Genomic DNA, 1,153,433 nt, shown 5'->3' on the forward strand with positions numbered 1-1,153,433 from the left:
AATTTGAAAAGATGTTGCTTCACCTGTTAATATCCTAGAAATTTTCTTCATTGTCTGGAAGCCAGTGTAATAATAAAAAATTATAAAAAATAATAAAAATGAGAAAAATTTAACAAAAAATTTAAAAAATGCTTTAAAATGCAAAATACGCCCCAAAATTTTAAAGAAAATGCCCTTTAAATCTCAAAAAATGCTCTAAAGGACAAAGAATGTCCAAAAATGCAAATGTCATCAAAATCCGGGCCTTAGTTATTACATTGTGCAATAGATAGCTAGAAATTTAATTGTACTCTATTGGAACAGTTTTTTCCCCTTAGTTAAAAATTACTAAACATTTAAATAAAAATAATTCTACACCAGAAAAAAAGCTAAGAATAAAACAAAAATAATATAACTTGCGAGAAAAGCTTTAAGGAACATGACTTTGTAAAGAAGAATACAAAATTACCACCATTTTCACGTGTGTGAATGACAAGAAAGTTTAAATCATAACGAAAATTGGTGCGATGCAATGAAACAACTTAAAGACTTATTAATAATTTAAAAACAAGTTAAAACAAATAGATTTTTTTTCCCTTTGCGACAGCCTCTAACAGATGTGATCCTCAACCCTCCCTTCTGCACAATTTAATTAAAGAAAATTAATTCTTTGTGTAAATTAGATTAACTCAATAAGAGATTAGAAAATCCACACCAGTAGGTAATCGAACAGAGCTATCGAAAATGAATAATTCATAACCGTCAGAACTGATGTTCTCGCATTCGAAACCGTTAACCACTTCCCGAATACCAATTCTCTCTTCTAGCTATCTATTGCATAATGCAATAAACCCGTCGTCTATTGCGCTGCTGACTATGGTTATTTGTAATGCAGCGTCACTATTAACAGAACATTAACGGGTGCTTTAAGGGTCGTGTTTTATATCATTACCTGCTTCCTTTTCTATTTGACTTGCTCTTATTATACAGTACCAAACTTTTGTTCTATAACCCTCAGGGTCAGCCATTTTTTTTTTCTTCTTCTTCTTTCCATTCTGCAACAGAGCAAACGTTTGTTAAGCAATATTTAATTCCCCAATGAATGTTACTATTAATATTACTTTATTCGAACTTTTATAGCCTTCGGCAACCCTCGGCAAGAACGTGATTCATTTTTCTTCTTGCCCATTCTGGGAGTAGCATGTCAATTCATTCCATTTTGGAACAATGCTTCATTAAATTATCCTTCGCAGGAGATGAATGATTTTATAATAAAGGATATTAATTTCTTTTCCCATTTTTACGACTTCGTTTTATGGCGGAATAATAAAGTCAAATAAATGGTTGACCAAGTCGACGAAGAGGGCATTTCGGATTGACAATTGTGTAGGGCGCAGTTTTAGGGTTTGATTACATTCATTCGAAAATCGTCGAAATATCGGTAATTAGAAAAGGGGGTCGGACATTCGGTTTTTTGATATTTCTTAACGACGAGGTTATGGCTTGAAAATACGAGATGTGGTGCAGTAATTGCTTTTTAATGAGGAATAAGTGAAGGAAAAAGAATTATAGCCTTGCTATTTATTGCGCCGGCAATCAGTGGAAATTTTAAGAGTGAGTCTGAATCGCTTTGCTTCAGTGCCGATGAGTTAAAAATAATTTCACCCGTAAAAATTACTAATTGGCGAGACATTCAATTGATTCATGTGTTATAATCACAATAATCTAAAAAAAATTATTTTCCAGTACAAGACGCTTCTAAACCAATAGAATTTAAAAGTAAATATCTATACATCATAAGCAAGACAGTCCCTGGCCAAATTATTAGAAGCACTAGAAGGTTCTATATAAAATCTTAATTATCAATCCAAAATCCGATATAGTTCAGATTTTACGTCCATCAATCTTCAACTCCGCTTATCGTAAAAATGAAATAAAATAAGATCTAAAAAGGTTAAGTGAACTAATTAAAATCAGGAGCCTGGTTTATTTGCTAATAAGGAACTCACTCCCCAGTGATTTGAACCAGATTCGTACTCTTCTTTTCGCTCACGCCAAACACAGACCAAACGTAAAATATCCTCTGTGACTATCGGACATTTTGTTTGAATCTCTTTGCTGTTGGGCTGACCTTGGGAGGGTTTCATGGCACCATCGAACGCAAATGAGGTTTAGTTTAATTGAAAAAAATTCGCAGCGAAGGTGATTATATCCTAATAATTGTTCCAGGAGTGTTCCAATCGTTTTGGTTCAGTTCAAAATTCCTTGGGTTTGGAGTCAAACATTGATATTCTCAAATCCAATATAATTCGGCTATTCAACGTTGATTTTATAATTTAAAAAAAAATTATTAGAGCAATGAAAAGTCGTAGAATAAGAATGTATTTCAAACGCCATCTTGTAAGATTAACGTGTTGGTTAAAAATGTATTCGTGTCAACGTGAAATGTTCCTTATCCCTTACTTATTTCTTTGGCTGTATTTGGGGTTCTTTTACAGTTCTGCAAAATGTGCAAATTCAATCTAATTTTTCAGATTGAAGTTGCATATTATTTCTGATTGAATTTTTCCTCCATTTATCTGAATTTTTTCAATCTGCTGGGTTCCGAGATACCACCATTTTAAACAATTTGTACCCTATTTTAATTTTCTTGGTTATAGCGCCATATCTGGTGCGAAATGCAAACATGTAAATCAAGTAGGGTTGCTTTTTTTCTGAAGAATCCGAATCTGCAAAAAATAAGGAACCCTATTTAAACTTTCAAAGTTGCCCCCTTACATCACCCAGGGAGTAAGGCTGGAAGATCTAGTTGGAATAGCTTTTAAATATTGAACGTGTTTATCTCCCTATTTCGATCCAATCCTCTTGTTTTAAGTTTTCATTTTTTTACTGTAGTAATCTAGTTTTAAGAATTTTAGAATTAAATTCAAATAAAAGATGTAACTTAGTGTCAAGCAAATTTACTTTTCAATTTAAAAAAAATTAAATACCTTTTAGCAAAATTTTTTTTCTCAAATTTCACTTTTATTTCAAATTTGAAATTATTTCACGCTTTGGGTACCTTTTCTGTAGTTTTATTTTTATTTATTTATTTTTAAAATTGATTATATTAAAATTGATGTGATTTTAGAATTTTACGTAAGCAGTTTTCATACCCCTCATTATCGACCGAAAAAAAGAAAGAAAATCTCAAAATCCTACCCCCTTTAGGTGTTTTCGCTATATTTAAAGTCCCCTAAAATTCAAGAAACTTAACTAAAAAAAAATAAGAGTTCTTCGATTTTTTTACGTTAGTATATGAAGAAAATCACAATTTCTTTCTTTTTTCCTTTTTTTTTTTTTTTATAATTATGGGGTACGCAGAAGTTCAAAAATAAAAACTATTGACACAATATTTGAACCACCCCCTAGTAATTAAAACAAGCAGATATATGTTTCATTATTACCATAATACTAAAAATGAAAGTTTTACAAAGCATAGTAATGAGGCTGAAACAAAAACAAAAATTCTTTTCTTAACAGCGGAAAACAATAACTTGAAAACGTGATATTATAAATGATATAACTAGAAATCGAAATAAAAATCATAATATCCTAGAGAGGCGAAAATCAGTAAAGAAAATAAGGAATCACGTACGAAACATCAAATGCTTTATTCAATAAAATATTTTGCATTTTCCTTTATTCTACTATTTAATATGAAAAAGAAATAAAAAAGGAAGATATTCGAAGAATAGGCAAGATAAAATGCATTCGTGCGTGATGCATATGTGCGCAGTATTTCAATTCTGAACATAATGTGAAAGAAATCAATACTTAGACGTCCAATGAAATAGAAGTATATTTAAATAAAGAGGCGTGGTTTTTTTTAGATATTTAAATGCCAGTTTTTAATTGTCTTCTATTTTGTTTGGTGTTTTGATGTGAAACAACAATTTGGGGGAAAATATCGCCAACTTCTAAATCCAAGTTCTTTTCATTCTTTCACTATTGCTGTCCTCCGCTCTTGATGAAGAACAGAACGCTTTTCCCACTATAAAACTTGTATTTTCCAGCGCCCTCTGGTGTAGAATACTTGCAATACTTCTGCCGAAAAAAAAAAATTATTAAATGATATATTTTTGATGATTGGAAAATAATAAAAGAAAAAAGAAGAAAAAGAAAAGAAATTAGTAGAAAAGTAGTTTTTTAATTGAGGTATAAAATTAGTTTGGTTGTTGTCAGGCAGTTGATTATGGTACACAACAGCAATTAACAGTAACTTTTTATAGTTGTGAAAGAAGTAAAAAAAAAAATTTTTTTTTAAAGTCATAGCTTAATGTTATGTATAAAATTATTAATTATATCAAAAAATAATTTATCTGAAAAAATTACTTTTAATTATTGAATACCAAATTAACAGGAAAATTATTAGGGATAGGATAGATGTTGATGATTTATAAATTTTTAAAAAATGCCAATAAAAAAATTTTTTTGAAAAAAAGGTCTCTATAAGACATGAAAAATGACCTTAAAATGAAAAGTATTGCCGTTTAAATTTTCAACGACACATTTTACATTCGCTCTGTTTTAATAAAAAATTAGAAATAGTAACTTGTATTTCATAAATTTAATAAGAAGATAAAGAATTATTAAAAAAAATATGTATTTTATGAATAAAATAAATTGTAAAAATAATTAAGAACTTGTTAATCAGATATCAGAGTTGTATTAAATTAGAAAATATTTGTTTACTTTCTTAAAATCGAAAGAGCGTCTTTTGTCCAAAAGTAAAATTCTTATATCGTGAAAAACTCAGATAAATATCAAGACTTGTTATTGGAACTTGTTTAAAATAACAAAATTCAATGCAAAAATTTACAGTTGAAGAAGAATATGAACTCTCTAGCAAAATGTTCTGAAAATAAAATCAAACAGATCAATCAAACTTGATTTTAAAAAAGGACTAAAACGGAAAAAAAATCTAAAACAATAATAAAATAAATGTCCTGTAAAAGAAAAGATGACAAAAAGTGTAAAAAATGCATTAGCATTAACGTCCTATCCCTGATTATAACAATCATATATACAAACAATATTAGAAGTGTAGCAGCGAAGATTAGAAGGAATCAGTTCTTAAAAGAATTAAATTTGCTTTACGATAATTAATTATACGATATTTAATTACGATATTACAATTGCATTATTCTTTTAATTTTTTAATACAAATCATAATAAGTAAATCTAAATAAATATCAAGCATTTAACAATCTGGAGTTATAGTTATTATTAGAGCCCGGATTTTTATGACCTAAAAAATCTCAACTAATGCCCTTAAAAAGTGCAAAAAATGCCCTTAAAAATCCAAAAATTGCGCAAAAAATGCCTTAAATAAAGTAAAAATATTGAATTAAAAATGTTTTGCCCTTTAAAATTATTATGAGTCATTTAAAAAATATAAAGCAATGCAATACTTATTCTACGTTCATTAAAGTTTGAAAAATTAGTTTTATATCCTAAAATAACAAAAAAAGGAAAATATATTGACTCCAAAACATTTTCATTTTGTATGGAAACTTAAATGAATATAACAACTTCCATCTCATAATATTACTAAATATCAGAATTACAGTGGATTATTAATTTTTTTTTTTTAATATTTTGAAATGTAAACGAGCGTCTCTTGTCTGAAAGTAAATTTTCATTCCTGCAGAAGCTTCTTTCAACGTCTACTGATGTTATAGGTGCGTACTTGAAAAAGACGGTCTCACTTAATGACAATTCTTCTTCAATTTGAAAAGATTTTGCTTCACCTGTTAACATCCTAGAGATTTTCTCCATTGTTTGGAAGCCAGTGTAATAATAAAAATTACAAAAAATTAATACAAAATTTAAAAAATGCTTTAAAATGCAAAATACGCCCCAAAAATTAAAGAAAATGCCCTATAAATCTTAAAAAATGCTCTAAAGGACAAAAAATGTCCAAAAATGCAAATGTCATCAAAATCCGGGCCTTAGTTATTATAATTACTTTTAATTTAAACATAATTGCTTTTAACGCTAGAAAGACGGAAAATTAGTATATAGTACCTATATTGCCGAAAAGCAGTCAAAATGACTAGATTGTGAATGCGTCAATAAATATGTTTAAAATTAATTTTTAGCATTTTTTATATTATTTACAGTTATGTAACATTGTTTTTCGAATTGAAATTAAAAGCAGTCAATATGACATCCTTAGGCAATCTAGTGTTAAGGAATTAATATACCTAAAAAATGAGTTTTTTTTTTTCTTTTTGACTTTTTTAAGGCTGGAAAATTATTTTTCGTGTCAGCTAAATATATGTCCAAAATTAATTTTGAACCATGTCACATAAACATATATTAAAAATTTATAGAGATATTGACTTGCACTCATTTGAATTACTTTAAGTTCCTTTTTTATGTCATTTTTAAAATTTTTTTGGAACAGTAAATCTGAAAAAAAATCTACACGAAATTCTTCGAAAATATTTTCTGTGTTTTGTTAAATATTGTAGAAAAATATTCCTTATACTGTATTTGCTAAAATGTTTGCTGAATGTATACATTGTAGTAAATACAATGCTTTTATTTATTAAAATGAGTAAAATATCTTAACTGAAGAATTGAGAAGAAGGGACATAGATAATGCAGATTTTTTTTATCAATTTTTGATCAATAAAAACCTTATTAATCAAAATTTTTCAATTATTTACTTTAGAAATTGTTTTACATCTTAGCATTTCATTAAAACCTTATTAAGCTTAAAAAGTATTACGCAATTATTACGGTTTTAAAACTGCATCTTTTAGTGGTCAAGTTTGAGACACTTCTTTCTGTCTCTTTTCAGTTAGTTATAGTATTTTTTTTAATTTGAATTAATGAACTATTTGAGTTTTAAAAAAAGGAAAAGCATTTTTGGACGTTTCGATATCGCAAAATAATAATTTTTTTTGGCAACAAAAAAAATTTTTGAATTTCAAAATTTTTAAACTTTTTTAAACAATTTAAAGAGGAGAAAAATAATGGAATAGTTATGGAGCGAAAAAAAATTTGCTGTTAATCCCTCCACTTATCAATTATTATTATTACTTTTTGCAATATAAAGTTATAGAGTAAAATTCGAGTATTGTTAATAATACTATAATGACCAAACTGCTTATTAAATGCTTAAAAATAAACAAAAAAATCTTATAATTAACACTCCAATTTAAAGTTGGAGTTATTTTTTAAAAGTTTGTAATTTCGAATTCAGAGTCATAATATTAATTAAAAAAAACAATAAAAATTTAAGAAAATATTCATAAATTATATTAATTATTAAATTAATTAATTATTAAATAATTCCTAAAATTTATTACTCATTTCTTCAATTATTATAATCAAGATGGACCTGAATAAAAAAAAATTTAAAAAAAACTTCATTAAATGAGGGGTTTTTTAAAATTAATTTTTCTCCATTAACATTTAATATATTTAGTATTATTTTCTATCTTCATTTTTCTAACTCACTCCTATCAATAAAAATCAATCAAAACACCCTAATATCAAACGCCAAAATAATCTTAATCTTTATTTCCTTTCCCTTCTGAAGTACATCATCTTAGTCTATTTCATTTTTTAAAACCTATAAACTCCAAACTTTAACCAAAGATTTGAAGAGGAAGCGTCATTTTTTTCAACCGACAGGGTTCGTGGAAAGGACGACCTCAATCAGTCGTTCACCCCTCAACCCCCAAGCCTTTGAACCCTCTAAAAACCCGGGCTCTATTGTTGATTATTCTCCAGGATGCGGATGTTAAAGAAGAGGAGAGAGAGAAAGAAGGATGGCGTCATATTATTCAACATGGATGTTGAGCCTTGCTTCCCCCCCTTTTTTTTTAATTTTTATAGTTCGATTTTTAAAAAAGGGTGAACAACCCTTTACTGTGGGAAGCTCTACGATGAGATTTTTTTCTCTCTCTGTGTTTTTTTGTTGTTGAGAGTACAGTTTATTTGAAGAAAATTTGAATTCTTGGGGAAGAAAATTTGAAGACTGTTGATCAAGGTTGGCATGATTTAAATCATGATTTAAAAGATCATAAGTAATCGTATTTATGAATAATATTTATTAAATAGTGATTAATCGTAAATCATCATTAATCACAATTTAAATGCCAAAGAAAATTTTAAGACTGATGCTCAGTGCAGGCATGAATTAAATTATGATTTAAAAAATCATAAGCAATCACAATCAGGAATAATATTCAATTAAACTGTGATTAATCGTAAATCATGATTAATCACAATTTAAATGCCAAAGAAAATTTGAAGACTGTTGCTCAGTGTTGGCATCATTTTTATCATGATTTAAAAATCATAATTAACCGCTATCTTGAATAATATTCTATTAAATTGTAATTAATCATAAATCATGATTAATCAATATTTAAATCACTTAACTTTTTTAAAAAGAAATTAATGATTTAAATCAGTTGATATTTTTAAAGAATGAATAATTCAAAAATATGTTTTATACAACATAATTTATGAATGTTTTCTTAAAATTTTTTTTTTCAAAATCTGATGGTATTGATAATGAAGGTTTAATGTAGAGAAATAATTGTCATCTTAATTATTATTTAAAGTTCAAAATAGACAAGTAGGTAACTAAATTTCTATTAGATCATGATTTTCTATTGGCTATTAATTTTCTATTAGATTATAATTATTCTATTTTTTCTATTTGATATAAATTTCTATTGGTTATAATTTTCTGTTCTATTGGCGAATTATATGTCAAATAATTCGCTGTTTAATGAACTTGTTTCAATTATATCCAGTTGAATTTCAACAAAAGCAAGGTTTAAAATAATCACAAATGGTTAACATTTTATTAAAAACCTATACGCGTTTTTTATTACAATAATACACCTTCATCAGTAGGATAAAATACAGGAATCGTAAAAAAAGAGATGATTAAAATCAGACAGAGGTTAAGTCAAAGGAATGAGATAAATATACAGTTAAAGGAGTCGAAAAGTAATGATTTCCAAATGCTAGACAAATATACACCAATAAGGTCATTAACAATAGAGTTATTGTTTTTGATGATGTAGTAACTCTCCCGAAAATCAAGATCAACTCATGAAATACATTTATGGATGATATGAGGTGAAGAAAAATCGAACTTATATTCTTCAGTTTGTTTTGTGATGGATGAAAGGTAGAATTTTTCGTTCTTGATGTTCGTTGAGCCGATGCTTCAGAGCTCGTTTGGTTTGTCCTGTGTATAATCGTACAGATTTTTGAATACATATTCTAATACATCTAGGAGACATTAAAAAATAGACTGCTTTTTCGTGTCTTTGGGTCAGTGAATGGTCAACATTATTGACTTGATTTTGAATTCTGAATAGAATAAATTTTTTAATCCATTATGAAATGATCTAAAATGTCCTTAAAAACAATTACGAGTATTTATATTCTAATGAGTTGGTATTTACATATTTTATAATATATACTACTTTTTTAATATACAACTTCTTTTTTACTTTAAGAGAATACATTTCCTTATGCATCTATGCTATGTTCAAGCATTATTTTAAGGAATGGCCTTCACCATTAACTTAAAGAATTATGAATTTCAAAATTTTCCATGGAATGAGAAATTATTGCTGAAAAATTGTTACATTTCCTCGAAATTAATGACTTGGTCAAATATTACCTTTAAAATCGTTCTACATCATAAATTTAAGGAATTCAAATTCTTAGAGTAAATATATTTCTCGATGTATCTACTGTTCCTGGCTAAATTATTAAACGCACTATAAGATTCCCTATAAAATCCTAATTATCAGTTGATACTATACAGCTTTATTGTTTTTATGCGACTGAAACCGGTTTGTACTTCCTTACGTTTGTGCATCAATGGGTTAAATTAGATGATATACAATATACCTTTGACGATTGGATACGTTATACGATATATTGTGTAAATATAAAATATTTATTTTATCAGGTATTATATTAGTATATGATAATAATTAGTCCAAATTAATAGACGCACTGTACTTTTTTAATAATTACATGTTTTGCACGATTTTGTAGGCAATACTTTTATAGTTAAACATACATGTTATGAGTTTTATTTATGCGATTTTTTATATACTTCCTGTTTGTATTTATTTTTAACGTATTGCATTACAATGTTAACCAATTGATAAATGAACGTAGAATAGTGCAAACCGGTTTCATCCGCGTAAAAACAATACAGCTGTATAGTATCACATGATGATTAAGATTTTACATAGAATCTTATAGTTCGTTTAATAATTTGGTCAGGGACAGTATGAGTCTGCCTAGGTCTAGAATATACTACTTTTTTATATACAAAAAAAGCATTTCTTCATGCTCTTAGGAGTTAATCAAGCATCGCCTTATAAAATAACATACAACGTTAGTTTGAACAATTTCGAATTCTAAGTCCAATGCGTTTTTATAAATCATCGATGATGAATATGCCGGCCAAGCATTACCTTAAGCACATTTACACACACAAAAAAAACATTTCTTCATGCTCTTAGGAGTTAATCAAGCATCGCCTTATAAAATAACATACAACGTTAGTTTGAAAAATTTCGAATTCTAAGTCCAATGCGTTTTTATAAATCATCGATGATGAATATGCCGGCCAAGCATTACCTTAAACACATTTACACAAAAAAAAAAAAACATTTCTTCATGCTCTTAGGAGTTAATCAAGCATCGCCTTATAAAATAACGTTACAACGTTAGTTTGAAAAATTTCGAATTCTAAGTCCAATGCGTTTTTATAAATCATCGATGATGAATATGCCGGCCAAGCATTACCTTAAACACATTTACACAAAAAAAAAAAACATTTCTTCATGCTCTTAGGAGTTAATCAAGCATCGCCTTATAAAATAACGTTACAACGTTAGTTTGAAAAATTTCGAATTCTAAGTCCAATGCGTTTTTATAAATCATCGATGATGAATATGCCGGCCAAGCATTACCTTAAACACATTTACACAAAAAAAAAAAACATTTCTTCATGCTCTTAGGAGTTAATCAAGCATCGCCTTATAAAATAACGTTACAACGTTAGTTTGAAAAATTTCGAATTCTAAGTCCAATGCGTTTTTATAAATCATCGATGATGAATATGCCGGCCAAGCATTACCTTAAACACATTTACACAAAAAAAAAACATTTCTTCATGCTCTTAGGAGTTAATCAAGCATCGCCTTATAAAATAACGTTACAACGTTAGTTTGAAAAATTTCGAATTCTAAGTCCAATGCGTTTTTATAAATCATCGATGATGAATATGCCGGCCAAGCATTACCTTAAACACATTTACACACAAAAAAAAAACATTTCTTCATGCTCTTAGGAGTTAATCAAGCATCGCCTTATAAAATAACATACAACGTTAGTTTGAAAAATTTCGAATTCTAAGTCCAATGCGTTTTTATAAATCATCGATGATGAATATGCCGGCCAAGCATTACCTTAAAAAAAGCTTAAAGTGTTAAATAATTTTTAAAAAAAATTTATCAAAAACACACCCTTTTTATGATAGTCATGGGCTTTAACCTCGTATACAAGTGTATATTTTAATATTTAAGCACTTACAGCACCGAAATACTTAGATTCAAATGATCCTGTTTGGAAGATACTAAAAGATATGCGTATACAGGATAATCTATAATAACAATCCTTAAAATATAATTTCAAAATGTTAATATAAAAAGGAAGTAAAACAAATGCATACTTATATAAAAAATAGAAACACATTAATATCCTATTAATGTTAATATTTAAACCCATGCAAATTATATTTAAGCAATGAAGAAACAAAAACATTATCGAATTCTAACAAATCACTAGTGGGGAAAAATGGGATAAAAGATATCAAAACCGGTTTGCTTGCTTGTTTAAACTTACAGACGTTTCTTTGATTCATTTTTTAAAAGTTTCTGTATTTTCTATTAATTTAGCACCGTCTTTCTCTGTTGTGATTCTTTAGATTTCGATATCCTCTTTGTTTTTTTACTTTTTTTGCGCATCTTTTTTTTTACTCGATTTTTTACAAGAATTTCGAAAATACACATTGAATTTATGTAGAAAAATATGTACTACTGAAATATATATTATTGACCACGGGGTATGGTGCATATGACCATAACTACTCTAAAATATCGAATTACAGAAAAGCATTTCATCATTGTATTTTAAAACATTATTATTTCAAGAAAATGAGAGGAAGAGAAGTTCCAATTTTGGAACAGTTAAGTTTGATGCCACCTCCTTTCAGTCTAAAATTTGCAGATATTATATAGGGAAAGATTTATTGTGTAAACTCATTTTACACATTCTTAACAAATTTAAATAAAAGCAAATTTTTATATGTTTCAAATGATTAGATCTAGTTCTAAACTTCGTTCGTAAAGGAGAAAATTGAACTCTGATTTCAAAGCTTTGAACCATAATGTGATGCAAATTTGCTGCAACTTGAATAAGGTTTGTTATGTTATCATACAATTTGTTACCCTCAATCGTTACCCTCGTTAGAGCCCAGATATTGACAGTTCATTCAATTAAAAAATAATTCCCGAGAATTCTTTTAGCTTAAAAACATAAAAACAAAATGCTCTTAAAAAGAAATAGCTTAAAAGTAAACAAGATTTTCAATCTAAAATACAATTTCTATCATGAAATTTCATATTGAACATTGTGTTAAAACATGAGAAATTGAGATTTAATTTTCATTTATTTAACGTTGAATTCAAAATAACAAAAGAAGAAAGGGAACTGTTTTATAAGAAATCAGAATTGCATTGGATTATTAAATGCTTTTGATGATTTCAACAGTGTTTTTAACCTGAAAAAAAATTTTATATATAGAAATTGAATTTTTATAAACGTTATTGGTTCATATTTGGAAAAAAATAACTATCTTAATATTAGTTTTTCTTTAACATTAAAAACCACTTTACCCGCTAAAATGCATGAAATCTTTCTTGTCGTTTGAAAGTCATGGTTTTTCTTTAACACCTTATATAATTATTTGACTATATTTTGCTCATTCTTGCTACTTTCAATAAACAGCATAAATCAGTTAAAATGTGTGAAAACTGCAAAAATGATCCAGTACTTATAAAGTTTCAAAGGAAATACTCAAAAATTTAAAAAATATACATATTGTTAATGTGTATAAAAAATAAGTATTTCTTAAAATTTGCCCTAAAAATATCAAAAGATTTTAAAAAATGCACTGATGATTCTTCATTCTAACCACTGTAAAGTCTAACTGAACTAAATTTAGAAATCCTAGACTTCCCCCTTTTCCGATTAACAATAAACTTTACAACAGAGTCATGGCATATAAGGGGATTAAGGGTTCGCCTTTGACTGAGGTGAACCGGGTTCGAATCTAAGCGAAGGCTGGTCGATACGAATTCCGCTCCCGGCTCGCACCGACCACAGTGCTGACAAAAAATATCATCAGTGGTAAACGGATCATGGGTTAGACTCCTCTTGCCGTTAGACCAACCATGGGAGGTTTTCGAGGTTTCCCTCACCATATAACGCAAACGTGGGTTAGTTAAATCAAAAAATCCTCCACACAGGCAAATTTCTCCCAAAACTTGATCCAGGAATTTCCTTGTCTTCTGGAATGGGTTCAAAATTACAAGGCTACGGAGTTGAACATTGATAGCTGTAAACTCAAAAAAATTTGTTTGCTGCTCAACAACGTCTATAAAATAAAATAGTTTGTTGTAATTAGTTACTTTACAAGAAAAATCTTCATTATTGGAAATTTTTAATTTATTCTAACAATATGAGAAACCTAGCTCAGTTTTTTAATTTTAATGTTTATTAATACCGGGTACTTTAAATTAATGCATTGTCACCAATGATAATTTTCTTTGCTTTCATCAAGGTTCCTTCTAAGAATCTTACTAAAAATTAATAAAATAAAAAAAAAACTGCAATTTTGCATTAGTCCTTTTTGTATTCGTCAAATCAGTATAGAATTAAAGTTCGAATTGAATCATAGTTTATCCCATAATAAAATTTCAGAAGCAAAATAATTTTGGTTCAAATTAGCTCCGTAATTCAACTTAGCTTTCCTGGATAACATGAAAGATCTACACACTCTAAAATTGCAAGCTCCCTATTTTTTTTTATTTATTTATTTATTTATTTTTTTGAAAGTTTAAAGTGAGGAAGCATTCTATTTTCTTACACAGCTCCCTTGTCTTTTGGCCAGAATTTTTGTGAAAAAGTTAGCTTAATCGCTCTTCATTGAACTCAACTGGTGAGCTAAAACGAGGTGCGTCTTTGAGGTCAAAATTTCTCTTTTAAACTTGGCATACCAAATACGAATGGATTTTCAGGCAATGGCGCCCTCTTCATACGCAGCACATTACCACGAGCAGCTTTTGAGACCTCACGACACTGATTAAAAGCACAAATAAAGGAGTATTGAAAATGCTCATTTTTCTCAATTTGACGTTCCATTTAAATCAACTGAAAATTCATATAAATTTTTTCGAGCATCAAAATAAAAATAGATTCCTTTAGAACAAAGCACCCTCTTTCGAATAATCTAACATATCACGCCAAAAACACTTATGGAAAATTGAAAAGACATGCGGAAAGTCAAAATTTTTTAAAAATGGTGGGAACATAACTTAGACTTGATTTTACATTTTTTCTACTTAACAAGCACCATTTTATAATTTCCGAATAAGTTGGTGATTTAGCTATGAGGTAATCAGTGAGCTAATGATTATTGTATGGCAAAATGAATAATCAATGAATAGGTGAATCAACAAATGGGAGAATCAGTGAATGAGCATATAAGTAAATCAGCAAATGGAACTGGAATTCCAGTGAGTCAGTGAATCTGCGAATAAATTAATACAGTGAAGCTTTAGTAATTTGACCACTCGTTGACAATAGTTTGATTTCAGCAGCGGTGGCCCAGAGCATAGAGCGCTTACCTCCTAATCATAGCGCCGCGGTAACCCAGGTTCGAATCTCAAAGATGACTGGTCGATACGAATTCTGCTCCTGACTCACACAAACCCCAGTGTTGACGTAAACTATCCTCAGTGGTAGATAAATCATAGGTTAGAATCCCCTTGCCATCGGATCTTCGTGTTTTTCTTCTTCGTGTAACGCAAATGCGGGTAAGTTCTATCAAGAGATCTTCCTCGAAAACTGGCTTGTCCTAATGTTTGATTTAATAGTCCTTTTGGTTTTTGGATATGGTTCACAATTACAAAGCTACGGAATTGAACATTGATAGTCGTAAATTCAGAATGGGGCGGATGTTGAAAGCCAGTTATAAAATAAAATAGTTTAAGGATATACTTAGACAAGTGGTTTTTTTAATAAAAGCAGAATTCAATTGTTTTTACCAATTTGGTACTTGATCATCAAGATCAACTTAGACATGTGATCAACTAACTGATTTGGTCAACTTAACAGAATCAGTGAACCAATATATAAATATATATTTAAAATAAAAGCATAAACCTATAATTTGCGATACATCTTTATTTCTTTTTACCATAAAGATTGAAATTTAGAAATTTAATGTAAAATTTCAAAATATTTGTAACGCTAAAATGTTTAACATACCATAAGCACGTTTGCAAATTTGAGACGGTCGAGAAATATGATAAATGTATCGAAGTAAAATCAATCTATCAAAGCAAACGAGGTTCGTTCCAAGTTCGACGATATTAATCGAAAAGCGAATTGGCACTAACGTTCTTAGTGATATTTTTAAGAAAATGTGACTTTTCAAGAAAAAATTTCCTTTTTATCGTGTAGCAACACTGATTTTAGTTGCATTAATATTTTTGTTTTGTTGTAATTTTGTTCCATACACCCTAGAGGATGAAGATCCCAAGCAACAATTTTTAAATCTATTAAGAGTAAAAGAGCATTTGAAGTCCATTCAGGACCAAACTCAACGTATAACATTTTATTTTATAACCGTCGTTGAACAGCCGACCCAATTCTGATTTACGACTATCAATGAACTCTGCAGCCTTGTAATTTTGAACCCAGTTCAGAAGACAAGGGAACTCCTGGTTCAAGCATTGGGAGAAGTTTGCCTCAGTGGAGAGCTTTTTGATTGAGCTAACCCACAGTTGCATTACATTGAGTAGAAAAACCACGAAACCCTCTCACGGTTAGCCTTACAATAAGGGGACTCTAACCCATGATCATTCTACCACTGAGGATATTTTAGGTCAGCACTGTGGTCGATGCAAGCAGGATGCGGAATTCGTATCGACCAGCCATCACTGGAATTCAAACCTGGTTCACCTCATTGGAAGGACAATAGTCTATCCCCTGAGCCATGAGGTGAACCATCAGTGAACCATTGAGTTCAATTTTGAACTCAATCCAGAAGCTAACCCGCTCAATCCTTTTTGACTGAGCTTATCTGCGTTTACATTACATGGAGAGGAAAACCACGAAAACTTCCCACTGTTTCCCTAACGGACAGAGGATTCAATACCATGATCCATCTGCAGCTGAGAATATTTTACGACAGCACTGTGGTAGGTGGGAGCCGGGTGCGGAATTCTTATAAACCAGCCATCGCTGAGATTCGAATTCGGTTCACCTCAGTTGAAAGCGAACCCTCTATCCCCTGAGCCATCACGGATCTAACGTGTAACATTTAAAAGCCTCACTTTTAGCAGCGAATAAAAGAGCCCAAACGTGAGAACAAATTTTTTTATTAAATATTAGAGGTCTGCCGATTTCGCCAATTGTCAACTTCAGACAATAAATGAGGCTGGTCTTAGTCTATTTTTCCTATTTTCAACGTATAAACTTTGAAGCTAATCTACCCAAATTTACTGAAATCTTCGCTTAAAGTCTTTATGTACTCATCTCTTCAATTTGGAACTGATTTAGTTTACATTCGACAGCAGAAACCATTTCTAATTTATTTATCTAGAAAGAAAAAAAATGGAAAAAACTGATGACGGACAACTCAAGGCGGTTACACCAAATGGCCAGAACAATTTTTTGGAACAAAATTATAAAACAGTGCTTCGTTATCAGCAGGCGAACAAATTGCATATTTTAAGCATTCAGAAAAACGTATAAATGCTTTGTGTAAGCTTAAGTCTATGGATGAGGATCGCAATTATTTTTTAAGCGCAGCACTTTAAAAAATTTTGATCTAATGGTTTATTTTTATAGTGTATTGAAATCTAATGTCTATGGTGTGATAGATTGATCAGAAAGATATTATTTCATTTAGACAGATTGTACATTTTAAGTTTGAAATCAGACTCAAATACGTATAAATACGTATACGTATCTTATAAAATTATGATAATTAAATGCTTATTATTTTTAATTATTTAATATTAATCGGGAATATTTCGAATTGTAATTTATACACACTTTAAAAACACTTTAAACTATGTGATTTTAAATGACAAATTGGATCGCATAGTTCTTGATTAATGTAATTTTAAAGCCATTGCATTTTTAAATTTTAATGTTTACAAGTTCATAACTCCGAATAAATCGAAAAAAATATGTTTGTTTAGAAAAATTATACTTATGAGTCTGAAATCGTGACTTAATATTTTAGAAGGCAATGGGAAGTATACTTCCAACCTACTTAAAGGTCAATGGGAGGCTATTTTCCCACCAGTGGTTTGTGCTTCCTTTTTCCTAATAAATTCAGAAAATGATAGTAAAAAAATTTTAAAAAAAGCGCAGAAGTTTAAGTTTATGACCAATTCCTTACAGTAAGTAAAATTTTGAAAAACACCAACCCACCTTTCCACCAAAAAAAAAAAAAAAAAAAGGGGGGGGGGGAATTCTTAAAAATTTAAATAATTTTACGTTATAAACTAGATGAATTTCCTTTTATAAGTCAGCCTGAAAAATATTTAACATAACTAGTACTAGTAATATGTCCTTATAAAAGGTTAAAATATCTCCTTAGCAAAATAATTAGCATATTTAAAGTTAGTCCCTCTGAGGATTAAGCCTGTTAAAATTCGATCTTCAGTTTAAAGGATATTAAGGTGCACCATTTTTTCTTTTTTTTGCGCATTTTACAAAACACTCAAATTTTTCTTTGAAATGGAAGGTATACTTCTTTTCTTACATCATCGTCTTAAATTCAGGTAAGGGCAGGGGGGTTGAGCAGGAACTTTCTCTTCACAGCGAAGATTTTTTTTTTCTTCGTCCTCTTCTTTTCTTCTCCATCCCCAAGAATTGTTAACGGTTTTCGGCGGCATAACAGGTGTTATTCAGCAACTTTCACTTTCTATGAAGGCTTAGAAAAAAATAGTAATCGGCCCTCCATATGAAAATCGAAGCAGATTCACAGACTTTACTTCTCCTAGGCATCTAAAAAAATATTCATTCGCCGACACCTGTAAATAGAACGATGAATTTTATTTAAAAGAACATAATTCATGAAAGGTAGATAGCAATATATATTCATAAAAAAAATTTATGTTCATTTTGACATGATGTATAGTTTGGTAAAAGGTTATTTTTCTAAAAAGATGTTACTACCGGGAGCCTTTCAAATATTACGCAAGAAAATTTTTGTCAATTTCGGACTCCCCCTCTTTTCAATCAACTAAAATAAGCAAACTATAAACCCCTTCTGATGCTTGCCTCCTTGTGTATTTTAACTCTTAGTGTAGTAATCTATCTTTAAGAATTTTAGGATTTAATATAAGCAAAAGATGTAATTTAGCATTAAAAAAAAGCTTTTAATTTTCCTTATATTTCAAATTTGAAACTCTTTAAGAAATTTCTTCCCCCAAACTAAACTTTTATTTCTAATTTGAAATTTTTTTACCGTTTTTTTCTTTTAGAATTAAAAATTTTTGAAAATTAGAGGATTTTAGAATCTTACGTAAGCATTACTCATACGTAAGCATTACTTCTTCACTATCCCCCTTTTTTATTAGCAAAAATCAGCAAATTACAAATTCCGTCCTTTTTTTGATTTGTGTGTTATATTTGAACAGCTCCGAGCTAAAAGTCATCTTTGTTGAATTAGAATTATTATAAAAGTCTATAAAGTTTTGTTTAAATTTCTTATGCATCAAAGTTCAAAAAATAAACAAATAAATAAAAATATTAATAAAATAAATAAATAAAATATTTTCAGATCAAAATTAAAATAAAAAGTAAGAAGCAAGAACATTAATTAATACACATGAAACTCGAAATACTAATTAACAATTGTTAAACGCAGTGACTTGGAGCCAAGAAAAATTTCGATGCTTTAACTTCACTCCAGTTAATAATCTAAATCTCCAGCTCCTGCTAATTTACTATATGTTTCAACACGCTTTTGAATTTCATATTTTATTTAGAAATTTTTCTACAAAAAGGATAATTTTTTCTACAAAAAAGAGTGCCTTCGTACTAAATGAAAATCTTATCACAAAAAAACTGAAGAAGAGGAATATTCTTGATAACAGAAAAGCTTCATTTGCTTCTTAAAATATATAAGGTGGGGGGGGACATGTTTCGAGCACTCAAATATAGACACCGATTATCAAGACTCGCAAGATGTCAATGAGGAAAACTAAACAGATTTAAAAAAGAAAACTTAAAATTATCAACGAAAATGGAAAAATAAAAGTAAAAAGTAAAACTAGAAAAACCGCGATAACTTAGAGAGGCAAATCAGGGCATGATGCATTCCCTCGTGCTATGAAGACGATGTTTAAAAAAAACTCATGTCGTTAACTACTGAAAAGGTCCAAGGAGTCCAAAAAATTTTTTTATCGCTCTGTTGCATAGACTATTTTCTTGATTACGATAGACGCTCCTATTTTGAAGATCAGAGACATGTTTTTATCAGAAAAAATTCGTTTTTGTGTCTGATTTCAAAACTTAAATTATCATCTGCACTAAGCAATTAACATATTTTAGATTGGAACCTCGAAACCATTATGATTGCATATTAATACTTGACAATCCAATCTTTTGATCAAACGTTATACAGGGTTTTATTTATTTATTTATTTTTTAATTTTGTGCACTGAACACATATTCTATCACATAGAGTGAGAAAAAAGAAATTATTCATTTTTGCGTATTTTTTATTTTACTGTTGGTCATCTTTTTCATATTTTAAAAACTTGTTCTAAATTCCAGAAAATGGCTTTAATGTTTGGAAACTCCCCATTAAACCTCCTTTATTTTTCTGCTTTTCCAAAATTGAGAGAGAATATCATAGGGTAAAGAAAGGCAATAGAAAATGCAACATTTTAAAGCAAGGAAAAAGGTCGTTAACGGAAAATATTTTCCTCCCGCTCTAAAGGCTGGCAATGTGCATTTAAAGGGGTTTTATTTTTTATTATTTTTTTTTCATTATATTTCTCCAAAGGGAGGGGATAAAAAAATAATAATTCCCAGGAGTAATAGCTTCTTCTTCTTTTTCTTCCCGAATATAATTGATCTTTCATTTTGTTTTACGGAATGCTGAAATCCTCAAAAATCGATGAATGCGCATGTGCGGTTGTCATGACAACGATCCCAACAACAACAAAAACTCGTCTTGTCATTGAGAAAACGGAGACCTCATTAAAGAAGAGTTTTTCAGGAATTGATGAGGAGTTCGGTGCAGCGTGAAAATTTAAAATTCTTCGCGAATTCTACGACAAAAGAAAAAGTATATTCGATATTTAGATTCCAGATTTCTTTTTTTTCTTTTTTATTTCACTATTTATCTAAACTTCGTCTTTCTCCCTAATGGATAAATTGTTTTATTTTTTTCTTCTTTATTCTATATCAATCGTTTATATGCAAAGCTTGCTTAAAATGTAGAATAAGCAATATCGATATAAAGGCGAAAACAAAAATTCATTTTCTGAACTTCTGGAAGGTAATAAATTTAGAACACTTTAAAATAAAAAAATACATCTTATAGCTCTCATAAATAAACACGGAGGAGTTATTTTTATACTTAAAGTCGGACGTAAATTTTTGCCAGGGATGGCAGTTTGACCAGAAGAAAATAATAATATGAAGAAATAGGAAAAAAGCGGGAAAAAAACTGGACGAAATGGAGGAAGCAAAAAATGACCAATGCAAATGTTTAGCAATAAGTTTGAATTTTAACAAATTATATGAAAGATAGTACCCGAAAATTCACATTTATTCCCATTTTCTTTTTTCTAATAAAGAAATTATTATTTTCAGTTATATGTTTAGTTTTAGACAAAATTTTGAAATTCGTATATCATATTATTTAAAATTTGGTTTAAGTACTAATACTTAAGAGTATCTATATTATATAAAACGCTAATACGTACGTATGTATGTATGTATGTATCAATAAAACCGATGATATTTCTTTTCTCGCGCTGGCAACAGTTTTCATTTTTAATTGATTGGATTCGGCGCGCAAGAGCAAGTAGTGAGCAACCAGATAACAATAACCAGAGTGAGCATTATCAGGTTGTTCAATTCAGATTCATGCACTAAAAACATGACAATATTTAATTTAAACTCAATTAGGAATTAATTAATTAATTGAAGTGAGAATGCTTTAAAAGGCCGCTGTTGAATTGATATTTTTCTACTGGGAGCTACCTAAACGTCTAAAAAACGTTTAAGTGTTTGTATTGATATGCATTGAATTTTTTTATATTTCGCGTTTATTTATCCATTGAATTTTCACGCTTTAAAATGTAGAATATTAGTGAAGCAATATTTGATAATTTATTTTGCTAATATGATTTCTTATTTAGCTAATGTTTTGATTTTTTCTAATAATATCTAAATATTCAATCTAAATAGCTAATATACTTTTTTAAAAGCCAATAAGAACATTGGTAGAATTCTTCTACATAAGTACAATACTATGTCTTTGATGATAAAATACTATGTCTTTGATGATAATATATTATGTCTTTGTGCTAGAACATTGTGTTCATTGGCGAGCGAGCGCAGCGAGCCATGGTTCACGGCGTGAACCACATAGGATTGCGTAGCAATTCTCGGGGGTTGGCGAGCGTTAGCGAGCAGGGGGCGGAGCCTCCTAGTTTGATCATAAAAATCGACATCTATTTGTAAATTTGAATTCATTATGTTATTTGTAGTAGTTTATATGTTTAGCACGCGATTTGTTAATTTGTTAGTGGCAATAAAATTTGATTATGATGTTTTGCAATTTTTTTACACAATTTTAAAATTAGGGATTTTATTATACAAATCTAATGTATTGGAAATAAAAGTTCTTTTAATGTCTTACGAAATTCAATTAATCTATTTTTCGTTGCAATTTTTGCCTTACATTTTCCACTTATTTAAAAACGATGAGTTAAATAGTTTAGAAAATAATATCTGTATTAAAAGTCAATTGCCATTATTAATTTTTTTAAAAATTGTTTTAATTGTTGATTTCTTTAAAAAGTTTCTTTCCTTTTTTCCATTTGGGTGGGAAGAAATCTATTTCGTTCAGGGCGAGGCTTTTTTTTCTCCATTTTTTAAACAGCGGTTTTTCCATAGCGGAAGAAATTAACGTTTCTGATTCTAGCAGCTCTTTCTCTAACAAAAAAGGAGAAAAAAATTTTAAAAAAATTTTCCTAAACATTTAATAGTTAAATAAATTACTATCAATTTGATAAAACTACCAATATGAAATTATTATCAATATGCACATTACTATCAAAATGTTGAAAGAAAAACAAGTTCAAGAACATATCTCTCTGAAAACATTCTCAATGCCTTAATTAGTGCATGTTTTTTCATTAAAAAAAAAAAAACATTTTCTGTTTATTTTCAGTTATGTACACCACAAAAAAAAACAAGCTCAGAAATAGATCAGGTGTTGCTCCAGATTTGGAAATTCAACCATCAGACATACAATTTAAAATAATAATTGATACAAAAAAAGAAAAATGATTTTTTTTTTCCAAAATAATTAGTTATCTTTCTTAGGTAAATGTGTTCACACTTATTAGTGAACGTTATTTTTAAAGAAAAGGCTCAGCCAAAAGAAGAACGATCATTTATGGTTATGAAGCCTAGAAAATTGGGACTATAATAAAAAATATACCTTGTCGTGGCATAGAAACCATTTATTCTTTTGAATATACTCTTCAGTTTTGTATTTTTGTATGGTAATGAGAGCTATAATTTTTTAAACCAGAATTTCCAGGATACTGTTACCATATGAATGGAAAAATTACCATATCAATGGTTTGAATATCGTATATTTAGGTTTTTAATACGAAATGTTTTTTAACTACAAATGTTGTTATCATACATACAGTGAGGTAAACAATTTTTTTACTCTGTGCAGTAGCTCATTCATAAATAAGAGTAAATTTATAATAAAAAACTTATAATCTAAAATATTAGTAATATTTCATGCATATTTATGTATTATTCAATTACCGTCTGAAAAAATGGATTAAATTATTTTTAACGTGCAATACATTTAGATGATATGAAAGCATATCGAAATAATTTGGGGCTTTTCAGTTTTTCGTTATTTTCTTTCTTACCTTTTTAAAAAAAATTTGAGATTAATTTTATATCAAGAAACTAAAATCAGTTATGCCACCCGACCGAGTGGTCAGCCGACCAGTAGTCATCAAGCAGGGATCGCGCTAAGCATTCGCCACCGCGCCAAATATGATAAAATCCTAAACTCGGCGAGAACAATATGTTTTAGTAAAAGATTTTTTTCTTTCAAAAAGAGAAATATGTATTCCTCTCAACCCAGGAAAAAAAGGTCAAAAGGAATTTTTTTGAACAAATCCTATTTTTTTATTCCATTACAGTAATTTCCATTAGATACCTCATATTACAAATTAGAATTATACTAAGTCCACATATTGTAAGCATAAGCAACAAGAGAGAACACGTAAGCATGAGACAAACAACCGTAAAATACATATTACAGTCAATTCGCTATAACTCGAAGTACGATAACTGGAATATTACTATAACTCGATTTTTTTATGAGGTCCCGACCCTTTTATCTTCAATTTCATGTTAATTATTCTCGATTACTCGAATTTTACTCCCTTTAACTCGATTTTTTGTTGTTGATCTTTTGAAGCAAAAAGAAAAACCTAGGAGCTGATATCTTGTCCCTTCCTTTGCAACACACACACAATGTCTTTCGCACTCTTTATGGAAAAGCTAAAGCTGTCCCTCTTGAAGTATGTGAACAGTGGTTAAATGAAACGTTACCAAATTTACTTCAAGGATACAGTTAAAATGATGTTTTCAATATTGATGAAATGGGCTTATTTTTTAAATGTCTTCCAAATAAGACTATGATGTTTAAGGATGAAAACTGCTTAGGGGGTAAAATGAGCAAGGAACGTTTGACTGTCCTAGTTGGAGGAAATGCGTCTGGGACAGAGAAATTGCCCTTACTTGCTATCGGAAAATACCGAAATCTCCGATGTTTCAAGAATGTAAAAACGTATCCTTTGGATTACAAGTCTAACAAAAAGTTTTGGATGACATCAGTTTTATTTGAAGACTATGTAAGAAAATTGGATCGGAAATTCTTCGCTAAGAAAAGAAAACTGATACTCTTTGTGGATAAATGCACAGCGCATAGTGATCTACCTAATTTGAAAGCAGTAAACTTGCAGTTTCTCCCGCAAAACACAACAGCAAAGTTGCAGCCGATGGACCAGGGTATCATAAAGTGCTTCGAACAGTCTTATCGTAAATGGCTTGTCAGAAAAATGATCTTAAATATTATAAGCATTTAGAAGATTTGTAACTAAGCATTAATTAAATAATCCGACAATATTTTGAAAGTCCAAAACCGAAACTAACGGTAAGTCGAACTTCCGATACGTCGAAGTTTTTCGTCAGTCCTATCAGATTCGAGTTATCGCGAATTCACTGTAATATGTTAGTTACTTGATCGTGCGATATCGCGTGACGAAATTCTTTCTCATAGTTTGTGTCAATAAAACAAATTAATAAGTGGTTGCGAGATGCATAGTATCATTCAACTATTTTTGCAGAAAATATACTTTTTCGTGACAATAACATATCAATAACGCCACAGCAACAGAATGTTGCTTCTGTTTATCCTTATACTATATGCTGCCTTCTAGTCTAAGAAGTAATCAAAAATTAACCCCAACCTATTCCTATTTCTTTCCCGTTCATTGCTCAATTACTCCTCCTCAACAGCAAATTGATTCTTGATTTGAATTAGCATTTTATAAAATAATTCGATTTATAGTAAATTTGTATTTTGATTTGAAGTTTTCTATGGGAAAAAATCCATCATTAAAAATTGTGAAGTTTTGCCTTTTGCTTAAAATTTCGAAAATTGGCTTATACTTTTGATATTTGGCTGATATACTGGCTAATAATTTGAAGCTCTTAGCGCGGGCCCTGCTCAAGTATGCTTGATATTCGTTTTGTGGACTCATTAAAGGAATGAAACTGTGAATCAGCCGTGCCAGGCTCGCGAATAGAACCCCGAACCTGCGGCAATGGAGCACGAAGCTCTACCATTCTGGTTAAATACTACCTGTTGAACTTTTTTTCTCCTTGGCGATATATTTCAGAAGCATTCTTAATGGTTTGTTCCTTTTTGGATATTTTAAGTTCTATTTTCTGAAGAACGAGTTGGTGAACCATTGGAAAGATTTGAACTACTCTTTTACCCAGTTAAAAAGAGAAGAAAAAAAAAACTACCAAGAGACAAACAACAATACGAATAATGGAATGTCCAAGTTTTAGTTAACTGAATCAAATTAAATTTTTATTTTTTAGAATTGTAATTCTTCATCACGAATAAATAATTAATATTTAATTTTAGACATAATTATTGCCTTTAACGTTTCTATCGAAATTTAATTAATGCTGACCATGTTCAAATAACTCTCCTTATTACTGTTGGTCAAACCTTTGTCATAGAGGGTTAAATTCCCTCTCAAGTAGGATGGATTGACCCAATTTGTACACTCTTGAAAAATCATTAATGAAAAGAATAGTTTATACACTAAAACACTAAATAAAAAAAAATGATAATAACAAGGGACAAACATTATAAGCTATCAAATAATGACAACTTAAAACTTTATTATGGTTATAAAAAAAAAAGTAAATATTTTTGTGAGCAGGGGGTCGAATTGTCCACGTTTCTCTGAAAAATGTAAACATTTATACAAAGAACAGCTTTTAAAAAAAAAAAAAAAGAAAAAAAAATTGGCGAAAACACAGTTGTAAGAAAACATTTACATTTTTATGAATTTCTTCTGGGCACCATGCACTGCAGTCCTTGTTAAAGGTAACTTATAAATCACAATTTCCGTCACTTTGGAATAACGGTAAACTGAATCCAAACTTCTTCAGGATGCAATACTTGGAGGGAGGGAGGGGGGATGTAATGATGAACGATTTCCTGTTTGAATGTATAATTAGATCGATGAGAAAACATATTTCATTAAATTTTGCACGCTGTTTCAACAGGTGTTTTCATTTAAAATCAATGCTTCATTTTGTTTTTTTGTTTGTTTTTTTTTAAGTGGGACATAAAAAAATTGCTTTTTAATTTATTCTCGCGCACTTACTTATTTACTGTTGGATATTCATTTACATTTAATATTATATTTCTAGCAACAGAAGCAGGAAACGGCCTTAAAGAAAATAATGTTTTATCATAATTAAAAATCGGAAGTAAAATAGAAATAAATGGTTTTCAATCATTGTTAAAATCTAAAATTTAGATTTAGAATAGTATCAAGAACACAATTTTTTTTTTTGTAATACTGGTGACTTCTCGTTTTAAGAGTTGAGCAGAATAGAATTCTGAATGACATTGCAAGAATTGAGTTTCTCAAAGAATTTTATTTCAGTTTTATTTAAGAATACAACGCTGATTTATTTGTGCCAAGACAATAAATTTGATCTCAATGGATAATGGTAATAATTACAGTCTTTTCGGAATGGAAGAATTTTTTAAGTGTATTTGGCAACGATCAGAAGACGAATAACCTTGAAAACTTGTAATAGAAACAAAAAATGTCAAGAATGCGAACGCTATCAGTTTAAATGAGCCTGCGGGATATATATATTTCGACAACTGGGAAATTACATTACAAGCACGAAACGAATATTTATTTTCTATTGTTAACGTAAAAACATTAAATCTGTTTTATTAAAATGAACTAAAATGCCCCTTGATTTACTCAGCTCTTCATTTAGTTACATAGCTTTGTTTATTACTGTTATTTTTGTAAAATGAAGTCCTTCTAGAATTCTGAAAAATTACCATTTGAAAGACGGAAAAATATTTTTTTTATAAAAATCTAACTCTTCTAACGTATAAAAAACTTAAACCAATTTATTTAAATTCACTGAAATGTCAATTAATTAACTCAGAGCCATGGTTGTAAAGGGTATAGAGCTTTCGCCTCACAATGAGTTGGCCTACTATCGATTCCTAGGGGGAGAGGCGGGTTGATATGCTCCCGGCTCGCAATAACCACAAAGCTGATGTAAAATATCCTCAGTGGTAGACGGATCATGAGTTAGAATCCCCTTGCCAATGAGCTGACCATGGGAGGTTTTCGTGGTTTTCCTCTCCGTGTTACGCAAATGGGTGTAAGTCCCATCAAAAAAGTCCTAAATGAAGGCTAGTTTGTTCTAATGCTTGATTCAAAAGTTCCCTTGTCTTCTGGATTTTGTTCAAAATAACTGAGTCAGCGGCTTAACTCCGGTTTTTATATAAAATAAAATAAACCGACTCTGAGAGACGAGGACTCAGGTGATAGCGCGTTTGCCTCCCAATGAGGTGAACTAGGTTCGAATCTGAGCGATTCCAGGTTGATACGAATTCTACTCTCAGCTCGCACTGATCACAGAGCTGAAGTAAAATATCCTCAGTGGTAGACAGTTTCAGAGATTTTCCTCTCCATATAAAGCAAATGTTTGTTAGTTCGGTCAAAAATTTCACCACTAAGGATAGTTTGACCCAATGCTTGTTTCAGGAGCTCCCTTGTCTTCTAGGTTGGGTTCAAAATTACAAGGCTTTAGGATTAAACATTGATAGTCGTATACTCAGAATTGGGCAGACTGTTTAAGACTAGTTATAAATTATAAGTAAATTAATGTCGACATTAGCTCGGCAAGAGCATACAGTGATTCTCAACCTTTTTTTTGTCGCGGCACACATTTAACGATTTCAAAATTTGGCGGCACACAACGAAAAAGATAAGTCTAAAAGTTGTGCACTTACTTACAATACACTGTGTAAAATAGTTTATGATAATAATTTAAAATGTAAAATGAAATAATATAATATGTACTACAAAAGCAGCGTTTATTAAGGGATTAATTACAAATGAATAATACTTTTAATAAGAAATTTGAGCTTGATGTTTTTTGATTATTTCATTTATATTTGGTCGCAAAAATGCTACTCTCATATCGGCTTCTACATTTAACAGTCTCGATCTTTTTTTCGTTTTTATGTTGGTTAATACTGAAAATCCGAATTCACACAAATAAGATGTAGAAAATTGTAACAATATTTTCAAGCTTTTTTGGTTATCATTGGATAATAGAATCTAATGTTGATCCAAAATGAATGAATTGATTCTTCTGAAAAATTAAATCTCTAGAGATTGCTAGAGAGCGAAATTAGTTCTTCCTCTTCATTCTAAGTTAATTCAAATACAGAAGTATTCGTCATCACAAATGGATTACACACCCAATCAAATTTTTCTATATCTAAATTTGGGAAATAATGAATAATACTCTCCTCTAATGGTGTCAAATGGTCAATAACAATTTTATGAATAGTTTTATTAAAATCTTTTGGGACTGACTGAAACTTTTCCAAATATCCTTCCTGAGCTTTATTCTTCCATAAAGTTATTTGTTTTTGGAATCATACCAGTTTATTTGTTGAGTTTAATATATTTTCTTTTGGCTCTTGCATACTTGAATTTATGTTATTAAAAATAACAAAACATGTCTGATAAGTAAGCTAGTTTACTATATTTTTTCTTCCAACAAATGAACAAAATCATAATTTTTATTTTTTTCAAAAAACATTTTCATTTCTTCTTTAAATTCCAATACACGAGATAAAACTTTTCCTCTGGACAACCACCTTACTAAAATAAGCAGTAACAAGAATTCGTACTTAGCTTCCATAGCTTGGCATAAATTACTAAATAAGCGACTTTTTAATGGTCTTTATTTTATATGATTAACCACTTTATATAATTAACTAAAAATCTTCGTTACAATATTCATATATTTAAGTACTTTTCTTTAATTTAAACTTTACTCGTAATAAAAAGAAACATTATAATTTTTACTATATACATTTCCATAATTTGACGGCACACTTTAAGAATTTGACGGCACACAAAAGTGCCGCGGCACAGTGGTTGAGAATCACTGGCATAATAGATCGTAGTCGGACTTGAACCAAGAATTTCGTCACTAACATTCATTGGTCATTTTAACATGTTTAAAATATGAACATGTTTACTTTCATATGAGTGTGTTGGTGCCAAAGGCTCTAACAGAATTTTCGTTGCATCAAAAAAGCTGATTGGAATAATTATTTTTTTAAAGAAAAAACTCGCTTAAAAAAAAAGACAATTACTGGGCATTGAAAACCGTATTTTGCCTTAGGGTAATTTTAATTCCTATCAGGCCTTCATCACAATTTTTGTAACAAAGGCTTTAACCTTTTAATGCCTAACTTTTTTTTGTTTTGTTTGTTGTGCTAATTATCTCGTGTTGCAAGAAGTAACATCAAAGTATAAAACAAATTTCATTCAGTCATAAACATTAACTCTGATTCAACAATAAGAAATTCTCTATAAATGCAATGCCTTAAGATCATGATACTCTTTTGTATAATACGAAGAATTATGTTTGCCCAAGATTTTAAATAACACAGAATTAATTATATGGAATTAATATCCTTATATTTCATTCGAATTAACCTGCAATGAAACCTATTTCGTATAGTCGAAGTATACGGATTAGAAAATTATCCATTTTTTATCAATTAACAATAAGAAATCTAACTGGCTGTCTAACACTATCAACTAAACTTTAATTTTATTATGACTATCAAATGATTTTTTTCATCTAAAACGCATATGTAATGATTTTTTTTTTTCAAATATAATCTAAATTAAATCAATTCAACAGTGTTTTGATCAATAATGTCAGTGTTTGAATTTCCTCAATGGAAATAAAACCTTATTACTTTTGCTCACAAGAAAAGGTCTGTTACTTATTAAACTTTTACCTTTACCATCAAATTTTGTTTAGTCCTGTTTGGTTAAAAAAGGTTTGTTAATAGTCCGAAACAAATTACATTGATAGCATATGTATCGCTAACATAGAGGAGGGCAATTTACGAGTTTTTTATAATTATATACAATTAGAAAATCGGTAAAAGCTTGTTTTTGATTGAGTAATATTTTTGGAAATTTTTTTGAAAATGGTTTGTTTAGTACGAAACAAGCTACTCTGTAAGCATGTATGACCCTGACATAGAAGTGGACAAATTGCTAATTTTTTATAATTATTTGCAGTGAGGAAATCGATTGAAACTTGTTTTATATTAAAAAGTGGGCGTCAATATAAAGGAAAATATAAAGATATGCTAAGAAATATTAATGGAAATTTTTTGAAAAAGGTTTGTTTAGTACGAAGCAAGCTCCTCTGAGAGCATATCATAAAAAAGGACAGTTTGTGAATTTTTTTATAATTATTCGAGATCAGAAAATCACTTAAAACTTGTTCTAGATTTAAAAGTAAGTGTCAAATTTGAAGAAAATTTAAATATTTGCCAAGAAATATCAATTGACAACTCTTAAAAAAGGTTTGTTTAATCCGAAGCAAGCTACTCTGAGAGAAAATGTAAATCGCTAACATAGAAGCGGACAGTTTGCGAATTTTTTATAATTATTTCAGATCAGAAAATTGCTTAAAACTTGTTCTAGATTTAAAAGTGAGTGTCAAATTTGAAGAAAATTTAAATATTTGCCAAGAATTATCAATTGACAGCTTTTTAAAAAGGTTTGTTTAGTCCGAAGCAAGCTACTCTGAGACAATGTATATCGCTAACATAGAAGCGGACAGTTTGCGAATTTTTTATAATTATTTCAGATCAGAAAATTGCTTAAAACTTGTTCTAGATTTAAAAGTGAGTGTCAAATTTGAAGAAAATTTAAAGATTTGCCAAGAATTATCAATTGACAGCTTTTTAAAAAGGTTTGTTTAGTCCGAAGCAAGCTACTCTGAGAGAATGTATATCGCTAACATAGAAGCGGACAGTTTGCGAATTTTTTATAATTATTTCAGATCAGAAAATTGCTTAAAACTTGTTCTAGATTTAAAAGTGAGTGTCAAATTTGAAGAAAATTTAAAGATTTGCCAAGAATTATCAATTGACAGCTTTTTAAAAAGGTTTGTTTAGTCCGAAGCAAGCTACTCTGAGACAATGTATATCGCTAACATAGAAGCGGACAGTTTGCGAATTTTTTATAATTATTTCAGATCAGAAAATTGCTTAAAACTTGTTCTAGATTTAAAAGTGAGTGTCAAATTTGAAGAAAATTTAAAGATTTGCCAAGAAATATCAATTGACAACTCTTAAAAAAGGTTTGTTTAATCCGAAGCAAGCTACTCTGAGAGAATGTATATCGCTAACATAGAAGCGGACAGTTTGCGAATTTTTTATAATTATTTCGGATCAGAAAATTGCTTAAAACTTGTTCTAGATTTAAAAGTGAGTGTCAAATTTGAAGAAAATTTAAATATTTGCCAAGAATTATCAATTGACAGCTTTTTAAAAAGGTTTGTTTAGTCCGAAGCAAGCTACTCTGAGACAATGTATATCGCTAAGATAGAAGCGGACAGTTTGCGAATTTTTTATAATTATTTGAAATTAGATAATCGTTTAAAACTTGTTATAGGCAAAGTTTGCTTCAATTTGAATGAAAATTCAAAAATATACCTAGAAATTTTAATACATTTTTTTTAAATAAGGTTCGTTTAGTCCGAATAAAATTCAATGATGGCAAATATATCACTATCATAAGGGCTGACAGTTTGAGAATTTTTCATCGTTATTTACAATGAGGAAATCTTTTGAAACTTGTTTTATATTAAAAAGTGAGAGCCAATTTGAAAGAAATTACAAAGATATACCAAGAAATATAAATGGAAAGTTTTTAAAAAAAGGTTTGTTTAGTCCGAAGCAAGCTACTCTGAGAGCACATATGCCGCTGACATGGAGAGTGTCAGATAGCGATTTTTTGTTCTTAATTATTTGCAATGAGGAAATCGCTTTGAATTTATTTTACATTAAAAAGCGGGCGTTAATATAAAGGAAAATATAAAGATATGCTAAAAAATAGTAATAGAAATTTTTTGAAAAAGGTTTGTTTAATTCGAAACAAACTGTATATCGCTAACATAGAATTGGACAGTTTGCGAATTATTTATAATTTTTTACAATGAATAATATTTAAAAATAGTTAAAAATAATTTCCAGTCATAAATACTTTAACTATTACTTTTTTACCGTTTTTTGCGGCCTATTGCATGAGGACGCATAGTGCGCCTAAAAAATAAACGGACCACCCTGAATTATTTTTGATCTAATGATCAGATCTTCACGTTCTAGGACTCAATCTTAATATTTCAAGGGGATGATCTCAAATATGCTAATTAGTAAAAGCAGGATATATTTTAAGTTACAAAATCAGACACAAAAACGTACTTTCTTTGAATAACCATGTCTTTTTTTTTTTTTTTTTTTTACTGATTCGGATTTCTGACTCCTAATATACGCCGTAATCTAATAAATATGGTTCCCATAGTTCTGTCAGGAGAGCGGTTCAAAGCTTGGACCCCTTATTGTTAATTTTACTTTTCTCGTATTTCGCCATATCTCAAGAATTTTTTAAGCGAAATAAAAATTTTTTACATACAATCATAAAACGCGTTTGTCCTAACATAATTCCACGAAAGGAAAATTTATTTCAGTAAATATTTTTTTTAATTATTTTATTTAATAATAATCGAAAAAATTTTGAATTGTAAGGTGTGAAATTTTATGCATCATTTTAAAGATATTTGCCTTGTAAAATTATATTCTTCAAAATGATTAAAATGATACATATATGAGCCGCTCAGAAGCCAATGCGGTTAAGTCCATTTTTTGATATTTTCTGATTTTTGGAAATTTTGATGAAATAAATAATAATCCTCTTAGCTATTAAAGGATTTACTCGTTGGTTACTTTTTTCTAGGTTAGACAGCCCTTTTTTTAATAGCTTCTGAATATATTGTATAATAATTTCAGAAGCCATTGTGAATAAGTCCACCTTTTATCAATATTTTTTTACATAAACTTTGAAATAAAAATTAAATTCTTCTTCTTCTTTCGATATTTGTTGGTAACACTGAAAAACAAGAAATTCATAGTAACTCAGGGTTACCAGACGTAGTATTTTTAATACTACGGTAGTATTTTTTCACCGAAAAAAGGGGTATGGTATTTTTCGTAGTATTTTTTTTAAAATGTGGTATTTTTTTTAAATTTTTTTTTTATTTTCATTTCCTAAAACCACTCTAAGAAAAAAAAGAAAAAAGAAAAGTGCCACTCTAGTTTTGAAGTAAGAAACAATTTTTGAAATAATCCAACAGTTTATTTTCTATTAGTCACTGTATCTGGTGATGATTGAGAAAAATAAAAGTTCGTTTATACTAGTAGACATAAATTTCTTATCTTTTTCAGCTGCCAAAAGGTATAAGTCCTAAAATTTTTAAGATGCTGTCATTATTTCAATCAATACTTACGTTTTTATTTACACATCCTGTACATATCTTGTTTTTTTGCAGAGTTTACACCTCGAAAAAAGACTTTTTACACTTTTCTAATTAAATTAATAAACCAAGAATTTTAAAAACTAATGTATCAAAAAACATTAATTTTCTCAATTGTTGTGTTTTGGACTTAACCGCATTGGCTTCTGAGCGACTCATATGATAACGTTTGTTTTTTGTTTTTTGTTTTTTGCATGGAATTATCTTTGAATGAAGGAGTTTTATAATTGTGTGTAAAAATTTTTTAAATTTCATTTAAAAGTTCTCGAGATATAGCTAAATACGCAAAAAGTGAAACTAACATTAAGGGGTCCTAACTTTGGAGCACTCTCCTGAACAAAGTATTGGGACTATAATTTCCAGTTTGCCGCTACCCCCTATGTTTTAGGGGGTCAGAAATCTGAATCGGTCGAAAAAAAGTTATGTTCATTTAGAGAAAGTCAGTTTTTGTATCGGATTTCGTAACTCAAAATATCGTCTGCCCTTATCAATTATAATATTTGAGGTCATCCCCTTCAGTCCTTAAGATTGAGTCCTAGAGAGTGAAGATCTGATCTAATAACTAATAACTATCTAATAAATATTGGTCTAATGACCAATAGTTATTCAGGGTAATCCGTTTTTTTTTTTCTTCCCCGCACTGTTAACACATTTTGAAACGATTTGTTCTAAAATGAATTCACTATTATTCTCTCTAATTGCAGCTGTTACAAGTTGTTTTTATTTGTATATCAGATTTCAAACTATTTTAAGAGCACTCAGATTAGCTTATTTCCTCAAATTTTAACTCCATTTTTCCAGCGACAAAATCAGATTCCTAATTACGGTCAGCCTGTTAAAAATTAATCAATTTATAAATTAGGAATACATGTTCTGAACTATGAAATAAAACATTTATTTGAAAACAGTGTTACTGAGGAAGTACAAAATTATATTTACGAACGCTGCTACTTACCTACTAACAATAACGTTATGCATCATAACTAAGTCAGCTATTTTGTTAAAGGCATCAAAAACTGAAAAAAAAACTCGTTTTGTCGATTTTGTTGTAAAAGATTGTTCTCGTCTTCCATTAACCGCTCCATATTTCCATAATTCCGCTCCTTGACATCTTCCTGCATCTTGTGTCCACACAAATCAGGGATCTGTAATAAAAATATATAAATAAATATGTGTGAAAAAAATGAATGTGAAAAAAAAAGACGTTCTATAGGAATTTTTTTTTCTAACCGTCGCTTGGCCCACCAAGGAATTTAAATTTAGTTCACGATGGTTAATTATAATGCGAATTTATTTACAAATTTTCAGTCGTATTTTAATTTTCTTTTTCAAAACTTCTTGACCGATTTAGTTCAAACTCGGTATTTTGTTATTTAAAATTATCTAGTTTCGAATCACATAAAAATTTGTATTGAAGCTTTTGTTTCAAGTTTTTTTTAATCCTTATTAAACATAATAATAATAATTTTCTTTTCTACATAAATACTCTTTAGAAAAACAAGTTTGAGTGAAAAAGTTTTCACCCAAGATAGACGAAGTAAGCAGGAAGTGAAACTTGCATTAAGTGCAAAATTCTTTCATTGTTTTCTAGGAAAAACTATTGGGACCATAGTTTTGAAATTGCAATTTTTGATGGTTAAGAGAAAGAAACCTAAATCATATAACCGATAAAGGAATCAATTTTACCTTAGTGTTCATATCAGTACTTTATGTAGGGTCATACAAGCATTTTTTTTTTTTTTGACTAAAAAAGTATAATATGATTTTACAAAACTATGATTTTGCATTGTACTAAGCTTATGTACAATGCTAATGTATCCATTTTACCTAGCATTAAATTTTAAATATTAGATCCGAATTAATTACTTATTTTACTTAATTAAATAAGACGGGTGATGTATATAATGACTTGCATGGTATGCACCTATTAGTCAAAGGTGTTTTTATAGAACTGAATGTTTGAAATAATTAATTTCATAATTCATCATTATGCAGTTTTTACAGCTTTTTTATATCTAATGCAATAGATTAATCAAAGAGAAAAAATAAATTTTTCATTTCGATTATATGACCTGTTTAATAGGTTAGTATAGTTTGAGAAAGTCAGTATCATAAATTGGAATTATGAAATTTGTTTTTAACTAAAAAAATTTCTATAGGAGTAAAACAATCAAAAAGCATAAACATAAGAGCAGTGGATTAATCAAAGAGAAAAAAATTAATTTTTCATTTAGATTGTATATAACTTGAGAAAGTCAGTATCATAAATTGGAATTATGAAATTTTTTTAATTAAAAATTTTCTATAGGAGTAAAACAATGAAAGAGCGTAAACATAAGAATCTTAACATAAGAGTAATGGATTAATCAAAGAGAAAAAAATAAAGTTTTCATTTAAATTATATTACCTATTTAATAGGTTAGAATAGTTTTTGAAAGTCAGTATCATAAATTGGAATTATGAAATTTTAAAAATTTTCTATAAGAGTAAAACAACGAAAGAGCGTAAACATAGGAGCAAAACAATCAATCCCAACACTAACATTATTGTTTTTATTACTCAAATAAAGGAGTCAGAGTCATACTGGCATGGTAATTAAGAAACTGAGTTCCTTTTTTCTTTTTTAATTGAACAGGAGTTTGATTCCTAGTGGCAGTTTAGAGCCACAACAGGCTTGGAAGGTAAAGGTGGTCGGTGAGCAATGCTGAAATCATTACCAACATCATGCGGGGAGTCTGAAAATTGTATCAGCAAAACTGTTGAGGGAGTACTTTATTTTCATTCAAATAAAATATGCGCATAAAAAATAATTATTACAGAAATTTTTTCATAAAAGTGCACTTTAATATTAATGGCATAACTCTTTTAGAACCTAAAACACGACCATTAGGAACCAATTTAATATCAATCGCTATTATATATTCTTTATTGCAGCAACTCCCACCATATTTTGATGGTTCAGACTTAAATTAATTTTGATGGTTGACAGAGTAAATATAGCTGGTGCGCAGTTAAGTTTTTTCTATAACGAAATATTTGAATTCTGACTAATGCGAACCGTAATAATCTAAATTCGACCTCCTTAAGTGAGAAGGATGTTATGGGTGAATTATGTTTTGCCAACTTTAATCACATACACATTTAAGAAAATTCACATTTTTTATAAGCCTTTTGTAGAAATTTCTCATATGCTTTTGTATAAATTAATTAGTAAAACGCAACAAACATATATTTTTTTATTTAAACATCGTTAAAACTAGAATAAAAAGAAATAAAATAAAAGAGGTTACATTTTTCATCTTCAAACCAAGTTTCTTTTCTTTTATTTTTTTATCAAATGTTAATGAAAATTTGTTGGAACATTACTTGCCGTAAGAAGATTATAAGATACAATATCGGAAGCAGATTAAAATTATAGAAAAAAATATACACAAAAAAATCGTAAGATATAATAACGTACGTAAGCAAAAATCATAAAAAATCTATACTTGAAAATAAGACATAATATCGGAAGTAAATAAAAATCATAATATAAAATATAAGTTGGAAAATTTGATACAAAATCGAAATATACTACATAATTCAAACTTACTATTTTAATAATTACTGTTTTATTAAATTTATTAGAACATAACTTGCCGTCAGAAAATCATAAGATACAATATTGGAAGCAGATAAATATTATAGAAAAAAATTTACACAAAAAAAAAAAAACATAAGATATAATAATGAACGTAAAGAAAAATCATAAAAAATCTACATTGTAAAATAAGACATAATATCGGAAGTAAATAAAATCATACGACAAAATATAAGTTGAAAAATATGATACGATATCGAAATAAAATACATAATTCAAACATGTTGTTTCAATAATTATAATTCAAAACATGAAGAATTACTTCATGATTTACGCTTACGTTAAATTTTATGTGTAACAAAATATGACTTTGTAAGAATAATAGCGCGAATATTTTTTTTAATCAAACGCCTGAATGAGTTATGAAGTTTTAAAATTCCCTCAAGACAATTTTTTTCAACAAACTTCTTCAGTTTTTTATAAGGCATTTTTTAATCTCCTTTGGGGATTCTGTTTAAAAACAACTCTAACATTCTCTTTCTCGCTCGATTCTGATTTATTTTTTTTCAACATTTTACCTGGTTCAGATTTTTTCACTTTCAAAACTGAAATGAATACATAAATAAAGCTTTTAAAAAAATGCCAGTTTTTTTCCCTTTTCTTTTTCTTTTTTAAGAAATACAGTTTAGCTATGTAATTAATTAGATACAATTATTTGTTTTAGTTAAATGTAAAATACCAACAAGGAAAACTTCAGTTTAAGGAATATTGAGCAAGTGTATAACCGGGATACGGACTTTAATCTTAAAAGCAATCAGCTTATGCGGTAAAAAATTTCGGTAAAAAATACTGGAACCCTGGGTGCATCATCCGTAAAATCTATTTTATCGTAAAATACATTTTTAAACTAAAATTTTCTACAGTAATTTTTACTGTGATATTTAATCCATAACAGTGAGTCAGTGATTTTACTGTTCTTACAGTATATATAAAAATTACGATATAATAGAATTATTTGTTCTGCAAAATTTTACGGCAAAAAAGGAATTTACAGTAAAACTTCTTACGTAATTTGATCCGAAGTTTTTTTACAGTGTAAGAGAACGCAATGCAAGCTTGCGCACACTTGCAAGTGCCGTAAACAGAGTAATGGCCTACGGCCCTCAAATTACTGCCGTATTATTATCCATGTTATATGATAACCATTATCCGATAATAAACGATGATTGCTAATATGTATATGTGGAATAAATAGTTAGCCAAAGAAAATGTTATGAAAATTAAAAGAAAAAAAAAGCATTGAAACAAAATCTTTGATTTCAATTTGAATAAGTTTTAATAATTGAGTTATATTATTTAGCATGAACAACAGAAAAGTGAGTTATAATGAAAATTTACATACACATTAGTATATTTGGAATTTTGAAATTTCAACTAAAATTAAATTAATTAATAAATTAAAGGATAGTACCTCAGAAAGATACACAAATTTTGTCCCTGCGCTTCATCTAAAGAGTGTTAAAATGGATATAGTTTACGCTTAAATTTTAAAGAATTTTGTCTTTTCAAGATTATTAATGCTCATCATATTCTGATTTCCAGTTGATTCCAGGTATGATATTCGGATACTCGAAAAAAAAGCGTATCAGTTATAAAATGCATAAATATACATTAGTTTTATGCATATATTTATACATTGTTTATTATGCATTAGTTTCATTTAATGCAGATTTCTTAAAAGTTTTTGGCTCTTATTTTTGGAATAAATGCAAAATCTCTTATAAAATTTTAAAGAAGAGGTCAAACACAATGCTTTTTTTTAATTCCATCTACCCATAAAACTACTTTTAGTTAATACCCCTGATTTCAGGTAAAATTAATTTTTAAAACGTGTTTTTCTTATTAATGCACTACATGATGAAAAAAAAAATTTAATTCTTCTATCTGAAGAAGGTTGGCACGCCCCTGAGAAAACTAATCATTTTATTTTTAAGTATTTTATTTTTTCTGGGAATAGCAAAAAGAATTTTTCTTTTATTTTCATGTTGTCTCTTATTGCGCTACAATAAAAAATCTAAAATTACGATTTTCAACTACTCTCTCACGAGAAATTCGCTCATCGGCATAAATCACAAAAATTTGCAAAATCTTACCTAAATTAACCATAATTCTCTAAAAATTCTATTATTATTAAAAAAGATCATAAATTTTTCCAAAATAGAGGAAAATTTTTATAAATCACAAAAATTTGCAAAATCTTACCTAAATTAACCATAATTCTCTAAAAATTCCATTATTATTAAAAAATATCATAAATTTTTCCAAAATAGAGGAAAATTTTTATAAATCACAAAAATTTGCAAAATCTTAACTAAATTAACCATAATTCTCTAAAAATTCTATTATTATTAAAAAATATCATAAATTTTTCCAAAATAGAGGAAAATTTTTATAAATCACAAAAATTTGCAAAATCTTAACTAAATTAACCGTAATTCTCTAAAAATTCCATTATTATTAAAAAAGATCATAAATTTTTCCAAAATAGAGGAAAATTTTTATAAATCACAAAAATTTGCAAAATCTTACCTAAATTAACCGTAATTCTCTAAAAATTCCATTATTATTAAAAAAGATCATAAATTTTTCCAAAATAGAGGAAAATTTTTATAAATCACAAAAATTTGCAAAATCTTACCTAAATTAACCGTAATTCTCTAAAAATTCCATTATTATTAAAAAAGATCATAAATTTTTCCAAAATAGAGGAAAATTTTTATAAATCACAAAAATTTGCAAAATCTTACGTTAATTAACCATAATTCTCTAAAAATTCTATTATTATTAAAAAAGATCATAAATTTTTCCAAAATAGAGGAAAATTTTTATAAATCACAAAAATTAGCAAAATCTTACCTAAATTAACCGTAATTCTCTAAAAATTCTACTATTATTAAAAAAGATCATAAATTTTTCCAAAATAGAGGAAAATTTTTATAAATCACAAAAATTAGCAAAATCTTACCTAAATTAACCATAATTCTCTAAAAATTCTATTATTATTAAGAAAGATCATAAATTTTTCCAAAATAGAGGAAAATTTTTTAAATGAATAACTAGTGGAAATGTTCTGATCCATATTTTCTAGTGAAATATGGATCATTCAGAACACGTTTCAGATTATTCAGAAGAAGTGAATAATTCCTAGCTACCAGTTCCTTATAACAGTTATAATATGCACTTTATAATGAGAGTTTTGTAAGTAAATATGGATGTTTAAATCAAGACAAAAAAGTGGTAGACAATGATAATTATTTCCTTTGAAAATGGAAATCTTTTTTTCACCACTTTTTTTAAAATCTTTTCCGGATAAGTAGCAGCTTTTTATTACCACTATCTTTTATATAGTCCCCACTACATAGTACCATATTTTTCGGAATACGGCTTTTCAATTAGATAGTGAGGAATCGAAATATACCGTTACGATTTATTCATTCAAATAAAGAACATTGTATGAATTAACTTAATTAGATTAACATTTAGCACTGATTTGTTACAGCATTTTAAGTCGGAAACTACAATTAATGCTCCGATGTTTGAAATACTAAATCTAAAGTAAGAAATCAAAATTGTGGGTGAGATTCTAATTAATTTTTCCTAAATTCTGGAAAAAAATTTGGTAAAATTACCGTGATGTATAATAATGCCATTTCTGCTTAAATAATAATAAATAAAATATTTATAATATAATTTTGATAATAGAACCAAAATGCATGGTATTTATAAAATTTAAATAGTAACCTTTTCAGTTCGTATCGTAACGGTTTAACGAAAATTCTGGTATTAAAAATCATAGTTCTTAAAACCACACATATAGTCAAAAATGCAAAACTGAAAAGTAAATTTAACTAAATAAGTGATTTTGTATGTCATGACTTAAGGCATTAACCACTTTTACCCAATATTAACGCAAGTAATAACGCAATATTTTATTGTTAATTTTACCAAAATCATAGCGAAAGCTCTTCGGCGAAAATTACCGTTCATTTTGGTGTTACCATACAGCCAGAAAAATTGCAAGTTTTACCATATTCTGGTAGTTTTTACCATATTTTTTTCGCTGTGTGACGTATTGAAGTAATCGAATAAATAGGAGTAGACACAAACAAAACACAGCTTGGCAGTAATGGATCATGATCTACTAACGATCAACTCCGTAGATTTGTTATTCCGAATACAACCCAGAAGAAGAGGGAACTCTAGGAGCAGACATTGCGGCAAACTCGCATTCGTAAATGACTTTTTGATTCAAACTGACTAGTATTGCGTCTTTCGGAGGGAATAACCATAAATCTATTCATGGTTAGTAGACAATATGGAGAAATCCTCGACCATGGTAAATATTTTAAAGTATCGTGGTCGGTGTAAGAAGTATCGCCATGATTCGAACCTGGTACCTTTTATTAGAAAAAGAGTCGGCTGTCACTTGAGCTATACGGACTTTAAGCTCTAATTACATTTTATATTTTAATTAAAAAACTGATGTTGAACTACTGATCCATATTTGATTTGATGCTACGAACGATCAACGGCGCAGCTTTGTAATTTTGAACCCAACCCAGAAAGCAAGAAAACAGGATAAAACGTTGGGACAGACTCGAATTCGGGGAAGACTTTTTGAATGAAAATTATCCATATATGCGTTAAACTAAGAGGAATATCATGAAATACCGCATGGTCAGCAAGGGGAATTTAACATATCCGTTTATCAATGCAGCTATCAGTACTGTAGCCCGTCTCAGCAGGGAGTAGTTTACGAATTGAACGGCCCATGCTGGGATATGAACCTGTGTCGCTTTATTGATGAGTGCTGAATACTTCACGTCATCCACGGCCACATATTTAGAAATTTTAGAGCCTGTTGAACAATATTGTTCAAATTTTCCTCAACTTTAATAAGGTGCTAACTTAAACCATTATATCGGTTAATTTTGCTGCAAATTTATTATAGTTAAAACTTAACCTTATCACCATTCTTCTAAAGCTTATTTGTACGATACTAAGGTTTAATGCTGTTCATCTTAACTCTTTATTAAGGTTGCAGTCAATTTTCTCTGTATTATGGTTCAATTTAATATTATGGTTCTCGCGTGGTTGAAACAATTTAATTGCAACAAAAATATCAATTAATTGTGTTGACATTTTATGAAGAAGTAGAAGAAAAAATATAAAAAATCTCATTTCTTCGAACCATAATATTATGGTTCAATTTAATATTATGGTTCGACGTTGAAATAATTCAATTGCAATCACAAATAGCAATTAATTGTGCTTACATTTTATGAAGAAGTCGAAGAGAAAAAAAAAATAATAAAATCTCATTTCCAGATTTATCTCACCTAATTCCTCTCCTAATCCGCTTAAAAATACCCGACATTTTCCATCAACTTTCTCAAACAAAAAACTTCATTAAATCGAACAGCGATTCGCATTCGAAATATGTTCTTTCCATCCCCCTAAGTGCATGAACCAATATTAATACCTTCCTTTCGACTAAAGTGCCTCAAAAATATTCTTAAAACGAGTTCGAAGTTTAATTAGCATTTTAAAAAGAGAACGGAGAAAAAACTGAGCTTTATTTAATTTTTTTTTACCCAACATCCTATTTTTTAATATTTATTTTTCTAAATGATAAAAGTATTCATCCTATTTAAATCGCTAAAACCTTTTCTTTTTTTTTTTCTTCTTAAAGATAAAAGCAAGAGAGACAGATAATGCCGCACAGCTCCTGTTTCTAACCATAAAGCATATTTTATAATGATGGAATTTTTGAGTTCGAACTCTATCCTTTTTCTATTGGTAGATGTTCTTTCACTTCCAGAGCTTGTTATTTGGGGAGCGAGTTATGTGTGATGGAATGAAAATATATATATATAAAAAAAAGGAAAAATCGAACAAAAAAATGTTCGAAGAGGGAAAAAATGGAATACCAGAGCTTAGGGTTGACTACCACCCAATCTCAATGCAAGTTCAACCATGCCTGATTCCTGTTTCCATGGTTACCGATCCGGTACGAAAGGATTGGGGTGTTTTTACTGGCTGCAAAAAATTCCGCCCACGTTGTGTAGGGACCGCCCACCCTTATTCATGCAAAACCTACAAAATGAAAAACTTGGGGAAATTTATGCCTTGTTTAACAATGAGAAAGGTAGGGTGACAAAGGTTTTGTATCGTTGTATATCGTGGGTGTTTTTCGCCAATCCTGCGTCGTTACCCCCGATAATGGCCCCGCCTTTAAAGATATGCGGTGAAAATCTGGATAGTCAGGGAAGAGAAAGAGTTACATTTTAGCAAATAAAATGAAATAAATCTAAGGAATCGTAGCTAGGAAGAAAAAAAACGAAACAAAAACTAATTTGTATGAAGAAAAGATAATAATTTTATATTTTCTAGAAACTTTCGAAGCTTTCTGGAATTTTGACCATTGATTAAAAGTGAATTGAAATCATAACTATAAATAATAAATAATTATTTTTCATTAAGGAATAAAAGAAGCTCCTTTCATCTGCATTTAATTTCTCAATAATGAAATAAAGAATTGGTAAAAAATAAACTATCCCATTATTAAAAATCAGAACTTTACATCTCTATCAGCATTTTAGAATTTTGAACGTTGATTAAAAGTGAAATGAAATCATAAATATAAATGATAAATAAAGAAATAATTAATTGTCATTAAAGAATAAAAAAAAGCTTCTTTTATCTGCATCTAATTTCTCAATTAAGGAACAAACAATTGGTAAAAATAAACTATCCCACTATTAAAAATCAAAATTTTAAATCTCAAAATTATAAAAAAGAATGTCTGTCTAGATCCAACACAAGATCGGAAGCACCGATTTGGATCGTGTGTCTTTCAGCAGTTTGCAAAGTTTCAAGGGAATGTTTGCAAACAAACACCCTTTTCAGGAATTATGTAGTCTAAACATAATGTCGAAAATGTGAAATTTCATTGACAAAAACCATTGTTATAGATTAAAACGTGCGTTTTTATGGAAACAGATCCACTTTAAAAAATTAAATATTCTTACAGCTTGCTAATCTCATAGTTAAAGGGCAGAAGTAAAGCGTGCTAGAAGTAAAGCGTGCTAGAAGTAAAGCGTGCTAGAAGTAAAGCGTGCTAATGCAGATTAGCATAAGCAATGGGAAATTGAAGAAATAAGTTAACATAAATATTGTTAAACATAAATATGCTTATTCGTCCAAACGGCATTTCAATTTCAGGAGTGTTAAAATTTATTAAATTCTACCATTAAAAAATTTTTATACCAACTATTAATAATAAGAATTAATTGCTCACATCTTTTCTGATCGTGGTTTCCGAATTCTAAAATTTATATTATTATTCTTTAAATGAAAGTGTCAAGTCTCAAAATGCTTGAGATTCGACTTATTTAAAAAGGTGGACCAGCTGGTCGCCAGAAGTTGGCTAGTAATAATAATGAAAGGCTATTTTTTTTATTCGAAAATAAAATAAAGCATGTTTTTTCCAACAAAAAATAAATAAAAATAAGAAATGCCATGATTGACTTTTAAAATTTTCTATAAATTTAGCAATTTTTGAATAATTCTGACACATTCGTTCAAATTATTTCAAAAGAAAAAGAAAAGAAAGTAAGAAAGAAAAAAAAAAGAACTAGTAAACAGCTAAAGATAAAGAATACAAGTATTGAAATCCAACACTCTCTATAAATTCAAAGCCTTTCTTCCATTCGAAAAATTCACTGCAAAAGTCTATCACTATAAAAAGGCATAATATAAGGTAACAATTTACATTTGCAAATGGAATTGTAGTTGTTACGAGGTTTCCGTTATAAGTAAAAACAGATGTCAAAAGTAGCAATAGGGTGCAATAGCTTTTGACGCCATTGACAACACTAACTGTTGACTACAATAATAAGCTAGCAAGAATAGAAATAAGGGCCCATGTGACCGACAAAAAAGAATTTATTTATTTTTTTGAAGTTTGCAGCAGGATTCCAAAAATAGCAGAGCTTCTTTCCTTTGTAAGAAGGAAAATAATCTAGCTACAGGCCAACAACGCATGTTTACTTCACAAAAATTAAAAGTTAAGTTGGTGGGAAGGAAATAAGCTGAAATGATGTCGTTTTTTACATTTCTCTATTGGCATCAAGAATAAATAAAAATGTCTTCCATTTCTGCCTTTTTCCGTAAACCGCATTTTGCTCTTTTTCATCTAATATTGTTCGCTAAAGCTGCAGAAAAATGTATTACCCCCCTTCCCCAAGAAAAATAGTCTGAAAAGCTGAAAGTTAATAATTTTTAACTCGTTATTCACTTACAGTTTTTGAATCTTTCATACATCATTTTATCGATGACTTAGAAACTTGGCTTATGAGACATTTCGTAGAATACCGCACCCATTACTTCGAGCATTTACTGTAAATACACACTTTTTTATTCTTTTACTAAGCTGCTAAACCCCCCAGTTCGCTGCCACTCACCCCGACGACTGCTTCTCAATAATTGTTGTTTTTTGGCAGAAAACAGTTTTTAAACTAAAGTTAAAGTTATTCGCATAAATATCCTTAATCCTTATCCTTATGTCCTTAGAAAAGAAGATTGTGTTAAAAGGAATTCTGTTTGCTTAAGCTTGTGCCTCCACTTCCCATGTCCAAATATTATTATCTATTATTATTATAAACAATTAAGATCTCTTGGTGAACAAAAGTGATTTTTCTAAGTACTCAATTTTAAAAATAATATTTATTTTCTTATAAAATTATATTGATCAAACAAATTTGACGAGTTCACAAGCGTCATTTAATATTTTCGCTTGCCAAACAGGCGGATACATAAAATACTATTTTTTCCTTGCATTGTGCATGAAGCTGATCATTAAGTTCTAAATCATTTAACAGATCTCATTAGCTGTAATTTATAACAGTATATTAATGTTATTTGTACAAAAATAATAATTGCAAAATGGTTAATTATATTATACCACCTTTCTGAATAACTTTATCTTAAAATAAGGAGCAGAATTACATAATAATAATAATATAACAACAGTTCTCTTGGTTTTAAAGTCTTGAACTAAAAGCGTAATGTTAGTAGTACAGGAAAATAACTTTAAATAAGGGATACAAAAATATTTAGAGAAAAACAATATCTTTATGACTTTCATTAACTTTATGCTGATGACAACCCAAGCAATATTGAAATGAATGAGGAAAAACTGGATCCAACCACGTGCTTAGTTTTCCGGCCAATAAAAATAAACGAACAGCAATGGGAAACTGCGACACAATCATTAGATTTTTATATTTAGTAAAATTCAGTAAAAAATTATTTTGTGACTGATACTTTAAACTTCTTCTCAACTTGAAACGTGGAAGTCACATCACGACGACCTAAAAATTATTCCTTCTTACAAAAATAAAAAAATAACATGTTAAAGGTACGACATTTCAAACAATGTATCTGGAACATGTAATTTTCTTGCAGTGTAATCATTAGATAAAATGAAAAAACGCAGTAGCGCATTCAGAGGGTGGGCCGAGGCTTCCTTGCACCCTCCTATAAAGCTTAAAATAAAAAAAAATGAAAAGATAAAACAAAATTTATTAAAGAAAAGATATTTCAACCGCAAACACTAAATTCTTCCTTTTCCTGGACATAATTGAAATCCTGCATTAAATTTAGAAAATAATTCGCTTCTATATGATAGTAGAAATGCGTAATACTGCAATTGTCTAGTATGATATTTGTCGCAACCTTAATTTTGTGATTGTTTATCACAGTTAACGATTAAAATTTTGAATACCAGCATTTTAGCTGCCAATCCAACTGAAGTAGTTGGAATATTGTTTTTCATGAAACTCTAGTACAAGCTCCAACTAATTTCTTGTAAGTATCATTTTTCTTCCTTGATTATTGATTCAGAATTTTTTTTTCCTCTTAAATTTCATTTCATTTAAATATAAATTCATTATCTGTTCCTTATACTTTTTAAATTATAACGGTTTATTTATTAGTTTAGTCAAGGTTTAGAAAATAACAATTCTTTGTGAAAAACACTCCGTGAAAAAAAAATATGGAACATTTTTTTCTAACTCAAAATTCAAAATACTTAGAACAAGTTCATTATTTGATAAATATTTACTAGCGATTTGATATCATTTAGATGCTACGTAATATTATTTGGTTTTCCGATTTTTTTAAATTAAATTTTTGAATATTTAAAATCAAATAATGATATAAAATTTCATTAAAGGTCTATTTAGGAGAAATTTGGATCCGTTATCGGTTCTTTCACAAATTTTGTTACCGTAAGCAATTCACAAGTAATATTATCGCAAAAATGAACTATTCACAAGATATTTTATCTTAAAAAATTTTCATTTTAAAAATGGTTCCTTTACAAATTTCTTCCTTTGAAAAATGGTTTGATTATTCATTAATTCATGATTTTAGAAATAAAACTTCAGAAAAAATATGTTTTTTGACTTTTTCTTACTAACAAAAATAGATCTTTCCTTTCACGCCTTAACAAAACCAGAATCCTAATACTAAAAGAACAAGTATTCTATAGGTAATTTTAAGTGCAAGAAGTTTATGAGTAAATTTTTCAAAAATTTGTGAAAGCACGACCTTTTACAAAAAGAATAAACAGAAAACCGGTTTTTCTGATTTTTCACAAAATCAAATTTCATCTTGTTTTGTAAAAATCATAGTATGACGTAAAAAGATACGATTTTTTTTAAACAAAAACCACTAATTTAAAAGCATAAACTATTTTTCAACTGAAATTGGTAGAAACAAATGGAAAATATTAAAAAAAATCGTCATAAATAATGTTTTTTTTAAAAGTTAAAATCATATTTTTTTTAAAAATTCGGATTATATTTTTTAATTGGAAACTTACATATAATTTTTTTATATTGAAATCGAGCTTATTTTTCTAAGTTGATTTATTAAATGGATAGTTGAATGTCTTAAGGTTATGAAATCTTTATGAGATCATTTAGGGAAACAAGTTTTACTTATTTAAAATTAAATCTTTGTAGCTATTGTAGAATAAACAAAATTGATTCATTAAAATAAACTGTATATGAGTATTTTAAAGTCATTTTATTAAAGATATAGTGTATATAACGGTAATCAATATGGGGTATAATGCTTACATAAAACTTTAAAAGCTATTTGGATATTTAAAAAAATCTCTTTTGTAAATCTCTTCAAAAATAATAAAAACTATATTTAATGATGTTTTATTTTTATTCTCATGATTTAAAGTAATAATTTTTTCAAAAATATCAAGCGATTAAGATTGGGATTCAAATCACCCATTTTTAAAAATTTTATTCAAACCATTATTTTAATTCATGATACAAATCATGGTTTTACACTAATAAAAAGAATTATAACTGCGATTTTTTTTTTCATTTCTTTATATATTCTTATTCGTTTATATATATATTTTTTTAATTTAACAAAATTCTAAATCTCCTTACTTAAAGATATCTTCGAAAATAATAAAAGCTATATTTATAATTGTTTAAATTTTATATTATAAATGACTTTAATTTATGATTCTTTTTAAAAAATACTAAGCGATTAAGATCTGATTTAAATTACCTATTTCGATTTTGTTATTTAAACCAATGTTATTTCTCATTATACAAATCTTGGTTTTAAACTAATCAAAATAATTACACGTGCAATTTTTTTTATTCCTGTGCATCTTATTATTATTTTATCATATATTTATTTTTAATTTAACTAAATTCAAAATCTCACTACTGAAAAATCTCTCTAAAAATAGTAAAAGAAGCTATATTTATAATTGTTTTATTTTTATTCCAATGATTTAAACTAATGATTATTTATTAAAAAAAACCAAGCGATTAAGATTGTGATTCAAATCACCCGTTTTGACAATGTTATTTAAACCAGTGCCATTTCTCATTATACAAATCTTGGTTTTAAACTAATAAAAAGAACTGTAATTACGATTTCTTTTTTTATTTCTGTGTATCTATTATTTTATCATTTATTATTATTTTATCATTATGTATGTTATTAATATTTTATCATTTTACTAATATTTTATCATGTATATTAATATTTTATCATTTATTTATTTTTCAATTTAACTAAATTTAAAATCAAACAAGCATTAAATATAATAATTTCAACGACTTTACTAATCTACAACATATTACAGTGACACGAAATTACGGTGGAAATTCTATTAGATGTAAAATTATATATGTAGTACAATGCATCATTATCGTCATGTAGCAGTGTAGATGACATTTCAATTAACTATGGTAATTAGAATTTCCTGTAACATGGCCAACTCTACCCAAGAATTTGATGTTAATGATGTTATTCCGCGAATCTAGAGAGAGAGAGGAGGCTTCATTAACAAACAGCAGAAAATTAAACCTCACTGAATGAATGATACGAGCTTACTTGCCGCTTGAATTTCAAACTTTGATTAATATAAAAAATTGTTATTGAAACTGTGAAATCTACTAAAGTGTAAACAAATTGTATAAAATTACTTTTCTTGTTTTTTGTGTTCATAATAAAATTCAGGAATAAAATTCAAGGTTCAATGGAATTTTCATACTAAATTTATGGTAAAATAACCGGGCAGCAGTCTGTCCATTCGATTAACCGTAAAGTTTATGGTAACGAATATATATCGCCCTTACGGTTTTGAAAATGTTTACAACTAGTATGGTAATAAAACCATGATTACAATGCAATAAGGTTTTTTAACCATTTTCAGCTACAAATGTTTTAAAACCGTAAAAAAAAAAAAAAAATTAACTAGACATAGGAGCTAGACTTCTCGTTAGGTAATAGGCATTGGAGAGCGCAGGACACAATTTGGATAGGGCCGGACAATGACAACTCTTCGTGTATTAAAGGGATTTGAGGTGTCAACGCTGAGACTCGAACCCCTGTTCCGTCGGCCATGAGATTGACAGATTAGCCCTCTCGGCTATAATGTGTCCGCAGTTGCTAGGAACTAAGTTGCTTCGTTAGGTGGGCTTAGTTGATGCAGTAAAATTCTGGTTATTTAACCGTTTTAGGTAAAAACAGTTAATAAACGATTTTTCTCACTGTTAATAGTTTGATTACCCTCTTATTTACGGATATTTGACTGTTTAGTTTAAAGACGGTAAAATAACAATTAAATAGATTGTTATTTAGCATTTTTTCCAAGAAATTTTTAACAGTGAATTATGTTTAAAGGCAATATCTATATATATATATATATATAACGGTCTGCATTTCAAACGGAGAAATTTTTTTTAGAAGCTTAAGTCATAAGACGTTCAAGTGATCATCAATATCAAATAAATCTCACGATTATGAATTACAATTTTCAATCATAAATTTTCTTTTGAAAAACGATTGGTTGTTCTAAAATTTTAAATATGATTCAGTTTTCTGAAAAATAAAATTCCGCTTTAAAGGGTAAAAATATTTAAAATATGATAAATAGAATAAATACAATACTTAAAATATGATGAGTGCAGTAAAAAGTATTTATTTTTTTAAAAAAGAATCTTTTTAGAATATAGATGAGATTTTTATTCTAAACTGCGATAAATATAAAAATTCAAAGTTAAGTTTTAAAATTTACAGCTAAATTAGGAAAGTAACAAAAAAATTACTGTAAAAGTACTTATAAATATTTTTTTTTTTTTATTTTATATTCAAAACTATGCCATAAAATTAAAAGTTTAATTTAAGTTTTAAATTCTTTCACTAGATTGATGATACAACAATTTACACACAAAGTCCCTTTTACAATTTCTTTTACAATATATAACTATATAGATAATGTACCAGTTAACACCCGTTTACAATTTTCTCTCGCTCTTTTTTTGACATACAAATTATAAGGTTTGTGATAAGCCAGTCGAAAAAATATAATAATGATAAATATGAAAGATTGAAAATTTAGAACAAAGTAAGAAAAGTAAAAGTTATGAGAAAAACAACATTTTGTGGCTTCTATTTTAAACCATGATGAAAATGGAAAGTCAAAATAAAGTTTAGTAAAAATTAAATTGAAAATTTAGTAGTTTGAATACATAATTTTTCTTTATTTTTATATGTCGAAAACCAAAATCAAATTCTGCTATCTACAATTAAATTGGATATGTACAATGTACAAGCAAAGTAATTTTTCTTGATGGAATGAGGGAAAAAAAAACAATGTACAACTTTGAAAACGTAACAGCTCTTTTTCTGCCATTTACATCCTTAGCCAATCTGAAAATAAAAACTTTTTTGGGGAATTTTATTTAGTTCCATGATAATAATAAGAAGTTGAAATTACGTTTTAAAATCTAAAACTTTTGAAAACGCGTAAGTTTTAAAGGTGTGTGAGTTTATGTGAACTATGCTTTGGAAAACGCATAGTTCACATAAAACCACCTTTTTTTTTCACTGATAAGTTTCTAAATTAGTATAAAAATAAAAGCATTTCTTAATGATAGATTCCCATGATAAAAGTAAGAAGCCGAAATTAATCTACGAGTACTTTATGGTAAAGACATTTCTGGTGAAAAAAAGCGCAATTCAGTTAACAAAACCAAAATATACGCATTTATATCATTCATTTGATATTTTCGGTTTGTAAGATAACAGTTTACCGAAAATCTTAAAATTATAGTTCTTTTTATCACATATTTAGTAGAAATACAAAACTGAAAAGTAAATTTATCCAAATAAATGGCTTTGTTTGCCGTGCTCTACGATATCATGGTAAAATCCCTAAATTTTCATTTACTATCCAACATCATGGTAATAAAACCATATTTTATTGTTAATTTTACAAAAGTCACTTCAAAAGAGCTTCAGTAAAAATTATCATGTTTTTTGGTGTTTCCAAAAAGCCAATAACACGGTAAATTTCACCATATTCTGGTAGTTTTGACTATACTTTTTCCTCCTGAATATCTAGATTTAAAACGTAAACAGTAAAAGTAAAATTTTCTTTTTTCTTGTATTTAAATTTACGATCTTTTCGAACTTTTGTATTTGTTCGAAACTTTTGTATTTAAATTTACGATCAAAAATAATAAAATGAATTTAATCTGGAAGGAGATTAAGAAAAAAACTAACTGTTCAACTTATTAACCGGTTTAAAAGCTATTTATCTTTCATTCGTGTAGTTGTTTCTGGGAAAAAAAAAAAAAAAAAAAAAAAAAAAAAAAAAAAAACCGTGAAGTGTAAGTTTTTTTTTTTTTTTTTAATTTAGAATAATTTGTTGAACTGGTAAAAAAAGTGAAAAAAGTTGTTTTTGTGTAGTTTTCCCCATGATTATTGTGTATTTTTCTTCATTACAGCGTACAACTCCATTATTATATAACATTATATAACTCCATTATTACATTTGTTATAAATAATTTTAGGAAAAAGAATATCTAGAATTCTACAGTTATTTTATTTTGTGTTGCTTTTAATGTAAATAAAAGAAATTTCAGATTGATGCCATCAGAATTAATACCGATTTGATTCTGTTCCTTTAAAGGGAATTTTATTAATTGAGAATAAATTGATTTGAATAAAGGTTCTAATTCGACAGATTAATTCATAGATAAAAGCATTGTCAAAAATTTAAAAATTGCTTTAAAGTATCATTGCTTTTAAGTAAGTATTAGTGCAAACATTATTACAGATATAGATTAAATATAAAATACCGATTCTCACATTTTTTAATGGTTTTGAATTTCTACACACATTTTATTAAAAAGACATCATCTAAAAAATGGTTCATGGGAAAAATATAATGGCATATCAATCGATTAGTATAAAAACACAAGTTTATTTATTTTAAAAATAATGTCTTTCAATTCTTAGAAAATTAGAATGTCGTAAAAAATGGACTATTTTTGATTCTGAATCATATTTATGAAATAAACGTAGTTGTATTTTCAAAAAAAAGTACACTATACAAAGTACACATATTTAAACATATTGAAAAACTATTAGAAAGTCTAATAAAGTAATTCTTTCTAAGAAAAGAATTTTCTACTCATTATTTCTCAAATCGTATGCTTTAGATATATTATGAATATAATATCCATATCTGATATAATATACGAACGAGATATGAGTAATGTCGCGATTTTAAATAAGATAAATACTAAAATTAGCCATAATTGACAAAAAACTCTTTGTATAATTTGAAAAAAAAGTATAAAAATTTGAAAAATTAAAATTCAAATCAAAAAATTAAAAAGCAATGAAAATCTAAAATTTTATTAAAAAATATTTTTAAAATTGCATTAACTAAAAGATAGACTGATTACAAATAAATAAACGACTGAAATACTTTTTTAGGAGAGTCCAGATGACTTACTTTCAAAAACTCAAACGAGAGAAATTAAATAATGAAAAAAAAAAAAAAAAAAAAACGCAACATTATTAATCAAATGCTTTAATTTACTGTGATTTACCAAAGTTAAAGTTATTATCTAAAACTTAGTATCCCGTTTCTATTTTAAGGGAATCTATAACTCAGTATCGATTTAATATTAAAAAGGTATTTAAAACTTAGTATCTAGTTACTATTTAAAGTTAGTATCTAAAACTTAGTATCTAGTTACTATTTTAAAATTAGTATCTAAACCGTAGTATCTAGTTACTATTTAAAAGATAGTATCTAGTAAGTATCTAGAAGTTAGATGCATTTCTGGAACCGACCACTTTAAGAAAAATCGGTTAAACATTGAATCGGTTTAAACCTTTGAAATATTACACGAATGAACCATAATACAATGTCAATTTACTACAATCTTAAAAAGGTGATAAATTGAATCATGTTTTTGCTTAATATCAACCATAATGTTGCGTAAATAAGTTTAAAAAGCAAAATATAGTAAAATTTAGTACAATATTAAGGTTGCACAAAACTTAGCACCGAATAAAAATTTTACAATAGCATGGTTGATGGTGACTCCGAAGTAATGTTTGAAAACAGGCGATTAACATAAAAATAAGAGATGAAATCTTTGCTTCTTCTGAGCTACAAAAAAAAAATCTTTGCTACATTGAGAAAAAAAAATTAAGTATGGTAAAAACTTCCAAAGTATGATAAAATTTATCGTGTTTAATTTATATGCATATATATATCAAACTTCAGATTTTATGGCGTAAGTTAAGAAAACATAGTAGGAACAGGAAACTACATCGATTGAAAGATTTTCAAATAAATTTATTAAAAATGCAGTTAGTATGTTACAGGAAAAAATTTTAGTTTCTTTTATTTGAATTGAGGTAGGAATTAAAATTTTATGAAAGTAAAATGTCTGAATATCTATTAAATGAGACACAGTACTTTTACAATTATGTATGCATTGTTTCATACGTAATATGCTTAAATATAAAAATAAGGTAATTTCTGTTTGCTTATTACAACAACTCTGTTATCATAATTTTTTTTGAATAATTTCGTTTATCATTTATAAAATCATTTATATAGGATACATATTAATGATTTTAATACTAATAACTTTTTAATACTAATAACTTTTCATACTAAATACTTGAACTAACTTTTTTTGTGCATTTTATCTAAGTAATGGCCCTTAAATGATAGTCTGTTACTATGGAATTTTCCAGTTATGTATTTCTTTATAAGAAGAATTGTCACACATTTAATAATAAATAACCATAATATTTTTCTATCACTACTTTTGACGAATAGAAAGCGAAATGAAAGCTTAGAATTAGAATGCCAAAAAAGGTGTCGAAGAGGAATTTTTAGCATAAACAAATCAACTGACGGTCATGCATCTTGTTCAAGCGGGATATATCGTTGAAAAGCGAAAATCGAGATAAAGTACAAAATCAATATCAGTACAAACTATACTAGCCAGAAAATACTACTCTAATAAAATAACAATATTGGATAGAAACCTGATTATAGTTATTTTCAGATCATGAGATTTGATACTGCTTGATTTTTTTACTAAAAATATCTTGCATCTTACATTTTTTTAAACATAATTAACTGAGCTGTTTTCTTGCATTGCTTGTTTAGTTTGATTGCTTGAAAAAAATACATGAAAACTTTTATGATCATGAGCCAGAAAACATCTTTCAGCTTCGAGCACTATCTGAAAGACTCTTTTTTCTCGGAAATTCAAACAAATGCAACAAACAATAACAAAGTACTGTTAGGCGCAGTACAACATACCGACTATCAAACTTCAATCATGTTTTCCATGAAAACAGTTGTTGATTTTGTTGAAACAATTGTTGATGTTTTCCATGAAAACAATTGTTAAACAATCTTGTTGTTTCAAAATTTTAGAAAGTGTTCATTATTTCTTTTTTTTTTATAAGAGATTATAGATAAATATTTAAATGACCTAAATTTTAAAGTTTTCCTTAATCTATCTTCTTTGCTTTAAAAAAAAAAACTTCGATCATTTCTGTCAGGGTCACGTGATGTAATAACACGCATTTTCTGATGTTGCGAGCTAAAAGCTTGATATTATAGATATGATCATTTTTTTTTGTTTTGGTTTTTTTTTTTGAACAATGGATGAAAAAGAATAATAAAATGGTGAATTAGTTTTTGTAGAATTTTGCGTTATTTCTTTTGTAAAAGGTTACGACTGACAAATGCGCGGGGAAACCCCAATGGATTTCAAAATAAAAGATTGGTAGTTGTTTGTTCTATGAATTTCAAGTTGTTTGATGGAAGATAGTGAGTTATTTAGATTGTCTTGAAATTGGTTTAGGAAGTGGCATTTTTTTTTTTGTAAGAAGGTGCAGTTTAGAAAGTAGTAGGTGAAAAATGGCATTTTTAGGAAGAGCTTTAAAAGTAGATTTGAAGTGTTTGGCGGAAGAGTTAGGAGAAACGGCAACGGAAGACATGAGAGTTACCGAATTAAAGAAGATTATATTGGCAAGTACGGAGTACGAAGAGGAGTTTGTGAAGGAATTATTAAAAAGAATAGTTAGTGGAAGAGAAGAAATAAAGCGCCAACAAAAAGAAGATGAAATTAGGCGACAAGAATATGAAATTAAGCAACAGGAAAGGGAAGACGAATTAAAGCGGCGAGAACAGGAAAGGGAAGATGAATTAAAGAGGCGAGAACAGGAAAGGGAAGGTGAATTAAAGCGGCGAGAACAGGAAAGGGAAGATGAATTAAAGCGGCAAGAAAAGGAATATGAATTGGAGAGGTTGAAGATAGAAGCTTCATTGGTACATACTGGTACTATAGGAGAGACGAGCAGCTCTCGAAATGAAGAAACAAGAGAACATGTACCTGGTGGATTGCAAAAATTAATGCGTACTTTTGATCCAAAAGAAGGTGATATAAGTTTTTATCTAATATTGTTTGAAAGACAAGCACGAAGAGTCCATATAAAAGAAGAAGATTGGGTAACGCATCTTGTTGGATTATTGCCTCTAGAAATGGCGAATTTAATTGCAAGGGAGCCTGAAGAAAAAGCAAATGATTATAAACATGTAAAATGTATGTTATTGAAAAGGTTTAAATTGAGCCCAGAAGCATTTAAAATAAAGTTTAAGAGACATTGTAAAGCGGCTGAGAGCACTTGGCGAGATTTTGGATTTGAATTGGCGAACTATTTTAACGAATGGGTTTCGGGACTAAAAATTAATGATTTCGACAGCCTGAAACAACTTGTCATTGTCGAACAGATAAAAGAACGAGTACCTGGAGACATACAAAATCATTTTATTGATGAGTGGAGTAGAATTTGCTCAGTTGACACACTTGCTGAGAAGTTAGATGAGTACGAGAATGCAAGGAAATATAACCAAACTACTAAATTCATTGCTTCTCAACCATATAGGAACTTATACCAGGAAAAACCAAACATGGTTAGTAGAAGATATCATACATTTGGTGAAGGATATAAACATGAGCATAACAACCATGGCAGAATTGATAAGCGGAGTTCTTCCCAAAATCCAGTCACATGTTTTAATTGTGGACGAGTAGGACACTTGGCACGATTTTGTCGAGATAATAAAGAGAGGAGAAGAAACATTGAAGGCAAAGTGGCCGAGGTTCAAGTATCGGAAGGGCAAGTATCCGAAGTTAAGGTACTCAGAAATGGAAATATCGAAAGCAAAGTAGTCACTGCAAGATTTAACGGTGAAGTCATGATAGGAAACAAAAAATGTAAAGGCGTTCAACCAAAAATAGCTGCCCTTAAGAAAGTTAGAATTTCATATAATGGAAATGAATACGAAGCTGTAGTAGATTCTGGTGCACAAATAAGTGTATTTAAAAACGATATAGTGGGTAAGGAAGTGGATTACAAAGGACATATAATACTACAACCTGCGTTTGGCGAAAGTCTAAAAGCTGAATTAAAAGAAGTGGAAATCGCTTTGGTAACGGAAGGATATATTACGCCTATAATTAAAACGATGATAGCAGCCGTCAATGGGTTAAATGCTGACATTTTGTTGGATGCTGAAACTTATGAGGCATTATTAGAACAAAAAAGAGTATACAATCCCAGTTTTACTGCTGCTATGAAGCTAAGATCAGATTCCCGAAAGGAGCAGTTATATATGAGTGCAAGTGACGGAGAAGAGCAGCAGGAGCCAACAGTAGGTGAATGCGGTGATAAAAAGAATGGAAATGAAACCGAACGATTCAAGATACAACAACAAAGTTGCGATACTCTCCAAGAAGCATGGAAATTGGGGAAGCAAAATAAAGGAGGGTATGTGATACAAAATAATATACTATGCCATGAAGAGCTGTAGGACAGGAATTCCAGAAGTAATCGTGGTGGATAATGCGACAAATTTTACGGCAAGTTTAACGCAAGAGTTTTTGAAGGTTTTAGGAGCTTGTCCGCGATTTTCAACGCCATACCATCCGGAAGGGAACGGATTGATTGAAAGATGGAACCAAACTTTCAAAAATATGCTACATCACATTATTAGAGAAGTAGGAAGAAATTGGCATCGACATATACCATTTGTACTATGGGCTTATCGAGAAGTTCCAAATGCAACTACAGGAGTACCACCTTTTCTGCTAATGTACGGGAGAGAACCGAAAGGCCCGTTATCTATCTTGAAGTCAATTTGGGCCGGAGATATGTTTTTACCTTTGAATATGAAAGGATCAGCGGAGGAATATTTAAAAGAGTTAAAAGGAAAATTAGAAATAGCAACCGAAAAGGCAAGGTTAACAAGTGATGTGCAACAAAGTAATTATGCCAAATATTACAATAGAAGGAAAAAATACCGGGAATTTGCGCCAGGAGATCAAGTACTTGTGCTAATGCATGATTCATCCAATTCATTATATGCCAGATGGATAGGTCCAGTAAAGGTAATTAGAAGAGTGAAACCGAATTCGTATTATTTGCAAATGCCTGAAGGAAATTTAAGATTATTGCATGTTAACAAAATGAGAGAATACAAAGCGAGAATTCAAACAGTTGGAGTTGTCTATGATATTGATGATGAATTTGGTGAAATATACGAAACACCAACTCTTCCTACAGATGTGGAAAGCTATGAAGCATTGAAAGGATTAAATTTGGATTACTTACCCAAAATGCAACAAAATCAATTGAAAGATCTTTTACATAGACGCAAAACGTTGTTTTCGGGGAAGATAAGGATAGCTAAAGTTGGGAAACATGCGATAAAGCTGAAAGCTGAGGAGGATACGATGAAACCAAAAACGTATAAGATACCAGAAAACTTAAAGGGGAAAGTGGATGCACAGATCAATGAATTGCTAGCGTTAGGACTGATTGAACCGGTGGTAAGTGAGATAGCACACCCGGTAGTATGTGTTCATAAGAAAGACGGAACAATCAGGTTATGCATTGATTTCAGAAGTTTGAATGCTCTTACCGTTCCGGATGCATATCCAATGCAAAATATGATGGAGTTGAATTTCTTAGTAGGAAAGAAGAAATTCATTACTGTGCTAGATATGTTGAAGGGATATTGGGCTATACCGATGGAGAACGGCAGCAAACACCTCACAGCATTCCGAACTCACCGAGGCCAGTACCAATGGAATGTATTACCCTTTGGATTAAGAAATGCTGCTGCAACCTACCAAAGAGCTATGTCTAAAGTGGTTCAGTCCATGTCTGATTTCACTTGTGCTTATATCGATGATTTAGCAGTATTTTCTGATACGTGGGAGGAACATTTGATTCATCTTGAAGAAGTTTTTAAGAGATTGGAATATTTTAATTTCTCCGTGAACTTGAGAAAGTGCGAATTTGCTAGACAAAAGGTTAAATACTTAGGACATATTATTGGTTCAGGTAAACATGCTCCTGACAAAGAACGAATAAGAGTAATACAGAAATTAGAGGCACCCAAAACCAAAAAACAACTGAGAAGTGCTTTGGGATTATGCAACTTTTACAGGCAGTATATTCCAAACTTCGCAAAGATTGCTCTTCCACTAACAGAGCTTACTAAAAAGAAAGTTCCTAATGAGATTCCTTGGAGCGAAGAAGCTGAGAAGGCATTCAAGGAATTGAAGACGTCGCTATGTAAGATCGCAGAGTTACAAGTCCCAGACATAGAGAAACCATACTACTTGCATACGGATGCATCTCAAAATGCGGTCGGATGTTGTTTAGGTCAGTTAGATGAAGAAGGAAATATTCGTCCCATAGCTTTCGGTAGCCAGAAGCTGAATTCAACTCAACAGAAATGGTCTACAATTGAAAGGGAAGCTTATGCTATTATTTGGGCTTTGCAGAGATTTGAAACCTTACTCTGTGGTGCTAAGATTATTTTATTAACTGATCATAATCCCCTAGTATTTCTGACGAGTGCGACACCCCAAAGCCCGAGGTTGCAGAGATGGGCGTTAGCCATTCAACGCCATGATATTGAGGCAAGTCACATCAAAGGATCGAAACTTAGTAATGCAGATGCATTGTCCAGACTGTAAATATAAACTAAAATAAGACTCTGAACATTTTTTTTCCTATTATTATTATTAGGTGATTAAAGTAAATACCCAGTGTTAAGTTAAACCTAAGATTCAGTGAATATTTGGGTGAATGTGAAACATAGTTTGTTTATGTGTAAGGTGTGACCCTTAAATTATTTGCCATATTCGATCTTTGGATCTAATATGACTCTGGGGGGAAGGTGTCAGGGTCACGTGATGTAATAACACGCATTTTCTGATGTTGCGAGCTAAAAGCTTGATATTATAGATATGATCATTTTTTTTTGTTTTGGTTTTTTTTTTTGAACAATGGATGAAAAAGAATAATAAAATGGTGAATTAGTTTTTGTAGAATTTTGCGTTATTTCTTTTGTAAAAGGTTACGACTGACAATTTCTGTAACATTTTTGAGCTAAAAAGTAGACTATTCGTTACGATTCTTTAAATTTTCAAGTCGACTCTTAGGCTGCGTTTAGAGTCATCTGTGTTATGGGTTGTTAATTTTTACTTTATGATCTATTATTTAATAACCACGATGACTCCATGGTTAAAGCATATTGAGAAGAACTGAAATTCTATCCCCAATGAAGGCTTGATGCTCACCCAGCTTCATCTGACCAAGGCTTCTGCGCAATGCTGACCATATTGCCACAATCATCTCATTGATTTCAAAATTGAGGAGACATCTAATTTTTTTTCAACGTGAAAATTGAAGAAAAAAATTATCTTCAACCTGCTTACAATTTTACCATTTTCTTTAGCTTTAATTTTAATAAATACTTAAAATTTTGTTGTTCCTAAGCCTCGGTGCGACTGATCGTCTTGCAAAGAATACGCAAAGCAAAGCCATGCGCATTCATCAGAGCATTGAGAAAATTTCAATTGGCGTGTAGATGATATCGCCGAAAATTACCATCAAACCATAGAAACGCTTTATCTCTAAAATCTTCTAATTTATTTGACTTATGAGTATTTTTGTCGTACAATCAACTGAATAGATCTCAAAATGATATCAGTGAGCATCCGGGTCTTTATGGGGGAACCCACACTCATGATTACTGTCAAACCAATCCAATTAATATCTTCCTGTTAGGTAAAAGGTCGTTTCTCATTTTTGTGAAAGAGGTCTGCCTCGCAATCGCCCAATGACCATCGGTGCTCACGCCATTGGTCGATCGCACAACAAAAGACGTCCACATGCGTTCCCTTTTCGCAGATTCGTCTCAATTACTTGACGCGACATTCTGAGACGAAAAATGGCCAATTCTGTGGGGGGGGGGGAGAGAAGACGTATAAGCAAACTGTCCGCAACACTGTAATGAATTGCACCTAATGAATCTCTGTTTAAATGGTAGTTATTTGCAGGCTCTTCATGCGGTCATGGTGGTTGCAACTGCCATCAACGGGCATTCTAGGATGACTGTGACACCACTCCGGACAGTATGGAAAGAAAACAAATTCGTAAAAATAAAAAGATGAAAAGACACCGACTTCGCTAATTGCCTCGACACAACTCTATGCAATATAAAACTGATTTTTCAATCCTTGTTAAGCAGAATCTGCAGATCTTAATCTTAAGAGTTCTCATATAGGATTATCTCTTCCACCAGACCTGAATGATTGAACGCATGCGAAAAAGAGAATATATATATTTTACCATTGCAATGGAACTAAAGTAATTTTTGCACTAATCCATTTGCGACAATAGAACGAAGGAGAAAGAAAGGAAACGATGCATCAAAATAAATGAGTTTAATGGTTTCCCAGAAGGTCTTCGCATTCGTCATCTCAATTAAAATGAATTTAAATCCCAAATTTCAACCTCATCAATATTGAAAAACACTTTTTTCAAGGAAATCAAGATATGCATGAGTTATGGTACGCACCGAATTAATTAAAAATATTTATTCAAGGTTTAGCTTTTAACGGAAAGTAAAATAAAAAACTTTGACTGTTTTGCTGTTTTGAATATTAAAAAAAAGTTGTCTTAATATTAAAAAAAGCTGTTTAAAGCTGTTTTAATATTAAAAAAAAAGCTATTTAAAGCTGTTTCAAATATTAAAAAGAAGTTGTTTGAATATTAAAAGAAGCTGTTTAAAGCTATTGTAAATATTAAAAAAAAAATTATATATTTTCCACTTATTACAATTGCATGACTCATATATAATTTCCTTCATCGAAGTGTCATGAAGAAAATATTTAATTCTTCAATGAAGCAAACTATGTTTCATCAAACAGACGTGTGTAAATTTGCAAAAATGTTTCAAACTTACATATATCTTTGGGAAATGTAAAATGCCAATTTTAATTATATATGCCCAAGAAAAGATAACTAAAATATATATTCTTCAATTTAAAAAAACTAATAAGAATAATTAGCTTTCAAAATAATTTTACGGAACAAATTATTTTTTAAAGAAAAAGAAGAAAAAAGCAATATGAAAACTAAATGATTTAATAATTTGAAAAGTTTAAAAAAGGTGTGTAGAATATTTTTATATGGAACAATTGTTTTGAATAACAGAAAGTAAAATTTAAAAAAAATCTTCGACTGCAAAAGCTGTTTTAATTATTAAAAAATATGTATATATTCTCCCCTTATGACAATTGGATGACTAATATATAATTATTTTCATCGAAGTGTCATAAAATAAAAATATAATTCTGCACATGTTTCATTAAGCAGACGTGTGTAACTTTGCAAAAATGTTTCAAACTTACATATATCTTTGGGAAATGTAAAATGCCAATTTTAATTATATATGCCCAAGAAAAGATAACTAAAATATATATTCTTCAATTTAAAAAAACTAATAAGAATAATTAGCTTTCAAAATAATTTTACGGAACAAATTATTTTTTATAAAAAAAGCAGAAAAAAGCAATACGAAAACTAAATGATTTAATAATTTGAAAAGTTTAAAAAAAGGTGTGTAGAATATTTCTATATGGAACATTTGTATTGAATAACAGAAAGTAAAATATAAAAAAAAAAAAAACTTCGATTGCAAAAGCTGCTTAAATTATTAAAAAATATGTATATATTCTCCCCTTATGACAATTGGATGACTCATATATAATTATTTTCATCGAAGTGTCATAAAATAAAAATATAATTCTTCACATGTTTCATTAAGCAGACGTGTGTAAACTTGCAAAAATGTTTCAAACTTACATATATCTTTGGGAAATGTAAAATACCAATTTTAATTATATATGCTCTAGAAAAGATTACTAAAACGTGCATTCTTCAGTTAGCTAAACTATTTAAAATAATTAGTCTTCAAAATAATTTTACAAAACTAAATTTTGAAAAAAAAGCAATACAAAAACTTAATGATTTAATGATCTGAAAACTTTAATAAAAAAAGCTGTGTAGAATATTTTTATCTTGACCAATTGTATTGGATAAAAACTAAAAAAAGGGGGGAATAAAAAAAATTATAACTAAATTTAAATTATAATTTTTTTTCTTATGTAGCTACTTTATAATATACATTTGATAAATTTTTCTGCATTTTTTTTTTCTTTTTTTTTGACGTTTTCATTTGTCCGAAGTCAGCAAATAAGAATATATTTACATTTATTTTTTGTCACAAAATTTTTCAAATAAATATACATAAGAAAAGATGTTTATTTCAGTGAAAATATTAAATCAGATACTTATCAAATATTTTGCAAAAAGTTTTCCTCGCTGCAAAAAACAAAAAATTCGTAATTCTAAATTTAGACGCACTATCATCTACATGCAGTATTTTAAAGAATGTCTAAGTTATACGATTTTTGATAAAATTTCTGAGCTATTCCCTGAATAACAGCTAAAAGGTCATGAATATGCTTTTCAAACAACTATTAATTTCAAAAACTAGAAAATTCTGGAAAGAAAAATTTAAATTAGAAAGAAAAACTTTTTCTCTAAACTCGGAAATTCTTTAACAAAAATATTGTTGTTATTTTATGTCAGGTTTAGTATTTAAAACGTATACCTGATAATTTTTTATTCCCTTACTTTTAAATCCTCGTAAAATTTTAAAGAAAATTTTTCATTTTTTTTTAACTAAAAATGTATTTTTGGTTAATAGTAACACCTTTCCTGTAAAACTTTCATTTCTGAAAATTCAGAATGTTATAACGCTTTTCATTTGGATAATGGATCGCGAAGAAATTCTATCAAAAATAAATTTAAGTCCAAAAATTAATATCTACAAATAATTAATCTAGTATATGAACATTTCATGTAATCTTTATCTCTTATGATAATTTTATAATGAAATTAATACTTATATCGTATGTTTAAAATTAGTATTTAAATTTATTTTATACAAAAAAAAAATTCTGGTAAAATTACCGAACTGAATGATAATGACATTTCTGGTAATCAAAACCATAATTTTGGTTAATGAAACAAAATTAATACAGAATTTAAACCATTCATTTGGCAGTTTTTCCGCTCATATGTTAACGATTTAAAGGAAATTCTAGTTTTCAATATTATAGTTCTCATTATTACTCATTAATAAAAGATGCAAAACTGTTTTTTAAAAATTTATCAAGTAAAAAGGTTTTTCAGCCATGCTCTAAGTTATCATGATAATATTATACTTATATTTTACTTACAAATTTTATTGCAAATTATATACTGATATTTTATTGTTTATTTTAACAAAGTTTTGGTACCGTACTTCATGTTGCTCCCATAGAGCCAGAAACACTGCAATTATTACCATATTCTGGTATATATATATATATATATATATATATATATATATATATATATATATATATATATATATATATATATATATATATATATATATATATATATATATATATATATATATATATATATATATATATATATATATATATATATATATATATATGGGTCATTCTCACGAAAACTGTCATTTTTCAGTTCATAAAATCCCAAAAAAGTAAAGTGAATAAAAAGCTCTGAAACTTTTTATAGTAATAGAAATATGTAATGGCATTATAAAGAAAGTATATATCCTATAAATTATACTTAATATTTAAATTAATTAATTTTTTAAATAATTAATTTGTAATTAATTAATTTATAATAATTAATTAATCAATTTAATAAATAAAATAATTAATTTAATAAATTAATTTATTAATTTTTTAACTTATTTTTCAAATTAATTAATAAGTAAATTAATTATTTTCACTATTTAAAAAGTGAGGGAAGGACACTAATAGTGAGGGAATGATATTTTATTTTAATACATGTTTTTATCTAAGTTACATCTACCTAAAGTTTGAAAATGATAACATACTAAGTATATCTAATATTTATTATAATTTAGTCTTATATATTTAATAGTTTTTACATGTTTGGGAAATAAAATTGGCTGGCACGATTGAACAAAAAAAAAAAATTTATACAATACTCATCTTGAATCATTCCCTCACTTCAGCGTCATTCCCTCACTTTATACACTAGTGAGGGAATGACGAATTCAATAAAATTTAAAAATAACAGTTAGGCCTAATTAATTTCTGAAGTCAATCACATACAATATATTATATTACAAGAAAGCAACATATAATTATCAACTTTCTCGATGATGTTGTATTTTATTTACTCTAAAAAATGACATGAGGGAATGACAAATGTAAAAATTTTTACCTGGTTTGATTCATTCAAATTTATTCCACAGCAAAGCTTCTTTAAGTTGAAGATGGAAACATACTGCAATTTTGTTCTATGATGCCAGTTGTTAACTTCTGAAGTTTTTATTAAAATATTTTTATTCTAAGAAGATTGCAGGTGATAAGAACATTGTTGTGAGGGAATGACGCGAAACACTGGGGACAAAGTTTAAAATAGTGCTGTGTTAATATTTTTATCAGAAATTAAATATAAAATTGATTTTCTCAATTCTATATTTCATTATTCTGAAATAAAAAACACGAATTTGTAAAAAAAAAAAAACTATTTCAGAAACAATTTTTTCCTTTTTTTTAAATCAGCAGTAGGGACAAGTGAGGGAATGACATATTGGTATATTTTAATTACCTAAAATAAATAAAAAATAAAAATTTATAATTTTATTTTTATTCTTTTGTTAGCTTGCATTCCGAAGGACACTTTCCCTGAATTTTTTTTTTTTCGTAAGCTGTAAAACAAACATAAAATATACTGGGGACATGAAAATGACCGTTTTTGTGAGAATGACCCATATATATATATATATATATATATATATATATATATATATATATATATATATATATATATATATATATATATATATAAGAAAAGTATTATATATTTTTATTCAAAACGAATAGAATAGCAGAGCTTCTTCGGTTTTATTAGAAACTAGCTGCCTTTGGCGACCACACAACTGAATTTAACACAGCTGAACCAATTGGAACACAACTGAATTTAAATATATTCTAATTCTTCAACCCCTCATCCAATCCGAATACCTTAATTAGTGTTAAATAATATATAAACCAAATTTTTTCCCCGTTTGCTCGAAAAGAGCAAACTTCGCCTCCAATAATTCTCAAGAGGATCAAAAATAAATCTAAATAATTATTTTGTAACTAATTTTTTATTTCTATAAAAATAGGAAATTATTCTAAATAAAAGTTTAACGTATAATTTTTTATTAAACGCTACTTAAATTATTACTTAAGAGAATCTAACAAAATAAATGATAACTATATTGTGTTGCCAATTGATACAGAAATATACGGGGGAATAGAAATTTATGGAACCACATAATATGTATATATATATATATATATATATATATATATATATATATATATATATATATATATATATATATATATATATATATATATATATATATATATATATATATATATATATATATATATATATATATATATATATATATATATATATATATATATATATATATATATATATATATTATATATGTATATATATACATATATAATATATATATATATATATTATATATATATATGTATATATATACATATATAATATATATATATATATATATATATATATATATATATATATATATATATATATATATATATATATATATATATATATATATATATATATATATTATATGTATATATATATATATATATATATATATATATATATATATATATATATATATATATATATATATATATATATATATATATTATATGTATATATATACATATATAATATATATATATATATATATATATATATATATATATATATATATATATATATATATATATATATATATATATATATATATATATATATATATATATATATATATATGTATATATATATATATATATATATATATATATATATATATATATATATTATATATGTATATATATATATATATATATATATATATATATATATATATATATATATATATATATATATATATATATATATATATTATATATATATATATATATTAAGAATGTCAATTGTATTCAAATTTCAGATAAATGTTTAAGATGCCGATTAAAAATTTTATCACATTGAAAACATTTCAAAGAAATGTGTGAAATTTTTAAAAAAAATCAGAAATCTGTTTTGAATTATTTAAATATTGGACTTTCATAATATCATGAATTAAAGTATAAGATATGCAATTTTTTCATCCATTTAATCGTTTGTTTGCATGTCCCATTTCAGTTAGCAGGAACAAAGAAGGCGCAAGCTCGTTGCGAAGGCTGTTTAGCCGTTTTTTGCAAATATATTTCGAATACAAATGAATGTGTCAGCAATTTTGTAAAGATAATTGTTACATTTAGAAATGACAACAAAATAAAGACGAGAAAATAAATTGCCTTTAATTGCCATTGATAATTCTACATTTTATGATCGTCTGCGTGTAAGCACTTTATTATTAATAATTATTTTTTCATTAAATTCTATGACAATCATTAAAATACAATATTTTGTTCTGATAACTACTCTATGGGCACGTAATGTATGGTTGACCTCCTGAGAAGTACTCGCAGAAAAATACAAATGACGAATTTAACTCAAGATTTATCTTTTCTCCTCCCAAAAAATCAACCCACTTCATTACTTAACACTCGGGAAACTAAATAACGCCATTTCTATTCTCAACATGCGCAAACGATTCATTCTAGGGAAACGAAGAAGAATTGTGTAGATTTAAAAACAAAGGTTTCAAGCGATAGTTCGCAGCTTCTGTCGGTTGAAAACCAGTTAGCACATCTAGCAATTGGAAGTTCCGACAGATTGTTCTTATGCAATGTGATCTGAAGACAAATGTGTAATAATTACATGGTATTTCGAACACTGAATGATTTGTAAAGAACAGCTTTTCCGTTTTGATTGCCAAGTTTTCTTTGATCTTAACGACTAAAATGGTAGCTGCTTTGGATTCGCATATAGAGACATACGAAACTTAATTTTTAAATTCCGTAAAAACTACTTACGAAACTTAAAGTTAAATTCCGTAACCCGAAGAAAACAGAAAGTTTTGAAAGTTATATCTTTACCATTTCATAAAAATTCTCCAATTTAAATTTTCACCCAATTTTTATTTATAAATATTCTTTCGATTTCTCTAGGTCAGAATAAAGAGGATTGGGACACTTTCTGCAAAAACACAGGTTTGTTTTCACTGGTCACGGAATTATACAGTCCCTGGCCAAATTATTAGACGTACTATAAGATTCTATGTAAAATCTTAATTATCAGGTGATACTATACAGCTTTTATGTTTTTACGCACCTGAAACCGGTTTGTACTTGTTTACGTTCGTGTATCAATTGGCGAATTTAGACGATATATAATATAAATTCGATAATTGGATAAATTAGACGATATATTATATAAATATAGAATATTTATTATACCAGGTATTATATAAGTATATTACAATAATTAGACCAAATTATTCAACGCACTCTAGTGTTTTAAAAATTGCATGTTTTGCACGAGTTTATATGCAATAACTCTTATATTTAAACATACATGTAATGGGTTTTTATAGAAGAGATTTTTTATATACTTCCCATTTGTATTTATTTTTAACGTATTGCATTACAATGTTAACCAATTAATACACGAACATGAACAAGTGCAAACCAGATCCAGCCGCGTAAAAGCACTAAAGCTGTATAGTAGTTCCTGATGATTAAGATTTTACATAGAATCTTACAGTGCGTCTAATAATTTGGACAGGGGACTGTAAGCAAAATAAAATATAGTCTTAAAGACAATTAATAAGATTTTTACTTTATATTTGCCGAAAATACAGAATTCATAATGGCAAATGTGTTCGTTGTAATAGTGAGCTTGCCTTTATAAGCAAATACACTTATTTAATGTTAGAATAGCAGCATAAAAATTTAAAAAAAGTGAAATGGAGTTCGATCACTTCTAACGTCATTGATAAAATTTAGTGTTGTTTTCAATATCACGCTGCCAAGCTGTCAAGAAGGGATACAAGAGAGTATGGTAGATATGTGGTTATCAAATAGCCATATTCTTTTTCAAGTGTATGGTAGGCTTTTAAAAATACCAGAAAATGTTTCTTTTATTTGGAGGAAGACAATTTTGTGGGTCATCATCCACACATGTTTTGCTTTATAAACACAAAGGGTCTTAGGCAGGAAATAAGGTGAAATGGTGTCCGCTTTTCACTTTCCTTTATTGGTCACGGAAACAAATAAAAATGTCTCCCATTTTGCATTTTTTTCGTATATGATTTCTCACTGAAATAGCAGAAAATAAATTTCTCTAACAAAATACTTGACGCAATAGCGGAACTTTACGCGGAGAGAAAAAAAAAAAGCTCCGATGAAATTATTGCAATGTATGATGCATTTCTGATAAAATAAAGCATAACTCTGCTTATAAAATCGAACTATACCATTCATATAATTTCCGTTCTTATATGGTATGGGTTTATATGAAATTCCAGTTTTCAAAATTATAATTCTTATTACCCCACTTTTAAGTGAAAAATACAAACTGAAAACAAAATTTAAAAGAATAAATGGTTCTTATGTCATGCTCTAAGTTATCATGATAAAATTACCAAATTTTACCACGTTTAAAAACTTTTTATCATATTAGAAAACTATATTTTATTGTTCATTTTACCAGAATCATAACCAAAGCACTTCGGTAAAAATTACCGAGAATTTTGGTGTTCCCATAGACATGGTAAAGTTTACCGTATTCCGGTTGTTTTGACCATACTTTTTTCTCAGGGCAATAATTTTCACCTAACTACAAATATACAATTCATAATCTATCTTTGGTATCTATCTTTGGCATTGGTTTTTTCGTAATAGCGAACTTTTCGTAATATGACGCACTCCTTATAACGAGCTTTTACTGTAGTTTTCGACTACTACGACCATTAAAAAAAATCAATGTATAGGACTGATGCCAAATAAATGTTTTTGTTTCGCCAAGATCAAAGGGGGAAAACGGGAAGGATGTGCAAAAGCTTTAAAAAGAATGCATGATTAGTTTTTTTTTTTTCAACATTAACCATGCGGTTGAAAGCAAATCAGGAGAAAAGCATTAGAAGCAGAGATTTTTTTTTACTCTTTTAAATGGATGAGATGTAAAAATATACAAAATTCAAGTGAGGAGAAGAAACCTTCTTTCGCCATAAAAATATTTTTCCGTCAATTTCGCGTTCGTATTAAAACAAAGCCCATCGAAATTTTGTACTGAAAAAGGTTAAAGAATTTAAAAAAATAAAAAAAGTAGTTTTACCATTAAACTCAGCGTAGGGGTAGGAGAGAAACGGTGGAATTTTAAAGCTGTTTTAATGCACCGACCAACAGAATTTCTAAACATCTTCTCTCATTATCTTGAACTATTTCGGGGGTCGCTCTTTTGTTACGGAATTTTATTTTAAGATTTTTCATTCTCAGTATTGGATTGAATCCAAGTCGTAAAGATATATATATATATATATATATATATATATATATATATATATATATATATATATATATATATATATATATATATATATATATATATATATATATATATATATATATAAGTTCATAACGAAGAACAAAACAAAGAAAAATAATAGACATATGAAAAAAGGGGGGGGAAATAATAAGTAAAAAATAACAAACAACAGTTTATTAAAAATAATAATAAATAAAAAAAATTTAAAAAATCAAAAAAAAAAAAATAAATAAATAAAAATAAAAAAATCATGAAATGTTAATTAAAAAACCGGAAAAAAGGATATAATCTTTTCTTCAGCCCACACGATTATATCCGCAAAACAGAGTGCTTACTGATATTGTATCAATAAAGCCAAAGCTAAATAAATTAATACAATAGTGTGAGGAGCACTCAAAAAATTTTTTTAAAAAATAACAACAAATGACATAGATCACAAAAAGTACAAATAAGTAAAAATAACATGTAAAAACAGATAATAAAATAAAATAAAAAAAAATAAAATAAAAAACATTAAAAAGGGGAGACTATAAAGCGAGCAGCAAAATCAGTTCAACTTACACGGACGAATATTTTTCAAGAATGATTTAAAAATGCTTTCGCAGAAAGATTGCCAGATTACAAAATATGAAAACAAAAGATGAAAACAAAAGCGCAAATCGAGTGTAACAAGAGGGTTTTAAAGTGTCGTTCTTACTACACTGTTGAAGTGATTTGTTATTCTGAGTTTTGATTTGTTAGTTACCAAGGATGGGCCCGAAATGGATGTGCGCAAGGTAATATTATACTGGATAATTTTAAAAATTGATCATAAATAGTTTTAGAAGATAGATGTTTATTTAAGAAAAAGTATAAAATAGAAAAGAGAAACATAAATTGCCTGTTTTGCAGATAATTTTAGCCGCGGATTTGCACGATATGGATTAGTACATAGAAAAACTATTTAAATTATCAAAGAAAAAATTCTTTCAATAGATAATTTTGACACGGATTTGCCCGAAATGGATTTGCACATGGAAAAATTAACAAAGAAAAAACCCAAGTAGATAATTTTAGCCACGGATTTGCCCGAAATGGATCTGCACATGGAAAATAGTATAAATTAATAAAGAAATTTTTAGCAAACAATTTTATCCACGGATTTGCCCGTAATGGATTTGCACATGGAAAAACTGTATAGATTAACAAAGAAAATTATTCAGTAAAGGAATTTTTAGTAAATAATTCTAACCACGGATTTGCCCGAAATGGATTTGCACATGGAAAAATTATACAAATTAACAAAGAAATAATTTTGGCAATGGATTTACCTGAAATGGATTTGCGCATGGGAAAATCATAAAAATTAACAAAAAAATGTTTAATAAATATATCCACCAAAATATACGATTAATTCAATGATTTTATATAAAATTTTATTACATTAGTTGGGTATCCATTGTTTTTTATCAGATTTTGAAAGAGTTTATCGATTTGTTTTTTGGATAAATAAATATTACTACATATTCTTTTAATTCTGTTCATTTCATTAAAAGTGGTATTTAAATAGATGCTCCTAGAAACATTAGAATTCCAAGTAACTAGTTTATTAATATTAAAATTAAAATCATTTCTTTTATCGTATAAATCAACAAAGCAGATATTTTCAACTTTCATAATACCCAAATCCAAAAAATTGAAATTAATGTTATCATCATGATTACGAAGTAAGATTAATTCCTCAGGGAATATATCACTCAATAAAACAGTAAAATCTAGGAAATTAAAGATAATTAAGTCATCAATATATCTAAAAACAAATTTAATACTAAGAGTAAAATTTTTTTCATAATAATGCAAAAATAAGTTAGCTAAGAGAGATGAATAATTAGATCCCTGTGGTATTCCATTAATTTGAAGAAAAATATCCCTTCCATTGTAAAGATAATTATTAAAAAGACAAAGATTAATCAGAATTTCCCAATAATCAAAATCGCAACAAAGGATATTTTTAAAATCATGGTAATAATTCAAAAGGACATCTTTTAGTTTAGAAAGGGGAATGCTATTGAAAAGATCCTGGAAATCAAAAGTCGCAATAGAATTAATTTTATTATGTTTAATGAAATCTAAAATCGGTTGATTATTAGTGACAATCCAAGAGAAACCTTCTTTAGTAATATAGTTAATAATCTTATTTAAGTAGTTAGAGAAAAGGGTGCCAGGTTTAGTTAAATAAGTATTAGACCCACATGTGATAGTTCTAAATTTTACTGGAATTTTATGAAATTTAGGACTGATAGGAACATGGAGTACATGAGTTCTGTTTACTTGCAGCTTAAGCGCAATAAATGAAACTTATTGTTTTTCTTAACTTTCTTCGTGTTTTCTTGTATTTATTTATATATATATATATATATATATATATATATATATATATATATATATATATATATATATATATATATATATATATACAGTCAGACCTCGATATAAGGTCACCCTAAGGGATATCGCAAAAGTAGCCTTATAAGCGGGGTGACCTTTTAACCGATTCATTAGCAGTTCGTAACTAAGCACGTAAATAGTACACATTAAGACTTTTTAAAAATGTTAATACAAACGAAAACGATCGGCCATAAATTAAATTTTTAAGCTTTGATTTAAATTAAACTGCAGACGATTCCGTTTAGTTTCTTTTTTCTTTTAATATTTTAATGAGAACATCAGTGATGTTTGCTAGATTGTGGCTTTTTTTTTAAAAAAGGAATTTTTGCACGTTCTTTGATATCTAATTAATTTTTATTCGTTATGCCAGATAAACTCAATGAATGAAGTGAACGAGGTGACATAACAAGACTACATTAACAAATTAGTACATTCAAATTAGTATTAGTAGTACATGAAACCGCGTGTTTAATTTGTTATTAGTTATGCTTCATAGAGGAATGAAATTATGAAACTAAAAAATTAAAAGGCTTTTGGAGCAAAATTATTCGATAAATAGTACTAATTCTTTTAGAAGAAACGTAAAAATGTGTCATATGATTAATAACGATATTGAGGATTATTAATTTCTATGATTGGTACTACTTGAAATAATTTTATTTTATTTTATAACCGTCGTTGAACAGCCGACCCAATTTCATGGGTTTACGACTACTTACGTTCAACTCCGTAGCCTTGTAATTTTGAACCAATCCAGAAGACAAGGAAACTCCTGGATCAGTACCCCCAGAGGTATTGATTTGTTGTGGGAACATGGAGGACTTTGAGACTCGACAGATTTAACGTGCATCAGTCACCATTTACTACACGGGGAGTCTTCGGCCGGCGAGGATCGAACCCACGACCTCTTGGATATGGGCCCAGCGCCCTACCGACCAGGCTATCCCGGCCCCTACTTGAAATAATAAAAAAAAAAAAAAAAAAAAAAAAAAAAACGTTTTGTACTAAAAATCAAAAATTGAGGTAGAAATGGTACATGTAATTCAAAAATCTCCTACTATTATTGACGCCAATGGCTTTTAATTAATTTTAATAACAAGTTAGAAATTAAATAAGGAAATAATATATGTTCTAGAATGCAAAATTAATGGAGAAAATTCACTAATTCACGAAAGGGAAGCATAAAAAATAGCCAAACTAATATTTACGCCAAATATGTTCAATTAATTTTAATAATAGGAACTAATTGAAATAAAAAATGAGCTACGAACTAAAAAGCAAAATCAATGGTGAACTCGATCAGAAAAAGTGTTAAAAATCGCTTACTATTATTGATACCTATAATGCATTATTAGTTTTGGTAATAGGCACTACTAATATTATAGTACTTGGCGCAATTTGAATAGGTTTGACATGTACTAATATGGGAACAAAGTACTGTTATATTAGTTTATTTGTTACCGGTTGAAAACTGCATCAGTATTGTACAGGTTTAATATAAATACTGTAAAAAAGAGGGTTTTTTAAGGTCTCTCGAAAGGAGAAAATTGCTTCATCGCGGTACGAGTTGATCTTCAGCAGCGGCATAATGTCAAATGAATGTAGATAAACTTTATTTTGATGGGCGATGCACTACTGAAAACGTGTTTTGATTAATCTAATAACATAAAGCCACTGGGAAAGCATAGATTTTTATATTAAATTTTTTTAAAAAAACGGAGTTATTTTTGGCTTTATTAATCGCAATGGTAAAAGTCATATAATTTTCTTCTTGATTTCTTATAGCTAGTTATTCAGTAACAATTTGTTGATTATTTTCTCTTTTTTTTTTTCACCTCGTACAAGAAACGGGTCGAATTTTGGCTTCTAATTACATAAAATTAATTAATTTATTCATTCTGCATTTTTTGTAAACTTATTAAATATGTATTTATTCTATTCATTTTGTTTAGTTTATTACTGCTTTAAAATATATTTTATTGCGTAATATTTTATCTTACTCCGAAACTAAAGATTACTTAATGTCGCTGCCATTCCATTATTAGGAACAAATCTGCGACAGCAATTCATTAAATCTCGTATTAATAATAGATCAGTTAGTCGTATGAAAAGAATTAACTCGGATTTCTTATACGAGTAGAAAACGATAAACATTTAAATTTTACGGCTTTATGGAAAACCAAACGATTTTAAAGGAAGTCAAAATAACATAGTATATTTCATCGTTTGCAAGTCATACCGCACAACGCAAATCAAATATTTCTCGCTTTAATTCTAATTTTAATATTAATAATGCAGATGGAAAATATCTACCTTGCACTCGAAAGAGCAACACTAATTTGTTCTCTTTTTAGTTGCGCATCAAATAATTTCGTCGTTCAATTTTTCCTTCCATTAATTTAGAAGGCAATTTGTGCCTGTTCCTTTTTCTTTTACGGAATGATAGTCTTGACGTAATGGTAACGGTTGCTATGGTAACCTTCTTACCTGAGTCTTGTAGTCGCCAACACCCGATATTCTTTAATCAGAAAAAGAATTTTATTTTGTGCACCCAAGAGATAAGGATGCAACCCTTTTTATTTCAAGGGAGAGGAAAATAAATAATGCGCCGTGGAAAAACGAATTTTTCATGAGTTTTTCATTTTCTCTTCTTTTTTGTTGTCAACCAGCCCATCTCCTTTATCATTATTTTACTTAGACGGAATATAAATACGTTTTTAAATTACTTTTCCGTATTCTGCGCGTGCGTTAAAGAATTCTAGTTTCACTACTGCGCTAAAGATGGAATTAGGGAAAATATTATTCACTTGATTTTTAGCATTTAAATCCTTGTAAAACAATCAATGTGTTTCGCATTTACTTTGATATTTTTTTAAAATAGGATTTTGCAAAGGTTCTGGGAAAAGATAACACAAAATAAAGGAGTACCCACAAATAAAGTAAAATAAACGTGTTCTGTAAACTCCTTAAAAAGTAAATTAAATGAATAAAGTAAGCTCAAATACGAAGTAAAACAAATAATTAAGGGCGTAAAAAATGATTTAATGTAGTAAGAGCACCAAAAGTAAAATAACACATCAAAAGTACAAAAAAAATAAAAAAAATACACATTTTTAAAAAAAATAACAAGAAGAAAAATTAGCACGGTAAATCCATATAAAAATAATTAAATGCATAAAAAGTAAAATACGAAATAGAATAAATAATTATGGGCATAAAAAGAATGAGTTAATCAAAAGTAAAAAAGAAAATACAATAAAAATTGAGTAGGGTGAAAGCATTAAAAGTACAATGAATGAGTATAGTAAACGGATAAAAAAACAAAATAAATTATTTAACTCATAAAAAGTACAATCAGTGAGTAAAATAAAGTCACCAAAAATGGAATAAATAAGCAAATTAAACACATCAAAAGTTTAAAAAAAATATTAAAGTAAATGCAGAAAATAAATAATTAAATAAACGCTCAAACAGCAAATTAAATAAGTAAACGTATCAATACTAAAACAAATGAGTCAAAAATAAATCCATGAAAAGTAAAACATATGCGAAAAATAAACATATGAATGGTAAAATAAATTTATAAAGTAAACGTATAAAAATAATGGAATATAGTAAAAGCATTAAAAATAAAACAAAGTGGAAAAGAAAACGCATCAAAGGTCAAAATTAGAGAATGAAGCAAATACACAAAAGTGAATTAATAGTCAAATAAATAAGTAAACCCATAAAAAAATATACGGTATTTTCAATCGCAACAAAATCCTCAAGATCACTCTACAAAGAGATGCACATGCCACTTCTTAACATTGAAGAAAGGGGTTCAAGGGAAAAAGAAAGGGATCGGCACCCCTTTATCTCCTTGGCGTAGTTCGATCACCGCTTGGGGGTCGAAGAGAGTGTGTTCAATGCATGCACAGTTCGTTTACCTACAACCTTTTGCCTCCTGTGAGAAATGACTTTAGGGCAGGATGAGGGTATTCCAAGGGAAGGAAGGGGAGGAAAAAAAAGGAAAAGCACATTTGAGAACAAATTTTCCGAATTTCCTTAGAGATATTTTATATATTGATTTTAGACACAGATGAAATAATAATCTATAAAATATTGCATACTTCTCCTTGGTTAGAGAGATGCCTGGCATGAAAATCTTACTTTTTTGAATTAAAAACACAACCCTTTCGTTTTGGAGTGTAAACGAAAATTAATTTGGACCAAGCTAGAAAGTAAATGCTACGGAGCATTGCATATTCATAGCAAGTCTGAATGTATTCAATATGTATCGCTAAATTGACAAGTATTTCAAAACATTTGAAGTTGATTCCACATTCAGAATAATATCGGAAAATTTTTTTCTTTCAGTTGCTACTACAACATGTCATTATTGCATCACATGCATATAACATCCAGCGTTTTCGCTTGTATGCATTAGTACGTCGAATACGCCGAAAATCGATGGCGGGGGGGGGGAGGTATGAGAAATAAGTTACGAAGCGTCCCTGGTACGCGTGATTCTGCATTGCGTTACACAGAAATAAAAGAAAAGCTAGCAGATTTATAAAATATCCAATCGAGACAAAAAGGATTAAGAGAAAAAAGAGAAAAACGAAAAAAATTAACAAGTTTTATTGTGAGAATACTTTAAATTATTCTTGAAAGTTTCCCGTACTTGTAAGTTTTTTTGCTGCTCGCTTTATAGATTTTTTTTTTTTTTTTGCGTTCTGTTTTTTCTTTACATTTTATTTTATTTTACGTAATATATTTCTTACTTAATGAGTTCTATTTCGTTTCAATTTTTCTTGTGTGCTCCTCGCACTATTGTATTGATATATTTTGCTTTGGCTATATTGATACAATATTAGAAAGCACTCCTTTATGGGGATATAATCGTGTGAGCTGATGAGGAGATTATGTCTTTTCAATTTTTTTGTTTTTCGCCTTTTTTTCTATTGGTTATTTTTTTAGCATTTAGGTAATATAAATTCTGTAGCTATATTTTAATCACTAGGATAACATAATTTCAGTAGCTTCTCTTTTATCATTAGGATAATATAATATCTATATCTTTATTTTAATCACTAAAATAATATAATTTCTAGAGCTTCAATTTTATCATTAGGATAATATATTTCATTTAGCTTCACTTTTTCTTCGGATATATATATGAGGGTTAACGTTGAAAGTTATACATGAAAATAATAACTTGAAAATTTTGAATTTCAATTTTGCTGACGTTTATCGAATGCCAGGAAATGGCTCAAAACCACACCCAAATCATATTTTTGTCTAGCTTTGTCCATCGTCGAGACTTTCTAGTTTTTTCTTTGTGATATAAGTGACCTCATAGAAATTATGCAAATGATGTAGAAAGTCATTAAGTGTCGTTGGTGGCTGTTGCTGTAGCTGATATCGAGAATAAATGAATTAGACTATTCACGAGAATGAAAGTCACGTTACCTGGCCTTCTATCGCACGCAAGAAGTGAGAGTAAAAAGATCGCATTAACTTGCTACTCACATCTCAAAACATTTTAAGATAAAATTACGAAAATTAACTTTTACCAAAACTCTAAACTTGGATAATTTGCAAGATACCTTTTGTATATATGTTACCCCTAACGCTTTAAAGCTGTTAATGTGCATATCACCTAGCTAATTTACTGATTTACTCCATTAAAGTGCGGAATCATGCGTTTTCCGTATTCTTCCTGTGGTAATGTGTATATTAACGGTTTTCGTATATTTTAAGTACCAAAGTTTTTTTTTTTCTCATTCTATCAACTAATCTAATGGTTGTATTGAGTTGATTCTTTAGATATTGAAAAATAAGTAAATGGCGTTATATTAATTTTCCTTCACAGTAATAATATTTGAAACTATTTCTGATTGGTTAATCATTAGTCATTGTTTTAAATTTTACTATTAGCGATTCAGTTTAACACATATTTCAAAAATAACATCAGTGATAATTTCTACATTATAGCTCTAATTGGACAAAGAAATAGTTTATTGCGCACATTTAAATACTTAATTATTTTATACTAGTGGGCTGCGCCCCCTGTTCACTAACGCTCGCTAACCCCCGAAAATTGCTACGCAATCTTATATGGTTTGCTTCGCAAACCAAGCTATCTTCGCTCGCTATTAACTTAGGTACATTGCAAATGCACAAAATTCTAAGAATTCAAAACAATCATTCAAATCCATATAAAAAAAATTTTTTTTTTTAAATATTACATCTTTTTAGTAAATACTAAGTCATTAAAATAAATTTGAATTCAAATAAATGACATGTAATTCGTTAAACCTACTAGAAATGTGCTAGTATAATTCGTGATATAAATCAAAAATCGTCAAATAAATTCGTAATATATAAATTCGTGAAAAAAAGCGCTTTCGACAAAATACTAAAATAGAGATCTATCGACAAAGACTACTCATTTCTGCCTAGCTTAATAGTATGAGATTGCCGCAGCTGATGCTCTCTGGCTATTTCAGTTTCCGTTTTTAAAAGCGCTATATGTTGAGCCACCTCATCTAGATTTGGCATGTGACATTTTTAGCGGCAATCATTGGTCGATTCGCCGTGTAAGAGAAATAGTAACGTAAACAAAACAAAGCAAACGTTGCCACCGGCGGAAAAGAAATACAGCCTAAATTTGGGAGCCACGTAAGAGAATTATATATATTAAATTTGCTGTGTCAGATAAATTCAATAAGGAACATCACGTGGTAGCACGTGTGGTCCACGTCACCAAATTTATACTTTTATAGTTATTTGATACCACGTGCCTTTTTTCTTTTCTTTTTTTTTCAATTCCTACTATTAGTTCACACTCTCCCTATATCTTGTTCAAATGTTCAATCGTTAATAAAATACTTCTTATTCATCCATTCTAGTTCAAGTACATTTTTTTGAACTTATAGTGGATGGTAATTCCAATTTTTGGCACTTTTTCCAATTTTTGGCACTTGAACGGATTAACCTAGTTATTCTGTAACAGCAACCTAGTTAGTATCTAAATAATTTGCAAATTCCCTAGATTATTTGAAAAATGAAACAATTTTTCATACTTTAACGGATCAACCCAGTTAATCTGTAACAGCAACCTAGTTAGTATCTCAGTAATTTGAAAATTCCTTAGACTATTAGAGTAATGAAACAATTTTTGGCACTTTAACGGATCAGCATAGTTAATCTTCGCATTAACAATGAAATCTATAAAATAACTGATCTCTACACTCTAGCCGTGGCATATCGAATAAACCGCAATGAATAAACATAATATGCGTTTAAGAAAAATCCTTGTCAAAAATGAAGTAAAAAAACGAAAGCACATAAGGAATCGCAAATTAATATTGAAGTAAGAAAGAACTTTTGGAAACTGTCGATTCACTAGTAAGCATGGCAGGATAAAAATTATGTAAATTATCAGAACCAGATTTAGTAAACTTTTGTTTGGAATAATCGACTTATAACTCTCTTCTATGTTTCCTAGGGCAAGGCTTATATATCTTCAGTCGAGTATTTTTCAATCATCCCTTGTCGGATTTTGTTAACGCTTTTATTTTTTGTTCGTTAAAATTATGAGTTTCAAGATTCGTGTGAATGTGAATTTTTTTTAAAATTTATTGTTAAAAATGTTTCTAAAAATAGGCCAATCCCTTTATACCTCTACCTGCTTCAATTCTGTTAAAAATAATATAAATTGCGCAAAAAGAATTATTAGATATTTTAATTTGAATTATTAGAATGGAATTTCAGAATGTCATTCTCTTAAATTTTACTATAAGCGATTCAGTTTTACACACATTTAAAAAACAACATCAGTGATAATTTCTAACTTATAGCTCTATTTGAACAAAAAAATAGTTTACTGCGCACATTTAAATATTTAATTATTTTATCTTCGCTGTGTCAGATAAATTCAATAAAGAACATTACGTGGTGGCACGTGTGGTCCATGTCACCAAATTTAAATTAACTAAAATAAATTTTTTTTAAACTAAGTAGAAATTGACGTTAATTTTTTTTTTTTTATATATCACTTGTTTAATATTATGCTATCTACATGCTATTCTATATTGTGCTATATGAAAGGTAACATCTAAACTATATTTCATCAAGCAGCTATATCTTTACCCAATTACCTTTATACATTTTACTTTTCTTATAATTTTTTTTAAATATATTCCTGAGTCTATAAGAAAATGTTTTATACGCTTGTATAAAAATTCTAAATTATTTCATGGCATTAGAAACTATTGTTTACGCTCATTTTTCAAAATCCTTTTTAAAAACATGCTAAATTATCTAATTAATTATTTCTTTACCTAAATGATTTAAATCGCTGATTTGAATTGTTTGAGTTAAACGTTGACCTTCTGATATAAATTTAGGCTATAATAATTATTGTTCTATAATATTGTATTCTCAAAACTATTTAAAATACCGCTAACACAAAAACCAATTAATTCTGCGCATTTTAATAGCTTTGATTATTTATTTTTTGGAAATTTAAAGAACATAAATATAATATCAAATGGAGTACTTCATGCTCAAAATGTAAAGAACGTATAAAAGTTTTTGTTAGAGATCTAGAAAGTTTTTGTTCTACGTTTTAAATGTCATTCTCTCCTTAAATAACTTAAATAATCAAAGATAATATTTCTGAAAACTTATGTATTCAGAGAGCCAATAATTTAAATCAAATCTTTTTAGTGAACGATTTTAACAACTTGATGTTTCTTTAAAGAAATGTTAAATAAAATTAATACAATAGAAAAAGATCAGGATTAAGTTCTGGTATTAAATCGATTTTGAGTAAAGAGGAAAAATTTAAATCAAAACGGTACAAAGAAAAATTATTAAAATAGACAGATGCTAAACATTGTATATCTTTCATACACATGTCACTCATATTGTACTCGATGTATATAGTACTTGATGAATTATAATTATTATACTTATATTGTATTTGATAAATTTATAATTGTAAGAAGAGAAAAAAACCTTTTTTCTATTCTTTTTCTCCTTTTCTCTAGTTATAAGTATGCAAAAGTCAGATGCAATCTTTGAGTTTTTTTACATGTGTCATTTGTGTTTACGTTTAAAAAAAAATTACTTAATATTTTGTGACTTACTGAATATGGAGTTTTTATTCTAGAAACACCGGAAGTTTTTTTCTGGCAATTTCTATGTAGGGTCTTGCTTCCGTAAGCTTGTAAAAAATTTACGTAAAATTTTCTGAATCAAAAATTATTGTAGAATTGTAGAATTAGGCCCTTTCTTTCTCACGTTTTTTTTTCTTCTTTCTTTTTTAAATCCAGAAACGTATCCTTTTTTAGTAATTGAAGATATTCGTTAAATTCTGTCTTCAAGCAAATAATTTTAGACCATTTTTGAAATTAAGAACATTGTGAAGACGTTTTTAATATAAAATTATTTCGAGAAAAGTACGTTTTTACGATATAATAATTTGAATTATTTGTAAGAACTCGGGTTTTGCGATAAAATACTGTTTTAAGGATGAAAGATTTTATGAAGGGTCCATTAATAGAACAAATTTATCCTAAAATGACCATTGAAAATGTCTATGAAATGTTGCGATAAATGTACTCTGAAATAATATCATATTTTCGATTTTAAAAGTGCCTGAAAGTTAGTTGTACGAAATTGGTAAAATATTTTTGGTAAATACCATTAAAATTTGGTAAATACCATAAATACCATTAGCATTTGGTAAATACCATTAATACCATTAGCATTTGGCAAATACCATAAATACCATTAGCAATACAATTCTTTGAATTTAATTTACATAATCTTAAACAAAATCATTTATTATAGAAAAGCACTAAAAAACTGCAATAAACAATAAGCGGTTTCTTTCAGATTATGAGCAATAATAAATGTATGTATTATACGAGTACAATGAGAGTTACATACATGAAAAAAAAATTAAAAAATTTTGTAACTTTTAAAAACTTTAATTTTCGATATTTATTCAACAATCTAAAAGGAAGATCAAAAATCTTAAAATTATATATATATATATATATATATATATATATATATATATATATATATATAATTAAAAATAAAATTTTTCCAGACTGTAAACTTTTTCAGAAAAATTTATCGAGGAAACAAAACTAAGGATACTGAAATTATTTATTTATGTTATAGTCATTTAATTAGGAAATATTCTTAAGTGGAAATCTCAAGCCTATATTAATTACTAATTAAATTTTTAATGTCTCTAAACATTCTCGGGTATCTTAATAAAAGTTTAAAACTTTAATTTAACGCTATGAATTTTACGAAATATTATATTTAAAGCGCAATATATCTGACACGAAACTCAATTTTTAACAGTAAACTTTTATCTTTAACATAATTAGGAAAATATGTTAAGGAAGAGCGTTAATAAATAACCGGAACTTAATTTCTAATGATAAGCCATTTTCCAAATAAAACGCCATCAAGCTAACTGGAATCATATTAATAGAAAATTTATTACCATGAGTTTAAAATGATTAAAAAAGTTGTATATTTGAAATTCTATTTCTCAAGAACTATTTGACCGATTTCGTCCAAATTTTCAATTTTTCCTTATAAAAGTTAGTATATTTTACCATTCAATTTTTCTTTACTATTATTAAGCAAAATAATAAAAAAATATATAAATAATTATTAAAAATTATTTATCTATAAACGAATCTCATTGTGTGAAAAAAAATTTCCGATTCGCTTAAAAAAATTTCCAAAATATGGTGAAATGCGCAAAAAGTAAAATTAACATCAAGGGGTCCATGGTTTTGGACTGCGCTCCTGATCAAACCATTGGGACCCTATTTATCAGATTGCGGCTACCCTCTATATTCTGAGGATCAGAAATTCAAATCCACCGAGAAAAAGTTATGTTTATTCAGAGGCAGTACTCTTTTGTTTCTTCTCATTTCGTAACTTAAAATATCGTCTACACTAATTAATTAGTATATTTGAGGCCACCCCCTCGAACAATTGAAATTGAGTACTAGCATGCGAAGTTCAAGGTGGAAAAAAAAGGGTCAAAAATTGTTCAGTGTAATTCTCGTTTATTTATTTATTTATAATTTAATTTATATGCGCGATGTACATTTCTAACATCACTCTAGAAACACACATATACTTTTACATTTCATAACCTAAGTTTTTCTTCCAATATTTATTCATATGTTTGTACCAATTATTTACTTAAAAATAGCAAAATAAATGTTTATATTTAATCTTGAACCATTGAGACTTCTTAATCAATTCAGTTATTATAATATAAAACAATATTTAATCTTATTTATTTAAAATCGAGAAATTCAATAAAATTCGAAAATAAGATTTATCAAATTATAATCTCTTACAATATCAAAATTTTTATAACTAAATTTAAAATGTCAAATTAAATATTAAAAAAGAAAGAATTGGTCAAACATTGATATGCATGCTTATGAGAGTTAATTTTTTTACACTCTATTATGTTTGTAAATTTAGTGCTGCTTTAAGAACTTTTTTAAGAATGTTTTCCTCCTCATCTTCTTTTTATAAATCCCCAACATAAAATATCGCTTAAGAGCAATTAGAACAAAGTATCAGCTATATATTTTAAAAGAAATTACAATTTAGATCGATTGAAATTCAAATCTGATCATTTAAATTTCCACTGAAGTACTTTATGCAAATGTCAAATTGTGATATTAGTCTGCAAACCTCCAATTTTAAAATTATATTTCCATTTTTCTCATACTTTGTCATTTATGCTTCCAAAAAAATTGCAGAGCTGCAATAATTAGTTGATATTTCAAAAGTGCTTAGGTTAGAAAGTGATTATTTATAACTTCTACCGTTGAACATGAGCTCATTGTTCTAAAAAATATCGTGTATCTTCTGCGATGGATTGCTGTGGTATAATATACATAGCATATGATATAGAATGATCTAGAATAAGTGAAACGGTTTCGCAAAGAGACTCATGGTCTACAAATCCGGACAGCTGGTCACCACGACGCTTAATGGTAACTGGCTCCCAATATTGCAGAGAAATTTAACATAAAAGCAAAAATTCCGTTAAGCTGCATTTTTTTTTCCAAAACTTGCTGTCTCCTAAATGTTTTGTCTTTTAGTATATAATAGAAAAATCCGTTATTCCGTTATGCTGCAAAAATTCCGTAATGCTGCATTTTTTTCCAAAACATGTTGTGCCCTAAATGTTTTGTCTTTTAGTACTCCATAGAAAAATCCGTTATTCCGTTATGCTGCAAAAATTCCGTAATGCTGCATTTTTTTCCAAAACATGTTGTGCCCTAAATGTTTTGTCTTTTAGTGCACCATAGAAAAATCCGTTATTCCGTTAATGCTGCAAAAATTCCGTAATGCTGCACTTTTTTTCCAAAACATGTTGTCTCCTAAATGTTTCGTCTTTTAGTAGACAATATATTATTGTCTGAATATCTCGTCTGTTGTGAAATTCAACAAAAAAGGAAAAAATTTCTGCGCTTCCTTATATTTCAAATCATGTTGGCTCTTAGATGATTAGCATTTTAGTAGACAATAGTAATGAAATTTAATATAAAAATGAAAAGCCGATGCGTTCCTTTATATTTCAAAACTTTTTGGCTCCTAAATGTTTTGGATTTTAGAGACAATATTAGTGAAATTTAACATGAAAGAAAAAAGCAGTTGTGCTTCTTTATATTCCAAAATATGTTGGATCCAAAACGTTTTGCATTTTAGAGGACAATGGTAGTGAAATTTATATTGCAAAACATGCTGACTCCTAGATGTTTCGCGTTTTAGTAGACAATTGCACTAAATTTTAAAATTAGAAAAAAAAGCCGCTATTTTACTTTATTTTTTCAAAACATGTTGGCTCTTAGAAAGTATTTCGCTATTTGTAAGCAATTGCAATAGTGACACTTTCGTTTTTTATTTTGTTTATTTTTTTCTGGTCTCGGAATACTTAACATAAAAATTTTGTGAGAATTTTTTAAGAAATAATAAAAAATAAAATGTAAAAATCATGTTTTTTTTTAAAATGCTACTTACAGGTAATGCTATTATTACTGACTCAACATCTTGCAGAGATGAATGTACAAAAGATAAACGACAAAAAAAAAACCTTTTCTTCGAAATGACGAATGGTGTAATTCAATTTAAAAACGTTGTCTGTTGCTAAATGAAATTACACCGAATTACACTTCTTTATTAGTATCTTGTGGAAGATTGCCAGTTTTTAGAAACAAAGATAATTTATTTAAATTCAGAACTGCTCTCCAATTCTCCTTAAGATAAATATAAAAATTTTTTTTAAAAAAATGAAAATTTATGCATGCAATATTTTTACAGTTCTAAAACATCTAAGAGGAATAACTATTTGTTCACTTGTGGTATAGTTGCATTATTGTATTAAGTATTTTATCATTTGTGTATAAGAAATAAATTAAAATATTGTAGAAATATAAATTGCGCAAATCAAATTTAAGAAAGTCTCGAGTTGCGCTATCAGAAGACGCGAGCAATGCTCTTGCATTGAATTTTGCTGTAACGATCATTCTTCATGATCAAATCCAAAGATTTGAGTTTGAGATATACACGATTTGTGTTTACGAAACAAATCGAAATAATTTTGCAAAAAGAAATTGCTAAAATCAAATTACAGAAAGTCTCGCGTTGCGCTATCAGCTAGCGTGAGTTCTTAGCATTAGCAATAAAGTAAACACACACATTAGAGATTACTTTTGGAGATCTGTGCCCGAAATTTGAGTTCGATATCTTCAAGACTTGTGCATATGAAACAAATAAAAATTACTTCACAAATAAATACTGTTGAAATTAAATTCAAAAACGTCTCGCGTTGCGCTTTCAAAAAACGAGAGCTCATCATATGCACTAAAGCTTACTTTTGGAGATCAGTGAACAAGATTTGAGTTTGATATCTTCATGATTTGTGAATGTATATAAAAATATAAGTTGTAGGATATATAGGTTGTAGGATAGGTAAATAGGATATCTTCATGATTTGTGTATATGAATATTGCTTTACAAATAAATATTGTTTAATTCGAATTTAAAAACGTTTCGCTGTGCGCTTTCATAAAATGTGAATTCTGCATATGTGTTTAACATAATATAATATACATACATGCATATCATATGTATGAATAAACATATATGTTTGCAGATGCCAACATTTAACGCTATGACGGAAACTAAAACTCTTTGACTTTAGGTTTATGAAGTTGCAGTTGAAGTGTTTAAAACAATCAACAAAAAGAAATCCTATTTTTGTCCCAAATTTAATTTTTCCTAATCAAAATTTAAACACATTATTCTATTAATATCCTGTTTGATAATATAAAATAATTTTATGAAAGCATAAATACTTTTTTCTCATGAAATATTTACAGCTGTTAGTACAATTAAGTACAAATCTACTTGGGTAACAAACTATCTAATATTGTATTTGACGGGGAGGTTTAAACATTATGTCTCTCAAATAAAAGGCCTACATCGTCTCCATGAACAAATTCAATAAGCAAATGTATAATTGGAGCAAATGAATACATCCTTTATATTATAAATTATTGTGTATGTAGAGGGTAAAGAAATAAAATAAACTTAGCCAAATTTTAATCCGCATATAAACGAGTTACCTATTCTGTTTAAGTCGATCGAGTTCGATTCATGATTCGATCAAACATACCGTGAATGTAAGTTCTTAGTATTTGCTAAGTTCGATCGATTTCGATTCATGATTCGATCAAAAATACCGTGAATGTAAGTTCTTAGTATTTGCTAAGTTCGATCGAGTTCGATTCATGATTCGATCAAAAATACCGTGAATGTAAGTTCTTAGTATTTGCTAAGTATGATATGTTAGAAATATGCCATAGAAAATAAAAGAGAGATTATGTTGGCTCGATTATCCACGTCATTTGAGCTTAGTTAGTCAAAACTTTGCGGTAAGCTTCACTGTGTTAAATATGAACAAAAATAAACAATCGGAAATGCAAACTAATAAACAAAGAGTTACATGCTTCTCGAACAATGAGAATTTATCTTTTTTTAAGGTTTGCAAGTTTGCATTGTAAATTCTTTTCTCGTTTCTCAAATATTTTTATGTTTTTTTTTACTAGTTGTACACTGTAAAAATTTCGGATCAAACTATGGTAAAAAGTACCGTTAATAATAGAGCCAGTACTTTTTATCCTAAATCTCTTCTGACGGAACAAAAAATCTGATGTACCTCATTTTTTCGGTAATATTTACTAAATTACTGAATCACTGTAATCTTATAAGTGTTACTGTAAAAATGACGGTTCCGAATTTTCACGGTAAAAATGGGTTTTACGTTAAAACAGATTTTCAGGATGCTGTACTCAGGGTACTAGTGCTTTTTTCCACAATTTGATTTGATTATATTTATTATTTCAATTGATTTTAAATGAACCAAAAGAAATAAAAGTCATAGCAAAAAAAGTCATACAAATTATTCATTTTATAAAGTTTGAAAGTATCTGATTATAACAAGCTTTTTTACTGTTATAAATTTTTTTTTTAGTTTTTTTAATCAGTAGTATTAATTTTTCTTTTGGGGTTATGTTTCAATTTTTTCTTGTTAAATGCATTATTTTCATTTATTTTAAATGAACTAAGCCTTTAAAAATATGAGTAATAAAAATTATTCTTTACGGTAGGATTCTAATTATTCTGATTTTTAATAGCTTTTTTATCCGTAATATTAATTTCTCTCTTATAGTTTTTCTTTCATTTTGCTTTTCAAGATTACTTTTTAATCAAAATGAACCACTTTAATTATTTTACATCTTTAGATTCAAAAAATTACCAAATTTAAAAGCGTAACAATAGTAGAAGACATTAAGAAAGGATGATAAACATATATTCGTGGTAAATACGTTTATATTAAGAATAAATAAATATCACAGATCATTGCTGTTTGTTGGAATATAAATAGACATGTTTGAAAATAGTATTATATACTGAAATATATTAAGACTTTTTAAATGAAATTTAATATTTCAGCATATTTAGGAATTTCAGAGAAAGAAGTAATGTATTAAAGTATATATAGAATCTATTGAAAATGGAATTGTATATTAATGCTTATTTAGTTTGTTTTTTTTCTTTGAAAATGGAAAATGTACAAATTTGAAATAAATAATAGGGATTACCCCTAAGTCAAAGATCAAAGGTAGCTCTCTGTATATATATATATATATATATATATATATAAACACAAATTAACATGAAAAACATGAATAAAATAAAAAAACTGAATTGAAGAGAAATAAGAATATTAAAAGCAATAGTCGTTATCAAGACGCATCTATTGCTATAAATGCGATATTTCTGAATAAAGAATAATTATCCTAAGATAAAAATTATTCTTTATATGTGCCGATATCGCAAAAAACATATAGTTGAAAAATTATGAAATAAAAGTAAAGAGTAATCAAACTTACCGGCGTGTAGCAAAATGCGGTTTTAGGTTTAAAAGTATAATAATTAAACAGCTAGTGAAATTAGCGAAGAGGTAAATATTTGAAGTGGTGCTTATAGCTTGAATCGAATAAAATAAATAAAAATATTATTTGTAAACAGTATATAATACCATTTTTAAACATGTCTATTTATATTTCAATAAACAGGCTTAAATACTGTGGCTCTTTTTGCGAATTATATTATGACCATTTCTTTCTATTAAACATAATAAGCATTTTACTTTCATTTTTTGTATCTCTGAAGGTTATTTTGTCGTTTAAAAGTTCACTTCACTGCATGCCTAAAACCCTTCCCTATCAGAAAAATTTGTAAACATAAAACCATCACTTTGAACAATAATACTACAATTGAATTGAGAGTTGGCTACAAATTTAATAATTAATTAAAAATACATTGTGTTATCAAGTTTATGAAGTACAACAATAGGGTTTGACTTAACATCCTATTAAAGAAAATTTGAAAGATATTACGGTTCGAGATGCTTCAGAATTGCTAATTTTCATTTCACAAAGCAATTACTTTTAAAATAATTAGAACACAATTTTTTGATTAGATTCTTAAAACCAAATTGCTCGTTTCTCTAAAGAAGCATGGATTATTTAGTACTCTGATACTAACTGGCACAAAATTCTTAATTTTCCCGATGCATTTTATTTCCCGTGATGATTTCCCAGAAAAGGTACTCATTATTTAAGAACACAAAATATCTCTTGAAATAAAAATAAAAATTATCAATTCATTCTAAATCTTATTACATGGAGGAAGAAAATTCTGGTAAAATTAACGTAACGAATGGTAATGACATTTTTGAAGAAAAAAATTTCATTTTGTTAATGAAATCTAAATAACGGAGTTTGAACCATTTCATTTGGTAATTTTACCGTTCATATAAAGATTTGCCGGAAATTCTGGTTTTGAAAATTATAATACTTAATACCACGCATTTAGTAAAAATACGAAGCTGGATAGTAAATTAAACCGCATAAATAGATTTTATGCCAAGCTCTAAGGTACCATGATAAAATTGCCAAATTTTACCTCGTTTACCAAATTTTATCTGCATATAATAAAACCATATTTTATTCTTTAGTTTACCGAAATCATTACCAAAGCTCTACAGTTAAAAAAAAAAAAAAAGGAATTTAACTAAGTTCTGGTAGTGCATTCTGGTAGTAATTATATAAGTTTTTTGTGATTTTGCTTTCATTAGTCAATGACATTTGCATTTTATCATTTGAATTAAATCAAATATGTTTTTCCGAGAGAAAAGCGTCCTCTTTACATTTTAAGATTTAAACCGCGTTATGATTTCAACTTAATTTTTATGCTCGAATGCATTTCTCTTAGCATTCTAAAAGATTTAAATTGCGTCAAGATTTCAACTTAGTTTACTTGTTCCGGTGCATTTTTATTAGCATACTTGGATTTGAGGAAGTTATTGTGACCTTTCGCAGAGTAATTTATAACTCAAACAAATACGCATTTTGAGTCAAATGAATAACTTTGCATACGTAACCGTAAAATCTATCCAATTTTTTAAATTTTCTTTTGGCCGTAAATTTTTACTCCGTGTAACATATAATTGGGTCTACATAAATAAAATAAGGAATAATTTGTGGAAAAAAACTATTTAAAGAACCTTGCAGCGAGAAATGTGTCATAATTCCTTAACGACTACATTGTTGCCATTAGAGTATTAGATTAATAATCATTTACAATAAAATTTTCATTCAATAAATAAATAAATGGAGTTAAAAAATTAAAGAGAATTATTTAAAAAATGCTATTTAAAAATAGACTTTTGAACTTTGAGAATAAAAAAAAATTACAAACTTGAAAAAATATTAAATTAACAGTATTAAAATACCAACGTGAGCCAAAAGTGAAAGTATATTTTTAAACTAGACTCTACATAATATCCAAATGCTGGTTTTTTTTACCTAATAAAAAAATGAAGCCTTCTGAAAAAGATTAAAAAAGAAAATTTAAGAAACTGGATAGATTTTACGATTACGTAAGCAAAGTTATATATTTGACACAAAATGTGCATTTGTTTGAGTTATAAATTACTCTACGCAAGTCACAATAGCTTTCTCAAGTACAAGAATGCTAATAAAAATGCACCAAAACGAGTAAATTAAATTGAAATCAAGACGCAATTTAAATGTTCAAGAATGCTAAGAGAAATGCATTAGAACATAAAAATTTAAGTTGAAGTCATAACGCAGTTTAAATCTTAAAATGTAAAGAGGAAGCTTTTCTCTCGGAAACACATATTTGATTTAATTCAAATAATAAAATGCAAATTTTATTGACTAACGAACGCAAAATCACAAAAACTTTTATAATTCCATTTCCTTCAAGTTAGTAAACTGAACAACAAATTATGATTTTATAATGCATATATTGTAATAAAAATTATTTAATTTCCATTTTAAGTGAGCAAGTAGTCAAATAAAATTTTTAAAAAAAAGTTTAAAAAAAAAACTTTCGATAATCAAGGCAACGGCTATAGCTTCAAAAATCGTCTGATTTTAAGTTTGTTTTATATTAATTATTTTTTCTTAAATATTTAATAATATAATAAAAATAGGAACATCAAAAGTTACTTTGAAAAAAGACATGTATGATACATTTTAAATGGCTCAATTACAATTTTATCTTGAACACTTTAACAATAAAAAACACTTTTGCATTTTATTAAAAATTATACTTCACTTATAAAATAATACTTTACAGATATTTTTGTTTATTTTAATTCTTTCTTTTAGATAAATTTTTCACAAGTGGTTTTGAAAAATTCAAGTCTTAATTTTAATTAAAATAATGTAGAACGCAAAACTCAAAATAAATGTTTGCGTTTTAATTAAATGATTATAAAATTTGTTTGCACTTTAAAGCACATAATTTTTTTCTGCTAAGGTACAACTTAAAGCATTTTACAAAAATCCTCTGCTGTAAAGAATGTTAGGTAATATTTCATAAGACACAACTTAATATTTAAATTTTTTATATTTTATTTTATAACCAGCTTTGAACAGTCAATCAAACTCCGAGATTACGACTATCAACGTTCAACTCCGCAGCTTTGTAATTTTAAATGCAACTCAGAAGACAATGGAACTAATGGATAAAGCACCAGGATGAATTAGGCTTCTTGGAGGTCTTTCTGGTGGAATAAACCCCCATTAACCCACATTTTGGCGAACACAACATGGAGAGGAAAACCACGAAACAAAGCTTTATCCCTAAGCCACTAAAATAATCAAACTTAATTTTCTTTAAATTTTTTTAAAAAGTATGCTATTTTAAAGAAGTGTTTGCAAAACCGCACTTTGGCACATCTCAAAGTCTTCATGTGCTTTTCTAATGTTATAAAGATTAATAAGTAATTAATTAAGTAGTTCTAATTACTATTGTTATGAAGAGCTTCATTGAATGTTTCATTAAAAAAAATTAGATGCAAAGTTTCTGCTATATATCAAACAGGTCATACATTAATTTTCTTTAAATTTTTTTAAAAAGTATGCTATTTTAAAGAAGTGTTTGCAAAACCGTACTTTGGCACATCTCAAAGTCTTCATGTGCTTTTCTAATGTTATAAAGATTAATAAGGAATTAATTAAGTAGTTCTAATTACTATTGTTATGAAGAGCTTCATTGAATGTTTCATTAAAAAAAATTAGATGCAAAGTTTCTGCTATATATCAAACAGGTCATACATTAATTTTCTTTAAATTTTTTTAAAAAGTATGCTATTTTAAAGAAGTGTTTGCAAAACCGTACTTTGGCACATCTCAAAGTCTTCATGTGCTTTTCTAATGTTATAAAGATTAATAAGGAATTAATTAAGTAGTTCTAATTACTATTGTTATGAAGAGCTTCATTGAATGTTTCATTAAAAAAAATTAGATGCAAAGTTTCTGCTATATGTCAAACAGGTCATACATTAATTTTCTTTAAATTTTTTTAAAAAGTATGCTATTTTAAAGAAGTGTTTGCAAAACCGTACTTTGGCACATCTCAAAGTCTTCATGTGCTTTTCTAATGTTATAAAGATTAATAAGGAATTAATTAAGTAGTTCTAATTACTATTGTTATGAAGAGCTTCATTGAATGTTTCATTAAAAAAAATTAGATGCAAAGTTTCTGCTATATATCAAACAGGTCATACATTAATTTTCTTTAAATTTTTTTAAAAAGTATGCTATTTTAAAGAAGTGTTTGCAAAACCGTACTTTGGCACATCTCAAAGTCTTCATGTGCTTTTCTAATGTTATAAAGATTAATAAGGAATTAATTAAGTAGTTCTAATTACTATTGTTATGAAGAGCTTCATTGAATGTTTCATTAAAAAAAATTAGATGCAAAGTTTCTGCTATATATCAAACAGGTCATACATTAATTTTCTTTAAATTTTTTTAAAAAGTATGCTATTTTAAAGAAGTGTTTGCAAAACCGTACTTTGGCACATCTCAAAGTCTTCATGTGCTTTTCTAATGTTATAAAGATTAATAAGTAATTAATTAAGTTGTTCTAATTACTATTGTTATGAAGAGCTTCATTGAATGTTTCATTAAAAAAAATTAGATGCAAAGTTTCTGCTATATATCAAACAGGTCATACATTAATTTTCTTTAAATTTTTTTAAAAAGTATGCTATTTTAAAGAAGTGTTTGCAAAACCGTACTTTGGCACATCTCAAAGTCTTCATGTGCTTTTCTAATGTTATAAAGATTAATAAGGAATTAATTAAGTAGTTCTAATTACTACTGTTATGAAGAGCTTCATTGAATGTTTCATTAAAAAAAATTAGATGCAAAGTTTCTGCTATATATCAAACAGGTCATACATTAATTTTCTTTAAATTTTTTTAAAAAGTATGCTATTTTAAAGAAGTGTTTGCAAAACCGTACTTTGGCACATCTCAAAGTCTTCATGTGCTTTTCTAATGTTATAAAGATTAATAAGGAATTAATTAAGTAGTTCTAATTACTATTGTTATGAAGAGCTTCATTGAATGTTTCATTAAAAAAAATTAGATGCAAAGTTTCTGCTATATATCAAACAGGTCATACATTAATTTTCTTTAAATTTTTTTAAAAAGTATGCTATTTTAAAGAAGTGTTTGTAAAACCGTACTTTGGCACATCTCAAAGTCTTCATGTGCTTTTCTAATGTTATAAAGATTAATAAGGAATTAATTAAGTAGTTCTAATTACTATTGTTATGAAGAGCTTCATTGAATGTTTCATTAAAAAAAATTAGATGCAAAGTTTCTGCTATATATCAAACAGGTCATACATTAATTTTCTTTAAATTTTTTTAAAAAGTATGCTATTTTAAAGAAGTGTTTGCAAAACCGTACTTTGGCACATCTCAAAGTCTTCATGTGCTTTTCTAATGTTATAAAGATTAATAAGGAATTAATTAAGTAGTTCTAATTACTATTGTTATGAAGAGCTTCATTGAATGTTTCATTAAAAAAAATTAGATGCAAAGTTTCTGCTATATATCAAACAGGTCATACATTAATTTTCTTTAAATTTTTTTAAAAAGTATGCTATTTTAAAGAAGTGTTTGCAAAACCGTACTTTGGCACATCTCAAAGTCTTCATGTGCTTTTCTAATGTTATAAAGATTAATAAGGAATTAATTAAGTAGTTCTAATTACTATTGTTATGAAGAGCTTCATTGAATGTTTCATTAAAAAAAATTAGATGCAAAGTTTCTGTTATATATCAAACAGGTCATACATTAATTTTCTTTAAATTTTTTTAAAAAGTATGCTATTTTAAAGAAGTGTTTGCAAAACCGTACTTTGGCACATCTCAAAGTCTTCATGTGCTTTTTTAATGTTATAAAGATTAATAAGGAATTAATTAAGTAGTTCTAATTACTATTGTTATGAAGAGCTTCATTGAATGTTTCATAAAAAAAATTAGATGCAAAGTTTCTGCAATATATCAAACAGGTCATACATTAATTTCAGCGTGAGGAAAAAAGGAGAAAAACATGGATCATTTGGATTCTCGAAACACTTTTTATGTGCAAACCTTAAAAGAAATAAAGGGTAATTCTGATAAATATGAAATAGTGTCCCTGTTTTCATTATTATTCTATTAAATTTATAATAATAAAAGAAAATATTGTGTGTGAGTGTGTATACCCTTATAACTCAGGGCAACAAATAATGGAATCAGAAATTCTTTAAATGATATTGTCAATACACGGATTCCAGCTTTGTGAATAATTGTTTATTGGTAATTAATAATTAATTATTGACTTTTTATTTATACATTTATTGACAGACTAATGTATTAATTACCAACATTTTGATACCGTGAGAAAAAACAGGTTTTCAACTAGTTGATAATTAAATGGCATATTCCCAGCTAAATTAAGGAAAAGTGAAGAAGAGATTACAAAAATTTTATTAAATAATTAACGGCTCCGTTTTAAGTTGTGTAAAGAGTAAAATAATTACCAAGGTAAAATCGAATATTAAACTAATATTACTTTAATTTAGGAGACTATTTATCTGGAATACGTGTAATTTTTGGTTGATAAAAATGCACGGCTTTATACAAAATTTTACTCCTTCACTCACGAAAAATAAATAGGTTCAACGTTAAACCATAATATGGTTCGTATTATAAACCATAATATGTTAAATTGAACCATAATTCCGTTCAAGTTAAACGATTGAATAGTGTAATCAAGTTGAAATCAGTTTAATGTGCACGATCATCTGATTCAGCTCCGCAGTTAATTTACTGATTCAACTTATCCAATTTCACAGCAACTTCATTGCAGCAAATCTGCAAAATGTAAAGATACAACAATCTCTAAAATGTATAGCAGCATACAAATCTTGGATCATATGGTTTCTTTTCATACCAGAAAGAAATAGGCTATGTCATTTATAAAATTCTAGTACTATAGATCTGAAACATTATCTCTTGAACAGATCTATGAAATAATATGGTTCAAATTTATTGCAACTTTAATACGGTGCTATGTTAAACCTATTGACGTCTTTCTTGAACTTGATTTCATGATATTGTTATTTAACTTATACGAAAACGTTACTCAACCCCTGTTCAAGATTGCAAAACATTTGCACTGTATTGCACTGTAAGCAAAAATTATATTAAGTTACAAAATCTGTTCAAAACTTAATCTTAACTTTAAGAAGCTTAAATTTAAAAAATTTAGCCATGCCAAAATTAAACTTCAAAAAAATTACTTTTGCTCAGTCTAACTTCGAAAATTATCACAGAAGTAGAATTGGATTTTAAATCTCCATCATTGAATACATATTACCAATTAACTAAAATACGAGAATTGTTTCAATCAGAAATATGCATTGTTCTTTTAATATATTAGTAATCTTACTTATAATAAATTTTATTTAATATGGCTGTTTGCAACCAGAATGAAAAATGGGAAATATTAAATTATACAATTCTATACATTTTGCAATCTATAAGAGCCGAAGCTAAATCTAGAACGTGTGAGATTAATTATTTTTATTGCAAGTTTTTTAATATGATTTAAAATTAATCCTACGAAAAACAAATCCTAGAACCAACTAATATTAAGATTAGGAACTAGACTTACTAGGTACTAGGATTTTTTTTTAAATGATATACAAAACGAGTTAAAATCCATAATTATTATTAACGATGTTATTAGTACTATATTATTAATATACATACAATCTTGAAACAATAGTGTTGTTTTTTAAGTATTAGAAACTTTTTCTGTAAAATATTTCAACACATTTTTAAACATATTTTTTACATTTTTGATGCATCTATGCATTGCAGTATTATGGTTCATCGTCTGCTTTATCGCGAATTCATTCTGTTTAATTTGAGAAATCTCTTTTTTATTTAATTTGAAGAATTTCATAACGAATTTACTTTGTTTCCATTTTGAATGTTTCATATAAATTTTTATTAATTTCATAATTATAAGAAATTAAACTATTATTACTAGCGAAAACGAACAACAAAAAATTTGATTTATGTAAAATTATGCTATAATAACATTTTTTAAAGTTGCTTGATAGCTCAGTTAAGGTACTACAAAATATTTCCTATAATAATATGGCGAAGAGTAATTTTAATTATTTAATTACTCATTGTAAATGCTTAGTTTTCAAGCGTATAATTACTTCTTTTCTTTAAATAATTGATTTTTTTTTTAAAACAGACATGGGATTTAAGAAGCTAGTAAAGATGCTTATAAAATTAATCAGAGGAACAAAGTGGTATTTTGTTGCTTTTAAACTATGTAAAAATCTAATTCTAATTTCAAGCTAATATGAAACTTTAGACTGAGTTTTGGAAATTTTTGATTAACAAATAAATAAATGTTGTATGAGTTGAATCATAAATAGTTGTGATAATGAAGATCAGTTTTTAAAACAAATTTTCAAACTTGATAAATCCAGATTTTTTGTTTGTCATCTTCCGCAAGCTTATAAAAACTTTACAGGTATTGTTTATCTGTATAATATTACTTCATGCATAATTTAAGGGTATATATCTTTAATGTACATTTATTTTCCAATGTGTAAAAAATATTGTCAAAATTACTAGAATATGGTAAAATTTACAGTTTTTCTAGCATTGTGTGAACACCAAGAAGTTCGATAATTTTTATCAAAGATCTTTAGTTCTGAGTTTGTTAAAATTAACAATAAAACATGTTTTTGTAATATGTGGTAAAATTTGAAAATTTAATCATGATACCTTAGGGCATAAAAGTCAATTATTCTGTTAAATTTACTTTTCAATTTTGTATTTTTACTAAATTGATAATAACAACTTAAAGTTTGAAAACTAGAATTTCCGTTAAACTGTTTTAAAATGAACGGAAAAGTTACCAAAAGAATGGTTTAAATACCGTATATTTCGGTTTTCAATACCAGAATTATGTTGTTATTTTTACCAGAAATGTTATTACAATAGGTAATTTTACCAGAATTTTTATCTCCGTGTAACGTTCTCTGCTCTTTTTTTTTCTTCTATTTTTGAGTGTTTTTTTTTTCTTCAAATTAAAGGATTAAAACTCATTGCGGTACAGTTCAATAAACATCAGATAAACGAATAACCAGCTTATGAGTATAAACCAAACCAAATAACCAAATAATTTTACATGAACACAAAAGAAAAAAATCTTCAACGCATTTCATCATATAAATATCGTAATTATCCAACTTAACCTTTATAGACCCATCACCCAATATATTGGATAACATTTGGTACAAATTATTAACTTAAAAAATTGAATGATGGTAAAAATTGAGGTAAATTAATGGTAAAAATTGAATGATGGTAAAAATTGAGGTAAATTAATGGTAAAAATTGAATGATGGTAAAAATTTTAGATTTTTCTGCCATTACAAAGCGATTGTCTATGTAGAAATATAATAAGCTTTATTCTCGTTGAGCGGAGTTTTTTAGTGTAAAAAAAAATCATAAGAAATGTAAGAAATTCGATCCAACTAACATTTTTAACAAATTTTAGGTTATATAAGCAACTTTTTTCAGTTTGGTGAATTTTATTTCATGACCAAATTGAGAAGAAATTTACCATAAAAATATCTTTCAATGTGCAAAAAAATAGTAATTAAAAAAATTCGTCATTTTTGCGTAGTAATTAAAATAAACTATAAAATATAAGCAAGTTAAATTAATTGAATTTAAAAAAATATTTTATAGCATACATGAGTTCATTTTCTTCTTATCTACCTATTTCTAAGTAAAAATCTCATTTTCTGTCTTTATTCAAATCACCGTATCTCGGGAGGTTTGCATGTTTTCTTGAGAATTTCATTCAAAATAATTTTAACGAAGAAACTATTTATGACTTAACAAAATAGGAGGTCAAAATTTCCTTTCTTTGTTTACAATTTTCATAAAATGATTTAATAAAAACTTTGAAGAAAGGACTTTTCGTTATTCTCCGTTATACTTAGTTAAATTTGGGAAGCTATAAAGAGAAATGGAAATTATATGAATTAAGATTTCATAAATCATTGAATAATGAAAATTATATGTACATAAATTTATGAAATTAATCATCATGTAATTGACCGTGTAACCATAAGTTCATATTATTGAATTAATGTTTATTATACACGCGCGTTTTCAAGGTTTACGAATTTGGCACGGTAGATTCTTATTGTTTTCTATTTTTTTATTTCAATTTTTAAACTCCTGTAACATCCTAAAAGTCTCCTATAACAGCAAATAAACTTCTCACAATAAAGGTCTATAAACTTCTCAACTTCTCTCCTTTGAAAACATTTGAGGTGATTAAAAAATGATACATATTGATGTTTTCTTTTTTTTTTCTTCTTTTGCTTTCAATGTAGTCGATAGAAAAAAATTTCTTAATTTTATGTCGTTATAGAAAAATGGGTGCGAATAGCGAAATTCAACTTTTAAAAAAAATATGTATTAGTTAACACCGCAAAAAAAAAAAAAAAATTGCGGCGATCTATTTTTCAACTTAATTAATTTGTTTATTTTTCATCTATTTATGTTTAATTTCTGTGCCGCACTCGCTCGCCTGTTGTTGTTGTTTTTTTAATTCAACTAAAAAATATCACTAACTCGGCATGTTTTTTCTTAACATTTCAAATTATTTGAATTCAAAATCTTAAAGTTCAATACATATATTAAGGTAAAGGTGTATATGTATGGTATTCAACTTTTTATAACGAACATACAACAATATTTCCCTTAATTTTTATAAAAAATAGTGAACTTTTAGTTCATAGTAACTTTTGAGTCATTTGTTGATATTATTTATAATTCAAATTAGCTATCACATTTCAAATAGCAGCTTTTATAAAGTAAAGACATAACAAAGGTGCTTCCTGTAGTAGAAATAGAAACCCTTGATGCTGATTTTTGTTTCTTCAGAATTTATTACTAAGTATGTTTTTCATGTTCTTACCTTAATGTTATTGTGATTTAAAAGTAACATTTGGTCACAAAATTAATTACATCCTCTTAGAAATATATATACTGTGCCCTTCTATTCATTAGCGTATAATTATAACAAAATATGGACACCCCTTTGCGGTAATATCACATTATAACACAAATATACAATATAATTTCCTTTACCAGTTTCTTTAAATTACAGAATAGAGTTCAATTTTTAGTACTACATTAGTTTAATTTATGAGAGCTACCATCTATGGAATTGGAATCTTTACTTAAAACAAATTTTTTTTAGTTCCTTTTTTTCTTTACTTCTGTAATGGATAAAATGAACAAAAACAATGGGTGTATAATAGTAGTAATATATTTAGTAGTTTTAAGTTCATTTAGTCCCGTCTCGTTCATCTAAATATAATTTTAAACTATACAAATGCACTTGTGTAAGCTAAATATACGTATAACATTAATAGTAGCTGTAGAATAGTTATTAATTTCTTTTTTGTTCACGGATTAAGTTCGAAAAATAAGGATAATATTATCGGAATTGGGATTTAAAGTCGAACCACCAGATCTAAATATGTGTACAACTTTTCTAGCGCAGCAAAATCTTGCCAATCTCCGTGCATTAACCTTCATACAGAAAGTTTAAATTTAAAAATGATACATTTTACTTAACAATTATTATTGATAAATGAGGAATGTGATATTAGAAAACAAACTAATCGAGGTTTGATTTGTCGAGTTCCATTTTTACATGAAATCAAATTAGGAACGCATCTAAAAAAAATTAATAATGGTATGATACATGCGGTATAAAAGCTATTATTAAATTATTGAGAATTTTTTATTTTTTTTTTAAACGTTTAAGAAAAAAGTAGGCGAGAGTCTACACTTTTTGACAAAATTTTGCTTGCTCCCGGCTATCCGAAAAGCACCCGAATTTCGATCATTTCTCAAACAAAATAGGATTTTTATCCTTAAATTATCCTTATTTGAATCCTTATTAAAATATCCTAATACCGTTTGCTGGTGCACGAAATTTTTAGCACTAAAATTTTAATAGTTTTTTTTCTCCACACAATATACATCTACGGCCCTGTAAATTAATTAAAACCTGAAAACCTTTTTCATTAAAGTATTATTATTCTCTAAATAACATTCTTATTAAGCACCTAGAATAAAGTCATATTTCAAGCTTTGAAAACAAGCTATAAAAATACTGTATTTACAAGCATTCTGTTTTCACAAAAAAAAAAAAAAAAAAATTCAACACTGTATTTACAAAAAAATTCTGGCACAATTAACGTAATGTATGGTAATAAAAAAGCGTAATTCTGTTCAACAAAATCAGAATATATGGTATTTAAACCATTCATTTGGTAATTTATCAGTTCATATGGTAATGATTTACCGAAAATTCTAGTTTTCAAAATTATAGTTCGTATTACCACACATATTTAGTAAAAAATACAAAACTGAAGAGTAAATTTAATAGAATTATAGAATTAATGGTTTTTATGCCATGTACCATAATTAAGTTATTACATTTTACTATACTCAAAAAAAAAATTTATCACATATTATAAAACCAAATTTTTTTGTTTATTTTATTAAAATCATTACCAAAGCGCTTCGTTAAAAATTACTAAAATTTCTGTTGTTCTCATAGAGCCTGAGTCACGTTAAATTTTACCATATTCTTGTAGTTATGACCACATCTCCTTTTTTTTTTTTTTTCTTTTTCTTTTTTTAGAGAAATGTCTGTTTAAAACACCATATGTATATATTCTCCAATACATATTATGTTTTTGTTCTATAGCAATTATAAAACAATGGAAACAGCAGTTGAGCAGCAGCAGTTTAAAAATAATAATGCTACATCAAAAAAATCCAGTATATTCACATAATTTAACAATCTGCAATTTTTTCACCAGTTATAAACAATCTATGTAAAGCTCTGGGTTACTATAAAATAGTTCCTATTGTAACTGATTATAATGATTTCTGCAAAAGTCTTTTTTAATTGAGCTATATTTTACTTATATAAATTAAAAGTCTTCCCTGTTATACACAATATATAAGATTTTTTCATGTTTACAAGTATTTCATTGGTGTTTTCGATAACCGAGATGTATCCTAAGTTTGGAATATTAAAATAATACAAAAAGCTACCATTGCAAAACTCTAAAGAGACCGTCGTGATGTTGCGATTCTTTTTGTACTACAATTAAAACTTAAATAATCATCTCAATTCATCCTCTTTCTAAAAAAAAAACCAAATTTTATATTTTTCATTTAAAATATGTATTGTATTTAATTGCCAAATCTTTAAAAAGTATCCCTTGTCAAATTTGTATCTTATTTTAATAACTTATTGCCGAGAAATGTATTTGAATTTATCACGCAGTCCACGAATATCAGTGAGTTAATCAACAAAAATCTCTCTCCATAGCAATTCGAGAGCCTTCTCAAATATTTTGAAATTATTAAAACTGTTCTACAAAGAGTAATTTGTGGATCGATATGAATCTGGCCGATGGCACAAAAGGCTCTTCAGCCCATAGTATTGTCTCACATAAAATTTATATTTAAAATGTGTAAAATATTCTTAACTCGATAGCAACCTGTGTTTGTTTCGTTTAACTTTCTCATTGTATATGTTATTAGAACTCAAGAGTATTTAAAAGCTTTCCATTACACATTTATAGTGAGAGTCACTCAAAACCGATTTAAATTACTAAAAGTTGACCTCGAAAGCAATTTGATTTAAGCTGATGTAAAGCAAATTCTCTGTTTAAATTCTAATTCTTTTTTAAATCACTTTATTCGTGGTTTCTTACATTTTTATTTAAAACTAGGGAGTTTTGTACCTGTTTGCTTGACTCACAAAGTCCCGCGGTAATTTCAATGTATCTCTTTTCTTATTTTTTAACAAAAATTTTTTTTAAATATTGTTAGCCTAAATTAAAAAGTACTCAAAATCCCAACCTAGTTTATTGTACTAAAACAAATTTGGTTCCTCAGACTTAGATCAAAATTCAATTAAATGAAATTTAAGCCTAGTAATTTAACTCCGTTGCCATTGCAACTTCAATTTTTTGTGAGTTACCATTTAATTTTTATTTATTTAAAAATCTCGCTACATTTTTTTTCGCCCAAAAAGATTATTTAATAATCGCGAGAAAAATTAATTCAAGTAAAGGTTTATATTTTTGAATTTATAATTTTAATTCCATCAGTTGACTGGACAAAATTTAATATAATGCTTATTATAAAGGCAAATACAACTTTATTGCTATTTTATATTTGTTAAATAATAAATAAGTTTAGATACCGTTTTAAATATGTTATTAACATTGCTTAGTAAATTAATATCATAGGACTACTAGATAATAAAGAAAAATTGACTTTGATTTTTAATCAAAATCAAAAACGCGATAAGAAAATATAGTAAATAAATATTACAGGTAAATACTTTTGAACTGAGAGTAAAGAAATATTTTATGTTTAAATAACGCCTTTCTAGCTTCTATGAATTTTATGCAGATATTAACATAGTATAACATAGTATTAGTATAGTATAAAATGTAGTATCAACATAGTATAAAATGTAAATCTTCGTGTGAGAAAATAGAATCATACCATGCGATTTTCTACGCAATCGGTTTTATCCCATTATTATTATTATTTTTATTTGACTCTACAGAAAAGCATTGCAATTCATTCAAAGATTTAACGTATGGTGCATTTTTTATTTTCTTATTTACTTTTCTTATTTTTCCATATAATTTTAGCTAATTTTATTTTATTTCATTTAGCACTAAATGTGCTATTTTCATTAAACAGTTAATGAAATTAAAACACCCAAATTAACAAACTGAAAAAAATATTTATTTGTGGGATTATATTTTTGCGTGTGGCTAAAGGTTTCTCAAACTTTAATTATTATTTTTTCTTTGCTTTATATGACAATTAAATATATATTGCTCTGTTATTACTCCGCAATTAAACACTAATACGTAGTAGCATACAATTATCTCGCCTTCTACTTTAAATCAATCAAAAATTTCCTTAGTTTAAAAAATTAATCTAAAAACACCAAAACGTAATTAAGTTATAATTCCGTGGATGAATACAATTGTGTTAAAATTCTCCTTAAGGATTGGGAAATTGGTCTGTTCATCTTCTACTAATCATTTTTAATTGAGCACGATATGATTTAGAGGAACACTATTAGAAATATTGGCACGTACTGTATGAATTTAATGTGATTTTAGTAAGATTTGATTTCGCAAGCTTTTGATATGGGTTAGTTTTTGAGGATTTTATCCATGAATGAAACTATGCGCCAAAAATCTGTGTCAAAAATATGAAAAAAATCACATAATTGTATAGGTACCAGTCTGTTCTCCATAAATGTTTTTAGATGGGTGATCCGCCATGTGGTCCCTATAAATGCGCCCTTTTTATTATTCTTATTCCATTTTTAAGAAAAATTAATCCACTGTTCAAATAATAATTACACACTGCTAAAATTAATTGTGTTTATAGGTTTATTTCTAATTACTATTACAAATATTTACTTTGTTAGGATTATTCTCAACTCGCTACATTTTTATAAACATCTGTTTTTTCATGGGAGGATATTAATAAATTTTTTAATGTTTTTGATTTTTCAAATTATGTTTAAATGACTTTTTTTTTTAAAATATGTGCAGCTTTAAATGCTTGTTTTCTTATCATTTTAAGCTTAAATTAAATAAAAATCCTTCAAGTTGTTTATCAATTAATACTTTTTTTTAGTTTACTTACTTTTTTTTAAAATTATGCCCAGAGATTATCTATTAGCATGCCTTTAATTAATTTTATAACCTTCAAATTTTTCTCTCATCGTGATAATGAGTAGGAATTCTTTTTTTGAAATATAAACATAAAATAGTATAAGAGGGTTATTTAAAAATCGTTGAAAATCAAATTCAGTTCTGACATAATATTATACATTTTGATGAATTGTTACGGTGTTGAATGAGTACCTTTTCGAAACCTTTAGCGTCCTTTTTTGAGAGGCAGCACCCGACCCTTTTTTATTTCCATTGATATCTTCTGGATATACAAATTATTTTTTTATTTATCCTCTGGATATACAAGTTATTGTCCCCGCTCTGTTAAATCTGTGGTGTAATATCTCTTCGAATAATATGCTGAACAACCCAAAAATTAGAATGATGGAGAACTTTATTCCGGTAAACACCGAATTGAGCATTCATATACGATTTAAAGAGTGTAATTTAAATCTAAACACTTAAAATCAACTAATTTTCCACCAAACTCCCACGCTTTACACAAACGCTTCCGAAAATACTAATGTTGGAGTACTTGGAATATGAAAAACTTAAGAAACGCGAGTCACTTATTTATAATCTGGAATGAGTTGGCGAGAGTTTTTTGCCATTTTCAACACTGATATTCATTAACAGAAACTAAAATTCACCGTTAAATATGTATGCATGTTTTTAGTTGTATAATAAGGATAGTTAATTTTAATTTTTAAATCTTATAGAGCTGTGTTGACTGATTTTATATTATCAGCTTCTGTTCCGTTAAGCCTAATTCGAATTCAGATTCACTCAGAGCTTTGTGGATGTTCGATTTACAAACTAATTTTATTTTTGTTTTAAGAATTAGCATATGTATGCATTCTAAATTAATGATTCTTACTTTATATTGTATTGTAAAAATAACTTAACTGACTCTTAGGAATATCTTATCTCACTGCAATTATAAAATTAGTGTAATTAAATAAGAAAAATGGTGGCGGCTATTTTGCATTGTAAAAATAACATAACTGACTCTTATGAATATCTTATCTTACTGCAATTATAAATTGTAGTATTATTGAATAAGAGAATTGGTGGCAGCTATTTTGGATTGTAAAAATAACATAACTGACTCTTATGAATATCTTATCTTACTGTAATTATAAATTGTAGTGTTATTGAATAAGAAAAATGGTGGCGGCTATTTTGCATTGTAAAAATAACATAACTGACTCTTATGAATATCTTATCTTACTGTAATTATAAATTGTAGTATTATTAAATAAGATAATTGGTGGCAGCTATTTTGCATTGTAAAAATAACATAACTGACTCTTATGAATATCTTATCTTACTGTAATTATAAATTGCAGTGTTATTGAATAAGAAAAATGGTGGCGGCTATTTCTTCCCAGTAGTGTAACAGAACATTAGTCCAGTGATGAATATGCATGGCTTTTCACATCACTTTAGTTCTAAAATAGTTGCCACCATTTTTGACTTGAAATACACTAAAATTTTGTACAGTGTATTTTAAATAAAACATAGTGAATTGCGTTTAAAGTCAAATATTAGATTCTGATTTTCTTAAGCAATTTAGTGTAAAAAAAACAGCAACTTTTAGCTCCGTAGTCATTAATTTGATTTAAAGAAGACATTAATATAAACGGAAAAGAACTTTAACCATTCTATTAATTATTTATGCTATCTGTTATTTTAATGAAAACGCAACATAATATGCAACTAAGTTAAAAAGTAAAATTATTAGAAGTATAGATTTCTTAAATATCTTACCAATTTTATTATACAAAATTTATCTTTTTTTAACAACTTTCAGACAAATCTGTTTAAAGATTACGTCGTCTAGTTCAAACCCAAAAATCTCTAAAGCATTTTCTGCAACTTAGTCAAACTGAGATTGGAAATAAAACTCTCAGATTTAAAAATCTTAAAGACATTGCGTTTTAAAATATAATATAAGAAAATAGGGGTATGTAAAGAAACAGTTTCAATAAATTTTATTTTGGATTTCACCGATTTTGCTACAAATCAAAGCTTACTAACCAGCGAAGTAATAATAAAAAGTTTTAAATAAAAATAGATAATTTACCGATAAATACAGGCGATAACTTATGTTGGCTTTATGCAGTTGACAGCTAAATAATTCTGGATCTCATGTAGTAAGGACACCATGTTATGTGATTTTTTTTAGGCCCGCAAAATTGCTCCGGCAACAATTAGAAAATTGGTAATACAAGCCTGTTTTTATTTTATACCAGAAACAAATGTGACGATACCAATGCTTTTTCTAAATAATTTTATTTTTAAATTACGGGAAAGCTATGCACCATTTAAAAAGAAGAGAAAAAAAGTTCTTATTTATGACTGCATTGACTATTTCGTTTAGTATTGTAAAATTTTCCCTAAATTGTTTAACTCGGCAAAACAACGAGTACTATTTATTTGGTTATAAAGCCTTTCATTTTTAGATGATCTTCAGTTAAATTATCACTATTAATAGTTTGAAGTTTCTTTATATTCATTAAAATTACATAGAATCCTAGTAAAATAGGCATAATTTTAATAGGCATAACTTACTTTACATACATTGAGTATAGTGACATAATAGTTATACTGGTATGCATTTATTCTTTTCCACTAATTTGTTAAAAAATACTTTTTATTTAGTACTGTTGAATGTTGGAATTAATTTAATTTTATTTCATTAAAAAAAAGTTTGTTAAATGAAAACCAAACTAATGTTTATTAATTAACGAAACAAAGTAATAAAATTAGACAACAACACAAATTTTGTAAAAAAATAAACAAGCTGTAAAATACGCTTAAATTAGTCACAAACTTATAAAAATTTCTGACTTTTTAATCTTTTTGTTTGTATCATTTAAAAGATGGAACAGATGAACTATATGATTTTCCTGCATGTAAAAGAGATCGCCCGCAAAAGATCACACTGCCATCTGTCGCGTAATTAGGGAGTTTTCTTAATTGTTTTAAAAACAACGAAATTTTTCTTTTCGTTCAAAATTCTGACGCTAATTAAAAATTTCAAAAAAAAAAGTTTTTTAATTCTTGGCCTTAATGATATTAATTCTCTAAATAAACTACAAATAATTGCAAGCATTAATATTTTTTTTCCAATATTGAAAAATAATGCAAAATAGTTTGAAACTTCGATGTCGATTGTAGCAAAAATAATAGATTAAAAATTTAAGAATAACTTATGCAGATAAAACACAGTATTTGTATAGTCAAATATCTGTTTAGTTTCCTTTTTTAACAACTGATATATAAAAATATATAGAATTATTAAAATGCCTAACATTAATGTTACAATAATGGTTATCATTTATTAATAACCTTGGCGCATTGATGGAATTTTTTCCCAAAATTCTTTCTCTTAATAATAAAATTTTTTCACATAGATTTTAAATTCTGTTAAGAATGCGCAACAATCTTAATTTAATTAAGTATGAATTAAATAATCAATGAAATATTAAAGGGCTACTATATGGGTTTTTTATAATCTTTGATAACGTATGTAAGAGATATTTTAAAAGTCGTATGATACGAAATATTTTCAAGATACCAGCTATCACTTTTCTGAATAACTAATGCATGATATTATGAATGTCATAGATTTCCTAAGTAATTTACATACAATGCCTTATACGGTATATTATGGAAGTAATTTATGCATATATCATAGATATTCCAGATAATTAACATATGATATCATAGATACGACCAATACATTGTCTACGACTATATTCCATATTCTAACATACAGCTATATAACACTATATTCTATAAAGAGGAAAAAATTTCTGGCAAAAATACTGCACTGTATGGTAAAAATATTTCTGGAAAAAAATATATAATTCTGGTAATAAAACCGAAATATACGATATTTAAAAAACTTACATAACAATGGTTTCTGTTAATGTGGTAGCGGTTTTCCTGAAATTCTGATTTTTTTTTAAAATTATAAATCTTATTACCACACATTTACTAAGAAATTCAAAACTGAAAAGTAAATTTAATTGAATAAATGATGTAATTAATTATATCCAACATTTACCAAATTTTATCACATATTTTATTGTTTAATTTTACCAAAAGCTTGTTACCAAAGTGCTTTGGTAAAATTTAACCAGCTTTTGGGAACACGGTAAATTTACTATGGAAAATTTGGAACACAATAATAACCAAAAACCATATTCTAGTTACCATATTATTTATTTTACCATATACCATATTCTGGTATTCTATATATTCTATGCTATTCTAGATCATATTCTCTATGCCATGTACTGGATTTTACCATATTCTGGTACTTTTGAACATACTTTTTTTAGCGTATAATATTATGAATTTTCAAGATTAATATAAATCCAACCAATACACTCTCTCCTAGTATATTCTAATATTTCAACATCATATTCTAACATTTTAACATCATATTCTAACATTTTAACATCATATTCTAACATTTTAATATCATATTCTAACATTTTAACATCATATTCTAACATTTTAATATCATATTCTAACATTTTAATGTCATATTCTAACATTTTAATATCATATTCTAGTATTTTAACATCATATTCTAACATTTTAATATCATATTCTAGCATTTTAACATCATATTCTAACATTTTAATATCATATTCTAACATTTTAACATCATATTCTAACATTTTAACATCATATTCTAACATTTTAACATCATATTCTAACATTTTAACATCATATTCCAACATTTTAATATCATATTCTAACAATTTAATATCATATTCTAACATTTTAACATCATATTCTAACATTTTGATATCATATTCTAACAATTTAACATCATATTCTAACAATTTAACATCATATTCTAACATTTTAATATCATATTCTAACATATCGTGTCCGTTATTAAAGGGGTTATATTTATATATCATGATAGTATAGTTTTATTCCCCCCCCCCAACTTTTTCTTAAAAGCAGTTATTTTTGAGAAAAGGAATCGGATGATTTTTGTCGGGATCTTATATGCCGGATATATTGGGGGTGATGTTGGGGGTGAGAGTAGAGTTCATGAACTCTATGGCAGGGAATAAAAGGGGTGTTACCCCGATCGAGCCCCAAAAACTCGGTCATAGACCCGCATCTCTTTACCAGGTGGGAGGGGGAAAATCTTGTGCCCTGGTCATTGACAGGATATGGGTGGATGGGAATTTTTTGCTCGCTGAGGATGCAGATGGCTTCCAGATTCATTAAGTTTTTTAAATTATTAAATTTTTTAAAGTTTTTTAAGTTTTTTAAGTTACAATTTTATTAAGTCATCCATTTTTAACAATTAAATTTTGCAAATATTTAGACTTTACATGAATGAAATTAAAACTAATAAATTCAGAAATAGATTTATTTATAATGGAAATAGTCTTAAAAATGAACAAAAAAAAAGGTATTACACTTTAGGAATATTTCTATAAATCTAAATCAATTTTTCATATCAATATATTTTTTGTGGTTATGACAACAAAAATTATGTGCATATTCGACTTATAATAGCATTTGTATGCTTATTAAAAAAGTATATTTAAAAATAGAAGAAAATATAAATTATACAGTTTCCGTCTAACAACTTTTTAACAATGAAATTTATTAAAACAATGATTTTATTATTTAAATCATTTGTATAAATTATTTATTATTATGAGAACTGTAGTATTATTAAATTATTATTAAAACACTTTAATTTAATTTAATTTAATTTAATTTAATTTAATTTAATTTAATTTAATTTAATTTAATTTAATTTAATTTAATTTAATTTAATTTAATTTAATTTAATTTAATTTAATTTAATTTAATTTAATTTAATTTAATTTAATTTAATTTAATTTAATTTAATTTAATTTAATTTAATTTAATAAGCCTATCAATGCTTATTATTAATAAAATTTATTATTATAAACTAAATAGTAAACCTTTTATTGTTGAAAATAGCATTTAAAGTGAGTTATTATAAAGTTGTAAAGAGTTGATAGTCGCTATCACGATGTTAAATTAGTATCAAGGAGTAAATTACTATTTTATTATTTAAATTATTCGTATAAATTATTTATTATTATGAGAACTGCATTATTATTAAATTATTATTAAAATACTTTATTATAATATTAAGTTAAAACTCAAGATATGCCTATCAATACTAATTAATAAAAGTTGTTATTAAAAACTAAATAGTAAACCTTTTATCGTTAAAAATAGTATTTAAAGTGAGTTATTATTAAAGTTTGAAAAGTAACTTGATAATCGCCATCGCGATGTTAAATTAGTATCGCTAGATTACGGTGCTTAGCTGTTAAATTCTTGTTTATTTTACTTAATGATAACAGTTAATGTTCATTATTTAAATATATCGTGTTACACAGGACAGAGAAACGCTACACGAATCTGAGTTTAATTCTTAAAATGTGTGAGTGTGATTTATGAATGAAGTTGACTTTATCCCCCTACCCCAGCTCTGCCACCCACCCTCCTTTGAGAGGCGGTGAGATGTAATTGAGGTAAAAGCAGCAATTAACCACGAGCTAATTGTTAATGAGTTAAGTGATAATTTAACGGTAATTAGCAGCATTTAAGGATGTTAACTAGAATCGATTTCTCTCTCTGTCTCTTTTTCTCCAGAACACCTTGAATATTCATTGCTGAAAATTAGAGAGGAAAAAAAAGTACGACGCCGTAAAGTTTTTGTTTTTTATTACTCACTTTTATGAGCATGTGTTTTCTTTCATTTCATTTTTTTTTTCCTTCATAAAAAAAAAAGTTAAGCTTAGAAGATTAAAGTTTTTTTTTTTCCATGATAAAAATTAAAAAAATTTATTTATATTTGCAGGTATCATATTCTTTGTTGTAAAATGTGTCGGGCAATTAATTTTTAAAATTGTGGATTTAAAAAAAAAAATTTTGTCGTAAAATTCAAAAATTTTTTTAAATCTTTTTTGGACGATTTTTTGATCACAAAAATTTTTGAAGAATCATTTTGAAAAAAAAATGTGTCAAAAATTCAAAATTTTCCTTTTATCTTTTTTAGAAGATTTTTTATCTCAAAGATTTTTGATGGATCATCAATTGAGGATTTTTGAGAAGGAAAAGAAGATTTTGGATTTTGTCGGGTTTTCAGAACTATATCTTCAATGAAGAAAAAGTTTAAAAAAAAAAATGATTTTTCGTATTTAAAAATCCTTTAAAATTCTTCCTCTAAAATAAATACTAATAAAAACAAAGATGCAATCACAAAATACTCACCAAGTATTTTGTGATTAATCTTTAACTTTCAAATTTGAATTATATCTTTGCTTTTATCCCCTCAGTTGTCTGTTTTCTTGGAATTCAGTAATCTTTCAACTGTTTTGCGTTCATTTTATGAAAGTCTCGCTTATAGCACCTTTTTATCCGCTTAATTAGATTGTTAGATTGCATAATTTCGTTTTCGTTTAACGCAGTATAGCCAAATATGACTCGTATACACACTATACTCAATCGAGTCCAATATTTAAAGTGTTTTGCCTTCTTTTCCTAAATGAGGGTTCCAAGATTTAGGAGCTACTCTGTATTGTTCCTTCCTTTATTTTTCTGTCATATTTAGTTTATAACGCCGATTTGTTTCCGAATTAGGAAAGCTTAGCAACATCTCAACGTTTATCATAGTGCTAAATAAAATTGTGTAAATCTTATAATGCGTGCAATACAGCTGATTCTGCATTTACACTCTACATTCAATCCAATCAATTTTCTCTTATAGAACATAGTATTCGCATACAATCGAATTTTTTAATACGATTGTCCCTTACAACGAAATTTTTAATCGGAGCATTCAATAACATTCAAAATGTCATCCAATTGCCAAAGCAATAGCCTCCGTATAACGACTTTGGTTTTGCGTTAATCTTTTGCTTTTATTTTCGGCAATTTTGAAATTTTTTTAAATGTTTATCTTTTCGATTTTCGCCATTTCAGAAAATTTTTAGACTTTCATCTTTCTGATTTTCTTTTCTTTTTGAAAAATTTTGCAGTTGTAATTTCTCTGAGACCCATTTTTTGTTTCAGGAATAGCTCCATCGACAGTAACAGAATTCTATGCGAAGTATTATGTTCGCATTCCTTTATAATAATATGTATTACTTTTGATTAAAAAAACATAAATGCATACTTTTGAACTTATCTCACCGAGTGAACAATTTTGACACATTTGCTTAAATAAATGCGAAAATTACCAGCTTCCGTACAACGAAACTTTCTCTGAAGCAATTTTTTATGCTAAAACCAATAGATTTTGATAAGATCATACTCTTCTGTATTTTAGTTTCCTTTTTTAATTTTTTTACGAAAAACTGAACTTTTAAAATATTTAATTTGATAAATTCGCTTAAAAAAGGATCTCTATTTAATTTTTTTTAAATAATTGTGATATATGTTAATTTGTCCATGCCATCAACCATTTATTTTAATTATTTTTTCAAAGCAGTGATGGCTCAGGGGATAGAGCATTCTCCCTCCAATGACGTGAACCGGGTTCGAATCCCACCGATGGCTGGTTGATACGAATCCGCATCTGGCTTGCACCGACCACAGTGCTGACGTGAAATATCATGAGTGGTAGACGGATTATAGGTTGGAGTTCCCTTGCCGTCAGGCTAACCGTGAGAGATTCTCATGGTCTTCCTCTCCATGTAACTTAAATGCTGGTTAGTTCCATCAAAAAGTCTACCATGAAGGCAAATTTCTTCCACTACTTGATCCAGGAGTTCTCTTGTCTTCTGGATTGGGTTCAAAACTACAAGGCTGCGGAGTTGAACATTAGTAGTCGTAAACCCAAAAATTGAGTCGGTTGTTCAACGACGGTTATAAAATAATATTATTTTCTCAGGAAATTTCTCAACGCTAAATCATAAAACGAAGGAAATTTTCTGAAACCTTATTAAAGTTTCTGTTGTTTGAAACCATTAATTTCGTGTAATGGAACTTATAAATATGGTTCGAAATATTAAAGTTGCGGCAAATTCAAAAGAAATAGAGTTTAAAGCGTTCATAAATTTCTAACAATGTTCACAACTCAATTTTTCCAACATATATAATATGAATTAAAGGATTGTTGTAGTCGTTAACGACAATGGTTACAATGCTTCGAAGCATTCAATCATTTTTTCAAACTTCAATTACTCAACGTAAGCAATCGTTAAGTTGTGCAAATAGCGTTATGGCAAAGATCCTTTCTTTTTTTCTTTTTCTTTAAAACCATGGTTTTCAAATGGAGAAAAATTGTGGTAAAATTATCGTACTGTATTATAAAGACTCTTCTAGTCGAGAAAAAAAATCCTTATTCGGTTAATATACGCTATTTAAACCATTCATATGCTAACAATTTTTGGAAATTCTGGTTTTCAAAATTTTAGCTCCTATTATCACACATTTAGTAAAAGAAAGAAAACTAAAAATTAAATTTAACCGAATGTCATGGTTTTTATGTTATACTCTAAAGTATCATCATAAAATTATCAAATTTCACCTCATATTTTGAAACTTTTTTATTGTTAATTTCACCAAAATGATTACCAAGTTGCTTCGGTAAACATTACCATGATCCCATCGAGTCAGAAAAGTGGTAAAAGTTTCCTCATTATGGTTGTTTTGACCCTACATTTTTTCAGTGCCCATTAATAGTCATTTTTAAAGCAATAAGATGTGAAAATGATCAGCGGTCTCTTCATTTACCTAACCTAACTAAACAAAAATTAGCAAAAAAATTACGAAAAACATTTAAGTGAGGGAAACGTACTAATAAAAATAGCAATAAAATGTTACGGTAAAGAGCCTCTCAATTTTTTCTCTTCAAAACATCGAGTTCTTGTGCTAATAGTAGTTTTTAAAACAATAAGCGTTAACTTTTTATTTACCTATTCTAGCAAAATAAAAGCAAACAAAAAACTTAGGTGCAGCACCTCAGTGAGGGTGGACGCTTTAAAAGGTTTGGTGGAATTTTTCCTCCTTTACCTCATCTTAAAGTTAAAAAACAAATTTAATCTTAATAGATTTCAAAATTCGCAACGTTTGGATTATTTTAACGTTGTTTATATCACAGAAAAATTCGAAAGCCGTTATTGTGCTCTTTATCTAGCTAAACTGCAGATTAAATAGAGTAACCTATTAAAGTGCGGTATCAAGAGTATTCCGCATTTTTCTCAGGTAATGCCTTAACTATATCATTAAAGTTCAAACTTTCATTTCTCTCATTCTATCAAGTAGTTTTTTGATTGTTTGACTGTATTTATTGTTTTTTTATAATAAATAAACGACCTTAAAATAATTGAACTGTTTGTTTCTTTGTATCATAGCTTCCATAAAGCAATGTGCTAATTGCTTGTTCGCAGTAACCTGATTTCTTAGATGGCGAAAAATAAATAAATAGCATTTTGTTCAAATAATTATCTATGAAGAGAGTAGATTACTTAGGTAATTTGAGAAAAGAAACAATGTATTGTCACTTTAACGGTCTACACATTAACTATAAAATCAGACGATTGACTGATTTCTACACTTAAGCGGTTACTATAAGGGAAATTTTCTGTATTCTTTTTCCTTTTGATTGTTTCCTTAGACAACATGTTTTAAATTTACCTTATTCTTTCCAACGAAAAACGTTATTTTTTTAAATGTTATTTTATAGTTTTTGTCTTTGAACAGTCGACCCAATTATCGGGTTCTGCGACCACTAATGTTCAACTCTGTAGCCTTGTAATTTTGAACCCAATCCAGAAGACAAAGGAACTCCTGGATCAAGTATTGGGAGAAATTTGCCTTCTTGGAGGACTTTTTGATCGAACTAACCCGTATTTGCGTTACATGGAGAGGAAGACCGCCTCCTTGATTAGCTTGACGGCAAGGGGACTCTAACCATGATCCGTCTACCACTAAGGATATTTCACGTCAGCACTGTGGTCGGTGCGAGCTGGATGCAGAATTCGTAGCCCGGTTTACCTCATTCGAAGGCGAGCGCTGTATCCCCTGAACCATCGCGGCTCTTAAATGTTATTTAAAAATTTTCAGCGAACAAAAGTTTTAAAGTAATGAACCAAATGATCACTGTTTCTTTAAATAGGAGAAGAGTAGGCTTACGGTGACCCTTATTTTAATAGTTCGCTATTACAATACAGTAAGCAATTGTTTTATTTGCTAAATGCTTGAAATTTTCAAAGTTAGGAAGCGTAATTGAAAATTTGAATTAATTTTTAAAAAACATGAATTAATGAATTTATACAGAAAATAAGCCTATTATTTTAGAAGACTCATTTCAGAAAAAAATTCTTTATTAGTTGGTTAAGAAAGTTTTGAACTTTTAAAAAAAATGTATAACACAATTCATAGCCAACTTATAGAGTAAAGTATTTTATAATTTTTTCCCATTGCTATTTTAAAAATTCAAAACTTTCTAAGATTTAATGCATTTCCTTTCTAATTGTAATATAATATTTGCAATAAATTGCAAAACAACACGGTTTTTTAATTTTCAGAAAATTGGTTTTAAGCTATAAGCAAAATATTTGGCAAAATATTAAAAATTGAAAAAAAAATTCATTCTATCAAAGTTGGTGCATTTATTGTCTAAATTTTTTTAATCCTACTGAGTTGTCAGATTTTTACATGTATAGTAAATGATACTGCATCTGTTGTAACATGTACACTTTAAAAAAAATAATTTTCCCTGATGTTGGTGCATTACAAAAAAGAATTCTCTTTCCTTTAATAAAATTGTAGCAACAGACATGTCATATTTCTAAATTTCTATTAAATAAAGTAGAATACTTATTCAATAGATTGTGTATTGTGAATGTGCGTGCTTAAAAATTTTTTTTTTTGTTTACAATCTTTTACTTATCCTCTAATTGAGGGGACAAATAAAAAATTAGGACAAAATATTGACTGAAAACTGCGTAATTGTCAATATATCTAAAGTAATCAAAGAGTTCATATCTATTTAAATATTGATGCCTGAAATCAAATTTAACCGTGCAAATAAAGTTAAAAAGTACATTGGACGAATCATTATCTTAAAAATTTTCAAATGAACATACGACGCTATGCAAAATTTGGTTGTAAAACTTATACTTTTGCAAATCTAATGAAGGGGTAATGCATTTTACAGTAAATAATTTCAACGGATTCAATCAATTATGCAATCAAAATAACTATATTCCAGTGGGATATAAACTGGAAATTATTTATACCCGATATCAGTAAACTAATTCAAGAAACAGGACCAAAAACACTTCCAAAAAACTAATTATCTTTTATGAATAAATAACCAACTCAAATATAATCCATATAAAAATTTCACTTAATAAAGTATATTTCACGTACTTAAAACATTCTTTATTTCATAAAAAAAAAAATTAAGCATGCATTAATGGGATTTAACCATGCATTTATAATGTTTAAACAAAAAAGAATAACAAAAACATGCAAATTCATATTACAAAACAGAAAATAAACAAATAAAATTGAACAGAAACAAATCAAATCATATAAGGAAAACGAATAAGATAAATATAATATAATGAAAATTCGAAAATGCTAGTAATTAACTTTTTTGTACAACATGCATTACACTCCCTTAAATAAATAGAAAAAATTTCAATACTATTTCACGTGCATAAATTTATCAACATGATACTTACTTAAATCCCACTCCTTAGAAGAAAAGATTTGTCGTATAATCCTAAGAACGACTTCTTAAACCATCGAAATTATGTTCAAAAATGGAAATCCTCAAAGCATGGTCCCCTTATCCTCTTGCGGTTGTCGAACTTTTTACCAGGTGGGGTGAACGAGGGATGTTTCTAACCCTTTTTCCATCCCAAAAACGGAAAGGGGGGATTTCCTCTTTTTTTAAACAGTTCAGAAATTGTAAAATTTTGTAATGGGAAACATGTCTGTCATCGAACTTTGCGTCCTCTGCAGCGTAATTAGAACGGAAACGTCTTTCTTAACCCTTTTTTGAATATCCTTACCAGATGGATTTCGATTCGAATCTAAGAAAAACACGAAATCGTCTGACTTAACAATGAAATAAATGATTATGCAAAATAGAGCTTACAGCGAGGGCAGGTGGTCATTTAATTTTGATTCCATTTTTTTTCCTCTCACCTTCCTACTACTCTCAATGCAAACGATTTATTAGCGATAATAATTTATAAAAAGTGCTAAAGTGGTGAGCAGGTTTTCTACAAGTATGACCGATATTAATGGCTTATTTAGGCTGATTTGAAGTATTGGGCAGACGATTTATGAATAGTAATGAAAAAAAAATCAGCTTTCTACATCAACACATTTATTATGTTCGAAAAAGAACTCCTCCAAATTAATATTCTTTAAAAAATATACATGTTACACACTACATAAATATTGATAATACTTCTAATTCCATTAAATTCTTTCGAAGACGATTCATTTACTAATGCTCTTGGGTTAAAGCATAACTTACATTAAGGAATAAAATCGTTAATCTTTGAAAATAGAACTTAATAATAGAAAATAGAACTCTAACAAAACAAAAAACGCTTTTTCTGTATTTGATTTGCTTCTGGCTGTGAACATTATAAATTAGAGTTTCTATATTATTCAAATATGCGATATTTTATTAAAATATATTCACGAATCAAAACAATTATGATTGAATACCTACCCTAGACCGATGCTATCTCTCAACAATCAGGATAAAAGCACTTTACGGTAATCAATCAATATTAGAGGAGCATTTTTAATTTTCAAAATAATAATAATAATAATAATTAAGTCCTAAATATATTGCATATTTTTTGGGAATTTAAATGCTTTGTTGTATTCTCTGCACAAAAATACAGCGAAAATACTGTAAACTGACTGCAGCGCTTCAGTCAAAATTACCGTGCTCTTTGATGTTTCCATAGAAACACGGTAATTTTTGTCATATTCACCATAGTTTTGACTATACTTTTTTTCTTAATGTAGTATTTCACTTCCCCTGAAACTGTTCTTCGTGTAGTAAAAGCCCTAAGAGTTATCTGCGGCGTTTTACTACAACACTTTGGGGTAAAGTACTTGCCCCATTTTTGATGTAATTTTTTACACCAAAAGAAAACATGAAAATTACACATTACACAGGAATTTTTTGGTACACTGGTTGAACGAAAATGAAAATTCTTTCAATAATCGGATTAAATAATGTAGTTCATTTTTTTTATAAGATTATGTTTTTGCATTATTCCAATGCTCTGATCAGAAGGTAAAAGTTTTTCATTATTCAACTGAAAGATTAAATTGTTCAGATTTTGAAAAATTTTCGAGCTAAACTATGTGGGCCTTAGTAAACGCTTAGCGGGACCCCATAAGTATGTTCTGTCTGGGTTGCGCCTGAGAAAATGAATTTAAAACACCAGATTTTTGCCTAAATCATTGAAAAGAATATTAATTTTTTTATATTAATTTATTTATTATTAATATATTTATATTAATTATTATTACTAGTCATTTATTTTTTATTTATTTTCTTTTTATTTATTAGTTTTTTCTTATTTATTTATTTTAATTTTATTTATTTATTTTTTATTTTTATTTTTTTTTTACTAATTAGTTATTTTATTTTATTTATTTGTTTATTTATTTTTATTTTTTTACTAATTAGTTTTTTTAATTTTATTTATTTATTTATTTATTTTAATTTTACTTATTTATTTTTTTATTTTTTTTAACTAATTAGTTTTTTTATTTTATTTATTTATTTTTTTACTAATTAGTTTTTTTAATTTTATTTATTTATTTAAATTTGCTTTTTAAAATCCTGAAACGGACTACTTGCAGTTTTCATATTTTTTTCATTTCACATTTCATACTTTCGTTTCATTTTTTTATTTATTTCACAAAACATTCGCGTCCTTAGAAATGAGTAATTTTGAGTTTAAGGGCTCTACTTAAACATTCAGAAATGCTTTTAAATAAATATTATTTTCCAATCTTATAATTAGTTATTCATATATTTTTTGTCCTCACCTGGCCCCTGAAAATATAGATACAACAACTTTTTATTTAATCTTCACAATAAGATAAATAAGGTTTAAAGGGACCGGGATAGCCTGGTTGTCAGGGCACTGGACTCCCGTTCGTTTGAACGGCAATTCGATTCCAGCTGAATGATGGTGGCTGGTGCACGGTAAATCTGTCAGGTCACAAAGTCCTCCATGTTCCAATAACATATTATACTTCTGGGAATACTGAATTGGAGAATAATCGTTTTCTGGTTCAGGTCACAATTACGATCTGTGAATGTATGCATGGATGAATGAATGGGTCAGCTCTATAAGCGGGCGGAGCATAGGTGTGTGGCAGAGGTCGAATTTTTGGCCATAGATGTCGCCTCTGGAAAACAAGAGCAATCACATCACCTTTGCCTTAATGGCCGACAACAACAGCAACAACAACAACGAGCTTTAAAAAATTTTAATAGTAATCTGAAGGTTCGATCCCAAGTTTCGGCAGTGTTTAATTTGAACCGTGATGGCTTAGGGGATAGAGCGTTCACCTTCCAATGAGGTGAACTGGGTTCGAATCCCAGTAATGGTTGTTCGATACGAATCCGCATCTGACTTGCACCGACCACAGTGCTGACGTGAATTATCCTCACTGCTAGACGGATCATGGGTTAGAGTCTCTTTGCCGTCTGGGTAATGGCGAGAGGTTCTCGTGGTCGTCCCCTCCATGAAACGCAAATGCGGGTTAGTTCCATCAAAAAGTCCTCCACGAAGGCAAATTACTTCGTTCCCTTGTCTTCTGGATTGGGTTCAAAACGACAAGGATACGGAGTTGAACATTAATAGTCGTAAACCCATAAATTGGGTCGGCTGTTCAACGATGGTTATAAAATAAAATAGTAAAAGTAAATTGAAAGAGGAATTTCAATTGTAATAATTATTAAAGCAAAGATTTAATTATCACCGGCGTGGGACACTCTAGAGCAGTGTTTCCCAACGTGGGGCCCACGCCCCACCGGGGGGCAATTTGATTGCAAAGGGGGGCAATTAAAAAATGGACTCAACATGAGATTAAACCTTTTGCTCTGGGCCATTTAAATGCAATGCGAGATTTCGGTGACAAAATCGAAAGAAAAAAAGCAAATTCTTAAATAATTGCGGTCAATAAATATTATGTGACTTAGGAATTTTTAAGGCGACAAACCTGAAATGAAGTATCTGTTTACTGTCGATGGTAAAGCATTTGTGAGTTATTTAGCCAATATCTTTGAAAAACTGAATATTTTAAATAAGAAACTTCAAGGAGCAAATAAAACTCTTGTTGATGCAAAAGCGAAGATATTTGGCTTCATTACCCTTATTGAGTTATGTCAGAAATATATTAACAACAAAAACTGTGAACAGTTTCATTGGCTCCAAAAATGTGAAGTAAATGATACCGCTTTACTTGTTATTGTCTATCATCTGAAAATTCTATCGGCTGATTTAAGAGAAAGATATTCTGATTTAAAACGAATTTATTTTCCAACATGAATGTTGCAGTCCATGTTAGTGGATTTGCCTGATATATCAAATATATCAAGAACTTGCAGAAATGCAAAATGATTAGTCAGTTAATATGAAAGTATTTAAGTATGTAAGTTATTTAATATGAAAGGAGTGATGTCATTGCTTCGTGAGGAAACAAAAAACAAATACCCAAATTCAATCAAATGTGCAGGAAAACTATTGTTATCGATTCCATCTTCATATTTAGCTGAATGTGGATTTAGTGCTGTAAGTGATTTTACTGGGGAAAAAAAAAAGAAATCGTCTGGATATAACACAACGGGGAGAATTGAGACTGAAGCTAACCAAATTGGAACCTAAGATAAAATCTACGAGCAGCAAGCATCAAGGGCAAGAATCTCACAAAATTAAAATATTAAATTATTATAGAAAAATCTTTATTAAAATTATTTCGAATTTGAATTTTTCATTATATGTTCTGAAAATTTACTTATTTTGTTTCGCTAACAGTTTCCTAAGTTTCTTAAGTGAACAGTTCGATTTTCTAATATTAAAAAATATGTATATGTTACATAAGGGGGGATACGAATTTTAGAAAGGCTTAGGTGGGGCATGGTACAAAAAAGGTTGGGAAACACTGCTCTAGAGCAAGGGTTTCCAACTTACATGAGGCCGGGTGCCGCAATTAAAAACACCAGTCAAATGGCGGGCCGCAACTTTATCAAAATTTTATATAGGACTCTTTTTATGTTTGAAGGAACATTAAATATTTCTGCCAGATTTTTATCAAAGTTTTTTTTATCATTAAAAAGCAAAATAGCAAGCATTACAAATAATACTTGCTACGTATCATTTTGAATCTTCTCTTAATCAGAAACTTTTTTTTTTAATGGCGGGCACTTGGGGGTTGTCTCATTGGCCACAGAAAGTGCCAGAACTGCTACTCTCTTCTCGTTACCCAGTGGGCACCTGTGGCGAAGTCACGGCGGTGGAGCAGCGTCGCCACGCCACACAACCACAAACCCGTTTATAGGGCGGGTCACACTCAAACACAAAGGAGAAAGGACATAGAACACAGAGAGAAAGAAGCATCCATGCCCTGAGCAGGATTCGAACCCGCGACCAGCAGCTCCGCAGTCAGGCACGCTAACCACCAGGTCGGCGTAATCAAAAACTTAGCGACAAGATTTTTTTTTCTTCTAAATTTAATTCTGTGATAAATTAACATTTTTTTCGACTTATTAGGAATCATAGCAATGACCAAAAAATTCTCGAGCATCTGAAATTGATTTTTGTTTTCTTTTCCTTTCATGCGATATTCAGTTCAAGGAATTTAGATAAAACATGACATTCATTCCATCTTTTTTGCGTTTTAAAATTTTCAAATGTAAATAATTTCGTCCAAAATGAGTGGTTTCAAAAAGTTAAATGGGAGAATTTCTTCGAGAAAATTTCTGATACTCACACGCTAAATTATATTCACAAAAAAAAAAAAAAAAAAAAATGAAAACGAGCAACATACACGATTATTTTTTGTATTTGAATAAATATTTTCTTGGATGGAAAACCTGAGAAATAAATTTTTTTGCACCGTTGGAATGTTAAATTTCACAGAAACGAAAAAATTAGTTTTTTTTTTTTTTTTTTTTTTTTTTTTTTTTTTTTTTTTTTTTTTTTAACGCGAAAAGTACTTTAAACCCTTATAGATTTTTTTTTACGAAAATCGTCCTCAAAAAAATTATAACTAATATATTTTAGCTCGCGGGCTACCAAAAAAGGCATCGTGGGCCGCCAGTTGGTAACCACTACTCTAGAGTCCTCAGAAAATAGGGATCAGGGTAAGTACCCCACTTGCCCCATCCTTAAGACTACTTTGATAATTTTATGTCTTATGATCGGAATTATAAGACTAAATATAACAAATCATTATCGATATTCAATACCTAACATAGATGTGCGTACACAATTATGTAAGCGCTTATTTAATTTTCGTATTGCAGAAGTAAAATTTGTAGAGACTATGGGAAATGTTTAAAGATAAAGTAAAATGTTGAGACGCTTATCTCCTTCCCTATTTCATCTTTATGTCAAAATAAACAAGTAATATAAGAAATTTAAAAAAATAAAAGTCAACTCCCACTTAGGTCAACTAAGAAGTATTTTATTTTAGCTACTTTTTCTTAAATAGTTAAAAAAATTTCTCCCACATAAAACTAAAATTAATTCATTAAATTTAATGAATTAATTAATGTTTGAAAAAAACTGTGGTAACATCAAATGTCATCTACTAAAAGTTTAAAAAATTGTATTTAAATTTGAGTGGATAAATAAAAAGTATTTTATCAACAGTAGAAAATTTGAACTAGATTTATAAATATATATAGGGAGAAGAGCGTGAACTAATAGTAGAAATTAAATAAAATAAAAATAAAAACAAGTTTTTCGAATTTTAAATAATAATGATATATTTTAACAAAGGCAAGTTTTATAATTTAAAAAGAATCGAACGCAACCAGCATGGGGGCCCTTTAAGTCTTTGGAAAATGGGGCCCCAGGAAATTACCCCGCTTGCCTCACCCTGAAGCCAGCTCTAATTATTTTATACCTTATAATTAGAGTTATATAAATTCAGGAAATACATAACTGAAAACAACTGAATAATTATTGAAATTAAATGCGAAACATAAATGTTCGACCATTATGCGTGGATTACATAGCGCATATTCAATGCAGTCGAAATTTACAGACCAAGCTTTACCCGACAGAATAGATTAAAAGGACTGACATAGCTTTCAAATTAATCATTAGTCTTTGAAACCTTCCTGTTCTACCCAATAGTGCGCTGTGAGTTCATAAGATAGAGTAAATATCAATGCAATCTAGAATTAATTACAGGCAAATATACGCCTACCTTTTGTATATCATTTATTCGCAGTGTCCTGAGATTCCATATAACACCTAATTGAATTCAGTAAGCTTTGTCAATAAGTTCTACGGAACATCATAATTAGGCCTCGTTATAATTTATTCGAGCATTACTTGTCTGTTTAGTTTGATGAATACAGCTATTTTTTTTTTTTTTTAGTTCGCTTTAAGTTCGTAAAGTTTTTTTTAGTTCGTTTTAAGTTCGTAAAGTTTTTTTTAGTTCGTTTTAAGTTCGCAAAGTTTTTTTAGTTCGTTTTAAGTTCGTAAAGTTTTTTTAGTTCGTTTAAAGTTCGTAAAGTTTTTTTTAGTTCGTTTTTGTTCGTCGACAATACTAAATACAAATATACTTAATTTGCAAGCAGAAAAAGAAGAATGGATTAATTTGTTTCAATCCGAAGCCAGTTGAAAAACGGTGGCTTGTATTGCAAAAGCATTATAAGTACAAAGCTTTTTCACAGATATATGCTTTACATTTGAAATGGAAATTTTTTTCTGACGAAATGACGCTGAGTTTTTAATATGGCACCAATTTCATAGGATCTTCGTTTAGCAAAAGATAATTAAAAAAATTTGTTGTCCGATGCTAGCGATATAAATTCGACTTGCCGATTTTGGACTAAGCAGGGTTTTTTTTTTTAATTATCTGAAAATACTTTTTGACATATATGGAGTTTTCAGCTAAATTGGCACTCATTTTTAATTCTGAAACCAGTTTAAAATTAATTCCGTAAATTAATTTTTTTGTTCGACAATATTATTTTTTTTAGTTATCTATAAATATTTCTTGACATGTATGGTGTCTTCCCTCCTAATACTTACTCTGAATTTTGCGTGTTTCGGACTCAAAAAAATTCTTTTTTTCGGACTCAAAAAAAATATTTCGTAACATATATTGATGTTATCATTTAAATTAACATTCACTTTTGAATATAATTATAGTTTCGAATCAAATCCGTGTTGCCAAAAATAATTTTAAAAAAATCTCAAACTGTTAACCCCTATATTAGTAATATACATAATCTGAACTTTTTTTATTTTTTTTATTTGTATCCGTCGTTGCACAGTCGACACAAGTTTGGATTTACGACTACTAATGTTCAACTCCGTAGCCTTGTAATTTTGAACCAATCCAGAAGACAAGGAAACTCCTGGATCAGTACTCCCAGAGGTATTGATTTGCTATGGGAACATGGAGGACTTTGCGACTCGACAGATTTAATGTGCATCTGTCACCATTTACTACCATCTTCGGCCGGCGGAGATCGAACCCACGAACTCTTTTACATGGGTCCAGCGCCCTACCAACCAGGCTAACCCGGCACTATAATCTGAACTTACCATGATCAACAAGTTCTTCCCTTTTTTTTAATAATATATAAAATATTTAATGGCTCGCTCATATGTGTCTTGTTTTTAATATGAAACTAAATTGTATTATAAAGATTATAAAAAATTCTCAAAATATCCTCCCCAATGTTAACTATAGATCTATTATAAACTTCGCCAAAATTAACTAAACAAACTTTTTTTAAAAAAATATCTCTAAATATTTCTTGGCATATATGTAAATTTTCTGATAAACTGATCCTCATTTTCACGTATGAAACCAGTTTCAATTTAATTTCACGTTGCAAAAAACTATAAAAAATTCTCAAGGTGTCCACCCTTATGTTAGTGCCATACATACTCTGAAATTGGCGTGTTCTGAGATGAACAAGCTCTTTTTTTCCTTCCTTTTTTTAAAATTATCTATAAATATATCGTTGCCCATAAATATATGGTTTTTGATTAAATTTATACTCACTTTTGAGTATGAAACCAATTTCATATGAATACCGCTTTTCAAAAAAGTTTTAAAACAACCATGGTTCCGTGGTACAGTATGATGCCCCAAACTAGTTATCCCAAAGACACGCATTCGAAACCCGGGATGTCGTAGCGAATGTGAATAATAAGTTTCACTATTAACTAATATTTTTTTTCTCACCGAAATATTTCTTTTATAGTATTGTAGTTATGATAAAATAATTTATTTTGTCTTCTTCCTTCTCATTAGAGCTCTTTCTTTTTTATTGCAGAATCATTCTATTTTGTTATTATTATCTATTTAAAAAAAAGAGAAAAAAAACTTCCTTATTCTTTTTTTTTTTTTGTGTGTTCTCTAAATATACACGAAGGCTTAGATTTTCCCCATATATTAACCTATAATTTTCAAAATTGGCCCCATTTATTATTACAATATACTAAAACAAGAAACCAAGTCACAAATTTATAGACGAATTAGTTGGAGGTTCAAGTTGGTCTAATTCTAAGGTCAATATAACTCACTAGTGGGCTGCGCCCCTGTTCGCTAACGGTCGCCAACACCCGAAAATGGTTTGCTTCCTTATATGGTTCCTTATATGGTTTGCTTCGCAAACCAAGCTCGCTCCGCTCGCTACTAACCTAGGTGCATTGCAAATGCACAAAATTCTAAGAATTCAAAACAATCATTCAAATCCATGTAACAACTTTTTTTTAAAAAAAAAAATTACATCTTTTTAGTAAGTAATAAGTCATTAAAATAAATTTGAATTCAAATAAAAGACATGTAATTCGTGAAACCTATTAAAAATGTGCTATAGTAAACTCATGTTTGTGAAAATTTCAACACCATGAAGGAATCGTCATAATTGAATGAAATTTACTACACAGTTGAGTGGTAGTGGTACAAATAAATGATTAAACTTTCAAAGCAAACAAACAATAACAAGAGATCGAAATCAGTATTTTGTGTAGCCACCACGCACCGCAATAAACGCTGCTACACGACGTGGCATGGAGTCAAGCAAATTTTAAACGTCTGTCTGAGGAAGAGCATTCCATATAGTTTGCATGCGTACCCAAAGTTCGTCTGTAGAAGCAACAGGACGAGTATCGCGAGCGAGGCACCGACCAACGAAATGACACACATATTCAATCGGTGACATATCTGGGGAATACGCAGGCCAAGGAAGAAGCTGTACCTGCCGCAATGCAAGGAAGCATTGAACAGTCCTAGCAATATGAGGGCGGGCATTGTCTTGTTGAAATACAGCACCTGGCAAGGCTTGAAGGAAGAGAAACAGCTTGGGGCAGTAAAACTTCACTGATGTACCGGTTGTTGTTCAGATTACCCACAATTCGTAGCAATTGAGATCGTCCATGATATGCTATGGCACCCCAGACCATAATTCCGGGTGTTCGTCCACCGTGGCGTTCGATAATGCACTCCGGAAGGTGGCGTTCACCGGCATAGCGTCTGACACGAATGCGGCCATCATGGTACCACAAATTAAAGCGGGATTCGTCAGAAAACACGAAGCGCTACCAATCAGCATGCCAGTCCCTATGCTAATTGGCCCATTGTAGACGCAGGCGGCTACGGTTTAGCGTGATGGTGATCCTTTATAAAGGAGTCCTTGCTCACAGTTCACGCTGCAGTTGACGTCTACGAATTGATGAAGCACACGATGAAACACCTGTAGCTATTGACCACAGTGCTGCCAGTTGTCTAGAGGGAGCGGTACGGTCTGTCAGTGCCATGCGGACCAGGCGTCTATCATTGCGAGCTGACGTGAAATTTCGGGTTCCACTCCCGGATTTCCGAGTTGTCTAACACTCGTCCGTCCACTGCTTCCGAACACGCATCACTGTGCTGCTGTTACGCTGCACACGAGCGGCTACTGCATGATAAGACAATCCAGCTTCACGAAGGTCGATGATTCTCCCCCTTTCAAACTCCGTAAGTTGTCGAAATCTCGCTCTCTTTTTAGTCGAAGAGGCATAAGTAACGTCTGAGCTAACGTTTACCACTAGCAAATAACCACCGATAACCATACACGCCTCGCTACAGCCGTCTATTTATTTGGATCCATCCGCCGTTTAGAGGGCGCTGCTCAGCATACGCATGCACTACGGGTCTGAAATTCTAATCATTCGCATATTATGCTCTACTTTACATTTCCTGAAAATTTCAGCTCACTCGCGTAAGTCCTTCATGGTGTTGCAATTTTCACAAACATGAGTTAATAAAATCTTAAGATAAAATTTCTAAAACTGATATCTCTTTAAAAAGGAAAAAATTTTGGCTATAATTAATCGTCAAATAAATTCGTAAAAAAAAACAGCTTTCGACAAAATACTAGAATAGAGATTTATCGACAAAGACTACGCACTTCTGCCTAGCTTAATAGTATGAGATAGCAGCAGCTGATAGCTGATAATTGGTGAGAATACTCTCTCTGGTTATTTCAGTTTCCGTTTTTAAAAGCACTATATGTTGAGCCACCTCAGCTAGATTTGGCATGTGACATTTTTAGCGGCAATCATTGATCGATTTCCTAGCGTTGCCATTCGGGGAGTTGTAATGAGGCTTTTTTTTGTCGCCGTGTAAGAGAAATATATACATAGATGTTCTAAAGATACACGATAACGTAAATCTTCTCTTAATATATACTTATAAATTTGAAATTTGGTCAGATATACTGTTATAATATTGTACATTACAACAAAGAGCCATAAAATTATAGATAGATAATTGGATAACATTGTGCACCCTAAGCTAATCAACGGAAATGACACTTATATCCAAACAACCAGCCAGCTCACCGCGATCCCGTGGTACAGTATGATGTGCCAAACTGGTAATCTTAATGGTGCGGGTTCGAATCCCGTGATGGTACTGTTGTAGCATGCGTGAATAATAAGATTCATTTTTGGTCAATTATTTTTTCCTTTTATTACCAAAATATTTATTTCCATAAAAAACCTTTTTTTTCGGTATTATAGTTTTAATAATTTATTTTGTGTTTCTTTCCCCTTGTTCTTGTATTTCTTTTTTTTGTTTGTTTCAGAACTATTCTTTTTATTTTTTTCCAGTGTGGAAATTTTAATAAAATATTTCAAATTATTTTACGTTTCTCATACAGTCAAACCCCGCTATAGTGAACCTTCAAGGGACCGAAATTTCGGTTCGTTATAACCGGGATTTCACTATATCCGTACTGTAAAACAATTTTAACTAATTTTTCCAAACTGCTCTTTTTTTATGACACATTATTTAAACCAATGACCCATAAAAAGAAATACAAAAATGATTAAAAATCAATATGTAGTAACAAAAAATGTGTTAACTTTTATTTTTATTACTTTTCGACCTGCGTACGAAAAAATTTAGGGATGGCCTTTATTTAGGGATGGGAAACTGAGATAGAAGAAGCAAACAAGAAAACATTCCGCTCAATAGATCGTTTTAAAAATCGGTATATGTTTTAAACGCAGAAATTTCAAAATAACCAAAAAATGAAGAAAAAAAATCAGCCGAAGAGAGAAAAAAGTTCATAATATCCAATTTCCTCTCTTCTTTTGGTTCCACTATATCCACAAAAAATAATATTATATGAGTATAGTAAGGCACGGGAGAGAACATTTCGTTCACTATATCCGGAAGTTCACTATAAACCATGTTCGTTACAGCGGGGTTTGATTGTATTATTAATCTTTTTTTTATAGCAGAATTACTCCATTTTTTAAAAAGCTTTTATTTTTGGGTGCGTATGTTTTCTACAAATACATAGAGGCCTGTATTTTCCCTATAATCTATATTTTCGAAACTACAGTACAGAACCCGTTATCCGGAAATCTGAAAACCGGAAGACCAAAAAACCGGAACGAAATTCGATTAGTTTTCCCGCCATTTTTTAAAAAAATTATTTTTTTTCCTCATTAGATTTTAGGATTTTTCGTTCTTTTTTGAAAGATGTTTACCTTTCCATCATTTTGGAAATAATCATTAGTGTATTACTTCATCGTTTTTTCTTCTTTTTAAGATTATTTGCAATTTTTCTTTTTAGTTGGATTTAACTATAAAAAAACGGCATTTTGTAGCGATTCAGAAAACCGGAAAAATCAGTTATCCGGAATATCGATGGTCCCGATCGTTCCGGATAATCGGTTCCCTACGTATTTATCATTAGAATACATCTTAATCCGAAACCTAGACACAAAATTATAGACAAACTAGTTTAGGCTGAAAGGAATCTGATTTAAATGTAATTTTTTTAAAAATGTATTCTGCATATACGTGACACTATTTTCTCTTTATATTAACCTATAATTTTAAATCTTAACACTATTTTTTATTACAATATACCTAAACATGAAGCCACGCCACAAATTTACAGAAGAATTAGTTAGGACACAAGAGGACCAAATTGTATCATATGTGAATTGTATCATAAAAAGCTAATTCATTTTTCTTTTTATCACAGTATTATTATCTTTTTTTTTATTAAAACCCTTTTTTAACAATATGGTAATTTTAATAAAATATTTTAAGTTATCGTTCTTTCTTGATATTACCAATCTTTTTTTAATTGTAGAATTATTCTATTCTATTAAAAAACATTTTTTTTCTTTTTTGAATATGTTTCTTCTGCATCTACATAAAGGCTTACATTTTTTCTTTTATAGTTACTTATAATTTTCAAACTTGGCCCATTTATTACTTCATTGTTTTCTATTTTCTAGTATAGTAACCCGTTTGCTTCTATATAAACCCATTTAAAAGACGTAAATTGCCGTACTAATATCGATGCCCATGATGCTTAATTAATTTTGGTTATGGGAACAAACTGTTGTTGTTGCTATCATAGGCCATTAAAGCAAGGAGTGCGATTATTCGTGTTTTCCAGTGGCGCCATCTATGGCGAAGAATTCGACTTCTGCCACACTTATTTATAGGGCGGACCTATTCATATATCCTTTAATTTTTCAGATCGTAGCTACAGATAGTAATTTTGACCTGAACCAGAGAACGATCAATCTCCAATTCAGCACCCCCAGAGGTATAATCTGTTATTGGAACATGGAGGACTTCGTGACTCGACAGATTTATCGTACACCAGTTACACGAGAAATCTTCGGCCGGCGGTATTCGAACTCCCGTTCCCCCGAATATAAAATTAAACCAACTAAAACGCATATCTAATGGAGCAATGACGAGAATTCGTTTAGTAGAAAGGCAAAACTTTGCCATACAGTGTTTGACACCAATGATGTTGAATTAATTGTGGCAATTGGTACTAATTGAAATAGATAATTAGTTAAGTGCTGAAAAGCAAAATTAATTGAGTAAATGTACTACTTCGTTAGAAGAAATATAAAACACCGTCATGCTATTATTAACGCTAATAAAGCTTAATTTATTTTGGTAATAGGCGTTTTTTATATTATGGTAATTGGTGCAATTATAAATAATACAAAGTCTGCTAATGTAAGTAAAACTAACGTATTTTGTACCTATTAAAACTGTATTAATGCTGTGCATTTTATTGCAGATAATGTGGAAAGAGGTGTTTTATAGCCTTCGAAAGGGATGTCATCAGTCAGAAAGGGAAAATCACCTAAGTTTGATGAATTTGGACCATCATGAGTTGGCCTTCATCAGTACCATCATTTCAAAAGATACTGAATATAGTGAAGAGTTATTTTTCTTAATCTAATAAAGTAAAGCCACCGGCAACGACAAAAAATATTGAAATTATTTTAGTTTAATTAATTGTGTTGGTATATATCCTTCAGTTTTGTGCATGATATCTTAGCGTTCTTCAGTACAATTGTTGATGTTTTTTTCTTCTTCATTTTTTTTTTACCTTGACGAAGAACGGGTGCTCAGCTAGTATCAAATAACATGAAGACGATAAATTACATCAATGAAACAGGCATCAATTAGCATGAAGTTTTATTCTTTGAAACAACACTTTGGAACTCTAAATACCGATAAAAGAAATTATCTAACAGCACGTTAAAATACAAGTTTATAATACAAGAAACGGAATATTTGACTGACATATCCTAGTTATTTAAAATATACTAGAAAGTATGAACCAGGGTTGGCATTTCGTCTATAAGAAACCCATATCTTGCAGGAAACTGAAAGAAAGTGGAAAAAACAGGAAAAAACTGGTCTAAATTGGAAGAAAGTAAAATTGATTAATACAATTGTTTGACGATAGGTAATATATTAATACAGGGTGAGTAGCGTTTTCAAAAAGTGCATAAAGGTGCTTATTTTCGATTTCTTTTTAAAAGCCCTTAAAGATACCTTTTTCATTAGATGTCTTTAAAAAGTACTTAATTTCCCCTTTTTCAAAATGAGATTTTTCACTTATCATGTTGATTTTCGTCACGTTTTATTCAAAAGCATGCTTTTCACATTGTTCTATTCAACGTTTTCACAATTCATTCAACCCCAATCTATTTCGGTGCATTGTCCTAGCGTGTGAAAACGCCATTAATATATATTTTTTAAAGTTCTTAAAATTATTTTTTGAGTGCTTATTTTTTGCTGAATAATTTGGCTATGCACCCTGTAATAGTTCTATTTTAAAAAAATTAAAATTTTATGTAGTACAAAAAGTTAAACATTTTTACATTTAATTTCTTACAAGAATAACTATATTCATATAATTCATTTTAATTTTATACAGAATTTTAAAATATATTTTGAATTTTGATTTGAAGATTTCTTTTGAATCTTGGTTTATGTAACACTTATTTCTTCTAAATAAATAAGTATAGTACTTATATCTAAATAAATATGTACAATTATATCTAGATGAACTGTGTACTTATTATGAGTATTTTTAGTTCACCGAAGAATCTGGTAGAAAATAGAATTATCTAAAAACTAAGAAATATTACTTGGTAAAATATTAATTCAAAATATGTAATTGGTTACTTCAATTGGTTAAATTTTAATTACAGATTTTTGAAAGCTAATGTATTTTTTAGTAATTTTGCTTTTATTTAATTTTCTTTTCCTGATTTATGTAACAATAACATAAGAACTAATTTTTCTTCTTAAATTTATAACATTAGTAATTCATAAACTAAATACAGTAACAATAACAACTTATAAGTTTTATTTCTAAAAAAAAAACTTGTCGGTTTGAACGCAATTATCAGTTCAATAATTGAAATAGCTTTTAAGTCAACTTAATTAAAATATATTTTTTATTTTATAAAATTAATCATTGATTTGAAAAGAAAAATTTATAATCTGTGAATAAAAATTTATGGTTAAAAATTCTAAAAGTTTTTTTCATAATTTAGAATTCTCCGATTACTTATGTATTAAAAATATTTATCTATAAATATACCTTTAACATAGTATCTAAGAATTGTTTAGTTCTTAGATTTAATTTCTTACAAGAATAGCTATATACATATAATTTATTTTAATTTTATACAGAATTTTAAAATCTATTTTGAATTTTGATTTAAAGATCTATTTTGATTTATGTAACCCTTATTTTTCTAAATAAATAAATATATATCTAGATGAGCTATGTGTACTCTTATTATTTTCAGTTCACTGAAGATTGTAGTTAAAAATAGAATTATCTAAAAACTAAGAAATATTATTTGGTAAAATATTAATGCAAAATATTTAATTTGTTAATTCAATCGGTTAAACTGGTTACTTCAATTCTTTAAATTTTTGAAGGCTAATGTATTTTTTAGTAATTTTGTTTTTATTTAATTTTATTTTCATGGTTTATGTAACAATAAAATTAGAACTAATTGTCCTTCCTAAATTTATAATATTAGAAAATCATAAGAAAAATACAGTAAAGATAACAACTTACAAGTTTTATTTTTTAAAATAAAACTTGTAATTTGCTTTGAACGCAACTATCAGTTCAATAATTAAATTGATTGATTGAAAAGAAAAATTAATAATTTGTGAATAAAAATGTATGGTCAAAAATTCTAAAAGTTTATTTCATAATTTTCTGATTATTTGTATTAAAAAAAATTACAATTACTATTTGTATTACAATTTGTATTAAAAATATTTATCCATAAATATACTTTTAACATAATATCTAAGAATTGTTTTCAGTATTCCTATTAACAGCATTTATTTATGAAAATTTGTATGCTGTTTGTATTTATGAATACAATGTGCGATTTGTAGTATAAATGCAATATGTAACAAACAGTTTGATTATTATATATTAAAAATTTTTATTACAATTATAAAATTAAGTTTGAAAAAGAGCATTGCCGTGACCAGGATACGAACCGAAAATAACCCAGGTTCATATCCTGGTCACGACAACAAGCAAACAAACCTCTCATTTTTTAAAAGTAAACTAATTTTTATGATATAAAATTAAATGCAAACCTAGAAAAAAAAAAAAAAAAAAAAAAACATAATTATTTATTTATTTAAGATAGTTCTATTATTCATAATTGGTAAATTTGTTTTTGCACATAATTATATCAGTAAGGGGTCATTTTTATTGACACTAAATTTTATTCATCAATCCAGTTTTCACGACGCTAACACAATTGGCATTTCCACACCAAGAAAAAGACACAGAGTAAAATCAAACACATGCGAAAAATCACGTGCCATCGATAACATTTTGAAGTCAATGGAAGTAACCCCTAAAAACGACCAACCTCCATTAACGATCATTTTACTGCGGAACAGAGAGCGGTCGCTCCCAAAATATAACATGATCAGCTAATATTTCAGCCAATAGAAATTGCAAAATAAAACAAAAATTATTTTTGGAAAGTACATTTTTATTGTAAATAAATAATGCACACACAAGATTGAAAAATTATCAAAGTTTTTGCTCCTTTCTCAAGTTGTATAAACTGATATTAATGAAGTAAACTGGGGGAATGAAAACGCACGTAAGAATGATATCACAATGAGCATATCATGATTCAGACTCTCTTTTGATTTGTCTACGAGTTTCTCTCTCGAGTAAATGCTGATTCTTTAATCTCTCCAGCTCAGCCAGTCTTGTTTGTGAGTGTTTTAACCGATGCCAAGCCATTTGCATAACTTTCTGACTGGCATAGCTTGAACCTTCATGAGCTTGACCTAAAATAAAAATAGTTTTGTCAATTTACTGAAGGTAAAATGCATACCAAAAATAAAAATATTTGCTTTTACTATGAAATAAAAGTTTTTCAGCTGGATAATTCTAACAGTTTTTAAAATGATAGCCACTCACATTTTTTTAGATTTCTTGATTTAAGATTCATGATTTAATTTCATTTAGAATAATGAAAAGTATTATAAAGAGTTGGAGTGGAGTATTATGAAATTAAAAATATATTTTAAATAAAAAGATAGAAACAAAAAACAAACAAAAAAGAAATTTTAAAGATATGTTTTTTAGCAAAAATAGCACTTCATGAAAAGACACACTATCTGCTAACACACAGGAGCCTTTCTATAGTCAGTGGTTAAACCAAAAACTGACTGTGTCCCGAGGCTCCTTAATGGATAAACTAAATAAGAAAATTTAGTTTTTCTTATTTAGTTTTTTCCAATTTAATTTTCCTATTCAGTCTTTCTTATTTAGTTTTGCTTATTTAATTTTTCCATTATGGGACTTCAAGGCTAATGTTTCAAAATAATTTCTAAATACAAAAAGTTTAAAACACAAAATTATGCACTTAAACATTTCTTATTTACAGAAGAAAAAATAATTTTTTCATGAGCTTCAGAATTAAAAACAAACAAATTTATCAATTTTGATTTACTTTTGAGATTGTTTTGAAGAATCATAGTTTATAGAATTGTACATCTTCTACTACGTTAAAATAACATCAGTTAATAGCTTTTGGTATAATCTTATAATCTTGCACAGTTACCATGCGAGAAAGCTAGAAAAATTAATTCTAAAATTATTAAATTAATAATTGATAAGATTTATTTTTAAAAATAATTAACCAGTCCCCTCTATTTGTGAAAAATAAGAGATAAATCTGTTATAGGATATTTATAATCCAAAACAAAGTATGAAATTCATTTAAGCAAATATTTCGATGAAACCTAAGATCAAAATGGAGAAGTACAAAAAGCAGCTAAAACCAAATTTGTCTTATGTAAACAATTTAAATAAAAAAAATTAGAAACAAAAAACAAGAGAAAATGAAATTGATATCAAAATTATAAATCTGTTTTAAATTGTGATGCTCATGAAAATATTTTTTTTTCTTCTGTAAATAAGAAATCTTTAAGTGCATAATTTTGTGTTTTAAACTCTTTGTATTATTTTGAAACATTAATATTTATCTGTTCCAGATATATATTGCCATGTTTAATGGGTAAGTTTAATGACATGTGAGATAATATAAATGATACAAAATTCTACATAATGCAAAGCATCACGTTTCAAGGTTTGTGTTATAAAGATTTTTCACTGTTGAAAAGAAGAAAAAAAATATTGAAGTACCTAAATAAAGTTATAAGTCATAGATATGAATGAGCAATTAGTGGAATAGGTGAACAATAGAAACGATAAATTTTAGCGCTGAATTCCGTTTCAAATTTTGTAATAATGCAAATTTCAGAGCTGCAGTCTATATAAAATATCCTTCCAATGTAATTTCTACAATAAATAATAATGTTGATTCAAATTATAAAAGAAGTTTTTGTATATACAGGCTCACAAACAATTTCTTTAAAAGTTATAAATACTTAACATCTATGATTTTTTAAAAAAATATTTTAGGATAAATCAATTCATTTGAATTTCAGAGTGGGTTAATTTTAGAGTTAATGATATTCATGCGTTGGGAATGGTTTGGGTATTGATTATCTTTTTTAAGAACTATTAATTTATCATATTTTATTATAACAGTAATTTTAGAAATATGATTTTTTTAAACCCACAAGTTTTTGGAAGAAATTATAGTTTAATAGAATAAATAAATGAAGAAATAATTAAAACAAATAAAGAAAATAGGCCAACTTTGACTGTTAATAAGGACAATTCTGACTTTTCTAATTTCCGGAATATATTTTTCTTGCAATTGATTAACACAAATATTACAATATCAATAAGTTTCTCAGCATATTAACTTAATATTTCGATTGCAAATTATTAACACTTAAATAAGAAATACAATGAAAATTATAGGTATACAACAAAGACTGTGTAGCAGAGTATTTATCTACTATTAGTATCATTTAACATATTCTTCTTCATTTATTGAACATGTTTTACAGCAGTTTTGTCGTTAATTGATGAATTTAATTGAATATGGAGTTTAATGACTCAGGAACAATAATAAAGCTTCTGTTCTAAGAAAATATGATTTTGCTGTTTATAACAACAGGATGTCTGGCAAAAGTTAGGAGAAAATTTCCTCCATTTCATAGTTTTTTAAAATTTTAGACTAAAATTTATATTATCTAAATCATTTTCTCACGGCCTTTTCTTTAATTTATACCAACTAGTATAATATTGAATAATATAAAATCAAACACCCAAGAACTTAAACTAAGCTTAGATTGCATTATAGTAGATATTTTAATTAAAAAAAGAAATATAAAGCAAAAATTAATTAAATATGTTGTTTCAAAATATTTATAATTATTTAATAAAATGTATACTTCAGTGAAGCTGCAGACTACTTTATAACATTTTTGTAAGTTTTCTCAATTTGTTAATTTTTTATCATGTACATTTACCAACATGACAACAGTGGTGAAATGTTTTGTTTTTTTAAATGTGTACAAATTATAAGAATTACTTTGATTTTATGATTTTTTTTTCTTTGATTATGAATCAAATTAGGAAAATTTTATTCGGTTACAAAGAAAGATTTGGTATTTGGAACAAAAATAACTGCAAAAGAAAGTGAAATTTTGATATTAAAATTTTATTTAATTTTATTTTGATCATGTACATTTACTAACATGCCAACAACAGAGAAAAGCTTTTCTATTTTAAATGTGTACAAATTAAAAGAATTATTTTGATTTCATGACTTTTTTTTCTTTTGTTATGAACCAAATTAGGAAAATTTTATTCGGTTGCAAAGAAAGATTAGGTATTTGGAACAAATATAATTGCAAAAGAAAGTGAAATTTTGATATTAAAAAATAATACATGATGTAAAACCGAATAAATTTTTTTTTCTTTTTTACCTTAAGAATACAAAACTTATTTGACTAAAAACTTTCCCCTATTTATCCAAGTCATCAATATTTGAAATTTTTTTCTATAAACCATAATCACAGCAATCACATTATAAGCATCATTTTGTGAGGGAGGTAAAAATGGTTAGACAGATAGTAAATGAATGAAAATACATTGAAAATATGCATGTAAACATGTATTTTAAAATAGCATGCTACCTTACAAAACCGTATCCAAACACCTTGTAATAAACTATAATCCCAGCAATCACATTAATGTTTATTATCATTTTGTTAAGGAAGTAAAAATATTTACAGGCATAGCATATGAATAGAAATAAATTCAAAATATCCATGTAAACAAGCATTTTGATGCAACGTGTTGCTTTACAAGGAAATATATGATCTATGCACATTACTGAGTACTTTTGCTAAAGCTGCAACAGTCAACAAAAAGTCCCAAGTTAGCCTCTCATAAGTAAAATCTGCTAACTTGGAATTATTGAATAGATATCAAAGATGAAATGTACTAAAGTTATTAAATTTTTATTAGATAAATTTAGATTTAAATAGTTGTCACTCTATTAAACAACAAGGACAAAGAAAAACTACGACAACTTAATATTCAGTTCCAGTTAATACTTTTCATGCAGAGCTATAATATGAAAACAAAAGCGTGTTTTAAAAGTCATTTCATAGTACCTATAAGCTTTCATAAACAAAATACAGGGATTATTATTAATATTTAAATAAAAATAGAAAATAATTTATTGGTGAAATGTCTTCGTGAAAGCAAAATCAGAGATTCATAATCATTTAGATACAATGCCAAACATTTAGTAATTTATAGCTGTCCCAATGTGTGATGAAGTCATCAGGTTTGATAATATTATCTAGTCAGCAACACAATACAAATTTTTCTATAAACAAGGTTTCATGTAAAGTCTTATTAATCATAGTATGCATTATGTTATCAGTGTTAGTTATTAAATATTCATCAGTTTTTAATGATAAGAGTACGAGTGATAGAGTAACAGTGTAAACTCCCATTTACAGAAAGTAAGCAGGTGTGAACATTAAGTATAAAAATTTTTTGGTGATTAAACAAAAATTTTCAGAGTAAAGCTGAGTAAAAACTTGTATACAATGATCTAATTAACTCTTTTATCCCCCTTCAAAAAGTGCAGATGACATTAGTTTCACAACTTGAATATTCAATTGTTTTAAAACAGGTAATCTTTAGTTGACTAACTTTTGTACAGCATAATTTTTTTTAAAGTAATTTATTTGTTTTTTAGTGCATCTTCTTTTAACTTTGACAAAGAAATTCTTCCTTTTTTTGTTGGTTTTTTGGATGGCAATAAAAGTAAAGATAAATGAAACATATTGATTTGTAAGAAAACCGATTTTATAAAATTCGCTGTGATTTTTATTTATTTATATTCTTTTTTCTTTACTTAAATTGAAAAGATCTAAATTTTGTTGATTGTATTATATTGTAACAAAATTGCAAAGTATTTGAAGAGGAAGATTAATAATGCTATCAATAATTACTTTAAATATACAAACAACTAAAATACATTTGGAAAAAATATTAAGTAGAGTGCTAATTATTCGTGAGTTCCGCAAAGAGATTGAAAGTACAATTTCAAATTAAGAAAAGGTACTTCCAAACGGAGACAAAACAAGTAACTGATTTATTTTTAAAAAAAGTGTAATTGAAAAATTTTATGAAGTATATATGTGTATTTTCTTTAATCATTTGCAGACATAGAACGAAGATTTCGTTCTACGTCAAAGTCACTGACTGCGTGTTTAAAATATATGCACACGGATGAATACATCTTTTAAAATTATTTTTTTAATTTCCACCTTACCTTTTGAGTTTTTTTTTAGATTATCAGTGATTTTTGTCATCTAGAGTGCTCTAATACAGTGTTTTTTTGCTTAAAGAAGTGCATAATCTTGATAAGAAACAAATTTAGTTATGTAATAAAAAAGCAATTTAAATTAAAAAAGCTCTGCTCAAGAGAAGAAACAAATTAATTATAGCAAAAAAAAATCAGAAGTATTCATAAAAAGGATGACCTTGCTGATTATAATATTGAAATAAAATCTTTCAATTTCAATGGGGAAACTAAATCTACAGTACTTACTGCCATGCTGAAGGATTTCTGTTACTCAAGATATACTCGTACCAAACTTAAACAGTATTATATAAATAAGGTTCACAAACTAAATCATTAAAGAAGAAGAAAAAAAGAAGTATTAAATAAAGATCACCAGGGATTCTAAGAGCGTATGTTTATATAAAAGAAAATATATTCTCCAGGAAGTTTAAGAACAAAAAACTTCATAAAATATAGCAAAAAGTGGACATTTTTAAACATCTCAGTGTTAATTGCAAACAGCAAAAACCAATTGCTCTTAATGTTATTCAATAAGAACTACATGCGTACCTAAAACAATTTGGCATAATTTCAACTACTAACATAGAATATGGTAAAAAAAACTAATTATAAAAAAATTATAACCATTAACATTGAAAATAAATAAATGATAACAAAAAGTAAACAGTATGAATTTCAGATATTTATTCTTTTTAAGTAAATATATTTAGTAATTATTAGTAAAAATCTAAATTTCGCATCAATAAAATGTTAAACGTGTTTCTTTTTAAATTAAAATTTTTTACTAAATTATTATTGCTTATATTTAAAAGTCTATTAAAGTTAACATTAAATGCATTTTTTTTTTAATAACAACTATGACATTTTTCAGTAAACATATTAAATAACCAATAAGAAAAACTTCAATTAAAAAACATTGATATAAACATAGATATTAAATTGAATCTTCAATTTAAATTTTTTCAATAAATTATAACAAACAGCACGAAAAAATTGTGAGGAAGAAGCAAGATTGTGAAGAAAGTGAAGTAAATTTTTTTAAACCTCTCTGCATTAGTTGCCGAGTAATGTCACAAAAGTCAATAGCTCTTAATGTTATTCAATAAGAAATATATGTGTACCTGGAAAAATTTAATACCATTTTGTCTATAGTCGTAATGCCTAAAATGTTAATGTGGTTGCAAAAATATGTAAAAATAAAAAAATTCCCTAGCATCTCAAAATAAATCCAGTCACTGATTTGCTGGTTTTCATCAATTTTTCCATTTTTTTTTTTTATTAACTGGCTAAATCAAAAAATCTTATAAACCTTGCTATATCAAATACATAGTAAACTATTGCAACAAAATATTCAGAAGTTTTCCATAGACTATAACAGAAGTTAATATAATATATATAAAGTTAATAATATGCATGTTATAAACTTGCTATATCAAATACATAGTACACTATTGCAACACACTATTCATAAATTTTTCTAATTCCATACCCTATTTTGCACAGACTACAACATAAGTTAAAAAACTTGTTTAAAAAACTAACATTTTCAATACAAAATAAAGTGAGTTCAATGATATTAAAAAGATTTTGAAATAGTAGTTATTATTTTTGCATGAACTAGATCAACATTTTTGGCAGTATTTCCTAAAAATATTTTCTATCACAATTTTTACTTTATTAGAACTTTTTCACTCAAATTTTTTCAAAAATTTAAAACAAATATTTTTGGCTTCCAGAAACTCGTTTCCGATGGTGTGAATTATCTGTAAGCAAAGTGATGTAGTAGTTTTCAAACATCAAACCGTCAATAATCCGTTATTTTAGAATGACCCTACATATAAAATTTTTCAACATACCAGTTGAGACTTGAGTCAAATATGTAATATTCTTTGAAAGGCCAGCCTCTACATTTTCAAGAGTTTTTAAAAAGGTTGTGCTGTAAGTTTCAGCTTGCTTCACACTTGGTTTTTCTTTGCTCAATTCTAAAATGCCTTGACCTGCAAACATAAAACAATGTTAATGTACTGAAACAAAAATATAACCGAGTAGTTTAGTAGTAATATCATGAACCTAATTAACAAAAGGAAATAAAAAGTTATTCTAATCAAAATTTCAAATAAATGAGAAAGTACGAAAATAATCAGATTCGGAGTGTAGAACCATTTTACAAATAGGACCAGAAAAAAACTTGGCTTTTTAATAACTAAACTAATTTTTAGTGTTCTAAAGATTAATATTCATTTGATTTAATTAAAACGCTAAGTATAGGTACAATATTTTTGAATTGAAAAGTATTTAAAATTTTATATACATATCTACCAACATTGGAGAAATAAAATAAGGGAGTTAACTAGCGAAATTTTTTAGGCTACGAGTAAAGATTTGATACATCATGTAAGTCAGAAAGAGAAATTCAAAATAGGAAATAATATAAGCACTTGCATACAGCGATTGCTTACATATAGCATTACATTATATTGGCAATAGCACCATCTGTAAGTAAATAAGAGAAGTATTTTATTGCCAATTTTTTTTTTTTTTTTAAATTTTTTCCACAAATACGTAGAAATTTGAGAATATACAGGTAAACAGGATATAGTCGTAAAATATAGGAGTCTTTGTTAAACAACAAGAGACTTGGCAGGTATGTATACATTTTATCTTAATTAAAAAAAAAATATTTTAACATCTACTATCTACATGGAAAAATTAAATTTATAATTGTTTTTTACTGAAAATAAATTACTTACATCGTTAATTTTCAAATTAACCACTGAATCATATTTGTCTTACTAAGACAATTCTTTAAAAAACATTGAAATAGTAAATTTAATAGGTTTAACAGATTGTATTAATGTATCAACATTTTAAAATATTAATGTTTACAATCAATTTGGTATTCTTTTAAAGTTTACTGAAATTAGTTTGAAAAATAGTTATAGAATTTCATGATAACTTAAGTGCTAAGTTATGTAGTATTTTCTAATTAATTTTTGGTTACAAAGTGGGGGAAGCATATTGACCATTCAAAAACAACATTGGGCCCTCTGTCGCAGGCAGTCTACCCCTTAGTTAGCGTTTCAGCTATTTAAAAATTAAATTTCCACCAATAAAATTTAATTAATGCAAAAACAAATTATTATTGCAGGTTACCACAAAGCATACTTTACATAAGAGCAATTCAACAATATGAAGGGCAACATAACAAAAACAAAATATTTAATAGCATTTTTCTATTAAACAATTTCTTAACTTTTGGTTATAAAATCAAAAGTAGTAGTATATTTTATAACTATTAGTATATTTTTTTTAATATTTTATAACACAAACGAAAAAAGGTTTATTAAAATTGTAATATAGTAGTTTATATTTGAAACAACAGTCACATAAAAGTTGTAGCACCAATCAAAAGAATCTTTTTTCTATTTGTCACTTTCTATGTATCATTTTTTGCTATATATCATATATGGGCCCTTTCAATGCTTCCTGTTAATTTAAAACTTTTTTAGAGAAACTTTTAAAAAAATAATCCAATTATTGCTTATAGATGAAGGAGAATTTCAAAATAAAATAATGATGTTTAACTCCTTTCTATGTAATGTCAGTCACATTTGATATTTTCACTCTAAATAAAACATTTTTAATTTTTCTCCCTTTTTCTTATATGCATATTGAAAAACAACCCATATAAAATTATTAAATATTTATCAGTGGAAAAAAAGTTTACGAATAAGAAAACCTATCAAAATGAAACATCAGTCACCGTGGATTTACCCATATAAGCTGCACTTAAGACAGTTTACAATAAACTTTTTATTTATTTTTCAGCAGGTCCATTTTTACAAATCTCAATATCAGAACAAAATTCTTATTTCTTTATATTCAAGTAGATAAAAACATTTTATTCAGTTTTTTAAAGGTATTAAATATTTATAAATTTATATATTAAATAAATATACATTTATATCATTTTATAATGGCTCACACTAGTAAAAATAGTTCATTTAAAACAATAGTGATGGTTAAGTACTTGCTTAGAGTTATGTTATTCTACTAAGAATCGCAAATAGAATTAACCATATATCAACAAGATGTAAAAAAAGTACTGTTCAATTTTATTTATTTTTTCACCAAGCAATCCAATTTTTTTTAAAATCATATATAATTCATTTAAATTGGATGTAAACTTTCATATTGCTTGAAATTGATTAGATATATATTTTTAAATTGAAAAAAAGCAGAACAATGAAACGATAGAAAAATAAAGTTTAACTAATAAAAACCATATTACTACATAAAAATAAAACTATTATTGCAAATATGAAAACCATAGAGAGCAAAACTGATTGTAAAAACATCAGTTTAACTAACAAAATTTGCAACTTTACATAAACTGATAAGTCAAGGATTCCCTAACAATCTACATTGAAATATCCAAATTGCCAGAACTTGGCATCAATCCACAACTTTAAAATTATACTTGATACACCATAGAAAAAAATTTCAAAACAGTCATTTACAATATATATATTTTTTTTAATCAGAAAATAGTTTTTAAAAAGAAATAAAAGGAAACTATTTAATAAGAGAGCAATATAATTTTTTCAGAAAAATTATTTCATTTCTCATACAGCAAATAGGTCTGTTTAACTTATTCAAACACTATTAAAATATACTTTGACCTCACTTAAGAGCAAAATACTATTGCACAGCTTTTACTCAAGCTTATACACTTGTATGAGGGGAAATCTTGGAATGATATTGAAAAAAGATCAGGATTATCAATCAAAATGGGAGAGAAAGATAATGAGGAAATTTTGTGGATCTGTCAATGATGATGAATAATTAAAAACTACTTAGGAAAAATATGAAGACATTGATAATGTCATTGATATGAAGTACCAGAGACTGACATGGTTGAATCACATTCAGCAGATGAGTATTAATAGAACTGCGTAAAAGGTTTATGATTCAAAATCTGGTGGCTCTTGGCCTTTTGAAAAACAGAGCAGAAGATGGTTAGAGAAAGTAGAAGAGAGCTTCAAGCAGATAAAAATTAAAAACTGGAAGTCTATAGAAGACTATGAAGAATGGAGAACATCCTGAAGCAGGCTCAAGTCCTCAAAAGACTATTAAGTCAATAGAAGTAGTAGTAAAAAATTTATTTGATTACTTATCGAAATTAATATACTTGTATATAATTCAATATAATAATTTATTTTAACAATAGCAATTTTTCACAGTTCTTAATCAGCTTCAATTCAGCACTTTGATGATTTCAATGCTGACAACACTGGTAGTTATCTATACTATTTAAAGTAATACATAAAAATTATAATTATTAACTTAATTTTACAATTACATAATTTGGACTTTTATACTGGAACAAATTTAATTGTATTTAAATTATTTAACAAACCTGCAATGTTTATTCAAAATTTTTAATCTAAAGGGGAAAAAATGAATTGGAGTAGAATTATTACAAAAATACGATCACTAAATGACATACAAACTAATTTAATAGTCCTAAAAGCAGAATGGACATAAATTATGAATTTTTTCAACAAAAAAAAAAAGTAATAAATAAAAAATAATTTTTTTTTTACTTAAATCGGATTTTTTATATTTATTTATTTATTTTAAAGTTACTACTCAAAGCTCTGATGCTTAATATTACTTAAAAACAATATAACTAGAATAGTTATATTTCAAACAAAAATGGTTAAATACTGGTGGTCAATAATGGCTAAAAAATGGACATAGAATTATTTCAAACTAACAACTGAATAAAAGAAAATCATATTCATTTTTATTGAAGCTAAACATCTTCATGAATTTGCAAAGTCAAAGATCAAATCTTTCAGTTAGATTTCAAACAAAAAATAAATTATTTTAGTTCAAAAAATTAAAAAAAAAAAAAAAAAAAAAAACAACAACAATTCGAAATTACTCTAGGCAGATTGGCAGAGCAAATAATTTATAAATACAAACTATACATTTAACAAGTTTTAAAAGTATTAATATTTAAATTTAATAAGCTTTAAACTAAATAGATATAATTGAAATCAAATATGAATATTAAACAACAAATTATTTTATAAAAAAAAACTAATGGAAATTTATAATTTGAAAGTTTCAGTCACTTTTATCCACATTTGATCACTCTTTCACTTATTTATTTTTCGTTAGTTTATCTTAAACATCAAATAATAATTTAGGCATTGTTTTTCCAGTTAAAACCTTCAAAATCAATGAAATCAGACTTTAGAAAAATATTTTTAATTTAAATTAATGGTAAAAAAAGATTAAAATCAATAAATTTAAAACAATTATTTTTAACTATCTTGAACAGGCCTATTGGATAAATTTTAAAATTCTTTCTTACTTTACACATTTTTAATCTTACTTTAAAACAGCACTCAAATCTAATTTTGCAGAATAAAAAAAGTAGAAAATTAAACATAAAATGCATGTAGAGAGAATCAGAACATGGAGCTGGAATAACAGAACAGTGGAATAATGCTGTTACTCATTGGTTGAAATTTTCCAAAAAAATTTTTTACACTATTGAATAAATTTTTATGACAGCACACATCATTTTATAGCAGAAAATAATAAATAAAGGTTTTTATGGAAAGAAAAAAGATTTTTTGGCAATTAATTTGCATGAAGCAGTAATTAAATTTACATAAAGCAGCAATTGAAAGAGCCAATTGAATTTGCCTTTCAATTGCTACCCTAGTTTATTTTATTTAATGTTTCATACAATAAGATACATCATATTATTTGTGAATATGTACATGACATGTTTTAATAGTCACTATCATTTTGTGCTTTTTTAATTATCCAATAATAGACTTAAAAAATGAATCCATGGGAGCCACCATGGATTTGTGTTCATATTGAGTTTTCTGTAAAAATATACAAAAAAAAAAGCTTTAGTAATAAGAACCAATTACAGTAGAGCTCCGATTATCCGAACCCTTATTATCCGAACGTCCAATTATTCGAACTATGTCTGAATTCGTTTCTTTTCTTTTTTAAGTTTAGAATCCTTTTCAACCTCTTGAAAATTTTTCTAAATTAAGAAGAATAAATAATATCCCCTACATCCAAAGACCATATTTAATTTACGACCTTTTTAGCAGTTTTCTTATTGCAGCCATACATACATGTATGGTGATACAGTTAAACCTACCTACCCCTTTACAACTGAAAATTATCTTCTAAGAATGTGAGCTTCATTTTGATAGTCTACAATGGTTGGAATGCAGAAGGAGTTTGTGAATAGATAAGTGCTGAAGTTTTATAATTGGGGAATGGGTAGTTGTCACTTATATTAAATGATTAGTGATTACAGTGCTTGGAATAATAAATCTTGGAATAAAATTCTTAACAGAAAAACTGAAGTTTTTGAACCAGTAGATCTTTCGGATGAAAATGATGAAATTGTTGCTGAAATTTTGAATGAAAATCGGAACTCCACAGACGTATGTGATCAAGTTCAAGATAGTGGACCTTCTCATATAGAAGCGTGCAATTCATTAGATATTGGAATGAATTGGCTAGAACGTCAAAATGATGTTGATCCAGTTCAGTTGATTTATTTAAAAAGAATAAGGGATATATGGCTACTAAAAAAAATGCATCTTCTTTGAAACTAAATCTTTGCTGGATTTCTTTTGCAATGGAAAATAATTAAAATTGTGGTAAAATCAGTAATTGACAAAAAAATTATAAAAAACTGAAATAGATATTGCAATGAATTGGCTAGAACGTCAAAATGATGTTGATCCAGTTCAGTTGATTTATTTAAAAAGAATAAGGGATATATAGCTGCTAAAAAAAAACGCATCTTCTTTGAAACGAAATCTTTGCTGGATTTCTTTTGCAATGGAAAATAATTAAAATTGTGATAAAATCAGTTAAAAAATCACAAAAAAAATTATAAGAAACTGAAACATGATAAAAATAATTCAAAATGAAAAAAGTTTTTAAAAAAGTTAGTTAAAAATATTTAAAGATTGAAGAAGAAAAAAACTTCTAAACACGCCAAAGCTATTTTAGATAGTACTACCATCCCTAAGCCTACAAAAGGTGTGAAGGAAAGTTAGTGCATAAATAATAATCATGTACACTAGATTTTAAACAGTTTTCCAATTATCCGAACTTTTCATTATCCGAACCATGTTCGGCACTGAGCAGTTCGGATAATCGGCGCTCTACTGTACCATAGAAATGAAAATGTTCGATTAAAATAGTATATCAGATCAATACATATTATGTAAAATACAAAAAAAAAAAAAATCATTAATTACTAGCAGCATGTAGAGCAGCAGCTAAATCTTTCTCTAAAGCTTCCAGTTGCTTCAACTTTTCAGCAGGGGCAGTCATTTTGGATGTCTAACTGTTTTACCTTCAACAAAAATGAAATAACAGTTAAAAAGTATTTTTATACATTCATTGTTTCAATTTGATTTCAATACAGAAATAAATAAAACAGAACATTTTAGATGGCACAAACAGCAATTAAAACTAGGATCAGTGAATTTTTGATTTCATAAATAAAACTGTGACGTGAAAACCCTAAAAACTGCATTTATGCATCGGTATAAATATTATAATTCATATTTAGAATAGCACATTGCATCTAGCGATTAAAGTCAAATATTAATCGACACTACTTTTAATATTTAATTCAATAAGTGTGAAAAGAGAATGTGTAGTAAAAACAACTTTTTTTAGTATTTAAACATACTTTAAATATAGAGTACTATAACAAAAAAAAAAATCCACTGAGAGCTCTATAGTTGCAAGGTTGCTTTAAAGATGACATTAAAATAAAGTAAAAAGAGCTGAAAATTTCTTATAATTATTTATGCCATTATTTTCTTTCATAAAAAGACAAGAGTTGTAAAACTATAAATGTAAATTATAAATAATACAGACTCCTTAGAACTTATTCCAATGTTATTGTAATAAAATGTACGCTTTCTTTAACCATATTTTAGAAATTTTCGTTTATAAATTTATCTAATATTTTAATTCAGATTTTATGTGGTTGTAAGACTTAAGCACTTAACATTATACTATTTTTTTGATGTCATTGAATCTCTTTAAAAATTTATAGAAGAGAAGATCTGAGCTTTCAAATAAAATAAAGCAACAAAAAAAATTTAAGAGTATAAGGTGAACTTTTTTTCCTTGTAACTACAATTTTTACATTAATACAACTGTTATTTTTATTTCTAATTATTGTCATACATTCATATATTTGTATTCTTTACTTGCCAAATAAATATTTTAAATATACTATAAAAAACTTCACATGTATTATGATTTCTTAACTATCATTCAAGGTTTTTTGATAGTTTTATTCAGTTTCTGGAATTAAAATCAAAAGCCTGATGAAAATACAAGTTGAATGAGAAATATATGAATAACTTTAACACACAATAAACATCAAAGAAATAAGTTATGTTAAGATATGTAGTGTTGAACGTGTAGTTAAAAAATATGATATTTCATTTCTATAAGAAGACATCAATAGCAACATTTAATAATAATTTTAAAAAAAACCTTAAGCAAAACATTGAAATGATTTCCTTTTTTCTGAACTACATGAACGCCAAATACAATGTTTTAATAAACTATAGGATTTCAATAAGTAACGATCAAATGAAATGAGCATTTAGATAGAAAAAATAAAGAAGGAAATACAGATTGAATGAGAGTTAATTAATCAACTATGAGACACAATAGCAACTAGAAAAAGTGAATGAATTATGCTGCTTCATGCTTATAACTGCTAAAGATTGCTTATTATTTTGTATCAGACCATTTTTGACAAGTTTTGAATTGAAATTGGTCTAATAATTTTTCCTCTTTTGCAGTTTTTATCAAGAACTTGTACTTTAAATACACTTATTTTTTAAGAGAGTTTTAGGAGTATTTAAGGCAGAATAGAATTTTCAAAATAACATGAACATACACATTGTCGTTATAAAATATGTTGTTTCAGCAGAGACTAATAATTGATAGAGAAAATGTTATTTTACAATCACATAAACTGAATAATAATTTATACTAAATAGCTTAAATGCTGAATATTCTGCTAACACTAGATATTCAACCTTCACAAAATTTATTTTCTATTGATCTACAACAATTAGAACTTCATGCAAAAACTTTCTGCTAAATAATTTTAAAGGGTATTAAAATTTAAAATATCTTTTGTCGTAAGATTTTCATTACACAACTTAGCTCAAAATTAACTATTTGACAAATTAATTTGTAAGAAAATTAGTAAAGAATGTAAAGCAAATTTGGGTACAGCCATTTTAATTGTATCAACTTAGTTATAATAATTACAATATTTCACAGAATTAGAATAGTATGGTAATTTTAAACAAGAAAAATCCTTTGTTATTCATAATAAATTAATAATAATTTTAAAAAAAAACAGAAATGATTCACTTTAAGTTTATATTATGTAGCTGCTAAAATATTAGTATTTGTGACAGAACATTTGTTCTGTGTTATGAAATAAATGTCTAAGTTACCAGTTAGAAATATTTTGTTTAGTTTTTCTTATATTGCCAGTCATACTAGATTTGGCGTTATAAAAATTTCATAATCTCATAAGACCTTGATACAAAATATTGAAATAATTTGTTAAGGTTATTAGGCTATGTTCAAAATGAACAAATACATAATGTATATATATATATATATATATATATATATATATATATATATATATATATATATATATATATATATATATATATATATATATATATATATATATATATATATATATAGTACATAAATATAGTACATAAATATAAGGTAATCATAATACAAAGTGAAAAACCCTGAAAATTTTATGTGCAAACACTTGATATCACGATACCAATTTATAAACAATAAATGTAATTTTTTAAAACTAAGATTTATAATTAAATTACCTACCAATGAAAAATATACACTTTTATAGTAACTAATTTAATGAAAACTTAGCTTTTACAAGATTCGTGAAATTGGATTTTAAAATCACATGAATATGATTCAAGATATTGAATTTTAAGAGCACGAAAATACAAATTGTGACATTGGATTTTAAAAATGCAAAAATACAGATTGTTACATCGGATATTTAGATCGAATAAATATGAATCGCAATGTGTAACTTTTAAATCACAGGTAAATATAAAAATTCATATTTTAAAAAATTGTGAATACAAATAGCGACATTCGATATTAAACTCACTTGAATACAAAGGTCAAAGCAGTGATTTAAGCGAAAGTAAAATTCTAATGCCGTAGTGCCACCTATAAAGATCACATTACTAATATGAGAGTGCTTCCTAGGAATAAAAAAGAACAGGGTGCTGTCTCTCAGAAAAAAGGCACTATAAGTTTTGAAAGGGCACTCATTTGACACTGTAAAAACTTATCAAAATGTGTAATATTATGTAATTATTGAATTTGATTCTAAACAATTTTTAAATTACCTCTTATACCATTTTATGTACATATTTCAAAAAATAATTATCTCTCGTTATCAGAATAAGAGAAAAATTTGTAGTTTATAAAAATAATTAAAGGCATGCTCAAAGACTATCTCTGGGCATAAATTTTTTCTGAAAAAAGTAAACTAAAAAAAGTCATTGATTGATAAACAACTTGAAAGATTTCTATATAATTTAAACTAAAAATTATGAGAAAATAAACAAATTAAATTTTAAAAATTAAAACCATTAAAAAATTGTATTAATATCCCCACCCCTGAAAATAGAGATACATAATAATTTAACAAGTTGAAATTAATCCCAACAACGTAAATATTCGTAATATTACGAATATTGATTACTTTTTGATTATTGATTACTATTTAGTAATCAAAATTAAAACTATAAACTCAAGACAATTTTACCAGTGCGTAGTTGTTACTTAAGCAGTGAATTAATTTTTTTAAAAATGGAATATGAATAAAAAGATAATGTTTTTATGAGAGAAAGGCATATATTTACAAAAAGGACAAAGAAAGAGCGTTTATAGGGATCAAAGGGCAGGACGGGGTGGACTGCCCTTCTAAAAATGCTTTGGGAGGAACACTTTTCTTGTCTCTTAGAGTCCCTCAAAAAGATCACAAAATCACTTTTTATTCCTTTTAAATGATTAATATTAAAATATCAAAACTATTGTTATAACACAAATATTAACAATATTTATCATAAGCTCTGAGGTTTTCTTTATAAATTAACTGAATCACAAACACGATTTGTTGAAATATAAAAGTATTGCATATAAACTTGTGCAAAACATGTCATTATTTAAAAACAACAATACATCTCATAATTTGATCTAATTATTACAATATAATACCTGATAAAATATTCCATATTTATATAACATATCGTCTAATTTATCCAATTCTCGAGTTTATATTATATATCATCTAATTTAACCCATTGATACACAAACGTAAACAAGTACAAACCGGTTTCCGTCGCATAAAAACAATAAAGCTGTATAGTATCACCTGATAATTAAAATTTTACATAGAATCTTATAGAATGTCTAATAATTTGGTTAGGGACTGTATGTTATTCTTTAAAAACTTCAAAAAATATATTTATTTTACTCTTTTTTTTCTTTTCTTCTTTAGCTTCTTCACAGATAGGATACAGACAGATGCAAATATACTCTGTATAATAATTGCTGATTTATAAAGGATGTAGACACACTAAATCTGAAATTCAAAATTATAAACTAGAATTACATAAAATTAGAATAAACAATAATTGATTCTTAGAAATGTCAAATATAATCCTTGAGTTCAAACAATTTTTGCATATAGAATGTTACAAGAGCAGGGCCGGATTAACCTATAGGCACACTAGGCACGTGCCTAGGGCCTACGAAATTCTGGGGCCTACGAAAAGCTTGGGAGAAAAAAATTTGTTGACAGAAATAATTTAGCTTTAAAAACAACAAGTGTATTTTGCACAAAATTATGAAGATACATATAAAAATATAATATTTTTCGGTAATAAGTTATTTTGCAGAATCTTATGATCTAATATATTACTTTTTCACGATTTTTGGATTCAACAAAATCTTGTATTAGCTGTCGAATTCCAAAACTACGCAAAATGTCGTATTCAATAGACATTAGTGCGAGCGATGCCAAACGATCATTGTTGAACGCAAATAATTTTTTATCAATTTTAATCTGGAGAAAGATCTTTCTCCTTCTGCATTTGATCCAAGAATCGACAAATATATTCTTAATGCTGTTGTTGTTCATTTACACCGCACTAGAGCTGCACACACAATTTTGATCCTCTGCGGAGGGGATGGCAACCCCGTTAATGCAATGTGAACGTTAGAAAAAGTATTCACAAGTTTATCTCTAACATTGCTATCGATCGAACTAATCATAATGATATTATCAATATCAACTGCAATATCGGCAGTAGGTCGGTATTGCAGATAAAGTTCGATAAACAAATTTGTAAATTAAAATCCATATTAATAAAAATTTAAAAAAAATATGCAAGAAAATTTTAGCATATATTTTGAAAAGAGGGGAGGAGTGGGGGAAGGAGGGGAGGGCCCAAAAACGGCTATGCCTAGGGCCCACGAAAGGTATAATCCGGCTCTGTGCCTAGGGCCTACGAAAGGTATAATCCGGCTTTGTACAAGAGGATTTTAATGTCAACATAACATCCTGGAAAGTAACTATGTCGATTTAATTACAAATGTGAGTACTTATATCTATTTTAAGAGCAAGGTGTAAAAAACATGTTACCATAACCAGGTTATATTAATATATTACAAGCTTTACCACAGCACCCACTATTAAAACACCAGTAACACTACTTTTTTCAGTAACTACTTTTTTCTTGCAGTTGCTGTAAGTTAAGAAAAAAATATATTTATTAACTTGGATATTGTTCCATTAAAGGAAGGGCATAAAAAAATGCCAAATTGTAGTGAAAAAAGTTAAGAGCACAAAAGAACCACCTTCACCTTAACAGTCAGTATAGAAAATGTTAGGGGCAGTAGCCTTTAACCTTATAAAAAATAATAACAGTGTTGAGCATACTGGATAAACACGTACCAGTCATTTACACTTAACCTTAAGAAAACATCAATAAAAGCTCACTGAGGTTCAATATATATATAAGTTCAATAAGGTTCACTGAGTATAAACGTATACCAGGCAATGGCGCTTGACCTTAAAAATCAGAGTACATTATACCTCGGGCAGTGGTACACATCCCTAGATTAATCAGATTATCAGAAATAACAAATAATTATCATAATTATTATTATTGATTGATTATTACACTTAGACTTTAATTAGACAAAATTGCTCTGAGAAGGAAACTAATTTCCCTATTCGATGATTATTTCTTGCACGCTGCAGCGTGGTTGTCACTAAAATTTGGGGTAATTTTTGGTGCTGGTACTGATAGAGAAATCTTCACTAAAACTAGAAAAAAATAAATTCACACCAAATTCAGGAAGATTTCTGCATCGGAGCCTACACCAAAATAAAAACAAGTTTTAGCAATTTTCTTCAATAGCTAGTGAGAAAAAAATACATTACTAATAGGGACCAATTTGAAAATAATTATAATTCTTAAGCAAACCTCTACACATTTTAATGGAAATTTTAGCAAGTTTAAAAAGTTTTTGGCACATTAACTCAATTTCACATCAAAACATCCTCCCAAATAAACTAATATATGAAATTTTGCGTACATCCAATTAAGAATAGAACAATCTCAGGCCTTTTTGGGCAATAGAATTTGATTCCGAATTATATTGTTTCACTTTGTTCCTTTATTTGCTAAAAAGTTTAATCAGTTCGCTTAGTTTGATTTATTTGTTAAAAGTTAAATTAAACAAATTGATAGTTTTGTTTTTCACTTAAAGTAAGTATAAACATGTGAAAAAATTTAAAATAGAAAGCTTTTCTTAGTTTCCGTCATAAGTAATATTAAACATGCAATGTCGAAAAGAAAATATTTTATTTCACTAAGAAGAATCTATTTCTTAACATGTTTTATACCTACATATTATGAAAAATAATTTGTTAATCTAAAATATCAAATTAATTTTTTTATTTATTTCAAATTACATTTTTTGAAGTGCATAAAAAAGCACCGGGTTTTTAAAATTATATAACTAAGAAATCATTGCTTCCAAAAAGAATTCCTATGTTTCTAAGCTTTAGACTAATACCTAAATTTACGAAAACAAGTATAAAAAGATCGAGAACTGACTATCAGTAATTATCAAAAATTCAAGGAAAAATTATACTTCACAATCCACTCGAAATATATTAATAAAATGAGTTTCAGAATTAACTATTTAAGAAATGTGCAGAGAAGCATATTTAAAATGTTAAATTTTAAAAAATAAACAGCAAGGACAGACTAATATTTTTTCTTTAAAGTATCGCTAAGAATAAGTCAAGCTTATGTAAACCTTAGAATTTAAATAATCTTTCAATTTTTTTGCATTTAAAATTTCTGAAGAATGTTTATTATTTAGAAAATATTTGAAGTTCTGTAACTTTTTTTTCGCTTTTTAATGGTTTCATGAACTGGTATTAATTCGCTAAAATTCAAAAAAATCATTAAAAGTTATTTCAATGCGAATATCGATTGGATAGCATAAGCATTAACCAAAAACAAAAACCGCAATGATTTTTATTACCCACAATGCCTTTCCATTCAAGAACGCATGCGCTTTGTGTTTACAAGTTTCAGTATAGCTGAAAAATGGCGACGGTAAAGTCATTGGAAGATATGCTCTCTTCCGAAGTGGATGAGTCAGATGTCGCTGCTCTTGTAGGTTCATTAGAATCCCAGTTATCATCATCAAGCATCCAAATATCTAGTCAAGGTGTAAATACTTCATCAGTAACTGTAAATCATGTAAATAATTCAAGTTTAGTCGATTGTAATGTCACTCGATTGCTTGACGGAGCAAAACAAGGGGTCATAGCTGCAAGCCCCGCTGTATCTTTAATCAATGTTGGTAAATCAACCATAGTATCAACTCCTGTTGCAGATGCTAATGCAGCGTCTGTTGCATCCACTTCTAGTAATGTTATTGTTACATTGCCTGGTGCGTTACCAGCCAGTGGTTACATTACACAGGTTACAGGACCACCACAACAAACATTTTTCACTCCTGTTGTCAGTGTAAGCAGGCAGTCGAACACTCCAGAAATAAAAAGTCCATTTTCAACTCAATCTCAAGTCAACCCCACGTGCACGATCAACACCCGTAGCAAGACTGCAGCTGCCTCAGTGCCCAATGGTGGCACAGTTAATCTACTCGGTGTTAGGCAAGCTTCAATGGGTGCAATCTATGATCTTGCAAATGTTGCTTCGCAGCAATCCCCCATGCAGACTTCCAACACCATTATCACAACGTCAATTCCTACTCCTCCTCAAGTTACTAATGGCAAACAGGTGATTGCTGTGAAATCTCAAGTGGAACCTAAACAACCTCTGGAAAAGGGTAAAGCTGGAGTGAATACTCGCTCCCAGGACATCCAGCCTACCACTGTAGTACAGCAAGTAGCGAACAATATTGTGCAAGTCACAACTAACCCTACTGTTGTGTCCAAAAGCCATGTTACATCTAGTCAAGCAGTTAGTGTGGTGTCGCAGGTTGTGTCCAATCCAAGCATCTTGACTCCTGGTGTTCAGATCATGAACGTGGGTCCTAGACTTGGCTTAGCTGCTGGTCAAAAAACACTTGCTCCTCGCGTAGTCCTAGCCACAAATCCTATTAGGATTGCTCCTCAGATACTCACAGCACGTGCCGGAGTATCTGGACAGGTATGAAGTGTTGAGCGTATTTAGTTTTATAAATTAACACTCATTAAAATTAACCTTGGGGAGACTTCCGTATCCTGATCTGTGGCAGAATAATGGCCAAGTCTTGACAATTTTCTGACAGCTGCCCGCGAGAAACTAAAAAAAAAGCACATCGCAGAAGGGGATCAACTCGAAATTTATAACTCGTAGCTACCCCCGGGCAAACATCTACATGTTTTTTTGTTTTTTTTTAATGTGCAAGTTTAAAGTCTTTCTGGCACCTTGGCAATTATAGTTGGTACAACAGATCAGGATACGGACATATCCCCTGAACCTTACTAAAAAAATTTATTTAGAAAGTGCACAGCTTGTTCTTGAATGGTTGATCTGCAATTTCTTTTAGTTAAGAAATAAATAAAAAGGACTGCATAACTTGGCATTTAAAGGTTTTATTGTTTTTCCACATAATTTTAGTAAACAATAAAAAAAAGGCACCGAAAATCTTAGGTAAAAATTCAGAAATGAATTGGTACCAGTTTGCAAAGTGAAACCAGTTCTTTTTAACTGATGATAAATACTGGTCACTTCAATGATAGTCAATAAATAGTTGTTTTTTTCCCCACTTTTTTTTACCAGTTTTATGTTGTTTTTAAGAAAATTAAAAGAAACAAGTTAAAAAAAAAAAATTATTCTGTCCTTCTTTCATCAAATTTGAACGAGGCTCCCACTGGTCTGGGAAAACCTGGGATTGTCTGTAGGGATGTAACGAATAGTGATTTGATCAAATATTTGGTGGCCAAATAGCAAAACATTTTGTTTTTAAAGAAGAAATCATTAATAAATATTGTTTTTATGTTTAAATAAATATAGTCATTATTGAAAAAATAATCAGAAACATAGCAGTATTATTGGTATAGGGTAAAAAAGAAAAAAAAAACATTAACCCCTTGCTTACGGTGTTTCATGTTGTACCAGCCATAAGCAAAAAGTTAATAAAAATGTTTAAGATAAAAAAGATAATTAGATATTAAGGTTAAACATCTCCTTTTTCCAATTATTGTATTTTCGAGAAAAATTAAAGTTTATAATCTAATAAATACAATCTACAAAAATCTAATAAATAGTTTACAATCTACAAAAAAGTATTTTGAAAAAGGGAAAATTAGATAGGTACTAAAACTAAAACCATTCTTAATTTTTAAATGAAAGATTTAACTCTAAAAATCTCAATTTAACTTTTTTCGTTGCCGTATTTTTTAGAAAAAGTGGCTTAAAAAAAATTCATTAGATGCGCTCTTTAAAAAATGTTGCAAGAATGAAAGCAGTGGAGAAAAGTAACAATAAAGTAACAAAAGTAGGAAAAAAGTAACAATAAAAGAATAAAATTTATTAGAATTGCTCAGTTAAAATGCTGCACTGTAATTATTACAGAAAAACAAGCAAAAATGAAACAAATAAAATAAAAAAGTTCTCAATTTTTAATACAAAAAGTGCCAGAAAAATGAAGAAATTGACTTGCCTGAACATAATTTTTTTTTTTTTTTTTTAAATCAGCATTTTAAAAACTTATGGTTTAGTATAAAGTAACCTAGTTTCAATTCTTCAAATTTCAGTTTTCCATTAGTGTTTTAAATTAACAAGATTTAGAACTTAACAAATTTGTTTGAAAACAATTTCTTTTAATGTATAGTTAGAATATGATTTTAAATTATTCTTTATTAAATCTATTCAAATTTCCTTCCAAAAAATACTTTTCCAAATAATACTTTGTCGAACATTCGTCCAAATATTTAGCCAATTATTCAGTCAACCGAATATGCATCAAGAAAATTCTGAATTTTCGTTTCATCCCTAATTTTAAGGGAGTGTTAATTTCACTCTAAAAATCAGAGAATGATCAGGGGAAGTTGAATTTTTTATATAAACTTATAAAATGTCCTACATCAAACCTGGAATATAATTATCTTAAGTCCGTAAAAGTAATCAGTTATTGAGATTCAAATTAAATAATTTTGACATTGATTACAATTATTTATTTTTTTAAATTCCTCATTTTGGTTTAACTTTTCCATGTTTCCATCCTCATTCAATGATATTTTTTTTTTTGCTCACAGAATCTAATATTTGACATTACAAATAAAAAAGATCATAGTTTTCTATATCAATAAATTATTAAAATAAATTTAAAATATTGGGACTTAAAAAAGTGCATGTGAAAATTTATAGATAAAGACTGTTTGAATCTTTCATAAAAACATCTAAAATGTAAAATTGAACATTTGACTTTTTTTTAAAAATATATATGTATCTATATTAGTTTTTCTCTTTTATTCCTACTTTTCACTGTTTCTAATTACAAGTTAGATGAAATAATATTCCTTAATTGATTATTTTTACAATATTCTCTTTTTGGTATTTTTCATTCAAAAATTAATTATTTGTTCATTTTAATTTCCAGTCCAACATTTATTTCCCCATGAAATTTAGGTTTTATTATAGTTTTGAACAGGTTTTTCGTAGCTCTTATGGCTAAGTAATCTCAGGAACAATTTTTTAAAGGACTTTGTTAACTTAAAAAATTTTAATTTTATCAAAGAAAATAATGTTTGAAATATTAGTATGCATATTTTATTTTGTTGTAAGTGAATTAAAGTAGTATCTGTAAGAATGTAATTTCTTCCTTTGTTATTTTTGTTTAAGTCATGTAAATTTTAGGGGCTGTTTTGTTTTAAAAGGCTCCTGAAATAATTGTTATTGATGTACCATGTTTAATGTTTAAACTTTTAAAAAAAATGAGCAAAACTCAATCGAATTTAAATAAGTGGTTTGTTAAAGTGAGCCCACAATAATAATTTTTAATTAGAACAAGATTTCAATCAATTTTAGGCATTTCATTTATTTGTTTATTTTTTGTATTCATTACATTTGCAAGTGTACAGAAACTTCATTAGACTTTTAAAAGAAGAAAGGTTTTTGAAAAACTGAATAAACTCAAAACCTTTTGAATAATTAGTTAGCAATTTATTAAAATCACATTATTCATAAAAAAATTTATCATATTTTCTCTCAGTATATTGTAAATTGTTAGGGAAAGTTTTGCATTCAATCCAAAATCAATTCAAAAGAATATTCAATGTATTTAAGTCTAAATTGTTATGAAGCCTTTCTTGCTCATCTCTGATTCTGATTGATTTTTAACTTTCTAGGCAGTGATGTTAATTTTTGCAAAAATGTTTAACTTAAATAACAAGTAAATTAAAAATCCTGTTTATGTATTTTATTCTGAAATATTTGTGTTCACTGATCTTGTTGTACTGTTACCCAGAAAGCTTTGGTCTTATATATATATATATATATATATATATATATATATATATATATATATATATATATATATATATATATATAATAATGCTTGCACCTTAACATTAAAAACAAAAATGAAATTAAAGAACTGCATTCGCATTATCACTAAGCAAAGACTATTTATTGTATGTTCTATTGTATAGTGTTGGTACATTTATTATAAAGTAACTATTATATTAAGAATTAAGTGTAATATTAATAATTTTGCTCCCATAATTATTGATCGCGAAATATGTATTTAACTTCTTTGTGTCAAACTTGGACAACTATGTTTTATTTTTATTAACAAACGAAATTACATTAAGATTTTCTCTGTAACTGTTTTGTTGTAAAGCAATAGTCATGTCCAGTTGATGGCTCGTCTGCTAACGATGAGATCAAAAAAATTTGGCTTAAATGAGCAGTTTTATCTTTTCTCTTCGGTAGCTTTTTTTTTTTTTTTGCATGGATACTTTTTTTTAGTGTTTCTAGGAAGATACAAGAAGTATCCGCAAAATTGGAGGATCTATGCCAATGTATCCATACTCCCTGTTCCAGTGTGTGTCTAAATTATCTAACTATGAATATGCTTATTTAAATGATATTTGAGGGTAATGATTCTTTATGATGGTGCATCGCATTTTTAAAAAGTGCTTAAAGGTACTTATTTTTGTTTTTTAAAAGCCTTGAAGGTGCTTTTTTTATTAGGTGTTTTTAAAAAGTGCATAATTTTCCCTTTTCTAAAATGTGATTTTTTCTTTACTATGCCGATTTTTGCCACATATTATGCCAAAACGTGGTTTTCACATTGTTCTAGTCAATGTTTTCACAATTCATTCGACCACAGTCTATTTCGGCATACCGTAGGTTTTTAGCGTATGAAAGCGCCAATTATTTTACATGTTTGATGAAATACTTGCGGATCTGCATGTACATATACTGAGCTGGGTGCGGTGAGATTCATTTTTGATGAGAGATGCATAAATGAGATTTATTTTTCTTTACCATGTCGATTTTCGCCACGTATTATGCAAAACCGTGCTTTTTACATTATTCTATTCATTCAATCAACCGCAATTCATTTCGGCGTGCCATCGGTCCATAATGTACGAAAGCGCCAATCATTTTAAATGTTTGATGAAATACTTGCGGGTCCACTTGTGCGTCTACTGAGCTGGCTTTTGTGAGATTATTGCACTCTAATGTGCAGCTCTGCTGCATTTTGCAAGATATTCTCAATTTCAGGCTTCATTTTCCACCCTCTGAAATCGAACCAAAGATTTTCTATATGTTTATATTTAATTTAGCTAAAGAGGCAATTAATACGGGTCAATTTTTTAAAATCAAAGTTCCACACTCATTTATTAAGTTTAAAGCTAAAACACAAATTAAAAAGGACTGGCAACACTACTGGCATCATCACAAACCGAAATCAGGCACATTAATCAGAGAAATTTTACCAGATGTCTCATTTAAACCTTTGGAATGGAATAGGCAGCTAATCCTCTTCTTTACAGAGCATGGCCCCTTTAAAGCATATCTAAAGCGATTCTGCCAGGCAACTGGCAATACATGTGCCTGTGGAGGATTAGGAACAGTGTGGCATTATGCAATAGAATGTCCGCTTACCACATCCTACCACTTTAAACAACCGAAGCTAGAATTCCTCATAGCCTGGAAGAGATCCATCTGTAAGAATCCAAAGTTGAAACAGAAGGCAACCAACCTCATTAATTTTCTAGAAGAATACGAGGAAATCCTGAAATAATTTTCATGAAAAAATGACAAAATTATGCAATATTGAGCAACAACCACAACTAAACTTGGCCAATTAGCTCTGGATACTTTTTAATCAAATGCCCCAACAAATAGAATAATCGCTTCTTTTTTTTTCCTTTTTTTTCATATTTCTTTTTATTTTCTTCTCTTTTTTGTTTCTATTTGCTATTTTTTCCTCTCTTTTTTCTATCTGTCTCGTCTTCCAACCTTAACCATTAACCGATAAATGCCCTTTTAGGGGCATAGGCGTGGGGTTAAATGTTGGTGTGTGTGTGTTTATATGATGGCTAATGTAATCAAAAAAACAGTTCTTTATCAGAAAATAGTTATTTAATCATGATCATGTAAAGTCTTTGAAAACTATTCTGCATTTTGTTAATGCATATAGTGCTTAAAAGTACTAAAAAAATGCATATTTTTTGTTGAAAGATTTGGATACACACCCTTTTTATTAAAAATGTGCCTGTAAGTGTGAATTGTAATTTTTACAGGGGACTATTACGCTTTCTCCTGGAATGGTGAGGGGAGCTGTTATCCTGAAGGCTGAAAATGGTCAGTTACAAGTAATGAATTTGGCCGGATCATCTGGAAGTGCAATACCTGGAGCTACAACATATCGTCTTTCATCCCTTCCGGTAATTCTCTTATCAGCTTCATTTTAGTTAATATAAATTCTTTCAAAAATTTTTATTCATTTTTTTTTTTTTTTTTTTATTTAGCCTGGTGCAACTGGTGTTCGAGCTGTCACTCCACAACATATTGTTTCAGTTCCAGTTAGTACAGGTGGATTGAAAACATCGGTAATTATTATTTAAATTTTTTATTTTTTTTTTGAATAACAATAATTATCATCAATGCCTCGACTGCTCAGGGTGAACCTTGGCCTTCCCTAGCAATTTTTTCCAGGCTAACCTTTTTCCTGCTAAGATTTTTTAGTTTTAAAACATAAAGGTTTTTTTCTAGGCCATCTATCCATCTCAAATTCAGCTGGGCTCTTTTTCGCTTGCCAACTGGTCTGACATTTAAAACTCTTTTTGTGGCAGGGTCTTTGCCAATACTGATAACGTGGCCTGCCCATTTTATTCTTTGTCATTTAGTAAAGCTAATAATGTCAGGTTCATCATATGAGTGATAAAGATCTAAATTAGGTCTTCTAAACCGCACAGCATTTTTGAATTCCTCCAAAAATACTTCTCGAGACCTTTCTCTCAAAGGTACCCAGCATAACCCCATTACAATAATCATGGCATTGCTTTCAATTTTTTATTTCAAAATCTGAACATTTTTATTTGCTTGAATGTTTAATTATAAATTATAATTTAATAATTTTCTCTACGTATTAATTAGGGAAAATTATAAATCATTTTTCAAATATTTTTGGGTTAATGGCAGAACGTGGTCAGTTTATTATATGGAGGCTTCACTTCAGTGGCATAGTGAGCTTAACTCGCGCCCGGGGCACAATACCCTTTTAGCGCCCCCCCCCCCCCCATTCGAAAACGATATAATATTATATGTAAAATATATTCGCAAATTAATAAATAAATAAAGTCATAGACTCAAGCTAGGCTTTAAATTTGAGACAAAAAATGTAGTTGAGAGAACAAGACTAGATTTTGAAATGTATATGATCATCTAGAATTAAGTTCAAAAGATACCTATTATTTATTTTACATATTTATAAAGAAATATTTTAAAAACACGCAGTTTTGAAATAATAAAAAATTAAATATTTATTATCTCTAAGGAGATACATATATTTAATAATCATATGATTATAATACATTGATAAAACTGATTACTATGTCTAAATTTTCCTTGCTTTTGATGAAGCAAATGTATCAATAATATCATCAAAATTTATCATTTAAAATTTTTCTCTTTCCACACTTAAAAATGCTAGGTCACTTAGGCGATCTGTCAAAATTAATTTTAATTTGCTGAATGAACGTTCACAGCTAGCAACTGATACTGAGATGGTCAGGAGTATTTGAAATGCGGCTCTCAGATTTGGAAAAACATCTTCTCCATTCGAGATTGATTATAAAAGTAAGAAATTCTAACGGAGTTTTAGGTTTAATTTCTTTTCTACTGCGGAGTAACATTTTGCTGTCACATATTTTGATAAAAAGTTCTATTACATTGAAATCTGTATTATAAAATTAACCCAGATTTTTACAATTTTTTTCAAGGTCGTTATCAACGTTATCCTTGTTTAATAAATTTTCAACATCTAGTAGAAATCCAAATTTGAAATTAAGGTCACTTAATCGTGTACACATTTCTTGTTGGAGACGATCAAGAGTGCTTTTCATAACGCGAGAAATTTCACTTTCTGCGGAAAGACCACCATAGCCAATTCTCCAGGCACGTATTGTTGTAACCATATCCCATTTTTCACAAAGAGACTCTGCTTTTTCTATTGCCTCTTTACAGAGCTTGTCTCAAATTTCGGCTAGTTCAATCGCTAATGATTCAAGATCATGGAACACTTCTCTAAAATTCATTCTAGGATCTTGTAATCTGAGCTGCACATGATCAATCCTTCTTAAGATTTCATACCAGAAATGAACTAAAGTTATAAAACTTAAGGTTAGTATATTTTGCAACAGAATTGTAGCTTCACTTCTGTTGTCACTTGTAGTGGTAGTGTGCTCTGCTAATTTTTTTATTAGTTCTTTTATGTTCTCTAGCCCATAGATGATAACGATAACTGCTCGTATTCTGGCGCTCCATTGCGTTTCAGATGTGTGACCTGCCATAACGGCAGCATTATCGTAACATTGTGATCTGCAATTTGTTAATGAAATTTCATTGTAATTTAATTTCTCTAAAATTGTATTTTCGATAGAGGCTGCATCTTTAGCATGTATTTCAATAAAACTCAAAAAGGATTCTTTGATGGAAACTTTTTTATTGATAAAATCAGCATCTACATACCTAGCGACTTGGGACATTTGTTCTCGATGAGAGATATCAGGAGTTGAATCAAATAAAAGTCCATAATATTTATTTCTTTTGATATCGTTTATTAGTTGATTTCGAACTGTAGATGCCAGAAGATGAATGAATTCATTTTGAATCTGTGGTGACAAATATGAGAACAACAAATTTTTCTGTTAACAAATTTTTTCATACTCTATTCACTTAATAATAGAATCGTCGAGTAGATGTAGTAAGTAATCTTATTTGATTTATTACTTACCAAGAATGCCTTGAACTTGAAAGGTAGTAACATAGTGAAATATGCAATATAATTTATGCTGAGATTAAACTTATATTTACATTTAATATTTAATAACATTTCATTTTTATTCTAAGCAGAGCGCGATGACAAGGACGTGAATTAAATATTGAAATATATTTAATACAGGGTTCCCACGGTCCTTGAAAGTCCTTGAACTTTTTTTTGTTGCTAAATTTAGGTCCTTGAAAGTGCTTGAAAAACGTCTTAGGTCCTTGAAAAACTTGATAGGTCCTTGAATTTGTCCAATACTGCCGGCGGCCCTTTTTATAAAACACCCGCGGATCTTTCTCGTTCTTTCTGTTTTGTTCCCGAGCTCTCTCATGTGGTTTTTAATGCCACCGTTTCTAACCGGGCCTAGCGTCTTGGTGTCTGCCAAGAGCGCGGAGCACAGCAGACAATCAATGCGTTCGGGGTGAGACTCCACTTCATCTTCTGTCGCATATGCTTAGATCTTCTTTTTTCTTATCGAAACTGGAATACTCTCGAATTTCGTAACAATATATACCTTGTAGTTTTCAATAAATTTGCCGTTTTACCATCCGCACTTGTCCTTACGTTTGCGTCATTTCAAAACTTTATTGTAAAGCGTATTCGCAAAGGCATGACTTCGTATTTGTGTTATGTAGTTTAGACTAGTTATGCCTGGGAAGTGCTATTTTAATCCCCAATGGATGGATAATCAAGCTTATAAAGAATGGATTTTATCGATGCCCGAAAAGAAGTTCAGAGCCAAGTGCCGATTATACATGATGGAGATCGATATCCCGAAAATGGAAGAATCTGCTCTGAAATCACTCATGAAAGAAAGGTAAAACGAAAAAGCAGTCTCATGCCCTGAGTTCTCTTTTTCCAAAGACATCAACATCTAATTCATCTGGTGTAAATACTCCTTCAACATCGTGTGCCCCATGTGAAACAGAAACTTTAGTGGCTAAGGTAACATTGTCTTCTTATCTGGTCAAAAGGAATGTGCTTGATGCTGAAATTCTCTGGAGTCTGAAGTGCATCACTAGTAATTATTCATGTAACTCCTGTGAAGGGATTAGTAAATTGTTCTCCAAAATGTTTGCTGATAGCTGTATAGCGAGACAATTTTTTTGTAATGCCACAAAGTGAGCCTATTTGGGCTCATTTGGATTGGCACTATACTTCAAAGTGATTCTTATAAATGAGCTGAAGAATGTTGATTGCTACACTGTACTCTTTGATGAGACGTTAAATCAGTCTCTACAATCTAAGCAGATGGACATTATGGTAAGGAATTGATAATAAAGTTTGCACTAAGTATCTTACCTCCCAATTTATGGGTCATGGAACTGCAGAAAATATTTTGTCCTCTTTTTACAAATGTATGGCTGATGGTTAAAAGCTCTCTAAAATGCTTCAATTATCCATGGATGGACCCTATGTCAATTGGAAATTCTATTAGAAGCTTCAGTGTGAATTAAAAGAGAAATATTCCCACCAGGTCATATTCATTGGCAATTGTGGATTACACATAACGAATAATGCTTTTAAACATGGTGAAAATGGGATATGTTCCTTCTAATTTTTATTTTCAGAAAGAATTGTTGCTGCATAACATTTAGAGAAGGTTGTGTAAATTATGGATGAATAATTTCAGAAACGATGTTTAATAGAGGAGAGGAGGGGGTTATGGAATAGTCATGGAATATGGAATACCTAAGATTTAGCTCTGTCTTTCATGCAGCCTTCACATGGAAATACACAGGATTAAAGGATTTCACCATTAACACCTCATTACCATTAGTTATAGATTGTGCTGAAAATGATTTTGTGAATTAATATGTAAAACCAGTAGGGTTGTTTTTAAAAAAATATAAATTTTAGTCCATAATACATATACTCTCTTCTCTCTATATAGGCAAAGCATTTAGGTATTATATTTGAAATTAATTATTGCCACAACAAACATTATTGCTTCTAGTAAAATAGAAGAGAATAATTTTTAAAATTGGTCTTAGATTAAGGTCCTTGAAAATTTTGTTGAGGTCCTTGAAAAGTCCTGGAAAGTCCTTGAATTTCAATCTCATCATAGAGTGGGAACCCTGTAATATGAATATGAATTTAATATAATATTTAATATGAATTAAATATGAAATATTATGAATAATATTTATGAATTAACATTTATTATATTACACTGGAACTGATTTAAAATATATTTTCCGGTAATCAATTATAATAATAAAAAAATTATCAAGCAATTTTTTGTTTTGCTGACCATTTGGCGCCCCTTTGTGAGTAGCTCCCGGGGCATGATGCCCCCCCCCCTTGCCCACCCCTCACTACGCCACTGCTTCACTTCTATAACTATAGCTGCTACTCTTCAAGAATTTATAAAAAGAATATGGACTTTAGGGGAATATAATATTTTTTTTAATATAATATAATATAACGGAAAATTGGTGTAAAAGAATGTAGCATATTTTATTAGTTATAATTGGAAATTTTATTGTTTTTGATTTTATTACTGTTGTAAAAGTAGGCTCTTCATTTTTTATTGTAGTTAAGGGATTTAAGAAAGTCAACTAATGCACTCCTTTATTGAAATTCTTATCATAGGTAATATAATAACTTAATTTTATAAAAAAAAGTATTCATTTTAGGCAACTGTGACAACTACAGCTCAAACTCTTGTGGGCACAATTCTCCAAGGATCTACTCCTTTATCTGGAGTTAATTCTCGTCTTTCAAGTCCTACTACTGTTAAAAGTGGAGTTATCAAAGTAAGATTTTAATTCAATAAAAACAACGGATTAAAAATGATTATTTTTAATTTTTTTTAGAAGAATTTGGGCATTACCAAATTCAATGTTGCTATTGTAGGAAAAACATTTTTTGCTTTTTTAGATTTTTCTATAAAAGTTACAGAAGTTTTTTTTTTCTTCCCCTTTTTTAAAATCAAAGTCTATGAAAGCTTGAAATTATCAAGAAATTTGATTTTGGTGCAAGAAATCATGGAATATTGCATGTAACAGTAATTAGCTATGAGGATTCAAAATGAATAATTTTAACATTGAATATAATTGAAGCGATTAATGTTAAAAGGGTATGTAACATTTTTACGAAAATGAGTTTTTGTTGGTTTTGGAATATCGATCACCGGTTATCAAATAGCGAGTAATTTTCTGGACTGCCTAAAGAAGAGAATCCAACAATTTGGAAGTAATTCAAACAATCTTTCCACAATTGACACTGTTCTTTTTGTTTTTCTCGAAAGGGTACCACTCTTCAGTCATGGGGACTGAAATCAGTTATAAGAAGAAATCAGTAGACTAAATTTTATCCATTTATCTCTTTCCCATTTGTTTTTATTTAATTATTTTTTTTAATTATTATTTTTTTATTACTTTTATTTAATTAATCATTTTTATTTTTGTTTGCTGTAAAAAAATAAATAGAATGAAAAAAAAATTACGTTGATAAAATAATAAATTCTTAGTTCATTATGATCATGGAAAGTTACATTTGGAAGTCAGTGAGCTATAAATTTTGTAAATTCTGGTAAACAATACTAGTTTTTGTTAATTGGTCAAAAAATAAGTCTTGAAATTTTTTTTGCGTGGCACCCATGCCCCCTTTTAACATTGATTGAATTTATGAAATAAAAAATTCATCTAATATTAGGTATAAATAGTTTTGCCCAAACTGCCAATAATTTAAGTTAAAATTATAATAAATTCTTAGAAGAATTTATTATAATAAATTCTTAGAAGAATTTATTATAATTTAAACTTTTATTAGCATTAGAATTTTTTTTTATGAAGATTCTTGATGCTAAAATAATTTACAAAATTATATTTTGTATCAAATTAGATTAAAACTAATTTCAGCATTAGTTGGCTAATCATTTCTTGATATATATGAGGTAAATAATCAAACATGTTTTTCTTGAAGGTTCTCAATAATGTTGTGCAAACAGGAGTAAATGGCAGTCTGACTGCACCGCTTTCTGTTCAGACAACTTCTGCCAACACTCAGCCAAATACACCAACACAAGTAAGATATTTCAAATATTATATGTTTTTATTCGTCTTTTATAAAGACATTCTATCATAGTTATTATATAAATTCCACAAATAAGATTTTTGCTGCAGCAAAAACTCTTCTGTACGCTTAAATTAACGTAATTATGCTGATTTATTTTGGCTATCTAAAAAATTAAGTTAATGTAATTGAACAATCAACTAATCGATTGATAGAATGAGAAAAACAAACTTTTGAACTTTAATGATTCATGCACCGTTAATGCACTCATTTCCGCGAGGTAAATTTCGAAAAACACTCAATTCCGCACTTCACAGGATTAATGAGGTAGTGTGCATTTTAACGGTAATGTGTTTTACACTTTCAGAATAGGAAAGTATATTTTAATGTTTTTCTTTTAATATTTTTTTTTACATATTGAATATTTTGTTTTTTACATACATTAGTTAATAGTAGTACTCATATTTTTTAAAGTTATACTATTTAAAAATTGGGGAACGCAAAATACCTAGTTTTGCTATAAAAAAATTTTTTTTTTGTTACGTTGGATTTTAAAGACCATTGTGTGTCATAACTAAAAATTAGAGTGCAGAGATCTTAAGCTATGCCAAAAACTAACCAACACCAGTTTTATCATAGTGAGTTAACTATTTAAGGTGATATTTAAAAAAAATTTCATTATGTTATGAATTAAAGCAATGGAATAAACAAGCAGAGAATTAAACCAAATAAATTATCTCTTCTAAGGAATAATATATTAACTTTTTGTTAAAACAGGTACAAGATCACACAGTAGCAGTGCATTCATCATGCATGCAAACAAAAGCAAGAAACAGGTTTTTACTCTGTACTAGTTAATACTTCATGAATTGTTGTAGAACTAAACACTAAAAATATATAACCTGAAACTTGAATTATGTTCATTTGTAACACATTGGAGAACAAGTATAGTTTTCGGTCTTATATTGATACCAAGAGCAAAATAAATTTATCGGATTTGAAATGACAGTTCCTTATTGTTGCATAACTACAGTGATGATCCGAAAATCAGGAGGTGGGTCGTTTGGAGTTGATAGCATCATAATTGTTCTAAGTTAAATTTGCATCAGAATTCACAGAAGAACTTATTTGCTTCTTAACAATTTTTAAAAAAAAAACATTACTTTCCGTTATGGAGTATTCTTAAGAACTCAATGAAAGTTTCCCATTGGTTGATTGGACAATTCTTTTGGAAACTCTGGATAAACTCGACACGGCAAAGCCATCTTGGCAAATAAGCTGTCACCAGCCTACTCAAGTCATCTATATCAAACGTTAAAAAAACAGGAACTTATCGATGAAAGCGAGCAGACTTCTTATTAAGTAATAAAAAGGCATGCATCTGTTTCCCCCTTGGAATGAAAGTAGGAGATAAAAGAGAAAAAGTATTTCGAATTTTACTTCGCTATGATTATTGTTAGAATGAATTTTCAGAGATTCCAAGGTTAAAAGAACGAGGTAACTTGTACAAATTGAACTGTGTTGATCAGTGACGCTATGTTGCACATTATTTAAAATATTTTTGGTTTTTCTGATTACCATCCAATAATAATTTGTTTATTTTGCTGTAAAAAAAATTTCGAAAAAAAAACCTATCAGTAGTTTGTGGTAATTGTATTAATATATAGTTGTAGGTCACTTGACTGAAATATTTACAAAACATAGAAAAATTATTAACTGTATAATTTGTGCAGTTTATATATTTTACAGCAAAAATTATTCTCTTTAAAAATAACCAAGACTTTAAAATGTTTTCTTCAATTACCAGTATATGATTTATCAATTCTTGTAGCAGAACTTGCATTTGCAATCTATCTTTTGATAAATCCACCATATTTCTGAATTAATACGCTCTCATATAACCATAAAGACTCTATTACATTATTGTTTTATAATATATTGCATTTTGGTTATATTACATTGTTTGATTATTGTTTATTTGTGGTATCATTCTATTGTTGTGTTAGTGAATATGGTTATTGGTTGCAATCGATTATTATTTTTTAAAGTAAAATAAACAAGTTTCAAAGGAATTTGCGTTTGGTTTCAATTTTAGTGCTGTGGGGGGAGGGGGGACTCTAACGCAGACGGTGGGGACAAAGTCTCGTCATTGTCACACATTTCTATATCATCTTTTTTATTAATATTATTACTCTTTACATAACTTTTCAGATGTCTCCCAACACTGCAAAACAAAAATGCAAGAATTTTTTATCAACTCTAATCAGATTAGCAGATGAACAACCAGCTGCTGTTGCAAAGAGTGTGCGTAATCTAATTCAAGGCATAATTGTAAGTTATTTGATAATGTTTCTTTTCTATATATGCATTTAGTTTATCTAACATTTTTATATAATTTAATTTAGAGTTTTTTGTTCTTTTTGTAGCACAATATTTTCTTTTTGTTGAAACCCCTGTGGCAGAATTGTTTCGAGCTATCTGCGACAAAACTTGCACTGATATCTTTCTGCCAGATACTTTTAGTAATAACAAACATATATGTTACTAATTTAAAATAACAAAGGGCTTGTGTTCACAAAAGAAAACTACATATTTTTTTAATTGAGCATGTGATAATTTTTTATTCTAATATTATGGGTGATATTCTTGTATTTTTTTTTTGGGGGGGGGGCTTGCAAATTATTTCTTTCGCATTTTGTAAATAATCATTACAATGAAAATAATTAAAAATCATGAAATCCGTAGTAGTAATTTCCAAAAAAAGATCGACGATAAAATAATGCGAATCGGACTCCTCAAATATGTGTTTTGTCTCGAGATTAGGTTGTTGTAATAAATAATATCGTAAAAAATATTGAATTTAAAAACTAAGGAGCAATAGCAATAAATGCCTAAAGTTTGATTAAATTATTGCCTTAAGAAGTAAATACTCAAATGCACGGTTCGAATTTTCTATATTTTATATCGGGATATTTAAAAACCATGTGAAAATCAATAACTGCCAAAAATACAATCGAAGCATTACATCCATTTACGATATTATCGACGTAAATTGAGCATGTCAAAAAGTGATTATCTAAATGCATGATTTTTAAATATTATGTGTGAATTACTGTATAAAAGAAAAGTATAATTTTTTGCCTTTCAAACGAAAAATCTTTCTGCAAGAACTCTTTAACATTCTGCGACAATGTCGCCATGTTACTGCTATTCTGACACGGGGATTGAAACACTATTATTTAATTTCACGAGCTCTATGTATATTACCTATTTAATGTCCAATACTAAGAACACATTAAAGGATGCTACAACAAATTGTATTAGTTATTCAAAACACCTTTATCTCGATGTGTTACAATATCTAACAAAAACACATACTGACAACTCTACTGGATCTTGTCTGTTTCTCCTGGTGTAATAAAAATTCTCCTGGTTTTTGTACATTTTAGAAAATTCCCTAAAATTGAGTAAGTTTTTTGAACTGCATCCCTATTGAAATAGAATTTTTTTTTACAATTAATTGCTTACTTGAATATTTAAATAAGTATTGCCAATATATAATGAAGCGAGTCTCACTTATAGGAATCAATTTAACGATTTTCTTTCTTTTCCTTTGTTCCACAATTTTCAGTTTATTTTTATTCAGAACTCCCTTTTTTATAATCATAAAATCTTTTAATTATCAATAATGAATTACTTGTCTACTACTATTTAAAATTATGAGTTAACATAATAAAAACATTTAAAATTCATCCAATATCAATCATAAATGGAAAATATTGCAGACCATTTATCGATATTAATATAATAAAGTTCCTTATGTGTAAAATAATTTAGTATATTATGCAACAGTGTGCATGAAATTTATATTTCGTGAAATCTAACGGATTTTTTCCTATCCATATTGGCAACTATGCATACTTCATGATATATTTATTTAATCATTGACTTTGTTTAATTATATTTTTTTTAGTCAAAATATAGCTAATAACCATTAAATAATTTTAAAGGAACTTATAACTGTTAAAATTAATTTTAAAAAAACTATGCACTACAATATTTTGTCAGCTTTATACTGTAATAAATTGCTTTAAAAACCAGTTGCTGTTCAAGCATTGATTGCAATTTTTCTTTTAATATTTTTTTCTGTATTTTTCAAATAATGTTCCAGTTGTGTTTGTCAATATTATTTTTCTTGTCACTTTTACTAAAGATTAAAAGTATTTTTCCTTGTTTATATTGATCAAAATTTATTAATGACTCTGATTTGGTTAAAGAGTGTTTCTCATAATATTATTAAATTGATTAAATAATGAATTTTATTTATACAGGATGGCACAATGCAAGCAGAGGAGTTCACATCAAAGCTACAAAAAGAGTTGAACTCAGCACCTCAGCCATATTTAGTTCCTTTTCTTAAAGTATGATCTCATTTTAGTTGCCTTTCTCATTCATAAGTCTTGATTAACTTCATAATCTATGATTACCTTAAATTTTTTCTCTTTATCCACATAAAAATGTAAGTAATATGTAAATTTCTAACTTGTTTTTATGAATATGAAGTAAATTTATATAAAGATGAAGCAATATATCTTTTTAGTCTTATCAATGAAATGTTTTTTTTTCCAGAAAAATCTGCCTTATTTAAGGCATTCATTAATTACAAAAGAACTGACCATTGAAGGTGTTCGACCCCCTCCACCCAGTGCCATCATACTTCCTCATCCTCATGCATCCAACTTAACTCATCTTCAGGTAGTTAACTCATTCTTTACAAATTGATTCCTTAATTCCAGAAAAATCTGCCTTATTTAAGGCATTCATTAATTACAAAAGAACTGCCCCTCCACCCAGTGCCATCATACTTCCTCATCCTCATGCATCCAACTTAACTCATCTTCAGGTAGTTAACTCATTCTTTACAAATTGATTCCTTAATTCCAGAAAAATCTGCCTTATTTAAGGCATTCATTAATTACAAAAGAACTGCCCCTCCACCCAGTGCCATCATACTTCCTCATTCTCATGCATCCAACTTAACTCATCTTCAGGTAGTTAACTCATTCTTTACAAATTGATTCCTTAATTCCAGAAAAATCTGCCTTATTTAAGGCATTCATTAATTACAAAAGAACTGCCCCTCCACCCAGTGCCATCATACTTCCTCATCCTCATGCATCCAACTTAACTCATCTTCAGGTAGTTAACTCATTCTTTACAAATTGATTCCTTAATTCCAGAAAAATCTGCCTTATTTAAGGCATTCATTAATAACAAAAGAACTGCCCCTCCACCCAGTGCCATCATACTTCCTCATCCTCATGCATCCAACTTAACTCATCTTCAGGTAGTTAACTCATTCTTTACAAATTGATTCCTTAATTCCAGAAAAATCTGCCTTATTTAAGGCATTCATTAATAACAAAAGAACTGCCCCTCCACCCAGTGCCATCATACTTCCTCATCCTCATGCATCCAACTTAACTCATCTTCAGGTAGTTAACTCATTCTTTACAAATTGATTCCTTAATTCCAGAAAAATCTGCCTTATTTAAGGCATTCATTAATAACAAAAGAACTGCCCCTCCACCCAGTGCCATCATACTTCCTCATCCTCATGCATCCAACTTAACTCATCTTCAGGTAGTTAACTCATTCTTTACAAATTGATTCCTTAATTCCAGAAAAATCTACCTTAATTAAGGCATTCATTAATTACAAGAGAACTGACCATCTAAGGTGTTCGACCCCCTTCACCCAGTGTCATCATACTTCCTCATCCTCATGCATCCAATGTGTTGAGTTCTGTGTTGAATGCTTAAAAATATTTTTAGTGCTTAAAAAGTACTTAAAAGGCCTTTTTTTTCTTTTTTTTTGAAAGATTTGGCTATGCGCCCTAAAATTGGTATTGATAATATATAAAATAAATAAATAAAATTATAAAAACTGCAAGATTTATTGTTGGTAAACCTATCGAAATATCGTAACTATTGAAAAAAAATGAGAGCATGAGAAAAGTCATCCTTGTGTGAACTTAATTAAAGCTAAGGAAAATAGCTTCCACTTGGACATAAAAACCGTTGGTGTCTCTTCCCCCTGACTCATAAAATGCAAAATATAATTGCCCAAACGCGTGTAATCATGGGTCCATCCATGTAGACATGCCTCCAAATGTCCCTAGGGTGTCTTTTTTCTATTGTTTAATATGCAATAAATTTGATTCGTGCTATAGGCATGGCTTATATAAATTTTTTTCATAGAATTCAAGAAAAACATGGAAATCTCCAGTCAAGAAGACGAAAGCATGCTCAGTAAATTGATTTCCTTAACAAGGTCTAAAAATTTATTATTTTTGTCTTTTTGGCCGGGGAATTTCTTATGGGAAAGGCAAATTTTTAAATGTTCAAAAGAATGAGCTGAAACGAGGCAATGCTGTAACAAATTTAGTGTTACCCATGGTGCACCACAAGGAGGCCTGTCACATAACACACGCACATAAAAAAAGAATCTAATTATGACGTAAAGTTGTAAAAGACCTATGTTCGTGTCTTATGTAGGTTTTAAGCTTTTAATGTCATGAAATTTTCTATGTTAAAACCTCTAAATGATTCTGTGTTTAATTTAAGATTCTTCTATTGGATAATTAAATATATATAATTTCCAACTTTCTATGTCTCTATAAGAAGACAATTAATTTGTAACACTTTTTTTATTTATACTTTTTTTAATGGTTAGCTTGGACAAAAGAGGCCTCTCTTACAACCCACTACTCAAGTACGCCTTATGACAAACTCTGGTTCACCACTTACAACTCAACTTATCACACAAAACACAACAACTCTAAATCAAAGATTTGCTGGGGTAAGTAAGAATTTTTTTTTTATTATTATTTATTCTTTAATTGTGTGTTATGTTTTTATAAAAAATGCTCAGTGTGTTCCATAATAACCAAAATTAATATATATTTTTCAAGTCAGTCTCAAAAATGAAATCTAAAAGTCTACATATTAGGGGTGGGGATTAATATTTAAGATTAATACTATCGAATGACTTGTGAGGAAGGTTTGATTTAAAACAGCAAAACCAGTTTGATTGTCTTAAAAAAAATCCTAGAGGTGTTTCTAATAAACTTTTCTGTGATACTCAGACATGTTTTTTTAAGTTTTTAGTTCCCCTTCTTTAATAATCGTATGTTAAATTTCGATAGCACTTTTGTTCTAATGTGCATATTTTTTTTTAACTTATTTTTTACAGGAATTCTGGGAATATATACCTGCCTAGTCTGCTGTTTTTTTAATGAATGTATTTTACGACTGTTTCCTGTATGCCTATGTATTCTTAAATGTCTCCGTATTTGTTAAAGAAATTTTTAAAAAAAAAGTTTTTGGTGATAAAATATTCATTGAGGGCAAAAATACTTCTCTTATCCCTCCACAGATTGTCTATTGCCAGTACTGCAGTATGTTGAGTGTTAATAGCTTAAGTCAAGCCGTGATGACTCGGGGGATAGAGCGTTTGCCTTCCAATGAGGTGAACCGGGTTCAAATCTCAGTGATGACTGGTCGATACAAATTCCACGTCCAGCTTGTACCGACTACAGTGCTGACTTTAAATATCCTCAGTGGTTGAATACGGGTTAGTCCCCTTGCTGTTAGGCTAACCGTGGGAGGTTTTTGTGGTTTTTCCTCTCCATGTAACTCAAATGAGGGTTAGTTCTCACAAAAAGTTCTCCACGAAGATAAATTTCTCCCAATACCTGATCCAAGAGTTCCCTTGTCTTCTGAATTGAGTTCAAAAATACAAGACTACAGAGTTGAACATTAATAGTCGTAAACCCAAAATTGGGTTGGCTGTTCAATGACGGTTGTAAAATAAAATAGTTTAAGTAATTATATATAATGTTTTTTAAAACAATATTTTTATAAAGATTTATATACCTATTTTTTACTTCGCAAAATGTAAGTGCTTATATTATTTTAAATTTCTCTTTTTGACTTGATGATGAAAACTTTGCTCGTAGCCTAAAAAATTTCACTAGTAAAATCTCCGTTATTTTATTTCTCCAATGTTGGCAGGTATGATATATTATGAATAACTTTGCATGTGAATAACTTTGCATTATTAAAGCTAAATTTTAAAAACAATATGGCATATTATTGGCATTTGTAAATGTACCTCATTTTTGAAAGGTAATAATTAACTTTGATTGGAGTGGAAGAATAAGATTTATTTGCATATCATTTCAGCAACTGAGGTCTACTGTTCCTAATAACCAATCCAAAAGTATATTGGTTGGAAAAACACTTGTTGGTTCATCTGTAGCTGCAGCCTCGCCAGCGACGGTTACTGCATTGCAATCTAAGTTTCCTTTTACTGCAAAACCTGCATTCATTAGTTCTGCAAAGGACCAAGGAAAAAGAGCTTTCTCTTCTCTCAGGTTTGTTGTTTCTAAATTATTTATTGCCTTGAAAACTATCTTATATTTTTTTCCTATTGATTTCTAGGTCTTGAAAAATTATAGAATACAATATTTCTCAGTTCGTCAAATGCTTAAATTCTTAAAAATCTGTGTGGTATATGCCTGCTGATTACAGTACCCAGGGTGATTGTATTCCGGGGGTATCCTGGAATTCCGGGTTTTTTCATATTATCCTTCCGGGTGAAAAAATGAAGAGCAGGGCATATGATTTTTCTTGGAATATTGCGGAATTCTGCATTTCTCAAGACCGTTAGTTCTTGAACTTTTGCTAATCAAAAGCTTATAATCCAACAAAATATTCACGGAATTCCTCAATTAAAAATCCAAATTTTGATGCTTTCGCTGATTCACGATAACGAGACACTTACATACGCGTGGTTCTTCTTCCGATGGGCAGGAATCCGCCAATTGATTAATTTGGTTTGGCAGATTTTCGCCATTTTGGATCGGTTATATCATTTTTTCGCATAACTCAGCATATCTCAAGATTATTGATCCACAGACTTTTGCGAATCAAAACTAATAATCCAGAGGGGGGGGGGAGAATTTACCTAAAATTTAAATCTTTAAACCTTTGCTTAATCACTGTAACAAGACGTTTTCATACACGTGATTTTTCACCAATTTGATTTGTCGTATTTTCAACCTTTTTAATATCTGAAACTGCACGGTTTTAATGTCTAACATCGGTTTTCGTGTTTACCTAATTTAAAAGTTACCCGTTGCAATTCATATCCACGCAATTTTAAAATAATATAGTCACACAATTTTAATATCTGATTTCACGATTCATGTTCACGACATGAAAGAAAATTATGTTAAATATAAAAAATGTATGATATGTAAATTAATATTGATTTTTTGCACATTGAATTTTCAGGGTGTTTAACTCTGTGACACAATCACCCCTGCATTATGCTGCAGTGAAAATAGTGCAGCATCCCAAGCTGCATTGTTAATCCGAAATTTTTAATTCAAGTTTAAAATTTTGTTGGTGCTGCAGTTAATTTCCTTTACTTACTTTAATATTTTAAGTTTTATATGTGGTTTATCTGAGCAAATATCTAAATTTGTGATAAACAATCTCTTTCAACTGAACCTATGCTTCTTAATGATACATTTTTCTCTGTTAAAGCTTTGTGTATCTTTTTTTTACGGATTAGTATACAACTAGTTGATAACGAGGCAAAGATATTTTTAAAGAAGGGTTGCATTTGTAATCATTTTTCTTGTATCTGTTTGTAAGATAATTAATTAAACAAAGCTTACGGCAAAATAAGAAAGCAACTGTTGATATGCTGATATATTCCTACTTGGATTAGCATAAACGACTACAGTTTGCACAATCCTTGTGAATCATATGACATGCCCTTTGATTATAGAGAAAAAGAAAGCTAATGTTAATAAAATTGAAAAATTTTATCGCGTCACTTTTTATAACAGTGTTTTTTGATCAATTTTACTATAGCTTTTTTGAAAACCGTTTAACACAGTCAAGAGTTTAAAATTTTTCTTGTAATTTTATTTATTATATTTGATTTAAAATATTAGAATAAAGTACTAAATATATAAATTGTTATGCTTTAAACTTTTTATTTTTCAATAAATTGCATTTTCATATGCTTATTAATTAACGAATAATGTAGTACATGTAATTTACAAATAAATGTTTTTACCAAATCTAATTTTATTCCAGAGAGGATGATGATATAAATGATGTGGCTGCAATGGGTGGTGTTAATTTAATTGAGGAGAGCCAAAAAATTCTAGCTTCCAATGCAGAAATAGTGGGTACACAAATCAGATCTTGTAAAGATGAAAGCTTCTTATTCTCATCTGCTTTAGAAAAGAAAATACGTTTAATTGGTATGTTCAAACAAACTAAATATCTCTCTTTATTGTAATAGAAAGCAACTGTCCCCATTGTTTTTTTATTTATAGTACGCCATTGAACAAATGTTCAATGTTTTGATTCAAATAGTTTATCTGTAATATATATATCAGGCTTCTATTTAACCAACTTCCATATTGCAACTTTCTCTATTTTGCAATTGTTTTCAAGGAATGTTCCGTTTTCTATATTTTAAGCAATTTTTTTTTCTAATATTTTTTTTTATTGATTAGATATCATTCTAATACTAAAACATTATTGCCCTAAAAATGTTTATTTATTTTTTGTTTCTTAGATTCAGATCGTTTTAAGCTTTGTTTACCTTGGGGGTCTATTATACGGAAAAATCTATTATACGGACTTCAGAAAGTCCCACCGATTCTAGATACGCTATTTTCCAATGTATACTCTGTTGCAAGTTAGAAAAAACCTTTATTCCTGTGGAGAGAGCCTGTTTGCATCTGAGAGCACACCAGACACCAAATGGATGACAATTTCCCAGTTCGATCCATTATCAATATTGCCAACTCTTGAACGATATGCTCAGTATCCCTTTTGCTTGCTTTCTTATGAATAATAATAAGTTATTAACAAGTAATGAGAATAAATAAAAATTATACCTAAAAATCATAACAAATATATGCCTTTCTGTCCACATTTAAAAGAAACTGATGAAAGAAAAATAAATGCATTTTCTTGTAGACGATTTACAGCGAAACAAAAGTAAAAGTTCTTATCTCGCATTTGATTTGTTTCGATGCACCATTTTTAGTTGTCCAATCAAGTCCGATTCTCTTAAAACGTCATATAGTTGCTTCTTTTTCAAGAGGGAATGTCCTCTTTATTTATTAAATTATGTTGCCAAGTCTAGGAGTTTAGGAAGGCTTTAAAACTGTAACCTTTTTTCTATAATTCTATTTATATATATATTGTAAAAGAAAGCACAAATTAAAATTCTGTTTGATATGTTTAACTTTTAAAAGTTTTTAAATTTTTTTGAAAGCATATTTGTATAATTTGATAACAAAATACAACAAAACTATATGCAATCGCAGATGATTACTTAAATCCTATACCACAATGGTCTTTTCTTAACTTGCAATGGCATGTATCAATATTATTTTTAAAATTATGTCGTAAAAAAATTTATTTTGCTGCTTCTTCCTGAGTGTGTTAATTAATATGAATGTGCATAATTATATATGTGTGTGTATACATGATACATCCTTTATAGTAAATTGTTTACATATGTACTTTCCTGCAGCAAGAAAACTGGGTATTGAAGAAGTTTCTCCTGATGTTATCAACTTAATATCTCATGCATCTCAAACAAGGTTAAAAACAATGATAGAAAAATTGAGTATAATTTCTGAGCATAGAATGGAAAACATTAAGGTATATTTACTCACTTTAAAGTCTTCTTTCTTTTATTTTACTTTGCCTGCTTTTAATCCTAATTTTTCCCCCAAATTGTTAAAATATTTCGAAGAATGCTGAGTACAAAATGTTTTTTTTTTACACACTTGTGTTTCTGTACATTTTCTTCCAGTGTATTTTAAGTCTTATCTTTTTCCATTGTCAAGTTATTTTATTTCTGATAGTGCTCCCACGGATCAGGGAAAACCTGTAGTTGTCTGGGAAATTTATTTTGACTCTAAAAAAAGGGGGAAGTTGCTTTTTTTTTTTCTTTTTTTTTTTTTTTTTTTTTGCCTGGAAAATTCCTAAGTCATACCTAGAAAAGAACCAATCTTAAAATTGTCAGTAACAGTAATCAGTTATTCAGATTCGATTTAAATAATTATGATATCTATTAAAATTATTTGTTGTAAAATTTCCTCTATTGATATAGGGAAACTTTTCCATGTTTCCATCCTCATTCAATGATTTATTTATTTATTATTATTATGAATTTTTTTTTTTTTTTGCTCATAAAATCTAATATTTGACATAGCATAATTACTGGACTCAGAAACAGTTGCCCAAATGACATTGTCTTGTTTGAGACCGACCTCCAGCCTTTAGGTCTCAGAAGAAATTATCTCCTAACTAAATACTTTAATAAACTCTCTAGCCTTGGACACCAAAACAGAACAGTAGATTATCTACAAAGGTGGAGCAGCAACCAGAGACTTAAGAAGAATAGCCCGTTTAGCCAGGCCGTAATTAACAACGTTCTTGCTGGAAATGTTGAGGATTGCCTTAATAAACAATTTATTGACCCAACTGAAGGACTTCCTGGTGTTAATCTCCATCAATACCTTTCTTCACAAGTTAACAAGAAATTGGATCACCCGGTATTGCTTAAACAACTTTCTTTGGTGGTTATAAATTCTATCCCCAAACACATAATACTGGTGTACACAGACGGAAGCAAGACGGACACATCATCTGGCAGCGGTGTCTGCATTAAATCAATTAATTACTGATTTAACATCACCAAAAGGAACCCTGTTTACTGCTCAGTTTTTAGAAGTGAACTCATTGCTATTGATACTGCCCTGGATTCTCTTCTAACACTACAGGATCACAATAATATCTGGATACTCTCTGACAGTCTCAGTTCCATACAGAACTTATCGCATTGTCGGAAGGTGAGAAACGAAACAGGAGCTTCTATCCTGCACAAACTTAAAACCCTCTCACAACTGTGTGAAGTACATCTCCAGTGGATCCCTTCTCACGTTGGGGTTCTGGGCAATGATATCGCCGACACTCTGGCTAAGGAGGGGACAGAAGAAACTTTGATGAGTCCAAATTCACTCACCTTCATGGAATTGGCATTGAAAAAGAAAAAAGAAGACAATGTTTCCTGGCTCGTACCCCCCAAACATCACTGGTACCAGAGCACCCGTCCAGGAGGTGCACTCAACATTCGGTGCAACCGCAAGGATCAGACGCCGATTACCAGGCTTACCAGCGGCCACCTTAAGTCTCTTTCTTTCGAGGGTAGTGTTAAAATCTTCCTAAACTGCCCCAGGTGCCACAACATGCAGGCTTCTCCCCCACATATCCTGGACTGGACAAGAGGGACATTCTAGAAAACCCACTTTTTGTGGCCGACTTCCTCCGGGTCATGAATTTCATGGACATTGTTTAGCCCTGCTAATTTTGGGGATTAGGAAGAAGGTTATAAATATAAGGTTATGTATTTGATATAATAAATAAAAATTATCATATCAATAAAATGTAGTCTGGATTTACATTGAAATTTTCCTGAAATATCTGAACAAATCATGGCATTTTTTTATTTTTATTTTTTAATAAAATAAAAAGGGAACCCTTTTTTAAGAATGATAAGTTTTTATTTAAGGTATAATCTTCCCTAATACTATCCTTTAGTTTAATGTAATTTTATGTTAGGAAGGATTGATAATGTCTTACCTAAATTAAAGATAATGTTTCTTTGAGCTTATTATAGAAGTGATGTATTGTTGGTTTTTGTTGGGGGGTTTTTTCCCCTAAAGATTTATGAAATTTTAAGTTCCTTGGATCCACCTGTTTATTAAACAAAAACTTGATATAAATTTTATTTATTTATAAATTGTGGATGTTATTATTTATTAATAACTTTCCAAATATAAATATTATTTTTGTTCTTAATTATTTAAATTGCTTAACATTGAGAGCTAATACAAGTGGTAACTGAACAGGGATAAAAAAATGCCTGGAAAATTTAATCAATCTAGATAAATCAGGATGTTTAATTAAAATACCCCAAAAGTCATGGGGAAATAATTATTTTGATTTTGAGATCCTTTTTTTTTAGTGAATCTTGTGATAATTTTATTTAAAAAAAAATATTCTCAACTTTTGCTGTTAAGTATAAATATTATGTAATACATTTTCTGTATAAGAATTTATAGTGAAATAAATCAGGAAAATTCTATACAATTAGTCAGGATTTTTTTTCTTCCTGAATATTTATAGCTGCCCTGTAGTACTATTTTCACTGTTTTTAATCATGAATGAACTTAGTTAATGGTTTTTATTATTTTAAAAACCATCTGGATATTTTTTATTATAGAATGATAATAGGTATGAAGTTGTCCAAGATGTGAGATCTCAAATAAAATTTATAGAAGAATTAGACAGACTGGAGAAAAGGAGGCACGAAGAGCAAGAAAGGGAAATCCTGCTTCGAGCTGCAAAGGTTTTTAAAACATTTTTGGTGTAAATTAAAATCTCAATGATCTATATACTTATGAAATTTCTTCTTTGAATACTTAATACTAGTAGAAATCGTTAGATGTCTTTTTATTATTATAAAAGTTACTTATGTTATTTCAGTTACGTGTTTATCAGTTAACTTGATTCAAATAGTTAATTATTTCCTTTTTTACATTTTTAGTGTTATGCAAATATGGAGAATTTTATGATATTTTAATTATGCAGGGTATCTGCACACCCGGAAACTCATGGATTTCGGTATTGAACAAAATTTGTCATAAAATGTCATGATTTTAACTTTTATTTATTTATTTTTTTAATCAAGGAAATTCATGGATTTAGGTTGCCGGAAAATCTAATTTTTAAAATGGAATATTAAATATAAAATCCGAATTTCACAGTGCTCCGAATATCTGAATTTGTAACAAAATCCCCACTCATAGTCATATTTTTTTAAAGTACGAAATGTTCGTATCCTGTTCTTTAAAAATTTAGGTGTTCTTTCAAAAACTGACAGAAAGAACATCATTTCTAGAACGAAGTACCTTTTAAACTTCTGTGATTTCAGAATTTCTTTTATCAATTTATTATTATTATATTTTTATTTTATCAATTTAAAATTCTAGTTTAGGCTTTCTATATTACACTTTTAAGAGCAAATAAAACAGGTTTAAATAACTACATATATTTGACTGTATTTAGTTATTTGCTTTTGTGTTTTTTATTTATATATATATATATACAGGTGATTATCAAAATAATGGAAACACTTGTGAATAAAAGGGACATTTAAGAATTCGCTTCATAAGAATTAAAATATAATCTTAGCTACCAGTTTTTTTTAATATAAAAAGTACATATATTAGGTAGTATGAGAGAGCTTTAGCAGAGTTGTCTATGTTTTGTCAGAAGCTGTCAGACCTCACAGATTTTCAGAGAGGCCAAATTGTAGAAGCCCGACTAGTTGGAGCAACAGTGACCGAAACATCCCAGCTTTTAGGCGTTTCTAGAGGTACGGTGTCTAAAGTCATGACAGTATGCACACAACACGGAAAGACAAGCTCAGCAAAGCAAAATAGTGTACGGAAGGAGAGGCTGAGTGAAAGAAACCGACGGGTATTGAAGCGGATTGTAATGTCTAAAAAGAAAACAACTGCAGCCAAAGTGAGCTCAATCAGCATCTGAATTCTCCAGTGTCAACAATTACAGTTACCTTCATAAAGAGAACATTTACGGTACCATATTAATAAAGGATTCCTTCAAAATCTGGGGTGTGTCCATTATTTTGATAACCACCTGTATATATAGCTATTTTATTGTTTTAACTCTTTCTTTACTTGGTTTTTTAAGTTTAGAATCAATAATTATTAAGATGCAGTGTATAAGTTTTGGTTATGCCTATTATTTCAATTATTGTTATTATAATGCTTTTTTTTAATTTATTGTTGTGTTTTTGTCAGAGAAAATAGTAACTTCGATAAGTTACGAAAAATTATTGGAATTATTCATGGAAAGTCGCGGATTTGAAAATCTAAAATGTAGCAGATACCCTGAATCTATGAATAATGACTAAATATCAATATAAATAATGAATAATTTACATTATTTCTTGTGACAGAGCCGGTCAAAACTAGAAGATCCTGAGCAATTAAAGTTGAAACAGAAAGCCAAAGAAGTAAGTTAGAACAAATATTAATATTTATTTTTATTAACTTTAAAATTTTAGTATCTGTTGCACTGCTTTATGTTTTTTTAAAAAATGAGTTCTGTTATGGTGGCGATCTGGTTAAAAGAGAAACAAATCTAAGATGTTTGCAGTTTGAATTAATAAAATTATTTGTTATTGAATTCTAAATTGTGCATTTTTTTCCAGATGCAAAGAGCTGAACTAGAAGAACTACGTCACAGAGAAGCAAATAATACTGCTTTGGCTGCTATAGGACCAAGAAAAAAAGCGAAATTAGATAACAGTTTATCATCTTCAAATCAAGTAAAAAAAAATTTTAATAAAAATAATAATAAAGGGCACTTCTTAAAGGATATTTTTTACTTTCTTATGATGTTACTAAAAGTTTAAATTTTTCAATTTTCAGGGTTTATCGAGTCAGTTTACTGGTAGCTCTAAATTTCAGGTTAGTGATCAAATTTATACTCATTATTTTAATTTTGCCGTTTTATTTTCAAAAATGTATGTGTAATTGGTAGAATTTATTCATATCTAAATGCCTAATTTGTTTTTTTAAAAAAATTATTTTAACTTTAGACATATATTTTAGCAGAATATTTAGTTAGATTATACCCTTTTGATATTTAATGTTTATAGTTATTCTGTAAACATTAAATACTTTAAATTATTTCAGTTTCTTTCCTGAAATTGTATTTTTATTGTAGATTTGAAACTTTTTTTTATTGTTCAGTGAAACAGTATTCCCAAGGGTTCAGGGAGAACAGGAAAAAAACTGGAATTGTCAGGGAATTTTATTTTAATTCCAAAAATCATGAAATAGTCAGGGGAAGTTACAATTTTTTTTACAAAAACCTGGAATGTTCCTATATTATGCCTGGAAAATAACCTATCTTAAAATTGTCAGTAACAGTAATCAGTTATTGAGATTAGAGTTAAATAATTCTAACATCTATTACAATTATTTGTTATAAAAATTTCACATTTTACTCAAACTGAAATGTTCTCTCCTCATTTAATATTTTCTACAAGATTTATATACGTATTTTTTACTTTGCTGAATGTAAGTGCTTATATTATTTCCAATTTAGACTTACATGATTAAGCATGATGCATCAAAACTTTACTCATAGCCCCCCCCCCCCCCCCCGAAAAAAATGTTGCGATTAAGATCTCTGTTATTTTATTTCTTTAACGTTGGTAGGTATACGTTACAGTTAAACATAAAGGACGCAAATTGTTCTAAACCATGCAATCAGGAAACCTAGCAGCATTTTTTATTTCACTATTATTCTTTTGTTATAATTACAAACTTGTTACAGAAGCCCTCATAAGTTTTTCTTATGGACATCTTTTAAAAAGTTTTGTGACAACTATTTCACTAATTTAGTGAAATTTTAATATGTAATGTAGTAGCATGTAAAATAATCTGAGGAAGTTTTTTTTTTTTTTTTTTTTTTTCGGTCTTCTAGTTTCAGACAAAGACAATTCTGAGTCAGACCAGAATTCAGTCACAAGGTGGTTATTTTTCGCCCTTTTTTTTTCTTTTCTTTTTTTTTTTTTTTGCACAGTGTGGTTCTTAAATGCAGGAATGATCTAAATTTGACAAGCATTTTTTGTGGCTTAAGGTTAGAATAATGCTTTCAGATGCCTGTTTTCAGTCCTTGTCTAAATTGAGAGTTAAAACCGAAAATAGGTAGCGTGTTCTAGTTACATATTTATAAAGTATTGAATGAAATATATGAATTAAACAGGGCTTCCACTCTGCAGGGAGAATAGGAAAAACCTGGAAAATACAGGGGATTTAAAAATCACCAAAACTAACAGGGAATTTTTAATTTTTCTCTGCTAAGTGGGAAAATACAGGGAATTTGTTTTTTATTTTCGTCTTTTAAAAAATGGTGACCACACAAAGCCAAGTCTATGGGATTTTCAAGGAAGATATTTCTGTCTGCTATACTAAAAATTGCTTAATTTCGTTTTTTAAAAACCCTTAAAGATGCTTTTTTCATTGGGCGTTTTAAAAAAGTGCTTAATTTTCCCTTTTTGAAAATGAGATTTATTTTTTTCTTTACCGTGTCGATTTTCGCCATGTATTATGCAAAAGCGTAGTTTTTACATAGTTCTATTCAATGTTTTTCACAATTCATTTCAGTGTACCGTCGTTCAGTAGCATATGAAAGCTCCAATCATTTTACATATTTGATTAAATATGTTCGGGTCCTCGTGTGCATATATTGAACTTGTGGGAATTATTCTTGCACTATCATGTGCGACTCTTCTGCATTTTGCAAAAGATTCTCAATTTCAGACTTCATTTTCCACCCGCTGAAATTGAACCGAAAAATCTCTCTATAGTTTTATGGTGGCTAATGTAAACAAGAAAAGAGTTCTTCGTCAGAAACTAGTTATTTTATCATGATCATGCAAAGCCTTTGAAAATTATTTAGCATTTTGTAAATGTATATAGTGCTTGAAAATATTTTTTAATGCTTAAAAGGTGCTTATTTTTTGTTGAAAAATTAGGCTACCCTGTACTAACAATGTTGCAAATATTTCCTTGCAGCTTCGCCCCCGTGTGAAACGAGTAAACATGCGAGATCTGCTGTGCCTCATGGAGCAAGAGAAAGACACTATTCGCAAGTCTGTGTTGTACAAATCTTATGCTAAGTGAGCCATAAACATATCTTCCACATAGTGCCACATTGTGTTCTTCTTTTCAAAATGTGTTCCAACTTTGCATACTTAAACGCAGTTTGTGGAGATGCATCTTAATCCATCCATTCTTTCATTGTACATATGTATTAAAGAACAGATAAAAAAAAATAAAAAAAACAAGACAGTATAGTGAGAAGTAGTAAACTCCTAAGTGGTGCTTCAAGGAAAGAAACAAAGCACTTTCTAAATTTTATACACACAACTATGAAATTTGTACATAATAAATTCGGCTGTACTGCCAGAATTTAAATATATAAAAGAATAAATATATGTACATATATATTTAGAAATAAAACTTCATTTTGCTGTGTACATAACTAATGATAAAATTGTGATGTTTTTAATTTATGAAATTTCATTTTCATTCAAGTCATCTGGAAAAAAAAATTCTATAGATTTTATGTTAATGTAATGAGCCATAGTTTTTTTGTTTTTTTTTTTTTCTTTACTGTTAATATTTACTTGGACAAACTGTAGCACAATTTTTATTACATTTTGTTGTTAATAAATATATTTGTGATTTTAATTTAATTGTTTTTTATCCCCCTATTGAGTTGTTGTGTTGGCTGTTTGTGTTTTAGTTTTTTTCATTTTTACCTGAAAGCCAAATTTTTTGTTACTGCTTTTTAAAAGAGTATTGGACTGTGATTTGATGCCAGAAAACTTCCATTTTTCATATGCCTAATAAACTTCTTGTGTGTTCTATTTAGTCCTTTTCCAATCTTTTATGATGCTCAATAAGTTGAGAAAATCAGCTATTTGTCAATATCAGTTTCCGAATACCAGCTCTCGTGTGTGTATTTTTTCCTTTCTCTTGAAAATTTAGTAGAGTTTAATTTTTCAAGCGATATTTAAAAAGCTATCATTTTTTTCCCCTACTTAATTTGCATTGTTGATTATGTCTTTGTTTTGTTGTAAATTTCAAGTGCCATTTAACGTTAATAATAATAGTGCCATTTTTTTTATATTTTTCGAAGCATGAAGGAATTTTAAAAATTCCATTATGTTTCACAGTTCATTTTTTAATTTTTACCTTTTATAATTTAAAAGGAAATGAAATTAACTAATTTTAGAACAGGTGATTAGATTAAAAATATTTTCCTGAAATTTTACTTATATATATTGTATATATAATAATTTATGTAATGTTTTCCTTTAAATCTTATTATACACATATTGCCATTTTTTTTTTAATATATAGGGCTTCTAACATGAAAATACTGTCTTCAACTACACTTGATGTAATGTTGTAATTGTTATGGAATTATACATATTTAATGTGTGAGAGTTTTTATTTCAAAAAATCGGATTTTGCGTAACCTTGATTAAAGCATTTACATTGCAGCTCAATTCTTCATCTGAAAAATGAGTAATTTTTAAATATCTTTCGCTATAAATTATAATTGTTAATTATTTCATTCTGACTAATGCTTCAAAGAATGTGTTTGTTTACTTGTGCTTAAACTAAATTAAAATTCCAATCCATGGCTTTCACATCTTGCGATTATTTAAAATTCACAAATGCCTAGTATAGAAAAACAGCCAAAATTTTTCTTCAATTACGGAAAATACGTTAATTTTTTTATTAAGAATGTTTTTAAAAAATCAGTATTTTTCTTTATATTATATTCAAGGAATATTTTATTGTGCTGTAGGTTTTGTTTTGGAATTTATTTGAGCCTTTTATTACATATTTTCACTTTCTATATAATATCAATATTTACTTAAAGGAAAACTAAATCCACTGGATTGATGAGAAAAAAATGCTTACTTTGGTTTACACACCTATATAAGTTTTTAAAACCTGAAAATTAAACTTATTAATAGCAATATTTGACTACTGTTTTCTTAAGTGTTATTGCAATTTTTGTGTATATGTAACTTCTAAAATACCAATTCAGTGTTTCAACTTGCAGTCTAAAATTTGTACATTCTAGAATATCAATTGAAATTTCTTTTCTAAAATTACTATTGATCGCTACAAGTTGGCATACCTGGCAATGCTAGAAATAGATTTTTAAAGTGAATTTCGGGCATATCTACTTACATTATGTGTTTATGAACTGAAACTTTAAATTTGATTATTAAGAAGAGTATATAAAATTGTTAGTCATTTTTAGTTTTATATTTTTTATTGTTATTTACTCAGAATTGCAAATTTTGTTTATTACTTGTACTTTTTTTTTCTTCTTTTTTTTTATCAAAACAAAGATGGAAAAATTGGCATTTTTTCTAATCTGCATTTGTATGAAAAAGACACTGCTTTGGTGTGCATGAAATGTGAACTGAAAATGTGCAATTTTTATTATAATTATTATTATGTTTTGTTATTTAAAATTATTTCATTATTTTCTAAAGTTCATGCTATCTTTTTTATTATTATCATTATTGTTTATAAAGTGATTGTGATTGATTTCTGATTAAAAATCAATGAAAATGTATTCTTAGTCGAAGAACTATTTTTGATCTAAAAAATTCTAATTGCAATTTTTTTAATTTAATTTTTTCCTATATGTAAATCTTTTACCATATTTCTTCTTTTGTGTTTTTAATGCAATTTAAAATCCTGCAATCCTTTTAATACAACTGTATTTAAGTACCATATTTTCATCAACTGTGGGGAGAATTGGAAAAATGTCTGAAAAAAATCAGTTTCAAAAAACTTTATTCTAACATTTCTATTATAACTATTTTAACATTTTTTTTAATTGTTTACTCATTCAAGTTATCAAACGTACTAAATGTATGTAGGCATTAGTACAATAAAAAACAGGCTCTTAACTGGAGCAGTCTTAAGTACTTTTTTCTGTTTAAAAATAAATAGGGAAAAAAAATTCTTTAATTTAATGCCTCAGTTAAAACAGTTTTTTTGTTTGTTTGTTTACTACTACTGAAAATCAGTCATTATATGAAACTTAATAAAAAATAAACATATTTTATAAAGCTTCATATAATGATATTATATTGTTAGTATATTTTGATTAGACTGAAGTTAACCTTAAAAATTAAAAAAAAATTTCTCAGTTGAATTCTTAATCCACCATTTTCTATTAATACAGTACAGGACCCGTTATCCGGAAATCCGAAAACCAAAAAAACGGAACGAAATTCGATAAATTTTCCCTCAATTTAAAAAAAAAATAATTCCCTCTTAAGATTTTAGGATATTTCTTTCTTTTTTGAAAGATGTTTACCTTACCATCATTTTGGAAATAATCATTAGTGTATTACTTCATCGTTTTTTCTTCTTTTTAAGATTATTTTCAAATAATTATTATTTTTTTTTATAGTTTGGTTTAACAACAAAAAAAACGGCTTTTTGTAGCGATTCAGAAAACCGGAAAAATCAGTTATCCGGAATAGCTATGGTCACGATCGTTTCGGATAATCGGTTCCCTACTGTATAAAATTTTGTGCCATCTTCTTTGCAGTCTTTTTATTACCAAATTTAATCATATTTTGTTTAGTTTTCTCAAAATAATTCTCCAATCAACTCCAGTTATTTTGGATTGCCCCTTGTTTCTGTGAAGAAAATCAGATGAAAATTTAAAGAGATATGCTGTGAGATAACACTGTTCTTGTAAATGAGTCAACTTGTATTTTGTTTTCTCAAAATAATTCTCCAATCAACTCCAGTTATTTTGGATTGCCCCTTGTTTCTGTGAAGAAAATCAGATGAAAATTTAAAGAGATATGCTGTGAGATAACACTGTTCTTGTAAATGAGTCAACTTGTATTTTGTTTTCTCAAAATAATTCTCCAATCAACTCCAGTTATTTTGGATTGCCCCTTGTTTCCGTGAAGAAAATCAGATGAAAATTTAAAGAGATATGCTGTGAGATAACACTGTTCTTGTAAATGAGTCAACTTGTAAAGACTTTATTATTCAAAGAGCTGCTTTGTAAAATCATTAACTGAGTATGTTTTTACTTTCTTTCCTCTAGCAACTATTTTTCTCATTATACTTTATCAAAAGTATTCACAAAAAGTAAAATAAATATTTTTTTGATATTCATTAGTAATGCTACCTTTTTTTACTGTATAATAAATAAAAATTGTTATTAGAGCCTTGGAATTCTTAATTATACCAAATCAATTAGTTAGTTTCAAGTATTGGTTGTCTAGGACAATATGGAAAATTCTGTCAAATTATAAGAATTTTATTCTTAATTGCTTTTTCCTCTTTATTTTTGCATTAAAAAATAAAGAAATGTTAGTTTTTGAACACTGTATTTTTTTATTAAAGTGTAATTTCTTTACAAATGCTAAATATTCATTGATTAAATAAATAGATTGTTAAAAGAAATTCATTTATTTAATCGTAAAATCGTGTTCGTTTAATAGAAAAACTTTAAAATAGTCTGGAATTGTGTATTTATTAGACTTTTTTCAACCTTTTGTGTATTTTTTGAGGTAACTGTGGAATCAACATATGCCCAACATTGAAATATTTAGTTAACAATTAATGAGCTCTCAAATATTAAGACATTCTTTGATCAACTATTATTATGAAATATTCATTCTTCCATCAATAGTCTAAGAAATTCCATGATGTCCTTTAATTTAATATTGTTTGTATACGTTGGCTACACAATACTCCCTATCTATCTGCCCAAGGGTCAAAACTCAAAAAAGTTTTAAAACATTATGGTAAATGACAAGCTAAGTACAAATGAATGAATTTTGATTTTTAAAATTTGTCTGTTATTACCTTCAGAGAGTTTGTTCTAAGTCTAAAGTTTTAAAATAGTCAAAATTATCTAATTTTGCTGATTATATGCCACCAGAGGAGTGGCCATTCAATTTTTAAGCTTAATTTCCGAAATTTTGATATGTCACCCACTTAAATTATCGTACATTTCCAAATGTAAATTTTTTTTTTTCCTTAAAAATATTTGAAAGCTGAAGTTGAGGGATTGGCTTATAATAAAATCCTTTGAAAAATTCTTGGAGGACATCGCCGAAAAAATGCTTCCCCTTTTAGTGAGAATTAGTGGTAATCAGTAAATACCGTAAGAGCTACATACAAAACATAAGAATACATAAAATAATCGTTGAAAATTTAATGCCTAAATATAAAAATTGAAAAAGAAACAAATTATAAGAACATTTTGAAAAGAATACGATTATTTTTAATCTTCCAATTATGAATTCGGAAGGTCCATTCTTTTGCCCACTATGGAACCATTATTACAAGAGTAAAGTTTTATTTCCAAGCGTAGCATGCCCTTTTTTTGCGTCTACTGATGTAAGAGTTCTGAATTTTGGGTGAATTTCCAAATAAAAAACATACTCTTCTGCTTATATTTGGAAATTACGGTATTTTCAAATTTTGAAGAATTTTTTTATCACTCTCTGAGACTTAAAACGATTTTCAAATTTGGTATATTATAATTTTAGAAACCAAAGGTTTTTTTTTTAATTTTATTTCAATAAAATAAACTTAGCAATTAATTTGATACATAGATAGAAGTTTCATTATTATGTGTCAGACTATTCAAAGATGGAACAATTTCTGAAATTTGTTTGCTAATTGTAAGGAGAGTCTCTACTGCGTAATTTTGAAGATAATATTCTTTTTTTCTTGTACAAATGTTTTCTTCTTCCTCTTTTAGTTGTTAAATCTGAATATGGTTTAATGACATTATCTGTGATAATTAAGCAAGAATCAATAATTATTGTTTAGAAATACTGTAAAAACCATTTTGGTTTGATATGTATAAATTGTTATTTATGTAGAAAATTGTGTGTTTTTAGTTTTGCCAAATCATTGTTAATATATTCCTTTAAACAGTATCAAATTTGTCTTTTGAGTCTTATTTCATACTTCAAGATACAGTCAGTCAGTGGCATACATGGAGGTGTCCCCCCCCCCCACCTGCAATAATTAGTCTTTACAATCTTTTTAGATTTTACACATTGTTTTGAAAATTATAATATGAGACAAGAACACTTTGAAGAGACAGTCTGGAATCTATAATCATTAATTTTCTTTTAATCTATAGATTTTAATCTGAATTATTTTAATATAAATTAATCATAATCATCAAAGTTGGCCGGACAGCCCAATGTGGGCCAATGCCTTCTTTGAAGATTTCTCCATAACGACTTCAGATTTATCTTTGATCTCCAATTCTTTTTATTAATTTTTAAAAAAAATCGGACTCCACCGAGTCAGCTCATCGCCACTGCTGCATTCCCTGCTTTCTTGTTCCAGTGGGTGTAAAAAGCAGTATCGTGGGTGTAAAAAGCAGCAAAAGCGTGATTTGAATGAGTATTGTCATCACTCATTCAAATCACGTGGACCATCCAATTCATTCTATTTATTTTTATGTATTTTATAATATCGGGTTGTTTAAGAATCTTGTACAGTTCAAAGTTAAATCTCCTTCTCCAGTTATTGTTTTCATTTACAACACCAAGTTTAATAAAGAATTAATAATCGCGATGAAAAGGCGGAATTTAGAAAAAGTACTAAATTTGAACACTTACCAAGTAACAACATTGAAATGAAATTTATTTTAATTCTGCAAGGAAATAACTCACTATCTTACAATTATTCGAAGTGAAGTAAAGGATTATTTTTATTTATAAAGTTAATTAAAAAATGTATAAAATTTAAAAATATTTTTATTAAAATTCATATAGTAGGGTGCACAACCTTTTTGAATGAAGGGCTACATGCCCAAGTAGTATTTAGAAATGTTGACTGCAATTAGGATGTTTTTAATGTTAACATAAATGTTTACGGTCAATTCATTTCATCAGTCGTCTTGGTGATATATTTATTTGCATTAAACTATCTTTTTTTTCTATTTATCAGTTAACTTAGTAATATATTTGCATAAAATTAAATTATTTTAAAAATTAACATTAAAAACTGAAGAAAACCAAGTTGATACTTTTCAAAATAAAAATGTTTCCTTTTTATCAACAACAACAACAAAAAAAGATTCATCAAAATGGGGAAAAAGTAACGGTTTTTTATCACATCAAATAACACTAAAGTGTATTTTAAAATAAATTAACTATAATGATCTTGAGTGAAAGTGAATTTAAAAAAAGATAAATTTTTTATTGAGCAACATAACTGCGAATTAAATATTTCAATACAAGAAATCATGGGGTCTAAAATGTTTTAAAATAAAATAGTAACATGCCTGGACGATGTAGAAATAAAGCATGTCAAAATTAATAATTAAAATGTCCGATTCGAAAATCGTAGTCATTTTAATACAGTACAGAACCCGTTATCCGGAAATCGGAAAACCAAAAAACCGGAACAAAATTAGATTAGTTTTCCCGCCATTTTTAAAAAAAATTTTTTTTTCCTCATAAGATTTTAGGATCGTTCTTTTTTGAAAGATGTTTACTTTACCATCATTTTGGAAATAATCATTAGTGTATTACTTCATCGTTTTTTCTTCTTTTTAAGATTATTTTTAATTTTTTTTTCTTTTTAGTTGGGTTTAACTATAAAAAAACGGCTTTTTGTAGCGATTCAGAAAACCGGAAAAATCAGTTATCCGGAATATCGATGGTCCCGATCGTTCCGGATAATCGGTTCCCTACTGTACCAGATTAAAAACACCAGGATTTTCGAACCTCCCTGAAAAATCCTAGCAACTGTTGAAAGAACGATAAAATAAAAAAAAATTCTTACATTTACGATGAAATTGGCACAAATAAAACTCTCATTTAAATGCACGATTCGAGTGTCGTATTAATACATATTGAAAATATCGGTATTTACAGAACCATGTGGAAATGCGTAGTGCCGAAAACAAACAATAGAAAAATAGCTTGGATTTACGATAAAATGGACACAAAGAAACTCCGTAGATGATAACTATTTGCACGATTCGCAAGTCGTTCTAATATCGTATTAAAACGATCGGAATTATACGAAACACGCCGAAATCCGACAACCTCTGAAAACGCAATAAATAAAAAACACTCGGATTAACTATGAAATGAACTCAAAGAGTTTTAAAAGTGATTACTAAAAATCAAATTTCACACATTATAATTTTGTCGAGATTTTTAAAACTTTGGAAATTCGCAGTCATAACCACGGAGAAAAGCTACATTGATTTAGATTTGGCGCATTCAAAAACTTAACAAGCGCAATTCAATATTAAATTATTATTTTTTACAAAAAAAATTATATTAGTGTTTTTATTATGTTTATGTGCTACAGCGGACCTCATGTTGTACACCCTTACATGTAGTGTATTTCTGGATTGTGCACCCTCAAACCTCGGGCTCTCCTTTGTACTATTGAGACCGCAGTCTCAATTGTAGTACAAATGAGATTAATATTATAACCTTACAATTTGACTGTAAGAACTTTTAGTGCCACAAAATCTAAGACCGTCTGCTGCTCTGGAAACAAGAATAGAACATTTCAGAGAGGAGAGCCTTAGTGATAAATTCGATAGGAAGTTAACCAGAATGTCTAATTCAGCGACCAATAGGAGACTTATTTAATCTGATTTAAGAACTTTTTAAGATTCGCATGGATTTAAAATTATGCTCTTTATGCAATCCGAAAGAAAAAAAAAAGCATTAAACATATTCTGACTTTAAGGGTAATGTAGGTTTTCTTTAATATTGCGTTTTAATTTCTCGCTAGTTTCTCACTATTTATTATAAATGTTCAGTGATTTTTCTGATGGTTTAATTTCTAAATTCACGCATTTTTTAAAAGCAGTTAATTTTTCTTTTTTATCATTTGAAGTTTTTGGTAAAAGTGAAACGCTTAAACTAATTAACTTTAATTTTGAAAGGTGATAAAACGTTTTGCTCAAGACAGAAATAGTTAGTGTTATCTATGCCGGAGAAATTTTCAACGATTTTATAACTATAACCTAATTAGTTTATAACTCGATGTTGATATGTTGTGTATTCTTATATGTAGATAATTTAATCGGTAATATTTAGTTTAAATAACTTATTTAGCTAACGTTAACAACTACATTCTTTCTCTTTTTCTTCTTTCCTTTAAATATTTTTTTTTGCGGGGGATTACGTTTTCATTCTACTTATAGTTTTGTTAAGCAAATAATATGTAAAATAAATAAGTCGGTAATAAGTTGTAACGTGTTTTATTTATTTATTTTCTATTGCGGGAAGTAGATTGTTGAAATCCAGTAGAATGTAGAAATCCAAGGGTATAACAGATGCAAGAGTTTTTCGAATAACAATTCACGATGAAATGGGGGCAAATCAAACGCGTACATCAGGGTTTCCCAAAGTGTGGTACGCGTACCCCCAGGGGTAGGGGAACAGTTTAGCGGGGGTACGCGTTCTTACGCGAAATATCTTGCAACACACGAAAATTTCAAAAATTTATATTTAAGAACAAAGCTAGTCATGAAAATATACGATTACTTATTTTTCAATTGGCTATTTTTTTCAGAGTTATCAGTTAATAATTAGTGGTGTCAACAGGCAGTTGTGATTTTTAACTTTTGTGCAATTTCTTATAGTAAAAATTACATAAATTTTTTATTAGTGGTGCACAGCTTTACGAAAAATTTAGAAAGGGTACGCAAAAGTCATAAGTTTAGAAACACTGGCGTGCATCAAAAAGTTATTATCCAAATGCGAGATTTGAAATTTAATCGTCATAATAATAACCTATTAAAAATATCGGGATTTCAGGAAAGCATTAAAAAAATCTGTAGCAATAATTGCTGAAAAACAAAATAGGCCTTTGAAGAAATCAGAGCAAAATTGAGCCCATTATAAAAGATGATCACATAAATGTGCGATTAAAAATTTTCGTGACGCTATAATTTCGTTGTTGTTGTAGTTCATTTACGCCGCACTAGAACTGCACAATGGGCTATTGGCGACGGTCTGGGAAACATCCCTGAGGATTATCCGAAGACATGCCATCACAATTTTGATCCTCTGCAGAGGGGATGGCACCCCCGCTTCGGTAGCCCGACGACCTGTCGAAGTCGAGCACTTTACGGTAGAACAGTTTACCGAGGACCAATACCGCACACCCTCGGTCCCTACACAGGCTGATCCAAGTGGTCACCCACCCGCACACTGACCGCAGCCAGTGATGCTTGACTTCGGTGATCTGCTGGGAACCGTGTCTTAACGATCAGTCCACTGCGGGACTAGAATTTCGCACTGATAATGGAAAAACGCGCCCGATAAAATTTTAATTTAGCAAAATATATGTTTGTATTCACAGAAATTGCGTAATTTTTGTGCGAGTTTCGTGATTTTGAAATTCTTTGATTCCAGCGGACTCAGAAGTTTTGAAGAATAAGCTCCCCACTTTATAAATTTGCATTAAAAAACCAGATAATCACAAATTTTTTAGATTATATACATATTTAATTGTAAAAACATATATTTTGAAATTATATAAACATACACTTTGAAATTACACATAAATTTGTTTATTAATTCAAAATTTCTTTCAAGGATCTTATAACATTTTATTAAATTGTAATAAGTATTCATTCATTTAACATGTGCATACAAAATTTCAAATTATGCATGGATGAATTCAACAAAATTTCAAATTTGGGAGAAGAAAAAAAAAAAAAAACTAGAATTGGGAAATGTGCTGATATTTTTCCTGACATAAACATTTTTTAAATTCTTGGCACCTTGTTTATAAATTCATATCCTTTTCATACTTTTATTTATTCAATGCAGGGGCGGATTAAGCGTTCGCGGGACCCTCGGCCATTCAAATTTTTGGGGCCCTTAGATTAAATTTATTTCTCGTATATTTTTTATTTATTCAAATATAAAAGTATTTTTATGTTTTTTCATTTAAGAAAGCATATTTAAAATAAATAATAATAAATTAAATTTTACTTTATTTTGTTAAATTAGAACGAAAAGAACTATCGTATTTTATTAATGTATATTTGAAATTGATTTTCTTTTTTAAAAAAATCCCTGTTTTTCGGAATTTTTTTAAATTTATTTATAAATCATTGAGGGCCCCAGGCCAGGCCAATGACTTAGTCTGGCCAAATGGGTAATCCGCCCCTGATTCAAATCACTGTTCAGAAAAAATATTCTTTTTTTTAATAATATCGCTGCAGGAGGGAGGGGTCCTGGATTCGAATCCCAGGAAAGGTCAAATTTTTAAAAAATTTTTTTTTTTCTGTTTATGTCAAATTAAATTATTTTTTTATGTGTTTTTCGATATTCTGGAGGTTCCTTCATGAAGGAAATCTTTTTTTTTTGTTGTGAAAATGGGAAAAAACTGGAAAATCCAGGAAAATCAGTTTATTTGCTCTTTTTCGACTTCTATTGCAACATTTTGGATATTCTAGCGTGAATGGGGTGTTTTCTGTGTGTGAAGTCCAGCAAAGAAAGCGTAATGGAATAATAAAAAAAAAGAATAAAAAAATAAAATGGCTCGAGAAAGGTTCAAATTTCAAGATCCCCTAGCTCCCTTTAATATCAAAGTATAATTTTCAAACTCGGACCCTAAGTACGAGTCTATGGTCCAAACAAGGCTGTTGAAGATAATTTTTATAGGCCAGTTAGGGGGGTCACAGTGGGCCCCTAAAGGTATATTGCGAAGATGAGAGGAGAGAGCTTTTGAAGCGAAACTGTGGTTGGCTTCACGTATCACCGTGGACTGGAAGGGAGGCCACCTGACAAGCAAGTTCGCTGCAGGAGGAAGAGGTCCTGGATTCGAATCCCAAGGACGGTCAAATTTTCAAAAAGTTTTCTTTTTTTTTGTTTATTTTAAATTATATTATTTTTCTTTATGTGTTTTTCGATATTCTGGAGGTTCCTGCATGAAGGAAAATTTTTTTTATTGTGAAAATGGGAAAAAACTGGAAAATCCAGGAAAATCAGTTTATTTGCTCTTTTTCGACTTCTATTGTAACATTTTGGATGTTCTAGCATGCAAGGGGTGTTTTCCGTGCGTGAAGACCAGCAAAGAAAGCTTAATGGAATAATAAAAAAAAAAAGAATGAAAAAATAAAATGGCTCGAGAAAGGCTCAAATTTCAAGACCCCCTAGCTCCCTTTAATATCAAGGTATAATTTTCAATCTCGGACCCTAAGTAGGGGTCTATAGTCCAAACAAGGCTGCTGAAGATAATTTTTATAGGCCAATTAGGGGGGTCACAGTGGGCCCCTAAAGGTATATTGCGAAGATGAGATTAGAGAGCTCTTGAAGCGAAACTGTGGTAGGCTTCACGCATCACCGTGGATTGGAAGGTAGGCCACCAGACAAGCAAAATCGCTGCAGAAGGCAGGGGTCCTGGGTTCGAATCCCAGAGACGGTAAAATTTTCAAAAATTTTCCTTTTTTTTGTTGTTTATTTTAAATTAAATATTTTTTTATGCGTTATTCGACATTCTGGAGGTTCCTGCATGAAGGAAAATAAATTTTTTTATTGGGAAAATGGGAAAAAACTGGAAAAATCCAGGAAAATCAATTTATTTGCTCGTTTTCGATTTCTATTGTAACATTTTGGATATTCTACCATGCATGGGGTGTTTTTTGTGTGTGAAATCCAGCAATGAAAGCGTAATGGAATAATAAAAAAAAGAATAAAAAAATAAAATAGCTCGAGAAAGGTTCAAATTTCAAGACCCCCTAGCTCCCTGTAATATCAAGGTATAATTTTACAACTCGTACACTAAGTAGGGATCAAATTTCCAAACAAGGCAGCTGAATATAATTTTTATAGGCCAATTAGAGGGGTCACAGTGGGCCCCTAGAGGTATATTGCGAAGATGAGAGGAGAGAGCTTTTGAAGCGAAACTGTGGTAGGCTTCACGTATCACCGTGGATTGGAAGGTAGGCCACCAGACAAGCAAAATCGCTGCAAAAGGCAGGGGTCCAGGATTCGAACCCCATAGACAGTAAAATTTTCAAAAAATTTTCCTTTTTTTTGTTTATTTTAAATTATATTATTTTTTTTATGTGTTATTCGATATTCTGGAGGTTCCTGCATGAAGGAAAAAAAATTTTTGTTGGGAAAATCTGAAAAAACTGGAAAAATCCAGGAAAATCAGTTTATTTGCTCTTTTTCGATTTCTATTGCATTATTTTGGATATTCTTGCATGCATGGGGTGTTTTCTGAGTGTGAATCCAGCAAAGAAAGCGTAATGGAATAAACAAATAAAATGGCTCGAGAAAGGTTAAAATTTCAAAACCCCCTATCTCCCTTTATTATCAAGGTATAATTTTAAAACTCGGTCTTTAAGTAGGGGTCTATGGTCCAAACAAGGCTGCAGAAGATAATTTTTATAGGCCAATTAGAGGGGTCACAGTGGGCCCCTAAAGGTATATTGCGAAGATGAGAGGAGAGAGCTTTTGAAGCGAAACTGTGGTAGGCTTCACGCATCACCGTGGATTGGAAGGTAGGCCACCAGACAAGCAAAATCGCTGCAGAAGGCAGGGGTCCTGGGTTCGAATCCCAGAGACGATAAAATTTTCAAATATTTTCCTTTTTTTTTTTGTTTATTTTAAATTATATATTTTTTATGCGTTATTCGACATTCTGGAGGTTCTTGCATGAAGGAAAATAAATTTTTTTATTGGGAAAATGGGAAAAAACTGGAAAAATCCAGGAAAATCAATTTATTTGCTCGTTTTCGATTTCTATTGTAACATTTTGGATATTCTAGCATGCATGGGGTGTTTTCTGTGTGTGAAATCCAGCAATGAAAGCGTAATGGAATAAAAAAATAAAATGGCTCGAGAAAGGTCAAAATTTCAAAACCCCCTATCTCCCTTTATTATCAAGGTATAATTTTCAAACTCGGTCTTTAAGTAGGAGTCTATGGTCCAAACAAGGTTGCAGAAGATAATTTTTATAGGCCAATTAAAGGGGTCACAGTGGGCTCCTAAAGGTATATTGCGAAGATGAGAGGAGAGAGCTTTTGAAGCGAAACTGTGGTAGGCTTCACGTATCACCGTGGATTGGAAGGTAGGCCACCAGACAAGCAAAATCGCTGCAAAAGGCAGGGGACCAGGGTTCGAATCCCAGAGACAGTAAAATTTTCAAAAAATTTTCCTTTTTTTTTTGTTTATTTTAAATTACATTATTTTTTTATGTGTTATTCGATATTCTGGAGGTTCCTGCATGAAGGAAAAAAAATTTTTTGTTGGGAAAATCTGAAAAAGCTGGAAAAATCCAGGAAAAGCAGTTTATTTGCTCTTTTTCGATTTCTATTGCAACATTTTGGATATTCTTGCATGCATGGGGTGTTTTCTGAGTGTGAATCCAGCAAAGAAAGCGTAATGGAATAAAAAAATAAAATGGCTCGAGAAAGGTTAAAATTTCAAAACCCCCTATCTCCCTTTATTATCAAGGTATAATTTTCAAACTCGGGCTCTAAGTAGGGGTCTATGATCCAAACAAGGTTGCAGAAGATAATTTTTATAGGCCTATTAGAGGGGTCACGGTGGGCCCCTAAAGGTATATTGCGAAGATGAGAGGAGAGAGCTTTTGAAGCGAAACTCTGGTAGGCTTCACGCATCACCGTGGATTGGAAGGTAGGCCACCAGACAAGCAAAATCGCTGCAGAAGGCAGGGGTCCTGGTTTCGAATCCCAGAGACGATAAAATTTTATAAAAATTTTCCTTTTTTTTTTGTTTATTTTAAATTATATATTTTTTATGCGCTATTCGACATTCTGGAGGTTCCTGCATGAAGGAAAATAAATTTTTTTATTGGGAAAATGGGAAAAAACTGGAAAAATCCAGGAAAATCAATTTATTTGCTCGTTTTCGATTTCTATTGCAACATTTTTGATATTCTTGCATGCATTGGGTGTTTTCTGAGTGTGAATCCAGCAAAGAAAGCGTAATGGAATAAAAAAAAAAGAATAAAAAAATAAAATGTCTCGAGAAAGATTAAAATTTCAAAACCCCCTATCTCCCTTTATTATCAAGGTATAATTTTCAAACTCGGACCCCAAGTTGGGGTCTATGGTCCAAACAAGGCTGCTGAAGATAATTTTTTTAGGCCAATTAGAGGGGTCACAATGGGCCCCTAAAGGTATATTGCGAAGATGAGAGGAGAGAGCTTTTGAAGCGAAACTGTGGTAGGCTTCACGTATCACCGTGGATTGGATGGTAGGCCACCAGACAAGCAAAATCGCTGCAAAAGGCAGGGGTCCAGGGTTCGAATCCCAGAGACAGTAAAATTTTCAAAAAATTTTCCTTTTTTTTGTTTATTTTAAATTATATTTTTTTTTATGTGTTTTTCGATATTCTGGAGGTTCCTGCATGAAGGAAAATTTTTTTTTATTGTGAAAATGGGAAAAAACTGGAAAATCCAGGAAAATCAGTTTATTTGCTCTTTTTCGACTTCTATTGTAACATTTTGGATGTTCTAGCATGCAAGGGGTGTTTTCCGTGCGTGAAGACCAGCAAAGAAAGCGTAATGGAATAATAAAAAAAAAAAAGAATGAAAAAATAAAATGGCTCGAGAAAGGCTCAAATTTCAAGACCCCCTAGCTCCCTTTAATATCAAGGTATAATTTTCAATCTCGGACCCTAAGTAGGGGTCTATAGTCCAAACAAGGCTGCTGAAGATAATTTTTATAGGCCAATTAGGGGGGTCACAGTGGGCCCCTAAAGGTATATTGCGAAGATGAGATTAGAGAGCTCTTGAAGCGAAACTTTTGTAGGCTTCACGCATCACCGTGGATTGGAAGGTAGGCCACCAGACAAGCAAAATCGCTGCAGAAGGCAGGGGTCCTGGGTTCGAATCCCAGAGACGGTAAAATTTTCAAAAATTTTCCTTTTTTTTGTTGTTTATTTTAAATTATATATTTTTTTATGCGTTATTCGACATTCTGGAGGTTCCTGCATGAAGGAAAATAAATTTTTTTATTGGGAAAATGGGAAAAAACTGGAAAAATCCAGGAAAATCAATTTATTTGCTCGTTTTCGATTTCTATTGTAACATTTTGGATATTCTACCATGCATGGGGTGTTTTCTGTGTGTGAAATCCAGCAATGAAAGCGTAATGGAATAATAAAAAAAAGAATAAAAAAATAAAATAGCTCGAGAAAGGTTCAAATTTCAAGACCCCCTAGCTCCCTTTAATATCAAGGTATAATTTTACAACTCGTACACTAAGTAGGGATCTATTTTCCAAACAAGGCAGCTGAATATAATTTTTATAGGCCAATTAGAGGGGTCACAGTGGGCCCCTAGAGGTATATTGCGAAGATGAGAGGAGAGAGCTTTTGAAGCGAAACTGTGGTAGGCTTCACGTATCACCGTGGATTGGAAGGTAGGCCACCAGACAAGCAAAATCGCTGCAAAAGGCAGGGGTCCAGGATTCGAACCCCATAGACAGTAAAATTTTCAAAAAATTTTCCTTTTTTTTGTTTATTTTAAATTATATTATTTTTTTTATGTGTTATTCGATATTCTGGAGGTTCCTGCATGAAGGAAAAAAAATTTTTGTTGGGAAAATCTGAAAAAACTGGAAAAATCCAGGAAAATCAGTTTATTTGCTCTTTTTCGATTTCTATTGCATTATTTTGGATATTCTTGCATGCATGGGGTGTTTTCTGAGTGTGAATCCAGCAAAGAAAGCGTAATGGAATAAACAAATAAAATGGCTCGAGAAAGGTTAAAATTTCAAAACCCCCTATCTCCCTTTATTATCAAGGTATAATTTTAAAACTCGGTCTTTAAGTAGGGGTCTATGGTCCAAACAAGGCTGCAGAAGATAATTTTTATAGGCCAATTAGAGGGGTCACAGTGGGCCCCTAAAGGTATATTGCGAAGATGAGAGGAGAGAGCTTTTGAAGCGAAACTCTGGTAGGCTTCACGCATCACCGTGGATTGGAAGGTAGGCCACCAGACAAGCAAAATCGCTGCAGAAGGCAGGGGTCCTGGGTTCGAATCCCAGAGACGATAAAATTTTCAAATATTTTCCTTTTTTTTTGTTTATTTTAAATTATATATTTTTTATGCGTTATTCGACATTCTGGAGGTTCCTGCATGAAGGAAAATAAATTTTTTTATTGGGAAAATGGGAAAAAACTGGAAAAATCCAGGAAAATCAATTTATTTGCTCGTTTTCGATTTCTATTGTAACATTTTGGATATTCTAGCATGCATGGGGTGTTTTCTGTGTGTGAAATCCAGCAATGAAAGCGTAATGGAATAAAAAAATAAAATGGCTCGAGAAAGGTTAAAATTTCAAAACCCCCTATCTCCCTTTATTATCAAGGTATAATTTTCAAACTCGGTCTTTAAGTAGGGGTCTATGGTCCAAACAAGGTTGCAGAAGATAATTTTTATAGGCCAATTAAAGGGGTCACAGTGGGCCCCTAAAGGTATATTGCGAAGATGAGAGGAGAGAGCTTTTGAAGCGAAACTGTGGTAGGCTTCACGTATCACCGTGGATTGGAAGGTAGGCCACCAGACAAGCAAAATCGCTGCAAAAGGCAGGGGACCAGGGTTCGAATCCCAGAGACAGTAAACTTTTCAAAAAATTTTCCTTTTTTTTTTGTTTATTTTAAATTATATTATTTTTTTATGTGTTATTCGATATTCTGGAGGTTCCTGAATGAAGGAAAAAATTTTTTTTGTTGGGAAAATCTGAAAAAGCTGGAAAAATCCAGGAAAAGCAGTTTATTTGCTCTTTTTCGATTTCTATTGCAACATTTTGGATATTTTTGCATGCATGGGGTGTTTTCTGAGTGTGAATCCAGCAAAGAAAGCGTAATGGAATAAAAAAATAAAATGGCTCGAGAAAGGTTAAAATTTCAAAACCCCCTATCTCCCTTTATTATCAAGGTATAATTTTCAAACTCGGGCTCTAAGTAGGGGTCTATAGTCCAAACAAGGTTGCAGAAGATAATTTTTATAGGCCTATTAGAGGGGTCACAGTGGGCCCCTAAAGGTATATTGCGAAGATGAGAGGAGAGAGCTTTTGAAGCGAAACTCTGGTAGGCTTCACGCATCACCGTGGATTGGAAGGTAGGCCACCAGACAAGCAAAATCGCTGCAGAAGGCAGGGGTCCTGGGTTCGAATCCCAGAGACGATAAAATTTTATAAAAATTTTCCTTTTTTTTTGTTTATTTTAAATTATATATTTTTTATGCGCTATTCGACATTCTGGAGGTTCCTGCATGAAGGAAAATAAATTTTTTTATTGGGAAAATGGGAAAAAACTGGAAAAATCCAGGAAAATCAATTTATTTGCTCGTTTTCGATTTCTATTGTAACATTTTGGATATTCTAGCATGCATGGGGTGTTTTCTGTGTGTGAAATCCAGCAATGAAAGCGTAATGGAATAATAAAAAAAAGAGTAAAAAAATAAAATAGCTCGAGAAAGGTTCAAATTTCAAGACCCCCTAGCTCCCTTTAATATCAAGGTATAATTTTCAAACTCAGACACTAAGTAGGGATCTATTTTCCAAACAAGGCAGCTGAATATAATTTTTATAGGCCAATTAGAGGGGTCACAGTGGGCCCCTAGAGGTATATTGCGAAGATGAGAGGAGAGAGCTTTTGAAGCGAAACTGTGGTAGGCTTCACGTATCACCGTGGATTGGAAGGTAGGCCACCAGACAAGCAAAATCGCTGCAGAAGGCAGGGGTCCTGGGTTCGAATCCCAGAGACGATAAAATTTTCAAAAATTTTCTCTTTTTTTTGTTTATTTTAAATTATATATTTTTTATGCGTTATTCGACATTCTGGAGGTTCCTGCATGAAGGAAAATAAATTTTTTATTGGGAAAATGGGAAAAAACTGGAAAAATCCAGGAAAATCAATTTATTTGCTCGTTTTCGATTTCTAATGTAACATTTTGGACATTCTAGCATGCATGGGGTGTTTTCTGTGTGTGAAAGCGTAATGGAATAATAAAAAAAAAGAATAAACAAATAAAATAGCTCGAGAAAGGTTCAAATTTCAAGACCCCCTAGCTCCCTTTAATATCAAGGTATAATTTTCAAACTCGGACACTAAGTAGGGATCTATTTTCTAAACAAGGCAGCTGAATATAATTTTTATAGGCCAATTAGAGGGGTCACAGTGGGCCCGTAGAGGTATATTGCGAAGATGAGAGGAGAAAGCTTTTGAAGCGAAACTGTGGTAGGCTTCACGTATCACCGTGGATTTGAAGGTAGGCCACCAGACAAGCAAAATCGCTGCAGAAGGCAGGGGTCCTGGGTTCGAATCCCAGAGACAGTAAAATTTTCAAAAAATTTTCCTTTTTTTTTTGTTTATTTTAAATTATATTATTTTTTTTATGTGTTATTCGATATTCTGGAGGTTCCTGCATGAAGGAAAAAAATTTTTTTGTTGGGAAAATCTGAAAACACTGGAAAAATCCAGGAAAATCAGTTTATTTGCTCTTTTTCGATTTCTATTGCAACATTTTGGATATTCTTGCATGCATGGGGTGTTTTCTGAGTGTGAATCCAGCAAAGAAAGCGTAATGGAATTAAAAAAAAGAATAAAAAAAATAAAATGGCTCGAGAAAGGTTAAAATTTCATAACCCCCTATCTCCCTTTAATATCAAGGTATAATTTTCAAACTCAGACACTAAGTAGGGATCTATTTTCCAAACAAGGCAGCTGAATATAATTTTTATAGGCCAATTAGAGGGGTCACAGTGGGCCCCTAGAGGTATATTGCGAAGATGAGAGGAGAGAGCTTTTGAAGCGAAACTGTGGTAGGCTTCACGTATCACCGTGGATTGGAAGGTAGGCCACCAGACAAGCAAAATCGCTGCAGAAGGCAGGGGTCTTGGGTTCGAATCCCAGAGACGATAAAATTTTCCCTTTTTTTTGTTTATTTTAAATTATATATTTTTTATGCGTTATTCGACATTCTGGAGGTTCCTGCATGAAGGAAAATAAATTTTTTATTGGGAAAATGGGAAAAAACTGGAAAAATCCAGGAAAATCAATTTATTTGCTCGTTTTCGATTTCTAATGTAACATTTTGGACATTCTAGCATGCATGGGGTGTTTTCTGTGTGTGAAAGCGTAATGGAATAATAAAAAAAAAGAATAAACAAATAAAATAGCTCGAGAAAGGTTCAAATTTCAAGACCCCCTAGCTCCCTTTAATATCAAGGTATAATTTTCAAACTCGGACACTAAGTAGGGATCTATTTTCTAAACAAGGCAGCTGAATATAATTTTTATAGGCCAATTAGAGGGGTCACAGTGGGCCCGTAGAGGTATATTGCGAAGATGAGAGGAGAGAGCTTTTGAAGCAAAACTGTGGTAGGCTTCACGTATCACCGTGGATTGGAAGGTAGGCCACCAGACAAGCAAAATCGCTGCAGAAGGCAGGGGTCCTGGGTTCGAATCCCAGAGACAGTAAAATTTTCAAAAAAATTTCCTTTTTTTTTGTTTATTTTAAATTATATTATTTTTTTTATGTGTTATTCGATATTCTGGAGGTTCCTGCATGAAGGAAAAAAATTTTTTTGTTGGGAAAATCTGAAAACACTGGAAAAATCCAGGAAAATAAGTTTATTTGCTCTTTTTCGATTTCTATTGCAACATTTTGGATATTCTTGCATGCATGGGGTGTTTTCTGAGTGTGAATCCAGCAAAGAAAGCGTAATGGAATTAAAAAAAAGAATAAAAAAAATAAAATGGCTCGAGAAAGGTTAAAATTTCATAACCCCCTATCTCCCTTTATTATCAAGGTATAATTTTTAAACTCGGACCCTAAGTTGGGGTCCATGGTCCAAACAAGGCAGCTGAAGATAATTTTATAGGCCAATTGGGGGGTCACAGTGGGCCCCTAAATGTATTTTGCGAAAATGAGAGGAGAGAGCTTTTGAAGCGAAACTGTGGTAGGCTCTTCGTATCACCGTGGATTGGAAGGTAGGCCACCAGACAAGCAAAATCGCTGCAGAAGGCAGGGGTCCTGGGTTCGAATCCCAGAGACGATAAAATTTTCAAAAATTTTCCCTTTTTTTTGTTTATTTTAAATTATATATTTTTTATGCGTTATTCGACATTCTGGAGGTTCCTGCATGAAGGAAAATAAATTTTTTATTGGGAAAATGGGAAAAAACTGGAAAAATCCAGGAAAATCAATTTATTTGCTCGTTTTCGATTTCTATTGTAACATTTTGGACATTCTAGCATGCATGGGGTGTTTTCTGTGTGTGAAAGCGTAATGGAATAATAAAAAAAAAGAATAAAAAAATAAAATAGCTCGAGAAAGGTTCAAATTTCAAGACCCCCTAGCTCCCTTTAATATCAAGGTATAATTTTCAAACTCGGACACTAAGTAGGGATCTATTTTCTAAACAAGGCAGCTGAATATAATTTTTATAGGCCAATTAGAGTTGTCACAGTGGGCCCCTAAAGGTATATTGCGAAGATGAGAGGAGAGAGCTTTTGAAGCGAAACTCTGGTAGGCTTCACGCATCACCGTGGATTGGAAGGTAGGCCACCAGACAAGCAAAATCGCTGCAGAAGGCAGGGGTCCTGGGTTCGAATCCCAGAGACGATAAAATTTTCAAAAATTTTCCCTTTTTTTTGTTTATTTTAAATTATATATTTTTTATGCGTTATTCGACATTCTGGAGGTTCCTGCATGAAGGAAAATAAATTTTTTATTGGGAAAATGGGAAAAAACTGGAAAAATCCAGGAAAATCAATTGATTTGCTCGTTTTCGATTTCTATTGTAACATTTTGGACATTCTAGCATGCATGGGGTGTTTTCTGTGTGTGAAAGCGTAATGGAATAATAAAAAAAAAGAATAAAAAAATAAAATAGCTCGAGAAAGGTTCAAATTTCAAGACCCCCTAGCTCCCTTTAATATCAAGGTATAATTTTCAAACTCGGACACTAAGTAGGGATCTATTTTCTAAACAAGGCAGCTGAATATAATTTTTATAGGCCAATTAGAGGGGTCACAGTGGGCCCCTAAAGGTATATTGCGAAGATGAGAGGAGAGAGCTTTTGAAGCGAAACTCTGGTAGGCTTCACGCATCACCGTGGATTGGAAGGTAGGCCACCAGACAAGCAAAATCGCTGCAGAAGGCAGGGGTCCTGGGTTCGAATCCCAGAGACAATAAAATTTTCAAAAATTTTCCCTTTTTTTTGTTTATTTTAAATTATATATTTTTTATGCGTTATTCGACATTCTGGAGGTTCCTGCATGAAGGAAAATAAATTTTTTATTGGGAAAATGGGAAAAAACTGGAAAAATCCAGGAAAATCAATTTATTTGCTCGTTTTCGATTTCTATTGTAACATTTTGGACATTCTAGCATGCATGGGGTGTTTTCTGTGTGTGAAAGCGTAATGGAATAATAAAAAAAAAGAATAAAAAAATAAAATAGCTCGAGAAAGGTTCAAATTTCAAGACCCCCTAGCTCCCTTTAATATCAAGGTATAATTTTCAAACTCGGACACTAAGTAGGGATCTATTTTCTAAACAAGGCAGCTGAATATAATTTTTATAGGCCAATTAGAGGGGTCACAGTGGGCCCCTATAGGTATATTGCGAAGATGAGAGGAGAAAGCTTTTGAAGCGAAACTGTGGTAGGCTTCACGTATCACCGTGGATTGGAAGGTAGGCCACCAGACAAGCAAAATCGCTGCAGAAGGCAGGGGTCCTGGGTTCGAATCCCAGAGACAGTAAAATTTTCAAAAAATTTTCCTTTTTTTTTGTTTATTTTAAATTATATTATTTTTTTTATGTGTTATTCGATATTCTGGAGGTTCCTGCATGAAGGAAAAAAATTTTTTTGTTGGGAAAATCTGAAAACACTGGAAAAATCCAGGAAAATCAGTTTATTTGCTCTTTTTCTACTTCTATTGCAACATTTTGGATATTCTTGCATGCATGGGGTGTTTTCTGTGTGTGAATCCAGCAGAGAAAGCGTAATGGAATAATAAAAAAAAGAATAAAAAAATAAAATAGCTCGAAAAAGGTTCAAATTTCAAGACCCCCTAGCTCCCTTTAATATCAAGGTATAATTTTCAAACTCGGACCCTGAGTAGGGGTCTATGATCCAAACAAGGCTGCAGAATATAATTTTTATAGGCCAATTAGGGGGGTCATAGTGAGCCCCTAAAGATATATTGCGAAGATGAGAGGAGAGAGCTTTTGAAGCGAATCTGTGGCAGGCTTCACGTATCACCGTGGACTGGAAGGTAGGCCACCAGACAAGCAAGTTCGCTGCAGTAGGGAGGGGTCCTGGGTTCGATTCCCAGGGACGGTCAAATTTTCAAAAAAATTCCTTTTTGTTTTGTTTATTTTAAATTATATTATTTTTTTATGTGTTTTTCGATATTCTAGAGGTTCCTGCATGTAGGAGGAAAAAATTTTTTATTGGGAAAAAACTGAAGAAATTCAGGAAAATCAATTTATTTGCTCTTTTTCGACTTCTAATGTAACATTTTGGATATTCTAGCACGCATGGGGTGTTTTCTGTATGTGAATCCAGCAGAGAAAGCGTAATGGAATTAAAAAAAAAGAATAAAAAAAATAAAATGGCTCGAGAAAGGTTCAAATTTCAAAACCCCCTAGCTCCCTTTAATATCAAGGTATAATTTTCAAACTCGGACACTAAGTAGGGATCTATTTTCCAAACAAGGCAGCAGAATATAATTTTTATAGGCCAATTAGAGGGGTCACAGTGGGCCCCTAAATGTATATTGCGAAGATGAGAGGAGAGAGCTTTTGAAGCGAAACTGTGGCAGGCTTCACGCATCTCCGTGGATTGGAAGGTAGGCCTCCAGACAAGCAAAATCGCTGCAGAAGGCAGGGGTCCTGGGTTCAAATCCCAGAGACGGTAAAATTTTCAAAAAATTTTCCTTTTTTATTTTTCGTTCATTTTAAATTATATATATTTTTTTTATGTGTTATTCGATATTCTGGAGGTTCCTGCATGAAGGAAAATAAATTTTTTTTATTGGGAAAATGGGAAAAAACTGGAAAAATCCAGGCAAATCAATTTATTTGCTCGTTTTCGATTTCTATTGTAACATTTTGGATATTCTAGCATGCATGGGGTGTTTTCTGTGTGTGAAATCCAGCAATGAAAGCGTAATGGAATAATAAAAAAAAGAGTAAAAAAATAAAATAGCTCGAGAAAGGTTCAAATTTCAAGACCCCCTAGCTCCCTTTAATATCAAGGTATAATTTTCAAACTCAGACACTAAGTAGGGATCTATTTTCCAAACAAGGCAGCTGAATATAATTTTTATAGGCCAATTAGAGGGGTCACAGTGGGCCCCTAGAGGTATATTGCGAAGATGAGAGGAGAGAGCTTTTGAAGCGAAACTGTGGTAGGCTTCACGTATCACCGTGGATTGGAAGGTAGGCCACCAGACAAGCAAAATCGCTGCAGAAGGCAGGGGTCCTGGGTTCGAATCCCAGAGACGATAAAATTTTCTCTTTTTTTGTTTATTTTAAATTATATATTTTTTATGCGTTATTCGACATTCTGGAGGTTCCTGCATGAAGGAAAATAAATTTTTTATTGGGAAAATGGGAAAAAACTGGAAAAATCCAGGAAAATCAATTTATTTGCTCGTTTTCGATTTCTAATGTAACATTTTGGACATTCTAGCATGCATGGGGTGTTTTCTGTGTGTGAAAGCGTAATGGAATAATAAAAAAAAAGAATAAACAAATAAAATAGCTCGAGAAAGGTTCAAATTTCAAGACCCCCTAGCTCCCTTTAATATCAAGGTATAATTTTCAAACTCGGACACTAAGTAGGGATCTATTTTCTAAACAAGGCAGCTGAATATAATTTTTATAGGCCAATTAGAGGGGTCACAGTGGGCCCGTAGAGGTATATTGCGAAGATGAGAGGAGAAAGCTTTTGAAGCGAAACTGTGGTAGGCTTCACGTATCACCGTGGATTTGAAGGTAGGCCACCAGACAAGCAAAATCGCTGCAGAAGGCAGGGGTCCTGGGTTCGAATCCCAGAGACAGTAAAATTTTCAAAAAATTTTCCTTTTTTTTTGTTTATTTTAAATTATATTATTTTTTTTATGTGTTATTCGATATTCTGGAGGTTCCTGCATGACGGAAAAAAATTTTTTTGTTGGGAAAATCTGAAAACACTGGAAAAATCCAGGAAAATCAGTTTATTTGCTCTTTTTCGATTTCTATTGCAACATTTTGGATATTCTTGCATGCATGGGGTGTTTTCTGAGTGTGAATCCAGCAAAGAAAGCGTAATGGAATTAAAAAAAAGAATAAAAAAAATAAAATGGCTCGAGAAAGGTTAAAATTTCATAACCCCCTATCTCCCTTTAATATCAAGGTATAATTTTCAAACTCAGACACTAAGTAGGGATCTATTTTCCAAACAAGGCAGCTGAATATAATTTTTATAGGCCAATTAGAGGGGTCACAGTGGGCCCCTAGAGGTATATTGCGAAGATGAGAGGAGAGAGCTTTTGAAGCGAAACTGTGGTAGGCTTCACGCATCACCGTGGATTGGAAGGTAGGCCACCAGACAAGCAAAATTGCTGCAGAAGGCAGGGGTCTTGGGTTCGAATCCCAGAGACGATAAAATTTTCCCTTTTTTTTGTTTATTTTAAATTATATATTTTTTATGCGTTATTCGACATTCTGGAGGTTCCTGCATGAAGGAAAATAAATTTTTTATTGGGAAAATGGGAAAAAACTGGAAAAATCCAGGAAAATCAATTTATTTGCTCGTTTTCGATTTCTAATGTAACATTTTGGACATTCTAGCATGCATGGGGTGTTTTCTGTGTGTGAAAGCGTAATGGAATAATAAAAAAAAAGAATAAACAAATAAAATAGCTCGAGAAAGGTTCAAATTTCAAGACCCCCTAGCTCCCTTTAATATCAAGGTATAATTTTCAAACTCGGACACTAAGTAGGGATCTATTTTCTAAACAAGGCAGCTGAATATAATTTTTATAGGCCAATTAGAGGGGTCACAGTGGGCCCGTAGAGGTATATTGCGAAGATGAGAGGAGAGAGCTTTTGAAGCGAAACTGTGGTAGGCTTCACGTATCACCGTGGATTGGAAGGTAGGCCACCAGACAAGCAAAATCGCTGCAGAAGGCAGGGGTCCTGGGTTCGAATCCCAGAGACAGTAAAATTTTCAAAAAAATTTCCTTTTTTTTTGTTTATTTTAAATTATATTATTTTTTTTATGTGTTATTCGATATTCTGGAGGTTCCTGCATGAAGGAAAAAAATTTTTTTGTTGGGAAAATCTGAAAACACTGGAAAAATCCAGGAAAATCAGTTTATTTGCTCTTTTTCGATTTCTATTGCAACATTTTGGATATTCTTGCATGCATGGGGTGTTTTCTGAGTGTGAATCCAGCAAAGAAAGCGTAATGGAATTAAAAAAAAGAATAAAAAAAATAAAATGGCTCGAGAAAGGTTAAAATTTCATAACCCCCTATCTCCCTTTATTATCAAGGTATAATTTTCAAACTCGGACCCTAAGTTGGGGTCCATGGTCCAAACAAGGCAGCTGAAGATAATTTTATAGGCCAATTGGGGGGTCACAGTGGGCCCCTAAATGTATTTTGCGAAAATGAGAGGAGAGAGCTTTTGAAGCGAAACTGTGGTAGGCTCTTCGTATCACCGTGGATTGGAAGGTAGGCCACCAGACAAGCAAAATCGCTGCAGAAGGCAGGGGTCCTGGGTTCGAATCCCAGAGACGATAAAATTTTCAAAAATTTTCCCTTTTTTTTGTTTATTTTAAATTATATATTTTTTATGCGTTATTCGACATTCTGGAGGTTCCTGCATGAAGGAAAATAAATTTTTTATTGGGAAAATGGGAAAAAACTGGAAAAATCCAGGAAAATCAATTTATTTGCTCGTTTTCGATTTCTATTGTAACATTTTGGACATTCTAGCATGCATGGGGTGTTTTCTGTGTGTGAAAGCGTAATGGAATAATAAAAAAAAAGAATAAAAAAATAAAATAGCTCGAGAAAGGTTCAAATTTCAAGACCCCCTAGCTCCCTTTAATATCAAGGTATAATTTTCAAACTCGGACACTAAGTAGGGATCTATTTTCTAAACAAGGCAGCTGAATATAATTTTTATAGGCCAATTAGAGGGGTCACAGTGGGCCCGTAGAGGTATATTGCGAAGATGAGAGGAGAGAGCTTTTGAAGCGAAACTGTGGTAGGCTTCACGTATCACCGTGGATTGGAAGGTAGGCCACCAGACAAGCAAAATCGCTGCAGAAGGCAGGGGTCTTGGGTTCGAATCCCAGAGACGATAAAATTTTCCCTTTTTTTTGTTTATTTTAAATTATATATTTTTTATGCGTTATTCGACATTCTGGAGGTTCCTGCATGAAGGAAAATAAATTTTTTATTGGGAAAATGGGAAAAAACTGGAAAAATCCAGGAAAATCAATTTATTTGCTCGTTTTCGATTTCTAATGTAACATTTTGGACATTCTAGCATGCATGGGGTGTTTTCTGTGTGTGAAAGCGTAATGGAATAATAAAAAAAAAGAATAAACAAATAAAATAGCTCGAGAAAGGTTCAAATTTCAAGACCCCCTAGCTCCCTTTAATATCAAGCAGGGTTTCCGCTACGGTAGCTTTTTTCGCAAAATGCGAAAAGACCCCTCAAAAATGCTAAAATTCAACAAAGCATTTTCGCATTTTTGCTAAAGGATTTTACTAAATTCCATTAAAAAAAAAGCTTCCGCGAAAAACCATGACGCTAACATCCATGAAAAAAACTTGATCAAACAAGAAGGAGAAAAAATCTAAATATCTTTCGCAAGAAGAACCATGACGCTAGCGTTCACGAAATAAACGTGATCAAACGAGATGAAGCATAGCGATCAACAAAAATGGCTAGAATATATGATATATATATTTGTTAATGATTAATATTTAGGGCCCTGAAAGTGCATTTAACTTTCAAGAAGCATTTGTAAAATGGGCAAACATGAAAGAAGGGAAGATTGTTAATTATAAACCAAAATGTTTTGATAAATAATGAATGTGTTTTTTTTTTTTTGTTATAGGTATTCTTTTTGATATACTTGTACATTAAGCTATTCTTTGTCAGATAACTTACAGTACTTGTTTGATATAAAGTAATTTTATAAGCCTAATGGCATTTTAGCATTTTGCTAAAACTTTTTTTCAGATTTTAGCTTTTTTGCTAATGAATTTTTAGACTCAGCTTAAACCCTGATATCAAGGTATAATTTTCAAACTCGGACACTAAGTAGGGATCTATTTTCTAAACAAGGCAGCTGAATATAATTTTTATAGGCCAATTAGAGGGTCTCACAGTGGGCCCGTAGAGGTATATTGCGAAGATGAGAGGAGAGAGCTTTTGAAGCGAAACTGTGGTAGGCTTCACGTATCACCGTGGATTGGAAGGTAGGCCACCAGACAAGCAAAATCGCTGCAGAAGGCAGGGGTCCTGGGTTCGAATCCCAGAGACAGTAAAATTTTCAAAAAAATTTCCTTTTTTTTTTGTTTATTTTAAATTATATTATTTTTTTTATGTGTTATTCGATATTCTGGAGGTTCCTGCATGAAGGAAAAAAATTTTTTTGTTGGGAAAATCTGAAAACACTGGAAAAATCCAGGAAAATCAGTTTATTTGCTCTTTTTCGATTTCTATTGCAACATTTTGGATATTCTTGCATGCATGGGGTGTTTTCTGAGTGTGAATCCAGCAAAGAAAGCGTAATGGAATTAAAAAAAAGAATAAAAAAAATAAAATGGCTCGAGAAAGGTTAAAATTTCAAAACCCCCTAGCTCCCTTTAATATCAAGGTATAATTTTCAAACTCAGACACTTAGGAGGGGTCCATGGTCCAAACAAGGCTGCTGAATATAATTTTTATATTCCAATTAGAGGGGTCACAGTAGGCCCCTAAAGGTATATTGCGAAGATGAGAGGAGAGAGCTTTTGAAGCGAAACTGTGGTAGGCTTCACGCATCACCGTGGATTGGAAGGTAGGCCACCCGACAAGCAAAATCGCTGCAGAAGGCAGGGGTCCTGGGTTCGAATCCCAGAGACGATAAAATTTTCAAAAATTTTCCCTTTTTTTTGTTTATTTTAAATTATATATTTTTTATGCGTTATTCGACAATCTGGAGGTTCCTGCATGAAGGAAAATAAATTTTTTATTGGGAAAATGGGAAAAAACTGGAAAAATCCAGGAAAATCAATTTATTTGCTCGTTTTCGATTTCTATTGTAACATTTTGGACATTCTAGCATGCATGGGGTGTTTTCTGTGTGTGAAAGCGTAATGGAATAATAAAAAAAAAGAATAAAAAAATAAAATAGCTCGAGAAAGGTTCAAATTTCAAGACCCCCTAGCTCCCTTTAATATCAAGGTATAATTTTCAAACTCGGACACTAAGTAGGGATCTATTTTCTAAACAAGGCAGCTGAATATAATTTTTATAGGCCAATTAGAGGGGTCACAGTGGGCCCCTATAGGTATATTGCGAAGATGAGAGGAGAAAGCTTTTGAAGCGAAACTGTGGTAGGCTTCATGTATCACCGTGGATTGGAAGGTAGGCCACCCGACAAGCAAAATCGCTGCAGAAGGCAGGGGTCCTGGGTTCGAATCCCAGAGACGATAAAATTTTCAAAAATTTTCCCTTTTTTTTGTTTATTTTAAATTATATATTTTTTATGCGTTATTCGACAATCTGGAGGTTCCTGCATGAAGGAAAATAAATTTTTTATTGGGAAAATGGGAAAAAACTGGAAAAATCCAGGAAAATCAATTTATTTGCTCGTTTTCGATTTCTATTGTAACATTTTGGATATTCTTGCATGCATGGGGTGTTTTCTGTGTGTGAATCCAGCAGAGAAAGCGTAATGGAATAATAAAAAAAAGAATAAAAAAATAAAATAGCTCGAAAAAGGTTCAAATTTCAAGACCCCCTAGCTCCCTTTAATATCAAGGTATAATTTTCAAACTCGGACCCTGAGTAGGGGTCTATGATCCAAACAAGGCTGCAGAATATAATTTTTATAGGCCAATTAGGGGGGTCATAGTGAGCCCCTAAAGATATATTGCGAAGATGAGAGGAGAGAGCTTTTGAAGCGAATCTGTGGCAGGCTTCACGTATCACCGTGGACTGGAAGGTAGGCCACCAGACAAGCAAGTTCGCTGCAGTAGGGAGGGGTCCTGGGTTCGATTCCCAGGGACGGTCAAATTTTCAAAAAAATTCCTTTTTGTTTTGTTTATTTTAAATTATATTATTTTTTTATGTGTTTTTCGATATTCTAGAGGTTCCTGCATGAAGGGAGAAAAAAATTTTTATTGAGAAAATGGGAAAAAACTGAAAAAATCCAGGAAAATCAGTTTATTTGCTCTTTTTCTACTTCTATTGCAACATTTTGGATATTCTTGCATGCATGGGGTGTTTTCTGTGTGTGAATCCAGCAGAGAAAGCGTAATGGAATAATAAAAAAAAGAATAAAAAAATAAAATAGCTCGAAAAAGGTTCAAATTTCAAGACCCCCTAGCTCCCTTTAATATCAAGGTATAATTTTCAAACTCTGACACTAAGTAGGGGTCTATGGTCCAAGCAACGCTGCTGAATATAATTTTTATAAGCCAATTAGAGGGGTCACAGTGGGCCCCTGAAGGAATATTGCGAAGATGAGAGGAGAGAGCTTTTGAAGCGAAACTGTGGTAGGCTTCAAACATCACCGTGGATTGGAAGGTAGGCCACCAGACAAGCAAAATCGCTGCAGAAGGCAGGGGTCCTGGGATCGAATCCCAGAGACTGTAAAATTTTCAAAAAAGTTTCCTTTTTTTTGTTTATTTTAAATTATTTATTTTTTTTATGTGTTATTCGATATTCTGGAGGTTCCTGCATGAAGGAAAAAAAAATTTTTTTATTGGGAAAATGGGAAAAAACTGGAAAAATCCAGGAAAATCAATTTATTTGCTCGTTTTCGATTTCTATTGTAACATTTTGGATATTCAAGCATGCATAGGGTGTTTTCTGTGTGTGAAGTCCAGCAATGAAAGCGTAATGGAACAATACAAAAGAAGAATAAAAAAATGAAATGGCTCGAGAAAGGTTCAAATTTCACGACCCCAGTAGCTCCCTTTAATATCAAGGTATAATTTTCAAACTCGGGCTCTAAGTAGGGGTCTATGGTCCAAACAAGGTTGCAGAAGATAATTTTTATAGGCCAATTAGAGGGGTCACAGTGGGCCCCTAAATGTATATTGCGAAGATGAGAGGAGAGAGCTTTTGAAGCGAAACTGTGGCAGGCTTCACGCATCTCCGTGGATTGGAAGGTAGGCCTCCAGACAAGCAAAATCGCTGCAGAAGGCAGGGGTCCTGGGTTCAAATCCCAGAGACGGTAAAATTTTCAAAAAATTTTCCTTTTTTATTTTTCGTTCATTTTAAATTATATATATTTTTTTAATGTGTTATTCGATATTCTGGAGGTTCCTGCATGAAGGAAAATAAATTTTTTTTATTGGGAAAATGAGAAAAACTGGAAGAATCCAGGAAAATCAATTTATTTGCTCGTTTTCGATTTCAATTGTAACATTTTGGATATTCTAGCATGCATGGGGTGTTTTCTGTGTGTGAAATCCCGCAATGAAAGCGTTATGGAATAATAAAAAAAAAGAATAAAAAAATAAAATAGCTCGAGAAAGGTTCAAATTTCAAGACCCCCTAGCTCCCTTTAATATCAAGGTATAATTTTCAAACTCTGACACTAAGTAGGGGTCTATGGTCCAAACAACGCTGTTGAATATAATTTTTATAGGCCACTTAGAGGGGTCACAGTGGGCCCCTAAAGGAATATTGCGAAGATGAGAGGAGAGAGCTTTTGAAGCGAAACTGTGGTAGGCTTCATGTATCACTGTGGACTGGAAGGAAGGCCACCAGACAAGCAAGATCGCTGCAGGTGGGAGGGGCCCTGGGTTCAAATCCCAGGGACTGTCAAATCTTCAAAAAAAAATTATTTTTATTTTTTAATTTAAATTATATAATTTTTTTTATGTGTTATTCGATATTCTGGAGGTTCCTGCATGAAGGAAAAAAAATTTTTGTTGGGAAAATGGGAAAAAACTGGAAAAATCCAGGAAAATCAGTTTATTTGCTCTTTTTCGACTTCTATTGCAACATTTTGGATATTCTTGCTTGCATGGGGTGTTTTCTGTGTGTGAATCCAGCAATGAAAGCGTAATGGAATAAAAAAAAAGAATAAAAAAATAAAATGGCTCGAGAAAGGTTAAAATTTCAAGACCCCCTAGCTCCCTTTAATATCAAGGTATAATTTTCGAACTCGGGCTCTAAGTAGGGGTCTATGGTCCAAACAAGGTTGCAGAAGATAATTTTTATAGGCCAATTAGAGGGGTCACAGTGGGCTCCTAAAGGTATATTGCGAAGATGAGAGGAGAGAGCTTTTGAAGCGAAACTGTGGTAGGCTTCACGCATCACCGTGGATTGGAAGGTAGGCCACCAGACAAGCAAAATCGCTGCAGAAGGCTGGGGTCCTGGGTTCGAATCCCAGAGACGATAAAATTTTCAAAAAATTTTCCTTTTTTTTAATTTTAAATTATATATTTTTTTATGCGTTATTCGACATTCTGGAGGTTCCTGCATGAAGGAAAATAAATTTTTTTATTGGAAAAATGGGAAAAAACTGGAAAAATCCAGGAAAATCAATTTATTTGCTCGTTTTCGATTTCTATTGCAACATTTTGGATATTCTTGCATGCATGGGGTGTTTTCTGAGTGTGAATCCAGCAAAGAAAGCGTAATGGAATAAAAAAAATAAAATGGCTCGAGAAAGGTTAAAATTTCAAGACCCCCTAGCTCCCTTTAATATCAAGGTATAATTTTCAAACTCGGACACTAAGTAGGGATCTATTTTCCAAACAAGTCAGCTGAATATAATTTTTTATAGGCCAATTAGAGGGGTCACAGTGGGCCCGTAGAGATATATTGCGAAGATGAGAGGACAGAGCTTTTGAAGCGAAACTGTGGTAGGCTTCACGTATCACCGTGGCTTTGAAGGTAGGCCACCAGACAAGCAAGATCGCTGCAGATGGCAGGGGTCCTGGGTTCGAATCCCAGAGACAGAGAAATTTTCAAAAAATTTTCCTTCTTTTTTGTTTATTTTAAATTATATTATTTTTTTTATGTGTTATTCGATATTCTGGAGGTTCCTGCATGAAGGAAAAAAATTTTTTTGTTGGTAAAATCTGAAAAAACTGGAAAAATCCAGGAAAATCAGTTTATTTGCTCTTTTTCGATTTCTATTGCAACATTTTGGATATTCTTGCATGCATGGGGTGTTTTCTGAGTGTGAATCCAGCAAGGAAAGCGTAATGGAATAAAAAAAAAAGAATAAAAAAATAAAATGGCACGAGAAAGGTTAAAATTTCAAAAACCCCTATCTCCCTATATTATCAAGGTATAATTTTCAAACTCGGACCCTAAGTTGGGGTCTATGGTCCAAACAAGGCTGCTGAAGATAATTTTTATAGGCCAATTGGAAGGGTCACAGTGGGCCCCTAAAGGTATATTGCGAAGATGAGAGGAGAGAGCTTTTGAAGCGAAACTGTGGTAGGCTTCACGTATCACCGTGGATTGGATGGTAGGCCACCAGACAAGCAAAATCGCTGCAAAAGGCAGGGGTCCTGGGTTCGAATCCCAGAGACAGTAAAATTTTCAAAAAATTTTCCTCTTTTCTTGTTTATTTTAAATTATATTTTTTATGTGTTATTCGATAGTCTGGAGGTTCCTGCATGAAGGGGAAAAAAAATTTAATTGGGAAAATGGGAAAATACTGAAAAAATCCAGGAAAATCAGTTTATTTGCTCTTTTTCTACTTTTATTGCAACATTTTGGATATTCTTGCATGCATGGGGTGTTTTCTGTGTGTGAATCCAGCAGAGAAAGCGTAATGGAATTAAAAAAAAAGAATAAAAAAATAAAATGGCTCGAGAAGGGTTCAAATTTCAAAACCCCCTAGCTCTCTTTATTATCAAGGTATGATTTTCAAACTCGGACCCTAAGTTGGGGTCCATGGTCCAAACAAGGCAGCTGATGATAATTTTTATAGGCCAATTAGGGGGGTCACAGTGGGCCCCTAAATGTATATTGCGAAAATGAGAGGAGAGAGCTTTTGAAGCGAAACTGTGGTAGGCTCTTCGTATCACCGTGGACTGGAAAGTAGGCCACCTGACAAGCAAGTTCGCTGCAGGAGGGAGGGGACCTGGGTTCGAATCCCAGGGACGGTCCAATATTCAAAAAAAAAATTTTTTTTGTTTATTTTAAATTATGTTTTTTTAATGCTTTTTTCGATATTCTGGAGGTTCCTGCATGTAGGGGGAAAAAATTTTTATTGGGAAAAAACAGTACAAATCCAGGAAAATCAATTTATTTGCTCTTTTTCGACTTCTATTGTAACATTTCGGATATTCTAGCATGCATGGGGTGTTTTCTGTGTGTGAAGTCCAGCAAAGAAAGCGTAATGGAATAATAAAAAAAAGAATAAAAAAAAAAGAATAGAAAAATAAAATGGCTCGAGGGAGGTTCAAATTTCAAGACCCCCTAGTTCCCTTTAATATCAAGGTATAATTTTCAAACTCGGACCTTAAGTAGGGGTCTATGATCCAAACAAGGCTGCAGAATATAATTTTTATAGGCCAATTAGGGGGGTCATAGTGAGCCCCTAAAGATATATTGCGAAGATGAGAGGAGAGAGCTTTTGAAGCGAATCTGTGGCAGGCTTCACGTATCACCGTGGACTGGAAGGTAGGCCACCAGACAAGCAAGTTCGCTGCAGTAGGGAGGGGTGCTGGGTTCGATTCCCAGGGACGGTCAAATTTTCAAAAAAATTCCTTTTTGTTTTGTTTATTTTAAATTATATTATTTTTTTATGTGTTTTTCGATATTCTAGATGTTCCTGCATGAAGGGAAAAAAAATTTTATTGGGAAAATGGGAAAAAACTGAAAAAATCCAGGAAAATCAGTTTATTTGCTCTTTTTCTACTTCTATTGCAACATTTTGGATATTCTTGCATGCATGGGGTGTTTTCTGTGTGTGAATCCAGCAGAGAAAGCGTAATGGAATAATAAAAAAAAGAATAAAAAAATAAAATAGCTCGAAAAAGGTTCAAATTTCAAGACCCCCTAGCTCCCTTTAATATCAAGGTATAATTTTCAAACTCGGACCCTGAGTAGGGGTCTATGATCCAAACAAGGCTGCAGAATATAATTTTTATAGGCCAATTAGGGGGGTCATAGTGAGCCCCTAAAGATATATTGCGAAGATGAGAGGAGAGAGCTTTTGAAGCGAATCTGTGGCAGGCTTCACGTATCACCGTGGACTGGAAGGTAGGCCACCAGACATGCAAGTTCGCTGCAGTAGGGAGGGGTCCTGGGTTCGATTCCCAGGAACGGTCAAATTTTCATGAAAATTCCTTTTTTTTCGTTTATTTTAAATTATATTATTTTTTTTATGTGTTTTTCGATATTCTAGAGGTTCCTGCATGTAGGAGGAAAAAATTTTTTATTGGGAAAAAACTGAAGAAATTCAGGAAAATCAATTTATTTGCTCTTTTTCGACTTCTAATGTAACATTTTGGATATTCTAGCACGCATGGGGTGTTTTCTGTATGTGAATCCAGCAGAGAAAGCGTAATGGAATTCAAAAAAAAGAATAAAAAAATAAAATGGCTCGAGAAAGGTTCAAATTTCAAAACCCCCTAGCTCCCTTTAATATCAAGGTATAATTTTCAAACTCGGACACTAAGTAGGGATCTATTTTCCAAACAAGGCAGCAGAATATAATTTTTATAGGCCAATTAGAGGGGTCACAGTGGGCCCCTAAATGTATATTGCGAAGATGAGAGGAGAGAGCTTTTGAAGCGAAACTGTGGCAGGCTTCACGCATCTCCGTGGATTGGAAGGTAGGCCTCCAGACAAGCAAAATCGCTGCAGAAGGCAGGGGTCCTGGGTTCAAATCCCAGAGACGGTGAAATTTTCAAAAAATTTTCCTTTTTTATTTTTCGTTCATTTTAAATTATATATATTTTTTTATGTGTTATTCGATATTCTGGAGGTTCCTGCATGAAGGAAAATAAATTTTTTTTATTGGGAAAATGAGAAAAACTGGAAGAATCCAGGAAAATCAATTTATTTGCTCGTTTTCGATTTCAATTGTAACATTTTGGATATTCTAGCATGCATGGGGTGTTTTCTGTGTGTGAAATCCCGCAATGAAAGCGTTATGGAATAATAAAAAAAAAGAATAAAAAAATAAAATAGCTCGAGAAAGGTTCAAATTTCAAGACCCCCTAGCTCCCTTTAATATCAAGGTATAATTTTCAAACTCTGACACTAAGTAGGGGTCTATGGTCCAAACAACGCTGTTGAATATAATTTTTATAGGCCACTTAGAGGGGTCACAGTGGGCCCCTAAAGGAATATTGCGAAGATGAGAGGAGAGAGCTTTTGAAGCGAAACTGTGGTAGGCTTCATGTATCACTGTGGACTGGAAGGAAGGCCACCAGACAAGCAAGATCGCTGCAGGTGGGAGGGGCCCTGGGTTCAAATCCCAGGGACTGTCAAATCTTCAAAAAAAAATTATTTTTATTTTTTAATTTAAATTATATAATTTTTGTTATGTGTTATTCGATATTCTGGAGGTTCCTGCATGAAGGAAAAAAAATTTTTGTTGGGAAAATGGGAAAAAACTGGAAAAATCCAGGAAAATCAGTTTATTTGCTCTTTTTCGACTTCTATTGCAACATTTTGGATATTCTTGCTTGCATGGGGTGTTTTCTGTGTGTGAATCCAGCAATGAAAGCGTAATGGAATAAAAAAAAAGAATAAAAAAATAAAATGGCTCGAGAAAGGTTAAAATTTCAAGACCCCCTAGCTCCCTTTAATATCAAGGTATAATTTTCGAACTCGGGCTCTAAGTAGGGGTCTACGGTCCAAACAAGGTTGCAAAAGATAATTTTTATAGGCCAATTAGAGGGGTCACAGTGGGCCCCTAAAGGTATATTGCGAAGATGAGAGGAGAGAGCTTTTGAAGCGAAACTGTGGTAGGCTTCACGCATCAGCGTGGATTGGAAGGTAGGCCACCAGACAAGCAAAATCGCTGCAAGAGGGTGGGGTCCTGGGTTCGAATCCCAGAGACGATAAAATTTTCAAAAAATTTTCCTTTTTTTTAATTTTAAATTATATATTTTTTTATGCGTTATTCGACATTCTGGAGGTTCCTGCATGAAGGAAAATAAATTTTTTTATTGGAAAAATGGGAAAAAACTGGAAAAATCCAGGAAAATCAATTTATTTGCTCGTTTTCGATTTCTATTGCAACATTTTGGATATTCTTGCATGCATGGGGTGTTTTCTGAGTGTGAATCCAGCAAAGAAAGCGTAATGGAATAAAAAAAATAAAATGGCTCGAGAAAGGTTAAAATTTCAAGACCCCCTAGCTCCCTTTAATATGAAGGTATAATTTTCAAACTCGGACACTAAGTAGGGATCTATTTTCCAAACAAGTCAGCTGAATATAATTTTTATAGGCCAATTAGAGGGGTCACAGTGGGCCCGTAGAGATATATTGCGAAGATGAGAGGAGAGAGCTTTTGAAGCGAAACTGTGGTAGGCTTCACGTATCACCGTGGCTTTGAAGGTAGGACACCAGACAAGCAAGATCGCTGCAGATGGCAGGGGTCCTGGGTTCGAATCCCAGAGACAGAGAAATTTTCAAAAAATTTTCCTTCTTTTTTGTTTATTTTAAATTATATTATTTTTTTTATGTGTTATTCGATATTCTGGAGGTTCCTGCATGAAGGAAAAAAATTTTTTTGTTGGTAAAATCTGAAAAAACTGGAAAAATCCAGGAAAATCAGTTTATTTGCTCTTTTTCGATTTCTATTGCAACATTTTGGATATTCTTGCATGCATGGGGTGTTTTCTGAGTGTGAATCCAGCAAGGAAAGCGTAATGGAATAAAAAAAAAAAGAATAAAAAAATAAAATGGCACGAGAAAGGTTAAAATTTCAAAAACCCCTATCTCCCTATATTATCAAGGTATAATTTTCAAACTCGGACCCTAAGTTGGGGTCTATGGTCCAAACAAGGCTGCTGAAGATAATTTTTATAGGCCAATTGGAAGGGTCACAGTGGGCCCCTAAAGGTATATTGCGAAGATGAGAGGAGAGAGCTTTTGAAGCGAAACTGTGGTAGGCTTCACGTATCACCGTGGATTGGATGGTAGGCCACCAGACAAGCAAATTCGCTGCAAAAGGCAGGGGTCCTGGGTTCGAATCCCAGAGACAGTAAAATTTTCAAAAAATTTTCCTCTTTTCTTGTTTATTTTAAATTATATTTTTTTATGTGTTATTCGATAGTCTGGAGGTTCCTGCATGAAGGGGAAAAAAAATTTAATTGGGAAAATGGGAAAATACTGAAAAAATCCAGGAAAATCAGTTTATTTGCTCTTTTTCTACTTTTATTGCAACATTTTGGATATTCTTGCATGCATGGGGTGTTTTCTGTATGTGAATCCAGCAGAGAAAGCGTAATGGAATTAAAAAAAAAAGAATAAAAAAATAAAATGGCTCGAGAAGGGTTCAAATTTCAAAAACCCCTAGCTCTCTTTATTATCAAGGTATGATTTTCAAACTCGGACCCTAAGTTGGGGTCCATGGTCCAAACAAGGCAGCAGATGATAATTTTTATAGGCCAATTAGGGGGGTCACAGTGGGCCCCTAAATGTATATTGCGAAAATGAGAGGAGAGAGCTTTTGAAGCGAAACTGTGGTAGGCTCTTCGTATCACCGTGGACAGGAAAGTAGGCCACCAGACAAGCAAGTTCGCTGCAGGAGGGAGGCGTCCTGGGTTCGAATCCCAGGGACGGTCCAATTTTCAAAAAATTTTCTTTTTTTTCTGTTTATTTTAAATTATGTTTTTTTAATACTTTTTTCGATATTCTGGAGTTTCCTGCATGTAGGGGAAAAAAATTTTTATTGGGAAAAAACAGAGCAAATCCAGGAAAATCAATTTATTTGCTCTTTTCCGACTTCTATTGTAACATTTCGGATATTCTAGCATGCATGGGGTGTTTTCTGTGTGTGAAATCCAGCAAAGAAAGCGTAATGGAATAATAAAAAAAAAAAGAATAAAAAAATAAAATGGCTCGAGAAAGGTTCAAATTTCAAAACCCCCTAGCTCCCTTTAATATCAAGGTATAATTTTCAAACTCTGACACTAAGTAGGGGTCCATGGTCCAAACAAGGCTGCTGAATATAATTTTTATATTCCAAATAGAGGGGTCACAGTAGGCCCCTAAAGGTATATTGCGAAGATGAGAGGAGAGAGCTTTTGAAGCGAAACTGTGGTAGGCTTCACGCATCACCGTGGATTGGAAGGTAGGCCACCCGACAAGCAAAATCGCTGCAGAAGGCAGGGGTCCTGGGTTCGAATCCCAGAGACGGTAAAATTTTCAAAAAATTTTCCTTTTTTATTTTTTGTTCATTTTAAATTACATTATTTTTTTATGAGTTTTTCGATATTCTGGAGGTTCCGGCATGCAGGAAAAAAAATTTTTATTGGGAAAATTGGAAAAAACAGGAAAAATCCAGGAATATCAGTTTATTTGCGTCTTCGACTTCTAATGTAACATTTTGAATATTCTAGCACGCATGGGGTGTTTTCTGTGTGTGAAATCCAGCAAAGAAAGCGTAATGGAATAATAAAAAAAAAAAGAATAAAAAAATAAAATGTCTCGAGAAAGGTTCAAATTTCAAGACCCCCTAGCTCCCTTTAATATCAAGATATAATTTTCAAACTCGGACACTAAGTAGGGATCTATTTTCCAAACAAGGCAGCTGAATATAATTTTTATAGGCCACTTAGAGGGGTCACAGTGGGCCCCTAAAAGAATATTGCGAAGATGAGAGGAGAGAGCTTTTGCAGCGAAACTGTGGTAGGCTTCATGTATCACTATGGACAGGAAGGAAGGCCACCAGACAAGCAAGATCGCTGCAGGAGGGAGGGTCCTTGGGTTCAAATCCCAGGGACTGTCAAATCTTCAAAAAAAAATTTTATTTTTATTTTTTAATTTAAATTAAATAATTTTTTTTATGTGTTATTCGATATTCTGGAGGTTCCTGCATGAAGGAAAAAAAAATATTTATTGGGAAAATGGGAAAAAACTTTAAACATCCAGGAAAATCAATTTATTTGCTCGTTTTCGATTTCTATTGTAATATTTTGGATATTCTAGCATGCATGGGGTGTTTTCTGTGTGTGAAGTCCAGCAATGAAAGCGTAATGGAACAATAAAAAAGAAGAATAAAAAAATAAAATGGCTCGAGAAAGGTTCAAATTTCACGACCCCCTAGCTCCCTTTAATATCAAGGTATAATTTTCAAACTCTGACACTAAGTAGGAGTCTTTGGTCCAAACAAGGCTGCTGAATATAATTTTTATAGGCCAATTAGAGGGGTCACAGTGGGCCCCTAAAGGAATATTGCGAAGATGAGAGGAGAGAGCTTTTGAAGCGAAACTGTGGTAGTCTTCACGCATCACCGTGGATTGGAAGGTAGGCCACCAGGCAAGCAAAGTCACTGCAGAATGCAGGGGTCTTGGGTTCGAATCCCAGAGACGGTAAAATTTTCAAAAAAATTCCTTTTTATTTTAAATTATATTATTTTTTTATGTGTTTTTCGATATTCTAGAGGTTCCTGCATGTAGGAAAATTTTTTTTTATTGGGAAAATGGGGAAAAATTTTTATTGGGAAAAAACATTACAAATCCAGGAAAATCAGTTTATTTGCTCTTTTTCGACTTCTGTTGTAACATTTTGGATATTCTAGCATGCATGGGGTGTTTTCTGTGTTTGAATTCCAGCAAGGAAAGTTTAATGGAATAACAAAAAAAAAGATTAAAAAAATGAAATGGCTCGAGAAAGGTTCAAATTTCAAGACCCCCTTGGTCCCTGTATTATCAAGGTATAATGCATACATTTCTTTTCTTTCTTTAGTATATAATCTGAATAGTAAATGATCCGAAAAAAAGTCCTAACTCTATAGATATCTCCTTGTGAGTCTTCTACGGAACTTTAGGGTTCTGCGGCAGAACATCTCGTGGGAATCCATGATTTAAGGCAAATCATATAAATGCTGCATCTTTTGGCCTTCACTCTAAATGCCGTCTATTTTCTTCAAAGTATCTCATTTTTCTTTATCATACAGTTTAATAAATTTGGAAATTGTGGATAGTAGTTTCGCTTTCACATGGAGCTAAATGTGTGCAGATTGCTTTAACTTTGAGCATGCCAGATGGCTTACAGGGAGGGAAGAACTCAGATTATTCTCTGTATTTGTGATTTTTATATGTTTCTTTGTAAGTGCGTGTTCCTTATTAGATGTGTTTGTTTATATTTGAGACTTGCTTATTTCTCATCTTTGCCCTGCAATGAAACATTGGGTAGATGTTTACTCATTATATAATTTTGAACTTGCCGTATGCAATACAAATCAAGAGCTTCTATACTTTGTAGTTAATTTAAATTTTATTGACTTTTCGTGTCATTGTAAATATTCCATTTAATTCATTGCACATATTCCGTCGGCAATTAAATGAACATATTTTAAAAAGTTCTCTTTGGTTTGTATTCAATAAAGAAAATTTATCATACAAAAAGAGTTGCGATCTTCTCAAGTAAGAAATTCAATCCAGTGAGAAGCTTACTAAAATTACAAGACTTTTAAATTTTTATAACATAGCATTGAATTATCCTTCATTGGGTAGACAAATATGAAAATTGTGATAAAAAATATTTTTTCGAGATATGGTATTATTTGCGGTTTATTATTTATTATAATACATATATTTGTACTTTTTGCCAACTGTATATTTGAAATTTAGTTAAGTGTGATGAATGGAAAAATAAGAAAAGAAATACGTTTTTTTTCATTTTGTGTCAATTTCTTTTTATTGTAAAAATGAATGAAAAAAAAAGGGTTTTCATGTAAAGATATCTTACCCTATAGTTTTCGATTTCTAATGTTCTTAAAATAGTTTTTTGGAATTAAGAAAAGTTGAAAAAGATCGCTGAATAATAAAAAAGTGTAAGTTTTGAAATTACGAATATTAAATATCTGCTGTGAACAGAACATCAAATCCCAGACACTTCCACCGAAATATAACCTTGAGTGATAATAGCGCCCCTACACTTATTATATATGCAAAATATAGAAATTTATTGGTGAGGTTGTTAAGCATGTATTTGATTGGACCTTTACGAAAATAAGCACCCATGATCCGTTTCCTTCAATTTGTGATAAAAACAAACAAGAATAAAAACGACAGATTACGAGTTATCGTCGATTAAATCATTAGAAATTTAATTGCTTTTGAGAAATTTTTTTAATTATATTTTGTCATGGATTTCGAAAAAAAGGTCGCTATTGTTACAGGTGGAGCCCAAGGAATAGGAAAATCATATTGTTCACTTCTATTAAAAATGGGAATGAAAGTAAAGAAACATTTGATGCTAGAAAGAATTAAAAAATTAGATTTAACCACTTAAATATAAAATAAGATTAAATTTTTACCACAAATTTTCGAAACTTCACACTCTTTAGTTGAATTGTTTAGTATATGTTTACTTTCTGTTATATTAATATATAGAGCGTAACCCTTTCACTTAAAATAATAAATATAAGAACCTCTTTAGTTTCTTAAATAGAAAAAACATATTCTTTGAGTATGATTGGGTTTTAAAGAATGACCATAGCAGGAAGATAATGAATAAATTTTTTTGCATATGCAATTAATTCAATCTGCTTTAATTTTTATTCAAAAAAATAATATTTTTTAGAATGAAGCGTTTAGAAATCACTATATAAAAGTATTTTCCTTTTCCTAATAAAATTAATCTACAATATTGCATTTTTTTAGCAATTTGTTTTGAAAAAAAAGTTGAGGCAAATTATCAAAAAAAACAAAAAAAAAACTAGCTTATATAAGCTAGTTTTTTTTTTGGAATTGTTTTAGGAAATTACTTTTAAACCTTTTTTATAGTTATTTCTAAATGCTGTTAAACAGGATTAATTATGACTTGCTTAGCAGTTAAAAGCTGTCATTGCTTTGATACTTATTTTCTATTATTATTTTCAATGTGTCTGACATACTACTAGGGCAAAATTCCCTAAATTTTTAAAATCTCATTTTTTCCCCTCTCATATTCTTACATTTACCTAGCACTAAATGTTAGGGAAGATTTCTGTATTGTGATCTGTGTCAGAATAATTGCCAAATATTGGCAACTTCTAGGCAGCGACCCGTGGAAAACTATAAGAATATCATTAGATAGGTTTAACTTGAAATCTATGCATATTAGATTTTATCAGGGCTCTTTTATACATTTCTACAGGGTGCATAGCATTTTTAAAAAGTGCCTAAAGGTGCTTATTTTCGATTTTTAAAAGCTCTTCAAGGTGTTTTTAAAAAGTGCTTAATTTTTCCTTTTTCAAAATGAGATTTTTCCTTTACTGTGTTGATTTTTGCATCGAATTTAGCAAAAAGACACAGTTCACATTGTTCCATTCTGAACGTTTTCACAATTAATTCAACCCCAATTATTTTTGGCGTATAGTCAGTCCGTAGCCATTCGTTTTACGATTCAAAATTTCATGATTTTTGACAATTGCCAAAAACAATGTCAAAAGGAATTTTTTCTTTGACATCACGGTTACATTGATATTCTTTTAAAATGCTTAAAAATATTTTTTTGAGTGCTTGAAAGGTGCTTATTTTTTGTTGTATAATTTGGCTACACATCCTGTTCTACATTTTCAGATGCTCTAGATTCAACTGGTGAAAATAATATATCGAAATCAGACTTTTGTCTAAAAATGAGTACATAAATTTGTTTTCTTTTGTCCATATTGCTTGCATTGTCAGCATCAATATTATACTTTATTGCATTGAAACGAAAAGATTAAATGTAGATATATAGATTCAAATTTATCTCATTCATTTCTAACTCACCAAGGTCTAGATTAGCACCATATTTATCTTTCGCTGTTAGTGTAGCTAAAGATGTCTAAGCATAGAAAATTATCCTTAAATCCAATATCTTTAAATATTCATTTATTTTTGAACTTGAAAACTGAAACTAACAGACAGTTGGATTTACAATAGGCAGAGATGATTGTGCTCCGGATTTCTGGATTTTTCGTAAACCGTTTTCTGGAAGTTTCCGGAAATCCAAGGTCCAGAAATTTCAAGAAATCATCGTCACATTTACGTAAAAAAATTCTTCTATATTTTATTTAAAAATATTAGAACTAGAATTTATACTTGCCATCTCTTTCATTCGTTAATATATTTTTTTTCCTGGTAGAATAATAAAAGTGATTATAGAGATAAAAGTAAACATATAATTAATTATTAATTTAAATTACGTTGGATGTAATTTATTTAGAATTTCATGTTTTGAAAATACCAATGATTTAAATTTATGATTTTGCTCAAGAAATTTTCAGGATTTTTAAGTCTGACTCACAATCACCCCTACAATAGGTCAAAATTTTTTGTCTGTTCTACAAGATTTGAATTGACTGTATAAATATATATCGATTTCATAATTTCAAGACAAATTTTTTACTGTGCATTAATACATATTAATATGCATATTCCCTTTAGGTTTGTATCTGTGATATCAAGGAAACACCGAATGAATTAATTTCTGACCTGCAAAAGATTTATAAAGACGATGTCATTTATCAGAAGTGTGACGTGTCTTCTTTTAGTGATTTTAAGAGTAAGAATTTTAGTGTAGCTTTTCAGTAAAAGGTGACTTTTCTAAAATTATTAATAAATCCTAATAATGAGGAAGGAGAAAAAAAAGAGAAAAAAAAGCTTTGCTGTATGTTAAATGTTTTTACTCAGTTTTTCTGAAAACAAAGTTATTGAAATTTTTTTTTTCTTTCAAAATCTCAAATGACTATTACAAATGATTAATTAAAACGTTTTATGATTTTTTAAAATTACAATTCCATTTTTTTTTTTTATTTCTACTAGACACAATGTGAGTAAATATTGTGATTTTGCATTATTGTTCCTTGGATCTACAAGCAGATAGCAACTCAAGATTGGATTGAACAATCCAATTTTGAGTTTTTTTTTTTTTCTCACAAAAATTGTGCTTGGTGTCTTAGGTCTGTCCGTGTTTAAATGTCTGACAAATATTTTTTCGATAATAAATGTCTTTAACTGAATTTGATTTAAAAATCACATATAGTAAAATTTTGTTATTATTTAGATTGCTCATTCAATTTCATCTCAAAGGGTTGCAATCATTTTAAAATGGCTTAAACACCTACTTTATAAAGATTGAATTCTTTATCATACCATTTATTTTTAGAGCCTTTTTTTTTTTTTAAGAATCTGACTATTACGTATTTGATTTTCTAAATTTTTTTTTTATTTTTAGGCTGTTTTCTTTATGATATAGCTATCAGACTCATGTTTTTTTTTTTTTTTTTTAATAAATATTTTGTAAAGCAAAAGCTTTTTTCTTGGATACAAAATATAATTTATTGTTATAAAAAGCTTTTAAACATTAATGGTGTGGATTTTTATTTTTAAATGTCAGCTAAATTAAAATATTTCATAACTGCAATAAATTAAATTTTTAACAAATCAGACCTCAGGAAAATTGCAACTAGACTGTACCCATATATATATCTTCGACATTCTTTTTTAAAATCGTTTCTGAAAAAGTACGAATTAGAATGCTGCAGTTCTATTAATTTTTCACGGTTTGAAATTATTGGCAGTCTGTCACACTTTTTAATTTTTAGGCAGTACCCATTTTTTTGTAGCCTCGCATTCCCTTTTCAGGGGGACTAGCCAGATTTTTTAACAAAAAATAAGCACCTTTAAAGTACTTTTCAAGCACTCAAAAAATATTTTAAATCACTTTCCAAAAAATATCATAATTAGGATCTGTGCAGTAATATTTTTTTTTCTTGTATCATTTAAAGTTCTTAATTTATAAACATAAAATCAATAAAATTCAAAAACATTTTCAAAAACTTTACATAATCATGATAAATTAACTCGTTTCTGATAAATATTGCAAAAATCATGCATTTTTTTACTTTATTTAGAACAACAATCGATACGGTAAAGAAAAAACCTCTTTTTACAAGAGCACTTAAGTACTTTTTATACATACCCCGAATAAAAAATGCAGCTTTAAGGGCTTTTAAAAAACATACATCAAAAATAAATACTTTTTAAAAACACCACGCCTTTATGTTGCGATTTGTAGTTATTTGTAATAATTTTGTCACTTATTCCATTGTGAAACTCTAATTATTATTTTATCGATTCTGATATTTTATTAACACACTATTTTATTGTATTTTAAGTAAGCATACGCTTTCTTAAAGATACTATTGGTTGTTTCTCCATCAAGCCCAATTGTAAGAGAAGAAAATTAAAGAAAGAAAACAGGACATTTAATGTTGAGTCTTTATTTCTGTGAAAGATAAAATGGTGTTTTCTGTGTAATACAGTTTTGACTACTATGAAAAAAGTGAATACAAATAAACACAAAAATTTTGTGCAAATATTTGACACAAAAAGAACATTAATATTTAAATTTAGAAGATTAATCTAGATAAGAAGTATTTATTGGAAAATTACTTCTACTTTATTATTTGAAACAGCATTTAAATTTATGTAGTTGTTTATTTAAAAAAATGAATAAAAATTAATGTTATAAGTTATTAGACTTATGTGAATACAAAAATATTTTGTATGGTAAATATTTATTATAATAAATGACTTTTTTTTTGCATTTTTTATATAACGCAATAAAGTTATAAAATCTATATAAAAACTGTAATAATTTTACAAAAGTGGCATCAATGTATTAACTTTTGCAGCCTCCTTTGTCATTGTCTAATTTAAATGTAGCCTCTCATGGTAGAAAGGTTTCCCAAATCTGATCTATAGAATGAGAATAGGGAAAAAAAACTTTAATCTGAATTTATATTCGATCATTTAAGAAAATAGACTTACAAAATATATATCTATCACTAATTTATTAAAACAGATGCTTTTGAAAGAACAAAGCAGTTATTTGGAAGAATTGATGTTGTGGTAAACAATGCAGGTATAGTCAATGAATTGGAATGGAAGAAAATGATCGAAGTTAATTTAGTAAGTACTGTATTGTTTTTTATGATTATATAAAATTATTTATACAGAACTAAACGGTTATTCCTGGAAAATTATTTATTAATAATTCTAATTGGGTCGACAACTAAGGTGCTAGTTTTTTGTAATTTATGAAAGCTTTAAGTATATGAGCATGCATTCCATTTTGTTTGCTGGTTCTCTTGCCATTTAAAGTGAATTTTCTTACAAAAGCTGGTTAAATAGCAATTCATTTAACTAAACCAGATGGCTAAAATAAGCTGTGCCTTTGTTGGTTAAACTAAATTTATCTTTTTAAACTTGGCATACGAATTACAAAAAGGTTTTTTAAACTATGATATCCTCTTCATACATAGCATAAATGTCATAAGCAGCTTTGGCAGACTTAGAACTTTGATTAAAAGCAAAAAGGCGTTGGAAATGCTAATTTTTCTTAGCATGATATTCCATACTAATGATCTGAAAATTAACTGGAAATAAATGACAAAAAATAACTATAATAACATACTATAAAAAAATAATAACTATTTGAATAACATACTATTTTGAATAATCTAGAACACTATGCCAAAAACATTTAATGTTGAGATTTTAAAAAATGATGGAAAGTTAGTTGATAAACTGGATTTTTTAAAAATAAAATAATGTAGTTTAGCTTTATTTTTATGTCGTAATAATCTAAAATTATGCTATTTCTACCAGCTTTGTGTTCAGAGATTATTTCTCTATTTAGTAAATCAGTAGACCCGAGCTCTACCCCTTTCTCAAATAATAAAGAAAAAACTGTTAATATTGAAGCCAGCAGATAAAATTGGTGATTTAAATCAAAGTAATCACTGATCTTCCTCAAAAATATATTTATTAAAAATGAAATTGCTGTAAAATGGGCATTTTTAGCTTTAAAAAAAAGCATTAAAATTCAGTAAAACATTGAACAAGACACAGATCATCATCAAACTATGAAAAATACATCAGTATTAGGAGAAATTTTTTATTGATCACCATTATATTGAAACAAATGTATTGCATTTTATGACACGTCAAATGCCACCACGAAAGTTGTAATACAATTTGTATAATAAATTATTGAAATTATTATTTTTTAAAGTAAAAATCCATTAATATAGTACAAAAGTAAAATTATGGCACAGGTATTAAGAATAATTAAATTTCAAAGAGTTAATAAAGAATTTTTGACGTAGGTATAAATGGTGAGAAAATATTGCAAACACTGTCTGTATTAATTATGTTGGATCACTGCTGTAGAAACCTAGAAAATTTTACACATTTTAAATCTATTAGTTTATGTACAAAATGTGCACTAACAAAAAATCGACAAAGGGAAGTTTCAATTTTGTTATTTTTTTAAATAGGAATAATTTTAAAAATATTAAAAAATAATGATTAATAGCTTAATAATTTTGCTATTATTAGTAACTATGTGCATATGGACGGTGCAATATAAATTTAATATAAATGTAAACAATAACAATCTCGAGCTTAATACCTGGTCTAGTTCCAGATAGAAAGTTTGCAACTGCTTACTACAGCTTATTCTGCGAAACGATATTTACAAACGGATAATTTTGTTTTCAATAAAAAAAGTCAATTAGATAATTTCTGAGCTCAAATCTGCCGTATTTCATAAGATATTAATGTTATTAAGTAATATTGGTGAGTTTGAAGTGAAAATTTGTTTTAGTTATTTATAGCTATATTGTTAAAAAAGATGACATGGTTGCTAGATTTTGAATAACTCGATTTTTTGGCAGCCCTGATTTGACCTCTTTCCATTTGTTTATAACTGTTTGTTCTTGTTGCAAGCTGTGCACTATCTTACGTTAGTGTTAGCACCTTTAGCATTGTAAGCACAAGTAATCAAATACCACGTTTGCAAGAATCACAATGATCACATTGTGAGCCAAATATCTTTAAAATACACTGGAAACGCAGTAACCTAGAAGCATAGGCAGTATGGAGCTTGCAGCAATCCCTAGTGTAGAACCCATTACTTTAATTTAGAACACATATTTTCCTGTTATTGAAAAAAATAATCAAGCTTTTTCATACTATAATAATAAAATTTTATATACATTAGTTCAAATAAATTGTTATAAGACAAATTAGAAACATTCAAATAAAGAATTGTTAACTGTGTACCCCTGTATAAATTAAGAAAAATAACATTGAAAAGTACAGTAAACTTTATCACGCGATCACTGACACTTTACAGACAAATAATAAAAAGAATTATAGATATTAGGTGGAAAGAGATAAATAAAAAAAGTAACTTGCTGTGGAACTCGTTAAATATTTCATTGAAGAATTGATACTCTTTAAGAAGATGTTAATTAAGTTTAAATTACGAAATAACTATGTTTTACTTCTTTCAGAGGTTGAATTAAAGAAAATATATTCACTGGTCCATAGAGGCTTTAACTAAAAGATATATCACTAGACTGTACACATTTTTACTGGTTGGTTTACAAATTATAATAAATAATTGAGTGAATTTAAATGAAAATACAGAAATGTGTAATGTCATAATTAAGATGAAAAATGCTATTTGGTGACAACAACACAGACCAAAGCAAAGTATGAAACCAATTTATTATTTTTTTTAAACAGAATTACCTTTAAAGTAATTGCTAGTCCAGGGAACATAATGTTAATTTTGAGTTCTGTTTTGTCTATCCTACAGAATTGAAAACCATAGAAATGTTTTTATTAATTTATAAAATTATGTAATAGAAATAAGGTGTAAAATTTTTTATAAATTAAGAAATTTTTTTGTTTGCTGCAATCCGCAGTTCTTCATTTACTTTCTCAAATTGTGGTGAGTTATAGGAAGTTTACCACATTTAAATAAAATTAAAAGAGATTGACAATAGTTATTTTTATACAATTATCATCAGAACTCTACCCTAATAAGTGGTATACAAATTTATAGAATGAAAATTATTTGGATAAAAAAAATTAATAGAATATAGTATTCAGAATTAAACTAATTGGGGCTATTTAAAATATGCAACCAGCCACCAGCATGTGATGACATATTTTTAATCATTCAATCAGTTGAAATAAAATAAATTGCAATGGTTCCAACTGGGTACCTATATGGGGATATCCATAAATCTTTGATACATTTGAAAATTCTTGGCAGTTTTCATGGATTATCAGTAAGAAAAATTCAGTGAGCAGAATAAAAATTTGATGAATCTTTACAATATGCAGAGATTCTAAGATCAGTAATTTTTATAAAAATGCTCAAGAAGAGTAATATTAACATATCTCTATGGAAATCAAAATTCTTTTTATTTAGGTTAGTTTAGTTATTAACATCATGTTAGAGCTACAGGGTATCTGTTACATTTTTGATTTTCAAATTCATGACTTTCCATGATTAATTCCAAAAACTTTTCATGACTTAACGAAGTTATTATTGTCTCCCGACAAAAACAGAACAATAAATTTAAAAAAGCATTATAATAACATTAATTGAAATGATAGGTATAACCAAAACTGTTATACTCTGCATCTTCATATTTATAGATTTTAAATTTAAAAAACAGAGTAAAGAAAGAGTTGAAACAAAGTAAATGAAAGAAAAAAAAATACAAAAGCAAATAAAAAAAATTTTCTGCAGAATTATATTCTAAAGATACTTTTCTTGTTCATCGGAAAGGAAAGATATACTCCAGATTTTTCTGTTCTCATTTCAGATTTTAAAAAAATCTGCCAATGACCGGTTTGCTTCAGCTAGAATTTTAAATTGATAAAATAAAATAACAAAAATTCTGAAATCACAAAAGTTTAAAAGATAATTCGCTTGAGAAATGATGTTTTTTCTTTAATTTTTTAACATAAAAACATAATTTATAAAGAACACGATAAAAAACATTTTATATTTTAATAAAATATGACTGTGAGTGGGGATTAAGTTACGAATTCAGAACACCATGAAATTGGGAGGGAGGGAATTCCATTTTAAAAATTAGATTTTTTGGCGACCTAAATCCATGACTTTTTCTTTAAAAAAATAGTTAAAATCATGAAAAAAAAATTTCATTACCGAAATTCATGACTTTCCAGGGGGGCAGAGATACCCAGAAACCATTATTTAATGGATAGTAACAATGGTGTCATTCAAAGAAAGTTCAACTAATATTTTACTTTTTATTAAACATTGATTACTTATGCTAATGGAGTATATACAATGAAATATATAATAAGCTAACTAATTTTTTCTTCTTCAAGTGGATACCTAGATAACTGTACAAGATATATGAATTAGATCTAGATTGAATTATGGAATGTGTGAGGGGAAGTATTTCCATATACGTATTTACAGCAAAATAATCATCAAGTTGTAACTTTAAGCAGGGGCCTGCGAGAAATAAAACATCACAGTCCAATTCGAAACATATAATAACTCATAGCCACCCCCAGAGAAACTATTACATTTTTTATTTATAAAAAAATGCATCCTAAAAAACCCTTTGGCACCATGGAGAAGTTATTGTTTGCAAACAAATACAAAAATATCCCTGGGAAGATTTTCCTTTTGGTATTAGCACCAAAAATGTCCTCAGATTTAGGCGATAACCGAGCGGTTGATATATTAGAAACTAATACACACATATTTTTTTTTCCAAAACTTTTGTTACCACCAAAACACCTTAAAAACCTGGGCAATAGTAAATGGCATAAACAAATACAGAGGGAATCAATTGTGACCGAATTTAACAGTACACAAATAAGTGTCTGTATTAATATTTTCAACAACATATTATCTTGATGTAATTACTATGAATAGTATAAACATCGTAAACGTTTGTAGAGATGATTGCAAAGTGGAAAAAATCCGGATTTTTCGCTGATCCGGAAATCCAAGGTTCAGAAGTTTCAAGAAATCATCGATCACATTTATGTATTAAAATTCTAATACATTTTATTTAAAAAATATTTGAACTAGATTTTATACTTGGCATCTTTTTAATTTGGAAATTTTTTTTTTTCTAGTAGAATAATAAATGTGATTAGAGATAAAAGTAAACCCTATTCAATTAAATTATGCTGAATATAATTTATTTAGAATTTCTTGTTTTTGAAAATATCAATGATTTTAATTTATAAGCACATTAATTTTTTGAAATGCCATTAATAATTTTACTCAAGACATTCTTAGAATTTGTGTTTTGGGCTAACAATCACCTCTACGTTTGATAATTCAGGCTTATTATCAAATTAACTTTTCATAAAGCAGTTTAAAGATAAAAAATCATATTGTCTATCAAAACAATATCATATAACCGTAAATCAAGGTTCAAAAAAACAATTATGAGTTAATTTATTTGGTTTGATTGTTCGATTTTTGCATTTCGAGTTCTGACATAGCAATATCGCAGAGAACTTTTCTGATTTGTTCAAGAAGGATTTCTCCTTTTCGGACACTTTCTTCCAATCTTCTGGCAGCTTCTTTATTTTCTTCGTCAAGACGCTTAATGCTGGCCTCCTGCAACTCAGGGTAAGACTCTTCGCTGGGCAGGCTGTCAATTAAGACGTCAATATCTTTAGCCGTTCGACTTATCAGTGTCGCAAATGTCATGCAGAAATCTTCTGGGGGCTGCGGAGCTTTTGGATTGACCCGATCGAACTCTGGAAAATGACTTGGTGTAGCACATTGTTGTAAAATACCAATACTGTTGCAAATATTTTCAGCCTGAGCCATTACTGCATCTTGTAATTGCGACAAGCGATCTGCCATTTTTGAAGAAACTATGCTACAAATGAACCGTATTTATATTTACGTATTGCAAAACTAATCTTTATTAAAAGCGTGAAACTAAAATTTTAACAGGATAAATACTTAAATAGTTCTTTTTTCTCAAGATATCAAATCGATATGAATGGCAAAATGTTTTTGTTTATAAAAACGCTTATTAAGAGAAGTTGCCAGATTCGTTTTTCTAGATATAAACGTCCTGTAGTTTAACTGCTAAGTAGATGGTGTGAATGATAGCGCATTATTAGAAACTCCTAACTTGCCTGCCATTACTTATGAACTATTCATTTTGCATGTGAATTTGGATATATGATTGGTAAAATACACTCAACCGCGAAGAACTCACCAATCGGGTTCGCGTTTGCAAAGGCGAATTTTTAGCATGCAGTGAGAATGGATCTTTAGAGGACTTCGGAAAGAACAGAAGTGATAAGTTATTTTAATTAGTATTGCACTAATGCGGTGGAAAATTACAGTTTAAAGAGCTCAATAAAATAAAATGGAATTTATCCTTGCATTAAAAATAAATATTTCGATTATAAACTTAATTCGCGATCGCAACGAACTATAGGGGGCGTTGTTGTATGAGACTAATACCTGCGATTTCTATATGAACAATGATTCAGTTACTCTAGAGACGTCTTTAATGTGCAACGTTCCTTCTTTATTGTCAGGGGCGGATCTACTTAAGGGCTTTTTGGGCTGCAGCCCAGGGCCCCGTGGATACAAGGGGCCCCAGTCCTCACTGAAAACAATAGGTGAAATTTTGAATTAAAAAAGATATGTAATATTAAAAAAAAACTATTATAAGGTTGGCAACCCTGAGATCAATCAACCCATGCATGTGCGCGTCTATCTAGCGGAACGGGGAATTCCCCGTCGCTTGTTTTTCGCGTTTATTACGGGGGACTTCCCGCCGAGCCGCTTAACGCCCGACGTAATTTTTTTTTTTAACCCGCACTTCTGTTCTCGTTGTCAAAGTGACAAACTTGTGTAGTTTACTAATAAATGATAACTTAAAAGTTATAAAGACCGGACCTTTCTCTTATTTTACTTATAATTGAAAGTACATAATCAGTATAAGAAAAGATTTCCTGATTTTAGTTGATAAGTAAAAAGAGGTATAAATCATGTTTTTTTTTAATACTAAATGAACTTTTTAATCGATTTTTAATGATAATTTGTGAATTACTGCACTCATTACAAAGTATTAAAATGTGACGTGAAGAACAATATTACATCGATTATCTCGTTCCCTGTTTATAACCAGAAAATTATCAAGTTTATTGCTTATTTTCAGAAAAATATCAAAAGAAATTTGGAGAATATTAGTTTGAGTTTGAGAAATATGTTGATGTGGGCCTGTGGCCAGAATTGCTAAATAATGATTTCATTAATGACATCCTCTCACATGAAATGACAAAATAAAGATCCGAAAAATATATATTCAGCTTCAATAAAGAAATACAAAGAACAAAACAGAACATTTTCAAATAGGTATTTCATTAAGAAAATGAAAAATGGTCAATCACTGGAAAGATCTTGGCTATGTTATTCAAACAGAGATGGTACTGTTTTTTGTTTGACTTGCAAACTTTTTTCTTAAATCCCTTCTCAATACACAACCGGATTTTCTGATTGGAAACACATAGGAACTTGTTTAGAAAATCATGAAAATTCTAATGAACACAAGAAATCAATGTTAGTGAGGTTGACACGAAAAGAAAATAGATCTGTTTTCGACATGCAGCTTCAGAAGCAATTAAGAAAAGAAACAGAATATTATCACAATACCCTAAAACGGGTTATTGCAGTGGTCAAATTTTTAAGTATAAGGGGCTTATCATTAAGAGGCTCCGAGGAAGTATTTGGTTCTCCACATAATGGTAATTTTATCGGTGCTCTGGAGCTATTGGCAGAGTTCGATCCATTCATTCGTGAACACATTGAACAACGAGAACTGCGACCAAAGTCGATAATATTGTACTTATCAAAAACAGTATATGAGGAAATAATTGAGATTATGGGCCGACAGATAATTAAACAAATTATAACTCAAATAAATAACGACGACACAAAGCATTATTCAATTGTGATGGATTCTACTCCAGATCTATCTCACAATGATCAACTTGCTATTGTATTACGATACTGTTTTCGGGGAAAAGTGTATGAAAGATGTGTATCCTACATTAAAATTAGTAGTCATACTGGCTTACATTTATTTAATATTCTACAAGACTTTTTAGAAACAAATGGACTACCATTGGATAATTGTAGGGGACAATCTTATGACAACGCTGCTAATATGGCGGGTCAGTACAATGGTGTACAAGCACTACTAAAACAAAAAAATAAAACCGCGAATTATGTGCCATGTGCTGCGCATTCCCTTAACCTAGTTGGTGAAGAATCTGTTAAGGTTGCAACCGAAATTGTGAACTTTCTTGGTGTAGTGCAAAAAATATACGTTTTCTTTTCTACTTCGACCCATAGGTGGGAACTGTTAAATCGTGAAACAAAACTCAAATTTACTTTAAAAAGCTTAAGCCAGGCTAGATGGTCTTGTCACTATGATGCTGTCAAAGCTTTGAAAAATAATTATGATGACATGAAAATTTTCGAAAGTTTCAGCGAAAATGATGGTGAGAAAGTTGATTTTCGGAAAGAGGCACGAAATTTATTCAATAAAATGGCGAAACTCGATACTGCAATTTTGATTATTTTTTGGGAAGAAATTTAGGGGAGATTTAATTTAGTTAATAAAAAAATACAGAGCCCTGGTTTAGATATTTGTGAAGGCAACAAGTTAATTATGCCATTAAAAGACTTCGTGAGCAACATCAGGCACCAATCAGATCAGAAGCTAAAGGAATACGAAGAGAAAGCTAAAAAATTAAGTACGTGGGAATAGACATAAACAAGAGACGCATTACTCCAAAATTTTCAGATAAGTCTACAGATAAATTCTTAGTATACGGCTCAGAAAAATTTAAAAGAGAAACGCTAAACGTTGTGTTGGATAAGCTGATTATGGATTTAAATAAAAGGAGCCAAGTCTATGAGATGTATAGCAAGAAATTCAAATTTTTAATGAATTTGCAAGACAAAAATATGGAAAACTTAGATCCGGAAAGTGTACGTAATATTGTTGATTATTATCCAGGTGACGTAGACGAGCATTTAGTGAATCAGTTAAAATCTTATTTACTTCAGTCTAAGACAGAGTCTTACACCTCTTGCAGCGAAATTTTTATGCTAATTTATGTTCTAATTTATGTTATTATTAATTTGTTGATGTTTTCCCAAATTGCTATACTACCTTAAATATTTTTTTAACTTTGCCAATCACTAGCTGTGAAGCTGAGCGCTCTTTCTCCAGGATGTCTTATATAGAAAACAAATATAGGACAACAATGTCGAACCATCGACTAAATCATTTATCAGTTCTTTCATAAATTGTGATTTAACGAAGGACTTACAATGTGATGAGCAAATAAAGGAATTTGCAGCACAAAAAATGCAGAAAGGTTGCTTTATAATTTATATAACATAACTACACATGACCAGTCAATTTCTTTTGCAACAATGTTGTACAGTTGCTGTTTGTATACACAAATAAAAATAAATAAATAAAATTATTTTATTGTCCTATTTTTTTCTATAAACTTATCTACATCACTATAGAAAACAGTTTTTTGACAAAACGGCTATTAGGGCCCCTAAGTAGTTTCAGCCCAGGGCCCCACAAACTCACGATCCGCCCATGTTTATTGTGGCTAATTAAATTTAAAAAAGAAAAGTGTGTGATATTCTTTCTCATGCAAACGAAAACAAAATGGTATCTCTTTTTAATAGAGAAGGAATATCCAAAACACATCGGAAAAATATTTGTAGTCGGCAAAAAAAAAAAAGATATCACCCTGAATAACTTTCGTTCTAATGATCGGATTTTCACGAACTAAGTGTTAATCTTAATGGATCCTGGGGATGACCTCAAATATGCTAATTAATTAGTGCTAACTATTAATTAAGTTACGAAATCAGACACAAAAACGCACTTTCTCTGAATAAACATATATTTTTTCTTACATATTTGGATTTTTAACCTTCAAAATATAGGGGGTAGCCGCAATCTGGGAAATATGGTCCCCATAGTTTGGTCAGGAGAGCGATCCAAAGTTCGTACCCCTTAATGTTAATTTCACTTTTTACGTTTTTAGTCATATTTTAAAAACTAATAAAGCAATTCGAAGAAAATTTCACCCAGTCATAAAACTCATTTACCCAAAGATAATTTCACGAAAAAAATAATTTTTAATAATTGTTAATTATTTTTTATTATTTAATTAAATTAAGGATGAAAATTTTTTGAATTATAAGGTATGAATTTTTTTATACCATATTAATCTACATATTTTTCAATTGAAAAATCTAAAGTTTCAACTGTTTTTATTTATTAGAAGCTGAGAAAAATTAAAATTAATTATTTTTAAAAAAATAATTTGGCGACAATGAAGAATTGATTAAATGGAGCGATTAATATTAAAATGTGATAAACTTGCGAGGAACTTGACTTCGCGCGCTTAGCATAAAATTTCATTCATATTTTTTTCGCTAATAATCGTTTGCTTATCTTTTCATTTTTATTTTTTTAAGCTATAAAATGCGATGTTTCTTCTTTAGTCGTCTAAAATTCTATTTGCAATTTAGTAAAGAAATTTGAATAAAACATTTTATTGAATAAAATACATTTTATTCAGAGAATGTGGGGTTTTATAAAAGCATGCTTCTGATAGAATGTGATTATACAACAGATTGTGCTTCTTTAATGTGATTATTTTTTTTTTCTCAATAACTGATAAAATTTCAATAATATACATACGAATGAATAAATTTGGAATAAAATATTCATCAATTTCTTGAATATATATTTTATAAATATTAATAAAAATACGCAGTCAACATTTTTAAGCATCTCTCACAACATCGCAAATTTCTCAGAATCTTATAGGGTAAACTAACCAGTGAAGGAATACTTAAGCTTAGCTTGTCTTTAAAAAAAAATCATAAAAATTTCAAAATTTGTAATTTTAGCTAAATGACGTATTTGTTATTAAATGCATGTCGACATATTTGTTATTAAATGCAAATTATGTAAAAAAAATTTAGATAACTTACATAATATTGTTTTAAGCTTTTGGTGGTTTAAATAATAAGTAGTAAGATAACCAAGTGAAGGAACAGTTCTTAAATTGAATAAACACTAAATTTTCCAGTGAATGAACACTTAATTTTGAGAATGTTTGATGCTCGTTAGAAATCCTTAGGCCACACAGATATCTGTCGCCCTGTAGATGCCTGAATTGACTGATGTTAACACAGGCGGGCATTAGGAAGAAAAAAAATCTTTTAAGTTTTCGTGCCCCCATTTCAGTATCTTAAGGGCCTTACAAGCTCTGTTTAAAAAGAGAGTATCATATCAGATATATATATATATATATATATATATATATATATATATATATATATATATATATATATATATATATATATATATATATATATATATATATATATATATATATATATATCTGATATATATATCTGATATATATATAACAAAAATAATCATAGTAGCAGTATTTGGTGGTAAATGTAGCTTATCGTAATTGAAGAATATGCTGTGCGACATTTTATGGTGAATTTGCGAACGTATGTTTCAAAATGTATCGAAACATGTGGATGCTATTTGCTAATCATCTTTATCCAAAGAAAACCATGTAACGTAAATATCTAGCAAAATGGAGCAATTTTTTAAACAATGAATCATACAATATGCAACATATTATTTCAATATCTTATTCTTAAACATAACATATTTCAATGTTTTTAAAATGCCACTAAACATTCAGCAATTCTTTGAGTTATAGAAAAAAGAAATCGTAAATTACAGAAAACCTTGTGAATGTGCATTAGAATTACTATACAATCTACATTTTATTTTTCATGCACTTTTTTTTTCCTTCAAACTTTCATGCCTAGAAGACTCGATTAAAGCTGTAAAAATCATTATCCCTAAAATTTTGTATATAGCTATTATAAGTTATGTTAATTTGATTTTAGTATGAAATCCTCGAATAAACATAGCAAAAATAGCATAATCTAAATAATATCAGATAAAAAGTTCATGTATTTAAATTCTGAAAACTTATAAATCGATTCAAATTTTCTTTTCAAAAGAGATTAAAATAGTTTTTTATTTTATTTATTTATTTATTTTTTTTGCCTTTTGGACATAAATGAACTTAAAAATTGTCTATTGCCTAGAAACTTCGAGGTGTTTTCTATTAACTATTAATTAAACCTTTCAGAGCAATCACAAAACATTATTTCAATTATTTTACAGTCAGAAATTGGTTGCCTAGCAACCTAGTAAAATTAAGCGTTTCTCTTTTGAATCAGTCAAGGGTTATCTTAAAATATTTATTTGCGCAGGCGACTTTTTTTGGCGGTTTTCTGGACTATCGCCAAATATATAAACCTTTATTGCAACCCAATTTACGACCCAATTGTTTTAAAATTTTGTCTACTAGATTCCAAATATGTAAAAAAAAATATATGTTTATTCAGAGAAAGTACGTTTTTGTGTCTGATTTCGTAACTTAATTAATAGTTAGCACTAATTAATTAGCATATTTGAGGTCACCCCCAGGAACCATTAAGATTGACACTTAGTTCGTGAAAATCGGATCATTAGAACGAAAATTATTCAGGGTGATATCTTTTTTTTTTTGCGGACTGTACATTAACAGAAAATAATATGTATATTCTTATAAGAGTGAAAACCTAATGACCGAGAAATAGTTTTACTAAATTTAATGATATAACATGAAAGGTCCATTTAAACTTTACATTCTATAGTTTTAAGAATCATATTACTTCAAAAATTAAAATGAACAAAAAGTATTCATAAGTCTCTTAATTTTATGAAATTTAATTTTGTAAAAAAAGTTTTTTAACAACAATTTTTATCAAAAAATTTCAAGTTTCAATAAAAATCATTATTTAGAAACTAAGAAACGTAAAATAAAGAATGCTGACGAAAAGAAAAAAAAAAACAATTCTTTTTTGTCGCCATTTTTAGCGCTACGAAAATTCGTCTGTGGGATTTACCAAAAACAAAACAAGATGCAATTTTATTTTTTCAGGAGGGAAATATTTTACCGAAAAAGCGAAAATGTACCAATTCCCATAACATGAAACTTTATCTTGGTAAACGTACGTTTTGGAAGTGTTATTTCCTTTGGAATGTTATTTATCAGAGTTCTTATGGCGATATGATTGTTTTGAATCTATGCTAAACTCTATATCGGCTCATTTTCCACCGAAATCCGATTGACTACTTTGATTTTAAATAAAGTGTTTTATTTTATGATTTGTCGCAAAAATTTTAAGTGTAGATTGGCGGCACTTAAAAACCGCCAAATCTGTAGCGGCGGTGGCGTTAATACGTAAGTACCGAATTTTTATTCCATACTTTTCTGAATCATATTACTTCAAACATTAGAATATACAAGAAGTATACATAAACACATAATGTTATACCATTTAATTTTTCAAAAAAAGTATTTTGACAACAAGTTTTATCAAAAAATTGTAAACTAAAAAACGGAAAATAAGGAATTCTTAGGATAAAAAACGATTTTAAGAATTCTTTACATTGAAATTAAAACTTTCATATTGTTTCCTTTTTTATTATTCTTATAGTTCTTAATCAGACGTTCTGTAGAGAACTATCATCAAATAAGAAAAAAAAATATTTACAAGCAAATTTTTTATTATAAAAATCATAACACTCACTTGTTTTATAAATCCGCAGAATTCCAAATGAAATGTTCTTCGTTTGAAAATTTTATTTTCAAATAATATATGCATAGATTATCCCTTCATTACTTTTAGATAACATACCACACATCAAAATTTTATAAATGTAAGATCTCGATATGAATTTGAATATGTAGTTTAAGAACAGAATAGCTGATGAATTCTAGTTGAAATTATTCCTTCAAAACTAAAAAATACTTACCAAGAAAACGATACAAATTTATTAATAATCAGCACAAATGAATCTATTTCAAGTAGTTCGGATGATTCTTTATTGTTGTTTTACGAATAATAAAGATACAGAAATATATACTATTCTATAAAGAAGAACAATATTCTATAACTATTATACAGTTCTGTGCATATTCTGAATTCTTATTTATTCATTGGAATGACGAAAGCAATGCTGACTTCACTTTAATCCGTAATGAATTGAAGACAGAAAAAATTATTTTACCGTAATACACACAATCTGTAACAGGAAATTGAAAGTTATGTTGTTGGTAATAGAAAGGTAAAAATTATTGAGAAATTGTTCTTCAAATGCTTGGCGTGTTCTGCTTCAATGTTTGGCATGTTCTGGTTAGTTTTTTCAAGAAGTTCTACCTTTTCCTTAGGGAAATTTTGCTTCTTATTTGCTGCTAATAAAATGGCGTCCGTCATTGCCAATGGATTTGTGGGAACTAATGTCCGATATTTTCAGTCTCCCGCTAGATGGCGTACTCGAGCGTTGCGATCGCGAATATTATTTTTCCACTACTTTTCCTTTTAATCTTCCGCTTGCAGCCAAACTTTGCTTAGGGTTATTGCAAAACTCTTTACCTATGGCAACACTTTGCAGGCTTTCACCATTAACATGGGGAGAGTCATAGGAGGAGGAAGTACGCCAGTTTCTCTCTTGATTTTCAAATAGATTAAAAACTTTCAAGTTAGGAAACCAAACGGAACTGAAGACATAGCTCTAATAGAAAGTGGTTTAGAAATTTACAAAAATATTTGTGACATTTAAATACAAAAAAATATTAAGAAGGGGGAAGGGGAAAATATCGTAGATCATTCCTATGCAACTGAAAAGAGGAGGAGAGGGAAAGGGGTAGGGCCAAAGGCGTGGAACCGGTCTTTTCCCCAGATGGCGTATTCGAGCGTTGCGTTAGCGAATATAAATGATTAGAATAATGTAAATGAAATGAATCTAAATTAATGCAACTCGTTTGATTTCTATCGAAAAAAATAATAAATTCGCTAACGATCGGGAAAATTTTATCAATCTAAGAAGGATTAATTGATTTTCATTTTCAACTGTTTATGGATGGTGTTTTCATAATAAATGTAAACAATTATAATCTTGAGCTCAATACCTGTGCTCTAGTTCCAGTTAGAAAGTTTGCAACTGCGTACTACAGCTTATTCTGCGAGGCGATATTTTCAAACGAATAATTTTGTTTTCAATAGAAGAAGTAAATTAGATAATTTCTGAGCCCAAATCTGCCGTATTTCATAAGATATTAATGTTATTAAGTAATTCTGGTGAATTTGAAGTGAAAATATGTTTTAGTTATTTATAGATATATTGTTAAAAAAGGTGACTTATTTGCTAGATTTTGAATAACTCTCTTTTTTGGCAGTCCTGATTTGACCTCTTTCCATTTGTTTATTACTGTTTGTTCTTGTTGCTAGATGTGCACCATTTTACATTAGTGTTAGCACCTTTAGCATTGTGAACACAAGTAATAAGTAATCAAATACCACGTTTGCAAAAATCTTAAAACACAATGATCACGTTGCGAGCCAAATGGCTTTAAAATACAACAGAAACAGTAATCCCGAAGGGTGGTATGGAGCTTGCAGCGTTCCCTAGTGTAGAAAACACCATCCATAAGATGAGTTTCAGTATAGAATATTTGTCTCGCAGTGGACTGATCGTTAAGACACGGTTCCCAGCAGATCACCGAAGTCAAGCATCACTGGCTGCGGTCAGTGTGCGGGTGGGTTACCACTTGGATCAATCTGCGTAGGGACCAAGGGTGTGCGGTATTGGTCCTCGTTAAACTGTGCTACCGTAAAGTTCTCGATTTCGCGTGCAGGTCTTTAGGCTACCGATGCGGGGGTGCCATCCCCTCTGCAGAGGATCAAAATTGTGATGGCATGTCTTCGGATCATCCTCAGGGATGTTTCCCAGACCGCCGCCAATAGCCCATTGTGCAACACTAATGCGACGTAAATGAACTACAAGAACAAGTAAAGAATATTTACAGATAAATGCGCCCAACTTTTGTAAATTTTATTTCGATTTAAATAGGAGTTTATATTACTGTTTTTGCATTCATAATTTCAAGAAGTTTAGTTTTGTTTTTATTAATATGCACCATCATGTAGAATAGGAAGTTTAACTTTGCATTGATTACCAACTTCTTTTTTTTTCTTTTTTTTTTTTCAAGATCGGAGTGATTCATGGTATTCAGCTAGGATTTCAATACATGAGCACCGAAAACAGGAATGATGGAGGATTTATTATCAATACAATATCAAATACTGGTAAGTAAAAATTAGACATTTCAATGAAGTTTGAGGAAAATTAAATAACTCTGAACATAGATTTTAATTGGATTGCAAATGCACAGTATTTACTAATACTATAAAGACTCAATCTTGAAAGTTTGAGGAATATATTACAACCTACGGATGATTTTATTTTAATTTTATAACCGTCGTTGAACAGCCGATTCAATTTTGGGTTTACCACTACTTAAGTTCAACTCCGTAGCCTTGTAATTTTGAACCCAATCCAGAAGACAAGGGAACTCCTGGATCAAGTAATAGGGAGAAATTTGCTTTCGTGGAGGACTTTCTGATGGAACTAAAACCCGCATTTGCGTTACATGGAGAGAAAGACCACGAGTTAGCCTGACGGCAAGGGGACTGTAACCCATGATCCGTCTACCACTGAGGATATGTTACGTCAGCACTGTGGTCGGTGCAAGCCGGATGTGGTATTCGTATCGATCAGACATAGCTGGGATCGAACTCCGGTTCACCTCATTGGAAGGCGAACGCTCTATTCCCTGAGCCATGGCGGCTCAACCTATGGATGATTGATCGCGTAAAGCTAATCGCAAATGGCGCTAGGGGTTTAATTTCATCGTAAGACTTCCGGGTTATTCCTTCCGACTGATTTTTACGCCTAAACGCGAAATAAACGCACCATCTAATATTATTATGCTTAAAGGGGTTTCAATATAACGCGTTTTTTCAATCTAACCTTCAATGAAGCAAGTAAGAAATTAATTCGGAAGACTTCGCAAGCTTGCTATGTTGCTACCTAAAAAATAACAAACGCTGCTATTTTACATAAGTATAGCCAAATCAGGGATAACACTCAAAACATGGATGACAACTGTTTATAAAAAAAAAGTAGAAAAGATTAAAAAGAAAGCTCTTACAAAGTTGAAAATATGAAATTTTTTATGACGATAGAGAACTTTTATGTAAGAAATAAAAAGCATCCTGCATCATTTCTTCTGTATGACTACCTTTAGATTTCTGACAATCGACATGTGTTGAATGCATTGTAACAGTGAATACGATGTTTCAGTGAACATGGCTTAACTGAATTGGTAGCATGAAGGTCGTTTAGAGGAGAGTCAAATGCATTCCTTCGTGATAGTGTACCGACTCCTGACAACGCCATGGCACATTGTTCTTAGCTAGGAGACAATTTTCCTTTTGATTCTGGAATCCTTCGATTGGATAGGCTCCAAGCATATATGAACTTGTAGTGTATCTACCACTACAAAAATGCGATTCCAATTCCCTAGAATATAAGACATGTTAACTCGATTCTATGGCGGGGTATATATTCATAGATGGAGTGTTGACATTGTCGATAGCTACACTTCTCAAATTGGTGACCCGGACGTGATAAGAACATGCCTACCTTGACAGAAACTCCCACTTCGATGGATGATCCACATAGAAAAGTTAACTTGTGACTGCAACATTATCCACCTTCTCACGCTGTTGCTACTCAGTCTCGCTCACACACAACGTCGGCCTGTATTCACTCGACTGCTAATGGCAGCATTGGAGCGACCACGATCGTGAACTTGATACAGCTCTCTCGTTCAGCACTCAAAAATACGGTGATCTTAATACAGCTCTGCCGGCTTCTCGCAAAACAGCAATGAATCAACTAGTAGTATCAATTCATCGAATTCTATCACAGATAAAATTCTGGTGGGAAAGTACTGTAGTGTAACTACCACTACAAAAATACAATTCCAATTCCTTAGAACACGTTAACTCGATTCTATGGTGAGGTATCTTTTCATAAATGGAATGTTGCCATTGTCGATAGCTACATTTCCCACAAATTCAATAGAACACGTTTGGGACATTATAAGAAAAATGATTTTCGCTCATCTTTGAAAATTTGGTACTTTCCTTGATATAAGGTCAGATGTATTTGCATTGCGTATGACTACTAGAGAGAAAAGCGTATCTACATAATTATTGATATTTATTTCTTAAGTCATGGGTAAAATATTGCATAAACGAACCACAATATCGAACGCTGTCAGAAATTATGATCCGTGATTACAATTGTACTCTTGAAAGGGGGTGGAGGAGAAATGAAAGCACGACCATCGTGTCGACTCGTTGATCTAGCTCTTACCAACTGAACTAATGGGGCATACTTGAAACTGGTTCATATAAATATAAAATAATCTGTATGGTGGCAATGGATCAGGGGATAGAGCGTTCGCCTTCCAATGAGGCGAACCGGGTTCGAATTACAGTCGATATGAATTCCGCATCCGGCTTGCATCGACCTCAGTGCTGACGTGAAATATCCTCAATCGTTGACGGATCATGGGTTAGAGTTCCCTTGCCGTCAGGCTAATCGTGGGAGGTTTTCGTGGTCTTCCTCTACATGTAACGCAAATGCGGGTTAGTTCCATCAAAAAGTCCTCCATGAAAACAAAATTTGTCCCAATACTTGATCCAGGAGTTCTCTTGTCTTCTAGATTGGGTTCAAAATGACAAGGCTACGGAGTTGAACATTAGTAGTCGTAAACCCATAAAATTGGTTCTGCTGTTCTCAACGACTATTATAAAATAAAATAGAAACAGGAATACTGAGTAACCGTAGAAGAAGTGTCATCTTGGACCTGGCAAACTTGAAACAGTTCCAATGTATAGACATGGTGCGTTGCGTTTTTAAAAAGTGCATAAAGGTGCTTATTTTCGATTTTTAAAAGTCTTTAAAGGTGCTTTTTTCATTGGGTCTTTTTAAAAAGTGCTTGATATTCCCTTTTCGAATAAGAGATTTTTTTTCTTTATCATGTCCATTTTCGCCATTCGTATTATGTAAAAGCGTGGTTTTCGCATTGTTCTGTTCAACGTTTTAACAATTCATCCAACCATTTCGGCCTATCGTCGGTCCATAGCTTATGAAAGCGACAATCATTTTACATGTTTTTATGAAATACTTGGAAGTCCGCATGTGCGTCTACTGAGCAGAGTTCGATGAGATTCTTGCACTCTCATTGTGTAAAACTGCTGCATTTTGCTAGATATTCTCCATTCCAGTCTTCATTTTTCGAACCGAAAAATCTCTCGATCTTTTTATGGTGGCTAATAGGATCAAGAAAAGAGTTCTTTGCCAGAAACTAGTTATTTTATCGTGATCATGTAAAGCTTTTGCATTTTTTTAATGTATATAGTGCTTAGAAATATTTTTAAATGCTTAAAAAGTGCTTAAAATGTGCTTATTTTTTATTGAAAGATTTGGCTACGCACCCTGATAGAGTGCTAATAAATTAAAATTTCCTTTCTTTCAGGTGTAGAACCTTTCCCTCTTGCTCCCGTATACTCTGGGACGAAGCATGCTGTTGTTGGTTTGACAAGAAGTTATGGTGTAAGTAGTGGCTCTCCCCTTCTCCTAATAATCAGGGTGATTATGTACAGCTGTTACTTAAGAACTTGAAGGAGAGGTACTTGCCACGGCAATTCTTGGCTTTAAATGTCATCGTACGCCGCAAGGGACGTTCCTTATTATAGATTATCTTGCGAGTCTATAAACGGTAGTTTCTTCTATCAAAATTATCTTAATTTTGTAGTAATTTTATAACCTATCGAAAGGTACTCAAATTTAGCTGTATTATCGTAGTTATTTGATTTTGTTAATTCAGATATACAGCGGACACTAGACACCTTTGAAAGAAAGATCCCCAGAGCCATCTTTTACGCAATTCAAAAAAGGACATGCTGGCGAACCAGGTATAACTTCGAGCTCTACCGACTCTACAAGCAGCCCCAAATTTTACAAATAATTCGCACTAATAGGCTGAGATGGCTGGGCCATGTATGGAGAAACCCTGAAAATATCGCCATGAGAATAGTCACCTTTAAGAATCCCTACTAGATGGCTCAACGACATCGAAAATGATTTGAAAACCCTAAAGATTAGAAATTGGAAGGGAGTTGCCATAGATAGGAGGCGCTGGCGTTTGTCAGCTGTTGAGGCAGCCCGCCCTGCAAAGGGCTGTTGCTCTGACCAAGATGAAGATTTAATTTTGTTGAGCTCGCCATTTGGATTTCCTAATTAGAACATTACAATAAAACATCCGTTTTTGAGCCTATTTGAATAAACAATAGTATTAGAAAACGTTAAATTAACATGAAATTAAGTTAATTTAGATATTAAAAAAAAGACCGGTTTCTTATGTGCATGTACTGTTAGTATATATTTGGGAAGCCCTCTAGTGGCGTACGATGACAGATCTGACTATGGGTTGCTATACAATACTTAATCCTTATGGTGTTACTTACCTCTTCTCCAAGTTTGTAACTGCTCTACAGAATTCCCCGGTCGTTCGTAGTTGAAGCGCAGCTAAATTAGTTTAACTGTTTGCGTTAACCTCTTACGTTATCAAACCTACGTTAGCCCTTAAGAATTACGGATTTTTTTTAGTTTCGTTTTTAAAGATTTATCCGTTTTATATGTGTATATTGATGATATCCATATCTAACGGGATCGCAACCTAGCGGTAACATCCTCAATTATCTTGTTAGACAGTGTAAAACGTTTATTTATTTATTTTAATAAAAAAATGTATAAATGGGAAAAATAGTCATAGGAAGTTTCCTTTTCCTTAACAAAAGCAGTAAGAAATCATATAAAAAAACATTGTATACTTCTTTCAAGTCGAATAAATTTTATTATTGGAATAATTCATGATATTTTATATTATTCCAATTAGTTAGAATTTAATAATTTTATAATTTAATTAGAGTTGTAATTATGTTTTCTAACTCTGCATGCCTCGTGCATTACGTGTTAACGTTACTGCTTTAAAGCTTGGGTCGATTTATCACGCCAAATCTATTTTCGGATCAGTTTGCAAGCGACTTCACACGTGTTTGTCGATCCTGATTGGCTGATCCATGCGTCACGTCGCTTGCAAGTATCCAATCGTAATTTGTATCAGTTTTTTTTTTAATCACACAATAGATTTAACAGGTTCTGGTGTGCCCAGAATAGCTAAAACCTGGGCACGGCCCAGATGACAAAGTTTATGTTATAGTTTTGTATGATAATTATTTTTAGTTTTTACGAATTTAAAAATAATAAAAAAATATATTTTTTGCATGTTGGTTGCATCTAAAAACATCGCAGATTCTATGTTTCAGGCTGACTATCATTTTAATAAAACAGGTGTGAAAGTTTGTGGCATTGCCCCAGGTCCTACTGATACTGAGCTGATTCGAAACTTTCATTTAAGGTGTCTCGATGAAAGAGAAGGGAAAGAGCAAGTCGCCGGTGTCACAACTGTAACGTAAGTGTTAAAAGATTTTTAAAAAAATTCTATGTTACACCCTCTGCACCTTGTTAACGAGTGTCTTTAAATTTGATCTCTTCAGACCTAGGACATAAACTTCGAGCAGATATGACTTAATAATCATCACAGAGAATCGATGCAGATATGACTTAATAATCATCATAGAATGACAAGATTTTTGTATAACGTTTGTTACGATCAGTTCCAGAGTCAAGGTTGAACTAGATCTGAGTTACGGATCTAGTTCAGCCTTGCCAGAGTAAACTGATCGTAAGACACGGTTCTCTGTAAATCACCATAGTCTAGCATCACTATCAGCGGTCAGTGAGCGGATGAATGACCACTTTGATTAGCCTGTGAAAGAATTGAGGGTGCGCGATATCGGTGTACGCGATCGCGATGTACTACGATATTTTTCCTTTTTTTAATATATTTAACATTTAACTGTCAAAAATACTTTTTAAAAGTTCCATGATGCTTTCTTTTAGAGCTATGTTTAATGTAGTTTTCAGTTCCATATAGTTTCCTAACATAAAAGTTTTTCATCTATTTGAAAATCAAGACAGAAATGAAAGTAGTTCCTTCTTCTATGACTCTCCACACGCTGTAGAAATACATGTTATTGAACCACCGATAGATGGCGGAGTTTATCATTAGATTGTAACCGTAACTGCAAACAAAGATTTTGTAAAAAGCAAGAACACCTACATTGTAATGTAGTAGTAGCATTGTCTACCATTGTACCGTATTAATCATGTTAACTATTTAAATATATTTTTGTTACTTACCCCTTGGTAATTATTGAGTAGTTTTCCTGTGCCATCAAGAAAACGATAAAAGGATATATTCACTAATAATAGTAATAAATCTTCGGTGTATTTTCCCTATTAGAATTGCTTTAAGTTGAAAAGCGAAACACGCTAATGGTGAAAGCACGTGAAGTGTTTACATAGGTAGATAGTTCTGTTGTACGCCACCTATAGCAAATTTGTTATTATAAGAAGTTACCAGTGGGGGATAATCGATTCATTCCAGATTGTTCTTTTTGGTCTGTGCCCAAAGTACAGTTGCTTTTATGAAATAATCACGCTATTCTTGACTCAGTCCAATTTTTTAGTTAATTCAGGAAATGATCTTCAGAATCAGAGATTCTCGGATAACAGTATTTCTTCGTCAGGGTATTGGTGGATATAAAATTAACTCGTAGATCTTCTAAATAATCGATTCCTTACTGCTTTGATCTTGTAAAGAACTTTATTTTAAAATGAAATACTGAAGTATCATCATTCCTCGTTAAACTATTCTACCGTAAAGTGCTCGACTTCACGCGCAGGTCGTCGGGCTACCGAAGCAGTAGAGCCATCCCTTCTACCGAGGATCAAAAAAATTGTGATGGCATGTCTTAGTATCATCCTCAGGGATGTTTCCCAGACCGTCGCCAATAGTCCACTGTGCAGCTCTAGTGCGACGTAAACCAGCAGCAACAACCATCCTCTTATATGTTTTATATAAAAAATAATCATTATGATCCATTGTATTTTTTATAGACCTGATGACATTGCAAAAGGCCTGTTAAAGCTTCTTAAAGACGATAAAAATGGCATCGTGTTGAGAGTAGATTCAAGTGGAATGTATCTTGCCTGAAAGTTTTATTTTTTTTCGAAAATGTTTGATGACAATGTTTGTTTCCAAATTTTAAAATCCAATGAGAATTTGTAATTTCATTTTACCAGAATAAAAAATGTATTTAGTTTTTTGGATCCATTTATTTTTTCTTTATAATTAGTTTTGAAAATTGTGTCACTTTTAAATCTGAAATATCATGTTATTTTGATGTGTGCATATTTTTGTAATAATTGTATGACATATAATCATTAGTGTTTGTATAATTTTTAATAAAGTTTGTATCTCTGATAAATTTTTTTTCCAATAATGTTTTCCTCGTGTTTCTTTTATTATATGGTTGAACCTCCCTAAGACGAAGTTGAATTGTAACTAAATTATTTTCATATTAACCGACAATCGTCTTAAACGATGAAAAAATAAGAGGCATTTATGGAGATTTTTTTAAAAAATCACTCAACTGAAGATGTCAAAGAATTTAAATGATAACAGTAGAGAAATATTTTATAAGCATTTTAGGTTAATTAATCGTTTTTTTTAAAGATACATTTTTGACATCACTGTACAAAAGTACAAGCCCACTAATTTCTAATTTTCACATCTTTACCTCCAATGCAACTAGAATCAACACTTTGAGGCAGCAACCAGATGAAACACAAAAATGATCGAAACAAAATTTTACCATAATCAGGAAAAGAATCACCACCTAAGCCGGCGTTACTCACACCTCTGTCAATGATCCACGCCCCATCATATGATCAGTTGATGACGTCACTAATTGCAGATAGATATGAACTTACGATGACTCCTCATCTCACTCCCAAAAACAAATGCAGTATCCTTACTTGTCTAGTTCAGGAAAGGGGATAAAATTGTTTCAGCGAAGAATTTTTCCGCAAAGGTTATAAAGAAGAATTTATTGGCTGCAATTATTTATTACGTGCAATATTTCCTCTGTCTTAAACGTGCGAAATTAGTCTTTATGTTCGTATTAAAGTATGCTATAATTATTGTTTTGCAAAACAACGTGGTAGGAAAAATATTCTCTTTCATCTTAAGCAAAAACTCGTGTTAAGCGTTTTCGTCTTAAAGAGAAATTTTATGAATTTATTAGGGCAGTGTTTCTCAAAGTGTGGTACGCGTACCCCCAGGGGTACGGGAACAGTTTAGTGGGGGTACGCGTTCTTATGCGAAATATCTTGCAACAAACGAAAATTTGAAATTTTTTTATTTAGAAACAAAACTAACCATGAAAATTTGGGATTACGTATTCTTCTTTTGGCTATTTTTTTGCAGAGTTAACAGTTAATAATTAGTGGTGTCAACAGCCAGTTTTGACTTTTAACTTGCAATTTTTTTTATAGTGAAGGTTTGTAATAAATTCTACTTACTTAGATTATTTTTATAAAATATAATTTTTATCCCTCTAACACAGAACTTTTTACAAAAATGTAAGAATTTTTTACCGAAAATTTTGTACCAAAAAAGAAAAGTAAGCATATTTTTAAAAAATTGAGTTCATTTTTTTTACTAGTAGTACACAGCGTTACGAAAAATTTAGAAAGCGTACACAAAAGTCATAAGTTTGGGAAACACTGTATTAGGGTATCTTTATTGATGAAATTTAAATCATTCAAGAACCTGTACACGTGCCGACCGGCCTGTGTAGGAGTCAGGGTACTGGCCTTACATCAGAGAGGTTCTGTGTTCGAATACTGGGCAAGGCATGGATGTTCTCTCATTCTCTGTACTATCTGTCCTTACTGTGAGAGCAACGTTGACCCAACTAATATGGTGCCCCTGAAAGAGTAACCAGCAAATCTGTCCTTCAGCTGCCTGTATGACGTAGGTCATTCCCCAGGCGGGCATTGGAAAAAAAGAAGAACCTGTACACGTTAAAAAATTTCGACTCTTAAGCGTACTCTCGAAATGGGAAACTTTTCATTTTTGTCTTTGAAAATTATATTCAGATCTGGAGGCAACCTTTGAATGTCCCTGTTTTTTTTTTAAATTTTTATTTTTATTTTTTGCAATATATTATTACTAACTAATAAAAATAATAAAATAAATAAAAATGGATCAGCCGTGTAAAGTGGAAATTACTGATTTTCTTAAAGTACCAACACCTTGTGGTGTATTTCATTTAGACCAATTTTATGCTAACAGTCGTTCGTTTTATTTCATTTATAAAAATTTAAATTAAGAAAATACGTATTGCAGATGTATTTCACAAGTAATAAAATTTCACATTTAAGACCTAATATATTAAACAAAAAATTTTCAGCTATGTAAAGTAGAAATTACTAATTTTCCTTAAGTACGACACCTTGTGGTTTATTTTATTTAAACCAATTTTATGCAAACATTCGTTTTTTTTTTTTTATAAAGTATTAAATCAAGAAAATACGCATTGCAGGTGTATTTTACACGCAATAAATTTTCACATTTAAAACCTAATATATTAAAAAAATATAAAAAAATTGTCTAGCAGTGTAAAGTAGAAATTACTAATTTTCCTTAAGTACAACAGTGGTTTATTTCATTTGAACCAATTTTATGCAAACAAATATTCGTTTTATTATTTTTTTTAAATAAAATATTAAATTAAGAAAATAAATATTGCAGGTGCATTTTACAAGTAATGATATTTCACATTTGAATCTAAATTTATCGTGGTATCGTGATGAATGAAGCAAATATGGGCGTGTAGGAACCATAATTCTTTACAGTATTTATTGTAACAAAAATTGAGGATAACAATACTACGTGCTCCATAAATCATGTTCCCAGTTTCACGCTGGCAGATATTATTATTAAGAGGTGGGTGAAGTAGGAAAAAAAGTTGATTTTTTTTTTGTAAATATTTGAACAGAAATTTTTTCAAAAGTTACATAAACTATAGCTACATAAAGAATTTTATTTGGTTTAGAGGCTAAAAAAAATTTAATATTTTAGAGGAAAAAGGAAAAAAATAATTATTGAAGTGAAATTCGCGCATCAAGGTTTTGTATATAATACAGCAAGTTCTTCGTTCTAAAATTCATATTAATTAAAAAATATATATATACATATATCTAGAAATCTTAATGCAAAATTAATGTAAATTCTTCTAATGATTTTTATTACGCTTCCTCGCATTTCAAATTACGACTACGAGAGCTGATATTCTAGGCAATTCCACTAACCTAATAATCTTCAAAAACATATTAATTAGTATCAATAACTACAGCGCTATTTTAAAATTATCTAGAATAACTCGGTGTGGATGTTTTGTTATTATTATTTTTTTAATCAACGTTGAGGAATAACAATACGCAATAAAGGTAAATTTGTCATCTATTTTTTTTCTTCCTTCCTAGCATTACGAGAGCTGATCTTCCAGGCAATTCCAATGACCTAATAATCCACGAAAATATCATTCCAAATATTATGTAAATCGGGGGGATGGGGTGGAAAAGGACAGTTTGGAAAAGACCTATTCTTTCCACCCACACTTTACAACCGGCCGTGAGTGACGTCATGACATTCACTTCTTTGAATAATGTAGGCACGGGGCTCTTATAACAGCCGCGCGTACCCCCCACTCTTCAGATACGAGCAAACGATCGAGGAGTTTCACCTTTTTGCCGACGGCCGCCATACCGGTAAAGAACGAAAAGGAACGATTTTTTGTTGTTGTTGATTTCATACTCCTCAGTGAAATCTTGCGGTGGAGGATAGCTGGAATACCCCAGTGTCACAGAGTCGTTTCTTTGCGAAGCATCTAAACCGGAACCTGCAGCAGATGCAGTGAGTTAAAGTGATGATGCAGAGAAAAAAATAAAAAGCAGCTCACCCTCCTCTCTTCTCTATCACCCAGGATACGCAAGAGAACACTATAAGGATTATTTATTTATTTACTTTTTTATGTATTTTTATTTGGGTAAGTTTATAATCTTAATCCCTCTCCATTATTATAACTGTTTTTTTTTCTTTTCTGCAACTCGTGAAGGTATATGCACGGGGCGAGTTGATGATATAAAAATCAATTTTTATTCCTCTTATTATTGCTTCTAAAATAATAAGTCAGTAAATGATTACTGATTTTACATATAGACAGGTGACAGTTATATTTTTATTCCTGGTGAAATTATTATTACCATTTATGTAAGGTAATTGTTAGTATAATTTCACGAAGTGATTTGTTCATAGAGCTTCTCTTCATGTTTAGATTTTCCTCAAATTTAATTGAACCCTATACGATCACCTAATTGTGTTCAAAAGATAATTTAAAAATATTGAATACATAATTAATATTGTTTTTAATTAATGTTGCTTCCTATACTAGCATTATATCTATGGGTGACTAAGAGACAGAATCTCTGGTAGGGTGTTTTTCCAACCATACTCTTTAGAGGAGAGGTAGAATCAATCGCTTTTTTTTTTGTTTTTGTTCCTTCAAATGAATTTTTTTTTATTATAAATTTAATTTTTTTTTAAAAACTCGTAATACTTCAAACATATTCATTTATTCCTGTTATTATTACTGCTATTCTGCCGTATACTATCATGCATTGAATAATTAGAATACTAGAATTATTCCATAGATGTCTAAGAAACATAATATTTGGAAGGGTGCTTTTCCAGTAATATTCTTAAGCAGAGAGCTGGAATCAATCACTTATTTCTTTTTTGTTTTTTTTCTTCCTTCAAATACACTTTTCACCCCTTCATAATTATAAATTTAGATTGTTCATAAAACTTGTAATATTTTAATCATATTTATGTGTTCTTTTTATTATTTCTGCTATTATGCAGTGTACTATAAATCCATAGAATACTAGAATTCTATAGATGGCTAAGAAACAGAATCTATGGAAGGGTGTTTTTCCAACTATAGTCTTTAAAGGAGAGTTGGAATCAATCGCTTTTTTTTGTTTTTATTCCTTCAAATATATTTTTTCTTTATAAATTTAAAATTTTGATTTTTTTGAAACTCTTAATACTTTAAACATAATAATTTATTCCTGTTAATATTTCTGCCATATACTATCATTAATAGAATAATTAGAGTACTAGAATTATTCCATAGATGTCTAAGAAACATAATATCTGGAAGGGTGCTTTTCCAGCAATATTCTTAAGCAGAGAGCTGGAATCAATCACTTATTTCTTTTTTGTTTTTTCCCCCTTCAAATACACTCCCCCTTTCATAATTATAAATTTGGATTGTTCATAAAACTTGTAATATTTTTATCATATTTATGTGTTCTTTTTATTATTTCTGCTATTATGCAGTGTACTATAAATCCATAGAATACTAGAATTCTATAGATGGCTAAGAAACAGAATCTATGGAAGGGTGTTTTTCCAACTATAATCTTTAGAGGAGATCTGGAATCAATCGCTTTTTTTGTTTTTGTTCCTTCAAATATATTTTTTCTGTATAGATTTAAAATTTTGATTTTCTTAAAACTCTTAATAACTTTGAACATAATAATTTATTCCTGTTAATATTTCTGGCGTATATACTATCATTAATAGAATAATTGGAATACTAGAATTATTCCATAGATGTCTAAGAAACATAATATCTGGAAGAGTGCTTTTCCAGCAATATTCTAAAGCAGAGAGCTGGAATCAATCACTTATTTCTTTTTTGTTTTTTTCCCTTCAAATACACTTCCCCTCCCCCTTCATAATTATAAATTTAGATTTTTCTTAAAACTTGTAATATTTTAAACTTATTTATGTTTTCCTCTTATTATTTCTGCTATTATGCAGTATATTATAAATCCATAGAATACTAGAATTATTCTATATATTGCTAAGAATCAGAATCTATGCAAGGATGTTTTTCCAACCATAATCTTTAGAGGCGAACTAGAATCAGTCTCTTATTATTATTTTTTTTTGTTCCTTCAAATATATTTTTGCTTTATAAATTTAATACTTTGATTTTTGTTAAAACTTGTAATACATATCTAATTTATTCCTGTTATTATCTCTGCTATTCTGCCGTATACTATCATCCATAGAATAATTAGAATACTAAAATTATTCCATGGATGTCTAAGAAACAGAAAATCTGGAAGCGTGCTTTTCCTGCCATATTCCTTAGCGCAGAGCTGGAATCAATCACTTATTTCTTTTTTGTTAGGTTCATTCAATGTTTTGTTATATTCAAATGTACTTTTTCCCTTCATAATTATAAATTTGGATTTTTATTATAACTTGTCATACTTTAAACACATTCATTTGTTCTTTTTTATTATTTCTGCTATTCTGCAGTATACTATAATCCATAGAATATTAGAATTATTCTTCTGATAGCTGAGAAACAAAATCTATGGAAGGGTGTTTTTCCAACTGTTCTCTTTAGTGGAGAACACAGTAATAAATCACATATTTTATATGTTTTTGTTTCCTCAGATGCATCGTTTTTTTTGCAATTAGAAATTTTGAGTTTTGTTAAAACTTTAGCTTTAAAAATGTACATGTGTTCTTTTTATCAGTCTCCTTTTCTGCATTATAGTCTCTTTCTGCATTAGTCTCCTTTTCTGCATTTCTTTTATTATTTCTTCTTCTCTGTAGTACATTCTCTTCCTTAAAATAATAGAATTATTAAGACAGAATTATGAGAAATAGAATCTCTTTAGGGTTGTTTTTCCAACCATAGTTTTTAATCGACAGTAAGAATCAATAACTAATTTTTTATTCGTTTTTTTCCCCTTTCGGATACATCTTTTTTCATAATTATAAAGTTTGATTTTTATTAAAACTTTTAATACTTTAATAACGTAAGTGCGCTTTCACCTTTTCAATAGAATACTTTATTGTTATTTTGCAGTATTCTATTGTCTATGGAATACTGGAATTATTTTATGGGTTGTTGAGAAACATAATCTCTGGCAAGGTGTTTTTGCAACAATAATTTTTAGTGGAAACCAAGAATAAATAAATTATTTCACACTTGTTTTTGATCCTTCATTTTGATCTTTGATTAGTTCTTTTGTTAGAAAACTATAAATTTTGATTTTTGATAAAACATGTAATGCTTTAAAATCTTTTTTATTATTATTATTTCTTCTATTATTCTGTTGTCCAGAATTCTAGAATTATTTTATGGGTTGTTAAGAAGCACAATCTCTGATGTTTGCTCAACTATTCACTTTAGTGGAGATTAAGAACAAATTAAATTATTTTTCCCTTGTTTTGTTTCTTTATATTGATCTTTCTTTCCCTGTTTTCTAATTTATAAATTTTTGATTTTTTTATAAAACTTGTAATACTTTAAACATATTCATTTATTATTATTCATTCTGTTATTCTGTAATATTCTGTTGCCTAAAATTCTAGAATTATTTTATGAGTTGCTAAGAGACATAATATCTGATGTTTGTTCAACTGTTCACTTTAGTGGAGATTTAAGAACAAATCAAATATTTTTTACTTGTTTTGTTTCTTGATATTGATCCTTCTTTCCCTGTTTTCTAATTTATAAATTTTGATTTTTGGTAAAACTTGTAATACTCTAAAATATTTTTCTTTACTATTATTTCTTCTTTTATTTTGCATAGAGAATAGTAGAATTATTTTATGTGTTGTAGAGAAACCGCATCTCTGCTGCAGTATTATTCTAAATATAATCTTCAGTAGGAAACTAGAACAAATAAATTATTTTTCATTTTTTTTTTGTTCCTTGACAATCATTTTACTAAAACAATTTTTCATAATTAAAAATATTCATTTCTGATAACATTTATAAAAATTTTCTTATTAAGAAAATACTATTATTGAGTTTATTACTATTGCTGGTTTACAGTATTCTATTACCTATAGAATAGTAGAATTATTTTATGTGTTGCAGAGAAACCAAATCTCTGCTACGGTGTTATTCTAATTATAATCTTCAGTAGGAAACTAGAACAAATAAATTATTTTTCATTATTTTTTGTTCCTTGACATTCATTTTACTAAAACAATTTTTCATAATTAAAAATATTCATTTCTGATAAAATTTATAGAAATTTTCTTATTAAGAAAATACTATTATTGAGTTTATTACTATTGCTGGTTTACAGTATTCTATTCCTATAGAATAGTAGAATTATTTTATGTGTTGCAGAGAAACCAAATCTCTGCTACGGTGTTATTCTAAATGCAATCTTCAGTAGGAAACTAGAACAAATAAATTATTTTTCTTTATTTTTTGTTCCTTGACATTCATTTTACTAAAACAATTTTTCATAATTAAAAATATTCATTTCTGATAAAACTTATAAAAATTTTCTTATAAAGAAAATACTATTATTGAGTATATTACTATTGCTGGTTTACAGTATTCTATTACCTATAGAATAGTAGAATTATTTTATGGGTGTCTCCAAAACACTCTGATATGAGGTTTTTCTAACTTTAGTGGAGAACTGAACAAATTTTTTCTTATTTGTTTTGTTTCTTCAAATTGATCTCTCTTTCACTTTCATAAAAATGATAAAATTGTGATTTTTTTTAAGACTTCTAATAATTTAAAGCATTAATTTTTGTTATTGGTTCTGTTATCTTGAACTATTTAATTGTTTATCGAATACTAGAATTACAGTATTTCATGCATTGCTTTGAAACAGAACTAATGGAAAGATGTTTTATAAAGTTAAATTACATACATAAATTATTTTTCATTTGCTTTGTTTATTTCGATTCATATTTCTTTCACATTTTTTATAATTATACATTTTATTTTTGATAAAATTTGCAATATCTTAAAAACAATTTTTTAATATTGTTATTACTTCAATTATTCTGAAGTATTCTATAGTTTATAGAATACTAGAATATATAGTTTATATAATCAATTTTGATTTTTGATTAAACTTGTAATATTTTAAAAACATTTTTTAATTTTTTGATTTCTGCTATTAAGTAGGATTATTTGGTCTACAGAATGCTAGAATTTATTTTATGGGTTACAGAGAAACAGAATCCCTGCCAAAGATTTTTTTTCACATATACTTTTCAGTAGAGGGCTAGAACGATTAAATTATTTTTCATTTGTTTTTAATGCTTCATATTCATATTTCTTTCGTTTTTTCCATTGTTATAAATTTCGATTTTTGATCAAACTTATAATATTTTAAAAAAACATTTTATTATTATTATTATTTCTGCTTTTATGTAGGGTCTTTGGTCTATAGAATGCTAGAATTTATCTTATGGGTTACAGAGAAACAAAATAACTGCTAAAGATATTTTTTCACATATACTTTTCAATGGATAGCTGGAATGATTAAATTATTTTTCATTTGTTTTAAATGCTTCATATTCATATTTCTTTCGTTTTTTACATTGTTATAAATTTCGATTTTTGATCAAACTTGTAATATTTTAAAAAAACATTTTATTATTATTATAATTTCTGCTTTTATGTAGGGTCTTTGGTCTATAGAATGCTAGAATTTATCTTATGGGTTACAGAGAAACAAAATAACTGCTAAAGATATTTTTTCACATATACTTTTCAATGGATAGCTGGAATGATTAAATTATTTTTCATTTGTTTTAAATGCTTCATATTCATATTTCTTTCGTTTTTTACATTGTTATAAATTTCGATTTTTGATCAAACTTGTAATATTTTAAAAAAACATTTTATTATTATTATAATTTCTGCTTTTATGTAGGGTCTTTGGTCTATAGAATGCTAGAATTTATCTTATGGGTTACAGAGAAACAAAATAACTGCTAAAGATATTTTTTCACATATACTTTTCAATGGATAGCTGGAATGATTAAATTATTTTTCATTTGTTTTTAATGCTTCATATTCATATTTCTTTCGCTTTTTCCACAGTTATAAATTTTGATTTTTGATGAAACTTGCAATATTAAAAATAAAAAAAACGAAACATTTTATTATTATTATTTTCGCTTTTTTGGTGATATAAATGTTAAGAATGCCATAATTATTTTATGGGTTGCAGATAAACAGAATTCCTGGTAAAGTGTTTTTTTTCATTTACTTTTCAGTAAAGGATTAGAACGAATAAATTTTTATCCATTAGTTTTTGATGTTTTATATTATTATATCTTTCGCTTTTTCTACAGTTATGAATTTCGATTTTTGATCAAAATTGTAATAGTTTAAAAACTTTTTATTATTGTTATTTCTACTATTATTTCGGATTCTTTGGATGCAGAATACTCGAATTATTTTAGGGATTCCCGAGAAACGAAATATCTGGCAGGGTGTTTTTCGAATAATTTTTAGCAAGAAAATAGTACAAATTAATAATTTTTCATTTGTTTCTGTTGTCACTTTTTTCAAAATTATAAGTATTCATTTTCGATAAAACTTATAATATTTAAGCAAAAAATCATTTTTAATTTCCTTACTACTGCATGGTTTATGGCATTTTATGGCCAATGGAATTCTAAGTTTAATTTTTGAGTTGCTGTGAAACATAATCCCTGCCACCAAATTATTCTTCATTTGTTCTTATTCCTACAATCTCATATTTTTTTAAGTTTTTTTTTTGTAATCATAAAAGTTAATTCGTAATTAAATCGGTAAGAAGTTGTTATAAATACTCTAACTTATATTTTTGTTGCTTTCATTACTTCTTGAATTTTTAAATGTATGATTTATTTATTATGTAACTGCTTTTTTTTAAACAATAATCTAGTAATATTTGATAAACAAATATATCAAATGCATTAATTATTCATAAAAATTAAAACCTTCATTACATTTTAATTTGTAAATATTTTGTAGAATAAATACTTGTTTATTTAACAAAAACATTTTGCTTTCCATGCTTGAAAAATTTAATTCTATTTAAAAAAAATTATGTTTATGAAAAATCATTTTTTTAAAATTCGTAATTTTTGCTTTTTAAACGATACTTTTTATATACTTTTTGCTCATTTTTTCCTATAAATATTTAATTATTATTTATTGGTTTTTTAGAGAACTCAAATAAAGTTAACATAATTACTTTTTTGCAAATATTGAGAAAGAGTAGACATAAATAGTTGTCCATGTTCATTATTTTATATTTTGTCACTGAACATAAACGAAGCTTAAATTCGAGCTGTTTGTTAAATAAAACTGATAAATGAATACATAAAATTTACAATGTTTTCTTACATGCTTATTGTCAACACATTTTTATAAAGGAAGTTTTTTTTTTTTTTTTTTCATTTTAGAACCTATTGCTGTGAGCTTCTTCAGTTTTACCCCATGTTATTCAATAGTGAAATTGCACTTAGCTCTTAGATTTCAGCACGTATTTACCCAAAAAATGATTAGAAATGATTACCCAAAAAATGATTTAGAAGACATAAGTTGATTCAGGATGTTTGAAAAAGTAAATAGAATTGAAATGTGTAAAAATAATTACTGAATTGCAGTGGTTAAAAACTTATTTTCTTTTTTTTCTTCGAAAAGGATTTTTCTTTTCAATATAATTTTATTTATTTCAAAATCAAATTAACCACGTACCCATAAAGACAAATATGGGCCCCAAAACTACCAGTTGTTTTGATCACATAGTAAATATTTTGAAATTAACTTTTCGATGATTACATGAGGGGGGGGGGGTATCGATTCGCATTTTTCTCTATATACTTTATATAATTTTGATTTTAACCGTCGTTGAACAGCCGACCCAATTTTTGGGTTTACGATTACTAATGTTCAACTCCGAAGCCTTGCCATTTTGAACCCAATCCAGAAGACAAGGGAACTCCTGGATCAAGTATTGGGAGAAATTTACCTTCGCAGAGGACTTTTTTTTGATGGAACTGACCCGCATTTGCGTTAAAGGGAGAAGAAGACCACGAAAACCTTCCACGGTTAGCCGGACGGCAAAGAGACTCTAACCCATGATCCGTCTACCAATGAGGATATTTCACGTCAGCACTGTGGTCGGTGCAACCCGGATGCTGATTCGTATCGACCAGCCATTGCTGGGATTCGAACTCGGCTCACCTCATTAGAAGGCGAACGCTCTAACTACTGAGCCATCGCGGCTCTATATGCTTTATATAGGAAAAAATGCATTCTGATAGCAAATGCATTTGCTATCAGAATGATTTGCATGAAATTTTTTTTTTTCTATGTCACCTTGGCAGCATAAATGAAAATCAGGCCTATATTTTAGAAATTAAACATCACTATTGCTACGAATTCAGTAAGATATAATTTGATACATTACTAATAAAACTTTTTCTGTGTAAGGTTCATTCAACTAATCTGGTGCAGAAAATATTTTTTTTATTCTTTTGCATTAAATTATAAGATTGACTAATCAAAGGATATGTAATGTGCTTGTTTCGGAGTAAATAAATATTAAAGCTCGAATTTATTTGATCAAAATACAGAATATGTTTTTTCAAAGCTGGATTCTCATAGTTTTCTGTTCAGCAAATCAAACCAATATCAGGAATGTTAGAAATTTAGAAATCACATTTAGTTGGTTTTTGAAAGTAAATACTTTTAACCGCAAGCTTCATTCAAGTAAACAGACTTAAATACATTATTTTTACTTTCAGCAATTGCTTCTAATTTTTCTATTTGAATACATTAGAAATAAAATTACTTCCAGTAGATTTCTATGAAGAAGAAAAAAATCCCATTTTACGCTTTTTAGGATAAAGACTTTACGTACAAAATCATGAAAAAATAGTTCTTCCAGTTATACAACTAAACGCTCCCGACAAGGCAAATATTTGTGTCTGGCCAGTTTTAATTTATTTTAATGCTTGGTCTAGTTTTCGGAAAGTTTAAATACGTAAAAATACTTCATAGTGTTTTTGCTAGAATGAATTAGATGTTTTATATTAAATAAGCATCTAATTCGATTTCTTTTTCTAAAAAAAATACTTTCTTTTTAATGATGGGATCCATAAATAGAAAATTTATACAATAAATATGCAATTAAAATACAAACGTCGAAACCATTTTTTTATTTGAGTCAGTTTATTGTATGAAACATCGCAAAAGGTTTTTCATTGCTGCCATCACAAATTTGAATTTTGCTCCTATGTATTTATATATATATTTATAACCGTCGTTGAACAGCCGACCCAATTTTTGTGTTTAGGACTACTAATGACTACTTACGACTACCAATCCATAAGACAAGGGAAAGCCTGGATCAAATATTGGGAAAAATTTGCCTTCGTTGAGTACTTTTTGATGCAACTAACCCGCATTTGCATTACATGGAAGGGAAAACCACGAAAACCTTCCATGGTTGGCCCAACGGCAAGGGGACTCTAACCCATGATCCGTCTACCACTTTAGGATATTTCACGTCAGCACTGTGGTCGGGTCGGTGCAAGCTGGATGCGGAATTCGTATCAACCAGCCATTGCTGGGAATCGAACTCGGTTCCCCTAGTTGAAAGGAGCACAATCTATCCCCTGAGCCATCACGGCTCTGCTACTATCTATAAAGCATTTTCCCACTATCTGTAAAGCATAAATATAATGGCTAGATACAGAAAGATATATTTTATTCGTAAATTTTATAACCAATACAAACCGTATACAACCGTAAATTTTGAAACCAATTAATTTAATCGAGCCAATTTATTCTTAAATAGTAAGGTTTTTGATCCGCTTTCACAAATTCCAATTTTAACCTGATACATAAAATATTTTTATAAATATATTTATTGGCTAGATACGAAGTTACACATTCTACTCATAAACTGTAAACTCACTTTTTTTTTAAAAAAAATATTAATTTATAAAATTTAATTATTTTAGTTACAAAGTATCCAGTATCCTTACAGCTATACGATTAAAGTTGAATATTTAAATTGAATCTGTAATTTATAATCATTTGATTTATAATCTTTTAATTTATAATGTATATTAAATAGACTAACTGAATTATCCGGAGTTTTTCAAACAGCCGAGCCGACGTCATTGTGCAATGCGTAGGCTTATTAGAAAAATCTCCAGTATTTTCTATCCACCCTGACCCTATCTAGGTTTATTTGCAATGAGCCTATATACTTTTAGGCTATTTAGAAACTTTATCATTCATTACTGAATTAATCTTATTTGTTTAAAGCATCTTGCTTCAAACCCAGAATAGTGAATGCTTATTATAAATAGCCTTATTAAAGGTTTACTACTATAAGCATAAGCAAATTGACTCTAATGGATTAATTCTTCTCACATTTCCTTAGTAATCAGAAAATCGAATAGCTGATTATAATAAGCATAAAAGTGTCTGGCAGATTAGACAAAGTGGAATATTTTTACGATTAGCGTGGTGCGAAGAAAAATGCTGGCTATGTATTAGCTGGATCCTATCAATTAGCCTACAATGTGTACAAACAAAACAATGTTTAATTACTACTTTTCATTTAAAGTTTTACACTCAGCCTTTTTAATTATTAGGAATAAATTTTTTTTAGAAAGCAAAAAAACCTAGTCTATTTATACCTATAGCTATTTTTGTTGCTTCCAATAATTATTCACCTACTATTAGTTCCACACTTTCCCTATTATCTTGTTCAAATGTTCAATCGTTAATAAAATACTTTTTACTCATACACTCAACTTGAAATACATTTTTTTTTGAACTTGCAGTGGATGACTCTTGGTGTTAAGACAGTTTTTTCAAATATTAATTCATTAATTTAATTTAATTAATTAATTTTAGTTTCATATGGGAGAAATTTTTTTAATTATTTAATAAAAAGTAACTAAAATCAAATTTTTCTTTGTTAACCTAAGTAGGAATTGGCTTTAAATTTTTTGTTTTTAATATTACTTGTTTTGAATTGTTAAGTTTCTTATTGATCTTGTAATTTAATGGAATCAAATTTAAATTATGCATGAAGCACCGTCACCAATTTTACTTTAATATACACTATTACCTGTCAGCCATTAAGTGCTGGGAGTAAATGCGTAATTATCTTCCTGAATAGGGCACTTATTTTATAAAGTGGTTTTTTGACTTGTACTTGTTACATTAATTTGAAATGAATAATTACGACGTGAACTTTAACGTTTATGAAAAGTCTCGCTTTTTCATTAGATTTGGAAGAATAAAATAAAACTATGTGGTCAGGCGAGGTAAAGTGGATATAAAATCAAACTTTTTTTAAGGAAGGCTCTAAAACCAAACTATTAAATTTATTTTACTGAAAATTTTGATGAATTTTATATACATTGAATTCATATTGTATAAATTTAGGGCATAACTTACATGTTTTGTTAGATTGTTTTCTTACACAGGGTGCGTAGCGTTTTTAAAACGTGCTTATTTTTGATGTACGTTTTTTAAAAGCCCTTAAAGGTGCTTTTTTTATTCGGGGTTTGTAAAAAATTCTTAATTTCCTATCTTTTAAAAAGTATTTTTTCTTTGCCGTGTCGATTGTCGTTCTAAATTACAAAAAATGCATGATTTTTACAATTTCCTCTGTATCATACCATAGTTATTTTATCATGATTATGTGAAGTTTTTGAAAATGTTTTTTAATTATATTGATTTTTTATTTATAAATTAACAACTTTAAAAAATAAAAAAAATAATTTTTATTACTGCACAGATCCTAATTATGATTTTTGTTTTGGAAACTGATTAACAATATTTTTTGAGTGCTTAAAAGGTACTTATTATTATTTTTTTGTTGAAAAATCAGGCTACGCACCCTTTTACAGTAACACATTCAAAAGAACATGTTTTGATATACTCATTTTACCTCCCGAGTGGGGTAAATGGGTATAGTTCTAAAATTAGTATATATTTCATTAAAAAAAACATATGTAAATATTGTTTCAGAAATAAAATTGATCTTAAATAAATGTATCATGATTATATATATATTTTTAAAAAAAACCCTAAAAAATACATTTTTCCGTATCATTAGAGTTAATGTTCGTGGCTATCAAAATTAGGTTTCATTTCGGAAGCAGTATATTTCGCAGAACTCTACACAATTTCGTCAAAAAAGCAGGAAAAGTGTAATAGTTTTTGGTTCATTTGAAATATAAATGAGAGTGTAAAAATTAATATCTATAATTGTGTTTTTACTATTAATAGCAGATCCGTATTTACACTGGTGTCAGAAATTAAGAGAATTTGTAGACTGGGTCGATTATCTCTAGAATTAGTTTGCCGATTTTAATGAAATTTGATATGTACAGTCCGCAAAAAAAAGAAGATATCACCCTGAATAACTTTCGTTCTAATGATCGGATTTTCACGAACTAAGTGTTAATCTTAATGGTTCTTGGGGGTGACCTCAAATATGCTAATTAATTAGTGCTAACTATTAATTAAGTTACGAAATCAGACACAACGTACTTTCTCTGAATAAACATGTATTTTTTCTTACATATTTGGATTCTTAACCTTCAAAATATAGGGGGTAGCCGCAATCTGGGAAATATGGTCCCCATAGTTTGGTCAGGAGAGCGATCCAAAGTTCGTACCCCTTAATGTTAATTTCACTTTTTACGTTTTTAGTCATATTTTAAAAACTAATAAAGCAATTCGAAGAAAATTTCACCCAGTCATAAAACTCATTTACCCAAAGATAATTTCACGAAAAATATAATTTTTAATAATTGTTCATTATTTTTTATTATTTAATTAAATTAAGGATGAAAAATTTTTGAGTTATAAGGTATGAATTTTTTTATACCATATTAATCTACATATTTTTCAATTGAAAAATCTAAAGTTTCAACTGTTTTTATTTATTAGAAGCTGAGAAAAATTAAAATTAATTATTTAAAATAAAATTAATTTGGCGACAATGAAGAAATGATTAAATGAGGCGATTAATATTAAAATGTGATAAACTTGCGAGGAACTTGACTTCGCGCGCTTAGCATAAAATTTCATTCATATTTTTTTCGCTAATAATCGTTTGCTTATCTTTTCATTTTTATTTTTTAAGCTATAAAATACGATGTTTCTTTTTTAGTCGTCTAAAATTCTATTTGTAATTTAGTAAAGAAATTTGAAAAAACATTTTATTGAATAAAATACATTTTATTCAGAGAATGTGGAGTTTTATAAAAGCATACTTCTGATAGAATATGATTATACAACAGATTGTGCTTCTTTAATGTGATTATTTTTTATTTTTTAGTTTTTTTTCTTCTCAATAACTGATAAAATTTCAATAATATACATACGAATGAATAAATTTGGAATAAAATATTCATAAATTTCTCGAATATATATTTTATAAATATTAATAAAAATACGTAGTCAACATTTTTAAGCATCTCTCACAACATCGCAAATTTCTCAAAATCTTATAGGGTAAACTAACCAGTGATGGAATACTTAAGCTTAGCTTGTCTTTAAAAAAAAATCATAAAAATTTCAAAATTTGTAATTTTAGCTAAATGACGTATTTGTTATTAAATGCATGTCGACATATTTGTTATTAAATGCAAATTATGTAAAAAAAATTTAGATAACTTACATAATATTGTTTTAAGCTTTAGGTGGTTTAAATAATAAGTAGTAAGATAACCAAGTGAAGGAACAGTTCTTAAATTGAATAAACACTAAATTTTCCAGTGAATGAACACTTAATTTTGAGAATGTTTGATGCTCGTTAGGAATCCTTAGGCCACACAGATATCTGTCGCCCTGTAGATGCCTGAATTGACGGATGTTAACACAGACGGGCATTAGGAAAAAAAAATATTTTAAGTTTTCGTGCCCCCATTTCAGTATCTTAAGGGCCTTACGAGCTCTGTTTAAAAAGAGAGTATCATATCAGATATATATATATATATAAGAAAACAAAAATAATCATAGTAGCAGTATTTGGTGGTAAATGTAACTTATCGTAATTGAAGAATATGCTGTGCGACATTTTATGGTGAATTTGCGAACGTAAGTTTCAGAATGTATCGAATCATGTGGATGCTATTTGCTAATCATCTTTATCCAAAGAAAACCATGTAACGTAAATATCTAGCAAAATGAAGCAGTTTTTTAAACAATGAATCATACAATATGCAACATATTATTTCAATATCCTATTCTTAAACATAAAATATTTCAATGTTTTTAAAATGTCACTAAACATTCAGCAATTCATTGAGTTATAGAAAATAGAAATATCGTAAATTATAAAAAACCTTGTGAATGTGCATTAGAATTACTATACAATCTACATTTTATTTTTCAAGCACTTTTTTTTTCTTCAAACTTTCATGCCTAGAAGACTCGATTAAAGCTGTAAAAATCATTATCCCTAAATTTTTGTATATAGCTAATTTTGTATATAGCTAAAATTTTGTATAAGTTATGTTAATTTGATTTTAGTATGAAGTTCTCGAATAAACATAGCAAAAATAGCATAATCTAAATAATATCAGATAAAAAGTTCATGTATTTAAATTCTAAAAACTTATAAATCGATTCAAATTTTCTTTTCAAAGGAGAATAAAATAATTTTTTTTTTTTGCTTTTTGGACATAAATGAACTTAAAAATTGTTTATTGCCAGAAACTTCGAGATGTTTTCTATTAACTATTAATTAAACCTCTCAGAGCAATCACAAAACATTATTTCAATTTTTTTACAGTCAGAAATTGGTTGCCTAGCAACCTAGTAAAATTAAGCGTTTCTCTTTTGAATCAGTCAATGGGTTATCTTAAAATATTTATTTGCGCAGGCGACTTTTTTGGCGGTTTTCTGGACAATCGCCAAATATATAAACCTTTATTGCAACCCAATTTACGACCCATTTGTTTTAAAATTTTGTCTACCCCCCCTAATTCAAGTGTCTAGATTCCAAATATGTAAAAAAAAATATATGTTTATTCAGAGAAAGTACGTTTTTGTGTCTGATTTCGTAACTTAATTAATAGTTAGCACTAATTAATTAGCATATTTGAGGTCACCCCCAGGAACCATTAAGATTGACACTTAGTTCGTGAAAATCGGATCATTAGAACGAAAGTTATTCAGGGTGATATCTTTTTTTTTTGCGGACTGTACATACATTGATACAATTCCAATACAAAACAACAAGGTCCAATACAAAACAAATAACCATTCAAAAAGTGTAATGCACACGCATAATCTTGCGTAACACTCATTGGAATCGGAAGGTATGAAATTGTCACAGGACAATTCAGGCCGATTGCCACAGCAAATGATAAAATGCCTTATTTCAAGTATGAAATCACGCTGCTATGCCTGTATATCTGTAAGAGGGGACCATAGCCTCTATTGATAAATTTTTGTGTGTGCTTATTTTGCAACCGCTGTTCCATACCTTCTAACTCCAACGAGTGTTACGAAAGATCATGCGTGTGTATTACAATTGTTGGATGGTTATTTGTATTGTATTGTATCAATGTAAGTACATATCAAATTTCATTAAAATCGGTCTAGTAGTCTTAGAGATAATCGACCAAGTCTGCAAATTCTCTTAATTTCTTACACCAATGTATATTGCATTTAGTTCCTTTAAGGAAATTGTTTTGTTTTCCAAGAAAGAACTGCCCTATAAACATAAAAACTTGCGTGAAAACTTATCTACATTTTGAAATATGCTCATTAAGTTGTACCATTATGCTATTTTGGTAATTTTCTTTTAAATGTATACTATGTCTGTCATAGTGTTATTCCTCCCCCTCTAATCATTCTTCTCTTTAAAAAATAAAATTTAAAAGAAATTTTATTTTTAGTGTTAAAATTACTATGTAAGGCTATAATCACAAGTAAGTTATTTTTTAGTTAATTCATTATAAAATATAAGCATTGGATAACCTCAAGAGCAAACACAGAAGTAAAAAAATGATCCCAATCATACTTAGCTAAGCCTAACCTAAGCCTAACAACACTTAGCTAAGCCTAACCTAAGCCTAACAATACTTAGCTAAGCCTAACCTAAGCCTAACAACACTTAGCTAAGCCTAACCAAGTACCCACTTTATCGAACCTCAGAAAACAATTAATAATAAATAGAATTTTGAAATTTATTCCTAAATTTCTATGTAGATTTATTCGATGTCCCTCCACCAGTTTGAACAACAATTAATTGTTTCTGACAGTTTTTAATGATATTAGAAAGAAAGTTCACGAATACCTTAAACTAACATTATAAGTTGATTATTAACAGATAGTTTGTAAACGCTGAATTTTTTTTATCAGTTTCTAAAACTGAAATTAAAATGTTAGCTACAATCCCAGCAAATGTTTCTAAAAATATGAAATAAATTATCTCAATTTAAAAGGAGAAAATATACGTTTTCTTAACACATACCCACTTTATCCCATGTACCCACTTTACCCCACTTGACCCTCACCTTTCAAATGAAATGCAATTACTGACAATTTTTAAAGAAGCTTATTATAACTTATTAACTAGCTACTAACAAAAAAACCCAGTTAAGACTGAAATTTTTTTTGAAGCAATGCAAAGTGATGAAAAAGCATATATCTTGTCCAAAAGAGTATATTTTTTCCCTTATCATTTTAACAGCATGTATAAAAATATCATATATTCGAGATAAATAGTATTCAATACTATTAATTTAGTCAGAGGTATTTTGATATATTGATTATAATAATTTTTTTGCGTACGATTTAGATAATGTTTAGTTGAATTAGAGCAGAAATGTAATTTAAAACAATTCCTCAAATTCGCCCATTCTGCAATACGTGAGAAATTTGTAACGATATTAATTTTATAAATTTATGCCTAAATTTGTATAAATTATACTACCTAGAAAAATCTAATAAAGATTTATTTTTTAAAGAGATTATCAAGCATATATAAATATTTTATATTTTAAATCAATTATTCAAATTATTACACGGAACTATAACTGAAAAAGGATTTTATAAAAAAAAGCTGATTTTTTTAAAAGTATATCATTGGTATTGAAACATAAGCTTGTGAATAAACGCTACAAGAAGATTTTGAGTAACGAAGTATTTAATCTTGAAAATACTCATGTAATAAAAATGTGGCAGATTCAATGAACAAGATTTCAAATATTTAATTTTTAATAAATATTCTTGCTTGTATTTATTCGGAATATTACATAACTACGTTGAAAAATAAATACAAACAGAAAATAATTAATATTAATAAATTTTTAGAGTTATTAAGAATCTGAAGTTGTTCACTCAATAAATTAAATTTCAGCTGAAATAAATGAACGGGTTGTTAAATAAGTGATTAGCTGAAATAAAGTGTAAGTTTTTTTCCCAAAGATTTTATCAAACTATAAGTTTACTCGTTCTTTTCAAGTAGTCATGCTCAAAATATCAATAACTATATCATTAACTTTACTATCATAAATCAGAATATCATTAACTTTAATTATCAATACAATTAATTTAATTTATTTGAGAAAAAATTGAGATCATTTCACAATATTCATGTGAATACACTGTTAGAATTCTCATTCTAAAATAACGGTAAAGTAACTGGCAGTAGTCTGTTCATACAATTAAGCGTAAAATTTACGGTAAAGAACATTTTTTACCAATGCGGTTTTGTTACTAATATAGTTAAAAAAAACATGAATGCAAAACTATACGGTTTTTAACCATTTACAACTAGCATGGTTTAAAAACAGTGAAAAAAGAAATTTAATTGAACATAGGAGCTAGGATTTCTTTAGGTAATGGCCATTGGAGCTAGATTGTGGTTGAGTTGTGTTTCATTTGGTTGTTTGACCTATCGTAATAGATGGGAAATACTAGACTTTTTTGTGTTAAGCAGCTTTATGTTGCTGCCATCTATGCGTGAAAGAGAGTATCGTGTTCTAATAGTCCAAGGTCACAAATTGGGGTGTGCAGAACACTTGTCACTCTTCATGTCTTGAAGGGAATGAAAGAAATATTGTGGTGTCGGCCATGAGATTGACAGATCAGCCCTCTCGGTTATAATATGTAGCCAGCTGAAAGGAACTAAGTGGCTTCATTAGATGGGTCTAGCTGGTGTGATAAAATTCTGGTCGTTTAACCGTATTAGGTGAAAGTAGTTAATAAACTGTAAACTCAAAGGTTGAATAACATCTTATTTATGGTTATAAAACTGTTTTGCTTGAATACGGTAAAATAACAATGAAATAAATTGTTATTTCACCATTTTTTTTCGAGAAATAGAAAAAGAGAAAAATCTCAGCTAATTGTTTAAAAAAAATTTTGTTGATAAAAAGGCAAATGTTTGTTAAAATTATAAGGTTAAAATTATTTTTAACTCATTTTATATACCTTTATTTATTAATTTACCTTTACTTTATACCTTATATAGTATACCTTTATTTTAAATTTTTTTCTTAATTGATTAGTTTTTTTTTAATGCTATTGTTTGGTTATGATCAGAACATCACAAAAATACTATAGGTTAACAGTTCATGGTGAAGGAGAAGTGTGCAGCTTCTGTTGGTACTAGGTTGCCCTGGAGCTAAAAGGTGATAGGAAACTACAGACAGCTATCACAAGACTAATCACTGGTCATACCCGCGGACTAACATTTGTTCAGGGTCAAAAGACGTTCCCTGTATGACTAAAATGTAGTGCTCACCAGGCTTCACCTGATCATTTGCTGACCTGGAACCCTACCATGAGCTCCATGGAATGAAATTCCATCTGGGAATGACGTCACGTTCCAACGGGAATTATTTATGGGACTGGAGAAAAATTTTATTTTGGAGGATCCGCAGATGGTGTTTGATTTTCTGTCGGTGAACGGTCTCCTGGACTTGTTCTGGGCCAAGAGGAATAAGTACTACCACCACCACATCACAAAAATTTTATTACTGTTCCCACAAATCTGTATTTCATTACTATTAATTAGTACTCATATTAAAAGTAACTTCAGTGGCTAATTACTATTTTATTAATATACCTTTTTTATACTTTTTAAATGTCTTTCTGTTGGTTTTTCTTTTAAATTTTAGTCCTTTTTCAACGTGCTACCACGTAATATTCTTTATTGAATTTATCTGACTCAGCGACTATAAAATAATTAAATATTTAAATGCGCTCAATAAACTATATTTTTGTTCAAAGAGAGTTAGAAATTATCACTGATGTTATTGTTAAAATAAGTGAAAAACTGAATCGCTTATATTGAAATTTAAAACAATGACTAACGCTTAACCCATCAGAAAATTCCATTTCGTTTTTCGCTCATCCCTATTTAATGAATGAATTAATATTTGAAAAGTCTGCATTAACATCAAGTGTCATACGCTGCAAGTTTAAAAAAAATGTATTTGAACTTGAGTAAAATAATGAATAAAAAAGTATTTTATTAACGATTGAAAATTTGAACAAGATATGGGGAAAGTTTGAACTAATAGTAGAAATTGAATAATAGTTATAACTACAATTAACCAATTATTTAATTGGTTAACCAATTGTAAACCAATTATTTAACAGTATTCAATAATATTTATCCATCATCCCTTCTTAGATTCATTCTCTGCCATTATTACGTTTTTAATTGCCTTATCACTAACAAGGGAAACTAGGGAAGTGTGACTCGCCAATTTTGAAATAAACTAGTGGGATGTATGCCTTATGAGGAATAATTTTAGGGGGCAACATTCGTTTCGGCCCATAGAAGGTCCTGCGAGAGGTAAAAAATATTTCAATATATAGAAAAATCGGTATTTTATTACTTCAATGCAGACTATTAGTTATTGTAATTATCTCATACTCCAATTAATTTTGTGGTACTTACTTTCACGTACTATATAATGCATATTTATTCTCAAAATTGATTTTGAAAATTTTATATATCTGTAGTTTTTCAGAAAAGCCTGTTAGGTTAATTTAAAAAAAAAAAATTGACATCAAATTTTTTAACTTTTTTTTTCAAAAATGTTCCAAATTAATTGGAGTATGCAATTGCGTATCAATCAATTAATTAATTAATATTTAATTAATAATTAATTAATTAATTTGCTAATTGATTTATTAATTAGAAAATAAATTAATTAACCTATTAATTACAAATTAATTGGAGTATGAAACAATTACAATAACTAATAGTCTGCATTGAAGTAATAAAATATCGATTTTTCTATATATTGAATTATTTTTTATCTCTCATAGGACCTTCTATGGGCCAAAACGAATGTTGCCCCTTAAAATTATCTCTCATAAGGCATACATCCCACTAGTTTATTTTAAAATTGGCGAGTCACACTTCCCTAGTTTCCCTTGTAAGCCATAATTTGTAGGGGGAAGAAATGAAAAGAGATAAATATCTAAATGGAATTTTGTTCTCTTATTGCGGAAATTTCTTCCTCTCCGAATTGTTTCTTTTTCTTTATAAGAACAACAACAGCAACACATTTTTACCTTTTGCGAAGTGATATATTGGATGTATTTTTTTTTTTTTTTTATAATTTGTGAAAAAGAGTGACCCTCAGGCGAGACAGAGAGCGACAATTTGAGGAATGCGCGCCGTCAACGATTCTTTTGATGTACGCATTTCCATCTGTCTCTTCCCCGTCAAAGATTGAAGGTCAGAGTTATATTATTTTTTCTTTTTGGATGCACAAAACACATCCACAATAGAGAGTAAAAACAATGCGGCAGTACAATGACCGATCAACGAATGAAATGAATTTTTTAACCCTCATATCATCTCTCGCACGAATTTTCATCTCGTTAAAACATTCCTCATTTGACAGTTAAGACAAAACTTTATATAGTTTCAGGAAATAAGGACAAAAATTTACATCAGGAACATAAAACTTTAAAATTTCAGATGAGCTTTGACACACTCTATTGATATATATTCTACAGTAAAGTTTTATGCATACATTATTTATATTTTATTTATAATTTATATATTTATAATTTATATATTTATAATTTATATATTTATAATTTATATATTTATAATTTATATATTTATAATTTATATATTTATAATTTATATATTTATAATTTATATATTTATAATTTATATATTTATAATTTATATATTTATAATTTATATATTTATAATTTATATATTCATAATTTAAACATGTAAGATGCAAATAAAGCATGCTTGATTTAGTAATTAATAAAAATCTGTAGGTCGCGAAATGGGACAAGAACTTACGACTAACATCATAAACATAAAATTCAAAATTTCAGATGAGCTTTGACATGTATTAGTCTATTGAAACGTATACAACAGTTAAGTTTATGTATTCATTATTTATATATTTCATTTAAAATTTATATATTTCATTTAAAATTTATATATTTCTTTTCAAAGCATGTAAGTAGTCTATTGAAACATATACAACAATTAAGTTTATGCAAATCTATTTATATTTTATTTAAAATTTATATATTTCTTTTCAAAGCATGTAAGATGCAAGTAAAGCATTTTTGATTTAGTAATTAATAAAAACCTATAGTTTCACGAAATGGGACAAGAATTCATGACAAACATCCGAAACATAATACTCAAAAATTTAAGATGAGCTTTGACATGTATTAGTCTATTGAAACATATACAACAGTTAAGTTTATGCATGCATTTTTTATATTTTATTTAAAATTTATATATTTCTTTTCAAAGCATGTAAGATGCAAGTAAAGCATTCTTGATTTAGTAATTAATAAAAACCTATAGTTTCACGAAATGGGACAAGAATTCATGACAAACATCCGAAATATAATACTCAAAAATTTAAGATGAGCTTTGACATGTATTAGTCTATTGAAACATATACAACAATTAAGTTTATGCATGCATTATTTTTATTTTATTTAAAATTTCTATATTTCTTTTTAAAGCACGTAAGATGCAAGTAAAGCATTCTTGATTTAGTAATTAAAAAAAACCTATAGTTTCACGAAATGGGACAAGAATTCATGACAAGCATCCGAAACATAATACTCAAAAATTTAAGATGAGCTTTGACACACGTAAATCATCTGAACTATATTCAGCAGTAAAGTTTTTGCGTACATTATTTATATTATATTTATAATTTATATTGAAGCATATAAGATGTAAATAAAGCATTTTTGATTTAGTAATTAATAAAAACCTATAGTTTCACGAAATGGGACAAGAATTCATGACAAACATCCGAAACATAATACTCAAAAATTTAAGATGAGCTTTGACATGTCTATTGAAACATATACAACAATTAAGTTTATGCATGCATTATTTTTATTTTATTTAAAATTTATATATTTCTTTTCAAAACATGTAAGAGGCAAGTAAAGCATTTTTGATTTAGTAATTAATAAAAACCTATAGTTTCACGAAATGGGACAAGAATTCATGACAAACATCCGAAATATAATACTCAAAAATTTAAGATGAGCTTTGACATACGTAAATCATCTGAACTATATTCAGCAGTAAAGTTTTTGCGTACATTATTTATATTATATTTATAATTTATATTGAAGCATATAAGATGTAAATAAAGCATTTTTGATTTAGTAATTAATGAAACCTATAGCTTCACGAAATGGGACAAGAATTCATGACAAGCATCCGAAGCATGATACTCAAAAATGTAAGATGATCTTTGACATACGTAAATCATCTGAAATATATTCAGCAGTAAATACATACACAACTGTAAAAATGCAGAAATCAGTTATTATACAGTGACCATTACCTAGTGTGATCCATAAAAGTGCCAAAAATTGTTTCAAATTATCTAGGTAATCTACAAACTACCTAGATGAGCCGTGATGGCTCAGGGGATAGAACGTTCGCCTTCCAATGAGGTGAACCGGGTTCAAATCGCAGCGATGGCTGTTCTATACGAATTCCGCATCCGGCTTGCACCGACCAAAGTGCTGGCGGGAAATATCCTCAGTGGTAGACGGATCATGGGTTAGAGTTCATTTGTCGTCAGAGTAACCGTGAGCGGTTTACGTGGTCTTCCTCTCCATGTAACGCAAATGCAGGTAAAGTCCTCCGCGAAGACAAATTTCATCCAATTCTCGATCCAGGAGTTCCCGTTGTCTTCTGGATTGGGTTCAAAATGACAATGCTACTGAGTTGAACATTAGTCATAAATCTAAATTTGGGTCGGCTGTTCAACGACGGTTATAAATAAATAAATAAATAAAAAAATAACTATATAATCTGCAAATTGAATACTAAACACTCGAGATATTTGCTGGAACAACAGCAACGTTTCTGTAAGCTTCAATTAAAAAATTTTTTATTTTTCGCTATCATAAAAATAAAGTTGCTACAAACAAAGAAGCAACAAATTAGTTGATTAGAATCAATCATAGACAATTTTAAAAATACTACGCCAAGAATCGACGTTTAAGACATTACAATTAAGGAGATATCATTTACTTATTTTTCGATACATAAAGAGTCAAATCGAAACATTCAACAAATTATTTGATAGAAAGAGAGAAATAAACTATTTAACTTCCAACGACATGGAAGCCGTTAATGTGCTCATTAACTAGGTAACATGCGGAAAATCCTTGATTTCGATCTTTAACGGAACAAATCAGTTAATCTGAGGATTAGCTAGGCAATGTTCACTCATTGAAAAGAAAAATAAGGCCAAAACTGATAGAATTTGGTAAAATTTACCGAGTTTCCTGTTTCTTATGGGGACACCAAGAAGCTCGGTAACTTTTACAAAAGCGCTTTGGTAATGATTTTGGTAAAATAAGCAGTGAAAATGGTTTTTATATAATGTCATAAAATGTGGTAAAAATAAGTTCATTATTATTATGCCTTAGAGCATGGCATGAAGCCCATTTTTTGATTAAGTTTACTTTTCAGTTTTGTATATTTTACTAGATGTGTGGTAAGAGGAACTATAATTTGGAAAACCAGAATTTTTGATAAACTATTCCCCTATGAACGAAAAAATTACCGATTTAATGTTGCAACTACCGTATGTTATGTTGTTGTTAATGTTGTTTTATTAAACAAAATTAAGTTTTTTTTATTTTTTGAATAACCAGAAATGTACTATAAACCACGGTGATTTTCCTAGAGTTTTTTTTACTTAGCGCCTTAACAGCTTTCGAGCTTTAACAGTAATCATGCACACTACTTACACTTTATCTATAAATTATAAATTTTTATTTTAAGCAAATAAGATCGTGCTTGCATGTAAAAACAGAAAATTCAGTTAAATGCCACAGCCCGGTATACCATACACTGATGTTTTTTAAGGATCAGTGCCACTGCCCGGTATACACTACACTGATATTTTTTTTAAGGTTCAGTCCACCTCCCATTATGCATTTGCCCGGTATACACTACACTGATGTTTGCTTAAGGTTCAGTGGCACTGTCCGGTATACATTTGCCCGTACTCCGAACTGTTGTTTCTCCTAATATAACCTCAGCAGATATTAAAATACCTGATAAATATAATAATATCAACCAATAATTAGTATTCAAAATAAGTGAAAAATATTGCAAAATTTCGAGGTAGAGAGTTTAAGAGAAGAACTGAATATATTTTCAGAACTAAATATGTTCTAAAAAAGTAGAAAAATATATTCTAAGATAGTTCTCTAGAAAGTAGCGTCATGAAATGTAAAAACAACTACTAATAAATATATAGTATATATAATGATAGTTGACTATAAGTCTAAATACAGTATTGGTAATTTAATTTTTGAAAGTGAGACAAAAATAATTATACATTAAATAGAAAATAATTGGTTTACAATAAACTTATTTTGTGATTTTTTCTGAAAAAATTCTTTTTCTGTTTCACGAAATATTCGACATGACACGGTTTTGAAACGAAACTGTTCGACATAGGAATTCAAAATAATATTGTTTGGATATGTAATGCCAAAGGGAAAAATATTTTTTTTTGACATAACAAGGTTTTCGAAATATAGAAGTTCGAGATATCTAGAGTATACTGTATTTAGCACTTTAATAATTTCTATTTATGAAATACAGCATGAACCACAGGTCTCTTTTTCTGCATTAAAGGCAAAATCTTCCAACACACGGCTCATTTTCAAATTTGCACTAATTTGCAATTATTTAAATCTAACAGAAACAGTTATTCATCATTGAAAATTCCTTAATTTACAAAATCAACTATTGACAAATTTTTGAATATGAATGAATTTTTTTTTAAACCTCTTCTTTTGGATTTCATATTTTCATACAATTATAATTCCGATAATCTAATAGATTTTTTTTAACTATTAGACTGTCTTTTATAATAAAAAAATATCAAAATATATTTCTGCTTGTAATTAGAGAGTCAGAAAAAAATATATAAACTGGACTCCGGTGCCCCACCTGCGTCAAAGGGTTAAAATAATGAACTAATGTATAAAGAAATTTGTTTAAAGCTAATTTTTAATATTTTTGATGTTATTTTCATTTATATAACAAGCTATTAGTAAATATCAGCAATAAAAATTTTTTATGTTGCACAAAAAGTCACAAAATTCTAAGAAATTGTGTCATTATATACATCATTGTTTTTCTAATTGAAATTAAAAAGCAGTCAAAATGACTTCCTTGGGCTATCTAGTGTTAAATACTATTATTAAAATAATAAAAATTATTTTACAGACAAACAATACCTTTATGCTTCATAACTTTTATTAATTTTATGTTTAAAACAAAGTATCTGGATTTTATGTGTAAAAAATGGATTTTATCATTTAGTTTATCAGTGTAATAAAAATGCGTGGGGGGGGGGATCATCATTTACAAATAATTTTTATGTACTATACCTAAGATAAAATTCGAAATCCCTATTCAACATTCATTTTTTTATGCAAATGTGAGGGGAAATAATGCTGTCGTAAAAATTATATGTTTCCTGCAAAATATCTTATTTTATTTTTACGAGCGGCAAAAAATATTCAATTTTTATTTTTTTTTAAATATCTTAATGCCATGAAATTTCTTTGTTAAAAATTGTTTGACTTTCCTATTACTTCCTAAAATATTTTCCCCCGATTCAAATTTTTATCTGTTAAAAAATGTACTTTCATATTAAAAATAATTATAATAGCTAGAGTTAAAAATCTTAGTGACCTCAACCCTTAAATTGATGCTCTCTTTTGATAGAAGGCTGGAGTTGCTGCCACTTTGGATGATTGATTAATATTCATAATTCTTACGGAAAAAGAAAGGGTGACATATTTTCTTTTGTAGAAATTTAATGGTTTCGACCTTTTTTTGTTATAAAATTTTTTATAAATTTTTTTTTTGCATCACAGTCTCAAATGAAACCTATCAATGGTTTGAAAATATATAAATAATAATAATAATAATCGATTATTTAAATGGAAAAAAAATTGTAGGTATAAAACATTTATATATAATTTTTCTTAACTTTTAGAGTCAATTTTTTTTTAATAGAGCGAATATTGTAGTGACACGAATATTAAATAATTGTGATTTATGAATAAGTTAAACATATTAATGGGTAAATAATGTAGCAATTGAATTTGAATAGTTTGATAGCCGTAACAGTGTTTTGATCAATTTTGAACTCTGTTTATGATGTTTCAAAATTGAAACCCTCAGAGAGATTGAATAAAGTAAGAATAAGGTGGCAGACCAATTGTCTTCTCGTACAAAAAAAAAAAAAAAAACTCTTTTGATTCGCGTCTAAAAAAGAGATATCTCGGGTTAAAAGCTTATTTTAGTCTTATTCAACTAATCAACATTGATTTATTTTGCATTATCATAAAATTTCGAAGAATTCGTGACAATTTCTGAGTGTGTTTTCAATGGATGGACCGCCAATCTTAGTTTACGTTGGCAACAAACTGTCAAAAAGTAACCTAATAAAACCTGTTTTTTAGAAGCAAATTGAAGTGCCCAAGTGTGCACATGAACAGTTTAAATGAGTCTTAAACAGTTTAAATGAGTCTTCTAGTTTTGGCCAATTAGACAAGACATAAAGGCAAAGCACAATGTTGCTTACTTGCAAACTTTAAGTTTAATTCACTTAAAAATGTCTCTTACGCAAAATGTCTCTTAGTTCCATTCAGTGTTCTATCTATTCCATCGCCTATATTCGTCATTGCTATTAGTTGTAAATTTATTAAAATATGAAATAAAACACGCTTCTTCTTTTCATATTGCAGGAGCTGCCCGACAAAAAATCATTTGCATGTAAAAGCTGACCCTTCAGGATGGCGGGGTCCAAGCGACTCATCAGAATTTTAGCGGTATGCTGTTGTCTCTTGTCTTCGAGTTGTCTTGCCGATGTCCTGCGGGTTGCTGTTCCCCACGACGCTTATCCCGGATACGGAATCACCAGGCTAGATTACTGGGGACAAGCTTTCAGCCTGCTGGAGAACGAATTTTCTAGTCTTTTTGCAGTCATGAGTGACGGACTTCTGATGCCGACCAGCGAACTCAGCCACCTGATCGACTCTCCACCCTTGACTCTGGTCGTCAGACAAGAGGCGCAGAATGGCACGAAAGAACAGATGATAGTGATCCACGTCGTCGATAGGAATCGGCTCGTGAGGTTTTCTCAAGATAGCTACAGCGGGCAAATCTATGAGAACGAACCGGCGGGCACGGTGGTCGAAGGCCTGGATAGGATGTTTGCAACTTCGGATCCGTACCATCCAATCATTTACACTTTCGTGTCAGGAAACGAGGAGGACGCCTTCAGTATTGTCCAGCTTCCAATCAACAACCTCTCCTCCAGTATCGTCATTCGGACGAACCGCGTCCTGGACAGAGAAAGGCAGGAAGTGTACAACCTAGTCATCCGGGCCACCGATGTCCAGGAAGCCAACAGCGCCGACGCCCAAGTGACCATCCAGGTGAACAACGTGAACGACAACGCTCCGGTTCCGGAGAGGACCATCTATGAATTCCGGATCCCGGAAGACACGGAGCTGTATTCCATCGTCGGAAACGTGAGTGCTTACGATGCGGATGGTGATAAACCCGTGTATCATTTAGTGTCCCGGCACCCGGTGTTTGCCATTATCCCGAAGACGGGTCAAATTCTTTTGATCGCGGCACCCGAGTTGAAGACCTACAAGTTGAATGTGCGCACCCAGGATACAGCGAAACCACCGAGGATTAGTGCTCCCTTTTCGGTGTATATCGAAGTGTATAGTGAGGAATTACCATTGGAAAGTGAAAATGTCGACAGCAACGATATTCAGTTGCTGTCTCGTCAGAAGAGAAGCGTGAGACCCACGAAAAGTTACGAGTATAAAGAGACTGACGGCAGTAAACCGGGAAAAGTGATGTTTCAGTTGGATAAGAAACATCCCCAAGAAACTTACAAGATGGAGAACCCTATTAAATGGGTTGATGTGGATTCATCTGGTGATGTTAAGATCAAAGAGCCCTGGGATTATGAGCAGTTGGGAAAAGAAAAAACCATCGATTTTTGGGTATTCGTCACTGGACCCAACATCAATGGTAAGGGAAATTTTAAGTTTTTATTCCTAAATGTAACTTTATTTTTGCACGTTTTATCAATTTATACTAATTTTTGAATGATTTATTACTTAACATTTTTTAAAAAAAAAAATAGTTAAATTTTTATTTATTAAAAACACACTGACCTCATTACAGAAGATGTTCTGTAAGAATCCATTGTTTGCTTTAATAGAAGATGCTTCGTACGAATCGATTTTCGAACTCTTAACATGAAATGTTTTGTAAGGATCAATTGTTTACTTTAATAGTAGAAGATGTTCTGTAAGAATCGATTGTTTACTTTAACAGTAGAACATGTTTGGTAAGAATCGATTGTTTACTTTAACAGAAGATGTTTCGCAGGAATCGATTTTCGAACTCTTAACATAAAATGTTTTGTAAGGATCAATTGCTTACTTTAACAGTAGAAGATGTTCTGTAAGAATCGATTGTTTACTTTAACAGTAGAACATGTTTGGTAAGAATCGATTGTTCACTTTAACAGATGTTTCGCAGGAATCAATTTTCGAACTTTTAAGAAATAATGTTTTGTAAGGATCAATCGTTTACTTTAACAGTAAAAGATGTTCTGTAACAATCGATTGTTTTCTTTAACAGTAGAACATGTTTTGCAAGAATCGATTGTTTACTTTAACAGCAGATGTTTCCTAAGAATCGATTGTTTACTTTAACAGTAGAACATGTTTATTAAGAATCGATTGTTTACTTTAACAGAAGATGTTTCGCAGGAATCAATTTTTCAACTTTTAAGAAAAAATGTTTTGTAAGGATCAATCGTTTACTTTAACAGTAAAAGATGTTCTGTAACAATCGATTGTTTACTTTAACAGTAAAACATGTTTTGCAAGAATCGATTGTTTACTTTACCAGTAGATGTTTCCTAAGAATCGATTGTTGGTTTTCGTGGTAACCAAAACCTATTGACAAAATCTTGAACTGATTTTTGGTATGCGTTCTAAAATAACATTACATAATTTTATAACGGTCACGTTACATGAAATAGTCTGAATTTTTTATTTATTTATCAAGAATTTTCTGATGGTGCTTATTTTTTACTATTCCAGCTCTTTTTAAACGTTCAGTGAATGCATCGATTCGAGTGTGGCAATTTAGAGTAGCATTCATAAGGAATCACTTCACAGCGTTTAGGAAAAATCTTCTTCACATAGATCCGTTGTTCTTGTCGTATGCCTGTTTAGGAATAGGGGGTGCGATTGTTCCTGTTTTTCAGTGGCGCCATCTATGATCAGGAATTCGACTTCTGCCACGCTATTCACACAACCACAACCCGTTCATAGGGTGGGTCAAATTCACACACAAAGGAGAAAGGACATAGAACACACACCGTGAGAAAGAAACATCCATGCCTTGCCTGGGATTCGAACCCAGGACCTTTCTGATGCAAGGACAGTTCCCTGCCCCCTACACAGGCCAGTCGGCTGATCCGTTGTTTACCTATTATACAGAAAAATATAGTATCTGAACAATGGGCTTTTAAAAAGAATATTCCCTAATCACCACAGAGTGTTCCCTTTCCAGAGTGAAACAAATTATTGTTTCAGACCTTAAAAAAACGTGTGTTTTGAAAAAAATTAAAATTTATTAAGTGTTGGCTTTAACAAGGTATCCCCTCCTTGTTAAGAGCATTATGATATCTAGCTCTTTTTTTGTTCCCTCCACCCAAGAAATTTAAGTAATTCAGCTTTTTTTTTTATTCAAGGAATTAATGAAAATCATGAAGTTTTTTTTCTTCCACTTATCATTTTTATAAATTCATTGTACACTGGTTATCATAAATTAAGGAAAATTCACAAAAATCGCGATAACTCAAGAAATTACACATGGAATTTTATGAAACTTACCCACAATATACAACACATAGTAAGGTATTAAACAACATAAAAAGAAATTATCAGACATTAATAGTAGTATAGAAATTAGTACATGTATAAAATAAACAAATTGGAAGTATCGGTTTGCAATAGAAAAAGTACCTTTAATATGGAATATGATTGCCTCTAGAAGCAATACAGCACAAACAGCGATGTGTGATGCTTTCAATTATGCGGTCTATCAGTTCAATAGGAAGTGAGAGCCATTGCTCTTGTAAAGCAGTTGCAAGCGTGGCAAGGGTCTGAGGGGGCGGATTGATGGCAGATACACGCCTCCCTAGAGCATCCCAAACGTGCTCGATAGGATTCAAGTCCGGGGATCGAGCTGGCCACTCCATGCGAGTAATTGTTTCCTGTTGAAGATAATCATCAACAATGCGAGCTCTGTGTGGTCTTGCATTATCGTACTGTAACAGGAAGCAATCACCAATTGCCCCGGCATATGGGCGCACATAAGCATCAAGGATGTTGTCTCGATAAACCTGAGCATTCACGGTTCCCCTTGGAAAGACATGGAGGTATGTGCGCCCTCCTAAGGATATGCCTCCCCAAACACAGACACTGCCTCTTCCGTATGCATCTCTTTCACGGATGTTTGATGGATGATAACGGGTCCCAGGTTCTCTCCATATCAAATAACGTCTACTGTCACTTTCTAGACTAAACCTGGACTCATCCGTAAAGAGAACAGGCCTCCATTGATCTGACGTCCAGTGGACATGTTGTCGGGCCCACTGCAAACGGTCTCTCCTATGGCGTGATGTGAGCGGCACGCAAATGGCTGGTCGTCTCGCATACAGACCACCTTCGTGGAGCCTTCTGCGCACAGTTGACGTTGACACCAACCTTCCGGTGGCTGCAGCAAGAGAGGATCTAAGATGTGTCGGAGTAGCGGTTCTATTCCTGCGTGCACTTAATGTCAAATATCGGTCATCGGCACTGGTCGTAACAGTTGGCCGTCCTTGACTGAACCTCCTAGATGCCGAATCTGTGGTTTGAAATTGCCTCCAAAGTCTATGAACCACAGATGGACTCACATTTAGCCATCTGGCCACTTCTGATTGACTCTGCCCTTCCTCTAGTCTCCCGATGGCTCTCCATCGTAGTTCTTCAGGCAAATGATGCCTAGAGGTCATTATTACGAATTGGCTATCTCAGATTTTCAATGTCGCAATCACAGTAAAATTTGTGTGCTTTCTCTCAAACTTGGACTTTTATGCTCCAGGCAGATGACGTAAGCCGAGTGCAGCGCCACTAATTTGCATATTGCAATTTTACTCAGCTACTCTTAGTGGACAACATATGCAAATTTTGGACGGTTTGGCTTACTTTTGAAAGAGTTATCGCTATTTTTGTGATTTTTCCTTAATTTATGATAACCAGTGTAGTTTAAGGTAGAAGAATTCTCCACATACCATAACAGATTATTTAGTTCACTGTTTCTTAGAGTTATCTACCTGCATGATTAGCCTTTAAGATTCATTTATCGCCTTTTTATATTCATTTTTCATTTTAAAAGTGCAATTCCGGTTACTTACCTAATATATTACCATACCCTCCAACTTATGAGGACTTTGAAAATAATTCTTTCTAGTGGTAGCGAACCAAAGTAGAAATTTTTAAAGCAAATGGATCTCTCATAAAACTTTTATCAGAACTTAAGAATCTAGCCATATGGCCTGCACTTTTATAAGTAATAGTGGACAAGTTACGCTAAACTTCATTTTTTTTAAATATTAAGACATTAATTTTGCTACCGTCTGAAAAGAACATTTCTGAAACTACGGAAATTCCGTAGCAGTTGGAGGGTATGTATTACTAAGAGTCGACGTAGACTTTTTGTGAAAGGTTTATGTTTTTGTAAAAACGTCTGAAACCGACTCATATGTATCAGAATTTGTGAAAATAGGGTTTGATTTTGTGAAAAATCAAAATAAAAGCGATTTTTTAATATTTTGTAAAAACTACTATTTTCTGGAATTTGTAAGATTAGACCTTTTTTGTGTGAAAAAACAACGCATCCACACACAAAACAAAGTTTTTTAAGAAGTTTTAATATTATGACGTATTGCCGTCGTTATCTCCGTTTTTAAGCGAAAGGGCAAATTTATCAGGTGAAAAAAAAAAAAAAAAACTGAGAAGGGTCCATTTTTGTCGCGGAAAATAACACGTTAAGGATATATTTTTGCATTAGAATAATCCAAAAAGGGATTATTTTTACGATATAATAATTTGAGAAAAGTCCATTATTGTAATAAAATAATTTTTGGTAGGTTCGGTTTTAGCGATGAAATAATTTCTGAAATTTTCGTTTTCACGGAAAAATAATTTATCAAGGGTCTGTTTAAAAAAAAACAAAAATATAAAATTTAAATTTTTATTGATATTTTTTTAAATGAATCGGAACTATTATCGTTGTTTGTTAGCCTTTTTTCTTTCTAAATTTTACAATGATTTTCCTCATATCGTATATTTCGCGCTTTTCCTTTATTGGAATACGTTTACAATTTCATTGGTTTATTTCCATAGTCATATCTTCAATTATTCATTCAAACAAATTATAAAACGTAACTCAGTATTCCCTTTTAGCTTCCGGACAGGTTTCTTCTTTGGAACCACCATTAACGGAAGGTAGAGTCTGGAAATTAAATACATCATTCCATAAAAACCTCTCCTCTTTAATTGAGGAGGAATCACCAGGTGTTTGACCGTCGCGGTCGAATGAGCATCGAACAATGAAGTGGGATGAAAGTAAAACAAATTGTATCTTTTTTTTAAAAAGGAGACAATGAGTAAGCTCATGTTAATAGCTTAATCCCGAACTCTAATTTGCACTCCATAAATCCATTAAAAAAATAATCATCTCATAATATTTTGCGTAAGGAGTGAATGTTCAAACCTTTATAAATAGATGGTTAAATAGCATGTAGAATTACATCCCCCCCCTCTCTCTCTCTCTCTCTCTCTCTCTCTCTCTCTATATATATATATATATATATATATATATATATATATATATATATATATATATATATATATATATATATATATATATATATATATATATATATATATACATATACACTGGTTATCATAAATTAAGGAAAAATCACAAAAATAGCGATAACTCTTTCAAAAGTAAGCCAAACCGTGCAAAATTTGCATATGTTGTCCACTAAGAGTAGCTGAGTAAAATTGCAATATGCAAATTAGTGGCGCTGCACTCGGCTTACGTCATCTGCCTGGAGCATAAAAGTCCAAGTTTGAGAGAAAGCACACAAATTTTACTGTGATTGCGACATTGAAAATCTGAGATAGCCAATTCGTAATAATGACCTCTAGGCATCATTTGCCTGAAGAACTACGATGGAGAGCCATCGGGAGACTAGAGGCAGGGCAGAGTCAATCAGAAGTGGCCAGATGGCTAAATGTGAGTCCATCTGTGGTTCATAGACTTTGGAGGCAATTTCAAACCACAGATTCGGCATCTAGGAGGTTCAGTCAAGGACGGCCAACTGTTACGACCAGTGCCGATGACCGATATTTGACATTAAGTGCACGCAGGAATAGAACCGCTACTCCGACACATCTTAGATCCTCTCTTGCTGCAGCCACCGGAAGGTTGGTGTCAACGTCAACTGTGCGCAGAAGGCTCCGCGAAGGTGGTCTGTATGCGAGACGACCAGCCATTTGCGTGCCGCTCACATCACGCCATAGGAGAGACCGTTTGCAGTGGGCCCGACAACATGTCCACTGGACGTCAGATCAATGGAGGCCTGTTCTCTTTACGGATGAGTCCAGGTTTAGTCTAGAAAGTGACAGTAGACGTTATTTGATATGGAGAGAACCTGGGACCCGTTATCATCCATCAAACATCCGTGAAAGAGATGCATACGGAAGAGGCAGTGTCTGTGTTTGGGGAGGCATATCCTTAGGAGGGCGCACATACCTCCATGTCTTTCCAAGGGGAACCGTGAATGCTCAGGTTTATCGAGACAACATCCTTGATGCTTATGTGCGCCCATATGCCGGGGCAATTGGTGATTGCTTCCTGTTACAGGACGATAATGCAAGACCACACAGAGCTCGCATTGTTGATGATTATCTTCAACAGGAAACAATTACTCGCATGGAGTGGCCAGCTCGATCCCCGGACTTGAATCCTATCGAGCACGTTTGGGATGCTCTAGGGAGGCGTGTATCTGCCATCAATCCGCCCCCTCAGACCCTTGCCACGCTTGCAACTGCTTTACAAGAGCAATGGCTCTCACTTCCTATTGAACTGATAGACCGCATAATTGAAAGCATCACACATCGCTGTTTGTGCTGTATTGCTTCTAGAGGCAATCATATTCCATATTAAAGGTACTTTTTCTATTGCAAACCGATACTTCCAATTTGTTTATTTTATACATGTGCTAATTTCTATACTACTATTAATGTCTGATAATTTCTTTTTATGTTGTTTAATACCTTACTATGTGTTGTATATTGTGGGTAAGTTTCATAAAATTCCATGTGTAATTTCTTGAGTTATCGCGATTTTTGTGAATTTTCCTTAATTTATGATAACCAGTGTATATGAAAGGGGAGCAGTCATGGTGAGTGTTGTTAGGCCACGCAGATAGCAGTTGGAAGGCAAAAAATATTTTATTAGCTTCACATAGTATATTTAAAACATTTTCTAGCAAAGGCGGAGCTCAAAATCGCACTCAAAAACTGTGTGCTTAAGTTTTTATCTTAGGGAAAGTATCAAAGGAATTTCCCTCTATTTTATTATATTTGAGGGGAAAAAGGGAAATCCCAAGTATTACTATTGGTTTATGAAAGAGATCGAGCGTTTCCCACACAGAGCAAAGGGAAATATGTCCTGCTCTTAATTGAATGCATAGTTGAGCCAAAAATAGATTTAAGAACAGGATGTGGCTTTTAAAAGTGTGAGAAAGAATTTCGAATGGAATAATTAATTAGTAATAAAGTAGGAGTTGTTTTATAGCAAAGAAATTAACATAGAAAGATTAATAGAAGCTTTTTATGTTACATATATATATATATATATATATATATATATATATATATATATATATATATATATATATATATATATATATATATATATATATATATATATATATATATATATATATATATTTATATATATATATATATATATATTTATATATATATATATATATATATATATATATATATATATATATATATATATATATATATATATATATATATATATGTATGTACATATATGTTTTTTTTTTTCAGCTAAAACTGTAGTTAAAAATATCCCCCTGGAAAATTATTAAGAAATCTTTTACCTTTTTCAAAAATTTATATTTTGAAGAAATTGTGTCTTTAAAAAATTTGCTTTTTAAGGGTAAGGAAAGTAAAAGCATTCGGTTTTAATGTTTTAAACATTTATGCATATATACTTTGGTAATTAATTTAATATATATATTAAAATCGTTAAATTTTATTTATTTTTTTCCGCGTTTCATTGCGTAACCTTTAGTCAATAACGGCGAATTCTTATAATTATTACGGGAGAGGGAATAACCTACTGAGGAACTTAAAAATATGAAAAATTGTTGAATAATGACTAAAAATACAGTTAATTTTGTTTTTAAAAAAAATCACAATTAAATTCGTTGAACGAAAAAGAATTTTTTTTTCTTCAAAAAATCATCAAGTTTTATTTGTTTTCTTTGGTTACGCAATCTTTAAAGTTTTGTTAATGTTAATTACGGTGAATTGTTATAGTTATAACGAATGAGAGAATGCAGAACTTGGAAACAAAAAGAATGAACGAGAATAAATAAAAAGGAATTTACTTTTATTTAAAAAAAATTCGTGGAGTTAAAAAAATTGATACAAAATTCGTGAAATTGTATTTTTTCTTGTGTGGAATATTGCGCATTCATTAACCTTTTGTTAATTACGATACATTTTTATAGTTGTTATGGATAAAAAAGTGACTTATTGCGGAACTTGAAAATATAAAGAATTAATGAGAAACGAAAAACAACTAAAATTGAAATTAATTCTGCTTAAAATTATCGTAAGTAGTAAAAATTCGGAAAGTCAAAATATTTGAAGGTAGTATTTAATTTGGAATGTTACGTAGTCTTTTACGTTTGGTTAATTAAGGTGAATTGCTTTAGTTATTACATTAAAGAGAATGACTTATTGCCGAACTTGGAATCGTAAAAACTTCATGAACTAAACAAAATATAAATTAAAGTGAAGTTAATTTAGTTTAAAAAATTCGCACTGGCGGGAAAAAGAACAAAAACGGACGCTGATTGAATTGTGATTTTAGTATGGTGGACGAAAATGCGTCCACATTTTCACAAACAATGTGATTTCTTTTTTTTTTTTCCAACTGGAATATCATTTGGAAGGGATCCTTCACTGCTGGGTCATTTCAGTTTCTTCCACCTTGCAACCCTCCCAAATGGCTTGGACGAAGACATCGAGGCGTTTCCATGGAAACGGCGCTGATCAATACAATACAATACAGGAGTTGCCTGGGGGTTGCCATCTCTCTCCCCTCACCCCCTCTGCCATCTTCATTGAAGGCATCCAAAACACTGTTTTGCTCAACTCTCAATATTTGCTTACTCTAGATATCCTATTCCAACAAAATTCCTCTTTAAATGCTTCCTCAAAACTCGTTTACGAAATTACCATCCTGGATTAAAAGAACACAATTTATTGACTCGATTATAAAACTCTACTTTTGAATCATTTCTGTTTAAATGTGTGTATGCGTGAGTTAGAATGTTAAAGGGCGATTCGATTTTGACAGACTAACAATTGTAGATGTCAACGGTAATTTGAGAAAAATACGTCAAAATTTAATTCAAACATGGTTATTTCTGGAAACCATGCATTTATATTTATAATTATGTAATTATGGACTTATTAATAATGCGGAAATATCTTTAAAATTAAGTGAAGAGGTTGTGACAGACTTAAAAAAAAAAAAAATCTTTATTTCTTTGTTTTTAAAGTTTTACATTCAACTATACCCATAAAGTAAAGTTCTATACCCATATTCAACGTCATAGCGATTATTTAAGCTTATTAAAATGTAGTGGAGTTAGTCCAGAAAATGAACATTCCTTCAAAATTTGTCTTTGTTTCGTAAACATTTGGCCATAACAGGATGTAGCTCTTTCATAGTTTACTTAATTAACAGACCAATATATGGGAAAACAAATAAATTTTTTAAATTTTTTTTAAAGAATTATTGCAATTGATGTAGTGTGATTTAATATATAGGTTAAAACTGCAGTTTGAGATGAATTTTAAACGGAAATTTGAATACCACTCAGCATCTAAAAGATATTTTTTCAAAAAGCACAATGTCAAAAATAATAAGAATAATAAATAAGTAAATAAGTAAGTAATAAATAAATAAAATTGTAAAATTGGTGAAAAGTGAAAAAGTTCCTTATCAGAGGTTTAAGAAAATTAAAATTTTTAGAAACGAGCATTTTACGAAATGAAGTACCATAACCAGTTTTTTCTTTAAGAAATGAATTTTTGATTTTGCAGTACGTATTAATCACCGTATTAAAAATAAATTTTTACTATCTTGTAAGAAATAAAGATGTACAAAATCAAACACATAAATTTTATTTCAGTAAAATTTACTTGCTGAAGATTCGAGATTTCTTGATTCTATAGTAGGTTATGATCCTGCGCATCCCCATGTTTGGCTTTGCTCCTGAGGCGGACGTGTATCTAAGAATTTCTCATGAATACATTAACTTCAAAATTAAAGTTTTGAAGCATTAATTTTCTCAATAATAATCTTATTTTAGGGCTCACCAAAATATGCAATCCGCTAAATAAAAGTAAGAACCACAACTTTTGACCCTTTTTTGAAAATAAATTTCGATATTTGCCATAAAATATTTAGTTATTAATAGCATGTCTAATGCTTAGTTTATTCCCTATGTTGAATTTTTATGAGTACTATAAAGCAAGATAGTGAAAAAAATTTTTTTTAACAAAGTTATGCTATTTTGAAAGAAGGTCAATTTTTGACCAGTTTTCCCTCATATTTAAAAAAAAATTTTTTTTCATATTTTTTTTTGTAATTATACCACGCTTAAACGTATAACACACACATAAATCTAAATAAAAAAATTTCTTAATTAAAAATTTCAAAATTTTAGTATTTGGGTCTTTAAATTAGCGAGCAATGTTGTATTTAGGCCGTTTATAATTTTCATTAAGGTTAAGCAATTTTTTTTCATAGCCATATTTCTGTTAATAAACCATATCTTTTTGGGCCTTTCTTTGGTTTTGTCCTATTTAAATTGGCTTCTTATTTTTGGTTTCTTATTATTTATTAGTTAAACAATTTTGTACATTACCTTTTTTAATGAACTAACCCTATCTTTTTGGTTCTTTCTCTGGTTTTTCAGTTAATTTTTTTCTTATTTAAATTTTTTTCCCTTATTTTTTTGTTCATCCTTTTGGCCCAGCCGAGCCAAGAGTTTCTTTTTTATGAATCGAATCATGTTTCCCTATTTAACTAAATGGTTAAGTTCACGATTGTTTCAAGTCATCCACGGCGTATTATGTATTTAAATTGGTCCAAAAATTCTTCTTAAAAATTTTTATTTCAAATATGACTAAGTTTTTATTCACCTTTCATCGTCGAAGTTCAAGTTTCATTGACTTAATATACTATAGGTTTTTCTTCAATTTATTCTAGAAAAAATAATTTTTAGCTGTAGAGATATACAAGATTTGGAACACTTTAGAAGACGAACGAGAAGTGTCCCTGTAGGATCCGGCCTTCATGATACTCTTGTAGAAAGGGGGGAGGGAATGGGAAAGTGAATTTATTTTTAGGAAGTTGGATTGAGAAATGTTGGCAGATGACTCCGAGTTATGACAAAAAAAAAAAAAAAAAAAAAAAAAAGCGTTTTTTTAAGAACGTATTATTTATTCTTATAACATTAAGGGATAAAATAAGTGTTGTATCGTTTGGCGATCTGGCACTGAGGAAATATTTCGTGATATGTTTTCAATGAATTTCGAATTACATGTTCTTCCAGCCTTTTTTACGCAAGGTCTGTTTTTGTGAAAATGAGAAAAGTTTGCTGATTCAAATTAGCTGATTTTGTCAAAAAAAAAAAAAAAAAAAAAAAAAAAAAAAAAAATTAAATAAATAAATAAATAAAAAAATAAAAATCCCTAAAACCAGTGGTCTTTTCAGATTTTTCTGTGAAAGTTTCTGCTTTTGTGGAAAATGTACACGGTTTTCTGAAACTGAAATTAGCGTAAAATCGGTTTCATTCTGCAAGAATCAAGTTTGCCGAACGGCCTGTGTAGGGGGTAGGGAACTGTCCTTAAGGTTCTGGGTTCGAATCCCGGGCAAGGCATGGATGTTTCTTTCTCTCTATCTGTGTTCTATGTCCTTTCTCCTGTGTGTGTGAATGTGACCCGCCCTATAAACGGGTTGTGGTAGTGTGACGTGGGCGACGCTGCTCCACCGCCGTGGCTTCGCCACAGGTGCCACAGGTAACGAAAAGAGAGTTAGCTGTTCTGGCACTTTCTGTGGCCAATAGTTTAAAGTGCCCGCCATTTAAAAAAAAAAAGAAGAATCGAGTTTTTCTTGAAAATAAATAAATAAAGCTCCACTTTTGCAAAAAAACAAACATCTTTTTCAAAAGAAATAGTTTTGGAAGTGATTTATAAATGTCATCGACTGCAATTTTTGAAGAAAAAAAAAGGATTTTGGGACAGGTCTTTTTTAAAAAATTAAAAAAAATAAATTTGATATTATTTAAAGATAATTTTTTTTGTGAAGGGAATCAGTTTTGCGAAGTTCTCATTTTTAAAATTAAAAATATCGTGCAAAGTTTTTTTTAATGAATGAAAAATTTAAAATTGGACCCGTATTTCGTGAAGAGTTCATTTTTAAAGTAAAATATTTTGTGAGGGGTCTTTTTTTTTGATTATAAAAAGTTTTGTCCTTTTTTGAAATAAAATATTTTGTGAGGGGTCTTTTTTTTTGATTATGAAAAGTTTTGTCCTTTTTTGAAATAAAATATTTTGTGAAGAGTCCTATTTTAAAGCGAAAAAAAAAAAAGATTGTGACGGATCCATTTTTGAGATAAAATTTTTTTGAAGATCCCATTATTGTGGTAAAATATTTTTTGAAGATTCCATTATTGAGGTATTTAAAATATTTTTTGAAAATTTTTTTGAAGATTTTATTGAGGTAAAATATTTTTTTAAAAGTTCCATTATTGAGGTGAAATATTTCTTGATTTTACATTTCCGTCATAATATATTTTGTAAAAGCTCCTTTAATTGAAAAGAAAAATATTATGCAAACAGTCTATTTTTAAGATATAATATTTTGCGAAAAAGTCCTAATTAAATTGAAAAATATTTCGTGAAGAGTCCGTTTTTGAGATAAGATATTTTGTGCAAATCTCCGTTAAATGAACTGAGGATCACCATTTTGTTTCGCTAAGTAAAAATCATCCTTCATGACTAAAGAATATTTCTTTTTAAAAAGTTCTATTTTTTGTTGAGGGGAAAGAAAAACGAAAACAGAAAGGAAGATTTGAGAGATTCAGAAAATGACTACTACATCCGTCCGACTTAACGCTCCGGTGCTTTCAACTTCTCAGAGATGATCAAATATAGCATAATTTATTCTCTCTCGCTATTTTTTTTTCTAAAAAAAAGCAAAAAAAAAAAAAAGTAACCTATGGGATAAGGTAGGGAGGGGTCGCCCCGGTGGTCACGCTCTCTGACTTACCCATACATTTCCTGCCCAATTCAAGAATAACATTGTGTTACACAAAACAATGGGAAAGAATAACTGGCCACCATAGCCATCCAGAAATGGGTACCGACCCATAAAATTCCTTCAATACAACCTTTTTTTCACTAAAGAATGTTCATATTATTGTTTCCTAATCTGCTTCATTTCTCTGCACGTGACATAAATTCTGTCAAAAAAGAAGGGGGGAGGGCAAAATAATAAAAAAAGGCACGTCCTCTCCATTCGCTGGACTCTGACAGTTGGTTAACCCTTAAAAAAACCGCAATATTATGCAAACAAAAAATGCAAGCAACATAATGATTGTCGTATCATTCAGAGTAAATGATTTTTTTTTTAAAATTGTAAATTATGTTGATTGTGAGTGTAGTGAGATTTAAATATTGAAGTAGACCAGCGATGGCTCTGGTTATAGAGCTTTCGCCTTCCAATGAGGTGAACCGGGTTCGAATCCCAGCGATGACTGGTCGATACGAATTCCGCACTGTCTCGCGCCGACCACAGTGCTGACGTAAAATATCCTCAATGGTAGACGGATCATGGGTTAGAGTCCCCTTGCCGTCAGGCGGACCGTGGGATGGATTTCGTGATTTTCCTCTCTATGTAGCGCAAATACGGGTTAGTTTCATCAAAAAGTCCTCCATGAAGGCGAATGTCTCCCGATATTTGACCCATGAGTTCTCTTGTCTTCTGTGTTGGGTTCAGAATTGCAAGGATACGGAGTTGAACATTGGTAGTCGTAAACTGAAAATTCGGTCGGCTGTTCAACGACAGTTATGAAATAAAATAAAATAGTTTTAAAAGTTACAGTATTTATAAGGAATTCTAATGATTATAAATGCTGCAGTTTCACGGAAGTATTCTTGACCTGAACCTAAGCCTCAGGTTTTATTGCTTTGACGAAAGCTTGTGCCAATTCTCTTCAGCTTCAGAAACAACTTCAGAAAAGCTGACCGGAGAAAAGTATAGCTGAAGGGTTAATGCATTGACCTATCATTCAATACTTTAACGCCCGAGTGATGCTGTTTGCAGTTAACTTTCAGATGCTATATTGAATGATCTCTCTGTCTTTCATAAATGCTAGCTTGTCAACTTCTACAGAAACCGACTAGTAAACAATAGAAGGGACGGGATCAATACAACCGATTCGAAACCAGGATTATTTAAAAAAAATTAATTAACTATACCGGTTTGCTTGTCTTTCATGCCCATATTCGTCTGCAACACTTCAATTTTACAGTTGACATTCACTAGACATTTGTTCTACAGTACATTCCACAGTTCTATTCAATTCAAATAAACTTAAAAGTAAAATAAATAAATAATAAAAAAAATATTTCTTGAGCGTATCTTCTATTTCATGCCGTTATATTATTCCAGGCAAACTTTACTTAATATCTCACAAACCTGTATAGTTTGCAAAATAGAATAAAGAACATCTGAACTTTTGATCTATTGGTTGTATTTTGTACTAAAATGCAATCGTAAGGATTCAGGATTTTTTTTTCTAAAAAAATTGAGTATGCTAATAAATTTGTGCAGACGATGTTTTAAATTAGGTTGTTTTAACTCAGAAACAAAAACGTACGTTCTCAGTATAAACAAGGCTTTTTTTCCCCTCCTAAGAACACGAATATTTCTCCTAAGAACACTCAAGTCCCGCAGTGGACTGATCGTTAAGACACGGTTCCCAACAGATCACCGAAGTCAAGCATCACTGTCTGCGGTCAGTGTGCGGGTGGGTGACCACTTGGATCAGTCTGCGTAGGGACCGAGGGTGTGCGGTATTGGTCCTCGTTAAACTGTGCAACCGTAAAGTGCTCGACTTCGCGTGCAGGTCGTCGGGCTACCGAAGCGGGGGTGCCATCCCCTCTGCAAAGGATCAAAATTGTGATGGCATGTCTTCGAATCATCCTCAGGGATGTTTCCCAGACTGTCGCCAATAGCCCATTGTGCAGCTCTAGTGCGACGTAAATTAACAACAACACTCAAATTATGGGGTTGGGAGAAAGGCCGCAATCTGAAAAATATGGTTCCAATAGTTAAAACAGGAAAGCGGTCAAAACTTTTGGGCTTATTATTAATATTTCTTTTTAATTTGTACTGTTTCTTTTTAATTTGTTGTGGAAACTTAATTTCTAAATTTGTTAATTCCTCTTGATTTTTTTAACTTGTTATGGAAACTTTATTTCTAAATTTGTTAATTTTTCTTGATTTCGTAATTTGTTATGGGAACTTTTTTTCTAAAAATCTATTTGAGCTCTTAATTTGTTATCGGAACTTTATCTTTATAAACTTGTTAATTCTTCTGGATTTCTTAATTTGTTATGGAAACTTAATACATACAAACTTGTTAATTCTTCTGGATTTCTTTATTTATTATGGAAATTTTGTTCCTGAATTTGTTAATTCTTCTTTATTTCCTAATTTTAAATGGAAACTTTATTTCAAAATTTGTTTATTTTCCTGGATTTCTAAATTTGTTATTTCGTCTGCATTTTCTTCTGGATCTTTAACTTATGGAAATTTATTTCTGTGCTTGTTAATTCGAGTTGATTTCTTTATTATTAAGGGAACTTTATTTCTAAATTTGTTAATTTTCCTTGATTTTTTAATTTATTATGAAAACTTTATTTCTAAATTTATTAATCCTTCGCAATTTCTTAATTAGTTACGGAAATTTTATTTTTATAAACTTGTTATTTCTTTAGGATTTCTTCATTTGTTTTGGTATTTTTATTCTTTAATTTGTTAATTCTTCCAAATTTCTTAGTTTATTATGGAAACTTTAAAAACCATTTGCAAAGTCAGTTATTTTATTTGCATTGTTTTCCATTCATCTAGTCTCATTTAATATATTTGGTATATAAATCTCGTAATAAATTTAAAATTAATTACTACCGAGATAACGTTTTGAATATGTTTCTAAGTGGAAAAAAAACCGTGTTGCTATCTAATTTAAAATGTTCCACGAGCAATTAAAATAAAAAAAAGAAGAGAAACATTTTCAATCTCAGTTGTTTTGGTGGCTAGATAATCTTTTATTTGAGATCAGCTGAAATTCGGAGATGGAGGAAGAAGAGCGAAAATCTTCTTACATCCGGGAAACTTCTTACACTCCCTTCCTCACCTCTGCTTGTAGTGAGGAGTAGTCATAGTAAGGGTAGTAAACGAAGGGACTTTTCGAATATTGCGTGAATTCAAAAATATTTCGTTTTATTTATTTTTTTAACTTCAGACTTCTTCCGATCCTTTTTTAGGGGCTGTTCTGAAAGTGTATCATAATATTATAGAAATAATTTTTCGACATAAATTTGATAAAAAAATTATTTTTTTATGTATTACATTAACTTTTATGGTAAAACGTAAAAAATTATTCGCTTGAAAACACAGTCGTTTTTTTAAATTTCCAAACCTGACTTGAAAAATGGTTTTTCGCAACGTTTAATGCTTGTTTAATTAAGTACTTCGGACAAAAAATAGAGGAAACAAGAAAAGATGATAAAAATATATTTTAACTAATAGCCTGTCGAAGAAATTTCCCACTTTTAAAATAACTCAAGATATTTGGCAAAAACTGTTGTGAAAATGCGTTAAATGACCTAATAAACTATATACAGGGTGTCCCGAAACGACCGCATAAACTCTGCGCAGCTAGATTCCTCGTTGGGAGTACATAAAAACTGCCCAAAGAAGCGTTCCTGCACGATCCATAGTTTACGAGAAAAATACGAGAAACAAAGTATGACGTCACAGCCGGTGCAGGGGGGGAAAAAAACACTTTATTGCACATATCAGCAACAGTATTTGCATATCTTTCCAGACGATAATGTTTAAAACGGACACTTTGAACATCTGATTTAAATTGTGCATTGTATACTGCTGCTGATATGTTCATTAAAGTGTTTTTTCTTGCACCGGCAGTGACGTCATACTTTGTTCTTCGTATTTTTCTCTTAAACTATGGATCGTACAGGAACGCTTCTTTGGGCAGTTTTTATGTACTCCCAACGAGGAATCTAGCTGTGCAGAGTTCATGCGGTCGTTTCGGGACACCCTGTACATATTACCGTGAATCACCGAAATCTAGAGAATGTCAACTTTCACTGGTGAATGTCAAGAATCACATAGTCGCTTTGGTGAATGTATATTTGTTATATCAGACTTGATGTTAATTTATTCATTGATATTATTATACTTATTCGATATCTTAATATCTGCTGTGGATAAATTCGGAGAAATATCAGTGTTCGGGGTACCAGTTAAATACATACCGGGCAGTGGCGCTGAACCTTAAAAAACATTGATGTAGGGCATACCGGGCAAATGTATACCGGGTAGTGTCACTTAACTAGATCTAGTATAGATTTCGGATATTTACCGAAGTGACTATGTGAATGTCAACATTCACCTATGGAAGTTAACAACCACCAATTTCTGTCACTCACAGTATCATGTATAATGAAACGAATTTTATTCGTTTCATTCCGAAACTACTTCATGTTAAAAAATTGCAGAGATGGACAGATTCTGTTAATTAATAACACTATCTAACAAACGTTAACTTTTTTTGTGCAAAAAAATGAGTGTGCTTAACTTATTTCAGGTCACTAAATAGAGTGGAGGTATCATAGTTTTTCTTTCACGTAACATATATAAGGAAGATACAAATAAAGGTGCCATTATGCCGTTATTCTCGAAATTATGGATTCTTAACCTCATGACCCCTTTAGCATTCTTCATAAATATAAATACAGTCCCTGGCTAAATTATTAGACGCACTGTAAGATTCTATGTAAAATCTTAATTATCAGGTAATACTATAATACAGCTGTATTGTTTTTTACGTGACTGAAACCGGTTTGCACTTGCTTACGCTCCTGTATCAATTGGTTAACATTGTAATGCAATACGCTAAAAATAAATACAAACGGGAAGTGTATAAAAAAAAATCTCCCGAATAAACACTCATTACATGTATGTTTAAATATAAGAGTATTGCACATAAAGTCGTGCAAAACATGTCATTATTAAAACAATACAGTGCGTCTAATAATTGAGTCTAATTATTATAATATACTAATATAATACCTGATATAATAAATATTCTATATTTGTATAATATATCGTCTAATTTATCCAATCGTCGAATTTATATTATATATCGTCTAATTTAACCAATTGATACACGAACGTAAACAAGTGCAAACCGGTTTCAGTCACAAAAAAACAATACAGCTATATAGTATCACCTGATAATTAAGATCTTAGATAGAATCTTATAGTGCGTCTAATAATTTAGGCAGAGACTGTACTCATGTTAAAAAAACGTATAACTATTTAAAAAAAAAATTAAATTAAAATTATGTCCGGTGTTAATCGAAAGTTAATGTTAATGTTAGTATTCAAAGCTAAATATGAAGTTGATTAAGCAGAAAAATTCATTTTTATTTACCGCTTATCACCTCTTTGACTTAGAAAAGAAAAGACTGACAAGTGCTTAGTTAAAAAAAAAGTTTTTTTTTAAATATTTTAAAAATCTTAAGTTATTCGACATTTAATGGAGGCTTTTTTTTCATTCTATATAAAAATACGTAAAAAAAAAAACCAGAATTGAAACTGACAGGTATCTAGCGTATTTTTAAATTAAATTATCTGAAGGGTACGAAACAGAAGAAGAAAAAAAGAATCTTCATCTAGATATAATATTAAATAAATGCGATTTCTTTTTTTTTTCTCATTCAGCAATATCCGAGGTGAATAAATAAATTTTTGATTATATTACTGTAGGGTTGGAATTTCTTCCGTAAGAAACCTATTTTTCCTAAACTTCGATAGAAACTGAAAAAAAAAATATGGAGGAAAGTGGACAAAAAAAAAGAGAAAAAAAAAGACAATTTCACTCGATATTAAAATATCGTAATCGTCGCTGCTGTTTTGGGAGTTACATTTTATTCTAACGAGTAAAAACTTTAAAAAAAGCTTGAAATTGCGATGGTGTGTATATGTTACTGTGAATGGCCGAAATGGGCGGTTGTTAACTTCCACTGGTGAATGTTGAGAATTTGACACCCCTGCCTTACATCAATGTTTTATTAAGGTTCTGTGCCCCTACATCACGGTATGTCCTACATCAATGTTTTTAAGGTCAAATGGCACTGCCCGAAACGCATTTAACCGGTATTCCGAACATTGATATTTTTTCTAATCTATCTCAACAGATATTTAAATATCGAATAAATATAACAATATCAACGAATAAATTGATATCAAATCGGATATAACAAATAATTCGGACATTCACCGAAGCGACTATGGGATTGTTGACATTCACTAGTCGACATTCTCTTGATATAACATATAAGTGGGAAGTACAGTACAATTAAAAAAATAACCTCCAATAATTAGTTTCATAATTATTAATTGTTAAACTTGTAGTACATACTGACTACTCAGTAAAAGTAACTACAGTAGGAGTGACTGATATAATCATTTTTTATTTAAGTACTAACTGAATATCGTTCTTCGTATGTTATGAATACACAAAACTGAAAGGCATATACCGATACACAATTAATAAACAAAAATAATTTCAATATTTATTTAGTAATTATTATTTGAATTTTACTTCTCGGAAAAGAGTAAAATTATTTCTGATTTATTGCTTGTTACGTCACGCAATCTGTATTCCTCAGTTTAATTTTTTTCCCCAAGTACAGTTGATTACTTTTCAAATCTATCTAATCATTCATTTCGTTACAAATATAATCTTTACAAAATGTTCTTACACAAAAACAATAATTATTTATTTTATTAACGAAATGTTTCTTCTTTTTGTTATAAATATGAACTTCTGAGGGGGGGGGGTGACAATGATGAATTCGAAGCTTTCCCGGGGGTTAGCGAATGAAACGAGCTTCCTAATAAATTTAAAGAAATATTATACTAAGCACAGATAGAAATTTTTGACATCAAAATTTTTTAAAATTATTTTCATGTCATTTATTTCACAGGGTGCGTAGCGTTTTTAAAAAGTGCTTAAAGGTGTTTTTTTTACTCGGGGTTTGTAAAAAGTGCTTAATTTTCTATCTTTTAAAAATAGATTTTTTTTCTTTACCGTATCGGTTGTCGTTCTAAATTACAAAAATGTTCCCAATTTTCTCTGCAATATTTATCAGAAACTAGTTATTTTATCATGATTGTGTAAAGTGTTTAAATTTTATAGATTGTATGTTTATAAATTAAGAACTTTAAACGATAGGAAAACATAATTTTTATTACTGCACAGATTGTAATTATGATTTTTATTTTTGGAAAGTGATTGAAAATAATTTGAGTGCTTAAAAAGTACTTAAAAGGTGGTTATTTTTTGAAAAATAAGGTTGCGCACCACCCTGTTTTAGTTCATCCTATCAAAATAAAGATTAACTCTATCCTGTATCATCTGGTATAACAGTGCTGCTCGATGCAACTTATGATTTATAAAATTTATCACAATCAAGCAACTTTCTCCTGTACTTATATCTCTGAGTAGCCCTTGAAAACTTGGAACCTATTAAAACTGCAACAATAATCATAATATTAGTTGTTCTTATTACCAGAACTAAGCATCATTGGTGTCAATGATAGTATCGGAAGGCCGGGATAGCCTGGTCGGTAGGGCGCTGGGCCCATATCCAAGAGGTCGTGGGTTCGATCCTCGCCGGCCGAAGACTCCCCGTGTAGTAAATGGTGACTGATGCACGTTAAATCTGTCGAGTCTCAAAGTCCTCCATGTTCCCACAACAAATCAATACCTCTGGGGGTACTGATCCAGGAGTTTCCTTGTCTTCTGGATTGGTTCAAAATTACAAGGCTACGGAGTTGAACGTAAGTAGTCGTAAACCCATGAAATTGGGTCGGCTGTTCAACGACGGTTATAAAAATAAAAATAAAAAAATAAAATGATAGTATCGCGAGTTGCGATGGCTCAGGGGATAGAGCGTTCGCCTTCCAATGAGGCTACCCGGGTTCGAATCCCGGCGATGGCTGGTCGATACAAATCCGCATCCGGCTTGCACCGACCACAGTGCTGAAGTGAAATATCCTCAGTGGTAGATGGATCATGGGTTAGAGTCCTTTTGCTGTCAGGCTAACCGTGGTAGTTTCTCGTGGTCTTCCTCTCCATGTAACGCAAATGTTGGTTAATTCAATCGAAAAGTCTTCCACTGAGGCAAAATTTCTGCCAACGCTCGATGCAGGAGTTCCCTTGTCTTCTGGATTAGGTTCAAAATCACAAGTCTACGGAGTTGAACATTAGTAGTCGTAAACCCATAAAATTGGGTCGACTGTTTAACGACGGTTATAATATAATATTATAATTAGTACCTATTAACGAAAATAATTAGTTGACGCCAGTAATAGTTTTCTAATTTTTTACGCTCTCTTAATCAAATAAGTACCATTTATTTATTAATATTGCTTTGTAGTACATAGCTTATTTGTTTAATAATAAAAACTCGTAACTAATTTTTACTAATTCCAATTAGTATTGTTTTTACTAGTTAGTAAAATTAATAGTCATTGGCGTCAATAATAATATTGAATTTTATTTTACGTTTCTCCTCAATGATTTAGTACCATTTCCATGATTTTTCTTTCAAATACAAAACTTTTTAAAAAATTTAATTACCGTTGATTTTTAATTATGTAGTTCTATAGTAATACGTTTTAATTGCATAACTATGAGCAAAATAAACACATGGTTTTGGATAATTTTCGAAACAATAATTTGGTGACTTATTCCGCCTCATATCACCATCACATTGATCATTCATATAATCTGGTGTAATGAAAAAAATAATTACTACAGAATGCGCAATAAACAACTGTTGAGTTATAAGCTTACAAACGTCCCTAATGTTATCTTTGAAATATTTTAAAAACTGAATTGTCTATAATTAAATTTAAAACAATGGCCTCCTCTAAACCAACAAGAAAATTCTGTTTATTAAATGTCTCTTAATTGAAAAATATGATTTAAAAATCAAACATCTCGCTTCGTAATTCGTCTATGATTGTATTTATTTCACTTCATATTGATTGTCTTATTTTGAAAATTGCCCACTCCTTGGCGATTTTTTTAAAACTCGTCAAACTAGGTTTCCGGATGATATTTCAAGGAGATAATTTTGAAAATCCGATCACACCACCAAAATTCTGAAACGTGATTGGTTATTTGATATGTATACCTACGCGAAAGTTGGATTTCGTTAGAAAAAAGGTAAAAGGGTTTGTTTTTTTGCCATTCATGCTTCTGATTTCTTGCTGTTAGAATCATTGTTATTATTTCATTTTTTAACCGTTATTTAATTTTTAAATTTTTTTTTTGCGAGGTACCGGTTGAAAATTTTTTATTTTTTATTCTATTAAAAGTATTTTAATAAATTTGAATTTTTTTTTTTAATAATCAAAGAACAACGTTGATCGCAGTAATAATCGCCAACTTGGCGAGATTTCAGGAAGTTGCCAAGAGGTGGGCTATTCTAGGATTTTACCCGTAATTTTTGCGCGTTCGGTTTATCTGCAATTCGGTTTGCACCTACACAAATTCTTTATTTTATTGTATTTATAGATTATAATAATAAAAATAGTTTTATTATGCTCCTTTACGAATAACATTCAAAGGAACGATGGTTGTTCAACTCTCATGAGAAATTCATTACATTCTTTCCAAATGTTGCTTGTTTACACAATAAAAATGGTAGGTTGGAAATTCGCTCTATAATTTAAAATATATTACAATTGGGTACTTGCACTTCAAGAAGAAGAAGAAGATCACGATACCCACACATGTAACCTATGTCAGTGCCAGCTGATCGTTGATAAGGAAAATAGCATGTTTAGGTTGAGCTAAGAGCTATGAGTTCCACATAAGTTAGAATGTTAATTACTGTTAAGTTAATTAAATATAGCAGTTTCGTGTCACACTTGGAATTTACTGAAATATAATTATTTCGTTATAATTTCGTAAATATAATTCTATACGTTTTTTTTTTATTTAACGCAGATTTATTATTTGTTTATGTATTTTATTGTTACAGTGGTATATTGTTACAGTGATATATTTTTGTTTTGTGTACCTAGGAACTTCGATGCATATTTAGTTTGTTTATGTTCTAGATCGCTTCGTGCCTGTCTTTGTGATAAGTACGAAATATATAGTGAAAGAACTGAAATCTTTGTGAAAGAATATAAAATGTGTCACCTAAGAGAATTGATTCTTGGCGGGCTTGGCTTTCTCGAAATAGAATGGAAAGCACAGTTGTTAACGTAAGCAATAACCACATTTCAACAACCAATCAGGTTCGAGGTACCAACGCTACGCCACTTGCAGGTGTCCCATTATAAACTTGTTTAAAGGAATTTTAATATTTAATATTACTTTTTTTTAAAAAAGAGTTTAATCCATTTCTTGCACTTGTTATAAAATAAACATATTTTTACCGGGTTGGTTTTTTCTATGTGTTTTTCATCGTTTATTTAAATAATCCGGTGTATGAAACTTGCCATCCCCTAATATGGAAACATTAACAACTGTTGTTTCAGTTATGCTATTCATTGATCTCTTTAATCATACAATTTACATTTTAAAGCCGAAAAAAAAAGAATTTAGAATAAGTTGTCAGAGTTTATATAGTACTGGAATTATTGGCGTTAAGTAATGAAATGCAATCTAGCGCAATTCCTCGTATCCCGAATTTTACTTCGAACCAAACACTTATGTTAAGAAAACAAAAATTCTTTAGAATTTACTAGAAATGATCGTTCTATTATTTTGTTCGAAGATCGACAAAGGGTGAGGCTCCAACAGTTATCATCGATTTCTCATTAGTCCCAATTAAAGCACACGGATTGGTAAGTCGGGTTCCACTGCCATTCTTCAAATGGCAGAAAGCATTTGATTTATCGCTATATCTTCTTCCCCCAGGAGAATTTTAATTGGGAAAGCTATGCAGGAGTGAAAATGAATAGGAGACTAGTTGTCGTATGAGTTAGTTGTCACAAAGCCTATAAACTTGACTAACGAAATAGGATAAATTTAATAGTACTTGAGATTTGAGGACACAATTTAATAGTTAATGGTTTATATTTTAATTAACTGTTAATTTGATTTCAATAAAGAAAAGTTTTTTTTCTGAGAAAATGCTTGTTTTTTCATTGATAATTGTTTTAAGGCCACTGTAGTCAGGGGTCTGTTTAGAAGAAATTTGGATAAGTTAACGGACCCTTCACAAAATATCTTTTCATAAAAACGGACCTTTCACAAAATATTTTAACTTAAAAACGGACCCATCATAAAATGATTTTTCTTGTAATCGGCCCCTTCACGAATTCGTTTATCTTCATTATTGTTTTGTTAATCGAATAAACCCTTCCCAGGGCAGAAAACAAGATAGATGGATGTAAACGAATTAAGTTTTGTCTTCGGCAGACGATTCTTCCATTATTCGTCCGAAATTAATATTCTGCATTCAGCAGTATAGGCTAAACACCAAATATTTGTACGTTGCATCTCTAATTTAGAAGCAGCAATTTCTGTTTATTTTTGAAAATTTAACTTTTTTAATTATAATTTTACAGTGCTGAGCATAATCTTGTATCTATTTACAATTTAAAAACTCCTTGAAAATGTTTTTTGCAATAACCGGACCTTATTTCCACAAATTCATAAAAGCGGAACCTCGTTGAAAGAATGTGAGTAATTTTTTCACGAAAACCGGACCTTTCACAAAATGTCTGGACAGACCCCTGCTTAGATACAAACAGGCTCTCTCTATAGGAATAATGTTTCTTAACTTGCAACAGAGTTTAGTTTTTTTGTTCGTGATGGTTCATTTTTAAAATTAAATTTCAAAAATATTTTTTGAAACATTTCATTTCATTTATATTCATTACAATTTGATTTTAAATCGAAAGTAATGAGCTTAAAAAAAATTTCGGATCAAATTGCTGTAAAAATTACTAGCATCCCTGAATGCAACATCCGTAAAATTCATATTTACCGTTACTTTTAATGCTGTAGAGAAATTGAATTCTGTACTATTTATTTAATTACAGTGATTCAGTAATTTTAACAGCAAATATTACAGTATAAGTTACGGTATCAGATATATCAGATTTTTTGTTCCGTACCATTTTATGGTAAAAATGGATTTTACGGTAAAAAGTATAGGAGTCCTGAGAGCTAGTACTTTTTGCCGTAATTTGATCCAAAATTTTTTTACAGAGTAATTTATAGAATTTAATTATCCTACGTACACAATTATAAATTTCAGAGTTGGGAGATAAATCAGTTTTATATATTTCACTCTGTTATAAATCTGCTAAATGTCTAAAAATTAAAGAAAAAATTAGAAAATTTTAAAAAGCATAGCCTATTTGAAATTATTGTTGTTGTTTTCGTGTCCGTGGATCTTCAGATAACATTAAAGGTCTGGACTATTGCGGCAGCTCTTGACTGTAGAGAATAGCTCTTAGATTGTCCTCAATTTGAACCCATCCCAATGATTTGAAATTATTAAAACCTATAAAAAGCCTATTTGATATTATTGAAAAGGCTTGTAACCTTGCTTATTTTTCTTTAAAAAAAGCAATCTGATTTAATTGTTTAAAAAAATAATCTGAATATTTTTAAAGGTTTTTTGTTAATGCTTATTTGGGTCATACTTGGTCTGTTCGATTATAATAAAAAGAGGCGAAAACCACTCGTTAAAAAAGCACTTTGTTTGGTCTGCTTTTTAAAAAAAAATTTCAATCGGAATATTTCTTAAAATTTTCTTGAATCGGTTTATTTGAGTCACATTTGGTCTGTTCGATATCAATAAAAAAACTAGAAACAGATCATTAAAAATACTCTTGACTTAGTCTACTTCTTTTTATTTAAATCAATCTGAATATTTTTTAAAGGTTTCTTGAATCGGTTTATTTGGGATACATTTGGTCAGTTCGATATTAATAAAAGAACTTGAAACCACTTATTAAAAATACACTTTGATTAGTCTACTTTTTTTTAAAAATTAATCTGAATATATTTTTAAAGGTTTTTTGAATAGGTTTATTTGAGTCACATTTGGTCTGTTCGATATTAATAAAAGAACTTGAAACCACTTATTAAAAATACACTTTGATTAGTCTACTTTTTTTTAAAAATTAATCTGAATATATTTTTAAAGGTTTTTTGAATCGGTTTATTTGAGTCACATTTGGTCTGTTCGATATCAATAAAAAAACTAGAAACAGATAATTAAAAATACTCTTGACTTAGTCTACTTCTTTTTATTTAAATCAATCTGAATATTTTTTAAAGGTTTCTTGAATAGGTTTATTTGAGTCACATTTGGTCTGTTCGATATTAATAAAAGAACTTGAAACCACTTATTAAAAATACACTTTGATTAGTCTACTTTTTTTTAAAAATCAATCTGAATATTTTTAAAGGTTTTTTGAATAGGTTTATTTGAGTCACATTTGGTCTGTTCGATATTAATAAAAGAGCTTAAAACCACTTATTAAAAATACACTTTGATTAGTCTACTTTTTAAAAAAAAAAATCAATCTGAATATTTTTAAAGGTTTTTTGAATAGGTTTATTTGAGTCACATTTGGTCTGTTCGATATTAATAAAAGAGCTTGAAACCATTTATTAAAAATATATTTTGCTTAGTCTGCTTTTTTTAAAAATCAATCTGAATATATTTTTAAAGGTTTTTTGAATAGGTTTATTTGGGTCACATTTCGTCTGTTCGATATTAATAAAAGAGCTTGAAACCACTTATTGAAAATACACCTTGATTAGTCTACCTTTTTTTAAATATCAATCTGAATATTTTTAAAGGTTTTTTGAATAGGTTTATTTGAGTCACATTTGGTCTGTTCGATATTAATAAAAGAGCTTGAACTTATAAATTACTTATTAAAAATATATTTTGCTAAGTCTGCTTTTTTAAAAAATCAATCTGAATATATTTTTAAAGGTTTTTTGAATAGGTTTATTTGGGTCACATTTGGTCTGTTCGATATTTTTTAATAAATTTTGAAACCATTAAAGAAAAAATGTAATATTTTAGCATATTTTTCTTTCCTTGTTAAATTTCTGTTCCGAAAAAAAAGTATTTTTGTTCTAAGTTACTGTAAAATATTTTTATTACATTAGTTTCTTTTGATACTAATAAAAGTGTTTCAAAATTTTCATTGAGAAACGCCATTTGTTTTGTAACGTTTATTCATAAGTTCTTTTCCTATTCCGACAAAATAACGTTTTAGTTCGATTTGAGCGTAAGAATTTTTTTTTAAAGAAACAAATATGTCCGGTGTGTTTTATACATGAGGTGCAATAATGATTAGCCATCAGTGATGATCTATGAAGTGAAGAGCGCTTATTGTTGTTTTGAAGGTTTGCCCACTTCCGATTTCTCACACACACTCACACTGAAAGGGTTCTTCACTTACTTTCAAGCCATTCACTATATTCTTAGAAAAGGATGACGCTCTTCTCTTTATCCTTTTATTTCTTTTTTTACTTCGTCATTTGAAACTGAGAGAGTTACAAAAAGTTACTAAACAAAAATAAAGTTGCTCAACGTTCTCTCAAGAGAAAGAATCTCTTAACTATCTGTTGAGTTCATGGATCGACTTACACTTAAATTTGTCGTCTGTCGGTTTTAAAATCTCGCTTCTCATTAAAAATTATATCACTTTTTCAACTATTAATTTCCATAAATTTAAATAATCGAAACTTAGACGATAATATTGCAATATATTAGAGTTAAAGGGCAATTCTACTCTAATATTACTCGATATTCTTGTAATATATTAGAGTATTAATCGGAAGTCGGGATGGAGAAATTTCAGATGAAGGCATTGGCTCACATTGGGCTGTCTGGCCAACTATGAGATGATGACTAGAGTATTACAGTTTGATTATGTTCTGGACACTAATTCCTTATTCGTTTTTGGTTGCCGATTTCCGATTTATAAAGTTCAAATAAAATACTTAAATAGAATAAATTATTTAATATCTATCGTAAAGCAAGCTTCTAAAGGTTCTACATAATTATTAGAAATTCACTTTTAACGGTTTGAATATTTTCGATTTTTACAGTTCAAATTAAAAAACAAACTAGGAATAAAAATATTTAAATGTCTTTTGTATTGAGGAATAATTATAATATAATTTCTATAATATAATATATATATAATATAATTAACCCATTTTCGATTTTTGCGGAACTAATATTATAGCTCGAATTAAATTTAGAAGTTAAAAAAAATATTTAGAAGTCATCTTAACAGCAAGATTTTAAATAATTTCGAATTTATTTTGACGGTTTGCCTATTGTCAATGCAAATAAAGTTTTGAAAATAAAATAATAATATTTAATAGCCATCGCAAAAGGAAGTTTTTAAGTAATTCCTAATTTAATTTTGACGGTTCGCTTATTTTCGATTTTTACAGTTTTAATGAAATTCGGAAATGAAAAATATAATTAGTACCTTAACGACGAGTTTGACAAGGTTCTAATTCTCTACTTTTTAAATCTGTAATTACGGTTCGTCTATTTGCGAGTTTTATAGTTCAAATAAAACTCACGAAATCGGAAGAGATATTTATAAAATTTATTTAAGGAAATTATATAAAAAATTAACATTTATTACCTAACTTCCTTTTGTGTACAGATTAATTCTAAGCTGTCGACGCCTTTGTAAACTGAAGCAACGTTAGAAACTTAAATAAGTATGACTGCTTTTATAAATAAAGTTTTTTTTTTGACAATTTACCGGATTCCTTAATGAATATGGTCACCTCAATGAACATATAAATTTTTTTTTAAATCAAATATCGAATTTTTACTTACATCGAATTTTACTTCTTCAAGAAAAAATATACTTAGTTGGAAATAATAATTTTACCAACTCTAGTTAGGTATGTTTAACTTTAATTAAATCTTTTGCAACGCTGCATTTAGTGTATTCAAATTATGTTCGACTTGATTTTCTTAGTGAAAACGATTTGCAATAAAGTAACAAAAAAATTTTAAAAATAGTAAAATTCTTAATATTTTTTTTGAAAGAGCTGTTCTAACAAATACTTACATTTTATTTAATTTTAAAAAATCGGAATATCTAAAAGAATTCCATTTATTTCTTTTAAAAGTGTACGTTAAGTGAATATATTTAGATTTTTTTTCACAGCCTTTGATGAAATCCAATCCCACTCATAAACTGCTATTATAATGACAGTAATAAATTATTCAATTTCTTTTGGAGAAAACGTTGCTTTGTTCGGATTATAAATTTTTCCAGCTGTAATTACGTAATTAATTACCAAATGTGGCTCATAAATAATTTTATTTTAATTTTGCAAAGGTAAATATTGTTTCAAGGGTAATATCTTCGTTATATTTTAATTAAATCTTATACGAGTAATAATTTTTTATTAAGCAAATTATTTTCGTCTTCAATTTTTAATGACAATATTTTATGTAAGCATTATAAGAAGAATATATCACGAAAATAAAAAAAGAAGCATATACTTAACCTTATTCGTGCGAAATTATGATGTTACCAAAATGCTTTTTTTATTTTTTTATTGTTGAATGTGGAGCAAGTGCATTTTAAGTCAATCAAAGATAGATTTTTTTTTGTATAAATAAAAAAAAACAATTTGATATTGCTTTGATCACAAAAAGATATTTTAGGCATACATAGACGAAGTGCTTTTTCACCAAAATATTAATTATACGTAGGTAAAACGTGAGGTAATAATAAATGGAATTACTGAATATGTCGTAGCGCACAAAAAAAGAATAAAAAAAGTGAACGCTTTTTATAACTTTTAATTTCTATTTTTTTAATTTATTTCAGTTAAAAAAAATAATTTTTTCCTTACTTTTTTGCGCTTTGCCTATATTTTCTGTGAGGGTACTAAATTACAACCATAGCTACATTTCAAAAACAAATTAATAATAATAAGCAAAACTGTCTGTCACTAGGTTTTTTCTATATCTGACAGAGACAAAATTATTCCAGACTTTTTGTAAAACGTCCTGTTTTCGTAAAATTGTAAAAAACCTACTCATGATTTTCTGATAATATAAGTACTTCAGAATTCTATAATTATTGCAGATTGCCAGAATGTTGTTTTTGAGAATTACTAAAAATAAAGTCTCTCTCTTTTTTTTTTTTGCAGAAGGGGCGTGTCTTTTTAAGAGTTTCAGTTTTAAAATTTTAAATTGAATGGAATTCACAATCGTTTTCATTTTTAAAATGAAAAATATCGTGAATTGTGAGTTTTCGCCATAAAATATTTTGTGAAAGGGACATTTTTACAGTGGAATATTTTGTGAAGGAATCATTTTAACGATAAACTATTGCGAAAAATCCATTTCAACGATAAACTATTTTGTGAAGGGTCCGTGTTAACGATAAAATATTATGTGAAATATTATATTTCTCTTCAAACAAAATCTGATTAGTATATTAACTATTCATATTTCCTACATCTGATACCAGAGTTTTACGTGGAATCTTCGGTGCCTTCTATCACGTATAAGATAACAATTTATAAATGTTAGTTCAGACCATATGTGAGTTGTTCAATTGAAACAACTCATCTCAACTCGAGATCAAATGTTTCTGTAATGAATGAGACAAAGACGGGGCTTATATCATCATTTGCGTTAATTTGTCTCTCCGTTCCTCACACTACATAGTTTAGAGGTCAGCGCTTTTTTTCAGTCGCGCGTCTTTTATTTATTTATTTACTCATCTCCCCCCTTTACGTCTTATATCAATTTGTTTTTATATTTTCTCAACGCTGCTCTTCTTATAAGAGTTTGTGACAGCAACGTGAGATGAACGTTTATTTCCTTCACTCGCCTTTGTTGCCATCTCTCGGAATATTAACTCAACGATAGTTTGCATTCGAAACTGTTAGTTGAGATGATTGTTGTTTATTCTACACGAATTATGGAGCGTATTTCTTAAAAACACTGCAGCTGGCTAGATGTAAATTGATTTTAATATTTTTATGGAGAAATGAATCGTTTGATTTTTCATCGTTTGATTTTTTTCATTAGTGTTTTTAATAATCGAATGTGTTATCGTCTTAGAAATTAAATCTTTTTCGGAGAAATGAATCGTTTGATTTCTTCATCGCCATTATTAAGTGTTTTTAATTATCGAATGTGTTTGCTAAATTAAAATTAAGTTTTTCTTCTTCTGAGAAATGAATCGTTTGATTTCTTGATCGCCATCTATATGTATTACTAACTATTGAATGTGTTTTCATCACGAAAATTAATTTATTTTTCAACGCAGTGATTTTAGTTTTCTAGCGTAAAAGAAAATATTGTTATTTTTGAAGTTTCAAATGCATCTACAAAGTATATTGCTACAAGTGAGGTGATTAATGATTCAACGGAACAAGTGGTTTGACTACAAGTTACTATGTTTGCTATGATATTGATCTAAATCGATAAAACAAATGGCCGACTTCTGCGAATAAATTGGATTACTTATGCCTAAGAGGTAGTTTTTGGAAAGATGTTTTTGTCAATTGTGTTAGAAAACATAGAGTATTCTGAATAATGAATGATCCTATATTATTTTTATGCTTATTGTTGTTTTGACATTCCTGGTGCATTTAATTAGATTCTTTGGTACAGCTAAATTCCAATTGTTTGGATTATGATAAATGAAAGTTATCTGAGAGCAATTTGTATTTCATGCGTTGAAAATTAATATTGCTTCATAATTTAGTTCTATTCGTGAAATGAAGCATTTTCTATTTTATCTTCCACTCCTATCAGCAATACGTTACTAATTACTTTATTGATTGAGCTCATAATATGATCATGCATTAAGCTTTGTTAATAGTTAATTACAATATTTTTTCTTTGCAATTGTGTTTTTGCGAAAGCGTGCACAATTTTCTTGTTCCTACGCCATTTTTCTTGGCAAATGAAAATAAATAATTTTGAACTATGTTTTAAATTTAAGCGGACATTTTTAGAAATACAAAATAAGTGATTATAAAATTGCGCTGTTGACTTTAGCTAACAACCGAAACTAGTTTTGAAATCCTGGTAGATGAAATCAACACAATTCTGTATGCAAATGAGAAACAACTTATAAGTAAACAAGTGTCTGATTCGAATTTGCTTACGAATCATCAGATGGATCTATTGTGGATGACCGTTCTTTTGCTATTGTTTATTGGTTCCGCGAATGCTATTTTGTGTACCCACACCAAAGACTGTGACAGCGAAGAATGTCAGCATTTGGAACGTTCTGGATACTGTTCCGTACTTCGTAGTGGTAGTGAGGAAATAACGGAACAAAACTGTGGCTGCTGTATCTTATGTTCGAATGGAACAGGTAAGAAACGATTTCTCATCAATTTGACTTAATTCAGAGAAATGTATGCATGATTTTCATGCGAACTACAGACACAATAATTTCTTCAATTTTTATTTGATTTACTCATTAATATCACAGCAAGTACAGGGGTCTGTTTAGAAGTAATTTGGGTCCGTTAACGGACCCTTCAAAAAAAATCATTTCATAAAAACGGACCCTTCACAAATTTGTTTATCTTCGTTATTGTTTTGTTAATCGAATAAACCGTTCCCAAGGGGATAAAAATAAAGATGGATGTAAACGAAGTAAGTTTTGTCTTCGGCAGACGGTTCTTCCTATTTTCGTCCAAAATGAATATTCTGCGTTCTACCAACATTTAGCATGTATAGGCTAAATACCAACAATTTGTATGTTGCATCTCTAATTTAGAAGCAGCAATTGCTGTTTATTTTTGAAAGTTTTATTTTTTAAAATTATAGTTTTACAGTGTTGAGACTAATCTTGTATCTATTTACAATTTAAAAACTCATTGAAAAAGTTTTTTGCAAAACGGACCCTATTTGCACAAATTCATAAAAGCAGGGCCCTGGTTGAAAGAATGTGACTTAACGTTTATTTTATATTCACAAATTACGAGTAATTTTTTCACAATTTTACAAAAACGGACCTTTCACAAAATGTCTGGACAGACCCCTGAAGTATGAATCTTTAACAGGGTGCGTAGCGTTTTTAAAAAGTACTTAAAGGTGCTTATTTTTGATTTACGTTTTTTAAAAGCTCTTAAAGGTGCTTTTTTTTATTCGGGGTTTGTAAAAAGTGCTTAATTTTCTATCTTTTAAAATGAGATTTTTTTTCTTTTCCGTGTTGATGTGTCGCCATAAATTTTAAAAAAATTCATGATTTTCACAATTTCCTCTGCAATATTTATCAGAAACTAGTTATTTTCATCAAGATTACGTAAAGTTTTTGAATTTTATTGATTTTTATGCTTATAAATTAAGATCTTTAAATGATAGAAAATTTTTTTAATACTACTCAGATCCTAATTATGATTTTTTAGTGATTAAAAATATTTTTGAGTGCTTAAAAAGTACTTTAAAGGTGCTTATTTTTTGTTGAAAAATCTGGCTACGAGTTTGTAGTATATGGAAACCTATGTAATTTAAATTTATAGTATGAAAACTTTATTAGACATAATATTTATCTATCTATAGATAGATTTAATTGACGTTATCTTCTCTACGAGCAGGAGAAGCATTATTCAAATAAATATACATTTATAATTTCTGAATTTATTTCACCATACGCGTGTCAAAATAAATATTCACTTAAATAAGTTAATCTTATATAAATAAAGAAAATGTTTAAACACTTACTATCAAAATATGCAAATAAATATTTAAATAAACATGATTTTTTTGTGGTTTTATCTCCTGGCTCTAAAGTCTCGACAAGTGTTAAGAAATCACAAATAAAACTTAACATAAATTGTATCAAAGTATCAACAGTAACTTGAAGAAAAATTTTGAAACAATTTTATAAAAATAACTTCTTACTTATCTCATTTCGATGATGAATGCAAGCGAAAATTCAACATTAAAAAAAAAGTGCTCTCGAAAGTAAATAAATAGTATTTTTAAAAGCATTGCAATGCAAAAATGTTTAAAAAAAATTACTATGGATTGAAAAGACTTATTTTCTGAAAGATGTAAATACTGTGCACCTAGCACAAAGAAAATGCATAAGTTCACATACCTGATTGACTTACTTTCCTAGACACCCTAGCAGCGAAATAACTTGGGCCCTCATTGGATCAATATTTATAAATATTGGCTCAATAAGGTTTCAAAAGGCCATTTTTTTTCGATATTGGTCCTATTCATAATTGTCCGATATACCCGATATTTTACAGCCACTTTACAACCCATATAGGCTCAATAATGGAATTATTAGATTCATTCCATATTGTGGATTTATTTTTCAGCCAATGTGCCCCCGTAAAGGCCGATATTTACTCTATATAGGAACAATAGATAAAAATCTTGACATCCAAATATAAGTGCATGTTCATATAGGGTAGAAACTGGGGCAAAGTCAAATTGTTGCTACGGCAGTGATACGTTATGAAAATAAAGATACACAATAATAAAATTTATGGTAGTAATTTGACCCAGGACCACTGAAATTTGACTCACATAAAAAAATTATTCTCTAGACCAGAAATAGATACAAAGTGATGGTCTTAGATTTTGGACTTCCAGTTTCGTATTTCGCTTTTTGTTATAATCTCAGAATGGCATATTTCTCTGAAACTTCATGACACATTCTTTGTGTTGTAATTTTCTTCAGTTGCTTTATTTTACCGGAAAATCTAATAGGGATGTGTAAATGAACGAAGAAAATTGTGTTTCATTGACAAAAAATTTCTAAATTTCTACTCCTGGAGTGAGAAAGAGGGAGAAAAAGAAGAAAAAGAAAGAAAAAGAAAGAAAAAAAAAGAAGAGGGAAGAAAAAAAAAAAAAGGAGAAAAAAAAAAACAAAAAAAAAACGAGGATTTTTAATGGAACTCCTCTTTAACCATGACTGTGGTTGATTTCCAAGAGCAGACCTCCTTTAAGTTCTTCTTTTCAAATAAAAATTTCTTTTAAGCGATATCACATACGGGCCCTCTAATTAAGCGCTGTGAGGGGATACTTAGTTGGAAGGTTATATATGACTATTTAAATAAATAAATAAAGCTAATGCTAAAGCATTAAATGATGATATTAAAACGCTGATTTCTTTGTAAATAATATTTTCGTAGGTTAAAGAAATATATCGAAGGCAAGTGATGAGGCCTCTGTTGTATGTTTGAGTAACAACAGTTTAAGAAATATTTATTTTTTCAATTCCTACTATTAGTTCATACTCTCCCTATTATCTTGTTCAAATTTTCAATCGTTAAAAAAAATACTTTTTATTTATCCACTCAAGTTCAAATACATTTTTTAAAATTTGTAGTGGTTGACATTTTATGTTAGTACAGTTTTTTCAAATATTAATTCATTCATTAATTTTAGTTTTATATGGGATAAAAAATTTAAATTATTTAATGAAAAGTAACTAAAATAAAGTTTTTCTGCGTTGACCTAAGTGGGATTGACATCTACTGATTAATGATGTAAAGCGGCTAATAAATTGGATAACGTTTTAAAAAATGTTTATCAAAAAAAATTCGTGTAATAAGGTAATATGGAATTAGTTAATATAAAAATGTAATATAAAATAGGAATGCAATTTTTAAAAATAATTATACATAGTTTATAAAAAGTATATTCCCTTGCAGGAGAATAAAGCACACATTTTTCTAACTCTCTGAGATTAAAAAGAAAATTTTAATATTTTTTTTTTATCTCCTTATATTGTTAAGTGTAAATTGTAATTTGCTTGACTCTTTGGTAAAAGTTTTACAATAGTGGATTTGGTTTAAAATCCTGCCAAAGTTTAATTTTGTGGACACACTGGTGGCCTAAAACATGCGAGGCAAGTTTAAATTTGTAGAATTGTAAAGAATCTTTTCCTATCTAACAGAAGCAATATCTTTTCTGGGCAGTTTTATCGTTTCCGGACCATTTGTTTCTTTATTTTCGAAAAAGGCTTCTGTTTTTTCCCTTACATGAAATTGCTGTTTTCGCAAAACATTCAAAGTAGTGGAAGATTCCTTTTATTATTAAATTTCAAACGATTTCTAGGGATGGGGAACTGAAACTCCCTCTTTCAACCTGGATTCTATAACTCTTTTGAAGTTGTAAGAAGGCCCCACGCATGCGAACTCTTCCATTTATTATTGTAAGATATTCGATTTTCAACCTCACTGTTATAACTTATCAAAATTATAACAGCACGTAACGTATCTTAATAATACATCATAATAATATCCCTTATAATGATTTAAAAGTATCGTCAGTGTTAGGACTAACGCGTATAAATTTAGGATCCGGTGTTTTGTGTTTTAAATTATTTAGATTTATGAATTTTCAAAAATGAAAAAGTGATAAATTGAATGCTCGATTTATGATTCACGTGTCGTAATAAATGTATCGGGATTTAAAAAAAAACACATGAAAATTGGTAGTTATAAATTCCAAAAAAATTTTTTTTATAAAATCGGAAAAATTAATGAGAGTCAAGAAGTTATTACTCAAATTGGAAACTCGCACATCATAATATCGTATTATGAATATTTGGTTTTTTAAAACCATACGGAATTTCGTAGTTGAAAAAGCGATGGAGAGGGAAACAACATAGATTAATAATAGAATCTGTGCAAATTGAGGGCATCAAAAATTCATAACGCAAAATTGCTTAAAAATTTTTGAATTTTTTTTATTTAAAAAAAAAAAGAAAATAAAATTTTTTAAAATCTAAGTAGAAATTGACTTTTTTTTAGATATATTACTTGTTTATCATCAAATTATGCCTCTTATTCCAAAGTTTTTGCATGTTAATGTTTACCTTTTCCAAATTACGCCACTGTCTCGAGTACGTAACGAAAAGGGATTCTTTTTGTTTTAAGATGCAAAAGAAGTTTTTATAGATTTCATTTTGCGCTCTAGGAAGCTTACCAGAAATTCGAAAATAAGGAAATTATTTAGTAATACGAGAAAGAAGGGCTTTAAATGTAAGCAAATACAATTTTAAAGGAAAAAAACTTCACTTCCGCCATTCTTTCTTTTGTTTTTTTTCAAAATTAATTTATTTCGTTAATTGTCGCCTCATGCTGCACAATTCGCAGATGGCAGGCACTAACTCTAACGCATTCTCATTGGGCGTGAGTAGATTAATAAAAATTACGATTAAATCCAAAACGAAATGGCGGATTCGTTCCCCATCCCCTCTTGATGGAAATCTTTTATTCAATTTCCTCAAAACATTGCCAACTCTCTTTTACTCATTTGCAGTAGAATGAGTCACACATTGCCTAAATGTGGTAACGAATTTCTCCGTCGAATTGATTTTCCTTTCGCGTTATTCTTTTCCCTACAAAATTTCGACATCAATTATCTAATAATTGGTTGACTTCTCGACTAGACTTTGCGAACAGCTCCTTGACTAACATGGTTTTTCGTAGCTTTTTGGCCAAGGATTCAAAGTAAAACCACAATTTAAGTGCCTTACACTTTTTATTTTATTTTATAAAACCGTCGTTAAACAGCCGACCCAATTTTTGGGCTGAAGACTGCTAATGTTTAACTCCGTAGCTTTGTAATTTTGAACCCAATCCAGAAGACAAGGGAACTTCTGAATCAAGTATTCGGAGAAATTTGCCTTCGTGGAGAATTTTTTGATGAAATTAACCCACATTTGCTTTACATGAAGTGGAAGACCACGAGAACCTCCCACGGTTAACCTGAGCAAAGATTTATCTAGGTTTTCTCACTTTCATCGGTGCAATGACGCCCACCCTCTACCCATAGAGTTCCCCCGCAGCACTAAAATTAAAATAAAACTCGAATTAAACTAACTAATAATAAAACTAAATTTAATAAAACTAACTAATTAATTAAAACTAAAATTTATAATTCCTTTAAAACTTAATTATTTTGCTTTAAAGAATAATAATCAATTGCAATCAATAACTATATTCACTAATACAACAATAGAGCAAAGCGAGTATTACTGGAAGACGAGTTATCGTCCATCGCGATGAAAGTTAAAATGGACAAATAAAAAAAAAAATTTAAAAGTTATAAAACTCTTTCAAAAATCGCCAATTTGGCGACATTTTCAACCCAGGCAAAAATTAACAAAATCAATGTCTTATTCACATTTTTTGTAAATTTCTGAAAGCGCAGATAATGCGGCATTGAAGTAAGTGATTAAATATTAAAATATTAGTACACAAACTCTTTTCATTTTCTCAAAACTCTGGCTTTTCTTTATATTGACGTTTTACACCATTTTTAGAATAAATACAGAGGGCGCTGGCTGGAAGATGGGCTAAACTTAACCTAACAGTCAGGAATAACTGTTGTAAACTTCCTGTTATGAAAATATATCGGACCCATTGGTCAAATATGGGCATCGAACTAAATTGTGACTTTTCTGCCTTACATTCACTGATTAGAGGAGTTATAACTGAAAGTAACTTTGAAACTTTTTATTTTAGTATATACGTGTTACTCTCCCCCATGATTATATTCGTTAAAATGTAACGAAAAGCATTTTAGTAGCAGTAACCGAGTGGCAGGCAGCTCTGTTGCGATCAGCAACATTCCTGTAAAAAATTCTAAAAAAAGTCTGATATAGGTAAATATTTGTATTCAAATGTTGAACTTGGTAAGTTTTACGAGGAACAAATATCAGAAACTGATTAATAGTACAAGATTAAATAGCTGCACTATAAAAAGAAAACAGTTATTTAATTAATTAAAAATTTATAAGCTTATCTGTATTAATTATTGAAATAAATATTTTTATTTTTTATTTTATTTTTAAAACTTTATTCCTAGAACGCGGTGACTTAGGGGGTCACCCAAATAAGGTATTCAGGTTCGTATCTCAGCGCCGGCTGGTTTAAACGAATTCTGCTCGCGGCTCGTACCGACTAAAGTGCAAAAAAGTAAAATATCCCCTGTGATAGACAAATCATGTTTTAGAATTCCCTCGTTAGGGAACCCTGGGAAGTTTTCGTCGTTTTCCCTTCCTTGAAACGCAATTGCGGATTAGTTTCATCAAAATGCGGCTGATCGGAAATTCCTCTACGAAAATTCGTTTGTCCCTCTGTTTGACCTAAGAGTTCCTTTGTCTTCTGGGTTGGGTTAAAAATTACAAGGCTACGAACTAAAAAATTGATAGTCGTAAACTCAGAATTGAGTCGGCTGTTTAATGTTGGTTATAAAATAAAATACAAAAATAGAACTTCATCCCTAAAAATGGACACTATAATATTTTCCTTTAAATTTTTTTACTATATCGTTTATTTTTATGTTTTATAATCACGATATTAGGGCCCCGTTTAAAAGATAATCTGAAAACGTTTAAATCTTATTTTTTTAATTTAATAATTTTGATTTATACGGAGCTAGTTTGTGCGTATAACCGTCGCTTCTTTTATTTTATTTAATACAATAGTATACCATGTTTTCAAACTTTCAATGTTAAAAATGATTGAGAAAAACTGAATTTAATAAATACTTTTTTTTTGAACATCAATTGTGCGGTTACCATAGAGTCTTAGGAATGTGGGCCCCAGCGTTAGTGCGCCGCTGGCCTCACCCTTGCAAAAGCTCTGGTTACAAAAACATTGAATATAAATTTACAATAAAAGTGCTTTAAAAAAGCTTTATTAACTCCCTTTTATTTTTTTACTCGAATTAAATTTTCTTCATAGTTTTTTTTTTAGCAATAGATCAAATTACAAAGCTTTAATCTGAAGAAGAAAAAAAAAAGAAAAAAAAGCTGCCCTACTTTCTTTTCTTAATAACGTAATTTTCTCGACGGGAAAAAATTGTTAAAATTCTTTTTTGTTGGATTTCATTACAATGTACGGCTCGCAGAAAAACTTAATTAAAACATTTTGTAACTAAGTTTTCAACTTCAGCAACAATATTTACCTTAGGAACGTTGAAATAAAGTAATTTATGTTGCGGAGTTTGATTTTTGATAACGAGTTTACAGTTTAATAGTGAGCCAGTTCTGTAATCATGTGTAAGTAATTGTGGTTGTATGGAGTAATTAAAAAACTCTTTCACTACTTGATAAGTGGAATTTCGTTTATTGTGGTTTGTATTAACCAGAATTTGAATACTTAATTCATATTTACGTAAGCAATGGAAGGAACACATTGGCTTACGGCAGCGGATCTTAATTTTGTTTCGGCTGAGGAACCCTGAAACAATCGCGCTGTTTTTGATGGAACCCCGAAATTAATTAATAAATTTCATCACCAACTTTGATTACATTCATTAACAAAAGATTAGTGATTATTTTGAAAATCTCGGTTGTATAAAGTAATTAAAAAATATCTTTCATTACTTGAAAAGTTGAATTTCGTTCATTGCGGTTTGCATTAACCTGAATTTAAATACTTAATTCTAAAAAAAAAAAAAAAAAATGCATTATAATCATATTTACGTAAGCAATGAAAGGAATGTAAAAACATTGGCTTACCGCAGCTGTTCTCAATTTTTTTCGACTGTGGAACTCTAAATGATCGAGCTGCTTTTGTCAGAAAGACGAGATTAAATTAATCAATTTTATCATCAATTTTATTTTATTTTGTAACCGTCATTGAACAGTCGACCCAATTTTGGGTTACGACTACTAATGTTCAACTATGTACCCTTGTAATTTTGAACCCAATCCAGAAGACAAGGGAACTCCTGGATCAAGTATTGGAAGGAATTTGCCTTCGTGGTGGACTTTAGATTGAACTAATCCGCATTGGCGTTACATGGAGAGGAAGACCACAAGAACCTCCCACGGTTAGCTCCCACGATCACTTCACTCGCTTATTGGAAACTAATTTTTTTTTTAGCCTATCTTGATATGAGGAGTATTAGTCTCTTTAAAATAAAATTCTACTAATAAGCTACATGAAAAATTCTGCGACGACTACACTTTGATTTATATACGTTTCGTTTACATTTATACTTCGATTTATACTTATTTGTGTTAACATACATAGTGATTTGATTTATAATTACATGAATACTATTTGGAAACTACGTTTCGAAAAAAAATTGTTCACAAAATTTCCCACACACACAATTCTAAAACTTCAGCTTTCGGAAAGCAGTTTTAAATCCTCTATTCTCCTCATTTGGCAGTTTCATTAAAACGCCTCTTTCTTCTGCGGAATATAATGCAACCTGCGTAAGCATCATTAAAACTGAAACATAAGCATTAAGCTGTTTTGTAACCCGCGTGAAATAATAAGCATAATTAAAATGAAATTAAAGATCAGTTTGTTAGTTTTTAGAAACAGTTCACTTTTACCTTCTTATTTCTGCTCAGTTTTTTCCAGTTCTTCCTTGACAACGCGAGTGTTGAAATTTCCGTTTGTCTGTAATTCCAACGAATAAATTAATAATAACATAACGAATATTTCGGACATTCACCAAGTGATCATTGACATTCACCGATGAAAGTCGTCATTCTCTTGATTTCGGTCATTCACGGTAACATATAGACTAAACTAAACGCAGTGGCGCGACAGCTCATGGAGGGCCAAGGCCTACTGTGCCCATCTCAGTTTTCCTGACCTTGGGCTCTGGGGTGCAGGAGCAGATGTTCCGGTCAGGTGGTCAGCCGAGCGCGGAACCCCCAGTGTTTAGTTCCCAAGCATGCTTGGTACTCATTTATCGACCCACTGAAAGGATGAAAGGCTGAGTCAACATTGCCCGGCCCGAGGATCGAACCCAGGACCTGTGGCATGGGAGCGCGAAGCGCTACCACTCAGCCACCGGGCGTATAACTCGTAATATATACTGGGCGTACAATCCTAACGCCACAGACCACTTGGATCAGTCTGCGTAGGGACCGAGGGTGTGCGGTATGGGTCCTCGTTAAACTGTGCTACCGTAAAGTTCTCGACTTCGCGCGCAGGTCGTCGTGCTACCGAAGCGGGGGTTCCATCCCCTCCGCAGAGGATCAAAATTGTGATGGCATGTCTTCGGATCATCCTCAGGGATGTTTCCCAGACCGTCGCCAATAGCCCATTGTGCAGCTCTAGCACGACGTAAATTAACAACAACAACAACCTAACGCCACCGTAACATACACTCGTAATTAATCAATTACGAGTATATGTTACCGTGAATAACCGAAACCAAGAGAATGTCGACTTTCACAGTTGAATGTCAACAATCACTTAATCGCTTTGGTGAATGTCCGAAATATTTGTTGTATCCGATTTGATATTAATTTATTCGTTGATATTATTATATTTATTCGATATTTTAATATCAGCTGAGGATAGATTGGGAGAAATATCAGTGCTCGGAGTACCGGTTAAATGCATACTGCGCAGTGGCACTTGAACTTAAAAAAAACATTGACGTAGGGCATATCGGGCAGTGCCACTGAACCTTAAAAAAAACATTGATGTAGGGCATACCGGGTAAATGTATGCCAGGCAGTGGCACTTAACTAGGCCAAGTATATATTTCGGACATTTACTAAAGTGACTATGTGAATGTTAACATTCACCGGAGGAAGTCAACAACCACCTATTTCTGCTATTCACAGTAACATATATGTATTGGGGTTTTAATTAATAAATTTATTCGTAGTCGTGTTTAAATTCTTCATTTGTGCAATTACTTTTATGGAATTGAATTTTTAGACATCCAATTTCATTCTAATATTACTAATAATACGAAAATAAAGACTTTTTTTCAAAAAAAAAAAAAAAAAAAAAAAAGCTTGGGTGTGAAGTATTCACTATTTGTGTAGAGTAAACGCGTGCCCGTGAGGGCAATTCAGGGGCAACATGGAAAAGGGAGAACTCCTCCGGATAAAAATATCGTTTTATTCAGGGGTTTCCCCCGGGAATCGCTTTCCATCATTATTTGCTTCAGGGATGAAAAAAAAAAAAAAAAAAATAGGGAGAGAAAAAAAAAAGTAGGAGAAGGGGGAAAAAGTACTGTTATAGAAATGAAAACTCCCTGCTCTTTAGAATAGAAAGTGAAGTGCGTGTAGGGGGGGGGGCGCAAAATAACTCTCCCAAAAGTTCATTCATCATCGGTTACTATATTCTATTTTACTTCCAAACAGAAATTTTTTAAGCTAAATAAATTCTTCCTACACGCCACTGCCGTTTTTTTTTACTTTGCTTGAAATAAATTCAGGGCTGGCAAGAATATTTCCTGTTGTTTTTGCAAGCATTTGTTATGGGTACGGGACTTTCCTAACTCAGAAACATTGCTTCTTTAAAATTTTTGCGATTTTTTTTTTATTTACCTAATTTATAGCAACTCATCTGCTTCTAAAATCATTCATTTTTTTTATTTTTAGATGTGTACTTAACACTTTCTGAAAGAGATTATTATGAAATTGATCAATGCTCATTTTGGAAGAAATTTAGATCTGATATCGGAGTCTTCACAAAGTTTTTTTATCGATGAAACAGACTCTTCACGGCTTTAATTAATGTCCGCTTTAATGTATAATTCAAAAACAAAATATCTTTGACAGACATCTTTTTCTTAGTTTAATCCTACATCACATTTTATTTTATTTTATAACCGTCTTTGAACAGCCGACCCAATATTTTAGGTTTACGACTACTAATGTTCAACACCGTGGCCTTGTAATATTGAACCCAATCCAGAAGACAAGGGAACTCCTGGATCAAGTATTGGGAGAAATGTGCCTCTGTGGAGAACTTTTTGGTGGAACTAGCCCGCATTTGCGTTACATGGAGAGGAAAACCACGAAACCACTTCCCGCGACTAGCCTGACGGCATGGGGACTTTAACCCATGATCCGTCGGTTCTAGGGGTGTTTCACCGAACATACCACCTGTGGTCTTTACCCCCAACCCTATAGAATGAAAGGAACTCCTGAGGTAGGTATACTGACATCGAAAACAAGTACAGGGGTTAACATAAGATTTATTTTTGGCATAACAATATGAAGTCAAAAATCTCGCCAGTGATATGTTTGTAAACTACACCTTCCCTCTTACACACGAATTAGCTGCGCATGCTCGACAAATCGAAACCAAAAATCAAAATACTAGATCAGTTGTGACTAGTATTGACAGCACTGATTTAGTAACTAGTTTTACTCTATATCCGCGCCCTCGAGTGAACTGTGGTGCTTCTTTATTGTAATTTAGTCCTTTTTTTATAAGTTGTAATGATTAATATTAATTCATAACATTCTACTCTTTGCAGAAAAATAGGAAAATTCGCAAATTTTATAACACATTTTTTATCTCGAATTTTTGAAAGATTTATAATTTGTAAACTTTAAAAATTAAAAAAAAAAGAAACTAATATGTTCTTAAAATTTTATTCTTTATATCATTCTTCTAAATTCAAATACTTGAAATAAAAAAAAACACAATTTATGTACTTACAAAAAATAAATAAATTAAATTAAATAAATAAAATAAAGAACATTTTAGTGAGCAATCTGAGCTGCCCAAAACATTAAATTTCATATAAAGCACAAGAAATTGGAAAATGATTATAATTGCTGATATATATTCTGATTATTATCTGTTAGCGTTCAATTAGTTTGTAAAAAGCGTTTTTCTGGCTTTCATTTATGCTTAATGGAAGTTCAAATTATTTTCATTCAAAAAGTCTTTCAAAATGTGACTTTACTCCTCTATTTCAATTACAAGTTATTTTGATATCTGCGTTGTGTACAAAAAAGTGAAAAAAGTACAAAAATAAGAACAGCATTTCACAACATTTACTAAGATGATAGACTATATATCCAGGATGATAAAAAAAATATTGATTATTAAAAAATAATTTCATTGCTATAATAAACATTGAGAAGAAATCCTATTATATATAGGTTAATATATAGGTTATAATATATAGGTTACTACAATAGCTTTTATATTACTCTGATACTTAAACTGCAAGTTACTTTGATTTTTGGGTCGTGTTAAAAGTTAAAAATATAAGAAAAGTGTCTCACAACATTCACTAAGATGACAATTTGTCTGTCAAGGATGATTAAAAAAATTAATGGTTAAAAAAATAATTTCATTGCGATAAAGAACATTTAGCTAGAATCTGATTACCGTTCAGGAATCTAAAACACTTTTTTGTGGTTTTTCCTTGCATGAAACGCAAAATTTGATTATTTTTATTTAGTCTTAATTGAAATAAGTTATTCTTATAACTTTAATGATTATGATTGTACTCCAAGTAACTTATGAGTAATTTTGATTTCTGGGTTGAATTAAAAATAATGACGTTTCCTTATATTCACAAAGATGATAAACCATTTATCAAGGATGGGAAGAAAAAAAAACTTGATTATTTAAAATTAACTTCTTTTAGATAATAAATATTTGGCTGGAATGCCTATTACCGATAAAAACAATCTGAAAAGCATTTCTGTAGTTTTCTTTAGCATGTTACGCAAAATTTGATAATTTAATTTTATTTAAAATAGGTTGTTTTTATAGCTTTCATAAGTATATAATTGTATTTCGATACTTAAATTGTAGCTTATTTTGTTTTACTGGTTGAGTTAAAAAGAAGAGCTTTTCGTTTATATTCAATAAATTGAAACATTATCTGTTTCATACTTTTATAACCGTCGTCGAACAGCCGACCTAATTTTGTGTTTTCTCCTACTGATGTTCAACTCCGTAAATTCAATTTTAAATCCAATCCAGAAGACAAGGATAGTCCTGGTTCAGGTATTGAAAGAAATTTGCCTTCGTGGAGGACTTCTTGATGGAACTAACCAGCATTTGCGTTACATGGAGAGGAAACCACGAAAGCCTCCCACGGTTAGCCTGACCTCAAGAAGACTCCTGATCTTCTGAGCCACAACGGCTAGGCCTAAATAATAATCAAAAATGGTTGCTTATAAAAAATTATTTCATTGAGATAAGGATGAACATTTAGTTGAAATCCTATTACCGCCAAGCAATCCGAAGAACATTTTCGTGGTTTTCCTTTGCGTGTAACGCAAAATTTGATTATTTTAATTTAAACTTAATCTTGGTTAAAATAAATTATTTTTATAACTTTTATTAACATTGTTTTACGCCGATATTTAAATTGTGCGTTACTTTGATTTTTGGGATGAATTTAAAATTACAAAAAAATATGAAGAGCACCTCGTTATATTCACCGAAATAATTGGCTGTCTGTCAAAGACGTTAAAAAAATGATTTATTGCGTAAAATTCATTACGATTACTGAGCATTTCGCAGGAACTCCTTAAGCGTCAAGCAATCTGAATGATATTTTCGTGGTTTCCCTTTACGTGTAACGCAAAATATGATTGTTTTCTTTAAAAAAAAGACATTCACAAAGGCAGCAATGGTTAAATATTTACATAAATTATAAGTTATTTTATCTTTTTTCCTTGTTAAAACAAAACAAAATGAAGAGCATTTATTGAATATATATATATATATATATATATATATATATATATATATATATATATATATATAATAATTTAACAAATATAATATAACATATATAAATTTAAGAAATTTACGGTTGCATGGCTTATATTTTGTTTAAAAAAATGTGTCCTTAATGTGCATTTTTAATTATAGCGATTTTAAAACTGAATGTTTAATTATTCACATCCAGCAGGGAAATTAATTTACGAATTTTATCTATCTTTAATTAAAATTCTTAAAAGTATCCTTACTATTCGTTACAACGCCATCCTTACTGGATGCACTTTTACACGCGAGCGGCAACGTGATTAGTGAGTTTTGAGGATTTCTGTCGCATCCGAAAAAAATCACATTCAGTGCAAACGGTCCTTTAAAAATCTTAAAAATTCTGTTGTGTTAGTCATGAGCGTAGCCAGTGGAGATCGCGGTAATTATTTTTAAAAAACTGCTCGTCTATTTTAAGTTTTAAGAATACATTTATATTTAAATACATATAAAAATAAATATGCATATGTGCAGTGCATAATAAAACGGACCACCAGGAATTACTTTTGGTCGAATAGTCGGATCTTAATATTTTAAGACTCAACCTAAATGGCTCGGTTGAAGAGTGAGCTCAAATTTGCTAATTAATAAGGGTAGACGATACTTTAAGCTTCTAAACCAAGCACAAAAACATTTTTTCTCTAAATAAATATACATTTTCTTTGACGGATTTCGATTTTTGATATCCCTAAAAGAAGGAGGTAATCGCTATCTCGTAAATATGGTTGGACTCTTGTACGTACTTTAACTTTATGCGTATTTTAAAACATCTCGAGAACATTTTAAATGAAATAAAAAAAATTGCATTGAATTATAATATTCGTTTATCCAAAGGTTATTTTATGAAGGCTTAAGTAAGTAGTACTAAATATGCTAACATATGTATAAAATGTTATACTTATATAATTTAATCATTTTGCACTTTATTAGAGAGTATGATAATTTTTTAAAAATTTTCTTTTAATATTATTAGTTAATTAAAATATATTATCAAATATCACAATTCTTTTGTTTTTATTTTTAAGAAATTAAACTTTACTTTGTTTTTCGTTCATAATTCGGTCATTATTCAATTTGATTTAATTATTTATGTGAAATAATAATAATAAAAAAATGGTGTTTTAAAAGCGTTTTTTTAACTTTATTTAGCACTTTGTTTTAAACATACAAATATTTTTTAACGAACTTATTTTTTTTAATTTTCTTTCTTTACTGTTGGGTAAATATAATGATAAATTTCAATTTGATTTATTTTTAAATTAAGAAATCTTTCGTTATTTTCGTTATTCTTTTTAGAAAATGTAGCAAAACTTGCGTTTACTTTTTCATTTAGAATTTGAAGATTGCGATCGAATTTAATAATTATGTAATTATTTAAGCAAAATAGTACAAGGAAACATTGATTTGTAAAAAACGCGTTTTTTAAAAATAAACAAAGTTTTTAACACTTTGGTTTAAGCGTATAATGAATTTTTTAACAAGCTTTTTTTTTAAATTTTCTAAATTTTCTTTCAATAATTTTAACTAGATATATTTATAAAATTCCCTTCTTATTTTTAAACTGATAAATCTTTCAAGGAGCGAAAATTTTAAGAAATTATCACAAAACTTATGTTTACTTTTTAGTTTAAAATTCGAACCTTGCTCTAGTCAAACGAACTTAATTATTTATGTGAAATAATAATAGTAAATAAAAATTAGTGATGTTTCAAAAGCGACAGAGAGGGTGTTTAGTACTGGGGGTAATGTTCGAAAAAACAGAGCATCTTTTATCATTTAAACATTCGGAAATGTTCATATATTCTTATTTCAAAATAAAAATTTCATATGCAGCTTCAATTTCACTCAATTGGCTGTGGCTCATTTAGTAAAATTATTTTGTATAGCTTCAAACTTTTTTTTTCAAAATTTAATTCACTTAAACTAATTGATTTCCGAATAAATTCATAAACCTATCGTTTTAAACTTTCTTTGATTTCTAGTTAAAAGCTTAGTAAAGTATCTAACTTAAATTAAGACTGCTTATACCTTATAAACAATAAAGAGGTGCAACTATTGTATCTACACACATTTTTTCAATAAATATTTTAAGCAAGATTTGTACATTGTAGTCAATTTATTTAATATCTTTCTTAAGCAAAACATATATATCTTCAAATTTATAAATTGATTTAAATCAATTTGAGTATGGAGTTTTGATAGAAATCTGATTTTCTGTGCCTTACAAATACTATATCGCGATACAAAATACAAAAATACTATATCGCGATGCAAAACTGACGATGCATCACGATATATAATTTCTAATATCGACCAGTCCTAGTCATGACTATTCGTTTTGAGCTCTTTTGGGTAATTTATTATATCGTGAGAATTTTATTTTATTGATTGTTCAGATTGCTTACAGTCAGAAACTAGCAGAAATCAATTATTTTTTATTAGAATTTTATTTTATTGATTGTTTAGATTGCTTACAGTCAGAAACTAGCAGAAATTAATTATTTTTTATTAAATATCAGCTTTCTTTAATTTTTAATAAGGAATAATATTTTATTCTAAATAGACAAATTGTTCTTTCTATTACACTTAGAGTAAGATTTTCATGTGTGGAAAACTTTAAATGGCAACTATGAATAATTAAATCAGTTTTCCATAATTCCTCCTTCACCATTTTAGCATAATTAAATCAATTTCCTTTTTGAGTTATCTGAAGTGAAAGTATTAGAGTCTGATAAAAAAATTTTGTAATTATTTTATATTTCTAACAATAATCAACTGCGACATTGAAAACGCTTAAAAGCAATATTATTCAAATAATATTGCTTTTAATTAATATTGCTTAAAATTGTTATAATTTCAAACAAGTCTATTTTTGATGCTTTTTTTTAATGGCTAGGCCAAGATGTTTACGCACATTAAATAATATTTCTATTTAGAATCGTATAAAAATAAGTCGAATAAAAAATATAGAATACTTTATTTCATAAAGTGTGCTAATTCGGGTTAGGAAGCTCATTACCGGCACAAAATGAAACAGGAGAATAATTATAGTTCTTCAGAAACAAAGATGTCTGCAAAGAAGTTATAAAGTGAATGGTTTTAACTTAAAATAAAAAAATAAACTTTCGTGTCAAGAAACAAAAATCAATCAAATCGGATGGAGAGGATCCTTGATCAGCGTAATATCTTGTTTTTAGGATATAACCTTTTTTAATGTCATTTTAGAAATAAAATCTTGTTTTTTAAAGTAATAAACAAACAAAACCAAGTATAATAAAATAAATTAATTATAAAATAAATTAATAAAAAAAGTAAAAAGGGCTCACGATACAAACTTTAAAAGAAAGTTTTGAGATTTAGTTTTTGTTTTAACCATTGAAATTATCAGCAAATGCATTAATAAAGCAAACGTCTCAGGAACGTAGCTTGTGATCTTTTTTTCCTCAGAATATGAGAGTTCTCGAGAATCATATACACATTCTCTTGGTACTTCGGACAGCAGACGACTACAAGCAAATATACCGGTTGTGTTTTACGAAAGAGCCGTTCCTTCCTATAAACTTACCTCTTTGGCGATCATCATTTGGCATCTTATGGGGCGAAAAAGAGTGCCAATCTAGTAGGTAATAAAACCTAGACTTAGTTGAGAGTATTGTGATTGATCATCCCCATGCCCATGAAAAGGGGGAAGCAGAGACATTCGGTGAAACACCCCTGACACGGATCCGTCTACCACTAAGGATATTTTACGTCAGCACTGTGGTCAGCGCAAGCTGGATGCAGAATTCGTATCGACCAGTCATGGATGGGATTCGAACCCGATTCACTTAGCGCACAAGTAAATCACATCTTTAGAAACTCTTAGAAATATATAGTCATAATCTTATCAAAATTTATTAAAAAAATGCTGATGACCCACAGTAATGATGCGATGTTTTATTTTGGACTTTGATGTAATCGTGTTTTTTGCTAAACGATGCAACAGTGTGTAATAGCCAAGCAATATATAAAAACAATTATGTGCGATGCAATGAAATGTAAAATAGTGTTACAATTGAATAAAGATTAGCAACTTGAAAGAAGTACTATAATGCCACACAGAGCCCCGATGGCTCAGGGGATAGAGCGTTCGCCTTCCAATGAGGCAAACCGGGTTCGAATCCCAGCAATGACTGGTCTATACGAATTTCGCATTCGACTAGCTTCGACCACAGTACTGACGTGAAATGTCCTCAGTGGTAGATGGATCATGGGTTAGAGTCCTCTTGCCGTCAGGCTAAACGTGGGAGGTTCTCGTGGTCTTCCTCTCCATGTAACGCAAATGCGGGTTAGTTCCCTCAAAAAGTCCTCCACGAAGGCAAATATCTCCCATTACTTGATCCAGGAGTTCCCTTGTCTTCTGGATTGGGTTCAAAATGACAAAGCAACGGAGTTGAACATTAGTAGTCGTAAACCCAAAAATTGGGTTGGCTGTTCAACGACGGTTATAAAATAAAATAAAATTGGTGATAAAATTGATTAATTGACCAGTGTTTGAGAAAGAGATAAGCATGATTTCAGAAGAAAATTTCATTCTTGCAATCGTGTTGGTTAAAAATTAATAATGACGTTAACAGTGAGGATCATTTTACTTTCTGGACCGTATTGACTAGTTTACTATATTTATATACACATTGTCCCGCAGTGGACTGATCGTTAAGACACGGTTCCCAGCAGATCACCGAAGTCAAGCATCACTGGCTACGGTCAGTGAGCGGGTGGGTGACCACTTGCGGTATTGGTCCTCGTTAAACTGTTCTATCGTAAAGTGCTCGACTTCGCGTGCAGGTCGTCAGGCTACCGAAGCGGGGGTGCCATCCCCTCTGCAGAGAATCAAAATTGTGATGGCATGTCTTTGGATCATCCTCAGGGGTGTTTCCCAGACTGTCGCCAATAGCCCATTGTGAAGCTCTAGTGCGACGTAAATTAACTAGAACTACAACAACTATATACACATTACAGTTAACTATTGGAGCTTTAAGGCAGGATAAAGCAATGCAGACTCTCCTCCAACGACAAATTTCTTCTGCGACAGTTTGTCACCGCAATGAATTTTATCCACGATAAATTGTACTTATGACTATATATATATTTGTAATTAATAATTTTTCATTTAATTTTAGTTCTTAAAATATACAAACATATTGGGTCACTTTGCGATCAAGAAGTCCACTTCGGTGGCAACGTTAACAGTGGTCTGTTTAGAAGAAATTTGGAACCGTTAACGGATCCTGCACAAAATATCTTTCCATAAAAACGAACCCTTCACATAATAATTTATCTTTAAATTGGACCCTTCACAAATTTGTTTATCTTCATTACTGTATTGTTAATCGAATAAACCCTCATCGGGAAGAAAAAAAAAAGAAAGACGGTTTGAAACGAACCAAGTTTTTCAAGTTTCCCTATGTTTAAATTCCAAAGGTAGTATTCTAAGAAAATATTTCTACTTTTACGAACATCGTGTGCACATTCTTGTTGATATTAAATGATAATTTTGTTTTTTTTGTAAATGAATAATTGATCAATTTATATTTATTCATAAAATTAATTAATAGAATATTATGTAAATAAAAATTAATTTCTGGCAATTTTTTTAAAGAAAATATTATAAATTTAAGAATTGTTTAAGTTTACTTAATGCGTAACACATTAAAAGTGATACATAACTAAGTTGTGTTATTTAAAATACGTCAATTGAAATTATTAAAATTGTGAGTGATTTTGTTTCCATTATTCGCCCGAAATAAATATTCTGCGTTGAGCAGTATAGGCTAAATAACAAATAATTCTTTGTTACATCTCTAATTTAGAAATAGCAATTGTTGAGGAGAATCTTGTATCTATTTACAATTTAAAAACTTCTTGAGACGTTTTTTTAGCATTTTTTGCAATAACAGGACCCTATTTTCAAAAATTCACAAAAGCAGGACCCTGGTAGAAAGAATGTGACTTAACGCTTATTTTATATTCACAAATTATGAGTAGTTTTTTCGCAATTTTACAAAAACAGGACCTTTTACCAGGGGTCTGTTTCGAAGAAATTTGAGTCCGTTAACGGACCCTTCACAAATATCTTTTTTATTATAAAAACGGACCCTTCACATAATATTTTAACTTAAAAACGGACTCTTCACAAAATAATTTATCCTTTAATCGGACCCTTCACAGATTTGTTTATCTTCATTGTCTTGTTAATCGAATAAACCCTTCCCAGGAAAAAAAAAGAAAGACGGATGTAAACGAATTCTGTGTTGAGCAGAATAGGCTAAATACCAAATATATGTATGTTGCATCTCTAATTTAGTAGCAGCCATTGCTGTTTATTTTTGAAAATTCAATTTTTTTAATTATAATTTTACAGTGTTGATCATAATCTTGTATGTCTTTACGATTTAAAAACTCCTTGAAAAAGTTTTTTGCAATAACAGGACCCTATTTACACTAATTCACAAAAGCGGACTCTGGTTGAAAGAATATGACTTAACGTTTATTTTATATTCACAAATTAAGCGTAATTTTTTCACAATTTTACAAAAACAGACCTTTCACAAAATGTCTGGACAGACCCCTGATTTAAAATTTAAAAACTCCTTGAAATTTTTTTTTGCAATAACCGGACCCTATTTGCACAAATTCATAAAAGCAGGACCCTGGTTGAAAGAATGTGGGTAATTATTTCACAAAAACCGGACCTTTCACAAAATGTCTGGACAGACCCCTAGTTAATCGAACATACTTTCTTCTTAAATTTAATGATAGAAATTTAAATTAATCATATGTAGTTTTTTTTAAATGATGTACTTTTTTTACTGGTAACCTTCCACGGCCTACTAGATCGCCGTTCAATAGGATCTGCTAATAAATTTACTGCTGCAATAAGATTCCGAGCAGTGATATTGAATAGTGATATTCGGATTCTGCAGTATTAATAAAGGGAAAGAAGGCAAGGCCGAAATTTTTTCACGGGTCCCGTCCGACTGAAAATTGATTAAAAATCATTAACAATAGATTTTTTTAAATTCAAAATTGGCAAATTTTTTGTTTTAATATAGAAAAAAAAATTTTCCTTTTTCAAATTTTACCGACATTTTTTTTTTTTTAGATTTTCATGCGATACTGAACGAAGACGAAACTAAGATTCTTAACAAAGATGTTTAATTGAAATTCTCCTTCCTATTTAAATTTTACGGATGTTTTTTTCCCCTTCAGGTTTAATCTATAAAGAATCGCCGATTTCTATCTCAAAGGACATAACAGAAAAGAGCATTTCCTATTCTAATTTTGACGAAGTTTTAAAGAGCTCCATTTTACTTAGCGCTTTCCGATTCATTTGCAAATTGAAATAACATTCGAAATTTAATCCGAATGATTCGATGCAAAGTTGTTTGGTGGGTCGCAAAATGGAGGTGTAGAGCAAAAGATATCTTTTCCACATGCCGCTCCCAAGTAGTACTACTTTCTTCGTTTGTATAGAGTGGGGGAAATAAAAATCGATGATCCAAAAATAGAACATTCCTGGCTGATGGTTCTCATTATTTAAGTAAGATTTCAATGTGAAGTGCGTGAACTTTTATTAACTTTTTTCTTCTTTTCTTTTTAAACTAACTAGTAAGCACTTTTGTTTCACAATGAAGGCACGTTTTGTTTAACAATATTTTTAAGCATTTAATATTTTTGTCATTAAGGAAATTCGTTGGAGAAAACATAAGATTGTTTCACTCCCATTAATGTCCATTTTAACATTAAATCAAGGCCATTATCTTTTTTAGAATTTCTTAAACTAATAAGAGGAGTTTAAACTACTAAGATATTTCCTTAATGTAAAATAATTTTAAGTTCTACCGAGTAAGAAAAAAAATAGAGATCATACGAGAACTATTTACATTTTTATTGTGCACTATTTACATTACGAGAACTATTTACACTGTATATAAAACTAGAATTTTGTATGCTTAATGTTATTTCAACTTCGGGTTGCGTTTTTGCTGCTGATTCTACTTACATCTGGAATTAATAACAGTTAAAATTAGTTAAAATTTTTTACACTTAGTAAATATTGCTGTAAGTGCAACCTGCAGTTCTTTAACTATTACTTACTTATCCAGATGAATTAAACTTTTTACATGTCTATATTACTAATGAAACTAGAATTTTATATGCTTAAAGTTACTTTAGCTTATGGCTGTTTTATTGCGGCTGATTTAACAAGCTTCTAAAATTAAAAGCAATTTTTAAGTTACAATCTTCTATACCTAGTAAATATTACTGTAAGTGCAACCTGCAGATCTTTAACTAGTACTTACATAATCAGAGGAATTACAGAACTATGTTGGAGTCTTCGGCCAGTAGGGTTCGAACCCACGAACTCCCGGACATGGGCCCAACACCCTACCGACCAAGCTAACCCGGCTCTGACAGAACTATTTACATGCTTATTGTATACTAATGAAGCTAGAATTTTGTATGCTTAATGTTACTCTAGCTTAGGGTTGCTTTATTTCTTGCTGATTCAACTTGTATCTAAAATAAAAAACAAATTTTTAAGCTACAATTTTCTATACTAAGTAAATATTGCTGTACTTGCGACCTGTAGTTCTTTAACTAGTGCTTACATATCCAATGGAATTACTATTAGGTCAAAGTAATAAAATAATATTTTTTTTCCAATTGTTTTTTCAAAATAGTGTTTATGTTAAATATCAGCACATTGAACAACGGTCTTAATGCAGAATGTTGTGTGCGTAATTACTACCTTTAAATATGTTTTAAAAATTCTTGTCAAAAAGCACATTAAGCAATATGGGTCATCGATTTATCTTTCAGCCGAGAAAAAAAAGTTTTTAAAAAACTGACAAATATTTTTTTTTTTTTTAAAAAAAAAAAAAAAAAAAAAAAAAAAAGGAATTTCTAGATCATTTTTATTGTTGGATGAAATTTGAAGATGTTTTTAAGGGTTACGTTTCAGCTCCTCCCAATTTCCTCTAGCAATCAGACAAGTTTTAGTGTTTCTAACCTTCTTTTCTCATTAATGATTCTTCAGATTTCATTAATATTTTTCTAATTTAATTATTAATTTGCGACCCATAATGTTATACTTTTCTTTCTTCATTTTTGTCAAGGATTGAAAAAAATGTATGTTAAAGAGGTGTATGACAAAAATAAATTAAATTTAAATCAGCGTTACATTTTTTTGTTCGTCTCGTAGATTAAGAATTGAAGGCTTGTTTATTTTTCACTTATTTATGTCCATCCGGGAGGGACCTGGAAAAAGAAGAATTTATCTTATAAGGTTACCATTATCAAGGGCCCACGCTACGCATTCACCACCTCGCCAAACGCGATAAAATCGTACATTGGGCGAATAAAATTGTGTTTGCATTGTGTTATTATTTAAAGTATTGGCGAATGATTTTTTCCACTGGAAAGAAATATATATGTATAACTCGATCCTCAAAATTACGTCAAAATGAATTTTTCTAAACAAATCAGTATTTTTTTATACTGATTTCGGGAATAATTTTCGGTAGATGCGTAGCATAGCCAATTAGAATTGGGTCCAGGTAATGTAAGCCTGAAACTAACTACCGTAAAATAGTTTTCTATGGGAAAAAATGAATCATAAAAAATTTGTTAAGATTTGCATTTTTCGAAAATTGGCAAGTACTTTTGATATTTGGCTAATTTACTGACTAATAATTTGAAATCCTTAGCTCGGACCCTGATTATGCATTATAGCAATTTAAACTGCAGACAAGTTTCCTTTTCATATGTTTAAAACAGGGGTGGGCAAACTTTGTTGGTGGAGGGCAAAATCGAGAGAAAAAAGTTTGATGGGCCAAGTAAAAACTTCTAAATTAAAAAAAAAAAGATATATAAGTTTTAATTTAAATATTTAGTGAGTTGAATGAAATTGCTATTTCATTTTTAAAAATTCCTTATATTGAGGTTCCAAGTGAGATGCTTTTATTTTAAAGAACGAGGCCAAATTTTTGTCTGTCAGTTACTTCTGAAATGAATTTTTCTAAGGTTCATAGATGAAAACACTTGTTCACACACGTAAGAGGAAGCAAATATAGCACTGATTTTCTGGGCATGAAACATTAAATTTGGGAAACTAGCTTTTGCTAATGATTTGTAAAACTCAAACTTTGGCATACTTAGAAACAACTGCTTCAGATGGCGCCAATCTACGGTTATTCTATAAAAAACTTCTGATTTCAACATTTTATCAATTGAAGCTGTCTGTGCTAGCTATTTTCATCAATTTATGTTTTGTAGAACAAAAATAGAGAAAATGAAAGGTCATCAGTACTTTTTTAAAAAAGAAATTAAAAAATAATAGCTTTAAACAAAGTAGACAAGAAAATGGATGTATATTGTTTAGATTCGCCACGAATTGGCAAGTTAAAATTCTATCCGCTGGCAGGATGAAACCTTCTTGCCACAGTTAGTCCGCGGGCCGTAGTTTGCCTATCCCTGGTTTAAAAGATAACGTAAGTGGTGCCTAGCTAACTACTCTCTTGAATAATAATAATAATAATAATAAAACGAGTTAAACTGGGAGTTGCTGACACTTTCTTTAAAAATTGCTTATTTTTGATCCATGTGTGTGTGCGGGCAGGGGGGGGGGGACAAACATCGTCGAATAAATATTTTCCGAATCACCGAATAAGTAAGTATAAGTCACATCTGAAACGACGTGTTCAATTTGTTAATAGGTTTGAAGGTTTGAAAAAGTTTTTTTTAAGTGCTAAGTAATCTTCCCCTCCGTGAAAAGGTTCGAGAAATACCACCACCCTCTAGCCTCTGGCTACCAATAAATTTTAAGAGGCGACTATATGCTTAACTTTTCAATTAGGACTTGACATTTTTAAAATTTCAATAATTATTTTTTTAAAAAAAAAAATCGGTCAGAGAATTTAGCTCGAACGAATTTTTTCTTCTTCCCGTTCTTGCTCGTGTTTTCAACAATCATCGTAGAAAAAAAAAAACTTTATTTTTTTCTGATCTTTGCCTTATAATCGGGATTTCAGAAAACTATGTAAAAGCCTATAATAATAATTGCTGAAAAACCACATGGATTCAGGATGAAATTGGTGCGAAATCGAGGCTGTCAAAAGGTGATCACTTAAATGCAGGATTCGAAATTTCCGGGACGCATTAATTCCGTATTTTAAAAAAAAATGTGTTTGATTAATTTTTTTTCATAATAATATGTAATAAGAAAAAGAAATATTTGATTTTATCCACTGCTTATAATGTAATTTCTGTGCAATGTTGGTGATTTCAAAATTTTCCTTATAACTTTTCGAGTACCACGGGCTCAAATTTGTCGAATTTGCGTCGCAATTTATAAATTTGCGTTGAGAAACCCCCTAGTGAAGCTAATTAACACGTAACTGCAAACTCACAGATAATATGCATCTACAAATGTACAAACATAATATACTTTGAAATAACACTAAGATGTTTATTATTCATTCATAGTTTTTTATTTTGATCTTTAGTTTGCTCAGTTTAAAATTTATAGCGAAGAATTCGTGTATTTCTCTGTTAGTCGTAAAAAGGAAAACCAATTCTAGCCTTGGGAAGAAGACTTACAGAGTTTATTTATGGTGTTTGAATATATTTTCATTGCTTTCTATTTCAATATAAATTCAAAAATCTGTTATGCAAATTTATCCGTACAACTGAAAAAACTTTTCTCACCATTTCAATAAGAACTACGCTAAAGTAGATTTCTGAAAAATTTTAACTTTTATACTGTGTTTAAAATAATAAACACAAATAAGTTTGAGAAGTAATATAAATAAGCACAATAAGCTATTTTTTTTAATTAGATATTCTCTATTTCTTAGACTTTGTCATAAAATATCATTAGATAATTATTGTCAAATATAATTGAAACATGTCGCCACTTAATTTGATAATAAAGTTTTATTTTATTTTATGAATGTTGTTGAACAGCCGACTCAATTTTGGGTTCACAACTACTAATGTTCAACTCCGTATCGTTGTAATTTTGAATCCAATCCAGAAGACAAGGGAACTCTTGAGTCAAGTAATGGGAGAAATTTGCTTTCATGGAGGACTTTTTGATGAAACTAACCCGCATTTGCGTTACATATGAGATTGAAACCACGAAAACTTCTCATAGTCTGACGCAAGGTGTTAGTCTGACCTCTACCATCGCGGATATTTTGTATCAGCACTGTGATCGGTGCGAGCCGGGTGTGGAATTCGTATCGACCAGCTATCTCTGGGTTTCGAACCCGGTTCACCTCATTGGAAGGCGAACGCTCTGTCCCCTGAGCCACCACGGCTCAGATAACAATGTTTGAAAAAAAATATTGAAAAATCTTCTTCAAAAAAGAATTTTCCGTGTTCTTAATGAAAATTTGGGACAATTTGCAGTCAATAACCGGTCTTTATTTAGCTTTTCCAGGGTATCCACAATCTGGAAAAAATTAAAAAGTGGTGACAACTATTTTGAGGTTTGAGGATAATATTTTTTATAGATGGCCCTCTGTGCAGTATCGTATTAATTAGTTGAACCAATGTACCAATTACATCATATTTTCTCGTAATGAAATATTTTCTATTATAGAAACGTGGTAGTAATAATTTGACTTATGCAACTCAGAATGAGGGATTCACCTCTCTAATATGGGTTAAACAAATATGAATTCACCAATGAAATAAATTATTAAACCCCAAGATTAGGTTAATTTACATGGTTAACGACACGGCAATTTTAGGAATTACGTCTTGGTCAGTTGTGAAACAGATATTTATTTTAAATTAGTTTTTGTCGATAGTAGTTAGTTAAGACATTTTCTTTCCTCGATTTTTTTCTATCAGTTTTTAAATTTTTCTGGAAAGTCGCTACCTTGTTACAGTATACCCTATTTCAGAGGTCGCCAAAGTGGTCTATATAGACCCCCAGGGGTCTATTTAACATAAGCGGGGGTCGATCTGAGCCAGGGGGTCGAATGGGGGTCGATCCGAACAGGAAGGGTCGATTGTTCGAAGGATTATCAGTATTTTTCAGATATGTGACAATTAGAAATAATAGAAGACTTGGAAATATATACAGGTAATCTTCAAAAATTGAACGACGATTTTAAACTGCGTTTTGTTGATTTGGAAAACATTTGACATCTCTGATTGGATTATTGTGCCATTTTCTGCTCAATTTGAAAACGTGGACATCAACCTGCAAGATGAGCTTGCTGAATTATTATGGGGATTTGAAGCAAAGACGCTTTTTAAAAATTTAACAATAAGCAAATTTTGGACAAATATAAATATAATGCAAAAATATGTAAGACTTTACGAAATAGCTCAGCCATTTATGATAGCATTTCCAAGTTCCTATATGGTTCCGGTTTCAGTCACGTAAATCCAATCTTAACTAAGAACAGAAATAAATTAAATGTGGAGTTTCGAGGGGATTTAAGTTTAAAATTGACCAATTTTGAACCCAATATAATGAACCTTGCAAAAAAAAAAAAAAAAAAAAAAAAAACACCACGCACACCCATGTCATTGATTAAGGAGCAATAAATCCGTAGTTACTTTACTTATTATTTCTACTTACTTATAATTACTTATTATTTCATAAATATTAAGGTATTTATATTTCAACATTAATATATTTTTCATAAAACTATTGTTACACTATGTACTATTACTTTAATAAATGTTCAAAATCATAAAATAAATGTATAAACACAGTATCTAATAGAGTTTTATTTTAATTAACAGAAAATTACTTTTATGGGGGTCGATGGAGATTTCGAAAAATTATGTAGGGGTCGATGATCAAAAAAGTTTGGCAACCCCTGCCCTATTTTGACCTGTCAATATTAAACAGTTTTATTTTAAATAATATTTAATTATATTTATTTATTACATTTATTTATTTAATTTTCATTTATTTATTTAATTTTTATTTATTTATTTAATTTTTATTTTTTTAATTATATTTATTTATAAGTAATATTTGTAAGTTTTATTTAATAATTATTTTTCTGGAAATTAGCTACCTTGTTATAGTATACCCCTTTTTTACCAGTCAATATTAAACAGTTTTATTTTAAGTAATATTTAATTATAGTTAATTATATTTATTTATTACATTTATTTATTTAATTTTTATTTATTTATTAGTAATATTTATTTATTAGCAATATTTATTTTAAGTAATATTTAAGTAATTATTTTTCTGGAAAGTGGCTACCTTATATCCTATTTTTACCTGTCAATATAAAACGGTTTCATTTTAAGTAACATCCAGGTTCTATTTCACCCCGCATTATAAATCACTTTTGAGGCTCCTCGTCAGTTGTTTTCTCAAAAGCGCTGACGAGAAACTGAGAATTATATTTTTCACAATGCCTCGTTTTATTAACGGCTATGCTTTATTCTTTATCCCATAGTAGGTGATGATACGCAGATACCATATTTTTATGTTTCACTCCCCCTTTTTCCCTATGAGGGAAATGTACGGTGTATTGTTTAAGCAATGAGTTTGGAATATTGAAATGAGCAACAATTATGGTATGAATCCCATCAGCCATGGCTTTTCGATTCGTATACTGTTCTCGGTACACAAGATTGCAAGTATTTTTTATATTATTTTATTCTATAACTTTCGTTGACCAGCCGACCCAATTTTGGGTTTATGACTACCAATGTTCAACCCCGAAGCCTTGTCATTTTGACCCAAATCCAGAAGACAAGGGAACTCCTGGTTAAAATATTGGAGAAAATTTGCCTTCTAGGAGGACTTTTTGATGAAACTAACTCGTATTTGCGTTACATGTCGGAGAAAACCATGGAAATCTCACATGCTTAGCCCGAAGGCAAATTAATTCTAATCCATGATCCGTCTACCACTGAGGATATTTTACGTCAGCACTGTGGTCGGTTGCGAACCGGGTGCGGAATTCGTATCGACCAGCCATTGCCGGGATTTGAACCCGGTTCACTTTATTGGCAGGCGACAGCTCTATTCCCACCTTTACGGAAAAATTGAGCTATTTTTCAAAGGTATAAATGAGGTTGTTATTTAAGTGCGTCGTTAGGTTGAAAAGAGTGCATATGAATAATTCCGCTGAGCCACCTCGGCTCGATTGCAAAGGGTTGACGAAATTAATCCCAGTGGAACATGTGAGTGAGTCTCGTTGCCTTCGGGGATTTCCGTGGTCATCCTCATCATCTACTGGTTAGTTTCTCTTAAAAAGTTCACCATGAAGTCGAGTTTGCTCAAATGATTATTTTAGGATGTCCTTGTCTTCTGGACGGGTTTAGAATCATGACTGAGTTTTAACAAACTGTATCGGAAATATAATATGAATCGGTTATTTAAAGCCAGTTGAAAAAATAAATAAATAAATAAGCTTACTCACTTCAAATCGTCAGCATGATCATAAAATTAACAGTAATCGTTTAAAAAAAAATACTGAAAAATCATTTGGCATACCCGAGGCGCATGTCTCCAATACCCTTTCCTATATTATTCTCTGTTAAATTAGTACTAAGATTTCTTACCATAATGTTTCTTCAGAATAAAACCAGGTTGGTAGGGCATTGGGCCCAAGTCCAAGAGTTCGTGGGTTCGATCCCCGTCGGCCGAAGAATCCCCGTGTAGTGAATGGTGAACGTTAAATCTGTCGAGACGCAAAGTCCTCCATGTTCCCATAACAAATCAGTACTTCTGGGGGTACTGATCCAGGAGTTTCCTTGTCTTCTAGATTGGTTCAAATTTACAAGGCTACGGAGTTGAACATTAGTAACCGTAAACCCAAAATTAGGTCGGCTGCTCAACGACGGATATATATATATATATATATATATATATATATATATATATATATATATATATATATATATATATATATATATATATATATATATATATATATATATATATATATATAAAGCAACAAGAGCCGCGTTGACTCTGGGGATAGAGCGTTCTCTTTCCAATGAGTTCAACCGTATTTGAATCCCAGCGATGGCAGGGTGATACGAATTCCGCACCCGGCTAGTACCAACCACAATGCTGACGTAAAATATCCTCAGTGGTAGACGGACCATGGGTTTGAGCCCCCTTGCCGTCAGGCCAACTGTGGGAGGTTTTCGTGGTCTTCCTCGCCATGTAACGCAAATGCCGGTTAGTTCCATCAAAAAGTCCTTCACGAAGGCAAAATTTCTCCCGATACTTGATCTAGGAATTCCCTTGTCTTCTGGTGGGTCGGCTGTTCAACGACGGTTTAAAAGTAAAACCAAAGTTTGATTTTAAATAGTCTGTACAATAGAAACAAATTTCTGAAATTTTTAAAATTAAATATTGAAAAATTATCTGAGGATCCTGGGTACGGTGCAAAATCCTTTTCTTGTATCATTTCTCGTTAAATTCGTAAGAAAAATTTTCACGATTTTTCTTCAAAATAGAACGAAAATTTGATTATGAATAGTCTGTGCAATAGAAACGCATTACTGATAAATTTTAAAATAAATACTGAAAAATTAATTGGGGTGGCTGGGTATGCCTCCAAAATCCATTTCTTAAATATCATTCCCTGTTTCATTGGTAAGAAAATTTCTTATCACAATATTCCCTAAAAATAAAATTAATTTTAAATCTTCTGTATGATAGAAACTCATTAATTACAAAAGAAATACTTAGGAATTATTTGGTTTCCCTGAGTGTCTATTCCAAATAACCTTTCCTACATCATTCTCTATTAAATAAATATCTAACCAAGAAACTTCTAGTATTTCATGTTCATTGAAGCCAGAGTAAAATGTCTTCCCGGCCAGATATTCGTTGGATCGCACAATCGTCATTTTTCGTTCGCAATATCGGCACTTATCTAAGGGTTGTAATTGATTATGGAGTCACGACCTAGACATGGAAGAATGAGAATCGGAACAAAAAAAATAAGCGGAACAAATAATAAACGATTTTTATAATGCGGGCAGGGAAATAAAAAGTTCACTTATTTACCGTTTCCCACTTCTCTTTTGAAGTGAATTTGCATTTTCTTCTTCGGCTGAATGAATCGAAACAGTGATAAAAGAAAAAAAAAGAGTAAACAAAGAGAGAAAGGGAGAAGAAAAGAAAACGTAAAACAAGGAGCATCATCTGCCTCATTTTATTGAATTTGGAACTCACCCAAGACTACAACGGGACTGTCCTGCCACCTGCCGGCAGATAAAAGAGATTAAGAGCATTGACCTTCTGTTTTAATACATGCGATTAGGAATTGGATAAAAATTATATTTTACTGTTTTAAAAATTCTTATTGGCTCGCTGTGTGTCTGGATTAAGCTGTGTGTCTGGATTGTTGTTTTGCGATGCTGACGAAAAATAGATATACACTACAAAATAAATTTAAGGCTGGTACACTTATAATTTTTGTTATACAGCCGGTTCTGAATGGTGATTATAAAATTGAAATTATTTAAAAAAAATGAATTTGAGTTTTAAAAAAAAGTGAGGTTGATTATAGTAAAGATTTAGTTACATTTTTTTATTTGATAAAATTATACAAATTAATTTTCAAATATAATGTATATTTTGTTTAAATGAAAAATGTAAATTTACATTTTTGAATATGAAAACTTTAATTTTAATTCATTAAAGTTAAAGGCAAGTAAAATCAATCCATAAATAATTAAATAACTCAATTTGCAGATTTATAGAAAAAATTTTCTGCTTTTTTATTATTTAAGATAGTTCGAAAACAATTCTCAATAATTTCAATTGACTATTAAGGAAAAATTTAGGTCGATTAACGACTTCACTAATTATTTTATCGTAAAAACGGAACCTACACAAAACCGGGCCCTTCTCTGTTTCTGCGTCAATTCATGGTGCCCCAATACGTCACAGCTACAATTTGTCGTCGGATATTAGTCAAACACAATTCGTCGTGGGACAATTTGTCGTTGCGACAATTCTTCGTAAGTAAGCACAAAGACCATTCGTCGTAAGTATAATTCATCGCTAGCACAAATCGTCGTGTGCACTATTCGTCGCGAGCACAGTTTGTCGTGGGCACAATTCATCACAATGACTATAGGCCCAACTCGTACTAGTCACAATGCTTTATGATTACAATTCGTCGTCATGGTGACAATTCTTCGTCAGCCAGGCTACGTAGTGGCCAGAAAAGAAATCAGAATAAAATTTTTCTAAAAAAATAGGGACATTTTTACCAGACTACTTTTTAATGAAATTAAGCGGTGAGCTAAAAATAATATACTTATCTCTACTTAAATGTAGTGTAAGCAAAATTTTATCGAAAAAAAATTATAAAATATACTATCTTTAATTTCTTACTTTGTTTAGAACGGAAAGTATTAACAGTTTCCGGTATAATTTTACAAATACTGAACAACTCATAATAGTTTCAAATCAATTCATGGAAAATTTTTAAAGTAGTAATACGTTAAAAAAATAACCAGTATCAATTAGATGACATTCCCTTTTATTAATATATAATTAAAATTTGTAATTATATAACTTGATTAAGAAAGATTTCAGTTATTCGAATTGTTTTAAATTGGGGGTTCAATAATCTTGAAATGAAAACACAGTGAATATGCCACATAACATTTTTGCGCAAAAGTAATTTTAATCGATGGTTCCTTAATTTAACATTTAAAAATTCTATAATATGATTACTGTATTGTTGATTGAAATAAATAAATTTTAAAACCGCATGAAAGATGCGAATTGTGTAGCTACAAAATTTGTTGCTCCATTTGTTGAAAACAAATGGAGCAAAAAATTTTGCGTCATATATAGGCGTATGACGCTTAAATTCATCACCATAAAATTTCATAATATAACATTATTAATTGATTTTTTTTCCAATAGAATGACTGTAATTCCGAAAAGATTTAACCAATGAATCCTGTACGTAAGGCTGATATGCATGAACCTTATATATAATTTTTAGACAGTCCCCTAATTGGAACTATTGAAATTTGCCATTTCAACTAGTACTGATAACAACACATTACTGACCAGTGACGAATTAACTCGTCATTGCACTTGTACTTGAAACTTGCATTGCACTTACATTGCAGGTGGATAAAGAATATTCCAAAGTTTCATTTCAATTTATTCAATATAAATAAAATTTATTGGAATGTATTTATAATGTTTTATTTTACTTCCATATTCAATTGCAAAATAATAGACGGTAGCTTGGTTTTTGTGTAAAATTGCCAGTGAGCTGAGTGTTAAATAAAGTAAAAATATGTTGAATCTGAAATTGAAATGTTTTAATTCTTTTTAAAATTAATATTTTTTTAAATTAATTTTATTAATATTCTGGTTTGTCCCGCAATGGATTGATCGTAAAGATATGGTTACCATTTGAACACTGGCATCACTGGCTGCGGTCAGCGAGCGGGTGGGTGACCACTTTGATCAGCCTGCGTATTAGGATCCTTTTATTATACGATGAAATACGCCTTTGTTAGATAATTGTAGCAATGAAAAGGATGTTCCTACGGAAAAATTAATCCCAAAATTATTTTCTTTTTGGCAGAAATCTTTGTTTTGTCATAATTAGGACTGGGCTATAAATCGGTATATCGCGACATATCGATTTAACGCCTATATCGGCAAACCGATACAGCAACTTTCATTCCAAGCGATGCATCAGAAATCTGATTTAAGCCGTTGAGTGAAGAAGACGATATAGCGATACACGCAAGGACTTTCTCTTACGTTCCGATGCCAACTCGCGCTGTGGAAGACGATATTGTTTCGTTATGTTGAGACGGCCTTGACTGATGGTAGAATCAGAATCACTTTTGAGACCTTATATCGTTATATCACATGTTCGTTTTCGCACCTTCGCGATTTGAAATCGTTTCTTGTAGATTATTTTCTATGGGATTAACTTCGTGATCGCCGTCGTAACCTTGTTCTGAACGCAATCTATTATTGAAAAGAATTTATAAAGAAAAGTTTCTTCATTAATTAGGTAAGTTTTTTATTTATTTTCTGACAAAACTTTTTTTATATTTTTAAATGTGAAAATTATCGGAAATCTAATTTAAGGCATCCATAAGGAATTAAATTACAAAGTAAATAAATTTGTTAGGTTATTTTTTTACTTTCTTTTAATTTATTAAAAACCTTTCGGATAAAACTTCTAATAATTTAATGGGCTTCTATTACTGATTTTAAATTTATAAATCTTGAGTTGTTTTTATTTTTAGAAATAAATTTAAAACAAAACTTATTTTTTGGACATAAGTCAATAAACTTTATTTGTTCAAAAGAATTTGAAAAGTTTGCGAATTTTATTCATTTTTTTTTTATCAATTACTACTTCGTTTTATTAGAGAGTAAAATCATTATTTTTTTTTAATTTTCGTTTTATATTATTAGTTAATTAGCTAAATATATTACCGAATATCACAATTCTTTTGTTTTTATTTTTAAGAATTTAATTAAGAAACTTTGCCTTACTTTGTTTTTCGTTCATAATTCGGTCATTATTTAATTTAATTTAATTATTTATATGAAATAATAATAAAAATAGTGTTTAAGAAGCATTTTTTTTCTAAAATTTATTTAGCTCTTTGTTTTAAGCATACAAATAATTTTTTAACGAACTTATTTTTTAAATTTTGTTCCTATGCTGTTAGGTAAATATATTGATAAATTTCACTTTTATTTATTTTTAAACTAAGAAATCTTTTGTTATTTGCGTGATCATTTTTAGAAAATATAACAAAACTTGTGTTTACTTCTTCATTAAGAATTTGAACGTTACGATCGAACTTAATAATTCTGTAATTATTTACGCATAATAGTACAAGCAAATATTAATTTGTTAAAAAAAGTTTCTTTTTTTAAAAAAAAAAATATTTTTAACACTTTGTTTTAAATGTATAATGAATTTCTTAACAAACTTTTTTTTTTAATTTTTTAAATTTTCTTTCAATAATTTCAGCTAGATATCTTTATAAAATTCCCTTTTTATTTTTAAACTGAGAAATCTTTCAGAGAACGAAAATTTTAAGAAATTATTACAAATCTTATGTTTACTTTTTAGTTTAAAATTCGAACATTTTTAATTTTAAACTTCGGCTTTTAGTCAATCTAACTTTTATTTTAATTAAAATATATTTTGAAATTTTAAAATCAGCTTTTGTTTAATAACAATATTTTTTTTCATTAAGGGTGTTTTAGGGGTTAACTTAAATTAAGACTGCTTATACCTTATAAACGATAAAGAAGTGCAAATATTTCACTCTGTATCTACACACATTTTTTCAATAAATATTTTAAGTAAGATTTGTACATCTTAGTCAATTTATTTAATATCTTTCTTTAGCAAAACATATATATTTTCAAATTTATAAATTGATTTAAATCAATATGCGTATGAAGTCTTGATAGAAATCTGACTTTCTGTGCCTTAAAGTAAATGAAATTCAAAAATACTATATCGCGATACATCGCTATATCGCGATGCAAAACTGACGATATATCACGATATATAATTTCTAATATCGCCCAGTCCTAGTCATAATAACTGATACCTGAAAAACTCCTCCACTCTCCTTTGTACGTCTCCCCCTTTTTTGTTAGAGAATTGGGGGTGAAATGAGGGGGAGATATGAATTTCTTCAGGCATGTGAAGCATTGCTTACGATAAATTTTTTCCACTTGAATTGAATGAAACCAATCTCTAAATGATTGGACTAATAATTTATAAATTATACGGGTTTTTTCTACGAAAGGTTCGAATTTTGTATTTGTATCTATTTACACATCAGAGATTGCTATCTAAGCAAGTGAGGCATTGTTCAAATTACAACTGCTAGAAATATAGGGTTTTTTCTCCCACATGAATAGGATCTTATTTTCGTGCATTCACCAAAAACAATCCTCTAGCGGAAAGAATCGATTCTACGTTGATTTTACTTTTATACTTACCATAGAATGCGTCATAGAATTTTAAGAAAAGTTTTTCTTCTCTTTGCTCTTGAGTTTATTAAAACAATTAAAAATCAAATAGAAAGATTATTATAAATTAACCTCATTAAATCACTAGTTTGTCTAACCAGTAAAAATCGAAGCAGTTCGTACCTTAATTCGTGAAATTAGAGTTATCTAATTTTGTTTTAGAAAATACAAATGGAGTGATAAAATTGCCATTCTTATAAAAGCAGTCGACATCAAATGTTTTTCGTCTCCTTAAGTATTTTCGTATTTTCAAAATAATAAGCATAAAACATTTTTTTCTGTTTGGAAAACGCAACAACGTTCACGTTAACTACTTTTTTAAATTGTTATATTTTTAAAAAAAATTGGCACGGTCACCTAAGCAAATTAGTTATGTATTACTTTGTGTTACTGTGATTATTCTGTTGAAGTCTGTTTCACATCAGTTGCCTGTCTTCCGAGCACAAGGCCAGTATTTTCTCTGCCAAAACGATTGAGTAGAGAGATATAACAGCTCGGCGAAGAAAAGACCACTTCGTTGGGTAGTTACTGTAATAAAATTGTCTCATTGTTTTACACTCTTTAACTCTTTCAAGGGAGGGGGGAAACGACGTTTTGTAAACTAAAAATACCGCTAACTTATTCAAAGGTAAAAAGAACGACTTTTGAAAAGTAAAAATACTGCTAACTTATTCAAAGGTAAAAAAAAAACTAATCTTTTTGTAAAGTAAAAATACAAAGGGAAAAAAACTATAATTTGTAAAGTAAAGTTTTTTTGGCAAGTGCTGGTAGCCTCTGTTGCGCACGTTTTTTCTCACTCCTTGAGTATTTTGATTTTACCCATTGTTTTAAATCTAATTTCACTTATAATTATTAAAAATATGAAAATATCAATCTAATGTTTTAGTAAGCAGGCTTTCTATACATAAATATTGCTTCAAACAGTGTCTTCGTCAAAAATTTTGTGTAAAGCATGTACAGAACCAATTCTGGAAGACTCGGATGGATTAACATGCAAAGGTGAATGCAATTCTGTTTTTCATTTTCATTGTGGTGGTTTCACTGAAAGAGCTTTTAGAAGACTTACTGTTGATTAAAAACCAAAGTGGACCTGCGTACAATGTTCAAAACCACAGGAAAACCCAACGAAAATAAAAAGTGCAACTAGCCCAGGCATTCTCGAGGATATATTACAGCAAAATAAAGACCTAATAGAGTTAATAACTAACAAATTCAGTGATTTAACCCGTTCAATTTAATTCAACAGTGAAGTAATTCAAGAGTTGAAAAATTCTATCACAGAGCTACAAAATGTAAACAAAGCTTTACAAGCAAAAAATGATCAGCTAACTAGAGAAAGCGCAGAAATAAAGAAGGAAATAAATGAACTAAAAGAAGCAGTTATTGAACTCAAGCAATATTCCCGAAGATCCAACTTTGAAATAAATAACTTACCCGAATGTGAAAATGAAGACAAGTAATATCCCAGATTGATAATGTTGCGAATACTAATATATCCGAAAATCTGATCACCGCTCACAGAGTCCCCAGCTTTAATAAAGATAAACCTAAACCCATCATCGTTCAAGTTAAATTCAAATCTGTACGTGATGAGCCCTTAAAGAAACTGAGAAATCGTAAACTTACAACCTGCGAAGTCAACTCCAGGTTCACAGAAATGCCTGTTTACTTCAATGAACATTTGACTCCCGAACTGAAGCATCTATTTTATCTTTCACGTAAGGCTAAATCTGAAAAGGGATTCAAGTTTTGTTGGGTTCGCGATGGTAAAATATTCCTGAGAAAAGATGAATCGTCCAAAATAATACGTGTGAAATCATCTCAAGACCTTAATATTTCATCCAACTGAAGAAACATTTTTATCTGTGCCGGACTGCCCAAAAATTCGAAAATTTGGACCATTTAAATTTTTTTATTACCTCAATCTGTAAGTTAAACATTAATATTTTACATATAAATATTAGAAGTTTAAGAGCCAACTTTGATAATTTTATTTCACATATTTCTAGCATGATTGAAAATATAAGTGTCATAATTATGTCGGAAATTTGGATTTACCAAAATGAAACTTATTTTTACTCAATAGATGGTTATAATTCATTCTTTAATTGCAGAAATAATAATCGCTCTGGAGGTGTTTGTGTTTTTATTAAAAGATGTCTTGATATTTCAGAATTAGCTATACATTTTGTTTCCGCAGAATCTATATTACTTTATTGCAAATCTTTAGATTTATTATTTCTATCTTTATATAGATCTCATGATTTTAGTGTTGATTTTTTTAATACTGAACTTAAAGTTATAATCTCTAAGCTTAAATATCCTAATATAATACTGATGGGTGATATAAATATTGATATTCTAAGTGATGATTTTATTACTCATGAATATATTAATTTATTATGCCAATTTGGATTTCAAAATTACATAGACAAACCAACTAGAGTAAATTCCTCGTCAACTTGCATTGATCATGCCTTCGTAAAAACAAATAAATTTTCAGTCAAATCCGGAATATTCATAAAGGACATAAGCGATCTCTATTCAACCTTTTGCAGTGTTTATAACGATGAGGTAAGTAAAATTAAGGAAACTGAAAATAAAATTTCAATCAACTATAATAAACTCTATAATTATCTGTCAAATTACAAATTTACTTACAATCCTCAAGATTCTCTTGATCAACAATCTCAAAGTTTTGTTTTCAAACTTAATAATTTAAAAAATAATTTTAAATATACGCATAAATTAAACAAAAGAGCCAAAAATAACTGGATGAATAGTGATATCTTGATTTTAATTCGAAGAAAGGAAAAACTATTCAAAAAAGCTAGAAAATATCCATGGGATATTATTTACAAAACAGCATACAACACTATAGTTTCTGAGCTTAAGAACTTAATTAAAACAGCAAAATCAGAATATTTCAAAATCAAATTTTTAAGCTGTGATTCAAGTAAACAAAAATGGGATCTTGTAAATAGTATTATTGGCAATCAGAGCAAATCACCTACTTTACCTGATATTTTAAACGACTATGAATCTTCTGATCAATTCAATAAATCATATTCAAATGCTAACAGTACCTCAAACCCAAATTCAAACAGTTTTCAAATATATATTTCACCAAGTTTAACCTCGTTTGTTTTCCTAGAATTGAATGATTGTGATGTACTTTCCTTAATAAATTCTCTTTCTAATAAAAACTCCTTTGACTATGATGGTATTAATGTAAAATTAATTAAACTAGTATTTGCTCTCAATAATATACATTTTATAACTAATTTCATCAATACCTCAATCAAGTCATCCATTTTTCCAACTTCTATAAAAAGAGCAACCATAACTCCTATTTTTAAAACCGGCGATAAAAATTGCCTATCAAACTATAGACCAATTTCAATATTACCTGTTTTTTCCAAAATGATTGAAAAAGCTCTAGCTGATAAAATGTACAATTATTTAAAACATAAAAATTTTTTCTCTGAAAATGAACATGGATTTATTAAAGGGAAAAGTACAGAAAAAGCTCTTTTGGAATTTTCAAAATTTATTCATAATAGTATTGCTGAAAATAAGATAATAGTAGCTATATTTCTTGATATATCAAAAGCTTTCGATAATGTCAATCACAATCTTTTAATCAAAAAATTAGAATTTGCTGGTTTCAGAGGAATTATTTTAAATTGGTTTATTTCATATCTTTCAAACAGAGAACATAGAGTTAAAATCCGAAGTAATTTTAGTAATTATATTTTTTCAAACCGTGGTGTTCCTCAAGGATCTATTCTAGGACCCTTATTGTTTATTATATTCATCAATGACTTTTGTCAACTCAAACTTTTTGGTAAGATAATAACATATGCTGATGATTCCGTAATTTTGTATTCTTGCACTGATTTAAATCAACTAATTTTTCAAATTGAATCTGATTTACGTGTAATTTCAAAATGGTTTACAGTAAAGGACCTAAATTTAAATCTAAATAAAACTAAATATATTTATTTCTGTTTAAGAAAATCAGAATTTAACTTAAATTTAAAATTTCACTCTCTCTCCTGTAAAAGTACTAATGAAAATTGTCAATGCTATATTCCACAATCTGTAAATAATATCAAATATTTAGGACTATATATCGATTCTAATTTGAAATGGAAAACACATATTAACAATTTAGTTAAAAAATTGCGTTTTGTTTAGTTAAATTTTATCATCTTAGGAATAAAATTCATTTTAATTTTGTGAAAGCACTCTATTACTCCTGGTTTTATTCTTTAACTAGCCGCTAAAGGCGGCCAGCTGTCCGCCATGCTAACGGTTTTCACAAATAAAGTTTCTTAAAACATAGCAGGAAATCTGAAAATTAGTGGACAATTAAAGTGTTCCTGTCCTGCAATTTTGTCTTCATATCCAGTTCTGTTGCAGATGTGTTATAGCTCTTGAGGATGTTTGAAGATGTAACTTTGGTATGGTAACATAAGGCCTATGGTAACCTAAGGCCTATGGTAATCTAACCTATAATATAAATATCAGGTGGAGACTTGCTTTTTTTTTTTTTTTAAAAAAAAAGGCCTTAGAAATTGTAAAAGCATAATACAAAAGTTGCTTTCGAAATCATCATTGGCCAATAGGTGAAAACCTCTTCTAATCTTCTTTGACGTTTCTCTGATACTTCTTGGGCTCTAGAATTGCTTGTCGAAATTCGGTCATGTTCCATCCTTCTTTGACGTTCCACAAATGTTTCTTGGGCCCTTCTTCTTCTTTGAGAATCTCTTAATATCCTTTTCTTTGACAAAATACAAAGTTTTTTAAAAGGCGGTTCTGCCATGTCCATACCTGCTAACTTTTACGCATTTGGCGTAAAATTGTATTACTATATTTAATGTGGTAACAAATTGTAAGCTTCCTATTGATTTCTTGCATTTATTAACTTAATTTATAATTTTTTTTAAAAAAAAAGCGTATATATAAATTTGTAACACAGTTGCGCTAGTTGTCATAAACTTGTTCAAAATACAGCGTATGTTTCTACCTGAAATTGAACTCTTCAATTCCATATTACTACCATTGGGGAAATTCATCCTTGAAAGGATTAAAAGTTGGCAGGTATGCATGTCAGTAATCGGGTTTTTAAGAAGTCAACGAATACTTTAGAACATACTATGAAAGCAAATCATGAAACTTCAGTATTAAAATCTAAGTGCTTACCTGCAAACTGAAACTTTCTGAAATAACTAATTACATTTAATAAAAACTGTTAAAATAAAGAATAGAAAAACCAAAGAGATCCAAGGTAAGTGTGATCGTTCCTTCAAAAACAATCAAATTCCTATTTTATATATTATATGGCTACAACGCTCAAGAAAAAAAAACTAAAATGCTAAATACATGAAAAGAACACAAAAACGGGGGAAAATATACTTGAGGGTGCCCCTTGGCGAAATCGGCTACTTATGTTTGGCGTCTTACTTGGTTGCCAGAACTCCGTGGTAACAGGAATAGCGGCCAAAACATAGTGATATTTCAATGAAACAATTGAAAATTTAAACAAAGCTTTTTAAAATTGCAGTGAACAGAATAGAATCAAAATTAATAAACCCACTAAAATGCATTTTGAATCGAAACAAAAATTAACGGCGTAAGCACAGAAAGAAAAAGAGAAAAATAACTCACTTCTTCATTAAGCTTGAATATCTTCAGATTTTGGTGCACAGAATTCTCCAATTGCAGTTAGGTACTGTCTAAACTACGATCCCTTTCTAATAGATCTTTTTATGTTGGGAGCATTTGAACCTTTCACACGACCCATTCAAATCCATCTGATCAATCTTTACGTTCTTCCCACAAACAGGACATTTATATCTATTACTAATTAAACCTTCATTCATACACCAGTCAATCACTCCTTTTTTCCTTTGTTATTCAAATCGTACAGAAACTTAAGAATTGTCTTATTGACAGTATTCATTTTTAGTACCAGAAGCAAAAGTAACCTTACCAGCCAGTATCCAAAGTAGAACTAACGGATCTCTGAAATTACATTTAAAAACAACGCTAAATTCTTAACCAATCAGAATCACGATTAAAATCTAAACCAATCAGAATAACGATTGGTTTTCAACATCGCCCAGCTTGGCGATCAACCTCGATCACAACTTGGCGGGGGCACCCTCAAATATAGTCTACCCCAAAAACGAATTAATTTTTAAAAATCAATTTCTATTTCTATATAATTTTTTATGGTATCAATTTCTATTTTTACATTGCTACAAAAATTATCGTCTTCGCTTAAGAAAAAAAATAGAGCTTGGAAAGAAGAAGAAAAACTTATTATAACAATTATGAACAGCGACAAATAAATCAAAGCAAAGCGTTCTATTTAAGTATGGAATATGTTGCCACATTTTTAATACAAAAGTTAAACTTTTCTCCACTTTGATAAATGTAAACAAATGCGAACCTTACAATTAAATTATTAATTCCTTCGTATATTATTGATTTAAGTTGTCGAAATTTAATATTTCAATTGTAAGGCTCGCATTAGCATACATTTATAAGAGATATGCATTTTTTAATAGTTTTTTTAATATGGCTCTTATTTGAAGACGAAAAAGCATAGATTTTCTTACAAAATGACTGATAACTAAAAAACTAATCCAAATTTTTGAAAAAGAAAAAAAATACTTCTTCATTATGTCAAAACACAATTTTGTGTCAAGTTTCGTGCCTGGGCGAGGCTTCTGGGGCGATATATTGTGATTACAGACAGACACACAGCCGCTTTTATTATGTATAGCCGCCAAAGGCGCCCAGCTGTCCGCCAAGCTAAAGGTTTTCACAAATAAAGTTTTTTAAAACATAGCCGGAAATCTGAAGATTAGTGGACAATTAAAGTGTTCCTGTCCAGCAATTTTGTCTTCATATCCAGTTCTGCTGCAGATTTGTTATAGCTCTTGAGGATGTTTGAAATTATATAGCTACAACGCTTAAGAAAAAAAAAACTAAAATGCTAAATACATGAAAAGAACACGAAATCGAATAAATTTTTTATGGTATCAATTTCTATTTCTATATAATTTTTTATGGTATCAAATTCTATTTCTATATCTGTTACGTCAAGCACTCAGGTATTATAATTTGATCTAGTTGTGCTTGTATAATTTTGATCTAGTTGCGCTTTCTACGTCATTTTGTTAACATCGTTTGGTTTGTTATTTAACATCGTTTGGTTTGTTTTTTCTAAGTTAACTTTCAAAAAATTGGCTGGCATCAGCATTTTCATTCTTTAAGTTGTTTATTTTTTCTTTTGGAATTTGTTCCTTTTTAGCGAAATGTTTTTCAACCTAATCGAATTCTTTGCCGACTGTTCTCTGTATATATAAAGAAAATAAAGTAAATATTTTTAAAGTGTTGTGAAAAGAATTTTTAGTTGTACAAAGTACTACAATATCGCTATAAAAATTATCGTCTTCGCTTAAGAAAAAAAAATAGAGCGTGGAAAGAAGAAGAAAAACTTATTATAACAATTATGAACAGCGACAAATATATCAAAGCGAAGCGTTCTATTTACGTATCGAATATGTTGCCACATTTTTAATACAGAAGTTAAACTTTTCTCCACTTTAAATGTAAACTAATGCGAACTTTACAATTAAATTATTAATTCCTTCGTATATTATTGGTTTAAGTTGTCGAAAATTAATATTTCAATTGTGAGGTTCGCATTAGCATACATTTATAAGAGTGGGGAAAAGTATATGCATTTTTTAATAGTTTTTTGAATCTGGCTCTTTGAAGACGAAAAAGCAGACGAAAAGCATAGACTTACAAAATGACTGATAACTAAATAACTAATCAAAATTTTTGAAAAAGAAAAAAAATACTTCTTCATTATGTCAAAACACAATTATGGGCCGAGTTTCGTGCCCGGGCGAGGCTTCTGGGGCGATATATTGTGATTACAGACAGACAGACACACACACAGCCGCGTTTATTATTATGTATAGATTAATTATGGTGAAATAATATATGGCGGTGAATATAAAACTAATTTACTTCCTTTAATCTCAGTTCAGAATAAATGCTTCAAGATTATTAATTCTCTAAATATAAATAATTCAAGTATAATTACTACCAATATATATATACAAGAATTAACCTATTACCATTTCGCCATAATGTATTTTTTCGTATTTTACTTTATTTACACAACAATAAATTAATATGCAAATTAAAAACTAATGTGTCTGAAAGGAGACCAACTGAAATATATGAGATTCCTCACTTTATAAAAGAAATTTCACGAAAACAGTGTTTTTACTTAGTACCTTAATTATATAATAAATAACCATTCCAGTTGCAAAACATCCAAATATATTCTTCTTTTAAGCGCGCTTTATTTCAATTTATGATGAACATTGACGATTTAGATCTCTATTTTTCACTTTAAAGGAAGCATTTGATTTTTTCCAGTCTTGTGCCAATCCAAATGAATTTCTTATGTTACCTTTGTTTTTTTTTAATATAGTTTCATGTATTTTTTTCTATAATTACAATGTTCAACAATATATGATGTCTTATGATGAGTAAAATAATTTATAATTGTAATATCCCCCCCCTTTTTTATTTTAAATTTCTAATTTAAATTTATAGTATTACTTTTCTTCGTCGCCTGGACAGGATTTTCCTCTTGACGACGAATATATATTCTATATTCTTTGTATTTATGTGTTTGTTTTTGTTCCCAATACAGTTATATTAGTTTGTTTAAAAAAAAAAATCCGGCTAACTTATTCAAAGGTAAAAAAACGACTTTTTGTAGTACTGTAAAAATACCGCTAATTTATACAATGGGGAAAAAAACGATTGTTTTAAAGTAAAAATACCACTAATTGATTCAAAGTTTAAAAAAAACGACTTTTTGTAGAGTAAAAATACTTCTAAAAGATAAGGAGAATGTAGTTTTCAAATCGTTCGCATTTTGACTTTTAGAATTGACAAATGACTATTCCGAACACTATTTCCGAAAATTCAAATTTGCTTGCGACTTCAACGCTATCAGGCAAAGATTATTATTGCAAAAATTGAGTTTAATCTAACATATATTTGGCAAATATTAAATTCAATAAAGTTAGGAACAACAGCTTTATGTTGCTTAAATTTAATTCGAATTTTATAGAATCATACTTTGGCTTTGCCCAAATAGAGAAAAAAATGTACTCATCCTAAGCCCAATAAAGAAATCAGAAACAAGAGATGAGCTTGCAGATGATAATATTAAAATAATATCTTTTCCGGAAGAAATTAATAGGACTGTAATTCGTGATTTGCGCATATTTAAAGCTTCTTCAAAAGAATTTCATTATCCTAATATCACAGACTTTGCAGACAAATAAATCAATAAACTGAAACAAGAACAAAATATTAGCTTCGTTTTTCGGTATCAAATTTTTAAAAAAAAATGTAACTATTATTTATTTTTCATAAATGGAAATAGAAAATTATTTTCTTTTTCTTTCTATTTAGAAACTGTTCTCCATTATTTTGTCTGCTAACAATTTTATCTCCATATTTTGTTCTGCAGCGCCCTCTGCAGTGCTGGAGGATTTCTGCTACCGCGGAAATGTCTATTGTTAAGGTTATTGCGAGTCAGTTGCGATTCCTATTTTAAAATAATTTTAAATCTATATTTAATAATTGTTCCAATCAGTTTTATAATCCAAGTTAAACAACCGATTTATTTTAGACCAATTTTTAAATCCGTACAGTGATTATAAACCCTATCTAGAGACAAGAGGATTGCTGGATTAACCATTCGCATTTTCAACTAATCCTCATTTGTAATACGTGGCTTGACAAATCACAAAAACTCTCATGGCTAACCAAACGAGAAAGGGACATTAACGCATGATCTACCACTGGAGATGTTATATCTTAGCCTTATTGTCTGTATGCAGTACACAGTACCCTGTGGCAGAATTTTTTCAAGCTATCTGCGAGAAAACTGTCTAGCACTAAAATCTTTCAGCAAGATACAAACATATATGTTACTAATTTAATTAATAACTACTAATAAACTATTATTAATTACTAATTTAATTTTATAAATAATTAACAAAAGCGCTGTGTCTACAAAAAAAAAAAAAAAAACGCACAAATTATTTCTTTCCCCATTTTGTAAATAATCATCAGAATAAAAAAAAATAATTAAAAATCTTGAAATCCATTGTCGAAAAAAAAAAAAAAAAAAAGATCGACGACGAAATCACGCAAATTGGACTCTACAAAAAGGGGTCACTCAAATGCATAATAAATAATTGTAATATCGCATAAAAAATATCGAATATTAAAACTTTTGAGAAATCAATAGCAATAACTGCCAAAAATTCCATAGAATCATTGCCTTAAAAAGTAAATACTCAATGCACGATTCGAATTTTCCATATTGTTTGAATTATATTGAGAAATTTTAAAAACCACGTGAAAATCAATATACAAAACTGCCAAAAATACAATCGAAACATTACATCGATTTACGAAAAGCAAATTTGCTTTTCCATCTTACACTAACTGGTTTTAAGCCACTGAAAGTTTTTCCGCAACTTTTTAATCGGTATTAACACCAGATAGTTTTAGCCACTGGAAATTTCCCTGCCCATTTGCTTTTCGATCTTACAACAACTGGTTGTAACCCAATTGAAATTTTCCTGATCCTTTGATTTTCCTTCTTACATATACAGGCTATTAGCCAATAGAAGGTTTCCTGCGTCTTTTCTTTTCCGTCTTACACTAGCTGGTTGTAAGCCATTGAAATTTTTTTTTTGTCTATGTTTTTCCTTACACCAACTAGTTATAGCAGGGGTCTGTCCAGGCATTTTGTGAAAGGTCCGGTTTTCGTGAAATTGTGAAAAAATTACTCACATTCTTTCAACAAGGGTCCGCTTTTATGAATTTGTGCAAATAGGGTCCGTTATTGCAAAAAACGTTTTCAAGGAGTTTTTAAATTATAAATAAATACAAGATTTATGCTCGGCACTGTAAAATTATAATAACAGAAATTAAAGTTTCAAAAATAAACAGCAATTGCTGCTTCTAAATTAGAGGTGCAACACAAATATTTGATATTTAGCCTATATTGCTGAACACAGAATATTAATTTCGGACGAATAATGGAAGAATCGTCTGCCGAAGACACAACTTAATTCGTTTACATCCATCTTTCTTGGTTTCTGCCCTGGGAAGGGTTTATTCGACTAAAAAAACAATAATGAAGATAAACAAATTTGTGAAGGGTCCGATTAAAAGAAAATTTATTTTGTGAAGGGTTCGTTTTTAAGTTAAAATATTTTGTGAAGGGTCCGTTAACGGACCCAAATTTCTTCTAAACAGACCCCTGTATAGGCATATGAAAGTTTCAAGTGGTTCATCATATCATGTTTCTTAAATAAAACAAAAGGAAACACGTTATTTCACATGAAAATGCTAATCGATTAAAATATTAGGTAAATTTTTTTACTAATTATTTCCATCTTTTTTAATACATATCCTTTTGTTTTCCATTTTTTTTCACAACTTTTAATGTAATAAGTTTGAAGAATTATAATTTTAATTTCAGATATAGCGAGTTAAAATTAGTTTAATACTCCTTTGTAAGAGTATTATACATAAATTTTATAAATTGAATAAAACTTTATTGTTTTCTTATAATTAAATGTTAAAAGTTTTTAATCACAAACACATTTCATCAAATTACAAATTTTTTTTCCCTCTCCAACACACAGAAAATTTTTTCACTTTTTATTTCCACAAATAAAATTCTTCTGAAAGCGTTAAAATCTTAAGTGTCATTTATATTACGAGCTCTCTGTCTTAGTCGCTGTCCGCTAAAAACAATAATCATGCGACTGAAATTGCAAACATTCTTTTCCGACATGATGGAGTGTTCTAGGGATGAATTAAACCAGTGTTACCCAAAAAATTCATTTCGCGGAATAATAATTTCCTTCCTTTGTAAAAATTTTGGATGCAAAATTTAAAGTAGAGTGGTATCTTTGGATAAGAAAGAGATGTGATATTTTTTAAAAAAAAAACTTCTAAAGATTTTTTTTCATTGGCATAATTATGCAAATATAAAAATATTGTTTTGAGGCATTTAATTATACGTGACAGATATAAATTTCATTCGAAATATTAAAATAATAGTCATGTAAATAAATTAAAATGACTAGAAAACTGCTTTTTACATTTCGAGATGGGACAGATTACTGGTAAAGTAGCAAACATACAAATATTGGTGTGGATTGATGTTCTTTCCTCGTGAAGGCCAACTTAAAATTTAAATTGAAAAATCATAAGACAATTAAGTGGCTGATGTGTGTTTATGTGAGTTGAAATATACATTTTAATTGTTTTTAAAACATATCATAAGGACGAACAATAACTTGGGTTACGATTTATGAAATATGCTAAAAACCGCTAAAAATATACAAACTTTATTTCAGCTAGTTTTGATTACCTCCTTAATTATATACTGCTAAGATGCGTAAGCCACAAATACTTTCTTTCCAGCTCTAGCAAAAAATATGATATATTAAGTATGAAAAATATGATATATTAAGATAGTATACAGTTTAGTTTCACATTCACTATTTATAATTTAAATTATTACAAATATTTATAGGCTTAAATGGATATAACACTATTCTCAATATTTAAAAAATTTAAACTTAATTTGAATTTTACCATTATTTTATTGCAGTGAATCCCAAAATTAAGTTCACGAATGCATTTCTTAAATAATCTACTGCAAAAATATCATTCTAATGATGAGTTTTAATCCATATCCAATTTTTGATTATTTTCCTGATTTTTGTCCCACTGAGCTCTCATAGAGCCTTTTATTGAAGGGACATGTATTTAAAAGTCTTAAGATAGCTATAATTTTAAAATTAACAAACAAATGTAATTTTTTATTTAGGTACTTAAAGCATATTACGGCATTTGTTTATCTAACATTATACCTTGCGAAATTAAAAATAAAAAAAGAGGCTAGTTTTGTAACTGAAGCCTAGTACGTGTTTTCAATTGAGTACTGGCACTCTCATACCACCACTAAGACCTCCCATATCCACACATGTGACCTATGACGTCACCACCAGCTAATCTTTATCAGCAAAATGACGAATTAAAGTTGAGCTAAAGTTTCTCTACATAAGTTAGAATGTTAATTAACGATAAGTTATTTAAATACAGTGCCGTATCGTACATAGAGTTTGTTGAAATATAATTCGTTCCAGCTTATTTATTTTATTTAACTTAGATTTAATATTTGTTCATGTATTTCATTGTAACCGTGATATATTTTTGTTTTGTGGCAACTTCGATGCATTATTAGTTTGTTTATTTTCCAAATGGCTTCGTGCCTGTCTTTGCGTTAAATCTCTGTGTAAATATGTAGTACAAGGAACTGAAATCTTTGTGAAAGAATTTAGAATGTGCCACTTAAGAGAATTGATACTTGATGGGCTTGGCTTACTCGAAATAAAATGGAAAGAACAGTTGCTAACGTAAACAAGTGCCATGTTTTAACAGCTAATCAGGGATCGAAATACCCACACTTCGTCACTTGCAGGTATCCCATTGTCCTAAATATGTACTGCATATGACATTTTGTGTGTTTCTCTTGAATCGTTTTATAAGCCTACCTTTAAGAAATATTTTTCTTTATAAGCAAACAAAGGACTGCAGCTTTTTAAAGACTATCTCACGACTCGTACTTTTACGTAATATTTTATAAAAAATTTAGAACAGAATAATACGGCTTTTAGGCTTAATTTAAATGTGTACTACGCTCTATTCCCTGAGCCATTACGGCTCGGGAGACCAGTTTGTTGCAAAAAATAATATAAATAAATAAAAGGATTGTTAGATTAAAAATGATTTTGTCTCGATCGTTTCAGATCCAGAGAGGCAGCGAGTGATAATACACCTGAAGGATGTGAACGACGAGCCACCCTATTTCATCAACAGACCCCTTCCCATGCAAGCCGTCGTTCAACTGAATGCTCCACCGGGGACACCAGTTTTCAAACTCCAGGCAAGAGATCCGGACACAGACCATAACATTCATTACTTTCTTGTTAGAGACAGAAGTAAGTATGTTCTTTTATTATTTTTTTTATTCAGACGATGTAGGAGTGATATCAATTAAATAAATCATCTTCTACTTTAAAAGCGTAGTCCTTGATATTGGTTAAATCAAAATTCTGGATACGAAGGTGATCTCAAGCAAAATAATTTACAGATTTTTATTTTTTTAAATATTATGTCTTCACAAACAATTTAATTTTAAATTATAAAATCTGAAATTTAAGCAAAATCAGTAGTATTGTTTTCGAGAAATGAAAAAAGTAAAAAAAGTTGAATTTCTAAATTTTTGTTTCACAGAAACTATTCTAACGATAATTTTTAACATCAGGAAAATGCTTTTTTTTGTTGTTGTTTCGAAGTAGCAAAAATTTTAATTTTTGTTTTACAGTAGCTATTCAAACAAAAATTTTTAACATCAAGAAAAGGCATGTTTTTTTTTTGTTTCTAAGAAGCAAGAATTTTAGTTTTTGTTTTACAGACACTAGTCAAATGATAATTTTTAACATATGAAAAATGGGTGTTTTTGTGTTGTTGTTTCAAAAAAAAAAAAAGGTATGTTGACTTGGTCAATTCGCTAAATGTTAAGTCCCGTTTAGTGCTCTGTTTTTATTTACACAATCAATACACACAACTACATTATTTTTATAATTAACTGCTACTTCTTTATTACAAGTGTTGTGAGCTACAGCTACAAATTTTTTTATTTTTTTTTTAAATTGTATCGACTGCATACTACTTTTTAAATCAGCCACTTCGTGGAGAATATGATAACTTAATTTGTTTAATAACCCATTTTGTGAACGGTTTTAAGTGAAAGAAATCAACTTATTTAAGTATGAAGAATTATTAAGAAATATTTATTTATGTTTACATGAGCCAGTTTGTTATCCTAAACCATGTCTTATGAATTTTTTCTTTTAACCGTTAACTTTTTATTCCTTTTTCAACAGCGAATATTTAATTCGAAGAATGCCAGGAAATTATCAAATATTTGCGATTTTGCTTAGTGTTTAATGCTTTCTTATTTCCTCTAAGAACTAAAGTATATCGAAAATTTACAGAGAAAATCTGTTCCATTGAAATAACATTAATGTTTCATGAGCGTACATTCGCACTTGAAAGTGTGATCAAAGTGATAAAATAGCTATTATTCGCGATGACGAGTTTTAATGAAAGTATTGCACGATTCCTATTAACGCTCAGCCACAGAAGCCTACTCATTATATCCGTTGATGGACCCGAAGGGATTTGTACCATTCAACTTCGAAAAATAAGTAGTGTGTGAACCTTGTTTCTTTACTTAACTAACGTTAATATTAAGTTGTTGCTCGCTACTAACTACAATTTTTTTTTGTATCGCACGACTCATCACAATATATATATATATATATATATATATATATATATATATATATATATATATATATATATATATATATATATATATATATATATATATATATATATATATATATATATATATATATATATATATTAAAAGTAGCGCACAATTCATTGCAAATTACGAAAAGAAGTAACAACTTCCGACCACTCTTCTATACGAGGGTTGCTATATTCTGGCCTAATAATGAAAAAACAAATATGTAGGATCGAAATTGGTGTTATTGTTTTTCAAAATATTCTCCATGATGACACTTTTGCATGCGTTTGAGCCGATTTTCAAAGCACTTTTTCCAGTCCGATTGTGGAAACCTCAAAACATGCGTTTTGAATGCATCAACTGCTTCTTCGGGGGTCGAAAATCGTTGTCCACGTAATTTATTTTTGATGTGTGAGAATAAGAAGAAGTCATTGGGTGCCAAATCAGGGCTGTACGGCGGATAACCCATCAGTTCGATCTTTCGCTCCGTCAGAAATGCCTTTGTTTGAGTCGATGTGTGAGAGCTCGCATTGCATGATGAAGAATGATTCGCCTGTTCTTCTGTTTTTTTTCGAATTTCTCCGATGACTTCTGGCAAACAAATGGTCGTGTACCATTCAGAATTGACCGTTCTGCGTTGCTCTAACGCCACTGTTGCCACATGACCGTTAATGCCGAAGAAACAGGCAATCATTTGTTTCGATGTGCTTCTTCCTCGAACAACTTTTGTTTGTTTTGCCTCGTCTTGGAAGACCCATACAGTTGATTGTTGTTTTGTTTCCGGCTCATATGCATAGATCCATGATTCGTCACCTGTGTAGATGTTATACAAAGCCTTTGATGTACCTTGAACGTATTTTTCCAACATTGCACCAATCGACACGAGCCTTTTTTTGAGCGTTTGTCAGATTATGCGGGATCCAACGCGAACAAATTTTTTTTACGCTCAAATGTTCATGCAATATTTTATTGATGCTAGTCATACTAATGTCCAAAGACGCCTCTATCTCACGGTATGTCACATGACGATCTTGCTTTATCAGTTCACGCACAGCATCGATCTTTTCTGGCAGAACAACGGATTTTGGACGACCTGTACGGGATTCGTCCTGGGTCGAACATCGACCACGATTAAATTCGTTATACCAAGTTTTTACAGTGCTGTAGGATGGCGCTTTATCGCTGAATAAAGAATTAAGTTCATCGAAGCACTCTTGTCTTGACAAACCACGTCGAAAGTTATGAAAAATAATGGCACGAAAATGTTCACGATTCAATTCCATTTTTTGAAAGAGAAGAACTTTTCAATTTACTGTCAACAACACAAATGAAATGAATTTATGTTTAAAAATATCAAACTTTCGATTAAAATCGTCTGTGGTCGCCTAGCAACACTTACTGTTGCCAAGGCCAGAAATATAAATAGCAACCCTCGTATGATGACATTCTGTAGCATAATGTTATCAGAGTTAAGAACATACTATATTTAAAAGTTAAAACATTCTGAGGAACTTTCAAATTTTCAAGTTTTATCTTATTACCAAATTACTCTGCGATCCTATGCAAAGAAGGCAGTATCTCCTGAAAGTTAGTGGAGGTACTGCCTTCTTCATTAGAACGCAGAACTACCGCTTTTACTGGGCGATAAATCGATGCATCGGAAGATGTCGATTCTATGTAATCATCGTTGATCCTATGTTTGGATAGGCAATTTTTCGAACCATCGGAAATTGTGATTTACTGAGATGTGTACGATATTTCCCGACGTATCGTTGATATCGATGTCTACACGTGCGATGTTGAGCCTTATTCCCGATAGTACACCGATATACAAGCTCGCGCGAAGAGCATTTTCCTCCGTAAGTGTGCGGTGTCGATGATCGTAATCTTTTCCCGTCTTTTTTACATCGCGACTCACCGTTTTGTTCACATGATGAATCCGAATCTGGTCAAGAATTGAGGTGTTGTTCTACCACTTAGTTATGGAAGGGTTTTCTTTTAATTGTGTGTGCAAATTATTTAGATTTTTTTTACAATCATTCCAGCCGTTTAATGTTTTTAAACAGCTATTTTGCAGGTATCCACGCCTTTAAATATTGAGAAATAATTATTAAAAAAAGAATGCGAGGTTAGTTTTAAGAAAATGCAATTTACTAATTGCGAATTTACGCAGTACTAAATGTAAAACACTAACGTACCGAAACATCGCGATGCATCAAAAATATCACGATGTTAGCGAGGCGATACATCGCGATGCCAAAATCTTAACATCACCCATTCCTACTACCGGCTTCATGTTTCACTATCGGCTTCATGACCTATGTTTTCTTCTTGTGCAGCCGGCGGACGTTTCGAGGTGGATGAGAGGTCCGGTGAAGTGAGGACACTGGGCAGTGATCCCTTTATGCTGGACAAGGAGTACGTACTGTACGTGAAGGCTGAAGATCACAACGGGATGACTGAAGACAGGCAACATCAGTCGACGGGAGAGGAGAGACTGTCCATCATGGGGGGCAAGAGACCCCCTCAGTTCTATATGCAGAAGTATGAAGCCACCATACCCGAGAACCAGAAGAAGGATTCAGAGTAAGTAAAAATAGTAAATTCTATCTAACTTTTGTATTCATTGTTTTTACACAACAACACTGAGTTTCGTAACAAATGCAGGGCAACGGTTGATATCAATGAGAAACTAAAAGGAATTGTCCCTTAAAACCAAGAAATTTACCGGTTTTATAGTTTTCTACGTGTATATGTATTTCCATACAACTATTGTGCGTAGTCGTTGCAAATGTTAAGTAAATAGTAGTAAGTTCAATTGGCTCAGTGAAGAAAACTGGTCTATTTTGATAAATCAAGATATTTCTATGAATGGGTCAGTAGCTATGGTATTTCTTAATTCTGTATCACCTTATTACAAGTCTGCAAAGTATTTAAAACTATAATGAACACGATGCTTAAATGTAAAATGCTGTTTATAGATATCAACACAGACCAAAGAAAATACACTAAAACCATTTACAATGAACATTTTCTATTTATTTAAAGGAATAAATGAGATCATTATATGATTACAGATTCAATTACATTTAATGCCGTTTTCAATAAATAATTTTAAAGTACAATTTCAAACAATTTGCCTCAATATGATTTTCATAGTTTGGCCATCAAGCTATTTTCAGTAAACTCGGGCCGTATTCAGTAATACTCGGGCAGTATTATTGGTATGTGTCCGTGAGTTTGGTTATAACAAGGTATGTAGCAAATGCCAATATGGCTAAATAAAGCAGTTTTAAGCTTTATCAGTTATAACTAAAGCAATTTTAACGCCACACAGATATTCTTAATTTGTTTTCATTAAAAAAGTACAAATTTAGTTCATTCTTTTGCAAGAAATTTATTTGATGGTGAATTAACTCATCGTTTAAAAGGCTTATAAAGTATACTAAACTTTCAAAAGGTAGTTCCATAACTAAGCAATAATGGAGATGGCCCTAGGAAGAAACCAGTCCAATGATAGCAATACTCTACGATATATTTCTTAATTAGTACCTCGCTAAATTTACAATAAGCCAAATTTTGAAGTTGCTGATATAGTGGTTTATTCCCAAGTCAAAATTCTTGATGGTACCATCAAAACATTTTGATGGTTTATGTTGGTTTCAGTGCGGTTCATGATGGTCCAACATCATTTGATGATCACCTTCCAACATTTTCCATTATGCGTTCATGGGTTTTTGATGTGCCAACAAACTTCCCTCATTCCATGATGGAAAATGCTACTTTAAAACCATGATGGTTAACCATCAAGGAAATTTTGATTCTCATGGATCAACAATCGGTGATGATCCATGATGGTTCCAACTATGTATTTCCATGATGGTTTAATGAGAATTTGTTGGTTCTCAGGAATATATCATCAAAGCAATTTTTTTTATGTTGGACCATCATAAATCCGTCGAAATTCCTACATTGGGATGTTATTTGTTCGTGATTGTTCCAACAATTGATCTTTAAGATACTGTGATGGAAATTTCTGATGGTTCAACATGAACAAACTATCAAAACAAGTTGCTATTCTTATGTTGGACCATCATAAATCCGTCCAAATTCCTGGATTGGGATGTTGTTTGTTCATGATCGTTCCAACAATTGATCTCTAAGATACTAAGATGGAAATTTCTGATGGTTCAACATGAACAAACTATCAAAACAAGTTGCTATTCTTATGTTGGACCATCATAAATCCGTCCAAATTCCTGGATTGGGATGTTGTTTGTTCATGATCGTTCCAACAATTGATCTCTAAGATACTAAGATGGAAATTTCTGATGGTTCAACATGAACAAACTATCAAAACAAGTTGCTATTCTTATGTTGGACCATCATAAATCCGTCCAAATTCCTGGATTGGGATGTTGTTTGTTCATAATCGTTCCAACAATTGATCTCTAAGATACTAAGATGGAAATTTCTGATGGTTCAACATGAACAAACTATCAAAACAAGTTGCTATTCTTATGTTGGACCATCATAAATCCGTCCAAATTCCTGGATTGGGATGTTGTTTGTTCATGATCGTTCCAACAATTGATCTCTAAGATACTAAGATGGAAATTTCTGATGGTTCAACATGAACAAACTATCAAAACAAGTTGCTATTCTTATGTTGGACCATCATAAATCCGTCCAAATTCCTGGATTGGGATGTTGTTTGTTCATGATCGTTCCAACAATTGATCTCTAAGATACTAAGATGGAAATTTCTGATGGTTCAACATGAACAAACTATCAAAACAAGTTGCTATTCTTATGTTGGACCATCATAAATCCGTCCAAATTCCTGGATTGGGATGTTGTTTGTTCATGATCGTTCCAACAATTGATCTCTAAGATACTAAGATGGAAATTTCTGATGGTTCAACATGAACAAACTATCAAAACAAGTTGCTATTCTTATGTTGGACCATCATAAATCCGTCCAAATTCCTGGATTGGGATGTTGTTTGTTCATAATCGTTCCAACAATTGATCTCTAAGATACTAAGATGGAAATTTCTGATGGTTCAACATGAACAAACTATCAAAACAAGTTGCTATTCTTATGTTGGACCATCATAAATCCGTCCAAATTCCTGGATTGGGATGTTGTTTGTTCATGATCGTTCCAACAATTGATCTCTAAGATACTAAGATGGAAATTTCTGATGGTTCAACATGAACAAACTATCAAAACAAGTTGCTATTCTTATGTTGGACCATCATAAATCCGTCCAAATTCCTGGATTGGGATGTTGTTTGTTCATAATCGTTCCAACAATTGATCTCTAAGATACTAAGATGGAAATTTCTGATGGTTCAACATGAACAAACTATCAAAACAAGTTGCTATTCTTATGTTGGACCATCATAAATCCGTCCAAATTCCTGGATTGGGATGTTGTTTGTTCATGATCGTTCCAACAATTGATCTCTAAGATACTAAGATGGAAATTTCTGATGGTTCAACATGAACAAACTATCAAAACAAGTTGCTATTCTTATGTTGGACCATCATAAATCCGTCCAAATTCCTGGATTGGGATGTTGTTTGTTCATGATCGTTCCAACAATTGATCTCTAAGATACTAAGATGGAAATTTCTGATGGTTCAACATGAACAAACTATCAAAACAAGTTGCTATTCTTATGTTGGACCATCATAAATCCGTCCAAATTCCTGGATTGGGATGTTGTTTGTTCATAATCGTTCCAACAATTGATCTCTAAGATACTAAGATGGAAATTTCTGATGGTTCAACATGAACAAACTATCAAAACAAGTTGCTATTCTTATGTTGGACCATCATAAATCCGTCCAAATTCCTGGATTGGGATGTTGTTTGTTCATGATCGTTCCAACAATTGATCTCTAAGATACTAAGATGGAAATTTCTGATGGTTCAACATGAACAAACTATCAAAACAAGTTGCTATTCTTATGTTGGACCATCATAAATCCGTCCAAATTCCTGGATTGGGATGTTGTTTGTTCATGATCGTTCCAACAATTGATCTCTAAGATACTAAGATGGAAATTTCTGATGGTTCAACATGAACAAACTATCAAAACAAGTTGCTATTCTTATGTTGGACCATCATAAATCCGTCCAAATTCCTGGATTGGGATGTTGTTTGTTCATAATCGTTCCAACAATTGATCTCTAAGATACTAAGATGGAAATTTCTGATGGTTCAACATGAACAAACTATCAAAACAAGTTGCTATTCTTATGTTGGACCATCATAAATCCGTCCAAATTCCTGGATTGGGATGTTGTTTGTTCATGATCGTTCCAACAATTGATCTCTAAGATACTAAGATGGAAATTTCTGATGGTTCAACATGAACAAACTATCAAAACAAGTTGCTATTCTTATGTTGGACCATCATAAATCCGTCCAAATTCCTAGATTGGGATGTTGTTTGTTCATGATCGTTCCAACAATTGATCTCTAAGATACTAAGATGGAAATTTCTGATGGTTCAACATGAACAAACTATCAAAACAAGTTGCTATTCTTATGTTGGACCATCATAAATCCGTCCAAATTCCTAGATTGGGATGTTGTTTGTTCATGATCGTTCCAACATTTGATCTCTAAGATACTAAGATGTAAATTTCTGATGGTTCAACATGAACAAACTATCAAAACAAGTTGCTATTCTTATGTTGGACCATCATAAATCCGTCCAAATTCCTACTTTGGGGTGATGGTTACTTATGTTGGTTACCATCAAAAACATAATGGTTCATGATGGAATTGTCGATGGTTACCATCGAGATTATGTTAGCCATCAATAGAAAGCCATCAAAAATATTAAGGATAACGTTTGTTTTCTCTTTCAGTATAATCGAGGTGAAGGCGAAATCCTTCGCCGACAGAGAGATAAGGTATACCCTTCGTGCTCAGGGTAAAGGAGCGGGCACCTTCAACATAGGACCCACGACCGGTGTCGTGAAACTGGCCAAGGATTTGGATTATGAAGATCTTAGGCAGCCAAAGTCATATTCTCTTATAGTGACGGCTACGGAAGATTCTGGTGGTTTTTCCACTTCTGTTGAGGTAATGCTTTTTTTTTTCACAGTACCACTAGGTGTTACTTGCATGCAACCAATTTAATAATTAACTTGTACTATATTCTATATTTTGTAATTTTGAACCATTGTGACTTCGTAAACATCAAAATTCTCAATAAATTCTAGCTGACTGGGCTCGTTCCTAGGCTGGTGTGGAGCCGGACCAGTAGCCAAGCTTTGGGCTATATGGTAAAGGGTCCATGACGACCTAGGTACATGTCCAAAGCTTGGAGGAAAGAAAAGTACCACTGGGTGTTTGGGAAAGCCGCAGGCTGGTAACGCTGTGGGCGAAAAGAAAAAGAAAAGTTGTTGTCAATGTAAACAAAATATTAAAACAACGAGACAATGTCAAGATATTTTTCGCTTTTTGTATCAAAGTGCAAAATTTCGTGGTGTTTCTGTCATAGCCCTTTGAAAGATAAAACCTTGAAGACCAAAATTGGTTACTCAGCAGTTTTTAAATTAATTATAAATGTACAATATTGCTGAAGCAGATTATAAAAAATATGATGTAAGACTAGAATTCAAAAAGTGACTTAAGAATGTAAAGGAGGCTGAAATAGATTCACGATCCTCACGAAGTTTTATTTAAACCTTGGGTGATAGATGAAAGCGTTCACCGCACGCAGAACAAACCACAAGTGACTCGTATATCCGCAGCAGAACAAAAAATATTCTAAATGTCACTTTTGTAGCACTCTTTATGTGCCGCCTACTGCTATGTGGATGTGGTGGCATTTCCGGTCACGAGTTCTTTTAAATTAAAAATCTTAATAGCATCCTCCATGTCTCCCTATAAAATTTTGTTTTCAACCACGCTTTCCTATTCTTTTCATCATAATGAAACACATTTTGGAATCTTTAGTTGATGCGACCTGATTTTTCGTTGACTTCCTAGAAAAAAGTTTCCTAACAGTGGTTAAGATTTTGAAAGAAAAAAAATAATTTTGAATTTTGTAGAAATTTGCACACTCTTTTTCTAGATAGAATTAATACGATATTCGATGAATTTTTTTTTTTAATAAAAATTAAATTTCAGCTTTCGGCAAAAATGTAGAAGAAAAAAACAATGTTTGATATTGTTGTTTAATAAAACAAATTGCACTCACACAAAAAAGCACATGGACTTCAAAAATAGAGTTAGAACCTAATGGAAAGAGGTTCCAAGAATTGCTTGTGATAGTCTTATATTCGTTAAATTAAAACTTGAAAAAAAAATATTCTTAGCAGGTTGCTTATCTCTTTTTTCTACCCTTTTTGTTTAACTTGAAGAAGTTGAAAAATCCGTATAATTTACAGACGTAATGCAAAATGCCAAAATATTGGCTAATTAGGCACACTTGTATTGCTGTAAAAAATTAAACTAAATAAAATCAACTTGTCTACGAAAAAAAATGGGGTGGATGGTGCTCTTATATTTTAAACTTGTAGATGTAAATTTCCTTTTTTTTTATCCATACATATTTTCAGCTTCGATTTCATGAAGGAAAAAAAAATCATTGAATTATGTTATGTCTACATTTATTTGTGATGAGAAAAAATAAAAAATAGAGAAAAAATAGAGATCATTTAAATAAAAATTATGTAATCTTTTGCTTATTTTAAGAGATTTAGTACTTTTAAAGTTGTTCATTAATGTTTGTTTTCATGTTTCTTCTTAAAGCCTATTTTATTTTATAACCGTCTTTGAGCAGCAGACTCAATATTGAGTTTGCGGCTATCATTGTTCAACTCCGTGGTCAAGTATTGGGAAAAATTTACTTTTGTGCGGGACTTTTTGGTGGCAGTAACCTTCATTCACGTTACACGGAGAGGTAAACCACGAAAACCTCCCACCTTTAACCTGATGGCAAGGGACTATGGCTGGGCAGCGATGTCATAGTGGGCAGTACCGAGCTGTTGAGTAGGACCAAGCTGGATGCCAGAAGCCTTCTAAGCTTAAGATCGATTTTTACACACTTATCAGGGTTAGGCATATTTTATTTCATTTTATATCCGTCTTTGAACAGCTGACCCAATTTTGGGTTTACGACTACTAATGTTCAACTCCGTGACCTTGTAATTTTGGACCCAATCCAGAAGACAAGGAAACTCCTGCACCAGTACCCCCAGAAGTATTGTTTTTTTATGGGAACACGGAGGACTTTGTTACTCAACAGATTTAACGTGCATCAGTCACCATTTACTACACGGGGAGTCTTCGGCCGGCGGGAATGGAACCCACGAACTCTTGGACATGGACCCAGTCTCCTACCAACCAGACTATCCCAGCCTTAGGGGTAGGCATAGTCACCATATTCATTTCACTTCTTCTCGAGTTGCTAGTACCTAATTAATGTGATTGTGAAGCCTCTCTGACCGAGCGGTATCGCCCGCCAAACGCTGTGCAAAGCGTGGAGGTAGCGGGTTCGAAACCAGATGTTACCTTGGATGTATCTTTGAGCTGTCCTTCTATTTGACAAAAGTTTATAAGCCTAAATTGAGTGCGCAAGCTTGCAAATGTATGTAATTCTAATAAACCAATAAGCCTAATTAATATGTTATTATGGATAAATACTATTTTCTTGGTAGTTTATAATTTGTGCTAATCTGTATTTCACATATATTTCATATTAATGTGACATGATATTTTTTTTTGTCGACAGCTTACGATCAAAGTGACGGATGTGAATGATAACGCACCCAGATTCGAACTTCCGGATTACCAGGCTCACAATGTGGATGAAGATGTCGCCGTGGGGACATCCATATTACAAGGTAATTCAACTACTTTTCATGACTATATTTCATGAAATTAGCTTCTCAATTAATGCAATTTTCAGCGATAGTTTGTTTGTTGTCAAGCAGTGAAGTCAGTCGAAGTATCGGTTTGCTGTAAGTGTTTAAGAGGAGGGATATGAATAAATAAATAGAAACTGAAATGAATCCTAATCGCTTTTCTTTTAGTAATCCAAAGTAGAAAATAATTATTTGGGAATTTTTATATTGAAAATATACACACATAATAAACAAAATGTGAAATGAAGTTAGAAAAATGTATTTAAATTAATAAATAAATAAATAAAATTAATGCAATTTTTTTCACCTTTATTATATTCCATATAAATCAGCAGTTTTATTTTGATGCTGAAAAAATTTAGCACTCTGCTAGTTCGGAACATGGGTGAAATCGTGGCAAACATGACATCCTTCTCCAATCCATTCGAGAAAGATAAAGGAAAAACGTATATTTTTTTGTTAGTTTAAAAGTATTTTAGTAAACTGCATATGCTACAGATCATCTTCAATAGTTTAAATCCATTTGGATAGAGAACTAAGAGATAGACACAAAATAAACTCTAAAGTTGGAGTCTTCAAAGACATTTCACTGCTTCGAAGTCATAAATATTGCTAATTGTTTCACACATAAAGTGTAGCTTATAGCTCATATAGAGTTGAAAAATTCATTCAATGTTTTGAACCTGCATTTCTTTCTTAATATCTCGATTCAATAGTATACAGAACACAACACTCAACCATATCCAGACAAATAGCTCCTTTTTTCCAGGGCTCTATCTTTTAATAGCCGTTAGTGGAATGCTAGGTATTTTTGATCCTGGTCAGATCACGTGGATGACGCCTGAGCCGGTACGTCTCTTTTCAAACTTCTACACCACAATCAGCAAAAGGTTTTTCAGCCCTGATAGCTTTCCCTTAATTCGTATACGTGCAAGTTCTTTTGTGGGTGGCCAGGATCGAACTCATGACCTTCACCTGTTCATCACAGTTATGCGCCTCAGCTCAGTTTTAAATGATATTCTGGTAACACCACATTTTATGAGCGTTTTAACCATTTTTGTGATAAAAAAAGGAAACATCTCCCTGTGTATGAGGAGTAATAGAATTATAGAGAAGAGCAAGTAACCCAATTAATGTGCCTTTTTTATCACATGATTATTATTAATCACTACTAGATTTACCGGGATAATTAACCGGCAGATGTGTGTGGTCCTTTACCAGTTATACTCTATTTTTTAATGCTTTTTTATGGTTCAGGACACTGCTAGTTTTTCCTGGTATTTATTGTCCCACAGTTAAGACACGGGTTCCCAATAGGTCACTGAAGTCAAGCATCACTGGCTGCGGTCAGTGTGCGGGTGGGTGACCACTTGGATCAGTCTGCGTAGGGACCGAGGATGTGCGGTATTGGTCCTCGTTAAACTGTTCTACCGTAAAGTGCTCGATTTCGGGGCCAGGTCGGCGGGCTACAGAAGCGGGAGTGCCATCCCCTCTGCAGAAGATCAAAATTGTGATGGCATGTCTTTGGATCATCCTCAGGGATGTATCTCAGACCGTCGCCAATAGCCCATTGTACAGCTCTAGTGCGACGTACATGAACTACAACAACATCCTGGTATTAATGCATTGTTGTATACTAACGGTTGATGACTATTTCCCACTAAATACTTTCCTGGTTATTTCTACAGTGTCGCCTTTTTTTCCAATGTTACAGGGGTAAGCCATTGTCCAATTTCGATCCTCTGCGGAGGGGATGGCACCCCCGCTTCGGTAGCCCGACGACCTGCGCGCGAAGTCGAGCCCTTTACGGTAGAACAGTTTAACGAAGACCCATACCGCACACCCTCTGTCCCTACTCAGACTAATCCAAGTGGTCAACCACCCGCACACTGACCGCAGTCAGTGATGCTTGACTTCGGTGATCTGCTGGGAACCGTGTCTTAACGATCAGTCCACTGCGGGACCATTTCTGATTGATATAAGGTCAGTGTAATTTTATTTTAGATTGCTTAAAACACTCAATATTAATAAAGACTTTTAAACACATAATGATTATGGTTAAAAAATTAATTAATCTTGCTTATTCCACCATTTAAATTTATTTTCTAAACTATGTCACAATAGAAAATTAAAAAATTTCAATTCTTAAATATCTAACGTTGCCGATGAGCAGCACATATTTTTTCCCACTCTGATAGAAAAAATACTTTTTTTTTTCGATCGATTTTTACTGTTTTTAGCTGCCCTAATATAGTGAAGCAAAAATCAGTTGATAGGTAATTATAGGTAGGAAACTTCGAATTGATTAAGAAAATTTTCCTAACCCACTTCAGTGAAACGTGTTAAGTTGTTAAAGTCCAATAAATCATAAGTCTGCTTAAGATATTGTAATAAAAACTAGTAGACCCCCTTCATTCAAAGTTTTAAAATTTTTGGAATTCTAGACCTTTAATTTATTCATTAATATGTAAAATATTTAAAGATAGGCTTGAAAATTTCGAAATAACAAAGATAGAGTAAAAGTATAACACTCAACTAAAAGATAATTTAAAATTAGTAAATTGCCCCCACACTGATCAATGTTTTAAGTATTTGATATTGCTAGATTGTTTTTAGAGTGCTTTTTATTGAAACTAATGAAAATGAGATTCAAGACCGATATTCTTTAGTTTTGAGTGTAAATCACGATGGTATATTGAACGAAATTAGCTATTGGATGATTCTTAAGATAGTTCAAGAACCATGCAGTGTATTACATTTTAATCCTTTTCCGTCAAATGAAGAAAATATTTGAAATGACTAAGTTCACGTGAGAATAATTGTCATATAAAAATAATTTTAAACTGATAAAGATCAGATCTTTCAAATGTTCTTTTAAGACAAAACTTTTAAATTGTTAAACCAAATCTATATTAGTTTTTAATCAAGATTGTTTCAAAAAATATACAAAACGTCAACTTTTTTTCTAAATAAGTTATTGGAAATGAAGAATTAAATTCGGGGTACCAATAAATACCACTTTTAATAAGAAAGTGCGAGCTGTTGCGACAAGGCTCGTGCTGTATTAAAATTAGGGCTTAAAATGATGTTTGTTTCAGAAAGATGCTGCCCGATATTCCCTACACTTATATATCTTTCTATTCTATGCTAAGTGCGAAATTAGTAACGAATCCGGATAAAAAAACTCACTGAGATTCTATCTTGATATTAATATTTATTTACAGAGTTGAAATACTGTTTTGGATTATAATTTTCTCATTATTTCATTTGCCTAAGTTTAGTAATTCGAAGTTTCCAAAATCATTCGGTGAATACGCGTGAATCCCCCTCCCCCGCATGCTCATTGCGCTGAAGAAACTTGTTCATTTAGTTAGAAAAGGATGACAATTAAATATAGCAATAATAAATTTCATGAAAAGAACTTCTTTTTATACTTAAGTTAACTTATATTTAAGAAACTTATGTTTTATTAACATATCTTTCCAGCAAGACAATATTTTTATTGATAGTCTTGACTATTTGTTGTTCTAAAAATAAGAAAAGTTTATATAAAGAAACAGCCTTTTTTGCGTTATTTTGTTAACATTTCATTTGTTTGCATTTTGCTTTTTCGTAGAATAAATTCTAGAATATCTAACCTAAAGTTAATTTAGAATATATCGAATAACCTAAACCCTCTAGAATATATATATTTCCAGCAACATCATTTTAAAAACAGTACAATAAATAACATCATGGTGTGTAGCGTTTTTAAAAAGTGCTTAACGGTGCTTATTTTCGATTTTCGTTTTTTAAAAGCCCTTAAAGGAGCTTTTACCATGGGGTGTTTTTAAAAGCGCATATTTGATGCAATAGTTGGGAGTCCGCGTGTGCGTTTACAGAGCTGGATTCGGCTATATTCTTGCACTCTCATACGCAACTCTGCTGCATTTTGCGAGATATTCTCAATTTCAGGCTTCATTTTCCACCCTCTGAAATCGAACCGAAAAATCTATCTATCATGGCGACTAATGTAATCAAGAAAAGAGTTCTTTGTTAGAAACTAGTTATTTCATCATGATCATGCAAAGTCTTTGAAAATTATTTTGCACAGAATGCATAGCATTTTTAAAAAATGCTTAGTTTCGATTTTCGTTTCTTAAAAGCCCTTAAAGGTGCTTTTTTATTGGCAGTTTTTTAAACAAATGTTTAATTTTCCTTTTTCGAAAATGAGATTTTTTTCTTTATCATGTCGATTTTCGCCACGCATTATGCAAAAGCGTGGTTTTCGCATTGTTCTATTCAACGTTTTCACAATTCATTCAAACTTAATCTATTTCGGCGTACAATCGGTCCATAGCTTATGAAAGCGCCAATCATTTTGCATATTTGATGAAATATTTGCGGGTACGCATGTGCGTATACTGAGCTGGATTAAGTGGAATTATTCTCGCACTATCACGTGCAACTCTGTTGCATTTTGCAAGAGATTCTCAACTTCAGGCTTCATTTTCCACCCTCTGAAATTGAGCCGAAAATCTCTCGATCTTTTCATGGCGACTAATAAAATCAAGAAAAAGAGTTCTTTGTCAGAAAATCATCATGATCATGTAAAGTCTGAAAATTATTTTGCATTTCGTTAATGTATATAGTGCTTAAAAAGTACTTTAAAGGTGCTTTTTTTATTGAGAGATTTGGCTAATCACCCTGCTTATATCATTACTTTTTCTTTTAGTGTCTGCAAGTGATATGGATCAAAACAAGAATGCCGAGATTGAGTATTCTCTGGACAAAGAAGACTTTACCATCGACAACAAGGGTGTCATCTACTCCAATAAGCGACTGGATGCGGACATTAACAACACTTACGTCCTAACAGTTAGGGCGACGGACCGGGGAGATCCGCCACTCACCGGAACGGCCACGGTCCGTATTTACACGGAAAACAAAAACGACGAACCGCCTAAGTTCAGTCAAGATGTGTATACGCCGAATGTGGACGAGAATGCTGGACCCAACACCCTGGTGACCACAGTAGTTGCCAGCGACAAAGATGGTGACAATATATACTTCGGATTTGTTGGAGGTGGCACAGTTTCTGGCATGTTTCAAATTGAAGAGAGAACAGGTAAATTCTCCTTTGATTTTTATTCACGAAGTTATAAAGTCGTATTAGTTCATAGTGTTTAGTTTTACTCATTGTTTGCTAACAAAAGAAGGATATTCTTTAATGACCGCTCTTAACATATCTTTTCTGAATCATTGCCAAAAAAGAAGTGAACGAATTCTGCACATTGAGAGTTGTTAAGTAATATTTAAATGAGAAAGAATACTGGCTTTTCCGATCCTGACGTATCATTGTTAAGATCGGTCTGAGCGAGGGAATATTAAAATGATCAAAAACTAGTTTATTTGCATTCGCTATTCAGTTACATTCTCAAATAAACTGATTTCAGGTGACTTTAAACCTTCCCTCGGACTTTCCGAACTCTATAATGTTTGATCAAAACTGGGTTTTGTTTCAAATATTATTTTTTAGGTATCTAGAATGCACATTTCATTGATATAAGTTTATTTAAAGGTTTATTAAATATATGTTAAAGGTAGCCATGAAGAAGTACCATGTATATGCTGTGCATAGAAGCATATACAAGGTGTTCTAAAATGGCCACCTTCAATGTATAATTTTAATATGCTTGCTAAAAATTATGTCAAAGGAGTTCACTTCTAAGCCGTTCCAAATTGATATTTTAGCTAAGGAAAAACTAAAAACAATAAAGCTTCTTCCTTGTTGAAATATTACAGAACACTAATCTGTAATCTCTATTTTACATCTTTTTATTGTTGCTGGTATTTCTAAAAAATATGCTGATAGTACCTTGTAATACATTCATGTCGAAAAATGGCATAATTTTTTTTTTGTTGTGCCGGTTTATCTTAACTAAAATATGAAATTAATCAATCAATTAATGACAATTAGATTACATTTCAGTGTACAAGCAATATAAAACAGCTGTAAGTAATTTACCAAACATTTTCTTTCGAAGAAAAGCCCTGAAAAGCAACACATTCTGAAGAGCTTAAACATTCCGCAAACATTCTGAAGAGCTTAAACTTAACTTTCTCAAAATGTCACTTCATATTCAGACATAATTTTGTGTATATGTTGTTGTTGGCGAGAGCAACTAAGGCACTGGGGGAGCGATTGTTGTTGTTTTCCAGTGGCGCCGTCTATGATAACGAATCTAACTTCCTCCACACCCATACGTCACACCCGTTTTATAGGACGGACCCATTTCTTACATCCATTCATTCATCCAGAGATCTTAATTTTAACCTGAACCATAGAACGAGCACTCTCCAATCCAGTACCCCTGCAGGGAAAATTTGTTATGGAAACATGGAGGACTTTGTGACTCGACAGATTTAATGCGCAGCAGTCACCATTTACTAAACGGGGAGTCTTCGGCCGGCTGGATTCGAACTCCCGTTCTTACGAACGGGACTCCAGCACCTATGTACTATTCAAAACCAAACCAAGTATGAATACATAACGGGAATTAGTTCTGAATAAAATTTAAGTATTTTTTGGTTATCTCTATTTTCTTATCTCACGTTCATTTCATGTATATATATATATATATATATATATATATACAGTACCCTTCCAAATTATTAGGGACATTTAAAATTTCTAAAAAATTGTTATTTCTCAAAGTGTCATAACTTTTTCAAATATGAATCAATTTTCATAAAAATGTCTGGATATCATGTTCAGGTCTTCTACTTTCACCTAAAAATTACTAATTTAATTTTATCTAAGTTTTTTTGCAAAAATTGGCACATTTGAACAAAGCAATTTTTTTTAGAAAAAAAGTAGAGTCTGACAAGTTGCTACCTTGTAACAAAAATTTTTGCATTAAAATTATTATTTACACATTAAAGTACAAGTCATTAACTTTAAAACGCGCTAAAGTAAATGACTTTACGATTTTTTTCGGCCGAGATATGAGATTGGGAAAATTTTTTGTCATTTATAGTGAAAGTGAAATTATCGTGAATTCGAAAATTATTTAGTATTTATTCTTCAGCTTAAAGACATCAACCTATTGACTATTTTCTGTTGAAAATTTGTTAGCTATTATTTATTTATTTATTTATTACGTAAGGTTCGCATAAGTTTTTATTTATCACAGTTGAGAAGAGTTTAACTTTTGTATAAAAATAAGTGGCAAAATAAAGTTAAATTTCTTAAAAATTTCTTGTGTCGTTTTTTAAAATTGTTATTGCAAATTTACAGATAATGTTCTTGTTTGTAATAATGTTTTAAATAAATAACTTAATTCATCCGAATAAGAAAATTGCAAAAAAATAATACTAAATAATTTTCGAATTCACAATAATTTCGTTTTCACTTTAAATGACAAAAATTTTTCAAAATCTCTTATCTCGGTCAAAACAAATCGTAAAGTCATTTACTTTAGCCCGTTTTAAAGTTAATGACTTGTACTTTAATGTGTAAATAATAATTTTTATGCAAAAAATTTTGTTACAAAGTAGCAACTTGTCAGATTTGACATTTTTTTTCTAAAAAAAATTGCTTTGTTCAAATGTGTAATTGTTTGCAAAAAATTGAGATAAATTGAACTAGTAATTTTTAGGTGAAAGTAGAAGACCCGAAAATGATATCCTGAAATTTTTATGAAAATTGATTCATTTTTGAAAAAGTTATGATACTTTAAAAAAGGACAATTTTTTAGAAATTTTAAGTGTCCCTAATAATTTGGAAGGGTACTGTATATATATATATATATGTAGTTCAAAATGAAGATAAAACAAAGAAAAATTATAGACATATGAAAAAAGGGGGGGAAATAATAAGTAAAAAAAATAACAGACAACAGTTAAAAAAAAAAAAATTTTTTTTCTTCTTTTTATTTTTAAAACTGTTGTTCGTTATTTTTTTACTTATTATTCCCCCCCCCCTTTTTTTTTCATTTGTCTATTATTTTTCTTCGTTTTTATTCTTCATTTTGAGCATATATATATATATATATATATATATATATATATATATATATATATATATATATATATATATATATATATATATATATATATATATATATATATATATATATATATATATATATATATATATATATATATATACATGGTACCACTTCAATGAAATGAAAAGTTTTTTTATCAGCCTATAGATTCTAATGTTTTAAGACAGACAATTATTTCAATTTTTGAATTGTATTCATTGACAATTGAGTGGACTATGCTTTAATGGTCAAAGATGCTAATTAAAAATAGTGTGTTTGTAACATATAAAATATGTACCAAATTATAGTAAATAACATGTTGGTTTCTAATAGGTGTGATACGTCTTATAAGTGGACATATTCAGTTGGATAAGGACAAATACGAGCTTAATGTCACTGCACGTGATGACGGGGCTTGCTGCAAAAATGGTGCTCTTACTACGCACACCAGCACGGCCCTGGTCGTCGTCTTCATAACGGACGTCAACGACAACAAACCACTCTTCGAAGAATGCAGCACATACGCACCCCAAGTTGAAGAAGGAGCTCCCAGCGGAACACAAGTTATTAAGGTAAGACTGTCACTATCAGAAACATATACAGCGTGGTTCCAAAATTCTACTTAGTTCACAGGTTTACAGTTGGTCCACACAAGTTGCAGGTTGAGTTCACATGTTAAGGGCTGACTGATTTTAAAATCAAGAATCTCGGAGGCACAGAGCATAAAAGGAATGAAACAAACGGTTATAGGTTGTCTCACACAAGTTACAGGTTGAGTTCACAGGTTAAGGGCTGACTGATTTTAAAATCAAAAATCTCGGAGGCAAAGAGCATAAAAGGAATGAAACAAACGGATACAGGTTACAGGTTGTCTCACAGAAGTAACAGGTTGAGTTCACAGGTTAAGGGCTGACTGATTTTAAAACTAAGAATCTCGGAGGCAAAGAGCATAAAAGAAAGGAAACAAACTGTTACAGGTTGTCCCACACAAGTTACAAGTTGAGTTCACAGGTTAAGGGCTGACTGATTTTAAAATTAAGAATCTCGGAGGCAAAGAGCATAAAAGAAATGAAACAAATGGTATGTTTGTTTCATTCGTTTCCTTTCAAAATTTTCATTCTCTGTGAATGATATTTTTAAAAGAAAATTAAAAAAAAAATATTTGTGTAAGTGTATTGACAGTTTCCTGTCCACTGTTGTGTATTGATGTCAGCAATCAATTTCAGTCTCTTATTTAAATATTTATTGAACTGGCCATTCAGAACTTCACCTTATTGTTACTAAGTTACAGACATTGGAATAATGTGAACCAATGCTGCCTCATAGTGATGGCTAACTGCTTGTATTGGGAAATCCGTTGTCTTATATATCCTTTGGACACTAAAATGTTGAAAAATATATTCGTAAAAACTATTGGTTGAAATACATTGGGGTAAGAAATTAAGAGAATTTGCAGACTTGGTCGATTATCTCTAGAACTACTGGACCGATTTTAATGTAATTTGATATGTACGAGGCTCATCCAGAAAGTAAGTTTCCCGAATTTTTTTAAAAAAAGAACTCACACTTTCAGGAAGATATTTATTGGCAACAAGTACAGCAATGTTTCAGCTATTTTGCAACATAGCCACCACCAGAATTGAGACCCTTGTCGTATTGTGGGATTGACTTTTGTAACCCTCTGTCGTTGAACTCTGCTACCTGTGAATGAAGCCAGCGTGTGACAAACGTCTACCGTCACTGTGAAACACTGCGGAAATTGTGACGTGCCATTCAAAAGAAGAGTCGTTGAATGGTTACTGCAGGTGTTGCACTCCTCCATGACGATGCATTGTACACATACGGCACGACGCACAGCAGCTGTTTTGACGGAATTTGGCTGGGAGTTGTTTGATCATCCATCCTACAGCCCTGATATTGCTCCCAGCGATTTTCACGTTTTCTTGCACCTCAAGAAATTCCTGTCCTCCGGTGAGCATTTTGACAACGACGAAGAGCTGAAAACGTCTGTCACACGCTGGTTCCATTCACTGACGGCAGAGTTCTATGTCAGAGGGATACAAAAGTTGATCCCACGATACAAGTGTCTCAATTCTGGTGGTGGCTATGTTGAAAAATAGCTGAAACACTGCTGTATTTGTTGCCAATAAATATGTTCCTGAAAGTGCGAGTTCTTTTTTTTTAAATTAGGGAAACTTACTTTCTGGATGAGCCTTGTACATTGATACAATACAAAACAAGTAACCATTCAATAATTGTAATACACACGCATGATTGCGCGTAATGCTCGTTAGAGTCGGAAGGTTTGAAAGAGCGGTTGCAGAATAAACAAAAATAAAAGGGTTAATCGGGGATATGGTCCCCTCTTACAGATATACAGGCCTAGCAGCGTGATTTCATGCTTGAAATAAGGCACTTTATCATTTGCTGTGGCAATTGTCCTGAATGGTAATTTCATAACTGATAAAGTGCCTTATTTCAAGCATGAAATCACGCTGCTAGGCCTGTATATCTGTAAGAGGGGACCATAGCCCCGATTAACCCTTTTATTTTTGTTTATTCTGCAACCGCTCTTTCAAACCTTCCGACTCTAACGAGCATTACGCGCAATCATGCGTGTGTATTACAATTATTGAATGGTTACTTGTTTTGTATTGTATCAATGTATGCATACTTCAAATTACATTAAAATCAGCCCAGTTGTTCTTGAAATTATCGACCGAGTCTGCAAATTCTCTTAATTTCTTACATGAGTGTATTTATAACAGTCTGTAAATAAATAAAACAAACAAAAAATATATATCCAGATGCATGGGTCTGAAATTATTATTTGCTTAATAATAAAATCTAAACATGATTGAGGCATACTACTGAAAGTAAATGGTTAAATGAATCTAAAACCATATTATTAAAGAATAACACTTAAAGGATAACCTAGTGAAAGGCAGTTCAACTTCATAAATTTACTGACTTTCGATTATTAAACTCCCCTCCCTTTGTTTTTCTCAAGTTAATCATGTTTGGTATGAGTATGGATAAGTCTTAGCTTTGCACATGTAGTTACTAATTTGCGACTCTTTATGTGTATGCTGTTTTCTATATTCTTTTTCACTAAAACTCTAAAATTGCGCATTGGTTGAAGCTGTTATGAAATATCTTGTATGATAAAAAACGTGCAGTTGATAGGTCATTTTACCAATATAATTGACATGGGGTGGGTCTCTGTAAACCATATTTTTTGGTATTGTAGGGCAAAAATTACCAAAAAAATAATATGAGAAATCACATTAAATATGTTTTTTTAATATTTAAAAAAAAAAAACAGATTATTTTTATTTTAGTTTTGATAATTGATGTACTATTTGTCTAAAATGTAATATTTCATCAGGTGAAAGCTATCGATAATGATAAAGGTCACAATGGTCAAGTGAGATATTCCATTGTCCAGCAGCCCAATCAAAAAGGAACAAAGTTCATCGTCGATGAAGTTACAGGAGATATTCGTACCAATAAGGTAATTAAATAGGATCCCATATTTTTCTATAATTCGTTGAATCTATAAATACAATCAATGCATTTAGTAGATCAATTTTATAATCCTTAAAAATGTTATTTTCAATTTGTATTCCGATATTATATCTTAGGTATATTTACAGTTCAACTCAAGATAGTGTTTTTTTTTAAATCTAAATCTCTTTTATCTAAAATAAAATACGACGTAAATTAAGCCTTTTACAACTGAAGGTTTTTTAAACAATCTTACAGCCTCTTTGGCAGAAATTAAACTTAAACATTTTAAACAGGTGAATGAAATTAAAATTATCATCCTTTTAAAGGAATTTAATCTAAGGTTTCTTACTGCTCCGGAAAAAAATTCGTTTCTGTACGTGTTCTATTAGCAGTGATTTTCGAAGTCAAGGAAATATGGATGTTAGGAAGGAAATAAACTAAAAAAACTTTATTATAATTAAGTAAAATTGTATATTGTCAATTTTTATGTATTACAAACACAAAGAATAAGAATTTTTAATTCATTGCTCAAAGCATTTTTTACATATACAGGGTGCTTCCATTGTACATTTTCCTCAAACATATTTCTTCTAACTATTATTATTTCCATAATAATAATTATTCTTATAATTAATATTATTTCTTCCAAGAACTTGTGCTGTCTTGATTGCTTTGACATTTATTGCTCGATAGTTTCGATCTGGATTGAAACTAACAGTTAGTTAGAAATGAAGTAAAGCTATCAAAAAAAAATATAAGCCACTTAACAAACTTTGGTTTTTAGTTACGAGTACAATAACAATATACAGAATGCGTAGCATTTTTACAAAGTGCTTAAAGGTGCTTATTTTCGTTTTTTATAAGTCCTTAAAAGAGACTTTTTTATTAGGTGTTTTCAAAAGGTGCTTAATTTTCCCTTTTCGAAAACGAGATCGTTTTTCTTTACTATGTCGATTTTCGCCACGTATTATGCAAAAGCGTGCTTTTCACATTGTTCTATTCATTGTTCGTTTTCACAATTCATTCAGGTACAATGCATTTCGGCTTACTAACGGTCCATAGCAAATGAAAGCGCCAATCATTTTACACATTTGATGAACTACTTGCGGGTCGACATCTGCATCTACCGAGCTGGATTAAGTGGGAATTATATTTTTGCAATATCATGTGCAACCCTGCTGGATTTTGCAAGAGATTTCAATTTCAGGCTTCATTTTTCACACTCTGAAATCGAACCGAAAAATCTCTCCATCTTTTTATGGTGGCTAAGGTAATCAAGAAAATAGTTCTTTGTCAGAAACTAGTTATTTTATCATGATCATGTAAAGTCTTTGAAAATTATTTTCTTAATGTATATAGTGCTTAAAAATATTTTTTGAGTGCTTTAGAAGTACTTAAAAGGAGCTTATTTTTTGTTGAAAGATTCGGCTACGCACCCCGAATATGGAATGGCGTGTTTTTTAGGATGGGGCTTAAAAATAAATTAGAAATGATGTCTCAGAATTTTTATTAATAGTTTTACCCACTAGCCCCACCTGTCTCCAGTGGTCCCCATCCCCCCAAGCTCTTGGGCGCATTCATCCCCCCCCCAAAATAAATTTTTCAAATTATGTATGCCTGAAAATGGCCAGTTGCTTCTTCTATTTATGTACTTAAAAAAAGAATTCTCTCCCCTGAATTCCCCCAAAACTATTCGTTTTATTAAGTGTAAAAGCCCCCCCCTCCAAGATTTAAGTGGACGCATCGTGCGGCCCACCTTTCCCCCTGATGGGGGCCCCTGCCTGTGTCTAGTTTTATATGATTCTTCATCCATGCAAACGATTGCCATGTTTTAAATATTTGTTACCGTAGTTTTATTATTATCGTGTAAACTCGAAAAATTTCTCAGACATGGGTATATGGAAAATACATGCCTCAAGAAATATTAATGAAGTGTTCTGTGTCTCTATCAATTACAATAATTATGATTTGCCTCAGTAGTCTGAAAAATTGAATTTTTTTTTACAAGTTTGGGCGTATGCAAAAAATACATGTTTCGAGAAAATTAATGAAGTGTTGTGTGTCTCTTGTGCATAGGTGTTTGACAGAGAGGGTGACGACGGCCGTTTTGTGAGCGTGACAGTGAAGGCGACAGATAGGGGCAATCCACCCCTGGAAGGTGTCTGCTCCTTCAAAGTGGAAATCACGGATATCAACGACAATCCGCCGCTGTTTGATCGGCAGGAATACAGAGAGAATGTGAAGCAGGACACACCTAAAGGGACCAACATACTCAGAGTATCGGCATCCGATGAGGACGCCGATAACAACGGAGCCATCGTCTACAATCTCACAGCACCATACGATCCGACGGATCTGGATTACTTTGAAATTAATCCGGACTCCGGTTGGATCAGCCTTAGAAAAGCATTGGATGTAAGTTACAAAGATTTTGTATCATTGCATTTCATATGCATAATTATTGGGTGTTCTGTAATGGCTGCCCTTAAAATAATATATGTAATTTTAGTATCAATGTTAAAAATGCGGTGAAAAACTGTGAACATTGCGAGTTGCGAATATTTTTTATTAGCTCCTTGATAGTCGTATAATTTTGTTAAAAACGATCATAAAATTGCTGATTTTTTTATTCAAGAAAATTACATTAAATTAAGAGTAATCTATTTATTCATTTTTATTTTTGGGTTAATCGGAAATATAAATCTTTTATGAGTGCTGATTACTAGTTTAAATAAGTTAACTATCTCGAAACACTTTACATATTGTCTAGTACTGTCAATTGGTGTATAGATTGAGAAATAAGCATGATTCCGGGCTAAAAAAATAGATTGTTTCAGTTTTCTAGGCTCTCTACTTTTGAATACTCCAGTCCGGAAATATCACGGGTACGAGAAAGGGAAGGCGTAACTTTACCAACCCGTCATTTTGACGGAAGTGAGATGAAAGGGGTCAAGAAAGTCAAGCTCGCCTCCTAATGAGGTGAAACGAGTTCGAATCCCGGCGATGACTGGTCGATTCAAATTCCGCACACGGCCCGCACCGACCACACTATTGACGTAAAAAAATATCCTCAGTGGTAGACGGATCATGAGTAAAAGTCCCCCTGCCGTAATGCTAATCGTCGGAGGTTTTCCTCTTCATTTAATGCAAATGCGGGTTAGTTTCATCAGAAAGTCCTCTACGAATGCAAATTTCTCTCAATACTTGATCCAGGAGTTCCCTTGTCTTCTGGATTGGATTCAGAATTACAAGACTACGGAGTTGAACATTAGTAGTCGTAAACCCAAAAAATCGGGACGGCGGTTCAACTTCGGATGTAAGACTACTGTGGATAATGAGAGAAAAAGAAAGATTAAAATTATTTATAACCATTTTCTTATGAAATTTAAATGTTGGGAAATTCCTAGTAAAAGGCGAATGCATTTTCGTCTTATTAGGAAAATAAACTAATTTTTGTCTATTTTAATTCATTCTTTAATTTTTCGACCTCAATGATAATTGGATAAAATTTGGAAGAATTTTTATCGTTTGAATATTAATTTGCGACTCTTAATATCCATAGTTTTTTAACTTGATTTTGTATAAAAATGTTTAATATATATATACTTAATATATACATTAATGAACACCATATATATGTATACACATATTATATACATTTTATTGTACATTAAATTCTTTCCTTTTAATTATATTTGATTCATTATTGTATAAAATGATAATGTACTTAAATGATTAATTTCATATCAGCTGTAAATTTATATTTCTTTCATCCTGTTTAGTGTTCATTGTTATAATATTATTCTTTACCCTCTATTTAAAATAGTTAATAAGAGTCACCTTTTATGAAATATTTGTTTTTAGATGCAATTGTGTTAAAAAATCTTCATAAAAAATATTAATAATCCCATAATTTAATTTTTTTTAACAACGCTATCTTGGTACTAAGATTTACAAAATTATTCTCTATTTATACATGAATTGGGGAGTTTGTATGTACAATGTGTCAATTAAATTTGAGCTAGATTGTTGTCAGAGCTTGAAGTCTAAATCTGTGTTTTGCTTTCATCTAGGAACTACCCGTATATGTATCTTTTTTTAAAAAATGTATAGGTATAATTAACAAACTTTGAATAAAAGATGTTAATTATACCTATGTATAATATGATAACAATAATTAAGATGCCTATATGCATACAATAAAAAAAATTGAATTACATTCTTGGACACATTTTAAAATAAACATAATGTCTTTTTTTTTATTTTAAGGGGTAGCATTACCCAAAACCATATATGGCAACGTTACTTTTAAAAAGGAACGAGTAAAAGTACAAGTATTTTTAAAAAAAGTAACGAGTAAAAAGTAAAAAGTTCTTATTTTGAAAAGTAACGAGTAAAAAGTACAAGTAAAAGTACGAGTACTAAACAAAAAAAGTAACGATTTAAAAGTACATTTCTAGGAAATCGAAAATTCAAAGTAACCTAAAATTTTATTGAATAATATTCTTATGTTCTTTAATGTTTTTGCAAAATTGTTGTTATTTATATAATTATTTTTAATTTTGAAAGTTATGGATATTAATTTATTTTTAAATTCGGAAGAATATTATTATATAATTTTATAATATAATCGTATAATATAATTTTAAAATCAAATATAATTTTTTCAAACTTTTTATGGATTTGCACGAAAAAGAAATTTTATCTATTGATTTTAATTTTTAGTTTCTTATTTTTATTTATTTAAATTACCATTGATTTAAAATTGTTTTACTCTTTAGAAACGCGTTTTAGAAAGCACAGTCATAAACAAAGCAAACACGGGGTTTCAGATAACTTTGTGATCATTGAGCTAGTAAAAAATAATTGAATGTGTAGTATAAGTTGAAACAGAGGATATTTAAACAGGAAATTAGCTGTGAATGCATATCTATTGCACATTAATTTTATAAATTAAAAAAAACATAAGCATTTTTTTTAATGTAATTTTTTAAATTTTTTTTTTTTTAGAAAGCTTACCGAGTTTTAGAAAAAAGTAACGATTTCATTCGATATTTCTACTTTTTCCCTGAAAAAGTAACGAAAGTACAAGTAAAAGTACTAAATTTAAAAAGTAACGAAGTACAAGTAAAAGTACGTACTTTTTACTTGTACCGGCGGTACAAGTAACGAAAGTAAAAGTACTGCCATATATGCCCAAAACTAACTGTTCAGAAATTTATTTTTTTTAAACTTCCTCACATTAAAACTTCCAAGAATTTCAATTACTTTAAAATAGTTTCATCCTTCTATATGTATTATTTAAAAAGTTTTGAGTAGATTTAGGCAAAATAGCAGTAGGTTTTACAGCAAAAACAAAACGTGGAAATAGTTTTTTTGGTAATTGCATACCATTTGATTACTTGAGGAATTTGATTACTTGAGGAATTTGAAAACTTTTTTATAACCTAATCAGCATGAAATACCTAATTAAACTGATAAATAAGCGTTTTGAAATAATGAAAAATTTTTCAGTAAGTCATATTTTTGCGATCAACAGTTTTTTTTAAAAAAATTTTTAATTGATTTTGAACGTAACCGTAGTAAATGTTTTATTTGATATGAAATAGGCATATTTCTGAAAGTTAAGAAATTAGAATAAGAAAATGTTTTAAAACTTTTAGAGAAAACTGATCAAGATTACTAATTTTTTAGTATCTTCAATAGTCTTAGTATCTTCATGATATTTGGTAACAAAAGTATAGTTATAACAATGCCTGACATATAACTATAACAATGCCTTGGAAATAGCAATAGGATACATATCTTTTTTTCTGTACTATAAATGCTTTCCCAATCGGCATTACTATTACTTCAAAACAGTTCCTCTATAAAACGAAATAAATATTTTTCCTCAATAAATAAATAATACTAAACAGGGAGTGAAAATAGCAGTAGCTGAAGTATTGAAACATATATAATAGTGGCGAACTCTTACCAATTTTTCTAAATATTTATTAAGTTACTATAAATAATGGATGCCTAGAATTGAGGATCATCATTTTTAAAAGAAAAAGCTATATTTAATATCAGTATTCAAGGTACAAGTATTAATACTCAAATTGTCAAAATAAAGGCTTTCTTGAGAAAAGAAGAAATCCTAAATCCCAAATCCTAAATCGTGAAGAAATCCTGAATCACAATTTATCATATATGTAATAGTATTATTAAAATAAATGCTTTCTTGAAAATTTCAAATATTAAACGTGAAGAAATCCTAAATCACAATTTACTATTTATGCAATATTGTTAAAATAAATATTTATTTTGAAAATTTCAAACATTAAACGTAAAAGAATTTTAAATCATAATTTATTATTTATGCATATTGTTAAAATAAAAACTTTATTTAAAATTTCAAATATTAAACATGAAGAAATATTATTTACTATTTATGTAACATTGTTAAAAAAAAACTATTTTGAAAATTTTAAATATTAAACGTGAAGAAATAGTAAATCACAATTTACTATTTATGCAATATTATTAAAGTAAAAGCTTTCTTGAAAATTTCAAATATTAAGCATGTAGAAATCCGGAATCACAACAAAATGCAGGTATTTTATTGTTTCTTTTCATCCAAGTTTGGATACTTATCAAACTGTTTAATAATGCTAAAGATATAATGTTAATGCTAATAATGCTTATGAATATAATGCTAATGGAAAAATAGTGCTATGGGTAGCAAATTCAGAATTCAAATGATGTTTATATGAAACAGCACCAAATATTTACTAATTATGTAATATACTTTTCTGCTTGAATAAAATTAACACTATAATTACTTTTTTCATTGAAGTTTAGAACATCAGATTCTTTAAAACAAAAACAATTATGAAAAAAAAGAATGCTTGATTTAGACAATCTTATATATCACGTGTAAAAACATGGCCTTCTGTTGCAGAAATATTTTAAAACAAAAGAACATAAAAAAAGTTTTTTTAAGAACGTATAAATAAGTTTAAATGCTTACTTTAATATATTATTCTTTTAAAATAAAAACGTGGTTTCTTACATTACGTTTTTCGACATGCATTTAAACATTAAATTGCTTTTTCTAAAAAATTTACACGTAGTAAAATATCATTTATCTATTGCTGAAACTTGTTAAGAATATTATCAAGTAACCGTCCTATTTAAATATTCTTACTTTTATTTGTTAACATTTAAACAATGTTTAATGTATTGCTTCTTTTACTGTTACATTAGCTCAGTAAATTGAGTCTTTTAGTTGGAAAAATATTTTGTAAGGTATTAATAGAAAACATTTGCAATAATTTACGTTTATTCCTGTTATTTGACAGAAATATAAATTTAATCTCAAATTTTTAGTGTCAATTAAAATTTAAACTAGATTGTTGTCAGAGCTTGAAGTTTAGATCTGTGCTTTGCTCCCATCTAGGAACTACGCGTATAGAAATCTTTTTTTAAAAATAAATATAAAGGTATAATTTACATCCTTTATTCAAGATTCATTAATTATACCTATATATAATATAATCACAATAATTAACATGCATATAAATACAATAAAATAGAAAATGTTTCATTACAAATGTGTACAAACATTTTAAAATAAACATAATGTAAATTTACTGTACATAATGTAAATTTACTATCATTTTATTACATTCTCACTCATATTATATTATTGTTACGATGTGCGCAGAGTATAGGTTTGCGTGTATACTTACTTGCATATATATGTGCAGTCTCATTAAAGGCGAGAAGAGGCGAGAGACTCATTAAAGGCGCTGGCCCCATATCCAAGAGGTCGTGGGTTCGATCCTCGCCGGCCGAAGACTCCCCGTGTAGTAAATGATGACTGATGCACGTTAAATCTGTCGAGTCTCAAAGTCCTCCATGTTCCCACAACAAATCAATACCTCTGGGGGTACTAATCCAGGAGTTTCCTTGTCTTCTGGATTGGTTCAAAATTACAAGTCTACGGAGTTGAACGTATGTAGTCGTAAACCCATGAAATTGGGTCGGCTGTTCAACGACGGTTATAAAATAAAATAAAATTTGGATGGCCCGAATGGTAATAATTACTCTTCTGGCATGATTTTCGGACAGAACCTCGTAATTCTTTTTTCGGTATGCAGATGGGTGGTGGCTCGGTGATGGTATGGGGAGCTTTTGCGCTTGATGCCAAATGCGACATGCGTAGAAATTCCGGAAAAATGAACTGTAATTGTTTAAAAACTAGTTGATTAACATCTCATACCTCTTGATCCACATCTGAAAGGCTAAAATTTGGAAATTTCTACAAAACCAATCTACTAAAAATTGGTTTCAGAAAGAAAAAAATCGAGTTTCTAAACTGGCCAAGTCCTGATCTTAATCTTACAGAAAACATGTGCTACTTAGCTACGCAAGCGTATGCAAATAACCGCCAATATGATTCTGCATACGACTTGGAAGTAGCTATCATGGATGAATGGGACAAAATTCCTAAAACTTTGCTCAAAAACTTGATAGAGTCGATGAAAAATCGAGTCTTTGAAGTTATTCAGAAAAATGATACATCAACATCTTTTTAGTTTTATAAACAAATTCATTTTAACTGGTGGGTTTATAATTTTATAACAGGTATTTGATATTGCTATCAAAATATTCATATTTAATTCCATCTCTTAAAAACTATATGCAAATATTTTGTTTTTTATTTATTTTCCTTAATTTGATTTTGGAAAATACTTATAATAAAAATCACTTATTTTGTTAAACATTGAATTAGAATATAACAGGTCTGCATATTAAAATACGTATGTTTAACACCGATTTACAGAGGGACCAGTACCACTTGAGAGCGATTGCCTTGGACAAAGGTCTGCCCCAGCATAGGGCGACTGTGGAGGTCATCATCGATGTGGTGGACAGAGCCAACAATCCTCCTATTTGGGATCAGCCTGTCTATGGTCCCATATTTATAAAGGAGAACTATATGGTTGGACAAGTGGTCGCCTCCATAAAAGCTCGGTAAGAATGCTTTTTTATTTATTTTAATTCACAGATAGAGCGAAAAAAAGTGTGAACACCTTAATAACTTATGGTCAAATGATAGGATTTTTACGTACTATAGCCCGAAGGCCTGACCTTAAATATACAAATTAATTAGTTGGAAAAAAAATTTTAGTAATGAAATCATGCACAAAAACGCTTTTTTTTTTGTATACTTGTCAGTTTTAAAGTAAACTAAGTGAAACTATATTTTACGTATTGTGGCTGTTTCCATTTCTATAGTTGAGAGTCGAATCTATCAAAAAAGATACTGTAATTCAGAGAAAAAATTATTTGGTATCTGATTCCGCAAATTTAAACATCGTCTGTATTTATTCTATATAGGTATGTTCCTTGTACCATTAAAGTTTCATTAATACGAAAAGATCTGATCATTAGATCAAATGATCATGATCAGATTAGAAAAATCTTATCATAGTGAAACCAGAACCTTTTTTGTATTTTGCGTACTGCTTATAGTACATTTTATAGAAGAACAAAAAAAAAATTGAACTATGCGTACGTAAGAATACGGTACACGATATCACATAAGCATTTATATCATTTTGGAATAGTTATAACCTATTTTAAAAGTTGAAAATATTTGTAAATGTTTTTCAAATAACTCTCATTTTTGTATTCTTTTGCAGCTCAGGAATACCGGATAATCCGACGGTATTCTACACCCTCATGAAGGGCAGTACAGAACAGACGAACAAGAAGGATACATTCTACTTGGATCAGAGGAATCTGAATGGCGACACATGGGCCGACATCCAAGTCAACTACCCGCTCGACTACGAAAGAATCCAACAGTATAACTTAACAGTCCGAGTAGAGGTATGTAAAAATATTCCATTCATCAAACTGATCTTACTTTCATTCTATTCAGGTGAACATACAGGTTGTCCACACAGCAGATGATTAAAAGTAAGTCTCGGTGGCAAAAGGTGATAGAGGAATGGAACAAATGGTATTTTAGATTGTGAAGGCAGTAAAAAAGTTAATAGAAAAATTTTGGTTTTAGTTACAAAGATTTTTCGAGAGATGGCGTCGCAGGCCACTGAAGATCTGAGCGATCGGTTTTAGCGTTAAAACTTGAAATGAGTTGGTTGGACAGGAGGTTTAAGCCTAGTATTCTGTTGAATAACGTGCGTTACTGGTACTGGAATATCGCAGTTAGATTACAATTATATGGAAAAGTATTCTTTTCAAGAATTCTGTACGAATTCTGTCAAGTATTCTTTTCAAGAATTCTGGCAATGTCTGAAACTATTAAAAATGTCTGCATAAAATTTTACAACTTATTACGTTATAATTATTTTTGATATAATTAAAAACGAAGATAACTTAGGTAATGACAATTACGCAAATTTCGACCTAAACAATATTTACTTTAGCAACTTTGTAATTAATTAAATTAAGTGTTGTGGGTGTTTTACAATGTCTAGAAAAATAGTAATAGCGAAAGACAGTTTTGGTAATTAAACAAGACATCTTGTAAGGTTACCTGACATAATTATTAATCCAACTTTTCTACTATTTTTCCTTTATCCATTTTCTTTGCTGACTAATTAATTCTATGATTCTGGTCATTGCTAATCCTCGTATACTATAAGCATCGTATTTGAAAAGATAGTCACGACTTAAAATAGAAATAAATTCAACTTAAATTTTAACACATAAGCTATGTTTATTAACGTATTTATTAGAAAAAATAAATTCAGTGAAGTTTTTAAAATTTGTAGCAGAAAAATAACAAAGTTAAAAAAAAATCCTGCAACAAATTTATGTAATTATGCTTCTCAGAGATCCTCGTTTTAGTTTACGAATTTCCGATATATGACGTTGCAGATAGTCAGCATGTAAATGAAGGAAAAAATTAAAAAAGAAATCACGAGTATGTGAAAATCTTTTAACAAATTAAATTTACATGACAACACTTTCGAAATATCAGACCCACTCACATGTCTTAGTGTGTTATATTGTGATACACATTTAATAATTTTTGACTAATAGGTTTACTGTCTGCAGTGCCATCTATTGAAAAAAATTTGAATTAAAACCATGAAGTAGGGAGGAAAAAAGTTTATACCATGTTGCATGAATTTGTGCTGCAGCATATGTTCTTTCAATATCAACTGTTTTAAAGTAATAAGTGCTTGAAAACCTTCGATCTAACTTAGGACATCTTTTGTGCATAATTAATTATTTTCTGAGAAGCCTTGGTGACCATACTTTGGTTAGAACTTCTGCCTTTAACAGAATAGTGCAAACAAGGGTGTCTGTCATTTTGTCAAAAGTATGCAATCAAGAAAAGCAATTTTGAAGAAATGATCCTCTAAAAAAAATTTAAATTGAAAACTATTCAAAATAAATTTCAGTTATTTCATAATGTTGCTAAACTAATATTTCAATTCTTTTTATAAGCTTCATACCAACTTTACTAATTTTAAATGTCTACTGGAGTTATAATTTGTGCTGCCATCTGCTGATAACTTGAGAAAATAAATAAAATAAAAAATAATAATAAAAAACTTTGTTCACATAAATGAGGGTAGTAGTAAAGGTGAGTGTTGAGTCAGGACCCCCGAGATAAACACTGGGGCAAAACTGTGTTATGCATTATTTGTAGTTATGAACAGAGAATTTATAAATTTGGTTTTTAATAAGCACAGGTGTTCAAGTTTATGGTTAATTCTTTAAAGTAGGTAAAATTTTGAAAATCCATCATCTTACCAAAAAAGAAATTTAAAAAAAATTCTTCTTAATCAAACTAATTTTAGGTAAAAAGCTAAATGAATTTTTTTTTTATAAAGCAATCTCTATCTCAAAAATATGCTAATGTAACATTGCTAGAAAAAAATAACTCTATAAAGGGTTAAACATAAAATTAAAATTTTTTACTATAAAAAATAAGTATCTTTTTTCTTTTATAAAAATGTTCCTCATTGTGTATGAATAAAAAACTATGTTACAGCATTTTTTTCAGAATTATTTTTTTTTCCATATATTATAAGACATATTCAAATAAATTATTATAGTCAATCATGAAATCAAAAAATTCTAATGTAAGTTTCAGGAATCATGAAATGTTTTGAGTTTTTTTTTTTTAAACTTTGCATTCTCTTATTAGTATTGCCGAGTCAGTTTAATTGTTACATTATTTGAATAGCTGGACGACTACACTTTTATTAATTTTGAGGTACTGAACCTTAAAAATATTACTGTTTTAAATATTTTGTCTGATTTGTAGAATTGTTTGTTTGACAGCGAAAATAAGGCAGAGGTGTACAATTTTTGAAATAAGACACGAGCTGATTAAAAAATAATAATCTTAAAACAGTTTAAGAATATTGTGATTAAAAATCAATCCTTTTATATTAAGTAAATGTATAATGTAAGAGAAATATTCTTTAAAAAAAAAAAAAAAAAAAATATGAGAATGAATTGGTATGTATCTACAATGATAAATTTATGTAAGTGTATAGTAATATTGATTCAAAAAATTGCAGAAAAACATTTTAAGAATAATAGGAATCAACACTTTTAAACTACCGTAAAACCGGGGCGAGTCTACCCATCCAGGGGTGAATCTACCCATTTTAGTTTTATTTAATTTTCACTATTTTAAATTGCAAATAAAAAAAATTTTACCGACGGAGGACTTAGTTCAGACTCTAAGGAAGATGGCGCGGTAGTAGTTTGATCCGTTTTTATTTATTTGGTGTCTTTTTAACCGACCTGTTCAAACGTCTTTTGAGAGATTTGTATTGAAAATCAGCAAACTTTTAGTTGGTGTTCCGCCAGTATATTATTATTATTACTATTTTCACTTTGGTAAAGTGATAAACTAATCTAAGACTTAGATTTCATTAATTTTATATGAAAAAAAACAAAAAGAATGTAAGTTTTGCTGTTGTAAACAAAAAGCCAGAATTCGTGGGGCGAGTCTACCCATTCGTATTTAGTTTTAATAAAGCATAATAATATAATTTAGAACTTTGTTTATATTAAAATTAAATCATTTTAAATGAATTTGAGTATATTATTTTAATTCTGCATTGATAAATTTATCATTAATAAGAAAATTTATAGATTAAATATAAATGTAAATATAAAATATGTTTATTTTACCTATTTTTTCAATTTTTATATTACAAAATTAACTTTTTTTATATAATGCAAGTTAAATAAATTATTATTTATTATTACAGATGGTTTGAAATTATATTCGCAAAACAAATGGATTTAAATGTTACAAAAAAAAAATGCCATGATTTTGTTAATAATCTTTAATTATTATTATTTATTAATTATTTAATTGTAAATTTATATTAATTTTAATTTATTTTTATTAACAATAATCTGAAAAAAATGTTATTTTATAATGTTAATGATTATCAAAACAAAACTGTGATCAAAATGTGATAATCGATCAAATACTCAATTTGTGTTATTTTATGAATAAAAAAATGGAATGTATAATAAAGTTATGAATTTTACTTCATAAATATCCTATATAGTAACTAAAATAACAATTTAATAGTAAAATTTGATTATTTACAATGTTAACATTCATTTTAGTAGAATGGGTAGACTCGCCCCATATGAGAGATTTGTCAGCAGTTCTATAAAAATATACAGTAACAGCGTAACTTTTAATATTTTTTGAAATCGATTTCACAGCTTTAAAGAGGGATTAATAGCTATTCCGAAACACCTATTAAAAGCCTTTTTTCTTTAATATTTACAAAAGTTTGACCACTTGAAAGTTGACAAACTGAAAAAATGGGTAGACTCACCCCGGTTTACGGTATGTAAAAGTAAAAAAAATGAATTGGTATGTTTGACAAGGATGCATTTCAAGATTTGGGTGCAAAAGACAAAGAAACAGTTTCAGAATTGTGTAAAATAGCAGATGTACCTACAGTAAAAGGAAAATGAATAGGTATTGATTTAAAAAAAAAAAATAATAATTCAGAATGAATGATACAAATCAATTGGTATAAGCTTTGACAAAGATAGAATTCAAGATAGCTTTGTAAAATAGCTCTAAAAAAATACAAAAAAAAAAGAATATTAGGAATATATATTAAATTTTTTAAACAAAAGAAATGTACTATTAATTATATCAAAATGAATCAGTATGTTAGCACAAGGGTACATTTCTTAGCTATAAAACTGATTTTAAAAAAAATTCAGAATAACAGTTTCAGAATAATACAAATCAATACTATTAAAAACGAAGTAAGTGTATACAAAATTGGATAAGTGTGTTTCAAAAACATAAGATAACAAAGACTCAATAACTGTTTTTAAGTAATTTTAAAAATTCTATAAAAAAAATTCATATAATGTCATTAAAAAATTAAATATTTTTAACAAAGCAAATATATTTTTAACGAAGTCTTTAATGTAAGAAAATGAACTGGTAAGTTAACACTAGAGTAAATTTCTATGACTGTCAAAAAATAATTAATGTAAAATTGTACAAAAAAACTTCACGAATATAAAAAAAAATTTCTACGCTAAGAATATAGTATTTGTATAATATATGAGAAAAAATATTTTTTCGTTTTCCTTTAAGGGCATATTTCAGTAATTTCGGAAAATTAATTTTTAAAAAAAGGCAGAAAAGCAATTTCAGAATAAGCAAAAATTATGAATATTTTTTCTTCACATATGTAAGCAAAGTTAAAAAAAAAATGTTTTATGTATGTTTTAACTTGTAACCTATTTGCAACTGATTTAAAAAAAAAAAAAAGTCTAAAATATTGCGAAAATATTATAATTTTAAATTAAGTAAATGTTTTAATATACAAATTGATAAAAAAAAATCACTTCTTTAAATCAAAGCATGTGAATAATATAAGAAAACCAGTTGTTTTTATAAGGAATAATTTATTAATAATAAATTATTTATTACTAATTTCTACAATATTTTGAAAATTTAATTAAAACTAAAAAATTGTTATAGCAATCAAATAGGCTGAATAAATGAAAATATGAAACACACATTTAGATGGAGTTAATTTATTTTTTCACAAACGCTTCATCCCAAGGTCCAAATATATTCTCTTTATATTTTTGACAATAAACAAACAAAGAAGGAAATATTATATTTATAATTAGGCATAGAAGTATAAACAAAATTGTAAACAAAGTCGAAATGTGAATTAAAGCTGTTGTTACAGATAGAAAAAACAATGATGTAGTTATTAATAAACCAAAGTCATTGTTCTTTAACTGCTTCCTCATTAAAGGTAGCAATACAAACAATATAACAGCACTAACTAAGAGTACAAAAGTATGCAATACAGTAGGCAATCTAGAAGCTAAGCACACAGCTGCAAATAAAGCTGAGTTCACTGACAAAGTGCCCGAAACGATTGCAGCATCAGTTCCGTAATCCTGAAACAATATATGAACTATCATCATTAGTACTACCATAGCATAGATTGTATCAGTACTGATAGTTTGAGTCAATGTTTTTAGCACAGGTGAAAACATGTATCCAAAAATGAAAAATATAACAGCACTTTTGAAATACTCATAGAAGTAGCTTTTCTTCATAGTCCACTGATATGCAGATGTTATTTGAATTATTAAGAAACATGAAACAGTTAAAATAGCTAACAATCCTAGAATTCTTATTACCGATAGATTATTTTCTTCCATAAATATGAAAATAATGACAAAGAAAACGGTACAGCAGATTTCGTGCGTAACTAAACAAACCTTGATGAAGGCTTCCCACCAAGAATATCGGTAAAGATTAACATTTTTGCGCAAATCTGACAAGAAAGATGCATCCACATAATTATCTGGGTACTTTTGTTTCTTATATAGAACCTTTTCCCATTTTTCAGGCATTTTTTACTTAATAATCGTTAGGTTTCTACTGAGAGAATCATAATCAAACATTCTTATTTCTAAACAAAAATTTTTCTTTAATCGATTTCGAAGTATTCTCAGTGCTGCCATCTATAAACTTTAATATCAAACAATTTTTTTAAGTGATACGTTGTGACGTTGTTGTATTAAATCTGTATTTTCATATTGAATCTATATTAAATTTTTTTTTAATTCTTATTATCTGGAAATAAAAAAAATATTATAGAAAAAATGACTTTTTATTACATTTAATGTCAATAATCGTAGTACTAAATGTTTAAAAATAGTTTCATCAGTAGAGTATTTTGCTTCACTCTAAACTGAAATGTCTCAAACGATTAGTAGTGCCATCTGTCTAAACATTTAGTAAACGAAATCGATTATTTTATATTTCATATTTGTAATTAAAATAAATACTGTAAGTTTTTCGAACTGATTATATTTTAGCTGTTCATTAAAGGCTGAAAAGAGAAAGCTTTAAAATCATTTTAAGGTTCTCAAACAAAAAGATTGACCGAAGGAAAAAACTTCATTAAAAGAAAAAGGGCGGAAAAGTGCTTTTTCCTTTCGGAAGCGTAGTCTAAAAATAAAGGTTGACAATTATAGAGTCAAACTTATTCACCAATTAATAACAGAGGTAAAAAAAATCAATTAATCATAATTAGTGTTCTATGGTTTCCAGTTTCCACTAGACAATTTTGACGTTTCCACTTTGACTAATGAGGATTTATTTTATTAACTTCATTTTTATAATTAAGCGGAATCGATTTTTATTTCTTTAGGAGATATGATGGCTAACTAAACTTTTTTAAGAATTATTATTATTATTATTTTTTTTTTTTTGCTGAAAATGCACCAAAAATAAAGAGTAGGGCAAGCTGGGCATTTGTGCACAATACATCACAATATATTTTTTTGCATACATATATGCATGCAAAAAAATAAAAAATAATGAAATCACCGGTGATATTAAAAAAAAAAAAAAATGAAACAAATAATAACAAAAATTACAAAATTGTAGTTTTTTTTAAAAATTTATTTTAAGTAATTTACTTTCCGAAATTTATTTTGTAGTGTTCTACGTTTGAAAACATTGTTTTTTTATTTTTCACATAGAAGGAAAACAGAAGGAAAGAGGAGGGAAAACAATCGTACCCACAACAATGCTATTTATTGTGCACGCACAATAAATATATAAAATAAAAAATAAATAAAATGAAAAGAATTTGAAAATAAGTCTTACTTAATCATTTGTGAAATATTAGAAAAAAGCTTATTTCTTTTTTAAAGTATAATTTGAAGAGGAAAAAAAAAATCAGATATATAGTCAGAAACCTGGGGTTCTAAGTGATTCATTTTTCAACAAGCACCTAAAAAAAAAATCCGTCAATCAATTTTGTATACAATTTTTCTCTTTAAATTCCGCTTTAATTTTTAGTTATTTTTAAAACTAGTTAAAAGAGATTATTTGGTTCGAAAAGTTATTTACAAACAGTGTTTTACATTTTTGCTTTAATTATTTTTATTGTATGGGTTGATTGAGCACTATTTTGCAAAAAGCTCCCCACAAAATTAAACACTATGACTTATTTACTATTTAGTAGTTGTAAAACCATGAGCGTCGTATGAGTATATGGGGTGTGATTGTATTGGTCCCGGCAAAAATTTAAAATCTCTATAAGTTACCCCTCAATATTTCAGACAAATGAAAAAAATTAATTAATTATTATTAATTTAGATAAATTAAAGTTAAAAACAAGAAAAAGCTGAAAATAAAAAATCTTTTGTCGGTACTTAGCACATTTAAGAATTTTTTTCTTCTTGTGTGTGAAATTTAGAGAACTATTGTAAAGGTTAATTTAATTTCGTCCCCTCCTAGAAATTGGGCCTCTACGACGCCATGTACTGTTACTGTGTCATACAGCGTTTTAAATATGTTTATTATAAAATGTTTCTTAATAAGATATTATATATTATAGGATTACTTTAAAATGGATATCGCTTTTAGTTTCAAACTTTTCGTCAAAATAAAAAAACGAAATAATAGCAGAGAGTAACACTAAGAAATGATAATAAATAAACATTGAACGCAAATAGCGCTAAATAAGAAACAAAGAAATAATCAGGAAAAAAATATGTTTATAGCTTTTGTTAATTTTATGCTGATAACAAAGGAAAGAAGCAGGATCTTCTTTGTTAATTAATTATCGATAAGCAATTGTACATAATATTTTTTTCAAGTGCTATGTTAAGAAACATCTCTACAAAAATGTAATGTCCAATATTAAGAAACATTAATGAAAAAATTGAGCGGACTTGCAAATAATTGAAGCTCTAATGCGGATGATTTGAAAGGATTAACCTTAAATATGCTAATTCACAAGTACCGACACTATTTTCAGTTACGATTTAGAAAAAAATAAAAAGAATGAAAAAAATCAGAAAAATAAATAATTATAATTTTAATTAATAATAATAATAATTAATAAATAAAATAAAATAAATGAACGGCAAAAAAACCGGGACACGCAATTAATGTAACTTCTTTTTTTTCAAAATAAATAAATTAACAAAATATAACAAATAATAATATTTGTAGAGTTATTAATAAAAATTATTAAATTTAAAGAGGTTTATTAATTTGCGTTATTAATAATTTTTTTTATTGATTTCAAAGGGATCGATTTTTGCAGCGATGCAGTGGCGAAATGCTTATTGAAATTTTCAGCAATGGGTTGCAAAAGGGCCGGGATAGCCTGGTCGGTAGGGCGCTGGGCCCATATCCAAGAGGTCGTGGGTTCGATCCTCGCCGGCCGAAGACTCCCCGTGTAGTAAATGGTGACTGATGCACGTTAAATCTGTCGAGTCTCAAAGTCCTCCATGTTCCCACAACAAATCAATACCTCTGGGGGTACTGATCCAGGAGTTTCCTTGTCTTCTGGATTAGTTCAAAATTACAAGGCCACGGAGTTGAACGTTAGTAGTCGTAAACCCATGAAGTTGGGTCGGCTGTTTAACGACGGTTATAAAATAAAAATAAAATGGGTTGCAAAACTTTTAATGCCGGAGCGATATTCCATGGGAGGTTCGCAGGTGTGCCAGAGTTTGGGCATTTTTTAATCAGTTACGATTTTAGAAACCTGTTATTGAATTTATAATAATTAATTATGCATTATTCATTTAATATTACCGTTATTTAATATTATTATTTAATTAAAATGATTGTGAAGACAGAAATTTTTTTTTTTAACAAATGTATTTTCTAATAACATTACATTGACTGAACCATGAAAAGAGTATGTATTAGTGCTTCGCATCGAATAAAATTAACCGAATTCAAAAATGAAGAAGTATATTTCTCTCATATTCCATTCTTGACATTTGCTTTGCTATTTTTCGTCTTTATTTAAACGAAAACCATATTTTTTTTTTCAATTTATGCTTTAACTAAAATCAAATTATGAGCTAGACTAAATGCTGCTCCAGACACATTCAAGTGTCTAATGTAAAACCCAATTTTAAAACTAGTATTGACAATCGACGCGATGTAAAAATTTTATTCTTCGCACATTCATTAAATATTTACAAAATAATTCAGGAAATTTCAATCATTAAATATTTTTTAAAATGAACAGTAGTCGTTAATTGGTTAATAAGTTTACAATTGCTAATGAAATTTATTCATTGAGTCTCGGGGGGGGGGATTTCACCAAAAAAGTTCGGTAATTTAGGACTCCATAGTAAAAAAAAAAAAAAAAAAAAAAAAAAAAAAAAAAAAATTTAACTGTTGCCTTAGAGCTGTGATTCTGAACTTTTTCTTCTTCTTTTTTTTGTCGCGGCACAATTTTAACGATTTTAAAATTTGACGGCACACAAAGAAAATTGTTTACTTACCTATAATACAGTGTGTAAAATAGTTTACAATAATAATTTTGAATGTAATTTTTTTACATTTTAAAGATCTCAATTTTAAATGGCAACATTCAAAATTTGAGCGAAATCAGTCGAATAGTTCCTGAGAAATCGAATTTTAAAAGTAACCATTATCAAGCAACGATTGTTCTAAACTTAGGGGCTTCCGCCTTCTAATGAGGTGCACCGGGTTCGAATCTCAGTGATGGCTGGTCGATACGAATCCGCATCTGGCTTGCACCGACCGTAGTGCTGACATGAAATATCCCCAGTGGTAGACGGATCATGGATTAGATTCCCCTTGCCGTTAGGATAACCGTAAGAGGTTTTCGTGGTTTTCCACTTCATGTAGCGCAAATGCGGGTTAGTTCCATCAAAAAAAAGTCTTACGCGAAGGTAAATTTCTTCCAATACTTGATCCAGGAGCTCCCTTGTCTTCTGGATTGGGTTCAAAATTACAAGGATACGGAGTTGCTGTTAACCCAGAATTGGGTCGACTGTTCAACGGCGGTTATAAAATAAAATAACAAACGAATAGTTTTATTTAGATATTTTGTAACCGTCAGTCTTTGATAGTTGCATTGTTTGCCATTGTTATTAAAATGAGCTTTGGGCGTCGGCTCATTTGTGGCGCATTATTGTACTTACCATCTTAAGATTATAGATAACTCCCCGTTCTTTCTTAAAACTTCTGTAAAAATCATTTTCAATAACTTCTCGCTTTGAGTTTACCAATTACTTTTCTTTCAATGCTGTAAGAATGTTATGCTTCATTTCAATAAATATTCGCAGAGCAAGAAGTTTTGAATAAGTTTTGTTCAGCAGACGGGGAAATAAAAACTTTGTTTTCAATCATTAGCTCATATTTTAGGACTCATTCATAAAATTAGTCGAGCTGAGCTCCTCCAAAAATATTAAATTATCTTTACCGTACCTAATTCCGAATTTCCCTCTTCTTAACAGAAAGAAGAAGCTTAATTGGTTCGCATGAGAATCCAAATTTAATGCGGTGCTCCGAATTAGCGGAACAGAATTCGTTTGCTTATTATATATTTGTTCACATTTTTTCTATTTTATTCTTTGTTCTCTGAACCTTGTATATTACCGTTGAACAAAATTAGATTTTAACAAACGAGTCCACATTTTGTAACTTGCTTCCAGTTCTAATGAGATACCGTTAGCGGTTGCCAGGTTCCGACTGTTGTTCTGATATTTCGTTCGAAATCGTTTTCATTTCTATGGCAACAATAACTTGATAAAAAGGTAATAAAAAAACTTTTTTTCTCCATTTAACAGACCGAGATACGTGAACTAATCTTCGTCAACTTATAGAGATTTTAAAACTAAATGTTTTCTTTTTTTTTTATTGGGTGTAATCTCATTTTGAGTTCCATTATTTTAATGGTCCAATTAAATTCTGATGATTCTTAACTTTTAAAAATTGGCTTCCATTTTGAAAATGTTACGCCTGAAAAAATTCGCAAGTATTTAAGAAGATGGTTTCCGGTTTAAATTTATATTGCTTATGTCAGAAAAATAATAAATAAATCAGAAAATATAATAAATAAAGCAAAAAAATATTAAATAAATCAGAAAAAATAATAAATAAATCAGAAAAATAATAAATAAATCAGAAAAATAATAAGTAAAATACAATTTTAGAATAATTATGAAAGAAAATTTAATTAGAATTTTTATTAGCTAAAACTTTTAAACATAAATACATTTTTAGTTGTTCAGGAACGATTCCAATTCCAAGTTGATACTTCATGACTATTACTACAAATAATCCTTAAGATTTAAACGCCAAGCGTAGCGATAGTTTTTTTTAATTTTTTTTTTATTTTTACAGTGTGTTGTCCGAAAAAGTGACTGATGATTAAAAAAAATCATTTACAGAAAAATGGAAGGACATAGTTCGTCAACAGATGGCGCTGTCAATTGCGGAAACTATAAAATAGTGTTTTCAAATTCTATCAGTTACGGAAACAACGTGGCGCTGCTAACAGATACGGTCAAATATTTCGGTTGGAATAGTCTGGCATGCATCAAAAAACATTGTTTTCTAGGTTTTTGCACTCAACAGCGCTATCCGTTGCTGAGCTTTATAATTTATTTTAAAATTAGGTGAGAATAAAGAACTGGTTTCCTGATCAGAACGTTTTCCTTTCATTTTTGATTCATTGCTTGAAAATTTAAACAATTAAATTACAGCAGTTGTTTCTAAAATTAAACATTTTACGTAAAGTTTAAACCGATATTTCGAATAAGCGTACAATCTAATCTGTTTCAGATGGTTCTTCTAACTATAAATGGGACATTCTTAACTTAAGAAGAAGACCGCTGATACACAAACACACCGGGTTCAAATCATAGTGATGGCTGGTTGATTCAGATTCCGCACCCGTTTTGCAACACAGCTCTGACGCAAAAGATCCTCAGTGCTACACGGATCATGTGTTAGAGTCCCCTTGCCGTCAGCCTAACATTGGGAAGTTTTTGTGGTTTTCCTCTCCATGTAACGCAAATATGGGTTAGTTCTATTAAAAAGTCCTCCAGGAAGGCAAATTTCTCCCAATACTTGATTTAGGAGTTGAAAATTACAACGTTATAGAGTTGAACATTGGCAGTCATAAACCCAAAATTGGGTCGGCTGTTCAACGACGGTTATAAAATAAAATAAGATACACAACCACAAGACCTATAACACCAGCTCCAACTGGTTGTTTAAGTTGGCGTGTTAACGTTACAGCTGTTCTTATCGGCTTCTTTTCCTTAATAAGGGAAAATATATTGCTCATATATTTTGTTTTGCCAAGTACTAATTACATATTTCACTAATTTATAAAATTTGCTAGTTACGATTTTATCGCACGATACAATAGTCGATTAAGAGATCGCATATCGAATTCTTATTTGATGGGATTCGTATGCAGATAGAACAGTTGCTTACATAAACAAACGCCGCGTTTCAACCGCCAATCAGGATCGATACCTACGATGACGTCACTTGCAGATATTCAAATCCGGATGTTATAACCTTAGCTTGATTTATGTAGTCTTTATCGAAATGAAATTAAAGAATCAATATAAATATATTTAATAATTACAGTGCACTTTCATTGTAAGTAAGCCAATAAATATTCTGCCTTTAAAAATCGATAATTTTATACTTTCCCTCACATTCTTTATCGATTCTTCTTATAGGTATTATAGATTCTTATTATTTTTTAATTCTAAATTATACGGCAAATCATAACTAATTAAATGCATTTTATTAGAAAGCGATGCTCTGTTTGAATTATCATATTTACCGTCAGCAGTTAATTATATGATGGCCAAAACTTAAAAACTATACAATTGTATGCTCGTTATTACTTAATCGTTTTACCTTACTAATAGACAATGTACTCTTATAGTTGAATTAATTTTCGTCATTAATATTCTTTCTGTTCTTGTGGCTAAATTCATATTTCGCGCTGGAAAAAAAATCTTTTCCTTTTTTCTTATAATTATTACACGCACACTTCATTCTCCTTTCATTTTAAGTGATAATCTAAACTGCCTTTTTTTTCAAAAAATTAAATTTCTCATCACATTATTAATAATCTCTTAAAGTGAATTAACTTTCGTTTTTAATATTCTTAGCGAATTCAATTCTACATGTAGAATCGAAAAAAGAAAAAAAAACTTACTTTTTTTGTCATTATAACACGTGACATTTTCTTTCTTCCAATTTAAGTAGCAATCTAAACTGCCTTATCTACAAAATTAAATTTCGCTTTAATAAATATTAATAAGTTATCTCTTCAGGGTGGAAGAAGGGTAAGTTCTTCGTTTAATTGTTCCATGTCCCAAAAACTGCTTGTAAGAAGAGAGAGAGACAAATTCTCACGGGTAGTTTTCTCTTTTTGCAGAACAATGGTATCCAGCAATTAGCTTCAGAGGCAACTGTCTACATCGTCCTGGAAGATGTGAATGACGAAATTCCATTATTCATCGAAAGAGAACAGGAGACTGTGCTAGAAGGCATGCCCCCAGGCACCAAAGTCACACAGGTTCAGGCAAGTGACAAGGATGGTACCTACCCCAACAACAAGGTGAGTTTCTTCTTCTTTTTAGGTAAACAAACAGACAAAAAAGAGTTCATTCAATTCTTTAATTGAGTTTCAGTTGACCATTGCTGTCTGGGGAGCTACCACGACATCTTCGATTTGGTGGAAATAAAAAATACAGTTGGAACAAATTAGCAACAACCGAAAAGAGAACCCATTTCGGCCATTTTTATTTTTCTGCGTCGGAGGTGGTTTTTTTTTTTTTTACTTTTTTGAGAGAAGGATTTAATCGGGTTGTTTCTGAACCCCAAAAATAAACCATCGTAATTAAATTCTGAGAAGAACAATCCGAGTTAATGAGAAGTCGTAGGGTGGAGGTGGGGATAAAATCGATACCTATAATGCGAAAACTAGATTAGGAGTTCTTCTTAACTAAAAACTGCAAAATCTATTTTTTTTAATCGCTAAAAAATTTTAATAATTAACTTGGAGTTCGAAATGGAAATAGAAAATTAATTGTTTTCGTTTCTAGAATTTTTTACTTTTGTATAATTAGTTAAAGAAATCTATAGTAGCACATAATAAAATAAAAAAAGTTTTCTTCTTTGATATAATTTTTAAAATACATTAAAGAAGAAATAAAAACATCTTTATTATCTATCTTAATGTTATGTCATTAATTAGTAGGTACAAGTAAGAATGAAATTTTTTTATTATATATTATATTAAATAAAAATTAAAAACTTTTTTTGTTGTTGTTAAAGTGTTTTAAGAATTTCACACTTAAACTTCTCCAAGAATCATCATTTTTTGCATTTTCTTAAACCTTATCGAGTGCAAAAAGTTTTAGTTTAGTATAAAGAAAGCAATTAATCAAAATATCTCAATCAAGAAATCAATCTCGAGCAATCCATCAACGAAACAATAGTTTTTAACAATCAATCAATAATTAAGCTCAAATAATTAACAACTTCAAATAATCAATCAATGAATTACCCGTCATAAATCAATTAGCAACCTCAAGGAATAATCAGTCTTAATTGATCTACAAAATCAAACAACCCAAATTTCAATTAGTTTTTTGTAGTTTGCAATATTGTTGCATGGCAAAAAATGTATGTAAAGAGAAGAGCAACATTTGATTAATTCTTAAAAATTATATATAAATTATTAAGGTTTATTTTATTTTGATTATTATTTTTCCTATTTTATGTGAAATGCTCTTTTAGAAATGTGTTAACGAGTGTTTTTCTTTCTCCCCCCCCCCATTTTTTGTATACCGTATGTATACTGTACAAATAATGGAACTTTCTTCCGGAAAAAAGAATTTTTCTGGCCTAGATTTCTTTCAACCGCGGCGCTTGAAAATCTTCTTTAAATGTATGAACAAAATCTTACATTCTTCAATTTTTCGGCAATAAAGGATTCTCGTGTGATAAAAAGACTTTCACCCGAGGAACTTGGCGCGGGTCAAAACGAAAGTTTACCCCTGAAAATCGGGGTAGACTGAAAGTAATCAAGCCATCAATCCATCATTCTTTGATGTGGAGGACGACTCGGGGTAATCAATTTCTCGAATGAATGAAAAAAAAAAACTTTCTTTTAAGTCTTGAGAATGGAAGTTCTTCTTGGCGAGAATCCTGGGAGCTTCTGTTCGAAAGTATTATTTTATAATAAAGTCTCTGTTTTCTCCCTGAGGGTGGGATTCTGAAAAGTAATATCAGTATGTCATCAGTAATCGATGGTTGCATGCAAAGTTTGTCTTCTTCTTTTCCATCTTCACAAAATGCGGAGAACTTGGCACAACAAAATGTAGCTTTTTGCTTTAAAAAGTATAAGAAAACTGCGCATTGAGTTTGGCGACATTAACTCTTCTCCCAAGCGAAAGTTCTTTTCTATTTCATTCTTTGTAATCTTTAAAATTATACCTTAAATAAAAGACTTATAAATGATTTCGGCGACATATTTTCTAAACTTGTTATGCTGCAGCGTTTTACATCTAAATGAGTAATATTGTCTCATTTATGAATGAATTTTAAAAAAATAAATTATTATGAATGAAACTTCTGAATAGTTAAACATGAATTCAGTAATTTCTATTCGTCAGAGAGCTTTTTATTTTGGAAATAACTCAAAATGAGTATTTTAGAAAATGGATATAGCTCCAAAAGAAAGACAGCTCAAAATAAGTATTTAAGAAAATGGGTATGGAACAAAATGTGCCTTTTTGATATTAAACCCAAATTTCAGCAACCGAATCAGGAAATTTGTTTACTTTTATTAAGCGTAATAATTACTGAGTAAAGTCCCGAACTTCGTGAAAAAATGTTCTATGACTGCGAACCGTGATGGCTTAGGGGATAGAGCATTCGCCTTCCAATGGGGTGAACCGGGTTCGAATCCCAGCGATGGCTGGTTGATACGAATCCCCCCCGGCTCACACCGATCACACAGCTGACGTAAGATATCCTCAGTGGTAAACGGATCATGGATTAGTATTCCTTGCCGTCAAACTAACCTTGGGAAGTTTTCGTTGTTTTCCTCTCCATGTAACGCAAATGCGGGTTTCTTTCTGCTCCTCTTTAAAAGCCTCTGCGAATGCGAATTTTTCCCAATTCTTAATCCAAGAGTTCGTTAGTCTCCTGTATCGGCTTCAAGATTACAATGGATTTGAGCATTGGTAGTCGTAAACTCAAAATTGAGTATATAAAATAAAAATTTGGCCACTTTCTTGGTAATGTAATGAGGATATCATTCCAAGATGTTCTAACTCTAGTGCAGTGGTCGGAAAAACTACATTTTCTTTGTAGTTGACTACAACTATTTTATTACAGTTGTAGGTAACTACAAGTACGGCTACTTTTTTTTTAACAACTACAAACTACTTTCGAAATATAGTTACTACTTCACTACTTTTAGAAGACGTACATGCTTTACTGAAGAGCATAATTCACACCAATGTTCAAAGTGGTTTTGAATAAAAAAAAAATTGGATTAATTAAGCATGAGAAGTTATGAAATTTTTTTTTATTCATCTTTACATTAGACACTTTGTTATTCTAAAGCATTTTTTACGAATTTATTCTTTTAACCTTCAATCTCTATGCTCGTCTTGACAGTGAATATTTAATTTGAAAATAATAAAAAAATGCTGAGAAATTATCAAATATTTGGGATTTAAGTGATTAATGATTTTTATAATCCTCCAAGAAATACAAACCCTGGCGAAATTATTAGACACACTATAACATTCTATTTAAAATCTTAATTATCAGGTGATAGTATACAGCTTTATTATTTTTATGTGACTGAAACCGGTTTGCACTTGTTTACGTTCATGTATCTAATTGGTTAAGTTAGACGATATATAACATAAATTCGACGATTGAATACATTAGACGATCTATTATATAAATATAGAATATTTATTGTATCAAGCATTATATTAGTAGTACAGAACCCGTTATCCGGAAATCAGAAAACCGGAAAACCAAAAAACCGGAACAAAATTCGATAAATTTTCCCGCCATTTAAAAAAATTTTTTTTTTTTCTCATAAGATTTTAGGATTTTTCTTTCTTTTTTGAAAGATTACCATCATTTACCAGAAAGAACCTTACCATCATTTTGGAAATAATCATTAGTGTATTACTCCATCGTTTTTTCTTCTTTTTAAGATTATTTCCAAAAAAAAATTTTTTTTTAGTTGGATTTAACATTAAAAAAACAGCTTTTTGTAGCGATTCAGAAAACCGGAAAAATCAGTTATCCGGAATAGCGATGGTCTCGATCGTTCCGGATAATCGGTTCCCTACTGTATATTATAATAATTAGAACAAATTATTAGACGCACTGTAATTTTTTTAATAATTACTTGTTTTGCACGAGTTTATATACAATACTTTTATAATTAAACATACATGTAATAGCGTTCTATTCCGGAAATTTTTTATGTACTTCCTATTTGTATTTATTTTTTCCGTATTGCATTATAATGTTAAACACAGTTGATACAGGAACATAAATAAGTTCAAACCGGTTTCAGCTGCGAAAAAACAATAAAGCTGTATAGTATCACCTGATAATTAAGATTTTACATAGAATCTTTATAGTACGTCTTATAATTAGGCCAGGAGCTGTAAAGTACAGTGCGGAAAAAAAAAGAAAAAAAACGGAACACCCTGAATAACTTTATGTCTAATGATCGGATTTTCACGTTCTTGAACTCAATCTTAATGGTTCGATTGCCGATGATTCCTTTGTTTACAAGATTTCCAATGATAATGAACGAAATAACTTAAAGAGATGAAAAAATAACTGCTGCCAACCAAAATGGAAAGAAAAAAAATTGCTGCTCTGGAGCATCCGACGTAGATCTTATTAAAGCTTTGCCACAGAGGCATTCTCATTGCTTGCGTTGAAGGACCTGCGAAGGATTTGGACCGATCACATTCGAAAATTTTTTTGCGTTCTTTTCTTCATTCAACTTTAAAAGTATTTGCCAGAAATCGCTACAAACTACTATTTTTTGCATCGCACTACACGCTACTCTATTTCTTTTAAAAAGTGGCGCACTGCACTACAAACTACGTAAAGAAGTAGCGACTACAGTAGTTTCGCTACAGTGTAGCGCGCTACTTCTGACCACTGCTCTAGTGATTGCCATTTCCTCCAGCTATATGATCAAAATGTTCTTTTAAATGTTATTCTATAAAAAGTGAATTAGCTAATTAAAATCACGATTCCTTCTGCATTTTTGTTTGTCAGCTGTCTGTCTGCCATTAAGAATAAAAACTTTTAACAGAGCTTTAATTATTTCATTTCCATACAACCATAACACAATAATGTGTTAGTAATATGGCAATAATAATAATAACAACATGGTAATATGTCTCAAAAGCATTTCTTTAAAGATCTAATAGTATATGGTCCCCTAATACCAGACAAAAACTTTAACAATCAATATCTCGGTAATTTTGAAGACAAGACAATTTTTTTAAAAATCATTTTTATTGATTGATCATGATGAGCATTTTTTTATAATGGCATTTTTTTGCGGGAAAAAATTGCCATTATAAAAAATGCTCATCATAAAAAAATTTAACTCTGTTATCTTGAGAAAAACAAGCCACTGGATAAAAACAGCCTAAAATGGTGTTAAATAAATATGAATAATTCCTAAATCGTAATTAACTTCTTTCAATTTAAAAAAAAAAAGAGCGAAGATTGGAAAAGTTTCGAGGAGGAAAAAAATGATATTATAGGCAATTTATTATTTTTTTCATTGTGTTATGGTTGGAATCTACCAAGTCATCCTAAAATAAATACAGTATATAGAAAACTAGGATAGTTTCAGCATTGCGATTGTCCACAAGGATGTTTTTAAGCAAGATTGGAAAAGATTTTAAAACTTTTACTTTATGTCAAGCAAAGCCTGGTTGGTAGGGCGCTGGGCCCATATCCAAGAGTTCGATTTCCGCCAACCGAAGACTCCCCGTGTAGTAAATGGTGACTGATGCATGTCAGCTCTGTCTAGTCGCAAAGTCTTCCATGTTCCCATAACAAATCAATACCTCTAGGGGTACTGATCCAGGAGTTTCCTTGTCTTCAGGATTAGTTCAAAATTACAAGACTGCGGAGTTGAACATTAGTGGAAGTAAACCCAAAATTTTGTCGGCTGTTCAACGACGGATATAAAATAAGAATAAAAATTTTAGTCGCCAGTCGTGGTGGCTCAGGGGATAGGGCTTCCGCCTTCCAATGGGGTGAACCGGATTCGAATCCTAGCGGTGCGTGATCAACACGAATTCCGCACCCAGTTAGCATCGACCACAGTGCTGACATAAAATATCCTCAGTGGTAGACAGATCATGGCTTAAAGTCCCTTTGCCGTCAACCGTGGGAGGTTTTCCTCTCCATGTAAAGCAAATGTGGAATAGTTTCATCAAAAAGTCCTCCACGAAGGCAAATTTCTCCCAATACTTGATCCAGAAGTTCCCTTGTCTTCTGGATTGGGTTCAAAATTACAAGATTACGGAGTTGAACATTAGTAGTCGTCAACCCAAAATTGGATCGGCTGTTCAACGACGGTTATAGAAAAAGGTTATAAAACCTTTATTTGCTCAACTGGGAAATGAATATAACATTCTTTGAATATTTAAGAGCAGAAAAATCACCGCTGTTTATTTCAATTTCTAGTATTAGTTCATACTCTCGCTATATCTTGTTCAATTTTTCAATCGTTAATAAAATACTTCATTCAAGTCCAAATACAATTTTTGCCCATTGGCAAAATGGATCTTGTTTTAGGTTTTATGGCGTGAGCACTTTATTTCGCACTTTTCAACTGTGTATCATCACACTTTTCAACTGTGTTCAAGAGTAATAGTAAGCAGTGCGCATGCGTCGTCTTTGCACGCGTTGCTATGGCGACCGCTGCTGCTTGATAACTTTTTTAGAATTCTTTTTTTTTCACTTTTAATTTTGTTGTGCATCAAGTGGGTGAGTTTATTTTTGAGATATGGGACCAGAGAGATCCCATAAATACTTCTTGAGTTGTGAATGAAAGAGAATTTCATCATTTGAACGATAGTTTTGTTTTTATTGTTTTAATTAAGAATCAGAAATTCTAAACTGCAGCTCAAAATGGATAGTTTTCAATACTAATTCAGGTGAATATCACAAATAAAGAGGATCCGAAATTGATTGACACGGTCCCAAAGGTTAGAGTTGAAGCAAGATAAAAAACGATGCAAATGGGTTACCTGCTGTGATCACTTTGTGCACTTTGTGTGTGCACTTTGTAGCGATCACAATTTTTTTGTTGCTCTTAAATTTTGTATATTTCTTCTGCATTACTTTTACTTTTCTTATGCGTTACTTATTTTTTAAAATACATACTTGACACATACTTTCACAATACTTGATGTTAATACAGATTTTTTCAAATATTAATTTATTCATTAAATTTAATTAATAACTTTTAGTGTGGGAGAAAAAAATTCTATATATATAATAAAAACTTACTAAAATAAAATTTTTCTTTGTTGAATTGACTTCAATTTTTTTTTTATATTACTTGTTAGTGTTCATGTTTTGTAAGTGAAATATTTTTTGCGTACTCCTATTTGCACAATTAAATTGCATTTTTAATAGATTACATCCATTGGATTTCAGCAGTCCTTTCTCAAACCATTTATATGTTCATTTGCTACTTTTGATCTAATCGGATTTGTGTAAAAAACAGCCATTTTGTGCTTCTTTGTGCGGCTAATCCGAAGAGACTTTTTCTCATCGAATTTCTTCCATCGGTAGGAAATGATGACTGCCAGAAAGAAGAAAAAAAAGGGGTGGGTGAAATCTTCATTTAGGAATAAAAGCTGTGGTAAAAGGATGGTAGGAGAAGTTGCCAGTTAAACAAGAAAAAGAACAAAAAAAAAAAAAAAAGAGCTGTGGTGGGAGAGATGAGATTAAATCAGAATACCGAATGCCCAATGGGCAGGTGATGGTTTCGTTGTTTCGGATTCAACACAAAATGGTCCTGGATCAATCTTTCTTTTGTTGCCATAGAAGATCGATAGGGGAACATCGTATTGCTCTTAAAGGAAGAGGTTAGACATTTTTTTTCATTCACTCAATGGCTTTTTCATATTTGTAAGTGCTGCTTCACTTGCACGTTAGCCAGCAACTTTCTTTTTTCTAAGGAGTTCCTAATAATTGTAAACAACCGTTTTGTGATATCTTGGATTTGTATAAAAAATAATTGAACTTTCATAATTGAAAGTGCTGCCTCGTTTGCACGTTAGCCAGCAACTTTCTTTTTTCTAAGGAGTTCTTAATAACTGTGAACAACCATTTCGTTACATCTTGGATTTGTATAAAAATAATTGAACTTTCATATTTGTAAGTGCTGCTTCGTTTTGCACGTTAGCCAGCAAACTTTCTTTTTTCTAAGGAGTTTCTAATAATTGTAAACAACCGTTTTGTTACATCTTGGATTTGTATAAAAATAATTGAACTTTCATATTTGTAAATGTTGCTTCGTTTTGCACGTTAGCCAGCAAACTTTCTTTTTTCTAAGGAGTTTCTAATAATTGTAAACAACCGTTTTGTTACATCTTGGATTTGTATAAAAATATTTAAACTTTCATATTTGTAGTGCTGCTTTTTTTACATATTGGCTAGTACTAGATATTGTATTTATAAGGAATTCTAATACAACATCTTCGTAATTGTTTTGTCACGATGCCTGGCATATCGGATTTTATTGAAAAACAATTTGACATTCATATCTTTAACATTGCTCTCCACCAAATTTTGATCCTCTGGTAAAAATTGTATTAAAATTATCCTGCCATGCATTACGCTCTTGTTGAATAACATGCAGAAAAGCCTGCTACTGAAAGTTCGGAAAAAGTCAGGATTAATGCTCAGGCAGATAATCAATGTTAGTTCAGATATTACATACAACTGTAGAATTACGCATATGCAGAAGTCCACAAAAATGCAAAACTTCTAGGAGCTAGTATCAACTTTTAGGAGCCAGAATTTTTTGAAATGTTAAATAACATAAGCCTCTAGCTGCAATCTACGTAAATGCAAAACTTTTAGGAGCTAGTATCAACTTTTAGGAGCCAGAATTTTATGGAATGTTAAATAACATAAGCCTCTAGCTGCAATCTACGTAAATGCAAAACTTTTAGGAGTTAGGATCAGCTTTTAGGAGCCAGAATTTTATGGAATGTTAAATAACATAAGCCTCTAGCTGCAATCTACAAAAATGCAAACCTTCTAGGAGCCAAGATCAACTTTTAGGAGCCAGAATCAAGTATAGAAAATAGTTGATTCTGGCTTCTAAAAGGAATGGAATGGAAAATAAAGTAAGCCTTTAGCTTTAAAGTTGAAATATACTAAATTATTGCGTTTAAAACTACAATTTTTAGGCACCCAGGAGACTGGACACCCATGATTTGTAGACACCTGCATAGGTGTAACTGTTATCAGAAATGAAAAAATAATTTCCTTATGCTGAAAGTAAAAAAAATTTTTTTTTATTTTCAATGTCCACTATTGTCCTTTTAAAGCAAAATGAAGGAGCATGTTTGTAGGGCAGATGACTGACATAATGTGTGTTTTTTCACAGGTGTACTATGCCATCGAGTCCAAGGACCAGGGAGACAAGTTCTTCAGTATAGATAGGGAAACTGGGGAAATCTACACAAGAGTGGAATTCGATAGAGAAGAGAAGCAAGCTTACGCCATCCTGGTGAGAGCGGAAGATGGTGCCGCATCGGACAGACCCAACATGAAACCAGGAGAACCCAATTCAGGTATTTTTAATTCGTCAAACATTTTTGAAATACTACATATTGTATTCATAATAGCTATAAGTTGAAGAGCTCGATGATAAAAAAATTTGTTTAAATAACATTGTAATGAACTTGAATGAGGTCGCCAGTTTTTAAATGCATAGCAGCTTCAGGATATTGTGAACAAAAACTTTTTGGTCCCATTGAAACTACTTTTTTAGTTGTAAACTGAACTTAATAATTTAGTATTCCAATTGAGTACTTGCAACTCGAGAAAAAGTGAAATGGTTGTACCCAACCACGTGATTTTTATCAGATTTAATTGGATACCGTAAGTGACGAACCTGATTGGCTTCTGAATCTACGAATGCCATGATTTACCTACGATGACGTCACTTGCACGCAGATTAGAATACTAACTTTATAGTAATAAAACGTTTAGTCAATGAGCTGTGTGCAATAACATGTTGGATGAAAGTTTTTAAAGAACAGTTTAAGAATCCATCTCTGCAATTGCAATACCAATCTTATGCTAATATAACATTTATCTCATGAGCTAAGTGGAATAACATGTTAAGTGAGTTTTTTAGAGAACTTAAGAAATTGAGAGTTTTAGAACGCAAGGAAGCAGTGTACAAAGTATTTACTTTAAATCAAAAATCGTTTTTTTTAAATTTTTTATATATTTTTTTTTATTGGTAGAATAAGTTAATTTTCTGTAGGGCTAGCCTGTTGTAACATGTTCTTAAACCCGTAAATTTAAAAGCATTAGGCTGTATACAAAAAACGTTTTTTTTTCTATTGAAAATCGCCTATTTTAAGAAATTGGAAGAATAAATTAATGTTCCGTTCTTCCTGCAATATGTTCTTAATTCCGTAAATGTGAACGATTTCAAGCTGTCAATTATCATGTACTTTAACCAGTAAATTTGGATATTTTTGTTGCGTGAATTGACCTACTAATCTAGCCAGCTGTTTTTTTTTAGTCTTATTGAAAACGCAATGTGCCTTATCGATTCTCATTAGCCCATCTTCACTGAGTAATAACTCTCGGAGAGAGCTGATTTTTCCACGTTATTTGTTTGTCAAAACTTAGTAACCCTCAAAATGCAAAGGACGGTGATCAAATCATCATTTTTGTGAAAAATGGGCATAGACCACTCGTCCCCCTTGATTTTCAACTGTTTTTATGTGAAAAATGTCTACTTAGGCAGTAAAAAAATGCATCTAAGTTAATATTTACGTATCAGAAAATGTTTTGGGAGATTTAAAAATAGTATCTCTTTGATTGTCATCGTTCTATTATGTTAATTGGGTGATTTTGTTATTTTAGCAGCATTATACTATTATATTATTTAAATTTTTCAGAATGTTTGATATTTTTACATTCGTTTTAACGATACTGAACTATAAGTATAATACCGGGTAAGAACTAATTATGAAATCTCCGCAGTATTTCATTTCCAAAAGAGGGGCATTAATCTCCTCGCTTTTGGAAGTTGTGTGTGTGTTTGTGAGCAGATTTAATCTCTATAATTGCATTTAAAGTGAATTCGAACGAAGGAAATTTTAATCTCTGATGACTGTGGGTCGTAATATTTCGTTACATAAATTTTCATTTAAATTTCTCCACTCACCAAAGGGAGATCATAAATATTGATTTAGCTCCGTGCTGTTTAATTTTGTAGCAAGGAACACAAGTTATATGAAAGGAAAGCATTTTTATTGAAATATGGAAACAACGATTTAAATTTATGGCTTCTTTTTTTTTTTCTTCGGGAAAAATGAAGTAACTGGCATTTTCAAGTTAATGAGAAATTCATATTGGAAAATTTTAAATTATGTTGCTTTTTATGTGGTGTGATTTTATTTATTTTTTGATGACTTGTAGCTTAGCTTAGGACTAATCGGTTTGTCAAATTAAAATACATGCTATTATTGCCGTTGCTTTAATTCATTCGCAGAGGATTTTTATAGTAAAAATTTTTCCTACTTTTCAAATTATTTTGAATTAATTTAAATCAAAATAATGAAAAAAATTATATTTTAGCATTTTAATGACTTATGGTTATGAAATGCAGAATGAAACACCGTTGTTTGTTTTTTTTTCGTTAAAGGTAGGAGCTTCCATATACTTCCATTCTAGAATTTTTCAAATTTACAGTTATTTAGATCTAAGAGTAACAGTTATTCATCATTGAAATTTCTTTAATATACGAAATCAAATATTGTTAAAATTTTGAATACAAATAAAAAAATACAAACTATTTTTTTTTTTTGGGTGGGGGGGGGGTTATAATTTAGTATCAGCATAATTCCGATAGTCTAAAGCATTATTTTAGTAACTAGTTAGTTTTAGTTTTTTATAATTTAAAAAAACCAAAATGTATTTGCTTGTAATGAGAGCACTAGTGTCAAAGTGTTGCGCATTAGAATCTTATATTTAGTAAAAAAAAAAGCGACGTACTTAAATTTATCTTATTTTCCGAATGTTGATTAGTTTTCAAATTTAAATTGTACTAATTGAAAAAATTTCGCCTGGAAAAAAATATTGATTCCATTTCTATAGTATCTGGCAAGAATAAAAATAAAGAAAACATGGCCCTATATCTCCCCTTAATATTTTTTTTTTAACGGCAGGCACTGAACTTTCGTTCTTTGCCTAGGAAGATGCCGGAGTTGTTACTCATTTAACGTTACCCAGTGGGCACCTGTGAACATAAGTCACGGAGGCGAGCAACATTACCCACGCCACACTGCCACATACCCGTTTATAGGGTGGGCCACATTCACATATCACACAATAGAGTACACACACAGAGAGAAACATCCATGCCCTGAGCGGGATTCGAACCCGCAACCATTGGCTTCACAGTCAGGCACGCTGACCGCTCGGCCCACCCTGGCCGGCTCTCCCCTTAATATTGACCCATAATACTCAAAGTGGATCACGTATTACATTACCGGGTATATTACAGAGGAAATAGTTATAGGATTAGTAGGGGGCCCACAATGTGGTCCTAGAGGTTACTATGTATGCATATATTTAATAGTGTGTTGAATAGCTTCGAAATGAAGAAATTCGCAGTCAATATTCTGCATTACAACATGGCCCAAAGCTCCCCTTAATATTGACCCATAATATTCTAACTGGATGACGTATTATAATACAATAGGGAACAAATAGGGAATCTTTTGGCTGAGTTCTGTTCTGTTGCCGATAATTTTCTTTAAATTGTACTTAAACAGTTCCAAATGCAATAATCGCCAAGTTCAATTTTTAAAATTCATTTTTAGCCAAAAAAAAAAAAAAAAAAATCACGATGTATGTAAATTTATTGTAGTTTCCGAATTGTTGATTAATTTTCTAATTTAACCCCTTCCTTCTCGCTTCCGTGAAAATGACGGGGTGGAGTGTTCAGTAGTAACGCGCCAATAAGAATAAAACTAATTAATTTCTTTTGCCCGGACATTTACTTCTCATTTTACACACCTGATGGCAGTACCAGGATATTTTTATGGTAATTGTAGATAGTTATTTTATTCTGAACTAGTTGCAGCACCAAACAAGTACGTAATACAAATACAAAAGCCAAAAAAATAGGTACTTTTATGACCGTTTTCTTGAAAATCAACCGATCGTTAAGGGGTTAAACTATACCAATTGCAAAATATTCCCCGGAAAGAATATGGAATTCCATTTCCTTAAAGAATAAAACCAAAAGACCAAGCTTTTGACCGCCGAGTTTTGTTTTTTGACAATTATCTTTAAAATTGTTCATAATTCTTTTGCCCGAACATCTGAACTTTGTTTCATTTGCCCTTTCTTCATATGAGCAGAAGTCCAAAGAAAGAAATAAAAGCTTTAGAAACCGGGGAATGATATATATGCGCTTTTGTATGCAACCGTGATTTATCGAACCTTTTTCTCATTACAACGGGAAAAGGGATGTTCCTTTTGTTTTCTTGGAATTGGGGATGCACGCGAGGGTCCCTTTTTCCCAAAGACCTGCAATATCAGGACTCGACGTTTACTCTGCCCATCCGTCAGTATCCCCCCATCAGCAACACAAAAAAAAAAAAAGAAGAGTAACTCAACTTTATTTCTCTTCGAATTATCTTCATATATACGGGCACGCAATCGATATATACCAGCAGGAAAAGAGTTTCTTTATCGGAGATGAATCTGGAGAAGTTTCTCTCAAATCTCAGAGTCCTCCAAAGTGACCCTCTTACAGAAAGAGTTTTAATGTAACTTCGTTTGATCCACCGAACATTTTTATGGTGTTTGCAGGAAACGGAAATATTAGAGTGAATATTTATCCTTTTGCAAAAGCCTGACTTGCATCCAGGGAGCTATTTTTTGACGCAATGCGAATTCCGAACTCTCGTGGATTTCGGGTTAAATTTTTTATTTTATTTATTTGTTACGCTAACAAACTCTTGTGAATCTTTCTGCTGCATAATAATTACTACTGAGTTATAACGAGTTTTTATATGTGATTGTTTTGTCTGGAGTAAAACATGAACTGTCGGATATCATTTTTAACATGAACAAACTCTTGTGAATCTTTCTGCTGCATAATAAGTACTACTGAGTTATAACGCGTATTTATATGTGAATGTTTTGTCTAGAGTAAAACTTGAATTTCCGGAAATCATGTTCTTCATATTTTTTACATGAACAAACTCTGAGGAATCTTTCTGCTGCATAATAAGTACTACTGAGTTATAACGCGTATTTATAAGTGAATGTTTTGTCTGGAGTAAAACTTGAATTTCCGGAAATCATGTTCTTCATATTTTTTACATGAACAAACTCTGAGGAATCTTTCTGCTGCATAATAAGTACTACTGAGTTATAACGCGTATTTATAAGTGAATGTTTTGTCTGGAGTAAAACTTGAATTTCCGGAAATCATGTTCTTCATATTTTTTACATGAACAAACTCTGAGGAATCTTTATGCTGCATAATAAGTACTACTGAGTTATAACGCGTATTTATCTGTGAATGTTTTGTCTGGAGTAAAACTTGAATTTCCGGAAATCCTTTTTTACATGAACATAATCTTGTGAATCTTTCTGCTGCATAATAATTACTACTGAGTTATAACGCGCTTTTACATGCGATTGTTTTGTCTGGAATAAAACTTGAATTTCGGGAAATCACGTATTTTATATTTTTACAGGTTATAGGCATTGTTGCATAATATGTATCTCCTTTGAACTGCTAGACATAATTTTTTTTGGTCTCAAATTTCGTTACTTATTTTTGAACCTATTTGTGTTTGTATTTTTGATGTAAGATCGCTTTGCGGTAAAAAAAATAATTTGGAAGACCTATTATTAACATAAAGCTTTTTGTTCAAAAAACAGATTGTGATAGCTAAATAGTTTGAGATAAATGCATTTGTCATTTACTCGTAAATATGAAGGTAAGTTATAAACAAAATTCATTTTAGAAAAACTAGTTTTATTTCTTAAATGTAAAGCAAAACTTTTGAATTTGCTAATAGGTAAGCTAAAAAAATATTCAAAGTATTTTTTTAAAAAAAAATTAATCACTGCTTGTGAGTTATCAGCCAGACTTTGTCTTTCTTTTTTTCTTTGTCTTTCAAATTTTGTACCTAGCATTTGTTATTGAACCTTAAGCAATCGCCCTGTCTTTCATCTTCCCTTTAATCAAAGCAAATAATTAAGTAACCATCAAGTTTCATAGAAAAATAAGAATAAGCAGTTTTGGAATCAACAGCTACGTCGCTATTACATTAAAGTACCGTATTTTTCATGCTTTAGAAAGGAAATTAAAAAAAAAAACAATTTAAGGAAAACAAAGCAAGATTGCATTGAAATTACTGTGGATTAATCTACTTATGAATTTTGAAATTTTTAGTACAGATAAATTAAATCGAAGAAACTGAAGCACAATGTGAAATTCGAAATCATTGTCTTAATGCGATACGAAGTTGATACATTTTAGTTTCTATTCTCCTTTTTTTTAAAAAAAAAATACATATTCCCCTTCCAATATATTGTGTTGCTAAGTCCGTATTGAGGACACAATTCGTCAACTGACAAATTAAAATCAACTTCTAGAAAATGAAAAGAAAATAGTTTTCCTGATCGAATTTTATCGGAAATAGTAGAATTGGGTTTAGAGAATTTTTTTTCCTCCGGCTTTAAAGTCAAAATATCCTATTATTTACTTTCGGTGTCGCTGCTTTTATTTATTTATTTTTTTACTCTTTCAGCCAACCCCAAAAATAGCGAGTTGAAATCAATAAAATAGATTCAATTTCTACTTGTTTGATTCTTTGTTTGTTTGTTTGTTTTGCCCTTTTTCTAAATGAATTCTTTCCCGTAGTTGAAATATTCTTGATGAAGAAAAAAAAGGAAATAAACGTTTGGTATTCTATATATATTAATGAGTATCTTGTTAAGATAGTGCCTATCTCCAAATACTCCTTTGTCCTGATTATGGTTGTTGGTTTGAATATAGAAATTTTATATATATTATTAATCCATTGCTGGAATACGGCGGTAATGTCTTTTTCAAGCTACTTTTCCAAAAAAATTCGATCTGCTGCTCTTGCCTTCTAATTTACGATCTTTTTCTTGGTCGTAGATACCATTCTGAGAAGCTGTAAGGGCAAAGATTGTCTTTTTTATTTTATTTTTTGAGCCATGTGGCCAGTTTTTTTGATGATATCTCAAACTTTTGTTTGTTGTCTTATTCATGCAGAGCTGCAAACTATTACGATTATCCGCAATTATTACTATTTTGTAGCCAAGATTTAAGGTGTTACGGTTGAGTAATAAAATTTATGGTTTTTGTAGCATTTTTGTAATAATCTGCCAAGAATAAGTTTTTAAACACTTTACAAAACATGAACTTTACGAGAAGTTAGACTTTACAAGAGTCATGAAGGCTTGTTATTTTCAGTGAACGTTTGATAAAGTAAGTTACTTTTTAATTAATAGGGAAATTCATGCATAATATAATCAATATTAGGTTTATACCTATATAGAATTAAGTTGTGAAAACATCTTAAAATTCCACGGATTTGAAATTTGTTAACCTTTGTTTGTATTATTGTGCTTCTGATTAATGATAGCTAGATTGGAAAGTTGGTACCTCTCTGCATATTATTGGCTTTCGGTTCTTTTTCATCATATTGAGTAAATTTCGTTCCATACTTCTATGTATTGCTATTAAGCTTTTGTATGGATCTTTCTAGAGAAATTCCATAAGTATGTACGTATAGTACACAATTGTGTTCTAGGTACCTTCCTCCTTAGGCAGAGTGGCAAATTGTATTTTAGTGTGATTAAAAGATTGAAAAGATATTGCCTGGCATTGCTTACAGGTACGGGTAAGGTATGGCCCATTCATGCCATGTATCTGACATGGTTACTACCAGGTTGCCCTCTTTTCTAAGAAGTAGTGGTTGCACCTTAAGGCTTTATTACAATATGACTTCTTCAAGTCTCAGTCCGGTAATTGAAGAATCGTTTCCTTGTTAATTTCTGGGGCTTATTGAGCACTGAACTTACGGCTCTATCACAAGATGACTTCTTCAAGTCCCACTCTGGTAATTGAAGAATCGTTTCCTTGTTAATTTCTGAGGCTTATTGAACACAGAACTTAAGACGCTATTACTAGATGACTTCTTCAAGTCCCAGTCCGGTAATTGAAGAATCGTTTCCTTGTTAATTTCTGGGGCTTATTGAACACAGAACTTACGGCTCTATTACAAGATGACTTCTTCAAGTCCCACTCTGGTAATTGAAGAATCGTTTCCTTGTTAATTTCTGGGGCTTATTGAACACTGAACTTACGGCTCTATTACAAGATGACTTCTTCAAGTCCCACTCTGATAATTGAAGAATCGTTTCCTTGTTAATTTCTGGGGCTTATTGAACACAGAACTTAAGACCCTATTTCAAGTCCCACTCTGGTAACTGAAAAATCTTTCCTTTGTTAGCAAGTAAGATTCATTATACACCATAGTGTAACCACAATTGTGTCCGTCCTATTTGCTTATAAATTCCAAACGAAATCAGAAATTCAATTCTGAAAACTAAAAGTAATAACGGCTAGCACTAAAGAAAAAAAGTAGTACTTTAAATAATGTTGAAAACAGAAAAAAGGAAAAAGCTAGAACTCAAAACTGTCTCCGACAACACAAAAAACAATTTAAATATCTTAAAAGAAACAAAATATTTGAAACAGCGTGTCTTTCCTTTGTCTGTATGTATTATGATTCACTTTCAGCTTAAATGTAAGAGTATCTGTCTGGTTGTCACCTGCATGAAAAGATTAAATGAGTTTTAAAAGAGCAGTTCGGTAATGCATTGTGCTTCCACCTGTCATCATTGAAAATGCTTTGATCATGAACTTTTTGGTTTAAACCAAACGTGATTAAGATAAATTTAACTTGGTAATGTGAAATAATGTGGTGATGCCCTTTCTATTAGATAAACTCGTTAGTTATAAAGCTACTATAATACATTGAAAATGTTTTAAAAATAATTTCAAGCATATAATTTTGTAGCCCAATTGAATTGAACACATCAGAATGAATAAAGTGAAACAAAACGATTCTATAATATTCATTAGTTATATAATAAATAAGAAAATTTCGTTCATTTAATTTTCTATAGGTTAACATGGATGACGTAGAATTCTTTTTCTGTCTGAAGATTGCCGTTAACCCTATATATCTAAAAACGTGCTTGTATTTATATTTCTTTTATTTATGTCAAACTAATTAGCAATAATTAGGGTCAAACTAATTAGGGAAATACTATTGAATTTTTGTGAAAATATGGATAGTGGATAGAATTTTGACATTTGCAGTCTTCGGAGATATTAAACAAATTAACTCATCTTCGGTGAAATACTATTGAATTTTTATGAAAATATGAAAAAGGGGATATAATTTTATCGTTTGCAATCTTTTGAGATTTGAAACAAATTAAATGCATCTTCAGAGAAATACTATTAAATTTTTATGAAAATATGGATAGTCAATGCAATTTTAATGCAATCTTTGGAGATTTTAAACAAATTAGCACATCTTCAGAAATAATGCTGAATTTTTATGAATATGTACACCGAAGAGCCATTACATTATGACCACCCTGTTAATAACATGTATGACCTCCTTTAGCCCTCAAAACTGCTAGCACCCGCCGTGGCATTGATTCCACAAGGTACTGATAGGTAGTCTGAGGTATCTGGTACCAAGCGCTCACCAACTGGTCCAGCAATTCTCTCACATTGCGAGGGGGTAGCGTGGCAGCACGAATTTGGCTTTCCAAGTAGGACTACAAATGCTCTATTGGATTAAGGTCAGGTGAATTTGGGGACCAAGACATGACTTGAAAGTCACTGGAATGTTCCTCGAACCAATCCAAGACGATTCGACCCTTATGACATGGGGCATTATCCTGTTGGTAAACACCATCTCCCGCAGGAAAAACTGTTGCCATGAATGGGTGAACCTGGTCTGCAACTATGTTTAAGTAGCTTACAGTTGTCAGGGATTGTTCTATGAGGATTATGGGTCCTAATGTGCCCCATGAAAATATTGCTCTTGGGCGAGAAGGCATGAAAACCTGGGCGAGCCCATTGTTTAGATGGAGGGTGGTCATAATGTAACGGCTCTTCGGTGTAATAGAATTTTAAGCAAATTAGCACATCTTCATCTATTATTGGATTTTTATGAAAATACGGATAAGAATGGATGGGAAGTTTTTATATTTACAACCTATGGGGATATTAAAGTGTTACTGTAATAGCTTGATTTAGCGGAACTGGCAAAGGGTGGATGATTGTAAGACGAATGCTTAGTTTTCTAGCGTCGACATAAACTGTTATTGCAATAAATTACTTGGAAAGTTTAAATTTTAAATTCTTCAACTTTTTAATTTGTATAATTAAAATAAAAACTTAAGCTCGAAGATAATGAACTACTTTAAACTATTGATCCAAGAGATCTTTTTCCTGCTGGTCTTCAATTCTTTGTTTACGTTTTGTTTTCAACTGCACTATACATTTAAAAAAAAAATGAAAAGACTGCTCATTATTCGATGGATAACATGGCTCTTAGGTAATTTTAGAAGGTCTACGGACATTTTCACAGTAATTGGATAATGCCAAAAAAATTTCTTTACATAAATTATGCAAAGAGGCATTTAATTAAAATCTTAAACAGAAAATGTATAATAATGAACATACTTTAAAAAAACTCTGATTGCAGTACAGGCATGATTTTGTCAGAAGAAAATTAATGAAACCCCAGATTAAGACCTATTTTATATGTTTCCCCCTGATTTGGCAGCGTATTTTACTTGTTAGGAAAATTAAGAGTGTTAAAAGTATAGGGAAGTTTAGTATTTCCATTATTCACCCCTGGATGGTTAAGGTATCCTACTCATTTCGACAACTTTTTTTTTAAAAATATTAATATAAAATTTTAAAAGACTAGTTTATTTGTTTTATTGCATGAAAACGTAATAAAAACAGGGTAAAAATAAGGCATTTTTTTGAATATACGCTAAGCACTGAAAAAATTTCTATAACCTAAAAAAAAAAAATCCTTTGGGGAATTTATTTATAAGGCTATCAACTATGTTTTGTATGATCTTAAAAGCAAGTGTATATACTACTGTATCAGGGGTCAATGTAGTAAAAAAAGCCATTTTTTTAAAAAATTTCCGCATTTGTCAGAGCGAAAAAAACATGCATAAAAAGTAAATTCTGCTTTTTCTTCTCTTAATCTGTAGTTCAAAGCATGCGCGCTGATAAGAAAAATTCTGAACAATTATTTTAAAAACATCATGGGATACCGCGTTTAAGGTGGGGTAAAATGTAAGAAAATCAATTTTGAGGTAAACGCATTTAAACACTCACAATCATTAGTCTCTCAACTGTTATCTGCTAGCACAAAAACTGATATAACTTTTTAAATAATAGGAGTATAGGCAGAAGTGAAGTATTTTTAGAAAGCTAAGAGTAGATGGATTTTAAATTTATAATAGGCTCATTAAAATTTTTTTTGTTGCCCAAAATCACTTTTTATACCTTAAGTGCAATAGTGAGGATTGAGGCCTCTTAAAATCGGTTTGATATAGTTTGTCTAAAATAAGAACTCCCCTAGCTATTCTTCTGGCCCGTGGTGGTTACTATGGTAACGAGGTGTAACTATTTCAAGTAGGGTGTGGGGTCACTGTTTAGAGCATCGGGTAAGCGAGAGAAGGGGAATCGTTTTCTTCGGTCTATTGTGTTAGTTCTAGAGTGAAGAGAGAAGCTACCCTCAATGAAATGCGATGTTCTTGTTTCTATAGCAGCAGACGGCCTCAAGCTTTGTGGCGGGGGGAGTTCTTACAGTAGATAAACTATATATCTATTAGTGTTTTTGCCAAGGCTAATATTTACCTTTATCTGAGTAGGGTAAAAAATTCTAATAATAGTTTCGTCAAAGATTGAAGAAGTAAATCAAGTGGCACATTTGTTAACGTTTGAAATCCATAGCACTATAAAATATTTGCCAAAATAAAAAAAAAAAGAAGAAAAGAAAAGCTTGACTCAGTTTTTTATTAACATCGCTCAATTGTTAGAGATTTTGAAGAAAAAAAAAGGAGGGAAATTTTCTTTATAGCATTTCTTAGTTTCGATCTCTTCACTTTTTCTTTTTCCAGTTGTTGATTCCTCCCCCCTTCCCCCCGTTCAAATCCATTTATAAAACCAGGGAAGGAGAGAAAGAGGCAGCCGGAAACTCCCTGACACATCCTCATCAAGGTGGGGGAATGCTGAATTTCCGTTGAATAAGAATTTCCGAAATGATTTCCTAGAATGACTTCCAATAAAAACTCATCCGAAACTTTTAGAATCGGAGATATAAATGATTTCACACAGTAATACAGACACCCAAGTGCTTATTATTTACCGATGTGAGCTATTGAAAAAAGTATTCTTTTTACATTTCCGGGGAAGAAGGAAAAAAAAAACTGAAATGATCTTTTATTCCTTTAGTTCGTATTCTCATCCACATATCACGGTAGTCTCATAGAAAGTGATTTTTTAAGTTAAAAAGAGTACAAATATTGATTCTGCCTGAATTCGAACAATTCGAGTAGAATGATCTTTTTTTTATATTTTATTTGAAACTGACGCAAGCTTTAGAGATTTGTCCTGAGTAAAGGTTGCTTTATTCTTCTTTCTATTCTCATTCATTTGAATGTAGGAAGAATAGTTTGTTTAAAGGGAATATTTTGTTATTTTATTTCTCATTCGCCCTTATGTCTCACTCCTGATTTTTATGTTATCATTTACTAGTTGTCCGAAAAGTAAGAGACGATTTGAAAAATATATTTTTAAAAATGTCAGGAAGTAGTTATTTAAGGTTTGCTGCGTTTAACTTCTAGGTAATTCTTTTGCACTAAATGCAAAAAAAATCTAGTAACCTAGTTCCTTAAAAAATAGCGTTTGCTGCGTTTAACTTCTAGGTAATTCTTTTGCACTAAATATAAAAAAATCTAGTCTCCTAGTTCCTTAAAAAATAGCGTTTGCTGCGTTTAGTTTCTGGGTAATTCTTTTGCACTAAATATAAAAAAATCTAGTCACATAGCTCCTTAAAAAATAGCGTTTTCTGCGTTTAACTTCAAGGTAATTCTTTCTCACTAAATATAAAAAAATCTAGTCACCTAGTTCCTTAAAAAATAGCGTTTGCTGCGTTTAACTTCTAGGTAATTCTTTTGCACTGAATACTAAAAAATCTAGTCACCTTAAAAAATAGCGTTAAAAGAAAATTATTGATTTAAATTTGTCTAGAATTTAACCAACAAACACATAATTAGCGTAAAAACGAGCTATTCCGAAAATTTACAAACCAATTGTTATTTTGCGAGTTTGAAGAAGATAAAGCAGAATGAAATTGAATTATGAATTAAACGATCTCACCGAATAAAGACATGGATAAGGTAGGTAGGTACTTCATTTACGTCGCACTAGAGCTGCACAATGGGCTATTGGCGACGGTCTGGGAAACATCCCTGAGGATGATCCGCAGACATGCCATCTCAATTTTGATCCTCTGCAAAGGGGATGGCTCCCCCGTTTCTGTTGCCAGACAATCTGTGAGCGAAGTCGAGCACTTTACGGTAGAACAGTTTTACTAGGACCGATTCCTCGCACCCCCGGTCGTTCCGCAGGGTGATCAAAGTGGTCACTCACCCGCTTACTGACCGCAGGCAGGGTTGCTTGACTTCGGTGTTCTACTGGGAATCGTGACCTTACGATCAGTCCACTACGGGACTGATAATGATGATCATATAAATTAAAATGATTTAGTTTAAACTACATGCCGGTCAGGTGGCCGAGCGGTTAGCGCACCTGACTGCGAAGCCAATGGCCGCGGGTTCGAATCCCGCTCTGGGCATGGATGTTTCCTGTGCATGGATGTTTCTCTCTGTTGTGTTGTCCTCTGTTGTGTGAGATGTGTGAATGGGGCCCTCCCTATGAACGTGGCAGTGTGGCGTGGGCACTGTTACTCGCCTCCGTGACTTTGGTTCACAGGTGCTCACTGGGTAACGCGAAATGAGTAACACCCCTGGCATGTTCTAAGGTTAAACGAATAAAATTTAGTGCCTGCCATTCGAAAAAAATATTTGAACTACATATATGTCAGTTGGTTTTCTTCGGTAGATATTTAGCTGTTTCCTTTTTTTATTATCGTTTTGTTTGTCATCCTTTATGACAGCTCACTCGCTTGATATCCATCTTTAAGTTCTTTGCTTTGTTCTCTGCAAAAAATAATTTTCATAGTTTCTTTCTTTTTTTTTAAACTACCCATTAGTGTTGTATATAATACTAGAGGTCCCCACACCCTACTCACTGAGCTCGCTGACCCCTCGAAACTACTTTCATAAATATTTAATAGAAATTTTTTTTTTAATAAATAATAATAATAAATGATAATAAATAGGAACAAATATTTTTACAACCCTCTCCGTTAAAAAAATTATCCCTTAAAAAAATTAGCAGAAATTAATATTAAGGTATCAATAGTTTGTATTGATTAATCAGCATTTTAGCGGCAAGTCTTTTGGACACTCTAAATTTGCCTACATTTAGTTTTTTAAAATTATTTGGTTTTTTCAATTAAAATTTTTTTTAACGAAATGTGTCGTAAATTTCTAATTTTAATGTTAATATTGAAATATTTGAATAAAAAAATCTTATTATTGGCAAGAACTTGTATCTTTTTAAAAATAATTGTATCTCTTTATCTTGATTTCCTTCCTATTCTTGGAACAAAACAACGTTTTTAAAATTTTTTGTTGATTTTTTTACTTACATTTATAGTCTATTTTCTGAACAAAATTCTTACTATTCAAATTTCAATGTAAAATTCGAAAATTTTTTGAATTTTGAAAAATTTCTGTCAATAAAAGTGACGGTTTTAAGGTAAAAAATTTTATGAAAATTAGTTTCGCAGATCCTTAGAAAAACAAGTAATATGAAAAAAACATTTTTAAAATCTATCCCTACTTAAGTAAATAAAGAATAATTTTATTTCAGTTATTTTTAATTAAATAATTAAAAATTTTTCTCCCATATGAAACTAAAATTAGTTAATTAAATTTAATGAATGAATTAATATTTGAAAAAACTGTATTAACATCACGTGTCATCCACCACAAGTTTTAAAAAAATTTATTTGAACTTAAATGGATGAAAAAAAAGTATTTTATTAACGATTGAACATTTGGAACAAGATAGAGGGAGAGTATGAACTAATAGCGGGAATTGAATAACCCTAAAGTTGTTAATTATATTTTTTTTTTATTAATATCTGAAGAACCAAATAAGAGCTGCCAACTTGCTTAAGATAAAAAATAGTGCGTGGAGTCCCTCCGCGCGGAAGAAGTTAAACTTCGCAACCTGCGACGTTAATTGTAGAAGAATCAGCAGTCGTAGAAGGATCACTAGTTCTATTCAACGACTCTTTTTCCTACTCCGCTCGCTTCCGTGCTCTGTAATAACGGTACTATTGTGCATTTTTCCCTCGTGGACCTCTTGAACCAGTGGAAGTGCTTGTGGTTGGCTCATCGTCTCGCCCTCGAAAATGTATTTGTATTAATAATGTATGTGAATGTGTCATAATGTAATTTCAAAAGAGAAAACCTAACAATCAACTGATATTCACAAGAGACGTACCTTCACATAACCTTAAATCCGTCGCATTGTCCGTGGGATTGTTTTCACTCATTTTTTACAATTGTTATCCACTAAATTTGAAAATAAAAAATACTACCCCATTAAATTATATGTGCATTAAAACAAACTAAAAAAATATTTATAGAAAAACAAAACTTTTATGACTTTTATTATTTTTATGCTAGTGAGAACCAAAACAATATGGAAATGAATGAGGGAAAACTGGATCCTACCACGTGATTTCCCGGCCAATAAAAATGTAGCGTTAAACGTTTAACGCAACCTTGTTGGAAGTCGCATAAGAAGTATAACTTCAAAATTATTAAACAATGGAAAAAAATATGACCTCCTTATTTTTTAATATATAGATAGTGTATACGATATAATGGCTTACTGTTACGTTACCAGTTTTTATTAATGTATATGGTTAAAGGGTATACTATTATTTTTAATAAACTGACATTTTGAAAAGAAACTTTTGTTAAACGGTATTTTAATTAAATAACTTTCAAACAGATGAGTAAAAATAGATGTCGTTTGTTTTCCTCAGAACTTGTCATTACTTGAGCAGCGAACAAATTGGAAGTGGGCAAGATTTCCTCTCGAAGGATAGTTATTAGTTTTTCGATATTGAGAAGAAACTCATTTATTTATAGCCAAGGGCTGCTTTTGGGAGAGACAAAAAATTACGACTCTACACATAATTGAACAGTAGAAATCGAACATTGAATGCCTCGCGAGATATCCAATTTAAAATGCTTGACAAATGTTTAATCCTTTTCCCTTAAGAAAAGTCACGCTGTCAGCTTCTTTTTTAAACTATTGATTTGTTGCTTTTTTCCCTTTTTTTTTAAATAATTTTGTGAAACAGAAGAAGTTTGTCTCGAACTCTGATTTTTTGTTCCCGAAAATAATTTCAAACACACTATAATGTTTTCTTGTTGTAGTAGTAGTTTATTAACGTTGCACTAGAGCTGCACAATGGGCTATTGGCGACGTTCTGGGAAACTTCCCTGAGGATCATCCTAAGACATGCCATCGCAATTTCGATCCTCTGCAGAGGGGACGGCACCCCCATTTCGGTAGCCCGACGATCTGCGTGCGAAATCGACCACTTTACGGTCGAACAGTTTAGCGTGGATACCTCAGACTGATCCAAGTGGCTACCCACCCACACACAGACCGGAGCCAGTGATGTTCGACTTCGGTGTTCTTCTGGGAACCGAGCATAACGTTTGCATAAATTATTTTGAAATTGTATTTATCTGGTCGAAATTAAATGAGCAAAGCATACATATAGATTCAAAATAGCGTAGCCAAAACAACAAAGCAAGCATCCAGAAATTTTTAAAAATCGCACAGGAATATGAGTTTACGAACTCTATGCGAAGCTGCTAGAGAAGGTTGCAATTCAAACATTTATATTTGGTGGACTATTCCATGGAACGCGTGCTTGTAGACATATGGCTAAATCCTTTAGTAGTACTGGTCGTAATATCCTTCGTTGTATATGACCAACTCCTGTGATAATGTTGGGATCGAGAAATATAGTACCGTAAAGTAGAGAAATACAATTATTATTATTTTTGATTTAGATTTCCATTTAAACTGCAAGGTACAGCTATGAACATTTTATCAAAATATATATGTAGCAACGGATTTAAAAAGTGATAAGAAAAATTTTATTCTGAACGATAATGGAAATTTTGAAAAAAGATAAATGTTTTTTTTTTGTATGTAAAAGTCGCCACTTTGCGTGAGGTGGCGCTAGGACACCTAATAAATCGCATTAAAACTGTGTAAAATATTATTTTAGTACATAGTATTGAACCTCAATATCACAGAATTTTGATACGTAGAATATTCTAAACATTTTAAATTTTCAAAATCTCTTTTTCCCCTAACTTTTTTAACAGAAAATTAAGAAAAAAACGAAATAAAAGTATTAAATTTGTTTTCATATTTATGATTAATTCTTTTATCAGAATTATTTATTCATAAAGATTCATTCTGCATTTATTATTGATAATAAGTCTACTATTAGTATTATGAATTGTATTAATTATAGTGCTATTATTTATAATTAAACTTTAAAATCAGCATTAAAAAATCGCCTAAAACTTCGTTCGGATGTAGGATTTTTTCTATTTTAATTGATTTCTCTTTGGGTAGACGAATTCAGGTATATCCAGAATATTTACATCAAGCATTCTTCTATGGTGAAGTTTATTAAAATACTAAATAACAATATTGTACAATGTTATTCGTCATCGACTCAGGCTATTTCATTTATCTCAATCTTTTCCATTAGTATTGTGACGTCAGATCAGATATTAGTTTGTCTTCGCAGTCATGATTACGGCCCTCATTATTGATCGATATTCACGCATACATATTCCTTCGAATCACCACTATTATTGTTCGCCATCTAGCTCTCTATGTGTGCCTAGATGTTCTACTGATTGCTTTCAGTTAATTCATAACCGCCCTTCACCTATTTTGTTTTTGATCTTCCTCTTGTTCTGTTGCCTTGAGGGTCCCAATAAAGAATTCTTTTGACTTGTCTCGAGTTTGCGGAGAACATGACTAACCCATTTCTTAATTTCAAGTTCATTTATTTTCTGTAAATCATAAATTGGTCCTAGCTCATCTGAAATGCTATCCCAAATTAAATTTTTTGATGGTTTTGCCATTGATGGTCCAACATAACCTTGATGGTAACCATCAATGACTCCACAATGAACCATTATATTTTTGATGGTAACCAACATAAGAAACCATTACCCCAATGTAGGAATTCGGACTGATTTATGATGGTCCAACACAAGAATAGCAATTTGTTTTGATGATTTGTTCATGAACCATCCGAAATTTCAATCATAGTTTCTTAGAAATAAAATGTTGGAACGATCATGAACAGCCATCATCCCGATGTAGGAATTCTCACTGATTTATGATGGTCCAATGTAAAAAAACCAAATTGTTTTCTTGATTTTTCCTGAGTGGTAAATTCGTAATACGAATAGACTCATTATCAATATCGAATGAATCATAATAGAATAAATAATTATGATAATAGAATTCCCAATAAACTATCATGAAACTGTATAATTGGAACCATCATGGATCATTATGGATTGTTGGTCCATGAGAATCAAACTTCTCTTGATGGTTAACCATCATAATGTTAAAGTGGCATTTTCCATCATGGAATGATGGAAGTTTATTGGCATATCAAAAACCATGAACGCATAATAGAAAATATTGGATGATGGCGGCCATCAAATGATGTTGGACCATCATTAATTGCACTGAAACCAACAAAATGTTTTGATGTGACCATCAAGAATTTTGACTTGATATAAAGGTTTTTCAGTAATAAATAAAAAAAAATATTTTCTTGTACCTAAGATCTGAATGTTAACTTAGAGCTTATCGATAATAATATAGTATACAAATGTGCGCATGAGATACGATTTGACAACATTCACCTCAGATGACAAAAGAAACACAATAAAATGAAAATTTTTGTAGATCAGCAAGTATAATAAAAATGACTTATCTTACCTGCCTTCTGCTTTGCTTTTATATTTTGGGCCACGTTCTCTATTCGCTTCTTAACATAAGAAGGACTGAACATTGCTGTATAACTAGAAAGTCAAAAGAGGCCAGTTTGGCCTTTCGCAGATTGTTTGTGTGCAGATCAATTAGACATCCCAAATCTTAAAATATAATTAAAATCTTAAAATACAATTGAAATTTTAAAATATAATCATTATAAATTTGGTAATCAAAATTCTATGGTATATTATTCGATTATGTGAGCGAAAATAATTCATTAAACGGAACACTAGCTTTTCAATTATTCGTATGCATTAGTTTCTTAGATAATTGAGTTTCCTTTTCTCTATAAATAATATCTTGAAACACTCTCGTTTTTTTAATGAAACTGGGGTAGCTAATGGAGAAACTGGGGTACTAAAAGGCCTTTGGTAGGTAAAGGATCAGTTTGGTCCCTCCCGTCATTCTAGGTATAACATTCTATATATACGTATTCTATACATACGTATTATTCGTATAGTTTATATACAAGCATTATTCGTATATTCTATATATACGTATTCTATATGCACGTATATATATATATATATATGTATTCTATATATTCTTTAAGACTAACATAAATATGTTTAATTCTTCTATCCATCTATCTTGCGTTAATCTAATAACGTAAAGTCACCGGGAAGGGAAAAAGACAGAATTAATCAAATGCTTAACTAATAGTGTCGTATATTCCTTTTTGTTTTGTGCAGCGTTGATTAATACCGATCGATTGATTCTTTTTTTCTTCTTTACACCATAAAGGACGGGTATTCAGCTAGTTAGTAACAAAAATAGCATGTTATTCATTTAAAGGCATTATTTCATGTAACGAAAGAGGAATCTTCGATAAAAGAAGAATGTAAAAACTAAATAATCTTCATCTTGATACAAAGGAATCATTCCAGAAACAAAAAAAAGGGGTATCGCTTCTGATGAGAAAACTGATGGGATGCTTTTGCCATTCGTCTTTGGGTGAAGCAATTAAGAGCAAAAGAGGCTCTCAAATGTCGTGAGTAGCACTAACGAATGTTTCTCAGTTGTAATAATGTTTCGGCTGGACGTGCGAACTTAGGAATGTAGCCACTTTGGCGACAATCTCTTTTTTTTTTCTCGTCATTCGTAATGCTTTTTCAAGTACTTATATTGCATTATTGCCACAACTATTTATTTGCCTGTCGGTGTGCATACAGAATAGCAATTTCTACAGCTGAACTAACCTATAAAATTTTCATACATTCAGTTTGACCTTTTATGTATGTTACTATGGGAAAAAAGTATGTTTTTTACTTTAATCTTATTTGAAGAATAATCGCCATTCTATGATGGATTTAATAATAAGAGGGTGAAATGGGGGGAAGGGGGAGGAGATACGAAGTAAGATGCTGTTTATAAGCTAAAAAAATGTACATTGGGGTAAGAAATTAAGAGAATTTGCAGATTTGGTCGATTATCTCTAGAACTAATGGACTGATTTTCATAAAATTTGATGTGTACTATACAAAACAAACAATGGCTCTAAAAATGGCGCGTCTTTAGCTTATATGCTCTTAACAAATCAAATGCGAGATAAAGAATTTTTACTTTTGTTTCGCTGTGAAAGAAAATCGTCTGCAATAAACAATATTTATTATTCTTTCATCAGTTTCTTTAAATTCGAACGGAAAGACGTGTATTTGATACGATTTTTAGGTAACATTTTTATTAATTCTTATTACTTGCTAATTGCTAGGGTTGTTAATAAGAAGGCAAGCAAAAAGGAGGCTGTGCAACGTCGTTTCAAGAGTTGGCGATGTTGATATACGTAGGGAGCTTGGCATTCTTTTGGCGTGCATTTAGACGATAACAGGCTTTCTCCATAGGGATAATGGTTTTTTCCTAACTTGCAGCAGAATATAGTTGCTTAACATTCACTATTGATGCAACCTCTTTATTGCACACACGTAAAATGCTGTCAGGACACTAAGTACCTAGCATTCACTATAACGCTTGTTGCTTAGCATCCACTATTACACTAGTTGCATCCCAACATAATACTAGTTGCATTATAATAATAACACTAGTTCTTTAACTTCCAGTATTGATTCCGGATCTTTACTACACACACATAAAATGTTAAAGCACACTGAGTATTAGCGGTATTAGCTACTTAGTAAGGATCCCGCATCAGACGTTACTATTAAATAATAGTAAAAAGCACTGTATTTGTACTGTACTTTACTTCTATTATATTTTACTATTCTATTCTTAAATATTTATATTAGATTCTGAAGCTTTTGTTTTTTCAGTATATATATATATTTGAAAAAAAAAACTGTTGTATAATTTTATTCAGTGCAACATATATTAGAGGAGGTGATTCGAGAGCACAAAAACGAATAACCCGATCTTTTTCAAAATATTAAGCAAAAAGATAAAATAAAGAAACGGTGGAGGAAAAATTCTTTTGTGTCTGTTATTGCTGTTCGTGAAATCGCAAGCTGTTGCCAAATGCTGAGTGTCAAATATTTATCCAAAAAGTTGGCGACATGAAGACGAAGGAATGTTAGAAATATATATATATATATTTCTTTTAGAATCTTTGGGGGTGGGAGGAGATGACAAGTCAGAATAAAATAAAATATACACACAATGGAAAAATGAAACCGTCTTGGATAGATAGCTCAGGGCGCGTACGAACACACAATATACAGAAAGCAGATGGAAAAAGTTTTTATTTATTTCTGCTTACTGTATATGCGATTGAAGTCTTCTTTGCTCATTGATGTAGGCCGAGTTTATATTATGGAGTGGAAAATAAGAAAAGTAGAAGAAAGAGAAAAAAGCGCGGTGATATTTTTCGGCGAAAGTTATTTTTCTGGAGTCGTTGTCTTCATTGTATCGTATGGTTGCTTTCATCTATAACCTCGGACCAGGCAATTTCCCCTTATGTCGCCCACTGACAAGAGACTGAAAAATGTTTTTGCTATTGTGCACAGTTTGAGGTTATTGAAATTTTGACGGATTTTTATTTTCTTTACCTTTTTTTTTATCCACCTTTCATAAAAGATCTTTTTTTTTTTAAAAAAAAAGAAAGAAAAAAGCTCATCGGTTTGTGCATCAGGAAGAAAAAAAAACTCTCTTTGTTTCACTTTTTATTTTTACTTATATATATATATATATATATATATATATATATATATATATATATATATATATATATATATATATATACTATCGCAGTTTATGTACTATATATACATATACAATCGTTGTACATAATAAAATACAGAGAAAAGGAGTACTTTTCTTTAAAAGAAAAAAAAGTAAAAATAAAAAATGAAGCAAATCGAGTTTTTTTTAATATTGTATTAAAAAATAATAAAAATTTAAATAATATATAAAAATTTAAAAAGAAAGGAAAAATAATTTTAAATTTTTTTTAAAAATTTACCAACTAAAAGATATAATTCATTATCAGCTCACACGTTTGAATCCGCAAAAATAGTGCTTTCTAATATTGTATTAATGTAAAGAAAGCAACATAAAGCAATACAATAGTATGAACAGCCCTAAAAGAAGAAAAGAGAGAGAGAGAGAGAGAACGATTCGTAAACAAAATTATATCGAGTAAAAATATCACAAAATTCAATATAAAATGCAAATAGGAACATATAAAGTCGGAAGGGAAAAATTATATCACGTATTCACTTAATATTTTATAAAAATGATTTAGAATTATTATTGTAACAATATATGAAACTAGTGGGCTGCGCCCCCCTGCTCTCTAACGCTCGCCAACCCCCGAAAATTGCAATGCTATCTTGTATGGTTTGCTTCGCAAACCAAGCTCGCTTCGCTCGCTACTAACTTAGGTATATTGCAAATGCACAAAATTCTAAGAATTCAAAACAATCATTCAAATCCATATAAAAACTTTCTTTTAAAAAAAAATTACATCTTTTTAGTAAATACTAAGTCATTAAAATAAATTTGAATTCAAATAAATGACGTGTAATTCGTTAAACCTATTATAAATGTGCTGCAGTATAATTCGTGATATAAATCAAAAATCGTCAAATAAATTCGAAATATATAAATTCGTGAAAAAAAGTGCTTTCGAAAAAATACTAAAATAGAGATCTATCGACAAAGACTACTCACTTCTGCCCAGCTTAATAGTATGAGATTGCCGCAGCTGATGCTCTCTGGTTATTTCAGTTTCCGTTTTTAAAAGCGCTGTATGTTGAGCCACCTCAGCTAGATTTGGCATGTGGCATTTTTAACGGCAATCATTGGTCGATTCGCAGTGTAAGAGAAATTGTAACGTAAACAAAACAAAGCAAACGTTGTCACCGGTGGAAAAGAAATACAGCCAAAATTTGGGAGCCACGTAAGAGAATTATATATATTAGATTAAAGCATAAATAGAGGGTAATGCGATATATTTTAAGGAGCATTCATACTGAAGTAAAATTGGATTTATCGTTTGATTTATCCATTACCTTGGATTGGACGAAAACTGGATTTGCGCTAAAAGTAATATTTTATACAGGATAATTTAAAGTTTATAATTAGTAAAAAGCCGAATTTTTTAAATAAATTTTTTTAATTCGTTGAACTTAGTAGAAATTGTTAGCATTTATTGAACAATATCAATTATTTAATTGAATGTTGAATTAGGTTGGTTATTTATGAAATTTTAGCCATGGATCTGGCTGAAATTTATTTGCACTGGGGGTACTAAATGTGGGTATTTGATCGATTGTCACTTGTAGGAAGATTTCTTATAAAATGCGAAAGAGCGTTCCATTTATGTCCTCGCATAGGTTATCACGGTTTTGCTAATGATATCTTGCGCTTAAAACAAAGTAAAATTTCTTCTTCACTTTTTATAATTCAACTTCTTGAAGTTTAAAGAAATATTACTGTTTTTCTTGAAGCTGGGTTAATTAAACTTTTTTATTGTTAGAGCTCTTATTATTATACACGTTTCCTTAATTTAAAAAACAGAATATTAATTCTTGAGTTTTGACAAAAATATTTTAGATTTTTCTGTTCTCTACATTTCCTAAAAGCTTTTATGGATGACAAAACCTGTCATTTGGTAAACCGATAAAACGATCAACCTCTTCAAGTAGTTTAAAAAAAAAACTCAACGTTGACCTAATTTCGTTATCTCCGAAATCAAACACATCTAGAAAGAAATGGTAGAAGTCGTAAAGCGTTCGAATATTCGAAACCCGTTGAAGAGTCGTTTAGAAAAGGGTAATGTGCAAGGAAGAAAAAAACTAAAACGAACATTTTACTCATGAACCAATGTCGTTTGAAGAGACCTTCTCATCGATACGAATTATTTCCCGCCACCCCTCTCTCTCGGAATTAAGTAACAGATCGACGCTTCATTTTTCTTATTGTTTAAGTTAATGGAGAGAGGAAGATAACATTTTTGTATAGTTTCTTCCGTATTAGTTCGGAAACATTAGTTTTTGCTGTGAATCCTGCAGCTTTACGCTCCATTAGGCCCCACACCTATAAAAGAAGAAATGTGTGTATGCCTTTACGAACTTCTACTTTTTTTCTGCATATCTACTCAACCAGCCTGTGGAGCCTTGGCTTCCTGATATTAATCTTCAACGCAATTACAATTCTTTTTTTAGTCCATTGACTTATCGCAACACATATGGTGTTAGAGAGTTTTCTGGGAGTGTTTCTTACCATGTGAACGTACATTACATACTATTGTTACTTGACGTTTTCATAAAACAAAACCTCATTGTTTGAGGGTAACATTGCGAAGCGTTGGGCAAAATAAGAAATGACGCGATCACGATGTCAACATTGAGTGTTTAGATTCACGTGGATTAAAAGCGAGACTCTATGATTATCTATCTTGCCTCTGGATTTTCATATACTGTTAATGTGTGGAACAGAATGAGAAGTATCAACATGTCTACTATGATTCAAATTTATAATACCAGACTTAATTTTTTGGGTTTACGACAACTAGTGTTCAACTCGGTAGCCTTAAAATTTTGAGCCCAATTCAGACGACACCTGGATCAAGTAGAAATTTGCCTTCGTGGAGAACTTTTTAATGGAACTAACCCTCATTTGCGTTACAAGGAGAGAAAAACCACGATTACCTTCCACCGTTAGCCTGACGGCAAGGGGACTCTAACTCATGAGCCGTCTCATTGAGGATATTTTACATCAGTACTGTGACTGATGCAAGCCGGGTGCGGAACTCGCATCAACCAGCCATCGTCGGGACTCGAGCATGGAGAAGGAAATCACGGAGACCTCCCATGGTTAGCATGACGACAAGGGGCCTCTAACCAACAACTAGGATTTGGACCATGTCTGTGATTTGAACCAGGTTCACCTCATTGGAAGGCGAACGCTCTGTCCCTTGTGCCATCGTGACTCTAGAAATCTTTTATTGTGGCTGGCTGATATTTTCTGTAACAGTTTTTTTTCAATATCTTTTGCAGATTGGTAGTTACTTTATTTACGTCGCACTAGAGCTGCACTATGGGCTATTGGCAACGGTCTTTTCAGAAGCTCAATTCTTAAGGAGTATATAACGTTAACGTGTACATTATGATCCGCATGGGTTTAAAAAGTGTGGTTTCATCTCTCGCGACCAGAAGCTCAGTTTGCAAAGATCATCTCAAAATCTGACTCAAATATGTCGTGAACCAGAAGCTTCATTCGTAGTGGATTCAATGCAATTCCTTATTTCAAATTAGGCATTTATTGAAACGTCATATTAATCTAGTTAAAAAACAGTTTATTTCTCAGTTATCTTGCCTTCTCCTCTCTGTCTGGAAGGTGCTTTATTAAGGTTTCACCGATTTTTATTTTTTTCTCTATCGCTTTAAATGTTTGAAGACTTGCATATTTCTGACATACCAACATGCGTATTATGACTCATATGAATTAAATAAAACCCTATTATTCCATCATTCTTAAGAGCCCAGAAGTTTAATTCAATAGGAGTATCTAATGTCACCCTGTCTTTTAAAAAGCCTGTACTCGATTCCCCGCGACGAAAAACCCAGTTCCCAAGGAACTAATAATATGAACACATGATCCACGTGGGTTAAAAACTCTTGCCTTCAAAAGTTCACTTCATAAGGGTTAAATAATGTCAACTCGTGTATTATGATCTACGTGGGTTAAAAATATATCGATGACTTCTTGTAAGCAGAATATCAACCCATCAGGAATTGAATGTGATTCTTTATTTCAAATTATGTATTTATTGAACTTATATATTAGTCCAATTGAAACAGTATTTTATGTCTTAATGAACAAGTCCTTCTAAGTGGATAATCCTTTAAGGATTTCGCTGTATCGAGGTTTCACCCTATTTTTAAATTCTCTTTTCCCTACTGTTATTAAAAATGGGGGATGTCCTGTATATTTTTTCTGCTTCTGTTTCTTCTTGTACAATATGATTCATATGAATAATAAAGCTGTAAGCTCAGAAGATCAATTCATAAGGAGTTAATAATATCATCATGTATATTATGATCCGAGTTTTGTAAGCATAAGTTCAACTCATCAGGAATTTAATGTGACTCCTTATTTCAAATTATGTATTTATTAACTTTTACATTAATCCAGTTAAAACAGCATTTTATTTCTTCATTAACAAGTCTTTCTAAGAGGATAATTTTTTAAGGTATTCGCTGTATCGAGGTTTTTACCCTTTTTTATTATTCTCTTTTCCCTACTGTTATTAAAAATGAGGAAAATCAGGTATTTTTTTTTCCTGTTTCTTCTTGTGCAATATGATTCATATGAGTAAAAAAAAAACTGTAAGCTCTGAAGATCAATTCATAAGGAGTTTATAATATCAACATGTATATTATTATCCAAAAGGATCAATGTCTCGATTTTTCATAAACATAAGTTCAACTCATAGGGAATTTAATGTGATTCCTTATTTCAAATTATGTATTTATTGAACTTTTATGTTAATCCAGTTAAAACAGTATTTTATTTCTTCATTAACAAGTCTTTCTAAGGGAATAATTCTTCAAAGCATTCGCTGTATCGAGGTTTTTACCCTTTTTTAAAATTCACTTTTTTCTACTGACAATAAAAATGGGAAAAATCCGGTATTTTTTTCTTCTGTTCCTTGTGCATTATGATTCATATGAGTAAAAAAACTGTAAGCTCAAAAGATCAATTCATAAGGAGTTAATAAATAACATGATCCGATAATTCGTAAGCATAAGTTCAACAACTCATAAGGAATTCAATGCGATTCCTTTTATTTCAACTTATTTTACCGGAACTGCAATATTAATTTAGTTAAAACTGTTCACGGCGTTAGAGTTCCGAATTAGCATTTCGGACACTTTTCTCTGTCCCTAAGGTGTTCGCTTTATCGAAGTTTCCACCTATTTTTAATTTCCTTCGTCGTTGTAAATCGGCAAAGTCTGGAATGTTTCTTTCGTTTAGCATAGCAATTATGGTGCAAGTATTTGCCTCCTTTTGCGAGGGACGGGGGGTGACGTGACCCGGTGACCTAATGGACGATCGAGCCGCCTCTGGTGTATTTTACTTATCTCCTTTCCGTTGAAGTGGAAAGCGTTATGGGCAAGTGACCGTATATCGATCTGTTCATTTGATTCCCTCGTGAGATCTGAATGCGCTCTAAGGATACAAGTTTATTCTGGGCACGGAACTAATTTAACCGTCGAATCTACAATGGGACAGAAACCTTTGCAGAAATCTTCGACAGACGGGGGGAAGATGGGGGGGGGTGGCTGCAGCAAATATTGACGAGATGCGGAGTGAAATTTTAGGACTTTTCGGTTGACAGCCGAATGAAACTGTTCGATGGGAGAAGAACTTTAAAGGAAAATATTTTGACGATTCTTTAAATTCGAATCTACTGTCCTGAGAGCTGATTTCCATTGGTAATTATTATGGAAGAATTTTGAACTAAAGCTCATATATTCAATAAATAGCTCTCTAATTGACTTTTATGTTTTACAATGGGGGAAAGAGGGAGTCTTTGGTTATACTCTCCCCGGACAAATTATTGGACGCACTGTAAGATTCTACGCAAAATCTTAATTATCTGGTGTTACTATACAGTTTTATATCCCCTCCGCAGAGGATCAAAATTGTGATGGCATGTCTTCGGATCATCCTCTGGGATGTTTCCCAGACCGTCGCCAATAGCCCATTGTGCAGCTCAAGTGCGACGTAAATTAACAACAACAACAATACAGTTTTATTTCTTTTTACGCGACTGAAACCGGTTTGCACTTGTTTACATTGGTGTATCAATTGGTTGTAACTGGACCACGTATTATATTACCGGGTACTAGTGTACCCTACCAGAGGAATTAATTCTAGGTTTAATAGGGTGCCCACAATGTGGCCATATAGGTTACTATGTATGTATACATTAAAAAATAGTTCGACTGCCTGATGTTTTAAACTGAAGTCGATTACGTGTTGTAATGGTCATTTCATCTCCTTAGCATTCTAATTCTAGAGTATCAGTGCATGAATCTTTCATGCACATTCAGTGCACGGATCTTTAAAAAATATAACTGGAAGAGAGAGAGGAAGAAGTTCCCTTGTTTGCTGTCAATTCTTCGAAGCATATTATAATATTATAATTATAACCGTCGTTAAACAGCCGACCCAATTTTTTAGGGTTTACGGCTACCAATGTTCAACCTTGTAATTTTGAACCCAATCCAGAAGACAAGGGAACTCATACATCAAGTAGCCTTCGTACTAGTACGATGGTGGCTACTCGTTCAAGTAGCCATCATCATCAAATTTGCCTTCTTGTAGGACTTTTTAATGGAACTAACCCGCATTTGCTTACATGGAGAGGAAAACCACGAAACTCTGCCACCCTTAGCCTGCCGGCTAGGGGACTCTAACCCATGATCCGTCTACCACTGAGGATATTTTACCGCAGCACTGTGGTCGATGCGAGCCGGATGTGGAATTCGTATCGACCAGCCATCGCTGGATTCGATCCCGGTTCACCTCATTGGAAGGCGAACTCTCTATCCCCTGAGCCTTTACGGCCAAAAAGAAAGAAAAAAAAACTAACAAAAATTTTTTTTTTGTAAAGAGTTATGAATTTTCTTGCAATTTAGTTAATCTGGAATCTTTAAAAGAAGCATTTCTGAATATCTATATATATTTCTCTTACACGGCGACAAAAAAAAAGCCTCGTTACAACTCCCTGAATGGCAACGCTAGAAAATCGACCAATAATTGCCGCTAAAAATGTCACATGCCAAATCTAGCTGAGGTGGCTCAACATATAGCGCTTTTAAAAACGGAAACTAAAATAACCAGAGAGTGTGATCTGCTGATGACAACCTAAACAATATGGAAATGAATGGGGGGAAACTGGATCCTACCACGTGATTTTCCGGCCAATAAAAATGCGCCGACAACAATGGAAAACGGTGTCAGACCATTATGATTTTATGTTATATAGAGAAACGTTTTCCTATAATACTAATTTTTTTTTAAAGTTTTTATATGGATTTGAATGATTGTTTTGAATTCTTGGAATTTTGTGCATTTGCAATGTACCTAACTTAGTAACGAGCGAAGCGAGCTTGGTTTGCGACGCAAACCATATAAGATTGCGTAGCTATTTTCAGGGGTTGGCGAGCGTCAGCGAGCAAGGGGCATAAATATAAGCTTAAAATAATAAATATAAGCTTAATAAAAATAAGCTTAAAGTTCTGAATATTGTAAAAATGTGTTAAGGATTTAGCTTAGCTGTGTGTTTGTTTGGAAAATAAACAAGATAAATAGCCCTCTTTTGTCTAAGTTTTTTTTTATAGCTATAAAAATTAAATCTTTCTTACGTTTTATTTTTTAAAAAAGAAAGGAAGAAGAAAAAAAGATTTTAAAAAGAATTTTCTAGGAAATAGACGATAAGAATTCTTTTTTGGATTGTTTGTGTAGCCGTGTGGTAGTTTGAAGAAGAGATATTGATAAAGATGAACAAATTTATTGTTTCCGAGATAAAATGGGAAGAAGAAGAAAAAAAAAAGTAAATAAAAGTTCCTCGTCGGCCGTCAACTTAGCGTGACGTCTGAAAATCGATATAGCTTTCTTTAAGAATCAGATCCCCCCCCTCTCCCTCTCCCCTTTTCCAAAAGGTTTGACAACTAAATCGGAGGTTACTTTCGTCGAAGAAGATCGTTCCTTCCGAACGTATAGCAGGATATAGCCTAACAATTTTCAATTTCCTAGACCTCTACGAACGTTACAGGAAATGGAGATAGATATGCATTAGAGAAAAACTCATATTTGGTTAGTAAAATTTCTGGAGAAAAATTTGAATTTCTCTTCATGTATATATATATATATATATATATATATATATATATATATATATATATATATATATATATATATATATATATATATATATATATATATATATATATATATATATATATATATATATATATATATATATATATATATATATATATATATATATATATATATATATATATATATATATATATATATAAGTTCAAAATGAAGAATAAAACAAAGAAAAATTATAGACATATGAAAAAAAAGGGGGGGGGAAATAATAGGTAAAAAAATGACAAACAGTTTAAAAAAAAAAAAAAAAAAGGCTGAAATTTTATTTAAAAAACCGGAAAAAAAAGATATATTCTTCGTGTTCTCTTGTATTTATTATATATATATATAATAAATACATATATAATACATATAATATAATATATATATATATATGTTTTCTCTACATTTTGAACTTACTTTATGAGTTCTATATACTTGCAGCTTATGCGCAGTAAATAAAACTTATTGATTTTCTTAATTTTTCATCTCTTTTTTTTTCTTATGAAAAAATCTGTTTATATAGTTCCGAAGAATTGGTCAAATACGCAAAAAAAAAAAAAAAAAAAAAAAAAAAACTTAGCGATAGTAATTAAAACTCGAATATTTGATCGCTTTCTCTTGACCGTTGAAATTATATTTTTCCTAGACCAGTTTCTCCAATAATAATGAACAATAACATTTTTATATGAGTTACTTAATATGCTTTTAAGTGTTTAAAAAAAATCTTCAAAATTCTAGAATCAAAAAGGGGAGTGTTTCGTCGTCTTATCTTTTTTAATTGGAATTTAAAAAAATAAGATTCACAATCATTCTATTTTATTTTATAACCAATGCTAAACCACCGACTTATTTTTGGGTTTACGACTCTCACTGTCTCAACTCCGCTGCCTTGTCATTTTGAACTCAACTCAGAAGACTAGGGAGCTCCTGGAGCTAGCAACGGGACAAATTAGTTTTCGTAAAAGGTTCATTTGTTTTTTTTCTATATGATGATTCTTCTACCACTGAGGATATTTTACGTCAGTTCTGTGATCGGTAAGAGCAGGGAGCAGAACTCCTATGGACCGGACATGGCTGCGATTCGGACCTGGGTCACCTCATTGAAAAAAAAGTGCTGTCCTGAGAGTCTGCTCTCACCAGCTTTTTTTTTTTATAAACAAAACTCTTGATTTACCTTTGTTGTTGGTTCTTAGGTAAGAAACATCCGAATCCCCATCATCACTATCTAAGCGCTTGGACAAAATGCTCAAAATTCTTTCTTCGATAAATTACACTGCCACAAAGTCTCAAGCTTACTAGTTCTGGAGTGGCATGTTTGGCTCTATTTGCATCTTTATTTCTAAATCAGAACTAGTTGACTCGTCAGTAGAAATGTCAGTAGATTGAACTGACGTTTCTACTGACGACTACGTACTCTACTAACAATGATGATGATCAGTGTGCGTAGAGTACGTAGGGTATGAGTAGAGTACTGTAGAGTAGGGTGTGAGTAGAGTACGCAGTACACGTAGAATACGACTACGTACTCTATACTCACACTGATCGTGACGTTTCTACATACTCTACTCACATTGATGATGATTAGAATATTTAAGCTTCACTATTGTACACTAGCCGTTTTGACACTCAGTGGCTCTTTTTTTTTAAACAATGGGTAAAATAACCCCCAGTATGCTGAGTAATTGAAATAAATGGAGTGAAATGCTATAGAAAGCGAGTTTAAACATTAACATAATGGAACGATCAGCGTTGCCGAAGATATTAAATCCATAATTGAGTCGATCAACCCGGTGACAAATGAGAGCTTCCATTTCCTCTCCATCAAATGCATGTTAATAGTACATTATGAAATATGTTTGGAAATTACAGAAACTGTCTTATTAAGCACTGTACAACGATTCAGTTTAATTCAAACAGTGTTTCGCTATCGGCTGTTTGTTTTAAGGGAATTCAAATTCCTTTACCATATTTCCTTCCACAGAGTTTCTCAAGCTTTTCATGAAAGCATTTTTGGTTTTAAATAATTATAATAATAATTATAATCCTAATAATCTATCTATCTATCTATCTCTCTATCTATCGAGATTTATCTATCGAGATATATCTATCTATCGAGATATATCTATCTATTTATCTATCGAGATCTATCTATCCATCTATCTATCGAGATCTATCTCTCTATTTATCTATCGAGATATATCTATCTATTTATAGATCGAGATCTATCTATCTATTTATCGATCGAGATGTAGCTATCTATTTATAGATCGAGATCTATCTATCTATTTATCTAGATGTATTTATCTATCGAGATATATCTATCTATTTATAGATCGAGATATATCTATCTATTTATCTATCTAGATGTATCTATCTATTTATCTATCGAGATATATCTATCTATTTATAGAACGAGATTTATCTATCTATTTATCGATCGAGATGTAGCTATCTATTTATCTATCGAGATGTATCTGTCTATTTATCTATCGAGATGTGGCTATCTATTTATCTATCGAGATGTTTCTATCTATTTATCTATCGAGATGTAGCTATCTTTTTATCTATCGAGATGTATCTGTCTATTTATCTATCGAGATGTATCTATCTATTTATCGAGTGAGATAGAAAAATTTCGTTAAAAAATTTCGAGATAGCGAATTCTCGAGATTGCAAATTCAGAGCTAAATAATTTCTAAAAAGTAGAAAAATACACTCTAAAATATTGCTCTAAAAAGTAGAGTCATTAAACATAAGAATAACTGCTATTAAATATGTATGTAATCATGATAGTTGACTATAAGTCTGAATACAACAATGATCATTTTATTTTTAAAAGTAAGACAAAAATAATTATGCATTGAATAGAAGAAAATTGGTTTACAACGAACTTACTTGGTGATTTTTGTGAAAAAAATTCAATTAGTTTCCTAATTCGAAAAAAAAAAAAAAAATGGCATAGCAGGGTTTTTCGAGATATCGGGCTGATCAAAGTGGGCACCCACCCGCTTACTGACCTCAGTCAGTGATGCTTGACATAAGTTCCTACAGGAAACCATGTTTTTACGATCAGTTCACTGCAGGGAAGAAAATTAGATATGAAAGTTTTTTTTCCCGATCCTCTATTAGTACTTGAAACTTAAAAAAGCATGTTTTTATTTCGTTTAAGTTTACCTCTTACATTCTCTGTAATGATTCATTTGTAAGAGTTTCTTTAGAGAGTTAACTAAAAAATAAACTGAATTATGGACATCTTGCTTTACCTTATCACTCAAGTTTTATTAGTTCCCATATACTAATACAAATATTCTAATAATGATTGTAAATCTGTCTGTTCATAATAAATTGAATTATGTACATCTTCACCCGTCAATCAAGCTTTATTGGTACCCATATACTTATATATAAATTATAATAATACTAATATATAAATATTCATAATAAACTGAAGTTAGGACATCTTGCTTTTACCTGATTAATCATGTTTATTGGTACCTATATACTAATATATTGTACGTATGTTATGGAAATTTTGCGCTTATTCAGTATAACTATATTAAAATCAATTTATTTAATATATATTGTAATAAATATATGCAATATATAATATAATAAATATATATATAAATTTTTTTTAGGTAAGCTGAAATTTGTTAAGATGTTCCTGTGAATGAACCGTAAGTTGTGCAAATTTATTTAAATCTATATTGCTATTTTAAAATTTTTTTTGCTATTAAAAACGTCTTGATTACTGGGGATAAATCCTATTCACTCTTTCTTAGAGTTCACACATGCAGAAAAAAAAGGTTAAATTGTGTCAAAAATTATTTGGATGTATGCAATTTCTTTCCAAAATACAGGAAAAATTAAAAACGAATTTAAATGGGCGAGTGGTTAAAATGTTGACCTCTTTCTTGGCTATGTTTTGCGGACATTATTCGTTAGATTTTGAGATCCTATTTTGCGAGTCAAGAAATTAATAAATTTTGCCGATATGTTTATTCAGAGAAAATATACCATTGTGTCAGTTTTTTTTTTATTTAAAATTTATGATTAGCTCTTGCTAATTAGTACATCATTAGTGAGAAGCACAAACCATGAAATTTCTTGTCCTCGGATACGAAAATGCGATGATTAGTTTGAATACCATTCAGGGTGTAATTAGTATTAGTTAACTTTTATTAATGATCAGTAGTTTAGCGTAACTATTATCTTGATATATAAAAATGTCCGCCTATTGTTATGTGACGTTTGTTCTTTGATCTGCATTGTTGTAATTTATTCGTTAGATATTGGTTTTTTTTAAATAAATTTTGCGTTACAAAAAAGTCATTACGGGTTGAAAGTAAATAGTGCTGATTATAAATTAGTAATAAATTTTTATTTTGAAGTCAATTGCTACTTAGGTCAGCAAAGAAAATTTTTATTTTAGTTACTTTTTATTAATTAATTAAATTTTTTTTATCCCATATAAAACTGAAATTTATTCATTAAGTTTAATTAATGAATTTATGTTCGAAAAAGCTATATTAACATAAAGTATCATCCACTACAAAGTTTTAAAAAAATGTATTTGAACTTGAAGGGATTTTTTTTTAAAGTAGTGTAATGAGTAGTGTTATAATAAAAAACATTAGTTTGTAGCGATTTCTGGTAACTACTTTTAACGTTAGTTTAGAACACGGGTCTAACGCAACACGGGTCTAACGCAACTAATCATTAAGTAATTTTTTAGCAAATTTAAACTTAATTTTTCGAATTTGATGGGAACAAATCCTCGCGAGTCCGTCAAATGACGCGATAGAAATGACCCTGTAAGTGTAGTTGAGTGTTAACAGAAAATTACGTATTTTGAATCATGTATAACTAATATTTAAACTAGCCATTATGAAAAATAGATAATTAATCCCTTATACTAATATAACTAGCCATTATGAAAAGTAGATAATGAATCACTTATTATATTATATCACTCATTAATCACAGACATAATTAGTCACTCGTGAAACATTTTTGTTATTTCAAAGAAAAGGAGCGTGTTTCCGATGTACTTAATTTCATTTCTTAGAGGAAATAAAAGAGCATCAAATAATTAAAAAACTTTTGATAATTTCGCATTTCTTAAGTTAAATATTCGCAGTCGAAAAAGACATAAAAAGTTAAAGGTTAAATGAACTAATTCGAAAATAAAAAAATGTTTTGGAATTACAAACTGACTGATGTAAACATGAATGAATATTTCTTAATTATTTCCTTATATTTAATGTAAGACATTAACTTATTCAAAACTATGATGAATGTTGGTGTAAATTGCAAAAGTTCATCTCCTTAAAGTAGTGAAGTTAATTGTAGTAAACTACAAAAATAATGTAGTTTATCTGACCACAGAAAATAAATATCATATTAGAAATAAGCACCTGTAACTCTATAAAACATACATTATTTGATCATGATTTTGTGTTATATTTAGTGTCATTTTTTTATATGAAATGTATTCCATTTTCTAACTCACTTTCAATGTGATAAACCATGAAACAGAAACGGGATATTGAGCATTAAAAAAAATCAATATATTGGTTGTTTGCACTTTTTTCTCATTCAGAAAAAAAACCCGATTTCATTCTAATTACAATGCTTGAAAAGTTCTCGTTCATTTAGTTTGTTGTTTAAATTGCCATTATTGAGTCCAAGTTGATTTGTTTTTGTTTGCAGTGGGAAAAGATTTTTGCATCTAAACCAGCGATAGTATTTTATTCAATTTGCGAGCAACATTCATAAGCGTGAGCTCAAGTCACTACAATAATTCAAGAGCTCAGTTTTTTAAACATGTCGATAGAGAAAAGGCATTTAAATAAGAAAAAAATAGCTACGGATATCGTTCTAAATTGCAATTGGTTTAGTTACGTTTATAAATTTTTAAACAATGCTATCATTATCTTTGAAATGGTAACTAAAAAAATATAACGATTGCATAAATAATAAAAAAAAAAATTATAAATTTTTTTTTCTCATTTTGGCAAGAAATGTCTTCGGTTGTTGGATTCTTTCATTAATATGCCATGCGTTTCGCATAAAATTTTTGCTGGCGCAACAATTTGACACTAGCATTTAGTAAAAAAAAAGCACACGTTGTTATTCTTTCAGAATCTCTTCTTCTATTAAGCAAAATGGTCTGCAATATTTTAATCAATAGGTAAACACACGAAATGTTATAGACGCTTATGGAACCTTCGATAAAAGTGTTTCTCAAAGTTCTTTCTCCAAGTAAAATAAAAAGCCATATTAAAGTGCAATACACTTGAGACATAGCTATAATTTTAAACTAAATATCTGCCATTTTATCATAAAGAATTATCTGGGCTTTAGAGATGATAAATTGCTCATATATGTGAAACGTTCTTAAACTTTTTTTAAAAGTCTCCAATTCGGCGAGATTTTTCATTAAAATTACCGAAGAATTCTCAATTTTTGCAAATTTTTACTACCCCAGATAAATGCAACGTTGGAGTAATTTTTCAGATTAGGTTACAATCAAAAAGGTTAGGTTTCAATTTCAGAAAAGTGTGGCTTTCTTACATATTGACGTTGCAACGGTTGCATTGACGGTTGACGATGGGTTGCAATGCAACTGCAACCCATCGTAAATTGACTCAAAACCATAACGTAAGAAATCTGTAAAAATTAATAAATGCATGCCAACATTTTTAACGCCAAATGAAATTCTACTTGGCGATGGTAGATTTCTCAATCTTGTCTTCTTTGATGTTTTGAAAATGAGTGCAACTTTTATAATCCGGATATTCGCATTGTCATTAAATCTAAGATGGTTATTGCATTGTTTTAGCTACCATGCTCAATGTTAAATTGATTTTAATTTTATTTTGCTTTTCTTAAATTGCGATCGAAAATTTATTTTTATTTATCTTTATTTTTAATCTTTTATTTGTCGATAGTTTGTGTAAAGTCGTTTTGTCAAATTCTGGGAATATTGGTCACAGTTCTTTATTACTGTAACATCTACCAGTTTGTAATATCGACATACTCATTTCTTAAAACCCTGTCTGATTTTGTTTTCCGGAATAAAATTTATACGAGAGGTTTGACTCGGTTACTGATGTGATTTTTATTTTATTTTATAACCGTCGTTGAACAGCCAACCCAATATCGGGTTTAGGACTACTAATTTTCAACTGCGTAGCCTTGTCATTTTGATCCCAATCCAGAAGACAAGGGAACTGCTGGATCAAGTGTTGGGAGAAATTTGCCTTCGGGGCGGACGTTTTGATGGAACTAACCCACATTTGCGTTACATGGAGAGGAAGACCATGAGAACCTCTCACGGTTAGCCTGACGGCAAGGGGACTCTAACCCATGATCCGTCTGCCACTGAGGATATTTTACGTCAGCACTGCGGTATTTCTACTGACATTTATTTTTAAATTTAACTTTTCCGAGTGTTCCCGAGTTAACTTTTCCGACTCCAGAAGGCAAGGGAACTCCTGAATCAAGTATTGGGAGAAATTTTGCCTTCATGGAGGACGTTTTGAGGGAACTAACCGGTATTTGCATTATATGGAGACGAAAACCTCCCACAGTTAGTCCGACGGCCAAGGGGACTCTAACCCATGATCCGTCTACCACTAAGCATATTTCACGTCAGCATTGTGGCCGATGCAAGCCGGATGTGGATTTGTATCGACCAAGCATCGCTGGGATTCGAACCCGAGTCACCTCATTGGAAGGCGAACGCTCTATCCCCTGAGCCATCGCAGCTCTTACTGATGTAATTGCTAAACTCGTAGAGACTCATGAATGGTGTGTTACTTTCATGGGTTTTATTATAGTTGTAAAAAATATATATAGTTCCTTTCTACTATGCCAGCATCAATTAGCTGCTACTTTTGAAATCTCCCCGGTACTTGAAAGGAAAAGATAATACCACCACCTTTTTCTCGGTCTCATAAAGTGATGTGTCCTAAATCAACACGCAGAAACAATGTGATTAATATAAAGATGATAAAATATCGACTTGTTACATCTCTCATTCCAAAAATGATTTAAGACTCAAAGATAAAAGACAAAGATTAATAGTTAAGGGGACTCTTTTTTTACTGATGAGGGAATAAAAGAACAGCTCAGTTCATTGCGGGGATACACCGGAGATAAAAATAGCCCCCGCAAAAGAACCCAAACTAGCCAAGTCAGTTTTTCAAATGAAGAAATATTTCCAGGGGCCTTCTTCGCGGTGTCATAGCCGATTTATTCCGCTACAGAGAAAACGAAGTGATATAGGAAAGGAGATAACTGGAATAAGGCTCTTCTACATCCCCATTGGTCGATGGGAGGGTATTGCGTCATTTTCGATTCCCCGGATTCGTTTCCAACAAGCAGTGATGGATCCGAACTCTTGGCGGAGAAAAAAAGAAGGCCTTCGCAGACTTTAATTGGCGAGAGAAGAAGAGAAAAATACGTTTTCCAGAGATGATGATGGATTGCATTTGGTTGCTTCGGCTTGCTCCAACCATCTCTCATTTCAGTAACGAAATCCAATCCCCCACACGCCGATATAATGTAACCTGTTACTTCTTCTGAATATGAAATCATCCCGAAAAGAGATGGTGTCTTTCTTAGAATGAATATGAAATGAAATCGGAGAACCCCCCTCCCCCTTCGGAAGATACTTGGCAGCAATTTTTATTTATCGATGATTCCGTCAATCGGTTTAAAAGATTGCTGGAATTCTGTAAATACGATTCGGTTTATTTATTCCCCTGCCTTAATTTGTTTTGGTAAGTGTATCTTTTAAGTAAGAATTATAAACTTTATTTACCGCTGAAGGCGAGTGATTTATTTTTCCGTTTGCGACCCCGCGTTTTTGATGGGAGATTCTGATGGTTTCTGTCAGGACTTGGCGCTAGTGTCGAGTTGAGCGAGGATTTTGGGCATCTTAATATAGTTTGATTACTTTATACAACTTAACAACTTAAACCAATAATATACGAAGGAATTAATAATTTAATTGTAAGGTTCGCATTAGTTTAAGTGGATAAAAGTTTAACTTTTGTATTGAAAATGTGGCAACATATTCGATACGTAAATAGAACGCTTCGCTTTGATTTATTTGTCGCTGTGCATAATTGTTATAATAAGTTTTTTTTCTTCTTTCCACGCTCTATTTTTTTTTCTTAAGCGAAGACGATAATTTTTGTAGCGATATAGAAATAGAAATTGATACCATAAAAATTATATAGAAATAGAAATTGATACCATAAAAAATTAATTCGTTTTCGTGTTCTTTTCATGTATTTAGCATTTTAGTTTTTTTCTTCTTAAGCGTTGTAGCTATATAAAATAGGAATTTAATTATTTTTGAACTAACGATCACACTTACCTTGGATCTCTTTGGTTTTTCTATTCTTTATTTTAACAGTTTTTATTAAATGTAATTAGTTATTTTCAGAAAAGTTTCAGTTTGCAGGTAAGCACTTAGATTTTAATATTGAAGTTTCATGATTTGCTTTCATAGTAATTGTTATTCTAAAGTATTCGTTGACTTCTTAAAAACCCGATTACTGACATGGCAGAACCGCCTTCCAAAAAACTTTGTATTTTGTCAAAGAAAAAGATATTAAGAGATTCTCAAAGAAGAAGGGCCCAAGAAACGTCTGTGGAACGTGAAAGACGGTTGGAACATGACCGAATTTTGACAAGCAATTCTAGAGCCCAAGAAGTATCAGAGAAACGTCAAAGAAGATTGGAAGAGGATCGTGTCTCAACTAGCAGTGCTAGGGCCCGAGAAACACCTGAGGAACGTCAAAGAAGATTGGAAGAGGATCGTGTCTCTACTAGCAGTGCTAGGGCCCAAGGATATGAAGACAAAATTGCAGGACAAGACCACTTTAATTGTCCACTAATCTTCAGATTTCCTGCTATGTTTTAAAAAACTTTATTTGTGAAAACCTTTAGAGTGGCGGACAGCTGGCCGCCTTAGGCGGCTAGTATTATATAAATATAGAATATTTATTATATCAGGTCTTATATTAGTTTATTATAATAATTAGACCCAATTATTAGGCTCACTGTAGTTTTTTAATAATTATATGTTTTGCACGAGTTTATATGCATATGTTTAAACATACATGTAATGAGTGTTTATTCAAGAGATTTTTCATATACTTCCCGTTTGTATTTATTTTTAACGTATTGCATCACAATGTTAACCAATTGATACACGAACGTAAACAAGTGCAAACCGGTTTCAGCAGTGTAAAAACAATAAAGCTGTATAGTATCACCTGATAATTAAGATTTTACATAAAATCCTACAGTGCGTCTAATAATTTGGCGAAGGACTGTATATCTTACACAAAATCAGGGCACCATACTTATAAATTACATTATACGCTAGGTATTGCACCGTTATTAATGCAACAAATTGATAGATAACGGGGCAATATTTAGATGTGCAATATTCATATGATTTCTATCAACATCTACACCCTTGCATACGGTTGAGAGTGAATTTTGCACTATTTTGATAATTTGAATGTAAAGCGCTCCTAAATTAATATGCTAAATTAATTCAGTAAATCCCGCTCAACATGGGAGCCAATAATGTCGTAGTGGCATATAACGTTGCATTCATTCTGCAATTTATATCATTTATGTTTAGACTTGCGCTTACACGTCAAATTGAGCGTGGATTTTGTGTTATATTGAACATTTGGTTATAATACGTTATTTATGAATGCAAAATTTATTAAATGCAAATTTACGCCTGGGTCCCATATGGTATTATTGTAATGCCACTCTACATTTTGTCAATTAAACTGCAAGCGTCCTAACTGAGCATCCATACATTTGATTATGGACACTATGGCTTTAAAAGAGATTTAAAGAGTGAATTTTATGTACAGAAATCTCGTCCCATGTGACAGTCAACGATGAGGACCTTTAAACTGAATACATTTATACAAGTTGAAATAATAGCAGTATAGCCCTTATTTAAATATAACTAGGCATGCTTAAACACATAGTGCTTTTTGCTTGTTTTGTAAAATTGGTTTACTGATTGAAGCAACTAACTATTTCTTAAGAAGCTGTTCATATTTGGGAAATGAAAACCTGAGACAACACAGTAAAAATAGCTATTATTATAAAAATGGTTCATAAAATAAAAATAAAAATCTTGAATTTCTGGCCATTTTAAAATTGTTGTTCGAGAAAATGGATTGAGCTGGAGCCCGTACTGTACACGACCTCTAACAAGTGGTCAAGCTCTCAAATTCTTCTAGGTTCATTCTCGAATTTTGAATAGACAGTCACGCAAAGGTAAAAAAGAAAAATAAAGAATGGGAAAGGGATAATTTTTCTCTCTCCAGGAATGTTGGAATTTAAATTTCAAACCATCTAAAAGCAATATAACTCAGGGCATCATAGAAACTTAATGCGTGAATTTCGGCTAGAGCTAAAATAGTCGTTATTAGGCACCATTTCGATTTGATCAGTCCTATGTAGTCTGATTATATGTAGTCTGGTAGTATGTAGTTGAAAAGTGAGTCCTGTAAGTCCCATTCAACCAATATTTTCTAGCCAACACTCAAACCATATCAGAAAAATGGATTTTTCTGATTCAGTTTCTCTCCAGTCTAGGTGGAGCCTATATATTTACACACTTTACTATATATATGTCGAGCACATTTAGGTGCATTTAGGGCGATCTCTAGGACTCCAAATCTGGGTCTCTCGATGCATGCTATTATTATAGAACCTCTGTTGAGCCCTATAGGGGTTAAAATTGACAGAGAGTTTCCCGTAGCTGCTTTTGGTCTGTTCGATTTTGTCTGGTTCGCATACCAACTCATTCGTAATTTTTTTCTCGTTATTACTTAAATTATAAATCGATTGATTCAGTTGCTTGCTTACACTATCGAGGTACATTAAACTGCATTTGCACGTATTTTTTCTATTACCGTATGTCTCGATAAGTATAGACTATATTTTATGCTACGTATGAATAAAGCAAAACAGCATGAAAGAAGCACAAATAAAGTTACAAAAATAGACACACTATAAATTCGGTTCTATAAACAAGAGCCTTTGTAAGTGTCTGAATACAAAAGGGCAGTAGAAAAGTGGGGGAGACAAACACGTTCCAATAAGAAAAAAAAATGGTTTAACCAGTTAGGAAAGAGGAGCAAGCTTGAACAAAATAAGAACCCAAACCCTTCACCTCTGTCTCCAACCTTTTATTATCTTGCTAAAGCTACTTCCTCTACTGCTTAAACCAATTTCTTTCTTATTGAACAGTGTTGTGCTTTACTTCTGCCATTTTGTTTTTAAACATCAAAGGTGGTTTTTGCTTATAGAATCGAAACTATAGTGTATCCACTTCTGTACCTTTATATGTTCATTCTTCATCACTGAGTGTATTGCAGTATAAACTCAAGTTTTTCAATTCACATCTTCCATTTCCAAATGAGTGAATAAAGAATTCGAATTCTTTTTCTACGGTTTTTGCTTATAGAATCGAAACTATAGTGTATCCACTTCTGTACCTTTATAGGTTCATCATTGAGTGTATTGCAGCATAAACTCAAGTTTTTCATTATCAAATGAGTGAATAAAGATTTCCTTTTCTAGGGAATGTCGCGGATGGATATAATTAACCCCATATAAAAGTAAACTATAAAAAGGAGCATCGCAGCAAATAAATCTCTAAATGTTTGGGAGAGAAAGCACTTTTCCATTGAGTGTGTCCTTCTCTCTTTAATGAAGCCTCTGAAAGGGAAGACATTTCTTGTCACTTGCACACTCTTTCCTCCCTTTCACCATTAACGTTCGATTTCAGTTTGTTTTTACTTCTCTCTCGCTCTCCAACCCACTCAATTGGAGGAAAAGAAGAAAGAACTTCCTAAGGATCATCCTCCATGTGGCTGTTCATTATTTGGAGATTGTTGAAGGATCAACATCTTCTTCCCACTTAACAACACGTTTTGTAAAACAGAAAAGATTCTCTAAATTAAGCTAACAAGTATTAGTTAAAGTTTCTTAACAAGTATCAGATTACAGTCACTGGCTAAATTATCAGACGCACTATAAGATTCTATGTAAACTCTTAATTATCATTTGATACTCTGCAACTTTAATGTTTTTATGTGGCTGAAACTGGTTTACACTTGCATATGTTCGTGTATCAGTTGGTTAACATTGTAATGCAATGCGTTTAAAATAAATACAAATGGGAAGTATATAAAAAATCTCCTCTATAAAAAGTCATTACGTTTATGTTTAAATATATGCATATAAACTCGTGCAAAATATGCAATTATTAAAACACTACAGTGCGTCTAATAATTTGGTCTAATTATTATAATGTACTTATATAATACCTGATATAATAAATATTCTATATTCATATAATATATCGTCTAATTTATCCAATTGTCTAATTTATATTATGTATCGTCTAATTTCACCAATTCATACACGAACGTAAACAAGTACAAACCGGTTTCAGAGGCGTAAAAGCAATAAAGCTGTATAGTATCACCTGGTAGTTAAGATTTTACATAGAACTAGGAGGCTCCGCCCCCTGCTCGCTTACGCTCGCCTACCCCCGAGAATTGCTACGCAATCCATGTGGTTCACGCCGTGAACCATGGCTCGCTGCTCTCGCTCGCCAATGAACACAATGTTCTAGCACAAAGACATAATATATTATCATCAAAGACATAGTATTTTATCATCAAAGACACAGTATTGTACTTATGTAGAAGAATTCTACCAATGTTCTTATCGGCTTTTAGAAAAGTATATTAGCTATTTAGATTGTACATGGTGAAAAAATCAAAACATTAGCTAAATAAGAAACATATTAGCAAAATAAATGATCAAATATTGCTTCACTAATATTCTGCATTTTAAAGCGTGAAAATTCAATGCATAAATAAACGCGAAATATAAAAAAAATTCAATGCATTCAATACAAACACTTAAACGTTTTTTAGACGTTAAGGTAGCTCCCAGTAGAAAAATATCAATTCAACAGCGGCCTTTTAAAGCATTCTCACTTCAAATAATTAATTAATTCCAAATTGAGTTTAAATTAAATATTGTCATGTTTTTAGTGCATGAATCTGAATTGAACAACCTGATAATGCTCACTCTGGTTATTGTTATCTGGTTGCTCACTACGTGCTCTTGCGCGCCGAATCCAATCAATTAAAAATGAAAACTGTTGCCAGCGCGAGAAAAGAAATATCATCGGTTTTATTGATATATACATACATACGTACGTATTAGCGTTTTATATAATATAGATCTTATGATGCGTCTAATAATTTTTTCCAGAGACGGTATTATATAAATATAAAATATTTATTACATCAAGTATTATATTGGTATGTTATAATAATTATACCAAATTATTAGACGTCCTGTAGTTTTTTTATTAATTACATGATTTGCGCGAGTTTATAGGCAATACTTTTATATTTAAACATACATGTCATGGGTTTTTATTCAGGAGATTTTTTATATACTTCCTATTTGTATTTATTTTTAACGTATTGCATTACAATGTTAGCCAATTAATACGCTAGCGTAAACAAGCTCAAACTAGTTTCAGCTGCTGTATAATATCATATAGTATCACCTGGTAATAAAGATTTTACATAGATTTTTATAGTGCTTATAATAATTTGTCTAGGGATTGCAAGTAAAACATTTAGTCTTGCGCTGTTACTCATCTATCACGCAGCAAAAAAAAAAAAAAATCATATCTATTTTAAATTAAGTAAGAGTCAAATCGGATTATTTGGTCATAAAAATCTCTTTTTGACTGTGTCACAGGAGAACATTATGAAGTTTGCCTTTAACTAATTTTTAAAACGTTATATTTAATTCCTTTAGAAAAGACAACACTCAATTTAGGGCACAATTGTAGATAAACCTCTATTTTGTGACAATTGCTTTTTAGAATTTTCTTCTCGTTTTCTAAACAATTAGATGAGAATAAATAGTTGTAATGGAAGAAAAGAATTTAAAAATGTTGCTTATAGATAAATGTCCATGACCAAAAAAAAAAAAAGACCAATCATGAATATTTAATACAAATATTTATTTTTGAGAAATTGATTAGCGTTTGTTTATTATTTAGTAAATTTATGAAAATTGGATTGTATAAGTAATACATTTCTTAAATCAACCGTATCTAATTTTTCAACAAAATTATCGGTTTCAAATTTCTCATTCCATTTGATCAAATATTTAACTCTTTTAATGCTGTTTCTTTGATCAAATAACTTTTAATTTATCTTTTAAATTCGAGCTCGACAAAAAGAAGTACTTGAAAAGATTTAATATAAATATATTTCGTGAAAAATATTGCGAGATTAAAATCGAAGCAATATTTGAATTTTGTCGCCAAACGAAATTTAGTTTCTTCGAAAATGGCGCTTTTGGAACTAGAATTTTATATTAAATTTATTGCTCGTATTTAAACTGAAACCTGTTTAGAGAATAACCTTTTTCCTTAATAATTATTAGAAAATTGTGCAGCAAACATGAATCTAAAATTCTGTTCTGTTTTGTTGTTAAGGGGATATTTTCTAAATCTTATTTCCTGTTAATATTGAATTCCTATCCAATTTTGTTTTATTCTCTTCGTCTAAGAATAACAAATCTCCAGTTTAATATAATATTTAAATAACACAAATGAATGTTTAAGCATTATTCATTTCGAGTATAAAGTTATGAACATAATCTGCTCCGTTAAGCCTAATTTTATAATTTCTTTTACTCTATCTTACTCTTAAGCTATTATAAAATATTATATTATTTATAATGAATACATTCTTATTGTTAGTGTATTGTATGAATGAACATATTTTCCTATAAGCGGCTTTACCAAAATAATAGTAGCTTTGAATAAATTTTAAGAATATGTATTTACTGCTTTAAAAATTAATATTTGGTGATTATGTCCCATAACGTTAATTTTAATAAATAAAATGAACGTTTTACCTTAGGTTATCATGAAAAAGTAATAGAATTGGAATAAAAGACGCATTAAAATAGGCTTATGTTTAGTTAGAAAAATTTCGAGTATGCGATTTGTTCTAAAAACCATTGTTTTCTAGGGAAAAAAAATCAATTTCAAGCATAAAAATGTTAATCCAAATAAATTGACAACAATTAATTTAAATTAAATGTGTTTACCTCAAAGAGAAACGCCCATCGCACGTTTAAAAGCATAAATTAAATTATTAATTCAACTTAATTAACATGTTTATTCAAGTGCTTTTGTTTTCGCTTACTTCACTTGCAGAATTCGTGTACAACTCAATCTAATAATGCCAATCGTTAGTTTATTATCATTGAAGAGGAAGTCATAAACAAGTGTTTTTGAGGTTTTATGGTAACTGTTTTACGATTATGTTTTTTGAAACATAATAAATAGTGGATTTAAGATGATCTCAGATCTGAAGCTATTTCTGAACAAAATACATTCTCTGAAATCGTTTTATCATAGAATCTTAATATTAGCTTCTTGGATCATAAAATTGTGCACATTTGCTGCTGCCATAATAAGGTGTTAAATTGAACTATGTTTCTGTTCGAGTTGAACATTTGTTTTTAGTGTTGCCGCAAGCAATTCAGCCAGGGGTACGGTTGCTCTTGTTTTCTTGTAGCGCCATCTATTGCCAAGAATTAGACTTCTTCCACTCCCATACGCCATACCCGTTTATAGGGAGAGCCCATTCATTCATCCACAGATCGTAATTTTGACCTGAACCCGAGAACGATCAATCTCCAATTCAGTACCCCCAGAGGTATAATTTGTTATGGTATAGAGGACTTTGTGACCCGACAGATTTAGCGCGCATCAGTCAAAATGTATTATCAAAATTCGGCCGGCTGGATTCGAACTCCATTTCTCACGAGCGAGAGTCCAGCGTCCTGCCAACCTGGCTCTCCCGACCCTAGTTTAACATTTGCATCGTGTTCATGAAGTTTAAGAAGTACGATAAAGTATTTCAATTTAGCACTAAGGTTGCAGGTTACTTGTGTGGTGTTATATTCTTTCAGAAATAGCAAACATGTTTAGTGTGAGCTTAGCTCAGCTCCGATACCGACAAACTGCATTCTTAAAAAAACAGTTCAACATTGAGCCACACTAACGTAGCCGTGAACCGTAATGAGGAGCACATATGCTGAAACCATAATAAGGTGTTAAATCGAACCACCTTTATGCACAAATTGAACAGTAGTATCGTGATATCCAAGTTAAAGAAGTACGATAATATACTTTAACTTCATATTGAGGTAGTTGCAGAGTTATAAGATACTATGGTTCAATACGATTCTAAATTTCTAGCAATGGAATACCAAGTTTTTCTTTATTCCTTTTTTTGTTGAAACATTCTTCTTGAATTCAGATTACTGAATAGCAAACATAATCTTTTGCAATATTTTACAATAACTGCAGTTGCAGATAAATTCTCAATGAATGGCACTGACCAAAAATTTGAAAGTACAAGAAAGAAACTCTATTTGAGAACAAATCTGGCATGCAATTTGTTTCGTATCCACCACATCGTTAGAAAATATTTGATTGAAGCAGGTTTTTGTTCCATTTAATTTATAGTATCGTGTTAATCAAGTTGAAGAAGTACTATAATATTGTTCAACTTAGCGCTATATTCAAGTAGCCGCAAATCCGCATGATTTTATAAATCAACGAGATCAAAAAATGACTAACTTCGCGCAACAAAAGCTTTCTCTTTTACGATCTTTCTTATTTTAAAAAAGATTATTTCTTGAGTTCATATGTTATTGAAATTTCATGTAATCTTTTGTAATAACTGCAGTTTCAGATATATTCCCGAAGCATGGTACTGATCAAAAAAAAAAAAGAAAAAAAATTTGAAAAAGCGTGCCAGGTAGAAAAACTATTAAGACAAAGTCTGACATGCATTTTTTTTTCATATCCACCACAACATTATAAGTTTTTTAATAGAACCATGACTTTGTTCATTTAATCCATAGTATCGTGTTAATCAAATTAATAAGTACTATGATATGGTTTAACTTATCACCATATTAAGGTTGCAGAAAATACGTATGGTATCATACACCCATAAGCTCAAAAATATCTGACAGTGTACCACCAATTTTTCTCTTTTGCGATCTTTCTTTCTTTAAGAAAAGGATTTCTCTTCTTGAATTCATATGCTATAGAAATGTCATACGGAATTTCATGCAATCTCTTGTAATAACTGCAGTTCCAGATATATTCCCAACGCATGACACTCACCAAAAAAAAAAGAAAGAGAGAGAGTGCCAGGAAGAAAAACTATTAAGACAAAGTCAGACATCCAATTTGTTTCTTATCCACTTTATTCTTGTCACGAAGTCCGGATGTTCGCCACCCCACAAAGTTCCTCGTTACGAACAAACAAACTCAAACCGAGTTATGGGGTGGTCCAGCTGTAACTCGATGTTATGCAGTTGATCGCCTTTTTCGGTTTTTCTTTATTTCGTCCAACGGTCATTTGAGTGTTGTGGGTCGTGGAAAAGAATTCATTACGTGTACTTATGTGAGAATACAATCGGAAAGTTAACTTAGAACAACAGCAAAAAAAAATATCAGTGCAAATACTTATTAAATAAAAAAGTACAACTTGTGAAAAGGTGGACGAAGTCTCTTTTCATACTCATTTACGAGCAGATAACCGAAAACGAAAATTAACAATAGTTTGGTAAAAGAAAGAATGACTAAGAAACTATTGTTTTTGTTGTCGTCGGTTATTAAAGCATAGGGGACGCGATTGTTCTTGTTTTCCAGTGGCGCTATCTATGGCCAAGAATTTAACTTCTGCCACACACATACGTACACACCCGTTTTATAGGGCAGACCCATTCACACATTCATTCATTCATCCACAGATCGTAATTTTAACCCGAACCAGAGAACTATCCATCTCCTATTCAGTACCTCCAGAGGTATAATTTGTTGTGGGAACATGGAGGACTTTGTGACCCGACAGATTTCACACGTGCATCAGTCACCATTTAGTACACGGGCAGTCTTCGGCCGGCTGGGTTCGAACTCCCATCCTCACAAACGTGAGTGAGGCTCCCTGCTAACCAGGCTATCCATGCCCCCTAAAAAACTAATAATATGTAATAATGTTATTTATTATTTATTTAATTTTAAATATAGTTTACTATTTCACCAATAATTCAATATTGAAATAATGCATTTCACTGTAAATAGAATATAAATTTAAAAGATATTTCAAGTAGAATATAATATGCGAGATATTATTTCGTGCACTTATTGCTAGAAAGCATTGGGAAAATTAACTTTGAACACAAGAAAATGCCAGTGCAAATATTTGCGTAACTTAAGTAAAAGTATGACGCCCGGTGGCTGAGCGGTAGCGCTTCGCGCTGTCGTGCCACAGGTCCTTGGTTCGATCCTTGGGCCGGGCAAGGCCGACTCAGCCTTTCATCCCTTCAGTGGGTCGATAAAATGAGTACCAAGCATGCTTGGGAACTAACACTGGGGGTTCCGCGTTCGGCTGACCACCTGACCGGAACATATGCTCCTGCACCCCAGAGCCCAAAGGTCAAGAAAACTGAGATGGGCACAGTCGGCCTTGGCCCTCTTAATGGGCTGTCGCGCCACTGAGTTAGTTAGTTTAAGTAAAAGTATAATTTTTTGCAAAGGTAAAGTAGAAAAACTCCCTTCTTATGTATATTCCAGTACTTATAATCGAAAATGAAAATTAGCAAAAATTTGTTAAAACAAAAGAATGACTAAGAAACTAATAATATATAATTATGTTAATTATTATCTATTTAATCCTAAATATATTTTACCACTAACTGAATTCCCATTCTCCGTACGGTTTGAAAAAAAAGTAACTAACCAATAAGTCGGTATTAATCAACACTGCGAAATCAGGCTCACTATTCCGACACAATTAATTAAACTAAAGAGACAATGAATTAAACTAACACAGTTCCAGTTTTTCTTCTGTAACTATTTGTTGCATTTTCGGGTGGCTTTACGTTATCTAATCAAGCAAATTATGTCTTAAGTATAATTAGGCATAATGCTAGCTCGAGGTCACTCTTGATAGTCAAAAATTACCATAATCAATTTATCTCCGTTATTTATCCCTATTTGGTGAGGTGCAGAAACCTATTCCCATGGTTCCTAAAGCAGTTATATTTGTATTATTACTGGTATAGATATTTATTACCAATTAAATGATATCGAGCATTGGTGGCTCAGGGGATAAAGCGTTCCCCTTCAAATGAAGTGACTCGAGTTTAAATCCCAGCGATGGCTGTTCGAAATGTTCTCGTGGTCTTCCTCTCTATGTAACGCAAATATGGGTTAGGTCCATCAAGAAGTCCTCCGCGAAGGTAAAATTTCTCCCAACACTTGATCCAGGAAATCTTTTGTCTTGTGGAGTCGGAGAAGTTAACTCGGGAACTCTTGAAAAAGTTTACTTTGAAAACAAATGTCAGGTCAGTGCAAATACTTATGCAACTTATGTACAACTTTATGTTACGTAACTTATAAGTAGAAAAGTACAATTTGTTAAAAGGTAAAATAGAAAAAGTCACTTATGCTTATTTACGTTCTAAAATATTGATTAACAAATTATTGGTAAAAAAGAATATCCAAGAAACGAATAATATGTTATGCTGTTGTTTATTATTCATTTAATCTAAAATATATTTCAATAAATAATGCCATTTTCTTTTTAAATCTCACCTGTACTAGTTTTTTCTTTTGCTTACATTAAGTCTATAAATAAATATAGGGCTCTGTTATAAATATTTCAGAAAGCTGAAATTTTGTAGATAGACCAAACTTATGCTAATTTGTCTTTCAATCACTTTTCAATGTCTGTTTGTTTGCTGGATGGGAAAGAGCCTATTGTCTGGTTTTTGACATAGTTTGACGTATTTAGGGTAAGATAATGTCAACTTGTTAGCTAATGACCTTTTTAATAAAAATGAAGACATTTTTTTATTTAGTTACTCGTATAACTTTTTTTGTCTTGCAAGTTTGAAAATACGTAATTGTGTGTTTAAAAAACTTTTTTAAATACCATTTATCATATTTCAGCTTCATCTTGTTTTTTTAAATCTAATAAAGTAAGAGAGCAATGGCAGTAATTAAAAGGCAAATAACTAGATAGTAATTTTACATTTTTGAAGAAAAAAAATATTTTCTCTTATACAGAAATTTGTACTTTATTATTTTATATTTAATTAGAAATAAGTTACTTTATTTTGAAAAAAATATGTAATTAAAACGAATCCTTATACTATGATTTAAATAAAACTTTTTTTTCTTTATTCACGTCATTTATTAATTTTTTGCTATTCAATGTGTGAGTTACTCACTAGATCTTTTTACTCGAGGTCTTCTGGAAGACTATTTTACCTTTATTTCATTTCAGTTGAAATTACTAAAATACCACTTTTCATTATAACATATTAGATTTTTGTGGTTGTAAAAGAAGAAAAACTCAAATAACCACACATTCTTCGTACGAAAGTTTTTTTTTTAAAAACTAAAACATTTCTTAAGTTGATATTAAGTACAAATGTCATGTTAATTATAGTTAAACAAGAAATCTTCTAAAAATTAATTTTAAGGCCAGGATTGTTAAGTAAAAGAAATGGAATAATTTGTACGAAAAAGGAAGAAGGGAGAAAAAGAAAGAAGCAAAGAACAATATGAGTTAGTAAAATTAAAAATGACTTACGCTTTAGAATACTTGGATAATACTTTCAGAAAAACAGAAACAGCTCGGCTAAAATGACTATGACAAATATGCGGAACTACTTTATATAAAATAGTTCATATTATCGTTTTTGGATGTTTATGTGATATTAATTAATGTAATGAAAAAAATTAAACACGTTATTAGGGTATGAAAATTTTGAGCGAAGCAGTTTTTTCTCCAAATATTTATCATATGCATTTTTCTATGATAATTCGATAATTTTGATATTATTTGTAAATAAAGCAATACAAATTAAGTTATTTTAAGAGCATTATTTTGAAAAATTTCATTCAAAGCGAACTGAAACTTTTGTTATCGTTGATTTTTCTTGCATAATTTCTTCAGCCACTGAAATTTGTATTTTTTAGTGCTTAATAATTAAATGCGACATAAGTTTTCATTAAAAACCGTCAGAAATGCCTATAAGCTTAATTAATGAAATTCATTGAAGTATCATTATGCTTATAAGCGCCTTCTTAGCATTCGTAACTGATGCTTCGTGCCTTTACTGTAGCGTTTAATATGCTTTTAAAAGCTTCTTTCAAGCATTCATAACGGACGTTAAAAATCATGATTGAAGCAGAATATGCTTACACCCTTCTTCATAGTGTTTGTAAGGAACATTTTGAACTTCATTGCAACGTCATAATGCTTATAGGCGCTTTCTTATAACAATGGTAATTAAACGTACCACTTTTATATTGGCTGTTTTGAATGTAAATTGAAGCTTCAGCATGCTTACGTACTCTTCATAACGTTCATAAAGTTCAGTTTGAATCTTCATCGAAGCGTCAGTGTGCTTATGTGCTCTTCATAAAATTCATAAAGTTCAGTTTGAATCTTCATCGAAGCGTCAGTGTGCTTATGTGCTCTTCATAACATTCATAAAGTTCAGTTTGAATCTTCATCGAAGCGTTAGTGTGCTTATGTTCTCTTCATAACATTCATAAAGTTCAGTTTGAATCTTCATCGAAGCGTCAGTATGCTTATATGCTCTTCATAACATTCATAAAGTTCAGTTTGAATCTTCATCGAATCGTCAGTGTGCTTATGTGCTCTTCATAAAATTCATAAAGTTCAGTTTGAATCTTCATCGAAGCGTCAGTGTGCTTATGTTCTCTTCATAACATTCATAAAGTTCAGTTTGAATCTTCATCGAAGCATCAGTATGCTTATATGCTCTTCATAAAATTCATAAAGTTCAGTTTGAATCTTCATCGAAGCGTCAGTGTGCTTATGTTCTCTTCATAACATTCATAAAGTTCAGTTTGAATCTTCATCGAAGCGTCAGTGTGCTTATGTGCTCTTCATAACATTCATAAAGTTCAGTTTGAATCTTCATCGAAGCGTCAGTATGCTTATATGCTCTTCATAACATTCATAAAGTTCAGTTTGAATCTTCATCGAATCGTCAGTGTGCTTATGTGCTCTTCATAAAATTCATAAAGTTCAGTTTGAATTTTCATTCAATCATGAATATCCTTACAGGCTTCTTCATAGTACACTAGTGGACAAATTTAAGAGATGGAAGACATTTTCCCAAATATCTCAAAAAATATTGAATATAAATAAAGGAAATTTGGTATGGATATAGCTTATTCCATGATAATAAAGTATGCAAAACAAAAATGAAAGTGCCATTCACTGGCAAGACCTATTGCCAATAAATCCAATGTAGTCTGAACTTAAGGATAAAAGATGACAATAAAAGTGAGGCTTGTACAGCGTGTGTTGCCTCTAGTATGGTGCATGGTCACCCCTGACAGACAGCATGCACAACGAGTATGCATGCTGTTAATAAGGGAGTTAAGGAGGACTTGTGGAAGACCCTCCCATTCTTCCACCAGAGCAATTTTTTACTCCAGAATGGTTCTGGGTTTAGGTTGGCGCATCGCAATAGCTCTCCCAAGCATGTTCAATAGGATTCAGAGCAGGGGATTTGGCTGGCCAATCCATTCGTTGAATATGCTCGCTTTCCAGATGCCCACCAACCATGAGAGACCTATGTGGTCGCGCATTGTCATCCATAAAAATGAACTCAGGGCCAACAGTGCCCCTGAAAAGACGCACATAGGGCTCTAGGACCTCCTGCCTGTACCTCTGGGCATTCACGGAACCATTGCCAAACACATGGAGCGGTGTGCGGAGTATCTTGCATGATCCCTGCCCAAACCATGAGTCCCCCACCAGCATAATGGTCCCTTTCGATAATGTTGCTCGGATGGTATCGGGTTCCAGGTTCCCTCCATATCAAAAACCATCCAGAAATAGCGTCATAGAAGAATATAGCGTCATAGAAATGTGCGAAAATACTTTCCATCTCTTAATTTTGTCCTCCAGTGTATTTGTAAAACACATTTTGAATTTTATTGTATGGACAGTATACTTATGAGCTTTTTTATAACATTGGAAATGGAACGTACTAATTTTGTATTGTATGTTTGAATGTTTATTGAAGCGTCAGTATGCTTAGGCTCTTCATAGAATTCGTAATAGACGATTTAAGTTTTCATTAAAGCGTCAGCATCCTTACGAGATCGTCATTTGAGAGTTTGGGGTTGAGGGGAACCCAAAAATAACCGAATGACGTAGGTAGGTACTTTATTTACGTCGCACTAGAGCTATTGGCGACTGTCTGGGAAACATCCCCTGAGGATGATCCGAAGACATGCCATCGCAATTTTGATCCTGCTTTGGTAACCCGACGAACTGCGCGTGAAGTCGAGCATTTTACGGTAGAACAGTTTAAGGAGCCCCGATACAGCGCACCATTGGTCCCTACACAGGCTGATCAAAGTGATTACTCAGCCAGTGATGCTTGACTTCGGTCTTCTGCTGTCTTTACGATCAGTCCTCTGCAGGGTCAAAAAAAATGAGGAAAATAATCCACTGGTGCTTTTTAAAAGTATCATCATGAATTGCTTTTATTATTTGCATACAGATCTTAATATTCCTACCGAAAATAAGCCCTTTCAAATTGACTTATGCCATTCTCGTCACGAACGTTTCATACATAAATAGTTCGAAATTGAGAATCTTTTCTATACAGCCCGAAGGATTGTCAAACAGTTCGTACGTCAGCAGAAAGAATGTTTCGGATTTCCTGAAGAGAGAAGGGGGAAAAAAATATATTCTAGAACTTCATACGTCACTTGATATTGATATCCTGTTTTCTTTCGAGTTTATTTTCTTAAATGGAAAATGAGATTGGGACAGAATATTGGAATTCTGAAAATGGCGGATTAAAAAGGGATTGGGAAGGAGATTGGAATTCGACTTTCTTCTATCCCAAAAAACTTTTTAGATTGAAAGTTTGTAATTTTTTTCTTTTAAATATATTTATTTTCTTTAATTTGTTATTTTTATTTTGTTGTTGTTGAAAGTATTGCTGTTTTCCGAAGCTCTTTCTCTCCCCGCATTTAAGATAATTTAAAAGAGGGGAAGAAATCAACTTCGCTTTCTTCTCTCGATTGTCTGCGCAGTTTGTTCGTCCCTGTCTGAGTTTGCGTGTTCTTGCATTGGAGTTATTTAAGTCGGCTTTCGAAAATATGTTTTCTATAAATCAAAAACTTTCTTGCATGATTTTTTTCTTCTTTTTTGCTCGTAGATTGAATGCTTAAAATAATTTTTTTTTCTAATGCCCACCTGAATTGGTGCCTAATACGCCAATTCAGGCGCATTAGGTGAGATTCATTAGCCACTATTTCAGGGTCACCCTATTAGGTGGGTTAACGTTGCTCCCGCAGTAAGGACAGATGGTACAGAGAAGGAAAGTTACATCCATGCCTTGTCCGGGATTCGATCCCTGAACCTTTTTGGCCAGTTCCCTGACCCAATACAGTCAGGTCGGCATGTTTGAAATTATTATACAAGAGATACCTTATGCAAATCGCGTGAAGGCATTGTTATATGTTGTTAATATATTCTATTTAAGGAAAAGATATAATTTTGAAATATATAGAATCTTTGATGGCGATGATATCATTAAATCTATTAAATTAAGTAGAATGAGATGGGCCGGGCATGTAGTGAGAATGAGCCCAGAACGAACAGCATTGAGAGTCTCTAATGCAACCCCCTCCAATAAAAGGCCAAGAGGAAGGCCCAAAAGGAGATGGAAGGACTGTGTGGATGAGGATTTTGCCATCCTAAGAGTAAAGAACTGGAAAACAATTGCTGGGAGAAGAGCAGAATGGGAAAAGCTTCTGAGGAAGGCCCAGGCTCACAAAGGGCTGTCGTGCCAATGCTGATGATTATATTTTATTTTATAATTGGCTCTGAACAGGTGACTCACTTTTAAGTTTTATGGATAGCAATGTTGAGCTCTGTTGCCTTATAATTTTGAACCCAACCTAGAAAACAAAAGAACTCCAACAGCCGCGATGACTCAGGGGATAGAGCGTTCGCCTTTCAATGAAGCGAACCGGGTTCGAATCCCAGTCCATACGAATTCTGCATCCGGCTTGCGCCGACCACAGTACTGAATCCTCAGTGGTAGACGGATCTTGGGTTAGAGTTCCCTTGCCGTCAGGCTACTCCTCACCATATAACGCAAATGCGGGTTAGCTCCATCAAAAAATTCTCCATGATGGCGAAATTTCTCCCAATACTCGATCTAGGAGTTCCCTTGTCTTCTGGATTGGGTTCAAAATTACAAGGCTACGGAGTTGAACATTAGTAATCGTAAACCCAAAATTGGGTCGGTTGTTCAACAATGGTTATATAAAATAAAGAACGCCGCAACCAAGCGATGGGACTAACTAGCCGTGGTGGAGGAAATTTTGATGGAATTAATTCGCATTTGTTTGAAAGCCACAAAATAATCCCACGTTTAGCCTGATGGGGGTTTCCAGCCCATGATCCGTCTACAACAGAAGACATTTTAAGTCAGTATAGTGGTCGGTAAGAGTCGGTAGCAGAATTCGTATCCAGCAGGATTCTAACCTGAGTCACCTTATTCAGAGGCGAACGCTCTATCCCCTGAGCCGTCACAGCCAATACAACTCCTTATAACAGTCTCTAGCGTTTTCCACTGCACCTGATTGTTTGGAAAAGGCTCAAATATTTTATAATTATCCTTGCATTCTTAAATCTTATTTTTGCGGTGAGTTCACATACTTTTAGGCTATTTATTAAATATATAATTCATTTCTCAACTAATCTGCTTTATTTCTGGTAGTGTCCGATAAGACCGGAGTAGTGAAAGCTTGTAACAAATAGCTTTATTAAAGTTTAGTACAATTAGCTAAAAGAAAAAGAGTCTGAATAACTTTCCATTTCTTAATGAGCTTAAAAGCGTGTAGGCTGATTTTAAAAATTGATGAATTAAAGAATTAAAATGCTGACGATTTTTGCAATTGTCCTGTTGTATTGCAAATAGAAGGTCAAGAGTTCTTATCCAACCATATCATACAAGTTTTTATTTGTACTTACATTTGCAAAGCATGTGGAACAGTTGAAGGATATTTTTTCTTCCTAAATATGCTTATAACTTCAACCTAATTTGTTAATTTCGAAATGAAATACATACGTTGTCTACAACCATTTTTCATGTTTGTTTACAAACAGCATAATAATGTAGACGACGTTAAAAAGAAATGAGGACATTTGCTATTATCTCTCAAAAATGTCATATAAAACGAGGGCGGGGGGGGGGGAAGAAAATGTAAGAGATTTTCATACGGAATTATGTCTTGTAACTTTCCAGATAATTTTACCATATTTTATATTGGTATCCCTCCCCCTCCCCCCCCCCAAGAAAAAAAAAACTAAAAATTGAATATAGGACACTAATAGATTGAAGCTTAATTCTTCACAATCCTTGTCGCTTTTGCTGCTTGGTAATTTAATTGTTATTTCTTAATGTCATGTAAAATATAGGCATCTCAGCTTCTTACTTTCATTTACTTATTAAACTCATATTTATTATAATATTTAATACAATATCCATATTTAATAATAGATATTACTTATTATTCAATGTAGGCGCGCATTAAGTGGAAATCGAATTCTTTTTTTAATTATTTTTCTTTCATCTTTCGCCAAATTATTTCACATGAAAGCTTTGTCTCATTGGACTTGTTTTTTGGCAAAGCTGCTTTTTGATAAATCGCCAATAATGGCTCTCCTCGTATTCCAAAGCACCGGTTAATACTGACTTTTAATTTTGGTAATGCCTACCTCCTGAACGTCGAAACGAAATTTAAAAATTTCACATATGGGCAAATCTGTTTTCATCATGAAAAGGGCTAAGATTCCCTCACAATGATAGACTCTCTGGAACTTTTGTGGGCTCAAATCTTCCTTAAAGAAATAAAAATAAATTTCATCATTATTAGTACCATGACAGCCCAAGGTGGGCCAAGGTTTTCCTTTGAAGAGGATTCCTAGCAACTCTCTGGCTCGTCGTTTAACAACCGACCCAATTTTGGGTTTACGATCACTTATGTTCAACTCCGTAGCCTTGTAATTTCGAACCAATACAGAAGACAAGAAAGCTCCTGGATCAGTACCCCCAGAGGTATGATTTTTACGGGAACATGGAGGACTTTGTGACTCGTCAGATTTAATGTGCATCAGTCACCATTTACTACGCAGGGATTCTTCAGCCGGCGAGGATCGAACCCACGACCAGGCTACCCCGGCCCGCAATAATCCTTTGCAGTAATCATTTATTATAGATTCAAAATGACTACTTATATTCATTTTGAAATTTCTTAGTTTATTAAATCAGTCCACAAACTAGCATGAAATAAATTTCAAAATATTTTTTAATTATTGCATGAAACTTGCGTAAAAATGTTCGCCAACAATGTTCTGTTGCATCCGAAATACGTTTCAAATGCAGAATCATATCTGGGATTGTTCAGTGCTTAATTAAAACCATCATTATTCAGCAACGCATTCTCTCTCTCTTTCCCTGCAACAAGTAGATTGTCTCGGGAAGTAACAAGAAATAAAAGAAAAAACAAGCTTAATGAATGTTCAGGAAAACGATATTTTGTTTTGTGGAAATTCTCGGCTACCCGGGCAAAAGGGCTTTTGTGTTTCCATAGATATCCTTTTCCCTGGATATCTGAGGGTCGTAAACTTAATCAATGGTCCTAATATCTGTCTCAACCCCCGATATTTGTGACTCCCCTGGCCGTAAACCTATGTTTACGTGGGTCATGTTTCTGCCATTATGTAAGCACGTATATTAAGAAAGAGAGGGGTTGAAATTCTCCTCTTGTGTATTATTCTTCCTCTCCAATGTTTTAAAAATATCATTTAAGAGCGGATAGTATGCTTTTGCTTTCAAACTGGCAGTTTATTAGTTTTGAAACTTCTTAAGTAGAATGAAGGAAAGAAAACGTGATGATAATCTATTATTTTTAATAATAAAATTGTTTTTCCTGAAAAAAAAAATGAGGGAGAGTGGTTTTCAAATTAAAGGGGTTAGATAACAAAAGCGTAGTGAGAATTAGCATCATTTGGAATTATTTTTTGAGAGAAAATAATTAATAATTCTGAAAAAAAGACTTATTTTTTATAACAAGCAATAAACCGGCTCGCACCGACCACAGTGCTGACATAAAATATCCTCAGTGGTAGACGAATTACGGGTTAGAGTCCTCTTGCCGTCAGGCTAACCATGGGAGCCTTTCTTGGTTTCCTTCTCCATGTAACGCATATTAGGGTTAGTTCCATAAAAAAGTCCTCCACGAAGGCAAAACTCTTCTACTACTTGATCCAGGTGTTCCCTTGTCTTCTAAATTCGGTTCAAAATTACAAGGCTACAAAGTTAAACATTAGTAGTCTTAAACCCAAAATTGGGTCGGCCCAAAAGAGCAAACCCTGAAAGTTTTACGTTAATAGGAAAGAGTTTTTGGAAAAATTTAAGAACAGATTTACGTGTTTTTTTGGTGTGACGATATTTAAAAGATTACAATTAATTCAGATATGAATAACAATTAATTGTAATTCATACCTTTTAACAATATTATTGGAACTGGCTTACAAAAATATGCGCATGTTGGGACTTTAAATGAACTCGAACTATATCTTACAATTAATTCAGATATGAGTAACAATTAATTGTAATTCATACCTTTTAACAATATTATTGGAACTGGCTTACAAAAATATGCGCATGTTGGGACTTTAAATGAACTCGAACTATATCTTACAATTAATTCAGATATGAATGACATTTAATTGTAATTCATACCTTTTAACAATATTATTGGAACTGACTTACAAAAATATGCGTATGTTGGGACTTTAAATGAACTTGAACTATATCTTACCATTAATTCATAAATGAATAACAATTAATTGTTAATCATAACGTTATAACAATGTTATTGGAACTGACTTATGCGTATGTTGGGACTTTAAATATGCGTATGTTGGGACTTTAAATGAACTCGAACTATATCTCACCATTAATTCATATATTAATAACAATTAATTGTAATTCATACCTTTTAACAATATTATTGGAACTGCCTTACAAAAATATGCGTATGTTGGAACTTTAAATGAACTTGAACTATATCTTACAATTAATTCATATAAGAATAACAATTAATTGTTATTCATTACGTTATAACAATGTTATTGGAACTGACTTACAAAAATATGCGTATGTTGGGACTTTAAATGAATTTGAACTATATTTTACAATTAATTGTAATTCATACGTTATAACCATATTATTGGAACTGACTTACAAAAATATGCATACATTAAGACTTTAATTGAACTTGACCGCTATATTATATCATAATATAGAGTCAGTTAAGGATAATATAATTGCAAGTTATAGCTATAAATTATAACTTACAACAATTATTAAAACTTACAGCAGTATTCTTGCTTTTAAAAGTTAAGTTTAGGAAACAAAGGAATTATATTAGATAATAGTAACATTTCATAAGAGAAAACAGACTTTCTATTCGTTCATGAACACTTATAAATTGTAACTTCTTAAACTTCTCTCTCGTCTCTTCGACTCTCGTCTACATTTTATTTAATCAATTTTTAAATGCGTTAAACCAAATTTTAAGTTTGGTTAACGCATTTTGAACTTGATTTTCCAGACAGTTGGATACTTAAATTTTAATTTAGGTAAGTTAAACATTATATTCCTCTTCTAAAGCAAGGAAATCAAGTTGAGCAAAATTGAAACAATAGTTTTTACTAATATTTAAGTAGTCTTTTCTATGGTCAAAAATTACCTAAATTCTTGTACGCACGTTTGTCTTATGAATTTCAAATGATAATAGTAAGAAAATTTATTCTCTAAGCAGAATTCAATAAACTTATTTAGCTCCAAACAGGGAGAAAAGCACCATTTCAGGAAGAGCTTTAAAAATATTGGATGAAACAAATTGTTCCTTTTCTCCATTTTCATCTAGAAATTTTTAAGGAAACGCGTCATTAATCTCTTTGAGGTTGGTGTTTGATAAATTGTTTCGAATCGAATGTAGTTAAACTCACATTTTGAAGAAACTATGAATTAACCAATTAAATGCAAATTAAAGAAACAAACTTAGAAACTATTATTTGAAAAGCGTGTGAAAAAATGCATTGTCGAATATTTTTTGACGTTATAAGTTTACAAATTTCACAACAGAAGCTTTAATAATTTGTGAGAAGCAAAATTGTGTTGAATATATAGTAAAAATAGCAAACATATTGTTAACATAGCATTATGGTTGTTTAAATTACAACCATTTTAAGACCAGTATTTTTTCTGGCACTGTGCCACTTTTAATTTCTTATGAACTCATAAAAATATGCTAAAAAAATTTTATAAAATAATTATTCGCTTTTAAAATTAATTTATGTATAACACCTGTTATGAGCCATGATGGCTATGGGGATAGAGAGTTCGCCTTCCTAAGAGGTGACCTAGGTTCGAATCCCAGCGATGGCTGGTCTATACGAATTCCGCATCTGGGTTGCACCGACCACAGTGCTGACGTAAAATATCCTTAGCGGTAGACAGATTATGGTTTAGAGTCATGGACAGATCATGGTCCCTTCTCCATCAGGCTAACCATGGGAAGTTTTCGTGGTTTTCCTCTTCATGTAACGCAAATGTAAGTCAGTTCCATCAAAAAGACAAATTTCCTCCACTACTTGAACTAGGAGTTCTCTTGTCTTGTGAACTGGGTTCAAAATGACAAGGCTACGGAGTTGAACGTTAGTAGTCTTAATCCCTAAATTGGGTCTGCTGTTAAGCGACGGTTATATATATGAAAAAAAAATAACACATGTAGTATAAATAATAAAATTTTCTCCATTTAAAATGCAACTGCTTTTAAGATCATTCTTCCTTACTCTGATCTGATAAATATTATGGTCAAGTCTTTTTACTGAATTTTATTTATTTCGGTAATTTATTCACTTTTTTTTTTCGACCTGTGGTAAGTATTAATAACAATTGGAGGTCAAGGTGGAAGAACGGTATATGTCCATATTCCACAAAAATGGATTGTATTTGGAAGATTATTAAATTTATACAAATCAGAAATGTGAGAAAAACCCAAGTGCCTGCCATTAACCAAAAAAAAAAAAAAAAAAAAAAGTTAAAAATTTGTTCTCCTCAAGAGTTATATCTCAGTAAATTTTTCTTTCCACGCTCAAAATTGTTTTCCCCTGAATAAGCTTTTTTGGTTGTAAACTGTTTTTCACCGTGATTTTCAATTGTGAATTCAATTCAAATAATAGATATCTTAGAAATATCTTAAAAAACTTCGTTAGACTATTTTGAAATGTATCGTGTGCAGGATCCAATTTATTTCAGCATTATTACGGGAAGTTTAGAGAACAAGTTTTATTTGCTATGCTAAATAAGTTTCTCTTTTGATGCGAACTATGATATAAATGCTAATATCACAAATGAAAGGACGTGGCAAAATACGAGGGTTGTAAATTAAATAGTGGCAACTTAACCTTGAAACTCACAAAAGGACGGGCATGCGCAAATTAGATATGGGAGCGGTGAGGTAGGGCTGTTGTCGATGTGTTGAGTGCAAAAAACAGTCGATTTGCTTAGAAGGGTAGTTGTTGCGTGGCGTTAAAGTGAGGAGTTTCATTTCCATTGCTCTAAAGCATGTTGTGAAAAGGCTTAATGACGAAAAAAGACGAGATGCTTGAATCCATCGTGCCACTGTCCTATAGGGTAAAGCATTTGCTCCAAAGGCTTCCACTAATCCTCGATTGTAAGCCACGACCGCAGATCACCTTTTGAAAACATGCTTTAGAGCGATGGAAACGAAACTCCTCACTTTAACGCCACACAACAACTACCCTTCTAAGCTAATCGACTGTTTTTTGCATTCTACACATCGACAACAGCCTCACCTCACAGCTCCCATATCTAATTTGCGCATGCCCGTCCTTCTGTGAGTTTAAAGGTTAAGTTGCCACTATTTAATTTACAACCCTCGTATATTGATTAGTCAATTTTTTTAAAAGTGCTGTTTTTTTCCCCTTCAAACTATTGCTAGTATTGTCTTCAGACAGGTATTTTCAATCTTCTGGAATTCAAACTGGAGAACAGCACAAAAAACAAAGAAAACGGAAACATCCTATAGTATGGAAATCTAGTTATTTTTCGTTAATAAAATTCTGTCTTAAATAATATTTGAGATTGTGGCTCACCCATTACATTGTTTAAAGCTTTTCCAATATCTTGAATACATTGGTGTAAGAAGTAGACTTGGTCGATTAGTTCTAGGACTACTGGACCGATTTTAATGAAATTTGATATGTTCATACATGGATGCAATACAAAGCAAATAACCGTTCAACAATTGTAATACACACGCATGATCGTGCGTAACACTCGTTGGAGTAGGAAGGTATGAAACTGCCACAAGACAATTCAAGGCAATCGCCACAAGAAATGATAAACTGCTTCAAGTATGAAATCACACTGCAAAGTCTGTATATCTTATCTTATTTTATAACCGTCGTTGAACAGCCGACCCAATTTTATGGGTTTACGACAACTAATGTTCAACTCCGTAGCTGTGTAATTTTGAACCCCACCCAGAAGACAAGGGAACTCCTGGATCAAGTATTGGGTGAAATATGCCTTCGAGGAGGACTTTTTGATGGAGCTAACCCGCACTTGCGTTACATGGAGAGGAAGATCACGAGAACCTCCCACGGTTAGCCTGATGGCAAGGGGACTCTAACCCATGATCCGTCTACCACTGGGGATATTTCACCTCTGCATTGTTTTCGGTGCGAGCCGGATGCGGAATTCGTATCGACTGGGATTCGAACTCAGTTCGCCTTATTGGAAGGCGAACGCTCTATCCCCATCGCGGGTCAAGTCTGTATATCTGTGAGAGTGGACCATGCCCATTTTTTATATTCTGTAATCGCTGTTTCATACCTTCTGACTCTAACGAGTGTTATTAGTGATCATACATTTGTATTACAATTGTTGAATGGTTACTTGTTTTGTATTGTATCAGTGTATGCACACATCAAATTACATTAAAATTGGTCCTGTAGTAATAATCGACCAGGTCTGCAAATTCTCTTAATTTCTGACACCAATGTATTGTCCCGCAGTGGACTGATCGTTAAGACACGGTTCCCAGCAGATCACCGAAGTCAAGCATCACTGGCTGCGGTCAGTGTGCGGGTGGGTGACCCACTTGGATCAGTCTGCGTAGTGACCGAGGGTGTGCGGTATGGGTCCTCGTTAAACTGTGCTACCGTAAAGTGCTCGACTTCACGTGCAGGTTGTTGGGCTACCGAAGCAGGGGTGCCATCCCCTCTGCAGAGGATCAAAATTGTGATGGCATGTCTTCGGATCATCCTCAGGGATGTTTCCCAGACCGTCGCCAATAGCCCATTGTGCAGCTCTAGTGTGACGTAAATGAACTACAACTACTACACCAATGTATTTTGGTATTTGCTGTTTACTTAAAAGGAAAAAAAAAGAAATCATACCAATACCGTTTATTCCAACAGATTTGAAAAATCAGAAGAAAAAAAAAACCTTGACTGCATTTTTCTCCAACTCTGACATAATAAGTATATCAACGCAATTATCTTTCGAAAATATGTTCGAATTGTTTTTTCTTTTCCATTCGAGAATTGAATACGTTAATGGCTTAAGAAAACAGAGACAATTTTAAGCTCAATTTAATTTTATTTTCAAAAATAATAATAAAAAACCCTTAGAGGTATTAGTAAATCATGCAATAGCTGTTGTCACTTTACCCCCCTCCCCCTTTAGAATATTGACGTCCTTTTTCTTTTACCCCTCTAAGACAATCATGCATTTTTTTTCTTCTTCTTGTTTAATTAATTGCTTTTAACCTTCCTCGTTCTCTGCTGTTGTATGAGGCGTAATAAATGTTCGAGAGTTTTTGCCCGCATCCATAAAAAAAGGGACGTTTCATTACACCACATATCATTCCTTTTTTTCCTCTAAAAACAGGATATACAAGCTCCTCATCTCCTTCTGAAAGAGGAGGATGGAGAGGAGGCAAAGTGCTCCCAGCCATGGATAATATCGTAGAGAGATGAATTTGATGACGATCTTCTCCCCCTGGACCCACATTTCGATTTCAGACCTCTCGTTTTAGAGAGATCGCTCTTCATGATTTCACGTGATTTACCCTTTTGCTTCTTTTTTTATTTATTTTCTCTTTATACATTTGGAAACTTCGATTTTTGTTGTTGCTAAGCCTTAAAAGAATAATAATAGAGTGAATGGTTTACACGATGCATTGGTTTGGTTTATATACAGGGTAATACTAAAAAGATGGGCAAAATGTTTGGAAGTGATAGTACACACCCAAGCAAACAATTTTTATCAAAGAATGCATGGTCGAAAACAAAACGCAAAGGTGCTGGCCCATTTGTAAAGTTGTTTGATACAAACGTGAAAGCTCCCTTCCTGTTGCGAGTTACTGCGCTGCGTTACTTGTCGCCAAGCTTTCGGCCGCTGCAGGGAAAGTTCGTGATATGCCTGGTGTGTTTCAGAATGTTCGTCTATCTTCTCTTCGCCGTTGTGCTGCGTGCATAGCCGCTGCCAGTCACTGTTTTGAACACTTGTTGTAATCGCATGCCATTAAATTTGCTTTTATAACTTAATTTCATCGTTCTTTGTGTGCTTTTACCTCATATAAGAACACAAACTTTGACGTCCTCTAGCGGTTTTGCGTTTTGTTTTCGACCATGCATTCTTTGATAAAAAATTGTTTGCTTGGGTGTGTACTATCACTTCCTAAAATTCTGCCTATCTTTTTAGAATCACCCTGCATAAAAGAGGCGATGCACATTTCCTTCAAGTTAACTTGGCTGTATTGCAGAGGGTATATTATGTAATGTTGCTCACAGAGCAACAAAGCTATGATTTTAAACGTGGCTTACCCTTCCTTTCTTTTAAAATCTTTTTCTTTTTTAAGTTGCAGAACCATCAATTCTATGATTTTAAACGCGATCTTTGTTAAACATATAAGAGCTTATACTAAGCCTAAGAAAAAAAACACTGAGCAACTTTCATACATGATTTTGCATTCTTAATTTTGTCTAGTTTAATCGACTGTGCTGCAGGGTTTATATTATGTGATGTTGTACCTCAGAACAATAAAGTTATGATTTCGAACAGGCACCAAAAAACAACACAAAATGAAAATTCCTAAGAGTTGAACCTAATATATTGCGATATATTAAACAAGACGTGTGTGGAGGGGTAATGCAATTGTGGTGTAAGTACCACTACGATTAATAAACATAAATTCACTAGTATTAGATTCTATCAGAGATACTTTTAGATTGATGAAAGTTCGCATTGCTGTTAACTACTCGCCCCACATTGGTGACCCGGAAGTAATATGAACTCGCCTACCTCGGCAGTTACGCCTTCTTCGATGGATGGCCCACATTGAACAGTTGACTTGTGATTTGTGACTGCGACATTGTCCTCCTCGCGCTGTTGCTCTCTCAGTCTCATTTACACACAAAGGGATCCTGCACACATTCGACTGCTAATGGCAACACGTGAGAGACCACACACACAACCGTGAACTTAATACAGCTCTCACGACAAACTTTCAAAACTCGGGGAACTTAATATAGCTCTCACCACAAGCGCTCAAAATCCGGTGATTTTAATGCAACTCTCCCTGTCTTTCATAAATACTGCAACTAGTGGTATCCGTTCATCGAATTCTATCACAGATAAAATTCTAGTGAAGGAGTATTGTGGCGTAACTATCACTACTATTGTTAAACATGCATTCATTGATATATAAAACGTGTTAACTCATGTTAACTACCAGAGGTACCTTTAGATAGATGAAGGTTGGCGTAGTTGATAACTATTCGCCCCACGCAATAATATAGGAAAGCACTAAAGTTTTAAAAATTTTCTGTGCTAAAAATTATAACTAATTATAAAACTTTTTGAGCAATTAAAATCACACTTTTCAATTCTTAGGCATTTTTCTTATCAATAAATTGAAAAGTGATTGAAAACTTATTGTACCACGTTCAAATCCCTAACACTCATTTTAGGTTTTATCTTCATAATATTCGCATTCTTATATTTTTAATTTCTGCCAAAAGACAACTTTTCTAAAATTACTTCTTAACTGTTAATTGCACTTGGATCCTTTTTCCCCTCCAAAAAAAAAAAAAAAAAAAAAAAAAAAAAAAAAAAACAATAAACTGAAAAACAGTTATTTCTGTCTCTTATCCTCTTAGTTATTCAGAATGAGAAGACTCACCAAAATAAATTAATACTGCACTCTTAAAGGAAACTAAAATAAGACTTTCTTTTTACTTGTATGATAAATTTCATTTTCTTCAAAAATATTACCCTCAATCACTCAGTTCTTCAACTATGAGACTTGAGAACTGTTTGAATTTTTCCATCAAAAGTGAAATCTGAATGGAGAATAAATAATTGAAGTGCTGTAAAAACTTTCAATTCCGTCTTATTTTCCTTTTTTATTTCTTTCATCCTTTCTATGAGATGAAACTATTTTTGCATGACGGATTTCCTTTTTACCTATCATTATTTTGTTTGAAAAAAGGTAAATAATATTAGCTAAAAATTTCTAATTTATCATTATTTTGTTTATTTTAAGGGGAAAATTAAACAATAGCTTATAATTACCACAATTATCGACATTCTTCTTAAAATATTGTTTAAACATTCTTATTTTATAACCGTCGTTGAACAGCCGACCCAGATTTGGTTTTACGACTTCTGATGTTCAACTCCGTAGCCTTGTCATTTTGAACCCATTCCAGAAGACAAGGGAACTCCTGGATCAAGTAGTGGGAGAAATTTGCCATCGTGGAGGGCTTTTTGGTGGAACTAACCCGCATTTGCGTTACATGGAGAGGAAAACCTCCCACTGATTTACCTGACGTCAATGAGACTCTATCCATGATCCGTCTAAGACTCAAGATATTTCACGTCAGCTCTGGGGTTGGTGCGAACCGGATGCGGAATTCGTATCGACCAACCATTGCTGGGATTCGAACCCGGTTCACCTTATTAGAGGGCGAATGCTCTATCCCCTGAGCCATCACGGCTCTTATTGAAACAGTAAATTTTTTGAAACAACATAATCCACTTGACAATAAATTATGTTTTTATTTTTCTACTTTCAAATTACATTTCGTTATGCCGGACGTCCAATACATTCCTGTATAACTTTTCATCAAAAAAGTTTTTATTCAGTTAATACAAATTATTTATATTTCATTGACCTTCATAACGCGGTAAAATATGTCATTACGTCAAAATTGTGAATATTATTTAAACAACAATTTCTATAGTCTATCCATCATGAGAAGAACATTAAGGAGATATATTTTAAAACATAAAAAATTCATTTGTTTAAAAGAATATGAAGGGGGCAATAATCAACATATCTCGAGCGTTTTAAAATAGGCGCCTGTTTTCAAGACTCACCTGACGTGAAAGTGGAAAACAAATAAGATTCGAACATAAAACGTTAAGTTTCGAATATCTTTCCTCATTGACGACTGGAAAGTCTTGAAAATGGGAGCCTATTTTCGAGAGCTCGAAGCATGTCGACTATTACCATCTTCATAATGTTTATTGCAAATAAAGTTTTTATATTTTCTAGTTTACCTTTCCTCTTTAGTTTTTTGGAATTATTCTCTTAATACTAGGAAGCTTGGGCTCGCTGCTGTGGGGTTTATCTCACGATGAACAGACGATACAAGGTGTTTTATAAAGCAAGCATATCATAAATAAAATATATGAGACTAGGAGGCTCCGCCCCCTGCTCGCTAACGCTCGCCAACCCCCGAGAATTGCTACGCAATCCTATGTGGTTCACGCCGTGAACCATGGCTCGCTGCGCTCGCTCGCCAATGAACACAATGTTCTAGCACAAAGACATAATATCTTATCATCAAAGACATAGTATTTTATCATCAAAGACATAGTATTGTACTTATGTAGAAGAATTCTACCAATGTTCTTATTGGCTTTTAAAAAAGTATATTAGCTATTTAGATTGTACATGGTGAAAAAATCAAAACATTAGCTAAATAAGAAACATATTAGCAAAATAAATTATCAAATATTGCTTCACTAATATTCTGCATTTTAAAGCGTGAAAATTCAATGCATAAATAAACGCGAAATATAAAAAGATTCAATGCATTCAATGCAAACACTTAAACGTTTTTTAGACGTTTAGGTAGCTCCCAGTAGAAAAATATCAATTCAACAGCGGCCTTTTAAGGCATTCTCACTTCAATTAATTAATTAATTCCTAATTGAGTTTAAATTAAATATTGTCATGTTTTTAGTGCATGAATCTGAATTGAACAACCTGATAATGCTCACTCTGGTTATTGTTATCTGGTTGCTCACTACGTGCTCTTGCGCGCCGAATCCAATCAATTAAAAATGAAAACTGTTGCCAGCGCGAGAAAAGAAATATCATCGGTTTTATTGATACATACATACATACATACGTACGTATTAGCGTTTTATATAATATAGATTATTAATTCCATTATTGTTTCATTTTTAAAAACCTAATCGAATATACTCAGTTTTTTATTAAGAGATAATTTCAGTAAATAACTGGAATACGTAACTAAGTCCTATTATTTATTATTAAATTTGAAACAGAACTTTTTTTTTTTGAATTATAAAAAGATCGACAACATAGTGTTACATTATAACATTATGTTGCACTGTATGTTACTTTCTCATACTTATAATTCATTTTACAATAGACGAATATGTCGTTTTGTTTTTTAAAAGAAAAAATTCCGATAGAGGGTCGATTCGAAATTGCCTTTATATATTGGGAAAAACTTCAATACGACCCCTGTATAACACTGCGGGGCTTTTTCTTACGTATTCAAATCCTTTCTATGGATTTTCATCCGAAATTCTTCTCGAAGAAGTGACTCAATTTTATGACTTTACGAGTCAATTCCTTCTTTTTTTTTTCTTTTCTTGTTACTCTTATAATATTTTTTTCTTTCCCTCCCGGGCGTGTGTTCCCTTTTACTTTTAATAAAATAGTGTTGACCACCGCCGTATGGTGTGAGGCGAAAAAGAGTGTTACTTTCGAGAGAAAAGCAAACTAAGACTTTTCTAGCTGTGGGCAAGAGAAAAAAAAAAAGGTTTGGATCGTGTTTTAGGACGCATTCCAAGCGCATAGTTTACAAATAAAGTAATAAGTGAAGAAATTTTTCATCTTTATTTTTTTTAAGCAATGTCGTTAAACAATTTAGTTCCTTTACGTGTCTAAGCTAAATTTTTAACTCCTTTGACCTTGATTGAATTAAATTCTTTCATACCTCCTATTTTTTTTTTCTTGTCAAAAAATAAAAGCATGGAGTGTTTTGGTTCACAACTCATATCTCTAGATCTGCTATGAATTTTGAAATTTTCGAATGAGTTGACCTGAATTTACTTTGACTTACTTATTTACTGAATTTACTTATTTGAACATACATAGTTTAAAATTGAACTGATACTGGTCCACAGGGCATATCTCTAACTCTGTTATAAATTTTGACCTCTTGGAATGTATTGACCGTAATATCAAAATACATTGTTTAAAATTGAACAGATCCTGTTTCACAGCCAGCGCATATCTCTAACTTTGCTATACATTTTTTGACATTTTAGAATGTGTTGACCTTAATATAAAAATACATTGTTTAAAACTGAACATATCCTGTTCCACAGCGCATATCTCTAACTTTGGTATAATTTGTTTGACATTTTAGAATGTGTTGAGCTTAATATAAAAATACATAGTTTAAAATTGAGCAGATCCTGTTCCACAGTGATTATCTCTAACTTTGTTATAATTTTTTTGACATTTTAGAATCCGTTGACCTTAATATAAAAATACATAGTTTAAAATTGAGCAGATCCTGTTCCACAGCGATTATCTCTAACTTTGCTATAATTTGTTTGACATTTTAGAATGTGTTGACCTTAATATAAAAATACATAGTTTAAAATTGAACAGATCCTGTTCCACAGCGATTATCTCTAACTTTATAATTTGTTTGACATTTTAGAATGTGTTGACCTTAATATAAAAATACATAGTTTAAAATTGAGCAGATCCTATTCCACAGCGATTATCTCTAACTCTGTTATAAATTTTGACATTTTGGAAAAAAAATAATAACGAAGACTAATATAGTCGAGTTGAACGAATAATTATAACGTCTAGAATAACGTCTTTCATCATCTTCAACAAAGAACGAGACTATAGAAATCTAGGTTTTCATCTCTTACTCCCAAAGTCTTTATATTCAATGAAAAGAAAAATAACGGAGGCAAATATTGTCGAGTTTAACGAATAATTTGAATCTGAATATATATCTGTCATTTTGTATCATTATATAACCTTGACTCATTTTCAAAGAGTAATTTTGTTTCTGAAAAAATAAGATTTTTTGTCGTATTTGATGGAAAGAAATTGCTACGTCGTATTGTAGACAATAAAGAGATGGTGGGACTGTAAAAATGAAGTGTTCATCAGCAATATTGAAGTGGGGAAAAAAAGATAATCTACCCAATAGAATTCAGTGAGAAGCCCTCCAGCAGAGAACTCTAATGAATACAAAAGAATTGTCGCTGTCACGCGAACAAAAGGATACGCTGTAATCAGGTGTCCCAATAACAGATGTCCCGCGGATGTGTACACATACATCTTCTCATTTATTCATGGGCGGTGAAAAAGCGAGGATTCCTGCTTTCGTGGATGTCATTTATCATATTCTCTTTTATGACAATTTGTCCTGGTTTGTGTCCTGGAACGGCTCTTTGTTCAAGTATTTAATTTTGACATAACGGCAATCTAATTTTCCTTCCATCAAGTTTGTTCGAAAACTTCATTTATTTAATTTAATTCATTAATAGCGCGGTTTAATTTATTCATTTTGTTAATTTATATTCAATACTTCACTGACTGCTACATTATCCTCCCACTTTGATCAGCCTGCGTAAGGACCGAGGGTGTGCTGTATCGGTTCTCGCCAAACTCTTCTACCGTAAAGTGCTAGACTTCGCCGCAGGTCGTCGGGCTACCAAAGCATGGGTTACCATCCCTTTTGTAGATGATCAAAATTGCGATGGCATGTCTTCGGATCATACTCAGGGATGTTTCCCAGATCGTCGGCAATAGCCCAATGGGCAGTTCTAGTATGACGTAAATAAAGTACCTACCTACCTCATTTGCAGTATAAATCTAGTTAAAGATCAGGTGACTTTTTTATAAACATTTTTACGCGTGTATTAAAAGCAAAGAACTTAAAATTATCAACAATCTACAAATAAGCATTACAAATACTATTAGTTAGATGATTTCAAATACGCATTAGACGGATTTTATAAATCTAGTCAAAATTGAGATGTTTTTTTTATTTTTTATTAAAACTTTTATCCAGGTTTTAAAAGTCGAGAATTAAAAAAAATTGTTAAAGACTGAAAATCAAAAAAATATAAATCGATGTATAAATTTCGAGAAAAAAAATACTACGCTTAGTATAATTTTCTTTACTCCAAAATTATTATAAAACTTTCATTCTTTTTAATTTCAAATAATGAGTACACGAATTCTATAAATCTAGTTAAAATTCAGGTTATTTTATTATCATTATTATAGAATTTATTCAGGTGATAGATAATGAAGAATTTTAAATTGCGAAATTGTTTCGTAAAATTTTTACTCAAAAATTGAAAATCAGGAATAAAAATTTAGACAAAAAGAAACTTTGTTTATTATGATTTTTTTTGTCCAAGATCATTTCAAAATGTTAATTTTTTTAATATGATTTACTCAAAACGTAAATCTAGTCAAATGTCTGTCATTTTATCAATCTAATTTTTACTCAGGAATTAAATGTTAAGACATCACTTAAATTTGAACACTAATTAAATTTCAACAGCAAGAACTTCGCTTGTCATCATATTACTTCCCTTAATATTGTTATAAAATCTTCATTTAGTTAACTTAGAGTACTCAAAACTTGAATACATAAATCAAATCAAAAGTCAAGCAATTTCACACAGGAATTAAAAATTAAAGATAGTGAAAAAAGTCAGGGGTTAAAATTTCAGATAAATTTACCTTGTTTACAACAGATCTTCTCTCTCTCTAAAACTTTCACTCACTTACTTTTAAATACATACCCAATATATGACTCCTATAAATCTAATCAAAAGTCAGGCATTTTTTTTCACAATAATTTACAAACTTAATTAAAAAGATTTTCTTTTTCTGATTTCATTCACCTGCTTAATGGAGATTTCCTATAATATTTTATTATATGAAAAAAACGATCGATGAAATCAACCGAAAGAATTGTTTTTTTTAATTTTTTATAAAGAAATATATCAGAGACTCGTGTTGTACTTAATTATTTTGTATGTACTGGTATAATCTAAAGAAAATGAAGGATTTAAAAACATACGAAAAAGGGAAAATATCTTAGTGGAATAAAGGGGGGGGGGGAATTCTACATTATCTTTTGCTTAAAGACTTTCAAAGGCTCAAAGATGAATATTTCCTTTTAATTCAAATGTCCGCATCTAAGATTTTAAAATAGAGGAATGCAATTCCTCCTTAATACTTTTTTTAAAAATAAAAAAAAACTCCTATCCCGTTGCCACTACTTCATATAAAACGGAATACATTCCTTAGTTTTATCCCGGTAAAAGCAGAGATAAATGAAGTGGAGGGGGGGGGGATGAGAAGCTATTTGAAGGGGTTTTAATGGCTTCTAATTAGATAGAGAGCTCGTTATACAAGAAATTTTAAAAGATAGAGGATTTGGGTAAAAGATTCGGCTTTTCCTCATTAGGCATTTTATCTCACCCCTTACCCCCCTCTTTACCTAACCTTTTTCAAAATTGGATTGGTTTTTGTGTTTTCTACTAGGAATTCATTTCCAATGGCGTCTTTAAATAGCTCCCTCTCATTTATATTGGGGATTGAGAACGATTTGAATTTTATTCCTTATTCTTTCGAGATTTTTTTTTTTTTAAAGATTAGATGTATGTATGTATAAAATTTCTTTTTTTTTTATGCCGTGAGTGTAGCGATTCGTACTTATCACAAGCTTGAAGTTAAAAAATACACATTAAATAACTCTTAAGCTACTCGAGCTATAAGTAAATATTAAAATACATTAAGAGAACACTAATTAACCCTAACCGCAAATCTAATTTTCAAATGCTTTTTAATAGGAAATGCGTGATGTACTCAGATTTATAGTGTGCCTTAAATTTTACCTCCCGGGCTTCGAAGTTCACATTTTATTCCACAAATATTAAATCTTTAAATAAAAAGAAATTTATTTAAAATTATATAACTTTAAGACATGGGATGGAAAATAATGATTAAAAAATTTCAAAAATTGTGATGTGCTTGTCAATGAAATTTCTCTTTAATTTAATTTACTCTCTACTGTCATATTCTTCAAATTTTTTTAAAACTAAAACTGGAAATTTAGGGAGAAAAATTTAGAAATTTTACATTCATTTTCAGTAGGGTTTTTTTTTTATTTAATATTTTTTATTAAATATTTTTTATTATTAAAAATTTTTAAAAACCCTGTAATTTAGGATATTTTTCTCCGATTTACACGTTTGCTCTCTGCTGCGCCCTCTGACGAATTAGTTTTGAATTAAAACTAGTCAGTCTAAAAATAGGCATTATGACATGAATTATTTTCTGTAAAAATTGCTTTTGTTCTTTAACTTTTTTTTCCAGTTACAAATTTTTAAAGACTATAAGTTTAATTTAAGACAGCACATGTATAATTCTTCATTCTTTTAACATTACACATACCTGATATCATTATAAATTCTTTTCACATTACGTATAAATCTGATCCATAAATTGAGATTACATCCTAACGCGCAATCAAATAAAACCTTTCTCGCAAAGAAAATGATAATATTAATCTAATTATCTCAGGAAATGTGATGATGTGTCTTCAGTAGTTTGAGAAATTGGCCAGTCCCGAGTTACTAAGACCTATTAATATTTGAACATATTGTCCAGAAAGATTTAAAAAAATCCTCTTCCTTTCATGGTCAAGCAGGCCCTTTTCTATCTATCTACCAGAATGTATTGTTCCCATTTTTGGGTCTACAGTCCTCATTTAAATAAAATTCTATTATTTCTTCATATTTATGAATCTATTATCAAAAAGCACAGGCCACACTACAAAATTACAATGTTAATGCTTCCAAAGAGTAACTTACATGCATACATATTTATGTACATCTTATTGATGTACAGTCCGCAAAAAAAAAAAAAAGATATCACCCTGAATAACTTTCGTTCTAATGATCCGATTTTCACGAACTAAGTGTCAATCTTAATGGTTCCTGGGGGTGACCTCAAATATGCTAACTATTAATTAAGTTACGAAATCAGACACAAAAACGCACTTTCTCTGAATAAACATATATTTTTTTTTACATATTTGGAATCTAGACACTTGAATTAGGGGAGGTAGACAAAATTTTAAAACAATTGGGTCGTAAATTGGGTTGCAATAAGGGTTTATATATTTGGCGATAGTCCAGAAAACCGCCAAAAAAAGTCGCCTGCGCAAATAAATATTTTAAGATAACCCATTGACTGATTCAAAAGAGAAACGCTTAATTTTACTAGGTTGCTAGGCAACCAATTTCTGACTGTAAAAAAACTGAAATAATGTTTTGTGATTGCTCTGAGAGGTTTAATTAATAGTTAATAGAAAACATCTCGAAGTTTCTAGGCAATAGACAATTTTTAAGTTTATTTATGTCCAAAAAGCAAAAAGCAAAAAAAAAAAAAAAAAAAAAAAAAAAATTATTTTAATCTTCTTTGAAAAGAAAATTTGAATCGATTTATAAGTTTTTAGAATTTAAATACATGAACTTTTTATCTGATATTATTTAGATTATGCTATTTTTGCTATGTTTATTCGAGGATTACATACTAAAATAAAATTAACGTAACTTATAATAGCTATATACAAAATTTTAGGGATAGAGATTTTTACAGCTTTAATCGAGTCTTCTAGGCATGAAAGTTTGAAGAAGAAAAAAAGTGCTTGAAAAATAAAATGTAGATTGTATAGTAATTCTAATGCACATTCACAAGGTTTTCTATAATTTACGATATTTCTTTTTTCTATAACTCAATGAATTGCTGAATGTTTAGTGGCATTTTAAAAACATTGAAATATGTTATGTTTAAGAATAAGATATTGAAATAATATGTTGCATATTGTATGATTCATTGTTTAAAAAATTGCTTCATTTTGCTAGATATTTACGTTACATGGTTTTCTTTGGATAAAGATGATTAGCAAATAGCATCCACATGTTTCGATACATTCTGAAACTTACGTTCGCAAATTCACCATAAAATGTCGCACAGCATATTCTTCAATTACGATAAGCTACATTTACCACCAAATACTGCTACTATGATTATTTTTGTTTTCTTATATACAATATATATATATATATATATATATATATATATATATATATATATATATATATATATATATATATATATATATATATATATATATATATATATATATATATATATATATATATATATATATATATATATCTGATATGATACTCTCTTTTTAAACAGAGCTCGTAAGGCCCTTAAGATACTGAAATGGGGGCACGAAAACTTAAAAGAATTTTTTTTCCTAATGCCCGCCTGTGTTAACAGCCGTCAATTCAGGCATCTACAGGGCGACAGATATCTGTGTGGCCTAAGGATTCCTAACGAGCATCAAACATTCTCAAAATTAAGTGTTCATTCACTGGAAAATTTAGTGTTTATTCAATTTAAGAACTGTTCCTTCACTTGGTTATCTTACTACTTATTATTTAAACCACCAAATGCTTAAAACAATATTATGTAAGTTATCTAAATTTTTTTTACATAATTTGCATTTAATAACAAATATGTCGACATGCATTTAATAACAAATACGTCATTTAGCTAAAATTACAAATTTTGAAATTTTCATGATTTTTTTTTAAAGCAGGCTAAGCTTAAGTATTCCTTCACTGGTTAGTTTACCCTATAAGATTTTGAGAAATTTGCGATGTTGTGAGGGATGCTTAAAAATGTTGACTACGTATTTTTATTAATATTCATAAAATATATATTCAAGAAATTGATGAATATTTTATTCCAAATTTATTCATTCGTATGTATATTATTGAAATTTTATCAGTTATTGAGAAAAAAAACTAAAAAATGAAAAATAATCACATTAAAGAAGCACAATCTGTTGTATAATCATATTCTATCAGAAGCATGCTTTTATAAAACTCCACATTCTCTGAATAAAATGTATTTTATTCAATAAAATGTTTTATTCAAATTTCTTTACTAAATTGCAAATAGAATTTTAGACAACTAAAAAAGAAACATCGTATTTTATAGCTTAAAAAAAATAAAAATGAAAAGATAAGCAAACGATTATTAGCGAAAAAAATATGAATGAAATTTTATGCTAAGCGCGCGAAGTCAAGTTCCTCGCAAGTTTATCACATTTTAATATTAATCGCCCCATTTAATCATTTCTTCATTGTCGCCAAATTATTTTTTTAAAAATAATTAATTTTAATTTTTCTCAGCTTCTAATAAATAAAAACAGTTGAAACTTTAGATTTTTCAATTGAAAAATATGTAGATTAATATGGTATAAAAAAATTCATACCTTATAATTCAAAAATTTTTCATCCTTAATTTAATTAAATAATAAAAAATAATTAACAGTTATTAAAAATTATTTTTTTCATGAAATTATCTTTGGGTAAATGAGTTTTATGACTGGGTGAAATTTTCTTCGAATTGCTTTATTAGTTTTTAAAATATGACTAAAAACGTAAAAAGTGAAATTAACATTAAGGGGTACGAACTTTGGATCGCTCTCCTGACCAAACTATGGGGACCATATTTCCCAGATTGCGGCTACCCCCTATATTTTGAAGGTTAAGAATCCAAATATGTAAGAAAAAATATATGTTTATTCAGAGAAAGTACGTTTTTGTGTCTGATTTCGTAACTTAATTAATAGTTAGCACTAATTAATTAGCATATTTTAGGTGACCCCCAGGAACCATTAAGATTAACACTTAGTTCGTTAAAATCCGATTATTAGAACGAAAGTTATTCAGGGTGATATCTTTTTTTTTTTTGCGGACTGTACATCTCATTAATGCTGACCAGTCATCCGGTTAGTGCCTTGGAACTTTATCCGGTATATTACGGTATCTGATCCAGTTATTATTATTTCTAACCGGTCAATATTAAAAATAACCGCTTCTTTTGGTCAAAGTGAGAAACATTGCAAATCATTCATTTTAACCTGTTAATAATAATGATAATCAATAGAGTTTGGTCAATGTGAATAAATGGTAGCATTGGGACACGGGTGTGCCTCTATGTTTAAGTGTTACGGTTTTAGTGATAAATCTGGTTATTAATAATACTAACCGGTTATAATTAATAATAACCGCTTCTTTTGGTCAAAATGAGAAATAAAAAGGGGGGATATCCGTATCGTGATCTGTGGCAGAATAACCGCCAAGTCTTGGCAACTACTGCGCAGCGGCCCACGAGAAACTAAAACTTCACAGAAAGGGACCAACTCGAAGGGTATACTCGTAACCACTCCCGGGCAATCATCTACATGTTTATTTTTTTTTAATGTTTTCTTATTTTTACCCAAAATAGATCTTGGTTTGGATTTCATGGCGTCCTCACTTTTCAACTACAATAATCAAGAGTAATAGTAAACAATGCGCATGCGTTGTTATGGTTGGTGACTGCTGCTGTTTGATAATTTTTGTAGAATTCTTTTTTTCACTTTTAATTTTATTATGCATTAAGTGGATGAGGTTATTTTTGAGATATGGGACCAGAGAGATTCCATAAATACTTCTTGAGTTGTGAATAAAAGAGAATTTCGTCATTTGAACTATATTTTTGTTTTTATTGTTTTAATACAGAATCAGAAATTCTAACCTACAATTCAAACTGGATCGTTTTCAATACTAATTCAGGTGAATATCACAAATAAAGAAGGGTCCAAACTGATTGACACGATCTCAAAAGTTAGAGTTGAAGCGAGAAAAAAACGATGCCAAGGCCTAAACTTATCGAGACTGAAAAAGCCAAAGAACGTAGACGGGAATACCTTAAACGTTACACACAAGCGGAAAAACGAAAGGATTCCATTCGCAAACGCAAGCACGAAGCCCGTCCCTCACAAAAGTATCAAAGTGGTTGAGAGAATTGAACCCTACAGAAGAGCGAACGGTGACTCTTAAGAGCCCCTTTCATGCAAATACGAGAATTGGGTGTTGATCACCAGGTTAGGAATAAAAGGATCCATTATCAGCGTACCCAATAACTTGCTTAAGACCGTAGACTGTCTTTCACGCAATATAAATGATTCATTCACTATTCATGTAAAATTGGAAAAAAAACTAGCTTTCAAATCCTATTTCATGTATGAACTTGTGAATCCGAAACGGGTGTATGATGCAGCTTACAATCTCTATCAAACACCATTGTACCCATCCGAAAATTTTAATCATGATCTCGATTGGCTGTTCAATGTCTATTCAGTCATCAAAAGAATTTACACAGAATGTGTCTAAGCTGCATTTAAATATGCATGCGAAATTGTGTACCGAGCAGTTCAGGATTAACGGTTAAAGATGTCCAAGATGAAAACAAAATAAAGTTTCTTTTCCAAATTAGACAACAAATATTTTGCGAATGGGTAACCTGCGACCGCTTTTCGGCGATGTCAATTTTCTTCATTTTGTAGTGAATCGTATTTACATAATTTTTTTTTCCAGTTTGAAATCAATTTGACGCCATGGCGATTGTAGTTGGCGTGGAGGAACACGATACCGAAATATCCCCAATAAAAACGCGAAAGAATGACATGGACCATACTTCATTGGTTATTATTAATAATGAATACGCCTAAATTATTCATTTTAACCGACTTATTTGGCTATTATTAATATTGACCGGTTAGTATTAATAATTACTGACTATTCACATTGACCGTAACATAGAGTGACCATTTTATGAATTTTGACCCTATAGTGCAATTGTTATAATAAATACATGTCGCTAGACACGCGTGCCTTTTCTCTGCTGAGTAGTTTGAAAGCTTCAAAACTCGTCCATTCATCGAAGCGAGACTTTGGAATAAAGGGGAGGTGAGGGAGTGGCTGGACAAATGATTAATTACCGCCAGCTGGATTCAATTAAGGATCACCTCATCTCTGGGAGGACGCACATATCAAATGGGCCTTTTAAACGTGGAAAGGCATCACAGCATAACTGTGATGTTGTTCCCTTTTATGATTGGCCCTTTCACGAATATCTTCCCTCCCCCCATCCATCTTATCTGTGATGTTGCTCCTGATTTCCTCTGTCTGGGATGCTTTACGTGAAGCAGCGTTTAATGCTATTAAATTTCCACTTAGAAAAACAATTAAAGTTTCTCTGCAGGTAAAGTTGTATTATATTTGAAGACAGATGCAGAGAAAACATTCGATTATCCGTGGAATTAATTGGCACTACAACCACGGATAAACGAATTGTCAGTAAGCTCATGAAATGGTTAAAAAGAATATAGAATATACTCTATATCTTAAAGTTGAAGAAGCGCTAAAAAAATCTAAAAATTTTATTTGTTGAAAATTTAGTTATTATTTTCTGGGTCCAGCGGCAGATCGACATAGCACTTTTAAGTTGTTAAACTGATACTCATTTATTTCATTTATCACAACTTTCGAGTTGTGCCATAGAATCTTGGCTAAAATAAAATATGACTTGTGGCTTGATTTAATTTTGAACCATTGGCTAAGCCTCGCATATTATTGTATTTGACTGAGTTAAATCTGAGTTTGATTATATTGAATGAATGTATTTTTTGGATACAATACTCAACATTTTTGCATCATATTTTCTGAATGCCTTTAAAAGAGTAAAAGTAAAAGCTGCTTGAGGAAGATGAAGAATTTTTTAATGCCCTTGATCCTAGACAATGTCGTAGACAAGACGCTTGAATATTTTATGTTTCTTTTAAAAAAAAAAATCATTTTTCCGATGATGATCGATAGGTGTAAATTGTTGCGATTATTCATGTTCTTTGTGTCGTTGCATATGTTATAAATTTGGAAACAAGTATGGCATCATAACGGTTCGAACATGAATCATCGATCACAGTTTATGATGTGAAATGATACATTTTTGTATATAAAATATAATTCCTATATTTTTACCTATATAGAGCATTTGTTTCCCCTTAAGTTCAGGAAAAAGTAAAATATTTTTAGTGTTTAGCTTGAAAAGAAAATGTTCTTTAGTTGATAGATTAAAAAATCAATGAATATATTTGAGAAATGCGCAAGACATGACTGGACGAGACAAAGAGATAGAATCAACTAACGTCTCATACTTTACGTTGAGCAGGGTAGGTGTAAGGCTTCGACAGTGCCGTCTGTTATTAATATCTTACAAAACTAAACAACAAAACGGCGCAAAGAAGAGATAGATTTAAATGATCCATAGAATTCTATTAAACTCTAAAATAAGATAGTTACAAACTTGTTAGCTGAAACCATTGCCGAAATTGCAACTGAAGCAGTTAATTTTCGTTGAATTGTTATTACTACCTTTAATTATCTTAGCATTTCTAGATATTATGATTCCACAGCTTGGTGAAGGTCTTTTTGCAAAAATCTTGATAGAATTTCCAAGAATTTTGATGGAATACCAAGAAAATGAATGGAATTTCTAAACATTTTGATGGAATTTCCAAGAATTTTGATAGAATTTCCAAGAATATTGATATGCTGCACTTACTTTAAGATTTACATCTGCTCTGTCCCGCAGTGGACTGATCGTTAAGACACGGTTCCCAGCAGATCACCGAGGTCAAGCATCACTGGCTGCGGTCAGTGTGCGAGTGGGTGACCACTTGGATCAGTCTGCGTAAGGACCGAGGGTACGAGGTATCGGTCCTCGTTAAACTGTGCTACCGTAAAGTGCTCGACTTCGCGTGCAGGTCGTCGGGCTACCGAAGCGGGGGTGCCATCCCCTCTGCAGAGGATCAAAATTGTGATGGCATGTCTTCGGATCATCCTCAGGGATTGTTCCCAGACCGTCGCCAATAGCCCATTGTGCAGCTCTAGTGCGACGTAAATGAACTACATCTGCTCTGCTTTTCTAAATTTTATTATAATGCCTTGTTTGTGATCGAGCATTAAACAACACGAGCGTGCTGGATGAAGACGATGTAATTTCAGAGAATGTCAAATTCAAGCTATAAAGCTAAGTCGTTTTCATCTTTAAGTCTCTCGATAATATCTAAAACTTTTATTTGTTGTTTTATCCAGGATTGTTTTCTGACCTTTCGAGACTAGTAATATTTCCATATTTCTTTGTCCTGTTCGGATTTTTTTCATGCATCATCTTCCAGCAAGGGTCAGAGTCTCTGCTTCGTAAGTAAGGCAGATTAATTGTAGAAGATTCAGAAAGTATTGGCCAGCCAAATATGGATTGTGGACAGCACGTCCACTTCCGTCCGCCATCTATCAGACATAATTGAAGCGGTCAATGTTAAAAGGGGGTATTAACGTTTTTACATTAGTTTTTTTTTCGGTTTTGGAATATCAATCACCAATTTTATTTTATTTTATAACCGTCGTTGAGCAGCCGACTCATATTTTTGGGTTTACGACTGCTAATGTTCAACTGTGTAGTCTTGTCATTTTGAACCCAATCCAGAAGACAAGGGAACTCCTGGATCAAATATTGGGAGAAAGAAGGACTTCTTGGAGGACTTTTTTGATAGAACTAACCCTCATTTGGGTTACTTGGAGATGAAAACCTTCCATGGTTTTCATCTCCATGCCTGATGGTAAGGGGACTCTAACCCACGATCCGTCTACCACTGAGGATATTTTGCGTCAGCACTGTAGTCGGTATGAGCCGTATGCGGAATTCGTATCTACGAGCCATCGCTGGGATTCGAACCCGGTTCACCTCATTGGGCGGTGAACTCTCTATCCCCAGAGCCATCGCGATCACCGATTATCAAATGAGGAGTCATTTTCTGAACTGCCTAAAGAAGAGAATCCAACAATTTGGAAGTAATTCAAACAATCTTTTCGCAATTGGCACAGTTTTTTTCCGGGGGGGGGGGAGTGCAGATTTGAAACATACACAACATTTTCAAACAATTCTATATGAGGGTAGGCAATTTGTTCCCCTTTTCTATCCTGCTATATAATAATCATCCATGTGAAATTCTTTCATCGGAAGGGTTTTATATATAAGTGAAGTAGAATATTTTTTGTTCGGAAATTCTACCGGTATCCATTATGTACGTCATTTTTCTTCCAACAGCTCAACTAGACCCCTTTTGTGCATGCAACGCTTAGGTTAATAAACGGGAGCAAACCTTTCTCCGGCGACCTCCCTCGCATTTATCATCGAACTCCCAACCCTCTCACCCCACTCCATTCCTTTGCAAGAGAAAAAAAAAATTTTTTTTTTCCTTTTATGTTTCATCAGGTGCACCCTAACTTCCTATTTTGTTTTTGCTAATTTCTTTTTCTTCTCTTCTCTCTCCTATCCGCGACCCAATGTCAGGTTTTAGGGGGGGGGAGTAAAACAAACTCTTTTTTTTGTTGTTTACTTTCCTTATGTATATATTTTCTTTCGAGTTATTTTTCTTTTTTGGTTCTCTTCTTAACTAAGACAAATGGGGCTGAAGCGAAATGAAGGGAGAGCAAAAAAAAAAAAAAAAAATGACTACGTGGTGGATAAAAAAACTTCGAAACATTTAATATGCGTAGAGACAGCGTCCAAGGTTTGGAAATTAAAGAAAATTTTGCAAGATCCATTCGAAAATCATTTAGCGCCGGTATCTTTGGTATCATTTTTTAAGCTACTCTGGTATCTATAATGACGTGGATATTCGTCAGAGATAGTTATTCTAGTGAATAATTATCTTTGAATGGTGTTCGGCAGAAATTATTTTACCTTCCACTATTTCTTTTTTCATTTTTTTTTTCATGTAAGGATTTTTATACGTCTCCTTTTCAACCTTTTGAGAATAATTCATTAGACAGAGCCATCACGGCTCTGGGGATAGAATTCCGCATCCGACTTGCACCGACCACAGTGCTGACGTAAAATATTCTCAGTGGTAAACCGATCATGAGTTAGAGTCCCCTTGCTGTCAGGCTAACGGTGGGCGGTTTTCGGCTACCAGTAGGGCACTTGAAGTCAAGCATCACTGGTTGCAGTCAGTAATCGAGTGGGTGACCACTTGGATTAATTTGCTTAGGGACTGAGGGTGTGCGGTATCGGCCCTCATTAAACTGTTCTACCGTAAAGTGCTCGACTTCGCGTGCCGGTCATTGGGCTACCAAAGCAGGTAAGCCATCCCTTCTGCGAAGGATCAATAGTTGCGATGCCATGTCTTCGGACCATCCTCAGGAATGTTTCCCAGACCGTCGCCAATAGCCCATTGTGCAGCGCTACTGTCACTTAAATAAAGTACCTAATTAACCTAAACTTTTAGTTGTTCTGAAATATTTTGATTGGAAGAGTTTGAAATAGATGTTCGTCTTCTCACGCAACTAGCGCATGGGTTCACATGGGAAGGGATTGGCTCCTCATTAGTTTAGAAGAGGTCAAAACTTCCTGACTAATGATGATGGACATTGCAACAACATTAGTAAGAGATGTTATAATTTCCAGAAATCAATGGAATTTAAATGGTAGCAAAATCAGGGGAGAGAGAGGTAGGTAGGTATTTTATTTGCGTCGCACTAGAGCCGCACAATGGGCTATTGGCGACGGTCTAGTAAGCATCCATGAGGATGATCCGAAGACATGCCGTCGCAATTTTGATCCTCTGCAGAGGGGATGGTTCCTTTACTAAGGTAGCTCGAGGACCTGAGCGCGAATAACTGGGATTGATGCCGTGCTCCCTCGATCCCTACTCAAGCTGATTAAAGTGGTCACCCACCCGCTTACTGACAGCAGCCAGTGATGCTTGATTACAAAGTTCTACTGGGAACTTACGATCAGTCCACTGCAGGACAGGGGAGAGAAAGAGAGAAGAAGAGATAACTAAATAGATGGATGATAAATAATAGTTCAATTTTTTCAAGCCCAGTTTCTATGAAGCCTCCGGGTAGCTAAAAATTACCCGACTTTTATTGTCTTTAAAGCTTGCCTGCTCCTGAAATTTAAATGTCCCCCAAATTTAAAAACACACGACTACGTCAGATGTGTAAATCGTAAGTTATCAAGCTACACTATCAAATAATTTAATTTGTACTATCCTTAAATTAATTTTATAAACATGCATACTATAAATTTTACTATCTTATAATAAATATAGGGGAGTGTCGGGTACCCCCGCCCACTGTCAATTTCATGTGTATAGAATATTTTTTCAAGTCAATGGGCCTTCGGATATTAATTATTATATTAAAAAAAGATTCTTTTTAAAGTTTCAAGTATTTATGCAGCTGGTAACATGGCGAACAATAGTTTTGAAAATATGTTGAATAGAGTAGTCATGAAATTAAGAAAAATTGGCTGAATGTTTCGATTAAACTTCATTTTAATACTAAAAAAATAATTTTTTCTATACATGCAGCATTAAAGTATGTAGTCTTAAGTTTAATTTGCACAAAGAAAGAAGTTTACATGTAAAAAATTGTTCGAATAATTTCAAGTTTACAAAAAAATTGGATTTCGGGTAGCCCCGCTCACATGAATGTCGGGTATCACCGCCCAATTTTATTTTGTCGAAAAATGTACAGTTGCAAAGATTATTATTTTATTGCTTCAAATTTGAAAGTTATATGCATTTTTAACAACAACCTATTAATATACATTAATAATTATAAAAAGTATGACATTTGTTGTTATTAAATGATACAATTCACTAAAAGTATATAAATATGTAATAAATAAAATAATTTTGTGATAAAAATGATAAATGAGGTTATCGATTGTCAATACATTGGTCATTTTCATATAAATCTGAAAAAACAGTCAAAAAACATAATTTTTGTAACTGGGCGGGGCTACCCGACACATTTTGAAAAGAGCTGAAAAACATGTTTTTTTAAATTTCTATTTTTTTAAGTTAAACTGTTCTCTTTTTTTGGTTTATTCTTTTTGCATTATTTAATTAAATGATAAGACAATAGAAACATACAGTAATATTGATTATTACTCAATATTATACAGAAATATAAGCAATAATCCTTAAGTGGGCGGGGCTACCCGACTCTTCCCTATATATTATTTATTTTTTTAAATCAGACAGAAAGAAAGCAAACAAACCTTATTTGTTCGAAGTGTATGAAACCTCTTGTGCTTGTGCGTGTGTTGTGAATTTTTAGACGGAAGATTAATATTTTTAGATTTTTATACTTTCTATATGATATGTGCCTGAATTAATCATTCCACTACTATTCATTCATCATAAAAAGATTTGAATTCATATCGTTTCAAATTATGTTCACACGCAAACACTGATCATTAAGGCTTTATTTGTTTTCTCTGATGAATATTATGAGGTTCATCCCAGCCGTCTGCCGTATTTTCCACAAAGGTCTCTTGAGATTTAAGGGAGATTTGGATGAATACGCTATGACTCATAATAAATGGTAATTTTCTTTTAAACATATTCTATTTTTCTGTCTCATTTCATCAATAAAATCTGACCCGCAGTTTACTGATCAATAAGACATGGTCCCCAGTAGATCATCAAAGTCAAGCATCACTGGCTGAGGTCTGTGTACGGGTGGGTGTCCACTTTGATCAGCCGGCGATGGGACAGAAAGTGTGCGGTATTAGTCCTCGTTAAACTGTTCTACCGTAAATAGCTCGACTTCGACTTCAGGCTACCAAAGAGGGGTTGCAATCCCCTCCGCAGAGGATCAAAATTGTGATGGCATGTCCTTGGATCATCCTCATGGATGCTTTCCAGAACGTCGCCAATAGCCCATTGAGCAGCTCTAGTGTGACGTAAATAAATTGCAAATACTACATCAATAAGAAGGCAAGCTATTGAGTACAATAAGAAAAAAACTACCAGTAATAATAAACCTTTCTTAAATTGAAAAATATCAAAAACTGTAGAAACCAAGCACAACCTAGCAAAGGAACTTCTGTTTCCATGCTTTGGTGGAACAGTAAATGCCTAGATTATTTAAACGCGTTTTTGATACATTTCTGTCGTCTCTAAAAGGTGAATGCATCTACATCTCTGAAGCACTAACTTTCTGAAATTAAAGTGTGTAGAACAAGCGGGCTTCACACTAAGGTTCTGGAATGAGATCACTGGTTTGTGCCTCGAAGTCACTGATATATATCAGCGCTTTCCAGTGAGTTATATGTACGCTTAGTTGAAATAGGGCTATCTGTGACAGTGTAACAGCTTCCTTCAGATTCGAAGTAAAATTGCAAACGTTTTTATAACTCTTTTCAAATAACTATTTTTAGAAGGTTGACTGTACTAATTTATAATTAGAATTTTTTTGAAAAATGGCGAGTAAAAATGAGAATTTTTCTCTTATTCACAAATTTACGTGTAAAGAGTCTTGAGAATGAGAGCCTTGGAGCACTCTGATCGCGTGGTCTCACTTTTTCGCTAGAGGCTCTGTAACTTGGAAGTAGCTGGTTCGAATCCCACTGTGACCCTGGATTTATCTTTGTGATGTCCTTCCTAGTTTGACTAATTTTATTTGAAAAGTGTTTATAAGCAGTACTTTTTAATGAGCAAACAAACCTGCATGTAATGTATGTAACAAAAAATAAATATAACGCATTTTAGCATGGAGGTAGTAGGTTTGAATCCCTCCGTAACCATTAGTGTATCTTTGTGCTGTTTTTCTCTGAATTGTGCTATCCTTGGGGCCGAGTGGTATCCCCCGTCACACGCTGTGCAAAGCGTGGAGGTAGCGGGTTCGAATCCCGCTTCACCCTGGGTCTATCTTCGTACTGTCCTTCTCTGTATTGTGCTATCTGTCCTTCGATTTCACAAAGATTTATAAGCCTCCGCTCGCAGTAGGTCAAAGCAGAAGAGCCATCCCCTCTGCTGAGGATCAAAATTTCAATGGCATGTCTTCGGACCATCCTCAGAGATGTTTCCTAGACCGTCGCCTACAGCCCATTGTCAAGCTCTAATGCGACGTAAATAAAGTGCGTACCGACCTACCAATAAATAATAAAGATATCTGTTTTTCTGCTTTGCAAAGGCTCATGGTCCCGCAGTGGACTGATCGTTATGACACGGTTTCTAGCAGATCACCGTGTAGGGACCGAGGGTGTGCGGTATTGGTCCTCGGTAAACTGTTCTACCGTAAAGTGCTCGACTTCGCGTGCAGGTCGTCGGGCTACCGAAATTGGGGTGCCATCCCCTCTGCAGAGGATCAAGATTGTGATGGCATGTCTTTGGATCATAATCAGGGATGTTTCCCCGACCGTCGCCAATAGCCCATTCTGCAGGTGTATGGAGGTAGCAGGTTTGAATCCATCCGTAATCATGAATGTATCTTTGTGCTGTTTTTCTCTGAATTGTGCTATCTGTGGGGCCTCCCTGGCAGAGGGATATCGCCCGTCGAACGCTTTGAAAAGCTTGGAGATAGCAGGTTCGAATCCCGCTGTTACCCTGGTTTTATCTTCATGATGTCCTTCTCAATATTGATCTGTCCTTCTATTTGACAAAAGTTTATATGCCTACATTCAGCTCACAACCCTGCAAATGCCTGTAATTAAAATAAACAATAAAGCTACCTGTTTTTTTTACTTTACAAAAGCTTATGATAAATTCTTATGTAATTGAGTACGCAGGCCTGTACCAAATAAATAAATAAATAAAAATGTGGTGACTTTTCCTCCCTTAAATTTTGAAGCTAAGGAATTTTTCCCAATTGGAAAGCATAGCACTCCGCTTTATTTTCAAAGGATTATTCAATTCAGAGCGCATTTATTTGTATAAATTGCCAATTAACTCCGAATAACTACTTTTGAACTTTGTGAATAGTACTTGGATTATTGTTTACATCGAGTGCGCTATTCACGGTTCGGAAACTGCCTCGTTACGTGACAATTCATTCTACGATATTGTAACAGTTAATAGCCCATTAGTGTAACATCGTTAAGAATCAAATCAAATCGTGACAGTTTTATTGTCAAGTTGAGCTCTGCAATACCAAAACGTCCATGCTAGAGTTTGTTAGTGCATAGCATAGAGCTCGTCACAATTCTAATCCAATTCAATTCCTAAGCTGAAATGATCGTATTTAGTGTGTCTGTTACAAAGGATATTTTTTATACAAAAATCACTGGCGCTGATTTTATTCATAAATGTAGTTTATGATGATTAGAAGTTGGATACAGAGATTTAGTTTTCTGAGGTAAGGAGTTTGTAATTTTAGTACTGATACTCTATTCTGGTGAGATGTGCTAATTAATTTGTGCTTGATTAATTTGTGTATGAGATCAAATTCTGTCATTGCAATATGTTGAGTTAATATATAATTAAGTCAAGTGATATTATTTAGTAAAAAATTGCGTCTTTGTTAATTATTGACCTTTGAACTAGATATTATCCAAACGCGAGTGTACCATAATTTTAATTTGTTATTAAAATATTTTTTTAAAATCAAAACATGGGGTTAACTTGCTTATCGGTCGAGAATTTAACGTTTAGTAAAACATTTGCATTAATTTTTCATAATCTAAAAATGGAATTGTTTCTCATTAATAAAAATTGCGTGTAGTCTAGAACATGAAATTTTACAATAATAATATTGAATGGACGGCAAAGTAACGTCATTTTTAATAAAACACCATAACAAATTAATTAATATGATCAAATCGCTCAGTATTTATGACATAAAACCATTTTAAAATACCCTGATTATTTTTTGCTATAAATACAATAGTTCTGTTACGTTACTATAGATTAAATTAAACTATAAATCAACTGTAGACTATCGAAATGAAAAATAATATTTACTTAGAAACACTAAATGAAAATAATCTCCAGTTTGGATAATCTAGATATAAACTATAGATTATATAGTTTAAATATTGTGTTCTATATGACACATTGTGTTCTATAAAACAGTGTTCCTCAACCCCCGGTCCGCGGACCGGTACCGGTCCGTTGATCAAATGGTACCGGGCCGCCCATTCAATTGAAACGGAATTTAAATTCCTAGGTTTAAACCCCAATTTAAAAATATCTGTGTTCCATTAAAATTTTATTTATTTAAAAAAAGTGGCCCCCGAAGGTAGTGACATAAATTTTTTAATGTTTGTAATGTATCATTGTCTCCGATTACCCCCAGATGGAACCGTCTCATTCTAAAGAAACAAGCTCAGGGTTCTCATTGATTTAAGGTTCTAGTATGTTAAAATGTTAAATCACTTTATATTTATATTTTGGTGCAACTGTATTTTATTTTGATGGCATGTTTAAATACAATTAAATTATAATTAATAAATTAAAATAATCTAAAATGTAAGCAATCAACACCCCCCCCCCCAGCGGGCCGCGGTAAAATTATTAAACGTTGACAGGTCCGCGGTGATAAAAAGGTTGGGGAACACTGCTATAAAACACACATTGTGTTCTATAATTTATGTGATTTATAAAACACACATTGTGTTCTATAATTTATGTGATTTATAAAATACACATAGTGTTCCATATTTTTTATGATTCATAAAATACACATCGCTTTTTATAATTTCACTCGCAATCAAAATCTCACATCATTTGTTATTTCCGAAATTGTCGATACACAAATGAAATGTTGTAATTGGTAATTATGAGATTTAAAACTTTACATTAATAATTATTTGGCTTAAACACGCATAATGTTATTTTGAAAGAAATTTGTGTAAATTTATAGCTCAGAAACTCTTCGGAATATTCTTAAATCATCCGTGTTTTGAACTTTCATTTCGGCAAATGTTTAAAATTGCTTGTTTATTTATGAGTTTTGACAAATATCAGCAGAGCATTTGTAATTATCATAAATCTCGTTACAAAAAAACACTAAAAATAATTCTGGTACTGCGAATAATAGAAATAGTAATATGTACTAAACTTGTTTTATTTATTTAATTTTTAAATTTCTTCTCTGTTTACTGTGTCCCAAAATATTTTCTGACATTCGGTTAATAAATTACTGAAGAGGAAACTAAACTACTTAAAAGGGCATTAAGGAAAGCTGTGCATATTCAAATGACTTTTTTTGAGTAAAAGTTGGAGTTTACACGAGAAGCAAAACCGAAAATAATTGGATCGAGTTACGTCTTGAGGTTTATTACGTAATACCAGAGCTGACCGAACTGTAAGAGATAAGTAATAAATTACTCTCCCTTATGATAAGTAATTAATTGCAATTTTAATACTGATTAAAAGTAGTTATGATTTACAAATATAATAGTAATGGCAATAACAAATATATAACAATGATAAGTAATTATGAGTTACGTATGTAAGTAATTAAATACATGTAATAAGTAACACTTTATCCACCTTTTCATCCAGTTGTAACTATTTTGGTTTGAGTTTTGAAACAAAATGTAGGAGATAAGTAACAGATTACTCTCCATCATGATAAGTAATTAATCGCAATTTTAATGATTAAAAGTAGTTATGATTTACAAATATAATAGTAATGGCAATAACAACAAATATATAACAGTGATAAGTAATTATGAGTTACGTATGTAAGTAATTAAATACATGTAATAAGTAACACATTATCCACCTTTTCATCCAGTTGTAACTATTTTGGTTTGAGTTTTGAAACAAAATGTAAGAGATAAGTAACAGATTACTCTCCATCATGATAAGTAATTAATCGCAATTTTAATGATTAAAAGTAGTTATGATTTACAAATATAATAGTAATGGCAATAACAACAAATATATAACAGTGATAAGTAATTATGAGTTACGTATGTAAGTAATTAAATACATGTAATAAATAACACTTTCCCCACCTTTTCATCCATTTGTAACTATTTTGGTTTGAGTTTTGAAACAAAATGTAAGAGATAAGTAACAGATTACTCTCCATCATGATAAGTAATTAATCGCAATTTTAATGATTAAAAGTAGTTATGATTTACAAATATAATAGTAATGACAATAACAACAAATATATAACAGTGATAAGTAATTATGAGTTACGTATGTTAGTAATTAAATACATGTAATAAGTAACACTTTATCCACCTTTTCATCCATTTGTAACTATTTTGGTTTGAGTTTTGAAACAAAATGTAAGAGATAAGTAGCAGATTACTCTCCATCATGATAAGTAATTAATCGCAATTTTAATGATTAAAAGTAGTTATGATTTACAAATATAATAGTAATGGCAATAACAACAAATATATAAAAGTGATAATTACTTATGAGTTACTATTGAAAGTAATTAAATACATGTAATAAATAACACTTTCCCCACCTTTTCATCCAGTTGTAACTATTTTGGTTTGAGTTTTGAGTAATGGCTTCTTTGGTTTTATATTTGAAAACATTAGCGTATTGATTTTGGAAACAATTTCAAGGAATATTTTGGCTAACAAACAGGGTTGTCGGCCCAAAAGATTCCTCAATTTCAAGACCAATGATTTGCATCTGGTCATCATTTGCCCTACCCGCTGGCTAACTCTCAAGACAGAGCTGGTACTCATCTATCTGCAGGTGTTTATTCTAATTGATTAGTATTAGCAATGATACTTTTAAATAACAAAATATTTTTTCTGAATGAGCCCGTATTATAGTTCCGTAGTGGACTGATCATTAAGACATGGTTCCCGGCAGATAGCCGAAGTCAAGTATCACTGGCTGTGGTCAGTAATCGGGTGGGTGATCACTTGGATCAGTCTGAGTAGGGACCGAGGGTGTGCGGTATTGGTCCTCGTTAAACTGTTCTACCGTAAAGTGCTCGACTTCATTTGCAGGTCATCGGGCTACCGAAGCGGGGGGTGCCATCTCCTCTGCAGAGGATCAAATTTGTATTGGCATGTCTTCGGATCATCCTCAGGGATGTTTCCCAGACCGTAGCCTATAACCCATTGCGCAGCTGTAGTGCAACGTAAATGAATTACAACGACAACAACAATATTTATTATATATATCTATATATTTATGACATATATTTAAATATTTATTATCTATATCTATTATATATGTTAGTATCTATATCTTATATCTCTAGCAGTTGGCAGCATTGTATTTTTTCAAATGTTGTTCTAGGAATGGCAGAGCGAAATTAAGAATATTTTTTGAAAATTAAATATTTCACCTATAACGACAAATAATTTTTAGATAAATAGCTGCTTTGTATTCTTGCTCTGTGTTGCAATATGTCCGCTTTATTTATCTATTACTTGGAGAAAGAGAGAGTTGCTTTTTATTTTTCGTGTCATGAAAGAATTCTGTGGCAACAAGATGGAAGGGGAAACTCTGATCCAATGGATATTGGCCTTTCCTCATTTCGCGGTTGTTCGGTCATTGGGTCCCAGCTGGGCAAGTGGTCAACTCCGTGTTTCGCAACTTCTACCGCATTAAACAGCCACTTTACGACATTAGAAGGGATTGGGAGAATGAAAAGGGAGAAAAAAATTCTTACGTTTAGTAGTTTTATTTCACATGTGTTACATTTTCAGTTTTCGAGTACACAGTTGCTTTCCCCCTCTTGAGTATTTAAAACTAAAGTCCCACGAGACTTATTTCGTTCTTATATTATTTGATAAAGAGTACAAAATAAAAGACAAATGTAAGAGTATTTTATGGCGATTGGAACAGCTTTCTAAACCATTTGTGGTAGTATAACCAACCTTTTTCAGTACATTTTTAAAATTTTAATTGTGCAAATAGAAATGCAAGATAAGCCCAGGGGAACTATTTTCTCAAAAAACCATTTTAACACTAGATTGCTCAAGGAAGTCATGTTGACTGCTTTTTAATTTCAATCAGAAAAACAATGATGTATAGAATGACACAATTTCTTACAATTTTGTACAACATATAATTTTTTTCACTGTTAATATTTACTAATAACTTGTTATATAACTGTAAATAATATAAAAAATTATTAAAAATTAATTTAAAAAAAATTTCTTTGCACATTATTCTTTCACAATGCAGTCATTTTGACTGCTTTTGGGCAATATAGGTATAAACTAAGTTTCAGTCTTTCTAGTCTTAAACACATTTCTTTGATCACGCGGAATTTTTTTTCTTTCAAATTTGACTCGAAAGTATTAGCATGGGTGCCACTCTTCAGTCCCAGGGACTGAAATCAGTCTTGAGAAAAATCAATAGACTAATAAATTCTATCAATTAAATAAATTTGTCTTTTTTTTTTTCATTAGAAATCTTGTAATTTTTTTTTTGTCGAAATAAAAAAATATTGTATCTTAATGAAAACATATGATATGGTATTGATGTCAGGACTTTAATTTATCTTCTTTTTGTCAGCTTCACTAAATCTCATTCTTTAAAGTCTTGGCAAATGGGATTGTCTGAACTTTATCCATTTGTGTAATTAAATTTTGTACTATTAATGAATCTAAGTCTGCTCTAGTTTGCTTCCTCCACCATAACCTATCGTCATGCTGGTCAAAGTTAAATCAAGATTATTTTTTTAAAAAAGAAAGAAATTATAGTGCTAGAGCAAAAAATAAGTAATGGTGAAGTGAAAAACAGGGATACGAATGGTTTCAGGTTGTTCAGTAATAGTTGTTAAAAAATATACAAGGTTGGCTGTTATTTTCGTTTTGTTTGTTAAAAACACATAAAATAAAAAATTAGAAAAAATAATCAAATGATTGATTTAATATGTAGGCTAATATCAAGGAAAGGTAAATTTTGGTGTCAGTGTGCTATAAATTTCTAAAAGTTTGGTAAACAACGCTAGACAGTATTATTTGGTCAAAAAATGAGTTCAGTCTTGAAATTTTTTTAGAGTGGCACCCCTGTATTAGTTATTTGTTTGTTCTGACTGAACGATTTTGCTTCTTTGATCGAAGTACTTAGGACAACACAGTGATGAGTCTTACTTTCACTGGAAGTGTCATTATTACTGTGAATAACCGAGATTGGTAAATGTTGACCGGTGAATGTTAACAATCACATAGTCGCTTTGGTAAATGTTCGAAATCTATACTAAATCAAGTTACGTACCGCTGTCTAGGTCAGGGGTCGCCAAACTTTTTTGATCATCGACCCCTATATAATTTTTCGAAATCTCCATCGACCCCCGCAAAAGTAATTTTCTGTTAATTTAAATAAAACTCTATTAGATACTGTATTTGTACATTTATTTTATGATTTTAAACATTTATTAAAGTAATAGTACATTGTGTAACAATAGTTTTATGAAAAATATATTAATATTGAAATTTAAATACCTTATTATTAAATAATAAGTAATTATGCATAAGTAGATATAATAAGTAAAGTAACTAAAGATTTACTGCTTCTTGATCAATAAGATGGGTGGACCTGGTGTTTTTTTGCAAGGTTCGCTATATTGGGTTCAAAATTGGTCAATTTTAGTTTTCGTCGAAATTGGTCAATTTTGTAATTTTCGTAAAAAAATACAAAGTGTGCTATAGTTTTGTCGCGGGCTGTACTAATCCATATTATTAATGCTTACCTTTTTTTTGTGCATTGATAATTAAAATTGATAGCTAAACCAAACGAATGGTTTTATCGAAACAATAACTAATTATCCAAAACTGTAAAAGTTTTAATAATGACACTGCAAATATTCAACACAGTTTGCAAAGATAGCTGAAACTGCGTATGATATTTGCATTTGTAACGTCACACGTGACATTTGGACAAGCGCACATATGCATATGACTTATAAACTGCGCTGAGTTTGTGCCACTGCGCGGTGGTACGTAAATACTTGTTTCACCCCAATAAATATACGTTTATTTATTTATGTTTTATAAAGAAACTGATATTGAGTCAATTATAAAAAAAAAATCACAAATTTCACATACTTAATTAGGTATGTGTGATTTGCGTATTTTTTTTATTTTTATTTAAACGACTTAAAACTCCTCATGCACCACAAAGTATAGCATGAGGCTTACAGTTGTAAGTAGAAAACAAAAGGAGAAACATTTACAAATTTACATTAAAAACAAAATTCCGCAAGGCCGCAAGACTTTCAATACTGCGTATGATTTGAGTATTGAGAACTGTTTTTTTTTTTTCGACCCACAATCGACCCTTCCGATTCGGATCGACCCCCATTCGCCCCCCTGTTTCAGATCGACCCCCGCTTTTGTTAAAGAGACCCCTGTGGGTCTATATAGACCACTTTGGCGACCTCTGGTCTAGGTCCTACATTAATGTTTTTTTTTAAGTTTCAGTGCCACTGCTCGGTATGTTTTGTTTCAACCATCATCTGCCCGGTATATTTTGTATAAATGTTTTTAAGGTCAAGAGCTACTCCGAACACTGATATTAAAATATCGAATACGTGTAATAATCGCAACGAATAAATTAATATCAAATCGGGTATGACGAATATTTCGGACATTCATAAAGCGACTATGATTGTTGACATTCACAGTTGAAAGTTAAGATTCTTTTGATTTCGGTAATTCACTGTAACAGCATTATTACATCAAGCTGTTACTTGTTATTGTTTTTAAATAGGTATTTTTGAAATTTGAGGAATTTCTACTAGATAAACGCACTATATGCAGAAAAATATTATCGCTTACATGAAACTCGCTTCGAATTTTGCTTCTAACCAATAATATTTATGCATTGTTATGCTGAAACTGTAAAGAAATATATGTATGCACAAAGGAGCTTATGAAAAATAGTGATGCTCACCATAAAAGCCAAAGAAGATATAGTGACATGATTCACTGAAAATCACTTTTATCGGAAGTTTAAAATTGAACTATATCTATTGTATAATTTTTTTCTCTCCATATTTCTTTTTCCGATTTTTGGATTGTATTCAATAAAAACTTATAAAAGGACCTGGAAGAAAATTTATTTTTCATACACAAAGGGTGTTTATTAAACTGCGTATCAACTCTCTTAGCTTTTAAACAGCTTCGTGTATAGTTATAAAGTTGGTGTCTATGTATATTAAAACGACTAGGCACTGCGTAATTCGAATTTTACAGCAACACGTGATTAAAAACTGAAGAGTTATTATTTATATCTCGGAAAATTATATTATGCAAATTATTAAAAAAAAAGTTAACTTTCGTGTTGCGAAGCATATCTTATGAATATTTAGGTTAAATAAAGAACGTCTAAAGTGTACATTCGTAATTGTGAGCAACTCCTACATTAGAATAAATGGAAATTATTGTACAAATAAACTGATAACGAAGGAAAATAAGCTAGTTTTCGATGTGTATTATATAAAGCTTATACAAAATCATTGAATCTTAAATCAGTCTTATTATTTTCTGTCTTTTCTTTCCTTGTTTACCCCCTTTTTTTTAATATTTTGCAATTTTAAAACGTACAAGTTATTTGCAATCATAGTTTAAACTAAAAATCAATCAAACTCTTCGGATAAAATTATATCCATTTAATAAAAAAAAAGTCCTTTAAACCACTTTTTTCTAGTCCACTTTTTGGCCTTTTTTTTCCTACACAGCATTTTAAAAACAAACAAAATTCTCACCAACTATAGTTATGTAAATATATAAAAAGAAAAAAAACTCCTCAAATAAAACACAATTTTATAGAATACACAAAAGGATTGTAATACATTCAAATCTAATTTAAATTTTTTTGTAGGCCTTATTAATCCATACGTATGTAAATAACGTGGTTTATCGTAATGTAAATTAATTGCTACTTAATAATATGTAGAAGTGGAATACTCGGAGTTCTTGCACCCCCTAGAGACTTTGCGACCCATAAAAATAATAAAACAAGGCATAATTAAGCGGCGGTAAAAATAATTACATATAGTCTAATCATTAGATTTCTTCTGACCTACTAATAAAAAAAAATATATTGAAGTGTATTGGGATTTCATTAAATTATACTAATAGAATTAAGAAAAGGGCACGTTTTGAGTATGAATTAGGATTCTGTTTACCCGCCGTAACGAGTTATGTGAGTTATTATAAAAATTGAGCGTTAGAATTCACGAGCTCCATTTACATAATTGAAGAATGTCGTAGCACTCACTCTCGGTTCGTTTTATTTTTTTCTTCTTTCTTCTTCAAAGTAAATATGGTTATTTTTACATGAGTTAAAAGTCTTCAATTTAGTTAATACTTTCATCAGACAGTTTTTTACTTACGTTAGTCACATTTGAGGCAAATAGTTTTATTTTAAATCGCCTTGTATAAAAATGATTATTTTGCAATATTTGGAATTATTTACAAAGAGGAAGAAAAAGTAACAGAATGTCGTAACGAAACTTAGAGATCAGACAGAAAAAAAGATATTCTTTTTAATCCTTGTTAACCTAAGGAGATGAACGTAATTTTTTTTATTAACTTATTAATATTTTAGAATAGTTGTTTCATTTCAATTTATTGGAATTTGCGTACTATTGAAGTCATTCGAAGTGTATTTTCAAAACTCTTTCAACGCTGTTAAATAATTTAAAATAATTTTTGAAAATGCTTGTATGCTTAACTTACAAGGGAAACTAGGGAAGTGTGACTCGACGATTTTGAAATAAACTAGTGGGATGTATGCCTTATGAGGAATAATTTTGGGGGGCAACATTCGTTTCGGCCCATAGAAGGTTCTGTGAGAGATAAAAAATAATTCAATATGTAGGAAAATCGGTATTTTATTACTTCAATGCAGACTATTCGTTATTGTAATTGTCTCATAATCCAATGAATTTATAATTAATTGGATAATTAATTAATTTGCTAATTAATAAATTAATTAACATTCGTTTCGGCCCATTGAAGGATCTGTGAGAGATAAAAAATAATTCAAAATATAGAAAAATCGGTGCTTTATTACTTCAATGCAGACTATTAGTTATTGTAATTGTCTCATAATCCAATTAATTTGGAATTAATTTGCTAATTAATAAATTAATCAAAAAATTTATTAATTATTTATTAATTGTTGATTAATTAATCATTGATTGTTAATTAATTATTAATTAATTAATTGATTTGCAATTACATACTCCAATTAATTTGGAAAGTTTTTCGAAAAAAAATTTAAAAAATTTGATGTCAATTATATTTTTAAATTAACCTAACAGGTTTTTATGAAAAACTACCGATATATAAAACTTTCGAAATCAATTTTGACAATAAATATGCATTATATAGTACAGTACCACAAAATTAATTTGAGTATGAGACAATTATAATAACTAATAGTCTGCATTGAAGTAATAAAATACCGATTTTTCTATATATTGAATTACTTTTTATCTCTCACAGAACCTTCTATGGGCCGAAACGAATGTTGCCCCCTAAAATTATTCCTCATAAGGCATACATCCCACTAGTTTATTTCAAAATTGGCGAGTCACACTTCCCTAGTTTCCCTTGTTAGTATTTTATTTGTTATTAGACTCGATTGTCGCCCGGTGGCTGAATGGTAGCGCTTCGCGCTGTTTGCCACAGGCTCTTGGTTCGAATCTCTGGGTGGGCACGGTTGACTCAGCCTTTCATCATCACGTCAGTGGGTTGATAAAATGAGTACCAAGCAAACTTGGGAACTAAACACTGGAGATTCCGCGTTGGGCTGACCATCCAACTGAAACATCTGCCCTAGAGCCCAAAGGTCAATAAAACTGAGATTGGCACAGTAGGCCTTGACCCTCGATGGATTGTAGCGCGACTGAGTTTAGTTTAATAGACTCGATCAAACACATTTCCGTGAATAAAAGGATTCAAAAAATGTTTCAAAATATTAACTAATTAAGAAATGTTGGCCTAGGGTTTTGTTCTCTGAGTTGCTATTGTATCCTGTCTGCTTTTTCTAGGTCTGAATTGCACAAATAAGTACCACATACATAAAAAAAGTTTTGACGAAAATTAAAATTGACCAATTTTGAACCCAATATAGCGAACCTTGCAAAAAAACATCAGGCACACCCATCTCATTGATGAAGAAGCAGTAAATCTTTAGTTACTTTACTTATTATATCTACTTATGCATAACTACTTATTATTTAATAATAAGGTATTTAAATTTCAATATTAATATATTTTTCATGAAACTATTGTTACACAATGTACTATTACTTTAATAAATGTTTAAAATCATAAAGTAAATGTACAAACACAGTATCTAATATTGTTTTATTTTAATTAACAGAAAATTACTTTTGCGGGGGTCGATGGAGATTTCGAAGAATTATATGGGGGTCGATGATCAAAAAAGTTTGGCGACCCCTGCCCTAGAGACTTTGCGACCCATAAAAATAATAAAACAAGGCATAATTAAGCGGCGGTAAAAATAATTACATATAGTCTAATCACTAGATTTCTTCTGACCTACTAATAAAAAAAAATATATTGAAGTGTATTGGGATTTCATTAAATTATACTAATAGAATTAAGAAAAGGGCACGTTTTGAGTATGAATTAGGATTCTGTTTACCCGCCGTAACGAGTTATGTGAGTTATTATAAAAATTGAGCGTTAGAATTCACGAGCTCCATTTACATAATTGAAGAATGTCGTAGCACTCACTCTCGGTTCGTTTTATTTTTTTTTCTTTCTTCTTCAAAGTAAATATGGTTATTTTTACACGAGTTAAAAGTCTTCAATTTAGTTAATACTTTCATCAGACAGTTTTTTACTTACGTTAGTCACATTTGAGACAAATAGTTTTATTTTAAATCACTTTGTATAAAAATGATTATTTTGCAATATTTAGAATTATTTACAAAGAGGAAGAAAAAGTAACAGAATGTCGCAAAGAAACTGAAATATCAGACAGAAAAAAAGATTCTTTTTAATCCTTGTTAACCTAAGGAGATGAATGTAATTTTTTTATTAACTAATTAATATTTTAGAATAGTTGTTTCATTTCAATTTTATGGAATTTCTGTACTATTGAAGTCATTCGAAATGTATTTTCAAAACTCTTTCAACGCTGTTAAATAATTTTTGAAAATTTTTGTATGCTTAACTTAGTATTTTATTTAGTATTAGACTCGATCGACGCCCGGTGGCTGAATGGTAGCGCTTCGCGCTGTTTGCCACAGGCTCTTGGTTCGAATCTCTGGGTGGGCACGGTTGACTCAGCCTTTCATCATCACGTCAGTGGGTTGATAAAATGAGTACCAAGCAAACTTGGGAACTAAACACTGGAGATTCCGCGTTGGGCTGACCATCCAACTGAAACATCTGCCCTAGAGCCCAAAGGTCAATAAAACTGAGATTGGCACAGTAGGCCTTGACCCTCGATGGATTGTAGCGCGACTGAGTTTAGTTTAATAGACTCGATCAAACACATTTCCGTGAATAAAAGGATTCAAAAAATGTTTCAAAATATTAACTAATTAAGAAATGTTGGCCTAAGGTTTTGCTCTCTGAGTTGCTATTGTATCCTGTCTGCTTTTTCTAGGTCTGAATTGCACAAATAAGTACCACATACATAAAAAAAAATTATCCTTTAACTCAGCTTGCATAGTCACTATTTAAACCTTCATCTTGTCAGTAGTTTATGCTCGTAGTCTTCCTTTTTGATAAATAGAACAACAACACAGTTACATTCTCATCTCGAGATAGTTTTAAACAATTTAAAATTGCAAAACTGGATGTCTTCGCGTTCTATCGCTCAGAGTGTTCCCACGTGAATATTCATGAGAATTCCACGCACCCCCCTCTGTCAACTTTCCTCTTAATGGTTATTTGATGTGCAACGACGTTTAAATCGCATTTCACCGTAACTTTAACTCCTTAACGTTCACGTGCATCACCGATTTTATCTAAACGACAGTGGCTTTTATCTGTCCATTCAGATCGCCGTGTTTGATTGGCTAGTCGGAAAAATTGTTCGAAATGGCGCGCGCAGAGATGAAACGAGAAATTTTGCTGTGACATTGCATTTTATCTCCGAAATTAATAATCCCGGCGTTGCCAATTTCGCTTGATTAAATTTAGTGCCTTGTTAACAAGGTGATGGAAATGCTGCAACTGTATAATGTATGCTGCAGGAGATATTATTAACTATATAATTCCTATTAAATTCGCGTGACTTTATTTAATAGAACACCTTTGGAGATTTTAATTTACAACTGCGGACTTTACTTTGAAAAGTTATTTTAATTTACAATTGCACGTTCTGTGAAATGTTTTAAGGATATTAAATTCGTTAAAACTGAACGTAGGATATTATTATATTTGCAACTTTATGTTTAAAAAATTGCGTACAACCTTAAGAATATTTTGTTTTGCGTCGCTGTCATGCATACAAGACCTGATCCTAACAAGCGTATCCTAAGTCCAATATCCTGACAAGCATACAAGTATTATCATATTTTATAAAAAAATTTAAATTAAAAAAAAAAAACTTTGTTTTTGATTTTAAACACAACTGAAAATAGTGTCTCTTTACGTTATGTTTTTAATTATAAGATGAAAAAGTATATCTATATTTTAATTCGTTTTTCTTATTGTTTGCTCTTAGCGTTTAAGAAATAAAAGTTTTCAAATTGAAATTATATATTTTTTTTCAAAAATAATAAATCAAAAACTGAATGCTTTTTTTAATTTCCTTGTAAACAAATTAATGTAAAATGCCTAAGAAATAACTATTCTAATTTTTTTTTGTATTGTTTTCGAGTACAGTTGAAAATACGTGAAAGATGAAAAAAAAACATTCAAAAGTTTAACATTACTTCAAGTTTTGTTCGAAAAAAAAATCCATATGAATTCCAAATTCTATGTATTAATCGTTTCGAGTTTTTCAATACAGCTAAAAAAAGCGTTTATGTAGAAAAAAAACTTTAACAAATTTTTCAGGAAAAAAAAGGTACTTAAATGTTTAACATAACTTGAAGTTAAGGGCAGGGAAAATAATTTTCAATACTTTGGTTTGTGTTGTAAAATAGATATTTTATTTCAAATTCCTTGCAGTAATCTTTTATAACTTTTAAGTGCAGTTAAAAAACGCACAAAAACATTTTTCTCAGAAAAAAACATTCCGAAGTTCAGTAAGGGAGAAGTCTTTTGAATTTGTCGTTCTGATTTAATAGTGTACAAGCAAATTATCTATTTCAAATCCTATGCAGTAATATTTTAAAGTTTTTGGGTACAGCAAAAAAATGTGTGCACGAAAAAACATCAAAAGTTAAAAACCACAGGTGGGTAAGAAACGAAATTATCTTATATCTCGTTCTAGTTAATTTAAAAATACATTTTCCCTTTATTTGAAAAAAAAAAAAACTTTCTGTAAATAACTTTTTTAAGAAATGTTTAAAAATTTAGTATCTTCTGGTCTCTCTCTTATAAGCTTATTTGTTCAGAACTCAATGCATAGGAATCGTTAGTTTCTTCTGAAAATCAAATAAATTGCACTTCTACACCAAAAACTTGTCTTTAAACCTCTTCTTTTCTTCAAAGTCGTTTCTTCCCTTCAAAACCGTTTTTTCTGAAGATGTCAGGTTTTGAACAAAGATATATAAACAAGTGACATCACTGTGAAAGTTTTTTAAGCTGACATCTAGATTTCTGGAAGAAAAAGAAGAAGAAGAAGAAAAAAAGGGAAAGATAAACCTTTTTTTTTCTTCTTCTTTCTCTTACATTCTCCTCTGGCATTCCTTATTAATTTTTCTGACCACCCCATTTTTGTTCTGTAACCGTGACGTGATAAATACCTCTAACACCCAGACCAAATCCTCAAGCGTGAGTTGGAACATAACATTTGTGTTCACCTAACTTCGAAGGTCGCATTAACAGAGATTTGAAAAAAATAAAGCCAATAAGCGGGCAAAGGGGGGTGGAATGCCCGGGTAGTGTCGTTCTGGACATCACTTTTTTTTATCGTCCGTTCTTTTTTTCTTTTCATTTTTATTCTTAGTTCAGCCATTTTCTGTATTGGTAGCGATATGGACTTTTCTTTATTCCACGATTTACCTTTTCTTGTGTCAGCGTTTTTTTCCATAAGGTTTTTTCGTTCTTTTTTGCTTCTGTATTTTTATACGGATAAGTTTGTTTTTAAAATCGATTTGTTGATTTTATTCATTTTGTTATAGGATGTGTTTGAGAGGGTTACATGTGATATTTCAACGCACGTTCTTATTTGGTAAAAATGAATTGTTAGACCTATGAGGTAAAAAGTGATAGCTCGTTTTCGAGCAGCTTTTTTATTCAAACAGAATTATGTTTATATAATAGGTTTACTTTAGTATCATAGAATTTAATAAATTTGTTTTTACACTTATTTCATAAGATACAGTACCTGACCAAATTATTAGACACACTATAAGATTCTATGCAGAATCTTAATTACCAGGTGATTCTATACAACTTTATTGTTTTAACGTGACTGAAACCGGTTTGCACTTGTTTACGTCAGGTACCAATTAGTTAAATTAGGTGATATATAATATAAATTCGACGATTGGATAAATTAGACGATATATTATATAAATATAGAATATTTATTATATCTGATGTCATATTATTATGTTGTAATAATTAGATCAATTTATTAATGCGTTGTAGTTTTTTAATAATTACATGTTTTGCACGTGTTTGTAGGCAATACTTTTATATTCATAATAGTTATCATAATCATAATCATAGTTCATAATCGTTTCAACATTTGATTTCTAAGAAACTATGATTCAAATTTCTAATGGTTCGCGGGAAACTACCATTAAAACAATTGGGTTTGTTTAATATTTTACCTTCAGAAATCAGTCCGAATTCTTACATTGAGGTGATGGTTACTTATGTCGGATACCATCAAAAATATAATGATTCATGATGGAATTATTGATGGTTAGCATCAAGATTATGGAAAACCATCAAAAATTTTGACTTTGGGTTGCAGGGTAAAAGAATTGGTCACTAACTTGCGCAATTCAGATCTAAAAAAAACTCTTGAGTCATTTGGAAATTTTACATTCTCCCAAAATACAGTCACGAGGATTAGTAAGGGAACTATAGGAGGTTTGACCAACTTCCTATTTATTATATTTAAACATTTATTTATCTTATGAACACTAGATTGTTAAGCAACTAAACATCACTTAAGCAGATTTAAACCTCTTCGCGTATATAAATATTTATAGTGTGAAGGAAATTGTGGCTTATCACTTTTTATTCCCGGAATCTACAATAAAAGAAGTACTTTTTTTGCAGTACAGTCACTTACACTTCAATGTATAATGAGTAAATGGATTCTCCTTGTATATAATTTAAAGGAACATAAAGTAACACAAAATCGATTTTTCATTTCCTTGTTACCGTTTGAACAATTATTTTTTGTTGTTGTTGTGTGTGGTTGATTGCAACGGGACAAAGCACAGAAATTTTGAATTTTTATTCTTTGGAAAAGAATTTTGTTATTAATCAAAATCAAAATTTAATTTTTTATCTATGAAGATAAAGAAATAAATCGTGATCCTACTTTCCTGAAAGGCAAATATGTGTCAGAGAAGGTAATTTCGGAATTTCGAAATCTTGCTGGCAGGTTGTGCATTGTAGATCTAGTTTTAATCTAAGGAAACCCTTCAAAAAAAAAGAAATCATTTTATCTTAATTTGCTTTAGAAAATTTAATTTTTAAAATTCACTAGTGTTATATTAAAATTTCAATATTTTTAAATTTCTATTTACTTTATTTGCTTGTTAAAAAAATTATCAAGATATGTTTCTCTGCGCCGTTATGAAAACTTAATTATTAAAATTTACTTTTTCATAATAAAACTAACAATACAATTTATATTACGAAAGGGTAGCGTAGGAACAGCGCTGGTAATTTGGAAGCAACGCAATTGTCACAGATATGCACTGAAAACACATTATTTATTGACAGAAGTGCACATAAATAATATACCAATTACGTTTTCATGTTATAAATTCACTCATTGTTGATACTCTCAATCTAATTATGGAAATTCCGGATTGTTTGTGACATTTATGACAAAAAAAAAGAAACATAAATGACAAACTATTTACGTACTCTTTTGTCAATAAAAAGTGTGTTTCTAGCATTTATTTGTAAAAAAAGAAGTTACTTCAAAATTTCCCTTTTCCTATGTAACCATGTATTAGGTCTTTCTAGCGAAGTAAAAAAAAATGTTGAAAATAAATCTTTCAAATGAGAAAAAAACTTTTAAAAAATAAATGTTTCAAATGGGCAGGAAAAGGTTAAAAGTTATACTCGTATAGATACTCAGTAGACTTTTTTTTTCCCTTTGCATCCAAATTCAAGAGAGCCCACTTGGGACATATTTACTAATCATTGCAAGATGCTCTTTTAAGAACTTATAATATTCAGAATATCAACATTATGAATTCTGAATCTATCCATTTTTATTTGAATAAAGTCTCAAAAAATAAGCTATTGATCCGGAATTTCGAGTTCGAAAAAAAAGGGAAAAAAATGGCCGAGAGAGAGAGAGAGAAAAAGTTTCAAAATAAAATGCTTATTGTTATACTAGCGCATCTGCCTGAAGATGATAACTTTCTATGTAAATTCTCTCTTCTTTCAAAAACTAGCCTCGGGGAGACAGAGTTGCAGTGAAAAAGCGGAAAACACAATCAAAGTTTCACGAATGAACATGAAGAAGGTGGAATTGGCCAAGAGCTTACTACTCATTTTTCGAGAGGAAAAAAGTAGGATAAAAAAAAAAACTAAACGCTAAACATTATTTTACTTCTGAAATAATAGTTTGCGCTTTTTGATTTCTGGAGTGCAACTGCAACTTGCGACGATTGTTTTTGGGTTTTGTTTTGTTTTTCTTACCTTGCTTTGATCTTTGTAAAGAATAGATTGCAATCAAAGTATAATAATTTGTCTAGAAACTTAAAACAAGAGACCGATAGATTGTTAATATATGTGTTACTGTTCAGCCGACATTGTATAAAATGCGTATGGTCATATTTTGTTATGCAATTGAAAAAATTGATTCATATAGATCAGTGTTTCCCAAACTTATGACTTTTGTGTACCTTTTCTAAATTTTTCGTAACGCTGTGTACCATTAAAAAAATTTACGTATTTTTTACTATAAAAAATTGCACAAAAGTTAAAAATCACAACTGGCTGTTAACACCACTCATTATCAACTGTTAACTCTGCAAAAAATAGCCAATAGAAAAATACGTAATAATACATTTTCATAGCTAGCTTTGTTTTTAAAAAAAATTTTTTGAAATTTTCTTTTGTTGCAAGATATTTTGCATCAGAGCGAGTACCCCCGGTAAACTGTTCCTGTACTCCTGGGGGTACGCGTACCACTCTTTGGGAAACACTGATATAGATAAATCGACTTAAATGTAAAGAATGTCCGGATCGAAAGATAAGATTTTCCTGCATTAGATATCGAGTTGCAGTGAAACGGATTTACAGTAATTTCTCGGCTGTTAAATTACAACAGGTATATAACAGACAAAACAGTTTTTAAAAATGAATTAATATTTAGAAACAGTTTTCACTAATCTATAAAAATTGCAATAAAGGTACTGGTAAGAATTTGTGTAAATTGATGTAACATTTTCAAGTTGACTTCTAAAGTACTAGTTCGTAGTACTAGTACTAAAGTACTAAAGTTCTAGTTCCGAAGTACGTCTAAATAATCATTTAGATTTTTTCCTGCGTTAGCTTTTTTTTAAAAAATATTTAAATAAAAATATAAAATATTGGATTAAATGCTTTTAAAATTTCTTCATTTCCCTTCAAGTGCAGTGGCGTACGCAAGGGAGGGGTTTAGGGGTTTGAACACCCCCCTTGAGCTCCGACAAAATGGCAAAAATAAAAATTTTAGTAGAAATTATGCGAGCTGTTATTTTTTAAGACAATATAGCCTTATGCCTACCTTTTTATCTCACGGTATTTCTCAGAATACTGAAAAAAACATTTACTATAATAGGGTTGTACTTTTGAAACCAAATTCACGTGGTACTGTTATGGACTGGTTCCTTTCTGTTCTGCCAGTCGCGATAGTTTTCGAGACTGGCTGTCATTCGCGAGGTCTTTACGCGATGATTCTGGAATCTTAGACGTTCTGTCGTCTTTGAGACAATTCGAGAATTTTGGAGATGCGGTGAAAAATTATATAAAAAGGGGAACGGAGTACAATGTAAGTTTTTCTGTTGTACAGAAATGTGATACTTCAGTTGAAGAAAACGTTTCTAGCATAACAAAATCTGATGAATGTGAAAGTGGCCCTCAAAGTGTTACTTCCCACCCATATGACATTAAACTTTTTTCAGAAAATATTACATTATGTTCTTAAACTTCAAAATTTAAAAAATCAAATCAAAATTTAACTAAACAATGTTGTCTGAATAAAAAGTCAAAACTGTCTAGCTGTCTAAATTAGAGAAATAATAGTGCTTTATTGCATACTCGAATTTCTTTTAGTAGCTTCAGAAAATTATGAACACCCCCCTTGAAAAAATTCTGCGTACGCCACTGTTCAAGTGTTATTACATTTTAAATGATATGCATTCACATTTTTTTTAATTAATTGAAGTTAAAATTATGATGAAGCATGCAAAAAACTAAGATCTTAAGTTACGATTTTTTTTATATATATATACTTATCGCACTATTGATTTTCTGCATTATTTATTGGAGAAATAATTAAAGATTGCTAAACTCTAACTGACGACTATCATCTTCGGATGGGATATACATAAAAAAACCTTTCAAAAACTGCTCTTTTCGATAATTATTTACATCACTTATCTCCGTATTTATCATTTTCTTATCTTTTAATTGGTACTTACGAAGAAAAGCTTTTTTTTTTTAAATTTACTTTTGTCAAGAGAGTGCTTTTGAATGAAATAAGATCTCAAATAACAAAAATAAACTTGCGTTGAGAATTTTTTTTTTACAGTAAAAAAAATTAGCTCAATTTTTTCTGCTCCCCGAAAACAAAAGATAATTCCTCATAAGAGAAGCATAAGCTCGCAAAACCTGTTATTGAACACTCTCATGCTGAACACGTTTTTTTAATCTCTCCGCCATTTAACATATTAAAGGTACCGTTTTGAAAGGTTAAAGGTACTTTAAAAAAAAGCGTGGCATCTTTTAAAATTTTATTTTTAGAAAAGCTTCTTTGCTCTTTTTTTTTTTAATGAGAGTGTCGATAAGGAGATTTTCCTTTCTTTTTAAAGCATCTTTATTTTGTTCTATTTTGACGACAAAGATTCTATTGTGTAAGATAAGTAGTCTCTTAATCCGTTTACTCTCAAAATGTATTGTTTCAACGGAATATCTTTTTTTAGGAGGGGAGGGAGGAGTTATCTACCGTGATAACTGAAGCTGGAATTTTTAATCTTCTTTAGTGAATGAATTATATTCGACTCTCGATATAACGACTTCTGAAAGACCCAAACGAAAATATTCGTTATAAAATGTCACCATATTGGGAATATGTTACTGCGTATAACTGACATTGGTGGTTGTTGACTTCCAGCGGTGAATGTTGACAATCACATAGTTGCTTTGATAACTATATGAAGTATATAGGTCTAGTTAAGCGCCACCGTCCTGTATACATTTGCCCGGTATGATGATGAATGAATGTGATGTGATTGTTTTGAATGTTTACATGAATGTTTTTTTAAAGGTTCACGTACCATTGCTCGGTATGTCCTACGTCAATGTTTTTCAACCGGTACTCCAAACACTGATATTTCTCATAGTCTGTCCGCAGCAGATATTAAAATATCCAATAAATATAGTAATATCAACGGATAAATTAATTTAAATTCGGATATAGTAAATATTTCTAACATTCACCAAAGCGACTATGTGATTGTTCTCACTCACCTGTGAAGGTCGGTATTTTTTTGATTGTTGACATTCACCAAAAGTCGACATTCTCTTGATTTAAATCATTCACGGTAACATATATGCAGAACTGTAAAAAATAAATAAATATAACTCATAAATGTCGGTTTATTTTGACAAAAAAATTTATTCTTCTATCCATTTCCTTCGAAATTTTTCATTTTTGTTCAGAAAATTATAGAGTTACGAAGGTAAATGTTTATGATAATCTTTATAATGTTTTTTTTTAATTTATGCTTTTGGTAGCCAGATATTTTTAAGACTTCATAAGACCGTGCTTTCCCTATAATCTGTGTGAACTGCACACTATAACAGGAGAAAGCAATTTTCTGTATATATTTCTTCATAGTTTCTCTAACCAGTATTAAATATAGATAAGTATCGACTGAAAATGCTTACAGACTAAATTGCATGGATGAAAGGAATAATGTGACGGCATAATATATCCGACATCATTTCGCAGCTTCTAATAAATGCACGTCGTTTCGCCCAATGCCGAAAAAGAGTCACTTTTTTAGCCTCCAGGTCACGTGTGCCCACCCCCCTCGATTAGAGGAGCTTGCGATATCGGCGGTTGCGTTGGGAATTCAGAATGTGTGCTCTAAGAAATCAGCCGGCAGAAAACAAATTTGGCCGATTGTATTGGATTTCCTTTTTCTCAGATTTATTAGAATCAGTGGAAGTTGTCGTTGTCGAAATCCCTTTGAGAACTCCCAACACAGAATTTGATTTGTAAGAAAAACACAAGGTTACTCTTTTTTTGTTTGTTTCCCCTTTAAAGTGCTGAGTTTCTTTAAAACTGATTACGAACGCATCCTTCAATTTCTTGTTTTTCACTGAAAAATAAAGTCAGTGCTTTTGAAGTGTGCTGAAAGCCTAAAACAATGTTTCTAACTTGGTGATGCTTTAACATGCCCTCCAGCATTAGAGCTAAATAATTTTTTGTCAACAATAGTAAAGTAATATAGAAATTTTTAAAACTACTAAAAACCTTTACCTGAGCTTAAGAAGTTGGCTATTGGTCTATATGACTTTTTATGTATCAGTGTTATTGTGAATAACCGAAATTGGTAGTTGCTGAATGTTCACAACTACATAGTTACTTTGCTAAATATATATGAAATATATCCTAGATCTAGCTAAGTGTCACTGTCCGGTATACATCTCCTCAGTATGCCCTACATGAATGTCTTTTTAAGGTTCACGTGCCATTGCCCGGTATGCCTTACGTCAATGTTTTTTCAAGGCATTTAACCGGTACTCCAAACACTGATGTTTCTCCTAATCTATCCTCAGCAAGTATTAAAATATCGAAGAAATATAATAATACCAACGAATAATTTAATATAAATTCGAATATAATTAATATTTCGGATATTCACCAAAGCGACTTAGTGACTTTCTTAAATGTCCGAAATATATATTAGGTCAAGTTAAATGCCCCTGCCCGGTATACATTTGCCTGGTATCCCCTACATCAATGTTTTTTTAAGGTTCAGTGCCACTTCTCGGTACACATTTGCCCGGTATACCCTACACTGATGCTTTTTTCAGGTCAAGTGCCCAATATGCATTTAACCGGTACTCCGAACACACTCCTTATCTATCCTCAGCAGGTATTAAAATATCAAAGAAATATAATAATATCACAGAATAAATTAATATCAAATCGGATATAACAAATATTTCGGACATTCACCAAAGCGATTATGTGATTGTTGACATTCACCGATGAAAGTCGACATTCTCTTGATTTTGGTCATTCGCTGTAACATCTGTACTGTAGTGATGAATGAAATAATTTAAATTCTAATTTATTGAAATATTGGTGCATTGCTTTTAGTACTTTGAGAAAGAAATAGTTTTTGAAATTTAAGAGATTCCCTAGTACTGTGAATGTATGCTTTTGTTAGAGGCGAATTGTTTTGATTTCAGCAAAATATTTTTAAAGGGGGAAAGTTATAAGAGTGAAACTTACATAAAACTGCTTAATTTTTCCAACTCCTTAAAAGGTTCCCCACCAAATAAATGTAGCCACGAGGCGTTTTATATTAACTTTTAAATTGTTTAAATACAGTGATAAGCTAGTTCGCGTTAAATCAAATTTCCCAAACCGAGAATTCTACATTGTCGTAACCTCTAAATGAAAATAGCCCACAAAGCATTTCTGCAGTTTTAGTAGCTTCCAAAGTCAAAATTTTTGATGGTTTCCTATTGATAGGACCAACATACTCCTGATGGTAACCATCATGAACCATTATATTTCTTGATGGTTTACCAACATAAGTAGCCATCACCCCAATGTAGGAATTCGGACTGATTTATAATGGTCCAACATATGAATAACAACTCGTTTGGATGGTTTGTTCAGTTTGAACCATCAGAAATTTCCATCATGGTTTATTAAAGAAACATTAAAAAACCAAATAGTTTTGATGGTATGTTCCTGCTGAACCAACAGCACTTTCAATTAAACCATCTTGGAAATGTATTGTTGTACCATTATAGACCACCACGAATTTCCATAGTATACTAGAAGTCAAATGTTGGAACCATCATGAACAACCATCATCCCAATGTAGGAATTCGGACAGATTTACGATGGTCCAACATTAAAAAAAAATGTTTTTATGGTTTATTCCTGAGTGAGACCAAACAAGAATTCCCATTAAACCATCACAGTTATAACCATCACGAACCATCATGGACTGTTGGTTCATGACAGTCAAACTGCTCTTGATGGTTAACCATCATAATATTAAAGTAGCATTTTCCAACATGGAATGATGGAAGTTTGTTGGCATATCAAACACCATGAACGCATGATGGAAAATGCTGGATGATGGTGACTATCAAATGATTTTGGACCATCATGAATCTCACTGAAATCAACATAAACCATCAAAATTTTTTGATGGGACCATCTAGAATTTTAACTTTGGTTTATTGATGGTTCGGTTTATTGGTTTATCATATAATATATGATTGAAATTTTGTTCTCTCAAATGAGGTAAAATTTGTCTGACACCATAGTCAAGGCAAAGTCGGTAAAATTGTCCCAACTTTTCAGACTGCTGGGTGCCAGGCTATTTTTTTAAACGAAAAGCGAATTTTAAAAAAGAAATGGCGTAGGATTCTATTATCTATAGAACAAGTAATAATGTACCGGCAAAATGCATTTGGTTTTTCGTCAGAAATAAGCTTTATAAAAAGCGAAAGTTAAATGTTTTAGTGTGACGATTCCTTAATGGAAATTAAAATTTTGTTATTGATGACTTTTAAAGTATTTCTTCTTCTCATCCTTCTGTATTTTTTATGAGTAATAAAAAAACAGAAGAATAGTTCGTCACCATTTCGTGTTTTCCTCCGGAATCTCACGCAATATTAAAAAAAAAATTTCTTTTTATTTTTTATTAATATTTCCAAATGGAGTCCAAAATGAAAATTTTAATTTCGGAATCACTTTAAGAAACCATTTTGAATACGAAACTGTTTCAGAAAATAAAAAAAAAGGACATTCCACCATTCGGAACGTTTATTCCAATCGACCTTCGAATGTTCTTCAGAAGGCACACATATGCATATAAATTATCTTTTTTTTTTTATTCCATTCCTTTTTCGCCGAGTGTTCTACGAAGCTCGAATTCAAGTTAATATATTCATTTCTCATGCTCATCTGAATTTGTAAAACTCCCCTTTCTCCAGTTTTTTTTTTCCTTCCTTCTCCCCTTTTGAGGATCTACTTAACATATAGAAAGACGGCAGCTGGCCCCCGCAACTGAAAGTTTCAAGAAAGTGACGTTTTTATCCCTCCTGTTTCACCACCCCCCAACCCCTTCATTCCGCAACATTTTTCAAATCATTTGAATCGTTGGTTTCTTATCGCATATAGTTTTTGTTTGCTGCCGAAATAAATGTTCGGCACAAAAGTGGCCGAGCGATGATTGCTTTTCCACACATCATCTCGAAGGATCGATAGCTAAACATACAAATTCCTTGGAAGTAAATACAGATTTATTTAGATAGGTGTGTCCGATGAAAGACGTAAAATAATCCGATATGGACGCGAGGTTATGAGGTTGTTTAAGTGAGTTTTGTTTTCCTAAACCTCTTTAGCGTGAATCGTATCGAAGAAACTGTTTGTAACCGTTAAGATTTATAAAAAGAAAAGCGCCTTATAACTCAGAAAACGAACTAATCAGAAATATTACTGGGACCGTTTTTCTTCTTCAAATAAATATGTATTCTACGTTATGTAAACACGTAAAAAACACGCGGCTGCTACCCTACTGACTATACTTCTCATAACTTTTTTCTTCTGAGTTTTAATTTTGCTTTTGACATGACTCCTTGCACTATTTGATTTCGTCACTTTGATTACGTTATATGGCTGTTTTTCATCTTCAAATAAATATGTATTATACGTAATGTAAAAACGTAGAAACCTGCGGCTGTAAACGTACTGACTATACTTTTCTTTTTTTCCTTCTCAGTTTTTTTAATTGCTTTTAACCTTTTTTAATTGACTTTTAAGAAAAAGCCGGCCAGGTGGCCGAGGAGTTAGCGTGGCTGCCTATGAAACCAATGGTTGTGGGTTCGAATCCCACTCAAGGCATGGATGTTTCTCTCTTTGTGTTGTTCTCTATAGTGTGATGTGTAAATGTGGCCCACCCTATCAACGGGTATCTGTGGCAGTGTGGCGTGGGTAATGTTGCTCGCCTCCGTGATTTAGGTTCACAGGTGCGTTAAATGAGCAACAATAACGGCATCTTCCCAGGTGAAGAACAAAATGTTATAATGTGAACCGCGATGACTCAGGGGATAGAGCTTTCGCCTTCCAATAGGGCGAACCAGGTTCGAATCCTAGTGGAGGCGAATTCCGCATCCGACTTGCACCGACCACACTGCTGACGTGAAATATCCTTAGTGGTGGACGAATCATGGGTTAGAGTCTAACCGTGGGAGGTTTTTGTGGTTTTCCTCACCATGGAAGGAAATGCGGGTTAGTTCCATTAAAAAGTCCTACAAGAAGGCAAATTTGATGATGATGGCTACTTGAACGAGTAGCCACCATCGTACTACTACGAAGGCTACTTGATGTATGAGTTCCCTTGTCTTCTGCATTGGGTTCAAAATTACAAGGTTACGGAGTTGAACATTGGTAGCCGTAAACCCCAAAAATTGGGTCGGCTGTTTAACGAAGGTTATAATTATAATATTATAATATACTTCGAAGAACTGACTGCAAACAAGGGAACTTCTTTCTCACTCTTCCAGTTATATTTTTTAAAGATTCGTGCACTGAATGTGCATGAAAGATTCATGCACTGATACTCTAGAATTAGAATGCTAAGGAGATGAAATGACCATTACAACACGTAATCGACTTCAGTTTAAAACATCAGGCAGTCGAACTTTTTTTTAAATCTATACATACATAGTAACCTATATGGCCACATTGTGGGCACCCTATTAAACCTAGAATTAATTCCTCTGGTAGGGTACACTAGTACCCGGTAATATAATACGTGGTCCCCTTGCAGTCAGGCTAACCGTGAAAGGTCCTCGTGGTCTTTCTCTCCATGTAACGCAAATGTGGGCTAGCTCCATCAAAAAGTCCTCCACGAAGGCAAATTTCTCCCAATACTCGATCCAGGAGTTCCTTTGTCTTCTGGATTGGGTTCAAAGTTACAAGGCTAAGGAGTGAAACATTAGTAGTGTAGTCGTAAACCCATAAAATTGGGTTGGCTGTTCAACGACGGCTATAAAAATAAAATAGTTCAGTGCTTGCCGTAAAAAAAAGAAAACAATGATGAATTTTAAGAAACTACAGTCTTAGTAAGTGGAGCCACCTAGTTATCTAAAAACAGATATATGTACAGCATAAAAATTAACTATTCAATTTCGCTAACCATATAATTTTATTGCTTTAATGAAAAAAACCCATCAAAAGTTTTCAAGTGCCCTTTCTAGAAAAGAAAAATCCTTTACTCTTCACTTTTTTTGTCAACTTATTGTGTCTTTGAAAAGATATTTATCTTCAAAAGTTAGTAATAAACAAGAAATTTCGAGAAAATTAAATATTTACATTAAAATTCAAGATGACAAAAGGACAAATGGAAAATCGTACTTGTTCCCTCCATGGAAGGGTTTATTGTTGATGTTATTTAATGTGTTCATTCATAAACAGTTTACTCGTGCTCTTAGTTGTCTAAATTATCTTTAATTTTTCAATAACTCAGTCTGGTGTATTTTTATTGCCTTTGTACCTTAGAGATTTATCTTTTTCTTAAAAAAAAAACAACTTTTTTAAGAGAGATGTGTAACTTGGCTTTTGCTGCACGGAAATGACGTACTGATTTAATTCATCTGTGGATCACATTCCCAATATCGTAGTCTTTGAAGTTTTGTTAGTTTTCGTAATGTTTTGAAACTTGTTTTTTCTATTTTCAATATTCTTTCAAAAGTTTTGCCTTTCTAATCTCCCAAAAGATTTTGTTCTAAATAATGTAGAAATCCAACGTCAATATTTGTTATTTCTACTCGTATATTAAAATCTTTTGTCATCAGTGAAGAAATATTTGTTTAAATCAACTTGTTTTCAATGTAGAGTCAATTCGATTCTTCAAAGAATCTAAACTAATATGTTTTTATAACTGTTGTGATTTTGTAAAATAACTGTTTAGTTAAGTTTTGTTCCATCTGTAATAATCATTCTTTTGCTTATCATGAAAATAGCACAAAATGTTAATATGATTAAGAGCCTTATAGTTTTGAAATTGAAAAGTACTTTCGATCCTCGTGAATTTGTAATTCATAATTGTTTAGTCCATCTTTAAGCATCACTCTTTTTGCTTAATATCAAAATAGCGCAAAATGTTAATATGATTAAGAGCCACATAGTTTTGAAATTGAAAAGTATTTTCGATCTAGTGTGAATTTGTAATTCATAACTGTTTGGTAAATCTGTACTATAACCATCGTTCTTTTAGTTTATTACAAAAATTTTGAGAAATGTTAAAATTTTTAGAATGTCGCAGTCTGGAAAATGATTCTTTTTTATTTTATCATAACAATTGTTATTTTAATTATTAATATGCTTCTTTCTTTTTGCTTACATACTTGTTTCTTTTAGCTTATAAACATTCTTTTTGTTTATTATGATAATAGCGAAAAATATGTATGTGATTAAGAACCTCGAAGTTTTGGAAATGAAAAACGATTTTCGAATTAATGTGAATTTGTTAATTATTACCGTTTGCTTTAGTTTTATCCATCTCTAAACAGCATTCTTTTTGCTGATTACGGAATGGGCACAAAATGTTAATGTGATTAAAAGTAACAGACTTCAGAAAATTAAAAGTAATTTTTCTTTTTTAATTTTCCTGATCTTTCCCGAAAGTAAGCGTGGTAGATCAGAAGATGGAGCTCTTGCCTCCCAAATGAGATAACCTGGGTTCGAGTCCCAGCTATAGCTGGTTGATGTGAATCCCGCACCTAGCTCGCACCGACCACAGTGCTCATGTGAAATATCCTTAGTGGTAGGCGACTAGTCAGGTTAATCGTGTGAGGTAGTCATGGTTTTCCTCTCCATATAATGCAAATACGTATTAGTTCCATCGATAAGTCCAGTAAAACGACGGTTATAATATTTGAAGCATATATATGAGCAGCGATGCCTCAGGAGATAGAGCGTTTGCCTTCCAATGAGGGGAACCGAGTTTGAATCTCAGCATTGGCAGGTCGATTTAAATTCCGCATCTGGCTCGCACCGACCACAGTGCTTACATAAAATATCTTTAGTGGTAGACGGATCATGAGTTAGTCTTCTTGTCGCAGGCTAACCGTGGGAGGCTTTCCTCTCCATGCAACGCAAATGCGGGTTAGTTGCATCGACGTCTTCCACGAAGGCAAATTTCTTCAGAAGTCTTCCACGAAGGCAAATTTCTCACAATACTTGATCCAAGGTTTCCCTTGTCTTCTGAATTGGGGTTAAAATTACAAAGCTATGGATTTGAGCATTGGTAGTCGTAAGCTCAAAATTGGGTCGGCTGTTCAACGACGGTTATAAAATATAAAATTAAAAAAAATGCGACGGAACCTGAAGCTACAGCCTTAATCAACATATATTAACTTAAAAATATTCTTTAAATGTTTCAATTTGTTTCCCTAAAACTCGAAACATTGTTACAAATAAACAGTTTCAGTTTACTTTTATTTCACTTTTGAAAATCATTGATTGAAAACACTCTTGAAAAGAGAAGAGGTTTTATCTCCTTAGCGTCTCCATACCATCTGGGATGGATATTATTTAAAAAGCTGTTTTCCTTCTTTGATTTCCTTTTTTATCTACTTTTCCTTCCTTTCTGTATTGAAAGTTCAGTTTGAAATTTACCCCAACTTAAGATTTCCCTCCACGTCCTTTTTTTGGGTCGGGGAGAAACTTTTCTAAGCTTTGCACACTTTCTCCTCTTCCCATTATTCAGCAGGCTTTGGATTTCAAAAAGTAATAAAAATTTCCTTTATGTAAAGTTTTATTTGTTTTTGAAAATTTTAATAAGAATAAAGTGACTTCTTAAGTAAAGTCGTTTTGATTGTGATATTTTTGTTTCTTCAGCTAGCGCTAACCGCTTTAACGAAAAGTTCCAACGGAGGCAAACTAAATGCTTGTAATTAATGTTCTGATGCATAAAAGTATTGGGTATTTGTTTAGTTTCAGAACAAAGATACATTTCTTGTATCTTTACAGTAACATGGTGCGTATCGTTTTTAAAAAGTACTTAAAGGTGCTTATTTTTAATGTTTAAAAGCCCTTAAAGGTGCTTTTTTCATTGGGTGTTTTTAAAAAAAGTGCTTTAATTTTCCCTTTCCAAAGTTGAGATTTTTTTTTTCTTTACCATGTCGATTTTCGCCACGTATTATGCAAAAGCGTGCTTTTCACATTGTTCTATTCAATGTTTTCACAATTCATTAAACCACAATTCATTTCGGCTTACAATCGGTCCATAGGATATGAAAGCGCCAATCATTTTACAAGTTTGATGAAATATTTGGGAGTCCGCATGTGCGTCTACTCAGTTGGGTTCGGTGAGATAATTGCACTCTTATGAGCAACTCTGTGGCATTTTGCAAGTTATTCTCAATTTCAGGGTTCATTTTTCACCCTCTGATATCGAACCGAAAAATCTCTTGAGCAATTTATAATGGCTAATATAATCAAGAAAAGAGTTCTTCGTCAGAAACTAGTTATTTTATCATAATCATGTGAAGTCTTTGAAAATTACTTTGCATTTTGTCGATGTATATAGTACTTAAGAATATTTTTGAGTGCTTAAAAGGTACTTATTTTTTGTTGAAAGATTTGGCTACATTATTTTAACAATATCTCTTATTATTTCCTTTAACACGCGCGGGAAACTAGAAATTTTAAATGTTTGCGCTGCTTTTTAAAAAAAAAAATTTTTTAAACAGTAAATTTCCAATTTCTTTTGCCAATTATAGTACAAATGTACTGCAGATATTATTGCATATTTTAAATGCATTAAATTAATTTAATTAATTTCAAAGTTTATTTTCAAGAAATCAAAGGGTCGAATCCTTTGATGAAGACTGACCCACAGTTGGTATGATACGACCAGTTTATTAAAAATTAATAATGAAGTAACAAATACTTAATTAACTATTTTTTCTGCATACAGCATATCAATTAAAAATTGGTTTACTTAGTAACAACTTTACTTTGTATTTTTTTGTTGCGAGTTTCAAGTCAAAAATCAACTTATATTTTTTAATCTTGGTCAGTATGATTTCAATAATTATGATAGAACTATTATTTCTGTCAGCAATCATAATTTTATCAAGGTGGGGGAAAACTGCGAGTTTGGCAACATTTTGCTGCTTGAGAGTAAAATTAATTTTAATTCGTTTTTTTAGTGATTCCTTTAAAAGTCATAATCCCGTTTTAGAGTCTTTATTCAAATAAAGCGCATATATAAATAAAGAAAATAATTATTTCATACCTTTTTAAAAAGTAAGCTTTAAAGTAGTTACGATTTTATAACTTTAAAACGAAATCAAAACCAGTAAAAAACGCTATTATAAAACAGTGTTTTGTTATTGTTTATGTAAATAGGGTTGCTAAGTATATTCATCTTACAATTAAATCTCCGATTTCTAGCTTATGTATACAGTAATAAAATAAATTTGTTCTTTCACTAATGCAAACTGCGATTAATTAAAAAAAAAATTGAATTCTACGCGCTAGCTATTAAAAGTAAAATACTAGACATAAATTATTTAACTTTAATATTGCTGAAGTAAAAAAGAGTTTCCATGGTAAATTCTACGTAATTGAATATTTTAACTGCCTTTTTGTTTTATCGCTAGTACAATAGGTAGACTAGAAGACTAGGTTTTAGCATGATAGCTACTGTAAACAAAAAGTTATAGCCATTGTTTCTTACTATCCAAATTACCTTTATCATTATTTTTCTGAGCGAACATGACTGCGTATTCGTTTAAAAATATAGTAGGGAGAGAAAAAAGGAACGAAAAGTTTATTGAGTGTAATTATTTTACTCACAAATTTATTTTAAATTATCTTAGTACGGCTCAATATCTCAAAGTTGAAGGGTCGTTAAAAAAAATTCGAGATAGCTAGTTTTTGAGATAATAAGTTCAGAACTAAATATGTTATCAAGAGTAAAAAAATATATTCTGAAATATTAATCTAAAACAGGGGTTTCCAACCGGCGGCACGGGGGCCGCATCCGGCATGTGAAGCCTTTTTTTGTGGCCCGCGAACTAAAATATATTAGTTGTCATTTTTTTGCGGACAATTTTCGTAAAAAATCTATATGGTTTAAAATACTTTTCTCGTTAATAAAAACCTAATTTCTTCCTTTCTGTGAAATTTAACAAACCAACTGTGCAAAAAAAATTTTTTTCTCAGGTTTTGCATACAAAAAAATATTTATTCAAATACAAAAATAATCGTGTATGTTGCTCTTTTTTATTTCTTTTTTTTTTGTATTTTGTGAATATAATTTAGCATGTGAGTATCAGTAGTTCTCTCGAAGAAATTCTCCGATTTAACTTTTTAAAACCACTCATTTTGGACGAAAATATTTACACGCACACTAGTAAATTTTAAATTCAAAATGTAAATATCTATTCTCTGGTGGTTGTAGCAGACAAACCTCAATTTTCTCACTAAACGTTTCGTGTGCTACTATGTAAGTTTTAATACCAACCTTTTTAAAGATTTATGTCTTAACAATTAGATATCCGTTGTACATTAATTGCTTAATACATAGGTGCACATTAAAGTTATTGTAGCCCGAATTTTTTAATAGGCGATTAAATATTTTTAAAAATCTACCTCTTATTTTAATTTGTAAATCAATACTTTTGTTTTGTACAACTTGGTAAAAGTCTGACAATAATATTTAATGTTCCTTCAAACATAAGAGTCCTACATAAAATTTTGATAAAGTTTTTTGATTTGTGTTTTTAATTGTGGCCCCCGGCCTCATGTAAGTTGGAAACCCCTGATATAAAAAGTAGAGTCAAAAATTCGACATAACAGGTTTTGAGAAGAAACTCTTCGACATAGGAATTCAAATTAACATTAGGTGGATATATAACGCCTAGGAGAAAAATTTGACTTAACAAGGCTTTCGAAATATCGGAGAGTGTATTGTATATATTTAATATTCTAAATGCTTATTTACGCAATGGAATTGTTTTTTTTTTGAGTAATGTGAATTATTTCAACACATTGCGTAAATACGAGATATTGTATTGATAGATATTTCCGAAATGGGATTATTTCCTTGCGTGAAATAAATCTTACCACTATAGTTCCCCAGTTTCCATTTGTGGTTTAAAAGTTATTGAAAGTCACCTGAAAATATAAAAAAAAGGAAACTTTATACTTTCTTGCCTTACTTCTCTACCGCTCTTTCGAGAATATGTTAAAGCTAAAGTATCTGGGCCCCGTTGTTTTTAGCGTAGTGGAAATTTTGTTCTACTTGGAAGGGAATAGGGGCAAAAGAAAATGCCTTATGGTTTGGCAGAAGTGCGGCCTGAAACACATTTATGTTTTCTTCTAGAACCTTTTCTCTCTACCCCGAAAGCAGCAGAGAATGCGGAGACATTTGCATACTCAAATCAGATTTCACTACCCCATCCCCTCGCACAGATGGAATTGACGATCTCAAAGATGAGAGGGAAAAATATTCTTTTTTTTTTAAACAAAAATTTCTTCCTTTCATCACTTTTATTTTACTCTATAAAACAATATTAAATGTTTAAGTATCTGACGTAAAGTATTTAAATAGCTTTTTTCTCGATGTCAAAAAAATATGTCATTTAATTGATGGTTGTCAAGACATGATTTAAGTTTTTTTTTTTTTTTTTTTTTTTTACCTGGTTTGATAATAAACAGTTTGTTAAAATGTGAAATTCTGTTTGGTTTTAGAATAATTCGTTATCTTTAAGTTTGCACGTTATTTATGTTGCGTAAACATTCGAGGATAACTTTGCAAACTATCAGTTCGTAAAGTATCCCAACTGTAGTGATGAGACTCATAATGAACAAGTAATATTTAAATCAAAAAATGTTTTAAAGCCAATTCTTGCTTAGGTCAACGAAGAGAAATTTTATTTTATTTACTTTCTATCAAATAGTTACTTTTTTTTCTCCTTATCAAACTAAAATTAATTAAATTAAATTAGTGAATTAATATATGAAAAAACTGTTTAAAAAAATTCCACTACAAGTTTAAAAAAATTTATTTGAACTTGAGTGGCTGAATAAAAAATATTTTATTTAGGATTGAAAATTTGAACAAGATAATAGGGAGAGTGTGAAGTAACAGTAGGACGAGACTTTTTAAAAACGAGACTTCAATAGACTAGGGGACAATGTGTTAAGCTACATTTTCACACTGTTTAAAAGAGTGGATTCGGTGGGAAAATATTATGATTTACTTATAGATATTACGCTGTTTCCATGTATACTATCTTGCCAAAAAGTATTATAATATCCATCTAAATTGTCAAGGTATGGGGATATATTTTATTGTTTAGCTTGGGATCCTCAGTACACGCGGTAAGAAACATGAACTATGAGATGTATGGGGACATTCGAGGCAATATTTTGGAGAAGGCCAACTTCTCTTCCAGCAGGATAATTGCTGCATGTACAGTCCGCAAAAAAAAAACGAATCACCCTGAATAACTTTCGTTCTAATGATCGGATTTTCACGAACTAAGTGTCAATCTTAATGGTTCCTGGGGGTGACCTTAAATATGTTAATTAATTAGTGCTAACTATTAATTAAGTTACGAAATCAGACACAAAAACGTACTTTCTCTGAATAAACATATAATTTTTTTTACATATTTGGAATCTAGACCCTTGAATTAGTGGGGGTAGACAAAATTTTAAAAAAATTGGGTGGTAAATTGGGCCGCAATAAAGGTTTATATATTTGGCGATAGTCCAGAAAACCGCCAAAAAAAGTCGCCTGCGCAAATAAATATTTTAAGATAACCCATTGACTAATTCAAAAGAGGAGTGCTTAATTTTACTAGGTTGCTACGCAACCAAACTCTGATAGTAAAAAAATTGAAATAATGTTCAGTGATTGCTCGGAGGGGCTTAATTTATTGTTAATAGAAAATATCTCGAAGTTTCCAGGCCATAAACAATTTTTTTAGGGGATTTCTGTCCAAAAAGCAAAAAAAGTATTATTTTAATCTCCTTTGAAAAGTAAATTTGAATCGATTTATAAATTATTTATGATAGTTTTTAGAATTTAAATACATGAACTTTTTATCTGATATTATTTAGATTACACTGTTTTTACTATATTTATTCGAGGATTTTATACTAAAATAAAATGAGCATAACTTATTATAGCTATATACAAAATTTTAGGGATAATCATTTTTACAGTTTTAATCGAGTCTTCTAGGCAAGAAAGTTTGAAGAAAAAAAAGTGCTTGAAAAATAAAATGTAGATTGTATAATAATTCTAATGCACATTCACAAGGCTTTCTATAATTTACGATATTTCTTTTTTCTATAACTCAAGGAATTGCTGAATGTTTAGTGGCATTTTAAAAAGATTGAAATATGTTATGTTTAAGAATAAGATATTGAAATAATATGTTGCAAATTGTAGGATTCATTGCTTAAAAAATCGCTTCATTCTACTTGATATTTAGGTTACATCGTTTCCTTTGGATAAAGATGATTAGCAAATAGCATCCTCATGTTTCGATACATTCTGAAACTTATACGTTCGCAAATTCACCATAAAATGTCGCACAGCATATTCTTCAATTACGATAAGCTACATTTACCACCAAATACTGCTACTATGGTTATTTTTGCTTTCTTATATATATCTGATGATCTCTTTTTAAACAGAGCTCGTAAGATCCTTAAGAAACTTAAAATACTAAGATCCTTAAAATACTGAATGGGGGCACAAAACCTTAAGAGATAAAATATTTAATTTCATTAACTCAAAATATCTGGTGTCAAAATGTTAATTTTTAAGTTAAATATAACTTTTACAATATTGATGTTCTTACATTTTTAAAGATCACATGAATCCTGATAAAATATTAAAATGCATATGTTTACTTTAACTAGTGATAAATCCTTATCAAAATAATGATCAAGATCCAAATGTAAAACAGTATAATTGACGATAAAAACTCAACTGGCTTCAAAACATATGAAGAGGGAAGTAAAAGTCGACATGTTTCGAGTTTTCAAATATAATCGCCCATTCTCAAGACTTGTCGGGCTTGGATAACTTGTGACTTTTATTATTGGACGCTCAAAGCATGTCTATTTTTATTATCATCTATTATTTTTTTAAATCAATGAAGTTTTTATATTTTCGATTCAGTTTCTTGGGATTATCCATTTAGTTACACAACATATTAAATTATTTCACTTGATATTAAAATAAGTTTTACATATGTTATAGGCACAGGTTCTTAGATTGAAAAAATAATAATTCACTACTTTGTAAAATAATTAATGCAGTAAAAAAAAAAATTTTTTTTCTTTTGCTGCAAGCCTTAACATTTTAGTTTAAGGTCATAAAAAAATTCCATTTACAATTGAAATTTCAAAAGTCGAATGTGAAAATGGAATGTCTCCTAGTACCAGGAATCGAAATTAAATAGTAACAAGGACAACTTTTTTAAACAAGTTAGCGTTTCCGTCCTACTCGAAGTTGTTTGAAAAGGTATTTTTTATATATCGATTCCAAAGTTCATTCTACATATATTTCAGGGTATACTTTCGGAGTATTTCGATCGAGTTTATTTTTACACCCTTATTTGCTTAAAATTATTAAATAATTTACTTAAAATAAATTATTCAAGCTACATGATTTAATGCATTTATAGTATAATAATAAACGGAGCTTCCGACGCATATCCTTAACCTTAATACCGCTATCATTAAATAAATGGAATAAGCTTAGATAAATAATAAAAGTTAATTTTTCACTCGTGTAATTTTCAAGGAATAATATGTTTCGATCAAACAGATTTCATTCTGGAAATAGCGAAATAATTGAGTAGGTCCCTTGGAGCAATATCATTCTTATCCTCTTTTGACGAAATATAGGAAAAATTAGTTTTCACAGTTTCTGTAAAAAGTATGTTAGCCTACTTGCCACGTTTTTTTTTAAATTTTTTTTTTATTAAAATAAGGTCGGAAATTGTGTATTGTGTGCACAGCTTCGGAATCCTTACAGATTTCAATTTTATTATTTCCTGAATAACAAAATAAGGCATTTTCCTGATAACAAATTATACTACAATAATATCTTGGAAATCATGCTAAAGTAAAAAATTAAACTAAATAGTTTAGTATATTATCAGAAAAAAAATCTACTTGGTATCATAAAGAGTAAAAGATATAATGAAATAATTAGTGAATCACACGTGGTCAGATAATTAAAAATTTAATTTCACAACTAAGATAGTAGGACGACATTTAAGATACTGAGATACTTTAAGACGCTAAAAAAATTCGCTACGTATTCCATAGCTTTTTATGTTCGGTATCTTTATCCTCTTTGTAGTGACTTATAAAACATCAACACTATTTTAGACAAACTAAGTTGAAGTCAAAGAAACAAAAAAAAAGACAATCAATAATTTATATTCTTTTTTCAAAAAAAAATAGTATGCTAAACAAATAATCAACTGTTTTGCATTAAATAATTTTAAACAGCTGAATGTTTTTAATTTCTTAACAAGGTTTTATTCTTAGCTAGCAGACAATAATTCTTTAAAAAAAACTTGACTATAATTTGAAAAGGAAACCTAAATTAAGGAAAATCTAAATTAAAGTTCTAAAAAAATTATTAGTATATTAATGAAGAAATAATAAACGTAAAATGGAAAGGAATAAGAATTTTAAAATGTTAAAATTTTATTAAATAGTTGGTAAAATAGTTCTGCGCGATACACTTCCGGAAATTTCTTTTAAGATTAGGATGATATAGGGTAAACCAACGAATGAAGGAGCATTTCATAGATATTTCTTAGAAATAAGATTTTAAACGTTTTAATTTAGATTGATTGGTAAGAGTAGCTTACTACCTAACAATAGGAAGTCTACTAACAATGCATTTAGTTATCTGGTCTTTGAGTCTTCTCTGGAAAAAGTTTTGAATTTGTTAGTATCTGTTCAACGCCTTGTTTCTTTGACAAAATTATAAGGTCAGTGTTTGTTGTTATCCGTTTAAACTACAATTAATTGCTTATAATAGTGCTTTTTCTTTTCATTGTGAAAAAAAGAATTCAAAATATGGTCATTGAAGTTACGTTTTATTTATTTTAAGCATCATAACATAAGCAAGTACTGAGATTAGGGGGTGTTTATTAACTGGATTACAGAGCGATGAAAAACCAATGTATAAACAAGTGTTCTTTTACTGGGATTTTTTCAAGTTAATGAAAATAAAAGAAAAATTTTAATTTTCTTGTACCTTTTGTCATATTATAAATCAAAATTATGTTAAAAATAAAAAACAACAACTTCTAACCAGTGAAGGAACAGGCATGTTCCTTCACTGAGAATAGATTTCCCAGTGAATGAATAGTATGTGTGAAATATGATTTTACTTGGATAATTAGTAGTTCAGCGACATAGAGGACTCCTAAAATTCAGTTAAATGTTGTATGAATAGTTCCTATAACTATTTCATTTAAATATGCAAATTTAATTGCTAAATTTATTTAAAGAATTAAAATAATAATTTATTTATTATTTATCTTCATAAATGTAGTGATTAGTTATTACATCATACCTTAGACTCCTTAATAAACTATGTTTATTAACTAAATATAACAACTAAATATAATAATAAAAGCTTGAATGGAATCTTTGCAGGATTTTGTGCCAATAATTAGCTAAATTATTATCCTATTGCCGTCTTTAATGTCCTAACGGGAACTGGTAGGAAAAATCCATTTAAAGACAATTATCTAGGTGAAAAATGGGTGAAGTTTTTTTAAGGTGACATCCACCGATAACTCAGTGCAATGCGAAGATAATTTCAAAAGGCAAAACTTCCCTTTGAGAATAATATTCGTAATACTGGTTTTTAGAACTTCAGAGAATCTTTAGGAGGGAAGTAGCCCTGGCATCTTTTTATAAAGTGATTGCATTTACAATGCGAATGAAACAAGAGTTGAATACTGCCCTTAAACGGGAAAAATCTGCGGCCTTAAAAATTATAAGGATTTATATTCTAAAGTACCTAGGAAAGAAAAAGTACCTCCATTGGTAGTTTTTCCTTACAGAAGAATTCATTGAGATATTACAGAATCAGTCCCTGCTACATATTTCATTGGAAAAAGCTATTCATGAAATGAAACGATGACCACAGCAACATTTTACAAATATATTGCAAATGTTTCTACCCATGGCTAATTAAAAATGCAATCAAATTCCTAATTTTGCTTCTTCTGGATAGGTATAAATCTCATATCAATTTGAAACTGAGCAAGTTTTGTTCCTCAAAACAAATTTTCTGGTTCAGTTTTCTACGTAATTCTTGGAAATCTCGTTAGATCTTGAAAACAAAAGAATTGTAAAACAATATGTCTAGAAAATTTTACATCCATTTTTAAATAAGATTTGAGGCATCAACTGATGAAGTTAAAATGCTTTTATGAAATGCGATATTTTTTCATTCGATGTAGAAAACGTTGACTGTAACAAATGCATGCAAAACAGACACCAAGAATTAATGAGCAAGACAACTTATCAACAAAACACATGCTTCGAGAGTAACGATGCGCTATTTCTTCAGAAGCTTGAGAAGGAAATCTCACAAGTTATGTTGCAAATTTTTAAAGGAACATTGACAGAAAAGTTTAATCTCCCAAATATCCAATAGCCTGTGCTTTTCTCAATATTGAAGAATTTATTTCAAAAAGAACAATTGTATAATCAAATTTTGGCTCTGAAGCTGAGACAACTAACATTAATAATGAAAGTATCTTGAAAACTGATTTTGAGATAAGTCCTCTTGAGGCATTGTTAGTTGCAAAAACGATTGGTTTCATAAGTAACTACTAGATATAAGTCAATGAGAGATGGGTTTTACTCAAACTTCGAAACTCCTTTTTCTCATTTATTATCCAGTGAGGAATTCTGGAAATGGAACTGGAAAATCAAAAGAAATTTCGAAGATACATTTACATTGGCCAAAAATTTGGAAAAAAGAGGAAGGTTAAATCAAAAGAAAAATAAATAAATTACTCATGACGAAGAGAAAAAAAATACTTAAAAAGATTTAAAAAAAAAGCTTAAAAAATATGAGGAAAAGATTAAACAAAAAATGATCGAATTATAATAATAATAAAAACATCATCAGATTACACAATGATAAACATTCATAATTTAGAACGGGCTATTAAACTGTGAGAAAAAAATGAAAAACATTTTTTTAAAATTATGTATTCAAACATATTTTACTTTCCATTCCATGACTGAAAAAAAGTAACATTTTCCGCATTAACTATGGTTATATGTCGTAATTCCAAGAAAAATCTTGTTTTTAGACATTTGTGTGGCCTATGGGTTCCTAACGAGCATCAAACATTATCAAAATTAAGTGTTCATTCTCTGGAAAATTTAGTATTTATTCACTGGTAAGAACTGTTCCTTCACTTGGTCATCTTACTACTTATTATTTAAACCACCAAAAGCTTAAAACAATATTATGTAAGTTATCTAACTTTTTTTACATAATTTGCATTTAATAACAAATATGTCGACACCATCATTTAGCTAAAATTACAAATTTTGAAATTTTTATAAATTTTTTTTAAAGGCAAGCTAAGCTCAAGTGTTCCTTCATTGTTTAGTTTACCCTATAAGATGTTGAGAAATTTGCGATGTTGTGAGAGATGTTTAAAAATGTTGACTACGTATTTTTATTAATATTTATAAAATATATATTCAAGAAATTGATAAATATATTATTCCAAATCTATGCATACGTATGTATATTATTGAAATTGTATCAGTTATTGAAAAACAAAATAAATAAAATAAAAAAATAATCACATTAAATAAACACAATCTGGTGTATTCTATCAGAAGCACGCTTTTTTAAAACTAGGCATTTGTTGAATAAAGTGTTTTTTATTCAAAATTCTCTACTAAATTGCAAATAAATTATTAAATGACTAAAAAAGAAACATCGTATTTTATAGTGTGAAAGAAATAAAAATAAAAAGATTAGCAAACGATTATTAGCGAAAAAAATATGAATGAAATTTTACGCTACGCGCGAGAAGTCAAGTTCCTCCCAAGTTTATCACATTTTAATATTAATCGCCCCAATTAGTTATTTCTTTATTGTCGCCAAATTATTTTTTTAAAAATAATTAATTTTAATTTTTCTCAGCTTCTAATAAATAAAAACAGTTGAAACTTTAGATTTTTCAATTGAAAAATATGTAAATTAATATGGTATAAAAAAATTCATACCTTATAATTCAATATTTTTTCATCCTCACTTTAATTAAATAATAAAAAATAATAAATAATTATTAAAAATTATTTTTTGCATGAAATTATCTTTGGGTAAATGAGTTTTATGAGTGGGTGCAATTTTTTTTGAATTGCTTCATTAGTTTTGAAAATATGACTGAAAACGCAAAAAGCGAAATTAGCATTAAGGGGTACGAACTTTGAATCGCTCTCCTGACCAAACTATGGGGACCACATTTCCCAGATTGCGGCTACCCCCTATATTTTGAAGATAAGAAATCCAAATATGTAAAAAAAAATGCATGTTTATTCAGAGAAAGTACGTTTTTGTGTCTGATTTCGTAACTTAATTAATAGTTAGCACTAATTAATTAGCATATTTGAGGTCACCCCCAGGAACCATTAAGATTGACACTTAATTCGTGAAAATCCGATCATTAGAACGAAAGTTATTCAGGGTGATTCGTTTTTTTTTTTGCGGACTGTACACATCTAGGCAGTGGTAGTTTCATAACAGTCGTTGAGCAGCAGACCCAATTTTTTTGGGTTTACGACTGTTATTGAACTCCGTAGCCTTGTCATTTTGAATCCAATTCAGAAGACGAGGAAACTCTTGGATCAAGTAATGTGAAAAAGTTGCCTTCGTGGAGGACTTTTTGGTGGAACTAACCCGCATTTGCGTTACATGGTGAGAAAGACCACAAGAACTTCTCACGGAGAGCCTAACGGCAAGGGGACTCTAACCCAAGATCAGTCTACCACTGAGTATATTTCACGTCAGCACTGTGGTTGGTCCGGATGCGGAATTCGTATCGACTGGGATTCGAACCCGGTTCGCCTCATTTGAAGGCGAACGCTCTATCCCCTGAGCCATCGCGGCTCCGCAATCATAGTTAGACGAAAGGGGTGTAACAAAACTGGATTGACCTTCTGAGAACAACGATCTAAATCCCATCGTGAGCCTTTGGGATGATTTAGAACGCAGATTATATAACCAGCCAAATCTACCGGCTGCTATCTTTAATACCATCATTCATTTTAGCTGTTGATAGACACCTCGATGTCAATTGTTAAGGCCACCTATCGAAAACTGGTCGAAAGTCTCACAGGACATGTGCAGGCCTACATTATATTCATGAATTCAGGAATCTGTGAGTTCGTAACACTTGGCGTATGGATAGTTTTGGCGAAATAGTGTATTGTGAGCCTCGGGGGGTCAGGGGTTAGAGCGTTCGCCTTCCAATGAGGTGAACCGGGTTCGATGGCTTGTCGACTCCAGCTTGGACCGACCACAGTGCCGACGTGAAATATCCTCAGTGGTAGACGGATCATGGGTTAAAGTCCCTTTGCCGTCAGGCTAACTGTGGGAGGTTCTCGTGGTCTTCCTCTCCATGTAAAGCGAATGCGGGTTAATTCCATCAAAAAGTTCTCCACGAAGGCAAATTTCTCCTAAGACTTAATCCAGGTGTTTCCTTGCCTTCTGGATTGGATTCAAAATGACAAGGCTACGGAGTTGAACATTAGAAGTCGTAAACCCAAAATATTGAACTCCGTAGCCTCCGTAAAATAGTGAACTCCGTACCCCGTTGTAAGAAATGTGCTGTACAACGACGGTTGTAAAATAAAATAAAATGGTGTGTTGTTAGTTAGGGGGAATTCCGCAGACTTGTAAAGCACTAATCTTTTTATTTATTTATTTATTATTTTTTTATTGATCCTGGACAAACTATTCAGCCTTAAGACATCGAGCTTCCCAGATCCGCCAAGGTATTCGCAATCCATAAATTTTATTTTTTTACATATTGAGCAAATACTGGGGAGGGGACTAGGCGGATGAAAGCGATTGTTTCATTGCCCCCTATATGCAAAGCAATAGTGCATTACGAAGTGAGGCTAATCATCGCTTCCACATGCTTATGAATCTGAGAACAATGCCTGTCGGAATGTCCTAAAACAACTACCTACATGAAAACAATAATCATGATCAGTTTGATTTAAAAATATCCCCGTTGTAAGAAATGTGGCTTACCATTCGATTGTTTAAAGCCCATTAATTGAAAAAAAAATGAAATTTAAGGTTAATTATGAGGAATTTAGAAACGTTTAGTTAGATAAATATACGTTTCGTTTTTTAATTATAAGGAGTTGGTCGAAACATTACTGGTTATCTTACTTTAAAAAAATATAATTTTCGAATATTTTTTACGTTGTTACAACTATATGAGACCACTAAAATTACCCGGAATAATTAACCCGGATTATTTTTGTGTTTTCTTTATTTTCTTTTTATTTATTTTTTTAACATTAAATTCGTTTTGTGATACCTTGGGATTAACTCTTTTAGTTCTACTTTGACATTTTTAACGGGAAATGATGCGTGAGAAGCTACTCGATTCTTGTTGGAAAGTTTTGTTTTTTTAATTTCAAATAAAGATAAATGTTTACACTAATTAATAGTTAGAATAATTCACAATTATGAAACGAAAATCAAAATATTAATAAAATTAAATTAAATAAAAGGATAAAGCTATTTGAAAATTCTCATTCAAAGCCTACAAAAAGAATCATTTTAGTTGGAGACAGTTGGAGAGTTATTAAAAATTTTGACATATTTTTTTAAACTGTTTTATACAGCGTTTAAATGTTAAAAGAAACGTTTATGCCATTTTTTTAATTATTCTAGTAAAGCTGAAATTTTGAATTCTTTTTCTTCTTGGTGCTTTTTTGTGTTTAATTTCCAAGTCAAACGCTTTAACTGTAGAAAAAAGATAGCTACATAAAATTTGATATACGCATATTTTAGAAACTTTATTTTAATTAGTCTTTAGAAAATTGAAAATTTACTCTTGATATAAAATTTTAAATGATAAAAAGTTTTGAACCATTAGGGAAAAAAAGTCTACACACATTCAAGTGTGGATTTTTTTTTTTTAAGTCAGAAATTGATAACTTTTTTTTCTACAAAAGTTTTTTAAATTCAAAAAAAAAAAATTTTATTTAACATAAATATATTAATTTTTTATTTGTTAGTTCAGAAACAAACTAAATAAATTCTATTTTAAAAGTTTCAAGCATTTGTTTTGTACTTCATTAATATGAAACTAAGAGCATAATTTAAATAATGAAGCGTTCGATTCATTAATATTCCAAACATTAAATTTTAATAATTTCGTTTTAATCAGCCCGCATTATTCAACATTATCCATTTTTCCGATAACTTCTCTGGCAATAACAGTTTCATAGCTGCCGAAGTTAATTCTGAACACAAATCCTCCGCGTTTTAAAAATAACAGCCACTCGGTTTGAATAATTTCTCCTTTACGGGCTCTGAAAGTGAACAACTGTTATTTTGTACCCATTCCTTTCCCTAAGAAATATGACGCTTCCAAAACAACCTTGTAAAATCTCATCGGGATTTATCCTCGGTGTGTTTTGTTAATGTTAATGTTATAATCATCAGTAACATCTGCTTAATATTTTCTCGAAACATAATATGATGTAGATAAAACGAAAATGCATTTTCTGAATTTCGATTTGGAAGTTTGTCAGAAACTGAGATTTGTTTTCTCAGCGAGCAACGATTTGAGATAATGTAAACTACTTATTCACTTGTTCGTCCTTTGCTTGTTGGGTATTAACGTAGCGGTAAATTAACGCAACTGATGTGGTTGTGGTGCAAAATATTATTTTAATGAATTTTTCTGAAAATTAAAAGAGTGCCGAGAAGTGTTTTATTATTATTGAATCAAGAATAACCAGCGGTACTCTTAGGACCTGTATACAGGGCCGGATTAACCTATAGGCACACTAGGCAAGTGCCTAGGGCCTACGAAATTCAGGGGCCTACGAAAAACTTGGGAGAAAAAAAATTGTTGACAAAAATAATTTAGCTTTAAAAACAACAGGTGTATTTTGCACAAAATTATGAAGATACAAATAAAAATATAATATTTTTCGGTAATAAATTATTTTGCAGAATCTTATGATCTAATATATTACTATTTTGCGATTTTTGGATTCAACGAAATCTTGTATTATGCTGTCGAATTGTAAACTACGCAAAATGTCGTATTCAATAGACATAAGTGCGAGCGATGCCAAACGATCTTGATTCATTGTTGAACGCAAATAATTTTTTATCAATTTTAATCTGGAGAAAGATCTTTCTCCTTCTGCATTTGATCCAAGAATCGACAAATATATTCTTAATGCAATGTGAACGTTAGGAAAAGTATTCACAAGTTTATCTTTAATTTGAGCCTTCAACATTTCTTGTGCAGATTTATGTTCATATAAATTTGAAAATAGTAAAAATTCATCTACAAAGTTTTTCTCTAAATCGGATGAGTAAATTTTCACCAAATTTTGCGCTTTTAGTTTCATATCAGATTCTGACAAATTTTTGTGTAATTTCCTTGTAATTCGGGTTCGATAAAACATCGATTAATGACACTTTTTGGTCGATCCAGAAAACTGGGAAATTCAGACATCCGGGATAGCGATGGTCCCGAGCATCCCAGATAATTGGTTCTCTACTGTATAAATATTTCTTGTAATTAATCTCACTATCAATTTCACTGTTTTCTTTGCTGGCTTGTTGTTGTATTGTTGACGTGAAGTGTTTACATAGTTATCGATCGAACTAATCATAATGGTAGTATCGATATTAACTGCAATATCGGCAGTAGGTCGGAATTGCAGATAAAGTTCAATAAACAAATTCGTAAATTAAAATCCATATTAATAAAAATGTAAAAAAAATATGCAAGAAAATTTTAGCATATATTTTGAAAAGAGGGGAGGAGGGGAGGGCCCAAAAACGGCTATGCCTAGGGCCTACGAAAGGTATAATCCGGCTCTGCCTGTATATATTAGGTTAGAGTCCCCTTGCCGTCAAGCTAACCGTGGGAGGTTCTCGTGGTCTCCCTCTTCATGTAACGCAAATGCGGGTTAGCTCCATCAAAAAGTCCTCCACGAAGGCAAATTTCTCCCAAAACTCGATCCAGGAGTTTCCTTGTCTTCTGGATTGGGTTCAAAATGACAAGGCTACGGAGTTGAACATTAGTAGTCGTAAATCCGTGAAATTGGGTCGGCTTTTCAACGACGGTTATAAAAAAAATTAAAAAAAAATAATAATTCCCGTCACATTATTTTTTAACAATATCTCTCATTATTTTCCTTATAACACACGCGGGAAACTAGAAATTTTAACAATAAATTTCCAATTTCTTTTGCCAATTACAGTAAAAATATACTGCAAGTATTATTGCAAATCTTAAATGCATTAAATTAATTTTATTAATGTTAAAGGCTATTTTCAAGGCGTGAAAGGGTCAAACCCTTCAATGAAGACTGACCCACAGCTAGTATGATGCGACCAGTTTATTAAAAAGTAATAGACCTAATTATACAGGTCAAAGATTCCCACCTGTGATTTGTGTGGACATCTGGTGATAACTTAGGGAAAAAATGGAGGGCTTTGCTAAATAAATGTGGGTAACGATAAAGGTTGGCGTAGGGTCAAAAAGAAAGGCAAACTCAAGGCAGATATTTTCTTTGGTGCTTAATGCGTTCATTCAATTGGGGTCATAAACACAGTTATAAGTTAAAGTTTGTGAAAAATTCTTCGCAGTATGTAAAATTTTGAAAAATCCCCAACCATCTTTCCACAAAATAAATGGTTTTAAAAATCAAATTAATTTAAGGTTTAGAACCTTTTTTTTTCTTTATATAAATCAATCTCAATCCAAAAACTATTTTAACTTAACATTACTAATAGCAAATGGGCAATATAAATAAATAAATAACATATTTGATATAAATGTGTTATGAAAATACTTTTTACAGTGCACAAAAAAAAAACTAACCCCGCTACCAATTTTTGTTCTACAGATAAGCTTTATTAGTAGTAGTTAGTAGAATGGTGATTTTTCGGGGAGGGGCTTGATTTGAGAAAAGGGGACGAGTTAGGTGTCATTAGATAAGTATTTAAAAAAAAAAATAGAAAATTTTGTCATTTTATTGTTGTGTTCTGGCATGTATTTCTCTAGATATCTCTATTTGAAACAAATTTCACACCCTATACATTTTTGCTGCAATGACAGCGCCACCTATGAACCAAAATGAAACAACCTGCATTTGAAATCAGTACCATTTTCAGAAAAATCCGAATCTGCAATAAAAAAGTTTCCTATTTAAGATATTGAAGTTTCGTTCGCTCCTATCCTAAAGGATGAGATTGGTAATATTGAATGCATCTTTTGAAAATATTTCACTCTTATAATTTTTGATCTGATGTGGATTTTTCGGAGCCGAGATAGCCTGGTTGGTAGGGCATTGGGCCCTTGTCGAAGAGTTCGTGAGTTCGATCCTCGCCGGCCGAAGACTCATCGTGTACGAAATGGTGACTGGTGCACGCTAAATCTGTCGGGCTCACAAAGTCTTCCAAGTTCCCATAAAAAATTCCTCTGGGGTACTGTATCGGAGACAGATCGTGCTCTGATTCGGGTCAAAATTACGATCTGTGGATGGATGGTGTGTTAATAACGGGTAACTGTAAAACGGGGTGTGATGTATGAATGCTTGTCGGATAATCCTCAGGGATATTTACCAAACCACCACCAATAGCCCATTGTGCTGGTCTAGTGTGACCCAAATGAAAGTACCGTACAGTACCTGTGTTTTTCGCGATATTTGACTGCATCCATAGTTTTTTGGACTCTTAAAATACCCTGTACTGTACAGAAGAATAGCTTTCCATGAATGCTTTTGATGTAGTGAACGTAACTCAACCTTCTTGGTTCTTGTAGCTAATCTTAAATATGCTAATTATTTCTTGAGAATACATAATAAACTATTATGAATACTTAAAAGCGCATTTTCTCTGAACAAATTTACTTTCTTTTTGAAAGAATTTGACTTTCATGTTTTAATCTAAATTTTGCTAAATATAAATTTTTTTTTCTTACAGGTAAGGCTGATTATGGTTTTGTGAAATTTTCTCCTACACGCAGACCACTTGCAGTAATGGTAAGCTTGTTATTTTTCCCCTGTTATGATTATTGTTCAGTTTATTATTTAGTTAAAGGTTGTCGGGATGTGATAAAGCAAGCATTTTCACAAAGCAAGCACACTTTCTCTCACGCTAGCAAGCGTTTTCGTAAGCTATTTAAAAGTGTTATTAAAGCAGCAGAGGTATTACTTTTTTTTTAAAAAAAAAAGGAAGAAGCCTATCTATTAATATTGTTATGGGTTTAGTATCAGGCTCTTTAATAGTAGATAAATCAGCTTTAAGCTTATTTTTGTACCATAATTTTTGTTTAAATTTGATCCTTATAAATACAAAATATTTTTTAGCTTGGACAAATGAATCTGGACAAATTATTGCGTTTATTGGGCCAGTTTCGCTACAAGGAGCTTTGGAATTCTGTTCCAAATTTCTACAACTTTTGAGAAATTGATCGATTGTTAATCGTTTTCGATTGAGTCAATTCATCATTTTTCTTTATTTGATAATCATTTTATCTATATTTTAAATATTTTTATCAGAAAGTTAAATTAAATATAAATTAATTAAATTAAATATAAATTAATTAAATTAGATATAAATTAATTAAATTAGATATAAATTAATTAAATTAGATATAAATTAATTAAATTAAATATATATTAATTAAATTAAATGTAAATTAATTAAATTAAATATAAAAAATTCAACAAACAATGAAATACAATTTGCAATTTTTATAAAGTTAGGGAACATTTTTACTAAATGTGGTTTAATGAATCAATAAAATGCTCTGTTTCTAAATGTGTATTTTATAAGAATTTTTATTTCGATGAAAGTGACAAAAATTGGAAAATATTTCGAATTAAAATATTAAAAAATGTCTTTAAATGTTGAAAAAGATATTACTGAATGTTTTGTTTTAAAGTGTGTTTTCACAACATTTGAATTCTACACAAAATCCTTTATTTATAAGAAGAAAAGGAAAATCCACTTTTCTTTTAAAGATAAAAAACGATTAAACTTTTCAGTTGTTTTCAAACGTCTTGGAGTTTGCTCCAAAATCTCCGTATCCTGGAACTGACCCATTGTTTTTATTTTAAAAGCATTGAATATTAAAAAAATATTTATTTGAATTACTTTCTAGAAAAAAGAGTTAAAATATGTTTTTTGGTTCATACATTTAAAAATAGGCGTATGATTATGAAACAGAATATATGAGTATAACTTGTATTGCAGATTGACATGAAATAACTTGTGTGCATCTTATAAAAATACTTGAATGCTTATAAAAATATCAAAATCAAATTTTCAAACAAACCTGAGATTATCACTACCTGTAACTTATTTGCAAAATTTTCAGAGTGATCACGCTTTGATTCAATGCGTAGCTCGTCACAAAAATGTTTTGCTAGTGGTCGCAACTTACCTACAGGCATTTCGTATCATTTATTTGCAAGAGGAATTTTTTAGGAATGACTGAATTTTCTGAGGAGTTATTTTTTTCCCTCATTTCTTTTGCTTTGAAAGGTGAATATTTATTGTTGCCGAAAAATGTATCACGCTTGAGATCATGATTTTATTAGCTCGTGTTGGACTTGATGTTAAAAAAACGAGAGTATAAAAAATGACTATATAAAATAGAAAAAATATATAGAAAGCGACCTGATGATGCCAGATATGAATCCTAACATTTATATCAAAATTTGTTGCATAAATGTCTCAAGAGATGTAAAAACCGCCTGCAATTCGAATTGTTATGCAATATAAAGCTAACGCTATAGATATCGCTATAGAATTAAAATTACTTCTCATTTATAGCTTCTTATTGTGTCACACACTATATATTCTTAAGTTTAAATTTTTTTCTCCAAGTTCTTAATTACTTGGATATTTCAAATACAAGTAATATTTCATCTTGTTAGATTGACATACAAAGAAAATGTTCGTACATGAAATTATGAAAAATTTATAAACAAAATATTTTTTTTTAACGAAAAAGTTTTAAACTTGAAGTACTTTTATTATTTAACAAAAATTGGGAACACCACGGGGGTTGGCGGGCGGAGCGAGGAAGGGAATAATTTTACTTGTCATTTAAATTTATTTAATGAAATAATTCTAAGAAATGCGTGCCAATGAAAATACAAAGAATTACCAACTTTGTTCACATATTAGTTTGTTTTTGTTCCGGGTATTCTTGTTGATATTTTATGTATTTTTGAGCTGCGGAAAAATTTATCACAATTTGATTTCTTCCACATTAAAATTCGATAATTATCTTTTATAAAATTAAACATTTAAACCTTTTTATTTCCACAACTGTAACTCCAAATACGAAATTTCATCACGGATTTATTATTTTGAATGATGCGGATTCTTAAAATATCTCCTTTTAAAGTTTCATTTTATGGCTTTCGGAATTCTCCCGGATTTATAATATCAATTCTATAACGACAGAAAGAGTTGTAGGGGGGGGGGGTCTCCTATGCAAATGCCCTTTTCGTAATCATCCAGTTTTATTGAGGAATTGGAAAGTTTCCGCTTTTACATTTACTTTCAGGTCTACCATTAAGAGTTTAGGATTTTAAATGCCTTCTCTTGCCTTTGCCATTCATTAGTTGTTGGACGAAATCCAACGCCAACTGTGCTTGACCGGTACTTTGGGCAATGAATCGGTTGAGCATTTCCACTTTTGTTGCGTCTGGAAAGTATTTGAGAAAGTTTTAAGCCATTTCATTTCAAAGATATCCTTTCTGGTAAATACTATTTAGTAAACAGAACCCATAAAAGGTCTTAAGAACTTTTTGTCTTTTGCATATGCAAATATTTTTTTTTGCCCATTAGGAAATGAGGTGATGTTTTAGATTTTCATTGCTGCTCATGCTTTTTGACTAGATCAACTTTTAACGCCATAATCACTAATAAAGAGTTGATTAAAATCAGACTAGCGCTATTAAGAATTAGGCTGACGTAACATTAATATAAAGTCAAAACAACTAGATCTAATTAAAAAATGCAGTCGATAATTTTGGAACTTCTTGAAGTTGAAGCGTTTCTTGCAACTTTCTTTTGTAAAATTGAATAGAACATTAACTTTTTTTTCTCTTGTTGTTTCGCACCTAACTCACCAACAAATTGTCATTTTATTTCTTGTCTCGTCTTATTTTATTTCTTGTCATTTTATTTCATTTTATTCATTTTATTTTATTTCTTGAACTTCTTGTTCCGTCCGGAACTCGCTGCGATAATTAGAACAGCTATGTATTATCCGCCCCCTTCCCTTCCTCATAAATAATTTCACGTAGAACAATTTTGTTGCCAGATATGCTGTGCTGTATTGAAATATATTTCTCCCTTTTTATACTAAAAAGTCTTTCCTTTTTACCCATCGGGAAAATGGGTGCTGTTCTAGGTTTTTTTCATTTCGGCACTCGTTCCGGCAAGATCAACTTCAACACCATAATCACAAACAAAATGATACAGGAGTCTAAAAATATCAAGCTAGCATAAGCACTATTAAAACAGCAGCACAAGATCAAAATAAAAATAAAAAGCAGACGATAATATCGGTACTTCATAGAGATGATCGTTTTACAAACTGAGTTATTCTTTTTATTTTCCCCGATTTGCCTTTTGAGTGTTTCTACATAATATCAATTTAAAGAATTTTTATTTTTCTATAATTAACTTATTCATATTTTCTGTCTTGAACGGCGATTTCGAAATAAATATAAATATTAGAGAAATAAAAGAATATTGTGGCGTCTTTAGAAACGCATTGGCTGGAATTGAAGGAATAACATTTACCTTTTAGTTCAATTAAGAAACTGAGTTTTAAATATGTTTACTAAATTCATAAACTGCGGTAAAACAACAATATAAATTATTTCCAAAGGAACTAGACTAATACAATTCCAACCTGGCGAGTAGCGACTTATAAACAAGACACTTCGTTTGATGCTTTTACTTGTTGCTAGAAATCAGGTTCGCAGAAAATGCTGTTTACTAGTTAAATTTAGTAGGAATAACACGATCTGTGACGTAGTCTATAGTATACCCAATTGATAAATTTTTCGCAACTCGTGCCTTGAAATGTTGTGGCGTTTATGAAAGTCTGTTAAGAAAAAAAATAAACTAAGGGTAACCAGAGATCTCAATAATGCAATAAGTTTTTTTTTTTTTTGTAATTAATCGTCCTTATAATTCATTAATTTTTTTTTTCTTGCTTCGTGTTTTTTTTCTCTTTCAGTATTAGTTACTTGGCTAGAATTTTACTCTAAATCAAGGGATGTGTTTCAACTTTTGGAACTATGTATCATGAAAAAAGTATTTTTTTAGACGAGAAATAAGCGAATTCATTCTAGTGAATGCTGTTTCTTTTGAATTTCTTGTGGTAGCCACGAATAAAAAACGTCCCAAATGTCATCCAGTTTTTATAAATCTGCTCCTTTTTTTCTCGTCAATGTGGTTAAAAATGTAATGTATTTGATTATCTTTTTTTTAAATTTAAGTTTAACAGTTAGAACAAATAGTCATATAATAAATAATTATTCACTTATTTTATATTGAAATTAATAATAAGCCGTGTTCTTTTACAATGTTATTAAATTTTCAAGTTCAAGAATGAATTTTTTTAAATTTTTATTTCATATTTTAATACAAACTACTATTGTTATGAGCAAAACCGTAGTAAAGGATGGTTTTTTAATATCCAAACCTCGAATGAAAGTAACCGATTTATAAAAATTTTTTTATTGACATAACTATATCTAGTTTCTGTATAAAAGTACGCTGCTAGATATTTAGGGTTGGGTTATAATACTATTCAAATTGGCTTGCTGCAATTTGAACGTGGTGCTAGACTGAATTGGATTGAACGATGCCAAGCTCAACTTGGAAGCGAAAACTCGGTTCAATTTAAAATTTGATTAACCGATTTAGTGTACTCAGTTCGTAACGCTTTGGGTCTAGATTACGTGTAGAGAGATCTCCGGTCTTGGTGCTTTTGCATTAGACGGGATCGTACCGTACATGCTCCGATCTCAACGCTTTCGGTCTAGTTTACGTACAAAGATATGGCAAAAGACTGCGGCCACACAGAAACGTGCTCAAAATGTGACGAAGCAGGCCATCATGCAAAAGCAAACCAAAGTGCGTGAATTGTCACGAGACGAATAAAAGGTACGGCTCCAACCTGAGAACCGACCATGGTGCTTAAAGCAGAAACTGCACGTCGCAGAAAAGAGCAATTCAGAGACTCAAGAAAACCATCGACTATTGGGGCTAAGGGCAATGATGCCATTTTGTAACCCAGATCAAGCGACTCTCAATCTGCTGCGATTTTGATTTTTTTGCTTTGTAATAATTTGATTTAATACTTTTGTGTGTTTTTGTAAATAAAGTAAAGGGTTTGAGACCTTCCAGGCCTCGGGCCCTCGATGGAACGCGGGGTGGCGGCGGTCTTCCTGCTGTCGACCCAACTTTGGCTCCGTCTGCGGAGGGTTTGGCACTGCCGCTCTTCAGGTTTTGGACCAGTCGGGCATCCTTTGCTCTATGGTGCTCCAATTCTTGCGTGACCCGGGGCCTTTCCCGGTGTCCGCATATTGCTTGGTCCTCGTGCCAAGCTGGATTTCAAGTCGACGACGAGGCATCTTACATTTGGGCATATTTGCCTGGGTCGCCGTAACTAAATTCCTTACGTATAAAGATATATCCGGTCCAAACATGTAATCGAATGTACTCCATTCGTAAAGCTTTCGGTCTAGTTTACGCATTGAGGGATAACCAGTCTTGGCCCTTTTTGCATTAGAAGTAACTGAACTTCGTTGCCCTTTCGGTCTACTTTACCTGTAGATATGCAGTGAAATCTACAATCCTGGGGCTTGTGTACTAGATTATGTGACCAAACCTACCCTATTCGCAACGATGTATCTATTAAGGTCATTACAAATTTTCACGGTTTTATATAGTTCAAAGCACCGATACTTTTTTTAATTTTATTTTATAATCGACGTTGAACATCAGACCTAATTTTTGGGTTTACGACTACTAATGTTCAACTCCTTAGCCTTGTAATTTTGAGCCCGATCCAGAAGACGAAGAAACTCCTGGATCAATTAATAGGGAGAAATTTGCCTTCGTGGAGGATTTTTTAATGGAACTAACCCGCAGTTGCGTTAGATGGACGGTTCCACGGTTAGTCTGACGGCTAGGGGACTCTAATTCATGATCCATCTACCACTGAGGATATTTCCGTCAGCATTGTGCTTGGCGCAAGCCGGATGCGGAATTCGTATCGAACAGCCATCTATGGGATTCGTACCCGGTTCACCTCATTGGAAGGTGAACGCTCTATCCCCTGAGCCATCCCGGCTCAAAGCACTGCTATTATGGATAAGAGTTGAACCAATTTTTTAGAAACTACACTTAATACCAATATTGAAAGAGAATGCCTAATTCGAATTATGTAGCTAAACACAGCATGATTCATGCTCACGATGTTTTTATTTAAGAAGAAATTCAAATTTGAATAACCTCCTCACTAAAATGAAATTCTGACTTGGTTGTGAATTGGAGGGGGAGAAGAGTTGATGCCTATAAACAAATTCTTAGAAGTTCTGATCAAACTGTTAAAAAGTGATCAATGAATTTAAGTATATTCATTTATCAAAATTAAACTATTCACTAAAATAGTGTATTTCGCTGTCAGTTGTTCAAACCCACTATCGGTGGTTTATTTCGTGTTTCAAATACCTTAACATCTGTTTTGACACTCTAGTTAAAGATTAATCAGGCCAAACAAATGAAATGTGTTTTGGCTTCGTTAAAAAAGTCTCAGATCCGCATCATTTGTCTTTGAAAAGCGAAAAAAAAATACGAAAGCTAATTGTACTTTTAATTATTTTGAGGATTTGGGTTGGAATTATAGGATTCGTCTTACAATATTTTTTTTAAAAAAAATGCTAATTTCGTGTCTTTTTAAAGTACTTCAACGTATTGTAATTTCACTTGACTTATAGTCTAAACTAATTTAAATGCTTTTTTATGGTGAACAGTTTATTAAAGGCAGTATTCATTAAAACAGTACCAGATAATCCTGGATTATCAATATAGAATTTCTGGAAAGAAGAAAAAAATCACTGATTCTTTTAAGTTTGTACTAAAAATATGCAAAAATTTAGAGTATTAGCTAGGAACAGATTTCTAGTTTTTTTAAAAATAAAATCAGGATTGAGATTGCTTTTTGAGATTTCTATTGAGATTAAACTTTATCAAAGGGCATCTGTATTTATTTTTGTTGGTCCATAAAAATTCCCGTTTCTGGCATGATATGATTTTTGTTTTTGTTTTGGAGGAGCGCTATTGGACTTCATTATGCTTCAGCATATAAATCCACCTGCATTAGTTTACATATCATCGCTTTGAAACTAAACGTGGTAACTCAAAAAAGCAAGTTTTTCAGGAGAGCGATTTCAAACTTTCCGCGCTAATGCTAATCGCGGCAATCCGATGGCGATTTGTCTGCCTCTAAATTAACTTTATGGAACTATAAAGATAACAGGTTGTTTTTCTGAAAGGGTGACTTTTTTACACAAAATGACCCAAAAATCTCATTTTTCGACTTTTTTGAGTTACAACGGTTTAGTTTCAAAGGGACGATATGTCGGTCACATCTCCCTTTCCATGAAAAGCTTTCAAAAATCATTTTTCCTTCGTGGAATAGGATGCAATATAGACAGACATTTTTTGTTCATTATAAACATAGAAATTTTCTCATCGAGTTTCTTCTCCCATTTCCGGAATATGAATTTTTTATGACTATCTTGGCAAGGGCCACTATTCGACAACTAAGGAATATATTTAATACTCAAATCTATTTGTGCTGTTTTTTCAAGTAACTGCCGCTTATTACCTTTCATTAAAATCTTTCGAAAATTGGCATGTTGTTGTTTCTAATGCTACTTGCCATTATCAGCAAGCCTGCTTGGCGAAACCAAGCGTATGCAAGACAGAAGGTGTGTTTCTTAGTTTTCAGTAAAGCTTTCTATGGCCAAGATTACAACTTCAGCCACACATGCGTTAGAACCCTTTTATGGGGCGTGCCAATTCATTCATCCACAGATTGTAAATTTGATCTGAACCAGAGAACGATCAATCTCTAAAGATATGATTTGTTATGGGAATATGGAAGACTTTGGACCCGACTGATTTAACGTCCACCAGTCAACATTTACTACACGAGAGTCTTCAGCCGGCGGGGATCAGACTCACGACCTCTTGGACATGGATCCAACGTTCTACTGACCATTCTGTCACAGCCTACAAAATTAATATTCGTTTAGGGATAAGGAGGACGTAATTAGAGCAAATGTTAAAAAAACGTTCCTAGTTTCTTGTAGAACTCGAGGTTAATGACAACAAAACATGCTCATATTACTGTTGTATTTCTCGGGCGTTAGCACACGAAGCTGATTTCAGACTAACAGAGAGGAACCGAGAGCTTCCATAATTCCTCTTGTTCTAAAACAATTTTTTTTTCCAAATGGAATACAAAATTTTACATTTTACATTTCGATTAAAGTGGAAATCCAAATTATGAATACACCTTAGTTAACTGTTGATATTAAGTCGACTTTGCATGAAGCATACTTCAAGTGGAAATTTAAATTTCGAATGCATTTTAGTTAACAGTTGACATAAAGTCGACTTTACATAAATAAAGCATACTGCGAGATGAAATTTAAATTTTGAATGCATTTTAGTTAACAGTTGACATAAAGTCGACTTTACATAAATAAAGCATACTGCGAGATGAAATTTAAATTTTGAATGCATTTTAGTTAACAGTTGACATAGAGTCGACTTTACATAAATAAAGCTTACTTCAAATTGAGATCCAAATTTTGAATGCACCTTAGTTAACTGTTGACGTAAAGTTGACTTTATATAATACATACTTCAAGTGGAAATTTAAATTTTGAATGCCCTCGAGCTTTCAAGGTCGACTTTAAAAAAATCAAAACTAGTGTCCGTTTTGAATCAAATATAAATAATAAATGCCCGAGGATTCTATTTTAAAAATTTCAATTTCAGGCAACATCGTAGTACTCATTTCACTTAACCCTTTTGAAGGCCGTGGTAAGTATACTTACCACCACGCTTTACCACTTTTAATTTAGGTTTCCATTTTTCAATAACTTCAGCTTTCTTGAAGTGAGTTTGAATAAAATTGGTAACCATTTGTCACTTTTAAAAAACGTATAAAAGTTATAAAATACGTAATTCCTTTTGAAGTTTGTAGCATTTAAGGAATTTATTTTATAAATAAAGAAAAATAAAAGTCAGTAAGTTCCTAATAGGTCATGTTAAATATATTAACCACCAAAAAAATGACATTTTTATAAACTAAATGAGTTTTTTTTTAATATATCAAATACTGTTCTTAAAACAATTTCAATTCCAGAAATACTTTAATGTACCTTTACTATAAATAAAGGGCCCATTAAAGGGTTAACCTCTACTTATGAATTTTTTTGTTTATTATCATTAGAGTCATAATTTACAGCAGTAATATTTTTTTATATCTTTAAAAGGCTGGATAATTAAATGCCGCTGCCCGATTACTTCTCTATTTTTTGATAATCTTATTATATAAAACGCTAATACGTACGTACGTACGTATGTATGTATGTATCAATAAAACCGATATTTCTTTTCTCGCGCTGGCAACAGTTTTCATTTTTAATTGATTGGATTCGGCGCGCAAGAGCACGTAGTGAGCATCATATGGCTAATCCATGTTATATAAAACGCTAATACGTTTTAATTGAAAGGTTTCGGCGCGCAAGAGCACGTAGTGAGCATCATATGTCTATCTCCGATTGTCACCGAGAAAAAAACGGTTGGTTGGTTATGAGTACTGAAATAGTTCCTTTTCATTAGCAGAAATGAGAAGTGTTATGCTATTGATATTTTATTTTGAATTATTTTGAATTGAGCGCTTTACTATTCCACGTTTTGTTATATTATTTTTACATCCGGCGTTCAGTGGCAGACTACTATTTCATATTATTTTACAACACATGGCTTTAGCCCTTTTGTGGGAAAGACTTTAAAACAAAACTTACAACAGTTACTTTTCTCAACAGTTGAAATTTAGAATAGTGTTGAGGTATCAGCAGCCTACAACTCAACTCTATCATAGTTGTATATTTTGATTAAGATATGTTATTCGAATTTGTAATTAGGCTTCCATTTCGTTCAAAGATCTTGTAAATAATCGCCGAAGTTGCGTTCTCTTACGTTTCAAATTTTCCATAGTCCTGTCGCGGACGCCACTTGTTTAAAGATTCGAAATAAACACTATGGAAATTTATAAAATGAAAACGCTTTAATTGCGATATTTACAATAATTTTGGAAGCCTAATTACAAATTCGAATAACATATCTTAATCAAAATATACAACTATGATAGAGTTGAGTTGTAGGCTGCTGATACCTCAACAAATAGTGTGATTAAGAAAAATATGTGAACTGTTTGCAATTTTAAATTAATATTGAAATGTACAGGTTTAGAATTTTCTACAGTGAAAAGTTTTCGGAACTTCAGTGTTCAAAAAAGTATACAAGTATACAAAAGCTAGACGTTAAGAACGTATCCAATGAGCGAGTAAAGCGAGCATCGGATTGCGAAGCAATCCGAAATGAACCGCGAAGGCAGTTCCGGGGGTAGGCGAGCACCAGCGAGCAGGGGGCGAAGCCTCCTAGTTTTAATATATTTCTTAATAAAAACAGGAGGGGGGTAGTTTTCAATAAAACGGATTATGTGTGTACTGGCTTGTGTGTTTTCGCTTGCAGACATAATAATCCCAAAGTATGCGACTCGGAATTTTTTTTCCTCTCTTGGCATTTGTGAGTATCGGTAGGATGTACTGCTCTTTCTTCCGATAGATTTGGTTTCATATGGCGTCAGCTTAATGACCCAAAAATAAAGTCTTTAGCTTTAAAATAGAGACATCGAGCTGACCTTAGGGGGGGGGCGTGAAATTAAAATCTGACGTCTGATGGTGCAGGGGCTCCTCTAATTAAAGATCTACCGAAGCGTGGTTATCTACTTTAGAAAAGCAACGTTAAACAAGTCGATGCTTTCTCAGCTATTTTAAATTTGCGCTCAATTAGGCAGCTGAAAGTGTCGGCATTTCAGCTCCCTGTTTCTAATCAATGACGCGAGGGATGCCTTTAAGAATTTTTAGAAACCCCCCCCCCTGCTCCATCCTCGACATGTGTTATCCACGCGATAGTTTCTCACGCGTCCTGAATTCCTTTTCCCGATGTAAAATTCCCTGTTTTTTTTCCCCTTTTCTTTCCCTCCCTCCCTCTACTGAACTCGAAAATTAAATGAGAAATTGATTGGATGTAGAAATAGGCATTTATATACTGCCTAACGTAGGAATACTTTTGAAATCGTTCATTTCCGATGCTTTGTTTGGTGGGAAATAGATTTTTAATTATCGGTCTGCCATGTGGATTATGCTGGAGAATTCTTCTCGCGAGCAATATGAACATCGTTCGCAAAGTTCGAAAATTGGTGAAAAGTGGGGTTGCATTGTTCTGCAATTCGTTATTGTCCTTTCTTGGATAAATTTATGAGATCAGCTTTATGTACTGGGTGTTCAAAAAGATGGAAACTAACAAATATGTCAAAAAAAATTTGCATCGGGTGAAAAAATTTAAAAATCCACTTGCAAAATGTTTTAAATTGATGCATTTAATGATACCAGATCTAATACCTCAATGACATCCACTAGCGGTGGGATGGAGATATAGAAATCTGAAATATATTTATCCCGATTTCCAATGGGATTCTCCTAAAAAAAAAAGCACTCAAAGTTGATCTACAGGTTTTAACATTTATGCATTCTAAAATAAAAATGGAAAACAATCTGTTTGAAATAGACATGGTGCGCAGATTTTTTTAAAAGCCCTTAGAGGTGCTTTTTTCATCGGGTATTTTTAAAATGTGCTTAATTTTCCCTTTTCGAAAATGAGATCTTTTCCTTTACCATGTCGATTTTCACAACGTGTTGTGCAAAAGCGTGCTTTGCACATTGTTCTATTCAACGTTTTCACAATTCATTCAAACACAATCCGTTTCGGCGTACCGTCTGTCCTTAGCCTATGAAAGCGCCAATCATTTTGCATGATTTATAAAATACTTGCGAGTCCGCATGTGCTTCTACTGAGCTGGGTTCGGTGAGATTATTGCACTCTCAAGTGCCACTCTGCTGCATTTTGTAAGATATTCTCAGTTTCAGGATTCATTTTCCACCCACTGATATATCGAACCGAAAAACCTCTTGATCGTTTTATAATGGCTAATACGATCAAGAAAAAGAGTTCATCAGAAGCTAGTTAGTTTATCATGATCAAGTAAAGTTTTTGAAAAATATTTCTCATTTTGTTGATGTATATAGTGCTTAAAAATATTTTATGAGTGTTTGAAAAGTACTTAAAAGATGCTTATTTTTTGTTGAAAGATTTGGCCAAGCACCCTAATAGAGACATCTAAATATGTAAGCCAGATCTAAAAAGAAATAAATCTACCGAGGAGAAAAAGTAAATCTACCTATCGAAATCAAACTCGGTCCCTGACTCTTACCCTAAAGTGAGTCCAAGAAGGCTGGGCCGAGTTTGAGAAATGACGTAGAAGAGGGTGGTAGTTCTTCATTTCATTTTTAAGTTAACAGCGTCATTTATGGCCTGAATTCCGTATTCTTTAATTTAAGAACCAGTTTTTTTCAAGGGTTATGTGGGACTGGATATTTGACTTTTTTGATTTTGTAATTTTGTTGAAAATTTGATTGAGGATATGTTTTTTATGTAAAACTATTAGACACTTGATTTTTTTTCTTCCGTTCTTGCAAAAAGTCACCTTATTATTAGTGACGCAAATATTGAATATTGTTAGTTAATTTTAGCAATAGGCACTTCTGCTATTATGTTAACTGTTTTTTTTTAATAAGTACTAAATATTGCACACAAGTGGTATCGAAATAAGTCCGACCGAAAAAAAATTGAGAAAATTTTTAGGTATTTTCGGATTTTGCCGGACGCAAGGAAACAAAAACCATTTTTTGTAACTTATTTAATTTTTTGTGTATGAAAATTTTGTTCAGTGATTAGAAAAATAAATAAAATAAAATAAAATAATACTAAAAAATCAACAACAAAAAAGTTGGCTAAAGTCTAATTTTTTTAGCGACATTTCGCAGGCGATTTCGTACATATAGCTAATTATGAATTTAAGAAATGTTTGATTACCAGAAGTTGCCATCAAACAATAGCATTGTACCAAATGATACCAAAGTCATACTTGGAATTAAAAAAAATCTGAAAAATAACTGAATAAAGGGTCATGACAGAAACAAAATAATAACTAACATAATTGGAACAAAAAACTTAAAATTATATGCGATGAAAAAAAAAACGTTCTGTTTGTTATTACGATTATTACCTACGAGGGAAAATACGACCCAATTTCAGTTTCCATTTGTGACTTTCTGTCTTCATAAATAGTTTTAGTCGTCCTTTTTTTTTTTTTTTTACTCTCTTAATAAGGTAATGAGTGGAACTAAAAAAAAAATACTAATACTTAATATTTTTTTAAAAACAAACAAACAAAGATTTAAAAGCATGTTGACAAGATAAGAAAGGGTAAAACTATGCCCGAAAGCCGTCATTAGCTCCCCTTGTCCCTTGGTAGTGGGGTATCTTCACTAATGGCCCTATAATGACTCTACATTGTGCCCGACAGCTATTTTGTGTCTAATAGCCGACAGTCTTCGTTGTTAAGGCAGGCATAGCATATTTTAGAAAAGAGGTGACGCTTTATACCCTCCTCCCCTTTTCGTCAGGGGACCAAAGCGTCTAATGATCTTTATTCCCCGAGAAGTAATTCGATCCGAAGTTAAGTTTCTGTAAAAAGAACAAAAGGAAGTTAGTTGCAAATACATCTATATCGTTTGGCAGGAAAGCATTACATCTAAATTTTAACCAATAGAGAAATTCGAATTGATGAATGTACGCGGTTGCACGTGAAATATTGTTCGAAAATATTAATTTATGTTCGAAGAATAATTGAAGAATTTTGTGGAAAATGTACCAATGAAAGTTCTAAAAAAAGGCTGATGCAAAACCGTGTTATTGTTCGGGTCACTTGTATATAAACAACTAAAATTTTTCTGACAGTTCATTATATATTACAGTATTTAATTAAAAATTTAATGTCGAATTAAGAATTTATTTTAAGAATTAATAAAATTATTAGTTATGGCTGTTATACAATAAAAAAAAAATAGTGCGTGGAGTCCCTCCGCGCGGAAGAAGTTAAACTTCGCAACCTGCGACGTTAATTGTAGAAGAATCAGCAGTCGTAGAAGGATCACTAGTTCTATTCAACGACTCTTTTTCCTGCTCCGCTCGCTTCCGTGCTCTGTAATAACGGTAATATTGTGCATTTTTCCCTCTTGAACCAGTGGAAGTGCTTGTGGTTGCCTCATCGTCTCGCCATGGAAAATGTATTTATATTAATAATGTATATGAATGCGTCATAATGTAATTTCAGAAGAGAAACAATCAATTGATATTCACAAGAGGCGTACCTTGACATAACCTTAAATCCGTCGCATTGTCCGTGGGATTGTTTTCACTCATTTTTTACAATTGTTATCCACTAAATTTGAAAATAAAGAATACTACCCTATTAAATTATATGTGTATCAAAACAAACTAAAAAAATATTTATAGAAAAACAATACTTTTATGACTTTTATTATTTTTATGCTAGTGAGAACCAAATAATATGGAAATGAATGAGGAAAAACTGGATCCTACCACGTGATTTCTCGGCCAATAAAAATATAGCGTTAAACGTTTAACGCAACCTTGTTGGAAGGCGCATAAGAAGTATAACTTCAATAATGTTGCTTATTGCCAATACTAATGTTGCCAATTATTTCAGTCATAGATTAGAGTATAGGAAAATTTAAAACCATTAAAATAATTTCTTGAACTATTTTTTTTCCAACTCAATTCATAAAAAAGGTTTTATCGTAGATTAATTCTCTAATTCTTGTTTTGTTCTTAAAACCTTTTGGTGCTTTTCTATTTAAATACAATTGAGAGCGGTGTGAAATAAATATAGTTTTTGTATTTTTTTTTTAAATTAAAATATGTATTTAATGAAATCTGTATGAATTCCATATAAGTTAGCAAAAATAATTTTGTAAACTTAACAGTTATTCCTAAAATTAACAAAAATTATTTTGTACTAGTGTGGCAATGATTTAAATTAAATTATTAAAATGTGCAATTCATATCAATGATAATGACTAGATTTAAAGAGTTCAGTAATTAAAAGTATTAAATTAAGTTAACAATAAATAAATAAATTTTATTGTTTTTAAAAATTTTAGAGTGATGGACGCAGTTCAACAGCAAGCAAACAAAACCTTTTTAATGTGTTAAAATTATTTAAACAAGCTTGTTTAAGCTAGCTTATATAATAAAATGCTTATACATACTGCAAACTTTTAATCAAAGTTAATAGAAAGAAATTTGACACAATGTATTTGCATATTAGGAGTGACTTCAATTTCTTTATCAGCATGTGTAAAAATGTCATATTTCATAAAATAAAAGTTCGAAACTATAAATTCATTTAAGATTTTTTTTTTTTTTTGCATAATTTTTATTATAATACTTGTACAGAGTAGGTACAGAAAGCTTGTTGTTAAAATTGGACGTTTTTATTTAATAATTTAGTTTAGAAAAGACATTTTTCAAAAAATCTAATTTCTTAAATAATTACAATTTACTTTTAAGTATGTATAAATTATGTTTCCCGCTAAATTTTGATATAATAACTTTAAAATCCTTCAATGTTTGATATTTACACTCAAACTTTTATTTAATACTAGCCGCCTAAGGCGGCCAGCTGTCCGCCACGCTGAAGGTTTTCACAAATAAAGTTTTTTAAAACATAGCAGGAAATCTGAAGATTAGTGGACAATTAAAGTGTTCCTGTCCAGCAATTTTGTCTTCATATCCAGTTCTGCTGCAAATGTATTATAGCTCTTGAGGATGTTTGAAATTATATAGCTACAACGCTTAAGAAAAAAAAACTAAAATGCTAAATACATGAAAAGAACACGAAAACGAATAAATTTTTTATGGTATCAATTTCTATTTCTATATAATTTTTTATGGTATCAAATTCTATTTCTATATCTGTTACGTCAAGCACTCAGGTATTATAATTTGATCTAGTTGTGCTTGTATAATTTTGATCTAGTTGCGCTTTCTACGTCATTTTGTTAACATAGTTTGGTTTGTTATTTAACATCGTTTGGTTTGTTATTTCTAAGTTAACTTTCAAAAAATTGGCTGGCATCAGCATTTTTATTCTTTAAGTTGTTTATTTTTTCTTTTGGAATTCGTTCCTTTTTAGCGAAATGTTTTTCAACCTAATCGAATTCTTTGCCGACTGTTCTCTGTATATATAAAGAAAATAAAGTAAATATTTTTAAAGTGTTGTGAAAAGAATTTTTAGTTGTACAAAGTACTACAATATCGCTATAAAAATTATCGTCTTCGCTTCAGAAAAAAAAAATAGAGCGTGGAAAGAAGAAGAAAAACTTATTATAACAATTATGAACAGCGACAAATATATCAAAGCGAAGCGTTCTATTTACGTATCGAATATGTTGCCACATTTTTAATACGAAAGTTAAACTTTTCTCCACTTTAATAAATGTAAACTAATGCGAACTTTACAATTAAATTATTAATTCCTTCGTATATTATTGGTTTAAGTTGTCGAAAATTAATATTTCAATTGTGAGGTTCGCATTAGCATACATTTATAAGAGTGGGGAAAAGTATATGCATTTTTTAATAATTTATTGAATATGGCTCTTTGAAGACGAAAAAGCAGACGAAAAGCATAGACTTACAAAATGACTGATAACTAAATAACTAATCAAAATTTTTGAAAAAGAAAAAAAATACTTCTTCATTATGTGAAAACACAATTATGGGCCGAGTTTCGTGCCCGGGCGAGGCTTCTGGGGCGATATATTGTGATTACAGACACACACACACACACACAGCCGCGTTTATTATTATGTATATAGATTTTTGAAAAAAAGAGAATTTTTTTAAAAATCTAGCTTTTTTTTGTTTCTTGGTATTGTTTTCAAAGTTCCAGGATAAAATTAGATACTTTTTTTCTTGACGCAGGTACATTTTATTCACGCGTCTAGAATTTCTTTAGTTTTAAATAAATAAAGTTTAGCTCCTTGTTACATCGTAGAAAGAAAGAAAGAAAAACAATGAACATTTCGCGAAATATATTTTCCTATTTCCTGTTCCAGTAGGAAATGTTTATTCCACACTGCGAACATTTGTTTTTATTTAAAAAAGAGAGAAGTCGTACGAATTAATGCTTGAGGAGAAAGTGAAATATAGGTTTCTCTTCTAAATTCAATAATCCCGAATCACTCCCAAAAAATCCCTTTTTATTTCATTTTCCATCTTCTATAGGATCTCATCTTATTCCACAAAATAGTAAGAATAAAAGATAAAATTGAAAGTCAGTGAAACCTTGTTCACCTGCAAGTAGTATTTCAATACGAAAATGCATGAATAAAATTATTTTCACATATTTTAGATGCCATACTGTGGAAAACGCAATTCAAACTAATGCATTTTTTTTCTTTCTTTCTCTATTTCATTTGGTTTTGGAAATACCTTTCCTCTTTTGAGTCGGAAAATATGACGGATAGTTTTGATATTAAATGCGACCGAAGTCGACGAGTAGCAATTTTCTTAAGTTGAAAAACGATGCCATTTTTTTTGTAAACTTTTAATACATTAGCACATAAGAAAGAAAGTAACCTAAGTATCAATTGCAAATCAAGCAGAATTTATTTGTATACATTTCGTTTTGGTTATGAAATAATATGTATAAAACAATTTTCGCATTGGCTGTAACTTCGGTTGAAAATTATTAAAAATGTAAATTTAGGCTAATAAATTTGTAAAGATTCGCAGAAATGTCGCCAAGTGCGCCATAAATAATGTAGTTGAAAATTTAGATTTAATAAACTTAAATTTTTTTTTTTCAAATTCTTTTTTTATTTTATTTTATAACCGTCTTTGAACAGCCAACCCAATTTTTTGTTTTAGGGCTACTAATGTAGCCTTGTAATTTTGAACCCAATCCAGAAGACAAGGGAACTCCTGGATCAAGTATTGGGAGAGGAGAACTTTTTTTTTTGCGGTACAAAGAGAGGAAAACCACGAGAACCTCACACGTTAGCCTCACGGCAAGGTGACTCTAACTCATGATTTGTCTACCACTGAGGATATTATACGTCAGCACTGCGGTCAGTGCAGGCCGGATGCGGAATTTGATCGACCAGCCATCCCTGGGATTCGAACACAGTTCGCCTCATTGGAAGGCGACTGCTGTATCACCTGGGCCATCACGGCTGAAGAAGAATGATTGATAGTTTGGAGTAATTCAGTACCATATAAAAGTTAAAGCAAGTGAAGGAAAGATTTTGCACACTCGTGTAGAGCTTCCCGAGTGTACATTATCACTCTCTGCAGAGTTTGCGCAGAATCTGCATATGTTTCATTATGTGGTTTTAGGTTGTATATTGTAGGTTTCTAATATGTGATTTTAGGTTGAACTTTTCGAAGGCAACTTAAAGATATACTAGCTTTATTAATAATCTACTTTAATGTCGGATTTTTTTAAATATTATTATTCGACAGATTTTGCACGGTCGCATAATATCGAGCATGGTCACGTACGTGAGTTCTGTGCAGCTCAATTTCGGCACAAATAATCTCCATTCTTTACAATACATGCTCAAAACCTACGCACGGTAACGTGCAGGATCAGAGTTGAAATGCTCTCTATTTTCTTCAAAAATAAACGTGTTCATTCATGTACGAGGGTTGCTATTTATATTTCTGGCCTAATAATGAAAAAACAAATATGTTGGATCGAAATTGGCTTTATTGTTTTTCAAAATATTCTCCATGATGATCAATACACTTTTGCCATAATTCCATAGATCCATAATTCGTCACCTGTGTAGATGTTATACACAGCCTTTGATGTACCTTGAACGTATTTTTCCAACATTTTCTTGCACCAATCGACACGAGCCTTTTTTTTAGCGTTTATCAGATTATGCGGGATCCAACGCGAGCAAATTTTTTTACGCTCAAATGTTCATGCAATATTTTATTGATGCTAGTCATACTAATGTCCAAAGACGCCTCTATCTCACGGTATGTCACATGACGATCTTGCTTTATCAGTTCACGCACAGCATCGATCTTTTCTGGCACAACAACGGATTTTGGACGACCTGCACGGGATTCGTCCTGGATCGAACATCGACCACGATTAAATTCGTTATACCAATTCTTTACAGTGCTGTAGGATGGCGCTTTATCGCTGAGTAAAGAATTAAGTTCATCGAAGCACTCTTGTCTTGACAATCCACGTCGAAAGTTATGAAAAATAATGGCACGAAAATGTTCACGATTCAATTCTATTTTTTGAAAGAGAAGAACTTTTCAATTTACTGTCAACAACACAAATGAAGCTATAATGGTAAATCGTCTGCTGAATTTATGTTTAAAAATATCAAACTTTCGATTAAAATCGTCCGAGATCGCCTAGCAGCACTTACTGTTGCCAAGGCCAGAAATATAAATAGCAACCCTCGTAATAACGCTTGTAAAGTATTTTCGTTTATGTAATGCTTTAACAAGATGAGTGAGTGATTCTCTGAAGTCCTTAGTTTATACGATTTAATTAAACTTCGAAGCCGAATTAAAACAGCCAATTTCCTCTTAATAAAAAGAGTCTCACAGTGGACTGATCGTTAAGAAATGGTTCCCAGTAGAACACCGAAGTCAAGCATCACTGACTGCTGTCAGAGTGCGGGTGGGTGACCGCTTGAATCGATCTGTTAAGGGACCGAGGGTGTGCCGTTTTAATCCTGGTTAAACTGTTCTACCGTAAAGTACTCGATTTTGTGCGCAGGTCGTCGGGCTACCGAAGTGGGGATGCCTTCCCCTCTGCGGAGTATCAAAATTGTGATGGCATGTCTTCGGATCATCCTCAGGGATGTTTCCTAGACCGTCTCCAATAGCCCATTGTGCAGCTCTAGTGCGACGTTAATAAACTAGAACAACTACAGAAACTTAATAAGAAGAAAATGAATTAAAGAACGTTGCCTCCTTTAATAATGTTTTGTTCTTTCCGTGAGAAATATTACTTGTAAGACTCGTTTAATATTACTTGTGAGACCTATAATCTATATAAAGAATCTATTTTTTCCATTTTAAAGTTGGATTCTTTGTATATTGGATAGATTAATCACTGTCGTGTAACATCTTATGCGCTAGCACACGTTTTGCAGAATCCAATTACCACAAATAAAAATGTGTAATTAACAGTTCTTGTGCAATGAGAATGCAAAATCTCTCTATTTGCGTTTAAAATCCATTTAATAACGTCAATGAATTGTTGTCGTTTGTGTAATGTTTCTGCTATTTCGACGAGCAACTCCCTGAAAACTTTAACAAGTTTTTTTCTTCTAAATCTCACATCTCATGCAAATTATTTAAATTTTGAATCCGAATTGAAACTACCAATTCACACTTAAGAAAAAAAAGGAAACGAAAATGAATTCAAGGAAATTTCGTAGTCTCTTTTAATAAGATTGTGTTCTTTCCACAATGCTTTCACCTGTTCTCTTGCGACTTATAATCTATAGAATTATAATCTAATAATCGACTTATAATCTAATCTATATATTCACTGCAGAATGCAATTACTACAAATTAACCTTTGTTCTTTACAGTACTTGTGCAGAATCTACTTTCGGTAACGTGTTAGATGAGAATGCAAAATCTCTCTTTTTGCGTCCAAAATCTATATTTAATAACGCCAATAAACTGTTTTCGTTTACGTTATGTTTCAACTATTTTAGTGAGCGAATCAACTTCACTAAGTTTTTTTTTTTTTTCTAAATCTCACTTCTGATACAATTTATTTAAATTTCGAATCCAAAATTGAAACTAGCAATTCACACTTAAGAAGAAAAAAAGAAAAGAAAATGAATTAAAGGAAATTTCGTAGTCTCTTTTAATAATATTGCGTTCTTTCCACGAGGAATCTCACCTGTTCTCGCGAGACTTGTTTTATTGTAAAGTAGAGCGGCGGATGTCTCCCGGAAAACTCCTTTTCACTTGTTGTTTCTGAAAGGGATTTGAATTTGAAATTAGAACGGAAATAAACACTCGTTCGTAGGATTGTTTCTATGAAACTCTATCCTTTCCCTTTTCTCTCCTTTACGGAAAGATTCGACCGAAATTTCCCCCGAATAGACGGTATAAGTTTATTGTGATGATGTATGTTCTGGAAAAAAAGGGAGGGAGACGTATACTCTCTTTTGGAAACTTTTGAGGGAGAGAGCGGAAATGATGTTCCAATTACCATACACTAATCTCTAATAAAACGTTGAATCTCTGATAAGATTCAAGATCTGCTGGGAGACAAGGGGTTGTAGTTTCGACAATGAAAAGAATTCCCGGATTAAATTTGATATTCAGTAGCTGTTCTGAACAAATATCTAAGAGAGTTGAGCAGGAAAATTTCATGATCCCTTTTGAATTTAATTTTATGGGCTGAATTTGAAATGATTTCGCGTATTTATTATGGATCACGGCGGATTTTAATACTTGATATGCAGTTTTTAATATCACTTGAAATATTAGACTCTTGTTGCCAGTGTGTTTAGATCAGACCAACTTGGAGAGGACTTGTAATGATGTTCGGAAGAAGATCAGTATGAATGTCGAATCATAGATGAGTTTATATACGACTTCTCTGACCCAGGTTAGGCGGCCAAGTGTTTAGGTCAGATTGACATTGAAGAGACATGAAAATAAATTCATGAACGTTAGAGCTATTAACAGCGACTTTAGTGTCGAAATATCGAAGGGTTAAGTATGACTTGCCCGATGTTGTTTAAATCGAAGACTCAAGTCAGATAGGCATTGTGGTGACACGGATTAGACACTAATACTCGTAGAAGACCATCATTGGTGTCTAATCATTAATGCCTCTAAAATAATACACACCTGATGCCAATTATATCGAGAGCTCTTGTCAGATGGACATTGTGGAGACACGGATTCGACATTACAACGTAGCAGGATCAGGCACTAATACTCGTTGAAGACCATTATTGGTGTCTAATCTTTAATGGGTCTAAAATACGACACACCTTATGCTAATTATATCGAGAACTCGGGTCAGATGGGCATTGTGGTGACACGGATTGGACACTAATGTGTCGTGACACCGATCAGACACTAATACTCGTAGATTACCATTATTGATGTCTAATCATTAATGCGTCTAAAATAATACACACCTGATGCCAATGATATCGAGAGCTCTTGTCAGATGAGCATTGTGGAGACACGGATTTGACACTAATACTCGTAGAAGACCATCATTGGTGTCTAATCATTAATGCGTCTTTAATACACACCTGATACCAATTATATCGTGAACTCGGGTCAGATGGGCATTGTGGTGACACGGATTAGACACTAATGTGTCGTGACACCGATCAGACACTAATACTCGTAGATTATCATTATTGGTGTCGAATCATTAATGGGTCTAAAATACGACACACCTGATGCCAATTATATCGAGAACTCGGGTCAGATGGGCATTGTGGTAACACGGATTAGACACTAATGTGTCGTAACGCGGATCAGACACTAATACTCGTTGAAGACCATTATTGGCGTCGAATCATTAATGGGTCTAAAATACGACACACCTGATGCCAATTTCATCGAAAACTTTGGCCAGATCTGCTTTGGGGCATGACATGAAAACAAATTCAAAAATACAATATTACCGACTAGCCGTAGATGAGTTAAATAGGACTCGCACGACCTCCAAGTTCAGATCTCATCGATATGACGATGAAAAGGCGTACGGTAGACGCATTAAATGTTCGATTTCAGTATCAGTGCCTAATAATTAGTGTTTGTTAGTTGCATCCCAACAATGTTCATCTTACACATATTGAATGCTGTGCAGGTAATGAAACCATAGACCTGCTTTCTGGTGCTCGATTAAATTTTCTCGAAAATTCTTTGACCTCATCGTTTTATCCGCCTTTGACTATTACAGACTTTCTTGGAGAAATATTTAAATGATAAAGTTAAATAGAGATGATTCGATATAGAACATAATACCCAAACAAATGATCTGAAAAATAGTGTTGCTATAGGGTTCCATAAATCACTTCCTGCACCTTGGCCGTCATAATTTTGTCAGGTAAACAAAGAACCCTAGGTATCTCACTAATCTTTCCTCCAAATATCTTTTTATAAAAACTTTTTTCACCTTTAAATCAGCTCATTTATAGTTAGCGTTATTTAGCTCGCTTTCACCTTTTATATCATTACATTCCATCCATAGCATTGGAAAACGAGTATCTTAAAAAATATAAATAGAATACTAGAAAACAGCCTACAAGAGCCGTGATGGCTAAGGGGATAGAGCGTTCGCCTTCCAATCATTTGAACCGGGTTCGAATCCCAACGACGGCTGTTCGATGCGAGTTCCGCCCCTGGCTCACACGAACCGCAGTGCTGACGTAAAATATCCTCAATAGTAGACGGATCATGGGTTAGATTCCCCTTGCTGTCAGACTAATCGTGGGAGGTTTTCCTCTCCATGTAACGCAAATGCGGGTTAGTTCCCTCAAAAAGTCCTCCACCAAGGCAAAATTTCAACTGATTCTTGATCCTGGAGTTTCCTTGTCTTCTGGATTGGGTTCAAAATTATAAGGCTACGGAGTTGAATATTAGTAGTCGTAAACCTAAAATTGGGTCGGCTGTTCACCGACGTTTATAAAATAAAATTCAGCCTTTACGCAAAAGCTTGGATTTTGGAACAATTATGTAGTTGTAACCGAAACTGTTACTGTTTTTTTATGTCAACTATACACATAAAAATAATTGCTTTTAATTTTATAGTCTCTTTTTAGAACTAATCCCCAAATCGTCGTGTCCGTACGAAAACTTTTAGAAAACTTTTTATTTTCAGCAAAAATAATTCTTTAAAGTTTTTTTTTTTTTTTTTTTTGTAATTTTTTTTTAATTTTAACCTTTTTAATTCTTATCTTATACAGATCGAAATAAATAAATAAATAAAAAGAAAGAAACTCGTTTTCCTATATTAAAGTATGTCATTAAAAAATGTCACATTCAATTTAAAGACTTTTTATTTTTTTGTGGGATGTATAGAAGGAAGTTTTGTCCCCGTCCACCGGATGCACCGAGTTAGAATATCACATGATCCGAAAAGAGCGCCATCGTTGAAAATATCCAGTGCCCCTCACCACTTTTTCCCGTATTGATCCGGAACGCCGGAGCGCTCCTGTTTGGGATGTGAAGGGTACCCCTAAACTCCTCTTCTCAGTCCCTCCAACGATCTCACACGCACCACTCTCTCCCTGGATTTATACATATTCACTCATGTCGGATACTCCTGGATAATTCCTGTGGGATATGTTGCCAACATTTATCAACAAATGACAGCTTCATCCATTTTTCCTTAAGATCAAAAGAGGTTAACAAAAAGTTTCGGGTTGCCAGTTTTAAGTTTTTCAATAAATAAAAATGTGCCAAAAGATGTAAAAAAAAAAAAAAAGAAGGAAAGTTTGCTACACTTTGTTCTTGTCAATGCTACACCAATGCTGCTCTAGAATTATAACCCACTTCTGCAAGATGATGTTTGTTTTCCCGAAAAGATGACCGCTTAAAATCGTTTGGTGGTTTGTTTCGTTTTTGTTTTTTGTTTATTTTTTTGTTGGAAATTTTTGATGGGCTTTTTCGTGGAATGGATATAAATGTTGTTTCAGTGATTGTGTGAAGAAATCAGTGAAAAGTCATCAGGAATACTTTTGTCCGGGAAATAAACCCCGTTTTCGCCAATGCTAGATGCGTTGAAAGTGCTGTTTGTCCTGACGGGAGCGAGTACTTATTTGGGTAAGTATTCCTTTAACGAAAGTACTTTTAGAATCAGAAAAAGAAAGTACTTTTAAATGCAAACACTTTCCTTGTTATTTAAATAGTATGAGTGCTTTTAGTTATAAGGTTTCGTCATGAATAACATCCAGGTACTTCTGTAGCTCACTAGTGACTTTGACGAGAACTTTTTTTTAAATTATGCTGACTTGAGTCTGCAACCTAAAAACATCTGAAACCTAAATAAAATTTATAATATTAGTTTTTTTTCATCAAACATTGGAAATTATAATTATAAATAAATAATTATTAAAAGCCAATTTTAAAAAAAAATGGGATTTGTTCCAAAAAAATAAATAGATTAACTAAAACTAAAAAACATAAGTAATTTCTGTTAAAAATTTGAAAAGCAACTATTTTTTGGTTTCTGTACTGAGAAATTTTCTATTTTTAAATTAAGAAAAACCGTGAAAAATACAATTTATAGAAAAAAATATATAAACTACGCTTACGTGGCCAAAGATTTAAACTATTAAAGGTAAGAAATTGCTAAAGAACGAACGACAAACTCCCAGTGAAACTCGATTTTGACGTTACAAAACTATTCGCTAGAAAACAGTTATCTTTTTAATGTTATCTTTTAAACAATTGATCGGAAAAGAGCTTGCCGTTTTGGAAATGCTTAATGCTAACCCAAGCTAAAAATTTATTTTTATACGTCCCTCTCGAGCAAACAAATGAAAATTTCTGATATTTTTTTAGAATAAAAACTATCGTTTACATCCTCCGACCAAATTTCAAGATACTAGCACAAACAGCTCTAAACGTAACTGAGAAGTACTCTTCCTTTCATTATGTACTTATACACACATTAAAAATAAACTTATATAATAAAATAAACATTATTTACATATCGTGAGAAAAATTGAATAATTAAGAATGCTCAGCATGTTTATTGCCTTTTAACAAAAAACTAAATAAAACCTTCTAAATAAAACTTTCTAAATAAAACTTGTAATGAAACATTTTGTTTTTCTTTGGAATCACATTTAAAGAAAAGTTCACAGTAAATGCCTCTTTGGGAATTTATTTAATCGAGTAAACATACTCTAGAAGAGCTTCTGTGAGACTAAATCTTAAATTTAAACAATTAGTCTTTCATTAATTCAATCTGGGCAACGATCGTCTTTATTTCTGTTCAATCTATTTTTGTATGAAAATTATTAAATGTTCTAAAAATAAAAACTGAACATTTTGAAATCGTGTCTTCTATTAGGCCCATACGCTGATTAATGTTAAAACTAAATAACTATTTTGTATTAAGGGAAGAAATTTGGGTCCATTAACAAACCGTTCAAAAGATTATTTTCTCTTAAAGGTTTTTTTTTTTTAAATATTTTATTTTAAATACAGGCCTATCTCAAATTTCCTTTAAAAAAAGGAGCAAAGCATCAATCGATAAATGATTTTGTATATGAGTTAACTTACTGTTTTTTTAAAATTTCTTTTTAAAAAAAACTCAGGATATCAACTTTACATTCGAAAAAACAGGAGACTGTCTAAAGTAATTCAATACAATACAGTTTTAGTTCACAAAATATTTTGAGTATATTTTTCACAAAAACGGATCATTGCACAATATTCCTGGTCTGATTCCTGAACAGGATGGTCAGTAACTTCGGATACTTTAAATGCTTTCTTATTTTTTTATTCTACATACCAATATTCTTTGGATAAAACTTTATAAGAATCGATTACCTAAAATGTTATTCAAAAGTTGCAAAGCGAAAGATTGGAATTCCATCAGTGTATGGGCCCAGAAGTTTTTGTCATTCTTTTTACTTTTCAATTCTAGTTGTACGTTTTATTAATATGAAAACTGACAGTTTTTATTATCGCGTTCTATATTATTCTTTTAATTTTGGGAATATTATATTAAACCCTGTTTGCATACCCGAGCTCTAAATAAAATCGGTAAAGGCGATTTTTTAATTCCTACTATTAGTTCATACACTCCCTATATCTTGTTCAAATTTTCAATCTTTAATAAAATACTTTTTATTTATCCACTCAAGTTCAAATGCATTTCTTTAAACCTGCAGTGGAGGACACACTTGATGTTAATACAATTTTTTCAAATATTAATTCAGTAAATAAATTTAATTCATTAGTTTTAGATTTAGAATTGAACTCAGAGAAGAATGTTTCATTATTGAATGGTTGGTTGGTGTCGTATCCTCTATTGAATCATATTTCATGGTGTGCTTGAATAGTTTTTGTTATTTCTATGGCATTAAATGAATACAAATCCTCTTCTGAGGGGTAGTTTAAGAGGTGAAGGCCCGCAGCGACTGCAGGGCAGTTAAAAACATGATATGATGTCAGTTTCACAATAAGACAGTTGCCACAGTTTTGATATTCTCTAGTCCCATCTGTAGAAATTTTCATGTTTTTATGATGTTTTGTTCTTAGTCTGATGAGAGTAGTGGCTGTCTTCCTATCGATGTCAAGATTAGTTATTTGATTTTTAAAGGGGTGAATAGTCTTGATTTTGCAAAAGCATTTGCATCTGCCAACGTGGTTGGGATTGTATTTTGATTGAGATCTCTGGCATTTTTAGCCAAGGAATCAGCTATTTCATTGAACTCTAGGTTCACATGGGCGGGAATCCACTGCAAGAAGCATTATTTCCGGAGACGCTGAAGTTGTACAAGATGTTTACTATGATATTCAGGATTAGGCTTGAGGTACCTTTGCTGAGTGCCTGTAAGGCAGACCTGCAGTCGCTGAAGATGGTGATACCACTAAGCTGCTCCGAAGGTTCAAGATTGATGTAAGTTTCGATTGCCGTAGAAATGGCTATCAATTCTGCAGTAAAATTAGATGCGATTTTTCTTCTCTCGTTTCTGATCATCATTATTTAATAAAAAGTAACTAAAATGAAATTTTTCTTTGTTGTAGGAATTGACTTTAAAAAACTTTCTTTTAATATTACTTGTTAATTGATAGGTTAGAAGAAGGCAAATTCAAAAATGGTATAAAATTTTTTTGCTTTTTGATTAATAAAACTTTAATTTTTTTTAAAAAATCATTTTTGTTAATGAAATAAATTTGAATTTTTTCGCATTTTTTACATTTGTTTTGTATTTTTGCAGTATTTCTTCACGGTTTGAACAAAATCCACTAGACTCAAATAATAAGATATTTTTATGCCATCTAACTATTTAAAAGTTTCAAAGGAATCAAATTTTTAATCTTTCTTATAATATTTCATAGTATAATTAAAAATTTCAAACAAGAATAAATCCAATTTCATAGTAAAGGCATGCAAAGAGGAAAAATAATGTGAAAATATTTTTTTTCTTTTAAGAGATAAAATCAAAATTATCCAATATATTGGATGTCGGATCTCTTGAGGATATTGTTGTATCCACATGAGAATTAATATTTCAAATCCTCTTTATAAGAAATTCAGATTTCTATTTGATTTAGTAGTTATAGTATAATATTCTTCTTGTTGTTTGATTCATATCATTACTTTTATCAAATCGGAATTATTGTAGACAAATAAAGAATTTAATTGAAATTTCCTATATTCCTTCTTTCAATTTGTCCCGCAGTGGACTGATCGTAAAGAGATGGTTCCCAGTAGAACGCCAAAGTCAAGCACCACTGGCTGCGGTCTGTAAGCGGGGGGGGGGACAATTTTTATCAGAATGCGTAGAGACCGAGGGTCCACGGTATCGGTCCTTGTTAAACTCTTCTACCGTAAAGTGCTTGACTTCTCGCGCAGGTCGTGGGACTACCAGAGCAGGGGATCCATTCCCTCTGCAGAGGATCAAAATTGGGATGGCATGTCTTCGGATCATCCTCAGGGATGTTTCTAAGCCGTTGCCAATAGCCCATTGTGCAGCTCTAGTGCGAAATAAAGTACCTACCTTTTTTCCTATTCATTCTAACTTTTCTCTGTTTGACGCAGAATGTTTGTTAAACATATTTTAAAATTTTTTTCTGTATTTTGTTATGAATTTTTTTTCAAACTACTTTTATTGGAATTTATATTTTAGTTGAAATACAATTCCGATAATCTAACAGAATTTTAGTAACTATTAAACTGTTTTTTATACTTAAATACCAAATTATATATTTTTGCTTGTAGTTTGAGCGTCAGCAAAAAATATATAAAAGGGACACCAGTGTTCCTGCTTTGAAAGATTCTTAAAATTTATTTTTAAATTTATTCCAAATACTTTCAATCTAGTGAATGACATATAAAAAAAATAATAAATTACTTTATGATTAAAGAAATACTTTAATTTAAACAATTTTCATCGTACAACGTTACTTTTTCAAAATTAAAATTTAAATATAACTTGTAAATTAGCGAAAAATTGTTTTAACCTTTTATATTAATCAAAGATGTGCAACACTTTTTTGCCCTATTTAATAATATATATTTTACATTTTGGCAAATATTTCTTTAAATTTTTTTTTTTTTTGATAAATTTTTAATTTGGGAATTACATTACATAATAAGGATTTAAATAAATTTAAAAAGAAAAACGATTTAAAGTTAAGCATTTAATACTTATGACTAGTTGAAAAATTAATGAATCAACAAAAAATCAGACTTGATTGATATAGAAAACGGAGAATTGAGGTATTAAATTAAGGAATAATAAAATGACGTCCTCGAGCGATATATCAGCAACATAAAAAGTGATATTCAACTTCAAATAATTGTGAGAACCAGAGAACGATCAGTCTCCAATCCAGTGCCCCCAGAGGTATAATTTGCTATAGGAACATGGTGGACTTTGTGACCCGACAGATTTAACCTGCCCCATTCACCATTTACTACTCGGGGAGTTTTCGGTCTACTGGATTCGAACTCCCGTTCTCCCGGACGTGAGTCCAGTGCCCTAAAAACCAGGGCTATCCCTGTCTAATGAAAATAATAAAAACAAAAAATAATCATTAAAGACGATTTATTTTCGCGTTATTCTCTAAAGGTAAAGAGTTTTTCATCTGTGTTAAAATCATTTAAAAGATTCTCTCTATGAGTTTAATTTAAAAAAATTATTTAAAAATGCGATATCCCGTTGAAAATGTGTATGACTAAATATTCAATTTCTCTGTACCGAAATTGTCTTTTCTTTCTGAATCTGACGTTGATGAATTCCTGTTTTTAAGGACGTGCATTCATTTAAGATCGTGAAAGTTATCCTTTCCTTCTTATTCTATTACAGTAATAATTAGCATATAAGTTCATCAAAAAAGTGTAACGATCTCCGTAAGATAACAATGTACTTATTTCATTCAAACTTGATTGATTATAGGCAGTGGTCGGAAAAACTACATTATTTTTGTAGTTTACTATAACAACTACTTTTTTTTAATGTAGTAACTACAAACTACTTTGGAATTGTAGTGACTGCTTCACTATTTTACGGAACCGAACTTTGCTGGAGAAATTAATCTACACATTATGTTCAAAATGGTTTTGAATAACAATTTGGCTTATATTAAACATAAAGAACTATTTAGAAATATTGATTCATGTTTGCATGAGCCAGTTTGTTATTCTAAAACATATCTTTTGAATTCTTTCATTTTGTGTTCAATTTTTTATGCCCTTCTTGATAGCCAATATTTAATTTAAGAGATGCTAGGAAATTGTAAAATACTTGTAATTTCGTTAGGTGTTTAATGCTCTTTTATTTCCTCTAAGAAATTAAGTGCATCGAAAATATGTTTCCTTCATTTGAAATATCATCTATGTTTTACGAGTGTACGTTCAAATGTGAAAGTATGACCAAAGAGATAGATTATCTATTATTCATAATGGCTAACTTAAATATTAGTTGCACGTAAGTCAAAATGCGCAATTCTTGTTAACTCACAGTCATAGGGGGCATTTTAAATTGCGTCCTTTGACAGACCCCGGAAGATTTGTACCCATCAAATTCGAATAATTAGTTGTGTTACAACCCTGTTCATATACTGAACTAACGTAAAAAGTAGGTACCAGGAATCGCTACAAAGTACTTTTTTGTATCTCACTACTTTTTAAAAAAAAGTAACATGCTACACTACAAACTACGAAAAAAAGTAGTGACTACAGTAGTTTCACTACTTCCGACCACTGATTGTAGGAATCCACTGCTATTATTTCCCAAGAACAAAGCTTTAAATAATGGCAAAAATGTTTGTTTTTACTTTGGAATCTGTATCTCAGTAGTAAGTAAACGTACAATTGCAATAAAATAACTCTTTTTTTTTAAAAAAAATTACTCAATTAAACTTAATAAACCTTTTTAGTTTAATTATTACATAAAATGATAAATTTTAGCACACTTTTATCTTGTAGGATATTATTGTAGTGAGTTTCTTTACATTTTGGTCATAAAAAAATCTACTTGACATAAATAATACGATGTTTAAATACCATCGAACTGCCCAAAGTGTTACTTGTTTTTCAATGTAATGTAAAACTCCGACAAACGAGGATAAATCCAAAATCGATTTTTGCATAGGCAATCGCTTTTTAAAAGCATATAAAGAAAAACAAATTTTTAAGTGTTAAAATTGTACCAAATGATGAGGAATATATTGGATGCTGGGTCAAATGCAGATAATATAAAAGTAAAACAAGCACAATTTTAACTGTACACCTAACGTAACTAAGGATGCATGCCAGAAATACAAAAAATTCCAGGGTTTAAGCCTAATATTTTAATACCTTTTGTATGAAATATAATTAAACATGTCGCTATGCCAAAAAATTTCAAGGATTTAAGCTTAATATTCTTCCTTTTTGTAGAAAATAGAACAAAACATGCGTTCAAGTCAGGAAGGCTTCAGGGTTTAAGCCTTATATTCTTATACTAATACATTTTGCTTAAAATAGAATTAAACATATCGGTAAGCCCCGAAAGTTCAAGGATTTAAGCTTAGTATTTTTCCTTTTGTAGAAAGTAGAACTAAACATGCGTTTAAGCCATAAAGGTTTCAAAGTTTAGGCCTTACATTCTCATACGTAACCTTTGTAACGTATGAGAATGTAAGGTTACGTATGATTACGTAACCTTTGCAAGCATGCGTAACCGCATAGAGAATAGAATTATACATGCTTTTAAGCGATAAGGATGTCAGGGTTTAAGTCTTACATTCTCATACTAATACCTTTTGTATGAAATAGAATTAAACATATAGTTAAGCCACAAAAATTCAAGGATTTAAGCTTAATATTCTTCCTTTTACAAAAAATAGAACTAAGCGTGCGTTTAAGCCATAAAGGTTTCTGGGTTTAAGCCTGATATTTTAATACTTTTTGTATGAAATAGAATTAAACATATCGTTAAGCCACAAAAGTTCAAAGATTTAGGCTTAATATTCTTCCTTTTTGTAGAAAATAGATCTAAACATGCGTTTAAACCATAAAAGTTTCAGTATTTAAGTCTTACAATCTCATACTAATACTCTTTGTTTGAAAAAGACGTATCGTTAAGCCACAAAATGTCAAGGACTTAAGCCTAATTCTCTAATAATTTATATGAATTAGGATTAAAACATGTCGCTGAAGGTAGAAATTTTAAAATAAATAAACGCATGGGAATAGTAAATATTGATCTGTTTTGTGTGAAACATATGTTTGGGCATTGGATGGAAGAATAAGAAAAGAAAGGCAGAAATGCTACCGAAGAGATGCAGAAAGGCGTCTTAAAGAAAGGGACATCAGGGTGATGGATGGACTCTTGATGTTAAAAACCACCGATAGTCACGTGATGAATCACGAAGCGAAGAGAGCAGAAGCAAACGACAATCATGGCTTTTCTGGAGAGAAAAGTTTGAAAAGCCTATGTTAAAATCCAAAACCCATTTTATGATCTTTTGGTTTGGAAAGCATAGCATGGGGGGGGGGAGAGAATGCACAGGAAGATTTATCTGACATGTATTTTTTTGGCCGGCATTACATATGTAAATTCACTGAAAAGAATTATTAGAATAAGTGAAATGTAAATCCTTGAAATCTCAAATGTTTCGTCTTTACTTTTGGTTGTAAGACTCGTACTTTTGTATATTCTATGCAAACGATGCTGAATATGTTCTATATATTCAGCATTATTAAAATCGTAAAAAGAGAGAAAAATCGTTTTTAATAATTTACTGGCAGGTGCTGATTTGTTAAAAGCATTTTGATTTACAAAACGCCCTAATAGTGGAAGAAAAGAGCTTTGAAAAAATAAAATGTAAATTTCCATAAGAATAACACAACGAAAATATCATCAACAAAAGCGACGCATTTAAACATTTTACCACCTAGAAACTGTTTAGCACAGATTCTGCTCAAGTTTGGTTTTTGTCTTACGGGATTGCATAGTCTGAAATTATATAAATATTCAAGTAACTCAACTCACTAATAAGTTTTCAATCGTTTTTAAAAAGAAATAATAAGAGATACTCTTAAAAAATAGCATTTTGCATAATATCATCTTAGTCCACTCTCATTAATCATCAATTTTTTTTGTTGTTGCTAGATATGATAAAATATGATATAATATGAAATGCGCGAGAAATAATATTTACAACAAAGAGCCAAAATTTTGACTACTCTTCTGACAAAGCTACAGGAATCACCTTTTTCCAGATGGATGTTACCCCCTTCCCATGAAAAAAGTTAGATTAACAGCAAAAGTGTCAAAATTTTGACTACTCTTCTGACAAAACTACAGGAATCACGTTTTCCAGATTGTTGTTACTCCCTTCCCATGAAAAAAGTTAGATTTACGCAAAAAGAGTCAAAATTTTGACTACTCTTCTGACAAAGCTACAGGAATCACCTTTTTCCAGATGGCCCCTTCCCATGAAAAAAGTTAGATTAACAACAAAAGAGTCAAAATTTTGACTACTCTTCTGACAAAGCTACAGGAATCACGTTTTCCAGATTGTTGTTACTCCCTTCCCATGAAAAAAGTTAGATTCAGGAATCACGTTTTCCCGATGGATGTTACCCCCTTCCCATGAAAAAAGTTAGATTAACAGCAAAAGTGTCAAAATTTTGACTACTCTTCTGACAAAACTACAGGAATCACGTTTTCCAGATTGTTGTTACTCCCTTCCCATGAAAAAAGTTAGATTTACGCAAAAAGTTAGATTTACAACAAAACAGCCAAAATTTTGACTACTCTTCTGACAAAGCTACAGGAACTACGTTTTCCAGATTGTTGTTACTCCCTTCCTATTTTTAAGATCAAATGATTGAATCCATTTGAACGAAGGTACGTTTGTTCAGATAAAGAGTATTCTTTGTGTGCGATTTTGTTCTTTAAAACATGATCTTCGTTAATTAATAAGTTAGAGTATTAAATTTTATGTCATTGAATCATTTAGATTACATGTTCGCAAGTGATAATTCGATCATTAATTCAAAGTATTTTAAGGGATTTATATTTTTTATACGGCGCACAGTATTTTATACAATTTGCTTCCTACAGTTGATGCCTGGTTCGAAATTCTGGTATAAATTCTTTAATTATTAAAATGAAATACACGAATTAAAAATGTTTATAGTTACCGCACGACTTTTCTAAAAATTAAAATTTAATTATAGCATAACTAAGCTCTTTTTAGTTTAAAACGAAAAAACCCATTAAATATCCTCACTATTTTAAATTAACGTTTTCAAATTTTTCATAAATAAATAGGATAAGTAGAAAAACTTTTTTCCACAATTAAATAATATAATTTTTTCATAATAAATAAATTTTCTCCGTTAGGATGAAAAGACGAATTGTTAGAATTATTATTTTTTAATGTCGGAGATACGTCAGAAAAAGACGAAATAAAAGCAATTCTTAATTGAAACGTAATTTACCGTATAAAATGATTTGTAACTATTTCGAACGGCTGTTTAAAATTTAAACTTTGTCGCATAATGACGGCATTTAGTATGTCTAGAAACGCCAGTTATTCCAAACTTTTGAGCGCTACCTCTAACATAATACGATGTGAAAGCGAAAATTATTTGACAGTCGTAAAATATTTAAATTTATTTCTTAAGAATAATATGTCAAATTTTCAAGCAGTTTGCTCATCATTAATATTACTGCTAATTAACATTTTCGTAACAATATATATATATATATATGTATATATATTAGTAATTTAATATAAGGTATGACAGCTATCGTTCATTAATTTTAATTTTCTTTGATAGGTTAGGTTGAGCTGAAAGTCAAAAAAATAAACATATTTTGGGGAAAATTCTTTTTAACTAGATAATGAAAGAAATCTGAATTCTAAAAAAAAAAGTCATTTAATACAACTTAACGAGTTTTTGTGATAATAGGTGTAAAAGTATTCAAGAAACTTTAATTCTGCACTTTTTGTAAAAACATAAAATTTCCCGAAAAAAAATCTTTAGGAAATAATTGAAACGAAAGAAAAATAGTCTATTTAGTAAAATAAACCTAAGTGCTCCTGTTAAAAATGTAATTTTGAAGATTCAGTTTAAAATGAGATCACTCGGTAAAGTTTTGTTTCAGCTAGTGCGTTCTACCCGCTATACGAAATACAATTTAATTATACAGTATTTTTTATGAAAAACACTTTTGAAGTTTTTTTAGACGCAAGCAGAAAATAGGTGAACAGCGCAAAAATTAAATCAAGAACAGATAATTATTACCTTAATCTTCAACCAGAACATAGCTATTATTAACCTTAAAGTAATATCACTTTATGGTACTAAAACACTTTATTAGAAGAGACGAGAAAAAGGATAAGATCTTTTCCCAATTCCGAGTTGCCCATCACCTCATATTGGCAATCGTATTACTTAAAATAACATAGGGTCATGTACAATAAGAATGAAGAATTAGGTGATTACTTTATCTCAAAATATTCATATAGTTCCAAGTCAGTTCTGAAATTTCAGCACGGCAGTTGTTCCACTGGAAAGAAAAGATTCGGAAAAAAAATATCACGTAAACTTCATATCATCACAATAAATACGAGAACAATTTGAAGAAAACTTCTGACCAGTTTACTTTATAGCTAAAAAAAAAGTGAACACTAAACGAATAATCGATTTTTTTTAGTGAAGAACATTCTTTAAAAAAGAAACAAGATGTTGAGCTAAGGTTTTCTCTTTTTTGAAGTGCACTCACCCGTAACAGAAAAAAATTCGAAAACTCGATATCATCCTTCCCATGCCCATCCGAATGAAAATCCACCCCATGTTACGAAAGTGATGCGGAGCAATCTTTAATATCTCATAACGGTAAAAGATCAAGGATGATTTTCAAAGAAAACCTTTGACTTTATCGTTAATCAATATCATACGCTTTCGAGCAAGGAACGTTTCTCAATATTTTGTCCCGCTTTATTCAGTCATTTGATCATTTGTTCTGCGGGATTATCTTAATTGCATTGAAAATGGGAATGAGATGTAGTACTGCTTCCCGTACCCCTAAGATCGACAGGAAAGAAGAGAATAAAATTCAGATTTACACAATTAGCTACGCACTTTCAAGAAATGATATCTTTTTAACTCCCTGTCGTGTCGTCGACTCATCATTCTACAACGTGCCGGATGCTTTGCTTTTTAATGATAAGAGGTCCTCTTAATGATGTATCACCGAATCATATGTGCTTTAAAAATGATTTTTTAGTTCCATTTAGTACGGATCTACCTCTACATAACAACTTTCCGTAACTCTTTTTTTTTCTTTTCTTTTACATGTTATTCTGATTAGAACGTTATAAAATTTTCGAAATCTATTTGAGGAAAATTTAAGGCGTAAAGATCTGTTCTAATGTCATTTCTGCACCTGATGGAACATGCGCTACCAACGAAATACTAAAAAAAAAATGCGAGCCGGCTTGCAAAGATAAAATGGATAGTACAAACAGAATTATAGAATTTCATGGTTAAAAATTGACTACGGGTGTAGGAAAATCTCAGTTATAGCTCGTTCACCAGGAGTTGGCACTTGGCTCCGCCTTAATCACGTGGTATGCGACGATACTATTTCGCTATTTTCGGGAAAAGGTGGTGAGCAATCCTGAACAAGGTTGCTATTTGACGATCGTATGGCAAAATATCTATTTCGCAAACTTCATCTGAATTTTTTTAACTTTAAATATTTCATAAATTTTATGATATTTCGCTCCATTTTTTTATGATATTTCTCTCTTTTGAGTGAATAATTTGTCCTTTTTGAGACATTTTGCTGGGAAAATAGCAGTTTTTAAATTTAAAATATATTTAACTATCTAGAGAAACGAAATGTATAATAGCAGATGATAAAGCGAAGTAAGTGACTGGAAAAAAAATTCACTTTTGTGTTTGGCGCGCATTAAGGGTTGTCTCAATTTCAAGAGCGGAGATGTTTCTCTTTTTACTCCCGCGCTGAATGAACTATTCGTCCGAGGAGGTGGAGCCAAGTGCCAACTCCTGGTGAACGAACTATACCTGATCTCCATGGTGTCTAAAAAAAGCTGGCTTCCAATATTTATATAGATTTCAATCTGTTCTTTTAGATCGAAAAATATAAATATTTTCATGAATACAAAAACAACTCAAATGACCCTAGTGCTCATGAAAAATCTTTAGCACTAATTTTACACTAGCCCCAGTTCGGCTCAATATGGCTAGTACATGTATCACCAAGGGACCAATATTGGGATGTCTCGATGTTTTAATATTGCTCCTATATTGGGCAAATATCTGCCAATATAGGGCTTATATTGGCTGAATAATGAATCTAAAATATCTGGTGAATCTGAAAGATCTATATATCCGGCCGATATTGGTTGTAAAGTGGCTGTAAAATATTGGGTGGATCGGACAATTCTATATTGGGCCATTATCGGAAAATAATGGACTCTTTAAACCCTTATTGAGCCAAGATTCATGAATATTTGTCCAATGAGGGCCCAAGTTATTTTGCTAAGAGGGATATTTCAACATAGAAAAGTGACATTGTTTCTGAGAACTAAAATTTCAACAAAAAAATCTTGCTTTTAAACTTTTAATTTATCAAGGGAACAAAAAACTCGACAGATTTCGTTCATATTTTGGATTTTGTCGTAGAAGATCTTGTCTTTAAAATGAACTAAAAATTTGTATATCCTACAGTTCAAAAGGCTTTCGACCCTTAATTAAATAAAATATTTTTTTTACAAAATTGTTTCTCTCTTTCTTTTCTTTTAAATTGTAGTTATCTTTGGATAAAGGAATTTTATAACTGTGCCCAAAGTCTTTTTCAGTTCACTAAAAGGACTTTCAGAGATATAGCACTATGCTCAAAAAGTGGGAAAAAAATATTAATTTACCAAACAATTAACAAAACTGTCGATCGCTTTTCCTAACTAAACTATTGGGTCAATATTTTTTTAGAATCCGGTTACCCACACATACTTCTGTATTAAAATTAAATAGCCTATTATTAAAATCGCCACAGAAACAGCAATTATAATTGAGTTAGCCTATTAAAAAAGAACATACATATACTTTAAATTTTTAATATGAAAAATCTTTAAAAATTCACGCTGGGGAAACCAAAAAGTAAAAAACTCAGTCTGCATGACAATCAATTGGGTATACTATAACCTACGTCTCAGGTCGTGTTATTCCTACTAAATTTAACTAGTAAACAGCATTTTCTCAGTTTATTAGTTGGGTATAATATAAAAAAAACACAACTACTTCCACTTAGTAGGAATAACATTTACCATGACGCAATGCTAAATTCTATGCCACTATCCATATGAATGCCCCTATCCACATAAATCAATTATTAATCAAAAATCGAATATCAATTACTTTTCTTTATAATGCAATAAAATCTGGCGAGCAGCTATTTAAACGATCAAACACTTCGTTTGTTTATTTGTGGCTTGAAGTTAGGCTTCGCAGAAAATGCCGTTCATGGGTTAAATTTAGTAGGAATAACACAACCTGTGACGTAGGCTATAGTATACCCAATTAAACTAAAAGGTTAATGTTATTCCTAGTAAAATTTTCGAAGTGGAAGTAGTTGTGTTTTTTTCATATTATACCCAATTCTATGAAATTCTAAAATTATCGTCTGCTTTTTTTTTTATTTTGATCCTGTGCTGAATTTTTAATAGTGCTTATGTTAGCCAGATTTTTTTTTTATCACTCTTGCATTTGTGACTGCATTGTTGAGATCTCTGGTTACCCATTTTTTTTTTTTTTAATCGATGCCTTTTTTGCCTAATGGACTGGATTGGACCAATATGAGTTTCTGAAGACGGCACAATATTGTTTTCTTTTACTAATATTTATATTTTTTTCAAAATCGCTGGCCAAGAAAGAAAATATGAATAAGTTTATCATAGAAAAATAAAAACTATTTAAATTAATATTATGTAAGAACAGTAAAAAAGGCAAGGTGGCGAAAATAAAGAGAAAAACTCAGTTTATAAAACAATCAACTCCACTTAAGTACCTAAATTTATCGTCTGTTTTTCTTTATTTTAATCTTGTGCTGTTTTTTTTAAATAGTGCTTATGTCAGCGAGATTTTTTTTTATGAATTGCGTCATTTTATTTGTGATTATGGTGTTGAAGTTGATCTAGTCAATGAAGTTGATTTTGTCGAAACGTATACCGAAATGAAAAAACCTAAAACAACACCCATTTTCCCAATGGGTAAAAAGGAACGATTATTTAGTATAAAAAAGGAAGAAATATATTTCAATGCAGCATATCTGGCAACAAGATTGTTCCACGTGAAATTATTTATGAGGAAGGGAAGGGGGTGGATGATACATAGCTGTTCTAATTATCGCAACGAGTTCCGGACGGAACAAGAAGTCCGTAAAAGAATTAAGATAAGAATTTGTTGGTGAGTTAGGTGCGAAAGCAACAAGAGAAAAAAATAAAAAGGTTTATCTTCTATTCAGTTTTACAAAGGAAAGTTGGAAGAGACATTATTTTTCTCTTTTTTTAAAAAAGCTTTGCTTCTCCTTATTGTAAAGCGTTCGAGAACTTTTCGAAGGCTATAATTACTACGAAGTCGTTTTTGAGAAAAATGAAGTTTGCTAAAACTTCTAAGAATAAAGTAAGTCGGGGGGGATTGCTCATTCACTTCCCACCGAACCGATGGAGCTAATTAAAAATGCAGAAATAATAGAGCAGTGATTTGAATTTCGATGCAGACGATTTAGTTGTGAGGAGTGTTCTAAATATTCTCAGAAAAGGAGGAAGTAATCTAATGATGAGCAATACCAAAACTTTGGAAAATTAAAGTTGTTCTTTGAAAATGTACACAATCTAATTTCCATATTTTAAAATGAAGCTAGTTGGAAGTTAGCTTTTTCTCAAAGCGAGTTTCTTTGTTATTTTTAGAAAATATTTGAAAAAAATATATATAATCTTGAAAAAAGTCACAGAACGTAACATTTTAAATTGTTAAATAAAATAAAACAGCAGTATATAAGTTACAATCAACAAATGCAATACCTCTTCGTTATTTAATGTGAACTAGAGAAAATAAATAGATTTGGTAATCAATAATATTTTTGTTAAAGTTTAATTTGCAACCAATAATACTTTTCTTAGTCTTTTTAATCTTTATCCAATAATATTTTTATTGTTTATTAAACTTTTTAACTAATTTCAAATTTGAACAATATTTTCTTAATAGCTCAGTAGAGGATATTGATCTAAAATAATTGTAAGTCGATCACAAAAAAAAGTTACAGCTGTTTATTTTAACAAAAAAATTTAATTCTAGAATTTCTTTTGTTAAATTCAATTTCAAAGATCCATTAATTTATTTAACCAAATTAATTTTTCAGAATTCTGTGAAATTATTGTACCAAATTAGATTTCTGAATTCCATTTAATTATTTTATTAAATTAGGTTTTTAGAATTCTTTAAATTAATTTTTTAATTATCTTTTAAAAAATCAGTCCTGTGCATTGAATATCTTTAAACTATTGATACATACTGAAACCCTGTAGACATAATCATGTCAATTTTTCACTTTTATTTATGTGTTTAAAATTTCTTCTCACCGCTTCTTTTGTAATTTATAACGTCTAACACAGAATTTCGAACAAAAATTAGCATGACGACTTCTTACATCACCTGAAACGTGTTGAATTACTGTTCAGAAAGAAAAAATTCAAAATTTAGGAAAAATCGAAAACAGATGCCATCCTGTACTAGAATTTGTTTTTTTAAATTTCAGAAAATTACAACACTAATAAAAGGAAATAAGTTGTTAAGATCTTGTGGTGATTACAATAGTAAGTCACATTACTGGTGGCATTTTTATTTCAAATACTTTTCCTTAGTATTTCCAAATAACTATTAGACAAATTTGCTTCTGCTGTAAAACGACGGTTACAAAAAATGCGTTATGCTGAAGCTGAGGTGACTAAGGGAATAGAAGACTCGCTTTCCAATGAGGTAACAGAAGTTCGAATCTCAGTGATGACTGGTTAATACGATTTGTGTTCCGGTTTGAAGCGACCGGAATTCTGACTTAAAATATCCTCCTTGATGGCTCAGGGGATAGAGTCTTCACGTTCCAATCAGGTGACCCGGGTTCGATCCCAACGATGGCTGGTCGGTTTGAATTCCGCATTCGTCTCGCCCTTAGTGATGGATCCTTAGTGGTGTACGGTATCATGGGTTTGAGTCCCCATGCCGTCGAGCAAACCGTGGGAGATTTTCGTAGCTTTTCTCCGCATGCAACACAAACGCAGACTATTTTCATCAAGCAGTCCTCCTCGAAGACTAGTTTGTTACAATGCTTGATCTAGGAGTTCGCTTGTCTCCCTGGTTGGGTTTAAAAATACAAGGTTTCGGAGTTAAGCGGTGATAATCCTAAACTCTGAAAATAAAGCTCAACTGGACAATTTGTTTCGAATTGGAGACACCAAAAATAACAACTATCATTATTAATTTCGAATCATCAAAAAGTGTAGTATTATTACTAGAGCCCGGATTTTGATGACCTAAAAAATCTCAACTAATGCCCTTAAAAAGTGCAAAAAATGCCCTTAAAAAGGGCGAAAAATGCCCTTAAAAATCCAAAAATTGCGCAAAAAATGCCTTAAATAAAGTAAAAATATTGAATTAAAAAAATGTTTTGGTCTTTAAAATTATTATGAGTCATTTAAAAAATATAACGCAATGCAATACTTGTTCTACGTTCATTAAAGTTTGAAAAATTTGTTTTATATCCTAAAATAACAAAAAAGGAAAATATATTGACACCAAAATATTTTTATTTTGTATAGAAACTTTAATGGATATAACAACTTCCTTCTCATAATATTACTAAATATCAGAATTACATTCGATTATTAAATGTTTTTTGATAATTTGAAATGTAAACGAGCGTCTCTTGTCTGAAAGTAAATTTTCATTCCTGCAGAAGCTTCTTTCAACGTCTACTGATGTTATAGGTGCGTGCTTGAAAAAGACGGTCTCACTTACTGACAATTCTTCTTCAATTTGAAAAGATGTTGCTTCACCTGTTAATATTCTGTAGATTTTCTTCATTGTTTGGAAGCCAGTGTAATAATGAAAATTGATAAAAAATAATAAAAATTGGAAAAAATTAACAAAAAACTTTAAAAAATGCATTAAAATGCAAAATACGCCCCAAAATTTAAAGAAAAATGCCCTATAAATCTAAAAAAAATGCTCTAAAAGACAAAAAATGTCCAAAAATGCAAAAAATGCAAATGTCATCAAAATCCGGGCCTTAATTATTACATTATAATGAATAGTTGTTAATTTTTTCAATTCTGGCTGGGCTGTTGATTTGAATTGCGGTTTGAAAAAAAAAAGAGGTTAAAGGCGTGGTCATCGTATAAACCACTGGTTCCCAAATATTAAATTTGACTTTTTGAAAAAGAAAATATGGAGTATACAAGAAGAAAAAACTTGATTCGATACTTTCAGCGTTGGTTGTGTGAAGAGTCGTAAGCATGTATGGATTGGAGAGGCATTTGGTATGGATAAGTCGTTGACGGCTTCTGCCTGTGTCGGAACAGAGAGAGTATCTTCCTTGAATACTAAAACTTTGTCCTTCCTTCCTCAGAAGTTTGCTTTTTGCATCCCTTCGGGAGGTCTCCACCCCCCCCTACCTTCCATCTTGACCAATATTGAGTTATTTTGTCGGAAAACTTTTACTCTCGATTTTATATATATATATATATATATATATATATATATATATATATATATATATATATATATATATATATATATATAATATTATTTGGAGTTTTGAAGGGTGCTACTGAATCAATAAGTCAAAAGATATTTCGTGTTTCACAGCTTTTAATCTGAATATAACGACAAAATTATGTCTTTTTTTCCCATTTGTATCAAACGGGGAGGCAAGATTATTCCCTACAAGTGTTCCCTACACTATTATATTTCATTGTAAAAGAGTGTTATTCCCTGTATTATTGATTTTATTGCAAATAATCCTTGTTCAGTTTTCTTTATGCCGTTGTTCATTTTTAATTTCAGGTTCATTGCCCGGTATTCCCTACACTTTAAATTTTTATTATATATGAACATTCTATAAATGAATATAAATGAACCCGGTATTTTTGAATCTGACATTTTATTAATTTAGGGTTAATTTTCGGTATATACTTGCCCGGTATTCACTCCCTCGGTTTTTTTAAGGGTAGGGCCATTGCCCAGAAGTCTTTGCATTGATATTTTTTTTAATAGTTTAAGGATCAAGGCCGGGTATTTCCTACTCTGACTTCTTTCTTATGATTAAGAACTATTACTTGGTATTCTTTAAACTGCCATTTTTAACGTGAAATTCGTGAAATTCGTAACCATCTCCTAGAGGGACTTTTTTAGCTGTTAAAGTAAAAGGATTGAATATTATAATGTTAAACGTGTTAACGTGTGACAAATACAAGGCAATGCATTTTGTTATCAGGATTGTTTGGTTCATGTTTTATTTTTGATTTCCAAATTCTGAAATCGAAAGAAAACTTTGTCTGCTGTATTTTCATCATTGCTGGCAAGACTTCCCAGGGTAGGCCTTGGTCTTCTTTAGAAACTTTTTACAGCCCATCCTTTTGCACTTATCTTCCAGTTTTTAACTTCAAATACGGGAAAGTCTTGAACTGAACAGTTTTTCAATCATTTTTTTTCTGCCACTTGACCTTTTATTAAAGGGAGTGGCATTGAAAACTTTCAAGTCATTTCCGCTTGAGTTCATTCTTAGCAGATAGCCTGCTCATCTCTTTCCGTTTAGTCTGATTGGTTCTTGATATCATTTTTAAATAACACGTATAATTCAAAGTTGTGTCTTTTCCTCCCTGCACCATTGTCACGCATTCGATCGAAGATGATTTTGAGGACTCTTTTTCTCAAATATCGAGAATTTTCATCTTTTGTTCTGAGGGTTCATATTTCCGATGCATATGTCAAAACTTGGTCTTATGAGTGTCTTGTAAAGCAACACTTCCTTTTGATTAAGTGGGGGGTTTTAAGAGCCTTCCGAATGCATAATAGCATCGATTAGCTGCCGAAATTCTCTTATTTATTTCCACATTAATTTCATTTTGACAATTAATTTAAGATTCTAAATGGGTAAAATGTTATTGGTTCCAGTTTAAAAAATATTATTAAATTTACTGTCTTTATCTTCATCATTGTTTTACAGTCCCTGACCAAATTGTTAGACGAACTATAAGATTCTATGCAAAATCTTAATAATCAGATGATACTATACTGCATTATTGTTTTCACGTGACTGAAACCGGTTTGCACTTGTTTACGTCTGTGTATCAATGGGTTAAATCAGTGTTTCCCAAAGTGTGGTACGCGTACCCCCAGGGGTATAGGAACAGTTTAGCAGGGGTACGCGTTCTTATGCGAAATATCTTGCAGCAAACGAAAATTTTAAAAATATTTATTTAAAAACAAAGCTGGCCACGAAAATTTACGTATTTTTCTATTGGCTATTTTTTGCAGAGTTAACAGTTAATAACTAAAATATGTTTATAAAAATAAACAAATTTTTAAAAAAATACATTATTAGTGGTACACAGTGTTACGAAAAATTTAGAAATGGTACACAAAAGTCAAAAGTTTGGGAAACACTGGGTTAAATTCGACAATATATAACATAAATTCGACGGTTGAATAAATGAGGCGATATATTATATAAATATAGAATATTTATCACATCAGGTATTATATTAGTATAATAATTCGACCAAATTAATAGACGCACTGAAGTTTTGCAATAATTACATGTTTTGCACGAGTTTATATGCAATACTTTTATATTCAAACATACATGTAATGGGTTTTTATTTAGGAGAATTTCTTACTTCCTATTTGTATTTATTTTTAACGTATTGCATCACAATGTTAACCAATTAATACACGAACGTAAACAAGTGCAAACCAGTTTCAGACGTGTAAACACAATAAAGCTGTAGAGTATCACGTGATAATTAAGATTTTACATAGAATCTTTAATGTGTCTAATAATTTGGCAAGCCACATTGTATCTTCATCGATTATTAAATTCATTTTCTTAGCAGCAGATTCCCTTAATATGCATCAATTTCAGAAAAATGCATGCATACGTTCCCAAACTTTTCCTTCCTGCAAAGAATATAGATCAATCTATTGCTATAAGGGGACTGCTTAGAATTGAAAAACTAATTTTGCGCGCTTGCTGTTTTGTAATCTATAGCGGTTGGGAGTTCCAAATAAATGAAAAAAGAAAAAAAAAATCTCCCGTACTAAATCCATTTTCGGCGCATCCACCTTATCTTATTCGTTTTCATAAAGAATTATTTTCTGTAATTAATTTGTTAATTGAGTTACTTAATTACTCCACGAAAAACCTGCAACTGTGGAAAAAAGAAAAATCCGAATACCTCATCAACAAGAACGCTCTTCTACGAAACGTTTTCGCTACTGGTAGGTTAAGTCGATTTCAGAACCTAATCGGAATCTTATTGACATCAATCTCGTATATTTGGTATGGCTGATTTATTAACAAAAAGTTCCAGACTTCTTTGGTTATCATGATAAAATCAACGGTAGTTGATTAGCTCTTATTTAACGGTTTTTTAACGTAATATTTATCTGCCATACTTTCTCAGCATTATTCTTTACTATTGTTACTTTTTTGTTTAGTTTTAAAATTAAAAGCTGTGTTCCTCCATTATAAAGTAATCCTATCTTATTACCTCACAACGCAGTTTAAGCAACATAGCTCATAACTATTACAAACGTAGCTTACAACGAACAAAGGAGGATTCTGAAGTAGGAGAAAGAAAGCTATCCTTATGTTGGGGCATCTATCCTTATCCTGTCTTATTGCCTTACAACGCAGTATAAGCAACATAGCTCATAACTATTACAATCATAGCTTACAACAAACAAAGGAGGGTTCTGAAGTAGGAGAAAGAAAGCTATCCTTATGCTGGGGCTTTTATCCTTATCCTGTCTTATTTACTTACAACGCAGTATAAGCAACATAGCTCATAACTATAACAAACATAACTATTACTTACAACAAACAAAGGAGGATTCTGAAATAGGAAAAAGAAAGCTATACTTATGTTGGGGCATCTATCCTTATCCTATCTCATTTACTTACAACGCAGTATAAGCAACATAGCTCATAACTATAACAAACATAGCTTACAAAATCAAAGGAGGGTTCTGAAGTAGGAAAAAGAAAGCTATCCTTATGCTCGGGCTTCTATCCTTATCCTGTCTTATTTACTTACAACGCAGTATAAGCAACATAGCTCATAACTATTACAAACATAGCTTACAACAAACAAAGGAGGATTCTGAAGTAGGAAAAAGAAAGCTATTATGTTGGGGCATCTATCCTTATCCTATCTTATTTACTTACAACGCAGTATAAGCAACATAGCTCATAACTATTACAAACATAGCTTACAACAAACAAAGGAGGATTCTGAAGTAGGAAAAAGAAAGCTATTCTTATGTTGGGGCATCTATCCTTATCCTATCATATTAAGTTACAACGCAGTATAAGCAACATAGCTCATAACTATTACTAACATAGCTTACAACAAACAAAGGAGGGTTCTGAAGTAGGAAAAAGAAAGCTATCCTTATGTTGGGGCATCTATCCTTATCCTATCATATTAAGTTACAACGCAGTATAAGCAACATAGCTCATAACTATTACTAACATAGCTTACAACAAACAAAGGAGGGTTTTGAAGTAGGAAAAAGAAAGCTATCCTTATGTTGGGGCATCTATCCTTATCCTATCATATTAAGTTACAACGCAGTATAAGCAACATAGCTCATAACTATTACTAACATAGCTTACAACAAACAAAGGAGGATTCTGAAGTAGGAAAAAGAAAGCTATCCTTATGTTGGGGCATCTATCCTTATCCTATCATATTAAGTTACAACGCAGTATAAGCAACATAGCTCATAACTATTACTAACATAGCTTACAACAAACAAAGGAGGGTTCTGAAATAAGAAAAATAAAACTATACTTATGCTGGGGAGTAATATAATTAAAATGAATTAAAGCATTGATTCAAAATTAATGACATTTTCTGATGGAACCTAATTAATTATTTTGAATAAAAAATATCGAAACTAAAACCGTAAAACATTAAAACGTACTTTTTAGCATAACATCTCAACTTTTTTTGTATTTCAAATTTAAACTTGCTGATTGAAAAAATATTTCTTATGATTCGTGATGTTTCCATGGTAGTATGTAAATAAATAAATAAGTAAAACTTGCTTTAAATATTTATATTTAAACTTGAACAAAAGAAATAAACAACTTTCATTTTAAAACAAGTAAAGAAAAAAATAATTAATGTATCGAAAACTTTTTACTCTTGTAAAATTTCTTTTCATCCTAAAAACATTTTGACAAAACATTAACATCCAATTAAAAAAGTATAAATTACGTATTAATTTTCTTTTTCGAACTTTTTTTTATTATTTTTATAATCTTAGATGACTGTCGACATTTATTTAGAAACATTCAAGAGCGGCGCTTTTATAATTAACGTTAACAAATGAGTTTGTTACATTAATAGAGTAAAAGAATAATAATAAGTTCGAAATGTTTCTTAACGTTTTTTTTTCTTTATTTTTTTTTTTTTTTTTGTAGTACTCGTGCAGGAAAAAAAATGGTCAATCTTATTCTTAACCTTTTTTTGTTATCTTATAAAAGAGAATTTGATTAAAAATTCATGTTTCCGCACTCGCAAAAAATTCCTCAGTTTTTTTTTCTTATTGTTTTTGTTTCAGATTTAGCATGTTCGAGAAAATTTACAGATTCTTTTTTTTTCTACTATTTTTATTTTATTTTATTAATCATTTTTTTTTTAAATCCCTCTGTCTGCTGCTACTCGTCATCATTAAACTCGCATTTGCAAACGTTTTTCTTCTTTATCTGTGTCTTCTTCATCCAAAAACCGGAAGAAATTTCCTCCTCCCCCCTCCGCTTTTGTAAACACAGGTGAACACGCATGTTAAATTTTTACCATAAAATTTTTTTTAAAGGCTTTTCAAATTTATTCCGAAATCACATTCCCCTTGTTCCTCAAACAAATTTATTGTATTATTAAATTTAGTGGAATAAAAAAAAATAGTGTATTGCTTTAAATAAAAGATGTTAAAGTGTAATATTTTAAATAGATTTTTTTCAGAGGTTTTTTTTATCATTGTTATTTTTCACCTAGATTTAAAATTTTGTAAGTATCACTAAAAATATTCTATTCTCGAAAGCTAGTGATCGAATTAAATTTCAGTTTCGTTTTTTTTTAATTTTTTTTATTTATTATTATTATCAACAGGTTGGTTCAAAAATCAGCCGCGATGGCTCAGTGGTTAAGTGGTCAGATGGTTAAAATGGCTCAGTGGTTAAGGGGTTATGCGATCGCCAGTTGTGGCTTGAGGTCCAGCTCAAGATTGATGGGTTCTAGCTTGCCAAGGAAGTTCAGACCACTGTACGCAATAAGCACTACATTGCCATAATTATCGTTGGACGCGAAATTGTGGAGTTTAAACTTCAGTGAACTCCTGGCTGTTGCGGGAATATTTTACTTTATGGTTCATAAATAATTGAGGTTTCACGACTAGTAGAGATATCGTTCATAGTAATCGAAACAACAGGTTACAAAAGTAGCATGTTATTTCTAAAGATATATTTAAAAATAATTGCGTGATACGATTGAGTTTTATTTCGTTTTTCTTTTCAATTCAAATTTTTTGGGTAAATAGTAGATAAAATCAATGAAACTGAAATAAAGAGTTTTTAACTCCTCATTTCAATGCATTATATGGTTATTTAAAAATTTTCTAAATGAACTATTAAAGAATTAAAAATGAACGTTCTGTGTAAATAGTTAAATAAAATCAATAGAACCGAAATGAGGGGTTTTTGACTCCTCATTTTTTTAAAAAGTATTCCAAATGAACTATAAAGCAATTTAAAACGAACTTTCTTTGGGTAAATAGTGGATATAATCAATGGAATGAAATATCAAATGAAAAAAAAACGCGAAAAAAAGAGCTAAAACACTGTCCCAAATTAACTAACGATAAAGCAACTTTTTACTTGACATACCAGAGCATCTAAGGGCCTTGTTTGCGATATTTTATGCTATGAGAACTGATAAAAAATAGATGCCGACTGTAAAAGTACTATCAGGTTCTGCTGAAAAGCATTGCTTAGAGTTTTAAAAAAATGATTTGATTGTTTTTTAGTAGTTCTTGGGGCTCACTGGCAGCATTAGCTAAACGTCTGGCGTAAAAACGTTTTTCTGTTTCAAATTATGAGGGAATTTAAATGTTTTAGTTTTGTGTTAAGTCTAGCTTGAAGTGGGTGTCTTTGCTATATTTACGTTTGATGTCTTTTGCTATTTCATTCCTATATTTAGTTCATAGCTTATAATGTAGAATTGCATTTTTTTTTATGAGGTCCGGCTGATTGTTGCGATTTCTTTGTGTGCGTTTCAGCTATTTGCAACTAGATTTCTCTTCTTCTGCATCGAAAGTATTCTCTTGCATTCTTACCAAGCACCGATTCTTGCATTCTTAATTTCTCGTGCATTCTTACCTCTTCTAGCATTCTTAACTTCTCTTGCATTCTCACCAAGCACAGATTCTTGAATTCTTACCAAGCACCGATTCTTACATTTTTTCCTCTTCTTACATTCTTACCAAGTACGATTGAAAAACTTTATTGTTGCCATCGTCCTCAAGCACCATGACGTAGATTTCGTCATGCTTCATATGCGTTTGCATTGTTAACGATGATGACAAACCACTGTCTTCTGAATATTTTGCAAATTTATTATAACCGACGTGACGTTGAACAGCCAACCCAATTTATTTGGGTTTACGACTATTAATGTTCGACTCCGTAGCCTTGTAATTTTGAACCCAATACAGAAGACAAGGGAACTTCTGGATCAAGTAGTGGGAGACATTTGTCTTCGTGGAGGTCTTTTTGATTAAAGTTTTGATTTGAGTTACATGGAGAGGAAAACCTCCAACGTTTAGCCTGATGGCGAGAGCACTCTAACCCATGATCCGTCCTACCTCTGAGGAAATTTTACGTCAGCACTGTGGTCGGTGGGAGCCGGAGGCGGAACTCGAATCGACAAGCTGTCGTTGGGATTCGAACCCGGTTCACCTCATTGGAAGGTGAGCGCTTAATCCCCTGAGACATGCCGGCTCAACTTTTTTGTTGGATGTGCGAATTTATTGCGACATGTGGCATATTAATACTCTGATAAGACAAATTTATAAATCACTTTAGTTTTCTTTAGAGGAAGAAACAGGTTTCTTAAGCCCAGAAAACTGTATTTGGAGACTAAATCAATCAAAATCTAAAATTACTTAACGTTCACAAATAAAAAGTATTCTCAAAATTGTATTTTCTGTAATATTTGTGGAATTCAAATTTATTAAATAATAAACTTAATATTTTTTTTCTGGATAATAGCAACAAAAACAAAACTATTATTGTATAGGTCTTAAAAGTTAAAAGGGCTCATCAACTGTTCTGTCGCTAATACAATTCAAAAGAATAATGCAAAACTTTTGCGGATAAAATTATTTCTATTGGCATATGAGGCATTTTTAGAACCATTTAAAATCATTCTTATTAAAAAATCGTGGGAAAAAATGTACTTAATATATTATAATAATTTTTGTTTTGTGTTTGAAATGAAAATACGAATATATATTTTATATCTTTGCAGGCATCGGCTTTTGTTCACAATTAAAGCAAATTACCTTACTCACTCTTCGTAATACTTCATTTAGAGAGAGAATCGGTAACTGTTTTTTTTATTCAGAAAGAAAGCTCTGTCATAGTCTGGGGTTGTGTCTCCCAGAGGCAAGTTCCCTTGTTGACCTAAATCTTTCGAAGAGATAATTTGTCAACTGAACAGGAACAATATCGCACTCAATCTCTTTTACAGCGAAAACTTAGCTTCTTTTTTCATACCCTTTTGTTTTGTCACTTGATGATGTTCGATTTTTTTTTATATAAACTTTGCTCTGAACATACCTTTTGCTATCCGTTAGTCTATGGCTTCGAAAAAGTGTACCAAATAAACCTGGCTTGTGGCAAAACAGTCAGGGCAATTAAGTTAAAGGATTAGTGAATAGTGGAAATCTATTAGTTTTAACCAGTGGTTGGAAAAACTACATCTTCTTTGTAGTTAACAACAACTAAAACTTCTTTATTATAAATGTAGTTAACTAAAACTACTTTTTTAATGTAGCGACTACTAACTACTTTCGAAATGTTGTCACTACTTCACTACTTTTAGATGACTAACTTAACTGGAGAACTTAATTTTCACCAAAATTCAAAACGATTTTGAGTAAAAAATTGGCTTTGTTAAATATGAGGAGTTATTAAGAAGTTTTAATTCATGTTTACATGAAATAGTTTTTTTTTATTCAAAAGCACTTTTTACGAATTTGATGTATTAACCTTCAAATCTATGCTTTTCTCGGCAGTAATTTTAAGAAAGGCTTGGAAATTATCAAATATTTTTGATTTAAGGGAAAAACAAGACACGAACCACCCTGAATAACTTTTGATCTAATGATCGGATCTTCATGTTCTAGGATTCAATTTTAATTGTTTGTGAGGGTGACCTCATATATGCTAATTAATTAATGCAGACGATATTTTAAGTTGCGGAATCAGACACAAAATCGTACTTTAAAGTTCATGGGAAATCGAATTTTAAAAAAAAGTCAGATATTTAAAATTCCAATTTCTCAGGAACATTTCGAACGATTTCGCACCGATTTTTCCGAGGATCACACACTCGGCCACAGAGACATTCTCATTATGTGCGTTGACAGGCCCGAACAGGATTTACACCAATCGAATTCGAAATTTTTTTTGCGTTTGAACTCTTGTTTCTTTACTCAACTAACGTTAAAATAGATGCTAGGAATCTCTACAAACTAATGTTTTTTTTTTGCATAGCACTACTCATTATACTACTTCTTTTAAAAACTAGCGCATTACAGTTAAAACCAGGGAACCCTTAAAATGTTTTTGAAATGCTTAAAAAGCTAGGTTTTAACATTTTTAGTAACCTAAATAATATAAACAAAAATCGAGAAAGTAAATAAAGATCCGAACTTCCTATTAAATTTTTAGATCAAGCTAATCTCATCTTTTTTTGCATCAAAACATTAATTTGTTTCTCAAGTATCGATGGACGTTTTAAGGTTTCTTTACAATATTAGGTTTATTTTCACAGATTCTCTTAAACCGCAATTTAATAAGCCTTTCAATTAGAGAATGCGATAAATACTGTCTGCATCATATGGCATGAGCAGTATTAAATCTCTATAAAGCAAAATCTATTAAACGAATGACTTATTAAATTCCATACATATACAAAATTTGAACTTGAAATTTTATATCATAAGCAAATAATGAATTGCATACAAAGAATTAAGTCATAATTGCTAATACTATAAGTCGCAATTGCTTATATAAGTCACAGTTGCTTGTAAAAGGACAATTGCTAGCAATATAAGTCACAATTGCTTTTACTAAAAGTCAATATTTCTTATAAAAGTCATACTTGCTGGATTCATCATCATTTCACTTCTTTTCATCATTTCAAATAGTGTAAGCGCGTCTTTATTAAGATAAAACCTACTACGCAAAGTTACATCTCTAAATTTTTCTTCTAATTCGTTTTTGTAATGTAAAGACCGAACGCGTATTTTTACAAGATTATTCTTTATTTCTTTAACATCTCAAATAAAATAAGAACCAGTAAAACTGACATCCAAATGTATTTTTTTCCTCAATATATTGAGGAAAAAATATCAATATTTTTCCTCCATTCATTGATATTAAAGAATTTCGATGTCATTTGAGAAACTGAATATTGATCACTTATAGAAAACTTTAGTTTGCATTCAGGATTTTTATTTATGCATTATTCTTCATGGTTTCTTAAATTACTAGTGAGTTGTAATCATGGATGTTTGAATTCTAAAGCATAAATTTTTTTTATCATTTTGAAGAAAAATGCAATTTTGAATGAAAAAATGCAAAATTTTAGCAAAATCGGTTTGATAGTTCCTGAGAAATAATATTTCAAAAATATCGTATATTTAAGACTTTAAAATAGGGTTTTAGAACGTGAAGGGAAAAAAAAGTTACTGGTATCAAAAGTTATTCAGGGTGGTTCATTTTTTATTTTGCACACTCTACACGTTTTATGAAAATATTTTATCAATTTCAAAAGAGAAAAATCTCCATTTTAAACTCAAAAAAGGTAGGAAAAAAAACCTTTCTCTCATGAGAACGCGGTTCAGGTGCAATATAACTTGAGTGACTCACAGAACATATTAAAAAAAAAGAAAAAAAAAGAAGAGGTTTGATAAAAAGTGATATAAATAGACGTAATAAATATCCTCCTTCAATGTTTGCCACAAAATTCATTTTTCTTTAGTTTAATTCATTTTCCACAATTCTAAATAGTTGAAAAGAGATTCCTTTTCCACCCTAAAGGCTAGTCACGATGAATAAAATATCATAACAAACAAAACATAAAAAAAGAAGAGGAGGACAAAATAAAATTTTGGCACAGTCAGAAAATTATCTGAAAGTTTCTTTTCACGTTTACTGAACCCCATCCTGATTTATGTTTGCGTTCCAAAACAAGAATAAAACTCATATTTTTCTTTTTTTCTCCTCCTCGCCATCGAATCGTTATTTTTCTTATTCACCGTTGCCATAAATCTAACAACAAATAATACTCAAAAATATATATCAACTATCTTATTAAAGAGACAAAGCAACGCGTGTGATAGGAATGTTGACACTTATAAAGCGACGCTGAAACTCTTAAACTTGCGATGTTTTATTATTATTATTGTTGATTACTTAGCTGAAAAGTTCGATAATTTTATTCCTGTTAGGTAGACATTAAATGGAAATATATTGAAAAAAAATTTGCATATTATGATTGACTTTTATTTATGTATAAAAAATATTAACGTAGAAGTAAGAAGAAATATGCTTTCTGAATATGTTAAAAAATATGTTTTCTTATTGTAGACATTTTAAATAGGAAATTTTATAAATATATAAATAGGAAATGTATAATATTGTACTTTGTTAAAACTATAATTGGAATATTCTATAATAATAAAAAATTGTGTTATGTAAAATTTATGTTAAACTCAATTTCCTATAAATTATAATTGCATTAAAATATACACGAATTTATAATGCATAGATTTCATCCAATTTTTATTCTAAAAAATAAGTAATTCAAAAGAGAGTTTAAAAATGGCTCATTTCCATACAAAAAGCGCTGTTTTTGAAAAATTATTTGGGTTTAAAAAAAAAGCGTTTTCTCTTTACTTTCATTTGATAATATTTAATAAAATATACCGGAGACTTATTAATTTTACAAACCTTTCACTTTTATTTTTTGAATCCTTGTAATTAATGAAGGTAAGAAAATAAAAAATTGAAAATTGAGAGAAAAAAAAAATTGAGAGTTTTAACAAGGATTCTAAAAATGTACATTTAGGGCGGTTGTTACGGAATACCCTGCATGAAAAATCTTTCTGAAAACTGTTTTCTTAAAAAGTGACACATTTAAGAGATAAGTTGGTCTTACTACTTAGAAAAGTTATTTTTAGACCTTACATTTAACTTTGAAAGTTTAATGTAGGTTTGAAAAGAACGTCTAACTTAGGAACTATACTTGAATTTTATTTTTTAATTAATTTTAATAATGTTATTCTTTTGCAGCAAAAAATGCTGAAAATAAAAAAGATGAACAATATTAGAAAATAAATCAATAAATTTTATTAATTAAACATAATGCTTACATTAAATAAGTAGTAGAAATTTGATATAAAATATTTTTATGCTTATTGAATATTCAAAATTTAAAAAAATTTCAAAATAATAAATGCCTTTTTCGAAAGTTTGTCGTCCCCTGCAGAAACGGTGCACTTTAAAATTAAAATAATTGTAAGAAATACTTTAAAGTAATACTCATAAGGTCTTTTCTTTTAGTCATTTTAATAACTAATCGTTTAACTTAGGCATGAAAAATGATATTTTTAAGGAAGCTCATAACGATTAATGTGCATCTTCCTCATTTATAAGAAAATCACGTTTCGTGGAGCCAAATGTGGTTGGTTTTAAATCCCTCGACATTAACAAAGTATTACAAGTAAAAAAATAAAATAAAAAATAAAAAACAGAAAAAAAATAATCTTAATCGTAATCTTTTATTTTTTCTTCTAAATCGGTTTCAAGATCGGAATAGTTGCGGTGGGGGAAAAATAGTTATGAGAAGAAGAAACTGGAGAAAAACGACCTTTTTCTGAATGTCTAGCTTTAGGTAAATGGATACCGTAATCCTTAAGTCATGAGATAGAAAAGAAAATCTTCATATTTTTTCGCTCTTAAAGAATAAAAAGAAGTTTCGTATAAGAAAGTAACATATACTGTAGGACTATGACGTAATCCTATTAAAATATTTTAGTGCCATTTTATTTGTTAACTTTAAAAATTATCTAACTCTCACTGTGTGAAGATACCACTAACATTCAATACAGATATTATGCATCATTTTTGTGAATATTAAATACAAAAATTAAGCTTAATTTTTGTGAATATTTAATACATATACTGTAGGTAATGTTCCGTTTATTTGTTAACTTTAAAAATTCTTAATTCTTTCACTGTGTGAAGATGCCACTAACATTCAATGCAGATATTATGCATCATTTTTGTGAATATTAAATACAAAAATTAAGCTTAATTTTTGTGAATATTAAATACATATACTGTAGGTAAACGACTTATCCTTATCATGACGCAATCTTATTGAAATAGTTAAATGCCATTTTATTTGTTGGTAACTTTAAAAATTATTAAACTCTTACTGTGCGAAGATGCCACTAGCATTAAATACAAAAATTAAGCATCATTTTTGTGAACATTAATCACAAAAATTAAGCATCATTTTTGTGAATTTTAAATGAAAATATTCGGCATCATTTTTGTGAATATCAAAGATATAGTATTTCATTTTTGTTGTTTTCTTCCCCTTGAAATTAACAATAAATAAATAAAGCACAAAAAAATTGTCAAACATTTATTTCTATTGTGTTTTTCAATAGATTTTTTAACATAAACTTAAAAATGTATTTATTTTCTCTTTTCAGGTAAGTCAAACTATTTTGATGTAATTGCAACTTTCGAGTAAGTCATAAAAATTATCCCAATATAATGATGGTTATGATGCTTCCATTAGATATCCACTTACCAACGTTGAAAATACATAGTAACATTACCTGTAAACATTGTCCTTTATAAATCCCCAAAGAAAAAAGTCCAGCGGCTTTATATCAGGTGATCAGGGTGGCCAAGGAATTGGACCTCCTCGCCCAATCCATCTTCCTGGAAAATGATCATTCAAAGAACTACGAACGATGATACCCACATATACCTTCGTATTCGATGATACTATCATATTTCCACAGCTAGAAGAGCTTAAGCCACATGTCTTTTTGCAACAAGATGGTGCACCACCTCATTGGGGTATCATCGTTAGTAGACATTCATCGTTCATTCATAAAGGACAATGTTTACAGGAGGATCGTGTCGAACATTGATGACCTAAAAGCCAGAATTACGACCGCAATAGCCTCTGTGGATGCCGGCATGCTTGCCGCTACCTGGCGTGAAATTGAGTATCGACTTGATATTCTCCATGCGACACGTGGAAGTTCATTGCCAATGGTCATGAAACTTCTTGAGTATATCTAACCATTTATGTTACTAATTTTAATCTATCTTTATTATTTTATGAGTTATTAAACATCAAAATGGGTCCAGGACTTTATGTCGAAAATATACCCTAGGCAACATTCCCAAAAATACCATACCACGCAGTTGGTTTTGTAGAATTTTTAAATACTGCAGGTTACTTACATTCACCTTTGGTGGAGATAATTATTTTCATAGCTGGATCATCTATTCAATTGGGTGACAAACAAATGCAAATAAGGTTAAGCTATTATTTTAATTATTAAATTTTTGGTTTTAATAAAACTAAATCTTTTTTTTTTCTAAAAATAATAAGCCGTTTCAGAAGACATTGAAAAATACCATTAGGCTCTTAATACAATATAATTAAAAAGAATTTAATTTTGCATTGCTGACTTCCGTTTCCCGTTCATGATTCGATATTTTAATTGCTGCAATTCATTGATTAATTCGCTTTCTAACATATTGCGGGTACCTCTGAGTCATAATATGCTCTTAACCAGACCGAGCTCAAGAGATGCCCGTTGGGAATTTTCTCATTTAAAATTACCATAAACCAAACATTTCTCGCTTTCGTTAGCGATATGCATGCGAAGATCATAAATCTTAGATTGCCACGGAAATAAAACATTTTTAAACGAGAAACAACTCGACATTCAAAAACAATAATGCGCGGTAATTTTATTCTACGGTTTCATCTTAAATGGGCTCTCATAAATCCCTCTATTTCGAATTCTCGTTTCCCTGATTGAATTTTTGAAAAAGGATTTGCTACAGTGATTTGAATTAAGCCTACTTCATTCAGGCAAAAGTGCCTTTTTCCGATAGATTGCAGCTAAATGGTGTGAAGGAATAAATTGCAGATTGTTCCAAACGGAAATGGAAAACGGCACACGCAACGGATAATACTTCGAAATCGCGAGCACCTGCAGAACTTTGGTCAGGCACTGGGAAATCATTAGATGGTTTTTAAAAATTACCTGAATAGAGAAAAGTCTCCGTTTGCGTCTAAAATAATTAATTTCACGAGTAAATTCTTTATCTGGTAAGTATTCCGTATAATCGAGACGGGCCATTTTTTTTCCTCCCCAAGAAGGGATTTAATTACGTCTAGGACTTCACTCACAACGTCATTAGTCGAAGGCTTCCTCATTAGAATGTAAACAACGAGTCTTTTGTTCTTCAGCAACGAAAAGTTCGGTTGCATGATTTTCTTTTTCTCGGCCATTATCTTCTTCTTTTTGGCTTCCATTCGATTCACTGGACACAAAACTCCTCTTCGTTCACGTTTATTACGCGCCAAGTGACACTGTCGTCTTCAAAGGGGAGTTAAAAAAGAAGAAGAAAAAAGACCACATTTAATTTTGCTTCGATTGTAAACAGTTTGAGCGTTAATTCTAAATTATCTATTTAAACTGTTCCGACTAAAAACAGGTTTCTAAGTGCCCTGCGATAATATTTTCTTTTCACTGAATAAATACCAAACAGAAAATAGGAAGCATTTATTTACATTTCAATTGACAAAGCGCTGTCCTCTAACTTTATGATTGCATTAATTTCCATCATTACAGATTTTAAAAAGGCTATTAAAAACACTCTATGAAATATAGAATTTTGCCTGCTCTTATGTCACATGACATTTTTTGTCTGAATTCTTATCATTTGTATTGTAAGAATTATGCAAGTTCGAAGTTATTAAATGGAAATCAAATGTGCTGCCTCGACTGAAAAATGTGGCTGACTTTAATTGTCTAAGACTAAGCTCTTACCTCTCCATCTTGGATTTTACGTCACATGACATTTTTTGTCTGAATTCCTATCATTTGTATTGTAAGAATTATGCAAGTTCGAAGTTCTTAAATGGAAATCAAATGTACTGCTTCGGCTGAAAAATATTAATATTAATTCTCTAAGACTAAGCTCTTGCCTCGCCATCTTAGATTTTAGGTTAAGTTTTTTTAATGCGTTTTTTTGTACTTAATTTTTAATGATAGAATATTGTTTGACTTCACAATGCCTTTCAGTAGACATTGAAAATAAAGAGGTCGCTTTCTTGGATTAGGCGGTTGATAGTTTTTAGAACTTTTATCAGATTTTCCTCAGAAATATGTCAAAGAATAAAATTATGTGATTTATAGTTTAGAGAAAGTAATTTAAAACTTCATATTCATTTGCTTTTAGATTTTAAAATTTAAATTATGTAACAGTTTAAACAAATAAAAACCGGTTTGGGTGATGCAAAAAAAAATTTACCGAAAATTACACAAAAAAGTATATATTTATAAAAAAATTCTAAAAATAAACAATTGTATAATGCTGAACTACCTTTCAGAAAAAGCTCATTGTTGAATTGTATTAGGGCAATTTTATCAACAAAAAAAAGAAAACAATAAACCTTTATATCTCAAATTGTGATTGGATGTCAATCTTTTATTTTACATGCTTCGAAAGTTACTGCCGAACAAAGTTAACATCCGCCATCAGTTTATCTGTGAAATTTAACTAAAAAAGATTAAAAGCATTTTTTAAACTTTCCCTCCCCGTTTCCGATTCTTTCAAGTACTCAAGGTTGGTCGAAGACAGGATATTTGTATTTTTAAGAGGTTGTCACAAGCTTAAAGGTTTTGGTTACATTTTTAATTTTCGCATACTCAATTCTGTAGACTGTTGGACCAAAGCCATTTGTCCTTTAAGATACAATATCCTACAAACCGATTAAAATAATCGGCAACTTGGATCGAAAAGTCCTCCACGAAGACAAAATTTTTCCCAATTCTTGATCAAGGATCCTCTTGTCTTCTAGATTGGGTTAAAAATCACAAAGCTAAGGAGTTAAACATGGGTCAGTCGTAAACTCAAAATTGAGGTCGACTGTTCAACGACGGTTTTAAAATAAAAATAAAAAATAGCATTAATTTTATTTCGTTAATATTTACTATAAGTAAACAGTATAACATGCGTCTTTCACGACTTGTGAGTCTTGAAAATGAGCGTTTTTGAACCTTCAAAACTTGTCCACTTTTGCAATCTTCATAATTTTTTGAAGCAAATAAAATTTTTAACGAATCAAATTTATTTCGTGAAAAGTCACTGTAAGTAAACAGTTAATATGTTATATATACTTTAAATTATGATTTATCCTATACTGAATAATTTTTTTAGCATTAATTTTATTTCGTTAATAGTTACTATAAGTAAAAAGTATAATTTGCGTCTTTCACGGCTTGTGAGTCTTGAAAATGAGCGTTTTTGAACCTTCAAAACTTATCGACTTTTGCAATCTTCATAATTTTTTGAAGCAAATAAAATTTTTATCGAATAAAATTTATTTCGTGAAAAGTCACTGTAAGTAAACAGTTAATATATTATATATGCTTTAAATTATATTTTATCCTATTCTGAATAATTTTTTTAGCATTAATTTTATTTCGTTAACAGTTACTATAAGTAAAAAATATAATTTGCGTCTTTCACGGCTTGTGAGTCTTGAAAATGAGCGTTTTTGAACCTTCAAAACTTGTCGACTTTTGCAATCCTCATAATTTTTTGAAGCAAATAAGATTTTTATCGAATCAAATTTATTTCGTGAAAAGTCACTGTAAGTAAACAGTTAATATATTATATATGCTTTAAATTATATTTTATCCTATTCTGAATAATTTTTTTAGCATTAATTTTATTTCGTTAATAGTTACTATAAGTAAACAGTATAATTTGCGTCTTTCACGGCTTGTGAGTCTTGAAAATGAGCGTTTTTGAACCTTCAAAACTTGTCGACTTTTGCAATCCTCATAATTTTTTGAAGCAAATAAGATTTTTATCGAATCAAATTTATTTCGTGAAAAGTCACTGTAAGTAAACAGTTAATATATTATATATGCTTTAAATTATATTTTATCCTATTCTGAATAATTTTTTTAGCATTAATTTTATTTCGTTAATAGTTACTATAAGTAAACAGTATAATTTGCGTCTTTCACGGCTTGTGAGTCTTGAAAATGAGCGTTTTTGAACCTTCAAAACTTAACGACTTTTACAATCTTCTAATCCAATTTTTTGAAGCAAATGAAGTTTTTATAGAATCGAATTTATTTCGGGAAAAGTCACTGTAAGTAAACAGTATAGCATGTTAACATGCTATATATGCTTTAAATTATATTTTATCTTATGCTAAATAAAAAAAGATTTTAAATCGCATGAAAAAACAACAAGAGGAAAAGAATATCTTCTCAAATTTCCTCCTTCCCTCTTTTTAACTCAGAATGGTCAAGGCCCAAAAACAAAAGTGACGTAACGAAGTTCGGAAAAAAAAGAGCCCCCCTCCCATCATTTTTGTAAAATAGCTCAATTCCGAAGCAAAGGAAGGAGCTGAAATTGGATTTAAAAGATATTTCTAAAGTGTGCCAGATCAATTTATTTTGTTTCCAGTTACTGTTTGTGACCGCAATCAAATGCAGTTTAGGCCCTGGGATCATCTAAGGGGGATACTGCACTCTATTGGGGGGGGGAGTGAAAACTAATAGTTTTCGAAACTATGGAACGAATTCAATCTTCGTTTATGTCGCAACCGGATGAAGAGCGCCGCCATTCTTTTATTGACATACTTCTCCCTATCCCCCCCTTCATCATTTCTGGAAGATATATTTTATAAAGATTTTATTGAGAGTTTTCTGAGCAAATATACTAACAATCTCAATTATATTCTGAAGTGCCGCCCTTCCCTGACGAAAAAAATCAACAAAGCTTAGTCGTCGTTACATTTTTCAAATTTATTAAAAGTAATTTAAGATGAGCTATCTGTTTTTTTTCCTTCTTTTAATTGAATGTGCGACTGTTAACTTTTTCTGTTTGCTCAATTCCAGCCAAATGAATCGAAATCGATGCATAAAAAAAAAAGAATCGTGATAAAAAGGCACTTAATTTTTTTAATTAAAAATACCAAAATCAAAATTCTGCATGGTCCCATTGAAAAATGTTGAGGGTTTATCTCGGTTTCAGTGCGATTCATGATGGTCCAACATCATTGATGGTCACCAACATGCAACATTTTTCATTATGCGTTCATGGTTCTTGATATGCCAACAAACTTCCATCATTCCATGATGGAAAATGCTACTTTAATATTATGATGGTTAACCATCAAGAGAATTTAATTCTCATGAACCAACAATCCATGATAGTTCCATCTACACAATTCCAGCATGGTTTAATAGGAATTCTTGTTTGTTCAGCGCGAATATACAGTCTAAACCATTTGGGTTTTTTTATGTTGTCCCATTATAAATCACACCGAATTCCTACATTGGAGTGATGGTGGTTCATGATCGTTCCGACATTTGATTTCGAAGAAACTATGATGGAAATTTCTGTCAGTTAAACGTGAACAAACGATCAAAAAAAATGCTATTCTTATGTCGTTGGACCATCGTAAATCAGTCCGAATTCATACATTGGGGTGATGGTTACTTATGTTGGTTGCCATCAAAAAATGTAATGATTCATGATAGAATTATTAATAGTTACCATTAAGATTATGTTAGTCCATCTATGGAAAACCATCAAAAATTTTGATTTTGGGTATTAAAGATTCACTGAGTAATAAATTTTCTTCACAATGTCTGCTCCAAATGATTATGATTATTATTAGTGTTTATAATAGAAAGAAATACAGAGTATAAAGAATGGCAGAATCCAAAAGTAATGGCTTATTATACTCTTTTGAATATGTATTAGACTATTAATTGGTGGAACATAAACTTATTCAATGCCTAGACTGCTCAGAGGCGCATGCGTTCAATAATCAGCAATCGCAAGAAAAAAAAGAGAAAAATCTGATTTATGAGTTTCTTAATTCAAGAGATCTGGCAATACCACCCTATGTCTGCGTTCCTAAGTTATGAAATATCTGGGCATGCGCAGTTTTGAAGAATTTGGTTGCAGACATGCGCACTGAAGGAAACCAATATACGCATGATTGAACAACCTGAATCCAAAATACCTTGAGCGGTTTTATAATCAACGGAATAACAATCTATTACATTTTATTAAATCTAATAAGTCTATAAAGCTCAGCTACCCTGTGTAAATTATTATACTTTTTCTTCATCACAATTTACTTTTTCACATTATACTTTTTTTTTCATCACACCAAATTCTTCACAGATAACAACGTTAAAGCAAACAAATTTTTATTTTACAGTCTTATTCTCTCCGTTCCATATTAAAGCAATTAAGATACATGAAGCAAAATTCGTTCAGAAATTATACCTAAAAAGCTTCGTTTTAATTAAAAAATATAAAAACGTTTCTTAGCGTAGAACCGGTTCATGATTTTACAGGGTTGTTTAAATAAATATTATCGCTCAAGATATTGTTAGACAAAATATAAACCAAAATGTTTTACGTTAATATGCAGCAAATGTTTGAAACCTGATGATTCTACGTATTGGAATGTAATCAAGTATGAAATATTAAAATGAAATTAAATATGATTTGGAATGTATATAAAATTAAACACAAGTTTTATAAACAAAATTTTTCATTTAGACTAAAAAGAAGAAGAAAAAAATTATTTTTGTCACAACCAAATCAAAATGACTTTTGAAAATCATAGAGGATTTTTGTGGTAATAAAAGACGTAATAAATTGACGTGCTACGTTTTCAGCTTTAGTTGTAGCAAAAGTGAAATTGTTTTTCTATTGTTCAGTCCTTTCAAAAAACGCCAGAAAATGATTTAATTTTTTTCAAGTATTCTAAAATAAAAACTTTAAAAAAGCGATATGAGCCTCTAAAATTATTATAATGTTTAACTCTTAAACTAAACCTTTTTAATCAACCACTGTGAGTTTTATAAATTATAAAGATAAAACAGAATGCTTCATTCATTAGGGTGTGCATACTAAAATTCTTATGCTTTTGTGTAAAATTTTGATTCAAATTTCCTTGCACCAGAAAAAAAGCTTGTATTTTTCTCCGGCATGGAACTCTAATTGAAATTTGAATGAATTAAATTTTGAATGCGAGATTCCAATCTGACGCATATGAATGCTAATCACCAAAACGTAGTAATAAAAAAAAATTTCGTCGCTTTTATGGTATAAAAAAATGCAATATTACATCAGAAAGCAATATTGAAGCATTTCCTAAATCGAAGAAATAATGCGTTCGTATTGTTTGATGAAAGCCTCTCTCAAAGGAGACTAATAAATGGAGGATACCGATATCTGAGTAATGGCCGTATCTATGGTTCCACCGATTTCTGGAGGCGAGGCTGCTTTGTTTCCCGCTATTCTCTGGAGACCCCCAACAAGAAGAAATCAGCCAGCACAAGGGAGGATTCGATATTCGATTTATTAGCAGCTGCGTCCTCCTGACAAATTAAGCGCACTTTCTTTTTTATTCTTTATGTCTTGGCCTCTCATAAAGAGATTTGAATGGCCCTTCTTTTCATGGCTCTTACCTGCAAATGACGTAATCAGTTGCGTCACGTGGTCATTCTCTTCTTTTTTGTAGAACATTTTTTTACTATTGTTAATGAAATCGTTAAATAGTTAAGATGCCTTGTTACACACGTACTTATGTCTGCGTCAGATGAGCCCTACGGGATGGCTGATATATTCTGTGTTACTGATGCATTTTTATGTGATTCAAAATTAAACATGTTTCTTCCAGCGGTGTGTCACTAAACAACAGTAATTGTCGAGATGCTTTGTAAGCTACACAAAAGAGCCCTAGTTCATATTTTATGTGAAACTGATACGTTGTAATTGATCAAAAACTAGATACGTTTTTTTAACGGTGTGCAACTAAACAACAGTAACTGTTGAGATGCTTTAAAAGCTACACATTTATGTCTGTATCAAAAGAGCCCTAGTTGATAGTTATTATTTTATGTGCAACTGATGCATTGTAATTGATCGAAAACTATATATGTTTTTTCAACGGTGCGCCACTAAACAGCAGTAACATCTGATACATTGTATCTGATAATCTGATACATTTTTATGTGATCCAAAATTGAACATGTTTCTTTCAATGGTGTGCCACTAAACAACAGTAACTGTTGAGAGGCTTTGTAAGTTGCGCATTTATGTCTGTATCAAAAGAGCCTTAGTTGATAGTTCATATTTTATGTGAAACTGATACGTTGTAATTGATCAAAAACTAGATACGTTTTTTTAACGGTGTGCCACTAAACAACAGTAACTGTTGAGATGCTTTAAAAGCTACACATTTTTGACTGTATCAAAAGAGACCTAGTTGATAGTTAATATTTTATGTGCAACTGATACATTGTAATTGATCGAAAACTATATATGTTTTTTCAACGGTGTGCCACTAAACAACAGCAACACCTGATACATTGTATCTGATAATCTGATACATTTTTATGTGATCCAAAATTAAACATGTTTCTTTCAATGGTGGGCCACTAAACAACAGCAACTGTTGAGAGGCTTTGTAAGTTGCACATTTATGTCTGTATCAAAAGAGCCTTAGTTGATAGTTCATTTTTTATGTGCAACTGATACGTTGTAATTGATCAAAATCTAGTTATGTTTTTTTAACGGTGCGCCACTAAACAACAATAACATCTGATACATTGTTTGTGATCCAAAATTAAACATGTTTAATTTTGGATCACAATAAAACTAAACCAAATTCAAACAAAGCTATTTCTGAGTTTAACAATAAATATTCTGTTAAATTAAGGAATATTTTGAATAAAATTACGTTTTAATACTCACATTTTCGTTGTTAATTCATGCTAAGACTAAGATGGCGAGAGCCTTACCAGTTTTCGTATTCTTTTCTGTTCTCAAAAAATTGTTTTATTCTGATACACACCCTTATCCGAATGTTTTTAAATAAAAAGTTCATAAAAGTTTCTGAACTGATAAAAAGTTTCAAATCTGAGAAAGATAAATTTGTCGATCACCAGTTTAACAATTGGAAGTTAATTTGAGTTAGGAACTTTGTATGAGTTTAATCTCAATAATTTGATTATCTTCGTTCCTATATAAGTAATTATTTAACGTTGGAGAAATCTTGTGATAATAGCAGTTAATTGAGAACTTTGAGATATTCTAGACAGCTAATTCTAGACTCATCTCGTAATTCTAATTTTGAGTGACAATTACCGTTTCGCTACATTTTCGATCTATCTCTATAATTTTTTTATCACTGACGTTTAAGGTCTTTTAAAACGATTTCATAAAGAGATTAAATGTTAGAAAGCACGATTTAATTCTTAAAAGACATGATAACACAATTTATTTCGATATCAGCCAATAAAAAAGTCGTGATAGAGTTGGAAGTTTTGATTTGCATAAATAATTATTTTTGAGAACAAAAACTTACGTTAAAATAGGACATTTCGATGTTTTTATTTTTGTAAATAAATGGAGAATTTTCTAAAACCACCAAAAATTTGTTTTCCTACATTTTAACAGTCCGACATATTGTAACTAATTTTAATCCAATTTCTTTCAATGTAGTCCTCGCCAAAACTTATACCAATTTTAATCCAACTTCTTTTAGTGTGATCCATAACAAGATCTGTAGCTCCTTTAAAAATGATCCTTACGAGAATTTCAATCCAACTTCTGTTATTGTGATTCTTACGCAGTTTTTACCACTTTTAATCCAACTTCTTTTAGTTTGATCCATAAGAAGATCTGCAGCTCCTTTTAAAATAATCCTTACTAGAATTTCAATCCAACTTCTTTTATTGTGATTCTTACGAGATTTTTACCAATTTTAATCCAACTTTTTTCAGTTCGATCCATAAGAAGATCTGCAGCTCCTTTTAAAATAATCCTTACTAGAATTTCAATCCAACTTCTTTTATTGTGATTCTTACGCGGTTTTTAGCAATTTTAATCCAACTTCTTTTACTGTGATCCATAAGAAGATCCGCAACTCCTTTTAAAATGATCCTTACGAGAATTTTGATGCAACTTCTTTTAGTGTGATCCATAGGAAGATCTGCAGCTCCTTTTAAAATGATCCTTACGAGAACTTCAATCCAACTTCTCTTATTGTGATTCTTACGCAGTTTTTACCAATTTTAATCCAATTTCTTTTAATGTGATCCATACGAAGATCCGCAACTCCTTTTAAAATGATCCTAACGAGAGTTTTAATCCAGTTTCTTTTATTTTGTTTCTTATGAGACTTATATTATTCCTTTATGTAACCGATTTTAAATTTTTTCTTACTTTTATTTTTAATGTATTCTTTAATATACTGGCAACCATTTTGTGCTTTTGTATAAATCTTTTTTTGAATTCTATGCATTTTATAATCCAACTTCAGTGGATATATCAAATATTTCTTTTTCAAATATCCTTTTGGCTAGGTCGAACAAAACCTTCTTTTTTCTGTACGAACATATTCCCTTATTTTATTATTTATTTCGTATTGTTTCTAACTGCATGTATAGTTATCATAAAGACCAAAGTACTTAAGCCCAAGTCATACAGAAATTAAAGAAATGTCTAGAACAAGAAGAGTTTTTTTTTTCGAATTTGTTTTCTGATCGAATCCATTTGCTCAGGTGGGGACGAAATTTCTTTGCTTGAGATGGGCCAGAAGTTGGCGGAAATCTCAAAGTTCACTTGTCCGGAATTTTTCACTTGGCTAAACAAACACAAAATGGCGTTAGAGGTGGAATTCTTTTTTCTTTCTTTTTCTTTATCCCCGAAGAACTTTGCCTTTTTTTTCTTCACCCACAAGTTGGGTTTTTCTCTTTCTTTAAACGAAAAAAACCTCGGGGGGGGGGGAGAGAAAAAGTGTTCCGAAATTAAAAAAAGAAGTCCTTTGTTTGAGCAATGCTGAATGTTTTTTACTACCTCCAGAGAAATTCTATCATTTTGGTATGTGGGCTTACAAATGGAATCAAGACTCTGAGAGAATTTATCCCGTTTAAATTCCTTACATAAAATTGCCGCTTATGGCTTTTTTGTTAAATATGTAGCTCCATTGTGTTAAAGTTTTGGTAATATTTACAATGAAAATTACTTAATCCATTTTAAGGTCAAAATTCTTCGGGGGCTTTATGAAAATGCTAAATATAATAAGATATGATTAAAAAAAGAAAAGTTTTTTTCAAGATTTCGTAGTTTGATATGACATAAATTAATTTTTGATTTTTTTTAAGATTAATTTTTAATGAAATTCTTTATTTGTATGAATCATAATCAAATGACAGATGTTACATATTATAGCTGAATTTATGAACTGAAGAGTAAAGGAAATAGTGCATTTAAAACAATAATTGTCTTGAAATAATGTTATCAAAAAAATAATAAATACATATTGAATTCTTGATTTGTGTTTGCGTTTTTCAGCATTATCCTGGAGCTTATGCTGCAAAACGCAAAAAATAAATAACACTAAGAGGACCCAATTTCGAATGCTCTTACTGATCAGTAGAAAACATATATTTTTGAATCACATCCCCCATTCCCAATATTTTGACAATATTTTCCAATATTTAAGTTTAGATATGACTTTTTTTGGGCACGAGGTTTGCTTTTATGCGTTATTTCATGTTTTGTAACGTAATTCATAAGTTACGCTAAATGAAACTTATTAAGAATGAATCTTATTTCGTAAAAAATTTGTCATTGCATCTAAAAATTATTCACAGTAGTAATTGTTTTTGTTTTTTTAATTCCGTTGTGAACTTTTCAATATATTTCTGTTACTTCTTAGTGGCGTTGTCTGATATAGATGATGTTCGTATCGACATAGGTTTCATTAAATGCCACCATCCCTTTTGTGATTATTCTTTTTTAAATCTGACTAGTATAAAAACACGATTTTGGACAAAATTTCTGAAGTTGAGTTTATTGAAAATTTAAAATTTCCATAATTTAAGCTTTCTAAAAATACTTTACTTTTGTTTTTATTCCGTATATTTGCAAAGTTATAGCAGTTTTTGTGGAAGGTGATAACAGTGGATAGACTAATGATTTTGGGTCCTTATCTCAAAATCAGATTTTTTTTTCACATTTTACACCACCTTAAACGCGATAAATCATGTTGTTTTTAAAATAATTGTCTGCAATTTTTTCATGACTGTTTATTATTACAGCACACGTGTTTTGAACTGCAGGGTAAGAGAAAAAAAGTTAAATATCATTTTTTAACTGCACTGATCCCTAACTTTAAGTAGTATGTGCTCTAGCTTTTAAGATAATTGCTGATAGCCTTATAAATATTAACCTCAAATGAGTTTTTGTTGATAGAAATCTCTTTACAGTGTTTAGCGTACATACAGAAAAATGCCATATTTTTTTAAAACTAAAAATGCCATTTAAGAGACAAATATAAAATAATAATTTTTATTGCTAGTTTTTACACATTATAAAACAAATAAATTAGTTTTTTTGAAGTGAAACTTCTAATGCGACTTCCAACAAGGTTGCGTTAAACGTTTAACGCTACTGTTGTCATAGAAACTAGATTTCTCTTTACGTTCGTTGAGCGCACGAGGTAAAAGAAAAACATAGTAGGTAATATTGGCGTTAAAGAAAACAAAGCGATATTTTTTTTAAATTCGCCAAGAATACCTTACTGAAATTTAGAACATTTAGAAATAATCTGATTTCTTATTATAATTTTTTTTTAAATATATTTTATTATTAATATTTTTTAACTAAGCGAAATTTTTTTTAAATGAAACAGAGTATTGTATTTAAAAAGTTATTAAGTATATTTTTTTTATTAATCACAATTAAAAAATTACTTTGATGCACATAGATACTCTGCTTTAGATACTTATTTTTCTATGTTTTTTTTTTTTTTTTTTTGCCGGTTTTTATTTTATGAGTGAAACTTCTAATGCGACTTCCAACAAGGTTACGTTAAACGTTTAACGCTACCATGGAGGGGGTATGAAAGCACTGTTGCGTTAAACGTTCAACGCTCCTGGGGAGGGGGAATAGAAAGAGACAGAGCGAGAGTGAATGCGTGGCACTCGAACGCATGCGCGTAGAAAATGATAATTAAAAGATTCGATCAATTGTGAATTGTAAGCAATGTTAATAAAGTTTGTCTTAAAGAAACAATATGATTTCACTAGAAATCAATTTCTACCCCTTCCTATTTTCATTTCCACATTATGAAGTTTCACTTCTTCCGCGCGGAGGGACTCCACGCACTATTTTTTTTTTTTTTTTTAAACTTTATGATGATATTTTTTTTAAAAAAAAGTTGTCTAAACTACTCGGATACCTTAAGTAAGTATGAAGCCCACGATCCCCACAACGATTTCTGTTTCTTTTTTTTTCTTTTTTTTGCGTTGCACTTAGATTGCAGCACCGTTTAATCACTTTATTTAAAGTACGTAATGTGGTTTTTATTTGACGCATTTTAACAACTCCTAAATTTATTAAACTGGTACAGATGATATCCGTTCTTTCTAAAATGACTCCATTCAAGGGCTAGGTTTTGGACCTTAAAACTTACTAGAGTAGTCAATGAGTCAATATTTTAAGAAACTTTTTAAAGAATTCTGTCTTAATTAACTAAAATTATTTGCTTTTACTTACAGCCCCTCGCCAACTTATTAGTCTCACTATAATATTCTATGTAAAATCTTAAATATCAGATGATACTATACAGCTTTATTTATTTTCACGTGACTGAACCTGACCTGTGTGTCAATTGGTTAACATTGTAATGCAATACGTTAAAAATAAATACAAATAGGAAGTATATAAAAAATCTCCAGAATAAAAGCCCATGACATGTGTGTTTAAATATAAAAGTATCGCATATAAACTCGTGCAAAACATGTCATTATTAAGAAACTATGTGTCCTGCAATTTGATCTAGTTATTATAATATAGTACCTGATATAATTAATATTATATAATTATGTAATATATCGTCTAATTCATATTAGATATTTTCTAATTTAAACAATTGATACAAGAACGTAAGCGAATGCAAACCGGTTTCAGTGGCGTAAAAGCAATAAATATGTATAATATTACCCGATAATTAGAATTTTACATAGAATCTTATAGTGCGTATCTCAGTTTCTTGAAAAGTTTGAACTTCATCACCACAAATGCAATGCATTTTGTGTCATGAAGCAATTGGCACAATGTGCAATACATTGCTCAAATGAAATCTAAAACCATCCCATAATTCATCTTACAGTTATATATTTGATGAATACAATTTCTCTCACTTTCTTTTAAAATAAACGCAAAAAAATATCGATATTTACCGATATTCTCTATCCAAAGTTTTTCTTTTTACTTCCGTTCTTCCTTTCTTTTGAGTCTTTTCTTATTACAGTGAAACAGACTTCCTGTTATCTGCTCTGTAAATCCTTCACATCAAAAGACACACGAGATCTTGTGCAAAGACATTTCGTAGGGAGAGAGTTTTCTCGATTCTCTTTTTCTTCTTTTCTTTTTACTGAATCTTATCTCCTGCATTTGTATTCCATGGGTTGAGGATTTAACAAATTCCGCTTTTGTTATGAAAAACTTAATGATAACACTTTAAAATCCCTCCTTTACTCACAGTAAAGCGTCGTAAATCCAAGAACCAGGACCCCGTTGATAAAAGGAAAAAGAAACCTACCATTTAGTTCGTCGGAGAATCCTGGATTGTCATGACGCAGTTCCGTATCTTTTCTTTCCATTCATCTTTTGAAGCCTGAAGAAATGATTAATATTTCTGAAATCGAACAATCTGAGAATGCAAAGACTGAACTAAAATAACTTTAGTTGTACTGAACCTTTTGAAGCTTTTTAGTTAAACAAAAAACAACTTGAAGAACATACTTATACAGAAAGTGAAATGTTTCCAACATTAAACGCGCCAGTACTCGCATTTGCGTTACATGGAGAGGAAAAACACGATAACCTCCCACTGTTAACCAGGCGGCAAGGGGACACTAACCCATGATCCGTCTGAGGATATTTTTCGTCAGCACTGTGGTCGGTGCAAGCCGGATGCGGAATTCGTATCGAGCAGCCATCGTTGGGATTTGAACCCGGTTCACCTCACTGGAAGCGGAATGCTCTTTCCCCTGAGTAACGACGGCTCTGTACTAATGAATTAGTTCGTTAAACTTTTTTTAAATTTTATTTTTTACAACCGTTGTTGAACAGCCGACCCAATTTTTGGGCTTACGACTACAAATGTTTTGACTCCGTGACCTTGTGATTTTGAACCCAATTCAGAAGACAAGGGAACTATCCCCTGAGCCGTCACGGCTCTCTGTGTTCTCATCGATAGTTGCGACCCTATACCCTTTCCCTAACTGGCATCAAACAGTCAATCCATGTTGGATTTTTGAAGGAATTTGATTCAGTACCTTTTGAACTCAACTCGAGAGATAAGGGCTTTTTTGGGTCAAGCATTGAAAGAACTCGTCTTTGTAGAGATCTCTAAGTTAAAAAAAAAATCTGCATTAGCGTTGTATGAAGCTAGATTAAATCGACGGCTTGATAGATCGTACGAACCAGGCGCAAAATCGATCTGCCAACTCCAGGTTTTGAACCTGGGTATTCTATATTGCAAGTGAGCAATCTGTTATTGCGACACTACATTTTACATTCAGCCTTGAATAAGCAATGGATTAGCAGTAACTAGTCCTGCAACCGCCTGATCGTAAAAACACGGTTCTCAGATGAACACCGAAGTCAAGCATCACTCTTTGCAGTCAGTAAGCGGGTGAGTGGTCACTTTCATCAGCCTACGAAGGGACCGAGGATGTGCGGTATTGGTCTTCGTTAAACTGTTCTACCGTAAAGTGCTTGACTTCGCACGCAGGTCGTCTGGCTTCCAAAACAGGACAGCCATGCCTTCTGCAGAGAATCAAAATTACGATGGCATGTGTTCGGATTATTCTCATGAATATTTACCAGACCGTCGCCAATAGCCCATTGCTCAGCTCTAGTGCGATGTAAATGACCTACCTACTTAGCAGCTACTAAAATTCAACTGTATAATCTTGTAATATTTTCATCCAATCTTCAACATTTCCAACTTCACCTTTTTCTTGATTGAATAGTAGGACTAACTCGTCTTAGTATATGTTTTTTTCCCCTCTTTTTTTAAAAAAAATGAAACTAACCCTACATTTGCGTCATACCTTCTGTGGTTAAACAAAGGCAAGCAGATCTCTAACCAATAATCCGGCTAACACTTGGAATATTTTATGCCAGCATCACGGTTCATGCGAGCCAGGCGCTGCCTACGAATCAATGTGTCATCTCTAGGTTTCGAACCTGGGTTTTCTTATTAGAAAAAGAGCGCTTTATCCTTACGAGGTTATATTTTACATTCAGCTGTGAACAACCAATCTACATCGGATTTTCAGCTACTAATATTCAGCTACCTAACCTTGTAATATTGAATCCAACTGAAAAGAAAAGGGAACTCCTTGATCAAACATCGTAACAGACCCACCTTCGTAAAGTACTTATTTGAGTAAAACTAACCTACGCATGTGTTATAGTGTGATTAAAACTACGAAAATTTCCCACTTTTAGCCCAACGGCAATGATACTGTAATATCATTTATCTTTTATGTAAAATGAATCATGCATGTTATACTATTCACCCTTTCTTTATCTGCTGATCTGCCTTTTTTTTAAAGTCATGGAACTTCACACATTTCTTAGTTTAGATAAACTTTTAATTAGACACTAAACTAATTTATACAGCTCAACTCATACCGTATCAGTTAAACTAACTTAAACTTCAATTTCTTTCTTATTCTTATGCATCAACCAATACAGTTGTGCATTTCAAATATATGTGACAAATTATCTTGGTGATTAGGTTTGATAAACAGTTTAAGTTTTTCCCACATTGTTAATTAAAATTAATTATTGCTTAAAATCAAAAAGCAAAACAAAACAAAAGATTAAAAGAAAAGATGCTTAGAAAACACTTTTAAAGGTAAAAAGGAAAGGCAGTAAAAATGAAAACTTATATATTAATCAAACAGCCCTCTGTAATTAACGATTAAAAATAAAGTTTTTAATGTCAGAACTAATTTTATTTTGAAAATTTTTTCTGTCTAGACGAAGTGAATTTTTACTGCGATAAAATTTTGAAGATTTGTATAAAAATAATTTTAAAAATTCCGCCTTCTGAATGTTAAACTCGTATTCAATAATATATATAGATAATAACATTTTAATTACCTTACGTAAATATGATCACTTTCTTAAAATAACTCTATATTTTAAATAAAAATGGAATTTATTTCCAATATTCTTTGTTCTTCTTTATATTTGCTCTTCTTTTTTTTGCTTTTTCAGTTATGAAATACAATTAAAAAAAATACATTTTCAAAACATTTAAATTATAAGTATGTGTAAATTATTACATTTTAATTACTTGCTTAGGAAAATATTTAAATTATCTATAACTATGTTTTAAAAAAAAAGTATTATATTTGAATTATTTACTTACGAAAATTTAAAAAAAATTATTTAAGTTATTGAATTCACGCAAAAGTTCTTTCAAGATTCTCGTTTCTTTTGAATTTATAAGGAGTAGGTACTTAAATTTGGAACTCAATAGAATAATTAATGACTTAAGTTGGTGATATTCTGTGCAATCGGCTAAAAATTTGCCCCGACGTTTTTAGCAGTATTTTGTTTTGACGGCAATCAAAATAGAACTTTTAAAAAAATAAACGAAACTTACTTCCCTCTTGTAGAACCACTATCGTTGAGAATACGAAAAATTCAAGTAGGCAATATGTTTTATAATAAATTTAGAATAACAGTTCTCTTCGTTTTAAAATGTAGTTTTTTTTGTTCTTATATTAATATTCAGATGTATGTACAAAAAAGTGTTCTTTACGTAACTCTATCAAAAGAAATATGATATCGCGTGTCAGGGTCTTTTTATAGCCTCTATGGCTATGCTCAGAACAAAGTTTCTGAAGAGGCACTATGTTATTGATATTCATTTTTGCAGTATCTAAATAAATAATTATCATTAATCAATATTTTGATGCGAACGCTTTTACGTTTTGTAAAATGCTATTAGTTTTGATTTATTATTAATTACTTCATTGAACAAAACTAAATCTTTCATTTCTTATGTTTTTTTGCTATATTTATATGCATAATTTAAGTAGAGGCCGATGTTATCACCTATTTTCAAAAAATATTATTAGTATTCTATGCAAATTCATACTTTAGACTATCTTTATTGCAGAAAGAGGTAGTATTTTAAAATTTATACACGTTTTGCTTCAATAATTTTTTTTTAAAAAAACAATTTATCGTTTTTTAATTAGAACTTTTGACTTTAAAATTTTTAAACTACAATTTTTTCAAATATGTAAGTTCCTCAGCCCAAGTTCACCATAACCTGGGCGTGACGCAGGTATCTTATTAACATCTAAGTTATTAAACGTAAATCAATTTGTCACCGGCCTGACCTAGACACTGTTTAGAAACCACCGACTCTAAGCATAAACTTAAACAGTTTGCACCGTAAACTCTGCATTAACTTAAAAGAACGCATTCGTGCAATATGTGGAGCCATTGACAAAGTGAAACTGCACCACGCGTTGAACAAACTTGATTAGGAGAAAGTGAGGTAAGACAAAGTAATTAAGATTCGAAAGCCAATTGGAGATAAATTGTTCGACCTAGAAACTGCCATATTTATCTAAGATATTCATTGTTTAGTTGTGTACTGCAAAGTATTCCTGAGAAGTCAAATATGCAAAATAAGAAACGGACCACCCTGAATAACTCTTGATCTATTGATTGGATCTTCTCGCTCTTGGGCTCAATCTTAATGGGTCGAGACTTCAAATATACTAATTAATAAGTGCAGACGATATTTTAAGTTACGGAGAATGCAATTTTATAAGGCAAAATACAAAATTTGAGCTAAATCGATGGGAATAGTTCCTGAAAAATTGAATTTCAAATAAGTCAGATACTTAAAATTCAATTTTTAAGGAACAATTCGTCTGATTTGGCTCAAATTTTGTATTTTGCCTTAGAAAAATTACATTCTTTAAAATGATGCTGAAAATTTTACACCTTGAAATTCAATTTTTTTTTACCCTTCTTAAATAAAATAATGAAAAATACTAAATATTTATTATAATTATTTTTTCCGTAATAAATTATTACGCAAAAAATAAATGACTAATTTAATTTCATAATTGTGTGGAGAAAAAAAATTTTCAATTTGTTTAGAAATTTCTGTGTATATATACCGAAATACTCTAAAAGTAAGATTAACATTAAGGGGTCCAAACTTTGGACAGCTCTCATGGACAAAGTATTGGGACTATATTTCCCAGATTGTGGCCACCCCTTATATTTTGGGGTAAGAAATCCAAATACGTTGGAAAAAAGATATGTTTATTCAGAAAAAGTACGTTTTTGTGTCTGATTTTGTAACTTAAAATATCGTCTGCACTTATTAATTAGCAAATCTGAGGTCACCCCTTCGAGCCATTAGGTTTGAGTCCTAGAACGTGAAGATTCGATCATTAGATCAAAAGTTATTCAGGTCAGTCCGTTTTTTCTGTGTTTTTTTTCGCGCTGTACTACTTTTTTTAATAATGATTTCTTTTTATAAAAGAAGTCAAATCACCCAGTCTTACGTCACTGGTAGGATGAGACTGGGTGCACCAGCTAACTCTATAGAAATTTAGATAATACAAAAGATTCATTGAAAGGTTAATGGATATTTTTATTTTATACGAGAATTTAAAACCATTTGCGCGTAATTAACGTGTCATGCTATCAAGGCCGTACTCAAGGGGGGCGGGAACAATTTTCCCGGGACCCAGTATTACTAAGGACCCAACTAAAATTTCGTACCAAAAATATAGTGTTCACTTTTTATTTTTTTAAATAGGAATCTATCTACATAAAAATTTCAATTTCGTATACGAAATTGAAATTTCGAATGGATCGTAAAATAATTTTGAAGAAAAAATTGAAAGGATCGTAAAAAAAACTTTAAAAATATGAAAATAAAGCTTCTGTGTTTTGAGAAAAGGACCCACACTAAATTTTTTCCTTGGACCTGAGATCTTTGTTCAACTTGGAATGTAGTTATCTTCTTCCTCTGTTGCTCTGCAGCTTTTCGTTGGCCCAGCATAGACTGACATCAAAGGGGTGAAGGTAACAAGAGGGTATTACCCAATCTTACCACGAGAACAGAGGTTATCCAAGCGTTATTTTTAGAGCAGTGCTATTATTAAACTAAATCCTAATTGCTTGTATGAATCTTCATTAAATGAACAATGTGAAAGCTAAGAGAAAAAAAATCGATTTATTAATATTTATCATTTACATACGATTGTAAGCTATAATGCTTATTTATTCAAGAATAAAATATAGAACAAGAATAAATATCCTAGAATAAATATAGAAGAGCAACATTCATTCATTGATTTTTATATTGATCTTATATTGATGTAAAAACTGATTTTTGCACTTAAAAAATTTATTTTTTTTGGCCTGTTTTTTTCAAAAAATATGTGCGTTAAAGGGTTAATGATATATCACTTGTATCTGCTAACCCTGTCATCTTACCTTATACTAAATCCAATGTTATTTTCTTAAAAGATTCAAGTTTAAAATACCTAATTGTTTTGAAAAAGTGCCCTATTTAAATTTACCTTTAAAGTCAAACTTATTATATAAGACTAAAATGTCAAAGTTTAGTTTTGTATAATGAGGTTTTAGTGACTACATAAGCTCATATACCCCTCTCTTTTTGTCAGCAGAAATAAGCAATTCGTCAACCCACGTGCATACCTTTTACTTTCTTTACTCGCACTGAAAGCAAAAGCATGATGGCACATGCACATTATTTTACTCCAAAGAAAAAAAAATGGCAGAATATAAACACTCTTAGGTGCATTTATCAAAAATTAACCGGCGTGAAAAATGCCTTCATGAAAATAAAAAAAAATTTAAAAAAAAAAAATCATAATTGCTTCCTCAATCTTCCACTTTAGCGAACATTTTTTTTTCTCCTACTAAAGTAGCTCATTTCGGTTTATCAGCATATCTTTTGAGGTATTCCTTTCTTTTCGCCATTTTGTTTTTTTTTTTGCCTTTACACGGAAGAGAGAATTTGTAACCGTCAGTAGTTTTCTGAGTAAATTGCCCGCCTCAGCTTGGGGAGATAAAATTTTTTTCTAAACTTAGTTTCTTCTAGAAGAACATGAAAGCTATTGTTTTGGAGAGGAGAAAAAAGAAATATGACTTTAGAAAGATTTTTAAAAAAAAAAAAAAAACGGGAGATTTAGAGTACAAACAATCTACGAACACAAAAAAAAATGGAATAGGAGTTGAAATATGGTTAATTTTTCCTAAATAATTAAAGGTATAAAAGAAAGGTTAGTTCCATTTAGAGGATTTAAAGTTTAAATAAACTACAGGAATGTAATTTTGCATTTTAAAACTAAAGTAGTCGGTATATCATTCGCTACCGTCATTCGGCGAATGTTGAGATTTTAGTCCGTTTAGTGAATGTTCAAAGCATTTTGTTAATCTTTATTTTTAACTTCAGCTGGCAAATGTTGGTATTCAAACAATTCACTTGTTGTCATAGGCCATTAAGGCAAGGGTCACGATTGTTCCTGTTTTCTAAAAGCGCCATCTATGGCCAAGAATTCGACTTCTGCCACGCCCATACGTCACAAATCCCAATTTTGCACTGAACTAGAGGACGATCATTCTCCGATTCAGTAGCTCCAGATGGATATGTAGTTATGGCAGTATGGAGAACTTTGTGACCCAACAGATTTAACGTGCACCAATGACCATTTACTACATGGGGAGTCTTCAGCCGGTAGGATTCAAATTTCCGTTCTCACGAATGTGCCCTGCCAACCAAGCAATCCCGGCCCCAACAATTCGCATAAAATTATAAATAATAGTGATAGAATTTTTCATCACTATTTCTCTCTCATTTCTGTGAATGCTGAATATTGATTTTTCCCGAAATCAGTCAGAAAAAAAGATGTTTAACAGATGATCATTCACCAAAGAGAGACTGAAACCTCAACATACTCTAAATTTCAGAAATGTCAGAGTTTAGCATACAATAATAAAGAATAAAAAAAAATTCTCATTATATCACATTTACGTTGGTGCATGCTGAATGTTGACTTTTACCGATGTAAGTGAGAAATTAAGGTATTAAACATATGTTTCTAACATTCACCAAAGGAAATGAAATATTGACATTCAGTAAATTTCAATCATTTCAGCATTCACTAATGAAGTATACAAAAAGTATCATTATTTCTCTCTCATTTCACGACCATCGGTGTCTGCTCAATGTCGACATTTATCAGTGTTAATGTCTCGAACATTCACCATCTGTGCATGCCGTTTCTTATCTATGTAAGTGAACAACTATATGTCAAAATATTTTGCTCAATATTCACCACCAGTTCAAGAATATCACTCAAATATTGATATTTATGAATGAGAAATAGTAAGATTTTGTTGTTGTTGTTCATTTACGTCGCACTAGAGCTGCACGATGGGCTATTGGCGACGGTCTGGGAAACATCCCTGAGGATGATCCAAAGACATGCCATCACAATTTAGATCCTCTGCAGAGGGGAGGGCACCCCCGCTTCGGTAGCCCGACGACCTACACTCGAAGTCGAGCACTTTACGGTAGAACAGTTTAACGAGGACCAATACCGCACACCCTCGGTCCCTATGCAGGCTGATCCAAGTGGTCACCCACCCGCACACTGACCGTAGCCAGTGATGCTTGACTTCGGTGATCTGCTGGGAACCGTGTCTTAACGATCAGTCCACTAGTCAGTAAGATTTTGTACATTCAGCACAGCCACTATGTGAATGTTGTAACCTGTCCGCATCGTAGTAGTAGTACATCGTCAAATTAGCATGTCCGCAGCTGACCATTCATTATCCATTATCTAAGTTTCTTTTTTTTTCTATCCATAACATAGATTAATAGATCGCCTTTATCAAATTCGTAAGATCGTAACAAAGACATCAAATTTTTTCTATTTACTATCTTCTTTACACCCTTTAAAATTAAATCAGGATTAAATAGCAGACTAGGCATGAAAATCTCGCTGCTATAATGTTTGATTTCTTGAGACATTGAGGACATTAGAAATGTCCCTGGTTCTATATTGAAACTTCTGGAACCCACAATCCTAAATCCCAGAAAACAACTACAGTTTCAGTGGTGGTTTGAAAGTCTGTGCGGGCATATGTTGAAGAGCCTCATAAGAGGCACTATGCCTCGTGTAAGGAATAGACTCTAGAAAACATTGTATGATTAATTTCTCAAGTTGACCTTATTTGATTTTATTGAACTGCAACGCACAGCTATAAAGAGTTAATGTGGTAGACGATATGCTGGGAAGTTGAGATTAACGTTTATTGAAATTGGCCGTTCAGCTTTTGAGATATCAACTACACGAATGATGGCTTTGGTGATGACAAACGAAATAGGGTATTCTACTCCGACAACCATGAAGGATCTGAAAATAATGCTGTTGAAAAATTATCACAGGATTACCTTATTTCTAGTATGATATCGTGAATCTTCGTGAATGTTAAGAACAATCATGCGTCTTTGTTACAAATGTTGAACTTATATTCAAACTATGTTTCGTTAAAATATGTGAGGTTTATCTGAAGAAAATAGATGGAAACCATCTTAATTTTGAACACTATTTTGCAATAAAACGGTTACAGTTTCAAGAAAATAAACGAGATTTCAGAGTCATTGCCTGCTGAACCAAAGCTAAACCAAATTTCATTGATAACTGAAAGGATTAGCTCGGAAGAAAACAGATCAAAAACCCTCTTGAATTTGAATGTACATTTCCGGGCCGAATTATTAGACGTACTATAAGATTCTGTGTAAAATCTTGATTATCCGGTGATACTGTGCAGCTTTATTTATTTTCACGTGACTGAAACCGGTTTGTACTTGTTTACATTCGTGTGTCAATTGGTTAACATTGTAATGCAATACGTTAAAACTAAATACAAATAGGAAGTGTACAAAAAGTCTCATGAAAAAAAAACATTACATGCATGTTTAAATATAAAAGTATTGCATATAAACTCGTGCAAAATATGCAATTATTAAAACATTGAAGTGCGTTTAATCATTATAATATACTAATACTACCTGATATAATAAATATTCTATATTTTTATAATATATTGTCGAATTTATATTATATATCATCTAATTTAACCAATTGATGCAATAAGTGCAAACCGGTTTCAGTGACATAAAAACAATAAAGCTATATAGTATGACCTGATAATTATAATTTTACATAGAATCTTATAGTGCGTCCAATAACTTGGTGAGGGACTGTATATTAAACCGGTTCTCGAAAGCTAGCAAGGTTCCAAAGTTAATTTCCAGAAACTGTTTAAAACCCTTGAGAAGGGTCACCAAGTACGAAATTCCGACTTTTACCGTATGAGATAAAATCTTAGCCCCTACATTTCATTCCTGTTGATTTAAAGAGAATTGTTACACGCGCCATTTCTAAGAGATAACCCAATTGTTGAGGTCGCAGTCGTTATCTGCATAGTTATGTAAGTTATCCCCATTTTATACAGGAGTGTTTATATTTAAACCTTTGTTCAAACAGCTACTAGATAGCTTATAAATAGAACTGAAAAAAGGGATGAACTGCTCAAAAATAAGAAGAAAAAGTCATAAAATACGATGTGAAAGAATAAATATTATTATGAATTATATGATTTTGAAAATAAAAATAAGATTTGAGTAGTCATTTTACTCGTTAAGAATATACAGCGATAAGCTTATATTATAGCATGGTGCGTAGCGTTTTTAAAAAGTGCTTATATGTTCTTATTTTTTATCTTAGTTTTTTAAAAAACCTTAAAGGTGCTTTTTTCAATGGGTGTTTTTGAAAAGTGCTTAGTTTTCCCTTTCAGAAAGTGAGATTTTTTCTTTACCATGTCGATTTGAGCCAAGCATTATGCAAAAACATGCTTTTCACATTGTTCTATTCAACGTTTTCACAATTCATTCAACCACCATCTATTTCGGCATACCGTTGGTCCATAGCGTATGAAAGCGCCGATTGTGCGTCGACTGAGCTGGGTTCGGTGAGATTATTGCAACTCTCATGTGCAACTCTGCTGCATTTTGCTAGATATTCTCAATTTCCGGCTTCATTTTCCACTCTCTGAAATCAAACCGAAAAATCTCTCGATATTTTTATAATGGCTATTATAATCAAAAAAAGAGTTCTTTGTCAGAAACTAGTTGTTTTATCATGATCATGGGAAGTCTCTGAAAATTAATTTTCCTTTTGTTAGTGTATATAGCGTTTAAAAATATTTTTTGAGTGCTTAAAAAGTACTTAAAAGGTGCTTATTTTTTGTTGAAAGATTTGGCTACGCACCCTGTAGTTATAAAACGTCTTTTATCTTTGTCGAATTTATTCTTTTATATTTTTTTTAAAGTATCATTTTAAATGTTAATATTTATGTATGGTAGCAACCAACCTCTCTCTCTCTGGCAAGAACTTATAAAATAAAGAATCAAGGTGGGAAAAATAAAAATGACCAATTAAATAAGTTATTCTAAATATTTTTTTCGGACAGTTTCATTTTGCACACTGTACTTCAAGTGCATTTCCAGATCTTATCATTGTTTTGCTATTTTTCATTAATTTTATATTTCATCAAACTGATTGAAAAGGTTAAACTTTCCGTTGAAAATGTTCGCTCAATATAATAGTTCCATCGTTAACTATTTATTTCCTTTTAAATTACTCATTCCTTCATTCCATTACAAAATTAATTGCGTTTCCAACTTCTTTATGGCTTATAAATGCGCTGTATATTCTGCCGATACAATAGCTTTCGTAACTCAAAAGGTTTTACCAGGGCTGAACAAGATCAGTAGCTTAACTATTTCGTATCGGATAGTCCCATTATGCTAAAAGCGTCTGTTTCAAAAACAATTTTGCGTCTGCCGGACGTGTAGCGCCCTCTATGTAAATATTATATGAAGCTGATGTCTTCGCTTTGTCACTATTTCTGGTTATATCTGGTCAAAGTTAATTTATAAAATGAATTGTTTGTCTACAGACGATTACAATGAAGTTCAGTCTTGTTAAAGAACAAAATGAATGGATGTGGCCTCTTTAGCTTGAGTGCAAAACTCTCTTGATGGAACATTTTGCGTTCGCTTTTAATATTGAGTAAACTAGAGAAGGTTGAAGCATGGTTTATTTTTGAGCGGCAATCAACAACAAGTTTGGAAAACAGTATATTTTGCACCGATAAAAAGTCACCTGTCACCCATGCAAAGCAATAGTTATTTCGCTGTATCATGAATGCGCAAATATAACATAAATATATAACAGATAAACAGTAGACTAGAGTCGCGATGGCTTAGAGGATAGAGCGCTTGCGTTCCAATGAAGTGAACCGGGTTCGATCCCAGCGATGGCTCGTCGATACGAATCCGCATTCGGCTTGCACCGATCACAATGCGAACGTGGAATATCCTCAGTGGTAGACGGATCATGGATTGGAGACCCTTTGACATCAGGCTAACCGTGGGAGGTTCTCGTGATCTTCCTCACCATGTAAAGCAAATACTGGTTAGTTCCACCAAAACGGCTGTTCAACCTATGTTAAAAGAATAGAATACTATGTTACTGTCAATACTATGTTAAAAGAATAGAATGTTGATAAAATGATTAATAACAAAGCAACATGTTAATCATACCATGTTTACGAAATACCATTTTATTAAATAACGGAAGTCCATACTTCTCAAAAGTGCTTAACGCATGTTTTGAAGTAATTTCATCGGAAATTGAAAACAATCGGTCTTTATGCAGGAGTTCAAACGTTCTAATGAGCGTTAAAGCAATATTGCGTCGATGGAATAGTAAACAGGACTTAAATGTATGCATCGATCATTACAATGAAAGGTTCGCTGTAACGGGGGATCATAATAAAGAGCATAGAATGTGTCTTCTTTTTTTCGAATCTAACCTTTTAGTTATACTTCTTTTTAAATAAATAAATCTGCTAGGTTCAATCTATCAGAAATAATTGAATATTGGGTCAAATTTTGTACATTTTAAGAAATCTTTCAGACAGTTACCAAGAATCATTTTAGACAGTTACCAAGCTTTGAACTTTTCAACATTGCGAACTCAATGCAATATGGCGAAATACTTTGTAAAAAATCGAATGGCACCATTTCGTAAAGTTTTTGTCGTGGAATTTGAAAATAGGCTAGCACTTATGACGTATTTAACTTTGCGAAGACAATTTACATTGGGTTGAACAATTTCGAAGTTTTAGTAATTTTGCCGCATATTTATAACATTAACTTATTGTTGAAAGTCAGCTGCATGTGCGAACTCTTAGTATAAGCAAGTACTAGTGATACAGGGGATTGTAAACTTCGGAAAAGCCTGGCTATTTGGGAAACATGTTTAAATAGTTGCCTAATAGACACATACAAATTTCAGATTTCACAAAATGACGTAAGAACAATTATAATTCATACATCTTTGCTACCGATTACCGCACGATTCATGAGAGGTTGATTCATGATAGCCAGACATTCTTTACCGCCGTAGAGTACTTGCACACACAAAAAAAAATTTCAATTCATCACTATGACGTAGGTCTGACGTGATGTTTAGGTGATCACGTGATGACGCCCATTGATTAATAATAAGGCTCCTATACTATCAGAGCTGACCTATCAAGCAATATTGGAGCAAAAAAGTTCACAAGTTAACGTTATGTTAGTATTGTGCTTATGTTAGCTCTTTGGAGCAAAAATAGATGATGAGTCGGCCTGTCTAATTCAGGGGCTCTAATTGGGTATAATATGAAAAAAACACAACTACTTCGATTTAGTAGGAACAACATATGAGGCAATGCTTAACGAATGGAATTTAGTTGTTGTTTATTTAGTTATTGTTATTAGTAGTTGTTGTTATTTGTTTTAGTTGTTGTTTATTTAGTTGTATTTAGTTTCAATAACTTTTCTTTATAATGCAATAAAATCTGGCGAGCAGCTATTTAAATGATCGAACACTTCGTTTGTTTATTTGTGGCTTGAAGTAAGGCTCGCAGAAAATGCCGTTCATGGGTTAAATTTAGTAGGAACAACACAACCTGTGACGTAGGCTATATTATACCCAATTAATAACAGTTCGGTACCACGTCATAATATGTATTTGTGACAATATTTTTTTATAACAATGCAACGAAAGAATATATTTAAAAAATGACTTTTTAAGACATTGTGTCGAGGGATTCTTTTAAGCTTAACAAACACTCTACACATTGTTTCAAACTACCACTCCAATGATAGGAATTGCAATTGATTTTCCTTCAATAACTCCCCCTCTGTTACCATCTCCCAATCTCTCTAAAGTCTTTTTATTGCCCCCCCCCCCTAGTTAGAATAATTGTGAGAGAAGTGCATGATGGGGGATTATGTGACGTCGATGAACGTCAACTACAGATCATTATCCGGTCCCACTCATTATATGGGATTATGACTGTTATCTGCTCCGGCTATTCGAACTGAGAGTAAAGCCGATTAAACACGTACTTCCGATATATGAAATCTCTCTCTCTCTCTATCGCCACTAATGATTCCACTTCACTTCTAATTTTAAAATCGATTTGTTAGTGGTTACTTTTCAAGAATGTTGGTCCCCCCCCCCCTTTCCGCCTTGCACTTAAATTCCACGCATCGAATCATTTGCGTGCGTCCTCTTTCGTTTTGGCTTCCTTTGCCTTTTAATCACTCGAAGAGTTTGCGAATCTTCTTAGATGCTTTGTTAAACAGTTTAATCGAATATAAATATGCACTAATGTTTATATATGCAAGTGTGTATTGGATTTACGCGAAATTCGCCGCCCACTTTTTAACTTTTCCGGAATCGGAGATGGTTTGACCTGAAAATCCGTTTAAGAAGAGCGGGAAAAAGTAAATCAGAATTGCTGAATTTGCAGGGTTATCCATTTTACGCTTTTTAGTCAATATCTCGTTTTATTTTATTTTAAACCAGCATTGAACAGCCGAACTTCTAATGTTCATACCGTAGCCTTGTTATTTTGAACGCCATCCAGAAGACAAGGGAACTCCTGGATCAAGTATTTTTATTTTATGTTATAACGGTCGTTGAACAGCCGACCCAATTTTTGGGTTTACAACTACTAATGTTCAGCTCCGAACCCTTGTAATTTTGAACATAATCCAGAAGACAATGGAACTCCTGGATCAAGTAATGGGAGAAATTTGCCTTCGTGGAGGATTTTTTGATGGAACTAATCCGCATTTGCGTTACATAGAGCGGAAGACCACGAGAACTTCCCACGGTTAGCCTGACGGCAAGAGGACTCTAACCCATGATCCGTCTAGCACTGAGGATATCTCATGTCAGCACTGTTGTCGGCGCAAACCGGGTGAGGAATTCGTATCGACTGAGATTCGAACCCGGTTCGCCGCATTGGAAAGCGTATGCTCTATCCTCTGAGCCATATGGAATTAATCCGCATTTTACGTAACGTGGAGAGGAAAACCTTCCATGGTTCGCCTGACGGTAAGGGGACTTTAACACAAGATCTGTCTGCCACTGAGGAAATTTTTTGTCAGCACTGTGGTCGGTTTGAATCGGATGCGGAATTCGAATCGGGATTCGAACCGGTTCAGCTCATTGGCAAGCAAACTCTCTATCCCCTGAGCCAACGAGGCTTGCATCTCGTTTTAGTAGTAGTTCTTAGTCATCATTATGAGATGCTTCCGTTCGTTTGGTGGGAAAGTGCTTTGTACTAATACAGTCACTGGAACTGCCGGCGTTCTACTACAAAGGTTTACCATTCAGGCTTTCTCTATTTTGTTACCATGGCACTTGAAACTTCGTCTTGTAAGTAAAAAGAAAAAATTTCGCTTTTTTTGGTGCGATATTTATGTTTTTCATGTTTAGTTGCGAGTGAGATATGTAGATTTTTGGCATAGTCATGTCTTGGCTATACTGCGCCTAAAACTAGGTTGAAGTTGAAATGACTAGGTTAACGCTACGCAGAAAAAGGTCACTCTAAATAACTTCTGATTTAATTCCTATACTGGGACTCAATAGTTGGAGGGTGCGATCTCAAATATGTTGATTAATTAGAGATAAGGATAAAGGGTTTGCCTTCCAATGAGGTGAACCGGGTTCGAATCTCACCAATGGCTGGTCGGTACGAATCTGCATCCCGCTTGCACCGACCACAGTGCTGACGTGAAATATCCTCAGTGGTAGACGGATCATGGGTTAGAGTCCCCCTGCCGTCAGGATAACCGGTCAGGGTTTTTTTTTTTTTTTTTTTCGAATTAGTCTATTGAAGATGGTTGTGCGTTGGTCGATGATGCTTTAAATGAAGCTACTAACAATAAGTTTTTGAGTTCATTCATAACCACTAATGAAGTTGTTTAGAACGCAACAACACTGACCAAAACTGGTCAAAATAGATCACATCAATACTGGTCATGGCTGACATAAAAAAGACGGCTTCCAAACATTTCCATTATTTTCTTAGGGCAAAGCATGGCCACCGTGCATGTGCTTAAATTTGCTGTCATATTTTTTTTTTAATTTTGACCAAACTCATTTCATGTAAATTCTAAAATGTAATTCTAGTAAAGAAGATACTGTACAAAAACGGTCCTAATTGAACTTAAAAAAAGACCACTTGTTTTTAACTGTCTTAAACTTTTTTCGGTTTAAAAATGCAAATTGATGTCCTGTAGCAACAATGAGAAATATTTTAATTCTGTATAATGTCATAACCTGTGCAAAATTACGTTTTTTAAGTATCTTGAGAGCTGTTGTTATTTATTTGTCACATTTTTCTTAACTTGGAGATGTATGACAAAAATGATTTTTTTCGGCACATATAATCTTTTTTTATATATATATATTTTCCTTTGAAAACCGCTGGAATTTTCTTCCCCCTCCCCTTTAATCTGGTTTTATAACTGGATAACGGAAAATGCAGTGTCCAGCAGCAGTTTTTTGTTGGTTATCATCCCTTTTGCAATATTTTTTTTCTGTACACAAAAAAATAGTGGAGGTTGACTAGATGCCCTAGAGCAAAAAGAAAGTAGGTTTTTTATTTTCTTTCTTCATCATGTTGGGCAATTTTTCATAAGTATTGATTTGCACCTCGTCTAAAGAGAATCTATATACAGTTTCAGTTTTCCCAAATTAAGTTTTATTTGAAATCACGAAGATCTTACTTATTTATTCTTTTTTTTTTGCAGCTAAATTTGTTTCTCGAATTTGTTTAAACTACATTGTCTAACTTATTCATACATAACTCGTGTAGTTATAACAATTGTAATATTATTTCAATCTTCTGCTGGCAGCGTAAACCCTAAACAAAATATATTCGCGATCGCAATGCTCGAACACGCCATCTGGCGATATTTTCCCTTTTCTTAATATTTTTCGTTTTTAATTTTTAAATACATTTATTTCTTAAATTTTCACTACGTTTTCTTTTAGAACTATGTTGAGTGTAGTTTTCAGTTCCATACAGTTTCCAATTTTAAAATTATTAATCTATTTGAAATTCAAGACAGAAAGTAACGTACTTCCTTCTTCTATGACTCTCCACGCGCCAATGGTGAAAGCATGCCAAGTGTTGCCATAGGTAGAAAGTTCTACTCAGCGCCATCTGTAGCCCATTTCGATCGCCAATAAATAAATAACTATACAATTTCAATAAACAAATATAATTTGAAATAATTGCATATATGTTTTAATTGCAGTTCATTTCAACGAATAAATATTATTTTTTTATTTATAGCTAAAAACAAGCAGAGGGTGAAGAGATTTAAAGAATATTAAACAAAAATTGACGAACACAAATACCAGCAATATATTGACACATTTGTAAATTTGATTATTCATATGCCTATGAATATCCAGACTAACAACTTCGGAACAAGAATTAAATTTATACTTGGTACTAGGACTGGGCGATATAAGAAATTTTGTATCGTGATGCATCGTCAGTTTTGCATCGCGATATAGCGATGTATCGCGATATAGTATTTTTGAAATTCATTTACTTGTAAAGCGCAGAAAGTCGGATTTCTATCAAAACGTCATACTCAGATTGATTTAAATCAATTTATGAATTTGATGTATATGCTATTTTGCTTAAGAAAGATATTAATGTTATATTTTCTAAAAATTATCGCGCAAATAACGAAAGATTTCTTAGTTTAAAAATAAATAATAAAAAAATAAATAAAATTGAAATTTATCAATATATTTACCTATCAATATAGAAAGAAAATTTAAAAAATATGTTCGTTAAAAATTATTTGTATGCTTGAAACAAAGTGCTAAATAAATTAAACAAGAAAAAAAACACTTTTAAAACAACACTATTTTTTATCATTATTATTTCACATAAATAATGAAGTTAAATTGAATAATTACCGAATTCTGAACGAAAAAACAAAGTAAGGTTTAATTTCTTAAAAATAAAAACAAAAGAATTATGATATTCAATAATATATTCAACTGACAATATTGAAAGGAAATTAAAAAACACGATTATACTCTTGAATAAAACGAAGTGCTAAATGATTTTAAAAAAAGAAGTCGCAATCGCAAACATTACTAATTTTTTTGAATAAACAAAGTTGATTGACTTATGTTCAAATCCAAAAGAGGAAAAATAAGCTTTGTTATAATTTTATTTATAAAAATGAAAACAACTAAAGATTTATAAATTTAAAATCAGTAATAAAAACCTATTAAATTATTTTATCCAAAAAGTTTTCAATAAATTAAAATAAAGTAAAAAATGGCCTAACAAATTTAATTACTTTTTAATTTAATTCCTTATGGGCACCTTAAATTAGATTTCCGTTTGTAATAAATTCGATAATGCAACATAATACTTAAATATATAATATCAAAATTAATTTTCACATTTAAAAATAAATAAGAAGTTTTGTTTCAAAAAAAAATTTACCTAATTAATTAAGAAACACTTCTTTATATATTCTTTTCAATAATAGATTACATTCAAAACGGCGATCACAAAGTCAGTCCCACTGAAAATAATCTACAAGAAACGATATCAAGTCGCGACAAAGGAGAGAAAAAAAACGGTGCGGAAACGAACATGCGAGATCACGATATATGTTTCAACATAACGATACGTACATCGTCTTCCCCAGCGCGAGTTGGCATCGGAAAGTAAGAGATCCTTGCATCTCTTGTATCGCTATATCGTATATCGCTATATCGTTCGTCTTCTTTACTCGACGGCTTAAATCAGATTTCTGATGCATCGCCTGGAACGAAAGTCGCTGTTTCGGCTTGCTGATACAGGCGTTAAATCGATATGTCGCGATATATCGATTTATAGCCCAGTCCTATTTGGTACTTTATAGATAGTTAATGCAAGAGTATTAATAGATTGAATATGTTATTGTAAATGGCTGAAATCGGTGGTTGTTGACTTCCGGTGAATGTTTACAATCACATAGTTGCTTTGGTAAATGTCCGAAATATATATTAGGTCCAGTTAAACGCCACTGCCCGGTATGCATTCAACTGGTAATCCGAACACTTTTGTTTCTCTTAATTTATCCTCAGTACATAGTAAAATATCGAACGAATGTAATAATATCAATATCAATAGATTAGTCACAGAATATCAATAGATTAATATCAAATTGGGCGTAACAAATATTTCAGACATTCACAAAGCGACTATGTGATTGTTGATATTCAAAGGCGAAATCGACATTCTCTTGGTTTCGCTTATTCACCGTAACGTATACATTTGAGAAATACAGATCGACATAATATAAAACCTAGCCACCTTTAGCCACCCAAGCCAAATGTACATATCAGCTGTATTTAAATATTCTAATTCTTCAATCCCTCATCCAATCCTAACGTCTTAATTAGTTTTAAGCATTATATTAACCGAATTCTTTTACCGTCTAGCTGTTGCCAGCGGCTTTGTCTGCTCTGACGCTGCTTTTTCAAGATTAACTATTCTAACTATTAACGATTTTAACTATTTTCCGGTAGCCATTAAATCACCGACAGTAAGTTTGGGACACTTTAGCAAAGTAAACCAGCTGAAATATAAATATTATTTCCATCTCTGCAGAATCGGGGGCCTTCTCTGATATTTGGCGATTTGAAAACACGCCTATGTATATACACATGAAAATAAACCAAGAACCCACCACATAACGGGTAAATAGAAATTATTTTAACTCGTCGATGATGCCATTAAAAGCAGAGACAATAAGAAAATATCACGCTAACCAGAAACTGAGTTTCAGCAGAATTTTACAATTTAAATTTGTTGCGAAACCAAAGGGTAGTATCAGTTCTTAAGTGACACATTCTAAATTTTTCACAAAGATTCTTTCTCAAATATTTTAATTCTCTTACTATATATTTACACAAAGACCGACGTGAAGCTGTAGAACATAAACAAACTAATTATGCATCGAAGTTTCCAGGCACACAAATAAAAAAATGCTAGTGGGATGCGCCCCCTGCTCGCTAGCGCTCGCCAACTCCCGAAAATTGCTACACAATCTTATATGGCTTGCTTCGCTCGCTACTAACTTAGATTCATTGCAAATGCAAAAAATTCTAAGAATTCAAAACAATCATTCAAATCCATGTAACAACTTTTTTTTTTTTTTAAATTACATCTTTTTAGTAAATACTAAGTCATTAAAATAAATTTGAATTCAAATAAAGACTCATTGACTGAGACTCATTTTTCAATGAATAACTAATAACAATAATAAAACAAATAAATTCGTGATATAAATCAAAAATCGTCAAATAAATTCGTAATAGTATATAAATTCGTGAAAAATTGCGCTTTCGACAAAATACTAAAATAGAGATCTATCGACAAAGACTACTCACTTCTGCCCCTAGCTAAATAGTATGAGGTTGCCGCAGCTGAATTATTATTTCAGTTTCCGTTTTTAAAAGCGCTATATGTTAAGCCACCTCAGCTAGATTTGTCATGTGACATTTTTAGCGGCAATCATTGGTCGATTTTCTAGCGTTGCCATTCGGGGAGTTGTAATGAGGCTTTTTTTGTCGCCGTGTAACAGAAATATATATATATATATATATATATATCACGGTTACAATAATATGCTTAAACAAATAATAAACCTATGTTAAATGAAAGAAGCAGACGAAAAAGAATTATATTTCAACTAATTCAATGTGCGATACGGCACTGCCTTTAATTAACTGATCGTTACTTAACATTCTAACTTATGTAGAGAAACATAGCTCAACTTTAATACGCCATTTTGCTGATACAGATTAGCTGGTGCTGACGTCATAGGTCACATGTGTGGGTATGGGGGGTCTTCTTCTTCTTCTTAAAGAGCAAGTACCCAGTTTTATGGCTAACGTCGATAATAGTAAAATACACCCGAAAATACCACGGATTAATTTAATAAAAAAATTAGGTGATGCATCAATCTCTTCTTTAGCTGCACCTTAAACACATATTTTTGACTCTCTCTCTGTTGCCATACATTGTTAATTTCATTAAATTATAATTTACTCTCACAAAAAACAAAGAGCATATTTTAAATCTTTCTATATAACAAACGGTCTCCTTAGAGATACGTCCTTCAAAGCATTGCCATAATTTTGCGAGCCTTTCTTTTTTGGGTCCCAAAACAGCCCAGCTTCATTCGCCGCTCTTAATGTCTCTTATGGTCAATTTACTCTTTTTATAAGACGGATTGCTCCTTTCAAGTAAAACGTAAAGAGATTTCCGTAATTTATCTTTCATGGAATATGCTAATGGGATCTAGTTTGCTCCCGACGTAAAATTCTCTTCATCCGGGAGTATGCTACTCGTATCATGAGGTGTGTTGAAAATGTGAAAGGAAGAAAAAACCTACAGAAGTGAAAGCTTAAATGTGGTGAATCTATTATGTAAGTTCTAAAATCTTTTTTTTTCGATCACTGCTCCTCGTGCGGGATATGTATATTTCAATGCCTGCCTTAAAATAATTATAAATTAAAATGTGTGAAAGTGTGAAAACTACGCATTAAAAAACATGCGTTCTTTTTCTTCGCTTTGTTATGATCTTTTTTAAACTACACACACAACGACAGGGCTCTTAAATAACCTTGCTTTTATCCTCTTTATTTTTCAAAATCCGCTTTATATTTTCATTTGGTTTGTTGTAGTCCTGCTCTTCAGTTTTTACCACACACACACACACACACAAATTCTTTATTTTACGTATTAGTAATGTTAACATCACTAACACTAATTGGGTATAATATAGCCTACGTCACAGGTTGTGTTGTTCCTACTAAATTTAACCCATGAACGGCATCTTCTGCGAGCCTAACTTCAAGCCACAAATAAACAAACGAAGTGTTCGATCGTTTAAACAGCTGCTCGCCAGATTTTATTGCATTATAAAGAAAAGTTATTGAAACTAAATACAACTAAATAAACAACAACAACTAAAATAAATAACAACAACTACTAATAACAATAACTAAATAAACAACAACTAAATTCCATTCTTTTAGCATTGCGTCATATGTTGTTCCTACTAAATCGAAGTAGTTGTGTTTTTTTCATATTATACCCAATTGGTAAGATAAAAATCTGGTGGTACCTTACTGATGCCACCAGATTTTTATGTTGTCAATTAGGTTTTAAAAATATTTTAAAGATAAAAAAAAATTTGTTTTAGTTTAGACAGCAAACTAATTGTAATTATTTGCGTTAAGAATATTTTTGTTGGTGCATGAAATTTCTTCTTTAATGATAAGTAGTTTTTAAGTATGTGGTGTATAGTTTATGTACACCACCAACTGATCTAGTGAAATATGTCTGAAGTATTTTTCAAAGGCAACTATAGATACAACAAGAGTTGCCAACTTAAATAAGAAATAAATGCAATTTTGGTTCCGCGTTGTATAATATATATGTTACTGCGAAGGACCGAAATGTTGTTGACTTCCACCGGTGAATGTTGACAATTACATAATCGCTTTGGTAATTGTCCGAAATATATATTTGGTCTAGTTAAGTGCCACTGCCTGGTATACATTGGCCTGATATGCACTACATATTTTTTTTTATGGTCAAGTGCCACTGCCCGGTATACATTTAACCGATTCTCCGAACACTGATGTTTCTCCTAATCTATCCTCAGCAGACATTAAAATATCGAGCAAATATAATAATATCAAGGAATGAATTAATATCAAATCAGATATAACAAATATTTCGGACATTCACCAAAGCGACTATGTGACTGTTGACATTCACCGGTGAAAGTCGACATTCTCTTGTTTTCGGTCATTCACGGTTATATATATATATATATATATATATATATATATATATATATATATATATATATATATATATATATATATATATATATATATATATATATATATATATATATATATATATATATATATATATATATATATATATATATATATAATCATTCAGTTTTCAGGATCGAATTTTTTTTTTGTAATTTTTCATATTTAAAAACATTTATGGAATGTAGAAGAATTTTCATTATACTTTGAATAAAATCTTATATTTTGTAATATTTTTTTTCCTTTTTGCAGTTTTTTATTTAAGTAGTCCAAATTAAGATTAACGCAATACACCCAACATGTAACTCCCTATCTTTGCTGAGGAGATTTTTTTTTTTTAAATTGTACAAAAGTTTAAATTTTCTTTTTCATCCTTACCTTACCATAAAATCTTAAACTCTGCAGGTAAAATTTTAAATAAAATGTTGGATTTAAAAATAACTAATATAAAATTAAATAAATACACACACAACGTATCTATTCTAACAATTTTATAACTTAGTTCGTAAAGGTTGCTGCAACGGAGAAAACAGCGTTTGATTTGCATTTAAGTGAAGGCGCATTATCATTTTGTTCCACGAAGTCGAAATAAATGAGTGTGGCAATCAGTGTTCATAAAACAACAATTCGTCGTTCCTAACCGAATTAAGATTGTTCATTTTCTTTTCTCCCGACGTCATTAACCACTTCTCTCTCTGATGAATTATTCATGGCAGTTCCCTTTTAGAACAAATTGAAAACGAAACTTGGACATCCTTGGGTATTGTATAAGTAGAGTTATGAAAATGGAAGTTTAATGGGGAGAAGGACAAGAATTGTATTTTCACCTTTGTTGGGAAGAGCAATCGATTTGCTCGAAATCATCTGCATTTATTCTAAAAATGCCTTCGTTTTCCGTTTTAATTAAATTAGATGAGTTGTTAAAGTTATAGAAGTTTTGCATGCGTAAACAGGACTAATTATAATGTCGAAATAGTAGAAAAAATGTATAATTTGTTTCCACTCTGTATGTAAAAAAGAGTATATATATAAAAAGATTAGAGTATATATAATAAAAGATTAGAGTATAAAGCTTGAGTGTATATAAAAAAGCGACGTGTTTTTTTTTCAAAGCTTGGTAAAACATTATCGTCCGAACGATTTCAGCGCCACGTTTTGTTAAAATGCTTAACTACCAAACGAAACTACTAGTTAGATTGATAAGTTCGTCTTCTTTTATTATTTTTGATTGAATTTGTGAAGTAATCGTTTATGCTTTAATTCGTTAAGTATCGTGTGTAAATGAAGACTCAAGTATATATACACTGAAGAGCCAAAAAACAGGTATACCTGCCTAATATCGTGTAGAGCCCCCGCGAGCACGCAGAAGTGCCGCAACACGACGTGGAATGGATTCGATCAATGTGTGAAGTAGTGCTGGAGATAATTGACACCATGAATCCTGCAGGGCATCTTAAATATCCCAGCGATGTCGTAGATTTGATGTTTTACCGGATTTCCGATACTCACGGTATACTCGTGAAATGGTCATACGTGAAAATCCAAATTTCATTGCTATCTCGGAGGTGCTATGTCCCATCTCCCGTGCGCCGACTATAACACCACGTTCAAACTCACTTAAATCTGTATAACCTCACTCGTCTGTATAACCTCACTGTGCTAGACACTCGTTGTCTTATATACGCGTTGCCGATCGCAGCCCTGTACTTCGATTGGTTCTATACCCCTTTATTTGCATACTCATGCCTGTACCAGTTTTTTTGGCTGTTCAGTGTATTTTAAAGAAAATTATGATTTCTTGTATATATTTAAATTTCTCGCTATTTTACTTGTTCTTAAATTTTTTTTTCAATGTTGAAAAGTACATATTCTTCACATAGGTGACATGTACTATTTATCCTTTTAAACTAAATAAATTTAAAAAAGCTTTATTCATGCAGAGTTTTTTTTTTTTTCGTTTTTTGTTTTTTTGTTTTGTTTTTGTTTATAGTAGAATTTATTATATGGCAGAATGGAATGACATAAATGGGAGTAAATAAAAATATGACTTAATCAATTTTTAAGTATAATAGAGCAAAAATAAATTATAAAAGATTTGGAATTGATTAGAAAATCTTATGAGTTTATAAATGTGGAAAAAGTTTCAAAATATTAACGTAAATACTAGTATACATACAACATAGAATGTCGACTATTCAAATCTACAATGTCAACTAATCAGTTTTATGCAGTGTCGCTAGAGGGCGTAGGGTCCCATTGGGAGATGAGAAACTTTAAGAAAACGTCGTGATGACATAAGGGTGGATTAGTGGTGGATTTTCACCCAAAAAATATTGAAGACGGGAATAAGTTTGGTAAGAATAAACTATGGCTTTCTAAAAATTTAACTAAATAAACTGCTGTTTGTAGAAAATGCAACACCATGAAGGAATCATCAGAATCAAATGAAATTCGCAGCAAATGTCAATTATAGGATATTATGCAAATTAATAAAGTTTCAGAGCCATCGCGCGTGCGTGGCGCGCGCAGCGCCCTCTGAATTGATGCTGAAAGCGTATAAATAAAGTGCTGTAGCGGGACGTTGAAAATAGTCTATGATTATTTGTTAGTGGCAAACGTTTAGTGAGACCTGAGTATGCCTCCACGACGGAAGAATAAGAAATTCAAGCAACTTACGGAGTTTGAACGAGGGAGGATAATCGGCCTTCGAGAAGGAGGATTTTCCTATCGCGCAATAGCAGCTCGTATGCAGCGGAACAGTTCCACAGTGATGCGAGTTTGGAAGCAGTGGACCGACGAGCACCGAACAACTCGAAAAACAGGCACTGGACGACAGAAGGTGACGTCAGAGCGCGATGATCGACACCTGCTCCGCATGGCGGTGAATGATCGCACAGCTTCCTCCAGGCAGCTGGCAGCACATTGGTCTACTGCTACAGGTGTACAATTGTCGGCTTCGTCAATTCGTCGTCGTCTGCTGCGCCGTGGATTGCGTGCAAGGGTGCCATTATACAGGATTCCCCTCACGGCGGATCATCGACGGCTGCGTCGGCAGTGGGCTCTTGAGCACAGAGACTGGCGAGCTGATTGGCACCAAGTTGTCTTTTCAGATGAATCACGCTTCAATTTGTGGACCCATGATGGCCGTGTTCGTGTTAGACGTTATGCCGGTCAACGCTGCCTTCCTGAGTGTATTATTGAACGACATAGTGGTCGAACACCCGGAGTTATGGTCTGGGGTGCGATTTCGTATCATGGACGATCCAATTTGATACGAATTGAGGGTAATCTCAATAGCAACAGATACGTCCGTGAAGTGCTACAGCCCGAAGTCGTTCCTTTCCTTCAAGGCATCCCTGGAGCTATCTTTCAGCAGGATAATGCACGCCCACATGTTGCGCGGACTGTTAGAGACTTCTGTTCAGCACAACGCATGCAACTTCTTCCTTGGCCTGCTTATTCGCCGGATATGTCGCCTATTGAGCACGTGTGGGATATGGTTGGTCGGCGTCTCACTCGTGATCCGCGTCCTGCAGTTTCCAAAGACGAACTTTGGTTGCGCATACAAGCGATATGGAATTCTCTTCCTCAAGCAGATATTCAACATCTGTTTGACTCCATGCCACGTCGTATAGCAGCACTTATTGCAGCGCGTGGTGGCTGCACCAAATACTGATTTCGGACGCTTAATTTGTTTCTTTTGTTTTGAAAATTTCATCATTTATTTGTATCAGTACAAGTCGTTTCTGCATTAAATTTCATTTGATTCTGATGATTCTTTCATGGTGTTGCATTTTCTACAAACAGCAGTTTAATACAATGACGAAGATTTTAACCTATGGACACTATTAATCTTCGTAAAAAAGCTAATGTCAGAGGTGTTTGATTTTTAATAGTCGGCTTGCAATTATGTAGGATGTCAGTTGCAATACTTATATAAGAATTGCGGCTAAGGTGAGAATTCAAACTGAGCATCTTTCTATTCTAAATAAGTGGAATTTAGATTATTACAAGCCGTAGTTTAAAACATAAAAATTTATAATTTGTATCTTTTTCTCTGATTTGTTCTTTGGCGCACATGCAATCATTTTTGGCAAAAAAAAAAAAATTTTTTTTAAATTGTAGACTAGCATTAGGCTTGGTCAAAATAATGGCCTGCAAAAGATTTAACTAAATAATTCAATTACGCCAAATCTACAGTATTCATCTCGATAAAATAGTTTATGCCTGTGGTGTACTTACTATTTTTTTCATATCTTAATATCCGATTATTTTTAGGCTTCCTCACAAAAAAAAGAAGCTAAACCTTTAAAATATTACACCACCACGCAATTAAAAAACATTATGTTCAACTCTTTCATGAAGCACTTACGTTGATTTTTTTCAATTGCATGGCAGTGTTATTTAGTTTACAAAAATTCTATTAGGGGGAAATAACTAACTTAGCTAAATTAACTAAACTTAGAACACAAATGAAAGACTTTAATTTTTTTAAAAAATCTTAATGGTTGATCATTTTTAAACACACTCCTAAATAAAATTCTAGCTACCCCACTGAATACTGTACCGCTGTGAAATTAAAAAAAAAATGATAATAACGTAAGTGCAAATCTTTTGTTAAGCACTTACTTTGATTTATCACTGGCATGAAAGTATAACACAAATCATGAAGTTCTGGAGAAACGTTCCAGATTACTAGACTTAGAACGAAAAGAAAACTCTTCATTTCTTTGAAATCGCTGATTATTTTCAAAATCCTTTCCAAGCAATTTTAGCTACGCAAGTGAGAAACTGAACCGCCGTGCAATTAAAAAGCAATGTAAGTGTAACTCTTTTGTAAAGCATTTACGCTTATTTTTTAACTATACGGCAATGTAATTCAGATAGAAAAATATTGCTTAAGGAAACTAAACTTAGAACACAAATAAAACGCTCTATTTTTTAAGAAAAATCTCAATGGCTTATATATTATAAGACCTCCGAAACAAAATTTTAGCAACATCTCTCACTCCTGTACTGAAAAGCAATTACAAAACAACGTAAATGCAACTTTCGTGAAGTACTAGTGTTGGTTTTTCTGTTATAAGGTAGTGTCACCCTGTTAAGAAACTTTTGGACAGAAGTTAAAAAGAAACTTAAAACATAAATAAGACTATCCTTTTTTTTTCATTTCTTACTATTAGTTCATACTCTCCCTATATCTTGTTCACATTTTTAATCGTTAATAAAATACTTTTTATTTATCCACTCAAGTTCAAATACATTTTCTAAACTTGTTGTGGACACTTGATATTAATACAGTTTTTTTTCCAAATATTAATTCATTCATTAAATTTAATTAATTTTAGTTTTATATGGGAGGCAAAATTGCAATTGTTTAAAAAAAGTAACTGGAATGAAATTTTTCTTTGTTGACCTAAGTAAGAATTTACTTTTAAAAAAAAAATTAATATTATTTGTTTAATTTGGTCCTCTCCCAAACAAAATTCTAGCTACATCAATGATATACTGTTCCACGTATTCAGTTAAAAACCAACGTAAGCGGAAAGCACTGGCGTTTGGTTTTAATTTGTACTGTAGTGTCATTTAGGGTCAGAAAAAGTTCTACAAAGGCATTTAGAACACAAATTTTTGGACTTGGGTTTTAATTTGTACTGCAGCGTCATTCAGATCAGAAAAAAGTTCGACAAAGGCATTTAGAACACAAATTTTTGGCGTTGGGTTTTAATTTGTACTGCAGCGTCATTCAGATCAGAAAAAGTTCTACAAAGGCATTTAGAACGCAAATTTTTGGCATTGGGTTTTAATTTGTACTGCAGCGTCATTCAGATCAGAAAAAGTTCGACAAAGGCATTTAGAACGCAAATTTTTGGCATTGGGTTTTAATTTGTACTGCAGCGTCATTCAGATCAGAAAAAGTTCTACAAAGGCATTTAGAACACAAATGTTAGCGTTGGGTTCTTATTTGTATTTCAGCGTCATTCAGATCAGAAAAAGTTCTACAAAGGCATTTAGAACACAAATTTTTGGACTTGGGTTTTAATTTGTACTGCAGCGTCATTCAGATCAGAAAAAGTTCTGAAAAGGCATTTAGAACACAAATTTTTAGCGTTGGGTTTTCATTGGTACTGCAGCGTCATTCAGATCAGAAAAAGTTCTGAAAAGGCATTTAGAACGCACATTTTTGGCATTAGGTTTTAATTTGTGTTTCAGCGTCATTCAGATCAGAAAAAGTTCTACAAAGGCTTTTAGAACACAAATTTTTGGCATTGGGTTTTCATTTGTACTGCAGCGTCATTCAGATCGAAAAAAAGTCCTAGAAAGGCATTTAAATGAACTAAACTTAAAACACAAATTTTTTTTTGTTCTCTAATATCCAACAAATCCTTATTTAAAATGAATCCTTTTTCCGAAAGAAAAGGGATGTTGAAGTAGTTAAGGAAAATTCCAGGTGATACGAAGCTGGTATTCTCATAACATTTCCAAACAGGGTTTCCGTTTTTCAACAAGTAATTGAAGAACAAATGGATTGGAGAGCGAACCATGACAAGTTTTAAATTGGAAAAAGAAATAATTCGGTCGAGGGAAGAAAAAAAAAGAATAAAAATCCTTTCGAGTGGACTTGTTTCATTTGAAGTATATTTCATATTCCGATTCCCCTAATGGAACACTCTCTTGTGCTGAGAGAGTGACTGGCGATGCGAGACTACTTCTGTTCTCGAATGTTCTTGATTTATTCCCTTCTCTTGTAAGACTTCATTTAAAATCTATATTTTCGATTGAAATATATCTACACTACTAGAATATAAAGAGTTTTCATAAAAGATTTTACTGGCGATGATTTTATGGTTGAGGGAGTCGATGCAAGAAAAAGTTAATTCCGTATTCTCAAATTGTTGGTCAAAGCTAAATAAAATTTAGATTTCAATAAGATTGCGTAGTTTTCATCATCCCCACATATATTGGAAAAGGACTGATTTTATATCCGTGCCTGGTTCTTGCAATAAACGAATGTCAAAAATACAATGTGAAGAAAAACTTCTTTACCTTATTTTTGCACTTGGCCCATCTGTTATTGTTTATGAAATTTTAGGATATAATTAAAAATCTAATAGGATGTTGTTACAAATATAATTTAGCCCTAAACACATTAACTTGTAAGAGGAAAGAAAAAAAACGATAAATTAAAATGAATCATGATTAAAATGAATATGAGTGATTAATCGATAAATTAAATGTTATCGAAAAAAACGATTATGTACCAATGCAAAATATGAGGCGTTTTCGAAAAGTAAAAATGCGATACTGCGTACGCACTTGAAAATTTTTTAATTGATTAAATGTACATTACAAATTACTTACTGAAGCATGTCCCATTTCCGACGTAGTTGCCGACATTGTAAAAGCATTTGTTGGGTCTGGCGATTAGCTTTTGTATTCCAAAGGCATAGAACTTTGCCGCCTGTCATCGGAAAAGCATTTTAACTTCAATTTTGATCTCATCATTGTTTGTGAAAAATTCGCCCTGCAAGATGCTTCTTCAGGTAAAGGAATAAGTGAAAGTTTCGGGCTGTATGGTGGATGATCTGAAATTTTCCATTTGAAACTTTCGAGCAGTTAATGTATAACTTTATTATGCATTGGCAGTTGTTGTGTTTTCCTTTTCTTATTATTTTATCATATATACTCACGTTGTAAATTTTAAAGTCTAATAAAGTATGAAGGGACAGCTACTCAGTATATCAGGCATGTTAACATAAGCTAGACTCGTAATGTCTGTGGCTCAATTTTGGCCCGAGTACCATAGTTTGAAGACCCTTGGCATAAATAAACAAATAGTGTACCTTGTTCTTGCTCGTAATATTTTCCTATTTTTTATAGTTTTGAAAATAACTTAAAGGGCAAATTCATGTTCTATAATTTATTGACTAACCTAACCAACTTCATAATAAATTTACACATGCTTATTTTTTGAAGATGACATTTAAAAAACTTTTGTAGTACGAATTTTAATGTGCAATAATAAATATACTACCATAATTCGTAATTCGTATTTGTTTACATATTCGTAAGTGAGATTAAAAAATAACAACTATGGAAAATCACGGTGGTTTAATGATACATTTTTGTATATTTATGGAAGTAAGTTCAATGGAGAATTTCTTACTTGTATCAACAATGTACGGTATTCTCCATTGAGTTTCCTTGAATATATTTTTAAATGTGTTTATGATAGTAATATTTATTGAATCATTGTTTTGCAGTGACCAAATACATCCGGATCGGAATTGGTGACAAGAACGATAATCCACCTTACTTTGACCAGGCTCTGTACGAAGCAGAAGTAAACGAAGACGAGGACATACAGCACACTGTTATCACAGTAACGGCCAAAGACAAGGACGAATGTAAGTCTCATTTTATTTTACACCACTGTTATTTACTCCTTTTTTACACTGTTATCACTACTTGCTGACATGTTTGCAAATTTCTTCCAATTAGACGAACAACTTACCATTTATATTTCGGAATACCCGTTTATAGTACCTGTGGCATGTAAAGCTTCAAAAAAGTCTCAGTTTAAGTACGTTTAACTCGAAGTAAAGCTTTAATTTTCTACTATACTGATTGATTCAGTACTGCTGTTAAATATTTGTAGGGAAGGTGAGGCACATCATAAAGGTTGAGAATTACATAACAATACGTAGCCGGAAATGCGATTTATAGTGATTTATTTTTAAATTTCGTGTTTAGTTGTAAATTAGTTAGTTAATATAAACCTGCTATTTTTGGATGTAATGTTTTAATGTATTTTTTTATCCATATTTGTATGCAATTTTTACACAACAATTATTTGAAAATATAAAATTAAACAAAAATAGATAAATATAACAGGGTTACCACAGGCGACTAAAATTAAACTATTTTCGGTATGAGGCGACTATGGCAACTTTTTTTGCCTGAAAAAGCTAAAAAGGCAACTATTTTTAGGAAAAGGAGCCTTTGGGAGACTTTTTTGTACTCCTAGCGATATTTTTTAGCATAAACTGCGTTGAAAACCTGCGGCCCGTGGGAGCTTCTAAACAAACTGAATTTTATTTTCTCAAAAAATAGAAAATTTTTAATTGAAAATTTGATTTATCACTTTTTAAATCGTGAAATGAAATTAATTTTTATGATCCACATTAATTTTAAGGAAAATTAATGTGGAAAAAATTAGATTCTACCATGCGATTTTCCGGTCAATAAAAATGCAACGACAACAGTGGAAAACTAGGACATCACCATTAGATTTTCATATGTAGTTAGATAAATCAATCTCAATCCAGAAATATTCTTCATAATATAGCCAGAACAAAAATGATTCTATAAATGGTTAACACCAGATGATCAAGTGTTAAAAATATGAAATCCCATCTTAAGATGTAAATTATGTCACTAATTCGATTCAATTTGAATGTTCTGGTGCTTTTTAGTGATAATAATTTGCTACTCAGTCTGTAATGTCACCCTTGATTGAATTATATTTGCTTAATCAAATATGTAGAAATATTGGATAAAAGTTTTAAATTGACTTGGATATTATTCCACTCGATATGTTCCCCCATGTTTTTGAAAACCTCATTAATATTCATCTTGGGAATACCCCCCTTGCGTAAATATTTTCTTATTCAAATATTTCTCAACTTGAAGTCGTAAAATGTCTAATGTTGTTCAAAGACCTGGAAACTATTTGAGAATTAATAGTTTAGTTTTTAAGCAGAGTTTTTATATTATACATATCAAATTGGAATTGCTGATACTTAATTGCTTAATTAATTCACATAAGTACGTTTGCCATATTGTACGATTTAATTGTAATGCATCACACAAATTCTACAAATAAATACAACATTAATAATTTAACTATTTTAATTTCAATGATTTATTTCATGTAAATGGGGTTAACTTAAATAATCTCTATAACCTTGCAACTTTTCCTCCCAAAAGTTCCCAAAATTCCAAAATGTTGTAAAAATATGTTTTTATGTTTTAGATAATAAATATAACAAATCATTCTGGGAATAATTTAACCGTGATCTATTTGTTCTATTTGAATTTAACTGTTCAGCAATATGTTTTATATGTATTTATTTTAATTTGTTACTAAGGTGGGGAAAAATATGTCGAAAACTTTTAAAAATACAATGTTTTCAAATATAATAAAATTAAAAATATGTAATAATAATTCTTTTTTTTTATTATTTTTAAAAACTTATCAAATAAGGTAGAAGACAATTAAAATATGGATATTTTTGTTGAAAACAAATTTAAAAAATGTTAATATAAAGTAATAGCATTTTCAATTATATCAAAAATCAAAAGAATCAATTTTTTATTTCTTTATTTATATGTATTTATTTTAATATTAATCATGCAAATTAATTCAACAAAAAAAAATTAAATTTTTTGAAGTATCCAGGCAGAGTTTTTTGTCATTATAATATTTTATTTGCATTAGAAATAAAAAAAAGCATCAAACTGAAATAAATGCATATTAAATTCTTTTGAATTCAATGAAAAATTAAACTGGAAATTTTATAACAAATGAATTATTGGAATTTCATTTTCAAAATCGTTCATTTTTATGCCAGGAACATTGACATTTATGTGTTGATATCAGATCGCTTTTTGTGATTTATAACGAATTGTTTGGCGACAGAAGTCATTTAGAATGCGATTGATAAATTGCTTTTCGATTTACTAAATCATATGTCATTTGACTTTCATAAATAATAGTTTTTAGAATAAATCGTGTCGAAACATTTTCTGCCGCTCTTTCATAGAGAAAAGGGCTTTCTGAGAATGACACTTTCTATAGCCTCAAATCATGTGACATTTTTATGAAACATTTCGAATGTAAATGAGGCCACGCAGATATTTGTTTATTGCTTAATGCTTAATAAAATATGAGCAAATATTCAACAAATATTAACTATATTTCCCTTTCTTTCCCTTTGTTTAGAACAATATTCTGGATTCTATTGATATTTTTATGTTATATGTATTAAATATAAGAATATATTTCTCTATTTAAATTAAATAAACGCAATCAAAACATTTTTTTATTAAGAAATAATGTAAGATTATTTTAGTAAAATATTCGGAAAAAAAATATAGACTTTACATGTTTTGGACAATCCTATATTTCACATATCAGGAAATGGCTTTTCCTTACAAGAATATTTCATAAAAACGTTAAAAAAAGTGTTATGCTTGAAAAATTATTTTAAGAACAGATAAATCCGTTTAAATTATTTAATCTGTTCCTTTAATTTAGTTTTCGTTACAATTATAGCAAGGTTTCTTACGTTACTTTTTTTGTCAACAAAACACTATTTTGCTTTTTAAACATAGCTCACAATAAAATATAACTGATCTATCTCTTCCATCTATTAAGAATATGGTCAATTATCCATCTTATTTAAGCTTACTTGTAAGCATCTAGACACTATTAAAAAAAATTGTTTAATGTTGCATTTTCCTACTTAATAAATATGAATGTCCAAAATTTGCTCTTTTGGTTGGAAAAACAATTTAAGGCATTTATACAAAACTTTCGCAATAATTTACGTTAATTAATGTCACTAGATGGAATTATAAATTTACCCTAAAATATATTTACTGCGAACTAAATTTAAACTTAATTATTAAAGTTTAGATTTGTGTTATGCGTCCATCTTTTGAGTACTGCTCTTTTTAAATCATTAGACACGCATTTAATTTAAATATCTGTACTCCAAGTTTCAAAAATTTTCGCTCTAAAAATAAATTTAACATACTAATTTATTTTGAATACTTAAAGCTTATTTAAATTTGCGTAGCTGTAAAGATATTTGCCATAATCATAAAACAACTCGCTCTTGCCCGCATGGAAATGACTTGATTTTAATTTTAATTAATTATTAACACTATATATTATATAACTAATATTAACCACTACCTAAATTATTACTTAAGACAACCTAGCAAAATTAATTATTTGGTGTTGCCAGTTTAGATAGAGAAATATGCTTATTTTTTGTGCCACGCAAGTAAATATATCGATTTAGTTGTGCTTAATAGATTTCCTCTTAACTTACTGATAAGATAATAGTTTAAAAATTGTTTTAATTTAATCACGCAAGCTCGTTTATTGAACCAACGTTCTCTCTAACGTGTAAATAGTCAGCACATGTAACTGTTTTTTATAATAATATTATATCGTTAGAATAATTTTTTAAAAAAACTTACGAAATGCATCCTTCTGATTTTAAAACATTAAGTGTTCTGACTCTTCAATAAGTATTAAAAAGAAAAAGCAAATTTTCTTTCTTAAAAAAAGGTAGGTTTAAAAAAGAAAAAAGCTAGGTATATTTTTATCAAAATAAATAATCCCTACCAACGAGATTCCTAACTAAATAGCTTCGGCTAACAGAGGAATTTTATTATAATTTTGCTTTAGTTCTCAAATTTTTTTTCCTGAATTAAATTGCAACTTAGCTTTAAATATCTTCAAAATCATAAATTGTGCAATTGTAACAAAAGTTGCGATAAATGTTGGTAATTTTTTTTCTGCTTATTTTTTTAAGGTTTTTTTACTTTAGTTAACTAAAATTCTTTAGATCCCTCCCCAAAAAAAAGAAGGGAAAAAAAAACAAATCCTGGCTACCACAAGTTGCTGTTTGAGGATACAAAAGAATATTTGAATCAAAAAATCGTTTACTTTCTCATATTTCTTAAAAGCGTTTTTATGGAAAATAATTGCTGTTAAGAAGTAAAAATAAATCTAAAGCTTATTTAGTTTATTTTTAAAACACGTTAAAAGCTAAAATGAAAGTCTTTTAACGCACTGTTTTTACTTGGAACAAATGAAACAACAGTTACTCTTATTATTTTAAACTAACAACTTGGCAACACTGCGTGCGTTATAGCTTAATGAATAAATAAAAGCATAAAATCTCACATAACAATGAACCATTTATTAAAAGAATATATTTCATTACTCTAAATAATACCAGATCCTAGTCATTATCTTTTCAAAACTTTCCAACATTTTTTCCACTTGATTTTAATTTTTTTTACTACTTTCCAAAATTTTATTCTTCTATGGTGGATATTAATTAAGGTAATGCTTAACCTGTCAGCTCATTCATTACTTCTTAAACTAAGGATTCTCTTTAATTTTATTCAAAGCTCGCTCCTCCTTTTAATACGAGGGTGGGATATACTACTCAAATAGGATTTTCTTTCTTTCTTTTTTTCTTTCTCTCTCATTCATAGACTTATTATACGAACGCGTTTTAATAAGCTATTTGTTTCTATCGCTATCTAAAACTAATGGCCTAATTCTGCGCTTTGAAATTAAATTTTGAGATCGCTTGTTTTTAGAGAGAAAATTTCTTTACAAGTGAGTAGTTGATTTTAAGAGGCAAACGCAGAATGTTTTTGGTAAACTAAGTAATATGCAGAGCTCTGTTCTCTTTTAATCGAATATCGCAGTCGCTCTTTTTAATTGGCTTACAAGGACAATGGAAGTAAGTAAAGTAAATAAAAAAAGTCATAAATGTTACACAGTATGACATATGTAATATAAAAGTACAGATTACAGAGATTTCTTAACGGAAAAATGCGCTACAAATGTATTAAAATTTATTATAAAGTAGGTAAAATGACGTACTGAAACCCAAATTGAGTTTTAAAGCGGTTAGTTTTGAAGTTACTTATAGGTAAACAACAACTTTCGCTTGTAAGTAATAATAATAAGCAGCGATGGCTCAGGGGATAGAGCGTTCGCCTACCAATGAGGTGAACCGGGTTCGAATCCCAGCGATGGCTGGTTGACATGAATTCCGCATTGGGCTTTCACCGACCACAGTGCTGCCGTAAAATATCCGCAGTGGTAGACAGATCATGAGTTAAGAGCACCCTTGCCGTCAGTCTAACCGTGGGAGGTTCTCGTGGTCTTCCTCTCCATGTAGCGCAAATGCTGGTTAATTCCATCAAAAAGTCCTCCACGAAGGCGAATTTCTCCAGATACTTGATCCAAGGGTTCCCTTGTCTTCTGGATAGGGTTCAAAATTACAAGGCTACGGAGTTGAACATTAGTAGACGTAAACCCAATAAATTGAATCGGCTCTTCAACGGCGGTAATAAATTAAAATTTAAAAAAATGTTTGATGTAAACTTAATAAATGTAAATAATAATGACTCTAAAGTTGTTCCGACGTAATTGTGAGGTACCCCATCATTGGTATGAGGACGATATCCAGCTAAAAGTATTCTAGAATAATACTTAGTTAATCCTTTGCTCAACGATTAAAAAACGTTCGAACATTTAAATGGTTTATTGGCATTTTTATTTTATGTTTAAGTTCTTAAATAAATTTTTTTCTTGAGAATTTTTTCAATTTTTTTTTACCATTTAATATAATATTAAATCTTTATTTTACTTTTAGGCAAGGTTTAATTGTTTTTAAAATGTGCTTACAAAGTATGTAGTTTTTTATGCTCTGACACAATAATGCATGCGTTTAACTCATTAAAATCAAACTAAATGTGTTTTTCTAATTAAGACATTTTAAGATATAACTTATGTTATTAGTTCAACTTAATTTGCATATCTTACTGCATTTGTTTTGACTTACTTTTAATATTAAAATTAACTATGACCTACGCCCAATATTTTCCAATATATTTATTTTTGTATTTTTGTATCTGTATTTTTTTATGTAACAATCTATAAATGCGAAGATAAAAATACTGCTTAGAGAAAAATTAGTATTTTTTAAGGAAAAAATAAAAATATAAAAACATTACATGCATTATAAAATCGCACGTTGTAGCTACAGGATATATTAAAAATTTTGAATTCGAAAAGTCTATTAATTTCCCAATTTTTTTATAAATTCTTATGGAAACTCAAATAATTACTGTTAAGAAATAAATTAAAACTTTTATTTTTAAGACACGCTAAAAAAAATGAAATGAAACTCTTCTTACGCGGTGTTTTTAAAACAAATGAAACGACAGTTATACTTATTATTTTAAACTAACAATTTAGCAATACTGTATGCCGAATGACTAAGAAAAAAAGCGTAAAATCTCAAGTAACAAAGAACCATTTATTAAAAGAATATATTTCATTACACTAAATAAAACCAGATTCGAGTCATTATCTTTTCAAAACTTTCTAACATTTTTTTCCACTCGGTTTTAATTTTTTCTTTTTTTCACTACCTTCCAAAATTTTATTCTTCTGGGTTGGATATTAATTAAGGTAATGCTTAACCTGTCAGCTCATTCATTACTTCTTAAACTAAGGATTCTCTTTAATTTTATTCAAAGTTCTCATTTTAATTCGAAAGGGGGAAATATCCTACTCAAATTGGATTTTTTTTCCTTCCCTCTCTCTCTCTCATAGACTTATTATACGAACGCTTTTTCGTTTTAATAAGCTATTTGTTTCTATCGCTACCTTAAACTAATGGCCTAATTCTGCGCTTTAAAATTAAATTTTGAGAGTGCTTGTTTTTAAAGGAGAAAATTCCTTTTAAGTAAGAGTAGTTGATCTAAGAGGCAAACATGGAATGTTTTTCTTTTTGGAAAACTGTTTTAAGTAATAGGAAGAGCTTTATTCTCTTTTAATGGTATGTAGTAGTGCAGTCTCCCTTTTTTAATTAGCTTATAACAACTGTGAGAAATGAATACTGTCCTAAGTAAACAGAAAATAATAATATTTTTGGTGTTGTTTACGAGCATGACACTTGAAATAAAAAAGTATAAATTACTGAGCTTTCTTAATAGAAAAATGGACAACAAATAAATAATTTAGTTGGCTAAATGATAAACGAAAACTATGTTTGAATGCTGTAAGTGACGTAGTTACTTATAGGCCAACAGCTACTTTCATTTGTAAGTAAAAATGTTGGAAAATGTAAGCCTTATAAATGTTGTGAATAATAATTGTAGTTTCGATGTAGTTGTAATCGTGAGATACAATACATCGTAGTATCATATATCAATCGTGGATGTATCATATGAAGGCGGTCTCTAGTTTAGTATTTTAGAATAAAGAAAGAAAGTATTTTGGGAAAGTTTAAAAATCATTTCTTATATCAAAATAATTGTTACTTTTATTTTGAGTTTATGTTTAAAAATTATAACAGTCAATATTTCTTTATTTTATTTTTTAACTAGCCGCCTAAGGCGGCCAGCTGTCCGCCACGCTGAAGGTTTTCACAAATAAAGTTTTTTAAAACATAGCAGGAAATCTGAAGATTAGTGGACAATTAAAGTATTCCTGTCCAGCAATTTTGTCTTCATATCCAGTTCTGCTGCAGATGTGTTATAGCTCTTGAGGATGTTTGAAATTATATAGCTACAACGCTTAAGAAAAAAAAACTAAAATGCTAAATACATGAAAAGAACACGAAAACGAATAAATTTTTTATGGTATCAATTTATATTTCTATATAATTTTTTATGGTATCAAATTCTATTTCTACATCTGTTGCGTCAAGCACTCAGGTATTATAATTTGATCTAGTTGTGCTTGTATAATTTTGATCTAGTTGCGCTTTCTACGTCATTTTGTTAACATCGTTTGGTTTGTTATTTAACATCGTTTGGTTTGTTATTTCTAAGTTAACTTTCAAAAAATTGGCTGGCATCAGCATTTTTATTCTTTAAGTTGTTTATTTTTTCTTTTGGAATTCGTTCCTTTTTAGCGAAATGTTTTTCAACCTAATCGAATTCTTTGCCGACTGTTCTCTGTATATATAAAGAAAATAAAGTAAATATTTTTAAAGTGTTGTGAAAAGAATTTTTAGTTGTACAAAGTACTACAATATCGCTATAAAAATTATCGTCTTCGCTTAAGAAAAAAAAAATAGAGCGTGGAAAGAAGAAGAAAAACTTATTATAACAATTATGAACAGCGACAAATATATCAAAGCGAAGCGTTCTATTTACGTATCGAATATGTTGCCACATTTTTAATACAAAAGTTAAACTTTTCTCCACTTTAATAAATGTAAACTAATGCGAACTTTACAATTCAATTATTAATTCCTTCGTATATTATTGGTTTAAGTTGTCGAAAATTAATATTTCAATTGTGAGGTTCGCATTAGCATACATTTATAAGAGTGGGGAAAAGTATATGCATTTTTAATAGTTTTTTGAATATGGCTCTTTGAAGACGTAAAAGCAGACGAAAAGCATAGACTTACAAAATGACTGATAACTAAATAACTAATCAAAATTTTTGAAAAAGAAAGAAAATACTTCTTCATTACGTCAAAACACAATTATGGGCCGAGTTTCGTGCCCGGGCGAGGCTTCTGTGGCGATATATTGTGATTACAGACACACACACACACACACACAGCCGCGTTTATTATTATGTATAGATGAAGGAAAGAAACTTTTGAGCCATGGGTTACTGGAATAAAACAAAAATATTTTTGTTTTTATTTTTAACTCAGGAATTTAGAAATTAATTCTTTAATTTGGGAGAAATATCAGTTATCTCAAACCAACGAAAACAGTAAAGAACAATTTATAAAAAGAACTATAAAATCAAAACAGTTACGAAATGTTTTAAGTTTTGATAAATTTTAAGAAAAAAAAACAAATATTTTGACCTTGTTTCAACATTTACGTGAACTTTGAAAACACAAAACCTTAGTTATTGTGCAAGTTAATGATACATACAAGGGTCATGGTATTGCTTTTAATTTTTATGTCTATCTCGCATCGCTAAATTTTATTAATAATAAGAGTTAAAAATAATAATTAACAATAAATATGAGTTATTATAATAGTTAGTATATATGAATTAATAATAGGTGTGAGTTAACAGTTAACAAATTATATGAGGTAACAGAATAGATACGAGTGGTATAGATTTCAGAGGTATATATACGAGTCAAATGTAGTTAACAATATATATGTGTTTACATTAGTAGATAAACAGATACGAGTTAACTATAGATACAGTGGCGCTCACGTACTTAAGAACATGTCTTTATGAAAAGTAAAATCCAAAACTTAATGTTCACACATAAGTTTATTGAATTGATAATTATGTATTGGAACAAATAACTTTTTTTTAATATATTTTCACAATGAAAATCATTTATCTGTTATACTTATACTTAAATTGTGTAACATTTTAGAAAAAATATGCATTCAGCATACTTAAGGACAACAAAATAAATATTTCTTAATCGTTAATAAAATTAATAACAATGTAAAAAATGCAACAAAAAATAAAGATTTGGAGCTAGTATTTAGTCGGTAAGCCTTTTGCGTCAATTACTGCTTCACATCTACGAGGCATTGAATCTACTAATCTTTGACATCGCTCAGGTGGTATAGCTGCCTAACCTCCTTGGACACATTTCCGTAAATCACCTAAATTTTTTGGTTTTTGCTTGTTTCACATATTTATCCACATCTATCCACAGCATCTCGATCGGGTTGAGATCTGGTGATTCAGAAGGCCACTGCGAAACCTCAATTTTCTTGCTTGACAAGAAGGCCTTCGCAGTTTTGCTCGTGTGCTTTGGATCATTATCGGCTTGCATGATTGGTTTTCTTGAGCGAAGTTTCCTGTAATAAGGCAGAAAAACAGTCTTGATAATGTCCACATACACGTGCTGATCCATGATGCCTTCGATTTTGAGAATTGGACCACATCCTGAGCGTGTCATGACACCCCACACCATCACCGAGTCGCCTCCACCTTTTACAGTTGATTTTGTACACCGTACATTAAATTCTTTACCGACTCGACGCTTCACATAACTTTTGCCATCTGAGCCCATTCTGTTGAACTTCGATTCGTCTGTAAATATAACTCGATTCCAGTCAGCCGATGTCCAGTTTCGGTGTCTTTTTGCAAAAGCTAATCGAGCTGCTATATTCTTCTTTGACATCAACGGTTTTTTCCTACATACGCGACCCATAAGCCGAAACTTATTTAAGCGCCGTTTGATGGTATTATTGCTTACGTGATTGCCTGTTAATTCAGAGAATTCTTTTCTGATGTCCGGGGCGATTTTGTGACGATCAGCTTCAGAAATTCGATGACTAATTCGATCTTCTCGTTCGGTAGATTTGCGAGGACGTGGTTTTCGGGATGCTTTTTCAATACTTTTGGTCACTTTAATAGATTTCAATGCTTGGAAAACTGCTGGTTTTGATAATTTTAACCGCCTACCAATTTCTCTAATGCTTAAACCTTCTTTTCTCAGAGTATCTATTCGACATCTCTGTTCATTGCTAACATTTTTACCTTTACTCATAATAATGTTGAATTTTGTACTAAAAAAATATTAATATAATGTTTTAAAGCATAAAACAAAGATAATATAGTAAATTACACTTACATTGATCGATAAATTGATTGTAATCATTCAATAACTCATGATTAGACAAACTGTCCTTAAGTATAAGAAACTTAACAAAATATATTTTTTAAATAAACTTTTATGAAACACTTGTGAACACGAATGAATTACTTAAGGATTGAAGTTCAACTAAGGTAGAATTCGTCATTATAAATATCTTGATCGAAGCATAATATAATGATCCAATATAATGACGCATCTATTTTCAAAACACGGTCCTTAAGTACGTGAGCGCCACTGTATTATTGCGCTACGATTGCTAATTTTCCGTTTATTTGGCAATAAATTTAGTTTACATTAACATACAACATTAAGTTACATACAACATTAAATTTAGTTAACATTAGATACGAGTTAGCAATAATGATCAACAATAAAAGCTAATTAATAATAATATTCAGCAAATGATACGAGTCAACAGTAGTTAATAACAGATGTTAGGGCTATACCAGTGTTAATTTTCTTATTGTTTTTAGACACTGATTTTAAAAAAAAACATTAGAAACGAATTAGCACTAATGGTTAAGAACATATACGAGCTATCAATTACACTACAGATGAATTAACAATTGTTAATTATAAATACGAGTCAACATGAGGGTTAAAATTTGATGGCCCAGTAAACAAAAACATTGCAAGCACATCAACATTGTAAGTACAGATGCCAGAAATACCTATTAAACAAGTAATATTAAAAAAATAATAATAAAGTCAATTCCTTCTTAGGTTAACTAGGAAAAATTTTATTTTAGTTACTTTTCATTAAATTATTATTTTTTCTCCCATCTATATATAAAACGCTAATGCGTATGTATCAATAAAACCGATGATATTTCTTTTCTCGCGTTGGCAACAGTTTTCATTTTTAATTGATAGGCTTCGGCGCGCAAGAGCACGTAGTGAGCAGCATCATATGGCTAATCTATATTATATAAAACGCTAATACGTTTTAATTTGATAGGCTTCGGCGCGCAAGAGCACATAGTGAGCATCATATGTCTAATCGGGTGAATTCTCACCGAATTATTAAAAAAATTCTCACAAAATTATCTTCATCGAAGCCGTTGCTTTACATCCGGCGTTCAGTACTATTCCATATTTTTTTACAACATATGGTTTTAGCCCTCTGGTGGGAAAGACTTTAAAACAAAACTTACAACAGTTACTTTTCTCAACAACTGAAATTTAGAATAGTGTGATTAAGAAAAATATGTGAACTGTTTGCGATTTCAAATTAATATTGAAATGCACAAATTTAGAATTTTCTACAGTGAAAAGTTTTCGGAACTTCAGTGTTCAAAAAAGTATACAAAAGCTAGACGTTGAGAACGTATCCAATGAGCTAGCAAAGCGAGCATCGGATTGCTTCGCAATCCGAAATGAACTGCGAAAGCAGTTCCGGGTGTTGGCGAGCGCCAGCGAGCAGGGGGCGAAGTCTCCTTGTATAAAACTAAAATTTATTAATTAAATTTAATTAATGATTTAATATTTGAGAAATCTGTATTAACATCAAATGTCATTCACTGCAAGTTTAAAAAAAAATGTATTTGAACTTTTGTAGATGAATAAAAAGTATTTTATTAAAGATTGAAAATTTCAACAAGATATAGGAAGAGTGTGAACTAATAAGAAGAAATTGAAAAAAAAAAGTACTTGGAATCAGAGAACTGTAAAAGTATACATTTGGTGACGTGAACCACACGTGCTACTGCGTAATGTTCTTTATTGAATTTATCTGACACAGCGACTATAAAATAATTAAGCATTTAAGTGTGCGCAATAAACTATTTTTTTGTTCACAAATAGAGCTATAAGTTAGAAATTATCATTGATATTACAGTAGAGAACCGATTATCCGGAACGATCGGGACTATCGCTATTCCGGATAACTGATTTTTCCGGTTTTCTGAATCGCTGCAAAAAGCCGTTTTTTTTAGTGTTAAACCCAACTAAAAAAAAAATAAATAAAATTGGAAATAATCTTAAAAATAAGAAAAAACGATGAGGTAATACACTAATGATTATTTCTGAAATGATGGTAAGGTAAACATCTTTCAAAAAAGGAAGAAAAATCCTATGAGGAAAAAAAAAGTTTTTTTAAAAAATTGCGGGAAAATTTATCGAATTTCGTTCCGGTTTTTTGGTTTTTCCGGTTTTCTGATTTCCGGATAACGGGTTCTGTACTGTATTTATAAGATATGTATGTGAAAAACTGAATCGCTTCTAGTAAAATTTAAAACAATGACTAACGCTTAACCCATCAGAAAATTCCATTTCGTTCATCCCTATTTGATGAATGAATTAATATTTAAAAAAACTGTATTAACATCAAGTGTCATTCACAACAAGTTTTAAAAAAAATGTATGTATGAATAAAAAGTATTTTATTAACGATTGAAAATGTGAACAAGATAATAGGTAGAGTGTGAACTAATAGTAGGAATTGAAAAAAGAAAATTAAGTGCTTAAGTATCGAAACAAAATTATGACAATCGATTTTATTTCATAGCTGTCATGCAATAAATATTATGCCTTAACACGAAGAAAAATTTTCCATTTTTGATAAGAATAATGATAAAGAAGTAAATAACTGTCATCTCTTTTTCAAAGAGGAAAACTGAATTTGTATTTTTTTATTTTCGCGAGAGTGGATTATCTACCATAAAAAGAAAGGAAACCATCGAAGCCATTAGATTAATTTTAACCCCATAACTGCAATGTTTGTCGAGTAAAAAGCAATTTACTTTTCAAACATCGAAATGCATTCTGTTGATAACTATAATTTTTGTCTCAAGCAGACGTGAAAAAAATAAGAAAATATTTGCACGAACAAAGAAGAGTGACGAATAAAGATCAAAGAGTAGAACGATCTATGCGACAGTTGTCATGAAGTGTGGGGAGGGAGTTTGTTCGAATGGTTTTGAAACAATCAAAATAGCTGTGTTAAGAAAATGGCGAAAAAGAATTTTTTTTTAAAAAAGACGAAATATCTTCGATCGGTTACGGGAAATGTAAAATTATTTAACTTGAAAGGAGAGTAGTGGATTTCTTTTAAAGGTCTACTTAACTAATGTTTGTTTGGTTTTATTATTTGAATGGAATAAATGAGATAAGATTGCAATGAAGTAAAATGCTTAAATTATCCATGATAGTACAAAGTAAGATAAAACAACGTTTAAGAGCACAAAAAATATATGAAATGCAGACAGCTGTTTCGGATGCTCAAAGGGCAACCTTCATCAGTGCAACAGAAAACAATGAGAGAACAGAGTAAATATATATAGAAAGATGACGTCACAAGAGGGTTTAGAGCAACGGCCAATAGGAGGGAAGGGTGAATGGATGACGACGAATAGGAAGCAAGGAACAAAAAAAGGGGGGGTTAGTTAGGTTTAATCATAGATTTCCAAACAGGAGAAATATAAGGAACACTTGATAGGTCATTGACCAACAGTTTGGAATTTTTGAAAATATGATATGACTAGTAAAAATCTAAATCAAATATTGAAGAACAATTTTGAATGACTTTAGAAGAGGAAAAAAAAATCCATGATAGTATCCATGATGGTAATTTTTTATCCATGATAGTACTTTATAAAACTTTTTCTAAACATAGTTTGATTTCGGAATCTAATATAGATTTTCCCTCGTAACTGTAACTCTCACCGAATATTCTACCCCTTATCGGGACTGCGATTTGTTAGGAAATTTTCGCGCATGCGCTGTGAAGCTCAAATAACACAAACGTTAAAGTTAATGTTTGAAAAATCACTCTAATAGTTCAAGTAACCGACTTTTCTCACCTTCCCCTTTATTACCACTTAAATTATTATTCTTTCGATTTCGCTTTGTTTTGTTTATTAATCAATTTTTATTTTTCGCATTATTTTTACATAAAATGCGCTGAATTGAAATTTCCGGAGAACGTTTTATAAGATAAGCGTCTTAAACTTTTAGTTTCTTAAAGCGTTTCTTTACACCTTTGTAACTATACTTCCGATCAACTTAATTCATTTTTTAATGTCGATTTAAAGATATTTATCCACCCATGATTTGTACCGCCATCTTCTGATAATTTAAAAAAGAAAAATACAAAATACCAATGAAGGGCTTTGTTCATATAAATGTGATTTATAGTAAAGGTTAACTAGGGGTCAAGAAGAGAAGTCAACACTTTGTTTGAACATTTCTCATTCATTCTATCTGTAGTTATTATGTACTCAACTTATAAATTCGGTTATTTATAAATTAAAATTATTCGGTTACTTATATATTTATAAATTCGGATATTAATAATTCGGTTAATAATTAATTCGGATATTTAATTATTCGGATAATTTATTAAAATTTATAAATATATAATATTTATAGTTGGCACGCGAAAAAGAGGCAGGCTGAATTTGAGAGGGATAGATGGCCTAGAAAAAGACCTTTTAGTCATGAAAACTAAAAACTGGAAAACGCTATCAGGGAAAAGGTTAGTTTGGAAACCAAGGCCCACCCTGGGATGTCGTGCCATTGATGATTATGATGATGATATTATATTCATATAATATTATATATTTATAAATATAAAATATTATTAAATTTATAATTCTGTTATTTATGAATTATAATAATTTACAAATTTGGTTTTACAGAAGCTCAAGTTTTTTGCCCATTCTTTACACTATTTAAAATTTTAATAATCCCACCCACCTTACCACAAAAAATGATCTTAACCAAATTTATTTTAAGTAATTAACTGAATTAATTTGTTTTTATAAATCTATCTCTCAATCCCGAAAGATATTTTAAACAATATTACTTGAAAAAAAATGCCCTTTAAAAGATTTATAATCAGTTAGTTACATTTTTTGCATATTTTTTACGTAAAAGGCATTAAATTGATATTTTTTTTAGAATAACTCTTTTAAAATACTATTCTTTAAGAACGAATGTAAGAAAATTGTTTATAAAATATACAGGTGCGTATAACATCTCAGAAAAAATAATTTAAATTCTCACAGAGTTCTCAGCCTTTGATATATATGGACATCAAAATTTATTATCAGAGTTTTTTTACTTTTTTTTAAAGAAAGCAGACTAAATCAATGTACTACATTCTAGGGACGACATCTGTATCTGTTTCTTCATGCTGCAAACGATCCGAATTCCGGGCACGACGCCAAAGTTTGCACTTGAATTGACATTTTAGGAGAAAAAAACGGGAATGCGATTTATGTTTTCGCTACTCACTAAAATATCCTCGGATTTATGATGAAAACTTTTGTGTTTTTTCAATCCTGTCGTTGAAATCTTAAAATAAATATACAATTTCCTTTTTTTTCGACTCTTATTGTTTGGTCACCCATGCCACAGAAATATTTTATTAAAAGTGCACTGCAATCTATCACGTGATAGATCAGTGTTTTTTCTTTTAAGGAAAAGTACACAAATCGGGATTTTTAACGGACCATCTGAAACTAGCTAAAAACAAACGATACGACTGATAAAAAGACCAGGAGTTTAAAAAGAAATTGTTTTATATGTTTTACGCTAAATTGCCTAAAGGAAGTCATTTTGACAGCTTTTTAACTGATTTTTCATTTGCAAAAAATGTACAAATAATAATTCATAAATTAATATCTTCTTTCCTAGTGAAGTAAATTTTTTTATTGTTAATATTTACTAATAACTTGTTATGTAACTGCAAATAATATAAAAAAAATATTAAAAACTAATTAAACAAATTTCTTTACATATTATTTTTTCACAATGCAGTCATTTTTACTGCTTTTGAGCAATATAGGTATGTGCTAAGTTTCAGTCTTTCTAGTGTTAAGAGGGATAGGATTCAATACAGCGATTTCAAACTTGGAGGAAAGAGGTTGCAGTACAAACCATTGCCGGAGATGCCATCGTATTTTGCTGTAGACAAAGATTCTTAGAATACACAGGGTGTTCCGTAAATGCCACCCTTACTACACATTTTCAAAATCCTGATCAAAGAAGGAAAACACAAAAAGTATATCCATTGTAGGTCGTAAATTAATATTTAAGTGATATCGAAATCTGTGACCTATCACGGGAGGAATTGAAAGATGATTAGTATAAACACCTTCAGGGTTTAACCTCCAGTTAATCCTGCTTTGGTGTATATTGCACTCGCCTTCCTTTACTGTAATTTGGCGACGTTTTTGCTAAAATATTAATTTGCCACCAGCAGCTTGAATATTTTTTTCGTTTTCCATTTTGATTAGGATTCTATAAATGCACATTAAGGGTAGTCTTTACGAAACACCCTTCATATATGTTATGTAAACGTATATTACACATATTTATCTCTAAGGTTCCAACTTACTTTTACCTGCAGTTACTGGTGTTTATTAATTGTTTGATTTATTTGCAGCGTCCAGGATACGTTATGAGATAACGCAGGGAAATATAGGAGGGGCGTTTGCGGTTAAGAATGAGACAGGGGCTATTTACGTGGCTGGACCCCTCGATTACGAATCAAGAAAAGAGGTAAGAATTTTTATTTGTTTTTAGAAAGAAGTTTGTTTTTTTAATTTTGTAAGAAACTTTAAAGAATTCTTCCAAATTTATCTGAAATTTATTTGTAACTTATTAAAAAACAGCTATTTATATGAAATTTCTTGTATTACTTATGCCTTTAAATTGCGCATTTGCAATTTTTTCAGCAATAAAACATTTAGTAATAATTTACAAGTAATTTTTTATGGCAAACCTATTTTTATACAAGTTCGTTCGAATTTAAATTTCTTATTTTATGTTACACCAATTAAAAAATATAACTATTTATTCTTACAATAATTTATTATTATTTTATTATTAAATATTTTTCTATTATTCCTTTGCCTTGTTAAGAATTGTATCAATATCTAACTTTGGTTGCCATTTAATGTATCAAAAGATTATGTTTGAAAACTTCGATATAGTCTAAAACGAATTTAAAAGCTAAAACTTACTAGTTTAAAATATTTATTTTATATGCCTTTTTTATTTGAATGTTTGAAAAGTTTGCAGAAAAATATTACTCTTTCAATTCCTTTTAAAATTTCGACACTTTTATGCCCATAATCGTTATATGCGCAAAACATAATTTCTTATCTTTACTATTTATACAAGGGAAGGTGCTGAAGCCAAAGTTAATTTTAAAAAATTGCATATATTGAAGAGAAAAACGTGTTTCTTAGATGAATATGTTAAATCTTTTAAGAAGCATAAGAACGTGACGATCATTTATTTCGTGAAAATAAGTTCATATTGTATACAGCGTGGTACACAATAGTCACTTCTCAACCACCAAAGCTTTATAACAGTTCCAGGCGTATGTCACTTCTCATCCACCAAAGCTTTATAACACTTCCAGATGTATGTCACTTCTCATCCACCAAAGCTTTATAACAGTTCCAGATGTATGTCACTTCTCAACCACCAAAGACTTATAGCAGTTTCAGGCGTATGTCTCTTCTCAACCACCATAGCTTATTAACAGTTCAGTCGATAAGTCTGCTCTCTACCAGCAAACTTTTTAACAGTTCTACACGTATGTCTGCTCTCAACTACCAAAGCTTTTTAACCTTGCCACATGTCTGTCTGCTTTCAACCATTATAGCAAAAGCAAATACTACTCTTATTATTATGAACAAAACGTTTCACTTAAATCAATAGTTTTTAGAAATATATATCATATATTAATTTTATCACTTATAGTAATTTACAATTCTGTGTGTATGTCTTTTCAACGTGATAGTCTACTTACAAATATACATCGTTTTATTCTCTTTTAATTACAGTGAAAAATTATAAGGAAGGTAAACATTTTGATTCAATAAACGTTTTGGATAGTTTGATGGCATATAAATCGCTTATAGTCGATTCTTTTCCATTACCAATTTGAAAAGAAATACGTTATAAAAATATCGGGGCAATATATAGAAAATGATAAAAATTAAAATTTATCCCTTTTTTATATAATTATTGGAATTAAATAAAATAAAAGTTACATTTTAATTATTTAAGCTTTAAAAAACATATTTTATCTATCACATTTATGAGATTAGTTTCTTCTGAGCTACATATTTTTAATTGAAATTCATATTTTCAGCTATTATTATTATTAAACTCTAATGTTTCGCAAATTATGCTAACATGGTATTTTCTTCTCAAAAAAAATATTTTTTCATTATTAAACTAAATATTATGATAGCCCCCACAAAAATTAATTTGATTCAGTTTACTTACTAAATATAAACTTAATATAACCGCTAAAGGTTAATTATTCAAGTTTTTATTTTCAGCCGTAGAGCTGCGTTTATTTTTACCTCAAACAAATTTTTTTAGAAGAACGTAATTGCTAAATTACTTAGAACTAACATTTTATTTCAAAAATTAATTCTAATAATTTATTCATACCCCCCTTCCCCCAAACTCTGTCCTGTAAATAAAAATTGGCAGTTCGTGTCACGTCGATTAAAAGAGTGTCTTTTGTTAGGGGGGGAGGGAATGAATGAAACATAATTCTTTTCATCTGAATCAAGAAATAACCATCAGATTTTTCCCTTTCTTCGCCCATTTATTCAATAATGATTGAAAATCTCATTAAAACTATTTCGGGAGCTTTTTTTTCCCCGTTTTCTAAAGTATTTTCTTTTCTTTTCCAGAAGTCTAATTACTTAAGGGCAAAAAATTGCTTAACGCGAAGAAATTTAATATCACCTAACAAAGCGTTGAAAAGCCTCTGGGCTTATAATTAAAGAAAAAAAAAAGAAAACAGGAATGAAATTTTAAACTGCAATTGGGGGGCGCGTATTTTTCTTTTAATCTTAAACAAAAATAAATCAATGCTGAAACTTTCTTTCTTTTTTTTTACTTTTCTTCGTTGAAAAAGTAGAGAATCTTCCCACAATAATTAATTTCTAGTTAATCCAGAAGTTTAATCAGCAAAGACTGTTTCGTTTACAGAAAAAAAAATGTTTTGGCCTTAGGAATTAAAAATTTTGTAAATAAATTGTTTTGTTGCACAGTTTGAATTAAAAAAATAAGTTTTTTTAAGAATTCTCACCATGTTTAATTTGTATTTTTCGCCTATAAATACATCCCCTCTACAATAAGGAGATTAGCGTTATTCAGGGATTTGTTTCGTTGTTTTATAATTAATAGAAAAAATTGGCAAAAACTGGTGCCTTCAAATTTTAATTTAAGTAATCTCTATGAAAAGTATTTCATTTATAGCGATTAGGTTAAAAACAATTTCTCTAGCAAACTTTAAGGCATGAATTTTTTTACTGGATTTATTTTCATTGATTTATTGTTCTTCATAGTGTGTCCCTTTATCCTTATCGGTTATCTTCACTCTGCAACTAATAGCTCCAATAAAATCTTTTTCATTCTGCAACTAATAGCTCCAACATAACATATTTTCATCCTGCAATTAATAGTTCCAATGCAACCTTTTTCATTCTACAACTAATATAGCTCCAATGTTACCTTTTTCACTCTAAAACTAATAGCTCCAAGGTAAACTTTTTCATTCTACAACTAATATACAGCGGTGGCCAAAAGTGTGGACACTTTTTGAAAGTTTCATGTTTTTCAACTTCGTGTGCTTGTAGAATATATTAATTTTCACTTAAATACAAACGTTTACATATCAAATTGAAGGTAATTTAATGTAGAATTTAATAAGAAATACAGTATTACAATATCTGTATTACAAAAAAAGTTAAAAAGCACATCGAAACTGTCCTGAAACCAAAATTGATACCTTCCATCAGGGATCTCTTCCCCAACAACGGACCATTTATTTTTCAATAGGATTCAGCTCCATGCCACACAGCAAAAGTATGCAAAGAATGGTTTCAAAATAAAGGCATAGATATATTACCATGGCCAGGAAATAGCCCCGATCTCAATCCAATTGAAAATTTGTGGCGACGTTTGAAAATTCTTGTACGAAAAAAACGTCCATCCAATGAAAGACAACTAAGTGAAGCTATAATTGATTCTTGGCACCATGTGATTACGAAAGATGAACTCCAAACACTCGTTCGCTTGATGAAAAGACGCTGTGAAGCTGTCTTAAAAATTAAGGGTTATCCTACTAAGTATTGATTATGTAAGTATCACTTTAAAAAAATGCAAATCTAAGATAGATCTTACTATTAATTGCATAACTGTTTTTGTAATACAGATATTGTAATACTGTATTTATCATTAAATTCTGCATTAAATTACCTTCAATTTGATATATAAACGTTTGTATTTAAGTGAAAATTAATATATTCTACAAGCACACAAAGTTGAAAAGCGTGAAATTTTCAAAAAGTGTCCACACTTTTGGCCACCACTGTAGCTCCAATGTTACCTTTTTCACTCTAAAACTAATAGCTCCAAGGTAACCTTTTTCATTCTACAACTAATATAGCTCCAATGTTACCTTTTTCACTCTAAAACTAATAGCTCCAATGTAACCCTTTTCATTCTGTAACTAATATAGCTCCAATGTAATCTTTAGCATCCTGCAACTAATATAGCTCCAATGTAACCTTTTTATGTTTAATTCTAAATTTCTAATGCTTCAGTAATGCACTCAAAAGAATAAAGCTTTTTATTTTACTTTTCAATTTTCTTTTTACTGCATTTATTTTTTAACCACACCACCCCTCTTGTTTTTTCTCACACGTCTTTTTTCCGCATAACCTTTATAAATATCGACATTTAAGTCATTTTAACTAATTATAATAAATTAACTAAGAGCTACGATGTCATCTCTGGTTCGAATTTCATTGATGATTGATTGATTCAAACAGTGCTTTCCGTCTCGTACAGTGATGACGTCAAAGGTTTAGAATCCCCCCCTTGCAGTCATATCAACCGGGGAACATTTTCATCGTTTTTCTCCCCCATATTACTCAAATTAGGGTCAGTTAAATAAAATTAAAAAAACTTGTACTAAGGCCAGTTTTTTCCAATGCTTGATCCAGAAGTTCCCTCGTCTTCATGATTGTGTTCAAAATTACACAGTTACGGATTTGATCATTGATCTAACCACAAACCCGAAAACGAGCCTTTCCACACCGGTTTTAAAAATAAAATGAAGTAACTGTTTAGTAATATCTAATAACAAACTGTAAAATTGAAAGAAAAAAAAATAGTGCGTGTAGTCCCTCCGCGCGGAAGAAGTTAAACTTCGTAACCTGCGACGTTAATTGTAGAAGAATCAGCAGTCGTAGAAGGATCACTAGTTCTATTCAACGACTCTTTTTCCTGCTCCGCTCGCTTCCGTGCTCTGCAATAACGGTAATATTGTGCATTTTTCCCTCGTGGACCTCTTGAACCAGTGGAAGTGATTGTGGTTGCCTCATCGTGTCGCCATGGAAAATATATTTGTATTAGTAATGTATGTGAATACGTCATAATGTAATTTCAAAAGAGAAAACCTAACAATCAATTGATATTCACAAGAGACGTACCTTGACATAACCTTAAATCCGTCGCATTGTCCGTGGGATTGTTTTCACTCATTTTTTACAATTGTTATCCTCTAAATTTGAAAATAAAAAATACTATCCTATTAAATTATATGTGTATCAAATCAAACTAAAGAAATATTTATAGAAAGACAATACTTTTATGCTAGTGAGAACCAAAACAATATTGAAATGAATGAGGGAAAACTGGATCCTACCACGTGATTTCCCAGCCAATAAAAACGTAGCGTTAAACGTTTAACGCAACCTTGTTGGAAGTCGCATAAGAAGTATAACTTCAAAAGCATTGTAATAATAAATAATTGATCTTTGTATTTTACTTACAAATATTAAAAAAAATTCGGTTTCCATAAATTAATTAAAAACTATGACTGGCGAAAGCAAAAATTCAAACGTCTTTCTATCCAGAAGAGGTTGAATTTAATATTTGGTAGATAACATAAGTTAGAATAAAATAATATTTAGATCTAAAAAGAATTTCGTAGCAACCCTATTTACCTTAGCTACAAGTTAAATGCAATCTATATATATATTTCTCTTACACGGCACCAAAAAAAAGCCTCATTACAACTCCCCGAATGGCACCGTTAGAAAATCGACCAATGATTGCTGCTAAAAATGTCACATGGCAAATCTAGATAAGGTGGCTCAACATATAGCGCTTTTGAAAACGGAAACAGTAACCAGAGTGAGCATTATCAGGTTGTTCAATTCAGATTCATGCCCTAAAAACATATTAATATTTAATTTGAACTCAATTAGGAATTAATTAATTAATTGAAGTGAGAATGCTTTAAAAGGCCGCTGTTGAATTTATATTTTTCTACTAGCTACCTAAGCGTCTAAAAAACGTCTAAGTGTTTGTATTGAATGCATTGAATTTTTTTATATCTCGCGTTTATTTATGTTTTCACGCTTTAAAATGCAGAATATTAGTGAAGCTGCTAGGGCTTCTCGGGTAATGCTAACAGCCATGCATTTTAATTTATTGTATGTAAAACATCCTTATTTTGTTCTGAAATGTTATGTACTTTATCACAAATGTTAATTAATATAGAAATTGATTTCAATAATGCTGATCACCAAAAAATATTTCATTTGGCGATAAAACAAATTTTTGTGTTCTTGAAAATGAAAGACTTTTTGAGGGTTATTATCTCACAAGGAAAAGTTAGGGGTTAAAGTTTATATTTTTAAATAATAATTTTTTTTCTCTAAAACTATGTTTCTCATTTAGCACCATGATTTTTGATTTTTTCACCATGTACAATCTAAATAGCTAATATACTTTTTTAAAAGTCAATAAGAACATTGATAGAATTCTTCTACATAAGTACAATACTATGTCTTTGATGATAAAATACTATGTCTTTCATGATAATATACTATGTCTTTGTGCTAGAACATTGTGTTCATTGGCGAGCGAGCGCAGCGAGCCATGGTTCACAGCGTGAACCACATGGGATTGCGTAGCAATTCTCGGGGGTTGGCGAGCGTTACCGAGCAGGGTGCGGAGCCTCCTAGTATAGATTAATTTATAATGGCTGTGATATTTAATTGGTTTTCAATCATTGGTTTATGATTAAAGAGTCAGATTACGTTAGAATAAACAATACTGTTAAAAAAAAATTTAAGATAAGTAAAATATTTCACAATAATATTTTTAATTTAAGATCATTGAAATTTTAGAGTGATTAGTGAGATATTTGTAGATGTATTTATCAAACAGTATAAAACACCAGAAGTTAGTTGATCCAGATAATTTATATGCGGGTCATTAAGTATTCAGATCTCATTCTAACTCAGAAGAAAAATGGAACTTTTTAGTCAAAAGCACGTCTTTCGCATATTTAAATAAGTGAGGGGAAAAAACGTATCAACACATTTTAGTGAACGATCGAAAAATTACGGAATAAATTACGCAAGTACGGTTTTATTTTATTGCTGGTTTTTCTTTCAAACTGCAATTTTGGTAAAACTAAGTGATCAAAATTTTTTATAGGAGAAATTAAGTATAAATCTATTTTTTTTAAAGAGCAAGCTGTTTTGATAAGCTATTTATTTTTGAATTTTTTTTTATTCGATATATTTTAATAGAATGTCTTGAATTACACCATAAAAATTTATAATAATGAGTTTAAGAAATCTAGTAGATTTTTTTCCTCCATTTTTAAGGATATTAAGAAAATGAAAGAAAAAAATTAACTTTTTACAAACAAAAACAATATTGACATTTAAATTAAACAATCCCAAGAAACTGAATCAGTAAGATATTTCCTAATTGAAAACTTCATGTACTTCCAAAGTATACAAAAATTGAATGACAGTCGACGTGTTTCAAGCGCATCAAAAATAGGCTCCCGTTTTCAAGACTTGACAGACAGATCAAATTTTGTTTCGTTACTTCCGCGTCTGTCAAGTCTTGAAAATGAGCTCCTATTTTTGATGCGCTTGAAACATTTCGACTGTCACTCGATTTTTGTATACTTTGGGAGCATATGAAGTTTTAAATCAGAAAATATTAAAATATATTTATTTTTAAAAAAAAATCATTGCTACAAATCGCCTTATCATAGAATGTACAAGTTTTCTTTCATGAATTTTTGAGGCTTTTTTTATTCTAACTATTTTACTATTTACTAGTGGGCTGCGCCCCCTGCTCGCTAACGCTCGCCAACCCCCGAAAACTTCGCAATCTTTTATGGTTTGCTTCGCAAACCAGCTCGATTCGCTCGCTACTAACTTAGGTGCATTGCAAATGCACAAAATTCTAAGAATTCAAAACAATCATTCAAACTTTTTTTTTAAAAAAATTACATCTTTTTAGTAAATACTAAGTCATTAAAATAATTTTGAATTCAAATAAATGACATGTAATTCGTTAAACTATACTTTCGACAAAATACTAAAATAGAGATCTATCGACAAAGACTACTCACTTCTGCCTAACTTAATAGTATGAGGTTGCTGCAGCTGATGCTCACTAGTTATTTCAGTTTCCGTTTTTAAAAGCGCTATATGTTGAGCCACCTCAGCTAGATTTGGCATATGACATTTTTTGCGGCAATCATGGGTCGATTCGCCGTGTAAGAGAAATAGTAACGTAAACAAAACAAAGCAAACGTTGCCACTGGCGGAAAAGAAATACAGCCAACATTTGGGAGCCACGTAAGAGAATTACATATATTAGATTTTTTATGTAAATGTAATTTTGACCCAAAATTATATAATGTAAGCTTTTAAAACTATATTTTGAATCCATTTACATTACTTAATTGAAACTAACAAATAAATTATAAATTTCAGGGACAAAAAAAGTTGTTGAAAATGTATTTCTTGATTAAAAATTTTGTAATGACAAAATTATATAATTTAAACTTTCAAATTTATATTTTAAATCCATTTACATTTAGTTGAAATTAACAAATGAATTATAACTTTCAGCGCCAAAAAAGTTGCTGAAAACCTATTTGGCGATTAATTAAATTTGTAAGCATTGAATGCAGTACAATCCTCAAATAGATACAGCAGTGTGAGTGAATCACTTAAATTTCTTCTTTTCATCTACCCTATCTCACTGTGTGGGGAATAGAACTTGTGAACTGATCTAAAATTCTGTCGCCAAATTGTGGCTTCTTTGCATTTCTAAAGAAGCACTAGAAGAGCGCCTTATTGTAGTGCCGCCATTAATATAATGGCGGGCATAACTTTCTGCCTCGTCCCCTTCGACAGCATAACTTGGAGAGAAGAGGCTTTATGAGAAATTTCTCAGGAATGCTTTCTCTCCCGTAAATGCAAATTCTGGAGAAGGGAATTCGGGATATTACTATTTCACAGTTTTAGGTGGGATATGCATTTCAATTCCAGTCGTTACAATTCAAAAACTATCGCCTTAAACTAATGAACTGTTTCATTATTAAGTGAATGAACAAACTATCTGTTCTCAATTACTCGCGTTTTAACCACTAGGTTTTCAGGAATTCATTTATTCGAACAATAAAAGCCACCGCAGCGCACATTCCTTAAACAAATCACATGAAACAAGTTTCGTTCTCTACCTTAGTTGATTTAGTTCGACACTCTTGTGTAGAGATCCACCTATTTGAGAATACAAGTAGTGTTGAAACGTTTTCCGGATTGTGCTGAAAGATGTTCGAAACGTTTTACACACAGAAAGGAAACGTTGCAGATGATTGATTTCGACTGCGTTTATTTACTCTATTAAGTGTCATAGACACGCGTGCGCGATGAATGTAAAGTTATCGGGACGATTTTGACACGGGATCGTTTCAAGACTGAAGGGCCACGAAATTTTCCAGGCCCCCTTACAAAATATTTTGAAATTAAATTACTGAAGAGTAGTCCTAACAATAAAAAAGAATCTATTAAACTGCAAGATTCAAGAGAAACATTCTAAGAAATTTTAAAAGCAGACAACTGGAGATGATTTTTCTAAGACAACGTTTACGGTATCTATAACTTAAAACAAAATATAAAACAACGTTATGTCAAAATAAAAATAGTTTAGGGACCGCAAACTATTGAAATCAGTGATTTTTGCTAAAAGTCACTGATTAGCTGAATTATTTCTTATGGATGGGTAGTCTAATGTAAACAATAACAAGCGTCCTTAAACCGGAAGAAATTTAGAAAATTTCCGGTGTATCCCTCCGCTTATGTTATGACTACGAAGCGTTGTGAGAACAAGCCTAATATTCTATGCAGTTTTGTTATTGTAATTTGGGCTCAAATCTAAACATAATTGTACCATTCATAAGAGCTTTCAGAAATGTATTGATTCTCAGAGGTCGTAAGGCCAAAAAAAATTTTGGAAAGTTAATATCTCATTGTGAATAATTCTTAAGGTTTGCCATGTTTTGTATTTTATCCCTTATTTGGCTACATTTGAATAAAATGTCGCCAAAAATATCTTTTTAAGTTAGACTAATTAGAAAATATTCTAATGATTATAATATTAATATGCTAATGCTGAAGCTTAAAGGCTGAAAGAAAGAACTCGGTACATGTGAAATACTGCAAAAGATATGATGCAATAATATGGTGGCGCGTTTTTTCAATCTGCGGCGTAAAAATATATCGGAAGCAGTAACCCGGAAGTCTTGAAAGAGCAATTTTACCACTAGCGCCACCACCCTTAGTTTTACACGATCACCCATCCATTGTAAGCGGTAATTATTTTTTATTTAGCACTTAAACCAACACAAAGCTAGTCCGCCTTTTATTAGACTTTTTACTAATTTTTGAGGCCCCTAGGCCCATGCCTATTGGGCCTAGGCGATAATCAGGCCCTGAGTAACTCTGGAAACAATTGAGAACTAAAAGCGAAATTTACTGTTAGCTCCAAAAAACGAAATCGTAATCATTCAGAACAAAGAAATGAATAAAAAATCTTCGACTTCTAGTGATTATATAATCTATATAAACTATATATATAGTTTTTCCATTAGGCTGCAAGTACTTAACTTCATTTTGTTTAGTCTTATTACTGGTATTTTCAGCGTTTTTCATTTTCAAATCTATTTTTCCTTGCCGATTCGACTTGATAATCTAAACACTTTATTAACTTCATAAATAATGATGCAAATAAAATGTGTACAGAGCGTAATTAGCGTTAATTAAAGCAGACGATATTTTAAGTTAGACTAATTGTGTCTTACTTAAATTAAAGAAATTACGTTTTTGTAAACGTAATTTCTCTGAATGAACGTGCATTTTTTGGATGAAATTGGATTTTTCTGGCCCTCAAACTATTGGGGAGGGGGGGGGGAGAACTACAGCGAGATGTAAAACATGACCATTATTAAATAAAATTTTAAAAAAATGATAAATATTTACTGAAAGTTATTTATTGCATGGGATTATCTTTTGATAAACAAATTTTATAATTGTGTGTATAAATCTTTAAAAGGAATAATATAAAATTTGAAATAAATCGGTCGAATAGTTCCTGAGAAATCGAATTTTAGACGTTCAACTTTTTTTGTAGCGAAGTCAGACGAAAAAATGTTTCTTTGAAATATATAGCTCTAAGCGGTTAGTCAAGAGAACGAATGAATGTTCCGTCCACTTAATGAAACGTTTAACTTTTGCTTTGTTACTTTGTTTGCGTTATCTCTAGAATTATCGGATTTTATACTTTTATTTTTAAAATTTTTTTTTCGCATTTTTTAAGAACTTAACTAAACAGATTTACTATATTTGTTTGCTAGATAAAGTAAGAAAGCGCATGCGCACTTTGCTGAGAGCTCGAACGCGAAAACCTCTTGCTTATAATGAGCCCAAACATGTCAGATCCCGTCTCGAGCTGAATTAAGCTTATCTTTATTACCCATCATATATAATTCTCCCGAACTTCTAAAGGCCTGGTTTCTTAGGACAGGACGCCGTCAGCTGGAAATCAGCGCTAACCTCTGATTGGTATATTTATGAGTTTGATAGTGCACGTCATCGAACGCTCATCTTGAACTACAATTGCCGTCCAACTCAACTGCAGTTGGATTACAACGTGACGTTAACCACAGAAGCAATGGCGGACAACATCCAACAGCACATTGAAATCAGCCAAGATTTTGACATTAAACATAGCTTCTTCATTAAACATAGCACTCTTCATTTAGCTCAGCTATAATGTGTTTTTTCTTGAACAAAGTCATTATTTGTTCTCTAAAACACTGGTCGACAAAAACAAAATCAATACAAATTCAAAATAAATATTTGTTTACGTTATTAACGCATGCGCAATGAGAGATAATGTCTGCGTTGAACCGACTGCTCAAGCTGAGCTAGCAAAAAAGAATTTTTTTGGCGTCAGCTCTACGTCAACTTCCCGCTGACGCCCAGATAAGGTGCTAGTTCTAAGAAACCAGGCCTTGAGCTAACAAACCAGTATTTTGTTGACGTCCCGCTAACGCCCAGATAAGGCGCTTGTCCTAAGAAACCAGACCTTAAGAAAGGCAGAAAAGGCTATTTTTACTTAGGAATCTGTAGCTTAAAGGAAAATAAACTTATAAATACGATACTTTTTTTTTTTGAAAACCAATTTCAAATAATTTTTTTAGTCATTTTTTAAAAATTATATACAAAAACAGTAAATTTAAATATTTTGCAATTTTTGCTTAATGTATAGAATATTTTTATGGAGTATTTTTTCACATTTTAATCAAAAAAATTCACTAGACTCTATCAAGATATTTATTTGCCATAAAATTGTCCAAAAAGTTACTGGAATAGAATTTCTTACTTATCTTATGATTTTTCACTGTAAAAACTCCGACCAAATACAATTATATTTTTATATATAAAACCGCTTTTTAAAGGCCATACAAATTGAAGAAATAACCTTAAAATATTATTTTTTTAAATGATGAAATCGTACCAAATGTTGCCTCTAGCTCTAACGAGGTTTAAGTCGTCTTAACTGAATAGATGCAGCGATAATTTAAACCTATCAATTCTGTCATTTTCTTTTTCTGCTTTTAGATTTTAATAACAAGAAAAATATTTACCTTATTAAAAAAGTCGTATTTATAAAAGTCAAATTTCATTGGAATCACGCATGAAAACTAATTTATATAGTTTAAAAAAAGTGTCAAAAAATAATTAATTTAATTCAAATAAGTATTCAAAGAAACTTGTTCTTAATTTTTGCAATTTATCCATGACGGCGAAAAGACTAGAAAATTTGATTATTTCAAATCAAATTTTTAATGGAAATTTTGATGAGCTATTTAAAGTTTCTTAGTTATTACAAAAAAAACGTAATTATTACCGCCTTTCCGTATATTTAAAAAGGTCTTTTTTTTAATACTTCTGACAACAAAATCTATTTTCTTAATTAGCTTCAATACGCGAAGATAATTAAAGCAAAATCTCTGAATTTATAACACGTTTTATTCTATAACTTGCCAAAGAATTTATGTCAAATTTATTTTTATGCGAGTATAATACCACCTGACTGTTACTTTAATGATTAGTTCTAGAAGACTGTTACTTTAAAGACTTTTTAATTAGATCGGGGACCGGTACTCGATTTTTCTCTCTTTTATTAATACGTGACGCATTTTTTTTTTTTAAACTTTTGCTTAAAATTAATGCATTGCTTTATTTCAGATGCTACTTAAAATTTAAATAGATTTTATTCGTTCTCCCTTAAGAGTTTAAGGAAATTGGGTTTGCTATGTACATGGTTTTATGCATACAAAACGCATATGCTAAAAAGAAACAAAAAATATCTCCAATTCATTTTTAACAGCATTTTTCCTTTTCGTATTTAAACTATGCGATTGAGAATGGGCTTTAGTTTGAAGGTGGGACCTTTTATATAAAGTAAAAACTACAAAATTGGCTAGATTAAATTCTCAAAATAATAAATTCTTTCGCTAAATATTTACACAGAGACTTAACACAATGAATGGCACGAAGCCATGCCTAACACAAACAAGCTAATTATGCATCGAAGTTACCAGGTACTCAAAACAAAAATATATCTCGGTTACAATAAAATACATAAACAAATAATAAATTTAAGTTAAGTAAATCAAGTAGACGAGAAAGAATTATATTTCAAGGAGTTCGAAGTGCGATACGGCTCCATATTTAATTAACTTATCGTTAATTAACATTCTAACTTATGTAAAGAAACCCAGCTCAATTTTAATACGTCATTTTACTGATAAAGATTAGCTGGTGGTGACATCATAGGTCACATGTGTGGGTATGGGAGGTATTCTTCTTCTTGAAGTACAAGTATCCAATCATGCTATAAATTCTAAACACGTGATGACGTTATACGGTTCTCTATTTTAGAATTTTCATATTATAATATGATTATGATATAAAACCATTACAATAATATATTTCATGTAATTTTCACAATATATGAAAATTTTTATATTACTTATAAGTTGAAAATATTTTATTAAAATAATCATCAATATGAACATTTACGTCAAATTTAAATAGAAAAAAAAAGATATTTCAAATGTGGGTATGAAAAAAATCAAGTTTGAGTTGTTTTTGTTTGCATGAAATAAATTCAAAGAGTTTTTTCTACCTTTTATCTACGTTTTTCTTTTTTTTTAAAAAGTAGATAAAAGGGAAAAAATAAATTCAAAAATTCTTGATCTTGTTTATATCTTGATCTTGAGCAACGTATCTTCACCTATTGTGTGAAAATCTTCGTGTACCCAAGAGCTTGATTAAAATATGAAAAGTATTGAAGATTAACTATAATTTAAAAGTTGTAAAAATGTATTTTTTGCATATTTTTTTACATACATTGGTATTCAGCACCTTCGATTAAGAAAGGGAAGTAGGAAAAAATTTATAAAAATTCTACAATTTTAAATTCCGCATCGTATATCTTTTTCAGTTTTGTGTTTTTGGTCTTGCATTCGTTTCTGATACGCATTTTTCAAATAATTTTGCACGCGATTTCAAATTTTTCAGTCTCAAGCATGATTTTTTGAAAATTATTATTTTTAATTTTAAGAAAATGACAAATTAATTTATTTTAACAATTGCAAATGTATTTAGATTTATAAATGTCATTAATGTATTTCATGAAGTGTTCTTATAACTTATTCAATATAACTGATGCATACAGTTAACATTTTTAGCTATCTTTATTTTGTATTGTTTCATACTTATTTTTTTATGTATTGTATATTTCGTTCAAACTCCAAAACATTCTGTCAAATTTTTACATTATGCATTGTTGGCATTGATTTAGATTCAATTTCTATAATACATAATGTTAAAAAAAACAATATGCATTTTGCACTTTTCAGCTGCTTGTAATTTTGTTGTGTAAAATATTTTTGTAATACTCATGAAAAACCTAAATTAAGGAAGAAAAATAAACATTTTTCCTGAAGATTTTTTTAAGCAAAAAAACGAAATAAAATATTATTTAAAATCGAAATCCTAATCTATATATCCCTACTCTCCTTATCGAAAGATCTACCCAACGAAATATGATAAGAGGTGTTGAGTATCAAGATCTGAAAAGTCTAATTTAAAATTCTGTCCATAAACAAAACAAAATAGAACATTTGTGAACTAGAATATCTCTCTCGTATGTCCCTAACATCCAATTATTCATTTACACATTTTTTAACTGATTTAAATTTCATTCAAATAATACACACAGGTGCTTCCTTGAGTATATAGTAAACTATATTAAGGCAAATTAATGTTTATAACACTGGGAAACAATATTTTCTTTTGTGGCATGAGATTTTTAACAGATCTTAAATACTTTCGTATCGCTGATTTCTAATCTGCAATCAACTTCTCTCGCCAAGCTACGTTTTTTAATGACATTTTCAGTAAATTTTTGGTCCAAATGTACAAGTCTAAAAACGTTATGTATAGTAGAGAGTCGAGTACATGTTGCGACAAACTTGTAGGGGAGTTCATTCAAGCACACCACCAGAATTAAAATTGCATAGGAACGCATGCCCGAAAGGGTTATATGCTGCTAGGGGCTCTTCTTTATGATGAATTGTTTCGTCGTGTTCCTATGAACAGTTCATAGTAGGGAAGTACCCCTAACCGCCTTCCGAGCATGGGTTCCTATGCGGTTTAATCCTGATGATGTACCAAAACTCCCCTAGAAGTTTGTCACAATATTTATGTGGACCAATTATATATATAACGATTTTAAACTTGTGCATTAGGACAAAAATTAGCTAAAAATTTCATTTAACAAAATATGTGTCTTAAGGAGCAAAACTCAGTTCAGATTTTAAATCCCCACACCCTAAGGAGGCAAGATCAACTACTTGTATAATTACTATAAATTCTTAGATTTACTTATACTGCTACGTTTTACTCGTACTCATTTAGCGTTTAATTATATGCCATTGAAACAGGGACAATTTTGATATTATTTTAAATTGTAATATTAATAATATAATTAAATTGTATTGTTGCAATTTAATATTTAAGTTGCAATAAAAAAAATTAAAGTTCAATAATTGCACATGATTGTAAAAGTGTATTAACATCCTTTATTATTATAGATGAAACGGTAAGTATGGTATATATTAGCAAAGGTAATTGGTATGTCATGTTACCATTTGCAGTACATGTGTGGGTGTATAATGGTGAAATATGTGTGTGTTTACAGTACAAACTGCGATTAGTAGCTTCGGACAACTTGAACGAGAACCACACGACAGTGGTGATACACATCAAGGATGTCAACGACAACCCTCCGATGTTCGACAGACCCACCTACGAGACACAGATCACGGAGGAGGACGACAGGAACCTGCCCAAGCGTGTCCTACAGGTCCATTCCATTGTTGTTGTTTTACCTACATACCTTTCCTTTTCAGTTGGAATGCTGCCTGCCTGGACACGCCCACTTAATTTTGTTTTTCCTCTTATTTATTTGTTTAGATCATTGAGATGATGTCTGTTACGGGGATCTGTCTCGTGTTATAAGGATGTTTAACAAATCAAAAAATTGATCGAATTGAATATATAACTATACATACAATAATTTTTACATTTAACACTGCTTTTTCATTCCATTTTCAGTAACACTACAATAATTTATGCCACCTAGCCTAAGGGCATATTGGGATGATTGTATTAAGCATAACAATATCCGGATGGATTGATAATAGTGTAGAGTTTCCAATTAGTCTAGGGCATTGTAAAATGATGGCCACATTTGCAAAGAAGCGAATTTTTTAGTTAGCCTACGATATATACAAGAAATAGTTCACAATTCTTAATATCAATTTTAAGTAAAAGATTTAGAAACAAACTATATTCCTGTTTAAAATAAATATACTCTAGATATCTGTGGCCCATATTGTTCGTATATTTTAGTCATTATTTAGCTTATATGTATTTAAAGTCCCCTTAAGCTACTAGTAGCTCGCGATCGACAGTTTGGAGATCACTGATTTAACAGATCTATCAAAAGTTCAACATAATGGAAGAGAACCCTGGACATACTTCATCTCAATGATGAAAGAGATTGCATGTTGCATTCTAAATTATTATTTCAGTTGTTGTTTTTTTTCCTGTAGCCTTTTTTTTTCTTTTTGCATGTCGTGCATGTGATTTTTGTTTCTTTTTCTTTCTGTCTCTGAACGAAACAGTACAACCTGACGCTGGTCGCGTCTGACACATTGAGAGAATCCAGCACACTCGTAGTGGTGAGGATCAAAGACATCAACGATCTTCCACCAAAGTTCGAACAGCCCTCCTATATAACGACCATCCTCGAAGAAGACGCAGAGGGAATACCCAAGAGTGTGCTCAAGGTGTAGTAAGACAAACATTTACATGGAACAACTCATCCATATTTCTTCTTATCGCTTATTTTTCAATCAGTAATTCAACTAATTTTTGTTTAATTCACATAAAGGAATAGATTTTTTTTTCAAATGGTTATCCATCTTTCATTTTTTGTGAGTAATAAGAAAGTTTCAATTTGATTGATGGTCACATGACAGTCATCGTTTTTAATGACCAAATGCCAAGAGAGGTATCAATTATTATTTTTTGTAAATAATCAAAACATTTTAATTAGTTACTTGACAATCATTTCTTTCAACCTACCAAAAATCACCAGACTTTTGATTCTTAATCACCAGACTATATTTTTTATAATCAACCAAAAATCACCCGACTATATTTTTGGTAATCAACTAAAAGTGAGGATTTTTTTAAAATCATTCTTTTTAAGGAACCAAAAATAGAGAGAAATATTAATAAATTCAATCAAAAATAACAGTATCATTTTAATTGGTCACCTGACTATCATATTTTTGTAAACAACCAAAAACCACCCGACTTTTGATCGTTATTTAGTCGACTATATTTTTGTAAGCAACAAAAAGTGAAGATTTTTCTCATTACTCTTATAGCCATCATTTACTTAAGGTCGACTTAAAATAAAAATATAAGCCGAACTTTTATTTAACGTAAAAAACTAAAAGTAGGGTTTCACTTTAGAAAATCACATAACTATCAATTTTATGTGATAAACCAACTAAGTTTTAATTAGTCTCCTACCTATAATTCGACCAGAAACGTAGAATTATTTTAAGTAGTCAACAAACTATTGTTTTTTGCTATGAAATAAACCAAAGAGATTATTTTTAATCATAGCTTACAATAAATTAAATCACAAACCAACTGCTTGCAATCAACTGAAAGAAAAGGAATTTCATCTTTCTATCTTTTTCTGGATTCAATAAAATTAATTTTTTTATTTTTTATTTTTTTGAAATAATCACTTAAAACCTTTCTTATTAACAGCTTAAAATAGACGATTTATTTTATTATCTATGTACTATCATTTTTGCAATAAAATCAGGATAAAACATCAGTAATAACAGAAATATGTAAGGAATGTAAGTAATACATGTAAGGAAATGAGAACAAACACACATATTCAGTATCTTGCTTTAACTGCTCAAATCTGCTATCTATGCTTCTCCATGTGCTATCTGTAACTAATTTCGTCATTCCTTCTAAGAGTACTTAGGAATCGAAATAATGACAAAAGTAATAACATTCGAGTTAAGAATCGATGAAAGTGCTTAAATGAGTACTTGAGGGAGGGGTATCGCAGAGCAGGACAGAGCGGATTCATTTCAAAGTTCTTTAACGTTCCTAAAAATTTATCGTTAAATTATATTACTTTGAATGAGATTGATATATAAATATTATCAACCGTATATATTTTTGGTTAAAAAAAATTTTTACTTTAAATTTATTACCCATTGGAAAAAATGGGTCTTGTTTTGGATTTGATTGCGTGCTCATCTTATTTGGACGTCATGACACTTTTCAACTGTGTTCAAGAGTAATAGTAAGCAGAGCGCATGCGTCGTCATTGCATGCGTTGCTATGGCGACCGCAGTTGTTAGATAATAGTTTTTAGAATTCTTTTTTTTTTCACTTTTAATTTCGTTATGCATTAAGTTGGTGAGTTTATTTTTGAGATATGGGACCAGAGAGGTACCATAAATACTCCTTGAGTTGTGAATAAAAGAGAATTTCATCAATTGAACGATATTTTTGTTCTTATTGTTTTAATTAAGAATCAGAAATTCTGTCCCACAGTTCCAATTGGATCATTTTCAATACTAATTTAGGTGAATATCACAAATAAAGAGGGCCCCAAACTGATTGACACCATCCCAAAGGTTAGAGTTGAAGCAAGAAAAAAAATTACACAACAACCATTTTGCTAATGGGTACCTGTGATCGCCTTTCGGCGAAATATTTTTTTTTACATTTTAAAGTTTTAAAGGAACATCTGGCAAATTGCCAAAGTAATTTAGAATCGCCTGCAAGTTTTATTTTTGAAATAACCTTCAAATTCTTCGGCTACGATTCCTTTTAGTTTGCCACACTATCATCTTTATCGCTAAACGTAATTTTGTTCGTTTTCTGTTTATTTTATTATTTTTTTTAATAATGGTTTATTATAAAGCAGCTTTACGTTTATTAAGATTACTGATTAATATCAGAAAGCTATGTTGAAGCTCTATTATAAACACCGAAGAAAACTAATTTTTTGAGCAACTCAATAATAATTCAAGTTAAACAAGTTCTAATTTCATTTAGTGCCTTTAATACACTTAGTATTAGTCATTTTGAAAGTACATTTTGACGCAGCGGTCTGTTAAGGCTAAATCTCTTGGAAAATGGGGTCTGATTAAATTCCAGTACGGCAGAAGAAAAAAAAGGGTATAAAAATGGCATAAAAATAAGGTAAAAATGCTGATCAAGACGGACTTCTTAATCGAATGTGCACAAAAGGAGTGATTTTTGAAGCTCCGCTTAGTGTCAAAATGAAATATGTTAAAAGAGGGAAAATAGTGGTTTTGGACAGGGAAAAAAAAGGGGAAGATAATATAATCGGAATATAAAATAAGTTGGGGGACACAGAAGAAGAAATGCTAACGTCGGGAAAAATCAACGTAGAATTTTAAGCAAGTTCATTCTTTATGATTGAAATTTTATGATCAAAACCTGTTTGGAGAGGGAAGGAAAAAAAGATTTATATTTACCCTAGAAGGGGGGAGAAAAAGAATAAACATGCGCTTTTGAAATTTTTACTTTTGCCGTGGCTTATAAATGAACTTAATATCATAGAAGACTTTTTTTTTTTAACGCAGCTTGTCACAAAACTGAATTTAATATGTAGTTATCGTGGGGAATTTTTTTGCCGTATTTTGAGATAATTTGGATTTCGTTTCTTTTTTTCTTCTTAAAATGAAATAAAGGTTTAATTTGAACTTTACGAATTTTAATAGGACCCGAAATCGTTAACGATAAAACAATTCAATTATTTTTTTATTTATTTAGCGGGGTTATTACGGAAAATGTCATAATAGAATGAAAACAATATGTACAAAATTCCGTCTTGACACTATAAAGTAATTGCCGTTAGCAACAACAGACTTTTGGCATAATTTGCGCAGCTGCTGTCCTCAAACTTTACACTCAAATCAACGTTATTGGATTTGTGCAATTTCGAGAAACTTCTTCCTTTCCGTCTTTAAATCGCTTGAAGGACACAAAAATAGTCTTTTTACTCATTTAATATACGCATTTTTAAGTGCCACTTTTGCCATTTTGTTTATTTTGAAGCATAACTTGATTTATTGCAATTCTCTGTCTTGCAGTAACAATGTTACTGTGGATGACCAAAATTGGTGGTTGTTAAATTCCACGAGAGAATGTTATGTTGACAATCACATAGTCGCTTTGGAAAATGTCCCAAATATATACTAGGTACAGTCAAATGCCACTGCCCGGCAGACATATAACCGGTACTCCTAACAGTGATGTTTCTTTTAATTTATCCTCAGCAGATATTAAAATATCCAATAAATATCATAATATCAATGAATAAATTAATATCAAATCGAATATAACAACTATTTCAGACAATCAACAAAGCGATTAGATGATTGTTGACATTCACCGGTGAAAGTCGACATTCTCTTGGTTTTGGTCGTTCACGGTAACAACAATATAGCTAATTCGTGGATAGCTGAATGTACTTACAAGTGTTGCTGAATGTACTTACAAGTGTTGCTAGTAGTACAACATTAGGACTCCTTACACTGCTTACGACATTAGGACTCCTTACACTGACGCAATTTTAGAATTAAAGACCATTGCCAAGATAATAATGTGCATTATAGATATTGGCTTCGAGCTTAGACTAATCAGGATTGGTTAGACCCAGTTTTTACCTGTTACAGGTGGAAAGGTTAGTGATCCTTCAGGATTTAACTAACTAGGATTGATTAGACCTGGTTTTAGCAGGCTAAAAGTAGGAGCATTGGAGAATTTTTTGGATTTAGCTGATTAGGATAGGTAATGCCAAACTTTAGCCGGTTTAACGTTTAGGTTTGTCTTTCTTGTTTTATCCATTATATCTAGATTGTGATCTATGGTTAGCCCAGTTACCAGTAAATCTATACTTTATTGGAATCACCCAAAGAAACTAAAGAATAAGCATAGAAATTTCGAAAAAAAATTTTTTTAGTTAGTTTTGAAATAAAGGTGAATTGAGCTAGTTATGAAGGCAACAAATACCCTTAGTAACATAAATATATTAAATTTAAAACACCAAACAAAAATAATATTAATAAAGTGATATTTTCAAAGTAACGCCAAAGAGATTATTGAAACGAGGTCTTTTAAAATAAAGTCTTTGGATGGCGGAAAGAACAGAGATTCCTTACAAGAATGTGATAGCCTCTCTGAAACCAAGTGCACAGTCTATTCAGGCGGCAGATTATAATCTTTTCGGCAGAAAACGCTTAAGCGCTAAGTTTTGTGAGCGAATACTCGTTATAATGTCTCACCCAATAGGAGATGAATTAATAATTTGTGTCTTAACACCCTTCGCGGAATGACCCATCAAAACAAACTTATTTTAATTTATTCCGATTCGTCCGTAGATCGTAAAACTGCGTCGGGGACATTCTACGTCCTTAAAATAGAATGGAAAGACAGTTTAATGGGTATCCGTTTCTACTTCCTGAGGTTCGCAGCTCTTCTATAAAAAAAAGTTTATGAAAGCGAAAACCCGCGATAATTAAATCGCGGTTTTCAAATAAGTATCGTTCATTCTTAAGAGAGTGGTAATTGAGAGGAAGGGAAGAGATAAGAAAGATTAGGGGAGCTGGGCAATACAAAAGAGGACTGATATTATATACGTTATTTATGGAATACACCGAGTTTGAGTGCTGTTTTGGCAGAAATGGAGTTATTTAACAACACTCCATCGAAGTTTAAATGTTTCGCGATTGATTTCAATTCAAATCCCCAGCGTCGTGAGAAATAAAATATTCTCAGAAATAAATTAAAGCTCTGTTTTAGTGTAACAATAAAAAGTGTAAATGTTTTTTAGATATCTTTAGAAAACTACAAGACATGAAAGCTCGTTAAAGAACATTCCAATTCTACCTAAAACGTTTGTCTTATAAGACTTTGGACAAAACTTATGTAAATTTTTGTAATATTTAAGGAGTTGAGTGGATAAAAGTGAGATTTCAGTAACTTTGAAATTTATACGTCACTCATTTTTGTGTTTTTGAGAATTTATGCAAATATTAACAATAAACGGGGATGTTTTGAGATTAACTTTACGAAATTCGAAAACAATAAAGCTGGTTAAAGTGCGTTTCAGCTCCACGTAAGACGTTTGTCTAAGACAGTGTTTCCCAAAGTGTGGTACGCGTACCCCCAGGGGTACGGGAACAGTTTAGCGGGGTACGCGTTCTTATACGAAATATCTTGAAACAAACGAAAACTTCAGAAAATTTTATTTAAAAACAAAGCTAAGCATGAAAATTTACGATTACGTATTTTTCTATTGGCTATTTTTTGCAGAGTTAACAGTTAATAATTAGTGGTGTCAACAGCCAGTTGTGATTTTTAACTTTTGTGCAATTTTTTTATAGTAAAAAATACATTCATTTTTTTATTAGTGGTACACAGCGTTGTGAAAAATTTAGAAAGGGTACACAAAAGTCATATGTTTGGGAAACATTGGTTTAATAAAATGCGCATCAAAGCCGATTATACAAACTATAGTAATATTTGAAACGTTGAATGTATGAAGGTTATAAAGTGATAATTTAGTAAATTTGTGTACATTAGCTTTCACACGTTGCTTTTTTTTCTTCCTTTTTTCACATCCAGTTGAAGGCATAAAGATGAAAATTTTTGGATTAATATAATTTTGACCCAATTTCTTTCAGTAAAAGGGATTTCTTGACAAAAGAATAAATGCTGAATAGGACAAAAATTCGACAATTCAAAAAAAAAAAAAAATTCTTTTCAGAATGTCAAAAAAAAAAAAAAAATAAATTGTGATCGCCGGTTATCCATTGACAAAATGGTTGTTGTCGAATTTTTTTTACTCTCTTTATTTGTGATATTCACCAGAATTAGTCTTGAAAACGATCCAGTTTGAACTGTAGTTTAGAATTTCTGATTCTTAATCGTTCAAATGATGAAGTTCTCTTTTATTCACAACTCAAGATGTATTTATGAGATCTCTCTGATCTCACAAATAAACTCACCAACTTAATGTATAACAAAATTAAAAGTGAAAAAAAGAATTCTAAAAAAATTATTAAACAGCAGCTGTCGGCATAGCAACGCATGCAATGACGACGCATGCGCACTGTTTACTATTACTCTTAAACACGGTTGGAAAGTGTGATGACGTCCAAATAAGGTGCCATCAAACCCAAAACAACACCCATTTTGCTAATGGGTGGGGAAAAAATTAATCACTTGCTTAGAAGAATTCGCTTACCGCTTTCTTATTCTGGATGCAAATCTAATGGATTTTAAATTTAAGTTGGATTCTTATCAGTTCGGTTCGTTCAGATAATAACAGAGCTTTTATTAAATAGTTTTGAAATAATACCACCCAAGTAATAAATCCGAATTTTATACTATGGCGGACTTTCCTTAACAACGGCATTGCCGAGCGTTATTAGAATCCAGTGTAAAAACGTACTGTAATTAACCAATTTTTAATTGGAATTAATCTAATTAAAATTGGCTTTAAAATCTCAGACCCGTTTGCGAAAATCATTGTCCCTCAATGATTTTCAAGAATTGAAATAAAATTATTAGTCTTTCTTTAATTACAAAAATATAATAAAACAATTGCGATCCGGGTTTCTTAAACTAAACAAATTAACCCCCTGACATATCACTAAACACGAAAGTAATGTGTCTAGAAATACTATTTATTTCACTCCAAAATAATTTTAAAAAAACAGTAAATAACTACAAATTAAATTTTGCAAATATTTGACTATTGGCATGACATAACTACAATAAAGTGGTGAAATATATATGGCTACGAATTATTTAGAAACAGTGATGGGTAGAAATCTACTAAATTGAATTTATTAAATCAAGAGTCACAATTGATAAACTACCACTTTAAAATATATATTTGCTGTCCGAAGCAAGCTGGCATCCCTGTGTTGAAGACGTCTGAGACACGTCAATTATTGTTTTGACATAAGAAACAAATGACGTCTCCCAGACGTCTTCGTATGTCAAGGGATTAATGTAAAAAAAATATCTTCAGTTTGAATTGGTAGTTTATAATAAGTCTAAATGGAACTATCAAATCGGCAGTTTATTATAGGAATAACTATCCAATCAGCTCACAGGAAAGTGGCCCACCATGGAACGGCAGCGTTAATTACCGGTTTAATATTTTTTAATTAATTTTATTTTTATTTATCTATTTTTTTCAACCAAATCAATTTCATGTGATTTGTTTACTAAACTATATTTCCTTTGGAAGAAAGCGAAATTTAAATTTTATGATGCTACTTAGTAAGCATTAAATGAAGTGCTTCGAAATAAAACATTTGATGAGTGAACGAGATTCGTGACCATTGTATCATCGAAATGAACCTATTAACTAGAAACAGTTAATTGTCAATTCAGTTCTGAGTTCATCGAGAGAGAAAACGAACGTACAACTGATATTACTCGCGTGTTGAGTTGTTGTTAATAGAATCCTTTAGGGAATGCGCTGCCTCTGCTGTTCAATCAGGCAGCATGTCGGTTGCATAATTCATGGACTGACTTCATTATATCTTCCACCCCTCATCATCACTGCAAGCAACATCAAATTTTGCTCTGAAGAAAACGACATTAATGACAATTCCTACCCTTTGGCAACAAAGCAATATTTAATATCACTTAATTTCTCAAAAAAATTTTAAACATAAGTTAGTGGTATTTTTTTAAACAATATACAGTGCTCGAAAAATAAAACAGACCACCCTGGATGACTTTTAATCTAATGATAGCTTAATGCCTCGAGAGGGTGGCCTCAAATATGCTAATTAATAAGTGCAAAAGATATTAACTTACGAAATCAGACACAAAGACTCTCTGAATAAACATACTGTAAAGACTTTTAAACTTTCTCAGAAAAGACTAGTAGCTTGCATCTTAAATTATTTATTCACAAGTTAGAGATGCACAAAACAGACATAAAAACGACACATAACAGACAAAATTTAACCAAGACATTTATCAAAATACCGCCATCATCATTTTTTTAATCTCGACTCCACTCTCTTTGGAAACAAACAGAAACCTAAAAGAAAGTTAGTGTGCCATCTAGTGGTCAGTTTCTTACAGTCTTCCTCCCCTCATGAAAAAAACTTTTCTCGAAGGGAAAAGTTTATATTTTTCCTAAGATAAGTTCTTTGATTGAAAAATAAACAAATATAGTATTGAAATATAAACAAATATAGTTATGAAAAATAAACAATTACAGTATTGAAAAATAAGCAATTGCAGCATTGAAAAATAAACAATTGCAGCATTGAAAAATAAACAAATGCAGCATTGAAAAATAAACAATTGCATCATTGAAAAATAAACAAATACAGTACCAGTTCTATCTGAAAAATTATCACCTTAAAATTTTTGCAAAGCACTGTACCTATCCCTACTATTCTAGATCAGGAAAAAATTAAAACACACATAATATACAAAATATGGAAACATTTATACAAATACTGGAAATTTAAGAACGACAAAGAAAATTTTTTTTTTTTTTTTTTTATTATATCTGAGATATTTTATGATGGTATATGATGATATTGATTTTAAGGGATTCGACTCAAACTATCAGCATTCTGATGTTGTTTTCCCTTACGATGTACAATCTCATAACTAAATGATTGCAGAATTAACGCCCATCTTAGAAGTCTAGGATTTGTTCCAGTGTTTTTTTCCAGCCACACTAAGGGATTATGATCAGTTTGTATAAGAAATTTTTTGTGTCCATCAAGAAAACATTTCAATTTTTGTACAGCAAAAATAATGGCGGCACATTCCCTCTCTGTAGTGCTGTATTTTTGTTCTGTGGGTGAAAATTTTTTACTGAGGTACAGGATAGGATGTTCTTCATTTTCTATCATTTGCGAAAGCACAACCCCAATCCCCAGATTTGAAGCATCGCACTGAATGATGAAAGACTTTGTATAGTCCGGGCTATACAAAACTGGATTGTCACAAAGTCTTTCTTTAAGCTCCTCTAATGCCTTTTGGCAAGAACTATTCCAGTCAATATTTGATTTACGATTTCGGCCCTTGAGTAAATTTGTAAGTGGAGCTGCAATTACAGAAAAGTTTTGAATGTATTTTCTGTAATAGCCAGCTAATCCCAAAAAAGCTCTGACTTGAGACTTGGTAGTGGGTATTGGGAATTCTTTTATGGCTTGGACCTTCAGTTCACCAGGTGTTCTTAGGCCTTGTCCAACTAAATGACCAAGGTACTTTACATAAGCTTGGCCAAATTGGCATTTTGACGGTTTTATGTGCAACTTAGCAGCACTCAACTTGTGGAAAATGTCTTCAAGGTGTTTTAAATGTTCGTCCCAGTTTTGGGAGAATATGGCCACATCATCCAAATAAGGCACTGCATACTCTTCACACCCTTTTAATATACTTGCCATAAGCCGACTAAAATCATATGGTGCGTTTTTCAAACCAAAAGGTAAACGCAATGGTCTGAAAGTTCCGAAATTCGTCACGAATGCAGCATACCTTTGGGCATTTTTACTTAATGGAATTTGCCAGTAACCTCTGGTTAAGTCCAGGACTGAAATATATGTAGCAGCAGATACTTTCTCTATCAGCTCTTCTATATTAGGCAACGGGAAAAATTTTGTGCGGGTGACTTTATTTAATCGCCGATAATCAATGCAAGGTCTTGCTTCTTTGCCAGGGGTTTCCACTAATATCAAAGGAGAAGTAAAATCTGACTCTCCTGGTTCAATAACTTTTAGCTTCAGCATCTTTTCTACTTCAAATTTCAAAATTTCAGATTGTCGGGGTGAGAATCTATAGGGTTTGGCACAAATAGATTTGTCACACTCTAGTTCAATGTCGTGTTCAGTCAACGTTGTACATCCAGGCTCATTTGAAAAAATGCTGGAATATTTTCTAATTAACAAACAAAGTTCATCTATCTGATTTTCAGACAATCTAGTATTCGATTGAATATTTTGCCAAATTTCTAATAATTCATTGTCTTTAGATTCTAATTCGAGATGAGGAATTTCCTCGTCTTCTTTGGTAAAGTTTCTTTCAACACACAACAAGTTCACATTTTCTTCTCTCTGAAAGTACGGCTTCAGCATATTTGCATGATACACATGAGTTTTATCATTGTCTGGGTAACGAATGATATAATTGGTTTCCGAGAGTTGTTTAATAATTACGCCTGGTCCAATCCAATTAACAGACAGTTTATTTGGTTTGGATGGAGCGATGATAAGAACTAGATCACCTTCCTTAAACTCTCGCTTTTCCGCATTAATGTCGTACCACAGTTTTTGTTTCTCTTTAACTGCTTGCATATTCTGTATAGCAAGTTCTTGGCAACATTTCATTCTATTCAGAAGTTCAAAAACATACGAGATCACATTGTTTTCTTCGTCACCTTGTTCTGTTAAGTTTTCATAGAGCAATCTCATTGGAGTTCTCAAATTTCGACCATGTACTAGTTCAGCTGGACTAAATCCAGTACTATCATGAATAACTGTCCTCAACGCAAATAGAGCATGAGGTAAGACTTTCTCCCAATCTGTTCCAGATTCTAAACAAAGCACTCTAAGAATTCGTTTCAAAGTTCTATGCATCCTTTCAACTGGATTGCTTTGAGGATGTCTTACCGAACTTCTTACAACTCGAACTCCGAATTTGTCCAAAAACTCAGTTGTAAGAACACTCATGAATGATGTTCCCTGATCAGTTTGTAATTCCTTAGGAAAACCAAGACGACTAAAAATTTGTAGTAACGCATCTACAATTGTTGTAGAACACAAATTTGGAGTAGGTATTGCATCAGGATACTTAGATGACATGCATATTACCGTTATGATATATCTGTTCCCCGAAGTACTGATTGGCAAAGGTCCACAAGCGTCAACGTTCAACTTGGTGAATATTTCTGAAATTACAGGGACAATTTTCAACGGCGCTTTTTTCTTATCTCGAGGTTTTCCAACTCGTTGGCAATGGTCACAAGTTTTAACAAACTTTTCTACATCACTAAAACAGTTTGGCCAATAAAAAGTCTTAAATAAAGCATCTTTAGTTTTATTTGCACCTAAATGTGCAACTGTACCTTTATGACAAAACGTTTTTAGTTGTTCACGAAACTTTTCAGGAACGACTAATAGTTTTCGTTCCATTCCGTTTTTGTCTCTTTTCTTATAAAACAGCATGTTTCTTTCTAATACGTATTTGTTTGGTTTGGAAATCATCTTTTTCGCTTCATCAATGAGAGGTTTCAATTCTTTACTATTATATTGTTCTTTGATAAACGCTTTTGGAGAAGTTTTTATGAGATCTTGCAATGACAGTTCCTTAACTACTGGTAGGACTTCTTCAATTTTCTCGTTATCTTCAGATGTGTTCTCATTCAGCTCTTTGTTAAGTTTATCGTCACACTGGATTTGGCTATCATTTTCAACATTTAAAAGTTTTTTCTGAGCTCTAGTTTGTATGGCATTTAACATATGTACTTGTAAATCTTCTTTAACTTTGCACTCTTCAAACAGCATAGCAGTTTTGTTTCCAAGCAGATATCTACCTTGATCTAAGGAATCTCTTAAGACTGCAGCTTTAGTGATTATGTGTCCCATCTCACACTCCAACTCAACTTCTACAAGAGGCAAACATGTCAAAGTTTCTTCCAAAGGTGTTCTTAACCAAACCTTTTCATTTGTATACATATGTGGTTTCACATACTTGTTGCAAATTAGATCTAGAGTTGCACCAGTATCTCTCAAAATTTTCATCTCAAATCCATTTACTTTACCTACACTAATGTAACGTGACATCAGTTCATCAATACTTTTGTCAGCTACAACATGCGAAATAGATTCTTGAGTTTTCTTTAACTTATCACATTGAGGTCTAAGATGATTGCTAGAGCCACATTCATAGCAACGAAGGGGTTTTCTCTTTTCAAATTCTCTATCTCTTAGTTTTTCTTGAGATATTTCCGATTTTGTCAACAATTTCGGCTTGAATTCTTTTTTATTCTCGTTAAACTTAGAGTTCCAATTTTGGTTTCTAATATTAGAAAAATTCTTTTTGGGAAAATCTTTCTTTTTAAAACTCTCTCGAATACTTTCAAAATTGTCCAACTTTTCAGCTAATTCAAATGGAGTGATAAATTTCAGCCAATCTTCTAAGTAATGTTCTCTTATCTCCACAGGTACTCGAAACTTCAATTGCTCAGTTATTATCAGATCTTTAAGCTGCTGCAGGTTCTCAATCTTCAATTCAGTAATCCACTGGGTAAAATAACTAGACAGTTCTTGCGCATAATTTCGCCAAGATTTGTCATGGGATTTTTGATGTCTGTAAAAACATTGCTTCAATTTTTCACTATTCAGTTTATATCTTTTCAAGATAAGATCTTTTACAAAGTCATAGTTAATAGCATCGTCAGGTTTTTCTCTTGCCAGCATGTTAGATAATTCCCCAGGTAAAACCGCTAACAGATAAGCAACCCAATCCTTCTTTGGTACCTGAGCCATCTCTGCTCTTCTCTCAAAATTTATAAGGTAGAGTCCCATTTCATCATGCTTTTCATCAAATTTGGGCGTAATCTGAGTAAGAGGAATTCGATGAGAATATTCAACTTTATTTTCTGAATCACTATTTTGAACAGGATCCTTATTCACCAGTTCTAATTTTTTTACTTCCAGTTCATGTAATTGGGCTTCACGCGCCAATCTATCTTCTCTCTCTTCTTGTCGAATTCTTTCTTGTCTATCTATCTCATCTTGTCGAGTTTTCTCTTCTTGTTTTCTGTCCTCAATAATTCTATCTAGAATAACCTTTACTTCATCTTCCTTATAAGCCGGGTTGTTCAAAATTAAATTCTTAATTTCCACTACTTTACTAGAAGAGTCAGCATCCACACCAATTTCTTCACACACTTCTAATAAGTCAATTTTCTTAGCTTTTGCTAAGTAAGCCATGACTTAAGGATCAACAAAATCAGAATGCTTTTAATTTATTTTCTCTTTCTTTCTTTGTATTTTAAATTTAAGAAAATTATGTTATTTATTATTTTAATAAAATAACAATAAGAAAACTAAAACGCCATTCACAACCGAAAGAAAACTTTAAAGCACATTACGAATAACAATTCTAAGATCTATTATTTGGAAAATATAACATCTATTATGCAATAGTAACCAACTAAACGCTTTTACACTAATTTTCAATATACCATAAACAACGCAAAATAGTTTCAAAAACACTTTTTACATATTCAACAAATAGCATAAAATTTCACCCTACTTTCGAATTAAAATCGAAACGAATCAGTGAATAAACTCTATAATTACATATATAAAGCTTCAATCAATAATAAATTCTCATGTTCACTTAAAAGCTTCAAATATAACCTCATATATATAGATTTTTTACAAAAAAAATACAATCTATTTAAAATTTATTTCACCATTAATTGAAGTTAGTTTTCAATACTACTAAATAAACAAATGCAATAAACTTTGTGCATAAGTCAACAAAAAATTATATTCCTGTATCATAGAATACTCAAGGATAATTATAGAAATATTAAATACAACATTTAATTATTCTTTTCTTTAACTTACTAAGCAATAATCCTAGCTAAAACCACAATGAACAAAAACAAAATTAAATGTTCTTTTCAATAAGTAATAAATCGTTCTTCTTTTTTTTTTAAACCGAGATCCTTACTCAAATCTCATAAATTATTCATGAACTGAAACTTAACTCATCATGTTGATCTGGAATAAAAATATTACACATACATCTACATTGATGAATGAGTTTACTTTCACTTTCAATATAATTAAACACTATGCTCAACTTCCGTTTTCAAACACGTTTTACATCAGAATACACTGAATAAAACAATTTTGTATTTCTTTAAAGCAAACACTTTATAATTTCTGCTTTTTAAATTAATATTTCATCAAAATTTATGTGTAATAAATGTTTTAGTAGGGATAAGCAAGTGCGTTCAAATCAGAATCCAACGTTTAATACAAAATGTGAATTTAGATTTATATGACAGTATTTAAATTACCCAGATTTTAATACAAAAATTGAGTTTTAAAATACTAAGGCACTTTTCAGATAGAAAAAGTACTTACCCCTAAGTTGTTTCATTAAGAAGGCACTGACTATTTGTTCGTGCCGAACGCTGCCACCAATTTATTTTTAGTCTGTAAAGACTTTTAAACTTTCTCAGAAAAGACTAGTAGCTTGCATCTTAAATTATTTATTCACAAGTTAGAGATGCACAAAACAGACATAAAAACGACACATAACAGACAAAATTTAACCAAGACATTTATCAAAATACCGCCATCATCATTTTTTTAATCTCGACTCCACTCTCTTTGGAAACAAACAGAAACCTAAAAGAAAGTTAGTGTGCCATCTAGTGGTCAGTTTCTTACAATACCTTTTTTCGACGGATTTGGATTTCTGACCCCCAAAGTGGCAGCAATCTGGAAAATATGGTACCCATAGTTTGGTCTGAAGAGATCTTCAAATTTAAGACCCCTTAATGTTAATTTTACTTTTTGCATATTTCGCCATATCTCGCGAACTTTTTAAAAAATTTTGCATGATAAAATGCAAAATTTGTGTAAAATTGGTTTGAACAGTTCCTGAGAAATCATATTTTAATTATCTGACTTTTTTTAAATCTAATATCTCAGGAACAATTCAACCGATTTTACTCAAATTTTGTATTTTATCATGTAAAATTACATCCTTTTAAATGATGCAAAGAAATGCATACTTTAAAAAAAAGCTATGTTTATTCAGAGAAAGCACGTCTTCGTGTCCGATTTCGTAACTTAAAATTTCGTCTTTATTTATTACTCGCAGCATATTCGAAGTCCCCCCCTCGAGCCACTAAGATTGAATTCTGGAACGTGAAGATCCGATCATTAGTTCATAAGTTATTCGGGGGGTCTGTATTTTTTCTTCTTTTGGCGCACTGTACACTGACTTCAATAAAGCTAATAAATTACACATTTTATCGGCAGAGTGTGTGACTTCAGTATCAGTATTCAGTAGCAGAGTATGTGTTTCAGTATCAAAACTCTCTAAAATGTACCTATATGATAGCAAGTGTCACTTTAAAAACCGTGTTCAATGTACAGCGCACAGAATAACTTTTGATCTAATGATTAGACTTTGATGATCGAGAGTTTGTTCCAAGTTCGAATACTCATGATAACTGGTTGATTCGTAAGCTATATCTTTCTCCACCAAGTCCAAAAAATGCTTACAGTGCTCGAGATTAGGTCCAAAAAAAATTCTAGTTACTGAGAAATAATTTGTTGTTGCTGAAGTCTTCAAACTATGATTTACGGGCTTGTCAAGCCTATTTTCCCTGGCCCGTCACTCTTAATTTTAATTGCATTTTTAAATTTTCAACTTGAGTGAATCTTATAAAATAATGATCAGACAAATCATAACTTATATACATCATTCATGCATTCTCAATGACATTAATTAAAGATATTAGTCTTAAAAAATTATTATTAAGCAAAGTATTGTCGTACCATCTCACTAACTATTTCCGAAACGAAAACGTTGGCGCATTTTACAGTATTTTAACCAGCTAGTGTTTCTTAAGTTGCCTTTTTCCCCCCTTTGTTTCTCAATTTCTCAACTTTTGGTCTAATTCAGAGGAGTCAAGATGACCAAAATGCTTAAAATAACCCTCAAAATAATTTTTAAAAAAAAGAGCAGTGTTACCTAAATTTCTAAAGATGGTGGGAGATGACCTTTCCCTTATAAGCAGCGCCTTAGTTTGATCGTTGATGGAACTTAGTAAAAGCCCTTAGATACTTATGTAACTATCTTTATTACGTAACAATAGTAATTAGTAGACAAATGTAATTAGCTTGAGAACCCTTGAATGTGTTCGAACTAATCATAAAAGGGTTTTGTTGTTTTAATCTTTACGAAAGGGAAATAATTACAGAGTTTCCTTTCAAAAATCTTCCGAAAGGAAGTTGGTTGCGTTATCCAACCAAAGAGTTCCCGTATAGTTTTGAGCCCCAATTAGACCATAAAATTTCTTAATTGCAAATAAGGCCTAGATAGTAACTGAGCGAATAAACGATTCTAAGTCGGAAAATGTTAGGCTTAAAAAATAAATGTAAAAAGCATTCGGACAAATAAATAGTTGAATTGCAAATAAGGCTTACATACTAACTGCGCGAATAAACGATTTTAAATCGAAAAATTTTAGGCTTAAAAAATAAATTTTAAGAAAAGTATTCGTAGAAATAAATAGTTGAATTGCACATAAGACCTACATATTGCGCGAATAAACGATTCAACATCGAAAAATGTTAGGCTTAAAAAATAAATTTAAAAAAAGTATTCGTAGAAATAAATAGTTGAATTGCAAATAAGGCCTATATATTAACTACGCGAATAAACGATGCAAAGTCGAAAAATGTTAGGCTTAAAAATTAAATTAATAAAAAAGCATTCGTAGAAATAAGTAGTTGAATTGCAAATAAGGCCTACATACTAACTGCGCGAACATCGAAAAATGTTAGGCTTAAAAAATAAATTTTAAAAAAAGCATTCGTAGAAGTAAATAGTTGAATTGCCTACATAGTAACTGCTCGAATAAACGATTCTAAATCGAAAAATGTTAGGCTTAAAAAATAAATTTTAAAAAAAGCATTCGTAGAAGTAAATAGTTGAATTGCAACTAAGGCCTACATAGTAACTGCTCGAATAAACGATTCTAAATCGAAAAATGTTAGGCTTAAAAAATAAATTTTAAAAAAAGCATTCGTAGAAGTAAATAGTTGAATTGCAAATAAGGCCTACATAGTAACTGCTCGAATAAACGATTCTAAATCGAAAAATGTTAGGCTTAAAAAATAAATTTTAAAAAAAGCATTCGTAGAAGTAAATAGTTGAATTGCAAATAAGGCCTGCATACTAACTGCGCGAATAAACGGTTCAACATCGAAAAATAAAAAACATTCGAACAAATAAATAGGTACACTATTTTCTTTTTCAATGAAATAACCAAGGTTGATATTCGAAAAGTCTGAGAAATACTTCAGAGAACATACTTTAACATTTTGATGTAAAAAATATCGAGAAACTCATATCTTGTATTTCTGAAAATTGAAATTCTCACCATTGAAAACATGGCGTGTCTAAATAGTATGTACAAAAATTTTATCAGTATTTAATCATCTTTTAAAATCTTAATTAGAAAACAGTAAAGGGGTTAATATTTCGAACTCTTGGCGATTTCCGCGCAATATGCTTCAATTCAGTACTCTTCTCTGTTATAATCTGCAAAGAACATGTCTAACTATTTGACTGTTTTATGGGGATGAATGCGCTTATTAAACAAAACGCGTTACTTATCACTGACTGAAACATGACTTGCTGTTTACTTTTAAGCAATCAATTCTATTAGATAGTTAATTAAACGTGTTTTAAAAGACAGTTTCATGTGTAAACATTTGTAAATGGCGGCAACTGTCTCTGAAATCCCTTCCTTTGACGACTTTAAAGTGTGAATTCGACAAGATAAGTATGGAAATCGTAAAATTCTTTCTTTTTCTTAATTTAACTCTAAATTCCAAAGTAAATATCAGAATTTCAGGTGCGCTAAGGACATAATCGTGTTTCTTCAATCAATGGCATTATGGTATCGTAAAAAAAAAAACTGTAACTGTACCTAAAAGCCATAATTCTATTTATTACGGTATTTTGTTTTTCTTTATTATCTCATATTTCACCCAACAATGCAAGGAAGTGATTATTAATGATACCCATAAATTATATAATCTCTTCGGAATTTTAAAAAAGTTTTTTTTTTACTTATTTCTAATGCCTTTTTCCTGTCATATTGTTTTTTATTCACAGTAAATCTTTTATTTGCATTTGACCCTACCTCGTTACAGGCATTAAATAAAATTACCCGTTATTATTCTTTTTTTTTCTGCCGAAGCTATAAGATCATTTTATTGACTCCAGTATTTAGATTTTGTAAAAATATTTATAAATTAAGGGTATTTTGAGACAGAAAAAGGATTATGGTTCTTTTATACGCACCTACGAAGATAAACGCGATTTCCTTATTTAGTAAATAACTCAGCAAACGTTTTTAAAACAATTCTAATTCATTAAAATATTTTTTGTGGAACTTAAGTTACCAAATTTTGAAGTTAGAAATTTTTTTAGATAATTATAATTTTTATATTTAAGGAGAAAAAAAGCGAGTTAATGGAACAAAAATTGATGAATAAAATAAAACAAAAAATATTCGAAATATTAATTGGGTACTTTATTAATAAGGAAATCGTGTAATGAAGTAGATTATTTCCTCTGCATGAATAGGAACCATAACGAAATAAAGTCAAATTCTTTCTTTTGTTTTTTCCCAATTTATATAACATTTTTCACAAAGATTATTAACTTTAAAAAAAAAATTTTAAAAATTACAGGATCTCATACCTGCCAACTCTTCCGGATTTTCCGGAAGATTTTATTTTCATATTTAAAGTGGTAGCAATACTCGGGTTATTCCAATTAACTTTTTGAATTATAATGATAATTATAAATGAATTTGACCACCACTACATATAAATAATTACATTAAATATATCAATGCATAATAATCCTTGCGCAAGCGAATTTCAATGGGATCAAAATATAAATATATTTTCGAGTCAGATTGTTTTTCGTTTATTGTTTTACAACCACTCTGAAAATCCATTCTCGGACAGAGTGAAAGTTGGCAGGTATGGGATCTCTTCTCTACAACTTTTCAGTCCTCTATTAGTTGTATATGTTACTGTGAATGACAGAAATTCGTGGTTGTTGACTTCCAGCGATGAATGTTGACGATCACATAGTCACTTTGGTAAATGTACGTCTAGGTCTAATTTAAGAGCCACTGACCGGTATACATTTGCCTGGTATGCCCTACATCAATGCTTTTTAAGGTCAAGTGCCACTGCACAGTATGTATTTAATCGATACTCCGAACACTTATGTTTCTCCTAATCTATCATCAGCAGACATTAAAATATCGAATAAATATAATAATATCAAGGAATAAATTTGTATAAAATCGGATATAACAAATATTTTGGACATCCACCAAAGCGACTATGTGATTGATGACATTCATCAGTGAAAGTCGACATTTTCTTGATTTCGGCCATTCACTGTAAGATATACAATACCCATTAGAACTTATAGATATACTTTTTACAGAATTTTTTTCCTCTCAACATTTGGCAGTTTTCATTTAAAATAAAAAATACTATCTACAGATGAGAGCTTTTTATTTTTCAATCCAGTCTTTTAATGAGCACTTTCACAAAAGCAGTTGTAAAAGTCATGTTTTTAATTGAACTCATAGAGGGAGAACCACAATTGGTTTTAAAGGATGCGTTCGTAAATACAGCTTAGAGTTTAGTGTAACAAAGTACTGAGCACCATTACAACTCGATTGAAGCCTCAAATGTAAATACAATGTTTACATTTCAAAGCAGGTTACGGACTGTTTGCTTCCATCATTTCTCTAACGGTCACTTTGTCCCATTAAACATTCAATAGATAACAAAATTACTCTTAAAGCTAATTATATCATATATTTATTGCACTAAAGATTACATTCATCGAACTTTGGTTTAATTTTCAATAAAAAATAATCCCGTTTTTTACTGTTTCTTCAGAAAAATTCAACCCATTTCTTTAATAAAACTTTTTTCATTCAAAACAATTAATAGTTATGATAAATAATAGAAATTATTTTTTTTTTTCAGAAAGTTCTCTTTTAATAAAGAATTTTTATAATAGCGCGTAAAAAAGTTTTCGTTATAATTCATGCAAATTGCACCACTCAGAAACCTTAAGGGGATCAAACTATACACCACTTTCCGAACTTTTTAGCATAGCTATTTTTTTATTATTAATATTTCCCTCTTTCATTTTTTCAGGCTTAAGAAATTTAATGCGTTTAAAAAAAAATTATTCAGGGAAAAAGCGAAAGTTTTATTTCGTAACATACTGGTTAGTAAATAATAGTTAGCATATCTGGAGTCTTTTAAAATCTTTACCCTAGCGGCAAAATAACTTGGGTCCTCTTTGGGCTAATATTCATGAATCTTGGTTAATGAGAGTTCAAAGAACCGTTATTTTGCCGATATTGGCCCGATATAGAATATTCTGATTCACCCGATATTTTACATCCATTATTTAGCCAATATAGGTTCTTTATTGGCCTATTGGCAAAATAAATTGGGTCTTCTTTGGGCTAATATTCATGAATCTTGGTTAATGCGAGTTCAAAGAACCGTTATTTTGCCGATATTGGCCCGATATAGAATTTTCTGATTCACCCGATATTTTACATCCATTATTTAGCCAATATAGGTTCTTTATTGGCCTATGTAGGCCCTATAGAGACCATTCTAGGGCCCATATTAAAAAATCTAGACATCCCAATATGGGTCCTTCGGTGCATATTCTTATAGGAGCCATATTGAGCTAATTTGGAACCCAACTGGGGCAAAGGTAAAATTGTTGCTTGGGAATCAATAGATCTTAAAGTGCCCTTAAATCGTTAAGTATATTATTGCACATGAACGAATTTTGACCGCATAAAACAAAATTATTTATTAACCATTTGAAGCAACTGAGAACTTTCTTAGCTTGATCCATTCCATTTCTACTTATTCTGAAAAAGTGCAGTGCCTTGAGCGTTAAAGAAATCTATCAAAAAACAAAACCAGCTTTCTGCCATTTTTTTTCCTTCCTCCCTTTTGCTTTTCATTCTTTTTTTTTTTTTTACAAACTTTGTGTATTTTGTTTTAATTTCTAACTTATCAAACCATTTGTAATCGCAGGTGACAGCGACTGATGGTGACCGGGACCGTAAACCGGACATTGTTTACTTCCTGACAGGACAAGGCGTGGACGATCAGGATCCGGCCAACAGCAAGTTTGCCATCAACACAACAACTGGAGAGATCTATGTCCTGAAACCTCTGGATCGAGATTTGCCCCACGGTCGATCCCAGTGGCGATTCACTGTGTTCGCCGAGGACGAGGGAGGCAACGGTCTCGTGGGTTATGCCGATGTCCTGGTCAATCTGAAAGACATCAATGACAATTCTCCTTTCTTTCCTTATGCCATCTACACGGGAAATGTGACAGAAAATGGAACAGCAGGTAATCCGATTTGCCTTTCATAATTATATGAAAATTGATAAAAAATTCTTTGGCGAAAAAAAAATAGAAATTTTGCACTGGCAATTTGCAGATTATGCATTTTTATTTCAATTAAGAAGAAAAAAACGAATTTAAAAATAAAGGATTACGCATGCCAAATCGAGATCCTCTATTTTATTTTATAACCGTCGTTAAACAGCCGTCGCAACTTTGGGTTTTCGACTACCTATGTTCAACTCCGTAGTCTTGTCATTTTGAACCCAATCCAGAAGACAAGGCAACTCCTGGATCAGGTATTGGTAGATATTTGCTTCGTGAAGAACTTTTTGATGGAACTAACATGAATTTGCGTTACATGGAGAGGAATAGACCACGAGAACCTCCCACGGTTAACCTAACGGCAAGATGACTCTAGCGCATGATCCGCCTACCACTGAGGATATTTCGCGTCAACACTGTGGTCGATGCGTACCGGATGCGGAATTCGTATCGAATAGCCATCGCTGGTATTCGAACCCGTTTCTCCTCATTGGAAGGCGAGCTCTCTATTCCCTGAGCCATCGTGGCTCAGAAATCCTCGATTAAGGTTAACTGATATTTTCTGTAACAGTGTTTTTCCTCCAATATCTGTTAAAGGTAGGTAGGTACTTAATTAACGTCGCACTAGAGCTGCATAATGGGCTATTGGCGACGGTCTGGGAAACATCCCTGAGGATGATCCGAAGACATGCCATCGCAATTTTGATCCTCTGCAGAGGGGATGCCATCCCTGCTGTGATGGCCCGACGACCTGTACGCGAATTCGAACACTGATAAATTTAGAGTAAAATCATAATTTTTCAAATCAATTTTTTTCAACATTCACAAATATTCTTTATTCCATCAATATCATGGCGGATGCATATAACTAGTTTCATGTGGTTTCTGATAATGTTAGCAGTAATTTAGTCAAAAGTGCCTCGACTTTTCAGGTTTTCTTCCGCTTTTTATCTGTAAAAATTTGATTTTTTTTTTTTTTGTGTAAAAAATTATTCTTAAAAGAAATCGCTTAATATTTTGTCTATCAAGGATATATGGTATAAATTCATAAATGATCGTGTTTTTTTTATTAATTTCCTGACTGATTATCTTTAGAATAATGAACAACCAAATGACACAATTTCAGTTTGAAATCAGCCTCCAGTTAAAGTTACGAAGAATGCTTTAAGTTTTTCAACAGCTTTAATCGTTTTAAAATAAGAGCAATACTTCAGCATAAAAATGGAAGAAGTAATTCTTTGTTAATAATTTAGTTATCTTAAAATGTTATTCCAAACTTCAAAAAAAAAGTTTTATTAATTTTCTTCACAACATATGGTAAAATTACCTTTCATCGTTAGTTTTTTTTTAAAGCGATGCATATTCTTCTATAACATTTCTTTTTGAATTAGTCAAGCGAAATATTTTTTGTTTCTTTTATAAATGTAATTTTCCTCTTGTCATTAGACGATTAAACTTTTATGACTACTTTCGAAACAAAAAAGCATCTTTTCAAAACAAAACTCATCATTAAAATGTTATAATGTGCATGAGGAAAAAAAACTCATGAATGCGAAAGAAGAGATTAAAATTACTGCGCTAAAGTATTTTGCATTTCTTGAAAACGACATTTTTTACGATGTTAATATTTTTTTTTTTTGTTCTTTCCGAGGAAAGAAGAAAATAAAAATACTCGCATTCTTCCACAAGGCGAGAGAAAAAAAAATACTTTTGCATAATTTCCTTAATTAAGAAAAGAATCACATATTTGCTTTTGCATAATTAACGAAACACAATCAGCCACAATTATTGATTCGCTAAAAGTATTTTTAATCAATGAATGATTATTGATTAGGAAAAACGACGACGATTTTTTTAATTACATAGCTACTAGGTAGGTACTTTATTAACGTAGCACTAGAGCTGCATAATGAGCTATTGGCATCCCTGAGGATGATCGTCCCGCAGTGGACTGATCGTTAAGACACGGTTCCCAACAGATCACCGAAGTCAAGCATCACTGGCTACGGTCAGTGTGCGGGTGGGTGACCACTTGGATCAGTCTGCGTAGAGACCGAGGGTGTGCGGTATTGGTCCTCGTTAAACTGTGCTACCGTAAAGTGCACGACTTCACGCGCAGGTCGTCGGGCTACCGAAGCGGGGGTGCCATCCCCTCCGCAGAGGATCAAAATTGTGATGGCATGTCTTCGGATCATCCTCCGGGATGTTTCCCAGACCGTCACCAATAGCCCATTGTGCAGCTTTAGTGCGACGTAAATTAACAACACTAACCCTGAGGATGATCCGAAGACATGCCATCGCAATTTTGATATTCTGCAGAGGGGAGGCTCCCCTGCTTTGGAAGTTCGATGACCTGCAAGCGAAGTCAAGCACTTAACTGTAGAGCAGTTTAACGAGAATTGATACCGCACACCCACGGTTCCCACGCAGACTGGTAACAGTGGTCAACCACCCGCTTACTGACCGCAGCCAGTGATGCTTGACTTCGATGTTCTACTGGGAACCACGTCTTTACGATCAGTCCACTGCGGGACTACTTGCAATGTGCTGAAGACAGATTCTTGGGACAGTCGGGCTTAACATGCGATGTTTTCGTGCTTACTTTTCCATTCCCTGAAAAAGCTGATTATCTGCCGATTAAAAGCATTTTTACAACATATTAGTGTTTTTCTTTTTAAATCAAAGTTTAAAAGCTGCATAATTGAGCATTATAGATAGAATCTATATACATATAAACTATTTGCTTAAATATTAGTAAAATGAAGTGAAATTAACTTAACCAAATATGAAAAATTTCCAATTTACCAACTAATAAAGTTCTGAATTGCGTTAGTTCATGAAAAAAAACGTTACTTATGTGAAATAAATTTATTAATTGGCATTAAATATCAACTAATATTTCGGCTAATTTAGATCTTAAATCATAGTTATAACTGTTTTAATTTCAGATTGATGTTGAAATTATAATGTAAAATTTTCCAATGCAACTGCCTATGAGCTACATTGTAAGAAAATTAGTATTACTGTAGTAATCTCTATTCATATGTAATGCTAAATATTTTGCGAATGATTGAATTTATTATTGAAAATGAAACCTTCTTCACCCCGTTGCTCAAATGAATGCATAAATTATCTTTAATCTCAAAAAAGGAAAAAAAAAATAATTACTTCGACAATTCGTTACGTCGTCAGTATTTTCATCAGTGTTAGGTTGTAAATTGATAACGTTTGCAAAATTTCAATATTGAAAATATATTTGAATGGTAGTGTATTGTAAGACCATATTCAATAGATGAATGAGAAATTTCAGATTCATAATTCGACTATAATATCATTCAATGTAACCTTTGTTCAAACTGCTCTTATTTTAATTTCAAATTATTCTGAAAGAGCTTCTTTTCATTCAAAATGGATGCATAATTCTCATGCCCTAATTCATATGCGTAATTCAAATAAATGAAGAAAACGCCAATATGCACACTAAACTATATTTCCTCCCGTTATGCAGACCTTCATTGTGTCAATAAGCCTTGCAGGCAAGTAGCAAATTTCAAAGGACAGTCCTTTATTGTATCATTAAAACTCACATGCAATAAATCAATCTTGATATGAAATCCTTCATACGCATTTAACAAGCCAATATTGTTGAGGAGTCCCTTATTGTGCCACTAAAACCCTCATTCAATAAGTCAATCTTGATGAACAATATCTCACAATACTATTAAAACCCCACATTCAATAAATCAATCTCGATATGAAATCCATAATTTTAGTCATTAAAACCCACATTCAATCAGTCAATCTTGATGAGCAATATCTCATTATGCCGCTGAAACCCACATTCAATAAATCAATCTTGATATGTAATCCATAATTTTGTCATTAAAACCCACATTCAATCAGGCAATCTTGATGAGCAATATCTCATTATGCCGCTGAAACCCACATTCAATAAATCAATCTTGATATGTAATCCATAATTTTGTCATTAAATCAGTCAATCTTGATGAGCAATATCTCATTGTGCTACTAAAACCCACATTCAATAAATCAATCTTGATATGTAATCCATAATTTTGTCATTAAAACCCACATTCAATCAGGCAATCTTGATGAGCACTATCTCATTATGTCACCAAAATAAATCAATCTTGATATGTAATCCATAATTTTGTCATTAAATCAGTCAATCTTGATGAGCAATATCTCATTGTGCTACTAAAACCCACATTCAATAAATCAATCTTGATATTTTTTTTCCAATGGCAGGCACTGAATTTGAATCTTTTGCCTATACTATGCCAGAATTCTTGCTCATTTCGCGTTACCCAGTGGGCACCTGTGAACCAAAGTCACGGAGGCGAGCAATTACCCACGCCACACTGCCACAAACCCGTTTATAGGGTGGGCCACATTCACACATCATACGCACAACAGAGGACAGCACAAAGAGAGAGAGAAACATCCATGCCCAGAGCGGGATTCGAACCCGCAGCCTATGGCTTCGCAGTCCGGCACGCTAACCGCTCGGCCACCTGGCCGGCTCAATCTTGATATGTAATCCATAATTTTGTCATTAAAACCCGCATTCAATCAGGCAATCTTGATGAGCAATATCTCATTATGTCACCAAAACCCACATTCAATAAATCAATCTTGATATGTAATCCTTAATTTTGCCGTTAAAACACACATATAATAAGTCACTTTTAAGTGATTTCTCATTGTGCCATCAACGTCTACTTTCAATCAGTCATTCTTAATGAGCAATCCCACATTAAGCCACCTACACCAACATTCAATAAGTTACTCTTGATGTGAAAATCTACATTCAGCCATTTAAATCCGCATTCAATTAGTCAATCTTGATGAGCGATTTCTTGTTGTGCCAATAAACTCCAAATTCAATAAATCAAGCTCCATAAGCAATCCCTCTTTGTGCCATTAAAAACCCGCATTTAATCGTTTTTGTTTCTTGCAAGGCATGCTAATTACAATTTATTGTAATTAACCATTGCTATTAAAAATTCTGTTATTGAATCGGTGCTCACGATGATTCATTTCTGCCTCGTCGCAGTATTGCCCTAGAGTTTAAAGTACAAGTACTAGTATATAATCCCCTAATATTAGACAAAAACTTTAAGTAAAATCAATATATCCGGTAATTTTAAAGTGGAGATAACAAGTTTTTTTTTCATAGTTTTTTTTTATCGATCATAAAGAACTTTATTTATACCCGGGCATATTTTTTTTTCCTCGAAGCCCAATTAAAACTCTGAAAACATTCGAGAAAAAAAAACATTACGTGGCAATTTCAAAATAAAGTTCTTCAATAAAAAATGAGCTATTTCTTAAAACTGGAACAGTGACTTCTAAAACAAAAAAAATATTTTACTGTACAACGAAACATGCTGTTATATTATAGTTTCATTATCTTAATGATATGCTATTATTTTTTTGTGATCTATAATAGTTCATTACACGATCTTTATTCCATACTTTTTCACATTGAAATTCTTTAGGATCTCTTATTATTATTGTTCCAAAAGAGATTTACTAAATATTTTCACTAAAGTGCCTCCTGGCCCATTCGGCCTTTTTATGTGCCTTCTTATACCTCTTTATTTGTTCATATAAATGATGATTCTTTCCAAACAGCGCCATCTGTACTTTATTTTATTCCTTCATTAGTTGTTTTTGAAGTTTGGGGTCATTTTGTGTGAGTGAGTACATATTTCAAAACTTAACTCTCTTTGCGAAGAGAGAAAATGATACCTGCCACAGACTCCAGCCAAGTTTTGATGAATAAATACATAAATAGAGCAGTGATCTATAAAAATGAAGAAAAACATATAATGTTGTTCTTAAAGAATGAATAATGGCTAAACGTTTTTATCCAAAAAATAAAATATTATACCTTTTTTTGGAAATAAAGCAGAAATAAGAGTTGAGCAACCGATTGAATCAAATATTTTGTAAACGTCATGTGTCAATGTATCACGGAAATCACTTCTTTTTGCACGAATGAACTTTTCAGAGGTAAACAGACTAAATGGGACAGAAATCTTTTATTTTAAAAGTTTTGAGTTCACAAGCTTTTAATCATAGAGTTACACTTTATTGCTTCAATCTTAGATAGTTCAAATTTACAGAATCTTATTAAACCATTTCATGACTTCAAGCTTTCCTCAATTAAATTTACCAAATCTATAGCGGCGTTATTCAATGCAACAATCATAGTTCATTAAAATGTATCTAAACTATAAAGACGCACTTCATTGCTTCAATTCTAATTCATTGGAGTTCATCGAAACCTTATTAAACGAGTTTATTACTTCAAGCTTTTCACAATTAAATTTACCAAATCTACAGCGGCGCTATTCAATACAACAATCATAGTTCATTAAAATGTATCTAAACTATAAAGACGCACTTCATTTCTCCAATTCTAATTCATTGGAATTTACCGAATCCTTATTAAACGAGTTTATTACTTCAAGCTTTTCACAATTAAATTTACCAAATCTACAGCGGCGCTATTCAATGCAACAATCATAGTTCATTAAAATGTATCGAAACTATAAAGACGCACTTCATTGCTCCAATTCTAATTCATTGAAATTTACCGCAATCTATAGTAAAATACTTCACTGTTTCATTCAAAGTTCATTGAAGTTAACAAAACTACAGCAATACCCTTGATTGCTTCAATCCTGGTTTATTAAAATTTACCTGACATACAGCAAAGCACTGCATTGCTTCATTATATTTCTTTGAAGTTCAATGAATCTATGTAAATCAGTTAATTTAAATATCGGCTTACCATTGAAGATTTAGGGCACGAATCATTTAAATTTTGATGGTTAAATTCGACTTCTCTTTGATCAGTTGCTAGAGCTACTAATCATATCTGAAATAAAAGACAATATAGCTATTACGGAAATATTATATGGTGACTTACCTATAAGAGCTAAACTCATTTAAATTAACTGAATCTATAGGGACACATTTCATTTGCGTCCATCTTAGTTCATTAGATTTTACCGAATGTATATACAATAAGCTGTTTCATTGCTTCAGTCTTAGTTCATTGAGGCTAATAAAACTATGGAAAAGAACTTCATTGCTTCAGTCATAGTTCATTACAATTTATCGAATCTAATAAGCAAAGCACTTCATTGCTTCAATCGTAGTTCATTGAAATTTACTGCATTTATAGCGAAGGTAATTCATAGTCATAATTCATTGAAACTTACCGAATCCATAGCAAGCCACGTCATTTAGTTCATTAAAATTTTCGAAGACTAACAAAACTTGTTCTCGACGCAAAACGCTTTTAAGAATTACTGTTATTAAATGTTAGTTATTATTACAGAATTTGCTGTGTCTTCTAATAATTGTGATTATTATAGTGTTATTAAGGAATAACGAATTTTATTGCGAATATGATTATGAGACTACAACTGTATGTATGTATATATATATATATATATATATATATATATATATATATATATATATATATATATATATATATATATATATACAGTGGAACCTGTCTAAATTGACCACCCTCGGGACAAAGTCAAATGGTCACTATATAGAGGTGGTCACTTTACGAAGACTCTTTAAAATGGACTCTTGAAATAAAACTTGTAGAAAATGGTCACCTTACTCAGGCGTTCACTTTACCCAGGTGGCCACTTTTACAGGTTCCACTGTATATATATATATATATATATATATATATATATATATATATATATATATATATATATATATATATATATATATATATATATATATATATATATATATATATATATATATATATATATATATATATATATATATATATATATATGTAACATAAAAAGCTTTTATTAATCTTTTTATGTTAGTTTCTTTGCTATAAAACAACTCCTACTTTATTACTAATTAATTATTCAAATCGAAATACTTTCTCACACTTTTAAAAGCTACATCCTGTTTCTAAATCTATTTTTGGCCCAACTATGCATAAATTTAAATAAAGATCTTTTTTCCCTTTTAAGCCGTGGGAATCACTCGATCAAGTTCATTAACCAATAGTAATTTCTAAGATTTCCCTTTATTCTCTAAATAGAGACATTTTCGGATTATTTGCAAGATTTTCCCTACCAGAAAGACTGATCCTGAATGGAGTTAACATCACTTTTCGCTGGTCTTCCATAAGAACATGATCTAAATAAAATACATCTGATTTCATTAAAATCCTGTGTCTGTTTCCCTGCTCGGTCCGACTGCATCATTTTACAAGCCGAGCAGGATTATAAGAACTGTTGAAACGGGGGCAGGATAATAATTGCTAAAATGCTTCTTCAAAATATAATTCAAAAATGAAAATAAAAATACAATTGGCTGAAACATAAAATTGCTGCTGAACTGACATTGCACGTGAAACACATATTATTCTTTTGAAACATGACTAAAGGAATCTGATGCCAAAAATAATTAAAAGAAGATTTTTGGGACTTCTCTTTCAAGTGTCCATTGGAGTGGTCTCAACTGTATTTTAGCAGTGCCTGACGTCTTCGTTTCCGTTATAACCATTACAGAATTGGATCTCAACGCTGCCTGGTTTGATTCTCACCCACTTGAATGCTAGAAGCACTTTCTCTTTTGACGGAATCCCATTTGTGTAAATCAACTTGATGGAAATGTCATCATATAAAATAATAATAAAAAAAATTATTTTACGTTAGGTTTGTGCAACGCGATACGTCGTCATCAGATAGTCTGTCTGCTCATATGTTCAAAAGCAAAACCTTGAATGGTTTTCAACACGCGTTAACAAAATCCTCAACTGTTGGTGCTATGAAAGAGATTATTAAAATGCCAAGGTATCTATGTGATAATGATTCTCCATAAATATCATTTTACATATATATATATATATATATATATATATATATATATATATATATATATATATATATATATATATATATATATATATATATATATATATATATATATATATATATATATATATATATATATATAATATACATGCGATTAAACTTTACATTCCATTCAATTATAGTTAAAAAATAAAAACTTATTATGTTTTTGCCGATACGCTGCTTTTGAGAACGTGTTTATTCATGTATACATGTTTTAAACTTCTGTTCATAAGGATAGACCGAAAATTTAATTATTATGATGCATGATCGTAGGACTGATGAAAATGGAATGTAAACGCCGTAGGCTAAATGTTTGCAAGCAACCACCGTCATTTGGCAATGTGCCAGGCCAATTGGAATCAACCTGTTAGTTTTTGGGTCTACTGCAATGAGCTCACTAACATTTAGGCTAGATAGAGAATCCGTTGTTTAATTATGCTGATTTATTTTAACTGTTTGCAATAAGTTCACAGTAATTAGCTTATTGCAATGATTTGAGTGAAGATAAAGCTTATTAAAATGAAATCAAACAAAAAGAACAAGTTAAAATCAAAACTAGCCTCTGGCCTGATCATTGCAATAAGCGTAAGTAAATTAAGGCTGGGTAATTCTTTACATATTCTATAATTAGCTTGAAGGTTTGACTTGTAATAAGCTTTAAAAAGTTCAAATGAAATAGAAAATATTAGAAGTTTTTTCAAACAACCTGACGACTTGCAAAAGTCGATATATTTTAATTAGCTTTCGGTACACATATTAATTCTGAGTGATCCATCTTAATGTGAGAAAAAAGAACTAAGTTCAGGAAAACTATAGTCTGACTCATTTGAAAAGAAGTTGTCATGAAAGGGAAAGTATTTCAATTGTGTAGAATTCAAAACGCTCTTAAAAAGCAATAAATTCTATCTTAATGAAAGGAATAAAAAAATTTCAATTTTTTTCTCAATATTTTTTTAAAAGTAATCCGCTAATCCTTCTCTCCTCAAATTTTTTTGTCCAAGATAATGAAGGGATTATTTCCTAATATGCAAATCATCTCTATTTTTTTTTTTTAAAAAAAAGTTGCATCAATGTGTTTTATTTCCTTTTTCTAATCTTATAAATTAGATGACAAAACTATGGGTTTTAAATCACAATCGAAGGATACTTTATTTTTTTTAATTCCAACATGTGTTCATTCTTTCAAATCATCACCTAGATTTGTTTTTTATTTTTTATCATTTGAAATGCTTTTCTATTTTTTCTGATTCTTTTTATCTAATTGGATAACTTGTCTGTGGTTTAAGCATTGACGCAAAGTTTCAAAATTGTCTTACAATGTTGCTAAGTTAAATTGCTTTTCTAAAGTTAACGTACTTTTGTATCTGTTACGGTTGAAAACAAGTAAATGTAAACACTTGATTTATAGCGAACGTCCGAAATATTTGTTAAATGTCATCAAATGCCATTATGACAAGCAGTAATGATGAATGTTAAATAAAATTGTTTTATTAAATGTCAGTATTTTGCACTCACTCTGGAAAATACCGATATTCAGCATGCACTTATATTTAAAATGGGCCGGCCAGGTGGCCGAGTGGTTAGCGTGCCTGACTGCGAAGCCATAGGCTGCGGGTTCGAATCCCGCTCTGGGCATGGATGTTTCTATCTCTTTGTGCTGTCCTCTGTTGTGTGTGTGAATGTGGCCCACCCTATAAACGGGTTTGTGGCAGTGTGGCGTGGGCAATCTTGCTCGCCTCCGTGACTTTGGTTCACAGGTGCCCACTGGGTAACGCGAAATGAGCAACAATTCTGGCATAGTATAGGCAAAGATTCAAATTCAATGCCTGCCATTGGAAAAAAAAATATATTTAAAATGGAAAATAATAACAGAAGTTTTTATTCAGTTCTAGGGGGCTTCACCCTCTAGAAAGTGTGTTGGTGAGCAGGTGCTCCATTCCCTGATCACCAACATACTAGAACCTTCAAATATTTCAGAACAATTCCTCAGATCTATATTCATTTGTAAGAACTGTCCGTTAAGATTAACATTAATAATTGACTCATTAATAAGAAATTAACTGTACTAATAATTCTTTATTTATTCATTCTTTTCTTTTTAAAAGTCATTCAATAAACATTTTTTTTTAGGTATGACTGTGATGACTATGACTGCGACGGACTACGACGATCCTAATGAGGGTATGAATGCTCGTTTGAAGTACTCTATAGAGCAGAATCAAGTCAACGAAAACGGAGAACTCATCTTTACGATAGACGAAGAGACAGGTGTCATCTCAACTGCCGTTTGCTGTCTCGACAGGGAGACGAACCCCGAATACACAATCAAAGTGGTTGCCATGGATGGCGGGGGTCTCAAAGGTACTTCAACCATTCTATAGAACATTTTATTAAGTATGGAAATTATAAAGATGTCCAACCTATTTGGGCTGAACTAGATCAAATTACTTTTACCAATTCGAATGTTTGCATTTTCTGGTTGCTAATGGCAACAATGTATTTTCCTCATTCACTCCAGTTGCTATTGGCAACCAATTACTTAATTGGTTACCAATTGAAACACATGATACAAATACACAGAACATTTTTTTTTAAAAATGGCAGATAATAGAGATGTCTAACCTATTGAGATGAACTAGATCAGATGACCTTTACCAATCCATTAGTTCTTCGCATTTCTAATGTGAACATTACAGTTTCCTCTGTCACTCTTGTTGCTCTATCCAGAAATGATTATGCTCCGGAAAAAAATCCGGATTTCTGGACATTTCGCTAACCGCGATCCGGAAATCCAAGGTTGAGAAGTTTCAAGAAATCATCGATCACATTTATGTGTAAAAATTATTGTATATTTTATTCAAAAATATTAGAACTAGAATTTATACTTGGTATCTCTTTCGTTTGTAAATATTTTTTCTGGTAGAATAATAAATTTGATTAGAGGTAAAAGTAAACTTAGACATAATTATTTATTCAAATTATGCTGCGCATAATTTATTTAGAATTTCATGTTTTGAAAATATCAATGATTTAAGTTTATAAAGACATTAATTTTTTGAAAAGCGTCATTAATGATTTTACTCAAAAATTTTTTTTTAATATTTTTGAGTTGGGCTCACAATTATCCCTGTCTATCAATTAATCAATTGGTGTATGATTTTAAGTTAGATATTTTAAGCTGACTTGAGCTTGGACATCTGTGTAATCTCTTTCATTAAATTTCCTCAGCAGAGTTTCATTTTTTTAACTTAGGTTGTAATAATTGCTGATGAATTTAATGGTGGTAAAAAATAATGTACCAAAAACCATTGTATATTTTGTAGGTACGGGTACAGCGACTATAAAGATCAAAGATATCAACGACATGCCCCCAGAATTCACTAAAAAAGAATGGCAGGTGGAGGTGGATGAAACAGAAGGTGATAATATTCCAGAAACTCCCATCCTCGTGGTATCTGTGAACGACGGAGATCTCTTAGAGACGAATCGTTTCAGTTATAAAGTTATCGACAATGCTTTCGGCGCTGATAAATTCACCATGGTAACCAACTCAGACGGTACAGGATCTCTCAAAATTGCAAAGGTAAACTCAATACTCAAAATATATATTAAATTTTTAAATCTTTTTCAGTTAACTTATTCATCCATGTATTTTCTGAATTTGCATCCGAATTAAATAGTGTGTTAAACAAGGACAGACAACTTAATCCGTATTTGTTTGGTGCAGTTGTGTCTAAAAGCAAAGGTTTAGTATTTGAACACAAAGTACAAACAAGTAATATAAAAATAAAAATGTCAAAATCAATTCCTACTTAAGTCAAAAAGAAAATTTTTATTTTAGTTACTTTTTATTAAATAATTAAAAAAATTTCTCCCATGTAAAACTAACATTTATTCATTAAATTTAATTAAAGTATTAATTTTTGAAAAAATTGTGTTAACATCAAGTGTCGTCCGCTACAAAGTTTAAAAAAATGTATTTGAATTTGAGTGAATGAATAAAAGTATTTTATTAACGATTGAAAATGTGAACAACAAAATTAGAAAAATTATCCAATAGGAACTTTTCTCCACTAAGCTAGCGTATGAATTTTTATTGGCCTCACCCACGGTAGCTTTATAAGAATGTTTATCCACTAGTACATAGTAAAATTCATGAATTTGTTTTTCCTCATCACATTTCAAACTTAACCTGTAAGAAAAATTATAAATAAATTAGTGATACAATCAGTGTCTGATGTATTATGGGTGGATTATAACTAAGGCCCGGATTTTGATGACATTTGCATTTTTGGACATTTTTTGTCTTTTAGAGCATTTTTTTAGATTTATAGGGCATTTTTCTTTAAATTTTGGGGCGTATTTTGCATTTTAATGCATTTTTTAAAGTTTTTTGTTAATTTTTTCCAATTTTTTTTTTTATCAATTTTCATTATTACACTGGCTTCCAAACAATGAAGAAAATCTACAGAATATTAACAGGTGAAGTAAAATCTTTTCAAATTGAAGAAGAATTGTCAGTAAGTGAGACCGTCTTTTTCAAGTACGCACCTATAACATCAGTAGACGTTGAAAGAAGCTTCTGCAGGAATGAAAATTTACTTTCAGACAAGAGACGCTCGTTTACATTTCAAATTATCAAAAAACATTTAATAATCCAATGTAATTCTGATATTTAGTAATATTATGAGAAGGAAGTTGTTATATCCATTTAAGTTTCTATACAAAATAAGAATATTTTGGTGTCAATATATTTTCCTTTTTCTGTTATTTTAGGATATAAAACAAATTTTTCAAACTTTAATGAACGTAGAACAAATATTGCATTGCTTTATATTTTTTAAATGACTCATAATAATTTTAAAGAGCAAAACATTTTTTTAATTCAATATTTTTACTTTATTTAAGGCATTTTTTGCGCAATTTTTGGATTTTTAAAGGCATTTTTTGCACTTTTTAAGGGCATTAGTTGAGATTTTTTAGGTCATCAAAATCCGGGCTCTAGTTATAACAGATATCCAGCAATGGCTGGTAGATACGAATTCCGCACCCGGCTCGCACCGACCACAGTGCTGACGTAAAATATTCTCAATGGTAGATGAATCATGGGTTAGAGTCCCTTTTCTGTCAAGATAACCGTGGGGGGTCTGGTGGTTGTCCTCACCATGTAAAGCAAATGTGGGGGATAGTTCCATCAAAAAGTCCTCAAGGAAGGCGAATTTCACCTAATATTCGGTTGTTATAAAATAATTTAAATAAAATGTTCTTTTACTGGAATCCTGACATTATCAATATGAAAACAATTGTGATTATGCTAAACAAACGATGAAGGACTGCTAATTGTTTTGAAAATATTTCTTAAGGGGAATATTTTTTTATTAGGTACTTATTATTTTTTTACTATTTTTTTATTATCGTTAACAATTTTAAAATTAAAGTGTGCCCGCCATTTGAATAATTCGCAGGCCTGAAACGGCACCTAGTCTAGTTCTGAACTTGATTTAGGTATTTGCATAGTGAGAAAATAAATAAAATAAACTGAGTTACGTTTTTCGTTTAGATGAAAATACTTCTAATACGTGAAAATGGTAATTAAGAGAGCATATTTTTTTTTTTATTGACGAATTCAATTACTTTAGTGATTTGAAAAGCGAGATGGGTTTTACTAAGGCAATTCCTTATAAATGCATGTCTTATGGGACAGTTCAAAAAGTACGTACACAAAAATGGAGAAATTTTAAACCCCTCCCCCCCCCTTCGTACATTACCGTACATAAGGTCGTACTCCCCTTAGAGTACGTACATTTTATTAGTCTACCCCCCTTTTTGATAAAAATTAAAATAATTATGTTTTTAATAAAATTAAATATTTATTTAAAATAATTTATTCATTTAAATTATTTAAACAATAACACCCAACGGGGAAATACCACCAATCGGGGAAAGTTTGGTGTTTGCAATTTTTTATTTTGCGAGACAACTGTTTTTGAGAGCTGATTTACTCATTCTAACAAGTGGTCGCCGTGTGAAAAAAAAAATACAAGAACAAACATATGTATAATACGTGTGTAGGAAAAAGTCAAATTTAAATTTTGTGTATGCTTATAATGTACGTACTTTGAATAATACCTCCCCCCCCCTCCCCATCGTACAAAACCGTACAAAATAATAAATCCCCTCCCCCCCCCCTTTCGTGATGTACGCACTTTTTGAACGGCCCCTATATATAATTTATTTAATACATTGTTATTAGGAAAACTATACATATTTTTAAAAAATTTGATGTTTGACTGACATTTTACTCTAAGTAAATTCATAAAAACAACAGAAATAATGAATTATTGATTGGATTTCAATTTGAGGTTTCAAAAATCGTTACTGTTTTTTTTAAAAAAGAAAGAAAAGTTCTCACTCTCGGAACCCCTGTAATCCTTAAGCCGAGCCACAGAATATCGAGGAACAGCTTTTCGGAACCACTACCCCGTAGTCTAATTAGAAAATCCGGGTCTTAGCAAATTGCCGACGTCACTTTGTAATGCGCGCCTAAGATTAGGATTTGAATGTACTAGTTACATATTAATTAGGAATGTTTATAAATGACAATTCACATAGTACAAGAGTCCGAACCATTATAGCTTTACTAATTAGAGCTTTCCAATATATATATACACAGTTGGACCTCTATTTAACGAAGTCGATAAATCTCAATAAGTTCGTTATATAGAAAATTCGTTAAATAGAAAATTACCTTTTGAAATACTTCAACACAAACAGGTTTTAAATTTATAAACACTAGACATAATTAAAATAACAATTGATACACCTTTTATCTTGTAAACTAGTATCTACTATTTATTTTATAAATCTCGCAACCATGAAAGAAATCTGTATGGAAAGCAAGAATAGAGCAAAAACATTATCCGATATTACACTATCATGCTACGTACATTTTCAACTAAAAAAAAAAAAAAAGAGAAATTTATGTATAAAATTATAGCTGCATTTATTATAAAAGTAATTTTAAACATACATTATCACATGCGTTTTTAGGTTTCATTGCTACTGATAAAATCCGTTAATTTTGTCTCAGTTTTTAGTTTGAAATGCAAGCAAAGAGGCGAAAAGGGATTTTGCTGCTTTATTTTAAAGTGGCTTCGAAAATCAATTCGAGGTCATATCCCCCATAAAATGCGTTAACAAGTTTGAAATGTTCTGAAATAATCTATCTATATATATATATAATATAGTGGTAGTCGTGCGAGCAGGACAAACAGGCACAGGATCTTAAAAAGAGCAAACTAATTTTATTTAACCATCTTAGTCAGAGCATGATTATCCAAGTGACACAAGATGGAAGTGCTCCTTAATAAAAGCCTTAAAATGTTTCGTTTTAGGAATAAAAGGGAAATCTTAATAATTATAATTGGTTTATTAAGTAGGTAGAGGAAAAAAGACTTCCTCACGATTTCATGAAAGGGAGAAATCAAAAATGTTAATTAATGCATAACTTGAAGCCAAAAATAAATTTAAAGACCGGATGTGACGATTAAAGTGTGAAAAAGAGCATTTAGTTTAGAATAATAAATTAAGAAAAAGAATTAGATAAAGGAATTACATGAAAAGATTAGTTGAAGCTTTTTATGTTATATATATATTGTTAAATGATCTTAAAAAGAATATATCTTTAAAATTTCCAATTTTTGTTTTTCTTCCTCACTGTAGCCTCTAGATTTCGAAGATTTGCAGCAGAGGTTTGGTTTCAACATCACCATCCAGGTGAGCGATCACGGGGGAGAGTCCTCTGAGCCATACCACGTGGACTACGCCAAAGTCCGAGTGAGGCTGAGGGACATCAATGACAACAAACCCGAATTCGAAAAACCCAACATTGAGGTGATCGTGAAGGAAGATGCAGACATTGGCACCAGTTTGGCGACATTCCGAGCAACGGATGCAGACCAGGGAGGAAAATCGAGAGTCAGGTACTATTTTTTTATTTAAAATAAATTAAATGAAATAAGTTTTAACAACAAAAAAAACTTAAATTAAACTTATAAAAAGTTAAGAGAAATAAATTTTTAAGATAATTATAATCTTGGCCCGAAGGTGGCGCACTCAGCGTCCTTCTTATCTTTGGTTTGGAGAGCAAGGGGTTACGAATTCGATTCTGGTGGCTGCAAAATAACCGGCGTGTATCAACACCTCCTAGAAAAGAGTAGGCCTCTGCACGGGTTACCATAAATATCCTTTAGTAGTCCAAACGTAATGACATATGTCGTATTTTCAACCACTGCGCAGCTTAGTTCCCCGAACGTAATGACATCTTTCTTATTTTTCATCAACTGCGCAGTTAACTTCGTCACATCGGACTACTAAATTGATCCGTGCTGAGGCCTTCATACTTCTAGGAGGTGTTGCGTGTATACGCAACAAGATGCACGTGAAATTTGTGGTGCCTAAAAGCTCTCTTGTTGTTTGTGGTGTAGAAATTTAAAGAGAGAGGCACCAGTTCAGGCGCTGACAATGTCGACTGACCAGGATCGAAAATTGCGTGGTATACCCACCATGGCCTTTAAAAGATAGAATCATCAGGGGTCTGTTTAGAAGAAATTTGGGTCCGTTAACGGACCCTTCAGAAAATATCTTTTCATAAAAACGGACCCTTCACAAAATATTTTAACTTAAAAACGGACCCTTCACAAAATGATTTTTCTTTTAATCGGACCCTTCACAAATTTGTTTATCTTCATTATTATTTTGTTAATCGAATAAACCCTTTCCAGGGCAGAAAACAAGAAAGATGGATGTAAACGAATTAAGTTTTGCCTTCGGCAGACGATTCTTCCATTATTCGTCCGAAATGAATATTCTGCGTTCAGCAGTATAGGCTAAATACCAAATATTTGTATGTTATATCTCTAATTTAGAAGAGCAATTGCTGTTTATTTTCAAAAATATAATTTTTCTCATTATAATTTCACAGGCTGAGCATAATCTTGTATCTATTGACAATTTAAAAACTCCTTGAAAAAGTTTTTTTTTGCAATAACGGATCCTATTTGCATAAATTCATAAAAGCAGACCCTGGTTGGAAGAATGTGAGTAATTTTTTCACAATTTCAACGAAAAACGGACCTTTCACAAAATGTCTGGACAGACCCCTGGTCATAAAATAGGGCTAGGTGCTTGACCGTGGTTGGGTGATGGTCATAATTCAGTTCTTGGATTACACAAGTATGTCTTTTTATATAGATTAGAGTGTTAGAGTTGTTTTTTTTTTTAAATTATTTTTTTTAAATCTAAGTTTTGTGTGCTTTTTAATAAAACTAATCTTTACAGCAAGATAATATACATAGTTTAAAATTAGCTTACATTGTGCTTAAAGCTCTCAAACTTTGGTTTTGTTTTATTTTCTTAGGTGTTAAGTTACCTTTGAAAAACTCCCACAAAAATTTTATGCCTTAAATTTTTAGCTAAGTTTTTATTACGGAGCATCAGCAAAAAACGAAACCATATATCACATGGTTGAAGGACATATACGATATTCCAACTAACAAATATGCGATGCGTTAAATTATTAAAACAAAGCATAATAAAAGTTTAGAAAAAATTTACATGAAAATTTTGCTTTTGGAAACGTTTTGGAAGTAAAAAGTTTTAAAATGCATAGATATATGTTCTCGCATGTATTCACACACAAAAAAAAAGTTTCGAATAGGGGTGGAAACGCTTTTATTTATCCTCAACTGCCTGAAACGTGATGATGTTAAACTATTTTAATACTTTTTATACTCAAAAAATTAAATGAACTTTCGGCATCTCATTGCATATAAATGTATCTTTGGCGAGAAAAAAAAGTGCCAGTCGCCACGTTAAGTTACATACGCAGACATTTTTTTTTCTCTCTTCTAAACCTTCTCAAGATTGGAAAAGTGCAAGAGAAAAAAAATGCTGCAACCTCATGAACTTATTTTTATTCAAGGGACAGCGACAGTCGTAAAATTTGAAAGTTTAGACAGTCTTGTTTGAAGAGAACCTCGCATACAAATTGGCGAATTATTTTTTTTCAGGGGGGGGGGTACCAAGAAAGATTTCTGATCCACACTCAGTTCTCCAATTCAAAAGGATCTTCCATAGAATTTTTTAGAAGCTAAATTGAGCGGTATTAAACAGGAAAAAAGCGTTGTAATTTGTATGACAAGCGTTTCTTAGAAATGAATTAAAGTTTATACACCCTCATGTATTCATGTTTTTGTAACTACCGAGATCAAAAACTTCTATAAAATTAACTACCGTTTATCTCTGTCATACACAGGGTGTTTAAAAAAATTGTCGCTATCTTTCAGGAGAGGTAGAAAATGTAATGATTACGAATTTTACAGCAATCCATGACCAAAAATGTCCGGAAAAAGTGGTAGCAGAGGTAAAAGATTTCGAAGGGCGCGAAAGTTATTAATTGAAACCCTTTAAATGAACGACATGTATAAATGTATTGTGTGACGTCATGTACAAAGTATAGACTTGATGTATTATGAAGTACGAAGAGCTTACTAGATGAATGAATTTTATAATGTTACGATCGAATTTTGCACCTTCAAACGAACGATCTGTACGCCAGACATCGCTACAGAGCATTAATTCAGAGCAGATTCGCTACAGAACACGGTCAAAAAAGTCAATTTCTATGATTTTATTTTATTTTATAACCGTAGTTGAATAACCGACCCAATTTTGGGTTTACGACTACTAACGTTCAAGAAAGAATTCGGATATATTTCCTCTTTGTTTTTAAAATGGATGTATACACTTACTTTTCTCTTAAGATTCATGTTAAAAATCTCAAATTTTGCACAACTATAATCCGTTCCCTAACAACTAAGTACCTTGCACCTTGATAAAATTTATTTTATAACTAATTTTTATTTAAAATTATTATGAGCAGGTAGAAGAAAGCGAACAATCGCATAAACTAAGTATTTTTGTAATATTTTAAGTAAAATGCCTTTCTATTTTGCCTACATTTGTAATAATATAGATTATGTAAGCAAGGTCTGTTTAGGTTTCTTAAATAATACGTAATTTAAAATGCAAATAATAATTTGTGTTAAATTTTAAATTTAATTTTTGCAACTTATAAAAAGTAACTGGAGAGATTGTTGATAGGTGAAAATCATTCAAAAGAATTATCATTTATTTAATGTTTGTTCGCAAAAAGCAGACGATTTTAAATCAATCGCGAACCACATCTGCCGCCATTTTGTATCAGTCAGCACATTTTTTTTCAAGGAATGGCTCAAATTCAGACAGTCCATACTTAGATGCTATTACTTAAAATTAAACCTATAATCGTCTGTAAAAGATTTCTTACAAGATTAAAATCCATTAATTTGTGCTGAGTCCGTTAAAAAAGATTATACGTGCTTTTGCTTTTTAAAGATTTGTTCTACTTTCATTTAATGTTATTTATTTGCTGCTGATTTTTGATAATGTTTAGTTACTTAGTTGTTAGGTAATGTATTATTTGGTGAAAAGGGACAAACAACAGGATACCGTATGCTACATCTTTTTCTTTGAGAATGTCTAAACGAAGACTCATAAGATAATTATGGCAACGATGATTTCACCAAAAATTGAAAATTTCAAAAAAGTGATCACTTTTGTGGAATGTTGTATTTAAACTCGATGCAGCTTTGATTCTTTTATGGTTTATTTATTTTTATTTTTTTAGTTTTTTTTTCTCTTGAAAAGTGTTCTAGCCAATGATTTTAAGAAGTTTTGTGTTTCCGTAGTGGTTATTTCAAAAGCAAAATGAAAGGGGGGGGGGGAGCCCAACTTATTTTCGTCCTCTTGCATATAAGCTCTTGTATTAAAGAATAAATTAGTATTTGTGATTTACAGATAATTAGAATAAGTTAGTGTTTTGATATTGATGACTAAAAAAATTGATATGATTTGAGTTCACTTTCGTTGTTCAATTCGTTTTGTTCGATGTTTTTTTTTTTTAAGTTTAATTAATTTCTTTGTTTAAAGATTCTTTCATTTTCAAATACTTATCCGGCTTATACTTACTTATTTCAAATACTTCAAATACTTAAAATTATTATTTTAGATCGCCAAATTATTGTTCTTTCATTTTTGTCACATTTTTCTCTTCATTTTTATAATAATGCAGCCCAATCAACAATATTTTTTTATGGTTTTTATTTTCTTGTTTAGATTGATTGATTTTGTAAAGCAGTTAATGTTTTTGATCAATTTTTAATATTCTAGGTTGTTGTTTTTTTTTACTAAGTACAAAATTTTTTGAGCAGTTAAGAAATTTAAAAATATTTGAAGTTTTATTTCAATGCAAAATCTTTCATTGATCATTGTTATCATTGATCAGTGTTATCATGATCATTGATCAATTAATCATTGCTTAATAACAACTGTGTTCTGGATCGTTTCCAAATTATTTTAATGTTTCAATTTACAATTCTCACTAAACACAATTATTTATTTAATATTATTATAAATAAATAAATTTTTAACATTATCATTACTGATTTTTAAAAATGAACTATGCTTATTAGTATGTAGTTATTGAAATCTTTACCTTGTAAACATAATTTTTAAATATTTTAAGCCTATCTGTTCCTATAAACACGAATAACTGTTTAAAAGTTGAATCTTTTTACAATCGGTTTTTAGAAAGCAAAGTATCATAGATTTTTATTAATACTAATTTAGTGTTAAAATTAAATAGTATTTTTTTAATTCCTTTTTCTTTTCTGAACCATAATGTTTATTGTTGTTCTAGATGTTTTATTCTGTGATAAATTATGCAATTTAAATGGTAAAAAACTTTAAAGCTTTTTTAATATTTGAATTGAAAATTAGGAAAATCTCGAATCGAAATTTTAAAATGCATGTGCATATATAGAATACTAACTTTAAATAAAACTTGTAAGCTTTAAATTTAAATATTATAGCAAAGTTTTTTTTTAACATTTTGGAGATATACAATATTTTGCTTATTTACTAATATTAAAATTTTATTGGGAAAAATTAGTACTTTATGTTTAATAATTAAATTATATCAGTTTACTTTAATAAAAAAAATTAATGAAAACAGAATTATTGCTTATCATTTTTAAAATACAGTCGAAAAATATTAACAAAATAATAATTTTCAAAATAAAAGTTTTTTTTAACTATCCATTAAACATAATTGCAAAGCAAATACATTTGGCAGTTTTTAGTTTTCCATTTCCAGGAGTTTTTTTCCGGTTTTTTTATCACTTTCTTCCAGCTTCCTGGGAGAAATCGGACAAAATACCAACCCTGAGCATGATAGATAACAACTCACCCACTAAAATTTATTAGTTAGTGAGAAAGAACTATAAGAAATTATTCAAAGTTTTAAAAAATTAAAAACTAATAAAAAGTTTTACACTTAAGTTAGCAATTTTTTTTAATAAGAACTGTATATGAATACATAAACCAAATCAAGGTTGAAATTTAATCATTAGTGGGTGGCTGAATAATCGGTAATCGACCGAAATACTGTACCCCCAAATAACACCGTTACCAGATGGCAACAAAAATGCAACAGTCACAGAGACTCGTTTTTGAAGTCGCATGTGACTTCTGAGACGTTGATGCGTGGGTCTGAAAAGGTTACTGCGTCCGCCTTTGGGAACGTCACAAAGACGTCAACATGAGATCACAATCAGACAATTATTCATCGCAGTGACGACACTTCGTGACAAAGATGTGACATATTCACGTCTTAACAGGGTCACGAATGACGAAGCCGTGACATATTTACGCTAATTCAAGACCCCAGTGTGACAAAGATGTGACATTTCCACGTCTCAACAGGGTCACGATATGGCGAAGCCGCGACATATTTACGCTAATTCAAGACCCCAGTGTGACAAAGATGTGACATATTCTCGTCTCAACTGGGTGACTATGTCACTTATTCACGTTTCAATAGAGTCATGATGTGACGAAATTGTGACATTTACGTCTCAAGAAGGCCACCGTGTGACTAAGCTGAGACGTGAATATGTCACATTGTTGTCACACGGTGACGTCACTGCGACAGTTATGTCTCATTGTGCTCTCATGTTGACGTCTGGGTGATGTCAAAATATAACGACATAGTCAACTTCAAAAAGTCACGCATCGACGTCGTGGAGGTCGCATGTGACTACAAAAATGAGTTTCCGTGACTGATGTATTTTTGTTGCTATCTAATAACGGTGCTATCTGGGATAGTGCTTCTAGTTGCACAGTAAGGTTACAATAAGGGTGAACATTTAATAGCAATACAGTAACTATGAACCCAAGAGGCGTACAGTGCCATTTTTGGTCACGTGTTGCTTTGCAATTCCTACATACTGCCTCTGAAAAGTATCTCACAACACTGAGACACCCTACATTTTGTATTTACTTTCGAAGTGGTTTTTTTAGTACTTTTAACAGCTGAAAACAATAAAAAATAAAACTTTTCGGAATATATTTAATATAACTGAGTAAAATATTTGCTTCAAAACTGATGATTATGCTGTCTCAATCGATTAACTGCATTGTGATACATCACCTTTAGTTTTCATTTTCCTGTTTCACTCTTAAATCCATAACGTTGCACCAGATGGCACTATGAATGCTCGAAAAATGTTGAATTTTCATCCATTTTAGTTCTGGAGAAATGTTTTATTGGCCAAACACCTCTCATTTTCAGGCATACTAGTCGCTTTAGCTTCCTTGGAATTATTAGTGAATAATTCCAAGGAAAGTTCTGTGCTATTCCAAGTTCTGTGCTATTTTCTAAAATACAGCAACGAATATGCTACTTATAAGTAAAACATATAACACGGCTTTTTAAATAACGAATTATAAATATACACTTAATTGTACCCTACACTATAAGTTTTTCTCCTCTTTTTTCCGATTTCAATTAACATAACTCGAAAAGAATTAATTGATAAAAAATATATTTCATTTTATATATAATTTTTCCAATTCCGATAAAAGACAATACGTATCAAAAAAGGTAATAATTAATCTGAATCTTTCTGTTCTCTCTCAAAATAACAGATTTGGAACCATTTTGTTAGAAACGCCGACGAAGTACTTAAAAAAAAATTAAACAAAAAATAAAAAACTGAAATATTATAGTAACGTTAGTGTAAAATTTAGAAATATAACGTTAAAGTACCGTTAGGTTGCGATAAAGCGTCAAAACAAAGATCTGTCATTATAAAAATAAGTTTTAAAAACAACAGCAAATATATTACTTAAAAGAAAATCTGTAACTACATTATTTTAAAATTGATAATTAGAACTTTGGAATAAGTTACACACCACACAATAAGTTACCTCTTTTTTTTCCTTCTTTTCTTCAATTTCAATTATGGAAACTCAAATAAAATTAAATGATAAAAAAAAATATATTTTACTTTATATATATATTTTTTTCTTCTTTTAAATCCGATAAAAGACATATCGTATCAAAAAACAATAACAATTACCGGGAATCCTTCTGTTACTCCCGCTTCCCCTTAAATGACAGATTTTATTTGTATTACTTTGAAAGATTTTATGGGAAACGCCGATGAAATACTTAAAAAAAAAATTTGAACTAAAAATGAAAAAAAGGAGAAATAAAAAAACGGGAAAAGCGCTTTTTCGTGCCTCTCGACCCTAATGGCTATTAACTTTCCACTCCCTCTGTTTCTTTCTTTCTTTCTCAACCCCCCTTTCCCCCCCATAAGCAAATGACTGAAAACAAAGAAAAAGAAAATGGTGCCATTCGCTGTCGCCTTTGGAAAAAGAACAAAAAAAAAGAACAATGAATCCAACCGCCGAAACAAATCTAGAATAAAGAAGAATTGTACAGATTCCGAGGCATTATTTTGGTCATCAGTTAAGGACACCATCTTCCTTTTGTTTTGCTTCATAAATTGATTTCTTTTTTCTTTTTTTTTTTGGAAGAAAATTCTTCTTCCGTTCTTTTTATTTAAAAGAATTTTCTTTTTTTATTTTGTGTTATTGATTGCAGTTACACCATCGACCGTTCTTCGGACAAGAAACGCCAATTTAGAATCGACCAAAATGGAGTGGTCCGCATACAGCGTACACTGGACAGGGAAGAGACGCCCAGACATCAAGTGAAGATTCTGGCCATTGATGATGGTAGGTAGATTGGAATTATTCGAAAAAAAAAGAACATTCTTTTTCTGCGCTTGTACATTGTCGTTATAGAAAGATGATGTGATATACATGTATATGCCCAATACGAGATTTTTAAATTCAGCAACCTTTAACGACCAGAGAGCTAACAAATGTCAAACAAGTGTTTTTGTTTTTTTTACAATTGTCGTTTAACAGCCGACCCTATTTTTGGGTTTACGACTACTAATGTTCACTACAGAGCTTTGTAATTTTGAACTCAATCCAAAAGGCAAGGGAACTCCTGCATCAAGTATCGGGAGAAATTTTGCCTTCGTGGAGGAGTTTTTGATGAAACTAACCCACATTTGCGTTACACGGTGAGGAAGACCAGGAGAACCTCCTACTGTTAGTCTGACGGCAAGGGGACTCTAACCTGTGATCCGTCTACCACTTTCACGTCAGCACTGTGGCCGGTGTAAGCTGGATGCGGAATTAAGTTCAGGTAACATATTTAAAAATAAAAATGAAAGTTTGCTTTGTAATTACGGCCAGCTACAATCAAGAGAAAAATCCCCACAAGAAAAAAGAGAGTGAGTCGTTAAAGGCTGCTGGATTGTAAAATAGCGCCCAGAACCTCGCATTTCTGGGACCCTCGCGAACATTACCATTGACATGACCCTCGCCGATGGCATTACTGAATTGTTCTTTTTATATAAATTGCTATGACCGAAATCAGGAGAATGTCGACTTTCATCGGTGAACGTCGACAATCACATAATCGAAAGTCCGAAATATTTATTATATCCGATTTGATGTAAATTTATTCGTTGATGTTATTATATTTATTCCGTATTTTAATATCTGCTGAGGATAGATTAGGAGAAACATCAGAAGTACCAAATAAATGTATAGGGGAGAGTCGGGTACCCCCGCCCACAGTCAATTTCATATGTATAGAAAAAAATTTCAAGTCAATGGGCTATCGGACATTAATTGTTGTATTAAAAAAAGATTATTTTCCAAGTTTCAAGTATTTATGCAGCTGTTAACATGGTAAACAATAGTTTTGAAAATATGTTGAATACAGTAGTCATAAAATTAAGAAAAATTGGTTGAATGTTTCGATTAAACTTCATTTTAATACTAAAAATATTTTTTTTTCTATACATACAGCATTAAAGTATGTAGTCTTGAGTTTAATTTGCACGAAGAAAGAAGTTTATATGTTAAAAAATTGTTCGAGTAATTACAAATTTACAAAAAATTGGATTTCGAGTACATGCTCACATTAATGTCGGTTATCACCGCCCAATTTTATTTTGTCGATAAATGTACGGTTGCAAAGATAATTATTTTATTGCTGAATGTTATGTGCACATAACAAATTTGAATGTTATGTGCATTTTTAACAACAAATATTGTCGTTATTAAATGATAGAATTCACTAGAAGTATATAAATATGTAAAGAATAAAATAATTTTGTGATAAAAATGATAAATGAGGTTTATCTATTGACAATACATTGGTCACTTTCATTTACACCTGAAAAAACAGTCAAAAAGCATAATTTTTGTAACTGGGCGGGGCTCCCCGACACATTTTAAAAAGAGCTGAAAAACTTGTTTTTTTAAATTTCTATTTTTTTAAGTTAAACTATTCTTTTTTTGGTTTATTCTTTTTGCATTATTTAATTAGATGGTAAAACAATAGAAACATACAAAAATATTGATTATTACTCAATATTATACAGAAATATAAGTAATGCTCCTTAAGTGGACGGGGCTACCCGACTCTCCCCTACTGGACAGTGGCGCTTGACCTTAGAAAACATTGATGTAGGCAGTGGCACTTAACTTGACATAGTATATATTTCGGACATTTACCAAAGCGACTATGTGATTGTCAACATTCAGTGGTGGAAGTCAACAACATTTCGGTCACTCACAATAACATAATTATAAAAACCTCGATTTTTTTTTCTTTAAATTTAATTTTTTAGTATTGACAATTAAAAAACCTTCTTTCCTGTACAACCATATTTGATTGATATATCGAAGCATTGCTTTTGAAGACAATGTTCTATATACTGGTAGAAACTATTCGTAGAATTCAGATTCATAGAATTAGAAAATAAGATATATTTAAATTTCCTTTCTTCCAGAGGTTTATTAATGGTTGAATGTCTGTATAGTATTTTTTTACGGTTTGGTTGTTTGAATCAGCAAAATTCATAGTGAGACTTTAAAAGTTCTACAAAAGTTTCTTTTGAAATAGAATTTTATCTTTCGATGAAATAGTCTAAGAAACTATATAGTAGAGAATAGAGAGCAAAAGCAAAAGTCGGAGCAAATAGTCTGGGAATGTTTGCTAGTCTGAATCTCATACATCTGAATTATTTAGCTTTCTGCCTGCGTTCCCCTCCCCCCTGCAAAAGTCTTTTTCCATTTCCTATATCCTTAATATTTTTGTAGTTTAACTTATTTACTAAACTTGTTCCATTTATTAGTATTTGATACAAATATATATTAAACTTACACATTATAAAAAAATTAATGATTGTAAATGAATAAAATAAATAATAATAGTAAACGGATAAAAAATAATAATTTTAATAACTGGATGCAAAATAAAAATCAGTTTATTGTTTACAAGAATTCCTAGAGTATAATACAGACATCTTCTGGTATATACAAAATGGTAGTAGAAATACGAGAATTAGTTATTGTTACATGGATGAAAAATTAATTAAAAATAGTAAATGGATTATAAGTAATTAATAAACGGATAAAAATTAATGATGAGTTAATTGTTCGCACGAACTTTTTATTTATTGAATTTCTAAAATACACAGATACCATCTTAATATGACGAAATGCTAGACGGACTCAGAGAATTAGTTATAGTAAACGGATATTAAATAAAATAATAGTAAATTGATAGAAAAGAGTGATTAATAATGAATGCGTGCGAATTTCTCGACGATACTGATATCATCTTTACATTGCGAAATGTTAGAAGAAATTATAGAATTAGTTACATTAAACGAATAAAATACTAATAGCAATTGGATAAAAATTAATAAATAAATGGAGGAAAATCAATAATTAGTTTGTTGTTCACATAAACTTTTCGTTTTATGAGTTGCTTGAATATATTGATATAATCTTGACATTGCAAAATGTTTGAAGCAAACAGAACATTAGTTATGGAAAGGAAATTAAAAATAATAAAACAATATAAAAATTTTAAAAAATAAATTTAACAAATGGATAAAAAAATAATTAATAAACGGATAAAAATTAATAATCAGTTTATTATTCGCAAGTATTTTTTCTTCTACAACCTGCTTTAAAATATAGATATCAGATTGCGAAATAACTCTAAATTGGATTTAGAAATAATATATATGAAAGGTGTTACGCAATGACTACCCGTATTATATATACTTAAAATCTTTATTATAAGTGAAGTCAATAGAAATACACACATTAGGAGTCTCAAAATAATATGTATATCTATCGAATCACTACTGAGGAGAGTGTAACTTATAACCAACTCTGTTTGATTGCCGGAGAAACAAAAGTTGAAGATCGTTTATTGGAAACATCACCCAGTTTCACCAGACAATTAAACTGGTTTGATATATTCCATCCACCATCCTCACTAATGATTCGACAATTTTTAACAATTTTTTAACTCATTCAAATTTTTCCCTAATGTTTATACTTTCCGATAAGGATTCTAAACATATACATTACGTACGGTCATGATAGAACACCCAGTTCATTATTAACTGTCCGCTTCATATGTTCTTTCATTTGTAAAATATTTCTAACACATTTCTTTTGAGCTTATTATACATTTGTAAATCGTACCTAAAACAAAATAGTGGACAAAAGTTTCTCACTTATTGTTCGTAAACTTATGTTTCTTCCTAGTCAATCACTCTTCATGGAACGAAATTCTTCATATCTTATTTTTTCTTAAATGAAAAATAATATAATAATAAATACTTATAACCTATAATTTTTCTGAAAAATAATGGATTATAATTTGCAAAAAAAAAAAACATTGAATAAAAACTGTATTACTAATCTAATTATCTAATAAAAAAATTGCACTTCAAATAACGTAAAAATGTTTTATTGAATCATCTTCAATCCCAATTTTTTTTTTTTTTACAAAACTATATTTTCTAAATTACGTGAAAAAAATTGAACGAGCAATTGGAACCATAGAAAAAAAAACTTCTCATATGCATTTTTTTTTAAAAGAAATTCTGGAATAAAACTCGCCATTACCATAATTGGGTATTTTGAAAAATGGAATTTGAAACTATTCTTTTAACTATTGAAAAGACTGATAACTAGATGATACAATAAGAAGTTAGCCCATTTATGCCAGCATTCTTTCTACCAACGGTCCGATTGTATTTTATATAAAGTCTCTCAAGATATATATTAAATATATATTATCAAAATTATATTCAAGGTAGATATTTAAGATTTACATTATGTATATGAAGTGTCTCAAGATTCCCAATTATGTCATAATCACGTGATACAAAATGAAAAATAACGTTTTTATGGTTTTCATCATTTAGATGAACTATTCTACTTCCTTAAAAATAAAATTTTTTTGATAATTATTATAGTTTAGAAATAATTATCATAAAAGTTTTAAACGAGAAACTGTATCGATAATTGGGTATTTGCAACTAATCGCGTTTTTGTATCTAATCACGTGGTTGTACAAGGTGTGTTAACGTTTTACAACTTCATAACTTAGGTTTATTATCACGCTGCATCAATTTTCGGATTAGATTTAATTGGATGTCTGCCAGCGACGTCACGCGTGTGTGTCGAACCTGATTGGCTCTCCCACGAGTGACGTCGCTTGCAAATTATCCAATTATGAGAAAGCTTTTCGTTCTGGATAATGAATAAGATTTTAGACAAAGAGTTAATTTCAAAAATATTCGTTTCAGGTTTTTGTATAAAATATAAATTGGGTTTATTATCACGCTGAATCAATTTTTGGATCAGATTTAATTGGATACCTGCCAGCGACCTTGAATCAGGTGTGTCGAACCTGATTGGTTCTCCCACGGGTGACGTCTCCTTGCAAAGTATCCAATTATGAGAAAGCTTTTCGTTCTGGATAATGAATAAGATTTTAGACAAAGAGTTAATTTCAAAAATATTCGTTTCAGGTTTTCATATAAAATATGTTACTCTTATGTTGCTTTTTCTAATCGATGTGTTATGTTTAAAGGTACACCTCCGCGGACGGCGACAGCAACGTTGACGGTTGTGGTGAGCGACATAAATGACAATGCACCTCGTTTCTTGCGCGACTACAGACCGGTCATCATGGAGCATTCGCCGCCCCAGAAGGTGGAGGAAATATTGGCCACAGACGACGACGATCGTTCCAAAGGAAACGGACCCCCATTCACTTTCAGAATGGATCCCAACGCCCCAGACATCATCAAGCAGTTCTTTGACGTCCAACACGATCCCAGTCAGTGTCCTTTCTCAAAATATTATATTTATGCAATGTGTGTCCAGGGGTCTGTTTAGAAGAACCTTCACAAAATATTTTTTCATGAAAACGGATCCTTCACAAAATATTTTAACTTAAAAACGGACCCTTCACAAAATAATTTATCTTTTAATCGGACCCTTCACAAATTTATTTATCTTCATTATTGTTTCGTTAATCGAATAAACTCTTCCCGGGGTGGGGAGAAGAAAGACAGATGCAAACGAACTAAGTTTTGTATCTCTTTTCAATTTAAAAACTCTTAGAAAAATCTTTTTGCAATAACAGGACCCTATTTGCACAAATTCATAAAAGCAGGACCCTGGTTGAAAGAATGTGACTTAACGTTTATTTTATATTCACAAATTACGAGTAATTTTTTCACAATTTTAATAACACTGACCTTTCACAAAATGACTGAACAGACCCCTGGTGTCATTTTCAAAATCCAATTCAAATCTTCAGAATGCAACTAAAATAAATTAACTGATTATTGTATCAAACGTGCATTCATCTAATTTACAAGATACTGAGCGTTGGTTTATCCGACTTACATGATACTGAACGTGGATTTATTAAACGTCTATGATTATGAGCTTAGTTTCATCCAATATATGATGAAAAATTTATTCAACGTGTATGATACTACTGAATGTAGCTTCATACATCATGCATGATACTGAACATGAGTTCATCCAACGTATGATAGAATTATTCAACACATATGATGTGACTGAATGTAGGTTCAAACATGCATGATACTGAGCATGGGTTCATCCAACTTTCATGGTACTGCGGGATAATATTAAAATAGATATATTTAAGATTTATTAAATGTATAAACTAAATTTTATTATAATTGTTAAGGTATATTAAAAACCGAATCAATTTCATAAGAGTAGGGGAGAGTGGGGTCAATTGTAACAGGGTACGATTGTAACAGAGCAAAAATTTCGAGTGTCGGGTTCTAGATTTGGTTCCTAGGTGGCGCACAAGGTGCATTTAACAAATCTACATGTACACCCCTGATGGCAACCATTTTTATGTACTTTTGAAAGAGTTACATCGCAAAAGATATTTTCATGCCACGCAAGTACTTTTTTTGGTATTAGAATATTATATTGTAACAAAGTAATTTTGTTTAAACAAATAAAAATTAGTAACCGAATATGTAAGTGGACACCTTAATTAACATTTCAATAAAAAAAGATTAGCTTTGCTAATTAATTAGCATTGTTTTTAACAAATGAAGCTGAAATGGCGTCTTGGGGACAATTGTAACAATAAGTAAAGGGACGATTGTAACAGTTGAAAATAAATAATCCTATGTTTACAAACCATTACTTAACTCTTTAAGAACCACCCATAGTTTCCTATATCATTTATATTAGGTTGCATGTGCATTATTTTATTTGTCACCTTTCGCAGCATAAATTAAAATTTTTAACCCCTTAAAGTTAAAAGTTTAACCCTTTAGGTCTCTGTTCATTATTATTTTTACTCCTAAAATATCACTACTATTTTGATCAATAAAAAAATATATCACAACTATGATAATATGTATAATTAACTATGTTTCAGTTGAATTTATGAACTGTTACAATTGACCCCGTAAGTGGGGACAATTGTAACAAGTGCACGACTGTCAAAAATTGTTAATAACTAATATAATAATATTTAAAATCAGGTATTTATTTTTCTTCTAGTAGAGGATAGTCTACTTTAGACGTCTGTCAATAAATACTAATAATATATTGGATTTTTTGTTAGTTAAAAATAGTTAAGTAAAAAATGTTACAATTGACCCCACTCTCCCCTATATATTCTAAAATTCTAAACATAACTTGGAAAACACTCAATAAATTTAGAACTTATGCCCCTGCAAGAACCCTAGCAGCAAAATAGCTTGGGCTCTCATTGGGGCCAATATTCATGAATCTTGGCTCAGTAAAGGTTAAAAGCGCCTTTATTTTCCTATATTGGCCCTTTATAGAATTTTCCTATATTCACCCGATATTTTACTGTCACTTTACAACCCATATCGGTCCTATATAGAATTGCCAGATACACCCGATACTTTGTATCCATTATTTAGCCAATATTGGTTTTATATTGGCCAATGTAGGCCCTATATAAGACTTTCTGCAACCAGTATCAAAAAATCTAAATATTAAAAAAATCAGGTAATATAGGCTCTATATTGGCCCTATATAAGGGAAATATTAAAAAATCTAGACATCCTAATATTGGTCCCTCGGTGCACGTTCTTATAGGACTCATATCGAGCAAATTTTGAACCCAACTGGGACCAAGGTAAAATTGTTGCTAGGAAACTAAAATGACTCTATTGCAGCTGGTGCAAATGGTGACGGAATGGCCATTGTGACATCAAAGGAACGATTCGACAGAGAACAACAGAAGGAGTACCTAGTGCCCATCGTGATTAAAGATAGCGGCACTCCGTCCATGACCGGAACAAGCACTCTCACAGTTATCATCGGTGACGTCAATGACAACAGAATGCATCCCGGCAGCAAAAGTATCTTCGTCTACAACTTCAAAGGTTTGTCTTTCATTTCTTTCTCCTCATTGAAATTCCTTTTGTTGTAGTTTTATAACTGTCGTTGAACTGCCGACCCAATTTCTTGTGTATACGACTACTAATGTATAACTCAGTAGCCTTGTAAGTTTGAACCCAATCCAGAAGACAAGGGAACTCCTGCATCAGGTATTGGGAGAAAGTTGCCTTCGTGGAGGGCTTTTTTATGAAGCTAGCTCGCATTTGCGTTACATGGAGAGGAAGACCACGTGAACCTTCCACAGTTAGCCCGACGGTAAGGAGACTCTAACCCATGATCCGTCTACCACTGAGGATATTTCATACCAGCATTGTAGTCGGTGCAAGGCGGATGCAGAATTCGTATCGGCCAGCCACCGCTGGGATTCAAATGGTCCATCTCATTGGAAGGCAAACACTCTATCTCCTGAGCCATCGCGGCTCAAAGGTGCATCGATTGTATTTTCGGCAGTTATTGATTTTCAAGTGGATCATAAATATCCCTATATGTTTCAGAGAAATTAGAAAACTCGAATCGCTCATTTGAGTATTTACTTTGCAATGATTCTATCGTTGTTTATTTTATCGATTTTTTTTTGTAGTTATTATTTTATTTTTCAAGATAATTTTTAAAATCCGATATTTTTATTACGATATCATTTATTACAAAAAAACTGAATCTCGATACGAAACAAGTATTTTTCGTAACCCTTTTTTAAAAAGAGTCAAATTCGTGTGATTTCGTAAACTTTTTTTTTGTAAGTACAACGCTTTTGTTCTGTTAGTTTAAATTAGTAGTTATTACCATTGAAAGTATCTTGTTGAGAAATATTAGTCATCATCATCATATTAGTTGACCAGACAGCCCAATGTGAGCCAATGCCTTCCTCTGAAGATTTCTCCATGACGACTTCCGATTTATCTTTGATCTCCAATTCCTTCCATCAATTGCAAGACTCCACAGAGTCAGCCCATCTCAACCGCGACTTTTCCCGCTTTCTTATTCCAGTGGGTCTAAAAAGCAGTATCTTTTTTATTGTGTTGTCATTACTCATTCGAATCACGTGGGTGATCCGTTTCATTCTATTTATTTTTATGTATTTAATTATATCAGGTTGCTTATAAATCTTGTACAGTTCAAAGTTAAATCTCCTTCTCCGATTATTGTTTTCATTTACACCACCAAGTATACTCCGCAATATCTATCTCTCTAATATTGCGATACAAGTTTCCTTCAGTTTTGTCATTGTCCAAGTTTCAGAAGCGTATAGAGAAATATTAGTGTTAGGGAAGTTTTTCAGAGAAAGCCCGAAAAAAAAGTGTGCCATAAGGATGGGAATGATTTCAGAACAATTGCAAAAAACAAAATTCCCCATCCCCAATATTAACCATATAAAAAACATGTGACCCATTTTTGACCTATAGAAAAGGACGATCTGGATTATTTTTTTTTATTACTCTGATTAATACAGGTTTAATAATTTAAAAAAGAATATTTGTATATTTAAAGTGGTCACACTCTGCGCAATCTACAAAATTTGTAGGAAAGGTAAAAGGTGAAGTTTACCTAAATTAATATATTCTATTTTTACCATTAAGGGGTCACAGTACCTTTGCAACAATTTTTTAAAATAAAGGTATAATCATTCATTTTGAGGATGCTTTACATGCTCATTTAAGTTATAATCAATAATTTATCTTCAAAAAGTAATTAAACTGTTTAATTTTTTTGAAATTTTAAAAAAAGTTGAAAAAATTCTACATTTTTAAATCTCTAAGGCTTTTTTATTTTAACATATTTTCAAAAAAAGTTTTTTTCATAGTGCTTGCAATATTTATCTTAATAAATTTGTGCATTCATTTGTTGATATATCAATTAGAATATTTTTTATAGATTATTTTGTAAAAAAGTAGAAAAAAAAGGGTAAAAATTCCTGTTAGGTATATATAACATGCCGTAAAAATTTTAATACCTCATAAAATGCTTATTCCATGCACAGTTTAAATAAGTGTATTATTCTCAAGATAAAAAAGTTAACTTCAAAGATTTATCTTAAATAGAAAAAATTCCTTAGGGATTTAATTAAGATTTAGACACAAAATTATCATCTATGCGAAAAAGCACTTTAAAGTCAGACTGCTGAGCAAGTTTCTGTATTAGAACAATTAAAAATCATTCATAAATTTTTTAAAAATGTAGATACAGATGAATTTTTTCTGTACATTTGAAATACTTTGAAGTTTTATTATAAGCAATAAAAAAAATTTGGTATTTTCGTCATTTTTTGGGTACTGTGACCCCTTAATTTGCATCAAAAAAGTTCCATTCCTTCCATCATTTCTGAATGTGTTTAATTAAATATAATTAAAATACAAAAGATATCTTTTTTATTAAGATTTTTAAGTCTCAGATTTTATCGAATTCTTTATCAATCTACTAAATGATTATTAACTCAATAAGGGCTTTCAACAATATCCTCACTTTGTATAATTTACAAGATTTGTAAGAAAGGAAATATTTGAAGAAGAATTCACCTGAATTAATACGTTTCGTTTTTGCCGATAATTTATATCAAGAAATTTCATTCTTTCCATACTTTATGCATAAAATGAAAAAAAAAAAGAAAATCTGTTTTCTGCCTCGTGATTTATCAAAAAAAAAATTTTTTTTTCGTCGAAATGAGTTTTTAGAATTAATTTTCAAAAACTAATCTATTTCCAGAACCGTTATTAACTTTCAGGTCACATTTTCTGTTACTATAATCATCTAAAAAGAATGCAGGGAAGAAAAAAGGTTTCCATCTCTTAATTATTTCCTCGTATGTTATTATAACGTCATTTGTTCTTCTTCTTAAGACGGTTGCAATTAAATTGAAGCAAAAATCAATTCTTTTATTTTAGCAATTTATAAATTGAATTGGCATCAGTTGTCGCAATCTTTAGACAGCGACTTAAAGCTCATTTCTAGATCTTGTGTCTGATGAGATAAATTTAATTTAGTAATATATGGGTATGATTTTATGATTTTTAACGATTAATTTCCGCTATTTTTACAAAAAATTATACAGTTCGAGACTACGAAATTTTTAACTTTTTATTTCGAGATAAAAGCAAATAAAAGAATATTTTTCTTGATATTTCTTTCGCATTTAATTTCAGGTTTTGATAGTTTAAACATCTTGTATTGAGTCATAAAATGACACTAATTCTCCAAATTTGTCACTTAAGGCAAAAAAATTTTTAGTAATTTGCTGTTATTTTATATTTTTCATGGTGCGTAGCGTTTTTAAAAAGTGCTTAAAGGTGCTTTTTTTTTAACAAACTAATATAACTTTATTGGGAACAAAAACAACACATAAATACAAAGAATATATATTCGTCGTCAAGAGGAAACTCCTGTCCAGGTGACAAAGAAAAGTAATAAAATAAATTTAAATTAGAAATTGAAAGAAAAAAATTTTTTAAAAAAATTTAAATTATTTTGCTCATCATAAGACATCATATATTGTTGAACACTGTAATAATAGAAAAAAATACATGAAACTATATGAAAAAAAATAATAAAGGTAACATAAGAAATTCATTTGGATTGGCACAAGACTGGTATAAAAAATCAAATGCTTCCTTTAAAGTGAAAAATAGAGATCTAAATCGTCAATGTTCATCATAAATTGAAATAAAACACGCTTAAAAGAAGAATATGTTAGGATGTTTTGCAACTGGAATGGTAATTTATTGTATAATTTAGGTGCTAAGTAAAAAAAACTGTTTTCGTGAAATTTCTTTTATAAAGTGGGGAATCTCATATATTTCAGTTGGTCTCCTTTCAGACACATTAGTTTTTAATTTGCATATTAATTTATTGTTGTGTAAATAAAGTAAAATACGAAAAAATACAATGGTAATAGGTTAATTCTAACCTATTACCAGTTTTATTGGAGTTTTTGAAAAGTGCTTAATTTTCCCTTTTCAAAAAGGAGATTTTTTTTCTTTACCATGTCGATATTCGGAACGTATTGTGCAAAAGCGTGCTTTTCACATTGTTCTATTCAACGTTTTCACCATTCATTCAACCACAATCCATTTCGGAGTACCTTCGAATGAAAGAGCCCAATCATTTTATATGTTTGATGAAATCCTTTCGAGTCCGGATTTGCGTCTACTGAGCTGGGTTCGGTGAGATTATTGCACTCTCATGTGTAACTCTGCTGCATTTAGCTAGATATTCTCAATTTCAGGCTTCACTTTCCACTCTCTGAATTCGAACCGAAAAATCTCTGTCTTCTTATGATGGCTAATCTAATCAAGAAAAAGAGTTCTTTGTCAAAAACTAATTATTTTATCGTGATCATATGAAGTCTTTTAAAATTATATTGCATTTTGTTAATGTATGTAGTGCTTAAAAAGTACTTAAAAGCTGCTTGTTTTCTGTTGAAAAATTTGGCTACGCACCCTGATTTTTCAGATCAGCTCGCTTCGTGCATCATTTAATTAACATATTTCCTCACTATTATGAAACCTCCATGAAAGACCACCTCTATTTACGACCATTTTTGGGAGGCAAGGAATTTCTTCCATAGACTTTGTGTTGAAGAAAACCTTAAGGAGAGACCATCAAAACCTCTCAAAGTGATCAAAAGTGAAAAAGATCGAATAAGGAAACACGAAAAAATATCAAAGCAAACAATTTTACGAAACAAATAAGTAGATTAAAATATATTCAAAATGTTTGTGTGAGGCTCTTATTTAGAGAGCTCTTTGTGACGATACAACCTCATGCTGCCTCATCATGAGTAAAACTAAAATTGTTTTCAGAAAACCTTCGATGAGATTTTGAAATAAATGGAGGTAACCCCTAATTTACGTATTACGGATATTTACGTATTATCTCGTCCACCATTTCTGCCAAATCTGAAAATAAATTTGAAAATGGTTCAAATTTAAATACCACATTTCTTGCAATAAGTTGCAAAAAATGTCAATTTCTTAATAATAAATTATTACAATAAAATAAGTTTGAAATATTCCAAAATGACTCTGTAGGCGAAAACGGTAGACGAGATAATACGAAACACCAATAATGAGAATATTATTAAAAACTTGCATTGCTAATTCATTGAAGATTTTTTAGCTGCTGAAAGTTCATTATGCTGTTCTCTTTGTAGGTGAGTCCCCACCCACACCCATTGGTCGAGTCCACGTCGAGGATCTGGATGACTGGGATTTGCCAGACAAATCTTTTTACTGGGAGAACAACATTGCCCACCCCAACTTCGAACTGGACAAAGACACGGGGCTGATCGTCATGAAGAATGTCACAAGTGGAGGGACATACTTCTTGCGTTTCCTGGTCCACGATCGAGTCCACACCCAAGAAGTGTCCGCAAATGTATCAGTCACAGTCAAAGAGATTCCGGAGGAGGCCATCTACAACTCTGGATCCATCCGAATTTCAGGTACATATGTCCATTTCAACATTGGTACATATGTCCCCTATGTCAGGTACGTGTGTCTCAATGGACATATACATCAAGCACATGGGTCCATTATGTCAGGTATATGTGTCCAAGCGGACATATCAGATACATAATCCATTCTGCCAGGTACATGTGTCCAAATGACATATACATCAGGTACATATGTTCATTTGAATGATATCTATAGCAGAGATGTCTTGTTCCGACAAGACATCTCAGCTATAAATAATACGATATCATACAATACAATAGCATATACAACTGTATCATAAAATAGCATATACAACTATATATGTCAATCTAAAATAATGGCAAGATGTACTAGTGTGTATTATAATGGGAAAATAAGCAAAACATTTATATCCAACGTGTATGTTATGCCTAGTTTAGCATAGGAACAGCATTTTCACTTACAAAAACTTCACCAGAAAGTTTTATAATTCAAAGTTGTTCAAATATTTTGAAAGACCGTAATCAAAGCTATCAAAAAAAGTAATATTTTATTTATAAAATGAAAGTTTTTACTATTTATAATATTAAAAAAATTACAAAAGTCGTATTTTTCTGAATTACAAAAAAAATTTAATGCAACAATTCTATTCTCCATTGAAGATGCAGATTTAGATGCAAATCTGCATTTATGCAAGATGAAATATAAGCTAATAAGCATGTAATTTATATTGCATACACTTGTTTTACTGTTTAGCTTAAAAACCATCATATCTGAGTTGGATATTCTTAGTTCAAATATTTTTTAAACAGCTGTTATTTAAAGAGGTTCTATACGTTTCACTTGTACCACAAATAAAAACTTTGCATTAAAATAAACGTAAATTGTCAATTGCCTATAAAAAATTTGCATTAAAATAAACAGTATAATTTGCCCATAAGCTTTCAAAATGTCTTAACGATTTTTAAACGTAAAATATTCTTTGGAAACAGTAAGGAGATAAAATGTTGTTCTTACAGAAATACGAAAGAATTCCAAAGATGGTACGAAGTATTCCAAAAGATGGGCTCAATTTAATTGAAATGTATTTTCGGAAATATATATTAGATATGAATAGTCTATATACTAATGAAAAGAGGAAAGGTTTAAAGTTTCTTTTATCATCGCTTTGGGGGTGATAGCGCGGTTCTGTACCTCGTTTCACCATGAGTTGTAAGCTGAGTCCTATATAGCCCAAGGTTTTCTGAGTTCTTGAGTTTGCACGAAAGGTTTTATCTGCTCGATTGTTCCTCAAATCTCTTGTGCATTCAATCACAAAAGACATGCTTTATGTTGGGAGCATACGTTAACAGCTTGCTTCACCCTATGCTTGAAGGCCTTTCCATTATGCTCAGCCAAGGCCTGCAGGCCATGGAACAGGGTCAAGCCTTCCACCACAGGTGCTGTAGTCGTTAGACAACGGAAGCTGCACATTTTATGCATGATTGGACTTCCTGAGGGTGTTTGGCTTTGTAGACCTAATCTAATACTGCTGGGCTTTGGGGATGGCAACAGCAACAAACATGCTTTTGAGTGTGCGAGATCAGTTTTGCTAACATTCATGTGTTTGCTGTGCTGCAAAGGATAGAACACAATGAGCTTTTTTATAATAACAATCGTATAAGAATATCAAACGTTTCTCTTTTCATTGTTATATAGATTATTAATTTCCAATTTATACATCTTGGAATGCAAATTAATTAAATCGATTTTCATCTTTTTTTAATCACCCTGAATAGTGCAAAAACATACTAAAGCTTATGGCGGATGGTATTACTGTTCCGTAGTTTTTTAAATTGATATATCTATTGTTGATATTGTCGCAAATTATTTTTTTCTTCCTGGTGTGCTATTTCAGGAATCAGCGCTGAAGATTTCGTTCGTGTCTGGAACTGGACAGAGAACCGACAGGTGAAGAGCAAGTACCACAAGTTTCGAGACATGATTGCAAGCCTGACGACTACACGAAAGGACAATGTGGACATCTTCAGCGTCATCCTAAAACAAGAGCGTCCTCCCATCACAGACGTTCGATTCTCTGCTCACAGGACGCCATATTTTAAAGCGAGCATGTTGAACGGTATTGTGGCCCTCAACAGGGAGCTGGTAATTACTCTTTTCAGAGAATTCTTTTTATTTATTCCTATAATTTGAGTAATTGGGTTCACCCTAAATTGAAATGCAAAATAAAATAAAATAAATGAAATAGAATAGTACAAAAAATGCGTTAAGATTTGATGGCCGAATTTGGTTTTTTCCTTGGCCAAACTTTACTTTTCTTCTTTACTGACACCGAAATCCTAGATGGAACCAGGTTTTCCTTAGAATTCCATTTCATGCTTTCCTATTTTTGGAAGAAGTTTCTTAATTCGTCACCTTAATATTTTCTTGATCAATTTACAGACAGTAAATGTAGTGTAGAATTACGTCATTCTAATAATAATAATAATTCTCTTTAACTCTTAATTTAGAAAACAAACAAAATTAGAAACGTAATAATAACAGTACAAGTAAATACCTTTAGTGATGCAAAAATAGTAATAGGAAAACAATACCTTTTGTTGACTACCGCCGGTAAATGTTTACAATCACATAGTCGCTTTTGTAAAAAAATATATGCTAGATATAGTTAAGAGCCACTTCTCGGTAAACCCTACACTGATGTTTTTTAAGGTTCAGTGCCACTGCCCGGTATACATTTGCCCGGTACTCCGAACACTGATGTTTCTCCTAATCTATCCTCAGCAGATATTATAATATCGAATAAATATAATAATATCAACGAATAAATTAATATCAAATCGGATATAACAAATATTTCGGACATTCACCAAAGCGACTCAGTGATTCTTGACATTCACCGGTGAAAGTCGACATTCTCTTGATTTTGGTCATTCACGGTAACAGATATACATTGTTTCCCTCCCCCACTTCATCTAACGATATTTCAAATCAAATCAAAATGAAGGTTGTTCAATATTACAACCAATATAATAAGTAAACATGCTTCTAAGTTTTATCAATGTTCACTTTGTATTTCGAATTTTAAAACGACACGAAAGAAAAAAACTAAAGATATATTTAAAATCATTTTCATGTCTGGGGAAAAGCGTGAAAGTAACATTTGAGACTTTTTCTCTGCACATCATCGCTTTCCTGTTTTAATCACAACTGTCGTATTATACGCTAAAATATATATTTAGCGCATTCTGTGCTTCGGGTAGATTCAATGTGTATTATTTGCTTTTCAGATTGAGCAAGAAGTCGGAATCAACATCACGATGGTAGGGATCGACGAGTGCTTCTTTGAGAACATAAATTGTGAGACCAGCTGCACTAACATTTTGATGGTAGATCGCCAACCGATCGTTGTGAATGCCAACCGCACCTCTTTCGTGGGTGTGAACACATGGGTGCAACCCAAGTGCGTGTGTGGTGCCCGTGATTTCTCTGAGATTGAGACTTGCAGGAAGAGACCACTACCCTGTCATAACGGTGGTAGATGCTTCGAATCCTACGGCGGTGTGAGGTGAGTGCATTTCTTTTTTTAATTGTATAAAGTACATAATATCAGAGAGAAAATAATCAATTAATAAGAACTCTATCGTTGGATTGTATATAAAGAGCAATTTTAAATGGATATCCAACTTATCAGGATGAACTAGATCAGTTGATGTTAAGTACATTGGTGTAAGAAATTAAGAGAATTTGCAGACCTGGTCGATTATCTCTAGAACTACTGGATCGATTTTAATGTTATTTGATATGTACATACATTGATACAATACAATACAAATAACCATTCAACAATTGTAATTGCCTTAATGAGTAGGAAGCTCAATTATCTTTCTTGACTAGATGGCATTGCAAAAAATAAAGCATTGTCTAGGATGCTCTGTTTTATAATTAACTTAAGTTTATTTTAAAAAACAAGTTCAACAGCCATATGTAAAAAACAAATTGTGTCCACAGCTGCAAGTGCCTAGATGGCTATGAAGGACCTCAATGCCAGATGACAACCCGCAGCTTCGACGGTCGTGGTTGGGCCTGGTTTCCTTCCCTCCAGCAATGCGAAAACTCTCATCTCAGCTTGGAATTCATGACCAGGAAGCCGGACGGTCTGCTTCTCTACAACGGTCCCATTTCCAATCCGGATATTGGTGAGGTGGCCGTCCAAGACTTCATCTCACTGGAACTTCAGAGCGGCAGACCTCGGCTACTCATCGATTTTGGTTCTGGCACTGCCGAGATTGTGGTCTACGTGGACGAATCATTAAGCGATGGCGAATGGCATCAGATAGATATCTTCTGGGACAGAGAGGTATGATTCCTTATGTTCTTAAATAAATCAGTTCCATTATTAAAGCTCGAATATCGCGAAAGCATGGAGAAGAATCAGCAATGCATATGTAAAACTCTAAATACACTTAATTTTTACATAAGTAATGGAGAATTTTGTAATTTATTTTTGTTAATGAGGGGAAATTGTTAAATAAAAACACCAAAAGCATGCCACCAAATATTAATATTTGAACATGCTCTATGAGACCTTATTCTCTTAATCATTTTATAAAAATAGAGAATAAAGGAAAGTTAACCACCGTTACTTTCTTACAGAAAGTTAAAGAATAAAAAAAGAAAGTCTCGGACTTCAGAAACCTAAACGTCACCTATTTTACCTTCATGCATTAAATTTCAGACAAATGAACAAAATTTTACATCTTCATCTTATCTTTTTCTTTGGTCCACACAGATTTTTAAGGTATGTTATGTGTGAATGGCATCACATACTTAAAATTCTGCTCCGATTTTCTAGCATTGCTGTACTGTGTATTGTACATTGCTCTACACTTTACTGTATTTTTTATCAGCTCAGTTTTTTATGAAAAAATAAGTCTTTATTTTATTGAAAATATAACTTGTGCTTAAATAACAATACATGCTTAAATAACAATACGTTTAGAACCAATATTTATAATTTACAGAATATAACAGATACACATTGTAATGGCTATATTATAAAATTCCAAAATTAATCCAAAATAATTTCCCTATCTGATTATTTCATACATATTTTGGTTAAATTGCTTTTTTTCAAGTCTTTTATCAGTGTTTTTGTTACCCTTAATAATTTCAAGTATACAGAACTCAGGGGATAGAGCGTTTGCCTCCCAATGAGGTGAGCCAGGTTCATATTCATATCCCAGCGGTGACTGGTTGATGCGAATTCTGCGCCCGGCTCGCACCGATCACAGTGCTGCATAAAACATCCTCAATGATAGACGTATCATAGGATAAAATTCCTTTGGCGGAGCTAGCTGTAGGAGGTTTTCATGGTTTTCCTCACTATGCTCAAATTCGGGTTATTTCCCTCAAAAGAAAGTACTCCGCAAAGGCTAGTTTGCTTCAATGCTTGATCAAAGAATTCGCTTGTCTTCTAGGTTGGGTTTAAAATTACAAGGCTACGGTGTTGAACATTGTAGGTCGCAAACTCAAAGTGGTTTGGCTGTTCAACACCGTTTATGAAATAAAACGTATACAAATGGAAAAAATATTAGCCCACAAAGAAATGCCTAATAATCTAATGAACTTAGTTAATTAGTCTAATGCAATTAACATTTTTTTCTAACCCAAAATTTTCATTTCCTTTTTTTTCCAGACTGTTAGACTAGTGATTGACAATTGCCAAAAAGCCAAAATCGAAGACTCTGATCCACCCAAAATTAACCGATCCAGATGTGAGACGAAGAGCAACATTCCACCTTTCAATGAGTTTCTGAACGTGAACACTCCCTTGCAGCTAGGAGGTGTTCATCACCAGTACTTGACGGATTATCGGTGGCAACACCAGCACACAAGAGAGGGCTTTGAAGGCTGCATTAAGAATGTCATCCACAACAGCGAAGTATGATTTTTTTTTCTTCCTCTAATATTTTTTTCTGTAACCCATCCACCAATCGCGTATCCGTTTCCTGTTTATTGTTGTTTTTAATGACACCTGTACAATTCAAGTTCGCCAGCCATTAGCTTTTTGCGAATTTAGTCAGGAAGGTGCGCCTTTCGTTTGACAAGAGAGCACCGCAAGGGTGAAAGCTCGTCTTAGCTCAGAACCCTATGGGTAGATGGCAGCACTACTCATTCGTGAGGCTTCTTCCTCTCTGTAGACATAGATTTGAAGGGGAAGGGATATTTCTAAGATTCTTGTGACCACAGAATTTTCAATTCCACACAGATTGTACCAGTACGAGTGTCACTTGACTTAGCAAAGTCAAAGATCGAACCCCAACCGTTCGAGTTCGTTTCTCAAACTACTGGACTACCCCCTTTTTATTGTTTTATTTATTGACTTAATAAAATGTATTTCTCGTCCTTTGCTGAAAATGCCAAGCATTGTGTTCTACAAGTTACGGCCATTTGTCATGAACGATTTAATAACTCTTTAGTGAGCTTTTTATTCTGGACACAACTCGAAATGCGTTATGTAATAACGCAACAAGCATTTATGTGTGAGTCTAAGAAATGGACACAACTCAACTCGAAATGCATGTTAAAGAAATGGACATCTCACAATGCGTGTTAAGGAAAATTGGACACAAATGCTTGTTTAAAAAAAAAACGGAATCGATATAAAATTATATTATGTATTAAATACTTAAAGAAAATGGGCAAAACATTTGATTCCGTTTTTCTGTTATGAAAATTGTTATTTTTATTTAATCCAAATAAATTAGTTATGTAATATCTCCTATTTGCCTAAATCACTTTTAGTACATTTTTTAATTAGTCTTTTATTTAAAAAAAATGGAAAGAAAAATAAACGATGTTAAAAGTTGACAGTTCTTTCTACATTATCACGAATCTTATAAAGTTATAATAGTGTTATTAAATTGACGCTTTTTAAATTTATATTTAAAAAATCGCTTGTTAAGTATTCTGAATACGAAGAGATCTCTGAAAAGTTACATCTGTATTATTGACAGTTACCCCCGATCTCTAAGTGACCGCTTAATGATTATGCTTAGTGATTAAAAAAAAAAACGTAAGCACGAAATTTGAGTTGAACATTAAAATTACTTTTTTTTTAATCCATTTTCTTACAAACTCACGCTTTGAGCACTATAATAAATAGCTAAAAAGCTCAACTCCTTTGTGAGAAAAATGGATCGTACCATGTGATTTTTATGGCAAATAAGAATACGCCGACAACAATAGAAAACAGTCTTGTGTCTTTTTTACGTTTTTATATTATAAACTAATTCTAAGACAAATGTCTTAGAATTAGGTGTCTCTTCTAGCAGAGATTCATTTTTATAAAATGTTTTTTATTGAAATAATTAATTTGCATGCGTCTCGTGTGGGACATCTTAAACTTACAGTAGATACTCTGCACGTGACGCATGAAAATAACTTAATCATAATTTAATCGAAAAAAAAATTTAGTATCCAAATAAATCTAGTATATAGTAAAAAGTCAAGAAGTATCCAAGCATGAAATATCCGTACTAAAACAGAATGCATAAAAAATTTTGTTAATATTTTTTTAAAAAAAAAGTTAAATGGGCTAACAAACTTTAAAGGGATACAATAAAATTTATTTCTTATTGTTTTAGAACACTCTAGAGGTATAATATCATTCATATATCTTTCAAACTTTTTATTTTAAATTTTGAATAAAAGTACTTTTAAACATTGTTTGAGTTTTAAAAGAAAATCACTTTACTTACATATATATTCAGTCATATTAAAAAAAAATGTATCCATTATTTACTGATTCCTTCAATAAAACCAAAATTCTGTCACAAATTGAATGAAATATAACCAAAAATAGAGTTTGATGTTTCCGTAAAAGAATTCTCCTGATAACTTAAAAGTACTTTTCGTTCTCGTCGAAGAAAATTTAGGCTGATGAAAAGCTAATTTAAATGCAAATGAAGATTATGAAAGCAGCTATTGTTTTACTCATTCTATACGAATATTTCGTAGGCTTATTAAGTTTCATTATTTTTACCCTCTTAACTTATTCAAATATGTTTTTTTCATGTCAGCGGCCCTACCAACAGAAACTGACAGTAGGATTTTTTTCTCCTCCTCTCTGCAGAATAATACCTTTGTTAGAAGTTGCACTTCATTAAATTTTTACGGTGCAAAGAAAATACGCAGGAAACGAAGCCTTTCGGCTCACTAAACCTCTCATGCCTTATATTTTCCGATTGAAAAGTTAATTAATGATTCTATCAATTTCTAGAATATTTTATCTTAGCGAAGATGCCCTGACAATCAAATGACGAAGAAAAAAATTATCGAAAGAAATTCTGTACTGTAACATTTTAACGCGTATTTACAAATTGTTCTAAAATGAAATGAATCCAGCGATCTTTTGAAACAATTCCGTTAATTTGATAATTAAAAAGAGTGAAAAATTCGTTTAAACATGAGACTATACTTTTCCTATAGCTGTTAATATTCTAAAATAGAGTAATCATCGTCCTTAATATTTTGAATACGTTAGTTAAAATATCAAAAGAAGAAATATTTCAAATAATTACAAAGTTGTAAAATACCAAGACTTATCAAATCTTTACTCTGGATCTTTAAACCTTTATTTGAAAGATTATACCTTTATCATTATATAAAACTGAAAGCACATTAAAGATTTATTAAAATTAGGACGAGGAACAAAAATGTTATCAAAACCTAACGAATCATTATTGAGGAAGGCTGCGTTATTTAAATTTTCCTATGAAATACGAAATTGAAAATAAACTTATATGTATAACTAGATCATTGCTGTCTGTGCCTTGAATTCCTTCAAATAAAGGTTTAAAGAATCAAAATTAAGGCTTAATAAGTCTTGGTAATGGCATTTACGACTTTCAAATTTTTTAAAATATTGAAATTTCTCTTTTTTTTACATTTTTATTAACGTTTGAAAAGAATTTATGAAAAAAATTCATTGTTAACTTGTTTAATTCGCATTTTTTACTATCTAAGATTGACCCATCCGTGTTTTCAAATATTAATTTCCTATGACGATCTTTTGTTTCTTTTGTTAGCGTATTTATTTACTAAACATATGAAATATTTCATTAAAAAAATCATTCTTTAGCTTTTTTCGCGGGTTTTCTTTTTTTATACAGCTATTTATTTTTATGTAATTATTTTTAAGATTGTTTGCTTTTAATTCTAAAATCATATTGTTGAATTACAACATATTTTTTGAAAAACTGTATGCTTATATTTCGATTTCCTATTTTCCAACGTTTTGTAGTTATTAAAGTGCATTGTGAGGATTTTTTTTTAAATTTAAAAGTTTAAGTTAAAATTTTATACTTGTAATTCTTGAAGAAAAATATTTTATTTTCAAAACTACAATTGAAATTTATTTTCCATTTTTTTCCACCTAATAAGTACTATTAAATATTTTGGTTTTAGTTAATAATTAATCGTAGTTAATAATTGATTGGGTAAAATTATTAATGGACTACTCGATAGTGAGTCAACAGCATGCAGCAAAAAAGTGAAGTTGTCCACCTCTCTAAGTTCATCTTAATGATTAAGTACAAAGATGAAAAAGACAATTATTAAACTCCCCAATGACTGACCAAGGTTCGAATCCCAGCATCAATGGATGACTGATACAAATTCTGTACACACATTAAATATCCTCAGCGGTAGAATGATCATTGGCTATAATACCCTTGCTGACGGCATGACCGTGAGAGATTTTCCTCTCCGTTATTTCCATTAAATGACACTATAGTGCAGGGATGGCGAACCAATGGCACGCGTGCCATTTATGGCACGAGACACAATATTTTGGGCACGCCACCGATCACAATTGTTATTACAGGTTTATGAATTATTATTACACAAATGTTATTACACTATGAAGCATATGTAACAATTAAATTAAAATTCACAATAACAAACAAAATAATAAGCAATTATTAATAAAAAAATTGACAATTAATGCTAAAAAACAATTAATAACCATAAAAACAAGCTAAAAATAAATAACTAGCAAAAAAAAAAAATAACAGTCCTGCTTAAACTAACATCTTACAACTTAATATAAGTTATTGTCATCTAATCTGCAGCAACAGAAGTCTCACTGATGTTACTTTAAGTTGTTTTAATTTAAGACATGGCAAAATGTTTTTTTTTTCAATGTAAATAAAGAGTTTTGAGTTGATAGTATTTAGTATTATTATTTTCTCAATAATCACGAAGTCAAAATTATTTGAAGGCACCTCTATGACCTCATTAAACAATTTTTTAGAAAAATTGGCGCTTTGGTGTATAAAGGTTCGCCACCCCTGCTACAGTGTCTAGATTGTCTCAATGTTAGATCCAGGAACTCTCTTGTCTTCTGAGTTAGGTTCAAAATTAAGGCTAGTAACTTTGATAATTTTAGACTCAAAATTGGGTCTGCTGTTCAACGCCAGTTTAGAAATAAAATAAAATTCTCTCTTTATAAGTCCACTTGTCTAAATGAACCTGTTTCGATTTCTTTCTCGTTCCAGATGTATGATCTTGGAAATCCGGGCAGCAGCTCAGCCAGCAGTCCGGGATGCAAACCAGCAGACGATGCGTGCCAAAGTAACAGCATTACTCGGCAATGTGAGCACGGTACCTGCGTTGGTACCTACAATTCTGCCAAATGCACTTGTTATCCTGGCTACTTCGGTAGTCGGTGTGATAAAGGTGAGTATCCTTGGAAGTTTGTTCTAAGCCTTTTAAGTTAGGCCTAGAACTAAGCCTCTTTTTATCCTCTAGGTCCCGGATGGCAACTTCTGGCACGGAGTAATTTTGCTGGAATGTTGAGAACACTGAGATAAAATATATTTTTGAAATTATTCGTAAGCCTTAACTTTGCAGGAGTTCATACAAATTGTTATTCATTTTTTTAAATAAATAATTTCTAGTTTGTTAAAATCGTATGTTTTTTTTCTTTTTTTGCTTTCAAGCAATGGAATAAAAAACAGTGGTTGATCGTTGGTAAACAAACTTGCAATATACTTTTTTTACAAACATTCTTATATAAGTCTCACGGAAAAACATGCCGAAATGTAATTTAAACATATGAAAGTTAGCATAATTAAACGTACGAAATGTAATTTTTAATTTTGACCAAGCGTTAAGCGCGGTATAGTCTCTTTTAGCACTTGCGGGGAAAAATTTAAAACTATGCAAAAAAAATTTAAAAACTTCTCATGTACAATATTTAAAAATAACTAAAACAAATAATCAAGTTTAATCAATTGTTTATATTTTTTTTTATTTATTAATTTATCGCGATCATGAGTTTATTTTCTTCTTAGCTAATTAAAATATCATTTTCTGCCAATTTTAAGAGTTCGCATCTGAGAAAATGGAAAATAACAAACAATGAAAATAATAATTAGTTATTAATTTTTATAAAAATCTAGTCATAATTTGATTTTTTTTTATTTTCAGTTATATTTTGTTTGTAAAAAATATCTATACGTCCAATCTTTTCCACAAAATATCTCATTTAAAATTATAGTTTTACTTGGTACAAAAGCCGTGACTTTTCTCGGTTCAAAAACAAATCTTGAAAACCAGACTGAACGCTTTTACCTCAACTACCACGTTACTATTTTTTCTAATTCTTATCATTTAATTTTCAGAAACGATTTCTAAGATGTTCCAGCAGAATAGTTATATTAAATACGCTCTCTCTTTCGAACCGGATCCTTACAAGACAGACATCCAACTGCAATTCCGGACGAGACAGAAACACGGAGAACTGTTTCGAGCCACCAGCAAACATGGACGAGAGTACTGCATACTTGAAGTACGTCCACTAATCTTTATTCATATAATGAAAGTGCACTATGCTCTCGATATCTCCAGGTGGAAGGGACGCTAAAAAAATTTCGAGATAACAAGATCCGAACTAAATATGTTCTAAGAAGTAGAAAGATATATTCTAAAAATATTACTCTAAAAAGTAAAGTCATTAAACATAAGAATAACTACTAATAAATATGTATGTTATGATAGTAGACTATGAGTCTAAAATTGAAAAAAAAGACAGTATTAAAAAATATAAAGATTAACTGAACAAACATATAACTAGCCGCCTTTGGCGACCAACTTGGTCACCTTTTAAAATTACTTCCACATCATATAAACTTTAATGGCAACCAAGCAAAATACACAGCACAACTATATTTAAATATTCTAATTCTTCAACCTGTCCTTAACACCTTAATTAGTTATAAACAATAAATTTACCAGTTTTTTTTTCACGTAATAGCTTTTACCCGTGTCTTTGCCCACTCGAAAATATTACGATTTCAATTTTAACTATTTTTAAGAGTTATTCATGCAGTGAATATTTTAGTAATAATTAAAAAAAACTATCAGACAGCCATTAAATCACAAAAGAACACCGTAAGTATGAGTTCAGGACATTTAAGAATAGTTGACAGCAGAAGAATTAAAATAATCTGTGGTGCGCAAGAGCAATAACATAACAAGCATTTATATTTAGTTTTATGAAAAATAAAAAACAACGTTGCTAAGACAACTCAATAATAATAATTACTATATTGACGTTCCAGACATTGGGATGTAAAAGTATTAATGGATTTATATATTTTATATTAACTTGTAAATAACTGTGTATATTAAATGTTGTGATGTCTCCAATTTACTTCGTTTTTATTTATCCAAAATCGCACATAGTAGGAAGATAAAAAACCTTCCCTTACAAATCTCCATTTCTGAGATAAGATTTTAAAAAAATTCCTTCATATTCTCCATTCCGCGCAGTACTACTTTCTCACTCACCATATTGCTAGAAAAATTAGCTTGAAAAAAGCAAGCTCCGTCACCAATAGTTGTTATGACCATACGCTGCACCATTTATGTTTAAAACTTCTAAATTATTCCCTAACTAAGTTTTTATTTCTATGAAAATAGAAATTTATTCTAAATAAATTCATAACGTATAACTATTCAACTCTACTTAAATTATTACTTGAGACAACCTAACAAAATGAATACTAACTATAGATTGAAAAATATCAAAGTTTAAAGTATGTAGATTAAACCGTTAATTTTTTTGAAGTAGAGATGTCCAAGCCCGAGGCTGAACTACATCACTAAGTGGAATAAATCAATTGTCGTTTGCACCATTCCTTTTGGACGATTCATATTCTATTGAATATGAATAGAAGCATATTTCCATTGATTGCTAGCTGTAGCTCATTGATCATCGATGGATTTCCAGTGGACAAGTAGGGAAGGTGACGTCAGCTTAGACATCCTATACTTATTTTGTGGACAATATTACTAAACCAGGAATGAACTCACTATAAGAGTTGTAGTAAACATGTTGCCACACGTATAGTTCAAAGTGTAATTTAGGTTATTTTGTTGTCAACGTGTGGCTGAACTGTCTATTTTCTAACAAAAACAGTTCGCAATATTAAATGTATTTGGAAGTCATTTGTAATTAATTTAAATGATTTTTTCTCATTCAGATCAGAGATAAAAAGCTGCGCCTTCGCTTTAACCTCAACCACCTGAGATCATCGGATGAGCACGAGCTTTGGTTACCTAATGTGCAGGTGAGTGACGGCCAGTGGCATACGGTCCGAGTCCTACGACACGGCAGTACGGCCAGTATGTCCGTCGATGGCGGCGGTGGCCGCAGGTACAACGAGCTTCTGGAGTACGAAGGTCAACATCAGTTGATGATGATTGAGAAACAGAATGTCATCGCTGGCGGTGATGTACAGTATGTGGGGCCTGGAGTCACGGTCGTCGACAATGACTTCCAAGAAGGTCAGTACAGTAACAAATAAGGCCATTTCATTTAATTCGGTTTCAAAAAGAATTAAATAATTCAGGACGCTTATTTGCAAAATCGAAGGACGTCGTTCACTTTTATTTGAGATCTTGTCATTTCTTCCGTAGGATCGGAAAGTGAAATGCTGTTTATGTCTATTTATATTGAGAGCAAAAACTGCTAGCATGCGCACTCTTTATTTGTGATAAATGTTCCTATAAACGACTTAAAATTACTATGAAATAAGATTTTAAGCTAAAAATTTATATCAGGCGCTTAACTCTTACAATAAAACTTTACATTTAATCCGGTAACTTGGAAAAAATCAGTTTATCAAATCTAGATCATTCTCAAAATACCATCTTGAACTTATGTAATTTACAATTAAGAGCTTTATAATAAAAAAAATGCAGATTAAAAAGTAAAAATTATCAATATGGCTGGAAATGATCATGTCAGCTAATCCCTAATAAGGTTAATATTGACAACCAAGGGGTTAAAATCATCTACAACTAGTTATTTTAAGAATAAAGCTTAAAGGTCGTTTACCCACTTTGACCAGCCAGCGAAAGGACAGTGGGTGCGTGGTATCGGACCTCGTTTAACTTTCTTACCGTAAATTATTTGAATTCGCGTGGAGGTCGTCGAGTTACCAAAGCGGAAGCCCTTCAGTAGGGAATCAAAGTTGTGATGGCATGTCTTCGGATCAACCTTGCGGATGCTTCCTAGACCGTCGTTAATAGCCCATTGTGCAACTCTAGTGCAACGTGAATAAAGTACTACAGGTTATTTGTAGCAAGTGTATTTAGTTATTTGTAGCATTCCAATCTTGCTAGACAAGATGGTTTCTGATAATTTTCCATTCTTTACTTTTTGCCGAACAAAATTACGAGTGTTCATAGTTTAAAAACAGTTTTTCTTCTTCTCACATAAGTATCAATTTGCTACATAATGTGAAATGTTAGCGCCAGATTTTACGTGAACTCCAAAACTGTATATTAAGAGCAGTCACTGCAGAAAACCGTAATTTTTTATTTTTTTAGAAGCATATTTCAACTTCAAATAATTGAATCCATTTTTCTAAATTTTGGTTGTATCTTCCAAAAATAAACAACAGGTTGTATGAATGATATCCGCCTGGATCAACGTTATCTCCCGATGGAGAATGGTTCAGAGAACGCAGCCGTCCTAGAGTGGAGGAACCTCATCAACAAGTGTCCATCCAACAACCCCTGTCAGGGCATCATCTGCCCTAAACCCTTCATATGCCTCGATCTATGGATGCTACACGAGTGCCGGTAAGCTTTCCACCATAGTTTTAAAAGCTTTATTTGACTTCTACAACATGTTCATCGCAAAGCAACGTCCATTGCTCATAAGCACAAATACGGTAAAAAGGGACTTTTAAAATCTTTAAAAAGATAAGATATAAACTCTCAAAAAACCTCATACTTAAAATCTATGGTATTTTGCAATGCGCCAAATATGTCATACATTGCTTAATTTAGCCTGATTGATTTCAGTCAGTTTGCAATAAACGAAAAGTTGTGAGGGCTTATTGCAATTAGCCTTTTTAAAAGTTCTTTACAAGAACCTTAAGCATGATCAGTCTGATTAATTCTTCACGCGTTTCTTAATTATACTGATTGTAATAAATCTAAGAGAAATTTCAAGCACATTAGAAAATACTACAGATATTTTCCAATCACCCTTGCACGGTACAGAAAGCCAGATATTTTCATAAACCTACGACTCATATAAAATTACGTGTATTGAACGAGATTTAATTTAAACCCCGTTAATATTTAACCCTGCTTTAAGCTAACTTTTTATAGCTTTTGTGGTGACAAATGAATACGCGCGTACATGTAAATACATATTAACAAATCAATTGCTGGCAAATAATACGCTTTTTAGCTAGCTTGCGCACTTGAGAACTCTTCATTTACGCAGGCTTTCCTCTCTGTCATCTGAAAGGGACTATATGTAACCTTAGAATGTTCTTAGATTCATCCGTTCTTAAATTTTATTATAACTCAAGATAGTACAAGTACCGTTGACCAATGTCCTTTCTCGTTTCTAAACACAATTTTAATTTTCAGTTTTTGGCGGAGGCTTAATTTTAGCCATTCTTGGTTATCTAAATCCTTTAGTCTCTTGTGCTGTAGCATCATTAAGATAAGGTGAAAAACCAACGCTAATATTCTTGTACGAGATATGTTAGTACTTTAAATTGTGTGTTTGCAGATAGTAATTTTTTATTTTTATTTAATTGATTTAATTTTCCCTCAATCGAGAACTCACAAAATTCAATATATCTATTACATTAAAACTAATTTTGTGTGAAGTGTTTCTCTGTAACTGAGTATTTTTAATAATGTTGAAATGCTTTTCATGTACGCATGCTCATTGTCGTTTTTTGAATAATGTATGTTTGGTACTTTTTCTGTGTGCCGATGCTTCATCATGTTGCTTTTTTAACCGTCTTTCCACTCTAACCTAACATAACCTTTTTCCAAACCTGAATGTTCCCCTGCAGGTGCCCTGAAGGTTTCACCATTACTGAAGATGGTAAGAACTGCACTGACGCCAATGAGTGCTTAAGTGATCCTTGCCTAAACGGCGGCAGTTGTGTCAACTTACCTAACGGTGAGGGTTACTATTGCGTTTGCCCCGATGGTTTTGGAGGCCTTTACTGCGGTGCGAGGCACGAAGAAAAAGTCATGCGTCTTAGCATGGCTGCCCTGGCTGCCATACTAATCTGTCTGCTCAATATACTTAGTAAGTGTTGGTCTATAAGTGGACAACAAGAATTGATCCGATTGAATATCTCTGTTGTCTTAAGGTAATGCCCCGCTATAACGAACCCAGGATATATTTGAAAATCGGGTAGAGAGGAAGTTTTTAGTGATCCCATCTGAACTGCTGTTTAACTAATGTTATTTAATAAGCTTATAGCGACCAGCTGAGAAATTTGTAGTTCCTTTATAATGGACTCAAATTTTCTATTTGCAGGTATTTAAATAATTTTTACGAAATGATTAGGTCTATGTGATAAGTTTAAAGGTGTATAATTAGGACTTTTAATTAAAAACGAAACAATGCACATTATAAAGGGTGTTTAAAATGAGTTATTTTGCTGGATTGAATCACGCGAGTGATTTTAAAAATAGGCGCGTGGGAAAGTGAATTTACTTTACGGAAATTCAAACTTTGAACTGCAAATTTATTTAAAAAGACTGAAATAAAAACGATAACCATCGAAAAATTCCTTATAAGGAGAGGAGAATATTTTGAATGTTTATTTAACGTTTCGATTAAAATTTTCACCATAGACAGAAATTTGCTGTAAGCAAAAATATTTTTTCTAAGCTTTTGGATATAGTGACTTACTGCTGGGTCGTCAGCAGAATGTTCACTATAGCGGGGTGGTTCGACTGTACCCTCATCGATTCGAAACAGTTAATTTGTGGAGATTTATTTCGGGTCAGTTTTTGTTGCCACACATGCTTTTTATTTCGTTTTATTATTTTTGTCTCCCTCACTCGCGTGCAGCTGCCCAAGTGGCCTGACAAGGAATCCTTCGGACAGTAAGCAATGCATCGATAAAGATGAATGCGAAGACCATCCCTGTGTCCAAGACAGCAAGTGTCATAACTTGGTGAGTGGGCGTGGATTCTTCTGCGTCTGCCCCACCAAAGAACTCTGCTTCAACTGCAGTTGTGCCGAGAATATTCTCAAGAAGGAGACCGAACACGTGAACAGTGCTTCTGTACTGGTCTTGAGCTATGAAGCATTGGCTATTATGGTGGCTTCGGTTGCAACTCTCTTAAGTAAGAGATAATTAACAATTTTATGTGTGTTTCTTCTACGTGGTAAAAAAAAAGTGCTTGAAGGTGTTTATTTTCGTTTTTCGTTTATTAAAGCTCTTAAAGGTACTTTTTCAATAGGGTGTTTTTAAAAAGTGCTTAATTTTCCCTTTTCGAAAAGGAGATTATTTTTTTTTACAAAGTCGATTTTCGCCACGTATTATGCAAAAGCTCTTCACATTGCTCTTCACATTGTACTCTTCACATTGTTCTTTTCAATGTTTTCACAATTCATTCAACCACAATCCATTTAGGCCTACCGTCAGTCTATAGCGCATGAAAGCGCCAATCATTTTACATATTTGATGAAATATTTGCGGAGAAATTCTTGTCATGTGTAACTCTGCTGCATTTTGAAAGATATTCTCAATTTCAAGCAGCTTCTTTTTTACACCCTTTGAAATCGAACCGAAAAATCTCTGGATCTTTTTATTGAGGTTAATATAATCAAAAAAAAAAGTTCTTTGTCAGAAACTAGTCATTTTATCATGATCATGTGAAGTCTTTGAAAATTAATTTTCCTTTTGTTAGTGTATATAGTGCTTAAAAAATTTTTTGAGTGCTTAAAAGGTGCTTATTTTTTGTTGAAGGATTTGGCTACGCTCTCTGTTCTAAATGAAAGAGATCGGTAAGAGTTTTAAAAATTTTATATTCGTCGTATTTCTAATATTGATTTCATCGCACAGAAGATTTGTTTTAATACGGATTAGTATCACAAAACTTTATAGCTATTCTTAAATATAGTTACAGTAAATTATTTATAATATTAGTACAAATTTCCCAATGGAACATCTGTCTGTGGAACGAAATCTTAGTTGCTAAAAAAATCTTATTCATTTTCTTAAAATATTATTTTAAAAAAATAATGCTATGGAAATGGTTAGGCAGTGTGCTAGCTATCTAAAAAAAAGTCCCAGATAAATAAGTTCTGTAATATAAATTCAGTAAGATTGTGACACATTTCTCATGTAAATTACAATACTTAATCAGCCTCCAACTGCTTATCATCACAGTACCAGTACTTTCCAAGATTGCATTTGCTTATAATTCTCTATGCTGCTTACGTTTCTATCATGTGAATGAGGCAGTACAAACTGGTGAAGATCATAAAAATAAGTTACGCACGTAATCATTTTTTTTTCTTTTCGAAACAAAATAAACTTTAAAATCAAAATCATATTTGAGATGAAACAATAATACTGATATCAATCCCCTTGATATGATGTAACTAAACATCCAATAATTCAAAAGACGAATTTGATACTGGTTGCGCTGAAATTCTCACATAAACTGCATCATTTAATGTCTCGATAAAAAAAAAAGATATCAATCGATTTGAATCGCATCAGTGAAATTCTTGCTCATTCCAAGAATAACTATTTCTCATAATTTTCTATGATGCTTACGCTTCTATGAACTGGTTGAACGAAGCTTTTTCTAGCGAATTGCAGAATCTCCAACCGATAATAAAAATATATATGTCTGTAAATTAACTAAGCAAGAGTATGTTTGAGAAAAAAAGCTTCAGAGACTTTGCATGATGCATACAGAAGGTATTTATAGAAACAGAATTATTCACTAATGGAAATATAGTTAGCAACATAAAATACAGCTAAGAATAAATAAATTGCTAACATACATACAGATGTACTGAAATTGTTCTGAGCATTACAGCGTATGTTATCATCTGGAATTCTTAGAGTAAGGAGGCCGATCTAAGAATGATTTTGCTCTGGAATCCTGAGTATTGTTTTTTACCCCTTTAACATTCTCCATAGAATGTTGAAGAGCACATTTTGAGAAATAACAGCCTGATTAAATATATTTTTATTAGACTTTATACGAAAGAGTATAGTTGATGCAGGACAATAACATATTTCTGATATTATTCAGATTCTGATACACTGGCCAAACTATTAGACACACCATAAGATTCTATGTAAAATCTTAATTATCAGTTGATACTATACAGCTTTATTGTTTTTATGTTGTGAACCAGTTTGTACTTGTTTACGTTCGTGTTTCAATGGGTTAAATTAGACGATATATAATATAAATTCGATGGTTGGACAAATTAAACGATATATTATATAAATATAGAATATTTATTATATCAAGTATTATATTAGCATATTGTAATAATTAGACCAAATTTTTAGACGCACTGTAGTTTTTATTTAATAATTTCATGTTTTGCACGAGTTTATAGGCAATACTTTAATATTTAAACATACATGTAATGAGGTTTTATTTAGGAGAATTTTTATATACTTCCTATTTATTTTTTACGTATTGCATTACATTGTTAACCCATTGATATACGAATGTAAACAAGTGCAAACCTGTTTCAGTCACGTATAAACAATAAAGCTGTAGGGGAGAGTGGGGTCAATTGTAACAGGGTACGATTGTAACAGAGCAAAAATTTCGAGTGTCGGGTTCTAGATTTGGTTCCTAGGTGGCGGACAAGGTGTATTTAATAAATCTACATGTACACCCCAGCTGGCAACCATTTTTATGTACTTTTGAAAGAGCTACATCACAAAAGATATTTTCACGCTACGCAAGTACTTTTTTTGGTATTAGAATCTTATATTGTAACAAAGTAATTTTGTTTAAACAAATAAAAATTATTAACCGAATATGTAAGTGGGCACCTTAATTATCATTTCAATAAAAAAGAATTAGTTTTCTTAATTAACTAGCATTGTTTTTAACAAATGAAGGTGAAATGGCGTCTTGGGGACAATTGTAACAATAAGTAAAGGGACGATTGTAACAGCTGAAAATAAATAATCTTGTGTTTACAAACCTTTACTTAACTCTATAAGAACCACCAATAGTTTCCTATATCATTTATATTATGTTGCATGTGCATTATTTTATTTGTCACCTTTCACAGCATAAATTAAAATTTTTAACCCCTTAAAGTTAAAAGTTTAACCCTTTAGGTTTCTGCTCATTATTATTTTTACTCCTAAAATATCACTACTATTTTGAGCAATAAAAAAATATATCACAACTATGATAATATGTATAATTAACTATGTTTTAGTTGAATTTATGAACTGCTACAATTGACCCCGTAAGTGGGGACAATTGTAACAAGTGCACGACTGTCAAAAATTGTTAATAACTAATATAATAACATTTAAAATAAGGTATTTATTTTTTTTCTAATAGAGTATAGTCTACTTTACTCGTCTGTCAATTAATACTAATAACATATTGGATTTTTTGTTAGTTAAAAATAGTTAAGTAAAAAATGTTACAATTGACCCCACTCTCCCCTATAGTATCACCTGATAATTAAAATTTTCCCAGGGACTGTATATAAACTCATACAAAAGCATTTTATTATTATCTCCAAAAGTTCACATGTTTTATAAACAAGCCTGCAATCGTATTCGCTTACAACTCTAAATGTTTTATCTAAAGTAAGTAGTAACTCTAGTTCGTTGTCAGATTTAAACTATCTCTTGATCTACATTCGGGATTTATTGAAGATACTTTAAATGTTTCCATTACATTATACATTTCCCTTGTATCGAACACACGTAAACAGATCTGAGAGCTTCTGAAGCAGAATAGCAATTATTATGAAAGGCAATCCATCATCCGCATGTAAATTTCTTACTACTATTTAGAATGCAATGCACACACACCATTATGTTGGAATTGGAAATCTTAGCTTACTCGACACAACAAAAACATTTTATATAAAATAGTACGTATTACTAAATAAAAGAGTTCGATGACGATAACAATATTTTTTTAAACATCGCGAAAAAAATATTTTTAAAAAGCATTCTATAGGAATACTATCTTTTACTATAAAGATCGTTAATCGAAGAAGTATCGCCTTGAAAATGAAATGCAATAATATCGCGATGATTATTAAATTCAATAAAATCGCGATGTTTATAGAGAACGATAAATATTAAATATGATGATGCCAGTATTACTGACAACGATAGTTATTGAATAACTTAATAACGGTTTATTTTAACGGTTAAAACTTAATGGACACAGCAATAACATTTTATATAAAATAGTACGTATTACTAAATAAAAGAGTTCGGTGAAGATAATAACATTTTTTTAAACATCGCGAAAAAAAAATTTTTAAAAAGCATTCTGTAGGAATACTATCTTTTACGATAAAGATGGATAATAGAAGAGGTATCGCCTTGAAAATGAAATGCAATAATATCGCGATAATTATTAAATTCAATAAAATCGCAATGTTTGTAGACAACGATAAATATTAAATATGATGTCAGTATTACTGACAACGATAGTTATTGAATAACTTAATAACGGTTTATTTTAACGGTTAAAACTTAATGGACACAGCAATAACATTTTATATAAAATAGTACGTATTACTAAATAAAAGAGTTCGGTGAAGATAATATTTTTTTAAACATCGCGAAAAAATATTTTCAAAAAGCATTCTGTAGGAATACTATCTTTTACGATAAAGATGTATAGTAGAAAAAGTATCGCCTTGAAAATGAAATGCAATAATGTCGCGATAATTATTAAATTCAATAGAATCGCGATGTTTGTAGACAACGATAAATATCAAATACGACGAAACTGATGCTGACAACGATAATTATTGAATACCTTAATAGCTGTTTATTTTAACAGTTTAAACTTTAACATTTAAACGGTTAAAACTTAATAGACATAGCAATAACATTTTATATAAAATAGTACGTTTTACTAAATAAAAAAATTCGGTGACGATAATAATATTTTTTCAAACATCGCGAAAAAAAAATATTTTTAAAAAGCATTCTATATGAATACTACCTTTTACTATAAGGATCGATAATAGAAGAAGTTAATATCGCCTTAAAAATGAAATGCAACCGCGATGAATAATCGCGATAATTATTAAATTCAATAAAATCGCGATGTTTGTAGATAACGATAAATATCAAATATGATGAAAGTGTTGCTGACAACAATAATTATGGAATACTTTAATAATGCTATCATTATAAAATGCGATAAAATTGCGATGATTGTCAAAGATAAATATCAAATACGATGACGTCAAAAATATAATTATTGAATACAAATAAAACTAAATTGTTTACATTTGTATTATATAATTATTTATATCTGGTAAAAACAATTATTGAATACAATAAAATCAAAGTATAAGTTGGCGTAAGGAAACACTGCAGCTAGACAATTTACACTATAATTTTTTTTTTCTTTCGAAAATTTGATTATTTTAAATTAATTTTGTGCTTACGTTATTTTTCATCGGAAGTTACTCGTTATTTTTCCTAGGAAGTTACTCGTTTTCTTTACTTAGAGGACTTAAAATAATTTGAACAATAAATAAGGTTTATTTTACTTTTGCAACCATTGCGGCGTGACTTGCTATTTTGTGGAGAATGTGTGGCGCCATCTCTCCATGAATTGTTGAACTATTTTTCGGAGCGGTCTACTATATTGTTGCCTTACTCTAGATAGAAAAATTCATTTGTAAAAAATGCTTCGTTTATCTTTGTTTTACTTTTTATAGAAAGTTTAGCTATTTAACTCGTACATATTTAGGCAAATCCATAGAGGATTAGTTGCAAAAAGAAATATACGATTAATCGTAAAGCTTACAGTACTGACATATTTAATACAGCTGCAACAGAATAGTTTCTTTTTTTCTGGCACTAGCACACAAACTAAATTGAGATACGGTTACTTATTGCACGGAATAAGATTTTTACTAAACATAAAATTTTAGCACTTGGAAAAATTATCTAAAGCAATTTTTTTTTATTTGAAGTAACATCTAAAGAGGTAGTAGAACTTTAAAAGCAAAGTTTTTTATTTTTAAGTATTTAAAACCAAATTTATAGCATAAATTTACGCATACGAGACACTTGAATATCAAGAAAGAAAATACTGACAAATTTTGGAGAACATAAAAATATTAAAAATTATTCAAATCACTTCTTTTAACAAAATATGTAAAGTTTTATTACTTCCGACACTGTATAAATGCATATCGACATAAAAAGGGTGCATAAATTATAGAGTAAAACTGATAGAATGAACAACTGGTCAAATTTTCATTTTGTGTGTATAGGTCGTACCTATAAGAGATAACTGTTAATCGAGCTTAAAATCAAAACTTAAGTATTTTCCTCATAAAGGCCTTATCTTTGCTCTGAATTGGAAAATAAACTGGTTCTTATTGTGCCAAGTGCTTTTTCCCTTTCTTAAACATACACAGAGCAGAGGGTGCTAAGTAATTTTTATAACCGTCGGTGAACAGCCGACTCAATTTCGGGTTTACGACTACCAATGTTCAACTCAGTAACCCTGTAATCTTGAATCCAACCCAGAAAGCAAGGGAACCCCTGGATCAGGCTTTGGGAGAAATTCGCCTTTGTGGAGCTAACCCGCATGCGAGTTACATGGAGAGGAAAACCACGAAACCCTCCCACTGTTAGCCTGACAGCGAGGAGACTCTAACCCATGCTCCGTCTAACACAGAGGATATTTTACGTTAACCCTGTGGTCGGTGCGAGCCAGCTGCGGAATTCGTATCGATCAGCCATCGCTGGGATTCCAACCCGGTTCACCTCATTGGAAGGCGAACGCTCTATCCCCTGAAGATTTGAACCTCTTTCCTTGCTTTGGAGATGGCCTTACTTATGAGGCAAACATAAACATTCAAACCGAATTAGAAGTTCCACCTGATTCACATTGTGTATTCAACGCATCCTATGTTTTAAAATTAAAAAAATATTTATTTGTCAGTAAAAATTTGGGTACTTTTACTGACAACATAAAAACAATAAAATCATAATATTATACAATATAACATAACACGATAAAATCCTAATATTTATTTTGTTCCATTGCAGTTTTGGTTCTGGTGATTGTGGCCTATACTCGAAACAGGAGACCCAACCAGAAGTACGGTCACGGGGATGTTGATGATGATGTGAGGGAGAACATCATCAGTTACGACGATGAAGGGGGTGGAGAAGACGATATGAACGCCTACGACATCACCCCTCTACGCATTCCCATAGACGCCGCTACGGGAACGCCTCTCGGTGCTAAGCCCGAAAAACCCATCATTAAAGATAATCGACAAAGGCAACGTAAGATACCATCCTCATATTCTATTTCATATGTATTCGACGTTGAACCATAATATCGGTAGTTTGAACCATAATACGGTGTAAATTTAAAGCAAGTTAAGTGGAATATTGTTTCATGTCAAGTTCAACCATAATATCATTTAATCAAGATTAAGAAACAATAATATGGTTCAACTTGAAACCATATTAAGATTGTAGAAGATTTGAATGATAACGTGGTTCATCATGATTTAAAATTTTATTCCGTTTAAAAAGAATGTAAAATTATTTTAAAAATACTTGTAAAAAAAAGTTTTTTATAATTTTCAGATTGTAATGTTATTAGACATATTTTTAACTCCATGCAATGTGTATATTCAACTCATTTTAATTATTTTATTTAACCTGTAAAATTTATGTAACACACTCACATAAATAGCACCCTTTCTTATAGAATCGAATCCTTAGGGATAAGTATGTTCTATTCTATTGATATTATGGAATACACTTTACGAAAAATTGGTTCGACTATGTACCATACTAAATATTTTGAACCTAATAAGACCTTCTTGCTGATAGTTACTGAAATACGATAGTGTCGCGAGGAATACGAGTTAGCTTAGAGCTCGAATAGAATCAAAAGTCCTTTTGGGAGCATATTTCTGTATTTTAAAACTTCTTTTTTGTTAGAAAAATGCAAATATAATAAATAGTTAACATAATAGAAAAAAATATTCTTTTTAAAAATAAAATAATAAGAACGGCTTAAGCCAAATGGTTAAAAGCTTTGTTAAAAAATTTATCAAAACTATTTTCGCATTATGATATTTTTTGACAATTATAATCTACACTTTCAGAAAAATCGGTTTGGCATTCAATCATAACATCGGTTCTTTCAACAAGTGCAAACTCACAGAAAAACCTTAAGGGTTAATTTGAATCATTAGTACTCTTACAATAAAGTTTTAAGTTACTTTAATTTGTATTATATCATGGTTAACATTGCAGCAGATGTGCACGATATTCCATTGTCTAGCGTTCTTCAAACTTTCTAACAATGTATTCACCAGACATTCTAGTAGCACCTATAGGGCAAAACTGTCGTTCACCATTAACCACAGGACAACCAAATATAAAAGAAATGGCGATTTTAAATTTGTTTGTTAATCACCACTTTTGCCAAAAATGTACCCCATTCGCTCCAAAACACGTTATTTCAACTTCTCGTATTAGTTATTACACAGGAAGACTGTAATCATTCTCGTAATGGATATTTTACGCTGGTTCAAAATCTCAAGGAGACTTTTAGAAAGAGAATCAGATGGGTATAAATAAACCAAGTAGCTAGTTCAAAATTTAAAGGGAACGTTTAAAAAGAGAATCAGGTGGGTAGAAATGAACCCAGTAACTTGTTTGAAATTTCAAGGGGACTTTGAGAAAGAGAATCAGGTGGGTAGAAATGAACCCAGTAGCTGGTTCAAAATTTCAAGGGGACTTTGAGAAAGAGAATCAGATGGGTAGAAATTAACCCAGTAGCTGGTTCAAAATTTAAAGGGGACTTTCAGAAAGAGAATCAGGTGTGTAGAAATGAACCCAGTAGCTGGTTCAAAATTTCACGGGGATTTTTAGAAAGAGAATCAGGTGGGTTGAAATGAACCCAGTAGCTGGTTCAAAATTTCAAGGGAACTTTTAGAAAAAGAATCAGGTGGTTAGAAGTAAACCCAGTAGTGTTAACCATATTTTGAGAAATGCTTTATGTTAGTTTTTTTTTTAAATAGTTGAGAATTTTCAATTTTTGAAAAGGTGGCCAGTATTAAAAATGCTACTACTAGACAATAGCAGGTGAGAAAATGTCTTATTTCTGCTCTATAATGGCTCTAAATGTGTGGTTCTTTGCGAAGAACCTTTGGCAGAGTAATACGCAAACGTTTTGGGCCAATCATCATTGTGTGTTAACAATATATGTTTTATTTCTTGTTTATGAGATGCATTGATTGTTGTTGTTGTGTTGCAGTGCCTCCTGGAACGGACGGGGTAGGAGACTTCATCCGAGATCATTTGGACAAAGCAGACAACGATCCAAACGCCCCTCCCTTCGACGATCTCAGAAACTACGCTTACGAGGGTTGTGGTAGTACTGCTGGTTCCCTTAGCTCTCTGGCTTCGGGTACAGAGGATAACGAGCAAGATTTCGACTACCTCAACGGATGGGGTCCTCGCTTTCAAAAACTAGCAGACATGTATGGACCTGGAGAAAGCGAAGAAGATTAAAAGATTCTAGTCAACCTTATTTAAAATATTTTCCCAACTATGGAAGGGCGTGATTTTTAAAAAATAAAGAAAAACCGGGTAAAACGTATCAGTTAAAAAAAAAAAAAGAGTTTTGGGGATTTACTTATTCAAAAAAAAAGGCAAAATATACAATCTCGAAGGTGTGTCAACCAGTCAATTGAATGTCAAAATACTTAGCATAGCGTCTATTGCTTTCTCTCTCTTACTTTCGTTTTTTTTCCCTCCACATTTTGTGCGTGCATATAAATAGAAAACTCACGAGATAATTGACTCGCAATGTGTTCGAACTCGATACCTTTGTGTGGCTCTGTTCCTTGGCCGAGTCGAAGAAGAGTGTGTGCTTCTGGTGTTAAAAAGGTGAAGCGAATTCCAATCAATTTCATTGGAAGTGTTCCTTGGGGTAAACCTTAATTCATGAGATTCTCTTATTTATTTAATTCATCCCATCCGCCGCTGGACACTTCTCTTTATTAAGTGCTCTTCACCAATCAGATAAAAGGGATACTTTTATGTATGTGTGAAAGAAGAAAATACGAGTGACATGTTTAAAAATGCTTTCTTTATGTTCTGTATACAGGAACAAAAATGTTCCCTTATAATCCCCCACTTCAGTCCTGATTGGTACAATAATCCCCTTTTGGAGTAAGCATGGGTCGGTGCAAATGAAATATCCCATATTATTGATCTCAACCATTCACACATAACCTAAAATACCTATGTCTGTTATAAATTTTTTTTATCAGATGTGTTTAGATTAACATATGCGTAGTTGGCTTACTGAAAAATCCACTAACATCATCGGCATTTTACAATGTGCCAGGCTAATTATAAAAATCCTCAGTATTTTCTAATCTACCTGATATTTTTAGGCTCATTGCAATTATCCATGTAGGCTAATTACGAGTTGGATCGGCTGAATTTTTCTTAGGCTTATAATACATTAAATGAGGCTATTTGAAATAGCTTTTCCATACTCTGAGCATATTGAAAACTACCAAAAACAAATTAGACTAATGGAGCAATAAATTATGTATTTAGCCTAAAAGTATATGGGCTCACAGCAGTAAGCCTAATGAACATATGGGTTCACTGAAATAAGACTATGAATATATGAGCTCATTGAAATAAGGCTGAAATGTGTTAGGCTAATTAGAAAATACTGAAGACTTTTACATTTAGCTTGGCGGAGTGTAAAATGAGGACTGGTGTTTGCAAAGAACTGGATGATTTAGTTACCTTACAACATAAATATTCTCATTACTGATTGAGAATTCACATTCATAATGGTAAACACTTTATTGATACGTTATCAAAACTACTCTTCTACTTTTTGCGTGGTTAACTCTTAATCTTAACTTGGTTGTGTGTGCGTTCTATTGTTCAGTCTGAATAGAGATGCCTAAGCTGACGTCACTTCACTTACCTGCCTATTGAAAATTCATCAATTATCAGATACTAGTTTCAACCAATAGGAATACGTTTCTGTTGGAATTGTCCAATAGGAATATTGTATACGACTAGTTGCCATTAATTACGGCACTTGATTGAATTATACTAGTCAAGTGATATAGCTCAGCCTTTGGCTTGGACATCTCTATTCTTTGTTCGTTTTCTGCTTGTTTAATTTATTAAAAATGAAATAAGTTTTTATGTTTATAAGTTTTTAGTTTAAAATGTTTGTAATAGAGATACGTCACTTCATTTGCATCGACCTTTTTCACGATAAAAAAATTAGACGAAAGAAGAAAATAAATTGCATTTTATTATGCTCAACATTTAAAGCAAGAAGAAGAAACTTTGAAGTGCAGCTGAAACTCCATTTTATACTGAAAACGCCCTTCAAAAAAATGTTCGTGTGTATCTATTAGTTTAACAACAACAACAAAAAGGCACGTTTGTAAATTTAGTTTTACTGTTTGTACATGATTAGTCAAAGTGAATTTGTATGTGATTTCTAGTTATTTATGTAAAACCTTGTGTGCAAGAAAATGAACGAATGCTTAGGGAACTTTTTACATAAAAACTGCGTATATGAGTTAATTTTTTATTCTAGCATGAAATATGTAGGAAGATAATGCTTATACACACGCAGGACATCTCCTCAAGTGATTCACTCCGTAGTGTTTTGCACCATTTGTTTTTCAACTCGTTTTATAGCACAGCACAGGCTCTAAACAAAGTACAACCTATGCAAAAAACCAGGACATATATTAAAGACTAGATCCACACAAAAGCCTTTGCTTCGTCAGTCTTCAAAAGTGATTAAAACCATTTTTTTAAAGTTATTATACCGGCGATTATGCTCTTGTTATGTACTGCATCTTTAAGGCTGTTTTACGAGGACTTATAAAATGAATTATAAATTGATTAGAGGACTTATAAAATGAATTACAAATTGAATCTAGGACTTATATAATGACATATAAAATGAATGATGACTTATAAAATGAATTACAGTAGGGAACCGATTATCCGGAACGATCGGGACCATCGCTATTCCGGATAACTGATTTTTCCGGTTTTCTGAATCACTACAAAAAGCCGTTCGTTTATTGTTAAACCCAACAAAAAAAAATGTTTTTTTGGAAATAATCTTAAAAAGAAGAAAAAACGATGAAGGAATACACTAATGATTATTTCCAAAATGATGGTAAGGTAAATATCTTTCAAAAAAGAAAAAAAAAATCCTAAAATCTTATGAGGAAGAAAAATTTTCTTTTTAAAAATGGCTCGAAAATCTGTCAAATTTCGTTCCGGTTTTTTGGTTTTCCGGTTTTCTGATTTCTGGATAACGGGTTCTGTACTGTATTAATATATTAGTTTTACGAGGACTTATAAATTGAATCGAGTACTTATAAAATGAATTATAAATGGAATCGATGAATTATAAATTGAATCAAGGAGTTATTTAATGAATTGTTAGTTTTACGAGGACTTATAAAATGAATTATAAATTGAATTGAGGACTTATACAGAGATGCCAACTTGCTCCGGAGAGCAAGTAAATATTTTTCGAGTGGTAGTTTATTATTGTATGATTCTTGGTTTAAAAAATTCAATTTTTATTAGGTTTTTTATCCACCACTATTTCTAAATAATTCGAAAGCTAATATAATTCGCCACTTTGTTATAGTTAAATCGTGCTATACCGTTCAAAAAGTAAGCAAAATTAGTCAAACTTTAGTTTGTAGTTGTTTACCGTTTATGACTCTTCCGGAGCAGTTGGCATCTCTGCTTATATAATGACTTATAAAATGAATGAGGTCTTATAAAATGAATTATTAGTTTTACGGGGACTTATAAAAGGAATTATGAATTGAATCGAGGACTTATATAATGACATATAAAATAAATGAGAACTTATAAAATGAATTATTAGTATATTAGTTTTACGAGGACTTGCAAAATTATAATAAATTTTATAATTAATTTTATGTGTGACATAACTGTTAAAAGTTAAGTTTGGTTCACTTTTGACTAACTTTTTCTATGCCGACATTGATAAAGGTACAAAATTTTAATATGAAAGATCCGAAAAAAAGATTTCGTTTTAAATATTTTTTTTTACATTTAAAAAGGTATTTCTTTCTCTTCTGCTTTGTTTGCGTTCATTAAAATTTTCAATTATTTAAAAAATTGTAATTTAATTTTTCTTTAAAGATTCAATTTTTTAGGAAGATGATGTACTCGTAGAACAAAATTAAATATTTACACAAAGTACGCTTAATTAAGCGTAAAAATTATAAATTAATTTCATTTTAAATTATATTAAAATTATAAATTAATTTCTTAATGCAAAAATTTAATTTTTCTTTAAAGATTCAATTTTTTAGGAAGATGATGTACTCGTCGTATAAAATTAAAGATTTACACCAACTAAGTACACTTAACTAAGCAAATTGTGCTTTAGTTTATTTTACGTGATAAAAAATAGTTTCGTTAAACAGCTTTAATGATTCTATAGGAAAAGATATGGTTTAATAATTTAGAAAAAATAATGTTTTTAATTTGTATAATCTTTATTATGCCTGTTTTACATATATCTGTTTTTATATGCATATAATTCTATTTAATACGTTTGTGCTTTCGAAATTTTTTTTTAAAATTTCGATTTTAATGAACGTTTTATTTTTTTAACATATTGTTGGCATTTAAAAATTTTTGCTTATTTTTAGCTCCGGCCATGTTTTACTTATTTGAAACATTTTTCAGGGTGCTTTGTTTTTAAAAGAACACTTTGAAGTTGGTTTGTTCAAATATGATTTTTACCACAAACTGGTGTTCTCACTACATTTCCTAATAAGTGATTTATTTAATACAGTGCACCTGGCCAAATTATTAGACGTACTATAAGATTCTATGTGAAATCTTAATCATCAAATGATACTATACAGCTTTATTGTTTTTACTACACTGAAACCGGTTTGCACTAGTTTACGTTCGTGTATCAACTAGTTAACAATGTAATGCAATACGTTAAAAAATAAATACAAATAGGAAGTATATAAAAATTCCGAATAAAAGCCTATTACATATATGTTTAAATGAAAAATATTGCAGTGCGACTAATCATTTGGTCTAATTATTATAATATACTAATATAATAAATATTCTATATTTACATAATATATCGTCTAATTTATATTATATATCGTCAAATTTAACCCATTGATATACGAACGGATAATAATTTGACCAGGGACCGTATAAGGCCTTCAATTTTGGGAAATGAGTTAATTTCCACGTTACTAAACAGTAAATGCTGGCAGGAATGTGGATTCAAGCGATAAACATAAATTCAAAAAACTAGGATGGAACTTTCACTTACTCAATACTAGGGATGGAACTTTCACTTACTCAATACTAGTGATGGAACTTTCACTTTCAACTTTGTTGCTTACGGCCTCGTTCTTTATTCACTCCATAGGACTGGCGAAGTTCTAAAAAAATCTGGTTTTGCAGCCTTTCGTTCCAGGCTTTCAATGTTGGATTGAACATCTGTTTTAAGACCCCTCGCATTATTTCTGGAGAAAGAAAAACTTAATTCGAGAAAAACTATATGAGAAATTAGAGAGAACATTATATAAAACTAAATAAATATTTTTAAACATTTTGTCCGAAATGTAGGCACTAGTTAATGATATTTTACCGTAAGTTAGCAGCGTTTCATTTATAGGAAAATATTGCGTTTGGAGCTTGCAACAAAGGCTGACAACATAATAAAATAAAAGCTTCTCCAATGATTAAAAATGATTTTTAAAATTGACAACAACAAAAATGCCAACCATTGTAAATTCGCGCATCTGCGTAAACTAATTACTTCTGTCTACATTAAATTGTTCTATGAATATTTATCGAAAGGGTTCGTACGAATTTATTAAAATCCTTAAAAATGTCCTTAATTCACGAAATTGTTATTAAAATCCTTAAAAATGTCCTTAATTCACGAAATTGTTTTTCAGAACCTAAAAAAAGTCCTTGCTGGTTTTAAAATACTTAAAAGTGTTCCATTTTTAGATTTTAACACTTTCAAAATATTTTAATTTTTTAGTTTCCAGCAGAATTTTTTGTCCCCAACTGTATAAATGTACTTTTTGAAGTCCTGCAAAATTCGCAATTGAAAAAAAAAATCATTTTGGTGACCTGCAAAAATTGTAATAATATTAAAAAAAGTAAAAATTAAAGGCTGTTTTTATTCTTTCTATTTCAGTACGGACCCTATACGGTTTTCAGGAAATATTGTAATTATACTGCAAAACTTGTACATTTTATACGGCTAACAAAAAGTTTTTGATTAATTTTTTTCCTTACAAAAACTTATAAGATTTGTTCAATATAATAACTACACGTTATTTTCGGGAAAAAAAGTTATATGTTATAAAAAAATACAATATTTATAACAGCTAAAAATATAAAAACACTTAAAATAAATATATTTATAACGAACTTGGCACTTGTATACTGTATGCTTTACTTTATATTTAAAATAAAATTAAAAATATCTTATAAAATTTATACCTATTAATATTGATCATCTTTTATAATCGTGCCATTAAAAAAACAAATATGTTTTAAACATTGTTAATAAGGAAAGCGCTTTTATAAATTAAATTAAAGTTTTACATTTTTCGAGAAATTGGTAGTACAGTTTCGTTCCTAAAACAATTTTTCACAGTCCATATAAGGGATCAATATATACGGTTTATTTTATAGCTTCCAATATCATACCTTGCTTTCAATTATTGAAAACGAAAAAAAAAATTTTAATCTTTATTTTGGCTTGGATTTTCGAATAAATTGTACAAAATGGTTAATGAAATTTATAATAAATTTGAATTATGAACATGCAAGATGATCATGCTTCTTTAAAGGAGAGGGTGTTGTCTAACATTTCTTCTAAAGAGAGCTAAAATTCGATTTTATTTAGGATGAAAAAATAATAAAAAGTCAAACAATTCTTCTACCTGCCAAAATCTTTTAGTGGAAGGGAGATGAAAAACTGCTATATTGTGCTATATATTTGTCTAACAGTACAGTTTTTGTATAATTTGTTTCTGTAAATCATATTTCACTTTGTACATTCCATTTTTTTTCTCTCTGTTTAATCATTCTAACGAAATATGTGTACATTTTTTCATACTTTATTGATTTTGTGCCAATGCTCTTTTTTTTTAATAAAAACTTTAATTGTGTTATTTAAATTATGAAAATATTAATGACAAATCTGTTCGTATTACATTGCCTGTGTATTTTTAGTGAGATCAAATAATAAAATACTAAAATTTAAATCCTTTACTTCAGTTTCGATTTATTTCATATTTGCTTAAACATATATCAAGAAAATTTATCAGAATTTTTTTTTCTTTAAAGGAAATTAGTTTTATAATTATGTAGCTTATTTACAGAAATTATATTTTTACATTTAATAATATTTTATAACATAAAAACGTTAAGTTACTATCTGTTTTTATTTAAAATATTCTCAGAAAAATGCTATATAAGGGAAAAAACTAACAATTGAACAATAAAACGCAAAGTAGAGTTATATACAAGCACAGATGCAATCTGCAAAAAAAATTTTTTTAATTATTCATTAAATCAAATAATCAGTTAAGTATTTCGCTAAGTCTAATATCCAATCAAACAATGTATTAAATGTTTAAGCAAATATTCAATCAAGTATTTCATCAAAAAAAATACTTAATCAAATATTTAAAATAAAATATTTTATTAAATATTTTATTTTACATTACAGCTTAATACTTAATAAAATAATTCATCATGTCAAATAATTTACTACATCAAATATCATCCATTCAATCAAATAGTTAATAAACCTTCAGTAAAATTTTAATCACATCAAATATTTCAGTAAATTGAATATCAACAATTCAATCGAACATTTTATCAAATCAAATGTCACCAATTCTATGATAATTAGAGCCCGGATTTTGATGACCTAAAAAATCTCAACTAATGCCCTTAAAAAGTGCAAAAAATGCCCTTAAAAAGGCGAAAAATGCCCTTAAAAATCCAAAAATTGCGCAAAAAATGCCTTAATATAAAGTAAAAATATTGAATAAAAAAAATGCTTTGCTCTTTAAAATTATTATGAGTCATTTAAAAAATATAAAGCAATGCAATACTTGTTCTACGTTCATTAAAGTTTGAAAAATTTGTTTTATATCCTAAAATAACAAAAAAAAGGAAAATATATTGACACCAAAATATTTTTATTTTGTATAGAAACTTTAATGGATATAACAACTTCCTTCTCATAATATTACTAAATATCAGAATTACATTGGATTATTAAATGTTTTTTGATAACTTGAAATGTAAACGAGCGTCTCTTGTTTGAAAGTAAGTTTTCATTCCTGCAGAAGCTTCTTTCAACGTCTACTGATGTTATAGGTGCGTACTTGAAAAAGACGGTCTCGCTTACTGACAATTCTTCTTCAATTTGAAAAGATGTTGCTTCACCTGTTAATATCCTAGAGATTTTCTTTATTGTTTGGAAGCCAGTGTAATAATGAAAATTGATAAAAAATAATAAAAATTGTAAACAATTAACAGAAAACTTTAAAAAATGCATTAAAATGAAAAATACGGCCCAAAATTTCAAGAAAAATGCCCTATAAATCTAAAAAAATGCTCTAAAAGACAAAAAATGTCCAAAAATGCAAAAAATGCAAATGTCATCAAAATCCGGGCCTTAATGATAATATAATATATGACTAAATAAGTAATAATAAATCAAACTATCCTGTTTAAGCACTACGAAGAATTATTTTAAAACTATCTGATATTTAATATAAATTAGTACTTCATTACTATTGTTTGTTATCTAATGCTAATTTATAACAATTAATTTAAAATAATTAACATTTAGAAGAAGGAAAAAAGAAACAAGTTAATGTCTATTCCAGGTGGGGACGAAATACGAATTTAACGTAATGAGAAAAAAACATCTGCGGCTTATCAAAAAATAAATAATCTCATTATTAACTACTGTATAGAACACTGTTTACATTATTCTTTTTATAATAAACAGTTTCCTTTTTTGGCATTAAACGAGAGCGAGAGAGATCATTTTTCGCAACAGTAAAAAATAACAATTTTACATGTATGAAAACTAGTTGTTGGATATATTTTTATTGTAAAACGTCTAAGAAATAAGATGATGATTCTGATTTAGCAAAAATTAATCGTAATGTACCCACAAATAATTTTTTACTCACAATGTATTTGAAGTCACGTGGGAAAACCGATGCGTATTAGTGTTTTATTTCCACTTGTCATCAAAATTTTAATTAAATGTTGCGAAAAGAGTTAACAGATTATGATGTATCATTTTCGAATGAATGAATTATCATAAAAAATATAAATATAAGAGTCTGAAATTCGAAGCTTTAAATTAAGTTTTTTTAAAACATTTATGCAGAAAAAATACAATTCGTAAGCCGAAAATACGATATGAGTTCAATGTATGTTAAACATAAAAGAATTTCATGAACGTAAGCATTAATTTATATCAATTCCTGTACTTCAGCATCTGCATAAAAAATTCATTTCCCGTTTGACGACGCACGTGACTATTTTATTTTATAACCGTCGTTGAACAGTCGACATAATTTTTTGGGTTTACGAGTACTAATGTTCATTTCCGTAGCCTTGTAATTTTGAACTCATTCCAGAAGACAAGGGAACCCCGGGATCAGGTATTGGGAGAAATTTTCCTTCATAGAGGACTTTTAACGAAATTAACCCGCATTTGCGTTACATGTAGAGGAAGACAACAAGAATCTTCCACGGTTAGCCTGACAGCAAAGGGACTCGAACCCTCTACCATAGTTGGATATTTTACGTCAACACTGTGGTCGGATGCGGGATTCGAATCGACCAGGCATCTCTGGGATTCGAACCCGGTGCGAATGCTCATGACTATGCTTAATTTTCACCTTTAAAATTCATGTTTTAAATATGCGTTTTGTTAAGCACGTATTAAATAAAGGCAAATATTTTCCTTCTCGCCGTGTTTGAGTTTTTTTTAATGGTTTTTTTTATTAACTCACATTCATGACTGCGACTTGCAAATCAAAATTTCAGTATTTCCTTTCCGTCGGACTAATTGTGGGAGGTTTTTGTAGTTTTTCTGTCAAAATAACGCAAATGCAGGTTTGTTCCATCAACAAGTTTTCCACGCAGGCTAGTTTGTCACAACGATTCGTGAGTTCATTTGTCTTCTGGGTTGGGTTCAAAATTACAAGGCCACGGAGTTGAAAATCGAGAGTCGTAAACTCAGAATCGGGCCAGCTATTTAATGTCGATTATGAAATAAAATAAAATCGAAATTTCATCCACTTTTCGAATAGCTAGAGAATTTAAATCTCTACTGGAGCTCATAGTCTTATGATAATGCAGATTTAAATCATTTCCTGACCACTAGAAGTAGAATTTATCGTCATTTCCTCCTCATCATCATCATAGTTGGCCAGACAGCCCAATGTGGGCTATTGCCTTCCTCTGAGGATTTCTCCATAACGACTTACTGTTCATCTTTGATCTGCAATTCTTTTCATTAGATGTAAGAAAATCAGACTCCACCGAATCAGCCCATCTCAACCGCAGCCTTTCCCCGCTTTCTTGTTCCAGTGGGTCTAAATAGCAGTATCTTTTTTATTGTATTGTCATCACTCATTCGAATCATGTGGGCCGTCCAATTTATTCTATTTATTTTTATGTATTTAATAATAACAGGTTGTTTATAAATCTTGTACAAATCAAAGTTAAATCTCCTTCTCCAGTTATTGTTTTCATTTACACCACCAAGTATACTCCGCAAAATCACAAATATTGCGATACAATTATCCTCCAGTTCTGTCATTGTCCAGGATAGACCTGACAAGTGTTTGGTAAATTAAGAACTTTGTTTTTCTAGAAAGAAACCTAGATTTAATAAATCTTCTCAGCCCATAGACAGCCCTATTCGCCAGATTGAGTCAGTTTTTTCGTCATTTCATCATCAAATATAATTTATCATTAAGCGAGATTTCGATCTCTTACCCAATAACTAGAGCTCTCAAATTTTACCGGGGATCTGTATCGAATGGTAACGCAATTGCTTCTTTACCGCTAAGGCAAAATGTTCACCACCATTTAGTCACAAAATATAATTCATCATCAATCGAAATTTCGTCAGTTTATCAAATTTTTACTGTAACAATGTACTTGATGCTTATTCTAGTTGTTATTGTTCACCATCGCCATTTTATTGCTAATCGCTACTTCAAATATTTTTGAACACAAAAGATGTAAACGGAGACTGAACTTAAAAAATAAAATTTTAAAAATTGTAATTTTCGAGTGCATTAAGAAGACTGATTTTTTTTCTTTCTATTCATTATTTATATAATTAACTTTTAGGTCAACAAAAATCCTCTGCCCCGTGTCTTTCAAAAATTAAAGCGACCTACGTTTTTCGTTTTAAGTTTGACAAAAATAAAATTACCACTCCTTCTTCAAAAACACATTTCTTAAAATTTTATCTTATTTTTAAACTATTACGGTCGTTACTGAGTTCAAATTAAATAATATCAGGAAAAAAACCTAAAAAATTCCAGTTAGGTTAGTATTACAACCAACAATATTATGTGACAGCAAATAACGAGTGAATAAAATGTTAAAACGTAAAATTATCTAAAAGAAGCGAAATTAATCAGGAATTTAAAAAAAATCAGGTAATTCTACGTAATGAAACTTCTTGTAGGCTCATACTAAATGATTTATAAATAAAAATACCTCTTTTTTTTAAAAGAATTCGGTGCATAGTTTGTCAGATAAATATTTTTTAAAAAAATTAGTTAATACTATCATTCTTATTATACTAATGACTCTTGTATAATTATTCTAACTAAATATATAATTTTTACATAAAAACTCGAAGCGAAAAATAATATTTGTTTATTAAAAATTTAATTATACGTCTTTCTATTTGTACTCTATTATTCTATTTATACTTATTATTTCTTTCTATTATATGTTTTACGCCAGGGCTGTCCAATTGGCGGGCCGCATGTGGCCAGCCAGCACATATTGTGCGGCCCGTCAATTTCCTATTCAGGCTGATTGGCCTCAGTTTTCCCATTAAAATGTAAGCAAATTGTTTTATAATCCTACTGTTCCATTTTTTTATAATTAATAATTCAACTATTAATTGTTATTGTATAAGAGGTTATTGTTCAACTTTTTCAAACTGCGGCCAGCCAGGTGATCAGTGGTCGGAATTCTGGCCCGTGGGCTCTTTGCAGTTGGACAGCCCTGTTTTACGCTAATAACGGAGAAAACGCATGAATCGCGTTTTGCTATTGTCTGGCAACCACGAGAACAGTTCCAGGCAACAGACTTGCTGGCGTTTACTGTTGTTACGTAGATCAATCTATTGTGGGTTTAATCACATTGGCTTAGATTGTCTTTTCTTCAATTCTCTCTGTAGAAATTTCCTCATGTTATCATAGGCGCAGACTTTTAGCCGCAGGGAGTTCTTGTAGAAGCTGGGCAGTTCTGATTATTTCCATTTACCCAAATTTGAAATACTGAGTTTTTATAAGATTATTTTCGAAACATATTCATTTCTTTAGAGATTTCATTGTTTTCGCCATTTACTAGAAATTTTTTTTCTCATAACATTATGCTTCATGTAAACATTACTCATATCCCGCCAAAAAGGACAAACAAATCGCAAAGCTTTTCCTTGGCGCTTTCGTAATGTTTAAATGACACATAATTCCTCAATACAATGACGTTTTTTTTTTTTAAATATTTATTTTCGATTTAAAATTGTAATTATTATAGATTTAAAAAAAAAGTTTCAAACATTTTGAGGGATGATCTTTAACTTGCAATCGCCGCCACTGTTCTATTGAGTAGCGTCAACCATGCAAGGATAAATAACCTCGAAATCAATTATTTTCAGTAACTTTCTACAAAGTAAAAAAAGAATTTGCATATATTTTTTCTCCAAATATTGCCTTGTTATTTTTTTTTTCAATTCTCGTCTGCGATAAGACGTTTTGTTTATTCGAAGATAGGAATCACGAGTCGTTTGCATTTCATTTTTTTCTATCATCGATTCTTCCTGTTTGGAACGGTACCGGCGCCGCTACATTCAATTGCGGCGACATTTGTAATCTTTAAACTCGCATTTTAAGAATTGAAGATAAAAGAAATAAAAGAAGAGGTGTGTTGAGTTTCTCGTAACCACATGATTATCACGATATTCTGATATTACAACTACGCTTTCATTTTATAATAATCACATTGAATGCAATACGTTTCTTATTTTGACGAAAACGTGCTTTTTAAACGAAAGTTTATGTTCTTATCTGAGTGTTATTATTTAAATTTTATTAGTTTTAGAAGTTTATTATTTAAAAACGCAATAAGTCAACCTGCATAAAAAAAGAATGTTGCAGAAAAAGGCATCAATTGTACATGGTGATTCCAAAAAGCATGGTAAAAAATATAAGAAAGGGAAAATGTAAAAGTAATTTTAAAAAATCACATAACAAAGGGTAGCTATAGAGAAAGTGGCGTAAGTTTAAGTAAAATATTGCGTTGGCAATAAAATTTTCGCGATTTTTTTTAAATATGGAGCTAGTATATCATAATTTAAGAAAAACATACTTTTATTTTGTTTTATAACCGTTGTTGAACAGCCGGCCTATATTTTTGGTTTTACGACTGCTGATATTCAACTCCGTAGCCTTGTACTTTTGAACCCATTCCAGAAGGGAACTCCTGGATCAGGTATTTGGAGAAATTTGCCTTCGTGGAGGACTTTTTGATGGAACTAATCCGCATTTGCGTTACATGGAGAGGAAAACCTCCCATGGTTAGCCCGACGACAAGGGGACTCTAACCCATGATCCGTCTACCACTGAGTATATTTTACGTCAGCACTGTGGTCGGTCAGCCATCGCTGGCCCTTCGAACCTGGTTCACCTCATAAATAATGATTAATAAATTACATGATTATGATGATATGTGATTAATACATGATGAATAATGATTAATAACCTTCATAATCAAGGTTTAGAATGAAACATTTGGGAATAGTGTATCAAATTTGGAGACGAAAGTAATTTAATGAAGTCTAGGTTTGGCTGGAAATATTTAGAGCTAGTATATCAAGTTTAGAAAAAATATAGTTAAACGAGAAAAAACAGAAACAAATGCAGCAAACTAATTTTTAACAATAAATTAGCCATAAAACATTTATTTAAAATTATTGTTTTTCTGTCACAGAAATTGATACGCGTGACACTTAAAATAACTCATTATATCAACTCATTATATAATCATATCACATTACTGCAGTTAAATATCTATATATATATATTTCTCTTACACGGCGACAAAAAAAAGCCTCATTACAACTCCCCGAATGGCAACGTAGAAAATCGACTCATGATTGCCGCTAAAAATGTCACATGCCAAATCTAGCTGAGGTGGCTCAACATATAGCGCTTTTAAAAACGGAAACTGAAATAACCGAAGAGAGCATTCTCACCAAATGTAATCTCTTCCGAAATTCACCCTATCAGCTGCGGCAATCTCATACTATTAAGTTAGGCAGAAGTGAGTAGTCTTTGTCGGTAGATCTCTATTTTAGTATTTTGTCGAAAGCGCTTTTTTTCATGAATTTACGATTTTATTTGACGATTTTTAATTTATATCACGAATTTATTTGTTTTATTATTGTTGTTAGTTATTCATTGAAAAATGAGTCTCAGTCGTGATGTTATGCTTTAAGATTTTATACTATAGCACATTTCTGTCACATTGCATGTCATTTATTTGAATTCAAATTTATTTTAATGACTTAGTATTTACTAAAAAGATGTAATTTTTTTTTTAAAAAAAAAGTTGTTATATGGATTTGAATGACTGTTTTGAATTCTTAGAATTTTGAGAATTTGCAATGTACTTAAGTTTTTTTTTTTTTTTTTTTTTTTTATAACCGTCGTTGAACAGCCGACCCAATTTCATGGGTTTACGACTACTTACCTTCACTTCCGTAGCCTTGTAATTTTGAACCAATCCAGAAGACAAGGAAACTCCTGGATCAGTACCCCCAGAGGTATTGATTTGTTGTGGGAACATGGAGGACTTTGAGACTCGACAGATTTAACGTGCATCAGTCACCATTTACTACACGGGGAGTCTTCGGCCGGCGAGGATCGAACCCACGACCTCTTGGATATGGGCCCAGCGCCCTACCGACCAGGCTATCCCGGTCTTTGTACTTAAGTTAGTAGCGAGCGAAGTGAGCTTGGTTTGCGAAGCAAACCATATAAGATTGCGTAGCAATTTTCGGGGGCGAGCCCACAGCGAGCAGGGGGCGCAGCCCACTAGTTACAAATTAATTATTACGGATAAATGCCTGAGCAGTTACAGTAGTTCAGTGTTTCCCAAAGTGTGGTACGCGTACCCCCAGGGGTACAGGAACAGTTCAGCGGGGGTACGCGTTCTTATGTGAAATATCTTGCAACAAACGAAAATTCAAAATTTTTTTTTAAAAACAAAGCTAGCCATGAAAATTTACGATTACGTATTTTTCTATTGGCTATTTTTGCAGAGTTAATAATTAGTGGTGTCAACAGCCAGTTGCGATTTTTAACTTACTGGGTAATTTTTCTTAATAGTGAAAAATACATTTATTTTTTTATTAGTGGTACAGGGCGTTACGAAAAATTTAGAAGGAATGCACAAAAATCATAAGTTTGGGAAACACTGCAGTAGTTGATCGGTTACAAGTATTTCGAGTTTATATCCCGAATATTCAATATCATAAATTTGTGTGTCTCTTTTCGAGTTCGTAATATCCAGGTTTACCGATAATAAACCAAAAAAAAAGTTCTTTTCTTTAAATAAAATTCAATCATCAATGGACTTCTTTTTTTTTCTTTTTTTGAAGTGGTAAAAAAAAAGAGGTAACCTCGACCTACAAGCAGACTTGTGTGAATTCACTCGGAAGATGTTTTTTTTTAATAAAAACAATCCTATCTGAAGAACAATCGTATCGATTGAACAATCCTATCAAAAGGTATACATTAATAATTAATTTAAAATGCAAACATATAATGCATAAACACTTCCTTTTACAGTGGTTGAAATAGCAAAAAGTTAAAAAATTAATTGAATGCGTTAATCCAACCATATGGTATTTTTTACATATATTGTGAAAATTACTGATAGGCTTTTTAAAAATATGTAGGTTATCGAAACAAACTATTAAAAACGCAATGGAACCTGTATAGAGAAACGTTCTTGATTTGAAAGAACTTACTAAGAGATTAAAAAAACAAACTAATTCTTTTTTAAATTGTGCTGATCTTTAAAGGAAAATTAACTGACTAATGTTAACTGGTAACCTATGCATTCGCTTCAAAAGTATGTTATAAATTTTAAATAAAGCAAGAAATATAAAAAAAAAAATTAAAGTCAGTTCCGACTTAGGTCAACGAAAAAATTTTTTATTTTAGTTACTTTTCATTAAATAATTAAAAACATTTCTCCCATAAAGAACTAAAATTAATTCATTAAATTTAATTAATGAATTAATATTTGAAAAAATTATACCGTATCAACATCTACACTGTATCAATTGACACTGTATCAACATCAAGTGTCATCCACTATAAAAGTTTAAAAGAGAAGTTAGAAATTATCATTAACTAAGTTAGAAATTATAACTGATGTTATTTTTAAAATACGTGAAAAACTGAACTAATAAAATTTAAAACAATGACTAAAGCTTAACTAATCAGAAAATTCCATTTCATATTTCGCACATCTCTATTTAATTTATGAATTAATATTTGTAAAAAACTATATTAACATCAAGTGTCATCCACTACAAAAGTTTAAAAGAGAAGTTAGAAATTATCATTAACTAAGTTAGAAATTATAACTGATGTTATTTTTAAAATACGTGAAAAACTGAACTAATAAAATTTAAAACAATGACTAAAGCTTAACTAATCAGATAATTCCATTTCATATTTCGCACATCTCTATTTAATTTATGAATTAATATTTGTAAAAAACTATATTAACATCAAGTGTCATCCACTACAAAAGTTTAAAAGAGAAGTTAGAAATTATCATTAACTAAGTTAGAAACTATAACTGATGTTATTTTTAAAATACGTGAAAAACTGAACTAATAAAATTTAAAACAATGACTAAAGCTTAACTAATCAGAAAATTCCATTTCATATTTCGCACATCTCTATTTAATTTATGAATTAATATTTGTAAAAAACTATATTAACATCAAGTGTCATCCACTACAAAAGTTTAAAAGAGAAGTTAGAAATTATCATTAACTAAGTTAGAAATTATAACTGATGTTATTTTTAAAATACGTGAAAAACTGAACTAATAAAATTTAAAACAATGACTAAAGCTTAACTAATCAGATAATTCCATTTCATATTTCGCACATCTCTATTTAATTTATGAATTAATATTTGTAAAAAACTATATTAACATCAAGTGTCATCCACTACAAAAGTTTAAAAGAGAAGTTAGAAATTATCATTAACTAAGTTAGAAACTATAACTGATGTTATTTTTAAAATACGTGAAAAACTGAACTAATAAAATTTAAAACAATGACTAAAGCTTAACTGATCAGAAAATTCCATTTCATATTTCGCACATCTTTATTTAATTTATGAATTAATATTTGTAAAAAACTATATTAACATCAAGTGTCATCCACTAAAAGTTTAAAAAATTTTATTTGAACTTAAGTGGATGAAAAGAAAGTATTTTATTAACGTTTGAAATTTGAACAGGATACAGGCAGAGTGTTAACTAATAATAGGAATTATAAAAAAAAGTTTGAGGTTTATAAAGTAAAAGCTGAATGGTTTGCAATAAACCAATTGAAAGATTTTTGTTTATATTACAGATTATTCGTATTAGCAATTGATTATATATTTTTCTTCTTCAGATTTTTAAAATCATAATAAAAAAATGAATCGATTAAAAAATAAATTTCCAAAAAAATAGTAAATCCACACTTTGATAACTCTGAGGAGCAGTACTAATAACCTTGGTTAATTTACCAGAAAATACATTTTCAAAAAAAGCATAAATAACACTTGCATAATAGATAAAAGAATTAGTCAATAAGATTTTTACAAAAATAAATTTAACCTAATTTCCGAAAAAGACTCCCGAAATCACTGGAATCTTTAAAAAAACCAGTGTAAACAACACCCGGATTGAAATCGTTTTGTAAAACAAGAATAATTTAACTGGCCATGCAAAGCGAATTGTTTAAAGTTTTAATACATCTAACATTATTCAAACGTTTTTTACGGTTATAAAAACAAGAAAATTTAAAAACTAATTCAAAAATTAAAAATTACCAGAAAATATTGATAATGTATGTAAAAAAAAATTCACATTTTTCGCGAATTTAATTTTTGAAACTGATTTTTCAGGTACCTCTCGTCACCTTAAAATTCAAACACATTGTGATACGATAGATTAAGACTGTCATAGTCGTAAAAAGCACATCTTAACTCAAATGTGGGCACCATTTAAAACAATTAAACTGAATATTAAACAATTAAACTGAATATTTGAAAATATTCAGCTTTTCTAAAAAAAATATTCAGTTTTTCTAACAACAAATGTGAGAAATTATGAAAAGGATAAGCATCTACTAAAAATAATAGTATTTCACATTGCGCTTTTCAAATAAAATAGTAATAATAATAATAATATTTAACAAAGAAATATGTTACCCAAATAACTTTTATCAACGTTTATAGTCATTCTTTTTTTTTTTTTAATTTTACAGCAATATAAAAACAAATTTTATCTAGACTTGATACAGCTCTAGGAAAGCAAATTTAACTGCCAAGATAAAAACCTATAATTTAATATTATTAATGATTAAACGATTAAAAAATTTCATTCGTCTTATAAAAGTATAAATTATGTAGGGACAACCAGACAGTTTAGACAACAATAAAATATAAGTCTATATATTAGTCTCGTTAAATGGGTACAACTGCTTTTACACAACTCGTACACAATTGCCTTTATTTAATTTTTAAAGTCAGCGTTCCGTCGGAAGAAAGTTGATTATTTAGGGTTCCGTGGTCGAAAAGAATTGGAAACCTCTGGTCTAAGAAATGTAGGTTTTGCGTTGCTGATTAGTGAAATCGCAAAAATTTCTCTTGTATTTATTCTTTTTGAAATTTCAAAAATAATAATTAAATGTTCAAACACTTTTATAACTCATTAATAAGTACCTAAAATTTTATGTAAAGTATAAAAATTAATTACTTAATTGTAATTGGCTTCAGCTAGTTCTGATTATTTAACCGCTTTACAATTTTTTTAAATTAATAAATACAAGGAACTAAAATAAAACATAACTAGGAGGCTCCACCCGCTGCTCGCTAACGCTCGCCAACCCCCGAGAATTGCTACGCAATCCTATGTTGTTCACGCCGTGAACCATGGCTCGCTGCGCTCGCTCGCCAATGAACACAATGTTCTAGCACAAAGACATAATATATTATCATCAAAGACATAGTATTTTATCATCAAAGACATAGTATTGTACTTATGTGGATGAATTCTACCAATGTTCTTATTGGCTTTTTAAAAAAAGTATATTAGCTATTTAGATTGCACATGGTGAAAAAAATCAAAACATTAGCTAAATAAGAAACATATTAGCAAAATAAATTATCAAATATTGCTTCACTAATATTCTGCATTTTAAAGCGTGAAAATTCAATGCGTAAATAAACGCGAAATATAAAAAAAATTCAATGCATTCAATACAAACACTTAAACGTTTTTTAGACGTTTAGGTAGCTCCCAGTAGAAAAATATCAATTCAACAGCGGCCTTTTAAAGCATTCTCACTTTAATTAATTAATTAATTCCTAATTGAGTTTAAATTAAATATTGTCATGTTTTTAGTGCATGAATCTGAATTGAACAACCTGATAATGCTCACTCTGGTTATTGTTATTTGGTTGCTCACTACGTGCTCTTGCGCGCCGAATCCAATCAATTAAAAATGAAAACTGTTGCCAGCGCGAGAAAAGAAATATCATTGGTTTTATTGATACATACATACATACGTACGTATTAGCGTTTTATATAATATAGATACACAAGTTTTAAGTTAAAATTTTAATTTTTTTATGTGTGAAAAATGTTTAATTTACCATCAGTTTACTATCTCAAATTATCTCGGGCAAATGAATAAAGTTAAATATTAGTCTTTGTATAGGTTGACATCTTCATAATCTGAAAAATCACCAGCATTACTTTCACTTTCGATCGCGAACGCCATTTTTGTTACTCTTTCTTCTACGTAAATTCATCAACCATGGTATATACAAACACGCCTGCAGTCCCACAAATAGCGAAACTCCCAGACAAAAATTGGCAAACTCCCAATCACAGCAGATGATTATTATTTTTTTTTTGCTTCCGGCCGAATAAAAACGTGATAAAATAAAACGAATTCTGCTATGCCCGAGTTTACTCGGGATGATAAATATTTGCAATACATACATACCCGAGTTAACTCGGCATAACCAGTTAAGCGGTAAACTGAATGTTTACAACGTTTTACACTAGTCCTTAAAGGCCTGTTTAGACGATCCAATTTCTTGGACAGAGATTGATTGATATTGATGGAAACTTGTTTTGCTTTGAGCTTTGATCGTGTAAACAAACATCCAAGAACTTGGTCCAACTTCTTGGACGATAGTAGAGCATGTTCTACTTTCCATCAAAGTTTTTTCTCCCTTAACCAATCAGCGTCTTAGGTTTTGTGACGTCAACAAGCAGGCAGCAAATTATGTCATTTTGTTGTGGGTTTTCATAGATTTTAGTCCAAATAAATTGATCTGTTGAGGTTTATTTGTGTTAGTATGATTTTATTTGAATTTATTTAGTAATTTTAAACTTATGTAAGTATTATTTTATAATGTTGAATATGAACAATGCGCATGCGCAAGTTTTTGTTTCAACGAATCAGCGACATTCAAGAACTTGGATAGTGTCAACGAATCATCCAATTTCTTGGACAGAGAAATCCGTCCAATTTCTCGGATTCAAGAAATTGGACCGTGTAAACAGGCCTTAAGAATATATAGTTTTCCCTCGTTTTTTCTTTGATGTGATGTCCAAGAAGTTGTGGGTTCGATCTCCTCCGGCCGAAGACGGTATAGTAAATGGTGATTGAGGCACGTTAAATTTGTCGAGTCACGAAGTCTTCTAACAAACCATACCTCTGGAGGTACTGATAAAGGTGTTTCTTTGTTTTCTGGATTGGGTTCAAAATTACAAGGCTTCTGAGTTGAACATTAGTAGTCGTAAACCCAAAAGTTCAATGAGTTGGTTCCCAAAAGTTCAATGAGTTGGCAGTTCAATGACGGTTATTAAAAATAAAATAAAATATGATGTGTATAAATAAGAAATTTCATTGAAAACTTACCCAAATTCGAAATGCTCATTAGGCCTTTACAAATAAAATTTCGAGAAAACATCGTTTAACTTAGATTAAAAAAAAAAAGTAGTAATTAAAATCATGAAGTTGAATTTATAATATTGTTTATCCGCAATTGAAACTATATTTTTTAATAAAACATGAAGTATTTTTTAAATATATTTTTTTAGATTTTTCTCTCCTTATATTGAGCAAAAAACGCTCGATTTCTAAGTATCAAGAGAGGAATCGAAAAATTAATTTAAAATATCAGTATTTAGCTACTTTATTTCCGGAGTTAATTTTCGAATTTTTAGGGTGTTAATTACATTATTTAACAATGTAGAAATATTTCTATCAAATAAAAGTTCTTAACCTTTCCCCCCCCTAATTAGAAGTAATAAACAACGCAAATATATATTTCTTAAATTTTTCTATTATATCTATCATTAATAAATAACACTTACAAAATGCTTCTTTTAAAGTGGAACAAAAGAATAAGAGTTACCATTATAAAATTCCCTTAGTTAAAATATTAGCAGCTGTTGAAATTTCTTCCAAATATAGCAATGGTTCGTTATTTTTTTTTAACATGAACAAGTAACAAGTGAACAGTAAATAGTAGGAATTGAATTTTAAAAAAAATATTGAGGTGAACACTTCAATTTTTCGAGAAGCTTAAACGAACCATTCGTCAAGAATAAAAAGATTTAGGACATAACCCTTTTTTTCCGTTGCAAAACATATTTACCTTATGATAACACTTGTGATATACATATATATTATACACAATAGCATGACAACCTTTAAACCCTTATCTCTAAAACAAACATTTCAATATTTTTTTTTTAATAAATATATACACGTTTCCTGTGAAATGGGAAATCTGCATTGCAGACAATACCTCGGCATTGTCTACATTGCTAAAAAACCGACCCACAAACCGTTAAATGTTTCACACATTGCCTAGGCTTTGTGTACGATATCCACTTTGCAGATAACATTATCGGCAAAATGGGTGAAATCCAAATTGACGCGAATTTCTTAGAAAAAGTTTAAAATTAATACAGGCATTTGTAATTTGCTTTTTTACAATAGATGTTAGGAAAGATTACTATCATTTCGTGATAGTAGTTTTTCAATGAGAACCCGTTCTTGCGCAATTAATAAATGATAATTTCCAGTGAGAACATGTCCTTTCACCGAATTCTACATAAAAATGTATTTTTGTGTGTAAAATAAAGCGAATCTCAAATCAACAAAACTTTTGACCCTTAAAATATGAATAACCAAGAACAGATAAGTAATTTGGTTTGCTTAAATGTTGTATTTTTCTTTTTAATGTGAACCGGGATAATTCACAGTTAAATAGTTACTTGTTTCTTCAAAAAATTAAGTGAAAGAATTTATTGTTGATAACACATTACGGAAAAGTACTTCTAATTCGTAGAAGGTAAACACTACAATAGATTATCCATTACGGAGAGAATAATTCAAAGCCTTTGAAAGAAATAAATTAGTTAGACAGAGAAAAGAAAAAATAATTACCTACCTGCAAAGAGTTGTGTTAGTTCGCATCGTTTAATATGCTGAGATCTATTGAGTTCTTGGTTATTTCACATCATTTATTCAATAAATTTATATTTTTTTTATTCCATCGCCCATTCGGTGCATTGCCTTATGAAACAAGAGATGAGATTGCATTGCAAAATTGCATTTTAATAAATGAAAATCTAATTATTAGATCAAAATTTATTTAGGTTATATCTTTTTTTTTTCCTGATCAATATACAATTTAAACTTAATTATTTATTTTTTTTTAAAAAAAAGGAGGAAATGCATTAATGGGATTCCTACAAGTGACATAGTGTAGGTATCTCGATCCTGATTGGTTGTTGAAACGTGTCATTTGATTACGTTAGCAACTGTTCTTTTCATTCCATTTCGAGTAAGCCAAGCCTGTCAAGTATCCATTCATTTAAGCAACACAGACTTTATTCTTCCACAAAGATTCCTAAACAAAGATTTCAGTTCTTTCAAGTTATATTTCTAACTTGAGACCGGCACAAAACCATGTAGAACATAAACAGTCAAACCCCGCTATAGTGAACACGGTTTATAGTGAACTCCCGGATATAGTGAACGAAATCCCGTGCCTTGCTATACACGTATAATGGTATTTTTTATGGATATAGTGAACCAAAAAAGTGAGGAAGTTGGATATAATGAATTTTTTTCTATTTTCGTCGAAATTTTGTCCCATTTTTTTTTTTTTGTAATAATTTTGAAATTTCTTCTTCAAAATAAATACATATACCGATTTTTAAAACCATCTATAGAGGGGAATGTATAGCATTTTTTCTTGTTTGCTTCTTTTATCTCATTTTCCTATCCCTAAACAAACCAAGGATATGTTTCCAAACCAGGCAGATGATGCACCTGTAAGGTGTCAGTGGGATCAATATGCATTTTCTGTCAGAGGGAATGAGTAATTATTCATTATTGATCAAAGAGTTGGACACTAATATGTGTTGATAAGGCCCTCATTTCAACTTCTTCTTGCTCTCAGTTCAGTTAAAAAAATCCTGCAAACAAGTGTCTTAAATTTAAATATGGCGATCAGAAAACGTTCTCCATTGATGATAAAATGGGCAAAATCAGAAAAATTGAAAATGGATGCAATCAAGCTGATATTTGCAGGAAATATAAACTATCCAAATCTGCAGTTTGTAACCTATGGAAAAATAGGCAATTAATAATTTCTGCTCATGAAAAAAAATTTAGATGGCAGAAAAAAGTTGAGAAAAGCAGATCACAAGAATGCTGAAGAATCATTACTGAAGTGGTTCACCATTCGAAGAAGCCGCAATCTCCCAGAATCTTTACAAATGTCGATGAATTTGCTAAGCGACTTTATGAGAATACTTTTATGTGCTCGAATATCAGGTTAGACAGGTTTAAAAAGCGGAGTAGCAAAAATTCTGGAAAAATTATCTGAGAATTGGGAAGTGTTCACAAAACGAACACTTGTACACAAGACGAAGTGGTAGACTGTCCATGGGTTAGAGTCCCTTTGCCGTCAGGCTAACCGTGGAAGGTTCTCGTTGTCTTCCTCTCCATGAAACGCAAATGCAGGTTAGTTCCATCAAAGAAATCCTCCACAAAGGCAAAGTTTCTCCCAATACTTGATCCAGGAATTCCCTTGTCTTCTGGGTTGGGTTCAAAATTACAAGGCAACGAAGTTGAACATGAGTTGTCGTCAACCCGAAAATTGGGTCGGCTGTTCAACGACAGTTATAAAATAAAATAAAAAACGACCAACTGGAACTGATGTCATAGGGCAAATGTGCGGGTATTTTTGATCTTCTTGAAGTACTCAATTATCGAAAACAAAGGCTAATCTAAGCAATAACAGAGTGCAGTGCAGCAAGATAGCACGAAAAGCAGACTAAATTTTTGAAACTTTCCAAAAAATTGAGTGAACAAATTTATTGCAGACATTCCGTTACCGAAAAGTTTTTAAAATTCGAAGAGGTAGATACTGCGACAAAGGTACAGTTAATATACGGAGCTTTTGAAAGAAATAAGCTTGAACATAACTCGCCAACAAAAGAATGCCTGCCTGCCAATAGTTTTGTGAGTTAATATCGTCTGATATTCTGGAATCTATCGAGTTCTTGTTTATTTAATATCATTTAATCCATAATTCTTTTCATTTATTATTTATTACGGTACAGTGCCCTTTGAAACATCACGATTGTATCTTAGTAAATGAAAAATCCCATCATTCTAATCGAAATTATTTAAAATTATGCATTATTTTATTGTTGTTTCTCACTGTGCCATTAAAATTTTTAATTTAAAAGAAGTCAAGAATTAATTATATAACGCATCCCCAAAAAGAAATAGCAATTATTAATTTATCTGTATACTTTTATCCAACAATAACTGATTCGTAGAAAATAAATATATCAGAGCGGGAAACCTAAACCTAAAGGAGGCCGCTCTAGAATAAAAAAAAAATGGCGGGAAAAAGATAAAAAAGAAGAAGAAGAAAAGAAAGAAAGAACTAATCAACAGGGATGATTCATATCAAAATTCCAATCGTCATCATTAACCAACCGAGACACGCCGTAGATAAAGAAAAATAAAAAAAAGAATAAAATAAACAGCGATTGTGAGGTCATTCAGTCGTCTCTCCGTACATTTTGCACACGGTTTTATTCTCCATTCATATAAGCAGGAAGCGCACGAGGAATTCTTCATTCTACTATCATCTTAGCTCTTCCAAAGTCTTCCCTGAGATCTTCTGAACTTCTAAAATATACAATGGCTGACGTAGAAAAATCTTGCTGTGGTAAGCATATTTTATATTCCTATAATATTTTTTTAAAGAAACGACAAATTAATAAAATAATAATTTTCATAATATTCGTTTCATATATAAGTAGCTTTTTTTCTAGTAGATATATTTTACGATTATTTAATCGTAAAATATATCTTCTTAATTCTAATCTACATCTTCAAATATATGAACTGAAAATAAATATCAAAATTTTATTAATTATTCTTTTTAATAAAATATTCATCTCAATATGTATTTAAAAAAATTTATAAAATATTGATTTTCATAATAGTCGCTTCTCATATGCATGGCTTTAGTTACGGAGTTTTATTATTTGATTTCATATTCATCTCTAATATTTAAAAAATAAGAAGAAAACAACAAAGAATTAATATATTAATTTTAATAATCGTCGTATCACGTATACTACGTGACTTTTCTTATCGTGGATATATTTTATGATTTCATATTCATCTCAATATTTTATTAAAAAGAATAATTAATAAAATATATTCATATTCATAATATTCGCTTTAAATATACATGGCTTTTGTTACGGAGTTTTATTATTTGATTTCATATTCATCTCATCATCATGTTTAAAAAATAAATAAAGAATTAAAAAATTTATTTTCATAATTGTCGCATCACATATACATGGCTTTTGTTAAGTAGATATATTTTATGATTTCAGATTCATCTCAATATTTTATTAAAAAGAATAATTAATAAAATATATTCATTTTCGTAATATTCGCTTTACATATACATGGCTTTTGTTACGGAGATTTATTATTTGATTTCATATTCATCTCCAATGTTTAAAAAATAAAAAAAGAATTAATATATTAATTTTCAAAATGGTTGTATCACTACGTGGCTTTTTAATAGATATATTTTATGATTTCATATTCATCTTAATATTTTATATAAAATTAATAAAATATTGATTTTCATAATATTCGCTTTACGTGGCTTTTGTTACGGGGTTTTAATATTTGATTTCATATTCATCTCATTATATTTAAAAAATTAAAAATAAAAAAACAAAGAATGTATTAATTTTCAGAATCGTCGTATCACATATACGTGGCTTTTGTTAAGGATTTTTATTTTATGATTTCATATTTATCTCAAAATCATATTTACAAAGTTAATAAAATTTTAATATTAATAAAATTTTTGTTTTCAAATAAGAATCACTTACATATACGTGGCTTTTAAAGTGGTTTTATTTTATGATTTTATATTGAAATCTAGAATGGTTGTTTATGAGGTTTCCCGGCCTCCCTCTTGCTTTTTAACGCCTGGAAAATATTTTAAACCTATAGATATTCTATTTTTGTATTAGTTTTAACAAGTGTCCTGTTCTAAAATTCTTTTTTTTTTTACCTAAATGTTCTGAGAGTCATTTAATCTTTAATGTATTGGATTTTAAGTAACATTTTTGTAAATAATTAGTTTTAATTCATAAAATTAATGATTTTATCTCTTGTAGAAGAATGGACAAAATTGATTCCTTTTTTAAACCCTTTCTGCATAAATTCAATTAAGAATTATATGAATCGTAGTCGAAGAAATGCTGAGTAGTAATTCGTCTATAAATATCTTAACTAAATTCATATTGTTCTAAACATTTAATTTCTAGAGTTGCGAGATTTTCGTAATCTAATTTAATAATCTTATCATTTCATAATCTATTAATTCATTTTCGTTATTTAATCTTTAGATCAAAATCTCTCTTTTTATTACAACTGCGTTCCAGTAGTAAATGTGAAAACAAAATAAATAAAGAGAACCGTCAGTTTCAAATTTTTATCATATCTCTTTCAATTGTTTTAGAAAAAATAACTGTTATTTTCTTTATCGTATGTGTGAAAATATTAATTAAGCGTCTTTGAAAAATTTTTAATTTATTTATGAGAAAATTTTTATTTTTGTTCCTTAACCTCTTGTCAAAATAACAGGAATATTCAGATGCGTTAATGTTTTTCTATTTTAATAATTTATACAAAGATATTAATTCGTTTTTATTTGTTATTTGTAACCGCTGAAAATGTGTGGATTCAACTATTTCGACGAAACATTTTTCTAACATTTATTGCTAATGTTTCTGAACCTTAAAACAGAATTTTAAAACTGATTTAAGATTCAATGTTTCACTTTTTTTAGGTTCGAACTCTTTTAAGTAATCTTTTAATGATTTTAATCTTTTATTGAATTTAATCATTTAATTATTAAGTAATCTTTTAATGAAAATAAATTAGTGCAATATAAAATTAAACATATATATAGTTGCATATAAAACTAAACTAACTACTTCAAATGTGAATCATAAAACTCGGATATTTGTGCCAAAAACATTCCGACCCTTATTGAGCCCGCATTTATGATAATGAAAAATGGAACAAGACAGGTGTTTATGCAGTCTCCTTTAAATTAATCTAGTTACTCTAACTTACTGTCCATTTATAGAAATTGAAAGTTTTTTTTTCCTTTAAAAGGCAATTTTTAGATGGAAATAAGGCAATTTTTTACTTATACCCTCAGCACTGTAAAAAATTTCTATAACTCGAAACAAACAATCCTTTGAGGATTTTGTTTATAAGGCTATCAACTACGTTTTGAATTATTATCTTAAAAGCACGTGCGTAGACTACTGAGTTAGGGATCAATGTAGTAGTTAAAAAAGCAATTTTCTTAAAATTTTCGCTCTTGTCTTTGTGAAAAAACATGCATAAAAAAAATTCTGCTTTTTTTCTCTTAGTCTTTAGTTCAAAAGATGTCTGCTATAATCAGAAACACTCATGAAAAATTGTTGACAATTATTTAAAAAAAAAAAAAAAAAAAACGAGATATTGTGTTTAAGGTGGTCTGTTATCACCTTATACAAAAACTGCTATAACTTAGTAAAGAATTAGTGTACAAACAAAAATAAAGTATTTTTAGAAACCTTAGAGTACAGGGATTTCAAATTCATAATAAACTCAGTTTCGAAAATTTTGTCCAAAATCATAATTTTAGTTCGAATACCAGCGATGGCTGATCGATACGAATTCCGCATCCGGCTTACAGTTTCGAATTTTTTTTTCTGTCCATGTAACGCAAATGCGGGTCAATTCCATCAAAATGTCTTCCACGAAGGCAAAATTTCTCTCAATACTTGATACAGGAGTTACCTTGTCTTCTGGATTGGGTTCAAAATAACTAGCCATTGACCTTTCGATTCGTTCGAAGAACTGGTACTCACTGCAAATTTATCGGCATATGAACTGCACGCAATTTCGAGTTTTTAAATTGTGTAAATACTAGTTCCGGCAAATGTTAAGAACCGGTAGACAGAACTTTAAAAAACTTCCTTATTATTGTTTGTACTGCAGCTTCCGGAAGTTCGTTTTTATTAGTTAAACACAGACTCTAGGTGCCTCAGAGCTCTCTCTATTTTACTTTATTTTCTTCAAACATAGTACTCTTTGATCTACTCATGCAGATAGCATAATACTGTTTGGCGTGGTCTAACCGATTTTGGTTACGGTGTCATTAAACTCTACTTTCAATTTGATAATGGCAACCTACCGTTAATTGAAGAATTCCAAGCATTTTTGTTCGTGAACAGGAAGAAGAAAAAAAAGTTCAATTTTTTCTGACTCTCTTTTTTTTTCCAGTATTTTCAGTAAGAGTGGGACAAAGTTCAACGATCCCATTATTATTATTGTTCTTTTTTTTTTCAATTGGCTGCTTATATTGTGCCTGGTCATTGTGTATACCACATCCATTTCCTTAGTAGTTGAATCCACCACTTCGTTTTCCTATGAATGAAATTTTTTTTATTGTGAATATTTTTTTCCCTTCTTTTCTCTCTTCTAAAACATGCTTTTACATTTACGGAACATCATACCATTTAAAGAGCCGATTGCTTGTTTTATGTTCCATTGTTATGTGAACATTCTTAAACTTCTGTCGGAGGATTCGGTTCAGTGAGAAAACACTAGAATTGGTTGGCTTCATCTATTGTTCGCAAGTGTTGATGAAACTGATTTCATCTCTTTCAAATATTTACACGCCTGAAGAAAAACAGCCAACTTGTTATAAATTGAGACGCCCTGTCTTCTATAAGTCTCGCCTGTTTCATTTTCCTTCTAAACTGGGTGTGTTCTTGTTCAGTTATCTTTGTGTTCTTGAAAGAATGTTTTCGTAGAAATTATTCATTAAAAAGTCCCCTCAAGTCCGCTTTTACTAGAAGGGATCATTCACTTGAACTCGATTCCTTACTTAAATTTATTTTAACTCAACTTGCTTTTCTAATGAAATATCAGATTAATATCTTCAAGAAGTGTTCTAAACAAATTTCAATAAAATCGTCTGCTACTTGTTGCAGTTATTCATACCCTCCAACGTTTGAGTTTCGTGCGCAATATTATTCATCAGTGGTAGCGAATTAAAGCAGAAATTTTTTAACCTAATATAATTCTTATAAGCCTCTATCTAGACTTATGAGCACTATTGCCGGATTTTTGGTTTAAACCACATAATAAAGTCTGGCTAAAATTAAAGTACCGGCTTCTATTGGAACCAATATTTCTCAAAAACTAATATTAATATAAAAGGGATATAAAATTGTTATTTAACACGACATTGATGTGATTGTGTGTTAAAAACAATTTGGAGCTGCAACTTTGCACTTCCGTGACAGTTTGAAGCATCAGCTTCAACCTTGAAAGCATTAAGAACTATCATTTTAAACTACTTCTACAATTAGAAATTAACTTTAACGCAGCATAAATATATGAATAATTACTCATAATTGCAATTACTAATTGTTAACTTCTTATACAAAATATCATCATTTCTAACAAAATATATAGGGGAGAGTGGGGTCAATTGTAACAGGGTACGATTGTAACAGAGCAAAAATTTCGAGTGTCGGGTTCTAGATTTGGTACAAGGTGTATTTAATAAATCTACTTGTACACTTCTGATGGCAACCATTTTTATGTACTTTTGAAAGAGTTACATCACACAAAAGATATTTTCACGCCACGCAAGTACTTTTTTTGGTATTAAAATATTATATTGTAACAAAGTAGTTTTGTTTAAACAAATAAAAATTAGTAACCGAATATGTAAGTGGACACTTTAATTAACATTTCAATAAAAAAAAGATTAGTTTTGCTAATTAACTAGCATTGTTTTTAACAAATGAAGCTGAACTGGCGTCTTGGAGACAATTGTAACAATAAGTAAAAGGACGATTGTAACAGCTGAAAATAAATAATCTTATGTTTACAAACCATTACTTAACTCTTTAAGGACTACCAATAGTTTCCTATATCATTTATATTATGTTGCATGTGCATTATTTTATTTGTCACCTTTCACAGCATAAATTAAAATTTTTAACCCCTTAAAGTTAAAAGGTCTCTGCTCATTATTATTTTTACTCCTAAAATATCACTACTATTTTGATCAATAAAAAAAAATATCACAACTATGATAATATGTATAATTAACTATGTTTTAGTTGAATTTATGAACTGTTACAATTGACCCCGTAAGTGGGGACAATTGTAACAACTGCACGACTGTCAAAAATTGTTAATAACTAATATAATAACATTTAAAATCGGGTATTTATTTTTTTTCTAGTAGAGGATAGTCTACTTTACTCGTCTGTCAATTAATACTAATAATATATTGGATTTTTTGTTAGTTAAAAATCGTTAAGTAAAAAATGTTACAATTGACCCCACTCTCCCCTACTGTTTTACAAAAAAAAAAAATCCCTAATTTATAAAAGATTACTTACAAATTAAAGAAAATAATTATTCTGAATCCATTTAAAGCGCAATTAGGATGAATTAGAACACGGTGTAAATAGGTTTAGAAGTATTTCAGACAAAAATGACTGATTTTGAAGCAGATATGGAACAAAAATTACATCATTAAACTTAATAAATCTATTTATGGAATAAATGCCATTAAGAGAAAGTAAAATTCATATCATATTTTATTATTTCGAGCTTAACAAATTCTCTATCTGACCTTAATATGTGTGTTTTTATTTGCTTGTAGTAAGCGACAAAATATTAATACATCACATTTTTTTACCTCAAGAAAAATTATTTTCTAAAACTACGGAGATTCCGTTGCAGTTGGAGGGTGCCTTTAAATTGTCTATTCACGTTCGTGAGTTTCGAGGGATATAGAATCCAAGACTAGAAGGCAGAGAAATAATTAAAGCACCGGCAGAACTCGATGCACTCGGCGTGTTACATTTATTGCCTCGAAATTGTTTATTCACCCTCATGAGGCTCGCGGAAATCAAGAATTAAAATTATGTTAATTTGCTGATTAGGTTTTACCAGATGCGTATTGTAATTAAATGCGGGGATTATAATTTCGTATATTCCCTCGATTACTATGCATAACATAATAAAAAAAATTTACTTATTAGGGTTAATTAGTTTGGGTGATTCTAAGCCAGCGGTTTCCAACTGTTTTCGACTATGGAACCCTAAAAGATCGAATTTCTTTTAACAAAACCCAGTATATAATATTTAAAAAAAAATCATTAGCAACTGTTAATTTACTAAAAAAAAAGCTACTTATTATTATAAAAATATTAACTGTGAAGAACGAAATATTTTAAAATCATGAATTTTTTCTTGGTATAGGTCTGCTATACTAAAATTGAATATTAAAAAAAAAGCTGATTCAGTTATAGTTTTTCAAAAAAGAACTTTTATAAACATTGAGAATAATTTCTTAAAGAAAAGTAAATCTTAATTTTTGCATTTAGTTTGTTCATTTTGAATTGAAAAAGTTCGATGAGAAATACAAATGGAAAATTTTTTCTACGTATATACTTTTCTTTAATACATTGTTAAAAAAAAATATTTATTAAAAAGAAAAAAAAATTGCAGCTGCATTATTATTGCAGCTGAATTTGCATGTTATTTGAAGATCCAGATATATTGTAATTTGTATATTTTGCATGTTATTTTTGTTGTTCATTATTTATTTGAGATGCAATAATTTCATAGAAAAAAGCAGTCGAAATATTAAATAAATTATGGATTATTAATTGAATATAAACAATTACTGGTTAGGAAAAAATGCAAACCCTCGGAACTCTGCTTGTAATTCTGCCCCGAAGCCCAAGGGTTCAGCGTAACACCTTTTCGGGAACCGCTGTTCTAAATATTAGTTAATAGTTTATGACTAACAATTTGTCATAATAGTTTATGACTTATTTGTTTAGTGAAGTGATTATTTTTGTGCGTATTGCTTAGGTGCAAGAAATACAAGCAGTCATTATTTTGATATTTTCTTTCTGTGGTTGATAAATCAGCCATTTCGCAACAAAAATATTTCTTTCCTTTTTAGTTAGCAGAAAATAAATGTATTTATTATTCAATCACGTAATTTAAAAATGTTAAGCTTTTCATTTGATAAAAAAAAAATACACCCTCAATCACCTTACTTTAAATATTAATTGCTTAACATATCAAAATATTTTTGTTATTGTGTGTCTGATTGCGTTTGTGGTACGAAATTGACGTGTGGTTTAAACAACCAGAAAAAATATTCGAAAACATCCCGCGTGACTCAGGTTAAAGGTGAAGGATTCGTGGAATGTCTAAAGAACAACAACAAAAGTTTATTAATGAATATTCTCGTTTCAAGATATTATCCAGTGGCGGCCTTCTCAAGGTTTATAAATGCTCGACAGGCTTGTAGTAATATATTTTTTTCCCGCGCGCCACAGAGACTGCGATGATATTAATTACGCCACTGGCATTGTCACTGAATCTTGATTAGTAAAAAGTTGAGGAAGCGTTTACCTTGAGCCATTTTGATATATTTACTTGAGGGAACTATCATAAAATGAGTTCTAAATTAAATGAATCTTGCAATGAACTTTTGAATGAAATTCTGAAGCAATTAAAGAATTATTAATGAACCAGTGTGTTATTTATGATCATAATATAGTACCAATAATAAATAGTTCGCACCAGACAGAAAAAGAATTATACTTCTATGTTAGCCAATTAAACGAACGCGACTTCCTTATTAAGATACTTAGTAATGGTTTTGAATACTTTTTGTTTCGTTTTAATTATTTAAATGAGTTCTGTTAAAACTAGTTAAAACGTTTTAAATTTTTAAGGCTGTATGTATTCTTAATACTTAAAATTTTTTTAAGGTTTTTGAAGCACTTGCAAACTTGAAGTTTAAAATTCTAAAATTAGGTTCAATGGAACTTATTTCAATTTATAAAATGAAATAAAAAGTAGTCAAAAATATTACTTATTAAATGCAATTGTGTTCCTATAATTCTTTTTTTATTAATATGAAGGAAGTAGAATCTTTTCTTTCTATCTGAAATATTAATGAAAGTAATTATGTAAATTTATGTTAATTGCTCTAAAATTAGAAACTATTATAACTGTGTTTTTAGTCAAGTAAATATAAAGAGCTGCTCTTAAGTTCAGACTCATTTAAGTGAGAAAAATATTACTGTATACGTAATTTTATAGCCATTATATACATATATAATTAAAAGCATCTTCAATTTGTATACGATTATTTAAAAAAACGTAGCGTGTACTTCCCTACTGTTATAATTTTTTTTTCTCCAGTGAGTTAACAGTTTTGTAACATTAATTGTTTAATATTCCGAACATATGGTAAAAAAAAATTTAAAAAAAGTTTACATTCCACTAAAATAATAACCTCCATAATTTACGTAATTTTGAAGTTTTAACTAAACTAAGAGGAAGAAATTAAAAAAGACTCTAGCAGATGTTTTTGAAATGATATTAAAAAGATAGTTTTAATAAATGATATGAAAAATATTACTTTTGTAAGCAATAAGTATGAAAAGAATATAGGTTTTATAAATTACATGAAAATATAGTTTTTATGTGTGCACATTTTCGATTTAGAAATAAAATTATTTAAAAAAATTATTCAATCAAACAACGTTAAAAAAAATAAAACCTTACGTACATATTTTAAATATCTAATTAAATTAGCTTGCGAAATCGATTTAAATACCTAAACTTTCATTAGCTTTCAGCGTATTTTACTTGTTTCTAACTATTGAATTGTATTTTTTAACCATTAAAATATAAAATGGAAGCCAAATCAGCCTATATTACTTGCTAAATTTTTTAATCTACATATTTGATATTTGCTCATCAAGAACGCGAAATTGATTCCTATGTCTTCATGTTTTTGCCGCAAAATCGGTAATTAGGCTTCTTTTATTTATTTTTAGTTAAAGATAAACAAGTAATATTTAAAAAAAAATTAAAAGTCAATTGCTACTTAGGTTAACAAAGAAAAATTTTATTTTAGATACTTTTTATTAAATAATTAAAAAATTTTCTCCCACATAAAACTAAAATTGATTCATTTAATTAACGAATTAATATTTGAAAAAACTGTATTAACATCAAGTGTCATTCACTACCAAGTTTAAAAAAATTTATTTGAACTTTAGATGAATAAAAAGTATTTTATTAAAGATTGAAAATTTTAACAAGATATAGGAAGAGTGTGAACTAATAGAAGAAATTGAAATAAAAAGTAAATAACAGTCGCCGTAATCTTTTAAAAGGGACAAAAAAAATATCTCTAAATATTAAAGTGGGCCACTTATCTGTTCTTTCTCTAAATATTAAAAGCATTCACATGTATATTTGCCCTTGTGAACGAATGATCCCTGAAAAAAAAAGATTTCATTTCCGCGTTCGCGTAGTCTTACGCAGTAGTAAAGCTAGACCATCACATGGGTGACCTTAGTTTAGTAAGGGCGCCTCAAATTAAACTTCTTGGCGCCTAAGAAATTTTAAAGGAAAAAAGAAGGCAAGCACGAGTAGACTGACCCTGGGCTATCTTCATTTGTGACGTATTAAGACAATGTTTTCGAGAAGATTAATTAATTACTAATGGAAAAAGCGAAGGTTTTAACTTGAAATATTAGCATTTTTTTTTTGTTTAAATGCGATTTGATATGAATCGATTTACTAAATTATAACTTTGTTGTGGAAAACCGGGCTTGTTACCTTGGCAACCAACTTCACATTGTATTAGCGATCCCTCATTTTAATTCTTTAATTTCGTATCAAAATTTATTAAACTTAAAAATCTTTAGTTTATTTGTTACGATAATTTTTATCTACTAATACATACAGATCTCTTGTATAATTTTTATCTACTGATACATATAGATCTCCTGTATAATTTTTATCTACTGATACATATAGATCTCCTGTATAATTTTTATCTACTGATACATGTAGATCTCCTGTATAATTTTTATCTACTGATACATGTAGATCTCCTGTATAATTTTTATCTACTGATACGTGTAGATCTCCTGTATAATTTTTATCTACTGATACATGTAGATCTCCTGTATAATTTTTATCTACTGATACATGTAGATCCCCTGCATAATTTTTATCTACTGATACATATAGATCTCCTGCATAATTTTTATCTACTGATACATATGTATCTCCTGCATAATTTTTATCTACTGATTTATCTATAGACCCGATTTCCCCTGTATGTAAAGTATGTCAGTTCATAAATTTTGAAAATTCAATTAATTGTCGTTGTATGTATCAGATTTATTTTTGAATCCTTTGTGTTGTAAATTTATACATAGTTGTTATACTGGTCGGAATTATAATTTTTTTTAGCGAACCTGGCATGCAGATGAAGAAACAATTGTTATTTTTTAAGAAAGAAAAACATTATACATAAAACGCTTAAACATAATTTGTAAAATATCATTTTGAATTTTAAATATCTTTTAAGATACTTAAAATTTTACACTAATTAAAATACTAAACTCTACACTAATTTCGCCCAAGCTGACCTTCGGATAAATTAAGAAACACTATTTATTATTATAATTATTAAAAATCGATACTTATAAATACAACGGCGAATAGTGAAGGAAGAAAATCCACGATACTTGAATTGTCCTTTACGCTACGATAAGAAAATATTTTTCTGCATATTTTCAATTTATTAACTATTTAAATTTTAATGTAAGAATCATACGTTAGACATTTAAAAAAAAATAATAAATTGTTGCGTGGCTATCAGGACATCAGTTTCTGTGGTCACAGTCAATGAGATTTCATATTAATGACCCACAATCTTTATACCTCCGGACCAAATTTTTTTTGCGGTTTTTGGAAGAAAAAAGTTGCCGATTCAGGGAAATGATTGCCACCGATAAAGAGAAATATTGTTGTTGAATGCGGCTCCCATGAAATGTGTAAAATTCTCGGAAAACATAAAAAGTTACTCATTGAATTTCCCCCCAAAAAAGTCTCATGTTCTACGTAATGAAAAACAGAAGTGCGTAATGAGTTTACTTGTGGTATAACTCACTATAACATTAATTCTTGCCATTATTTTATTTTCTGACAATGGTGTCTATTACCTTCGTGCAACAAAACATTTAAAAAAGAATTTCTATTAGTACCTAAAAAATAAGATTCTTACATCGGAATTGTAATAGGAAAAAAAACAACAACAAAAAAAACTGCACATTAAAATCGAATTAATGGTGATAATGAAAATTATTATACAATTATTGTAGCGCATGTAGAAATACACGCCTATGACCCGATACTAAAATAACTGCAAAATTTTTTTTACTAACTCTAATTTTCTTTTTTTTCTAAAAATACGCAATGATCATAATGCGTTTTGTGAATATCGTGTTGACGATTTTTATCGAAATCCTACTGCGTTTGTAAATGCTGGGAGATATCGATCGGCATTACACAGTATTTGAAAACATCGTACAATACCTTTTTGGGATGTCGAACAAAATTGGAATTGGTATCCATTTTAATATCATACGATATTTATCTATGTGGCTCAGGGAATAGAACGTTCGCCTTCCAATGAGGTGTACCGGGTTCGAATCTAATGAAGTGGAGAATCTGCGTAGCAGTCATGCGCTATTAAACTGCTGTTTGTAGAAAATGCAACACCATGAAAGAATCATCAGAATCAAATGAAATTTAATGCAGAAACGACTTGTACTGATACAAATAAATGATGAAATTTTCAAAACAAAAGAAACAAATTAAGCGTCCGAAATCAGTATTTGGTGCAGCCACCACGCGCTGCAATAAGTGCTGCTATACGACGTGGCATGGAGTCAAACAGATGTTGAATATCTGCTTGAGGAAGAGAATTCCATATCGCTTGTATGCGCAACCAAAGTTCGTCTTTGGAAACTGCAGGACGCGGATCACGAGTGAGACGCCGACCAACCATATCCCACACGTGCTCAATAGGCGACGTATCCGGCGAATAAGCAGGCCAAGGAAGAAGTTGCATGCGTTGTGCTGAACAGAAGTCTCTAACAGTCCGCGCAACATGTGGGCGTGCATTATCCTGCTGAAAGATAGCTCCAGGGATGCCTTGAAGGAAAGGAACGACTTCGGGCTGTAGCACTTCACGGACGTATCTGTTGCTATTGAGATTACCCTCAATTCGTATCAAATTGGATCGTCCATGATACGAAATCGCACCCCAGACCATAACTCCGGTTGTTCGACCACTATGTCGTTCAATAATACACTCAGGAAGGCAGCGTTGACCGGCATAACGTCTAACACGAACACGGCCATCATGGGTCCACAAATTGAAGCGTGATTCATCTGAAAAGACAACTTGGTGCCAATCAGCTCGCCAGTCTCTGTGCTCAAGAGCCCACTGCCGACGCAGCCGTCGATGATCCGCCGTGAGGGGAATCCTGTATAATGGCATCCTTGCACGCAATCCACGGCGCAGCAGACGACGACGAATTGACGAAGCCGACAATTGTACACCTGTAGCAGTAGACCAATGTGCTGCCAGCTGCCTGGAGGAAGCTGTGCGATCATTCACCGCCATGCGGAGCAGGTGTCGATCATCGCGCTCTGACGTCACCTTCTGTCGTCCAGTGCCTGTTTTTCGAGTTGTTCGGTGCTCGTCGGTCCACTGCTTCCAAACTCGCATCACTGTGGAACTGTTCCGCTGCATACGAGCTGCTATTGCGCGATAGGAAAATCCTCCTTCTCGAAGGCCGATTATCCTCCCTCGTTCAAACTCCGTAAGTTGCTTGAATTTCTTATTCTTCCGTCGTGGAGGCATACTCAGGTCTCACTAAACGTTTTCCACTAACAAATAATCATAGACTATTTTCAACGTCCCGCTACAGCACTTTATTTATACGCTTTCAGCATCAATTCAGAGGGCGCTGCGCGCGCCACGCACGCGCGATGGCTCTGAAACTTTATTAATTTGCATAATATCCTATAATTGACATTTGCTGCGAATTTCATTTGATTCTGATGATTCCTTCATGGTGTTGCATTTTCTACAAACAGCAGTTTAGTTTGTACAATACGTACGTGAACGTACAAAATAGTACACGAAGCTGTTAAATCTTTCTTGTTTTTTTCAATCATGTTTCAGGTAAATTAATTTTTATTTTTCTTTCCTTCTAGCTGAGCCCAAGGAGTGTTGCAAAGACGAAGGTTGTTGTCAGAATGGCAAGGGTCCATGCCACGACGACAAGGCATCAGGTGATTGCTGCAAGCAAACAAAACCCTGCGGTTGCAAAAGCGGCGAAGATTGCAAGTGTACTGACGGGAAGTGTGGTTGTTAGCATTTAACCTCGTCTGTTTTATCACTTGTATTTGTCGGCACTTCTTCGTAATTCACTGTCCAGTTCTTTTCTTGCAGATTTATTCTATGTATAAGAGTTCCTTACGCTTCATGAAAAAATTTCTGTTATAGTGTCAGAATAGAATGTCAAATCAATTCATGTTTTAGAAACACACGCTTATCCACTCAAAGTAACTGTTCATTTAAAAAAAAAAATAAAGTATATGTCTTAACTGACGTCTTGGTGTTTATTATTTTTTAATGTGCTTTTAACAAATAAAATTTTTTATGATAATTCACTGGTGTTAGAAATTAAGAGGATTTGCAGACTTGGCCGATTATCTCTAGAACTACATCGGCCGATTTTAATGAAAAATTTGATTTGTACATACATTAATACAATACGAAACAAATATCAATGTATGTACAAATCAAATTTCATTAAAATCGGTCCTGTAGTTCTAGTGATAATCGACCAAGTCTGCAAATTCTCTTAACTTCTTACAACAGTGTACTATAAATTTAATAATCGTAAATGGGTTGTTTCGTTTTTCAGATGTAGACATATCATTATTTCACAACTGATTCACAGTAATTCTGATCTGATTTAAATAACTTATTTTTCGATCAATGATTAAGTTAAGAATTCTGGTCGTTTCGATTTAGAAATACTTCTGGTTTATTTATATAATTTTATTTTACATACAAAGAATACAATTAAATTAACAAAACAGAAACTTGATCTGTTTGCTCTACCTCAAATCAGTGTTCTTTGATTTAAATCAACCGATTTTAAAGAAAAATAATAAATTTTTTCTAAAGAGAAATCAAGGAAAAAGTTTACTAAGCATTTTAAATTTAGATTTTAACATTTTTAAATTTGGTTATAAATATATTGTTATGTAAATAAGTTTAAATTAGCAAAAATACATTAGTATTTGCAGTGTGTACTACAATTACAGCACTGACACTTTAAAAATTAGTATTATTATTTTGGATTCTTAATAAGGATAATAATGAACAATGTGAAAGTTAATTGCAGTTTCTTCAAAACCATATTTTAATATATAAAATGTATTTCTGACTCTTAAAAAAATTACTCTGTATGACATAAAAAAAATCTAAATTGGCGAGTTAAATAATTCTACTTATTTTGCCAACCTGTCGTTAAGATATGAAAGGCATCACTAATTTGTCATTTTAACATCTTGGTTTTTTGCAGACATTATATGTAACTGAAACAATTTTTAAAACAGCAATGTAATTTTTTAATTATAATTATAAATTTATACTTATTGTAAAATAAAATTTCTCAAGGTATCTTTAAAAAATATTTTAATAAAACAAAAAATCTGATTTAAATGAAATAAATTGGATTTTATTAAATATAAGAATAAAAAATATCGACTTTTGCCGCAAAATGGTAACGAATGTTTTGTTACAGATATTATACATGTAATACAATCGATAGACATGAGTAATTAAAGATTATTTCCTTTTTAAAAAAAATTCTTAGGACGTCAAGGATTTGTAGAATTCTGCTAAGTAAAATTTTTTTTCTCTATATTCTAAAGAACACAAATTTAAGTTAGTGCAAGATTCAAAATGTATTAAATTCACTTACCCAAACTTTTTAGTATTTAATATAAGTCAGCAATTCAAGTCTTCAAGAGCATCACTTACAAAAAAGTTAGATTTTCAACAGTTGATTTTTTTTCCAGTAAAGACATTGACCCAATATTTGGAAATTCATAAATCTTTGGTAGGTAGAAGCGAAGGAAGAACAAGACTTGATAAGTTCTGTTGATTTTGTAATCAAATAAATTAAGTTTTGATGACTCGGAAAATAGCTGGATCTGAGAAGTCCAGATTTACAAATTGCTCGTGGAAATTTAAAAATAAAAAGTTTAGCGAAGCAGCTACCTTTGCCTAAAAAAAGCATTAAAAAAAATCGGACTAACTTGGTTCTTAAACAAGCCACTATCCATTATTTGAATTTTAAGCAGAACAAATAATAGACAAAACGATTCAGAATCGCACGAGCTGCATAATATTTTAGTTTATTTATAAACATACACAGACAGGTTTGTATGTTTTGTGCAAAAAACGACTTATAAACCCGAGACAAATGCATAGAAGAACAGATAGCACGAAAGAAATCCATAGAGGTATTCGAACCCGCTACCTCCATGCCTCAGGTAGGTAGGTACGTCGCACTAGCACTGCACAATGGGCTACTGGCGACGGTCTGAGAAACATCCCTGAGGATCCACAATTTTGATCCATGCCATCACAATTTTGATCCTCTGAAGAGGGGGTGGCATCCCCGCTTCGGTAGCCCGACGACCTGCACGCGAAGTCAAGCACTTTACAGTGGAACAGTTTAACAAGGACCAATACCGCAAACTAATCTCAGTGGTCACCTACCCGCACACTGAGCGCAGCCCGTGATGCTTGACTACGGTGGCCTACTGGGAACCGTGTCTTTAATGTGTGAGTGAAAGGAGAGCACTTTCTTACGACTTAAATTACTGATATATTAGAAATATGGCCCTAACTATTGCTTATTCAAGTGGTAAAAACTTAATTATTTATTATTATAACACATAATGTCGGTTAAGGTAAGGAAGAGCACATGTGCAACCCTGATTAAGTACTATAATAATTGAATTTAATATACATTTGGGATGTACAGTCTTAAATTTAGCAGTCTTGTGTACTCTGTTACGTTCTGTTTAATCTCGTATCTTAAATCTCCGTTGACTTTCGTTCGCTGACCCTCCATTGTCCAAACTTATTCTGTTTTCAATTATTATTAATACGGTCTTCAAAACATTTGAATAACACCCAGAGTTAAATAAGGAACTATATTACTTCAGGGCCGGATTAACCTATAGGCACACTAGGCACGTGCCTAGGGCCTACGAAATTCAGGGGCCTACAAAAAACTTGGGAGAAAAAAATTTGTTGACAAAAATAATTTAGCTTTAAAAACAACAAGTGTATTTTGCACAAAATTATGAAGATACATATAAAAATATAATATTTCTCGGTAATAAATTATTTTGCAGAATCTTATGATCTAATATATTACTTTTTCGCGATTTTTGGATTCAACGAAATCTTGTATTAGCTGTCGAATTCCAAAACTACGCAAAATGTCGTATTCAATAGACATAAGAGCGAGCGATGCCAAACGATCATTGTTGAACACAAATAATTTTTTATCAATTTTAATCTGGAGAAAGATCTTTCTCCTTCTGCATTTGATCCAAGAATCGACAAATATATACTTAATGCAATGTGAACGATAGGAAAAGTATTCACAAGTTTATCTTTAACATTGTTGTCGATCGAACTAATCACAATGGTATTATCGATATCAACTGCAATATCGGTAGTATGTCGGTATTGCAGATAAAGTTCGATAAACAAATTTGTAAATTAAAATCCATATTAATAAAAATGTAAAAAAAAATATGCAAGAAAATTTTAGCATATATTTTGAAAAGAGGGGAGGAGTGGGGGAAGGAGGGGAGGGCCCAAAAACAGCTATGCCTAGGGCCCACGAAAGGTATAATCCGGCTCTGCGCCTAGGGCCTACGAAAGGTATAATCCGGCTCTGGGTAGGGTGCGTAGCCAAATCTTTCAACAAAAAATAAGCACCTCATAATTACTTTTCAAGCACTATATACATTAATAAAATGCAAACTAATTTTTCAAAGACTTTACGTGATCATGATAAAACAACTTGTTTCTGACGATTCTGAGAGATTTTTCGATTCGATTTCAGTGGGTGGAAAAATGAAGCCTGAAATTGGGAATAACTTGCAAAATGCACCAGAGCTGCACATGAGAGAGTGCTAGAATCTCACCGAACTCAGTAGACGCACATGCGGACTCAAAAGTATTTCATCATACATGTAAAATGATTGGCGCTTTGATACGTTATGGACCGACGGTAGGCCGAAATGAATTGTGAAAACGTTGAATAGTATAATGTGAAAAGCGCGCTTTTGCATAATACGTGGCGAACAGGGCCGGGATAGCCTGGTCGGTAGGGCGCTGGGCCCATATCCAAGAGGTCGTGGGTTCGATCCTCGCCGGCCGAAGACTCCCCGTGTAGTAAATGGTGACTGATACACGTTAAATCTGTCGAGTCTCAAAGTCCTCCATGTTCCCACAACAAATCAATACCTCTGGGGGTACTGATCCAGGAGTTTCCTTGTCTTCTGGATTAGTTCAAAATTACAAGGCTACGGAGTTGAACGTTAGTAGTCGTAAACCCATGAAGTTGGGTCGGCTGTTCAACGACGGTTATAAAATACGTGGCGAAAATCGACATGGTAAAGAAAAAATCTAATTTTCGAAAAACGAAAAGTAAGCACTTTTTAAAAACACCTAATGAAAAAAGCACCTTTAAGGGCTTTTAAAAAACGAAAATCGGAAACAAGCACCTTTAAGTACTTACTAAAAACGCTACGCACCATGCTCGGTATGTCGTTGTGTGATTCCCAGTGGTAGCTCTAAGCCTAAACAGTCTCAGATAGATGAGTACCAACTTAAAGAAGTAAAGGCGGCCGGGGTGCAACCCTAACCACATTGTCACTTCCAATTGTATTACTAGAAAGGGCGATGAGTACTTTAGATTAAAAGGCGCGTTTTCGCGGCAAAGAATATAGAGGCTCGCGGAGCACTGCGAAGTAGACATCTCGCGCACGCGCGAAATCGTATAGAAAAAAAAGAAGGCAAATTTCTCCCAAAGCTTGATCCAGGAGTTCCCTTGTCTTCTGGATATGGTTCAAAATTACAAGTCCACGGAGTTGAACATTAGTAGTCGTAAATCAAAAAAATTGAGTCAGCTGTTTAACGATGGTTATAAGATAAAACAAGCAATTTTTAACAAAAAATCAGCTTAATTTAAGCTTATCTAAATAATAAATTGATTTGCCAGACTTTAAAATTTTCCCAATTTCTGGACATTTGTCCAACACAACTGTAGCCACATCAAATTTTGTTACTGCAAGCATAAAATGATCAGACGGCTCTGAGCTAGATGACACTTTTTCATACAAGTCTTAAATTTCTTCAGAAACTGCATTTATGTCTGTATTCCAGTCGATGCAAATTCCTGTCTACATAACGGTAGTTGAACAGAAGACCCAATTTTGGGTTTAAGCCTATTAATAACAAGCTTATCCCCGTCCCGCCACCGTGAGGGGTCATCCGGGGACACTCCGAAAGTTCGAGGTGCGCGCAACAGTTCAATTACATAAGCAAACATATTCAAAATTTTTAAATTAGAGTTTTAACAAATAGGTAGAATATTAAAAATGAAAACCAGAAAACAGTGCTACTTAGAAATAAACTAAATGAAAACAAACATTACAAAGAAAATAAACAGTAACAATAAGAAGAGATATTGATGTCGCATCTTCAGTAGGGGTGCAAAGTTAATAAAAGGAAACAAATTCACATGGTAAAATATGGGATGTTTGTAACCCAGAATATAATTACAGCTGGCACAACAGTACTAATGGTATCAAATTCCAGGATTTTTTTTAAACAAAAAAACATATATACATACTCTAGGAACACAAGTGATTAAAATTTTCAAAATGAGGAATCACATAGGGGCAGAGATTGACAAAAGCATGAAATTAAAGCGTAAAAAACATTTTAAGAGAAAATTCAAGTAAAAATCAAACCATAACATGTAAATCAACAAGCCGTGATTTAATTCCTAACTATAGACAGCAAGAGGCCATCAGGATTTAGGGAGGTGCCTTGTTACTAAACAATTTTCTTATTGTTTCCTCAATTCCCCTTTTATTTTAGGGTTTGACCAATGCTGCTTTATAAACTCATAGGTTGTTTTTAAATGAAAAAATTTCTCTCAAACGTGCTTAAAATTAGTACAATGAATTAATATATGTTCCCAATTCTCCACAAGCTGACAGGTACGGCACAGCTGAGCTCTTCCAAAAAACCTGGCCTGGTGTTGTTTATTGATGGTTGATGTAGCCTTTTAATTTTGGACCCAATCCGGAAGACACAGAAACTTCTGGATCAAGTATTGGGAGAAATTGACTTTTTGATGGAACTAACCCGCTTTTGCGTTACATGGAGAGGAAAACCACCCACCATTAGCCTGACGGTTAGCCAGATTTTTTTTTTCTAATTTAAGACTGCGTCTGATTTTGGGCACTAAAGCAGTAATTCTTCTCCATTAAAATTTCTCTATCAAGCATCAGAAATGCCTCCTCATCAATTTTGTGAACTAAAACACAAAGTGAAAATCCTTGAAAATTTTCTATACAAAAACTCAACATCAAGATATTAATTTAGATACAAAAATATTACACAAATAGTTAAACAAATTACATGTTCAACATAATTTTTTGAATTAAGATTTAAATTTTAAATCACCCTTTAATGAAGAATATCTCAGCTTTACAGCCAACTAAGTCAAGAAAAAACTGAAACTTATTAGTTATCACACGAATCTATTACAAAAATAAAAATTATGTAAATGGCATAGAGATTATTTATAGTTAATAACAATAAGATTTTTTTAAAAAAAAAATAATGTATAATATTTAAAAACAAAAAGTTATTGGATGTGTTATACTTAAAATTTATGCTTAAAAACATTTATAAGATAAAGATTATTGTTGACACTGATAACTAAATAGAAGAAATGAAAGAACTGTTGATAACTAAATAAAAGAAATGAAAGAACTGTTGATAACTAAATAAAAGAAATGAAAGAACTGTTGATAACTAAATAAAAGAACTGTTGATAACTAAATAAAAGAACTGTTGATAACTAAATAAAAGAAACCTAAATGAGATTATAAATGTATACAGGGCATCTGTTACATTTTAGATTTTCAAATTCATGACCGATTCCAAGAATTTCTCATGACTTAACGAAGTTACTATTTTCTCCGAGAAAAACACAACAATAAATTTAAAAAAGCATTATAACAACATTTAATTGAAATGATAGGTATAACCAAAACTGTTATATACTTGCATCTTCATATTTATAGATTTCAAATTTAAAAAACAGAGTAAAGAAAGAGTAGAAGCAATAAAATAGCTGAAAAAAATAAAAAAGCAAATAAAAATAATTTTCTTTTTTTCTGCAGAATTATATCTTAAAGATATTTTTTTCATTCGCCGGAAAGGAAAGAAATACTCGTGATTTTTCTGTTCTCATTGTGGAATAAAAAAAATTCGGCAATGACTGGCTTGCTTCAGCTAGAATTTGTAATTGATAAAAAAATAAATAATAACAAAAATTCTGAAATAACAATTGTTTAAAAGATAATTCGCTCCAGAAATGATATTTCTTCTTTCATTTTTTGTAACAAAACCATAATTTTTAAAGAACATGATAAAACATTTTATATTTTAATAAAATATGACCGTGGATTTTGTTACAAATTCAGATATTCCGAACACCATTAAATAATAATTCCATTTTAAAAATTAGATTTTTATGCAACCTAAATCCATGACTTTCCATGATTTTTTTTTTAAAAATAGTTAAAATCTTGACATTCAAATTTTGTTCAATACCGAAATCTATGACTTTCCATGATTTCTAATGACTTTTCAGGTGCATAGATATGCTGTGTATATTAGTGAATGGCCTCTAAAACTGCATTGTATGTAACCGTATCTTTCAACGGTTATAGTCATTAAGACCCAAAAATGGAAAATTTAATATATATATATATATTTAATAGAAAATATTTTAGAATAGGAAAGTAAGATCCAATATTCTTTTTAAAAAAATTAATTAATAATGTCAGATATATGCCAATAATAGATAACTAATAAAAAGTTTCTAATATAAGTTTCAATGATTTATAAATTAAACTACAGTAAATTATGAGAAGTTGCTTTCTATAATGGTCCTTAAATTCATAATCTTTAACAATTTTATAATTATTAAATTGTTGACTACATTTGTTTAAAAATCACATGATAAAGAGACTAACTAAGCGATTCGAAATGACAAATCTGAACGAAGTAAACCATGAACCATGTCAAAAAGTTTTTTATTCTTTAGTGTAATGTCCTATTTATTTCATTTTTGTCAAAGCCTGACTAGTATAAAATAATTTACCCTATTTAGCAATTGTAATTATTTCAGTGGATTTTCTCCTATTTCCTATTAATAAAATAATTATATCCCACAGATCATTAAGACAGAGCTTCCGGTAGAACACCAAAATTAACCCATTTTCGACCAAGAAAAAAAACTTTATAATTTTTTTATTATTTTTATTGAAATATTTTTAAATTGCATTTCTTAGGATGTGAAAAAAGTTGGAACAAAAAGAGGATTTAAAAAAAAAAGAAGAAATACTCGCCCATTTCCCTGCAGTTCAAATACCATCAATCACGGCAGTACATTTCAGTAAAGAGTTGGAATATACTTGTATGGGGAAAAAGCAAGACTTTCTGAAACCATGGTAACAGAGAGGGGAAATTGCACAACCTTGAGTTGCATTGAATTGCACAACTTACAAAGAGTCATAATCTATGAGTACAAAATCAAAACGGCAAAGCAGTTTCTGAATGCTTTCTTGTCTGCTGGAAATCAATGATCATCTAAAGTTATTAGTTCTAATGCTAGTATATTGATCATTCATTCAAAGTTGTATTAGGTAATAAAAGACGTTTCTTACTAAAAAAATTATGATAGCAAGTTTAAATAATTTTAAAATAAATTTATTAATTATTGTAATCAATAATAACAATTGCTGATAACATCAACAGTTTATTCAACATAATTTAATAGAAGCTTCACAAATAAATTAAGAACATATAGGAGCAAATAATATAAGTAATAGAAGCAAAAATACTCTGGACAAAACAAAGAAAAGAGTCTAATTGAATACCTAATTAAAAGAAACTTTTTACATTGTATAAAAATATATCGCATTCAATTAACACGTTTTGGTTTAAAATTATACAGGATTTTATAATAATTGCCAATTATAACAATTTCCAAAATAATTATTAATTTATAACAATTTCCAAAAATCAAATTCTATCATTTATGGCTGTTCTTTGAAGACTCCGTCATCATATGATGTAAAACATTTTAGCAAATAATATGCTATTTTTTATAAGTGGTGAGTTTGAAAGAGTTATTCTTGGCTGTTAGGCAAAATTTCGATCATGTTCAGCGAAAGGTCTCAATGCTAATCATGAAAATGGTGCAAAATAATAACATGAAGAAAATGTCAGAGCTTTATAAAAAGAAAAAGAACTAACACAGCATTGTTTCAGATCATAAGTATGTGCGAAAATTAAAACATTTTCATCAGGGTTGAGGTTTTTGACGTCCTAAACTGGTTTTGGACAGGGTATTTGGGTTTTACTATCTTAAACTGACCTCTGTCCTAAACTGACTAAAACTGTCATATACTGTCTTAAAGTGTCCAAAACATTAAACATTGGTAAAAGGTAAAAATTCTATATGTGTAACCATTGTACACACAATAATTACATATATTAATAAATATTTGATACTTTTTATACAATTTGCTTTAACTTATCAAAGGAAAATAATATATAACAGGAAAAGATTTGTAACTTTTGAAGCTCCACAATTCATTGAACAACAAAAGTGAATACCTTATCCCTTAAATATGCTTTTAATACTTATAAATTATGTTTTTGCATAAGGATTAATAATGCAATGCTAAAAAAATAATTAAGTTTTTTTAAATAAAATCGAAACTTGCCTTCATTTTGTTTCTTGTTCAAAAATCAAATTTTTTCCCGTCAATTTTTTTTTTACTGTAACATAATTTGAGTGAATAGGTCTTGGACAGTTTAAGACAGTTTTGGACAAAGGGAACAGGACGGTTTAAACCATGGTAATACATTCTGTCCTAAACCATGCCAACTCTATTTTTCATTGATTTTAACAATTTTCTTCAATCTTACTAAATTGGCAATTTTTTAAAAAGTTTAATATTTTTTCAAATATTTGAGCAATTAGCCCTTTTTTTAAAGTACAGAAAATAGTTATTTTAAAGAAGTTAGAGCATGAAATTAAAACCTTGCATAGATTTAAGTTACTTCAAGCTGAGAAATTTTTTATTTTCCTCAGTGAAAGAACTTGACGAAGGACACCTTCAATGTTCTTTCATCCATTCAAATAAAGTTCTTTAATTTCTTATAGTTCTTTCATTCGGCAAGTACATTATTGTTTGGAACAGTTGTATCTTCAGGGACTACAATACAATCTGGACTATCTACATCGTCAGCATCGAGAGCACAGAGCAAATTATCATTTTCAAAAGTTGGGAAAAAGTACCTGAAAGGAAAATAGTTCTTATAGGTTAATAGACTCGTTAACATTTTTGATGATCTTTAATTGAACTAGAATTAAGTTAGTTCAATTTAATTCATTAAAAAAGTTATATGGCAACTCTTTATTTACTGAAGGAGCAGGTGAGGTAAAAAGCTCATAAGATAATCATTGACTTATAACTAATATTACATATTCTATGTTCAGTGTTGTCAGCTTAAGTTTGAAAAAGGGCAGTAATTAATTTCTTGAACTGATTTAATAAATGAGAAAATGTTAATTTCATAAACACTTAATAAGTTTCAAAATGGCCTCCACCGTATGTAATGCAATTCTGCAAAAGTTTCTAGAGCAACTTTTAGAGTTTTATTTATCTGTAAAACAGGGTGCGTAGCCAGATTTTTCAACAAAAAATACATACTTTTTAAGCCCTCAAAAGATTTTTTTAATCACTTTCCAAAAACCCAAAAAAAAAATCATAATTAGGATCTGTGCAGTAATAATTTTTTTTTCCTATCGTTTGAAGTTCTTAATTTATAAACATAAAATTGATAAAATTTAGAAACATTTTCAAAAACTTTACATAATCATGATAAAATAACAAGTTTTTGATAAATATTGCAAAGAAAATTGTGAAAATCATGCATTTATTTGTAATTTAGAACAACAATCGATACGGTAAAGAAAAAATCTCATATTAAAAGATATAAAATTAAGCACTTTTTACCAACCCCGAATAAAAATAGCACCTTTAAAGCCTGTTAAAAAACGCAAATCATAAATAAGCACCTTTAAGCACTTTTTAAAAATGCTACGCACCATGTAAAAGATTCAAAAAATTTTGCCGAAGCACTCTTTCATAATTCTCTTCAATTCTGGCCTAGGGCTTTTCTTAATGACTTTGACATCCTTAAATTTCATTTCTTTACTTTAGCAAGTTTTTTGGTTTCAGAGGTCGTGGAAAACAAACAGTCACCGTAATCTTAGACCAAATCTCTTGCAGACTTTTTATAACTTAACAATATTGCTATAGGGATATGGTTAAAGGATGTTGAAGTCACGAAGAATAAACCCAATGTCAGAATTAAAGAACAATACAAAAAAGAATTTAACTGCTGCTTTAGAATGTTTATGATTGATAACAGAAGTACATTACTTTAAAAACATCAAACAATTTATACAATACTTTCAGAATTCATTGTATCTGTCCTGGAAAGTAATGGCCTCACTTAGTATATTTGATGCCTCCAATGGCCTAACTAGTTTTCTGATCACTTTGTGGTGCAATCAACATACTAGGTTCAAGTACGAAAGTTATTGACCTGAGGAACCAGTAAACTACTATGTATCTTCAATGTATTCTTTGTAATCTTATTCCCGAAGTATAATGAACTGAATTCCAAGTGAATGAAATGTATAGATACCATCGTAAAATTTTGTTCTTTCACTCTTTTTGCACTTTGCTTTTACGTCTATTATTTTGTCCTAAGTGTTTGATTATCATCCTGGATGTTTTTAATTCAGTTGTTAAGATGTTATTAAAGTTATGTTTAAATTTCGCATTTCTCCATTTCTATCTTTGACGATTGACTTATCTAAAATGCAGGATTTAATGCACGCAACCCAACCCAACTTGCCAAACATAATTGGTGACCAGGACGCGATGGGAAAATGCCTACATTGACAAAAACTCTCACTTTGATTTGAGCGCGCTTAAGATGGGTGGACCACATTGAACAGTTCACTTGCTATTTGTGACTGTGACATTATTCACATCCTTATGCTGTTGCTACTCTTCACATACAATGTTGGCTTGTATACACTATCACACACAATGTCTGCTAATAGCAACATAGGAGTGACCATGACCGTAAACTTAATACAGGTCTCACAATCAGGACTCAAAAGTATGTTGATCTTAATACAGCTCTCCCAGCTTCTCACAAAACAGCAATGAATCAACTAGTTGTATCCCGTTTATCGAATTCTATCACAGATAAAATTCTGGTGGGGGAGTACTGACGTGCGTCTACTGCTACAAAAATACAATTCCAATTCACTAGTGTATAAGACATGTTAACTCGATTCTATGGTGGGGCACTCCTTCATAGATGAAGGTTGACATTGTCTATACAACTCCACAACTTATAAGAAAGTATAGGCAGGCGAAAATCGAAGGTTGCAGAAAAGTCAGGTCTCTTTCCTCTCTCGATGTTGTATATTTATTCATTTGATTTCGTATTAGTTAGTATAACTAAAATTTCAAGATAAATCTAATATAATGAAAATGGATCAAAACACTGATTAATTGGATGAATTAAAATAATAGGATTAATCAGTCTGCAGCCATCTTGAATATGAGCACAAAAATAAAAAATAGCACCAGAAATTTTAAATAAAATTATTACGAAAGTTTTGAATGATTAATGATTGCCAAAAAAAAAATCAATCTGCTGGTCTTGTATTTTTTTAATTTAGGAAAAGTAGCTTGGAATGATACTTGTTACTTTTTATAATATAATTTCACAATCGGATATGAAAAAACCCAGAAGGCAATTGTCCCAAAGTATAATGTAATTGTTCTTAGAGTTTTAGGAAGGGCTTTGTTTAAAAATCTCCGTTTAATATAGATTTCTGAAAAAGGAACAACACATTTTACAACAGCTGACAGATGCTGTGTTAAAATATTCAACTATTTTATTTGACAGTTCAAAAAATTATGAAAATGAGCTATTTAGCTGCACTTACATTGGCTGATCCCAATTTGATGGATTAGGAAAATTCGCTATGTGTCCTGTTTCCATCATGTGCTCTAACAAATCTTCAGGCACAATAAACTTTGAATCACAAAATGTACATTCCTTTTCATACACCTAAGAGGAAAAATTATTATTATGCAATAAGTAAACATGCATATTATAAAATGAATTAACACATGTATACTACTAAATGTAGAAAGATAGCACTTTTGTTGTACATATAACAAAAAAACTTAATATACTATATCAATTGATTACGTTAAATACAAATATAACTGCTGAGTTATATTTGCATATTATGAAACCAAATTTCGGCAACTAATATCACTTTCTATTAAACTATACTTGCAGTTTTAATTTATCTGCTATTTTCGAAATTCCTCACATTTTTATTTGGAAAAAAAATGTGACGTAAAATAGGTCAAATTTATGCAATAAAACAAAAGAACAATTATCTATATCTAAATAAGTAAACAAAATAATTCGTGACTTACAGTTAGAGATGTTTAACCCTGTTTAGAAGCTTAACCCTTTAACAATTGGTTAATTTTCAAGAAAACGGTCATAAAAGTGCCTATTTTTTTTATCCTTGAAAAATACATAAAAATATGTGTATGAACAATATATATATATTCCTTTTTAATTTGTTTTTAGCTAAAAATTTAAAAAAATTTCATTTTTCCAGCAAGCAAGAAAAATTTAAAAAATATGTGTTTTAAACATTAAAAAAGAATTTTATTAAACTTACATATAATATAAATAAAGATTAGTGATTTTTTCTTGTGTGATAAATTTCAAAGCATGAGATACCAAGGGAGCTGGCAGAATAATATAAAAGGGGGTGTAACCCTCTAACAAACTCCCCCCACCCCTAAAAAAATTTTTTAAAATATTCTGTTATTACATATACTTTCATCTGTTAATTTTTTTCAAGATACATTTCTTCATTGTTAACAAGATATTTAAAAAAAAAGTATGAATTTCTTGTACTAACAAATTTTGCCACGAGAAACTGTATTGATGGCGCTGGCATAGCTACTGACTTTGAAACACAAATAACTACAAACAGTAGTTTCGTATACTAGCGTGTTTGTGCATGCTTAACATTTGTATTTATTGTGCTGATGAAGTTTTACAGTTGTGAGAAGTCAGTTTGTGTCATACACCTTTGTTAAACTAAATAACTAATAGAAAATATAATATTATTTATATTTTATTAAATGAAAATTAAAAATATAGCTTAGATATCTGCCAAGTTTGTGCACGCTCAGTGTGCATAAGAAAAGAATCAAAGATGACTCAGAATTCATTGAAAAAGTTATAAACAGACTTGGACAGAAAACAAGACGATTACAATTCTTGTTTGATTAAACAATTTTTTAATTGTTATGTATCAATAATTACTTAATTCTTTGTTTTTGAATGAAAATGTTTTTAATGAAAAAATTTCATAACAAATTTGTTTTTCATCATCATCAGTAGCTCGACAGTCCTGGGTGGACCCTGGCTTTCTCAAGAAGACTGCACCAGTCCTTTCTTCTGTGTGCCACGGCTTTCCAGTCTCTGACCTTGATTATGGTAAAGTCCCTTTGGAGGCAATCCGCCCATCTCAGTCGGGGTCTGCCTCTCTTTCTAACTCCAGTTGGCCTTGCCAAAAAGATTCTTTTAGTTGTTCTGTCATCGTTCATTCTTACAATGTGTCCGGCCCATTTCATGCGCTGGACCTTATGGTACTTCAGAATGTCCGGTTCTCTGAATATCCTGTAAAGTTCAGAGTTAGTTCTCCCTCTCCACACTCCCTTGTCACACACACCACCAAAAATGGATCGGAGTATCTTCCTCTCGAAAGCAGCGATGGTCCTCTCATCAGCTTGGGACAAGGTCCAGGCTTCAGATGCGTAAGTGAGAACTGATCTTATTAGGCTTTTATATATTAGCAACTTGGTGTCTCGTGTTGTCAGATTTAAGGAATTTTCTTATGCCATAAAATCACTTGTTGGCTGCAGTTACTCTCTTCCTTACTTCTGTGGAAATTGAGTTTTTGGAGTTGAGAATTTGTTTTTCTGTATCTCTTTAATTGTTTAAAAAAAAAGCCAGGGGGGTGCAAGTGCACCCTCTTGCTCCCCGCTGCCGGCGCCCTTGTGTTACATGTTGGAAAATGTAAACAAATAGATGGGCAGTATTTTCCTCTTGGCTGTGTCACTTCCTGTGGGAAGTTGGGTCACTTCGTAGGGGAAGTTGGGTCACTTCCTGTTATCTCAGCTAGAAGGAAGTGGGTGTTTCTGTTTTTAGTCAGTTATATCTTTGCTTTGGATAGAAGATGTTTCTTCTCTTCTGTTATGTTTAGAGAGAGCTATGTGATGTTAAAGAGTTATGTTTAGTTCAATTGAATGTAGTTTTTCTTACTTTATATTTAAAGATTTATATTCAATAAATATAGTTGCACAGTTTTCCATGAAGTGAATTCTTGATTAGTAATAGATGTCTTCAATATCTTATACTTAGTAAGCTGGCCCCTATTTTTCAGAGGCCAACAACACAATCTGGACAGAAGTACGGAGTTTCCTTCCTACATCTCTTATTGTGTTCGTCTCTTCTGGAACAACAAACTTTGCATTCCCTTAATGGTTGTCAACAATTATCTTAAAAATATCCTGGTACTGTCATCTGGTGTGCAAAATGAAAAATAAAATGCTTTCTGGGCTAAAGAAATGAATTAGTTTTATTCTTATTGGCGCGTTACTGCTGAACACTCCAGTCTGGAAATATCACGGGAGAGAGAAATAGATTGCGAAACCTCACCCCGTCATTTTCACGGGAGCGAGAAGGACTTGCATTATTCTAATTCTTGTATTTTCTCAATAAAATCAGAAATGTAATGAACAATTATTTCAATGATATTATTCAAACATTTTTCACTGTTATTTAATACTTAATTTTGTAAGATCCATTATGGATCAAATTTAAATTTTCTATAATGAATTTTCTAAAAATTCTTTCCATGACTGTGTGTATTTTATCAGTTTATAAATATTTAGAGTATCATTTTTACATGGGGTATATAATGATCCTACTATAGTGATCCCTGTGTTAAAAAAAATTATGTTATCTGCATATCCTATTTTAGTATTTAGAATTATAAACAAAAATATGGCTACTATAAAATACTAAGGCCTACTCTAAATAACACATGAAAAAAAGCTTCTGATATTAATTCTCAAATTTCTTCACCATACACTTACCATCAGTAGCTAAAAAAATGTGTATAGATAGTTTGATAGATTTAAGAGAAAATTCTCACTCAAATTCAAAATTTTTTTAAAAAAAAAGCAATATTCCATTACACCCCCTTTTTAGCCAAGAAGCTCATATTAAATTACTTTTATTCAATTACATTTTTTATTTATAACTGTTGTTGAACAGCCCACCCAAATTCAAGTTTACGACTATCAATGTTCAACTTCATAGCCTTGTAACTTTAAACACAATCCAGAAGACAAGGAAACTCCTGGATCTGTGCCTCCAAAGATATTCATTTCTTATGGGAACTTAAAGGACTTTGTGACCCTGACAGATTTAACATGCACCAGTTATCATTTAATAATAGATTCTTCAGCCGGCTGGATTCAAAGTCAGTTTTCCCAACCACAAGACCAATGAGGCTATCCTTGCCCTCAATTACATTATTTATTTTCTCAATTAATTTACTTATTAACAGCCGAACCAATTTTAAGTTTACAGCTACCAATGTTCAACTCTGTGGCCTTGTAATTTTGAACCTTATCCAGAAGACAAGAGAACATGATAAAATACTACTATCGAATTTGAAGCTTAGCTAACATGGGAAACACTAACACAAAAATGTGAATGTAGTTGCAAAAGTATTTTATTATAATAAAAAATAATAATTATAATGAATATTTTTACGTATATATAGAAATTTAAAAAAAAATTAATTAGTTTTTTAAAAAAAAAGTTAAGTTTAACATAAAAGAAAAGTTTATTGATTTAAGAAAATTCTGAAATATTTTGCATGCATTTAATAATTTAATTAAGTTTTAAATTCAAGAAAATTAAAAAAAAATTGAGCTTACCTTTTTACGAATGTAGTTGATTAATTTAATTTGTTTATAGAAATCTAATTGATAGGCTTGCTTGAGAAATCTAAAATCAAATCTGTGTTCATCCTAAAATAAAACAAAATAATTTGCTATTTCATTCCTTTTTTTAAAAAAACAAATCACTAAGATAACTTCAAAATTCTAATGAACAATGTTCTCTTTTGAACATTTCAAATATTACATACACCTTGCTTAAAAACTTCATTCGCTTCATTAACATACAAACCGGAAATTAACAATCGACATGTTTCAAGGGCTGAAAAACGGGCACCCATTTTCATGACTTGCCAGACATAAATGAGCAGAAACAAAATTAAGTCTTGATAATGGAGCTTATGTTTGAGCTCTTGAAACATTTTGACTATTATTCAGGTTATATTTTTGAAGTGAATGAAATTTTTAAACAAGTAATATCTTTCCTCTCCAGTTTTTTGGGATTATTTATTTAATTACATACACCTGAATTTAATCCTGGTAAAAATAAGCAAATTCTTAACTTTTTCCACTTTTAGCTCCTTACATAGTATCTAATTTTCCACCAGATCAATGGCATTGTAAAATGCTGTACAATACTGCATTGTACAATATTTAATGGTAACCTTTTGTTTAGTTAGTGTGTTTAAAAAACTTAAAAGACAATTTCCTAAATGTAAAACTAAGTAATGCAAGCGGTATTCCCATATATATTTTAATGAAAGTTTTGAGGAACATTCTTGCACTCTTTAGGGAAAGTTTTTATCTGTATCAAGTAATATATTTTCATTTTGTCTGTAAATTGTTTTAATCGTTTGAAACTTTGTTTTATGATATCAAGAAATATTCTTTCTTCATAGAATTTTTACATACATTTTTTAATCATCCGCGCATTGCACTATTCTTTTGATCAACATGATTATATTCTACTCACTGAAAACAATAAAAATGATTTAAAATTCGAAATGATGTAATGATTATTCAACAATTTGAATTTAATGAATAATTATGGAACTCTGAAGAATTTTGTAAATAAACTAGCGGAACTTATGGAAACTGAAAAATTTTGTAAATAAACTAAAAATTTATTTTTTTGTTCTTTACACCAGCAGAATATGTTAAGGATAAATAAGCTAAATTTTACATTTAAATACACTAAACCCTCACTACTTGTGATAAAATTTGATAAAGAGATTTTCCATGCTGTTCGGTTTTAAAAAAATAATATTGAAAGATTAGTTAAAAGGAAGTAGTTATTCAGAGAATTAGTGTTAAAAAAAATTGAATTCAAAGTCTAATTATTAATTATTAGATAGGAATACACAATAATTTTTTTTTGGAAACATTAGGGTTTGCACGCATTTTCAGAAAAAAAATCCCTGACTTTTCCAGGTATGTCAGGAAAATTTTAGTGAAAAATCAGACCATTTTTTATCGATACCATGCAATTTTTCCTCAGAAATTTTTTATTTTATTTGTAGTGTCAAATACTAGATTTTCCGAGCAAAAAAAAAATATCATTGAATAAGGATAAAAACTTGCAAGTTTGACCAAAATGTGAAATTTTTACAACATGTCTGAGTGTGAAAATTTAATTTTAATGAAAGGCGTTTTGTTTTGAATCAAGCGTTTTACTTCATTTAAAGGTATTTTGTTGGAGCATTTAATAAAGTAAATTTTTTGTAAGAGAAAAGGTTTAATATAATTAATTAAATTAATTTAGGGTTAATTTCTTGTTATAGTTCATTTGCTAAAATGACGATTAAAGAATATAATTTCAAAGTATTTTGAAAAAAAGAAAAAGATGCAGGCATCATAAGAAAGTAAATTCCATGTACATAGCATTTTTTCATAAAACTGTTTACCGTAGTTAATAATTGTTCATATATTCCATATTTTTATGAAACTTGCAGTAGAGAAATAACAAGTGATGTTTAGCTTTGTAAAATAACAGGTTGGTATAAATTGTTTTATATTTACAGATTTACATTTATTTTGTAATATTCAGGGGTGATTGTGAGCCCAACTAAAAAATCCTGAAAATTTCTTGAGTAAAATCATTAATTGCGCATTACAAAAAGTTAATGTCTTTGCAAAAATTTAAATCATTGCTATTTTCAAAACATAAAACGAATGAATAATTATGTATAAGTTTACTTTTATCACTAATTTCACTTATTATTATTTAACACATAACTAGAATAATAATAATTCAATAATAATAATAAAAAATTATTATTTAGCTGAATAAAGTAAGCTTAATCAACAAATAAATTCCATGTTTGATTCAATATTTATGAGGTGCAGTCATAACTTTGCACCCACTAGTAATAGTATAAATAAACAAATTAATAAAAAAAATCGACTGCGGAAGCAAATTCTAATGAAAACGAGAAAGTTAATGCTAAGCGATATTCTATCGACTAAAAAAAAATAATTGAAGACGGATCTATCGATACGGCTGGCAGCCTGCCAACAAAGAATGAGAAAGTGTTTCGGAAAAAATATCAAAAATAAATAAAAAAAAATAAAAAAATGGAATTAAATTTAAATAAAAAATATTGTTAGCCAATATAATTTCTTAATATAACTTGTAATGAAATATAGCTTGAAACTTCAGAACCTTGGAACTCCGGATCGCGATGTTAAAGAAAAATCTGGATTTTTTCTGGAGCACAATAATCTTTGAATATTTGAGTTTTTGACATGTGATGAAAGTTGCACCAATGAAAATGTGCCAAAAGTGGTACGTAATTTTTTTTTTTATATACACAACAAAACAGTTCATATAAATCTAAAGAAACATAGTTTACAATGTTAAAGCAGTTTATTAGGATATAAAGTAAACTTCTGTAATTGTTCAGAACACAAAATTTGTTACTAAGACAATATCAGATTAATGTGATTAAACTTGTGAAATTTGTTTCCTTATTTCTATATTATTTACAATAATTTCTGAAGAATTACATTTTATGGGAAACACTAAATTTATTGTTATCGACAACAGGGTTACAATCGAATATTCTGAAAAAGGATGAACTAGATAAATCATTTACTATAACAGAGTACAGCTACAATCATGTTCATGCTTGCAACCAGACAAAAAGCAAGATGACCATTAAAAAATAATACAATTCCAAAAAATTAGTGGTATTTTATTTATGCATTTATTTTTTCAAAAGCAGAATATAAAATTTTAGGCTGCTTTATAAACATTATTTTTAGATTAAAAAACAATTATCGAATACTTTTTATAAAACTTCTATTTCAATCTATTCAGGAGTCAAATCAAAAGACTTTGAAAAGCGCTTTTGACCACAAGGTCATGAGTTGTATATCCCTGAATAGAGTGTTAAATAAAAGAAAATGTAATTAAACCATGAAAAAAAAACTATAATATCATTTGGTAACCCTGATACAAAATTTAATCAAACCCATTTATTACTTTCATGTGTTGCAGAGTTTCATCAAAATCTTCCAACTTATTCTCACAGAAAAGGCAAGTAATTAAATTTCTGTCATCTTCCCAATCCATAATCTCTCTGAAAATAACAAATCTGCTGATTAGAAATTAAAATAAATTTTAAAAAAAATTTTTATACATAAATTTTTTTATTTTTGTTACAAAAAAAAAATTTTTGTATATAAAAATTATTTTTTTACATAAAAAATTATTTTTGTTATAAAAAAAATATTTTTGTATATAAAAAATCATTTTTGTTATAAAAAACTTTTTTCGTTATAAAAAAAATTACTTGTGTATATATAAAATAAAAAAAATTTATATAAAAAATTTTTTTTTGTAAATAAAAAACTATTTTTGTTATAAACTAAATTTATCTTTGTATATAACTTTAAATTTAATATATTAATCAATTGTAACAAAATTACTAGATGCATTCATTTGATTCAATGTGATATTCAACAGTGAAACTAAAACAAACAGAATAGTAAGTGATCTATAGATAATATTTAATAATAATTATACAAAATTATTTCCTGATAAAAGCTTTTGAATTACTCTTATCTCTACATGGGCAAAAGTAATGTATATATCTGAGTGCATGTTTTTGTATCAAGTAGAGTATAAATGCTTTGAGTTTAAAATATGAATCCAAGTTCTTTTGCTTTTCAATGATAATAATTTTTTAGTTTTCAAACATTTTCATAAAATTAACAGAAATGCCTTTTTTTGGAGTTTAAATGCAAATGCTTTTTTTCTTAATTTGTTTAAAAATGATAATTAATAGAATAGAAATTTGAAACTTCAGCAATTTTTTCTTGATAGGGATCCAATATTTGTAGGATAAAATGATCTCTGATATTTCTTTTTATAACCAAGAAGTTTATGAGAGCTGAAACTCTCATGTCATAAGACTATCTTTTCAAGGTGTAAACATTAATTGAATATTAAAGTTATACTTTATGTTTTATTACACTACGTTTTTAAGATTACACTTTGCATATCTTCAACTGAGGAAGAAGTTTTATCCTTCCTCACAGCTTGTAAAAATGTTCTGTCAATATGCATCATTAAATTTCCGCATTTCTTAAAAGGATGTTTTGTTAATGATGCTAGTTTAACTCATTCACAGATTAATCAATATCAAAGAATTCATTTTCAGCCATCGAGCTCATCGCCTTAAAAAGGTAAGGGTAAAAGGTTACTACCTTTTTCTTATCAATTTTATCATAGTGAAGAGATTTTAAAACTACCATTTTATACACTATCATTTTCATGAACAGAGCATTTTTAGCTATTTTATACAGATGACTAGATACATCAATACGAGATACATCAATTTTTATACAGATGATTATTTAAAGAATCAGAATTCGCTACAATGACTAGAGGTCAGAATTCTCCCAACAGAAAGTATATTTGAAAGCTGATTTTTGATATACAAGTGTGAAGTAAAAATTCCAACGGGTATAATTGAGAGATATTCAATTACAATCATCTATGCTTATTTATCAATTCAAATTTATCACCAAAAAAAACCCCTACTATTTTAGATGACCAGCACTGAAGTCTCAGATCAGAAATTATATTTAAGTACATGACCTATATGCAATGTATTAAGTAAATGAAAAACGAAAGCATACACTTTTTTTGAAAAATTGAAAAAATTACATTAGTTTAAAACCAAACAAAAAATTTCTTTTGTGCCTAAACTTCAAGACAATACAAAGTGTTAGAATGCAATTGTAAAGTAAAAATAATATGCAATTACAATAAAAATAAGTAATCAATGTATAGGTATAAGTTATCAAAAGTTATAAGTAATCAAAATTTATGAATAAAGCTAATCATAATTACAAATTATTATACAACTGTAATTATTGACAAAAGTAGTTAAACAACTATAATCACGAAAAAGTACTTATACAACTGCAATTAGGATTACTAGTAATCATACAACTTTAATTATGAATACTACTAATTATACAGCTGTAATTATGGCTGTAATCATGATACCATGAAATATTGCTTACAAACTTATAATCTACAATTTTAAATAATCATTTTTGCAAGTTATCATGATTCTAGGTAATTATAAACCACAACTGCAATAAAACTGACATGTCATCATCACAATGTCTAATTTACATATTTAGTGTAATTCTATTTCTATTTGTTTCATCATAACATAAAATGAAAGATACACTTATCCTGAAAAAAATTTAATTCTTAATAACAGAAATTTTAGAAGTACACATTTTAAAATCCAAAAAAAAGTACTGTACTATTCACATGAAAGGGAAAAAATAAAACAGTTATGGGAAAAAATAAACATGTTTAAAAATTTCTTTAGTGAAACTAAAAAGACTTATTTCAATATGACTAAATCACCACAAACTTGATTTCAATTAATTCAGTAGTTATAACATAAAATTCATTTGGTATGTTGAGCCTGCAAATTCTAAGAAGTATAAAAATTTAACAAATAATAAAAACATCAAAAATTATCAAGCCTACTTTTCATTTCCATCTTGATAAAATCTATCGTCTTCTTCTTGTATGTCAACCCACGTTTTTCCCAGTTCCTTTAAAAATCAAAGCTAGAATTAATTATGATAATGAACAGTTATTATAGGTCAAGAAAAAAAAGAATAACAAATTACCAAATAGTTAATAACATAAAATTTGTCATAAAACTGATTTTGGGGATTGACTCTCTTGTGTTGTTTCTTTCTCATGTGCTCCTTCAAGGTCATAAGATCCTTAAAGACTTTTTCACAGTAAAAGCATTGCAAACTACAAAAATTAAAATAACACTTAGAACAGAAATCTTAATTAAAATTATGCTAAGGCACTTCACAAAAAGTGTTAATAATAATATAAACTACAGATAAATTTAAACAATTTCAAATTTAAAACAATTTTTTTTTACTACATATAGATTAAAAGACATCAAACAGTTTTAAAGATTATTAATTAAGTAATTAATTCCTCAGATCAGTAGGTTGTAAAATTTAGACATTGCTGATCTGTAGGGTGCAAAATTTTGAACATTGCTAGAATGTAAATTTCATGATTTTACGTTAAACAATTCTTCTGTCTTAAGTTAAACAATTCTAATCATTAAAATCTGAATTTTTTTAACCAAATTTTACAGATAATTTTAAATGTTTTGCAAGCAATAATTGCAAAAGGTTAAAAGGTATTTTACAGTGTGTTTTAAATATTCTATAATAATACTGTAAATGATTAAAAGGTATTTTATAGGTATATTGTGTGTTTATATAAGCTTTAACACAATAAAAATTTATTATAACCTTTATAATAAATGAATCAGATTCAATTATGAAACAAATTCTGTCTCAGAGATTCCTATCAATATAAAAATAATTGTACATGGTCTGAAGAAAGAATTGAATTTTCTTGCTGAATAAGTTATTAACAGAAATGAGGTAAAAGTTTTGATGAAGAATAAAATTGAAATAAATTTTGATAGATTAGATTAAGAAAAAAGATCAAAACTTCTATTACCAACAGACATAGAACACTAGCAGAAATTTATGCACTCTAGCTGGCTGGAAAGTGTTTAAAATTTTGAGTGATGATAAATTTGGCAATAATTTTCTGTCAGTAATTAGTCAGGGATCAATTGAAATTTGTATTGTGATCAAATATTGAGTTTCATTTCAGATTTGAGCCCCTTAGATTATCAGAAAGTGGCCAGAACTTTAATTGATGATAAATTCCCTTAGGGTATAATATCATAATAAATTCCATTTGTAATGGAAATAATAAGAAAATAAAAAAAAACTTCTATTGCTATTTGGTCAAGAACTCCAACTAAATTTTGGGTGCTCTAGCCCATAAGGAAGTCATACAAGTTTTTATCAACAATAAATTTCCTTTAGCAATAATTTTGTGATAAATTTTGCTTGCTTAAATAGATAGGAAATAATTAAAACTTGCATTATTATCAGGCATTTGGTTCAGTAGAGATTTGAGTTCTAAATTGGAAATTGAAGTGTTTGAAATTTGATTGATACGCACAAACAGAAACGTATTAATAAAAATGTTCAAAAATAATGAAACCTATTAGAAAATTCTTTTTTACTCTCTTCTATATATTTATGCCTAATCTTGTAATAGCTTTGCCAAAAATGTGGCTACAATTCTAAAAACCATTTTTTTTAAAGGAGGGCAACTACATTGATTTTGTTTTGATCATACAGTTGCAAATTCAATGTTTTTCTACTAGTGCGAGAGTATAATAAGAATATATAGTTCTTAAATCTTATACAATCACATGAAATATATAATATCATATGAATAATATAATAATGAAATAATTACATGAATAAATGATTATGAAATATATAATGTAATGATATACAATCATATAAAATATATAATAAGCAGGACAGTAACAAAAAAGTTCATTTTAATAAGAAAATAGATATAAACCTTTTTAATAATGTCTCTAAGTGGTCCAAGTACTCTTTTATGAACACTAAAAGAAGAAAAGAAAAACAAGGTAAATTTTATTGAAGACATTTTAAATGAAAGTAATAAACAGGATATCAGCTACATTTTAGATTTTAAAATCCATGACTAATCCCAAGAATTTTTCACGACTTACTATTTTCTCCAACAAAAAAAGAACAATAACATTGAAATGATAGGTATTCATTGAAATGTATATAACCAAAGGTATAACCAAAACTTATACTCTGTATCTTCATATTTATAGATTTTAAAATTAAAAAAATACAAAAGCAGAAAAAAAATTTTCCTGCAAAATTATATTCTAAAGATACTTTTCTTGTTCATCGGAAAGGAAAGAAATACAACTGATTTTTCTGTTTCTCATTTCAAATACGCGAATGACTGGCTTGCTTCAGTTGGAATTTTAAATTTATAAAATAAAAAAATAAATAATAAGAAAATTCTGAAATCACAGAAGTTTAAAAGATAATTTGCTCTAGAAATAATGCTTTTTCTTTCATTTTTTTGAAAGAACACCATATATTTTAAAGAACAAGATAAAAAGATTTTACATTTTAATAAAATATGACCGTGAGTGGGGATTTTGTTACAAATTCAGATATTCGAAACACCATGAAATTGGGTGGGTGGGAGGGGTAAATTTCATTTTAAAAATTAGATTTTCGGGCGACCTAAATACATGACTTTCCATGATTTTTTTACAAATTGTTTTTTAAAAAATTGTTAAAATCATGACATTTCATGACAAATTTTGTTCAATATCAAAATCCATGACTTTCCATGATTTCTCATGACTTTCCAGGTGGGCAGATACTCTAAATAAAAAAAACTATTCACTCTTTAATCTCAAACCTTGTTCAAAATAAAAAATCTGGTTGTTTTTCTTCACGACAAATAAGTTTTTCTCTGTTTTTAGCATTATAAAATAGAGAGAAACTGTTTGTCTAAACAAAATGTGATTAATTTAATTTAAAGGAAGGTAAATGAATTCACAAACCAATATTATCTGGAGCTCCAATAACAAAATTATGCTGATCCCTGAGATGGTCAAGAATAACAGTCCTGTAAGAGAAAAATGCTAGTATGTGTCAAAAAAGAAAAAAAAAAGGAACACGCATAGAAAATTTCGCAAATATAATGTAACACAAATTTATATTACAGCACATTATATTCTCTACAAAATTATAAAATTAGTTCAATAAATCTCTGATTGATATTTTTTTGAAAGACTTTTGCCAATTATTTTGACATTGTTCCTCAAATTTTATTTTACATGTGGAGTATGGAATTTTTACTTTATATGTAGAGTACTAGTAAGTTATACAGGGTGCATAGCCAAATCTCTCAACAAAAAATAAGCACATTTTAAGTACTTTTTAAGCACTAAAAAAACATTTTCAAGCACTATATACATTAACAAAATGCAAAATAATTTTCAAACACTTTACATGATCATGATAAAATAACTAGTTTCTGACAAAGAACTCTTTTCTTGATTAAATTAGCCATTATAAAATGATCAAGAGATTTCTCAGTTCGATATCAGAGGGTGGAAAATGAAGCCTGACATTGAGAATATCTACTTGCTGAATGCAGTAGAGTTACACATGAGAGTGCAATAATCTCACCAAACTTAATAATCGCATCCAGCTCATAATACGAGGGGAAAATTGACATGGCAAAGAAAAAAAATATCATTTTCGAAAAGGGAAAATTAAGCACTTTTTAAAAACACCCAATGAAAAAAAGCACCTTTAAAGGATTTTAAAAAACGAAAATCGAAAACAGGCACTTTTAAGCACTTTTTAAAAATGCTCTTTTTCTTTTCTTCCTTCTGCGCATTAAATTAGTGGGCATTGTTTTTTCATTAACTTAATTTTATTTGAAAATGTGTAGTGAGTTGTGTTCTTTGGTTTTAGGATTTATTATTTTGAAGTAAGTTTTTGAACATTGTTTTCTTTTGCATTAGTTTAAGTATTATACTTATGCAATTGGTTTCTGTAATTTGTATATTATCTTCTCTCTACCTGGACATTTGGCAAAACCTTTGGGGTACAGAGAGAGCAATTTAGACATTTGTGGTGCTCTCTCAATAGAAAAGGTTTTGCATTTGACTTCCAGGGCTGGTAACCCGTGACGACGTCAGCTTTGGTTGACATATTTGTAGTGTATCTACCCCTTTACAAAATACCAAATCACTAGTATACATGTACATGTCCACTAGCACATGTTAACTCGATTCTATAGCGGGGTACCTTTACATAGATGAAGGTTGACATTGTTGATAACTACTCTAACCCCCACAATATTTTTCACTGTTTACTTCCTTATTTATTTATTTTATTAGTTAATTTCAAGTTATGAGAGAAAAAAAATGCATAATAAATTTTTAAAAGAACTAACTTGTTTCCTGTAAAATGTTTAGAGCAAAATAAGCAGTTTCTGGAAAATGAAGAATCTTCTCTTTCTCTTTGTAATTCATCCAGTACAAATTTCTAAAATAAAATAAAACTTTACTTTTCAAAAATATATGATCATCAATGGTTCACAATTTTAAAATTATTTTTTATAACGACTGAAAAAAAAAATTAAGTAAAAATTATCTCAGGGCACATAGTCAGATTTTTCAACAAAAAATATCCACCTTTTAAGCACTCAAAAAAATATTTGAAATCACTTTCGAAAAAAAATCATAATTGAGAACTGTGCACCAATAAAAATTTTTTTCTATAGTTCAAAGTTCTTAACTTATAAAGCATAAAAACAATAGAATTCAAAACATTTTCAAAAACTTTACATAATCATAATAAAGTAACTAGTTTATGATAAATATTGCACAGAAAATTGTGAAAATCATGAATTTTTTGTAATTTAGAACGACAATTGACACAGCAAAAAAAAAAAAATCTTTTTAAAAGATATAAAAATAAACACTCTTGGCAAACCCAAATAAAAAAAGCACATTTAAGGGCTTTTAAAAAACGGAAATCAAAAATAAGCACCTTTAAGCACTTTTAAAAACGCTATGCATCCTGTCTCGCCCTTCAAATTATGAAGTCAATTTAAATGATTTTTTTTCCCCAATGCCCGTCTGGGAGATGACCTGTTGTTATACAGGCATCTGAAGGGCATATTTGTTAGCCACTTTTTTAGGGGCACCATATTAGGTGGGCCAATGTTGCTCCCCCATTAAAAACAGATAGTACAGAGAATGAAAGAACATCCCCGCCTTGCCCAGGATTCAAACCCAGAACCTTTCTGATGTGAGGCCAGTTCCCTGATCTCTACACAGGCCGGATGGTAGATTTAGATGACTAAACATTATAATAACTTTAAATTATATTAATTAAAATACAATTGAGACAATAGTTTAATTTGTGAGCATATTTTAAAAAACTCATTGGTATAAAACTCATTAATATAAAATGTAGCAAAGATCCCTTTAGGATAAGAAGGGGAAAATATTTATTGCACAAAAATAATTTTTATCCAATGAATTTGAAATTATAATTGATCAAACTACTTATTTTTAAATCACTATTTAGCAGTCACTACTGCACTAGACAAATTGAGATAGAAATTTAATTTGTGAGCATATTTAGAAAACTCATTAGCATAAAATAGAGTGAAGAGTTAACTTCCTTCAAAATAAGAAGGAAAAAAGGTTTATTGTAACGGTGCGTATCAAAATGCAAATTTAATTTCCGAAAAAACTAATATGAAATATTTGTGGATAACAGATGTAGAAAATATGGTAGATAATAGTTACCAATCTTTGCTGCTGCAATTGTTTTTGAACTTCTTTGTCTCTTGGAGCAGAACTAAGCAGTGAGTAATAATACTCTGCTGAATTACTAACTGAAACTAAAAAAAAAAGCAGAAATATATAAATATTAAATTAAGGGAAAATATTTTATGTTAGTAATAACAAGGGTGATTGTGAGACCAACTCAAAAATCCAGAAAATTTCTTAAGAAAAATCATTAATGATGCATTTAAAAAAATTAACGTTTTTTTAAAATTGAAATCATTGATATTTTCAAAAAATTAAATTCCAAATATATTACATGCAGCGTAATTGAAATGGATAATTATGTATAAGTTTAGTTTTATGTTTAATTACATTTATCATTCTATCAGAAAAAATATTCACAAATGAAAGAGATGCCAAGTATAAATTCTTGTTCTAATATTTTCAAATAAAATAGACAAGAATTTTTATACTGATGCAATCAATGATTTCTTGAAATTTCTGGACCTTGGATTTCTGGATCGTAATTAGCTGAAAATCCAAAAATCCTGGTGTTTTCCGGAGCACAATCATCTCTGGTAATAACCTTACAAGGAAAAGCACTTTTCCAAGTCACAATAAATACTCTTATGAAATTTAAAATTGTCTCACAACACTGTTATCATATAATATTTACACATAATTTATGTTTCATTAATTTAAGACCATGAAACTAGAGGTATAAAAATAAGTGGTGAGAATTTAAACGCAGGTTTTAAAACTCAAACTAAAAACCTACTCATATACATTGTAATTATTATCAAAAAGAAGATATGAAGATAATATAAGTAAAGAGAAAGAGGGAATATCGAATTCATTTAGTAGGATGGGTAAGCTTGTTTCTCATTATACATAACTTTTCAAATCAAAAAATAAAGCTCGTAAATATTTACTTGCATTTCTTTTTCAATATTTATTTTCAAGTACTATTTGATCTTTAGAACAGTAATTGCTAATAGAGCAATTGCATGAGCTGGCAATTGCTTTTCTTAGTTATTGCCAGCACAAACATTGATCTCTATAATCAATAAGAACGAATTTTAATATCACTCTGTATTGTCAAAAATATCGATACACTGTGATGCTTCTAAATTCAGTTCATTTATAGCATTTTCAAAGTGGTCAATATTTTTGTTAACTACATAAAATTATTAACACTCAGAGTAATATTGTATTTAATATAACTATCCTTATATATAATATTCGCTAAATTATCTTTTCAATATGTTATGTTATGTTCGATAATATATATATGTATAGCATAATAGATAAATACAAAAAGATAAAAAAATGGAGAAAATTAAGAAAAACAATCAGTTTTATTCACTGCGCACAAGCTGGAAGTAAATAGAACTCATAAAATAAGTTCAAAATGTAGAGAAAACATGGAAAAATTACAGAACAATGAAAAAAGAGAAAAAGAAAAATAATAAAAAAAATCCAGAAAAAAGGAAGTAAATTAATAAAAATCCAGAAAATAAAAGATGCGAAAAAAGAAAGAAATATTTTTCTGCATATAATCGTGTGAGCTGATAAAAAGATTATATCTTTTATTTTCTTGATTTTTCTTTTCTTTTCTTTCTTTTTTAGATTTTTTTTATTATTATTTTTCCTTTTCCTTTTTTTCATTGTTCTGTAATTTTTCCATGTTTTCTCTACGTTTTGAACTTATATATATAGTATTTCCTAAATAAGAGTAAATTTTATTATTTGTTGATTTAAATCAGCTTGATTTAAATCATGATTTAAATCAAATGATTTTTTTAAAAAAAATCATTGATTTAAATCAAATGATTTTTTTAAATATATATATAGGGAGACCTGGGGTAATTCCTGATCAAAAAATGTAAATATCTATTTCGTGAAAAAACTATTCAAGATAGAATTTTAATATTTACTGGAAGTTTGAGGCTATATGAGATGAGTCTTATGCTACCTTCTTTTGTTTGAAAATCTAATTAGAATTTAAAAGATTTTAAATTTTTAGTGATCAGGAATTGCCCTTCTCCTGATCATTTCTGGGGTAATTCCTGATCACCAGTTTTTATAGTAAAGGGACTGTTTAAAAATAATTATACAAAGTTAATTAACAAATAAGACATCAAGATCAAACAAATAAACCAAAGAGATATGTTTAAGCAGCTAATAAAACGACTTATTTAAGAGCAAGAATAAAGATTAACACTTTAAATTTTCCAAAAATCTTTGCACAGTGCCATACGTTTTAGGCAAGCAACCAACTCATTCTCATGTTCTGCTGAAATATAAGAAAGAGTTCCCACATAGGTTACTTTTGCTGGATTTTTTAACTTCATTAAGTGAGAGTGGTAAGTAAGTTAAGTAAGGTATGTCAACAGCTCTGACAGCAGTTCTCACACTGAAATTTTCATTTTCAATCATTAAAAGAAATTCACTAATTTTGCTTTCTGGAAACTTAGTATCCTTTTTAGGATTATAATTTCTCACCATATTTATATTAGGCTAATTTATAAACTTAAAAATTATTCTAACAATGTACACACATAAAATTAAGATAGAAGCAAGGTAAGACAAACCAGAAATGGTGCAAATCAGAACACATTTGTCTTGTATACAGTTAAAAACAAATTTTGTGATTACAGTTAAAATATATTTTATAGTTGTTCCACTTAATGAATATGAACTGTTAATTAAGAAAAGACAATTAGCTACTTTTTATACTATTTATAGGAAAAAATTACAATGATCAGGAATTACCCCAGTGATCAATAATTACCCCATGTGTAGGGGGCAACATTTGATATAGTTTCCTATAATTAATCATAAAGTTTACAGTAGATGTGAAACAGTTAAACAATGCTTACACTATTTTTATATCAAAGAAAAAGAACGTAACTCAAAATATTTATTATTAAGAGAAGGAGGAGGATCTAACATTTTAAAACCCATCTTTGATATGGAAAATACAGAAAGCAGTTTAACCCCTTAACTGCCGCGGGCGTATATATACGTCTCAGCCAGACGATGCGTTAACTGCCGCAGGCGCATATATACGCTTTCCCGAAGTACGATGCTTTGCATTGCGCTGCTATAAATAGAACTACACCCCCTACTTCAGAATGCAGTAAAATGGCCTTGAAAGTGTTTGCTTTGCGAATGTATTACTAATTTCGGAGGAGGGGGAATGGGAAAAGGATGTTATGGAAAAGTGATATCGTATTAATCGCTTGTGTGTATTTATTTGAGTAAGGTCGGGTTTATTCTTTTTTCGCTTTTGTTTCCCGAATGTATTTGGTGCTTTTTATTCTTTCCATTAACGTTTTCAAAGAAAAATGCATTGCGAAAATGTGCTGTTTGTTCAAGAAAAAAAATTAGGCGTGAATCCCGCTATCAGTGCGATGAATGTGATGATGGTTTATGTGTCCAATCATGTTTCAGGAATTATCATACAACAGCTAAGTTTTAACAACTTTTATATTGTATTTTCATTATTTAATTTAAATTTTGTTCCTTTTTCTTGTCTTGTTAAATTAAACTGTTTTTAAATTGCAAAGAGTGAATCATTTTCCCCCACCAAAACACCGTGTAAGAAAGTGCACTTGAGCGAAAAACGGTGGCACTGGGGAGTGAATCACGTTAATTTTACTCGGCAGTTAAGGGGTTAAAAGATACTTATTTTGCTAGATTAAACAAAAAACTATTATTAAGTAAATGTAGTTATACTTTAGTAAAATGTATAAGCATTCTTGTCAATGTCTCAAATTTAAAAAAAAAAAATTAAATAAAACTTAAGTGATCATTATTTACCCCAGAAACAGAGTGATTGTGAATTACCCCGTGTCACCCCATTGATTTAAAAAGTTAAAAAACAGTGTTTTAAATTATTGATACTTTTATTTCTTTTCTTAGTTTTAAAATTTATTTTAAATAAATTTCTGCATTAATTTTAAAATTTATTATTGTTGCATTAATTAATTTCAGCTAATGAAATTACTTTCTCTTTTTACTACTTTCTACAATTTTCTCGGTATGTGTTAAATTCCAACACATTTGAAATTACATTTTCAAAAATCTTTTGATTCTTGAGATTGAAAGCACAGATTAAAGTAAACATTTAAGTATTTTATCTCATATTATGTTTACAGTACCTTTGACAATATCCGATTTTCCAAAAAGAAATTTTGTGAGAAAAAAAATTTCATACATAGATTTTTCTTAAAAATTTTTTTTTAGCTTAACTTATCTATTTTGATATAGGATTAAAAATGAATATTTTAATATAAAAATATATAGATTAAACATTGATTTATTTTTTGATGAATGACTACATTTATAAACACAATCTGTTACATTTATTTTGTCATTTTAAAAACCAAGAGAAGAAAAAAGAAATCACAATTTTAAATTAAAATTATGGTTTGGTAATTGAAACTTTGTTCTAATAGTTAAAGTATTCTTTAAATTCTCTATTTCATCTAGTCTTTAAATTTCAATCATGCATTTGCTTCAAAATGCATTCTATGCATTCAAAGCTAAGTATTATAATGAAAAAATTGCTTTAGGTAGTTAGAGCTTCTAAAATATTCTTATAATATAGTTTTAATATTTATTTAATTTTGATGGAACATTTATAAAGTTTTTTTAGTCATAAATAAAATTTCTTATAGTGTATTTGAATAAAAATCAAAATCTGATTTAAATCAAAAAAATCTGATTTTTTTTTATTTTTTAAAAAAAATCAAAAAGTTCACGAACCTTGCTGTCTCTCTAAATTGTAATTAACTACTAATCTTGGTTGCAAAGAAATGCTACTAAAACTTGCAAATACAATAAATGCAACTGTAGATCCAATACTTAACGCTAAAATATCTTTTAGCATTAAATTGTCTAACGTGCAATTGTTGGTCTTTTTTTGCAAACAGCCATTAACCACCTTTAATTCATTAATGCTGAATATTTCCCTCTTTGCTAGAAATAAAATTGAATTTTCATTTTTGACTTTTCAGCAAATAAAATGTTGATCATATTTAATTTGATGTTAAAATTTTTAATGGTGACAAGTCATTTAATTAAGTTAAAATGAATCATTTTATTATAAAATAACAACAGACATAATTTTTTACATATTACAGTAACATATTACATATTTTTAAATATTACATATAACAGACATACTACACTTACCAATACTGTCATAGGCCATAGAACTTGCAGCAGAAGAGGCTAAATTTAGAGTTTTGATCTTGTGCTCTAAAAACAGTAAATCTAGTTAGAATTTTCAAAAAATAATTTTTTTAGAATCGATTTAAAATTCAAATGCACTTGTTTTTAATGTTCTCAATAAACATAAAATTTAACCTCACAAACTAAGAATTTTTGACAGTTTCAACTGACCATAACAGGGATTTGGAAATAATTCCATCATGCCCAAGACCTATAATATCATCTATAACATGTGCTTTTCAAAAAAATAAAAATACTCTACATATTTTTAGAATAGAAAGCCCAGTATTAAGAACAAATTAGGGATTTAAAAGTTCAGAATATAATAAAAAGGTAATGAGACAACTTGCATTTAACATCTCATAATTTATTTTTAAAGCTGTTTTTTATTTTATTAGTTCATGACATAATAGAATAACCAGAAATTTCCCAAAAATAAAAAAAGGCAGGGTGCTTTTTCAAAAAACAAAGGCATCTTCCGTTTTGAAGGGTACTAATCTTCCAAATTATATCAACTATATTTAGGTAATTTAAGAGGTCTTAAAAACGGAATTCAAATAATATTTTATACACATTAATTTAGAAGAAAAACAATTTTCAGTAGTTATGATAATTTGAAGCTTCTGGTTCCTGCTACTACACTCTCTTTCTTTAAAATAAAAAGAAAATAAATTTTAAAAGAATTTCTAAAAAAAATAAAAATAAATAAAACGAGAACAACATTTTTACAAAAAGGGCAAGGAGGGTGCATTTACCTCTGTAAAACAGCAAGCAAACTGACCACCCCTCTAAAAACACTTATGGAGAATAATGAAGGAACAACACTTTCAGTTTTAAGCATTTAATTTTGAATGATTGATATCAAAAGCATGATAATAACAGAACATTAAAAACAGCTGATAACTGAAATAATTCAAAGAGGAAGAGGGATTAATTAGAGTTAGTAAACACTTTATTTTATTATCTCTTTTAATAAAACTTAATAACTCTTATTACAGTTTTATCCTAATTACAAATAACAGAAGGATATAACTCGTACACATCCAAAGAGAAACCTCTACAATTTTTTCAAAAAATTCAATTAGCGATTGCAGTTGGCCCTCAATACGGAAATTTATCCGATTATCTATTTGGTTAGCAGCAATAAATTGAACTCAGAATATGACATAAGTTATGCGTCAGCATTTATAAGTCTATTTTTAACATTTTTCAAAACATAACTTTATGCTAAAAAGACATCTTCTTTGAAAAGCCAATGCATAACAGAAGAACCAATCGAAGGACTGACATAATTCATTTCAATGAATGAATAAAATTTGAGTTGACAATTCTAGATCAGGCAAAATAAAATACAAAAAAAAAATTACAATAAATTAATATGAAAGGAAATTTAGGATGGGGATTGACAAATACCGATGAACTGATGTTTCTGATCCATCTTATTACACAACTGTTTCGCAAATATAGAAGAAAAAAAATCGCAGGTTTTTCTTAGAAGAGATTTTTTTCTTCTGTTGGTTAGAATGTGGATTATAGAAAAGTGCAACGAACTCGTTGCGTTAGCTTATAGCTTTGTGCTTCTATTAATGAAACTTATGATTAAGGCTTGATAGCTAGCAGATAGGTAGGTACTTTATTTACGTCGTACTAGAGCTGCACAATGAGCTATTGGCGACAGCCTGTCAAACATCCCTAAGGATGATCCGAAGATTTGCCATCGCAAGTTTGATCCTCTGCAAAGGGGATGGCTCCCATGCTTTGGTAACCCGACGATCTGGTAGCTAGCAGAAAAATACAGTAAATGGTCAGAGGGATTGGAGTTTGGGGGTAAGGTTCATTTCATCGGCAATCACTTCATCTACAGACCGTCGTTTCATAGACTAGGTCATTTTGTCGACAGATCATTTCCTAACATAAAATAAACTAAATAAAATATCCCTTATTTTTCCGTTTTTCACCCATTATTCGCTATTTCTCGAAGGAAATTTTTTTTTCTATATAGAACCTCTTAAATTATCGAAAAACACATTAAAAAAATACCTATTTCAGTTCAGATCAAGGTCCATAAAATTATACAAAATTGTTGTCAACGTTTAACTTCAAGAGCCACTTTATGGAGCATTCTCACTGCATATAATTTGCATGTGCAATCGAACTTAAATGCACATCATGTTCGAACGAGCAGTTCAATTAACGAAGCAATTACGTAAGCGCGAGCAGGGAATACAATTAACGATTTATTTCCGATCAACATCGAGAAAAATGGAGGCCCTAATTGCGAGTTTTTCGAGGGAAAGTAATTTTGACCAATCTTCTTTTGACGGTGATCGAAAGAACGCAAACCACATGCAGTGAAAATGCGTCATTAAAAAAAATACTCACTGAATGTGATTTACGATGGGTCCCAGCAGCTCACTGAAGTCAAGCATTACTGGCTGCGGTCAGTGTGCTGGTGGGAGCCCACTTGGATCAGTTTGTGTAGGGACCAACGGTGTGTGGTATTGATCCTCGTTAAACTGTTCTACCGTAAAGTGCTCGACTTCGCGCGCTGGTCGCCGAACTACCGAAGCTCCATCCCCTCGGCAGAGGATCAAAAATTGTGATGGCATGTCTTCGGATCATCTTTAAGGATGTTTCCCAGACCGTCGCCAATAGCCCATTGTGCAGCTCTAGTGCGTCGCAAATGAACTACAACAACAACTATCTCAACAGCTTTTTAAATCCTCTTTAAATGCCCTCATACAAAATGTTTAATCATATTTAGTTTCACGAAATTAGCTGTGTGGTCCTGTAATTTTACTTTATAATCTTAATTTTACAGCCGTCCTTTTTAGGATTGTAATGCAAAATAATTTTTATGCAATTTTTTCCAAATGTTACAATGGATGGTGATTTCAATAGAAATGTAAACAATAACAATCTCGAGCTCGGGACCTACTCTAGTTCCGGTTAAAAAGTTTGCAGCTTCTTACTACATGTTATTCTGATTGGCGATGTTTTCAAACGGATAATTTTGTTTTCAATAAAAGAAATAGATTAGATAATTTCTGAGCTCAAATCTGCCATCTTTCATAAGATATTACAATACCGGTCAAGGGTTAATTTTTATTTATTTATTCTATAATATTTTTTAGATATCTTTTTCCATATTTTTACGAGAATGAAGTTTTCAATATATAAAAATAATTATTTTTCTTTGGGAAAGAGCAAATATTGGCTTAAAAACGGATAAATTTCGGCTCCGAAAACCCGCATACTAATCACCCCGTATCTTCCTTTAATATTAACGTATAATTTTCAAACTCGGCAAGAGGGTGAAGTTTAATATACTAAACAATCGTAACAAAGAGAATTTTTATAGACATATCAGGGGGCCTACAATGGCCCATAATAGGTTCCATTAGGTACCCGCTTTAAAGTTCTTTAAGCTTGATATTCGCGGCAGCAGTGTGTGAGGCATAGCGTGGTTGAAAGCGCGACGGTCTAGTAGGCAAGGGGTCTGGAGATCGATGCTGGTCGCAGATTAATTTTTAAAACTGCGATACCGGTCAAGGGTTAATTTTTATTTATTTATTCTAGAATATTTTTTTGATATCTTTTTCAATAGTTTTACGTGAATGAAGTGTTCAATATATAAAAATTATTATTTTTCTTCGGGAAAGAGCGAACATTGGCTGAAAAACGGATAAATTTCGGCTCCGGAGACTCGCATACGAATCACCCCGTATCTTCCTTTAATATTAACGTATAATTTTCAAACTCGGCAAGAGGGTGGAGTTTAATATACTAAACAATCGTACCAAAGAGAATTTTTATAGACATATCAGGGGGCCTACAATGGCCCATAATATGTTCCATTAGGTACCCGCTTTAAAGTTCTTTAAGCTTGATATTCGCGGCAGCAGTGTGTGAGGCATAGCGTGGTTGAAAGCGCGACGGTCTAGTAAGCAAGGGGTCTGGAGATCGATACTGGCCGCAGATTAATTTTTAAAACTGCGATACCGGTCAAGGGTTAATTTTTATTTTTTTATTCTATAATATTTTTTTGATATGTTTTTCAATATTTTTACGTGAATGAAGTGTTCAATATATAAAAATTATTATTATTCTTTGGGAACGAGCGTATATTTGCTAAAAAACGGATAAATTTCGGCTCCGAAGACTCGCATACGAGTCACCGTGTATCTTCCTTTAATATTAACTTATAATTTTCAAACTCGGCAAAAGGGTGGAGTTTAATATACTAAACAATCGTACTAAAGAGAATTTTTATAGACATATCAGGGGGTATACAATGGCCCATAATAGGTTCCATTAGGTACCCGCTTGAAAGTTCTTTAAGCTTGATATTCGCGGCAGCAGTGTGTGAGGCATAGTGTGGTTCGAAGCGCGACGGGGTAGTAAGCAAAGGGTCTGGGGATCGATACTGGCAGAAAATTAATTTTTAAAACTGCGATACCGGTCAAGGGTAAATTTTTATTTATTCATTCTATATTATTTTTTTGATATCTTTTTCAATATTTTTACGTGAATGAAGTGTTCAATATATAAGAATTATTATTTTTCTTTGGGAAAAAGCAAATAATTGCTAATAAACGGGTAAATTTCGGCTCCGCAAACACACATACGAATCACCCCGTATCTTCTTTTAATATTAACTTATAATTTTCAAACTCGGCAAGAGATTGGAGTTTAATATACTAAACAATCGTACTAAAGAGAATTTTTATAGACATATCAGGGGGTATACAATGGCCCATAATAGGTTCCATTAGGTACCCGCTTTAAAGTTCTTTAAGCTTGATATTCGCGGCAGCAGTGTGTGAGGCATAGTGTGGTTGGAAGCGCGACGGGGTAGTAAGCAAAGGGTCAGGGGATCGATACTGGCTGAAAATTAATTTTTAAAACTGCGATACCGGTCAAGGGTTAATTTTATTTATTTATTTTATATTATTTTTTTGATATCTTTTTCAATATTTTTACGTGAATGAAGTGTTCAATATATAAGAATTATTATTTTTCTTTGGGAAAAAGCAAATAATTGCTAATAAACGGGTAAATTTCGGCTCCGCAAACACACATACGAATCACCCCGTATCTTCTTTTAATATTAACTTATAATTTTCAAACTCGGCAAGAGATTGGAGTTTAATATACTGAACAATCGTACTAAAGAGAATTTTTATAGACATATCAGGGGGTATACAATGGCCCATAATAGGTTCCATTAGGTACCCGCTTTAAAGTTCTTTAAGCTTGATATTCGCGGCAGCAGTGTGTGAGGCATAGCGTGGTTGGAGGCATGTCGGGCTAGTAAGCAAAGGGTCTGGGGATCGATACTGGCCGAAGATAAATTTTTAAAGCTGCGATACCGGTCAAGGGTTAATTTTTATTTATTTATTCTATAATATTTTTTAGATATCTTTTTCCATATTTTTACGAGAATGAAGTTTTCAATATATGAAAATAATTATTTTTCTTTGGGAAAGAGCGAATATTGGCTTAAAAACGGATAAATTTCGGCTCAGAAAAAACCCGCATACGAATCACCCCGTATCTTCCTTTAATATTAACTTATAATTTTCAAACTCGGCAAGAGATTGGAGTTTAATATACTAAACAATCGTACTAAAGAGAATTTTTATAGACATATCAGGGGGCATACAATGGCCCATAATAGGTTCCATTAGGTACCCGCTTTAAAGTTCTTTAAGCTTGATATTCGCGGCAGCAGTGTGTGAGGCATAGTGTGGTTGGAAGCGCGACGGGGTAGTGAGCAAAGGGTCTGGGGATCGATACTGGCTGAAAATTAATTTTTAAAACTGCGATACCGGTCAAGGGTTAATTTTTATTTATTTATTCTATGTTATTTTTTTGATATCTTTTTCAATATTTTTACGTGAATAAAGTGTTCAATATATAAGAATTATTATTTTTCTTTGGGAAAAAGCAAATAATTGCTAAAAAACGGATAAATTTCGGCTCCGGAGACTCGCATACGAATCACCCCGTATCTTCCTTTAATATTAACGTATAATTTTCAAACTCGGCAAGAGGGTGGAGTTTAATATACTAAACAATCGTACCAAAGAGAATTTTTATAGACATATCAGGAGGCCTACAATAGCCCATAATAGGTTCCATTAGGTACCCACTTTAAAGTTCTTTAAACTTGATATTCGCGGCAGCAGTGTGTGAGGCATAGCGTGGTCGGAAGCGCGACGGTCTAGTAAGCAAAGGGTCTGGAGATCGATACTGGCCGAAGATTAATTTTTAAAACTGCGATACCGGTCAAGGGTTAATTTTTATTTATTTATTCTATAATATTTTATAGATATCTTTTTCCATATTTTTACGAGAATGAAGTTTTCAATATATAAAAATAATTATTTTTCTTTGGGAAAGAGCGAATATTGGCTTAAAAACGGATAAATTTCGGCTCCGAAAACCCGCATACGAATCACCCCGTATCTTCCTTTAATATTAACGTATAATTTTCAAACTCGGCAAGAGGGTGGAGTTTAATATACTAAACAATCGTACCAAAGAGAATTTTTATAGACATATCAGGGGGCCTACAATGGCCCATATTAGGTTCCATTAGGTACCCGCTTTATAGTTCTTTAAGCTTGATATTCGCGGCAGCAGTGTGTGAGGCATAGCGTGGTTGGAGGCATGTCGGGCTAGTAAGCAAAGGGTCTGGGGATCGATACTGGCCGAAGATTAATTTTTAAAACTGTGATTCCGGTCAAGGGATAATTTTATTTATTTGTTCTATAATATTTTTTTGATATCTTTTTCAATATTTTTACGTGAATGAAGTGTTCAATATATAAAAATTATTATTTTTCTTTGGGAAAGAGCAAATATTGGCTAAAAAACGGATAAATTTCGACTCCGGAGACTCGCTTACGAATCACCTCATATCTTCCTTTAATATTAACTTATAATTTCCAAACTCGGCAAGAGGGTGACGTTTAATATACTAAACAATCGTACCAAAGAGAATTTTTATAGACATATCAGGGGGCCTACAATGGCCCATAATAGGTTCCATTAGGTACCCGCTTTAAAGTTCTTTAAGCTTGATATTCGCGGCAGCAGTGTGTGAGGCATAGCGTGGTTGAAAGCGCGACGGTGTAGTAAGCAAGGGGTCTGGAGATCGATACTGTCCGAAGATAAAATTTTAAAACTGCGATATCGGTCAAGGGTTAATTTTTATTTATTTATTCTATAATATTTTTTAGATATCTTTTTCCATATTTTTACGAGAATGAAGTTTTCAATATATAAAAATAATTATTTTTCTTTGGGAAAGAGCAAATATTGGCTTAAAAACGGATAAATTTCGGCTCCGAAAACCCGCATACTAATCACCCCGTATCTTCCTTTAATATTAACGTATAATTTTCAAACTCGGCAAGAGGGTGAAGTTTAATATACTAAACAATCGTAACAAAGAGAATTTTTATAGACATATCAGGGGGCCTACAATGGCCCATAATAGGTTCCATTAGGTACCCGCTTTAAAGTTCTTTAAGCTTGATATTCGCGGCAGCAGTGTGTGAGGCATAGCGTGGTTGAAAGCGCGACTGTCTAGTAGGCAAGGGGACTGGAGATCGATGCTGGTCGCAGATTAATTTTTAAAACTGCGATACCGGTCAAGGGTTAATTTTTATTTATTTATTCTAGAATATTTTTTTGATATCTTTTTCAATAGTTTTACGTGAATGAAGTGTTCAATATATAAAAATTATTATTTTTCTTCGGGAAAGAGCGAACATTGGCTGAAAAACGGATAAATTTCGGCTCCGGAGACTCGCATACGAATCACCCCGTATCTTCCTTTAATATTAACGTATAATTTTCAAACTCGGCAAGATGGTGGAGTTTAATATACTAAACAGTCGTACCAAAGAGAATTTTTATAGACATATCAGGGGGCCTACAATGGCCCATATTAGGTTCCATTAGGTACCCGCTTTAAAGTTCTTTAAGCTTGATATTCGCGACAGCAGTGTGTGAGGCATAGCGTGGTTGGAGGCATGTCGGGCTAGTAAGCAAAGGGTCTGGGGATCGATACTGGCCGAAGATTAATTTTTAAAACTGTGATTCCGGTCAAGGGATAATTTTTATTTATTTGTTCTATAATATTTTTTTGATATCTTTTTCAATATTTTTACGTGAATGAAGTGTTCAATATATAAAAATTATTATTTTTCTTTGGGAAAGAGCAAATATTGGCTAAAAAACGGATAAATTTTGGCTCCGGAAACTCGCATACGAATCACCCCGTATCTTCCTTTAATATTAACTTATAATTTTCAAACTCGGCAAGAGGGTGAAGTTTAATATACTAAACAATCGTACCAAAGAGAATTTTTATAGACATATCAGGGGGCCTACAATGGCCCATATTAGGTTCCATTAGGTACCCGCTTTAAAGTTCTTTAAGCTTGATATTCGCGGCAGCAGTGTGTGAGGCATAGCGTGGTTGGAGGCATGTCGGGCTAGAAAGCAAAGGGTCTGGGGATCGATACTGGCCGAAGACTAATTTTTAAAACTGTGATTCCGGTCAAGGGATAATTTTTATTTATTTGTTCTATAATATTTTTTTGATATCTTTTTCAATATTTTTACGCGAATGAAGTGTTCAATATATAAAAATTATTATTTTTCTTTGGGAAAGAGCAAATATTGGCTAAAAAACGGGAAAATTTCGGCTCCGCAAACACACATACGAATCACCCCGTATCTTCTTTTAATATTAACTTCTAATTTTCAAACTCGGCAAGAGATTGGAGTTTAATATACTAAACAATCGTACTAAAGAGAATTTTTATAGACATATCAGGGGGTATACAATGGCCCATAATAGGTTCCATTAGGTACCCGCTTTAAAGTTCTTTAAGCTTGATATTCGCGGCAACAGTGTGTGAGGCATAGTGTGGTTAGAAGCGCGACGGGGTAGTAAGCAAAGGGTCTGGGGATCGATACTGGCTGAAAATTAATTTTTAAAACTGCGATACCGGTCAAGGGTAAATTTTTATTTATTCATTCTATATTATTTTTTTGATATCTTTTTCAATATTTTTACGTGAATGAAGTGTTCAATATATAAGAATTATTATTTTTCTTTGGGAAAAAGCAAATAATTGCTAATAAACGGGTAAATTTCGGCTCCGCAAACACACATACGAATCACCCCGTATCTTCTTTTAATATTAACTTATAATTCTCAAACTCGGCAAGAGATTGGAGTTTAATATACTAAACAATCGTACTAAAGAGAATTTTTATAGACATATCAGGGGGTATACAATGGCCCATAATAGGTTCCATTAGGTACCCGCTTTAAAGTTCTTTAAGCTTGATATTCGCGGCAGCAGTGTGTGAGGCATAGCGTGGTTGGAGGCATGTCGGGCTAGTAAGCAAAGGGTCTGGGGATCGATACTGGCCGAAGATAAATTTTTAAAGCTGCGATACCGGTCAAGGGTTAATTTTTATTTATTTATTCTATAATATTTTTTAGATATCTTTTTCCATATTTTTACGAGAATGAAGTTTTCAATATATGAAAATAATTATTTTTCTTTGGGAAAGAGCGAATATTGGCTTAAAAACGGATAAATTTCGGCTCAGAAAAAACCCGCATACGAATCACCCCGTATCTTCCTTTAATATTAACGTATAATTTTCAAACTCGGCAAGAGGGTGGAGTTTAATATACTAAACAATCGTACCAAAGAGAATTTTTATAGACATATCAGGGGGCCTACAATGGCCCATATTAGGTTCCATTAGGTACCCGCTTTATAGTTCTTTAAGCTTGATATTCGCGGCAGCAGTGTGTGAGGCATAGCGTGGTTGGAGGCATGTCGGGCTAGTAAGCAAAGGGTCTGGGGATCGATACTGGCCGAAGATTAATTTTTAAAACTGTGATTCCGGTCAAGGGATAATTTTATTTATTTGTTCTATAATATTTTTTTGATATCTTTTTCAATATTTTTACGTGAATGAAGTGTTCAATATATAAAAATTATTATTTTTCTTTGGGAAAGAGCAAATATTGGCTTAAAAACGGATAAATTTCGGCTCCGGAGACTCGCATACGAATCACCTCGTATCTTCCTTTAATATTAACTTATAATTTCCAAACTCGGCAAGAGGGTGACGTTTAATATACTAAACAATCGTACCAAAGAGAATTTTTATAGACATATCAGGGGGCCTACAATGGCCCATAATAGGTTCCATTAGGTACCCGCTTTAAAGTTCTTTAAGCTTGATATTCGCGGCAGCAGTGTGTGAGGCATAGCGTGGTTGAAAGCGCGACGGTGTAATAAGCAAGGGGTCTGGAGATCGATACTGTCCGAAGATAAAATTTTAAAACTGCGATACCGGTCAAGGGTTAATTTTTATTTATTTATTCTATAATATTTTTTAGATATCTTTTTCCATATTTTTACGAGAATGAAGTTTTCAATATATAAAAATAATTATTTTTCTTTGGGAAAGAGCAAATATTGGCTTAAAAACGGATAAATTTCGGCTCCGGAGACTCGCATACGAATCACCCCGTATCTTCCTTTAATATTAACGTATAATTTTCAAACTCGGCAAGAGGGTGGAGTTTAATATACTAAACAATCGTACCAAAGAGAATTTTTATAGACATATCAGGGGGCCTACAATGGCCCATATTAGGTTCCATTAGGTACCCGCTTTAAAGTTCTTTAAGCTTGATATTCGCGGCAGCAGTGTGTGAGGCATAGCGTGGTTGGAGGCATGTCGGGCTAGTAAGCAAAGGGTCTGGGGATCGATACTGGCCGAAGATTAATTTTTAAAACTGTGATTCCGGTCAAGGGATAATTTTTATTTATTTGTTCTATAATATTTTTTTGATATCTTTTTCAATATTTTTACGTGAATGAAGTGTTCAATATATAAAAATTATTATTTTTCTTTGGGAAAGAGCAAATATTGGCTAAAAAACGGATAAATTTTGGCTCCGGAGACTCGCATACGAATCACCCCGTATCTTCCTTTAATATTAACTTATAATTTTCAAACTCGGCAAGAGGGTGAAGTTTAATATACTAAACAATCGTACCAAAGAGAATTTTTATAGACATATCAGGGGGCCTACAATGGCCCATATTAGGTTCCATTAGGTACCCGCTTTAAAGTTCTTTAAGCTTGATATTCGCGGCAACAGTGTGTGAGGCATAGTGTGGTTAGAAGCGCGACGGGGTAGTAAGCAAAGGGTCTGGGGATCGATACTGGCTGAAAATTAATTTTTAAAACTGCGATACCGGTCAAGGGTAAATTTTTATTTATTCATTCTATATTATTTTTTTGATATCTTTTTCAATATTTTTACGTGAATGAAGTGTTCTATATATAAGAATTATTATTTTTCTTTGGGAAAAAGCAAATAATTGCTAATAAACGGGTAAATTTCGGCTCCGCAAACACACATACGAATCACCCCGTATCTTCTTTTAATATTAACTTATAATTCTCAAACTCGGCAAGAGATTGGAGTTTAATATACTAAACAATCGTACTAAAGAGAATTTTTATAGACATATCAGGGGGTATACAATGGCCCATAATAGGTTCCATTAGGTACCCGCTTTAAAGTTCTTTAAGCTTGATATTCGCGGCAGCAGTGTGTGAGGCATAGCGTGGTTGGAGGCATGTCGGGCTAGTAAGCAAAGGGTCTGGGGATCGATACTGGCCGAAGATAAATTTTTAAAGCTGCGATACCGGTCAAGGGTTAATTTTTATTTATTTATTCTATAATATTTTTTAGATATCTTTTTCCATATTTTTACGAGAATGAAGTTTTCAATATATGAAAATAATTATTTTTCTTTGGGAAAGAGCGAATATTGGCTTAAAAACGGATAAATTTCGGCTCAGAAAAAACCCGCATACGAATCACCCCGTATCTTCCTTTAATATTAACGTATAATTTTCAAACTCGGCAAGAGGGTGGAGTTTAATATACTAAACAATCGTACCAAAGAGAATTTTTATAGACATATCAGGGGGCCTACAATGGCCCATATTAGGTTCCATTAGGTACCCGCTTTATAGTTCTTTAAGCTTGATATTCGCGGCAGCAGTGTGTGAGGCATAGCGTGGTTGGAGGCATGTCGGGCTAGTAAGCAAAGGGTCTGGGGATCGATACTGGCCGAAGATTAATTTTTAAAACTGTGATTCCGGTCAAGGGATAATTTTATTTATTTGTTCTATAATATTTTTTTGATATCTTTTTCAATATTTTTACGTGAATGAAGTGTTCAATATATAAAAATTATTATTTTTCTTTGGGAAAGAGCAAATATTGGCTTAAAAACGGATAAATTTCGGCTCCGGAGACTCGCATACGAATCACCTCGTATCTTCCTTTAATATTAACTTATAATTTCCAAACTCGGCAAGAGGGTGACGTTTAATATACTAAACAATCGTACCAAAGAGAATTTTTATAGACATATCAGGGGGCCTACAATGGCCCATAATAGGTTCCATTAGGTACCCGCTTTAAAGTTCTTTAAGCTTGATATTCGCGGCAGCAGTGTGTGAGGCATAGCGTGGTTGAAAGCGCGACGGTGTAATAAGCAAGGGGTCTGGAGATCGATACTGTCCGAAGATAAAATTTTAAAACTGCGATACCGGTCAAGGGTTAATTTTTATTTATTTATTCTATAATATTTTTTAGATATCTTTTTCCATATTTTTACGAGAATGAAGTTTTCAATATATAAAAATAATTATTTTTCTTTGGGAAAGAGCAAATATTGGCTTAAAAACGGATAAATTTCGGCTCCGGAGACTCGCATACGAATCACCCCGTATCTTCCTTTAATATTAACGTATAATTTTCAAACTCGGCAAGAGGGTGGAGTTTAATATACTAAACAATCGTACCAAAGAGAATTTTTATAGACATATCAGGGGGCCTACAATGGCCCATATTAGGTTCCATTAGGTACCCGCTTTAAAGTTCTTTAAGCTTGATATTCGCGGCAGCAGTGTGTGAGGCATAGCGTGGTTGGAGGCATGTCGGGCTAGTAAGCAAAGGGTCTGGGGATCGATACTGGCCGAAGATTAATTTTTAAAACTGTGATTCCGGTCAAGGGATAATTTTTATTTATTTGTTCTATAATATTTTTTTGATATCTTTTTCAATATTTTTACGTGAATGAAGTGTTCAATATATAAAAATTATTATTTTTCTTTGGGAAAGAGCAAATATTGGCTAAAAAACGGATAAATTTTGGCTCCGGAGACTCGCATACGAATCACCCCGTATCTTCCTTTAATATTAACTTATAATTTTCAAACTCGGCAAGAGGGTGAAGTTTAATATACTAAACAATCGTACCAAAGAGAATTTTTATAGACATATCAGGGGGCCTACAATGGCCCATATTAGGTTCCATTAGGTACCCGCTTTAAAGTTCTTTAAGCTTGATATTCGCGGCAGCAGTGTGTGAGGCATAGCGTGGTTGGAGGCATGTCGGGCTAGAAAGCAAAGGGTCTGGGGATCGATACTGGCCGAAGACTAATTTTTAAAACTGTGATTCCGGTCAAGGGATAATTTTTATTTATTTGTTCTATAATATTTTTTTGATATCTTTTTCAATATTTTTACGCGAATGAAGTGTTCAATATATAAAAATTATTATTTTTCTTTGGGAAAGAGCAAATATTGGCTAAAAAACGGATAAATTTCGGCTCCGGAGACTCGCATACAAATCACCCCGTATCTTCCTTTAATATTAACTTATAATTTTCAAACTCGGCAAGAGGGTGAAGTTTAATATACTAAACAATCGTACCAAAGAGAATTTTTATAGACATATCAGGGGGCCTACAATGGCCCATAATAGGTTCCATTAGGTACCCGCTTTAAAGTTCTTTAAGCTTGATATTCGCGGCAGCAGTGTGTGAGGCATAGCGTGGTTGGAGGCATGTCGGGCTAGTAAGCAAAGGGTCTGGGGATCGATACTGGCCGAAGATTGATTTTTAAAACTGCGATACCGGTCAAGGGTTTATTTTTATTTATTTATTCTATAATATTTTTTAGATATCTTTTTCCATATTTTTACGAGAATGAAGTTTTCAATATATAAAAATAATTATTTTTCTTTGGGAAAGAGCGATTATTGGCTTAAAAACGGATAAATTTCGGCTCCGAAAACCCGCATACGAATCACCCCGTATCTTCCTTTAATATTAACCTATAATTTTCAAACTCGGCAAGAGATTGGAGTTTAATATACTAAACAATCGTACTAAAGAGAATTTTTATAGACATATCAGGAGGCCTACAATGGCCCATAATAGGTTCCGTTAGGTACCCGCTTTAAAGTTCTTTAAGCTTGATATTCGCGGCAGCAGTGTGAGAGGCATAGAGTGGTTCGAAGCGCGACGGGGTAGTAAGCAAAGGGTCTGGGGATCGATACTGGCCGAAGATTAATTTTTAAAACTGCGATACCGGTCAAGGGTTAATTTTTATTTATTTATTCTATAATATTTTTTAGATATCTTTTTCCATAATTTTACGAGAATGAAGTTTTCAATATATAAAAATAATTATTTTTCTTTGGGAAAGAGCGATTATTGGCTTAAAAACGGATAAATTTCGGCTCCGAAAACCCACATACGAATCACCCCGTAGCTTCTTTTAATATTAACTTATAATTTTCAAACTCGGCAAGAGATTGGAGTTTAATATACTAAACAATCTTACTAAAGAGAATTTTTATAGACATATCAGGGGGCCTACAATGGCCCATAATAGGTTCCATTTGGTACCCGCTTTAAAGTTCGTTAAGCTTGATATTCGCGGCAACAGTGTTTGAAGCATAGCGTGGTTGGAAGCGCGATGGGCTAGTAAGCAAAGGGTCTGGAGATCGATACTGGCCGAAGATTAAGTTTTGAAACTGCGATACCGGTCAAGGGTTAATTTTATTTATTTATTTTATATTATTTTTTTGATATCTTTTTCAATATTTTTACGTGAATGAAGTGTTCAATATATAAGAATTATTATTTTTCTTTGGGAAAAAGCAAATAATTGCTAAAAAACGGGTAAATTTCGGCTTCGCAAACACATATACGAATCACCCCGTATCTTCCTTTAATATTAACCTATAATTTTCAAACTCGGCAAGAGATTGGAGTTTAATATACTAAACAATCGTACTAAAGAGAATTTTTATAGACATATCAGGGGGTATACAATGGCCCATAATAGGTTCCATTAGGTACCCGCTTTAAAGTTCTTTAAGCTTGATATTCGCGGCAGCAGTGTGTGAGGCATAGTGTGGTTAGAAGCGCGACGGGGTAGTAAGCAAAGGGTCTGGGGATCGATACTGGCTGAAAATTAATTTTTAAAACTGCGATACCGGTCAAGGGTAAATTTTTATTTATTCATTCTATATTATTTTTTTCATATCTTTTTCAATATTTTTACGTGAATGAAGTGTTCAATATATAAGAATTATTATTTTTCTTTGGGAAAAAGCAAATAATTGCTAATCAACGGGTAAATTTCGGCTCCGCAAACACACATACGAATCACCCCGTATCTTCTTTTAATATTAACTTATAATTTTCAAACTCGGCAAGAGATTGGAGTTTAATATACTAAACAATCGTACTAAAGAGAATTTTTATAGACATATCAGGGGGTATACAATGGCCCGTAATAGGTTCCATTAGGTACCCGCTTTAAAGTTCTTTAAGCTTGATATTCGCGGCAGCAGTGTGTGAGGCATAATGTGGTTGGAAGCGCGACGGGGTAGTAAGCAAAGGGTCTGGGGATCGATACTGGCTGAAAATTAATTTTTAAAACTGCGATACCGGTCAAGGGTTAATTTTATTTATTTATTTTATATTATTTTTTTGATATCTTTTTCAATATTTTTACGTGAATGAAGTGTTCAATATATAAGAATTATTATTTTTCTTTGGGAAAAAGGAAATAATTGCTAAAAAACGGGTAAATTTCGGCTTCGCAAACACATATACGAATCACCCCGTATCTTCCTTTAATATTAACCTATAATTTTCAAACTCGGCAAGAGATTGGAGTTTAATATACTAAACAATCGTACTAAAGAGAATTTTTATAGACATATCAGGGGGTATACAATGGCCCATAATAGGTTCCATTAGGTACCCGCTTTAAAGATCTTTAAGCTTGATATTCGCGGCAGCAGTGTGTGAGGCATAGTGTGGTTGGAAGCGCGACGGGGTAGTAAGCAAAGGGTCTGGGGATCGATACTGGCCGAAAATTAATTTTTAAAACTGCGATACCGGTCAAGGGTTAATTTTTATTTTTTTATTCTATAATATTTTTTTGATATCTTTTTCAATATTTTTACTTGAATGAAGTGTTCAACATATAAGAATTATTATTTTCTTCGGGAAAAAGAAAATAATTGCTAACAAACGGGTAAATTTCGGCTCCGCAAACACACATACGAATCACCCCGTATCTTCTTTTAATATTAACTTATAATTTTCAAACTCGGAAAGAGATTGGAGTTTAATATACTAAACAATCGTACTAAAAAGAATTTTTATAGACATCCCAGGGGTTATACAATGGCCCATAATAGGTTCCATTAGGTACCCGCTTTAAAGTTCTTTAAGCTTGATATTCGCGGCAGCAGTATGTGAGGCATAGTGTGGTTGGAAGCGCGACGGGGTAGTATGCAAAGGGTCTGGGGATCGATACTGGCTGAAATTTAATTTTTAAAACTGCGATACCGGTCAAGGGTTAATTTTATTCATTTATTCTATATTTTTTTTTTGATATCTTTTTCAATATTTTTACGTGAATGAAGTGTTCAATATATAAGAATTATTATTTTTCTTTGGGAAAAAGCAAATAATTGCTAAAAAACGGGTAAATTTCGGCTTCGCAAACACACATACGAATCACCCCGTATCGTCCTTTAATATTAACTTATAATTTTCAAACTCGGCAAGAGATTGGAGTTTAATATACTAAACAATCGTACTAAAGAGAATTTTTATAGACATATCAGGGGGTATACAATGGCCCATAATAGGTTCCATTAGGTACCCGCTTTAAAGATCTTTAAGCTTGATATTCGCGGCAGCAGTGTGTGAGGCATAGTGTGCTTGGAAGCGCGACGGGGTAGTTAGCAAAGGGTCTGGGGATCGATACTGGCTGAAAATTAATTTTTAAAACTGCCATAACGGTCAAGGGTTAATTTTTATTTATTTATTCTATATTATTTTTTTGATATCTTTTTCAATATTTTAACGTAAATGAAGTGTTCAATATATAAGAATGATTATTTTTCTTTGGGAAATAGCAAATAATTGCTAAAAAACGGGTAAATTTCGGCTCAACAAACACACATACGAATCACCCCGTATCTTCCTTTAATATTAACTTATAATTATCAAACTCGGCAAGAAATTGGAGTTTAATATACTAAACAATCGTAACAAAGAGAATTTTTATAGACATATCAGGGGGCCTACAATGGCCCATAATAGGTTCCATTAGGTACCCGCTTTAAAGTTCTTTAAGCTTGATATTCGCGGCAGCAGTGTGTGAGGCATAGCGTGGTTGAAAGCGCGACTGTCTAGTAGGCAAGGGGACTGGAGATCGATGCTGGTCGCAGATTAATTTTTAAAACTGCGATACCGGTCAAGGGTTAATTTTTATTTATTTATTCTAGAATATTTTTTTGATATCTTTTTCAATAGTTTTACGTGAATGAAGTGTTCAATATATAAAAATTATTATTTTTCTTCGGGAAAGAGCGAACATTGGCTGAAAAACGGATAAATTTCGGCTCCGGAGACTCGCATACGAATCACCCCGTATCTTCCTTTAATATTAACGTATAATTTTCAAACTCGGCAAGAGGGTGGAGTTTAATATACTAAACAATCGTACCAAAGAGAATTTTTATAGACATATCAGGGGGCCTACAATGGCCCATATTAGGCTCCATTAGGTACCCGCTTTAAAGTTCTTTAAGCTTGATATTCGCGGCAGCAGTGTGTGAGGCATAGCGTGGTTGGAGGCATGTCGGGCTAGTAAGCAAAGGGTCTGGGGATCGATACTGGCCGAAGATTAATTTTTAAAACTGTGATTCCGGTCAAGGGATAATTTTTATTTATTTGTTCTATAATATTTTTTTGATATCTTTTTCAATATTTTTACGTGAATGAAGTGTTCAATATATAAAAATTATTATTTTTCTTTGGGAAAGAGCAAATATTGGCTAAAAAACGGATAAATTTTGGCTCCGGAGACTCGCATACGAATCACCCCGTATCTTCCTTTAATATTAACTTATAATTTTCAAACTCGGCAAGAGGGTGAAGTTTAATATACTAAACAATCGTACCAAAGAGAATTTTTATAGACATATCAGGGGGCCTACAATGGCCCATATTAGGTTCCATTAGGTACCCGCTTTAAAGTTCTTTAAGCTAGATATTCGCGGCAGCAGTGTGTGAGGCATAGCGTGGTTGGAGGCATGTCGGGCTAGAAAGCAAAGGGTCTGGGGATCGATACTGGCCGAAGACTAATTTTTAAAACTGTGATTCCGGTCAAGGGATAATTTTTATTTATTTGTTCTATAATATTTTTTTGATATCTTTTTCAATATTTTTACGCGAATGAAGTGTTCAATATATAAAAATTATTATTTTTCTTTGGGAAAGAGCAAATATTGGCTAAAAAACGGATAAATTTCGGCTCCGGAGACTCGCATACAAATCACCCCGTATCTTCCTTTAATATTAACTTATAATTTTCAAACTCGGCAAGAGGGTGAAGTTTAATATACTAAACAATCGTACCAAAGAGAATTTTTATAGACATATCAGGGGGCCTACAATGGCCCATAATAGGTTCCATTAGGTATCCGCTTTAAAGTTCTTTAAGCTTGATATTCGCGGCAGCAGTGTGTGAGGCATAGCGTGGTTGGAGGCATGTCGGGCTAGTAAGCAAAGGGTCTGGGGATCGATACTGGCCGAAGATTGATTTTTAAAACTGCGATACCGGTCAAGGGTTAATTTTTATTTATTTATTCTATAATATTTTTTAGATATCTTTTTCCATATTTTTACGAGAATGAAGTTTTCAATATATAAAAATAATTATTTTTCTTTGGGAAAGAGCGATTATTGGCTTAAAAACGGATAAATTTCGGCTCCGAAAACCCACATACGAATCACCCCGCATCTTCCTTTAATATTAACTTCTAATTTTCAAACTCGGCAAGAGGGTGAAGTTTAATATGCTAAACAATCGTACCAAAGAGAATTTTTATAGACATATCAGGGGGTATACAATGGCCCATAATAGGTTCCATTAGGTACCCGCTTTAAAGTTCTTTAAGCTTGATATTCGCGGCAGCAGTGTGTGAGGCATAGTGTGGTTGGAAGCGCGACGGGGTAGTAAGCAAAGGGTCTGGGGATCGATACTGGCTGAAAATTAATTTTTAAAACTTCGATACCGGTCAAGGGTTAATTTTATTTATTTATTCTATATTATTTTTTTGATATCTTTTTCAATATTTTTACGTGAATGAAGTGTTCAATATATAAGAATTATTATTTTTCTTTGGGAAAAAGCAAATAATTGCTAATAAACGGGTAAATTTCGGCTCCGCAAACACACATACGAATCACCCCGTATCTTCTTTTAATATTAACTTATAATTTTCAAACTCGGCAAGAGATTGGAGTTTAATATACTAAACAATCGTACTAAAGAGAATTTTTATAGACATATCAGGGGGTATACAATGGCCCATAATAGGTTCCATTAGGTACCCGCTTTAAAGTTCTTTAAGCTTGATATTCGCGGCAGCAGTGTGTGAGGCATAGTGTGGTTGGAAGCGCGACGGGGTAGTAAGCAAAGGGTCTGGGGATCGATACTGGCTGAAAATTAATTTTTAAAACTGCGATACCGGTCAAGGGTTAATTTTATTTATTTGTTCTATAATATTTTTTTGATATCTTTTTCAATATTTTTACGTGATTGAAGTGTTCAATATATAAAAATTATTATTTTTCTTTGGGAAAGAGCAAATATTGGCTAAAAAACGGATAAATTTTGGCTCCGGAGACTCGCATACGAATCACCCCGTATCTTCCTTTAATATTAACTTATAATTTTCAAACTCGGCAAGAGGGTGAAGTTTAATATACTAAACAATCGTACCAAAGAGAATTTTTATAGACATATCAGGGGGCCTACAATGGCCCATATTAGGTTCCATTAGGTACCCGCTTTAAAGTTCTTTAAGCTTGATATTCGCGGCAGCAGTGTGTGAGGCATAGCGTGGTTGGAGGCATGTCGGGCTAGAAAGCAAAGGGTCTGGGGATCGATACTGGCTGAAGACTAATTTTTAAAACTGTGATTCCGGTCAAAGGATAATTTTTATTTATTTGTTCTATAATATTTTTTTGATATCTTTTTCAATATTTTTACGCGAATGAAGTGTTCAATATATAAAAATTATTATTTTTCTTTGGGAAAGAGCAAATATTGGCTAAAAAACGGATAAATTTCGGCTCCGGAGACTCGCATACAAATCACCCCGTATCTTCCTTTAATATTAACTTATAATTTTCAAACTCGGCAAGAGGGTGAAGTTTAATATACTAAACAATCGTACCAAAGAGAATTTTTATAGACATATCAGGGGGCCTACAATGGCCCATAATAGGTTCCATTAGGTACCCGCTTTAAAGTTCTTTAAGCTTGATATTCGCGGCAGCAGTGTGTGAGGCATAGCGTGGTTGGAGGCATGTCGGGCTAGTAAGCAAAGGGTCTGGGGATCGATACTGGCCGAAGATTGATTTTTAAAACTGCGATACCGGTCAAGGGTTAATTTTTATTTATTTATTCTATAATATTTTTTAGATATCTTTTTCCATATTTTTACGAGAATGAAGTTTTCAATATATAAAAATAATTATTTTTCTTTGGGAAAGAGCGATTATTGGCTTAAAAACGGATAAATTTCGGCTCCGAAAACCCACATACGAATCACCCCGTATCTTCCTTTAATATTAACTTCTAATTTTCAAACTCGGCAAGAGGGTGAAGTTTAATATGCTAAACAATCGTACCAAAGAGAATTTTTATAGACATATCAGGGGGTATACAATGGCCCATAATAGGTTCCATTAGGTACCCGCTTTAAAGTTCTTTAAGCTTGATATTCGCGGCAGCAGTGTGTGAGGCATAGTGTGGTTGGAAGCGCGACGGGGTAGAAACCAAAGGGTCTGGGGATCGATACTGGCTGAAAATTAATTTTTAAAACTTCGATACCGGTCAAGGGTTAATTTTATTTATTTATTCTATATTATTTTTTTGATATCTTTTTCAATATTTTTACGTGAATGAAGTGTTCAATATATAAGAATTATTATTTTTCTTTGGGAAAAAGCAAATAATTGCTAATAAACGGGTAAATTTCGGCTCCGCAAACACACATACGAATCACCCCGTATCTTCTTTTAATATTAACTTATAATTTTCAAACTCGGCAAGAGATTGGAGTTTAATATACTAAACAATCGTACTAAAGAGAATTTTTATAGACATATCAGGGGGTATACAATGGCCCATAATAGGTTCCATTAGGTACCCGCTTTAAAGTTCTTTAAGCTTGATATTCGCGGCAGCAGTGTGTGAGGCATAGTGTGGTTGGAAGCGCGACGGGGTAGTAAGCAAAGGGTCTGGGGATCGATACTGGCTGAAAATTAATTTTTAAAACTGCGATACCGGTCAAGGGTTAATTTTATTTATTTATTCTATATTATTTTTTTGATATCCTTTTCAATATTTTTACGTGAATGAAGTGTTCAATATATAAGAATTATTATTTTTCTTTGGGAAAAAGCAAATAATTGCTAAAAAACGGGTAAATTTCGGCTTCGCAAACACATATACGAATCACCCCGTATCTTCCTTTAATATTAACCTATAATTTTCAAACTCGGCAAGAGATTGGAGTTTAATATACTAAACAATCGTACTAAAGAGAATTTTTATAGACATATCAGGGGGTATACAATGGCCCATAATAGGTTCCATTAGGTACCCGCTTTAAACATCTTTAAGCTTGATATTCGCGGCAGCAGTGTGTGAGGCATAGTGTGGTTGGAAGCGCGACGGGGTAGTAAGCAAAGGGTCTGGGGATCGATACTGGCCGAAAATTAATTTTTAAAACTGCGATACCGGTCAATGGTTAATTTTTATTTATTTATTCTATATTATTTTTTTGATATCTTTTTCAATATTTTAACGTAAATGAAGTGTTCAATATATAAGAATTATTATTTGTCTTTGGGAACGAGCGTATATTTGCTAAAAAACGGATAAATTTCGGCTCCGAAGACTCGCATACAAATCACCCCGTATCTTCCTTTAATATTAACTTATAATTTTCAAACTCGGCAAGAGGGTGGAGTTTAATATACTAAATAATCGTACTAAAAAGAATTTTTATAGACATATCAGGGGGTATACAATGGCCCATAATAGGTTCCATTAGGTACCCGCTTTAAAGTTCTTTAAGCTTGATATTCGCGGCAGCAGTGTGTGAGGCATAGCGTGGTTGGAGGCATGTCGGGCTAGTAAGCAAAGGGTCTGGGGATCGATACTGGCCGAAGATTAATTTTTAAAACTGCGATACCGGTCAAGGGTTAATTTTTATTTATTTATTCTATAATATTTTTTAGATATCTTTTTCCATAATTTTACGAGAATGAAGTTTTCAATATATAAAAATAATTATTTTTCTTTGGGAAAGAGCGATTATTGGCTTAAAAACGGATAAATTTCGGCTCCGAAAACCCACATACGAATCACCCCGTATCTTCCTTTAATATTAACTTATAATTTTCAAACTCGGCAAGAGGGTGGAGTTTAATATACTAAATAATCGTACCAAAGAGAATTTTTATAGACATATCAGGGGGCCTACAATGGCCCATATTAGGTTCCATTAGGTACCCGCTTTAAAGTTCTTTAAGCTTGATATTCGCGGCAGCAGTGTGTGAGGCATAGCGTGGTTGGAGGCATGTCGGGCTAGTAAGCAAAGGGTCTGGGGATCGATACTGGCCGAAGATTAATTTTTAAAACTGCGATACCGGTCAAGGGTTAATTTTTATTTATTTATTCTATATTATTTTTTTTTGATATCTTTTTCAATATTTTTACGTGAATGAAGTGTTCAGTATATAAGAATTATTATTTTTCTTTGGGTAAAAGCAAATAATTGCTAAAAAACGGGAAAATTTCGGCTCCGCAAACACACATACGAATCACCCCGTAGTTTCTTTTAATATTAACTTATAATTTTCAAACTCGGCAAGAGATTGGAGTTTAATATACTAAACAATCGTACTAAAGAGAATTTTTATAGACATATCAGGGGGTATACAATGGCCCATAATAGGTTCCATTAGGTACCCGCTTTAAAGTTCTTTAAGCTTGATATTCGCGGCAGCAGTGTGTGAGGCATAGCGTGGTTGGGGGCATGTCGGGCTAGTAAGCAAAGGGTCTGGGGATCGATACTGGCCGAAGATTAATTTTTAAAACTGCGATACCGGTCAAGGGTTAATTTTTATTTATTTATTCTATATTATTTTTTTTTGATATCTTTTTCAATATTTTTACGTGAATGAAGTGTTCAACATATAAGAATTATTATTTTCTTTGGGAAAAAGAAAATAATTGCTAACAAACGGGTAAATTTCGGCTCCGCAAACACACATACGAATCACCCCGTATCTTCTTTTAATATTAACTTATAATTTTCAAACTCGGAAAGAGATTGGAGTTTAATATACTAAACAATCGTACTAAAAAGAATTTTTATAGACATCCCAGGGGTTATACAATGGCCCATAATAGGTTCCATTAGGTACCCGCTTTAAAGTTCTTTAAGCTTGATATTCGCGGCAGCAGTATGTGAGGCATAGTGTGGTTGGAAGCGCGACGGGGTAGTATGCAAAGGGTCTGGGGATCGATACTGGCTGAAAATTAATTTTTAAAACTGCGATACCGGTGAAGGGTTAATTTTATTCATTTATTCTATATTATTTTTTTGATATCTTTTTCAATATTTTTACGTGAATGAGGTGTTCAATATATAAGAATTATTATTTTTCTTTGGGAAAAAGCAAATAATTGCTAAAAAACGGGTAAATTTCGGCTTCGCAAACACACATACGAATCACCCCGTATCGTCCTTTAATATTAACTTATAATTTTCAAACTCGGCAAGAGATTGGAGTTTAATATACTAAACAATCGTACTAAAGAGAATTTTTATAGACATATCAGGGGGTATACAATGGCCCATAATAGGTTCCATTAGGTACCCGCTTTAAAGATCTTTAAGCTTGATATTCGCGGCAGCAGTGTGTGAGGCATAGTGTGCTTGGAAGCGCGACGGGGTAGTTAGCAAAGGGTCTGGGGATCGATACTGGCTGAAAATTAATTTTTAAAACTGCCATAACGGTCAAGGGTTAATTTTTATTTATTTATTCTATATTATTTTTTTGATATCTTTTTCAATATTTTAACGTAAATGAAGTGTTCAATATATAAGAATGATTATTTTTCTTTGGGAAATAGCAAATAATTGCTAAAAACGGGTAAATTTCGGCTCCACAAACACACATACGAATCACCCCGTATCTTCATTTAATATTAACTTATAATTTTCAAACTCGGCAAGAAATTGGAGTTTAATATACTAAACAATCGTACTAAAGAGAATTTTTATAGACTTATCAGGGGGTATACAATGGCCCATAACAGGTTCCATTAGGTACCCGCTTTAAAGTTCTTTAAGCTTGATATTCGCGGCAGCAGTGTGTGAGGCATAGTGTGGTTGGAAGCGCGACGGGGTAGTAAGCAAAGGGTCTGGGGATCGATACTGGCTGAAAATTAGTTTTTAAAACTGCGATACCGGTCAAGGGTTAATTTTATTTATTTGTTCTATAATATTTTTTTGATATCTTTTTCAATATTTTTACGTGAATGAAGTGTTCAATATGTAAAAATTATTATTTTTCTTTGGGAAAGAGCAAATATTGGCTAAAAAACGGATAAATTTTGGCTCCGGAGACTCGCATACGAATCACCCCGTATCTTCCTTTAATATTAACTTATAATTTTCAAACTCGGCAAGAGGGTGAAGTTTAATATACTAAACAATCGTACCAAAGAGAATTTTTATAGACATATCAGGGGGCCTACAATGGCCCATATTAGGTTCCATTAGGTACCCGCTTTAAAGTTCTTTAAGCTTGATATTCGCGGCAGCAGTGTGTGAGGCATAGCGTGGTTGGAGGCATGTCGGGCTAGAAAGCAAAGGGTCTGGGGATCGATACTGGCCGAAGACTAATTTTTAAAACTGTGATTCCGGTCAAGGGATAATTTTTATTTATTTGTTCTATAATATTTTTTTGATATCTTTTTCAATATTTTTACGCGAATGAAGTGTTCAATATATAAAAATTATTATTTTTCTTTGGGAAAGAGCAAATATTGGCTAAAAAACGGATAAATTTCGGCTCCGGAGACTCGCATACAAATCACCCCGTATCTTTTTTTAATATTAACTTATAATTTTCAAACTCGGCAAGAGGGTGAAGTTTAATATACTAAACAATCGTACCAAAGAGAATTTTTATAGACATATCAGGGGGCCTACAATGGCCCATAATAGGTTCCATTAGGTACCCGCTTTAAAGTTCTTTAAGCTTGATATTCGCGGCAGCAGTGTGTGAGGCATAGCGTGGTTGGAGGCATGTCGGGCTAGTAAGCAAAGGGTCTGGGGATCGATACTGGCCGAAGATTGATTTTTAAAACTGCGATACCGGTCAAGGGTTAATTTTTATTTATTTATTCTATAATATTTTTTAGATATCTTTTTCCATATTTTTACGAGAATGAAGTTTTCAATATATAAAAATAATTATTTTTCTTTGGGAAAGAGCGATTATTGGCTTAAAAACGGATAAATTTCGGCTCCGAAAACCCACATACGAATCACCCCGTATCTTCCTTTAATATTAACTTCTAATTTTCAAACTCGGCAAGAGGGTGAAGTTTAATATGCTAAACAATCGTACCAAAGAGAATTTTTATAGACATATCAGGGGGTATACAATGGCCCATAATAGGTTCCATTAGGTACCCGCTTTAAAGTTCTTTAAGCTTGATATTCGCGGCAGCAGTGTGTGAGGCATAGTGTGGTTGGAAGCGCGACGGGGTAGTAAGCAAAGGGTCTGGGGATCGATACTGGCTGAAAATTAATTTTTAAAACTTCGATACCGGTCAAGGGTTAATTTTATTTATTTATTCTATATTATTTTTTTGATATCTTTTTCAATATTTTTACGTGAATGAAGTGTTCAATATATAAGAATTATTATTTTTCTTTGGGAAAAAGCAAATAATTGCTAATAAACGGGTAAATTTCGGCTCCGCAAACACACATACGAATCACCCCGTATCTTCTTTTAATATTAACTTATAATTTTCAAACTCGGCAAGAGATTGGAGTTTAATATACTAAACAATCGTACTAAAGAGAATTTTTATAGACATATCAGGGGGTATACAATGGCCCATAATAGGTTCCATTAGGTACCCGCTTTAAAGTTCTTTAAGCTTGATATTCGCGGCAGCAGTGTGTGAGGCATAGTGTGGTTGGAAGCGCGACGGGGTAGAAAGCAAAGGGTCTGGGGATCGATACTGGCTGAAAATTAATTTTTAAAACTGCGATACCGGTCAAGGGTTAATTTTATTTATTTATTCTATATTATTTTTTTGATATCCTTTTCAATATTTTTACGTGAATGAAGTGTTCAATATATAAGAATTATTATTTTTCTTTGGGAAAAAGCAAATAATTGCTAAAAAACGGGTAAATTTCGGCTTCGCAAACACATATACGAATCACCCCGTATCTTCCTTTAATATTAACCTATAATTTTCAAACTCGGCAAGAGATTGGAGTTTAATATACTAAACAATCGTACTAAAGAGAATTTTTATAGACATATCAGGGGGTATACAATGGCCCATAATAGGTTCCATTAGGTACCCGCTTTAAACATCTTTAAGCTTGATATTCGCGGCAGCAGTGTGTGAGGCATAGTGTGGTTGGAAGCGCGACGGGGTAGTAAGCAAAGGGTCTGGGGATCGATACTGGCCGAAAATTAATTTTTAAAACTGCGATACCGGTCAATGGTTAATTTTTATTTATTTATTCTATATTATTTTTTTGATATCTTTTTCAATATTTTAACGTAAATGAAGTGTTCAATATATAAGAATTATTATTTGTCTTTGGGAACGAGCGTATATTTGCTAAAAAACGGATAAATTTCGGCTCCGAAGACTCGCATACAAATCACCCCGTATCTTCCTTTAATATTAACTTATAATTTTCAAACTCGGCAAGAGGGTGGAGTTTAATATACTAAATAATCGTACTAAAAAGAATTTTTATAGACATATCAGGGGGTATACAATGGCCCATAATAGGTTCCATTAGGTACCCGCTTTAAAGTTCTTTAAGCTTGATATTCGCGGCAGCAGTGTGTGAGGCATAGCGTGGTTGGAGGCATGTCGGGCTAGTAAGCAAAGGGTCTGGGGATCGATACTGGCCGAAGATTAATTTTTAAAACTGCGATACCGGTCAAGGGTTAATTTTTATTTATTTATTCTATAATATTTTTTAGATATCTTTTTCCATAATTTTACGAGAATGAAGTTTTCAATATATAAAAATAATTATTTTTCTTTGGGAAAGAGCGATTATTGGCTTAAAAACGGATAAATTTCGGCTCCGAAAACCCACATACGAATCACCCCGTATCTTCCTTTAATATTAACTTATAATTTTCAAACTCGGCAAGAGGGTGGAGTTTAATATACTAAATAATCGTGCCAAAGAGAATTTTTATAGACATATCAGGGGGCCTACAATGGCCCATATTAGGTTCCATTAGGTACCCGCTTTAAAGTTCTTTAAGCTTGATATTCGCGGCAGCAGTGTGTGAGGCATAGCGTGGTTGGAGGCATGTCGGGCTAGTAAGCAAAGGGTCTGGGGATCGATACTGGCCGAAGATTAATTTTTAAAACTGCGATACCGGTCAAGGGTTAATTTTTATTTATTTATTCTATATTATTTTTTTTTGATATCTTTTTCAATATTTTTACGTGAATGAAGTGTTCAGTATATAAGAATTATTATTTTCTTTGGGAAAAAGAAAATAATTGCTAACAAACGGGTAAATTTCGGCTCCGCAAACACACATACGAATCACCCCGTATCTTCTTTTAATATTAACTTATAATTTTCAAACTCGGAAAGAGATTGGAGTTTAATATACTAAACAATCGTACTAAAAAGAATTTTTATAGACATCCCAGGGGTTATACAATGGCCCATAATAGGTTCCATTAGGTACCCGCTTTAAAGTTCTTTAAGCTTGATATTCGCGGCAGCAGTATGTGAGGCATAGTGTGGTTGGAAGCGCGACGGGGTAGTATGCAAAGGGTCTGGGGATCGATACTGGCTGAAAATTAATTTTTAAAACTGCGATACCGGTGAAGGGTTAATTTTATTCATTTATTCTATATTATTTTTTTGATATCTTTTTCAATATTTTTACGTGAATGAAGTGTTCAATATATAAGAATTATTATTTTTCTTTGGGAAAAAGCAAATAATTGCTAAAAAACGGGTAAATTTCGGCTTCGCAAACACACATACGAATCACCCCGTATCGTCCTTTAATATTAACTTATAATTTTCAAACTCGGCAAGAGATTGGAGTTTAATATACTAAACAATCGTACTAAAGAGAATTTTTATAGACATATCAGGGGGTATACAATGGCCCATAATAGGTTCCATTAGGTACCCGCTTTAAAGATCTTTAAGCTTGATATTCGTGGCAGCGTAGTGTTTGAGACATAGTGTGCTTGGAAGCGCGACGGGGTAGTTAGCAAAGGGACTGGGGATCGATACTGGCTGAAAATTAATTTTTAAAACTGCCATAACGGTCAAGGGTTAATTTTTATTTATTTATTCTATATTATTTTTTTGATATCTTTTTCAATATTTTAACGTAAATGAAGTGTTCAATATATAAGAATGATTATTTTTCTTTGGGAAATAGCAAATAATTGCTAAAAACGGGTAAATTTCGGCTCCACAAACACACATACGAATCACCCCGTATCTTCATTTAATATTAACTTATAATTTTCAAACTCGGCAAGAAATTGGAGTTTAATATACTAAACAATCGTACTAAAGAGAATTTTTATAGACTTATCAGGGGGTATACAATGGCCCATAACAGGTTCCATTAGGTACCCGCTTTAAAGTTCTTTAAGCTTGATATTCGCGGCAGCAGTGTGTGAGGCATAGTGTGGTTGGAAGCGCGACGGGGTAGTAAGCAAAGGGTCTGGGGATCGATACTGGCTGAAAATTAATTTTTAAAACTGCGATACCGGTCAAGGGTTAATTTTATTTATTTGTTCTATAATATTTTTTTGATATCTTTTTCAATATTTTTACGTGAATGAAGTGTTCAATATGTAAAAATTATTATTTTTCTTTGGGAAAGAGCAAATATTGGCTAAAAAACGGATAAATTTTGGCTCCGGAGACTCGCATACGAATCACCCCGTATCTTCCTTTAATATTAACTTATAATTTTCAAACTCGGCAAGAGGGTGAAGTTTAATATACTAAACAATCGTACCAAAGAGAATTTTTATAGACATATCAGGGGGCCTACAATGGCCCATATTAGGTTCCATTAGGTACCCGCTTTAAAGTTCTTTAAGCTTGATATTCGCGGCAGCAGTGTGTGAGGCATAGCGTGGTTGGAGGCATGTCGGGCTAGAAAGCAAAGGGTCTGGGGATCGATACTGGCCGAAGACTAATTTTTAAAACTGTGATTCCGGTCAAGGGATAATTTTTATTTATTTGTTCTATAATATTTTTTTGATATCTTTTTCAATATTTTTACGCGAATGAAGTGTTCAATATATAAAAATTATTATTTTTCTTTGGGAAAGAGCAAATATTGGCTAAAAAACGGATAAATTTCGGCTCCGGAGACTCGCATACAAATCACCCCGTATCTTTTTTTAATATTAACTTATAATTTTCAAACTCGGCAAGAGGGTGAAGTTTAATATACTAAACAATCGTACCAAAGAGAATTTTTATAGACATATCAGGGGGCCTACAATGGCCCATAATAGGTTCCATTAGGTACCCGCTTTAAAGTTCTTTAAGCTTGATATTCGCGGCAGCAGTGTGTGAGGCATAGCGTGGTTGGAGGCATGTCGGGCTAGTAAGCAAAGGGTCTGGGGATCGATACTGGCCGAAGATTGATTTTTAAAACTGCGATACCGGTCAAGGGTTAATTTTTATTTATTTATTCTATAATATTTTTTAGATATCTTTTTCCATATTTTTACGAGAATGAAGTTTTCAATATATAAAAATAATTATTTTTCTTTGGGAAAGAGCGATTATTGGCTTAAAAACGGATAAATTTCGGCTCCGAAAACCCACATACGAATCACCCCGTATCTTCCTTTAATATTAACTTCTAATTTTCAAACTCGGCAAGAGGGTGAAGTTTAATATGCTAAACAATCGTACCAAAGAGAATTTTTATAGACATATCAGGGGGTATACAATGGCCCATAATAGGTTCCATTAGGTACCCGCTTTAAAGTTCTTTAAGCTTGATATTCGCGGCAGCAGTGTGTGAGGCATAGTGTGGTTGGAAGCGCGACGGGGTAGTAAGCAAAGGGTCTGGGGATCGATACTGGCTGAAAATTAATTTTTAAAACTTCGATACCGGTCAAGGGTTAATTTTATTTATTTATTCTATATTATTTTTTTGATATCTTTTTCAATATTTTTACGTGAATGAAGTGTTCAATATATAAGAATTATTATTTTTCTTTGGGAAAAAGCAAATAATTGCTAATAAACGGGTAAATTTCGGCTCCGCAAACACACATACGAATCACCCCGTATCTTCTTTTAATATTAACTTATAATTTTCAAACTCGGCAAGAGATTGGAGTTTAATATACTAAACAATCGTACTAAAGAGAATTTTTATAGACATATCAGGGGGTATACAATGGCCCATAATAGGTTCCATTAGGTACCCGCTTTAAAGTTCTTTAAGCTTGATATTCGCGGCAGCAGTGTGTGAGGCATAGTGTGGTTGGAAGCGCGACGGGGTAGTAAGCAAAGGGTCTGGGGATCGATACTGGCTGAAAATTAATTTTTAAAACTGCGATACCGGTCAAGGGTTAATTTTATTTATTTATTCTATATTATTTTTTTGATATCCTTTTCAATATTTTTACGTGAATGAAGTGTTCAATATATAAGAATTATTATTTTTCTTTGGGAAAAAGCAAATAATTGCTAAAAAACGGGTAAATTTCGGCTTCGCAAACACATATACGAATCACCCCGTATCTTCCTTTAATATTAACCTATAATTTTCAAACTCGGCAAGAGATTGGAGTTTAATATACTAAACAATCGTACTAAAGAGAATTTTTATAGACATATCAGGGGGTATACAATGGCCCATAATAGGTTCCATTAGGTACCCGCTTTAAACATCTTTAAGCTTGATATTCGCGGCAGCAGTGTGTGAGGCATAGTGTGGTTGGAAGCGCGACGGGGTAGTAAGCAAAGGGTCTGGGGATCGATACTGGCCGAAAATTAATTTTTAAAACTGCGATACCGGTCAATGGTTAATTTTTATTTATTTATTCTATATTATTTTTTTGATATCTTTTTCAATATTTTAACGTAAATGAAGTGTTCAATATATAAGAATTATTATTTGTCTTTGGGAACGAGCGTATATTTGCTAAAAAACGGATAAATTTCGGCTCCGAAGACTCGCATACAAATCACCCCGTATCTTCCTTTAATATTAACTTATAATTTTCAAACTCGGCAAGAGGGTGGAGTTTAATATACTAAATAATCGTACTAAAAAGAATTTTTATAGACATATCAGGGGGTATACAATGGCCCATAATAGGTTCCATTAGGTACCCGCTTTAAAGTTCTTTAAGCTTGATATTCGCGGCAGCAGTGTGTGAGGCATAGCGTGGTTGGAGGCATGTCGGGCTAGTAAGCAAAGGGTCTGGGGATCGATACTGGCCGAAGATTAATTTTTAAAACTGCGATACCGGTCAAGGGTTAATTTTTATTTATTTATTCTATAATATTTTTTAGATATCTTTTTCCATAATTTTACGAGAATGAAGTTTTCAATATATAAAAATAATTATTTTTCTTTGGGAAAGAGCGATTATTGGCTTAAAAACGGATAAATTTCGGCTCCGAAAACCCACATACGAATCACCCCGTATCTTCCTTTAATATTAACTTATAATTTTCAAACTCGGCAAGAGGGTGGAGTTTAATATACTAAATAATCGTACCAAAGAGAATTTTTATAGACATATCAGGGGGCCTACAATGGCCCATATTAGGTTCCATTAGGTACCCGCTTTAAAGTTCTTTAAGCTTGATATTCGCGGCAGCAGTGTGTGAGGCATAGCGTGGTTGGAGGCATGTCGGGCTAGTAAGCAAAGGGTCTGGGGATCGATACTGGCCGAAGATTAATTTTTAAAACTGCGATACCGGTCAAGGGTTAATTTTTATTTATTTATTCTATATTATTTTTTTTTGATATCTTTTTCAATATTTTTACGTGAATGAAGTGTTCAGTATATAAGAATTATTATTTTTCTTTGGGTAAAAGCAAATAATTGCTAAAAAACGGGAAAATTTCGGCTCCGCAAACACACATACGAATCACCCCGTAGTTTCTTTTAATATTAACTTATAATTTTCAAACTCGGCAAGAGATTGGAGTTTAATATACTAAACAATCGTACTAAAGAGAATTTTTATAGACATATCAGGGGGTATACAATGGCCCATAATAGGTTCCATTAGGTACCCGCTTTAAAGTTCTTTAAGCTTGATATTCGCGGCAGCAGTGTGTGAGGCATAGCGTGGTTGGGGGCATGTCGGGCTAGTAAGCAAAGGGTCTGGGGATCGATACTGGCCGAAGATTAATTTTTAAAACTGCGATACCGGTCAAGGGTTAATTTTTATTTATTTATTCTATATTATTTTTTTTTGATATCTTTTTCAATATTTTTACGTGAATGAAGTGTTCAACATATAAGAATTATTATTTTCTTTGGGAAAAAGAAAATAATTGCTAACAAACGGGTAAATTTCGGCTCCGCAAACACACATACGAATCACCCCGTATCTTCTTTTAATATTAACTTATAATTTTCAAACTCGGAAAGAGATTGGAGTTTAATATACTAAACAATCGTACTAAAAAGAATTTTTATAGACATCCCAGGGGTTATACAATGGCCCATAATAGGTTCCATTAGGTACCCGCTTTAAAGTTCTTTAAGCTTGATATTCGCGGCAGCAGTATGTGAGGCATAGTGTGGTTGGAAGCGCGACGGGGTAGTATGCAAAGGGTCTGGGGATCGATACTGGCTGAAAATTAATTTTTAAAACTGCGATACCGGTGAAGGGTTAATTTTATTCATTTATTCTATATTATTTTTTTGATATCTTTTTCAATATTTTTACGTGAATGAAGTGTTCAATATATAAGAATTATTATTTTTCTTTGGGAAAAAGCAAATAATTGCTAAAAAACGGGTAAATTTCGGCTTCGCAAACACACATACGAATCACCCCGTATCGTCCTTTAATATTAACTTATAATTTTCAAACTCGGCAAGAGATTGGAGTTTAATATACTAAACAATCGTACTAAAGAGAATTTTTATAGACATATCAGGGGGTATACAATGGCCCATAATAGGTTCCATTAGGTACCCGCTTTAAAGATCTTTAAGCTTGATATTCGCGGCAGCAGTGTGTGAGGCATAGTGTGCTTGGAAGCGCGACGGGGTAGTTAGCAAAGGGTCTGGGGATCGATACTGGCTGAAAATTAATTTTTAAAACTGCCATAACGGTCAAGGGTTAATTTTTATTTATTTATTCTATATTATTTTTTTGATATCTTTTTCAATATTTTAACGTAAATGAAGTGTTCAATATATAAGAATGATTATTTTTCTTTGGGAAATAGCAAATAATTGCTAAAAACGGGTAAATTTCGGCTCCACAAACACACATACGAATCACCCCGTATCTTCATTTAATATTAACTTATAATTTTCAAACTCGGCAAGAAATTGGAGTTTAATATACTAAACAATCGTACTAAAGAGAATTTTTATAGACTTATCAGGGGGTATACAATGGCCCATAACAGGTTCCATTAGGTACCCGCTTTAAAGTTCTTTAAGCTTGATATTCGCGGCAGCAGTGTGTGAGGCATAGTGTGGTTGGAAGCGCGACGGGATAGTAAGCAAAGGGTCTGGGGATCGATACTGGCTGAAAATTAATTTTTAAAACTGCGATACCGGTGAAGGGTTAATTTTTATTTATTTATTCTATAATATTTTTTAGATATCTTTTTCCATATTTTTACGAGAATGAAGTTTTCAATATATAAAAATAATTATTTTTCTTTGGGAAAGAGCGAATATTGGCTAAAAAACGGATAAATTTCGGCTCCGGAGACTCGCATACGAATCACCCCGTATCTTCCTTTAATATTAACTTAAAATTTTCAAACTCGGCAAGAGATTGGAGTTTAATATACTAAACAATCGTACTAAAGAGAATTTTTATAGACTTATCTCGGGGTATACAATGGCCCATAATAGGTTCCATTAGGTACCCGCTTTAAAGTTCTTTAAGCTTGATATTCGCGGCAGCAGTGTGTGAGGCATAGCGTGGTTGAAAGCGCGACGGTCTAGTAAGCAAAGGGTCTGGAGATCGATACAGGCCGAAGATTAATTTTTAAAACTGCGATACCGGTCAAGGGTTAATTTTTATTTATTTATTCTATAATATTTTTTAGATATCTTTTTCCATATTTTTACGAGAATGAAGTTTTCAATATATAAAAATAATTATCTTTCTTTGGGAAAGAGCGAATATTGGCTTAAAAACGGATAAATTTCGGCTCCGAAAACCCGCAGACGAATCACCCCGTATCTTCCTTTAATATTAACGTATAATTTTCAAACTCGGCAAGAGGGTGGAGTTTAATATACTAAACAATCGTACGAAAAAGAATTTTTATAGACATATCAGGGGGCCTACAATGGATCATAATAGGTTCCATTTGGTACCCGCTTTAAAGTTCTTTTAGCTTGATATTCGCGGCAGCAGTGTGTGAGGCATAGCGTGGTCGGAAGCGCGACGGTCTAGTAAGCAAAGGGTCTGGAGATCGATACTAGCCGAAGATTAATTTTTAAAACTGCGATACCGGTCAAGGGTTAATTTTTATTTATTTATTCTATAATATTTTTTTGATATCTTTTTCAATATTTTTACGTGAATAAAGTGTTCAATATATGAAAATTAATATTTTTCTTTGGGAAAGAGCGTGTATTTGCTAAAAAACGGATGAATTTTGGCTCCGAAGACTCGCATACGAATCACCCCGTATCTTCCTTTAATATTAACTTATAATTTTCAAACTCGGCAAGAGGGTGAAGTTTAATATGCTAAGCAATCGTTCCAAAGGGAATTTTTATAGACATATCAGGGGGCCTACAATGGCCCATAATAGGTTCCATTTGGTACCCGCTTTAAAGTTCGTTAAGCTTGATATTCGCGGCAACAGTGTTTGAAGCATAGCGTGGTTGGAAGCGCGATGGGCTAGTAAGCAAAGGGTCTGGAGATCGATACTGGCCGAAGATAAAGTTTTGAAACTGCGATACCGGTCAAGGGTTAATTTTTATTTATTTATTCTATAATATTTTTTTGATATCTTTTTCAATATTTTTACGTGAATGAAGTGTTCAATATATAAAAATTATAATTTTTCTTTGGGAAAGAGCGTATATTTGCTAAAAAACGGATAAATTTCGTTTCCGAAGACTCGCATACGAATCTCCCCGTATCTTCCTTTAATATTAACTTATAATTTTCAAACTCGGCAAGATATTGGAGTTTAATATACTAAACAATCGTACTAAATGAAATTTTTATAGACAAATTAGGGGCTTACAATGGATCAAAATGGGTTAAGTTAAGTAACTGCTGGAAAGTTCCTTAAGCTTAATATTAGTAGCAGCAGCGTGTGAGACGCGTTGTCGTTAGTGGCGGACTGGGGCTAGCTAGTTACGAAAGTTGTAGATCTGGGGTCAGGGGTTCGATACCGGTCAAGGGTTAATTTTTGAAACTTTTTATTTGTTTTTCTTTATATTATTTTTTTAGTATCTTTTACAATTTTTAGCGTAAATAAGGGGTTTTATGTATAAAAATTATCTTTCATTTCTCCCACGGTATGCCTGGCTGCCAGGGCACTCTGGCGCATGATTTGTCCACGGTTTAAGATATTTTACGTCCGCACTGTGGTTGATGCGAGTCGGGTGCGGAATTCGTATTAACCAACCATCGCAAGGCCACATTCGCTCTGCACCCTGAGCCACCCGACTCTTTATTGATGCATTACCTTTTATAACCGTCATTTAACTCCCGACCCAATTTAGGGTTTACGGCTACTGATGTGATGTTCAATTTCGTTACCTTGTAATTTTGAGCGCAACACAGAAAAAAAGGGAACTCCTGGATCAAGTATCGGGAGAAATTTTCCTTCCTGGAGGACTTTTTGATGGAACTAACCCTCATTTGCGTTATATGGAGAGAAAAATCACGGAAGTATGCCATGGTTAGCCTGACGGTACGGGGACTTTAACCCATGATCCGTCTACCACTGAGGATATTTTACTTCAGCACTGTGATCGGTGCAAGCCAGATGTGGAATTTTTATTGACCAGTAATCGCTGGGATTCGAATCCGGTGAAATCTGATTTAAATGGTTTCTCTCTTGTTTAACCTCAAGTTTAACCAATCTTTAGATAATGCCTTGTAATACTGAAATATAAAAATGATTAAGAAGAAAACTTTATTAACGAGGAAGAGTTTTTAGTAATACTGATGAAGCAGGGAGTAAATTAAAAAAAAATCTATGGCTAAAAGAAAAATTAAATAAAAAAACTGTAAGTGTTATATTTTATTTAATCGTTTTAAAAATTGGAAATAACACTATTTCGAAAATGGCGATCTGTATAAAATCATATCTTTTAGTAAAATGCATTACGTTTTCAACTATACGATTTTAATGCGCAATAAAATATTCCGTACTTGTATATAGTTCTGATTTATGTTGGTATTTTTTAAAATCGTAAAGTATTTCGCCTCTTATTTTATTACACTTCAGAATACTAGAAGTAAAAATTCTATGTTACATTTAGTTCAAACTTTTTTAATTGGCTAGTTTTTACTTGGCGACTTTAGTTTGGCAAATTCTAGGAAACCAATACGGAGAAACAATGTAACAACCCTAGAAAACCAAAGCAGTATTCTCTTTCCTCTGATGAATTAAACGCTAATTTTAAGTTGATAGAATAATTCTTTGTTGAAAGGCAAGGATTTGTGTCTTATTTTTGATAAGACAATTCAGTAAGTTTCCTTTTTTGCTGCTACATTTATTATAGATTTCTATAAATGCGTATTTCTATTCTTTTAGTTCATTTATTTAATTTCGATTGTTTTCATCAATAGTTTTAATTTTAAGGATTTCGATAGTTTTTTTTATTTATGTTAAATTGTAGAATGGTTTTCAAGTATTAAATGTTATAAAGTTAAATTTTTATAGTATTATTTTAGGAAAGATAGTCAATCAAAACTTCGCGATTCATATTTACGAAAATTAAAATCCACTCATGGTGATTTGTATTTACGAGATTTAAAAGTAACACATTGTAAATTTCCATCAAATATTCAAATATTACGCACCATGAATTGTTTTAAAATAACGCATCACTATTTATATGATCCTGATTTTAAAGAAAAACTTTAATTCGAACTTCGGCTGTTTTAAAATCAAACACTACAATTTGTAATCACGTGATTTTAAAATCGAACATTTCGTTTTTTATACCCGAAATTTAAAAGTCGGGCATCACGGTTCATATTCACGCAATTTAACTTTAATAATTGAGCTTTCAGGGATTTAAAAAAAGATTTACATTTTGCCTTTACTTATAATTCAAAAATATATTTGTAGCATCTATGTTCAATATTCATGGATTCAGATAATTAAAGAATAATAGTTTAAAAAAATGTTTTTATAATTTTTCTGAAGCTACTATTATTGTTTATTATTACTACTCAAGTATTGTCGGAATCTGTGTCGAAAATTGGAATATCATATATTTTTATGAATTTTATAATATTGTAATAAAATTACAATATCATAAATTTACAATTACAATATTATTATTACTTCAATTACTTAAAATAATTTGGTTTAATACTTTAACTGATGAAAATATTTTCATTCATTTATTTCATTTGTTCTTTTATTTTCATAAAATTTCCCAAACTAAGATTAAAAATATATAAATTTCTCATTTATAAAAATTATAATTAGAATTTACAATTGTCTATTTGCAGAAGTTGAACACATTCAATGATTATCTATGTCCCCTGCGTAAACGCCTATTCCCTTTTAATATTTCGGGTACTTTTTCCTGAAGCCCCAATCACCCCTCTTAAATATTGATGGTGAATTTTTATATTCAAATTTTTCTATTTTTTAAAATAATTTGTGATAAATATCAGTTGAAATAATATTCATTTACTTAAAAGATTAAAATGTATTTTTGTTTAATTTCTGACATAATTTATTTTAGAAGAATGCTATTTTATAATTTAGCTAATATCAATCTTTGACTCTAAATTTATTTATTTTGATCCTTTCAAAATTCTATTTCTACAGTCTTCCTTTATAATACACATTTTAAAATTATTGAATTGATAAATTTAATAACAGATAGTTTATTTAATCTACCAAATATGAAACCTTATGCAAACTGCGTAAATTATTCCAGAAACTGGAAATCGCTGTTGTGATTAAAGATATAATTTTACTGAGACAAACTGCCCTTTCTACTGATACCTTTTTTTATTCATCCCTGAATTGTGCATTCTTTTCTGAATTCATTTATGACGACGATTCCTGAAAAAAACGTTAAGGGTGGTCTTTACAAAACACCCAAAAAGATTCTATGTATTCCTTTACTGTTAATTTTGAGTTTTTTTAAAATATGATTAAAAATGTAATTTGTTTTGAATAGCTGGCAGGTGCAATAACCCTGATCATGATACAGTATCAAAAATTAAAAACTTTTCTTTTGAAACAAACTTAACTTAAACCTAAACTGTGTATGTATTTAAAGTAAAGAAACAATTTACTTTAAATTCGTAACTACATTTGCCAAAAAAAAAAAATATAGCATATATTATAAAATATTAATTATGTTATAAAAACTTTATTTATAAAAACAGTTTTGCATAGAATTAAGTTCTTAAAAAAGTGTAATGTGCGCGAATAAGAAAGGTTTTGAAATAAAACATATTAAAAAATTAGCTTTAGTAAATATTACTTTTTTTTTGCACATAAAATACTCGTCTATTTCTATAAGTTATTGATTTCATTGAAAGGAAAAACAAACAAACAATTTAAGCATTCAATTAATAATTTAACTCTTATTATTTAAAGAAAACAAAGCCTTAGCAAAACAGATGTCGAGTAAAAAGTTTTTAAATACGAATGTAAATATTGCGAAAGTTGAAATGTGAATTTTAAAAAGAATTTCTTGTTTTAAGATAAGATTCCATCCGTTTAAATTCAGATTTGGCGAGATGTATAAAACTTCGAATTTTAAAAATGAACATTTTAATCCTCTTCCTCGCAACTACGATTGTAAATCAGAAGAGAGTAAGGGGGAAGGAGGTAGGCGACAGTTACATTGCGTCACTGACTCCCAGCCAATCGAAATCCCGCAAAGAGCTTAATTTGCATCTTCCTTCTTTCTTACATCTCTTAGATGCTCCGTATCCCGAAAAAAAAAAGTTTTTCTGTTAGTGTAGTAGATTTTAAAACTTGCATTTGAATGTAAGTAATATTTAATTTTTTATTTTAAGTTTTGTAAAGTTTTTATCGTGTTTTGTGGCTGTAATGAATTTAAATATTTTAATAATTTATAAATTGAAGATCTATTTTTATTTGGTATTTTAATTACACAGTAATTAGGATATAACAGTACATTTAATTAATTTATTTAAGGATATTATCATGGATGTGTATGTTAAGGTATTTTTACCGACTAGTATGTTTCCTATAATTTATATTAAATTTTAATGTATTAAAAAAATCTTTTTTTTTTTTTTGAACTGCCTAATTTTAAACCAGGCTTAATTCCGTCACAATTACAAATCATCATTTTGGAAATATTTGTTGGAGGATGAAACTTAATTATATGTATCCGAAACGCGAATAGGCTTCTTATTCTTTGTTGAGTGTCTTCTGTAAGTGAAGTTTATTTTGAATACGTTATGTTCATAGTTTCAGATTTAATAATTAAAATTGCTTTTTGTAAACGATTTGAGATATCGAGACGATGCAATAAAAATATTTGTAAAAACTTTTTTAAATATCACAGAATTATGATTTCATTTTTCTTCCAAATATTTGACATAAATTTACATACACGATAAATTACTTTCGCAAAAGTGTTGTTTAATATTAATAAAAGGTTTGTAGAAACAGATTCATAAGAATCGAAACTTTGCAGATTATATTCTATAACGTTCTTACATTGTGCTTGATAACATTTTACTTAAATATTTTGTGCTTGAATCAAATGTAAATTTTTTATCCATTATTCATTAACATCCCATTTTATTGGTTAACAAATATTTTTATTCTTCATTAAGATGCAATTTTATTCATTACACTGGGGAACAAGTTTTTCGTTGCATTTATACAAATACTTAATCTTGCCTAATTAGAGTGTGGGGATTTCGAATCAAATCAGTTTTGCACCTAAGGCTACAGATTGTTTTAAATTATTTTTTTCGATTTTTGTCGAAATGTATAGATTTCGAAACGCTATATATATAACAGGAGGTTGCTTTAATGTGAGATAAGCATCAAGGGGAATCTGGAGTCATCTTTCGGATTGAACTGCCGGAAATGTCGTCTTACGCAGCTAGGTGCTCTTCCCTCTTATGAACTGTTTAGAAGCACACAAAGAAACAGTTATTAATACGGAAGCGTCCCTATTGGCGTATGACGATCTTTCTAGGCTTGGGTTTCTACGCAGTTTCATATGCACTATCTCTCCTACATGTTTATTTCAACATTTATACGACCCCTTTTTGTATATAACGTTTATTAGCTTGAACATTTCAACAAAAAATAAATCTAAAAAATAATTTAAAAAAAGCTGTAGCTTAGAGATTGCGGATTTGAAATTAGCGATACAGAAGTGTATCAGGTCTGTTAAAAAAAATCTCATTCAGCATAAAAAAAACTGATTTATTCGGAAGCAACAATAAAAAATTTAATGCAGCAACTATAAAATTAAAATAAATATTTTTAGCATTTCCTAGTCAACGTAAGCAATCAGCCACTGTAAAATCTGGATTTGGTGAGATTCAAAAAAGATCATTTATAATATTTCCTTTTTTCCCCTCTGTTGTGGCAAATGATAAATTCGAATTTAAGACAGCATTTTTATTGTTAAGTTCGAGAGTAAGTAATAGCCTTTTTTCCAATCATGTTATTAATCATATAGTTTTATTTCTTTCATTTTCTTCCTTTCTTTTGTTCTGAATTTTTTTTTTTTTTTAAATCTTAAAACATATTTTTTATACAATAGCGACAATTTTTCGATTGCGTTACAGCATTGAAATATGTAACTCGAATATTTTAATTTTTGTTTGTTCCTAACTATGTATTTTCTGCAATTTTTTCTAATAATTGTGAAGAACAAATATATTTTATGTCGAAAATTAATATAGTAATTTTATTAAGGTATTTCTAAAAACCAATTATTATAAGTATATTCTCATTTTTATCTGATCTAGCTTTGTTTAACAGTTTAATGCTTTTCATTTGTCGTATTTTTTAATGTTTTTGAAACTTAACTAAGAATATTTGATTTTTCATTTTGGAACTTTATTTTATTTTCCTTATTATGGAACTTAGCATATCTACTGTAAAAAAATAATAAATTTTCCAAAATTTTCATCAAAGAAACTTCTTATAAAAGTCTTTTGTTCTCATGTTTTATCATATATTATTGTAACTAATTATGAAAATTTTGTCGTTTGTGTTAATGTTTTAGGGATGATAACTTGCTCTATTTTATGGGTTGACTTTTCCCAGGGGCAGTAAAACTGTTTTCATTTATAGTTCTTACTTTAATAAATTGATTTAATGTTATTTTAACGTTACGATATAGCTTAGACTTTATAAACCTTTTTTTATTTCTTTTATTGCGAGATACATATTTTGTGTTTTCTTCATCTGCTTCTAGTTGACAGGAAAGCAGAAAATGTCTATTTGTGTTTTTGCACATTTTATTTGGTATGACAGCCTAAGGTGGGCCAAAGCCTTCAGTTGAAGATTCCGATAGGACAATTTATTCTTTGACCTGGAGTACAAGTCTTTTTTCCCCTCCCCTCTAAAATCTGATTCCACATATTTGGGCCATCATCGTTGTGGTCATTTTCTTATGTATTTACATATATAATTTTAATTTAAAAAAAAAGCTGTTCCCTTTAAATAAGTTGTATTTTTCCTCATATTTAGTTTTTGGCTTAAATACACATTGAAAAATCAACATTGAACTGATATGTTATATTTCATTTGTAAATAAGTATTGGTATTTTTTAGGAATTAACGGTCCTTTGCTGGAACTTGCTGTGTGGCCTGATGGAACTGTATATAATGTAAGATGGAAACTCGCAAAGGTGCGTGATGGAAACTCGCAAAGGTGCGTGATGGAAACTCGCAAAGGTGCGTGATGGAAATTCGCAAAGGTGCGTGATGGAAACTCGCAAAGGTGCGTGATGGAAACTCACAAAGGTGCGTGAGGGAAACTCACAAAGGTGCGTGAGGGAAACTCCCAAAGGTGCGTGATAGAAACTCGCAAAGATGCGTGATGGAACTCGAAAAGGTGTATGATGGAACGCATTAAGGTGCATGATAAATCTCGCAACTCTCAAAAACACTCCAGGAAACTCTGAATGGGGCTCCACGAAACTCTATAAGGGGCTCCACGAAACTCTATAAGGGGCTCCACGAAACTCTATAAGGGGCTCCACGAAACTCTATAAGGGGCTCCACGAAACTCTATAAGGGGCTCCACGAAACTCTATAAGGGGCTCCACGAAACTCTATAAGGAGCTCCACGAAACTCTGAAAGGAGCTCCACGAAACTCCCAACGATGCCTCATATTCGGCCTCTGGGATTAGTTAACTGAGCACTCTGGGTAAGTACTCTTTGTATAGATTTATTATCTGTTATAGTGTTTTTTTTTATTGAAAACTGTTCTAATGTAGAATTTTAATCTAAGTGCAAAGCATTTTTTGGTGTGTAAATGATATTCTTATCCCGAATTATGATTTTTATTAACCTTTTTTTTTAATCAAATATAATTTTTTCAACGCATGGTTTAAAAGTAATACCACAGTAAAATAAATGCTTAAAAATGAAAAGTGTTTTACGTTTTCAAAATGATCAAGTTTTGTGTAACTTTATCGTTCTCTTATCTTACGAGCTTTTATGACTGAATTATTCGTTTAATCTTGCACTTGTAAACATTTTTTCCATCAAATTACGAATTACAAGCTAATGTTGCCCCATTGAAAGAAATTGTTTCCCTTTCTACAACTTTTTCTTTTAACAACAACAACAACAACAACCTTTCTAAAAGGAAGAAATGTTCATTTTATATTAAAATAAATTTAATTATGGTGCTATAAATTGTTTAATACTATTATTAATGTGAAAAAATGTAGATTATTCATATAAATTTACCAGAAGAGGGTCGAGGGGGATAAAACTCATTTTTGAATTTATTAAATATTTAGAATTAAATTTTTGTTAGTGTGTCAAATAGAGATCATTTCTTTCTATTACTTTGGTGTTTGGTTTTTGAGCCGCGATGGCTCAGGGGATAGAGCGTTCGCCGTCCAATAAGGCGAACCGGGCTAGAATCCCAGTCGATACGAATTCCGCACCAGACTTGCACCGACTACAGTGCTGACGTGCAATATCCTCAGTGGTAGAAGGATCACGGGTAAGAGTCCTCCTGCCATCAGGCTAACCGTGGGAGGTTCTCGTGGTCTTCCTCTCCATGTAACGCAAAAGCGGGTTAGCTCCTTCGAAAAGTCCTCCACGATGGCAAATTTCTCCCAATACTAGATCCAGGAGTTCCCTTGTCTTCTGCATTGGGTTCAAAATGACAAGGCTGCGGAGTTGAACATTAGTAGTCGCAAACCCACATAATTGGGTCGGCTGTTCAACGACGGTTATAAAATATTAAATATTACTTTAAGTTCGATTTGTTTTTCATCGAATTAGTTTTATTTCTATCATTTTTTTCTTTCACTACTTGTTATGAATTTCGTTCGTTTAAATGTTAAAATATATTTTATGCTATTGGGAAATTTTTTTTAAGTACGTGATAAAATGGAATTAGGTGTCTCGAATCTTTTAGTTATTGTTTATTTCAAACAATTGGCTTTTTCAATGTTTTCCAATAATTTAAAGAATAAATACATTTTATGACGAAAATTAATATACAGAATTTAATAAGGCATTTTTAAAACTAATTATACTTCCGAAATATAGTATATAAGTAAATTCTCAGTTTTTTCCAATGTGTCTTTGTTTAGAGTTTTGATATTTTTCCTTCGTCCTAATTTAAAATGTTTATGAAATTAATTAAACTACGAATATTTGACTTTCAATTTTGGATTTAAGTTTTTTCTTCTTATTTTGGAACTTCGGTGATTTTTTTTACCCTTAGCTCGTGATGTTTGAATTCAGCTCAGTTCACTGATTCAATTTTTTGCACTGTTTTAAATTAGAATTACTGTTTCCTTATTCAAATAGACTCACTATTAAATTCAGATATTGATATATGAGTAGTTAGCTCAACTACAAAATTAAAAAAAAGAAAAGAAAAAGAAGTCTTCTTTGACGGAAAGTAAGAAATGCAGAAAATGTGGTATCAAAATACATTACAAAACATGTTCATTTAAAATGTATAAAATTAAGAAAATAGAATAAAACATTTTTAAAATTCAGAAATTACTTTAAAACACGTTATTAGTGTAATGCTACTCAGAATATACAAATTCTTTTCATTTGGACACTTTTCACTCACGATCCCCAATCCCCCTAAGAGTCTTTATTTTACTTGTTTTCCTATGTATTTTTTAATCAGATGATGTTTCTGTCACCGTATGAATTCCTTATATTAAATATGAGATAAAAAAATTTAATTGAGCAGTAAAGCCATTTCTGGCTCTAAATCATAAACATATTAATTCAAGCAAGCTAAACCTTTTGTTTATTAAGTTAGACGTACTTTCTAGCAGTGTTTAACTTTGTTTTCAGTATGAATATAAGCTGGATTGTTCGACATTTCTTCTTGAGTTATTAAACTAAACATTTTTCTTTCGGCAAAAGCTTCAAATATTACAAAAGCATACCAAAGTCAAAATTCTTGATGGTGCCACAAAAAATATTGATGGTCAGTGCAACTCATAATGGTCCAACATCATTTAATGGTCATCATCATCCATCATTTTCCATTACGTGATCATGGTTTTTGATACGCCAACAAACTTCTATCATTCAATGACGGAAAATTCTACTTTAATACTATGATGATTAACCATCAAGAAAAGTTTGACACTCATGGATCAACAATCCGTTATGGTTCATGATGGTTCTAATTATTCATTTTCATGATAGCTAAATGGGAATTCTTGTTAGTTTTCAGGAATATACCTTCAAAACATTTTGGGTTTTTATGCTGAACCATCATAAATCAGACCGAATACCAACATTAGGATGATGGTTGTTCATGATCGTTCCATCATTTGATTTTTAAGACACTATGATGGAAATTCGTGATTGGTCAAGATGAACAAACCATCAAATCAAGTTACTATATGTTGGACCATCATAAATCAATCCGAATTCCTACATTGAGGTGATGGTTACTTATGTTGGTTACTATCAAACAATATAAGGGTTCATGATGGAATTATTAAAAACTTCAGAAATTTTGATTTGGATATGTAAAGATCCAATCACTAAATCAAGAGTTATTTAGGATGTTCTTTTTTTCGTACTGTACTTACTTTGTCAGTTGAATGTCCTAGATTGCTTTATTTCTTTGAGTTCTTACTATAAATGTATTGCAATTGTACCCCCCCCCCCTTTGAAAGTAAAAATAATCAAACATCTTCACCCAATGTTTAAACAAAAGTAATAACTATTATGATTCGTCTGTAAATATCTCTTCCTACTCTAGATTAGTTTTGTGGTTTAGTCATAAAATGTATGGCTTCTAAAAAATTCCATAATCTGCTTAAAAAAATAAGTTTTTTAGTTATGAGGTTTTGAGCTATGAAATTTTGCTGTACGCAGCTAATCAACGATAATTTTTTACTTCTTAAGCAATAAATAAAAATCAAAAAAATAAAAATATAGAAAAGAAATATCACATTCCCCTCTTTCCAACAAACTATTCTGAAACCTAACCTTTTTTCCTTAAAGAAAAAAAACGAACTCAAATCTTGAAAGTTGCGAGCAGAAAATTACTATTCAAATAGTAAGTACTATTTCAAATGCAGGAATATAGAAATACAATATTGGCTAATTCGAGTAATCAATTTAATTTCACCACTTTTTTTATAAAGTATCAGATTTCAGTATGAAATACTTTTTGGTTTAGAGCCTTAACTTTTTAAATTGAATATTATACTCTCGCTTAATTTTATTAATATCATGTGCCCATATAAAATTAAGTATAATGCACCTTAAAATTTCACTATTTTGAATTTCGTAAACGCTAAAAGTGTAATTATTTTATTTTTATTGTAGGTAACTGCATCCTTCCTTTCGTGTTCAAAACACTTTATATTTTAATAATAATATTTTGTCTTTATTCAACTTTAGAATAAGAGTTGAAATTTTTCCATGAGTAAATTTTTTTTTACTTTTAAGAAAATTTCAAAAATAAGAAATCTTAAGCGTGAGCATTGTTCGTACCCTTATCCCCCTATCATGGAAAATAAGCAAATCACAAACCTCCTTCCACCGCTAGGTGCTTACGTATTATTTAAATTGCCTCGTATCTACTCTATTTCGCCGTTGAATTGTTTTTCTTAATAAAAATATCAAAATATTTCATACACTTCAGTGTATAAAAAATATTTCTTAATTTTTTTAAAAAATTTTATGTTTAGCATTTGTATTTTTCAAAACATTTAAGTTGTTTACTTACTTTTTTATTTAATTGGAATTGCTAATGAGAATTAAAATAAAGATTGAAACGCTGAATATTTTTTATAAAGAAAAATTGTTTTCATATGTAACTATATTGAATTGGTTTTGAAACTAAACTTAAAAAAATCTATCTTATGCTCCCCAGAAATACTTGTCAGTCATTCTATCCAGATATTAATCGTTTGTATGAATTTATAGTCGGGATACTTTTAAAACGTATGCGCTAAATAGACAAGCATTTATCTCTAAGCATTGTTTACTACGTTTTTAATAAATAGCTTTCGTCTGTTTAAGGCTGGAATCTTGAAAATTTCGACCTTTCACTGACGAGCCAGAGAACTCAAACTTTAACAGAAATCTTTGGCTGAATGATAGTTTCGGTTATTTTTCTAATTGCTAAAAGCAGCATTTAACGTCAATCGAAATATTGACATCACACCGATTAGCTAGAATTTCAGCTTTGTAAGAAAATTGACAAATGTGCATGCGTTAAAAAATCCAAACCAGAAGCAAATGTCATCTTAATTTTATTGCTATATAGAATTTATTATCAAATAATATAGATACAGGGTATCTGCACACCTGGAAAGTCATGAAAAATCATGGAGAGTCATAGATTTTGGTATTGAACAAAAATTGTCATGATTTTAAATATTTGTTTTCTTCACATCATGGAAAGTAATGGGTTTAGGTCACCGAAAAATCTAATTTTTAAAATGAAATTTACCCCATCCCCATTTCACAAGAATTCCGATGTTCAAAATTAAGTTTGTAGCAATATCCCAACTCATAAAAAACACTTTATATTCTATTAAAACATAAAGTGTTTTTTTATCCTGTTCTTTAAAAATTATGGCGTTCTTTCAAAAAATTAAAGAAAGAACATAATTTCTTGAGCGAATTATCTTTTAAACAGCAGTGATTTCAGAATTTTGTTATTTATTCATTATTTATTTTTTATTTTATCAATTTAAAATTCAATTTAGGCTTTTCATATTACACTTACTTTAAAGCGGAAGTAAAACAGCTTTAAATAACTACATATATCTGACAGTATTTTGTTATTTGCTTTTGTTTTAGCTATTTTATTGCTTCAACTGTTTCTTTACTCGGTTTTTTAAGTTTAAAATCAGTAAATATGAAGTTAGAGTATAGCAGTTTTGGTTATAATGTTATTATAAATGCTTTTTTAAATTTATTGTTGTGTTTTGTGGAGAAAATAATAACTTTGGTAAGTCATGAAGAGTCACGGATTTAAAAATCTTAAATGTAGCAGATACCCTGTATATACATATTCGACCACTTTTCGCTTGACAAGAGTTCTCAAATTTCAAATGGTGCTCTGACCTTGGCTACAACAAGTAGCTATCGTTTTTTTTTCTTCTTAAAAATTGTATGCTGCAATTTTTCTCCAGTTTTATCCCCAATCGAAATTTCAACCACTTTATTACGTAAACTTAGACGATAATAAAAAAAAATATAATTGGAAAAGTATTTAATTTTCTTAAAGTTGATTAAAAGAAGAAAGTAATTTCATTTGTAATAACTGCTAATACCAAAAATCCCACCCTCCCGTGTTTCGGAATATTGAGCCCTACATTTATCGTTTTAATTAAGGCAAAGATAGAATCGTTTTCTTCTTTCTCTCAACTTCCATCTAAAAAAACGTAATTTTTAAAATTTTAATTTTATTCATGTTAAATTCTCTTTTTTATGTGTCCATGTATAGAGTCACATAAGACAATAAGATTCTTTTACTGTTTGTTCAAAATAAATATTCAGATGTTTAACTTCACAAAATGACTTTTATTTACAAGAATTTTAAATACGATATACTTATTTTTTCATGGAACACAGAAAGTTGCCATAAGCGAAAACTAAAGTAAAACAACAAAAATTAAGTGGAAGTAGTAGTAATTACAGCCACGTGATATTAACTATAACAACATATTACAATCTCTAACATATAGTATATTTGACGAAAATTCTTGTCTTTATTTTAGAATATAGCTTTCATTGTAGTACTCTAATTCGAAGTAACTAATTTAAAACACAATTTTTCTTCTTTCTCTTATCTGCTGAATCGATGTTTCCTATCTGACGCACAGAAAATGATCTTTTGGTAATTATGTTATGAAATTCAAAAAGTACAAATGAATAAAAAATCCTTTTAATTTGATGATACAAAGGTTTGACAGTAAAATTTATTTGGCGATGATTTAAAAACGAAATTTATTGCCTTCAGTATGTGAAGTTTAATTTGGCGATAAAGTAACTAGTACGACGGTGTTTTAATTTTTATTGAGTGGTAACCCGTTCAAATGCAAGTTTCAAGTTGCCCATTGGTTCGCCCATTTGTAGTCTCCTAGTAGAATTTTCTTCTTTCTATTTTAAACAAATATTAATCATGGTTAACGCTTAGTATCTCAATTTCGGGAATTTTTTTTGACGAGATCTATTTTCTTTTCCGAAAAACTTGTTGATTTGATCAAATCATTTCACCTTAAGAACGTCACCTGGGACAATGTAGCTTGTACTGGAATTAAGAGTCATTTTGCTATCTGAACTAACTTTTTCGTAAGTTTTATTTATTTTCCCAATCTCTCAAATTTAAGAAGTGTTTAATTTTATATGTTTGGAAACGCTATTTCAATATTTTTGCATCGTAATACCAAAATATTTTGCGTACTTGAAACATTTGAAATTTAACCCGAAATATAGACCAATATTACCTCGTAAAATCTTTCAGTTTCCTTTATTACTAAAAAATAAAGAAATTAAAGAATCGATTTCAATAATGTAATGTAATCTGGCTTCAATTGTTGAGACAGAAGAAAGTTTCTGCGTACTACTCTATAGTTTCTGTTTTGCTTGCTTATGCTTATTTGGTTGTAAAACTAATAAGAAAATGTAACGAATTAAAAGAAATGCAATTTCAATTTTCATCTAAATTTAATTTAATGCTAACAATTTAATTTCTTAATGTATTTAGACTAGGATTGAAAATCTAAGTGTAAGTTATATATTTTATAGACAAGTATGCTATTTTGTAAGTCCAAAATTTAACAAGGCTATATCAAAAAAAAAAAAATATATATATATACTTTTAAATTTATTTCTCAATTTTTTTAAATATTATTTACTTTACTCAAACATTTTTATCAAACTATTTTTATCACTATTAATGAAATAAACAAATTTAAATTTTTTTCGGTAAAAATTTTCTTTGTGTTAAGAGGAAAATGTTTTACGTTAGAAATCTATTTGTTTTGCACTAACTAGTTTAATATTGTTTTTAATAAGAAAATGCTAATTTAAGCTTACAGAAATCAGTGATCTCGCATCTTTAAAGAAGGTGATTTGATTCAACAAGAAAAAGATAATTTAATAATATTATAGACGGAATACAAAACTATGGTTTTATAAATTAGAATTTAAAAACTGACAGAACTTTTTAATCACATAAAACACCCTTTTTGGGATGCAATTTATTTTTGCTTTTGTTAATTTTGAACTATTCAAAGTAAGCATATTTTAGGTTACTTACGTAAAAAAGTTAATGCAGAATCCAAATTTTTTAACATTACTTAAGAAGTTTAATCTTTATAATAATAATAAGAAAAAAACTCAAAAATTTCGAGATTAAGTTGAATTAGTGATTTTTAATTAATCAATAATTTTTTGAGGGAAAAATGAGATGTGGCAACCTACACATCTAAGACATGAAAAAAAAAATTTTTCATTTAAAATTGGAGTTGAATATCGATTTATTGTTTCTGGTAAATTTTTTTCTTAGTCACATTGAACAATGTCGTTTGTAAGTCTTTTTTTTTCTTGATAAACATGTAGTTTTTCACTACCGTCAGTCTTACGTATTTTATTTAAATTTTATTCATTTGGTGAGTTTGTAATTATATGTTAAAGGTTTTACATCATAATAAAACATTCGAAAAGAGTTATTGAATTCAATGAATATTTCTCTTATTAATATTTTTCTGCAAACTTTTAAGTTACGAAATCGGACACAAAAACGTACTTACTCTGAAGAAACATATATTTTTTTTTACATATGTGGATCTTTAACCTTCAACATATAGGGAGTAGCCGCAATCTGGAAAATAGGGTCCCCATAGTTTGGTCAGGAGAGCGATCGAAATCTCAGAGTCCTTAATGTTAATTTCACTTTTTGACTTTTTAATCATATTTTTAAACCTAATTAAGCAATTAAAAAAGAATTGCACCCACTCATAAAACTCATTTACCCAAAGATAGTTTCATGAAAAAAAATTTTTTTTAATAATTACTATTTCTTATTATTTAATTTGTGGGGTAAGGTGTTATCGACAGTGTCAACCTTCATCTATGGAAAGGTACCCCGACATTGAGTCGAGTTAACATGTCTTATATACTAGTGAATTGTAGTTGTAATTTTTTGTAGTGGTAGATGCGCTACAGTACTCCCCCACCAGAATTATATCTGTGATAGAATTCGATGAATGGATACCACTAGCTGAATCATTGCTGTTTTTGTGTGAAGCCGTGAGAGCTGTATTAAGATCATCGTATTTTTTGAGTGCTGAATGTGAGAGGTGTATTAACTTCACTGTCGCTCCTGTGTTGCCTTTAGCAGTCGAGTGTATGCGTTGTGTGTGATTGAAACTGAGCAGCAACAGCGCTAGAGGGTGGATGATGTTGCAGTCACAAGTAGCAAGTCAACTGTTCAATGTGGACCGTCCAATGAAGTAGGCGTATTCAGATTGAAGTGGACGTTACTGCCCAGGTAGGCGATTTCACATTACGTCCGGGTCACCAATGTGGGGGAAGGTGTGATCGACAATGTCAACCTTCATCTAGGAAAAGGTACCCCGACATAGAGTCGAGTTAACATGTCTTATATACTCGTGAATTGAAGTTGTAATTTCTTTTAGTGGTAGATATGCTACAAATTTAATTGTGGATGAAAAAATTTTGAATTATGAGGTATAAATTTTTGATACCATATTAATCTACGTATTTTGCTGTTACAAAATCAACAACAGTTTCAACAGTTTTTATTGCTTAAAAACAGAGAAAAATTAAAATTATTTAAAAAATAATAATTTGGTCACAGCGAAGAAATATTTAAATGGGCGATTAATATTTTAAAGTGGTTAATTTACGAGAAGAACTTGACTTCAGAGCATAGATTAAAATTTCATTCATATTTTTTTTCACTAATAACATATTGCTAATCCTTTTTTTTCCTTCAAAATACGATGTTTCTTTTTAAGTCATCTAAATTTTTTATTCGTAATTTAATAAAGAGATTTGAATAAATCATTTTATTGAATAAAAACATTTTATTCAACAAATGTTTAGTTTTTTGAAAACATGTTTCTGATAGAATGTGATCATACATCATTAAAATTTTATTTTAAGTTTGTTCTTTCAATAATTAATACATTTTCAATAATATACAAACGTATGCATAGATTTGGAATAATATGTTTATCAATTTCTCCAATGTATATTTTATAATTATGAATACGAATACGTAGTTAAAACTTTTAAGCATCTTAAAATTTCTCAACATCTTTTATATCGTCTAAATCTTAAAATAAATTTGTTAAATATCTGTCTGCATGTGTTTCGCAGAACTATTTTACGAACTATTTAATTAAATTTTACCATTTCTCAAAATCTTATTCTTTACGCTACCACGTATATCATTTTCCCATTAATATGCTGATCAATTGATTTTGCAATTTAGTTTATTTTCTTTTAAAGTATGATTCCTTTTGAAATTATTGTGAAGTTTTAATCAGAAGGAAACTTAGAGTTATTGCCAGCTAGCTAAGATCTTGTTAAGAAATTAAAAATAAGCTGTTGATCAAAATTTTTCGATGCACAACAGCTGACTAATTACAAAGCATACTTTTTTTTCTCGAGAAATGAAGATAAATTATTAATTGTCTTCTGTTTATTATTTCTTATTTGAGTAATGAGAGGTAAATGCGTGTGTGTGCACAGAATGGAATACAACAGTTTGCTCAGTTTTTCTAAATGAACCAAAAATTATGTCCGTGTAATTGTATTTTGACGTTCAAACTTATTCTTTCTAGCTAACTTTATGAAATTTGCTCTTTTAAAAAAGATAATGTTGAAAAAATTTGATTAAAAGTTGCAAATAATTTTTGTCAAATTTAGCACAATTCAAAAAAATAATGCTATATCAGGAAAATGCTCGATATGCCTTGTTTTATTAAACAGCAAATACTAAAAATTTAAAATTCTAAAAAGATTCCAAAACTGTGTTATTTTTAGAATCATCTCAAACAATTTCTCTTTTCCTAACTTTGGAATTTTCTTAATGCTAAAATAAGATTTATTGAGAGGTTTTTGGGTGACAGATTATTTTATAGATGTACGTAATGGTGCATACGTTAACGCATCTGGAGTTGCTTACGAAACGAAAACTTCATTTTTACCTTCTATTACTTTTTTAAGAAAATCGACATTTTAAAAGAGCTATTCAAAGTTTCAAGAAAATCGAGATCGATAATATTTTCAAAGAAAGATTGCTTTATTACAACATCATTTTTTTGCCTACCTCTGAACTGATTAATTTAACATAAGAAAATCAAAATGGCCTTTACCATACATCAATCTAAACAAAAACATGCAACTTGATTTTGTAATTTTTAGTTAATTAAATTCATTAGAAAAAACGAGGTTTTGCAGTAGTGTTAAAAATGTGTCTGTGCAAAATATTTTAGATTTTTTTGCAAGCTACTCTGCAAGCAAATTATGCCTATTTGTGCTTTTGAGCATTGTATTTGGCACGATAGCCTTAGGTTGGCCAAAGCCTTCAGTTGCAGATTCCGCCAGGACAACTTATTCTTTGTCCTGGAGTGCAAGTCTTTTACCCTAAACTTTGATTCCACACTATCGAGCCATCATTGTTTTGATCATCCCCGAAACCCAACGTGTCATTCGTCGTTAGTTTAGCTATCAAAATTAATTTCGTTTTGTCTAAATTTTAAGGTTTTTGTGTGTATATATTTGACAGTAACGGTCCATGTTGCTGAAAAAAACAACAACTCTAATGTGAATCGTAAATTCGAGAATTCAAATTTAACTCAACAGAAAATATAAAATTGTTTATGAGCTACCATTTCTTATTGGTTTGTTTAATAAAAACAAAAAGAGATCTGCAGGAGAAAAAATTAAAAGAAAGGATTACAGATTTAGGGTATTTTCAAATTAAATTCAGACGCATGATGGTTTTAATAATTCACAACGGTATTGTGAATTAAAAAATCTTGAAATAAAATTCCGGAGCAGAACAGCTGCCCCTAAAATAGTTCAAGATAATGAGAGAAAATGTTTAGAAATTCTGTTGGTCGGGGCATTAATTAATAATATACAAAAGAAAAAGATGCAAATTGAAAGTAACAGTCGACTTGTTTCAAGTGCTTAATAGGCGCTCCTTTTTAAGACTTTGCCGGAAGTGAATGAGAAGAAACAAAATTGATCTGAACAATAAGACGTAAAGTAGGCAACGAAGAACTAAAAAATGAAGGTGAGAAAAAAACTTTAAAAAAAAAAGAAGAAAAAAAAGGTAGTTATCGAGAGAGGAAAATAGATGAGTAACAGAACAAGAAAAATCACTTTGGCGAATCAGGGTAAAACGAATTTCCACGAACTACCAGTTCAAATCAGTTTCGTTTCTTCGGATTCACGAATGGTAAGTCTTGAAAACGGGCTCTTATTTTTGAGCGCTTGAAACACGTCAACTGTTATTTCCAATTCGTATTTATTTTTGAAGCGAGTGAAGCTTTAATCAAGTAAACTTCCCTTGTTTTTTGCTTGATGAAGGAATTTATCTTTTCATGATTTAAAATTCAAATTATGTGGGGTAGAGCTACGGGGATTAAAGTTATGGGGTTTAAAATCATGATAAATAACATCAAATCCGCAATAAGAATCTTCCGTTCAACATTGGATCACATAAAATTTCCCACCGAGTATCGAAAAGTTTGAGATTGTATTAAGTAAGATATCATGGCACTTAAATTATGTTATATAGGCAGCTTGATAAAAAATTAAACTCTGTTAAATAAAACGTTTTTCATTTAATAAATCATCATAGTGTTAAAATAATTTTTACTAAAATATAATAAAATATCCTACGTTTTACAGAAGCTATATTAATAAATGCTATTGAACATTTAAATAATTCAAAGGTAAAAATAATTATTAAAGTCTACTATTAGGAAATGTCTTTATGTAATAGCAAAGATTTAGATTGATCAACCAGTCATATCAAATTCTTATTAATAACTTTTATTCATCTAAATTTAGTTAATACATATCGAAGGATTTTTTTCCCCTTTTATATAAGTGCACAATAAACTCCCATATAACTCTTTTCTTGAAAAATCACAATCGTATCTTGTAAAATCTTGTAAATTGCTTGTCAATAAATATTAGTCTTGTAAATTGTTTGTTCGATAGAAAATTCTGTTATTTTTATATTATGTAACCGTCTTCTAACTTCCAAACCAGTTTTGGATTTACAACTACCAATGTTCAACTCTGTAGAGTTGCAATTTTGAATCTAATCCAGAAGACAGGGGAACTCCTGGATCAAGAGTTAGGAGAAATTTGCCTTTGTGGAGGCCTTTTTTTGATGGAACTAATCTGCATTTACGTTACATGGACAGGAAAACCACGAAAATCTCCTACTTTTATACTGATGGCAAGGAGACTCTGAACTATGATCCGTCTGCCACTGACGATATTTCACGTCAGCTCTTAGGTCGTTGCGAGCCGGGTGCGGAATTCAAATAGACCAGCCATTGCTGGTATGTGAACCCGAGTCACCTCATTGGGAGGAGAGCGCTCTATCCTCTGAGTCACCATGATCTACAATTTTTATTCTACCTGCATAAATGCTTTAATGGGAGGTTGGGTATCCTAAAGCAAGATCCAAGTTTTACCAGATACCTGGAATAGACCGGGAAACAAAGCTCTTGCCAGGTACTCGGAATCGGTGAGGTTACAAAAATTTTGACGGGTACCCAAAACCGGTTCGGTAATTTATTCAATTTTCACCGGTTGCACGGACCCAGCAAAATTTTTGAAACCGGTACATCTATAGAAAAGAAGTTATAACCATCAATATCTATGCACGTATGTCATTTTATACTCAAGTCCATTGCTTGGGTGATTTTCAAGTAAAAAATTCCATAAAATGGTGGAATTACTTACTCAATCAACATCCCTCAACATGGTAAGTAGAGTTTTTGAAAAACGCTTAGTGGGGCTTATTTTCGATTTTCGTTTTTTGAAAGTCCTTAAAAGTGTGTTTTTTTTACTTGGGTGTTTTTAAAAAGTGCTTTATTTTCCCTTTTCAAAATTGGGATTTTTTCTTTACCAAGGCAATTTTCGCCATGTATTATGCAAAAGCATAGTTTTCACATTAACGTTTTTTCAGTTCATTCAAACATAATGCATTTCGGCGTACTGTCGTCCGCAGTGTATGAAAGCACCAATCATTTTACATACTTGACGAAAACATGCGTGTCCCCATGTACTTATACTGAGTTGGGTTTGGTGAGATTCTTGCACTCCCATGTATAACTCTGCTGCATTTTGCACGATATTCTCAATTTTAGGCTTCATAATCCCCCGTCTGAAATCGAACGAAAAATATCTCGATCTTTTAAGGGTGGCTAGTATAGTCAAGAAAAAGAGTTCTTTGTCAGAAACTAGTCATTTCATCATGACTATTGAAAATTATTTTGCTTTTTGTTACTGTATTGTAGTGCTTAAAAATATTTTTGAGTGCTTAAAAAGTACTTAAAAGGTGCTTATTTTTTGTTGAAAGATTTGTCAACTCACCCTGCCCGAGTTTTATTAAAATCAAAGGGATCGGACAAAAAGTGATCTGATTCTTTGGATTTGCTCATTGAAAATATTAGTTAATAATAGCTACAAAAATCTTTCACGAAATACTTTTCAATGGTTTAGTTATTTATGTTCGTAAAATATTTTTTAATCCCTAATTTCAAATAAACCAAATCAAAAACCCATTTAAACCTTAAAGAATAGTGTTTGTCTTTTTAAATCTGTTAATTGATTTTTGGTGTATTTGTCTTGCAGACAGGAATGACTCTCTGCACGCCTCTGTTTGGATTGTTCTACTTATTTGAATCGCACTGGGGCTGCACGATGGACTATTCCCTCTGTAGATTGAGCTGGATAACGATAAGTACATTTTTACATCCTTTGTTATCCATTATTAATCGTAACTAAATGTGATTTATATGTGATATAATTCCGCCGAATCTGATTAATCTATTATTACTGGTTAATCGGCTTCATTTTCAAGGTCATATTAATTTTCTTTAAAGAGTTTTAAGTTACTCTTTTTTCTTAAGAAAATAAATCGTACATACAGCAAACATCAATATAGCGTAAAAATTCCGTTTTTCGCCCCTTTTGAGGGAGGAATTTATTGTTTACCCATTCTTAACCCCTTTGGAACCGGTGGCGCATCCCTCGGCCGGTACGTTCCAACAGAATAGTTTGTTCACCAGGAGTTTGCTCCTCCTTCATCACGTGGTATCCGACGATACTATTTCGCTATTTTGTGAGGCGAATGTGAATAATCATGAAAAGGTTGCTATTTGGCTATCGTATGACAAAAATATTTATTTCGCAATCCTTATGTGCATTTTTTTAACATTAAATATATTTCATAAATTTGATATTTCTCTCTTTTGAGTGAGTACTTTGACCTTTTTGAGACATTCAGGTGGGAAAACAGCAGTTTCTAATTTTAAAATATAATTAATTAGCTAGAGTAACGAATGGTATTTTAGAAGATGATAGAGCGATGTAAGTGGCAGAAAAAGAATTCACTGTTTGTGTTTGGCGCAGATTAAGGGTTGTCTCAATTTTAAGCACGGAGATGTTTCTCCTCTTACTCACGCTCTAAAATAAACTCTGCGTCTGATGAGTTGGAGCTAAGGACCAACTCCTAGTGAACGAACTACACTGGTTATCATAAATTAAGGAAAATTCACAAAAATCGCGATAACTCAAGAAATTACACATGGAATTTTATGAAACTTACCCACAATATACAACACATAGTAAGGTATTAAACAACATAAAAAGAAATTATCAGACATTAATAGTAGTATAGAAATTAGCACATGTATAAAATAAACAAATTGGAAGTATCGGTTTGCAATAGAAAAAGTACCTTTAATATGGAATATGATTGCCTCTAGAAGCAATACAGCACAAACAGCGATGTGTGATGCTTTCAATTATGCGGTCTATCAGTTCAATAGGAAGTGAGAGCCATTGCTCTTGTAAAGCAGTTGCAAGCGTGGCAAGGGTCTGAGGGGGCGGATTGATGGCAGATACACGCCTCCCTAGAGCATCCCAAACGTGCTCGATAGGATTCAAGTCCGGGGATCGAGCTGGCCACTCCATGCGAGTAATTGTTTCCTGTTGAAGATAATCATCAACAATGCGAGCTCTGTGTGGTCTTGCATTATCGTCCTGTAACAGGAAGCAATCACCAATTGCCCCGGCATATGGGCGCACATAAGCATCAAGGATGTTGTCTCGATAAACCTGAGCATTCACGGTTCCCCTTGGAAAGACATGGAGGTATGTGCGCCCTCCTAAGGATATGCCTCCCCAAACACAGACACTGCCTCTTCCGTATGCATCTCTTTCACGGATGTTTGATGGATGATAACGGGTCCCAGGTTCTCTCCATATCAAATAACGTCTACTGTCACTTTCTAGACTAAACCTGGACTCATCCGTAAAGAGAACAGGCCTCCATTGATCTGACGTCCAGTGGACATGTTGTCGGGCCCACTGCAAACGGTCTCTCCTATGGCGTGATGTGAGCGGCACGCAAATGGCTGGTCGTCTCGCATACAGACCACCTTCGTGGAGCCTTCTGCGCACAGTTGACGTTGACACCAACCTTCCGGTGGCTGCAGCAAGAGAGGATCTAAGATGTGTCGGAGTAGCGGTTCTATTCCTGCGTGCACTTAATGTCAAATATCGGTCATCGGCACTGGTCGTAACAGTTGGCCGTCCTTGACTGAACCTCCTAGATGCCGAATCTGTGGTTTGAAATTGCCTCCAAAGTCTATGAACCACAGATGGACTCACATTTAGCCATCTGGCCACTTCTGATTGACTCTGCCCTGCCTCTAGTCTCCCGATGGCTCTCCATCGTAGTTCTTCAGGCAAATGATGCCTAGAGGTCATTATTACGAATTGGCTATCTCAGATTTTCAATGTCGCAATCACAGTAAAATTTGTGTGCTTTCTCTCAAACTTGGACTTTTATGCTCCAGGCAGATGACGTAAGCCGAGTGCAGCGCCACTAATTTGCATATTGCAATTTTACTCAGCTACTCTTAGTGGACAACATATGCAAATTTTGCACGGTTTGGCTTACTTTTGAAAGAGTTATCGCTATTTTTGTGATTTTTCCTTAATTTATGATAACCAGTGTATATTTGTGCTGATAACAGAACACCGAATTGAGATCAAGCCCGGGCGATCTTGGGCCGTTATTGAGTCGGATAGGCCCGATTCATGTATGGTCAGTGGAAGTAGACATGTGATCACGTTCCCGAAGGGGTTGATAATTAAAGATATAATAGCAAATGTATGAGACGATGAGAAAGACGTGGTTTTGACTTTAATATGGTTTCGTATTCAACGCAGTGCTGCTTTTGACATCAGTGGCTTATCCATGTGATGGTGATAATAATAGTAAAATTGGGAATACATTGCTTTCATATTTAAATTTTTAAAGAAAGAGCAAAATTATGATCTTTGATTTTCCACTTCCTTGAAATCGATCATTGTTTGACTCGATTAAAGCTTCTATTTTTGATAATTGCTTGCAACTCGGATTTAACGAGTTCCTTAATTTAACGAGTGGATCATATAATTCATTCTTCTGAGGATCGGTTCTTAAAATATGTGGTGCCTCAATCTTGAGATCATTGACACCGTCTCTGAATTATATCTTAGACAATATGGTCAAAATAGTTTAGTCAAAAAACAGTTCTAAAGTATGAGTCTCTTAATGTCATTTTTGATTATGGTGTTTCACCTACCTCAAGCAAAGTTTGCTTGATTTCCCCCCCTCCCCACTAAACAAATTTTTTTCCCTCAAAAATAATTTCATAATAAAGTTTAGTTATTCAATTAAGAGATTGATAAATTTCGATAATATGTAAAAATTCTTTAATGCCATATCTGACTATGAAATTTTTTAATGTCAAAAACTAATATGAGTAGAATTTTTATTGTAAAACTACTTTAGCGAAGGAGAAAAAAGAAATAAAACGAGCATGGGCTTTTAAAATTGTTTGGCTCTCCTCCCCCCCCCCCAACTTTGTAAGACATCTTTTTCAACGCTCTTTAAATATTTTTTACAAGCGTTTAATTAACCATTTTTACCTTGGACGATTTTTATTTTTAAATAAAATTCTTAAAAAAAAAATCTTACAGTAACCTAATCGTTTGGGTTTTTAATATTAAATTTCATTAAAATTGAAAATTAGTTGGTAAAAAAAGTTAATCTGACTTGAAATGAAGAACTCAGTTTCACATTCTGATAAGTAGAAAAGATTCATGAAATTTCTACAATTTGTATTTACAATTCTTTTTTTTTTTGAGCTGGAAGTTTAACATAAGACGCTCGGTGGTTGAGCGGTAGCGCTTTGCGCTGTCGTGCCACAGGCTCATGGTTCAATTCTCGGGCCGGGCAAGGTTGACTCAGCCTTTCATCCCTTCAGTGGGTCGATAAATGAGTACAAAGCATGTTTGGGAACTAACCACTGGGGTTCCGCGTTCGGCTGACCACCTGACCGGAACATCTGCTCCTGCACCCCAGAGCCCAAGGTCAAGAAAACTGAGATGGGCACAGTAGGTCTTGACCCTCTATGGGCTGTCGTGCCACTGAGTTTAGTTTAGTTTAAACATAAAATGTATATTTTGATCACAGTTAAATATTTTTTTAAAATTACTCAATAGAAATGAAGCTATTTATTTAGTTTAGATAAAAATGCTCGGGCCTTCTGGTTTCACGCATGGAACCATAGGGTTTTTTGGGATGAAATAACAGGAGTTCCGGAAGTTAAGCTATTTTTTCTCCTCGTAAATATTTCGGGTTTTTTTGTGAAATTACTTACTGTAAAATTTTAAGTAAAAATGTAGCAAAATACCAAATTATATACAGATATTTTCCAACAATAATAATTTTAAATGGATAATTATGTTGTTTTGATATTACTTTCTCGCAGGTAACTGTTCATGTTCCAAAAAAAAAAAAAATTCACTTTATTTTATTCCATTTTAATTAATACGTACACCATAGAAAAAAATTAGAACTAGAATCCGCTCTAGACCTGCAAATTCAACAGCGTCACATTTTACCTAATTCTAAGATTGTTATTCATGAAACAATCTAAAAAAATTTTTACTTTTTGAATTAATCATATATAAATTAATTTATAGTCCTTTTTTTCTTTTTTGCTAGCGTATCCCCAGATGCTAAAAAACTTTATTTTTCAATTCTGGGTTCTGTAGCCAAAACCAAATTTCCCGAACTTTCATAGGTTTTGGACTCAAATTTTTGTCCGGTTTCTTGACTAAACTATTAAGACCATATTTCTAAACATTCACTTTATTTTGAGGGTTAGAAAACCGAGGCAACGAAGCATAAAACTAATAAGTTTTATAGCGTCAAGTTTTGTTTGAAATAGTTTCTTCTGCGGTTTGTTATCGTATATTTCTGTTAACTCTCGCTGCGGTAATATAATTCGTATTATAAATGGAAAACAATGTGGGTAAGTATTCGTTGTTTTAATAATTGTTATCGTTACATTACGGGGTAAAAAGACATCACTCTCTTTGATTTTTAGGGGGATAACTTCATATCATGATCAAATTCTGTCAAATAATATGTAGTAAAAATTTAAAGTGATGAGCAAAAATGTGGAGATATTTAAGAATATTTCTAAACTCCGTTCGTTCTCATAAAAAATACCTAAAATGAAGTGTTAATGGGAGCTCTTGTTAAATTTTTTTGTGCGTGTGCTTTTATTGTTTCTTCCATATTGTATTTTTTTTACTTCCAAATATTGGTGCAATTATGAACTTCAAAATTCAACTGAGAGATATTGTTTGTGGTTACAGCCTACTTTTTCAACTGTTCAACCGCGTCTAGGTCAACCATTTCGAAATTTTTGCAGATGTATTTTTCCGCAAGTGATATTGGCTCAAGAAAATATTTGTATAGCTGCTCTAAATATTTTGGATATCACTTGCCAAGGAGTTCTAATTTCATTAATATGAACCCCCAAAAGAGATGATTAAGGTCAAGGAGGTCATAAGGGAAGACCACCAGCAAAGAAATTATGGATCTGTTACTCCAAGATAGGAAAACCGCGTAGATAGGGTTAGATTACATCACTGAACCCATTCCAATATTTCGATATTGGTACCTGCTCTCTCCAACTACGATGGCAAAGGAGTAAAAGTATTTAAATTGAAACAATTAAAATGTATATAAATAGAGGTTTTCCCAACGGTGACTACGAGTATATTCTTCGAATCAGTTTCTTTTTGTGATTTTCAAATGTCTTTTGAACTACTTCCTGGAAGTCACCAAGAAAACTCAATGATTGTAAAATTTCAATGGAAGGTCCTGTAGCATTCCTTTTACAACCTCGTTCTCTCTTTATGTGACTTACCTGTCTCTGGTCTCTTAAAATATTATCATGAAGGTCAAAGCTTATGGTGTATCAACGAAATACAGGTTAGCTTGGAACTTTGTCCCGTAGAAACCTGAAAGATATTTACATCATCCTTTGCACTGGGATCAGTGTATAGCTGTCATTGGTGGTTCCTTACATTTGTACTCTTCCACGTGAACTTTTGTTCTATTATTTTCATTAAAATTTTACTGCATACTCTAAATGTATGTTTTATCCTTCTCTGGGGTGCCCTTTATCTCCTCTCTTATTATCACAGAATTTTGAATTTGATATGAAAAAGTTATCCACGAAAGTTCAAGAAGTGATTTTATTTTTGCCCCCTCATTATATACACTATCCTCTCATTTTCAATACATCTCCATTTATTCTGAACAAACAAAATGCGTTATCTGCAATATTTTATTGCATCTTGTAGCTGTTTGTAAAATCAGCTTCCGTTTTTATGTTGTACAGTGCAAAATGAAAGATATCACCCGGAATAACTTATGCTCTAATTACTGGATTTTCACAAACTGAACACCAATCATATTGGTTGAAAAGGCAACCTCAAATGTTTAACTTGTATTTACAGATTCTGACACAAAAACGCACTTTCTCTGAAAAAACATGTAACTGAGAGAAATATTTTGTTCTAGTTATTAAAATGGTGCTTTTTGAAATATTAAATTACTTTGTTTTATTTGTAAATGTTAGAAGATTCGCTGAATTAAATTAATCGAAATTAATTACAAATGTTACTTTAATTAGACTCGTCATTAAATTAAAAAAGTACGACATCAATTTATTGGCAAGCACTATTTTGGATTGCTTGGCATAACTTAACTTTGAATGAAGGGACTCAAACTTTAAACCGCTGTCCTAACCAAACTATTGCAATGATATTTTCCAAATAGCAGCAATTGGACCGGAATAGTCTGGTTGGTAGGGTACTGGGCTCATGTCCAAGAGGGTTTGTGAGTTTGATCTCCGCTGGCCGAAGAATTCCCGCTGAGTAAATGGTGACTGATGCATGTAAAATCTGTAGTCGCAAAGTCCTCCATTTTCCCATAACAAATCATACCTGTGGTGGTACTGATCCAGAAGTTTCCTTGTCTTCTGGATTGGTTCAAAAAAATTTCAAAGATGCGAAGTTGAAGACTAATAGTCATAAACCCAAAATTGGGAACGCTGTTCAACGACGGTTATTAAAAAAACAGCATTTACTCCAGAGTCAGGAAATACGTTTTTGTGTTTATTTCTGTAACTTAATTGCTAGGGTTAACTTAAGACCACCCCTTTAAACTATTATGGTTGGAACTTAGTTTTAGAAAATCTGATCAATAGAACAAAAGTTATTCACAATGATATCTTTTTTATTTTGCGCATTGAACCCTGGTCGTAAAAGTAGACAAACTAATTTTGAACGTTTGCACAAAGCAGAAATTGTTGAGAGAAATGTATTTGATAATTATATCATAGACAGGAACGTTGTAAGTTGTTGTGCGTATGTTGTTTAAGTTTCAAGCAAAGCTGGAAAATAATACTACTTTATTTGCGTCGTACTAGAGCTGCTCAATGAGCTATTGTCGACGAACTTAACTAAGAAGACTGTTCTAGAGAGATTCCAAGGGATATTATTTGTTTTATTTCAAGCAAAAATTTCTGCTCCCGTAGAGTTGAATTCATTTAAAGCAATTATCAATTTAAAATAGCTCATTTGAAAGGAGTTAATTAATAAGATACATTTTTAAATTGATCAGGAGAGTGCGTTAGTAATAAATATACAGGCTATAGGACGCTGTTGTGTTGTCTCCTAGTGAAAATTCTTGAAACTTCTAAAGTGTGTCTGGAAAAAAAGTTCAAGTTTGGGAAGAAAAGTGTGTATAAATATTTCTCCAAGCTCCTAATTTACAAAAATTTCTATGATTAAACTTTGCGGACTAGCCTGTAAATGAATTGAACGGATTAACTTTCTGAAAAAAAATTTCCAATATTCTTTTAAAAGAACTATCAAGAGTTTGTCGGAACATTTACAACTTTCGAAAACCTGAAAATAGAAAAATGTTAATAAAAGGGAGATATCCAAAAATCCAAAACATCATCCTTCAAATTTTTGCTGAAGTTATGGAAGCGAAAGAAAACTAGTGATATCTACAATCGAGCTTCTCCATTGTCTTACGGGGTCAGCAAGAAAATTACTTCTGGGGCAGATAAATAAGAGACACACAAAGATTAATTTGTTGAAAGAAGAACGAAGACGAAAGAAAAATTGACGACGAAGAAAGAAGAATTGATGAATTGAGAAACTTGACAACATCTGGTTCTGATTGACTCGTCTGCTGCAGATGAGCCCATTTTATTTGCTAATCAGGGAGGGTTCTGTTATGAACGATTTTTTTAGGGGGGGGGGCGGGATCTTCTAGAAGTAGACGGGATTGTAGAGAGCAGATCCGTATTTATCTGATATTAAATCTACTACAAGTGAAAGATAACATTCTACAAGTTGAACAATTACAAGTATGTGAAGAAAGTTAGAAATGTGAACATAAATGATGATTCAAAGAACTCTTAAAAAAAGAAGAAAAGAAGACGAGCGAGTACCTCAAAATATGGTTTGGCGCTTCCCCTCAAGTTCAGACGTCTTCCTAGTTGCATCAAAGATCTGAACTTTCAAAGCTGAAATTGCGTTGGTATCGATTCAATACAATCGGAATATAATTGCATTTACGAAACGATAATAGGACGGTAGTGATCAATGACAGAAGTGTGGCTGCTTTGGAAAAAGATTCGAGAGAAAATTTAACTGAACAAATTTTTTTCTAATACCCACCCGAATTATTGACATTCGGGTATCAGATGGACAGATGTGTTGGTGACTCTCTCAGGGGTACCATATTAGGTGGGCCAAAGTTGCTCTCACAATAGAAGGGACAGATAATACGAAGAAGGGAAGGAAAGAACCAGGATTTGATCCGAAACTTTCTTACTTGAGGTCAGCTTCTTGACCAACCTACAGGCCAGTTGGCAATTAAGCATATTGTGTTATGCAATAGCTTCTTCTTTGAATAAAATACTATATTCAATCAATAGTTAGTGTGTATTCCTTAGAAAGAAGAAGAAAAATAAGGGATGTATTGAACTAATGAGAGGTAGTGAAATTGTATTTGTCTGACAGTTTTTAAAGTAAAAAGTAGACCCCGCAGTAAAGAGATTTTACATTTTAATAAAACACAGTTTTTTAATTAAATGTTAAATGACTTTTTAATCGATTATGCATTTTCAAGTATTCCATTTTATTCACCTCTTTCTTATTACCTCTCACAATCTTTTAACCTTATCTATTCTTGAATTTTATTTATTGTAACCATGAATCTTAAATTAAAATTGAATCTACGCTTGCGCGCTTAGGGTAATTTATATCGTATTTAATGTCTAAATATTTTTTTTGAAAGTAATTGAGTCGATCAAGCAGCTCCATCTCGTCATTTAAGGGGAAATGGATTTTTCAGGGATTGTAGGGAGAAAAAAGAAGTTCGTGACCTCTTCAGCTCTAAACTAAATTCAGAGCGAAATAAAGCGATGCGTATTGCAGTCACACAAAAATAAAACTATTTACAAAATGTTTCTTCAACATTTCGTTTCGACATTTCCCTTACAAACTTTGCCAAAGCTTTTTAACTGGTTGGTACATCCTATTCTTTGTAAGTTAAACGTTTTTACCAACAAAAAAAGAGAATAAAGAATAAAAATGCGGCAGTTACCTATAATAATGTTCCATTAAAAGATGATTGGAAACATATACAAGACGGTAGTTTTCGGGGAAATGGGGTTCAAAATTATGTTCTATGGTAACAACTCGTGGCGACAGGAAAATTAATTAAAGCAATAATTCCAGAGGTACTTCATTTTTATTAATACATTCAATTAGAAAAAAAAATTATTAATAAGTAATCTCTATGTACTGAATTTCTAATCTAAAAACTAGTTTTTGATCGATTCTGAGAGATTGAATTTAAATCGTAAATTAAAAACCATTAAATACTAAACAAAATATTGCTGGAGACAAAGAACAGTGACAATGTTCATTATTTTGCATTCACAAGTACTTAGAAATTAAGTTTTGGAATAAATTCGTTATAAGAATATTTCTTTTATTAGAAATTTATCAATGACAAGCGGCGACCCTTATTAATGCTGTGTATTAAGCAGATATTTAAGCAAATCTATTGTACTTTCAATTGTATTGCACATTCCATCTATTGTACCTTCCTTGACATTGATATTCCCCATAATTATTAATTTTTCATACTTTTCGGAATATCTCAAAGCGTTTTAATGTTGTGCAATTTTCGACTTTTTCCAATTAACAAAAGTTTTCAGCTCAGGTATTTTTTAAACCAACTTTCCAATAAAATTCACAACATTTAATATACAAAATATTATTGGGGAAATTGCTACTAAATCAGTAATGAGCTGTGATGGACCTATTTCAATACGCATCGCTTTATATATACAATCATACATAATCATAAAATGAACATATTTTTGTACCATTTTGCAAAATGTATAGGGTGTAATGAAATGTGTAAATGAATCTGTGACTGATTCTTACAATTTTAGTTTTGCATTTATTTTGTAACTTCTGTTACCTCAATATTTAACTACACCTTTAATGATGTTGTTAAGAATTTTAATTATTCATTTCCTACTAGATGGGATTTTAACAAATTAAATTAGAGTTTATGATGCTGAAATTGGTTTAGCAGTTGGGAAGGGTTAAGAAGAAAGGGGTTACGAATCACGTGTTAGAAACCCTAAGAATTGATGCTTATTGTGAAACAAGCTAAAAGAAAAAGAGTGATTACATTTCAACAATTGATGGACCGCCATTAAAGCGGCATGGCAAACTTATTGATCCACGTACATGATGGCGGAAGTTTCATTACTTCTATTACAATTAGTGCAGCCATATTTGAAAATAATTCAATTGAAATTAATTATTTAACCTTAATTAATATTGTAAATTATTATAATTACAACTGGAGGGAAGTAAACTTTATATACTTCCGGGCAGTGTTAAACACTGAAAGAAAAAGAAAACTTATATAGTGTTATCACTTTTCATGATTTACATAAGTATTTTACTGATCCTTACTGAGTTACATTCAACTTATATATGTAAGGAAAAAGCTAAGCTTGTGCAAAATTTTCTTCTGAAGAATTTTAAAGATGTAGTTTTTTAAATTAGTACTACTAAAAAGAATTTCTCAACTGAATAAAAATGTGGGGAATTTTCACAATAAGCTTCTGCAATGACATCGCGCAACTTGTGGAACGATTCTGCCACAGCTCAAAATCGTATTTTTCTTTAAGTGTTAAACAAGAAAATGAAGGTTTTGAGGTTAGAAATTGATTTAAATGTGAAGTACTCTTACCATTTAGCAATCGAAATCTTTTGTGGTCGGTAAGCTGTGCATATGATGAGGTTGTGTTGCCACAGGGAGAGCGATGCTTTATTCTTTCTAGTATTCGAAACAAGCTCCAAAGCTGAGATAAAGGGAGTAACTTAGTTCTTTGTAGTTTTGTATCGAGAGAGTGTATTATTATTAAAGCAGAGGTGTCAGCAATTACGATATACCCGTTATTATTACGTTTTCACTGTCACGGTTAACTAATAAAAATTGCGACCTTTGTAAATTCTCGCTATCTGTTTAAGTTTATTTTCAACTTAACTACCAAGTGCTATGAAATTTTGTCAGCAACTAATCTAGTTTTTTACTGCCCCTTAAACAGTTTTTAAAACAATAAATAGAAAACAACGTTCTAATGGGAGGGAGAAATAAAATAAGGAAAGAAATATCATCCTTTCAACGAGCTGTTCTGAAATTTACGGAAAAGCATAAACTCAAATCTGAAATGCTGTCAGCCAACATTTTTAGTGGCTTGAATGCAAGATGATAGAAAGACTAGTTCTTGTTTAACCAAAAGCCTAAACATTGATTCCAATTAATTAATTCAATTGAACCATCTATTAATGAAGTTTCTTCGTTGTATAGTTTTTAATTCAGTACTTTATAAAAGTTTATTTAATAATAAATTCATGAATGATTTTATTAATATTAGATACATATATAGAATGAAGTTGTATAGACACCATAAAATTGCTATAATTTGAGTTCCGTGAACACTTACTGTATATATTGTGTTCCTCTGATTTTTAAAGCTAGTTTGGAAAGTTGGCACCTCTGCTAAAGCCTCCACTCTGAAATATTGAACATTTAGATTGGAATAATTAGAGAATTGGAAAGGCGGGACGGAATCTCGAAATCTCAAATGTGGGATTAAAAGTGTAAATTTAAATAACCAGATTTAGATCAATAAAAAGCTAATAGATTCTCTCTGCCTTAACGTTGATGTAATTTTGATAGATAAACGAATTTGGTGAGAAAAGGTTTAACCCTAAGTCCGGTTATAATTACGCTAAAATAAATAGTTCTGAACCTTTAAAAAAAATGCTACATATTTTTTAAAAAAAATATGTAGAAAAATTTTATATATGGTCAACCTGTAAGTGAGAGTTGAGATTTTTGTGTTATTTTTCATTTACAAATTTATTAAATTTTTCCCTTTGACAGAGTACATTTTCCCCTACGTATTGTAACTTCAAGATTTAAAGCTCCCTTGCTAGTTCAATAAAATTTTTGTTATAACGCTATTTGATTTTATTAGCTCTTGGATTAGTAATGTCATATGCGTTTGGCCATGAAATGCCATATGAGTAATGTAAGTAATATAGTATAAGAGCATATATGAGTAATGCCATATGAGCTGTGCAGTCACTTTTACTCTTTTGCATAAAAGTTCAGCATTGAAATTTATCCCAATTATTATTTTATTATAATTTCATGAAATGAAAATGGTGTTTACGAGTGATTAAAAGTTTTTGAGCAAATTTTAAAAACATACATTTTTAATTTTTCAAACTGTGTCATGAATGCTTTGGGAAGCTACGACAATTGAAATGCTGTATTGATTTGAAACACCTTGAAAAAGATTTATCTGCAGAGCCCGTGGTTAGATACTGTATGTCTGCAAGTAAAAATAAATAAAACCGTGCTGCACTAATTCTACTACCAAGTATGACGCTATTATTTGTTAATTAAGCTCTAAAAAAGATAGCTCTTTAAAACTTTATATTAAATGATTTGTTATTTATTTTTTAAATCGTGCATACCTAACTCACATAAGATATTTATTAATACAGAAATTGGATTTTTCCATTGAATTATAATAATTTTTAAAAAAATATTAGATGTTCTTTATTTTTTTTGTTTGCATTAAAGAATTTCGTATTAGTATCTGTTATCAAAAAAAAATCTTGTTCTAAACAGTTTATATACACGGGTAATTGTTCACAATTTATAGAAAATTTAACAGAATTTTTAAAACTAAAATGAAATTGTTTTATTTATGTTCTACCCCTCCCAAATACTAGAAAATTAAATTTATTTGTAAAGCTGCTCTCGAAATGTAGTTTAATTCCCTTTATCTGTTCACTGGATAGGACGAGATATTTCGTCATACACGGGCTAAGTATGGCGACATTTTTCGTCACGTAATTACTTGAGATGTGATATTACCTATAACTGTGAAAAAAATGTATCCATTTCCAAACTAGCTGAACAGAGGTTTTTTACACGGTTAACAGAGCTTTCTAGTCAGTGTAATATGTTTAGGTATCCAAGCTAGATAACTTGCATTGAAATCGGCTATTTGTAAAGCAGGTTATACACAATTGAACTTTCTTATGCCGTTTATTGAACAATTATTAACCAGTGAATGATATTCAATTTTAAAGTCATTTTCTTCAAATTTGGGTGATTAATATAGCGAATAAATGTTGTCAACATAATGACCAGTTAAAAAAATATGTACCCCCCGAACAAATATCGTGGATACGTGCCTGGTACGTTTTCCGGGGAAATATTAACCAATTTAAAAACTTTTTCATTATGTATTTAAATAAAATAAAATTAAATTTTCCTCTCTTCGAAGAAGGTTTCCAAAATTCTGTACTATCAAACTTCTGTAATAAAAAGTTTATTTTCTTTAAACTATTTTCACTGCACTAACACTTTATACTACATTTCTATTTTCTTTTAATTTTTTTAAAATAACAAAAGAAAAGTTCATAGTTAATAAGTAATGTTTCTTATTGTGAAGAACTTTCCCCTTAAACAGAAGTTACTAATTTTTGCAGTTTTCTGACAATGTTTTTAAGGATAAAATGTTGTCATAAATAAATTAATAGCTAATCAACATTTTCTGCGTTAATAAAACGACGAATCAAGGATGAATTACTTGTAATAATTAGGACTCCATTTATCATAAACAACTGCATTAATTATTTATGCTTGAAACTGAATTTTGTTTCTATACTGTATTTTATTGATAAGAAATTAGGATCATGATGAGCAACCAGTTATTTTTAATCTTTTTTTTTTATACCGAAATGTTAATATTTAAATTTTTTTTTTTTTTTTTTTAAATTCAACTAAGTATATTTTTAAGATGTGATCTAATTTTCAAATTGTATTTGCAACTCAGTATTTTCAGAAAATTATAGTTTTAATTTTATACTGCAGGGAGCTTTTGAGAACACTTAAATATTTTAAATTCTTAATTCGCAAAATTCAAACTCTTAACTTGCTTGAATTAGTTAGAGCGTTTCCCTGGACATGCAAAACGTTTCTTAAAAAATGGAACGTTTTTTTCTTTTTTTAAAATTTCATCTAGCCGTAAGCATGGAGCCCCTTGAATTGTTAGGATTTAAATTTATCTAAAAATTCTAAAGTAGATTTCCTAAGGTGAATGATAAAAGTCTCATTATTAATATCTTTAGATGCAAAAGACGATTGCCTTCTCTCTCTCAAAAAAATAAAAAAAACGCTTTTTTTTTGTTTCATATATTTTTGTAGGTATTCAGCAATCACAACAAAGAATCATACTGATCTTACAGTATTAAAAGAATATCCGTTTGCGTCGATAGATTTCGGATGTATCTCAAAGTTAAAATGATATTTTACAAACTCTGCTTAAGTTTGAGCCCGATTTTGTTTCACTTCGTAGGGTATTTTCTCTCCCTATATTTCTCCGCATTTAGAATTCGATCTGTAAAATATTAATTCCGACAAGAATGACAACTTGTGTAAACACTTAATACATGGATCGTATAAGTTTAAGTAAATCATATTCTTCTCCGAAATTCCCTTATTATTTTATTATGCATTCATTTCGAAATTCAATCATAAGTCTTAAAGAAATATTTCATTATTAAAACCCTATCCGAACTTCATTAATAGTTGAAATCAAGTTTGTTATTTTCTATAGCAAACTTTTATGCAATATAATAAGCTCCATTTGTACGGGCTCAGATACAAGAGAAAAGTAACCTTGCCCTCTTTCATTTTTGTTCAATACTTAGTTTCTAATACCGTTTGATTTTGTTGCATTGACTAATTAATAAAGCTTGTGATTAACTCAGTAACTACTCCCAGATTTCGTACTGTTTGCTCTTAAACTATAGATTCAACACACCAACTTATTAATGTGTCAACACCATATCTTTTGAAATCTTGAACACAGTTCAGAACCCAGGAACAAATAGATATCCGTATAAACTCCACTTTACAATTTTTTTTAAATAACTAATTCAAACTTCACTGTACTGGATGGTAAACTAAAAACCCTCTATTTGTTAGCCCGATTATATTAGATAACTATATGTAATTAATTTCTTGTCCATTGCTTCTGTTAATTCAGTGGATTTTTTTATTGAAAAAAAGAGATAAATGACCCTTTTAAGTTAGCTAGAAAATAGTATGTGGAATATTTTTGTATTTATATTTTATACATAATAGTTTCTACAAGAACTAGTATTCACAATTTTTAATCTGTCAGAAAAAAATAACGAATAATGAGTGTTGCAATTTTGACCACGTCTTAATTAGGAAAAAAAATGTCAATTACCTTATTTAAATATCTTAAATTTTATTTCCATATCGTGATAAAAGTGCATTAAAGACTGTTTAAAAAACGATTAATTTACACTTTAAATACTTTATGCTAATATTTTTATTTCATTAGTATTATATTTGTCTTATATTGATATTACCTTTATATTTCCGTTAGTTCATTTAACTCATGATCAATCATTCGGAAAAAAGGAAAATTAAAAGCTTGAAAAAATTATTTAGGTAAATTTCTTGTAGAAATTTTTTTATTTACTGTGACTTCAAACACTAGAAGGTGGTTAGAGAATCTGTAGGAAATTATTTTGTTGTGAAATAAAATTAAATAATTCAAATGTTTTAAAATTATTACAATGTTGAAAATTAATCGATTTAAAGGTTTTTCTAAAATTTATTGGCAATTTCTATGGGTATATCCTTTACTATAACCAAAAGTGCTCCTCTAAAATGTAGCAATAGCTTTCCAAAAATCTTATTGTTAACTATATTAAATGAAGGTTGTAGTTTTATAAGCCTGAACGTTTTTAGCTTCGCAAATGCATTGTTTTGAAAACACAAATATTTTAAATTGTCGTTGAACAAGTTCTCGATTGCATTTTATTTTATCTTTCCATTAATTATATTAGATAAATTATTCCGATATTTAGACTTGTTTCATTGATTTAAATTAAAGCGATTTTTTTCTATAATTATTAAAAATTTTTACGATTAAAATCTCCAGTAGTTTATTGCATTTTTTTAAGAAATTTACATTCCATAAAAGTACACAGGTTTCATGCGATTGGTTAAACTTTCGTTTTTACTATTGTTATAATTAGAAAGGCAAACAATTTTCATAAAAAATTTAATTTTTCAAACGTTCATCAAATCCACACAGTTCCTTCAAAATAAGTATTGTACTACAATCAGTTTCCAAGGTGGTATTCCTGTACCATTAAATTTCCTATTTTAATTCTGTTTTGTTTTATTAGCTTTTCCCGTTATTTCTATGCTACACATAGTTTACTGCACGATTTAAATTCATTAACTTGTTTTCACATTGTTGTGCAAGTTTAGCGTAGTATAACCGATGTTAGGTACATTTAATTAAACCATAATATCCATAAATCTTGAGCGTTTATTTTTTTAATGTTATAACCCATGTTGACCTAGCGTGACATATACGTTGCGCGAATTACGAGAATTCTTATCTAAAACAGGACTGATTTCACATTAAGCAAATGTTTTTTTTTGTTTTTTTTTTTCAAAAATCAAGTAGTAGCTAACGGAAGAAAATATTTATTTAATTAAAAAAATAGTTTTAACAGGAGGTTTTTTCGCGTCCCGCCATATAAAAATGCTGGAGTTACTGGGTTTTAATACTTGTTAGACGAGCATCGATGTTCCACTAGTTTATAATAAATGCTAATTTTTTTAAATCAAAATATGAGAATTTTCTTGAAAATAAAGTGAAAAAATGTTAAGAGAATTACCATTAAGCAATTTCTTTAATCAGAAAAAAATTTGCTGATCAGAAAAGAAATTTTATGTCTGAAATTCTGATTTAAAAAGAAAAATCAAAGTCAGCAGATTTGTATTCTTATGTTTGATTTTTTCTGCCCTATTGGTTTCTTTTTGAAGTGCTAAAACTATTTACTTGAATTATACTATTAAGTAGATATAGGTTTTTGATCAGAGTAAGATTTTTGTGCACATTTAAAAACTTCAAATGCAAAAATATAGTTATTAATTTTCTTAGCCGGTATGTATGCATGCCTGCATAGTCCTCGGAATGTGTATAGATGCATGCGTGAAAATTCACCAGTGCAGCTTTTTAATTTCAACAAATTAAAAAGGTTTTGGGGTGTGCAATATATATTATATATTATAAAGAGTGGAAGCATGTTTGCAATCTAAAATGACTAAAATGACTACTACTAGATTTTTTTTATGTAAAAAGGAACAAATTAAATAAAACAAAGTTTTTAAAAGTATTTTGAGAAATTAGTTTATTTGATTGTTAAACTGGTTCTAGAGTTCATTACAATGCAAATCAAAGCCGTGATCTTACAACATCAATTGCTCTGTATAGTTTTGTTTTTTTACCGTTATCAAAACTATTTTAATATTAATGTTTTTTTTTGTATAGAAAACTTTTAATCGACACTTAACTGTTTAGTTAGCATATAATAGTATAAGCAACTAGATTCAACTGCAAAGTGTAGATATAATCTAAAGGCACACACTGTATGGTCATTTAACATTAAATTTGCGTATAACTGATAACTTTAAAAGTTATGGTTGATTTTAAAAGCAAGAAAAAATGCATAACTATTGACATTAAGATTACAATTTCCTTATATTGTATCTACGGGAATATTTTTTGTTTCTGACTGGTCTCAGCCAATTACGGGTGGTTTTCAGTTTAGACTTAACTCTCTAAGTTAGACAGAGGATCATCGAGTTCTCAGTAATTTTAAACTTCATTTTGGAACTATGAATTCATTTAAAAAATCAGTACATGATTAGTCGTTTCAGAGCGAAAAAAACGGGAAAACGTTTGTGTAAAGGAAAAACACATCTGGAGATGATTCTAAAAAATTGCAGTGGAGATGAAAAACCAATTTCAGTTTTCAATATTCTTTTCAATATTCTTATTAAAAAATTTCGTGAAGAAACAAACGTAATTTATTTAAATAAATTTCTAGAAAAATTGGTAAATTCGGCAAATTTAAGCTTCTAAGGGAATTTTTTTCTTTTCTGTTTTTAAAGAGTAAGAAATTGGTTAATGACTACTCTCTGTGTAACCTAATTTGATTAAGTTAACAATTACTAAAAATGAACTGTTTTAGGAAGCAATTTAAACTAGTATCTTACATGTGTAGTTATGTTTCAAAATGACGTTACTTAATTGCTGTCTAAAACTTTATAATTTCAGTAGCTATTCCTGTTCATCACACACTAAGGTTTTTGCAGAGCAATAATTTCGTAATATAAAAAAGAAATTAATTTATTAAAAAAACGTGTAAAAAATCTTTTTTGAAATTGAATGTTTTCTTCTTCAAGTATTAACTTAGATTCATAATCTCTTGAAATATGGAATTGAGAAGTTTCAAATATTTTATAAAGCTTACTGAACAATGAAACAAAATTATTTCAAGTTTTATGAATAATTGTAGTAAAAAGTTACAATAAAAGTAAAAACAAGATAAATTTAAAATGTGATTTACCTTAGAATTTTTAATTAACAAATATGGCTGTTAAAAAGAAATAATTGGCGCAGTATTTGTTTAAATAATTATTTTTAAAACTCAGAACATTTTATCCCAGCTATATCCGTTTGTACAATTAACAATTACAAATATTAAATATTTGAGATTTAGAGAAAGAAAACTTTCTTACGTCATGGGCGACAACTCTTAATTTCATTTTTATTTGGCATGGAAAACAATAATTACGCGCGAACGCACAATATAGATATGTATAACATTTATTTGTAGAAACGTATTCACTTAAAAATGCTGTTTAAAAATCTCCACAACAAAAATTTATTGTAAAATAATTTTTGATTTACTGAAGAAGCAAAAACATTTTCTGCCGTAAGGAAATTTCTTTAGCTTCGAATTCACAGACAGCAATAGGATTTTCGAAATGAACCGCATCTAATCTGTTCTCAGTCGCATATAAAATCTTGTATGATCAGTCTTCTGTCAGATAACATTTTCTATTTTATGTTTTAAACTTAAAAAGCATATTATAAGTAGTTAAGAGAACTCGTCATAAGCAATTTAAAATGGCAAAGCTTTCGCAAATTTACGTTTATGTTCATGTTAAAAATCCTTTGAACCAAAGTAATCTTTCTAAAATTAGAACAACTAAGATATTTGCTCTTTTTCGGTTGCGCACGATACCAATAATGCTAAATGGTTGCCTTAATATTAAAACGATCGTTAATAAAAATCTCCTTTCCTACCACTGAATGTTCTATAAGTAATAAGATGCCGAGCTCTAATTTAACAAATATATATTGGTGTAAGCTCTTTGAGTATTTTTATGCATCGCCTTAAGATATCTTTAATTATGTATTTTTCTTCTAAATTATTTCTTTGTTTTAAATAAATAATTTTTTTAAGAAATAGATTGGATTTTAACTGTTCCGTGTCTTTTTAAAATTGCGATCTTATCACGTCTTAACATATTTTTAAATGAAAACTAATTGTCACTTTGTAGTTGAGTAGCTCGTAAGTTTTGGATATCCATAATGTTTCGTTGGCTTCCCGTTTGTTAACGTATGTATCGATCGAGGCTTATAAAATTTTAACGAAATTTTATTATTTTTACGTCTTTGAAGAATTTTTAAGTTTTCTAAACCTGCTTTTTACATTAAAAAGCAAATTTCTTTTAAAAATCTTTATTTTCGTTACTTTATATGAATCTTCGTCCCGAGTAATTATTTTTAAATAAACAATAATTAAATTATTTTGTAAGGGTTAGATGGGGTTTCAACTGTATCCTTATAACGTCCTCTTAATACAATGACACTGCTGATAAGATGGTGAAATTTATTTATTTTAATTTTGAAATGTTTAAAGGTGAATACAATTTACTTAAAAATGTTAATTTATTTCAGAAATAATTCAGTAAAATTATTGGCTCATTGACTTACATTGATTAAATAACCTGAGTTAGTTTCATTATTTACGATAATGCACCCTGAATTAAAAATGCTATGTCATTCCATTCTTAAACTCAATATTTCTTTCAACAAATACCGGAAAAGTATCTATACTTGTTAAGGGATTCGTTTATGATACCATTTGTGCAAAAATTTTGAATTATAAATCTTATCGCCTCGAAAACCTGCGTTCTCACTCAAAAATTGTACTAATTATTTTAAACGAAAGTCTTAGCTCTTTTATCAACACTCGTGCAAAGATTCATTAAAAAAAAGTTTTTTTAACAATGATCTAAGAGCAATTAAAAAAAATATTAACGGATTATATCGAAAATGGTAAATTTTTAAGGCTTTTTTTAAAATTTTTTTTTACTTGAACTTTTTCTTTAATGACACTTTTTGAATTAAAGAGAAATGTTTAGTACTTTATTAAAAAGTTTTATGAAATTATACATTTTAAATCAGTACATGACTAGTTGTCCCAAAGCTTGGCAGAAATTGAAAAAAAAAAGCTGTCTAAAATGTGATTTCGAAGCTACATCTCGAGACGAAACCAAGAAATCACGTTAACCCTTCCATTTATCAGATTTTTCATAAAATCATTTCACGAGAAACTTATAATTTCCTTAAAAAACTCAAATCATCTAAATCTTCTGAGAAAAAAAAAGAAAAAATTCTACAACTAAGAACTACCAGAAAAGTAATAACGATTCCGCGTTCTCTGCAATCTCATTTGTTGATGTTATCTACAATTATAAATGTACTGAAGAAGCAAATTAAGTTTGTATCTAAAATTGTTGATGACAAAATGAAATTTCTTAATTTGATGCATAAAATTTAACAAGCTTCGTAGCCATCCGTGTGCATCACACACAAATTTACGTTTTCTTGTTTTATAAATGCTTGAAATTCATCTTAGTATTTACGATTTGTAAGAAAGTCTAATTAATGAATTTTAGATATTTTATTTATTTGAAAAAAAGTGTTTAACTTACCAAAGACAAAATGTCATGGTGGTTTCAATCTTTAATATTGTTTGGTATAAGGGATTTAATACTTGTCAAAGAAAACTAAATGTTTTTAGTTTTAAAAATTTTGATGCTTTGATGTATATAACAGACATCATAATATCTATTAAATACTGTAGAGAAAAAAAAAAACTTTTAAGGCCTTATTAATCGAATGCAAAATTTATTTAATAACTAGACATTAAAAACAGAGAAAAATGTATTTTGCGGGATATGAGTTTTGTAATGTAAAGAATGAAATGAAAGATTTCAAAAAAATATTTTTTTTTACATTTCAATGTGTACTTTCTTTAAAATATTAGATTAAATTCCTTATATCACGTGATGTTTAAAATGTAGCTGCTTTAAATATTTTTTTTTGTTTGAGACTGTGAAAAAAATTCCTCAACATCATAGACGTCATTCAATATCTATGAATGCTATCAGGTTGCACGTGCATGCTTAATGTCGATTGTCGAATTAAAACAATGAGAATTTTAAGATATTTTTTTGGAAAAAAAAGCGAAGAAAGCGCCATAGTAAAAGTTCTTTTGACGTTTCACCGTGTAAGGTTTAACAAAATGTGAAAGATTTTTCTGCCACGAGGAGAGTTTCCAATTGACAACAGCAGGTTGTTTAAAAACGACTTATGCTGTTCTGTTCTCAGTTAGATAAATATTCATCGATGATTAAAGTCTTTATAGGGAATCATTTTATTATAAGATTATACATGATTAGTAAGAGTTTTTGTTCGATTTGTGTTTCAAACTTAGAAAGCATATTAGTTATAAGAACAGGTTGTAGAACGTTAATAAGCAATATAGAATGGCAAATCTTTTCTAAATTTGAGTTTTGTTTTGTAGTCTAAAAATATTTTATACCTCTAAAACATCTTAGATAATATTACCCCTTTTTCACACAATACTCATAGTAGTAAATGGTTGCCTCAATATTTAAACGATCGCTAGCAAAAAATCTTCATTTTTACCAAAAAATGTTCCATGATAAGATGGCAAACCGTCATTCATGTGTTGAGCAAGTTTTCTGATTACTCGTGATAAGGACTGGTATAATTAACGATATTATTTTTATGCATGAATTTATCGCTCTGCTTTTTATTTTAAGAAAGATACTATCTTAACATATTTTAAAAAGAAAACGAAATATCTATTTGTAGTGGGTTGCGTTTTGGATATTCATAAATTTTTTATTGGCTTCTCGTTTGGGAACGAGATCGAGGTATAGGAAATCGAGGTATAGGAAAATTTTAAAATTTGATTATTTTTATAAGACTTTGAAAGTTTTGTAAACCTGCTTTTCACACTGAAGAGTAAAATCTTTTAAGAATTTCGTTGCTTTGTATGAATCTTCGCCTTGAGTAATTCTTTTCAGAAAAAAAAAATTAAAAAATAATTTTTTGTGAGGTTTAGATTGGGCTTCAACTTTATCCTCATAACGTCCTCTTAATATAGCAATGACACTCTTTGATTATAGCAATACCTTCAAAGCATATCAGCTTCTACATGTTAAAATTAAACTTGTTGAAAACTTTTATCACTCATTATCTGATGCAAAGATTATTTAAAAGTGTTACCTAAATGGTTTTTTTTAATTTTTTGTTTTTAAATAGTTTTAAACATATTAAATTTTTTAAAAAAAATCAGGTTGATGTGTTTATAGATAGATAAAAAAATAAACTAAACTATTATAAACTATTAATAATAACCTTTTTGGTAGCTTTAAACCTTTCCAACTTTAATATTTAGTCCAAATAAAAAATAATGAATATCTTGTTTTTTTTAATACTATTTTTTATTATTTTAAACATTTTCAATGTTCATAATACAATGTTTTGTACTTAAATAATTCTCTGGAAAAAATATTTTATTAAAGCAATATTTTCATTTCTATGATGAGACCCTAGCGAATCAATGTTATTAAGCAATACCTGAACTTAAAATATTTTTTGAAGTTTTAAAAAGACGATACTTTGTGTTTCGAAATAACGAAATAAAAAATTAATTTCATTTTACTCGTTATTAATAATTTTCTGATCTCCAAAAATGTTTTCACTAATATTTTTTATGTGTATATTTAAATATGGTTACTGTAGTGGAAAGTGCATATGTGTATAAGTAAGTGTTGTCCTATTTATTATTTAAAAAAATAGATGCAGGAACAGTTTTTGTTGGAATTTTCTAATCACCTCCACACCCCCCCCCCTCTCCACAGCTGACAAAGAATTTTAAATTAATGCGTTGGGTCAATAAGCTGGATTTGTTACGAAAGAAAAACTGTATTAACTGTTTTTTAGAAACTGCTTCAATTATGACGACGGATAGACCAAAATTAAACTCTTGGTTGTAATTGAAATTTCAGAATTCCAAGAATAGTGTGAACAATGTTCGCGAACTCGTTGAACAACATAAGCTCGAAATTGATTAGCTTCTTGAACAGTAAGTTCAAAGATATGCAGAATCAACTGGAAATACTGAATCTCTGAGAACAGAAGAGGAGCAAAAATAAAACACATCACGAAAATACAAATTTTCGCCAAAACAAACATCTATTAGGTAACTTAATTAAACAATTTTCAGAGGAAAGATTTGAGAGCTTCTAAAATAACATTCGCAATTTTAAATATGAGTTGGAAATTTTTAATTTGAAAATCAGAAATATTAAAAAACTATAAGCATGGTATATGGAATGTACTTATTTGCCAATTTATACTTATATTATTCTCATTATTATTATAATACCATATAAATTGTTAACTAACTGCCTGAATAGTCAAGTGAGACAATTATTATGCTTACAAAAAACGCAGTTTACTCCAATTGTCTAAATAGAGCCTTGAACACTTCAAAGAAATCTTCTCGATGCATAAGAATTCCATGAAAATCTAGACTTGTGATTAGTTTCAAAATGGCGAGTGATATTTTGAGTGATTTGCCCTAAAAATTAAAAACTTCTACCTAAAATGTCAAGCAATCCTGTCAAGCATTCGCAGCACATGAGCCAGTAACTAATTCGCATATAAAAATTGACAACTAAATTATTAGTAGTTCCAAATTGAATGAAACAAAGTGAAGTAATTGATGATCTGAAGTTTGAAAGGCTTGTATGGTAAAAAGATTCTTTAAGCAATATCTAATAGAACTCAAAATTCGTGATGCATAGAAAAAAAAACGAAATTGGTTTATTTTTTCAGAAAAAGTGAATTGAGTTTTATTTAATAAAAAAGGAAGAGAGTAGCTAAAGTGTTGATGCTGCTTTATTCAGCACGTACTCAAATTTCGATGAGTGTGCTGTACTGTGTTGGGTAAAAAAACAAACTAAATGACATTTTGATTTGTGCCTTAGCTATTCGACTTTTAGAAGCCTGTGCCTGTCTTTAAAAATAATGTAAATATAGGTCAGTTAAGAAGATATAATAGAATAATAGTTGCAATAAAATATATGAATTAGTAAAGAATTGACACAGCCAGAAATACTGCCTGAGAGCGAACAGAGAAATGTACACCAAACCTTCAGAGGAGGAAAATAAATACCACCACGAAATTTCTCCTCTGAAAAATAATAATGACTGAAACAATTTGATATGAAAATTGAGAAGGATACGAAAAAAAACGTGAACTAATAGGCAACAAAGCCACATGTCTGATTAGTGACTGGACTTCTTCTCCATTTACTCTCAACGAATGCATCTTGTGAAATGTTACACAGATCTGCAAGTATTAGATCGTAACAATAAGTATATCGTCAGTTGTTTAAAAATTCCTTAAAGAAAACCAATAGGAATAATTCTTTCTTTCTTTGTTTAATAATAAAGGCTGAAACGGATACTTAATAGGAAATGAGTGAAGAGTTCGAAATAAAGTAAACTGTTAGAAATGAATTTCTCGGAAATGTTAGATAACATCGCTTGACTGTTTAATTACAGAGCTGTTGAATCTATTATATAGGAATTTTGACAAAGTGCTGTGTCGTTCAACAAGTATCACTCCATACCAACAAGTAAGCGGACAGTTCTTATCAATTCTTAAAAAAAAAAAAAAAAAAAAAAAAAAGAATTGATTTTTCCTCTGACAAACAATGAGGACTAAAAAAATTGATGTGACAGTTGCAAAGTATATAAAAATATTGCGCATATGGGAAACAATGAGACATGCTTCTTCAGTGACTGAACTATTTCTTCATTTTGTTCCATGCATCTTATGAAATGCCACACAATTCTGCATACCTCACTCCATATCGACAAGTAAGCGGACAGTTCTTATCAATTCTTAAAAAAAAAAAGAAAAAAGAAAAAAGAATTGATTTTTCCTCTGACAAACAATGAGGACTAAAAAAAATTGATGTGACAGTTGCAAAGTATATAAAAATATTGCGCAAATGGGAAACAATATGACATGCTTCTTCAGTGACTGAACTATTTCTTCATTTTGTTCCATACATCTTATGAAATGCCACGCAATTCTGCATACCTCACTCCATATCAACAAGTAAGCGGACAGTTCTTATCAATTCTTTAAAAAAAAAAAAAGAATTGATTTTTCCTCTGACAAACAATGAGGACTAAAACAAATTGATGTGACAGTTGCAAAATAAAGATATTGCGCAAATGGGAAACAATGTGACATGCTTCTTCAGTGACTGAACTATTTCTTCATTTTGTTCCATGCATCTTATGAAATGCCACGCAATTCTGCATACCTCACTCCATATCGACAAGTAAGCGGACAGTTCTTATCAATTCTTAGAAAAAAAAATAGAATTGATTTTTCCTCTGACAAACAATGAGGACTAAAACAAATTGATGTGACAGTTGCAAAGTATATAAAAATATTGCGCAAATGGGAAACAATATGACATGCTTCTTCAGTGACTGAACTATTTCTTCATTTTGTTCCATGCATCTTATGAAATGCCACGCAATTCTGCATACCTCACTCCATATCGACAAGTATGCGGAAAATTCTTATCAATTCTTAAAAAAAAAAAAAAAAAAAAAAATAGAATTGATTTTTCCTCTGACAAACAATGAGGACTAAAACAAATTGATGTGACAGTTGCAAAGTATATAACAATATTGCGCAAATGGGAAACAATATGACATGCTTCTTCAGTGACTGAACTATTTCTTCATTTTGTTCCATGCATCTTATGAAATGCCACGCAATTCTGCATACCTCACTCCATATCGACAAGTAAGCGGACAGTTCTTATCAATTCTTAGAAAAAAAAAAAAAAAAAGAATTGATTTTTCCTCTGACAAACAATGAAGACTGAAACAAATTGATGTGACAGTTGCAAAGTATATAAAAATATTGCGCTAATGGGAAACAATATGACATGCTTCTTCAGTGACTGAACTATTTCTTCATTTTGTTCCATGCATCTTAAGAAATGCCACGCAATTCTGCATACCTCACTCCATATCGACAAGTAAGCGGACAGTTCTTATCAATTCTTTAAAAAAAAAAAAAAAGAATTGATTTTTCCTCTGACAAACAATGAGGACTAAAACAAATTGATGTGACAGTTGCAAAGTATATAAAAATATTGCACAAATGGGAAACAATATGGCATGCTTCTTTAGTGACTGAACTATTTCTTCATTTTGTTCCATGCATCTTATGAAATGCCACGCAATTCTGCATACCTCACTCCATATCGACAAGTATGCGGAAAGTTCTTATCAATTCTTAAAAAAAAAAAAAAAAAAAAAAAAAAAAATAGAATTGATTTTTCCTCTGACAAACAATGAGGACTAAAACAAATTGATGTGACAGTTGCAAAGTATATAAAAATATTTCGCAAATGGGAAACAATATGACATGCTTCTTCAGTGACTGAACTATTTCTTCATTTTGTTCCATGCATCTTATGAAATGCCACGCAATTCTGCATACCTCACTCCATATCGACAAGTAAGCGGACAGTTCTTATCAATTCTTTAAAAAAAAAAAAAAAGAATTGATTTTTCCTCTGACAAACAATGAGGACTAAAACAAATTGATGTGACAGTTGCAAAGTATATAAAAATATTGCGCAAATGGGAAACAATATGACATGCTTCTTCAGTGACTGAACTATTTCTTCATTTTGTTCCATGCATCTTATGAAATGCCACGCAATTCTGCATACCTCAGTCCATATCGACAAGTATGCGGAAAGTTCTTATCAATTCTTAAAAAAAAAAAAATAGAATTGATTTTTCCTCTGACAAACAATGAGGACTAAAACAAATTGATGTGACAGTTGCAAAGTATATAAAAATATTGCGCAAATGGGAAACAATATGACATGCTTCTTCAGTGACTGAACTATTTCTTCATTTTGTTCCATGCATCTTATGAAATGCCACGCAATTCTGCATACCTCACTACATATCGACAAGTAAGCGGACAGTTCTTATCAATACTTTAAAAAAAAAAAAAAAAAGAAAGAATTGATTTTTCCTCTGACAAACAATGAGGACTAAAACAAATTGATGTGACAGTTGCAAAGTATATAAAAATATTGCGCAAATGGGAAACAATATGACATGCTTCTTCAGTGACTGAACTATTTCTTCATTTTGTTCCATGCATCTTATGAAATGCCACGCAATTCTGCATACCTCACTCCATATCGACAAGTAAGCGGATAGTTCTTATCAATTCTTAAAAAAAAAAAAAAAAAAAAAAAAATTTGATTTTTCCTCTGACAAACAATGAGGACTAAAACAAATTGATGTGACAGTTGCAAAGTATATAAAAATATTGCGCAAATGGGAAACAATATGACATGCTTCTTCAGTGACTGAACTATTTCTTCATTTTGTTCCATGTATCTTATGAAATGCCACGCAATTCTGCATACCTCACTCCATATCGACAAGTAAGCGGACAGTTCTTATCAATTCTTAAAAAAAAATTACTAAGAATTGATTTTTCCTTTGACAAACAATGAGGACTAAAACAAATTGATGTGACAGTTGCAAAGTATATAAAAAATATTGCGCAAATGGGAAACAATGTGACACGCTTCTTCAGTGACTGAACTATTTCTTCATTTTGTTCCATGCATCTTATGAAATGCCACGCAATTCTGCATACCTCACTCCATATCGACAAGTAAGCGGACAGTTCTTATCAATTCTTAAAAAAAAAAAAAAAAAAAAGAAAGAATTGATTTTTCCTCTGACAAACAATGAGGACTAAAACAAATTGATGTGACAGTTGCAAAGTATATAAAAATATTGCGCAAATGGGAAACAATATGACATGCTTCTTCAGTGACTGAACTATTTCTTCATTTTGTTCCATGCATCTTATGAAATGCCACGCAATTCTGCATACCTCACTCCATATCGACAAGTAAGCGGACAGTTCTTATCAATTCTTAAAAAAAAATTACTAAGAATTGATTTTTCCTCTGACAAATTATGAAGACTAAAACAACTTAAAGCGAACGTTGCAAAGTGTGTAAAAAAAGTGTAGTAATGGGAAACAGGATCACAATCAAATATTTCATTCTTCCTGTGTTGAGTAATAAAGACTAAAACAGATACTTTATATGAGATGAGTGAAGGATTCGGAATAAAATAAACTATTAGGCATTAAGATCTCGTAACTGTTAGTGATCGTACTATTACATCATTCCTCTATGATCCAGGCATACTGAAGATCAAAAACATCTTGATACGAAAAGTCAATACCGAGAATTTGTAACTTCATGTAAATGTTGTAAAGGAAAGAAATGAAGAGAATTATGTATTAGACGTGATGATCTCGTGGCTGTTTATGTAATTTGCAATGTGCCGTTTTATTCCGTAACTAAAGAATATAACACAGCATTACAGCATTCTACAAATGTGTGAGAAACTTGTCGAAAACTTGCTTGATTGTCTTATAAAAGCAGCTTTGACCCGACTCCCGTAGAACTTTTTTCTTCTCTTTATTTAAGCTGAATAACAGTGTTGAAAGTCGAAGAACAGAAACAGGGAAATAAATAAAATGGGGGGGGGGGGTTAAAGAATGAAGAATTTACTAAATTTTTTTTAGTTTTTTTATTAGTTTCCTTTTCGCTTTAAAAGCTTGTAATTTTTTGCTTATTTTTCTTGAAGGGATTGTAATGAATATTTATGTGATTGTGATGAATACTTTGAAAAATTGGCAGTTTTTATGGAGGCTTGTTCTAAGAGTGTTTTATTTATAAATATTTTAATGAATGTGTAGTTCAATATTTACTTAGTATAAACTCTGCAGTCAGTTGCAGACTGACTGCAGAGTTTACGTAATTCATTTATTATAGTTAATTCTTGCGATTAAAAAAATCCATTCTTATCTATCGTAAGAAAAAAAAAGATGGGGTATGAAGCTTATTCTAAATTATTATAAATTTTTTTTATTTCTTTAAATGTGAACTATTTTCTTTTAAATTATTTTGAGACTAAATGGATTTTCTTTCGTATTTTGATATTTTGTTAGCTATTTAAATCACTTGTAGTTAATTCATCACATTATATTTCATATTTTAGTCATATGCAAATGTTTTGCATTTCATGCATCTTTTTTCATTATTTACATCATTTCCTATCTTATACATTGCTCCCATTATTTCAAACAAATAAAAATACATTCCAATCCATAAAAAAAGACGGATAGGACAATGACTTATTGCAAATTATTTTGATTTTTTAAAAAAAAGAATTCTTTAAATGTGTAGTGAAGGAAACGAACTGAATGGTTTTGCTTTGATTTAGAAAGTTTTATTACTAGAGCAAGCAATCACTTTCAAATTATTTTTGGCATTTTCATTACATTATTTATTAAACTCAATCAGTTTTGTTGGCTATCATTAAGAACGTTTCTTGTTTTTAAGTTTGCAAAAACGTACTTTAGTTGAAATACACTCAATTTCTTTAAAAATGATTTAATAACTAATTACTACAAATTCAATTCAGTATTATCCATGTATAAAATATATATTCATCTAATTTAAGCCTCCATGAAAAACTTGCAAATCCCTTTTGGTTTGAATGTTCTCTAGATTGCAATGTATTGTACTTATTTATTATGTAAACAACCTAACAGTTTGCTTTAAAAAGGAAAAAAAAATATAAGAGAAAAAATATAAAGGAAAAAAATATATAAAATAAAAAATATAAAAAAAAATATAAAAAAGAAAAAATATAACTAAGAAAAAAAAAAGAAAAATATATACAAAAAGAAAAAATACATAAAAAAGAAAAAAATATATAAAAAAAAATATATATAAAAAAGAAAAATATATAAAAAAAAAATATAAAAAAGAAAAAAATATAAAAAAATAAAAAAATATGAAAAAATATGAAAAAATATATAAAAAGATATAAAAATATTAAAAAATTATAAAAAAAATATGAAAAAAAAGAAAAAAAGAAGAAAAAAAAGCAAACTGTGGTAATAGTTCTTTGTATAACATGTTTGCATTTATCTTCCAATTTAACTTTTTTTGTAGTATTCAACTAAAAAACACTAACAAGTTAGTATTATGCATGCAATTTTGTTTTTAATGTTCTGTATAATTAAAAACTGCTTTCCTCATTTTATTTATCTGTAAACATTGAAAAATTTTTCTTTAATAACAGTTATTTCATGCATTCCTTTAAGAGTTTAACATTAATTCATGAAGAGTTTCTTTTTTTTAAGGCTTTGATTATTTTATTTAATTATTGGCTATTTGTTAAATGTAATAATTTTTTAAAACTGGTTTATTTGAATCATTTTGTATCATTAACAAAAAAATTAAATCTTTGCATCAGTCTTTCGTGCCTTTTTTTTAATTTTAAATTGCGTGAGATGTTTTAATTTCGGAAATGCTGAAAACCCTCAGTAAAATGTTATATTTTTACGAATTAAGTTTTATATGAAGCAGATGATAAGAGCAGAGTTTATAAGAACGAATTTAAGGGATTCGAATCAAACAAAATTACTTTTTCAATTCTTGAATATCTTTAAACTAAAAGATTCGAATCAAATAATAAGGACCTCAAAAACAATTGAATCAAATGGATGATTCAATCAGATCATCGGCTATCTATTCAGATCATCGACGCAATATTTAACTATAATTGGCAGTATCATGTAATGATATTGAAAGGACGTTTTTACAATGTTGAACCTGTAATTCTTTTGCTTTAAATATTTACTATGAAATATAAAATTCTTTTAAAAACAGGGTGAAGCAATATCTCTTGTATCGTTCCAATTACTGAAGCCAGTTAAAAAAATGTTGTGCTTATATTATTAAATGGAATCCTCAAATCCATCCAAGTGTAAATTCTACTAAAATATTTACTTAACTTCAGTTTGTTAAACTGAACTTCAATTAAATTTCAATAAAATTAACAAAAGTGTTTTGTTGGAGTGGAGCGATACTCAAGCTTAAAGAATGTACGTTAATGATTGCCAACCTTTATCGTGAGATAATCTTACAGGAGTACGAGAAGTTTTCAGAGTAAAGAAATAATTACTTTTTCCACTTCAATTAAGCTTTCTTGACTTATTTCAACTAAAGCAACTATTTACTAAAGATTTTTAAATTTTTGCTTCGATTTTAATGTGTGCAAAGTTTTTATAATATTTTGGAAAAGCATAAAATTATCTAAATTGCATTTTTAATTTTTCTGCCTGTAAAATTAAAATGTAAAAATTAACAAGCTGCTAAAAACGAAAGCAATACTAAGTTTAAATGACACATTAGTTGCTTTTTTGTTTAAGTCCAATTTGCATATAGAAGTCTCTAAGGTTTTGAATCTTTTTTGGAAGAATTTTTTGTATTGTACTTGTAGTGTGCTTTAATCAAATTAAAAGTCTACAACTTAATGCTTCATTAAAAGCCGCACCTTTAAGTCATCTAATGAATATTTAAAATTTTTGTCTTCGCAAAGAAATATGTTTTTCACCTATGCAAAGCAATTTTGTGGAGGGAATGGCAGAAAATGTTTCGTCACTTTCTGTTTATCTGTCGCTGTTTATCTGTCGTTAAAAGAAAAATCTACAATCCAATGAGGTGAACCGGGTTCGTATCCCAGCGATGACATGGCTGGTAGATGCGAATCCGCATCCGTCTTGGACCGACCACAGGGAATTACTGTAAATCTTGCGCCGCGATGGCTCAGGGGATAGAGCGTTCGCCTCCCAATGAGGTGAGCCGGGTTCGTATCCCAGCGATGACATGGCTGGTCGAAACGAACCCGCATCCGGCTTGGACCGACCACAAGGAATTACTGTAAATCTTGCGCCGCGATGGCTCAGGGGATAGAGCGTTCGCCTCCCAATGAGGTGAGCCGGGTTCGTATTCCAGCGATGACATGGCTGGTAGATACGAATCCGCATCCGGCTTGGACCGACCACAGGGAATTACTGTAAATCTTGCGCCGAGATGGCTCGGGGGATAGAGCGTTCGCCTTCCAATGAGGTGAGCCGGGTTCGTATTCCAGGGATGACATGGCTGGTAGATACGAATCCGCATCCGGCTTGGACCGACCACAGGGAATTACTGTAAATCTTGCGCCGAGATGGCTCAGGGGATAGAGCGTTCGCCTCTCAATGAGGTGAGCCGGGTTCGTATTCCAGCGATGACATGGCTGGTAGATACGAATCCGCATCCGGCTTGGACCGACCTCAGGGAATTACTGTAAATCTTGCGCCGCGATGGCTCAGGGGATAGAGCATTCGCCTCCCAATGAGGTGAGCCGGGTTCGTATTCCAGCGATGACATGGCTGGTAGATACGAATCCGCATCCGGCTTGGACCGACCACAGGGAATTACTGTAAATCTTGCGCCGAGATGGCTCAGGGGATAGAGCGTTCGCCTCTCAATGAGGTGAGCCGGGTTCGTATTCCAGCGATGACATGGCTGGTAGATACGAATCCGCATCCGGCTTGGACCGACCTCATGGAATTACTGTAAATCTTGCGCCGCGATGGCTCAGGGGATAGAGCGTTCGCCTCCCAATGAGGTGAGCCGGGTTCGTATTCCAGCGATGACATGGCTGGTAGATACGAATCCGCATCCGGCTTGGACCGACCACAGGGAATTACTGTAAATCTTGCGCCGAGATGGCTCAGGGGATAGAGCGTTCGCCTTTCAATGAGGTGAGCCGGGTTCGTATCCCAGCGATGACATGGCTGGTAGATACGAACCCGCATCCGGCTTGGACCGACCACTTGGAATTACTGTAAATCTTGCGCCGCGATGGCTCAGGGGATAGAGCGTTCGCCTCCCAATGAGGTGAGCCGGGTTCGTATTCCAGCGATGACATGGCTGGTAGATACGAATCCGCATCCGGCTTGGACCGACCACAGGGAATTACTGTAAATCTTGCGCCGAGATGGCTCAGGGGATAGAGCGTTCGCCTCTCAATGAGGTGAGCCGGGTTCGTATCCCAGCGATGACATGGCTGGTAGATACGAATCCGTATCCGGCTTGGACCGACCACAGGGAATTACTGTAAATCTTTCGCCGAGATGGCTCAGGGGATAGAGCGTTCGCCTCCCAATGAGGTGAGCCGGGTTCGTATTCCAGCGATGACATGGCTGGTAGATACGAATCCGCATCCGGCTTGGACCGACCACAGGGAATTACTGTAAATCTTGCGCCGAGATGGCTCAGGGGATAGAGCGTTCGCCTCTCAATGAGGTGAGCCGGGTTCGTATCCCAGCGATGACATGGCTGGTAGATACGAACCCGCATCCGGCTTGGACCGACCACTTGGAATTACTGTAAATCTTGCGCCGTGATGGCTCAGGGGATAGAGCGTTCGCCTCCCAATGAGGTGAGCCGGGTTCGTATTCCAGCGATGACATGGCTGGTAGATACGAACCCGCATCCGGCTTGGACCGACCACTTGGAATTAATGTAAATCTTGCGCCGCGATGGCTCAGGGGATAGAGCGTTCGCCTTCCAATGAGGTGAGCCGGGTTCGTATTCCAGCGATGACATGGCTGGTAGATACGAATCCGCATCCGGCTTGGACCGACCACAGGGAATTACTGTAAATCTTGCGCCGCGATGGCTCAGGGGATAGAGCGTTCGCCTCCCAATGAGGTGAGCCGGGTTCGTATCCCAGCGATGACATGGCTGATAGATACGAACCCGCATCCGGCTTGGACCGACCACTTGGAATTACTGTAAATCTTGCGCCGCGATGGCTCAGGGGATAGAGCGTTCGCCTCTCAATGAGGTGAGCCGGGTTCGTATCCCAGCGATGACATGGCTGGTAGATACGAACCCGCATCCGGCTTGGACCGACCACTTGGAATTAATGTAAATCTTGCGCCGCGATGGCTCAGGGGATAGAGCGTTCGCCTTCCAATGAGGTGAGCCGGGTTCGTATTCCAGCGATGACATGGCTGGTAGATACGAATCCGCATCCGGCTTGGACCGACCACAGGGAATTACTGTAAATCTTGCGCCGCGATGGCTCAGGGGATAGAGCGTTCGCCTCCCAATGAGGTGAGCCGGGTTCGTATCCCAGCGATGACATGGCTGATAGATACGAACCCGCATCCGGCTTGGACCGACCACTTGGAATTACTGTAAATCTTGCGCCGCGATGGCTCAGGGGATAGAGCGTTCGCCTCCCAATGAGGTGAGCCGGGTTCGTATTCCAGCGATGACATGGCTGGTAGATACGAATCCGCATCCGGCTTGGACCGACCACAGGGAATTACTGTAAATCTTGCGCCGAGATGGCTCAGGGGATAGAGCGTTCGCCTTCCAATGAGGTGAGCCGGGTTCGTATTCCAGCGATGACATGGCTGGTAGATACGAATCCGCATCCGGCTTGGACCGACCACAGGGAATTACTGTAAATCTTGCGCCGCGATGGCTCAGGGGATAGAGCGTTCGCCTCCCAATGAGGTGAGTCGGGTTCGTATTCCAGCGATGACATGGCTGGTAGATACGAATCCGCATCCGGCTTGGACCGACCACAGGGAATTACTGTAAATCTTGCGCCGAGATGGCTCAGGGGATAGAGCGTTCGCCTCTCAATGAGGTGAGCCGGGTTCGTATCCCAGCGATGACATGGCTGGTAGATACGAACCCGCATCCGGCTTGGACCGACCACTTGGAATTAATGTAAATCTTGCGCCGCGATGGCTCAGGGGATAGAGCGTTCGCCTTCCAATGAGGTGAGCCGGGTTCGTATCCCAGCTATGGCATGGCTGTTCAATACGAATCCGGCTTGCACCAACCACAGTGAGTTGCTAATAATGTAAATCTAATCAAAATATTACTATGGCACCAGGATTTGCATTTAGATTCTATAAACGGATTGTGATATTTTACAGTATTTTCTTTTATCGTTGCCAAATTTATCAATTAAAAAGAAAATGCAATTTTTGATCGCCATTTAAGTGAGATTTTAGTTTTTAGGAATTAAATTGACAAAGTTGTTAATAATTTCAATTTGTGATGAAGAAGAAATATAAGTTTCGAAATATTTATATATGATATCAAACTTCAATCGTATATCTAAAATGTTTTCAAATTCCTTCAGTTATGTCTACTGGTAAATGTACAAATATGAGTGAAAAGTTTTTATGACCAAAAAAAAAAAATATGCTCATTTTTCTTTATTAAATTATCATTTCCACTTTTGATGCATACCTTTTTTATGATTTTAATGAGAAAGAGTTATTGAATATAAAAAAATTCACGCAATGCTTATAAAATGTACTACAAAAATGCAATTTGCACAAAAGCCGTTGAAGCGTTTATTATAATCTCTAAAGCTTTTCAGTCAGAAAACAATGAATTTTTCAAGCAAATTATTTTTCTGATTGTCAATTTGAAAACTAGTCATGTACTGTTATATTCGTGTTATTATATTCGTGTTATATGTACTGTTATACTTTACCATGAAAGATAGTTTTGCTTTTTTTAAAAAAAAATTCAAACTTTAAAACACTATTTTTAGATTTTTGATTCCAAAACAGATTTATGTTAATTGTCAAGTTTAAAAGAACGTCTTTATGCTTTAAATATAAGAAAAATTTATTTTGGTTACATTCGTTATTTTCTAATTATTAAAAATGACTTCTCCGAAATATTATTTTAGAAAGCGTTTTTTTGTAACTGTGTAAGTATGGATAGATTTTTTGATTTTTGAAAAGGAAATAATGCATGAAAATTTATAATTGCATTTTAAATATTATAATTAAAAATTGTCTTACTGATTGTTTTTGCTTTTCTTTAAACTTTTTTTGAAATACAAAATTAAGCTTCACGATCACCCCTTTGCAACTATATCATGTTTTAAATTCATTAGCAGTTGAGTTTGGTCATAAAGTTATCTATATTAAATTTTTAATAAAAATCTGACTTCATAAAGAAGACCTACTATCCATATGAGAAGGAATTTTCTGAAATCCTACAATGAGTGATAATCGAAAATTCGAAGTTTTATAAATACTGTGACTGTGATTTGGGAAGTGAGAAAAAAATTTACTAACTTCTTTTAAAAAAAATGTGATCTCAAGTAACAGGGGATAGGAAAGTACGAAATAAAAAATCTTGAAAGGAAAGAATAACAAAAATTCTAAATGCCGGGAAACAGTAACAATTTGAAAGAAATTTAGTTAAACAAGTTTCAGCGAAAATATTTGTGAACTTCAAAGATAATTCGTAATTTTGAAGTGAAAGAGGTCATGAATAAATCTGACAATCGCACTGGGTCTGTTAAAGCTCTGGGGAATAATGTATAGAGTATTAATTAGCTATCCTCTGATGTCTTCTGTGCTATTTGAATTGGTGGTTAAACGATCGAATCGTCAAAGATAAGCTCAATATGTATGTTTGTATAAAAAGTAGTTCACTCAAATGATCCAAGTTTTAAACACTTCAAAAAACAAATTAATAAATAACTCTAAAATATCAGGGAAGACTCAATAAAAGAAATCGTGATTTTCTCAGACTCAAAATCAGCACTCGAAGCAATACGTAACGGTAATACATCAATAACCCATGCCCTTCTTCATTCATTAAATATCCGTTGCACTCTCCAGTGGATCCCAGCTCATTTGGAATCGAAGGAAACGAATGCGCAGATGCCCTTCCAAAGGAAGGACGCGACGAAGTTCAACCTCGAGCTGTCACCTGTGCAGATGCGAATGCTGTCGCCAGACGCAGGATATACAACCAGCATTTTAGCAAGGCAACAATCCCCGATCTAAACTGCCCAAGAAACCTCTCCTCTACAATAGCTAGGCTACGTACTGGACATTTCAAGGGCATGAAGATCTCACGCACCCATATAAAATTCTATCCCTTGTGCAAGTACTGTCCTCATTTGCAACTAACTCCAGACCATGTTTTTGACTGCCAGGCTATTATCGGCTCCCTCTTTCAACTTGGAGCACCTCCCATCGAAATTCTCCATAGCCATCAGGCTCCAGAACTTGCAAACCTTGTTATCAAGACTTTTGGAGGACTCTAATCTTTGCATTAGCATAGACACGACAACAACAACAACAACGTCAGGGAAATTCACCACAATTTGGCATGTTATTGTTTATATAAATACTATCTAATTCCAAAAGATTCCGATGATGCCAACCACAAATTACCTGAAAACTGACGAAGATTGAAGTATTGAAATGATCTGTTTAAAAGACTGGTTTCTGAGAACTTTTATAGACAATTTTGCTGTAGCAATAAAATTTTTTTTATTCCTGGTGTTTTTGCTAAACAAATACAAAAATGATCGTATAAGTTACTATGAGATAATAAATTCAAGTCGTTAGTGATAAGTGCATAAGTAAACGATTTTAATTTTGTACTGTGTCACCCTTTAGTGTGCTACGAATAAATGACATGCCGACGGCGTTTTGATTTGTTCCGTTTTGTTAGCTTTTGAACTTTAAACTAAGGATGTCCTGTCCTAAAGAATGATACAAATAAGAGTCAGCTAAGAAAAAAAATTGATTTTAATAATTGGAAAGATAGAAATTCTCAAAATAGGTAAATGAAGAATCCGCATAATCATTAATACTGCCTGAGAGCTAACAAAAAATGTAATACATGTTTTTAGAGGGAAAAGAATACTATCAAGGATTCATTCCTCTTTTGATCAATTATGAAGGACTGAAACAGATACATCACAGTTAAAGTTGTGAAGCATACGAAATAAAGTGAACTGATAGCCGTGAATATTTCATGACGGTTTAGTGAACTATTAAATCATTCATATTTTGTTGTATGCCTCTTAGCAAAGTGCTACGTAGTTCTACACATATGATACCATATAAACAAGAATAAGGACAGTTAATTACTCTGAAGAAAGTCAACACCTAGAATTCTATCTTTATTTGTTCAATAATAAGGACTGATACCTCTTTTGAAAAATGGCAATAAAAAATGGAACTGTGCCTGTCGCATGCCTGTTCCTTGATTGAATTTTGAATCATTCATATCTGATCTTCGCGAATTGTGAAGTCCCGACTAGTTTTACAGTTATATTGCTAATAACTATATAGACCATTATTTAAAGTTTCTATAAAAAAATTTCTCATTTTTGCTGAAAATCATTCCTATTTTATGAAATCCTTTTACCCTTACATTTGTGGTGAAAATGAGTTTCCCTGACAACGTTCAGGAAACAGAAGATTTAAAACTTTATTTCTCAGACAATTATTAGAACTTTAACTGAGTCTAACCATTCAAATATTATCTCACTTCAGAAGGATTTCCACAAAGACTTTTTGAGCAATTGTAGTGTGACATATCTCCGTGTAGCATCTCCCAGTGTGACATAGTGGGAAGAATTGTTCCATTGACATTTGTACTACTCCTGCACAGAAATTCTGTTCTAGACTTATTTGCATGAGGTTGAAACAATCAATATTATTTGAGTTCAATCAAGTGGTGGTACTGACATTTGCTCTGCAAGAGGGACATTTTGGTGAAACAACAGTCATGCGTTTTCTGGTTTGCTCTACTGCCTGAAAAAATAGCTTTGACCCGACTCCCTCACAAACTTGTCAAATAACAGTGTAGAACTATTTATTCAAAAAAAGTGTTAATTTCAGTAATATTTATGCCTATAAACAGAGACAAATAAATAAAATGGGGTGATCAAAAAAATAAGTGAATAATTTTTCATAAACATAAATGTCTTAGTTCAGCTGTTGCTTTATTTTTGTTCAAAATGCATGCATTTTTTCCCTATTTTTCTGAAAGTGTTTGTTATGTAAATAAAATCAATATCTTGTAAAATTTGATTTTTTTTTATGGAGGAATATCGTTAATGGCTCTTACAGGTCATTGTTGATTATTTACAAAAACATTTTTTGAAATTTTTTAATTTTGATATTTATTTTGTTTTACTTAGTTTCTGGAAATAAAAACATAATCAAATTTTCATAACACAATAATTTTTAATAAACAGAAATAAACACAATCATTTTTATTTCTTAAAATGTTATTATTATTATTATTATTATTTGAAAAATAAATATTTCCGAACACAATGAATTTATCTATAGTTAATTCCTGTCATTCAGAAAATCTATTTCCCCACATCGTAAAGAAAAAAAAGATAGGGTATAAATTTTTTTTCAATTCCAAATTATTTTTATTGCATTATTTTTATGAGCCATTTTTGTTTTCGTTTCTTATTAAGAGCTATTTTTCAGTGTGTTTAAGAATTTTCTTTAGTTAGAACATACTCATTGTTTCGTTTATAGTATTAGGTACAGTTTTAGATATTTAATACATCTATTAAACCTCCGTGAAAAATTCGCAAATTCATTTCTAATTTAATGTTTACCTAATTGTAATTTATTGTAAGTATAATGTAAACAATCTCACAGTTTGATTAAAAAAGAAAAAAGAAAGAAGGAAAAACTATATAAAAAAGAAAAAAAACAAAGAAACATAAAAAAAAATATGAAAAAAAAAAACATAAAAAAAGAGAAAAATTATTAAAAAAAAAGTATATTAAAAAAAAAAAAAAAAAAAAAAAAAAAAAAAAAAAAAAAAAAAACGCAAACTGTGGTGATATATTATGTATTTTTTACGTATCTTTCAATTTGTATGCCAAATAATTTTTGCACTATTTTACTGAAAAAGTGCATTTTTCATTTTTAGAGTTCTGTGTAGTAAAAAATTGTTTTTATTATTTTAATTATTTATAAACATTGACTATTTTCCCACTATTACAGTAATTTGATATATTACTTCCAGAATTTAACAATCAGTTACATTGAAAGTTTCAATTTTTTAAAACATTTTTAATTTCTTTTATCTAATAATAGGATAATTGTGAAATACATTAATTGCTTTGAACTAAAAAAAACAGTTTAATATTTTTTTTAATATAATATAGTTTAGTTTAATATAATACATTAAAAATTCTTTGCATTAGTGTTTCATTTTTTTTTTCCAATGCTTACTATTATAATCTGAGTGAGATACATTATTTTAATTTCAAAAATTGCGAAAACCTTCAATATGAACTTATATTTTTACGCATTAAACTTTAAATGAAGAACGACTTTAAGTGTATCGAACGAAACAATTTTCTCAATTTCTAAATATCTTCCAACTTATAGATTTGAATCAATTAATGGAATCCTCAAAATCATTGAATCAAATGGACGATTCGTGAAGTGTTTCTATTCCTATCATCAATTTAATATTTAACTATATTCAGCAGTACGATAAGATATTAAGAGGACGTTTTTCAAAAGTTGAACCTGTTATTTTTAATAATTACTATGAAATCAATAAAATTCTTTTTAAAACAGGGTGAAAATCTTTCGTTTCACTTATCGTTCCAATGACTGGAAGCCAGAAATTATGAAGTCAAAGTATTTGTAAAAGCAGGGTGAAGCAAATAACATTTTGTTTTGAAGTATTTTGCTTTGAAAACTTCGTTCCATTCGTAGGAAATTAATCAATAAAATTTTTGCCCTGACTATCCTTGAAATATAATTCCAAAGTGCTAATTTTCAAAATTACTTTTAAACTTCTAACAAAATCCTAGCGTTTTTTTTCTGAGACGATATTCACATTCATGCTTAAATGAATTTACTTAAGGGAATGGCAAAGCTCTATCACGATATCCTCTTATATGAATGCCTGATGTTCTCAGAGTAAATGAATATTAAATAAAATACTCTTCACACTTCAATTAACTACATTATATTATTACCATTGTAACTGTTCATCTGAAGCACCAATTTACTAAAAATGTCCTGATTAATATTTATTTTATTTTAAAAAAAACTGTTTATGAGATGTTTTCACGATGCTTGACAAAAACATGAAATTTGTTTCCAAAAATATCTTAATTTAAATTATAATTTTTCTGTCATAGAAGTTAAAATGTAACAGAAATCAGCAGTTAAAAAAGGAAACAAGTTGATTAAAGAACACATTGATTCCTCTTAGTTTAGCTTTAAGTAAAAATACAAACTTAAATGTTTTATTTTTTTCTTCATTTAGCAAAATTTTGGTATTGTGCTATTCACGATCTCTAATTATATGAATAAAGTCTACTTTTATAAGCATTTCTAATAGTTTTGAGATTTTTATCTCTTTCTGTCTTCGAAAAAAAGTTTCTTCTATTTTTCTTTGACATAATTCGTACGAGACATTGGCAGAAAATGTTTTGTATTTGTGTTTATCAGCTTCCGTGACTAAGTGACTAAAAGGAAATTGTTTTTGCAACTGAAGTGCAGCAATATTTATTAAAAATTTAATTTCATTAATTTTTGTAAAAAAAAACGTTGTGTGAGTTAAAATTTGTTAGTAATTATTATATTCCGTAGATATATAATTTTTTTTAAAAAAGTTTTTTTCCTTCAAAACTGATATTTATTAATTTCAGTAAAGAGGCAGTAAACTCATTAATCTACAACATTTAGACATCCATCTAATTTTTTGCTTTCTTTTAAGGAGATGTGGACATTTACGAGTTAAATAACTAACGGTATTTATATGTGCCTTTGATGAAAATTCTTTTTGAAAAACATTTCACTGATAACGCGAAAGTAATGAACCTTTAAAATAGGAAACTTTTAAAATAATGAACTTTTAAAGGAATGATTCATCTACTCCTGGGGAAATTGTATGCCTACTTTGCATTCCGTGTGAGTCAGGATAAGGAATCTAATCAAAATCTACTATGGAACCAGGATTTGCATTTAGGTTCTATGTATTAACAGATTGAGATATTTGGAGCCTTTTTAATAAATACCAAATTATCAATTAAAAAAAGATATATTTTGATTGCTTTATAATTCAAGTATAATATAAAATTTATTATTAAATTTTAAATTTAAAAGTTTTTTTTATTTAATTTGTGATGAGCAGGAAGTATTAAGAGATCTATTCATTTATTAAGTATTAATAGTTTCTCAAATGTGCTTTCAAATTTCTTCAGTTATGAGTGTGTCTACAGGTAAATGTACAAAAATGAGTGAAACTGTTATATTCTAAAACTAAGCTTCTTAGTTTAGCTTTATTTACAAAGTATTATGTCTTAAGTATTATTGAGGCACGCTTTTTTTTTGAATTTAATGAGGAAAAATATACTGAATATATATTAAAAAAAGATGCTTACTAAGCATGAAAAAAAGTGCTTAAAATATAAAATTTTTACAAACTATTATAGTACTTTAAAATTCTTAAAGCTCTTTAGTCATTTATGAACAAAATATTTTTTGAAACAAATATTTTTTTTAATTAAAAGAACTAATCATGTACTGTTATTTTTGAAATTTCCTTATTAAATAATTGTTGGTGAGTGTTTAATTTATCTGCAGTAGGTAATGATAATTTTAGTGGGTCTATGAATGAGTACCACGCATGCTTGGGAATTAAACACTGGGGGTTTCACGTTCGGCTGACCACCTAACTGGAACATCTGCTCTTGCACCCCAGAACCCAAGGTCAGGAAAACTGGGATGATCACAGTAGGCCTTGGCCCTCTATGGGCTGTCGCGCCACTGAGTTTAGTTTAGTTAATGATAATTAGTCACAGCTTGATTTCTTTTTCACTGTTTTGAGATACTCATATAGTTTTTTTTAGATACTTTTTTGAAACTTGTTAATAAGAGTAACGTCCAAACAAAAGATATTTTGATGCGTTTTACTTTTAGCTCAAACTTTAAAAGTTTTCCAGATATTTATTTCGAAAATGTTTTTGTTACTTAAATCTATTTACTTAAAAACTTTGAGAATGAGAAAAATAATACGTACAGTACTGATTTTACATAGAAGGTATTCACTTCGAAGGAATGGTTAAGTGCGAAGTGTAGAAAATCAAATACAAAAAGCAGTTTGTTCTCAGTTTGGCAATGGGTATCATACAAAAATATAATTAATTGTTAACTTATGCCTTTTAACTATTTTTTGTACATACGACTTCTTAAGTTGATGAATCACATTTCTAAAAGAGAATTAATATTCTAAATATAACGTTTTTCTTGTTTAAACGTGCTTCCCCTCTCTGATCTAATATTTTACCAATGATATTTAAACCTGAATTGTTGACTAATTTAAAAGTGCCCGGTTGTTCCCAATGTTAGCTGTTTTTATTATTATAATATTTTGTAAACTGTTTCCAAGTTGGAAAAACTGCCAGAAACGAAACAAGTATCCTAAATTTTTAATGTTAATGGGCTCATTGCTTGCTTTTAAATGTTTAACCAATAACCATATCAGTAATTGACTGTCTGTGCAAAACATAGACATTAATTACTGTTTAAAAATAGAAATAACTGGAGTATAATTATATTTATAATATGTATATGTGATGTGTATTATCCCCTTGGTTTAACATTTGACCAGTATGTAAACTACAGCGGTGAACAGTAAAATTTTTCTTAAACTACTGCAAATCTGGTAGAATTTTAAGTCGTATGTTGGTTATCATATTGTCAAAAAGAAACCAGTAAATCATAAAAATATTATTTTTAAAATGTATTGTGTAAAATCCTTTTTTATTCTTTTAATAGTATTTTAGAGTTGGAATGCAATAAAAATGTATTGCTATTAAAAACACTTTTATTTTAACAAGGAACTGTCGATTCTCTCTTAACTTTCGTCTTATAAGTCAATCATTAGTCATTTTTTCAAAGGAGTGCTAATGTTTAACAAATGCCAGATTTTTCATAAATTCCGAAACTGTTTAGCCTGTTGATGCCCGGTAGTTAAAACTTAAGTGGTTAACGCTCAATTTTAACTTGTTAGCCACTCCAAAACTATCATTGTTTAGTATTTTTATGCTGATAGAAAATCTATTCACATCGCTAAATCAATACACATCGCTAAAGCGAAACCAATATCCTTGGTATTTTTTATGGCTTACTGTGTTTATGGCCCATTTTTAACTAAGTATTGAAATAGAATTAGAAGAATAAAATTTCTTTAAAACAAATATTTTTTTTATGCAGTTATGTAAAATGCGTAAGAGAAGTTAAGTATGAATTCATAATTTGAATTAATGAAAGACTGTTAAAAAATATTTATTATAGTGAATACATTATCAATTGATTGTTGAGTTTTGTAGCATAGATTTTCGAAAACTGATCAAACATAAGCACAAACGACTTGAGACATATCTCTATTCTTCAGTCTTATTTTCCTTTATTTCAAATAATTTTAATACACTCAAAAATAAAACAAATTTGTAAAATGTTTTTTATTCATGAATGACATTTTACTTGTAAACTGTCATTTCTACAGATTATAAGAAGACAAATTTTTCAAAACAAAAAATTTTAAGCCCTTTTGCTGTTTTTTTTATACCCAGTTTGTTAGAAGTTTGCAGAAATAATCTACAATGCTACAATAATCTAATAAAACAAATTTGTAAAATGTTTTTTATTCATGAATGACATTTTACTTGTAAACTGTCATTTCTACAGATTATAAGAAGACAAATTTTTCAAAACAAAAAAGTTTAAGCCCTTTTGCTGTTTTTTTTTACCCAGTTTGTTAGAAGTTTGCAGAAATAATCTACACATATGGTTTTTTGTGTAGATGGCAATTTTAAAGTTTTTTTCCACCCTTTATAAATAATTTTTTTCAGTGTAAGAAGTCTGAAAATAAAAATGTAAATTCGAAATGAAGCATTATTTATTCGTAAATGCATGCTGCATTTTATATAATATTACTCTCTATATAGCTACAAATATCAGTGAAAAAACTCATTCCAGTCAAAGTATTTTGCTTTTTTGGAGCGATAAAAAATGCTAAATCTAAGGAACAACCAATGAGTTGAAATTTTATGAATTTGTAACTATTAAACGTAGTAAAACTGTGATAAATCTATAATCTGAAGTTGTGATAAATCCATAAAAATACTCGATATTTTACTAGTATATAAAAATTTTACAAATTACTAATTCCTTTGTTAAAATAATAAAAATACAAAATCCATGAAATTGCCAATACGTTTTCTGAGTCTTTAACCATTTAGATTTCAATAAAACTCTTGTAAGAAAGATATATTTAAGAAAACATTTTCGATTTTTTTTCCTTATTCAAAGTTTTACAAAAGTACGAGAGATTTGTGTTTCAAAATATACTAATCCACAATTTTAATAAGTTAACAGAGTTTATTTACAGAGTGTAAGCAATCTGGCGGTATCGAATGATTTGTCACTCACTTTTAGGATAGACTTTTTGATGTTACGAGTTGAATGATTTGCTTGAGATTTAGGACTTAGAGATTTAATGAAAGGAAATTTGCCACATTAAATTTGAAAAGGAAAATGCTGAATGTTAGAGGTGAAATGTTTGAGGAAGAAAATTCTAGGAAAATACATTTATTTTATTTATGCTATTAAGTTACATTTTCGATAAAACAATGTAGTCTATATGATTGAGCATTTTCAAAATATCCACTCTAGTATTGAAGTGCAATTTGGGGAGTATTCTAATATTCAATTTAAGAAAAAATTACATAAGAAATAAAATTTTTTATGCATACATAAATAAAGAATTAAACCTTTCTTAATAGTATAATATTGGTTAACAAAGTTATCAGAAATAGTAATCTAGCAATAGTGAACTGGTAATAGTGATCTTAATGAGTAATAGTTATTGTGTAAACTATTTTTGAACTTTCAAAAAAGGAAGTTTCGTGGTAATTAATGGTGTTAGATTGCAGTATGTGTTCAGCGATACTTTTATAATTAATACTATTTTTCCTGATAATGATTAATTAAATATTTAACAGTATTTTTTTATGTTTGTTGAATGTAGCGTTTAATAGCATAAGTGCTGTAAGCACTCTTACTGCCCCAAGTCCTAACATCTCTACGTGTTCAATGTAATGAAATGAAATGGTGATATAAAATAAGTATGAGAAAGTAAGAGGGCTCTCTGCTTATTTTAAGTGAAACATAAAAAGTTGAAAGGATTTTTTATTTCAGTGCATAATTTTTTTCCTACATGAAAGAAAAGTAAATTCTTTTAAATAAAATAATCTTTATCCTGCATTGAACTACTTATTTTAATTCATAGCTACTGTCTTGGTCAATTTTTTAATGAAAATCGCAACGTAATTAGCACTTTAATAGCTCATAAATGGCATGAAACCGTATGGTTTCTTTTACACTGATAGTTTTTTCAAAAATAGAAAATGATTTTTTTAGAGCTTTAAAATTAGAATTCATTCCTTAGATAATACTTAATGACAAGTGTTCTATTGACCGAAAATTGTTTTCGAAATTAGTTTTAAAAAAATTCACCAAATATTGACATTAAAATATTTGGATTTCGAAAAATTGCCCATCAGATAATTTCGCTATCCTGAAAACACTTATTCAGATTAAGTGTTTATGAACTATTTCTTTCAAAAAAATTTATAAATTAATATTTGAAACTCAATAAAAAAATTTTTTTCCAGAAAAATAATAAAACTTAAAAGCAAATCAAGATTTTTATGAAATTTCTGACACAAACTCAAATTAGTGATGGCAATATCTTGTAAAAAATTCGGAATGATGGGATAAAATTTGCACGATTTTTTAAAAATTTTAAATAAACATTGCCCAGTCCCTTATCATTCACTTAATCAATTTCCTTTATGAGTCTGATTCCTTTTATGAATTTGACTCCTGATTTCCGCAATAGGTGAGAACCCTTATCATTCACTTAATCAATTTCCTTTATGAGTCTGATTCCTTTTATGAATTTGACTCCTGATTTCCGCAATAGGTGAGAAAGACTCCTCTCTGCACTCCTTAAAGGTAGAAAGTGAGAAAAAGGGAGTATGCGAATAACACGCATCGCTCGACGTAACGGAAAATATTTCACAGTTTCAAGTTGATTTCACAGAAACTAAAAGTTTTGAGCCTTTTTATGCGTTATTATATTTACTTATTAAAAAAGGGAAAAATGTCTTCGGAAACTCTTTATACCGGGGCATCTAATTACTAAAAAAAAAGTTTGTTTTGAGATTCCCTTTTTTTTTTTTTTTTTTTTTTTTTTTTTTTTTTTTTTTTTTTAAGATTTATAATTTTAAATACTGTGAAATTTTTGATTAATGAAATAGATTTTTGAACTGGTTACATACATATACGAGTATTTGGTCCAAAAAAATTTGTAGTTGTATTTTTAAGAGGCGAAATTTCTTGAAGAAAATTTTCATTTTTTTATCCAAATTTTCCTAAGTTTTTTTTTTTTGTATTTTTTTCAAGAAATCCGTTTTCGGAAAGGTTGTTATTTTACATGCGATAGTCAAGTGAATGAAACAACGTTGCATATTATACAAACTATTTTGATATTTAAAAATAAAAATAGCTGAAATTTTTTTGAATTGTTAGATTTTTCTCAAAAAGAGAAAATGTTACTATAATTTTTATTCTAAGCTTATAATTGAACTAAAAAAAAATTATAAAAGTTTAAAGCTTCGATTGGTTGCTCATCTACTTTTCTGAAGTAGATATTTTGTGATTTTTCAATGATTTTGGAGCAGAAGATAATTGGTTTCTATATTTGCCAAATTATTACGGTTTCTTATGAAATTGGCCTGAAAAATATTTAAAAAATCAAATGATAACGAATTACTACAAATAAAATTTTATTGTACAAAAATATGATTCATACTACTAACTTAAAAAATATTATTTTCAGATTCATCTTCGAAGTCATATTGAACAATATCAAATTAAAAGGTTGCAAAATCATCGAGCAAAATCAAATGATATAAAATAGCTAAAATATTTGAAATAGCGTTTAAAATGTCAAATTTAGTTTCTGACTTAGATGGAACAATATTTACAAATTTATAATTTTTCCACTAATTTTATCATAGAGGCCAATCCTCATAAATGATGATTCACATGATTAGTAGGAAAATAATGCAGCTTCGTAACTGTTCCAATTAATTAAACTAATTATTTTTATTTATAGGTTATGATTGATATATGAACAGAACTTTACCTAATGCTTGTAACGTAACTTTTCTTTGAATACATTTTACTGAGGAGAGTTAAATATTTCATAAGTATAAATTGCAGTTGTATTTGGTGCGATCACTTTTTAAAAAAATTTCTTAAAATTAACACAAGTCTATAATTTAAAAAAAAAAATTTTAAGTATTGAAAGTTATAGTTTTGATAACCAGTATCGTTTTTCAAAAAAAAATTATTAACAGCTCTTTTGAAATCTTCTATTCATAATTATTTTGATTTTGAGATCCTTTAATAGTAGATACTAAATACTACTTGGTAATACTAGATCCTTTAATAGTACTAAATACAACGGACAGCGGTAACTGATTTTGTCAACAAAGACTTGTTGACAAAATCAGTTACCGCTGTTCGTTGAAGGGAGAGATATCCATATCGGTAATTACACTGAAATTATGGCAACGTTTTTGATGACTTCGGCCCAATGTTCCCCTAAAAACTTAAAAATAAATAACTTGCAGAAGAGAATTACCACGTATAAGCTCCAGAAAAAGATGAGAATTGGATTTTCGTCTCGTCTCAACCAATTCTTTTGTTTTCATTATTTCAGTGGCTTGATTTTCTGGCTTACATTAGTTTGAAATGTAGCTCTTATTAACTGGTCAGCAAGTAATCTAGCTTGGATAAACCATCAATACTTCAGGATTACATTATAGATAAAACTAAGCGTTAAGTCTCGAAACAAGCTTAACTGAAGTTCTTAGAAACCTCCTGCTTCAAATAAATCAAAATAAATGAGCAAATATGCGTTAAAAAATCAGCAAAGATAGAAAGAAAATTGTTTCAGAAGCTGTATTTTTGTAAGCATGGTAGCAGAAATGGTCACGGGTGATGCAGATTTTTTTTCTTCTTGGGTGAAATAGAAAGAAATTTTATTTTGAAGATAAAACGTTTCAACATAAAACTGTCAAGTTGAACATTTTTTACAAACATTTTATTTATGTTTTAATGCTGATTTTTTTCATTGGGCTCAGCATAAGCATCCAGATCAAAACTATTCATTTTCAACCAGGCTATTTTTTTTTAAAAACTTCTTTAAACTTGTTTCCAATCAAAAATATTATGTCATTGAATTGACAGAAAAGTAGGAATAAATTGTTCGTTATATACTAAAGTAAAACTAAAGAAAAAATATTTCAGATTATTTTGTATATCTTGAATTGTTGAAAACTTCAATTTTATATGTTGGAAAAAAACATTTTGGGAGAGAGGAAACTAATAAGTACAGTAGGGGGAGAGAGGATTACTCCCTTCGTAGATGCAAAAACTTCTAATCCAATTAAAATTTGGAGCTGATCTGCAGACATATAAACTAAATAAAATTAATTTTTAAACAGTCCCGTTATTTTTTATTTGTCTAAAAATTTTGAATATTTCGATAAATTTGGCTATTTGTAAAAATTTTGTTTAATATGATTGAGTGCTTTCCCCTCATCATCTGTGTCAAATAACTTTAAATATACTAATTTTTTTGGCTCATATTCTTTATTTTTTTTTATTTTCTGTAATGGTCAGAAATAAAATGCTCATATTTTTTATCTTTACTAATGAAATATTTTAATAAACAGAAAAGTTTGAATACTTTTCTTAGAATTTTAGATAATTTAAGATCTTGAAATTTTTGGACAATTTGATATTTTGCATTGAATCTAGAAAATATCACTGAAAAGCTGTTGTGAAAATAGATATCTTATACTTATTGTTCAATTAATCCTTTTACCATGGTTTGCATTCTTTTACGTCCTTCACTCAAACCTTGCTCTTATTGTTGAGTGTGTTAATCTGAATATCGTAAATACCATTTTCATTTTTCGTCAGCTCAAACGAGTAAAAAGTAAGAATTAATATCGAATTTTTTCCAACAAATATTTTTATTAAACATGACATTTTTAGCACGATTATTGCCTTGGATATTTGCTTTCTCTTACAAGATAATACAAAAAATTACTGCTAACCCTGCGTGCATGTTAAGATTGTTTACGTTACCTGAGAGCAAGAATTTTAAAGCTTGATATTATTCCAGACTTTATGCTCGATATGTAATAGATCGCTATTTAAATTTATAATAATTGGTAAAAATTTTAAAATATTTTTTATGATGTTTTAGGATATAATGATATTTCTAGATTGAAAAAAATTGGAGTAAGAGAGCTGGATCTATAAGAGTTAAACCATTTCTCACCAAATTGTGTTTTAAGACGATGGTAAAATAGAACAAAGAAAACCGACAAAACGCAGGGAAATTTTATAAATTTGAGGTGAAAATTCAGGGGAAAATATCTTTACTTTCAATATTCATAATCGCAAGGATAAAATTTCCTCGCCTATTTATCCCCTTCTCTATCATACGCATGTGGGAGTTTCTGACTACCAATTATGTATCCTACATGGATGGGTAGTTTCTGACAGCGAATTATTTGAACCTGTTGACTGTGCTGATATGGTGTGCACAATACAAAAAATAGAGACTGAGTATGCTTAATGCTTTCTTGGGATTATGGCTTGTGCCCGTGAGCCCGTGTGATAATCAAATTGTGAGTACAAGGAAAATTGGAAAATATTTTTAAGATCTAAGATGCAGTACTGAAATTGCATCCATTTAGTATTTACAAGCAATATCAGGTTAATTTTAACCAAAGAAGGAAACTTTAAGATTGCTTAAAATTGTTTAGAAAGAATAACTAGACACCTTAGTTTAATTACTATGCTTAATTTTAATACGTAAGGTAACGTATTGTATGTAATACATATTCTTGACACGTAATACATATTTTTAACACTTGTTAAATAAATGAAATGTCCCATTATTAAAAAAGCAAGACTTGGTATGCGTCAACAATCTATTTTTTAAAAGAAAATTCCTACCTTCCCTCACATTTCGTTATCAGTGAAAAGCTTAGGAATGGCAATGAAAATAGTGGTCAGCATAGATAATAAACTGACAGAAACTGATGAAAGGGAGATGGTGTGAGGGAGAATCAAAAGAAGAATGTTCGATTGCTTGTTTCGAATGCTAGGAAAATAAGAAAGGGTTTCTAACACGACATTAAGAATGTTTCCCTGAAAAATTCCATTTTACGATCATGAATGAAGTCATGGTGTCCCTTGGTCTTCTCATTGAACTCAAAAAAAAATATCTAGACTTTGAATACAATGTAAATTCCCCTTTTTGTTTCGATTTCCGTGCAATTAAATTTCAAATTCATGGTTATTGTTTGCAAGAAGAAGTAAACAAAAGTAAACCAAAAAGTGATGGCAATTTTGTATTTTCGCTGAAGTATCTGATGTGACCACATATATGCTCCGAGTAACGTCTGGAAGTGGGAATATCCATCATTGCCTCTTTCAATGGAATGTCGGAAAGGCAAATTTATGGATTCACTTCTCCATGAGTTCATCATTGAAGAATTCTGTGCTACCACAGTTTCTTCGGTGGTGCTTTCATAAAGTAGTGCTTTCATATATATGACCTGAAACATTCCATTGATGAGGGGCTGTGATTGATATACCAACCACACCCCTAGAGTATATAAGTGGGGACATTAGGCACCACTCTGCATTTTTTCTCTCCCTATTCTTGCGAAAATACAAAATTTTACTTCTCGAGTTACTCTCCAATTAATGCATAATATCAAAATGGGTGGAGAGAGTTAAAATTTTAATTATATATTTTCAAATTTTCCTGCACATTTACTTCCTTTTGCACGTTTTTTCTTTTATTTGTATGTTTTTCTCCTTTTTGCATGTTTCTTACTCCTCTTTAAATCACCCGATTTCCTTTTTCTCATTATTCTTTTCTTGCTATTCTGATTTGTTTCATATGTTTTTTTTTTTAAATTTAAAATTACGATTATTTTTTTTTCTATAATCATTTCTTTTTTTCGCTTTTACCTTTAGCCCTTAATTGCCTTTTATCATTCTCTCCATAGATTTTGCTTATTTCTAATAACTAGATTTTAAGTGAGTGTTATATACCTACCTTACTTTTTATTCTTTTTTCAGACATGCTATTTTACATGTTATTATTCCTACTGTCATCAGTGCAGTGCTTGAAGTTTTCTTGAAAATGCATAGTCAATTTACTGACGATTTTAACATTTGATTTTAAAAATTAAATCCCTCTGATCGAAAATTGCTTTTTATCTTTATTTTAATGAATTCCTAATATTTAAATGTTTTTATTTATTTAGTTTTGTTTAAAGCTTACTTCTCACTCAATTGTACCGCAGTTAAAATTTGAGCTTTGTACTATATGTTTGATTAAAAATACGAGCTTGTGAGAAATTCCACGAGCAAGGAATTGCTCTCACTATATTTCAAACGACATGCAGAATTGACGTGGCATCTCACAAAGCTATTTTTATAGATTTTAATGAATTATTTACAAATCTTGGTGATTGTGAACTGAAACATTTCGTAATTGTGAACTCAGAAGGCAAAGGAACTATATAACAAAATAGGAACATTAAGTAAATAGAAAAGTTTTCGGTTTGTCTAATCCCAATGTGACTGTAATTTATGATCTGTTCATTATATATTTGTTTAAAGAATACGCAATGCAATTAAGCATAAAACAAACGCAGTTTCAAAACAAAATTCGATCCTCAAAACGAAAGCTCATTATTGAGTTCTAGAGTTATTCTACTAAAATATATTATTATTTGGCTAATTTATTTTTTTCCTCGAAAACATATTTTTCCCCAGGGGGTTTGCTTTACCCTACAATGCGGATTGATTTATTTTTACTTTATTTGAAAATCTTTACTTTTTTTACAATTCATATTTCGAATAGCTTTTGCACATCGGTATTTCTGTTGAAAAAAATCACATTTAAAAGCGAAAGTAATTGCACACAAAATTTCTATTTTTTTTAAAAATTATTTTCATTAATTTTAAAAATTTAAACTCTCTTAAAAGTTTTTATTTTTTAAGAAATTTTTAATTTCATATTTTCATCTTTTTGATTTCAATCAGATATTTTATTCCTGTAAGTTAACAATTCATTTTTCTCAGAATCAGCCTTTATGGACCTAAGCCGTTGTCCTCTTTGGTCTACAATTGTTACAGCATTCACTTAAATTGTAGTGTTAAGCAAATACGGGCCTCACGTACCCGGGTGCCCCAGTGACGTCCATCTTCGTTTATATATTCGTAATTTTTGGCGTTAATCATGCCTCGATGCATTTTCTTTAATATTTTTTGCTAATGACTAGAATTTTGGTTGCAATTCTTATTCTAAAGGAATAGTTTTTAAATATGTAACTGCAAAAGAAAATGCTAAAATTATGCTTTTTAAGGAATTGAAAATTATTTTTGAAATAAATTCCCACGTATCTGGTATCTCTACAATAAATTCACATTTTCTTCACATAAATGAAGATGGACGGTCTCTTATTGGTGACAGATAATTTTTCTTTTGATGATTTTTAAATTTTTCTCATCGGCGTCTCCTGAGATATTAAGATTTAATTGAATTACAAAATATGGCCAACTAAAATTTCCCAAGTATCACTCCGTTACACAAATGGATCACCTCACTTTACATTTGTTTTTTTTTAAATTTAAATTTAAAATATTTGTTTTAGATAACTGGAAAATAGTAGGAAAAAGGAGAATTGTTTCATTATCCAGCTTTACTTACAAAGATAAACATATTCGATTGGTATTTGTTAAAATACTTTTTTTGAGTAATTTAATGTAAGTGGAAATAAAGGAATTCTGTTATATATTCATGGATTTGAAATTCTAGAGCTTTCTATTTGCTTTTATTATATATATCTATATATTATTGACGATATTTTTAATGTATGGAAAAACAGATGCTTTCAGAAAGAAACAATTTCAAAAAAGTTTCATTATTAATATTTTGAGTGTTTATTTTAATAGTATGGTAATTGATTTTGAAGTCAATCCAACCTACCTAGAATTAATTCCCCTAAAAAATTGCATCACTATTAATTTTTTTGTTTTTCTCTTAATGAGTGAAAATAGAATATTTTCCAAATTTACATTCCAATGCATTTGTTTTTCCAAATTGGAAAGTTTCTGTTTTGAATTTAAAGAAGCGTTATATTTATTTTAAAACACAACTAGGCAATTTATTTGTATAAAAAATTTTGCAATGTTTTAAAACCAAGCATAATATATAATGTGTATGGTTAGAAAAGTTATAAGCCTCATTTATTTTATTTATATAAATATCTCATATTATATATTTGTTTTATTTACTTAATTATCTCACATTGTTTTATATATATATATATATATATATAAATATTTCACATTACTTAATGCATGTTATTAAAAAATAAAACATATTAGTGAAATTGGTTGCTCTCAAGGAAGTAAATTTTCTGAAAACCGGAGCAATAAATATAACTTTTTTAAGTTCAGAAACTTTCTGTTTATCATTTTTAAGTGCAAGTAGATATGTTCTATGCTTACGAAAAATACAGAGGTTTCGAAAACTCTTTTCTGTACTCCTGTAATTTTTCAAGGTAAGAAATAAAGTATGACAAATTGAATAAAATTTATTTAAAAACTTAAATTCGAATTGAAAAAAATGTTATTCATCTCAAACAAACTCGATTTAAACTTTTTATTTATAGCATTCATTGTTTTCCTATTTGAGAGAAGAAACAATTTCTCTTCCCCTGTTTTTGTAACACATGGGTTTCTCTAAAAGAAAGTGTAGTAAAACTCTCATTTCATAAATATTAAATATGATACTGGATGGGAATTCAATTTGTCATACTTGGTATTTAACTGAATCGTTTCGAAATCGCTGGATTCAACTAAGTTCTACGAAATTCCCATTATTTCAAAATTGTTTTATATTACAAAGTAAAAAAAATATTGATTACGATTTTTTTTAAAAAAAAACGTATGTTTGCAGAGAACACAGTATTCTAAATAATTGAGTTTCTTGGTCACTAAAATAATGGCTAATCTCTCCTTGAAAGGGTTTTAAATTGAAATTGTCTTTTAAAGAATGACCTAAAAATTTATGTCTTACAAAGGATGCTTAAGTATCTGAGAAAGAAGCCAAAATGTAACCGATATGATTTGTAACTTTCAAAATTGATTTTTAAACTTAAAAATTTTAGGCATCTAAAATATAGCTTTGAAAAAGGAAAACCTTAAATTTACTTTATTTAATAGACTTAATTTAATGTTTTAGCCGAAATAAGCATCATATCAAAATTATCTGAAATAAGAAAATTATAAAAATTGTTTTGTTAGATTTAAAAATTAAAACCGAGCAATCTGAGCATAAAAAGCTGAACTTTAGTGTATTTTTATTGTTACATTTTTGTATTTACATTGCTGCAATAAACGAATATACAAAAAGCAATTCTCACCAAAAAAATTACCGTTCATGACAAAAAAAATATTGCTCTCATTTTACTAATTTTGAAAGTTTCAGTAGGAAAATTTTAATAAATTATTCAATTAAATGATTAGTTTCTCCTTAGTGGATATGAAAGAGCCAAAATGTGGTTACTTAAATTTTGAATCCTTTTTGTAAGTCTGAAATTCGCGTTTTTGCAGTATTGTGTAACGTAAATACATAAATGCTTGCGCATGCGCATCATGCATTATGTGCTTCTGATTAGAAGATAAAATTTCGTCCAAATTGTGCAAACTTATTTTTAAATAGAAAGTTTCATAATTAATTCCGTTCAGCACAAATATACAAAAAATTTCAAAAAGGAGAAAGAAGTGGTAATTTGATATTTAGCCTAAGTTAACCTAAATATAATGCTTTTTTGTTTGTAACTATTTGACTTTTAAAAAAAGATTGATTTTTCTTCAGCTAAAAATTCATATTTTATTAAACATCAATTTACGGAATATAATTTCAGTGTTTAGCTTCTAGTGTTATGATACTAATTTTTATTACGTATAAACAACTTGAATGCGTGCTTAAATGGTTGAAAAGACTCAAAAGTGCCTATTTTCCAATTTTATTTTAATTTTAATTGCACTTGGATTTTTATCTTAATTGAATAAAACATGCTGATTAAGAAATCTAACAATTAAAAAGGAATTAAGAGCTCTAGCGATTTTGTTTTTTGAATATTAAGAAATAAATATATGATACATTAGGGTAAAGAAAACTATCTCTATGCTTCAGAACTTTCTATTTAAATCTTCTATTTAAAGAGGTGTCAACTATAACGATTTATCCATAATTATTAAGGTTCCGTAGTCTAGATTTTGATGTTACTATTGTGTAATAAAACTTATGGTTTTTAAGAACTTTCGCAGTAATCTGTTAAAAATAAGTATTTTTCCCCCTTAACTACCGAGAGTTCTGAAATTTTATCGCTTGCATCTAACATTCAAAAAAAAGTACCATTTGAGCATTTTTTAAACACTATATTCATACATAATATCATACTTAAATAGAATAAAGTTAATAGGAAATTTCCTTAGGTTATATATATGATTGCTTATGTTATATGTTTAGGTTATATATGTTATTGCTTATGTTATATGCTTAAGTTATATATGTTATTGCTTATGTTATATATGTTTAGGTTATATATATTATTGTAGGTTATATATATTCATATATTATTGTATATTACTGATTTCTAGTTAGCAAAAGTTGGCACTTCTATATTTATAGATTTTAAGTTTTCTTAACTTGATTTTAAAAACCTTAAATTTTCTTTTTTTCCATTTCTTCATTTTTGTTACACTATAAAAAAGTTGTAGTGATACAATTTCGGGTTTGTGGCTTTAATGATACTATGGCTCTTGTGCTTTAAAGAGTTTTTAAAAGTGTTGCTCTGAGATAACAATTATGCAAATTAAAATTTTGTTGGCTGTAAGTCTATTACTATTGAGTTATTATATGCTTACAGTGTTCATAATTTGTATTAGTCCTCTCAAATATGCTTTGTAATATTTCTGTGTATTCTTAAATAGAAAGCTTTTAGAAAATGTAATTGTTGGCTTAACATTCAGATCAAGAGTTTAAAATTGCCCATAGACTAATAAAATCGGATTAGACTGTAACCCCACCCTTCCTTTCGAAATTAACTTCCCCCTAAAAGATAAATATTAATTACAATAAATTAATCAAGACCGATTCCTGCAAGATCTATTAATTTTCAGTGGGTTTGGTAAAAATATTTTTTTAAGAAACATAGTTTATGTAGGTTAAAAAAATTAGGAAAAAATGGAGAACTGAAGCACAAAAAAAAGAAAAAAAGATAGCCAGCTGCTTTTCATTATTAAAAAATTTTATTAAATTTTCTATTTTTTATTTGTGCAACTAGCAAACTTATATATTTCTAAATCGAGTTATTAAAGAGTGAAGTATGTAAACTTGTTACCCGTGATGTTACGTTTAATTGGTATGTTTCGTCTATTTTTTTTAAAATGTGAGGATTATTTTAAAGAAAAATGACGAATTATGATTAAGTAACTGATGTACAATTAAAAAAACTGGACTATTGGAAAAATTGAAAACAATTTTTAAAAAATCCGACTTAAAAGAGTTCGTGCTAAAAGTAATATTTATTTTCTAATAAATAATTCATACATTTTAATTTCAATCCAATTTTTTTCAATCCAATTTTGAACTAATTAGGAAAATATTCTTATTATTAAATCGCTATATTCTGTTACAGTTGTGTCAAAAAAATCAAATAACAAATGAAAAGCTGCAGCTGCGGGGGACTATTGAATGTTTAAATTCATCTGCCTCTTATCATTAAATTTTAAATTTTAAAAATCCTAAACTAAATCAAATCAAGTAAACTTTAACTTGTACGCATTGGAAAATTAAAAGAATTGGGATATGAATTCAGATAGCTTTGCTTATCTGTCTAAATTTAAATGTAAATAAAGACAAAACATTGAGCTAAAAATTTCAAATTTACAGCATAATTTTGTGCAAATCTTTATAATTTCTTCAATAACCTGAATTTTAAAAATGCTGCTTATTTGCAACTTTACAACTTTAAAGTCTTTATTTCCTTTTTAAAGAAGTTTCAACAAAATAATTTTGAGCTCAATTTTAACAAAGTGATTATTAAAAATATACTTTAAAAATAAAAAATACGTTTATAAAAAAAATATTATATTTAACTCTTGTTACATTTTTCGATCATAAATAAAATTGCGAAATATTATAAAATTTTAATTTGTATTTTCGCGTGATCATTTCAACTAAAACATTTTGACGTACTAATTTTTTATAAGAAAATGTTTTCTTATTTTATTTTACTGTTGCGTTGAGTTCAATTAACAGTGCTCAATGAATGAAAAAATAGATTATCGCATGCATTTTATCTTTTTCTAAAAGTGAAGAAAATATTAAACACCTATGACATTTTTTAAGGACAATAACAGAAAATGGTACTAAGTAAAAAAAAATACGCACCGAGGGTTAAAAACTTTTTCTCTTTTAGAAAATATTTTGTATGAAATCAAAGAATTTTTCACCCATTTTATTTCGTGCTTCTTTGCGATTGCCTAAGTTCACCAAATGGTAAGTTTAGCCCTGCCCAAACACAGCAAGGATTGGTTATCCTAGTTGCCAATTGGCAATCATAGATGAACAGTCTGCCTATAATATTAGTCTATGAAAAAACTGTTCTGTATGTGTAGCTAACTTAATTTATTCTGTTTTGTGTCATACATAAAACAGAAAGTAATATTTTAAGTAATGCGGATAATGGAAAGTGTTCAATGCCTTCTGAGTTCGAACTTCAAAGAAAAAGACCCAGTAATCATGTAGATAAGTTGATTATTAAACGTTATAAAAAAATTAACGTTTGATCACATACGTTTAGCAAAAACTAATTAAAAAATTGCGATTTGTCAACAAAATTTAAATTTAAATTTACAAATTTGTGATATTAACGCACATTGTTATCAGCCTCAAACGGTAACGAAAATGCGTTGAATGAATTACTAATCATTATCAAAATTTCTTTAAGAATAATTGTAGTTGACTATCAATTTTATGACTTCGGTAGTCAAATGTCTACTTTTTACTCTTTATAAACTGTTGAGCAATGTTTACTTTTGAAATATTTTATTTTTGATTTTAATATAGCGTTTTTTTTCAGGTGAAACTAATAAATATTTTAGAGTTTTTTAGCTTATCGAAGTCGTTCGCTTTGTGTTCTCTGATCTTACACAGATGAAGAGAGCAGGAAATATTTAAAAAATTCTGCAATCTAGTCTTTTCGTATATTAGGTAAGTTTAATAATTATACAATAATGAATTAATTATGATTTGAAACCTATTTTCGTAAATTTTAATAACTAAAAGGAATTTTTTTATTTCCTAACCAGTGACTTAACCTATTTTTTTATGAACGAAAATCACGTACAGTATGCAAAAAACACATTTTCCGAATAACCTTTGATTTAACGATAGAATTTCTTACTTAGAATGACTTAAATTTTAATGGTTCGAGGGCCAGATTCTTATTTGGATTTCTGACCCTCAGAATGGGGGGGGGGGGTGAGTGTAGCCGGAGTCTGGAAAATAATTTGTTTAAAAGAATGGCTAAGAAATTGATCCCTTTAACGTTGATTTTATTTCTTGTATACTTCATCATTACTCGAAAACTTTTTAAGATAATTGAAAAATTTTGGCCCACTGTCATAAAATTCACTTATCCAAAAATAATTCCACATAAAAATGTTTTTAATAATTATTTATTATTTTATTTCATAATAGTTGAAAATTGTTTGAACAGTAAGGTGTACAAAATTTTACGCAATTTTAAAGAATGTAATTTTAACTGATAATGTACAAAATTTAAAAGAAATAGGAAATAGTGCTAGAGAAATTTAATTTTAAATAAACCCCATTTTTTAACGCAAGCACTAATTCACGTTTTATTAACAGCTCACAATATTAACTCATCATCGTTCAAATAAAACACAGGCAAAACTACAGTCGAACTTTTCTTCAATACTTGCGTTATTACGTTATTTCAACTCAAGCATTATCGCTATTCACAGTGCTAATGATTGTATAGCTGAAAATAATTGCATTGTTATCACAATGAGTGCATTTTTTAAATGTTTGAAATAATCAAACAGAATCGTCAACAGTTTTATTTACAACAATAGCTAATGCTAAACCCATGAGAAGAAATATGCTTTTTTTAAAACGCCCTTCCCCAAAAACCAAAAAAAAAAAAAAATTTCTTTAATAATTGGAAGAATGGGGGAAGTTAAAATTGCTTCTTGAAACCTCTATCTAAATTTTAGAACCTTTTTGCTTACGATTCTGGAGTAATGAGAGGAACACACGGGCTCACAAACTCTTCCTTTTATTATTAAAGATAATGTTCAAACTCTTTCATATTGATTATTAAAATCCGCGTATTTGTACATCATTGGTCCTCAATAATGACTTAAAGTTCAACCAGCAATTATGTGTAAATTATTGAATTGTTATATAAGGAAAACTATTTAACTCTACCACAGAAAAAAAACAAACATTTTCTCAATGACCGTTGACACTTATGCAGTACTCCTAAATTGTCTTTTTGTCTAAGTCTGTTTTTGTCCTCTTATGAATGATTAACAAATCTGACAATAAGACCTAATTAACAATTCTAAGTTAAACAACAAAATTTTTCACAAATTTTTACAACAAAATTTTTTACTATAACAAAATGTTTTACTTTGAACAAAGGAGCTATCCACAACTAGGTTAAAAATAATTGAAGTTTCTTATCCACTACCCAGTTCGTAATTTCAGGAATTTTAGAACTCATGAAAAAAATTATGCAAAGGAAAAATGGATTAAATAAATTTTCGTACCATGAAACTTTATAAGTGTGAATTGGGGGTCATATAGTTATTTATTATTAAAATAAAATTTCAAGTCTGATACAGATTAGTTGCATGGAAATTTTAAATGGATCACTTTTGTCCGTTAATTTAAATTGATTTTAATCCAATTAACAATTCAGTCATCAAAACTAATAGATGGTTGCAAATTACAACAATCTTGTTGCAACAATCTTGTTGCATTTGAATGAAAATTATTAGGTTTTCTCTAATTTTCTTTTAAAAGATTAACTCTTTAATTAAAATTATTAGACTCGGATTAAAAAAAAATTAAATTACAGTTATAAACAGATCTTCAGAAAGTTGCTTAAAGAGAAAGCATTCCTATTGAAAGTTCAGTTTCCGATAACAATTTGAAACGACTCAAAACAGATGCGTGAAGATGCGTATGTTTTAAATGCATATTTGCATATTTGCATAAATGCATAATGCATTCTCAAAACAGATGCGTGAACAGATGCGTATGTTTTAAATGCATATTTGTAAAATATTTTTGTTTCATATAAATAATATTTTATTTATTACTACGATTCACATTCAAGTTGTAGTTTTCATTATATGGTTATACTTTTTGTCAGAAAAGGATGTTTTTAATGAACAAGCAAAAATTAGATTTTTTTTCTTTCAAAATCAATGTGACCTATGTTTATTTGCACTTTTAAAATTTGAAGGGTAGCACCTGCTTGGCAGTAAACTAATTTTATGAAGAATTGATACTTATATTGTGTACCTTACTGGATTAATAGTTCAAAAAGTTTTCAGAACTCTCGAGTTATTTCATGAAAAGAAAAAACAAAAATTAGTTTTTAAATTAATCAAGATTTTTAAGAACGAATTAAGGTGGCCCTCACTGTTCTAATATCGTAAAAGTGAGTGGACAAGAGAATTCATAATGGAATTTTCGTTGTAGCGATTTGTATTTCTTTCAATAAAAGTAAACTTTTCATGTATTAAAATTAGCAAAACTGTTTCAAAATGTTTCAAAATGTTTCAAAACGGAAGATGTATTTATTTATGTCTGGTATCAATACATATACGTGAAAAATGAACATCATTTCACCTTTTTTTTTTCTCCTTCCAATCTTAATTTGTCATATTAATAAAACAAATACGCGTAGGCGATCCATGCCTAAGTTATCTTCTTCCCTACAGTAGAAAAGAACTTATGCTTCGTTCTGGAATCCTGTCACGCACTTCAGATGAATGTGTTATTTTTTTTCGGCAACTAGTCACTTGTTTCCCTTATTGGCACATAACTATTGAAGTAAACTTTCAGTGTTATCAATGTTCCTCATTATTTTTTATTTGTTTTATGGTTAAATATGCGTAGTTGTTTATAGCTTGCCAAAACGAGAATTCCGTCTGAGTAATGTCGTCATAGCGGACTGTGTATAATAATTTAATGTTAAAATGATAACAAAGATTAGAGTGTGATAGTGTGACGCTATTATAAGCACTACATTTTGCTTTCCATAGTAAACAGAGAAGGTAAATGATATAGGTGGTCAACAGAAAGAGCATTAGTTTGTTGCCCTTCTTTTCTCTTTTTCAAGAATAAGTTAGCCGTTGATAGCCCTCGTATTTGCTATGTAAACTTAAAGGGCTAAGAGTTTATTTAATAATGGTCTTTAATCAGATCTAATTTTGAGTTGACTACTACCTATGTTCAACTCCGCTGTCATGTCATTTTGAATCCAACTCTAGAATCAAGTATTGGGAGAAAGTTGGCTTTCGTGGTGGTCTTTTTGATGGAACTAACCCGCATTTGCGTTACAGGGTGAGGAAAACCACGAAAACCTCCCGCTGTTAGTTTGATGGCAAGAGGACTTTAAAATATCACTTTCTGTCACTGAGGATACTTTACGTAAGCACTGTGGTTGGCGATAGCCGACTGTTTAATTAGTAGCGAGCAGTCATTGCTGGGATTCGAACCCGATTCACCTCATTGGACAGCGAACTCTCTATCCCCTGAGCCAACGCGGCTTAAAAGGTTAAGATTGTGAGAAAGAAATGAGTTGAAATGGTGTTAGATTTTTCCTTTTCTGCTCGAATTCCAGTTATAAATAAAAATGCCTTCATTCTTGCCCTTTTTCATTGCTCACTAAATCAGCTGCTAAACTGAATTTTTCTTTTTTTTCTCCTTTTTTCTGTTGCAATAACGGAAGGAAAGGCGGAATCTTTTTAATTGTTTTATAAATGTCAATTTTTTGTACCTTTTAATATTAACGTTTCGTTGGTTACTTCGAAACTTATAGCAGACTTGTTGTTATTGGAGTACACAGAAACATATCTTATGATTTAGATCTATTGTTTAAAATTGATGTCTTAATTATTTTATTTAAAAACAATATAAATTAATAACTCAAACTACAATTTATCAAGTTGTTGAATTTACTTTTGACAGTTGAAGATCAAAGGGAAAGAACTGTTAACGTCCATAAGAGCTGATTCAGACAAAAAAAATGAAATCGCATAGACTATAGCCGCTTGTAAACTGCACTGCCTATCTTCACTGCATAATAACTCTCTGGGAGAACAGATTCTTAAAATGCAACGATTGGAAATCCAATCAGTTTTGTGAAAAATGGACATCCAAACAGTTTGGCGAAAAATTGACCTAACAGTTCTCACCCGTTGATCTTCAATTGTTTCAACATTATTCTCCCCAAAGTTATTAAAACTCTTTATTATTATTATTATTATTTCATTAAAGAGATGTTTAACCAAATTACAATTTCAAATATCAAAACTTGTTTTCATCTAAATATAAAATCTATTATATCTTGTCTAAATATCAAATTGGAGTGAGATTTCCTAATAAGTGAAGTTTTTATTAACCTTTATAAGGCCTTCGTAAGTATTATTCTCACCTACTTTACGAAGTTTTTCAATGTCGATGAGAATCTATTTTCCCGCCTGTTATTTGTGCAGCCATTTGCTTATAACCACAAAAAATACAAGCGAAAAAAAAACAATGAAGAGTTATGTTACATAAATCTAATTTCATTATTTTTCATGGAGTTCTTTTTGCATTTATAATAGCAAGCATTCCAGTTTATAGTAAATTTTTTTTATAATAGGTAAAATGTTTGAGCCGCGACAGCCGAGGGGATAGAGCACGTTCGCCTTCCAATGAGGTGAACTGGGTTCGAATCCATGCGAAGGCTGGTCGATACGAATCCGCATCTGGCTTGCACCGACCAAAGTGCTGGCGTGAAATATCTTCAGTGGTACACGGATAATGGGGTTAGAGTCTCTTTGTCGTAGCCGTGACAGGTTCTCGTGGTCTTCCTCATCATGTAACGCAAATGCGGGTTAGTTCCATCAAAAAATGTCCTCCACGAAGGAAAAATTTCTCCTAATGCTTGATTCAGGAGTTTCCTTCTTTTCCTGATTGGATTCAAAATGACACAGCTACGGATTTGAACATTAGCAGTCGTAATCCCAAAAAGTGGGTCGGCTGTTCAACAAATGTTATAAAATAAAATAAAAATTGGTAAAATTTTAAAAACCCCATTAACCTTCAATTAATTAATTTTAACCTTCAATTAATTAACCTTCAATTAATTTTAAACCTTCAATTAATTAATTCAAATTAATTTTAGGTGATAAGCTAAATTAATTATTTTTCTAAATCAATCTCAACACCAAGTATGTTTTAACTTAACATTACTTTGAAAAATGCCCTTAAGGGCTAAAGGAGATTTTACCATTATATAAAGAATGCTTACATTTTAAAATTCTTTTCTTTGGAGGTAATTTTAAGAGGTGAGCACCCTCAAGCTATGCTTCTATTAAACCACGTTTCCTTGCATTGTGAATTTCCCAAATCGAACCCTCCCTTTGCTAATCAATCCTGTTTAAGCAACATTTTACTAAAAAAATAGACTTGACTAAATGATTTGCTGTAGTACCTGAATGTAAATGGTTTTAAATATACATTTTCCTCTTAAGTTATATTTTTAACTATAAGATGGTCCTTTTTTACTTTCTTCTTTGAAACTATGTTGGTAGCTCTGCTATGTGAATACAATTTAATATAAGCGATTTGATTTCTATGAATACATTAAATAATTAAAATTCAAGACTATGAAAGATTACTTCAATGTTTTATTCTGAACTTTATTAAGTTTACAAATGATAACGAAGGTGCTGAGAAGTTTCACGACTGCTATAATACATCGCAATAGACTACACATTTCAAAGTATTTTTCAAAACAATCGTTGCTGTAAATGTGTTTTTTACTTTCAATGTTTAAATATATCTTGTTTAAATAAATTGCCATGCATAAGGAACAAACTATTTTTCTTAAATGAATGAGTATTAATAAATTAAAGCAGTTCAATATTACGATTTGCCATTATGAATAGAATTTAATTTTCTTCATTTTTCCTAACTAGAATCAGAAGATAAACTTCAGCAATTATGTGCCTAACATTCATGAAATTAATCAATAGAAAGTAACTAAAAAGTATTGGTTAGTTTTAATTTAACTTTAAAAAGACTTTTTGAAGGTCGTTATTTTTGTACTTTTGTTGATAGGTAAGTTCACACTTGTAAGGTAAGACATTTATTTATCTAAGTTATGCTTGGTGCGATACTGGAAGCAAACGCTCCTTTATTGCTGGAATGAGGTAAAGTAGCTTTAATGCATTTTTTTCTTTGGTTATGAATCAGAATAAATTTATTTCGGGTTTTTCTTTTTTCCGACGACTAGCACATTTTCGTTCCAGCGTGCCGCTCGCAACATACGCTCGAAATTTGCCCGCTTTTACATGCGACGAAATTTGTTCGTTCCGTTTTAACAACATTCGATATTGAACGCTTTTATCCATTATTCTAATTTTTTCCTCGGATTTTCGACGTATTTCCTTTTTCTTTTTTTTTTTCGAATTACAAGCGACGAATTTCATTGATTTCACTTTATTTTATTTCCGTTTTCAAATTCTAATTATTATATCTATTAATTTTTATATTTGTATTATATCTCTGTTCGAGTTATGTTTCTTTTTTTCATTTCTTTTTTTTTTTTTTTTTTTCATTTTACTTTCCGAATCATGATTCTCCAGTCCAATTGATCCAAATCTTTTATCCAATTTTTCCATCCTTTTCTCTATTCTTCTTTTCATTCTGTTTTCTAGTGTTTTTCAAATAGATGAAATTTTAAAGACGTTTTTCACTTTTTATTTAAATCTTTTTTCTTCGGTACGGTCGATTGCTGCAGTTCAACAGCTGTGTCACCCTATTTCATTTTTAATAAATTTCCTCTTTGTTTATATCAGACCATTTTCGTTTCATGAGCTCTGTATTTACACTTTATTTCGCTAGTTATTTTAGATGTGTTTACTAGTTTCTTCTTAGCATTTTCCTGTTTTTTCTCTTTCATTTTTTTTACTTTATGTGTTCTAGTTTTTTTAATAAATTTTCTGTCAGTGTTTTATGAATATCTCTTAGTCTTTTCTGTTTTCCAAATTTGTTTAATATAGTTTAAACTTTTTTCTTTCTGTTTCTTCCAATTATTTGTGTTTTCATTTGGCTTTCTGTTTCTTCCAGTTTTAATCATTTTTTGTCAATGTGTTCTGTCCTTTTTTCTTCAATGTTTCAGTTTTTCGTTTCAAGTACATCCGATCAAATCCGTCCTTTGTTTCATTGCCTTGTTTAGCTTTTTGAGCGGGCTCCCTCTTTATTTGTATATTTTACGTATTCAGTTTTTTTCTGTATTCATTCGCATTCATTTTTTGTTTCTTTCCCAATTTTTGTTTTTATTTTTTCTGTTTTTCGTTCTATATTTTATTGTTTCCATTTACTTCGTTGTTTTTCTGTTTTATTCTTAGCGTGGCAGCTTTTCATCGATTTTTTTTCCTTTTGTTTTTTTCAATATGATTTTTTTTCCAACATGTTGTTCTAGTTTTATTTTAAGTGCGTGTTCTTTTCTTTATTCCCAGAATGTGTTCATTTTTTATTTCCTGTGTGTGTTTCTTTTTTATTTCCAGTTTGTGTCCTTGTTTTTTACTACATTGTGTATTCTTTTTTTCTTTTCAACTTGTGTTCTGTTTTTATTTTCAGTGTGCGTCAAAAATTTTAGTTTCCAAATTGTGTAGCAATTATTATTTACCAATGTGCTCTTCAATTTTCTTTCTTTCACTGTGAGTTTCAATTTTTATGCTTTCAATGTAGGATCCACATATTTTCATCCATTGTTTGTGTTCCAAATTCTTTGTTTCAGTGTTTTGTGTTCCAATTTTTTCCATACAGTATTTGTGTTCCTAGTGTCCAATTTGTGCTCGGTTTCCATTTCTAAGGAGTGTTCGGTTCTTATTTTCAATGGTTATTCAGGTTTTTAACGATATTTTTTTTCTCTGTTAAATGTTTCCACCCATTTTTTTTAACTTTTTGAAATGGTATTTTGTTTCTCTGTGTCTTCAATTTTGATTTCCCAATGTGTGCATCAAATTTTTTCATACAGTATTTGTGTTCCTAGTGTCCAATTTGTGCTCGGTTTCCATTTCTAATGAGTGTTCGGTTTTTATTTTCAATGGTTATTTATGTTTTCTCGATACTTTTTTTCTCCATTAAATGTCCCCCCCCCCCTTTTTTTTCTCACCCTTTTAACTTTTTGAATTGGTGTTTTGTTTCTCTGTGTCTCCAATTTTGATTTTCCAATGTGTGGCTCAAGTTTTTCTATCAGTATTTGTGTTCTAAGTTCTTTCATCCTGTTTCTGTGTTCCAAATTTTTTTCTTCCAGTTTTGTATTCCAATTAGTTTTTCCAATGTGCGTGTCCTATTTTTTTTACATTTGTGCTTCAGTGTGTTTTGCCTTGGTTCAATGATTTTCTATTTATAATTTTGTTCAAGTGAAGTTGATCAAATCCAGTCATGTTCTATTGCCATATTTCGTAACTTACTGTTAATATATGAGTCATTTTGTATCCGTGTACCCTATTTTTCACTTTTCAGGTTTTTTAGTCATTTTCAAATATTTTTATTTGGTTTCTTTAATATTTTTCATTCTTTTTTTAATGCTTTCGAGTTTTATTTATTGATTTCCTGCTTTTAAATTATTTTCTACCCAATGTGATTTTTTTTAACTTGATGTTTTTATTACTATTAATGCGTGTTTGGTTTTTATTTCCAACGCTTGCGCTGTTTTCATTTTCAATAAGTATTCGGTTTTCATGCAAATGTACGTCCGGCTTTTATGTAAGTTTGTGGTTGGGTTTCATGCAGATGTGTGTTTGGTTTTCACTTTCAAAGCGTGTTGGCTTTACATTTCCAATTTGTGATCGTTTTTTTTTTCAATGGTTAATTTTTCGATAATTTTTCTCTCCAATGTTTCTTTTCCAATTTTTTTTTTTTTTTTTTTCCCTTATGAATGGGTGTTTTGCTTTTCTAATTGGTATACCACTTTTTCCTAATGTTTCTTCTATTTCTTTCCAGTGTGTGTGATCTTGTTTTTATTTTTAATGGTAGAATTATAGTTTTAATGGTTCTGTGCATCGAATGAAACTTGTGTTCGTTGTTTTTGTTTCTTTTTGTATGTATTATCTTGTTTATGTTTGATTTTCATCTTTCACTGGGTTCACTTTTATAATATTTTCCATTATTTAATATAAAAGTATGTATATTTTTATAGTTTTTTTCAACCTTTTTAGTTATTTATTTATTTTTTACAATTTCTTTCTCAAAATGTTTTTAATGTGTTTGACAGATATTTCGAGGAATTTTTTTTTAATGTTCTGCTATTCAGATGTTTTTTTTTTTTTTTTGGTTTGATCTGATGTAAATTAGTTTCTCACCCCATGTTTTTTTATCTCTGTGTTTATTAGTTTAGTGATTGTTAAGTCGTTTTCCTTGTACTGTGTGCTTTTAATGTCATTAACTTAATTTGTTTTCAGATTTTATTAATTTTTTCAGATTTTTTTTAATTTTTAGGTGTTTTGGGACTTTAAATTATTTGATATCAATGCTGTCTCTAGTTTATTATAATGTAATGTAATGTTTGATTTTCATCTTTCACTGGGTTCACTTTTATAATATTTTCCATTATTTAATAAAAAAGTATGTATATTTTTATAATTTTTTTCAACCTTTTTAGTTATTTATTTATTTTTCACAATTTCTTTCTCAAAATGTTTTTAATGTGTTTGACAGATATTTCGAGGAATTTTTTTTTAATGTTCTGCTATTCAGATTTTTTTTCTTGGTTTGATCTGATGTAAATTAGTTTCTCACCCCATGTTTTTTCATCTTTGTGTTTATTAGTTTAGTGATTGTTAAGTCGTTTTCCTTGTACTGTGTGCTTTTAATGTCATTAACTTAATTTGTTTTCAGATTTTATTAATTTTTTCAGATTTTTTTAACTTTTAGGTGTTTTGGGACTTTAAATTATTTGATATCAATGCTGTCTCTAGTTTATTATAATGTAATGTAATTTAGCTTTGTAGGATGCTCAGTAGTCTGATAAATAGGGAACAACCTGACAAAATGGGATCTAGTTTGTTATTTGGAATCTGCATAACTGAGATGAATTCCAGAATGATTTATTTTGATCAGCCTAATATGAGTTTAGATACTAAGGAATGATGATTTCTGCTTATTCTGTAAGTAAAGTTTGATTTCAATCCATTTTGTCAATTATTTCATATCTTGAAGTTAAATTTAAACCCTGAACACACATTTCACGATGCAGTTAATAAACCACTTCAAACTAAAAATTAACCCAGAAAAATGAATACCTAATATACACTCTATTTTATACAATTTCCTTGAATAGAAAAATAAGCACTTTTATGACATAATTGGATTTACAATTTTAAATAAAACAGATAATTTCACTCTTTACGTATTTTGTCAAACAAATTTTTCGGCAAAAATTTTTGTTAGTCATCACAGTTAAAAAACGGTTATAAGCGAATCAAATTTTAGCTGAGTTCTGACCTACAAAACACAAGATAGCTTCTTTTTTTTTCAAAAGTAGACGCATTGTAGAAAATCGTTTGAAAATGTGACAAGAAGTTCTGAAACAAGTTTTAATCAACGTATGATCCAGAAATACAGAACTTTGAATAAAATTTCTCTCTCAAAATAAAATATCTGGTGGCAGCGGTCAACTGGTTGGATCCGGAAAGATAAAGTACAGGGTTGTGTGCCGGTGTTATTTTTATTGAACCACCTTACGTTAGAACAAAAAACAATTGTCGTTAGATAAGGTCAAAAAATAGTTTTCACTCATTTATGACCAAACAACTACGTGATTTAATTTTACACCAAACATTAACCGTTAATACGGAATTGTTAGCTTGTCAAAAAATTTTATGATCTCAAACGCTAAAAAAGTTACTGTCTAAACATTTTGTACCTAACTTCTACAAATTGATTTTATTTTACAACCGTCGTTAAACAGCTAACCCAATTTTTCGGGCTTAAGACTAGGGGAGAGTGGGGTCAATTGTAACAGGGTTCGATTGTAACAGAGCAAAAATTTCGAGAGTCTGGTTCTAGATTTGGTTCCTAGGTGGCGCACAAGGTGTATTTAATAAATCTACATTTACACCCCTGCTAGCAACCATTTTTATGTACTTTTAAAAGAGTTACATCACAAAAGATATTTTCACACTAGGTAAGTACTTTTTTTGGTATTAGAATATTATATTGTAGCAAAGTAATTTTGCTTAAACAAATAAAAATTATTAACCGAATATGTAAGTGGAGACCTTAATTAACATTTCAATAAAAGAAATTAGTTTTGTTGATTAACTAGCATTGTTTTTACCAAATGAAGCTGAAAGGGCGTCTTGGAGACGATTGTAACAATAAGTAAAGGGACGATTGTAACAGCTGAAAATGAATAATCTTACGTTTACTAACCATTCCTTAAATCTTTAAGAACCACTAATAGTTTCCTATATCATTTATATTATGTTGCAAGTGCATTATTTTATTTGTCACCTTACACAGCATGAATTAAAAGTCTTAACCCCTTAAATTTAACCGTTTAACCATTTAGGTCTCTGCTCATTATTATTTTTACTCCTAAAATATCACTACGATTTTGATCAATAAAAAATATATCACAACTATGATAATATGTATAATTAACTATGTTTTAGCTGAATTTATGATCTGTTACAATTGACTCCGTAAGTGGGACAATTGTAACAAGTACACGACTGTCAAAAATTGTTAATAACTAATATAATAACATTTAAAATAAGGTATTTTTTTCTAGTAGAGGATAGTCTACTTTACTCGTCTGTCAATTAATAAAGTTAGTCAAAAATAGTTAAGTAAAAAATGTTACAATTGACCCCACTCTCTCCTACTAATGTTGAACTCCGTAACCTTGTCATTTTGAACCCAATCCAGAAGACAAGGGAATTCCCGGATTAAGTACTGTGAGAAATTTGCCTACATTGAGGTCTTTTTGATGCAACTGACCGGCGCTTGCATTATATGGAGAAGAAAACCTCGAAAACTTCCCATGGTTAGCTTGGCGGCCATGTAACTCTAACCCATGATCCATCTACCACTGAGGATATTTTAAGTCAGCACTGTGGTTCGTGCAAGCCGGATGCGGAATTCGTATAGACCAGCCATAGCTGGAATTTGAACCTGGTCACCTCATTGGAAGGCAAACGCTCTATCCCCTGAGCCAGTGATAAATTAATCAGTTTGGTTAGCTAAGAGTTTGAATCGAAGTAACATTTTAAATTATTCTGCGATACTTTAGCTTAGCGGTTTCCAATATTTTTGGTCTGTGAAACCCTTAATGATCAAACTTCTTTTACCGGGTTCGAATCCCAGCCTTGACTGGTCGATACGAATTCCGAACCTGCCTCGCACCGACCACAGTACTGACGTAAAATATCCGCAGTGGTAAATGAATCATGGGTTAGAATCCTTTTGGTGTCAGGCTAACCATTGGAGGTTTTCGTGGTCTTCCTCACTAGTTAACGCAAATGCGTGTTAGTTCTATCAAAAAGTCCTCCACAAAGACAAATTTCTCCCAATACTTGATCCAGGAGTTCCATTGACTTCTGAATTTGGTTCAAAATTACAAGGCTACGGAATATTAGTAGTCGTAAACTCAAAAACATTGGATCGACTGTTCAACGCCAGTTATAAAATGAAAATAAAATTAAGTTCATTAGCAGTTGTGAATATGAAACCAAAGGAAGGCTAATTATTGAAAACTATTAAAAGTCAATTATAAATTTATTAACCAATAAAGGACTATTTTATTTTCGAAATATTTAAAAAGAGGAATGAATGTTTTTCATATCTTTAAAATTGAAAAATGCGATTTCGTATATTAAATTGGGTTTGATGTCCGAAAGTTAAATTCGCAATCCTTAAGCTGAATCTAGATAAGATATTTGTTTCATCCTATATACATAAGGTAAAAATGAATGAAATAAGCCGAAGTTTGCCTTTTGTTGAAATGAAAGCTATAAAGAACTTATATGAATGTTGAAGATAGCTGTTTGAAGCACATTTCTTTACTAACGAATTTAGTTAATTCCTTTTGATGTGAAGATCGCGGTGGGAAAATACTAAAGCAATTTTATATAAGTGTGTGTCTTTTCAACAATTTATTCAATACATTACAGGAAAAATTGTTTTTTTTCTTAAAAAAGTATTTACCATTTCTCTTCCTTTGGCTTTATTTTCATTCCTTAATTCCTCTTTAAATTATTTCTTAAAGACATCCGAAATATCAAGTAAATAATGATTTAGTGGTTGGATCTAAGTATAACTGTAGGTTTCAAAAATGTTTAAAAAAAAACTTTAAAAAAAGTCCTAGGTCTTAGACCTCTAACTTTTTCATGGAACTGCAGGGTTCCACGGATCTCCATTTGAGAACATACAGACTTGTGTCTTTCCGTGTCTACCTTTAATAACAAATCGTATGCATGCATTGTGATATTAAGAAAATCTAAAAAGTAATTCATGTGCTTAATGATTTTTTAATTTATTCTTTATGTTCAGTGTTTGTATTAAAGAACTAATGAAGAACAAGTCTTATCAAAGCATTTTAAAAGCTTAAGACATCTCTTCTTCTATGTTACTCATTTGCTTTTCCAGTAGTCTTTTACACCATGCACACATTCGTTTTGTAAATTAAAAGTGTTCAGAATTAATTAATAAATTTTTATTAAATTTTATTATTTGAAATGCTTATTACAACTTTTGCTTATATTTATTGTTTTCTCTGCAATTTTTGCAGGACAATTTGTTGCCGTTATTCTTTAGATCGGAAAGAAGTTATATGGTGCATAATATGGTGCTACATAGTTCTGGTAAGAATTTTATTCTCTTTTTCCATAAATTACAATTTCTAGTTGCAGGAGATTTTTTTAAAAAAAAACACTTGGTGCCAACGTTGCGATCAGTTTCTTTTGCTGCCTTTTTTTTCTCCCTCAGAACTGCAAATTTCAGCACACAAGAAACATTCCACTTTATTAACTAGGGAGACAATGGTTTGCAAAATTATTTCATTCATTACTGATATTATTTCATTTTGAATTCTCCAGTTAATGTAGGTAGCGTTTTTAGCTGATGTTTCTAAGTGATCTCTTAAAATCAAATCCCCAGCACCTATTCTAAATTTTAATAAAAACCCTAAAGTGTCCTTCACCCCTTTTTGAAGTTTCATCAAATTTAAGTGGTCCAGAATCTCTATGGTGAATGAACACTGAGTCTCTATGGTATGAAAAATCGCTTGAACTGAACACCTCTAAAGTTAATTAATAATTAATAGTTAATAATAAAGTATTTCATGAGAAATATAAGACAATATCAAAATCTGGAAGTGTCTCTTCCATTTCTGTAGGGTAGTATAGTTATGGCCAAAATTGATTTTACCTATGTTATGGTTTACAAACCAACCGTCAATATATGGCTAAAACAAGTTTTAACTAAATTTTGACTTGGAAGCCACAATATTGAATATGATCTCAAAGAGCTACTTTCCTGTAGAAATTTTGTTACTTCTGGTAACTCACCCAAAAGAAGTCATATATTAGCTAATATTTGATTAAGAAAAAAAAATTGAGCGTGTTTTAGCTTACTCGAAATGTCAACATATTGTACGAAAATATAATATGGCTAGGACAGGTTATTATTGACCTAAAAACCACCCATATTACTTTGCCCTTCAGCGTTGGATCATTGTAGGAAAATTATACCTCACTCTCAAAAAAGAAAGAAAAATGATTTCTGAAAGAAGTAATTGCGACATTTTATAACCGTCGTTGAACAGCCGACCCAATTTTGGGGTTTAAGACTTCTAATGTTCAGCTCCGTAGTATTGTAATTTTGAACCCAATCCAGAAGACAAGGGAACTCCTGAATCAAGTATTGGGAGAAATTTGCCTTCGTGAAGGACTTTTGATGGAACTAAATCCCATTTGCGTTACACGAAGAGGAAGACCATGAGGAACTCCCACAGTTAACCTAACTGCAAGGGGACTCTAACCCATAATCCGTCTACCACTGAGCATATTTCACGTCAGCACTGTTGTTGGTGCAAGCCGGATGTGGAATTCGTATCTACCAAGCATCGTTGGGATTCGAACTCGGTTCATCTCAATGAAAGGCGAGCGCTCTACCACTTGAGACACCACGGATCAAAAATATTGTATAGATTGAAAAACTAAAATAACAAATTTGAAAAACTAAAAGTTTTAATTTTGCCTTCGAAACTCCACTACAGATAATTGCTGTGTGTTACAGAAAAAAGTAAGACTCAATACAGCTTTTTGCTAACTTTTTGTAAATCTAAGCAATTTTTTTGTCAAAATTTGAAATTTTACTACGAAACCTGAGCTTATAGAATAAATCGTTAGCCCTTAAAACCTTTGTCCAGCCACACTGTCTAAAAATTATGATAGTGACGAAAATGTAGAGAAATTAAACCTACAAACCACTCATCTTACCTACAAAATCAACTAAATTGTAGGAAATTTTTAACGCACCGAAAGTTTACATTAGTTTACCCGCTGAAAATAATGCCCAAAACAGATTTAAGCTTATTTTTTTTACAAAAACCACAAGTTTGAGTTTTTATACCGAAATTTAGGCCCATTGCAGGAAACAGTTATCCTGCATTTATTCGGCCTTTAGCGTTTAGTTATCTGGCCTTTAATCTTAAAAGTCTATTGACATTAAAAAAATCGCAGTAAAAAATTAAATCATCTATCAAATTGCCAAAATATTTTTAAAAAATCAATAATATGAAGTGAAAAACTGAAAAATCTTTTTTTTTATATTTGAAGAAGGAAATTTTTTATTTTCCTGCTAATTTCTTAATTGCATGCATTATGATGGATATTAAAACGCAACAAAATAAGTATAGAAATCTTACAATGAGTAAGAAAATTTTAATGACAAAAAAGCTAATTTTTTTGAAATATTTCAAGAATAATATTCCGTTTTCAAATAATAACATTGAACATTTTTAAGCCGAAGACTTTTTAATTTTCATCCATTATTCGACGGATAGTTTTAAATCTGAAGTTGAAAGTGGTCAAAGGTTTTTAAGATGCTCATTAGTAAGTGATAAAAGATATTTACTTTTTGCAGTGGTTATTACGGATTAGCAATAGGTAGGTGACAGATATTCATATACTAAAATTACGAAGAAAGAATTTATTGTAAATGCTAAAAAAAAATTCCCATTTTTTTTTTTTAAATATTGTTGAGCGTTATCTAGTATAATATTGATAACGGTCTCTTCCGTTACTCTAGAAGTCTTCGGTGCAATTTGTGACGCGTGTTATATACCTCTGCATGCAGAACGCCAAATATTTTTGTGGCAAAAATAAGTTAAGCTAATTTTTGACATTGAACTTTGTATTGAAAAATTATGCCATTGTCAGAAATCATTGGTCAACAAAATTTTTTGTTACTTGCCCCACCTATAAAAAGTTATTGAAAAAATAATAACCCAACTAAAAGAACAGGCGAATATAGCTTCTTGTTAACTTTTTTGTTAACTAAAAATGTTAGATTTTTAGAGTTAAATATCAAATTTTACAATGCAGAGCTAACCCGTAATAGGATATCGTAAGACTATGTAAATCGTATCGTAGCAAAAACTTTCATTAGCCAATCAGCTTTGAAAAATTTCTTTGAAAAACAAAACGTGTTTAAAAAATTCACGATGTTCAAATGGTTAAGTCACTGCGATGCCATTGATAAGAATTGGCGTACAATCCTGGTGCGTAAAAAATCAGTCCATGTGTACAAACCAGTTCACGAACTTCAAATTGATGTGCACTAATTTTCCTGTAATGTAAAGGCAGCCGATGTATAACGCTAAACATCATTCCATTGGTCTAGAAATTGTGGATCCTTAATTTCTATGAACCAGGGTCCCCATTTGCTGCTGTGAGTGCTTGATTTTCACTTGCTTAAAAGTGTTTTTTAGCCAAAATTCTTTTGGCTGGCTAATCAAATTTGTAAATCAAATTTACGTATTCTAATGAGAACTGTTAGCTTATTGTGCAAAATTGCTATCTCATACTAACGAGCCAAACTTTTCGTTAGCCCTCCAATCAAAAAGGGAAAAAAACGACAGCAAAGAAACATTTCAACTGATACTTGGTTTAAAAAATAGTTTGAGTTTTGCATTCTAGCGTTATTGTAAATAATTGTTAAGCCATCCGCCAAAAAACAGTTATGATCAAATTAAGATATTGTTAAATTATTATCTAAAGCACCATAAGCCATTTCAACAAACAGCCAGTGTCTGCCTGAAATTTAAGTTTATTTTAGGAAATCGTTATCCCTCGAAACAATTTTTGGCAAAAACGAATTATGGCTAAACTATAAAGTGCGCAAATGTTAAATTCAATCTTGTCTCAAAACTTAACAAATCAAACATTTTCGTTAGCTCATCTCTTAAACAAAAGTAATGACCAAAATAGATTTTAGGTAATTTTGAAATCGACCTCGGAATCAACCGCCCGACTTTAAAACCACAAGTTTTAACTTTGTCTCCAAAAGTTAGACCTCTGTACAAAATTGCAATTCCACCTGCCGAAACAAAGGTTATGGTCATAACAAGTTTTAATTAGTTTTTGATCAAAAGTAGAAAAATTTAATTTTGTTTCGAATTTGCACACAATATGGCCAAAATATTTTTAATCTAATTTCTGATCTAAAAAATATAAGTTTGATTATTGACTGGAGGCCCATTGTAAGAAATCTTAACCTCATATGGCAAAAAGGAGTCAAAACAAATTTTAACCAATTTCTGATCTAAAAGGAAAGCAATTGTGAAGTCCAGTCATTGGTCATTGCAGGAAATAATTAGCCAACATTATTCCACAAAATTTTTGTTAGGCGTTTTGTTAGCTCACTTAACGAAAATTTCATTAGCCAAATCATAAAAAAGAACAAGTTTTATAGCCCATTTCTGACCCACAAACCACACGAAAAGTCGTTTGAAAACGTAAGTCCATTGTCGGAAATTTACACTCAAGCTTTCCAATCAAAAATTTTAGTTTTTCCCACCGTTAAAAAATGTCAGAAAAATGCATTAGCTAATTCCTGATTAAAATACCATAACTCTAGTTTAGAAAGTCAGAATTTCAAAAAAAAAATCCTCGATAACTCACCCAATAAAGAAGAATTATGGTTATTACAAGTTTTAGCGAGTTTTTGATCAAGAAATTGAAGATGAAATTTTGCCTCTAAAAGTTAGAAATCATTTGCTCATCATAAATTTTATATTAATGGTTGTAAATCTGAAGATGAAAGTACTTACGTTTTCAAAGATATTCATCAGTCAGCGATGAACGATATTGGTTTTTATCAAAATGTATTGCAAATTAATTAGTCATAGGAAAGTATTACATATTCCTAAACTGAAAAAAAAACAAAGTTGAAAATAGACCGGGACAGCGAGATCGGTAGGGCGCTGGGCCCATGTCCTAGAGTTAGTGGGTTCGATCCCAGCCGGCCGAAGACTCCTCGTGTAGTAAATGGTGCTGATGCACGTTAAAACTGTCTAGTCACAAAGTCCTCCATGTTCCCATAACAAATCAATACCTCTGGATGTACTGATCCAGGTTCCCTTGTCTTCTGGATTGGGATCAAAATGACAAGGCTACGGAGTTGAACATTAGCAGTCGTAAGCCCAAAAATTGGGTCGGCTGTTCTACGACGGATACAAAAAAAGAAATTGAAAGAAATATATTTTTAACTTTGGGTGTGAGTTCACCTGCCACTCATATTTAGAACGCGTGCTATTAGAGGTGCATGTTGGTCACCTGTTCGTTTACACATCTAAAAGGTTTGTTTCCCCCACCCTTAAAATTTATATAGAAAAGAGAAGTTTTATCTGATTTCTTTTAACCAAACTGTCTCAAACTATATCTCCCTGACAAGTTAAGGCGACTCTTTTTCTAAAAAAACCACAAGTTTAAATTTTGCCTCCCAACAAATTTTAGCATAATCCTGATCAAAAAGCGCCAGTTTGAACTTTTGTCTCCGAACGATGACACATTGTAGCAAATTGTTAGCCCATAAAAATTTTGGTTATCCCACCCACCAAAACAAAATTTAATTTATTTAAAGTTCATGTAAAGTTAATTTATTGCAAGTTTACAGTGGCGCTCACGTACTTAAGGACATGTCTTTATGGAAAGTAAAATCCAAAATTTAATGTTCACGCATAAGTTTATTGAATTGATAATTATGTATTGGAACAAATAACTTATTTTCAATATATTTTCACAATGAAATTCATTTATCTAACTATAATACTTATTATACTTAAATTATGTAACATTTTAGAAAAAATATGCATTCCGCATACTTAAGGACAACAAAATAAATATTTCTTAATCGTTAATAAAATTAATAACAATGTAAAAAATGTAACAAAAGACAAAGATTTGGAGCTAGTATTTACTCGGTAAGCTTTTTGTGGCAATTACTGCTTCACATCTACGAGGCATCGAATCTATTAATCTTTGACATTGCTCAGGAGGTATAGCTGTCCAGCCTTCTTGGACACATTTATATAAATCACCTAAATTTTTTGGTTTTTGCTGTTTCACATATTTATCCACATCTATCCACAGCATCTCGTTCGGGTTGAAATCTGGTGATTGGGAAGGTCACTGCAAAACCTCAATTTTCTTGCTTGACAAGAAGGCCTTCGCAGTATTGCTCGCATGTTTTCGATCATTATTGGCTTGCATGATTGGTTTTCTTGAGAGAAGTTTCCTGTAATAAGGCAGGAAAATAGTCTTGATAATGCCCACATACACATGCTGATCCATGATGCCTTCGTGTTTGTGAATTAGGCCACATCCTGAACGTGTCATGGCACCCCACACCATCACCGAGCCGCCTCCACCTTTTACAGTTGATTTTGTACGCTGTACATTAAATTCTTCACCGACTCGACGCCTCATAACTTTTGCCATCTGACCCCATTCTGTTGAACTTCGATCCGTCTGTAAATATAACTCGTTTCCAGTCAACCGATGTCCAGTTTCGGTGTCTTTTTGCAGAAGCTAATCGAGCTGCTATATTCTTCTTTGACATCAACGGTTTTTTCCTACATACGCGACTCATAAGCCGAAACTCATTTAGACGCCGTTTGATGGTATTATTGCGTATGTGCTTGCCTGTTAATTCAGCGAATTCTTTTCTGATGTCCGGGGCTATTTTGTGACGATCAGCTTCAGAAATTCGATGAATAATTCGATCTTCTCGTTCGGTAGTTTTGCGAGGACATGGTTTTCGGGATGCTTTTTAAATGCTTTTGGTCACTTGAATAGTTTTCATTACTTGGAAAACTGCTGTTTTTGATAATTTTTCCCGCTTACCAATTTCTCTAATGCTTAAACCTTCTTTTCTCAGAGTATCTATTCGACATCTCTGTTCATTGCTAACGTTTTTACTTTTACTCATAATAATGTTGAATTTTGTACTAAAAAAATATTAATATAATGTTTTAAAGAATAAAACAAAGATAATGTAGTAAATTACACTTACATTGATCGATAAATTGATTGTAATCATTCAATAACTCATGATTAGACAAACTGTCCTTAAGTATAAGAAACTTAGCAAAATATATATTTTAAATAAACTTTTATGAAAAACTTGTGAACACGAATGAATTATTTGAGGATTGAAGTTCAACTAAGGTAGAATTCGTCATTATAGAAGATATCTTGATCAAAACATAATATTCATCCAATATAGTGACGCATTTATTTTGAAAACACAGTCCTTAAGTGCGTGAGAGCCCCTGTATGTACTTTTTGTTCAAAAAAACGTAATTGTTAAATTTTACCAAAAACTCTTTTCTGTAAAAAAAACAGGGGGCGTAACGTGTTTAAAAAGTGCTTAATGATGCCTATTTTCGGTTTTTAAAAGCCCTTAATAGTACTTTTTCTATTGGTTGTTTTTAAAAAGTGTTTAATTTTCCATTTTCGAAAATTGGATTTTTTCACACTACGTCGATTTTTACCACGAATAACGCAAAAAGCTTGGTTTTCACAATCTATTTAGTCAGCCCGTAGCGTGTATGAAAGTGCCAATTATTTTACATGTTTAATGAAATACAGGGCCGGTGGCAGAATCGTGGCGACATTGTCGCAGAACGTTATATGGTACTCGCAGAAAGATTTTTCTTTTGAGAAATAAAAAATTTTGGTTTTCTTTCCTTCATAAATTTTTGAAGGATTATTTTTTCTCTGTAGATATTCAAAAAATGTCTTTCTCGTGAATCAGATGGGATAGAAATGCTCATGATTTTTCTGTTCTGTGAATTTAAAAAAAAATCGATAATGACTGGCTTCAGGTAGAATTTCAAATAAATTGAAAATAAAATAAAAAAAATCCGAATTTGTGAAAGTTTAAGAGATAGTTCGCTCGTAGAAGAATGTTCTTTCGTATGTTCTTTCTTTAATTATTTTTTTAAAACATCATATTAATAAAATATGACTGAGTGGGGATTAAGTTACAAATTCAGATTTGTAGCAAACGAATTAATTAATGCGGTACATTTGTCCCTCTTAGTATTATTATTCTTTTTAATTTCGTTGAATTTATTAATTTATTGATGTTATCACAGTACGTGAAGTTTGAATAGCAGATCCTAGAAATCACTCTGACACACTCGGTTTGCGCCGATATTCGTTAATCCATGCAGTGTTTCAATCATTCATTCGTTAATTATTGCTACGAATTTTCACGTTATTTTAAAAAAAAAATCTTGATGTTTTTTTAATGCACTTATTTACTTAAACGTATATTATTACCCTTATTTACTTTTACAAGTTTTATTGCACTTATTTACATTTAATGTGACTATTTCATTTTTTTTCCGGCAGTTATTACTAATAAAGCCCTGAATTACCAGTTGATTCAGAGTTTAATTGCTAGTGCTACCATTTTCCTTGGGGTTTTAAAAATTCCTGTTATTCATCAGTTAATATTATTTCTACACTTAAAATTCCAATCGCCCTTTTAAATAATCACTTTTTGACGCTCTCAATTTTCGCTTATAGTATCGTAAATCCACATGGTGTTTCGATTTTATAATAGTCTTTGTACAGCCGACCCAATTTTCGGGTTTACAATGACCAATGTTCAGCTCCCTTGACTTGTAATTTATCACCCGATCCAGAAGACAAGGGAACTCCTGGATTAAGTCTTGAGAGAAATCTGCCTTCATGTAGGACTTTTTGATGGAACTAACTCGCATTAGCGTTACAGGGAAAAGAAATCCATTAAAACCTCCCACGGTTAGCCCGACGGCAAGGGGACTCCAACCCATGATCCGTCTACCACTGAGGATATTTTTCGTCTGCACTGTGGTTGATGTGAGCCAAGTGCGGAATTATTATCGATAACCCATTGCGGGGATTTGAGCCCGGTTCACCTTATTGGAAGGCAACCGCTCTATCACCTGAACCACCATGGCTCATACTGTTTCGATTGTATTTTCGGCAGTTATTGGTATTGATTTTCACATGGTTTTATATCCTGATATATTACAATCAGTATGAGAAACTCCAATTTGAGTATTTACTATTTAAGGCGATGATTATATCGATTTTTTTAGCAGTTATAGCTATTGATTTCCACATTGTTTTTAAAATCTGATATATTTAATACAATAGTATTTATTACAACAACCGAATCTCGAAACGGTACCCGCATTTGATTGACCCAGTCTTCGATCTTTATTTCGGTAGTTACTGCTGCGGATTCCCCGATTTTTTTTCTTTAATGTGATGATGATTCACAAAATGGGAAAAAGGAAATAATTAATGCACTTTTTCTCTAATAAAATGTGAAATATCGCTCATATTAAAATAATAATAATAAAAAAAATGCATATTCAATTAAAAATTACATAGTTTTTTTTCTTTTTTTAAACACAGCTCTTCCGCTAGTAACATATGTATTTGTAACATATGTAACATATGCATTCCAAAATTCTTTATTTCGGTAGTTACTGCTGCGGATTCCCCGATTTTTTTTTCTTTAATGTGATGATGATTCACAAAATGGGAAAAAGGAAATAATTAATGCTCTTTTTCTCTAATAAAATGTGAAATATCGCTCATATTAAAATAATAATAATAAAAAAAATGCATATTCAATTAAAAATTACATAGTTTTTTTTTCTTTTTTTAAACACAGCTCTTCCGCTAGTAACATATGTATTTGTAACATATGTAACATATGCATTCCAAAACACATTAAAAATTTTAACTATCTCTTATGCAGCACTATGGAAAGAACTCCCTTCGCCATTCGTCTGGTGCAGAGGCGGTGAGGAGGTTTAACTATTTCAATTAAAAGTGTTGGGTCAATATTTAAGACAGGCCATGTGAAGAGAGAAAGGAAATCAGGGGTGAAAAAAGCGCCCTCCTGTGATAAACTATCTCTGCTATTTTCTGGTTTTCATTATTTCCATTATTACTAATTTCTGGTTTCCCGCTGTTTTCTGGTTATTGCACTATTAACTAGGCAAAGCCTTGGATTAATGAATAAGCGTTATGTGATGTAGTGTTTTTGTTGCTTGTGTTCGCTGCTTTGTTATACTGACAAACTTTGTACAGGAAGTATAATTTTGATTATCTATATATCTAAATAATTACGTATTTCTACTTATGCATTTTGTATTCATATTTATTATTATTTATGAATTTATATTTATGTATGCATAATCTGCATCATTTCTGATGATAATTACTCGGGTAATGTGCCCACTTATTAATCCTTACTTTTATTTCTAGGCTACAAGGACGAGAAGGCATACCACTTCAACGATCCTCACCTCAGGATGAAGTGCCACTTCGGCCTCAGGTACCCCTGCCAACTGACACGACTCCATAGCAGGAGACGATTTTAGACTTTGTCCTAAGGGGAGTTCTTTATATAGACTAGCTATAAAGTTGCTGCCTCGTTTCTCACTGTTCCCGTAATCTTTTGCACCGTGGACACATTCGTTTTGTAAAATATAAGTATTATTATTTTTTTAATAAATTTTTAATGAAATTTATTATTTGGACTTCCTAATACCACATTTGTTCTATTATTTTCTTTTCAATTTTTACAGAACAAGTTTTGGCTTTTTTTCTGATAGCGAAGAGTGATAATGTTGATTGAGCGATTGTGATTGTGATAAACCATAATTCAGGTACGAATTTCATTCTCATGTTCCCTTAATTTTAAGATCACCTGTTTCGCCCAAAAATTAAATTCAATATTCACTTCTCAATAAAAATTTAAAAGCAATTTAAGTTACAGTAATACTATTTATGTAAAAAAAAAACTGCTTACGCTGCTACAAGTTCTTTTTGCAGGCTTTTTTTCTTCTCAAAACTGCCGATTTCAAAACACATATTTTCTTAAACTTTTGCTCCAATAAATTTGAATTTTGATGCACACAATCTTTTTTCATTTTCTTTAATATAAGAGCTTTATTGCCCAAATAGTTATTCGAAAAAAAAATCTTTAAGAAAATTGCGTTGCTTTTATGTCTTTTTCCTCCAGTGACACCTTACAAACAGAACAATTTCCTGACAATTTTTAAAATGTTTTAAATCGCAGTAAAAATTAAAGGAAATCGTTAACTTTCATTTGACCAAAAATTCTCGCTTACTTGACCGCTAAAAAATGCCCACGAGATTTCGCTGATTTTTGACAAAATAACCAAAAGTTTGAATTCAATACCAAATTCAGAAAATTGATATCCCAATAAAAGCTTCGTTATCTCTCCACGAAATAAGATATAATATTTAAAAACTATAATAATTAATATATTAAAAGATATAATAATAATATTCCAAATTGATTTTAGCTAGTTTTCGACGGAAGAAAAGACAAAATTAAATTTCGCCTCCAAATTTAAGCCCAGTTTTCGACGCTGTTAACCCATATAAGGTATACTTTTGCCATTAGTCAAAAATGTTTTAGATTGAAAAAAAATTAGCTATGTTTTGATTTAGAAAACACTTCATTTTTACTTCCAAACAGTAGCCCGTGGCAGGAAATTATTAGTATCTACATATTACTTTGTCTAAAATTTATGTTATCCCATCCGCAAAATGATCTTACCTAACAAGAGCAAACGTATAAAACTTTTCGTCCTTGAAATGACAAATTTGCATTTTACCTTCAAATGTTAGTCCCCATGGTAGTAAACCTTTATCCGCGTCTTTAAAATGTTCGTCCATTGTAAGCATTCTTTAGTAGGGTAGCAATAAAAGTTGGCCTTTTCTTAAAGAGTCAAAAGATTTTAAAAAAAAAAAACAGTCCTTTATTTAAAAGCTAAATTTTATTGGCTTTTTTAATTTTTTACCTTATTGTTTTATACCTATGCTTATAAACATATTTTTGCGTATAAACATAATTAAGCAAAGCAATCACAGTCCGTCTTTTCAAAACATATGAAAGACTTACTTAAACCATCTCTTATACAGTCTGTCTATGGAAAGAACTCCATCCGCCATTCGTCTGGAGCAGAGACGGTGGCAAAGTTAAACTATTTATAGTAAGAGTGTTGTGTCAATATTTAAGATAGGTTTGGTGAAAGAAAGGGAATCGGGGAAGAAAAAAGCACCCACTTGTGATAAACTATTTCTGCTATTTTTCTAGTTTCCACAGCATTAGACTGTTTTAGACTTTGTCCTAAGGGGAGTTCTTTAATAGACAAACTATAAGTTGCTGTTTCGTTTCTACCTTTTCCCGTGATCTTTTGCACAGTGCACACATTCGTTTTGTAAAATATAGGTGTCGATAATTTTCTATTAAATTTTTAATTCAATTTTTTGATTTGAAATGCCGATAACCACATTTGTTCTCTTATAATTTTCTTTGCAGTTCTTATAGAGCAAGTTGTGGCCTTTTTTTTCAAGAGCGATGACGTTGATTGAGGTACAACATGTGAAAAGCCATAACTCAGGTACGAATTTCATTCTCATGTTCCATTCATTTTAAGACCTCCACTTGTTCCGACCAAATATTTAGTTCAATTTTCTCTTCTCAATAAAGATTAAAAATACAATTTTAGTTTTCATTCTAGCTTCAGTAGTACTATTTATGCTTTTTTGAAGGAAAAAAAAGTGCCACTTATAATTGCTACTACCTGTTCCTTTTGCTCCCTTCTTTTCTTCTCGCTTTTTTCTTTTTTTCTTCTCTCTCTCTAACTTCTCTTTCTTTTTCTTCTCTGCCTTTTTTTGTCTTATCTGCCTTTTCTATAAAACTGCAAATTTCGAAACACAGGTTACATATTTTATTAAATTATTGCTCCTACAAACTAGAAATTCGATGTACACAATTCTTTTTTCTTTTCATTAATTTAAAAAAAGCTATTTCGTTCAAATAGTTCGAAAAAAAAACACATCATAAAGAAAACTGCATTGCTTTTATGTCCTTTTTTTTGAGAATTCCTTCAGCTACGCCTTACAAACAGAACAACTATCTGGCAATTTATAAAGTGTTTTAAATTGCAATAAAAATTATAGAAAATTGGTAATGTAAATTTGATCATCAAAAAGTTTCGTTCGCTTGACTGTTAAAAAATGCCCAACACAGGTTTTCGCTGATTTTTAACAAATCAACTAAAAGTTTGATTTGACTTTGACGGAAAAAAAAACGAAATTTAAAGTTCGTCGCCAAATTAAAGACCAGTTTATGACATTGTTAATCCATAAAAAATATTCTTTGACCATTTGTCAACAAATTTTGGATTAAATAAATTTTAACTATATTTTGACTTACAAAGCAATTCATTTTTACTTCATAACAGTAGCCCGTTGCCGGAAATTATATATTAAATTATTACGCATATTAAACTGCCTAAAACTTTTTCATTCCATCCGCAAAATAATGTCGCAACAAGAGCAAACTATAAAACAAACTTTTTGTCCTTGAAATAAACAATTTGAATTTTGCCTTCAAATGTTAGCCCATAGTGGTAAACCTTTAACCCACCAGAAATGGTATCTTCAAACTGTTGGTCCATAGTAAGCATTTGTTAGCAAATAAGTCTGCCTTTTCAAAAAAAAAAAAAAAAAAAAAAAAAAAAACTCCAAGCCGGGCGTATTTTATTAAACTGTCTTTAATTTTAAAAGCTTTTATGTTTTTTTTTACCGTATTGTTTTTAACCTATGTGTATACTGTCTATTGTATTCGAATTGAATTCAGTGATTACTATTCATTAAAAACTATAAATACTTTTTTATGATGTAATAATGCATCAGATGTCAAATGATGTAGCTCACAGTAATGCCTGTTAAAATGTGATATAAACAATCAGGATCATACCTATTACAAGTTGTATGATGAGACAATGATTTAAAAGATATTTTCATGTCTTCAAGCTGCAGAAGTTCAAATTTTGGTTTCTTATAGTAAAACTAGGTTTTTAGAATTATATGAATAATTTACATCAAGTACAGTGCTCAAAAACAACATCAAACCACTCTGCATAACTTTTAATCCAATGATCGGATTTTCACGTTTTAAGACTCAAACTAAATGCTTCTCAGGCATGTTTCCCAGGCGTCAAACACGGTAATTTGTGCGGACGATATTTTAAATTACGAAATCAGAGACAAAAACGTAGTTTTTCTGAATAAACATAACTTTTTTTCAACAGATTTGAATTTCTGATAATCAAAATATAGAGGGCTGCCGCGATCTTTCCCAATGTAAAAATAAATTATTAATAAGATTGTAATAGTTAAAATTTCAACTGTGCAAATAAACTTTAGTAATAAGTGTATTTTCCACTCAATTTTTTCTAAACAAAAAGTCTTCCTAATTGAAGTTATTTACTTTTTTTAACGGTACTTATTACAAAATTGGTTAAAATGTGAGTAATATACAATAATTAATAATAATAATGAATGGTGAGTAATAATCTATATTATATAAAACGCTAATACGTACGTATGTATGTATCAATAAAACCGATGATATTTCTTTTCTCGCGCTGGCAACAGTTTTCATTTTTAATTGATTGGATTCGGTGCGCAAGAGCACGTAGTGAGCATCATATGGCTAATCCATGTTATATAAAACGCTAATACGTTTTAATTGATAGACTTCGGCGCGCAAGAGCACGTAGTGAGCAAAATTAAGGTTTAGAATTGCTTCGGAGAAATTTAAATTGTTAACAATAACTTAAACGAAAAGTCTTATTTTAACTGATAAATACTATATTATAATTTTAACTTTTTCTGTGACTATACTCATTTTCTTACTCTTTGTTTTTTATACATTTTATATTTTTGTGATAAAATAAAGAACTTATAGTTGTTCTGCTTCTGAACACTGATGAAAACGCAAAATGATGGGCTTCATCAACAATCAAAAATATATACATTTATTTTACAAATTCCATATTAGGGTGGCGCCATTCAGAGAATTAAAAATACAAAATTATCTTCCGCGAAGCCGATGCTTTACACCCGGCGTTCAGTGGCAGACTACTATTTCATATTGTTTAGCCCTTTTGTGGGAAAGACTTTAAAACAAAACTTACAACAGTTACTTTTCTCAACAACTGAAAGTTAGAATAGTGTGATTAAGAAAAATATGTGAACTGTTTGCAATTTCAAATTTATATTGGAATGTACAGGTTTAGAATTTTCTACAGTGAAAAGTTTTCGGAACTTCAGTGTTCAAAAAAGTATACAAAAGCTAGACGTTAAGAACGTATCCAATGAGCGAGTAAAGCGAGCATCGGATTGCGAAGCAATCCGAAATGAACTGCGAAAGCAGTTCCGGGGGTTGGCGAGCACCAGCAAGTAGGGGGCGAAGCCTCCTAGTAATAATTAATTTGTTTCTGCAATTCACCCTACTTACTTTAAAATCAGTCTAAAATATTATTCTAAATATATTATAGTCACATTTTAATTCATACAATATTCCTGTTTAAACAAACATTTTTTATAAATTGTGCTAAATATTTTTATCTGGAATTTTCTATAAAAATCTTATATTTGTTAAAAGTACTAATTAAAATATATTTGATTGTAAAAGTTGTGGGAAATTGATTATTATAATTTCAAGTAGTTTAAAATTATTGTTCTTAATGCTTCTAAAATTTACATCTGTTTCTCCAATAAACTAACGATTTTCAAATTATCATATAAAATAATACCAAGTAATGCACAGTGCACCAAAAAAAAAGGCATGACTCTGGATATTTTTCGTTCTAATAATCGGATATTCATATAGGTGTCAAAATTAATGGACTACTTTTTTTCCTTTTTCCTGCCACTCTTAACAAAATAAAGAAATAAGTTTAGCTTCTTATCTAATACTTTTAATAAGTTTAATTGTTTCTAACAGTTTCAGGTTAATTGTTTCTAACAGTTTTAATGTTGCGTCCAAACAAATTAAATTCTGGGTTTAATTGTCACGTTTCAATTTATCATAAATGAAACATTAACATTCTAGTTTTTTTACGGAGAAATAAAAGAACGATTTAAATTGGTGATTTAAAAAAAAATATATTTAAATAATTTGCTGAACATATTAATTACAGCTATAAAATAATTTGTTATCTGAAAATCTCTTGATATATCTTATTTTAGTATTAACCCTTTGCTGTCGTCTACTCTCAGCCTCCAACGTTTTTTTACTGTTCCAGTCGTATGTCTTCTTTCAGCCACCACATCAAAGATGTTAGCCACAGCTTAATGGCAAACTACATATATTGCGGCACTGGTGAAAATGTAAAGATTATTCTGAATGTTCAAACAGAAAAATCAAAGGCGGAAGATACCATACTAATTTTTTTTGCGGCACATGTTCTCGAAAACCAGGGCTTCATATTGATGACTGCTTTGAAAGATATCACGCGACGGAGAATTGTTAAAATATATTTTTTATACAAAATTAAAACATATTGTGTTACATGCATCTAAGGTTTAAAAAAGAATTAAAAAGTTTTATTTTTCCTTCATAATCTTGCATATTATGTGTGAATGTTCGTTCAACGAAAATTAATTCCGACCAGCATGACACCCATGTATAAACTTAATACGACATCAAAGGGTTAAGGAAATTCTAAAGTTAAGAAAACAATTTTTTTACGTAATTGTAAAAATTGAGCGTTTTTGGAATCTTTTTACAATTTTCTATTTTTAGTGTTTGCTTTTTCACAAAATAAGGCATATCGAGCATTTTCCTGATCTAAAAATTTATTGTTTTTATTGTTCTAAAGGTAAGTTTTTGACTTTAAGCAAATTTTTTCAGCATTAACCTTTTTAAGAGGGCAATTTCTCAAAATTAGCGGGGAGAACAAGTTTGAACATAAAATTGTACGTGCGCAATTTTTCGTTCATTAAAAGAACAAAGCAATCTGTTGTAGTTTTTTGATGTGCACACATATGCATTTACTTTTCGTTACTTAAAAAATAAGAAACAACAAAAAAGACGATTTTTTTTTTCGAAAAGAGTATTAGGGGGACCGGAAATTAATGCCGTTCTGTCGCAATAAATATTTGTTAGTCTTAAAAACCTATTCATTATTTTTTGCTTTATTTTCGATCCGGCATTGAAATCGTTGTTGCTAACGAGGGTGAATACAATCATGATTAAAAATAAAATCTTAATAACAAATATCAAATGCACCGAAACGACATTACTTTCCGGCCCCCCTAATAGTATGCTTAGTAAATAGCATAGAATAGCTGTTTAGCATAGAATAGTTTTGATCAGCAGAATATTTAATTTCTTAGCAAGATTTAATTCCCAGCTAACTGGCAATAATTCTAAGTTTTCATTTAATGAAAACTTGACAATAATTTAAAAATGAATTTTACTTCAAAAAAAATCTAAATTTAAAAAAAAATATTAGTATTTTATAAAAAAATAATATACTTGGTAGCGTAAAGAAAAAGATTTTAAGAGCCGTTAAAATTTAATTAAATAATTGGTAAAGTTGTAGTTTTGCGAAACACGCGTGGACAGGTAATTAAAAAATTTATTTTAAGATTAAGACAATATGTAAGATGCTGAAAAATTTTAAGATGCTTAAAAATGTTGTACTTAAGAAATTGATAAATATATTTTTCCAAATCTATGCATTCGTATGTATATTATTAAAATTGTATCAATTATAGAAAAGACAAACTAAAAAATAAAATTAAAAAAGCTGATGAATAATTATTCTATCAAAAACATGCTTTTATAAAACTAGACATTCGTTGAGTGAAATGTTTTTTTATTTAATGAAATCTTTTATTCGAATTTCTTCACTAAATTACGAATAAATTTTTAGTACTACAAATATTTTAGGACTACAAAAAAACATCGTATTTTATAATTCAGAAAAAAAAAATTATTAGCACTCTGATATTACTGAAACAAATATTAAGCTATGAAATGAAAATTAATGAACTTTTAAGCTACGCGAAAGCGTAATTTAATTTTGTCGTAAATTATCTGCATTTAAATAATATTAATCTCCCTCATTTTAATATATTTCTTCATTTTCGTCAAATTATTTTTCTAAAAACAATTTTGATTTTTCTCGGCTTCTACTAAAAACGGTTAAAACTTCTGATTTTGATATACAAAAATACGTAGATTAAAATGCTATAAAAATTGTACCACAAAATTCAATTTTTTTTATCCATAATTGAATTAAATAATAAAAAGTAATAATTATTAAAAAAAAATTATTCATGAAATTATCTTTAGGTAAATGGTTTTTATGAGTGAGTGCATTTTTTTTGTTTGTTTTTTGAAGTGCTTAATTAGTTTTAAAATATGACTAAAAACGCAAAAAGGGAAATTAACATTAAGAAGTCCGTACTTTGAATTCCTCTCCTGACTAAACTATGGGGACCAATTTCCCAGATTGTGGCTATGCCCTATATTTTGAAGGTTAAGTATCCAAATATGTAAAAATATATATACATATATTTATTCAGAGAAAGTACGTTTCTGTGTCCGATTTCGTAACTTTATTAATAGTTATCCCTAAATAATTAGCATATTTGAGGTCACCCCCAAGAACCATGAAGATTGACACTGAAAATTAGTTCATTAGAGCATGAAAACCTGTACGTGATTACAACTCGATCATTATTTTTTTTATAGAACATGTACGTGAAAATCCGATCGTTAGAACAAATATTATTCAGAGTGATATCTTTTTTTTTTGTGCACTGTACCATGTAATTAAAATTATCAAGCGTCTTTTACGTCACCTCGATTTTTGAAAAATATTTTGTTTTAATAAAAGTCCGCATTTAATTTATTTCAGCCGATCTTATTTTAGTAGTTGGAACAAAAAAACTCACCATCTTTGTATTATCTGGTTTAAATCCGGCAACCCTGTTTGTTAGCTCACTAGCTAAAATGTAGTTATGGCTGAAATTGGTTTTACCTATTTAACGATCTATAAACCTACCGTTAAAACAAGCAGTAACAAGTGTTGACTAATCTTTTATTTAGAATTTTAGAAAGATAAGTAGAACCCAGACCCCCTCCAAGGGATATACGGCGATTAAAAATTAAAATATTGCATCAAATATTTGTTGATAGCAGCATAAATAGTAAGATAAAGTAAATGTTAAAATTTAGAAAACACAATATCGAATTTTGACTCAAAATTTTAGCTGCTTGTAGAAATTTCGTTACTCTACTTTAGTCCTTCATGCATCAGAAAGGTTCTGGGTTCGAATTCTGGGCAAGGCATGGATGTTCTTTACCTCTCTGTACTATCTGTCCTTAACTGTGAGAGCAACATGGGCCCACTTAATATGGTGCCCCTGAAAGAGTGGCCAGCAAATCTGTCCTTCAGCTGCCTGTATGACGTAGGTCATTCCCCAGGCGGGCAATGGAAGAAGAAAAAAAAAACTTCAGCCCTTCAAAAATTTTCGTTTAGAAATTCAATACAAATATATCTTTGGAACAAAAGTTTGACCGGATATTAGCCCACTCGAAATGATAATCCATTAAAATTGATAACCCATTGCGTGATAGCTCATTCCTCTGATAGCCCATTTACCGTGAAACAGAAGTTTATTAAAATAAAACGTTAGTCTCTAAAGGTTTTTTTCTGGCCAACCTGTCAAAAAAATGATGACGATGAGAAATATTTATCGGATTTTAAACCACAGGTTAAAATTTTTGCATCGAAGCCCATTGCAGGAAACGGATTGCGCTAATCTAGGCATTAGATGTAAAAATTTTAGAATTCGCCTCTGCATTTTAACCACCAAAATCAGTTGAAATAAAATGAATTTCGCAATAAAAAAAATGAATCGAGTTCATTACCTAAGTATAAAAAATTATAATATGCAGTAGGAATTTGAAAAAAATATTTTTTTCTATATTTGAAAAAGACAAATTTATTATTACTAAATTGTTAGTTGAACTATGAGGGAAATAAAAATAAAATCATTTACTAGCAAGAAAATATATTTCACAAACATTTCAAAGTAAATTTTTCTTTAAATTCTCGCAATAATTTTACGAACACAAATTGTAACATTGAAAAATTAAAACCGAAGACGCTTAGTTTAAGGTTTTCCTCGATGGCTAGTTGTAAATCTAAAGTTGAAATTGGTTGATGGTTTTTAAGATGCTCAGCAGAAGGCAATGAACGGTACTTGTTTTTAAACAATGTTTATTACAGATTAAAAATAGGTAGGTACCACATATTTATAAACTGAAATAACAAAGGATAAATATGTATAAAATTTTAGAATAATTTTTATTTTTTAATGTTTTATTGTGCTGTCCATCGCAATATTTCTAACAGAATCGCGAGTCCCTCAGAATGCATTCCCGCATAATTTGTGGTGCCCACCTCTGCATTAACCCATCAAAAAAATTCATTTGTCTAATTTCTATACAATTTTGTGACAAAAACAAGTTTCAGCTAACTTCTAATCTAAGGCTCCTATACTATCAGAGCTGACCTATCAAGCAATATTGAAGCAAAAAAAGTTCGAAAGTTAACGTTATGTTAGTATTGTGCTTATGTTAGCTCTTTGGAGCAAAAATAGATGATGAGTCGGCCTGTCTAATTCTGGGGCTCTATTCTGACCTGAACAGTGGCGTACGCAGAATTTTTTCAAGGGGGGTGTTTATAATTTTCTGAAGCTACTAAAAGAAATTCGAGTATGTAATAAAACACTATTATTTTCCTAATTTAGACAGCTAGGCAGTTTTGACTTTTTATTTAGACAACATTGTTTAGTTAAATTTTGATTTGATTTTTTAAGTTTTAGAACATAATGTAATATCTTCTCGCATGTAATATCTTCTGAGAAAAGTCCAATGTCATATGGGTGGGAAGTAACACTTTGAGGGCCACTTTCACATTCATCAGATTTTGTTATATAGAAACATTTTCTTCAACGGAAGTATCACATTTCTGTACAACAGAAAAACTTACATTGTACTCCGCTCCCCCTTTTATATAATTTTTCACCGCATCTCCAAAATTCTCGAATTGTCTCAAAGACGACAGAACGTCTAAGATTTCAGAATCATCGCGTAAAGACCTCGCGAATGACAGCCAGTCTCGAAAACTATCGCGACTGGCAAAACAGAAAGGAACCAGTCCATAACAGTATCACGTGAATTTAGTTTTAAAAGTACAACCCTATTATAGGAAATGTTTTTTACAGTATTCTGAGAAATACCGCGAGATAAAAAGGTAGGCATAAGGCAAATAAAAATGTATAGTCTTAAAAAATAATACCCGCATAATTTCTACTAAAATGTTTATTTTTGCCATTTTGTCGGAGCTCAAGGGGGGTGTTCAAACCCCTAAACCCCTCCCTTGCGTACGCCACTGGACCTGAAAACCAAGAGATTGAACTTCGTGTTCAAAAATTAGCCCATTGCAAGAAATCATTAGCCATACATTTGACAACCAAAAACATTTAAATACAATTACAATTGTTAAAACCGAAACCGTAGTCTAACTAGAGAATTAACTTACTTTTTTTCAGTAACTCACTTGCTATTCGCGATCGCAACGAACTATAGGGGGCGTTGTTGTATGAGACTAATACCTGCGATTTCTATATGAACAGTCATTCATTTACTCTAGAGACGTCTTTAATGTAGCGTGTAGCATTGCAACGTTCCTTCTTTATCGTGGCTAATTAAATTTAAAAAAGAAAAATTTTTAATATCCTTTCTTATGCATACGAAAACAAAATGGTATCTCTTTTTTTTTTAGAGAAGGAACATCCAAAACACATCGGAAAAATATTCGCACACAAACAGAAAAAAATATGTATATTCTTATTAGAGTTAAAACCTAATGCCCGAGAAATAGTTTTACTAAATTTAATGATATAACATGAAAGACCTATTTAAACTCAACACTTAAGAATCATATTACTTCAAAAATTAAAATGAACAAAAAAGTATTCATAAGTTTCATAATTTTATGAAATTTAATTTAGTAAAAAAAGTTTTTTGACAACAATTTTTATCAAAAAATTTCAAGTTTCAATGAAAATCATTATTTAGAAACTAAAAAACGCGAAATAAAGAATGCTTAGGATACAAAGCAAGAAGGAAAAAACCAATTCTAAAAATTCCTTACATTCAAATAAACAACTTTCATGTTTTTTTTCTTTTTTGATTCATAATCGGACGCAGAAAACCATTCTATAGAAAACTATCATCAAATAAGAAAAAAACTACTTAAAAGTAAAATTTTTTATTTTATAAAAATTAACACTTACCTGCTTTATAAGTCAGAAGAATTCCAAAATGATTTGTTCTTCGATTTTTGTTACCATTTTTTAGTGCTACGAAAATGCGTCTTTGGGATTTGCCAAAAATAGAACAAGATGCAATTTTATTTTTTCAGGAGCGAAATATTTTGCCCATTGTCCACCGAAATCCGATAAACTACTTTGATTTTAAATAAAGTGTTTCATTTTATGATTTGACACAAAAATTTTAGGTGTAGATAGGCGGCACTTAAAAACCGCCAAATCTGTAGCTGCTGTTAATACATAAGTACCGAATTTTTATTCATACTTTTCTGAATCATATTACTTGAACCATTAGAATATGCAAGAGGTATACATAAACACATAATGCTATACCATTTATGTTTTCAAAAAAAGTATTTTGACAACTATTTTTATCCAAAAATTGTAAACTATAAAACGGAAAATAAAGAATTCTTTGGATAAAAAACGATTTTAAGAATTTTTTACATTGAAATAAAAACTTTCATACTGTTTCTTTTCTTATTATTCTTATAGTTCTTAATCAGACGTAAGAAACCATTCTGTAGAGAACTATCATCAAATAAGAAAAAAAATTACAAGCTAATTTTTTATTATAAAAATCATAACATTTACCTCCTTTATAAATCCGCAGAGTTCCAAATGAAATGTTCTTCGTTTGAAAGTTTTATTTTCAAATAATATGTACATAGATTATCCCTTTATTACTTTTAGATAACGTACCACACATCAAAATTTTATAATTGTAAGATCTCGATATGAATTTGAATATGTAGCTTAAAAACAGAACAGCTGAATTCGAGTTGAAATTATCTATTCCTTCAAAACTAAAAAATACTTGAAGAAAACGATAAAGAAATTTATTAATCATCAGCACAAATGACACTACGTCAAGTAATTTGGTTGATTCTTTATTGTTGTTTTCCGAATTATATAGATACAGAAATATATACTGTTCTATAACAAAGAAGAATATTCTATAACTATTGCAGTTCTTGACGTTCTGAATTCTCATTTATTTATTGGAATGACGAAAGCAATGTTGACTTCATTTTAATTTGTAATGAATTGAAGACAGAAAAAATTATTTTACCGTAATATACACATCTGTAACAGCAAGTGATCATCAAATTGTAAGTTATGTTGTTGGTAATAGAAAGGTAAAAATTATGGAGAAATTGTTCTTCAAATGCTTGGCGTGTTCTGCTTCAATGTTTGGCATGTTCTGGTTAGTTTTTCAAGTTCTTCAGCTTTTCCTTAGGGAAATTTAGATTTTTAATTGCTGCTAAGAAAATGGCGTCTGTCATGGCCAAGGATTTTGATGGAACTAAATGAAAACGTGATAAAATAATGTCTGATATTTACAGGCTCCCACTAGATGGCGTACTCGAGCGTTGCGATCGCGGATTTTCTTTAGCCCATCTGTCAAGTTTTATCAAAAAATGATTTGGAGAATTAATTTTTAACCGAGATTGAAATTCGCTTTCATACGCTAACCGAAGCAAGCAAATCGTTAACCTATTTCAGCCAACAAAATGTTAAACATCCTAATTAAATAATAGCTAATTTTTGTCCAAAAAAATCGGAATTTTATTTCTAAATAATATTTTATTTCCATACAGTAAAATTAATCCTGCAATCGTCCAGAATTCATCCACGTTATCCATTAGGCATCATCGATCAAATATCGACGTCTACTAGAAGCTTTCTAATAACTTAATTATGGATAATCCCAAATGGCCTAAGAACAGACGTTTTATAAATAACTGTGGTAGACGAAATATGGATAAGACACGAGGAGAATCTTAAAAGACGTCTGTGAAACAACTTTAAAAAAAACGTCAATCAGATTTCTCGTCGTTGAAAATTAGGCGTGGGATTGAAATGAAATGAATAGCTTTATGAATAAAGGTATTTAATAAATACAATTTACGTTTATTTACAATTTATACATAATGAGTTTTAAATTTGGCATAAAATATTTATGATGTGTTCAGCAGAAAGACAAAATAAAAAGAAACACTAAAAAAGCAGTTCCAAAATAAAAAATAAAAGTTCATTGTAGTGCGTCTACTACCAGATTTATATCTGCAATAGAATTCGATGAACGAATACTACTAGTTGATTCATGGATGTGTTATGAGAAACCGGTAGAGCAGTATTAAGATCACCGCACTTTTTGAGTGCTGATCTTGAGAGCTGTATTAAGTTCACGGTCGTGATCGCTCCTGTGTTGCCTTTAGCAGTTGAGTGTATACGCTGTACGTTGTGTGATCGAGACTGAGAAGCAAAACCGTGAGGAGGACAATCCCGCTTTCATAAGTAGCGAGTTAATTGCTCAATGTTAACCATCCAATGTGAAAAGTACCCCACCATATAATCGAGTTAAGATGTCTTATATACTAGTGAATTAGAATTATATTTTTGTTGGGGTAGATACACTACAGTACTTCCCCACCAGAATTATATCTGTGGTAGAATTCGATGAACGAATACCACTAGTTGATTCATTGCTGTTTTGTGAGAAGCCGAGAGAGCTGTATTAAGATCACGGAGCTGGGTTAAGATAAGGTCTTTTTAAAGGCATTATTCCCTAACATCAACTTACTATGTCAAAAGCCGAGAGAGCTGTATTAAGATCACCGTCCTTTTTGAGTTCTGATCGTGAGAGCTGTATTAAGATCACGGAGCTGGGTTAAGATAAGGTCTTCTGAAAGGCATTATTCCCTAACATCAACTTACTATGTGAAAAGTTTACGAAAAATAATGTTTACGAACTGCTGAACACGTATTTAAAGCAACCCTGATTTGCATGTTCACAGTGGTGCTAGTAGCACCAAACTTATGCGCTAAGCACAAAATCTGAATGAACATAATCTTTTAGTTGTACAAACAAGCCCACCAAATTTAGTTTATCTCTTTCTTGGTTTTGAGATTTTTTTCCAGTCAGTTTACTATAGTCAAAGCAAATGCAAACTGGTTTTTGACATAGAAGCCACAAGTTTTAGTTTTACCTCAAAGCGTTCGCCTGCTGTATAAAATGGTTAGAAAAAAAACCTTCATTCCCAATAAAAACTAGGGTCAACACTGCTCTTTCAGTTAATTCTTAAAAAATCTACCACTCTGAAATCAAATTCAAAATTTCACCTCATAGTTCTAGCTAATATAGACTGACTTCCGGAATCCTAAGTTTGCTCACTAAACTTTCTACATCTTTCAAACTTTTTGAATTTTTTTTTACATCTTTTCGCTGATTAGAGCTAACTTTTAAACTAAATTTACATATTTTGTTTTGAAATATTAGTTAATGGAGATTCTCATTTTTACCCTTATAAAAAGTAATTGCTTAGTCAACACTTCAAAAAAAAAATAATAATAATACGACGAACGACAAAAACTGATTTTTAGCCACACAAAAAAAATCAGAAGTTTGAATTTTGTTCAAAAACATTAGCCTATTGTACCAAATCGTGAACTCACGCTCGATCACCAAAACTCTCCATTAGCTATTCAAACGAAAAGTTAGGACTAAAATAAGTTTTCGCTAAAGGGATACCTGCAAGTGACGTAATATGGGCATCTTGATCTAATTTAGTTGTTGACCAAACTTGGTATTTGTTTATTGGTATTTGTTAGCAACTGTGCTCTTTCCATTCTGTTGCGAGTAAGCCAGGCCCGTCAGGTATCAATTCTCTTAAGTGACACATTCTATATTCTCACGCAAATATTTTAATTCTCCTGATATATTTCTTTTTTAGCACAGAGATAGGAACGAAGACGTAAAGAACATAAACAAACTAATTATGCATCGAAGTTGTCAGTAAATTAAACAAAATTATATCATGTTTACAATAAAATACACAAATAAATATTCTAAGTTTAGTAAAAGAGGAGAAAGAATTACATTTCAACGAATTCGATGTGCAATACGACACAGTATTTAATTAACTTCACTTTAATTATCATTCTGACTTATGTGGAGAAAATTAGCTTAATTTTAACACGCCATTTTCCACAAAAATGATCAGCTGGCACTGACATCATGGATCACATGAGTGGGTATCTGCGATCTTCTTCTTGAAGTGCAAGTACACAACTAATTTTTTAAAAAATGAAAATTTTAACATTGCCTTTAAATTCTGGTCAATGTTAAGGCAGCATAAGCCCACGGTAGATATCCTGCAGAAAAAAAATTCTGTCAAAAGCAGATTTTTTTATAAGCACTTGAAAAATCGAAGAATTTTTTAAAAAAATTCCAAATGCTAAAACTGTATTGTGCGCCCGATTAAGGAAGTCGTTAACTTTACAAAGAAGCAAATTTACTAACATTTTATCAAGCTTCCAGAAGTTTCAATTCTGCCACCGTTATCCCATATTCGGAAATCGTTACCCCACCCACTAAAATAAGTAATGGTTCTATCCACTAAAAAATATGGAAATTATTTCAGCATATTTTTAACAAAGAAACTATGAATTAGAATTTTCTCTGCAAACTTTAAGAGTTTATAGAAAATCGTTAACCCCCACCAAATGTCTTGTATATCAGACAAAAATTTTTTAAAAAAAAACTCTTATCAAAATATATTAGGAAAATTAATCCATCTCTTTTGAGTTCCTTCTCTTTCTCCTGAATTTTCGAACTTGTGTGCTTTGAAATACTTATTATAATATTTGATTTCTCATTGTTTTCCTTTCAATTTTAGGTTGTGGCCTTTATTTTTAAGAGAGAAGAGAAAGCCACCAATAGCAACTAAAATTTGATTGTTTGCTACTAAGTTCGAGGTGAGACTATTATTTTTACAATAATTTGCTAAAAATTGACAATTTTCAGAAAAATGGCAAACAAAGAGATTAATTTTAAAACTTATTGTTATCAAACTAGTAAGTTGCGCTTTATCTAATTATATATTTGTATAAAAATATCAGATTTCGAAAAATCATGCCGAAATGTCCGAAAAGCAAAAAATATATTAAGAATACTCGGAAACAGATATGAATTTGTATTAAAAGCGTCGAGAGAAATATCAAAAAGTGACAATTCAATTTCTTAATTGCGAGTCGTAATAATATCACATATCAGAATCTTACATTTAAAAAAAAACCCGCAGAAAATGGACTAAAAATTATCAGTTAACAGCGTCGATATAGTAGTGAATGTCGTAAATTAAATGCGTCAGAATGTGCTCTCACTCAATGCTTTCCAGATCATTTTAAAAAGGGCAAGCCTTGCTATTTCTGAGAACCAATAAAAATCCGAAACTATAATCATCATACAGGCCAATTACACTACTCCCTTGTCTAGGCAAATTTCTAGAAAAACTTATTACCAAGAGAATCAACTATTATATGGAAAAATATAACATTTTATCAGACAAACAATTCGGTTTTCGATTTGGCAAATCTGTAAATCATGCACTTCAAAATTTTCTAGATAATCTAAAACATCTCAAAAACTACTTTAAACACGTCGCAGCCAACTCCCTTGATATTAAAGGCGCTTTTGATAACACACAGTACAATTCAATTTATAAAAAAATTAAACTTAAAATCTTCCTAAAAATTTATGTCACATGATAGAAGATATCAACAGAAATAGAATTGCTATTCTATCAACAAATCAAGGATTCAATACAAAACATATACTCAAAGGTTGCCCACAGGGTTTGAGCATAGGTCCGACAGCTTGGAATTTTTTAATCAATAGCTTGCTCAATACAAATATGAACAATCAAATTATACAAGCATTTGCCGACGTTATTATTCTATTAACATATGGAAATTCAAGAAGAGAATTAGAAATTACTACCAACAACACACTCAATATTATTCAAAATTGGCTAACAATCAATCTCAATCAAGCAATAGACAAATCTGCTTTCATCCCTTTCTCCAACTCAAGCAGGGGCCCGATCTTCAAAATAAACAACCAGAAAATCTCACAAAAGAACCATTTCAGATATTTGGGAGTGATAATAGATAGGAGTCTTAACTGGGGTCCACATGTTAAAGTCCTGAAGGAGAAATCAAGCCAAATACTCACTTCTCTTTATAAAATTAATGCAAAATCCCGGGGCATAAACCAGAGAGCTCATAAACTCATATATAAAACTGTAATAATCCCTTCCTTAGCCCACGGTTGATGTGCATGGGCCCAAAAAATCTCACCTAGAATCTCAAGAACTTTAAATTCAATCCAAAGGAAATTTCTTCTGAATATCACAAGAGCCTACCATTCCACTTCTACAAGTCTTAGCTGAATTATCTCCTCTCTCAGAACAGATTGCGTCGTTATCGTGTTCAATAATCATAACTCAACTCTAAAAGACATTTCCTATAACAATATAAATTATCAATACAGTACTTACGAGGAAAAACAAACAACACCGATTTTTCACCCTTCTCAGTCTATCACTAATATAATCAGTTTATCCGAAAATAAAAATTATAATCACTTAGATCCACACAATTTTTTCACAGACGTTTCGAAAACAAATACAGGAACTGGTCTTACATTCTTCAACATAAATCATTCTAATCATTACACAATTAATAAAAACAACTCAGTCTTCCAAGCTGAACAACTTGCTATTTAAAATGCATTAGATTCATCAAATCGCAAACTTCATTTAAGGAATCTAAAAAATATACAATCTGGTCGGATTCTAAATCAGTACTATTCTCTCTAAACAACCCAGGCACGAAAAATTCACTCTCGGCTAAAATACAAAAATTACTCCTTAATACAAATACATTTATCTCATGGATTAAAGCACATGACGACAGAACAGGTAATGAAAATGCAGACGCCCTTGCCAAATTGTCGACAACTAAACAACAAAATTACTCATATCCCTTCCCGATCTCACATCTCAAGAATCAACTTCGGAACTCTTTATTACAAATTTGGCAAAATTATTGGAACAATTCAGATAAGAGAAGAAGATTATATAAAATTATTAATAAAGTAAATTATTTTAAGACGATACCATCAAAACAAGAAGTTTGGTTTTTAACTGGGCAAGCTCCTTTTCCATGCTATTTTTGGACACTCCAGAACACTATCTTACTGGATGCATCTATACAGCCTCATGGCATACTCGTGCATCGAATATCACTAATCTACCAACCTGGCAAAAACATTTCATGACTAACAATACAATTAAAACCAAATTATTATTAGTAATGAATTTTCTTTCTGATAATGATAATATTCTAAAAGTTTAATTATAAAAAAAAATTATACATATTTTGGATTGCTTACCCATATGTTGTAAATATTGTATATATATATTTCTATTAAATTTTCTATTTATTATTATAACATTCTAATTACTTTCTTTTATTATTTAATACCTGGAAATCAAAAATTTTTTTTTCATTAACCTTTTATTTAAAAATCTACTTTTCAAAATTCATTTATTGTCCCTTTCTATGACATATATATATTTTTAAAAAAATTCTTGTTTAAACAATATTTAAAGAAATATTTCTGCACATATATGAAAAACAATACTGTAACCCCCTTTTTCGAAATTTTAAAAAATTGCTACTGATCAAGGAGTAGCAGCAAACTGAAAAATATGGTTCTTAAAGTTTGGCCCTCTTTATGTTAATTTTTAATTTTTTTTATTTATTATTTTATTTTTTTGCGTATTTCACCATATCTCGAGAAATTTTTAAGCGAATTGAGAACAGTTTGTACACAATTTAAAAATTCATTTATCAGAAGATAATTTCATGCAAAAATGACTTTTAAAAATTATTTATTATGTTTTATTTACTTTACTGATAAAAAAAATTAGAATTGTATGGTGTACTACTTTTTGCCTCATTTCAAGGAATGTCACTTTACTTTGATGGAACCAAAATAAAGGAAGGGACGGTTTTTTCAAAATAAAAAATAAGTAAAAAGCAGCATATAATAAGCTAATAAGTTATGAAATGATAGCTAAGCTTTTCGCTAACGCCTTGTCACGCAGTAGCCTGTGACATCATATGGCAGTGGCGCTATGATCGCATTTATGTAACGATACCACATTTGCTCCCCAAAGACTGTTGCGTAAAGTTTTAAAGCATTTTAGCATAGCACAATCTTTTGTCTCTTTTTTTTCTTTCTTTTCGACATTTTTTTTTGTTGTTTACCCATCTTTAGTATCGCCAGTCTTCATCGGCTAGACCAGTGTTTCTCAAAGTGGGCGATAACGCCCCCTTGGGGGCGTTTGAAACCTAGAGGGGGGCGTTAAGGGGCCCAGAAAAAATGGGGGGCGTTGATGTGGGTTAGGGGGGCGATGTATAATTTGTAATTTCATTTACTTTATATAGTATTTTAAATTTCACTAAAATTAAAACACACCTACTACCCAATAACGAATAATTAGTTTATATTTCTACCCTGGATGATGTTATAAAAACTTAAAATACTTAGCATAGATTTCGTAGGATAGCCCGCACACCGTACGCAATCAAGTTGTAACAAGTTTCTGCGGATAGATAAAGGGACATGATCGATGATAGTTAAAAAATTAGAGTAATTCAATTTTACCTTAATTACATTGCACCAGAAATTATTTTAAACATTAGGAAAAAAACTAAGACGCAGAGTTTTGAAATATTATACATACATAAACTAACATAAATTGAAGTTTTCTTTACTTTCTTTCTTGTTTTTAACATAAGGGCATTTTACAGCATTTTATAAGAAATTACTGATGTAAGAATCATCATTTTTATATAAAATGGAAATGCGTATATAATTAATGTTCAAAAAATTGTGTTAGAAATTTCTTTTTATAATTATCCCATTACCGTCCAGTGTCAAATATTATAGTAAGCCTAAACAGTTCACTTATTGTAAACATCGTTTTCTATTTCTATATATTATAAATATTAAATATGACAAATAATAAAAACACTGGCTTAGGCGGCGATTTTCATTTGAACCAGTTCTAAATTATAAACTAAGATTCTATGAGAAATTACCCATATTTATCTATAATACGAAATGATATTAATTTATTTTCCGTAGTTAAATAAGTTATTATTGTTAGTAGTATTATTTACTAGTCGAAATATAAAATTTTAATTATCTTATGATGAGAATCATATCTTATTATGATGAGAATCATATCTTATTATGATGAGAATCTTATCTTATATCTTATTTTGTGATGAAATAGGAATTCCGTTTAAGAATATTACATCAGCTGCTACAGATGGTGCTCCAGCTATGACGGAGTGTCAAAAAGGCTTCATATCGTACTTAAAAAAGAAAATTCTTAATGCGCTTGCTATACATTGCGTTATACATCGACAGCATTTAGTTGCTAGAAATTTAAGTGAACGACTATTTCAATCATTGTAACATGTCATCAGAGCAGTCAGTAAAATCCGAAATAACTCTTTAAATGACAGATTATTTAATCAGATTTGTGTTAATAAAGATGAAGATTTCAACAGATTGATCTTTCACACAGAAGTGCGTTGGCTATCAAAAGGAAATTGTCTGACTCGTTTTTACAATCAGTTTGACTCTGTCATAGAGTTCTTGGAAAACAAAGACACAGAATTGTGTGAAAACCTCATCACATCAAATAATGATATCGCATACCTGACAGACCTTTATACACTGCTTAATGATATGAATCTCCAACTTCAAGGCGATGACTTGAACTTAATAAAAACAAAAACTGTCGTCGCTGCTTTCGTAGCCAAGCTGCTCTTACACAAAAAGAATATTGGCAGACGTGAGTTCCATAATTTTCCCAATTTATCAGTATCCTACAACAACGACGAATTGCTCGTCTACTGCCAACATTTGAGGAATCTTCACAGTGATTTCATTGAAAGATTCCAGGACATTTTGAAATTGGAAATACCAGACTGGGTGTTAGATCCTTTTTCAAATGTCAACATAGCAATATCACCCCAGTTGGAAGAAGAACTTATAGAACTCACCACGAACGAGGAAATAAAAATCAAATACAAAAATGGCTACCAACAAAAGTCAATTCCGCAGTTGTACCCTGGATTGTGGTCTATCGTTGAACGATTTTTGATAGCATTCCCATCGTCATATTTGTGTGAACGTGGATTTAGCGCTGTGAAAACGCTTCAAACCAAACGCGGCGACCTACGACTGTTTTTGGGTAAAATCGAACCTGATATCAACAAACTTATATCATCAAATTCATCCATCTCATTAGATTAGTATAAAAACGAAAACTGATTACATATTTATATTGTTTCCTTTAATTTGATTAAAATATATTATTAATATTATAAAGTTGGGTTTTATTTGCTCTCACTGGTAAAAATTTCTAGTTTAGAATGTAAGTTTAAACATCAGAACCGACTAATATGTATAACTAAATTAATTAAAGTAATGAAATTGTGGTTTTTAAGTTTTAGGGGTGCATAAAAAATGGGGGGTGCTGAAAAATAATTGATTTTCAAAGGAGGCGATAAAAGAAATAAGTTTGATAATCACTGGTCTAGACTCTAGACGATGCAACACGATGGCGAGGAGTTGAAACAAACAAAGCGGACCAGTCACAGGCTACTTGTTTTTTATTTTATTTTTATAATATAACCGATGTTGAACAGCCGCCCCAATTCTGGGTTTACGACTACCTAGGTTCAACTCAGTATCCTTGTAATTTTGATACCAATCAAGAAGAAAAGGGAGCTCCTGAATCAATACTGCCAGAGGTATTGATTTGTCAAGGGAACTTGAAGGACTTTGAGACCCCGACATATTTAACGTGCATCAGTCACCATCCACTACACGGGGAGTCTTCTGCCGGCCTGTGATTGACCCACGAACTCTTGAACGCGTAAGGATTTCAGGGTTTCGAGAAATATGGTATTCATTTTACGGAAATAGTTCACAGGGAGAGGGGGGAAGCAGTGGTTCGCCAACCTGATCAAAACCACATAAGGGAAACAATGCCAGGTTAAAACCATTATTAGCGATTTCTAGTCAAAAAGTGGCTTCGTGGAATCGGCACAACTGTCTCGCAACCTGCATAATGCAGCAGAAAAATCTATTTTACGTATAACAGTCTACTAGAAACTTAATACAGGTGTCCTGCAGCATGCGTGCCGTTTACAGTGAACCACAAAATACTATCTAGCACGGTTCAGAAAACATCTCTGTCTTTGACAGAAGATGATTGGGAGTGGATTTTCTTCAGCGATGAGTATAGATTCAATCTGGACAACGACTCGAGACGTATTCTCATCTAGAGAGATCCCGGAAGTCGATATTAGCCCTTTAACTTTGTCGAAAAGGACCACTATGATAAGTCCTATGATTGCACCTAATTAGTATTGGTAATTAAGAAAAAAAGGGATTCTTTAAATAACTCATTTTAAATTTTTTGTTTAATTGCACATAAAATTCATTTCATTGTAGTTTAAAAATCATAAATTTTCTTTCTGTCAAAAATATAAATTATTGTTGTTTAATTATTGGGGTTCAATGAAAAAAATATCTTCTTCTAGATTTTTGGACAAAATCTGATCACAGCATACAAACATGCACATATATTTATCATCTATACACCAGTTATGCAAATATTGTAAATAATTTGTCTATATGTCATGAACTTTATTAGTTGATTAATAAGTTGACCTGTTTAATTTTAGTAGCTCTTTCCCTTAACTAGTTTATAAAGTTTAGTCTTTTGTTTATGATCATCATTGCTTTTGTTTATTTACTAATAATAATGCAGCTTGGAATATTTTTTTTTGTACGGAATTTTATAAATGACTGTTACTCATAGTTCCTGTTATCTTTTATAGGCATTTTTTACACTCTTTCATAATTTAATTGCATCAAGTAGTATAATTCTGTCTTGTATTTCAGCTTATGAAATCTTAGGCAATCCAATAAAGCGACAGTCTTACGACAGCGTAGACCCTGAATTTGATGACTCTGTACCTTCTGTCAACAACTTTTCCAAAGAAAACTTTTTTGAAGTGTTTAGACCAGTTTTTGAAGCAAACTCCAGGTATTTGAAAATTGTGGAATTATTTTAGCATTGGTACTTCTTGCATGAAACTATAAATAACCACCTAGAAATTATAAATAGCCAACATAAAGTATATACTCTATAATTTTTACTATTTCTTAAACTATGTTATGAGAATCTGCATGCTGGAAGTTATTATAATGGAGTTCTTCCTTAGTTGTTTGCATACTTTATGATTTATTACTCTAACTGACACTTGCTGTATTAACTATCTCAATTATTTATGTTTTATAATTTAAGTTCAGCATTCAAAATCACATTCTAATGGTGGTCTATTTAGGACCACTATACAGTCTTCAGTGACTAATGGGATCAGTAAGTAACAGAGTGGCCACCCACCTGGAATTATCAGGAAATCTTTTTATTCTGGAAAAGTCAAGGAATTTTTAAAGAAAAGCTGGAAGTTTTCTTTATATTATTTTACCATCCATTACATTCACTTTTTTAGATGGAAATTTATCACCAAACAGTTGAAATATAATCAGCAAAGCAATACTTTGCTTGCGTTTAAATTTGCTCCATTGTAACCCTGTTAAACTTGAATACAACTTATAACTCTCTCACGGTTGCTAAAAACCTTTGACCTGTCATGGTTGAATGGAAAAACCTTCGACCTATTTGGAGACTGCAGGTTAGGAAAGGCAAAGATTGTTGTGGAGGTGGAAGAAGGGGATTACTTTTTTTTAAATATAAAAGCATGAGTTTTTTTTTATTTATTTGTTCTATTCTGTGGGCTGAATCTATTTATCATTCAAGTATGATCTGATTCCTTGGGGATATTTTTTTTTCTTTTGACAAAATTGTTCAAAATGTTTTAATATTTTTCACTTTATAAAATTCTCCAAAATTAGTTGTTTACAATTTAATAATAGTTTTTTTATTGCACTCTTTCTGAAAGCTTTTGTACTCCCATCCAATTAAATCGGTGAATTATTTTTTCTCAGCAAAGCCACCAGTTTCTTAAAATCGCAAATTGTTACAATTATTCCATGGATACTTATTTTTTCGATTTTTATTTTAAACTTTTATATTTTTATTAAAGAACGGTTCTTTTACAAACTAATTATATGTTAACATTTAATTTCACTGTTTTTTTGGTAAATATTTGATTTTCGACTCAAAATTTGAATTTTGTAGTAATCACTATGTCAAAAAATTGTAAATGTTGCTTGCATTCTAGCGATGATATTTCAGAAACTGTTTCTTCTTTTATCCTAAAAAGTTGGGGAAAACTAAGAAATAAATGGGAAACATGTTAAAGGATATATAATCATATAATAGAGTTTTATTCAAATGTGTTTATTAATAAGAAGGAAAATGAAACTTATATTATTTATTTTTGTTCCGCACTGCACAGGGTTTTAGATTTGCAATTCCAAGTTAAGATCAACCAGATGACAAAAATTTTAAACTTAATATTTTTTAAACAACAAGGGTATCATTTTCAAGGTTAAGAACTGGATATTTAGAAAAAATGACTTTTAACTTAATGTTAGTTTTCCTTAATTTATAGGCAAAGCTGTAAAATAAAGAGTTACATCAATTGAAACTTTTATTTTGGTCAGTAAATATCTAACAGATTCAGTTTTTTTTTAATTACACTAATAATAGAAAATTTAAAAAAAAATTATAATGAAGTAAACTGTAACAAAGCATGTTATCTTGCACCAATGTGTAGAAACAAGTCACATTTTTATTTTTTGGGACTGTTATAAGTTTAGCATTGACTGTATAACTAAATTCATTTGTTAAATTTTACATTGAATAAGAATTTACAACTTTAAGTCAACGTAACTTATTATTGTAAGAACATGAATTTGATTAGGTTCAAAATTGAACTGTATACGCTAAAGTGTGTAGTTTTTATAACAATTACATCTATTACACTTGATATTTATTGTTTTTGATTGAAGGGTAAGTGTTTGCTTTTCCGATACGCAAAAAAATAATTTATTAAATAAGGAGCCTACATGCATTAGCAAACAATAATACATGCCCTATACAATTTTTAGTAGTTATTGGACCTGTAATTGGCAAATCAATCTGGAGGTCATTCAGTTAATATATTATACTTAAAGGATATACTAAACAAAGATAATATAAAATAAAGAGATAATCGTATTAAAAAGAAATAAAAATTTATTCTGGAATCAATTACAAATTTTTCAAAAATTTGGCGCAAAGTTTCCCACAACCAAGACATAATGTTCTTTCTTGCTGCCGGCTGGCTACTACAAGTAAAAGGTAGGGTAAACTAACCAGTGAAGGAACACTTAAGCTTCGCTTGTCTTTTAAATAATCATATTAATTTCAAAATTCGTAACTTTAGTTAAATGACAGTGTCAACATATTTGTAACTAATTGTAAATTACGTAAAAACAATTGTAGAGAACTTACATAATATTGTTTTAAAGTTTTGGAGGTTCAAATAACAAGTAGTAGGAAGACCAAGTGAAGGAACAGCTCTTACCAGTGAATGAACACCCAGTAAAGGAGCACTCAATTTTGGTTATTTCTTAATGCTCTTTATGAATTTATAAGCCATACAAATATTTAAAAACAAGCCTATTCTTGAAATTATAACATATAAATACTTGGAAAATGTTAACTCTTTTCTGTAATCATGAATTGAAAATTAAAGTTTCAACATATTAACACATACTGTTTATTCGCTGGGAAATCTATGCCCAGTGAAGAAACATGTTGTTCCCTCACTGGTTAGAAGTTGTTTTTCGTATTTTTAACATACTTTTGATGCGGAACATCACTAAAGGTGCAAGAAAATTAAAGTTTGTTTTCAGTTTCATTAATTTAGGAAAAAAAACAGTAAAGGAACACTTGTTCCTTCACTGGTTTCTCATCGTTTGGTGATCCAGTGAATAAACACTCCCTTATCTCAGTACTTTATTATGCTATGATGCTTAAAAAAATAAAACGTAACTTCAATAACTATATTTTGAATTCTCTTTTTCACAGTGAGAAAAATGAAACTATTACATGCAATTAATTCCACTTCAAACATATAAATATAAACACTCACCTTATAATTTTTTCAAAGAAACAATGTGTTACGGAGATAATAACAAATTCAAAAATTTTTCCAGAGAAGTCTATTTGACCAGGTAATCCAAAACATTGCTAGATGACTTCCTGTTGTTTGGCAGTAAGCTATTGTTACCAATCAATCTTAAGAAAAACTTTCAAATTCTCATTTTTAATCAATATATATATATAAAATGTTCCTTTACTGGATAGTGTTCCTTCACTGGTTGGTTTACCCTATATCGATTTATATTGTCTGCCTTGAAGCTTCAAATACAATAGATTGAAAGAACTGTACAAAACAATTATTTAATTAATGACTCTTACGATTATTAGCATTTTTTCTGTTGGAAAAAAACTTTTTTTTCTTTCAATGTACCTAAATCGATTAATCGAAAAATTATTTTATTATCGATTGCCTAAAGACGAGTTCTATTTGCATTGTTGTTAATATACATACCACAGTTAAAATAAGTGATTTTTCAACTGACTTTTACATGATGGAAAAAGTCATAAAACACATTGATCCATCTATTCCAACAGGAAATAGAGGACAAATTTAATTAAAAAAGCTATTTATCGAAAAATAATGTCTATATTAAGATGAAATAGGATATAATATAATGTAATTAAGATATAATGCCTGCCTTTCGACAACAGAACATATTACACATATCGGCATCTGGAAATGTACTAACAACGAAAGAAAATCCTCACTGTACGTAAGCTTGTTTTTACATGCCCACCTTTAATAACCTATCACATGCATGCAGCGTGAGGAAAAGATAAACCGAAAAGCAATACTTACGTTAAATGAATTATAATTTATTTTTAACGATCAGTTTATGTCTAAAAATAAAGAATTAATAGAGCAAGGCAATCAACAGTCCACCTTTTCCAAAACATATTAAACATTTAAACAATCTCTTATGCAACCTGTCTATGGAAAGAACTCCCCTCGCCATTTGTTTGGAGCAAAGGTGGTGACGAGTTTAACTATTTCAATTAGGAGTGTTGGATCAATATTTAGGACAGGTTTGAAGAGAGACCGGGAATCAGAGGAGAAAAAAAAGCACCCTCCTGCGATGAACTATGTCTGCTATTTTCTGGCTTCCGTTATTACTCTACTATTTTTTGGTTTCCTGCTATTTTCCGTTATTGCACTATTAACTGGGTTATAACTGGGTGATATCTATTGGACTGATGAATAAGCGTTATGTGATGTGATGTATAGTAGAGACACGTTTTTTGTTGCTTTGTTATACTGACAAACTTCGTATAGGAAATATAATTAAATGGATATATGGAAGTATAGAAGTATAATGATATAGATATATAATCAAAATCTATATATCTGTATAATTACATATTTATACTTGTATTTTGTATTCATATTTATTATTATTTATGTATTCATACTTATGTATGTACAGTCTGCAAAAAAAAAATATATATATCACGTTGAATAACTCTCGTTCTAATGCGTTCGATTTTTACTAACTAACAGTAAGTGTCAATCTTAATGGTTCTTGGGGGTGATCTCAAATATGTGAATTATTTAGTGTTAACTATTAAGTTACGAAATCGGAAACAAAAAAGTACTTTCTCTGAATAAATATGCTTTTTTAACATATTTGGATTCTTAACCTTCAAAATATAGGGGCTAGCCGCAATCTGGGAAAAATGATCCCCGTAGTTAGGTTAGGAGGGCGATTCAAAGTTCGGATCCCTTAATAATTTTACTTTTTGCGTTTTTAGTAATATTTTTAAAACTCAGTAAGCAATTCGAAAACAAATTACATCTACTTATAAAACCCATTTACTCAAAGATAATTTCATGCAAAAAACATTTTTAAATAATTTATTATTTAATTTAATGGTGGATGAAAAAATTTTGAATTATGAGGCGTAAATTTTTTATACCATATTAATCTTTTAATTGCAAAATTTAAAGTTTTAACAGTTTTTATTTGATAGAAGCAGAGAAAAATGAAAATTAATTACTTTTAAAAAACTAATTTGATAACAATGAAAAAATATTTAAATCGGGCGATTAATATTTAAATGTGGTTAACTTACGAAAAAGTAGAATTACGCGCACGTAGAGTAAAATTTCATTCATATTTTTTTTTCGCTAATAACCTATTGCTAATCAATTTTTTTTTAATTATAAAATGCAATATTTCTTTTTTTGTCATCTAAAAATCTATTCCTAATTTGATAAAGAGCTTTGAATAAAACATTTTATTGAATAGAAATATTTTATTCAACGAATAGTATATTTATAAAAGCATGTTTCTGATGGAATGCAATTATGTATCAGCTCTTTTAAATTTTATTTTTTAGCTTGTTCCTTCAATAACAACGTATGCATAGATTTGCAATAATATGTTTATCAATTTCTACATTGCACATTTTATAATTATTGATACGAATACAGAGTCATCGTTTTTAACCATCTTGAAATTATAATTTGTTAACTACCCGTCTGCTCATGTTTAACAGAATTATTTTACCAACTATTTAATTAAATTTTTACATTTCTCAAAATCTTATTCTTTAAGCTATCACGTATATTATTTGTCATTAATATACTAATCAATTGTTTTAGTACTTTACATTTGGTTTTCCTTTAAAGTAAAATTCCTTTTTAAATTATTGTTAAATTTTTATTATAAGGAAACTTAGAATAATTGTTGGCTAGCTGAAAATTAAATCTTATTAAGAAATCAAAAATATTCTGCAAAAGAAATTTATTCGATTCAGACTGTCTATTTACTAAACATGCTATTTTTTTCGAAAAATGAAAATCGTCTTTTTTATTGTTTCTTATTTATTTGAGTAAAGAAAAGCAAATGTCTGTGGGTCCACAGCAAAAAATATAACATTTTGTTTTGTTTTTTAAATGAACAAAAAATTACAGACACACAATTTTATTTTGGCATTCAAAAATATTCTTCTCATTTAACTTTAAGAAAGTTGCCCTTTTAAAAAGTATAATGTCGAAATAATTTGCTTAAAAAGTTGTAAATATTATTTCTCAATTTTAGCACAGTTCAAAAAAACTTTGCATATCAGGAAAATGTTCGATATGCCTTATTTGTCATCGATTGAAAAACCGTGCTATTTTTAGAATCATCATCTCAAAAATTGTTCTTTTTCTAACATTAGGCTTTTTTCTACTTAAATAACCTATCATAATAGTTTTAACACGTGTTTTGAAGAAATTATGAATACAAATTGTGATCTAGTATTTCGTAATAAGGAAACAAGAATATTAATGATTCATTGATAGTTTGTTTCATTGAACCAGAGTAGTTAATGTTTTTCGAAATAATGTCGATATAATGTAATCGAGCTTGCAGCTAGTTAACTTTTATTCTTTGGACTAGGGGTGCATGTCATTCGACTTTGAAATTTCAAATATAAAATGCAAAAATTAATGCAAGAATGCGTAAGCTGGCTTTAACTAATAATAAATAAAAAAAGAGAAAAGAAATTATCTCATGAGAGGAATGTCAAAGCTAAAAAAGTATTGTAAAAACAATTGTTCTCTTGTTTAATTAGTGGTATTTTAAACCTAAATTTTCCTTTCTTTTAATTTTATAATTTATACTTTTTAATAAACTAATGAAATGAGTATGTAAGTGACATCTATTCTTTTTACTGCAAACCAAGTTCACTTAGTATCATTCTCAAATCTTATGAAGTGCAAATTCTAGGGCCCCCATGTAGGGTAGTAGGACATTTTATGCATGATTAATAGTTTTAAGAGTGAACTCATATAAGTAGGTAGCTAATTTCTTTAAAAATTCTGAATTTAAAAATTACTTGTTATTTCACAAATGCTAGAATTAAAATTCTGAAACCCAACATTTCGTGACCATAAATTTTCAAGTCTTTGAAATTAAAAATTGAATGTTGTGGTTTTGTATATTGTTGGACATTTACTAAGGAATGTTGTTGCAGGAATCTTGTAACATTTACTAAGTTTTTCAATTTTATCGAAAAGAAATATCGAGAATTTTACAAAAACTTGAGAGTCTCCTTCAAAATCGAAATCTTTTTCGGGTCCTCCAAATTTTTTGCAGGATCTTATTTTCCTTCTTTCCCTTACCTAAGAGACTTGAACTGAGGTGTAAAAGCAATTAGTCCTACAACTCTTCATAAATTTATAATAACTTATTTAAATTTGGTTTTAGTACAAAATTTTCACAAAAAGGAAGTTAAAACAGCTTTAAAAAAAGGCAAAGAGGAAGTTCAACGCTCAGATTCTAAAATCTTGGAAAACCATAAATAATTTATTAATTGATTCATATTTTATTTTTAAAGAAAAGTAAAAAAAAAAACGACCTGTTTTCTTTGCCCAGAAGGCAGCCTCAAAAATTCTCCTCTTGGTGCGTTGCAACGGAGTCCCCTTCTTGTCATTCATTCAGTTTCTTTATGGTAATTTTTAATTGTTTCACCTTATAGCGAGGTAATTTGACTTTCTTTTAAATTTTCGCCATGTATATAAATCTTTATTGCGACCCAATTTACGACCCATTTTTTTCAAAATTTTGTCTACCCCCCTATTTTAAGGGTTAGGATTCCAAATATGTAAATTAATATATATATATATATGTTTATTCAGAGAAAGTACGTTTTTGTGTCTGATTTCGTAACTTGATTAATAGTTAACACTAATTAACGAGCGTTTTTGAAGTCACCACAGGGAACCATTAAGATTGACGCTTAGTTTGTGAAAATCCGATCATTAGAACGAAAGTTATTCAGGGTAATATCTTTTTCTTCTTCTTATTTTGCAGACTGTACAATCTGCATTATCTCTGATGATAATTACTCGGGTAATGTGTCCACTTATTAATTCTTACTTTTATTTCTAGGTTACAAGGACCAGAAGGCACACCACCTCAACGATCCTCCCCTCATGATGAAGGGGTAAAAAGGGCCACTTGCATCCCGACCTCATTCACCCCGGTCACCTGAGACGACTGCGACTCCATAGCAGTAGACGGCTTTAGTCTTTGTCCCAAGGGGAGTTCTTTACATAGACAAATTATAAGTTGATGTCTCGTTTCTACCTGTTCCCGTGATCCCTTGTACTGTGAACACATTCGTTTTGTATAATGTAAGTGTCGTTATTTTTTTAATAAATTTTGTATTGAACTTCATTATTTGAAATTCCTATAACCACATTTGTTCACTTATGATTTTCTTTGCAATTTCTGCAGAACAAGTTGTGGTCTTTTTTTCCTGATAGGGAAGAGCGATGACGTTGATTGAGATTGATAATGTGATAAACCATAATTCAGGTACGAATTTTATGCTCATGTTCCATGTTTAATTTTATGATCACCTGTTTCAAACCTAAGATTAAATTCAAATTTCACTTCTCAACAAAGATTCAAAAACAGTCTTAGTTTTTGCTCCAGTGTTGCAATAATAGTATTTAAGTTTTTTTTTCTTCGTTTTTTTCTAAAAAATAAAAAAATAAAAAAAAATAAAAAAACCTCTTAACTTGTTCTTTTTGCTGCCTTTTTTTTCTTCTCAAAACTGCACATTTCAAAACACAAGGTACATATTTTCTTAAACTTTTGGTCCAATAAACTTTTTCATTGATTTAAAAACTTTTCTTTTTGCCCAAATAGTTATTCGAAGGAAAATCAATAATATAATTGCGTGGCTTTTATGTCCTCTTCTTAGAATTCCTCCTGTGACAACCTAACGAGCAGAACAATTTTCTGGCAATTTATAAAATGCTTTAAATTGAAATAAAAATTATAGGAGATCGGTAACTTTCATTTGATAATCAAATTTGTTTGTTTTCTTGGCCGCCAAAATTGGCCAACACAAGATTCGCTGATTTTTGATAAAATAATCAAAAGTTTGAATTTAATATCGAATTTAGAAAATCGATATCCCAATAAATTTTTCGTTATCTCTCCGCAAATAAAGATATAATAATATTTAAAAACTATAATAATTAATATATTAAAAGATATAATAATGATATTCAAAATTAATTTTAGCTAGTTTTTAACGAAAGCAAAAAAAAAAAGACAGAAATTTAAATTTTGGCTCCAAATTTAAGCCCAGATTACGACACTGTTAACCCATACCAGATATTCGTTTGCCCATTTGTCAAAAAAATTTTGGATTGAAAATTTTTTTAAATTATGTTTTGACTTGCAAAGCAGTTCATTTTAACTTCCAAACAGTAGCCCTGGGTAGGACATTATTAATGCGTATTAATTTGCCTAAAATTTGTGTTATCCCATCCTCAAAATGATCTTATATAACAAAAGCAAACTGTAAAACTTTTTGTCTCTAAAATGACAAATTTGAATTTTGCCTTCAAATGTTAGCCCCCGTGAGAGTAAACCTTTATCCGTGTCTTCAAAATGTTCGTCCATTGTAAGCTTTCGTTAACAAGGTAGCAATAAAAGTTGGGCTTTTCTAAAAAATTCCAAGGGTTTTATTAAAAAAAAAATTCTTTTATTTAAAAGCAAACTTTTTTTGGCTTTTTAATTTTTTACCTTATTGTTCTAAACCAATGCGTATAAACATATTGTCTATTGTGCTTAAATTGAGATTATTGATTACTATTCATCAAAAGCTATAAATAAAAAATTTTATGTTACTTTAATGCATTAGACGTCTAATGCTGCAGCTCTCAATATTACATGTTAAAATAACATGTTATAACAGATACTGTGACAGAAACAATCGCTTACTATATAAGTTGTATGATGATACACAATGATTAGAAAATATATTTTTAGGTCTTCAAGATTCAGAAGTTTAAATTTTAATTGAAGCAAATCTTGAATTTCAGAAATATGTGAATATTTTAAGTTTTTATTAATTTATATTCATGAAGAGCAATGCGCATAAAAAAATCAAACCCTTGTGCATAACTTTTTCTCCCAATGATCGAATTTTCACGTTCTAAGATTCAAACTGTTTCCCAGGGGTGCCTTCAAACAAGGTATTTTGTGCGAACTATATTTAAAGTGACATAATCAGACACAAAAACGTTCTTACTTTGAATAAGCATACCTTTTTTTTTAAACGAATTTAAATTTCTGACTGTCAAAATACTGGGGCTTGCCCCAATCATCCGCAATATAAAAATAAATTTATAATACTACTGTACTAGCTGAAATTTTTACTGCGCAAATGAACATTAGTAATAAGGATATTTTTCCAAGTAATTTTTTTCTAATTCCTAGATGAAAATTTCTAACTTTTATTTCATAACTTGTTAACTTGTTTAAAATAATTGACTGTGTAACTACTTAATTTTGATTCCAGAGGAGAGGAGTTATTCCATTTTTGAAATTTCAATTATAGCCGGAACTGCTTAACATTCTAAAAAATGTTTCTCTGAGCATCAGTCAAAAATAAGTAAATAATTAAATAAGAAATAAAAATGCATAGCTTTGATTATTTTTAGAAAGTCGTGTCGAATTATGTATTCGTTTGCATTTTTTTGAATCTACTAGCCATAACCATTATTTAACGTAAAACTAAATTTAATATCTCTTAAATTATTTTGATTCAATATGCTGTGTTACTAAATGAAAAATCCCCAGAAACTAATGTGAGAAGATGAAAATTTCCTTCACAAAAATATGAAAATTTAAATTAAAGCTGACATGTTTTGATCGCGTAAAAATCCACGTTACGAGTCATTAACGTCTAGCAAGCCCTGAGAATGCCAACGCTTGAAGCAATAGTTCAAAAATCAAAATCGTTCAAATCGTTCAAAAATAGGCACCGATTTTTAAGACTTCGCAGACGTGATTGAAGAAAACTGAAGTGATTGAAATAAAAAATATAAAGTGAATGAATGAAAAATGCCTACGGAAAATAAAAGTGAACCCCCCCCCAAAAAAAAACTGTGTTAGCCGAGAGTGAAACAGAGAATGAATTCCTTTCCAGTGCAACCTTGGCTATATTTTTTTATAACCGTCATTGAACAGCTGACCCAAATTTGAGGCTACCAATGTTCAATTCCGTAGCCTTGTAATTTTGAACCCAGTCCAGAAGACAAGGCAACTCCTGGATAAAGTATTAGGAGAAATTTAACTTCTTGGAGGACTTTTTTGATTGAAATCACCCGAATTTACTTTACATGGAGAGGAAAACCACGAACAACTCCCACGGTTAACCTGACTGCAAGGGGACTCTAACACATGATCCGCCTACCACTCAGGATATTTTATGTCAGCACTGTGGTTGGATGCGAAATTCGTATCGACCGTTCATCGCTGGAATTCGAACCCAGTTTACCTCAGTGAAAGGCGAATGCTCTATCCCCTGAGCCATCACGGCTCTACCTTGGCTATATTGTATAAATTAGACGCGTTTTAAAATTTCGATTTAAGAAATATGGTCGATAAATCTCTTTTAAAAAATGCGATAAAGCTATTGCTTCACATTCTTTCCATCTTGGGGATACATTTCATCTCGATAATGCTAAACTTCTAACCACCCTATTCACATCAACTCATCTTGATTCCCGAGAATCTTGTTTATTCATCTGCATACCCTTGTTAACGATAATCTATCCATGGCACGTAGACGTGCATTTTGCCCTGATTCGCTTTTCGCGGCTATTGCTGTTTTTCTAATTTTCTTTTTGTTTTTACTTAATTTTTTATTTTCCATTTCACTCTTGGAGTTCTACGGTTTTTCCAGCGTTATTTTCCAGTTTTTTTCTCATTGGAAACTTCACAGTTCTCATGTCACTTTTTTTTCTCATTCACATCATGCGAATCTTAAAAATGGACGTTTTTTTTCTTTATATTTTTTGATGCCAATGAAATTTTTACCATCTAGTTACAGTTGCATCATCCTTTACGTTTTGGATCTTTCTTGATCACTAATTTGATCAGAATCGTAACTGTGGTGATCGTAACTGCTTAACATGTTGAGCAACATTTTATGATGAATTTACGAAGATTCGCTTCAGAATGCATAAAATTATCTTTATCTAATGAAAGTTCACGTAATTCCCATATTTGGTAGAATGAAACGATTTCTTTAAAAATGGATCATTCAATATTCTTAAGCATACATATTTCAATATTTTAAAATGTCTCGTAACATTCACTAATTTTATCAATTATAAAAATAATAAAAATATCGATTCATTTAAAACCTTGTGAATGTGTATTATAATCTTTTTATGGGATCTTTTTCATGATTCGTCCTACAACTCTGTATATAATTAAGATAATACAAAATTTGGTTTAAGTATAAAATTTTCATATTTGAAGAAGTTAAAAAAAAAAACTTGAAAAATGCAAATAATGCTTTATAAAAAGTTCATGTGATCAAATACTAAAATCTTGGAAAATCATAAATAATTTATAAATCTATTCAAATTTTATTTTTAAAGGAGATGAAAACGAAAGCAATATTTGCTTTTTGAGCAGAAATCCACTAAAAGCAAATCTCTTGCCTAGATATTTTTCTAAGAACTATTTAAAAAAGAAAATAAACTTTAAAATTACACTTAATATATTAGGTGTATGTTAAAAAGTAAACGAACGTTTCCCCCGTAATTATTTAACGAAAGGAAGATACGAAAAAAGAAAAAGAAAAAAATACGATTCACTACAAAATGAAGAAAATTGTGATCGCCTCAAGTCAATCACAGGTTACCCATGAGCAAAATGGTTGTTGTCTAATTTTATTTTTTGAAAAAGAAACTTTATTTTGTTTTCATCTTGGACATCTTTAACTGTTAATCCTGAACTGCTCGATACACAATTTTGCAAACATATTTAAATGCAGCTCAATCACATTCTATATAAATTCTTTTGATGACTGAATAGACATTGACCAGCCAATCGAGATCAACATTAACATTTTCGGATGGGTACAATGGTGTGTGATGGAGATTGTAAGCTGCATCATACACCCGTTTAGGATTCACAAGTTCATACATGAAATATGATTTGAAAGCTAGGCTTTTTTTCAATTTTACATGAATAGTGAATGAATCATTTATATTGCGGGGAAGACAGTCTTATGCTCTTGTGCAAGTTATTGGGTACGTTGACAACGGATCCTTTTATCCCTAACTGGTGATCAACACCCAGTTATCGTATTTGCATGAAAAGGGTTCGGAAAGTCACTATTCGCTCTTCGGTAAGGTTCAGTTCTCTCAACCACTTTGGTACTTTTGTGAGGGACGGGCTTCATGCTTGCGTTTGCGAACGGAATCCTTTCGTTCTTCCGTTTGTGTGAGATATTCACGCATACGCTCTTTGACTTTTTCAGTCTCGATAAGTTTAAGCCTTGGTATCGTTTTTTTCCTACTTCAACTCTAACCCTCTTTATTTGTGATATTCACCTGAATTGGTATTGAAAATGATCCAGTTTGAACTGTAGTTTAGAATTTCTGATTCTCATTTAAAGCAATAAAAACCAAAAATATTGTTCAAATAATGAAATTCTCTTTTATTCACAACTCAAGAAGTATTTATAGGTTCTCTCTGGTCCCATATCTCAAAAATGAGAAAAAAAGGAAAAGTGAAAAAAAAAAGAATTCTAAGAAAAAAAAATCAAACAGCAGCGGTTGCCATAGCAACGTATGAGCTCTAATTACTAATACTCTTGATTATTGTAGTTGAAAAGTGAGGACGCCATGAAATCCAAACCTAGACCACCCATTTTGCCAATGTGTAAATAAAGCCTTATCGAATAGAGCTAGCACAAAGTTCGCATTAATTTTTCTTTCATTCTTTTTTATTCTCTCAGCTGGGTTGACGGAGTATTTTTCTCTTGTCGATTACGCAGTTATGGTAATATTAAATTTCTTCTCCTGTTATGGCGATAGTTCTTGTCCTCTTTTTGGGACGATACTAAATATATTTAACTTAATAGCACTCCAAATTTTGATCCAATTTTTTCGAAATGTTATTTACCCCCTCCCTACTTTGAGGGTCAGGAATCCAAATATGCAAGAAAAATATTGTTTATTCAGAGTCTGCGTTCTGTGTCAGAATTCGTATTTAAATTGTTAGCATTAATTAATTACTATATATGAAGTCACGTCAGAAACCATTAATATTGACACTTAGTACGTGAAAATTCGATCATTACAACAAAAGTTATTCAAGGCAATATATTTTCTTTTTTTGCGCACCGCACTATGCAATTAAAATTATCTAGTTTCTTTAACATTATCTGAATTTTTTAAAAATATTTTATTTTAATAAAAATTGCTTGCATTTATTTTAACCTATCTTTTTTTAGTGGTTTGAGCAAAAAACGCGCCAGTTTTTTTATTATCCGGCTTAAATCCGGCAACCCTTTTTGTCAGCTCAGCAGCTAAAATGAAGTTATGGCTAAAATTTGTTTTATATGTCTTATGATCTTTAAACCAATTATTAATAAAGGACAGAAGAAACAAGTATATATTGAAACAAGTACAATATTGAATTTTTACTCAAAATGTTAGTTTCTTGTTGAAATTTTGTCACTCCACTTTAACCCACCAAAAATTTTCGTTCGGAAATCCACTAAAAATTATGCAAAGATATGTTCGAAACAAAAATTTGAACGATTAGACCATTCCAAAGCCATTTTTTTAAAAAAAAATTCTCGAAATAATTGTACATGTACAAATAACACTGAAAAATTTTCCCCGATGACACTTTGTTAAAATTCTAACCAATTCTTCATTGACTAGATGTAAATCTAAAGTTGAGAGCGATTAAAGATTTTGAAGATGCTCATCCGTGAGCAATGAAAGGTACTTTTTTGAAACAACGTTTATTACTGATTAAAAATAGGTAGTTAACACATATTCCTAAACTAAAATAACTGAGTAAATATGTAATAAGCGTTAAAGTAATTTTTATTTTTTAGCATTGTATAGCGCTGTCCCTCGCAATGTTGCAGAATGGCAATCACTCCGAATCTCTTCCTGTATCATTTGTGGTGTGAGTTTGCCCACCCCTGCATTAACCCATCAAAAAATTTCATTTGCCTCTTTTTCATTTTTTTTTTGTTGCCCAAAACAAGTATAAACTAATTTCTTACCTAAGAACCAAAAAAGTGAAGTCGAAAATTAGCCCATTGTAAGAAATCATTAGCCCTACATTTTGACCACCAAAATTTTCTTTACCCAATCCCGCAGATAAAAAGTTATTTCAAAAACAATCTCTAGATAATTTTTCATCCATCGATTTTCTTCCATCGAACTTTAGCCAATTAGTAAAACGATATCCCATGAAAAAATATCGAATGCTGAACAGCAAAAAAAAATTAAATAAATAAATAAAATATAGCTAAGAATTAAATAATATTAGCTAAGTCTTTGACAACTAACTCCAAAATTTTGAATTTTAGTTCCATATTTAAGTCTATAGTTGGATATCATAAGCAAAAATATATATATTTCTTGAACTAAAATAAGAATAACGGTGTTACGAATCAAGCTATATTAAGAAACAATTTTTTCCTTTTTAAAAAAAGCGCATTTATTTGAAAATAACACATAAAGAAACAAATTTAATTTGCATTACAATTAATTTAACAGATTAGTAAAAAATTATTAATATTCTTGTAAAAAAAATATAGAAAAACATTTAGCCGGTTAGTATAAACCTCAAATTCCAAAAACTGAAACTATCTTCTCCAAAATCAACAGCTCCGTGATGTTCCATCAAAATCTCATACTTTTAATTTTTATTTATGTGTTTTGTTTCTTTTATTCATGCTTTTATTAGCCAGATATTTTTAGACTTTATAACGGCAAAATAGCGTATTGTTACGTTTTAAGAATTCTGAGATTTTTGAAGCGAAATTTAAAATTTTACCAAGTAGAGTCACCCTATATGAAAATATCATAAGCTTATAACAGCGTATCAAATTTTTCAATAGCCACTTACTAGCTTATTATTATTATTTTTACCATTATAAGAAAAAGAGTCTCCATGTCTCAGTAGGTAAGACACTGAACTGTCTTTGGGGAAAACTGGGGTTCGATGACAGGGCGGGTTCTTGAAGACCATACAGTTTCAGATCGATTTCCATTAGATCGTTTGGGAAAATCGGTGTGGAATGCTGACTACGTTGCCACCATCATGCCATTGGTCAACGAAATAATTAACAATTAACATCCATTGCTCCCTCCAGCCTAGAACCGAAAAACCGAAAAAACCGAAACATTTTTAATAACTTTTGATGTAATAATCTTATTTATACGTACTAAGACTCTATTTTAATGGTTTGAGAGGAGAATTTACTTTTAAAATTTATTAGATTTCTCAGGAACTATTTGTCCAATTTCGCTTAAATTCGGTATTTTTTCAGTCTGTTATTTAAAATTACATTCTCTAAAATGACGTAAAAAAATTTGGAAAGCATATATTTCAAAATTTTCTTTGTCGATTATTAAATAAAATAATTAAAAATAATAAATACTTACTAAAAGCTATTTCTTATGGTATTATCTTTGGATAAAAGAATTTTACAATTGTGATTAAAACTTTTCAATTCGATAAAAACGCTCTCGCGATATGACAAAATACACAAAAAAGTCTAAATAACATTAAAGTGGACTTTGGGCAGCTCTCCTGACCAAACTATTGGAACCATATTACCCGGATTGCGATTGCGACTACCCCTTATATTTTGTCTATCAAAAATCCGAATCCCCCGAAAAAAAATTATTTTTATTCAGAGAAAGCTCGATTTGTGTCTGCTTTCGTAGCTTAAAATATTGTCTGCATTAAACAATTAGTATATTAGAATTTACCCCCTTTAACCATTAAGATTGAGTACTAGAACGTGAAGATCCAATCATTAGATAAAAAGTTATTCAAATTTATTGTGTTCTTTTTTTCCGTACTGTAAATTGATGAACCGCTTATTTTAATAGAATAAAACCTATTTTCTTATTAATTTTTGATGTACTTCAATTGAAAAAGAAAGCAATTTTGAAATAAGAGTATTAAACGCTTCACAAAATTGCACATATTCGAAAATTTTTTTAATCATTTCTGTCGATTATGTCATGAACAGTTGAAATTGTTAACAGAAAAAAATTCGTGTAGAACTGTTTAGAATAACAAACTGGCTGATGTAAACATGAAAAAATAATGCGTAATTATTCCTCATTTCTAATAAGCCTATTTTTGTCATTCAAAAATATTTGGTTGCAAATTAAACTCTCCAACAAAGTTAGTCTCGTAAAAGTCGTGAAACAGTGACTATATTTCAAAAATAGTTCGTAGTCACTGCATTTAAATAATAAAGTAATTGTAGTTAATAACATTTGTAATACAGTATTCATAGTTGTAGTTAATTACAATAACACTGCAGTTTTTTAGACCACTGCTCACGCTATAAAAAAGCTCTATGTGAACAAGTTTTAACCGATTTATGATCTTGAAAGAGAAAAAAAGGTCCCTCAGTGGACTGATCGTTAAGACACGGTTCCCAACAAATCACCGAAGTCAAGCATCTTGGCTGTGGTCAGCGTGCGGGAAGGTGACCACTTGAATCAGTCTGCGTATGGACCGAGGGTGTACGGTATTGGTCCTCGTTAAACTGTTCTTCCGTAAAGTGCTCGACTTCGAGTGCAGGTCGTCGGGCTACCGAAGCGGAGGTGCCATCCCCTCTGCAGAGGATCAAAATTGTGATGGCATGTCTTCGGAGCATCCTCAGGGATGTTTCCCAGACCGTCGCCAATAGCCCATAGTGCAGCTCTAGTGCGACGTAAATGAACTACAAAAACAGAAAGAAAAAAGTTTGAATTTAACCTCTTTATAATTTTGTCCTTAAGAAATAAAATTTCTGGCCGCTGCTGTCAACTGGTACGCACAGAAAGGATCAAGTACAGGGCTGTGTACCAGCGTTATTAATTAACCTCCTAATGTTAGAACAACAAAAATTTTCGTTACATAAAGTAGAAAAAAAATTTCAACTCATTTTTAAACAAACAACCTCGTGTTTAAACTTTCAGCCAAAAATTAACCGTTAGTATAGAGTCAGCCTGTCAAAAAATTTCTATCTCAAAAGCAACAAAAATTTGCTACCAAACATCTTGTATCCAACTTCTGATAAATTAATTCTAATAACTAAGAATTTTTATTTGAAGAAACATTTAAAATTATTCAACGGTGCGTTAGCCCATCGAAGAAAATCGTTATTTTTCGTTAGTTTGCTTTCAGAAATAAGTAACATTTGTAAGAATTTTTACCAAATTTTTGATCTATAAATAAGAAAACATATTATACATATCGGCATCTGAAGATCTACCTTACAACAAAATAAAATCCTCACAAACCTGTATGTCAGCGTGTTTTAACATGCCTTGGTGCTGCACCTCATACGTTCTGCAGTTTTGTGCCCGTGTGACTCTTAAAATCCTGCGATTACTTTTTTATTTCTGAATATTGCTAAGAGATGGTGCAACTAGTCACACTTTGCTTCACAATGAGATTTTCCGCCTTGAATTGAAATCAAAATCATTTTGTACTTAGCTTTTATCAATTTAGCTTTCATTAGTGTAACCGTTGCATGTCAAAATAGTTATGATGCATTCGGAGAGAGAATCGTGAGGGAAGGATAAGCCGAAAAGCAATGCTAATGTTTAATGATAATTTATTTGTAATGATCAGTTTGTCTTAAAATATTAAAAATAATTAAGCAAGGCAATCACAGTCCACCTTTTCGAAACGCGTGAAAGACTTAATCATCTCTTGTACAGTCTGTCTATGGAAAGAACACCCCTCGCGATTCATCTGGAGCAGAAACTGTCACAAAGTTCAACTATTTCAAGTAGGAGTGTTGTGTCAATATTTTTGGTGAGAGAAAAGTTTGGTGAGAGAAAGGGAATCAGGGGAGAAAAGCTTGTGATAAACTATTTCTGCCATTTTTCTGTTTTCCATTGCAGTAGACTGCTTTAGACTTTGTCTTAATGTGTTTTTCTTAACAGACAAACTATAAGTCACTGTCTCGTTTCTCCCTGTTCCCGTGATCTTTTGCACCGTTCACACATTCGTTTTGTAAAATATAAGTGTCGTTTAGTTTTTAATAAATTTTTATTGAATTTTGTGATTTTAAATGCCGATTACCACATTTGTTCTCTTGTAATTTTCTTTGCAATTTTTACAGAGCAAGTTGTGATCTTCTTTTTCCTGATAGGGAAGAGCTATGACTTTGATTGAGGTGTATAATGTCATAAACAATAATTCAGGTACGAATTTCTTTCTCATGTTCCATTAATTTTAAGACCTCCACCTGTTTCACCCCAAAATTAAATTCAATTTTCACTTCTCAATAAACATTAAAAAAAAAATTTCAGTTTTTATTCTAGTTACTATTTTATTTATGCTTTAAAAAAATTCTTAGTGTCACTTATTAATGTTGTTACCTGCTCCTTTGCTGGCTTTTTCCCCACTTCTCACTTTTCTTTTTTCTTCTCTCTCTTTCTTTGTTCTCTGACTTTTTTTCTTCTCTGGCTTTTTTTCTTATCTGCCTTTTGTATAAAACTGCAAATTTCAAAACACCGGTTACATATTTGTTTAGACTATTGCTCCTATAAACTTGAATTTTGATGTACACAAATCTTTTTCATTTTCATTAATTTAAAAAAAGCTTTTTTTTCGCCCCATCAGTTTTTCGAAGAAAAAAAACATAATTAAGAAAACTGCGTTGTTTTTTGCCTTTTTTTTTGATAATTTCTTCGGTGACACCTTACAAACAGAACAATTTTCTGTCAATTTATGGAATGTTTTAAATTGCAGTAAAAATTAGAGAAAATTGGTAACTTTAATTTGATTACCAATAAGTTTCTTTTGCTTGACCGCTAAAAAATGCCCAATACAAGTTTTCGCTGGCTTTTGACAAAACAACTAAAAGTTTGAATTTTCTGTCGAATTCAGAAAATTGATATCCAGTAAACGTTTCGTTATTTCTCCACAAAAAAAATGTATAATAATAGTCTTCAGAATAAATTTTACCTAGTTTTCAACGAAAAAAAAAACATAAATTTAAACTTCTCTTCCAAATTTAAGCCCAGTTTACGAGATTGTTAATTCATATAAAATATTCATTTGACCATACGTCAAAAAAGTTTTGAATAAAATACATTTTAACTATATTTTGATTTGAGAAACAATTCATTTTTACTTCCAAACAGTAGTCCTTTGCTGGATATTATTAGTACATATACTGTTACATTAGTGCTGCCAATAAGTACATTAGTACTGCCTAACATGTTTTATTCCGCCCGCAAAATAATATGGCTCAACAACAGCAAACTATAAAACTTTTTGTCCTTGAAATAAACAATTTGAATTTTGAATTCAAATGATAGCCTATAGTGGTAAACCTTTATCCCACCAAAAATGGTGTCTGCAAACTGTTGGTCCACAGTAAGCATTTGTTAGCATATAAAAGTCTGCCTTTTCTAAAAGAAAAAAAAACTCCAAGACGGACGGATTTTATTAAAGATACAGTCTTTTATTTTAAAAGCTTTTATTGACTATTTTTATTTTTTACCTTATTGTTTTTAACCTATGTGCATAGACATACTGTCTATTGTATTTGAATTGAATTCGTCGTACTATTCATTGAAAACTATAAATAATTTTTTTAATGCTGTAGTAATGCATCACACGTCTAATGCAGCAGTTCACAATAATACCCTTTAAAATAATGTAACAGATGTGACTGAACCAATCAGTATCTTACCTACTACAAGTTGTAGGATGATACAATGATTTAAAAGATATTTTCATGTCTTCAAGCTGCAGAAGTTCAAATTTTAGTTTCTTATAGTAAAACTAGGTTTTTAGAAATATATGAATAATTTACATCAAGTACAGTGCGCAGGAAAAAAATCAAACCACTCTGCATAACTTTTTATTCCAATGATCGGATTTTCTCGTTCTAAGACTCAAACTAAATGCTTCCCAGATATTACGTCAGACATGTTAGTTTGTGTGGACGATATTTTAAATTACAAAATCAGAGCCCAAAACATAGTTTTTTTTAACAGATTTGAATTTCTGACAATCACGATATAGGGGGTAGCAGCGATCTTTCCCGATATAAAAATAAATTGATAATAAGATTGTGCTGGTTAAAATTTTCCCGTTGAAATAAACTTTTGGTAATAAGGATATTTTACCACTCCATTGTTTCTAAAAAAAATTTCTTCTTAGTTATTTACTTTCTTTAATGGTACTTGCTAATCAAATAGTTAAAATGTAAGTTACATAGTAATGCATTTTTTTGCTGCAATTCACCCCATTTGCTTTAAAATCAGCCTAAAATTATTCTAAATATGTTACTGTCACGTTTTAATTCATACTAGTCGTGCTTTGCATTGCTCCTGCTTAAACAAATATTTTTCATAAATTGTGCCAAATATTTTTATCAGGAATTTTTTTATAAAAATCTCAGATTTGTTAAAAATACTAATTAAAATATATTTGGTTGTAAAAGTTGAGAAATTGATTATTGTAATTTCAAGTGATTAAAAATTATCGTTCTTAACACTTCCAAAGTTTACATCTGTTTCTCCAATAAACTAACGATTTTTAAATTATGATATCAAGTCAAACCATTTATAATGTACAGTTCGACAAAAAAAGGAAGAACAAAAGATATAACCCTGAATAATTTTCGTTTTAATGATCGGATTATCATGTAAGTGCCAATCTGAATCGACTACTTTTCCTCATCTTTCCTGCCGCTCTTAACAAAATAAAGAAATAAGTTTAGCTTCTTATCTAATACTTTAATAAGTTTAATTGTTTCTAACTGTTTCATGCTATTAAATGTTACGTCCAAACAGATTTCAATTCTGGGTTTAATTGTCACGTTTCAATTGAGCCTAAATGAAACATTAACATTCTTGCCTTTTTAAGGGGAAATAAAAGACCAATTTCTATTTATGATTAATAAAAAAAGTACATTAAAATTATTTGCGAAACATATTAATTTCAGTTGCAAAATAATTTCTTATCTAAAAATCTCTTGATATATTTTATTTTTGTATAAAGCCTTTTGCTGTCGTATCCCCGTACTCTCAGCCACCAACGTGTTTTTTACCATTCCAGTCTTGTGTCCACTCTCAGCCACCACAACAAAGTTGTTAGCAACAACTTAATGACAAACTGCATATATTGCGACACTGTGAAGGTGTAAAGATTGTTCTGAATGTTCAAACAGAAAAATCAAAGGCGGAAGATGCCATACTAATTATTTTTGCGACGCATGTTCTCGAAAACCAGGGCTTCCTATTGGAGACAGCTTTCAGAGATATCACACGATGGAGAACTACTAAAAGATATTTTTAACGCAAAATTAAAACACATTATTGTGTTACTTAAGCATATTATCTAAAGTTTAGAAAATAATTAATAAATTTTATTTTTCCTTCATGATCTTGCATATTATGCATGTTCGTTCAACGAAAATTGATTTCGACCAGCATGTCACCCATGTATAAATTTAATACGACCGCAAAGGGTTAAGAAAATTCTAAAGTTAGAAAAACAAACATTTTTTGAGATGATTCTAAAAATAGCATGGTTTTGGAATCTTTATACAGTTTTCTATTTTAAGTGTGTGCTTTTTAACAAAATAAAGCATATCGAGAATTTTCCTGGTATAAAAATGTTTTGTTTTTATTGTTCTAAAGGTGAGTATTCAACTTTAAGCAAATTTATTCAACATTAACCTTTTTAAGAGGGATTTTCTTAAAGTTAGTGGGTGAGAACAAGTTTGATCATCAAGATAAAATTGTAAGTGCATAATTTTTCACTCATTTTAAAAACAAAGGAAACTGTTATATTTTTTTGGTTTGCACCCTTATGCATTTACTTTTCATTACTCAAAAAATAAGAAACAATAAAAAAAAAAAACAATTTATTTGAAATTTTTCAAAAAAGTATTAGGAGGAGCAGAAAGTAATGCCGTTTTCGCACAATAAATATTCGTTAGTCTTAAAAACCAATTCCTTATTTTTTTCATTCATTTTCGATCCGGCATTGAAATCATTGTTGCTGACGAAGGGGAATACATCATTGATTAAAAATAAAATCTTGATAACAAATATCAAATGCATCGAAACGACATTACTTTTCGGTCCCCCTAATAGTTTGCTTAGTTAATAGTCAGCTGTGATTAAGACAATATATAAGATGCTGAAAAATTTTACGAGGCTTAAAAATATTGACTACACATTCGTATTAATAACTATAAAATATATGCTTTTGAAATTGATAAATATATCATTCCAAATTTATGCCTACGCATGTATATTATTGAATTTGCATCAATTATTGAAAAAGAAACTATAAAATAAAATTAAAAAAAGCTGATGTATAATCACATTCTATCAGAAACATGCTTTTACAAAACTCTACATTCATAGAATAAATTTTTTTTTCATTCAATAAAATGCATTATTCAAACCCCTTTACTAAATTACGAATCAATTTTTAGATAACTAAAAAAACCGGTTTTTATAATTTAAAAAAAATGCATTAGCAATCTGTTATTAGCGAAAAAAAATAAGAAAGAAACTTTACGCTACTCATATGTAAACAAAGTTCTTTTTAAGTTGACCGCATTTAATTGTCATGAAATTAACTTTGGTAACCGCTTTGCGTGAAATTAACTTTTGGTAAGCTTGTTTTATGAGGGAGTGTAATTTTTTTAAATTGCTTAATTGATTTTATAAATATGACTTTTTTTTGCCGACTGTACAGAGAGATTTTAGAGTTAATTATTTTTTTTGTGTACTATATTATCAAGCTTCTCTTACGTTATCTGGTTTTTTGAAAAATATTTTGTTTCAATTAAAGCCTGCATTCTATTTATTTTAGCCGATCTTATTTTAGTGTTTTGAACAAAAAGCTCACCAGCTTTGTTTTATCTGGCTTAAATCCGGCAACCCTGTTCGTAAGGTCAGTAGCTGAAATGTAGTTATGGCCGAAATTGGTTTTACATATTTAACGATCGATAAACCTACCGTTAAAAAAAGCAGTAACAAGTGTTAATTAATCTTTTACTAGAATTTTAGAAAGATAAGTAGAACCCAGACCCACCCAAGGGGGGAGTATACGGAGATTGAAATCAAATATTTGTATCAAATATTTGTTGATAACAGCATAAATAGTAAGATGAAGTAAATGTTAGAATTTTAGAAAACACAATATTGAATTTTGACTTAAAATGTTAGCTGCTTGTAGAAATTTCGTTACTCTACTTTAGTCTTTCAAAAATTTTTGTACGGAAATCCAATAAAAAGATAATACAAAGATATCTTTGGAACAAAAATTTGAACGAATATTAGCCCTCTCGAAATGATAATCCATTATAATTGATTACTCATTGCTTGATAGCTCATTCCTCTGATAACCCATTTACCAAGTCAATAATATCAAGTTGATAGTCAATTTCACGCCAGGTAGCGCCACAGAGGCTATTGCGCTTGTAATTTTGGCTTTTATGTCATCAATGTTCGACACGATCCTCCTGTAAACATTATCCTTTAAAAATCCCCAAAGGAAAAAGTCCAGCGGCGTTATATCAGGTGATCTGGGTGGCCAAAGAATTGAACCTCCTCGCCCAGTCCATCTTCCTGGAAAATGCTCATTCAAAGCACTACGAACGATGATACCCCAATGATGTGGTGCACCATCTTGTTGCAAAAAGACATGTGGCTGAAGCTCTTCTAGTTGTGGAAATACGAAGTTTTCCAACATGTCTAAGCATACAACTGATGAGACCATCTTTTCTGTGAAAAAGAAAGGCCCAATGACTCGGTCGTGCATTAGTCCACACCACACATTAATCTTAGGGGAATCCCTTTGTGTCACACGGTATTCATGGGGGTTTTCAGTTCCCCATATGCGCACATTATGGCGATTAACAATGCCGGAAACATGAAAGAATACTTCGTCGGAGAACATTATGCTCTTCAGGAAACCGCAATAGCATCTGTGGATGCCGACATGCTTGCAGCTACCTGACGTGAAATTGACTATCGACTTGATATTCTCCGTGCTACGAAGGGGGCACACGTGGAACACAAGGGTCATGAAACTTTTTGAGTCCATCTAACCATTTATGTTATTAATTTTAATCTATCTTTATTATTTTATGAGTTATTTAACATCAAAATGGGTCCGGGACTTTATAAACACCCTGTATATTCCGAAATGATTATTCTTATAAAACTAGAATATGGAACTTATAGCTGCACTTGTGGGATATTTAGTATTTTGTATTTCAACTTTTATAAATATTGATGTTTTAAGTTGAATGACGTCATTGCTAAAATTCTGTGTGGTGTTGAACTCAAGGAACAAAAGCAAATCAAAATGCTGGAATTTTTTTAAATATTAAAAACTACTCGCCAACACAGCAGGTTAGCCACGAAAAGAAGAAAAATTAATTATTGAAATAAATCGAGACGCTTAAATTGAATAAAATATTTTAAAAATAGAATTTTTGAAAAACTAATTAAGTAGGTTTTTTTTAGTTTTTTTTAATTTTTTTAAATATGTTATAATTTTAAATTTAACGATAGAGATTTATGATATTAGTTATGTGTTCCACCACTGTGAGATGAGTCATTAGGTTAAAATGCTGTTCGACCACCACTTTTGGCGCGTTTTTTTAAATCGCCAACTTTTGGAATTTTTACGCTGTGTTCCTGAGAGTTATCTTATGTAGACTATTTCTTAGAGAAACGAATTAGAAATAAATAAAAACAAAATTTTCTTATTTTTACATAATCTGTGACATTTAAAAAAAAATTATACATTATACTGTTACACATAAATTTAATATTGATTAAGAACTTAATAACATGATAAATTACGAATTATTACATTTTAAATACGAATAATGACACGATAATTTACGAATAAATGATTATTATTATCGTTAATTTTTTCTCTATAATACATATAATTAAAGATCTGATACCAAAGATGGGGTTTAATCGCAATCCTTCAGAGTTATCAAAAGTTTATTACTTAGAATGTAATGAATGTAAACTGTTCCAAAGTTGCTCGAATTTAAGATTTCCTACCTCTATGAAACAAAATATTAAACGAAGTGGTTACTGTTTAAGAATTAATATCAAAGCTTCACACAATGCTTTCCAGTTCATTTTAGTTAAAAAATTCATTGCAGGATTTGGAATTTATTCAGCGTTGAATGCGGATATGAAAAAAAAAATCCAAACATGTTTAAAATACACTGAAATGTATTGAAAATTTAAATATAAGAAACAACTCCAATATTCATCAGGTTATAAAACTGGTTTTGATGCCTGATTCGTAAGATTTCGAATACCGTTTTAATTTTTGAATGCGAATGTTTTTATCACTCTATTTTTGACAAGGTGTCGAAAAATATATATTAAGGATGGTCATACGGAACATTCTGTATGTAATTTTTAAAGTTTCAAATCTTCTTGCTTTTGCTCACTAGACCTCCTGCACCGTCATCTGAACAGATAAATGAATTTTAATAATTAAATTTTTTAGAACTTCCCTTTTCCAACATTCCGTATCTGTCGTATAAGAAGTTTCATTTCTAAAGTGTTCTTAAAATATTTATATTCCATTTAATTTTATAAATTAGACCATGAAAATCATTTTAAAAAATTTGGAATATATTTTTGAGTTCAAGAAATACTTTCACTTGGTTCATCACATCACTTACAAAATTTAAAATTTACTCACCACCACCTATTGCGACTTCCTACACCACCGAAAAATAAAATATTTCAAGAAAAATTAAATCGAATCACAGCAGTAATTTGTGTAAACCAGAGATACAATAAAACTGCGTAAGGAATTTTAAATATTTAACTAATTAGAAAAAATATTCTTCATTAATTAACTAAAAATTTCATGTTCCAACATTCTATAGCTGGTACAAGAAATTTCAAAATGTACTTGAAAATTACTAAAATGCTCTCCAAAATATTTAGACCCATTATTTCATAGTATCAATTAAATCATTAAAATCGTTTTTAAAATTTAGATTACATTTCGAAATAAAGAACTACTTTTACATGTCTCAAAACAGCATTTACAAGCATTAAATTTCATTCACCGTCCCCTACATGCTTCCCAAACCACCTGAAATTGAAATATTCCATCATAAATTAAATCGAAATGACAACAGTATTTTAAATAAATCAGTGATACAACGGAATTGCATAGTGAATTTTGTGTATTTCAAGAATTTCGTATAATGAAAAGTGCGTAACTTGGGGACTCTTTTTGAATTTTTTTCCTTGATACATAGTTTAAATTTCTGAATTTACAAAGTATATTTGAAACAACGTTTTTTCAATATAATAAATAAAACATTATGGAAAATATTTAAATAGAAAATTCTATGTTTCAAATTTTTGTAGAACTTGACATAACCAACTCTGATCATAAATTTTAAGTAAAGAAATATACTTCAGATGTATGTTAAATAAAAATAGCCATTACTGAAAAAAAGATGGAACATTTAGAATTAAATAATGTTACCTATTCGAGTGGTCTGCAATATTTTTTTAAATAAAGTAGTACAAGACTAGGTACTTGGCGAGAAAAGAGTCGAAACCTGTATATTATGTTTTGTTACAGTATCTTGATTTTAGTGATAATTTATTTTTTAAAAAAAATGTGTTTTTTTTAAAAAAAACAATTGGCAAGAAAGCAATTAATCATGTCGAGCATATATTAAAAAAATAAAATTGAACATAATTGCTATTGAGCAATTTGAAATTTTCTTTTTGTAAGCAGCTAAATGCTTTAAGGGCGAGCATAAGTATTAGTTTAATATGACTGTTGCAACGTGCGTGAATATTGTTTTGAATTATTATGTTTCTATGCCTAGTTTGGATTCGAATACGATTAAATAAAGATATAATTAAAATATACGTTAAATATCTCTTCCAATTCAGAAGTGGGATAAAAAAAACGGTAATTTGTTGTTGATGTTTCTTTTCTTTCTTAATTTGCGATGTCTTATTTATAAAAAGTACGTAAGTCAGAGTTACAGGTTATTGCAATGGAACTTGGCAAGGAAGTACACGATGCTTTTAAGGTTGTAGATCTAAAAAACTTGATTTTAAATAGTAAAAACTATGATGAGGATTTAGTACATGGAATGATATTCAATTTAAATGCCGATAGAGAAGCCGCCGCTGCTGAGAAAGAAGATATGCGAAAGCCTGAATTAGAAATGAGAAAATTGGAACTAGGGAATGCTTGGCACTTATTTACCTATTGATTCGCCAAAAACAAAAATAGACTGGCAATCTCAGTTAAAGTACTTTGATTCGAAAAATGGCGACATAAGTTTATTCTTGGTGCATTTCGAAAGAGTAATGAAACGAGTTAAAATGGAGCTAAATTTATGGGTGGCTTGCTTGACTAGTGTTTTGCCAAGAGATACAGTGAAAATAATCATGCGAGAATCAGAAAAATTAGCTGAAAACTATTCTCATGTCAAGGAATTGTTACTAAAACGATCTAAATTAAGTCCTGAAAAATTTAGACAGTTTTATTCGCATAAAATTAAAATTGATAGTACTTGGTGAGAATATTATTATGAACTTGAAACATTTTTATGATGGATAGATAAAAGGTTTAAATATAAAAACAGTGGAAGATTTAAAAAATTTAATTATATCAGAAGGAATTAAGCAAAGTGCACCAGCAGTAGTTCAAGCATATTATGTCAGGGAGTGGTATTAGTGAATAAAATTGACGATTATATTGAACTGAAAGAGTTGCACAAAAGTAGCTCTCAGATACCCTCTCTATGTGATCAATTTGGAGTAAAAAGAAATGATCAAGTTATTAGAATCGAAGGGTTAGAATCCATAATATGTTATAATTGTTCTGAAAAAGGATATTATTCTCGTGACTGCTCTAAGCCAAAGCATCCAAAATTTTTTACATTTTGTCAAGATAAAATCAACATCTTCGTAGCTTGATTAAATCAAAATTGGCTGCTTCCGCGGGGGCAAAAATCCTCGCATGTTATATCGCTAAATCACAATCATCTTATATGGGTGGCTTAAATCAGAATTTCGATGCTTGCAAGAAACTACAGCAACTGTATCGCCATGACAATGTATATATTAAACTGATAGTTTGCGATTTATGGCCCAGTCCTAATCATCGACTGATCATTGCTTTTATATTCGCTGATCCACAGAACATTATTATTTTAAATATATTAAAGTATTGCTTTAAATGAGGACCGGTTTTCCTAAAAAGGCACTCTGAAATTTGAATGTCCGAGATCCTCAGAACCCATAGCTTATAAAATCTAGCAGAATCACTACAAATATGCTTTTCTTCCATTTCAATTATAAGACAGAAAAAAAATTAAAACGTATTTTATCCGTTTACTTTTCTCAGAATTATTCATCCCATAATATTTAAATATTGCATGCTATAATGATGTTCTATTTATGCAATCTTTCTACAAAATATATTTTCCTGCATGTAGTAATAAAATAATTGAAAATCTCTTTAAGAAAAGCACTCTTGTTTCAGTTTGACTCTGCGAACACCTTCTCAGATCAAGTGTTGGAGAACGTTTATGTTCAGGCTGAACCCAGTGAAGATTTTGAAGTGGTCTGTTACTCTCCTTGTTCAAAATGACAGTACAGTGTTCCTGGTGTAGCATATGCCAGCATCAACTCACCCAGTGATCCTTTAGTTGGTAAGTTTTATTTAATTCTCAATGTTTTTTGATCTGCATGCTATGTATAATTTCTGCACGGTAAGAACTCCCCCCAGCACAATGTCTGAGGCCATATGCTGCTATAGAAACAAGAATAGTGCATTTCAGGGAGGGTAGCTTCAATTCACTTTAGAGTTAACACAATAAACCGAAGGAAAAGATACGCATTCTCTCGCTGGCCAGAGCTAAAACATGTCCCATACAGTGACCCCACAACCCTGCTTAAAATAGTTATACCTCATTACCATAGTCATCGTCACATGGTCCAGACGAATGGCTAAGGGATTTCTTACTTTTGGCAAACTAAATAAAGTGGTGCTAAATATTACAATTTCATAAATTTATCACAATCTTACGGTTGAGTTGTAAAAATTATGGTTTTCTGGAGATTACGTAATCTTATTCTTAAAAAAAACTTAAAAAATTCGGGAAAAAAAACTTATTCTTGAAAATAAGTTTTTTCCCCTTAACTACCAATAACTAATCTAATCAAGTTCTAACTAAACAATAATTTTTTCCACTCTTTGAACAATTTTAAACATAATTTTCAAAAATAGAAAATCGATTTCATAGAAAAACATAGCTGCCAACTCTACTGGATTTTGCCAGTTTCTCCTGGTTTTCTGGTTTATTTAAAATTCAAATCGTTTTTGTACATCTTTGAAAAATTTCCTAAAATTGAGTAAGTTTCCTGAAAAAAATCCCTATTGAAATAGAATTTTTGCACAGATTATTGCTTGCTCGAATATTTAAATAAATGTAACATAATGAAGTACATATAAGTAATAGGGATGAGGGTTCTCTTTTTAAATTAACTAAACAGTTCTTTCAACTATCCTTGAATTAAATGCCTTTAAAAAGTAGCTTTGAAAAAATCTTTAATCTTTGAAAAATATTCAAAATTATGTATAAACATAGTACATAGTATTTCAGGTATGTTTAATGTCAATCATAACTGTAAAATATTGCTCTTGTTCTATTTTGATTACTATAAAAAATCCCTAAAATTCCATATGTGCAAAATATTTAGTACATTTTGCAACAATTATCTTGAAATTTATATTTCGTAAAGTATACCAGGTTTTTTTTCCTATCAATGTTGACAGCTTTGTAAGGAAGAGAAATCTCATCTTTCCCTCCTTCCAACAAGATAGTCTGAAATTTATCTTCACTCCTATTAGAAAGCAAAAAACATTAAAGCAAATCTTAAATGTTGAGAGCAAGAATATTTTAGTAGTTCAAGTGATAAAAAGGTAATAATATCTAGTTCTAATTTAACTACAAAAGTATAGAACATTGATTCTAACTAATCAATTTAATTTTACAATGAAACAAAATTTCAGTAATGTATAATTTTTAATACTCTTATCTGAATGTTACAAAGTTGCCACTCCATAGGGACAACGGAATTTAAAAGTTACCTGAAATAACAGGAAAAATGCAGGGGATTTTTATTTTTTCTCTACAAATTGGGAAAAGCAAGGAATTTTAGTTCTTATTTTCGTATTTTTAAAAAATGGTGCCCACTTAAAGCGTAATCTATGGGTTATTTAAGAATGTTCAGCTGTTCCTTTTTTTCCTCGAAATTTTTCCCTCAATTAAAGTTAGTATAGTTAACCCAACACAGTAATTGTGTTTCCTCTTAATATATTGTGTATAATATGTACAGGGAAAGCACAAGGAGTTTGTTTTCCAGATTTGAGGAGCAGCCCTGTGTTACTTTTTTTATTTAATAGTAAATTTTTGCATAATTTTATATTATATATCTATATAAAATATGGTATGTAAACCTCAAATTTGTACTAATTTGAATTCTGTAAAGGCTAACTGCTTAAAAAAATTATTTAAAGCAATGTAAAAACAAAATATTATATGCCATTCTGAGTTTGAGCCCTGCTAATAGGAAAAAGTAAAGTCCTCTTATGTTAAGAAGATGAGCAGTCAAGTTTTTACCAATTTTTATTCATCAAAATTGAGAAGTTTATCTATTAATAAAGCATCACAAAGAAACACATTCCCTATTCATCATAAACTTCACATTGTGCATCCTTCACAATAGAGCATTTTTTTTAGCAAGACAGATTAAAAAAGTCAATTTTGTAACATTTCTGGCGGTCAGACTGAGGGGCCATGGGACATACAAAAACCCACTAGTCCTAAGTCCAACATTTTCAAAATCCAAGTGTATTTGTTACTCCTAACCCACACTTAGGAGATCCATTATTGGCGAGTTGTTGAGAAATGATTCTGCCAAAAATAAAGCCAACTAACATTAAATTAGAAATAATCTGGCTTGAAAATTAATCACCAAAAATTCCCTTCTGAATTTAACCCCGTAACCAAAACATTTATGTGGTCCTTAAAAAAATAAAGCTGCTTAGACGAAGTTAGATTTAAAAAAAAGAACTTTTGATATTGATTTTGTCGCAACATTGAATTGTAAATAGTTATACGCTTGCATTGCGCAAAGAGTTACATTTAGTGTCAGAATAAAATTATTTATTTTCGCTTTGATTGAAATTGGATAAAAATTAAACAGCTGATTTAATTTGCTTAGAAGAAGATTTGGAATGATTAAACATGGTGCGTAGTTTTTTTAAAAAGTGCTTAAAGGTGCTTATTTTCGATTTTTAAAGCCCTTAAAGGTGCTTTTTTCATTGGCTGCTTTTAAAAAGTGCTTAATTTTCCTTTTTCGAAACAAGGTTTTAATTCGTTATTATGTCGATTTTCTCCATGTGTTATGCAAAAGCTTGCTTTTCACTTTGTTCTATTGCACGCTTTCATATTTCATTCGACCGCAATCCGTTTCGGCGTACCGTCGGTCCGTAACGTGTGATAGCGCCAATCATTTTACATGTCTTACATTATTTTATCATGATCGTGTAAAGTCTTTGAAAATTATTTTGCATCTTTTTAATGTATATAGTGCTTGAAAAGTTCTTAAAAGTTGCTTATTTTTTGTTGAGAGATTTGGCTACGCACCCAATTAAAAAGTATTATAAATTGAGGAAATAACGAAATTTTAAAAGCTACGAAATATGTATACCCTATAATAGCATGACAATATTTTTCAAAATAGAAAAAATTTTAATTAAATATGTTTTTGCTAATTAGTTAAAATTTTTAACATCAGTGTCAGGTCAGCTAAAGTATTGCACAAAGTACAGAAGTTTTGACATTAACGATTTGCCTACATGTTTTTAATTTCGTGTTAAAAAGTAAATTGTTTTGTGCACTTATATTGAAACTTATAATGTCTTTCAGCACTTGAAACATTGAGTAACGCAATAAAGTACTTAGTTAAAGATTGTGATCCAAACTGTGGAGAACCAGATGATGAAGAAGGCTGTGAAGATGAATATGAAAAAAGTATTCTTACTTATCTTGTCAAGAAATGACTCAATTACAATTGTGTATGTTCCTTCTTTCTGCAATGATGGTGGGTGTATGAATTTTCTATGGAAGTGTCCGAAATAACAATATATATCTATGCACATAAGTTAAAAATGTAGAGAAAATATGAAAAATATTAAAGATTAATGAAGAGAGAAGAAAAAAGATTAGAATAAATCTTTAAAAAAATTATTTTTTTATATCTAAATTCTAAAGGAATGAATTGCTTAAGTCTTTTTAATATTGGGTGAGCATTTTGATTCCGAAATTCGGGCCTGATTCATTCGAAGGATTATGAAACAAGCATAGTGAAAAGAATGTGAACAATCGCAAATATGATAATTAATTTTCAAGCAATTAATAATTTTAACTTAAGCAATTTAAATAATTAAAATAACAGCATACTAAAAAGTGCTTTGGTAATATATTAAAATTTTGAATTAAATAATAGTATATTTAAATTTTGAAATGTAATTAACTTTAAAAAATAAATTACATTGAATTGCGAGAACACCTTAACAATGAGTGTACTACAAAAAATTCTTTAAATCAAATAATCCCTTCCCCCAGATTCAAGTGTAGAAGAAAACAAATTCTTTCAAACTTTAGTATTCTTTGAAATCTAATAAATTAAAAATGCTTTTTCGTTCATATTTGTAAAAGGCAGCAGGCTTAAATTTGCAATCAATCACTGAAATGGTTGTCCTATGTTTTTTTAATTTGTTTTTCCTTCTCTGCTAGAACTTAATATTATTATAAATCTATTCTCTGGATTGAGATATTTTTAAAGATAGTTTTAAGTGTTAATGAAGTTTTTATTGTTTGCAGATTATTATATTTAAATTATGAATTTTTAAATTGTAATTTTCCATTAACTGTACAAAAAATAATTTACTGGTAATAAACATATATCAATTTTACCCATTTACTTTAACGTTTCTTTAAATACAAGTGCTTTTAAAACTCATTAAATATATATTTAATATATTATGATGAAGTGTTTGTTCTGCGCAGGGTCAGTTTTCAAATTTTTTTCCGCTAAAATATTCTGATCTGAACTACTTTGCACTTCACCAGATAAGTAATTGACAGTCTTTAAAATCCAGTAAAATGTTGAGCTATGGTTGAATTCAATGCTAACTGAAACCAGTAGTGATTCTTTTAAGTTTAAGCAATATCCTTGTATTTGGTATCATTTTAAGGGAAATTTAATGTAATTTATGAATTCAGAAGTTATTTTTTGGATTTATGCATGATTATAGTAAAATTTATCATAAATAGACAGCATTCATGATTTTGACTTTTATTCTATAAAAAAAAACTGTCGATTTTAAAGAAGAAGAATTTATTAAAAATATTACGATTTTACGTATAGTTTGATTTATATTGTAAAATAAATTCTTCCTGATGTGCTAATTATGAAGTGATTTCTGTAAAAAAGAAATTCTCGTTTTGTAAGTCAAAAATTATCTCAAATATTTATTTGTCCCTTTGTTACAATTTTTCTTTTAAGTTTATTTTATTCATTACCACCTTTACCTTTAACTTAACCTGTTAACTTAATAACTAGTTTTTTCAATAAAATCTATTAGAGCAATCATGTTATGTTACATTTTTGAAAAAAAAAGTTTAACAATTTTAAAGTTTCTCATATAACGGAGAGGACAAAACTTAATGTCCCCTTAGTTACACAAAATTGAGAGGTTGGCCATTAGAAATTGATTCTAGGAATATAAACAATTGCTAATACATCCTGAGTCAACTAGTTTAAACCAGTCCCTCCACTACTTTTTATCAGATAATTTTGCTTGTAAATTTTAAAAAAAAAGGGAAAAAAAGCTTACATAAATTGAACAAAAAATCAATAAAATCAAATAAATACAATTTTTTTAATTACCAACCATATTTACTGAAAAAATTTCCATAAATTTTATGTATAGAAAAAATGAATGCAATTGTCTCTGCAGCTTGAAGAATTGGACATAGTGTTGAGCGACCACATTCAAAAAGTATTAAAAACAAACTTTAGCGCTGCTTGGGAAGAGTTCACTGCTAAGAATGAACTGGAAGACACTTATGCCTTTAATCTCAAAACACTGGAAGGTAAGCTTAAATATTTTCTCATAGGAAATTGGAAAAGTTATAAAGTAATTTCCTATCAATTCCTTAGTGTGTAGGGTTTAAATGTGCTTATTTTCGTTTTTTAAAAGTCTTTATAGGCGCCTTTTTTGGTTTTTAAAAAGAGCTTAATTTCCCCTTTTCAAAAATGAAATGTTGAATGCAAAAGCGCGGTTTTAACATTGTTCTATTCAACGTTTTACATTCATTCAAACACAATGTATTTCAGCGTACCATCAGTAAGTAGCGTATGAAAACGCCAATAATTTTACTTGTTTGATGCAATACTTGCGGGTTCACGTGTGCGTATATTGAGCTGAGTTCGGTGAGATTCTTGCACTCTCATGTGCATTTTACAAAATATTTTCAATATCAGGCTTCATATTCCATCTTCTGAAATCCATCTGAAAAATCTCTCTATCTTTTTATGGTGGCTAATATAATTAAAAAAAGGGTTTTTTGTCAAAAACTAGTTATTTTATCATGATCATGTAAAGCCTTTGAAAATTATTTTGCGTTTTGTTAATGTAAATAAGGCTTAAAAATATTTTTTGAGTGTTTAAAAAGATGAAGACTTATAGCTGAAATTATAAAAGAAAATAAATTAAACTTTACAATGAAAAAAAAATTTAAAACTATTAAGCATTGGATATTTATTTGAAAACAATATTATTTCATTTGAAAATGTTTTTTAAAAAATTTAATATCTTTTGCAATGAAATTCAGTAGGTAAATTCCGGTATCAATACCTGCGTCAAAAAAACCTCAGCAGCGCCACACCAGAAGCAAAAAACAATGTATTGGAAAGGAGATTAACTAAAAGTTTAGCCCATAAACACAACTATAAAAGCTGTCACATATTTAAAAAAAAATTTCAAGCAGCAAAACCCTTTAACCCCTTTTATTAGACCTGAAAATAACTACCCGCTATGTGGCAAGTGAACAGAAAAAGTTGCGAAAAGTGTTAAATAAACAACTGCTTATTTTTTTCCAGTGCTTATTTCAAAATTCGTTTACTTTAAAAGTACGTCAATAAAAAAAATGTACTCTGAGAATTCAGAATTCATCAATTCATGGTTGAAAAAATCCTGTGGAAGGAGAATTCTTTAACAATTCACTTATTTCAAAGTTGTAATATATACATTAAATACATTTTGACCCCCCCCCCCCCAATATTTTTACAAAACGTTCCTTAAAAGTCAGTATGAAGTTTTGTCACATACTTATTATTTTCATTATTCAATTAAATTTTTATAGCCTTAGATTATTTTTAATAGGAATTTTTTTTAAAAAATATAATTAAATCGAAGTTAAAAAAAATTTGTAACATGTGGCTTTAAAATGTCTTAAATGACATCAATTTGGATCTATTGACATCTGTCACCAACTCACTTACTTGCAAACTTGATCAAGGTACAAAGCCGAGAATTGAGGAATGAAATTGAGGAATCATTAAACGGTGTCCTAGAACGAATTACTAACATCTAAATGGTTACATTGGTGATGTTCAATTTCAAATAATTGTGTGTTGTCAACTAGTAATGATAAACGGAAAGTTATGTTACAAGTTCCATTGAGATATTTTATTCCATTTCAATGATTTATGGTAGTAATATTAATTGGACTTAAAAGTACCATAAAGGTACATAAAGTTTTATACAAATTGAAAGGTACACTAAGTTTTACACAGTTTCATAAATTTATAAATATTACTTTTTAAGGGATTAGATATGATATGAAGATAACTTCATTCAAATTAGGCATGATAGTCTTAATGATGAGGATGGCACATAATTTGCAGGTATTTGGCGATTCACCCTAGCTCTGGTAATAATGTGATTTGCTAATTCTTTTCTGACAAATGGGGGGGGGGATTAGAAGCAATGCTAACGCAGGACATTTTTAGGTCATAAATTGTAATTTTTAAGTCAAAAAATAAATAAAACTAGTTTTGGTGATATTTTTATTAACAAGTTTGCTAGCGAAAAAAAAATTGTGGGCCTAATGATTTCTTGCGATGGGCTATCGCTTGAAGGCGAAATCCAAACCTCTTAATCATAAGAAAACTAAAAATTGCTTCTTCCGTAACTCGTTTTTGGTAGGTAAAATAGCATATTCTTGGGCTAGCAATTTTCTACGAGGTTCAAACGCTTGGTCTCAAAATTCAAACTTGTTGTATTTCTAGTTATGACGTGAGAAATAACATGAGACGTGCAGAGATAAGAATGTAAATAAGGTTTTGGTAGAAAAAATCAATAATTTTATATTGGTTCTGTGGAACTTTTAACCTAATTGCTAAAGATTGGTGGCAAGGTTCAAACTTTTTCCTACGTCATCAAGTAGCTGTTTTTATTGCACTATATCTTTTTATGTGGCTTGCAGTACGAAACTTTTGGGCAAACTATTTTCTATAATACGCTGACGTTTCTAATCAAAATTCAAACTTAGGGTTTCAAAGACGAAATTTAACCAAAAGTAATTTTTGGTTTAAACTTTATATGCTTTTTTCGCTGAGTAATATAGGACAAAATTAGTAATGCTTTGCTACCAGCCAGTGGCATTTTTGTAGGGGCAACTTTCTCAAAAATTTAAAATTTAAAACGATTAAAATAGTTGCTCATATTATTTATGTAAAGCCTTTCTCAAAATATCATCTAAACTACGCGATTCATTTCTAAAATGCAGAATAATGTTTCCGTACATTTTAAGTTATTTTAAATGAAATTTAAGCAGAGATAAATAACTTTTTTATCTTATAAAACTTAGGGTTTAATCTTTTAAACCAGTAATATTAGTTGAAATTTGTTTTAGTTTAGAATAGTAAAATTTATTAGATACTAAAAAAACAGATATTATTGGGATTAATACAGTGAAATATTTCATTCAATTACTTTTAAATATCATCAACCATAAATCATAATTAAAAATTAATGCGAAATTAAACTTTATTTCGAAAAATGAACCTTTGATAACAAAATTCAGTTTCCCTGAAATACTGATCCAGTGTAAAATAAAGTTATTTCACTATTCAAAAATGAAAAATAAGTAGATTCCAAATTGACATAAAACTTATTAATAGATCATTGCAAATAAAACATGTAAGAGAAAGAAAGGCGTTCAGAAATCCTTATTACTGTTCAAACACTCTATAATCCAGTTATGCAAAAGTTTCGTGTATTCGAAAACTGTGAATCTCTATTTTTTTAATGTTACTCAATCTTCTGGAGAAAACAAAATGCTGCGTCTTACAGAAAACAAATTATGGCAATCAACGCTTATAAGAAATTGTAACTGTAAAGCGAGAAAAAATATAATAGTTGTACCGAAATATCAAGTAAATTAAATGAATTGAAATTATTAAATACAGGGGAAATAGTAAGAAGAATATACAAGTACCTTACTTAATTTACATCTATATTTATTAAACATTTTGGAACAAATTATCTGCGTTTCATGTTAGCTAACATAATATACTAAAAAAAATTGCGATAAAAAATACAAAAGTTTACATTTATAAGAAAAATGAAATGGCAAAATAAAAGAAAAACGCAAGAAATAGAAAAAAATATACAAGGTGTTTATAAAGTCCCGGACACATTTTGATGCTTAATAACTCATAAAATAATAAAGATAGATTAAAATTAATAACATAAACGGTTAGATAAACTCAAAAAGTTTCATGAAACTTGTCAATGAACTTCCACGTGTACCCCCTTCGTCGCACGGAGAATATCAAGTCGATAGTAAATTTCACGCCAGGTAGCGGCAAGCGTTATGAATTATTAAACATCAAAATGGGTGTTTCTGGCATTGTTAATCGCCATAATGTGTGCATATGGGGATCTGAAAACCCCCATGAATACCGTGAGACACAAAGGGATTCCCCAAAGGTTAATTCCACAACTAAAAAAGCTTCAGCCACATGTCTTTTTGCAACAAGATGGTGCACCATCTCATTGGGGTATCATCGCTCTTAGTTCTTTGAATGACCATTTTCCTGGAAGATGAATTGGGCGAGGAGGTCCAATTCCTTGGCCACCCAGATCACCTGATATAACGCCGCTGGACTTTTTTCTTTGGGGATTTATAAAGGACAATGTTTGCAGGAGGATCATGTCGAACATTGATGACCTAAAAGCCAGAATTACAACCGCAATAGTCTCTGTGGATGTCGACATGCTTGCCGCTACCTGGCGTGAAATTGACTATCGACTTGATATTCTCCGTGCGACAAAGGGGGCACACGTGGAAGTTCATTGGCAAGGGTCATGAAACTTTTTGAGTCCATCTAACCATTTATGTTATTAATTTTAATCTATCTTTATTATTTTATGAGTTATAAAGCATCAAAATGGGGTCCGGAACTTTATAAACATCCTGTATATCAGAATCACCACTTATAGCAAAATAATAAAGATAGCGTGGAATAAAACAAACACAATATATATATAGGTATAAAAACGATACTAACAGTGTTTCTGACAGTTTTGAATGAAGAAAAAGAGAAAGAGGAAAATAGATCGTTTTGAATTCAAAAGCAAAATTTCATTTCTCCATATTATCTTGGAAAAAAGTGAAGATAGGAGAATAAAATCATCAGAAATGCTCTTGAGAAATAACGCGTCGTAGTAAAAACATCAATAGAAACAAAAAATTTTAAAGAAAGAATAATAGAAAAAAAACAGCTCTAAAAATCTCAGTTTTTCATATTGCCACAATTTTGGGAAAAACTAGTCATAAAAGAAAAAATATTGTAGTAGAAATAGTTTAAAAAAAACCGCTTCATTATATAAACAGAGGTAATAAAAAACTTATAGAAAAAGAAAAAATGGAAAAAAATTATTCTTAATTCTTAAAACAAAACTTAAAAGCTGCAAATTTTAGGAAAAAGCTATGATATTAAAAGCTTATCAAAAATAGACCTAAAAAATGTGCCGGAGTAAAATCGCCGTTAAAAACAATAATTTAGAAGTTAATTCGATAAAAAAAATTGTTTTTAATTCCCAAAAGAAACCTGTATCACAGTAAATCTCAGTTTTTCGTATTGCAGCAAGTGGAGAGGAATAAAAAAAAATAGTTTTATTCGTCATTAAAATCTTTTTTAGTCATTTTGTAACGTCTGCGAATGAAAGAATGAGTGGGAGACCGGGACTGCATGGTTGGTAGAGACTTCCCGTGAAGTAAATAGTGAATGGTGCAAGCTAAGTCTGTCGGGTCACAAAATCCTCCATGTTTCCATAACAAATCATACTTCTGTGGGAAATAGATCGTTCTCTTGTTCAGGTCAGAATTATGATCTGTATATGTATGAAAGGGTTCATCTTTTAAACGAGCAGTGACGTGTGTCTGAAGTCGCTTTCTGGCCATAGACGGATCCACTGAAAAGCAAAAAGCATACCCTCTGCTTCAAAATTCTCTTGGTTACACCCAGCATGCTTGCTGGTATAGACAAGTGGTTTTAGAAACAGCAACAATAATGTGTGGATGTAAGTTTTGGTAGCATCTTTTAGGCTTAATACAAGAAGTCGAAATCACTGATTTTTGAGCACATGGCTCAATTTTTGAGGAAAAAGTAGCATCAGGTGGCGAATGGCAGGCATTTGTTTAATCGCCATTTCTTATATATTTAGTCTCCCTGTGGCCGGTGTCAACTGATAATTCATCCTTACGTTTAGATGGCTAACTTTGGTTGACAGAGGTATAGGGAAAAATTGAACGCATATAACAGTTTTTTAATAAAATTTTTCTTCGAACAAATAAATAATAGTGACCACAGATTCAATATGTGTCGTAAGTTTATTATTATTTTAAAAGACTAAAATTTTATTCATATCTTATTGATTACTTTGCATTTTATAGGACAGGATGTTGTCTTTATGATGGAGAATAGTATTTTGCGATTCATCATATCTCTGGTAAGAATTATACAGAAGTACTTCAATAAATTTTCAGCCCGTTCAAATATAATAAAAGTACCGAAAGTCGGAAAGGGATTTGCTCACTTTTTCAGGCAAAGTGGGAGGAAGGATATGAGCGATGTCTGATAGCAAAAAGTGAAATAAATTCAAGCTCAAATTTGCTGATATATCATAATTTAATTATATTATGAATATTTGAAACGCATCATATATATATATATATATATATATATATATATATATATATATATATATATATATATATATATATATATATATATATATATATATATATATATATATATATATATATATATATATATATATATATATATATATATAACATGTAAATTTGGTTTAAAGTTACGATAAATAATCCCTCCGACAGTTTATGAAGTGAGCCTATGTTTTGGAGCAAAATTTCTTTCTAGATTAAAAGTCTCCAAAAACTTGTTTTAGCCATATTTTTTTCTAGGTGGTGGGATAATGAAATTTTTTGCTGCGCCTACAGTTTCCTACATCTCTCGGCAAAATTTTACTGTTTTTATGAAATAAAGGATCTAATACTTGTTTTGGCCATACTTTTTTTTATTAATGGGAGAGCTTACAAAACTCTTTGTTAGGATAGCTATTTTTTACTACGAATGAATATTTGAAGCCAGTATTCCAAATTTCAAAGCAAAAGTTATCTTACGCTTATTTTTTCTGTAACCTAAATTTGATTAATGAAAATTTTCGTTGGGAAGACAATTCTGTTCGATGGCCTAACTTCTGGGGGTGAATATATAATATTTCTTAAAATATAAGGAAGAATTACCATGTTCGGAGAAATTCAACTGTAATTGTGGATGCGATGTCTATTTCAAAATGCTCGTATAATGTTAGTCTGTAATATTAACTATTACTTAATTAGAGGCATTTATGTTCCTGTTTACATAATTATTTTAAATTAAAGTCCCTCTGACAGTATCTTCTGCGTTTAGCTTGGTTTCTCAATTTTCTCACAATCGTTTTTTAAACTCTCGCACTTTAACTACAGCCATAATTTTTTAAATTTACAGACAAAAATTTTTGTTTAAAAAATTGGACAAAAAATTAGATTTAAGAAAACCTCTTACACTCAGATTCTTTCATGGCAAATTTAATTTGATAAAAAAATTTCCTTTTTAAAAAATAAGTAGTCTTAGATGTCAGCAATTTATTATTTCATTCAAAATTTTCACAATCAGATAATTATTTCTGAAATTTTTGTCTTTTGACGCATCATTGAAAATTAGGAAAAGGTCAACATAAAGATGGTTAAAAATCTCTTTTTCATTGTGATTATACAATAATAAAATACTATATTATATCGTGAAAAGTTCAACCTTGATTACTATTTAATTCAATGCGGTACTGAAAACAAGGAAAATATAGGTTTAAAATGACTTTACAGGTTAAAGCCATTTTTGAAAAACAAATTACTTTCATTATAGCAAAAAAATCCGCAATATATGTAAATTAAAATAATTAATTTTTCTGCTGAAAGCATTTAAATTCATTACGTAGACTTACGAAAAATAGATTAATTAATGAATTTTTACTTAATGAATAATAAATAACAATGTTAACCGCGACGTCCTGATAGGGAATGTTTGCTAATAATGATAATGAAAATATTTCTAGATTAATTTCCTGTAGTATTAAATATATATATACGTTTTATTAAAATGTCTCGATTAAGAATGGTGCATTTTCCATTTAAAATAAGAGTTTCTCAATAAATCTCAATGTAGCGAAGAATTAAATTTATTGAACTAAGGGTAAGCCTTGCCAAATTGCGGCAAAAAAATAAAATTAAATATCGTACAATAAGCTAAATATTTCTGTTTTGCTTATAAATAGTTAAGTAGAAATTTCTTTTTTCGTATCTTCGAATATGGTTTAATTTTGTGTGAATACGGATTAAAATAATGAATTTTAGATGCAAATGTTTTACTGAAGCGTTCAAATAACAAATTACGCGTAATCGAAATTAAAAAATAAGCATAGAATAAAGTAAATCTTAAAATTTAAAATAAAGAGTAAAATAAAAATTGCTTACAGAAATGCATAAAAAAACCAGGCAAAGCGAAAATATAAGGTGCAAAAATTAAAATATTTTCTGTGAGTAAAATTTAAAAAAAAGAGTAAAATGAAGTAAAACTTGAAATATTAACTATAAATTACAGCAGAGAATAAGGAGTAGAAAAATGTAAAATATCAGGAATAATTAAAGCGTAAAATATGAAGTATAAGGTAAAGTATTACGTAAAGAGTGAGATATAAAGTGAAGCATAAAGTAAATTTGAAAAATAGTCAGGCGTAAGTAAAAAATAGAGTTAAATGAAGGCGGAAAATATGAAAGTAAAGCGTAAAGTAAAGAGAGGAAGGTAAAAATCAGAAAGTATAGAAAGTTAAATATAGAAAAAAAGTTAAGCATAGTGGAATGTAGAGCGTAAAGTAATGTGTAAAACATTAAGAAACTTGTAAAGAAAATGAAGCGTAAATTCAAGTGAGGCGTGTTATACACAGTAATGTGTAAAATTAAGCGTTAAATATCATATTAAATATAGAATAATATAAAGCAAGAAATTATATAAAAGTGTATCTTGTAAAGATGAAAATAAGGTTGAATTATAAAGCAATGCTTAAATTAGAAAGTATAAAGAAAATGTAAAATATAGTAAAAAGTAAAGTGTAAATTAAAGAAGGCACTAAAATAAAATATAGTAAAAAGCGCAGCATAGTTTAAAGTAAAGTATAAAGTAGAAGCGTCAAATAAACTAAGCATTAAGTGAAGTATGAAGTAAAATAAAATGTGGAGTGCAAATTAAATCACAAAATGTAACGTGAAGAAAACAGCTAGTAAAGTAAAGCTTAAAGTAAAAAGTGAAAAGGCTAATTAAAAATTGTGTTTACTGGAAAGTAACCGTGGAATTAAATGTAAAGTAAAATGCATGTCAAGTAGCAAGTATAGTAAACCATAGAATATAAATTATAGAGTAAATTAAATAATAATGTAAGTTTTGACTAGTGTATATATATATATATATAGTTTTGACTAAAACTAATATAGGACCAAGAGTAAACTAAAATTAAAATAAGGTGTGAAATATAGGGGCCACTTTTTCAAAATATATTTAATCCATATTATTTATGTAAGGCATTTCTCCACACATCATATACAACACACGATTTATTTCTAAAATTCTCAAAAGAAACCATATTCACTATAAATCTCGGTTTTTCGCATTGCCGCAAGTTGATTAGATGAAAAAATTAGTTTCATTCGTCATTTTAATCTTATTAATATCATAAAACGAGAGAATTCTTCAAAGACCGGGATATCGTGGTTAGTAGAGAGCTTGGATCATGTTTAAGTGGTAGTGAGTTCGATCCTCGCCGACCGAAGACTCCCCATTTAGCAAATGGTGACTAGTGCACTTTAACTCGGTCTGGTCACTAAGTCCTCCATGTTTCCATAACAAATCAAACTTCTGGGGGAACTGTTCGCTAGATCGTTCTCTGGTTCAGATCAAAATTATGATTGATGGATGAATGAATGGGTCTACCATTTTAATGGGCTGCGACGTGTGTGTGTCTGAAGTCACGTAATTGGCCGTAGATGGCTCCGCTGAAAAGCAAGAAACTCACCCACTTCTTTTGAATTAGCTTGGTTTTAGCCTGAGCATCTCTCTAGCGTCAAACACGAAGTTGAAATCACTGATTTTTTAGCATATGGCTCATTTGTGGGGGGAAAAAGTAGCTTCAGGTGGCAGGCAATTGTTTAACATCCATAAATTTAGTCTCGCTGTGGAAGGCTGATAATTAATTCTTATACTTAGAGGGCTAACTTCGGTTGACAGAGGTATGAAAAAGAATTGAGTATTGTAATATTATTGTAATGCAGTGATGTAATAAAAAAAAATTTCGTATAAATAAGTATATAGTGACCTCATATTCATATGTGTCGTAAATTTATTATTATTTCAAAAGGCTGATATTTTATTTATATGTTATTGATTACTTTGCATTTTATAGGACAGGATGTTGTCTTTATGATGGAGATGATGTCTTTATGAATATTGTGTGATTCTTCATAGTTCTGGTAAGAATTATATTCTGGTGTTTCAATAAATTTTCGGACCGTTCAAATATAGTAAAAGCACATAAAGATCGGAAAAGGATTCTGGATTTGCTCACTTTTTCGGGCTAAGTGAGAGGAATGTTATGAGCAATGTCTGATAACAAAAATTGAAATAAATTCAAGTTCAAATTTACTATTATAACATAATTTGATTATGTCATGAATATTTCAAACGCATCATGTGTATAAATAATGTGTACATTTGGTTTAAAGTTATGACCCAGTAAGTCCCCCGATAGTTCGGTTACTACAATCTTCAAATTTCTAATTTAGTCCCTAGTTATGAGCATTGTTATGATATGATAATAACTTCGTTCATATCATAATACTTTTTTTTAGTTTTACCAATTAGGTTCCTCTCTTCAGGATGGCATATAATTGGCAGGTATTTTGCGATGCCTCATAATTCTGGTAATAATATTTGTTAATTCTTTTCTGAGCAATAGAGAGGAGGGATTATAAGCAATGCTAAGATACAACATTGTAATAGGCTACGACAAGGAAAATACATACTTGAAGAATCTAGGTCATAAATTGTAATTTATTAGGGAAACGTTCAGTAAAAACAGTTTTGGTGGTATTTCTGACAAGTTGACTAACGAAAACAAATTGTGGGTCTGACAATTTCTTACGGTGAGCTACCTTATGGAGGCAAAATTCAAACTTTCTAAACATAAGAAAACGAAAAATTGCTTTTCTCAGAACTCTCTGGTAGGTAATATAGCATATACTTGGGCTGACAATTTCCTACAACGGGCAATCGTCCGCTCTTGAAATTCAAACTTGTTGTGTCAAATTATGACATGAGATAATTACATGAGATATGTGCAGAGATAAAAATGTAAATTATATTTTTTTAGAAAAAGGTTTTTTATATTGTATAACTCAATGTTTAATATTTTTTTCTGTAAGTTATAATTGATCCAGTAGAAGCCTCCACGTTGAGAATCTATTTTTGCTGAAAATTGGTGGCAAGGTTCAAAATTTTTCCTACTTCATCAAGTCGATATATTTTATATATTTTTCTTTTTGCGCCGTATCCTTTTTTGTTGCCTCCTTAAAGTAAAGTTTTGGCAAGCTATTTGCTATAATTCGCGAACGTTTTAAATCACAATTCGAACTTGGAACTTCGATGACAAATTTAACCAAAAGTAAATTTTGATGAAACATCTTATGATTTTTTTGCTAAGCGAAATAGGGAAAAACTAGTCACAAATTGTTTCCAGTCAGTGTCATTTTCTGTAGGGGGCCACTTTTTCAAAAATTGGAAATTTTAAACGATTAAAATAGCTATTCATATTATTAAAGTAAAGCATTTCTCAAAATATAATTTACACTACACGATTCATTTCGAAAATGCAAAAAAAAAAAATTCTGTACCTTTTAAGTAATTTTATGTAAAATTTAAGCATAGTATAAGTAACGTTTTTATCTTATAAACATTAGCACTTAATCTTTTAAACCAGTAATGTGAAGTAATCCAGTAAGTAGTAATCTATTAGGTAACCAGTAAGTAGTAATCTTTTAAACCAGTTAATACAATAAGTGTTAGTTTATTAGATACTGAACAAAACTGATATTATTAGGATAAATATAGCGCAATATATTTTATTAAATTATTTTTTATCAACCATAAATTAAAATTTGATGCGTAATTAAGTTGATTTCCAAATGAATCTTCGACAACGAAATTCTGTTCCCCTGAAATATTGATCTAGTATAAAATAAAATTATTTAGAGTTTCATTATTCAAAAATAAAAATAAAAATATTAAAAATGTTAAAAAAAATTAGTGAGAAATATAAAACTGAAAAAAATAGTTCTTTATTCGTAAAACAAAACTTAAAACCAGGAAATTTTAGGAAAAAACGAACATAGAAAGAGTCTATAAAAAAACACTTAAAATGTCCGTGAATAAAATCGCCGTCAAAAACAATTATAGTTCCTAGGACAAAAGTTACCTAAAACTTGTTTTTCAAAGCTTTTATCTCTTAGGGACGCAAACGATTTCCTAATTTGAGTTAAGGGTTTCGTGATGAAATTCAAATTTGTGGTTTCGTACATTTTAAAAAACTTGTATTGGTCATAACTTTTAATGGTGGAAGAGTTAACGATTCGTTTTGTTAAAGCAGCGTATGCTGTAAGAATTTTATGAAGTGAGCCTATGTTTTGGGGCAAAATTTCCTTGATTAATTTTGCAAAATCTTGTTTTACCCATATTTTTTCTAGTTTCAATAATGAAACTTTTTTTGTTGAGCCAACAGATTTCTACAATTTTCGGCAAAATTTAACAGGTTTTTATGTAATAAATCAGCTAAAACTTGTTTCTGACATACTTTTTTTATTGATAGGTGGGCTTACCAAACTCTTTGCTAGGATAGCGAGTTCCTACAATGAGCCAATGTTGTACCCTTGCTGCCGGGCTGACCGTAGGATGTTTTCGTGGTTTTCTACTCCATATAACTCAAATGTGGGTCAGTTCCATTAAAAAGTCCTTCCCGAAGGTTAGTTTGTTGCAATGTTTGACCGCATATTGGAGCTGACATTGGCTACGGATTCAACGTTCAAGGAGGGCTGGAAAATAAAATGAGCTGATGTTTAAAGGTAAAATATTGTGCTTTATTTGTCAAAAGTTAGCTAAAACTTATTTTGGCACTTATCGCGGGCTAACGTCTGTAGGTTAAATGCAAATTTGTTGTATTTGGGTCATAAATTGTATATCTAGGGAAGGGAATTTCTTTCTCACTGCACCAATGTGATTTTCTTTGACAATTTTATTTTATAACCGTCGTTGAGCAGCAGACCCAATTTTGGATTAACAACTTCAAATGTTCAACTACGTAGCCTTGTAATTTTGAACCCCAACCAGAAGACACGTGATCAAGTATTTGGAGAAATTTACCTTTATGGAGACTTTTTTTACAGAACTATCACTTATTTGCATTAAACTGAGAGGAAAACCTTCCACGGTTAATCTGACGGCAAGGGGACTCTAACCCATGATCCGTCTACCATTGAGGATAATTTTTGCCAGGACTAGGGTCGATGCATGCCGGTCGCGGAATTCGAATCGACCAGTCATCGCAGGAATTCGAACCCGTCTCACCTCATTGGAGCTCTCTATGCTCTGAGCCATCAGGGCATTCAAACTATGCCCTACATATTGCCTTTAAATATACCAATTGTGCAATTTCCTTTTAGTTTTTTTTTTTACTAGTAACATGTTAAAACACGATATGAATAACTGGAGCTGCGATTAATAATTAAGCATAAAACTATACTTTGTAAGAGTAAAAGTTGGCAATGTGTAAAAGAGAAACAAAAATACTTAATAGCTCCGATCTTAGTAATTCGGATCTTAGGTTCAAAATAAATAATTGGTCATAATTTAATAGATTTTTCTAAAATCTTTTGTCTTCTCATCCAATGAATTATTTTTTCTCGACAAAGTCAACCAATCACTCATTTCCATGAATCGCTAACAGCAAAATCATTACAATTGTTGCATTGATGCTAATTTTCTGAATTTCATTTTAACCATTTTAGCATATTTTATTGAAAAGAAAAAGGTTCTTTTATGAACCAACTAGATGTTAACATTAACTGTTTCTGTTAGTAACTATTTGATTCTTGGTTCAAAATTCGAATTGTGTATTAATCACAATGTCGGAAGTTCGTAAATGTTGCTTACATTCCAGAGATGATATTTTCGAAACTGTTTCTCCTTTTACCCTAAAAAGCTGACAAATACCAAGGATTGTATGAAAAAGGTGCTAAATGATTTTTAAACTAATAGAAATTTTTATTATTAACTATATTTGTTTATTAGAAAGAAGGAAAACGAAACCTTGTTTTTTTTTGTTCTGCACTGTACAGGTTTCAAGTTGGGCAACCAGATGACCAAAATTTTAAACTTAATATTAAGTGAATAAGGTATCATTTCCAAGGTAAAAATTTTAGGAATTAGAAATAATGACTTAAACCTTAATATCAGTTTTCATTTAGTTTGACAACTAATTGAAGGGCAACATAATATGAAATTTTTAGCTGTGCTAAGTGAATTTCTAACAAAGTACAGTTTTTTTTTAGAAAAAAATTCACACTAATGTTGGAAAATGGAAGAAATAATAATTAAAGTGAACTGTAACAAAACAGGTTATTAACAGACACAAATGTGACATTTCACACTTTGATTTACAAAAAAAAAAATTCTCATACACTTATGTTTCTTGGTATCGCAAGTAAAATATCATAATTAATCATACTGTGCAACTAAGATTTAAAAAAATTTAATTATTTTTCTGTTTTTTTTTTCCTGTTTAAAGCAAGATTTTGATAATAATAAGTATTTTTATTGTAAATTAATAATTGGTTTTGCATCAGACACCACAGCTTTTCTTTTTATTACATTTGTTTTAATTTATTTCCATCTCTTATTTTGCTTTTTTTATGAAATGAAATATAAATGGAAACCATCTAAATATTCCCTTAGGTTAATTTCCAAAAATGTATTTAACTTCAATAACCTAATAAAATTTGTTTAACTATGCTGTGTTTTAAGTTAATAATATAAATAACTTAAAATAAAAAAATATATATAAAAACTTCATTGATCAATTTTTAAGTTAATTTGCTTATTTATTCGTTACAAGTTACTCAGTTTTGCTTTTTTGAGAAACAATTTAACTTTATTTGGAACATTTTAAATCAATCATTTTACTTAGATCTTGAAAAATTTATGTATTTAGAGAAAAAAATTCAGAGCATCCTATAGTTATTTATTTTTTTGAGTAAAGAAAAAATATTCCTTTAAAAAAATTATGAACCTACTTTCATAGCAAACTTCAATAATATCTCGCATCCTATTCAATTATTAGGTGATTGGAATAAATACTTTTAGTAGTTATTGGGCCTGTAATTGGCAAATGAAACTGTAGAAGGGGTATTAAAAGAGAATAAAAATGAATTCTGGAATTCACATAAAATTTTATAGCCAGAAAAAATTGTTATAGACTAATAATACAGTAAAAGAATTTTTCCCCTTTTAATGTACAGTGACATCTTTTTCAATAGATTTTTTTTATTGTATATAAAAATAATGCAACTTCTTGTCATTTTTTCCCTATTTCTGTATTAAAAAAAAAAGAAGAAAAATTCAGCGACAGATTTTTATTCCAGAATTTTTTAAATTATTAAGTTTATGGACATATTGCTTAAATATGAGTTTTATTTACATTGTTGTTAATATACCTTGCGCAATTAAAATTAGTGATTTTTCAACTAACTTTTACAAGATGGAAAATGTATAATGCACATTGATTCTTTCATTCCAACAGGAAATAGAACACAATTTTAATTTTTTTTGGGTCACTGCATTTCCTATTTGGTACATTTTGTGCAAAAGCTACAAAACTAACAATTTAAAACATTTTTATTCGCTAAAAGTAATATATTCTACAAGCTAAACATATTATATTCTTCACATCTATTCAAGATGATATATTAAAAAAAATTACATTTTAAATAAAATGCTCTATAATATTGACACCTTTCTTGTACCCACCTGCACTTTATGAGAAAAGAAAACACGCTGACCTGGAAGTTTTAAGATTCTTACTGGAAAACCTGGAAAAATCAGGGAAATTTGAAACCTGATTTGAGTGGCCACCCTGTTTTTAGCACATTATCAAAAAGTTCAAGTTTTGTTTTTACTTATTTCAAAATAATTTAACAAAAAAAAATTATTTTTAAAAAAAATATATTTCGATAAATTTTATTCTGTGCACTATATGCCATAAACTGAATTGGTATTTTTAAAACATATTATTTTTTTAAAAACACAGTTCCGTCCTATTTTGTTAATTGCGTATGTTTTTTTTCCTTAACAGATTGATGCTATGAAAAAAACAGAAAGAGGAACGAGAAATGGAATTAGAGGTTTGTTGTTAAAAATTTAAATTGATTCTGTCAAATATTTAGTCTTTTAATTTGTTAAGATTAATTGAAAGATTTTATTTCAGTATATTGATACTAAATTCAGAGTACGCTATTGTTTGAACAATTAAATTTGTGCTAATTTAGATACAAGAAAAGGAACTGAATGAAAATTGGGTGGAATTGAATGAGTTAAAGAAAGAAGAGTCTCAGATGGAAAGCAAACTCAATTCAAGCAAAACTCAACTTGATGCATTGACTTCTTCTTTACAAAGTAGCACCCTTCAGATAAGTCAAGTAAATAATTTTATATTACTTAATATTGTTTATTAAATTTCAGCTTATTTTTTAAAACACTTGTAATAGTAAAAGACAAATAATCCACTTTAATGTGATAACAATAGTAAATTAAGAACAATGCATGAAAACAAAAATGCATCATTCTCGCTCAATCTAATATTTTCTCCGTTTCATTTTGCCTATTTGGTTCGAAGAATGAGTTTGAGGCACTGAAATTTATCCACTGTAAAAAACACAATAAATCCTTTATACTTGTCTCCACTTATTTGTTATTTATTTATTTTTTTAAAAAATAAATTTAAAGCTCCTTTTATAATTTGCTTTTTATGGAGAAGAAAAAGATGTAAACACAGCCTTATTTTATCCTTTTTCTATTTACTTTTTTTTTCAAAATAAATTTCAAGCTTATGTAAGCAATTTAATTTTTTGTATATTTGATAAACTAATAATTCACGAAAATTGTACTTATTATATATTCCTACGCTATGATTTTCAATTATATCCTCTACCGCATCATTCTGTTTTTGAAAATTGAGCTTTGAGCTACTTGTTGAAAAAACTTGGCAGCTTAAAATATTTACAACTTAATTCGTCTTAGTGGATTTTTTGTTGAAAACAATTAAAGTTGCCTTGTTTGTGTATTTTTGTCCAGATTAAAATTAAAAATGATCAAATACAAGACCAAACACAATACAGCACAGGTTAATGAGTGAAGCTATCAAAGATATGGATAAGCAATTTAATTTTCGTCTGTCTGTTAAAGTGATAATTCACTAAAATTCTAATTATTATACTCCTTGGCTACACTTTTCAATTTTATCCTTTTGTTGCATTTGTAAGTTTTTTAAAATCAACTTCTTAATGATAAACTTGATATCTTAAAATACTTAATTTGAATGTAGATTGTTTTGTTGAAAACTTACTTAACTTTCCTTGTTTATTTTATTTTCTTCCAGAAAAAAATTAAAATTGACCAAATACAAGAGCAACATAGGTTAAATGAGTGAAGCTATCAAGGATATGGATAATGTGCTTTCTTTTGTTGATTTCCAAAATATATCAAACTTTACTATGTATGGTTTTTCTACACCTAATGATGACAGAGCCTATATTTCACTAACATGTAAGTGTGCATTTAGTTTTGATTAGATTATTTATCACTTAGAAAAATGCATTGTGTTTATCTTTCGTTCAGATCATAAAGGTCCATGTAAGTTTTAATTATTATAATTTGTTTACATATATAAAAGAAATTCTAATTTCAACTAATAAATACAATGCTTGCATTTCTGTTCTAATTTTAAACTGTATAATTTTTAGAAATAATTACCAAACATCTAAGTGATAAAGGCAATCCCTTTATTTTACAAGATAGCAAATTTCTGGTATGTTGGGAGTATATGTCGTTTACAGAAACTTAAGATAAAAGCTTTTAAAATTTAAAAAACATTAAAAAAAAAGACAAGTCTCCAAAATTTTTCATTCAAACCATCACTGCTAACTTATTGATTCCAACACATATGACGTCCTTGAATCTTAAGATTTTTAGCTTTATGGTACATTTAAAAATGTTTTTACATCATGTTTTATTTTTTGAAATACTCTTGAAAAAAATATTTTGATTTTTTATATTTTTCATATTTTTTTCTGGTCATAAGTATTGTTTTTTAAAAGAAAGCCTTAATATGCAAAATGTTATGAAAGAAAAAGAAAATTAATTGTATATAACATATTAAAATAGTTTTTGAAAAGGTTAATCCATACACAGTTATTCATATCTATCACATCGATTATAAATGCATCAATATTTCTCGCTCAATTAATGTCCATCTTCACTACTTGTGTATAAGTAGAGCCACTGATTTTTGTAAAATTTTAGCGGTTCAAAAATTTGATATATGGGTGATTCTCACGAAACATGACAATTCGGACCAAAAAATTTCTTCAAATTTAAAGTAATCTAAAAATTTTTTCGTATACTTCTTTAGCTACACTTATTAATATCTTATAGACATCAGTGTTGTTTATTGACATTTGCTCGAGAAAAAAAAATAAAATAGAAATTCACCAAATCTTGAATGGCAGGAAAATGACATATTACCTTAGAAGTTTAAAAAACAGTCATTTTACGTTAATAGTAAGTAACTCAACTTAAGCCTTTATGTTAGATGGACCATAAATTGCTTAAATTAATTCTTTTTATCCACTGTAGAAAGAAACAAAAAGTTTTTTGTTGCTGATATGTACAGAACAAAATTGTGTATAATAATCATTTGTTAAATAAATAAATAGCTTTGATTACATCCAAGCATATTACAATCATTCATAAACTTGGTATTAGGTTAATATTTGCTTTCCCTCTTTACAGTGTTAGCAGTTAAAAAGAATTTCTGGTAACACTTCAATGTCCTGGTATTCAGAGGCCAGGAAAATGACAACCTGGACAATGACAAATTCGCCATTTTATAGCATGTAGTAACTTTAGTTTAATTTAATATTTTGGCCGAAGACGTTTATATTCTGCAGAAAACAACAGTATTTCTTAAAATAACTCAGATGAATCATGTAGTTTTTGTTATTAATGATTTCAAGAAGCCAGGAAAATGACAGCATAAAAGCCTACTCATCTTGAAACAATTTTTGAAATAGATTTTGAACCAGAAAATTGGTTCTTTATTCATGCAACAAGACATGTTCAGATAGGAGGGTATCTTATCAATCTATTAACATAAGATATCGATTCTTGGCGCTATCTGTTTTGGTCACTAAATAAAAGTAGCCAGGAAATTGACAGATTTTCATGGGATAGACAAATAATTGATAGAAAAAATTATTTTAAACGAAGTTTTAGTAAACAATACCTTCTGCGTATATTCTAGAAATGCTTACATAGGATAAGATAAAAAAAATTAGATTTTGAGAAATGTATGGGAAGTTTTGAAGCTAGTTATTATTGGAAATATTGTTTGGGACATGCCAGGAAAGTGACATTTTGATATTCATTTTAATTTTTTAAGTATACAAAACAGTCAATGCTAGTGCAAAGTCATTTTAAAATGCTAACAGCAATGCTATTTATTAATACTTTTTTAAAAAAAATTCTTTTATTATTATAGTATTAGATCTTGGAGCAAGGGACAGTGAATTGCCATGTTTCGTGAGAATCACCCATATACATTTTGATATATGGTATTTTAATTATTCTACTCTTGTGTTTCTTTAAAAGACAACACCTTAGAGCGTCCCTTTTTTTAATAAGTACTGATCTCATGACTTTGACCTAGTCATATTTAGTTAGTTTTGATGATTGTTACATTTGTGTTTGGTGCAGTATGACCAATTCTAATTCTTCTGCCATTAAGCTTTACATACATGGTAATCCTTAAAAAAAAAAGTTCGTATTATCACCTATATGGTCTTTTATTTTGTTTTAACAATTTTTTTTTAAATTTTTACTTTCTTTTTTACTAAATGCATTGTATCATATTTCATACATTCAATGGTTTGTGTTACTTCAACAATTAAAAAGGAAAATTTTCTTGCTGAGCATGATTAAAAATATACACTAAGTGCAAGGGCAGAAATTCTTTTATGCGTCTGGGCTTCTCAGCTTTATTCGAAGTTTAATCTTTTTTTTTCATATTCAAAAGGTAGTTTTCAAGTGCTTACTGTAATCAACTTTAAGAAAATAGTGAATGAACTATGAAGTATTCGATATAATCACTTTACTATTCCACAAATGTGCAAAAAGTGCCCGACTGCATCAGTGATGCATAAAAAATGTGTTTTGTTTCAAAAAATTAGTTTTCAGTTTATACATCATTTAATCCCTCTTCTAGAAACAAAAATGGTTGATATTTCTCAGAAAATATTTGCTTATACAATGACATTTATAAAATTTTTATTATTATTGTTTTTTGTTATTGAATTGGCAGATGTTAAATTACTTAAATTATACAAGTCTAAATTTATTACTTTTAATTTTTTTTTCTTCATAAAATACATTAAATCGAATTTAAACTTTCCAAATTATCGAATTTATGCAACTTTATGGGAACTTAATTTGTTGGAAATTTGGATACTAATTTTTTTTATAGGTTTAATTTCTTTACACTATGAATATTAAAATCTATATGGTTTGTCTGAAAGTATTCGCAATTATTTTTATAGTAGTACTCTGATTCTATATCAGACTGTATCAAACTGCATTTGTGATTTAGTTAGCTAAATAATTTTTAAAAATGCATGAAATATTTTTAAGGTCCCAAAAACCTTTGATGAAGTTGAACCAGCTGTAACTGCACCTCTCAATGATTTTCAGGTAATCATATTTTCCCATTTATTTCTTTGAAGAGAAATTTTAAAATCTTTCTTATTATTCACAAAATATGCACCCCATTTGTGTTCTAAACATGTGGCCTCATGTTCTCTATGAGGCATTAAGAGAATTATGTCAATTCGAGCATACTTACAGAATTAATTATTGCTCAACATATGTGGAAATCAAATTGGAAAATTATTTTGAAGTACAGTCGGACCTCTATTTAAAGAAGTCGCTAAATCCCAGTAATAAATTCGTTATATGGAAAATTCGTTAAATAGAAAAATCACCTTTTGAAATACTTAACCGAAGCAAAACAGGTTTTAAATTCATAAACACTAGACATAATTAAAATAGCAATTGATACGCCTTTATCTTTCAAAGTAGCATTTGCTATTTGTTCTATAAATCTTAACCATAAAAGAAATCTGCATGGAAAGCAAGCATAGAGCAAAACATTAACCAGTATTACACTATCATATTACATGCATGTTAAACTAAAAAAAAGCTAAATTTATGCACAAAGCTATATCTGCATTTGTTATAATAGTAATTTTAAACATGCGTTACAACATGCGTTCTTAAGTTTAAATGTTACTGATAAAATCCGTTAATTTTGTAGGAGTTTTTCGTTTGAAATGCAAACAGAAAGGAATTTTACTGCTTTCTCTATAAAAGTTACATGGCTTCAAAAATCAATTTAAGGGTATTTCCCCTATTAAATGCGTTAACAAGTTTGAAATGCTCTGAAATATTTTGGGAAATGGAGAAAGTGAATCTCAAAGAAAAGTTCGTTAAATAGGAAATTCATTTAGCTATTTGGAATCTATTTTACGAAGAAATTTCCAAAATCTTCTTCATTCCTCGAAAAAATTCACAAAATAGAGAAATTCGCAAAAGGGAAGTTCGTAAAATGGAAGTCCGATTGTAATAATAATAGTTTTTCATGTATCTGCAAACACACGCAATTTTGTTTGGATTGTGCGCATTTTCATAGTTCATCAACTGTTGGAGTATTTTGTATTTAAATGTGTTTTTAGATTTAAGTAGTTTTTACCATGCTTTAACTCTCTGGTCATCGCAATCTGAAATGCAATACCTCCCTAAAATATGCCCAAAAATTTGTTCCCAAACTTTCTTCCCCTCTTTCTCTGCACGTTATGATAGTCAACTCACCTTACCAATGCGCAGTGAGCCAGCATCCAAGGTTCCGTGGCCAAAATTAGTATTTCGATAAAATCTGTTTCTAAATTTGAGGTTTTTTATTTAGGGTTTTCATGTGCAGGTAAATTGAATTGATTGTTGAAAATTTGAAATACATTAAAAATACCCCCCCCCCCCAAAAAAAAAAAAAGATGGTGGCTGAAATATGGCGTGCAAAAAAAAAATATATATATACATATATATATATATATATATATAGTACGTTTAAATGATTTAATATAGCAATGAAAATATAATAACTTTCGTAATTTTAGATTAAAAATGAAGAGCAAACTATATTTCCGAAGTAATATTACAAAATGACGCGAATTAATTACAAAATAACGCAAAAACATGAAAAAAAAAACATAATTTTTGTTTTTCGGTATATTTAGTTCACCTTTGCAATATGGACAAAATGGGGTAGGTTTTTTCGAAAGAAGAAGCATCAAAGAAGCAAGACAACAAAAAAGTGTAGCTAATTACCTCGTGAAATATTTTGAAGATAAGTTTCGAAAGTGATTTAAGCATTGTAAAATGTCAAATGATAAGGTATAAACTATAAGTTTGTCAAGAGTATTAACTAATCCAACAAATTTAAAAATTTTACTATAATTTCAGACTAATTACTCTGATAAAAATGTAACACAATGGTGAAATTCCTATATATATTTCTGAAATTGAAATTTAAAAGTTACATTAAAAAAAAAATTTTTAACATATTTTTCATTACATTGTACTCTTGTCGGTCCAAAAAGTAAATTATAATGTTTGGAATGATTATGAATACTTAATTTGGTCGATATTAAAGCTCTATAAACATATTTTAGTAGAAATTTAATTTTTGGGTCTTCTGGCCCACTGTGCAATGGTAAGTGCTAAGGAATTGAAACAGGAGACTTTTCAAGCACAAATGAAGGTTGTATTGAAAAAAACTTGGCCTTCTGTTTTTTTATTTATTTTTTTTATATCTCAATTTAGTTGCTGAGAATTGAAATCAGAATACTTATTAAAAATATACCTCAATTTTTTTTAAAAATAAAAAGTTTATATTTTTTTTTATCTGGAGACAATTTTTTTTTCACTTCATAATTAAAAAATTTAATTTCTTTTTAAAATAAAGAACCGATTTTATTCAAATTTTAAGTTACTTTATTGATTGTTTCCATAATGTGACATAATTATTTAATACTACTTAATATCATTTTCAAGATCTAAAATTTAAGTTTCGTTTTTCTAATTTTTTTCTTTGAATATGTGGAAACGCATTACATGAATCAAATTTTTACAGGCAAAAACTAAACTTATTTTAATTGTCTTCATAAATTGTTTATAGAATATATATTTGAAAATATTAAATTTTATATCCTTTTGAAGTGAAACACGATTTTAATATTATAGTGAGTGATAATGAGTTGTAAAGAAAAAAATCCTTGCTCACCAGGTTTTAATAATTTCCTTCTTTCTCTATATGTGTAATAAATTGCGATTTTATAGATTCTATTTTCCTTATCAATTCTAAAAATTTTATTATTTGTCACCTGAAGAAATTCTGAATCTAATACAGATTGCATAAAATGAATTTAAATTTTGTTCTTTTTCCTCAAACATTTAAAATATTTAACAGTACCGTCATACTTTGATAATTATAGATTATTTTCTCTCATAATTAATCTGAAATGCTTTATGAATCATGAAAAAAATAAAAACAGTAGAAAAAAGCACCTTAATTAGCTGTTATATAAATTCAGATTCAATTTGATATCGGCGGTTGAACCCAAATTTAATGAAGGTAATTAAATGTTTGTTGTTAACAATTATTCGAAGCAAATTACATATTTTTGAAAACTTATTAATATACAATGTTTAATTTGAAGTTTTACTTAATATATTTTTAATTTCTTATTCAATTATATAATATATAGTAGTATTGTTATAATGTATCAAAAAACAATAGTCTCTAATTGAAAATTATTATTTGCATATTATTACACCTCTGTATCCCTCTATTTACCCTCATAGCGGTGAAACCCTGAACAAATTTATAACACGTTTTAATCATAATTCCACAAATTTTTGTAAAAAAATTCTATGTTGAAAGCGCAAAATGTTCCCATTCCTGTTATACTCATACTCTTTTTTGAATTATAGATATTTTATCGTTATTTATTTCGTTTAAATGTTATATTGGAATCTTTCTAGGAGGATCCATTTAAAAGTAGTCATCCCATCGAAGGTAAAACAAATGGATTTGCAAATGATCCATTTTTTGGTGAAGATCCATTCAAATCTGGTAAGATGACGTCAATATTTAGTTGAGTTTCCTAATTTCGTTATGTATTTTCATGGAATTAGTTAACTGAAAGTACCATTTTTGTTTCATTTATAAATTCATTTTATATATATATATATATATATATATATATATATATATATATATATTAGCCAATCGTCAGAGTAAATATGGCATATTTGTAAATTTCAAAAAAAGTGTATGATTTTTTTCCACCTTAAAATAACTTAACAATGAATGTGAACCAGCAGTATGTGAATAGGCTGTTCATAGCTATTGATATTAACAATTCTACTGCTGACATTTTTATTATGGCTTGGAGACAACACTATAATTGCAATATATATATTTTTAAAGACTTTTATTATGTTTTATTATTTTATATGAAAATTTTATTTTGTCTTAATATTGCTTTAGAGAATTTTATTTTAACTTATTATTAAATTTTTAATGATCCTTTGAATAAGTTCCTGTATTTATCTTAAAATTGCTGGTATCTAAACCACTCATTGATAATGGCAATTTTTATTTGATTCGCTTTTTTAGAGTTATAAAGTTTTAGTGATAAATTATTTCCTTCTTAAGTTAAAAATGTTGCTCTTTGCTTTTAACTCTAATGATTTTGTTACACTCTTCAAATGACATTTTGTACTACAAATAGTTTTTGCATAATTAAGGTTTTAATTATTAATATGTGAAGTTTGCTTTTTATTTAATTTAATAAAACTGAATTTATATATGATTCAGCTTTATAGGTTTCACTTGATTGATAATTAATGCTATTCAGGAACATATAGTGTCTAGAATTTTCTCTTATTTTATAGATCCTTTTGTTGATACTAATGTTGCAGCAGCGGCTAGTGATCCTTTCAGGGGAGACCCTTTTGAAAGTGCTTTTAATGTAACTGCATCACAATGAAAAAAAAGTGAGAATTTTGATTTGAATATTTTGAACAATTTCTTTTATTTTGATTATTTCAAATTTTTAACAGGTATTAATAATTGGTTGTTATGAAATATATATATACATTATTATTTCTATCTCAGAGAGAATTTCTAACTGCCATTGATTTCCTGTAATTTCTGCGGGTTTTAGCTTTTGTTTCTGATTGCTGAAACTTTGACAAACACGATATTAATTAGTAAAATATTAATCATTTAACTAAAATTAATATTATTAAATGTTTTTTTTATCCTTATCGTTTTTCAAAAACAAGAGAACTTATAGAAAGCGAATTAAATGTTTTATTTTGATAATATTGCATATATTCGAAACTTTTAATACTATTGATCAAATGTGCAGTTCGATCAGAATTTACAAATTATTAAATACTATGAATGTTTCTTAGGGGGGTAAATTATGGAAAAATAGCTATTTGACTCTGCAAATGCATAGCTTCAGATATTATTCTTGAATTTTTTTTTTTAATTTTTTTTATTGTCAAAGTTTTTTTATTGTAAGAATTAAATCAAAATTTACACTTTAAGGTTTTTGAATTCCTTTTTGTAAATTGGTTAAAAAATACATTTCTTATTAGTTTTAATTCAGTTTACATATACATTACATTCTATACATTCTATTTCACATATTTCTTTTGCTTAAAACTTATGATTCTTATAATATTAGAGCAAAAAGTTCCGTTATATACTGGTTTTAAAAATTAAGAAGAAATTTTAGATGTAATAGATTATATCCAGAACTACGGTATAGTCTTTAGGGAATTTACTATCAACATAATTAATGTAATACAAATTTAATGACCTTTCAATAAATATAATGCCTTTTGCATGATCAAGTGTATCTCTCCTGTGAGTTCAAAGGATGAAATAGATGATAAAAAAATGTAATAAAAAATAGGCTAATATTGTCCTGCATATGGAATAAACCTAGAATTTATTTTGCTCCAAAACATTTATCCAGATATGGGAAAATTGAATTTCATCTATCTAGATATGAAGAAATTTACCTTTCATGCAATAGTTTTTTGAAAGGAGGGCCACGGGAATTGGACAGAGCCACAGTTATTTAAAGAAAAGTGAAAATGTTTTGAAGCAGTAAAAAATGTTAAAAGGAATCTGTCAAACCCATCAGTGGGGTAAAGTATTGGGCAGTTTTAAAGTTCTTGGGGCACTTGGTCATGATCATCTAGCAATATTGATTTCAGTCCCTTGAGGGTTTCTTTTTGGAGAGATATCGCACGCTTAAATTGCTCTCTAGAGTGTACCAAGCATGCTTTATAGAGATCAGATCCGGAGACCTGATTATCAAATCTACTCGACCAAAGGCCGCACTTTTTCAGAAAATTGTCTACCAGGTGAGCTCTGTGTTGTCATGTGTTACCTTAAAATGAAAATAGGGATAAACTCACCTCTGAAAAGGCAAAGAAAGAGTATCAAGGGCTCTTTTTTATACCTAGTCAAAGTGCTAGTTTGTAAAAGATAGAGGGGGTTTGCAGCTATTCAGCATACTGCTTACCACGAACACTAAACTTCCATAATTGTGAATTTCTTAATCATTACACTGATAACATTAGAGAATAGATAGTGGCGCCTCTGTTCAAAAGTGAAACTCTTTCATATGAAGAGAATCAGTGGTTTGCCAAAACTTCTCAAGTATCTGATAAACCAACCCTTATGTTATGTCATTACCATTCCATTCACAACCATTATGTGTTTGCCTTTTAATGGATACAGTTAACCCAAATTTGATTTAGATCCAGTTTTGATTTTGAACAGTCAACCTCAAAGAAGTCAGATAGACTGCGATTTTCTGAAAAGTGAAAATATAGACTTAATAGATTATCCAGCAAAAAAATAAGATCTCGACTCACTTGCCATGAGAATCCAAGCTATTTTAAGGTAGAGAGTGCATTTCTTGTTTTTTCAGTGGAGTCAGCTATGCCCAAGAGCAGCCATACACACGTCACAGTCCATTTTACTGGGAGGACCCATTCACACTCCATTCATTCCTCCACGCATCATAATTTTGACCTTAACCAGAGGAAGATCAATGTCCAATTCAGTACTCCCAGAGGTATTGATTTGTTATGGGAACTTGAAGGACTTTGTGACTCCAACAAATTTAAAGTGTCCTAGTCTCAATTTAATGCACGATGAAATATGTCTGAAATGCTCTGGGAAGAGCAATTAAAACTTGCAGGCACCCTCAGAACAACCATCTAGACCCTAATAATAGTGTTGAATAATTGAGGCCAATTTCTACTTAGCTGATTTATTTCCATCGTTTTTGTTTGAGAATTTATTGTATGTCAATGAGAAAGGGGATATAGTTTGGAACAATTTTTCATTTGTTCGATTCAGTAGCTCCTGTTTCATACCTGTTGAATGTTCATTATATATGTATTGTATCAACTTATGTGCATTCAAAGCATCTTTAAAGAGTGATCCATTCTCTGGAAGTGATTTGATACTGCTTCTACCCCCTGGTAAGTAGTTGTTGCATTCTGACGGATCTGAATCTACTTATTTATTTTTTGCTTTTCATTTTTGAAAACTTTAGCTATCCAAATTCTAACTCTAGGCAAAATTGAGTAAGCTCTTCCCTGCTACTAACTTGTTACCCACTAAATAACATTGAGATAAGTTAGTTTTTGTTGCATGGGCCGGAATAGCCTGGTTGGTAGGTTTATGGGCTCATGCTCGTGAGTTCAAATCCTGCTGGCCAAAGAGTCCCCGTGTATTAAATTGTGACTAGGACACTTTAAATTTGTTGGGGTCACAAAGTCCTTCAAGTTCCCATAATAAATCAATACCTCTTAGAGTACTGAATTGGACATTGATCTTCCTCTGGTTAAGGTCAAAATTATGATGCGTGGAGGAATGAATGGAGTGTGACTGGGTCCTCCCTGTAAAACGGGCTGTGACGTGTGTATGGCTGCTCTTGGGCATAAATGGCGCCACTGATAAAACAAGAAATGCACTTTCTGCCTGAAAATAGCTTGGATTCTATTGGCAGGATTGCCGTTATTGGCAAATGACATTTGTTACAACAACAGTTTTTGTTGCAACAATGCAACCAGTTCAACCAACCTTTTAACCGATTTGCAAAGTTATGCAAATATTTCCCTTCCAAGAGCAAAAATTGATGTCAGCTAAAAGTTTAAACATAGAAAGAGCAAGAGCTATTACTTATCTGGTTAAAAATTATTTTATTCTAATTATTTTAATAAGTGTATTAATACTTATTTCTTGTTTTTAGAAATAGATCGTTTTGATCCGTTTGGTTTATCTCAAGCAAATTCTAATCAAGCTCCTTCTATGGTATGCATGCCTTTTTGGTTTTAATTTGTTTATGGCAGATTTTCAATTGTTCAATGATTTAATTTCACTGAATTTTCTGAAAATTTTCTTAATAGATAAGAGATAAATATTCAGATTATTGATGGGTAAAACTGTCTGCATTTATAAATTTTGGTTGTTGTTTAATGTTTGCAACTTTATCTATTTTTAAAAAATTAACTTTATAAAAGCAGGCTGGCCACCCACCTTGAAAACTTGGAATTATCAGGGACTTTTGTATACTGGAAAAAACCTGGATAAATCAGGAAATTTTTAAGAAAAGCTAGAATTTTTTCTTAATTTAAATTATTTTACCATTCGTTATATCCACTTTATTCAGATGGAAATTTATCGTCAAACAGCTGAAATATCATCAATTTTGCAATACTTCATTAAAATTCTCTCCATTATTACCCAGCTAAACTAGAATGCCATATAAAACTCTCCCATGTTGCTAAATGAATGGAGAAATCTTTGACCTCTTTGGAGATGAGACTAAGCAGTTAAGGAAAGTCAAAAATTGTGGGGGAGGTGGAAGAAGGGGTTAGTATATTTGCTTCTGTTCATAAAAGGAGGGTTTTTCTGTTTTTTATCTTCTTGTCTGTGGGCTAAATTCATTTACTGTTCAAATTTGTTCCGATGCTTTGGGTGTATTTTTTTTCTTTTAACAAAATGTTTCAGTATTTTTAACTTTATTAAATTCTTCGAAAAGTAATTGGTTATAATTTAATAATAGATTTTATCTTACACTCTTTTTCTGAAAGCTTTTGTACTTCCATCCAATGAATTATTTTTTTCTCAGCAAAGGCTTTGAAACATGAAATAAAATAGATTGTAAGAGCTGTACAAAATTATTATTTAATTTTATGCTGGCAATAAATAAAACTATTAAATTATTATTTTTCCTACTCAGTCTTTTTTCCTAGAAAAAATTGTTATAGGCTAATAATACAGTAAAAAATAGTTTTTATTTCCTTTTAATGTACAGTGACATTTTTTTCAATAGATTTATTTTAATTTTATATAAAAATAATGAAACTTTCGGTATTCTTTTCCATATTATTAAAAAAAATAGCAACAGCTTTTTTTCCAAGATTTTTAAAGCTATTTAATTTAGGAAATATTGCTTATATGTGATTTTTATTTACATTGTTGTTAGGATATGTTACACAGTTAATATTTAAATGGTTGGTTTTTCAACTGACTTTTACAAGATGGAAAATGCTACTAAAACACATTGATCCATTCATTCCAGCAGGAAATATTAAACATTTTAAATTTAACGAAGTTATTTAATTGAAAAATAATGTTTATAGTATTAAGATTAAAATTAAAATTTTCAGTCTTTATAGTGATTATCATTAACTAAAATTTATATCCATCTTCAAAAATTTATGTCTGACACTGAGGTAAAAAAATTTCAAATTAATTATATATCATATTTTACAAGTTAAGAACTGCATAGAATTTCTTATTCAAGTGTCAGCTTCAAAATTCAGTCAAATTTACATTTAAATTGTAAACAAATTCGCAGAGTTCAGACAATTGACAATCAATTAAATGAGTGATCGTTTTTTGCTTTTGTGCGATTTACATCAGACACCCACAATTAAATCCATTTATTTTAACTTATTATAATCAGTTTTTATAAAATAAACTGTTTTTCGATTGGTTATGATGTAATAATATTCAATATAAAAATTTGATGATTATAACTTATGTTTTATAAGATAATTTTTCTAAGGAATTCATGTTAATTTTTTATATATGACACCATGGAATTGCCTATTTGCAAGAAGAAAAACAATTAAATAATCTAAACAAAAAAAACACGGGGTTAGATAAGAATTCTTTAAATATTCTAATTTCTAAAAAGAAAAAAAAGATAAAGAATTTTATTTAGTGTTTTTCTATAGAATATGCAACGAGAAATTTGACAAATTTGCCTCTGAGAATACTGAATATCTCTTAAAATAATAGGGCTAATTCAAAATAAGCAACATTATTTAAAAAAATTTCTTGAGATATTGGTTTAAAGAAAACAATATCAATGAATTTTATAGAGAGCACTGTTTGGATAAAATAAAGTATAAAATGGCTCTATATTGAAATGTAAATAAATCTAAAAATTTACTGATGTGTAATCACCTAGAGTTATTTTCTTTTGCTTAATGAAAATATATTAAACAGTACTTATCCAAGGTTTTTTTAGGTCACTCAGTATTTTTTTTCTATTTGGTACTTCATGGTTGAAAGAGGCATAAATTCTATAAATTGAAATTCAGCCCAACAGAGTTGGATATTTGGTTTGAAATTGATGTAAGGTATTTTAGTGAGGAAAGGCGATACAAATTTGTTTCTTCAATTGTTCTATCTTGCAATCATTAAAAGATTTAAATAACTTTTTTCATTGATTTTTTTATTGTTTTAAATTCCGACGTTTTAGTTCTAAGATTTCTGTTCAGATGCTGAAAATTAATGCTAAAGATTGACTCTACAAAGTCTGTTGCTATAAATTCAATTTATATTAATAAATAAATTTCAAATTTTAAAACAAAAAAGTATGGGATGAATTTATTTATAGGAAGAGTCATAAGAAATTGAATTTATACGTGGTTAACAAGCTAATGTTATTTTAGTTTCCAAATAAACATGTGAGAGAGATTTAACATTGATTGTGTAGTCTCAAGTAGTGTAAGTCTCATGTTTGTGGTTATCGTTTGACTTAGTTTTCTCAAATCGTGATATTCTGAAGTCTTGGATATTCTAAATGCTTGGAAGTCTAAGGCTGTGGTGGTCTCAGGTATTCTCTCGTGGTATGCTCAAGTTGGTCTCAGGTTGTGTTCTCTGGTCGAAACAGTCTCAGTTTGTGTTAGTCTCAAGTTACGGTAGTTTCAGGTCGTCTGCGAGTCTCAAGTCATGAAAGTTTTAAGTGGCGGTAGTCTCAATGCGTAGTAGTCTCAAAGCGTGGAAGAGACTTCCTATTCCTGTTACTCGCACTACGTGTCTAGTAAAATATCGAGATAGTCTCAAATCGATATATAGTTCTTATCAAATTTTGGAACTCGTGTCTGGTATGGCCAATGCCCTTTCCGTAGGTCAAATCACCTTTTTTGACAGCCTGTTGCACGGACACTAATGCATTTTATAACAGCAGCAAAAATTTTTTAGTATATTTTAGTAGTAATAAATTCCTTTCTTCGTATATTGCTCACTTAAGCAGTAGATTTTCCTAAAAAACATTTTCGTCGTAAACGTGGTAAGATAGTAATTTTTAAATTGCTATATATATATATTGGAATCTTGAATGACAGAATTTTGTCAGCAACTTGCCGTAATAGTGAATTTCTTATTACATGCCGAACTTGTTGAATCGAACTTTTACTGTACTTAACACTTTATGTGCCAATTTATTAAAAAAATTATCAAAAGAGTGAGAAGCTTTTTTGTCCCATTAAATATAGTCTATTTTACACTTTGACAAATACTTTTTAAAAAAATTAAATGTTATTTTCCTATTTTTCATAATATTCTCAATATGGATTTTACAACTCTTAATCAAATTTTAATTTAAGTCAAGTATTTAATACTTTGTTTCTTAACTAGTTAAAAATATTAATGAATCAGTAAGAAAATATGAAAGACTTGCTTGCAAAATTGATCTTAATAGAAAGCTGAGAATTGAGGAATGAAATTGAAGAATAATAAAATGGCTTCCTAGAACGACTTACCAACATATAAATGGTTACATTGATGTTAAACTTCAAATAATTGTGTGTTGGCAACTAGTAATAATAAACGTAAAGTCATATTACAGGGACAGGCAAGTTCAAATGGGATATTTTGTTCCGTTTCAATGCTTTATGAAAATATTAATAGTTGAACTTAAAAGTCTGATCGGTACATAAAGGGTTATGCTGTGTCAAAAATTTATAAATATAATTTTTCGAATGATTTGAATTGATATATTCATAACTTCATTGAAATCTTATTACTTTTTAGAGTTTTATCCTTCAGATTCTTGTTTTTGTAATGAGGATGGCATATAATTGGCAGGTATTTTGCGATGCCCCATAGTTCTGGTAATAATATGATTTGCTGATTCTTTTCTGATAAATGAGAGGGGGGGAGATTATAAGCAATGCTAACTTACGACATTTTAATAGGCTACGACAGGAAAAATTCATACTTGAAGTATCTAAGTCATAAATTGCAATTTCTAAGTAAAAGTAAAATAAAACTGGTTTTGATGGAACAATTAACAAGTTGATTAACGAAAACAAATTATGGGCCTGATTATTTCTTAAGATGAGATTAAACTTCAAAATTTCTCATCGTAAAGAAAACTAAACATTGCTTTTTCCGCAACGCTTTGGTAGGTAAAATAACATATACTTGGGCTAACAATTTCATACAAAGGGCAAACGTCCGCTCTTAAAATTCAAACTTGTTTCTAGTTAAGACACTTTACTTGAGATAATTACATGACATATGTGTAGACATAAAATTGTAAATGTTTTGGTAGAAATTTTTTTATGTCGTATTACTCAATGTTTAAAATTATTTTTATCTGTAGCTTATAATTGGCCCTGTAGAAGTCTTAAGCGTCCACGTTGAGAATTTTAATTTTTAAAGATTGATAACAAGGTTCAAACTTTTTCCTACGTCATCAAGTCGCCACATTTTTTGTTTTCTTTTTTTTCTTTTTTTTGTGTGTGGCTTCCCTTACAAAACTTTTGGGCGAACTATTTGCAATAGTTTGCTAACGTTTTGCAGCAAAACTCAAACTTGGGTTTCGATCACAAATTTAACCAAAAGTAAATTTTGCTTAAACTTTTTGATTTTTTAGCTGAGCGAAATATTGCAAAATTAGTAAGAAATTGTTATCAGCCAGTGGCATTTGTATAGTTGCCACTTTTTCAAAAATTAGAAATTTAAAACAATATCCAAAACTATCCATATTATTTATGTAAAGCATTTCTCAAAATATCAATTACACTACACGATTTATTTCTAAGATGGAGAAAAAAAAATTCTATACCTCTTTAAGTAGTTTTGTTTAAAATTTAAGCATAGTATAAATAATTTTTTTATCTTATAAAATTTAGGGCTTAATCTTTTAAACCAGTAATGCTAGATAAAATTTGTGTTAGTTTAGAATCGTAAAGTTTACTAAACAAAACTGATATTATTGGGATTAATATAACGCGATATAATTTATTAAATTATTTTTTTAACATCCATAGATTAAAATTTGATGTGAAATTAACTTGATTTCGAAATGAATCTTTGATAACGAAATTCAGTTACCCTGAAATACCGCTCTAGTGTAAAATAAAATTGTTCAGAGTTTCATTATTCAAAAATGAAAAATACGTACAATCGTAGCTGACATGAAACTTTTAAATAGATTATTGTAAATAAAACATTTAGGAGAAAAAAAGAGGATCAGAAATCCATATTACTGTACAAACTCTACAAATTCCAGATATGCGAAAGTTTCGTGTACTCGAAAACTGTAAATCTCAATTTTGTTTTAACATTACTCAATCTTTTGCAGAAAACAAAATTCTGCTTCTTCCAGGAAACAACTTATGGCAATCAACGCTTATCAAAAATTGTAAAGATAAAGAGAGAAAAAACTATAATAGTTGTCCCCAAATATTAAGTGAATTGAGAGAATTAAAATTATTAAGTGGACGGGAAAAAGTAAGAAGAATATGCTAATACCTTACTTAATTTTCAACTATATTTATTAAAAGTTTTGGGCAAATTATCAGCCTTTCATGTTAGCTTAAATAATATGCTAAAAAACACTGCAATTATAAAAAGAAAGTTTACATTTATAGAAAAAATGAAATTACATTAAAAAAAACGCAAGAAATAGAAAAAAATATATATCAGAATGACCACTTATAGCTAAATAATAAAGATACCGAGGAATAAAACAAAAACAATATAAAACAGGTCTAAAAGCGATACTAACAGTGTTTCTGACAGTTATGAATGGAGCGAAAGAGGAAAATAGACCGTTTTGAATTCAGAAGCAAAATTTTATTTCTACATATTATCTAGGAAAAAATTAAGATAAAAAAATTAAGTCATCAGTAATGCTCTTAAAAAATAACGCGTCGTAATAAAAACGTTGATAGAAGAAAAAATTTCAAATAAAGAATAACAAAAAAAAAAAAAAGTTCTAGAATCTCAATTATTCAGATTACCGCAATTTCGGGAAAAACTACCACATCCTTGTATAAACAAAGATTTAAAAAAAATTATAGAAAAATAAAAAACGGAGAAAAAAATAATTTTTAATTCTTAAAGCAAAACTTAAAAGCCGAAAACTTTAGAACGATGCGACGATAGAAAAGTCTATAAAAAAAACACTTAAAAATGCACCTGAATAAAATTGCCATTAAAAACAGTAATTTAGAATTTAATTCTAATAAAAAAATGTGATTCTCAAAAGAAACCTTTATCACTGTAAATATCTTTTTTTCGTTTTGCTGCAAGTGGAAAAGATAAAAAAAGTTTTATTCGTCATTAAAATCTTATTTAATCATCTTGTAACGTCTGCGAACGAAAGAATGCGTACCATGTCAAAGTGGTCGTGAGTTCAATCCCCAACGGTAAAATGGTGACTGGTGCACGTTAAATCTGACAGGTTACAAAATCCTCCATGTATCCTTAGCAAATTATACTTCTAGGGGAACTGAATTGGAAATAGATCGTTCTCTGGTGCAGGTCAAAATTATGATCTGTGGATGCATGAATGGGTCCACCCTTCAAACGGGCTGCGACGTGTGTGTCTGAAGTCGCATTCTTGGTTATAGATGGAGCTACTGAAAAACAAGAAACGCACCCTCTGCTTTAAAATTTGATTTGCTTCACCTAGCGGGCTTGCTGGTATAGGCAAGTGACATTAGAAACAACAACGAGAAAGCGTGGAATGAAAGTTTCGGTGAAAATAGCATCTTTCTTGCGTAATACAAGAAGACGAAATCACTGATTTTGGAGCACATGGTGCAATTTTGGCGGAAAAAAGTAGCTTCAGTTGGCGAATGGCAGGCATTTGTTTAATCGCCTTTTTTATATACATTTTATTCTTCTTGTTGCCGGTGGCGACTGATAACTCATCTTTGTGTTTAGAGGGCTAAGGTATGGGGAAGAATTGGACGCATTGAAAATTTTTCTTCGAACAAATAAATAGTGACCACATATTCATATGCTTCGCAAATTTATTATTATTTTACAAAGCTGATATTTTATTCATATCTAATTGATTACTTTGCATTTTATAGGACAGGATGTTGTCTTTATGATGGAGAATATTAATTTGTGATTCGTCATAGCTCTGGTACGTAACTCACGCTACGTAAGTACTTTTTTTGGTATTAGAATATTATATTGCAACAAAGTAATTTCGTTTAAAAAAATAAAAATTATTAACCGAATATGTATATGGACACCTTAACTAACATTTCAAAAAAAAAAGATTAGTTTTGTTAATTAACTAGCATTGTTTTTAACAAATGAAGCTGAAATGGCGTCTTGGGGACGATTGTAACAATAAGTAAAGGGACGATTGTAACAGCTGAAAATAAATAATCTTATGTTTACAAACCATTACTTAACTCTTTAAGAACCACCAATAGTTCCCTATATCATTTATATTATGTTGCTTGTGCATTATTTTATTTGTCACCTTTCACAGCATAAATTAAAATGTTTAACCCCTTAAAGTTAAAAGTTTTACCCTTTGGATGGCTGCTCATAATTATTTTTACTCCTAAAATATCACTACTATTTTGATCAATAAAAAAATATATGATAATATATATAATTAACAATGTTTTAGTTGAATTTATGAACTGTTACAATTGACCCCGTAAGTGGAAACAATTGTAACAAGTGCACGACTGTCAAAAATTGTTAATAACTAATACAATAACATTTAAAATAAGGTATTTATTTTTTTTCTAGTAGAGGATAGTCTACTTTATTCGTCTGTCAATTAATACTAATAATATATTGGAATTTTTGTTAGTTAAAAATAGTTAAGTAAAAAATTTTACAATTGACCCCACTCTCCCCTACTCCATAGAGCTTATACAAGTTGGAAGTGCCTTGCAGCTTTCTCGTTTTGTGTATTTTAATAAAGGTCAAATTGAGATAACAAACAATAGTGAATAATTTGTGTTAATGAATAATAGAGTAGATGAAAATTGGAATTATTTTCAAGATGACGTGGTTCCGGAAAAAATATTAAACTGAAGTGTTCCTTCCTTTAAATGTTTGACACCGTTTTCAATTGGTTAGGTTAAGAAATAGTTCGGAAACTGCTCAAAAATTACCAAAGAGAATAATATTGAAGAAAAAAGTTTAAAAAAATATTTAATTTTTTTGCATAAAAATTTTTGAGTTGGTGGTTTTCATTGTTATAGTGCCACTGAAAATAAGCAAATCACATCCTATGCTTAAGTGAGAAAGTAATAAAGCACCAACTTGCTCGAATTTTAGCTCTTCCTGGAGTAATCTAATTTTAGAATTCCAAAAAACAAGGTCACTTTTCAAAAAATAAAATTAGTAGATATTCCAATTCATTTTATTAAATTTTAAAAGAATATTCAATATTTTTGTTTTGTGTTAAAATTCTTGATCTCCGAAACACATAACAGCTAACATTGTCCAACTTTTTCTTTCTTCACTTTTATTTTAAGTTACCTTAATTGATATTTTTAAAGAAAAATTTCAAAAATGATATTATTTTAATATCTCACGTAAGAGTGACTCATACACCGCCTTCCACTTGTCTGATAAAATTAGTAAATCACAAACCCCCTTATGTCCTTTCATAATGTTTGAAAGATCCCTATAATGTTGCATAAGTGTTTATGTAATAATAATCAATTTGTGATATTTTTTCAGCTTTTGAAAACTTCATGAAAACACAAATTCAACCAATATTTGACATTTTAGCTTTTTAAAGGTAAGCAATATAAAAAAAGAGCTCAATAATTTTAGCTTTCATTTTAACCGGCATTTATATAAATTTTAAAGAAAAGAAAAAGAATACGCAATATAAATAAAGTAGAAAACATAATTTCGTATACTAAAACAAATTGCTTTCAAGAAAAAAATCACGATATAAGTAAATTAAAACAATTAATTTGTCAGCTGAAAGCATTTAAAATCGTGACGTAAGTTATGTAATTAATAAAATCAAAGTGTATAAGTTAAACTTTTTTATGCGTAAGAAAAATAAATGCGTGTAGAGAGACGAAAAAATTACGCATAAGCAAAATTAAATATAAAGTAGATAGTGTGTAAATTAAGCAAAAATAATGTATAAAAAGTGAAAAAGTAACATTTAAGAAGATCAGAAGCGTAAATAGAGCTCATAAAAAAACGTAAATATACAGTAAAGTATCGCGTACATAAATAAAAGTAATGCATGAGAAAAAGAAACAAAAGTAATTTTATAAAGAAAAATAAGCGTAAAATGTAATAACGCGTAAATTTTACAATATAATATACGTAGAAACGAATAAACTTAAAAGTGAAATAACCCATAAGAAAATCAAACACGAAAAAGCATTGCGTTCAAAAGTAAGTTATGTATAAGAAGAAAAAAAAGCGCTTTAAGTAATGTATGAAAGCAATGTGGAAAATACAATATATGCTCAAGAAAAATAAATGCGTGAAAAGTTAAAAATAATGTTGCAGTAAAGAATAACAATAATTTTTCGAGTACACTTGTTCATAAGATTTTGAAATGTTTAATTAAAACTAAATAAACATTTCAATATTAATTGTATAATTAAAATTAAAAAGCCTTGGACCACACAATAGGGTGGCCTCGAGAGGGTATGACTTTATTTTTTAGAAGTTTCCCTCTACTCTATAAATAAGAACAAGGGATTTTGCAAACATTATGAACTGTAATAGCACGTTATAAAGAATTAAAACAGAGTACTTTCATTACAGGATCTTAAAAGAAATGTTGGAAAAGTGATTGTTAAAATCGAAAAGTCGCAGAACCATTTCGAAGATTATGGTGTGTTATGAACTGAAAGCGTCGGCTCATGTTATGATGTTGAACAATTCACGTCACCAAGGAGAACTGAGTAAAAAAGTTAATTTGAAAGATCATTTGCGATGAACTGTAAAGGCAGCCAAGTTAACTTTTCAAAATGTTTATTATTCTTCATTTATATTTCATTATGCTTTTATATTTTATTATATTTATTATACTTTATTTATATTTCATTATACTTTATTTATACTAATAATTTTATTATAATTATTTATACTTTATATTTATTCTTCTGATACTTGTGAATTTAATTAAAATGTATTGCGTGTGTGTTTCTTACTTTACCCCTAAAACATGAAATGAGATATTGAAAACAAGAATATCTTTAAACTAAATTACTAAATTAATTTATTTCACTTAAATTTAAATTAAAAGTGAAAAATCATATTTTAATTTAACAGTATCTTAATTTTATCGAAGTAGTAGTTAAATTGCTATTGGAGCAAAGAAAAATAGCTTTTTTCCACTTGTATGAACATAATAATACTGTGATAGAGATAGATTGGAAATAACTTTCTTATTTTGTAGCTATATTACCAGTAATAACTGGTAATAACTAGATATGTTTCCAAATTCAAATAACTAAACTTTTTAAGTGAAAAATTATTCCTTGCAAATGAATTAAAAGAAAAGAGCAGGAAATGATATTCATACTGACGTCATCACCACATACGATACCGTTTACCATGCGGCTGAAACAGAAAAACTGTCTATATTAGTTTATATAAATATTTAACATCGAGTTTTCTAAGTAAAATAAATCCTTAAATAGAGGATTAGTTTTGGTTGCTTTCCAAATAAATAAAAAGAAATCGTATGCTTAACCTTTCGAGATAGTATAAAAATTACACTAGAAAAGGTCAATTTTGAAAAACAAATTTTTAATCACTTTTTTTTTTATTTTCAGTCAAAAGTGGCAGCAAAAAATTATAATTTTACTACAACTAGTTTTTACTTTTCACTGAAAAATCCAAAATACGGTCGATATGACCTATTTAATAATTCTAAAACTAATTCAAAATACAAACTAAGCCTAGTTATTCATATTCTCTAACTATAATAGTGTTTAACTTTAAAACAATCACATTTCTTCTGCGAGCAGTTTTTGCTAAACTACGGAAAACACTAATTTTCATCTTTGACATAAACAACTCGATAGCTAATCGTATCATTTTGATAAAAGAATTTTTTTCTCAAACATTTTTCTCTTAATGTTTCATTTAATAATTTTTAAGTTATAACAGAGAAAAAACACGCTCAGTAAAAATTTTCTGTAACGATGGTTACAGCGGCAGTAGTTTTATTTAATATGGAAACAAAACTTCGCTAATGAAACTCAAACACCTTATAAACACGTTAACTTCCCAATTTAAAACTTTAATGAGCTTATAAGCCAGATATAGTTTGCAAGCATGGTGTACTAATATTAATCTATAACTAGTGGGCTGCGCCCCCTGCTCGCTAACGCCCGCCAATCCCCGAAAATTGCTACGCTATCTTATATGTTTTGCTTCGCAAACCAAGCTCGCTTCACTCGCTACTAACTTAGGTACATTGCAAATGCACAAAATTCTAAGAATTCAAAACAATCAATCAAATCCATGGAACAACTTTTTTTTAAATTGGGTATAATATAGCCTACGTCACAGGTTGTGTTGTTCCTACTAAATTTAACCCATGAACGGCATTTTCTGCGAGCTTAACTTCAAGCCACAAATAAACAAACGAAGTGTTCGATCGTTTAAATAGCTGCTCGCCAGATTTTATTGCATTATAAAGAAAAGTTATTGAAACTAAATACAACTAAATAAACAACAACAACTAAAACAAATAACAACTACTAATAACAATAACTAAATAAACAACAACTAAATGTCCATTCGTTTAGCATTGCGTCATATGTTGTTCCTACTAAATCGAAGTAGTTGTGTTTTTTTCATATTATACCCAATTACATATTTTTAGTAATTACTAAGTCATTAAAATAAATTTGAATTCAAATAACTGACATGTAATACGCTAAGCCTATTAGAAATGTGCTATAGTATAAAATCTTAAGATTAAATTTCTAAAACTGATATCTCTTTAAAAAGGTTAAAATTATGGCTATAATTATATAATTTGGCTAAATTGAAATACGTGTATTGCAATGGAAAAACCTGCATAAACAAATATATTCGTAATATATAAATCAAAAATCATCAAATAAATTCGTAATATATAAATTCGTGAAACAAAGCTCTTTCGACAAAATACTAAAATAGAGATCTATCGACAAAGACTATTCACTTCTGCCTAAGGTTATTTCAGTTTCCGTTTTTAAAAGCGCTGTATGTTGAGCCATTTCAGCTAGATTTGGCATGTGACATTTTTAGCAGCTATCATTGGTCGATTCTCTAGCGTTGCCATTCGGGGAGTTGTAATGAGGCATTTTTTTTGTCGACGTTGTTAGAGAAATATATAGATAATAACATTTGTTTAATATATGAGCGTTTAGGGGTACGCGGTTCATATAAGACGAATTCCGGTTGCGATCGTGAGCAGGAGCACTTCATCAACTATTATTAAATTCAAGTATAAAAACTGATGTATTGAGCAATAAAGAAGCTAACGAAGGCAATATGAACTAAACTGCAATAGCATTTGGCAAATGATAGCTGGCACTGATATTTAGCCTATAAATTGAAAATAATAAATACGCCTAACTTCGCTTAAATATCTAATAAATTTTATAACATTTATTTTATACATGCTGAATCTCCTGTTTTCCGCTGAAATTTCTTTTAAATATTAGTAAAATATTTTTCTTAATTTAACAAAAACTCATTTATAAACGTTTTGTCTACCGTTGCATACAAGTAATCAAGATAAATGTATCGAAGCATTATCCTTTAAAAGCATTTAGTGCAGAGATAATTTTGCATGCAGTCGTATAATTCTAGCTCTTATTTCGCTACCATTACAAACAATTTTAATCAGAAGAGATATGATATTGTTAAGTATATCTTTTTTTCTTCGTTGCTTTCTAGGCAATTTGTCCCAAAGCCGGAAACAATCAACTTCGTGAGCAATTCCGGTATGTTTGGAACGCTAGAGCGATCAGGGCTGGAGATTTTAATATAATTAATAATATATTAGAGAGTTAAAGCTGAGGCATCAGTATTAAGCAATATAAAAGTAAAGAGTGTCTGAAGGGCATGATGAGCGACATCTAGCAGGGGACGGAACCCCCGATTTAGTTCGGCGAAAACTATTAGCAATAGAATTGCATGTCATTGGTCGATAAATCTGCAATGAACGATTCGTATTTCCTTAAATTTCTTAACATTTTAGGAACAATTCAATCGTGAAGTTGCGTTTTTTTTACGAACGTATACTAATCTACTTCAACGCCATGATTTTTTGCAACTATAATAGGCAATCCGTTCAGAAAGCGAAGCTATCTGAAATCAATTTCTTAAAAAGTTCCGGGGGTTGACGAGCGATAGTAAGCATTTTTTAAAGAATGTAATTCATTTATTATAATTATTGCTGTATATTCCTAATAGACAAGAATTTATTTTCCTTATTATCACGTTGATCCACTAAAACCTGGCGAAAAAATGTGTACATAAAATTTTAAATTACGTTCTTTTTTTAAAAAAAAAAGTCTCCACTGTTAAGCAACAAAAATATTCTTTCTTTTTTTTAAAATTTCATAATCTTTCTTTGTCAAGATTTTTATTCAAACTTGTAGAATCTAATTTATATCGGAAAATAATTGTCTGTTTAAAATATTTCAGGACTTTCGAATAATAGCAAATTACTTTTTTCATCTATATAATTTAATAAAGTGGGCTGCGCCCCCTGCTCGCTAACACTCGCCAACCCCCGAAAATTGCTACGCAATTTACAATATGGTTTGCTTCGCTCGCTACTAACTTAGTTACATTGCTAATGCACAAAATTCTAAGAATTTAAAACAATCATTCAAATCCATATAACAACTTTTTTTTAAAGAAAAATTACATCTTTTTAGTAAATGCTAAGTCATTAAAATAAATTTGAAATCAAATAAATGACATGTAATTCGTTAAACCTATTAGAAATGTGTTGTAGTATAAGATCTTAAGATAAAATTTCTAAATATTATATCTCTTTATAAAGGTTAAAATTTTGGCTATAATTAAGTCTATTAAAATTTGAAGTAAGTGAATTGCAATGGGAAAACCTGCATAAACAAATAAATTCTAGTAAAGCAAATAAATTCGTGATATAAATCAAAAATCGTCAAATAAATTCATAATATATAAATTCGTGAAAAAAAGTGCTTTCGACAAAATACTAAAATAGAGATCTATCGACAAAAACTACTCACTTCTGCCTAGCTTAAGGTTATTTCAGTTTCCGTTTTTGAAAGCGCTATGCGTTGAGGCACCTCAGCTAGATTTGGCATGTGACATTTTTAGCGGCAATCATTGGTCGATTTTCTAGCGTTGCCATTCGGAGAGTAGTAATGAGGCTTTTTTTAGTCGCCGTGTAAGAGAAATATATATATATATAGATTTTCACTTTATCTGAGAGTCTAATAACAATCATTGAAAAACGATTGTGTTTAAACTTTCAAGACAAAGCGGTCAAATAGGCAGGTGGAAGTTGATCGTTTCGTTTTAGCCAGCCTATAATTTACGCGAAATAGTATGAGAATATTAAAACGGCTGTCATCTTGCGACTTGACCTCTGGAATGTCGATCATAAACACTCTTTATGCATTAGACTAGTACATATTTGTTCTCAAAGGTTCTGAAATGGGATATTTTTTACAGCATGGAGTCGAGAAGCAAAGTAGAACTCGATAGTTTTATAATACACTATAATTACTTTAGTTGAGTTGCGCTAATTAAAAATTGGGAGAAGTTGATAATTTTAAATTTGTTCTAAACATATAAATCTTTGAACTTCACCTTTCATCAAAAAAAAAATGAATATTTTAAAATTGAGTGATATTGTTATAAAAAAGTTTCAGCAGAATTTCTTAAATTGTATAAAAAAAACTCTTACAATTTTTTAGATAAAATAATGTTAAATAATTAATGCTTACATAGTTGCAACATTTTATATTTAAAAAAAAATATTTATTTAGCTTGCCAAAAAAAAAAAAAAAAGGCTAGATGGTTCGAAGAGCATTTTTTAATATAGCGAATAACTCTTATGGCTAAACAACCAAAAAATATGATTATCCTGCTAAACTCATTTGAAGTCGCAAGTTGTGCTTCTGCGTTGCATTTTTTTTTTTTTTTTTTTTTTTATCCGTCGTTGAACAGTCAAAGCAATTTTGAGTTTATGACTACCTATGTTCAATTCCGTAGCCTTGTAATTTATAACACAATCCAGGAAATAAGAGAACTCCTGTATCAAGTATTTGGAGAAATTCGCCTTCGTAGAAGACTTTTTGATGAAACTAGCCCGCATTTGCGTTACTTGGGGAGAAAAACCACCCACGGTTAGTCTGATGGCAAATTAGGAGCCCACGATGCTTAAGTATGTTTGTATATATTTCTAAGTGTGTATAATTGCGTTAAAATGTAGAAGGTATTGATATATATATATAATATTTCCAGAAAATAAGCTGTGAAAAAACATTTGATTTTAGCAAAGTAACTCGTTAAATTATTAGGTTTAAAACAGCTCTAAAAAATTATAATAATGGAATAAAAATTTTATTTTATCCATTTTTAGGAAATAAACTGGAAAAAATATATATATTTGAATTATTTAAATAAAAATCTAACTAGTTTCAGAGCTATCTACTTTCTTGAAGATCTTGCAGAAATATAAAACTTGTAAGGCCCCTCGCAACGCCTGACTTCGGTCCTGTATCAATTACATAAATAAAAACCTGATCTAACCTTTTTTAAAACTGTACAAAGATAACTTAAAAACAATTGAAACATTATAAATAAAGGCAAAAAAAAAATTTTTTTTTGGCAAGATAATTGAATTACAGTTTTTGCCTAGTATTTTGGAACAGGCCTTTGGAAGCAACCTGTAATTTTTATAACAGGTATGATTAAATAACAGGTGCAAAATATCTGTTCTAAAAATATTATCCATCTCTAGCTGAGAAAGATGAAATATGAAGTCAAACTGGGGAGGATGGAGACAAGTGGATACAAATGTTATTGGCACCTCGTATTTAACCAACCGCTCATTTGAAATAAGTATTGATTAACAAATTTAATCACTTACCACATAAAATTAACACCGTTAATAGTACAATTAGATGTTTCATAGATAAAGAATTTTAATAATAGAGTCATGCCAGTTTAGTGTTAATTGCTTTTTTCTTCAATACATTGCCAATACCTATTTCAGTACTTTTAAACACATTTAATACATTTAAATGGCTCTTCTAACAATTTAAAGATTATTAGCAGTCTTTTCAGCTATAAGTCAGCCAATCTGCTAATATTGCTAACATATAGATGGCAAGCGAAAACGAAAAATCATAACTCTAAAATGGTGGTGTCTCTATTAAAAATGTTTCAGCTACAACAAAAATTCTTATTTATTAGATTTTTAGATTGCTTTATTAATACTAAATTTATCAAATTTCCACTTTTTCATATAACCTCTTAGCCATTGTGATACAAAAGATACTTTGCTTATAATCCCTGTATTGTATCACAATGTTGCCCAGGGAACGCCAAACGAGGAGGCGAGGCTATTTTATTCTAACTGCTTAAACACTAAGAAGAATATTTGATGATGTACAAAAGATCAATTTTTTTCTATATCATGAGTATCGACCATTATCTGTAAAATCTACCACTTTTGAAGTTTTGTCATAGTCACTGGGTCTTAGAATAGTTGTTATTTTAGTGTTTAGCAATCAAAATAGTTCCCCAAGAGGGCTGTCAGACATATTTATAAGTAGCCAGAACATGGACAGCCCCCCGAGAAGTAAAAGAATCGTTAATTCCGTACATTCCATGAAGATATATTTTTACAGAGTAGATCTATGAATTCTGCCAAAATCAAATAACGATGTAAATAAAAGTAAAATAAATACAGTAGCATAAATAACTACTGAGCACCTAATTTTGAAAGCCAGAATGCCAAATGAAAACTAGATATTTTTAATGCAAAACACTATGACACAAATGCCAAAATGATGTCAGGGTAAATTTTGCTTAAATACTAAATTTATAATGATAAACTTATCTAGTACTTAAAATTACACATGCACATATGCAAGTTGTTCCTTAGAAGAATTTTGAATGTAAGTGTGCCAAAGGAAGAATTGCATAAATAAACTCCGAAGAGACATAAAGACATGGAAATGACAGAATCGCCAATTTTTTCCCATACTCCTCTAAATATTTTTGAAAAGGTGGAATAGTAAAGCAATTGACTTAAATATTAATCTAAAATCTATTAATTTAAAATCTATTAATTTAAATATTTGTTTAAGCTAAACTTATTTATTTATTTTTCAGAATGTACTTTTGATCTTTATCTTACTTCATTTTAATTTAAATAAAAAGCATGTACATTTTTTGTAGAATTTGATTAAAAGGCATAAACATTTAATCCATTTGCAAATGCGATAAATTCATCGTAAAACAGGATGAAAGTATTAAATAAAAAGATGATAAAATTATTTTTATTATAATTTTTGAGAAACAACATAAGCATGTGAGGTAGACATCTAATACAAGCCACTTAAAAAATTAAAATGGGGCATTATATTTAATTCATCTTTATATAAGGCTTTTATAGATAAGAATACTAAATGTGTCAACAAGTATTTTAAATGAAAATAATGTGGTACTACAGAAGTATATAATACTTTTGGTAAGTTTAGGTACGATATGAACTTTTTTGTTACTAAATAGATTTACCATAAAATGCTCTAGTAATAATTTTAAGTGAACATAATGTTGTACTACTGTGCCATACAATTCTTTGGGAAAGTTTAGCTGAAATATGAACTTTTTGGTTACTAAGTAAGCTTACCAAAAAGTGTACAAGCAACAAAGCCAATAATTGTATTGAAAATAATATTGTATTACTGTGGCATACAATCCTTTTGGAAAGTTTAGCTAAGATGCGAACTTTTTGGTTATTAAGAAGGCTTACTGAAAAGTGTACAAGCAACAAAGCCAATAATTTTTATTAAAAATAATGTTGTACTACTGCGGAATGCAAACTTTTTGGGGAGTTTAGTGATAATATGAACTATTTGGTATCAGAAACGCTTGACGTAAAGTGTACTAGCAATAATTTTAATTGAAAATATGCGGAACTACTGCAGTAGGCAATATTTTTGGCAAGTTTAACAGCGATGTGAAATATTTGGTTACTAAATCAGCTTGTTGTAAAACGTACTATTAATAATTATAAACAATTCTAAATTAATATGGTACTACTAAGATATAAACTCTTTTTTGGTGAATTTAAATAGGATATGAATTTTTCGATTATTAAATCAGTTTGCCTTAAAATGCACTATTTATAATTTTAATCTGGTAACGACTACTTTGGTACGTAATGCCTTCAGTAAGTTTTAAAGCGATAATTGTTTTTTGGTTATGAAGTTTTTGGTTACTAAGTTGCCTTACCATACAAGACACATTTTTCAACGAAGAAAGATATAAAATATAGTATAAAAAACGGATAGTAAAAATTTAAGAATGTACAATATTAATCTAATAACTGTCAAAATTAATCTAATTGCTATTAAGCTTTTTTAAATATATGAACTTATGTTTAGAGTGAAATAAATCTCGAGACACTAAGATTTAACATTTCTTATAACTTCATTATATGAACTAATTTTTTAATACTAGCATAGGTATGAAAATCTAAAAGAATTGTATTTCATCTACTGCAGTTTAGATTAAAGTTGTTTACAAATACTATTTATTTTTTCTGAGTTTGTATTTTAGTTTCATGATTCGATTAGTGAAAAGTTTTAAAGGTACATACCAATTTATAAATAAAAAAATTTTTCTGTATGAGTGACTTTACTATTCCAGTTCGTGATAATTATCATTTTAGTTTATTACCTAGAAAGAAAATACTTATTAAACATACATAGTCAGCAAAAACACTAGTTTTCAAAATCTTGAAAAAGAAAGAATCTATAATGTTGGAATAATGCGGAAACGAAAAATATAGGATTCATTTAATTGCGTGAAAGCTTATCAAAGTTAAAATGAGCTAATCCAATTTATTGGCAACTAATAATGAAGGATTCCAAACCGTTTGGGATTCATTCGAGATGAAATTCAGCTACCGAAAAATGAATTAATGCTTTAGAAGAATTAAAATTGAATCTGTGCTTTTTGAATAGTTTAGCACTAAATGAAAGAAAAGAATGTATTCTGAAGGAAAAATTAGGAAATTGAAAATTTAAGGTTCATTTAATTCATTAAAAGTTTAACAACTTTCAAATAAGAAAATATAATAAATCGGTAAAAGTCAATATACGATTTTAAATATTTTAAGAATTGATAGAAATGATATTGAGCCATCGAAAAGCAAATTGATAATAATAAATTCGCATTGAACTAATGGTGTAACAAAACATTGAACAAAAATATCTAAGGAACAAAGTAGGAATAGAAATCCAGAACAGTGTAGAGTTCATAAAGTGACATTAAAATGTCCCAAAAACAGGAAACTGAAAAGACTTTGTAAACAAAGTAAAGAAACCAGTAAAGAACCTTTAACTCGTAAAAGACCAAATTCAACCTTTGAAATAAATCTATCTCGGCTTTTAAACCATTCAACTTCAAAGAGTACTTAGTACCAACATAAATCCAAAAGAAGAGATCGTACAAGCATTTCAGCTGAAAGAATGAAACAACGTTACAAAAAGATGAATACACCAAACTGAAGAGGGAGTAAAAAACCATGAAAACAAAGTACAGAAAGTTGAAATCCATCGTAGAAATAGCAGTTTTTTTAAACACTTTGAGTCACAATAAAACTTGTTAAGTTTCAATGGCAGTGTCTCAAGTTGAAAAGAAAGATATTTCAGAAAATTATATCGAAAAGAATTTAATCATGTGATAGGTTTTTAATATTTTCATTGGTCAAGGCAAATGATGTGATTTTACAATATTCTTATTGGTCAAAAAGAATCAGATGATATTTTGAAATAGATGAAAGGAATATTTAATTACAATTGGCTAGCATGAGCACAAAACTATTAATCCTTTATAAACTAAGTTTTTACTCTGTTGTACTTATTGTAATGTTAGATTATAGGAAAAAAACACGAATTTTTCTTAAATCTTTATATATATATATTTTTTTTTTTTTTAGTTTTAGTTAAAACTGAGATTTTATAATGCTGCAATGTGGATAAAATAAATGTATTATAATTGCCTCTTACAATAATTTACGTAAAATTATACCCAGTTATTAGTCATCATTAGTGTTAGATAATGTCATTAAATCCTAATTAGGGTAAGTTTAGTGAAATGGTTAATACCATTTAGTTGCATAAAATATTTTTGAAAAGGTGGAATAGTTAAGCAATTGACTTAAATACTAATTTAATATCTATTAATTTAAATTTTTGTTGAATCTACAATCTAACATATTGCTTATCTTAAAATAAACAATAAAGGCCGTGTTTCCCCCTTCCGAAAAAAGGCGAGTTTTCAAGAAAGGAGGAGGGAGAAATTCGTGGAGTGGCTCACGGTTCATAAGCTATTTTTGTTATAAATGTAGAATTTTTTTTCCTCCAAACATATACAAGATTGCCTAGGCACAGTTCTTGAATGCAGTTCTAGTGGCATCATGCAAAATAAAATAAATAAATAAAAACTTTGTGTGGAAATACAAGCTATTGAACTAGAGAAAATAAGCTATATGAAAATATTTCTAGAAAATAAGCTGCGAAAAAACATTTGATTTTAGCAAAGTAACTCGTTAAATTATTAGATTTAAAACAGCTCTAATAAATTATAATAATGTAATAAAAATTTTATTTTGTCCATTTTTAGGAAATAAACTGGAAAAAATATATCTATTTGAATTATTTAAATAAAAATCTAACTAGTTTCAGAGCTATCTACTTTCTTGAAGATTTTGCAGAAATAGAAAACTTGTAGGGCCCCTCGCAGCGCCTGACTACGGCCCTGTATCAATTACATAAATAAAAACCTGATCTAACCTTCTTTAAAACTGTACAAAGATAACTTAAAAACAATTGAAACATTATAAATAAAAGCAAAAAAAAAAAAATTCGGCAAGATAATTGAATTACAATTTTTGCCTAGTATTTTGGAACAGGCCTTTGGAAGTAACCTATTTTTATAACAGGTATGATTAAATAGCACAGGTGCAAAATACCTGTTCCAGAAAATATTAGCCATCTCTAGAGCACAGTGACATAGAAGTTTGGCTCCCTAGTATATATGTGTAACATATATTAGGGTTGCCCAAATAAAAAGTGAATAAATGTGTTTGCTTTGGAAAAAAAGTAGCGATAGCAGTGCAACACCATTAAATTAGTTATGAAAAGGTGACAGCATACTTCCGTTATTCAAAATTATAAAGGAAGAGCACCTCATATTCGATTCAATTGTTCAGTAGCAACTGATTGAGGATGACAGCGTTTAGAACTGAAGAACATACAGTAGTACGTTCTTCAGTTAGTAATAGAATATCTCCTGCGTTATAGCATATCTCGTAATTTAGTAATACCATCTGCAACACCATCTGCAATGGATTCATCGGTAATATTTGTTTGCCCTGATTGATGTCCTTCTATTGAAGGACAATGAATTTGCCTTTATTGATGTCTTTCAGGAAAACTTCTATTACATTCATTCACAGTTGCCATTTATTCTAAACTAAGTTCACTAACATTTAAAATATAAATCCATGATAACAGCGATGTGATGTTCGCCTTCTCGCCTGAAAAAGCGTGTAGTGTGTCTACCACTACAAAAATGCAATTCCAATTAGTATATACGACAACTAGTATATAAGACATGTTAACTCGATTCTTGGGGCACCTTTTCATAGATGAAGGTTGACATTGTCGATAACTCCTTTCTCTACAAACATATTATTCAGCACGTTTCTATTCTGCAGGGAAGACTTTTATATTCAAATTAAATGCTCAAACGTAGTGGGTCGTGGTGGCTCAGGGGATAGAGAGCTCACCTTTCAATGAGGTTAACCGGGTTCGAATCCCAGCAATGACTGATCGTTCGAATTAGTCACGCAGCTCGCCCCGACCGCAGTGTTGAAGTAAAATATCCTTAATAGTAGACGGATCATGGGTTAGAGTACACTTGCAGTCAGGATAACAGTGGGAGGTTTTCCTCTTAATGCGGGTTAGTACCATCGAAAAGTCCTCCACGAAGGCGAATTTGTCCCAATACTTGATCCAGGAGTTCCCTTGTCTTTTGGATTGGGTTTCAAATTACAAAGCTATGGAGTTGAACAATGATAGTCGTAAACCCAAAATTTGGTTGGCTGTTCAACAACGGTTATAAAATAGAATAAAATGCTCAGACGTAAACTTGTTACCAACACATGCAATCTTCGATATATCTTCTTTTATGACTTTGCTGTTATTGCTACTTTATTTTTTAGGCTAGCAGACATGCAAGTTTTTATTTGAGGGTCATATTTTCATCTACTGATTTCATTCTTATGTATGACGAAATGAATGCTTTCTCTTTCAATCTTAATTAACTGTGACTAAAAATTGAAAAAATTCACGAATGAATTTTTGAAACGTAGAATATTTACTTTAATCATTTTCTTTTTTTATAATTTAACATTTCGAATAATTGAAACATTTACTTTCTGCTGCATTCTGTCAGCACATTTGGATCATCAGTGGCAAAAGCCACTTGCAGAGAAGGTAGATTAACGAAGTGCCGCACGCATATTCAGACATGTTAGCAGCAAATATGATAATTTTTATATAAACATAAGTGTTCTAAACACTAAATACTTATATATCAGTAAATTCAATAGAATATTTGCAGAAAATTAAATACTTTTAATTGTTTAAACCTAAAAAAAACTGATAAATTTTTTAAAATTTTTTCACAATAAGTAATTTATCAAATATAAATGTATATATGAATACTGGGAGGGGGGGATATAAATTCTAACCAAACAGAAGCTTACAAAAGTGTAAAAAATTTACGCATTTTATATATATTTGAATTAAATATTTTAATTAAAGAAAATTTACAATGTTTAAGCAAAAACCAAATTAAAGGAATTTATTATTGCGTTCAGAAGTTTCCGCGGGCTGTACAGTCCGCAAAAAAAAACGAATCACCCTGAATAACTTTCGTTCTAATGATTGGACTTTTACGAACTAAGTGTCAATCTTAATGGTTCCTGGGGGTGACCTCAAATATGCTAATTAATTAGTGCTAACTATTAATTAAGTTACGAAATCAGACACAAAAACGTAGTTTCTCTGAATAAACATGCATTTTTTTTTACATATTTGGATTTCTTATCTTCAAAATATAGAAGGCAGCCGCAATCTGGGAAATGTGGTCCCCATAGTTTGGTCAGGTGAGCGATTCAAAGTTCGTACCCCTTAATGTTAATTTCGCTTTTTGCGTTTTCAGCCATATTTTCAAAACTAATGAAGCAATTCAAAAAAAAATTGCACCCACTCATAAAACTCATTTACCCAAAGATAATTTCATGAAAAAAATAAATTTTAATAATAATTTATTATTTTTTATTATTTAATTAAAGAGAGGATGAAAAAATATTGAATTATAAGATATGAATTTTTTTATACCATATTAATCTACATATTTTTCAATTGAAAAATCTAAAGTTTCAACTGTTTTTATTTATTAGAAGCTGAGAAAAATTAAAATTAATTATTTTTAAAAAAATAATTTGGCGACAATAAAGAAATAACTAATTGGAGCGATTAATGTTAAAATGTGATAAACTTGGGAGGAACTTGACTTCGCGCGCGTAGCGTAAAATTTCTTTCATATTTTTATCGCTAATAATCGTTTGCTAATCTTTTTATTTTTATTTCCTTCACACTGTAAAATACGATGTTTCTTTTTTTGTCATTTAATAATTTATTTGCAATTTAGTAAAGAATTTTGAATCAAAAACACTTTATTCAACAAATGTCTAGTTTTAAAAAAGCGGGCTTCTGATAGAATACACCAGATGTGCTTATTTAATGTGATTATTTTTTATTTTTTTTATTTTATTTTTCAATAACTGATACAATTTCAATAATATACATGCGCATGCATAGATTTGGAATAATATATTTATCACTTTCTTGAATATATATTTTATAAATATTAATAAAAATACGTAGTCTACCTTTTTAAACATCTCTCACAACATCGCAAATTTCTCAACATCTTATAGGGTAAACTAAACAATGAAGGAACACTTAAGTTTAGCTTGCCTTTAAAAAAAATTCATAAAAATTTCAAAATTTGTAATTTTGTAATTTTAGCTAAATGATGGTGTCGACATCTTTGTTATTAAATGCAAATTATGTAAAAAAAAGTTAGATAACTTACGTAATATTGTTTTAAGCTTTTGGTAGTTTAAATAATAAGTAGTAAGATGACCAAGTGAACTAACAGTTCTTACCAGTGAATAAACACTAAATTTTCCAGTGAATGAACACTTAATTTTGAGAATGTTTGATGCACGTTAGGAATCCATAGGCCACACAAATGTCTAAAAACAAGATTTTTCTAGGAATTACGACATATAACCATAGTTAATGTGGAAAATATTACTTTTTTTTCAGTCATGGAATGGAAAGTAAAATATGTTTGAATACATAATTTTAAAAAAAATGTTTTTCATTTTTTTTCTCACAGTTTAATAGTCCGTTCTAAATTAATGTTTATCATTGTGTAATCCGATGATGTTTTTATTATTATTATAATTCGATCATTTTTTTATTTACTCCTTTCCCCATATTTTTTAAGCTTTTTTTTAAATCTTTTTAAGTATTTTTTTTCTCTTCGTCATGAGTAATTTATTTCTTTTTCTTTTGATTTAACCTTCCTCTTTTTTCCAAATTTTTGGCCAATGTAAATGTATCTTCGAAATTTCTTTTGATTTTCCAGTTCCATTTCCAGAATTCCTCACTGGATAATAAATGAGAAAAAGGAGTTTCGAAGTTTGAGTAAAACCCATCTCTCATTGACTTATATCTAGTAGTTACGTATGAAACCAATTGTTTTTGCAACTAACAATGCCTCAAGATGACTTATCTCAAAATCAGTTTTCAAGATACTTTCATTATTAATGTTAGTTGTCTCATCTTCAGAGCCAAAATTTGATTATACAATTGTTCTTTTTGAAATAAATTCTTCAATATTGATGCCTCAAATCTTATTTAAAAATGGATGTAAAATTTTCTAGATATATTGTTTTACAATTCTTTTGTTTTCAAGATCAAACGAGAGATTTCCAAGAATTAGGTACAAAACTAAACCAGAAAATTTGTTTTGAGGAACAAAACCTGATCAGTTTAAAATTAATATGAGATTTATACCTATCCAGAAGAAGCAAAATATGGAATTTGATTGCATTTTTAATTAGCCATGGGTAGAAACATTTACAATATATTTGTAAAATGTTGCTGCGGTCATCGTTTCATTTCATGAATAGCTTTTTCCAATGAAATATGTAGCAGGGACTGATTCTGTAATATCTCAACGAATTCTTCTGTCAGGAAAAACTACCAATGGAGGTACTTTTTCTTTCCTAGGTACTTTAAAATATAAATCCTTATAATTTTTAAGGCAGAAGATTTTTCCCGTTTAAGGGAAGTATTCATTCGCATTGTAAATGCAATCACTTTATAAAAGGATGCCAGGGCTACTTCCCTCCTAAAGATTCTTCTGAAGTCCTTAAAACTAGTATTTCTAATATTATTCTCTAAGGGAAGTTTTGCCTTTTGAAATTATCTTTGCATTGCACTGAGTTATCGGTGGATGTCGCCTTAAAAAAACTTCACCCATTTTTCACCTAGATAATTGTCGTTAAATGGATTTTTCCTACCAGTTCCCGTTAGGACATTAAAGACGGCAATAAGATAATAATTTAGCTATTTATTGGCACAAAATCCTGCAAAGAAATTTTCCATTCAAGCTTTTACTATTATATTTAGTTAATAAACATAGTTTATTAAGGTGTCTAAGGTATGATGTAATAACTAATCACTACATTTATAAAGGTAAATAACTAATTATTATTATGATTCTTTAAATAAATTTAGCAATTAAATTTGCATATTTAAATGAAATTGTTATAGGAACTATTCATACAACATTTAACTGAATTTTAGGAGTCCTCTATGTCGCTGAACTACTAATTATCCATGTAAAATCATATTTCACACTTACTATTCATTCACTGGGAAATCTATTCTCAGTGAAGGAACATGCCTGTTCCTTCACTGGTTAGAAGTTGTTTTTTTTTTATTTTTAAGCATAATTTTGATTTATAATATGACAAAAGGTACAAGAAAATTAAAATTTTTCTTTTATTTTCATTAACTTGAAAAAATCCCAGTAAAGGAACACTTGTTTATTTATTGGTTTTTCATCGTTCGGTAATCCAGTTAATAAACACCCCCTAATCTCAGTACTTGCTTATGTTATGATGATTAAAATAAATAAAACGTATCTTCAATGACCATATTTTGAATTCTTTTTTTCGCAATGAGAAAAAAAAGCATTATTATATGCAATTAATTGTAGTTTATACTGATAACAACAAACACTGACCTTATAATTTTGTCAAAGAAACACAGGCGTTGAACATATACTAACAAATTCAAAACTTTTTCCAGAGAAGACTCAAAGACCAGGTATCTAAATGCTTGTTAGATGACTTCCTATTGTTAGGTAGTAAGCTACTGTTACCAATCAATCTAAATTAAAACGTTTAAAATCTTATTTCTAAGAAATATCTATGAAATGCTCCTTCATTTGTTGGTTTACCCCAGTGGTCGGCAAAGTGCGGCTCCAGAGCCGCATGTGGCTCTTTTGCTCCTTAAGTGCGGCTCTGGCACAAATATTCACGGAAGGCGCAATAATATTTTCGTTTAAAAAAAAACTTGGTAAGAAAAAATTACATCCTATTTTGATAAATTAAAATTCTCTTATAAATCGAGAACATGTATAATTTTTTGTTTAAGTTAAAAGATAGATAGGTAATTAAAATTTTAGATTGTTGTAAAAATACGTAACGAACATGGAGTTTAATTTTATTAGTTTTCGTAAACATACCTGACTTACTCAAACTTTCCAAGGAGATGCAAGCACATTGTTCGCAATAATAAATATTTATTAAGTATGAAATTTAGTTTTATTTAGTGTACTACTTATTTAGTGTAATAAAAGTTTACCAAACAAGCAGATTTGGCTCCCAATTTTTTTTAAATTGTTGAAATGTTCATATTTGGCTCTTTGGCTAATAAGTTTGCCGACCACTGGTTTACCCTATATCATCCTAATCTTAAAAAAAATTTCCGGAAGTGTAACGCAGGACTATTTTACCAACTATTTAATTAAATTTTAACATTTTAAAAATCTTATTCTTTACCATTTTACGTTTATTATTTCTTCATTAATGTACTAATAAATTTTTTTAGAACTTTAATTTAGATTTTCTTTTATTTAGGATTCCTTTTTAAATTATAGTCAAGTTTTTTTTTAAAGAATTATTGTCTGCTAGCTGAGAATAAAACCTTGTTAAGAAATTAAAAACATTCAGCTGTTTAAAATTATTTAATGCAAAAAGCTGATTATTTACTTAGCATACTATTTTTTTGGAAAAAAGATTATAAATTATTGATTGTCTTTTTTTGTTTTTGTTTCTTGAGACTTCAACTTAGATTACCTAAAATAGTGTTGATGTTTTGTAAGTCACTACAAAGAGGATAAAGATACCGAACATAAAAAAGCTGTGGAATACATAGCCAATTTTTTTAGTGTCTTAAAATATCTCAGTATCTTAAATGTCGTCCTACTATCTTAGTTGTGAAATTAAATTTTTAATTATCTGACCACGTGTGATTCACTAATTATTTCATTATATCTTTTACTCTTTATGACTCCAAGTAGATTTTTTTTCTGATAATATACTAAACTATTTTGTTTAATTTTTTACTTTAGAATGATTTCCAAGATATTATTATAGTATAATTTGTTATCCGGAAAATGCCTTATTTTGTTAAGCAGGAAATACTAAAAATTGAAAAATTGATTCCGAAGCTGTGCCAATTTTAGAGCAGTCTGATTTTTAAAAAAAAAATGCTACAAAAAATGCACAATTTCCAAACTTATTTAAATAAAAAAAATTTAAAAAAAAACGTGGCAAGTAGGCTAACATACTTTTTACAAAAACTGTGAAAATTAATTTTTCCTATATTTCGTCAAAAGAGGATAAGAATGATATTGCTCCAAGGGACCTACTCAGTAATTTCGCTATTGCCAGAATGAAATCTGTTTGATCGAAGCATATTAATCCTTGAAAATTAAAACGAGGGAAAAATTAACTTTTATTATTTATGTAAGCTTATTCCATTTATTTAATGATAGCGGTCTTAAGGTTGAGGATATGCGTTGGAAGCTCCGTTTATTATTATACTATAAATGCATTAAATCATGTAGCTTGAATAATTTATTTTAAGTAAATTATTTAATAATTTTAAGCAAATAAGGGTGTAAAAATAAACTCGATCGAAATACTCCGAAAGTATACCCTGAAATATATGTAGAATAAACTTCGGAATCGATGTATAGAAAATACCTTTTCAAACAACTTCGAGTAGGACGGAAACGCTAACTTGTTTAAAAAAGTTGTCCTTGTAACTATTTAATTTCGATTCCTGGTACTAGGGGACATTCCATTTTCACATTCGACTTTTGAAACTTCAATTGTAAACGGAATTTTTTTATGACCTTAAATTAAAATGTTAAGGCTTGCAGCAAAAAAAAATTTTTTTTTTACTGCATTGATTTTTTTTATAAAGTAGTGAATTATTATTTTTTCAATCTAAGACCCTGTGCCTATAACATATGTAAAACTTATTTTAATATCGAGTGAAATAATTTAATATGTTGTGTAACTAAATGGATAATCCCAAGAAACTGAATCGAAATTATAAAAACTTCATTGATTTTAAAAAAATAATAGATGATAATAAAAATAGACATGTTTTGAGCGTCCGATAATAAAAGTCACAAGTTATCCAAGCCTGACAAGTCTTGAGAATGGGCGATTATATTTGAAATCTCGAAACATGTCGACTTTTACTTCCCTCTTCATATGTTTTGAAGCCAGTTGAGTTTTTATCGTCAATTATACTGTTTTACATTTGGGTCTTGATCATTATTTTGATAAGGATTTTACACTCGCTAAAGTAAACATATACATTTTAATATTTTATCAGGATTCATGTGGTCTTTAAAAACGCAAGAAAATCAATATTGTAAAAGTTATATTTAACTTAAAAATTAACATTTTGACACCAGATATTTTGAGTTAATGAAATGAAATATTTTGTCTTTTAAATTCTTGTGCCCCCATGTCAGTATCTTAAGGATCTTGCGAGCTCTGTTTAAAAAGAAAGTATCAGATATATATAAGAAAACAAAAATAATCATTGTAACAGTATTTGGTGGTAAATGTAGCTAATCGCAATTGAAGAATATGCTGTGCGACATTTTATGGTGAATTTGCGAACGTAAGTTTCAGAATGTATCGAAACATGAAGATGCTATTTACTAATCATCTTTATCCAAAGCAAACCATGTAACCTAAATATCTAGCAGAATGAAGCGATTTTTTAAACAACGAATCATACAATATACAACATATTATTTCAATATCTTATTCTTAAACATAACTATTTCAATGCTTTTAAAATGCAACTAAACATTCAGCAATTCCTTGAGTTATAGAAGAAAAGAAATATCGTAAATTATAGAAAACCTTGTGAATGTGTATTAGAATTACTATACAATCTACATTTTATTATGTATTTCAAGCACTTTTTTTGTCTTCAAACTTTCTTGCCTAGAAGACTCGATTAAAGCTGTAAAAATGATTATCCCTAAAATTTTGTATGTAACTGTAATAAATTATGTTCATTTGATTTTAGTATAAAATCCTCGAATAAGTATAGCAAAAGCAGTGTAATCTAAATAATATCAGATAAAAAGTTCATGTATTTAAATTCTAAAAACTATCATAAATAATTTATAAATCGATTCAAATTTACTTTTCAAAGGAGATTAAAATAATTTTTTTTTTTTTTGCTTTTTGGACAGAAATCCCCTAAAAAAATTGTTTATTGCCTAGAAACTTCGAGATATTTTCTATTAACAATAAATTAAATCTCTCCGAGCAATCACTGAACATTATTTAAATTTTTTTTACTATCAGAGCTTGGTTGCGTAGCAACCTAGTAAAATTAAGCACTCCTCTTTTGAATTAGTTAATGGGTTATCTTAAAATATTTATTTGCGTGGGCGACTTTTTTTGGCGGTTTTCTGGACTATCGCCAAATATATAAACCTTTATTGCGGCCCAATTTACCACCCAATTTTTTTAAAATTTTGTCTCCCCCCCTAATTCAAGTGTCTAGATTCCAAATATGTAAAAAAAATTATATGTTTATTCAGAGAAAGTGCGTTTTTGTGTCTGATTTCGTAACTTAATTAATAGTTAGCATTAATTAATTAACATATTTGAGGTCACCCCCAGGAACCATTAAGATTGACACTTAGTTCGCGAAAATCCGATCATTAGAAGGAAAGTTAATTAGGGTGATTCGTTTTTTTTTTTTTTTTTTTTGCGGACTGTACATCAACTGTCGGCACCGCATGTGGCCCTCGGGCCATAGGTTGTGCACCCCTACCTTAATGTATTAAAAAAAAATCCGCAAATAAAATTTTATGTAAATATTTGGATACAAAAGGTACACTATCACAGTATTCTTTTATTCACACAGCATTAAATAAAACATGCATGCAGTACATAGTCCCAACATACAAAGGCAGCATACACATTTACAATGCACAAGAGATAGACAACACGATTGAAAGAGAATTATTAAAATATTTCAATTTTTTTATTTTTATATCAACAATTTCAGAATTTTCTCTAACATAATATATAAGTCACTGGGCCCATAAGAAACAAAATTTACACATACGATTAATATGTAGCCAATTTATTACAGAGAACATTTATTAGAGTAAGGGATCTTCAACCTTTTGCACTTGAGGGTAACAGCAATGAATATGTGAAAACCCCAAGGGCCATAAACGCATCTTCGAGAAAATATTAGTCTAAGAAATAGATCAGCAGAAGGTGAGATAACAGTTTATTTTGATGCAGGTTAACCCACTTTATACCAAGCATAGAAATTTTCATAAAATGTATAATTTTTATGACAAAAAAAAGTTCGTGCGTAAAAAATACCTAAGAAATTAAATAATTCATTTATGCAATATTGAGGAAATCATTTACCAGAACACGTTTTTTAGTTTCATTTTATTTACAGAACTCGCAACTTTAACCCATTATAAAAACAAACGCAAGTGGAATAATTAAGCATTTTTAAAAAATCGAATTTGTCAATAACAGTTTTAAATTTAAAAAAACTTGCGTATATAAATGTCAACAGGAAGTATTTACTCCAATTGAATTGCTAATATTTTATAGACACATTTAGAGCGCTTAAAAATAAAATTAGTCAAAAATATAATGTTAATGAAAATATATTCATCGAAATTATGCTTTTACGCAGATTTGGGCGAAAGTGGGTTAAGATTTCTACTTTCTAATATGTTGTAATTTTGCAAAAATATCTATACAAAATTAATAAAGCCATCATTTTTTTTAGCCATTTTTTGCTAAACATTTACATACTAACATTTTACAGAGCAAAAAAACTTAAAAGGGAAATACAATTTCAGACTTAAGAGGATGCAATATTGAGGGATTAATTTCAGAGGGCTAATTCTGTTTTACCCGAAATTAAAGTTCAGAGAAAAAAATATTTCAATCAAAATGCTAACAAATTTTTGCGAGATCACTTCCTCAAATCCTGTCATCGTTTGTTTACATTTGAAATGTCAAAATTAACTCTAGGCTAACCAGAACGTACTTAAAAAAAAAATAAACTTATGCACCTTGGAAGTATCAATTCTCAAAGCATTCACCGAACAACAGTGTTTTATCATTTCTGTTTTTTTTATTATAAATATCAACTATGAATTTGCAAAACTAGTAGTGATCTGAAATAATTTTTACTGTGCAGCCTTTTTGAATTATCGTTCTAAAAACAAAACGGCTCGTGGTTGAAGACTCCTCCTACAACAGAAGGGTAAAAATGCACCATTTCCATTCCATACATTCACTAAAAAACAACAGCTTATTTTTCAAAAAAAGAATTCATCAGGATGAATCAATTTGGCACAAGCTTGATTCAAAAATCCAAAGCAGAAATAATTTAAAACCTCAGCTTCTGGCAGCAGGGCCAGTTTTTTCCCCCTCCTTAAATGACTTTTGCTATCCGGAACCAAATATCGAATTAAATCTTATGACCCGAATTCAAGCTTCAAGAATCAAAAATATTACTGCTGAAGGGATATTGCGTAGGATGGAGTGCCTCTTTCTGTCAAAGAAATATCAAGAGTTTGTATTGTGAGCAGTGGAAATGACACAGCATCAAATTTTATCTGTGTTCTAACTGAATTTTCGACAAATACATAAACATGGGTAATCATTACAAATTGTATTTAAAAAGAAAAAAAACGTAAAGAGCATTTTAAAATTAAATTAAAATATTTGCTTAACAATTTCACCATATTTGAAATGCATTTACAAATAATGCTCTATACTTAATTTTTGCTCTCTCGCCAATATTTTTTAATAGCAAAATATACAAAAGCCGTAAATTTGGAGAAAATGCTTAAGTCACTTTATAGAAGTTCTCACAATTAATTATTGATTTGTATTTTCTGCCTATTGAGTGTGAAATAAACTAGAAAACCGATAATATGTAATGAAATCTATTCAAAAATAGATTCATCAAAAATTATCGTTTCAGTTGTTTTTATGGGTTGCAATTTCTTAATTTATTTCCAAAACATTCAAGTCCTTTTCTCCTCCTCCCAAATCTTTAAAATATTAAATGTTTTGTTTCAGCTAAAAAAAAATGGATTGGTAAAAGAGATAGATCATCGTCTAGAGAAAGTTGAAACTCTCTTGCAAGAGCTGCTAGAACCTTTCTTTAGCTTTTATCTAAAATTGTTACAAAAAATATTTTCAGTTAATTGGGGGAGGAAAGGGGGAGCTAGAAGAATGAATAACTAGTAAATAAGGGGAGAAACCCCTTTTATATCTCCTGCACACATTTAAGAATTTTTCACTTCTGAAGTGATGACGAAAATAAATTGTTTTTCCAAGTTCAGTTCATCGACATAAAATTATAGAATTGCAGAAAATGAGGATCATATTCGGATTTCAAGCAGGGATGTTCATTCATAACAACTGGGACACAATTCTACTTCAAAATCAGCAGAAGGCAGAAATATTCATTTTCTTTGATTTAATGAATATTTTGTTATAGCATAAAATTGACTGGAAAGATAAAAATAACATTTAATAATTTTGACTTTGGAATTTTTTTTGGTTCTAAGATCATTTTAAAATAATGCTCTCGTTTTTTTCTTCAATTAATACAAAATAAGAAGAGCAAGTGAAAATTAATCTTTCTTAAGAATGAACATTTAAGCGTTATGACAAAAAGGTCAGTAAAAAAAATATTGCATTTAAACCTTACCAATTTACAAAAGGTAAACTAAGAGTATACACAAAGTTTGATAACAAGCAAAATAACTTTCTTCAGACTAAAAAATACATTGTATACCAATAATCATGCACATATCATCCTATAATAACATTAAGCAGTTCCGGATTAACCTATAGGCACAATAGGCACGTGACTAGGGCCTACGAAATTCAGGGGCCTACGAAAAACTTGGGAGAAAAAAATTTGTTGACAAAAATAATTTAGCTTTAAAAACAACAAATGTATTTTGCACAAAATTATGAAGATACATATAAAAATATAATATTTTTCGGTAATAAATTATTTTGTAGAATCTTATGATCTAATACGTATATTACTTTTTCGCGATTTTTAGATTCAACGAAATCTTGTATTAGCTGTCGAATTCCAAAACTACGCAAAATGTCGTATTCAATAGTGCGAGTGATGCCAAACGATCATTGTTGAACGCAAATAATTTTTTAGCAATTTTAATCTGGAGAAAGATCTTTCTCCTTCTGCATTTGATCCAAGAATCGACAAATATATTCTTAATGCAATGTGAACGCTAGGAAAAGTATTCACAAGTTTATCTTTAACATTGTTATCGATCGAACTAATCATAATGGTATTATCGATATCAACTGCAATATCGGCAGTGTGTCGGTATTGCAGATAAAGTTCGATAAACAAATTTGTAAATTAAAATCCATATTAATAAAAATGTTAAAAAAAAATATGCAAGAAAATCTTAGCATATATTTTGAAAAGAGGAGAGGAGTGGGGGAAGGAGCGGAGGGTCCAAAAACGGCTATGCCTAGGGCCTACAAAAGGTATATTCCGGCTCTGGCCATAATAGGTTCCATTAGGTACCCGCTTTAAAGTTCTTTAAGCTTGATATTCGCGAAAGCAGCGTGTGAGTCATAGCGTGTTTGGAAGCACGACGGGCTAGTAAGCAAAGGATCTGGGGATCGATATTGGCCGAGGATTAATTTTCAAAACTGCGATACCGGTCAAGGGTTAATTTTTATTTATTTAATCTATAATATTTTTTTGGATATCATTTTCGATATTTTTACGTGAATGAAGTGTTCAATATGTAAAAATTATTATTTTTCTTTGGGAAAGAGTCAATATTTGCTAAAAAGAGGATAAATTTCGGCACTGAAGACTCGCATACGAATCACCCCGTATCTTCCTTTAATATAAACTTACAATTTTCTAACTCGGCAAGAGATTGGTGTTTAATATACTAGACAATCGTACCAAAGAGAATTTTTATAGACATATCAGGGGGCCTTCAATGTCCCTTAATAGATTCCATTAGGTACCCGCTTTAATGTTCTTTAAGCTTGATATTCGCGGCAGTAGTGTGTGAGGCATAGCGTGGTTGGAAGCGCTACGGGCTAGTAAGCAAAGGGTCTGGGGATCGATACTGGAAGACGATTAATTTTAAAAACTGCGAAACCTGTCAAGGAATAATTTTTATTTAATGATTCTATAGTATTTTTTTGATATCTTTTTCAATATTTTTACGTGAATGAAATGTTCAATATATAAAAATTATTATTTTTCTTTGGGAAAGAGCGAATATTTGCTAAAACACGGATAAATTTCGGCACCGAAGACTCGCATACGAATCACCCCGTATCTTCCTTTAATATTAACTTACAATTTTCTAACTCGGCAAGAGATTGGTGTTTAATATACTAGACAATCGTACCAAAGAGAATTTTTATAGACATATCAGGGGGTCTTCAATGTCCCTTAATAGATTCCATTAGGTACCAGCTTTAATGTTCTTTAAGCTTGATATTCGCGGCAGTAGTGTGTGAGGCACAGCGTGGTTGGAAGCGCTACGGGCTAGTAAGCAAAGGGTCTGGGGATCGATACTGGCCGACGATAAATTTTAAAAACTGCGATACCTGTCAAGGAATAATTTTTATTTAATGATTCTATAGTATTTTTTTGATATCTTTTTCAATATTTTTACGTGAATGAAATGTTCAATATATAAAAATTATTATTTTTCTTTGGGAAAGAGCGAATATTTGCTAAAACACGGATAAATTTCCGCACCGAAGACTCGCATACGAATCACCCCGTATCTTGCTTTAATATTAACTTACAATTATCTAACTCGGCAAGAGATTGGTGTTTAATATACTAGTCAATCGTACCAAAGAGAATTTTTATAGACATATCAGGGGGCCTTCAATGTCCCTTAATAGATTCCATTAGGTACCCGCTTTAATGTTCTTTAAGCTTGATATTCGCGGCAGTAGTGTGTGAGGCATAGCGTGGTTGGAAGCGCTACGGGCTAGTAAGCAAAGGGTCTGGGGATCGATACTGGCCGACGATAAATTTTAAAAACTGCGATACCTGTCAAGGAATAATTTTTATTTAATGATTCTATAGTATTTTTTTGATATCTTTTTCAATATTTTTACGTGAATGAAATGTTCAATATATAAAAATTATTATTTTTCTTTGGGAAAGAGCGAATATTTGCTAAAACACGGATAAATTTCGGCACCGAAGACTCGCATACGAATCACCCCGTATCTCCCTTTAATATAAACTTATAATTTTCAAACTCGGCAAGAGATTGGAGTTCAATATACTAAACAATCGTATTAAAGACAATTTTTATAGACATATCAGGGGGCCTTCAATGCTCCATAATAGGTTCCATTTGGTACCCGCAATAAAGTTTATTAAGCTTGATATTCGCGACAGCAGTGTGAGAGGCATAGTGTGGTTGAAAGCGCGTCGGGCTATTAAGCAAAGGGTCTGGGGATCGATACTGGCCGAAGATTAATTTTAAAAACAGCGATACCGGTCAAGGGTTAATTTTTATTTATTTATTCTATAATATTTTTTTGATATCTTTTTCAATATTTTTACGTGAATGAAGTGTTCAATATATAAAAAATATTATTTTTCTTTGGGAAAGAGTGAATATTTGCTAAGAAACGGATAAATTTCGGCACCGAAGACTCGCATACGAATCATCCCGTATCTCCCTTTAATATAAACTTATAATTTTCAAACTCGGCAAGAGATTGGAGTATAATATACTAAACAATCGTACCAAAGAGAATTTTTATAAACATATAGGGGGGCCTACAATGTCCCATAATAGGTTCCACTAGGTACCCGCTTTTAAGTTCTTTAAGCTTGATATTCGCGACAGTAGTGTGTGAGGCATAGCGTGGTTGAAAGCGCGTCGGGCTATTAAGCAAAGGGTCTGGGGATCGATACTGGCCGAAAATTAATTTTAAAAACTGCGATACCGGTCAAGGGTTAATTTTTATTTATTTATTCTATAATATTTTTTTGATATCTTTTTCAATATTTTTACGTGAATGAAGTGTTCAATATATAAAAAATATTATTTTTCTTTGGGAAAGAGTGAATATTTGCTAAGAAACGGATAAATTTCGGCACCGAAGACTCGCATACGAATCACCCCGTATCTTCCTTTAATATAAACTTATAATTTTCAAACTCGGCAAGAGATTGGAGTATAATATTCTAAACAATCTTACCAAAGAGAATTTTTATAAACATATAGGGGGGCCTACAATGTCCCATAATATGTTCCACTAGGTACCCGCTTTTAAGTTCTTTAAGCTTGATATTCGCGACAGCAGTGTGTGAGGCATAGCGTGGTTGGAAGAGCGTCGGGCTATTAAGCAAAGGGTCTGGGGATCGATACTGGCCGAAGATTATTTTTTAAAACTGCGATACCGGTCAAGGGTTAATTTTTATTTATTTATTCTATAATATTTTTTTGATATCTTTTTCAATATTTTTACGTGAATGAATTGTTCAATTTATAAAAATTATTATTTTTCTTTGGGAAAGAGTGAATATTTGCAAAAAAACGAATAAATTTCGGCACCGACGACTCGCATACGAATCACCCCGTATCTTCCTTTAATATAAACTTCTAATTTTCAAACTCGGTAAGAGATTGGAGTATAATATACTAAACAATCGTACAAAAGAGAATTTTTATAAACATATAAGGGGGCCTACAATGTCCCATAATAGGTTCCACTAGGTACCCGCCTTTAAGTTCTTTAAGCTTGATATTCGCGACAGCAGTGTGTGAGGCATAGCGTGGTTGGAAGCGCTACGGGCTAGTAAGCAAAGGGTCTGGGGATCGATACTGGAAGACGATTAATTTTAAAAACTGCGAAACCTGTCAAGGAATAATTTTTATTTAATGATTCTATAGTATTTTTTTGATATCTTTTTCAATATTTTTACGTGAATGAAATGTTCAATATATAAAAATTATTATTTTTCTTTGGGAAAGAGCGAATATTTGCTAAAACACGGATAAATTTCGGCACCGAAGACTCGCATACGAATCACCCCGTATCTTCCTTTAAAATTAACTTACAATTTTCTAACTCGGCAAGAGATTGGTGTTTAATATACTAGACAATCGTACCAAAGAGAATTTTTATAGACATATCAGGGGGTCTTCAATGTCCCTTAATAGATTCCATTAGGTACCAGCTTTAATGTTCTTTAAGCTTGATATTCGCGGCAGTAGTGTGTGAGGCACAGCGTGGTTGGAAGCGCTACGGGCTAGTAAGCAAAGGGTCTGGGGATCGATACTGGCCGACGATAAATTTTAAAAACTGCGATACCTGTCAAGGAATAATTTTTATTTAATGATTCTATAGTATTTTTTTGATATCTTTTTCAATATTTTTACGTGAATGAAATGTTCAATATATAAAAATTATTATTTTTCTTTGGGAAAGAGCGAATATTTGCTAAAACACGGATAAATTTCGGCACCGAAGACTCGCATACGAATCACCCCGTATCTTGCTTTAATATTAACTTACAATTATCTAACTCGGCAAGAGATTGGTGTTTAATATACTAGTCAATCGTACCAAAGAGAATTTTTATAGACATATCAGGGGGCCTTCAATGTCCCTTAATAGATTCCATTAGGTACCCGCTTTAATGTTCTTTAAGCTTGATATTCGCGGCAGTAGTGTGTGAGGCATAGCGTGGTTGGAAGCGCTACGGGCTAGTAAGCAAAGGGTCTGGGGATCGATACTGGCCTACGATAAATTTTAAAAACTGCGATACCTGTCAAGGAATAATTTTTATTTAATGATTCTATAGTATTTTTTTGATATCTTTTTCAATATTTTTACGTGAATGAAATGTTCAATATATAAAAATTATTATTTTTCTTTGGGAAAGAGCGAATATTTGCTAAAACACGGATAAATTTCGGCACCGAAGACTCGCATACGAATCACCCCGTATCTTCCTTTAATATTAACTTACAAATTTCTAACTCGGCAGGAGATTGGTGTTTAATATACTAGACAATCGTACCAAAGAGAATTTTTATAGACATATCAGGGGGCCTTCAATGTCCCTTAATAGATTCCATTAGGTAATCGCTTTAATGTTCTTTAAGCTTGATATTCGCGGCAGTAGTGTGTGAGGCATAGCGTGGTTGGAAGCGCTACGGGCTAGTAAGCAAAGGGTCTGGGGATCGATACTGGACGACGGTTAATTTTAAAAACTGCGATACCTGTCAAGGAATAATTTTTATTTAATGATTCTATAGTATTTTTTTGATATCTTTTTCAATATTTTTACGTGAATGAAATGTTCAATATATAAAAATTATTATTTTTCTTTGGGAAAGAGCGAATATTTGCTAAAACACGGATAAATTTCGGCACCGAAGACTCGCATACGAATCACCCCGTATCTCCCTTTAATATAAACTTATAATTTTCAAACTCGGCAAGAGATTGGAGTTTAATATACTAAACAATCCTATTAAAGACAATTTTTATAGACATATCAGGGGGCCTTCAATGCTCCATAATAGGTTCCATTTGGTACCCGCAATAAAGTTTATTAAGCTTGATATTCGCGACAGCAGTGTGAGAGGCATAGTGTGGTTGAAAGCGCGTCGGGCTATTAAGCAAAGGGTCTGGGGATCGATACTGGCCGAAGATTAATTTTAAAAACAGCGATACCGGTCAAGGGTTAATTTTTATTTATTTATTCTATAATATTTTTTTGATATCTTTTTCAATATTTTTACGTGAATGAAGTGTTCAATATATAAAAAATATTATTTTTCTTTGGGAAAGAGTGAATATTTGCTAAGAAACGGATAAATTTCGGCACCGAAGACTCGCATACGAATCATCCCGTATCTCCCTTTAATATAAACTTATAATTTTCAAACTCGGCAAGAGATTGGAGTATAATATACTAAACAATCGTACCAAAGAGAATTTTTATAAACATATAGGGGGGCCTACAATGTCCCATAATAGGTTCCACTAGGTACCCGCTTTTAAGTTCTTTAAGCTTGATATTCGCGACAGTAGTGTGTGAGGCATAGCGTGGTTGAAAGCGCGTCGGGCTATTAAGCAAAGGGTCTGGGGATCGATACTGGCCAAAAATTAATTTTAAAAACTGCGATACCGGTCAAGGGTTAATTTTTATTTATTTATTCTATAATATTTTTTTGATATCTTTTTCAATATTTTTACGTGAATGAAGTGTTCAATATATAAAAAATATTATTTTTCTTTGGGAAAGAGTGAATATTTGCTAAGAAACGGATAAATTTCGGCACCGAAGACTCGCATACGAATCACCCCGTATCTTCCTTTAATATAAACTTATAATTTTCAAACTCGGCAAGAGATTGGAGTATAATATTCTAAACAATCTTACCAAAGAGAATTTTTATAAACATATAGGGGGGCCTACAATGTCCCATAATATGTTCCACTAGGTACCCGCTTTTAAGTTCTTTAAGCTTAATATTCGCGACAGCAGTGTGTGAGGCATAGCGTGGTTGGAAGAGCGTCGGGCTATTAAGCAAAGGGTCTGGGGATCGATACTGGCCGAAGATTATTTTTTAAAACTGCGATACCGGTCAAGGGTTAATTTTTATTTATTTATTCTATAATATTTTTTTGATATCTTTTTCAATATTTTTACGTGAATGAATTGTTCAATTTATAAAAATTATTATTTTTCTTTGGGAAAGAGTGAATATTTGCAAAAAAACGAATAAATTTCGGCACCGACGACTCGCATACGAATCACCCCGTATCTTCCTTTAATATAAACTTATAATTTTCAAACTCGGTAAGAGATTGGAGTATAATATACTAAACAATCGTACAAAAGAGAATTTTTATAAACATATAAGGGGGCCTACAATGTCCCATAATAGGTTCCACTAGGTACCCGCCTTTAAGTTCTTTAAGCTTGATATTCGCGACAGCAGTGTGTGAGTCATAGCGTGGTTGGAAGCGCGTCGGACTATTAAGCAAAGGGTCAGGGGATCGATACTGGCCGAAGATTAATTTTTAAAACTGCGATACCGGTCAAGGGTTAATTTTTATTTATTTATTCTATAATATTTTTTTGATATCTTTTTCAATATTTTTACGTGAATGAAGTGTTCAATATATAAAAATGATTATTTTTCTTTGGGAAAGAGCGAATATTTGCTAAAACACGGATAAATTTCGGCACCGAAGACTCGCATACGAATCATCCCGTATCATCCTTTAATATAAACTTAAAATTTTCAAACTCGGCAAGAGATTGGAGTATAATATACTAAACAATAGTACCAAAGAGAATTTTTATAAACATATAGGGGGGCCTACAATGTCCCATAATAGGTTCCACTAGGTACCCGCTTTTAAGTTCTTTAAGCTTGATATTCGCGACAGTAGTGTGTGAGGCATAGCGTGGTTGAAAGCGCGTCGGGCTATTAAGCAAAGGGTCTGGGGATCGATACTGGCCGAAAATTAATTTTAAAAACTGCGATACCGGTCAAGGGTTAATTTTTATTTATTTATTCTATAATATTTTTTTGATATCTTTTTCAATATTTTTACGTGAATGAAGTGTTCAATATATAAAAAATATTATTTTTCTTTGGGAAAGAGTGAATATTTGCTAAGAAACGGATAAATTTCGGCACCGAAGACTCGCATACGAATCACCCCGTATCATCCTTTAATATAAACTTATAATTTTCAAACTCGGCAAGAGATTGGAGTATAATATACTAAACAATCGTACCAAAGAGAATTTTTATAAACATATAAGGGGGCCTACAATGTCCCATAATAGGTTCCACTAGGTACCCGCTTTTAAGTTCTTTAAGCTTGATATTCGCGACAGCAGTGTGTGAGGCATAGCGTGGTTGGAAGAGCGTCGGGCTATTAAGCAAAGGGTCTGGGGATCGATACTAGCCGAAGATTATTTTTTAAAACTGCGATACCGGTCAAGGGTTTATTTTTATTTATTTATTCTATAATATTTTTTTGATAACTTTTTCAATATTTTTACGTGAATGAAGTGTTCAATATATAAAAAATATTATTTTTCTTTGGGAAAGAGTGAATATTTGCTAAGAAACGGATAAATTTCGGCACCGAAGACTCGCATACGAATCACCCCGTATCTTCCTTTAATATAAACTTATAATTTTCAAACTCGACAAGAGAGTGGAGTATAATATACTAAACAATCGTACCAAAGAGAATTTTTATAAACATATAGGGGGGCCTACAATGTCCCATAATATTTTCCAATAGATACCCGCCTTTAAGTTCTTTAAGCTTGATATTCGCGACAGCACTGTGTGAGGCATAGCGTGGTTGGAAGCTCGTCGGACTATTAAGCAAAGGGTCTGGGGATCGATACTGGCCGAAGATTAATTTTTAAAACTGCGATACCGGTCAAGGGTTAATTTCTATTTATTTATTCTATAATATTTTTTTGATATCTTTTTCAATATTTTTACGTGATTGAATTGTTCAATTTATAAAAATTATTATTTTTCTTTAGGAAAGAGTGAATATTTGCTAAAAAACGGATAAATTTCGGCACCGACGACTCGCATACGAATCACCCCGTATCTTCCTTTAATATAAACTTATAATTTTCAAACTCGGTAAGATATTGGAGTATAATATACTAAACAATCGTACAAAAGAGAATTTTTATAAACATATAAGGGGGCCTACAATGTCCCATAATAGGATCCACTAGGTACCCGCCTTTAAGTTCTTTAAGCTTGATATTCGCGACAGCAGTGTGTGAGGCATAGTCTGGTTGGAAGCGCGTCGGACTATTAAGCAAAGGGTCTGGGGATCGATACTGGCTGAAGATTAATTTTTAAAACTGCGATACCGGTCAAGGGTTAATTTTTATTTATTTATTCTATAATATTTTTTGATATCTTTTTCAATATTTTTACGTGAATGAAGTGTTCAATATATAAAAATGATTATTTTTCTTTGGGAAAGAGTGAATATTTGCTAAAAAACGAATAAATTTCGGCACCGACGACTCGCATACGAATCACCCCGTATCTTTCTTTAATATAAACTTATAATTTTCAAACTCGGTAAAAGATTGGAGTATAATATACTAAACAATCGTACAAAAGAGAATTTTTATAAACATATAAGGGGGCCTACAATGTCCCATAATAGGTTCCACTAGGTACCCGCTTTTAAATTCTTTAAGCTTGATATTCGCGACAGCAGTGTGTGAGGCATAGTGTGGTTGGAAGCGGGTCGGGCTATTAAGCAAAGGGTCTGGGGATCGATACTGGCCGAAGATTAATTTTAAAAACTGCGATACCGGTCAAGGGTTAATTTTTATTTATTTATTCTATAATATTTTTTTGATATCTTTTTCAATATTTTTACGTGAATGAAGTGTTCAATATATAAAAAATATTATTTTTCTTTGGGAAAGAGTGAATATTTGCTAAGAAACGGATAAATTTCGGCACCGAAGACTCGCATACGAATCACCCCGTATCTTCCTTTAATATAAACTTATAATTTTCAAACTCGGCAAGAGATTGGAGTATAATATTCTAAACAATCGTACCAAAGAGAATTTTTATAAACATATAGGGGGGCCTACAATGTCCCATAATAGGTTCCACTAGGTACCCGATTTTAAGTTCTTTAAGCTTGATATTCGCGACAGCAGTGTGTGAGGCATAGCGTGGTTGGAAGAGCGGCGGGCTATTAAGCAAAGGGTCTGGGGATCGATACTGGCCGAAGATTTTTTTTTAAAACTGCGATACCGGTCAAGGGTTAATTTTTATTTATTTATTCTATAATATTTTTTTGATAACTTTTTCAATATTTTTACGTGAATGAAGTGTTCAATATATAAAAATTATTATTTTTCTTTGGGAAAGAGTGAATATTTGCTAAGAAACGGATAAATTTCGGCATCAAAGACTCGCATGCGAATCACCCCGTATCTTCCTTTAATATAAACTTATAATTTTCAAACTCGACAAGAGATTGGAGTATAATATACTAAACAATCGTACCAAAGAGAATTTTTATAAACATATAGGGGGGCCTACAATGTCCCATAATATTTTCCACTAGATACCCGCCTTTAAGTTCTTTAATCTTAATATTCGCGACAGCACTGTGTGAGGCATAGCGTGGTTGGAAGCGCGTCGGACTATTAAGCAAAGGGTCTGGGGATCGATACTGGCCGAAGATTAATTTTTAAAACTGCGATACCGGTCAAGGGTTAATTTTTATTTATTTATTCTATAATATTTTTTTGATATCTTTTTCAATATTTTTACGTGAATGAATTGTTCAATTTATAAAAATTATTATTTTTCTTTGGGAAAGAGTGAATATTTGCTAAAAAACGGATAAATTTCGGCACCGACGACTCGCATACGAATCACCCCGTATCTTCCTTTAATATAAACTTATAATTTTCAAACTCGGTAAGAGATTGGAGTATAATATACTAAACAATCGTACAAAAGAGAATTTTTATAAACATATAAGGGGGCCTACAATGTCCCATAATAGGTTCCACGAGGTACCCGCCTTTAAGTTCTTTAAGCTTGATATTCGCGACAGCAGTATGTGAGGCATAGCGTGGTTGGAAGCGCGTCGGACTATTAAGCAAAGGGTCTGGGGATCGATACTGGCCGAAGATTAATTTTTAAAACTGCGATACCGGTCAAGGGTTAATTTTTATTTATTTATTCTATAATATTTTTTTCATATCTTTTTCAATATTTTTACGTGAATGAAGTGTTCAATATATAAAAATGATTATTTTTCTTTGGGAAAGAGCGAATATTTGCTAAAACACGGATAAATTTCGGCACCGAAGACTCGCATACGAATCACCCCGTATCTCCCTTTAATATAAACTTATAATTTTCAAACTCGGCAAGAGATTGGAGTTTAATATACTAAACAATCGTACTAAAGACAATTTTTATAGACATATCAGGGGGCCTTCAATGCTCCATAATAGGTTCCATTTGGTACCCGCAATAAAGTTTATTAAGCTTGATATTCGCGACAGCAGTGTGAGAGGCATAGTGTGGTTGAAAGCGCGTTGGGCTATTAAGCAAAGGGTCTGGGGATCGATACTGGCCGAAGATTAATTTTAAAAACAGCGATACCGGTCAAGCGTTAATTTTTATTTATTTATTCTATAATATTTTTTTGATATCTTTTTCAATATTTTTACGTGAATGAAGTGTTCAGTATATAAAAAATATTATTTTTCTTTGGGAAAGAGTGAATATTTGCTAAGAAACGGATAAATTTCGGCACCGAAGACTCGCATACAAATCATCCCGTATCTCCCTTTAATATAAACTTAAAATTTTCAAACTCGGCAAGAGATTGGAGTATAATATACTAAACAATGGTACCAAAGAGAATTTTTATAAACATATAGGGGGGCCTACAATGTCCCATAATAGGTTCCACTAGGTACCCGCTTTTAAGTTCTTTAAGCTTGATATTCACGACAGTAGTGTGTGAAGCATAGCGTGGTTGAAAGCGCGTCGGGCTATTAAGCAAAGGGTCTGGGGATCGATACTGGCCGAAAATTAATTTTAAAAACTGCGATACCGGTCAAGGGTTAATTTTTATTTATTTATTCTATAATATTTTTTTGATATCTTTTTCAATATTTTTACGTGAATGAAGTGTTCAATATATAAAAAATATTATTTTTCTTTGGGAAAGAGTGAATATTTGCTAAGAAACGGATAAATTTCGGCACCGAAGACTCGCATACGAATACCCCCGTATCATCCTTTAATATAAACTTATAATTTTCAAACTCGGCAAGAGATTGGAGTATAATATACTAAACAATCGTACCAAAGAGAATTTTTATAAACATATAGGGGGGCCTACAATGTCCCATAATAGGTTCCACTAGGTACCCGCTTTTAAGTTCTTTAAGCTTGATATTCGCGACAGCAGTGTGTGAGGCATAGCGTGGTTGGAAGAGCGTCGGGCTATTAAGCAAAGGGTCTGGGGATCGATACTAGCCGAAGATTATTTTTTAAAACTGCGATACCGGTCAAGGGTTAATTTTTATTTATTTATTCAATAATATTTTTTTGATATCTTTTTCAATATTTTTACGTGAATGAAGTGTTCAATATATAAAAAATATTATTTTTCTTTGGGAAAGAGTGAATATTTGCTAAAAAACGGATAAATTTGGGCACCGAAGACTAGCATACGAATCACCCCGTATCTTCCTTTAATATAAACTTATAATTTTCAAACTCGGCAAGAGATTGGAGTATAATATACTAAACAATCGTACCAAAGAGAATTTTTATAAACATATAGGGGGGCCTACAATGTCCCATAATAGGTTCCACTAGGTACCCGCTTTTAAGTTCTTTAAGCTTGATATTCGAGACAGCAGTGTGTGAGGCATAGCGTGGTTGAAAGCTCGTCGGGCTATTAAGCAAAGGGTCTGGGGATCGATACTGGCCGAAGATTAATTTTAAAAACTGCGATACCGGTCAAGGGTTAATTTTCATTTATTTATTCTATAATATTTTTTTGATATCTTTTTCAATATTTTTGCGTGAATGAAGTGTTCAATATTTAAAAAATATTATTTTTCTTTGGGAAAGAGTGAATATTTGCTAAGAAACGGATAAATTTCGTCACCGAAGACTCGCATACGAATCACCCCGTATCTTCCTTTAATATAAACTTATAATTTTCAAACTCGACAAGAGATTGGAGTATAATATACTAAACAATCGTACCAAAGAGAATTTTTATAAACATATAGGGGGGCCTACAATGTCCCATAATATTTTCCACTAGATACCCGCCTTTAAGTTCTTTAAGCTTGATATTCGCGACAGCACTGTGTGAGGCATAGCGTGGTTGGAAGCTCGTCGGACTATTAAGCAAAGGGTCTGGGGATCGATACTGGCCGAAGATTAATTTTTAAAACAGCGATACCGGACAAGGGTTAATTTTTATTTATTTATTCAATAATATTTTTTTGATATCTTTTTCAATATTTTTACGTGAATGAAGTGTTCAATTTATAAAAATTATTATTTTTCTTTGGGAAAGAGTGAATATTTGCTAAAAAACGGATAAATTTGGGCACCGAAGACTAGCATACGAATCACCCCGTATCTTCCTTTAATATAAACTTATAATTTTCAAACTCGGCAAGAGATTGGAGTATAATATACTAAACAATCGTACCAAAGAGAATTTTTATAAACATATAGGGGGGCCTACAATGTCCCATAATAGGTTCCACTAGGTACCCGCTTTTAAGTTCTTTAAGCTTGATATTCGAGACAGCAGTGTGTGAGGCATAGCGTGGTTGAAAGCTCGTCGGGCTATTAAGCAAAGGGTCTGGGGATCGATACTGGCCGAAGATTAATTTTAAAAACTGCGATACCGGTCAAGGGTTAATTTTCATTTATTTATTCCATAATATTTTTTTGATATCTTTTTCAATATTTTTGCGTGAATGAAGTGTTCAATATTTAAAAAATATTATTTTTCTTTGGGAAAGAGTGAATATTTGCTAAGAAACGGATAAATTTCGTCACCGAAGACTCGCATACGAATCACCCCGTATCTTCCTTTAATATAAACTTATAATTTTCAAACTCGACAAGAGATTGGAGTATAATATACTAAACAATCGTACCAAAGAGAATTTTTATAAACATATAGGGGGGCCTACAATGTCCCATAATATTTTCCACTAGATACCCGCCTTTAAGTTCTTTAAGCTTGATATTCGCGATAGCACTGTGTGAGGCATAGCGCGGTTGGAAGCGCGTCGGACTATTAAGCAAAGGGTTTGGGGATCGATGCTGGCCGAAGATTAATTTTTAAAACTGCGATACCGGTCAAGGGTTAATTTTTATTTATTTATTCTATAATATTTTTTTGATATCTTTTTCAATATTTTTACGTGAATGAAGTGTTCAATATTTAAAAAATATTATTTTTCTTTGGGAAAGAGTGAATATTTGCTAAAAAACGGATAAATTTCGGCACCGACGACTCGCATACGAATCACCCCGTATCTTCCTTTAATATAAACTTATAATTTTCAAACTCGGCAAGTGATTGGAGTATAATATACTAAACAATCGTACCAAAGAGAATTTTTATAAACATATAGGGGGGCCTACAATGTCCCATAATAGGTTCCACTAGGTACCCGCTTTTAAGATCTTTAAGCTTGATATTCGCGACAGCAGTGTGTGAGGCATAGCGTGGTTGGAAGAGCGTCGGGCTACTAAGCAAAGGGTCTGGGGATCGATACTGGCCGAAGATTAATTTTTAAAACTGCGATACCGGTCAAGGGTTAATTTTTATTTATTTATTCTATAATATTTTTTTCATATCTTCTTCAATATTTTTACGTGAATGAAGTGTTCAATATATAAAAATTATTATTTTTCATTGGGAAAGAGTGAATATTTTCTAAAACATGGATAAATTTCGGCACCGAAGACTCGCATTCGAATCACCCCGTATCTTCCTTTAATATAAACTTATAATTTTCAAACTCGGCAAGAGATTGGAGTATAATATACTAAACAATCGTAAAAAAGAGAATTTTTATAAACATATAGGGGGGCCTACAATGTCCCATAATAGGTTCCACGAGGTACCCGCTTTGAAGTTCTTTAAGCTTGATATTCGCGACAGCAGTGTGAGAGGCATAGCGTGGTTGGAAGAGCGTCGGGCTATTCAGCAAAGAATCTGGGGATCGATACTGGCCGAAGATTAATTTTTAAAACTGCGATACCGGTCAAGGGTTAATTTTTATTTATTTATTCTATAATATTTTTTTCATATCTTTTTCAATATTTTTACGTGAATGAAGTGTTCAATATATAAAAATTATTATTTTTCTTAGGGAAAGAGTGAATATTTGCTAAAAAACGGACAAATTTCGGCACCGAAGACTCGCATACGAATCACCCCGTATCTTCCTTTAATATAAACTTATAATTTTCAAACTCGACAAGAGATTGGAGTATAATATATTAAACAATCGTAGCAAAGAGAATTTTTATAAACATATAAGGGGGCCTACAATGTCCCATAATAGGTTCCACTAGGTACCCGCTTTTAAGTTCTTTAAGCTTGATATTCGCGACAGCAGTTATTGAGGCATAGCGTGGTTGGAAGCGCGTCGGGCTGTTAAGCAAAGGGTCTGGGTATCGATACTGGCCGAAGATTAATTTTTAAAACTGCGATACCGGTCGAGGGTTAATTTTTATTTATTTATTCTATAATATTTTTTTGATATCTTTTTCAATATTTTTACGTGAATGAAGTGTTCAATATATAAAAATTATTATTTTTCTTTGGGAAAGAGTGAATATTTTCTAAAACATGGATAAATTTCGGCACCGAAGACTCGCATACGAATCTCCCCGTATGTTCCTTTAATATAAACTCATAATTTTCAAACTCGGCAAGAGATTGGAGTATAATGTACTAAACAATCGTACGAAAGAGAATTTTTATAAACATATAGGGGGGCCTACAATGTACCATAATAGGTTCCACGAGGTACCCTCTTTGACGTTCTTTAAGCTTGATATTCGCGACAGCAGTGTGAGAGGCATAGCGTGGTTGGAAGAGCGTCGGGCTATTCAGCAAAGAATCTGGTGATCGATACTGGCCGAAGATTAATTTTTAAAACTGCGATACCGGTCAAGGGTTAATTTTTATTTATTTATTCTATAATATTTTTTTGATATCTTTTTCAATATTTTTACGTGAATGAAGTGTTCAATATATAAAAATTATTATTTTTCTTTGGGAAAGACTGAATATTTGCTAAGAAACGGACAAATTTCGGCACCGAAGACTCGCATACGAATCACCCCGTATCTTCCTTTAATGAAAACTTATAATTTTCAAACTCGACAAGAGATTGGAGTATAATATACTAAACAATCGTACCAAGGAGATTTTTTATAAACATATAGGGGGGCGTACAATGTCCCATAATATTTTCCTCTAGGTACCCGCTTTTAAGTTCTTTAAGCTTGATATTCGCGACAGCAGTGTGTGAGGCATAGCGTGGTTGGAAGAGCGTCGGGCTATTATGCAAAGGGTTTGGGGATCGATACTGGCCGAAGATTAATTTTTAAAACTGCGATACCGGTCAAGGGTTAATTTTTATTTATTTATTCTATAATATTTTTTTCATATCTTTTTCAATATTTTTACGTGAATGAAGTGTTCAATATATAAAAATTATTATTTTTCTTTGGGAAAGAGTGAATATTTGCTAAAAAACGGAAAAATTTCGGCACCGAAGACTCGCATACGAATCACCCCGTATCTTCCTTTAATATAAACTTATAATTTTCAAACTCGGCAAGAGATTGGCGTATAATATACTAAACAATCGTACCAAGGAGAATTTTTATAAACATATAGGGGGGCCTACAATGTCCCATAATATTTTCCTCTAGGTACCCGCTTTTAAGTTCTTTAAGCTTGATATTCGCGACAGCAGTGTGTGAGGCATAGCGTGGTTGGAAGAGCGTCGGGCTATTATGCAAAGGGTTTGGGGATCGATACTGGCCGAAGATTAATTTTTAAAACTGCGATACCGGTCGAGGGTTAATTTTTATTTATTTATTCTATAATATTTTTTTCATATCTTTTCCAATATTTTTACGTGAATGAAGTGTTCAATATATAAAAATTATTATTTTTCTTTGGGAAAGAGTGAATATTTGCTAAAAAACGGAAAAATTTCGGCACCGAAGACTCGCATACGAATCACCCCGTATCTTCCTTTAATATAAACTTAAAATTTTCAAACTCGGCAAGAGATTGGCGTATAATATACTAAACAATCGTACCAAAGAGAATTTTTATAAACATATAAGGGGGCCTACAATGTCCCATAATAGGTTCCACTAGGTACCCGCTTTTAAGTTCTTTAAGCTTGATATTCGCGACAGCAGTGTGTGAGGCATAGCGTGGTTGGAAGCGCGTCGGGCTGTTAAGCAAAGGGTCTGGGTATCGATACTGGCCGAAGATTAATTTTTAAAACTGCGATACCGGTCGAGGGTTAATTTTTATTTATTTATTCTATAATATTTTTTTGATATCTTTTTCAATATTTTTACGTGAATGAAGTGTTCAATATATAAAAATTATTATTTTTCTTTGGGAAAGAGTGAATATTTTATAAAACATGGATAAATTTCGGCACCGAAGACTCGCATACGAATCACCCCGTATCTTCCTTTAATATAAACTTATAATTTTCAAACTCGGCAAGAGATTGGAGTATAATATACTAAACAATCGTACGAAAGAGAATTTTTATAAATATATAGGGGGGCCTACAATGTCCCATAATAGGTTCCACGAGGTACCCGCTTTGAAGTTCTTTAAGCTTGATATTCGCGACAGCAGTGTGAGAGGCATAGCGTGGTTGGAAGAGCGTCGGGCTATTCAGCAAAGAATCTGGGGATCGATACTGGCCGAAGATTAATTTTTAAAACTGCGATACCGGTCAAGGGTTAATTTTTATTTATTTATTCTATAATAATTTTTTGATATCTTTTTCAATATTTTTACGTGAATGAAGTGTTCAATATATAAAAATTATTATTTTTCTTTGGGAAAGAGTGAATATTTGCTAAGAAACGGACAAATTTCGGCACCGAAGACTCGCATACGAAACACCCCGTATCTTCCTTTAATATAAACTTATAATTTTCAAACTCGACAAGAGATTGGAGTATAATATACTAAACAATCGTACCAAGGAGAATTTTTATAAACATATAGGGGGGCCTACAATGTCCCATAATATTTTCCTCTAGGTACCCGCTTTTAAGTTCTTTAAGCTTGATATTCGCGACAGCAGTGTGTGAGGCATAGCGTGGTTGGAAGAGCGTCGGGCTATTATGCAAAGGGTTTGGGGATCGATACTGGCCGAAGATTAATTTTTAAAACTGCGATACCGGTCAAGGGTTAATTTTTATTTATTTATTCTATAATATTTTTTTCATATCTTTTTCAATATTTTTACGTGAATGAAGTGTTCAATATATAAAAATTATTATTTTTCTTTGGAAAAGAGTGAATATTTGCTAAAAAACGGAAAAATTTCGACACCGAAGACTCGCATACGAATCACCCCGTATCTTCCTTTAATATAAACTTATAATTTTCAAACTCGGCAAGAGATTGGCGTATAATATACTAAACAATCATACCAAAGAGAATTTTTATAAACATATAAGGGGGCCTACAATGTCCCATAATAGGTTCCACTAGGTACCCGCTTTTAAATTCTTTAAACTTGATATTCGCGACAGCGGTGTGTGAGGCATAGTGTGGTTGGAAGCGCGTCGGGGTATTAAGCAAAGGGTCTGGGGATCGATACTGGCCGAAGATTAGTTTTTAAAACTGCGATACCGGTCAAGGGTTAATTTTTATTTATTTATTCAATAATATTTTTTTGATATCTTTTTCAATATTTTTACGTGAATGAAGTGTTCAATTTATAAAAATTATTATTTTTCTTAGGGAAAGAGTGAATATTTGCTAAAAAACGGATAAATTTCGACACCGAAGACTCGCATACGAATCACCCCGTATCTTCCTTTAATATAAACTTATAATTTTCAAACTCGACAAGAGATTGGAGTATAATATATTAAACAATCGTAGCAAAGAGAATGTTTATAAACATATAAGGGGGCCTACAATGTCCCATAATAGTTTCCACTAGGTACCCGCTTTTAAGTTCTTTAAGCTTGATATTCGCGACAGCAGTGTGTTAGGCATAGCGTGGTTGGAAGCGCGTCGGGCTGTTAAGCAAAGGGTCTGGCTATCGATACTGGCCGAAGATTAATTTTTAAAACTGCGATACCGGTCGAGGGTTAATTTTTATTTATTTATTCTATAATATTTTTTTCATATCTTTTTCAATATTTTTACGTGAATGAAGTGTTCAATATATAAAAATTATTATTTTTCTTTGGGAAAGAGTGAATATTTTCTAAAACATGGATAAATTTTGGCACCGAAGACTCGCATACGAATCACCCCGTATCTTCCTTTAATATAAACTTATAATTTTCAAATTTGGAAAGAGATTGGAGTATAATATACTAAACAATCGTACCAAAGAGAATTTTTATAATCATATAGGGGGGCCTACAATGTCCCATAATAGGTTCCACGAGGTACCCGCTTTGAAGTTCTTTAAGCTTGATATTCGCGACAGCAGTGTGAGAGGCATAGCGTGGTTGGAAGAGTGTCGGGCTATTCAGCAAAGAATCTGGGGATCGATACTGGCCGAAGATTTATTTTTAAAACTGCGATACCGGTCGAGTGTTAATTTTTATTTATTTATTCTATAATATTTTTTTGATATCTTTTTCAATATTTTTACGTGAATGAAGTGTTCAATATATAAAAATTATTATTTTTCTTTGGGAAAGAGTGAATATTTGCTAAAAAACGGAAAAATTTCGACACCGAAGACTCGCATACGAATCACCCCGTATCTTCCTTTAATATAAACTTATAATTTTCAAACTCGGCAAGAGATTGGCGTATAATATACTAAACAATCATACCAAAGAGATTTATAAACATATAAGGGGGCCTACAATGTCCCATAATAGGTTCCACTAGGTACCCGCTTTTAAATTCTTTAAGCTTGATATTCGCGACAGCAGTGTGTGAGGCATAGTGTGGTTGGAAGAGCGTCGGGCTATTCAGCAAAGAATCTGGGGATCGATACTGGCCGAAGATTAAATTTTAAAGCTGCGATACCGGTCGAGGGTTAATTTTTATTTATTTATTCTATAATATTTTTTTGATATCTTTTTCAATATTTTTACGTGAATGAAGTGTTCAATATATAAAAATTATTATTTTTCTTTGGGAAAGAGTGAATATTTTCTAAAACATGGATAAATTTTGGCACCGAAGACTCGCATACGAATCACCCCGTATCTTCCTTTAATATAAACTTATAATTTTCAAACTCGGCAAGAGATTGGAGTATAATATACTAAACAATCGTACCAAAGAGAATTTTTATAAACATATAGGGGGGCCTACAATGTCCCATAATAGGTTCCACGATGTACCCGCTTTGAAGTTCTTTAAGCTTGATATTCGCGACAGCAGTGTGAGAGGCATAGCGTGGTTGGAAGAGCTTCGGGCTATTCAGCAAAGAATCTGGGGATCGATACTGGCCGAAGATTAAATTTTAAAACTGCGATACCGGTCAAGTGTTAATTTTTATTTATTTATTCTATAATATTTTTTTGATATCTTTTTCAATATTTTTACGTGAATGAAGTGTTCAATATATAAAAATTATTATTTTTCTTTGGGAAAGAGTGAATATTTGCTAAAAAACGGAAAAATTTCGGCACCGAAGACTCGCATACTTATCACCCCGTATCTTCCTTTAATATAAACTTATAATTTTCAAACTCGGCAAGAGATTGGCGTATAATATACTAAACAATCGTACCAAGGAGAATTTTTATAAACATATAGGGGGGACTACAATGTCCCATAATATTTTCCTCTAGGTACCCGCTTTTAAGTTCTTTAAGCTTGATATTCGCGACAGCAGTGTGTGAGGCATAGCGTGGTTGGAAGAGCGTCGGGCTATTATGCAAAGGGTTTGGGGATCGATACTGGCCGAAGATTAATTTTTAAAACTGCGATACCGGTCAAGGGTTAATTTTTATTTATTTATTCTATAATATTTTTTTCATATCTTTTTCAATATTTTTACGTGAATGAAGTGTTCAATATATAAAAATTATTATTTTTCTTTGGAAAAGAGTGAATATTTGCTAAAAAACGGAAAAATTTCGACACCGAAGACTCGCATACGAATCACCCCGTATCTTCCTTTAATATAAACTTATAATTTTCAAACTCGGCAAGAGATTGGCGTATAATATACTAAACAATCATACCAAAGAGAATTTTTATAAACATATAAGGGGGCCTACAATGTCCCATAATAGTTTCCACTAGGTACCCGCTTTTAAATTCTTTAAACTTGATATTCGCGACAGCGGTGTGTGAGGCATAGTGTGGTTGGAAGCGCGTCGGGGTATTAAGCAAAGGGTCTGGGGATCGATACTGGCCGAAGATTAGTTTTTAAAACTGCGATACCGGTCAAGGGTTAATTTTTATTTATTTATTCAATAATATTTTTTTGATATCTTTTTCAATATTTTTACGTGAATGAAGTGTTCAATTTATAAAAATTATTATTTTTCTTAGGGAAAGAGTGAATATTTGCTAAAAAACGGATAAATTTCGGCACCGAAGACTCGCATACGAATCACCCCGTATCTTCCTTTAATATAAATTTATAATTTTCAAACTCGACAAGAGATTGGAGTATAATATATTAAACAATCGTAGCAAAGAGAATGTTTATAAACATATAAGGGGGCCTACAATGTCCCATAATAGTTTCCACTAGGTACCCGCTTTTAAGTTCTTTAAGCTTGATATTCGCGACAGCAGTGTGTGAGGCATAGCGTGGTTGGAAGCGCGTCGGGCTGTTGAGCAAAGGGTCTGGGTATCGATACTGGCCGAAGATTAATTTTTAAAACTGCGATACCGGTCGAGGGTTAATTTTTATTTATTTATTCTATAATATTTTTTTGATATCTTTTTCAATATTTTTACGTGAATGAAGTGTTCAATATATAAAAATTATTATTTTTCTTTGGGAAAGAGTGAATATTTTCTAAAACATGGATAAATTTTGGCACCGAAGACTCGCATACGAATCACCCCGTATCTTCCTTTAATATAAACTTATAATTTTCAAATTTGGAAAGAGATTGGAGTATAATATACTAAACAATCGTACCAAAGAGAATTTTTATAATCATATAGGGGGGCCTACAATGTCCCATAATAGGTTCCACGAGGTACCCGCTTTGAAGTTCTTTAAGCTTGATATTCGCGACAGCAGTGTGAGAGGCATAGCGTGGTTGGAAGAGCGTCGGGCTATTCAGCAAAGAATCTGGGGATCGATACTGGCCGAAGATTAAATTTTAAAACTGCGATACCGGTCAAGGGTTAATTTTTATTTATTTATTCTATAATATTT

At 30.6% G+C, this 1,153,433-nt stretch overlaps 8 protein-coding genes and 3 long non-coding RNA genes across 23 annotated transcripts; 6 read left to right on the forward strand and 5 right to left on the reverse strand.

Annotated features, from left to right (window-relative positions):
* Positions 1 to 3,616: 3,616 nt before the first annotated feature.
* On the reverse strand, positions 3,617 to 119,094 carry LOC107451853 (uncharacterized). The gene is made up of 4 exons (XR_001585117.5): positions 118,958 to 119,094; positions 34,841 to 35,030; positions 18,152 to 18,422; positions 3,617 to 4,065 (listed from the first exon to the last, which is right to left on the reverse strand). It is a non-coding gene; the product is annotated as an uncharacterized LOC107451853 (long non-coding RNA).
* A 17,224-nt stretch (positions 119,095 to 136,318) lies between these two features.
* On the reverse strand, positions 136,319 to 157,372 carry MED11 (mediator complex subunit 11). 6 transcript variants are annotated; one of them, XM_071179393.2, is made up of 5 exons: positions 157,349 to 157,372; positions 154,260 to 154,367; positions 149,929 to 150,026; positions 143,467 to 143,607; positions 136,319 to 136,646 (listed from the first exon to the last, which is right to left on the reverse strand). In XM_071179393.2, exons 3-5 carry the CDS (start codon positions 150,002 to 150,004, stop codon positions 136,480 to 136,482), a joined length of 384 nt encoding a protein of 127 aa, XP_071035494.1. In that variant the 5' UTR covers positions 150,005 to 150,026; positions 154,260 to 154,367; positions 157,349 to 157,372; the 3' UTR covers positions 136,319 to 136,479. The 6 variants fall into 6 exon arrangements, with proteins under 6 accessions (XP_071035494.1, XP_015923570.1, XP_015923571.1 ...); XM_016068084.4 differs by lacking the exon at positions 157,349 to 157,372 and adding an exon at positions 156,950 to 157,089; XM_016068085.4 differs by lacking the exon at positions 157,349 to 157,372 and adding an exon at positions 156,872 to 157,081.
* A 41-nt stretch (positions 157,373 to 157,413) lies between these two features.
* On the forward strand, positions 157,414 to 189,904 carry LOC107451845 (transcription initiation factor TFIID subunit 4). Of its 2 annotated transcripts, XM_087149484.1 has the most exons (17): positions 157,414 to 158,484; positions 164,079 to 164,222; positions 164,307 to 164,387; positions 169,465 to 169,584; positions 170,756 to 170,857; positions 173,057 to 173,176; positions 175,177 to 175,266; positions 175,475 to 175,600; positions 177,581 to 177,706; positions 179,092 to 179,282; positions 181,021 to 181,190; positions 182,480 to 182,610; positions 185,240 to 185,365; positions 187,001 to 187,057; positions 187,256 to 187,372; positions 187,476 to 187,514; positions 189,633 to 189,904. In XM_087149484.1, the coding sequence occupies exons 1-17, from the start codon at positions 157,414 to 157,416 to the stop codon at positions 189,738 to 189,740; spliced, it is 2,919 nt and encodes a 972-aa protein (XP_087005610.1). In that variant the 3' UTR covers positions 189,741 to 189,904. The 2 variants fall into 2 exon arrangements, with proteins under 2 accessions (XP_087005610.1, XP_087005616.1); XM_087149490.1 differs by lacking the exon at positions 175,475 to 175,600.
* A 42,144-nt stretch (positions 189,905 to 232,048) lies between these two features.
* Positions 232,049 to 260,395, forward strand: LOC107451850 (15-hydroxyprostaglandin dehydrogenase [NAD(+)]). The gene is made up of 7 exons (XM_087149535.1): positions 232,049 to 232,264; positions 234,439 to 234,556; positions 236,861 to 236,967; positions 253,075 to 253,171; positions 256,477 to 256,553; positions 258,329 to 258,474; positions 260,025 to 260,395. The coding sequence occupies exons 1-7, from the start codon at positions 232,172 to 232,174 to the stop codon at positions 260,119 to 260,121; spliced, it is 735 nt and encodes a 244-aa protein (XP_087005661.1). The 5' UTR covers positions 232,049 to 232,171; the 3' UTR covers positions 260,122 to 260,395.
* Positions 237,942 to 242,955, reverse strand: LOC107451851 (mediator of RNA polymerase II transcription subunit 21). The gene has a single exon (XM_087149539.1). The coding sequence runs from the start codon at positions 242,729 to 242,731 to the stop codon at positions 242,315 to 242,317; it is 417 nt and encodes a 138-aa protein (XP_087005665.1). The 5' UTR covers positions 242,732 to 242,955; the 3' UTR covers positions 237,942 to 242,314.
* Positions 260,396 to 263,609: 3,214 nt separating the features above from the next.
* Positions 263,610 to 796,148, forward strand: CadN (neural cadherin). 3 transcript variants are annotated; one of them, XM_087149551.1, is made up of 36 exons: positions 263,610 to 264,022; positions 291,152 to 292,457; positions 374,761 to 374,952; positions 378,671 to 378,917; positions 383,222 to 383,438; positions 386,098 to 386,209; positions 390,945 to 391,337; positions 394,594 to 394,832; positions 397,649 to 397,774; positions 399,847 to 400,185; positions 406,601 to 406,791; positions 407,463 to 407,652; positions 421,539 to 421,721; positions 430,818 to 431,004; positions 671,931 to 672,074; positions 689,494 to 689,609; positions 705,753 to 705,917; positions 728,122 to 728,446; positions 739,561 to 739,791; positions 740,754 to 741,013; positions 745,153 to 745,412; positions 753,482 to 753,615; positions 758,870 to 759,118; positions 761,493 to 761,702; positions 766,862 to 767,152; positions 769,021 to 769,268; positions 770,414 to 770,691; positions 771,135 to 771,483; positions 772,822 to 773,067; positions 777,686 to 777,866; positions 778,814 to 778,980; positions 780,677 to 780,980; positions 782,102 to 782,282; positions 783,524 to 783,765; positions 791,747 to 791,989; positions 793,983 to 796,148. In XM_087149551.1, exons 2-36 carry the CDS (start codon positions 291,200 to 291,202, stop codon positions 794,237 to 794,239), a joined length of 8,955 nt encoding a protein of 2,984 aa, XP_087005677.1. In that variant the 5' UTR covers positions 263,610 to 264,022; positions 291,152 to 291,199; the 3' UTR covers positions 794,240 to 796,148. The 3 variants fall into 3 exon arrangements, with proteins under 3 accessions (XP_087005677.1, XP_087005671.1, XP_087005680.1); XM_087149545.1 differs by lacking the exon at positions 783,524 to 783,765 and adding an exon at positions 784,540 to 784,817; XM_087149554.1 differs by lacking the exons at positions 263,610 to 264,022; positions 291,152 to 292,457; positions 374,761 to 374,952; ... (9 more) ...; positions 421,539 to 421,721; positions 430,818 to 431,004 and adding an exon at positions 593,215 to 593,852.
* Positions 412,833 to 413,763, reverse strand: PIG-C (phosphatidylinositol glycan anchor biosynthesis class C). Its single transcript, XM_016071780.5, has one exon. It carries the CDS (start codon positions 413,686 to 413,688, stop codon positions 412,849 to 412,851), a length of 840 nt encoding a protein of 279 aa, XP_015927266.2. The 5' UTR covers positions 413,689 to 413,763; the 3' UTR covers positions 412,833 to 412,848.
* A 23,433-nt stretch (positions 796,149 to 819,581) lies between the features above and the next one.
* Positions 819,582 to 833,580, forward strand: LOC147816645 (uncharacterized). The gene is made up of 2 exons (XR_015428586.1): positions 819,582 to 819,660; positions 833,184 to 833,580. It is a non-coding gene; the product is annotated as an uncharacterized LOC147816645 (long non-coding RNA).
* Positions 833,581 to 842,124: 8,544 nt separating this feature from the next.
* Positions 842,125 to 869,065, reverse strand: LOC107454544 (zinc finger protein 277). 5 transcript variants are annotated; one of them, XM_071180474.2, is made up of 13 exons: positions 868,910 to 869,065; positions 867,458 to 867,523; positions 862,274 to 862,368; positions 860,908 to 860,999; positions 859,502 to 859,566; positions 858,463 to 858,508; positions 856,665 to 856,797; positions 856,519 to 856,586; positions 856,150 to 856,212; positions 853,984 to 854,080; positions 850,539 to 850,631; positions 846,434 to 846,558; positions 842,125 to 843,691 (listed from the first exon to the last, which is right to left on the reverse strand). In XM_071180474.2, exons 1-13 carry the CDS (start codon positions 868,932 to 868,934, stop codon positions 843,562 to 843,564), a joined length of 1,098 nt encoding a protein of 365 aa, XP_071036575.1. In that variant the 5' UTR covers positions 868,935 to 869,065; the 3' UTR covers positions 842,125 to 843,561. The 5 variants fall into 5 exon arrangements, with proteins under 5 accessions (XP_071036575.1, XP_071036577.1, XP_071036578.1 ...); XM_071180476.2 differs by lacking the exon at positions 856,150 to 856,212; XM_071180477.2 differs by lacking the exons at positions 856,150 to 856,212; positions 868,910 to 869,065 and adding an exon at positions 868,252 to 868,399.
* A 156,820-nt stretch (positions 869,066 to 1,025,885) lies between these two features.
* Positions 1,025,886 to 1,041,575, forward strand: LOC122271786 (uncharacterized). Its single transcript, XR_015435776.1, has 4 exons — positions 1,025,886 to 1,025,966; positions 1,033,051 to 1,033,195; positions 1,041,145 to 1,041,389; positions 1,041,493 to 1,041,575. It is a non-coding gene; the product is annotated as an uncharacterized LOC122271786 (long non-coding RNA).
* A 26,791-nt stretch (positions 1,041,576 to 1,068,366) lies between these two features.
* LOC122272664 (coatomer subunit gamma-2) lies at positions 1,068,367 to 1,107,333 on the forward strand. Its single transcript, XM_087157120.1, has 14 exons — positions 1,068,367 to 1,068,520; positions 1,074,395 to 1,074,450; positions 1,078,516 to 1,078,582; positions 1,080,973 to 1,081,225; positions 1,084,510 to 1,084,558; positions 1,084,703 to 1,084,852; positions 1,085,812 to 1,085,978; positions 1,089,117 to 1,089,176; positions 1,092,582 to 1,092,672; positions 1,093,497 to 1,093,598; positions 1,096,892 to 1,096,953; positions 1,104,273 to 1,104,346; positions 1,105,900 to 1,105,960; positions 1,106,959 to 1,107,333. The coding sequence occupies exons 1-3, from the start codon at positions 1,068,367 to 1,068,369 to the stop codon at positions 1,078,534 to 1,078,536; spliced, it is 231 nt and encodes a 76-aa protein (XP_087013246.1). The 3' UTR covers positions 1,078,537 to 1,078,582; positions 1,080,973 to 1,081,225; positions 1,084,510 to 1,084,558; positions 1,084,703 to 1,084,852; positions 1,085,812 to 1,085,978; positions 1,089,117 to 1,089,176; positions 1,092,582 to 1,092,672; positions 1,093,497 to 1,093,598; positions 1,096,892 to 1,096,953; positions 1,104,273 to 1,104,346; positions 1,105,900 to 1,105,960; positions 1,106,959 to 1,107,333.
* The last annotated feature ends 46,100 nt before the right edge of the window (positions 1,107,334 to 1,153,433 follow it).

This window comes from Parasteatoda tepidariorum, chromosome 1 (assembly GCF_982258835.1).
Source record: "Parasteatoda tepidariorum strain Cologne lab strain chromosome 1, Ptep-v5.0, whole genome shotgun sequence".
Lineage (NCBI taxonomy): Eukaryota > Metazoa > Arthropoda > Arachnida > Araneae > Theridiidae > Parasteatoda > Parasteatoda tepidariorum.

Excerpts from the sequence above, each read along its gene's own strand:
- LOC107451850 (XM_087149535.1), top strand. The coding sequence starts at position 232,172 with ATGGATTTCGAAAAAAAGGTCGCTATTGTTACAGGTGGAGCCCAAGGA. Across the intron at positions 232,265-234,438 it reads TATTAAAAATGGGAATGAAA|GTTTGTATCTGTGATATCAA; the intron begins GTAAAGAAACAT and ends TATTCCCTTTAG. Across the intron at positions 236,968-253,074 it reads AAATGATCGAAGTTAATTTA|ATCGGAGTGATTCATGGTAT; the intron begins GTAAGTACTGTA and ends TTTTTTTTCAAG.
- LOC107451851 (XM_087149539.1), bottom strand. The coding sequence starts at position 242,731 with ATGGCAGATCGCTTGTCGCAATTACAAGATGCAGTAATGGCTCAGGCT.
- LOC107454544 (XM_071180473.2), bottom strand. The coding sequence starts at position 867,152 with ATGCTAAAAGATATTTTAGCGTTAAGTATTGGATCTACAGTTGCATTT. Across the intron at positions 862,369-867,028 it reads CAATTTAGAGAGACAGCAAG|TTTCAGTTAGTAATTCAGCA; the intron begins GTTCGTGAACTT and ends TTTTTTTTTTAG. Across the intron at positions 843,692-846,433 it reads TCAAATTGGGATCAGCCAAT|GTACTTTTTCCCAACTTTTG; the intron begins GTAAGTGCAGCT and ends TTTTCCTTTCAG.
- LOC122272664 (XM_087157120.1), top strand. The coding sequence starts at position 1,068,367 with ATGCAATTGTCTCTGCAGCTTGAAGAATTGGACATAGTGTTGAGCGAC. Across the intron at positions 1,068,521-1,074,394 it reads TAATCTCAAAACACTGGAAG|GACAGGATGTTGTCTTTATG; the intron begins GTAAGCTTAAAT and ends TGCATTTTATAG. Across the intron at positions 1,074,451-1,078,515 it reads TGCGATTCATCATATCTCTG|GACAGGATGTTGTCTTTATG; the intron begins GTAAGAATTATA and ends TGCATTTTATAG.
- CadN (XM_087149545.1), top strand. The coding sequence starts at position 291,200 with ATGGCGGGGTCCAAGCGACTCATCAGAATTTTAGCGGTATGCTGTTGT. Across the intron at positions 386,210-390,944 it reads GGGGACATCCATATTACAAG|TGTCTGCAAGTGATATGGAT; the intron begins GTAATTCAACTA and ends TTTTTCTTTTAG. Across the intron at positions 739,792-740,753 it reads GGATGGCGGGGGTCTCAAAG|GTACGGGTACAGCGACTATA; the intron begins GTACTTCAACCA and ends TATATTTTGTAG.
- LOC107451845 (XM_087149484.1), top strand. The coding sequence starts at position 157,414 with ATGGCGACGGTAAAGTCATTGGAAGATATGCTCTCTTCCGAAGTGGAT. Across the intron at positions 170,858-173,056 it reads AGCCAAATACACCAACACAA|ATGTCTCCCAACACTGCAAA; the intron begins GTAAGATATTTC and ends ATAACTTTTCAG. Across the intron at positions 173,177-175,176 it reads ATCTAATTCAAGGCATAATT|GATGGCACAATGCAAGCAGA; the intron begins GTAAGTTATTTG and ends TTATTTATACAG.
- MED11 (XM_071179393.2), bottom strand. The coding sequence starts at position 150,004 with ATGACTGCCCCTGCTGAAAAGTTGAAGCAACTGGAAGCTTTAGAGAAA. Across the intron at positions 143,608-149,928 it reads TGCTGCTCTACATGCTGCTA|GTCAAGGCATTTTAGAATTG; the intron begins GTAATTAATGAT and ends TTATGTTTGCAG. Across the intron at positions 136,647-143,466 it reads TTTGACTCAAGTCTCAACTG|GTCAAGCTCATGAAGGTTCA; the intron begins GTATGTTGAAAA and ends TTTTTATTTTAG.
- PIG-C (XM_016071780.5), bottom strand. The coding sequence starts at position 413,688 with ATGCCTGAAAAATGGGAAAAGGTTCTATATAAGAAACAAAAGTACCCA.